Genomic DNA, 1,105,013 nt, shown 5'->3' on the forward strand with positions numbered 1-1,105,013 from the left:
CTATGTTAGGGCTTCTCTGTCAGAACATAACCCCAAAAACTGTTTTCCCACCCTGGCTGTCCAACAAATAAACACCTCCGTATTTAAGAGGTTTTATGCTAAAATGGTGTTTTCTGTGGTGCCGATCCTCTCCCCCTGCACGTGTCGATGCAGGAATTATCGCCTGGGAAAGGGCAAAAGGACGCGGAGCGGGGCAGGCAGCAGCGGTGCCGATCCGTCGCGGCTCCAGCCGGGCCGTCGCGACCCGAAGTGGCTCCGGCGACATTTGGACATGTCGCCAGCGCCCTCTGCTGCCCGACAGCAGCGCCTGCGAGCCCCCCGAGGAGGGTTTCGCTTCCCCGCGAGCCGTAATGCCATTATGCAGCGGGGCGAGAAGCGTCATGCAATTAGCCGCAGTTATGAGGGCCGAAGCCGGATGAGGTATTTAGATGGATCTCTCTTAAAATGAAAAGCCGCGCTCTATAAATTCAAGGAGAGCTGAATTTCTGTAATTGGCTTTTAATGGAACAATAGTGGTTAAACTAAAGCGCTGTAGTTCTATCCTATTAAATGCGAGCAGACTCAATTTAAATGACATTAACTTTGTCACACAAGCTATCAGAAGCTGCCCCTAAATCATACTATTTCCAGATTAACTACCCATAAATGTTTGTAAAGCACTTTGAAGATGAAAAGTACCATGCACAGTAAGTGATAAGTGGCATTGTTATTTGTATTACTTCCCAGAAAAGTCATGGTAGCGGTGGTTAAGAACAGAACGTAAGGCTGAGCTTTGCACCCCCTGGCTTTGGTTGTTAGCATGATCTTCAAATGTCATTTGAATGGGGAAGTGAAAACTTTCTGGCCTAATTTTAAGGCACAGTAACAAATAGTGGGTTCAACTCAGGAAATAAGAGTTGCAGGAAGTAATCCCGCTCTCTCTTTAGAAGTGGATTGGTGATCCAGTTGTGGAAAAACTAAAGTAACATCTTAAGGTCCTACTGAACCATCCCGGCTGTTATGAGATGGTGAAAAATGCCTGATTATCACATGTTTTCTAGTGGTTGTGCACAAAGTCAAGAGTGATTTTTATTCATTTATCAAGTCATTTACAAGCACAAACAAGTAATACCTGTAGTTAGCATCACCTGTTGTTCAACCCCAATTCAATTTCAAAGTCCTCCAGGTTAATTTAAAGCACCAGCTCCAGCCTTTGATCTTCTTGGCCCTCCTCACTCCATTTCTGATATTAGGAATTCTGGACTGGAGAGAGCAGCCCATGCCATTCGATCCATCTCTCTTGGCTGCAGGCAGTGGGTGTAGGTCCTTTTGGGAAATGCTTCAAGCTCCATCTTTAAAGTAGTCAGCCAGAAGTGGGGAGAATCCTGTACTGCATTAGGAAGCAGTTCCAAAAATTCATGCCTCTGGTATTCAAAAACCTTCTTTTAGCTTCTAGTTTCCAGATTCACTGTGCTTGATACCTAGTTTTATACACGCTTATCTTTTTGCAGCCATGGGGCTTGTTTTTAACATGTTTTAACATGTTCTTCTTCATCCCTCTAGTAATGTCTGCCCGCCAAAACTGGTAAAGAGTGGACAAATTTCCTCTAAAATGCTACTAATTATGTGAGCCAGGCAGTGTCTCTCAGACAATAGCACTCAATTTCCAGTATAATTCTAGTAAACCTTTCCTTCTGTTTCCATTGGAACAAGTTTTTCTTGAAGATGGGTGATCATCCAAATTTAGATGGTAGTAGTCATGTGGAACGCTTAACGCTTAATGTGTCGCTGTTGGAAATACATTCCGTGATACATGGTGTTAGCATATTTTCATTTTCAATAATATGTCACATAAGTGACTGAAGTCTGTCTCCTCTGTTTTGTTGTAAGTAATATCTTCAACCCTCCACCAGAATTTTAGTTATTTCATCCTAGACATTGAACAAACCCTGTTAAGCCATACCTTACCCTCTCCACAACTTTTTCCCTAATCACCTTCTCCAGCATATCTATTTTTTCCCATCCGACATCCAAAGACATTTTGATTGAGGTCCTGATAGATGACTCTATTTCATTTGTCTAGAAAATTAGCAACCTAATCAAAGACAGGTAATGAAACATTCATCATCCACTATGATCTACTTTTTGGGAAAAAATAAAATAAAATAAAAAACAAATAAAATAAAATAAAAACATCACAATGCAACAAATTGATCCCATTTTCTATTTACCTATGCTTTTTTTTTTTTTTTTTTTTTTTTTTTTTTTTTTTTTCCCCTCCTTCAGGCTGTGTGCATTTCTAAAGCTCATGTTTGCTGTTATTGTATTTCTCTTTTTTTTCTGTATTCTCATGCAGAATTACATTTGCTCTTCTACATATTCACCCTTCCTGATTGTACAGACCCATTACAGATCTTTCCTACTGACTTGCAGTTTCCCAAGTCTGTTGGTTCAGAATTTCGGGCTGAAGATTGTCTGACACCACTTCTGCATCTCTGCTTGTCAGACCATATTCACTGTGGGACTTTAGTCTTGCAGTGGCTGTTAGAACTTCCATTTCCACTTTTTCCTGTCCTTTATATTAATTATATTTGTCTAATAGCCAGAATCTTCATTTGTATTTAAAACTGAAGCAGAAGGCACATCTAGACATTTCAGGGCACATCTAGACTATCTTCAGTTCTTCACCCTAAAGAGATAGTGCCTTGTTTTTTTTCTTTCCATATACGCTTTTATGAGGCTGAAGAATCTTGTCTACTTTTTCATTTGAATATACGTTTCTCACTCTATTACACTTTCTGACCCCTAATGAACACATTAGCTTTGATTATCAATCCTTTTTACCACTTTTATATGCTCTGTGCTTATTTTTTTTTTTTTTGTCCAGTTGGACCCAGCACATTTGACGTTGAGACATTAAGAAATTTAATTGCCAGGCTATTTTCTTGTTTCTATTCATTTAATTTGGACAATGTGAAGATTCTTTTTTTAAACCTTTACATGTTGATTTTCTCTAAATGTCTTAACTATACACTAAGAAAATAAGCCTGTCAGCAAGCTGACCAGCTCTGCATCTCTGCTTCTGGGTGCAGTATTCATGCATTGTCGCCAGAATGTTTTAGTTCATTCTCTCACCCTATATAGTGTCTTTTGTATAATTTCTAAATCTTAATTTTGTCAGTTTTTTCTTTATGATTGCATTACCAGCAGCACTTCTTGTCCCCTTGCTTTCCATCCTCATGCCTTCTGTTTTTCTGCATTCATTGTTTCCTCATTTATCTGAGGTGCTCAGTTGTCATTAAGCTGAGCTGTAAGCTTTGCTTGAGACAGAGATTGCCTCTCCACTGGAATTTTGTATCACATCAGTTAACTCTTTTTCTCAGTGCATTCAGCGTACTGCCTTTCTCCGTTGTGAGTAGTCTAAATAGAGAATAACAGCCTGCTACCGCTCTTTACTAGTGCTGCTTTAACTCAGGTGATGGATCTGTGCTGTAGCACAGACAAATTCTAGCCCAGCTCCTCAAAGGGGGTTTTTACACATTTAGATTTAAAGCTTGGTTTCAGAAGGCTATGAGTGACCACTGTATTAAGCTGTTTTTCCGCTGTGTGCTTAAACATGATTTTTGACCTTGAAAACCATTTGGAAGAAAGCGAGGTGACTCACCAGTGCTCACTGACTTTCTGAATTCCTATAGCTTACATATATTCAAAGAATAAAAAGAATTAAGCAAGCGAAGTATCACACACACTTTATCACACATGTTACCAATGAGGGCATAAATAAAGGGGCGCATCCAGATCAAATGGACAAATGAAACCTTTCAGTAGACATGCTGGCACTCCTGGAAGAGCATTGGTGAGAGCAGATCACTAATTAAAACTGAGAGGCAGGTGGCAACGGTAATCAATACATTTTAAACCTTTTTACGAACATGAAAGAATGAATAAAAAGGGACATCCAGGAAATTAGTAATTGTTACTTAAAGTCAAATGCCCAGCAAAATACCTGAGCAGATATTAAAGGAATTAATACAAATGGACCTAGAAGATGAGTCAGTAAAACAGTTAAATTTCCAGAGTTTATAAACTATGGCTAGACGTGTATAAAGCAGGATCATGGGAAATATTTTATAAGATGTCATAATGGGAAAAAGTAATGGTAAAAAATCCATTTTAAAGGAAAGCAAGTTGCCTGTAACTGGATCAGAAGAGCTATTCAATATAATTTGTCTTAGAAGTTATACTATCTGGAGTTGTTGTATAGTACATATACACATACAGCAATGGTAGCGTTTGAGGGCAGAGCATCCCTGCATTAATACTCTCAGATTTTTTTCCACCTTCAGAATTAAAACATTTTCCTCATTAGAAATGGATGTATTCTTTCATCAGTTAATTTCTTGCAAAGGAATATTTTATAATTTAGATGGGACACTCACGTGAGATTCATTTATGTTGCAGCTGCTCAATTTCCTTTAGTTATAAGTTATGAAAAGCTTTATTTTTGAATATTTTTTTTTTTACCATGTTAGAGTTTTAATTTTTTAACTATTGTTTTTTTTTTCCATAGAATATGAATAAACAGTATCATTACAAATGTACCGTGTTGCTTGTATTCAAACCAAGAGACAAAACAAGCAAATCTGCATTATGACAAAAATATATGCTCTGTAATTCTGCTAAAAAAAAAAAAATCCTGCTTAACATTATGAAAAAAACATCACAGAGCTGTACTAAAATGAAGGCTGTGACTTGAGATTAGAATTTGCTATTGCATTCATCTAGTATTGAAAATATAATGTGATCTTTGGTTCAGTGAACGCTTCCAAATCCACTTCACTTTCACCTTTATTACACTTCTAAGTCATAATCTCTTACATAAAAAGAAGCAATTTTTTTTACTGTCAACTTTCATATGGGGAGTGATTAAAAAAACCTGCACTGAGCACGTGTGATTACTAAGTATCAAGGTGAATCTGGGTAGCTCTGGAAGACAACTGAAATATAATGTTTTCAGTGTTTTTTTTAGAGTTTTAGCTGGTCAGGAACATACAGGTATGATAACATGCCCAAGTGAACTTTTTGAAAGATAGAGAAAAATGTTTCTTTTTGGTTATAAAGAGGCCACACATGGACTTTTAGATCATCATTTTTCTGGCCAATTTGACCAACATGGGTCTATATCATTTCCAATATAAGCAATTATTTTAATCAGTTATTAAGATGTTGTGGTTTACATCTCCTTACAGATTATTTACCAGCTATTGTCATGTTTTATTGTCGTGTTCATCCCCTGCATGAGACTCATGGGTAAACTCTACCCAAGCTATATACGAAGTATACATCCAGTGCACGTTGCATTGGTACCTGATGAGATAAATGCCACTTAAAACATCCAGAAGATGTGTTACGTTATCAGAATAGTTACAGCAGGCTGATAGGTAATGAAGCTACTAAGCTAAGTTCATAATTGGTTGCTTCTGTACATTGGTGCAAATTCTTTTTTTTCTTCATCATATCTTCCACAATGCCAAAGCGATTATTCACAAGACATTTTCATTTCTGAGGTATACCTGGAATCTTTTGGGCTTTCCTTACATCGTTCCCGGCAGTACACTATGGGAGGGGTTGTGTTTCCCAGACCCTGGCTCTAAGCTTGCCATTAGGCAGCTGAAGCGACGAGTAAGCACAATACATGTTACTGATTTCCTATACTCAGTGCCACAACGATGAGATCAAAGAGTTAGAGCCTGTAATGCAAGCCCCGCTGCTGCTAAATTTGGGATAGGTGTCACAGGGCACTGCAGCCTGGAGTTAGTTACTTAGTCAGCTGTGAGCTGAGACTTATAAATATGTTTTTTTTTTTCTGCTTCATAACTCAGAAGTTTTCTTTGATGTTCAATATAAAATGTTGCACTTTGAATGATAATAATAATAATAAAAAAAACTCAACTATTTAACACCCTTAACTTCTAACAACTAAATATTTTTTAATCGTAAAGCTGATTGTGGTCTTTGGCATCTTACTTTGGGCAGTGGAAACAGTCTCCCTCTCCCTCCCTCATGGTCTCTTTCCCTATGTTGCTTTACATATCAACTCCTTTTTCTGTTCTTTCTCAGTTTTGTCATTGTCAGCCCTTTAGCACAAGGAACAGGTGCCCCAGGAACAGGTATCAGCCTGCTGCATCTACTTATAAATTGCAGCCCAGGTGGGCATGGAGCTGCTGGGGGAGGAGGGAAATGCTTTGTGAGGGTCAGGGCTGGGGAAATAGTACAAGCATCTTGGTTTTGTTTAGAATCCAGACCAAAATTACTGAAGAAATTTGGGTGGAGCAGTGCTTTGGCCCTCTGGAAATACAGTTTCCCTCTGTGGATGAAGAGAGGCAGACCTTGGCTTCTAGGAAAGTTATTTGGGAGGTCTGGTAAAGCCTGCTGCTGATGTGCCTGGTTCATGCTGTGCAGGAACAGCTTTGGAATAAATCAGAGGGACTAAGGAGTCTTCCCTGAAACAAGGTAAGGTTTGTTGTTGCTTCTTATTTTGCATTTGCTGGGATTTTATTTGAAAAAACCTGTGACTGCTGGAAATTGAGTGCTTGAAATTTAAGGAAATATGGGAAAGGAAAAAAAAAAAGCCTGGTTTGGAAAAATTGTTTGTTGAAAAAGATGCCCAGGAGTACAGGCATGGATTTGTAATTAAGTTTGTCACATATTCCAGTCAATGCTATTTAGCTTTGCCCCTTGTTACAGAAAACATGCCTCAGCAAGGGCAAGCTTTGCCAGCTGCCTAAAACTGGCATATTGAGGGCAGCTGGCTTAGCTGAGGAGAGCAGCAGTAACTGATGGATGGCCTGCTGCCACTTCCTATGTAGGGCTAGGCTGTGGTTTGCTCTGTGTTGACCTCAGATCTTACTTCTCCATAAAGCTAGTGTGTGAAAATTGAAGTACAGTGGTGATGGTGTGCTACCTTTGAAAGGTCTGGAGCAGGCCAGGTAGTGAGTAGCACTTTTCTGCTTGGAAAGTGAAGTAGCACTTAGTCTGTAGTGGCCTTGAGGTTACAGCACTTTAAGATTTCAGCCTGTTTGATGCTGTTGGCCTTAATGGGAGATGTGGTCTCTGGTGGTGGGGACAGCAACCCATAAAGCTGGGGTGACCAGGAGCTGAGGAAAGAAGCGTTGCAGCTGGTGAGTCTAGAGAGGTTTCCTGCCTCTTACAGTGGGAAGAGGCATATGTGTATCTTGTTGCTTTCATTTCCATGTGCTGGGTCTTTGAGAAATGTCGCTCATTTTTCTTGCTCGCTGAGTTCTGTCAGCTTTATTTGTAAGACGAAGCTAAAAAGGCCCATGGACGCCTCTGCCATCTTTAAAAGTCTCAGAAGTAGAGAAAGAAAAACTTGACGTTAACTTTCATTATTATTTTTTTTTGAGTGAGCAATTGAGAGGGAGGCAGAAAAGCAAGTGTTTACCCAGGTGGATTAGGAAAGTTAATTTTCTTGAATCAGAAAAAAATTCCTCAAAAGCATTACGTAACATTAAAAATCTTACCAGGCTTCTTTGATCTGATGATTAGTGGAAGCAAGTACTAACTTTTCAATCAGCAAATATCATCAATAAAGTAATGAATCGAGGGAAATATCCTTTGTAGGACTAAATAAATCATGAGAGACAGCCTGGGACTCGGTGCAGCCATGCGGTTCTGTCCTTATTAATCAGATCACATCCGGCACGTTGCAGCCCGAGTGTGAACGGGGAGTGTAGCAAGCAGAAACCTTCCACGGCGAGACTGAAATGTGTGATATTTAAAGGCCTATAGGTCAAAATTCATTTTAGAAGTCAAAACCATTGCTGTAAATAGATAATGCTCCTTGCCCTGCCATTAGCAATATGCTTCCAGTCATTTCAAAGCAGCAGTGGACATTAATTTGGGATGCACTTTGCAGGTCTTACGCTCCAGAGGAGTTTGATAGGTAAACTCTACACTTTACATTTTGTGCTACAATAACAATACATTCAGGATCAAATTTTGTGGCTAGTGATGTGTTTTTCTGTTATTAGAATAAAAAAAAATATAGACTATAAATTTACCAGAGGGACAAAAAGTATTTAAATGTTTCTTCTTGGAAGGCAAGTGTAATCTGACATATGGACTCCTTCAAAGTTACCCCTCAAGGCTCACCAGAAATGTTTGTTTAGCAACTGCAGTTTCCGCAGTCCTACAACATTTATAGCAGTTCTCTAGAAAATAGTTACCACTATTAATTTTCTAGGACAAGCAATGTACCAGATGAAATCTGTTGATACCAGTGCTCAATGCAATGTGTGTGGCAACACAGACCTTACTGAAAGGAGCGGAAAGAGGCAGGGACATTCAAAAAAATAAAAACCATTATAGCGAGGTGGCCTCTGTTTGCTTTGTCACTTGTCCTTCTTTTCACAGTGGTTGAAAGGGCTTTGAAAAACCTCATCTACTTTTACTGGAAGGTGATTTTAGTGGCCATGTGTGAATGCACCAACAGGGAACAGTCCAAGTGCGGAGCTCTGCCTATGCTGAATGGCCTCGAGCTGTGTGGCTGTTGACCCTTTGTCTTCAGGTCAACATATTTTTATTAAAGGATTAAGAAGAATAACTACAAAATAACATGCTACTTATAAGTAGGTTGACAATTATGGTATATAAATCCACTTTTCCACTGGAATATTTTTAAGGGCCAGTCAGCAAAGAGAAGGTGGAAATCATGGATTTATCTCTTCAGTTTAACAAAGCAGTGGTTTTATGCAGTTGGATGTGATTACGCAGTGAGATACAGAAATTATTTCTTCCTTTCAGAAACAAGACAGTGCCACTTGTATGACTTATATCCATGGTGCCTTTTGGTTCTTTCCTGTGTTTTTCCTGCAGTGCCACATCTGGCAGACGTTGCATAGAGGGGCTGCACACACCACCTTTCCTGTGCTGATGCCTTCCCAGAGTGTGCAGGTTCTTATCAGCCAGGGCTGGCTGGGTGTTGTCCTGCAGTAATTCCTCATGGCTTAGGCAGCTACTTAGTGCCTCTCCTCCTTCCATTCCTGACTGTCTAATGAGACTCAAAACATGATCAGTCGCTCTGTAGTGTGCATTTTGTATCAAAAGGAAATCGCTGGCTGCAGGCAGGAGGTCATTCAGTATTGCCAGCAACAGCTTCAGGTATTTCTGCATTAAAACCCAAACCGAACATTACAGGCACTGAACCATCTGTGGGCACAAGTAGGCTTATTGTTGCTTAACTTAGCACAAATGAAGAGGTTTGTTATGTACTTCTACCTGCTTTTGTGTTATCCGTGCTCCTAAACAGCGAGAGTCTGCTGCCTGCTGCTCTCACTGTTGTGTCAGAGTTGAAGGAGATGCAAAGAGGTCCTTTTACTTTATTAAGTGTGTGTTGTTGCTCTCTGCTCCCTCCCAGCAATGTGACTTGACAATAACAGAGACAGGTCTTCATAACGTGATGTCAATAGGTTTTTCTTCCCCAGAACAGCCTGACATACCTGTAACCCTACTCCTTGGGGTTCATCTCTTTGCGATCCCAGACCCAGCTTGCGCACAGCACGCCTGTGTAACCGTGGCTCAGACTTCTGAGAAATCTGCCAAACTGATAGAAAGAGCTGTAATAAAGCACAGGGAGCATAGCCATGCAAAACAGGAGAGGTGAAACTACAGAGATAAGGCAGGTGAGAAGTGCATAGAAGGCAGCTCAAGGACTCCAAGGGAGAATAAACATAAAGTGTTGCACAATCCTAAGGAGAGTACAAGGTCGGGGCTGTATATATAGGTGTATATCAGACAACAGCTAATTGGTTTATACTTCTACACGTGTGTCTCCAGCTTCCAGATCTCTTTATCCATGCTAGATGTTACCTCAAGTGACACAGGGAGAACCAAGAATTTGCCTGCAGAGGGAATCACAGGGAACTGTGCCTTCAGTTTGCCTGAGGGTGGCTTTTATCCTCAGCTGATTATGTGCCCACAAACTTTCTCCTTTCTAATAGTTCCTCCTTTAGGAGTAAGCCAGGTTCTTAAAATCATCTTCAGACCTTTTGTGCTTAAACTCTTGGAAGGACTGAAGTCCAGGTGTAGCCTTATCAGTCTTCAGAGCTTCACTCACAGGTCCCAGCTGGCTTCCACAGCTGCACTGCCTCTTTGGACTCCTGACCTCTTTTGACTCAGCTTCATGTCCAAAACATTTGATACATACAAGGAAAGAAAGTTGAGGAAAAAATTTCTCAGCTCTCCTTACTCTGTTCTATAAATGGTTAAATGAAATGGTTTTGTAGGTATGGGCACTTGCATAAGGATAGGGGTTGTCTAATGCAGGAAGTATTAGTAAATAGGCTGAGATGTCTTGTTTATCAGGAAAAAATACGAAGGATTGAAAAGATGATTGAAGTATTCTTAATGTGGAACAGATCTAACCTTTAGCCATGGTGATGTTCACTGTTCATTGCATAATGTGTGAAATACGTTTTAATCTCCAGCAGCCTGTCACATAGGCCAAGTTTTGAAGCACTTTCTGAAGCTAATGGTTGCTAGTGGCCTCTATTTGTAACAGACTTCACCAGAACATTGCTCGCTGTTGAATCTGGTTGGATTGAAGAACTTCATTGCCAGAATCTTCCACTGGTGGTGTTGGACACATGTGGAAGCTTGCTGGAGAAGTGGTACATGATAAATGTTAACCTAGCCAAAAACCAACAGTGGAGCTAAAGGCTGATTGTAAGTAAGCAACCACTAATCTCTCTTGGGGAGGGGATTGGGGGGAGGGGGAGGATGGGACACCAACACTAATAAAATGCCAACTTATTTAAGAATTTCAGAGAACTCTTCTACAATGTAAGACTGTTTTTGCTGAAGGTCTGAAGCAATGCAGGTGCAGCAGGCCGCCAGAGATTGTTTTGTCCGGATGGGTAGCCAAGATGAGGCATAAATCCTTTTCAGATACAGAGTCAATGAAGAAAAGTGGTATGTGTAACAGCCTGGAAAAGCCAAAAGCAAGGGCTTAGAGGGTGCATGTTTTGATGTAGACAGCCAAAATCAAGTATCTAAACCAGATTCTTTGAAACCATACACTTAGTACATTCTCATTTTCATTTGTAGGCCCCATTCTTGATCCCTAATAATGGGGCAGGAAGCAAGAAGTTGGCTCCTCATAAATTTTGATCTGTTTATCTTCTAACTGCACTCAGGTGCCAGTTAACCTAAGCAATCTGAAACTGTCAAGATCAGACTGTTAGCTGCAACTCAATGGCTGTTCTATTAGGTGGACACAGCACAGTTGTCTCTTGCCTCTGCTAAGCTGTGGCTTAATTTCTTCTATATTTCTACATCCTAAACTATTTCCCATGCATGACTCAAAGTTAAGCAAGTGTACTTTTTTTTTTTTTGTGGTATCATCCGTATATAAAATGTTATTCTCTCTATATACACGTATAAAATCAGCTCTGAAGAATCTTGTTATGCAAACCAATCTGCTCTTCTTTAACAAACGTTATCAAACTTCTGCTGTATTTATCTGTAACACCCCATGTAATCTTTATATTTCAAATGACAGAACAACACACGTTTCTGTAAGCAGATAAATTAGAGCTCCAGTTCTAATGAAGCAGATTCCATATTTTTTGTCCTAAAATACATTTCAACAGTGGTTAAACTGGGCTATAATGTGAGGAGACAGAAAGCTGGCTTGTACCTTTAGGAACAGCTGGTGGGTTCTGGCATGCCTGCTCATGCAGTATTATCAGTATTTTAAATATAATTACATTAGATACTGTTGCCCCTGTTTTAACCTCCTCTTTGTTAAATACTAATTCAGAGAAGTATTAAGATGCATCAAGCTTCCTAGGACGTGAAGAAATAGGGGAGGAAATACTGGAAAAGTGAAATCAGGGAGGAAATAGAAATTAATGGCAAAGTAAAAAGGAAACAAAGAAAAGAGGATAAGAAGAGTATCAAAGTGAGGAAGAATTGTCATTGGTGGCATTGTTGAATATAAGCTGTGTTCAGGATCTGAGAAGCAGTATTTAAAATTAGGATGTATTAGGGAGAGCTAGAAGCCAGAGAAGTGGAAGTTTGCCTGTGTTCATAGTATTAGGGTTGATGCAGACCTTTGGCTGCTGTTAATTGCTGTAATTGTTGCTATTTAAATTGTCATTACCTTGGGGGTCTTTAAATCATTTTACTCCATTAATACTGCTTAGCAGTACAACGTATTTGAGCATCTTTCTTTACAGTTCATCTGTTTCAACTCAAAGCATGCTGAATTTCAAAGGCATGTTGAAATTGGGATTCTTTGAGATAGTCTGTGGCGATAATTGCCTGGTAATGCTCTCTGCAAGCGAGCAGCTGGTTTCAACTTCTGCTCCTTGGCAGACGGACTCTCAGAGACTCAATAACTCAAGGAGCTGCAAGGAGGAGCCTTGGGGAGTGGGTGCCTGTCCTGGCAGGCACTGGGGAGCAGGAGGCAGGGAGAAGCCCCAGGTCGGGCACCCAGACCTGGCAAGACCTCATGGCACTGGCAAGGGAGTTTGCTCTGGTGTGGGAGCCATGCAAACTACCCTTACAAGCCCAAACCAGAGGGATTTGCAGTCTTTTATTTATTTATTTGTAAAGTCGATATGCTTTTACATGTTGGAGGGCCCTCCTGAGGCTTTGCTTTATTATGATCTTGTCTGTATGTGGTCTGTTGTAATATTAAAGGCACTGTATTTGACAGAAGTTCTCCCTCTCAGTACAGTGCTGAAGCAGCTGCTACTTGCTGTGTGGTAAATGTGGAATTCCAGCTGCTTCTGGGGGATAGGAGAAGGCTAAAATGGTCACTTCAAGTGAGAAAGCATGAAGCCTCTGAAAAAAATCCTTTGCTCCTTAATGTGTATCTTGAAGTGGCCAAGTCATTCTGGCTACAGCATTGACATGACATAGGGGATGCCTGAGCTGGTTACGCAATTTTGTTTTTTGTGCTTTTATCAAATGGCCAGCCACATATATCTATTCTCCTTTACGAGGGTACAAGAGGACATGTTAGAAGGCTGCCAGTGCACTGTGAAAACTGTTAAAGATAAGCCCTAAACTTCCTAACCTGAAAGATCCATGCCCTACAAATTGCAATAAACCTTGTGTATGATGGAGTGAAAAATGCACTGTTGTTCTACTGGCCACAGCATTTAACACAAATTCCTTACTTATAGGAGTAAACTGTAGACTGAAAGTGCAGCTAGCAATGCTCATTCTGACAGCACATCTTGGTTCTGAGAATGCAGAGAGTTAGGAATTTAGTGATTGAAGTCTGTACTTTGGTTTTGTTTTTATTAAAATTATCATATGGAAAATATATAACAATAGCAAAATTTTGGGGCCTGTTATTTAAAATTTTTAGGTATATGCTCACAGATATCCTGCTGCTGCCTGTTATACCAGTAGGAAAGGAGGAAAATTGTTATATATGTCTGCATATTGTTTGATAACAGGAAAATATATTGTGTCGTCAAGAATTTTGAAGAGGCAAGGATACAAGAGCTGTTTTTGTTGCTAGAAATGACGTCCAGAACTGCGGATACAGGGCTGAAATTCCCCATTTACAAACCTTTCTGAGTGTCTGTAACAACAGACTTTGTCCAGCTTATCTCTGCTTTCCAGAAATCTTAATTTCTGTGAAACATTATAAACTAATGTTTAAAGAAAAAAAATCAAGGAAAACTTTACTCTTTGCCTCAGCCCCAGAGGGGTTGCAGGCGACACAATGGAAATATTTTGCTGTGAGAGAACGTATAGGAATGTGGATTTGAAAAAATAAAACAAACAAAAACCTTACACAATAGTTTCTGTTAGAAAGTTTCTGCTTTAGGGATTTTACGCAGAGCCTTCACGACTAAGCAGCAGCATGCTGCCATCTACTGGCAAAATGCACAACAGGCACTCACCGGCAAGTACTATCGCATTTATTAAATAACTTTTTATTTAAATTGGTACGCGGTATAAAACCACACAGCTTAAAAAAAAAAAATCGAGGAAAAAGCATATTTGATCAGAATAAAAAATTACAATGAAACAGAGTGAAGCAAGTGTTATAAATCACAGCATTACGCAAGTCATCAATATGTAGTATGTAAAAATTGTATTTCGCATTAGGGAGGAAATGTAGGAGGAAATAAACCATTTATTTATGAATGTTTCATCCCTTTGCCAATGTTTTGAAAAGAGGAGAAATATGCAGCGTTTCCCTCCAGGAAGGTACTTGAGATGGAAATGGTCCTACACCTACAAACCAGAAAGGTAACGATTGTGTGAACACCTGTTCTGAGCTCTACTCAGTGTGTAGGAGATTCAGTGGCAAAAATGACACTTGTAATCCCCTCTGAAGCTGTCTGACTTCACACACCTGAATGAGTAATAGGTCTTGGTGCTTTTAACTCTCTCATGCAGTCTCTTAGGAGTAGGTCTGTAAGGAATGGGGGCCTGTGTACACACAGCCAGTGCATCAGCTGGGGGGAAAATGTATAACCAAAAATCATTCTTCAGTGCTCCTAATGAATCATTCTGGTCCTGGTTTTTCAATGCATGATCTGCTTTGGTTTCCCAGATTGCTATACAACAGGGGAAGAAGGGGAAAGAAAAGAAAAATAAATGTTTTCACTGAATTTCACTGAAAGTTCCCAGCTAAAGATCACTAAATATTTTGTATATGAATGAAGAAATTCATTAATTATTCCTTCATTCACACAAGATAGGAAGCTATATAAAAATCCCAACTACTTGATATGTCTGTAAATTGACCAGAAAATAAAGTCATTCTCTTTATGACCCAGCTTACCACCTGCCACTAGTAATCTGATGTATTTTCAAAGAGATATCCCTCCCAAAGCTGCAGAAATGTCCAAGAGCTTCTTAGCTTTTGGAGACAAGTACTGACCCTCAAGGAGTCAAAAGGAGTAAATCACATGTCTCATGTGAGCCCTCATTCCCCCTGCTGGCAGTGTGTCTGGCTGAGGGTGCAAACTGTGCCTCTGCTTGTCCCTTCTTTTCCCCCAAACACCTCATCCCCTTGCTCCCGAAGTCACCTTCTTCCATTTCTCAACTTTCCCCGTTCCATCCACTTTGTTGTTTCTGGCTGACAAGTGGCTCTTAGAGGAAGAAAATGCTTTGTTCACATTCATCCAAAGCAGTTTAAAATCTGCGTTCAGTTAAAACTTTGTCATTGTGAAGTCCACGTTTTTGATCTGTTCCTTGTTGACAGGACATTAGTCTTTAGGGTCTTCTCTTCGCACATCTGTGTGTGTGTTGCATGTTTTTCAGAGAATGCATGTAATGCTGGGATGGGTTCTCTTATTATTTAAAATATATATATGTGTGTGTATTTGCTAAAACTTGGAGTTCTGACCATAAATGAAGAAAATGTCCATGAGCACTTTCATGCATAACTTCCAGTGTTTATTCCCACTCCATTTCATACAAAATAATACTAGACACAATATTTATCTATTAGAAAACAAATAGTTAACATTTGCATTTGGAGAGGAGATTGTTAGTCTGTGATGGAGATAAAAGATTGGCAATGAGGACTTGCCGGCTGACTTTTCTGTGATGTAGTGTTGGCTCACTATGATTTTTTTGTCTTATTTTTACTATGCTGGTAACTGAATGTTCCTATGCTAGGAACAGCGTGACCAGCAGGGCTAGGGAGGTGATCGTCCCCCTGTACTCAGCTCTGGTGAGGCCGCACCTCGAGTACTGTGTTCAGTTTTGGGCCCCTCGCTACAAGAAGGACATCGAGGTGCTTGAGCGGGTGCAGAGAAGGGCGACGAAGCTGGTGAGGGGCCTGGAGAACAAGTCCTACGAGGAGCGGCTGAGGGAGCTGGGCTTGTTCAGCCTGGAGAAGAGGAGGCTCAGGGGTGACCTTATCGCTCTTTACAGATACCTTAAAGGAGGCTGTAGAGAGGTGGGGGTTGGCCTGTTCTCCCACGTGCCTGGTGACAGGATGAGGGGGAATGGGCTTAAGTTGAGCCAGGGGAGTTTTAGGTTAGATGTTAGGAAGAACTTCTTCACTGAAAGGGTTGTGAGGCACTGGAACAGGCTGCCCAGGGAAGTGGTGGAGTCACCATCCCTGGAAGTCTTCAAAAGACGTTTAGATGTAGAGCTTAGGGATATGGTTTAGTGGAGGGCTGTTAGCGTTAGGTTGGAGGTTGGACTCGATGACCTTGAGGTCTCTTCCAACCTAGGAAATTCTGTGATTCTGTGATTCTGTGAATGTTGTGCTGGGTGCTGCCCAGCCAGTCCAAAACCAGGTGAAAGCTCAATTGCCTCAAAGTTTATAAGATGCAAATGATGGCTGAGGAAAGGCTGAGCAGGACAAGGAGTAGCCTCTACCTCTTTCCCAGGACACATGCTAATGGTGTCCTCAGTTTGTTACCATGCTGTTACTCAAATGGTTGAAATTTCAAGTAGCAGCACTGATCTGGGAAAAGTACTGTTGGTTACAGGGTTGTTTGTCCTCTCCCAGCTCCCTTTGTGTTTTTTTTTTTCCTCTTCCGTACCTTGTTGGCTGAAGGACCACAACAATTCCGAAATGCTATTCAGCTACTTAGCACACACTTCTGTAGAAACTCGAGCCTACTATGATGGGTCAGTTTTTGGAGGTTGTGTCTTGGAGAAGTAAAAAGGCACAGGACACATGCAATGGTCAGCTAACTCACCTGGCTACTATCCCTATGGATTTCTTCCTACAGATTTCTGTTTGAAGGTTAAAAAAACTTGGCTCAGGTCTGTCCCAATAGTTGTGACCTGCTGTCTTCAGGCAGCACAGATGCTTGGACTTCTGCAGCATAAAAAGACCAAGTAACCAACAGGCACTTTTCCTTGCCTGGCTGCCACTTCAGCTCCTTGCTTTTCATCCTGCTAGAACTTGTTTACTGTTGGTGTGCAGTGTATAAAGCTTCTCTCTTTATTTGGTCCTTCGGGGAGGGGTGAATATCGTATGAGGGCGTATGAGTATCTATCCCCCCTGTCTTTATTTTGGGTGAAGTCCAAAACTGGAAAGCACCTGTCTTCTGGCTCTGGAGGGGCAGCAATCCAAGCTGGTGGAAATGTCACGAACAGCTGATCTTGAAGCAAGGGCTGTCAAAACACTTGTGTTTTACAGCCCTAATCCCATTTTAGCACCAAACAAATAATAATGTTCTGGCATAGTGACCTGTAGAAAACCTCCTGGTTTCTTTCTGTTGCTTGCTTTTGAAATCTTGTTGAAACCTTATCAAACATCGCTGCTTTCAGAGTCCAGATTTATGTTCTTGTACAGTCATGAAGTCAGGTCTTCGCTCTGAATGTGCCCTACGCCAACATCCAGGTCTGATAGCCTCGTAAGGATACCTGTAATGAGTAAAAATGGTAGGAGGTGGGATGTGAAAAAGATAAAAGCTTGTACCAAAATAATCTCTAACTGAAGAATATTATGAAAGAATTTAAATACAAAACTTATAAGGATACATGAACATTTTGAGTCTTCTAGAAGCCTTGATCATCCAGCTATAGAAACACGGATGGTTTCAATGTTGTCCCCAGCCCTAAATAATTTCAACACAACTTTGCCCCGTATTAGAACCTGTGCGCTCTCTCATGCTAAATGTTTCATGAGTTCTTGTATATGGCCTCATGGAAAAATAGAGGAGATTCAGTGATGGTGGAAACTTTTTTCTAAAAATGTCTCTATCCTGACTGATTTTTATAAGCAGTCTCTTTGGATGCTGGGGTGGTGGGATCTCTCTGGTAACAAAACAAGTTCCTTCTAGCTTTTAATCAGGTTTTAAGCTGAAGGTTTGGCTAAATTTATGTGGCAGAGTATTTTATTGATAGAAGAGCTTGCCAGACCTCTTTGGCAGTGCTCTCTTTTCACTTAAAGACCTTGGTGTAAATCTTTTTAATGGTTCAGCTACAAAAAATTTCAAAGAATCTTTCCCCGCTTCTTTCCATTGCACTATCATCTGTGTAAATCATCTTGCTTACTCATTCTCTCAGCTACTTTAGATTGTTAGTCTTAATGACAGTACTGCAGTAAAAGTGGGGAAAAAAGTATTTTAAACTGTCATTAGTCCATAAAACTTTGATCATTTATAGTAAGTGGGAATTCATCGTGGACTTTTAAGAGAAGGGAGAGGTCAGTTATACCATCCCTACTTAGTTGTGCACCTATATGATAAAGCACACCTCAGGGGAAAAATAGGAGGTGGAAATGTAAGGATTAAATGTGCTAAAACTTTGATGCAGCTACTCTTTGAGTTATAAAATATGATGTAATAAGTACCTGGACTCTTCTTTGAACTTTTATTGTGTTTTACTCTAAAATATGCAACGCTAAGAGTTATTTTAGTGGTGCAAAGTTTGGTTGCAGTAAATCATCTCACAGTTGTTATTGCCATCATTCAGCAGTTTCTGAAATGTGAATTCCATGTGAATTGTACTGAAAAGGGACTGTTTGTTGTATATTCTGCTTTTATTCATTTTCATTAAATGTAACAATGTGCAGGAAATTCTTCCAGGGTAAATGTAGGCCCAGTGCAGAGAAATCTTACAATATCACTAGCATTTTTCTGGTTAAATCTTTAACAAAGCTTTTAGTGAATCAGGAGGTCTTCTTTGGGACCTAATGCTGTATTAATATGAACTTCAACCACAGACCCTGTTTGCCAAGCTTCATTAATATTGATACACTGGAAAACATTGACAGATCTTAAATATTCTAAAAACGGACTTTGCTGTGGTCTGTTGGTTGGTTGTTGGTATTTTTTTTCTCTTTAAGACGTATTGTTTGGCAGATCGATTCAGTCATTTGAAATGTCAATATATTGAAATATAATTTCTTGAAATGTCTGAATATTCAGAACGTAGAACTTGGAACTTAAAGGTGAATCTTTCATTACCTGACAAAATGATTGCTCAAGTCTCCAGGCATCATCCAGAACAATTCCATTCAAAAACATTATGGAATTCAAAGCACTGGACAAATACTTAGGAACATACCTTGTAAAACAGGGACAGATACGCTGTCATCATTAATAAGTATAAGTTTTATGTGAGTAAGTATTGGAATAGCAGTATGTGTGGTTTACATATGTGTAATACATAGACGTCTGAAAATTCCTTCCTGCTATCCAGGCAAACAACATCTCAGTTCATTCAGTGATTTCCCCCATCCTCACTGTTCATAAACTTCCACGAATCTCATTTAGGCTTTATTTTTGTTGTGCTTAATTTCAGTATAAACAGGTAATTGCAGTAATAATTTGATGAAAATCTGACCATTCCTTTGAAATAAGTGGAATATGAAAAATACACTGTATTAAGCTTGCTATGTAGAATAGTCTGATTTTTGGCTGATTTTGGACTATTCTCACACCTCTTAATTGTTGGTGTGTTTGCATACTACTTTTTTATGTGAACTTATACTTTTGGTTTGCTGTACTGCTTGCATAAAAATCAACTGACTTTAGCAGGAGTAACCATCTAGGCAAACAGAGCAGAGTAACACATGGATTACCTTGTTGAAAAGTGTACATCTTTTGGTGTGAATGCAAAAATTGTTTTAAGCAGAAACCACGTGGTATGTACTATGCTGTAGAAGTTTGCCATTTTTCTCTTTCTGTAGTAATTTATATAAACACAGGTTGCATAAAAAGAGGTAAACACTGGGCAAATATCTTTATTGAATTTCAACCTGGATTATGAATAATGATTTTTGAAGTCTTCAAACCCAGAAAACAATATATGCATTTCAAAAGGCTTTGCTCCTAGCTGGCTTTATTTAGCATTCTTGTGAATAGTTTTTTATTATTGATTGTTGTTGTTTTTTCCTACAAGATTTACTAGATGTACTAGAGTTGTCCTTTGTACAATTTCATTTTCTTTTATTGGTTCCCTTAGGACATCGTTATCCTTTAAATAAGAATAGAAAACTGTGTTCTCATTCTCCTGTTTGGGTTTCTTCCATACTCTTTATTTCCATTTGAACAACAAGGTTGGTCAGGGAATTCAGAATTAAGACTCCATTTCACATCCTCTTCCTTACCTATCTGTGTTGCAGCTAATACTGTCCCCAGGGTATTTAGTACAGTGAGTCAAGAATGCATCCTGACAAAACAGTAGGGCCGTGTGAAGGGAGATGCAATGCGTAAGGTCGTACTCTTTGAAAATATTCTTAAAATTAAAGGAGCTGGTAAAAAAACATTTGTGGACAAAATGACTCTGTGAGTAGGAAGTTTGTCAAAATTAGAATATGATATCCATGACATAGTAGAGAAGTCTTCTGAAGTTTACTCTTCTTGTGTTTCTTGTTTTCTTTTTTCCCTGCCCCATCTCTTTCTATAGTCTGACTCTCACTTTTCACTTCTTAAGAAAACTGCTTTAAAATGAAATTATAATCCAGTGGTGCAAGCAATTTCTCTTCAGTTGTGGCACAGAGAACAAAAGAGTTTTATCTCAGCTTGTTTATCCCAGAAGGATGGATGGTTTCTGCTATGGTTTCAGGAGAAAGAGATACTTAAGTGGCACATTTTCTACTGACTGTAAGATTTCAAGGATTTTAAAGAAAGAAAGAAAGAAAATGGGAGCCAAATGAGAGCATAAATATCTTTAAACTAAAAAGCTAAAGAGTTTTTCATCCTCATTTTATTTGTTCTCTAAAGCTTTGCTGGAAAGGGGGAAGGGGTATCCAAATTTCAGCTGGAGTAGGAACGAAAGAGAGAAGTGTCAAGTCTTTCAAAAAAAATAAAAAAAAAAAAGACAACAAAAAAAAAAAACACAAAAGCAAGCTAAAAGGCATCCTTGTACTGCAGGATATAATGGATAAGTTCTGCCTTAATTGCAAGGATCCAAAAACTCAGAAAACTGCAGAGCTGCTTGAAGTTGATGCATTACATAAAAGCAGTCAGACTGTCTTTTACTTGGTTTTCTTTTTATTTTATTATTTCTGTCTTAAGTGTAAGCTGGATTTACTTAGACTCAATTTTATGCTGCTACTCCTGGTTCAAACCGTGAATTCTTCACTTTATTGGAAGTGCCCCCAAAAGGGTTTAAGTGAGAAACACTTTTAGTAAAACCATTCCCGTTTCTCTGCTTTGGTGTTGTGTCAACCCCTTAATGTGTATTTCTTTATTACGTATTTGTGTTTGAACAAGCAGCTTAGCGAGGCTCCATCTGCTTGGTTCTGGTGGAGTCCAGGAGGCTGTGTAGGATTCAATTATGGTGCTTGAAGTGCAGCAGCTAACTCCAGTCCCATGGCCAACACTCCGTTCTCTCACTTCATAGCTCTGCAGATTAACTGGCATTAATGCAAGCATTCACAGCTACAAATGGAGTATTATAGAGAACATGGTGCCACCACGTTTGCCTTGCAGATGCTCATTAGCCTACAAACAGGTGTAGCGTCTTGTTTGGGTTCTCTTCATCTCCTCTAGCATCTCCCTTTCTTGTAGAAGTGTACAAGCATGGCAAAATCTATTCTGGTTGCTGTATGGGACCATTACTTTTGTTTCCATTTATTTGTATTAAAATCCTTCGGTGTGTTCTAAAGACTTGCGTATTATTGAGGTCAGATGAATGAATCTATAGTTCCCCAGTTATTCTGTCCAACCGTCCAACAAACAGTATATTTTCTTCTTTCAAGCCTTAATTTGATGAAACAATTTGTCCAAAAAAACCCAAACTATCAGGCCTTCCTTATTCAAGAAAGGTGATTGCTGGATGTATTCACTTTGAGAACATCAAGCTTTACTTGGTTTTAGTAACATCCATTCCTCAACCTCATTGCCTTTAGCCATCTCATCCTCACTGTAAGTTTTGAGTACTCCTCTCACTGAGTATTCACAGGGACTTGCATGTCACCATCTAGAAGGTTTAAACTTGAATCATGGTGTATAATTTAGAGGCAGAAACTAAGATTCCCTCTTGAGCTATGTAGGTTGAACGCCTAAAACTGGACACTAAATATTATCTCTGCAAATTTTAGTCACAGCTAGATCAGCTTTAATTTATTCCTCACCACAGTTTATAGCATCCCTGCTGCTTATTTCCTTGTTCTCTTACACATCACTGAAGAATATTTCTGTTCTAAATTTTGCTGCAGATTCCCATTCTATGTGGTTTTTGATAGTTTTCACCTTTTTCTTTTGGATCTGGAGATGGCATTTGATCCTGAAGAGAAAAGAAAGGAGCTTTCTTTGCTGAACTCTTTTCTCCCCCCTCCCCGTTTTTACTCCCTGTAGCCTCTGCATATTTATAACACCATTCTGGTGTGGATTTAGCTCAGTGTGAAACTTTTTTACTAGCTTTTAATCTTTATTTGAAACATAAGCACCAGGTATGTTTTGAATTTAAAGACCTTCTAAACCTAAAAGATGCTTTTGGCCCAGTAATAGCTACTATTTTCAAAAGGTTAAGCTGCATGGAAAATGTGCCAAAATGTATTTATAAAATTAATCAGTAATGATTTGAGTCTGTATATTTTTTTTAATGTACATTTTTAAATATCCAAATCATAGGATTTTAAATTTAAATCAGTCTTTGGCATCTCTGACTGGCAAAGATGACGGACAGCTGCTGAGTCCAGATCTTGTTTGTGTCTCTGCAGCCTTTACAGAAATGTCATGGTTGGGTAGGGTGTTTGGTTGTAGTTACATCAATGTAAAATGTTCAGGGAAACTTTCTTCCACTGAAAGGAGACATAACTATCTTGAAATAGAGCTGATTTTACTACTTTGGACCAGATCCAGGTGCTGTGACATCTGCCTAACCTCAGAGTGGCTGGAACAACTATGCAGCATTGTGACCTGTGGTACTGTAATATCCTGGCTCCTACCAGCCCTACAGTTTGTGCTACTTTTCTCCTATCATTTCAACTCATTTCTTCCTGGGTGAGGCAGAATGCAGTCCTCTTTTCTCCCTGGGCACCCCTGAAGGACAGGGCCAGCAGGCCAGCTGTCAGCAGGGATGAGTGCCCGTGCCCAGTCCGTGGACCTGTCCATAAGGCACTGTGGGTATGTGAACATTGGCTTTAAGGGAGAATTAGGAACACAAGCTACACTTACCTGATTTCGCCCCCTGGATGTTGTGGCTTTCCCTGATAATACAGGGAGAGCCAGCAAAGTGTAGTTTTGCAGTGCACTGGGGCTCGATCTAATTTTGGATGGGTTCTGTGTGCTGCTGCAGGGAGCTGCTGAATTGTTGTGCTACCACAAGCCCTATTACTGTGCTTGGGGATGTGCTCACATTCTCTTTAATCATTAATTAAATTTCATTTATAAGGGATGACTTAATGTCTGGGAAGACAGATAAAATAATCAAGGAACCCAATTATTCACAAAATCAATGGAAATTCTAATGATCTTGTAAAGTAGCACTTAATTTCTTTCATAAAACTGCTGGCTTCTTCATATTTCATGGTTTCTTCATGCATAGGTCAGTTTAATTTTAGGTAATAAATACACTTGTATTGGCCTTAGAAGGCAACTGTACATCACCTATTTATATAAACTACACTTGCACAGTCTATTTTAAACTTTCCATGCTTCAACAAATTGTCTGGCTGTTGACCTCTGCTGGGTCACACCTGTGTGTGTGACTGAGCAATAGCCAATTTGTTGTTCTAATCTGCTCAGTGCTCTAAATTTTTGACCTACAACCCACATAATTTAAGTTTATTTTATTTAAAGATATAGAAGTATGCTTGCTGGAAGACTAGGGAGGTTTGTGTTGAGAAATTATGAATTTTTGCAATGCCTCAAGTGCCAGGCAAACTTCAGAGTAAATATTACTGCTCTAATCTTTTGGGCCTTTTTAACATTACACATTATTTCAGACTTGTAATGCCTCCATCTATATGAAAATCTAAACCAGAGAAGCTCTTAAAGTAGAGATGTTAAACCTCTGAACTTTCATTGTAGTGGAACAGATAAATATTTATCTTTATGCATGTGCTAATGACACCTAATGATCAGATACCTGCTGATATTGTCTTCAATCACTCAGAATGGATGTCTAAATGGTTTATATAATATATAGATACTTTCAGGTCATCTGTTCATCTATGAATGCATTTCTTTCCACAGATTCACTTGCTAGATGAAAACAGAGACAAAAAAAAAAAGTTATTTCTGCACTTTAATTATGCATTCTTTTATAAAATTCAGCTTTAAACAAGGATGAACATTTACAAATAGATGTACATTTTAAATGAATTATTAACCACCAGATTATTTAATGAAATGTTAGGGTATGAAGACAAGCAAAACACATACTCTGAATGAGAGAAAAAACTGTAGCACTGCTGTCACTGTCAGTCACAAGTTTAAAATACTCCTGATCACAAGTCTTTCTGTCAGCAACCTTGAATTAAATTCAGCAAAGCTCCTAATTAACACTGAAATGTACAGTAACCTCACGGAATTGGAGGTTTGTTACTATACAAAGGACTTCTGCTAAATCTTGCATTAATTTCACTTAGAGACGAACACTGGAATAATAGCTGAAAGTTAATGCCCACATTATTATTACTCACATTATATAATTAAAACTATTTCTGTTGCCAGTGTTTAAAAAATAAAAACTAAAAATATGAAGAAGCCCACAAGAAAACCCACAAAAATCAACAGAACTGGAGGCACTTTCTTTTGGGGCTAGATTAATAGCAAGTATCCAAGAGCCATCTGCAGAGGGCTCAGGCACCTCAGAATATTGAATGTTTCAATTTCTTCTCAGTTACTGCATCAGAGTGCTCAAGGCCACTTCAGTGCCTATTTGTCATGCTCATAAGCACCTGAAATCTGATTTTTTTTTCTTACCCACTGTGCAGCATACACAAACACCAATATGGAAAGATCCATAATAGGATTCTAAAGTTTTAGTGAATACAACACTTTATCAGTGCCATGAGATTTGTTTTAGCCATACTTTCACATACAATCAGAACAAGAGCTACTATTTTAATTTTCCAAGGTGATGCACAGTTATTAGAGACAGAAAGCAATCTTTAAATGTTGAGGCAGAGGGAGCTGTGGGCCTCCTTGCCGCCTGAACAGAGAGCATACTGGAGCACCAACCCGGAAATTAGGACTTGGATGTTTTCTGATGCAATGCTCCAAGTCCGCATGGCAGGATGACTTGTCTGGGATTCACAACAAAGCCCACACCATGTACCATATGCCATCAAGCAGCCATGCAGAAGGGGGGTTTGAGCTCTCGTTTTTTCTTCCAGGCCTGCATGTCACTCAGCTGCTGACATTTGGTTGTGGAACAGCAGTTGTGTATTCAGGGATCTTCTCAGTGGAGAGAACAGAACATGCTGCTTTTTTTTTTTTTTTTAAGCTAAATTATTCAAATGTGTGTTTCTATGATATGTTTTTGGACTCTAAAATGGAGCAAGGATCTTGTTTCACCACTCCTGTCTGTGACCCTGGTCAGCAGGGGTGGAGTATGCCTCCATCAGTATCTTTCTGGAACTAAGCTGGTAGCAACCATGCAGAGGTCACCGTTCTTCACTTCTTTGCTGGTGCTCACCCTTATAAGTTACTCTACGTTAACTTTGATTACTTTCTCAGTTTGAAATACAAAAAGATGGTCTCTTGTGCTCCTGTTCATTTCAACATTCATCAATTTTAGTGCAGTTCAGGTAACCCTGGTTCTACAAATACACACAGGAGTGTGTGTTCAGATGCATGTAGATGCTGTATGTCTCTATGTATTGTAATTTTTATTCAGAAATATACTGGCAGAAATATTCTGCATACTGGCAATTAAAATCACAGAATCACAGAATTTCCTAGGTTGGAAGAGACCTCAAGGTCATCGAGTCCAACCTCCAACCTAACGCTAACAGCCCTCCACTAAAAAAAAAAAGACACACAAAACCCCAAAACACCAACAACTTTAAAAATAAATCATCAAAGATATAAGTCTTGTTGAAATTCAAATGGATTTGGGTACTGATGGATGGGTTCTGTTTTTTTGAAGCTATTGTCTCAACAATATGTATGTCCTTTTCCTATGGCAGAGTTTAGTAAATTGGTAGATAGGAAAAGTAATTGAATCTTTACCACCACAACTAGCAGTCTCATGTGTCCTTTAAAACCACCATTGATCTGATATAAGATAACTTACCAGTCCAGAAGCAGTGGTACCTCCAAGATTTATCTATTTCTGCTGGTACATACAGGAACTCTCAGCAGAGGGAGGTGGTGGGCAACGTTTTTGAAATCACTGTTCTCTTTTTCTTTTTCTTCTTTTAAACTGTTTTTGAAGAAGACCAGATCTGGAGGGTAATGCAGTGAAACTATTAGCCTTTTAGAACCTAATGATAATTAAGCCAATGTGACGAGATCAGTAACTGTAAATAACACCACTGAAAATAATGTTGGTAATTCTTACTTACATTATGGCTACTTTTGGACCCCTTTATACTCTTTAAGACCATAAGACCTTTAAAGTCCATAACATAAATGAGAATGTGCTTTTAAAATAGTTTTAATTAAGCAATTTAACCAGCTTGATTAAAGCATTTCACAAATAGTGCAGCTTTCCTAACAGTACGGATTTGTTAAGTCATTTCTGGTATATGTTTTCTGTGTTGGGGAAAACCAGGCCACCAGTAGATGCAAACACACTGAGAAGGCAGTGAGAAACAGAGTCTTCTCACAGAAGAGGATCTACCCATTTGTAATACACAAGTGACAGCTGAAATGTGCCAATCAATGGATTGTCTCATGTAATGAAGCACATTGCAATGTTACAGCATTTGCTGGGATGTAAAGGCACGCCATAACATGCATTTTATTTCTGCTTTATCTTGTTACAGATGCTAAAATAAGCAGTAACATGTTTTATGTAGCAGAAAAGTAGTCTTTGATTTTCAGCCTGACTCAGCTGCACTCAGCTATATTTTGCACAGCACAGGAATGTTGTGCTTGCTTTTGTTGGTTGTTTTTCTCTCTTACTGGCCTCTACTGGTCCTTCAGTGATCCTAACCTATGCTTGGCCAGTCCAGGGCTGATGCGTTGCTGGTACAGATAGTGAGCGCTCCAGACACTGCTTCTCCCACCAGCCAGAAACTCTTGCTCACTGTTATCTTTCTCCACACCTTTTATTAAAGGCTGTCTTTTCTACTCAGATTTTCCTCGAGCAGTATGGCAAATAAAAATAATCAGTTGCAGTGGTAAGAGAACAGCACACAGTAGGACCTGACTTGCCTGCAGCCTGTATCCTGTTTCTCATGTCTACGTCTTGAATTGAGTTGTTATATCTCTTATCATGATGCTGAAACTTCTGTCATGCATTTCAGATATGGTAATTACTGTATCCATGCATTTAGCACATTCGGTCACTAGCAGCATGACACGTTCTCTAAGTATCAGACTTGAAAATTTCAGGGCCTCATAACTTCTTTTAATACTACTCCAGGTGCCTTCAGTAGTCCTTTGTTAGTTAATAACTTACAGATACCCTGTGATTCTGTGTCACTGTGATCTAGTTTGGCACTGACCATCACAAGTCCCCCTTCATTGTTTCATTTGCACAGTCACAGTAGCTAAGACTATATATTTCTCTACGTGTAGCATTCTTTTAAGTTACATTTTTTTTTTAAACAGATTTTCCACCCAGCCAGACGTTTCAGGTAGAGCTTGTCAAAATTCTAATAATCATAGAAAATAGCACCCAAAGGGGGCTTCATGAAATATACATCCACTTTCCTTGGAAAGGTTTGTCATGTTGTTTGCGATATGCAACACCTCAAAAATAATTTTCTGCTTGTCATCCTTCATCATTTATTTGTGCAGTTGATTATCCCTAGTCATGTGAAGCACGGTGTATATTTCCTTATTGAATTGCATCTTTTTAAAAACATTTCTCCTTTATTTTTCCTTTTCAGTTCATCTTGAATTCTATTCCTGCTTTCCCAAGTTATCACCTTGAAGTTAAATCTTAACCCATCATCCAAACAAATCATTATTATTTTTTTTTTTTTTTTGCTAATTCAAGCCTGGAATCATTCTGAGAGGCCCTACTAATAGAAACAGAGACCTACCTCTTATTGGAAGTCCCTTTTGGAGGCACGTTCAGTTCTTTCTTTCTCCAGGAATCTTATTTGCTTTCCTGTTGACATGCGTTCCTGGATGCCCCTCATTTTCACTGCCAATCCTGGCACTGCCCAGATGCACAGGAGATTTTTTTCCCATGAAGTTACTGCATTTATGAAGTTTCTCTTATGATTCTGGTCTACAGCTCTCCTTCCCAGTAAACCATAAGCTTATCATTCCATAGGATCATACAAAAACGATCTTAAGAGGACTTCTTGAGGTATTCAGTACTTATTCCATTTTCAGAGTGAGGCTGACTCAGGTCAAGTTCTGAAAATCCCCCAGGGGGAGGCTTCCTCGGCTTCCCATTCCAGTGCTTAACCATGCTCACGGTGAGGAACGTTCTTCCATCAGTCAAACCCAAGCTTCCCTCACTTCATTTTGTGATTATTGTTACTGGCCCTTTCACTGCCCACCTCTCGGAACAGCCTGGCTCCACCTTCCCCTTTATCTGTTTCACAACACCGACTGGATTTCTGCCTGGCTTGCTTCCTTGTCTCCGTTGTAGCCACCCCGTTGCCCATCCTAGGAATTGTGTGTCCCAGCGCTCTTCTTATCCTAGCAGCCTGTTGTTATTGTTGCTGAAGTTGCCTCTTGACTTTGTTTTTACTCTAAAGGATTAATCTGATTGAGAATATGAAGTGAGATGATCTTTCTGCTCCATATTATTCACTGTGGTTCAGATGTTATCCTCCTCTCATCCTATTTTTTTTTTTTTCTCCCAATATAGGGTTGGTATTTTAGATAAAAATGAGCTCTGAGACTTCCTGTTTTCTCAATTTATTTGCTTGGAGACTTCATTACATTTTGCTGCTTTTCATACCAAAGACATTATTTCCCTAGGAAAACTTAGCTTCACAATACCCTTTCAGGATAGAGCACAGCTGTCTGATCTTATCTGGGCCTGACAGATGCCTACCCTTTCCACCAAGCACAATTCTCTTCTTAAAAGAATTACCTTTTTCTGTAATCTCTGCGTTTAAAAATGATCTGCATACATATGTTTGGAAAGTAGGGTTTATTTTAATAATATGAAGGAAAGACAATCAGATGTTAGAGAGAGTTTCTGTAACAAATAGAATTACTTCTGTCACTTACTTATTTCATCACCCATTTTAGTGTAATTGTCTTATTTATACTGGCTTCTCTCTTGGAAGAATCCATAGCAATTTCCAAATGTTTAATTAAAACCTGACAATACTAGTGTAATGTGAACACACTACACAAATGAGAAGATAAGACCCTTTTATGGTAATTGGTATCTGTGTTTTGTTACAGGAAAGTTTCGTCTGGCACCAAAGCAGGGGACACTTCCTCTTGCATTATGTCTCACATTCATTGGGATGTCAAATTCTTCTGAGAGCTAGATTAGTTATTTCTTTAAGACATTAAATTATGATTTATCTCATTTGGTTTTTAGACAGGGTCTGCAAAAAGTTCCAGTTGATGCAACTTGAGGGGTCAGGAAAGTGAAGCTGGAAGAACAACTGCCTTAAATTGGCCTTTTTGCTGGGGAAAAAAAACACACACATCCATCTGAATTTTCAAATAGGCATAATTGAGGTACCTAAGAGGAGCACAAACACCTCTTCTACTTGCTTAAATGACCACAAACATCTAAATTTCCATTAGAACAACCACCACCACTACAAAAACCCTCTGCTCATACCCAGTTGTACAACAGCCCTTGCAGAGCCCAATATCTAGATACCTGCCTCTCACCGGGGGCTGCCTGGGAGCCTCAAAATAGACACCAAATTTGCCTCGTATGCACTCCTGGCAGGAGAATGAGGGGGTGGTGCAACCCTTCGATGATTAGAGCATTTGTTAGGGTAGCTGTTGACCTGGACTGGAGCTGGGATTTCTCTGGGCACCACGGAGAATATCCTACTCAGCAGGCAACTCTTCATCTATGCCCTCTTTTTCTCCTCCTCCTTCCTCTCCTGAGGAAGCCTGTATTCATTATTGTGCAACTTCAAAAATGGTAAGAATCTTCAAGGTGCTGAAACTCTGTATTATAACTGTTAAAGGATTTCTTTTGAAATAAGATACCTGGCTGTCTGGCTACTTACGTATACCCAAATTTTGAAAAAATCTTTTTGAAGAAATAGGTTCAGAGCAGCCAGTTTGGTTCTTGTCAGCATTAAGTCATGGTTTTTTTTTTTGTTAGCTTTCACAAAACTCAATGGTATTCTTTTCCCGACTAATAACTTTCTCTTCCTCCCCCACAATCCCCATGCTGATTCTTCAGAAATACATACCAGGAATCTTTTGAAGGTTAATGAAATAATATATCCTCCACATCTTTTGCCTTGGCAGCATGCTGTCTGTTTTAGCTAATTTTGTATAAATTCTTTCTCTTAACCTTCTATTAACCACTAGCTCAAACTCCCAATGAAGACCTTACTCCTCTCTTTCAAAAAGTGGTATTTAGATAGCTGGCTTAGGTTTTGTCTCTTTTTGCAACGTTCTCTCAACATATTACACAGTGTCTCATAGCACAGCAGACTAAACCCACAGAAACCAGCTTTTTTTTTTTTTTTTTTTTTTGGAGGCAGGAAGCTAAGGGCCTATCTTGAAAGCATCGCCTGTCTTCCTATGAATCTGGGAGACCTGGAAGCCTGTAGCATCGAAGTTTTTGTGTCCTGTATTTGCAGTGGACACTTCTTTGCAGTTTTCTTCTGTGAAATGGCTCATACAGGCTCATGTGGTGTATACAGAAAGAGGGAATATGTGATGACATAAGATTAAGTATGACAATTAAAGATTTACTATTTGGATATCAGAAATGGCCACAGAAGTTCACAGCTGTGTTTGTGAGAATAATTTTGACTAGTTTCAAAGGGTAAATTTGGCAGAGTTTTAATACTGTCCATTGACTGAGAAGCCTTACCACTCGCAATGATGTCCTCAATAACCACGAATCCTTTTGGTTATCAACATGTAACATTCAAAGAGAACTGCTTGTGGCAACACAGCCTTCAGTACATCCCAGGTGCTCACACTATGGGCTCTTTAGCTTAAATGCTGACTGTTGCTTAGCCTAAAGCTGGATACTTTACTGAATTCCATGGGCGAATCAACCTCTTCCCCTCTCAGCTCCTTCTGTCCTTCCTCCAGTACTTTTCCCTCCTTCCTCTCCCTCCCTCAAAATCCCCCAGTGTCTGGCACTTACAATGTTGTGCAGTCCCTGAGCTTTTTCGTTTTTCCAAACTTTCTACTTGCCTTCCTTCTCTACTGCCAGCAAGCCTGGAAGGAAAGATGCAGTGTTGCAGATCAATCCCTACAATTCAATGAAAGCGCTGAGGATGCATCTTTAATGCCAAGTTAGGAATCTGAGGCACAATGTGTTGAGCTTTGGTAGGGAGAGTAGATACAGAAGGTAAGTGGCTTGTGTGTTAGGGGGATAGCTCAGCCTTAAGTATCAGCATAGATGCTCTGTTTGGCCTCCTTTGTGCTAAACAAGCAGATAACAGCATCAGAATGCTGTCTCCAACTAATAGCTGGTACATGGTTAATGGTTTAAAAGCAGCCTTGCTAGAAGTTTTAGTAGCCTGTTTGTATGTACACATACACGCACACACATAGATACATAAGTTTCTGAAATATCCTACAGATAAATTTGAAAAAGGTAAAGAAAATAAATACTTGTACCTTTTACTGGATGATTATAAAAGAGAGCTACTGCTCAAGTATTACTGCAGCGTTCATAGTTTATTGTTTAAATCAGTAACAAAAATATTGTTTATTTTAGCAAACATAGGAAGCACATTTTGCAAATCAATATAGATTTTGTTTTGTAAAGAAGCTGATTTTCCAAGAAGATATTAAAAAGGAAACTTCGGTTTTGAACAAGACTGAAAACAGTAGCAAACATAACTTTGACTTACATCACGATTAATCCATAAGTAACCAAGTATTAGGTTCAAATACTTCTTTAAACTTAGCCAGTAAAATCAAACAAAATGATTTATTTGTTTTGCTTGATGCTGCTGTTACATTGTGATGCAGCTGGCTAAGTTCAAGGATTTATACAAAGCACTATACTTGGAATATTTTAACAGTCTTTTAATAGGTTCTAAAATCAAATGATGTATATCTCACCGCTTCTGCTTTACTCATGCATCACATAAATTGAACAGCCAAGTGTATACAGGAAAACAGAGATGGGATTGACATTAGGCATGCTTCTGTTCATACATACAGATCAGAATGCACTTACAAATACGTGGAAAAAACAGTCTCTTCGGTAAAACAAGAGGGTGCTCAGCACCTCTGGAATAGTTCTTATCATTCCAGTGCCTGACCATTTGGTAAAATACTCCTTTTTAGACACCCAAGTTTCAAAATTTTGGCTTATAAATACATATTTGTGCATGCTGTGCACAATGTCTCTCTAGCAAATGATTAAAAGAATAGAATTGAAAAGACACACAAACTCATATAGTAAAAACTCAATATGAAATTTAATGATGAGTGAGCTAGTGTTTGCACTCTTTAGAGGTGAAATCCGAGCACTCAATTCATTTAAGTATCTAGAAATTAAATTCTGTTTCCCTAGCTTTATAGAAAAACCATTACATATAACAGCTCACTCCTGTATCTCCTCTTGCTCCTGGGGGCAGAGAAGTTTTAAATTATAAATAAATTTCAGCAAAAGTAAGGATCTGTCCCCATTTATGTTCAAATACATAATGTTACATCTGTATATATGCAGGCTTGGGGTCTGCTCCTCAGAGAAATTACAATCATAATTGTTTTGGATAGATATTATCTGTCTATACCATGAATATTTGGGCCATAGTGCTCTGGGGCCCAATTTCTGCCACACTCAATCAGTGTTACTGAAATTCCAATATTATTTAGTAATTGAAACCCTGAGCATAATACTGAAATCTTCAAGCTCAGTTGAATTCAACAGTTTATCCTGAGTAAAGATAGAAGAATTTAATGCTACGCTGATCTGCATTAAGCAGGAGATATGGCCTAGTCATACCAGCCTGCTCCTGCTTTTGTTATTGAAAAACATTTTGTATAAATCTTATACAAAACTAGGGAGATGAAATCCCATTTACAGTGAGAAAGCCAAGTTCCTGTAGAATTGTGCAAATTATTCATGAGAGTTTCAAGTAATGAGCTTCCAGCAAATACTGTGGTAAAAAAAGTAGACCCCACTTTTTTATGCTCATTTCTTTTAATAGCTAATTATAGAGATAGCCTACTAAATCCAAATACATTGCATTTGCCAAGAACTACTCTTAAAACTGCAGTGATGTCACAACATTTCAAAATTCAGAGCATATTCAATAAAAAAAAAATTACCCCAAATTGATTGAAACTGCATTACTTCTTTCATTTCAGTGTATCATATTGAATGATACAGCTAAATGAATATATTAGTACTAATTGTCTGTAAACCAGCTCAGATGCTTTGGTTTAATGGGTGTAGAAATCACTGTAAGATCAGCTTCAATTATAAACTGAATAAGTTTTTAAAAGACAAACTTTTTTAAAGCTATAAAAAAAAGCCATCTTTGGAAGGCACGTTTGCAGAAATCTATACCCCCCACACACTGACACAATACAAAAATGAGAAAGCACTCTGTATAAATGGTGAAGAGTTCTAGTTTAAAGAATCAATGCCAAAACAAAACAAAGATCATAATCTGGCAGCAATTTAAAATTCCCTATTGAAAGAAAACTAATGACAGAAACCTGAAAACAAACAAAGCCCCTTTTCTCAATCCAGGAAAATACAGCATGTAGCCTTCAATAAGTGAGTAGGATGGGGGAGCACTGGAACTTTGCTTCAGTATTTTTCTTGAGTAGGATGTTAAAGGAGAAGGTTATTGCAGGTGCAATGCATTTTTTCTCAATGGGATAAAGGTAAGACGAGATGGAAAACCAAAAATGTAAAGTTCCATGTGCAATAAACCAAGCTGTCACTCTTGCTAAGTAAAGTTCTTCCTAATAAATGCATAATAATAACTTAGTGCTGATGTAGGGGAGGAGGAGGAAAACTCTGTACACCAGGTAGGGTGACAAGCACAGCAGTACTTCTTCAGCCCTCGTGTTTGGCCGAGGCAAGGCTGGACAGGGGAACTGCACAGATGGCAGCAGGGGTGGAGAGCCAGGCAAGCACTCTGCAGCACTACTCACAGCAGTGTACTTAGCAAGCTTTTAAAGAACACAGAGTGCCTCATAAAGCAAAAAGCTAAGGATTATTAAGGACTAATTAAATATATGTATCATGTATATAACCACAAAAGGCACAGTAAAATTCAAGTAGCTATATATATATATTTAAATCCACCATTACTGGGGTTTAAGAGTCTAGCCTGCTGCCTCATTAACGTCCAAAACAGGAACCATCACATGCATGTTTGCTCTTTAGACTTACTTCCAAAAAAAACAACCCCAAACAACTATGTAAGTTAACAAACTCCAGGGAGGTGACATCTGTGATGTACAGGCACAACGTGGGAAGGGCCTGGATGATGGCTAAATTTAGAGATCCCTGGGGAAATCCCCTCTACTCCCTGTTTGCCGACAGACCTAGGAATACCCCATGCTATTTAGAGGACTGGCACAACTTGTCCTTGTAAGAAGAAAAAAGCAGCTCTTGCACAGCACATCCCCACTTTCCTCTGCTGCCTACATCCCTTGGCAAGGTGCTGCAGTGCCAGTGCCTACTGGCTTCCTGCATGCATCGAAACACCCTTGCAGAACCATGCACACCAAAGCACCCTCACAGCACCGTGCTCACCAAAATGCCCTCACAGCACTGCATGCACATCCTGAACATGGCAGGCAACGGGTGGCATCACCACGTGGCCATGGCCCAGACCTGGGCCCAGCAGCTTTTCCACATCTTCATCTCCCCTGGGGAAGAGCCGATGATGCCTTGTGAAGCTCAAGTTCCATCATGTGGTGCAGGGTCGGGAGGCCACAGGGTCAGGCCTCGGCCGCTCAGGTTTAGCAGTCCTGGAGCTAAAACAGCTGCTGCACCAGGTGCAGCTGTCTGCGCAGGGTTTGGTTTCATCCACGAGACGCCCCGAGCAGACCTGGCACGACCACAGCACCCAGCCTTCGGATGCGATGCTCTCAGGGTGCCGTCACCTCGCAGCGGCGGAGCTCCCCAGGCACCAGCGGCTTCTCTGCTCCCCGGCGCTGCTGGAGGGAGAGGAGCAGGGCTCAGGGCTGGGTGAAGCCATGAGGTGACCCCTGTGCTGGACCAGCGGAGAACGGCTCCCTTCTGGCTCCTCACCACCCATTCCCTCCCCTCTCCCACCGCTTTTCACCCGCTTGCGCTGCTCGCTGAGGCAGAAGGTGCAGATGGGCCGCGGCGAGGCGGCGGCGGGGTGCTGCAGGCAGGGTGTCGTGGCGGGGGTCCCCTCATCCCGTGCCTGCTGCAGCAGCAGCACGTTGGCCAGGTGCGAGATGTAGCTGGAGGCCAGGCGCAGCGTCTCCACCTTGGACAGCTTGCGGTCAGCCGGCTGGGTGGGGATGAGCGTGCGCAGGGCGCTGAAGGCCGTGTTGACGCTCTGCGTGCGGTCCCGCTCCCGGGCGTTGGCTGCTGCCCGCTGCCGCCCTCCGCCACCCGCAGCCACCCTCCGACGCCTCCTCTGCCTGCTGCCCGCTGCAGGGGGCTGCCCGGAGCCCACCGCCGCTGCCCCCCTGCCGGCCTTCATGGAGCCTCCCCCTGCCCTGCTGCACCATGACTTTTATGCGCGCTCCCTGCTCGCTGCAGCCCTCAGCCGGGGGCCGCTGCACCTGTTGCTGCCGGAGGCCTCGGCTTGGCTCCCAAGGAGGGAACCCGTGCCTCTGTCCTGCCCTGGGGAAAGGGAGACCCTGGCCTAACTCGGACCGGCACCGGGACCCCACCACTGGGACCTGGCCACTGGGATGCAGCCGGCTCTGACCCTGACAGGACTGTGAGGACTTGGCTCTGGGTCTGCCCTCAGGGCTTGCTCCAGCACTTGCAGTCAGATAGTAGTAATAATAGTAGTAGTAGTAATAATAATAATAATAATAATAATAATATAAGCAGCAGGGTGGTTCTCATCACCTTCCCCAGCAAGCACCCAGGCATACATACAAATCCAATTTCTTGCTCTGTTCAAAATGCACGCCTACCTCAACCATTTACTTATTAAAAGGTCATCGTCAGCACTGGTTTATTACACCTCTCTTTTTCCACACAACTTGGACAGGCTGTCTGTGCTCAGAAACTCAGGAAAGGTCATGGTGCAGGTTTTTTTGAATGTATAATCTCTGCCTGATTAAGCATCCTCACCACACGGTTTAACACAGTCCACAAAGCTTATTTGTGGTGGTGGTGTCTAAATACGAATCCTTCCTCCCAAATCGGGGGTGGATTAGCAGAGTTGTACCTCTTCAGTCATGTGTCTTACACTTAGGCTGGACAGCTGCTGTGACATACTTGGCGGGGAGTTATGCCCTCTCAAAATACAGCCACGTCCCAGCATCGGGAGACCACGTGTATGTACTGGGATGCCACAGGGCCAGGTCACATTTGTTGTACCTTCCTTGTGGGCAGAGGTTGCAGGCAAAAACACACGAGCAATGCCATCGATCTGAAGGAATTCCTTTGGGGTGCAGAGCAGGATGAAGCCCTTCACCATCAGGTGCTGGACAAAGCTGTGCTCAAAATCAAAAAGCGGCAGTTTTCCCTTGAGTACGTGAATATTATATCACACTACCATAGGACTAAAATTTCTATCATAGCCTTTTGCAAAGTAAATGATCTAGAATATTCTGAAGTTGAATTTCAGTACTTATAAGCACCATTTTTACTTTCCTCAGAAAACATGTTCCTGTGTAAGCCTGCATTGCCTTCCATGTGAGTTTCTCCAGTTTAGTCACATACAATATTTTTAGAGTGAAATTCCAGCTCTGTTCAAGTCAATGACAAAACTCCCATTGATTTTAATGGAGGCAGGATTTCACCCTTGATATGTTCTAGTCGCTGAGCTGTGTAGATAATTGATTGTTTGTCAGACTCAGACATTTGCTTACCAGTGTTTTCCTGTCCTTACCATTTTTGTTTCTTCTTCTTTTTGATTTTTTATTACTGAAAGTAAAACAAAACAAAGCAGAAATCCCTCAACAAAAAATCCCCAGCAGTTTCAGAACCCTGAGACAAAGCTACTGCTGGTATTAACACAACCAGAATTTATGGCTTATTGATAAACTGGCAGAATGGGAATGTAATAAGCAGTGCTCAGAAAGAAAATGCTGCTACATCTGCAGACAGACACAAAATGATTTTCACTGATATCAAAGCAGGAGCTAACTCAGGGGTTAAGGACTAACGGGTGGCTGAGTGACTCCTGTTCCGTTTCCAAGGCAGTTTGGAAAAGTAAAGCAAGATTTTTTTTTTTATAATTTATTTGTTAATTTGCATTCCCCTCCTTATAAAGAGACTTGTAAAAGGACCAAAATGCTGGTGACTTTAATTGCTAGGTTATTGATTAGGATAACATTTATGCAAGTGCTAGGGGGAGCATGTTCCTCAAGGAAGGAGCAGAAATGCAGGGCTGCTGTTATTTTACAATTTGCTGAGTTGCTACTAACAAGTAAGAATGGGGCTATAGGAAGCAAAGTGGGCGGTATTTTATGTGCAGTGATAGAATTTTGTCTGCAATCTGCATGAATGCTACACAGAGAAAGATATCTGAGGGTCATTGTAAGGAAGTATTTAACAGTATTCAAAAGACTGGAAATATGAAATAGCTGGTTGATATAGCTGTTGTCTAGTGTCTGGTGTTTCATTGATTTGCCTTTACTTTTTTGAACAACAGTGTTAATAGAAAGTACATAAAAAAAAAGAATTTGGAAAAAAAGAATTTGGCTTACCTGTGAGAGAATTAAACTTTATCTATGAAGAAAGCAAGTTAATTAGAGGATAACTAAAGAAACAAATCTAAATTAGTGACTAAGAATGTTTGTGGTCACAGTCAAGAAGCCTTCAAAATGTATTTCCATTCAACAGAAACTATAGCCCACAGCTGTTACAGTTCTGGAAAAAAAAAAAAAAAGAAAAAAAAAAGAGATAAATTATCTTATTTGTCATGTTTATCTCATTTAGAGATAAAAATGCCTTTAAAAAATAGTACTTGAATATTTTTGGCACCATTCTGCACCTTCAAATCCAACTGAGTTCAGTTACAGTTCTCTGTTTACTCAAGAGCAGACATACACTATAATTGTATAGAAAAAATAATATTTTGTGTTACAGTGTTTATAATCTTTCACCTAGCACATGGTGGCCCATGGCTCTCCTGTGTTTTTGGAGTAGTATTTGCACTTAGAATCATTCAGGTTGACAAAGACTTCTAAGATCATCTAGTCTGACCTTCAACCTAGTACTGATAAGTCCACCACTAAACTATGTTACTAAGTTCTACATCTTGCAAAACTTGCAAACAGCATCACTTATTGGCTCGGCTTTGGCCAGCAGTGGGTCCCTTTGGAGCAGGCTGAAACAGGTCCTTATTTAACGTGGGGTAGCTGCTGGGCTCTGCTCACAGAGGCCACCCCTGCAGCTCTCTCCTACCAAAACCTTGCCAAATAAACCCAGTACAAAGACCTACCAGTCTATATGGCAGCTGTGGCAAGTATGGCCAGAGCAAGCTCTCAGGTCAGCCATCCGTGCATGGGAATGCTTTGAGCGGCTGCCGGCAGAGGGGCTGGCAGGGAAGTTTTGCTGCCGTGGGCTTTGGACAGGCTGCGTTGCTGTAGGTCCTGGCTCAGCTTTGCTGTGGGCCAGCAGGACTGGTGCTACCATCATGTGTGCTCTCCTGGAGCTCCATCAGCTGCTGGCTTTCTTGGGTAAGTGGCATGTGCCCTGTGGGCCTCGGTTGCGCGAGTTGGGCTGGGAGAGGCTCCCAAGGGAGGAACATTGACCAGCCCAGCAACTTGGTAATGCTGTGAGTGCCTGCATAAGCCTTTAGTGGCAGCTGCTTAATTAAACTGCTCTCCCACCTGAAAAAACACTGGCATGTGAGCTCATGTGGAGTAATCCGTGACATTCCTGTCTGCATGAGAATGTCCAGGATATTTCTTACATGATACTTGATAAAACAGGTACGTGAGGTATTTCAGTTACTTTTGACAGATTCAAGGAAGAGTCCAGAGAAATCTAGCAAAGAGAAACAAATAAAGGACACTGATTGCTGGCAGTGTCCACACAGTTGAGAATAACCCGTTTGACAAAACACTATTCATTACATGTCTGCCTCTGTGTGACTTTGGCTGGCTGTGACAACTACTTCGGTCCTTCACAACAAGCCTGGTTGATTGAGTTGTCATTTCCAGTGCAGTTCTTAATAAATGTGACTTCCAGAAAATTCATGTTGATTGAAGAGTCTTTTAAATGGCATTTCACCCTGCAAAGGTTCTGTAAGAGAATGATTTTAAGGAGAAAAGATAGCAGAGGAGTATAAATACGGAATGGTACATGACATTTTGGGGGGAAGGAGGCCTCCTGCAGAGCATGTTAAACGATGCAAGGTTAAACATGAGGTGGATTGGAGTCTTCTAGAGTTTCAGTCATGTCAGGTGGACTGGTGAACTTTGCAAAGCTGGATTTTAACAACTATCCTCTCTACATTTTGTACTATCAGAGGCAGCAGCTTGCTGCCGCAATGTAATTTCCCAGGCAGGGGAGGAGCAGCCCCAGCTTTGCCCTGGATTGCTGGTAGTTGATTAATGTGGGATCTAACCAGTCCCTTCTTGATATTCCATCCAGTCAGGTTTAGCATGACACTTATCTCTTCACTTGCAATCTCTTCACTTACAATCTCTGTTCTTCATCTGAATTGATCGGTGCTGTGATTCTCTGGTGTGTTAATGAGTTTTCTGTGTGGTACTGTGCTAGGGGCCTTGTTAAACTCCAGAGACATTCTGCCTACTGCATTTTATTTATACGCCCACTCTGTTACTCTTGACAAAGAGGAGCTGAGTTGTTTATCTTGAGTTTTTGTCAAAAAATTTGTCTTGCAGTAATTTTCTCTGCTCTGGCTGCCCACGGAGGCAAATCCGAATGTATTATTCACCTGTTATTTCAAAACCATTTAAACTTGCCAAATGTAAGTGGTGTTTTACACGATTCTGCTGATACTCTCAAAGTTGTTATTAACTGCCTCAGAAGTAATTTTTGATTGCGGCTGCATGCAGTGGAATGATGACAAGGCATATTCTTTCCTCTGTCAAACTGAAACAATGTAAGGACAGTATACTTGCCCTCGGAAACAAAATGTTTTGCAAGCAGTGTTTGTGCAGACACTTTTTGTTCATTAAAGCTGAATACAGCTGGAGCTGTCCCCACCTATTCCCTTCTTTCAGTGCAAATTAAATCCACTCTCACCCATCCTGACTGGTGGTCAGGAAGATGATGTCTATATCTGGGTGTCAAGATCCTTTGCCAATACAGATGAAAAAACAAATGTTGGTCAGAATCTGTATTCTTCGTGAAAGCTGTGGTTGCTCATGTCTTTCTGTGTAGCAGCTTGGCTGGCTAAGAGGGGCTCTTCCACTCTCTGGTACTTTGCCATGCTGAGCCATGCCTCTGTAGCCTCGAGCATATGCTGTTGAAATGTGCTGTCTTTGCTTTCGTAAAGAAAAGTCACTCAAAGCACCATTCAGCAATGTGCCTCAACAAACTTTTCTTATGACAGAATACCGCCAACTTGCTCTGTTTGTTTTCGCTTCCAGGTGCTGTCAAGAGAGATGGTCAGTTTGTGTATTGTCTTCCTATCCAATGCTCCCTGTTTTGCCTTGAGACTAATGGTTTGCTAAGCGTGAAAACTAAGTGTTACAAAACATTTTCCAATGTTTTATAAGATGGAGAATCCAGATTTTTTAGCTTCCTGGAGTTTTCTAAGTCACTGGGAGCTGTAGAAGTAGAATGCATATTATTGAATAGGCATGAAGTTGTAGGGTGTTTTGTGTTGTTGTTGTTCTGTCCTCTCCCCGTGATTGCTAGATCTTAGAAAGAAAGCTTTTTCTTCATACTTTTGGTTTTACAATCTCCTTTTATGAAGAACACTATATTGCACAAGATTTTGTAGATACTTTAATGAGTGTATTTTCAACAGTTTCTTTCAAGTACTTAGAGCTGACAAATACAGAGATAGCCAAAAAAAGACGTGAAAGAATATAATTCAGTGTATAATTACTGGAGCTTCTGTAATATAACCGCAACTGAAGTTGTTTGTACGGTTTCTTTCCCTCCTCTTAGCTTCTTGAGTGTCCTCCTAAGAAGATACTCAAAATCTGACATTCTTTAGATACTTCACTTTTTTCTCCTTAGTGCTTCAACTGAACACTTATGCTTCTGTTAACGAAGAAGCCTGTGATCATGATTCCATAGTTCAAATTAGATTAGAGGACAAATTCAATTTTAGTCACTCAGGTTCGAGTCAGAGCTGACTTCATTGTCGCCAGTTGAGTTAATCTGTCTCTGCACAGGTGTAACTGATAGCATAAACAGAATGATAATCAACTGCTGAACTGTAGGCACAATTTCAAAGTTATTCCATAATTGCTCAGTGTTACAAAGCAGGCTACAACCAGTGAGTTGGTCCTCACTGGTTAGTAATCACTTTGGTTCTGAATTGGTGTCCCTGGGAGCCTGCTGTTGGAAATATTACAGTGATATTAGAGAGGGCATGAAGGTAAATGCCTTGACATTCTCCATTCTTGTAACAGAAGTTGAAGCAGAGTATGTGTGTGTTTTTTTGTGTGAAGCTATTTCTATTTTGAATGTGTTTTGTGAAGAAAAGAGTCCAGCATTTCTGTGCCAAGCAGAGAAATGAGAGAGAAATGCCGGGCATGGCACCGCCGACCAAGCAGCAGCATCAGCATCCCACAATGCCAGTGCTGCCTCTGGCCTCTCTCCTCTGCTCTGGTGAAAGTGGTAGCCATGGATGTGCTGGAAATCTGTGGAGTGGCTTCTGATTACTGGGCACCCTTTGGTTAAGAGAAGAGCACCCTGATGTGTAAGTGCTGTGTCAGATTCAAACTGAACTTCTGAGACCTACTTAACTCCAGCTCAACATCTGTAAAAAGCCTGAAAGTTTTAAAAGAGATTTAAATAGGTGTTTGCAGGCTGTGTCAGTGATGATGAGGATGCAGGGGGTGTTTTGTAGCATCTGGCAAGACAGAGTGTTCACCTGTCTTTGGCTGGAGAGGACCATTATGGGGCTATTTCACTTTGAACAAATTAAGTCAGCCCCTAAGTATCTCTGAGGTGTTTTAGGATCTCCTTTGGTCCTGGCAGCAGAAGTGTGGGAAAGGCAATTTAGAATAAATTCATCTCATCCCTAAACTTCTACGCACGTTTGAGGAAGTGGGACTTTCAGATGTACACTACTTTTATCTTTCTTGAGATAAGAATATAGAGAGTTTTCTAAAAAGTTCTTTCATCAATTGCTAATTAAACCTAAACAGGAAGGCAGAAAAAAATCACAAATTGGAAAAAAAAACAAATGAAAATCAAACAAACAGTGATCTACTTAAAATACAGCTGTAAAAACCATGTCCTTCAATCGAAAAGAGTTTCAGGATCCTGAAGTCACAGCTGTTGATGAATGCATCTGTTTGGTGGCTCTCTGGAGCTAAAATAATACAGTTTATCGAATAACGTGTGAATGATGACAAACTAAGAGCTTACTGTCTGAAAGCTTTCAAGAGTATGCTACAATGCCAAACAAGCATGGAATGATGCCAGCATTATGCTTTTGGTATGAACTTTTCACTTTATCAGGGCAGATAACATCATGTAAAATAAATCTGACTAAGCTATCCAGACAGGGGTCTGCGCAGAGTGGAACGATCCCAGGGACACTTACAAGTGTAAGGATGAGTGACAGGTTTTGTGGGTTTATACCAATAGACATTTCTCCTTTATTCTGTTATGTGGTAAGTCTTTTACACGTGTTACAGACTGCACACCAAAGATCAGTCACAGAGAGCCCTCTGCAAAGATTATTTGACCTTCCATCGGGTGCCTGTGGGGATATCACTCCGAAAGAAGTCGTTCTCATTAAGGTTCCTGCTGACAGTTGGCAGACCAGGTGGTCCTGCATAACACGAGTGCAGGCTCTCACATCTGAGTCTTTAAAGATTGTGCAGGTAGGAAGAGTGGCTTGCTGGTGCTCTGAGTTAAGCCAAACTGGTTTGTGTTAGCTTAAAAACGCGCTGTTTGTCTTGTGTTTTCTCAATATACCCTGCAAGATCGGTGTCTTTGTTGTGTACTTGGTGTCATGCTTGAAGAAACCAGCACTGCTATGAAATGTTTCGGGATGGTATATTTTGGGAACTCATTGTCACAATATTTTACAGCACACCGGTTGCTACATGAGTTGGTCTGAACAGGGCAATAAATTCAGCAACTGGAGCAGTGGTTTGTATTTCCTTCTTTTCTGGCTTTTCTACAACTTGCTATCACTGTTTCCCTCCCCAAATGTGCCCAATATCTATATGTCTATCTTAGAGCACATTTTGGAGGCCTTTGGAGCTCCTCTTTCCTGCTTTTCTTTCTTTTAAAATGCCTACGGCTTCCAAGCTGCCTCATATCTCAGGGTGGATGCTGATGAATGTTTCCTAGAGAGACACAACCTTTCCAAAAAAAAAAAAAAAAAGACAACTGCTGATTAGCGTGACAGCTTTTTTGTTCTTGCTTCAGACTGTTGCTCACCAGTCTCTGTCCAAGATTTCTAGTTCATTTTGGGCCAGCATGAACTATCATGGCATTCCAGACGCCAGTCCAGAGCTACCAGCTCGTGCCCAACCTCAGCTTTCATGTAAGAAGTGAACGTGCAGGTAGTGCTGTAAGGAAAATCCTGAAATCCTGAACTGAGCATACCTGAGGGAGAGCTGTTGGAATCAAAAATACATTGAAACCATGCCTCTCTTATATACAAAGTAAGCTCTTCATCTTTATTAAAAAGCAGTCTAGTCGAGTGATTAAAGTTATGGTTTTGCTGAAGTCCTTGCTGACTGGAGATTTTAAAAATTTTAAATCCTTTTAATATGAATGATATTTAAAGTTCATTTCATTGCTTTTGCCAATTCTATCTAAGCCTCCCTTGCAGACATTGCTCCTAGTTACATTGGTGTGAGAGAAAACAGTGTGCCAACACCCATGTTTATATGGATAGAGTACATCGAGTTTCTTCATATGCCTCCTGTCAGCTTTCCTTTTTCCAGTTGTACCTGACTGTTCTTTTGCTCTCTGTAGTAACCTGCTGCCAAATTTTATAAAACAACATTTCCTTTTATATTAAGAATACTACCAGACCCTTGTAAAGAGGAATTCTGCTCTTGTATCTGGTATTAAGAATGTGTCGTTAAAGAAACAGCAGCCTGCCACATCCAGCAACCGTACTGGAAATGATTTCTTGCAGGAAATAATAGCTTTCTGCTGAAATCATTAAAATGAAATTCTTAACTTGTCTCGAGATCTTTGAAGGCACGGGGAGGCAGGCTTGCACAGTTCGGTGCCTGTTAGGCACATCTGCATGCTGACCTGCCTTCTAGGCAGACCTCAGTAAGCTGCCTGCCTGAAAGGTGCTGTACAAAGGCTTGTAACTCACTTTCCAGGCAGACAAGAACCGGTACCTGTCTAGGAGACATCCCCTTGCTGATGACCTGCCTCCAAGGCAGATCTCTCTAGTTATCTTTTCCGTCTTTGAAGCAGCTCCATGCAGAGTTGTGTCCTTAGCTGACTGAACTGCTGCTTGCCTGGGAGGTGCTTGGGTTGATAAGCTTCCTTCTAGAAAATCCCAAGCAATTATTTACCCAAAACATCATATTTCTGAAAGGAACATGTAGAATTTGAATCCGTAAAATATGTTTTTATTTCTGACTGATTACTGTGTCTGATATTCACTGTTAACTGCAGGTGTATAGGAAATATAACAAGCATCCCTCTCCCACGTTAAGAAAAATAAAGAAGCCTGTCAAAAAAATTTGCTAATATGGCACAGAGCACGCATATGCTCATGCTCACGTCTGTGGCAGTAATTTAGCTGCCAAACTTGCTGTATAGGAGGGAGGGAAGTAGGCTGACTTTTTATGAAATCCAAAATTACTATTCTGTGGAGAACTAGGAGGAAGGCAGACACTGGATGTTTCAGTATACAGTCTTAAAAATTGCATATGATCACCGCGAGTCAGGCAACCAGTTCACTCATACAACCTTGTAAGTACCAGTTGCTCATTTTTATACAAAAAAAAAAAAAAAAAGTTTTAATTTTACTTGAACAAAACCAAACAAGACCAAAACAAAATTCCATTTACTAGTTAATGGAAAAATACAATGTAGTTCCTCTTGCTTTCCTAGAGAAATTCAGATTGCAGATCAGACATTAGACTTGAAAAAAAAGTGGCATATACATCCTCAAGGCCATAAACCTGCAGCAGTGAAGTCACCAGATAAAGGATAGATGTGCTATCAAGTATTCTTATGCTCAGGGCAATATTGTCGTGCAAGTGTATTGGTGTGATTCTGCAGCAGCCTGCTGGCAGTCAGCGTAGAGTCACTCTGATGGACATGGAATGAGTGCAGAATTTGGTCTTATTAGCTCTGCTTGTGTTTCACAGAAGCAGCAAGAGTCTCCTTTAGGTGTGTTTGTACTTGATACAGTCTGACATGTCCCACATGTTTGGACAAACATTATACTAACACAATACTCAGCAGTTAACAGTAGGTATTGCAGAATCTGTTGGTCCTCCTCTGTTTCTTCCTGTCAGCCGACCCACTCCACTGGTGACTAGTATCTCCTGTCACGGATAATTTTCCCTTGTTTCAGTGACATTAAAGCTGGGGCACTGTGGATGGAGAGCTCTGAGGGTGGAAGGCTCCATTTGGGTGAAGGCGTGAGCATCTCCAGGCCAGGACATGGGTGTGCCTTGCTACAGCACAGCTGGATGTCTGCTGTGAGCTGTTCCCAGCTTGTGGCGTCCCCAGGACACCTTCACATCTGCATCACATGCTGGGATGCTGCAGGGGCAGGTGGGCACCCAGGATCTCGTGTGAGCATGGGGTAGGAGCACGTGTAGATGGTGTGGTTTTCTCTGGAGCATTCTGCATCTGGAACGGGTGCTGAGAGGAACTTTCCGCCTCTTCTTACAGGCACTCTGGTCCCTCTGTATGATATAAAAACGTAATTAAGGAAGACAAATTTGTGCTTGGAATGGAAAGTAGTCAGATATATACGAGTTTTTAGTTCTGATCTAAGCTAGTGTCAGAGTCTGGAAAAAACCTTTTCTCTCTCTTCTGTCCAAATTAATTTCATCCACTGGATGTGAGAAATAGCAATTAGGAACACAAAATCATGCTATGTGATCCAGAAATGCAGGTAGGAGCCCTGTTCTTTTTTGACTCTTCTTTCTCAATCTCAACCTCTTTCACCCTATCTTTACTCTAGCATATTTTGACTAATGATTATGGTTGAAGAAATTGAAATCTGCTCACGGGTATTTCTCAAGCAGACTAAGTTTGTCAGCTAAATTATTCATTGTGAATTAGCTTCTGGGAGGCAGTGCCTGTACTTAGTGTGATGGTGACCGGGCTGCACCTCTGGGTATCGCTGTGACACTCGGATGTAGTGTTGACAAAATTCACAGCTTCCAATGGCCACAAATGACAAAGTAGGTTTCTCCTGCATACGTTAGCTGCTTGAAGCTATAAGGCATGACCTGCTCAACAGAGGGGAGTTGGGTGCTGACAGAGAGCAAACATACACTTACAAATAAAAGGTTGCATATGCTAAAACGTAGTGAAGCTTCATATAATATTTTGGTGTAAGAGATTCATTAAAATAACAAGTTTGGGGGAAATAGTTGAGTCCACCCACTTCCCAAGCATGTGTAGATGGGTTAGGTTGCTGTTCATAAACTAGTCCGAGACTCCTGCAAGTCACCAGATGGCCCAGTACTATGAATCACTGGCCGGGCTAGCTTTTGATCTGCAGAGCTGAAGCCATGCTTATTTGAATCCAAGTTTTACTTTCTGCAAACCCTGGAAATGTTTTTAATAAGATGATGTGCCGTTACATATGTATCAGTTGATAATATGTGGAAAGTTATTACTTCAAATATGTTGAAATCATTTTTGAGAAGTGATTGGAATAGTGCATTTGAAAAATCAAAGTATATTGAAGGAAATGCACTAACCTCATGTTTTCATCAAAGGCTTTATAAGGATTTTGTTTTTCATTGGTGTAGTGTCCTTTTCTAATCTCAGCATTGTAGAGCTTACCAAACGTATTGCAGAAAAATCCTCTGATGCTCATCCATGTGTATTTTGAGAAACAGCGGGCACCAAAGAGAGGACTTTAATGGATATGAACAGAAGAAAAGAGTTACTGAAATCCAGCGATTGTGTTAGAGAACTGAATCTGTAGCAAGCATGGGCAAAACTGCTCTGCTTCTGAACCCTTCCAGCTTTAGTGAATTTGATAAAGAGCAACACAGATCTCAGCTCACCATAACTTTTGAGTTTTGTGACACTAAAGCCCCTGCCAAGCTTTTGCCAGTATTGCCTAAGTTCTTCATCTCTATCCTGTGTAACAAAATACATCCTCATGCAGGATGCCGTGGTCTCCTATGTATGCTAAGAGTAATGAATGCAATTAGCATCTGGGAGCAAGGTGGAAAATCCACAGCCTTTCCTCCTTTCAGAACCCTTCACTGGATGGCATCCCACACTTGTGCCTGCGTTGTGCCTGAGCTCTGATTCGTGCTGCAGCTTTCTTCTTGCTGGGGGTGCCAAGAGGATCATTGCATGGGGTTTTTCAGCTTGCTGCCCCTCTGCCAGACCTGGTTAAACCACCTGAAAGATGAAAAAGTTGGTGTGGAGTAACAGACACGTGCACTCAAACAGGATGCTCGTATGCAGTTGTTGCCCTGAAAATTCACACAAAAGCCTAATGAATCGTATCCCACCTGAACTGCTTGGTCCTGACACTACTTTAGAGAGGCGTTTGCTTCCCCTTCTCCCTGTCTGGGTCTGCTTCTGAGCCGTCACGATGCCTTTCCCCGACACAGAGCAGCCCACCGCCTTCTGGACGTGACCCCCAGCCCTCAGGCATCCTCAAATATCCCGGTCCCGGCGCACAGGACCCGCTGAAGAAGCGACAGCAGAGCGGAGCCCCCGAGCGGGCAGGGCCCGGTCCCCCCCCTCCGCCGCCCGCCCGGCGCTGCCGGCCCGGGGCCGCCAGGTGGCGGCGTCAGCCCGCGGTGCTGCGCTCACGGCTCGGGGCCGGCCGCGCCCGCGGGGGGAGCCGGCGCTTACCTGTGCCTCTCACCCTTTTCCCTTCCCCTTTTCCCCTTCATTTCCCCCCCGCCCCTCCATTTTTCCTGTCCCTTTTCCTTTTTACTTTTTCATTTTTCCTTTCTCTTCCCTTTCCCTTGTCCCTTTCCTTCCTCTTCCATTTCCTTTTCCCTCTTTCGCTTTCCCCCCTTTCCCCCTTTCCCCCTTTCCCCCTTTCCCCCTTTCCCCCTTTCCCCCTTTCCCCCTTTCCCTTTCCCTTTCCCTTTCCCTTTCCCTTTCCCTTTCCCTTTCCCTTTCCCTTTCCCTTTCCCTTTCCCTTTCCCTTTCCCTTTCCCTTTCCCTTTCCCTCTCCCTTTCCCTTTCCCTCTCCCTTTCCCTCTCCCTTTCCCTCTCCCTTTCCCTTTTCCCCCTTCCCCTTCCCCTTCCCCTTCCCCTTCCCCTTCCCCTTCCCCTTCCCCTTCCCCTTCCCCTTCCCCTTCCCCTTCCCCTTCCCCTTCCCCTTCCCCTTCCCCTTCCCCTTCCCCTTCCCCTTCCCCTTCCCCTTCCCCTTCCCCTTCCTTCTCCCTTTCCTTTCCCCCTCTCCCTTTCCCCTTCCCCCTCTCTTTCTTTCCTACTTTATTTTAAATATGTTTACCTCTTATTTTATTTATATTATTATTTATGTCTCTCCCTATATTATTTTATCTTTTTTATCTTTTATTATTTTCATTTTTATTTCCAGTTCGGAAATCCCCAGGCAACAAGCCACTGATTGAGACCGGGGAGGACTGGGGGGCATAACAGAGTCAATTTTTCTCTTGTGCTATCAGCTGAAGAACACCTTGGAAAGTCTGCAGTTAGATTGTTTTATAAATATTGTATTACAAGACCATAAACACTAAGAAATCACTTTGCAAATACTTGTTTGTAAGAATTGCGCTTTTAATTCCTTCAGTTGAGAGACTCTGAGGATGATGCAAGAGTGAATTTGGAGGAGGATAAACTACCTATGCCATCAGTTTCCTCCGGTAGTTAATATTGCATTTAAACCGATAATGACTGAAATGAGTTTTGAATAACTCGCCATCTGAGATATTTGTAATGTTAAAAAATCGCATTTTAATGTAATCTCTGCTGCCTTAAATGAGCTTACATTATGCATGTTGTTATGCGAAGAAAAATGAGAGAGGAGAAAAAAACTCCTTGCAAACACTTTGTGTGAGGCTGACAAGTAGGTAAAAACTTAATTTCCTTTGCAGGCATTGCTCGGGACTCAGAGGGGAATAGCCACATGACGGCAGCCACGCAGTGCGGGGCAGGGCTGCAGATAGCTGTGACTTTCAGTCCTTGCTGGCTTGATTCTGTACACAACTGTGTAGGAAATGCTTCTTTATTTCCAAACTGAATTCAAGTCAGAGATAGGCTAAAAGCACCATTCATTTAGATTAAAGATCCTGAAACTATCATGTTTGCAACCATTTGTCACAGTTTAAGTAGCAGTGCATAAATGTCGTGCTGTTGGTACACAATTTAATCTCTGCTGACAACAGCTCCATTTCCAAAGTTTCCGCAGCATTTTTTTTTAATGTTTACATATCTTACAAGCAGACTCTTCTGCTTGTGCAGAAATGGGATGGTTCTGTAGGTGAGCAGGCCTGAATGCCCTCAGCACTGGGAAAAAATGATAAAGCATGGAGATTAGTGTGTATGTGAGCACCGATCAAACGATGTTTGCACTTGACAGCATTTACATCTAGCTGAATGTGTGGATTTTGTTGTTGCTTCAGGTCAGAATAAAGTGGGTAGGCTTTGTTCTGGCTGAGGGTGAAAGACACACCGCTAACTTTTGACCTCCCCTTGTCCTTACTCCCTCTCCTGTTACCTCCACCACCAAAAGCAGGGGAAAAACTAATCATATGATGAGAGTTTTCTGTTATCTTTCCAATTGTTCTGTTGAAAAATACAAGCAATGATTACTATTTTATCAAACATGAATGCTTAGCTTCTAGTGGATGTCAGTCTTTTGGCACAATGTTCATAGCTTTAGGCCTTTCCTTGTAATAAAGCATTGGCTCAGAGTGTATAGATTATAAATCACCGTGTCTCTTTCCAGTGATAATGCCCTTTATAGACCTCATTGCTTTGTCTTCTGAATCTGTCTGTGTTTGAGCATATGCCCAACCTGGAGCAGGTGGAGGAAAAAATGGTGAATTTCCTGCCACAAGGAACTTTTCTAAACCGTTTCATTGCAGCTACCAGGAGAAACAATTCTTCTAAACCAGAGAAAATAAAGATGTTGCCACATGGAAGACTGCACTGATCCTGAGCTGCAGAAACCTCGTTGCTTCACTCTATGAAACAGAGGTAGAACGATGTTTACAGTCCTCTAAGTGTATTTTTTCCTAACCCCAAATGAGAAGAGTGTACATCTGGGTTGAGGATGTCCTGGAGGAACTGGAGGTCTGTTGCAGTGGGATGCTTTTGATGTAGCTGAACATGGTTTCTGAAGCTTGGGGTTAATGTGCTGCTTACAGAGTTACTCGTGAGAGTGGTTCAGAGCAGTGCTTCAGGAAACCTCTCCAGTCAGTGCTGCCAGGCCTTTGTAGTTCTCATCCTTAGCTTCTAAAATACCTGCAGTTGTTCACACAGGACAAAACAGATGTGCTTGGCTAACCCACAGAAAAAAAAAGCTGAAGCAAGTGGGAACAGGATCAGTCCCAGCTAACATGTTTTAGCCATAGCAGCACTAAAAAACATTGCAGCCTCCCGAGTCCACCCAAAAGTGCCATCTCTTGAGCAAAGATCAGTTTAACTGAAATAATCTATGAATAAGTAGTGGCATCAGATTCAGATAAAGGAAGAGGACTGACACATACAGATTGAGACGGGCGTTTGGTGGTAGGAATGAGGAACCAGGCAGCAAGAAAAAGCAGAGATCAGAAGTTATTCTGTGCAAATACCTTATCCACAATGCGATGAACTTTAATTTCCAGAAGCAAATATTATATGTAAGTCTTGATAATGGAAACATTATCATATCTGAATCCAGCTTGCCACTTTCTAAAATACACTTCATGCAAGATAGCTGTCTGTCCTGTCAGATTATAAGAAGTCTGTGTTTTGCTCTGGTGGTTTGCATTCTTTCTGGCTCATTTGGCTATTCAGCTTACTTTACAGTGCTCGTTTTCTTGGTATTACAATTCTTATCCTACTCTGTCTCTGCCACATGACTAGAAGTGCTGAAGCTTCTCAAGACCCATGGCATAAATAGAATTTCTGTTTTCTCTTCTCCATTCCAATCATAGATCTTCTTTGCCGGGCACCAAAGTCCTCTTTGCACTTGCCTTTGTGCAGCTGAGAGCCACACCGGCCCTCTTCCCCTCCTCAACCTTCTGGGCAAGCTCCCGCTGCCTCCTCAGCTCCACCAGTGCTGGGACAAGTCCTGTTCTACCCCTCACCATGCCCAAACAGGTCTTGCAGTCCTCCTCGCCTTTCTGATCCCCTTTGCCACAGCCTGGTGGGGTCACTCCCTGCTAGAGGGATGGCAGCCAGTGCCTGGATTTTTTTTTTTTTTCTTACTGCAAGTGAAGTAAGAATCCAGAATGAAGCCAGAAACCTCTTTCTGTAAAGGGTTTGGGAGCAATGAGACAAGACAGGTGTTGATGGGAGATGTTAAAATCACGCAAATTGGAAGTACTTTGAAAGAAAATGGCTAGAGAATAACATCCTGGGCCCAAATGTTCTGGATTTCAGATACAGATAGAGCAAAGTAAGTGGGAAGAGCTGAAATGTTGTGTAGAGCCCATAGTGAACACATTGTGAAACTCAGTATACTTTAATTTTCCCTTCAAAAACTTATCCTTTCTAAAATTTGAAACTTTGTTTCTTCCAAGGTCACTTTAGATTTAATTTACCAATATGATATATGCAAAGAGTTAATTTAATAATCTAATATGGAATTTTTTTAAATTGCCTGACAAATACATTGTAAGTATGATCACATCTCTCCGAAATGAAAATCAAGACCACTCAGTGTTCTTTTGTCAAACTGATTGCATCTAATTAAAACAGAAAGTAATCCCTGTGATGCAGCGTTTCTTCCCATTAACATGCGCTGCACAGGTTACTACCTAATTTAATACAGAATGTTGTCTTGCATTTCTCTATCCCTGATAAAACTGCTCTGGGTAGATGAAGTTAAGTGAACTTCTGAGTTATATAAGGAAATAGCAATCCCCACCCTCATGCATGGTGATATATAATTTATTTCCTTTCCTTAGGGCTTATTTCCAGCTATGGAAGCAGAAGCGCTAGCCCTTGGCCTCACACTGCTGCTAGCTTGATACTGTGATTTCTTGGTAAATAGATAAACACGTCTATAAGATTAGGGGACAAATTTGCTTCAGCACCCAAAGCTCCCTGATCGATACTACTAATCCATTAAAGATTACAACAAATAATCTTATGTTTCTGTCCCTTCATTCTGGTGTTAAATACGAACTGAAAAATAACGGACTAAAATATTTCTAAAATTAAATGAAACAGGGAAATTACCCTTCACACATTTTAAAGATAAAGAATCCTCATTAGTGCATCTGCTGGCCTGGACAGACTTCCTTTGAAAGCAATTTAAGTATAACAAAGTCATTTTCAAATTAAAAAGGAGCAGCAGCTGTATAGAATGAGAATGCAAGAGCAGCAGCCACACAGCCAGCTCCCAAACCCCAGCACCTGAATCTGACAAGAGTTAATTTGACCAAATGGCCACTGCACCTGAAAGAGAGGGGACTGATGGCTACATTAAGCCAAGGCAAAAGGCTGGTGGAAACATAGTGGAAGGTTCAAAGCCTATTGAATCTGGTGGGTATTTTGGCTTTGGAGGAGGCCAAATGCAGCCTTTGTTGTTCTGAATAAATGAGTTTATGATTCAGTTTAGCCTCGGTCCCGGTAGAAGGAGCCCCTGTGAGAAGTTCCATCAGAGTGACTGAATTACAAGCTGATGGGACTTTGCTGTAATTTATTTAAAGTTATTTACATGCACAAGAGTACATTTGTGGAGCCAGGTTCTGTGCTGATGAAATTGGAAAGGACACTTACTAACCTAATGCTGAGGTGACCCAAGTAAGTGTCCCCAGCTCTCTGTGACCTGTTAAATACTTTGGAAAACCTTTCTGATTGTTGAAAGAGATTTGCTTATTGCTTTTCATTCACTTTTCCGAGCTTTCCCCAGCTTTATTTTCCCAGTCTGGTCTGTTTTAGTCTTTTTCCTGTAATAATTGAAAGCTGGTAAGAGAAACACAACTTTCTAAGCATTCTCTGTGAAATGCTTTTGAAAATGTAGTACTTGACAAACCTTTGAGCCAACTACTGGGGTTATTAGATCAAGGTCATAACAAGCTGGTACATTTGCTTACTACAATATATAGGAGTCTAATGGCAGCTGCAATCATTTACTTCCCCTCCCCGACTCTTTGCGAGCTATTTGCTTGCTTACGCGAGGTGTCTACAATACTGTCAACAGGGATGAAGTCTGAAGAAATTAACATAAATAGTGTCAACGCGCTGTCTTCTGATTTAGTGCCAGTTTCTTCAGGATTTCATTTTATTGCTATCAATATTTTCTCTGATCATCACTACTGTAACATAATCTCGACACTGCAAATTAATTTCATGTACAGGCTCTGTTCTGTCCCATCAGCGGTGATGGGCTCACCCAGCCACTGCCTCCTCCCCACTTTCCCCCTGCTATTATGCTCTCTGCAGTTTACGGCTTGTTCTCTGTGCTTTCACACCCCCAGTGTTTGCGAAAGACGGAGCGAAGCCACGGTATTTCATTTACTCTATGTTAACTCCGCTCCCCTGGGTTGTGAGAGAGTGAAAATTTGTAAGGGAAGACTCGGCCAACGCAGGAGAAAATATTGCCAAATGCTGAATCTGAGAAGCAAAATGGAGACGAGGTGCTGCTCAAAACTGTTGAAGTCGTTTCTTTGGTGGTCTTTGGACATGTCATTTTATGACCATTAGTTTCTGGGCACCGTGGTGCACCTTGGGTTTTTGTTTCTTTCCTTTTTCACTCATGTTGAACGTTTACAATGCAATTACACATTTCTGTTGGGGAGAGATTGGCACTTTGATGGGGCTCCTCATGTAGCAGGGAAAGTTATAGTGAGGTGAACACCGCAGGGGAGAGATGAGATTGATGTCTTCTGCTAAAAGAAATGTTTTGATATGGCTTCGGAGAGGAATCCTGTGTCCTGAAGGGAGACGAGGAGAGCTGTGGATGGGTAAAAGCATGCAGAGCTTCCAGCCTTGGACACTGTGACCCTCAGCACAAGCCTGGGAGCAGGAAAAATGGAAACAGCCTGGGGCTGTGCAGCTAGCAGGGTTTGCTTGTGACCCTCAGCTAGCACCAAGTTCCTCTCTGTGCCTGACAAATCCTTTCCTTGGTGCCCAAATTATTCTGCCTGATTATAGCATCTCCTGGCTCCTTAGATCAAGTTCCGTCGTGAGGAGTCGATTATGTAGCAGGGAGAGAGGGGAATAGACAGCAGGGAAATACCAGCAAGAAGCATAACATAAGGAGCTAACAGACAGCACCCCACAAATCCTTGCCCAGGTGGGGATATTTAGCAGCAGCAAGGGAGCTGCAGGGAGCATCAGGCTGCGGGGCTGGCCAGGAGCCCTGACCTGGTGCCCAGAGCATCCAGCACCAGGGTTAAACTACACCTGTGAGCAGTAGCAGGGTATGCTTTGGTCTGTGCTACTTTAAGCCCATTTGTCTGAGTGCTGTGTACCTTTTGAGAAAATAAATCATACTTAGTATCGAAGAATTTGCTCTCTGCATCATGAGCTTTTAGTAGTGCTTCTGGTCTTCCACAAGAAAATCTCTGCTTTCATCAAGTCCTACAGACTTTTCATCCTGAAGGACACATTCCGTGTTTTTTTTTACTCTCTTTTTAGAGGGCCTGGTAGCAGTTCTGACTATTTCTGATTGGTAATGATTCTCAGACCGCTGTTTGGTCATAACCAGGTGAATGGAGACGGTAAATGTGCACACTGCTTGTGGTTGTCTTTGATGTGGTTTTTGCCTATGTGAGCAGGTGACTTTAACATTATGGGTGTGAGCACTTCTCTGCTTGGATCGACTCGCTACAAGGGCAGTCATTATGTTCCCTCCAGACAGATTTGCCTCTGTATCAATTTAGCATACCTTTAATTACAGCCAGGAAGCCTTTAAATTTCATCTATGTTGTAGGGGATTTTCTACGTCCTAGTCTGAGTTCCACCCAGTAATGTTAAATTAGTCTAATTTATATACAACTGACCTTGCCCGAGCATATACCTGTATTAAAAAAAAAAAAAAAAAAAAGTGCTCAAAATAAAAAGTGAAGCACTTACAAGACCCAAGATCAAAGTCACCTATGAAACTTTAAATCATCCTTTTCCTCATTCCAGATAACCTTTGCTTTGTTCATTGAGCAGCATTCTTACTGGGTAAGTAACAGGCCAGTGTTTCTCTTAGTCTGCTGCTGTGTTATTTATGGAGTGCCACTGAAACATTGCATCAACAAGGAAAAAAAAAAGCATCTGAGTTTTTCCCATGTTGCTTTCAGTGCTGATTTGCAATTATTCATTAATTAATTAGCATGATATCCCTGCAAGGTGAGGTAGTGTTGGTCCCCATGTGAGTAAGAACTGGGGCTTAGAATAAAAGTGAGTGCTAATGTTGGAAATCCAGCTGGAAATAGCTACTGTCCAGTTTTGCAGAGTCGTGTGTCCACTGTAGTGTGTTACATGAAAGTGCTAGATAAGACTGTTTGGCACATGTTAGCACACACAAAACATTTTCATCAGACTCCATGCCAAAAAAATAGCTCAACCGCTATAACCACTCAAGACTTTTAAAAAATAATAATAAAAAATCAACAAATATACAAAATTCAATATCCTATTTGGAAAATGTAAGTGGTTACACTGAGACAGATTTATCTGCAAGGAAAAATGGGACCTTAAATAGAAAATGCCAGCTATGTTTAACTACAAGCATCAATAATTATGAAGCCAATGTTAAAACCTTACTCTGGGTAAGATGAGGCCATAGTTGAATACTCCATCATCATACAAAACCTGCAGGTATACTAGATTTCCTTCTACCTTTTCTTTCTGCAAATAGAAGACTTTCAGCTATCTGAAAGATAGCCTCTGAGAGATCTATTTCCCCTGGAATTTGGCTCCGATTAAAGCTTCTTGGTGCAGTGCTGAATTGTGCTGGGAGTTTTTACTGGGGTGCTCGATCACCTGGTGATTGCGGTGGCTTTTTTATTTTCTGGTTTTATTTTATTTTACGGTTTCGTGGGTGCGCAGTCTGGTCCCTCTGGATCCACAGAGCTGTCCCTGGGTACCTCTGTGCTTGCAGACAACGAGGCGTCTTTGGGCTAAACTCCCTTTCTCTGGAGGGCTGGACTTCCCACGCTGTGCTCAGAGCTCTGCTGCTGGGTTTTTATAGCCTTGGGCTAGCCAAGGCACTGGTTAAGCCTGTGCTTCTCCAAATGTTTCTCAAGCATCAATATATTCACTTTTGACCTTTTCCTTGTCTTTTTGCTCTGATCCTGAAAGACTGTTTCCCAGCCATCCAAAATCTGCTTTCTTTGTATGTCACACTTAAGGTGATTTGCTTTCATTGCCCACCTACATCTCCAGAGAATGATATAAATTAATGTTAATTTTACTTATTGTATACTCTCCCCGCATGTCACTCTTCTCATGTTTCTTCCCTTTTGGTTGGAAATGTGGTAGATAGGGCTAATTCTGCACCATCTTTGATTTCACAGCTCATTCATTTTGGGGGATAGAGAACTCTTTGCAGGACCTTCGCTCAGGTTTGGATTCAGCCATTAGGTTGCTGAATATGCTTCAAAAGATAACTGTGAAAATCTCATTACTTCAAACCCTTTTGAATGAGGCAGTAGAAAGTGTGCTGCACGAAGTAATCATGCATTATTATTTAAATGGCCTAAGATAGATCCTCTTTTTCTTTAATAGCATCTTTGACCTCCTTTCTTCCTGTAGGCAAGCCACGGAAAAATTACATTTTGTAGTGTACATTTGTACATGGCACTGTCATTTGGTTATTTCTTTTCCAGCGGAAAGCCACTTTCTTCCTCTTCCCCCCAACACCTTCTAAAAGAAAATTGAGCTTCTAGGAACTTAATGTGCAAACTTCACTGTTACATCCTGCAAAATTGAGATTGCTTAATGGAACTGGAAAATAAAGATTATTATTTTTTTTTTCTCCTGTTATGAGCAAACTTAAGCAATTTTAGATAGTCATTTGTGGTCTGGTGAATGCAGGGAACTAAATCCTGAGTGACTGCCAGAAGTGACAATTTCAGTCGCATTTTTTTTCCTAATTGAATTCTTTGATGATAGTTTCAAATACAGAAGCCCAAGTACTCAGTCTCCAAAACTCAGATACTTGTGACATTAAAGTAATGAACTTGCATAAATATTAGAAGGATGTTTAGGATGTTCACACCAACTGAGTAGTGTGGCATGCTATATAGTTGATTTTTTTTCCCTTGTAAAAAAAATCCCTGCAATAGATTTTTTTACTATTTTTTTTTTAAATCCTCAAATTTGTGAATAGTAAACATTTTCCTTTTAGAGAAAAGAATGGCAAGTTTAGTTTTTTTTAGAGGGTTTTTAGAAAACTATGTGTGAATGGGAATTTTCCCATTGCGTTGAAAATATTTCTGCAATCTTACACATAGTGGCAGTTTTAATCCACCTTCACTAGGTCTGAAATAATTAGTTCATAGAAAAATGCGCAGGGGGAAAAAAATGAAAATAGATGATTGCTGTTTGGCTACAAACAGAAAATTAAACTTCAGTAACTCATGGAAAGCTTCTGCATGCATTGCTGAGATTAGGGGGAGCACTGCTATGTGTACAGCATAACTGAAGGGTGTTTTTTGGCTGATTTGTAGTGGAAGGCTGCAGTGTGTAGCTACTGAAGCCTGATATAAATGCACTCCATGCTGCCAGCACCAGGAACGCTTTGGCGTGATGATGCCAGCCTGCCTGCTCTGCGTGCTACAGGTGGGTGTCTGCAGCTATGCTAAGGAAGCAGCCTGGGCAGCCTGCCTTGCCTGCTGGTCCTGATTAGCCACACGCCTTGCTCCTTTCTCATGCAAGATTTTCATCCTTCAAATACACTTTTAAAAATTCATAATGTTTACTGCTTGTTCAGATTGCAGGCCATTTGGTGCTTTTATCATACATTTGTGTAGCCTTGCTGGAAAAAAATGATGGTCTGTCTTAAATCCCTTACTGCCTTGGTCTTTCTTAGTCCAAGTTGCTTGGTCATTTGTTATAAATGTCATGAGAGGTCACATATCCTTTGTAGAATTTTCCTTCTGAATTCCCTTTAGAACTTTCTTTAACGCCTCAAAGAGTTTGCTTCTTTATTTCTTCTTAAAGAATATCGGCTTTATTTCGCTACTAAATCACAAGGATACTCAATCCATTGAATAACTTGTTTTTCCTGTGTTATGCCGTCTCTATTTCTATAAATCCTTTGTATAAAAAAAGTGGCAGTTCAGGTTTGTTAATATGAAAAAATAAGAATTTTTCTGCTAAAATTCCTTTAAAATTGAAAAGCATAGGTGAGGCATATCTTGCCAATTCTCTTTCACATTTAAAAATCTGTCTCTGTAATCATAGCGAAATCATGCTAGGATTTGTGCTTTTAGCATATATTCCCTGGTGGCAAATAGTTTTAAATGCATATGTAGAATTTCCTCTTTTTTTTTTCTTTTGAGATTCTACATTAGCTGTTGCTGCTCATTGACTTATGCTTGACTTTTTTCACCTCTCTCAAGGTACATGGATAGCTATTTAATGACGGTTATAATTCCTTAGCCATTTTGTTCAAATTTCTGGGCAGACCGTGTTACATCTGTATGTATATTGTATGTGTGCCCGCACGTGCAAGGCATGTGTTTTCATAGGTATCTGGAAGATGATTTTGTGTTACTGAGCCCTTCTCCCATTGCAGTATTTTGAGGCATGACAAAACTTTTGTTCCTTCAGCTGTAGGAACTGCTACTGTGTGAAGAAATAACTATCAGACCAAGGCTGAGAGTGAGCCTGCACGGTGCTAGATGCTGCATAATCCAAGAGTTAGTTATTTTAGGTTGCAAATTCATTGAGATTAAAAAGTCAGATACAGAAGAGTCTCTATTTAATGGAATATTATCATCCTCATTTTGTGAATGAGAGGAGTTGAAGCATTCAGACAAGTGAATGACTTGCCCAAGGTCAGAAAGGAAACTAGAGCTGAAGCCTTATCTCCCTAGCTGCAGTTTCAGCCATCTAAATGCACACTCATTCTTCATGTGAGTTTTCAAGTGTGGTTCTTTTGTGCTTCAGGCATTCTTCCTAAGTCAAAATTTTGTGGAGTCCCTCTTTTTTCTTTTTATTTTTCTATTATTCCTCAGTTTGTTTAGAGAAAATACATAGTAAAATTAAACAAAAAAAAATAGAAGACACCATGAAAATGTTTTTTCATAAACTGAGTGTGGTAGAAGCAGATGGAAATATAAAACCAGCTGTGATTTAATGATGACCTGCACCCTCTTCCTTTAAGAGTTTTAGACAGTTATGAAATTCAACCACAGAAAAAAGATTATCAAATTCTATAGTTAGAAAGGACCGAAGTTTTAGCTAATTATAGAAGAAATATTTGAAGGGATGGAGTTGGTTAAGGAAAAAAACAATATCTGGATATGTGTTTTAAAAATAAACTGCCATTTCACAACCTTTTTTTCCATGATCATGTGATATTTGTGAAGTGGGTGAAGTGGATCTGGTGTAGCATTTCCTTTTTGATGTGCAATGCAAATAAGAATTTTACTGAGTTGGTGCCCCTCATCCTCCAGTCTGACTTCTTTTCTATTTCTACTTCCCCCTTTCTCTCTCTCTTTTTATTTTTTTATTTTTTTTTAATCCTAAGGTTTTTCACATTTATGAAAAATCTGCCTGACATAATTTTAGAGCTTCAGTTTGTAATCCTCTGTTACAGAACACTGGGCTGAGGGTTGTAATGAATGCTTTGTAAATGAATAACAACGCTATTTTAGTTCTAATATAAGGAATCAGCTCTATAATTGAACTATCAGTAAATTCATCACCAGATAGACTATTAACAAAGTAATTACATTCATTTTGCCAGTTTATTGTTATTAATTTCAGATACACAAGGTCGTAGTGGAAGTCATCAGTCCTTGCTTGTGGAAATCCAGGGTAAGATCCAGCTGGCGTGATTATACAGCAGATGATATATTCCTGTAGGTGTAGTATGTGAGACGTGGGACACTGAAGCTAGCTCAGCTTCTTAATTGTGCCCAAAGATCTATTAAGTCTGTGAATTATTTATTTTGTGTGTATTTGCATAGAGGTGCCTGAAAAGGAGGTGCTGGCGTTGCTATAACATAAAAATTGCAGAGGAGTGTATGGTGAGTGTGGAGTGATGGTGGTTCCTTGCATTTCACTGCTGGTTTGGACAAGAGCAATGACAGACCTGCTGATGGCCTGCCCAGCTGTTCCCGTTACAGGAGAGCAGGGAAGTCTGCACTGTTTTCTAGAGGACTTAGTGAATCTTGAACCAGTAAAGCACACCAATTCCCATGTTACGACTCCTAAGCATGAGCAATATTAAAGCAATCTGGAAATTACGCCATGTGATCAGGCCCTTTACTCAGAACTAATACAGGCAGGGTCTGTGGATTACCCTGTGGTATTTAAGCGCTTGTGATCAAATTCTGGGTGCTCTTTTTTAGCCTTTCCATGCTATAACTTCATTTAGGATTCCCTGTTAGTAAGAAATCAGTCTACAAACTCTTCCTTTTAATCTTTTTTTTTTTTTTTTTTTTTTTTCCTCTATCCCAATTAGTTTGTAAATTGAAGTCTCTTGTTACTGCTAATGTGTTCATTTAATCTTTTTAATTTCTTTTATCATTTCTGTGTATTTTGGGGGAATCAGGCAATTTACAGTAATTCATACTAGCAGCAGGATCTACTTATTCACCTGAAAAAATGAAACTTAAAATAATTTACCTTTCTGAAAGATATTTAAAAGTGTAACTGAGAAGTGTTTGATTGTGCTCCAGTTAAATTCAATAAACAGGTATTTATGCAAATTCAGTTAGCCTTACCAGTCAGATGTTCAGTTAATAATAAGATTGATATGTGAATAATTCACTTACATAATCGTTAGATTTCAGAACACCTTACAGAGAGGGGTAGTAACAAATCTTCCTGGAGAACAGGGAATATTAGAGTGAGGTGATTTACTGATTAAGTGAACCCATGAGCTGCTGGCAGGACTGGGAGTGGGCACGTATTGAGCCTCACCAAGCCCCATCTGCAGCTAAAACCTTACCTCAAATACCTACATATGTAATTTTGTGAGTGCTCTCAATAGTTATGTGTAATGAAGATCACACATGTATACATGCAATGGGTATTTAAGAGATGGAATTACACATACATTATGCATTTGTATATGTGACATGAGTAATAATTGAGGAGATCTTTTTGAAAATTTAAATCAGTCCATCAACTGACTGAATGCACTAAGATATGAGGATATTAATGCATCTACTTTAATAATTTATGCAACTTGATTTTAATCATTATAATTTATTTCTTTATTTTTTTCCTGGGGCACATCCTTCATAGGAAAAACACTCATAAGAACTCTTTATCTCAAATCTCTTGGCAGAGTCATGAAACTTTGTTAGCTTGTGGAACTGGTTTGGGTGTCAGAGGAGCAATATCAAACTACAACTTCCCATAAATTATAGGGAAACTGGAAGTGTGGTATAAATGAAATTAGAATTGGGTGAGAAAATATGGTTTCAACATAAATCAAGTAACGTTTCAGGTGAAACAAAAAAATGAATGTACAGGTAGAATCTTGCAATTGAGTCACATTTAAAAATATTAAAAAGCATCAAAGTGAATAATTGTTTCCTCTTGAGAGTTCCTTTCGAGCATTAGTAGAACATGTCTAATGTTAATGGATCTTGCCCGTCGTCTGGCATGCTTCTTCCTGATGGAATAAACAGAGTCACTTTCATATTTCTGAAGATTTCTGTACATTGTAAGAAGCATCATGGGAGCTTATTAAGTTCATTAGAATACCGAAGAAATGTTAACAGCAGTTCTAAGTGCTTCTTTCCTTCAAAGTTTTGTTATTTTGAGAGGAAAAATATAGGGAGTGAGCGGTGGAAAGAGACTCATGCTGGATGAAATGAGGAGTTGAAAAAGGCACTACTATTGCTGTTTACAGTTGTGGAATCTTTTGGGAAGCTTCAGAGCTTGGGGAATATATGTGTTTTCACTCTTAGAATTTCATTTTTTCACATCGTATGAAGAAATATCTAGCAAGAGATAAAACACTAGCAAATAAAGTTCTGGTAGCAAGATGCAGCTTTCAAATATCTCAGCAGAGAAAACGTCAGGGCATCTGGGGCATTGGTTGATCTGACAAGCTGTATTATATACAAACAAAATGTATACCTTAAAGAACTGCGTGTCTCTCTTCCACAAAGAGCACAGTCTGACGCTGATGCTTCTTGTCTTCTGACAATGGTAACGTGAAGAGTTATACTGGTCCAGACCATCATCTTATTTTATTCAGCAGTTGGTACCAAAGATGAAAGCCTGATCATGTGGATGCACAAGAAAGCTTTCACATAAGAGAAGAGACCTCCTGGAATCAGCCAGGATGTGAGAAGCCAGAGTAAGCTTTGAGTGAAAGTTGATGCACATGTGATGAGCATGTGAGGATGTACCTGTATTGATGGTCAGGACCCAGTGAGACTGATTTGAAAGTGTCTTGGTCTTTGGCTGACTGCTTGGCACATAGAGGATGCCAGAGAGGGAATGGGAATGCTTAGATTAATTTGTCTAAACAGAGAGGTTGAACATTATATATGAAACATTAGCCTGAAGGTTGTTACCTAGTTTATATTTTTGGATGGGATTGTCCAAATAGATAGTGAACTAGGAGCACGAATGGTGATGATAGATGCAACTTCGTGGAAACACATAGGAAGCTGGAAGAAGGATAAATAGGCTCATTTAAAAAGTGAAGGAGAAGGAAGGAAAATCAGAAGATGACAGGGTCACAGGGAAATCAAAGGAAGACAAAAATTCAAGTGAAAGGCTGATTGCTTCAGGGGGTAACTCATTCACAATTTGAGCAATAGAAGAATGGAAACAGATTGAAATTTTAGCAGCTACACTGACACTGAGTTAATGCTAGCTGCAAGCTGGATTGAAACAGAACTAGTTTGAGACTTGAAAAAACAAAACCCTGGTTCATTACAGACAGGTTCAAAGAGCTTAGGACAAAAACAAACAAGCAACTATGAAGTAAAAATGAAACTCACACATTTCTACTGAGACAGAGGAACAGATATATAGTAAGGGTTTGAGGAAAAGAATATGTAGGAGAATGCAGAAGCATGAGGGAGATTGGAAGGTGGGATGTGCAGACAGATGAGTTGGAAGAGAAGAGTAGCAGAGGAACTTACACCCCTTGACATGGAAAGAGGAGAGGTTTGAGCCTGGTTCTGCAATGTGAAACACTGTGCCAGCAAGCTTGTAAGAATCCTTCCTTGTCCCAGTTCCTTCTGTCTGTCAAGGGCCATTTTAAACTTGCTGTAGTTGATAGGGAGACCCAAAGGTGAGAAATACTGTTAAAACATGAAAAGATCAAACTGTTACACTGAATATAGTATAAGAAGAATAGTAGAGTTGAGGTAAATTTAGTGGCATGGTATTGTGGTCTTAGAAACTAATAATGTTGGAACTCTTCTGTTAGAAAACATCTATTACAAAGAAAGACTAAGGTCATGGGTGGTAGATGAGCTTCTAGAGTCAGTGAAGACATGGGAGTACCTCCAGGATGTAATTCATTGCATCTAGCTCAAACATCTATTTTAAGATGAGATAGATTGCTGCCTGGAGCTGCCTTTCTTTCTACCTGGAAGCCTGGACAACTCCTGAGATTGAATATCTAACCTGTAGATGGATGAGTCCTGCCCAAGTTGAGTATGCATCATTGGTATGCTCTATCCACAAAAAAGGCATCTGCAGTCGGAGGAGGTGTATTGTAAGACATTTCTCACTGAGGAAGAAATGTATTAATACAATGATGGAATGGGCTGGTGAGAATGTCTAAAACACTATAAAATCTGTGTCACTCCAATTGCTCCTGCTTTAAATAGATTTAGACTGGAATAGCAGCAGAGGGGAAATGGAGAGTCCATCAGGAGAGGGTAGAGATTGGTCTAGTGCCTAGAGGAGAAAGGGCAAAGAGGGGCTATGATTACACCTGGAGGGCTTAGTCCCCAAAGTCTGTGAGCCATATAAGTTAAGGAACAGTTTACCTTACAGAATAAAGGGTAAAAAGGTGCCATTAAAATGTGAACAGCAAATTTGTCAAGAAATGTGAACAAGAAAGGTTTCTGAAGGTGAGTTCACTGAGTTTCTGCAACAAGCCTTCCACCAGCAGTAGGAGCATGATCAGTTTGTTATGGAGGGTACATATAATTGCCTACAACAGCAGAGCATAAGATACGGACCCTCCAATATTTTCTTTAGCTCATCCCGAATTTCTGAGCTGCTATTCTGGCTCTTAGAGCAGTTGTGGAGCCCAGAAGTAACTTGTTAGGAATTTCCCAGTAGCTAATTACACAGACTTTCTTTCCTTTTTTTTTTTTTTGGTTGATTTTGGGCCTTTTTTTTTCTCTTGCATTCTGCCTCTTGCCAGGAGATACGAAGCAGACTAGGATGTCCTGTTGTGCCTAACTAGAAAGGAAATCATTCTCATCTAGTCATCTTTTACATAAGTGTTTTGAGTCCTTGTCGGAATGATGTATTCCCAAATGGCACCAGTACTAATGTAGATATTGAATTCTGAATAGATTTTTATGACACATATATCAGAGTTTTGAAGATCGCTAGGGAAAGTATTTCTACTGACTGCAATTTGATGAAAAGCATACAATGCCCAAAATAGCTGTTGATTTCAGATGTTGTTGCCATTGCAGGTAATAGGAAAAAAAAAAAAAAGTAGAACAAAATGTTTTCTTCATTTTATGCATATATGCCAGTTACACCGTGAAATTTAAATAGTAATGATTGTCCCTCAAAGTAAAGAGTTTTCAGAATGGAAAAAAAATCCTTTGGAAACCCCTAAGATAATCATTGGTTTTGGCTGACTGTATAAAATTTTTTGGAACAGTTATGACAGTAGATTTATGTCCATGTGATGTGGACTTGAAACAAAGCCCTACTGATAGTGCAGAATGTTTTATTTCTTTGCCTGCAATTGGCACAGGACAAATTGAAAGATGCCTTTGCAGTACAGCATTTTGTTCTTTGATTTCAGTTTTGATTATCTTTAAACATGCAGGTTTAGCACCTTCATTTAGATGTTCTCAGCATGAACAGAAAATAGATGAATTCAGAGGGGTCCTGTGAAAGAAGATAGTGTCAGGTGGGAGAAAGGTGTTTTGGTTATTTTGTCTTATTTTGTCTTTCTGAACAGTGAAATGCTAGTGGACATGAAGAACAAGTTCTTCTAGTGGAAATGAATATAAAAATGTCAATGCAGTAATTACTAATGGAACATAGTCTGATGAAGCATTAATGGAAGAAGTTTCTGTTTGCAAAAGGTAGTAATTATTCTGTGTGGACTTGTTCTTTTTTTGCGTCTGTTCCTGTCATGGCTTTCTTATCTGTAAAATGGGAATCCCAGACGTTAGCTGTTTTTTGAAGTTCTTGAGTAATGTGCTATAAAAATGCAACTTTTATTTATTTATTTTTTTTTTTCAGTTATGGGTTTAACATTCCTGAAAGCAGTCATAAAGATAACCATTTTAATTTCCCTTTGACTTTTAATTCAAAGCAAAATAGTCATTCAAAAGATGGTAATATATTAGGTCAAAGTTCCTTTATAGTCTGCATAATTTGTTTCTAGAATAGCTGAATCAACTGCTTATAATAGTCTTCAGAGTTCTCAGGAATAAGCCAGAAAGCCAGTCTTCTGAAAGGTTGGGAAGCCCAAAACACAATCTTCCTCTGAGTTGTAGCTGCTTTTAGTAAATCTCTGTTCATTCATAATTTGTTTGTGCTCTTCACGCCTCTACAATTCCAAGGCTTCTCACATGTTCAGAATAAGTTGTCCTAAGTTTAGCCTAGCACCCCAGGTGCCAGTGTTATGTTCTCTTTGTTTATTACAAGCAAACAGAATTCACCAATGCAAGTTTTGTGCTACAGGGAACCAGTTGTTATCTCATTGCTGCATCTATGGGCCGAGCTTTCTGTGAAGGCACATCTTAACTAGGGGTTCACTCAATAGGGAAGAGGTTTCCCTCCCTAAGAGACTGCTCCACAATATCTGAATCCCCTAAATTGCATTGCAGGCTGTTGCAGCTCAGCTAGGAAATGGAATCCTTTCTATCCTTCACAAGGTGATTGAGTCTCTGCCAATCCTTCCGGACACTCTCGGACACTGAGACTTTAAAGCATTTACTATAGTAAATAATTAAGCAATATTTGTTGATTACCTTTGAAATAAAAAGGAATTGCTTCATTTCATAAACTGGAGCCTATATAACCACTGTGAAATACATTTGAGTAATATAGGAAGTGGGATAGTTTGGTGTGATCACAGGAATCACATGAATATCTGCAGAACAAGTAATAAAAACTATCTGTAGTGATAACTAAGTGACAGACAGTATCACCTACCTATGATTACTATGTGTGGGATACTGGCTTTGACAGCCCAGCAGCCCAGCATGGCACGTGTAATGTTCCACTGTCAAAGCTGACATATGCTGCCAGTTGCATGCACAGATTTAAGAAAATATAGCAGAATCTACGTGGTGCCTCTCTGCTGTGTAGTAGAATTACACAGTGGAGCTCTTGTTTATGTCATATATTTTATTTGATTTTATGTTTACGTGGCACACTGATAGCACATAACAAATAATAGGAAAGTAATACCTGAGGAGATATTATTTTTATTAGTATAAATAAATACATTCAATCAGGCATAATAGTTTCATTTACTTGAGAGACTAAGATTTATTACTTTATTTTTTGGTCACTTAAGTAAATAAATAATATTCTGTATGGCTCATAATCTTCTATGAAACACTTCTTTATTTTCATTCATTCTAGCAATTCATGAATGCATTAAGTAAAGCTCCATATTTAAATAATATTAAAATGGTGACACAAATTGAAGTCATAGAAGCATGAAGAAAGTACAGCCTGCCAAGATAAATTTCAGTGTTCTAATTTTGATTATTTATGTTGCAATCTAAATGCTGAATGTATTTTTGTATTGAATATGTTTTAAAATTTCCAGTGGGATTTTTTTTTTTTTAATATGAAGTTACTGGGAAAAGAAAATATACTATGACTATAATTTTCTTGCTCTGCTGCTGACAAACAGCTGCAGAAACTTTAAAACTATGTTATTTTATCAGAATACATTTAAGCAATGAAACACAATGGGTGGTGTTACGGTAAGATAATCACCCCCTGAGGTGTACTGAGACACAGTGTGGCTGATTACCTCTAATCCCGTTGGGATGTAATTATTTCATGGTAACGATATTCTTGGAACTGCATTATTGCTGTTATCAAATTTCTTTTAGCTTTATATCTAAACACATTAAACAATGACTTTGTCAACTTTGAGGTCCGTTGAGATTAATCTATCTTTTCACAATGTTTAACTGGCAGTTAAAATATTTTTTTCAAGTCTGGTTTCAATTTCCTCCTAAGATCCCAGCACAACTGCAAGAAGATCAATAGAAGACTTTGATCCATCCAAATGCAGCTGAAAAGAGTTTTATAAAATGGTTTAAAATTAGAGAAGAAGTCTGGTTGGCTATCAGGGGTTCCAAGAACCTCTAAGAACAGGTTTGCACTGAAGTCACATTGGGTCTGTGAGCCTTCTGCTTTCAGAACTACTTTCAGAACACATGAATGAGTCTGACATGAATGAGTCTGAACTATGGGAGCTCACAAGGAAAGGCAGCCCTGAGCTCCTAGCAAGGCCATCTTGTGGTGTTCAAGAGAAAACAGAGCTCCATGCAGGTTTGTTTATCTTGCTGCTTTAGTGGATTTTCCAGTCTGGACTGAGCTTCTTGCTACTGGAGAAGCCAACAACGGTTTACAAGACAACTAGATGAAAGGCTTGTGTGCCTTGAATGCAAGATGGGCATGCCATTGGCTCCTGTTCATATAAACACTCATTAGCTGTTCAAACATATTTGCCTGACCAAAGTCTAAAATATCCAAGATTTTTCACTTGCCTTCAGATCTATATCCCAGCTCAGCATGGCAAAACACAAAGTGCAAGAGGATGGGAAAACATTACAGTCTGAATTCTGCTGTCCAGTTCTGCAGTTTTATTTTTTTCTGGCTCATGAAGGCAATTCTGATCTCTGGACAAACTTAAGGGAAGCTGCTCAGAGGGTATGTCAAGACCAGTTTCCTAGTTCCCTAACTTTTAACTGGGAGAAGTGACACACAATGTAAAGTCTTCATCTGTCATCAATTCAAGATATTAATTCAAGGAATAATTGATGTTTTATCTAATTTATGTGGTCTGAGGGCATGCTTTGACCACAGGGTAGACCACAGATGTATGCTGCAGCAATTTTCACAGGCTGGCTCTCTTGCTTATGCACCTTGAAGGCTGGAGTGCCATGGATCTCCTCCAGTGTGTGCACCTGGCTGTCCTGCCCACAGAAACCAAGACACAAGAAGAGGAGAGCTCTAATCCCAACGTTGAATTGAAGTGGTGGGTTGCAGAGCTGGAAGCACTCCCTATGTTGCATCTCACCCAAAGCCAATACAACTCTGAAGTCTTCTTTGGTAGTTTGTAAAACCAAAACATGGATCCAGGAGTTAAAATGGATTGAGCTGAATTTTACATTTGGGTGTAAGGGAGTGAGAAGAGTGAGAATACTGTCCGTGGATAAAGGCATATTTTTAGTTATTACACTTTGAAATCATTGAGTTCTTCCTGGAGACAAAGAATTATTCTGCTGAATCATCTGAGACCTATTAGTAAGGATAGAGAGCTGAAGTGTCCCTTTGGGGCAGAAGACACTACAGAATGGAACAGAAAGATCCTGAAGCAAAAAAGCCTGGAAACAGTTATGGGGGAAAAGCTTAAGGAAAGAAAGATTCACGCTTTTGTGTTGCATCAGTTTATGAGAGACTACAAGAAAACAGAAATTGGACCAGTGTATATGTGTTGTGTCCAAAGCAGAGTAGCATTTTTGCAGCACAGAAACAAAAACTCAGATGTTTGTTTTTATTTATAATTAGTATATGCATGAATGCTGGCTTTTAGGGATGATCTCATTATGAAAAAAGGAGGAGAAGCGAAATGTAATGCTTTCTGGACCTCTGCCCATTCCGCAAATCACATTCTCCTCCAGGCTTCCTCAGCAGAACATCTCTGTTTTCTACAGAATGATGTACTCAAAGATGAGTTGCATTCATTTATTTTCTAAAGTAGGGTTTGTTTGCACTCTATTTGGAATAGATTTCTGTCTAATTATACTAATGCACGTTCAGTCCTAATCTAATAATCTGATCTGGATTACTAAGTGCTAACAGAGCTGTTATCTACCATGGATGAGTCTATCTCAGTGAAGGCAATGATTTCCAAAGGGAATGAACAAGATTTCAGAGTACGTATGTGAATAATAAATTAAGATACAGATAGCACATTTTAGTAATGAGAAGGTAAAATGATAATTGAGTGGCTCTGAACTGCTATGATTTAAAGTAGATTTTAATTGGTAGAGATTTGCAAGGTACATTACCATTGTGCAAGTTAACAGTGTTGAACTAAGAGGACAGGGTACTTTTTAAAAATTATTTTTGCAAGAGAGTTGTCAACTCAGATGAATTCAATTCAAGTTCCATCTGGTGGGGTTACATTCTGCCAGTCTGAATTCTATTTGGAGTTTAACAGCAGTATTAGTTTATCAATTCTTACATACAACTTTTACATAGAGTTGTTGAAATACTGATCTTTTTCATTGTAAAGGGGTCTTAAGACATGTTCTGACCTTTACAGAAAAAAAGCAATTTTCATGATAAAATTGAATATGAATTATTCAAAGGAATATGCATCAAGTCCAAAGTCACAATGTTTGATGATAGTGATAGGACTTCTACAGACGAAAATGTTGATGTTTTGTTTTGAAGGTGGGTTTTGCTTTGTATTAGTAAGATAGCAGGTCTTCTGTGACCAAATCTTGGAATTCAGCTTTGATCTGGGAAGTTTTATTTGAGATACGTGACCTTAATCTAATATTTAAGTTTTACATTAGTGAGTCTGATTTACTGAAGGAATAGACTGATCAAGTTTAAATGCTGCAACAGCACACATTTGAGTAATAAATTTAGAATAGTTAACAGAAATTTTCTGTTGGGAATTTAAGTTCCAGTAAACAAATTTCTGTGTCAATGTTTGGAAAGGAAAAAAAGATTAGTTATTGTGGCCACTACACGGTATGGCATGTTGTGATATGCACGTCTACTGTCTGCCTGGAAGGGAGAGAAGATTTTGGTAGCCTAAAATGCAAACTGGTACTTCTAATGGAGGGGGTGACTTGTGCAGCAGAGGAATAGGTGACTGTCTTTCAAAGCATCAAAGGGATCAAGGATTTCTCGGATCCACAGAGGTAATCCATCTAAAGGCAGGTCCTATGGAAGTGGATGGGGGGTAATGAAATCAAGGAGATAAACAAATCACAATGGAACAAAATAAATGTGATTATGGAAAAAGTACCAGTGTCAGAAGCAGAAGAACCTCTAGGCTGTCTTCGTAGCTGAAAATACCAAATTGCTACAAGACAACATTCTGTTAGGCAGAGCACGTGCAGAAATCAGTCTGAAAGAATGAACCAAAAAAAAAAGAGAGGCTCTAATGCACTGAACAAAACAGAGCCATCCTCTAAAGAAATCAGATGGATGCCAGAGCAGACCAAGACTGGATAAAAATAATGGACAATCTCAGTGGACTCCTGGGTTTAGAAGAGAGGATGGGGATTCTGCTCATCCTTTAGATGAGAAAGAAAGCACAGAAAGTAAGCACAACAGTTACATGCAAGGAACAAGGTGAAGGAAAATAACTTCAGTTATCATATCACAGTTAAACAAGAGAACAGGACAGCAGAAGACACTTTCAGTAGGGATTTGACCAATTTCAAACTGTGCTTCACCAAACATGATTTCTAAAACTCTGGGATCTGGGTGGAAACACCTATCTATCCTGCTGATTTTCTCAAAAATCCTTTCCACCCCTTCAGCTGCAGAGGAGAGACAGCTGGAATCACTGCAGGTGAACACTGCTTATCAAGACCTGCTACTTGAGTTTTGGGTTGTATTTTATGATATTAGTAGTGTTCTAGCAGATACTATATTAGTTTGCCTAGTTACATTTGCATATGCATTTTGATGGGGTAGTAAATAATGAAAAAGACAGGAAAATAAGCTAAAGAGCAATACACTTATGAGGAAAAATTGTTATAATCCATCAGCTGTAGTTTGATACAGCCATATGGAAGGAGAGATGAGACAATGACCCTAAAAAGGGATCACTGGAGATATAGTTCCTCAACATGTTTTCTTTGTCATACTGCAGCAAAAAATAAAGGCAAATAGGGTGCTGTGATGTAAAGAATGAGTACATTAACGAGCCATCATTTGCAGCATCTGTTGTTAGTACATTTCTGTAGCATGTATGTTGCAAGCAGAAGTTAGTGAAACATGTCGTGATGTGATATGGGGACAAACTGACACTTTCCAGATACGCTGCAACTTTGGCATCAGTGTGGGAAGTGGTGGAAAGGTATTAGTGGCTGGGCACCTTCTTGTCCTCTGTTGTTGCAAGTAGGGAACATCTTCACCTGTGGAAGAACTCAGGAAATTCCAGCTCTCCAACTCTCTCTTTTGATCATGAACAGAAGGGAAATAGGGCTCAGGAAAGTATTTGTGATCTCTCTGAATTTTAAAAGGCTGAAAGAAGATTGTACCTATTGCAAGTAAAGAGGAAAATAATATAAATTACTAAAAAAAATATATCTGTTTTCTTCGGAAATCATGAGCACAAATGTTTAGATGCAAAAGATAAAAAGTTACTCTCTCCTCAGGTTCCCAACACCGGAGTCTGGAATTTTGCTGGCCACCCTAATGATTGCTGTTTAAGCCAGTACCTCATCACAGCCAAGCGTTTTCATTTCTAATTGTTATTGATGATAAGGATATCCAACTGAAATCTTGGTCTTAGTAGGTTAAAATCCTTTTTATACAAAAATGCAGTTTTACTTACAAAATGGACAAAATCTAATGACAGCATGATTTAATATAGATCATTAATAAATGCTTTTTTAGTAGTAGATAAACCCTGAGATGTATTGTTCCTAACACAAAAAGACAGAGTTCCTGCTTTGGACAGTTTATTATCTCTGAGCAAGAGTGTTCTGTGATTTAAACCCTATCAAGGGCTGGAGGTGTCCCTGTTCAAACCCTGCCTCTACAACCTTCCTATTAAATTTGTAATATAGTTTATATAATTATCAAAGCTTTGGATTTCTTCTAAAAATAGAAATAATTGCCTGTTTTACAAGTGGATGTGTACAGGGTACAAGGTGGTGCATATGCCTTCAAGACCAATGAGTGTTTTTTCTGGGAGCAGTACCTGAGATGCTTGGGAAGGATGCTGTGTGGTTCCTGCAGGGCAGGGTGGCTCCTGAGCAGCCTGCATCAGTGGAGGAAGGAGGTGAGCTGCCAGGAGATGCTGGACTTACCGTGACTTGCCCACCCTTGGAGGTAGCAACACAGCGATCTTCATTGTAGGCCAGCCCACAGAGGAGTAATAGATCTCTTGGAGAATTCTTGTCATCTCTTACCTGTAACCCATTGCCATGTCACTTTTCCCCTCACCTTTCACTTTGTGATCCATATGGCAGGCATGTTGTGATTCTCATCCTATGAAAATTTTAGTAATACCAGGGAAACCTCCAACGTGGAGGGCATTACGCAAGTTGTCTTCTGCAGAGCTAAGCAGGCAAGGCTAATTAAGAGTTGGATAACTGAAGCAGAATGCCTGGATGCCCTATTCATTTTACAGAAATCTTATAAAGGACCTCATTAACTGTAACTGGTTAGTTCTGTTAGCAACTTTTTTAGTTTATTAACGAACGAGATGAGGATTCATTATTTCCCTCTTCTTCTTCTTAATCTCTTTCTCTCTTCAAAGCAAAAATGCCCCAAAACAGAAGTGAGAGTGTGGCCTTTACAATGTGCTCATTTGCTAGTGTCTAAGGCCCTCTAATTATTTTCAAGATAATTTTCACTCTTCTATCTCAGCTGACTCATCACTCTTTGCCCTTTTATATCTTTGTCTGTTCTATTTTCCCACTTCATTTTCCATTCTTTCATTTCTCCTTTTCTCCTTGTGCTTCTGACATCTTTTCCTCAATGGTTTTTCATGAGACTGGCAGCCAGGACCCTCGACCAGCTGTACTGTGCCTGACACACAGAGATCAGAAGCAGTGCAAGCTTGGGGCCTGCCTTGAGCTCAACTGGAAAGCTAAATCTGCTTTGCTTTCTTTGGAGGCTGAACCGGATGCTGCTTCCTTTTTGCATTGTTCATATCCTGTGGTATTATATTTTTTCTTCTGCTACTAATGCTATTTGCAAGTTATTTCTTCCCATTGAAAATGTGACACAATTGCAGAGGCTCTCTTTGTAGTTAACTGTAGGCAGGATTCTGAATTATTGTGATTGCATCTCACCTCTTGCCTTATGTTAATTTGAATTACTTTCTCCTAGAAAGCTGATGGTGTATCAGTATGGGTGCTGGCAAGGGAGCAGCAGGCACCACTTGCACCCTTGTATTTCTGCATGCTGGTATTTCCTGGCAGAGAACCTGTGGGGGATTAGGGCAGATTATGGGTCTTCAGCCCCCGGAATCACCATTCACTTCTTCTAGAGCACCGTTGTGATCAAAGCAGTACAAAGAGCTGTCTGTCAGACAGCTGGCATCCGTGTATTGTTTTGAATTTTCTCAAGTAAAAGAAGTTGTGCCCCAAATATCTGGGACAGTTCTAAAAATGGCTTCTTTGAAAAAATGTCCTGCGAATGCAGGCAGGTATGGTAGCTGGCAATATGTATTTTGTTGTCTTTTGCAATAATGATAGCTGAAAATGTCACCACCATTATACTGCACATTTTATGCTGTTTGTGTAATGCCCTTAAGCATCCTGTCCTGCTAACAAAACTGCAAATTACTGGACCTGGGTAATCTTCCCTCAGCAGCTTGATATTTGTGTTTTTAATTGTCAAATCAATTATAGGGGCTTTCTGGTAGAGATGCTATTATTGTTGTGTGCTTAGCCAGGGAAAAAAAATGCTAACAATCTTCAAGCAAATCATATTGAAACACAGAAATCTAAAAATACTTATCCAGAAGTCAGGGAAAAATGTATAAATATTGTTTTTTATTTGGGAAGTCTTTATACTTTAATCATAACAATTAATGTTGTTCATTTCTGGAAATCTCAGCTAACATAAGGAATACAAATTGGGAACGGAATATTGTGAAGGAACTTGTAAAATCGTTGGTAAATATATCAGCCTGTGTTGAAAATCATTCTTGAGTCTCTTACAAACAGGGTCAATGTAGTTTTATGTGATGTCAATGTGAACTCTTTTGTACTGTGCTATGAAGCCTTTTAGCACACTTTCTCTTGCGCTTAAACTCTGATTCTCAAGGCCACGTGCTGTTTTAAAGAGACACTGGAAATGTGAAAATTTATACTGATAGCAAAGAAGTGCCTCTGATCACAAATCTCACCTCTCCAAGTGACTGTAAGGAAGGGGATTTGAAAGGGCAGAGCTAGGTGAATGTGAGCCAGTTCTTTAAATCAGAGCAATATTATTATTTTTTTTTTTCATGAGTTTTTAAGAACTTCAGAGGCCAGAAACCTTCTCTGGGAAGTCTTTCTGTATTGTCCTGTGTGTCGTGGTTCCGCTCGAGTGGGCAGCCGAGCTCCACCACAGCCGCTCTCTCACTCCCCCTCCTCAAAGAGGAATGGGGAGAAAATATGTGAAAAGGGCTCAAGGATTGAGATAAGGACGAGAAAATCACGCAATAGTTATTGTAACGGGCAAAACAGACTCGGCATAAGGAGATAGTAAGATTTATTGCCTACAACTAACAAGCGAGAGAAGTGAGAAAACAAAGGAAAAAAAACCAAAAGCACCTTCCCCCCCCATCCACCCTTTTCCACCTCCTCCCCCCGAGCGGCGCAGGGGAACGGGGAATGGGGGTTATGGTCAGTCTACAGCACTTCTTCTCTGCCGCTCCTTCTCGGTCACTCTCGTCCCCTGTGCTGTGGGGTCCCACCCACGGGATGCAGTCCTTGATGAACTGATCCGGCGTGGGCTTCCCACAGGCAGCAGCTCTTCCAGAACTGCTCCAGATATGGGTCCGTACCACGGGGTCCATCCCTCAGGAGAAAACTGCTCCAACCTGGCTCCCCTACGGGCAGCAGCTCCTGCCAGGTCACCTGCTCCTGCGTGGGCTCCTCTCCACGGGCTACAGGTCCGGCCCGGAATCTGCTCCGGCAGGGGTCTTCCACAGGCGGCAGCCTCCGTCGGTGCAGGGCCACCTGCTCCACCGTGGTCTCCTCCACGGGCTGCAGCGTGGAACCCTGCTCCACCGTGGTACTCCATGGGCTGCAGGGGGACATCCTGCTTCACCATGGTCCTCACCACAGGCCGCAGGGGACTTCTGCTCCAGCGCCTGGAGCACCTCTCCCCCTCCTTCCACACTGACCTTGGTGCAAGGCTGTTCTCCCACTCCCTTGACTCTCCCGGCTGCTGTGTGGCGCAGCGTTTTTTCCCTGTCTTAAATATGCTCTCACAGAGGCGCAAAACAACATCGCTTATTGGCTCGGATCTGGAAAACAATGGGGCCCTTCCCAAACATGGGGCAGCTTCTAGATCTTTCTCACAGAAACCACCCCTATGGCTCCCTGCTACCAAAACCTTGCCACGTAAACCCACTACACTGTGTCTGAAAGGAAACTCATATTCTTTCTGCATTAATGTGTTACTTTTCTGTTAAGGCATGCAGAAATATTTTCTTTATCCATAAGTGTTTTCAAATAGTATATACAGAGGAGAAGTGATGGATTGGATTCTCTTGAAATAAATTATTTAACATCAATAATTGTGCCTGTATAATAACGTGTATTCTGACCAGAGAATTAAAAATGATAATCACAAGGAGAAGAAGCATCATAATGGATTCCAGCCATGGTTTGGACAGTTGGAGGTTTTGGGGAGGCAAACTACAATAATCACTCGTACAGGCACGTACAATGAGAGTATGATTGGTATTTTCATGTCCGCTGGGAGTGTATGTGACAGTGACTATGCAAGTACCATCTGTGGTGTAATAGGCTTCTTATCCTGGAAATGTGTGTGTGTGTGTGTGTGTGTGTATATATATATATATTCACTGGGGAATATATTTACCCCTATTCATCTATACCAAACTGTTTTGCAAAATAATATTTTATCCTACCTGCTCAACACACACATTTTTCCTGGTCAGAAGAGTTTTTTTCAGACACGCAGAGAAGTTCCACATGGCTTTAAAGGAGAGTCTATTTAGTATGTGCTTGTGCACATATGCAAACACAATTGTATCTGTGGGTATAATTCTTCATAACTAATTGAGTCAGATGCTGACTATTCGGATGCTTTCCTCAAATACTTTAAATTGTTGATGTGATTGTATGTTTATTGATACATCACCACGTTTTCCTGCTGGTACCTCTCTCCTCAGCTGTTTTATTTGTGATTTTCTTTATCAGCTATTTGCCAGCTGAAGCCTTTTTCAGGGATGCTAAAGGAACATGGTATGTGTAACCTCCATGCCGTACACTTAAATAAGTATTTGTTTTTGTTTTTTAGTATATATATATTTTTAATTGGAAAAAAATCAAAGATGGGGTTTTGTTTCAGTTTTACTGGGGTCAGTTTCACATTAATTTGCCACATGGGAGAAGGAGAAGATCAAGCAATTGGTAGAAAGGTTCTGTGAGAGAGTGCAGAGGAAACGTGCATGTGCTGGCATGGAAGCCCATACAAGTACGATATATGTCAAAACAGAAGAAAATCTAACACTAACTGATCCCAAATACTGCGGCGACAGAGTTTTGCCCATGTTTGCAATGTTAATTGTAGGATGTCGTGCTTTTTTATGCCCTTGTGGTGAAATGTAATTAGAGAATGATACAATGTGGATAGAGCATGTATGGCTGAACATTATTTTTAGTCTCATTGGAGTGTAGAAGTTTTAAGAACAGCTTGCGAACTCATTAGTTTTAAATCCCTTAGTGTGAATAGTTTCTGTATTAAAACAGAAACCCACCAGGTGGAAAAGATATTGCTAGGGAAATCCACTAGGAATGGAGGCTGCTTCTTCACAGGAATACTTCAGTGATCATACCCATTACGAATATTGTCCTCTTGAAGTATTTTGAAGTGTTGGGAAATGCAACAAAGCTTTCTGTTTTTACTTGATTTTTGTTTTTATTGACATGTCCTACTAAGTGAATGTTCTAAAGTGGAGCATGTACATTAACTGAGCTGTGCAACAAACTTTGGCCTACCTGAGGTAGCAAGAAGGTTGCTCTCTCCTCTGTCCTTCCAGCCGCAGTATGTTTCTGACAGGGCAGTGGTCCACGTTCATCTCTGGTGAAGGTCTGCCGCCAGTGGTAGAGCTGCAGTGGGAACAAGTTTGGCTCTATGTGAAAAATTCCACGTGCTTTTGACGTAGGAAATGGCATCAGGTCTGCAGACCCCAGCAGGTGCTGTGCTGTGCTTGTTTTCCAGCTCCTCACCCAGCCAGTGGCACATGCTTGGCATGAGCAATGTAGTGCCCAGTCCTGCATCTTTCCCTCAGCTTTAAATACCAGGAGTACAGTATTAGCCTTCTGGGGCAAACCCTGTTGGGACTTTGCTTCAAGTGAGAGGTTTTTGATATAGCAAGTGCATGACTGAAAGAAATACCACTGTGGCTGTTTCTGTACTTGCCACTTCTGCTATGTAGGAGGTACTAATTTGCACTCCACGGTGCTATGGGTGGTATGGTCTTTCTCTCTCCTTCACCCACACATATATTTTGACCTTTTCTTATTTTCAAAAACCTTAAGAATTAAGCTAGAAGCCTTTTTCATTATTTCACACATGAAGGGATTTGTTCAACTGGTGTCTCTAAAACTGGTGCTCTGAAGTCAGAGGGGACCAGCAGCCAGGGTTCTTTATCTTTCCTCCTTGGTCCTTTTCTCTTTCTCTTTCCTTTTTTAAAACTTCTTTTTCTTTTCTTTATGAATGCAAACATATTTTCAAATGAATATTTTGCTTCTGGTTGTGGTGCAGAATGTCAGATCTTTCTAGTCTACCATATAATAATTTATTTAACTAATAATAATTTATTTATATACCAAATACCCCAGTGAAGATTACTTTAAGTGCCAAGCTCTGTTCTTGTATTTACTTTTGCAGCTCTCCTAGAATTTATGCATCATCTTTTAAAAAGAGGATTCTAGTAAAACTAAAAACCTTCCAGAAATCCCAATATTTCTTCAAATTATATCAAGTGATATTTTTTTTTTCTTAATTTCAGTGTCTGTGTTCCCTGAGGAAGGTAAGCCATCTTCATAAAGAAAACTTTTTGAGTTTCTCACTGCTCTACCTTGTTAGAAATAGGTAATAAATTTTATCTGTCCCCTATACTGAGCATGTTTTGTCCATGGCAGTAATTGTTGAGTGATCTCCCTGTCCTTATCTCAACCCATGAGCCCTTTTTATTGTATCTTCTCCCCATTTCCCTTTGAGGAGGGGGACTGAGAGCGGCTGTGGTGGAGCTCAGCTGCCCAGCTGGGTAAAACCATCACAGCTCTCCAGTTTTCACTTGACTGGTTCAACAGGACATGGTAAGAAATCCTCGCTCCTCCTTTCAAAGCTCCTTTTCACGTATCAGAAATGTTAAAACCTGCCCAATACTTTTCTTTATATCATTTTTTTTAAGAATCATGTCAAATTGTCATGAAGCATGAATGCACAACTGTACCTGTAAGCTCCAGTGAGGATTAAGATGCTATTGTGCGAGGTGGCATACACGTATATTCCCTGTAATCTGTCCCTCCAGAAATTCCTACACCTTTGGCTTTTTGGCATGTCTATTACTAGTCTTAATCCTAATGGTACATGTGATAATAATAGCATGATCTTTTCAACTTTTCTCCATTTTCATTGCTGTCAGGTGTCAGGAACATGAAATTTATGCAGCTACTTTTATAACTGTAGCCAAAAAAAGGATACCTTACCTACTTTTTATTCTGTTTTCCTCATTCCCCAGCTGGAGGAAAGCCAGGTCAAGTTATTGTGGGCCCACAGCTTTATGTATATCAAAGGAGCAAGGTTTCAATCTCATCACCTTTTTTATTTCCTTACCCAATACTAAAATGCCCAAAAGACCCTGGCAACAGTAGATGACTTTGAAACACCACATGACTTGAAAAGCTGTACAGAAGTCAGGGCAGATGCCCAAGTGCAGCCATCATCATACACCAGTAAGATCAAAGAAGCTCATTCCTTATATATATAATATATAAAATATAACCTTGCATGAAGACCACCATGAAAAAAACAAGTGTGTGTTCAATTCTCATCTCTGTGAGAAACGTCTTGATGATGAGTTTGCATGAAAATTATGAGTGCAACTCAAGAATACAGTGGACATGCACGATTTCCTCTGCACGGAGAGGCTGGGGCTGACAGCAGAGAGCCCTGGCCCTGCATAGTCTGAACTCCAGCTTAGAGCCAAACAGCTGGAATTTTGAATCAGCCCAAGGATGTGTGCAGCACATATTAATTAGACAAACAAAAAACATTTATTGATGCAATGAACTTTATCTTGCTTGGGTTACCTGCTTCTAGGTAATACTCTTTACTGAATGGTCATCCTTAAAGCAATTTAGCCACAACCCTGTTCCCATTACTCACTGGCTTGAGGATCTTGGCATGTGGAGAGGGAAAGGACAGTTCCTGTGTGTCGCTGCCTCCTGGCCTCCCAATGTGACAAAGAGAGAGAACGAACACGGAGCACACTTGTTAGAGAGATGCAGAAATAAAGTAAGAACAAAGTGAAAATTTGCATGTCTCCCAGTCGGCGAGTCAGTATGAATCATGTAAAATGGTCATGATTATCAAACAACACCTGCATTTACAAATTCATCAGAGACATAAAGTAAACATATCTGCAGGCATAAATAGCTGAAAAACTTGCTTTTCCCCCACATAATGTACTTCCAATTACATTTTTGATAAAATACTAGGAGGCAATAATTCATGTATAATGTTCTGCAGTATTTAACTATCAGATATGTCTTCCTAATTAGGAATTCAGGAAGCAGTAAAAATCATTACAGAAATAGCTGGGTGAATGCAACTGATCCTTTTTGCCATGAATGTCATTTTGAATTTGCAAATAAATTCACTTTGACAATACTTCTTCTTAGAGGCTTTTCCCTGCAAACATCTGAGCAACTGAATTTTAGTATTATGAACAACAACAGCAAATAAGCCTAAGTGCTTAAATCATCATGGATTGGCAGCCTGCATGAGTTCAGGGTTTACAAACTCCGTTGCCAGCCATGTGCCATAGTCATTAAAATGAGCAAGATAGGGATCTTGTCACATGCTCTGTAACTTGTGATTAAAAGCAGATGAGTATTGAGCAATAAATTGGATCTCATTCAGGATTTGAGCTTTTCAGGGCATCGTTGTGTATTTGCAAGCATAGTCCTTGCAGCTTGTCCCAGAAAGGCCTGATTCCCTCCTACGATGTTGTAGCAGTTTTGGGGAGTGCTTTTGGGGATGCTGCTTCTCTGAAATGTCTAGTTTTACTTAACAGGTGAAAACTCATGAAACTTTTTATCACAGCATGATGTAAGTTTGCAGTCACTTCTGTTATTCTAGTAGATGTCAGCCTGACTTTTGTCCCTGTTCACTGAAGTCTGAATGGCTCTAGGCCTGATTTGACTTATTCTTACCAAGGACACTCACCTAATTCTCTAGCTGTGGTTTAGATTAAGTTACCACCGATTTTTGTGGTCTAAACTTTTGTTTCTGTTTGTAGAAGACAGTTTTTGGAACAAACAAGTAAATTCCACTTCCAGTTTTATCGTAATGATATCTTGAGTTCAGGAGATAATTATTTTACTGCCATGTGCTAAAATGCCATGAATTCCAATAAACATACATTTATTTAATTTATTCTCTGCCTGGAGTTCAATTAACCTCATTGAAACCAAAGGGAATATGTGGAGCCAGAGAAAGCATGGAGTGAAAATGGAAAAAACAATCAAAACAAACCAAAACAACCTACGATTCTGCTCAAGTGGGCGATGCAGCAAAAATGAAACATCATTCACTTCTCCAAAATGTGACTCACCAGAACCTCTGTTCTTGCTTTGTAATTTCTCAGATCTCCTTTCCTCTTCATCAGTGCTCCCAGATACCTTCTTTCATCTTTTCTGTTAAGAGTTTAACCCTCTCTGCATTGGCAGGGTGTGAAATTACTCAGGAAGGGAATGCCATCCAAGAAAGCTTTTATTAATATGTAGTCGTGGAAACAGATCTCTGAGAAAAACAGCATGTGTCGCATCTTCTTCTATGTTATAGGATATTGTGATGTAGAAAAGGATAATGTCAATAGGAAAGAGTTTTTATCTGAAGAGAAAAAGGTCATTTTGCCTGCAAGGTAGTATTAGAAAGCTACATGCCTACAGCTGTCAATGCACTTGTTAGAATTCAGTGCAATTGTAGTAATAAAGATGGAATTTAAAGATGAACATTGGAAGGAAAAGTGAAATTGTTTGGAAAGAAAAAAAAAAAAAGACTGCAATTAGTATCCCCTAGAAAAACAACAGTACTTTAAATTTAGTGCAGTAAAAAGCCTTATAAAAGTAGATGGAAAATTAAACTAAGTGAGATTTCTTAAATTATTTTGACTCAAGGTAAAAATGAGTGAAGGAAATGATTCAATATTATTTTTGTAATATTCTGTAAACTTCTAAAAAATTTGGAATATCTATATAGCATTAAGAAATGAGCTCCTAACAGACACAAAAGCAATTTAGCAGAAATCAGTGTAAAATAATGTAAATAATTGGCATTTTGGCAGTTTAAATAAATGCATGGACTATGTTTTACATGTTGTCTATTTTCATTTTCCCTTTTAATCTATGAATTAATCTGTCAAGAGGTTGTGTGCAGTTTGGTTGTGAATTTATGTCACCAGTGAAATGTGATGTTTCTCAGAAAATGTGCCATTCTGTGTGGATGCCCAGTGTCACTGCCTGGCCACAAGAGCAAACAGAGATAACCTCTAAAACCTTTCTACCCCAATTAATTTTATGAAGAGAAGTGGAAAGGTCAAGCTGTCTAGTGTCCAATCTGTTTCACACCTGTGGATTATCTCCAAGGTCATATGGATATATGTAAAAAATATTGTATTTTTATGTGTATATATGTAAAGATACTAATGTGTATATACCTAAAGATACTAGTAGTTCAACATTTTTGTTCAGAACAGTTAAGATTCATTTTAATTTTTATTTGCTGTTGTATTGTAGTTCTTTTTGATGTACACTAGAAGTTATTTTTGATGGTGGAAAAAAAAAAAAAAAAGGCTTGCACAACCTGGTAGCATCCTGGAGGTGCCTGCCCCATAGTCTGATAGACGTTGCCTCTCTCTTCTTCCAAATGTCCTTTGCCTGTGGGAGCAAAAGCTCGGGAGGAGCTGGCACTGGTGTGATCTGTGGAAAGCCAGGGTGACCAGCAGGGTTGTAACTACAGCATGCAACATCCTGATCTGACCTGCTCTGTGCAAATGAATCAATGACTGTCTTGCGAGAATTCAGGACAGGAAAGGTTCATCAGGAAAGGTTCTTCTGTCTGGACATTGCTGCTCTTGAGTCCAGTAGGTTTCTGGCCTTCTCTGCAGAAGGTTGGAAGTTTGTTCTGAGGTGAAATATGGCTTGAATTTATTGCAGTGGATGATATACTGCAAGTGGATTTAATTGGTCAATACTTACATTGCACCTGAGTACAGGCTACCAATACCTCTCGCTGGTTGAAAGACAGAGAATGATACAAATTTCACAGGTTATGACACCCCTTTTTATCACCTTCTCCTCTTGTCTTAAGGGCCAGCAACCCGAAGTGAGCATGAGATAAGCTGCTGGTGAAGGATAGGTCGGGGAAGGATTAAAATTCATCTTCCCTGCCATAACTCAGACAGATGGTATCACACAGGGTCCATCTAATTGCCTGATTGTAATGATCCCTTCTGGAGAGGGTGTGCAATCTATATTTAAACCTCAAGACAGTGTTCCTGCAGAGCTGCTAAAGACATGTCCGTGCCTGATGCTCCCGTGTCTCCACAGCATTCGAGCTGCAAGCTCTCTTTCCACAGGGCTTCATCAGACACCGCCAGTGAGTCCAAACCTGGCTGGGAACCTCAAATGGCAGCAAAAAACTGTAGGGGTGGGAGAAGATGTGAACATAGCAAAGTTCAGGATGATTTGGCACAGGTAGCTCCTTGTGTTGTGAGTGCCATTGTCAGTAAGTCATATGAACAGGGCCAACTGTCCCTTAAATAATTCCAGGCCTGATGAAGGACAATGGTTTTTCTTTTGGTTTAAAGTTTCTAATGAGCTTCTTGTACATCACAGTTCTTGGAAAACACCCAAAAGCTGTCTTGTCAAAGTGAAAATGGTATTTTATCTTTGAAATTAGGGTTAGAGAATTTCATTGCCATGAATATTCAGCGTTTTTCACATCACAGTTCTGCTCATTGATCATGCATGTAAAACATTAGTGGCATCCTGGGTACTGAATTAAATTCAGTCCTTGCCATTTGCAATTCTGCTCACTTTGGAGGTCACTGAATGTGGCAAGGCTGCCTTTTAGTTTTAAAAGCCATGTAAACACATCCCTAACCTGCTGCTAGCTATCAGCCCAGGGAACAGCATTATACTTCTGCTGGGAATGAAGTGCTGTCCACAGCAAATTATCTGGCCTTGAAAAAGCCTCCGTGAATCCTTTGAATCTGATGTGCCAGTTTGATTAGCAATAGGAAAGAGCAATGTGAAATTCCATGTGGCTGCCCCAGTGACCAGGGGAAGAGGAAGAGCAGGGCTTTCAGTGTCTGGCTGCATATGTTCCTAACTCTCTTGCTTCCAGATTTACTCACTGATGGTTTTCTTCCCTTTATCAACACCAGTTCTTCTTGCCCTTATAGTGGTGAGATGCAAAAATAATTTCCTGGAGATTACAATCTTTTAGACTTTGAACTTTTAATGTTTTCAATTACATTCTCGACTAAAATCTCAATTATGAGGGTTATAAATAGCAATTGTTATTAATATACAGTTATATCTACACCTGAAGCACCGTTTGACCTATAGAATAGCAAGATAATTTAATAAAAGATTTCCTTTGCCCAGGAACATATACCTTCATTGCTATTTTTGATTATTTCTTTGCATCGGTGATAGAAAATGACCAAGAAAACCGAACCCTCCCAGTATTTCTTAAAGATTAAGCTTCCTTAAATGTAATAAATTGCTCATACTGTCATGTTTGTAAAAGACTGTGTTTCCTCTGAGCTGTCTCCATCTAGTTCAATGCCAACCACAAAAATCCTTTTTTTCTAAGTAAGCCTTCCATTGAAACTGAATGGGATGTCATAAAAACAACTGGAGATATGCCTGGGAAAAACCTATGGGCTCAGCATTCAAAAAATGATACAGACAAGTCAACCCTGTAAGTCCTGGAGCTTGAAATCAGGCCAATATTCATGTTATTCACAATAGGGTAGCACATAAGTACATGTAAAAAGACTGATAAGCAAACGTTCATAGGCATGTGGCAACAGGTGTGGGCAATGCATTTTGTGTAGTAGCAAATTACATGTAATTGGCAGCACATGGTAATATATGCATAGAGTGGCATGCTTCTTAGAGGACTTTAAGATCCTCAGAATATTTTAGAATACCTTTATTTTATTACCAGGATATTTTACAGGATATTTTTTTTCCCTTCTTCACAGAGAAAGTATAAAATGAAACTCCTTATTCCTCGAACCCCAAATCCCACAGCAGGTTAAAGATGCGCTTCATTTTAATCATGCTTAAATCTCACGGAGGTCAAAGAGGGATTCTCAAGTGCTTAAAACTAAGCATGAGTTAAGTGCTTTGCTGGAGGAGTCTGAATGAACAACACTTGGCTGGATCAAGGCCTTACAGCATCACGGTGGGATTAGTTGTGTGATTACAAGTAGCTTTTTGTGTTTTAAGTGTTTATTAAGTGTGAAGCCAGGGACAATGGTGCAGAACCTCTCCAAAACGAGCTTTGGATATTCTTCTATAAAGATTTATTAGTATTTTTTTCTTTTTTTAAATTAAGAAATCCTTATAATTATGCATTCTTTTATGCACTTTCTTATGATTGCTCTTTGCCCTTTATGCATGTTTATTGTTGTTTTTCTCCCTTTATGCATACTAGAATGTTAAATAGTAAAACAGGAGAAACAAGCAGGTATTATGTGATAATTGAACTCTTAATGTTGGTGTTATGATGCAAGTAATGCAACTCAAGGTCTCTTATACTTCAGTAGCTAGACAGTAATTGCCTGATGATAATCATGATAACTACACTCCCTGGAGTTACTCCACTGCTGCTAAGAAATATCTTCTGGATCTCTCGCATGAGCATGATGAAAACCCCCACATTCAATTATTCTACTGGAAGTTGAATGGTTATGATGCATGTTCCCTCACACGGTGATTTACACAAATAGAAGTTTTATTCTGCAAGGAGGGATAATATTTTAAAGTAGAAATAATTAAATCCAGTGTGGAAAGTTCATTCATTGCCGGATGCAGGGTCTTCTTGTTTGCAGAGCAAGCATTTTATTACCTGTATATTACCTCCATTACATCCCTCAGCAAGTGGGGATGTTACAATAACTAATTATATTAAAAGCTTATTTTTGAAAAAATGCGGTTGCAAGGAGTAATCAGTAATTTTGGCAGGAGGAGTGAATGGAGATTACACCCTGATAATTGTTTTGGCAAGTTTGTCACTCCTGTATGAGTGATGATGCCTTGTTACCCAGGGCAGCTGTGGCTGCTCTGCAGCTCCTGCACAGCCTGAGGTGGACTTCATTGGTTTGTGGCTGTTTTTCTTACAGTGCCACGGTTTAGACCACCTAAATAGGTAGTTGGCTGTGTGTTTTGAGTATTATTTAGTATGGAAAACAATGTTTTCACAAAGAATAGCATGGTCCATTTTGTATAATAACAAAATTTGGTTTGCTATGCAAATTATCTGAAAGATTTGAATCTTGGAACTGGGCAGAAATATGCCAGGATACATTTTTTTTTATTGCTTTCTTAGGAGGTGAGAAATGTTGAAATACAGATTTCGGAAGGTCAAAGTAAAGCTGTCTTTTGCAAAAGACAGAGACATTTGTGGCTCTTGCCTGGCTGTTACTGCAATATATGGGGCAAACATTTGGGATGATGTGCTGGATGCAGTTATGGGAAAGGCAGAATACCTGTCGACTTTGGGGACAGGGTATCACTTGTCCTCTCCTGATAACAATATAACAACTGCTGGACTGTAGTGGACCACTTCAGGTCTAGTACTTTGTCTCCAGCAATTTCCAGTAACAGATGCTAAATAAAGGAAACGGGAGGAGTGTGAAGTAAACATACTCTTGGCATGTTTATTCAGCTAAGGAAAGTAATATAGGATGTTACGGAGGACTGGTTACATTTGGACTGTGCCTGGCAGCCTCTCAAGATCCATTTATCCTTTTGGTTTCCAATAAATTCTTTGGCAATGAGTTCCACAATTAAAATGCATTATATAAAAAATACCATATGTTTCAGTGTACCGTCTGTAGGTTACCTCCATTTAAAGGAAAACATCTTATTCATCTATAATAAAAGTATGTATGTGCATCAAGACGACTATGGCCTCTTCTTCCCAACACTTCTCCCTGCTTCTGATCTTCATCACAGTTCCTCTGCTATTTTCCTAGGTGCAGGTATAGACAGAGACTTATTTTCCTGCTTATCTTTTAAAGGGCTGCGAGTGACTTACGTACCTAAAACTATACTGTTTCCTCTTACTTTTAAAACTACTTCCCTGTTTATTTTTTTTAAGTCTCTCCCAGTCACTGTATTGTGAAAAGTAATATATAATTATTCTTTTCTGTCCTCTTCGTATTTTTATAGTTGCTGTCTTTCCCAGTCCATGAGCTCTTGTCCGTTCAGTCCCTCCTGATGTGGGAGCTCCTCCACATCCCGGATCAGTGCAGCCATGTGTAAATTAGGGGTGATAAGTTGTTTGCATTAAAGGTGGTAATGAGACCGAAAGCTCTTTGAAATCATTGGATAGACTTATTTTCTATTTATTGGTCCTTTCCTTTCTGTCTTAGATTAATGCAGGAACTTATATAAATATGCAAAACAGTTATTTCCTCAGGATGTCAGAATTGTCTGATTTGAATTTTCAGTAGAGTTTGACTCTTACTTTCTTCTGAAGCACCTCATCCAACACTAACAATTACCTCGGCAAAAATGTTACCGAGCCATTTAATTTAATTAGATAATCCATTCTTTGAGAATGCAAAAAATCCAGCAGAACCAGGGGAATTTTTGTTACCAACTGGCAGCAGCTTCCTGCAGGTCTTGGAGCATGCACAAAGTGTTGCAAACCATGATTCCCCTTCATGTTATCAGCTGATTGTGAGTTCCTCAGCAACTGAACAGGGTGAGCTAAATTCCTCTCTCCTGTACAATGTCAATACAGCAGTACCTTTGGAAAAGTTTAGCTGATTTCAGTGGAGTTTCTTCAGAGTTGCATCAGTTATTTTTGCTTGTGTTTTTCTTAATCAGAAAGGTTAACACCTGTGTGTATTTGTACCCATCACAAGATAAAAAAATATTTACACTCTAAAGCTTATTAAAACAGTAACTAAAGAGAACACGTATTTGACAATTTTAAAATTTATTCAGCTTTTTGGGAAGCCCTCATCTTCTTCTCTGAAGAGATGAAAGATCCAAAGGACCACTGGTCAGATATAAATCTCCTCTGAAGTGCTCATATCTTATCAAGTCTGACGCATCCTCAAAGATTTGAGCCCACATCTTTCTTAATGAAAACAGAAAATGCTTTTTTAAAGCACAACAATGAAGATGTCCTGTCCTACAGTTGGATATGAAAAATGACTGCTGTGAGTCATCGCTGGTTTCTCCCTGTCTCTTTTTTTTTAAAGCCATTTGTACAGAACTATGCAAATTATTTTAAACAGACCTCAGGCTAACACCACTGTTTTAAATGTGTAACAGCAGTGTGAAAGATGTGAGCATGCTGTTTAATTTATTTTCAACTGGAGATCAGTGTTTCTGATATTTACTTTGTTATGATTATTATTTTATTAATGAAGAATTAATCCATGAGAGAGCAGCAGACCTGGAATTGTGCTCAAGGACCATGTGGAGCATGGGGAGGACAAGGAACACACTCCTGATATTTTTCTACCGTAACCACCTCCATTTTCTTCTTCTAACACTTTGCTTCCTGCACTAATATTATAGTTCTCTTGACATAATGAATGAGCTTAGGGACTTGCAGGAGTTTCAGTACCATTTGTTTTTTATCCTAAAGGAAAATACAAACCCCTCTGTCAGACAGGACTCTGCATAAAAATAAGTGCTTTCTGTAACACAGAAGTTGAAGGTGACCTATGGTAATAATGGATGTAAACTTTTTCAAGCTGAAAACATTCCTCCTTAGGTTTTTATTTGTCTGGCAAACATTTTTCTCTAATGATTAAGATACTGCATAGTTTTTAAAGCTTACAATATTTATATGGTAATAGATAACTGAGCATCGTAATAACCTTTCTTTCATCTAGCAAGTATTGTTTACTGATGTACTTGGTGAGAAAATGAAATTGAATAAAAATGATAGTTTGACTTTTTAAATTTGAGAATGAAACCAGATATTTTGCCAGATCAAAAACTGGAAAAATATTTGGTTGGGTAAAAAAAAAAGATTGTGTTTCCAGTCTATTAGTGAAAAGCGCAGGAAAATAAATATTAAAGAAATCATTTCAAATGAGAACAGAATCAAGAGGTTTTATTTAAAAGGTAAGAAACTCACTTGTTTCTGCTTTTTCTTGCCTTTTTTCTTCTGTTTCCAATTTCCATGCTAGGTATCACCGAATTTATATTTTTTTCTTTAAAAGGTGGGTGTAAAATTTCTTTGCCTAGCTGTACCTCTGTATAAGAAAGAACATTCATTGTAATATTACTCCGTGCTCTTGATCAATATTTATGCTATTAACCAAGCAGTTGTATAACAACCTGTCTGTTCTAATACCGAAATAGAATATTTCTTCATTCTTTCTGCAAATTGCTCCTTTGCATCTCCTGTTTATTGAGAGAATGAGTTACTTTATTTCTTCAGTAATAAAAGCCAGTAGCCACAACTGAAAATCTTTGGGGAGTCAATAGCAGCTGGGGCTCAGAGGAGTGATTGAAATGCTCTGAGCAGAGATGAGAAAGGAAAATCGTATTCTCCTTCCCATCCGGAGATGTTGCAGTGCGACTAGGGGCTGTCTGGTCCCTTGAATTGGAATTTACCTGAAGGTATCTGTAAAGGCAGGACTGAGGCCCATATATTCACAAAGCTCTTAACAAACTAATTAATATTCAGAAATGGAGCCAGGAATTGGAAGGGTAAACTAATGAGAAATGATTAAGAGTTAAATATGCATAGAACGGCTTAGCAACTATTAAAGCAAAGGACACAGTAGTTGCCTGCAAATACAGAATGTAAATAAAAAGGGCAGAGGAATTAGTGAGGTTGGTTCTGGAACTAATGAAATAATATACAGCAAAGTTGTTGTCTTTTTGCTTATTAAACTTTCTCTTAAGCTGTAATGCAATAGGCAATACTGGAAAGACAAATGAAAAGAAAATTTCAGGATAATAAGATAAAATAGGAAGTAAAAAGTACAAACTGTAGGCAAAATGTCAGATTTTAATGACACTTTGTGCATATGAAATTTTTCAAAAAGGCAAGAGGGAGGTCCAGGGGCCTGTCAGCCTCACCGCAGTGCATGAGGAAATGATGGAGCAAGTTTTCATGGACGTGATGCTACTTCCAGACACATGAAGGATGAGAGAAGGTTGCTGGAGCAGCCAACACTGGTTTGCAAAGGACAAATCCTACTTGATGGATTCCTTCCCTGACAAAAGGACTCCCTCTGTGAACCAGGTGGCAGCTGTGAGTGCCATTTAGCTCAGTATTAGCACAGCTCTCAGGACAGGCCCCACCAAGTCCTCACAGCCAAGCTGAAGCACCTGGAGAGGGTCCATCTACAATACTATGTGTGGTTTGGGGAGATAGACACAAAAAGCAGAGTTTTCTGTGGAGGGTTGCTAGGATGATTGGTGTCAAGAACACCTCAGCTCTGAGGAGAGGCTGGGGAGGATGACTTTGCCCAGCCTGGCAAGAGAAATGTGGGATGGGGCAGAATGAACCTAGTAGCAATTTTCCCCAACTTTTCCCAGAGAAGCAAAAAGGAAGAAGAAGAAGTGAAAATCATGAAACAATGGAATTTCGAATTGGATATAAAGAAAATATTGGCATGGTGAGGAACCCAGAAAGCCTGTGGTTTCCAAAATTCAACTGGACTTGGTCTTAGACACCCTGGGAAGCTGGCTGTGTTTCTAGCAGGTCGTTGCACTAGGTGTTTTTCTATAATTTTTATGCAACAATCCAAGTAGCTGGTGACATCTGGGCCTGTACTGGAAGGTGTTTGTTCAGAGAGGTAAGGTGGGTGGGCGAGGAGGAAACAATCAGATGAATTCAGCATACATAAGGAGGATTTCTGAGTGAAACTGACCTGAAGCTTGTGGTCAAAGACTAGACTATTGTGACCACACTCCAATTTAGCCAAACAGAGGTTTGGGGACTCTATAGAAGATGTGTGGTAACCAGGATGACCCTAGAGGGGATCCAGGGCCCTGCCTGAGCATGGGAGAGCTTTATTATCCCATCCAGCCTTGTGATCACAAGCCATTTATGAGAGTTTTTACGCTGGTAATTGTTTTCTATATTGTTTAAACCTGATTTAAAATGCAAGTCTATTGCAAGAGTTTTTTTGATATTTATTGTTCTAATTTAGTTGACAAATTGATGCTACTATAAAGGCAATGTTCTGTTAAATCTAGTTTGCTTGAGACAATACTTTACAGGTGAAACACTTGAATAATTGAAGTGTGCATGCTTGTTATGCTTTTTCAAGTGATTCACCTGCCTTTGATTGCATTCAGCAAGATTTACTTTAATACCAAGCATCATACAATAGAACATTTCAGAACAATCTGCATATTTAAAATGCTGTAATTCTGTTTGGCAAGTCAACTAAAGGAAGCACCAGCTAACAGAACTACAGTGCCTGAGCTTTCAAAGCCTAATATCTGTAAAACTGTTCTGCAGGACAGTTTGTGGGTGTGTGGGGGGGGTCACAGCCCAGCTGTGGCTCCATGGGTGGACATCTCTGTGGACACCCAGCAAGCTTCAGAGCTGCAAGATCCTGAAATTCATTACTGAAAACATTTAGAAAATACCCTTGAAAGTATGTTTAAAATCCTGATTTGGCTTATATGATGTAATAGGCTACTGTCTTTTGTCTATATTTTGTTTTCAAATTAATTGCACTACACACTCCAAATAGCTGTACTTGTGATGATGTGAAGGAAACACTGTATGAAAAATTGAAGATTTAAGTCTAGCTATAGATTGAATATTGGTGATTTATATTGGCTGTGGTGATTTCTGTGCTTGAAAGAGTAAGAGTTATTTTAAATCTGTATCTTACAGTAACAATATCAGGTCAGATAGCATCAACCTCAACTAACATTAAAAAACAAACCACCACCCTTTTTGCCTTTCTTACAAGAAATAGCATTATTACAAACTTGAAGTATGGAGAAAAACCATCATTGCCTCCAAGGTTGTATGCCATCTTAATAAGACTTATCTTCAAGACAAGAAAAAATGTACTTCTCAAATCCCACATGCATTACAAAACACCACTTACAAAACCTTTGTTTTAAAGTGCTGGCAATTTTACCTAGGGCAGACATTTTACAGCATTTAAAAGGTCTCCACAGGATACTAGTAAATCTAAGGTGAAATATAAGGACCTATGGATACAAGGAAATTTAAAGTTTTTATTTTTCCAAGTTTTTGTTATTTTTCTTTTATTTTCAGTACAGAAAGCTAACTTTCATCTTGCTAATCTAGCCTTCGCAAATACTTAAGATTAAATTTTAAGATAAAAATGGCTAGTAAAGAGAATACATTCATGGTTTTGTTTTATTTTATTTTGTTTTATTTTATTTTGTTTTATTTTATTTTTTCAAGAAACATCACTAGAAAACATAGTACTTTGACAATGAAAAAGAAAAAGAAAAGACGTTTAAAATAAACTAACATAACCAGAGATCTATTTGGGTCATGAGCCAGAAAAGGCCATCTGGCATTCCCAGTGATAGCATGAGCAAGAGCTGCCGCCTTTTATTGGGTATTGATAAGGTCTGGTAACTACTGCGTTGCTCCAGCTGAATACAAAATTTCAGACATAATGGGTAATGCTGCATCACGAGTGGTAATTAATGCAACAGAAGAATAACATTAGTGGACACACGGTCTTTCCAGCTAGAATCGATCTACTTGGAAATTGAAATTCTGAGACCAAAGTACTTACTTGAGATAAACAAAAATTTAAGGGGCTGTCTATCCAAAAATAGATTCAGTTCCTTGGATATATGTCTGGCCCTTGGGCCTAGCCTGCAAACTATCCCTATGCAGCAATGTGGCAATGGTCTTTCACTGTGAGCATCTCCAGGGGTTTCACTCAAAGTGAAATCTCACTCAAAACAGGCATAAGCATGGGAATGCGTTCAATGCACCATTAACAAAGTAGTTCACAAGCTGTACCCAACATCTTCAGCAAATTGGATGTTAAATTGTACAAAGTTTGGGATTTTTTTTTGAGCATGCTGGCAGTTGAAGGCAGTGCCTGCAAAGTGATGTTTTACAGATGGGTTCTTCTTCGACTTGTCTTACAAACTCATGCTAGGATGACATTTTTTTGACTTTACTTGAACTTTACATGGAATTAGCAAATATATGGTACTAGCAAATAATTAGATTTTTCTTTGTGAAGGCCTGACTCATTCATTATGATCCCACAATTAACATTACACCTGTCACTCTTATTTCTGTTAGAAACACCCATATAATTTTGGTAGGGTTGAGAGCTTTCAGTATAGTAACCGGAAGAGCTAAGTTTAATAACAGAGTTAAGAAAAAAGATGATGCCAATAAGGTTTCCTCTTCATCCTTGCTAGTCATTTTCCTGGCATGTATTTGAATGTCTCTCAGCCTTTTATACCTAGGAGCAGAGGTTATAATAATGGCTTTAAATGTGTAATCGTGTGCAATAAAACCCCTACCATTAATGCAAGGTTAAGTATCTGATTTTTAAACCCATCAAGGTCAGGGAAGTAAGAAGATAAAATTGCCAATGTAATTTAGCTGGGAAATTCAATGTATTAAACAGTTTACAATGCATACTGTAATGGAAGAGCATCTGTCCCAGTAGTATGAAAACGTTTATAATGACTTAACTGGTTCTCTGACTGATCAGTAGGTGGAGAAATCAATACAAATTGCAAGCAGGACCCAAAGAACTTGCAGCTCCCTGGGGCTAGACATTGACAACTCTGCTCCCTCAAAACTCCCCTTCCCAGAAGTATGAGTTTATAAGACTCCACTGCAAAGTGGAATATGTGGCTTGACAATGACTACATATCTAGACAGAGAAGAAAAAGACCTCTTCGATGTTTGTTTTAGTCTTTTGGTTGTTACTTTCTGGTGGGATTTCTTATACCATTATATATAAAAGTCTGAAATAGCATCTGGAGAATGCTTGCACAATAGGGACCGGTCATTTTTAGAAGGTGACAACCTATTTAATCCAATGTTTTTACAGAATCTGTAAAAAGTGTAGGAAGAAAATTGCCTACTTTTACTGTCCTCCCTGTTTCTCTGGACCTGTATAAAGTCCAATTAAATTCTTCAGTCACAAAATCATCCCTGGCAATTTGGCCATATTGAATTTGTTGTTTTTTTGAACTTGATCTGTGTAAGCAGCATGATTCCTGCCTGATATTCTCTTTCTTCTGTGATGTGTTTTGTCTATAATTGGCTGTGAAACTTTCATGCAGTCATACAAAATAAGTTTTGCAAAAGTTTGATAGTTTGTTTGCAGTGAGTCCTGCTGCATTAGTATTTAAAAACAGAGAACTAGGTGAAAATGTCTCTGAGGATTCAGTGTGGTGATTTTAGTTTGCTTTTAATTAAGCTTTCTTCTTCCTCCCTTGAAGCTTAGTCTCCTCCGAGGTTTGGCATGTACTGCAAAAATTTCTCGCCAGAATTCACATCAGCCCAGTGAAAACTGCAGCAAGACCCAAATTGTAGCCTTTCTTCCAGGAACTGAGGCACTGGGATCGCTCATCCATGATGGGCACAAATTGCTTGAAATGAGTCAAAACTGAGTGCAAATTTAGCCTCAGTCAGACCTAAATTTTAGTTACTAAGCTAATTTCCCTAAAAAATAGCATGAGTAATGGTGTGCTAATTTGATGTGTACCAATTTGAGGTGAGCTTTTGAAGAAGCTCACACCAGCCCATCAGAGGAGAGAAGCTGCAATTACGCAGAAATTATTTTGTGCCTGTTGGGTGACCTTTGCAATTATTGCTTTTCTGTGTTTTTTCCTTCCCTCCTTCCTTCCCTCCTTCCTTCCCATCCCGACATCTCAAAAATGAACTGGTCCTCACGCATCTCCTTGATTGGTCCCTTCCCCTTCCATTCCCTTCCCCTCTGATGTTGTGTGTCTACCTCCTTCATCCCTCTCATTTAAAATGATGGGGAGATGGGCTGCAGCAGTAAGGAAGGACTGGGTGCTTCCTGCGCACATCACATTCAGGCTAGAGCTTTCACCAGTTACCTCGTGGCAGCTCACATATTGGTAGACAGTAATTTGGACAATCTCAAAAAGTTTATTCCAGGCTACAGATGTTAGTTGTTTTGCTGGAAGATTGTCAAAAATTGTAAGGGAAGAGGACTGCTGCCAAGCTGAATTATGATGTGCCAAGGATGATTTTCTCTCACAGCAAAACTCAGGATCAGATCAAATCCAGGATGCTGCTGTGTTTGGGGTCTAAAAGCAAAGGGATTCATAGTAATTCAATTCATGAGGCACAATGCCTCACTGAAACATGGATGATTTAAATACTGTTGTGGTGATGAATGCATAAAAAAGTAGGGAAGTAGAGGGAGGCAGATGTGCTCATACTGACAGTTTGCTGCTAATCCTTTTGTGTGCCTGATGCTTCTGGAGGTACTCTTGCAGTGGGTAACTGTGAGACCTGCCTAGAGGAGTGGTGGACCAAAAGGGATTCCTTCTCCATTAATCCTTTTCACAAGGTTATCCTTTTAAAGGAAAGATTTTCAAAGCAAGGAAAGCTCTTTATACATCTTAATAATGGATGTTATTGAACTGTAGAACGTTTTAATGCCTGTGCTGAATTTGCAAATGCCTTTGCAAATTTGTGGCAGACTTAAGATTAAAATATTCATGTTTTCTTTCCTTCATTCCTAAACTCAGTCTGCACAGACCTAACGCAGCCTGTCTGAATGAGATCTGTAAGAATGGGGGGCTGCCAGCGTTTTCCAAGATACCACGCAATATTGAGTTGTTCCTATAATGTGTTCTGTTCCCTTCTATGGTACAAATGGTTGGACTAGAAGATTTTGAGGGACTTTCCCAACCTCAGTGATTCTACGGTTTATGAAATGAGACGTAGCTGTTTACATTGGGAAATAGAAATCAGAATGGGTGCTCATCTTCAAAACAACAAAAAAAAGAGAACAACCTATGCTAATTGACTGACCACTTTCTGTTCCTTGGTGAAAGCAAGGTGTCAGGAGATTACTATTGCAGAAAAATCTCTTTATAGATAAGGCCAAGAAGAATTCATTACGCTTAAAAGGGTATTTCCCAGGAGGTAGCTTCCTTCAGCTGAGCTTGATCTCTCAACAGTAAATAAATTCTTAGCTACACGTAATATTACTTAGCTTGTTGAATATGAATACTGAAATGATGTTATTGGTAAAGTTAGTGAAGGCTCTAAGGACAAAATTAATATAATAGCCAGAATGATATGATAGCTTGTGGAAAATCCATTTATAATCTTGAGGGGCTTGTTCATAATTGTTACTGCTTTCCCCAGAACAGTTGTATAATGTGCCATAACCTACATTTAAAAAAAAAAAAAGGCAAAACAGTAGTTATAGTATATTTTTATAGTCAGCTTATCTGTATAAAAGACTGATTTCATAATCTACTAAATGAACCTTAGTAAAGTTAAGTTTATTTGCATTTGTCTATTTCTATATTTAAGGTCACAACATATTAAAATCAGAAGGAGGCAGGGATAAATATGCCTTACAGCTGAGAAGTGTGTTAGTTATGGAGGTAGTAGCAGATTTCATAAGGCTTTTAACGCATTTTTGCCTGAATTCTTCAGCATAGGCCTGAACCTGTGTTTAGTGTGTATCTGTTCTGTATGATGAAGACGTAGCTGTGGAGTTTGGTGATATATGTTTAAGTCCTAGACGATAATGGACAGAGAGCTTCAGAAAGGGAGAAACTGAACATTATGTGTTTTATTGGAGCTTTGTGAAATTGCAGACTTCAATTTGCTACAAACCGGTGGAGCTAAACCAATGTTCGCAAAGATGGGATATTTTAGAGAAATAAACCTATAGCTTTTTTTCTTCTGCCTTTTGCTGTCTTAGAGGTGAAAACTCTATAATACTTTGTGATAACAGTAAGGTTTATTACGCAGGCTTTGCAGTATTTCAGACCATCCCTGCCTTATGCTGTTTTATTTTAGCATTAATACCTTCAACTTACAGGTGAAGAATTTCTGTAGGGGCAGTGAATTTTACACCTCAGTGATATCTTCTTTTTCTGCTAATAGGCAGTATTAAACATAAAACCACACTAAGCTAAAATAGAGTCAAGGTTTGTTAGTAAGTTCTTCCTTCAGCTCAGGTAGAAGACAAGTGTGCTAACCTCTGTAACCAGTTGGAAAAGATGTATTGTCTCCCTCTCTTTGTAAATGCCACCTTAAGGAGAACTTAAAATGCCATAAATGTCTTTCATTTCAAAATAAAATTCTGAGATTATGACATCCAAAAATAAACAAAAACATTTTTTGGTTGGCCACCACCCACAATATCAAATATTTACTCAACTCTTCTTAACATTAACTACTTGCTTTTAAAGATGAAAGAAAATGTTTGTTAGAGATGAGTTTTGCATTTATTAAGATAAATCTGTAAAATAAATTGTACAACTTAAAACAATTTAGAAATAAGAGGAAGTATTTCAATGTGAACATAATAAAAGAGAACAATTACTCTGTAGTGTGACATGCATGTCATACAAGATGAATACTGAGTTTTATTCTACCCTGTAAACAGTGATAATAGAGTTTACCTTCAATATAATATTCTACTTTTAAAATAATATGGTTGTTTGTACTGGAAAATAATCAGTTTTTAAGTAGCATAGCTCTATATATTAAATTCAATAAGTTTTCTATCTATCTATGACTGTTTTATTTCAGATAATGAAGTTAATGAAAATGATAAAAATGGTAAAATGCCACCTTGCTTTCAAAGCTTTTAAAGTGTTTCTTTGCCATCAGGAATTCATTATTTTGCTTGTAAAATTGTCTTCTTTTTTTTTTTTTTTTTTTTTTAAATTGTAAAATTGTCTAAAAAAAATCTATCAAGTATCCCAGCTAATTGGAAAACTCTATTTGTGATATAACATGATAGAAAGTAGTCAAGACGGCAGCAGGTCTCCAAGGGACATTAAAAGGTAACAAGCCCTGCTTGCGCGGAGCCGACAGCTACACTTAAAATTCAAAAGATTAGTAGGTAACAGTGTATTACTCTGTTCTGATTATCATAACTACATTTTATTTATATATTTTTAAAAGAAAGCTGCAGGCTATGATGTTTGTAGTAATCCCCACCTCTTCCTTACTGTTTTTATCTACATCCTTCTCTCCTTCTCATCCCTTGGTACTTCCAGCAGAGGTTATTTGCAAAATCTTATCTAACCGGCAGAGGTAGTACCATTGGTTTTACCTATCAGACCTCAGGGCTGTAGGAACATGCCACTGCATGGCTTGGGGGCCACATTTTGGCAACCTGGAAATCAACCCAAAGTCATTTTTGCTCCTTCAAGCCCTGATCCCCATGCTGCGAGGCTCTCCTCCATCTGCTCCCCACACCCCATTCCCCATCAGGAGTTTGTGATTAGACCTCCAATAGCATGTTAGCACAAACCAGAGTACCCATGGAAAATAATGTCCTACAACCAAATGACGTTGAGCTTTATTGACGCAATGAACCTGCATTGTTAAATACTCCCTGCTCATTTTTTTTTCCCTCTGTATGCACTGTGCTGTATAGAAACACCAACAAAACAGACTTCCCTGCTCAAAATGAGGCTTGACAGTTTTGAGAGGGCCAGTGTTGGGTAGGATAGCAAAAAATTGCCCATGCAGCTCATCAACAGCCAGGTTTTGTGTGAACATTCCTGTCTGTGGCACTCGGTATCCATGAAAATGAGACTATTCAGTCTCGTCATAAATATCCAATGAGCTATAATGTCATCAGTCTTCCTAGAAATAAAATATTAAACACTGTAAATGGTATTTGACCTCTATTACAGTGTATGGAGGATTAAAAATGTTCCAATTTCAAGCGGCGTGCTGTCACACGTGCCCCAAACCCACACTGCATGTTTGCTGGAGGCAGGGGACAAGTGGAAGGAGGGCAGCCCAAGTCTTTTGTCCAACACCTACCATTAACATTGTGAGCACTGTGCTCTGCTGTGATTTCACTTGTGTTTTAGACACTGTAGTGGAAATATGCAAAATGTGCCACTGCGACATTTTCAGGCATTGTCAACAATACGCTATCAAGCTATTCCAGCAGCTTCACTTTCAGTTTTTCAGAGATAATATTTTTAAAATCTGTACTTACAGTTCCCTTCTCAGCACTCCCAGCGTATGTTTTAAAACAAGGATGAATTCACCGTGGAAAGCTGCCATATTTTTCTTTAACAGCCAATAAATAATGTTTTGTGTTGCTGAATGAGTGAAGCTGAACCAGTGCCGTAAGTTAGATGAGAACCCAGCATTATTATGGGCTAATGTGTCTATTCTCATTGCTATCCTGGTATCCGTCATACTTCCATTTTGTAATCAAGGATAAAGAACAATCAGTATTGTCTGGCTCTATGGCTTTGTTTTGCAATTGGATATGCTTGAAGAAAGAAAGGAAAAAAGGAAGAGCTGATGGATTAGCGGATTTTGCTTATATACATCTCCATGTCTACCCGTGTACTTCTATATCTCTCTATGTATATACCTATAAGATATTAGGAAGAAAATGTGCTCAAAGGGTGGTGAGGCACTGGAACTTGCTACCCAGAGAAGCTGTGGATGCCCCATCCCTGGGGGGGCCAGGCTGGATGGGGCCTTGGCCATCCTGGTGTGGTGGGAGGTGTTCCTGCCCATGGTAGGGGGTTGGACCTGGATGGGCTTTAAGGTCCCTTCCAGTCCAAACCATTCTATGATTCTATGACATGTTTTCTTCACTAGAAGTTGTTACACGCTTGGAAGGTTAAATTTTTCTTTGTGGTAAATTTGTAAAATAAGCATATAGAGTAATATTAAAATAATTTTGGGAAAACATAAATGCCAGTGTCTATAATGTGTCTATTATAGTTATACATTATTTTACCTATACACTTGTAATTAAAAAGTAAGTGCACTGTGCCCAATAAATGTTCAGTTGGATTTGTGTTCTGCTATAGTTAGTTCTGTCAAAGAGAAGTAAACAATCATTTAATACTTTTTAATGGAAGTGTATTATTTAATAATGCTTTAGCTTTTGTCTTAGATAACTCTTGTAATTATGTTAAGGTAAAGTAATCTCTGCTTAGTTTGTATGGCATATTCAATAATGACACGATGCTTTTCAATAAAATCTGCTCAATGCCAGCCTCAAATCCCAATACCTACCAACCATCTTTCTAATTTGCAAATAATTTTTTTTTTTTGGATATTAGAGACTGATAAATCCTCAGACAGGAACTCACTTACAAGCTCATCTATTCTTCAAACTTCATCTCTGTTGCTTTGTATATAAAGATAACCTTTTGAAATTAAAGACATTCTCTCTTTCATGAAGGTTCACTTGTTTGTTAGATTGCACAAGTTCATGTTGTGGTATACTGAACAGTTCCCGTTCCCTACATGCTTTCTCTCTGTGGGGCTCAAGGAGGAAATGCATATGGTTTTTAGGTAGGTAAGCTGACGCATGCTGAATGTTTGCTTGACGTGATGCACCTTGACTATGTGATACAAGGGCAAGAACATCTGCAACTGAAGCTCCAGCATAGATAAGGCGGTGTTGAAAAGCAAGTGGAGTGGCTACAGGGAGCTGTGGGAAGCCATGAGCTGGAAGGACTTTTGGCCTGGCTTCAGTAGGGCAGGCAAAGCTTTGTACTGCTCACTACAGCTGCAGAGTCAGAGGGGATTCTCTTTTCCTTCAGGCACCTTCTTTTGTGTGGGTGAGGGCTGTGAGACTCTTTGATCTTGAGAAAGCCTGAGCTCAAAATTAGCCAGAAAACTTTCTGAACTCCTGATTAATTTGCTTTGCTGTTGTTTTTAAGATTTTTTTTTTCCCCCAACTTTCTGTTAATAATTTTGTACAAGCTTTCCTCAGATAACAGCTACTATAGCAGCGCATGAACAATCTGTGAGCACACCTAACTTGCATAAAATTGGCTGTATTGCAGGTGCACGCTCTTAACTAGGAAAATTTAAAGCTACTGACTCCAAATCCAAGCATGAAATGATCCAAAGTGGAACTCTGTATTTCATGTGGCCTTTTCTCCTCCATTTAAATTTAGCCCCCAAATGCACAGATGCATCTTGCTGTGCCCTTGTGTCCAAGGACAGAGCTCAACCTACAGCACTTAGGCAAAGCCCTCTCCTGCATGCTCAGGCAGTAAGAGATTACAGTACTGCAGTCGTCAGTACAGTGTTAAATTGCAGATTAAGATTTGTCATGGACACAAAGTGCCACACAAACATTAGGCTGGATTTGTAATGCCAGTTTGTCTGCCTTGTTCCCTTGAAGGATTGCAATTGGATCATGGTCTTTGGCAGGGAAGAGATGGTTGGCTTTGGCAGAAGTGTCTTATTGGACTTGTGGAAGGTCTCTTGTCTTGCTGTATGTGATTTCTTCATTTCATAGTTTCATGTGTCCAGTTCTTGTATATAGATTGAAAGAAATTGTGTTTTTATATAATATGCAGCTCAGGACTAGGCCTTCGGAAACTTGGGTTCAAGTCCCTGCCCAAATGCCAGATCTTTCTGTAGTAGGGATGTCTGTCGGAGCTCATCAGAAAATTCATTTTCCTCATTCCAGTACATTCTGCTTTGTGAATATTTTCAGGAATATTTGAGGTGGAAGAACAAATTTAACATTCCCTCAAGGCTCTTTTCAGTGCTAGTTGATTTTTCTATTGAAGCCTTAGTTAATACAAGTGCAGTTTTCTTCTTAACCCATAAAATTTCCTAAAGCAAATATAAGAACAGCAGATTCATGCACTTTCTGCAAAACCATGTGTTTAGCATCTACAGATCAATTATATCAAGTTAACTCATTGGATTTGAGTTTGATTCTCTCAATTATTTAAGAACACAAGAACCATGATTATACAGATTTTATAATCATTCCTGGTGATAGATTCCCTCAGTTTAAGACCAGCATTTATCCAGCCCCTCTGTGATCAATGTTTTAGCCTTTTAAAGGGATTCCCTTTCACACATTCCACCTTACAGGTCTATAATTATTTCCAATTACCTTATGTAAACCTTCTTTATCCTTCTGTTTTAATCCAAGCAGTCTCTAGTGTAATAGCTACTATATTAGATCCTAACTGTCCCCCATCCCCAGCTCTTTTCTGCTGCATCTGTAACCTTGCTCAGGTTCTTTCCTGGCTTTTATTTATTTATTTTTTTTCCAGACATTATGACTTAAACATTTTTTTCTTTGTTTTTCAGTTTTAGAAGGCCACCATAAGCTCTGCCTGGGGCCTTCTCTTCTCCAGAATAACCCTAGTTCTGTCAGTCTCTCTTAGTAGCAGAGGTGCTCCAGCCTCTTGATTGGCTCCACCCCCTCATGGCCTTGCTCTGGACTTGCTTGTACAGGTCCCTGTCTTTTTTGTGCTGGGGGCCCCAGAGCTGAACGCAGGGCTCCAGGTGGGGCCTCATGAGAGCAGAGCAAAGGGGCACAATCCCCTCTCTGGCCCTGCTGGCTGCACTGCTTTAGGTGCAGCCCAGGAGCAGTTGGCTTTCTGGGCTGCAAGTGCACGCTGCTTGCTCCTGTCAGGCTTTTTTTCCGCCATTTCCTCCAAGTCCTTCTGTTCAGGGCAGCTCACAATCCATTCATCACCCTGTCTGTACTGACATCTGAAGTTGTCTCTTCATTCTCAGATGTTTCCAAATAGAAGTTGCAAAAATAGTTTTTGTAAAGAAGTTTTTTTTTTTTTTCTTCTTTTTTCCCCTCTTTTCATTTTTTTATTTTCTTCTAATTTTCTTGTTATGTATGAAGAAATAGAGAATAAAGCCAGTTTTGAATTTCCTTTTGCGTGTAAATAGTATTTTGGTCATTTTTAGCTCTTGCAGGAAATCTCAGCAGTTTCTTCTTGCCACTTCCCTTCATGAACCTCCAGCCTTTTTCAGCAATTTGGTCTGGTAAAGAGATGGCAGGTCATAGCTGTTGAGGGGAAAATGATTGCTTGGTGTATAAGGGCATAAGCTTTTAAAAGTGTATTAATAGCAGGAGAAAGATTTTGAAATGGTCCCTGTATTAAAGGGTGAATGAAAGTGTAAGGTTGATAGTGGCTAGTGGTATTAAACAGACAGACTACTTCATTTTGTGCCAGAAAATAACCAGGCTTGGTGATCACAATGGCTTGCCTGTACTCTCTTGGATACATGTATGTTGATGTTTGTGATAACCTCTGGTGGCTTGGTACATCAAGAGTATCAGGACGGCATGCAGCTTTTGAATCAGGTAATGTAGTTTTGCAACCCCATTAGGACAAACCTTTTATACCTGACACAGACCCCCAGACAACACCAGTAGTCTTATAAATCAATCATGGGTAATGCATGCCCAAGTCTGCTTTGGGGGAAAAAAGAAAGGAAAAAAAGGAGACCGCAGTGCAGACCTGAAGTGTTTCCTTCTTCTCTCTCTAAAGCAAACTGATTAAAAACATCTGTATTCTCTCATTAAGCTTTTCACAACAGTAATTCCTACCTCCCAGTGACAGTAACAATGCCAGCAAGTTACATGTTGAAACTGAAACTGAAACCCTACACACAAAAAGTCTTCCAGGCACCAAAGAAATCAGTTGGAAAATTGGCTGATCCCATTGGGAACGCTATCATGACAGAAGTGTAAAATTGAGAGAGTAGTTAGTGCAAACATTTTTGACAAAATTATGATCATTAGGATAAAAGTTGTTGCTGGTTCAGACTGAGTATTTGTCTGGTGAGGGTTTTTCCTCGGAAGCACCTTCTGTCTTTTCTTTGAGTTGCTGGAGGGGCCTGGGAGGTGGCTATGGAGAAGCTTCAGCACCAGGGCGAAGGGAAGACATGGTCCTTCCAAGCCTGAAGAGCCTAGAGTCTAATTCAGAACTGAGTTGACTGGGAGTCAGACAACTGACTGAACAACAAAAGAAAAGGAGATTTAGGAGGGCAGAGGCAGAACGAACCTAGGCACAAGACTTAGGTCAGGGAGAGCCTGCCGGTCTCTCTGCAGGAGGAGCTCCTGTGTGTTTGCATACCTGCATCTGCTCCCAACCCAAGGCTTACAGCCTGCTTAAATAAATCACACACTGAATCCATGCCATGCTTTACTCTTCCTAAGGGAAACTGGCCTAACGTCAAGTCTCCCAGATGTCAGCTGTTAGAAATATGGGAGCAAGAGTGATGTTAGCTCATGGCCTGTAAGGCTGAAACCACCTTCATGTTCTTAGCCTACCTTACCAGTGCCTGAGGATCAGATCCAGAGCTCTAGTTTTCACGTGCTGTGACAATGAAAGCTTGTTCTTAATAACAAACATTAATTTTGGATGTGACAGCTCATCCTCAGAGCTTCTGAGTATGAATTACTTTGCAGAAGTATAAACTGTAATCTTAGAGGTACATATTGTTACGCGTACCATGTATAATCATGTTTGCCTACTCCTTCTCCGAATGATATTAATGTTAAAAATTTAATTGAGCATAAAGATGTTGTATTATGCCCACAGAGCATGTCATGCTCTACAGCTTTTGTAGTTAAATTATTTAAAGTGAAAATAATTTTCTGAATAATTCTGTTTGTTTATTTATGTATGTGGAGTATTGTAAAGTCTTTTTTTATCTGGGACATGATATATAGGTTGGCAGGCCCTCCCAGTATGTCACCAGCTTGAATCGAGCCCAAAAATGTACTCCTCTCAATCCATCATCTGCTGTTTTCTTAGTGATCCATGTGGAATGGGGTTTTCTGGCAGGGGGATGAAGCATTAAATAACATAGAGACCGGGCCACGCTTCCCTCCCTTCTGGGTGGGCTCTCTAGGACAGGATTAGTGGCTTCTGTTGTTTAGCCACTGCTGTACTTGTTTATGGATAGACCAAGGAATTACATCTGCAGGCCCCTGAAAGTGGCACATTTCTGGAGCAAAACTCACTCTAAAAGGAATTAAGAAGCAGTATCCACTACCATCCTGCAGGGAGTAGATTCACTTCTTTCAACTCCACTTCCTAATGTGAGCAAAAAAGCCCTTTTAAATGAGGAGAAGAATATAATATTTCTCTGTTGAAATGCCAGCTAGCATGGATATTTTCTCTTTAAAAGTGTTTTCTTTGCTTCATAGCAATTTCTAGGAGGTTTTCAGCTGATAAATTACAGAGATACGTATATATGTGCATGCATGCATATATGCAGTGATGCAGATAGCCCCTCTCCCCCATCTTTTTGGCAAAGGTTAATAATGATGACTAGGTACAAAAATTCCTACTTGTTGCAGTCTCCTGCTTTCTGGGCAGAAAAAGCATTAGTGACATGTTCTATTTTGAAATCAAAGTCAATGAAATTTCAAAAACAATATAGCCATGTCCTTAATGTTTAAACATCTACGTGAATATTATAAGGCATGAATGAGTTAAATCTACCAACGATTGTGCTCTTAAAAATGTTTACATTTAGCAAAAATGAAACACAGCAAACAAAACACTCCCCCTTCTGCCTAATGCTTCTGTTTGTTATTCCCATAACAAGAGATCATGATTTATTGTGCTCAATTTATTTCAATTTATTTGAGGGTTTAACAGGATTTTGAAATAAGTCTTTAGCAAACAGAGTGCATTAGAAGTCATGATGATAATTAGGCGCTAGAAGTAAATAACTTAGAACTTTAAGTAACAAGGCCTGGTAACTTTTGTTGGATGAGTACAATTAATAAGACTGACTCCTGCCTTAAACTTCTTGCAGTCCTTGTGGACACATAACAGTTGGAAGAATGGCTTATAAGGGAAAGTTTAGAAAAAAAATAAGACCATATATTTGCAAGAAATATCCTGATTGTTTATTTTCCAATACATTGTAAAACACCTGTAGAATTCTACAAAATTTTATTTATTTATTTTTTCATTTATAATCTTTATATTTACATCTCTTACATTATTCCATATCATGCTTAAAGCTCAAGTTAAGAAAGAATGCAGCCATTGCCATATCTGGTGGCATAATGAGCAGTCAGGGGAAGAAAAACAGTTAAGTGCTGAAGTGTCTAAGAGAAAAGGAGCAGTGTTGAAATTCATCCTTGGAAAGGAGAGTTATACTGATGTGATCTGTGAAACTATGGTATGTACGTTACCTGCAGTCTGATGTCAGATAGTGACCTGAGTGTTGCTGCCTATCAGCAATTGCTTCTGTTTTAAAAGCACACATAAGCTATCCTCAAGGATGCAAAAGAACTTGCTAATTTTCTAAAAATAGATGAGATGTACATTGTCCTAAATAGTCACTCCTAGAAATACAGTATGAAGCTGTACGGCACTGAAAGCTGTTCTAGGCTTTCAAATCCAATCTTGGCAAGAGATTTTGTTCATTAGCACTGTCTCTTGTAGACATTATGGAGGCAAGGTAATAGAAATCTTTTTTATTGATTGGATCTGTACTTCAAGAAAACCGTAATTGCCATGCTAAATTTAATCCTGTAGATACTTATCTGGTGCCAACGTTCTGTTCTAGTATTAATGTCTTCCTGGAACTGTTAATGTGAATGCTAAAAACTTAAATTCATATTAGCATTAGTAATTGTGGTCTAGATCTGTATGGAATTAAGACATTAAGACTTTTTTTTTTTTTTTTCTTAATGTAGCACATCTATTTGAAGACTGGTCCTTCAACTAAATGGTGATTTAGTAAGAAACTTGCAAAGACTGGGGCAAGTGTAATTTTATATATATACACACATATATATGTATGTATATATATATATATGCATTTGGGAAACTACTTATATTGGATTTACTCCTAACATAAAATGAAAAGCAAGACTTCAGAAACAAATAATAGAAAAAACATTTATTGGAAATTAGAATGGATACATTGAAAAGCATTTTGCTATATACGTCACTATTATGAGCTGGGCAAAAGAGAGGAGGGATGTTTCTGTGAGTTAGTACTGGCAATTTTCCTAGCTTTTTCATCACTTAATTTGCAGTATTCTAAGGTCTTAGAGTCAGTATTTTTTATTCTTATAAATTGACAGCAAGGGTCAGATCAAATCTTACATCTAGTTACTGTTGCAGCCCTGAAGGTTCAATCAAAAAATCCTTACTTGTGTGATTGTTCACTTTAAGTTACTTCGGGAAGAGTGAGGGAATGTCAGAACTCCTGTATCCCTGCATAAAGGCACGTAGGTTTTGATCTACAGTTGCTCTGAATCTTCCAGTAAGAGAAATGTAAAGATAGCATGAATGCCCAGAAGATCGTTTGGGTTTTACCTTACTGAACTTGAAAGTTGACTGTGGTGGCAGTTTAAAACCCTTTTTTTCCAAGTTAACTTACAATCGGTTTCCTTATTCCCCCCCTTGCACTCCTTCCATCTCTTCTCTGGGTTTTCTGCCACCTCTCCATCACATCCCATGGCAGTGCCACATCGTGTGATGAAGCACCCAGATCTAAAAAGCTGCTCATCTTTTAGCCACTGTAAGGTGAGACAAAAAAATTTAAAAATAATCATCTGAATTTTCAGATTAGAATATGTCTTTTTGAGAACATCTAGATTTCCCAGCATTTCAGTACGCATCTGTTGTATGATTCAAAGCCTAGTTTTGTAAAATGTTTCGAGGGATTAAGGTAAGACGACTACGTGAGTGCTCATGTACCTTTAGCATGTCAACAGTTGACTTGCTTAGGAGCAATGTGTAGCTGTGACTGAGGGCAAAGGAGGACTCAGGTGCAGATGCAAGTAATGCCAGCATTTCAACAGGCACTGTATTGATACCTCCTTAATTAAATGCTGGCACACTAGCAACCTAGAAAACTAAAGCATTTAGCTTTAGCAGTTACTCAGCAGAATGATGAATTAAAATAACTGGAGTTAGTGTTAGTTAAATGTTATTGAGGTCTTTCCCTTGGTAGTCTCTGAAATTTCTCAGTAGAAGCAGTATCTTTATTATTTATTTTTCTCTGGGCTGTGAATAAACAAACCTGTTTAAAAAATGGAAAGAAATGAGGAAATTTATAAATGTCTTCTGATTTTCATGAAAGCAGAACGACAGGGCACTAAAAGTCTTTGTAAATGTTCTGTATCATTTAAAAATGACATTGTGGTCAGGTGCAGTCATTATGATGGTGACATTACAGCTGCAGTTCATGAATTTGAGCCTAGCCATAGATGGTTTTGAAAATAAAGTTAGTCTATTGACGTGTGGCTAAGTGTTTTTTATTCTTCTGTGTGATTATATGAGGGCAGAAGGGAGAAAACTAGCAATTTCTTCACACTATATCTTCCCAAACATAAAATGCAGTCAGTGCCAGATTATCAATACCCAAATGATTGTCTTCATTGTCCTGCTGTTATGTTATCTTCATCCTATTGGTAGCTGCAAAAAAAGAAATGAGTATTCAGCTGCTTAAGGGAATATAGAAGAAACAGCCTTATGCGTGTGGTGTCATGTAAGAAATATTATGTGCAAGGTTCAAATGATTTATTGTAGTTACTGTATTTTTCTTGGAATTTTTAAGTAATTATGGCCAAATTACAATCCACAATTTTTTTTTTTTTTTTTTTTTTTTTCAATTTTGACTCAGGTAACCAAAGTTTTTATTAACCAGGGAATGAAGAGCATGTTTTTGAAAGGGATTAAGCAGTGAAATGATGAATGGAACTGTTTCCAAAGCATGCACATGAAGTGATATCATCTAGCTAAGGCTGATTTCTGCTCCATCGCTTCAACAGGAAAATAGCTATATTGCTGAAATGATTCGGCTTAGGCTCTATTATTTGCGGTGGCGCTTGACAGTTATGGAGTTGGAATTCAATTTCTTTCATCTAAAGCAGGTGTGCCTTAAAAAAATCACTCTGCCACTTCTGCATAACGCATGGAGATTGTTGGCTTCTTGCCTGAAAACGTTTCAGTGCACTTATCCCATTTTCATACAGCAGAAGTTGCCCATGAATATCATCTTGGTTTAAATACATGAGTGAATTTTCTTTATCCCAAAACAAGATAATAGATGATATGAAAAGCTTTATTTTATGCTAGCATATAGATTTAAGAACCCATTTTGAAGTGCAGTTTTATAGAAAGCTGTATTAGAAAGCACATAAAAATGTTGATATTAATTTATTATTCAGGGCAAGAAGAAAGGTGCTCCTTAATCTTGATATATCTGTATTTGATATGACAAGTTATCCTTGATATTAGCATCATGTATCCAAATGTTACTTCCCTCTCTGACTCTAAAATACTTTACCTTAGTTTTTGATAGTGATTTATCTGGGAAGCAGTTGTTTATTTGTGTATAGTACATGGCACATTTATTTTATATGAAAAGAGAGGGTACTTCTACAAGTGCCTGCTGGGGTTTAGACAGGTTTAGTTAGAGTAAAGATTTATTTTACATGGAAAAAACTGCGTGTAATATCTGGAAGAGTAATACATATTTTTGAGGTCAAATAAAAATGTTTGGGTTCATGCCTGTCTCATACTGCACATTTCCATATGTCTGTATACATAATTATACTAAAATACATATTTTTACTTTAGATATATATATTCGTGTGTGTAAATGTATATACATATACATATGTATGTATATATATAAGATAGGAAGTGTAATGAAACATGAAATGCTGCAAATTTCCCGTACTGCTTCCTTTTGATAAAAATGTGAAAAACATTGGAACATATATATAGTACAAAACAGGACAGAAATTTCTAAGTATTCTTGCTACACAGACATGTCTGCAATCACCCAGAAACCCCATTGTGAAGGAGTATGTCAGATGAAGTCAAAACATATCAGAGAGGACTTTTTGGTTTCTTGTGGTCAAGAAACTCTTAAAAGAGCTAGAGAAGAACACTGTAATTTCCAGATCAGTTATTCTCTTAAGTCCTGTTTACTTATAGGAAAGATATAGAGGTATACAGATATACAGAGAAGATATATCATATAGATATATGAGCAAAGTAATAGTGATGTTAAAGTCAGTAACTGCAGCAAAGTGTTGCATAATATGAGAAAATGTTTATTTTAAAAAATATTGTGTTTTCAGGCTTTTCTGAAATCAATAGTATGTTATATATTTGGAAGTCAGTCACAGGATTCATTCACAGGGAATTCATAACCTGTTGCAGTTCAATTCACTGGTAAATTCCAGTGTTAAAAATGTCTGCTGTAAGGTTTGTCTTTTTTAATTATCATTTTCTGATGGGAGCTAGAGTTCTCACTACCTTTATGCCTAAGAATAAACATTCAACAGACAGGCAAGCCCACTGCATTAATTTTGAAACTGTTTTGGGGAAAATACAGCACCATGTTAGCTCATAGTGTAATATTATGTACCGTTTATATCTAACCAGATAACATTGTTTAGCTTAAATTAATTTTGTTGGCTTAATTAATGCTGTTACTTTAATCCATTTAGAAAGAAAAGATAAACAACAAGGAAAACATGATGGTATCAGATAAGACAACAGATGCAATATACCTTTCATCTTTCTGGAAAGCTCCCTATTGTACAAATGATGCAGTGATTATATTAGTTGCTGTTGGGACCCAGGTCAACGTTTTTGGTAGCTGTGGTTCCACTGGAGGAGAGGCCTGTTTAGTTTGGGTTTTTACTGGGTCACCCCTTCCAGCCATGAACAAATGGGCTGTAATGACTCTTTTGAAAGTAAAAGTCAGCAGGAGCATTTGTCTTCATGTCTGCCATGAAACTTGCTAAATTATCTGAATCTCTCAAGGAGTCAATACAAATTAAAAATACGCAAAAGGTTTCTAAGAGAGTGATTGCTATTCTAGCAAGTTCATTAGCCTTCTGAGGAATGCTTTTGGCAGGCTTTGTTTAGCAGAACTCCAAAACAAAGTAAACCAAAAATGTCAGAAAATGAATTGCAAATCACTTGGCAATATAGATGTGAGAACTAGGAGGTAGATGATGAATAATTTGGGAAAATGTATATTGTTCCTCCAGGAATTGTAACTGCACAAAAGGGAACGATACCAAAGATTACAGCAGAGAAAGGGGAATAACTTTATTAAACAAATATGGGCAGCCCAGCTTTTCCAAATGTACTGGCAAAACCAGACTCCAGACACTGTTTAGTTTGTAGAAAAAAGGAGTTCTGCAGTGAAGCTTTTTATTTCCAGCTCCCTGTATCTATCTTCTTAGTGTGTTCAGCCTATACTCTGAAAAATATATTGCCAAAATGAATCTTTCACTCTAATTTTGTGAGACTAAGTTAAGACCAGAAATGAAGTTCAAAGGAGGAAATCGCTCTTCTGAACTGGAAAAAGGGCAATTACATTGCATCTCTTTCCCCAGGAAAGGGAGGCTGGCAAGACTGAGTTAGCCGCAGGTGAGGTCACCTAGAGCATCCCTTGTCAGCTGCTGCTGGGGGAAGGGAAGAGGCTGTCCAGCTCCAATTTAATCCACATTTCTTGACAAATTTTGCAGGCCGCTACTACTGTATTTTTCCCGCTATTTGAAGATTCATTACAGAAGCAGAGCAAAGCAAGAGTTTTAACTCCCATAGAAAAATATGGTGGTAAATCTAAGAAGAGAGGATTACAGATGACACAGGCAAGGCTAACGTGTTCAGTGCCTTTTCTGCAGTCTTCTCAGAAAGGTTAAATGTGACAAAAAGCTTAACGTGATAGGAATTAGCAAGGGAGCAGGAATTCAAGGGAAAGTAGGGAAGGAAGTGAGTATTTAGATTCAGGAAAGTAGGATTTAGGGCCTGTTTACAAGGTTAAATGACTGGGCAATAAACTGGGATTTAAACTGATGGTATTCCAGCTACTGTGCATTAACTCACCATATGGAAACTCTTAGCATGTAAGAGGAGCTTTACATGAAACAGCTTATCCAGGTCAGCGGGGCCTCATAAGGTTTACCCCAGTGTACTTAAAGATGTAGACAGAAATAGTCCCAATAAACATAATATATATCTTTAGATGAGAAAAACAGGAGAAGCAAGGGAATAACAGCTAAAGATTCAGACTAAGTTGGCATCTGGAAAGACACTAAGAAAAATTAATAAATAATCAGTTTATGAGCCTCTTAAGCAAAATATGGTTAGCAGCCACTCTAGCCACCATAAGCAGATACATTTTTATTTTGTTGGGGGCTTCAGACTTGGTGCAGATAATCATGCCAATAAGTCTGGGTTAGATGAACAAAGTAAGGGGGTAGGCCTGTCTGAGAAGCATTATCAACAAATAATTTTATCAACAGTTTGTTGTCAGTGTGGGTACTCATAGGCCCTGATTTTTCTACTATTCACTACTTTCATTAATGTCTTAGGCAGAGATGTCACATCACATTTTTGAACGATATCACATTTGGAGACAGTGCAAGCAGGTTTAGAATTACTTTTTGACTTTTTTTTTTTTTTTTTTTTTTTGATAAATGGGTGAAACAGTTGGAAATCCATAAGAAAAAATTAAGTAAAGACAATAAAGACTGTGCTTACAAAAGAAAAATCAACCACACAGATGCCAAATGGGAAATGAGTGATAAGGTATCAACAGTGTGGAACAGCTGAGCTGGTTGCAGTGCTGTAGCAGAAAAAGGTAAATCTCCTGCTATAAAAGTATTAATGAGAGGCTTGGAGCCCCACAGGGAGGCAGTTACTGAGTGCTCAGCAGTGCTGGGACCCAGCTGCAGTGCTTCAGCAAGGATGGAGAGAAACATGCGAGAGCTTGGACAGGAGCAATAGAGAAATGAGTTCCATGCTTGGTTGGTTGTGTTTAGGAAAATGAGAGAAAATTTAGTAGTAGGAAAATTACAGTTTCTTTGAACCTGCAAATGTTGTTCATAAAAGAACTGTGATGACTTTTCCCTATATCCACCAAGGTTACTCCAAGGAGTATCAGTTTTGCTTGTAACAGAGTGGGTTGATGACCAGTATTAGGAAAAACAAAATTGTGGTATAATAATGTAGTTAAATACTTCAACAAATTACTTAGATAAACTATGAAATTTCCACAGTTGACAGGTTTGGAGAAGAAATTGATTAAAGCCTGATCAAATTGTTCGCTTATACCTGATCAAGTCCAATAAATTAACTCTTGGAAGGCCTATTATCCTAACATCTCTACAGTAATATGCATTAAAAACCCTTATGTTCACAATTTACTATAATCCATGCTAGTAAATAAGCTTTTGTATTTTAATATCTCTTATAATTTTGATTTTTTTGGAGGTGTAGCTTATTTGGTTGTATATAGTCATGTAATTTAAACTAGATGCCATTAAATCCATCAGTTTTATTACTAACTTTGATTCTAGCTCTAAGCAAGGCTTGCAGATTGAAGGAAACCTGTTAATTCTTTTTTATTCAGAATGGTTTCTTCCTCACATCAAAGCAATGCATGTTCACATCAGTGCAACCAATCAGTATTTCTGCAGAATAAGCCATGAAACTGAAGGACTGCTTCAAACAGTCCTAAAACATGTGAGATGAATCATTGCTAGTGAGACCCATGTGTTTACATGTTTCATTGATGGCTTGGCATTTTGGGCCTACATAATATGCAGTCTTTTGCCACCTTCTTTTTCTTTCAGGACTGATTTACTGTGTAATAGGTTATTCATGTGTAAAAGGAAGCCTGGTATTTGATTTAATATTTTCTGTGAAGTACAACAGAGTTCCACTTCATTTGTGAACTGACAAATATCATACTTCACACATTCACACCTAGAATAATGCTCTACAACAATCCTGCTAATCCTCGTCTGGTTTATCAAAAAGGGCAACTCTTGACCTCCTGAGAAAAAGTTCCTTGGATATAAACACCTGCAGACAACAACTCCAGTTTATCTAGGAGTTATTCTTGCATCCTTATTGCTTATTCCTGCATCCATTCTACTTTTGTTAATTATTTGATAAAAAGCCCACCATGCTTTCCTATTCTACAGCCAACCCCTTTGATAGATTTTATACATATATATAGAAAATTGAAACACTTACTCATCTTATCTACATCAGCTGCATTTCACTATTGATATAGGGGCTGTAATTTAGTGTAGAGATGTACTTGTTAAGAAAATCCATACAGAACTTTAATTATGATATTAAAATCTAATTATCATTAGCAGAATAAAATGACTATCTGAAGAGATTTTCATGCTATATCTAATGCATAATGTAATTGAAATGAAAATATGTTGATTTTTTTTTTTCCTCTAGCCTTTGTGTACAGGTAAATGAGAGGGCAAGCTGCCCTTCTGAAAGCTGGAGACTGGGAAAGTCGGGCCACTGGAGTGGGATAGGGCTGCATTTGCAGGAAGTGACTGTGTGGCCCCTGACAGTGGCAATCATATGAAATATTTTGGATGTTTGTGACTGTGGAAGGGAGAAAGTTCACTGGGAAAAAGGGTGTGCAGATTAGGAAAAAAAGTGGCGCTCACTCAAGTGTCTGTTATTCCCATTGAAAGGGTACAGGGATTTGGTCCCTGTGGCTCTGTCTGAGCATGTCTGGAAGCACCCGTTTGGTGGTGGAGCAGCAGGCACCAAAAAGGGCTCATGTGGAAAAGAGCCTCTAAGGAAGTTACTTGGAGGAGAGAGGCAGATCCCGTCTTGGCCTGGAGAACTGTTTACTGTGCAGATGCTTAGTGGCTTTGGACAGGAGAACTGTATTAAGGATGACCCTCACTATCAAAATAGACACGGCTTTTGTATGTTTATATTTGAGGTATTAAACTATTACATGCAGAACTTGTGTACAGGGTTAGTTTGGCAGCTTAGCGGTCATTAAACTTCCTTTAAACTCCTTTATAACCTTTTTTACATCTTTCACAAGGTTATCAAGAACTTTTCCTATAAACTATTTCAGTTACATTCAGCTATTTTTTTCCTCCTTACTATAAGAATCCAATGGTTTTGGCTGATACCTTACCTTCTTTTCACATGCTGAGCCAGTGTAGCCACTTCTGCAAGCACAGACATTTGGTCTTATGCATCTGCTTCCAAATAGACATTTTTGCTCACAAATTGCTACAAGTGAAAGATAAAATTGTTTAGAAATACACTTTAAATGTTGTAATCAGAAAGGAAATACTCAGATGCTTTAAAAACTGATATGACAATGATATGACAAAATATATCATGGTTCTGTAGTTTCATATGATGGAGAAAAGGACAAAAAATACGTAGGCATTAAAAATGTGTGCCACAGGATTTTTCATGCTTATGTGTCTGTTACATTTACAGTTTTCTTTCTTTATCTCTTCTACACAATGATGGGGAAAGAGAAGAGTGCCAAAATAATCACCTTAGCTCAGCAGGAAATGGATCAGAGCAAGCCCTGATCTGGAAAGCCAGGATACGTTCTGGGCATCAGTGGTTGGGGCAGATTCGTGTCAAAATCGATTTGCTTTTGTTCCAATTGAAATAAAATAACAGCTGTTAAGAGATCCTTTCTTGTCTTGAGATGCAAAGATAGGTTAAATATTTACTCCCCAAAGTGATATTATTACAATAAATAAAAGGGAGAATTTTGTGAGTTGCATACTTCACATCTCTGGAAACAAGGGCATGTAATTTCACGGTCTCAAAGAATCAATAAAGGAATCAGAATAAAAGTTTTTAATCTTATCTAGAGTACTTATAGAGTACATTTATTTGATGTAAATAATTTATCCATTTAAAGATATTCTGTTAATGAAAGAATCAGGGCTTTTATTTTATTTTATTTTATTTTATTTTATTTTAGGAGATAAAATATTATCAACTGAATTACTCAAATTTCAACCATTTTTTCATGCTCAGTTCATACAGTTTATATTCTTATGACATTGTTTTGGCATAGAGGAAAGACAACAGCCAATTCATAGGGCACCAATTCAAGCAGAACATACACCCCTTAGTATTTTAATTAGATCTCATGAGTTAAGACTTCTATAAATATTGCCAAATAAATATCAACAAGTGGATTATTATATTTTCTTGTCAGAGAGAGCCATATAGGAAAGCAGGTAGCCATGCACCATTAAGATCTGAATATAATGTATATGCCATTATATGTCAATAAAGCATAAGACATAAAGTATGTCTATGCTCCAATACCTATATGTATGCTCCTTCACTACTGAGCCAAGTATTTGGTCAGATCTGAAAAAGTTTAATGTATCCCTACAAGGGGCTTTTTACAGAAAATCAACTTCAACAAATTCTGGGGATAAAGGAATGAATTCCAGGATTTGTTGGTCTTAGAATCTGATTTTGACACAAATTTAAGCTCATGGAAATTCTTTGTGGTTTAAGTGAGGGTTCGTGCTTTGGTCAAAACTGCTGACCCATACCATGTCTAGAAGAGGAACATGCTGTGGACCTGCAGGTGATCCTTTTCAAAAGCCAGCTGTGCCAGGTGGTTTTCTGTTGTAGGACTCCAGTGGCCTGCAGCTAGCAGCTTGACTTCCTACTGTAAGAGCTAGTTGAAATACTTCTGCTATTTTAGAATTATAGAACCATAAAGTGGTTTGAGTTGGAAGGGAGCTTAAAGATCAACTAGTTTTGAAAAGCTATCTATTTTGAAAAGCTAAAAAGTGTCGTTTTTGTTGAAACAAGAAGCAAACTTGGTTTTGTTATTTGCAGCTGGTTTATCTGTTGTAAAACAACCCCCAAGACCCACAATGGGCAGCTGCAAACTCTGAATTACTTTTGAGAGGGGGAAGCCCAAGTGTGATCCCAGCTGTGGACGGGGCAGAGGAGAAATGAAATCACACTGGATGTATAACAGCATACTGTTCATCTTCCAACTGCTTCCTCAGCTTTTCCATAGGCTGAAAGAACTCATATATAACTGGAAAAAATTTCACTCATTGGAAAAAAAAAAAAAAAAAAAAAAGGAAAGAAAGAAAAAAGAGAAAATAAAACAACAAAACACTTTCCACCTTCTGCTAGTCTGTGCATTGACAGAAGAAGGGGCTCCTTGTGCCCACACCAGTTTTGTTCCACTGTATAGTAAGCTTTTGTTCTAGAAGAGAGAGAACTGTGTCTGATATTAGTACATATAATTTGATATGAACTTGGGCACAGGTAAAATGGAAATTAATTCTCCTTTCTTCTTTGTAGTGGATAAAATGAAGCCAGGTAAGGAAAAGAGAGGTAGACTTTTCTGGAGATCTCTAACTCTGCTAGGGGTTTTCTGGTCTGCACTGGCAGAAAAACAGATGTTAGATAAGCTACCAGACATTTTTTTTTTTTTTTTTTTTTTTTTTTTTGTTCATCTGTAGTTACTTTGATTCTCAGATAATGCAAACAAAGAAAAAAAAAAAGGAAAAGATTCTCTACTTCTTTATCCTTTGCTACCTGCTTGTCTTTCCCTCTCCACCCACTGCTTCCTGCTGCAGTGCTCAGAAAAAACAAGAGCTCAGTTAGGAGAAAAGTTAAAAACATTTTGGAAGAAAATTGGAATTGAAATCACAGAGGATAATAACATAGCTGAAGTTCAAATGAATATTTCATAAATGTATTTACAAGGGATGCTAAGCCTCTAAACACTGAAAATGACACAGGCTATGTGTGCATTATCCTGTACAGATTCAGCACAGAAAGTCATTTAATAAGCTAAGCTTATGACAAAATTATAATCAATAAATGCCCATTACAGAAAGAGATTTATCCCTGGACGTTAAAAGAACAGAACTATAATTTGCATGCAAATGGCAATCATTTTTACGATTTTTCTTTTTTTAAGGATTGAAAGGGTTACACAGGAAAGCTAGAAGCAAGCCTGTCTGACATGTTGTTCAAGACAGAGAGAGAGAGAAGGAGCAAGAATGTTGAGGAAATTATAAGGCTATAAGCTTGACACTTATAACATGCAAATAAAGAGAAGATATTCTGAAGGGCAAATGAGAAGGCAGTATGGGTTCAATAATATTAGAACAGAAGATAGCAGTATGAATTTTAATGACGAAGATCCTTCACAACGATAACCTTCTTATACTTTATAATTAATTATTAGAGTTATACCTTGATCCTGCACTCTGATCCTTAAACAACTGCTTCATATCTCTGGCCAGAAGCCTTATGACTTTGCTGGGTTGTGTTTTGGCTAAATCTACCAGGGTAGTCAGATTGTACCATTAGGTCTTCACTGCTTTGGTCTAATATTTCTTTTTGAGCTCAAGAAAAAGGGAGATGTGAGCTAACAGTGAAGGATGCAGGGGGAACCCACGGGCATGGAGCTTTAGAATGGGTGTCTGAGCTCAGATGGGAAGGAGATAATTTTTCGTGAAAACATGGTGATCCTGCGATACTGTTCCTGTGTTTTCCAAGAGGGAATTTTTAGAACATTTGTGCTGCTGTTATGAAAGTTAACGAGGGAGTCGAAGAGAAAAAATCTTGTAATGGAGGGAGCCTAATCTATGGAGCTGCTACTTTCTCTGGGTAAGGCACGTTGAATATTTCAAATGACATTTTTTTTTAACCTGTCTTCCTGAAAGGTAATTTTCTTACATTTGCAATACTGTCTGAGACTTGACCATTATTCCTTGTTCTATGACCGTCTATGGCCATAAAGTCATAGGTATTTATCAAAGATAATGTGTGTATTCCACCGTACACCGTATTTGTTGGGACAAATGACCTATTTTATTGATTCTCTTTCAGAAGCTATTCTGTGCAGTTACAGATGAGTGGGGAAGAAAACTATTCTCTCGACTGACCTCTTTATTTACAGTCTGATAAAAGAGAACTATTGCATTTTATCCATTACTGCTGAAACAATGTCTCCTGAAAGTCTCTTAACCTACTCTTACTCTTGCCAAATTCTGCAGTGCAGCGGTTGCCAGAGACTGGTAAAACTGTAAGAAAAACAACCTGCACAGGCATCTCTGCAATGTCACTGCGAGTTTGACTGATCATAACATTGAGAAATTTGTAGTTCACCAGATTAAATGGAAATGCAATTTCATTGCACATCATTGCAAAAGAGGCAAAGTTTTTGCTTGCATGATTGCTCCTCCAACATGCAGCAGACTCATTCCAAATCAGATACAAGCTCCACAACTTGTGTTGCTACACCTGACCACAGAGTTCAATCTTGATCTCTGAAGCATTTTCAAAATACTTAAGAGATATTTTTTTTTTCTGACTTGGACAGTGGCAATCTTCATTGCAAAAGAACTGAAAAAAAAAAAACAAACACAAGATAAATTCTCAGTATTTGTCCATTGTCTCTTTTGCTGGCTTAATGGCCTGCTTTGGCTAGCTGTCTTGGTACAGAGGACTGAAACACTTTTTTTTTTTTTTTTTTTTTTTCTTTCTGAGAAATGTCTAGAAAAGAGTAACAGGAGTTCCTATAGATCCGTTGGTTTGGTCACCCTACCGGATATGTGATAGGAAGTTAGTGAGGAAAAATGGTGTTCAGTGTGGGGATGCAACCTGCATCTACATTCCCATCTCTGCCATCTCGATAAGGGCAGTTGCACGAGAGCATGGGCTGAAAACAAAGAATGAAGCTGGGGTTATCTACCTTCCTCCTACACCTGAACAAGTCCCAAAGTCACAAACCAGCCCAAATTGCTTCTGAACAAGGGTGGCACTGCGAGGACTCATTGAGTTCAGATACATACATTTTTTTGTCAAAGTACAAAACCAGACATGCTTTTAGGGGTTATACTTTCATGCAAAACTTTATATGTAACATCTGTGAGGATGAAGACTTTCTGTTTCTCCTGGTATCTCCCTGCCTCATTGTGAATACCCTGGAGCAACATTATAAGACCTAGCCATCTGCTCTCTGACAATAGTCTTCTCTCTTTCTGTTTAAAAAATAGTGAAATTCCAACCACTTGGTGATTATTTGGGTTTGCTGTGAGACCTAGGAGTTTCGGACAGCTCCTTTTGGACAGAGAGCTGATTTAATTGCCCACTCCAGCGGCGTGGGAAGAAATAGTAAAAACAGAGTGGTTATCAACTGAACAGATCTGAAGGAAAGTTTCAAAGGAGCTGATTAAATAGATTAAAATAATGCCCAGGCTTGTGTGTCTGCATAGTACAGCAGAAATTGGTAATGATAGTAAGTCTTACTTGCCTTGCGCAGGAGCAAGCACGATTTGCTTATTTATTTAATAAACTGAACCAGGGATATGTTATCAACTAATAAATAACTTTAAACATTACAATGTTTGAACTAGAAGACAGCTGGTGCAAAGAAACAATTACACAACCATTGGGATTTAACTGACAAAAGATTTCCATAAGTAATTATGCTTTCTGAGTGTGAGAGGAAAGGAAGATTACCCTTTAAAGGGGATAATGCCTTGATATTTTCTTCATGCCCTTTTACTGTAAAGCTAATAACATGCACACACTGAAGTGACCCTGTATAATGGCCAATAATGGGGCTCTTCCTATTCCAGCTTTTTCAGTCCCTGCATGTACAAAGCCACCTCAATGGTCACATCGAATGCGTAGGGCTTGCGGGATTGGGCTCCTAGGTTAACAGGTACCTGGTGTCTTCCTGTGCTAATGCCATCTGGATATGCTGAAGAGGACACTCCATTTTCTTTTGTCCCTGACCCCTCTTTTTTATTTAGTCTTTCAAATCACTGAGTTTAAAACCTATTAATATTGTCTGGCAAATCGAGCTCAGCATTTGCGTAAGTAAAGGTTGTCAGTTCTCTTCCTCACACGGATGTTGAGTCCAGAAATGTCTTTGAAAATAATAGTTTTACTGACAGCATACGACAGTTCTGACAAATAAGAGGCAGATTTTAGGTGCCAATCATCTTATGGTTGACTTTTACATGTAGTGTAAACACAGTAGAAGAGTTAATGTGTAAGGATCTCTGGTGCAACACGTGTGGCTACAAGACTGTCATAATTAGAGCAGCACTTACGGGTCTGGCACAGCATTCCTACCCATCCTTCAGAGCACTCACAGATGTTTGGACCTATACATTCACCACCGTTCAGGCATTTCTGCAGGCAAACAGCTGAACAGATTGACATGAAACAAGTGAGAAGATGTAAACAACATATCCAGACGTTCAAAATATGCCTGAAAGAGTGACCTGCTCAGTTTCTTTTCAAATGGCTAATTTCCAAAGGAATGCATGTGCTCTATTCATCAGATAATTTGTGTGTAGGATTCTTTGATATTTACTTCTTTCTTAAGATATCTTTGATGACTGCCTACTGGTAGCTTGGCTATTTCTAACATTCAGCTCACTATCAGTTAAGAATACTCCCCGTATGATATGTTCATATGGTATATTCCTATGTGTTATATGCATATAATGTGTTCCACATTATAAGTAAATTGAATTGCATAGTAGGTTTTCATACGTTCAGTGTATATATTATTTATTCAGAGTTTCCAAAAAAGTGAGAGACACAGACTTCCTGCAGAATTTCTGAAGAAATTATTAATATTATAATTTCAAAACACTGGTTCCGAAATCATATTTACTACCAGGACCCAAAGGGTAAAACTCCAATATTTTAATCTGGTTTGCATACAGTATATCATCTGGATTATAAATTTATTCAGTTTATCTGTCAACATCATGGTAATGAATAACCACATAAGGAAAAATACTCCTTGAAAATATTTTAGGGTGAGAGGTTTTCTTTTTTTAATGATAGTTTTATGTAAGAGTAGTCAGATATGGTAGAGTTACAGAGTGAGAACACATCTTTCTTGAAATTGTGCACCAAAATGTATCTGGTGACCTTGAGAGTATATCAGTTTGGAAGGCTTTATAGCAAGCTTTAAATAGTTCTGTATTTTGAAATATATGGCATTTCTCTGTAAAATATAACAAAATATGTGAAGCTGTTAAAACATAAAATAAATGCTTCAAGTTTAATACTATAAAAATGAATTTCCATAGCAAGATGTGTAACAGACAGCTGAATGAAGCAGAACCAGGGTTCCCCTACACAGCTTTTTTCTCTGCATGCATCAAATGTTTATAGCATTTTGTATTGCTTGTGCTTAAAATTGTTTTTCTTCAAACTGCTGAAGGAGCAAAATGAATTCTATGCACTATATTGTTTTTTAATATTAAAAGAAGATTACAATTGATGTTGACTGGCCTAAGTAATAAGCAATGATCTGTTTGATGGGCAGTAGAAATGCTTACGTTTATTACAGTGTTTCCCTCTCCAACCAGATGGGCAGTCACAGACATTTGGGCTTACACACTTCCCTCCGTTCATGCACATGGGATCACAGACACCTGCAGATACATATCAAATGAAGAACATGGCAGCTGGGAAAACAAGGAAGATTTTACTAGAGACTTATAAACATCTTTTCATAAGGTTTGATTGGTCATAATAATAAAAAAAAAAAAAAAAAGCAGGAAAGTAATTTGGATTTGAGAATCTAAGACTCAGAGGCTTGGTATCTCCCATACATCCTTCTGGAATATGTTGAGCTTTGTGTAGAAGGTCTTGGTTAATCTCCAGTAAAAGCTGCCTCATCAGACACATGAGAGACGAGTTACTTACAAGGATTCTCAGATAAACAAGTAAGATTTTTTTTTTCTTTGATTTTTTTTTTTTTTTTTTTTTTTTTTTTTTTTGTGGCAGCTATGGACAGACCAAATGCTAGTTAAAGCATTAAAGGGTTTCCAACCCTTCCTGGTTGGAAAACAGATTCTCAGATGTATATTTGGATAACAATGGGCTTAATGGGATAGATTGGCTTCAGAAAATTTGTGTAACATCTTTGTGCTCAATTAAACTTAAAGACTAAGTAGACATTTTTGCACTAGTAGTTGTTAAGGTACTTACCTTTTTATAATACTGATTCATATGAGTAAGATGCAAAAGCTGAGTTGTTCCTTCAACCAGAAGAAACCAGACAAGTTTCTGTTAGATTTAATTGAAAATCCTGTTGCTAATTTTTGCATCTGACATCAGGCCCTGTATTTTTCAACACCCAACAGTAAGATCTCACTGTTTTGGCAAATCAAACATCTGCAGTCTGAACACAACGAATGCTGTGACTGCGATGCTTTGAGATAGGAAAATGTGGTAGATGCCACATGCATGTACCCAAAGTCCTCGCCAGCTCTTTCTCCTTGCCTGTCACAGTAACTCAGGGGAGGACCTATAAGAGGTGCTGCAATTTAGAGACATGACAAATGCTGTTGTGATGGAATGATTTGCCTCTTACATGGAAGGTGTTTGTATTTGATAATTGAGTGGAAGAAAAGGAAGCTGTGTTAACTAGCAATGGTTGGATTAGAGAATGAGAGTCGGGAGTCTGGCTGAGGCTTGGAGTGGAATAGCTTCTGCCATTTTCAAGCTTTGTGGGCACAATGGGATTTTCCAGTGTCCCATTGCTGTTAGCAGCAATCATCATCTCCCTGTGTGCGGAGCAACAAGAGAACTTGCTCTTCTATTGGGAGCAGGCTACATGTTCTGCAGGTACTGAGGGGGCTGGCAGCTAAAATGTAGCACTACAGTACCTTTAGGCTTTTTTTAGCCTTAAGGTTGTGATGACTTTTGGCACATCAGCAGTAAGATGACAACTTGAATAGTGATGCTGTAGTAATTCTGGCTTTCAAGACATTTCTACTTACAGGGCTCTGAAAGTATCAGAACCCACCCCACAGCCACAAAATAGGAGTTATGTTCGAAAAATGGCATGCAAAAAAACATCAACTGTTATCTGAAGGGAGAATAACCTTCTGTTCCTCACTTAGGTATATGATCAGGTATCTTTAGATAAGCAGATTTAGATACCTTAATTATTTCCCTGAATAATTATGAACATTAATAATATGATGCACAGAATTATTGCTTTTGTAGGTCTTTGTGTCCTGGTCACTTGCTCTATTCCTTTGGCGCAGATACTGCTGCACTGGCAGCTTTTAGAGCCACATGGCTGCTCTTGTTTGGCTGCTACATTTGCGGTTTGCTCTGTGCCAACGCTCACAGATCTCAGCACAGTGACCTGCCCTCAGGCAGGTCAGATTTACCCATAGTTACTGAAGGCTGCTAGGATTCAAGCCCTTAAACTGTCACCCTCTTTGCCCTTTTTTCTTCACCTCTTCTGATCCATGCTATAATCTTTGCTTCTGCTTACTAAGGCTAACAGGGATCTAGAGCTCTTGCTGACCCATCAAAAAGTCTTGCAACGCTCATCAAAACCTAGATGAGTTCAAAGAGTTATGGCAACCATAACTCTGAATTCATCTTCCCCCCCTTCCCCCCCCACTTTCTTTTTCTCCCCCTTTTCATCTCACATCATCAATAAGGTTTCTGTCCCCCAGCTGTATATTGGGTATATGTGTATATTGTATATCACCCCAAATCATAAAATTTGGATCTAGATTTCAGATGACCCTAAGCTTTGTGACATTCAAAGACCATAATGCACTCATGGCTAATCTGCTTTCCCAAGACCATCATGTTGAAACCCAAGAATTTCATCTGGAGATCAGAAGAGACTGTCTTCCTCTCTTCACCAATACAAAATGAAGCCAAGAAAAAATAACTAGAAGCAACTTAATACTTGTTTAAACAGGGATTTCTATTTTTTTTTTTTGTCCCTTAACTTTTTAATGTGCTTTTCACCTTATACAAAAAAATTGCACTTTAAGATAATGCTAGTGGTTTTGTTCTGATATCAGACTTTAAAAAATTCTGTGACAACGGATGCTTCCTTCAATTACAGGGAATGAAACTGTTGTGCTTTTTGATTCAGTTTTGGTTTTCAGTTTATGCATAACTGAGCTTGTTCCAGCTCAATTTGCATTGTAATTCAGTAAAGCTTTACGTAACGTGGGAGGTCCAGTCTTGGCCTGAGTAAAACATGAGAGTTCAAACTGATTTTCAACTTGGGATCTGTTTTTGTCTTTGTTCAACTGCCTTACAAATGAGCAAGTAACCATGAAAGTATAGCACTAACTTCTTTTACATTGCTTATCGCTTACGGCATCTCTCACTTAGGCAATAAATCCAAGGGAGTTCAATTCCAAGTTAACTGAGGGAAGTACTTAAGTGGGAAATTGAGGATCGGGGCCAAGCTTGCTCTGCTTTGGAGGGGGCAGTTTTGGCTCTTTGCCCTGCTGGGCAGACACTTTCTTGTCTTTTCAAGGAATTCAGAAGGCACCTTTATGTAAACATATGCCATGTTGTCTCTTCCCCTTTTTCTGTCTGACATCTCTACCTTGTTCTACCTTTCTTTAACTTTCTGAAATACACTCCCATCTCAATACCCATCAGGCACACTTCAACATTTGTTGATTATAACTAGTTCTGATCCTTTCTAGTCCCATTCCTTGGCCTCCGTGGAGGAGCTCCAATTTCAAAATAGCAAACAAAAATGTTACAGCCTCTCATAGGAAAACTAAATAAATTATCAGACACTAGGAGAGCAAATCAAATTATCGTAAACCTCCCAGGCACTGGCATGACTTTGTAAAGACTTACCTTTCTTTATTCTCCCCTCCCCTTGAAAAATGCCTAGCATCTTGACCCAAAGACAACAGTGGTTTGATAGGTTTTCCACCTGCCTTGGGAATGAGCCTTAATGGAACTCATGTAAACACGTTTGTGTCTTCCCTTTGTTACAGTTTGATAGGGCATATCACTGGGGTTGGAGGGGGCCTTCCTCTACCTAAATATCCTGGGTGCAAGCTTACTGGCAGTCAGCAGGCATTGCTAAAGCCCTAATCCCATTCCCCACGGTGTTAACGTCAGCATTTCTGTGCTCTTCAGTAAGAACTGAAGCACCGAATTTCATACGCAGCAGTGTTACTCAATGCTGTAAAGGGTGTGAAGGCCACAGTTTAAAACTAGAAAGGATTTCCATGACATTATGCTTTCTGAAACTGGGAAGTTAGATAAAGTAAGCCTATGTTGAAGTTGATAATGCAGGTTAAAGAAAAAGCATGATTACACGCTATATTTCAGGTGAGGGTTGATTTTGATAAGGTAACTAGGAGCTGCAGGTTTCAAGATAAAACGCGGGTGTTGCACGGAACATCATACAAAATGTACACAATTCTTCTATGTACTGAAAGGGACTCACGAGTTGCTAAATTCTCTGTTTTATTTAACAGCTATTTCCCTTTGATGGCTTTAATGCATTTTGACCTTACAATAACTTAAAATTTCCTGTGACCCTTTTAATAGCTTATCCCTTCGAGGCTGACTTTACCCCATTAAGTGCTTCTTGCAACTCTTTTTATCAGCCTCCACAGAACTCCATAGCTAGCAGTTCAGCCCTAATGTCCTTACAGTAACCAGACCTCCCACTTTGTCAGCCAAAGGCAATAATTTTTCTGCAAAATATATAATTCCAGAGATTACTAAAATTCTAAGGAAAAATAAAAGCAAAAGTTAAATATTGCCTCTAAAGTCTAGTAGGTCCTCCTGGTGTAAGTAGCATCAGCAATGGACACCTACAATTCCAGTGTCTTCCTTTGTCTGCACTTCTTGCAATAAATTTACAATAAGCTTTCCCTTAAAACATGCATGATATTAAGCAAAATATCCCCGCTATGCAAAGAGGGGCCAGTGGTGAAGCTAAGCAGTGGGCATGCTTTGCTTCACGGCATATACTACAAGCAATTGGGAGTAATCTCTTGGTCTAACAATCACAGTATTAGCCAGCAGTAGCTGCTGATCAGTTTACAGTGATTAGAAGGCAGATGTTTCCTTCAGACTCCCATTGCCTCTGTGGATTAGCAGACAAAAAACTTTTGTGGTTGAACCTTAGCCACCTTTTGATGCATGTACCCCATTGCACCTTTCCTAGCTAGAAGTGGATGATAATAAGGAGTGAAAGCCTTGTAATTTTGTTGAAACTGGAGAATCTTCATCACCACCCTTATAACATCAAAGCAGAGGGAATATTAAATCAGGCTTCTAAAATCTTGGCAGAAAGGGATTTTATGCAATGTTTCAGTAATATGTTGTGTTGCAGCTGAACATCCATGTCCTTCTCTGACAATGAGAGTGCACTGATGATTTCTTTCTGAATCAAGAATTACCTGTCATCATGCATCCCAAGTCATGCTGCTCATGAGGAGACAGTGTGTCACACTGCAGTGATGATTAGAAGATGTAGTTTTCAAGACAACTTTTCTCTTTCTCTTTTTTTTTTTTTTTTTTATTTTTATATATATCTTTTATTATTTATTTTTCCTTTCCCCTTGCTTGTAGAAGCTGATAAAATTGACCTGCTTCTGGGTGCATTCTGCCTTTGGATGGAAGAGAGAAAATAGCCTCAAGCGGTAACATCTGTGTGGGCCAGCTAAGGTAATGCATCAGGCTACAGCTTCACTGACAAAGAACACAGAAATGTAGCCAAAAGAACACCTACTGGTAGATATATACTTCAATGTACCCTTTGTCACCATCCCTATGCTGTCATTTGTACGTGATTCATAGGCACTGCTTTTATTTCTGGCTGGGGTTGGTTTTGGACTGACTACTCTGTGGCTCTAGCACATATTTGTACTTGCTCTCTCAATGGCTCTTTTGAGGAGTAGGAAGCTTGATCAGTCACAGTTTTGGCTTTTGTGTGTGTACATGTTGTTTTAATGTTCGTTTTCTGCTTTCTGCTCAGTGGTTATCTTGATGTGGTGTGACATTCTCAAAAACATAGAGCTGTAGCTGGGGAGATACAACACAGGAAGGATACAGAGCAAGGGACAGATTTAAAACTAACACCGACTGGTCTTGTCAGGAAAACACAGATGACAGAAGTCAAGCTGAGAACAAAAATGAAACCAGTAGATGTGAAAGCAGTTGGTTTCTGTGTTAAAACTGGCACTTCTAGTCCTTTTCTAAAGTTTATAGGTAATATACATCACCTATTGATAAAACACCAGAGGGGGGACAAGCTCAGTGCCAGGAATGCGACAAGCTTGCAAATGTAGCCTTGTAGTAGAGGGATGTTGATGAACTTCTTCATAGGAGGAGAACTGGAGGGCCAGGTCAGCAGTTTCACAAAATAACACAGTTCAACTGATCGGCTGGAAGAAAGGTTCCACTTCTCTCTGGATGCATCATGCAGCTCAGCAGCACCGCTCAAATGAAACATTATCCTGAGTGCAGTAAGGAAGGGATTGGCTGGATGCTTCCAGGCTCTGAATAAAGATTTGATCTTGCTGAATGATCTTTAGTCCTTTGAAGAAATGAATCACAAAACCAGTGTGTTCTGGCCAAAGAGGGGATTTCTAACCCAGGGCACCATTACATGGATTCTACTGCCCTGACAGCAGCCAGAAACTAGTCAAGGTAAAAAATGTCATTCTGCACTTTAGAGGGTATAACTGATGCTCAACAGATCATTAGCGAGATGGATGTAACAATATATCTGCTGCTGTGAAGGTCCCGAATGCACATGGCTCTGAAAAACATGTTATAGATTTGGGACACTAGCAATTTCTAGTCCCTTTTTGTCTGTTCCAAGGGCAGTCAGGATCTAGTTTTGCATGTGTTAAGTTTTAGGGATGTATGTTTTTCCAGAGCTTGCTTTTCTCTGAAATTCGCCATTTGTGTTGATTTGGATTTGTAAATCATGAGCTTTCTGTCCAAGCTCTGCCAAACTGACTTCAGATATGTGATCACATGAGTATCAGTAATTGTAGCCTTAGATTAAATTTTAAGAAGTAACTTTTGTCATGTAATAAAAGTTTGCAATTTTTGTGCAAGATGCTTCTAAAATTTGGATCCTTAGCCTTATAAAGCCACCAATCATTCTGAGGTTTGTTCATCCCCATTTCTTGCTTCACGTATCTCTGACAGAGATGCAAAGCACTTCTTCAATAAATTACCTTTCTGAATAGTAAAAATAATCTGGTAGAAACCTCGGAGGGATGCAGTGCAGGAGAACAAATTACTACAAGACACAGAGGGAGCTGTAAATGTAATTGTGATGGGTGTCGTGACAGTTTGCATTTATAATATATTCACATTACCACACAGCTATAGCAATATGAGTTAGTTTGCATGACCTAGCACACATTTCAAAAGAAAAAATTGGTCTGAAAAATTATAGGCCGTATAGACAGCAGTATGACGCCAGTGCTTTGCTTAATTGCGTCTGGTACGCTGATATACCTATGGGGTTCTTTAGAGTTATTAAAGCAGGAAATAAATCTAATTCAGGTATTAAATCAGAAAAGAAAATGGGAAAAATAATGGACACTGGATGGCCAAACTGCTGAGATGCTATACTAAACTGTGAGTGTCGGTACACAATGTACTGGGGTCCTGTCTGCACTGCTATGTTGCTCCCATCAGATGACACAATTTTCTACCAGTAACAGAGGATCCTGGTCTCTCTGCCTTTATTTTCAAATGATTCCCTGCCAGCGTGTGGTGGACAAGACTCTTAAAGCTCAGGACATTGTGGAAACTAATAAAGAATTGCCACTCTGATTCAGAGAGGGGACTCTCCACTCTATTTGGGCTGAAATATTTCTCCCTCTGGGTACCCCAATCTTCACTTTTCCTATTGTCTCTTACCAGGAGAAACTCCTAGAAGTACTATGGTAAGATGGTTGAATATGTGCAAAATATTTCAGCATCTTTCAGAATGAAAGCCACCATAAACAAAATAAGCATCTGCAGCTGTGCATGAAGTATATTTGGGGAATATACTGCTAGGAAATGTCAGGTTTTGAGAATATTAGCAAAACCTTCTTTTTCATTTACCAATTGGTTTTAGTCTGATTGCAATACTATTAATCTGAAAAAGAGTCTAGCTATACTTTATCCTCATCTTTGTGACTGTTAGTATATAATTAACGTGGGGAATTGTGAAGTATACTCTCAGCACAACTTATATTCCCATCTTGTTAGGGTCTTGGGTTTGGCAACATTTTCTCTTCATTGAAGAATGCTCTGTGTTTTATTAGGTCAGTGAACCATTACAGTGTGTGTATAAATTGTTCTGTAGAGCCGCTTCGTTGTCATGCCTGAATAAGAAGTGAAAGAGGATTCTCATATACATTGTTTTCCTCTGTTGATTGTTTTTGCTGCTTCTGTGCTTGCATTATGACCTGCCATTTAGGCGTGTTTTCATTGTTCTGAGTGGGCTAAGCCACTGCCTATGCTTGATGCAATTTGGTGTATTTCCATCTGTACAAAGAAAAAAGGGAGATTTGGGCAGGGGAATCCAAGAGCACTGCAGTAAAATGGGAGACACAGTTTCAAGCTAAGAAGTGGAACAGCAGCACATCACTGTGGCATGGCTGAGGAGCAAGGATCTCTTCCACAGAAGGCACCTGCCTTGGGTGAGAGCCCTGGCAGGAACTGCAGAAAAGGATTGCTCTCTGCTTTGGCACTGCACTAATCTGTTATTCATCATGTTATTATCTGTCTTAGGAAGTAGGCTGAGGCTTACTTGGGAATCAATGTTGGAGAGGATTGTGTCGCCAAGGTCTTTTTGTGGATAAGCAGACAATGTAATCTCCAGCATTTCCTGCTCCCTGTGCTTTTCCAGCAGTAGATCTTACACCCCCTATTTTAAGAGAAGACTTAAAAATATATATTTTACTTAAAAATAGACCCCTTCCTCCCCACCTAGTATTGTTACCTAAATCAGTTAGTGGAAAAAAAATAATTTCTTTTGCCACTGCAAAGAGAAATGCAGCAATTCAAGAATCCCTGCTATTTTAGTTTAAGTATGCGTTTACATACAGCAGCAGATCAGACACATTTCTTTAGTGCATTTAAGACACAAGTGAAGAAATATTTGCCCAAACCCCAGATTCTCTACTTCGGCAAAAATCATTCTGTAGTCTGTGAATGTTTTTCTTATGGAAGGAATAAAAATTTAATAAGTTTTCGTTGCTTCTTATTTAGGATATATATTCACTTCTTACCCAGATACATTCTTGTTCTCTTACTGATAAATAAATTTAGAGACAACTGCATGTGCTCAAAACCCCTATTAAAATAAATGCGCCATCTGTATACATACAAACAAAACGTAGCTTTGACGAAAGACCAGCTGATGGCTTTGTCGCGCATCCTTACTCAGAGTGAGCTGAGAGGAGCAGTGCTCTGAGTGCAGACCCCAGACTGCCCCCTGAGCTGCTGTCTCCCTTCTGGCTCTGTCCCTGTCTCTGGGAAGTCAGAGCTGTCCCCGTTCCCCCAGGCAGGATGCACAGATCAGTTGGTGTTCAGCTGAATGAGAAAGACAGTGGTAGCCCTGAATATTTTTTTTTTCTTCATCTTCTGTTGTATATCCTGCCCAAGGAAGGAGGATGACACCTGAGTCACCATCCCTGGAAGTCTTCAAAAGACGTTTAGATGTAGAGCTTAGGGATATGGTTTAGTGGAGGGCTGTTAGCGTTAGGTTGGAGGTTGGACTCGATGACCTTGAGGTCTCTTCCAACCTAGAAAATTCTGTGATTCTGTGATTCTGATACCCTTGTATTCTCTTATGTGGGCTTCAGCATCAAGTAGGAATTGAGAGCAGTGTTTCCTTTTCCCATGTCCCCAGACTACACGTCAACCAGTCAACAAGCAATGATGCCAATCTTCCTACTCTGTCAGCAGAACTAATGCTTTTAGCAGCAAGTTATGAACCTCTCTGCTTGAGCAGCTGTTTACTTATTTCCAAACACCCACTTTCTGAGGATACTGGCCATCCAGCAATCTTGGTCAATTAGCTGTTGCTTCCGAGCACATCCCTGACATATGAAAAGCAGGTCTCACGCTAAAGATGACTCCATCCATTTGGATTAGGTACATGGATTGTGCCCTCCTCAGTTGTGTGGGAGGGGATCCTGGTGCTCGTTTGCAAACTAGCTGGTTTCAGATGGCTTGAGTCAATCTGCATACTCTGTGAAGATATTCCAGAGAATATATTACCAGTTGTCAAGATGATAACTCAGTGGAAGTGTAATTCGTTGAGCAGTAAAACTTCCTGTGTGTGCAGCTCGCAAGGCAGTAATCTACAGAAACACAGCATGGAGGGCTGGAATGCAGGAAATCAGTGACTTTCACAATATGACATTGCTTAGCAAGAAGTTGTCATTGAAACCCAGTGTTCACATTTCCAATTTAGTTTGCCTCTAGCTCTGATGCCAGCAAAGTCCTCACGGTACTGGGAAGGAAAGAGAGAAGGGGAGGGAAAGGAAGGAAGCAGAGCATGAAGAATGAGTGTGAGTTATATTGCATGCTGTGTATTGCCTATAAATCCTGCTTGCAGCATTTACAGAAATGGAGAAATAATTATCTACTAACTTCGAGGCGCAATCTGCAAAGTCCTGGTGTCAGTGTGGTGCTTTTTGTGACGCTCGGCCTGCAGGATTGGATCTGATACTGTAAAACAGCTGTGTGCAGAAATGCAGCCTCTGCTTTAAACCACATGTAAAATCCACCCGGCTGGCTGCAGGGTGAGGGGCAGGGGGGCTGAGGGTCCGCAGGGCAGGCTGCAGTTCGCTTGGTATGCTGCAGGAGGGAGGAGAAGGATGTTCAGCCTTGTTCTCCTGTGACCTTTGCTTGCTCGTGAGCTCCAGAGGGAGCTGTGGCTTGCCTTTTTACTCAGAGATGATCTTGCTAGAAGTAGAGAGCAGCAGAGGAGGGATAAACGTGCGGTCCTGTGAATCCCTCTTTTCCTCCCTTTCTCTTCACTGCAATCCTTTGTAAAAAAAGTGAGCTCAGCTTTTGTTAGCTTTCTTCAGCTTTTATTAGCTTTCCTTTTTTAAAAGTTGTTTATAAAGCAGTCTGATGAAAATGTGTGTAAATACATAAAATTTAATCTATTTTCTTTGCTTTTAATGTTTGTGAGGATGTAATAGAAATCGGTGTGAATACCGAAGTCTCATGAAAAGGAGTGAAATTCCAGGACTGCTACAGCTGTGCTTTTTCTTCAAAAGGGAATTCAAAACCACACACAAATAGCTTTTCTTTATTATTAAAGCAGAGAGTGCTTCTTTGATGCAAAGTTGATCTGGAAAAATATTTCATTTTGAGATACTGTCAGCATTTGCCTCTTTACGCTCAACAAGACTGATTACACTGAAAACAATGCGTAGCAAACGAGGATGCAAGGTTGTAGAATCGGTGATGCATAGCTGCACATTTCATTGTCAGCTCTGACACCCTCTTGTTCTGGGTGTGGGTGGCTGGTTTGCATAATCACCAGGCGGTTATTTATCAGTAAACACACCAGGCAAAGCCTTATATTTCCGCTGGCAGCCAATCAGACCTGGTTGATTTACACCTTTTCTGAGGCAACAGTGTGTTTACATGCAGAACGAGCATGAATTTTCAGGCTGAAAGGCTTTCTCCTCATGCCAAGGAAGCATAAGCAATTAAGGCTGAATGGCGAAGGCATGGTGCTCCCACTGTGCCCTGCTAGTTCACAGGCCAAGAGCATTAGAAATGCCAAACCATACAGGGATGGACATGAAAATCCCAAGGCATGTTGCTCTACATATAAAGCAAACCGGAGGCAAATTTGGGCTCGGTTTAGGGATAACCCATCTCTGGTTGGCTGCCATGGTGTTTAATTTTACTTACCTCCTTCGGTTGAGAATGTGAAGCTGCCAAAACCAAACCGAAACTTTTGTATCTCTGTCCAGAGATTTTATGAAGGAAAGAGAAATGTTTAAAAGCAGTGGAAACAGTGCCAATATATCTGAGGGGTAAGTGCTCAAAAACCTGATTGGACTTATTCTTATGTTGCCACTATGCTTCATTGCTGCTTGATAACTGTGAAAATGTATAAATACGTGTACAGCTAGTGATACCACTAATGATCTACATAAAATGAGTATTGTGGTACTTTTTCCCATTGTGTTAAAGAAAACAGGGCTGTGTTGTGGAGTGTATTCATTCTAGGAATTTATTTTCTGCTTTTTAATTTGTCTGGGTGAATAACTTCGTCATGCATGGCTATGTCTATAATTCCTTAAATGTGCCCCAAGTACACCAGCTGACCAATTATGTCAATGCCTAAATGGTATCTAAAACCTCACAGGAAAAAAAAGGCACAAAATGCTTCTGTCATCTGAATTTTGAAATGTGACCGAGGGCCGCCTCTGACCAGTGTGACCATTTGTTTTCTCACAGCGTTTGTGGGGAGTGTTTCCAGAGGTGAGCTGAGACTCAGTCCTGGATGTGGCCTCCAGTCCTTCATGGGAATGGGAGAAGAACCTCTGGTAGAGGAGAGAGAAACCAGTTCCTCTGCCAGCAGTGCTAAGACATACAGCTCTAACAAAAACTGCTTGCTATGAAGAGCTTGCAAACAACCTATTTGTTTCTATGGAGCATGAAACCAGTCCCAGGTGTCATTGATTGTAAACAGGAAAAACTAAAACATTACACAGCAGTTTTTACCTACTAAGCCAGTGGGCAGTAAGAGGAAGCAAATATTAACCTTTTCCTCCCACTTAGTCATGTTTCTCCTCATTCATCACAGATGCAGGTCCTTTTTTAAAGTTTTTATAACATTAAGCTAAATAAAGCAGACTATATCCCAGACTATATAGTAGTGGGAGTGGAACAGATGTTCAGATTAATCAGAACAAACATATTTTCATCCTCTTTGGAAGACCTGTTGCAAAAGGTTATCCAAGATGGGCTACAAAACTTCATAAACTCTGGAAGGGGTGGAGAAGTTTGCCGTGGGTTTGGTAGCAGCTGGAACATTTAGGGGAGAGCTTTGCTAGACTCCAGTCATGGTCAACTCTTTTTCTTTGATCTTTCTTGAGATGGGGTAGTATGTTTAAAGCTGGAAACAGCACTTTTCTAATGTTCTCTAACCTCAAAAACAAGATGCCAAACATGAGGTGTTTTTTTTTTTTTCTTTCTTTTTTTCTTTTTTTTTTGTCCTTTCTTCCCTCCAGCTTGTTCCTGCCAGAACAGACTATTCAGTCATGTGTTTTGCAGCCAGGCAGAACTGTGCATCGTGATTCCCTCCACTGAAGGAGAGGAGAGCTGCAGTATGGGGATTGAGAGGGCTTTTGTTGCTGGAAGGAATTTTTTTACTAGCTTTTTTCTCTGTGTGCGAGAAACATAAAGTGCTCTGGAAATGTACAGATTCTTCCTGCCAAGAACGGTTGTTTTCACAGCTCCCCTTTTGCCAATTTCAAACCAGTTAAGAAATAATAATAATAAAAAAAAGTTTTCACATACATATCCTAAACTCCCTGGGTGACAGATATTGTTGAGCAATAGAATTGGTAAAAGTGCCAAAAAAAACTATTCCCCCATAAGAATAGAAGAATCAAATATGAATACTGATGCTAAGGTGAAGAGGGAATTTTCAGTAACAAAAACAAAGGCAAGGCTTTGACATTATTAGCCAACTGTCTTAATTAAGCTAGAAGTACGATATTCTGATATTTCTAAGGATCTTGATCAGCTCCTTTGCCTTTGGCTTTATTTTTTTCTCCACAAAATATTTCATGCAAAATAATTAATTTATGTCCAAATACAATGAACATCACTCATTCTGAATGCATGTAATATTTAAGGAGGACTCCAGCAAAACATTCCATTCCCCACGTTGATCTGACATAATGCTATTCTAACTGACAGGCTGGTTCTAGACCCAACATAGTCCTCTATGTGCTGTGATAGAGATGTAGATGAACAGGGCATAAATCAATACTAAATATTCCATTGAACTTGCACAAAAGGGATAAAAACTGTTTATGAGTCAGATTGGAAAGCAAAGGGAAGTTTGTAACTTACTTTTCTGACACCTTCTTCCAGTGTAGCCCTCGGTACAGGAGCACACGTTGGTTCGAACACAGTGCCCACCATTCTTACAAGGAGGAATGCAAACAGCTAGAGGAAGGAAAGGAAAAGTTTAGTGCACTGAAACCATGCCAGGTATCAGTGTTACCTATATATAGCCTCTATTTAGTTGTCTGTGCTGGGAGAAACACCTGCAGAGGCTTTTTGTTCAGTCAGAGTAAATAAGGTGTTTCTCCAAAGGGTGATTCGGTCAGACACCAAGCTGAAAAACTTGATTCTCCCTTGTTTCTGGAAGGACTGTGGGATGTGACTCCTCGCACCTGAGGGTCTTTTTTAGATACCTGCAGTTAAGTGGTAGGAATATCGCAGAGAATCTCTGGTTTTTAACTCTAGCTAAAGGGCTTTTCCAAGGTCTGCTGCCCTTGAAATATAGAACAGTGTTTGATATTTGATAACTTTGTTTTGATACTGTTTCTTCCCCCTTTCTCAATGAAAGTGGAGGAAAGATTTTGCTGTTCTCTAGCACCCATCCACTCTCTCCCCGTACCACTTCCATATTCCACAAATGTAGAGATTTATTTTCAAATTTTAGTTTTGTTTAAACCAGAACTCTTCAGGATAAAAATTCCAAATCACCTAGTTGTTGAAAACCACCTTTTATGTGGAATGCCAAGAGAAAGATCATCAAGCTACAGAGTCTGTATAATTTTCACTCTTTCCTTCCCCCCTCAGCATCACAAAGAGCTTCCAGCAAGCTCTACTTGCAATTAGATTTTTGTTCATGAATCATTCACTTGCAAAAATATTTCCAGGGAAACGAGAGAGAAAGAAAGAGAAATAAACTTCTAATATTGAAATAGGTCTGTTTTGGTAATGACAGTGTATTTATATTCCCAGATTAGGAGAGGTTTTTAAAGCCATTCTTAACACAAGCGTCTGTCAGCTTTTTGAGCTCTAAACTTAAGTTCCTATCTCACATCTGTTCTGCTTGGGCTAATAGGTAGTTAAAGGATTCATTAGTTTGATTTTTGCAGCACAAATGAGTTGAGCCAGAAGCCCAAGGCACTATTAGCCTCAGTTTAGAGCTCTCTCCTTTAGGAGATGGATTCAAAATAAGGTCCTATCACTGGAAGGAGAGATATTTGATCAAATATATGAGCAGGGACCTAAGGAAGTCCTATATAAGTCTCCCACCCACTATACACTAGGATGGTCAAGCAGGTGTTATGGTGAGGCCCATGTGAAGATAAAAAATCATCAGGCTCTGAAATGCAGTGTAGTGCACACTATGGGCTCTGCAAAATGAACAAAGTTGACCCATGCTTTAAAGAGTAATTGAATAGATGTGAATTGGTGATATCACTGACTCCAAAGAGTTTTAAATTAATTGTTTAGTTGTCATTAATGCCATCATAAACAAGTGCTTACTCCGTCACAGTACCATTAAGAACAATTTAATGTGGATTTACGACAGATCATAATATCCAAAAAGCGCACAGGGAGTTATGACAAGGAAAATCTCTGGATATACTGCATGTAGGGGTAGGTAATGATATATTTATATTTTCAGCCTGGATCTTTTATCAACATGATAAATAGGACTCTCTTACCTCTCTGGCACTGTGGCCCATAGAATCCATAAGGACATGCACACGTGTTTGGCCGTACACAGATTCCTCCATTTAAGCACAGGGGATTGCACACAGCTGTATGTGAAGGTAAGATAAATGTATTAATCTGTTATCAGTCTGATTATTTTTTTTTACATTACATACTCTTTTGCTACTGCACATGTCATTAGAATAAATATTTCCAGTAATATTGTGATAAATTTCACACAATCCTTGCTGGTCAGTTGCGCAGGGGCATTTATTCATTGTCATCACGGTGTAAGCATTTCAGTGGTGTTTTAGCATAGCTCAAAGGATGAAATAAAATATAATGTAATAGTTTATTTCTGATATCTTTCTTTGATTTGCACAGCTCATTTGCTTTCACTTTGGTAACCTGACCAAACCTGATCCCAGGGCAGCAAAATGCAGTCATGTTGCATACAGCGTGGGTAACCTGGGGATGGGATGTTAACCATTTGCTACTTTGTCTGAGTGCAGCAGAGCATAGTGGCATTTCGGTGAAGCTGAATAGGTATGCACCACAAAACCTTTGTTTGTTCTGCCTCATTTAAATGCCAGCTACCATGACATATTGGCTTATGCGTCATCAACAAAATCACTGACTTTGCCTGTTTATTTATCCGTTATTACTGTAGATGATATAACAGGCATTAGGAATTAAAAGCTGTCTTGCATATTTCTATGTGGCAAGTACCTGACTGTTGAAAAAAAAAAGTATTAAAAGTATTTGAATTGTGATCTACTTTAATTGGGAAATCACTGTGTGAAGAATAAGGATGCTCATGGAGTTTTCATTATAGAGTGACACTTTAAAGCAGTCTTTTTCCTTCCATCTCTTTCGTCTTTCATTGTCTTACAGAATAGCCCATTAAATAAATTAAATAAATGTAAGCTTAAATAAATTAAGGGTCACTAGAATATTTCAGAAGAACTAAAGGAGAAATAAAATGTCAATTTGGAAAGAGAAAAAAGCAAAATTGCAGTCTCGATGAGAGGCTTTTCTGACTAAGCAGCAATCACTTATGAACTCAAAATGGACTTCATTCATTGCTAATGGTAGATTTGGATTAGTTCCCTCATTGTCCCAGCTAGTTCACAGATGTCCATGCTCTGTCAGTGATTATATTTCCATCGATAAAGTACCCTAAGTTTCTTTTTTTTTTTTTTCCTTTTTTTTTTTTTTTTTTTCCCTTTGATATCTGCATATATCCAGATATTCCTCTAACATCACTTTAGGAAGGAAACCCGAACAGTCTCCACAAAAACCTCTGTCTAGCACACGCAAAACAGTGCTGGAGAACTGAGGCTGATATTCTTTCACCCAAGGTATTGTCAGACAAACAAATCCTGCATCTGCTGTTCTGGGTTGGAAATTACTGTCTCTGTTAGAATAATCCCATTTAAATCTCCCACCAAAATAAAATTGCAAAACTCAAGGAGAGTAATCTCTGGCTGGAAAAGGAGATAGGGGGAACCAGAATAGCGAGCAGTAGTCTCAGTCATTTATGCTGGATCTTAGCTAGGTTAATTTATGTGTCCTCAATAGGTCTGTCATTTACAGCAGTCTCAGGGAGGAGGTTAAAATGACATCGCTCACCTTCCAGGAGAGGTAATGTAGGCTGAAGGTGTCTGAGTCATTTAATATTTGCCATGGCAGAGGCAGACTGCCTCTGTAGCCTTGAGGTCTGGAACTGATTAAGGTACTCCTCATGCTTGCTCCTTTTCATATTTCACTGTTTTGCATGTCTTGTCCCAGGTGAGTGCTATAGTTGTGCCTTGGGAGGAAAGAGTATGCACTCCATCTTTTGCACTTCAGCCCTGAGAGGAAAGTCTGAGCTATAGCTATTCAAATAGGGTTCAAAACCATGAGTCCTGACTAGAAATAGGTACCTAATTCCAGTCCCCACCTCACTCTCACTGACTGATGGAGGTGTTCTTTCCCTGAGCACAGCTTTCGTAGGTACTCTGCCATTATTAAGTGCAGCCAGGAATAGCTAAATATCCTATAGTTAACAGCAGGGGGAGAAAAGTTCTTCTGAACCTACTTTTGTTCTGTCTTATACAGTTAAAAGCCATCTTCTGGAATGGCAAGACAGTCCAAAGATGGACCAAAACAACTCAGTAGTTAATAGGTAAGCTTTTGATAACTTACATTTTTTGGTTTATTTTTCTGCCTTCGACTACATATTAGAACTCCATGTGTAGTTGCTAACTTAGCAGCAGAAGCCACATATAATTTCTTGCATTCCTTTCCTAGTTTAACCAGCCCTTCTTCTGTTCTTGTCCCATAATGTTTAAGTTCTGATTTGACTGTATACTGGTAAAAATCACCAAAAGCTAAACCATTTTTCTTTCTCTCCCACCTTGAGACAAATGTATAGGGTTAAAAGGAACAAAGCATGGAAATTGCATAGATCATGAGCAATGCATTGCCCTCATCTCCACCACAGAGACAGTAGGGCTGCAGGGCAGGGCTCCTTTGAGCTCTCCGTGGACAAGGCCAAAAAAGAGTGATTTTATATCTGTGGCCATGGCAATTTTTGAGCATTTCCACTGAGACTGTAAATCAACATAACTCCAAAATCTCCAGTGAGGACCATTCTCGTTGGCAGAAGCTAACAAGCACCTCCCGAGGTTGTAACTGCTGATGTGGTGAATAACTTTATTTTCATTTCTGTGCACACTAAGAATAAACTCCAGAATCGCGTGAGCTTATAAAAGCTGTAAAAAGATTCTGCTTGTGGGTTTCCTGTAAGTGACCCTGAGATTCACATAAACAGCTAAACTTATGAATACTTATACAATCTCAAAGCCTTCTGAGGTTTTGCCCTTTTCTAGGTCTCCTGCTCTTCTTACATTTTAATTTTTCAAGCAATTCCCGCTCTGACTGCTGAATTGCACAAACCATGTGGATTTCAGGCAGCAAAAGAAATGAGGGACCAGTTATTTCTAACCACTTACCGATTTCGCAAGACGGGCTGCTCCATCCACTTTTGCATTTGCACTCATCTGGTGACACACAGACCCCACCATTATGGCAGTGTCTGTTACACACCACTAGGAAAAGCACAAAGGATCTAAATCTGTTATCAGTAATACCAGTGTGGATCTTAGAGATGCTCTATTACAGCAAATAAATTATGGTTTTAGTCCAAGAGGTAAACTGAGGAATGAATCTGTCTCTTCCCATGCTTTTCTTTCTCTATTCGACCCACTATTTCCATCAGAAATCTTGTATCTAAAATTCTTTGGTCTTTAAGTATTCAAGCTACCCTGTTTCACAGATAAAATTATATTCCTGTCAAGGGCAGCCTGATACTTAAATCAGCAGCAAGGACTGTAATAATGCAAGTGCATATATTTCGCCATTCAGCTAATATAGAAGGGTTTGAAGGCTGATTTTTTTCCCAGATGTTCTATATATTGAGCCTCTTTTGCAACTTATTTTGCACAGTAACACAACTCCTAATAGGCATAGCCTTTTTGTGTTCTCAAAATTAGTGTTACTGCATTCACTCACACTACCTTGAATTTCATAAATGTTACTATAAATAACATGGAGGTTTTTTTTTTTTTTTTTTTTTTTTTCCAGAAGCACTTTTGTGTAGAATATGTTGATATAGATGTGCATATTTTTACATAATACAACTATGTTGCTAGTGAATATATGCACTGAAATAGTTCAGCTACTGTGTTACTTCTATAGTAACTTCTATATAGTATACTTTCCTTGTTATATTCAATCATAATTTTAAGGAGAAATAGAGAAAATTAAAAAGGTTTTTTTTTTTTTTTTTTTTTTTTTTTTTTTTTTTTTTTCTTATCATTTCTGCAAATTCAAACGTGTAATGGGGAAAAAATGTACATACTTGTTTCACATCGAGGACCAACAAATCCATAGGCACAAGAACAGGTATTTCGAGCTACACAAGTGCCTCCATTCTCACATGGTGGATCACACTGCACTGCAAGAAACACAGGCAGAATAAAGCATGAAAAGAAGAAAACACCTCAAGTACTACATTCTGTGAGGCTATGAGCACAGTACTTGTTACTACTTTTCACCATTTTATTAATCCAAGAAGAAATTTGGTTACTGGGAAAACTGCAGGATAAAAACAGGTATCACATTTGTAATGTGGTGGTGCTAACATAGTCGTGCTTAACTTCTGTGCATGCTCATCTGTAAGTACATATTTTTGAAGTCTAAAATGGACTGAATACAAATGTAGCTCACAATACGAAACACCTTGCCCTTCCCTCTGTACAAATTAGCCTCATGGATGTTCAGTAAGCCTTAACAGGTGTCAAAAGTTACCCCAGAGCAGAGGTGAAGTGTTTCCTCTGGTCAGAAGTGTTATAAGGAGATTTGTCAGCAAAATGACAAACATTTAAGCAACAATTTAAATGTTTAATGGGTTGTTTGAGGTCTGCAGACAAAGCAGAAAGTTAGATAATGATTTCTTGATATATTGCAGTATGCAGTGTCATTCTGTGGAAGGGAGCATGTGCAGGTGTATGGCATAAAGCTGGAGATTATTGCAGCTCTGGAAACAGGTTATTTGCTGAAGACACTTATTTGTTTTTAGAATGCTGGTCATTATGAGTCAAGCAATGAACTCATTGATTCCAGAAAAGATCTGAATGTCAGGGACTGTTGAGGGGATTTCACATTGCTTATCTTATCTGCCTAATGAGCTGCTTATTCTGAGCTTTTCATATACGCAGTGGAGAGACAAAAGCTAATTCCCAGCTAGAGTCTTATTTAGGCACATTCCTAATGCCTTTAATTGTTCATGGGCAAGAAAAGTTTACCTTCCTAATCCTAATGACAAAGGTAATCACCTAACATTTGGTATCATGAATACTTGTGTTTGTAACCCTCTAACAAGAGGTACTCTGGTACACCAGATTCCAGAGAGGGAGGGAGAAGGCACTGCTGTAGGAAATGCACTGAAAATTATCCTAAGGAGCCCAGGGTGCAGGAGCAGAGCAAGGTGTGTTTGTCTGCTGTCTCTCACTTATGCCTTCAGAAAAAATACCACAGTGCATAACAGAATGAAAAATATCTATCCACGGGCTTGGGAAATGAACACAGAGAAAAATGTTGTACTTTGGCACACTTTACTGGCAGGGTTGTATCTTCTATAATGGGTATGAAGCTAAGCAAGGTTATTCCAAGGAAAAATGCATGGTAGTGAAAGAAGCTACAGAGATCTGAAAGAAAGCATCTTTCATTTTAAGTATTGATACAAAAAAAAAAAAAAAAAAAAGTTCTTACAAATGTAAAATGGACTGTGTAATTGGAACACTAAAGGACAAATACTTGTGGCACAACAGAATTTAAATGAAGCTCATGCTGTGAAGTCCTCACCTCTTGGCTATCACCAAGCCTTCACAGAAAGCCATTGCATCTGAACTTTGCCATCCAAAACATTATAAAAGCCACTACACATATTTTAATTGCACTTATAAAGACAAACTCCAAGAAAGTACCTTTAAATAAATCCTTTCACACAAATAACATTAAAGAAATATATTTGTTATTAGATCTGCTCTTCAGGTACTTCAGTATTTACATTTCCTGTTACCATTCGGTTATAAGGGTGAAATTTTCAGCGCTGTATTAATATAACTTCAGGATTTGACATGCTTGAGCAGAGGCAACTTGATATAGTTTAGATCCATACTACTCATGCTGGGAATGTCATTAAGCTAAATTTAGTTTTGATTTGATGGGCTATAAGGTTTAGACATTTCCAATTCAGCATGTGTTTAGCTGAAATTTGAAGTGTACATCGGGGGAAAAAAATAATTTAAAAAATCGACATTTTCTGGACAGCTAAATAGATTTGGTTTAGACCCACTAAAGCAGTTAGCATCACACTTCTCCAAAGTTCTTCTGATCCAGCCACTGGCAGCAGCTCAGAGCAGGTCAGAGGCTCAGGCAGCTCAGGGTCTCATGCCCTTAGGGCAAACAGCAGGCAGTGGTCCGTGATGAAATGGCAAGGGGAAGAAAGGTGAAAGAAATGGAAGCTGTTTTCAAAGAAATTTGTTAAACTTTTTAAATTGCAGCTCTATATTTGTAAGCCACCTCTCGTGTTCAGGGGCTTGCCATAGATCTCGCTGAAGTCAATGACACCTTCTTGCTTTGAAACAGGGGTGCCAGCCTGACCTGTGTGCACTTGAAACATCTTAATTCCTGCGTGCTTGGGTAAGCACAGGACTTGCTTACAAGGGATTGCTGTGCAGGTAGAAATTACAGCAAGTTGAACTGAATGACTTTCTATGCATAGAGACTGGGAAACACAAAACCTGGGAAAAATGTACTTTTTGAAGTACATGAAATATGTTTCCTTTCCTGTAGTATGATGGTTGCATAAAGCCTCTAGGTCTCTAAGTGCTATACCAAGCGCAGTGACATTCAAATGTATTATGCTTTATTTCAGCGTGTTTTGTGTATAGCACTTAAAGTAAATGTGTCCATTTGAATAGACTGCTTTCCATCTGGCCTTTACACATTTTGAGATGCATCTGAACTGTCAGAAAAGAACATAGTATTTTATATATTCAAATAATTAGATCTTATTGTGACGCTTAATAGTAAAACACTTAAAACTATTCTATTATTGGTGAATAGCAGAAGATAAAAACTGAACACTGGCTGCAATGGCAGTGGGAGAGCAACGTTCACCTAAAAAAACATTTTCCTCAGTAATAGAAATATACTGTTTATGTCAAATTCTTTTCCAAGACTTTTATCTTTCATCTTCTAGAATGAACATTTTTTTTTTTTTTTCCCATAACATTTGCTAAATTGTACAAAGGTATTGCAGTGTTTTTATACTAAACATTTTTGGATGGTATAAGATAACAGTAAAGAGAAAAACATTGTTGCAAATGGTCAATCTTGCTGTCAAATGTATATGTTTTTGTTCATAATTTAAAGTCTGGAGGTGAAAATGGAGAAGTCCATTATTGTTTTATTTGAAAGGGCTTTTTGGAAAATGTCCTCAAACTACTTTTTTTTTTTTTTTTTTTTTTTTTCCATTAAAATGAGATCATGCACTTTTTATGGGTTTCTCTATGATAACTTTGGGGAAACTCAGAAATACTAGAAGATGTGTTGGTTCCTCCATTTCTGATACCCTAATCAGCAAATAGCTTCCAGGGCAGAGTTATTGCTTGACATCTCAGCAGCAAATTACCGCCTGTGCAGCTCAGCCTGGCAGGTCCTGGACTTGCACTACTAAGGCAAGGCTCAGAGGTGTGAGGTTACCTGCAGTTTCAGTTTAAAATGTGAAAAACAATCAGGTCAGGAGTGTAGACTACCCAGTTTCCTGTAATTACTGAGCTACAATTATTTTCTTTCAAAGATGTGCTAACCTACTTTCCTAGATGTGCAGATGAAGTTTTAATATGTGCAGCACAAGGGAGGGAAATAAATAAATAAATAAATAAATAAATAAATTGTAAGCTATCCAGATTATTGATTTTGCTCTTTAACAGACATGGAGTAAAGCCTCTCTTTTGCATGACTTTAACAGAGAAAGGCAATAAAGCGTAGGGTTAAATCATGTATTAGTCCAATTAAAATAACTCATATGCATACTTAAATAGTCCAGCAGCCCAGAGTCCATTTATGAAATAAATACCCATCATAGCAAATAGAAAATTAACAAGATTAACTTGACTGACTAAATTGGGAGTACATATGCAGACAACAGTTCTGGTTAGGCTGTACTAATGGATTTTGTTTTGTGAAATGTCAGCTGAGTGCTCATCTGCAGTCAAAAAAGCAAATAAAATGTTAGGAATTGTTAGGAAATGAGCAGAGCACAAAATGCCAGACTTTATTATGGCCTGTATCCATGGTGAGCTGCATCTTAAATACCATGTGCTGTTCTGATCCCCCTGGCTTGGAAAAGCTATAGTAAAAGTGGAAAAGATACAGAAAAAAGGTGACGAGGATAACCAGAGTTACAGAAGAGCTTTTGTACAAAAAACAGTAGATTAAGTCTTCGGGAAAAACAAAGCTTAGGGGGAATAGAGTGTAAAACTACAAAATTATGTGGGGGCTGGAAAGGTTGAACAGGATATGGTTGCTTACTGTTTCTTGCTGTGCAAGACAGACAGATGTAAAGCTAGCAGGCAGCTAGTTTGAAGGAAGCTCACAGTTCCTCTTTGAAGCTCATCGGTAGGACTGTGGACAGCAACTTTGCAGGGGTTCTAAAAGCATTTGGGTAAACTCACAGAAGTATATACTGGAAGGAGATACCAATTACAAAGACATCACCTTTTTTTTTTTTTTTTTTAAACACATCCATAACTTGCTGGGAGACTATTCTGGACAGTATTCCTACATATATATATATATATATATATATATATATATTTTTTTTTTTTCCCAAATAATTCTGGACATCTGCTGTTAGCAGCTGTTGGAGACAGAGGAAGGACTTTTGGTTTGATATGGTAGAGCTTTTTGGGTGTAAAAATGTCAGACCAAACAAATGTCAGCTAACTGATGTTTTAGCCTAAGGTTGTATCCTGAGGTTGGAATACATTCCCAACTACTTTATCTTTCCCATTATTGTGAAAATTATTTGGTTTTGTAATGTCAAGGCAATGGTGTATTTTTAACTCCTGAGCAGAAAGTGTGACTGCTGCTGTTCAAAAATTTCCCTTCCCTCTGAAAATACTGAGCAATGCTTGTAAAATAACCCAAGAGTTTTACTGATTTAACATTTTTCAGAAAACATTTTGTATCTAAAGTAGCACGACTTTATTCTCCACAGGAAGTCTGAGGAACTTTTATGACTACTAAAAACTAGAAATATAATAGTCCTTAACCATCACCTAATCTTAAATGGTTTTAAGTTATTGACTTTATTTTACAGAACTGTCTGATTTTTTAGCTGTAGTTTTAGTAACCAGCCACTCCCTATTGAACAAAGTTGGGGTTAGAGAAATAAAAATAAGGATGACCAGGAAAGTGGCATAAATTTGTGTTTTTCTTCAGCGTTCAGGTTTAGGTCGCTCAGAAAGAAGCACAACAAAAACGCCCTGAGCAGAATTTTTTGTTTGCTTCAACCCTGTTATCGAGTGGAAAGGACATGTTCCACCTTAGGGCACCCTAAGGAGCTCAAGAAACATAACAGCTGCTCTCAGACAGTGCCATATGCACAGACCCTGGTGAATAAAATGAGCCCAGGGAAAAACCAGCATTTGTTTCCTTGTCTAGTGGATATCGTGTCTTTGGAAGTGCAGGCCTCCCCACTGCTGTGGGGAGAACAGAGGCAGGCCGGCCAGTAATGGCTCTCGTGTGGCTAACACTAACAAATATTTTAGAGTATTAGCCTCTAATGTCACAGTGAGGTGTTCAAAACAATGTTTGAACTAGTTACGCATTAGTAAAGGACTATTTTGTTTAGTTACTGCTATAGTGAGCTGAAATGTCCAAAGCTCTGTAGGTGTTAGGACACTTCTGCAGTGCACTTTGGCTGGTGATAGGGACTGTCCTGTAACACTGCTAAGAGTGTACCATAATAGTGTGTTGGGGTTTTGGTACGTATCTTTGAAAAGGACATGTAGAGTGGAAATTACCTATTTCAAAACCTCCCTCATCACCAGAGGAACTCTTGGCTAAGTTTACTCCACAAAGAAAAGCAAGCATGTTCTGCAAGTGAATATGCAGAGGAATGCAGTGGACAACTGTAGGCCTTATTTCTCCTGCTTATTTTTTATTATAGCATAGGTGATGTCAGCTTTCTCCAAAATGCTCCTCTGAAATGATGTGTGTCAAGGCCTTGCCTATTTAGCAGGCTTGCCTTGACATTAGGCCGCAGATAAATCATAATGCTGCCTTTGTTCAGGAAGATGAAAAAGCTCTGCAAGCTGAGAACCTGGCCAGCTGTAGGAAGGGGTACGGGAGTAGGGATTAGATCCTCGAGGAACTATTTCACTTTGGCTCATCCTCGGAGTAATTAGCTGCTGACAGAAGTAAGAGAATTCAGTCCCTACTGCTTTTTATGTCAAAGCAAGCTGGGTAAAAGCAAGGTCCTACTTCTTACAGATGACAAAGTTGTTGGTACTGAAGGGAGTGATCAAAACAGACAGTGCTAAGAGCATGTGAAAATATCTCATTTTAGTTTTAGATACTTGAGGGTAAGCCAAACACATTGAGATCTAGTTCTGCTCCTGCAAAATAAGGCAGAAGATCGGACCTAGTGATCCATGGGGTCTCCTCCAGCCTGGACTCCCGTGGCCCAAAGCAGAAAAACAAAATGGGGGGAGAGGACGTGTGACTAAAACGGGGCAACATGAGGGGCTTGTCCAAAGGGATAAGAATATTAAAGAATCAAAATCTTGCATGATTTATTTTAGAAGACAAATTCATTTTCAGGATGCTGCTTATTTTTTCTCTACCAGTCCCTCCAAGCTTAATTTTGAATCCACACAACAGAAATTAAATAGATAAATAAATATACATTCTGTCACAAGATAAATACCACTCAGTAAAGCATTTATCATCTCAGAGTATTTTCAGGAACTCTTATTAAACAAAGGTCACATCCCCTCAAGCTCCACATGTATTAAACCTTGCTAGCGATGGGCTGTTCCTTTTATCTCGGTGAATTTCGGCATCAAATGAGGTGGTGACAGTTCTCAACAGTATCTAAGGCTGGGCATTTTTGCTCGCTTGCCATGCATGCTGCATCAAAGTCTGAAGATTTCACAAAGTTTTGTCTCATCTAAGCTTTGATCACTTGCTCATTTTTGCCTCTGCCTGCTCTAAGAGGGTACTGCTGTTTTGTGGGAAATCAGTACGATCGTGGCTGCATCGTCAGGTGCTGATAGCAGACATTCTGGCAAGGCCTTAATGCAAGGAACTGTTGTCATCTTTCTCCTTCATCTGTCATGATCAGCCAGCTGCATCTGACATGCAAAGAGACACCAGCAGCTGGAGGTACAATGGATGCTCTTCACACAGAGCCGGCGGCAGAGGCATTCCTGGCCCTACTCCAGGACAGCAGTCGCAGGTGCGCATAGCAGCTCAGGGTGAAGCAGACAGGCTTATTATTGAGTCAGGTGATGTGGTCAGTGACAGGAGACAAATAAAGGATGTTTGTGTACCATGTCATCAAGCCCCGAGACGGAGAATGATGTTGGCAATAAGCTATTTCAACTTAAGGACTCTCTAGAGAGGTTTTCTGTAATTCCAGTAATTGAAGAAAACATCTCGCCTTGTGAGACAGTAAAAGGCACAGGTAGATTTATGTTTTAAGGACTGTACTGATGGGCATACTAAATTTATTTATACACTGGCAGCTGAATATCTGTATTTGTAAATATTCATCTGTACCTAGGCCTTGTCTTTGAGGGGAGGCCATCCTGCACTCCAGCTTGCTTTGAGCTTCCCTTGGTGTGTTTCCAGCTCCAGGCATAAAAGATGGGGTCTTTCTTGATGGGCTAAAAAAACCTTCAGCTCTTTATAAGGGTCATTTCAGAAATGTGCAAATAGGTGAAAATTACAGCACGCAGGATTATAGTAATTTTTCCTTATACATTTTGCAGCAAGTCTCCAGGACTGCTCTAAGCTCAGAGGGCTGCAATGCTGCTAGGGGCTTTACACTCCCAAAAAGACTCGGGAGCAGCAGGGAACCCCAGGGGTGCTAAGCCCTGCTGAGACCCTGCCACGCCTGTCTGCTGCAGGCACAGGATGTGAGAAACCACTGGCAAAAGAAAATTAAATAGATTACTACAAATTGAATAGACTCACTACATTTTTGCTTTGTGTAATGAAAGGCCAATTAAGACATCAACTTATCAGAAGGATTTCAACAAAAGGTATAATTAACGAGAGCCAAGTCAGAGAACTCATTGTTTTAGAAATGTGTGTAATGCTATTGCTTTACTGAGGTATTCTAAAATGCCTAATAAATAAGTCAATATATTGTGAAAACTCTTCTGGTGCTATACATTTCAGATGACAGGTTCAGTTTTGTATTTGGGGTATCAGATAGATATTTAAAAATAATTTTTAAGATAGCAGAACAATTAGTTTTTCATAGAATATGTGTTCTATAGACAAATAGAGTAAATTTTACTCTTTCCCACAAAGTTTTATATGTTTTCAAATGTAATGATTTCAGTAAAATGAATCTGGCCTTAAGCAAGGGCAAGCAAGATCACAATCTAGTCCTGGTTTCAGTAGATTAGATATTATCAAGTAAATATGTCATTTTTGTAAACAGAAAGAACTTCTGAGTAATAGAATAAGTTTTTCTATTATTTTAAAATGTAATTGGCTTTGAAAACCAGTGTGATCTCAGTTGGCAACGTCTGTAAATTTATAATCAAAACTATTTATAATTTTTTAGAATGAATTTATTTATACTTATAAATATATTTAAAGGCACAAAGGAATTTGGAAGAGGATTTTCCTCCTTACCTTCACACGTAATTCCATTACCGCTGTATCCCATGGGACAAGACCCACATTTAAACCCTCCATCTTCGTCTGGCTCACACTGCACACCACTGAAGCACGGCATGTTAGCACAGATGACATCCTGACGTGTCCTACTGATGGTTTTTGGCAGTTCCACATAGTCCATTGCTGCCTTGTATGCCTGCCTGAGCGCTGCAGTCTGTGCTGGGAGCCTTGCTGGGGGAACAGGTGGGATGCTAGCACCCTGGGGGGCTGTGTCAAGGGAATGACCTAATGAATGAAAAGAGGGTGTGAGGTGTGTTTCCAAAGAAGATGCTCTTTGCTGCTCTGTCAGGAAATTTGGGGAGGGTTTGGTCTTTGAGACTGTGACTCGACTGGGCCATTTCCTGGGAAAATAGCTGTATCTGGAACAAGCTTGCTGAGCAGCATGTTGCCTTGCAAAGAATGAGCTTTCATTTGTGTTGCGATGAGAAGGAGCCGACCGTGTTGGACCTGGTTTGTACTGCTTAAAATGCACAGCAGTAGGAGTTGTCACAGTGACAGCTGCTGTTCTGGGGTCTGGTTCCTCGTGCAGAAGGAAAGTGTGTGCATCACTTCTTTTGTCAAGAAAAGTCTGTTTCTCAGGTGCTGTGGACTCCATAACATATTTTTTTTCTGACAATGTCTGAGCCTCGGAAATCTTCCTTTTCATTGTAAGAAATGGAGTGTTAATGACTGTGTGGTTTCTTTCCATAAAGTACGTAGTTTGTTGTCTTGGAATTTGGGTTTGGGAAAGAAGGGAATATATGTTTCTTAATGTCTTGCCTTCATGGTGAGAGCCTCTAGCATCTTCATTATTTCTCTCAGCAACATCCACACGGCTTTGGGAAGATCTTGAATCTAGGGCAGAAGGAAGATATATACCAGTCAAATTTGCCAGTTTAGTGTTTAAAGAAACCACTATGACCATTTAGATTATGAGCAAACAACAGAATATCAATTCTAGAAGTAAATGCAATAATCTGCCATCTGTGCTAAGGACTTATCTATGCTGGCTGGTGTAGAAATGTCACAGTATTGTCTCCTATAGATGACAATAGCACTGGATGCATGGGGAACTACAATACAGAAAATTACAGAATAAGTTTATGAGCTAGATGAAATATAATTGTGCTGGTTTAATATTAAGACTAAGGTAGTGACTCTCAGTGGTAGCCAGGCATTATTTTTTAAGGATCAGCACTGAGCTTACAAGGGATAATTGCAGCCAGGCAAAAACACTTGCCATGCTGTTTTACTAGTTTCAACCTATGCTAGTCCATGAGGTTTTGGCACTGTGTGCCATTCTCTCATGCTCCCTACAGTTGTTGACCACCTGATCTAGCATTTATTTCCGACTAACTGTATATTTTTCAGTAGCGTACTGGGAAATGTTCTGCTATACAGTACCGTGTGCAGAGATTTTCAAGTTCTTTCAGTCTAGGAGTAAGACAAGACATTGCAGTTTGGGACAGATAGATATCAGAGATGGAGAAATAAAGAAATGATAAGACCATACTTGGCAAGATAACTTGCTAGCCAGATTCTAGTCCAATCACATCAGTGTATAACGATGCAATGCTTTTGTAGTCCTTATGGCAAAGGAAAGTTTGAGGAAAGCATGTAAAGGAGACAAATGGAAAACCTTTGTTAGTACTGTGTACAGCTCCCTCCAGACGTGAGGGGCAGCATGTAAGAAAGGCTGCTGGTTTGTAACTGTCACCCACTTGTTACAAAGCCAGCTACCTTTTCAGTAGTGTAAGGAGAGATGATAGATGGGGAGAGGCTAGTCTGTGAAGGGCCTTGAAAGTGGAGACAAGTAGTTTGAATCAATACTTTCAGGAAGATTAATGGCTATCTGCTGACTCTAATGAATGGAAGAAGCTATTTTTAACCACTTCTGGCATACTCACTCCATAGGAAATGGAATGTATTGGATCCTGAACAAAAAAAAACTCACTTGGTTCTAGGGTTAACCCCACGTGGGATGTAGCTCTACTTTTTAAATATAAATATTAATCACTTTCATAAAACTCCTACTGATGTAGAAATTAGTCATAGTTAGCAAGAAAAAGAGATAAAGACACTTGGCAAAGGTCAAAAATAAATTTAGAGCATTGACTAGATCAAAGGAAAACCTGGCATCCAAAGCTGTGCTTATTTGGCCGATAAACAGTGTCATTCTTCTGGCTGATGAGTTTTTGTTGCCCTGAAGCATCACGTTTTGGAGTGGTGTATGGTAGTAGATCAAGTTATGGGCATCAATAGTAGGTAAATACGTGGATTTTACTGTCCAAGGCAAGGCTGATGAATGATGAGATGCACAGAATGGAAGAAAGGAGATGGTGAGGAGGAGAGGACATCAGTGATGAGCATAAGAAGATAGGAGAAGTCAAACAATTTTTTAAAATGAACCTAAGAAAGAAAGATGAAAGAAACGTCTCCACAGAAAGTTATCAGCAACAGGTGATTATTGCTGCCCTTAGAAAGCTTGATTCAGGGACCAGAAATCAACAGGAATGACAATGAGGGGCCAAATGACCTTTCTAACAAATTTCTTAAATGAGCACTGATTATAGCTTTGAGCTCCTTCCACTGTATTGTAATCAAATGTAATCCTCCTAGCTGAATTTTAGTGACTGCTGAGGGGGTCAGGCTGTATATCTGAGAAATGAAAGTCTTTTATTTCCTTATTAGATGATAACTGATATGCCCATCCTGCAAATAAGCTTCTGTCTTCCCATTTTTAGGGGAAGCATGATGTTTTTGGAGTGCACCTATAGCAATGCTTTTTTTTTTTTCCTTTTTTTTTTTTTCCTTTTTTTTTTTTTTCCACCTCAAATAAAACTTCCAATGAAGAGTAAATATTTTGGTTGTTTGTTCATCACATGTACGGATTAAGGTCCCTCATCCACTTTGTACAGGCCACCAAACTTCATAAGATACTGTCACAGGAACTTTGGTATTAGTCAAATGTGGCTACATCAGTGTCCTTTCAGCTTGCATTTTATCATAGTTTTACTTAAAAAGATACTGTGCAATTTAGTTAGGATTAGAATCTGACAATATTTTTCTGAAATTCCTGAAAATTTATTTCTGTAGTTTTCTAGATATCCAAATACACCAAAACAAAGAAATATAGCAAAAGATTGCAGACCTAGTTGTCTGTAGTCAGCAACTTTCTCAAATTCTGTATTACTTCAATTTATTTTCCTCACAGTCGATCAATATTTTCAAATGTATAACCCATTATCAATGCAGAAGTGTGATTGTGTGAATCTGGTTTTCTCTGTGATGCCACAGTATGATTACATATTGGACTGGATGAAAATAACATAAAAAATGACAAGGCAAAGTGCTCAAGGTTATGTGACAGTACAAAAATACATTTTCACTACCGTTGGTATTTCTGCCTATACTAACAGGGAAATGTGCAGCAGTGGGAACAACTGAGTTTATTTTCCATGGACTTGGAAAAGAGACTGAGAATTTGATGCTTTGTTCCAGCTGTGCATAGAAGGGGCTCCATTCCTATCAAGAATTACACCACTGTAAGCACAATGTAACACCAGGAAGGATCAGGCCCTGCAAAGATAGATGCCTTTGTTTTCTCCCATCTGTGGAAGATTAGAACAAGGGTGACAGAGACCAGATTTCAGAGACAGAAGTTTAAATACCTAATCCAGCTCAACACCAGGACACTTTCCATCTGTTTAGGAATTCCCCTACATGAGAACCCCTCAGCCATTGTTTTGCCTGGTGTTTGAAGTACCTCGTACTGCTTGTGCTAAGATTAGAAATCAGAATCATCATAACCAGTATCTGGCTCGTGCTTGCCAATGCCATAATGGCATTGTTAAGGCACAGCAAATTCTGATTTCTTCTCTCGCCTGAATTGCATTTTGTAGTGACCTACTAGATTACTGTATATGAAGAGGATTATGTTCATTCTGGAGATAATAAAACAGCTATATAACCTAGTGAAAATAGGAGTTCATAAACAGAGCAGACACTCGACAGTATCTTAAACCCAGAGTAAGTTATCACCACTGAAACACAGTAAAGAAATCTAATATATTTTCTCTCTTTTGAGTTTCTGTCTCTTCTTTTTTGCATTTTCAAGCTTTCAGAAACAGGCTACATCTAGACTTGGATTAAGAGAAATCACATCCCCTCCTGACACCAATCATTTCTGTTTCCAGAGAGCCAGCATTTCATACTTTGCCTGGGACATGGTGGACTAAGTCAGTGACCCAAGTGTCATTCAGCCAAGCCTTCACTTAGCCTCAAGCACCTCCGTACCTTCCTTCCCAAGCAATTTGCCTTGGAAACAGCCCCACTCTGAGCCACAACTAGCAGCTGACACCTCAAGCTCTTGCTGTAAATTTCTTGTAGACATGACTAGTTGCTTCCTCTTCATTGCTGTGCTTCTCTTCTACAGCTATTAGAGTAAGAAATTTAAATTTATTTATTTTTTTAAATGTAAGTGTAACTTTTTCATGCATTAACAAGTAGCAGACACTATCAGCATATGCAATCTCTGTGTTGTAATCCAGGTGTTGCTCTGTCCTTATTTTCTACTAAAAAGTCCCCAGACAGCCTACTCTTCATCTGGAGACTGGTTCCCTCTCCTTAACAAGATCATCTGTTGATGGTTTATTCCCCCTCTCAGTTCAGAGTGTTATGGGTACCTTTAATTCTGATCAGGTTGCAACCCTTTCAGAATTCTGTGAGTAGTTTAAGAATTCATCTCATTATTAACACAATTCAATAAATTTACAATTTGTGTAGTTTTAGAGCTATTAACATTTAGTAGTACATGCTGTGTAGCACATTTCTCATTCAGAAGAATGTCGACGCAGAAATGCTCTTCTGACATATTGCGCTATGTGGGTCATCATTTAAAATTTGAAACATCTACCAGCACATATATCTTATTTAAAATGTCAAGATAGAACAGAAAAATTACACTGGTCTAAGAAGCCTTGTTACCAGAGTATTAGGGATCATCCCATTTATCTCTCTATTTTTTTTGCTTTAATATTTTTTTTTCTCTGTATTTACTTGGTGAGAAAGGGAAAACGGAGCAGTTGTCAATAGGAAGCTCTAGGGAGATTCTGTTTTTCCATCAACTCTTAATCTGCTGTTTTATTTGATTAAGTTCTGGCATAACTTCTTTCTCTATTCTGAATCCATTTAATTCCTACATCTTCTCTTTAGCCATCCAAGCATACCCTAAAATCTTCCCACTCACAACTGTTTAGAAATGAAACTTTGATTCTCCCGTCCTTGCTTTGAAGTATCCTTAATTTCCCTATGCTTAGATGCTGGTTGAATTTCCCCAATCACTGAAGTCCCTTCACTTACAATCACGAACAGTAACTCCCAGAATACCCAACTGGAAATATCCCTCAACTCCCTTAACAGAGGTACAGCTTTGATGTCCCAAATTTTACAGAAGTTGTAATCCCAGGATTATTTTTGTAGGAACAAAAGAGCTTTAAAGGCTAAGATTGGAATATTATTATAAATTTTGACAGTAGCTTCAGTTTAGAAATCATGATGCTTTACCTATTTTTTATGCAAAAATTGAAAAGTCAGAGGTGTTGTAAAAGATTTTAGGAACACATATCACACACAAAATAAGCACAGAGAAAAGTTAATCCCCTCTTTGAAAAATGTGGAAGTAGAGGATACCAGTAATAACTTTTCTGTAAGAAGTGTCCAGATCTCGAATTCACAAATCAGAAAGATGTGAAGCTCTGTGTGTGAGCCACTAGCTGTGCATAGGCAGACAGAATAAACCAGCCAGGCTATTTGGTTCATGCTGGGCTAATGCAGCTCGACAGCTTGTGGACCTAACGTGCCCTACATCCAGACAGGTCAACACATGAGCAAAGCAATTGCACTGCTCTGCATCCATCTGTACAGGCATATTCAGCCTCAGTAAAATCCATGTTTTCAAAGCATCATTTCTGTGCCAGGTTAATTCATTCACTCATTGCTTTAATAATAAAATTAAAAGGTGAACATCTAGTTCACTGTCCCTGAGCTATGTTTCAGCCTGGTCGAAAATGAGGCTGTGTTGCTGGTGTTTCTACCTGAGCAATTCTCTTCCCCTTCACCTACCCGTGCCATGAGCAGTAGGGAGTATTCTATGGAGCTGGCATAAAAGCAATTCCTTCCTCTGTTGCAGACTCTTTTGTTTGTCAAATGTGGCTGCAGCTGTACGTACACAATTCTGTAAAACCATTCATAATTTAGAAATCTGCAATGCAAATTTGTTTTGTGTGTATAAAACACAAAATCGTACTACTCTATCATAATGCTTTTTGTGGAGAAAACCTGGGATCTGAAGCCAGTTCAGCCACCAAACTTTCTTTAAGAATCTCCCTTTTTTTGGAGTAAATAATGCCCACAAATGTTAGCAAATGAATCTATGGCTGCGTCTGCTGCTTTGTAAGTATTTAATTGATTATAATTTACATATACTTGTAAGCATGCATATTCAAATTTCCTAAATAGTGAACTTTAAACTACTGTTTGTTTGTTTTAGTATTGCTGCATTTTAAGTAAATTCAAAGGATTCTGCTTACCTCAATATAGAGGCTACGTTATGATGCTACATTATTAATAATTATTATCAGTACAGAGAGGACCAGAAGGGCTTAGAGAACTTCACACAGCAGGGAAGTTTGGCAGATAGTCTCAGATTTCTTGAAGTAGTGCAGCCTGACAAAGTTAATTCTTAAAATGTCTTCAGCATGGACAGGAAGTGAAACTCTTATTCAACTGTTTTGAGATATTTTTTATAATTTTGATGTCACCCAGAACTTCTAAAACTGCAATCAAGATACCTGATGCAACTACCTGATGTGTAGTTAGTACAATTCTGGACACAAGGGATCACATGTAGGCAAAGTGCCAGAACGTTGCAAGACATCAATGACTACAAAGCTGTATGGAAAAAGTGAAGAAAATAAAGTAGTCTGTTCCTTTGTAAACTCTGTTTGTTTGGGGCTGATTTTGTTTGTTTGCTTGTTGCTGGTGGGTTTTGTTTGGTTGGTTTGGTTTGGTTTGATTTCCTTTTGTTATGTTTTCTATACATTTTCAATAGAATTTTTAAAGTCAGTGTCACCAGAAATTGTGTTTTTAAAAAATGGTGTGAGCATTATTGAATGCAGAAATATGAGCATGCTCCCCAAAAAGGATTTATTTTTTTTGTCTTTATCAAAATATTTATTTTTTATTGATATCATTTTCAGATTGTACATGTATATGATAAACTAATTTTTGTTTGTTTGTATGTTTGTTTGTTTTTTACAAACAAACTGTGTTTTCTCAAACACCTCTCCAACCTGGCAGTTTATTTCAGGGCTTAATTGAAAAGTTCTCTCCTAGGGGTGGGTAATCTCAACATGCTCCATGTGCTCTTACCCCTTGCATGGGAGACCTGCTGCTCTCTGTTCCTTTGTTACTCTATCTCCTTCACTGCTCCTTCTGTTCATTGGCTCTAAACCATTCCCTTCTGCAGCTTTTAGAAGTGTTCTTCCTGTATTTTTCTCTGAATATCCAGCTAACAAAACAGGAAGCAAAGAAGAATAGTTGTGTTTGAAAACACCTTGGTTCACCCTCTTAACTCCCTCATAACCATTTTATTGCTCATTCTTTTGTTATCCCTTGTCCACTTCTCAGACCTAAGACTGAAAAACCAGAGGCTTTTACCTCTCATCTTTGTGTTCTACCTTCTCCAATTATTTCAGTCTACAACTGCACTATTTCAGCAGCTATAAAGAGAAAATTAAGATAGATTCCATAAAACTAAATTATACTTTCTATTCAGGAATTGGCAGTATATTTTACTTTAGCTCAGCACTGAGAAAGATGGAAAAATTAATAAAAACTCTTATCTTATCTGATGATGCCTTGTGGGCCTTCAGACTCTCTCATGACTTGAACAGGTTGGTAGATATACACAAAATAGACAGATCAAGACAGATCTTCAATGAAGCATCCCTGCCTAGTTCTCTGAAACATCTATGCAGAATCCCTTAGAACTGTAATAATAGCTTATAAAGAAAGTTCTTAACATTTCTTCAAAAGAAAATCCATAATATTTCTTCAAAGAAAAAGTAGCTTAAATTTGAATATTTTACAGAAATTCTCTTTTTATTTGATTCAAGAAATAAATGCTGTAAAATTATAATTATATTGTTTGGGGCTGTAAACACATAAAAATGAGCTACTTTACATATGAAAGCCAAGAAACAATCTGAACTATACTTTGCTGGAGACCAATAATGAATCTATTTTAATACCATAAAAGCACATATAAATACTCATGCTTTTATAAGTTCTCCACAGCTACAACTGATTTGGTTGAAAATTATATATAGTGTTATTTTTTTCCTAATATATATTTTAAAAAGGCAAAAAGAAGAAATTTTGATAATAAATTTTCACATTGTGTGCTGCAGAATTCCCGTGGCAGTTCTGCTAATCAGCATCTAGTCTAACCAAACTCCCTAGGCCATGTAGGTATTTAACACTGTGACATCAAGAAGATGAAAGGTCTCCTCTTTGTATTCAGACACCTGCAAAGAGGAAGTTATGAGCTGACCAGAGGCATCTGGGGGACAACAAAAGAAAGAGGTTTAAGGACTATCTATCCCATGAGGCATTAACTGAAGAAGACTTTAAAATATCGTGATCCAACAATATAATAACAATTATAACAATTCAAATCTAAGATTTTTAAGACAACATTCTATAAATACTATAAGCAGCATGTGCTAGCATGGAGAAACTCTTGTTGAGAGCTGTTATTTTTTAGTAAGGTATAAGATTTATCAGCTGTTCCACCATTTATAAAACTAGGGAGCTTTGCTGATACTCTTTGCTTTGCAGTTGTACCTCTCTGTGTCCTATAGAACTTAAAACAAGACAAACAAATAATCAAACAAATGTATTTTGTATTTTTGTCATAATATGAGATAAACTCTCACTGTGACAAATTATTGGTATGAAAGATTATTCTGTCCTGAATTCTAGAGTATCAACAATGCTGTTTTAGCTACAGACTGTTGTTGTGTCCCTTCAGAAATGATCTAGCTCTACACATGTGATGTGTAATTATTTGGGCAAAATTCATATGGATTGGCAGTGAATATCACCTGCTGCTGCAAATAAATTCAGTGAAGTGAGTGTCCTACCTCTGTAGGTCCCTGCTTACCAACAACAGCAAGATGATGAGAATCCCAAATTTGTCATGGGCAATAATGAATCTATGAATTTCACACCATCTTTTCAGACATGGTACTGTACTCTGCCTTGTATTGTTTATGAACCCTTTTGCTCCATCTTTTGCTCTGCTTTTGTGTTTAGTGTCAAAACTGTTGTGCCACTTGTTTTTTAACAAAACAACGTTATCAGATTTATGGAAATAGGGTTGGCTCACTTTAGAAGCTATGTGCTATTAGAGCTAGATGATAAAATGGGCTTGGAAAGTTTAAGAGGAGATGATCTTACTCTGTTCTGTCAACTTAAAACAAACAAACAAAAAAACAAAGAAGCCTACTGGGTCTATATCTTCCATAGATTATTTGTTGCAGACTGAGCTGTTGTTATCACTTAAAAGTCATGATGGCATGGTGATTGCTTAAGCAAAAAGTGGCACATTCTTGGTAGGAGAGAAATGTAATCTGTACTTGATGCTCTGATTGAATGTAAATATTATTCATGGCATACAGCTTAGTCCTCTTTCCTACTGGTTTTATGGCTTGGGCTTCATTGGACTTCTATTGCTGAGCGACATCATTTCCTAAATACATCATCTGGATTGGAAGCACTTAACAAATTCGGGATTGACAGAGTATAAGGATCAGTGAAGCTGGAAACCATTTATCTTTTAAATTATCAAAACATATTATTCTTACCATGCCTTCTTTATTTATTATGTTTGGGTCATAGCACATACTGTGCAGGCCACTGTTGAGGTTTCTCTGAAAATACTTAATATTTTATTAGGTATCCCTACGGAGGAAAGAACCATCAGAAAGGCTCTCTGATTCCCTTTCTAGCCTGACAAGTAAAGGAGTGGGGTTTTGGAGGCAATTACGTACTCAGGGGGCAGGGAAGGGTCATAGATTATGTCCAAAATGCCTGGGTGATCCTGGCCTTGTGAAGATTACTGGCATACCATTTGCAAAAAATATGTTTTTCATGAATCCAGATTTGTATGAAATGTCTTTGTGTGTCATTTCTAACCACACTTCAGCTGCCTTTTCATCAAATGCCCTTGAAGGAGATGTCATCACAACATAACTGGTCAGTTTGCAAAAATGTACATTTTGGCCTGAAATACTAAAAAATAGAAATGCTGAAACATAGTTTAGGAAAGGGATCAGCAACTTCCAACACAAATTCCAAAGATGAATTGTGGCCAGTTTCAATGGCCTGAGTCAGCACTAGGAGCTGGAAGCCCTGGCCTTGGGAAGCAATGCTTCCCAGTTTCTGAGCCCACAAGAATCAGCCACTGAGAGCTGTTACCACACAGAGACGGACCAAAGTAATATGTACCACTTATTTTGTATTTCTTTTATGTCTTCTCTGCAAGGACCTCAGTTAACTTTGCAGCTAATGACTGCAGCATCAAAAGATTCCTGCCTTCAATTGAGCCTTGTAACTCATTGCATAAACAGTGTCATGGCCGGTTGGTTCCTCATCACAAAGCATCCTCTGAGTGCTGGGAAGTGTGTGTGTTCTGTCTATACCTGCCAATACATACAGATTTTGTAGCTGAAGTTTCAGCCTGTGATGTGCCTACTTTTCAATATTTTTCAGCCTGCCTTCCAGGAACAATGCTCAGCTCACACTGTTAGGGCAGTGCTCTTCATTTAATGGGATCGCTTCTGATTTACACTGGTGTAAACGAGACTGGAATCTGGGCCTTGATCTTTTTAATGCAAATTCATCAATTCTGTTTGATGAAAGGGTTCAACTATGTTCACCAGTCACTTTTTGAAGAAAAATCATTTAATTGGTTCCAGGCAGCAAGAGGTCCCCACTTCTGGAGTTAGCTCCAAAGCTGAAACCTTGGGTTGGTGACCGAAGCACTTACTGTCTTGTTTTTCAGGAGTTATTTATTCTTCATGGACAGTGATCGATGATGAGTGCTAATAATAACAGCAGTAATCTCAAGGTCAAAAGTTAATATAAAAGTTGATAATAATATATTCTTCTGGCGTTAGTGCTCTTCAGGAACACTATGTATTCAAACACACCTATCCTTGTTATTCAAAATATTTTATGTAGTTTTTAAATCCACACCTTGATGTAGATCTGACAGTAGTGCAAATGAGAAGGTCACAGAGGTCTCTCTGATGTGAAATCAAAGTGAGTTCAGAAGCATGCTGCAGGTACTGGAATAGTGTAAAATGCAGTACATAAACATAACAAATGGCAAATCCACACGTATATCAAATGCCAAATGTCTACTGTACTTCAAATTAACTGCTAGGGCAGGAGTGCTAGCAGTTCAGAATGAAAAGAGCAGAACTCGATTACAGAGATCATAAAATAATCCTCTCCCCTGATCTTCAGTTCCCTAAACCAGAAGAGGCAGAACAAGCTGGCTCTGAACAATCTTTTATTGGTGACGGATGTGGCACTGCTTTGTCCAGTAAAATTGCTGGTTTACTAATAGGAAAAAAAAATAAATCTTTTGTGATGACACCTACCTCTCTAACCTGCAAAAGAAAGTGCAAACAGATGGGTATCTCTGAGACCATGAGTGATGAAACCAGTCTAGAGAAATACCAGTAGCATATTGCTAATATTGCAACGTGCAGTCACATCACCAGCATCCCCCATTAAGATATATTCATTATCTTTATGCCAAGAATATAACCTATGATACTGCATGGTTTGATTTAGTAGATGTGGCTCTACCAACAAAAAGGTAACAGATATTTTATACAACTGTGAAGCATGCCCAGTGAAGCTTGAGCAGATTTAAGTTGCTTAGACTTTCTTCCTTATTGTCTACTAGAAAACTTAAGGGACTGTTGATGCTACTTTTTTTTTTTAATTATTATTTTTTTAAAGTGTAGGCTACCTGCTTTATGGACTTTGAAGGGAGAAAAATGCTTACTTTCTTTGGCTTGCCTGAAAACATTATATATGAGAATGCATTTTTAAAATTAGACATTTCCCTTTATGTATGAAAGTCCATACAGGCTTTGGTACTGGTGATGTTTCCAGTAACATCACCTTAAGACTAATCAGATGTACCTCACAAATAATTTCAATGAAGTCTGGTTGATTTAAACTGATACAGACTCCTGATATAAAGTGGGTAAAACATGTAAGTGAGAAGAAAATGAGGCCCTGCACTATTGGCAGAGCAGGCAAATGGAGCTTAGAAACTTATTTCTGGAATTTATATAATTTGCAGTATGCCAAGTATATCAAAAGATTAAAACCTATCACATATCAAGGACTTTTGGTGCATATTCTCATCAAACAAGGACTTAGGAAAGAAATTTCTTATGGCATTTTTTTTCTCCTCTGTAGTCTACAAAGGGAAGTTGGGTAATTTTTATGATTTCTGTATGAAAACACACATACCTTAGTCATTAAATAGTAACAACTGAGTACAACTTTATGTCAAAAACAGCCAATAAAGTACAAAAAATGAATTAACAAGAGAATTTTTACATTGAAGTTAGTATGTAATCTCAATGCCTTAACAAGCACTGTAACAAGCTGAAGAGGATTTGTTCTGTTTTGTTTGAAGACTGATAGCATAAGTTACAAGGGAGAGAAGCTATTATTCTAACAGGGAGGATTTCACAATATTCATAATCCAGAACTGTACATAAAATTAATTGAAAGTTCATTCCTTTTTGTCTGATATCTTTTAATCATCAATGTTATACAATATTTCTGCTTGAACTAGCAAAGCACACGTGAAAGAGAGTTAAACCGATCATTTTGGTTATAAATTAGGACTCTCATACAGCTGCAGCAATTACTTTCATTTCTAAATATGAAAATGAATGACTATTCTCATTTAACCTTGAGGCGCATGATTATTTTAAAGGCTGATCTTGCCCATACAGACATCTTGCATAAGGCAAGAAAGATAGAAAATAAGGCAATTACAGTTCCTGAAGTCCTGACAAATGAAAACTATTTTTAAGACTGAGAAGAGAGGTAAAGATTCTCATCGTTTATATTATGATATAATTCACGTGAGTGAATATAAGGCTCTTATGGAACAAAAAAAATCCTTTTCACCCCTCCACAGGTTGCATGGCTGTATTAGTAGCATGAAGTCCTTGATTTAGTTTACATATTCAAGAGGAAAAAGAGGAACTTCACAGCCTCTGATATCCAGCTCCCTTTTGAAAGAAGTGTGTATTTGTTTCAGATCGTTGTACTTGGGGTATTTCTTAAGTCTTGCCTGGAGCTGTATATGACAGGAATAAATCACAGTAAATGGCAACTACTGACTGTGTTTCCTTTTTAGAACATGCACAAATTTAATGGTTAATGTTTATATCAGTACCATGTGTGTCTGATTTACTATACCAATATCTATATCTGTAGAATATCTGTTCTACTCAACAACATTTAAATGACCTTTGGGTATACAATGTATATCTTGTTATCCCATTAATGACAAGGTGCAGCTTTGGGCAATAACAGAAATGTTCATTTATTTATATGCACAGTGATTTATATTTTTTTGCTCAACTGCTTTTACAGCTTACCAAGTTATAGAACAGTCAATAGCTGACTTTGTGACTCTGACAAACTAATACATTGTACATACTCATTGCTAGTCAGAGGAAGAAAAATGTTAGTTTTATTTTTTGTGACCTTTAGATTTTGAGAACTAGCTCAAATCAATTTGTAGTTCAAAAAGTCTGGACAATACCTACTCTAAACAGTGAAATCAGTTCTGCTTTAATAGTGTGCATTAAAATATAACACCAAGGCAACAGCCATTGATTTGGATACAGAATGGGTAATGAAGGTAGGTTCGTCAGTGTAGGAAGCTGGGGAACAATTTGATGGGTTTTCAGTGAGTCTGTCTTGAATGCTTAAGAAAAAGATTTAGAGGGAAACCAGGGAACCTGACGTAATAACTACTCTTATTAAGGAGTAAACATAAGTTCTCTTGGCAAATCGCTCTGTGCAGTGAAAATGGGACAACCATCCAGACTGTCCCTAGAGAACTATGCATTGAATTATGAGAATTTCACTGAGAGAATGCAAGATTGGATGACTGATGAGTGGTTGCTATGCTATTGCCATTTTCTGCCTGAGGTCAGGACCCAGCTTTTCTTTTATCGCAGCAGAAGACCTCTTCTAATGATCAGTCCTCAGAGATTAATGGGACCATCTGAGTTTCAGAACTCCCGAAGGAAGAATGCTGCTCAGGCTACGAAGGATACTATTGAAAGGTTTTAATTATCTGTTGTGTTCTGTTGTTGGTAGAGTTGTTCGTACATGGCACTTTGTTTATCGTCATCTTCACAGGTCACCTTGGAGAACAGATGCCTTGCAGCAAACGAATTAGGAGACAAGGAAAACAGAGTGGTACTGTCATGTGTCATGTTCCCATCTTACTGAAGAGGAAACCTGTTTTGAAATCATATGCCAGTGCTGTGGCAGAAACACAGATGTGGTGATTCATACCATCTAGTAAGTCCCGTTGCGAAGAATTCTCCCTAGTGGCAAATGAGAAGGTGAATCTCATTCTTGAGAGACAGAGATTCCTGAAATAAGACCTGCTAGCTGCTTGTCAGGTAAGAGTGTTCACAGTCAGAAAAAAGACTTCAGGGTTTGACTATAAAGCACATTGTAGTGTAATGCCATACTAGTTCATATTTGCTTACAGCCTTTGTGTGCAAAACTTTTTTTAAAAATTCCAAAAATGAGTAAGTACCTGGTCTGGGGACCTTGCTACAGATTCGACCATTTCCAAAAAATCCTGGTGGACATCGGCCACAGACATATCCAATGTAAGGGGGTTTCCGATCAAAACACAATACTCCAGGAAAACACGGCCTATTGGCACAGGTAGTAACATGGGACAGAGGCGCTGCATGACCTAGGGAAAAAGGAATTTCAAGCACATTTATTTATAATTTCTCAAATGAAATGAATATATAAAATTAAGTGTGACCGTCAAAGCCTGGCTAAAGTTTTATAACTGCTTTTATTCTTTTGAAGAATAATTGATGCAGAATGTTCCCAAACCTTGTGCCAAACATGAGAATGTCCTGTAGGCACAGCATAACAGAACAGCTGTTTCTCATTAAAGTAAGATTTATTAGTCCTCTAATTGCATGTTTTCAAGTTTATTACTCAAGGTTCTTTGGCATTTTTCAAAGATAATATAGAAACTGTAATTTTCAGCATAAGTGAGAGATTATCTGAGTAAGAAATAGTATTATTCTGACATCCTTCTGGTCTTCTATAATTGGAAAGTAATCATCAAACCTTTCAGCACATATACCTTACTTTTAAAAATTCACAGTCAAGTGCATATGTTTCTGATCTAGAAATCCTCAACTTGTTGAACCTTGTATGACAAGAGACTATTTTAATTACCTTAGAAATATATGAAAAATTAAACACTCTGGTACTGTATAGTATTTTATCACTTATGATGTCACTGAATAATGAACTCCCTGTGAAGTGTTTAATAGTGTCGACAGAGAACAGATGATGAATAAAATCTAAATGATGGTTGTAGATCTTTTTTAATTGCCTCCAGTGAGGTCTCTATCGTGATTCTCAAGTATTTCAGCATTATCTTTGCACCTTGCCTATGACATTATGACAGATCACCTGTTTGAGGTATGTTCTGGTTAGCTGTTGGATGGCCAAGTACAGATATACAAAAGTATAAAAACCTTTGTATATCTGTATAGTGTCTGTATGGTATCTGTACAAAAACTTCAGTACAAAACTGAAAAAAATCCAACAACTTCAGTACAAAACTGAAATACTGATTAGAAGTGGGTCAACATAAGCAATGTGCAGACACACACACCTCTGAGAGGTTGCTGCAGTGCTCAGGGTCCTGTTGCACTGAATGCAGGCACAAATATTCTGGGGAAAGCACCTGCTGAAGTCATGTCAATACTTCATTTATGTTCAAAGCTTGGTCTTAATGCACTGACTGCCAGTCAAATGCAGGAATAAAATTCAGCATCACTTGGCTATGGCAAGTTTGTGTAAGCTGTCATTCTTATTGTCTTGCTTTTCATTGATCACTAAGATTTTGAATGATTTTGTTCTATCTCAAAAGTGACGTGAATTCTACTTAAGCTTGACCACTCTGATTACTAAGGGCTCTTTCCCCTTGCAAAATCGATTAGCAGCAACCTGCAGTCTGATTTATTGAGGGGATTTTGATTTTTAACTCCATCTTTCTGTGATGCATTATAAACAGTTTATGTTTGCTATTAAAATGGTAAAATGCATGATTTCTGAATACGCAACACCCCAAAAACATTTCATATCCTTGTATACCTACCATGTGTATCACTTCTGTTAAAATTCTTAATTACAGGAGAGTTCTTTGCCTCTAAGGGTTGCAGTGGCCACTCGACCGTAGTCTTGTTCAAGTCACCTTTGCCATTGCTGTTGTCAATGACAAAAACCTGTGTAATGTCAGCAGCAAGCACAGCTGTAAAAAGAAAGCATGGAGATGAGGAAACAAGGTTTTAAGAGCTTAACTGTGATTGATGATAAAAAGCAGCAGTAACAACAAATCAGATAACTTGACAGAAGTTTGTTCTGGGAGCCAACCATCAAGCAAATAAAGGCAAATCAGGTGAGTCAGCTGCTGACATACAGTAAAGCTTCTGTATGAGCATAGAAAAAATTACAGTACACAAATTCACTAAACCTTGCTTATCTGAGAGATATACTTTTTATGCACAGTGATCTTTTATTGAGCTCAGGGCAGTAAGGAGGCCTCAGGTCCCTATGCATTATGCAGCGTTGTTACTTGGATGAAGATGCTATGCTAATCCCTGGGACCTGAGGTCAGCCTGATTCCTGACTCTCCTCAAAAGCTTCTGCTTGAATCTATAGTGTGTGTGTTTGTTAGCTTTGGTTAGTTTAGCTGCAAACTTTTTACTCTTCAAGATATTTGCACTAATTATATATGGATGTAAATAAGAAAGCTGAATACTGAAAAATTTTGAAAATACTAATTTCTACATAATTTATAGCACTGTAGCAGTTATAAAATTACTTCAGTTTTCTTTTCCTTCCTCTGGCAAGCCCTTACACTTGCTTCAGCAAGGGAAGCATGCGTGGACATATTGCAGTCTGTATGTTACACACATGAAGGATGATTTCTATCTTGTTTTGGGTAGGCAAGGAAGACCTCATGTTTACTTGTTCTAATAAATGTGCATTTTAGAAATATCTTTGTAATTAAAAATGCATAGGAAGAAATTATGATTCTGATATATTTTGAAAAAGTGCATAATTTTGTATATGCTCATTAGTCATCAATTCATTAGTCAAATTACCTACACTTTGGTGAGACAGACATAAAATCACTTTGAAATGATCATTATGGCCAAACAATACATTAAAGAAAACATTTCTATGCAGACATTAGGCAATATCATTAAAGGTATATTTGGTAAACCCACCAAGAGCAATCCTGCTGATGCCAGGATCCTGCAATTACAGCTCTTTTTTTTTTTTTTTTTTTTAATCTTTTTTTTTTTTGTTGTTCTATTTTACTTTTGTGTTTATTTGGAAACCCTAACAAATAAATGCAAAATACATCAAATGTTGAGTTTTCTCCTCCCTTCCCACCAAATGTTATTTCTGGAGAAGACCTGTGTGTGTGTGACTGAAAAAATGCAGACTAGGTCACATCCCATTGTGATGGAAAGGTCTCAGCATGGTACAAAGTCAGTGCAACTCCCTACTAAAGAATTTGCTGAGGACTGCCCCAACAACAAATACTGAGCAGGTATAAAATTGTTCCTGGACTTTTGCTAGTTGGGAACTGTGGCATGACTTTATGCCAAATGTGAGCTCAGCAGGTATGGACTCCTTTGTGTCATGAAACTATCTGAGACCTTCTTTCTCCTACTCTATATCCTTCCTGCATTCACTCAGAACAGGAGTAATCCTGGAGGTGCTCCCTGAGTACTTGTTAGTATATGATATATTTAGGAGTGAAACAGTGGAGAACTTGGGGAATGTCCTTGGCAAACTATCTAGCTGGCATCTGGAAAATCCTTTTTTTTTTTTTTCTTTTTTTTTTTTCTTTTGTATGCTATGGTGTTCGTTCTAATCAAAATGAAACTAAACTGCAGTGAAAAATTGCAAACCAAGACCAATTTGCAATTATCCATATTAATACAACATGACAATAGTCTGGTTTATATATTTAGAGGTCTGTCCTTGAAACAAGTGGCAAAGTACTTGATTAAGGATAATCATAGTAGAAGTGGATTCATATTTACCCTTCTATTAAAACAAATCAAGCACTTACGTTTGCAAGTTTTACCATTTCCCTCCATCCCACTGGGGCAAATTCCACATATATATGAACCAAAGGTATTCATACAGGACACTCCAGGAAAACAAAGACTCTCTTCACATTCATTCCTGTCCTCCTGACAAGTAAGCCCTGTGGCAAAACAAAGTGGAGGTTAATAATTGGGAAAGATTCCCTGTTTATTCCTCAGCTCAAATGTTCAAGCAGACTAAGGCTTACTTCTCAGCTGTAAACTCATTACAAGGTGCATCACTCACATAGTGCCAAATTCCCCACTGTCTCACTTAAACCTGCTTTTATCACACTGTTTATTACTGTTGTTATTGGCACCAGAAGTGCTGAACCTGAGACTACTGCTCCTAGAAAACTATGCATATTAAATAAATGATTGCCCCTACATTTCACACCTTTGCTGCTGCTTTTGTTGTCATGTTTATGTGCGATCTTTGTCATACACTGAAGAAGCCAGTCTCACCGCTTTGACTTTAGGATATGCCATGTACTGACATATTACACTCTTCATTTCTATGTGAACCTCACACTATTAACAGCTTATTGTACAACAGCACAGTCTGGCTAAAGGTAAATCAGACAAAATGATGAAATTCTTAATAAATAAATAAATAAATACAACAAACAAACAAAAAACCTAGAGGTTTTTCTATTTAAAATTTGAAGAAACTCTCTGAAATTGTCTCTAAGCCACAGTGCTGGTGTTCAGAAGATAAGCTGCTGTAGGATCTGAATCCAAAACAATGGATCTTGGCTATTGCTGATTTTGGAAATAGTCATTTAAAAAAATCCCTTGATGTAACTGATATTCAAATTCACAACACTGAATGATTTAATAGGTATCTGCAGGGGAAGCTGACCCAAAAGCTAAAATAACTATCTGAACATTAAATGATACAGAATAAGCATATACAGCGTTGTTTAAAAACTCCCTCTGGCTTCAGATATGCATGATGCTCTCTCTTGAGAAATAATATGGCTACCAGAATATTAAGTCTTGTAATATTCTTATTAAGAATATTCTTGGCTACCAGAATATTAAGTCCTGACAGTCCAGTCTTAAACTATCCCATATAATTTCTGTTAAGGCATGCCCTTTGTTAATTGTAGGAATACCCAAGCAGACTGGGATGCTGTCTGAATAGTCCAAGTACCTGTTTCATGACATACCATAAGGTACAGAATGGCATATTCCATATTAGCTGTTCAGCTCTATCATGGCAGAAGATTTAAGGATAAAAGAATATTTTTTCTTCAAAATAGAATTTTGTCACAGAGGAATGAAATACAGAATGATAAGAACAGAACATCATTATTCATCTTCTACAACATAATCTCTCATTGCTTCAGCATTTCAGATAGCTTGCACAGCTCCTTTCAAGTTAAAATAGTATCTCCATGTAAGAAAATCTAATTGAAGTCTCTCTTGATTGAGCTGTCTCAAGAAGCTACTGATTCATGGCTGCTTTGTCTTGGGGGGGGGGGGGGGGGAGGGGGAAAGAAAAGAAGAACAAAAGGCATGTCCCTTTTCTGGTGCCATTTGAATCTAGATTGTTCTGGTTTTGCATGTTTCTTGCACTAGGAAAGCTCTCCTTGTTTCATTTAAATACCTGGTGTTGCAGGTATTAATTTACTTTTTTCCCTCCATTGTTATATTTTGGATTACCGGTTAGACTAGTGATTATTTTCTTTCACTGGGTGGAGTTTAAAGACTAAACATGATACCACAGACAATCAAAATAGGAATGAATTTCACGGTTTTGAGAAACAAAAACTTCTTCCCGCTCAGTCCCTTCTCCTCCCTTCTATATAGTCTGTTTTGCAAAAGTCTGACTTAAAAATCTCAAAGATGAGAGAATTACAAAAAGCCAAGGAAGAACATAAATAGCAAGCTTAATTTTAAAACCCACTTGACTGAATTTCGTAACTTAAAGGTGGAACTATGCAAGCACTTTGACTCAAACAGATATGATTTTAAACAATATCTGATCAATCTTGGCATAATGTTAATCCCACAGAGTCTGATGACAAATATTTAGAAAGTCTGAATTTTGACTGAAGGTTGCTAAAGAATCAGTAGCAATGGACAGAAAACTGTCTGCAACAAGAAATGTCAGTTATTATGCTTGCATGACCTCCAGTACACTGCAACACAAGAGAGTCTCAATTCTGTTGGCACTGTTACCATACAAATAAAAATATTAGGAATAAAAGATCCTCAGGTTGCAAGGTTGAAACATCTGTTTCCATGCCACCTCTATTTCTCCATCCCTGCATGAGAAATTGGTTGAGAAGATGAAGTCTTTTTATACCCCGAGAAGAGCGGACCACCTACAGATGCAGAGAGAGTCTTTTTGACTGTGTTCATGTTATGTTGATTATAAATGATGAAGCAATCTCATTGATGAATTCTATGGTTATTATACAACATGAACAATTTTTTTTTCAGATGCCTGAAAAATAAAATGAAATTATAGCTTGTTCCGTCCCCCCTCTCTCCCCTTTATATATTAACTGGATACATAAGGAAAAAATGGTTTTCTGATTTAGAGATTTAGATACTTTTTTTTTTTAATTTTTCCAAGAAGGGTTTCTGTTCTCAAGCAGATGATATTCTTGCTTTCAGTAGCCCAGGGAAGAAACAATAGGAATTATTTTTACCACCGGTGAAGGGTGAAGGTAAATGAATGTGCTTTGAACACACAATGAGATAAGCATGTATAAGTCTCTGCAGAAATTCAAAGTATTAATAATTCTGGAGTTATCCTCCTCTCATATTTTCCTTTGGCTTCTCTCCTGCCTTGTTACCATTCTTAAATTATGCAGTTACTTTGCCTGAGATACACAGATGCACTTTAATTGCTACCATTTAGCAAGGCACTTCGTTCCTTATCCTTCGTCTCTTGCAGTGATGTTTGGGAAGCTCTCAAAAGAGTTAAACATTTTCTTTCTACTACCTGTTCCCTATCATTTGTAAAGATTTGATGGTGAAATGGTGCTGTCACTTGAGCAGTATAGCATTGCCTTCTCATTAGATTATTGATGGTTTTCTGGGGAATTGAGACATAAACACAGCATCAAGGATGAGCTTTTATTGTTGTCACAGAACCTGCCCTGAAGTAAAATCATCTATTTCCCAGCTGGCTTTCAGCTCCACTTGCATATAATTTCTTACCTGCTATTAAAATTTTGAGTTGTATTCCTGTTTTACTCAATTATATTTGTATTTTGCTATTGCTTTTGTTTTAGCTTTTTGGGCCAAGGAAGTACAACAAAAGCAACACATTTATTTCAACTGACAGGACTTAAGGGTTCCAGAAAACTGAGTGTTTCTCTGGCCATCAAGGTGTCCTGTGTCTTTGTTTTCAGAGCAGCCTGTATGTTATTTTCAAACATGCTATTTTGAAGTGTTGGATATTTCACTATAGAAATAAAAGAATGAAAACCACTTTTCATAATACAATTACCATGAATTTATAAACAATGCATTGCAATCATGGCAGACTATTTTAAGTGGAATAATAGAGCTCGATTTCACTCAGTTTATGTGCAATAACACATAAAGTGAGTAAAGGCAGTGGTGTGAAACTGGTAGAGAAGATCAAACAATGGGAGCAGATACACTGACATCATTAACTCATGGAATTATATTGATTTTTATTCAGTTAATCCACCTCATTGAAGGCAATGAAGAATTGGTCCTCATGGTATTTTTAAGGTGTTTAGCCAAATCTAGCCAAAAATGATCCTAAATTTCCCTGTGCTCATAATAACATTTACAGCAGAATTGAGCACCATGCCATTCTACATGTGCTAATTTGTTTGGGGACTTTTATATTTTGATCAAAATTTCATTTTCTAATGTTGTTCTTAGGTTTGTGTCCCCCTCTACGAGTAGTCTTTTCCAGCATAAACCCTTCGGAGAGCAGCAGGCTTTGGCTGTGCTATAGCATTACCTGGAGTCACTACCAGATTGACTAGATCAACAAGATCAACCATCTAGGTATTATGTGGATCTTTCAGGCCATTTTCTGAACTCTCAACTCTGATTTTTTTTTTTTTTATTTCCAGTGGAATTTTATAGGTAACGAAATCTGGACTTGCAATCCCACATGACTAAAACAGTGAAAGTGCCATGACCTGCTGAAAGAGAAGGGGTACCTTTCTGCCTGTATAAGCCCACTGAGGCAAATCTATCTGTTTTTGTTTAAAATAGAGGTTTTTGATTATAGACCCTGGGCCTTTGATGTTACCTTTACTTGGTATTTTCAAAGCTATGGCACTGTACAGTAGCCAACATTAGAGGTATCATGAATCTGTTCATGCTTTCATATGTGAGCAGAATAGGGTTTTTTTTTTTTTTTTTGACAAGTTCGAGTACTGAAAGCTGAGTTCAGCTTAAGGTTGATTTTTTTTTTTTCATTTCTTTTGAAACAGTGCTGATCCAAGAGACATTTTAACACAGTTTCAGTTAGTACCCCTCACTTTTGAGAGGCTAATTTAACACTGACATGACTGGATAGTAACAAAAATATTCACATTCCAATGACTGCTTAGTGACCCAGGTGAGTGACTGGCTGTTTTAAACAGCACCGGTGTTAGCAGCCCTTTGTCTGCAAAGTTAAGCAAGGGCCAAATTTAGAAATGCTGGACAAAACCTGTATGTTCAATATTGCCTTGTACCTCCAGAAAGGCTACACTGCGAATGAAAAGGCCACAATTTCAGTGAAATTACAGGAGAAGGCATGCTTGGGCCAAATTAAAATCTGTTGTGTTGGCAGTGAGTCATGCTCTGAGCAGCTGGAGTGTGGGTCCTGGCTTGGAGGAGGTGCTGGATGCTCTATGAGACCCAGCAGTGACTCAGCACAGCCAAATGCCAGAAGCTTCAAGCAGCAGAACCTCGAGTGGCTGGCTCCAGCCTGCAGAGCACAGGGGAGTCATCCCCACGTGCTGTCACAAGTGTTTTCTACTGCGTGGGAATCATTCACAGATGTCCCAAATGCACCAAAGCTGACAATATAAATGGCATGACGGGTACCATCATGTTCTCTCCTCACCTCCATCATCTATTAGATGCTTCTCTTCCTCCTGACATGTCAGGTTTTCACTCTCTCTATTCCTGTTTGTACCATATGTCTTGCATCCACCTCTTTTGTCTTCACTGCATTTAATTCTTCCACTTCTCCTCTTCATGCTTTACATTCTGCCTTTCTAAGATCTTTCTTTTGGGGGGTACTGATCATTGCTCTTCCCTGCATCTCTTAAAAACCTATTTTGTTCAGCCCTGAACAGCTTAAAAGATTAGCTTTTGTTCCACCTGTCTGACAACCCAATGGGCTTGCAGTTTTCTAAGGCTTAAACTTGAGGAAATTTCAGCTAGGACTAAATGAATTTATTTCTGCATGTTTTGCATATCTACTTCTTCATAGACCTAATAAATAAATAAATTCATTCAGAGTTCTTTCATTGGCTTCATTTACTATAATCCTTAGGAGTGTGAGAGGGTCCTGGATCCTCACCTTTTTCACTCAGTCTTCCTCTGGCTCTTCTCACAGATGGACAGCTGGGAAATAAGCCAGTGGAAGCTGAGATCAGAGTGATTCGCAGCCTCCTTGAATGGTCATTTCATAACTACAGACCTTTAGGTCTTTTCTCTTTCCTTGAGCATGGATAATTAGATAGCTGCCTTTACACACTTTCTATCTGTCTACAGCTGAGTCATGGGAGCAGAAGAGGAAGCAAATGCAGTTCATTTGACAGATTGTTGTGGTTGTGCATGCTCAAAATACCCTGAAATGCAATATGTCTCTAGTTAAATCAGAGATGGGAACAGTGATGCCTTACCTCCCAAACCAGGGGGACATTTACAGATGTAGCGGTCCACGCTGTCCACACACGTTCCGCTGCCGCATGGGTTTGACTTGCACTCATTAATATCTTCCTGGCAAAACTCCCCATCAAAACCATTTGGACATAAGCACAGATATTCGCCAAGGCCTGGAGGGAATTTAATATTGGTAACACACGTTCCACCATTGAGGCAGCTGCAGGGCTTCACTCGAACCTGAGGAAGGCAAAAGGGAATTGTGATAATGATCTTCCAAATAATCACCACTGAGAGGTGTATTGGTACCCTTCAGGAAGGGATGGATTTGCAGTGCAAACACATTTTCTAGTATTATGAAGACTTATTTCTAACCAATTTCCTTTGTCTGGATAGATGGTCTCATACTCAGCATACTTATTTATTTGGCTGAAAGTGTGACATTAAAGGGATTTTTCTTCATCACTTAAGGGCACATTCTAATTTCTTACAAGAAAAAAAAGTCCTATTTGCTATAACAGCAGTTTTTACATGATATCTGAGGGCAGGATTCGTTCCTCATTCTTCAAAGAACTGAAAAAAAATCTTTTCTCTTTGCCTGCCCACGTACCTTCCTTACTGTTTTACATTACAAATGTCTCCCAGGCAGGAACAGGATTGTGGCATTCTTTAGCCAGTCTCTATTGCAAGGAAGAGAGGTACAGGTCATGTTATATATTGATGAGAACAGCATTTCAATAGATTTGAACCTTTGCACTATCTCATCTAGTTAAGCACAGATCTAGTTTGAAATGCTTCCTCTTTGCTATGTGTGTTCAGCAGACTGGTATTTTTGATGACAGTGGTTTGAATGAGTAAAAATTGGAATCTTTAGGAAAAAAATCTTTTATTTTCTTCACAAAACTGCTCTTGTGGCAAGAGTCTGCATCCCACTTTATTAGCTCATCCTATCATGGGATTAATGCTAGGCTACACAATAAAGACAAAGCAATGCACAAGCTCTGCCAAGAAACTTAAAGTGTGGAGTAATGACATAAGAGCAAGACACCCTCTAAAAATATCATTGAGAGTGAGTTATAATCTCCCTTTTATAGCTAAAACTTGGTCTTTTATGTTATATGCTTTTTTTTTTTGTTGTTGTTCTTCTGCAATCCAAATGCAGAATGTGAATTTTAAAGCAGATTAATGAACCATTAACAGGCTCTGCAAGAGAGTTCTTTCAAACAGCAATCAATAGCACTCTCTCTTGTTCATTGTATATGTAGTTTCTATGTTCTCAGATATATTTATTCCATTAATTGATCATTATTGCTATGCTGGATAATATACCCTTATGAGGAAATAGCTGAAGTCTGAGTTTTTAAGACAGTAACAAATTATTAGCTATAACAACAATTGCACCAAAGTGATGACATGATAAACAGGTTTGTTTTGTTTTCCTTTTAAAGCATTCATTTCCTTACCTCAATAGAGTATCTGCTCTGTGCATTGCATTCATCCGACACCGTGAATTCAAAGGTCTGCCTGTCTTCTGAATCCACTTTCCAGATAAGAAGGCCAGCAGGAGAGAGCCTGGCATCCTGCGGCCCAGCCTCTAGGATGAATAGCACAGCTGACCCTTCCGGATCCACTGCTATTAACTGGTAAACAAAATTCTCACCAATAAATGTCAGCAGCTGGCTGGAGGGGGCCTGGAACACAGGAGGCAGGTTGTCTAAACAGCAAAAAATGAAACCACGATTACATAAATTCCTGTTTCTCCCATGTGAAGATTCAGACTGTGGGTCTTCTTAGGGGTGCTCTCAGTCACGAGGGTGGAGAAAGCATCCTGAGACTGATGGAGGAAACAATGTGGATGTTAGAGGCAGCAAATGGCTTTGCCAAATAGTATACTTTTTAACTTCTATTTTTCTCACATCCCATACTGAACTTTGATTACTTTTGATGTCTATCTGATACATGGGAGGAGATTGGACAAGACTTTTATAACCTCCCACTGATCCAACTCCCTCAGTTCTTACTAAAACAATTTTATCTCTAATACATGTATATATTAATTATTCTATCTATCTATGTATCTATCAATCTACCTAAATATAAGCAAACTAATTCTCAAAATGATGAATGACAAATTGGGTGTACAACTTCGGGAAGATGGGGCAGGGGTGAGGAAGTTGTGTAACTCTTCTGTTGAGTAGATTCTATCTACTGCCTTTACACATGAGTGGTAATTAAGCCTGAGCAATGTGATTGAATTCAGTTGGACATTTCTGGAATAAAGATCTTCTCAGTGCTGGGAGAGGCACATCAGTGATACTGAAATTCTCTATCCCTAGAGACAGTAGTGCATATCATGTCAACATTGGCATTGTTATTTTTAGTGATGTTTACTTTCAGTCTTTCCTTAATGAAGATAAAAGCCTAATTATACTGGGCTATTTTACAGTAAAAGACAAATGCTGCCTGAAGATATGTCCAATATAAATATGTAAGAAGGACAAGGTAGAGAAAAGTATTACATTTTAATATTGGAAACCAAGGAAAAGGAAGATCAGATGAATACCCTTAGGTGACAGCAGCACTGTGCAGGGCTGGGAATTTTGTCTCAGTGTCCTAAACCTCCTCAGTCTCAAGCCATCTTTTCTTTCTAACCAGCAGTACAAATTGATGTATACTGATATTTAAAGGAATCTTCTCACAATGCAACTTGTGCATAGTTGTTTTTAACTTAGAGAACATCTCTAATACTGAGGATTAATTTCAAGTCACACTCTAAAACTATGAGCTATACATGTGTTCTCATAAAGACAGCATGTGTCTTTGCATAATGCTTGTGGGAAGTCATCATCAGGGATTCTTTGTGTGTGCATATCCTTTTATCAAGTTCTGCTTTCTGTAGCATGTCTCACATTATACAATTATTTAAATGCCTCTGCACTCACTGCTGCTGTGCTATCAGAGCTTTCTAAACTGCTTGGCCAGCAGATTGTCCTGGCAAAACTGTTGAAAGCTTCCATCCATTAATTACCTTTTACTTCAGAAACACTCAAACCATGGAGCCCATAAAAGTTGTGCCCAAAGTAATGAATGAAATATTGATGCTGGTATGCATTTAGAGATAAACACAAAGGTGTTAACTGGATGGAGGGTTACAAGATGTTGTATACCATGAAATAAGATAATATCAGATATTCTGAAGGCAGTCTGTGAACAAGAGTGTTTTTAATTCCACAGAAGCCTCCTTGCTATCCAGTGAACATATATACACTCCTAGTTATTGCAATACTTTTTAAAAGGTACTCATATATTTGAAAACAAGCTTGAGAAGTACCTTCTCAGTATTTTTAGATTTTTAAATTATTGAAAAGTGAACCATGATCTGTTTCAGATTTCATATATCACTCCTAGTTTTATAAATTCTGAAATAAATGTTTTTTTTTGTTTGTTTGTTTGTTTTTTTTTTTTTTTTTTTTTTTTCTTTTTAAGCCATTTCCTAATTTTTAAAATTAAAATGTCTTAGTACCAGTAATGATAATTTTATATGACAGTCATAATCTGCTTACCCCTGAAGACAGAATAGGTGTGGCCAATACAGTGGAAGGACAGAACGGAGGCACAAGATTTGTGTGTCATAGTTAACGCCTCTCATTAAACTAAATCGTATCTTTGGAGAAAAAAGGCTTTCTTTCAGGCACACAAGTTTTTCTTCAGGCCTGGCTTACCATTAGGCATTCTAACTACTCTTTCAAGTAACATGTAATGGGATTCTTCATTGGACAACACTTGAGATGGATCTCCCTATGCCTTTTATTAACAGGAAATTAATTTTTTAGGACATAAACAAGAGCTCTGTGTTTCTAAATAGAGAGAATTCAAAGTGGCTAGTCTGGAACAGAAATTCCAAGGGCTCATGAATAGCTCCTTCCCTTCCAATTGTGTTCCTGCTTCTAAGCTTGGTTTTGGACAACTTATTGTTGTCTTGTATTGCTGGAACTTGTTGAGTCCTTCTCAAGTGCCTTTCTATCACCTCTGAGAAGGGAGTACCAACTCACTTCTCTCCCTGGTTATTGAGCTGTGGACTCTGGCCACTGCGTTGCACTTCGTTGTTTCTGCTTCCATGACTTGCACTCTGTAGAAGCCTCTGTCCATGAACATCCCCGGTTTCTCCCCAAGGAAAAGATCAATCTTTTAGAGGAACGAATTCCTTCAGTCACTTCAGGAATATAAAACTGTGAACAAGCAAATCAAACATGTCCTCTCATTTACATACCTCTCTGTAATTGCTTCTCCTTACTGAACCTAAAATTACAGAGAAACTCTAGAAGCAACACATGAATCTACACAAAAGTGTTATTATAATCTTTATATCGAGCAGACGTAGATATGTTCATGTAAATGTGAAGATGCATCAAGGGATCAATGTTTCTAGAATTATGGATTATCTGTAAAGCAAACGTTAAGCAGTGGTGTTTTTTTACACTGGAGATGCAGTCATGAAAAAGCTGTTATTAAATCCTTAGCATTCAGGAGGTGCTTCAAAAGGCAGCCTTCTCCATGACCCCTGCCATGAATGGCTGAAGAATGAGCCATTAGGTTTCGTGGCAGTGAAGGCAATGAGTGGCTGTTCCCTACCACTTAGACTCCCTGCCAGGCCAAGGTCTTTCGTGTGGCATTTCATAGCATTTGGCTCAGGGAAAGATACCAAAAATATACATTAGTGTTTTAAAAACAGTGTTTTCCTCAAATTGTTCCCTTAAAGATTTGTACCTGTGAGATGATCACAGGCATTTTTAGGGTCCATCACTTTTAGCTGACAGACTTGGGCCCTTCGTTGGGCATGTCAAAATTTCTTTTTTTTCCAGGTGTTACATTGGTTTTATTAATTACTAATTTATCAGGTTTCACCCAGAACAAGATAAGCGTCCAGATGCCTAGTGCACACAGAGGATTTCTTCCTGCTGCTGATCAGCCTGGACTTCCTGTGCACCCAGTTATTCCCACCACATAAAGTCCTATTCAGGATAGGCCCATGTTAGCTAAATGAACTGTGCATTTCATAGACTTAGTACTAAATTCCCAGCTAAGCACTTCTAAATCTTAGAAAAAATGGTCTTACTTTCATTAATAGACCAGGTGAACTTAGAAATATCAGGTTCACAGAGAAGACAAGGACTGGTAGGGCTTGACTCTCCTTCACCATAGCAAAGTCCATCTATATTACAAGTATTTTCCTGCCAAAAAAGGAAATAAAAATGGGTGGGAGGTGGAGGCAAGGAAAAAAGAAGTAAGAAAGAGTAAGAAAGATAAAAAATTAGCAGTTAATATTTTCTGGAGATAAGCAGGAGCTTGCTTATCTTTTGAAGGAATAAATTATCAATTTAAATGCTAGTACTTTCTACTGACACGAAGAAAACAAGACATGGAGGTTTTCCAGTTTCCATGTGAGATCCTTGTAGCTGTAAATCCTTTATCTTAGGCAGCATGTGATGCTGCTTGCCATAGATGAACGAGAGCATGATTTCTATTTTTATTTTTTTATTTTTTATTTTTTTCATTTTATCAGTATGTACTGTATGTGATCATTATTCCTAGCTGTGACTACTAACATGATGACTATTTGGTAACACTCAGAAGAGAGTTGCATGAGATCAACAAAAAATACTTGAAAAAAATTTGAAATTTTGGAACCCTTTTCTGGTATATGAATTATTTCTGGAGGTTCTTCATAAAAATATGAAAAAGCAATGATGTAAAAACAAAATAAAGATCTTTATTAGAGTTTCGGGTTCTGCAAGATGATTGTAAAGAAATGGCTGAACACAGCGACGGGGCCGAAGTTGGCAGAATGCCCTGGCTATAGCAGGAGGGAGAAGCTATAAGGGCCCAAAGATATTTTTCTTTTTCCCTTCCTTGAATACACATTGCTCTGAAAAGAAATCCCATGACCATTGGAGGGTTTGCACAGCCCCTTAGAAAGATCAGATTGCTTGGCTTTCTCTAGCACTGGTAGGTAAAAGAGGTAAACTCAAAGCAGTGCAAATCTACCTGTTTGTGCTGTAATCAAACATCTGACTTCAGAGTGTACATATTCACGGGCTCCTGGCCTTCCACCTCCCTGGCACAGCACATAGTCCCACCAGCCCCAAAAGATGGGGCTGAGACTGGTGTGTGCCCTGTTACTGGCCTTGTGTTTGCTATTTACTGCTTTTCTTCTTTCTCAACTTGTATTTTAAAATAATAGTTACTAATAATGAGTAAGCTAAAAAAAAAAAAAAAAAAAAAAAAAACCAACTCATAATTGCCCCAACATGACAAACCTCCAACATTAAAATTTGGGTGTTAATTAGATTTTATTACATTGTTGTTTTCAAAGGCTTGAAGTTCTGATGAAAAAGCTGCTTTTTCTGATGTGATAATGTGTTAGAGAATGGGCTCCATAAAAGTGGAACACAAAATGCGAAATGGCCTGACATAAACTGTCCCCTAATTGAAACACCTTTTCTGAAAGCAATTTAGGTATTACAAAGTAATGTTGTAATAGGGGTAATTAGAATGTGGTTTGATGTAATTGGAAGCCTAGTTCAAATAGTCCCTTGAAGCGTCGTAGGATAGAAATTATTATAATAGAACGAGAACACCAGCATATTGAAAAAACGTATATACTTCTGAATTCCTAAAGTGTAAGAATGAGGAAAGCCCTTGAAAAAAACAACAAAACAAAACAACAACAACAACAAAAAACAACAAATCAACAAACCACCTAGCTTTAATTGAAATGGTTCTGACATAATTATTTTAATCTGAAATTTAAGTGACTTTGCCCTCATTGGGGCATATAAACTAGTTTCTATTCACTGATTTACTTGAAAAATGTGAACTTTCATTTTATTTTGGTAACTGGTTCTTTATTGCAATCAGTGCAACTTTGAAAACTATATTTTCCCATTAGCGTTAATGAGAACAGTGAGGCAAATGGGTTAAGATATACCTGATTAATCTTCATTTTATAGGAATGAAGACTGGTGGTCTCCTATTCATTTGTGCTTGCCTCAGGGTAGTAGGAAAGCAGGATTAGCACATTTAAGTATTCCTTACCCTACACCCTCCCAAAGTATCTTTTAAAGTCCCTCTGAAAAACAGAAAAGGTGTCTCATGCAGTCCTCTAAAAATAAGAGCAAGAAGGCTCTTTTTTAAGGGACGGGGGATGCTACACTAATAATAATCAGAGGGATATAGCATTCTCCAGGCAGTTCCTAGCATTCTGGCAGTTTAAAACGTAGCACTAGGTTTTTGATTACGATTTTAAAACTGTCAAAGCACTATATGTTTGTACTTAGCGGTATTTAATGTAAGCAAGAATGTTTTATGTTCTCTCACGGGTGTTTTCACACAACAAAAACCGTGTAACATGCATCATAGTATACCTCTTGCAACAGCAGAAAATGGGTATAGAAATGATATACGTTACAGTTACAGTACCCCTGCCAAGCAGCATGGGAGAGGTAAAAGATCTTCCTAGGAGAGGCACTTCAACAGTGAAGGCAAGCTGCCTGGCAGGGGAGACTGCACAGTCTTATTTACTTCCATTAAAAATTATAGCAAAAAAGTATGTGTGTTGTCAGCCATGCTCTTTGGGAAGAGCCATCCTAAGAAAGGCCCACCATAAAGCATGCTCTATCAGGTATTCATACCATACATTTATAATATATATATATATATATATATATATATATATATACGTGTGGTTTAAAGAAAACACACATGGACAAGAGGTTGTGAAAGACAGAAAAGTATCAGACTGTGCAACTGACCTGTGAAATAGATTTTCCTCTTCTAAAACAGTTATTACACACAGTACATCAAAAGGAGGGAGAGGGCTAGGGAGGAGATGAATGATCCATATTAAACCTTTATGCTCTTTAAATTACCTTTAATTTACAAAGTCCGGTTGGATGGGATTCACAGGCCTGGCAGACTGTGTCATACAGGGTCAGCACTCTGGAATTACTGTACTGGAAGCCATCATTAGTGATCTAAATGATACAAAAATCATCCTTATAAGTAATAATGTTCCATATGGAGACTGTCTGCTCATTTTGGAGCATATACTGTTGCACCCTTGAACTGGATGCCTGCCAGCAAGATAAATTAAAGCACTTGTGAGTTGCTCTACTGCAAGCGAACAAATTGCTTAATGTTCCAAAATGGAAACTATTCATTAATAACCAAAAGATATTTTGGTACAGCTGGCATTCAACCTTTCTGATTGCTGTGTTTTTTTTTGTTTTTTTTTTTTTTTTCTTTCTTTTTTTTTTCTGAGCACTTTTTTTTCAATACCTTTACAGAGACTGCATATGTACTAAAGTACTACAAGGATGCCTTTCAAGGAGTTGTGAAATAAAATTAAGATATTTGGCTGAAATTTTGGACCACTTTCTTACTATATGGTAAATTAGTAAGTAATCTTGAGGAAAACAAAACAAACCAAAGGAATACATATTCTTTAGGTGGCTCTATATTAATCTCTAAAAAGTGCTAGGGTGGTTAATACCAGACAGCAACAGTCCTATTTCCATAGGAAAGTACGTTAGAAGGACATTCCTGTACATGTGGGTAGCTTAGAAAGCCTTAATGTAGAATGGCAGTTTTCATATGACTGCATAAAAAAGAGTGATGTGAGTTTACATTTTAATTTAATTTTTTCCACGATAAAAATGAAAAGATGCCAGACTAATGTGGAGAGCTAACTTTTGACAAACCATTGTAACACCCTTTGAGACAGGTGAATATTAAAGAGTACTTGAATGTGAAAATACTTGTGTAAGCCTTGCAGAAAACACTGATAAACACCAGCAGGAAAGCAAAGCCCTCTCTGTCAGGTATTTTATAGTTTTTACTTCTTGCACCTCAGCCAAGCACTGACCATCCTGCTCGTGTGCATTCCCCAGGCAGAGAAGGGCTGCTGTTTCCCACTGTGCAGACACTACAAGCCTCTTTGCACTTCTGCTGTTTTGATTTTCATGACATTTGTGAGAAATGAATATCTCTGTGACCTCTGTCTCCCTCAGTGACTCAAAGCAGGCAGAGCAGAGGAACTGCAGCCACAGGGGAGAAAGCGGATACAGAGCACTTCAGAAGCTCACTCAGACCAAAGGGCTGGTTGGCACAGCCTGAGCTCCACATCCCCTCATCAGTAACAGGGCCAAGAATACAAAGTTGATCAGTTAACAAATTATTTCGGTTTGCAATGTATGTTAAATCGAAAAAAGATAACTGGAGGTGCAGAGAATAAAGAATTACTTTAATAAATTCCATAAAAAGCATCAATGATTATAAATTCACTAAGGATAATCTGAATGCTCGTGGAACATAACACAGTTGATACTCCCACAATGTCACACATGATTGTTCTCAGCTCAAAATGCACTGCTAGCTAAGAGCATTTGTTTCTGCAGAATGCAGTACAAGTAGGTAAACAGACAGTATTCATGGGTATTCAGAGTATGAAATTCTGGAAGAGAGACAACTATGGGCTAACTTAAATTGAAATAAAATTCATTGGTATAGCTTAAGGAAGAAAATAAAATTCTTTCTTTAGTGTCATACTCAGTCAAGATGCTAGAGTATGGTGTATTTTACTAAACGTAAACCCCTTTCTGAAGAAGTAAAGAACTTATTCTGCAGAGGGAAATGAGGAACTAACAAAACAGGCAACCCCAAAGACCTGCTCTTCACAAAACTGCAGTGCTCATTGGCAGCAGGACTTCCATTAAGAATATATTATTCTTAATGCAGTTTACATTTCATTTCATCCTTTAACCAAAGCATCTAGTCTTGTCTCAGTACTAATGTAGTAATAATGGGTGAAATGAGTAGACAGGGAAAATATAAAGAGCTCTAAAATTGCACTAATTCCTCTGTCTGAAGTGACCATTGTGAATGAAATGTAACTCTTTCCTATTGGTTTTATTTTATCTACAGATTATTATGAACTTCCATCTTGGTGTCTTTTTGGAATTGGGTTCTTTTATAGTTATTTCAATTGCTTTTCCATTAGTCACCTTAGTGACGTGAAACAAATGCTCCAAAAGCACTGATGAGACCTAAGCTGGGCAAACCTCCATTCAGATTCAGTTGGCCCTTAAAAGCCAGAGACTTGCTGAGAGCTGTGCCTTGGCTGTTTTTATGTCTGTGTCATCTGGAAAGGAAGAACCTCTGCTTCTGGACAAGTGCATTTCATTCATTGTAGTTATTTGTGCCCCTCATCATTGAAATAAAATTTGACCCTCATGAATGTTTTATAAGTGAAAAATGAAAGCTGTGAAGACTTGCTGAATTCAAATTCAGTTCCTGCCTCACTGACTTCCAAGCAAATATTTTTGCTACTCTTGACATATACAGGCAACGATAACAAATTGAAGATAAACCAGAGACCTGCTTCCCAAATTAGATAAGTGCCTGCCAAGCTCTGCCACCTCTTCACCCAGACATCTGCGTGGACAACCTAAGTCATCTGCTGTCCAAGTAGATGGAGCATGTACTTTGATATCTAAATGAACTATCCCAAACACCCTGATATAGACTGTGTACTTTATTAACATGCAGCAGCATGTCATGGAAGGAAAGAGCAAAATCTGAAACAAGAATACAGGAACGGATAACAGGAAAAGGCCCTGAGAAGAGCTCGGGAGGCACCCACTTCCCTAACCTTGGTAATGAAAAAAGCTTATGTGAAACCTTGCTGATTCCCCTAAAATTTGATTTCAGGGCAGGTGAGATTCTGAAAGTTTGGCACTGGTGTTTCCAGAAAGAATTGTTTTGGGGTTTTGGAAAAACTTTCATTTCCATTTTAAAAGGTATATATTAATATAACCATGAAGATAAATGTTGAAGTCTTACCAGGAATTTTCTGGAGTGCAAAATTTTGAGTACTCATGGAAATCATTTCAAATCATTTTTTATCTTGAAAAGTTCCATCATTTTGTTCTCTGTGCTGCCACATAGGGCTCACTGCCTTTGAAACCGAGCTTTGAGCTCTGCCTTCGCAATTTATTCAGCAAAAAGATCCACAGGAGAGCCGGGATTAGCATGCCAGTGGCTGGATCGGGCTGAGGCAATTTAATTGTGCACTCACTGCCTAGCCATGAAGCTGTTTTTTTTTTTTTTTTTTTTTTTTTTTTCCTGCAAGATTCAGAGGCAAGGGAAAGGGCAGCAGGCTCACAGGTGTGGAGATTTCCTTGAACTGAAATGCAAAAACATGTATTTTGGAAGGAAAAAAATCGAAAAATGACACAGACCTTCTCATGGCTGGAAGGCAGCAATTGAAAGCAAACTGAATCATGATATGTCTGAGGTGCATGGTAGCTAACCCGATTGTGCTGCAGGAATGGCCCCATACCCATGCAAACATGTAAGCATTCCTTCTGGGCTACATCCCAGTCCGTTCATGTCCTTCCATCACATTTCATTTCACAACTGGGAGAGTTCAGCATCCACTATGAGAAATTTAGGAATCCTAAGCACAAGAACTGCCCTCAGAGTCTGAATGGCACCTTCTCCTGAAGGTGCAGGATCTGCCCTGGCTGATGGTCAGACTCTGTTCATCCAGAAATTTTACACACATCTCTTAATCACAGATCCCCACATTTTAAAAATAACTTACTGGATAGAAAATATGTTCTAGCAAACATCTTTCCCTTGCCCTTAACTCCATGGCCACATGTGTCCCCAGTCTGATCCACATTAGAGACAGCTATAAGGCACAGGACAGGCAGTGACAACACAGTGAAGAGACCGTTTCACGTGTTTCATTTTTACATGTGGAAATTTTCAATACACATCTGCAGTCTTTCTTCAATTGCAACATATTTTTTCTCAGCTATGGTGCATTTAAATGAGCTCAGTCTTAGCAAAGCAACCAGTCTGCAGAAAATAACCAGCCAGACTGAGCACAAGACCAAGGTTAGCATGCACAAGGTCAACAAGACACTGGTCTCCTGTAAATGTTTAGAATTTAAGTATCACCTTGGGAACAAAAGGGGCTAAAACTACAGCAGAGCTGATCCAGGATGTGTGGGTACTGCAGAGGCTGCAATTTAAGTCCATGGTTGTCCCATCCCTGCTCACTCCTGCGCTGTGCAAGCATCTGCCTTGAAACCTGGGGGTCAGAACTGCCTTGCATTTGCTTCCTAATCATGAGTTTGAGCTGGGGTTTCCAGAAATGAAATACTAATGATTAACAATTGATTAGTACAACTGCATCAATCTCAGGTGATTACGTGGAGAAGTGATTGCAATTTGCACTTTTGGATTGCTTACGAAGACACCTGTTTTTAACTCCCATTGTTTTGGTTGTGTCATGACGTTCCCCCTGCCCCCCTCAATACTAATGTGAGAATTTCTACAGGCGTCTTCGGTTCTGAGGGGATGCAAATTGCACTTTGCATTTTGATTTACCAAGACAACTGATTTCCTTCTTCTAAATCATTTCTTAGAAACATACGAAATTCCTACTTTCACTTGCCATCTTGCGAACGGCTCGTCACCGGCCACAAAGTGCACAGCCTCTGTCTCTGTGATGTTCAGGAGAGGAATTTGGCAGTCAACAGCCTCAGAGCTGAGAAAATCTGCTCGTGTTGTTTCTTGCTCTCTTGATATCCATTCGCCATTGAGATGCTACAGTAAAACAGAAGGAGAGTGCAGAAACTGAAGGCTCATATAAAGCAATTCCAGTTGTCAACATATGTTTATATTTCTAATTATTAATATAAGGAATTTATAGATGGTTTATTAAAAGAAGTGATGTTCCTGTAACCACAGTAAAAAGCAAGCCATGCTCCTCTATGCATGCAAGTGGCCTGTTGATTTAGGAAGGGCTGCAGCTTGTGTTTTGGATGAGCAGCTGGGACGAGACAGGTGAATGTCCTGGAGCAGCACTGTCTTTGCTCCTAGGGCTCTGCAGCCAGCTTGTGCACCTTCTGGCTCCTTCAGGTAATGTCTGCTACTTAGCAAGGTTGGCCACATAAAACATCACTGCTTTTTTAGAGCCTACACAGTCATAAGTGGGCAAGGTAGGCAAATCTCAGCTGTGTCTTGTTAGTAATGAATGGCAATCAGGCTGAATATCTTTTATGAGGTGGATTTATGAGATGAATCCAACATCTTATGTCTGTGTGTGTGGATACTCCAAATAATTCGGTCCAAGAATTGCCTGTGTGTAGTTGTTTATAACAAAATTATAGTATGAACAGAAGAGATGGGTTTAGTAGTTATTAGAACTTCTGACTTGGTATTGAACCATGAATAAGAAAATTCACATAGGAACCTCTAACTGTATTGAGGAAGCCTTGTATTTAACCGCAACACTTAGCATTCAGATGAGTTTAGGGAAACAACCAAGCATACCCATTGCAGATGCACAAAATGAGAAATAATATTGTGATTTCAAGCTTCACTGGACTACAGTGCAGCTGAACCAAACAAGAGTTAAACAAAACCCCACGGAACAAATTGGCAGGAAGACACAGCTTTGAATTTCTAAGGAATCAGTCCTGGAAAGGGCAGAACTGCTTCATCTCCCCCCAGCTCATGGCAAACACATTGGCAATGGGATCTCTAGGTATTCACATCCTGCTGCAGCAGTGACTGGCACTCAGCACCGTTCAGGGTTTAATATAAACATGTCAAAGTCTGACCATAGCACCAATAATTGATGAGTCCATGGGAAGATGCTTACAATTAGCCTGGTAACCTCACAGTGCAGGTTGGGGGAATCTGTGAAGCCGAAGCCGAATACCCGGGTCCTGGTGCAGTCCGAGGTACGGATGTCGCAGAGGCCCCCATTCTCCAAGCCCGTGATTTCCAAAGCTTGCTCTGAAAAGGGGAGATAGATATAATGCTTTAGAAACTAACACATGCAATTCCCTTCTGCTTTATCAGAGATGGCATGGTTGTCACTGTTCCTGGGTTTGTTTCATTTCTTTTTGTTGGGTTGTTCTCCTGCAAATTTCTCTTGGGAAGAGGAACAGCAGTTGTCAAACTGGAAAGCAGCAAACCTCCATTAAGCAATTGCACCGTGCACCAAATACTGCAAGCTGGGCATTATACAGCTTGTGGGATCAATTACAAAGCTGTGGCTTCATGATAAAATGCCTACAGTGGTAATGCATTTGCTAACAGGTGAGCAGGAGGAGCGCAGCTGGGAGGACAGGGTGTCATGACATAGGTTGCAAGAACATGAAGGTGGGCAGTGGAAGTGTCTGAAGACAGCTGTGCCACCAGACTCCTCATAAGGTGGAAGAGCTGTGTAAAAGACATTCCTTTTTTCAAAAGCTGTGGATGTAATAAAATTAATGGTCCTCAAAAGAATGCTTGCTTTGAGGGTTAAGTCTTTAATGTGTGACACTCAGCTCTGTGCAGTGTCAGCATGAGGATTGTGCACCACCTAAGTTTCACTTAGATCCTATTTTTGAGGCTTTAAGTAGGCCTTAAGTGATGTACAGCCTGTGCTGTCCCCCTTACAAGGCTGAATCTCACCCATTACTGTTTTTAAAATGTTTTAAGATTATCAGGTAAATTTTCATTTCTGTTCTGTTGTGCTTCGGGTATTCATCATTTAAAATTGCTCATTGCTTTCATGTTGGGGTAATTTTTGCAGAGTCAAAATGCAAGTTAATTGAATGGCAGAATTCACATCTTCAGCAAAAATGTGATTGAGCAGATGTTTGCATCAGCACAGATACTTGGATAGCACAACACTCAGAAGGTCTCTAACATCCTCCAACAGCCAGTCAGGATCATGGTTTCATATTGTCCATGGTAATATTTGTAGCTGTAACGGTCAGGAGAAGCCACTATGGTGACAAATAATGCAAAACAGAACATTTCCTCTTTCTTTCCTGAAAATACTTAATAGCAAGGACATAACCAGGAGCCCTGGGAGGCATTTTATGCACCAGCACTGTGTACTGCAATCTATTTTTCCTACTCCATGATGAGGAGAAGCTGCAAAGTTTTTCCAGTTCCCTGTCCCATCACCATTGCTCTGGAAAAGCAATAGTACCCATCAATTTTCTCTGATCTGTAGCTTATCTAAACCAGAAGCTCTGTGTCACCTATTATTTTAATGGTACATTGGCTCAGCTCTGATTCAAGGGGCAAAGTGCCCTTAGCTGAGTTGAAAACCTTCCCCAGTACCTCGCTGTTCCTTTAGGGCTCTGCCATTTAAGCTGTAATTAGGATGAATGCTGTTTAAACATTGCCAGATTGCAACCCATAACAACATCGCTGCATGACTCCCATTTTTCCAGAGAAAGGAAGGAAAGCAACATAAATGTGAAAAATAGTGAAAAGATTTTTTTCTGTATGTCTGAAATGTTGAATTGCTTTTATTTATTTATTTATTTATTTTGGTTAAAGATTTTATTGCAGCAGTATTAGCAGCACTGCTGAACACTTTGCAATATTTACAAGAAGAGAAATGGTTTACAGCTTACCAGCATTCATCAGTTAGTTGTGGATTCCTGTAATGTACAAAAATATTAGTCAGATGTAGTGAATAGTTTTGATAAATCGCCTTCTTCTGTGGTTAGTGCATAAAAATAATAATAAAAAAAGCTTCATTATGTTTTTCATGAGATTTTAATAGCTCCCCCCACTAGTATTGAGGTAGCTCAGATTGCATTAACATTTTCATTATCATTGCAGATTTTCAAGCTTCCGTGGGTGAAGTAAAATCCCGTAACTTGGGAGCAAGCGAGGCACAGGAGCAGCTTCCTGCAGCCATTCCTCTTCCAGGGCCATGCTTTCAGGCTGGTTTCTCCTTGATGAGCCCTGCATGCTGCCCACAGGGTTTCTTACATCTTTATGTGCATCCTGGCACTACTGTGACACTGCTGTGTTGAGGCCAAGGCAAAATTACCCAACTTCAATGCTCTTTGCAATGACTTACAGTATCAGCACATTTCATATTTTCTTCACTCAAACTGTGCCGTACACACTTGTGTGCAGCATCTTTAAATTGATCTAAATCTGGACAAAATACATTCCCTTATATGCTGTGGGTATCTTCTCTCAAGATTGGCTGTATTGTGGGTCAATCAGGATGAAAACTAGATTATTTTTTTCTGGTGGAAGGGGTGAGAAGTTCATGGAAGAAAAAAATCACTGTGTATTTCTGTGGTTTGATAAAGGTGATCTTTTCTTTGAGTGGGCTTTTTTCTGTTCCCTCAGCCATCTGTTTCCAGACATCTTCATCTGGGAGTGCTCTAAAAGGGGTAATAAGCAGTGCGGTGGTGTAGGAGACCACATTTATGCTAATTCTTTATTCCTTTATTTCTGATGTGGTGGTGAGAAGCTGGTGGAGTCCCCATGGGGATTTTTACAAAGGGTTTGTGTGGAGAGTGCTGGAAAGAGAGGAAGGAGAGGGAGAAAATCTGATGGAAAGGGAAATTTTATGGCTCATTTTAAAACAAATGGTTACTAAAGTTCAGACTTCAGACCTTGGTATAGGCAGTACTCCACTTTTAAAAAAATGTTCATTAGATTCATAATCTAACTCTTTTTTGAAAATGAGATAACATTTAAGGGATGTAGGGATTTTAAGCGTTTATTTTAACATGGTTTTCTGTCTGTCTTTCACTCTGTTATCCGTTTTTGGCATGTATGAAACCATTTCATCCACATGTGAAAGAGGAAACATCAATGGCATTAACTTTGGAAAACTCTGGCAGTCGGTTGCTGGGTACTCACCCATATATTCCTGCTGTTGCTGGGGGAAGCACAGCCAGAGCTCTGCTGTTGCTCCTTGCTTCCAGTGTTAGGGAGGGGAAACTATTAAGCTTATGCATGACATATGCTTGAGGGAAACAGAGGTAGGCGTGTGAAAGGAAATATTAGAGAACCTAAAAAAAAAAAAAAAAAAAAAAAAAAAAAGTAGAAAAAGAGCTGCAAGTAGTTCAGAAAAAAATGATGAGGAGGAAGACGGAAGCAGAGGAGAGAGCTGGGAGAGCTCACAAAGGTGAGAGTAAGGGCAAAAGTGCAGGTGCTCAGAGAAACAGGAGGTCATGGAGACATGGGAACTGATGTGTGATTTCTGTGGTGGGGCAAGCTAAAGAGGTAGGAGACAGATCTGCAGGAAATCAGGTGGTGTATAGAGCAAGTTAGTGCAAAGTATGACCTGTTTGAACATAAATAATTTATCTTTAGAGGTATGAATGCTGAAATATAATCTGGAAGAGATACTCCTCCTTGTTTTCTCTGTATGGCCTATAGGCCAAAAATGTGCTTTGAATATTACTGCTAAATAAAGAAACAAAGCTAAGGGTAGCACTGGGACTGGGATGGATTTAAAAAAGCACAGTCATGTTACAAAGGAGATTTTAAGAAGCTGTGTGTTCACATTCACTAGCTCAGACATGGGTACCTTGAAGTATTTCTAATGCCTGGTGTGCACACACAGAGTAACCACCCCTGAAATGCAGCTCTTGCCTGGTAGAGACATTAGGACACTGTGAAAAACAGCTGGAGATGTTGGAGAAATGTAAAAGAAAATACCAGTTTTTAATTAAACTGCCATGGAACAAGAAGGAGAGAGGACTTTGTGCTTAAATGTTTCATCTAATAGGTCTCCGATATCTTGGGTAATTAAAGAGAGGTACAGGTTCAATCCCAGTTGGTTTGTAATGTTTGCTGCATGCCTCCCTCATGAAGCAGGGAGCCCACCCAGTCCCACTGCTTCACCCACAGAAGGAGTTTGCAGGAAGGATCAGTAAGTTCAGAGCTGCTGGCAGTGCTGACAAAGCACATTCTTTCTGGAAGCATTTACATGAGTCAAACTTGAGAAGGAGCACAGGCTACATAATAGACTTAAAAAAAAAAACAAAACAAAACAAAACAAAAAAAAAACAATGCATAAATACACAATTTGTTTTATAGGTATTTGTTATAGCGTCTTATATCAATAATATGTATGCACAAGCATGGAAGCAAAATGCAGACATCTGACACAAAATCGAGAATTTTGTAAAACTACACTTACTGAAGTCTTAGTGATGGATAGGTATAGTTTATGTCTGGTTTCCACTTTTGAATAGAAATATATCCTAGCACAAATAAACATTCTTCTGCAGTGTTTGTGTAACTTTGGGCTGGACCAGCAAAACTGAAATGAAAACTGGCAAGAAATTTGTTCAGATAAAGAGAAGGGAATGGACTGCCTTGCTTTTCTTGGTTGGGGTGGTAAATAAGCAACCAAGGTCATGAAAAGCAAATCAAGCACCAGATCATAATAAGCACTTGGTATGGCTGTGTGAAAAAAAAAAAAAAAAAAAAAAATTGTCTGTGTTAATAGTCCAATACAATATTTATAAAGCAGGATATGGTTTTTAGAAACATGTGAGTGCAGACAGACCAAGCTCACTTTGCTTGGTCCTGATGTGGCTGGTTGCAAGCCAGCCCAGTGCTAGAAATCATCTTGCTGTCTGAGCAGGCTCTGTGCCAGAGATTGCTGGAGTGGCTGTGGACACCTGGCTATTGCAGCCCTGAGGGTTCTGGGTCAGGGCTGACTGATGTTCAGTTATCTCGCAGCTTGGACAGAGTCTGAATCTGCTTCCTTTCAAATACATGAATAAATATTGCATTTATTTACTGTGTAGGGTTATGACAGCAATCATATCCACAACTACTGAATGCATTACTCTGGAATTCATGGTGTCCCTAAACCAAAGCTCATTTGAAATGCCTCCCTAAGAAAAAAGGGCTAGCAATTTTATGCTTTTTTGAAGGCTTTTAGCACATCAGTGACCTCTCTGGCTTCCAGATGAGGTGTTTGTCCCTGCTTCCAAAACCAGTTCTCAGCATGATGATATTTTGGGTCGTGCTGGATGGCAATGAAAGGTAGCCAAGACCTGTGATCTGAAAAGAAAAGTGAGTCCATTCTGAAAGTCATTCTCTTGTAAATGTAACATTTGACTAAATCTCCATTTACCTGCCAATCTTTCAACTAACCAAGCTAACCTTAAAATCTTCTGGTTTTCCCATGTCAAATCAGCAATCAGTGTCAGACACCTCAGTGAGAGCAAGAGTAAACCCTGGCAGAGTATGGCAAAGGTGTTTTGCAAGTACTTTAACTCACTGCTTGCAAGAAATGGACAGGCTCAATTTCACACTGAAAGCATCACTGTGCTGCAACAATATGGTAGATTATTTTTGCTTTAGAAAGCTCACTATGACATTTTATGTCTATTTGATATCTTCTATTTTTAAAAGGCTTACTAGCAATTTACTTCAGCAATAGAAGGGGAAGAGAAGTTAACTATAGAATATTGCCTCTTTTCTAGATAGCCCTGACGGGTGGTAAAATATAAGATTGGATTGCACATTCACAGTGCTTACTGTCCTACCTAAAACAGATCTCATTGTCAGTCACTTGAAGACACTTCAGAGCAGGACCCCGGGCAGCAGTGCTCCACGTAATAGCTGCAGTGATGGAACTCCAAGGGATTTGGGCAGGTGTCATCATGGTCCTTATGCCCATGCTAGCACCCAACTGGTTGTTTTTAGTAATTTGTCCATCTTTACATTTACTGAATCAGAGGGAGAGCTGGTTGTTACGAACAGTTTTTTATCCACGGTTGCTTGAATATTCTGCGCTGGTAGATTGTGGGTTGTTTATACAAAATAAAGCACAGTATAAAGAAGTTTCTACTGAATTTTTGCTTTAGGTCAATTTAAATCATACCTTTTAACATTTAGTAGGTTTTACCTCTATAGCTCATAAACAGACTTAAATTTGTTATTTATTGTGTGTACGTGTGTGTGAGTATTTGAAGAAAGAGGTTGTTTGTTCAGAGCTTTTTGTTTTGTTTTGGATTTAACAAGATTTAAGGCTGAAATTTCCTGCAGTGCCTGAAAACAGCATGGTGTAAAGAAGTTATACACATGCATCTGGATTGCCTGGCTTTGGTCAGTTTAAATTAAACCTATAATTTTGTAAACTTTTCTAGCATTTAATTCTATATATTTCAGAAAACGGTTTTGTTTTGCTACATGTTTCACTGAACTGCTCTCACTGCTTTGCATTAAAGCAAATAAACTAATCACCAGAAAAGACTAATCTTCTTGATCTGATTTGCAGGAAATGGTATGGATCACTGAGCATGCAACCTTCCATGTCCCTTATCATGAGGATTTGGTATCCTTTTAAAATGCTGTTTCTATTGACTTTGTAGCTATCAAGCTAATAGCACTCTTCCAGCTCAGCCAGGTCTGTGCTTTGAATGGAAAGAACTGGGAGCTAAACCAGTATATTAAGGCTGATATTGATGTTTGTTTTTTTTTTTCAGATGTGTTCATCACATCTGCACTATCAAAAAGTGAACTAAAATGGCTATGAAAAGAAGAAAAGCTTCAAAACTATCATGAAGCTTGTCAATTCCTGAGAATTACCCACAAAACTCTAGGCAGAAATATGTTTTATGTGAGAGGAAAAGCCTGTCTCCATCCATATAAAATAGAGTACAGGGGTGTCAATCAGGGGATATCAATGATAGGTTGGGCTAGGTTCAAATCTTTTTTTCTTTTAGTTTTTAATTATGCTTCTTTTATAAAGCTTGTATTTTTTAAACAGCAACCCTTTATATTATTACGTCGTAACAAAACATTTTGTTCAGAGATTCATAAAATATGTTCTTAAAATACAACAATGTTCTTAAAATATGTCAATGGTATTTTCAAACACAGGTAAGTCCTACATTCAAAATATTATGTTTGAAAATTTCATAGTGAGTCACTTCACAACTTTGTTGTTTATTCATTTTGCCTTTATAATTATGCCCACAAATACTACCTTTGTTTCTAGCCTGAAAAGAATATATTGGAGTTAATTTTTAGAGTCCAAATATACAGGAACTAGTTGTTTAAATAACTTAATTTATATAGCATGCTATTATTAGCATTAGTTCATAGCTTGTTCATAATTAACTTAGTAATTTACGTAGTAGTAGTGGTTAAAAGATGAAGATCATGCCTCTGTAGATGTCTGGGAGAAAGAAATGGTGTGTTTTCTAAATAAACATTTTAAATGTATATTTTTTTTGTTTCCCTCGTCCCTAGGTTCACCTAGGAAAAAGCTGGATAACTGAAGCCAATTATATTTTGAATTATTTAATATGTGTTTTCATATTTATTCTTTATCTATTTTCCAAGATGATCAGGCAAGCTGAGGAAAAAATGATACTATGTGGAGATAATAACTCTCAAAATCATGGTTTCAATTTTCAAGTTATATAGAAACTTTTTTTTTGCAAAGCATTGACATCTCAGTGAAAATTCCTTCACTTTTTTAATGTCATCTTGAAGGAAGTAAGAATTTTATCATAATGTCCCTAATATCTAGGTAAAGAATTCAATCCCAGTGACATGGAAGCAGTGTACTAACCGTTTCATGTGATAGATCTGCATGAAGTGCTTTACAGAAATTATTACTGAAGAAAAGTGTATTTGACAGAAACAGTTGTATCAACTTCTAAACTAGAATCTAAAACCACTGCCTCACTTACTGTCCAGCTGTTACCAAATTAACAAGCATATATTCAGGGGAACATGGTAGGCATGGACATAGGAAATTTTCAGACCTCCTCCTTCAGTTGGCTAGATAAGAAAACTCAGAATTGTGGGACAGATAAGGCAATAATCAATATGAGCAAAAAGAGAAAAGGCACATTTATGAAAAGAGACCCTTTTCCTTGATATCTTTTTCTTGATAATATAAGTAATCAAAACTAATAGTAATGGTGACTTTGCCAACACTTCATCCATAGAAGTCAATGGAATTATTATAATTAATTAAGATATTTAGACAATTAAGGACTACAACTTAAGCCCTGTGATTTAAGAACCCCCCTCCCCCCCCTTATTATTTGAAAAGAAAAAAGCTTTTAAAAGAATAATAAAATAATAACGTTTTAAAATTTCCATCTTTTTGTAGTAAAAGTACTTTCTTTTGGCCAGAAAAGTTTAATAGTAGTAACTATAGTGTTCACTTCTCTTACAAGCATGTTTGATGCATCTTTTGAAATATAATTTTGAAAAATTGACACAATTAGTTGTTAAAACATACATGTATTGCATTCTCACTGCCATATAACGTGATTTGCCAAATCAGCCAAGAGCTTGTTTGTGGATATTTGCTTATTTACTAATCTAAAGACAAATTTAGGAAAACAACAATACAAACAAACGAAACTAATCATTCAATGCCTGTAAAGAGGATCAGATAGAAATTCCATAGTTTCAGGTATGTTTCTATTTCTGAGGTGCATATGGTGATATCAATTGCTGTAGTTCTTCCCTGAAGATCTCATGCCAGCACTGCAGGCCGGTGAGTAGAGACAGAGGCTACCACCTCTACATACACCAAGTAGTATGTTACTCTGTAGCTATCTTAGTGATTTAAAAAATTAACTGCTTTGAAAAGTCTAGTATGCGTTTTATTCTATGTATAGTCTAATTTATGCATGGAAAACTTATATTGACCCAAAACATCCTAATGGCTCCTTCTGCACTGTTGTGATGTATCATGCTGACAAAGCACATATTACATGTGTTGAGAAGTAACCATTTACCTGACAGACTAACAGCCCTTAAATAATCATTATGGCACCATGATCTGGAGTTTAAAGACTGCTGAACTGATAGAAGTGGAAGAAACATATTTATTACAAAGTCAATATGTTCCCATGCAAAACCTCAAAAGCAGATGTTTGACTTAGAGGACTCAAATACTCTGTCCCCTTTCATCTGAGGATCTCAAAACAATTTAAATCCTATCTTTAAATGGCTCCCGTATGTTTCATCCTCAAAAAATAGGAATTATTCTTAGAAATCAAACACAATTGTATAAACATCAAGATTTCTACATGTATAGTACTTATCTCATGAAGTCCCTGTCTTAGGACAGTAATAGCAGACCTTGTGCTGCTACTCAATATAATTTTATTTTAAAGTATTTTGTGCTTTAATTACAACATACGAAGAAATCCAGACAGGGCTATACAATCATCCTAAAAATAACAGGATAAAAAATTCATGTATCGGCTGTTTTGGATAGGTATAAGGCACCTGCTTGGTTGTGGTTCACAGCTCTGAAAATGCTCTTGGATTCACAGAACTTCCTAGTAAAAATACCCTAATAGGCAGATACCTATTTTGATATGATAGTGGTATACCTGTAAGCATGATAGGTAAGCATTAACTTCCCATCTTCTCGCTATACTTTTTGCTCACTTTTTTCTTTGCTGAACTTTTCACATAGAAATTTAAACTTCAAGTGTCATTACTTCACTGAAACTAATTTGTCCTTATTATTCCTCATTACCTTTTATCTTGTAATTGCTCTTTAGAGCTTCATACAATCTGCATATTACATTCCTCTATGTGTGCTTTACTAGTCCTGATTTATTTTTTTTTTTATAATCAACATGGTCAATATATACAAATGGTAAGCACCAACCTGATTTGCTATCCACAGTAATTGGATTCTGCATTTAATTACAGGTGGTAATGACATTTTAAGCACCTTATACAGGTGTTGGGGGGTTTTATGAAATGTTAAGCAACATTAAGAAAGTCTAAGCTTCTGGAGCATTGCCAAATTTCAGAGGTGCCTTTCAACTCCAAATTGCAGTTTTCATGGGAGGATAATTATAGCTCTGGCCACCTGGACCGCTCCTGCTGGAGGCAGGCAGAGAGGGGGAGTACAGCTCTCTTCTTTCTTTCTCCATTTTTTCCTTGTAAAATATTCCAAATGTGCTATGGGTTGTATTCTGATCCCTAAAAATACTGCATTGCCATGTTTTCTGTGTATGTGTGTGTGAGGTTGTCAAAACCAGTGGTAGAACACATTGTTATGTATTGGCAGTGTAGCTGAGATTGGGTGACCTTGGAAAAGATACTTGAATTATATTGATGGCCTCCTTGATCTTGGGGGAGGTTTAATTCATGTATAAAAATCCAGCCTAAGAACATTAGATGAAGATTTGTTTTGGAGCTAATGGGAAAATATATGGCCAGAAAAGGGAGTTGCCTTCTCATTCATTATTCATGTAGCTTTTCCTGGATAGTAACTATTTCCTAATAGTGGAATTCAAATATTAACATTCCAAAATCAATATTCATTTTTTTTTTTTTTTCTGTTTCTTAGGTCCTGTCTTTTTAAAAGAAATCAAGAGAAGCAGCAGTTTTATATGTCCTGCAGAAACCTAATTTGGGTCTTAATTTCTACTCCTTTTCTTCCCTTCCTACAGAATGTGTGCTTATTAGCAAAAAAGCCTAAAGGCTTATCCTGCTTGTGCTTGCACAGTGATGACTGCCTGCACACTGCCGGACAGGTCAGGATGCCCGAGCTGTCAGTTAGGAAGCTCAAGCTGTTCCTGTTAGAAGATGCGGCTTTATTTCTGAGATTAATCTTAATTCTTTATCTCTAATAGCATTTTCTGGTGTGAAATCCTGGCTTTAGTGACGCCAGCAGGACTTCAGCTCTGAGGACATCCAGTCTTTTGAACTGTTGTTTAAGAAACACATCATTATTCTATGATACCATAGTACTTTTGCTTACAAATTGGTGTTACATCACACGCTGTCTGTGGAGGACATTTCTGCCAGTGAAATGTAAAAACAAGCAGATATCTTAAAAGATTGTTGCTGATAAAACTCTAAAATCAAGAACAGCTAAAGGTGAAGCTCACACTTATGTGTTTCTTGTCTATACTGAATTAGCTAGCTGACCTTTCTTAAGTATTATAAAGTCCAAGTGATCGGAGTGCCTGAGCTAAGATTTTGTTTCTCCTTGTAGGGTATCTGAACTCTGGATGCATTGCTTTGCATTGTATTTCTAAGATCAGGTACTTTTATAGATACACAGTTTCTGTATTGTTACATAGAGAAATTGAAAATATATATTCTACATCACTCAGAAATGAAATCATAAATAGACTGTAATACATGAAGCTCAGTACAGTTCATCACACTGACTCACTCTAGAACATGGCAGTACTTTTCCCTCTCCTTTGTTAATGCTGAAACCAACTTCTCTTGCAGAGTCCCCTCTCTAGAGATTTGCATTTCCCTAAGCCAAAGACAAAGGAGAAAGTTCTGCAAATCCAGTTTGCCAGCTGTTACCTAGTTTTCTTTTAATTTTCTGGGAATATTTTTCTCCCCAGTTTTGCTCAAAGAGTACCAAAAGACACATCCTGTTCTCATTTTCTTCTTTATCAAATATGCTTTTGGAATCTAGTATAAAGAATTAAAACTAAATTATCTAAATTAAATTATTGACCCTTCTGTAAGGACATAACAGCATTTCAAATGCTTGTCCCAGAGACTCCTAATGCTGGAGAAGGTTACTTAAGGGGGCTGAATTCTGACTATGTTTTGGACCTCCTTGCAGATCATTGATTTCCAAAAACATTGCAGCCAGCTCAGTTTCCAGGGTCCAAAGCTCTGACTTAGGGCTGTCATAAGGTAAGCATAAAACTTCTGAGGTAAATGAGAAGCTGTGGAGTAATTTGGACTCAGACATTTTTAATGGGCCTCTGTCATTACTTGTGTGAAGAGATGTTCTCTAACATTGAGGTCACAAATACATGCAATATATGCAGAAATAACATTCAAAGATTGTTGCACAGACACAAGATCAAATACTCAGAAGTCAGTAAAAGAGAAAAGATAGTTTTAATCACTGGTATTCACTAAAATCTTGGTGAGCATCCACTGAACATCCTAAGTTAATTTTCAGAGCTCTGTTCCCCAGATGAAGGCAACCTCATTAAACAGGATGACAATCTCCAAACTGTTACTACTGACATTAGGGGAAATTTGCACTGCCTCCTACTCATCCATCATTTGGAAGAGCTGAGAACTGCTTGGGCAACATGCTTTGGGAAGAGTGGAGCAAGAGCAATTTACAGATTCAAAGGTAAATATTTTTCAAAGTGTTTTCTATTTGTGGAAGCCATGTTGCAGAAGATATTTGCAACTCTCTTGATCACTGCTGCTCCCATTTGTAAATATTGTGATATCTTAGGTAAATTTGGTCAGTAAATGATCTTCTTCATTTCTAGTGTCTTCATTTTGGGGGAAAATAACAACAAACCCAGTGAAATCCAGCCAAACAAAACCCAGATTTTTTTACTAAAGAGGATCCCTTCTTTACCAAACAAACTGTCAAAAATGTTGCCAACTGTTTTCCAGATGTTGATGTATTTTTTTCAGTGGTCTGTGGGCAAAAAAAGAAAAACTTAAAAGCTGTATTTACTTAAACAGCTGATTTTTAATCCCAACTTTCCCATTTTAATGAGAAACAGATTGCAAAGTATTTTGAATAAATATTTTCTTTACGAAGTGGAACACACAGTGAATTGCTAAGTAAATTTATTGTCTGCATGAACATTTGGGAAACAGCAGCTCCTCTTGAACACCCTTATTTTCATACCTAAAACAGCTCAGAGTTTTCCACAGGTTATAGGGTATATCCCATGGACTGTGCTGCATGTTCAGGGCTTTACCCAGTACAAGTTGGTAGAGAGACTACAAACAGAAAAAATATATATCTGTATTTAGCAGAGAAGATTTTAGCAATTGAAGTGAATTTTACCAGCCTTTATAAAAGTCTGTTATGACATTTTGATTTTTGGTTTTGCTTTTCTTCCATACAAGTGTGTAAGTTCCCATGTATACCCAGGATGTGGAATACAGCATGAGTGATTGTTGTCATCTCTCTGGAGGTGGACTGCTGTTGATGAGAGGGCAGCATATAATCTCATTAGTATGGTAGGAGAAAAGAAAAATGAATGGTAAATATGCACCAGGTCAGGTGCACCCTTGGGAAGACATGTCTGCACATCAGAGTTATCCCACTACCTGTTCCTTCGGAGCAAAATGAATACTGGTGGCTCAACATGGTGATTTCTACTACATTTTGAATTCATGGTTTCTCTTCTGAGCTCTCTTTACTTATCTAGAAAGCATTCTTTTCCTCTTGGGTACTAATTATTAATTTGTTTCATTGGTTTTATTGAATACAAAATAATATTTGTACTTTAAGTCGGTAGAAAATGTTTCACAAGTTTTAGTTAAAAACAAACAAACAAACAAACAAATACAAATTCTTAGTTGCAGCTAGAAAATGTGCACTGCAGCTCAGAGAGGGCTTTGGGAAGGTGACTTTAAGCCACAATATAGAAAATTATAATAAGCTATAATACACAACAGACATGGATCATTTTACCTATTTGAGTCTACTTTTTGACTTGGTAAATGGTTTGGGTGAAGTGCCCTCTGCAAAGGCAGCGTTATACCTCAGAACTTCCTTGCCATGCAATAGCTGAGTGTTTCTGCAATCCCATGCCTATTGGACATGGACCCAAAGTGAGGCAGTTGTCAGGTTATGGATGCAGACACTATTAAAGTCGATGTAATATGAGGTCTATAGAGTGTGCGAGAGAGCACAGTGGTCTGTTGATTTTTACATTAAATATTGCCTTGAAATGTCGGGAAAAGTGTGTGGTAATTTTGGAAAAGGGTCTCCTGTATTTTGTTAAGAAAACTGCAGCAGCAGGGAATGCTAATTTTATTGAAACACTAACAAAGGCATGCCCAGCAAATACTTTATGAATTGATGTGACGTGGCTCTTCTTGGTCCAAAGCCAAGATCACTTCCCTGGGGACCAGGCTAAGCCTGAGGCTGCTATGGCAGGGAGCATGCAACGAAAAATCTCAACATCCTCATGGCAGCTCTCACTCTGTGGAAACCAAATTGGAGGCCAGGAGAAGTGGAGAATAAATCTTTCCAGGGAAGTAGTGCTGGAGAGGGGAGGAGGGTGCTGGGAGTCTGTATCTTGACCAAGGCAGAACTAGGAACTCTTTGGAAAACTGGAGTCAATAGTTAGATTTATTTTGAACTCCAATAAACCATACTCCCAAGAGAGAAGAGTTTTGAAGCAAAGACCAACCACGTCATTGTCTTCAATGGGAGAAAAGTGAAGTAAAAGCAGTGAGAGACATGAAGCAGTCAGACCAGTGAGCAATAACAGGTCATTTGCCAAAGCTGATGTATCATTTCCCATTCCTCACTCACCATGCAGTCTCAGGCCATGTTCTGGGTTCTGGCCCTGTTTATAGTTTATGTAACAACAAAAAGACAAGGTGCCATTACTTTTTAGTTGAAAGGTCATACTGAAGTTATTTTCCACTAATCTTAGGGACTTCAGCCGTAGAAAAGCAAAATAAAATTTAAACATCCAGTCTAAGCAACTCCTCTACCCTGACTTGACATTTTTCACAGAGAAATGAAGTTAAACATTGAGTTATATATTGAACAAATACTGCAGAATTGCTCAAACTGCTTCTCAGTCCCTGATGTCAGTTGTTCTCTGTGTGAATGAGAATGAATTTTTCAAAAATTTAGGAAATGTAGAAAATGATCCTATAAATTTTAGCCTGCTATTAAAAAGAAGCAAATGTCAGGATATATTTTACCACTTCAAATCAGTGCACTGACAACATGTTTATTGTGAAGAATGTGGATAATCCTGTCCCAGCTAGTAAATGCCTTGGGTGTATCAGATGTACTGCTGAGTTCCATGGCTGTCTGAGATTTGGGTGCCTCAGCTAAGCCATAAGAGACTGACCCTGGATAGGAGCTTTGCCTGTCCTAAATACAGGATATTGTCCAGTAGCCTAAGCATTGTAGCAAGAGGCTTTCCCCCACATTTGGGATGGATGAAGGAGCACGCCTTGTTATTTCAGCTTAGCTGAAATGTTGCTTCTTAAGCTGCAGGAACCCAACTGTGTGGCTGAGCCTTAAGTACCTTTTTGTAACTTTGAGTTTAAGCTTATGTGGTTTGCTGAGGCAGGGCTTACGTTTTGAAATTAATGCGAACATTTATGTGTGTGCTTAGTTTCAAGCACTTTGAGTACTCACACTGGACTTGGATTTATCCACTGAGGGGCTGAACTGTAAAGAAGAAACAAATCTAGTAGGATAGTCACCTGTGTAAACGTAAGGCAATTCAGAAATATTTGCAGAATCAGGTCTGCAGGTTAAAGTATATTCTGTAACTATTTTATGGCTTTGACAATGTTATCTGTTCATTTTGTCATATATATATATATATATACATATATAATATGGAGTTTGAAATACATTTCAAATTTTATTCTCTGTTGATGAGGGAGAAAAATAAAAGAAGTATCTGTACAGTGTTAACATGAATATTGACCACAAGGTGAGCAGGACCCTCTTTTTTGTCAGAAGCTTGCTTGTCAGCATGCTGGTGATAGATCAGATGTAAAGAAAATCACTTCTGCAAAACCAATTTGCTAAGGGGCTTGTAAAATCCATTTTTAAAAAGTTACTGAGGCAAAAAAAAAGTGAAGGACCAGCCAACCAGACATTTTGATCAGCTCTTCAAGGTCAAAAACTGATTACTAATTCATCAAATATCTTACTGGTAGCACTGTTTGAAGAGCAAACAACTCTGTGCAGATGTTCTACCTAATAACTTTAATACCATGGAAAGATGGGTAGGGTAGGAACAAACAGAATTTTTTACTTACTCTTGGCAATGCTACAATCATAGGAGCTGTGGTCTTCAAAGCATTGGCAGCCCAAGTTCGTGCATTGTCCATTGCCGTTACAGAAAGCAGGACACCGGAGAATGGTGAGGATTTCCTCCTGGGTAGCAGATGTCTGGTTTCTGACATGAAACACTTTACCTCTGCTTCTTAGCACTAGTCTTTCACATTCATTTTCCAAAAGTGCTATCAGTGCCCTCACCCAGGCCATGTCATCCTTGAGCTGCAGATCTAAAACGCATATATCAATGGCCTCATCTATTTGCTCTCCAAGGAGAGTCTTACACACCAAGCCAATGGTGGAATTTGCAAGAATTCGGTGGCAAATCTCACGAGCTTTGGCTGAGGTTAGACCGTTGGGAGTAGGCCATCCCAGTGGAAGTTTTGTCCGAATCCCTTCAAAATAATCCTCTGGGAAAAAATAGGCAAAGCTGTCTGAGTCTGTCTGGCTTGGGCTATGCAGTGGGTAAAAGGATGAGTACTCATAGTAGTCTTCTTGCCTTTTTGCTCTCTGTAGTTGTTCTGTTGGCTTGGTAAAGTTAAGGAAACCGTTGTTTTTCATGGAAACATTATGTGCAAGGGCTTTTAATCGCTCCTCGGGGCTACCTCGCTTTTTGACTGATTTAGGCAGATATCTTTGATCAAAAGACTTGGCTGACAGTTTCCCATCATTTCTTAAAGCAGACTCTTTGCCTGAGTGAGTGACAAACTCTGATGTAACATCTAGATACGGGATTGCAGAAGTGTAATCTACATTATCATAATGGCAACCAGGAGATTGAGTCTGAAAGGCATTCGGTGTGTTTACCAAGGACACAGACTTAGTGCTCTCCTTCTGACATCCGCAGTAATTTTTCCTTTGCTTCCCCTCAGAAGGTGCTGGAGTCTTGTCAAATAAACTCTTTCCCGGAGGTATTCTGGTTTAAAAATAGAGGGAGATTAGAGAGAGGAAACTTTCAACAAATTGGTCTACACTGCTAAGTAAACTTCCTTTCCCTCAGGCTGGGGGATGTATAAATTCCCAGTCTAACAATGTACTTAAGAAAATGCTTAAGTTTAATCTCTGTTTTCTTTAGTCATTTCTGTGCTGCCCTTCTTGAGATGTCCTGTAGGTTTTTTAGCACTATATTGGGACTTTTTGGTAACAGATGCTTAAGTGCTTTGCTGGAGCGGTGCCTAAGTGTGGGATGTCACTTTGCAGAACTTTTTCTTAGGTGCAGGTTGCCCTTTGCATATTACACATGAAATAAGGCCTTGGATTTGTCCCTGGTGTGACTCAGATACAGCTTGGAGAATTACAAAAAAGATATATCTGTTTCAAATACTTCATTATGAAAATCATCTTTAACCATTTGCCTGGATTTTCTACCAGCTGTTTCCTCTAAGACTTGGATCACACTCTTTTTTTTTTTTTTTTTTTTTTTTTTTTTTTTTTTTTAGTTTTTCCTTTTTAAAATACATACTTAATTTAATTTCTGGCCTTTAATGGAGCTTTCTTGGAGCTTTTCTTTGGACACAAAGCAGTTTTCTAATGATCATGGGGTTAGGCTATCATGTAAGGTATGATGATTTTTTGTCTCCCTTTTCAATTTACTCCAACTTTAATGATAAATGAACTTCAGTTTGAATAAACAGCAATGACTGAAGTTTCCCTGGAAATTTCATGAGCACAAGATCTCTTATTGATCTTATATGTGCAGTGCAAGAGGCCTGGAGTTTCACAGAAAATGATGTTTCTTGTGTCAATAGCTGGCAACTCTTTATTTCCAGACAAATACGAAATACCACCAAAAATTTAAATTATTTTGGCACCAGTTTTGTCTTTCAGCCAGAGGGTTCAGGAAGGTGAAAGCATTTGTCAACATTTCAGAGCCAAACACTACTGTGGAAAGAAGAATTGACTTTATCCGATTTTTCCAATGTGCGGACACAGCAGAATACAGTGTGGTAAAACAGGATGCCTTTTGTGCTCACAGAAATGCACAAGCTGTTCCGTGCTCAGCACTGGCTTTCCTTCAGTCTTGGTCAATAAAACATGTTTTGCTGATTGAGGAAGTATTGAAGTGACTTCTTGTCCTTTGGACAACACAGCTTTAATTTCCAGTGGGCATCCTGCACACAGTGTTTATCCAGCCCTGACTGGTGGTGCTACCTGAAACAGAGGTGGCTCAGGCTTGCATCACAAATTAACAATAAACCTAAGGCAGCAAAAGTATTTTTTTTTCTTTAAGGGGACACCAGATAAACTGAAGACTAGGTAAATATTAGATAATAAATAAATAAAAATCACATAAAGTAATCCCAAATTGGGACAGAAACTTAAAACACAAATGAAAATTTCAACAAAATGAAACACTTTTACCTTGGTATTTTATTGAAATGAATTGTTTCACTATTTCTATGTGAATCATTTGGAAACCACTGGAAAACCCTGTTCTTCCTCATGGGCACATACCTCGGTGAGCAAGGAAAGGCCTCCTGTCCTTTGCACAAGATAACTAGATTACCACTCCTCTTGGTTGCCCATTACAACCAAGGAAAAGCTAAAAACAAGTATTTCAGACTGAGTTGAATACTATTACAGAGAGACCAAAAGGAATAGCCGTGCTCCTGATTTCTCAATAATTGCAAAAGGTACAGAAAACTTCTTTTAGCTACTTAAAATACATGTTTTGGAATTCACGTCTGCCTTGTCCAGATGCTATTTAAGGACTGGGAGGATCTGATGTTGCTTTATTGTTTAAAAGATACATTGGAAACCTGCTGTTTTAAACAGATTTTCAGCTGCTTGAGAGTAGACGGAGCCAGGGACAGAGCTGAACTGCCAGATGGTGAGCACTCAGACTAGCTTCAGGTGCTGCAGAAAGCATAGCATGCTTTAAGTGTTATTTAAAATGAAATTAATAGCTGTGGACGTAAAATCAATCTCCAGGTTGTGTTTTTTATTGCACCATTTCTCCGTTAGTGGATCAGAGACTGATCCAGTCTCTTCTGGAGGTAACATTAGTCTTTCCATTGGCATTGCTGGTTTTTGAATCAGGCTTCTGAAGGGTGCTTGAGACTCCATCCTTGAGAGTACTGTGAAGTTGAACTTGTCACCCATCTTGCTCTTCTCACACAGCACGAACTTTCCATTCCTTTCCTGAAGTAGCTCCATCATATGTGACAAGTACTAGAAAACTCTTTACTGTTTTATAAGTGAATTCCTGTATGTTCTGCCTTGGCTTCTGATCTTTCAACAAACATGTCTGACCATCTGCTCCCAATGTTCTTGTTAGCCTCTCTTTGGGTAGGCAGAAGTTGGTTGTTGTACCAAACTATTTCTCTAGTTGCCTTCCCAGAAGCAAGTTCTGACTCAACCTCACAATTTTAAGATGTTAGAGAAGGCTGTTGACTTCTAAATAGCACAATTTGTAGCTACAGGTCAAAATTGCCATTAGATAGCAATTATGTAGGCTGGTTGAATGTAACTAGAATATGGGAGAAGTGTTTATTTATTTTCTAAAATGCACTAGGTCTAAAAAGTATTGCATTTATTGTGTACTAAGTTTCCATGTACAGATTAGGTGATAAATTAAGCTGCGTGTTGACCCATCTAACTGTGGTTTGGGTTTGATCCAGCTGTGCTAAATTTTCATGCACTTGCTCTTCACACATTAAAGAAGAAAATATCATGGCATGAGCTGATCTTGAGAAATCTGCACAGCAGTGTTCACCTTATTTTCTCCCTATCTGTAAGACATAATTCACAAGCAAACCTACACAGTCAAAACAGCCCAGTTCACTTTTGGGAATGCCTTTTAGGTATGTTTAGAGAACACAGAATTAAAATGTGAGCTGCTGCTGGGGACAGGGACAGGGACAGGGACAGGGACAGGGACAGGGACAGGGACAGGGACAGGGACAGGGACAGGGACAGGGACAGGGACATGTCAGAGTGCCAGGCTCCTGGCTTTAGTTCCAGACCATGGAATTTTTTTTGAGCTCACCATCATCATTAACAGAGTAGATATTAACTTTTAGCATGGTACATATATTACCACACTTTGTCAAAATGTAACATTTAATCTATACTCACATATTGCAATTAGTGTTCAGGAATAAAAGAACAAGGGAAATACCAAACCCTTAATTAATCCCTATTGTCAGTTATCTACATTTTCCAGTGCGGGTGAGAACTGCATCTTTTTTTAACAGCTGAGTGGGATCTTAACACAGCTGTTAAGTTGACATCACTTGTGAATATAAACTTCTCCTCAGTAACTGCTTATGTGCATTGTGCTGACTGAAAAATAAGCCACCATGCTGTTCGAATGGTAATGGGCCTCCAGGCTTCCTTTGCTTGATGAAGCAGGTCTCTCTGCCAGGTCATTAGGGGAGTACATAATGAAATTAACGTATCAACATCCCTGGATTTAGTGCTAGAGAAACATCTCCCGGTCTGGGATCCTCTCTCACTTTGTACCTCCACTCTTCTACGAAGTCTTCCTCAGGCACATTGCTCAAGTCGTTGTGACTGATCCCATCAAAGAGGCCACACAAACCTCTGGTGCTGTTGAAGTCACTGCTCGGCGTCCTTACTGTCAAGCCCATTCCCCACTCGCTCACATCAGCTCGAACAAATGCTCCTGAAGGGAACAGGATCTGAAGAGGCAGAAAAAAAAACACAGTGAATTGAAGCCATTACCAGGCTTTTTATGCAATAAAAAATGTCCCTTTTTATAAACAAAGATATCAAGGTAAGACATTGGCAATGCCGGTGGTAATTTAAGATCACTTAGATGCACTATAAATATTTATATGTGCTATTATTTAGCTTGCTTTCAAATTTTACGGTGCTACTGTCTGACAATGTTACATAAATATAAAACTGCACGAGTACTTTCTTTTTAAATTAATAATTACATTCATTGAAGTTTTCCCACTGGTAAGTTACCAGCTAATTTTTGAAGCAACTTCCATGACAATAAGACTACCCTTGTGTCTTTGCCTGGGAAATCATTTCTTTTAGATAAACTGCCAAGTCTGAAAAACAGCTTTCTTCCCTCTGAAAAATCGTTTCATTTTCCAAGGCTGGATTACCCAGAAAATGATTGTGTTTTAAAGTGGATAAAGCAATTTTCTCATTAAAGAACTTCTGGTAGGCTTACACTGACCTTTAAAAGAAAAAAAATCTTGAGGGTAAGACAAAGAACTAGCTGTGTGGATAATGGATTTTTCAGATTGGTGGTCCAACCAAAAAAAAAAAAAAAAAAAAAAAAGAATAAATCTGTTCAACTGAAATGTATTTTTGTTTGTTTGTTTTATTTTTCTAGGTAAAAAGAAAATGATTGTGAAACTGATCCATGCCAAGAGTGGGAGCGAGAGCACTCTATCCTGATAAGTAATCTTACTAGTTTGTTTGATCCAAAACTTGTTGGAAACTTCTCATTACAGTAATTTCAAAATAATTATCTTACTTTTTTTAAGTCACCCCTGGCTGAGAATAATTGATTCAACCTACTAATGCCCATTGCTTTCTTTCCAATTGTTTTTTAGGTCCCTTATAATCTCTTCCAAACCAAATCTATTCATGCTTGTGAGAAGTGTTTAACTTAAATTTGTATTTCTGTTTTGGAATCCAACTTTTGCATTTTGCAATAAATAACACTCTTGTCCATTTTAGTTTCACAGTCCTCATTTCAACAAGGAGAATACTTTTTGTGGAAGCCTGTGCATGCCCTCCTGGTTCAGTTGAGACAAGCAGTAGAGTTCTGCTGACAAAAAGAGCTGTGGACACTGTACAGTCAACACAATCCCTCTGTGTTTTGACTGGGGCAATCAAAGCATTAGCTTTGGTGAATAATGAAAATCATCAGGTAAAACCAGCTCTCAGAGTACATCAGAAGGTCTTGGTTGTACCTCCACCTTGGCTATAAGTCTCATTTATAAGTAACATTTTTTCTTATTTTTTTAAGGGGATGAGGAGAAAACTCCAATGACTTGATGATTTGATTACTTTTATTTATTTATTTATTGTGGTTGTTTAATAAATAGATCAGGAGGACTGCAGTTGACATAGTGCTGGGTAGCATTTGGTTTCCTCCTTCAGATAAACATGTGCCTTCTAATTAAATGCTTTACTACCAGGAGGAGCATCTCCCACAAGGCTGTCTATAAAATCCTTGCTGTCAGGACTGAATGAGCTGTTTCAGCCTTCTGTACTGCATGGATGGATATTTCCAGGTGTGGATTTCTTTTCAGAGGGCTGCAACCCTTCCTTTCCTGCTGCTCCTGGAAGGCAAGCCATCTGCCACAAAGGACCTACCAACAGCCCATGTTTTCCTAAATCACATGGATGTAACATTGCTGATTGGGACGGTGAAGAAGATTTTTTTGAGACCTAAGCTTAGAGCGATAGGTAGTAACAGGCTGCTGAAAGCTGCTACAGAAAGGTGTAACAGCCTCATTCCAAGCAGCAGCCTTGCATGATGCAGGAGAACCTGCTCCTATCCTGTGCAAGGCTGATGAAGGACAAATGCTGAGCAAATTGAGGTGCACTGCTCACAGTGGTGCCATCAGGGACCATATTCATTGCCTACAATTCCTACAGATTCCCATTCAGATCAGGTAAGGATTCTTATTCATGGCCTGGAGGTGTCCTATTTTATTTTAAACACAAAGGAAATCAGTGAAATTTACACAAGGTGTAAATGAGGATAGGGATTCCTTGCTACAATTATGCTAGTAATAAAACAGTAATTATATTGCATTCAGTTGCAAAATGAAATGACAGCTTGCTTCCTGCTTTTTCTCTATTCTATAATTAACAAATTTTCAATTACTACCTCATCAAGATCTTTTCCAAGTGAGATCACAAGGACAGCCAAACACAGGCACTCCCTGGCATTGTTCTGGCTCTGCTGTGGACCTATCTTCACCCAAAATGTCTCCTGGCAATAAATCTCGATGACAAAAGTTTAGGATAAAATTATCTTCTTGGATGTATTTTGTGCCTCTTCTTCTCACCAACCCCACTGGTGCAGCCTGCTCTTATTCTTCCAGTGATTTCACTGGATTAGTGTGGATAAATGATATCCATGCAAAATTTGTAATGGCCATATAATTTTTTAGGCAAATACTTTAAATTACAGCAAATGTTGCACATTTGCAGCCCATTTCCATGGCTTCTGGGGGCTATCTGTATCTGGCTAACATTGTATTTTTCTTACACTGTAAAACTACATTATTCTGCTACCTGTGATCTTTCCTTGAATATTTATATCAGAAAGATCTGCAAAGAAATTTGCTTTATGTGATGTGGTTAGGTAGTACCCAGCACAAGTGAACTGAGAGTGGCTCACCAATAAGTAAGCAACAATATTGGCACTTGGATATGCCTCTAAGAAATTTCCAGAGATATTTGTTTTGTTTTCTCTTGCAGTTGGTTAAACCAAAACTTCAACCCGCTTCTTCCCTGCATCTCATTTTTTTGGTATATTTTGCTGCAGGCACTTCTCATGCCTTCAGATAGATATTTTTGCAGCAACTTTATTAATAATTCAGAAATATTAAACTGGCATTTTTAAGAACAGCAACAAGAGTACTCAAACATCCACATACTGTGATTTTTCTCCCTCCGTAGGCCTTTAGGATTTTGACCTGTGGCGATGCCCCAGTGCTGCGGATGGCGAGCTGTGGCCTAGTTTCCTGAGAATGGCCATTGCAGGAGTCCAGCATGACGACGTCGTCCCCCTCTCGTGCAGCCACCCCACAGTTGCAGGCCGTGGCGGATCGGAGGCCTCCACAGTCCCACTGCCGAACGTGCACTTCGAACGCCCGCGATGTGCTCTGGCACAAAAGGAAGGTGCCGATTTTGTAATTATCGTAACGCCTAAATGATGACAAACAAAACCAGGATTTAGAGACCCAATGCATCCACCCAGAGTGACTGTCTGTGCCCCTCCGGCATCGTGGCTGGCTTGGAAGAAGGGGAAGATCCAGGTGCAGGGAAGCATTTCTCCAGCACCATAAGCAGGCTGTAGCTGTCACCATTATTAGCTGGGAGTGCAAAAGAATTCATGTGAAAACCTGGTCGCTGTCTGCGAGCTGCTGCTATGGCAACGGGCATGGATAAAAAGGATAAACATTTGATAAAAGCAAACGGGAAGAAGTCCCTGCCTCCAGGCCTTAATAAATATGTTTTGGTTCTAACTGGATGCTTTACAGCATGATATTCTTCAAAGCAAAATCAGTGCTCAGATAACCTCTTCTGTGACTAATCACCAACTTTTACAAGTCTGACTGTGGCTGGGCAAATATTTCATGTGAAAAACTGGGCTTCTACTGAAAACCCATTAAAACAAAGTTGGTTCCTCCCCAACAACTTCATAGTAAGCATACCTTCTGCTCTAAATGGATCGTCAATCGGAGCACTGCTGTGTGTGGAACAATTCAGTACTTCCATTCTTCTCCATACAAAAAATCCTTGCTCCATGTGAGGCCACGGGCAAAATAATTTTGGATGTGTTTCCCTTGGCCAAGGCCAGATCCAAATCCTCATGACCACAGAAAGTGCTAGTAGGTTTTCCAAACTAGGGACCTGCAAAATCCTTTTCCTCTACTTGTTCAGGTCTTTCTCCTTACACCAGAGCAGATTTTATTTTATTTATTTATTTATTTATACTCTAGTTTATTTCCTGATGTATAAAGTTAAAGAAAGCAGTAGCTGCATATTTTATATATGTTGCTGGAGATTTCTGCATACAAGCCAGCAGCTAACATCTTTAAAAGCAGTGGATTCTTCTTCCTTTACAGGCACTGCATTTATTTTTAAACATGATTTTTAGGAAATTAAGCATAATGGAAACTAAGCCATAAGCTTATAATAATAAGCATTATTGTTTTCTACAGTAAAAAGGAAAATGCAAAAAGGAACATACAAAAAAATAAAATCAACCACTAAACTAAGTAACAGGATTATTTTTAAGCAGTGTCATAAAAACATCGATGTTTTTGCATTCTGTTAATGTGTTCTATACAGGCGAGAAAATAATTTGTTTCATTTTGGCTCAAGAACAAAGAAATTTTAATATGTATATATCTGCATTTTATTTCTCTCCAGAATAAAATCCATAGAAAAATATGTAGCTTAAAACACAGCAAGAATTTAAACTCCAACTGCTTTTCTCTGCAAGAAACCACATCTGACATTATACTTCATCTTAAAAAAACTTAGTGAAGTTGGCAATAAAACGATATGATTTTGAATGCTTTTGTCTCATCTTATTTTCTAATCAGGTATATAAATCCTAAGTGTGCAGTGCAGATGCTGCTGCTCAGACTGATTAGAACTAAGGACAACAGAAAAAAAAAAGTTAGTCTCTTAACATCAAGAACTAATTCTGTTTGGACCTCTACACAGAGAAGACTGAGGAGCCAGGAAATTTAATGAGAGTGACCTTCCACAGTTCCCTTCAACAGACCTTTCAACAGGAAGAGCCTAGAAGGAAAGGTATTTAGAGAGGCTGATGGAACATAATGCCTCAAAATGGCTGTATCCAGACTAATCAGGTGTGTCTGGTAAATAATACTGTATTAGCATACACATATAAATATCATTCCAGCAATGGGAGTTTAATAAGCACTGCTTAATAAGCGTTGACAGTGGACTGAATCCAGCTCTCTTGGAAGTCACTTAGCGTCCTTCAATTAAGTCATGACATAGATTGCATGGCACATAACAAACAGTAACGTGTCTAAATTGAAGCTTTCAGCTGCCTTTGAATTACACGAATGGGTAATTGAATGTAATCAGGTAAATTTTTGTGATGTTTATACAACTGTAATTGTGATAATGATTCTTTGGACAACATTTGAGAAAACAGGTTGCAGCCTTGTGAAACTAAAAGCACAAAGGAATGTTACTGGGGCTCTTGCAAGAGGGAGCTCTGCATATTATTTGTGAACAGACACTACAAACTGTGTCAGAATTGCTCTCCATTGTAAATTACCCCATTCTGCTTCCCTGTCTATGGCTATGAGTGTAGTGGATGTAAAGTATGTACTCTCCCCATGTATGTATTTGGGTTGTTTTTCAAGGACTGCATCAAATTCTTGTCCCAGCGTGAAGTCATAGCTCAAGTTGTGCTCTAAATGTGAGAATTATAAAATGCTCATAAGTCTTTTGATATGACAATAAGATGCTATAGGAATCATTTCTCTTGGTTCACGATAAATGAGGGACAGAAGGAAACAGAAAAATCCTCGCTTCCAGTAACATTAAAATAACTAATGCATTGTGCTTAATATTCACCAAGCTACCTTTTTATTAATTTTTATTATTCACTAATTATTGTGACTGTTCCTACAGTTTTTCTATCACAGTTCTGTCACCAAATCATTTATTTTTCTTGTGTTCCTCTGAGCTCCCTCTTTCCTTACGAGTAAAAACTCTTTTATACTAGCTGTGACCCTAGGAAGAAGTGGGTGATGCTGAAGGATGTCCTCTGGTTTCAGAGTACTCATTACTAAGGAGCAGCTCTGTTATTCTCAAAGAGTAAAGCTGCTGGGTTATGTTCAGCAGCCAGTGTATGCTTGGGGATGTGTAAATTTCTACAGACTATCAAGAAAGAACAGCCCTCTGGGAGGGCTGCTCATGCCCAGGACTTAGTTGTGGGCTGCCGTGATGAATGCCATTAAAACCAACCACAAGCATGAAGTTTTGCAAGCTGGGGATTTTGTCACTCTGCAGAAAATAGTGCCATTCCACCTGCAATAATATTGATGGATGGATTGATGTAAATTTTTGAGAAAGCTCAAAAAAAAAAAAAAAGTAAAATGGAAAATAACGTGAATGATATATATAGTTCACCAATCAAGAAGTATTTCCCTTTTTATATTTTACCTTAAAAGGATATTCTCCACATTTAGTTTTAAGCTAATACTTCATGTTTAAGAACCTACAATTTATGTCATGAAAAGCTTTTATATTTATAATGTGCCATAACTAATAATGAGGGGTATACTTTTGCTTTACCAGGCTTTCACATTTGTTTAATTTAGAAGCTACTTTGCTATAAAAGGAAGAGCTCTCTCTGGATTTTAGCTAGTATAATTAATGCCGTTTTACATCGATGCACCAATATACATAAATTGATTGTGCTTACGCTGTAAAATACAACACATTCTTCTTTGATTTTCAGTCACTTCTTTTGGTCAAAAGACTAGAATGATTACAAGATAAATATTTCTACAGAAACATTAGCCAGAGGCATAGCAAAGGGGAGTGCTATCATTAGAAGTGTGTTAGGTATTTCAGTTATATAAAGAACAATGAGCTACCTCAGATGGGAGTTCACTATGTCAAATTAAACAAACAAATTAATTAATTAATTAATAAAAACACATTGAAATTGAAAATATATCTATAATATATATATATATATAATATATATCTATAGAAGTTACAAAAGGAAGTATTATTGTGAAATCTCACAAAATAACTTACAATTTAGAAGTGACCATAGGAAAATTTTGCTGCCAAAAAGCACATCAATATCTTCTGGTCTTTTGTTTTTCATACCATTTTTCATTTTCTTCCACTTTAAAGCTGCTAAATAAACTATTTATATTTTTTTTTAAGTTAAGCTAAACTTAACTTAAAAAGTTAAACTAAATTTTAATGAGCATTGTTTTTCATTTAAGTTTTCTATTTTTGTGTCTGCTTTCATGCTTGTTTGTCTCCATTGTGTATTTTTTCTTCTTTTCACCATTTTTAGTAGGAAAGTGAAAAAAGGTAAGCAAATCTAAGAAAGGTAGGAGTGTGTTTACGTGCATGCCTATTTGCATAGAAAACACTCCTACTGTTTTGCTCTTGGCAATGCTCCCCATCTTCAGACTTTCTTTTGCTTTCCTTATGACAGTTCTTTATACAGCCATCCCCAGGACTCCATGGAGAGAGGATGGAAAATGCACCACAGGGACAATTGACTACTACCTGTCCACGGCAGCTCTGCCTACAACATTTTGACCTTAGAGTCTGCTGTATCCTGGTAAGCTGACCTACAGGATTCTAGATAAAGTGGTGGAACAAATTGATTTCCTTGAGATATATTGCTTAATGGATGCTCTTCTGTTGATCTCAGAGGTAGTTTTGGTAGTTTCTTTATTAAGCTTTGTTTGCTGCCATCTTTGTAGCCATGCAGAGATGAGAAAAGGGTGTTTTCAATGTTTCCTCTCTCCCCTGTGTACTGTTCTTACCTGACCTATGTCTACCAATCACTTAGAGGTGATATAGCTCCTGATGCTGAAAAGCATCCATTCATCCTATTTACCTATTGCTTCCTAGTCCCTAGGAGAAGTTTCTCTCTCTCTCTCTCTCTCTCTTTTTATTTTTTATTATTATTTTATTTTATCTTCCTTTTTTCAACGGTTGACAATCTGCAGATTGGTCTGAAACATTTTTTTTTTTTTTTTTAATTGCAGAACTCTCGTATGGTTTCTTGTGTCCACAGTTTGTGCAATTATTCCATATTCACAGTACCAAATGCACCCCACATTTCAAATACAGTTTCCCACCACATACCCTTTCATGAAACAGGGAAATGCTTCTATTGCATAACTCCGTGTCTACATCTGTGTCTACCTTTATCTATAGGCTGTAGGTTTGTATCAATAGAAACACAGGAACTGCATTCCCCACTCCTTATATACAGAGCTTTAAAATCATTTGATAATATGTTAAAGTTTTTTTGGATAGGCAGACAGAGAAGTTGCTTAACTGACATCTAATAGTGTAGCATAATCATTACAATAATTGAAAGAGAAATTATTTACAATAATAAATGGGAATATAAGTAGGAGTAATGGGACTGTGAAATGATGGGTAAGAAACTTGGCTGAATATCAAATGATATATCTTAGTGAAATAACCTGGTTATTGAGATGGCAAAAGCCCCATCACTTGGCTCATTTAAAGCTATACTGGACAGAGCAGTAATGAATGCCCACAGCGAAAAAACGTGAGGTTATCAAGGGGCCAGGTATTCCTGGGACTTTTCTGTTTCAGAGTTGTGTGACTCAGAGGCATGGTGCCACAGAAGGACAGGCATTTCCAAACTGCTTGTGTTTAAATGGAATTGTAAATTGCTTAGAATTAGAAGTATTTCCATGTGCTGTAAATAACAGAGCTCCAAAATGAGTTACTGAAATAAAATTTCTCTGTTTTATTTTAGACCTTTTGCCCATGGAAGCTATGTAAAATTGTTCTACATGGCTGATAGTATTCCCCCATTCCAAAAAGCCATTTTCAGTAATTTATGACTTCCTAAATACAACAAGCTGTCAGGTCCCTGTCCAGCCTTGGCCCTAAATCAGAACAGAATATTTTAAAACATAAATATACAAAGAGTTTTTAAATAATATTCTGATCTCATGTAATACACAGAGTCGAAATAATGGTGAATACCACGAGGCACATAAATGTCTGTGTACCACTTTTTCTTCCCCATTTTCTTTATACTGAGAAGCCAAACTTGCACGAAATAAGTGCTTGAACACATTGGAGATGGCATACAGCAAAAGGAGGAGGGAAACTAGAAAGTCCCAGGTGTGCAGAGCTAATCTCCTAGCTCAGACTACCCAGTTTATGCAACATCTTTATATGAGGCAGATGTGTAGCCTTTAACAGAGCCACTGCCTTTCTCACTCATTTCATCGAGAGATTTCTGCAGTTTTGACGTCATTTCAGAGTTCATGTTCTGACAAATATATGCTTCTGCCTCCAGAGCATGCTGGATTGAAATTGGGACATTAGGATATCGAAATTAGAATATCACGCCTGCCGAGCCCCTGTGGACGATATGCTCATAAAGTCATTATCTGTGCCATTAGGAGGTTAACGGTGGAATGACAAAACTGGAATGTGATCTGAAATATTAGTCACTTTACTTCAAACATACCAGATGTAAACTTTAAAAACTGTCTGTTGTATTTCATAGTTAGGGTAGAGTGCAGGTTTCCAAACATAAAGATACCACGTTTGGATCACTAAGTTTTTAAGCAATTATGTAGGAGCACATCTGTACATTATAGGAGGATGAACAACTTCAGTTTTGCAATATTTTTGCATACTTTCCCTGAAATTTGCCAGTCATAATTTCTGGACTTCTTTTGCCTGAGACAGCAGAACCATTTTTATCATGTTTTGGTTGTGATTATGACTGTCAGCTCCATGCAGAGATATAGCCATGAGTAAACTAGACCTGGAAGTAGATAGGAGAATGCAAGAGCATATTTGGGCTGAATGAATTTGTGTCAGGTATTACTAAACTGTCAGGAACAACATGGGCTATTTGCACAAGATGTGCTTCTACAGGGACAAGATGGCTCACCTGGGTGGAACTGGGGTGTCTCTAACACCACGCCACATGACATAGAAACCCTCTCAAAGTCATTAATGTTGGTTTTGTTTGAAGAGAATTTTGGAGTCTGACCTTGAGCTTGTAAAAATAAAAACCTCTCAAAACCTCTCAAAACCGTTGCAGGTTCAAAATGAATCCTTTTCCCATCCTTTTGTTAAAATGAATATAAACAGCTGGAAGGAAAACATGTATGTTACTCAGGCACTACATTAATCATTATAAGCAAACTAGTACAATGCTTTTTTGGTATTCTAATGTAAAGCCAAATGCATGCTATATCCAGAAACTGAAAACTGCAGTAATCGAGCCAAATTATTTCAAAGTAGAATACTCACCATCCATCAAATGTGATAATGTGTGGATCAGTGAAAGAGTAGCAGTTCCCTGTTGGGAGGTCTCGAACTGTGACCTAGTTAAAATGAAATGCGTAATGAATACAGTCTACACAGCAGTTTTTCTTCATTACCGCTCCTCACAAAACATTAGGGGCAGGATTCATGTGTCAAGTACAAACTAAAATCTGACTTCTAAAACATAATTGTGGATGGGTACAAAATAGGCTTTGCTTTCAAACAACTGAGTTTAATCCCATGCAATATGGGAGTTCAAAGTGCTTCTATTCTACCAGATGTAATGCACTGTGTAGCTGGTAAAAAGCAAACCTTTTGTATTAAACTTCTTTGCTAAGAAGTAGATCATTCACTGAAATTATCAAGAGAGTAGAGTGCTCATTAAATTGTACTAATTTTAATGCCTAAAGGATTGTATAAGGTATGCTGTAATTAAGTAGCATTAGCATATTTTAGCAGTAGTCACTGTCTGTCCCCTAGCTTGACCTTAAATTTCCTGATACAGCATGTGAATGTCTGATTTGTAAATTTTATGTGAACATTATCAATTGGGTACTGGTGACAAGGACACAAATTAAGCTGGTGGAGCTGTCTGCTTTTGGCACATGAATGAAAGAGGAAAGGATTTACTAGAGCAACAAGGATCATCAGCTTTGGCTCTTGTTACTTGGAAATAAACCAGGTCAGAGACAAGGTCTAAGACTCTGGTGACCTGCAAGGAGCAGATATACCTGTGAAAGCCAGAAGTCATGAAATCCCCTTGGGAGTTGCAAGACCTGAATCTCAGGCCCTACTGGGCCTGTACTTCCTCTGCCTCTCAAGATGGCTCCTTGTCATGGCTGTGTACTCTGCTATCCAACCCTCAGAAATGCAAGACTGGGGTGTGCAGTGATTTGCAATACAAAGGGCTCCCAGTCACACTGGTGGGCATGACGAAGTATTATGATTTTTCCATATCCAGCCTGCAGGGCTGATTTCTTGGCCAGGGCTGTTAATTCCTTGCGTGCTTTTTGCCCATGAGAAATCCAAAGGTGCAATTCAGTTAGTTCTGCCACCATCTGCACAGCAGGGAAGAAGAATGACCACTATATTCTTGTATATTATTTCAGCGACAAAGCAGAATTTAGCTTTTAGGAACAGTGGAGAAATTAAATAAATGAATAAGAGGGTGAAGATAAAACCACAGTACTTGATAAAATTCCTCACCCGAGGCAATACATCATCTGTATTTCAAAATGTCCCTCAACCATCACACAGAGACATTGCTTAGACACCCACAGGTGTCTGGCATCCCAGACTATTAAAGTGATTGTCTGGAGGAATGAAGAACTTAACACCTCTTTGAACAGCTTTTTGATCTGAGGTCAATCGTATCATTTGTGTTTACCAGAGTGATGTAAAGAAGTATCTCTGAATTTTCCCATTTTCTCCATGGCCACAACCTTTTCTGCTCTGCTGTTTTCTTGCATGGTGCTGGCAAAGGATGCAAGTCTCAGTTATAGGCAGCCCTAGTGTACTGAAGAAATCAATTTTTTCAGGTGTCTGACTTTGTCAGAATGTTCTGCCCACCATTTCTGTTCAATTTTCAGATAAATCAAAAATATTTGAGCAAGTCTGAAGGACTATAGACTATGCGGATTTTAATGTATGGATTTCTCCTTGATATGTTGCAGGAGCAGTTTTACATTAATGCCTCTAATTAACTGCAAAGCAGCAATGGGGAAATGGGGGGAATAGAAGGTAATGTCTATTATGTTTTCATAGATCAAGTTTTAACTGAGATAGATTGAATTTATTATTAAAATTGATTAATTCCATTTCACATTTGATACATTTTCATATTTTAATGGAAGCATTCATAGTTTCCAAGAAAAAAATATGAATATGTGTGTGTACTACATTGAATTATCTGCAATTTCTGATTTAAGAATCTTAAAAAGTATAAGGGAAGCCTGTGTTGGAGAAGGAAGGAAATAAACACATGCTAGACATTTTACATTTGAAGGCAAAAATTCTTTTGGTCCAATTTAATCTTATCCTACCATGAGTAAATCCACCAGAATCAGGACAGTGAACTTACAGATTTAGCTGGGAGCTTGTTTTCAGTTACTTTAAATGCTCCAGCTTAGATGTTCCAACTGCTCTGAGAGTTTTAGCTGAGTCAAATCTGTCTTCTTGCTTATTCCCCCAGGTGGTGGGATTTTGGCTTTCAGACCTCCCAGCTGAAGCTCTGAACCAGCTCCACAGCCAGCAGGCCAGCTCCTGCTCACCATGCTGCCTGGGCCAGGCTTCCTGCAGGGACAGTGTGGCTAGCCTCCCTGATTGATTCCCATTATCTTTACTTTGGATGCTCTGTACTACGATAAATGAAGAGACAAAGCATCTGTGTTGTCAGAGGCATCCTAGAGATTCCTGGAACAGTCACATATTGAACACGGTGATGCTGAACCCTCCTTTTTCATTAGCAAGGTACAGCCTTTCCTCTGCTTTTCTCCAAACCGCTGGCTGGTTACACGTATAATCCATCTGTTGGCCTTACCAATGGACTAATTGAGAATGAAACCTAAATCTGTTAAAGCAAAAAGCTTCACTCTTAGTTTTCAGAGAGGCTGTTTTAGGTTACTGTGCGAACAGTGGTCCACAGGTTTTTATAAGATTAAGGTTTATCATTGCCTCATTTTCTCTGATGCTATACCTCCCATTTAAAATTGTCACATTTTCCATTTTAGGACCTAACCTTCACATCCTTTGGTGTGTGAGCCCTCCAAAGTGAATCTCTCCATCCGACTGGCTCAGCTCTGATGCGGCTGATGCGGTTCCCATCCTGAGCAAAGTCTGTCACGGCTGTCACCGTCAGCGTGGCTGCTGCACAGCTGCCCTCTGAGCAGGGCATTGGCACCAGGTCCACCTGGCATGCTGAAAGGGCGATGTCTGGCAGCCCTGGTAATTGCCTGTCTAAAATGAACAGGAACACTGAGTCTAACAAGAAATATCCAAACAGTTATCAATCCCATCCAACACAAATACTTTACATTCCAGGACACACACCTGTTGAATTCAGAGAGGTTTTGCGTGAAGATGGTTGCAACTGACTCAGTCTGCCATCCTTTAGCACATATTTTTTTTCCCCTACAGTAGACAACTTACTGAAACTCATCAGTGCTTTTCTGTCCATGGGTGCTAATATTTCTGGAATGACAGTCTTATCTTTATGGGTCCGTGCCCAGGAAATGAAGATGAGTTGTTTTTGTGACAAAGAAAGAGATGAAACTGTGTTTCTGGAAAACATTTATCTTTCACTAGCTTTATTATAACAAGGTATCTGCTGGGAGTTATTTAATTTAAAGCATAGAGAATTTTTGATCTGGAAAGGGAATGTTCTCCAGTCAGTTTTTAGTGAACTTTGGATCCATCATAGGAAGATAAATGCAGCAGATTTGGAGAGCTTTCTCTGTTACTTACTTTTGGTTATACTGTGATGCTGTGCTTTACTTTCTAATCTGTAAAATAATGGGGTTGTGAGATAAATTCACTAAAAGATTGTGGAAAAGTAACAAGTTAATGATGATACTGGCTATGTAGGTATCTGTGATGGGTCGGGAAGTTAAGGATGGTGAATAAAATCAGTATGGCAATGGCAACCCAAGTTATTCATGAAGCTTTGCACATCATATATTTCCAAAAGGAACCTTTTCTAGTAGGGCTAGTAGTGTCCATTTCCCTTGAGGATTAACCCTCCATGCTTAAATCCCAGGTAAAAGACAAACCAATCTGCTTGATTTCTCTTACATTGACATTTACTATCATTTTTTATTTATGAACAGTGAATAATAATAGCATTTGGTTCTGATACAGCTGGTCTGCATATCAGATAGTGTCTATCTGCTCCTCAGGAGCAGACTAACCCTTCGTGAGTCCTTTGTTAGGTAAAGAATGAAATCATGGCCCTACCAGGCCATCAGAATCCTGCTGCTGATTTCAGGACTCCTGGCATTTGTGCTAAGTGTTTAGCTTTCTCTCCCAGACCAATATTATCAGCAGATAAGAACAGTGTTATAGAAATGACGGCAATAGAATTAATCAGATATGAAAATAAGTGATTTCCATATAATTTTTCCCATTTGTAGAATTGCTTAATAATTTATAGTAGATGACATTCAGGTATTTTACAATGGTATTTCTAATGCAATCACATAATCAACATTTTATTCCTTATGGAAAAGACTCATAAAATGTAATTGAAATTAACCCTGTAGAGTTCTATAAGAATGGAACTGAAAAACCTACAACTGTTATTAGTACATCATCAGTCATTCCAAATCCTTAAAGGATGCCTTACATCTTATAGAAAAGTCCTGGTTTATTTTCAAGGTTTTTGATTCAATTAAATTGGAGGCTTCCATGAAGAATAGTTATTGCTATTACAGTCCCATGAGCTCTGCTCACAACCCAGAACAAAAGTTTAAAATCAAAGAAAATCATCTTGTCAAAATAGCAATGATAAACTTAACAGAAGCTGAACTCCAGTGGCTTTGCTGTGTCTTGGCATTCATTATGATATTGTCTGAACTTAGAGAGATATTTCTGTGCTTGTAATTAGCTTTCTTATCACTTATTCCCTACATAATTAACACAACAGCGTTGTCAGATGGACTCAGTCAGACAAGGAGCTTGTCGGTTAATTTGCTTGGTATAAACGAATCTCAGCTAAAATAGCTTTCATTTTCAATTTATAGCACTGTGACTGGCACTATGTTTTTCAGAAGCCCTCAGCATTCCTTCAGATAAAAAAATGGACCCTACTGACAATAAAGGCTGAAAACAAACCTATGGTTGTACAAACACCCAGCAGTAGGTACTCAACCTTAAGTACATATAGATATCTCAGTTGATCAATACTAGTTCAACTGCCATCTAAGGAAACAGCCTCAGGGTGGAGTAATCAAAGGTTAGAGTTGGTTATTAGTTTAAGCTACAGAAATGTGTTGATTAAAACTGTTGATTAAAACTGCCTCCGTAACAGCAAACTACTTCAAAGATTAGTTAATTGGTCAAATTTTGACTCCATCCTGGCAAATCTTGCCACCAACACATCATGCCCATTGACAAATTGAAAATAAATCTACTTCTGCAGATCTTGCCTCATCTTTTTCTTCCAGTAAAATGCATGTTGTGGGACTGGAGAAGACCATGGCAACAGGTCAACCTCATTCCAATCTATCTAACTCAAAAATTACCTTGGTAGTTTATGTGACTAATTCTCATTTGATCCCTGTCGGCTGTAGGTTTGGAGGTTGCTTGGAGGTTTCAGGGATATTCCACCACACACGAGCCTGCATTCTTAGCTACCTCAATATCTAAGAAAATCTGTTCCCATGAGCTCAGCAAATGTTTGCCTGATGGACTAGCAGAGACTGTAAGCCAAGAGCAATATGTAGAAGGGAACAGCACTGAGCCATGAAGAAATGCAAAGTACTCCATGTACGAGAGCCAACACAGCTGCTGGAACCATAAGGTGCCGTTCAGTTTAAGATCATTGTGTTATGATATCATTTGAATGACATTTTTTTTTTTTCTTCTGTCTGTGCTGGCTGAGGATGGAGAGAGAAAGGAGATGAATTCAGAAAAGGAAAAATATCAGGAACTATCTGGGCTTTGGCAGCTGTTTTTTTTTTTTTTTTTTAATATTATTTTTATTTGATCTCTCTTTTTGTGCATTAATCCTATCTGTAAACATTTTTCTCACTGAATCACCCATGGAAGAAAAATAAACCCCTTGTTAGAAAAATGGTTGGATATTTTATTTGGTGCAAATGGTAAGTAAAACTCCATATAGGGCCCTTGGTTAAGCATGATATTCCACCAGATTAACCTAGGAAAGTATACACTGTTTAAAAGAGCAAGAGGATTTTCTAAGTGACATTGTCAGTGTTTCCAAGTTAAAAAAATAACTTTAGAAAGAGAATAATACATAATCATAAGAATTTTTTTTTTCTTCTTTATTAAGACAGACAATAACTGTAAGGCAGAAAAGAGAAACATTTACTGAATAATTAATATGCAGGTGAGTTTCTTATTGATAATTGATAAAATTATTCTAGCTAAGGCCATTTCTGCTACAAAAAAAAAAAAAGAAAAACAAACAAACAAACAAACAAGCAAGCAAACAAACAAACAAACAAACTTTAAATAGAATATTATGCTCCTGGAATTTTAAAAAAACATCTGCTCACAGGTATTTCACCCATAAATCTTCATGGACTATTGTTCAGGTTAAGACTAGCCAGATGTTTTTTGGTGTCAAATACCTGAGTGATATCATCATATCTTTTATTTTGCAAAGAAATATATGGCTTAGTTTGTTGAGCTTATAGGCTCTGCCCTCTTTAGTAATTTGAGGCTTATAATTTCACCTAGAATTCATTGTAATGAAAGTGCAGGAAAAAGTAATCACATTGATTTGATGCCAATATGTAAAACTCACCCAAATCCTCAGTACTTAGCTGTAACGTGATTTTACAGGAATCATCGTGCCCAGAACAGGTAATGGGCACAGTGCTCAGAATGGTCAAAACGTGTTCCTTGCCATCTTCTGCAATTTGTAACGATTCTGGTAAAAACTGGAAATAAAATAATACATTTTACATCATTTTGATAGATTAATAAGGCAATACTGATATTTCTGACATTTTGAGTGTTTTTAATTGATTATGAATCGATATAACTGCTTTTAAAATAATAATAATCTTTATAATAATAATTTCATAGAAATAATCTGCAAATTTCCAAAGGTAATTTTTTGTTAAAATATTTTAATGCTCTTCATAATTAAAAAAAAATGTTTGCAGTTGTCATAGATAGTGTCTAATTAATTCTCATCTCCTCATCTAAAATTAGGTTATTATTAAGCCGGAAAATAGTATACCACCATAGAATTTGTTCATTTTTAATATCCCTGGTTCCCATTCCAATGCACTGAGAGAAATACCAGTAGTATTTATAACCTAAAGTATGGCATTACCTCATGATCATGGACTCTATATTTGTACTCTGCCCCAGGTGCAAAGCTAGTGCAATTTTCACCCGATTCCTCTTCCCTGCTATGGCAGGAAGAAAGATTTCTCTATACATAATATATTGCAGCTTCAGTGCATGGGGGAGAGGATCTGGGGCTGGGCGGTCTCTGCATGGCTGTTCTGCTGGGGCAAGAGCAGAAACAGCACCCAGGGGCAGTCAGAAATAGGAATTTCCATTCTCTGGGAAATTTGGACATTGCCAAAAAAAAAAAAAAAGTAACAGTTTTTCCAATGTCACACAGAACAGGCATCCAGGTTTTTCAAAGCCCATTCTTGTAGGCGTGAAACTTAGATGCTTAGAAGATCTCAAATTATCCCAGATGACAGTCACATCCTTGGGTAGGATTAGACCCAGGCTTTGCACTCAGTGTGATTTACCCTCAGCAACTTGATTTTTGTAGGGCCTGACCAGAAGGAGGAGATGGATAAAAATTCATACCAGTTTTCATTTTGTTCTGGTTTAGTTAGAAAAAAATTCTGCATCTTTGTAGGTGTGGCTGCCATTTATACATAACCACCAGAGTACTTTGGGGCGTATTTACTGGCAGATGTAGTTTCGCACATTCTTTATGCTGCATTAGTGTCAACACCTGCACACTCTGCTGATGGGTGCTTTAGGGCATTTTGCAAACAGACTGAAAGCCATATAATTTATTAAGACATTTTCACAAAGTGAGCATAAAAGCAGTGCTGGTTATGATGATCAAGGCCTATGTGTCTGTGCCTTGTTTGTCAGACCGTGTCAGGTAATATATAAATATTCCCCAAGGAGACGCTGGAGAAGTCAGGAAATCGGGGCCACTGGCGTTACCTTAATCCCAGCGTAGAAACCTTTGCTCTCCTCAGGCAATGATTGCTGCTCAGGAGTGTCCCTTGCAAATGCAGTGACAGTACAAAAAACCTGCAGTAAATAAACAGTGTAAACAGTGTGTGCTGTAGCTTTTCTTGAACAAAAAAACAAATTAATAATACATCTTCCTGTTCCTCTGCATTGCTGTGCTTTTTCCCCCCCCCCCCTTTTTTTTTTTTAATTTTTTTTTTATTTTTTAAACCATTGAAACGTATTTGGGGGGGGGGGTTAGGTATTAAGAAAGTTTATGCATAAACCTCAAGATCTGAAAGAATTTTTGATGCATATAACAAGCAAAGAAACATGGCTTCTGTCTAAACAATTACTAACACTGAATGCTTACAGTGCATTTTCTTTTTTATTCTTCCAAACAACTTGTAAGGGTTAGTAATATTAACTCATTTTAATTAGGGAGAATTACACCGTTTATAGACATTGCTGTCAAGTTCAGGACATTGGCCCTTGGGATCCCAGACTTCAGAGTGCCTGATGGATTGAATAACATGTTTTTAAGTTGTTTTTTAATTTAAATTAGTTTGACAGTCATCCAGCCTCAGAAAAAGTGTCAGCAATATAAGAAGCTCCATTTTTCTTATTGCATTATAAAAGATGATGCAGATGTGCCTGAAAGGTTTATAGTATAAAAAAAATATAATAAAAAAATACCCCCAAACAAAAAAAAAACACCAGACATAATGTACCATGCCATTTATGTTTTATTCCTAGCACAGTCACGCAACCTTTATCTCTGCTGAGCCCGCACACCATCTGCCATCTTAATGTTTCATTGCTTTCACAAAACCCAAACTGCTAACATCATTTCTAGGATCATAAGATTAAACTACAGAATTTTTCCTTAAAGCAAACTACAGCCAGCTCTGAAACTGCAGCTCTCATTTTTTGGGGGCCTTTTTCTCGGAAATGGAGTAACAGCTTGTGCCATAGTAAATCAATTCCAATCGGTCAGATGGCATATTTATAGCTGCTGCCTTTTTGAAGCCTCAAGTGACCCATGAAGAGGAAGCAGACCGATCTGATTTACTTTTCGTGGTGAGGAGCTTCTCCAGACAGATTCTATGGCTCCCAGTGTCTCTCACTGGCCGGCTCAAGTACTACTTTCATGACCAGTGCCAGCAAAACCAGCTCAAAGAAACAGGGTTTTTTCAGATTCATGTGGTCCTGTGGACATGAGCTGCCTACTGCTCTGGAGTATTTCCTTCACCACCCAAAAGCCCTGTTCGTTACCACCTTATGGTTTTCCAAGCTGGAGGAAAAGCAACATGGGCCTCAGAGATCTCTCAAGGTTAAAATCCCTCAGAAACATTGTTAACTAATTTGCCTCCAAAGGAGAGAAATTTGTGTTCTCCAGGTAATGATAAAAAATATAAAATAGTAAGAAAAATAATAAAAACAAATCCCATACAGAGCTCAGTAAGCAAATCCACTGCACCTGCACTGCAGATATTATATTTATGCTTGGTGGGCTGTTTGCATTTTTCTGCTTCAATGATTTTTACCCAAATCATTCAGATGGAGCAGCAGGGCTGCTCACAAGGATGTGTCCCATCTCCCAGGGATCTGCCCCAAAATAACACCCTGAAGCACATGGGAACCCAGCTCCATTCCCTGCACACACTGTGTTTTCTCCTGTTGTAGAAAAGAGGTATATTTTATTGATAACACCAAAATGGAAAATTACTCTGTAAAGACATGCTGAGAAGATTTTCAGTCCATTACAGTTCTACCTCCAGCATGTATGGAGATTAGCACAAGCTTTCCCAAGTCTCAGTGTTCAGGCACCCGTCACAAGTTACATTTCACTCCTGTCTTTCCTATCGCTCCTCTCCTTGTAGTGCCTTTACCTTGTTAGGTGCACACTTCGCTTCACAACCAGCCGACGTGTTCATCGGCTACCGAGCTACAGGTTGACAGTTTGTCACATCATTATTATCATAGTCACTGCAAGGAGATTTTTATTTATTTATTTATTTATTTATTTATTTATTTATTTATTTATTTATTTGCCTTCAACTAAATACTTGCTCTTTTTCTCTAGTTCAGTAGTCAACATTTCTTTCTCTTCTTTCCCTCCCCCTTCTACAGATGCTGCCTTTTTAAAGCAAAGAGATAAAAGCAATACTGACAGGAGTGTGCTGTCAGTTATTTGCAGAAATGTCTCCTTTCCTGTGTTTTGGAGCAGGTTTATGCCTTTAAGTGGACTCTATCAGATTTCTTCCCACTTCACTGTGAACCCAGGGAGCAGCACATTGAGTGAAAAGCAGAATTCAGTCATTGATTTGGTGGAGGTCGGGCAACTTGGGAAGTGATTTGGGAGAGTATTTTAATTCTGGAACATGTCACCGTCTTTGGCAAATTCTCCCCAAATGACTTGCACATCAAAATACTTTTTTGAGAGTTCCCAGAGACTAAATCTGTCGTCCCTCCCCTTCCCCCCCACCCCCAAATGCATTATTTGTACTCATTTTCAAACAGAAAAGAAAAAAGAAAACCCTCCAGTTTCACCATTTTCCACACCCCTAATTACTTCTGAATGCAGCATGGAGATCATTTGCGATAGCTTGAGCATGTGGTGAGGGACACGGGAATGAGGGCAGGGACAGAAAAGCTCAAATAAAGCTGCATTCATGCGTGTTTCCACCTTCAAAGGCAGCAAGCGGGGGAGCGGGGGGGGGGGCATTTCCCAGCACATCCAGAAGCATACCCTTCATCTGCATCATCTGAAGGCACTGCACATATCCTATGGCCAAGCAGCTTCAGAAGGCTCTGGGTTACAATCCTTCCTTGAATCCAAAGGATAATTTTTTGGAAGTCACTGTGCCCTGAGTAGCTTACCCACCTCGGGCAGTTCTGATGCTAAGGGTGGTTGGACTGGGCTTGAGCAATGGGTTGGGTTCCTGGAGGCACCTGGAGGTGCCTGTTTTTGTGATCAGCACCCATCCCTGCTCATCAGTCACTGATCTGTGAGGGCTCCCAGGTTTGCAAGACAATTTGTTCTTTTTGGGAATCTTCAGAAAGGCTGATCTCAGTTATACACTTCTCAAAGCACCAGCAAATAAGTTGCCACCATCCTTCCCAGCCACGTCCCGGGGCAGTGCCACGTGCCCCCAAAATGAGGAAACTGCCAGGTTGGAGCATTGGGCTGGGACCATCCATCAGAACTGCTTACCTACCTCACCTAAACACACAGCAGGGAAAATAAACAATGTTCATGGCAGCTCCTGGCTGCAGTCCTGCCTCCTACCCTTCTGCAGCTTGTGCCCCAGGAGTTGGGATACCCCTTGGGAAGAGCAGGACATGCATCTGGTGCATAAGGTAACACTTTGGGGTGCCTGCTCTTGCCTGTTCGCTGGGCAGGGAAGTCTGCATGCTTCCACTAAGATGCAGGAGCCTAACTGTGGCTGATTCACTCTATTAACTCCAAGACTTGGAGCTGCCAGAAGGCAGGCAGGGGCTGCAAGGGTAAGAGTCACTTGGGCACACTGATGGCTTGCAGGTGAAGGGTTTGGCAGGGAATCAATCATGCCAGGTGAAAGGGTATCTTGTGATGGCAGGGAAGGCCTCCCCTGCTGTATCCTCCTCAATTAAACACTAATGGGCTGGGGTTAGAGAAGCCTGAAGGAGGGGTCCTGCTGGGAAACATGCGCAGGAGGAGTTGTGGTGCACAGCCTGTGTGAGAAGAGCAAGGGAAGAGCAGAGCTGAAGGCAGGTGCTCCTAGGAAAGCTGGAGAGGTGGGGAGTTTAGCTCCCAGAAATGATCTGGCTGTACTTATTTGCAGAAAGGGGAAGGAATAAAGTCTGTGGACATGGTCTCCAAAAGGGTTAGTGGGAAGGGACAAGTAGGGAGAACCTAACATTGAGTTAATTAATAAAGTAGCCCTTAAGGCTTTTGGACACAAATTGTACCCTGAAGAGGGCTGTTGCTGTAGAAGGGAAGGAGAACAGTGAGACCTGACCCATGGGAGGTCCCGCTTGAGTTGCACAGCTGTGGGCTATCCATAATCAGGCAGCTCTTTCCAGTGGGAAATGACCAAACAGTATGTGGAGGCTAACTGCAGATACTTCATCTACTAAGGAAATAAATCTTCCCAGGGTAGAAGTGAGGCGTCTTATCAGCTGCAGAGCTTTGCTCATCACTGTCTGCCCCTTTCTGCATTAAAAACTCATTTTGAGTCCACCTGGAGCTCTGTGTTCTGCAGGGATGCTCCTCATTCTCTGTCTGAAGTTTCAGAAAGAAATTTTAAACTTAGGTATAACATACAAATAGGCATTTCTTCCTATTTCTGTTGTTTCCCATGTCAAGTCCAATGGCTGGGATAGAATTGATGTTTAAGCAGTAGGAAATTTCACTCCTCTTCCCTTGAGAGTGAAAATTAGCTCTTTTATATATTGAAGCACTCATTTACAGTCTTTTTGGCTGGAGTTATTCTTGTGGTGTTTCAGAGTGCCTCACAAAATGGCCACTTTTAGCAGGCAGCTTAGAAAGGCCAGTTTTACTTACACATTTTTATTTTACAATGTGCATCATAGTTTATGTATGGTAACAATTGCTCCTCACCATATGAACTTTGGGATTGCTGTGCAGAGCAAAATCTCCACGGTTTTCTTCTGAACACCTTTCTTAGCATAACTCATTACTCACAGTGTGCTGCTATAATTTATAGATGGCTGTGCCTCGAGGAATGAAATGACCTCTGTCACCATCGCATAAATAAGGCTTAGGAATGCCAGGATTTTCATATCAGATGGAGTAGGCTTCTTTCAGTGTTCATATAGAAATAGCGACATATTATAGATTTATTTAAGGCTGCAATAGTTTCACGAACATTATGCTGCCAACATTACTGTCTGAAATAACAAAATTGGAACCCAATGATGTAGGAGAAAAGCACACATGATAACTATTAAAAAATAACTGGCTGTTTAGTCAATATGAGTTCAGAAATGTTGGCCAGTAAATCTCTACTCTTCTCTAAGGTTTGACTGCATATTAGAATATATTGATAGGTATAATATTATGTGACTAACCTATTACTTGGGGACTTTCTGGTGGATAAAAAAAATAGAGTAGATATCAATCACCTAAATAGTGATTAAAAGAAAATAAGTTTGCTTGGCTGTAGTGTTTTATCAAGAAATGAACAGAGAAGATGCCGATTTCAGGTGAGGTTTAAAAATAATACAGCTCCCAGTATTCACCTACAAAAATGTTGAAGTCAAATTCAGACTATGCACAGGTAGGTGAAAGGCAGGTTAAATTAAAGTAGTTTGGTAAATGCTGCAACTTCTGCATCTTGGGGGAGCAATTCTTCCCTGAATCACACCCACGCACCCGGTGGTGTGCAGCCACAGGAATGGAGATGGGGAAAGAGAGCTGGGACTCTCTCTTTCTTGTTCATTGTCTACTCTCTAATATGTCTCTGTCACTAGAGATCCGGTCTCCATTTAAAGCTGCTTGTGAAAAACTCCTTGCAGTTGTATCTTGCTTGGGCCCAGGAGGTTGAGAAGTATGTCTGCACAGCTGAGTTTGGTCCTCAGGGTCTGCTTCTACTTTTAATAGCAACCCCTTCCCTTTGTGTTAGTCCTGTTTATTGTCATGTTTATTGAGTTGCTTCAGGTTTACACCTCTGGGAGTGAAAGGAGTGTTCCCTGCTTTGTGACTGTTATCAGAAACCCAGATTGGGATGGCAAGCACAGTACTATGCTTTTTTAATCCTTATTCTGTAGAAATGAATTCCCAGCTACATCTGAGGCTTTGTAGCTTGGGTTTCACCAGTGATGATTTACGGATAATTATAATTAGTCAAATAGGCTGTGAAGACCTTTAAAAAATTTTAGCATGGAAAAGAATGTTTTAGTCTCACTAAACCTGCTAAATTAAACATGTGGATTTCAGTAGAGGACAAAGAAGGGCTTACTGAAAACTTAATATAATAAAAATGGTCTTATAAAGATTTGGTGGTGTGACTAGTTAACAGAGCTGTGTTTTCTCTGAATCCCTCAGGATTGTTAAATCTAGATTTGAAGTGATTACAAGTGAAATTATTTTGATGAAAATATCTCTTTGTAACACAAGCTTGTCTTGAAAGCTGGCAGAATTGTCTGCTTCATGTTATGTTATAAATGAGGGCAGCATCAGTCAGGTTCTGAACTCTTGAGGCGTAATTATGAGGAGAAATGAGAAAAAAAAAATACTATCTAGATTGTGCTACTGTTATAGATGACTCATCTTTTCAAGAACTTGAAAAAGCTTATTCGTGTTTCTTAAATATCTCAAAGAGAAGCTGCAAAATGCCAAGACTATTTCCAACCTACTTTTAACACAAGGCCATTATCCCTGTTTATTCTTTCAGTTCGTTGTAGCATCACTAATGGCTCTCTGCCTATAAAAGTTATGAACCTAATTTAACTTTAAAAGTCTTGTTTCTGTACCATGAAAGGCCATGAATTCATACACAAGTCAATTTTTTTCACATCTTGTATTGGCTTCTGTTTTGTTGTTGTTGTTGAAGCTAGATCTGTGTTGCTGTGTAAGCCATCAAATACACTTCTTAAAGATTGTTTTGTAATGAACTCTATCTTTCAGTATGCTATTGAACCAAGAATTTGGAATCAGAGAGGCAGAACACCATGAAAAGGACCATAAAATAAACCTCCCTCTATTTTAAAATGTACCATCTTTCTCTACTGTGAAAAGATGTTATTGTGTCTCTGGTCCATGAGTATAAAAATTACTGAGTGCATATAGCTGAATCTGCCTCTACTGCAAATTCTCACTGCTGCAAGGTACGAAACATACTACTCAAAAGCTGGCTCAGGCACATGTACCTACTACTCATACTAACTTTATGGCACTGAAGCTGTAATGGAAATGTAAATATTCAAGTTGCCTTTAGAAAATAGTAAAATGGACAGCTTCCAGGAATGCTGTGCAATCCAAAGAAATGTTACAGGTCCTGAATCTGGTAAATGTTATTTAATCCTGTTTCAAAACAGGCCCCAGTTTCAGTATTTTTTTCTACATTAGACGTTAAGTGTAACAAGCGTGGAGCAGCACTAGGGAAAAAAAATAAAAGCCAACCAAACAAAAATAAAACCAGTGATTTCAGAAGGGATTTGACCCCCCTGGGGTCCTGACCACATGTTGCTCTGGGCATTACCGTGTCTCCCAGTCGGACATTTTCACCGCTCATCTCCAAGAAAGAAAAAGCCTGCGGGGTGGTGTCATGCCGGATCTGCTCTCGTGTACTGGGGGTGACCAGGCGTGACCAGACCACCGTGTACTGCATCAACGGCCTGGAGCTGGGGGGAGCCCAGGTGCATTTCAAGTGAGCATGACCTTGCACGAGCTCGGGAGTTATCGCTGGCTGCAAAGTCAAGCTTGGGAGGTTTTCTGAAAGACAAAAAAACAGAAGAAGGATGTAGCACAAAATGCTATTTTTAATGCTACAATCATTCTCTCAACGGGAAGATTTCAATATAACTAAACCTGGGAGAAATACCACATTTTCTGTTCTTGTGATTTGATTATTAACTATGTAAGCAAGGAATTATATTTCATATGAAGTGTGAAAATAGCTAATTTGGTACTGACTACCCATTGCTATAATATTAGACATGGGATTTTTTATTTTTCAGTCAGAGAAATGTTATTGAAATGAAGTGCATGGATTAATACAAATTAATTACACTGGCAAAGGCTGCCAGCTTTGCATTCCCCAGAAGCAAAGCCTTCTGATCTGAGTTCTGCAGTTAAGTATGGAAGAGATATGAGAACAAATGATGCTGCAGAGGTAAACGCAAATAGCACCCAACCCATATCACCATGCTGTGAAAATCCTTCCCAGGCTGTGCTGGGACGTTCCTAGGATGACCCTGCTACATATAGTCCTGCTCTGCCCAGAATAATACCACTGCTCTAAAAATACAACCTGCTTTCTGTAGGCTTCAACTAATAATGAAGTCCGAAACTTTTCTTCCTCTTAAATTCACTTGGAAAGGAGAAACAAAAAGATGTATAATACTGTAGGGCGATGTTCTTTCATCTCTAGAGACCCGGGCTCAAACAGAACAAGAAGCTGGTTCAGATGCTTTGAAAGGATATATTAAGAAACTTTTTTCAGGAGTGTAGAAAATATTATGGAAGCTCAAGAGAGTAAGGTCTGAGGCTATTCTGGCAGAATGAAGAACCAATATGTTAACATCTGTCCGGGGCAAATAACAAGAGGTAAGAAAAAGAAACAAGTTACTTAAAATATGAATAAGTGCTGGTTGTTTATATCCTTTACTCTTTTGTTTCTAGGGGAAGCTGCCTCAAACTATGACTCACATCAGGACTTTTTGCAGGAAATTCTTCCAGAAGGACAAAGTTTAGTGATCAGCTTGCAGGAGGACATGAGCAGAATTGCAAGCACGTACGCTGCTCGTCCCAGTGACATCCTTTCTGCCAAACTGTGAGGCATGCAATCTGTTTTGTTCTGAAGCTAGGAAATGCCGACAGGTGTCATGCTCCCCAGCCTCCCTGTGGATGGGATGGGGCCGCAGGTCATCAAGTCCCACCAAGGGAGACCCTACGGTTCCTGCTGGACCCATCCCTGAGGCTGCATAGAGGCTGCTGTGGTCCAGTGTTCACAGCTGGATTTCAGACAGTGAGTTAACATGCCCTGAGAAAAAAAAAACAAACAAACAAAAAAACAAACAAACAAAAAAAAAAAAAAACACCTCATCTTTAGGTGTTTTCCATCCAAAGAATAATACCGCTAAAACCTCCCAAAATCAAGAAGGTGAGGACTCAACAGAGGTGAACCTCGCTTAAATGCCTGGGAAAAAAAAAAAAAAAGGAGAAAGCTTCAACAGCACTAGTAAGTAAAAGGAAGAAGGTCATTGGTTTGGGATAGATGGGAATGGATAAACTTTCTTTTATGAAAAATACAGGTGGATTTACATTATTGAATAGGTATGGATCAACAGAAAGGACAAAATTAATCACCCAAAAGGTATTGGAAAAAAAAAATCCTTCAAACAAAGGTGGAAGAAAGCTGTAAATTAAGAAAGCCAATCTTACTGAAAATGATGGTATTCAGATAAAAAAATCATTTCTGAGAAAGAATCGTCGAAATTAAAGAGCAGTTTCATTTACTTTCATGCCTATTTCTTATTTCAAAATAATAAATTAATCCCACTTTCTTTGAGCCTTTTTTCCTCTATCTTCTCTTCTTCATGTGGGAATGCTAAAATATTGATAAAGATAAGAAAATAGATCACTCTCTCTTTAGAATTTATTTAAACTTGAATTTTGTCTGATTGAAAGGTGATAACCCCAGTTTCTCAGTGTGTCACGTCTCTGTCCAAAAATGCTGAAAGGAAGGTATGAAGACAATTTCTTCCCTTTGAGAAAGAACTGTCTTTTCTGACTAAATCCATACGCACCTGAACATGCTCTGAAGTTCAGAAGGTTTAACAGAATGAGCAATTGCTTTCTGCTATTTCCTTTGTTTCCTAGCTACCAAACAGAGGTTAGATCTCTTGTAGTAGGCTGAAAATTATTTCTGATGAGAGTAATTATATAAATGTCATGGTAAAGACGTTATCAGATTTTTTTTTCCTTCCAGAGTTTCTGGAAGGAAATCTTTTTTTTTTTTTTTTTTTGGGGGGGGGGATACTGGATTATTTAAGATAAGAACAAACCTTAGATACAGTATCCTAGATACAGCACCTCACTATAACTGAGATGCCTCCACTCACTGGCTGTGCAACTTTAAGCCAAAGCAGAGCCAAAGAGAGTATGAAAGGCTACATGTGAACTGTAACCAAACAAATTCTTCAGTAGTATACATCAGCTTTTATTGTGCACTGGTAATAATAGCTATTCCTCAGGAACACCTTGGAGAGCTGCTGATTTATTTTCTACATGGTCTGCATCTTACCAGGAGCAACGCTTGACTTGCAAGGTCACCAAGATGTGTATTGCAGCACCAGGACCTTTGAACATGAGGCGAGAGAGGCATATACAATCTTATTGATAAATACTTTACCCATCCTCACCTTCTGCACAGTAGCCCATGCATCCTTGAGTAGGCTGCAGGAGATAAACAAAGAACTCGCCACAGTTCCTGACGGCAACGGGTATCCGAAACAAGCAGCAGTCCTTGGTGCCCCCAAAAACCTGCCAGGTAGCACAGGCTGTCAGGTGCTTGATCTCACCAGGAGCTGGTAGGGATTCATACCTCAGCGACAGCCACACCGGAGCTTGTGTCCCACATTTGTTCATCTGAGGATGCACACAAAAGAAACAGTTTGTGGCAAGTGCAGTAGGACTCCATGGAGAGCCACTGGAAGACAAGACTTTGATTGTAGGGAGCTTAGAGGGTCAGTGAAAGAGATGTATGGGTGGAGATGAAAAATGTCTTGCTTGGTTTAGAGATGCTTCTTTACAAAGATAAAGAAATACATTAATTATACATATTAATATATAATATATTAACAGATTATCCAAATCCATGGACTAGAGCCCCAATGCCACTGAGCACAGCAAATCCCCACAACAAGCAGCTCATGTATGAGAAAGGGTTGGTCCTAAAACGGTTGGGACTATAGCATTTTGAGTCACAGCTGGGAGAGGTTCCACCAGATTTACCTTTCCCAACTTACAAAGGGATGTTCAGGCATCTCAGATCTAATTTGCCCTCTGTAGGTGCTAGGCTCTTTCCATGGACTAATGAGGCATGATTACCCAAAGCTGTCTTTAATTTAAGTACCTCAACAGGGAGATTAGGAAAAAAATCTGAACCTAATAAAATATTCACAGTCAGTCACAATGGTTACTTGTTACTCTGTGCTGTTACCTATCATTTGCCGATATGCAAAACGTAGTGATATTTAAGTTAAGGTTTGCAAATTAATACCAAACACTGACTATAATCAACTCTCATATATCAGTGATATTCCACAGAGAGTGTCTGCTGCTGCTGCTTTGCATTTCCTCAGCTAGCCACAGGGAACACTATTTCTAATAGTCCAGCTCCGGCAGCACACTCCCTCCAGGCGTGAACATTTGGCTATACATCACATAGGAAACAACAACAACAACAAATTCCCATTGGCCCAGGTTTGTAGCTTCACTTTTTACGATCAGAAGTTTCTTGTGACAGCAGCAGAAGCAGCTAAACCAAAGGATAAATCTGTTACGTCACACACCAGTGTTGTCCTGGTGCTTGAGTTTTATCCCCTTGAGTTTTACACCAGCTGGAAGCGAGTGTAGAGGATGAGGCATAGGGTCTGTGCACCCAATGGAAGTAAAGTATTTGAAGAAAATAAAGCATATGGTATGACAAGGTCTGATTTCCACTTGGAGCTAGTTACTGTCAGGCTTCTAAAAAAAAAAAAAAAAAAAGGATTATAGAGAGTCAATATAAAAATCTTATTTTCCCCCAGAAATGCAGAAAGGCAGAGCCTCTGTCACCAGGGACTCAGCACGGGATGCCCCAAAGGAATGACATGCAGACCTTTATCTGGTGAAGAAGAGAAGAAGATGAGCAAAAAAATATATATTTTTACTTGGAATTTTATAAGAATCCTTTAGTTTCCTCTATTTAAAAGATATGTTGCATGTAGGTCTTTAGGAGATTTGTTCTGTTGATTTATTTACAGCTTTCAGGGACACCAGTGCTTTCTGTGCAGGGAGAAAGGCAGCTAATGGGTATTTCTAGTATCCTGCTGAACTCCCGACCTAGAGAGTGGGATTTGATATGAAATAACGTGTATCCAAAACACGTTTAAGAGCATATACTTGTAAAGACACAGAAGAGTGGAGCAAGCATCACCCAGAGACATGCCATATGCAGAGAAAGAAAGAAGGGCACAGGGAGGAGGATGGTAACTGGAGATCAGCAGCCTGTATTTCATGCTTGTTTGTTGAAACACTTATACCTTGAATTTGGAAAACAATTTGGTAAGGCATCACAGCACAGTCTTCCCATCCCTCTGGTCATGGTCCCATGGAGCTAGTGGCTGTCCCCATGCTCTGCACTCACCTGATGTGAGGACGGGGAGTGCTGATGCTGCTCCTCCTGTAGGAAGCATTCCCTGTGCTACTAGCACTGCAAAGGGCCATTGCCCCTATTTCCTGACATATGGTTGCCAAAAAATTACCTTTTTGAGGAAATTTGATAATTTAACCCATGTAAATATAAACACTTGTCTCATGGAATGTTTGCATCCATGAGAAAATGAACTGAAAAAATCTTCTAACAGTTTCTGTAGAGGACTTTTCACTATTTGAAACAATGTGTCATATGTTTTCATATCTCTTTTGCCTTGTGTAAGTGGCTCCAACACGTGCTGGCTGCCCCAGCCAAGCAGGAGCAGTGCCTCAGTTTCCCTCTCTGCTGCCTGACCTTGAGCAAACCCATCACTGCTGGTGCGCCTTTGTGCCTTATCTCTAAAACAGAGTTAAAAGAGGTGGCTGAGGTGGTAATAATACTTCCTGGCCTTTCAGCATTACAGAAAGGACAAATTCATTAATGAGACTCTCATATATCTGCTGTGCTGTGGGCCACGTAGATAAATAGACAGATGCAAGTGCATTCTGGCTGCAAAACAGTCTGTACCTAAAAGAGGGTCTGTATCCTCTTTTAACACACAAGGAGGAAAATAAACCACTGAAATAAGAAGGCAGTGATTTTCTCCCTCTTTGTATTTATCCTTGCCAGAAGTCTGTGAGCTGTTTCAGCGCTTGAGGAAGTATGGATTAGTCCCGCTGGCGGCAGCTCCCAGCATTGTATGCAAGCTCTCCGATAAACCCCTGCTGTGATCTGCAGCACCCTGGATTTGTTCTGGCAAATCTTGCACTGAAACCATTTGAGCAAAATCATTTATTATGTAATGTGTACAAATTACAAGCAGTGATGAACCCTTTTGACTGACTTTGTGACCAGGAAATGCAGACTGTGAAAAAATGGTTATTGTAACAAACTGTGATGCAGTATTATACAGTGGCCAAGGAAAAAATTTAGGTATAAATCAAGAAGCTGGGTTTTCCTAGCAGCTTTATGGGGCACACATGTTTATTTTCTGCTTTGAGCTACATCTTTTCCATCTTATTCAGGCAAGTTGCACCACACTAGCCAAAAGGAATTGCTGTGTGAGGCCTCTTTGTGTTACAGAGAGGGGGAGGCAAGGACAATTGTATATTCAGGTATTTGACCAGCAGTACAGACAAGAACAGAAAAAGACAGAAAAAAAAAAAATCAAAATATTCTAAGAGGAGATATTTCAAAGAGCCAAAATGTTCAGGTCCCAGCTGTGGCATAATTAGCATTAAATGTTGAAGCAGTCATTTGGGAGAGTAACTAGAAAAATGAATACAGAGGTAGCAAAAGATTGGCATTTAAGATATAGCATTTACCTGCAATAACTGTAGTCATTGCTGCTCTAAGAATAGCAAAAAGCTGTGGGAATCTTGTACTGTAATTCAGCAGCACTTCCAAAATGAAGAACAAGAGTTATACAGCTGCCTCCACACAAGAGCAAACTCTGAATGTCTCTTGCAGGCAGGATTTCGTTTATCGAGGATCCAGTGGTGGGAATCGAACCACAGATTTGCTGGGGTTGTCCAGGCAATCTACATAATGTACAGCACATGGCAGCACTAGTGCTGTGGCATGGAAAATATCAGCATTTCTCACTTGAAATGGAGCTATGCAGCAGGAAGAAAAATAAAGTACAATAGCTACAACACTGGAAACGATCTGTGTGCCCAAAGTTTGTCCTTTTATTTCTGGGGGTATTGGTAGGTCTACCAAAAAATAGCCCTACAAATTCTATCCCACTTATATAGTTTTGAGGATGGTGAGCCTCAATGAATGCTCAATTAAAACTCCATATAATGGATAACATACATTTGATTGCTTCCTTTAACATGTTTGCACTTTGTCAACTTAATGGCAAGTTAGTGAAGTAAACTGTGTTGGTGTAAATCCTAAATCTACCAAATTCAGTGCATCTGTGCAAGGTACTTGATGACACAGCTTGCACAAAAGAGCTTTGCTATCACACACACACACACACACACACACACACACACACACTTTTTAGGTTGTTTCCAGGCTTTTTGAGTACTTTCGTACTTTATTCAATACTAGTTAGGTGGTGTTTGTGATCTTCAAAGCATTTTATAAGCCTTCCCTAATTAATCTTCACAACACCTTTATATGGCAGGTAAGCCTTCATTAAGTATTTGTGATTCATAATTAGGCACCAGCTAATCTTTTAAATAATTTGGTTCATAAAACCTAAACAAAAAAAATTAAACTTGTTCCCCCATTGCCAATAACTATGGGATAGACCATTATTGTTTAATCCAATGATGTCTCCTTCCATTTAGCTGGGGTTTGGACAATCAACTAGTTTGATTGATTGAACACTCTAAGGTTCTTTATAATTGTACAAAGAAATCAAGCTGGATTGTTCTTGTCACTTGGGTATTGCACTGAAATTATGTTGTTAAAAATAAGTAGCACCATATGTGAGAAATGCATTGTTTCAGTTAAATGGAGATAGAAGGCTTTTTGGTATATTGTTGGTTGGCATTTAAAGCATTGTGATTTTGCATCTGTTATCCACTCAAAACTTTACTTTGTCTTAGTTGTTTTTTTTTTTTTTGCATTTCTTCAGAGTAAGTTAAAATAAATAAGATTTTTTTTTTTAACTTAAATCTGGGGCTGAACTCCACAGAAATCAGTTTACGTCAGGAATATCTCTAGTAGCAATTAAACCAGTGCCTGCCTTGTGTTTCTTTTAAGTACGTGCTTCTGAACAATAGAGACTGTAATTGTAATTTCTACAGAAGGCTTTTTGTATGTCTGAAAAACAAACAAGAAAAATAAAACCTCTTCATACCTACTATTATAATGTTGAAGTATTCTTGTATACATACGAGAAAGGGAATTGCAGATGAAAACATGAAATAATACCCTGGAAGTGTCACTTGCTTTTAAGTTCTAAAAAAAAAAAAAAAAAAAAAAAAAGGTTTGGAATAATAGCATGCAGTTGAGCTATTGTATTTTGATTGTGATTATAAAATGTTCTACAGTTCTACAGCAGGTTAAGTGGAAGAGGAAGTTAATCCAAACATGGGAAAAGTAAATCTTCTCCAGGGACTACAAAATCAAGCATCATAGGCAGGTTAAATTTAAATTTGACAAGCTTGAACACGACCTTGTTTGATACACCAAAGATTAGTGTCTGAGTCTATGTTAAAGCCTAGTCGATATGTATATAAAGGTAAATTTATATTGTTAAAAATGCAGTTGTTGAGAAAACACAAGCCTTGATTACACAACACGTCCTTCCTTTACCACATATACTGCTGTACATGAGTTTATAGCACAGGCATATTTAGAGATGATTTTGCTCATTTACAGAATGAAGTTTCTGAAAGAGGATACTTGAAGTAATCTTGGTATACAGGTATACAGGTATTGTTGGGCATTTTAAAAACATTGTCATCTGTAGTTCAGCTGTAGAAATTCTTGCTGCAGGACCACAGCTGGTAAAAAAAAATACAGTGGCTGCACAGACTCATAGGAGAGAAATGTCTTTAAAGTCTTATCTGAGCCATGTCAGACTCCAAAATTTCCTGTACCAGGGGCAGCTGGAGGCTAGCAACCTGCAGAGCTGGAGCTATCATCCTTCCCTCCCACCCTTCCCTCCAGACAAGTGCATCCAGCAGCCAGGATGAGAATCGGGTGCACCTCTGGTCCAGAGCAAGAGGATACTCAGAGGCTCCAGTGCAGGCCAGCTCCTGCCATGCATACCAGCATGTCTGCAGGAAATAAATTGAGCCAAGGTGAAGAGCTGCCTTCAAAGTGAGAGGAAACCAGGAGTTAAGCAGTGGCTGATCTGAGGGTTTGAATCTGAGCTGACAGGATGTGGTACAGTGCACATACATACCTATATGAGTGTGTGCATGTGTATACTTGTAAGGGTACGCACCTGGTATGTGCCCATCAGGCCAGGTAACATGCATATGTCTACATGCAAGTGCTGAACCATACACATGGTCTACCTGCAGCCTAACCTTGGCAGTGAGTGCACAGTGATTGCTGTGGTCAGCAGGGTAAAAATCTGTTCTTCTCTCCCTGCTTACAGAATACAGCCCCACCAGTCCTCCATTCCAGAGGACAAGTGCATGGTAGTAACAATTGTTCTAGTAGATAGGCTGGGTTTAATCCCTTTCTTTTTAGCTTATCATTTGTTATTTGCAATTGACTACCCAAAGCTGAAAATATTAGCATTGCTTTGAGAAATAATGAATCTGACTCGTGCATATGGTATCAAGAGCGTTATTGCTGGCTCCAGAACCAATTGCTATTTGCATAATCAAATTCTTAATTGATGTTTTTTCCTTAAGGTTGCAGTGTAATCTATGCTTTTTTCCCCTTGTGTAAACAAGAAGAAGGAATGAAGCAGCATGTTTCCAGAGATATTTCTGGCTTCACCATGAGTTGTGAGGCAGCCTTGGAAGGCCTTCCTGTCATTAGCATGGCATTTGGATTTGCATTACGGTTAGCAGCAAGCACTGCTATTCTGTTATGCACAGATTGATCTGTTATCTGACTGTAGTGCAGATCTTCAATAACACTAGCAGGTTGTGTTCTCTCTCCTTTCTTTTCAGTATTCATTCCTTTCCTGGGGCTTGCCCATATGTAGATGTAAGTCTACAGATGTATGTGTACACCCTCTATTATTTTAATTCAGAAGCCTGTTTTTGTAACTGATGTCTGTTTCTCCCCTATTGACGGGTAAATACATCTCTATTTTTTAATAGATTTTCTGCAGAGCTTTAATTTTTATGTCACTTTTTCTCTTCCTCTGAAGGTCATTTTGCTACTAGGTCTGGCCATGTTAGTGCATTGCATCTTGGTCTGAGTTTTAGCCCTTAATCTCACTAAAGGTTTGCCTACCCTTTCTTCCTTTAGTGTATTTTTTTTCCCTTTCACAGTGAATTTGGCAGTTCTGGAAGAACAGGCTATTGTCTGTGATCTGTAGGCAGCAGTTTTGATACCTGGGGATACAAAATTTGCAAGTTTGTGTTGTTTTCCGCTACAATTTTTCGTTGGATTGGGAAGAGGCTGTAGCCAAAAGCACATGCCCAGGACCCAGTAATTGCTCTGCCTCCTCTGGGAGCACAGGGAGAAAGGCAAGGAAGAAATCAAGGGAGGAAGGTCAGGATCATTTGCTAACCACCAGGGAAATTCAGCAGGCAATACCTAAATTGGAAAGCTGTTTCAATCAAAAGTATTTTGCCACTTGAGGAAAAAGTTTATGGACAGCAGTTGGATTCAAGGGATGGAGAATTCAGGAATACAATTCATTTTTTCACTCTCTTTGACAAAAAACAAACAAACAAACAAAAAAACTTTTTTTGTGTGTGTGTGTGTGTTCTGCCTTTTCCCTTTGTCTTTTATTAATTTGTTTAATTAGTGGGTGAGAACCAGCTTCTTTTGAGTTGTTGTTATTTGTTTTTTCTTGCAAATGTTGCTGTGCCTCTTTATGATGTAGCTGTAGACAAGCTCTCAGCTTCTGTTTGTGACTTGGTTCTGTTTTCTGTTGAACACATTGCTATTTTTATGCAACAATACTCAGACAGGGCTTTTTTATTGTTATTATTTATTGTGGAGCTTCTTTGTGGTAAGATTCAGATTATGTGGCAGTGCCTTCCCACATGTCCATCTATCATGAGCTGTTTCTCCTGCCACAACTTTCTCTGGGCAAGACCTCTAAATCTCTGTTATGGTTTAAATCCCTTTGAGCTCAGTTGGGTGACAAGAATCCTTAGCTACCATTATTTTGAATTAAGAAGTTAATCTTATCCACTGATAAGCAGCTAATTGCATCCAGCCAGTATCAACAGGATATCACCAGGCGTATATTTTACAAGATTTTGGAGTAATGTACTTTTTAACTCCCCAGCTGTATTGTCAGGCTTTATTTGGTCTCTTTTCTCTTCTATCTGCTCAGGATTTTGTCTTTGACTTGTTTAATTAAAATCAGCTCACTTCAGCCAGAGACTGGAATGTCCAATAATAACTGCTTATTAGGGAGTGGAAGCTGTGCAGTTATTAATTTAAATTATTTTGTTCCAGAGGTTTTGCTCAAATTAAATGGAAAACCAAATTAAACAATGATTTAATTAAGTGGAAGAGATGGAACGTAGAGGCAGATTTAGAAGGTGAAGATCTGAAAGAAGTGTATTCTTCCAGTCCTGACATCTAACAGATGTAATCCTTCAGCAGCATGGCGAAACAGAGATTTACTGTCATTCAGAGGATAATGAAGAAACCAATGGCAAGAATTATGTTACAAGATAAGGAACTAAACTAATGAATATAACTCTACAAACCTGCATAAAAAACTCCATAGAACAGATTTGAAGAAACAAAGCATGTATTGTTTGATGGAAATCTCAGACAGTCGAGTAGTACTACATACTTGAAAATGCTGAAATGCAATGACAAATTAATTTTTATAGAATATATACACACTAATATAGCAATCTGTAAAAATAAACCACATAATGCATTGGGATATTCATTCAAGGATGACCTGCCATGAAATGAATATTTCAATAATAATCATGCTAATTTGTTCACATTAATTAGATTTATGGATTGTGTATGCAGAGAGTTAGAAATCCCACACAAGTGACAATTATCTCTTAACATTTCATTTAACTTTAGATTATGAAGATATACTTCTGTTGTGACAAGTTCCCAGTTCCTTTTTGTATGGATACATGTTGTTTGCTAATTTCATGAAGGTTCTCCAGAAGGTTAGCATCACCTATTATTAAGGATCCCGACACTCTAGTTTGAATACTTCATCTTTAAAGTAATTTACAGCAATTGATTTATTATTTTCTGAATAATTTTGTTGAATACTTTGCTTGAAATTACTCTTATCTCATGTGCTGGGTTATTCAAAGCGGCAACAACTTTACTTAGAGTCTCAGGTTGCAGTAGAAGCAACGATTGTGAGTTAAAAATTACTGCCATACATGTTAAACACACATGAAGGAACTTTTTTGCTCTATAAAGTAGCTAACAATCTTATGAAACTAAATAATACAAAAAAAAATCAGTATCAGTAAAGGACTCAGATTTAGCTTTTCCTTCTGTAACACTAAAGAGCTTCTTATCGTGTTGACTTTTCTGATTTTTTCCCATCTGATTTCATAATGAGAAGATATTTCTAATTTATAATAATTTATATGGCAAAAGAGTCAGGTTCCAGAATCTGTTCCTGAAACACCAGAATTGGTTGAAAAAGTATAATTTACAGTGACATAAATAGGTTAACAAATATATCTCTTTACAGCTTGAAAACACCTTGCTTTGTATTTGATTACTACCCATCCACAGGGATCCTGGCCTCTGACTATGACCCTTGGATATAAAAGTATTGTTATTATTATGGGAAAAATGTCCCATTACTTCTCACCCAGTCCCATTGCACTCTACTGGTTATGAGGGTATAGAGGTGACTGGAAAGGAAAATCACATTACAGGATTTATTCACATTCACCAGGGTTATTACATAGTTTTTACTGACTTCGACACATCTTGTTGGCATTTCTGCAGGCCTCTTGTTGATCATGAACCGGTACCATGCCGGTGGCAGCGAGTGGTCACACACCATGTCCTGAGCAGCTGTTCTCTGCAGCTCCAGTGAGTCGTACCTGGTGCTGCGGTAGGGATTGCGCAGGATGCGGTGTCCTGCCGGGGAGCACTCAGGAGCTGAAAAGTGAGAAAAGACAAGGATTAAAGAAGCTGGTTCAGTGGAATTCTGGTAATAAGCACTCAAAGATGGGTGCGCCTGCTTATATGTTCAGTTTCAGTTTAGCAATGGGTTAAATTTCAAGGCAGACACTGGGAAAAGATGAAATTTAGAATTTAAACATAGAAAATTTAAAGCAAGGTAGTATTTAGTTATCTAGATTTTCATCAAATCTGAACCAGAACCAGAAACCATAACCCTGTAAATGTGATCTGGATCTATTTCTAGAGATTAGTATCTGAATTTCTTCTGCTCAAAAATCAAGTAATATTTTGAGGTTCTAAAGTCTTGTGATCTTTAAAAATAAGTTTGTTTCTATGTTTTTATTTACTATCTGCATGAGTATTTTAGTCACGATATTATTTGATGCTCAAGAATAAAGTGCACCTCACATACTTTTAAATACATACTTACAAAAATAATGAAAACGAATTCTAAAAAGAGAGAAGCCAAAATTACCACATGTTTTTTAGAGATAAATTCAAGTTAGGCTTGCAGCTCTTGGAACCATAGGTCAGCTATACCTTGCCTGAAGCAGGTACCGATAAAGCTAGACACATGAGAGCTCCTGTGTGTGGATCACACACAAAGTTTGAATCTGAACTGCTGTCTATCTGTGTTTGTTTGTTTACATGCCTGCCTTTTTTTTATTTCCATGTGTGTGTTGTTTCTTTGCAGAATATTCAGTATTTTCTTATCACCTAATAAGAGGAAGCCTTCAGTGATTCTTTTAGAAGTTGTTTATTAACAGAAAGCTTATCATGAAGGGAGAAAAAGGACCTTTTCTTGGTTAACTTTTGCTTCCATTTGCTTCCATTTAACTTTTGCTTAACCATTTGCTCCCCTTCTGCAAAATGGGACACAGGAGGAGGATGAGGTGGAGTTGGGCTGCTCTGCACATCAGCAACAGAAGTCTCAGCTCATTTCTTGCTGCAGTAATCTGTAATTGTTAATGGTGATGGAGCAGGCAGAGAACACATCACAGGAAACACACGACCTGGTTTGGGGAGCAGGCCTGGCAGTTAGCAAAATTACCCCTTTGCACTGTAAATAGAGCATATTTATGTGACACCATTGACAGAGAATGAGACCCCCTCCCCATAATCTCATTTTTCAAATGTCACTTTTTGGATAATAACTCTTCTTTAATGTTACACCAGTGGCACTCTGAAACAGATTTATCATTTTTATTTTATTGACAAGATACTCAGAAGGTCAAAGTCAATCCATTTATAGCACTATTTTTAAAGATTATTTTTATTGTGCCAAAGGCAAGGCAATGGTATACAAGACAAATGGGGACAAAATGTAGCGTAACAGAGCCTTCATTGCAAATTTCACAGAATTTAACTGTCAAAACTACAATGAAATTCCAGTGCAAAATTCCATTGAATTAATACAATCACCTTTTCAAATAAAAAAGTAGTGCCAAAAGCTTTTCTTTTCTGCAGTTAAGAGACATTTTACAGAGGAAACTCTAGGAAATATTAGACCAATTAAATCTGGGATCTGATCCCCTCTGTTAGATGTCCTTTTTGGGCATCTGTGCCAAGCACTAGAGACCACTTGGAGCCCTCTGCCAAGTTTCAACCCAAGGGACTAAATGACATTTCAGCAGACTGACTATTTCACTCAAATGAAAAGTTTTCCCTATATTTAAAAACTGTTAAAAAATGCAGGTCCTCACAGACCTATTCAAAGTCACTCAGAGCTTCAGGTGTGTTTGAGGGAACAGGGCTTCAGCTCATGGTGATATCTGCTTGCTCTAAGTTCCTCAAAAAAAAACAAGAGACAAAAGCATCTAAAAGTAAATGGGATTTAAATATGGCTCTGTATACAGCATTGGCACAGGAATCCTGTGAGACCCTTGTGATATAATTAATAACATTCAGTTTCTCCATAACAATAGTATCAAATAATTCATTTAAATGTAATTAATAACCTTCTGCTCGATGTGTATTAGTAATAATCCAAATTCACACAGTATTCTGTGGTCTTACCAATGATTAAGTACTCTGTCTAAACAATGCAAATATATTAGACATTGAGACATGGCTAATTATTTTTCATCCTTCCCATAGTTTTGTTTGCAGTAGTTTAGAAAATGCTGCCTTGCATGTTAACATTGGAGCTGTTTAATGCAGTGGATGGGACATGCAAAGGACATGAAGGGACTCAGAGTAACAAGGGAAGGCAGGATATGTCAGTGAGGAGATGGGTCACTAACCAGCAGTATTTGGGACAACAGCCATGCAAACAAGTCCTGCAAGGCATGTTTGTGAAGCCCTGTGAGCAGGAGCAAGCTTGAACCAAAGCTCACCCAGGTTTTGCAGCAAGCCATCAGCAGCCCAACCCCTCAATTACCGAGCTCCTATTGTATAATGCTGATTATAGCCATATATCAGAATCAGGGTAAACTTTAACATGTAAATTGCAGGCCATGATACAAGTTAATTAGTACTGTCTTTCCCACAAGAAATAATAAAGGCAGTGCTGTAATCAAACTATATCATGAAAATGTTATTTGAAGAAGATACAGTAGGGCCCTGCTGGTGGTTCATGGGCAGCAGGATGCCTGCCCGTACCTCCTGGTGACTACAGTTACACAACAACCAGAAGGCCCCTGGTAATTTTTATTTAATGCAAAAATCAGGTAGATATGTCAGCTTTGTGTACAGTGATAAGAGCTCAATATCCCAAATGTCCCTCCTGCTGTGGGGGTCACAGCCCCCCACAAGTCCATGTCTTGTATGGAGTTGCTGTGTTGCAGGATAGATTGCATTTAAAATGATATAATTACTTCTTTACATATGAGAAACCCGTACAGTTAGTTTGCTTTAGTTTCCTGCAAAGAGCTGCTTCTTGTGCCACCACCACCCTCCGTGTGGGCCAGCAGCTGTTGCTCAGACATCCAGATTTGCTTGCTTTGCTAGACTCCAAGCACTTGGTTTAAACCCAGCAAATCTGCGGCAGCAACGTGCTGCAAAGAGGCACCAAATGGCTCCTTTCTGACACATTCAGAGCAAACAACACCAGTACCTGCTGCAGCTGCTAAGTGAAAACAGCAGTAGTGTATCTGTGGTGGAACAGTACAGCAAGTCTTGCGAGGGAAATCTGTCTGCCTTGAAGCCCTAAGGAAAGCTGCCATCAGTGCCACAGAGGTCAAGATCCACATGATGTGAATGTGGGGGAAGTTGTTATGTGTAAATGAAATATCAGAGGGCTGTGGGCTGGCCAGGGAGAGGAGAGCTGCCTGTGGAAGGCACAAACGTCTGGAAATGTCACATGGAAAACGAGCAGAATGTGACTATCTGATGTGGCGTTTTGTGCATGACATGCTTCTGGGGAACTAGGGTTTGGCTGGCAGCTGAAGGAAGCTCTGATGTGTCCACAGCTGGGGGAAGACAGGCACGTGGGGAGACGCTTGGGGTGACAGCCCAGAAGCCTGTCTGCGGGGGGTCATCCAACAGTACCCTCTTGGGCAGTGACACTGGTGGAACAAATGCTACTGTGGGGACACTCTCTCAGGCAGCCACAACAGACACGTGTCCCTTCCATCTGATGCCCACAGTGGGGAGGGACACCAGGAATTGGAACAGCAGGCTGAGGACTTGAAAGGAAATCATTCACTAAACATTTGCTTTTATTCCTGAGGGAAGGCAAGAGCGGGTGTGACACAGCTCTGCCTGTCACTCTCACTCCCAGCAAATATCAGTGGCTTACGCAGAGAAAGGTTTACGAAGCTCTGAGATTTTGTTTGTTTGCTTTGAATAGCAGCAGCAAATCAAATAATATCAATAGGTGATTGCAGCTCGAAAACCCTGAAAGAAATATAGTCCACAAGCCTGAGGTGCATGTTTGTCTTGGGTAAAGCGGTGCCAGGCACACAATATATTTAAAGGGCATCCTAAAGCTCCAGGAAATAGCTGGCAGAATGCAAAATAATTTTTGTGTGGAGGGTGAATGAAAGCCCGGTGATTGATCCAGATAATAGGAACCAACAGCAGCATTTGGTGATATGTTGTGATTGCCGTGTGGCTGGGAAAGAGAAATTCCCAGCCCGGCCTGGCCCCACGGCTCCCAGGTGGTTTCACACCCCACCAGGGAGAAGAGGGGCTGGGGAGCTTCTGAAGCGTGGCATCTGAAATGCACACACATATGTGTATGTAGGTATGCATGTATGTATATGAATGTGGAGATTTTTATATATATTTAAACTTATGGATGAAAATCCTCTTGTTTTCGACATTTGTATGATGTATGGTTATTTTGTGAAATCCCTCCCTGGCAGATGTTCAGATTTTCTGCTCTTTTTTTTTTTTTAAATTTATTATTATTATTATTCTAAAATCCATAGTGTAACAATATGTTATCTTGAGTGTTTGAATTTCTCCTCACAGGAAAATTATAACATATTTTCATTTTGAAAAGTTATTTCAAAATGCCTAGGGTATTAAGCTGTACCTCCAAATCTGTGGCAGATCAAGACTGTGTTGGCTTTCTTCTCTTCTTGTCTCAGAGACAGAAGGAAAACTTTTTGTCGGCGGCCACTTCCATGCCTGGTAGCTGTATTTCACTGATGTAGCAGAGCTCAGGTGAAAGTTTCTGAAGTGCCGTCTGCTTCCCAATAGGATGATTTACCATATGTTGAAAGAGAGTTTGGGCAGAAAAGGAAGGCAGATACTGGGAAAGGGAAATTCTTTCCAAGCTGCTAATGGATGTATTCAAAATAACAGTAGAAGGCTCTGATCTGATAACATCTAAAAGTTTCTTTTGATGGTTGCGAGCTACAGATGTACAGTTAATAGATAAGGCAGTTGTAGCTAAGAAACGTCTGTTTATTACAGACAGAAATCACTGCCTTATTTCACTAATATTTGCTACCATTTTAATACCATTATTCTACATGGTGATGAGAGAAAATTTATTTCTAAAATTATTCAGACAGGAATTTGTTGTGAACATGAATGTGACCACTATAAAAAATGCTTGAAACATTCATGCTCCTCTGGTAGGAAAAACATAATAATTTTATAAAAACTATGGTAAGCAATAAATAAAGCTATTTTCAGATAATTCAGAAGCAGAAGAACCTCCTACTGAACTGAAATAATAATGAACCTCATTGGATAAACACCACATACTCATAATGGCTAGTTCTTGAACAAGTCATATTTTGTTCATAGAATGAAATTGATAGAGATAAATGAACCTTTGTGTAAAATGAATGTAATTATAGAAAATTTGACCTAGGAAGAGACTGAGCACCCGCTGAAAAGAAGACAACATTTTTCATACATATTATTTGGACTCAATAACAGACAGAATTAAGAAAAAAAAAAATCAGGCCAAGCAGGAATGTGATTTTCTAGGCATCTGCTGCTTAACATTTCCCCTTAAATATTACGCTGTTTGAAAATAAGGTGTCTTCTGGTAACCGGGGCAACTCAGCACACAGTTAAAGACAGTTTCACGTGTATGTGTTATACAGTAAGCACTCTTTTAAGGCAGGCATTAGATTGTTCAGCTGTAGGGACCTGATATGTTTTGAAACAAGAGTCTGTAGTATTTCCTCCTGCAGAGTTGTCCAAGCACAAATGACAGAGGTAGTGAAGTGGGAACACATCCCATTCTTTCTCCTCTCGGTCCTATGGATGCTTTATACTTTACCCTTGAAATTTTCTACTTAGAGCATGTGCAACTGAAACTCTTACTACATATTACTTCCACCAGGCAGAATTAATGAGTATATTGCTTAATTCTTAGGGAATTATTATTATTATTATTATTATTATTTTCAGCACAAAAGAGTTAGCCCTGAGAGAAAGTGCAATTAAAAAAAAAAAAAAAAAAAAAAAAAAAAAAAAAAGTCCTCCTACAATCTAAAGATGCTGTCTGTATGAAGTACCCAAGTTTCATTTGCCTGGGAACAAAGTCACTTATCATTCTGGTCTCCTACAAAGTAAAGCAATATACTATTGACAAACCGGGGGCCAACATTCAATTGCAGGGAAAACAATTATTTATTCATACTAGTATCTCTTATCTGGGCTTGCATTTCTATTTTTAATTTGTGGTTTAGAAAAGAGGAATTGATTACATGCAACCTCTCCTCTGTCCTGTGTTTCCCCTGAATGCTTCGCAGAGTAATGAGCTATGAGCTCCACAGGAGTACGCAGACAGAGATGGACAAGCAACTTACACAGGAACAGAAGTGTCAAGAAAGGCCAACAAAGTAAGTGACAACAAGAGGTCCCTGAAAGAAAGGTGAGCGAAGTCTGAGGAACTTCTGGGCAGCTTAACATGGAGTTTGGAGCACTTTGACAGAAGATGTTCAGCAAAGAGATTTGTTCTGCACTCCATAAAAAGGAAGGATGAAGAAACCACATATTTCCTTTTGGGGACAACAACACACTAATGACCAAATGACCTGGGTGAGCAAAGAAGTTTCCAGAGGATGTGCTGTCTTTTGAAATATTTCTCTTTCCTGGACTCTCTATCTGGCATTTCTCACCAAGAGGCAATTTCATGACAGGGAGAACACATGATAAAAAATTATCAGGAGGCTGGACAAGACAGGAAATCTGTAGTGTCATTGCTTGGTGAAATGTAGCCTCATCTATTGAAGCTGCCAATTAGAAAAAACAACAAAGTCAAATTGTGTCAATTACTCTATTAAATTTTACCAAATTTCATCCCCACTAATTCTGGCTTGGCTTCAGAGACAGAAAACATCAGCATCTGAATATAGAAATCACTATTGCTATGTCAGAAGAGAATTAAAAACCTCATAAATGTCCTCAAGTTATCTTTAAGTTAATGGTGATGCCTTTAAGGACTTCTGAGCAGTCAACAAAAAGAAAATTATAATTATTGTTATTGATTGGTCTATTTTGCTCTCATTCCTCATAATGAAAAAATGAAACAATATGAAAAGGTTCGTTCTCACCTCCTAATCTCAGCCGAACATACACTTGCAAATGTAGCTTTCCTAAATAGCAGTAGCAAAAACAAACTCATGTTTTGATTTTAGAACCCACTGGGCTCTATTCAGATGGAAATTTGATTTCCATGGTTTACCCCTTTGAGAGTCGGAGTTGTTTCCATGCCTAAACCGTGATGTGGGCTAATTACAATTTGAGAGCCACACATTTTTCCAGACTGCTCCCTTGGTAAATGCTGAATTTTGGACACATTTCCCCCACTTCTTCAGCTTAATTCTGCATGTGGATGATACAGTGTTGGAGAACATGTCACTTCTAACTTATTGTCAGTGAATTCAGGATGCCGCAAAGACTGGCAGAAAGATAAGGGAACTCCAGCTGAAGGCAGCTGAGTGCTGCCAAATGCCAGATTCCTACATACGTCCTGGGTGTGATTTAGTTCCTAATGTATGCAGGGTGACGAGGCAATTTTTCCTGTTATTGTTTTGCTATTATTCATTGCTATTATTCATTCCATTCACCAGCACAATAGTGTTTTTGGCAGCCACACGCTCCTCACACGTTTATAATGGGCTTTTCTGTCAGGGCTTTGACATTTAGGAAGAATGGTTGGGTTTGCTCTTGCCTTCTCAGTAAGGTTTTATTCATTACTGTTCTGTGGCAATGTTCTCCTTGTTTGTACATGGACACGCTCCATTTCCCAACTAAAGCACAGCCCTAGAAGGATCTCACCACCTCCTGACCGAGATCCAGTTCCTATTGACCCCATCCATTCATCCACTCGTAGGCTGCCCACTCCTTGAAACTTGGAGAGTCAGCACAGAATGGGCTGGAGCACACAGCACAGAGAATGCAGAAACCCTCCACAGGCATTATTGCACTTTGGACGGATTTAAAAATATTAAAATAAAAGGTCATGAGCTAGAAATAGTCAGAGGTCTGCCTGGCCAGCGTGATAAGATAAAGCTGTGTACTCCCAACAGTGCAAGTGTGACATTAAGTGTAATAGATTTACAGAAACCATGTTTATCAGTGATCCTCAGTGTTTGTTTCTTCAGTGTTCAGAAGATACAGCTTCTGTACATACAGCTGTAATTAACTTTAATATTAAAATTCAATAGCTCCTTCCTGCTATAGAAACAGGATGGTCAGAGCTTTAGCCTACGGTTTCCTATAACCATGGTGATATTTCAAGGAAATCTTGCACATCTCGATGATGTCCATTGTGTACCTAGTACTTAAACAAGACCTATTGGCACTAGTTTGTACCATGAAAGAGCAAGGCTTTCAGCATCTATACATGAAAACCTCTCCAGAAATACATTTACTCATTTTATTTAGTGGAATTCAGTCCTCACGCACTGTTCTAGTGGGTACAAATTTTATTTTTTCACAGAATCACAGGTTTCTCTTGTTTTGGTTGCTCCATAGATCTGTGCTAATTCACCAGGCGTAACAGAAGCATTCATAAACATAGCAGGCTTCCAGGAATCTATAAGGACTTCAGTCATAAGTCACTTTGTGATATAAAAGAGAATCTAGTTCAGCTGGTATCAACTGAGCCTTCATTACATTTACAGCTGCTACCTGTGCAGTCTTTTAGGATATAATTACCATAATAAGAAAAACATCTCCATAATTATATGTGCGTAAAGCAAGATGCCTTTCTCTGGGCATCTAGCTAGAGCTGCAGATACAGATATGCACGCTTGCAGAGGACACAGGGGATTAGGGAGGCAGAGGAATAAATACAAGACAATTGTTGCCCCATATGGAGCATATTATAGGCAGATGTGTTTTGATCAGGATCAGCCGTGCAGAAGGTAAACCGACTGATTTTTTCTCGTTTACACTGAACTAACTCTAATCACAGTGTAGTTTTGTGTGGTTTAAAATGTATGCTCTCTTAAAAACAATTCAAAATTTACAGGGGAGAGTTATGTCCTCCAAAAAAGGCCTTTAGATCTGGGAAACCAGCTTTATCTCCTGTTGGTCAGCCAGGCTTTGTGGGGGTTTTGCACATGGGGATGGGATGGGACGGGACGGGACAGGACAGGACGGGACGGGACGGGACGGGACGGGACGGGACAGGATGGGATGGGACAGGACGGGATGGGCTTCCCCCCACCACAGCTTATATGTTGTCAGTGCTTTTTGCAGGAGGTGCAGCACTGGCACTTTGTAGTTTTTAGAAAGTAAATAAAAGAAAATCAGATTGCTGGATGAAGTATTCTTGATGGGAACCACTCTTTTTTTCTTAGACACTGATAACCCAGTACCAGACAAGATGAATCTTAGTAATTTTTTGTTTCTATGGAGCCATTTCCATGCTGAGCTTTCAATTCTAACTCCTCCACCTCCTTCTTGCCTGATAACAGTGAGCATAGACTTTTAGCTTATAAAATAGAGCTATACCTTTTATTAAAAAAGATGGTTCTAAACACAGTATTATTGAAGGAAGAAGTAGACAGAGCTTAATGTTTCTGCTAATTGATAATTCAACAAAAATATTATCTGTGTATCACCATCCATAAGTAAAACAAGGTATTTATAGACACACATGTACTATATCAGATTTTCTTCCATCTATCTATCAAAAGATTATCAAAAAACAGACTTCATTTTGCATTCTTACTCAGTAATTGACTAATAACTGTAATTTTCATCTTAAGAAGATAGGCTAGAAACCACTCTTTAGAAAAGCCCTACAACATAACAATTGATCAATTCTTCATTACAATTGATGCATTCAGTTTACCACAGTAATTTCATTTGCAATTTGAGATTAAAAAAAAAGAAGAAAAAAGTCAACAAACAACAAAAATCTACTCAAGCAATTTCAGATTGGAAAGCCATAACACAAATTAGTACACAAAGAAACAGCAGGCAATCAATTTATCATTTGCTACTTTATTCTTTAACAATTTGCAGTCATTGTTGAGTTGCTTTTGAAACCTGTTAAATTTGATTATGTGTAACCTGGTGAATTTCAGGCTTTGGTCATTTATCTGTTTTATGAGTTGTCCAGAGAAGAGAGGTTTTGTGCAGGTAGGTCTGTCTGGCACCTGCCAAAATCTGACACAAACACACAGAGCTAAAACTTAGCATGAAAGACCTGGCACTTCATTTTAATTTATTTATTTTTTTTTAGTATTAATTCAGTTCAGAGAAGGTTTAGCTCCCAGTGAATCAGTTACAGAGCACTCCTAAAGTCACACTGTGGACCTACACCATGTAAGTCAGCTGTAGTCCCATGTGTGCTATTGATTATCATGTCTCCTACAGCATTAAATTTGTGGGTGGGACATTACGGAAATGTGATGATGTTCTTAACACCACAGTTTGAATAACACACCTGTGCGCCCATTAATAAAGAGGGTTTTGCCTGTGATAGACTGTGAGAAGTGGTGCTGTCGCATGCTGCTATGCAGACCTTACACCTGTTCACATTTATTCATAGGTGACCTCAAGAGGGCTTTCTATTTTTCATTCTCCATAATGTTTGTTTTTCTACATTTGGAAATGAGGATCCCATTAACCTTTTTAGCCTTGATGTCAAACTGAGTTGTATGAATATTGTTTGCAGGCACATGATATGCTCAGAGAGGCACTGGATGTGCTCAGAGCACAGAGTGCTCAACAGACCTGGTGGAAGAGCTGCAAAAGGCAAACAAACAGATGAGAGGAAGGGGGATCACTTGTGGGCATTGTCTACTGGATTTAGGCTCTGCATTTAGAGCTGGCTGCTTTTCCCTGACCTGAAACCAGTTCTGCCATGTATTGAGCAGTGCTCAAACAACTGGTTATACCTTGGCAGATCCCTCTCCCACTGAAGCTGCTCACTTTTATATAGTCTATAAACAAGAGCAAGCTGACTTATCTAGCTTTCAAAACTATTTCCCTTCCTTTTCTTTTATTTTTCTTTCTCTGCACCAATACATATTCAATTGTTTTTTATAAGATGCATAATTTCAGCAAAAGCTACAGTTCTGACACCAAATATTCTGCTGCCTCATGATTGCCCTGCAGAGCAGAAATCAGGGCTCATTTCCCCACTCCAAAGCATATTAAAACCAGTTTGTGCTTTGCCCCAACTACTGCACATTGGCTATAATAAAACAGAAGATTTTATTTATTTATTTATTTTAATATAAGGAAGAGAATGTCAGGCAGAGGCACTTAACTGTAGGAGAAGTTTTCACAGAGCAGACTTCTGAAGGGATGGAGGTAGGTGCAAACTCCCTCCAAGGGAGGGCAAGGTTTGCCTGCTGCCACTAGCTCCAGTCACAATGGGGGAATTTAGGCAATTCTCTGCCCTCCTGCCTTCCTTGCCCGCAAGCTCTGCATCATGGAAAATGGCTGCTCATAGACCATTCAAGCTGAACTGCTCTGGATAAGTGTATTCTCTCATCTTAGAGGTGAGCCAGGTATTTTATTCTGCACTGTAGTATGAGCAAATAGTCATACTTTACCCTCACTCTTGCCCGATGCCATTCAAGCAACTGTCACTCTTCAAATTTCATTTGCTGTGAATAAAGTTCAAAGTTACCTACTGATTGAGACAAAGGATAGTTAAAAATGGCATCATGATGTGCCTCAAAGATTTTCCCTACATATTAAAAAATCAATGTTGAATTTACTTTTTTTTTTTTTTTTTTTTTTGGGGGGGGGGGGATTTTTATTGTTTGGTTGTTTTTTATTGTTGTGTTCTATTTTTTTTTTGTTTGTTTGTTTGCTTGTTTTTGACTCTTGCATTGGCTACACTGATTGTGCAGCTGATCGTGTTTGGCATGTTTCAGTCTCAGCAGTCCAAAATGAATCTTTTCATCAATAGAAGTATGCAGTACAAGGCTTGTTGTCTCTCACTCAAAGCATGTTGAGGACAGATCTGTGTTTTTGTTTGACGAACACCAGAACACCAAGCCCTCATGCCTAAGGTCTCAGGACTGAGATAACTTCACTTTTCCTTTTATGATTTCAGCCCCCACAATTTGCTCACCTACCCTCAACCTTCTGGCAGGAACTACAATTCTCACTTTTACTCACATATTACTTTCAAATGTGGTGTGAAAGAAAAGCCAGGGTCTGAACTTACTGCGAAGGTCTTTGGTAGCTATTTTTAACCTCTCGTGCCTTCTCTGACACACCACAGTAAAATTCTAGGCTAAGGATGAATTTCATTGCATCCTTTCTATTATTTGCTGAAATAAGTGTAAAAGAAAGCACTAAAATCTAGGTTATTTCCTTACAGAACATGTAGATTCAGCAATATTAATAACAACTGAATGGCTAAATCCCTGCAAACTGGGATAAAAGTTTGCTCCTAGGGATCCAGCGAACACACTTAAACCATCGAATTATCTTAATTCTAAAATAGCCTCCCAGCAGCACTGCGGGGCCCAGCTACATTTAGGGTTATTTAACCATATCTGGAATTTTGAGGCTATTCCAGACGCAGACAGGCACAATGCAAAGCAGAGTTGGCCAAACATGTGAAGACTTGAGGTATAAAAGGATTAACAGATGCTAATGTTCTACATTTTTCTGTTGCAATAACATGAGCACAGACAACACCCAGAGCAACACAGAAAGGAGAAGATTGCATGTAGGAGGGACAGAAAGACACTGCTATAATACTATGCTGTAGTAAATTTTGGAAAAGGCAACTGTTGAACAGATGTTACAGGCACTAGGAAAATTTACTAATTAGATGATTTGCAATTCACTGGTCTAGTGAGGAAAAGTGGTTTACTTCAATATAAACTAAAACCTTTTATTTTTTACAGAGAAATAGAATTTCTAAAATCAGAAAGAAAGACTGATAATAACTGTATGTCACACTAAACTCCTGTTCAGCCTGAAATGAAATATCTTGGAAACAGGAAGGATTGACTCATTTAATTTTCAAAGATTTTGAAAGGACATATTTAATTTTTTATTTTATTTTTTTAAATGTGCTTCTTCTTCTCTAGTCCAAATAGTTTGTCACATTCAAGATGAAGCTACGGTAGATCCTGATGATATAAGGAAAGTGTCAGCAATGCCATTTTTGCCAGCTTTGTTCACTGGAAACTCTCTGCTGAGGGAGCTTGTATCAGCTGGGTTTGCTTCAAGGTGCACAGTCTTTGTCTTTTCATTTTCTCTATCTTGATTGCCTTCCTTCAAATTAACTGCTCCCTATGACGAGCCGTTACTCTTTATTCTTTCATATTCCTTGCCCTGACTGCAGGACAGCCAGACCCAAGTACAGGTCTGTTGCAAGACCCCCGTCACTCTACAAGCTGGGTGTTACACAGCTCCTACTGCTCTGGTGTTGGGAAAGCAATGCATACACACAGCACCACATAAACATATTGGAGAATGAAGTGCATCTTGGCATGGCACTTATCCCAACCCTGATTACCCAGTGTAAAAAGCACGGAGACATTTTTGGCATGACAAGTGCTGAAAAGAGGGACAGCCTGCTGCTCTTCATGATAATCCTTCTTATCTATAATTTTTTGCTACAGTGCTTGCATGGGAACATGAGGCAAGGAGACCACTCTGCTCCCTTGATGGTCCTTCTATAATAGATGGATTCCCCTGTCCTCTTCCTCAAGCAAGGATGTCTAATTCTGATTTATCTCCCACACTGTAGTGATCAGCCCCATAAATATGACTCCTCTAGCTATGAATCCAAAATGCTCTGGATCTGTATGTGACCTGAAAACATCTTTACATACTCCTTCAGCAGCAAAACACAGACTTCATCAGTCTGGAAAGACAACTGCTTTTCCTGCATTCTTGCATCAGTAAAAGGGGTCCTTAAAAGGTATGCAAGAGTACCTAAGGATGCAAGGGTCATAGATCTTCTTAGCCATAACAAAGATTCAGTCATGTTGCCAGTAAGTCTGGCCTGCCATTAGAATCTCCATCACTGGAAAACATTAATATACATAATAAAGTAGCTCTGATTTGTAATGGCCACCTGAACCATCTGTATTTCTCTGTATTTCTCTCAAACTCATTTCTTAATATTTGTTATTAATTCATTATGACTCCTTGACTACAAAGAGTACATCAAAGCTGAATATTTCTCTTTAATCAGGGACCCAAAACATTATCACTCTGATCATGGGATTGCAGCTTTCAAATATTCTTCTCAATCCTATTCTTGGAATACATTGCATCATTTAAAATCCTCTTCTAAATTAGGAAAAATGACCTTTTCTCTTTCAAGGCAAACTTTTTCTGAGGATCATCCATGGACTTTGTGGGTGTATGCCAAGAATGAAATAGAGTTTTATACAGATTTAATCTTATTTGCAATAATAATTTGCAGTAATTTTGAATAATCTATATCTTTTCAAAGTTTTCTTCCAGCAGAAGGTTATTTTGGCTATGATTGCATGAGAAATGACACTCCATCTCTGCAAAAGGCTCTGCAGTAGTCATTAAATGACACGAGAATAGGACGTAAATAATTCATTTGTGATCATATTCATGTGTGCGTATGGTGTATGTTGATACAGTAGAAGAGTCTGCCTTTCAGTTTGTTTTTGTTTGTTTGTTTGTTTGTTTTTCCCCCATAAGGTAGATATATCTATGTATAAAAGCTAAAATAAAGGTTGCTTTTTTTTCTTCCAGACCAAGTAGGAGTTGGAACTGCTAACAGACAGCATTATGATTAAAGAGAATAAACAAAATAATTAATCATTTCTTCTGGCCTAAGTAAAATAAACACTACAGCTGAGTTATCCCTGCCAACACTTTCAGTGAGAATTTAGGGAAAAAAATCCTTGTCTAGGAGACAAAACCTTGGTAGAAGGAGAAGGTGAGAAATACATGGAGGAAACAGACTGCCTGTCCCTGTTGTCCTGTCTAGTCTGAGCCAGCAGCATGAAACTACAAGACATTTGGGCAACACAATAGAAGGTCCAAGAAAATAGGGCAGGAAAGGACTGGGGAAGGTTGCATAATCCATCCGTGTTTAACACCATGCACCACGGATTATACAGAATCCCATTTTCCACACGTGGGATAATATATGTGGACTTTAGAGATGTTACCATTGTTAGTCTGTGCTCTGTGTAGAGTGTATTGGTTTGATGCAGAACTTATCTTTCTGAGCAGCTCTCAGAAATTCCCTATGAACCTTGCAAATTTCTTTACTCAGGCCCTCAGGTGCTGCCCCAAAGGTCTATCTGCACGGTCCCTCTGAGGAGAGCGCTCTGAACAGTCCCCGCTGCTCACCAACAAGGGGGAGCTTGTTCATACCCTTATCTGCTTAGGGCTTGGCATGGATGTTGCATGCCTGTTTTACTTTCTGTCTGCTAACAACTTGCCCCTGAGTATTTGGAATTGGTATAAAGTGAATAGAGTGAGATACCATATGTTAATTCCAATATGCTTTTTGGCTGATAAAAGTGAAAAGTATAAGCTCTTTGTGAGATTATTGCATATAAATGCATCAAGGCAATTGCATGGATAGGCTGGAAAAGCATTAGCTTTACCCATTAAGATTTTATCTAAATAATCCAAATGTTATGAAGGAGAAAAAAAATAAGTAGAAAGTTGGGTAGCAAGATCAAACTACCTAAAAAATCCAATCTCTGATCATGTGAATATTTTGAAAGTTAAACTTTTTAAAGCAGCTAAGAGATGTTTTGTATTGGACTGGGGCATCAGAACTTTTGCTGACTGTCTTGCTGGGGTTTAGGTGAATATTCTGCCACCGCACATATTTCTCCGACAAGCAAATATAAGTAGCAAGGGAAAGGATGCCATTCCTTCATACAGTTGTTCTCTTGATGCTTGATAATATCAAATAACCTCCAGTTTTGCCAATAGAAAGAGACTTAATTTATGAAGAGTAAGATTGACTGAAACAGATGACAGCATTTAAAAACGTTAGCTAATATTGATGTTTCAAAGCAAAAAAAGACTCTAAGAAAGCTGCCCTGAGGAGCTGATTGATATGGCTGCCATGGGGCCTATGTCACACCGGATAAGTCACTCCAGCCATGTCAGAGGTGATCATTACTTCTGCGCTCCTTGTTTTCTGGGTTCCTGATTGACGACCCTGATATGCAGAGATATGAGGCACTTAAAGCTTAGCTGCTGCTGTGATCTTGATATTGGAGCTGGCTGCAAGCTTTCTGATGAACAATTTTTCTATTGGAAAATCTTGACTTGGTGCAGCTGAGATTTTCACAGAAGTGTATTTTTTCATTGAAGTTGTGGTTGTGTGATTTTTAGGATGGAATTACTGGAGGAAAATAAAAGGGGGAGGAAAGAAAGGGGAGGAAGCTCTTAACTTTGGAATGATCAAAGCACATGAGAGACTGTAAAATGAGAGGTTCAGTCTCCACTCTGAGTCAACCCCAGCAAAACTTCCCAAATTAATGCCGTTATCTCCCAGGCTGACGGCTATTAGGGGATCGGCAAGGGGATCGGGACACTAGAGGAGCTTTCTCCCTTTACTTCTCTAAGTGCTGGTACTAAACATTTCAAAGGGTTTGGGTTTCATTCCAGTGTAAAAGAATGAAAAGTCTATATTTTTCATGAAAGGGGAGAGCAGTTTCCTGCTCAACTCCCCGTTGGGATATTCAGTATTCAGATGTCAGACATCTCCGTGGATGGAACAATTTTAGCCCCGTTTCCCTGTCCCTGAAATGATTAGCATGTTGGCCTGAAGATGGTAGAAAAACCAGGGTACATCCCACCTCACACCTGCCCTTTATTCAGTAGACCAGCAGCACTCTCAGAGAAGCCAGTCAGTTCATACAGTACAATCTGTTCTTAATCATCCACGCTGGCTTTCCCCATCTCCTGACTTTCCCCTGTGCTGAGGCAGGATTTAGCATTGCTCATCCACCCACCGGAGGGGTTTGCCTATCCCCTTCTCAGCTGCAGGAGAATACAATTTTGTGGATGAGGTGTCCCAATGCTTACCTCTCTTCATGGTTAGAAAAGATCTACCCTATATCTGTGTCAAGATCAGGTTGGTCTCTCTCTTCCTCTGCTGTCTGCAGACATAGCAAATAACCCACTGCTACCTTCTCTCCTCCACATATTGTAAAACTAAATGCTGCCTTTTTTCTGTGCTGTCTTCCCTAAGATAAACAAGCCTATTTCTTTTAACTGTCTTTGTAGGTCATATTTTTAGGCCTCTTGTTAGCTTTGTTGCTCCTTTTCTGAACTGAACCCAATTTTTCCAGCTTTATTTGATGATCAGAATTAGACATAGATCTCCAGCTGTGGCCTCTCAAGTCCAAGTGCACAGGTCTAATGAGTTGGTGTGCTTTATGTGCACTACCCTCAGTAACAAATTTTATTCTTGTTAATTTTTCCTAATAACTCTGCAAGTTGTGAGTCATTAGGAACCTGCATTGAAGGTAGTCTGCCTGGTTTTTAAGTTCCTCACCATCCTTTCTTCACTTTTTGTTATTAAGTACTGAATTTGTGCTTCTGTCTTTGTCCTTCTTTCGATCTCAGAGGTACTCCATAAATTTTTGAAGGCAATTTTTAATGATTCAGATAGATTTGACTATTACTCAGGGTAGATTCATCAGTTACTGCCAACCTGGTTATACCCATTTTTAGCTGTTTTTCCTTTTTCTGTCTTATATTCCTATTAACTTCTTAAATTAACTGTACTAGATATCTGATCAAAATTATTATATATATATACATATATATTTTATAAGTAAACTGACACAATTTTTAACGTGTTGACTTTGAATGCATTGGTATTCCCTACGTTATTTTATTTGCTCTCCTTTCCTGTTAATAGACCTCCACTACTTCCTTTTGCTTTGATAACATTAATAGTATTTGCCCTTCACCCCACACCAGCTGTGAAGGTAAATTAATGACAGTGCATTAAGCACCCAGTTACTATAATAAAGAAGGAAAAAGCCTATCAGGAAATAAATGGCACTTCCAAGATGGGTTTTGCTATTTTGTGGCATACACGCATTAGAGCCACATGCTCACAAATAAGAAAGACACGAACTACTGACTCAGTAATTGAGCACCATCTATCCTGGGCACTGAAGGAAGAACAAGTCCTTGAGCAACTCAGTGCATGATCATTCTGCAGAGACTGAATGGTAATTTCCAAGCACAAGGAACAAATTAAGGTGGCACAAACAACCTTGGCTCTGGGGTTTCCTGTTTTGTGAGTGTTTCCCGTCACAGCTTTGTGTGCCAATGGAAAGAAGGTAAAATACTTGCTTCAGTTCAAGTGCTGGACAGTGTCCCATCAGCTTCTCCAAGGCACAGAGTGCTTCCTTGCCTTGGAAGAAATTAGATCCCTCCTCCCTGAGATGGTAACCAGCAGCCTGTTACTCTTCTCTGTTTTTGTGGTTCCTTACCCACAGACAGAGAATCATGTGCTCTTAGTAACTACATAAATTTATAGGAATTTCTATCACCTCCTTCTGTACTGTCTGGTGACTACATGAGTGCCTGGTGACTACCAGGTGGTCTTGTTGTCTTCAGGAAATATTAGGGTTAGTAATCATGTATTGCACAGCTATTAGTGAGTGTACACAAAGATGTAAACTATCGGTGAAATTATTTTGAATTGAACCAAGGCCTTAAGCTGAAACAGCACCAAGAAAAGATGAAACAGTGCCATGAAGTTGGCTGCCAAAAGTCATGTCTGCAAGCTCTCTGTTTTCCCAGCTCATTTGCTTGAGATTACTAGGGACCCAATGCCAGCCTGACATGATGTGACCCACTGCAACCTTTGCTCCAAACTGCAGAAGTTTCTAATGACTTTTTATGGATCATTTCTTCCTTAGACAGCACTGCAGTGCTGACACCCTGGTTGCCCTATGGCTCGTATGACCGGTTGTTCCACAACTTGTATCTAGCATCATCCTGCCCAGAGGGAACAATTTAGGCTATGCTGGCTTTGTAACATCCAAGATTTCCTACAGTAATGAAACTCTTACCTGGTGGCTTCTAGCAAAATTAAGACTTCATTTTCTGCTGAAGAAGTGTGAATAATCTCCAGAGCGGGTCCAGAGCTGACCCTACTTTTCTCCCAAATCTTCTTTTTTTTTCCTCCTGTTGTCCAATCTGACTGCTGAGGATTTTACTCATGGGTTGTTTTCTGACCTGTCTGCCCAAGACTGCAAAATTAATTAAACATGTCTGTCTCTGTGCGTGTTCACTAAGGAGATTGTCCATTCCAGCACAAGTTAATACCGCATCTGTATCAATATTAACAAGAAATATCTAAAAAAACAAGGCATGAAAATTTTGCACTCTGCCTGCTATACAAATCAGCTCATTGCACACCCTATCCTTGTCCTATATGTGTAGCCTTTTGTCTCCTGTGTCCTTTCGACTTAATTTTAGTTTGCCCTCTACTTTCACCTCCATTACTGTGTTATACATGGGCAGTTGGCTATGTGACTTAATCATATCGGCCTCCTCCTGCTGTTTTACTTCAATCATCTCCAACCTTTCTCCACTGAGCTGACAAAGATACTTTCTCCTGAGCCATGGAAAACATGATCTAAAACAATAAGATAGTGTTAACATTCTGCATGCATGATTTCAATAACATCCCATGTAACCAGTCATGTAACTTTTTTTTTTTTTTTTTTTTTTTTTAATGAAATTGCCCTTGTTATCAGTCTGTTTTCATTCAGTTCTCACAAAAGGATTGCTCACAGCGTGAGTCATGCCAGACATTTCAGTATCTCTGTCAGGAAGTCTGTAAAGATAATAAAAAGGGGTACATCCAGACAAATCTTTGGACATATAACATTTAAGATCAGTGATGCTTCTGATGGTTTTCAGTCATTTTGCAGAACATAAAGAACAAACAAACAAAAAACCCCAACAACAACAGCAGCAACAAAAACCAAACTCTCTTGTTTATTTATATTTTTGTATTGTTCCCCATGGTGTTTGCCTGCATTCATCATATAAATCTTAGTTTTCCCAACTTTATTTTTCATTTTAAGGTCTTCTACTCTCAGAACTTTCTGCCTGGTAAGAGCAGCAGATTTAACAGCAAGCAAAGTTAGTCTGGAGTCAAGCTGGCCTGCAGAGGAGCACTCCCCTGCTCTCACCTCTGTCCCTGGGTACCAGGGTGAGTTCTGCTGCCTCTGAAAGTGGAGGTGCTTCCTAGTCTCAGACCCCACCCCTCTCAATAAGAAAGGAATCACTGCCCCATGCACGCAAGTATGCTTTGAGATTGGCTTTTTGTTTGTTTGTTTGTTGTTTTTCTTCCTTCCGTGTTTCTCTCCTGAAAGGAATATTTTTTGTAATGTCAGTTGGCAATATCTGCATAGTTATGAAGCTTTCCTGGCACTGCATCTGCTGATTGATGGCCGTGAAAATGCAGCATATTTCATTTTCTTTTTCTAGACATGAAGCCAGCTGCTAATGGTTTTCACAGGGTGAAGCTGGCAGCTGCAGGATCAGGTCTCAAGGCTCTAAAATGTGCATTTTCAGGAGTGCCACCTGGGTTTTTGGCTGCTTCATTACTGGTCATTACTGCTCATAAGAAATAATCTAAGCAAAATGGGTGCCGTGTCTGGCTGTAAATTCTGTGGTCTGATATGGGAAACTGAAGTCATCAGTATCAGATGGACGTGATCTCAGTGATCTTGAAATCTTTCTGTATGCAATTAAAACTTCCCTTGCCTGTTTCCATAAACATATTAAGTTCCACAGTTTAACAGTTGACATGTATTTAGTTTTATTCATCTGCTTCCTGAAGTCTAACACAGAAACTAATGCATAAATATTACTCTCTTTATGTTAATTTTGAGAGCTTGCTGAAGACTGAAATAAAGCATGAACATCAGTGCATCATTAGTGAGTGAGAGCAACACTGACTCTCTGCAGACACCAAACAGCAATAAATAATTTTAATCTCTTCTTACAGGGCTTGGATAAAATAAGTATCTATGTACTTGTTCCTTCCACTCATGAAAATGGCCACTTGATTCAAACATGTGTCTACCTTGCACAACTTTTCTGTATCATGCACAACAAGGAACTGAATCCATCAGGGCTATGGAATTGCCACATTTCTTCTTCAAGGCCCATGCATCTCCTTTTAGAAAATCCTTCTGTAACTATGAAGAATGGAATAGGATTTGGTCCCACCAAGATATGTAGACTGCACATTCTTCTGGGAGGAGGAGGCAGGAAAAACAGATGGGCTTTGGCAGTGTTGCATGTTTAAGCTGCTGTGAGGCAGGAATCAGCCTGGTCTGCATTTGCATTTACAGTGTTAAGGTACTTCACAAGGACTTAAATGGGAAGGAGCAAGGCAAAAATATTTGTCTGTGTGGGAATTCCTGAAAGTAGCTAGAGAATTTCATAATCACACTGAAATCACGCAAGAGCAAATTTTGCAACATTGGCCATTTTATCCTTGGAGCAAATTGACCTCAACACACAATTGAACAAATTTAAACAGGAGTAATAGGTTCTATAAGCAGAAATACCATAAAACAGAACCTTTCTTCAGGGTAGGAAAGTCCTGTTAGCTTAATTTCTAATCTAGATGATCAGCAAAAAGCATTCATAACTGGAGACTGAAAAGCAGACCTACAGCATACCTGGCTTTCTCCTATGAGGTTCTGCAGGTCAAATTCTCTCTCATAAATGTGTGCCACAGAGGTTTTAAATAAGGAACTGGTGAAGAATAGCTGAACAGTGAAAGCCATTATCTCAAAAGACTGATATTTACTGGATTCTTCCTTTTTACCTTTCTAGCTGAGTTACAGAATTTTCCTTTTTGCTGCACATTCATTTGCCTCCTTTCTTTAACAAATACCATTGAGCTGAGTAGGCACAGATCTTATATTCTGTTATCTGGAATTATCACCAAAGACCCTTTCAACTCCTGTTCACATACAAATGAGACTTGCATACTTTCAGGGCAGAGCAGTACATTAGCAATCTGGAGAAATAACAATAGAAAGGGGTCAGTAAGAGAAGGAGAAAGACCAGGATTTACTGTCTGATTGCAAGAAAACTGTTTTCACTCTAGTGTGAAAAGGTACTCTGAGTGCTGAGAATACAGTAGAGCAACAGTTACATTAATGCCACAGTATAGACCTTTTTTGGATCCCTGCATACTTGTTCAGATTTGCACAAGCAGAAGGACTGGCTATTAGGGTAATCAGGGGAATGAAGAGCTTGCTTTGTAAGTAGAGATTAAAATTAATTTGCTGAGAGTAGCAAAAGGGACACTGAGGAGGCATTTTATGTCGCTGTTATCAGGGGGGAAGGGAACTCTGCAGGCTAAATAACAATGTTGTGAGAGCATCCACTATTGCAGCAATATCTCTGAACACATTTAGGGTGGCAAATAGGGAATTTCTACCTACAGAAACATACAGATCTACATGGCTTGAACAAAAATCCTAGTTCTCAAAGAGTTTTCATGGTGGCCTCTAATAGTTGAAAACAGTTTTCATGGAGGTCTTAGACTGAGCAAGAGCAATGGTTCACACAGAAGGGGCCTTTATAATGTAACTAAAGGACACCCACAGGGTGGCTTTTGCCACATCCTTTTTCCAGTATACCTTCTGGGTGGGACCAAAACACATCCTCTTCCCATGAACCTGAAGGAAACCAAGATACACCCAATCACATAGAACTGACACCACTAGCAGACTATACCCTTTCTCTTTCTTTCTATTTTGGATATAACGCCTAAAAACCTCCTAGAGAAAAATAAATAAATAAATAAATAAATAAAATTAATAAAATTAATAAAAATAAAATAAAAATGAAAATGAGTGTGTAATCCCCACAGGTTAATGTTTGACAAAAGGAAAATATCTGCATATTAGTGCCGCTATAGAAGCAGAGATATTGAAAGGTTCTGGTTCAGATGATTAGAGAGATCTGGAAGTTTTGAAATGCTAGCCTTGCCCTCACCCACCACAGATTTGATTTAATGCCTACAAGCCAAATTAATGTTTACAGTATTTCATTTTTTGATGAAAAAATAAAAAAAAATAAAATAAAAAAAAAAGAAAAACTATTATCTATTTTGCTATTTTATCATCAATCATTGAATTATTGTTGGGATTTTTTTTAGTACATTCAACATCTTAACATAAATATCCCAGAATATAAAAATGTTTGATTTGTAGACTCTCACTATGAATAAATTAAGCTGGATTTATGAGACTTACGGTCTGTTCTTCTTCTGTTCTTTGGAGGGCTTCGTGAATGTGCAATGAGAGCTCTTATTTCTTATTATGGAGTTTTATTGCCACTGTGTAACTGAGTTAATATAAAAAGTATAAATAGGGATATGCGTTTGCCGGTGAGATGTTTTAATATGGGAAAGAGCATCTGAAGTTCAAAAAATATGAACTGAAGTACTGGCTGTATATCTTACTGTGTAAATGGAAGGAGAAAGAATTTCAAGAACTAAAGAAAGAATGGAGTGTGTGGGAATTGTCCCCTAGGAAGGAGACAAAAAAAAATTCTGAAGGCAGGAATTAGTATCTGGTTTGATTCTTTCCCTCAGTCATCATGTCTTTTTTAAGAAATCTTCTTGTACTCTGCAACTGCATTTTAACAAACATCCTAAACTGCTACAATTTCTTCATGTTACCTGCTGGTCTCCTGCACAAACTTTCATAAAGTGAAAGAAAACGTACAGAAAGCAAGAGAAGCAGGAAAGGCTTAACAGACAGGATATTTTGCCTTCTAACAGCTCCTCTTTTTTGGTCTGTAAAACTTGGGTGATGTTAGTCCACATAGACTTTGACCCAGGCAGTAATGCTAACTCCCTTCTAAATGAAGAGAGAAAGACGAAATGTTGAGTGAAGACTCCTTCAACAGTATTTTAACAGCATTAAGACCATAAAGACACAGACAACATCCAAACACACAAATGAAGCAAAGGTTGTTACCAGCAGATGAGAACAGAGCCAGCACAGCTGTGCCTAAAGAAATAGCAGCTGGAAAGGACTAATGAGGCCACCAAAAGGGAGAACAACTGGTGGAAAACCCAAAAAAAAAAAAAAAAAGTTTTAAAGCAGGACTACATGAACCAGCTTCACTGAGTGAAGCAGATGTAGGGCTTGGAGAGGAGAGAGTGTCTTCAAGGCTGCAGGGAGCCCTTTCTGGGCTGACCCTGGGTGAGGAGCAGTGATGGGAGAAGGAGGGAAAGGTGGGTACCACCTTCTCAGCAGCTCTGCAGCCTTTGGACTCTAGCAGTGAAAAGCCATTTGGGGGAGGTTGGGCACAATAAACTTTCTGGGTTTTCCTCTAAAACAGAAAGGACTGCTGCAGAATGGCAGGAGACTGCAGTGACCAAAGGACAACTTGTTCTCAGTCCTCCTCACTGATTCCCCTCCACTCCTGACAACAGGATATACTGTAGGAATGGAATAGGGGCAAGCTCATGGCAGCTGACTTGAAAGACCAATGTTTTGGAGTCAGGATTCTTTGCTCTCTGCAAGGAGCTATAGCTGATTACATTTGTTATTGTCTTTTTCAGAGTTGACAGAAGATGTCAGATCCAATTTCTTTTGGCCCTAAATCTAAGACCATAAGAGGTATTCAATGGACAATTTATTTAAGAGGTTAAACATCTTTTGTTTTACAACAGAACTTTAATTTCCCATTGTTTATCACTATTGTAAACATTTTTGTTGCTTTGTGATGTCCAATGGAGAGCCAGTGGGTTATTATGTTTCACTATGAAATCTAGTCAAATTAATGGCTTTGGGGCCACTTGAGATTTACATAATTTGTATCAATGACTTGCTACTTAAAGTGTTTTACCAAATCAGGAAATAAATTGTAGGTTTTGTGAAAATACCATAATTAAAAATTGACTTGTATTAACTGTTGGCTTCTGGAATGTGCATGAAGTTCAAGTATGATGGATTGTTTTGCTCAATGAAAACTATAAAAATAAATCAGGAGAGACTTATGATGATAAAAAAAGCCTTTTTTTTTCTTTTTTTTTTTTTTTGGTGGTTACATTATCAATCTTTATATTGAGCCAAATTCTGCTTGCATTTCTTCTGTACATATTTTAACTTCTCTCTGACCAGTTGTGGAAAGAGAACTATATTTTTATTATACTGAAGAAATATTATCACATTTAAAATCAAAACACATGTTCTTCAACCAAGTATAAAACTTCAGAAGCCAGAAATCAAACCCTTGTTTTAGTTATTTCTTTAGCATGACTTAATCACTTCAGAATTTAGCAAACTGTGATAAATCTTTCTGTTATAAAAACAGAAGGGAAGTTTTCTTGCCTCTCACTTTAGCAGTCAAAATGTTCAGATGGTGAATGTTATTTTTCTATGGTTTGATTTGGAAAAAGCAATGAAGAAATATGCAAAGGGAAGCTGTGATGTAAGACTGGCCTAGATTTCAGGTGTGGTTTTTGTGTATGTGTTTTTGTTGTTTTTTTTTTGTTTTTTTTTTTTGTTCATTTTTTGTTTTTTTTTTTTTTTGTTTTTTTTTTTGTTTTTAATGAAAATAGGATTCAGGGCATCTCTTAAGGTATAAAAATAAGCCAAACTGTCATCTCTGTATGACTGCCATATTCCCGGTGAAAATCAGCAGAGATGGATAGGACTATTGAACTTGAATTTAACATGGTACTGCACAGTTCATAATATGAGATCCATATGTAAGAAATTAGGCAAATTCTTTCATTTTGTTTGTTGCATTCAGTTATTTAAGAAGAAAACTGAGACGTGTAAAAGGACTGCAAGAAGTGTGAAGTTTTTCCTTGTTGCTACATTTAGAGATGAAACAAGAAATGCTTTCCTGCACCTTCCCCCTGGAAAAAGGGGTGCTGAGTGGGACAAAATGTCCAAGCTCCCACGCTGCTCAGGAAAATATGGAGCATGTGCTGGAAATAGAATATGTTGGGATGGGGCAGGCTCTGGGCAGGAGGCAGAAAAAGAATGTCCTGGGATGGTGATGGATGGCATGACAACACTGAAACATTTTACAAAAGCTCATCTTATGTATTAAAGCAAGAGGAATGAATCTGGTGGACAAATGTCTCTTATTTTTATGAGAGAGACTGTACAATTGCAGGAGCAGGGCAATGCTAGCTGGAGGCTTGTTCTTTTTAATCCAAGCCTTTCCTATAATGCAGCAGCTCACGCACAGCAAGGGGCACTCTCTCATGATGAAATTACATGTTCAACAAGCTACGCCTCGCAGTCATGTAATATAATGGTTGTACAACAGGGAAAGAGACATCTTTCTGATGCACCTTCGTGAAATGGGTTTGAAATAAGTTTTGATCTGTATGCCAGATATCTGTGATAATAAAAATGAAATTCCCCTTAATGTCTGTTTTTTCCTGGTGTTGCAGTCCAACCATCATTTGCTTCACTGTCTTACCTCACTGAAAGCCCTAGAAGAAGCCAAAACAGGGTGGAAGTTTCTGTGAATAACAAAACTGTGAGCTTAATGCAAATAGAAACACACAGGAAGATGTGTGTAAAGCTCCTAGATGATGGCCACACAGTGTAAGTGGTGTGTTAAACCCAACAGACAGACCTTACACATCAATTGTCCTACAAATGCTATTCTAATGACAGGTGCTGTTACTGCCAACTCACACATTGCTTTGAAGCTTCACTTGGGTTTCAAATGGACAATAGCATGCTGATAACTTTTCTGGGTTTTTATTTCACATTTCCCTGATTTATGGCAAAATCACATTGATAAAATCTTTCAGATGCCTTATCTGAGTTTCAGAAATAAATAAATTGTTGGGTTCACTTTTGAACTCACTACATAGATTGCTAGGTCACCAGAAAGAAAAAAAAACTTTGTATTTAATCTGGAATGCTCAGAAGTTTAGCCAGTGCTTTTCAGCTAATCTTTTATAAGGGATAATTTAGTTTTCCAAAACCAAGACAAATTATTTTTCTACAGACAGCAGGTATTTCCTACTAATGAAAAAGGTATTATAGCATGCCCATGTTAAAAAGAGAGAAAAAGGCTTGTGTGCAATTTCCCTCTCACATAATTGCATGGTGATGCTGAAAAGACACCGTGAGGTAAAATTTTACTCCAAGCTAAAATAAGATGCTAGCTCTTCTGGTGTAGTAACCTGTGTTAGAAGGCTTGCTAATGTGGCACTATGAGTTTTAATTTTTCATCTGGGCTTATACAAATCAGTGATGATTTGGGGGGTTAAAAATCGACTGCAATATCTTAAAGTTTCTAATTACTGAATAATATATTACATTTTTTTTCAGGATTTGTTCTGCTCTGTGCTTGCATATCTTAAAAAATATATTGTGTGACGTGGCCAGAGATTTTTCCAAGGGTATTTAAAAGGACAGCCTGCTCAGGTAGAAAAAAAAAAATATTTTGCAATGCTTTGGGGGAAGTGAATAAAGATAGCACAGGTGGAATTCAGCAGCATTCCAGGAAGCGTTTCACTCAGCATTATATTCTTGCTCTCTGTCCTCTTCTATTTCTTCTTAGAGATGTGCAAAGGCAAAGCTTCCCTGTGAATATTCAGCCCGTGGTCAGTTTGACTTAAGTGAAAACTGAGGACAACCCAAGCAACACCTCATTTAACAAAACGCACGTACTTGTGCATTTTTCCAGTAGTTTTATGCCCATCACAGGAGAGGTTGTCGCCTTGTAGGAGCATTTGGAAGTAGTGAGAGCAGAGACCTGCTTATACCCTGCAAAAATACCAGGTTAGCTCTCCTGCCAGTGAAGAGCAATACATATTCTTCCATGCTTCTTCTTGTCCTTTTTGGTGTAAGTAAAACCAACATTGTTCTCTCTCCCTGCCACCCCCCTCTGAATGTATATATTTTAGAGCTAATGAAAAAGCTCAGGAAATATAACTGTCCCTCATATTGATTTTGCTTTTATATAGTGCCTTTTCCCCAAATGGATGCCAGAATGCACTCTTAAAATCAAACTATATAAAACTATAATTTCTGCAAGAATGGAAAAGCATGGCAGCAGCTAACGGAGCACTTTAGCTCTAGACAACACTTTAAGAAATTAAGGTGGTTTTAAGGAGCAGGCCCAAGGCCTTGAAGAGGTTAAATGCAGCAGTTCATGCAACAAAAAGCACAACAGCCTCCAGCCCTTTATACACAGAATTTATTCAAATACCTCCCCATTTAGCTGCCTGCTGTACTCTGGTGGGTACCTGCTGCCCCCAGCTCCAGGTTTTAATTGAACTTTCCTAAATTAAGGACTCTTTTGCCTTCAGTGAAATTAGGGTTTTTGTAAAGAATAAATTAATTTGTGTTTATCTGAATGTAAAATACCCAATTTCCCTATGCCCTCTCTTAAGCACAAAACAATAGATGTTACAGGGTACTCCATGGCTTTTGTTTTCGAGAAGACGACCTTTGATTAAAAAAAAAAAAAAAAAGGTTGAAAACCAATGTGTTAGAACATTGCTTCATAAGCACAAAAGGTTATAAAAATTTTCTTTGTGCATTTCAGGGGTCTCGTAAACATATATCACTGAAATATGATAATATTGAAATTTAATGTCCCTTCTACTTAGTTTGTTCATTCTTCTAAAAAATGTAAGCATGGGTTTGAGCTGGTCAACAACTTAAAGTGCTGGTTATTTAAAATGCTGTCAGTGAAACTGTTCATAGAAATGTGCACAATTTGAGAAGATCCATACACTTTTTTTTTTTTTTTCTTTAATAACAATTATACATAAGAATATAGTTGTTAGAGAATGAATGAACTTTTGGTCCATTAGAGCTACTTGCACCTTTACAGTAGACAAAGACATAGGTGGCTGGCATCCAAGCCCTCATTCCAAGATGTATTTAATTACTAATAGAAAGTGAAACAGCTTAAGTAAGAGACCTAAAGATATTCTCCCCTGGCATAATCGATAGACCAGTTCTGAGGGCACTTGTCTGTGACAAAAGAGATTGATTCAGCTCTTGTATACTAAAACACAACATCTTTTCTGTTGGAAGTGATTAACAAAACATAAGGCTATCAGTTAACACTTTGGGTTTCTCCCAATTTTGTCTCAGTGGGAAAGTAAATTTTTAAATTGTTTTCAATTGTTAAAGCAATCAGACAGAAAAAGAAAAAAAAAAAAAGAAAAAAAGAAAAAAAGAAAAAAAATCCAACACATTTCTGAGTGAATGAACAGAAGTTACTCAGCCTGAAGAAGTTTATCTTTGGAAGTCCTAGTCTGTACACTGCTATGCAGAAGATCACAGTGTAGAATTGGGCTGTACCAACAGTGAGCCTGGGGTAAAATTCAGAAGCAAAAATCCAGTTTGTGAGGGCTATTTATTGTGACCTTTATCATTCCTTTCAGCATTTCTACAGCACGCTGATTTTAGCAATAATCACATGAAGTACTGGTAACAGTGGTGCCCACAATGTTTTCAGTGATTATGTACACACGTAGCTATCTATGCTACCTTTTTGCAGGATTGCCACGTTTTAACTTTATGTTCAGTTTAGCCACACTGAAAGCAATGTAAGTATTAGCATATGTTAAGGTTGTCAAACGCAAGGCTTATCCTTACATGATGGCCAGTTTTAAACCCGAGAACCTCACTAAGGATTCTGCAGAAAACTTGTGCATCATTACCAAGCAAAGATTTCTCAGGAAACATGTTTAAAAGAAACCAGAATAAAGTTGCCCGCTTCAAGGGTCTTAAAAAATATAAAATAAAAATACACCAACAGCATAAAAGCCAGACTTAGGAAGACAGCTTGTTTTCCTGCTAATCTTTGTATATACAAGTACTGTTTAGTGTCCCTGCCATCAACCTTCTGAGTGCTAAAGGAGCTCCTAACAGAACATTTTCTGGACCTCATGAGTGTTTATGTGCTTCTGTGCCAGATCCTTGGAGCTGAGAGGGTTGAACAGGGACAAGGCACCAGGTCCCCTCACATCCCAATAGCTCTTAATGAGGGTACTCTGTATTCTCAGGAGGCAACCTTCAGGTTCAGCCCTAAGACAGAAGATGAAGTTGTTTTGAAACAGCAGATGAATAATATTGTCAGCAGTGTATTAATGAGAGAAAGCATCTACACACCCATGCAAGGAGTGCAAGTAATAGGAAACAGAACAAGAAATGTTTGTGGGGAAGAGGCATTATGAAACAGCAAGAATAACTGTGGGTGATTTTCCTGACTAGAATATCAGTTATTGGGAAAAAAAAAAAAAAAAAAGAAAAAAAAAGTGAAAAATTAAGAAGAAAGAAAGGAAAGGAGGTGAGTAGTAGATTGATGATTTATGTTAAAGCTATTTGTATTGCAAGGCAGTGATCTTGGCAAGAGGAGAAAATAGTTGTAAAATTCCTCTGGGAGATGTATAGCTCATACTGGGATTACAGTCTGCAGCTCAGACACAGCTACACTGAAGAACACCTGTATCTCCAGGCTTTACACCCTTACACAAGCACACGTGAAGGTCAGGGATTAAACTGAAATTCAGCCCTCTACATCCTAGCCTGACTGGTTCCCCAGGGCCATAGTCTTTGATGCCTTCTCTGGAGCCATATCGTAAGGCTGTAACAGACCTTTACCTCTGCAAGATGTGCTGTGTCAGGTCCCACCACTGGAGGATGAACAAAATGCACCTTGGCTCCAGACTGGGAGAGCTCCAGCTCTCCCAGAGTGACTATTCACAGTGCTTTGTTAGGGATTTTCGCTACAGGATGAATTGAAATAACTAGTCCAGGAAAAGAACTGAAAATTATGTGAAATTGGAAGGTTTCTAAACTAAACTATTGTGAGTGAGACTTTTAAAGGAAAACAAAAAGGAAAAAAAGAGCCTAAGTACTTCAGGAATGTAATGATTTATAGATGGCTGAGACCCACAGGCACTTTGAAGACTTTCCACTGGACAAAAACACAATTTTTGTGGTGGCTGTGCACAACCTAAGGTAGAAGGATAGCTTTCTTTTACTTTTATACTGCTTTGTATACAATGAGAAAATGTATTTAGCACTCAAAATTGAGTTGCTACTACATCAGGGTAGGAAATAGACTCAATTTCCTTTGTATTTCTTGCAAAAGAGAAACAAGGAATTAATTAGATTTCACCCTGTTTATGTCTTTGTTGCCAGCTCTAATCTTAATATCTATTAAAAGAACAGACCAAATGGCTTTGGGAATATTTATTGATTTATTTGTTTGTTTGTTTATTTTTCTCTCACCCATTAAGAAAAGAATAGAGCTGACAATAAGGTAGCCTGAGTGAATCAAAGTTTCTACGTTGTGTTATTGAGGGAGGTTGGGTCACAGTCAACTAATTTTATAATATAGTCATAGTTGATTATAAAGCAAATAATTGGCAGAGGAAGACAAAGAAGACTATTAAAAATAATCTCTGAAAGATGTTTTCATGTCTACCTGTTCCAATAGTTGGACCAGATCAAAAATAACTGTAGCTGACTAATGCAGTGAGATCTAATAATGTTACTGCTAAAGAAAATTTCAATTAATAAATTACTAATAACAACATGTTAGTTTAGCTAATATATGACCTAATGACCAAGTTTTATCTCAACGTTCTCTTCATATAGGTGTCTAGAAAACCAATGAGATAAAATCCCATGAAAAATTTGCATGAGAGTCAAACATCAGTAAAATACTATTTTAAATGAGATGAGAAACAACCAGGAGCTGACACAATACAGGCTCTTTTCTGTAAAGGAATGGTTTAGTTCAGATCCCAAGCTTTTCTCCTCGTTTGCCATTAAGTTCATTATTATAATTATTTGGGATTTCCCCTCTCTCATCATTTTGTTGTCTTCTAGGTTTTAGTCATAGACTTCTTGCCTTCTGAGAGTAGTGAACACAAGTGCATTTTGATCAGCTATTTAAAAAACAACGTGAGACTGTGAGTCCAGGACATGAAAAGTTATGCTATATCTTATTAGCATAAGGAAGAAGAAAAGTTGGGGTGTCCAACAGTTCATGGAAAGTGCAAGAGCTACTGAGCTGATGAGGCATTAGAAAGACACTACATGAGGGACCATTTACTGTAACTGTCAACACACAAAGCTGTCAAGGGACAGTTGAGTTGTAAAATGCTTCAGCTACCACACGAGATGCATTACATTGTTGCAGTATGCAGATAAATTGCTATCCAGCTCATGGAAGCTGCTTTGTGAACAAAATAGGGGAATAAGATAAACTTGCTCTCAATCGATGAATAATATAAAACCAGCAAAAGGAGCAGAGCAGACTACTACAATCCCTCAACTGTATTAGGCAATCAATTTTTTTGCCTTTCAATACGTAGAATATTCCCTTGTGGCGCTTGCAGTGTGAATACAGCAATCAAAGTAATAGACTTTGGAATAATCAAAATAATATGTGTCAGAAAGAAGCAAATGAGTACATACATTCATTAAGTAAATCTCCTAAGAGCTTAACACACAAAACTCTTTCCAGAAAAGCTGTACAAACAATTGCATGTACTAACACATGGTTATACTTGTGTTTCAAAGTCAGATGAAAAATATTCCTTGAACTAATCCATTTTTTTTTTGTTTAGGTTTCAACATAAATAACTTCTATTCAGTGCAAAACACATAGTGTAGCTGCCACAATGAAATTAATAAAGGTCATAACTGAAAGCAAACTGCGCTGCTTTGTGAAAACTTAAAAAGCATTGAACAAGCTATGTTGTCAACTAAGCATTAAAGACCATTTATTTTTGTGGCTATCCACTTTTGGGGCATCAACAACATCCAACATTAAACCTCCACCTGTGAAGTGACTCAGGAACAAAGTAGCCAAAAAGTCAGAATAAACACAAGAATGTCTAAGAAAACAAGCTTACAGAAAAAAAATCAGCCATTTGATTGCCTTCAGAACACTTCCCAGCAAATTATTTGAAGGGGTTTGGTACAAACCCAGTAAATAGCCCCAAACAGTGTCTCACACAATATTCTCAGACTTTTGAAGCTGCAATTCTGTTACAAAAAAAAATGTAGGAAACCTATTGGAAAGCTTTCATTCAACAGTGCTTTCCAAAGCTTGCTAATGCAGCCAGAAATGTTTTATTAGGCTACAGATGTGATCTAAAAAGAACTAGAAAAATAAATAAATAAATAAATATGTCTCTAATGAAGTTAGTTAGTGCTGGAATTATTTTTGTCTTCAATTATTCTGTATGCTGATTTGCATATAGCACTTTGGAAGTTATTGGGTCCTTTCCTGATTGAAATCAAAGGAGATTTGGGAGAAATTTCATGTTATGGTCAGCTGAGAAATGCCAAGAACTTTGAATACAACCAGGAATACTTTGTGTCCCCTAGAGTTTGTGTGTGCAGCTGCTTGAGTTTACAAAGAAGATGAAGGAGGGTTCAGCATTTCTATTGTGCTCCTATTTCCTACATTGGCCTTTATTTCAGTTATGAGCTGTGCTGCAGTTAACAGGGCTGGGCTGTGACTCTTGAGGCCTTGGTACACATCCCAGCTCTGCCAAAGGATTTTCTGCATGACCTTGAGCCACTTCACATCTCTATCCTATCTGTAAAACAAAATGATGATGCTTCCTCTCTGCAGCAATTTGTCTTGTCAATTTAGGAACAAACACTGATTTGTCTTGACTTCTTGCAGCTTGTATCGATTGCAAAGGAAGCTAGATGTATGCAATACCTCCTAGTATTTGGCATTTGGAGACAAAATAACTTTGAAGAACTGGACCATTAAAGTAAACATTTTGCCCATGAATGTCTTACACTGTTATGAAAAGTGTCTAATAAAATGGTCCTTGATTTTAGTATAGGGTAGAGTAATAAATAGCTGTTAAGTAGTTTAAAGAGCATACAGATTTGGCAGGTCAATGGGAATTGGCAAATCCTTGAAAGGCAACCCTCTCATACCAAACCTGTTTTGTAAGCCTGTATAACTTTGAAAATAGCCATTAATTTTCATCAGCAGATTGGAAGGCAAATGTGTGAGCTAAAAATAGTTTCTCTATCAAATCTCAAAGTCCTAAAATCCAGTGGGGATGTATTGATGTTGCTCAGGAGAGTCACAAACATTTTCATGATAAAGTGAAGAAGGTTCCCTCACCCTCAGAGGGTAACAGCCACACATTTTTGCCTTCCTTATAAAAGAACTATCCCTGCAGTAAGGATAGCACCGTTATTTTTCAAGTAAAAAGGAGAGGAATGTAAATTTATCAGCAAACAGAAATCGCTGTACAACCCCCACTACTAACTCTGCTTTGACTGCATGTAATCAGATTTCACTCTCGAGTTGAACACAAACTGGATTAATTCCAGGCAATAAGGCCAATGAAGTAACCTGATGTTGACAAAAACCTAAATAAGAGAGAAATAAAATATTACCCTGTAAACAGTTTTTGATTATTAAGAATAGTAACAGAAGAGAAACATGCTATAAAGGTTGTTCCTTTCCCTTTGGCTGTTGTTACTGCTTATTTGTCATGGCCAGGGTGTCTTGCGTTTACTGCTGTAGGAAAGCATTCGGCAGAATATTTTTTGTTCGCACAGTGCTGTAAATGTCCTTTGCACAGAGTGAAGACATGGAGCCAGAATAATCCCAGTGTAATTTCTAAAGTTGCTGGAATGTCCCTGACCAAGCCTACTCATGGTTGGAGAGCTTGATCCCAGCAAGCTCTTTCCAAGCCAAATGCCCTGGGGCTTCCCTGGGGGTATTTGCACCTCTCCTGTGCTTGGAGTGCCAGGGGATGACAGGAGAGCACTGGGGGAGTTCTGGGGGTTTGGATGGTAGTGGCAGTGGGTATTTAGGGTCTGAGCAGGGGGCTGGCTTCTACAGCAGGTGTATGAGGCAGGGAAAGCTCCTAAATAATTTGAAATACTCTATCTGAAATCCTCATGATGAAGTATTTTCTCAGCTCAACTAGGTTTTTGCTTAATTCCGATCTCAAGTAGTTTTTTTGTTTAAAGCACTGAAATTCATGGCACTCAGATTTTACACCAGAAGCTCAAAAGTGAGATCATGGGTAGCTCATGGGTAGTACAGAAAGCAGATTACACACTCTGATTTTCAATTCACTTTTCTAGGAAAAGCAGGACTATGGTTTACAACATTACAAGAAAAACTGAATATATTTTTTTTTCAAGTTAGACTATTCTCATTTATTTCCTAATCTGATCATTCAGCTCATTTGAGAATGTAATATCTTTTCCCACCGGCTGTAGGCACCCAGCCATGCTGTCCTTGCCATCCTCTCTCTTCCCCTTTTCCTTCACTTCAGGATACACTCAAATCTTTTCTTATCTGTTTCAGATTTGAGGAAAATCCGCAGGAGTGAAGTTGGAACAAATTAATTGCATCTGATTTTACTATATATGTGTAACACCCAGCAGTGTAAGTCCAGTAGGTTTTGTGAGCTTTGATGGAAGGTTTGTGCCTTGACATGAAACTCATATCCAAATTCAAAACTTTTCCAATTGCACACTACGCAAAGGCTCCAAAGTGGATGGGGAGCAGTTCCATCTCGATGGTGGTTGCAAGCAGCTATCTATTTTAAGATAAATACTTTTGTCTAAAATACCTCCATAAAAAAAGCTATTGTCTTTTTCTTTTGATTGACTTATTTACAGAATATTATCTCAGAAAAGTCTGACAAGCTGTGTTGTGTTAGCCCTCCCACATCTATGAGTCACTGAGTTGCTTTTTCGCCTGATTCTTTACTTAATCTTCTACCACAGAGCAGCTATGGACGTTATTGCTAACCCTTTTATGTTCTTCAGTCACAAGAAAATACATAAAACCCAAAATAATGTGAATACCTGTAGTCACTGAAGGCTTCATTCACTAACATAAGACTGCAGAAGATGATAAAATTCTTCCTTGGTCTTTAAAAGACTTTATCATCTTTGTCTCCCTCTTAATGAGGCATCTGCAAAAAGCTGTTTGGTCAGACGTTCCTTATTCATAGTTAAATTCTTATGGGATTAGTAGATTTGTTATACTCAGAGTACAAAAGTAAACAGCATATGGCTCTGTTAATATCCTTATAATGTCACAGCACAATCTGTCAGAATGTAAACTTTTTTGAGCAGTTTTTCTTTACTTTGAGTTCACGGTATGGAAAGAAAGAAAGAAAAAAAAATGAGAGAAAAAAAAAGGAGCAAGTCTTAAGAATTCTTCTGCATCACCTAAGAGACAAGAGACAGGAAGCTATTTTCTAATTCTCGTTCTGTATTCCCCCCTTAATAAGTATGTTTAAGAATAATGCCTTCAGTAACAAAAATAGAGTGGAAAAGCAGTTACTTTTTGTTACTAGGAGTTAAAAGGTCATTTCCCCTTGATGAAAAGCTTGTTCTATCAGATAAGTAGCTGCTACACTCCATAACACTGGCAACCCTTCAAAAGGTTTTAGAAATTAAAGGCATTGTTTGAAGATAAAGGCTATAAGGTCATTTGCCTTGTGTTTAGTCCTGCAAACCTTTCTGTGTAACCCTTTGATATTCAAATGAAGAGTGCTTTAAATTGTGTTATCTTCATATAGCTAATGAGTGCTGGCTGACAGTCACTTCTAAAACTAGCTGAAACTCTACTGGAATTAAATGTTGTAAAATATTGCAACATATTTCCTTTAAGGGGGAGTGCCTCCACAGAGTTCACTGAGGCTATATCCATAATCATTGACAGGACTACACTTTGGTCCTATGGCTTTTCTTGGGTTCTGTTTTGTTTTGTTTTGTTTTGTTTTGTTTTTAACTCTGTTTTTACTAGTTGAATAACTTCTAACATGATTTTCAATATATCGTTGCAGTGGATTAATAAAGCTGCATAAAGAAACTACTATATATGTAAAATCTATATCCTCTACGAACCCTATGCTGGAGTGAAAGAAGCCTTACAATTAATGTATACAGTAGGAGAAAAATTACTCATGAACTTTTTACTGCCAGAGATAATACATATAGCTGTGTATTATTATATGTGTAATTAACTAATCTATAATAGTGCTCTGATATACAGTGTATATACTTCTTTCCTTAGAGGAATAGATCCTGATTTTAAAGCTTTTTCTTCTTTTATGATTCATTTAGTATATTCCATTTATGGGAAAACATTATGATTCTTCTTTAAATCTCCTGAAAGTTTCTAGTAAGAAGAAGGAATCTTCAGAGGTTTGCAATTTCTCTATTTAAAATAATAATAGTAATAACAACAACAACAACAATAACCATAAACCTCCTCTAAAAGACAATAAACATTTTTTTGCTACAAGCATGCCTGGTTATCACTGTGACCTTCTTCATTACCTTAGAAGTTGTTTATTTTAACCTTACTTCCATTCTATTTTGGTGACACTTTCTAATAATAGCCCTCTCTCTAAGCCACATTCAATAGTGAATGTAAACAAGATCATCTCAGTTTAAAATGCACATGAACTCTGTCCCCCCAGATGACTATCAAATAATTAAAAAGTAAAAAATCCTTACCTAATGGAGCTGACTCACTGTTAATGGCCAACAAGGGAATCCAGCAGAGGTAGGCAACAAGTTGGAGATGCTGGTGGAAAGGTAAGGGCTGCTGCATATTGTCCAAGACAGCTTTTATCCACGCATCTGCAGTTGCTTAGAAGTTAACTTTTGAAGTACTAAACTTTTCAGGAAAAGTCATCGGACTGCTTTCCTGTTTCAGATTTCTTTTTTTTTTCTTTTTTTTTTTTTTCTTTCAATCCACTCTCTTGGAGAGGTCTTAATGTGTCATTAATCCCAGAATTTCCAAGAGGGAAGCCCTCCAGCTATACACAAAGCACACACACACACACACACAGAGCAGCTGAGAGCATGTGTCCCTGCAGCTGCTTTCAGTGCAGCTGCTCTGATTTACACACCCTGTAACACACCCGCACACACAGAGGGTGAGAACAGCGTGTACAGCCAGTATGGGTGGTAGCAGGTGATCTTGGAGAAGTCGGGGCTGTAAACCAAACATGCTCGCTCGCCAACAAAGCAGACAACACTGACTTCAGATTATTGCAGTCATATCTGACATCATGTTTATGTGAGAGGAGTGTAAAAATGTTAAAATAAAAGTATGCGAGTACTTTGCTTCCCACTTCAGGTTCCTGGAGGTTGCATTTATGCAAACCTGTTGCAAAAGTGCTCTGTGCAGCACCAGCAGCAATTCTGAAGGTTTGTGTCCTGGGTTGATGTATCATTGCCTGGTATTTTAGAAAACAGTCTTTTGCTACTAAAATAAAGTGTGGCAGCATTTGGTCTGTCAACCCGTCGTGAGAAATGAGATGTGTGCTTCAGAAGGTTGGCACACCAGCAGTAATAACAGAAATGGAAAATAGAAGCAAATGGCAGTGAAAGAATTCAATCATTCATGTTTCTCAATCACGTTTTTTCTCAAGTTTTGTCTCATTTGAAAAGTGCCACGTTACTATAGCACGGCACTTTGAAGAATGTTTATTGTAAGGCAATGCATATTGTCAGCTTAATGCATGATATGAAGAATTTGCACTTGCATCACATGCTCCGATATTCATGGTGTTTTATTTAGAATATATTGTATCTCCACCCAATGCTCAGTGTTTTCTATACCTGCTAGCACTCCTTTTCTTTGACTTGTCAACTTTGATTATTTTGTGTCTGCTTGTTTAAGTGAGGATATTGTGAATTACCTGATGATACAGTAATAAAGAACTCTGTAAACATTCCACTCACATCACTGTGAGCAACATTTCCTTTAAAAGCATAAATAGAACCATTAAACATATTTTTACAGTACATCCAAGGAGTTTCAAATGCTGTTCATTTGGCTTAACTACGTCCCTTGAGAAATTTTACCACTGGATTCTTTGAGACAAATACAGGTTATCTAAGAAGAAGCTTCTAAAACTTTTTTGTCTTAATTTTGATTATGGATTTTGATGTTGTAAAATTGCTGCTTAGAACATTCTCATTGAATTAGCCATTTCACAGGCCTAAGTTATAGCCCTATAAGTCCTTGTGAGTCTTTCCATTGATTTTACTGACCTTTAGATTGTATTTCTTCAAGCTCATTAAGACTCCATATACAGTCATTCTTTTTTTTTTTTTTTTTTTTTTTTTTTTTTCCCTAGGGATCCTTATCCATTTCCTTAGCACAAATATATGAAAAATAGAAAAAAAAAATAATCCAGTTTATTTTAAACAGGACACGAGTTACACCTTTACACATCTTTCTCAGTTAATGCTTGAATTTAGCTGTGGCAGTCTCTATGGGTCTGACAGGACTAAATCTTCTTTCAGTCTAAGCTTTGGCCTAAAAATCATAGCTCCAAAGTTTAACTTCAAGGGCTCATGAAAATGACTGAAATTTGTTGTGGAATTGGTTTTATTCTTCTGAGGAAAATATTGGCAACCAAAAGCAATTTTTAGCAAACTGAGAGAACTTTCCACAAACTATCTAGCCTTTATTGGTCTTTTGGATACAGGAAGAAAAAGTATCCAGGCAAAAAAAGAATCAGTGGAAGATATTCAGGACATCTTACAAGAGGAGAAAAGTGATATTTAGATATGCTTGCTTATCCGTTTGCCTGTTGTCTTCTTAAACTGGTTTGAATCAGAAGGAATCTTTGAAGGTGGCTACTGCTTGTAAAGATGAAATGAAATTTCCCATTGTCCCAGCCATCAAGTTTCCCTGTGCTGGATATGGCACCCTTCAGTTTAGGAAGACAAAAAACTCCAGGTCAGACAATGAAGTGTAAATATTCACCATCTCCCAGTATCCCAGGTCAAGACAGACCTTATCAAAGTTAGAAAAATAATGAACACCTCTCCCTTGCCAAACATTAATCCACAAAACCATGGGAAATGAAAGCTATGGAGAACCTGCATAGAAATATTACAGAATGCTCTCACAGTCTTGACACCATTAACCTCACTAAGAGGAGAAACTAAAACTCCCCAGAAAGTTGTGAACACTTGGAACAATTAGCTTCACTGTCTATACAACAAGACAACAAAACACTGAAGACCTTACACCAGTCCCTCTTGTATTACATTCATTTTGAATGGTAGGGATAAATACAGGGAGTTAAAACCAGCCAAAAGTCACAGCTGGGAGCTGGCAGCAGTATTTCAGGCTTGGCCAAAAATTGTTTGATGGATACGCATGTTAGGTGTTCAGATCTATTCACTTTACAAGAAAGAAACAGTGTTTGCCTGAAACATCCCACTCGGTGAGCTGGCATTGTGACACTGGGAATTGGCTAGAGAAGCTGTGTTGATGGGGCTGGAGGGGACGAGGCAGCCCATGGGGATGTGGCAGAGATGAGGGGAAGGCTGTGGGAATAGTATTAAGAGCAGAAAGCTTTGTGAAACTTTCTACTTTGCTTCAGATGCAGAACCAAACTTCAGCATGGGAGTGAATAACATAATAATAAAAATGCAAATACTTTGGACACCTCCAGAGACGTGACTTTCTGACACTGTTCCAAATGTAAAATGCTCAGGCTCCTGAGTCAGAGTAGGAGGATGGTTACGAGTTGCATGCAGAAGTTCTGGGCAATAGTGAGGTTTTGAGGGATAAATTCTATCACTCAAGTATCTGTTCAACATTATGTGGAAGCGTCTGTGTACCTGGATGACCCAAGAAAGAGATGAGAGAGTAATACCTCATTTCTCTTTCTCAAAATTGAGTGGGGCTAGTACTTTCCTTTTGTTCTCAAGCCAGCAGACAGATGTACATTCCTTTTAAGCCCTGGCACTCATTAGAAACTGATGTAAAAATGACAGCACAGTATTATTTCTTTCTGTTTTCTGTGAGGAGTATCTTCACTATCAGGCTGTCCCGTGGGGTTACTTTCTAGGCATAGAACAGATTTATTATTCATGGCTGGCAAAGAGAGCATGACCCTGCAAGTACACACACTTTCTTAGCAAGACAGATTCCTTCAGAGAAAAAAGACATATTCATTTAATAGTATAACATTTTCTGCAAGTCTGAATTTACTCATACCAAAACCCTCCTCTGTGCATTTCTGTTTGTTTTATCTGAGAGAAAATACCTGCCTAGTCCAGTGACAAGAAATAAACTCCCTGCACTCCCAGGGCAATCCTTTACCGATTGATATGGGATGGCCATGTTCAATGACTCTTGCAGCCCTTTCTACACTTTCAGGGAGGATAGAAAGGTCAGCATAGGACTTTAACCAAGTCCTAGCAGCCCAAAGCGAGTGATCCTCCCCCCGGATTTTGCAAAAAGGGATGAAAAGGTCTTCAGCTCTGGAATTCTTCCTCTCTGCTCCCATTTCTGTTAATCATCTCTTTCCATATACTTTAGAGAAATACCAAGCACTCTTCTTATAACCAAAGTACAGTATCCGCTCACCTTTTTAACCCAAGCTACTCCTTATCTCACCACTGTTATTTCATGACTGAACAAGCCAATGAAACTAAATGAGAAGCACTTCATCTCATCTTGTGCCACATTTGGGGTAATAAACAATTGGAGACACAGTGATTAGAGCTTGCACTTTCCTCTGTTTTGTCATCTGGTGTACAACAGACCTTTCACTTAACAAAAGTGCATTCATTTTCATGAATCTGATTCTTCAGAATAAAATACAAGAAGCAGTACATGTAATTTACAGGACCAAGCTCTTCACTTAAGTGAGCAATAACTGCCATTTCTAGAGTAATAATTCATTACAGAAAAAATGTATCCTCTTTTGCACAGCTCCTGGACTGTGGAGAGTGATTTGTACATTCAGATATTTACTGTGTGTATCTGTCAGTTTATAATTCCCTTCTGGGAGGACCCTAATGCCTTTCAGTGCATCGTTCCTCATTAGCTGGTGGGCCAAAATATGGACATTCAGGCTGTAAAGAAGAGATAAGCTGAAGAAACCTTATTATTTCCATATTTTTAAGGGTATAGAGAGAATAAGTGCTTAAGCTCTGAGACAGCATGAGTGAACCTCTTAGAGAAATTAAATCAGTTCCTCCTAACTACACTGCTCCTTGAAATGGACCTAGGCTGGATGGGATCCCTGACTTGACCTGGTACACCCACACTTTGAGGTGCTCAGCACACATCTCTTTAACTCTGGTTGCTGTTTTGCCATGCATGTTTTGCCATGCTATCTGAACTTCATCTGGGTGCAGAATGCCCTTAAATTTGGAGCATGCACCATCTCAGAGGGACTGTGTCACCAGGGCAGGTGAGCTCTCCAGGATGAGCCTGCAAACCTGTGAGCACTAGGGCACAGTTATCAATGAGGCAAGCATTCTTCATGAGAGTTCCTTACTTTACTGGAAAATACCAGGCTATTGCAGAGAGAAATCATATCTGTAATACATTGCAGAGAGAAATCATATCTGTAATACATCTCTGGTTCAGAGTACCTAAAATATATCTAACAGAATGATTGTCATTGCTCAGCAGCTCCATACCAAAAGGGACTTTTCTATGTGAAGATACTGGCAATTACCCAATACTAATAAAAAGACACCCATGTTCAAACTGTGTATGTTGGAACCGGCTGGGGATTTCTGATCAGAATCTATTTTCAGAAAAACATAAAATTTCCACAAAATCAGTAGAAAGATATCAATTTGTTTAGAAATCTTTCTAATCCTTAGATCTTAGAAGTATTTGTTTCATTTTCTGTGAGCTGATCAGGTGTCTGAATGGTTTTGTCTTCCACTGGGAACTGATTCAGCTTCTGTGAACATCTGTTGTTCAACTTAGGTGAAATGGAATACTTGATTGAAAGAAAACAACCGAACAAAATCACATACATGTGCATAAAAATTAATTAATTAATTAATTAATTAATTAAAAAATATATAAATCACTTTCACTTTGATTGGTTTTCTGTAAAATTAAGGTGAATGAGCATGAAAGCATTACCATATTCTGAGATAGCAGAAATTCTCAAAACACTTTCACCTTGGCAGACTAGTCAAATAACACAAGATATAGTTGGGAAAACCAATTAGACTTCTGATGAACATCTTTGCTTGGTCTCTCAAAGTCTTTCTTTGACTAGAAAGCAAAAAGAAAGTAAGTAAAAAATTGTTATTCATAATACTGATTATGGACAGATCACACAAATACAAAAATCATCAGTACTCAGAATGGCATTTACCAGGAGTTTCTTATCAGCATTAGCAGTGTAATGGCATGCAGTGGAAAGGTGCTGCTCCAATTTTGAACCATTTCATTCCACCTTTTTCTAGATTTTTTCTTTGTTTGAAGAAATCAAAATCTTAAAGGGTGAACAGTGTAGTGTGAAAATCTCCAGATCTTCCAGCTAGAAGTAATAATGAGAATTAGTAATAATAAAAATCACCAGGTTTAATAACAAAAGGTGGGAATTTCGCTTGGGCTAAATCCAGCATAAACGTGGCATTAAAACTCTGACTGTCCATATATCTGTCATCTCTGCTTTCATCTTCCATTTCCATCTTGACCTTTAAAATTTGATCTTATAAGGGTATCTATGTAAGCAGATGTTGTGTTCAAAGAAGGCCCAGTTACTGTGAGGAACCTTGGCAGGGCTGCTCTGCAACAGACCTGATGGTTGCTTTTACTTCTTCAACACAGATGTTGCCTCTTCAAGCCTATTGGATTGCTGAACAAGTATTGCTGGAGGTCAATAAAAACCATCGTAGCTGTAATGAAAATACAATATAAATAGTATCAAAATGTAAAATATGACTAACTAGTGGGTGAATGAAAATAAGTGGCAGAGAAATGGGTGGTATTATAGTATAGATCAATCCCCTAATTTGATTTAATTTCATTTCTGCATTCATTCAAAAAGGAAAAATGTTACTTTTTTTTTTTTTTTTCTTTTTTTCAGAGATGATAGGCTAATCTAAGTATTAATGGGAATAATCATCATTATCAGATTAACATGAAAGATTAAGAGGCAAGGATCACAGAATACTTACTAAGGACAGTTAGATTCCTCCATAGGTTACTCTCAATAGTTTTAGGGTCTCTGAGAGGTACCGTAGAAAAAAACTCACTGCACCGCTATAGATGAAACCAAGGAATATAAGCCTAATTTTCCAGTTCCCCCTCTTTCTTTCCACTGGTCACATATACAAACAAGAAATGGGTTTTAATAATTTTGTTGAAACATTTTCAATGGAACAAGTAAAGGTTTTATTTCAAGCTCCAAGTAACATGTGTTTTACTCTATAACCTTATCACAGAGTAGGTTGCTTTGGAAAGGACAGAGATTTATTCTGAAACATTTTTCTTTCATCTCTTCATCGTTCTGTTGATGATTTTAAATGTTTGTGCTATTGGTACTTACATACAGTAAATGATAAATGATATATTACAACAACAATTGTATGAAGCTGAACTGCTTTTTTAGTGAATTTAGTGAATTTATTGCCTTGAAAGGTAACAGATTGATAGTACTAGTGAATTAAATCCTCTCTTTATCCCCAGAGCAAGTATAATATGGGCATTACAAATATTTTCCAAATATAAATCATCCATGGCACCTGAACTATCATCCACAGGGACCTGCTACTCCCTGCTTTTCACTTTTACTTTTTTCCTAAAACTTCTTCCTCTAGGAATTTTATAGGATACTTCAACAGCGAGAAAAAAAAAAAAAAAAAAAAAGTGCAGTGGTACAGCTTGAGATTCTCTTTTCTGTATCAAACAGTAATTATCAACTTTGTATGGTAGAAAAGGTATGTGGAGAATGTCACTTAGTGATGCCTTGGAAGGTGGAACAGTAGTTGCTGAAATACAGGTCATAAGCAACATACTTCCAGTCATGTGTAGGAAACTCTCCTTCACCTCTTATGTGTTTTTTTGTTTTGTTTTGTTTTGTTTTGTTTTGTTTTAATTAATCTGAGCCTTTCACTGGTAATATAGTCATAAAGCTCTAAGTGGTCACCAAGTTTAGCCCACCTTGAAACTAACTGGAACTGGAGAAATGGTGGAAATACAGAGCTGGATTCCCTCAGGTACATTTGCTCCACTGGTCTCAGTAGAGTTAATCTAATTTATATACATCACCCCATGAAAAAAGGTAAGTTACCAACAGTGAGCTCAGAAAGACCTCACAGGAGCTAGGAGCCAATTTATAGCCAGCCCAATCATTTATTTTCTGCAAGACTTCCTCTTTTCAGTACTCTCAACTAGACATTTTCCAGATTCCAGTTTTCATCTTTTGAGATGTGTAAAAATCAATTCATTACTGAATTTGTCTGAAGAAATCTATGTAGAAAGAAAAGCAGGTGTTGAATAAAAACAGTAGCACTCCAAACACATTTTTTCAACTCTTATAAATAACAGTTTTCTTATAAATTCGCCTCTCATGAGGAGATCTCACCTTACAAACCTGGTGAAATTAATAAATTAATAGAATATTATTAAACATTAAGTGAATGAACATTTTAGTATAGTTTATTATTATTATTATATTTTTTTCCACTAAGGTGAGTGTTCATTCCAAATATCACAGAGCTTGGAACTATAGCTTTATTTTACAAATCTGCTTCGCTGTTTCACACAAATATATATTTTTTGAATGTTTCCTTTCTTTTGGCCTTTTGACTTTTCTGTTGTTCTGTTGTCATCCATTTCAACAAATGTGGACTTTTTTTATGATCCCAATTTGAATTAGTGCTTCAAATATTCATAAGATTCAGATCTTGCCTAGACTCAGTTATTCCTATTGTTTACTACTGCAGTTGCTTTTCCATCCATTCATTTTTTCCTGGCAATATGAGAGTTGCTTTTAACCACCCAACACTTCCTCAGTCACTGTATCTGGAGATTCATGAAAACAGTACCAATGCAGCAAAGAAAAAATTTCATTTTGCATCTTTTATCTCGGCTCAAACTTATGTGATATAGGTACTGAAATTACTAATCTATGACAGCAAATCTCGTCTAGCATTATGGTATCTATTTATATGAAGCCAGGAAAAACATTTCTGCTTATTAGAGACTTTAATCACACTTACCCATTTGGATTTTAGAGCATTAATGTCATGTGATAGGTTTTACACAGCTGACTACCTATTAATTGAATACTCTAATTCAGCCTCTAATTCTGCCTTTAATGGTTGAAAGTCCATTAAAGCACCTATTTCCCTAATAGCTGTGTAGAAAAGTTAATGTTTGTTGCTGTTTCATCCCAGCTGAATCTTCTTCTTATCTTCTGGCTGAGCACTCTGTTGCTGCACCTTTTGTTTTGAGTTTGGTGCCAGAACACCAAAAAGTGCTTTTTAAGAATTCAGGTAATGGAAATCAGGCATGTTTGCTCTGTGTACAGTATCCATAATAAAGCACTCCTGTAACAGGTTCATCCTAGCACAGAATATTAATCTAATATGATTTAATAGTCTAAAATAATAGCCTGTGGCTCTCTTTTCAGAATAAAAATACTTTACCAGAATTAAGGCTAAGCCCTTTGCCTACCCAGCTGCACAGACTGGATGAAGCTAAACAGGTTCTCAGAAAATTGCACTTTTCCTGAGCCTGCAGAGACTTTTATAAAACTCCAGTCGAAGATGAAGCAGACCAAGTTACAGAGTTACAGGACAGTTCTCTTCACCTATAGGAAAAAAAAAAAAAAAAAAAAAAAAAAAAAAAAAAAAAAAAGAAGAAGAAAAAAGGAAAAAAGTAGGCTTTTGCACCTGCCAAATTTGCTTTTGACTTCCATGCTGTGAACCTGGAAACAGTGCAGGCAATAGCATCTCATTGAAGAGGTAGCTCTTCAAAGGTAACACAGGTCTTATGATTCTTTGTGTTACAGCATTTTTTTATACGTTCACTAGAACTGACTAAATATCAATGTCTAAATTATGAATAAATACCACTGGCTATGTTATCAGGGTAGATGATTTTATAACTCCATCTAAATTTGCTTTGCTCTTTTGGAGGTTCTCTAATGTATTATGTCTTGACATTTTTTTTTTAAATTATTCTAGAGTATGTCAGCTCACATCGCTGCTTGGCCTAAAGTCAAATGTAACAAACGCTTTGTTAAATAATTGGTCTTAGACTATAGAACAAAGTCATCCATCATCAAGTCATAGGTTTTGTTTTGTTTCCAATAAATTGTTTCAGTGTAATTTCCTTTGGTAATAAATCTTGAATAGTATTGAATATCACAGCACTGAATTTACTGTATGTGTTTAAATATAGGCTAAATACCTATATCAAAACTAAGAGCTTGCACAGACCTCTCGCTTCCTGTTGAGTGTATAATGGATATAAAATATTTAACACTTAAGCCAACTACTGCTTAGATGAAGAAGAAACTTCTCCATTGAAACTGTTATTCCCTGGGTGCTCATTATCAAGTTTGTTGAACTTTCCTCAGAAGCAGCTGGTGCTGGCCTGTGCTCAACAAGATGAACAACAGTCTGGCTTGTCACTTTGTAAGTAAGTCTCTCACGTTCACAGTAGGTCACAGAACAGAAATTGGTTGTTTCATGGTGCAGGAACCATTGTGTTAGTCATTATTTCAGCCACTGGATAAAATGGCTTCCCTGGATAAGTAGCCATGCATCTGGTGCTAGGGCTGAACAAATGGGGGTATGACACATCAGTTACGCAAAGAAACCTCAACAGAAGTTTTGGGAAAGCATGGCCCATTTTACTGCATGTCTTGATAAATCTAGGAATCTAATTCCTATTAGACTAAACTTCTCTATTATTTATTTATTTATTTTGGAAGGTGAACTGATTAGTAAATGCTTCAGTTTCACAGACTCATAAAGACATGAGTCTATGTAAGTCTTAACAATAAATGGGAATATGTTTGTTCACATTATATTTTCTTCAAACTTTGAGTTGTAAGAAAGCCAAAATGATTAGAAAAGGCAGTCAAACTTTGCTATTTTAACTGAAATTATTGTGAATTTTCCTGATTTTATAAGATGAAATATTAAGAGGATTTTATCAGAAATTTCTCTGGGACTGTCTTGCCAAGGACTGAGGTTTATCAGGGAGAACATTGTTTGTTTGTTTGTTTGTTTGTTTTTCCTGGAATATAAATGTAAGTACATGTTCTGTTGCCCTAAATTACATTACTACTGCTACCAGAATGTCCCAAAGAGAAAATAAAACTCCAGAGAAGTGCATAGCCATCAGCTCCATTGGTAGACAGCTGTAAGTGTTTTGAGAGCTTTGGTATTCTGGAAGGTGAAGACAAGATATACATGCTATCTGATTCAACAGCATGTCAAGAGCAGTGAATAAAAGCATTGGCTGTTCAAAAAGACTTGTCAGGAATTTCTGGAATACCTGCAGGGTTTCAGTAATGCTTACAAATTGCAAATGTCATTTTGTGATAGACTGCAAATAATTAAAAATGGCTAAATATACTGTCTGTAAATGGGCTTGTTGAAAACTTTGATCACAGACAGAAAGGAATTCTTTTAAAAACCTACTGTTAACAGTAGGTAAAAAGTTAATGAGAAACATGTAAATAATTAATTCTTCCTCTAGAGCCAGAAAAGATTTGTTGTTGCTGCTAATGGACTCACAATATAGGTTGCATTATATTTTCAGAAGTAAACACTGGATTACTTGATCTCCATACAAAAGAAAATAATTTATTGCACTAATAACTTTATTAGTGCTTGTATTCCCAATAAAGAATATTTTCCTGTGTTAACTAAAGCAACTTGCTTTGATGATATATACAGGGTGGCAGAGCTAAATTGACACCTCAAAATTAGCAGTGTACATAAGTCAAAAATATTTTTTAAAAATAATAGCAATAATGAAGAAAAATATACAAAAATGCCTGGCACTTGGTATTTACAAGAAAGCATTTGCAAAGCACACAAAATTAATAAAGACAATCCAAAGGTAATACTGTCTCATTCCTTCATATGATGTCCCTTGAAGCTGTATCATCAGGAGAAGTATTATACTTCCTTTACTTACATGTACAGAGCATGCAGTCATCACAGCTTGAAAGTAATTTAGGTCAAAAATGCATACAGGATACCAGGTGTTCAGAAACACCAGTCTGGTTTCAGATGTGGTCATTTCACTACTGAACTGAAAATATCTGTCTCTTTACATTATTTGATAAATATTTTTGCAATATTAGAATAATCTTGCTTTTGACATTATGATATTAAATATGAGATTGTACTGTGTCTGGTAAAACCACCACAGAGATTGATCTGTGTTGTCCCAATAAAATAATTCTTACATTGTTCTGCTAAATTTATAAATTTCATGCAAACTTGCTGGTACATTGTCCACAGAGTATTAATAACTGAGCTGAGGCAGATGTATCTCAAGGACAATGGAGATACCTCAGCATAAACCAGCAGATAGCTTGAGGATAGGTAATAGGTTTAAAAAACAAAAATAAAAACAAACATAAAAATTGCCATCTAAGTTCTTTCTATATAAGTTAGACTATCAGCTCCTGTTATAGTTTCATTCATGTGTGACAGACACTGATAATATTTAATCATAATAAATGCACGGGAACTACTGTTGCTTTTGCTACTAACAGAGAAAATGCACCTTGGCTATCTGATGTTATTAATTTTCATTTATATGTAAATGAATAAATACATTAGGAGGTTGGATATTTTCTTTCCAAGAGGGAACCAAGGTTTCTCAGGCTGCAGATTTACCATAATTCAACTGTAAAAGTACAGATTAAAATTAAACAGAATCTAATCTAAAAGTCTCCCAGGAAAAAATAATAATAATAATAATAAAAGAAGTATCTCAGATAACTCTTTTCAGCTGTGGTTGCACTGAACTCTGCTGGATAAAGCCCTGGCCCGGTCCCTCATCAGGAATGATGCAGCCATGCCATGTACCCATAATGTTGTAGAGCCTGGCCTAAGCCTGTTCGCATCCTCAGTCTTGTGTTAATTAGTATTTGCATTAGCTGGGGGGATTTCCAGCAATTCTCCCCCCTGCAGAAGGAGGAAATTTCACTGTTTTTTTTTTTTTTTTTTTTTTTGGAGGAGGAGGAGGAGGACCATTACTCAGATTGACTTAAGGGACAGTAGCAGATTGGCATTTTCCCCACATTAAGGCTCATGTGTTTCAGCCTTGTTTCCGACTCCTGTTTCTGACTCACTGATCATTAGCAAGTTTCTGGTCATTTGGGCAGGCTTGGTAAAAGTGCTCCATGCAATACCAGTCACACCATCACACTATCCTTGTTTTTGCCTTAGGCTACAGAGAATGGTGTGCCTTAACTATATTAGCTGAGTTGATGGGCTCATGACTTTTCAGATCACTTTTGCAGAACACCACCTATGTATCAGATATACCTCACATTGCTAGTGGAAATTATTTATATCAGAAATAAGCATGGAAACAAGCTACTGTATATGTAATACACACAGCAGCAAGAAATTCTGCAGCATTTATACTTCTTTTATGGGGCACAGCTGCTGAACTGGTGCTGCTCCCCACACAGAAATGCTATGAAAACTGTTCCCCATTTCCCTATTCGTGTACATCCATGCAAGGTAGTCATTTTTTTAATGTATCTGTTTAGCTATGTCTTACATAGACAGCAGCCTGGAAATGCCTCAGTCAACATGAATAACAAAAATAATGAAGAATTACATAATGAGGGCTTATCAGGTGTGTTCTGGTATGTACCAAAGAAGCTGTGGCTGGGAGTTGTGCACAATTTTTGTCTGCAAGACCTCTCATTTCAACATATTAACGGGCTGCCCAGTAGATGGTGGTGTTATTTCAACTACTCTGCTCTGCACTCCCTGTGAAGCAGACAGGCTGCACTGAACGACGATGGGAAAAGTCACTGTAGGATTTTGCAGCTCCTAGAATTACATTTACAGGTCATTTCCAGCAGCTTCATGGTATTCCTTCTTGTAGTAATAAAGGTTACTGATGTGTATGTTAAATTAAACATTACTACAATTGTCTTGATGAAAATGCTGGTGACATGAGGGAATGCCCCTTCTCACAGGCAGGAGTATTTCTTCGAGGGATCTCTTTTCCTGAAATTTCAGTCTTCTACAAGCTGCTCTCTGGCCTTGGTCTGGCAGTGTAATTGCCTCCTTATGGGATTGCCAGGCTCCTCTGCAGCTTCTATGGAATAACTTAATTACTTGTGGTCTTTACCAGCAATAACTCATTCCTTTTTCTTTCCATTCTTCAAATATTTTTTATTCCTCCTTTTTCCTGTCCCCACTCCACACCCCGAGCAAATACTCCATCAGATTTGCTGACTTTCTTGCATCCTTTTTTTCAGTCTGGATTGTGTCCTTTCTTTTCCCAAGCTACTTCTAATGAGGCAGCAGCTCAGACCCTGGTTATTTGGCAGTCACAGAGTAAGATCCCATTGGGGAGTGCTGAACACCCCCAGCCAGGCAGACAGGCACTGCTGCTGCCTCATGCTGCATCTCCTGGGTGTGTTGCGCACCAGACAGCCTGCACAGCTGACTGGCACCCTCTGTGTGTCACCAATTCCAAACAACAGCCGTTCTCTCTGAGACAGCCTGGCAGTTGTAATGTGGCTGCAAACCTGTCCACGACAGTGCTAATTCCTGTGAGATGTGCCAAAGACAGGAGTCAGCCTTTTCTCACCACCCTCTAGGAGCTGACATCTTCCAGGAAGGAGCATTTCTCCAGTTGCACTGCTCCATCTAAGCCTTCATACCCATTCCCTGCCCCTTCACAGGGGATGCAGAAGTGGCTCCAAGCCAGCAGCTCACTTGCAATAGGGTTGACAGCACATCTGCAGCCTCTGACATGTCTGGCATTTTGGGGGCACCCATTATCCAGATACAGCTAAACCCCATGGGCAGGACCCAACCTTCTCTTTCCAGACTGTTTCCTCAACCACCACGGCCGATGTCACATAATAAGCGTGTGGTCAAAGATTTAATGCAGCACTGTAGCCAGGGTTGCAGTTATCCCGAGCAGACAGCTATTCACCTCCATTTAGCCATGCAGAGTCAGGTATAAAAATGTAAGACACATCAGAATGAGACTGCTTGAGAAGTACAGAATATATTTTTTGTAATATAAGGCAATTTATATGTAAAACATCTGTAATCACAAAAGTGCCTTAAATACAATATTCAAATTTCAGCAATAAAAATGCTGTATCTGACAATGATAAATCAGCACATTAAAAACATGTCACTCAGAGAGCAGATGCTCTTTGCTGGGGAAACAAGGTTTGTAATGTGGAGTTAAAATAGTGGTGACATAAACATGAACAGTCATGCACAGCTGGTCTGTGTCCCCAGCAGTGCCAGGATGGGAGCTGAGGAGGTGCAGAAATGCTTCACGCTGCAGCATGTTGCTATGGACACAATGACTTCTTCACTGGGACTGCCAGGATTGTGTGTTTACAGGGTTGGACCCCTGCTGATCCTAAAATGATGAGAGCTACTTGCTAGTCGAGTGCTAAATTCAATTAAATTGAATAGGAATATTCTAGCTCTTTCTTTCTTCTTTGTGTTCCAGGACCCAAATCACTTCATATTTTCAAACTATCTAAAATAATTCATAAACTAAACAAGTCTTACATAATTGTCTCAGTGTGCCTTAGTCTGAAAATAGCCTTTGGATCACATACATCTTTTGGATGACCTTCTACAGGACAAGATTTCTGCACAGATGATAAGAAAGCTGTTTTTCATGCAATCCAGGGAGAAAGAAAATAAGGAAATCTCTCAAGGCTGAAAACAAACAATTTGCCTGTTTAGAGAAAAAGCACTAATAAAATTTACTTAAGAGTGGAATTAGTTGACACTGTATGATGCACAATGAGTGAAAATCTCTGTGAGAATGAACTTTAGAGGGCTACGTAGGAACTGGGAAATTTTACTCATACAATGCAAAGAACAGGGTCACAAGCTAACTTTCATGGGAATTAGACCTTTAATAATCTGGTCTGTACTTGATTAGAGCAGTGTGCCACAGTGTAAGAGGCTTTCATGTCTTTTCTTCCCTTTCTTTAGTTAAGTCTATTTCTAAAGCAGTAAGATAGAAGGTTTAGATGCCATCAAGCAGTCACAGCCACAGAAATCTTAAACATGTAATACAGTGAGCAATCTAACAGGATTATCAAAAAGTAATAGTTAAGGTTTTGTTCTACTAAGTGTTCACCCAGCCTTTGTCAAGCATTTCTAATTACCAAGATTTTAATGGTAACGTTTAACAGCCCCAGAACTCCAGGGTCTTTTAATATCTGCCACAACAGAGCTTTCAATTATCATAATTCTGTCCTTAATTTCCGTCATCATAATTATCCTTCATTACAGCAACATTCTTAAATCTGACTCATCAAAGCAAAATTTTTCCTTGTTTCACTTGACTTACAGCTCAGACTGAGATTTAACCTCTGAAACAGTCATTTTACCCTGTAGTTTCTATGAAAGGAACACAAAACAAAACAATATAAAAAAAAAAAAAACAACAATAACTTCTCCACTTTCCTACATATGACAGTTATTGTATCAGAGTAGGGGACATACATAATATTTTTTCAAAACTAAGAGTCAAGGGTTGAATATTTATACTATTTTTGTAATAATAATGGAAACAGTACAGGACAGAAATCTGTTATATTTACAACAGTCATTCACATCATTGCACGCTGACCTTCACCAAACCTAGCATGTTAAAAAAAAATAGTGTTTATAGTAGATAACAGCCATCTCTCTGATAATCCACCTGTCTTAGAAGAAGCAATCCATTTGATATGCTGTTAATTACATTAAGAAAATACTGAGATATCAATAAGCTACAGATCTTAATTTATTCAAATTACTGATGTGCAATTTGCTTTTAAAGTGCTTCAACATTTTCACTTGAAAAATGTGACAGCCTCCTGTCAGATCTTCTATTCTCCACCAGCTCTGACCAAGCTCAGTTTGATGGCAAAAACAGCGTAGAATCATAGAATCTGTCTTTCACAAAAAAAAAAAAAAAAAAAAAAAGCCTTCAAGCTCACTGAAGAAAGGTCAGTGTAACCAATAGTGCTCTGTTGCACCAGGTCTTTCTAGACCTCACCCTGTACCTACTGAAGTCAATGAGGGCTTTATTGCTGGTTTTGTGGGAACAGGTTCCAGCCATCTGTCTCTTTGCCAGCCAGCTTTCAAAGTCCCCTTCTGCAGTACTTCACTGAAGTCAATAACTTAATTTAATAAACTCAGACTACAAAATAAATACTTCTGGCGCAAGTGCTGCATGCTAAGGGTTTAGGTATTTTATAGTACCTCAAGTACTTCTATAGTATTTCTACCCTGTAACAGCCTAAGCCTAGAAAGTTTCTAAATTAAAACTATGAGAATGTAACTAATACTATACCATAAGGATTTAAAAGAGAAAAGACTTTGGCAATCTTACTGTCATTGCCCTATGGGAGGTTGTGATGTGTAAGGGGATTGTGTGATGTAATGGATGAAGCAAGCCCTGGGAGCCAGCTGAGCCTTGGAGTTGCTGTGTAATTTTGGACCAGTATCTTGACCTTCTTTTGCATCACTCAAACCATCTGGAAAATTAGAGGCAACAGAATGAAATCTGGACAGTAGTACCTTGAGAAAGGTAAGATGCAGAAACATGTAATAAAAGTTTTGTTCAGCACTGTAATATGTGCTACACATGCAAACAAAAATTCTGTATATACAGAGTCCAGTATAAATTTATCAGATTTATAAATACATTCCTTTGTTTCCCCCCCATTTTTTTCAGTAGAGATCTTCTTGCAAGCACTCAAAATCTACAGATAATAAAGTACAGTCCATACTCAATTGTTAATTAATTTAAGACCTTCTTTTTACATTTTTATTAATTTTAATGTAGCTGGTTAGTGGGCAAAAGACATGATTTATATATAGGCTGCATTTAGCTCATCACAAGGGTCTTAAATTGTCTGCTTTAACACTAAGGTCCTGCAGTGAAGGAGACCTAGAAAACTAGTTTTTCCTCTCCCGTCTTTATGTCTGCTCCTATTAATCTTGTGTTGACCACAGTCTGGACAGGAGAGGGGAGAGTCATTCTCTTTATACCACAGGTACTGCTCAGGTAATTAAGGCTCTCCAGAGTGATTCAACCTGGGAGGTATAAATGTTTTCAACCTAAAATGGGCACTGAATCCAGTTCTTCATGTTTCCTTGACAAACCTGTATCTCTTTGGGCACTTTGTCCCTATTCTGATTTTAATGTGGCTAATGTCATTTGCACACCAGTAATCGGCTTTGTCTATCTTCTCTAAGGTGGCTCAGGAGTGCTCCAAAACTTGTGTCAGCTCACCTTCATTTCCCTGCCAGGCTGAGCACAGAGCTGAGGCTGCCCAACAATCTCATCTGCCTCTACAGCAGAAATCAGCTGCAGCAGCTCTTCCAGAGACATTCAGCACTTGGCCACAGCTGACCTGATCTGGTCTTGGTGATGATCCTGCTTCAAGCAGGATGGAGTAGGTGACCTTCTGGTGTCCCTTCAACTAGCATTTCTAAGCTCCCCTTGTCCTGCCTGATCAGTGGTGCAAAATCAGCCTTGGCATGATGGTATCATCTTTGAGAACAGGCAAGAGTCAGGCCTTAGGTGCCCTGTTAACTCATTTAAGAGATTGGCTTGGTCACTCAGAGATCTTCAGACATTCACTTTGATTTTCATTTGCTCAATTCTTCTGCGTGAGCAGCTCTGGATCTGGGTCTTACTCCTAGCTCCTTTCTAAGTGCCTTTGATCCAAATTATGAAACAGAGGTAAACGGAAGATGATGGAACATATTTATAAAATGAATTGTGGATATTATAAAATATATTTTTAAACAAAAATGATGGTTTAATTTAATAAGCTTTTCTTTCTGTGAACTATTCCTGAGCTGCTGCCAATGCAAGAGGAGCAGCTTGACAGCATTTTTGTTCTTTTCATTAAAACTCTTTCATTTATCACATATCCAGCAGTAGAATATTAGAGCTGAAATCTACCTTTACCAGGTCAACAGAATTTGATTTAAAGTCTTTATGTAGCTACTCACAACTATATACTTTTAAAATAAATAAATAAAAATACAAATAAAAATAAATTACAGCATACAAATATGTCAGAGTGACTGGAAATAACTGAAATAATATATGAGGTTATCAGTAATGTCACTTGTACATGTGTGATATCAAAAAAGAAAAAAGTAATTACAAGGCAGAACTTAAATAAATAATACTACTGTACTGGGAAATCACTGCCCTTATATTCTACTGAAATCTAAAGAGAAGATTAACATCTTTATTCCCCGATGACATTTTAAGAACCAGCCCACAAACAAGCTGGAGATCCCTGACAGATTAAAGTTGCTAAGAATTATCAAGACTAAAATAAATTTATAGACATGAAATGGTAAGCACATGCATGTGGTTGACTTTAGATGCTTGTTTTCATGCACTTCTAGCATAACTGCTCTTATGTCCATGAAGATACTGTGGATATTCACAAGATCATGACTTCATTGTTGCCATTTAAAACCTTCATAAACAATTAGCAAATCTACCTTTAGATAATGAGGTGATGAAATGTGTTTTGCATCTAGCTGTTCTCTGGACCAACTTTGTACTGGAACTTTCACAATGCAAATAAATATTTAATTAAAAAATAATCTTATTAAAACTTTGAATATACTTCCGGACAAAAATTTTTTTTACACTATGCTATGAGTTACTCTCCAACTTGGATTGCTAATGGTAGAATGCTGGAATTCAAGAGAAGTAGTAGAAAGTAGTGTCCCAAGCTAAAATTAATTTTTAAACAGGTTGTATCTGTCTTGGATGCAGACCTTATCAGACCTGTCCAAACACTGCAGTGCACTACTTCAGTTATGGAATGAGCCAAGAAGACAAATTCTACCAAAGAATAAAAATTTGGCTATTCATGGAGAGTTGACTTTGGGATTGAGTTACCTTTACAAATAAAAGTGTGTATTTCAAACTCTGCTAGCACATACAGAATTGGTCGGTAATTATGCATCCCCTGACAAGGTTATACATCTTCAGACATATAACAGTATGGTTAACCTATTTCAGGGCAAACAACAAATACATTAAGCATGCTTATTTAAAACTATTTGCTTATCGTTAGTGACAGGCTAATCATACCATCATTTAATCTAACAGAATAATAGAAAAACCCGTGGCAGGTTGGTAAAATGTAACAGCAAAAGTTCAGCAAGAGATTTTCTCTGTAGTTTGATTACAATAGTTTATTGACCCAGCATAAAAAACACTGGAGAGAATGGATAACATTCATTCTACTCACTTTTCATTTAGCACAAGACCATTTTGCCTATTGTTTCCTCAATATCTTATGTACTCTAGTCTGCAGTGTTCCTGACCATGAGACTTCTCAAATAATTTAGGAACAAACTAGATCCTACTAGTAAAATGTTCTCTTTCCTATGTATTTGTATTTGTCAGAAACATCATTCTTCTCTTGTTAACAAGAAGTGAAAAAATATAAAAATTAACTATGCTCTTCTTCACAGGGCTTTTTATTAAATACAGTGGAAACAAGATTTTTTTAAGTTCTTACTGAAATTCAACTTTTGTTATGGACACGTTTGTTAAAATTTAGATAGTTTCATTTGCAATTTTTGAGCCTATGTCTCATCTAAAAAATCATAATATTTTTGAGCCCTTTATCTCATATTTCTATCATTGATTAGAAGTAGTTACTCTAATGTTAGCAATGAAATCTGTTATTCATAGGCATTTCTCCAAATGAAGGTGTAACAAGCATATTGTTTTCAATAGAGCTATTAAAAAAATAATAAAAAATATGTGTTTTTGCAAGTTAAATCATGGATAAAGAAAATCATTATAAATACAAATACGTCAACAGTCACAGGCTAACCAGACCTGCCCTTGACTGACTGACTGAAAGCTGTTCTGCTTTGGTAAATATTAAGAGTAGAATTTGAAAAACACTAATTAATGTGCACAGCCCTTATTGATGCTCAGAAGGACATGACTTTCAAGGTCACTTAGCCATTTTTAATTATTTCATCCTTAGTCTTTAACAGGAGACTCACGTCACCACAGTATTCAAGAATAAATGATGTGCCTTATATAAGAAATTACCCTAATGACTGAAGATCAAAAAAATCAAAATCCATTGTGTTTAACTATTTAATACCTCTCATCAGATGTGTCTTCAGCAGTGACTTGCCTGGCATTGGGATAGAGGATCCAAACATTGCTTGGATGCTGTTCCTTGCATAGCTGGGGAGAAAGAAGAGCACAGTGAATACAAAACAGCTAATCTTCTGCTGACTTCAGAGTGTTTGGGCCTGGGCAAAAAGTGAACCATCGCTATGAAGAATATCATAAATAAGATATGATTTAACTATACAGAAAATAACATATATAATGCTTTAGTAATAACAACAGACTGAATGACTGTGCATAGGAGAAGTACTTTTGTTATGATCAGCAGCGGAGTGAAAATGAGTGTCCCAGAATGGATTCCTTTTCAGCTTGTTACTGGATGTAAAAAGCACTACTTGTCCTTCTCTGGGGAACAGTAGACTGTTTGTTTGTTTTTAAGGGAAAAAGCCATAAGACAATAAAGGGGAATCATACAATCTGCCAGCAGTGCAAACAGCGAAAGCTGGACACGTACATCACATAATGCTTTGTAAGCTGACAACTGATACAGATAAATGCCATCAGACCATACCTCTGTCCTCCCACTGCTCGTCTTACTCTTGCCTAAAAAAAACCTGCACACTGGTTATGAGAATCATAGAGATTCCTGTCCTGATGCAGTGGAGAGTCAGTCACAGTGGAGAGTCAGTCACTGTGCTATGGCAAGGATTTCATGAAGGATAAAGATCTTCATCATAATTAGCATAAGAATAAAAATAAGTTCTGTGAGTAGCAGGAGTTTTTTTGAGGCTAGAGACATTGAAATATTGCTTCATCAATACGATATAAGCATGGAAACATAGTAACAGCTCTTGTTGAAATGAACTGCCCTGTGCCTTGTCTTAAAAACAGGATTCAAGACCTATTTCCAGCTTTGCCACTAGCAGCCACCGTGACCCAGGGTGTCACCCACATCCCCTGCATCTTGGTTCTCAGCTATGAAAAATGGGTTAATAACAACTATCTCACAAGGAAGTTGTGAGCTTGCATTTTTCAGTTAGATTGGGGACGGTGAGGAAGTGCAGTGAGGTAATTGATTGATACTGGCTAAGTGGTTGGAATGCAAATATCAAATAGTCTTATTTTATTCAGACTTTTTTATCTTTAATTTCCCATTTACAAAGCAATGAGCATGTGGTGATTTTCTTAGTTATGAAAGGCATTTTTTAAGGAAGTTTACAAGAAGTAACACATATCAAATGGTCTGAAAAGGGTGGATGTATTTTGCTTTTTTTAGATCAACTGTTTGCAGCTTTTACCACTGAATTTTCAGAGGTGGAAAAAAAAAAAAAAAAAAAAAAAAAAGACATACAAATGTTTCTTTGGCTTTTTCAAAACATTTGAAAGAGTGTAGCTTAATCGTCTTCTCCTCATATTAAACAGCCTGATCAGTTCTGTTGGCTTTCATTCATTTCTTAATCTTGTGCTTTCATCAGTTTTATTTTTTCACCTTCTCTTTTATCTCTTTGCCTCTAAGTGCACACAGACGTCTCTCACTTCCCTTCTCCCTCTGGAGATATTAAACACATTGCCTCAGTCCTCTGTGCTCAAGGGCTTAAGAGCTCAAGGTCAAAGTCTTGCAATGCCCATGACTTGCTATATGTTTCGCAATTCCTCGTGTCCCTGGAAATGGTAGCACTGTATGTTGATGTGGAATGCCACAAGCTGCAATCACGAAAGCTTTTTCAAAATGAACCAATGACATGCCAAAACACACTAAGGATGGGACAGGAGTCCCATTAGCAGCAGCATGCCACCAATGCTGGAGTTTGTGACCCCCATATTCACAACAACTTTTATTTTAATTTGTTTTCTATTCTGTTGAACAGTCTTAAAAGTGACCTGGCTGGTGCTTCAGCTCACAGGTATGGTTCTTATTAAAACAAATACAGGAATTATTGTTTTCATTAGTGACTTATTGATTCATACACTCCTCCTGGATAGACATTGTGCAGTCAGGATTGCATTCAAACAACAGGAATAAGTTGTGGATCAGGTTCAATTTCTTTTGATGTACTGTCTTGCTTTCTGAAGGATATAGCATTTCTTTTTGATGAGGTAGGACAAAATTGTAAGGGTTTAACCCAGACACCTTTATAGCACTAGTAACATAAAAGATCATTTTAAATGCCACGCTCTTTGTGACCCTGATTCAAAGACATAGTAAAAAACCTATCCGCTGTAATTACATGCATCACCACACTGAAATGTATTGAGTCTTCATCAACGTTTGTGATTTCCATTGTATTTTCAAGCTCCAAAAATCTGAAGGTCTAACAATAGTTGCACAAGTATTTTGCTTTTGGTTTTAGATTGTGATGTTGATTTTGTTAAATGGAAGTCCTTCTGAGACAGTTGTGTTCCTGCTCTAATAAGCTCTGCAGTTGCTTGTTTCCATCAAACAGCTTTCTCTGTGCTGGTGGAATTGAGCTTTCTTCCAGTTCAGGAGCACTGCCACAGACAGAGACTGGTTAAAAGTAGTTCTGACATGCATGAAATTCTGACTCTTCCACATGTCACTAATCATCTTATTTGGTCTTTAAGATGAAGGGTCATTGTACAATGTTGTTCCAGAAGGCTTCAAAGCCCCTGATCAAGAAATATGAATCCATCACAGTGTGTAATTGGGTGTGAAGTGTCATCCTCCCACAACAGACACTGTATCAATATCAGAAAGGATGTACTTTCATTTAAATAGTCATCATATCAAGATCTTTTTGGTAACACAGCTTTTACAAACTGAGAATGTGGAAGATAATTTGACAAAGCTGCTCAGAGAGGGTAAGATCAACCTTTGAATGCATTGCACAAACTTTCATAGTATGGCAAGTCTTCTCCATTACTAAAATAGATACTCTTATGCTCACAGTGTTGAGTAGCCAAGTACTCACCAAATCAAAGCCACCACATATCAGTCACTACAAGTTACTAACCTGCCAGTTTTCAGAAAAATTTTGGTGAAAGTCTATCTACTGTTCATCCCATTATGGTGGGCAAAGGAATATTTGAATTGCCCAGCTGCCAGGGAACAGAGCACTGTCACAACAGGGAGCGGGAGTTGGGTTCATTCAGCTGGGAGGGGATGATGCTCAGCTGCAGGATATGATCACTTGGGAGGGGAGCCCTGCTTGTTTTCAGAGAAGCTCTCAAATTCTTTCTGCTATATAGATTCTAATTAATGTTTTGATCTTAGGCATGTTCTAAAGGTTCAGATGATTTCGTCATACTGAGCTCCCTCTTTTATGTGCTGTTCTGCTGCTGTGTCCACAGCTAATGAAGACAAAGAGTATGTAAGTACCCCATATTATTCCCACTCTTTATTCCTTTTCTTTGTCCATCTCTGCCTGTGAGATTTGCAGAGGATGGAGTGCATTTCTGAAGTGCTCAGAAAACATCACTTTTGGAGGTAGTGCCACCACAAATAAAATAGACTAGGAATGGAACAGAGATTATTTCCAAAACCAGCCCAATATACTTTATTGTCTCCTATTAGTCAATATGAAGAAATCATATGTACAGATGACTTCAGAAACTGGAACATAAACCTTCTAAACCAAGTGTGTTTATAAATATTTGAAGTTGCATTCAGTTGGTCTGCATCTTTTTAAATATATCTTGAACTCTTTTTTTAAAACAAACCAGGTCGAATATGGTTAGAGATCATTCTATATTTTTCTCTTTATTTTTTTTGACAAAATATTATCACACAAGCTATGGCAGTGTATGGCAAGTTTTATTTAATAGAGTTTTACAACAGATTTGCTGACAGGCTCTTAGTGCAGCACTAGCCAACAGAACTACAATAAAGAGCTTTATCTGGGATTAAAGCTTCTGGATTTACTCATTAATTGGATTAATGAACTGTAATTCATCATGCATGTCAATCCTGCTTTAGTCTAACTCCTTCTTCCACCCTTTCTGTAACATTCATCCAAGGAAGACCTCTGTTCCAGGAAAGTTCAAGAACAATGTTAAGACTTCCATGAATTCACATTCATTTTAAATCTCTAATGTGAACAAAATTCCCTTTATTATTTCCCTGCAAGACTCTATAACTTATCTTTACATAATATTTAGTGTATTTCAGGTATTTCTAAAATCTCTCATTTCAGAACTCAGGTGTAATGCTGATCTCAGTGTTTTGTTGTTGTTTGTTTGTTTTTGTTGTTTTGTTTTTGAGATTTTAAGGCTGTAGAACTGTCTTCACCTGGTTTTTGCATTTAAAAATTCAAAATACTGAAAGTGTTTAGCTGAGGTTTTATTTTATTTTAATTTAATTTTGTGACATTTAGTGATTTCTATTAAAATACTTATTCAATTATAGTGAAAAGGAGACTCAGTCTAAAACTTCTGGTAGTTTATGATTAAAAATCTTCTTTGGAAAACATATTTTTTTTCCTTACATGCTGATAAATGATCTAAAATATTAAAATGTCTTTTTTAGCTTTTTTATTTCAGATAAACTATTTCATTTGCACCTTCAAAGGATATGTTTTTATTGAATATACCGAATATGCACTGCTCCAGTGATGGCACTCTGAAACAGTAACATTAGCCCTGCTCAGCTGTCAAAAGCTGAAAAACAGATTCTGCAGATATCACTCCTCTGGAGTTGTTAATAAATTGCCTCAGAGTCTGGTTACAGAAGAATATGTGCATGGCAGGAAGTCAGAATTTGAAATGAAAATGTTTCTGAAGTTTGGAAGTTACCTAATCACACATCTTCCCGTTTGCTCTGTGTGTGTCGAAGCCCCTTGGCCTGAAGCTCGGAAGGGTAAGGAGCTCTCTGCTTTCATATCTTGGTGGAGAGAAAGAACCGTTTCATCTGCATATCCCAGTGATTCTCAATTTTCAGCAGACAGAAGTTCCTGAGGGAAAGGAGCTATCTACTCCCATTTATTTGTAAGAGTAGAAGTCAAACATGGTCACAGAGACGGTTTAATGTATATATACTTTCTATACAGAGCATTTGCAGTGAAACGGTAGGACTTGCCCTGCCTGAAAGAAGTGCAGAATAGACTGAAGAGTGGAGCAAAAAAGAGCTTCTGCTATTTCATATCAAGGAGCTTTTCCTCTGCTCCTGGCCCCTCTCTGTTGGCAGGAGGATGCTTTGATGGGAGGCGGTGAAAGCCTATGCCTCGCTGAGATGCATTGTACAGCCTTTCTGCGGGAGGATGGAGGAGCTGGGCCCACTTGGAGAGACCGTGCAGCTCAGCTGCAGGATGTGATCACATTTTTATAGCTGGATCTCACCTGGAGAGAGGGCCTAGCTCAAAAAATGGACTGGAAGACAGACCAGGCTGATTTCACCCAAATTCTGGTAGTATAATATTCCCCAGCACTGAGGCAGGGATGTAGGTTAACAGAGGAAGAAGGAGGGGGAAATGATACGCAAAGTGGCGTTTTTCCACATGCTGTTTGCTTGGGCTGGGAGAATTGAGTTAATTAGATACTGATAGTGTTTCTGTGAGTGAATACATTGCTTAACATTAAGAGAAGTAACTTTTATAAGGGAAGGTAATATCTCTTATTAAAACAACTAATATAATTAGAAAGCCGGTAGGTTTTCAGGTCAGAGTCCTTTAGTCCGTCTGACAAGAAGAGCCAAAATTATGTCTAATGAAGATCAGAGGCAACAGCTCATAATTCAGTTTATTACTTTAATCACTTTGTGGCAGAGAAGTGGGCTGGCACCTCAGAGAATCAGGCGACAGGGTCCGGTGCCTTAGTTTAGGAATAGGAAAATTCTCAGTGCTGTAGGAAGGACAAGAGGAAGATCATGGTGTACTGTAAAACAAGAACTTTTAAAGATTTTTTTAAACCAATTGACTTCTAAGCTTTTACTTATTGGCTTATCTTTTGAAGGTATTTATATGGGTGTCCAATGAGCACCCTCTCTGAGAGATTAAAGATGGATCATATCTTTAGAGGAGATGTTCTTCCACTGAAAAAGTAGGAATATGCATATGGCATTGCTGTATTCCTAATGGACACGATTGTTTTTGCAATCAGAAATATCCCTTGTTTTGAACACAAACTAAGGATGGAATTTATATCACTGCAATTAACTGTCTTATACAAAATAGCCACCACCAATGTTCCTTCAATGATCAGTTACAGCAAATGCACTCCTTCAGAGAAGTATTCATGTCTCCACTGGGGGGTCTGATTTTGGATTATCTGGATGCATTTGATAGTAAACTCTTCTAATACATTAACTGTTCAGGTCAGCTACAGCACGTTACACAGGGACAACGCCTCAGGGAAGCCCCAGATGGGGACAGGAACAACAGAAGTTACCCAACCTACTGTATCTTGGTACTTCTGATAGCTTTTAAGATCAGTTGAATCAGCTTTTGCAGGTGGGGAAACAGAGGGCAGCAAGTTTTAACCAGGTACCTTACCTTTTCAGCAATACTAAGTTTAGTGCAATTATTTCACTGTTTGTAAGCAGAACTTAGCAAAATACCATTAATCCCAGGGATTCATAAAGGATGCCCAAGCCAAAATGTTTTTTTTTTTTTTAAAGAGGTCCACTTGCTGTTTGAATCTGGACATTGCTGTTAACAGTATCTAGCAGAAGGATTTCAAAAGATTAAAACTAAAGGCAAAGAGACATGGAAATAGTTTGAAATAAAAATGATGTGTTTTTTTTGTTTGTTTGTTTTGTTTGGTGGTGGTGGTTTGTTTTTTTATACTAGGATAAAATAAATTGGACTGCAGATGTGGAGCATCCACTTGATCCTTCTGCTTTCAAGAATCATGGTGGAAAGGTACCACTGCTCAGAAGTTTCTTTACATGGGTAGAAGGCAGAAATGATCGCAGGGAACCCATATGATCTCTTATATACAAGAAACTGATCTTTTAATATGGACTGGAGACTTTTTGTCTATTTTTCTTCATCCCAGAGAGAAATTCCTGAGATGGTAACCCACAAATGTTCCCATGCCATGGACAATGAAGGCAAAGGAGAATGCCCAGGGATCCTGTGAAAACCAGATTCTTTCTGTGCAGGTTACAAAGCCCCTCTTTTTCAGCAAAACACAAGAATCACTGCTAACTTCTGATAGTTAGCTGCAAATGAACTCAGATGCATGTCCAGCTTAGGTTGCACATATAGCCTAACATGCAAATTGTAATCAGTATGTTTTTATAGCTGTAACTATAATCTTGATTTCCTTGTTTGAAGAGCAGAATACTACATCAAATATATATGTAGTTTGCTCTAATTTATCCAGTGTGTAGGGTATTAGACATACAGATTTATGCCATCAGTTATGCCAGCTTCCTCATGACAAGAGCCAACATTGATTTCATGCTAAGGTGAAGCATTGCGTGGGCTGCAGTCAGGATGTATATGTCTGAGCTACTGAAGGCCCACAGACATTAAAAGCTGTCTACGGCTACTGATAACAGTATCAGACAACCTCATTTACGAGCTGCCTGTTGGAGTCTGCAGCCTCCAGGTTCTGTCTCTGATACCATCCACACCAGCAGCAACTTGGTGTGTGTCCATGAAGCAGCTGATGCAAAACTTCAGTTACCCAAGGCAAAACTGTCTATGTTGACTCCAAAATCTGAGCAATTTGCATGGAGTTTAACACACAGAATCTCCAGGCTGTGGAATGTGACAATGAGCAAACACTCTGTAGAAACACTACTTCATGCATTAATGTGCCAGCAGGGGTGAGTGTGTTAAATGGAATGTATATTCCAGGGAGAACTATTGTTAGGAGAAAACCAAGGTGGCACACCTCAAGGCTTTAACCCTAGTGCTGGCACATCTCCACCCCATTTTTAAGTGTTCTCTCTTCTGAAATCTTCATACAACCCAAGCACAGATTTTCTTACATCGAGATAAAACTTATTCTCAGAAATTTGTCTTGTCCTTTAATCAAAATAGACTTTTGGGGCTTTTTTTTAATACTACAACATATAAGCAATACATTCTGCATCTATTGCAACTGTGTTGTTGCTCATCAAACCAGGTCTGCATTGATATCATTCTGCTCCTGTACCACCTTTACTCTGAATTTTGTTCTGTACTTTACACAGCCCTTGTTCTCCATTTTATGTGTTACTTCCACATAAAATAGGAAATGACAACACTTTACTCATATTTTAGGATGTATATTGAGATTGAAAATTGCTTTACTGAAAAATCTCACATCTTCCAATGTTGTAGAGATTTTCTTCAACATAGCTGGCACTGATTCAAATTGAACATTTTTAGATGGCAGCCACAAAAACCATCACAGTCTTCTGTTCAGTGTAAAACTCAATGCTTGAACCCCAGGAAATTATCATTTAAAATATCAGTACTGGCTATAATGAAAACTGAATTTTCAAGTAGTCTACGCTGCAACTTAAAAAGGGATTTTTCTAGAGTTTTGAGAACACCATGTATGGGGAGGGGGGAACATAATTATATATATATAAATGAATGTTCAGGAGTATAAATTATATTGCATTATTATGTTATTAACACTTGATGAGTAGATTACCCTACCAGGAAGCTGACAGCTTCTGCACAAATGCAAATATATATATATATATAAAAATATAAACCTAGCAAATAAAATCTGATTTTCTAATACTGCACAAGATAAATTATGATATGTAGTTTTACAAAAAGGTGAATGCCAAAATATTAAAGAAAAAGTTTATTACAGATAATTGCTTGCTCTGTTTATGCTGTTTCTGTAGAACTTGGATAAGCAATTTAGGTTAGGGAGATTTATAACTGTTTTCATGAAGATGTATGAAACTAAAAAATTGCAAGCCTTTTTAATCCACCTATAAATCATTTTATACATTTAATTTCTTCTGTATAAATTTTATGGGTTCATATATAAAATACAAGTTAAAATTGCTACATGCTTTCAGATGAACCAGCTATTGCATTTCTTTTCACCTTTTCATTATTACTGTAGGTATTCTCTTCAAGTAGAATACATAAAATTTCCCATAGGTTACTTAATATTAAATATTTAATGACTGTTATAATTCTGCATTTAAAAATATTTTCATAGGGATGTCAGTGGTGGTTGCTGCATATGTTCCTTCTCAATAGGACTACTAGCAGTATGTTCATTATTTTGGAAGTCGCAGTAACAGTGAGCTAGCACAGGACAAAAACTCTCCAAGGATGACCACAGGGCAATTGCCAAAGCCACCTGAGGCAGTAAAACCCAAGCAGTGCTAAGACTCAATGCTTTTGGGCAGAGATAAAGCCTTCTAGTAGAAACCCCAAACTATTTTCTGGGTATAGTCCCATACCAAGGCTGGATGATCCCTGCCATCGAGGAACACTCTGGAGACCAGGGGATGTTGGAGCCACTGCTCGAAGACTCCTCTTTAGATCCATTAACTCCTTTGGCACGACATGGTAAAATCACTCTTTTGTTAGTGAAACTCCCTGGATTTATTGGCAAGCAAGTGGCCAGCACTGAGGCTCTTTCTTCTCCCTGCCCTTGGTAGCTCATGCTGTCATGGTCTCCTCTCTCCTTGTCATACCCAGCTGCAGCTGGAGTAGGGCCAGACGTACTTCTGTGAAGCTTATGGAGGTTTTGCTGTAATTTCACAGGAAAAAGGACCTTAAATTGTGAAATGCCCTAAGGAGTTTTCTGAAACCAGCTAGGTTTCAGCGTGACTGTGTCAATTCTATGGCAACGACATGACGTTGTTCACTTCTAATTGTTTTGACTGCTTATTCATCCAAGTGGATTATTATGCATATTTGTGCTCCACAAGAACTGATTTCTGAAAAAAAAATAAAATAATAATACTGGCAAGGGAAATAGATTTAAAATGTCCTTTTAACATTACTTTCTCTAGGTAGACCAAATGCATATGGAAAAAAGTTAGATGATCTTTTGTGTTTTCATTTTATGTAACAATAGAAAAAAATCTGACTTCAGAAATGGGGAGATCTGATTATTGAGGTGTCTTTTGAAGCATAACTAGAATTTTTTTTAAAAGACACAAAGGGAAGCTAAGGTGTCAATTCTCCCCCAACTGCTCTATAGAAGTTATCCAAAGAGACACTTTCCGAAGAGAAACTTGCAGTTAAGGCAAATTTAGCATAATTTCTAAGCATGAAAACAAGCAGAGAATTTTTTTTCATTCTTTGGACAGAACTCTTGTTTTCACTCAACAAGGGTACAGTTTTATCTGACTGAAAAACACTGATACCGTGACTACAAGCACAGACCTAAGGAAAGCAGCATGAGTTGCCCCTTGCCCCTTGACTTCAAGCTGAAGTTACATAAAGTGTCTATGCATATTCTTCACATTTTACTTTCTCATAAATTTGGTTTTCTTAGTTACGTTACCTGGTCTTTCCCCATGCTCCTTTTGGATTTTCCTTCTCTTTTTACTGTGTGCATCCACATGATTGTGGTGGTCATGGGGTCTGTAGAGTATACAAACCTGATAATGCAAGATATTCCCCATTTCTGTGAAGGAGCTCTCCAGGTCCCCCCTTGCTTGCTCCAGGACATAATATTGGCTCTAACTGGTCCACCTGGATTCCTATTTCCTTTCATCCTCCACTGAACTCAGAGTCCTTGTGGGTTATGTAAAGATTTTTCAAAAGACTTTACAAGGTTATTGCCACTAAAGTGCTTATATCTCAGAGGACCAAGGAAAAGAAATATGCAGTTTAAGCCACAGAAATTTATGTAATCTTCTTGGAGAGGGGATCCTTCAGACTTTGCATTTAGGTATCTGGGACAGCTACCGTGATGATATGCAGCCATTATCAATCCACTGCAACCTGCTTTAAATACGGCAAGGCTTCAATTATAAATTACTTACTTGTTTCTATATTGTATTAAAGGGTAGTTAAGAAGTTCAAAGCCATTTCATTACTACTGCAAAATTTATCTGTGGGGACATTAGAATAAAAAGTACTTATTTGCTTTGTGGCTTAAATTGCACCATTGTGGGGTATCAGCTTGCATTTTAAAGCAGTAAATTCACAAAATTACATTATGTTTATAGTTGTCATCAAAATATAAAAAGGAACATTAATCTTCTCAAATTTAATTTTGCTTGGGTTTTAATTCTATTGCTTATTACCAGAGGGATTTATAGAATTTTCTCTTAATATCTCTGACTTCACAAAGTTTATGTTTGAAAAAATAATATGTTATAGCACTGAAGTAATTTTCTAGCTGATAGTTTTAATATTGCCCTCTTATTCTCTAATAATTTACATACAAGTATTATGGTACTCCATATTCGTACCAGTTCAATAGAAATTTTATGCCTGCAATATTTCAGCCCTCAGCTGAAACACAATGCTGGGACTGTCTCTGAGTGGGGAAGAGGTTTCAGTTTCTCAGGTACAGCACCATCTTCTCACAGTTTTGCTCTGATCAGAGGTGGAACCAGACACCCTACTGAGAACTGATGCTCTGCTATTTCTTTTAGCTGATGAGTTCTTTATTATTCCTTTTTCCAGCAAACTTTACCTTTCCATCTCTTTCTGGTACTAAATCTCTTAGTACATGGGCCGGGTGTTGCTGAGGTTTCACACATCCCTACCTGCCTCTCAGATGCATGAATGAAGGGATAGAACAACCATCCCCCTTTGGGCGAACAGTACTACTCTGTATAAATTTAGTTCAGAATAAATATTAACTTGTTAATAACAAATACAAGTATCAACTTGCCCTCTATGAGGAAAAATGGTAAGATTATTTTTCTCCCATTTCTTTTCATAGGAAAACATTTTATTGAGCAGATGGGAGTCTGACTCCAGTATCGGAAGAGGTACGTAAAATACAGTATCCCTGGACATAGCTACCTTGTTCACACTGATATGAAAGAAGCTGATTTTGCCTCACAAGAAGACTTGCATGAGGTGCAAGGTGAGAAAGGTGCCTTGTGTGTAACGTGGCAGATGCACATTTATTTGTTTCTTCACTGGCTGTAGGAAGAGGAGATAAAGTAAGAAGAGTTGCTACAAGAAAACTGTATTCTTGCCTGGAGCTCAAAAGGCTTTTGTATAACAGTGTGGGTTTGTTTTGTTTTTGAGTTTCTTAATAAAATGGAAAGAATAAACTGAGGATCAGTGAGAAATGTCTTACACCTGTGACTGCTCTTTCTCTGCAAGGTGCCCAGGGTAGCCCCCATGAACCCCACTCCTTCATGGGAACCACCTCAATTTTCTATGATTTCTGGAATTGGTTGTACTTTGCTGGTAGTCATCAGGGTGAGTAAGTCAACTACTGCTGAACTGACCATTTGGCACAAATTTCTGAGATTGGAAATTACTACAAACATCCAAGATCACAGATAAATTTATCTTTTATCTCTAAATCAAACACTTTTCCTCATTGCCTTCCCCAATCTTCCCTTGCCTGAATTTTTATGGTCTGTATTTTAGTTGTTCTGAGACAACAGCAGCTCCTACATTACGAAGTACTTGCACACAAGGGCAGGTTAGGCCTTCATATATTTCCTTGTGGATGTTGCTTTCTCCATTTTGTTCCATCAAAGCAAATAACAGCCCCAGTTTCCAAAAGGGATGTTTCACAGTGCTTTCTAACCTGACTGGAGAGAGGGAAATGGTTAATAGGGACACACTCATTTAGATCTTTTTACTGGTCCTTATGGGAAGACAATGAATTACTTCAGATATTAAAATCTCAAAAATGCAACTGAGATGCTACTTTAATAGAAGTCAGACCTTATAAATATTCCATGTGCCTGCAATTTATGTTGCATTTCTGTATTTTTTCAGGCTGCTGTTATCTATTTTTATTATGAGCTTTATTCTATCAGCAGCTCTGATAACTCCAGTAAAAAGTTTATTTAACAAACAAATCCAAAAAGGTTTTCATTGTAGACCAAGTGAGTGTATTTTTGGGCTGTCATTTACTCTTATTTCTAGTCGTGATTTATTGCCTGTTTGTCACTTGTCGCCTACAGATTATACTTATCAGTAAACAAAGACCTGCCTTTTATTACAGTTTAAGCATGTCAAGGATGTTTTTTTGCTTTCCATTAGCATCATACAAGACATTTCTGAATATCCTGAACCTCTAGGTTGTCGTTTCATAGGATGCTTTGTGGCACTCCATTGACATTGTTGAAGGTATAGCTATGATACGTATTATGTTAGTTTCTAATTCATGCTTCTCTGACTGAAGGTACCAATATAAAGAATCTGCTATGAGTGGGTTGATTGGAATTAAGATGGTTTGAGGTCAAGTTTAAATTCAAAATTAAGAAAAATGTGCTTAATTTCAGAGTCTCAGGAGTTTTATTATTATTATTATTATTATTATTATTATTATTATTATCCGCTAGACTCTGTGTTAGGGAGGGAAACTAAATGGGGAAAGCACTTGCCTTAAAAAACCTAATCCGGGATCTTTCTACTTACCTGCCCACATTGGTTAGAGTGCTCACACAGTGAGGAGGAGACATTTGGATGTGGCAGCATCCTCCATATGCATTTCAGAGGTACTAAATAAATAATACATCCATTACTAACATCTCAGCAGGATGATCTTTCACCCTTCTGTTCTAGTCTCCGGGAAGCCATTGTAGTTCCAGTTCCAGTCATGCTCTTCTAATTTTTGAAAAGGTTAACACAGTTTTATCCTTAATAGCTGCTTGATCATTGCAGAAGCTAACAAGTCATGTTGGAAACATTAGTCAGGAAGACAGGGGAGTATATCTGGATGTCTCGCACAATTATAGAGAGAGTTATTCTCCTGCTGTTATCACTGCATTATCATGGCTGGTATTGAAATGACATATTTATTAAGGAAGAGTACATGAGGTTCAGGAAGCTTTGGGTGCCTGCCAGCAGCAAAGTGTCTGCATATCTCTTCTCCTTCTGGTCATCTTATTGTCCTAACCATCTTGTGAAAATTGTTGGGCTACTGTTTCATCTTTTATGTTCAAGGATCCCATGTTGGCACTTTCATTAAGGGAGCTGCTAAGTTCACTGCCACAGTGATTTGATTAAATGGCATAGTGCTGTTAAACAGATAGCCAAATAAAAGGATTTTTTTGTTTGTTTGTTTTTAATGTACCTAACTAACTATATGCTATTTGTAAATTATCTTTGTAAAACAGTTGTAATTCAATGTTTTCTTTCATTTAAAAACATCAGATGGACATTTTTTTCCTCCACATCTCTTTGATAGTATTCTTCAGAGCTCTGTCTTCATAGGGAAAAAGTAAAACTCCTCCAATCCTCCTGCTTTGGTTTACATCTTCTCTTGATGTTCTGGTCAATTGGGACAGATGCAATGGCTCGGAAAATCTGAACCTGTCACTTATTCCCTGCTTCCTGAGCTCAGCACTCAAGGACAAGCTCCAGCACTATGCAGCAGCAGTGCAAGGCCAATTCTGCTCTGCTCTCAACTCCAACCTAGTGTAGACAAGGACAGAAAAGGAGGTGGAAGTAACACCTGGGTGCACCTGCATGTGCAGGCTCCCAGTAGAGACTGACTGCTGACCCTGACCATCTTCTGTGCTCAACATTTTCCTATGTTTAAAGAAAATCCTGATTTAATCTGTATAAATAGAGATGAAAAACAAACTAACAAACAAAAACAGAAAAAGAAATAAAAAGAATAAAAAACAAAATTGCTGTGATCAGATCTGTTACTTCCAGCCTTGTAACTTACATACAGTGCATCTCTTGGTGTTATGCTTCCTGAATCCACCTGCATTTGAGCCTGCCACATACAGAGACGTCACCTTTGTTGGGAAAACTTGCCAAAATATAACTCAGCAGGAAATGTTGGTTAAGTCTTCATGGCTTAGATGTTGCATAATTTAATGGTCACATGCTACCAGAAAAGCTTTTTTCTGCTTTGCAAAGTAGTTAGTAAACCAGTGAAATATGACTATGAAAGCGGATTGCATTTTTAATATATTTGCATGTTGAACTCCTTGAGAGAGCAGAGAGGCTTAAAATGGTCTGAACATGAAACAAAATAAATACAGGAGGAAGAAAAGCCTGGAGGGGCTGGAGGATGTGTAAGAAGCACTGCTGCACTCAGCCAGATCAGAAACAATCTATTTTCCACATCATGACTCCCATACCATGAAGTGACATGAAAACTGGAGTTGTGGGATAGATAAAGGAACATAAGCAAAACCATGGCCTCTCATGTGTTTTCAGCCAAAAATCTGTATTAGGAAATATTATTCTGCACATGGTGTGGGTGAAAAGGATGGATGCGGGTATGTTTAAGTTGCTATTTTACTTGGAGGGAAAAACTTGGAGATTGGCATACTGATCTAAAGTTATTTATTTATAACTGTGGCTTGTTTCAAATATAGTGATGCACTTTCTGCTTCCTTTAATTCATAAAGTATTTTGTAAAGAAAGGCTAGAAACAAAACAGGGTTTGGTACAAGTTTCTTTTTATTACAAAATATAATTTTGTCATGCTTTTATATACTATATACATATACATACTTCTGTATATAAAAGCTATGTATGTATATATCTACAACAATATCTATATACCCATATGTAGGTCTAAATATTTAGAAAAAAACACTCCTTCAAGTAATAGTTACTCTAAGTAAAATACATATAGAAACCTCTTTGAAAAAAAATCTGCAGATGTTAACAAGGTTGCTTAGGTAACTGTTCATACAGAATTAAACAGGAGTTTCTTACATGCAAAATACATTGGTTTAGTGAAGAAAAGCACACGTGAGTAGCACATGGGAAATTATTCTTAGTGCAATAAGATCAACTCACACCCAACAATATTTTAGCTTTTCACTAAAAAGTAGTATTTTTGAAGCTATATTTATAGCTAATTTCACATCAGATTGCATTTAAAATATCTTACTGTTACTTAGTGCTACTGCTAGACAATACTAGTTAGTCACTGTAATTGCCTAAAGATTCCATATTACTTTTAAATGGGAAAAAGAAAGACTAATGAAGTTATACAATTAAAGTAATCATAGCTAATGGTTAAATAAACATGTGAGTTGTGTCTATGGAGCTATTGTGGGTTCTTTGATTTCTTGGGTTTAATGATAATTAGCTGAATTTTAAAAGCACAAGCTTAAGAGAAATTAAATGCTCCCCATCTAGAGCTGATGACCTGGGATTGTCAAAAAGCTTAAAAAGATTATAATTCTAACTGAAAGCCCAGCCTACATTTCTTATAATACTGCTATCGATATATTTATTTATTTCATTTTATTTTATTTTATTATTTTATTTATTTTATGTTGTTTTGTTTTATTATGTTGTTTTATTTTATGTTGCTTTGTTTTATTATGTTGTTTTATTTTATTTTGTTTTGTTTTGTTTTATTTTATTTTTTACTATAGCATGAGAAAATACTTTGGAATTAGAAAAATCTGTACAATTGGCAAAATAGGAAGAAAAGTAATTCTTTAGCTTGCACAGTTTCAGGAAAGGTTCACAACCTGATCTCATATAATACACTTGCAACTAACCCTGAGGTCCATTCTTGTGGCCACCTCCTCCTATGCTGGGTGAGACCTTTGAGTCCCCAGTTAACCTACAGCATGGTGTATGCTTGGGACATTGAAAGCATCTTGAAGATGGTACAACAAGTGTCTTCAAAACCTGAAAGATCAGTGTCACTAGCTTGGAGGGAAATGCTTTAGACTCAGATGTTTGTAAACAGGTCTGTAATGACTTATTCATATTAGGCAGTACTTACAGCAAGACTAGTGGCCACATTGGAGTCCAGAGAACAGAAAGTGGAAATGGAAGACAATATTTCTAGCTAAAGCACACTCTTCATTCAGTTTATTTAGACTGTTTGCACTTGAGTATTTGGAATGTTGAATCACTCTGCTGCTTAATGTAAATACTGGGCTTATGTCTCAGTTGTTTTATTCAGGACTATCATACTGAAAATGATTGTGTCAACGTGAATAGACCTAGAAAAAATCAAAATAATTGAAGAAATAGCTTCTATTTCAGCCCCCAGTTGACTAAACTAACCATAAATGAGGAGGCTATGTTAGAAATATTGAGATGTTTTATGGACAAAACATGTAAAAAGCTAAATTATGACTTGTTTTTAATTATGGGAACTGAAGAATTGCAACAAGCATTGCCTCTCACCCAGGCTGGTGGGTCCTTGTTAGCCAACTCGTAACATCATTTTCACCTCCTTGGTGCTGCTGGATACACTATTCCTTATACAAGCCAGGATGCCATTGGCCCTCTTGGCTATAACTGGAGACATGGTTGAACCATTTACCTTTGACACTGCCTTGTCAGAGAAAGCCCAGCCAGCACCCAGTACCTTCAGTCTGTTTTTGCAGATAAAATGTACTTTCAAACTGTTCTGTTTCTATTTTCTCTGGGAAGTTTTACCCAGCACTGTAATAGTTAGGGGCTTTAAACCACACAGATTTCATGTACCTTTTTATGCTTTCTAACCTTGGTAACAATGCCATGTCCTTGCAGAAAATAGTATGTAGGGAATTAATCATATCAATGACCTTTAACTACAATGTCTGTAACATTTGTGGTACCATGGCCCACAGTCCTGTGACCATCAGTGAAGAATCAATAAAAATCTGACAACAAATTACATCAGTAAAACAAAATCTGGCTCCAGAAGAAGGGAAATGGAACAATGCTGACTGAAGCAGCTGCTATAAACTGTGACAGCTTTTGGCCATATTCCACCACCTAAATCCACATACCTACCCACTGAGTTTAACTCCATTGTGACAAGATACGAAACCAAGCCCAGAGAACTGAAAAGACCAACTAAGTCTTTAGACCAATGAGGCTAACCCCAGAACCTCTAAGAACCCCTACTGGAGATCTAAGAACCTCTACTGGAGAGCAAGACTAGCTTTGAGAAGCTCACAGTCTGTGAAGCGCATCTCAAAAAATTATCTGCAGGTATCAAGATTGTCATTAAAAGAGTTCCTTCGATGAGCCAAGTTAAAATAAATAAATAAATAAATAAATACTCAAACAGGAGATAGGAACAAACTTCAACAGATGTAGCTGTCATTTAAGATTAAAGCAAAAAGCTGACAGTACAAAACCTCATGGTGTGTGCAATCACACGTTTGTTTCTACCAAAGCAAAAGTAGAAGTACCTCTTAAAATATTCCAGTTAAAAATAAAAGAACAAAGTGTACCAACAATAAATAAATCAAGACACTGAGAAGAAGAACTCTGTAATATGTCCACACATGAATCCTGCATGCACCTCAAAGCTCCGTTCTCAAGGACCGATTATCCCTCTAATAAATCATTTACTTTCCTTCTTAGAAAACAGGTTGAAAGCATTGAATCTTAAGTCCTCTTTCCTGCAAGAGGAAAATATACCTGATCTAAAACTGAGAGGACCATGGAGGAGGAATGGTTTAAAAAGCCCACAGCATTGAACAGTGTTGATTCTGGATGGAGGATAACTACCACAGTGCTTGGACCAGGACTAAACTCGTAAAAAATAAAAGATCAGTGTTTTAGGAACATAACCTCCTTTCAAACCAAACAGCCATCCTACCTAATACCTACCAGTTCATAGTTGTTTCAAAAACAGGCCTCCTGATAACCTGAAAAAAAAGTAATCTTCCCATATCAGTCTGTATCATGTCCAAACACCACTCGTGTCCCCTTAGCCAAAGCAGTAAATGGTACAGAGAGCATATCACAATACCAGATCCTTTTTCAGCTTCTCAGGACTAGAGAAGTTTGTGTGAAAAGGCTGTTGCATACACAGAATGGGGATAATTGCTTTCCGGTGAAAGAGGCTTACAGTCATATCCAAAAAAATCCACTTCCATTCAAATAGAAGAAAGCAGTTTAGAGAGACAGAAAGATGAAAAAAAGGCCTCATGGAAATGTATCTCACCTCCTGCAAATGTCTTTTAAGTAATAAAGAAAAAAAAAATAGCTTTTGGTTACATTTACGATTTATGTTTTGGCACTCTCTTTCTTGTTCTACATATATGGTATAAAATACCCTTGTGTGATGTTTTACCTCATACCTTAACACTTGCATACAAAGGAATGTAATTTTCAAATTACTGCTTCTTTCACACACATTAGAATTCCTTCCCAAGTGAGAAAAATCCTAATTTTTAAGAGCTTATCCAATTATTTTTATTTTAAAGATCATCTTGGCTAATCACTGACAAGCTGCACGGTACAAGAAATCAGCTGAGTGCGTATTTTCAAAAGTACTATATAATCAAACCATTTAACCAAGCATTTTATATGTCTCAGGACAAAACAAACCATTGTCAATAAAATTACAAGGCATATCACAATCTACAACAGATGCTTTATTGAATTCTTTAAATATACTACTCTATTAGCATCAGTTCATGTCACTGTTACACTTCAGGTGAAACCTTCTTAAATGAACACTAGATAAAGAATGGACCTGTTGCAGCAATAGATTTACTGTTATGGATTTAAGAGGTCTCCACTGTATTCACATTACTTTATTACCATTTAGCACATTCTAATTAAAAATAAAAAGACTTCTTCCCTTTGCCTTCTTCCCCTGTGCATTCTGAAGTGATTTAATTCTAAAGAGAAAGAGCAAACGACAGATCAAAAGAAAATGTTAGACTATAAATTACCTGCTTCTCTGGACATATGGACTATTCATTAAGTACGAGGCTGAATGCTAGTTACATTCCATGTCTGTCAGATATGCTAATTCACCTAAGCCATTTAACACATCCTGCAAGACATTCCCATGCTGTCATTTAGGGAACTGCTTCTTAAATGGAACCTCCAGTTCCCAGAGATTCCCTGTACCATGCTGGTTCAGTGAATAGTGGCTATAGTGGTTATCACTGGGAGGTGATCCCCACCATTTTTAACTTCTAGGCAGGAAAAGATTGGCCTTCCTCAGGCATCCTTATGCCCAGACACAGTGTAGATGTGGCTGTGTCTCCCTGATTTTTCAGCACAGCCCTGCAGATCTGCCAGTGCTGTCACCAGCTCAGGTGATGCACAAGTGGCACAAGCACAAATCAGAAGCCCTTGGACAGCATACCCTCTAGTATATTCATGGGGAAAGTTTTGTTGGAAGAAAGGTACAACTGAGACATCAAAAGCACATTTACTTGGGCTGCAGCCAGGAGCCAGGGGAGATGATTAAGCCCAGACCCCTTCAGCATCTCTACAGGACTGGGGAGCCAAACCTCGGCAGGTGTTCTCTCTACTGTTGCCCTTAAAAACCTGAAATTGCTAATGTTATTAGTATTGGGCCACATCCCAAGAAAGTAACCAATCTCAGCAGGGAAGATAACCAAAAAATTGGTAGGAATTGCAACGAGACTTGGACTGCCTGGTCTTTTAGGTAGACTCAGGTCTACCTACATAGAAGTGGAACCACTCATAGGCTGGGCTCCATCATCTCTGACAGTGTCAGATTGTTTAAAGACACAGCCTGTGCCCAGCAGCACTTGTATTGTATGTATTTTGGTGAGGCAGAGAGATTACATTCAGATGGAAAAGAAGTTGCAGAAAGAAACTGCTCTGCTGCCAGCCTCTAAGTACATTAATGGGAGTGGGCGGCCGGTGCCTCTTCTGCATGTAGGGAACAGCTTGCTATTAAAAACAGGTGGACTTTGTTTGACATACAAAACTACAAAGTGCCTACTTTACCTAAAATATGGCCTCATTTTATTATTTAATTTTAAAAATGTCCCATTGAATTTGTAGTATTTATGCAAAATTACTGCTGTGGTAGAATTGTCATTGTTCATTAGTGAAAGCCCTGAGTGCTCTTTTATTTATTTATTTATTTATTTATTTTAATGTTGACAATTCTTAGTGTTTATTAAATTAAGAAGCTAATTTGTACTGGATAGATTCTAGCAAAATCCTGCCGGAATCAGCCTAACCTTCTCAGCAGAGCTGAGTGAACATAATTTAGCATTCTCCAGCAATTCTTAGCACTTCCCAGGCTTCTTTTCATCAGAGACTTGCCAAAGTATTTTGAACTGCTTGCTTTTTTTCTGACTTAGACAAACATCCTGTAGGAAATTAGATTAATACTAGTTCACAATGGAAAACCTTTATGACCTTCTTTCATTATTACTACTCAGATCATCATTCACGTCATGAATAAAGATGTGGGGTATCGCTCCTAGAAATGTATTATGCTGCTAAAAGTCGCTGTTGTTTAAAGCTACCTTAGCCTTGCTGGGAGGACAGAGGTGGAAGCAGACTGCCTTAAAAAGTTTCACCTATTGCTAAAGTGAGAAGAGAAAGTGATTTTCCAAAAGACAAACACAGTCTTTCAAAGATACAGGAGCCAGTGCCCTATCCAAGGTTATAAACCATGTTCAGCAGTGTCCCATTGCTTTGCCAATGTGGAACTGGCTTCTGCAAGGCATGCGTCACTCTATACGGGGTAGAGGCTAAACAATCATAATGAAGATCAGGCAGTCTCATAACTCACCTGCTCTCCAGCTGTGCCAGCACTGAATAGCACAGGGTACAAAAGAAGGAAATGGGGGAAATTGTCTTGACCCAGGAATTTTTTCTTTATGGTCTTTCATATTATACCAACATCTCACGTTTCATATTTTCCTGGACACTAGATGGGGACAGATCAAAGATGAAGTTCAGTCACAGGTCAACACTGCAGTTCAGAATGTGTTCTCTTGGGTGGGTTTCCAAGCTGAGGAGCACACAGTTAAAATTTATTGGGGAAGTGAAGTTGTTCTCTACACAATTAGCCTACCAAAAGGACAGATGAAATTTCCCGTACTTCAAACCACTTCAGTCATCCGGGGTATAATGATGAATAGGTTATCCTGTTTTAGCATACAGATGCATGTCAGAGAGTATGTTTTAACTACTAAGAAAGAATTTGATTATAGAAATTGATGTTACCACTGTCATTTTATGAAAAGCACTACTGATTCATCATGTTGTGGTAGGAGTCACCAGACAATTTTGTTAACAACAGTCTAAAAGTTCTTTTTTTCTTCTTCTTTTTTTTTTTTTTTTTTTTTTTTTTTTTTCTTGGGAGAAGGCAAAGCAGTATTTTTGTCTGGAAAACAGTCTTGTTCTTTGTTCCCCGAAAGAACAATCATTCGAGAGGATTTGTTAAGTAGTTGAGAACTTGTTCCTTCACTTTATTCTCCATCCTTCAAGGCAGTTCCCTGGACCGAAAAGCTTTCTGGGAACTGGACTGTGGTACATGGGTTAAAGTTTTCAGAAGAAGTGATTATGGATTGCCTGCATATGACTATTCTCTATTACTAGATTGATGTGAATATGTACGAAGTTAGTTAAATTGAGACTACAGCCAGACTCTGCTTCACTGATTTCTCCTCCCTGAGAGCTACTCCTAGAGCCTCTAAGGGCAATTCTAGCCCTCATATATACATAACATATTAGAGTGACATTGGAAGTCTAACCAATTAGTGAGAGCATAGTTCTGAATTAAAATGTCCACTTCTGAAAATTTTGGCTACAGACACCTATTGCTATCACCCTCACTTTATCATACATCAAGAAGGAAATTTTTCACTGGTTTTGCATAGATTTATTTGTACAAAATTGTTATTGGGCCTCATTGGCAGTGAGCATAGAAGATTTACAGTAGTTGGAAAGATGAGGGGAGGAGCTGGAAGTTCACACTTCAGTAGACAGAGGTGCTAATCTTAAAATTCTAGCTACATTCCCATAAACATGAAATATGAGGATGAAGAAGTGATTTGAATTTATGAATAGGAAATAATGTTCTCCCTCTCTAAATCTTACCATTTGCTGTAGTTAATGATGGAATGTGTTGCGATTTTTTTTTAATATATTTTTTTAACTAAAATACAGATTTAGCCAATTCTGAGCTTTTGGAACATCAGAGATGGATGGTATGCAATAAGATGTAATTGTCAATTATTGAAATATATCCATAAAGACAATCTCATTAAGCATCAGTGAAACTACAGATGGTTTGAAAGATATCTAAATGTTTCTAAATTTAGCCCAATTAAAATAAGAGACCTGTGTTAAAAATAAACAAACAAACAAACAAACAAACAGTGCTCTGAGGATTCAGGGGAAGGAGGGGGGATATGAAATGAGTGATGTAGCAGTCTGTGCTCTGTATAAATAAAGCTCTAAAGATTCTGAGACAAGAGACCTTAATTGAAGTCCATTAAAATCAATGGAGGCATAAAAACCAGACAGAAATAGAACAGGAAAGATAGCATACCAAGGGAATTTCAAAGTACTGAGTATATCAAGGGAGTGTCAAAATATCGAGTACTCACCTGTGTTTTTTACTGAATTAACAGGAGCTATTGATGATCAAGATCTCAGGAAATCTCATAAATCTGTCTGCTCCTGAATTTTGGCATGAAGTGCTCCTCTAAGGATGTTATTCCATTGACCTCACTCAGCCTATGATTTCACCTCCGATCCTCTGTTTTCATTTTTTAACAAGGTATGGAATATAAATAAGTCATAACACTGAATCACACTCTTTCTGCAGTGCAAAATTCTCCTATCTGCTGCATTTGCTTCATCTGAAAGGGTAGAAAAAAGTATTTATGTCTATCCTTAGGCTTGTAACTAAGTACCCTGAGAGCACGCAATATCTCTAAAAATACAGCTGTTGTTCAGGGAATACTTGCTTCCACCCCTGTCCTCTCACTGCCCCTGGCTATGAGGTTCCTGAGCAACCTTGCTGAGGCATATGGACTACTCCTGCAGCGCTAGCCATTGTGTTCTCAATTCATGAACCAGGTTTCTGTATCAAAGCATTTTAGTTTTATTTGTGTTTACTGGCTGCTTTTTAAATTTCAAGAGTTATTTTCAAGATTTTCTTCCCATGTATGAAGAATGCCATTTTTTCTATTCAGGGAAATCCATTTTGAAAGAAAATGATTCTAAGTGTTGAAGCTTTAAGAAGAAAAAAAAAAAAAAAAAAAAAGCAGCATGAGATTTATAACATATAATTAAGTGAGATTTCATTGACATATGTTAGAAGAAATCTTTATTTAGTTTCCACGCTTTTCTCTATTAAAATAATACAAAATCAGAAGTCTGCAGCATCCCCATGTAGTCATCATCTGGATTTACTGTGCTCGGGTACCCAGTTGACCTATTAGTGATTATCACTATACCAAAGAGTGCTTATTTCAGGAAGAGCATTGTATTCAATTATAAACTGTAGAATGCATATAATTTTAATATGTTGTATTGGCCAGATTATTCAGTCCTTCTTTTCACAATATAAGTAGTCCATTTATTTCAGTATAACAAAAATTAAGTTAAGGAAAAATAAAAGGGAGAATGGGTCATTTTAATAGTCAGGAGGCTGCACAGTCTGTACCACTCTTTCTGCTTCATTGAAGGCAGACTGCTGTGATAATTTTAACTCTGCCTGGTCAATGCAAAATGCAGGCCAAATGCTGCACACCTTCCTCATGCCAGCAGTCCCACTGAGCCCTGGGGTTTATAGCAGTTTCTGCACTCCATCAGCCGGATGCCATGAAATGAAGTAGGATAGCCCATTAATTTATTTTATTGCAGAAATGGCTAACTGATGAGTTCACCAACTGGTGTACCTTAAAGGGGGATATGGGAGGTTAGAAATGCACCTGACACTGAATCTTTACATAACAGCTCCAGTTAAAAAAAAATAAAATAAAAAATAAATATAAAAAATAATTAATCAATAAACATCAAAATACATTTTTCAGAGGGATATTTTCCAAAAGGAAATCAACTACTAAAATGGCTGTCATAGGTAATATAGAAAAGACTGGAAGTTTTCAAGTGAGATTTTTGGCTAATAAACAAAAGAAACATGATGATTTGGCAGCCAACCTTAAAAGAAATTTTAGGTACATCCAGGAAAGATGTGATATGTTATTGTGACAATTGATGCATTCCTGGGACAGAATTTCTTTTACTTTCATTTGATAGACTAATTAATTCCCATATAGGTATAAGTAGATGATTCTTTGCAGCACTCACTGGCTAAGTTCTTATTGGATAAACATAAATAAAATTTATGGATAACTCTAAACCCAAGACCTTGGACTGCTGAGAGGACTGTCTTGAGATTTCAGCCTTCAATTCCCAACTTCTTAAAAAGTCCACTGTAAGTAATGGTGCTCAGTATATCAGCCTGATACTGCCTCTGCACGTTAGCACTAGTTAGACGGTGTCCATAACTCTTGCAGTGCTGAAAACCACAGCAAAATCAAAAACCGTCAAGAGGCTTTTCTCCCTCAATAAAAACATTTCCTTAAGTGAAGACGTATAAGCTTATATCAAAAGAACTGGTGTAACTAAAAAGCCATTTGCTCAAGACACTTTGGGAGCAGAACAGAGCAGACAGGCACAGGTTTGGGTGGCCTGAGTTAATCTTCTGACTTTCCTCCTCTGCTGGTTTACAGGATATAAACCCAAAGTTGAGCAATGCTTGATATGTTGGCATTAAAACTTGTATCTGTGTATTTTCCCAATAAAACAATTTGAAATTTCAGAAACATCAATAGGAAAAGGTTTACTTTCGTAACTTACTTGTAAATGCTGAGATGTTGATCTTTAGGCAAGCGCATAATATTAATACTGAGAGAAAAATCATGATTTCTCAATTTAACATCTATTTTATTGATTAGTCAGGTACTGTCCTTGTTTTTGGTCAGATTTAGACAAAATGAATGTGGTCCTGACTGATGGGCTCAGTGCTGGTGGAAGGGATTTGTTGAAGAAACAAAAGCAGGCAAGCAGGCAGGTATTAAAAAAAAAAAAAAAAAAAAAAAAAAACAAAAAAAAACAACAAAAAAAAAAAAACAGGCAAACAAAATCGCATTTTCACTCAGAAAATGAATTAAAAAAGAAAAAAAAAAAAGGAAACAGAAAACAGGCTCTGAAAGAACAAATGTTCTTAACAGATATGCAGGCATTTTTAGAGAAAATCCAGACTACAGGGACATTAAAATAAAAATGGAGCAATTTAACAAAGAGAACAAAACATTTCAAGAGTACTAAAGTACATGTTTTACATAATGAAGAATTCAAAGAAAAAGGAGGAAAAGAATGAATTTTAAATACTGTTTTCAGTAGTGACTATCTTAAAGTCTCTAATCAGAAAAAGGAAGCCTTTGTAAAGAGCATAGCAATTACAGCTATCAAATACTGTATGTAAGTTCCTTTTTCTCTATATATTTCTATTTCTTTCTCTTTCTATCTGTCTTTCTCTTGTTTTGTTGATCTTTCTTTTCTTTTTCTTATTTCTTTCATGTTCATTCTCCCTCTCTTTCTTCTCACACACACATTCTATTCCTCTTTCATAATTGTTTCAGTGCTTGTTCTTTTTGTTTTTGAATAAGTTATTTTAGAAAATGTCAAAAATATTTCAAATGAATGATGACATACTGAAAACATAAAAAAAAAAACAGTCCTTCTGACGGTCTGCAATACATTCACTTTCTCAAATTGTATTTGAGTTTTGACCATGAATAATAGTATTTATCATCTGATTAGGTAGCATGACCCCAGTGAAGCAACGCAGCTCATTACCTGCTAAACTATATTTTGTAGACACAAAGATGCCTTGCAGAGGGCTTAAATGTCAAAGTGCATTGGCCTCAGGCTGCTGGCAACAAGATAAAATAGGAAATTAGTGTAGGTGAAAATCTGTTATTTGTAGCTGGTCTCCGTTTGATGAGATTGCAGACTCTGAAATGGAGCCTACATTGGGATCACCCTTTACAGCCATGATACATGATACAGGAGATGTCTAATATTACAAATAAGCCCATGTTCAACTACTTGCCAGCTATGATCACAACCAATCATTTCAACATAAAACACAGATCATATTTCCCTACAGCAAAAAATTCCAGGTAGTTTTAAAGTTTTATTTTATTTTATTTTATTTTATTTTATTTTGAGTTTTAGTCTGTCTCTCTTGCACTCTCTGTCATTGTCTCTTTCTTGTTTATCACCTATGTAAGGAAGGAAGAAAAAAAAAAAAGGGTAAAAATATAAGTTTATTTTATCTCCTTATCCCCAGAAAATACCAAAATACAAAATCACAAAAACATAAGAAACTTTAAAATACCTATCACTTTCCTGTTTTGCTAAGTAAAATGCAAAGATAAGAAGATAAAAGAATTGTAAGAAATGTTGATAGAAGCAGAAAAACTGCTGTTGTGTAGTTTACAATGTAAAGAAAGACGCACATCTCACCTTTCTTTCTTTTCCAAGTGATATGATGCTTTGTGACATAACACATCTCTCTCTATATATATATGTCACAATACCCATAAGATTTTCTATATAAGACTCAGAATGAAACAGTGTGTCATTCACATGACAACAATTTTCTTCTTTCAAGCTCTTATTATTGAGGCAGATGAGTTTCTTGATAGACCAGTTTGTAACAACATGGCTGATTTCAATAACACTATAAATATCTGTGAAGAAATATGAAACCTCCAAAACAATTAATGCCCATTAACATAATTTCTTTTTCAAGTGAAATCCTAAAAGTTTTCAAAGGTTGATACATTGAGCTTTTAAAAAGGTGATGCTGAAGACTAATTGTCCTCTGTGGTGTCTGTAGCACCTAAGTCTTCAGAAATATTCATTTTCATGGAGTAATATACTAGAGAGGAAATTAAAAGTTTTAGACTGAGTATAAAGATTGACAAATTATAAATAATTAGCCAACTGTCTAAATAAACTAAATAATAGAATTTTCAGGTTTACCTACAAGAGTGTTTCTTTCATTAGTAGTTCTACTACTTTTAGTATTTCAAGATTAAGCAGAGGGAAAATAAATCTATTCCCTGAAAAAGCTTATTGCAAAATTAATATAAAATAATCTTAAATGTTTTTAAGTAAAAGTCTTGGTATAATAAATTTGTCTGTAAATTTTCCCTCTACTAGGAAAAAACAACAAAAACAAATGATATTGCTTTAGTGTTTTCTCAGAAGGTTTCTTTTTCCAGTTCCAGTAACTACAGTTACAGTTACAGTTACAGTTTCCAGTTCAAGGTAACTACAATATAGAAGTACTTATTAAAAAGATAAAAATAATATATAAAAAAATATATTTTCTTTCAGCTTCTTTGGACTATGCTTTAAGTAAAAGTCGCTTCTATTTTTCACACAGGAATCATTTTCACTCAGTTATCAATACCGACAATTTTACTCGTTTAGAAAACACATGATTGGTTTTGACAGGTCATTGCAAAGTATGTGCCAAATTGTGTGTGGCTCCCAGGCTCTCTGCTCTGATTCCCATCCCAAAACATTAAATCTCCACTTTTCTAGTGGGTCAGATGCCGTAGTCTTCTCCTGAGGAGATCAATTTCCTTGATGCCAGTAAATGAACGAATGAAGACACTGCTGTGTCAAAAATCATTGCTGGGTACTGGTAGCTCACATTAACGAGAAGAGAGAAGCCAGCCAGTGATTCCTACAGTTAACCTTCACACATACACAGATGGGCCTGAGCAAAAGAAAATGTCACTAAGAACAAAGCCATAAAGGCAATATCAGAAAGACAAATGTTCCTGATGGAAAATGACCTTTCACTATCAGGTCACTGGTTCAAACTCATTCAAAAACTACAGGAATGAGGGAGGTTAAAGGATTATACTTACTTGGAGCCCAAGGCTTTAAAAGAGATTCTCTGCCCTCTCTGTGTACTTAAAAGGAAAGATAAATAAGCAGCAATACCTAAGATTGCCTGGTAAAAATTTCAATTAAACATGAAGAATGTCCTTTTAAACAACAAGGAAATGGACTTCATACATTTATAGTATGGTCAAGATAGTAACCTCTTTCTAATGATAAATATGACCACATTTTTCAAAATAGAGAAGGGAGATAAAATATAAGTGGTCAAAAGAAAACTGTTCATAATAACAATAATATGTAGAAAGTGGTGATAATAATAAATGAAAACAAGTGAAAAAGATGCATATTCCAGAAAATAATCTGAGAAGAGAAGCTACAAGGGAGTATTAGGTGTAAATCAAGTAAACATTCATGACACAGAAATACTATACAAGCAAGGTCACCCAGCTAACCACATCAATCGCACCTCAAACTTGCCAAAATGTTCAAATCCCATTGCCACTTAAACTGGGATAGAGATGACAATGAGAGATCTTCCTAAGAAATACTAACATTTTACAGATTTGCCACTTAGCACACATATTAAAACAAAAACAACAACAACTGGATATGTACTCACTTATAATGTTTTCTTTACAGAAAATCCCATGACGTTAAAATATAGTGAGTTTTTTTTCATACTCTTTCTCTTTTATATATTCAATGTTTACAGGAACTGCAACATTCAAAATGTCCTTAGCTGCAGATTTAGTTATAATACTGGCTTTTCAGTAACTGGGATTTCTACATTTTCCACACTGATTATGACTGTCTGTTAGTAAAATTATTACTGAAGCATCTTCATAATTTCAGAGAAATGTTTGGTCCATTTTAGACTTGCATAACCTGGGTAAAGTGGATAACCTGCATCTGTTTGGGTGGCACAGGTCATGGCATGTGGACTGGAAGAAATTCCTTAAGAAAGATTTAAGGTGTCTTAATAGAGTTAAATAAATGGTTCTACACAACTGGGAAGCAGGAGTCCTGACTTTTGCTTTACTGTTTTACGAAATTCTTTCTTTTATGGCTTATATAAATGTTACCACTTATATGTTTTGGAGAGGACTGAGAAAGAGAAATGCGATTGTATTTCTGGAAGTCATGCAGTTGGTAGAAAATTGAGGTTATACTGGAGGACTGGTGTGTACCAATATTTCTGAAGCTCTTTTCTCTTTGTAATGTTAAATAATACAGGTTCCCTGTGTTCAATAATCTATCCACCATTTGCTGTGTTGAAAAATTATTCATTTATACCTTCTTTTTCCATTAGCATGAGCTTTTAATGTTGAATCTTGAGTTTTGATGCATGGCTTACTGGATAGATGACAAAACTCAGCATGACAATTAGCACAGAAGTAATAAGAAGCAGAATCAAGCTTTCTGGACAGCACAGTGAGTGGTATGCTCTGATGGATGTATTTTCTAGTTTGCTTGCAAAAACAACTGCACCATTTCCTCATGCTGAGTCTCGGTTAGAATTCAGGAGCAAAAGTGGAGAAGTCATTGACAAGTTTCTTCTAGCACAGAAAGTTAATTTAATTTGCTAGTAGACTGGTTTTCACGCAAAGAACTACCATGATACCTGACACAGCATGTTTTCTTCTGTGACTTAAATTGTTTTCACCAGTTCTTACACCACCGTTTGTTCTACTCTCCTTAATGGTTCAGTTACCAAATAAGAGAGAGGAAAATATATTCGTATTCCTTTAAAATATCCAAGACTAATTAACCTCTAAAATAAACTTCTAATTTTGGAGGAATCATTAAGCAATAATGGAAACAACAGACTTTTTAATTAAATTTCACTGGGGAGGCAATTCTCGTATTTGCTGAGTTAGAAAATGCCTTGACAGACTTTCCCAGTTTTGCTGGCATTTTGCTACATTTTTTCCTGACCCTCACTGAACTCCAGTTTTATTTTGGGACTTTTGATGTTGACAGAGATGTTCCTAGCAAACTGAATTTTGGTCTCTCTTGTAGATGTTTTCTGTCTGTCAGTGTCACCTTGTGCACTCCAAGTGCATGTTGCTCACTACTGTTCTTACCTCAAAGCAGTGGATCAGGGAGCACAGAAGGACACATACACCCTTTAAATTTTGCTTTGGTCACTGGTTCTTCACTAATATTTTCTACTGACCCATCTGAGGGACTGAATTCTCCAAGAGCAACACAGAATTTTGAAATAATTCCTGCTCTCTTTTTTTCTCTCTCTCTCTTTTTTTTTTTTTTTTTTTTTTTTTTTTTCTGACCACCTTACCCCAAATACTGCTTTGAGGGAATTAGCCTATGGAGGGGCTGCTGGGGCAAGGATCAAAGACCGAAGGACCAACCAGTAGAAGAAGTACCAACAGGATAAAAATATCTAGATTTGCTTTTATTTTCTAGAATTTCAGTAGTCTATACAAGATCACAGAGAAAGCATAGAATAGAAAATGGACTAAAGAGTTAGAGGAATAAATAAGGGTGCTAGACACAGTGGAGCATGACGAGTTTATGCTTGCACATAGGGAACAAAATCTGAAGTGGAATGGAGGTAAGGGGAACTAGGAGGCTGAAGGATTTGGAGAAGTTCACATGAAAAAAAGTGAAGCAAGGATGAAATAAGCGAAGAAATAGCACTGTGTGAGAAGTTATAAGGAATCTATCTGTAACAGATAAGTGTAATGATTGAAGTGTGGAAAAGAAAGTTTCTGGAGAATGACCAAAAAAAAAAAAAAAGAGAGAGAGAGAGAGAGAGAGAGAACAAGAGAGAGAGAGAGAAAGAGAGAGTTGTAAGAGCTAGGCTTGTATTAGGAAGTTTGTGTGGAAGTGGTAAGACCTTAATGGGTTTTCAGTGTCTCAGGGAGAGAAGAATGGATATAGGAAGCTGAAATAGGAGCAGCTGACACATACTCCCCAAAGAAAAAATAAAGATAACTTCCATAGTGCATTTGGGTGCAGAAGAGAGAGAAATCAGCTGCCATACCACATCATGTTCAAACCATCTGCAAAAGCACAAAGATGAAGATGCTAATATGCACGTGTCAGTCATACAGCTCTCTTGAAAATGCTACTGTTGATATTTTGAAGTGGTGGGTAGGCATGTCCAGAGACAGTTCCCCTTGAAGATCTCAGCCGTCTTCAAGAAAACAGCATGAGAAAAAGCATTATAAAGTCCATTTGGGGAAGATGCAGCCTTGGTTAAAATGGTATATCAAGTTACTATCACAAAAGGATATTAGGAAATGACTAAAACTAGTATTTAGAGATTATAATATGTGACATAAAAGAATAATTTTTATATGGCTGTGCAGAAATCCTTAACCATGAAAATTCTAAAAGAAACAAGTATTTAATGGATTCTGGAAACTAGTTCCTTAAAAGCAATGTTATTTTAGTTGTCATATCTTGTTCATGTGGTTATCCAAAAATTTCCGTTCCCACTTGTCCTTTGCATTTGCAGTGAAAAATAAAAATAAACTTGTGTTATCTGCTTCTACCATTTGTTTAAAGAACAACATTCAATTCTGATAGAAAACACACACACACACACACACACACAAAATATATAAATAAATATGCATTATTTTAGTTCATTTAAGATACAAAATGTGTGACTTGAAATTTTTGTTTTCAAGCATGAAGGCCTTAAATTTCTGACCAGGTGATTAGAATGGGAATTACACCAGACTACTCCCAGGCATTACATGAAAAATACGCTCCTACATTTCTTCATTTAAATTATGGAAACATTGCAGTTCAGCTAAATCTAAAAAACTTATCCCTAAGTAATCCTGTCATTCCTTTTCATTATGGTGAATTAGTTTAAAGCACACATTGAACCTAGGCCAAATCAATACTTGATTTAAAAAGGAAGAATGGTGAGTTTTATAAAACTCTAGAGGTGTCAGCATCTATACATATACCTGTAAAATAACCGTGCATTGCAATAACAAAATTTCTACGCTCAACTGTCACTGAGAAAATATTTGATTAACATTTTCCACAAGCACAAATACAAGCTTGATAAAGAATGATTCAGCACAAAGTCTGTAATGCCAGCTGAGGCCCATTTTAATACCAGATCATTTTAACACCAGAATAAATAAGTGACCATCTTCTAAATCTGACCTGTTTGTCTCACAGCTCATGGGATTTGCAAAGTGCCAAGTTTTCCAAGATTTTGCATACTTTCATCTTTCACGTATGATATAAGCTTTTAGAATGTATTCCTGAGGACAGAGCAAACTATATAATTTTACTCTTACACCTTTTCCCATAATATTAATAAGTATTAACATTAAATTAAGGCACTATTAAAATATATAAAATAAATGATAACTAGCAAGATGATTTCCAGACTGAACAACACTTGCACTCTTTGGCCCTCTTGTTACGTAGCAGTCACCAATACCTGTGAATTCTTGAAATTAAGTTCCATTTTTCTTCCTGTTTTCTCCCTTACATATTTTCTGCTCTCAGACTTAGTTGGTGGCCTTTCGGGAGAACATTCTCCTTTCTGGACATACCCGTTACAGTGCTGTGTCCATGGAAACTGAAGTCCCAAACAGGCAAGGAAGACAGAGCAGCATTTTTTGCCTGCTCCAAGACCTAGCACCTAGCCCCAAATCATCTTCTGCACTTGCCTTATCTTGCAGATAATTGTTTGTTTCAAAATATTTTTATTATATTGGTTAGTTTTTCTCCTAGTTTTCAACTATTTTTAAAAGTGTAAAGATTGATTACATTTTACCCTTTTCTTTTTAGATGCCATTTGTCACTGTTGTGAAAAACATCAAAATGCAGGCTACTTCTATTAAATGGGAAACACTATAATTCCCATGCAATCTGTCCTTGTATAAGAAAAAAGAAGAAACAGCCTTTCCTCCATGACTAGATTTGATTTCCCCACATAAACCCACACCTTCACACATCACACCCACACATCATTTCATACAGGCTGCAAAGTTAGTGAAGTGCCAGAGACTGCAAGTAAATATTTTAGAAACAATTGCATTTGTCTCGTGAATTGCACCCTCTGATTAGCTTTCTTATAATCAATCACACTGGTATCTGATTCACAAAAGCTCGATTATGCCTCTGTAAAAGCAATTAGATGGAGACCTTAAAAGAACAAATTAAAAGCTTTGAATACTTGGAGAGAGTAATTTAAAAATATTAAAAGGAAATTACTTTTTAATTTTATGTATTCATCTATTTGTAAGTTAATGAAATTAATGGGGCAAGAAATGAAATGGAAATTCCACGACTTTGCATTTCTATAGTTAGTTTGTTTGCCAGGAGCAATCCCAGAAAAGCCATATTTACTACCAGTTTACAGCTAGAAGTAATAAATACTCTAATTGCAAGAGTATTTCTATTGCACATTTTGCCTCTTTTATCTCATAATCTACAAATATCCTGAATATTTCCCTGAAGGAGTATCTGCTGGACAGGAAGAGGTTGAAACCCTACTGTAAAAGTGTATAAAGTGGCCCTGGAAAAATTGAGCATTTCTATTAAGATTGTTTTTTTTTTTCCCTTCTGCAAACAATATTTGCTCAGCTTTCCATGTCAACATATCTTTGAAATGAATCATTTGAGAAATTGAAAGCTGTGACATAAGGACTGTGAAAAAAGCAGTTTTCAGAAGATAGTGTGTACTTGTGTTTTCTTCCTACTGCTACAGATGGAGAAAGATTTTTTTTGTTTTTCAATCTTTGCTTGGAAAAATAAGCACAATCAAAATAAACAAAATAAATGGGATGAAACTTAACAGATAATTTTTTTTTTTTTGCAACCATTGAATGTCTGCAAATTTTGACCAAGCACCTGAGCTAAAGATGAACTGAATTCCAATGATTAGACCAGGTATTCTCATGAGACAGCTGGGCTGCGTCTCCTGCTCCTAACGTCTTTCTAAGTACTTTCAGTCTGTGGTGGGTTCTTGGTAGGCTGCTATCCTCTGACATTAAAAATATCAATTATAATTCCCCACCCTAATTCTGGGACAAACTAATCCATATGAGGAATTAAAATTTAGAGTTTTAAAGATGTAGGTTGGGCTACTTTGCTTATAGTTAGTTGTTCTGTAGGCAGGAATATGTCTCTGGATTAGGGTGGATATGCTGGGAGATAGCAGGCTCCAAAGAGGAAGTAGCAGACAATTTTTGTTTGGCCTCTAAGAAGCAACAGCAGTGGGTATAGACTCAGAGTGAGGGGATACAAGCCAACAGTGCTGAAATGAACCAGTGCTCTTGAAAATTCCCTGCATAAATGTTAGAAAGGTGATTAAATTAAACCTTATTCAATTAGATATTTATATTTGATAATCATCTGAACCTCAAGATCTGATTTGATTGCTGAACAGAATGGAAATAAACTTGGTGGGGTTTGGAAACAATCTGACTTTTCCTGTAAGAATTTGCAGGTGTCTGTTCTATGAAGGCTGGGATGAAGTGGTTCTGTATTTAACTTCTAAAAGAAAGCAATAATCCAGTGAGAGTATCGCTGTCTATTAATTACTTTAATATTAACGTATGTTAGCATTTATAGAATGCAATTTGGAAGTGGAGAATTTCAAATTTTTTCAAACTTTCATGCTTGTTTCCTGAAGAATTTGGAAGTTAAACAAGTCTGATATTATTGCTCTTGAAATTAGCGTGAGTCACATGATTGAGTCCTAAATTCTTTTAGTATAGCCTTAGAAACAGCAAGAAGAGGAACAAGCAGTGTCAAAATCTGAATAATCGTATCTATGGCAAAAGGGAATCAGCATAATTATTTAAAGAAAAAGGCATCAGTAGCCTTTAGTAACATAAAGTTTGGAAAAAAGTAGAAAAAAAAACATCATCAAGGCTGCTGCCCTAAACTGATATAACACCAGCTGAGAATATATTTTGTTTTTACTAGAAGCTATGAAATACTTAATTAAAAAGATCATGTTGGCAAGAAGTCTTTTTATTAGTTATATCTATTCACAAGCAATTACTGCAGTATTAAACAGGTAATACACCAAAAGTGTCATTTATTGTTATGAGATTCTATGTAGTTTAATGTTCTGTTTAATAATAGCAACAATGATAATATTAAAAATAATTGCCAAAGCATTAACAGAAAATGTGTCAGACCATTCCCCATCTTGTCCTGCCTAGAAGAACTCCTGGACATTCTGAGTGGCAAATAACACCGTTAGCATTCAGCCAGTGAGCCATTCAATAGCATTTGGGTCTCACCGCATCAAACAGGAATGCTTCAAGCCTCTCTGTCTCAAAAGGAGGAGGGCGAGCAGTTCCCCTTTGCTCTGAACCAGGTTTCCCCTCTGCTCTGTCACTCTCAGCCCCTCATCCTCCAAAACAAGACTGAAGCATGTCTTGTGAAGGGCTTCCCATAACAGCATTTTTCCTAGTATCCAAGACTGGGGGGCTCCCTTTGCTCTGTTATTTTTCTCTAAGATGAACATTTAAACCAGATTTCTGCTAAGTAAAATAACTCCTCTAAAATGAATGGCTGCAGACAGACATACAGCACTTCAAAAGAAGCAGATATATGGCTTTAGATGCTCAGTAATCACTCCTTAGTTTGGATAATATAACAAAGGCATTAATCTTTAATAGTTTAATAATAAAAGACTGTAAGTATGTATTTTCTTCATTTCCTCTGTTACATTTACACGTAGACCTCGACCCTAACAGTCTTTCCTATAGCCCACTTCTCTTCTACTAAGTAAGGACCTGCTGTCTCAGCTGACTTGTCCTTCTTCTTCTCCTACTGGTATTGCACACACTTAAATAGGAACCATCTATTTTTAAAATAACCATTTTCTCTTTTTATCTGCTTTTTTACATACCTAGCACAGGGTACATAAATCCATTTATAATTTCAAATCACATTTAAAAATTACTCCAGACTACCTGCAGCAGGTAAGGTTAATTGTTGCACTGTGGTTTTGTCCCAAAATAGTGACTATGTTTCAGGTCTGATGGCGATCCAGGTGCCCCAATGGTCATCAAGCTTTAACTGCTTTCAATTACCGATAGAGAAAAAGATGTCAATGGCAGATTGCACAGGACTTGGTGTATATCAAAGCACACAGTTAAGAAACAATTTCATAGTTTTTCCCATAACTGATAAATTCTACATAAACAGATTACCTGAACCATCATTGCTAAATCAGCTTCGAATATTTGTGGGTAAGTGTAAGTGCTTACGTAAGTAAAATAAACAAATAAAAAAGCAGATGACATTATAGCTTTAGTAACACTAAAATAAATCTTCAGACTAAGAAACTGGATTTAGAGTACATATGTGCAAAGACATAATTTGGCTTGAAGTGTTCAAAAACCTTTAAGCACACTGACAATGCACAGTAGCAAAAATTTAATTTCCTTATTTGCAGCAGCCCACTAGTCACACACAATTGCAGGCCCTACTCTGTGATGAACTTGACCTAGGTTGTCACCTAATTTGAGTCAGTTTCAAGATTAAATATATATATATATATACACCGAACAAAAGCCATTACTGTATGTATTATTTTAGGTTTGAAAGACATCTTAAACTTAGGCAAATTTTATATTAACTTTGGTGATATTTATGTTATTTTCACAAAGAGAGATTTTAATGTCACTGTCTGCAAGTCAAATTAATATCTTGATTTTCTTACCTCCACCGACTGTCAGTATAAGCCACACTATCTTATTTGATGCTTTCTCATTCAAATTGGCATAATTGCTATTAAATATATTGGCATCTACATGATTTCAAGTGTATTGGTGCATCCTTAGGTATTTATTATTTTTGTATTTCTCATTCCTGTTCTATTTTTTTTCTTGGCAACAGCTTTCTTACGTCTGCTCAAATCATTGTCTCATACAATTTATCAATACTAACTACTGGTCTGTACATTCTCTGACTCACAAATACCTTAAAAGCTCTGACTTTAGGCACAAAAACAATATCAAAATAATGATACCAAAATGTATTTATCTTAATCATGCAGTTACTTCTATGGAACCACAAGTAGAACTATTTTTCACAGGGTGAGGGGAAATGTATTAACTTTTAGGTAGAGTTTGAATTCCAGAAAAAGAATAAATTGTATCTCTCCAATTCTGCTTGTTCATCATTTGCTTAATGGATGATTATATTCAGAATATGGAAATTGTAATGACTGAATCTTTACTTAAATGACAGTTTAAGATGAAAAGGGCATGATTAGGAAACCAACCCAAATCTACTTAACAGAAAATAAATCCACAGAAAATAACAAGTTAGCTTTGTCTTACGAGATAAAAATAAATAATGGATCCAGACTTTATGTTGTAGTTGTAGAAGTATGAGACCTTTTCAAAATGTTAATTTTGGAAATTGGATGCTCATATTTATTTCATGTGTTGCAGGCTGATCTTCTGCAAGTGGAATCACTTATAAAGAAGAACTGAGAAACAATAAATTCACAGAAATAAACCAACTCCCCTCCCCCCCCCCCAAAAAAAAAAAAAAAGAAAAAAAAGTTACAGTGGAAATAATACATGGTAAATTCTGCTTTTCTCTTTTCCCTTCTGTTTTTCTTCTTTTACTGTCAACTCTTTTCAGGGTAATCTTTGCTCCACTGAAGTCCATAGCAAAAATAAATATACAAAAAAATAAGAATCCTTCCCTGGAACAAAAAGCTTTGTTAAATATGTGACACTCTGGAAATTAAGACCTTGAAAACTGAAAAACACCTTTTCTTTTGTCATGTTTTCTTATTACTACCTCAGTGAGTCCTCAGAAACTTTCAGCCTGTTTTTCTTGGAAATTATGAACACATTACTTCCTATATGCTCTAAAACTAAGAGCAGAAGAAGACACTTATCTGTGTTATGTTATAGGATGAAATCCTATAACAGGATTTCATCTAGAATAAGAAATAAAAGACCTACATTCTTGGGTCACTTATAAGTAAATCTCAAATTTCACTTAAAACAAATCCAAGAAATTATTTGAAAAATATCCACTTTATTCAATTGCCAGGTCTAAATATTACCAAGTGAATATACTGTTTCCTTTGATCCTATTTTGGCACAGACAATATATGTCATTGTAATCTGAATTCTCTCTTTTGTTTCATGTTTAATATCAGAGATTTCAAAATAAATAAATAAATAAATAAAAAAGGCCCAGTTCTATCCAGGTCTCAAAAATATCTTTTTATCTTTTATCTGCGTCTTTTTGTTCTGCCTCTAATACTAGCAGATCTCACAAGCATAAGGTGGTGAACATTTCATCTCCTTTTTTCTGTTTTCTGAAAGTTTCCCTGACCCACAGCTCTTGTTTTCAGAAATCGGCGGTTTCAACCCATTAAATACCCCCCATCTTTGCCACCTAGAAAACAGAAAATACACACGTCTTAAATCTGTGTTAGTTCTCAACTGCTCACACAGTCTTAAAGCACAACTTCGTTTTACTAGCTCTGAGTGTAGACAGAAACTCAGCTCTACTACAAGAATCGCCAGCTAATACATCAAGATGGTCCATCTGAGGTTGCTGCCATGATCTCAGGCCCTCAGATTATTCACCCTGACAACCAAGAAGTCAAGCTTTAAATCTAGGCTCAGTGTCATTGACTGCAGCTAGGATTTATGACTGAGCTTCTCCTAAATACTTATATCAATGAATCATAATTGCTCTTCTGAGACAAGCTGGATTTTCTATTCAAATCTTCCCACTGCAAAATCAGCTGGCTGCCCTTGACAGTCACATTTTCAAAAAGTTTCTCTGATTTGCTACTTACACTTGCAAAACATTACCTATGCTTTTGAACTGTCTGCAGTACAGGAGAATCCAGTCCTACATACAGAGCAATGTCATGGTATCCAGCAAAGGGTGATTTTGGAAAATAAATCTCACAGTAAACCAGCCCATCTTTGACTTAAGAAAGAAAGGACAAGAAGAGTGATTATCACAAAACTGATTATGAATCCTTAGTGCCATATATTCCTTTCTGAAAGGTCCTATGAAGGAATACATGGACTTCTAAATATCTTCATATTTCCTCTTATTCTTCTCCACTCTTTATCAATGACTTCAAATACTGCATGGAGTTGTTTGTCTGTACTATGTCAGTTTCATATCATTGTACAGAGCTACATAGAGGCCAGAATGAAATAGTTTATATTGCCCTTGTGGGATTTAGTTAATTATTCTAGCCTGGACTTTATTCATGTCAGGAGCTTGGTATAGTGCTTTCTCCCAAGAAAGTTGTTTCCTACATAGATGAGCTAAACAGTTATGGTGGAAAAGTAAGTTCTATCTTGACAGATATCTATCAGTCATAGATTCCTCACCAACTTTTATTTACTCTTTCAGTTAATATGGACTCTGGTTTTCCTGACTACCTTGAAAGAAAGCTCTGAAAATTGTTTTGTTTGCACTTCATTGCAACAATTTTAGTGAAGGTTAAAATTTAAAACCGCTTTTGCACCAAATACAAAAGTTTCTTTATGGCAAATAAAGGCTTATGCAAGTATTCTGGACATGTCTGGATTAGAGAGGAATCCTTGCTTAGACTGGGAATTTAGCAATTTGTGCAAAAAAACAGTGAAATGTTTTCTGAGTGCAAAAGCACTGTAGTTTTTCACCTCACTTGTTCAGATGAATAGATGAATACAAATGAGTGAGTCAGATGGGAATCTTTATTCTTTCTTTTAAAATATATAGTAATAGAGGAATTGTCAGAAGGCTGAGTCATCATGTAAGTGCGTTTCCAACTGAAGGTCTGGCTCTTCCAGCACACTGAAGTGTACATATAGTCTGCACCCACTCCAGTTATTCAGCAGACTCCTGTAAAATTCTCAAGAGCATGGTTGGAAAGAAACAGAGAAACAAGAAGACATAGGGAAACTGTTGGAGTAAATTTTGAACTCACTGAACTGAAGCTGTTACTTCTGTTATAGGAAGAAAGATTCTTTACAGAGGTCAAAAAACAATACTGTAAAATATATTGTAGTTCATCTTTGACATCAGAAAGGTGTCTGATGAATGTTTATTTTCAGCTTAAACAGTGTCTGCTAAGGGCATACTTAAGTCTATCTGTTTTCATATGCAAGAGAGGGGAAAGAGGCACCAAAGCAAAGGAAAAAATTGAGGAGAGAGTAATGGCATCTATATAGAGGAAGACAAGGACATTTGGACAGGAATCTGGAAATAGTTTAATAATAATAAAAAAAAAAAAAAGTAAACTAGCACAAACAACAGCAAGTTGTATCTGGATGTATTAATACAATGTGAAATCATGCAAGATATACAAAGAGAAGATTTAACATTACTCAATTATATAGAAAATGTGTCAAGAACCATACTGTCCTTTTCTGTAGAGAGTGCATAGCAGTTATAATTGTTACTTAAATTTAAAGGATTCCATTTATTTTTCTAACTACATATTTCCTAGATGGGTGGACAAAAGAAGGTCAGAAGTACAAGGGGAAAGAATACTTAGCAAAGAAAAGGAACAGACAGTGAGAAAGAAGACATTAAACTAGTAAAAAGAGATAAATTGGCATAATTAGTACCTTTTCTTACAAACATGGAAATCATTTGAAAAGAAGTTGAAGAACTTTTATAAAAGGCTAATTCAAAGAAAAGATGTATATTCAAGTTGGTCAAAGCCTGAAATCAAGTTATGCTTTCCTGTAGATCCTCACATCTTTCTTACAAAATTTTGAAACATATTAAAAAAAAAAAATCCTCAGTATATACTTCCTTTTTTTTTTTTTTTTTTTTTTTTTTTTTTTTTTTTTTCAGAGACCCTGATCTGCTTTGATAGCTATGGTACGTTTATATGCAACCTCTCAGTGCAAAGGAGCTAAAGCAGAAGGAAGGATTTTTTTTTAGAGTAGACTGCCAAGCCACAAATTTTTGGCTGTGCAAACAGGCTCTGATTCTCAAGTAGGTTTGTGCACATGCAAGCAAATTGTTTCAAATATTTTTAGCTTCTGGACTGCCATCAACTTGTAAACTTTCTGTATGTCTGTGCACATTAATTATTTTTCTCACTGTAAACCTCCTCACCTTTAGGGAAAAAATGGCTTGAGATTATGTTAGGAGAGTAAACACACTTAGCCCTAGGTCTAGGTCAAACATCGACTCAAAGAAACAATAATTGTGCCAGTAAATTATTTCTGGCACAATATCTGTCACTTGTTTCAAAAGAGTTGAAGGTGAACATGCCCATTCCTCAGCTTAAACAAACCTGGCTTTCTTGCTGTTGCACTGGCAAAAAGGTTCTAACAACAGCCATTTTAAACTCTATTTTTTCCTTCCAACTTCTGCTTTCTTCTTTGTCTTTTCAGGGGGAATTGGACAGCTTCATACTGCAGAAGATAGGACAGTCACTTTGCTTGTGTTCATGTCGCCCCTTCTGCTTAAGGATCATTGTCTGAGAAAAACTTGAAGCTTGGAGAATCATTAGTGAATAGCTATCAAAATATTAAATGCAAGTATTTGTGGAAGCATGAAGAACCGTATACTATTCTCATTATTGTATAGGATAATAATACTGAAAAGATGTATCACCAAACCTGTAGTGCAGAGCTCATCTTATATATGCAGTTCAGGATTCACTGAACACAGTGACATGTTCTGTTGGTGTTTGTACTAATTTAAAGCTTAACTCCAGTGTTAACTTTAATTGCTTCTCAGTTTCCTTCTCATTTTATCCATTTCTGAAAATTTTTTAGATTTATCTTGTTATTTCCCATCCTAAATTAAGAAGACCAGATGAACAAGATGTGTCACGGACAGCCTTGAAATTATTCCGTGTTCTACAAGCAAGGGATGGAATCATTTGGTTTTATCATTTGTGAGTGGCTGTTTACTTATACTGCCTCATAAGTAGACTTAGGGATTCATTAATGACTAAAAATCAGAGACCTTGTAGCAAGTATTTATGTAAACATTAGAGTAAAAATAGTTTTTCACATTATTTTTCACATTATTATGTAAGAGAATAATCGTATCAAATAACCCAGATTAAGTTGCAATGTAAATGCATCAGCTGAGACTATGCATAAAAATATGAAGACATAAAACTTTATAGCCAAGGTATTTTTAATATTTTAAATTACCACATAAGTATAAAAAATTACTTTGTCTATGTCCTGTTAGCCAAGAAGGCTAGAGGTCTAATGTTTTATCTTATAAATTTATTAAAGAAAAAAAAATCATTGAAAAGTATTCTGATGCAAAAATAATGCAAAACCCTTCACAAAATGAAATTAGACAAGAAGTAAGGGAAATGATACAATATTAGTTTAATGATTAAATCAATCTAGGCAGGGGTTGTGCCGCATTAAGGGAAGACATTATATATGCAGGGCTTATTTTCCCTTTCTTTAGAGAGAACTAAAGTATACTTGACTCCTACACCTTAGCATAACATGTAATACAGAAAATACTATCTTTCACTGTCATTTCAGTAGGAAATGAAAGCTGTTCGTCTTGAATGCAAACCATGATACTGTGACCCATGCATTCTTGAGTTTGGATTATTTGAAAAGGCTATACTAGTAGTCACCTCACCAAATGAATTATTAAGTGCAATCATATCTTCCCCATTCAGTGCTTTAAGAGAAACAAATCTGATATTATAAACAATCACTCCTCATCTGCTCATTTTTTACCTCTTCTCTGTACCTATTCCAGTTGAGATTCATCTTATCTGAAGATAGACTGCAGGTAATATAGGTAGCAATCCACTTCAGAGACTTATTCAGTAGCCTAAATATTTCATTATCTTCAGTGGAAAAAGGCTGCAGTTACTGTTTTCTAATGCCCTACGGAGTGGCTCATAGGCAGCATGCAACTGAATACTATATGTTGTATTCTCACATGTCAAACTGATAACTTCATCAACATCTTCTCTACCTGAACTAATAATTCTCTACAGTATACTACATCAGATGCTTTGCTGAAAGCCAAAAGCCAAGACATCCAGTTACCTTTTCTTTTCCTTTAAAAAATAAAAATAAAAAATGCAATGTCTAAAAAATCATCATTGTTTAGTTTTAGTAAATTTATAGAGCATTTTACTTTATTTTATCTCATGCAGGTTTTTTTCTTCCATTCCAAATGTAGACTAAGGTGAGTCTAGCAGATGCACAGCAGTGACTTAACATCTTGCCTCAAACCATTTTTTCTCAAGCTCTCCTTCTAGGAATATGAAAAGGATATATCAAAATGTCTAGACAATGCTTGTCAGAAGTTGCATGTCAATAGATAAAGTTATTTAAGATTCTTATGACTTTATTTTAAGTTATTCCTGTGTTATGTAATTGTCATCATTTTTATAAGGAAAAATATAAAATAAAAAATCAGGTTAATGAAAGGATTAATTTTTAGACTATGCATATGCAATTTGTTGAACTCATGTCAAATGTTATACTGAGAAGGAGCTTACAAGGATTCAAAGTAATGATTAACCATTGATATGGATGAATGCTGACTGTAACATCAAATAAAGACAGAATGAAAGGGCTACAAGTCCATGTGCTTCAGGCCATAGAAGTTTCCTGCAGTGCTTAGGAGGAAGTTACTGTTCTGATCTGGTCTTTCCAGATCCAACAAGATTTTTGTACTTCTGAAGCAGGAGCAGGTAATGCCTAAATGAGCACAGGATAATGCAGTAGATAGGCCATAAGAGAATTGTGATATTCCAAGAAACAAATCCAGAAAATCAAAACTCATCATTTCAAACCTCTTAATCTATTCTATCATTTATTCTACTTATTCTGTTTGTAAACTCCATTAAAGTCCATTAAAGAACTATAACACTGAAGGCAGACAAGAAATCTAATTACCTTTTGTTGCAAAGCACCATATGCTTAACTTCAAATAATAGAGCGAAGGACATTAGTATTTTAAATGAATCTTTGATAAAGTTGAACGAGAGAGGGGAAAAAAATCAAATGACCAATATATTCCAGATACATTGTTTTTACTATATATCTTTACATGGTCACAGAATTATTCTGCTGCATTCAGAATGGTAAATGAAAATAGGTGACGTGGTTAGTCATGTTTATGTCAGACATCATTTTGCTTCCAGCTGTGGCTCAGAGAAAGTTTTGTTATGTTTTTATTTGTGTGTGTGTGTTTTTGTTGTTGTTGTTTGGTTGGTTGTTTTTGTTTGTTTGTTTGTTTGTTTGTTTTTGTTTTTGTTTTTGCTTTTTTTTTTCTTTTCTATTGTTATTGTGTTTTTGGTGTAAATGTTTTGGTAATCTAGTTGCAGAAGGACCAGATGTCCTAACTGACTTTTTGGTAAACTAGAAAATAATGATAATTTTAAAAGCCTCTGTATACTGCACACATAAGGGATGGCCCTGTTCTTTGGAAGATGTTCCAAATTTTATTCCAAATGCTATAATACAAAATAATTAAATAAATAAATAAATAAATAAAAATAAAAACCTCCCCCACTAAAACAAACAAATTCCCCTAAAGCAATACTGTCTTGTGACTGACAATCCGCTGAGCAGAAGATTACTTATTCAATAGGAGTGAAACTAAGACATTCACTCTCCATCCTGTTGGGTATCTATGCATGCTGAGGTTATGTGATTGCAGAAGTGGGGCCATCAGCCCATCCCAAGCTGGTCTTCAGCTTGGACTTCACACACTGAATATTGTCACCATTCAAGGGATTTCCCCAACCCATATGTCATAAAGAAAAGCATTGCTCCTAGGATCCTGAATGGACATACTGAGCTCATCCTCTATCACCCCTTTCTGCAGCATGGTGATGAGCCATGTGTCAAATGTGGTACCCATTTTTCAAGGGCTATCTGTTAGGAGGTGAGCACTATTTTCAAATGGCAAGCCTTCTGTTCAAATGGCAACAAAAGCAGTATGGGAAAACAGGTTTTTTTTTTTGGAAAAGTTTCTATTGTCCATTTCTGATTTTTTCCTTTTCCTCTTTCATGGGTCACAGGATTTACATGACATTTTATGAGGTATGGGTGAAACCAATTTAATTGGTTTCCCCATCATGTACAGCTACTAGATTTTTTTTTAAATACATGATTAATATTTTATTAACTAATCCATAAATAAATTTAAAAGATAAACAAATGTCTGTTTAAAATATTGAAGTTAGAACAACAACAAAAAAAATTAAATTATTTTTGCTTAGTTGCTTGCTAAGAAGACAGAAAATATTTGGCATGTCTGCATGATGAATGAAGACACAGACACAGAGTATCACCATCACTGCTTTATGAAATCATTGCATGCTCTTCTGGGCAATTAATACAAGCCTGCAACTTAGGTGGTGTATTTGAAAGAAAAGAAAATAGTTGTTTAGATATTCTGGTGCCAGATTTCTCTCCCAGTTTTTCTTCTCCCACTTTCCAGCCCATTTTTTGGATTAAACTTGTCTAATTTCAACACTTAACCTGTGTTGAAATGACACACTTATTTAGCAAAGTAGATATTTGGTAGAAATTTCACTGGGCTTATCAAATATTTTAACTACTTTACCTGTTCCCCAACACTTAGAGGGTATGTGGCTTACAGGATCAGAGTTTTTTACAATTTTTTAGATTTTAAGTGTATTTAGTATTTTTATGTTACTCATTTTAATTTCAAATGATGTGTCTGCATTTATATACAACATAAACAATGTACTTTTGAAAAAAGAAAAAAAAAAAAAAAAAAAGGTTTCTATATGCATGTCTATATTTGCTCTGGTTTTCTTTTAAAGAATTACTTACATTCTTTCCAAAAGAAGTCAGCAATACCTTTTCCAAAAGAAGTCAGCAATACTTTTTCTCAGACAGGAAATTAATTATAACAGCAACTTCTGGTTTCCTTAAATATATTAGGACTTTAATATTTGATATTGGGTTAAGATCTGAAAAGAGAAATAAAAGCTGTTAAATCTTTAACACATCACTTCAATTTCCTCAGAAGGTCTGGGAAAGCAATTCCATCTATCCTATTCATTATATAAAGAAAAAAAAAAAATGGATTATTGTAAATTTGTTCAGCAAGCTTAACTATGAAGCATCTTGGTGGAATTCATATGTAGTGACAATTTTAGACAAGTTGTGCTTTCAGATAAAGCTATAATAATATCTTTGAATTCAGGATGGGTTTAACTGAAAGCAGATTTTGACCATAGTATTCTGGGCAATCTCTCCATCTTAGAGAACAGTTTATGTAGGTCAGTACTGCTCCAGTGAAGGACTAGGTATCATCAGTCACCTTCAATACAGAGTGAAGGAATTTGGAAACTAGATAAAGAAATGGAATATTGGTTATCTCAAGAATTTTACTCAAAGTAATAATCCACAAATTACAATTTTTTAACAGGTCCTAAGAATTTCAGTTTTGCCCACAGAAGGAGAGGGGTAGCTGGCTAACATAATTTCCAGACTGAAAAGAAACATCTTCCTAGCTAGGCATTTCATTTGGGTCCTGATAGTTCATTCAAGATCATTTGGATTTTCATCTCTCCACTTCAAATATAGTATTCCCAATAATAACTATGGTATTTGCCATTTTTATCTTTTCCTCTCAGTGGTTCTATAAAAGTGCTTTTTGCATATATTGGCCTGAAGTGTTTCTTGCAGGGTTTTTGAGTGTGCTGAGGGGCGCTCCAGTCAATGCTGGCTGGAAGTAGGTGCTTAAGCCACTTTTGACCTTTTTTTTTTTCACTTTTTTATTTTATTTTTTATTTTTATTTTCTCATTGTTATCAACTACACTTTTGTATAGTTAATGTAAAACTAGCCCATAAGTGCAAGTCTTAATTACATGTATTTATAAAGTCTGAATTCTTCAACTTCATCCAAGGATCAAACTTCAAATACAAAACAAATACAGCCCAGACTGCAAAAACACTGCAGTAAAACCTCATTTCATAAGATTTATCAAGTAAAATGGAAACAGTTGTTTTAAGACAGGTACGATGTTCGTGCATAACTGATACATCAGTTTAGTTTCAATTGTTCCCACTTTGTCAATTCACCGTTGCAATATCTGTCCACTCTTACTACTATTTTAATATTAAATTTTGTCTTTTTTTTTTTTTTTTCAGGTGGGGTAATCAAACTCAGAAATTATTTATTGTATCTGAGATTCAAACCATTGTTATCTCTATTTGAAGAATGCATTATGGAAAACAAACAAACAAACAAACAAAACATACCAAGGCTAGTAGTCAAAACTCAGCATACTAATATAAAGTGCTAAGCTTCTCTCCTAAAAGTTTTGTTCCACTTTTAGCACATGATTCTGTTTTTAAGTAAGACTTCACCAGTCCTTCAAAACAAAGCACATGGATACAGCTCTTCATTAAATGATTTCAAGTGAGACTCAAGTGGATGATGGCAAGTTTCCAAAGTCCCAAGTGAGAGACCTGTGCTGCAATGGGGATAGCACATAAGGGACTTTCTTCTTTTTATATCTTCCACTTACTTCTTTTTGGCAAATGTCTGCATATTGTGTAGTTTTGGACTGTGGCTACTTTGGAGAAAAACTAAGATGCTAATGAATGAAACCTAATATTTATTTTATTTTATTATTTTATTTTATTTTATTTTATTTTATTTTATTTTATTTTATTTTATTTTATTTTATTTTATTTTATTTTAATTTTATTTTATTTTATTTTATTTTATTTTTACTGGGTTCAATCTTAAGCGGCATTTGTACTAGTTGCTTCCCATCCTGACTTTGAGCAACAACTTTTTTTAAGTTTTCTGTCTTCACTGCAGAGCACTTCTCTGTGTAGCCAGGAAAGAAAAAAGAAATGGGCAGTTTCCCCAGTGTCCCATATTTCCTGCCAGGACTCCTGTGATGAGATGGAGCTGGTAATTTCTTTTTGTAGCTGCATCACAAAACGGCAAAAAGGACTCCTATAGTATTACTGTTTCAGAACTCATAAAGCCCTATTGAGATCTCTGTCCCCACATGCCCACACTACAGAATGGATATGATAAAGCTTGGATATTATCCAAACTCTGCTTTCAGTCTCCAGTTTTCTATTTTCAGCAGGCGAGCTTTTCAAATATATACTACAACAACATGAGCTCGAGAGATCTTTATTTAAACAAACAGAATTAGGTTGTACAGCTATGTTGTTAATGACAGTTCCTGAAACACATTTAACTGCGATTTGGTGTTATTATCACAGCTAAGTAGTTTTCATAAGGCCTCAGTTAAATATTTCTCCACTAACTCATCAAGACAAAGAGTTGACCTCAGCTTTCTTTCAGAGTCCATCAATAAAGCTCCTTGGGAAGCAGAGGGGCCGTTTAAAACAAAAACAAATTCAAGAACTTCCACCTCCTCCTGTTCTATATTAGCTAAACACACCGAGCCTGCAGGGCTACCCATCCCCTGATGGCTCGTAATAGCCATTTTCATTCTATTTTTAAGGGTAAAGTTGTTCATAAAGGTGGGCAGCCTGCTGGGCTCCTGATGGATTTAAGATCTTGATATTCAGATTACAGTGGAAGTAGCTAAAGAGGAAGGAAAATGCATACTAGTCTTGCTGTTATATTCAACAGAAACCTAATCACACCAGGCTTTTAGACTTTTTTTTTTCTTTATCCAAATTAGCATTATTTCTATTTAGCCTTCATTAGGGAGGTTTAGATTAAGCAGTTGGTTACAGTAAACCCTATGCAAAAGTGTGCTTTGTTTTTAATGCCACACTGTAAAAATCTAAGTTTCTCTACAGAGGGCCATAAAGGCTATATACATTTATAGAGATCCATGAACTGTATTAGGAAGGAAAAAACACGATACTTTTCTGTGTCAGTTTAGTTCATGTGAATAAGACAGTTATTAGTAGGAAGAAAAAAGATTCAGCAAATAAGGGGGCAACACTGTGTTTGTGGTATGACGGAAATTTAGAAAGGTTTTGCATCCAGGTTGTTTTTGCAAAGCTCACCACCCCGACATCTCCCTAGAGTCTGGGCTCAGTGTCTATGGTATTCAAAGCAGAGCTTAGGACCCTTGTCCACAGTGCCTGGTCACCCCAGCAGAGCTGGTCTTATTTTCTTGCCCTTCCTGTATGTTGCAAAGAAGCTGAGAGAAGACACCAGAAACACAAACATGTAATTAACACAAAGCACAGCCATGGAAGACATGTATGATTTTTTGAGAATAGTGCACACCGTTTATTTGGTGCCTGATCTTGCTGGCCTTGGAGAACTTTCCTGGCCACAGGGAGAGGGCAATTCCTCTCCCAACAGATCTGGTGTCCCAGAGATGGCTGGTGGGCTTTCAGAAAGGTTTCTAAATTACCTGAGGTTCCTCTATTACCCTAAATAATCTTTCTATCCTGCATCCTTCCAGGAATAGCATTGCTGTTCAAATCAGTCTGTGAAGATGTCCTGTTATCCATGATGTCCTTGTCCATGCTTTCTACTTGTCCTCTGTGCATTTTAGCCTGAACTAATGTAAATCTACAGTCTTCAAAACTTCAAAACCCATTTCCTTCAATCTTCCTTTTATGTGCATTTACTCCACAAAAAAGTGTGGTATAGATACATTCCTTACTGACACAACTCTCTTCCAATTCTGGGTACAATTCATAGCATACAGTGCTCTTTGCTTTTAACTGAGGGTCAGATTTTTACATCATGCCCTTGTACATCAGGAACAACAACAACAAAAAAGTCATCAGACACCTGTATGTGCAATGACTGGTTGCTGGGGGTCTGGGGACCTTGTCAAAATCTGACACAGCCATTTCACTGCTTTGTCAGCATAAGGCAATGCATCATAAAGCAGAGCTGATACACCAGCAAGATGAGTAAACCCAGCACCAAAGCAGGACAATGATATGGGAATCTCTGATTTCCTTCTATTATCTAAAGAAATAAATACAGAGAAAAAAAAAAAAAAAAAAAAAAAAAGTCTTTAAAAAGGAGGAAGGTATGATTAAAACCTCTCTATAAAGAATTTTAAAGAAAGCAAGGGTTTACACACTATGAATTCGTAAGCAGCTCATGGTGTACTGCCTGAGACTGACTCCTTTCAGCATCCATTGCAACTACATGCATGTGTTGAAAAGTGAAAAAACAACATTATGTTTTTCCTTTCAGGAGAAAAGTCTGAAAGTACTTTTCCCTCTTTTATATACTAATAGGTGTAAAGGATTTCTTGCTACCTTCAGATGTCAGTGTCAGATTAGGATGTGATGACGCTTCGTTGGGTTAGAAACTGGCTGGATAGCCGGGCCCAAAGAGTCGTGGTGAATGGAGCCAAGTCCAGTTGGAGGCCAGTCACTAGTGGCGTCCCCCAGGGCTCGGTGCTGGGGCCGGTTCTCTTTAATATCTTCATCGATGATCTGGACGAGGGCATCGAGTGCACCCTCAGTAAGTTCGCAGATGACACCAAGCTAGGTGCGTGTGTCGATCTGCTTGAGGGTAGGAAAGCTCTGCAGGAGGATCTGGATAGGCTGGACCGATGGGCTGAGGTCAACTGCATGAAGTTTAACAAGGCCAAGTGCCGGGTCCTGCACCTGGGGCGCAATAACCCCAAGCAGAGCTACAGGCTGGGAGAGGAATGGTTGGAAAGCTGCCAGGCAGAGAAGGACCTGGGAGTGATGGTGGACAGTCGGCTGAATATGAGCCAGCAGTGTGCTCAGGTGGCCAAGAAGGCCAACGGCATCCTGGCTTGTATTAGGAACAGCGTGACCAGCAGGGCTAGGGAGGTGATCGTCCCCCTGTACTCAGCTCTGGTGAGGCCGCACCTCGAGTACTGTGTTCAGTTTTGGGCCCCTCGCTACAAGAAGGACATCGAGGTGCTTGAGCGGGTGCAGAGAAGGGCGACGAAGCTGGTGAGGGGCCTGGAGAACAAGTCCTACGAGGAGCGGCTGAGGGAGCTGGGCTTGTTCAGCCTGGAGAAGAGGAGGCTCAGGGGTGACCTTATTGCTCTTTACAGATACCTTAAAGGAGGCTGTAGAGAGGTGGGGGTTGGCCTGTTCTCCCACGTGCCTGGTGACAGGACGAGGGGGAATGGGCTTAAGTTGAGCCAGGGGAGTTTTAGGTTAGATGTTAGGAAGAACTTCTTTACAGAAAGGGTTGTGAGGCATTGGAACAGGCTGCCCAGGGAAGTGGTGGAGTCACCATCCCTGGAAGTCTTCAAAAGACGCTTAGATGTACAGCTTAGGGATATGGTTTAGTGGAGGGCTGTTAGCGTTAGGTTGGAGGTTGGACTCGATGACCTTGAGGTCTCTTCCAACCTAGAAAATTCTGTGATTCTGTGATTCTGTGACAGAGGACATAAGGTATTGCTGGACAGTAAAATGCCTCTGGCCGCAAGCAAGCCTGTCCTCGTTAATTTTATCTCAGCCCCATCTCTCTGATTTGTCACTGGCTCTGAATGCTTCAATCCCTTCTCTCCATAAAAATGTCTAGCTGTCTCTTAAATTCATTTATGCCATTGCCTTTTATGACCTTACTTGATAACTTACTCTTTGTGTTTTCCATCCTAAGGAAAAAGCCTTGCCTGAGTGAATTTCCTCATTGATCTTAATTTCCTAATTTTGAGGTTGTGTGGCTGTCCTAGTTAAACATTTGCTCACCAATTGAAGTACTATATTTATGTTTGTTTACTTTGACTCTCTAGATAAAAAGATGTGTCTGGTTTTTTTGTTTGTTTGTTTGTTTGTTTTAATCTTAAATGGCTGTTCATTTACTAATGTATCTGTAAGGAGCCTCTTTCATAATTTTATGTTATATCTAAGTTTGGAATAATGTTTTAAGAAATCTTACTTTTACATTATACATGCATATACTACCTCTACAGCAGGTGTCCATCACCAGGGATGGACATGGGCCCGATAAGCACAGCCCTCAGATAAGCAACTCACTTTGGCAATAGTTTCTCCCTAATATTTTCCTATTTTATATGGATGCTATACTTTAAACCATCCTCCTCTACTACTAAAGTCATCAACAGACTAGAACACAGCTTCTACAAAACAATTCCTCCAGGTTGTCTTGATAGTTTTCAATTAACTTTCTAAAACAATAATAAGAATACTGTGTTCACATGTACACCTCTAGTCTTCATACATCAATTTTGGTTATTTGTAAAAATATTTTATATGCAATTTCTATTTCGAGACTTTGCACTCCAGTCTACACAAAAGGCATTATTAAGACTTTCCCTGTTTCGTTTCTGTGAAGATTTCGTTGTCCGTCATGGTCAATATATCTTCTCTTAATTTTCACAGAGTCCAGCCAGGTAGGTCATGACCAGATTCTTCTATAATTTTTTTATAAATTTAGAGACTGTAATGAGATCATGATCCAATATGCCTTTTCTTTTAGGATAAATATATATACATGTATAATATAATAAATATTATTATAATATATGATAAATATTTAACAGACTCTTTTTGAGTCTGTTTTTCATGTAACCACTCTATGGAATACATTTAGCACCTTATCTTTCCTGAGCTGTTCTGAAAACTCACTGAAGTGTCCAAGCTGAAGGTAATACTTCAACCTTTGTACTTTTGAGTTAATAGATGATTTAAAAAATATAGTAGGCCCAGCTAAGGTAAGTTCTTACACCTTTTTGAACAGAGAAGTCTTCTTCCAGGGCACCACTGAGTGTTATGGAAGTTAATTCATATGCACTAGCTATTCTTGCTGCTTATACTGGGGCCTGAATGATTATACTTACTAGTACCTTGGGATCCTACCAGCATCCAGCACACCGGATAGAAAGAAGGATAAAGGTTCAAGGCATTCTTGCTCCCTTATCATAAACCATGCAGCCCACTGAGCCTTGGTGGGACATGGAGTAAATCCTCAGCAAAACATCCCAAGGTCTGGCCTGGCACCTGCTCTCTAATAGAGCATGCTCTCTTAGAAAGGGATTTTTGTGTTTTAGACTTATTAGTGAGAGAAGACTGTGAAACACTAAACCATGGACTGGGCTACAGCATTAAGTAATAATTTGTTCTTCTGGTCTAATCTGTGGGCTAGTAAAGAAATAACTACATCCTTATTCTTGGTGATTAGCGATATTAATTCCTATGTCCCTGTGTTATGTGGAAAGCATAAGTAGAGAACCCGGAGGAAATGCTGCCTTATTTTTCAGTACAGTCTACAGTCTCACGGGGCTGGCATGGTTTATACTAGGGAATGATAATCATTTGTTCTACTTGCAAGGAAGGGAAAAAATAATCTTGGGGTCATTTACCATAGTTGTATAAATAAGAAGATTTGTATGTTGATTTTGGGGATAGATGTAATGGGAATTGTCAGACACATAAGAGCGTTCTGCAGCTCATGCTAAGTAGCTAGGCCAGGCAGCAGCACCATGGACAAGGTCACACAAGAGCAAGAAAGATGGTGAGTAATGCCTGTATTGCTATCATTTGCTGCAGGGCTAGCACAACAGACATGCACTGGGTAGCACTTTTAAATATTTGTTTCTAGCTGTAATTTCATGTATGAGCTGCACCTGCTTTGCTTGGTTGCTGTATGTTCTTTCACATTTGTAGAAAAATGAAAAAAAGATCTCAGCAGAAAAGAATAGCTTAATAGATAAATCACAACAATTTTTTGAATACTGGCCGAATGTAACTAGCCGAAGGTGATAGTTATAAGGAAAGAAATGCTGCCATTGGCCTGATTTGCTCAAGTCTGGCTGATCATACTAGCATAGAGCTTCGCTTACTGTCATCCACCAAAGCATACCCAGGATCTATTCTTGGAATTGCATCCAAATGCTATTCATTAACAGTTTTACCATGTATATTTATTTTGCACTGCAAACAGTAATGTACGAACAACAGAAAAGGTAACATCATTATGGAGGCACAAGTACCAGCTCTGTAGTTCCTAGTAGATCTTGGTTTGCATTTAAAGCCATACAGCCTTTTCTGCTGTATGAAAATGTATGTACAGAAGTAACTGATGTGCTTGCTTGAAATGTCAGTGAAAAAAAAAGTTTCAGAAAAAAAAATAAATCTGGATTAATTATATTTCTACAGTAATTAATAGAACATCATGTATTCATTATCTTGTGTTGTTTGTTTAATACAGGTCTCACACACCCTAGAAAATAGATAGGGCAGAGATGATCTTAAAGCCTTATCCATCTCTGTTCCAGAAGTCAAAACCATGATAGGTATAATTTAAGCAGCCCACTGTGGAGATGGTATCACTTGCCAGATTTCCTGAGATTATGTGTGTTTTGACACTACCACTTCATACACTTGATCACAACTTTGGCACAACTCCTGATGCCAGCATTTATATGAGTAAGTATGGAAACCCCTCAGGATTCCTTGCAGCTGCCTTTTGCAGCACTTGCAATGGCATATGTTTATCAATGAGTTCCATGGTTTTAGTTGCTCATAACTACGTGAAGGGTGGTGTGATTATTAAAGGAAAGAAAAGGAAAAGAAATTTAAAATGGCTCTGAGAATAATGTAAGAATATTAAGAGACAGAACGTCTCCTAATATGGGTATGAAACCCATACTGAAGAAAACAAAGGCAACCAAAAAAATTACAAAGCAGTTTTACACATCTGTGTGGAAGAGCAGGCTCCGTTTGTATTTGTTATACATTAGAAAAGCATGGGTCTCCTGCACAGTCACAGTACTGAGCCTTTCTCAGTAATACAGCAGGAGCTGTGCTGTCCTGCCTTGAGACAAAGCTGGTTGCTGTCACCAGGCCTTGAGCACTGTCTGCCCAAACAAACAATGAAGCTGTGTCAGTACCAGACACATTTGGGATTTTATTTTATTTTTTCAACAAAATGAGTTGCCATCAGTGGAAAATAATTTATCATAGCTGAGCCCTTTTTGTTAGGAAATACTGTCTGAGCAAACCCTTTTGTCAGGAAATACTTTTCAGCTGCAGGTTCTGTTCAAGGTAGAAAATGTCCACCCTGAAGTAACCATCCAAGTGATATCCGGGATGGTCAATGGGGATGGGCAAGGATAGGTCGCCTTTCTGATGAGTACACCTTTCTTTCTTCAAATTAGCATGGCTCAAACAAAAGAGACTAAAGTCCTCTCTCTGCAGCAGTCTATGACTCTGCAGGGATTAGGGCTTGGTCTTGGAAGATGGAGGAATGACAGAGTTTTCACCAGACCTCAGCTTTCCCAAGAAAAAAATATTTAAATCTCAGTATTTCTCAGGATGGGCAAATTATTCTAATGAGAAAAAATACTATTTTCAGGAAGAAAATAATTATTACTTTGTGCTCTCTTTAAACAAGGCCATCCAGCATTGCATTGCCACCTGTCAGTAGAACTGACATAGCCCTAGTTTGGAAGCACAGGAAGACTCAGTGAAAATCAGATACGTGGAAAAGGTCAAATGTGTCTGAGGTTTCAGAAGTTTTTTTGTAGTTCTCAGAAGCCACTGAAGCAAAGTTCTCAGGAGCCACTGAATCTGCCAACTTACTTCTTGCACCATTTGCATTTGAAGACTTTCCCCATTCTAAATTTAAATTTGTTCCATGGTAGCGTAAAAAATAAAATAAAATAAAATAAAATAAAATAAAATAAAATAAAATAAAATAAAATAAAATAAAATAAAATAAAATAAAATAAAATAAAATAAAATAAAATAAAATAAAAATTGGGCATAAAGAAAAAAAATACTTCAGGAGATATTTTTGGAGATTTATGAAGTATTTCCCTATGTCTTTTTTTTTTTTTTTTCCTGCTCATAAAATAAACACAGTACCTACACATTACCTGTTGAAAGAGCGCATCAGCTTTTTTCTTACTAGATTTTTTATTGTTTTGTGTGTGTATTGCTGCCAGATGAGGAGCCAAGGTCTTGCCCCCTGTTACAAGAAGGTTGTGAGGCTGAGGGAGTTATCATGGGTACAGTCAAAGATTTTATTTTTCTCAGGTTTCATTTCAGTTTTGATCTTATAATGTTTACACTTCACTAAGGAATAACAAAGTAACAACACAAAACTCATTTTCAACCTTCAAAAAACACCTAAATGGGTTTAGACAAGGTTGCAAGGGGACACAGTCCAAGCCTTCCTCTCTGAAGAGTTTTACATCAATATCTTTGTTAAAATGAACATTTTCATGATTTCAAGAAGTAGTTATTTCTCATAACTATCAAAGTTCTTCCCTGGCTCAGAGTATTGCACAGACCCCAACTTCCAGAAACCTCCTCACTTTGTTTAGGCTTTTTGAACCCTTCTAAAAAAAATATTTTATTTTCTATTCCATTTTCTGGAATAGTATCTGCAGGGAGTGAGGTGAGACCCACAGAAAATTGTAATAGTTTAACATTCACTTGCTTCAAAGCCCCAAACACAACAGTTTCTTCTCAGGTTCTCCAAATAAATAGACTTAATTACTGGGGATCTGGAAGAGAGACAGAGACACTTCGTCATCTCACACCAATGATGGGCACAGGCTAAAATCTCATATGCATTTTGGAATCATATTCATAAATCCATGAACCTTTCTGGGAAGCTGAATACATCATCTGAGTTCCACCAACAGAAGTAGCCATCTGGACATGGTCCTGGGCAAGCTGCTCCAGGTGGCCCTGTTTGAGCAGAGGGTTTGGACGAGGGCACTGCCAGAAGTCTCCTCCAACCTCAGCCATTCTGCGATACTATGAGAACTTGTGTGTGAGCCAGTTGTTTCCTCGTTTTTTTTCCAGTGCACTCCTAAGGAGCCCAGTACGTAATTGAAATCTTGCTTTATTACCACCCCTCTATGTATGGATTAATGCATTCACTGCAGCCTGTTAGTAAGATGCCAAGCACTCCCCCACTCAAGTAATAGACTATAATATCCCTGACATTCAGGAGTAAACAACAGAATACAATTAAGGACAGAATACGTAATATTCGCTGAAATGAAACAGATTTCCAATCAATTAAACAGACTCTTCTTTCAATAGCACCAAACAAATAATAAATTTACAAAACTAATCGGTTCAACACAAGCTGAGCTAATGAGTGTCATTTGGGTCACATCCTCAAATTGCAAATAAATGTTATCATTTATCAACCTAACACATTACTCAATAAATCTTCTGCACCACTGTTCATACTTATCAGCAGTGTCATTTAATATTCCTTTCTGATTTAGAAAACTATTTCCTCTGGTGCCTGACCCTTTGTAATGGAAAACTACCGAAAACAGACAGTAGCTAATTCAAGAATTGTATAACTTGGAGCTAAACAAAGAGGGGGACAATGCTGAAATGGTCTAGTATTCATTTTTCAGTGGGTCTCCCCCCAAGTTGGAAATAATAGAAGCTTTTGAGATAAAAGTTTCATTTAAGGAAATTCAGACTACATAAAATGCAGTAAGAGCTTTTACAGTATGTAAAATCATGGAAATGATTACGCTTTGTCCAGACAAGGAGAGCTACTTTTTTATTTATGCAACAAGGAATTGTGGACACCCCCAGCTGCAGACACAAAAATCTCTCCTCCTCAGCCACCTAATATGCTGCATGCATGTTTTTAGACCAGTAATTCTGGTGATTTCAGCATTTTGAAGTCTCTACCAGGAAGGGAATAAAAAAGGAGAGAGCTTCCAAATGCCACTCTTTCACAATCCCCCCTCCACCCCAGAAAACCAAGTCTGGCTGCCCCACAGGTGATACCTGGTTTCTCTTCTCTTTTGTCCCAGTCTACTTCCCCAGAAACTGTGTCCTTCAGAACTCCCTGCAGACTTTTCTGCCTAGCACAGACAGAGACCTTTCTCTGACACTTATCCATCCCAGAATTGAATTACCCAGATTCATCTTTTTCATCACAGACAGATAAGAGCTTAGCCATAGAGCCACTGGGACACATTTAAGTGGGACATCTTGTGACCGACCTTCGTAAGTGTGCTTGTTTCTGTCTCACAAGAGCATGTTTATGGTGACTGTCAAACACTAAAGAAGTTATGAACTGCACTGTCCTCTTTGTGCACTTGTTTTAGTACACAGTGCACAGCTGTATACAATAAATTGGTACAGGACCACATTTTTCCAGAAGGGCCTTTACTTGCAGCACTCTGAGTATTAAAAGGTCAAAAACTGACACCAAGCACAGCTGAGTGGGGTGCACCAATGGTTGGCTATGTTCATATGTGAATCTAACTTGTTTCCTTTTTTTTAATTCCCTTTTCCTAGCTCTTTCCACTTGATGCTATTTTTCCTATCTCCTGCCCCAATTCTGCCCTGAGTAGTGTCCTTTCATTGATCCAGGTCTCCCCTTTACCAGCTTCATCACTCCCGTCTCTTCTTTACAGCTCCTAATATTCTTGTCAGCTTTCTTATTATTACTTTCACCTCAGATCCCATCCATTTTCTGTGACCTCACTTGGTCCCCCTCCTTCTTTTCCTCCCTTTTAACTCATCTCAGTCCTTACCCTTCATCATTTCAGGCAGACAAGTTTTCTCATCCCTTACCCACTGCCAGCACCAGCGGTGCTGATAAGGTGAGACAAGCTTCTTTTTGTCAGCTTAAGGATGCTGTGATAGGAAAACCAAACTACAAAGAGATGTGCACGTGGAGACCCACCACATGCAGGCTGAGTCAGTCACTCCTCAGCAGGAGCAGTGGGAGTATGGACCATAAACACTGAATGCAAAGCTCTGGAACAAATCTCTGCCGAGCAGTGTGGAGACAAGGTGTAGAGAGTTTTCCATTTTGGGGAAAGTTTTGTTACAATGTCAACTAAAAGCACCTCTTTGATACAAGACAGCTCTGTTGCCAAATAACGTGTTCTCATTGCTATAGCTGGAGATGAAATACAAAATAATGTGGCTTAAATTATGTAGCCAAAAGCTAACATAAGTGTAGAGAAAGTTATAAGCAACTGAAAATTAGAGATTAATTATGGGAACAGTTGGGTAACCTTAACTTAAACATATCATATTTCTCATTATAGATATGGCTCCCATACCACATATAACGAAATCTAGTTCTAAGGAAGTTCTCTAGCATGTTCTGTTTTATAGTCCTCATGAACTGACATTAACATACTAAGCTTTATTTTATCTGATTTCATGAAGAATGTCTGTAAACAGGTAGATCTGCCATTTCTGAATTTCCATATTAAGAAAACTCAGATAAACATTTCAACTGCTCGTTTGAACTGTAATTTTGATCTTACTGCTTTCAGTGAAATTTCTGAACACCTAGTGATGGTGGAATATCAAAATGGTATCTGCTGTGCAGATCTGAGAGGGAACTTTACACTTGACTGTTACACTAACGGTACATTTTTGTGTTTGTTTATATAATTTAATAAACAGAGAAGTACTATAGATGGAATCTAGCAATGCGTAAATATCTCAGAAATAATATGCATAACATTTATAGCACAGGATAGTCATAACACATCAACCACTATTAAAAACACATTTGCTTGAATTTTAGGGATGCACTTCACACTGCTAAATGTCTTAGATACGTTTAGCCAGCCATTTCTAATGTAACATGCAACATTAAAGTTAAAGTAAATGCATTTGCAGTGCCTGTTGACCACTTTAACCAGTTTAATAAACCATTCATAATAAGATACATGCACAGAAGTGTTCCATAAGCATTGGATAAATCAGCATTATTAAAATAATCAGCCTTCCAACTAAAATAAACACCTTTTCTTTTAATGCTAGTATGCTGAAATTCATCTGAGTTATAAGGTCTCTACACTTTTGGTAAATATTTTGCTTTGTTAGCTTAGTCTGTGTATATCGTGCATGCATGTGAATACATCAGATGAATGTTTTCTAGTGGTATTTACATTTCTATATGCACCTCACCTACAGTGGTAATGAACATTTGTTAAGTGTATTGCAGTGATCTGTCTTTGCTCTAAACAATTTCTTTCCTGTTGCACATAGAAACTATTGCTTCCTTAACTAGCTGTATCTCACCATGTAGAACAAGCTTCTGACTTATAACCTGGAAGTATATTTAGGTAGTCATCTCACCTACTTCAGGCAACATTTAGATAGTCTCACATGTAGTGAATATGCATGCTATTCCATGACAGTATCTATTTTCAAAAACTTAGAAGCGACAGCTCTAAGCATTAACAATCTACCCTCCTAGTATTTGTTATTTTACTCTAGTGTGTATTTCTACATAGCAGTAGCAAGTAAATTTCCGCAGGGATGTGAACTTTAGACAAATACCCTGCCTGTTTATTCTCTGAAGATATATACTACACCTTTATTCCTTTGCTAAGCCATTCTTCATTTAATTACCTCTTTGTACCACGTATCCATTACACCCATGAACAACCAATTTCCTCTCTTTGTGCTTTCTGCTCATTCTTCTTCCGTTCAATAGTGAACAGAGCCCTAGTCACTCCCTGCATATATCACACCACAGTTTCTGCACATCCTGGCTTGCAAGCCAAGGAAGAGCCAGTTTCAGACAAAAAAAATTGCCCACCATTTAACAAGACTTTGAGCACTAGTCATCCGGATTTACTCTGCAGGTCTTTAAACTGGTATTGATCATGAGGAGCAACTCTGAAATAGTAGGGTTCTGTGCAAATAAATAGGAACAGTAGAGAGGTTTTCTATCTATGTGTCCAAGAACTGAATGCTCCATTTTGAGAGCCACTCTGGTTATAATGCTTCTTACCCTAACTTCTTTTTGTTGCTTGATATTTTCAGTAAAACCTAATAAACAGTTTCTCTGGAGCTTTGCTTTCAAAGATACAGAGTAATGGCTGCAAATTCCCTCAGGTGTCTGCTCGCCGTGGTTACCATGTCACGTTTCTGAGAGCTGCTCATTGACTAAGGCTCAGATCACAAAGTCATGGGCTGGTGGAAGGAACTCCTGTCGGACCAGGGAAGAAGCCTGGGGACTCCCAAAGTACCAGAATAAATCAGAGGGTGGCATAAGCTGTGGCAACCTTCCTTTATGTTTCAAAAAGTTAAGACATCAGATTTTCATTTATTTTTTAATCTTTGAGAGCCAGGCAAATAAACTTGAGGAAGCTATGCAACATTTCTCATGCTATGGCAGGTAGGAAGGTATTCTTGCAAAGTCTTTGACCTTCTTATCCCCAAATTTCCAAATCTTCATGTTGAGCTCTGCCATTTCTTAGTTTTGCCTTTCTTCAGAACTATCTATGAGGCTTAAAAAATATTTGTCCATAGCACTGAGCAGATATCACAGAATGGTTAATTTTAAACTTTGATTGCTTGAAAATTAGACTGACAAAAATGCATCAATATGTCACTGTTCTGAGACATGACTGAAGTCTGTTTTCTCACTGTTTTTATATCTGTGGAAGTCTGACTTGTATGAAGGTACTTTAGATTTATTCAATTATATCAGAGAGCAAGATGTGCTGTGTAGTGTAGCGTCTGTTGACTGGGTTTTCAAGATTACTAACTACTCTGTAAAGATAAGATTCTCAAAAACAGTCTAATCAGTGTTCTCTCTTGCCATGGATTTTATTGCACACATTGCTTGGCATTAGCAGTCTGTTTTACTCTAGGCTCTGCAGAATTTTGGACATCTTTTGAAACTATTTCAATAAAGTTTTGGTAGAGCACTCAGGATGTTAAGCACATGTTCAGCATTAACAATAATGGGAGTTATGCACGTACTGCTATGGGGGCTACATTTACTAATTACCTCCAAGTTGTTATATTCTAAACCAAAGTGCAGCATTTTCCAAAATGCACTTCAGTTTATTTCATTCATGCTTCTCTTTTGGTCTCCAGACAGACTGAATGTTTTGATTGTGTCAGTATTTGCTGTTAAATTGGATATAAACTTGCTCAGATAATTAATCACACTCAGTGCTTATTGTGCATCTTTCTTGCTACTATGCGAGCAAATTTCACACAGCTTGTGGTTCATTATCAGATTGCACGAAAAAAAGCTGATTACCTTTCTTCTCATATAATTACGTTAACAGCAAAGCCAGCTTCCTGTCTCCATGTATCTTTGACCACATGAAATATTTCAGGAGAAGCTCATCAGGAAAAATTGCAGTATCTCCGATTATCCAAGTTTCAGTTACCAGTGTCAAGCCCTAGATGTTCAAAAATACCCAGTATTCCTATCCTCATAGAAAGCAAAAGTGAAAGAAAGAAAGAAATCCCTTCAGGTGTCACCCAAGGCCAATGGAGCTTGATTCTGCTCCTGCCTCTGCCTGGTTGTGTTTGTGCTCAAGGAAGGAATATGCCATGGATGTTATATTCATAAAGTACTTTCTTCTTTTAAAGCTGCTATTGTTTGACTTTTCTCACTTAAAAAATAATTCATTATCTCTGTTCTTTAGATTAACTTAAGAAGCCCATTCTATTATTTCTAAATAAATCTTCTAAAAGCTGGCTTATCATGTTTTGGAGTCAACATGAGAACCCAAGGAGAAAGTATAGCACTGCCATGAACCCAGAAACACAGTTAGACTGCTCTGTTTAGTCTTCTCACTGACATAAAGGAATTTGCACAAAGTTAAACTTGGCTGAGTGTCCCTGTCACTTTGCCCAGGAAGAGTCAAATTCTGGAAAATGTCGCTCATCCAACCTCCTTCCTTGACAGCAGCAGTCCTGAAGAAAAACATTCACAGCATGCCTTAACAGCTTAATATTCATAATGTATCTGGAGTGGCTTCATTGGTTCCTCTAACCCCTTTTCTCCACCTCACCACCCCCCCACAAAAAAGTGCAAAAGAAATCTACATTAATTTGGTTACAGAAATGCGACCACATGCTCTCCATGGACTTTTCTTTTCACTGTTAGTTATTAAAACATCCAAAATTACCATGACACAAGTTGCAAAAATCACTGACTTTTCCCCCTTATCACCGGGGCTTAGATCTTTTTCACTTGTCTGTATACTGCTTTAATCTCTCTGTAGCCCTGAGGAAGCTGGTTTGGAGCCCTCCTTTAGGGATGGGTGGCCAACCTACAGCTCCACCTCTCCTTCTGGTGGTGCTTCCATCAGGTCCTGTCCAGAGACCTGATGCAGAGACCCTCTGCATTCCTCTTGGCCAGCTCCTGTGTGTTCTGAACAAAATGTGGACGTTTCTTTCTTCTGAAAGAGAGGTGAACCCTACTTGGATTTGTGTGTCTGTTAATTTAAAAGTGAGATAAAGCCACAGGTTAGACTTTTAGAGACAAATCGAGCCCAAATAGCTTCACCAACATAAATTTATCTTCTAAATGTATATTTTAAAAATAAACTAGAAGTGGTACTTGGTGATTATTTTTTTAATCTTATCTTGACAGAATGTATATTTCTTAGTTTTACTGGATTGCATAAAAGTGCATGTATAAGATTCTACTTTCATTTTTCAGCTCCCACATTAGATATTGTGCTTTGTATTGAATCTGCATTGAATTATTAATAATTTCCCCTTTACTTGATAAATTCCAGGAAAGGGAAGAAGAGTGGTTTAAATTCTATAAAGAAATTAAGAGCTTTGCTGGCAAAAGATTAACACTGTATTGACCCACTTTAGTATTCTTTTCAAGACTAACATTAAAGGAGAATTCATCATGTAAGCCTCTCCTAAATATTGAGCATTAACCAACCTCTGATATATAAAAATACTGCTACTCTTATTAAAAAGTAATGGTAAACATGAAACAGAGAAAATTTTGTTCAAGATGCTCTAATGGGCTTGAAAATAAACATAGAAGTGCTGCCTCACAGAACACTGGATAAAATCACCCCTGTTCTCCCTGTGCAGCTTTTGCTGACTTGTACATACAGTTGAGCAGATAGATTTTATTCACTCAATATTTCAATACGAAGGACTGCCAATCAAGGATTCATTTCCAGGAGATGGATGAATTTGTGCTAGTAAGAGTTGCTTAAGAGTTGTGGTTTCTTGTAAATGTTTATAAGAAGATTCCTCAGATCATTTCTGCCCCACAGTGTAATTAGAAATTCTTGTTTCTTACTATACTGTCCATCATTTATCAACAGTCCTGGCTATCGGGGGAGGTCCCAATCGACTGGCGGCTAGCAAATGTGACGCCCATCTACAAGAAGGGCCGGAGGGCAGACCCAGGAAACTACAGGCCTGTCAGTTTGACCTCAGTGCCAGGAAAGCTCATGGAGCAGATCCTCCTGAGAGTCATCATGCAGCACTTGAAGGGGAAGCAGGCGATCAGGCCCAGTCAGCATGGCTTTATGAAAGGCAGGTCATGCCTGACGAACCTGATCTCCTTCTATGACAGAGTGACGCGCTGGGTGGATGAGGGAAAGGCTGTGGATGTGGTCTACCTTGACTTCAGCAAGGCTTTTGACACCGTCTCCCACAGCATTCTCCTCAAGAAACTGGCTGCTCTTGGCTTGGACTGGCGCACGCTTCGTTGGGTTAGAAACTGGCTGGATAGCCGGGCCCAAAGAGTCGTGGTGAATGGAGCCAAGTCCAGTTGGAGGCCAGTCACTAGTGGCGTCCCCCAGGGCTCGGTGCTGGGGCCGGTCCTCTTTAATATCTTCATCGATGATCTGGACGAGGGCATCGAGTGCACCCTCAGTAAGTTCGCAGATGACACCAAGTTAGGTGCGTGTGTCGATCTGCTTGAGGGTAGGAAAGCTCTGCAGGAGGATCTGGATAGGCTGCACCGATGGGCTGAGGTCAACTGCATGAAGTTTAACAAGGCCAAGTGCCGGGTCCTGCACCTGGGGCGCAATAACCCCAAGCAGAGCTACAGGCTGGGAGAGGAATGGTTGGAAAGCTGCCAGGCAGAGAAGGACCTGGGAGTGATAGTGGATAGTCGGCTGAATATGAGCCAGCAGTGTGCTCAGGTGGCCAAGAAGGCCAACGGCATCCTGGCTTGTATTAGGAACAGCGTGACCAGCAGGGCTAGGGAGGTGATCGTCCCCCTGTACTCAGCTCTGGTGAGGCCGCACCTCGAGTACTGTGTTCAGTTTTGGGCCCCTCGCTACAAGAAGGACATGGAGGTGCTTGAGCGGGTGCAGAGAAGGGCGACGAAGCTGGTGAGGGGCCTGGAGAACAAGTCCTACGAGGAGCGGCTGAGGGAGCTGGGCTTGTTCAGCCTGGAGAAGAGGAGGCTCAGGGGTGACCTTATCGCTCTTTTTAGGTACCTCAAGGGAGGCTGTAGCGAGGTGGGGGTTGGCCTGTTCTCCCACGTGCCTGGTGACAGGACGAGGGGGAATGGGCTTAAGTTGAGCCAGGGGAGTTTTAGGCTAGATGTTAGGAAGAACTTCTTTACAGAAAGGGTTGTGAGGCATTGGAACAGGCTGCCCAGGGAAGTGGTGGAGTCACCATCCCTGGAAGTCTTCAAAAGACGCTTAGATGTAGAGCTTAGGGATATGGTTTAGTGGAGGGCTGTTAGCGTTAGGTTGGAGGTTGGACTTGATGACCTTGAGGTCTCTTCCAACCTAGAAAATTCTGTGATTCTGTGATTCTGTTTGAAAAACAGAATGCCTGAGCAGTTAATATGCTTATTTGCATATGGTTATTCTACAGCACACATCAACAGCTCTGCTCCCTTATGTAATTATGTCAGTTCAGATTTTTCCTAGGGCTTCTTCTCGTTATGCCTTTACCAGCGCTGAACTTCTCCATGTGTGCTTCTACACTATCTTCATGGCCCAATCAATGTTTAGAACTTTAATTAAACTGTATTTAGACTCTGCATCTTTTGTCATGAGTTTGGATACACTTAAAAAGCTGTAGAGACAGATAACATTCACTTTCATTATAATTTGGAATCATTTCTAAGATCAAATTAACTTTCATACATGGACGAAGCTGTTGACTTCACTGGGTTTACATGTGCAGATATGAAAATAGAAAACAAGATCACTGGATAGGTAATAAAAAAACACTTTCATAACATTAGCTTTCTTGTCTGCTGGGATGAAACAGTGGCACAAAAACAACTCTAATCACATACTTGCAACTCAGACCCCTCAATTACTCTCCCAAAGGCTACCTTTAGTTGTCTGTAAATTTGCTGGGAATGTAATTCCTTAACTAGCTCTTATGATATTTCACAGACTTTTCATTTTCTTAATAATGATTTTCCTGTAAAATTTTCAAAAAGGGGAAGGTACCTCATTGACTTTGTGCTCTTTTGGTATGTCATATGTCTATTTAAGTACTCTTTGCTTACACTTAGATAATCCCTTACAGCAAATAGGGATGGGAGACTTCCAATTAGCCTCCACAACAGCAACAATTCTGTCATTATTGCTTTTTGACTCCTACATTAGAGAGAAAAAATAGGCCTTCGCTGTTAATTTCACATAATAAGTAAAGCACCCTTTGAAATATCCTTATGATTTTTGGACATATTTGCTATGAATGTGAATGTGTACCATATTTTCACTGATAAAATATTGGATTTTTTTTCAATGGCCAACTGTATACAAGTTTTGTCCATGCAAACAAGAGCATTATTATTTTCTTTTTCTTTTCACCACAGAATAAGTATATGAAAGGAGAAAAATCTCTGCCTGAAATAAGTACCTGAGTAAACTAGTTTCATGTTACATCAAAAGCTAGACAAAAACTATGTTGCAACAAAAGACATCTCATGGCATAAATAAGAGGGTTTTTTTAATTACTCCTATGATTCTATGAAATAAGGGTAAAACTACATTATCAGGTATTTGATGGGCAGGAATTATATCTTGTAGTAACTATTACAATGTTTGTGGAAATCCAGGATGTTTCCCTTTATGTTATTTTGAGGTAGTGTTTGAGATTTCAGTCTTTTCTTGCCTTTTCTCTGCCTCCTCCCACATTCCTGAGACCCAGGATTCTCTGACAAATACCTTCTCAAGCCCAGACTGCGATATTTGGATTTGCAGACCTTGCTACATCCCAGGAGAGACACTCAATCTGGAGGCAGCACCAACATTTCCACTTCTTCTTGCTGTGTCAGAACCAAAGCCTGGATAAAACATCCTCGAAACCAAACACCCTGCTGACAGAAGAACAGATGGACATCCACAATTTAAAATCTCTGGAATTCCACTGGGATACTTAGCAGTATTTCATTTTTGTTGTTGATATTGCTGTTTTATTAAACAGAGTTAGACTAAAAAGTATCATCTCACTGAGTTAGACTAAAAAGTATCATCTCACTGAAGAAACTGAAAATTCTAATGAGTTTTGTGGTCAGGCAGTAATTACATTAGCTTTTCCTAAAACTGGATATGTTTAAATTCTCATCTAATTATGTTTTCAAAATGAAGCAGGGGAGTGAAAGGTCATAGTATTATAGCCAGCATATTTTGTTTTCCTCTGGAAAGAGTACAAGAATAGTTTCAATGGAAACAGTTTGAGATTATGCTTGATAATTTGTAATTAACTCTCCAGAGTGCTGTGAGGCCTAATTAATTACTTATTGGAAAGCATTTGGAGATCTTTGGAAGAAAGTTGCTATAGTAATGCCAAGAATTGCTGTTATTGTTATCGTTAGGTGTTTTCCACCCCCAAATGTGGTTAGGTGGAAAATGTACCTTTATTACCTTACACTATCTTATGAACAACGCTAATCTGATGAAAAACAGTATTTAAAAGCTGTGAATAATTTTTTGCAGTGGGAAGCTGGAGATGTTTATTCTGAAACTGTGAGTATAATTTATGAATAAGCCAAATGCATAAATTGCATTCAGAAGTTCCATAATAATAACACACTTTATATTCTCCATCTGTAGATAAGCAGGTGCATCTATTTGTAGAATTTGTCTTCTGTTATGAAACTGTTTTCAGTGCGATGGAAGTACTGTATCATGACTGACTCAGTGTTTTTAACACCCAGCATTTGCCCTAAGGTCTGTCAACAGGAAAGTGTCACACAAATGTAATTAACCCAAATTAATGTAATAATGAAGGGTCATGAAGATATTAGGATTTCTATTCAAATTAGGAAGATCCCTCAGTATAAAATATTGAAAAAAGAGTCCACCCCAATTTGTTTTCCAAATTGTATTTTCCGAGTGGAGCCAACTCACCTGTAAGAAAGAAGACAGATGTTAGCCCTTCTCCCAAAAGCCACACAGACAGAGAAGAAAAGGGCAGCTTCAAAAAAGAGAACACTTGGGTTTCCAGCCAGAACATAAAAATGTTCAGTCTTGGTATAGAAACAAAGAAAATTGTAAAGAATTTCTCAGAATTATACATAGACTATCCTCTCTCCCCCCCCCCCACCCCCCCCCCCCGTTTTTTTTAAAAAAATCTTGCTGTTTTATGCTAGCTAAAGCTAAAACGGTTGACTAAATTATGTTCAGTAACCCCTAACCATACTTATATGTTTATCTCAAGTATTGAATACCCTTGACAATACCTGAAGTTGTGAAAAATGAACTACCTGCAGTACACTGAGAAACCCAAGAGATAGGAAATATTCCTGAGGTTTCTTCCCTGTGAAGAGCTAACAACCTAAGAGGCTAAAGCAGGAAGCTTTGTTACACTGTGCTCAGACAAAGGAAATGTAAAGTTTGAAGCAAGCATGTGTCTTCTGAATCAGTATCTATTCTGGAGAAGGGTGGGTAAAAACAGACATCAGTGTGCATGCTATCTATGGCACCCATAATAACTATATATAGAAATATGGTTTACTAATAAGTCCTCATGTATTCTTCAAAAGAAGTCAGATCTTAAATATTATTGCTTTTATTATTTTCCCATGTAATAATACATTTATGAATAAATCTCATCATGTGCACAAGATACAAAGCCATTTTTTACAATGGTGGTGAACGCACATTTCCCTCAAGCATTAGCTGTCTCTAACAAGCAGGTTGCCATGTCTCTCTGTTTACCTTGTCAGCAGTGTTCATTTCTGTTATCACTCTTCTGGAAGAACAAAGTTTCTAGATATGCCTCAAAGGTGAACATAATTATGCTGTTTACATTGCTATTCCTACAGGGATCATAAAATAGTACTTAGAACAATGTTTACAGTCATCAGCGAAGCAGAAATCACTCTGTACATACCGGAAAGGCAGAAAACAATACCCCCTCACTAACTAATTACAGATGGGACCACGCTGTATAAAGATCCCCTGTCTCGCCTGTGATCTAGGTGCCGGGTACTTCGGTAGCCTGAAGCATGCAGCAATTACTCTGTCCATCAAATCAAAATTTCTCTAAGGTATTTTCTTTTCATTGGGGCCCTGCGGACAAAGTGACATACCAGTTTCTAACTTTATATTCAGAGCAAGGAAACAAGCAAACTGAATGTAATGAAGCATGATTTAATGCGCCAACTAAGTAAAACACACCCCTCTTTGATGATAAACTTTTTCATCAGTATGCCTTGTTTCATCTGATCTTTAATCTGTTAGGGCCTGGGACAAAGCTAATCAAAGCCTATGGAGGAGTTTCACAGAATGGCTGAGGTTGGAAGGGACCTCCAGAGATCATCTAGTTCAATCCCCTCAATCAAGCAGGGTCACCTAGAGCATGTTACACAGGATCACATCCAGGCATGTTTTAAATATCTCCAGAGAAGGAGAATCCACAACCTCTCTGGGCAACCTGTTCCCGTGCTCTGTCACCCTTTACCTTCAGTAGGTTTGGGGTCAGGCGTTCATTGTACAGCAGTGGGGCTCGCTGAAAGCAGATATTGAGCAGGCATTCTTCTGCAGCACTACTGGTCCTTGTCTCCACACAGTGAGTTACCTTCCTCTGCATGCACATGTGCATTGAGATCATAGCTACAGCAACACTTTTGAAAGTTAATTATGTAAAATATGGAAAAAAATACTGATTTAAGACAATGTAGCAAAGATAATTTATGCATTGCTCATAGATGTAACTCGCAGGTGGTTGGATATTATTACAGATGAGGGTGTTTTCCTTATTTCCTGATTACTACCAGTCAGTCTGTTCTGCTCAAGCTAATGTAGCTGTGATGTGATTTCATATTCACATTCTTCCTATTGTAATATTATATTTTTCCTGGCTGACACTTTACATTCATCATGTGGTGACTTTGTAGTTAGCTACCCTTGCTGTTTGCCTGAGGGAGCAGGGGATACATCAGCTCCGTCACACATCCACGGGAACGTCAGCAACAGAAGTTCAAACTAACCAGCCAGCACCACCAAATACGCATCATAACAACCTAAAAGCTATCGTTTTGGAGTGAGCAAAAATAATAAAGAACTACAGCGTATGAAATGCATCAAGAATACAGAAAAACTATTTTTGAGGGACTCGTTGGACCTTGTTGACACAGCACTGTTGGTTTTGGATGTGATAGTGCTGGTATAAACACATTGCTGATATAAAAGTGTAGCTTCAGGGTGGATATAAGCTAATAAGAAGGAGGACCTTCACCATGGTTCACCTGGACAGAACAGGGTCCTGAGGGGCCCTTTGGGACAGTCATGCCATGTTGCTGGCCCACAACAGGCAATTGTGTGTCTCACCAAAACCTCAACAATGTGCCCAGGTCAGGGGAGTGAGGGCCGAGCCTCTCAGTACTAGAGTGACAGCACAAGAAGGACTTTGGGGCACCATAATTATGTCTTCTGCCATAAGCCATGCTTTGGAAATCACTGTCTAGAGACCAAAATTGTTTTACGGGTTTTCAATCATTTGAGTTCTTTTCTTTCATCTGTCTGAAGGTGAGAGCTGGTGAAGTCACTGAGAACATAACCATGGATAGCAGAGAGGCCAGAGATGCCACCAAACTGTGAAGAGTGTTCCTAACACAGCACTTTCTGTTGCAAAACTCAGGCCAAATTCAGGGTTATTGCTGTCACATACATTTAGGAGGTGACAATAGTGAAAGAAAGGACATAAGAGTACAGCACGCACATTTTCATTTTCACAGCCCGTTATATTCCTGATCTCTTTAGACTTAATTCCAGTCTTATAAAACAAAGCTTTAAGAGGAAAGAAGAGTTATTTTCTAATCACTCACAAGACTGAAATGACATTTTCACAACATGATTTGCTGCATCTTTTTCTCCATTTATACAGATTTTATTTTATTTTTTTGTCTCCATTGTTCATTGAGTTCTGTACTTACACTACTTAAACAGAGACTGGAGTCTTAGCTGCCACTCTGTTTACAGAGTTTCACATTAAAGAACTTCCCAGGTCTCAAATACATCTATTTAAAAAAAAAAAAAAAAAAAAAAAAAAAAAAAGAGAAAAAAGAGTGAGATAGAGAAACTTCTCACTGATTTTCAGAGAAGACAAGAAGAAAACTCATGTGCTAAAACCTGATGTGGCATTAATTCCTGTGCACTGATTGAGCTGGTCCCTGCAGAACACCATCACCATGGCTCACTCCTGGATGTTGTCAGCTGGCTTCAGCACACTGCTTGCAGGAGTCAGATATGACTTGTTCCCCATTGCAGTGAAATCACTGTCTGAGAAAAAACTGATCACACAGCTTGTGCCCCAGAGGAAGCAAAATGCTGGGAAAATGCAGAAGAACACACCAGTGGCCTCTCAGCCTGAGGTACTTTTCTGGGCTGTGTTTATAAATATCTGCTTTTTCAGTCCCTGGGATAAAAGTTTTGCATTTTTAATCCCTTCTCTCAATTACTTCACACTTCACCTTGTTCTTCTTCGAATCATTGCCACAATACTTGCACCCTTCATACCCATCACGTTGCAGCCTCTTCTTGCATGCACCACTGCTAATGACTGCTTCATTTTTTACTCTTTCCTCTTTTCTCTCTCTCTTATTTATTTATTTATTTATTTTTAGACCAAAAGGAAATCTATGTACCCCACCTTCTGTAACAGGTACCTGACACTCGTCTTCCAGAAAGGCACCCAGCCATGATGTAACAAAGTTAAAATTAAATTTGTCATTTCCATTGCTGTTTAAAATTCTTTTTGTCGTTGTTTGAGCAGCACTTTCAATTTCTTTATTGCAATGATATTCTAATTTTTATGTGGATAAATTCATGCACACATTCTCATGTGGACCAGGAGGACTAGAACATATTTAAGAAATCTTTTTCTAGGAAGCTCTAAATTGCATTAACAATATATTTTAGTAATAACAATCAAGCCTGGCTCATTTCCTTGGGATTAATGACTAGCTGGGAGAGCTGATGGCCCCAAGAAGTAGTCATTATTTTATTAGAGATTTTTTTTGGTCTTTAATTAGGAAAAAATTAGAAAGAAATCCTGTCTTTTCTGTGTGCGAGAGTAATGACAGCATCTCAGGAGAAAAAGTACAATCACTCTAAGTAGGGAAAAGGTTTCTTTTAAATGTTTGATAACCTTTGGTAAGATCATCAGGTTAACACTGTGACACGTCACAATTTTCTGCAGGTTTCATCTGTTCTCTTAGTGTTTGCATTTCTCTGATCTCAGAGGGATTTTTGTTGATGTTTTGAAAAATGAAGCATGTAGATTTTGAGGAACATTTGTAAATATATTGTACACCTTTGGATAATGTTTTACAATGGGATTACTTATGACAGCCAGCTCTGCCTGACTTCAAGTTTGCCAGCTATAATGTATTGAAAATGGCTGAGGAAAAGGAAGACTTGAAAATATATAAAAAACAAACAAACATATAACCTCTCTTACCCACCACTACCACCACCAAAAAAAAAAAAAAAAAAGAATTTTTTTAATTACAGACATACAAGCAGCAGGAAGATAATAGGGTAAATGGCAACAACAAAAATGAATTACTCAAAAACTCTGTTGGAGAAAACTTGCTAGGGTGGTTAGTGAAAAACTACTAGAAAGCCCACACTGAACAGGAAGGCAGGAAGGGCCTGGGTGTCAGAAGGGGAGGCACTGGCTAACAGCTCCTGAGTGCTGCTACATCCTAAGCATCCTACAAAGACATGTCTCATCAGTGACACAAAAAAAAAATAAATAAAAAAAAAGGTATGTAGACATGCTACCACCCTTGATTTGGAGAAAGAAGAGTCATGGTACTAAATGACAAGGCAGTGCAGAGAGTGATTTCATAGGTAAAGGTCAAAAGTGTCAAAGAGTAGACTGAGCCTAAGGACAAGTTTTTCCACCAGGTTGCTCTTGGGTTTCTTTGCAGATTTTACAAGTAAAAATAATAAAATAAATAAAATAAAATAAAATAAAATAAAATAAAATAAAATAAAATAAAATAAAATAAAATAAAATAAAATAAAATAAAATAATAAAATAAAATAAAATAAAATAAAATAAAATAAAATAAAATAAAATAAAATAATAAAATAAAAGGAGGGAAGAAGCCTTTTCAGAATGCATTAGCAGGAGCCACATATTTTGAATATGAAAAACTTTCCCCCAACATAGCAAAATTGGTGTGCAAAGTTCAGACTGGTTCGATCCCCATTTTCAAAGCAACTTAAAGTTACCACCATCTTGCAGGTTTTTGCTCTCTTTAAAATGTGTTATCTAACTTTGAAAGTTATAGCTAGATGGAATTAGTGATCGTGACTGTGTTGTTTTCAGTTCAAGTAGACTCTTGATGTCTCTGTGTTAATTTATTTGTCTTTGCTTTGTGAAATTATGTGCCATTAACTCACTATGTTCTGTTAATCCTCTGCAGTAATAACTACATGCAACAGCCCTTCTGTCTAGTCAGCTGAGATTTGACAGCCTCTGTTTGCTAAACGTATCACTTCACTGAGACTTTGGAACACACTTTTCATATTTCTCCATTCTCATTATCTAGCTAAGGTCCTTATAACATATGGTCCTATTTTCCTAATTGCATTCACTGTTACACGTCAAACCAAGTTAATCTTTCAAACCGTCAGGCTAATCAGTACAAAATGCATGGCCACTGTTTGCACACATGCTGGTAACAAGAGGGGAACAGGACCTACACAAATCTGAAAATGCCACTGAGTCCCAGCTGGGTTGTTTGTTTCCCCTTCATTTTCTAAGATGATCTGAAATGCGTCTTCTCTCTCATTTACATTTTCAGAGTAATTTTCTTGACACAGAGCTAATATCAGTGGTGGCTGATGTTTACCCAGCCAGACCTTCAACATAAGGTGGGACTTCTACTAGTGATTCCGTGAGATAGATCTTAAAGTGAATGGCCAAAATTATTCAGTATGTTATTATTATTCACAAGAAAATACAATATATTATTTAACCTCCTCTAAGGCAGCAAAAATGTGGAGATAGTCAGCATAGTAATTACCACCCAGCTGTAGGTTTCTTATTTGGTAAAAATAAAAGGTAAAATGCAGCCTGCAATTTACTTGTCATACCTCTGACATAATCACAACAAGCTTGATTGTTCCCCTAGAGCAGGTTAGCTGGGAACATGTAGGTAGAGGTTAGGGGAGATATTGGTTTGTATACTTAAAAGTAAACTATAAGAAACAGAGGCAAAGAAAAATGTGATGCTTCCACTGTAAAGAAAGTTTGGTTCTAGTGCCAATGGATACATCACAGACAATTCCATCAAAGCTGTATGAATTCAGTAGACTTGAACTGGTTTCTAACTTCTCTTCAGTAAATCACTGTTTTTTTTTTTTTTTAATCTTGAATAAATGGATCAGAAACCTGAAGCCTGAGCCATCAGTATTCTCATACATTAGCTGGATACTTTGATTTAATCAAGCACATTTCAGCAGTTAAATGCAGAATACCCACACAGAAGGAAGGAACACTCATTGGGCCAACTAGCAATTTTCTGTTGGCAAACTATTTTTCCCCATTCACCTTTGAAAATGTCATGAGTTCTAGGCTACTGCCTAGCCCATAGTAATGAGCAGTGAAGGAGGAAAAGTCTTTATTTGCCCATATAAAGGGAATGAAAACAGATTTATAGTGTCTTGCTCTCATTTCTTTCACACTTTCCCTGTCTCAGATTTAACACATTTCAAATGAGAATTGTGAAACTGTCTTCTACAAGAGAAACCTAAGTACTGTTCCATGGAAATGTATGTATTCACACTGGGACTCTATTTAGTGCTTTAGTTTGATCTCTAGTCTAAAGTTGTATCTGAAGTAACATCAAAGTGTGATTTTGGAACAGGTTTTCTTACATGTATTACATGGAGTTGACTTTATACAATTCAACTGATACAACTCAGACTAGAAATCGAGTAGGTAGTTACTCAATGTGAGATATATGGTAGTGCTAGGAAAGGTGTATAGAAGAAAGATAAGGACTATTAGATATAGGGAGCAGCCTCCATGTGGGGATTAATTAAATAGGTTTAAATATAATCCGTTTGGGAAAGAGAGAGCTTTCCCCCGTGACATCCCACCTCGGCTACGAACATAGAAAAAGTTAATAGGGATCAATTATTCACTATTTCTTACTACAGAAGAGTTTGGGAGGGTGCAGTAAATTAATTTATGTAATTTAAAAACAGGCAAAGGGCAGTGTTTTTTCATGCAATCACGATTAAACTGTGGAACTGATTATTACAGGGTGTTACAGATGCTAAAGTCATAGAAAGGTTCAAAAGCAATTAAACTAATACAGGGAAGAAATGCACTTCTGGGGCTAATCTACACAAGATGTAGATACAACCTCTGAGCTGTGAGGGCGAGAGCAGAAGGGCTAAACCGCAGGTGTGCTCTCATTCCTTAGCCATTTGACAGCAGCCACTGCCAGCAGTGAAATACTGAACTGATGGCTTTATAGCCATCTTTATAGCCATCTTTATAGACATGTTAAATATTCTGAGATTTCCTTTGTACACAGAGGTCTCTCTGTGGGTATCACCGACCCTGGCTGCTCCACAGCTGCAGGCAGTAACATCCCACCAGCAAAAACCCCAGGGCACAGCGCTCAGCAGACAGCAACCACCTCATGATAATTAATACTGGTCATGTAAGCTAGAAAATGACATTACGAAAGTTCAGCTAATGGCAGAAAGAAAACAAACTGTAATTAAGGAAATTATATACTTCTCTGTATTTTAGAGGCTCTCTGAAGAAAAGAAGAAAAAAAAAAAAAAGAAAGAAAAACAAAAAAAAAGAAAAGGATGCTTAGGAGCTTGGATTTTCAGATTCAGATAATTAAGTTCTGCATTAGAGGCTTATTAAAATATATTGCCCAAGAGACCAGACAGAATGTAAGATGTCTGGGTACAAAACTCTCAGAGATAGAGAGAACAAAGCTGCAAGGCCTAAATGACCTTTTACTATTCCTGAATATCTTATGATATGATGTTTGAAAATGAAGATTGCCAAACAGATGGAGCTATTAACGAATTTAGGAAACAACACGACGTATGCTCAAAGGAGCTTTAGGAAAAAAACTTGCATTTCATGCGAAATGCTGAGGGTCAGTTAAGATCAATCAAAAGTAGAAATGAAAATAAAGGAAAAGGCATAACTTTTCTGTTATTAAAGGCCAGAAGATACAAAATGATAGCTCCAAATCAGCTGCAGTTTTTGTGCATCTAGATGATACTCCCAGCTGGCTCTGGCAGAGAGCATTTACCACACGTCTTGGAGAAATGAAATTGAAGTTCTTAGGTATATGGCAGAGCTAACTGTCATAGTTTATGTCTAAATAAACTAAATCAAATAAAACTAAATGAATTAAACTAAATAAAAATCAAAGTAAATCCAGAAAAAAAAAAAATAGAAAAAAAAAAAGAGGATATTGAACCAGCAGTCAATTGTTGATTAAGAAAACATCACTAAAATCTGAAATTTATTTGAAAATTATAAAATTAAGACCGAATTTAGCTTTTATCTTCTCTCAGTGCAACTTTTGAAGCAGTCTTCATTTTCCATTGAGAACTAACAATCTTCATCTGCTGCCATTGGAATACTATACAATGTTAACCTCAATTATTTACTGTTAGTGGAAAACAGTTTCAGTATGAGACCTGGTCTTAGGCCCTTTTAATTTCATGCTAGGCAGCTAGATGAACAGTTCCTTGGCTCTTGGAGCATAGTAGCTTGCTACATAAGAGCATACCCAAATAGTTGATGTTACCCAGTGCTCCCATGACGTGCTCTCTTTGACAGTGAATGACAAGTGATACAGTTACCTGGCCTCTAAATCATGAGATATTTTTTGTTACAAAATTCATGGTTTTCCATTGCACTCACACATATGGAGAATTGTTAAATATATATATATATAAAATCTCTGCTTAGTTTTCAAGCTGAGTAAATGGTTTAGACCTGCAAAAAGCATTTCTGAGTAACAACCTACAGTATGGCAACATGCTTTCAGATTATGAAATGACTTATCTTATTGTTCCCCAACATCCTGACATAATTTTCTGTTTTTTAATGGTGTTAGCATTCCATTTTCTTGACTCTCTATAAGCAGTTATCAACATTTTCATTAACTAGTTCAAGACCAAAGGAATGGGGTGGCCGATGTCTACTTTATAGCCCCTGATGGGGAGGAATCTAGCAGTCAGGACTGATATTTGCTATCAACTTCTTATTCTTTTTTTTTTTTTTTTTTCCCCTCAAACTTTTTGTTTCTCCCCAGCAAAGTTTGCTTTAGTTTAAACCTCTCAGCTTGTTTTCTGTGGTTGGAAAATAAAGAAAAAAAAACACGCTTCTAACAGCAGCTCAGAAGAGGCAATTTAGGGTCCCAGGAAAGCCTCGCTGAATGCTGCATGTGTCTGAGCTATTGAATTAGGTCTGTGTCTTGCCAAAGTGTACCTGATGGAAAGGTTAGATAAGCTTTCTGTTACATTTCATACCCACCACACACAAAATATAAATGTTAATAATTTATTAACACTTGTCATTAATATTGCAAAGTCAAGCGTTCATAAGTCAGGTTGTCTGGGCAACCTTCTCTTTTGCTCTCTCATGCACTATATTGATGTGATCTGTAATTACACCATGACATGCTAGTATTTCCATAGGACCCCTGACTCATTTGGTGCACAGATCAACCAGGGCTCCTTTAATGAGTACAGATAGTCAATATTTTATTTCAGCTCCACTGTTAATTGTGTGGTTGTATCATATTTAGCAGCACTGTTTAAACATTGTGCTGAGGACAGACCAGCTAATCTCCTCACTGACTTTCTGGCCATATTCATTATTTCCCCATTTTTTTGTGGAATGACCATTTGATGTTCATGTCAATACCACAAAGACAGAGCGATAGCCTACTGATTTTATTACAGGAAGCTGAAGTACAAACAGATGAAGGTCAAAACAGTCTGTTAATTTTGGATGTCCAATTTGGTAACTATGGGATCTGAATTTTACTGAGTGCTCAGCGTTATATGACTTGAGGTAAGTGCAGTGCACCTTTCCTACCGCCTTCAGCTGCATCTGCAAGTGCTCAGCAGGTCAGGTCACATATGAAGGTGTTGATTTACATCTTCAGAAAATGTTGCATGCAGTCAGTGACCACTGGTGACAAGCAGGTACCACCCCACTGCCACCCCACTGCCCACCTGCCCTTGGAGGTGTGATTTCCCATGCTATGTCGTGCCACCTGGCAAAGGGATAAATTTGGGAATATTTCATTTCAACTCTTTAGAAGGAGAAGTTGTGTTTTTGACAAGACTCCATGTTTTTTTCCTTTTTAAAAAATGACCTAGGGACAAAAAAAAAAAAAAAAATCATAACAAAAAAATGAAACAGAACTTACCACATTAGGTGGAATTAAACACTTTTGGTTGTCCAAATTATGTTGTGTTTCCATTTTATTTCTGTGCTGTGCTGTTCAGACTTTCCTTCTCTTCCCCCCTTTTCTGGATCATCCTGACAAGCCAGAAAACTCATCCATTTCTGAAATTATCCACATTTATGTTCAGGTTGAGCTGGCTTGTTAGAGCAGTAGGAAATGCTGAACTCAAACAAGAAAAAAAGAAGGGAAAAAAAAATCATTTGAAAACTTTTAATAGAGCATTACTAATTTTTCTGCTTCTTTTCTGATTTCAGTCAGTGGTTTAATCTCACTTGGTGCTCCAGAGCGTCTGGAGAAGCAGGAGTGTGGCTGCAGCCCTCTGCAGTGTTATTTCTAGCACTCTGAAGCTTGCAGCTCAGCACAGACAGCTAGGAGAGTTTCTGCATCTCTTACACCTGCAGAGTGCCAGGCAATTTTGTCCTGATCCGGCTTTCATAGAATTAAATTTCAAACTTTTCAATGATTTTAACAGAGTCAGGCTTGGTCCAAGAAGAACAATATCCAGAGCTCTGTTCAACCTAGTAAATAATATTTTCTCATGGTACTGCAAACAGGGATGAACTGATCCATGCAGTGACCTCTGTCTTTCCCTCAGTTCCCCCCCTTCTGCCACACAGCAAAACAAGTTAATACAGTTTCAAGGCAACTACGTTCAGAAAAGACAATAAATGGTGTACTCTCTTCCCAAAGCCAAAATAATCTGCATTTGTTTTGGAACACTATCATGAATCACTTTAATCTTTCTTTTCTTGAGATACTTTTTTATTTCTTTCTATAAATTCCATCCTTTGTGAGCTGCACAGTTGCATTTGAAAACTCCTCAGATGAAGGTTTTAGTCATTTGCTTTTTGGTGAGTAATTGTACTCATTTTCGGCCAGAAGACAGTTAACCTTTTGAGACAGTCAATTGCCCTCTCTATGTACCTATCACTGTTCTTACTGGTAGTGTAAGACTAAAACTTAATAACCTTGAAAAGATGAAGCATTAGCTTTGCTCTGACAAAAACTCACTCTAAGTTTTAAGGCCAGAAATTTTCAAGGGAACCTGAAGGATTTGGTTTTTAAAGAACTATAGTTTGGTCGAGTTTGAAACCTGAATAATTCCGTGCTTATTAAATTGTAGTCCATATGAATCAGACAAAATCTGTGGTACCGCTTATATATTTTATTGTAATGACTACTTGAGTTCAAAGACTACTGCTGAAAGATATTGCCAAATATACACAACGTATATCCCTTTTATCAATTATGAAATCTTGTTTTGCTTTAGAAAATGAATCCTAAGTACTTAAATCAAATGATGGCTATCTTTAACAAACACACAGAGAGATTGTGATTATCTTTAAGCATATTTAACTCTACATATCTTTGAAAAAAAAAAAAAAAACAATTAGAGGAAGCATTATATGCAATATATATACAAAACAAATACTGCAGGATGATACTCTTGGAATACTACATTTAATAGTAACTTAATAAATACCAAATTATAAAAGATTGCAAACACAACAAAGCCATATATTTTTAACAGTTTACATGCAAAATTCCAGCTCACTTTTTGGAAATGCTCACACTTATCCAGAAAAAGCTCAAGATGACCTTTAAAGATGAGAACTGTCAAAGTGATGTGAGGGGGTGGGCTCTTTACCTGTCTGCCTGTTGTGTGAGATGGGCTTTCAGCACCTTTGTTTCCTTCTGCTTTCCCTCCTCCTCACCCCAGAGAGCCACCAGAAGAGCCCTGTCCTGGGACAGCTGAGACAGAAAGAGATGAGAGGAGATCTGACATGATTAGACCCACCCAGCATCAGAAGACAGAAAGGAGAGGAGGGAAAAGGTGGGAGAAGACCAGACTGGCCTGCACAGTTATCTGTAGCCAGTGTCAGACTTCTACTATTGCATGGACGTAGTCAGAAAAAATACTAGGAGGTGGTTTTGAGGGAAAGGTGATGGGAGAAGATGAAGACACACAAAGGGCATATTTTCATCTAAAATACAAAACGAGAAAAAGAACTATTTAGGGGTTGTTTTGTTTTGCTTCTATTTCTAATAATAAGATGAGGAAGGCACATGGTCTTTCTGTTTGTTTTGGACATAGAATGGATCTATAAAACCTTCTTCACTTCAGCTACCTTCTCTTGGTGTCTTAACACTCCTCACAGCATGGCCACCAGCAGAGATCTCAAGATGTCCTTTCTGCTCCAGCAGCAAGCCCCCAGACCTCCCTGTCTCTCTTCTCATTCCCATTTGCAGCAAAAGATCTCATTTTGAGAAGCTTTTTTTGTGGGCTTGAAAAATTCTTAGTAAAATTAATCCTTTTCATAAGCATTCCAAAGTTGTAATTCCTCAAATGTTAAGAACATTTACCGCTGAGAAATAGTTTGTAGAAAAAGTTACTTACTGTTAAATCCATCTGCCTGCTTAAAGGTGAAAACTTAAATATATTCCTTAACAGCTTCCAAATGATACATTCCTCTGATGTGTCTATTTTCAGATGTTTTGTATTTTTCTGCAATCAAAATTGCAAAACTTTTTAAAATGATAGCTCTGGAAATTATGTTTTTGTGTCATTTTGACATACTCCTTCAACAGATTATGGAGTCAAGGAGCTAAAAAAAACATTAATATTCTTTAGTCAGTCTTTATCTGGCAACTCTTAAGCAATTTCCTTGCCAAAACTAGAAAGAAATATCCCTACAAAGATGCTTAAAAAGAGACAATGCCTGCTTTGGTGATCACTCCATGCAAAGCCTTTGTGAGAACTGAATTTAAGAATACATGCTTAAAGCTGGAAGTCATTCTTTGTTCAAATAAGAATGAACTGACCTGAAACAGCATTTCAGCTCCTTTCAAACCCTCAAAAACCTAAAGAGGTAGCTAAAGAAATGGCCTGCATGAGAAAATAAAATGGAAAGTTTTGTAATATGAAGTAATTTCTGCCCAGACAAAGAGCACACAACCATCAAACTCAGCATAAATTATAACCCAAATGCATATGTTGTAGCACATTAACCAGTCATGACCTGATCCTGCCGGCACAGTAATTCCATGGAAACACTGGGGAAAAGATAAAAATGAAGGGAATGGAGATTTTTCCCCATTCCCTCCCAGCCCCTGCTCCACTGCAACAGGAACACCAGGGCTCAGCTGTACACAAACCACCCCACCGTGTTAGCTGGTTCTTTTCACTGGTTTGAAAGAGATGGAGTTTACCGGAGCTCTGCCAAAGAGTTACACACAAGTGTGCCTTATATTACCATTAAGGAATAATTGGATGATAATATAAAACAAAATATCACTGGCTTCTGTACCATACACTTCTGTTCTGCTGGGTTAGGATTATGCAGACAGAAAGGAGGTGGCAGTTAATCCTGATAAATGTTAAGAAACAATGCTATGCCATTTGCAATTTAAAATTTTTAATTTTAACCTATTGGGCTGTTCCAAAACACTTCCTTCAATAACTTTTGAATAATTGATTTAATTATTTTCTTTGATCCCATAGGACTTAGTTGAATATTCAGCTTCAACCATTTCTAAGAATGGTTTACTATGTCAAGCATCACTCATTTATCTATACATGACATTATTCTATCCCTTCATAAACAACTTCAGTTTTCCCTGTAATATCATGACAATACACTCTGGGGCACAAGACATTTTGGTCTTGTCTCTCTAAGGACACATACCTCGTCAAGCACAGATCCACTAGGAAATCTGAAATCTTTGTCAAGAGCCTTGAGCTAAGATTTTTATAAAAGAGGTGGCAATTAATGTAACATCTGCTTTGTTTCTTCTTTCTTTCCTGTTGAAAGAAAATATTGATGTGAATAGATGGCTTATGCTAGAAGAAAACAAAGAAACGAAGCTGACTAAGGTGCATTCCCAAACTTATGATGTAGCAAATATTATGATAAGAGCTACCACACCTACTTGTACATTGCTCCACTGCAATGGCATGTCTACTGTCATAAGTTGACCAAAGTAATGAAAAAGCCGAAGATACCTTTTAATAATTTATATGGAAATCACTGTAAATGTCTCCAGCTTTGCTTTGCTGGCCTGCACTGGCTGCTGCTATATCTCAGCTAGGAACATGCCCTGCAGACACAGAAGGGGCTGTGTGGAGCAAATCTGCACTGCATATCCAAAGGATGAGTCCACAGATGTGGTTTCATGTTGAGCCTGATGCAAATCAGGGGCTTTTCCCCAGCCAGGACACCAAATGTTACTTGGAAAGTGACAGCGGAGAAACTCATGGTAATAGCAAGCAATTTGCACGTGAAGGTTTGTTAATAAAACATGCAGAGATCAAGGCAACCATTGTACACAATGTGATTTGGGGAAGATGAGCAGAGGATGTTCCTCAGTTCTGAGGACATGTGGAAGGACAGCTGTAAGGGCTGTGTCCCTCTGTGCTTTCACAACCCAGTCAAGTATTTCCTCTGTCAATCTGCTGCCTTTGTGTTTCATTTGGCAAACCTATCGGCTATGCAGCATACCACAGCCCTTTGAAAAACAGTAATAAAATGTAGGATTTCTTTATAATCACTTGGTTTTGCTTTCTTAGCTCCTAAACCAGACAATGTAGTGTCCTTTGATTAAGAGTCTTCAGTGTACACACACATTTTTTCATAATTATCTTTTGGGGTTTTTCAGCCATTCCTCCTGATGACACGCTTGGAAATTCAAGAAATTTGAAATATGTATGACTCTCCTTAGAAGCTTGGAATAATTCTCCAAATTCACAGCAAATCGGGCAATGATTATTACACAACTTTCATGAAATATCTCAGAAAAGCTCCCTTTCATAGTCACGATTTAAGAGGAATAATTATCACTGCCCAGCCTTATTTTAAGGCTGCAGCTTTAACAGGCTGAGATCACTGTGATTTCATTAAAAATCAATAAAAGAGGCAATAGAATTTTCCCCTTCAAGCATCCTATTCACAATGAAGGAATGTTCTAGTTTAAGGCAAAAATGTAATGCAGATGGATGATGACAACATCACTGGAAAGATCTTCAGGCATTTACATATTTTCCTGATTCCAAAACCCATTAGAGAAGTCAGGCACATTTTGCACTCACTTTTGAGTGCTGTGAACACTGTGAATTTAATAATAAAAAGGGTTCCAAGTCACTGCTAGCATAGTGCTAAATGCAACCTGTATTTCTCATAGTTTTTTCCCCAAGTGACAATCTCAACTAGTCTAGACAGACATTTTCTGCTACATGTTCACTGAATCCCTCCCGTTTTGCTACTGAAAAACTTCAGCAGCAACCTCAGTGAAACAATGCAGCCAAAACCTAGCATAAAATTATGCTATAAACCTTCAGTGGATAGTTATATGGAAACCTCTTTTTCTACAAAAAATAAAATAAAATAAAATAATAATAACAAAAACACACACACACAAAACACCTCTATTTATATCTTGAACATCTTGCTTTTATATATCCAAATAAAAAATTCATATTCTCTGATGGTATCAGGGAATTGCTTGCAGCCGAATAGATACTTCTAACATTTTCCTGCTAATATTATGATAGTAGCATTGTTATAGCTGTGATGGTCTTACAATATAAGGGAAACAAGGTCTGCAGGGGGAGAGGTAATACCTTTTATTAAACCAGATGATGTAGCTGCAGGAAGAGTGACTCTTTGCCATGGTAAAAGTTTTGTGCCTGGAAATATCTGTTGTTTTCTTTCTTCCTCTACTATGAAAGCAATTGGTCTTCTTCCCATAACTATTCTGCAATCACACTGGCTATGCTGGTGAATCCTCTAGCTTTCATTGTCTCTGCCACTGCCTAATAGACTCTGTCTATTGTCTGCCACTGACAGACAATAAAAATTTCACTGTAAATGACATCCAGAGCTTCTCCATAGCTTGTTGGGAGAAGTGTCCAAAAAGATGGGGACGAAAACAGGATTACAGTTCTTTCTCCTGGCTTACTTACATGTGGAGGTAAGTGGCACATACAGAAGATTAAACCCGATCCTATAAGATGCTGGGAAAAAAAAAAAAAAAAAAAGAGAGAGAAAAAAGACCAAGAGTGCACACCTGGGCTGAACCAGCTGCAGTCAGGGCTTTGCACAGAGGAACTGCTGATGTCTCCCATCCTATTACTCCATGCCCATTCTCAGCAAATGATGAGGAGCAGGGCCAGCACGGCGCTGAGCTACTGTGCCTCAGCTCCCGTGAAAATGAAGCTGGGACAATGAGAGGTAACAACACTTGAACCAACAAAGCCTTTCCCTAAAGGAAAGGTCAATACGGAAGAAGACTAAGGGATTGCCTTAGTTGTCAGAAGTGCCATCTTCTAATGAAAATGGCAAGCACAAAGTCATTTATTTTTCATGTATTACATGGCAACACTTGTCTTGCAGTCAGGTATCGCAGGCATGCTTTCAATGCTGTGGTTTTAATGAGGTGCTTGATCCTTGTGTAAAATCAGCACCACAGCCCTTATCCAGCAAGAACTAACAAGGAACTATAAATGGCCCAATTACCAGGCTGAAATGTCATTCACACATTTGTTATCTCCCACACCAACAGGGAAAAATAACACAGAGACACAGTAGCTGAAGGCAAATTGCAATTACTGTCGATTGAACTAGGACTTGTGAAGCTCTTCATGTAATTCAAAGCTTTAAAATTTAACGTGAACTATATTTAGTTTTGAACATCAGTTGGGTTCATTAATATTTTGGTTTAGATTTGCCAAAAGTCACAATATCCTTATTAATAATATTAGCAGCTCTAACTGTTGCCTACTTGATACTCTAATCAGTTTTGAACTCTTTTGCTAAATTACTTCAGCAGCAGCAGCACTTGAGACAGAAGATTTCTGGAACATGGTCAGGGAGAAGCTGGACACTCTTCCTCCAAGTCACTACCATGTCAGTGCAGGGCATGATGCTTGAAGAAGGGATTTTGCATGTTTGTCTTCCAGCTGTTTTTCTTGCACTCAAGCCTTAGTCTTCCTCTTGCTAAAGCATATGCTGTTAATCTTTAAAAAATGCTAATGCAATAACCCCATCTAATTTAGGTATTTGTATTAGCAGTACTGGAATGCACTGGAATGCCTAAATAAAGCCACCTTCCCTAAAATAAATAAAAGAATAAATAAATAATATTTAACTATTTAATTGCCTTATAAAAATACAAGCAATGGCAGATAATGGAAGTGCTGTGGTCATGGTAAGCAGCACTCAGTTCCTCCACACTCTCTTTGTTTCTCAGGCACTCCAGCTAACCCAAGCATTGCTCTGAAATAAAGCTTTTCCACTTACAGCTAGCACAGTCAGTTCCCAGGGAGTAATCTAAATCCCTCACCACTTTCAGAAAAATTTGTCTGTTATATACCTAACAATTGAAGATGACATGATCTTCTATAAAGCATTTTGGATGTAAAGATGAAACAAAACTATGCACTGAATGTCTCATTTCCAAAGCACACAAGGATGCTATAGGAACATGTTTAGATACCAGCACTGCCAGGCTTAAACAGCCTGCTAAAAGAAATAGAAGAGTACTTGTATTCTCCCTCTTACCGCGAGCTGTCAGCAAACTCACTAATTGGGGCTGTGAAATTGCTTATTGCTGGAGTTATCTGAAAAGCAAAGAGGTAGGGATAAGGACAGCAGCAGATCAGGCACTGAGATGGACGATGTTATTTTGTGATTCACTCAGTTTATAGACTGATTATGCACTGGTGCAGATCAAATGTTTTCAACATTTGTTTCTTCTGCTTTCCAACCGAGAAATATCAAGCAGATTTTAACACATATGCTTAAATTTGCTTACAAGAACAGGGGTGTTGCATTTTATATAAAACTAATTATGGTAATACATGGTGCTGAATACAGGGAGCTACAAGCACTGGAAACAATAACCATGTCTTATCTTTGCACCTTTCTGACTGCTAATACTCACAGGCTCTTAAGAGTGATTTTTTTTTTTTTAAACTTTGACATAGTTCATTCGTCTACTGGATTTCACTGAACTTTGGTATAATGCAGGAAGACAACCTAATTATTGGTAGTTTTTGGTAAATCTCATTTTACCACCCATCTTCCAGAAAATATTTAAGTCTTTTATAAATAGACCATGCTGTGGACTGTTTGATTCCAAAGTGCTTTATTTCCCATTTGAGACTTGAGGAAGAATAATAATAATAATGGTAATAATAATAATAAATTGTTCATGAGAGTACAGCTACAAGGTGTCAACAATTTTTTAACATGATAAAAAAAATCCTCCAGAATTTTTGCTATTTTTGCTATCCTTAGTATATAAGGATCTACTTACGGCAGCTTAGTAGGTCTTTCCTTTTACTCTTACTTCTTTTGTTCTGTTTTGTTTTGGTGCTTGCTTTTTGGAGGTCTGGCATGTGGTTTGTTGGTTTCTTTTTTTGTTTGTTTCTGGTTTTTTTTTGGTTTTTTGTTTTGTTTTTTTTTTTTTTCATTGTGACTATTAGGATAGAAGGTCAAGATAAATTACATTTCCTACCCATCATTTTTCTCCTGGAGTATCCTTCGCATCAGCATTTCCCTCAAGCTAAACTCATGCTTCACCAGTTTTTTTAAGCACAACAAGCAATCTAGAGCTTGCCATCTCATAGCAGAGTCAATCCAGCTTGCAGGAGAGGATATTACATTATGCTTTCTACCCGGCACACATCACTCCCTTGAAAGTATATGCTCCTTTCTGCTATTTAATAAGACAAGCTTTGGCCTTTGGATCAAATGTCATTTTCAGTACCTGCTGGAGCAGCAATGTGTATTATGGATTTGCTGCAAAATCCACTACAATTATTATGAGAATTTTCCTTAGGAATATAAGGGTCAGTGGTTCCAGGGGAAAAACAAACAAATAAACAAACAAACAAACAAAGTAGTAAACCACAAAAAGACAGAAAGACATTCCAGTTACTGGAATGGACAAGCTACTTCACTTCACTCCCTAAAAGGTTCCTGGGACACCTGGACACTGTGGTCAACCCAGACTCAGCACTTCTTTCCTCTGGCATGTAATGTATTGGAGTATGGAAAACTGTTCACTTGTAACTTAGTTACAAGCAAATGATCAGAAGTGTTTAAATGAGTGCAAACACATCTTTACTTGAGGTTAAACAATAACTTAATCCCATTGCAGGCATGGTCCCTACACTACAACCTCACTTGTAGATTAAAATTTCCACAGGACAAGAGTTTTCAAAGGGACTAGATTATCCTACGGCTATCTGAGGTATCCAGAGACATAATTAGCAACTTTAAAAAAAAAATAAAAAAAATAAGAATTTAAATATTCATATTTCAGATACTATGAAATACATGTTTGGATTGCATTTTGTATCCCAAGCTTAGGAAAAGAGCTTCATTAGTTTTTTTTTTGAAACATCTCACCACTGACGGAGACAGATTACTGAAATATATGGTCCTTAGGTCTCATTCTGTTCCTAATCACTGGATCCTGTGATGTAGTCAGGTAACATTTTTCTCTCCAAGCACATTACAATTTGCAGGCAAACTGGGTAACATTTTCTAAGCTTATTTAATATTTCTAGTATGGTTGTCAGCTGGCTTATGAAATGTTTACCTTTACAGTGGTTTCCACGTTCCTCTTGATGAGTTTCCTTGTTGGAAATTAAACTTATCCATGATATTGTGCAAAGATATTGCCGGTACTGCTGACCAGAAGGAGCACTGAGTTTCCTGAGGCCGCTTCATAATTGCATTTTGGAATACAAATGAGTTTACACTCTGAAGAAGATATTTCATTTGAATTCTTCCCAACACAATTTCTTTTTTAAACTCCATCACCCAATGTTCACGAGGTTTATTCACAGATTAAATCCTGTTCTGTGACTGTGCAAAATAATTCCTGTCTGGGATTCAGCCATATAGTTTTGTCCCTGCTTTATAACCTGCACTCTATGCAGATGAAGTAAGATGGACACAACAAGTCCTGTGTGATGTGCAAGTATAAGTTGTGCTCTGCGATGACACTGAAATTGCAAATTCAGAATCCCTGGTTTGCCCAGCTGTGAGTCAAATCAAAGTAAAACAAGCAACAAATTGCAAGTGGATGCTCTCCCAGACCACCCAGAGTCTCTCTGATCGAGTAATGCTGTCAGGTGGTAGTATGCATTATTAAGCTGTCCTACTGTGGAATATTGGGTCAAAAATCTCTGGTAAAGCAGAGTTCTCTACTTTTTATTACTGTTTTGCGACTTGAATGCCCTGGGTGTTAAGCCCCACAACAGTTTAGAAAGGAGATTTCCACAGCTTATATGGACCACCAGAAAAAAATGTGGACACAAGTAAATGATGATTTTGTCCGTCTTACATTCAGGCTTTTTCTCTTACTTGTTGGTGGCATTTTTTCATAACTACTAAAACATGCATGTGTGCTACACGAGAGTTCCTTTGATCCTCTGGTCTGGACCCCTGCACTGCGGTGTCATGCATTCCCTCAGCTATGGCTAACAAGATCTTTCAAAGAGAGTTTTTCTACTTTGTCACCACATAACTACTGCCAGCTCTTCATTATCATCTTAACACTGAATTTTTCCATTACCTGTGTTTATATCTTTTAAAAATTTCTAATCATGATTTCCAGCCAGTCAAGACATGGATAGTTCATTTTATCTTCCTGCACAGTGCATGCTTTCCTGACCCACTAACCATTTTTATAGCTTTTCTCTAAACTCCCTCCAAATTAGTCAACATCTTTCTGTTAATGATGCATTCAGAGTTAACCTAAAAGGTGAAAAAGCATCACTAAATGAGCTCCTTTCCACACTAGCAGTGGCTTAAATGAAAGCAAGTTCAAGTGAAAAAGTTGATTTTAATGGTGTTAGCAGTTGAGTAGAAGTCTGCTTAGATGTGGAGCAACTAGGCAGATGGATGGCTACATGAATTTTAACAGGCCAATATGCTAATGTGGAGACACCAATAAACAGAACTATTCAGATGAATATTTGATGGATTCAGGGCAATGTCATGAGGATTTCAATTTCTTTAAAAGGTCTTGGAAATTACAGAAAGACAGAAATGTGTTCTTTTCACACTCCTTAATGGGATTTTGTTTGTTTGTTTGTTTGTTTCAATTCTTTTTGAAGACAAGGAATAATAACCATGTAGTCTTTTTACATATGGAAATGTCAGACCAGGAAAGGACTGAACTCGTTACTGGTTCTGACTGAAGCAGAAGGGATATTTGGGGCAGGGGGGTTGAGGGAGAGAAGGATATTTTCCCAAATGTGTTACTCCTCTGTATCCATGGACTACCACAAAATTTCCTCTGGTGTGACAATTGATCAGTAACATGGAATTGCTCAGCTTATAAAACATTATTGGTTGTGTGGAGAGATTTGTATTAAAATTAAAATTGCATCTAGTTCTATACATGTCTTGAATATAGCACAGTGTGGAAATATAAGAAATAAAGGATCCAGCTCTTAAAATATCTACTCAAGAAAAACAATAAATAAAATGCTAAAAATGGGAAAATATTAAATGCCAGAGTCTAGATCTGCAAATGCTAAATCAAACGTTTAATCACTTCTATCTTAGTTACATGAGTACTAATTCCATGACAAAGAGCCCCTGGCAGGGATAAAAGGGAAAAATAAGAGCAAAGAAACTTCAATGTCAGATTCAATATCAGATCATGAGAAAACTTCCAATGTTTCCCATGGCTGAGGATTAAACTCAAAACATTTACCGAAATTCATAAGAAATTATAACTTCTAATGAAAGGGAAAAGGGTTCTTGTAAATTTTTAATCTAAACTATATAGACAATTACATTAATAAGACTTAATTATATCATTAAATATTTAATGTTTTTCTCTATGCTAAATATTTTTTGAACATAGTTCTCCTGGTTTGCAAGTTTAAGAAATACTTAGAATCCAAACAGAAACAACTGTTAAAAACAATTTTGAAATGTACTAATAGCATAGACCATTGCTTTCATCACTACTTTAAAAAAAAAAATAAAAAATAACACTTTGGTAAGCTGTACATTTTATTCTTTTTGTAAATACAGAGAAAAAATAATAAATACTTTGTTCAATATGTTCATTTAATAGAAAAACAGCTCATAATGTACAATTAATATCAAAATTTGGCAGTAATGTGTAACTATTTATTAATGTCTACATTTACTTTGTATTTTGCCGAAACTATCCAGCCATATATTTACTATCATCCACAATGTGACTAGCTAATTAATCCACTTGTGAAATTTCCTAAATTGTATGCTACTGCTATTTTTGTTATGTGGCTCTTCAGCATGACAGTACTTCATAATTAACGCATGCCAAGCACGCCATATTTCTTGCAGGAACTGCACTAGCTTCCCAGCAGTGACTCTCCTTCAGCATGGGATATGTCCCTACTGCCCCACAGGCTGGGCTCCAGTTCCTGCTGAACACTGGCCCTGACTGCCCACTGGTGCTGGGACATCAAACTTTAAGATAAGCGTATTACCAAAAGCAGTGTAATACCCCTAGAACAGCTGTAATTTGCTACATGATTATTTATTCATTTATTTAAGTGAGTATTACTAAGTTGCGGCAGTTTCCTCTGTAGTATCTGAAGGGCTGTACAACATTTTGGTGGCTCAGTCCTACTGATTTCATTGAGGTTCATACGAATTAGGTGACAGAATGCCTTCAAGCGAATTTTTCACCCAAAGCATGAACAAAACACATGTAATGTATCTAACATGCATTAAAATGCATCTAACATGGCCAATGATCAATACCCAGAAAGGGGCCCCATGAACACATGGACAAGTCTTTCCCTGGGCTGTCAATTCCTCCCAAGTAAGAATCACTGCTATGGAGGCTACCCTGAAAAAAAGCAGCATGCATTTTTGTAAATGGGAGACCTGTTATTACATTTAATACAGTTAGTTCATGTATATTCATACCTGTACATATTTTACATATATACACATCTAATGCATAAAATCTATACATTTGCATATGTACACACACCTATATCTATATGTGTATTCAGACACAGGCATACAATCTATACAGAAGCAGAGGCTCCAACCTCTGTTTCTCCACCTCCCCCAACAACAGAAATATAGAATATTCTTATTTCTTCTGCAGGGCAAGATCAGGACCTGTGAAAGAAAAAGGAGTGGAGTTTTCACCGACATGTAGGCACAGGGGGTGCTCACACAGGGATGACAGGGTTTGGCACATGGGGGTTGCAAAGTGGTGCTCTGCATATTCAATTTCATCAGTTCCTAATGTTTTATTTAATAATTTGTCAGAGGATGAGTCACTGTTATTATTTTTTAATACAAAACACGCATGCCATTTCTCTACAGCAATCTCTTTAAAAGTTCTTCTCACAGCAGGCACAATCACAGCTATTTCCCACTCTTTGCAACCTGTTTGTCTGTCCGGTCTCACAACAGCTGGGGCACTGCAACTTTCCCTAGATTTGCCGTTCTATTGTGATTTTCTCTGCCCTTCCTTTCTGCCACTTTCTCCTGCCTTTTTTATTTATTTATATATTCTGCCACTTTTATCTCTTTTCCCTTTTGTCTATAACGTCATGCTGGCTTTAACTCACTCTTTTCTCTTACATACTCTACCAGGCTGCAGTTTTGATTTGTGGCTTTCCTGTTTTATTTGGAGGCTGACAAAGGAGGGAGCAAGTGGCCCCCTGTGCGTGGAGCCAGGAAGCAGCACAAGGGCTGGTGCCCAGAGCCAGCTGTCCTGCACACCTCTAGCTCAAGGAAAGCTAGCAGTAAAGCTGAGTAAAGCATGGGGAGCCTAGAGCCTGGCCTCAGAGGAGACAAGCAAATAAACCTGCCCAGGAATAAGAGAGAGGGCTGCACAGTTTGCTGCAGCTCAGAAACTCCAAATTAACCAAAGCAAATCCTGCAAGCCAGCAGGGACCTGCAAGTGCATGGCAGGGAAGAGAGGAGGAGATGCTCTGAAACCTTTTTGTTGTTCTGCCTCACCTCATTTCTTTAGGGTTTTTTGTTGTTGTTTAGAAGGTAACTAGGCATGTAGGAATGCAAAACAAACAAACACAAAGGGTTGTGTTTTTTTGTTGTTTGTTTGTTTCAATTTAAAGCACTCTGCTCTTTCTTGAAAGCTTACTACAAAGAAAAGACAGAAGCAGATCCGCCTCCACTTGAGCTGGTTTGCAGCCGCATTACATCTGTCCTGGGAGGCAGAATAAGGCACAGGTAGATCTGGTCCCATGGTTAGTACACAGGGCAGTAGTGCAGTAGAAGGGGCCAAATTGAACTGATCAAAATCTGATTTTCCCCAAGTCATTCAAAATTTTAAAATTTATCCTTTTTCTTCTCTCTTTTTTTTTTTTTTTTTTTTTTTTTTTTTGATTATTTTTTAATGCCTGGAAAATTTAGGAATACAAACTCTTTCAGGTGCCTGCTTAGGAATTGTGTCACAACTTGTGTTTAGTGAAAGCTATGTCTTAGCTTTAAAATACGTTCCCCATTTCTATTTACACTCTTCCTAGTAGTAAATGAGGCACAGCAGACCTCAACTTTTCTTTGAAATGTGCAGGACAATCACTCACAAGTCTCTCACTGCCACCCTGCCTCCGATGAGTCCCCTTTGGACCAGCAGCCTGTCGATAGGAAAGTCAGTAGTAAGCAACTGCCATGGTTTCCCTGAGGCTCTGCACTAATCTTTGTCACAAGGAAATCTTGAATTTCCTCACCTCAGACACATTGCCATGTGCACGGGCATAAGGAAAGAGGGAGAAGAAATTGCTGGGGTTGGTGCACCACGGTCTTCAAGGATGGTGCCAGGTTCAGTTAGGCTTTGGAGGCACAGTAAGGTGAAAAAAAAAATCAGTTTACCTTGCTACCTTAACAGCTTTTTCTAGACCATTAAGCCATGATATAAATAAATCAGTTAACCTCTGCCTGTGATAACTTTGCTGTTCCTTCAAGGAAATTTCACAGCATTAATGCAAATATGCCAACATTTTGGGAGAATATTCTCATTGCTGATATACCTTGTGTTTAAAATAGGAACTATTCTCTCACAGCGCCTGGACAGACATTTTAGAGGTGCCTCCAGCACCCAAGTCTAAATTCCAGTACACAGCTATGCTTTTTATTTCATCTTCTGTATTTATGAGCCATTCTGGTAGCATCGCAAGCTGATGTTCCTCCATCTCAGTCAGAGAAGGTAATTCCTTACATAGGCCTCAGTGACTTTTCTGGCTGCAGTTAACTGAACTTTTTTTACACCTAGAAATTAATGAAAACAAAGGCACAGCAAAAGAAAGCAAAGGGGCAGTGAAAACATATCACACAGGCTGCTGACAGTGTGGAGCATCTGCCCACTCAGGAGCCCATAGAAATATGTTTTTCTGTTGGATTTTATGAGCAGCTAGATTATTTTTCTCATGAGTAAAAGCATTTGTAGCCACACAATGGAAGCAAATATAAAAAAGGCAATGTGATCCCATGTTCTGGGCAGAGCAGACAGGTACAGCATACGTCCCACCACCTTGCACATCTCTGTTGGGCAGGAGAGAGCCTCTGTGGGTAGGGTGCAGGATCAGCTTTGGTGAGTGATGGTCTAACTGCATGCAGCACATTTTATGTTCTGAAAACAGAGGAAAATGAAAGCCAAGTGAATGCAAAGAGGAGAATAAAAACATGACAATTTTGCAACTGGCAGAGGAGAAATGAAAATAAGATTTGGCAAGAGATCAGCTTTAACTCAGAATCAAACCCAACGGGCACTAGTGATAGCATATAGCTATTATCCTTACAGTGACAGAGAAAAACATCAAATAGATCATTTCTTTTGTGTCTGAAATAGGCCTTTGTCCTAGCTCCACATAAGAGCAACCTGGACTAGATAACACAACCAGCATTCTTGCAATGCTGATGCTCTGACAAGGTGCTTTGTGAGTAAAGCAAGGAAAGGTTTATCATCATGTATCTATTTATCTGTCCTAAGAATGCTTTCCATTTTAGTTTTGTCATTAAGATGGATTCACTTTACAAGTCCTTCTTTAGCACCAAGGTAAAAATAAGCTTTCCCTTCAAACACAGCGCTTTCTTCCTATGCATTCACCTTTTAGTAGCATATAGAATTGTATACATATACATGCAGGTATACAAAGTGGAATTTTCACACACAAAAATTAAAGAAAACTCAGTCCTTACAGTAACACGAGAAGCCCTAGAAGAAATATGCTGGTTGAATTTAAAATGTTTTCTGCCATAACAATAAAAAACTTTTCCAGAGGCAGATGCTCAGATAAACCAGCACAGCTTCTCTGAAGTGAACTGAGCCATGACTGCTCCAGCTACAGATTTTGTCCATAGCAGATACCTCTGTGGACTGATCCTGATCCTAGCGAAGTCAGCCATGAAATTCCATGTATTTTCCATAGGGCAGAATTGGTCCCAGCATATACATATAGCTGTATTGCTGAAAAGATGAAGGAAGAAAAAGACATCATAAAGTTCCCAGTTTGCTAAGCAGATGGTGGAAAGAAGGCCAATTATAGTGTAAAGCATCATTTCACTAAAAGAAGTGTGAGTGCTGGAAGAGCTCTGAACAGAGGGGATTTTGCTCTGCCATGTGCAGTCTCCAGGAAACAAAAGGAAGGGTGTGACTGAAATGAAGACAGGCAGAATGTAATATTTTCCTTTGATGTGTAAACAGATTTAATGCAACAAAAATCAATGAGGAAACTCTCCAAAGGAGAGTATTTTAATGTGTTATCATATTTCACATAGATTTCATAAAAATTCAATTTCAATTATAGCACAGTTTACAAACAGTGCTGTGCCTCCCTGGAAAACATATGGCCATCAAAACTTCAAACAAAATACTGCCAAAGTCGCTCATAAAAAATAAATAGCCATAAGCCAGTGTGTTATTGTCCTTTTAATGTTTGTTGAATGCCTATAATTCTTCTCGTGTCCGCCTCGGCTGTCAGCTTTCTGACACTCAGGTCTCCCTTTCACTCACCTCCCCTGGAAGATGTCTCAGAGAGAGAATACTAGCAGGAGCTAGTGTGAGGAGTTCTTAATTATTTTGGATATTATCTTACATTTCCAGCTGGGCTGCTGCAGAAAAAAAAAAAGGAAAAAAGTATCATAACCACCCTCCTGCAAAACAGCAGTGTAGCAGCAGCAGAGAGAGGATGGCTGAAGCACGGGATGGTGCTGCAGCGTCTGCTGGAAGTGGGGAAACGGGCTCTTCCCGAGCAGCAGTAAATGACTTCCCGAGAGCTGTGAGCTCCTGCACCAGCTCCTGCTTTGATAAATTAATAACCCGCTCCACGGTTCGGCGTGCCCCAGCCCAGCAAGCTGCAGCCTCTTCGAAGCTTGGCACAGCCTCTAGTGGGGTTGGTGTCGGGCACATTACCTCTGGTCCCTCTGCAAGAGGCAGGCCAGAGCCATGCAGGATCAGAGAAGATTATGCATGCAGGTAGGGGTTTATTTTAGTACTTTTGTCAAGGGATTAGATCAAAATGGATTCCGTGCTTCTGCAACACAGGGGCTCAATGATGCTTAATACACTGCATTGTGCAACAAAAGGGCATTTACATCTTACACAGAAGAAGCTGAAAATAGATCAAGACATCCAGTAGTGGCCTCACAGCTGGCTCTTTCCACCTGGGATAGAAGTTGCAGGGCAGAATGAAGGTGAAGCCTTGGGGAAAAGGCAAGGGTGGCTTTGAAACAGCTCTGACTTACCACACCAACCTACAGTTTTGACAGCAATGCACCCCATATCCCAGTGACCACTGCCAGAATATGTGTGACAAACCCCTTTTCATTCAGCTAGGAAATAGGCACAGTTCTATGGAAAAAGAAGTGATGCTTTCTCCCTACCTGTAATTTCCAGAAGAGTTACTGTGAAGTTCCCAACTGATACAGAGATAAGCTTCACCCAGTAAAACCAAACTCTACCCTTTTTTCAACAGAGACACATCTCTTTTGTCCTTTAAGAACATCCCGATGTCAGGAGACCAGCTTTGCAAATGAAGGGCTGCCATGGCTGGGGGAGGACAAGGTGCTCCGTGCCTTGCTGAGCAGAAGCTTTTGCCCCTGTGGTGGGTGCAAAAGGAAGGATCTGACTACAGGACAATGCCACAAGCACGCCTGTGTCCCAAGGGCATTTGGAAATATTGGGGGGAGCTACTGGTTATAATGGTTTTGCACTGTGCTCAGGCTGGAGAAGGAAGCTGGGGATGGAGAGAAGTTAATATGGAGCAAGTGCTGATAAAAGGCCAGGAATGCAGCAGGAGAAATGAAAAAAAAAAAAAAAGAAATATATGGAAGAAGAAGGACATTATTGATAGCATTAGTGAAGTGTAAGTGTGTGGGAAGAAAATGTGATGTATACTGGCAAGGGCAGAAGAACTCACAAAACCCATGTATTTTAGTCATGAGAGTGAGGACACTGTGCAGAGCTATTAGTTTTCCTCAGCATACACCTGTCTAGCAAAGACTGCAGTGGTGCAGGGATGGCAGGCAGTGGTGCTGGCTGTGCCTCTGCAAGGATGTTACAGCTGGTACTCATGAATTTTGCTCTGCTTTCACTGGAACAAAGAACAGACATCCTGCATAAATATAAATAAAAAGAAAAATCCGTTCTCTGATCTACCTACCCAGACTGAGTGTAGGACAGAGAAACACAATTCATGCCAACTAGTCTGTGAATCCTGTGGAGACAGGTCAATGTGCAGCCACCTTGGCACTAACCTGCTCCACCTGCAAGGACCCCGGAGAGATGATCACCACCCTGAGCTGTCTTGCTCTGCAGGGCTGTCTCTGCTGCTGTATGCCCAGCAGGACTTTATGCAATAGGAGAACTGGGCAAAAATATGCATTGTCTGTGGCTCTGCTCAAATGGGATATTTAAGCATCTGACCAAAATTGCTAGATGTCACTGAGACCAGCCACTGACTGAAAGGACCATGCTAGCTTAAGAAAAGAAAATATTGTGGAGATAGAGCTATGAGAATATAGTAGTTATATATACATAAATATATATATATATTATTTTATTTTTTCAGAAAGGATGTAAAATGTATCTTTGCTGTTCTCCCATTGTCATTAATATGGTGTCTCCACAGGATGCGTCCCTCTCAGAGAAAGACCAAACATCCCCAAATCTGCCATTAGGATTTTACAGGAAAACATTTAGCAGCACATTTTTCCCATAAGTAGTTCATCTCTTCAATAAATGAGCCATTTTGACAACTTCTCTACCATCTTTTTTAAGGAAGGTTCTGGGGGGGGAATATGGTCTTATGGCTCCTTGGCCTAAACCGCCATCAGCCATGAGGTTTTGGTCAATTCTAGAACAATAAAGACAAAAAAAAATAAATAAATAGACTTTTTTCCTATTACAAGCAGTAGTAGATAAGCTCACAGTAGATATCACAGGAATACTAAAATAGATCATTCCCTAAATGCCTGGGAAAGTAGCAATAATTTAATGTTAAATATAAATACTCAACACTTTCAAGCTAGTTCAAACTAGTTTCATCAATAAATATCCTTGTATAGAAAGATGAGTCTCATAGCATATCCCAAAAGAATTTACAAATGATGGGAAGACTTCATGTACAATTACAACAGCGATAGTAATACAGTGCAGTACAGGAATGTACAATTCTGCACATTAAATATTCTCCTTACAACCTACCACCTGGGTCTCTCCTGCAAGGGCAAATTTATTCTGATAATTTCCAGTCCCCTATTTAGAGATCTGTAACGTTGAGGCAGTTTGAACCCATAAACCACAAATTCACACTCAGAAGACAGCCCTGTATGACTTTCGTAGGTATGCACATTGACTCAGCCTCTCACCATTAAACAAAAATCCCCAGAATCTGCAGCAGTTCGGGGTCAGATATAATGTACCTTCTTTTCTTTGGTTTCCTCCTACCTACCCCATTAGCTGAGCCCCTTCATACCCAAGAGCAGGCAGTGGTGGGGCAGGTGGCTCATGTTTTGCCTCCCCAGCCTTGGGTTTGAGAGCCACAGGAGACAAGCATTTGGGAATGATCTAGTGCATGTACAGGAAAGCACCAGGCTAGTATCTAAGTGCTCTTAAATATTTAACGAAGAGTCGTGAAGAGGAAATTGGCCACCTAGCTTAACTTGTAAACAGCAGGGCTGCATTAGCTGACAAACACAGCAAGTGTCTAAAGCGCTAACAGGCAGGGAAAAAGAAAAAGAACAAATGCTGAGGATGAACAAATGGAGGCATAAAAACACCGTTGTTAGCGGGTGGATCGTGTTGTTGCAGGAGGTGGAATAGGACCCCCTGGTTGTGGGCCATGAAGAGCAAAGGCTCTTTAGGGCTCCTTGGAAAGTGTCCAATGTCCTCAGGACACAGCAGGGGGAAATGGTTCACGTGTGCCACCACTGGTCCCTTAAGCTCACTATCTGTCTCTGAAAACCCTGGCTCAGGCAGCAGAGGAACATACATGTATCCTCTGCCTTTCTATAAACTCTCCAAGGATCAAAGACAGTAAAAGGAGAAAGCCCTAACCTGACATTTGTGAAAAGGAATATAAAATATCATGGTGGTGGATAAGCAGTTGGTCAAAGCAGGCTGGGAAGCCTGAATATGATCCCAGCGTGGTGAAACCAGTGCGACAGGGACAGGGACAGCAGCAGGCCTGAGGCAGAGCCTGGAGGAAGAAGTGCAAGACCAAGGCTCGCCAGAACTGGCAATGTCACACAGCTGGCGTGGCCAGCACTGCCACAAGGGCTCCCCGACATCAGGCAACATTCAGGGAGCTGTGGTAAACTCCAAAGGAGGTTATTTTGTGTGGGAGTCCTCCCCTGAGTGGCCCTGTGTCTTGGGCCTGAGCCCGAGCTTCCTGCAGCAGTGAGGGAGGTAGGAGGAGAGGAAAGCTGTGGTGGACTTTGATGAGGCTACCCATGAGTGAATGCGAAACAAAAGACAGCTGATGGAAACTAATTGTTACATAAAAGAGCTCCATACAGATGTGTTGAAGACACAGTTATGAAAGCTGCGATTTAACATCTATTCCAATAAAACCTGTGTCGAATGACAGCTAAGCCTGACACAGTTAATTAAAGCGGGATGCGCAGACACTTATATAGAGACAGCAATAAACAGCTTTTTCAGTTGATTAAAAAGAAAAGACTGAGGCTTTTGACTTGGCACAGAATATATTTGCTGTAAGCACACCTCATTTGCCACAAGTTAGGAGTACTGCTGCTCCCAACAGGAGGGTGAAGCCCTCAGTGCATTTAGCTGACTACCCCTAGACCAACAGCAGCGTGTGAATAGGCACGGGCAAATAAATTATAATAAATGACTGTTACAGCCCCATGGCTGCAAGGCCCTAATGAGTTTGGGAGGTGGCCGGTGCATGGTGCAGAGACAAGCTGGGCTTCCAAAAGGCAGGAAAAGTGTATGGGAGTGTTTACACATTTTGTTGCAGTGGTTTGTCTTTTCCCTTTCACAAATGCTCCTGTCGGTTGCTAGACAGAGAAAAACCATGCCAGAGCACTGAAAAATTAGTTTGGGAGCAGCGAGGCTTATTCTTGGTGCAACAGGCTTTCGTCATTCATAGTTTTCAGCCACTGCCCTCTGCAACATCATCCTGGGCATGCAGTATGACAGCCAGCACATACATACATAGCAGCAAAATGCCTTGCCACAACTTGTGTTTATAGCCAAGGAAAGAATAATAGTGAAGCAAGAGGTGCATTCTATGCATTCCACAGTGCCTTGTCATTAACAACAGCCTCCTGCAGCCTTTCTTCCTCAGAAAATTGTTTTACTGAACAATTTACCAGGACCATGGAAAACTAAAGGTGGCTGTGGCTGAATTTCTACTTTCCACCTCACTGGGTTCATTAAGCATGATTAACCCTCTCTGTGAGAATGCCACCAGCAGTACTTTTCCACTGTGCTGCTGGTATCCCAGGATTTGTGAGCATGGTTTACATTACTGATCTGGATTCCCACACTTATAAAATATTTGTATGGATGGGATGTGTACAGTACAGATAAGAAAAGGTGAGGTGTTATAGTAAAAATTCTGTTACTCGTTTTTCTCTCTCTAGTAAGCAACAATACCATATTTTCCTGACTGACAGCAAAGGTAAGGCAAATTGTTGGATACAAGGGCTCATCAACAAAGCTAATTATCCCTCATAAATGGATAATAGATATAAAACATTGTTATTTATATAGGATCCGGAGAGATAAAGAGGCTAGAAACCATATGGAAGAGTGAAGGAGCAGAACGGACACATTTTAATTGACCTGGTGCTGGTTTCAGCTAACAGCCAAAGCTCTCTTGGCTCAGGAGTAAAGCAGAGTCCCTGTCAAATCTGTACTGAACTTAAAAGTAGCAGAGAAAAGCAGAAACTCAAAATGAGCTTTAGCAATGAACCTGCACTTTACTTTTCATAACAATGGATTTTTTAAAAGATATGTCAAAGAGAATTGAATTTGGATCCATGAATACTGCAGTAAGTGATGTAACTCAAGTTAATTAAATTCTGTCTCCCAAGAACTACATTTTTCCTTCTTCTAGCAGGTATATGCTACATATCATAGTCTTGGTTAAATCTAAGCATCCATTTTGGATCAAAGTATTTTCCCAAAGAAACTATTCTGAACAGAATGTATATTTTGGAAAAATATACATATTCAAAATGTACAACATACATATTCAAAATGTACATTTTGAATCTATAAAATAGTCTCATGAGCAAAAGCTATTGAGAATAAAGGAAGATGGTAAAGTAAAGGCAGTGCGAACCAGCTCAAACTTCTTTTATGTTAAATTTTGGTGCAGGTGTAGGACTGCTCCTCACCAAGTCCAGCCTTTGCTTTGGGAGGAGGTGCGATGTTGCCAGTCTTTTTCCTTTGGGTGATAATAATTACAGTGCACACCACCAAGAAGCTCTATCAATGCACAAAAGAGCCTGAGGGACTTACCATCAAGTGGCCAAACTGTTTCTTGCAGCATTAAATCACCAGGAGTCGCAAGATGTACAGCAATGGGAAAAATAAGTATATCTCTTGGCTTTGTGGAGGAAATAGGGTCATAAAAGGCCCTCTCTCATTTTTGATCTGTAGCCTATGAGTGTCATTTCACATCCAGATGCCCATCAACAGTATCCAAACAAAGTTCATTACCAATATTGCTTCTGAAAAAAAAAAAAAATAAAAGTACAGCAGATCAGTATTTGTATCAGCAAACCACAGGGCAACAGTGTTTTATAAACACTTTAAAATATATATATATATATTTTTCATTTCTTTCCACTTGAATACTCTCAGTAGCAATATCGTGTGTTCTTACAAGGGTTTTGCACCACAGATTTATGCTTTACTGGGAACTACGCCACTACCTTCAGCAGTAAACTTGGTTCAGAAAAAAACAAAACAAAACAAAACAAAAAACCCTCATGTGCCCTGACTGCACAGTGAACAACAACAACAACAAGAAAAAATAATAATAATATAAAAATCTATCATTAAAAAGTGGGTTTGCTACACAGAATTCTGAGCAGTCTTTAGTTTCCGCTGTACATTTTCACCCCCACTGAATGGTGAACTCCAGAGCTCATACGCAAACATCCAATGACAGGATTTTAAATCCTGGAGCATAAAAAAAAAAAAAAAAAAAAAAAAAAAAAAAAAAAAAAAACCTGATTTAATCAACCCAAAGCATGTTGATAAAATAGTTAAGTAGATTAGATTAAAATTCCATACTTGCAATGTTTTATGAACAAAGCTGTTTAGTCCTGTGGGTAACATTTTTCTTCGCCATAGTCTAAGAAAAATGCCACAAACAGCTGTGTTATGTACACTGAATACATGTTACTTATATCATAATAACTGCTCAGTTCTTGGCAAACTCAGAATTCAGAGTACTCATAAAGAGCAAGTTATGTGCATATCCATTTCCTATTAGAAATTTAATTACGTGGAACCAGGCTATGAAAACTAGAAATTTTGTTTCCTGCCCACGTGCCTGGACTTTAGAAGTCATCCCCGTGTTTATGTGGTACGTTAGACCCAAATATTGCTAAATCGAGTGCCACCAGATCTCACGCTGACAGAAGAAATACTCACAGAAGTGCATTTTCCTACTCAAATATGAAGCTGAGCAGTATCAAGTAAAGCAGGTACACCTCAGTGGTGATCACTGCCGAGTTCCCCCCAGCTTGGCATGAAGAATGACTGGGGAGAATGCTTAAAACCATTCAAAATTGAAATTACAGAGGAAAAGGTAGGATAATGGAGCACTTTGCTTTGCAAGGCTGCTGTAGGTTAGGTCAGGCAGCAATTCAGTGGAAACATACAATTTCTATGAATTCATAGCAATGAAAACTAAAATGTGAGATGCCTTTATTATCATAAGCTTCAATTTCCCTATGTATGCTTTTCATGAATTCCTGTACTTTATGAGGTTCTTATGATCCCCGATTTCTTCGAAGCAAATACACATCTCTGTACAAATGCATCCTTGCAAAGAAAGTGAGCCAGACAAGGCAGCTGTCCTTTGTAGCTCATGTGTCTGATCCCAAGAGGAGGTCAGCACAAAGTGGCAGCAAGAGCGAATGCAAGAGCCATCAGGCAGGAGAAATGGCAGAATTTCAACTCCTTGGGGCCAGGAAACAGTGAAAGTGCTGGCGAGGGTGAAGAGAGAGAGGAGGGGACTGGAGAGCCAGAGAAGTACCCTGAAACTGTCTGGAGAGAAAAAGGGTGCAATCATTGCAATTGTACATAACAGACCTAGTGCATTGTACAACTGTAGCATTTGCACAGAAGCATTTTCTTGAAGGAAATGTGTTAACAGGGCCTTCCTGGGGTAGCTCTGCATACCCACATTCACTTCATAGAATCACAGAATGGTTTGGGTTGAAAAGGACCTTAAAGCCCATCCAGTTCCAACCCCCCACCATGGGCAGGGACAACTCCCACCAGCCCAGGCTGGCCAAAGTCCTACCCAGCCTGGCCTTTAACACTGCCAGGGATGGGGCACCAACAGCTTCTCTGGGCAGCCTGTGCCATGGCCTCATCACCCTCACTGTTATTTCTTCCTAATATCTAATCTAAATCTCCCCTTTTTTAGTTTAAAACCATTAACCCTGTCCTATCACTACACCCCTCTCCAGCTTTCCTGTAGGGCCTCTTTAGGCCTAGGAAGGCTGCTATAAGGTCTCCCTGGAGCCTTCTTTTCTCCAAGGCAAACAATCCCAGCTCCCTCAGCCTGTCTCCATAGGAGAGGTGCTCCAGCCCTCTGATCATCCTTGTGGCTTCCTCTGGACGTGTTCTAATACCTCCATGTCCTTCCTGTGCTGGGGGCCCCAGAGCTGAATGCAGGGCTCCAGGTGAGGTCTCAGAAGAGCAGACCAGAGTGGGCAAATCACGTCCCACAAACTGCTGGTTACACTTCTTTTGATACAGATACTTCCCTTGCCTTCTTTCCTGCTCTTTGAAATACATATTTTAGCAGGGAAAAATCTATGTTTTGGCTGAGCAAACATAAGCAAACAAACAAACAAACAAACAAAAAACATAAAACCCCTAAATGATCAAAACCAACCAACCAAACAAAAAAAAAATATTTCTTAGAAGGCCTGGGACTATGACAATACGTGAACTATTAGAACCATCCCAAATAAGGCCTCTGCCTGTTAAAAAACATGTCTTTCTTTCAGCTGCCTTACGACCTAAGTCTCTCAACCCAAATGAAAATTCAGTCATTATCAGTTCTATAGGAAGAATAGAATCATAGAATCATAAGTATATCACAAATGCTATTTTTTTTTTTTTCTGATGATTAACAGTATTCAGTCGATTCTTGAATATCTCCCTCACACACACACAAACACACCCTCCTCAATGATGCAGCAGGCTCTTGGGGTATTTATTGATTTTCTACCCTGATGCAATCATGAAATACCATGGCAACCCAAATGAAAATTCAGTCATTATCAGTTCTATAGGAAGAATAGAATCATAGAATCATAAGTATATCACAAATGCTATTTTTTTTTTTTTCTGATGATTAACAGTATTCAGTCGATTCTTGAATATCTCCCTCACACACACACAAACACACCCTCCTCAATGATGCAGCAGGCTCTTGGGGTATTTATTGATTTTCTACCCTGATGCAATCATGAAATACCATGGATTGCTCTTCCTGCGTATCTATATCAATGTACATCTACATCTGTCCTTTAACTATTCTATCCGTTTATCTCATCTTTTGTCTTAATTGTAGCAGTGGGCAGGTGGCACCTGAAGGTGAAAACTGTGGATTTTCAGACAAAGTGCAAGTAGTAGGAGCAAGGTGGTCTCAGGTACCTGCCTCCTTTAGTGGCTGTCCAAATTTTTTTTTTTTGCATTCAGTGCAGTTTTACATTTTACACCTTGTAGTCAGTCATTAGTGCTAAACTGTTAATGGACTCACTCATCTCAGAAACTACAAATGCAGCACATCATTGCCTTCTTGCTGATGCTGTATCATCAGACAACTTAATCACACATGTACCTGTGGCTCTGCATTTAAAATACACTTGAATATTGTTGTGCCCATTAAGTGTAGACTGCTAAATGTGTAAAATATGTGACTTGTGGCTTGCCACCATAATTTCTATTTTAGACATTGAAATAGTACCGTTTTGAAATAAAACACACAAATTATCACTGTTTGGAGGCTGGGTTATGTGGTGAATGTTGTACCTCTCAGGAAGTTTTCAATGACAGAAATTGCTTTTATAGTAAACCCACAGAATTGTAGTCCCTTTGGCCTGAAAATTGTGAACTTCTAGACTGATCCCCTGTGTAATGTAAGAACTACTTGAATTAAGTCTTTGCTGAATTAAAGCATTATCTGTTTAGAAAGACATTAAGTTTTGATTTAAAGATTGCCAGTGATGTAGACTGTAACAATTACCCTTGGTAATTTGACTGAGCAGGAAATATCCTCACTGATTGAAAACAAAACCTCAAAACTAAACACAAAATACTTCTATCTGAAACATTACCAAATTTCACGCATCTGATTCTGTATTAATCCCAGGGATTCAACACTCATTTATACTCCCCTATCCTGTCTCATGGAGGGATCTCTGATCAAATGACCCCTTAAGCTGTATTTTGTAGTAAGAAGTTTGCAAAACCATAGGTATTTTGTTTAGTTAATGACCCATTCCAGTTTCACAGTTTAGCTCTGCGCTTCCTTCTGCAGCAAGTTCAAGATACTATTACATTTCAGAGTAAGAATTTCATTTTTTTTTACAATCAGGAGTTTTGTTGTGGTATTGGTGTTACTGATTCATTATCTGCATTACTGACTTGATGCTTCAATAGATTCAGCCTGCTGCTGTGAAATAAGGCAGGGCAGGGAGTCAGCAGAGACCTTCCTTCAAGCTAATGAAGCTCAAAGGTCTCTCAGGCCGAAATGATTAGGAATGCTTTGTAGGACTATGCCTTGTTTTTGTTGGTATAGCTATAATGGAATTAGATATATTGGTATAGAACTGTCTACGTGATTCTCTGATGCTCAGAGGTTTGCAGAGAAATTACCTCTTGCCTTTTTTGATATAGATATAGCTTTGATTTTCTTTTTCTTTTTTCTTTTTTTCTTTTCCTTTTTTTTTTTTTTTTCTTTTCTTTTCTTGGTCTGCTGAAACACGAAGATACTAGCTTTGAGTTCCACTTTTGAAGGGCAGTCTTAATTTACAGAGTATGATTTATAAGCAAAGACGTGACAATTTTGAGATCTGCGGTCATTTGAACTGAAGTGGGAAGGAGGTGGCAAGGAGAGCAGCCCCATGTCACTCATCAGCATCATCAGATACCGAGGATGGTCCAGAGCTTTAGTGAAAGAGAACAATACAACATGTTTGGTCTTCATACTGTCACCCACAGCCTGGCTGAAGACAGTATTTCAGCTGATTCCTCTATGCTCGTGCGTGGTGGTCATTTTCTCAGCTTCATTTTAGCTCCTCACTTTCTTAAAGGCTGTAGAAAGAAGTATGGTTTGTCCATGATGGATAGGACAAACAGCTTTAAATGTCAGCAGTAGAAATTGATACATACTCATAACAAAGAGAGGACAAGTGCTGGAATTGGTTGTGTAAGGACATTGTTGGTACTTTTCAAAAATGTGAAAGAAATGCCTATTGAGGCTGGCTTAGCTACAGCTGATTCTGTTTTGGAGACACAAAGAGGGCAGATGCCCCCCTGAGGTCCTGTCAAGCCCTGTGATTCTGTATTTGTTATCCTTAATTACATAGTTCCCTTCCTTCAGTGCTGTCTACAGTTTTCTGTCATCTGTAATGAGGATGACTCTGCTTTTCTGTCATTCAAATCTTGCAGAAACATCACAAGTTTTTAAATTTTAATTCGAACTCTACAAATATAGTAAGTACAAATAAAGAGAACGGTTCAGTACAAAGAACTCTATTTCATATTATCTGTATCCATGGAAATCCAGTTAATTTCCCTGATTTTTTTCAACCTGCCAGTGAACTGCTTCACAGAGAATAGGAGGTAAAAAACCCTATGAAAACATTAAAGAAATAGAAATACACTGGGGCACTTGGGAATATGAATAAGGAAGGGTTGAAAAGAATTAGAAAATAAGATGCTGCTGGTCGCTGAGTCCTACAGACTTTGGATAAATGTACATACTCCCTAAAACAGCTGAAAACAAGAATGAAAAGAATCCCATCTAATTCTTCTATTATATATAATACATGATGTGATTTACTGGCTAGACTGTTTTTCTTGATTTAATATTCCAAGAAACTTGAAACAGCACAAACCCAAGCCTGAAAAATAAAGAGGCAAGCACTGGGGTAAAACTTTGTTTCCGTGTACTATACTGGAGTGCTGGTAGCGTTTTTTATCTGCAAGCGGCAGAATTTGGGACACCTAATTGTGGACTCCATAGCATGCCACTAGTGCTTCTGCTTCTACCTTGCACAGAAAGTGACACACTACAAAATCGCTGTAATGATGGATATCTTTAGGGTTCAAATGTGCCCTTCAGTGCTTTTCAGCCAGCTGGAGGAGAGGAGACCTCTCCTGGTGTGTGCTTTCGGTCTTGTCACAGGGCAGTGGAGGCTTATTGGGGTGCTCTGTGGAGCCTCTCAAGGATACACTGGGAAGCCAAGGCAACTGGCAAGGGGTATTACTCATTTGATTTACAGTTTTGCAGTACCTTCCTAGGTGGAGTGCCTGGTTGTTATCTTGTACCTTGATGTCCTTCAAAGCTCCTGACAGTTAAAAGAAAATTAGACAGAAATATTTTTGTAATATCAGCATTCAAAATAGACCATGTAGTTGCAAGTGAACAAACCCCTGCATTTCAGTCCCATTCTTCTTCCTTTCTTATTGAATTTAGCTGGTTTGCATGCTGCCTACCACACACCTCCTGGAGTCTCCATCTCACCTTTGATGCTGCATCCTTGGAGACAATCCTGTCTTGGTCGGAAGCCTTGCCCATGTAGCCAAGGATCCTTTGCCAGATTTAATCTTGCTCCCTGAAACTTGCTGTTATAAGATTGGGTAGGTGTTCTTAATTAAAAGGCACATTGTTTAACTTCCTCTGGGACACAACTATTGCTTTATTAGAGACATCTTCTTTCCTTATGGACTTAATTAACTGCTCTTGTCCCAGTGAAGGGTAACGCTTCCTACACCTTCCCTTTTGGAGAGTCACCAAGCACATCTCTGTGTGAAGTGTCCTCTTTGGTGAACTCTCATATTTTACATCATGCTATACAAATAAACATACTTGATGCAGCAACTAAATGGAGTTTGGATGTTTGCAGGTTATTGCTTGCTCCTGGCTGATGAGATAGCAATTAACCACGCTGGAGTGACAACAAGTGTGGGGTGACTGACCTCAATATATTTATCTCTGGTAGACGGTAACAATTGTTCTGATAATAATGATGCCAACAAAAATAGGATGTGATATGGAAGTATGTGACAAGATTCAGGTTGTCATTCTGTATTTATTGGATATGGCTATTTAAACAGACAATATAATCACTGTTTTTTTAATTACATTGTCATTATAGTCAATGTTTTGCTATTTCATTTAGTGTTAATGTGCTTGTTAACCTAAATTATCTTATTCCTTTATTAAAACATTTATTTTTCAAAGCATATGTTTATTTATTTATTTATTTATTTATTTTTTAAAAAGGTCAGTTTTATAGCATATGAGAAGAAAAATAATGTTTTAAATTTGCCAATTTGGAACCATTCTATTTACAAAAGCTGAAATACATTATTAATATTTTAAGATACTTTTAGTAGTAGGTGTAAATGTTAATGGATGGGAGGAACTTCATATTAGGACAGAAAATTAGGACAGAAAATAATTAGGACAGATTCTTGCTCTACTGATCATAGCACTTCAAAAATAATGTAGTATTTTTTTGCAATTTTGATATTCCTTAAGAAAGGGCACTGTTGTTAAGTAAGTCAGATTGATTAATTCAGTGACAGGAGATGTTCAATCCTTTAACACTTATTAAATTTATATTAAGACTGATCAATGCATGATGAGAGCGGGCATATAGTTTGACAGATAGTCTTAAAACTGGGTAGACAAGATATTGATTAGCCCTATGCACAGCTTAACTCTGGTGTGCTTCAGTCCTGGAAATCCCGCATTAAGCACTTTGTGCAAAGAAGTGGGGCGAAAACCACTGGTGGTGGTGTCCCATCAGCCCTTCTCACAGCCCTTCTCAATGCAGACATGGGTCTGTAACCCATATTTCCTCCACAGTCCTTCAGAGCATGACATTACTTTCTACTGTCCCACAGTACTAGGGGATTACTTTCAGCTCTTCGTCTTGCTGTGTCCCAGTGACCTTGCATATTTAATCATAATTGGAAGTCAAGTGACTTTTACAAGACATGAATGTTAATTAGGTTTCAAATTGCTAGAGAGGGTACTTTGTCTGGAGATCCTCTGATTGCAATAATTAATTAGTTGTGTGAGGTCAGCCTCCTGTCTTGCACAGTTCATTGAACAGCATCTTTTCAAATATTTATAAAGATGTTTTAGTACCTATCACTGAAAGCTACATTAATGCTTTAATTTTAAGCAGGAAAAAGGACAACCTAATATTGTCGGACATGACTTAGATAGTATATATAATGGCAATCTCAAATTAGCCATTTTATTATTATTATTATTTTTTTTTTCTTTCTCATGTCAATTAAGAGTAGGGGGAAAAGATACTTGATTCTGCAGTATAGGAAACAAACCAAAAAAAAGATGAATTAAAGCTGTGATTGTAGCCTAATTAACATTAAAATATTGTTCAGGGCAATGAAGAATTAGGACTTTAGGAATTTCAAGATAATTAGAATAGCTAAAAGTATACAGAAATTCATCACACGTCTATAACAAAGGCTTCACATCTTCTGAGAAGTGTCAGATGGGACACACCAGGGCAGTACAATGTATGAACCCAATCACGCTCACAGACAAAAACGGAAGAAGGTCACAGTCTTTTTATGATAGACCTATTTTCAGACTGCCTATTGAACTACAAAGTCCCACGGGGTGGATGTGTTTTTCCTGAAGCGCAGTAACACACCAGTACCAGCTGAAAGGCCACCGAAAGAGCCTGGGCATGGGATCCAGGCTGGGGAAGCATGGGCTGCACACCAGCCTCAGGGTTCACACGCAGCGTGGCTCTTGCTGCAGGGCAACTCTGTGCTGCACAAAGCATCCCCATTATAGTTTTGCTACTAAAATGAAGTCCAATGACTAGCAGGGATCTGTAATTTGAAAGTGCATATACTCTCATTATGTTCAGATCTCCGCAGCAAGGACAGCAGTGCAGCATGGCATACTTTCATGCTTTATGGCATTTAAACAAAGAGGCTCTGCCCAGTATGCGCTGGGCAACTTAAAACTAATTGCAAGCTACATTCTTCCTCCTAGCAAAACCAGCAACTACCATCACATTTTTAAAGTAGTGTGTCTAGGAGCCTGCACCCTTAGGGCAGGATATGCAGACATTGCTTTTTTGGGTGGGGTGGAAGGAGAGATGTTAGAATCCACAGACATGCCTGGAAAAGGGCAATAATCTAATGTACACAAGAGTCCTCCCACCTCACCTCAGCTCACCTCGCCTCACCTCACGTCATCTCACCTCACCTCACCTCTCCTGCCTGTTCTTCCTTAAGGACACCTCTTCTGAGACTTTGTTATAAAAGATGGCAGACCCCCTTCTACTATGTGGGAACATTAACATTATTTTCATTGCTTTCTTTTGCTTATGAAAATTGGTTGTGGATCGATTAAAAAAAGCTGTAGAGCTGCTGTACTTACGCTTCTATAAGTTCAAAGCTCCAGATTTACAAAATACTTATTTTTATATCATATTTCACCAAACATGAAGAATTTCTGTCGGGCAACAACCAATTTCATATTGAGCACCCTTCTGCAGCCTTTCTAAAGGCTTCCAGAATATTTAGCAAATTCGCACAGGCTCTGTGAGCTTGCTCCCACAGGCGATGAGGTTTTGCTAACTGTCCTGCAGTTCGTTGTGGACAAGGACATTAGCTATGCAACTAACACCAAAGCTTTTAATAGCTTGGATTCAGAATCAATAAAACTAAGATAAAAATCTTAAGTTTCTTGCTATGTTATGCTCACAGTGGCAGTATTAATTCCACAGCAATACAGGTCTATTTGCACTGGTTTATGCTTCCCACTGTTTGAAACTCAAGACTCATGAGAGCCACCAGGAAGCAGGTATGCCAGGCTCACAGGCTAAAAAAGTGCCACCTATGTAATGCCATTTGCCAAACTTAGATGATAACTAAGATGAACTGAGCTTTCAGGATGTTGTGAGACACCTCACGACACTGATCACTTCGGTATCTCATGGAAAATCATCGTTGCCAGTTTATCAAGAAGTCCTCAGAAACACAGGCAGCAAACCATTGTAGAGACTTGCTCCAGCAAAACAAAGGGAGGGACACACTGCATTTGAACAACTTAAGTTCTCACTTAATTCCTCTTTCACAGTATTCCCCTCTCCACGCACCCCCCCCCCCCCCAAAAAAAAAAAAAAAAATTCATAGCTCCAGGCAGCTGCTGTAAACATCTCAGAAGGAGAAACATGGAGAAACATTTTGCTGGAGTCTGACACACAAGCCAGATACAGCCACTTATCCAAGCAAACAGTCCGTGCTGTCAGAGCACCCCTTAACCTCCCCTTCAGAGGTATGCATACATGTTTATTCTCCAAAAGAAAGGCTGTAAATGATGTCCACTGGTGGCACATGAGGTCTGGGACAGAAGACAGACAGCTACATGTGACGTACTCTCTGCTATACCTTTCCTATCACTGGCACCCAGCAACACTGCTCTTCACCTATGCCTACCCAAAGAACCAGAACTTCACCATCCCTAGCTTGAGATACTATATTAGCCACGTGAGCGATGCCCAAATCTTCCAGTTGTCAAGTTAAAACTTTGTATCTTAACATTGTCTCTTGCTATTTGGATGGAGCAAGACCATGCAGCCTGATGAAGGTGCTGGGCTACTGCACAGCTCAGCTTCTGGCACCAGGTTGCCCACCAGCACAGCTGAGCCTGTCGACACAGGCAGAAACCCATTCCAGAGGCCCTTCCCAGTCTTGTGTTATTCCAGTGGCTGAACAATGATCTGCTGAGCAGATTGTCTCTTTGGCTAATACTGCCTTAAATCTAACACGCATATATTATCTTACACTAATCCCCAAACACTTACTTACGTGACACAAGATTGCTGCTTGTGCATCACAACACGAAACACGTGAGAAACCATTCCACTGCACAGCTATTTTCTAAAAGCTTCCGAGTTGAAAACTCTCATTATGTTCAGATTTGTTTATTTAAGATTCAGAAAAATTCACTGACCAGATTGTATATTTTTTCCCCTCCAGGTTGCACATTAACTTGACATGTAGTAACTTAAAGAGCTTAACAGTAACCCCAAATTAATATATCCCATGAGTTCCTGTGGCAGTTACAAACTTTCCTTTGTACTTACCTGTTAAAATGAGTTTACTCTGATTAAATACACATTAGTTCGGATACTATACATATTGTGTATATGTAAATATCTTGATAATTTTTTTCCTTAAAAAAAAAAAAAAAAAACAATTATTGGTTTAGTAGAGATAGTAGAAGCTTTTTTCTTTCTTTCTTTCTTCAGGTAAAACTTGTTCAGCATCCTCCAGAGACCAGCAGTTTCCTCTATTCATGTATGACTTTGAAGGCCACAGTCAGAGGTCATGAGAGTCACAACATGTACTAAGTGATGTGCAGCTGGCATAAGGAACCAAAAGATGCTTTATGCTTCTTTTCTCCTTTTTGTCATCTTACAATATGGGCACTAAACTAGAAACCCTTATTTTCATCAGATCTGTATTTCACACATGTGGAGATGGTAAGTGTGATAAATTAGAGAACCAAGATGATAAATTATCACCCCCTCTGTCAGCCATACCTCTGCTCACCAATCCATCTCTCTAAGACTTGAAAAATTCCAAGTGCCTCAATTTCTTTGTAGTGGTGCCCAGGGCTAGACAGACAAGTTTCACTGTTGGTTTGCTTGTTCCACATGAAAAATGTCTTAGTTTTTAAAGCTGATTACCCAGACAACCTTTTATTATCAATGTCATTTCCTTCTTTTATCACCTTCTCATCCTCCAAAAAGGAGAAGGAACTCTTTTATGTGAAACAGATTTTTGGATATGTATTGAAATAAAATTTTACTACATATGTGACTACACTAGTTATAGTCACTACCAACTTGATAAGACTAAATTAATTATCGTTATATCAGGACCTTCTCTATGATCTTACTGATAGCTGATCAACTTGGGAAGAAATTTTAAAGGCATTCCACTACAGAGATTTCCTTTCTTTCTGTAAATAACAGACCCATGATTAGCGAACAAAAAACATTCAAAAATGACAATCAAAATAAATATTCTCAAATGCATTCCTAGTTCCCAACCTGTTTTCATGTTATCTTAATTGTGCAGAATGACTGACTAATCAAAGTAGCACTAACAGCATCCATCCCGATTTGTAGCTTTGAACTTGTCTTGTCATACTTTAGTGTTTATGCAAACTCTTGCATAGAAGAATGACAGCCTCTGTCACAAGACAGAGACTCCATGACACTGTTATTGTGTGTGAACATACAGAATGTCTTTAAATAATAATAATAATAAATCATTAGACAATTCCATAAAGTTTGGCACAAATGCTTTTTTCATGTGTTCTGTTTAAAGCATCTTCTTTCAGTTTGGAACATAGCTTGTATTGAAGCACATCATGTCACCCTTCAAGCTTATGCGTATTTTTTTCTGTTGAAGGAAAATGGGTGTAGTGAAATTAAAAAGTAACAGAGCTGTATCATGGTCACCCAGGAACTTGAAACCATGCTTTATACATAGCCTAAACCTAAGAGATAAATGAACAGTGTATTTCAGGGCGAGATTTATCGGAAGTTCCATTTCCCTGAATAATTTTAATAGCTGATATTTATGGAACCCACAAACTGCTTCACACTGCTAACAAAAATTATTAGTATTGTGGAAAAATAATTTTACCCTGATGAATTCAGTGAAATACTACAGTACTAGCATTTCACGTGAAATGCCATTAGTACTTTCAGGAAAGCAACCACAAACAGCCTTGCAGCTATACCCTGAAGAGATGGATGTTTTAATCAGTGATACAAGCACATTTATCCAATTTTTGTTTTCTTCTAAGCTTATGTCAACTTAAAACACACAAGAATCTATGGCATTAAGAACAGCAATAAGTTTGTGGAAATGTAGGAAGTTCATATTTTTGTTGTTCCTTGCAACTATTTATATAATTTCCTGCACAAAAATATTTTACTGATTTTATGAAGACGCACATACAGGTTATTGATCAGGTTCTCAGTCTTCCACCCTTCAGCTCCTTGCATGCTGTCTGTAGATACAGAACTGGGGACTGAGGCCCCAGAACTGGGCTTTTAAAGGATTGTGAGAAACAGCTCCTGCAGAGAACCTTGGCAAAGTTAAGAAACAAACCAAAAAAATCCATTACAAGGATTATTATGAGGTTTAATTTAAAGATCTTTAAGGCATGGCAGTGGTAGAGCAAAAGAACTCCATCAAAATTCTGCCTAAAAGCTAAAGATCAGATTCTGATCTAATATCCAACATCTAATAACTCCACTGACATCGACTATGTATTTCTATGAAAATAAATAAATTTAATTTTTAATAGTAATTTACACGTAAGCTAGTTGAAAGTAAACGAAAATGTCTCACCGAAAGGAAATATGAGACATTACAATAAATAAATTTCATCAGGTCTGTATAAGAATTTATGATTTCAAACTCATGTTACTTGCATATCCACTAGTTAAAATTAGTTCTGCTAGAGTATTGAAGATATGAGGTTTTCTCCACCAGAAAACAGACATTTCTGAGAAGAATAACTGCTCACACCTCATAAAAACTACAGTTATGTAAAAGTTGAGGGCCAAATCCGTATCTGATGATTTCAAAAGAATAAAGGCAGAACCTGTGGAATCATAGCTGTGTGGTATGAAATTATTTAATTTGGGATTTTTGTAGAAAATAAAGTAATTCTAAAATTCTATTGACATAATATACAGCTATACACTTAATTTATTCAAACGTGCAGAGCTGCAAAGAACATCCAAATAGAAGTTGTATAAAAAGCAAAAATTGTCATTAAAAAAAGGAATTTAGCCATTTGTACAAAGTAATGTTCTTTCCCTTCAATTTGCTTTTCTTTAGTTTTCATTTTAATCTCAAATTTAAAAATTAGTCAACACACTGAATCAAGTATGTAGATTTTCATTTAAATAAGTCAGTCAACAATTTTTTTTGTATAAAGTATTTAACACTTCATTGTAGAAACATAGGCAAAATGACTATTATAACCAAAATGAAAAATACTGTTCAATCTAAAAAAATGTACTTAAACAAGAACCTGAAAAAGTTTATGATATGCATAACATTGTTCAAGCAAAATTGCACTAGTATTACATAAATCAGGAGTTTTATAAAGGCCCCAATATGGCAAAGTTTAGAAATAGGTAGTATGCATGCACAATAGTACAACAAAAATCTTTTATAAAACAGCAGTTATTTTTGTAATGCTTGTACAAAGGGAGTAAAGAGCAACCACAAACATATTTAATCTGTTAGGTTAATATATTATGATAGCTAAAAGTCAGTCATGTCTAGCAGAGGAAGGAAGAGTCCTCCTCAGTATATATGTGTGAATCAGTCTTTTGTGCCTTTAAAGTTATGTATAAAATACTTTGATTCAGTTCAAACCTGAAAGACATTGTATCCTTTATTTCCATCAAAATTAAAAAAGTTGAGTCAGATTTTCCTTCTTAGCATCAACAGAAAACAAACCAGGTCAGAGCAAGTGCTGGAAACTGATACTGAGGCTTTTCACTTCTGATATCTGGATTTTGGCATTTTACCCAGACTACTGAAACTCGGGTTTAGGTGAGGTTTTACTAATATGCATTTTGCTAATGTTTTATCTCAGCAATATCCCAATTGATTTTTATTTAAAGCATCTGCTGTGTTTTGGATTCCTTAATATCTCTAAACGAGTATGATTTTTTTTTTGATTTTTTTTTGTGATTGCCAAAACTGAATGCTGTGATTCTGTGCATGTGCTTAAGGTGTTTTGTGTGTGTGTGTGTTTCCCTACTGCTTGGTACATGTTGAGGAATTATTAATTCATAAGTAATGCATATGATTAAGTGAATAAACATATAATGCATGTGTAGGCAATGCCCTCTTGTGCTCTAGGGTGGCTACTGTCCTAAAGGACTCTTGGAGTTCATATGCTTTGTCCCACAGCAAGTAAGGTTTCAGCTTCCAAGATATATTGTTACTATGTTCTATAAGGTTTTAATAAATACAAAGCTTGTTTACATGGTATATATGTTTAGTATAGCATGTACAGTCACTGAATTTCTGAAACATAATCATTGTGTTCATGCAGATCATTAGATGTTTCATTTCTATAATCTTGTTTACTTCTTGGCAACCTAAAGCTAATTTAAAAGCAAGTTATGTTTGTTTGTGAAAAGTTATCTAGCTTTATCAGGATCTGAAGAGAAATTCTAATGGGCACAAAGAAGAGAGTAGACCATTCAATCATTCTTTCACCATTTAAAATAAACAAAATTACACACTGTACTACAGCTTCCAGACTACATAATGAAAAAGTGCAGATACCATCTTCATTGATTAAGTAGAACCAAAAAAGTTCATAGAAAATAGATTGCTCATTTTCACGCTACAAACGATAATGTTGTTTGCCATTTTAACAAATTTAAAGGTGTGTTATTTCAGCAGCATTGTTGTAAGTTGTACCGTAGTGCAGTTTCTTTTTCATAAAAATACCTTACAAATGGTCAGTCAAAAGTCATCAGCAAAAGAAAAACCCAGAAAACATCAACGAAACAAAAAACAGAGGTAATGCTGATGCCAAAACAATTATAATACTGTTGGTACATAGAAAAGTAATCCTTATATTTTATACATTTATACAGAGTATAAAAGGTAACAGCAGATTATGCCACAGTCTCCCTTATCCCAATATCTATTTTCTTTGGAAGGAGTTCTCTTCTTTCATCAACGCTTGCTAAGGAGTTTCGACAGTTTTGTCCATCCATGTATAACTTTGCATATACTGGATTGGAGTAATTTGTTGGCTGCAGAGAAATTAAGCATACCTTAGATCAGTCAGATTAAACCAAAATAAACATTTATGGATATGGAAATGGGGTTGTTAAAGCTAGAACAAGTACACATAAAATATAATTGGACATATTTAATAGATACCTGGACTTCTGCAAACCTGATAATGGGTTAATTATTTAGTTCAAATTAAATTCATGATATGAGACATGCTATTAAAATAATCAGTGACGTGACATGCAGCATAGTATGATATTAAAACCATAAAAGCAATGACAAAAACAAAAACCTTGAAAAATGTCTCTGAAGTTCACTTGTCCACCTTATTACACCAGAAGATTTCAGAATAGGTATGAAGTAGTTTATAGAGAAGGTGCACTGTGAGACCATGTGACGAGTTTAACAGTAGAAAACTGCAATCAACAGTTTCCATATATTACCTGTTCTAAGACATCAGCATCCCATCAATAGCTGACCATGTTTTCGAATTCTGTGGCCCAAATATACAACATGATTTGACCAAAAATTCAATACTTTCGTAATGAAAATTAAACTTTTTAAAAAAATAAACCAGCATAACTATTAACATATCATAGTATTTACAGATTGAGAAATATTTTCTCAACAAGTTAGGTAGCTTGGACTGTAACGAAAAAATCTATTGAACTGAGTAATACTTCATTACAGGACAAGTCCATTTTTAAGTCTGCAAAGCACTTGAGTATATGAGAAATCTACATACGACAGTGTAAAAGGATGAACATGGATGAAAACTTACTCTCCTATCACTAATGCTAAGGGAAAAGCACTTTCCAAAGTTTATAATATAAATGTCTCAAATAATTTCTTCATACTTTGTGCATTTATTGTCTCCTAGAAGACCTTTGCTATCCAACTTGATATTCAGACTTTCACTTATAAAAACTGGAAAGGGTACTTTGTGGTCAAAACATTCCTTTTTCATAACCAATGAAACAGTACAAGTTTGCTTACACAAATATAAATGTTTACAAAAAGTAGAAGAACAGTAAGACAGAAAACAGGTAAATGAAGTTGTTTAGTGAAAAGTGGTTAATTTTTTTATTACACTCCTTACCCCCTCAAAGGTGGGTAGATTTTCTTTATTTGAACACATGCTGAAAAAACACTTGGGTAACAAGGAATAAAAGGAGTCCAGAATCGTAACTTTCCTTTTTCCTGTTGGTCAAATACTCTTTCTGAATACAGGGTTCTGATATTCTTTAGGCTGGCTAGCTAAAGCAGCTACTCCTTTGGGTTAGTTAAAATCTGCCTATGCTATCTATTACAGATGACAAAGTGACTGTCATGCTTTCTTAGAATGGAGGAAGAAAAAGGTGAGTCACATTTATTAAAAAAAAAATAATAAAAAATATAAAAAAATAAAGAAGCTACTCTTGTATGTTTCTGGAACTTAAATATGTAATAACTGCTGCTGTAATTTATGAGAGCAAAATCTCATTTAAGCCTGTCTAGCCCCATTGAATTGGAGATCTTTACATTTGTCATAATGATTATCATCAGCAAGTTAGTTTTATTTCAACTGACAGGACTTTTTATTTCTTTGACCATCACTGTTAAGGGTGATAACTGCAACAGTTCAAAGAATCTTGCCATTTATATAGTGCCTCATGGACAGTAGGCTCTGTCTCATGATACCTCTTTGAGTAGGTCCTAATGCAGTACAGTGAACCACAAAAAGTAAATAGAGTGATGTGAGTAACAGTTACTGCTGCATATGGGCATATATTCTATGTCTCCTCATCAATGGTTCTGTAGTCCATCAGAAATGTCATACCCTATACAAATTGTTACATTTTGAACAATAAAGAATATGTTACAGTCATGCAAGAATGCAAATGGAACAAAAGATGAATATATACTGAGGCATATGAAAATGAATGTCATATTGATGTCCCTTTTTAATAATTTAAACTTCAATGTTTGCAAACATCATGCTGAATTGTAGTCAGTCTGATACTTTAGAAGTTACTACCTTAAGATGTTCAAAAATTGATTGAAAGCTGCATTGCAAGAATTGATTGAAAAATGCATTGCAAATATTAAAGGAAATTCCTCATTTTAGTGTTTATCAAATTCCTTTAAAATGACATAACTTTTCTTTTTTTTTTTTTTCTCATTTACTTGGGAACTTCTTTCAGCTTGATAAACTTCACTAAATGTCTGTAATTACAAATGAATTGAAAAATACATCAAGATATACAGCTCCAAATGCTATGCTAACCTTACATAATGCTATGAAAAAGCATCATTTTGCTCACTGGCTTTGCATCCCTTTGCATCCCCATACATTTGCAGTTTTAGATCTTTGTATGCAGAGAGGAACCCCTTATCTCAAAATTAAAATGTATTAATTCCTGTCATTCTTCCTCACATTAAAAAAATAAAAATAAAAATAAAAAAATGAAACCACACACAAGATACCTCTATTCTAAAACGACAGACAAACTTTCTTTAGCGAGGGGCTGTGGTGGAATGAAATGGATTTGAATCATCATTTCTCACCCCTGTTGATAGTGGTCCTTTCAAGTCAGAGTTTAGGTAGATTGATGGAGTTGTGTGGGGAAGCTTGAATGCAGTGGGCCCTCCCCCTATGTATCTGGCCTGTATAAACAGAAAAATTTAGTTTCTGTGCTAACAGAGTATTTTCTATGTGTACTTATAATCACTGTTACACAAACAGTGCACTGATTGAAAACATTATTTTAGAGTGATCAATAGCAACAGTAATTTTAAAAAAGCTCATTGCATGTATTCTTCACCTTGAAAAATTCTTTCATTCAGTCTGAGAAAAACATTCAGCATTTTAAAATCATTTTTTCATTAAGTATTAGAGCCCGACTTCAAAATGAGCATTGGTTCAGTTACTCATCCCCCGGGAGTAACTCCATTTTCAGCTTACCTCTTGTACTCTGCACACTGGCTATGTGATTCAGCGATGACATTCCTAGAGCTAACAGTAATCCGGTTATTGCTTTGTCAGAAATGCCACAGAATGATGGCTGCCCTTTGGTGTATGTCTGATTACGGAGCTCTAGGAAAGATATCGCAGCATTACCCTGTTCATCCCATGTCACATCACTCAGGATGTTCAGTCACTGAAGAGTGCTGCTGCAGAATGACAGCATCTTTACACGAAAATGATAATACTTACTAGTTTTGTGTAAACATTTAATCTATCTATCCAGCCAGGACTCTGAATTCTGTATGCCTTTGGGAGTTTTCATATATGAAGTAAGTTAAATCTTCTATGTATGAATACATTCTTTCACACTTCAAAAGGTAGACTCTATGATAATGTATTTCCATTCAGTATTTGTGACTAGACTAAGAAGATGATTAGGCAACTCAAGGCAGAATGTCTGTGACAAAACTCACTTCACAGTTTAGTTCCAGCTCTATTTTTGTAAAATACAGGCACTAGGAAAGAATGTCCATCATCAAGCATCAGACTGCAAAAACTTTTGTTAATATACACAGGAAGTTTCTTCTAACGAAACCTAACTTGTCTATATGTTCACTATGTCGTTAAATCTAAACACCATCATTTTGTTTCTATTAATGGCAGTTAAAGTCAAAATCTTTTAAAGACATAAATTAAGTAATGTTTTGGCCACTTAAAAAAGAAAAAAAAAAATACCTTTTCTGCATTTACAGTAAAATCTGAGGCTAAAAGACCACCTTCACTGTGATCATGGCCCACCTCATACATGTTATATGATGGATTGCCAATTTCAACATTGATTCCTCCATTTATAATGGGTTGTCTTCTGATAGTTTTTGTCCTGTAATGCATAAACACAAGAAATAAGCTAGTGACTTAAGCTAGTAGCATACAAGCGTTGAACAGCTAGACCTATTTTAACACTTCACAATCATCCTGGAAGAGATTTAAAAACACTAAATTCTACATAAAAAACATTACATTTCAAAATATAATTTTAAGAAAAAACAAAACAAAACAAAACACGTTCTTTACTGAAGTCAACTCTATTTCTCTTCTGAAGAGTGATTATTTAACTGTTGAGAATGACTTCTTCCACTTAAACAATTTACAGACTAGCAACTAGTTTTAACAAATTGGCTATGAATGAATCTGTTGTTTAGGAACAGCAGCATCTGACATTCATGGAGCCTGGCAGTGTCAGCATTACTAATGCTACAGCCAGAAATGTCTTTTGTTGGCTTTTCAAAAAGAAGAAATATTTTTATTTTTTTTTTCTCCTTCCTTTCACACTTCTTCACAAAATTTTAAAGGAGTTAAAAGGAGACATTATCTCAGTTAACAAGACTCAAGAGAAAGGAAGATGCTCAGGAACAACCAGAAGACCAACTACTGGACTGAAGTAGGTGTTTTGCCATCTAAGTCTTCTGAATCTTCTTTAGTAGGCCACATCGATATTATTTGGAATATTTCCTTGTTAAATCTCCCTCTCCATTACCACCATTTTGCTAAACACAAGAAAGTCAACAGCTCTTCCAAACATCTTTATACAGTAGAAATTCCCCAACAACTCTTTACAGCCTTTGAAGAAGTCAAAATATCTACTACACTCCTTAATGAAATTATGAGTTCTAGGGCAGCTAAAATTCAAGAGAACAAAAGATTCACTGTTCAGTGCTGGAACTTGTTTTCCTGTACAAGATAAATATAGTACTGATGATGAGGCTCAAGACTCTACAGTAGGTACTCTGAACATTGTTTACATCTTCACTATAACTTACACAAAATCGAAAAGAACTAATCAATGTAAATAAATCAGAGTGAACTATAATTAGAAACTGGAAATTCTGCACAGGCTCTATCTGCAGGTATTCATAGACATGAGCAATATTTCTTAATTACGTGGTTCCAAAAAAATACATTAATTCTGCTTACTAAGTTCACTAAGTCTCTGGCTAAAATTATTAACACTTTTTCAGCCTTGGCAGGATTGAGCAAACTTGACAAGAAAGAACTATATCATCTACTGCAGGTGGAATACAAACACATTAAATATCAATTGTTCCAGCAAGAATCAAAATGTAACTAACTAATTGTATCCATAAACAGTTTGCTTGTTTTTAACATTCTCAACATTGAAGATTTTTGATATCAATAAGGTGCACATATTTCAAAGATTTACTTTTTATTTTATACATAACTATAAAAAATACTTACCTTCTTTTTCTTTTGCAAAGAAATAGTCCAATTACCAGAGTAGTGATCAAAGTCACCAATAAGACAAGAGGAACAATGATTGCAATGCTTCCTAAAACAGGAAAAGGAAATCTCACTGAACATTCACAGCTAAGTCTAATCACAGATGTAAAAAAGTTAAATTAATTTAAAAAATAATAATTTACCTTACCAACAAGTGAAATTTCATGTGATAAGCTTCATTAATTTTAGATTTGAATGTTGAAAAAATATCACAGGTACTGGTGTAAACACTACCAGAATTTTTTGTCAATCATACCTGAGTTAATTCTCACCACACACACACCTCTCCTAAACCCTGCCCTCATTTGCAGTGATAACATATGAAGGTGCATGGAATTGCCACACACTTTGGACTTAAGTAGCATGGTCACTGATTTCAACTGCCTCCATCATCTCCAGCAGTATATTTAAGTCACACAACTAATAATTTGTAAGATTCAGTGCGTCGTTCTGATTGAAGAATTCTATTGTTAGCATTAATATATATTTATTACTTTTATTTGTGGGAGACATAAAGTGTAGTAAGCTATATTAATTTCTGTGTGGTTGGCATATCCCTTCCTTTTACTGCATTCTACTCAAGAGCCAGTAATTTTGTTATGTTGATATAAGCAATCAAGGCAACTACAATAATGCTTAATCTAGCAGAAAAACAGTGTACAGATCAGACAGGAATGTTAAAGCAGAGGAGGGAGCAGGGAAGAAGAAAGTCAGCTGAACGTTATTTTAGCAGATAAATAAAATGAAATCTGCAAAAGTAAGGTCAGCAGTGGTACCCTTCTAAGAATTTCTCAGCTCGTAGTTCAGCAATAAAAAAAAACAAACAACATACAAGTACTTTTATGTTGTAATATCTCTCAAAGTGATCCTTACAGACCACAGGACTCTAGTATGAAGCAAATGTGGAATGAAATGCATTTCCTCTAATATCACAATACTTAATTGGTGGAAAATGCTTACTGTTTCATTGACTAGATGGGTTGATTCATAACAAAATAAGCTGTTGATAGTCTGCTCTCCATGAAACAGTATTAATAAAGAAATGCAAAAAAAACGTCCTTGAATTCTACCTGAAAGTCAAGTCAGGTTCTCAGAGGCCCAAAATAAAGTACTATTGAACAAAAACCTTAAGGATTCTGAATTCACTTCAGCTTAAAAAGATTCAACACGTAAAGGACATTAAACAATGACTATTTTAAGATAGCATTTGTGTAAATACCTGGATGAAGTTCTCCTTTGGAGATAAAAAAAAATAAAAAAATGTTCATTTTGTCTTGGCACGTAAACTTACACAAAAAAACCTGAAAAACAGGCTACTAAATGTGAGCTAATGTCTGGAAACCATGGTGCATCCTGGGGTCTAGCAGAAGGCAAAAGATAAACAGATGTTTCCTAAATCATAGCAGGTATTCCCTCAACAAGTAATATCTAGCTAGGTTTTGCCTGTGTTTTTTTTTTTTGTTTGTTTGTTTGTTTTGTTTGTTTGTTTTGTTTTGTTTTGCCTGTTTCTGACTTGTAAGTTTTATCACTTGTCTGTAAGTTTTTTCACTTGTCTGGATTGGTAGGAAGATTTCATCTAAGCATCAAGCTGACCTGAATAGTGGGCAATTCGTTCTCCTGCTCTTCTTGGGTTAAATGTGACTGAGACGTACAGCAGGGTACCATCAGCATACTCAATGCACTGCAGGGGACTTTGTCCAGTTTAAACTGCCAATACCATAGCAATGCTATCCTTTTATGCTTACAGATATGTTTAAAAAAAAAACACGACAGGAGCTATTCTTATTTTCAGGGTGATTTTCACAGTAGGTAAAATTCAAACCTCTGCAGACAGCCAATGCAAAAGTTATGAACTACTTACAACTCTATTTTTGATGCTTTCAGTGGGACTTAAATGGTCAGAGGTCTTGTACTAGTTCTCTGCACAGCAGTGATATCACCAAGCACTTGTCACTTGATAACATTTTAAGAAAAGTGCAGGCTAGCCTTGAAACAGGGAGTGTATGGCATATGGCACATAGCCAAACCTTCTCATGAAACAGTGTCAATCAAAATGTTAAAAAAAATAAATAATAAAAAAAAAGCTTTTTTATCCCTCTCAATTTAAAACAGGTAACCAGCACATATCATTTCACAAACTCATATTCTAAAAAGTATCATCAAGTTAAAATTTGATGAGCAATAGCAGTTATTTGAAGTACTTACTTGTACTAATATTGTCAGACTTGCTGCTTTTGGGAGCTGGCCTCTCACACTGTGTGCCTGACCAGTTGGCTGAACATCTAAAAGGATCCAATTAAAATGATAAAATTAATAGATGTCAGCTGTTAACACAGTAACCTATTAAAGAGACCACCAGCATCTTCTCAAGAGCTACACAAATGACAACTGTGATTTTACAAAGTAAACAATAAGCTTCATGAAAGGAGTCAACAGCAATCTGCCATAGTGCTTACAATATTCTGAGCAAGTTTTTAGTTCAAAACTACAGTTTTGTATCTTCAGTTGCTGCTATTATCACTGCAATCTTGATTCCAGAGTCCTTTTCTAAAATTACTGGATAATAAAATAACTAATAGTATATTAATGTATCTTATACCAATTATCATCTACTATGCGATCATGAAGGAGCATGTGAGCTGAATCCATGCATAGATAACTTAGTCTAGCAAGGTTTATTTGTACTATGTTGTTTTAGGGTCAGTTTTGATCTAGAAGCTCTATCAGCCACTTCCACATTGCAAAAAGAGTATTTGACTGGACATAAAGCACTACACACATCCAGTAACTCGCACTATGTATACTAATTGCCTCCTCCCAGGGTGCTGCTGTTCCCCATTGCGCTGAATAATAAAAAGTTTACCATGAAATACTTCTTACAGACCTGGCTGTAATAATTTACTTGCACAGTTAAGATCAATCTTTTAGTAATATTCACAAACTTACTGACGTTTTCTTTCTATTCACATTTAAATGTTTTCCTGAAAATTCCATAATGCTTTATATTTTTTAAAAAATTAACTATATAAGTACATACATATTTATAGCAATGTATACATATGCTTGTAAGAGAGTTAAAGCATAAAAAGCTATGAAACTGAAGGGATAGGAGTATCTCCACTGGCTTCAGAGGTCCTTGAATACTGATAATGTGAAGAATAAATATTTCGTGCGCTAGGTGCCTGGATGAGCACAAAGTTATTCAGCTGTAATTTCCTTGTGTGAACATAAATATGCAAATATTTCCTCAACTGAGAAGTTGCTCTCCATGCATACAAGTAAACACAAGGAGTTCATGCATGCAGCCTCAGCACATCCATCAGAAAGGGAAACAAATACCTGAATGAAATCCCGTTGCTTATTCATCCTGCTGTAAGTATGATTAAGTTTACTATGGAACCTGAAACTCTCCTTGTGGAAATGGCAGAAGTAGTCACTTTTCATCTGCCTCTTGCATATTGTGCAGTGACTCATATTTTTCACTGTATTTTTGAATTATTTATGAGTTTCAATAGGGGTTATCTTTAGGAAAATGCAATAGAGCATTACTTTGCATGCAGTTCTAAGAACAGCTATTATCTAGTGCCTTTCTAAGGATTAAACGAATTGCAGAGTTTAGGGCTGGACATGCTTAATGAGCAACATTGTTCTATGATACAAAAAGGTTTGGAAAGATACAAAATATTCCAGATAAATATTGTGGAATTATTCCAGGAGAGTCCCAGCTAGATTTGCTGATGATGCCTCTGACTCTCTTTTGTCTTTGCAGATCACATGGGAAAAAAGACTAATTTATCCCTTTCCTCTTAAGCCTTCTCCAGCACAATCCAATATTCAGACAAAACCTTTTACTGTGTTTCATGATAAGTTTGAACCTTCTTTGGAAGGTTTCTAATTTCTTTTTTTTTTTTTTTTTTTTTTTTGGTAGGACATGTTATGCACGTGCTTAGCTCAAACTCTACAGATATAAGCAATGCACAGATGGTATTTAAAAACGTGTTTATTAATTGATAGTTGGTTCAAAAAAATTCCTACATAGAGTACTTCTGTTATAATTTAGTAAATTCTTATATTTAAATTTAAATGCATATTTCCATTTCCTCACAGCAAAGGAACCTCCCCAATTGGCAACTAATTACAGACAATATGATTCACAATAATATAGTTTAAAACTGAAGCCAACTGACATGTTTACTCCTGATTACCACCATTTTAGCTCTTTCCAAGCCAAAAAAACCCCACGATTTTAGTATTTTAAAAGATGCATTTGTTCCTTTTTTTTTTTTATAGATCCATTTTTATCAATTATATCAAATTGAAGTGATTACACTGATGGCCTACCTTATTAGGATGCTATTAAGGAAGTATTTTTTCAAAAGTTTACCATTTAATGCACAGCCGCAAAGAAAGTATCTCCATTCTTATAGACAAACACCTTAAATTTTTATATTTAGTATATTCTACAGGGAACCAAACTGTTGGTATGCAACAACCAAGAAAGAAATATGTTTTACTGGAAGTTTTGCATCATTGCTCTTGAGGTTTAAGTTCCACTTAATGCTATACTATGGAAAATAAAATAAGAGTTAGACATACCTTTACTTTGTACCTAAATCCTTATATTGAAAGTTTCAAACAGTTCTGCTGTATAAGAGAATCACTACTGTAAACCTACTTTAAAACTCTTAAAAGAATATAACTTAGTGAGACTAGTAAAAGATTCACCATTGAAGTATGCCAAGTATAAGCTTATCAGAAAATTGTGCATACTGCACACATTCTTCAAAATCTTATAGCAGATATGACACCATGACAGCTGGTGAAGAAAGAAAACACAGTTCTATATGTAGAAAACATTTCTACAGTTCTATATGTAGAAAACAAAGGAACAAATTAACGTAGTAGGGTTAGTAGTTCTTGGCATTTTAATTGCAAAAAGTCAGCAATACTGAAACAGTTCTGAGCAATTTGATAAAAATCTCATAAAACATGATAGTTGCCACTTCACTTTCCTTTTCCAAAGGCTTGCTGTCACCAATACCTTTCAGTGGGATGAAAGCTGACAGGATGGCAATAATTTTCTTCTGAAATTAGACATAAAATGCTTGCCCTTTTATGGTCCGGGAAGCCATTAAAGAATCTTGGGCATACAGAACAGAAAACAAAATAAGGTCCAAGGGAAAGGTGTTTGCAAGGGAATTTGACACCAAAAATTAGCCTTGACCAGGCACATGAATAATGCTGGGGTTAGGACATGGAAAACAGTTGCTGTAGGAATGTGGGAAAGATTAGTAGATCTGAATTACTTTTACTAGTGTTCAGATACAGTAGACATAAGTTGTTCTTAATAACAACAGACATTTTTCTGATATTAGAACATTTAGACTCAGACTGCCCAGTATCTAGCATGGGAACTGACTTCTGGTTTAATTGGATGCACATCATTTTGTACTTTTCCAAATCATTTGATATCAGGAGTTTTTGTTCTGTACTACTGCCAAGAGTTTTATGGCCAAAGATATGACATTTGCAGTATAGGCCAAAAAAAAAAAAAAAAAAAAAAAAAGGGAATTGACGAAGCAGAAAGCCGCTGATTTCATTGCATAAAGCCACTAGTTTCAGTGAAGACATACATGCTATAAAGAACTGCACAGAAAGACAGTGATAAAGCCTAATCTGAGCTACGCAAACAAATAAAGATGGAAACAGATGGGGATCTTGACAGTGAAGGACAGGCTGGAGTCAGTTGAGTGGTGCAAGGTGCTACAGGTGCAAATCTCCAGCCCCCAATAGAGTCAGTGAACAGATCAAAGAGCAACAGCATCCTAGAGAATGCCAATATAAATCCCGAAAGTGAATGTAATAAACAAAAGGTTGTACATGGCCTGCTGCCAAGGTCATTAATGAAACTACCTACAGCTCTCTCTCTTACAATTTAGTTCTACATTTAGAAAGAGGTGACTGCTCAGGAAACACACATTCTGAGATACAGACTGCCTGTGCAAAAACAATTATTTATGCAGAGGAAATAGTATTGCAGAAGAGAAATGTTTTAAAAACTCTAAACCGGAATTGTAAAGACATCTGACTTGTAATGAGAAACATTCAGAATTAAGACATTTACATTTTAGAGAATGATCATGCTGTTGTTACAGAATCTATTCATGAGAGAAAATGTCTCTTTTCTCTATTTTTCTATAAACCTTACAGGTCAGTGCACTGAAACACTCTAAACTCAATTATACGGGCACTTGACCAAAAGGAGCCATTTGACTATGAAATGTCTGAACAAATAGAAAAAGCTAGTAAAAAGGCTAAATTGGAGGCAGTGTGGATTTTCCTTTTTTTTTTTTTTTTTTTTGGTGTGTGTGTGTGTGTGTGTGCCAAAGGCATTGTCATAAAATATAATATAGAAGGCATAATACGCAGTTAAAAGTGCTCTTGTAAAGATGTAAAGAGCTGTTTTCCAACTCAATACACCAGTGTGTAACAAAAAAAGTCAGAAAGCAGCACTAAAAGATTAGACCAGAAATACAACAGAATCTGTGAAACAGTCATTACAATACAGAGGTTGAAGGGGAATTGAAAATGTTTCTTACCTAAAAATGTTATTTCTTCATTACAGTATATATAGCGAAGTAAATTTCTAACTTTTATTTTTAGTCAAGACATAGATAGCAATGTATTAAAAATAGTAAAAGCATTTAAAGGAAAGTATCCAGCCCCTCTGTTTTGAGAACACATTAAAATTCTACTAGAAAATGTCTTCTCATTAGTATTATAATTCTTTGTAAGATGAGAACACAGAACATCTGAATTATAGTTATTTACTATTTGTATTAAATTGCACCAAAAGGCAGAAATTAAAATAATTCACTTTTTCCCTAAAACTCTGTAGAAAGACATAGTATGAAATAATCCTTGCCCTATACTAAGTCACTGAACTATTCCTTATTAATTAATTAAATAAATAATAGCGATACTTAGTAGAAGCAGTCTTCATAAAGGGAGCTGATAGTACAGAGTTATACCCACAGACAAACCCCCAAAGTGAAGGAATTTGTTGTAGAAGCTACGGGATTGAAACCTTACAACACGACTTGAAAAGGAAGTACAGGTTACCTTGCAGTTCAAAAAATTAAGAATAGAAAAATAGAAAAACTGCATAACCCAAAAGCAGACAACGTTTCCAACAGAAAATTACTTTTGAGGAATGCAAAGAATTTTGCTAACAACATACAAGAAAAACTGTGACTTTTAACATTAATTTAATTTTTGCATGACATTAATACACAGAAATCTTCATTCACAGCTAGTGCATGGTGTTCACTGCTAAGGAAAAAGCCTTGAGATGCATCTTAGCCTCTGTGATTCCAAAGTAAAAAAAAATAAGTGTAATCATGAACTCCATGCCATTAGGAATTTGTATACAATACATATACTATTATAATATTTTAATAATATTAACATAGAGTATATAATATTTTAATATTATTAACATAGAGTAAATATATAAAAATTAAGCATGTCTAGATGACTACCGCTTCAGCTGAAATTACACTGAGCAACCAAGTAAAAGAAAAAGAATAGACTGAAGTGGTAAAAATATTAAAAGAATGAGAACTGAGTGGATCAATAGATATATGACAAACCATGTTTCTCTCTCCTTCGCACAGAGGTAAATTAATGATGTATGGCAGCAGTTGCTATGCAAGTTTTATCTGAACAATTTTAAACTCATAAAGGGTACTTGCATTACAGCCTAGCTGCTAAATGGTCAATGAAGAATGTACATATTCCTGTTTTCCGAGGTCTTGTCACTTTTTTCCTTTGCCAACTACTCCTCAAACAGCTGTTTGCATTTAGTTCTTTAACTAATGCTAGTTTACAATACAAACTGAATGAAAGATCTTCTACAATATAAAGTTACAACCTGCTGATTATGTTCAAATTCAAGACATTTATAACAAACATTTTTTAGTTGAAAAAGAAAGGTCTCAACTAGCATAATACAGTGAAATTCCTGTTGTAATTATAACTGTGTTATAGCTATATAGTTATATTTAGCTTCATTAAATATATCCTAGGAAAGCATATGGAAAACATTTATTGCAAAATACTTGATGTATTTTTCTGTTCTATGATTTATACTGCCTGTCATGATTACAATTGCTTTCTAGTCTTAGGCTGTCTTCTCAATGCTATGATTATTCTATGCTGCAATAGCTTTTTTTCTACTCAATCTTCAGAAAATGCCAGTCAGGGGACTTCACAAGATTTCCTTCCTGTCCAGAACCAGACTATGGATCTACCTTAACCTTTTTTTTTGATCAGAGTCCTGCCATAGTTTTACATTTACTTATGAGTTTGCATATACTTACAGTGTTTCTACATACATATATTTACATACAAACTGTTCATATTTGAAGATTTTTAATGAGAAAGAAACGTCAGGAGAGAGGTACAGCATCACAGGAATATGAGCTTGAGGGAAAGTACTCCATCTGGATGAACTCAGTCTTTTTTTTTCAGATTTGCAATAACATGTACATGTATACACGTGTGTGTGTACACACCCATGCATGCACACACACAGATTTTCTCTCTCCAACATACTGAAAATAAAGCTCACAAAGCATCTCTCCTGTTTAGTACATTCCTGGAGGAATTATTTATTCTGATATCTTCATATCATCACTTCATGTTCAAGCTTCTTGTTCTCACTTATAAGAAATTGATTTCTTTTCACTCCCTATGTGTTCTGTATTGTTTCTAACATATTACTCAGCCAAAATCCTCATTTTAGAAAGGAAGTAATTTAAACATTGTCCACTTGTTCACTTTTCAGTTTCTTCTGCTACCAAAGTCATGCTTTCCTTCAAGCTCTTGTGTCATATGTGCCTTTTAATTAATTTGAAAGGCCACTGGTTTCTCTACTCAATTTGCTCTCAAAGCCATGCATCTGCTTACTGCAAGCAATTAAAGTATCTAGGGTGACTTCTTCTACATTACAGAAAAAACAAGTTCTAGTTTAGAAATACAACACACAAAACCTGAAAGCCTCTGAACAGCCAATGCTTCTTACCACAGGCAACTAATTCAAGGTTGTGAATTGTCTTCTGAATTTCTCTCTTTCTTACACATGACAGCTAGGAAACAGAGTCTCTGAAGTTTAGATACATAAACAGTAGCCTAGGAAGGAAGAAATGACTACCCTTTTAATTAGCCAGCAAAATAATATAATCTTACTTGTGTCACATTGAACTTCTCAGCCAAACTGATTAAGGGTTGCTCAAAAGCCCATTAAAGCATTTATAAACTCTCTTTAAAATCAGTGGGATTTTGGTAAGGACCAACACAATTTATGTCTTTTATCAGTTTTGACTGTAAACTTCTTAGAGCAAGAACTGTCCTGTGTTATGTTTCCATAACGCCTAGTGCAAGGGGGTTACAATTTTATCCCACTTTTGTGCAGATGCTAATAATAATAATAATAATACAAACATAGAGTTATAGCAAGCTATAGGTATAGTAAATGTATGAAATAAACAAATGTAAGAGAGAGTAATATTCCTCGAAATCAGTATCTATTATAACCATTTCTACTAAAGAAATTGATAGACTACTGCTTATGTTACAATTAGGGTTGAGCTTGTATACTCAAAAGCTTTTAAATTTTTTCCAACTCTCTTTATTGGTGTAATACAGGACATAATCTTTCACTAAACCTTGCTTCTCTTTCATGGTGTATAGTTAGGAGATAGATAATTAGTGGGAAGGAAATAGAGATGCAAATAAAAGTAATTATTAAAACAAAAGACTGACTGATAGAACAGCTAAAACAGACAGTTTGTAAAATAAATTGAAAGAACATTTCTTGACTATTTCCCATCTGAATCTGATCTCATGTTCATTCTGCTTTCAATGGGCTGATGAAGTTACTGAAGCAATTCAGACATATCTCATATGCTTCTAGTGTTACACGTCCCACTCCCCCCAGATCATTACAGAATAGTACTGAAGATACTTGTAACAAACTTAATAAACAAATTCTAAAAAGACAGTAACTACACATAAGATCATACTGTCTGAGGACTCCCTCAGTGGTATAATTTTCAGAAAAGGTTAAATTTTATCATTTTGATATCAAATTCTTTCAACCTTTGTTGAGCAGAAAGGAAAACAGAAAATAATACAGAAAAAAATAATAAAGTTGTTTATATTCCTAAAAACAATGCAAATAATTAATAATCTAGATTTGTAGGTGTCTTACCTACAAAGACAAATCACAGTGTATCCTGCATCTTCATCAAAGTGAAGACCAGCTTCACTTTCTTTTTTTTTTTTTTCCACAAAAAAAAAAAAAAAAAAAAAAAAAACAATAGCAAAGGTTGTTAAAAGGAGAGTAAATTCTTACAGGCTTATAGTTCCTATGTATGATTATGGCTAGGATTGCCATTTAGAATGGATAAATCATATTTTCTCTTGTCTTTACTGAATGATAATAAGGGCTTTATTACGTACAAAGTATGCATTCTCAACTGATCTGGCTGCAAGAGGCAGAGGAGTTCTAAATGAATTAAAATAAAATCATCTTCCTCCAATTTCTTCCCTCCAAAAATCATCCACCTATGACTAGTTAAGAAAAATGTTAGCTCTTAATTGTCTCTCAGAGACCAAGCAGATGTCATCCACAGTGAGACCAGAAATGCAAATTGGAGGGGTAAATTATTTTCTCTACCAGTGGAGCAGAACTTACAGAAAAAGTCTTTGAGAATCCTGTTCCATGGCACAACATCTCTGGGATATTTTCATTCCTTCCTGAAGTCTTTTACTTAGTATGAGGTCAGTAAAATTATAAACAAGCTCCAGTTAAAAAGTAATTTGTGCCACAAAGACACAAGATATTGGAAACAACAGTGAGAATAGAGGTTGGCAAGAAGGACTGGGACATATGGAACTACTCTTCCTTGATCACTGTAACTGCCTTTAACTCCATAAAACAACCATTTGCCTCTCTTCTCTTTCCTTTAAGCCAGAAACAATTTAGAAGGCTCTCTTAACTCCTAGACACAGAGAGTGGCCATACTAATCCAACAATCAGTTTGAAGACAACAGGAAGACTAGCTTTATCTGTGATTATACTGTGAATGTGATGAAGTAAATTATCTACTAAAGCTTCATCTAAATTTCATCCTCGTTACCAATTCATCTGAATCTCTTCCTCACACTGAAGAGAAACTTGAATTTGATCTTTCTCTAGTACCTTCTTTTCTTCCATGTTTCCCCCTTTCCACCATGCAATACATTTAACAAAAAAGCTTCTAAAATTGTATTCAGATAAACCTCCTGAGGTGAAAGAGAAAGGACAGTTTAATCTTACTAAAAATCATTATGTAGTTAATGTCTGTTGCTAACTTATTTATTTATTTATTTTGAGCTTGGTATATGCACTTTACTGGATAGCACAAGTGCCCAATAAAATTAATCTTGGGAATATTGTCACAGTAAAAGGAAATAGTAAGTAAACAAAATAAGTTAATCACTCTGTTCAAAATGTTGCAATCCCTCCCTCAGCTTTCTTTGGAAGACAACCTGCTCAAAAGGGAAGAACCACGGCCTTTATCAACTAAATAGTACTTCGGATGGTTTCACCTTCAGGAAGGAAGAAAATTGCATCTAATTTCACTTTTACACAGAGAAGTGATTTTTTTCTCTCTGCTCTGCCTTCTATAAGACGCTGTTTTGTACTTTTCCCTAATTATATATTTCAAAAGAAAAGGAAGAGTCTCATCCAGTCTTGGAAAGTAATACTTATCCAGGGATTTCTGAAGTCTGTTTTGTTACTTTCTACAGCTGAGTCCAAACTTTGACCATTGCGTGCTCTGGGCAGTGGCTTCACAGTGGCTTCTGAAGGAAAAGAAGTATTTTCATCTGTCTGTGTGCTTGGCAGCATGAATCTTTCCAGTATTGTTCCTATTCAAACAACCCACCTCCGTACTTCTTTGCCTTACATAGTTAGAAAGTAGGCAGAAAGGATTATGGGGCCTGTAGAACCTGTGCTACCTTTCTGTTAGCATAAATTCTTGAAATTGTTGGCATCTGGCCTCATATAGAAGCTCTAAGGAGGTTAAAATTCATGTTATCAACTCAAAGACTAACCAAGAAATATATATATATATTTATATATATATAAATATTTTTAAACAACTTCTCATTTTGGTCAGCAAATATAGTTAAGCCAAAAGATCATGAGAACAGGCAATGTCAAAAAATAAACATTGATGCTACTCAGAAAGTTCCTAATTAAATTAACCTCATTGAAATATTACTGTAATATCCAAAGCAGTTTTGACTCCAGTAGAAAGAGAATGTCCTTGTTGGCAGGAATGCATATTGAAAAAAATATCTTCATATTTTTCTGTGAAAATCTTACATTAGATAAAAAGTAAATATTTACTGTTTAAGTAATAATTCTTAAGAATTATGAGAGAGTATGTAAAATTCAGAACTGATTCTGAATGGTGTATTTTTATGCTATTTTATCTATTACAACATTTCACAATAAATTTTGTACTGTTACTTTCTTGAGAGCTCTGATAACATCCCCAACATATTAAATAAAAAAAAAAAAAAAAAAGGAATGGTACTTGCAGTACATGACCTTATAAGCAGCAACATGTTTTGCTTCAGGCTATCTTATTCTTAAATCTGTAGGATGCACAGAAATAGAAACTGTCCTGGCAATCATTTCACAGGAATGCTGACCAACAGACCTACTCTCCATACTCTTCAAAATTTTAAGATGTGGTAGTCAGAAGACTAATGTACTTTCTAATGGATTTATGGTAGCTCTAGCCAGTTTCATTGCCTGAAAAACACTGACAAAGTATTTTGATTGTACTGATTAAAAAATCTGTATTATTCACCATACCTAGTCAGTCTCATTGTCTCATCTCTACCAGACAATGTAATCAATCCCCACAGAAGTTTACATTTTCAGAAACCATGCATTCAGATGAGATAAAAATTAAAGCTGTTAGAGATTTTTTATTTTATCCCAAATCTAGGTCTTTGGCTCATGATTTAAATTCCAACTTTTGCATCATAACTGTTGAGTAAAGTAATGTACATCGAACTGTTATTGTGCATCTCTGTGTACATGTATGCCTAACTTAGAGCATAGACTAAGACTTTCAAAGACTAAGTCTGTTTATTTCCTGATAAGGATTAGATTTTACCCTTTAATACATAGACCTTAAATCCATTAGCAAAATACAGCACACAATGGTGTCTATTCTGTATCTTTTTTATCAGCAAAGTTGTGAGGTAACTCAAATGCTTCTGTTTAATAGTTACCTTTTTAGAGCATACTTCTATAGTTTACAAAAAGACCTATGAATACAGGCTAAACTCTTGAGAAGGTAGCTAAATAGCTCCCCAGCTTCTTTCCCTACAGAGATAAGAAATAGTAAGTCAGTTTTAGACTACAGAACATGTGCAATATCACTGTTTGCTAAACTTTATGCTGCGTAGGATTAAATTGATAAAATATCTCAATGTGAACAATAAAAGCCAAGAAGCATCTTTTTTAGTATTTTCAATACACTTTTTAAAAATAAAGCTTTTTATTTCTTCCTCCAATGACATAGATACTCCAACAATATGATTAAATATAATCATCAGTGCAACTATCAAAGAGTAAGTGTGCATTACAGAAACAAGAACCCGGATTAGGTATATACTGTGAAATGTATGTGAATGTGCATGACTTGAACCAATGAACTGTGGCCTGAAATGATGTCACAGAATGTGCAGCATTAAGTGGAAGGTTAAACCTACTTGCATCTCGGTTCATTAAACGCAGTTAAAGTGCAAATTCCCTCATTCTGACAGTAGTAATCACAAGGGTTCACTTTCTGGTCACAGCGCTGACTTTTAAACCCCACAGAGCATCTGCAGAATTTCAGTAAAATAGACCTCTATAAATATTCTGCCTTTTGCTGAACAGATTTTAAATGCATTACATATAATTATGGCAAGACACGCACACATACACAGGCACACACCCATAGATATAAAAAATTAATAGCTTTTTTCATGGAAAGATCTAATCTGACTACATTGAAAAATTTGCTCATCAAAGCTTTTTAAGCACTTTTAAAACAATGGGCCTATACAAACTTAGTTTTTCAGGAATCTACGATTTGTAACAAAGTACTATTGTCAAATGTTCTGCGCATTTATATTGATTGATCCAGTGTGCAATGGTCTTAGAAATGTTCATGATTGTCTTCTTAGCATGGTTAAGTATTGGCATATGCTACCAGTTTTTTATTTGGAAATACATAAACAAATTAACGCATGAAACTTGTTTTCCTTGAGATGCTATGGTGTTCCAGATGGATTTGAAAAAGAACAGATCAGCTATATTAAGAAAAAGAAAGGAAGAATCAAAGTTCCAAAATAACTGTTCTAGGTGTTTCAGCACCTGGACTACTAGACTTGCTCATCACATTTTAGTCTTACATATTACAGCTGTTATATCTTTGCTGAGGTTTATGAGTCTCTCTAGTCTTCTACTAATGATATTTAAGGAGATCCAAATAACAGGTAAAAAGGGCCAGGTGAAAATAACAATAACAATAAAAGAGCCATAGGTACTTAAAGCAAAATAAGGACTATGGTGCAGTTGCATTCCACTGTCTCTAACCCCAAAGCTACAAACATTTGTTATCAACTTCTTTCCAATAGCTCAACCCTTATGGTTTTGCAGCTTTGCAAAGGTGCTTGAGCTTTCATAGGGATGAACATTTGATCCGTCTCTTACACTGCTAAAATCACAAAAGCTAAGCATTTCTCTAACCTCCTTGAAAGTCTGAATACAGCTAACACTCTCTCTAAAAGTCTAAAAACACCTACATCACACACGTCAACAAATGTTGACTGCATCTGTATTCACAGATCTGTAATACCAGATTGCAGACAAGAATTTACTTATGTCACCCTGGAAATTACATATTTAAGTCTAATTATATCTTCTAATACCTCATATATTCTCGGAGAACACTGTGACATCTAGGTTGGTTTAAAAGGTGGAAGACTAATCCACAGGGAAGCTCTTGTGCAGTGCAGAAAAGATTGGATTATTTATTAGTCAAAAGTAAAAAAAGAAATAATCCAGAAGTGTGACTCAGTAGCTCAGTGCAACTCTCAGCAGGAAAAAAAAATAATTTCTTGCTATGATGCCTACTTCTGTATTTAATATTTAGTAGGTGAAAAAGATACACCATAGCTCTCAAGAAAGGACTAGAGGAAAGGACTAAGGTAGGCTTTACTACCTCTTAAGAGAGAACTTCACAGTCTAGTCTACAGAATCACATTTTCTTTGGTATTGGATGTCTGGGCTTAAGAAAAGCATCTTGAATTATTTTCTTAATGCTGGTGTATTTCTGCAGAAGGGGAAACTGATCTCACCACATAACAGCCAAGCTTCTATGGGTAGTGTAAAGGTTAAGACAGAAATGAGATACATGAGCATATCCTCTGACACGTACAGGAAATAAACACTGATATCATTCTCCCTGTTCTCTAGTCATCGGGTTCCTTACAGAAATGTATCACCACCACCTCTGATGGCCTTCATAAAAGAAAACACTTCATCCACCTTTGAATAGCAGGGACAGACAACCATCTTGTACATTTGGATTCCATTCCAGAACAAATGCCTAAATGAGCTTTAGATCTGGCCCCAAATTATTAAGTCTCAAAACACTTATCTTTATGTCTATATACATACAACATATAGCTTATTGTTTGATACACATATTGTAAAAATATAGACAAGGGTTACAGAAATAGTCAGGAAAAAGTACCAAAAGTTGCGACTGCAACTGGCATATTTTATTTTCTAAAGAGATCAGAAATACAAAAACTCTAGCATTTGTTGGTGTTTAAATATGGTCTCCATAGATATTGTAATGGTCTCTACAATGCAGGATACTCACAGACAGACAGGTATATTTGTGTCTGGGTCCAGCTGACATGTACCACCATTGTAACAGTAGCCATCACATAACTGACACGTAGAGGCAATCTTTCCATTAGTGCAACTGTCATAGTTAAAAAAAAATAAATTGCTATCAGTATATTAGTAAATCTAGTGAATCACATTATAATGATCCATATATTAAAATATTAATTTTGTGATATGTATTAAAACTGCAAGAATTCTAGGTTTCTAACTTGAAAAGCTAGCGCAGGCAGTGAACTTTTTACACAAAATATTTTAAATCTTTCCTTTTATGAAAATAAACTATTATTACATAAAATAATCATTCAGCAATACAGCAGCACATCTTAATTTATATGCTTTCATTAGTATCGATATGTCTTTTCCAATGTTACAGATACTGCAAAAAGAACACATTTTGATAGTGTGGTAAAACTAGACTGTTTACTAAATATTTCTATGACAAATTTTTTTCCAGTCAAAGACACATTCAGTTTCCTCCTACATTATGCTTCTCCCGGTGAGAAGTACTCCAAAAGTTGGTTTTAAAAAGCAAGAGCCAATGAGTTCAACCAAAACTTGGTAGCTGAACACTCACAGGCACTGTTCTGATGTGAACATTTCAGGGGCTAGTTGCTCTGTAACTGATTTTACAGATCTAAAGGATACTGCAGTGTAATGGCTATAAAATATACAATTCTGAACATACCCTATTTTCCCAACACGCACACACGCACACAGAAACTTACTTGCATACTATGTCATTACTGTCCTTGTTTATTATGCAGTGTCCCCCATGACATCTTATACACTTGTCCACTTCACATTTTGGACCTTCGAATCGTACTGGACAGACACATTCTACGCTTCCATCATCAGAAATAGTACATGATTCAGAATTTACACAATAATGGTGGCAAACATCTGCAAGAAACATGAAATCTAATTACAAAAAGACATTAAGGAGCGTCAAATTTTTGTAATGATTAAAAAATAAAGAAAGCTTTTTTCCTTTCTTTTGAAAAGTACAATAAAAACAACCTCCCCAACAGATATGCAATATATTAGCAACATATTCTTGTGAAGTGAAACAGAAATATAAGTTCATAAGAGATTTTTTTTCCTTCTGGATGTCTAACCATTTATGGCATCATCACACATGATACAAAGACTACTGATGAGAAGCAGAGCAGTGTTAATATATTTAATGGGAAATTGGCTGAATAAAAATATTCTGATAAATGCACATTACCATTAAAAATGTTATGTTAAGCTGAAATGGGAACAGTATTTTGAAATAATTAATTTTATTTTCATTGGTCCACATATAAAAATTTAATGAAGTCCTAATACTACCATATAATGACATGACCAATAAGTTCTACAAAAAATACATACCACCTTATCTTTATAGGATGTGCAGGACTCTATTATCTTATGTAACTGCTTCAACATCAGCAGGACTGAGGTTTAAAGCAATAAATTCTTTAACTCTTTGGAAACACTAGTAGCAATCTCATTTATTTAATCTCCCTTTTATACAAACAAGTTAGACTGAAGAAACTTATAGAGCTACCAAGATATGTTGGTATCTAAACAATTGTGTAAAAGTGACAACTTTCTTTTGACTAAACAGTTATATTTTTACATCTTGTCATTTAAGCTTCTCAGTGCAGACAAATCACTTCTCTCTGTTTCTAGTACTTCAGTTCTGTGTAGTTAATGTTGTGTGGAGCTTTTGGTGGTGTTCCTGATGGACAAACAAAGTAATTAACAGAAAAAATGCATCATTTTTGAACTATGCATCTGTATTAATTCAAATTGTTCCATATTAATAAAATATTAACTTTCTGTCAAAATTAAAAAATTCAAGTCCTTTGAAGATCAGGATATAACTGAGGACAAGTCAGCAGCAGCTAGAAGTAGAGTATTACCAAGCTCTTCAATGGAAAATGAAACCTTGGCCATATGGCAACTTCAGCCTTGAATGTGAAATTTTAAGATGTTGTTTTAATAATAATATTTTCAACTTCAGAGCACAAGTAAAATACCTATGCACATTCATGTATCACACTTTGCATATAAACTGGTTTCAATCACATCACCGAAAGACCAAATTCTTAGAAGCAATTAATCTTTGTAATATTATAAGTTATATCAATAAATTTCAATAGGCATACAAACTGACCGCTTTTAATACAGCAAAAAAAATCATACATACTTTTGAATAAAGCAAAACAAACAATAGGTGTGAATCTATGCACATATCAACAGTTGTCAATCTGTACGATGTCACAGAACTGTTACTGGCTACAAAATAATACTCTAAAAGATTGTAAGACTCTTCTTTTCCTAAAAGTATTAAGGTCTAAATAAACAAAACCTGTAGCTTATTTTGTATTTTATGATGTGTTTGAGTCTCTGTATTGTGGCATTTTTGCAAAGTGTCAGCAGAAAACCCAAATCTGACAATAAGCACTGTTTAAAAAGTAACCCTAAATTTACATTTAAATTAATTCTTTTAAACAACAACAACAAACAACAACAACAAAAAGCAAAAAACATGTTTGCAGAAGCATTCAACTAGAAACAATTTGTTTGGTTTTGGGTAAGCCTCAAGTAAATATTTTTTCTTAATCTGTATGTCTGTCTGGGCATGATTTATACTGTTTTCAAATACCCAATTGTGTTTGCAGATAGTTATTTGTGGATCCATGCAGTTTGTTTAATACCAAGTGGGAGAGAATCACAATTACTTCTGGTTTTCCTTTCAAAGGCTTCAATTTATTTTATAGTCTCCCAACTGGAAATACATTCAGTTTACTTCAGTACAAATCCTATTTAAAGATACGCAGTAACCCATTCCCTGTTTGACAATCTTTCACTAAAACAAAGTACTTTTTGTATCTAGTAGGTAATTCTAAACCAGACCTTTATAACAACTAATTTTCCTTCAATTTTGTTTAAATATAGCCTTTTCAGTGAAGTCACTGAATTATGTAAAGAGATGATGGTTTTCACATTGAACATCCTACAAGCACTATGACGATCCTCTATCTCAGTGTTATAGTCAATGCAAAACACCTGTAGAGAAAAAGAAATTTTTGAAAAACAGGAAAAAAATTCTGACCTCGGATAATTAATTGATATTAAGTTAGGCTTGCTTGTTAGTAGCTGTTTGTTAGAGTGCTACAGACTTTCTAAAGGCATGAAAACGTTTGGATAATTAAGGTGATCTTGGAGTGAGTAGATGAAGGAACATGGAAGAATGAACCTCAAAGCAGCACCGATGATATGCTGCTTACTAGGATTAGAAATGAAATGGTAAATTAGCAGTTGAAGAAAGAGTGTTGGCTATTTGTGAAGATAAAGGATACCAGAAAAATTCTTTAACCAAGTATGTCAGATTATTATGATGATTTCAGGAATTCCACCAGCAAAAAATAGCAAATATAAGAAGTTTAAGTAGAAAACTTTAATTCAATGATGTTATTTCTATTTATGAAGTCAGATGTCTGGGACAATTCCATTTTAGGTGATTTTTCATATTAATACTAAAATTAATCACTTCTGAAAAAGTTTTTTCCTCCTACATGAGTAGATGGATATTGTGGAAGCATGTTCAAAGATCACTTGGATAGACCAGATTCCATTTTCTTAGGAGTAAGAATAATTTTGGACCTAATTTTATCAATGTGTACCACAGATAACTAAATCAATTCATGTTAAACTTCCATTCTGTGAAACTTCTACTATAAATCCAGGTTTACTAGCGTGTGAAGATTACTTACAGTACTGACATCTGTCTCCTGTGTACTCAGGCAAGCAGCTGCAAAAGGGTTGATTTCCAGCAGTGACGCTGCAGGTTCCTCCGTTTTGGCAAAAATGATGGCAGACTGTCTGGTTGCAGTTTGGTCCTGTAAAACCTAGTGCACAGTTGCAGGTAGGCCTCCCTGTTCAAAACAAATAAGACTAATTTATGATAGAAATACAAATTAAAATAATAATCACTACATTAAAGATATATATTTTTTGTAACGGTAGCAAGCTTTAATGTATGAGCCCGACTTTTTCATCTTACACTTGTGCATGTACGTGTATGGTTGGTCACTGGCTATTTATTTGGGAATTATTTTGAAAGACTGTCTTACGTAGGAATATTTGATATGACTAAGCTCCTCAAATCATCCTGACAGGTTGGGTTCCACTCAGTTGCAGAAGATATTTGTATAATCATCATTGCAGTTTCTTCAGAGTTCACTACATTATTCTCAAAAGTACAAAGTTTTGTATATATCACATGAATACAAAAATATTTACTAGTACACTAGTAAGTCAATTTTACATAACATTTTTACTAAAATAAATATCTCTGGCTGTTCTGTTATCCTGCCCCTCTAATATAATAAATACTGTAACTTAAGGAGAGTTGTCTTGTATCAGACCAAAGATGTATATAAGGTCCAATATGCAATTTCTGAAAAGTAATGAAGGAAAGAATATTTATGTATTTCCTAGTCTACAGTAGTTTATTTTAAGGGGTTTTAAAATACTGTTTAAACCCTAATGCATTTTCCTCCTATGATTTTTACCTGTTTCAATTCTCCCATTTTTTCTCCTTATCTAAATCTAATGTCTATGAGATTTATAGCTTTGTTACAACTTTACTGTTTTATTAAACTGTTCCACTTATCACTGATTTTTTAAGGCTTATCTTCTCTAAAACTACATTCTGCATCACGTACACGTCTTTCCATCTCCTGAATTTGCTTCTATATCTCATTTATAATCTTCTCTTCAAGTCAAATGACTTATTGCGTCCAAATAGTTGGTCCTCTTCTCACTTCCTAATAATCTAGTCTCATTCTTGTTTATTTCTTATGATTTTTTTTTTCCCACTCTCCTTCCCTTTGCTTTCATCATTCAGCCTTTTGAGTTTCCTTAAAGTTCGGGTAAATAGACCAAGTTTAACACTTTTCTCCTTCCTGGCTTCCAAAATTGGTATGGAGAGATGCAGATTCATCAGAACCTCAGGACAGTTCTGGAATAAACGCACCGACAGGACAGACATCATTTGAACCATAAGGAACCCAACCTGCTGGCAAGTACAATCAAGATCTTAATTGGGTCCATTCTTGGGTTAGCTCTGACAGCTAACAGGCAAAGACACAGAAACACTACATCTGCACAAAGGAGTATGGATAGGCTAGCTATAGTCTAACAGTAAATAGGTATCAGGTAGAACAAAAAGAATGCACCAATAAGTAGACTACAGAGAACAAACACAGGAACACGCATGATTTATATATACAGAGTAATTCTAAGAAACAAGGTGGGAGAACTGAAATGTCCAGTCTTGAATGGGTACATCAATATAATTGGTTATGGCAAATTTGGAAAAGGAAACCAGCTAATGGGCTGTTGTAAAACTTGTATGCATTTATTTCTTATCTCATCTTCGCTGGTCATGGAATAGGGCTACATATAAAGAAATATTAAGGTTACAGTTAACTGCAGTTAACTACATAATGCACTGTGTATACATTCTACAATGCAGAAGCCCTTCAGACTGGAATTGCAAGCACAAACGGGGAAAAATTGATTATTGGATTTTATTAGTGATTGTCCAATCCAGACAATGGTACAGCTGTGGAATCTGGAAGAAATCGTTACTGCATTATCTGTCTTTCTCTGATGAAAAACTCCAGTTATCCCTGTATTTACATTTGTAAAACTCCACACCAGGGAATGAAGCAGAAACTAACTTCTTAGATACAAACAATCCTGCTTCATGGAGGGGTGGGTTGGAGAGCACACAAGAGAAGCTATGCTTGACTTGGGCCTGACCAAGGACTTGGTTTAAAGTGTACAGAAGAGTGACCATCTTCAGTAGACAAAAGAAGTAACATTTAAGGGTGACTTTTCCATAATTATTTCTCACCTTTGTATTAATCTACCAGAAAATATTTACTGTTGCCTGATTTGCTGAAGCATTTTGACTTGGTCCCTTCCTTGTCATATTTTGTCTCACTCCTTGTTTCCTCAGTAATTTTTATACAATCTCTGGTATAGGTATCAACAACAACTATCAAATTCACATTGTCTCCTGATGCTGTAGCTAAAACTCTGCAATGTGAGACTCTTTTTCTTGCCTCTGTTCTATTTAGTTGGCTGTCTCATTAAAGTTACACAGATTAAACTAAATATGCCATAAACTCCACAATTCTCATTTTCTTCCAGTCTGCCTTTGTTTTAATGTCATATAATCATTTAGTATCATGTTCATGGAAGATTTTTTCGATGCAAGGGAAGTACCCTTATTTTTTCTACTTTTTCTAAGGCATGTAGAATAATTTATTTATTATTTTTCCTTCCCTAACTTCTTACTCTTATTTTACATCAAACCCTTCATGCAATTCTTTTCAATACTTTCTATTTTAAGCTACTATAATTTTAAGTGTTTTACAAATCATCCTAAAGGCCATGAGATCAGTAAGTCTCTTCCTCTAATGAGTACAGAAGGAACAAACCCATTGACTTAAAATAGCTCCAACTAGTTTAATATGCATCAGCCTGGTTATTCATATCTGTCCCCTGTGATCTAAACATTAAATCAAAGATGTAGAACTCAGATGTTAGCACAGAGTCTTTGTTTTTCCCCATGTATACACTTGTACTTAAATTTCTGCCCTCGAATCAGAGGTTTTCACATTCGAATCAATCTTTCAAATAAAATAGTGATATTTTATTTTCAAATATAAGTTTGAAATTGCTTTTTATTACCAATATTCCCCTATTTTTTAAACTGATGGACCATGATATTTTCCTAGTTTGTAGAAAATATTATTCTATTCTTTGCTAATGTAGCCTTATAAATATGCCAAATGGCTGACAGTTATATGAAAATTTAATTCAGTATAGCCTAAACACCATTTTTACCACTGAATTTAACATGACTTTTAGTAATGTTAATAGTTCATTGCCTATTTTACACAGACTGTTGGCATCTGAAATAATAGTAATAATAATAATGACATTTTCATCTGCCTTATTCTCATAAATTATTTTGGATATAAAGTGCTTCCAAGAACAGTTTAATAAAACTGCAGTATTAAAAAAAGACAAACAAGTTTTCACAGCACAGAATCCAAATATTGATTTATGCTTGCAAAGAAAATACTTACATTAACCAAGATATCATATATCCTAACTAACAACCACTGCATCTCATGCACAGAGAATATAAGCATTTACACTCGTTATGAAGTTTCAGCACTAGAACTATGTAGGGACAAAAGTCATCTCTTAATCCCTGAACTGTGCCACAACAGACATATTAATGACAGAGTATAGAAAAATATTCACAACATAGTATAGAAAAATATTAATAAGTGGCTTATGAAGTATTAACTTCTTCAGATTCAGCTAACCATCTTTTGGTGAATTTTATTTAAAAAAAAAATAATAATAACCCAAAGAAAAAAATAATCCCGGTTTTGAGTTCTTTTTTTCTTCAGTGCGGCCCTCAAATGGACTGTATGAGAATACCATCTTTTCCTGTACCTATTACAAATCAGTACCCTAGCCTTCACCTATCCTCTTTAGACCCCTAGCATATTAATCCTAAGAAAAAAAAAAATCTGTTTTTGACTACCTATGTTGAAAAATCTTGTTTGTAGTCAAGGAGGACAAAATAGCAACATATTTTCAACACCTCACATGAAAATGTTCCCATTCGAAAGCTGTAATAATAATACCTAGAAAACAAGAAGCACATCTTTTTGTTCAGGATTTCTCCACACTCAATGCATTACAGTGAATAGGCACACTTTGTGATTTACTATTCCTAATCCAATTTTTGGATAAACTGAATTTCTCACTACATGTGAGAAAGTAGCACGTGGATGTTTGCTACTTGCATCCCCATACCAAGGGATGAACTCCTCATATCAGTGGGTATTTTCTATTTGAAGTAATTATAAATAATAATTCCACACAAATGAATTGCAGCCAAATAATAATTAAGGGAGGACTGACAGGACACATAAAACAAATAGCAAAAAACTATAATGACATTTATTTGAGTAAGCAATGTACTTGTCACTATTCTCTGAAGATTCTCTCTATAGTCTTCTCTCTCAAAAAAAATACAAAGTTTTAATCTTAACTGTGAAACTGATGAAACGCAAAAAAAAATATGATATTTTTTTCCAAACATTTTGCACATAATTTAGCAAGTTAAATAACAATGCCTTATGCTGACCCTGAGATATATGATATTGGTTTTGGCAGTAGGACATGACCAAAACATGAAACTTTTGCCATAAAGATGAAATGTAGTTTCCCCCTTTCTTGCAAAAAGAAAACAAAACAAAAACAACAACAGAAACACATCTGTAAGAAGCTGTCAAAGACCCAAATCTTAAAATGTTCAATTAGCACAGAGGCTGTAGTTACCCCTAGTCTCCTGATTCAATTTGATATATAATAGCAAACTGCTTTTCAAATTATCTTAAAAAATAGCTAATTAATATTTTAGTGCATTGTTCCTGTAATATCTAGGTGATTTATTTCATGTATCTAGTCATATATCCAAAAATCCTATTTGAATTTATTTTGTAATGAACAAAGCTGTAGGGCAAGCACTTTTGATTCATGCTATTACCTAGACCTCAGAGAAATATTCCGCATTTGATATGACCACATAAGATATTCTGCTTGCTTTTTTTTTTTTTTTTTTTTTTTTTTTTTAAGAAATAAAGTACAGCCTTTTGTTTTAGGAAAATAAACACCATTTTTTGTAAGCTTTTTATTTTTTTTCAAAAAATTAGATCATCTAGATTAATGTCTGCACCAAGACATAGGTAATTTATTTCTTTCAGTCCATGGTAAATTCCCTACCAGCAATATGTGTATTCTATTCGTTATGTACAATCTATTTAATTTGCATATTTCACTTGCTGTCACTATTAAAACAATGTGGCACACCAGCCTACTATAAGTAATATTATGTCCTCTAGAGTAGTTATCAGCAGTTTGTGGGAATCACAATAATTCATTTCTCTGATGCTGATGAACCATAATTAGCTTTACTGAACCAACAGTACTGGAGAGAAGCTGTATTACACTACATAATTAGTAGCTGAGCTGATTGGGATCAATCCCAATAGATATGTATTCTCTCCATGTTGTGAAAGAAAAGGAGAAAAGAACCATCCCAAAATGCATTATTGTAGTCGTAAAGGCTGCTCTTTCCAAGGTTGTTTGTGGGGCTTATTCTGGGATCAGCTGCACACCAGATCAGACATCTTCGACCCCCAGTAAACCATGCACCCTTCCTGTACCTTCCCCTGTCCTGGCTACAAGAAGATGTACATGTGTTGTGCTTTAAGCTCTTGGGAAGCTCAGCACCACACAGCTGTATGCTCACTGCCCACCCCTTACCCACAGTGGGTTGAGATGAAGGCAATTGGAAAGAAAAGGAAGTAATAATAATAATAATGATGATAAAACAAGGTACAAAGCAATTGTTCACCGCCTCCTGACTGATGCCCAGCCAGATCCTGAGCAGAGGCAGCCCCACCCCAGCCAACTCTTCCAGTGTTATTGCTGAGGGATGTCCCTTTGGGCCGCCTGGCCCAGATGTCCTGGCTGTGTCCCCTCCCAGCCCCTGGGGGACCCCCAGCCCCTGGCTGGCAGGGCAGCACAAGAAGCTGAGCAGTCCTTGGCTCTGGGTGAGCCCTGCTCTGTAGCAGCTGAAACATCACTGTATTATCGCTGCTATTTTCATCAAAAATTCGAAACACAGCATTGCATGAGCCTCTATGAAGAAAATTAACTCTGTCCCAGCCAAAACCAGGACAGTACACGCCTTGGAAGCTTCCCAGTTTGAACTACTGGGACTGACCAGACATTATCAAAGAACTTGTTTACTTTGCTAGTGTTTCCAGTATGCACCATCACATCCCCAAACCATCTTGTTTTGTTTACATTACAGAACATAAAATAAAAACTGCTTTATATATATACATATAAACATATGTTTAATCAATTTTTGTTTAGTGGAAATAACAAATTTTTACTTGTTTTCATACAAACACCATGGTTCTATGTGGTTAAATATAAACTTTGAACCATAAATATACTAAAAAAGATTTATCTAATTTTGTGAACTAGTTAAATCTTGGTATTGTGTTCAAGACACGTAAAATTTTGATCCAACATTTTTACCTTTAACTGTAAGTAAAAAGGAAGTGTATTTTTTATGGTAACAATTTTTTTTCCAAATTCCCATTAATTTGGTATTGGAAAGTGTTCATTATTATATCCAAACTTTTAATTACACGTCTCAGATGTGTACTTTTAATTAACTGATGACATTTTCTTTGTTCAATTTTTGTAGTTCAATACAACTGTCATAAACTTATAAATTTTAATTAAAGCTGCCCCAATCTCTAGCTATATAATGTTCACATAGGAATTTGCCAAAAGGCTTAGCAGTAAGTAAACCAACAGTGAATAATCCCTGAATTGCCAGTGGGATTTGTTTAACAAATTAACATTTGTGTGCAGATAATGAGGTTCTACAATTTACCACATCTAGCAAAGATTTAGCACAATCATGTTTTAAAAAATGAGTAATACTCTGCAATTTACTTAATTGGTTATCACATTCCTATTATATATTTAGGTAGTGAAAGAGAGCAGAATTTACACATTCGCTAGAACACACACATTTGCCAGAAGTGTATTTTATATGCTGTGTCATTCCATTTTTATCGGAAAATGATGAAAGATCTGTTTTCAGGATGTATCTACCTTGGTTTTCTAGCAAGAATCCAACAACAAAGAAACTTCCCAAGTCCTATAGAAACCTCACAACAGCTGGGCTCCTGCAGAAGCTCATTTTCCTGTGAGGCTTCTGGGCAAACACCAGCAGCATGCACCCGAACCAGCTTCTCTCAAGTCAGGAGGCATGCACCACGGCAACTTGGATGAGCAAACACACATCAAGTGGACCAGATTTTGTCTCCGGCAACCCAAAATTCACAGGGGCACTTCCATAAGCCCATTGTGGCAGAAATAACAGCCAGCAACTGACTCCTTTAAACTGGGAAATGGTGGAAATAAAGCTGCTAAGTGGTTCCTGTGTACCCTACCCTGACTCCTGCTCAGCATGCTGATGGCCTGCCATCACCATCTGCAGCTGCCTCTGCTCACACCAGTGCTAGCCCTGAGGCACACGCTCTGCAGCTCTGTCCTGGAAATTTCCTCACAGTCCCTAAGCTTTCCAAAGGGTATGTGTGTAGAACAACACTTGTAGATTGACTCCATCGAGGCTATTTGAGTTAGATAATATAAGAAAATCGATAAGGGCAATCAGAGCTTCTACAAAAGACAGATTAAAGCAAGCTGAAGTTATCATGGGTCATTTATATTTTGTGGGTAGGATCTAGATTGGCACTAGCACGCGTGCCTGTTGCAGCTTCCAAAGGAAAATGCTGCATCATTTTGAACAACAAAAAAAAAAAAATAAAAAAGGAAAAAAAAAAAAAGGAAAAAAAAAAGTGAAATGTGTTAGCAGGACAGTTTGATGAGCCAATTGTGTCATGGATCAAAAGCTGCATTAGGAGGAACTGTTTGGGAACATGGTATACACAGATAGGATCAGAGTAGTGAAACAAAATGATACTGAGCTGACTTAAAATAGAAATTTTACACTTTCCAGATGTAAGAGAATTCTCTACACATGCAAACAAAAATAAACAGCGTGTACCATACTTTTTGCTAGCGGACAGGTCAGCCTGGGAGGATGTAACACTGGAAATCTGGGCATAATATAATGCCTACTTTAAAGTTCTACAGCCACGAATGAAAAGCAGAGGAAATCCTGTAATAAAGAGCCTATGTGTTGCAATGTGCAAGGATAAACTAACATGCCCACTAACAACTCTCATATGAACCTGATGAGGCAGATCAGCTCTGCCTGGAAGGCTGAGATGATGAGAAGGAAGTAAATGAATGCTGCTCTGCTTCAGATTTCACACCCGCAGTTCAAAATGTGAATGGTATATGCAGCCCTTGCAGCTAAAAGTGCATTGACTGAATTCAGTGACTCAGTAACATGTTTAGCATAGTAGTATATCCAGCTGGAAAGAAACAGTTGATGCAAAAACACCTAAGGAATTAAGCTTTGTTGAGTTAATAAATTGCAGTTTTCAATGCCTTAGGGGCATCCAGTTTAGCTTCCCTCTGTAAAATATATAATGGCTTTAGTATACCATGGATTAGATTAAACGAGGACATGGGGACATCTCACTGACGTGTTAGTTTGTTTCAGGAAAACACAATTTATTGTCTGATATAGATAAGAAATATAGTCTGATAAGAAATAGAGATTTCTTCCTAATAGAATATTTACAGGGTCCAGGGGCAAGGCATGCAAGGAAAATGAGGTGTGGATCAATTTCAAAGTTTTATCTGGAATGCTGGATGGAGTCACTTTGATTTAGAAAGATATATGGTCTTTTCTTCCACGTCTCCAGCACATGAAAGTTATGGCACAGGCTTCAAGGCATGGCTATCCTCATGAATTGGACATGGCAGATGGGAAATCTGGTTAACTTGAAATATGATTATTAAAAATTAAATGAAACTTGGAAAGTGGACTTTCCAAGCAGAATACTACTCCTATAAGCAGGTATGCCCAGTAATAGTCATCAGAAATTTTGACATCATAAGGACATGGGAGTCAGATGCTCTCTTTTTGCTTACAAAAAGAGAAGCTGCAATTTTAATAGCCAGGTCTCCATTAGTAATGAGCAGGAATGGTTCTGTGCTGGTCTTAGCTAATAAAGGCTTGGCATGCTTTGGCTAATTTTGGTACAGTAAACTTCTGATGCAGTTAAAGGCTCAGATTCCCAAAATCAGGCAACTGAACATTGAAATGTGGACTGTGGTGACATCCAAGCTGGCTCTCCTGATATGTTTTTGATACAGGCATGTAATCCTGTTTGAGACCAAAAGAAATAAGAACAACGTCTGCATCTCCAGGCCCTCTATAGCAGATGGGACCATGATTAACAATTCAGCATAAGTATACTGTATAATACACTCATATCTCTCATTTACTCACTGGTGACCAAATGTACTACACTAATTATTTCAGCAAGACTGAGAGATTTCAGATGCTGGATTTAATAGGAAAAAAATATTCAAAATCCAGGTTGCAGAATAGCTGTGTGAGCACAACAACTGCTAGCTGCCTAGTAAAGAAAGCACAAGTTGCTGCAGGTGAGTGAGCCTTATGGCTACCGCCAACTGCCAAAAGAAAAGGAAAGGAAAACCCCAAGGTCCAGGATTCAGAACTGAGCTGTGCTATAGGAGCTAAGTTACTAGTTATATACAGCCTTTTAACCCCACAGAAGTATCAATTAAATGCGTGACATTTAAAGATGTGGGAGTAAACATCCTCTCTTCAGACAACAGCGAAGTTCTGCACATCATTTAAATCACCCATGACTGTCTTTCATTCACTTGCATGTCCTCACTAAACATGTATTGATCTCACTAAATTGATACAAATCTCTGTTTATCATTTGTGTCAGTAGTTCCATTAGCTGTTAGAAGCAGTCTCAAGTACAATTAATCAACTTCAAGTTGACTGTACAAGTAATTCTTATTTTCTAATATTTAGCCATTTTTAGTAATATTAACGATGAAAAACATTATTAATCCTCAAACACTTAGAACTGAAAAATCATTTGTTTAGCATACAACAAATTACTAGGTTTGGATTCACTTGGATTTTTGCTAACATATGTCTGTAAATCAGAAGAGGATCCACAGAAGCCAGTATAGTAAGTGAAACTGAATTACTGAACTATATAAGCTAAATTAGTAAGGAATGGTGAGGAAAGCATTAAGATGTAAGCCCCCCTCTATCACAGAGACTAAGATTAATTCTGCATTACAGGGGGGTCCATTTGGTTGTGTTAAAGTCACAAACTCCTTTTATATGGTCCAGTGCCTCGATTTTCCTTTCAGTAACGAGGATGTTGGTCATTTCAACACAAAGGAGAAAATGATTCTACTTCAGCTTCTAAGAAGAGACTAGACATCAAACTCTTCCTCCTCCAGCCGTCCTGTTTTTAATAAGATATTTAAATGTTCCTTGGAACAGGAAATAGAATTCATCTGCTTTCTCACATAATTACTAAATTTTAGAGTACTTCTTAACACACTTTCCCTTTCTAGCCCAAACAGTGTTTAATTGAAGCATACAACCTCGAATGGCCTACATGTTAGGGACACAGATCAATTCCCAAATATGCACATTTTGACAGTTAGGATAATCTCCCTTGAGATAAGAAATGTGATTTCAAATTTCTTCAGGCAAACAAAGGATTTTAATTCTGATCAACCAATTCTTCCTGAGAATTAGATGAGGAAAATGCCTATTTTGTGAATTCCAGTAAGATACAGGGGAAATCTAAGTCGCACCACTTTGTAGCTTAAAGAAACAACTCGACATGTATGCCCAGTAGCACCTAAGACTTTAGAAAGAGAATTGAGATACAGAGAGAGCAAGATTTGTGGGACTTTTCCAGATGTGATTTGACTTGACCTTACAATTTACAATTCCCTTTTCACACCTCAGTATGTGTTTTTACACTGAATATTTACATGCTTGCTTTTGTGGGATGTAGTTTAGTTTTGTCAAAATACTGAGATACATGAAAGAAAAGCACTATTCATTATAAAGTATATGTGTAGTATATGCTGTTATATTTCATAGAATATAAGCACAAACAAAGGAAAGAAGTTACAAAGATTAAGAAATCACAAGATAGACACATATTCAAACATTTAAATTCCAGTAGGTATAATAATATAAAGCTGCACATAAATATTTACCAAGGAGAGAGGCTCCACAGGTTCCTCCGTTCTGGCAGTAATTGTAGCAATGGTTGGTTTCACACCTTTCACCTGAGTAACTAGGCCAGCAGTGACATCGGGGATCCCCCTTCTCGTTTATAATGCACTTTCCTCCATTTTCACAGGTTAGTTTGCAGGTATCATCTGCAGCAAGAGCACACAACTGTTTTCAACAATTCCCTTTCGTGTAACTGGCAAAACAGAGTCTCTTCATATTTTAAATGGAACTACCGATCTCTGTCAGTGTGGAAAATGAATATATATATATATATCACTTATCATAGAAAAAAGACACACTTAGAAGACCGTGAGCCCCCACTGGAAAGGCTGTTAAGATTTCCAGAGGCAGTGGGAGCTGTACAGCAGGGCTGGAGGCTGGTATTGTACCAAGGTACTGGCATGGGCACATCTACTTGGCAGCTGTGCTTCATCAAAATGATGGGACAGGAAAACTGACCTCCTGAGGACAGCAGTTACTATGAATTCTTGTTTGAAGATATCGTTCTTAGTTTAAGAAATGAAAAAATGAATTTTGGTTTCATCTGGGGGATCTCTACTCTGCGCTGGTGCGGCCTCACCTCGAGTACTGTGTGCAGTTCTGGGCACCACAGTATAAAAACGACATGAAACTGTTGGAGAGTGTCCAGAGGAGGGCTACGAAGATGGTGAAAGGCCTGGAGGGGAAGACGTACGAGGAACGGCTGAGGTCACTGGGCCTGTTCAGCCTGGAGAAGAGGAGGCTGAGGGGAGACCTCATCACAGTCTACAACTTCCTCGTAAGGGGGTGTCGAGAGGCAGGAGACCTTTTCTCCATTAACACCAGTGACAGGACCCGCGGGAACGGGGTTAAGCTGAGGCAGGGGAAATTTAGGCTTGACATCAGGAGGGGGTTCTTCACAGAGAGGGTGGTTGCACACTGGAACAGGCTCCCCAGAGAAGTGGTCACTGCACCGAGCCTGTCTGAATTTAAGAAGAGATTGGACTGTGCACTTAGTCACATGGTCTGAACTTTTGTGTATACCTGTGCGGTGTCAAGAGTTGGACTTGATGATCCTTAAGGGTCCCTTCCAACTCAGGATATTCTATGATTCTATGATTCTATGATCTCAGAAAACTTCCCTGTCTTCTGGTAACCTCAGCATAAAGTGGTTTGCCTTTTCCTATTTGATTTTTTTTTTTTTTAATCTCTTTTCCACTCTATTAACCAACACCCTTCTTAACTAAATTTTATCCAAAATATTTAAAAGGAAATTATTCGACCTTTAAATCCTCCTCATAAATTGATGTTTGCATACTAACTTGTTGCTCTTAAACTGATCTCAGATATATTATTTTCTTGGCTGATTATTACACTTCTCTCAAATTAAGCTGAAACTAGACAACAAATCTCAAAGTTCCTGTGGAGGACTGAGTGACGCTACATTACTTCAGTTGTTTACAGTAACAATAATAAATACCATATGATCTTCATTTTTTGGTATCTACCCTAGATATATTCATCTACTGTAACAAAGCTACTTTGTACTTGGAAGTTTGAAGATGCTTCAGTATTTTATTTATTTAGGTGGTTCATTAAATCCTTTGATGTTGCATGAACCATTCTTCAGTGACTCATTATAGAAGTTGTTTAAATGGATAATGTGGCATAACTTATTGGAGAAAAGGTCTATTTTTGTTTCGCTTATCTTATCTGTTTTACTTATCATTAGTCATGAGTTTATAGAGCAGAGCTTAGTAAAAACTGAGCAATACCAAAGTACAGACAAGTGCTGATTTTTATGAACCTTTCTGATTGCACATTAAAAACATCAGTTATAGTTCTCTTCTAGACCAATTCTGCAGAGTTAAGATGCAAAATTTGAAAAAAAAATCAATTATGACAGACATTATTAATTCAACAGAAAAATAAAATATCATGATGCATGTTTATAAGAATGAAACATGGACCACAAACTTCAAAGTTACTGTAATCACATCAAGAAATACATGCCTTCATATTTTCAGGAAAATATACTGAACCAAAAATTGCCCACAGTAAAGCTATTCTAATCCAATTGCCTTTCAAAAATTTAGGTATTAATGTCTTAGACAGTTTAAATGCAGCATATGTTAAAACTTTATGCAGTGGTCAGTGGTTGACCTGGAAAAACATAAAAGTTGTTAAATTTTCCATCATAACAAGACTACTAAAATTTGCTGCTGGCTTTGTTCTCTATCCAACACTTCAAATTCAAGAGTTCAGATAAAATTCTAATATGAAATGAAGAAAAGTTACTACAATACTTTTGGACACTAAATAAACAACAAACTAGGACTGGAAGATGTAATGGATAAGCAAATTTAATGATACTATGTTAGACTTTAACAGTATAGGGCTTTTAATGCTGCTGTTTTGTTGTCTGAAAGTAAATATAAGAGTCAAATTACTCTTGCTGATTCACATCAGCCAAGTACAAAAGAGGATCAGATGCCTTTGTGTGCGAGACAAGAGCAGAATGATCCCATAGGAGAAAACAGGAAGAAAAAAAACAATACAGGAGAGAAACACAGAAGAATTTTTATAAAAAGCTGCACACTCTTAATTTGAATTAGTGAATAAAGGCCTCAGGAGAAAAGAGCTGAGAACATCTGTAATATGCATTCACTTCTGGAACAAAGCAATGTAAAATAAATCAGAAATCTGGAGTCAATTCAATACTAGTCAGTGCTAGCAGGAACTTGGACTCAAAGACCTCTCAGCTGTTCTTTTCAGTTCTGAAATGTCAGAAGTAAATAATTTCACTTGTTATAGTACTTCCAGTCTAGCTACTGAATCTATCTAACATGAAAAAATGTAAAGGGTTACAGGTCATATAATTTTATATATTTTCTTCTAGCCTGGTTATTTATTCTTCAGCTGCCTTGATTTGTCTAATCAATCTTAATACATCTTCAATAAAGAACAGAATAACTTTGATTTGTGGTTTTTCTTATGTTTTTCTTCCTGATAAGACTATTTGACAGAAAAATTAATGAACTTATGGCCTATTTGCGCTCTTTGCCTCTTTCCTCTAACTGAAAGTAAAATCTTACACAGAAGAAACACTGAAAAAGTAGCAATACAAAGCATTCTGAATCTCACTGATATTTTTTCCTTCACTTGTCCAATTTTTTTTACATGGTCCATCTCTCTCCCCCAGTCACACACATACACATCTTTCATGGGCATTTCTATAACAACCTTTTCTTTCTTGAGAAAAATGTATCTTACTTTTTGCTATTTTTATTCCTCTGAAATATCCACTGATTTCCAGACTAGCCAGCTAAATGGAGAGATGAGGCACATGGTTAATGAATGACAGTCATTGGCACAAGAAGTTTCCCTTCCAACAGTGGAAAATAATCATCTCATGGGGCACAAAAGTATTTGTTCTTGACTATCCCAAAGAGGAGTGCATAACTCATACTTTCCTGAGCTGAATGCACCTATTAAGGAGAAAGTACAGAGTTCAAATGTTATGCTAAGGTTGTGCAAATTTTTCTGTTCCTGCAGATGAGAGTCTTAATGTCTGTTAGATTATTAGAACAAGTTGTAACCTCTGAAATTTGTCTGAATGCTGTATGAAAGACCTTGATTTCCCTTCAGATTATTATTTTTTTTTTTTTGCTTTAAAAAATCCATTTGGTTTAAAACCCTAGGTGGAAGAGAAAGGGCTAAGAAAAGGATGCACAGTGAGAAGAAACTAACACCTGCTGTAATTTAACCCATTTTCTTCTGTTCTGGGATATATCGTTCTCAATGGTATACCTTTCTATAAATACAGAACATAGTTATGTAATCAAGTATTTTTTCAAACCAGAAGCAGACTTCTGTGTTTTACACTGTTCTATTTGGTATCTAAACAATCTGAAAGCAGGACAGAAATCAGAAGCTAGCATATGGATTGCCATAACTTTTGCTAGTACAGCTTCCTGAGGCAGAATTCGTGGATGAAGAAGAAGGCATACAGGGATTAACCTCTACATCCCCAGCCACAGCACTCGATCTACCTGCAGTTTGTGTGCGCAGTGGGTAAGCCTTCACAGAAATGTGCTGAAGGCAACAATGTGATAAAGTAATGTTTCATCTCTCTTCAGAAGCAACGTCGGATCCGAGTCTTTACAACTTTTTTTCTCAGGCATTTCATCCAGTCAAGACAGCATAAATATTCCCTTCTTAAAATGAGAAGTGATAAATATTCACCCCCAGAATACTGAACTCATGGAAGCATTCCATTACTTTTGCTCATTCAGCTGTGATACACACTGTCTTCCTCCAGTGCAAGTCTCTACATTTCCATCCTCTCGGTACATATTTAGCATCACTGTTGTACAGACAATTAGATACAATGAACCTGATGGTTTCAAATCAAGTAGTCTCTCAGAAATATAAAGAGGTACTCTACCAATATGAAAACGAAAGAGTAGCTTCTAAATTGAAAAAGTTAGGCCTGCTACAGTCAAGAAATATATCACAGAAAAAAAATGTGCTCTGTCAGTCATAATCTGCTTGGGAAAAGAGAGATGGAAGCTTATCTAACAACACACATGAAATCACTTTCATTTTATTATCAAACCATTCTGAATGATACAACACATGTGTTGCAATAACTCTAGCTTGAGAATGCCAAATTAAGCCCCCAAACTGTTTTTCATCCATTGCAAGAGATGTTGGTAAAACAGCTGTCTGGAGCAATCTGGATTTAGTCTTACAGAAAGCCACTTTAGAATTCTTCACATAGTACTTATGAAGAAAAATCAATTCACTGAATCAAGACTTTTGTAGAAAGGCAATTCTATTATGCAGAATTTCAAGACTTACCTCAATTTTCTTTGGTTAAAAAATCAACAACAATCCAATGAAACAGAATTTGAGTCAATTTGGGGCTATAGTCACAAGAAATAGAGCAAGAGCCCTAAAGTGGTTAGACAGCTAAGTAGTAACTATGGGTCATTGAAAATAATTTTTAGATTGTACTGCATCATCAGAAAAATAAATTTTATTGAAGCATTTCTGGCTTCCGATAACAAATCAAAAGTAGCCAGGTAGAAATGTTTCCATCTCAGATGAACAAAGAGCTGATACGTGGAGGGACAGCAATTGTGGATTCTCCCTGAAGACAAAGGTTTTTTAAATAGATCTGTCTTAAAAGTTACAGATCTTGTATAGTATACTAATACTTTCTATCACTGACTTCTCAAACACAAAAGAAACCCTATCCTGTGATATCTAGAACCTTTTAAAATCCAAGCTGGTTAGGAATTCATTTCAGCTGTATAACTACATTAGGTTTAGCATTATATATTATATACATATATATAAAATATATATGGAGAAATATAGAGAGAGCAAGAATTCAGTAGCTATTTTACCATGAAGTCTATTTTCTTCTGTTTTGATTTTAAGGATTATTAGATATTACCAAAAAAGGTCATTTTAGATAAAAATATTTCAGTTGTTTTTTTCTTATTTTCCTTTTACTTCAAACTCATTATAATTCGCTATGTTGTTCTTACTGCCTTTTAACCATTGTTGCAGTCTAAGCAGAGTTGTTTCCTGAAGGTCTTTTATTTTTTTTCTCATGAATGTCTCTTGTTTAATTTGAAATCCAAAACACTACTGAGCTTTTCAAACCTCTTTTGGTCAAAATGTATACACATTCATTTTCCAATATAATTTTGTATCAAATCAGCTGGAAAGCTAATTTTTTATTTTGATGAATATAAACAGTTTTCTGAATCAGGCATTATGCTTCTTCATATTTAGTTTCCATTTCAAATATGTAATACTTATGATGAATAACATAACAAAACTCTGACTCACAGACAGGCTAAACTCTTGCTATAAAAAATTTGACCATTTCTTTATTTCCTGCTTCTCACACAGTTTTCAATACCTACCTAAAAGGCTCTGATCAATGCACGTTCCGTTAACCAATGATTTTCCTTCTGGACAAGCACATGATGCACCAGATGGGTTGAGTAAACAGATGAATTCACATGTCAGATCCAAACATGGATTAGGCACTGTTTCAGAAGAGAAAATATTTTTTAAATATATTTTTTGTATTTGGTGGTGTTTTTTTTTTTTCTTTCTTTGTTTTTGTTTTAGAATGATACTGTGTTAGAGAACTGGGAAGAAATAATCACAAAATTCTGATACACTTCCAGTTTCCAGAATATCAACAGCCTGAAGACAGTGAACATTCACTCAAATTGCAGTGCTAGATTCAGGCCATGATAGAATTTACTCCAGTAACAAGAAACATATTGGTAATATGCAGTAAAAACCCTCGTTTGTATTCAGCTCTTTTCTAATTTTTTTATATTCCATTCACAGTGTGGGTATACAAGGCAGGCATTTGTCCAGTATCTCTTCAAATGAAAGAAAAGGGATCAAAACCTAAATTTAACTTATATAAAGATATATAACTAAATCTATTTTCACTTTGTACAACCAAGATATGTTTTACTTTTCTACAGGTGATGGTTACTTTTAGGTTTTTGTTTATTTTTCTGAGGTGAACTTCCCAAATATTTAGTCTTAAGTAATTATGCTTACTCACAGTCCATTTGTTTGTAGCGATGAAAAATCAAGGCACTTTTTGCTTTATCAACATCCACACTTAGGTATTCTACAAGGCTCTTGCCAAATTTGTGTACTCTAAATGCACCATTTTTAGGACCTGCTCCATATATGTAATCCTCAAAAACGTCAATTCTATGTGGATGCAGTAAACCTTAAATAAAAATAATAGACATAGATATATATTCATATACAAATAGTAAACAGCTTTATTTTAATAATAACTTTAATTGCATTGCATTTACAAGTTAAAAGGCATTATTATTCAGCATGTGCAGTTTTTACCCACAAAGATTGCCTTTTAAAAAGCAATCTTCTTAAAACGAATTCTTTCCATACTACGAGCAGCTAAATGTGTAGCATTTCGCACAGTTCAACCTCAGAAAATGGTTGAACACTGAGAAGGGAAATCCTACAAGAAAGACCAGCTGATTAAAGACTACCTTTTATACTACACATATTTTAATTCATAACAATGGTAAATTAATGCAAAATAAAATGCAAAGCCTCTACCAATTCCTCATTTTTAGCAGCTAGTGTTTTCCAGAAGCCTCTGGTGAATTCCAGACCACTCTCTCTCTCACCAGATATAATATCATCCCAGTGAAAATCCAATACCAACTGCCAACTAAGCATTCCTCAGCGTGCTTTCACATCTTTTAAGTCTTTAATGTTCTGAATTTCTACTAAAATTTCATAAAATAATATTACATATATCATCAAATTATTGAAAAGCCAACATGCAATTGATTAAAAGCAAAGTTTGCTTGATCAAAATCTCTTTTCTTCTGAAAGAAGTCTTCTCAACTGACATTCTTTTAGTAGAATTCTGTGGTTGTTAACTGACTGGAAAGCCAAATTATTTTTTTTTTCTTCCAAACTGTCTCTGGTCAGATCTCATCACAGTCTACAACTTCCTCATGAAGGGGAGTGGAGAGGCAGATGCTGATCTTTTCTGTCTGGTGACCAGCCAGCAATAGGACCTAAGGGAAGGGTTTGAAGCTGTGACAGTGAAGGTTCAAAATGGATATCAGGAAAAGGTTCTTCACTGAGAGGGTGGTTGGGCAATGGAACAGGCTCCCCAGGGAAATGGTCACAGCACCAACCCTGCCAGAGTTCAAGAAGCATTTGTACAACGCTCTCAGACACATGGTCTGATTTTCTGGGTGGTCCTTGAAAATCAGTAGTTGGACTCAATGATCCTTGTCGGTCCCCTCCAGTTCAGATATTCTATGGATCTATGAACTTTACAATTCCTATGCAATGCCAAAAGCTCCAATTTCTAACCAGTCAAGGTCCTCCTGTTGTAATGTAAATTCAAATGAGGCCACACAAATATTTCTCACAATTGTATTTAACAGTAACTAAGCTAACTAATAGGTAACAATCTTGGAAATATGCACATATAAATCTGTATTTGTTTCCCTAAAGTAACTTTATTAGATTACTTAAAACTTAAACACATACTTCTTCTGATAATATCTAAAGTATTAGCTACAAAAAGCAATGAATATTAGTACTTAACAGTGAATGCTTTTTTTCTTACATAGTTTCTCAGTATAGTAAAATTTTTGCCCAATAAAACAGAAATCATGTTACCTAAATCCTCTTCATACCTTGTTTAGTGCTCACGGACACAACTGAATCAGAACCATCAAAAAGAACACTTCCAATAACAGATAGTTCAAAATCAGCCCAGAACAAACGCTGACTGAACTGATCAACTACAAGACCTGAAAAGAAAAAAAAGTTCAACCAAGTATATAGAGGTTGAATTTTTTTTTATTAAATATACAGTTTTCTATCATTCATATTCCAGTGATAAAGATGACAAGGAAAACACAGGCTTGGAAACCAAGAAACAAAATATAATATCTGCAGCTTAAACCTTCCTTGAGTCAACTGGTTTCTTTTACTTTCTTAAACTTGCACATCCAAGTCAGTACCTCAGCAAGGTACCGGATATCTACCAGGTGGGAATATAAACATAGGATCTAATCCTGTCATTTTCTCTATCAACAAAAAATCTATTTTGTTAATAGATTTCTAACCAATAGCTTTCTAACCTAGTGTGACTGCATGTTAGGAACTATAACGCATTCACATTTGATGTTGTATGCTGAATCTATACTGTTTCTACAAATGTATATATAGCTATGTAATTGTTACCAACGAAACTTCATACATACATGTAGTAATTATTACAGAACTAAAAATAAGATTGTTTTAATTAAATTAGGTTGAAAGTGTTGCAAGAATTAAAGAGCAATATTCACAAATGTGTTTACATCCATATATATGGAAAGAGAGCAAAAGTGAGAGAGTGAGAGTACAAACAAGAATCAAAGACAGAAAACGATGTGATTACTCAGCCTCTAGGCAATAATGAAATAGTTAAATCGAGCAGTCCATGTTACTCCAGGGGATGCTTAAATGATTAATGTCATTTTAAGTCATGTCAAAAGTTTCAACCTGTAACAATATTTGAACCATAAAAGAATTTAATTCAGAGCTCCTAAAGATGTAGTGTATTTTTAATAAGAATGGGAAAAGTATTTTTCTTCCTAGTTATGTAAGTAGGTAAGTCAGGAAAAAAAAATAAATTAAAAAAATCAAAAGAAATTATACATAACAGCAAAAATTCTCTTCTTACGGTCATAAATTAATCAGCTACAGATAGATGAGAGGAAGTAGAAGATGTGCAATGCACAGACCAGTGAAATATGTTTCTATTTGCAATTCTGTTAAAGAAAAAGTCTTTAAAAGAAACACTAGAATTCAGACATACAGTTAAAGAGAATAATTTCTGGTTAAATATCACAATGTGTCAACTCTGTGTGTTATAAGGTACTTGTAACAGAGAATATTTTAGAAATAATCCCCAGTCCAGTCCCCAGCTTAAAATTATTTTTTGCATTTTAGTAAGAATACTGAAATATCAAAAAAAGTCCTCTGTGATTCTTTCACTATATCAGAGATAACACAAAGTGAAAAAAAATATATTTTTTAGAACCGAATTTAAAGATCTGTGTATCTGGCATGTTCACAATGTTTTATCAAAGAAGCTCAGCAAAAAATAAGCAAGAGTTCTGATAAACTAAATTATGATCTCTTTCAATCCTAATAATCAAAAACTACTTACTGAATTTATTACTGACTATATATTATCATGTTTCAAATTTGCCTAGAAAGGAGCATTAGCTTCTTCTCCTCAGAGCTTTTCTTATCACGAATATAATACCTTAAGTTGTTATATTTCAATCTAATCATGTCAATAAAGGAAGGGTATGACCTTTGCAGGGTGAGTGTAATTTGCATATTCAACTGCATAAACCCACCTCAGCTAGGGACTTAAAAGTCTATTAAAATATTACTACTTGTGGTAGAGATAGTGTCAGCTTATAACTGATGTTTAGATAGTAACCTCTAGAAAGAAGCCTGTATTTCAATAGATATGCATAGCAAAGTTGGACAACTTTGGACAACAATTTGCAATACAATAATAACAAATTATTATTGTATGCCTGAAGAAACATCAAATATTGCATGAGAAAATGGGTTGCAAACACATTGTTTGTGGTTTCAAGACAGGATGCTGATATTTAAGAGAGAACCACTTCATTATCGATTTATCACTTCCTTTGTCAAAAAAAATTACTTTTATTCTGACAATGGAGTCTTAATGGTAATTCACAAGATCTCAACATGCACTGTCAAGCTTCAAAATGCTTCTGTAAAATACTGAGATAATGAAGTTGTTGCTTCTTTGAACACCTAAAACCTCATTTTATATTATTTTGCATTGTATTCAGGAAACTAACTGTAATAGGCTGTAAGACTTCACATACAGTCTTAGAAAACGTGTTTCTCTGCTAACGGGTGTTCCCTTAATTGATTTTGCTTGTCAAGTGTTATTGAACAAATCATTTTTTTAAACTGATTTTATATAGTCCTTTGGTACTGCTTGGTAAAATTAACCAGTTAAGCTTTGTTAGAAAAGTTTGTCATATCAAGACGCATTGTTTGAAAAAAATAACTAAAAATTTTTATTAGTAGCTGCACATCAATATCCTGAATGAAAGAGTATACAATAAATATATACTTGCAAACTGAGAAATGAGAATTCAGACAAAAAGTCCACAATGAATTAGCAAATGCCATGTAATTAAGAAGAATGGATAAGGTGCATACCTGTAGGTCTTTGTAAATTCTTTTGAACCAATATCCTCCTCAGTGTACCATCCATAGATGATTCCTCTATGTGAGAGCGATCCCCAATAACCGTCCAGTACATCATCCTAAAAGCATTACATTAAAAAAAAAAAAAAAAAAAAAAAAAAAAAAAAAAAAAAAGAGAGAGAGAGAGAGAGAGAAAGAGAGAAGAAAAAAGATAGAAGCCTATACTAAACCTCAGAACACTTTATAGATACATTTTTTTCTTTTTTTTTTTTTTGGTGAGCAACCTACCTAAAAGATGGGAGGTAGCTCACCCTGATTTACATAAAAGTAATCTGAGTTGGCAAGGTTAAGTAAATGACTTGGAAAAGTTTAGACATTAGTGGATATCATTTTGTTTCTCTTAATTTGCATTGCTGTTTGAATTACAAAAACAGAGTAATGTTGAAACATACATACCCCTTTTTAGGATTTACAGCAATTGCATATGGTTCTCCTGCAATACTTGTTAGGAGTCTTGTACAGTTAGGTCCATTCAATTGACCTACATTGATGGAATATCTCAGACTAGTCCAATGAGTTGTATAGTAGCTGAACCAATGCATTCTGGAATGATCGGTCCAGTAAATATTGCCAGCAATCCAGTCAACAGCAATACCCCTAGGTCTTTTGAATTCTGGACACTAAAAAGAACAGATGTTAAAGTCAGATTTAATGAAATGATTGTTCACAGCAGCTGTATAGTCACAGATTTGTATCGGCAAGGAACATTTAGCTTTAACATGAAAAAATTAAAAACACTTCAATGCAAACACAGGCTCCACCTGTAGGAGTAAAAGCAGTGGAAGCAGGCTGCTCACAGTTCTGCTCAACAAAGAACAAGGCAATGGTTCAAAACAACTGTTTCATCAAGTCTTGGGCTACCTAAATTATGACAACAGCACTCAGGCATGAGATACATGAACTACTAATGCTGAAGTAAATAAATGTTACATATTGAAATTCCAAAGGAAAGGAAAAGAAAAAAACAATATTATGCATTTATTATACTCTATGAAAAACTATGCTATGCAATCCCAACCTAACCCTCCTCATTGGAAATGTTTTTTGAGACCATTCTGAGTTATGGCACCTCAGGAGTCTACCAAGGAAAAATAAAATCACTGCATTCAAAACACTGCAAAAAAATACCTCTGTATTCTGCCCAATATTGGTATGCAGTAGTAAAGAAGCTATTGAAGCACTTTTCCTCCCTTGCTGTTAACTGTAACTGTGCTCCACCATCAATTAAAACTAGAGCTATTCAGCTTCATTTACAAGAGTCTTGACTGATTAGATCTTTGAGATTATGAACCATCATATCTGCTTTCTATGAAATCATATCTGTATTATGATTCCACAGATTAAAAACTAGATCCTAAAATACGGTCTTAAGGGAATAAGATCATACTGCGAACTGGAGATACATATGAAGAATATTTACTGAAATTTACTAAAATTCCTGAAGAGAGAAGTAAAATCTATAAAATAGGACTACCCAATTATTTCTTACATGAATGATGCATATCACCAAAAATTAGGACTTGCATGAACTAAATACATGTAACAATTGTATACTGGTTTACATATAATTATATCAAGTTAAGCTATGAACAAAAAATTTCTATTCTTTGACAAATGCAGCAACAGAATGCTAGTAAACTAAGTAACTGAAATCAGTAAAGAAAATCCTAAAATAACTTTTTTCCTTGGGTATCCTTAATACCACAAAGACATTTGTAGACTTTTTTTTTCATCATAAAATAAAGGTCATTTCAATCTCTAGGTGAAGTAATAGGACGTGCAATGGTGAATTTAGATAGCCCGCTGCTTGTAAAACTTTAATCCTGCAAAAATGTCATAGAATACATGTTATAAATGTAAAGAGAACCCTGACTTCCTATTTAGATGAATATTAAACCAACAAAATCAACCACCTAATTTACAAATCGGTACTTCTTTAAAACACAGGTCATAGGTCTTTTTTTTTTTTTATTTTTTTTTTTTTTTTACTTCTTAAGTAAAAACTTCTGGAACAACGTTGGGTTGCTTACTAACACTAATCTTTCCTCATTCTCAACTATACAGGAGAAGTGAAATTCCAGTAATGCTGGATTCATATTAAAGATCAAATTAACAAGGAGATAACCATAAGAAATGGAAAGCAGGCATCTGGTATAACAGCTTAAAATGAGAGAATAAAAAAAACTAGCTGATGCTACTGCCGTTTAATTCTCAGTTGTTTTCATTAAGTCTCAGCCTAGCTATATCATGTTTCTGATGTCTTATGCAACTTCTTGTGCTGTCTAAGAAAATTACTTATTTTAAATGAGCTTTTACCTAAATAGGTTATTTGGATTATGTTAATTTTAAAGAATGATTTTTGCATACAGAATAAGGATGAAAATATAGGAACAAAATCTTACTTTCTACAGTTCTTTTAGCCCACTCTGATGCTGAATATAATTTACTACAACTTATTAGAAAATCTGGGATTTGAAGCCTGATAACCTTTTATAACATGTTAGTTTCTGCACATCTACTGAACATGTCAGCCTGACCATTTTTTATCTCAGAATCACAGAATCACAGAATTTCTAGGTTGGAAGAGACCTCAAGATCATCGAGTCCAACCTCTACCTAACGCTAACAATCCCCACTAAACCATATCCCTAAGCTCTACATCTAAACGTCTTTTAAAGACTTCCAGGGATGGTGACTCCACCACCTCCCTGGGCAGCCTGTTCCAGTGTCCAACAACCCTTTCGGTAAAGAAGTTCTTCCTAACATCTAACCTAAAACTCCCCTGGCGCAACTTTAGCCCATTCCCCCTCGTCTTGTCACGTGGGAGAACAGGCCAACCCCCACCTCACTACAGACTCCTTTAAGGTATCTGTAGAGAGCAATAAGGTCGCCCCTGAGCCTCCTTTTCTCCAGGCTGAACAAGCCCAGCTCCCTCAGCCGCTCCTCGTAGGACTTGTTCTCCAGGCCCCTCACCAGCTTCGTTGCCCTTCTCTGCACCCGCTCAAGCACCTCGATGTCCTTCTTGTAGCGAGGGGCCCAAAACTGAACACAGTACTTGAGGTGCGGCCTCACCAGAGCCGAGTACAGGGGGACAATCACCTCCCTGAAATCTGAATTGTTGCCTATTGTAAAACAACTTTTAAAGGTACATAAATAAATAAAGCTGCAGTAACAACTTGGATTTGGAAACAGTTTTGATATAATGGTAGATTACGTTTAAAAATCAATCTCTGAAGCTGAATTTGATTGGGAGAAGTTTATGTTACACATACAGCAGGAATTCATCACCTTGCAGTGCTCACTATTTTAACAAGAAAAGACAAATTAAAAATATAAGTTCTATCATAAGTACATGTGAAGAAGTATTTTTGCTGTTTTCTTTAGAGATGTTTTTGGTATTATATTTCTGTAGAAAAAGAGTAAGAGAATGATTTATTGCTTTTTAAAAAAAAAAAAAAATGTGTCTTGATTAAAAATAATATATTATCCAATAATAGATAGCAATAAAAATAAATTAGAAAAGATGATACTTGAAAATTCTTAGGCTTTCACTTCTGAAAACAGAAAATTTCCTTAACGGATGAGCATCCCAGTAGATGCAAGTATTCACCAAACCACTGTTTGTGTTACATAAGTAGGATCATTTAAATAACATATCTGTCTGATACCAGAGAGGTTCTCCTAAGGTCATAATTAAATATCATCATCAGAGCTGCCACTTTAATGTAAAGCCATAACTTAATGCTGTTACCTTTAAGAATAGTAAAAACATTCTGATGATCAGCACAACTAAAAAAGAAGCAGAAAACCTGTTACTGTTCAAATCAGTTAACAGCTGAAAAGACCAGTGTAGATATTCCTTAAATATTCCTTGAGCCTGAATATCTGCTATTGTCATCAAGCATTTGCACAGGAGCTCTCCTGTACTAATGGTATCATGGTGTGTACTGGAACATCTCAGTGTATGGATCTGAGCAGGAATTTTTTTTTTTTAATTGTATTTCTTAGCCCTTCTGCATAATTAGTATACTGTGAGGTAAAAATACCCAGGTCAGTTCCAGTAACCTCATGAAACACATAAGTCACAGAAAATATTTGTGAGGGTAATCTGGGAAGTTTTTGTAAACCAAACTTTATCATTTTATAGATTTCAAACTACTGTCTGCAGACTTAGATACCACTTTACTTCATATAATGTGCATTAACAGAACATATTTAAGCTATGGTACATTTTAGCTGGGGTTAGTAGAACATTTAAACCATTTTTCCATTTAAAGCAATGGACTGAATTCCCCATGACCTGGGGAAAAGTTGGGAGTACATGGGTAGATAGCTATATCGCAGGAGTGGTTAAGGGCCCTTGTTAAGCTCTTAGAACAGTGAGCCTGGAGCAAGCTGCTAATATACTGATTAAATACATTACAAAACCTATGTTTTTCTTCCTATTATACAGTACAATTATTTTAATGTTCAGCTTTGTGTTCTCTTCCATGAAAAAACAGCACTTGAGTTTAAGTGGCAAATCACTGTGTTGAATATTCACCTCAGATAACATATATCCTCTCTCAAAGGATTATACCAGTAAACAGCTGCACCAGTTATCACCAATTCATTTAAATGAACTTGAAGAATGTAATCCTCTTCTGTATCTGCCAATAAACTCTTCAGAGTTGATATTTACTATTTCCTTTAATGCTTCAATTTATGCCAAGTTTAAACCCCTTTTCACGGAAAAATAAGAGATACTCAAAGCTGTTCTCTGAGGAAGGCTCTTGATATGCTAATTCCATAGAGCAATTTCAGTTGAGATGTATTTTCTGCATTAATGCAATTACCTGAAAATGCAGGTGAGTTTGTTCAAGTTTGCCATCCTGATTTACATATCAAAGTCTAGATATAGAAGTTAACAATGTAACCTTTGAAAACTTATCCATTAAAAACTTGAGTTAAGTATAAGAAATTTTCAAGCTTTTCAAAATCAAAATTTAAGTGACAGTGCTAAAGCAACACTATAAATTAATTAAATCACTGATCTGCTACATATATGGCAATAGTATTCGAGTATTAATGAGATAATTTTCGGAAAATATTCTGTAGAGGTTAAAGCAGTGAGAAATAAATGGTTCACAAATATAAATGCAAGGCGGTTGGAATTAGATGATCTTTAATGTCCCTTCCAACCCAAGCCATTCTGATTCTATGATAAATGAAAGGTCTCCAACTTATATTCAGACATACTCAATTCTGTTCATTTTCCACATACAGATTTGTAAAAAGCCTTGTATGGATTGGAGGAAGCACCTTCACATGCATCTACTGGCCTGAGCTGTTAGAGGAAAATAGTATATAAATAAAAGCATATCTTTTTTCATGCAACACTGGGAAAGCAAAGCTGTATTTCAATAACCTCAACTTAAGAGGAAGTGGACTAGAAAGTATTGTGGCATAATGGCAAAACAGAAATAAAAATAAAATAAAATAAAATAAAATAAAATAAAATAAAATAAAATAAAATAAAATAGTAATTGTAATAATATTTTTACTTTATTCATTTAAACATGGAGACAATATTGAATCAATCAGGAAATTTTCAACCCTTGGACTATTAAGAACTCTCAAGGAAGTTTATGTTGAATTTTATGGACCTATAATAAAGCACAGATCCATTAAAGATGTTGTGGGCCAACAGACTATATTTATTCCTGTAGAATTTGACTGGATGTTAACCACAAAGAAATAAAAGAAATCAATAGAAACAACAACAACAAAAAAGCCCAATACAATTATTTCACAAGACTTTACAAGTTTGTTATTTTCTCTACATAAGAAATTTGATACAGAGATTTGTCTAGCAGGATTTCTTGGGTACAGGTATCTGCCACTTTCATATGAAAAAAACATCACAGTACAATTAATCCACGTTTTCAGTGAATACTTAGATTCTCAAAGTATCCTGCCCCAAAACTTGAATGACATATATTACCAACAGAAATGCTAGGAATAATCTTCTGTTTTAGATCTACTTCCCACACATATTCATGCCATCAGTTGTTCATGACATCATGAACAACTGTCCACTGGTGCCTGCATCCTCAGGGTTTCTGCTCAAAGGTCAGAAATGTCATTCACTTTCAAAGGTAATTTTCTTGGAGGAAAGGTACTTAGAGCTGGTTTCAGATGTGCAAGTTTTGAATGACAGATGAATGATTAGTCTACTGTTGCTATTGGTGTTTATTCTACTGGATACAAAAGCATCCATGTAATGTAAGCTCATCCCTGTTAACTCTTAATTTTAAGGAAACAGCTAGAAAGACGTTCTTTCTAACCTCACTTCTAGTGGCCAAGAAAAAAAAAAAAAAGAGTAACTGAGTAACTCTCCTTTTGCCATCACATTTAATACAGTTAAAAATCTAAATTTAGAGAATTGTAGAAACATGGACATACAGGTCATTTTGTTATCTTCAGTTCAGCAATAACGTATTCCTGAGAATCTTCTACATATAGATTAGCTAAAATGAATATCAATCTGCACTTCATTTGTTTATAAATAAAGACTGCTTGAAGTTACCCTAGGTTAGAAAAACCCACATTTCTGCAGCAAATGCCTAAGTTACATTTATACTCATTCAAAAATAATTACACATTTAAATAAATAAAGAAATAAATACTGGTTTCATTTTTAAGTGCTTCTCATAGATTTTCTAATATTATTGTTTACCTGGTCACAGGAAATTAGGCCTCCCTTTGGCCTATCTAAATTTTCTGTTTTCCAAGTATTTAAAATTCATGCCCTTCTTTAAACCATATCACTTATACATACAATATCCTCTCTTTTTTTTTCCTCTCCCTCTTAAAAAAAGAAGTATATATATACCTTCCTAGTACATAATATTTCCCAGTTTCTAACATATCGGTTATTTCTGTGTAGAACAATTTTAAGTATAGTTGTGTTCTGCTAGAGCCATGACGAAGTCTGTCAGAGCCTTGAAAGGAAAGGCATAGTAATTTAATTTGACATGTACTATTTGAATAAAATAATTATCAAATAAGAATTTTGGCTTATTAAATCATCATGTTATTATAAACAATTAGAAAAGAAAAATAAATGGAAAGATGTTTGTTATTTGTAATCTTCGGGTTTGTTTACTTACTATCAAGCCACTGTTACTTTGCCTTCTCTCTCGGTCATGAAGTTTTTTGTAGAAAATTCCTCCAGGATTAAACTGAGTACTCCAAACAATCATGTTCCCTTGAAAATATGCATCCATTCCAGTTATCCTTGAATTATGTTCAATATGTGATATTTGTTGATGAACATCACTGTAGTTGAATGGATATGCAAAACCCAGGATGTCAGTGTCATTAGCAACATAGAGAACTTGATCTTCAGAGCCTAGGAATTATTATAATGAAACAAAAATAAGGTAAATGTCAACTAATGCAAAAATCAGTGGTTTTCACTCAAGTAGCTTTTTGGTGTTTATCTGACTATTTCTTATGTTAAAAAAACACTTATGCTCTGGACAATAACCGCAACTCTTCATTGATACTATTATATGACTTCAATGCTCTCCAGACTCACACTGTGACATCTGACATTGTATATTTCAAGGAGTGTGTAATGTAAGAATTTGAACACTTTAAGCAATATACAAAAATAGGGGATATTATGCATATATCCATAACCCATATCAATTGCTACAAATTCTTAAACACATGTTGTGTCTAAAGGGTCCTAAACAAACACAAACATGCCAATACGCATTATTTCAAAATGCTGTAGTATCTTTGGTGAAGACAATGAAGCTTTGAAAATGACTACAACAGAAGCACACTGGACCAGAGTTGCTATAGAACACACACAATGATGCCTTAGGTCTCAGCATTTCAGACAGTGTTTATGGACACGTGCAATATTTACGGTTATCTAGTTACCATCTAGACTTGGATATCATATATGTTATTCATAAGAAAGGTTATTCTGAGTTGTTTTGAAAATTACTTTGTGTATTATTCAAGAAATATTTATCTAAATATTGATTATATATGCAACACATCAGTGCTACCAATGATGTACATAATAAATGACTTACTATACCCCATTTATTCATTTATTATAATTTCAGTAGCCTTACCTTTTGCTACACAACTGTTATTCCTCTCCTTATAATTTTTCTCACATGCACATTTGTATGACCCTTTAATGTTATTGCAATGTTGGGAGCAGGCACCAAATACCATACACTCATTGATATCTGTGAGAGAAACAAATGCAGTTTATGAATCTATATTCTAATACTATCTATTATTTAACTGAACATCCTGGAAAAATGCAAATGAAGAAAACAAACTCATAAGTATCAGTATATCTTGCAACAGTGAAAGGAAGCTTTCTGAAATTATTACTAACATTATTCCCACTGTAATCAACACAACTCAGAAAGACATATATATATATTTCCTATTTCTCCATCCTTCTTATATAAACCTATAATCATTAGAACTTGAAATCAACTTTGAGAATCAAAATGCCTGCTACAATTATTTCCAACATATCTACCTCTATTAGACTAAAAAATAAATGACCACCTGTTATTGGACAACCTCCCTTGTGTAGCATTTTCTCAACAGTAAAACAATGAAGCATTTTTATTCAAGAGTCTATTCACTTGTGCAGATCACTTCAACAGGACTGTCATTTTTTCTGCAAGTTACTGTTCATCAGTAAAAAAAAAAAATTCTTAAACTATCCTTTGGAAGGTAGAAGTACTTATCCTTAATTATAACATCTTTTTTTTTTTTTTTTCTGCTCAGTGTGGCATCCTAGATATTAAGACATCTTTTCTAAGGTATTTTACCTTCAAACTATTTATCTTCATTTCAATTTTCAGTGTCATCTTCATTATTTTTAAGCATCTAAGGTATTCTCACATATATATTTAAAAGCCAGTCCTAAATGGTCAGTTAAATATTCTATTAGACCACAAATCATCCATTAAAACCTTGAATTAGAAATTCATTTAATATTTGTACTGAACCTTTTGACATTCACAATCAGTGTTAATCTTTGATAACTTCTCCAGGTATGTGCACAACTCTACATCCCGTGAGTCCTTTCAGTTTCTTATCTCGGTTTCTAAACCTCACAGCTATGAAACAGTTTGGGGAAAAAAAAAAAAAAAAAAAAAAAGAGGCATGCACCCCCTTTTTTAGCATAGAAAATGGACTACCCAACTGTCTTTTAACACTTTACAGTGAAAAGTGATGGAAAAGGTCTGTACCTTCACATTGTCTATTTCTCTTGTTTCTTTGAAATCCAGGTTTACATTGACACAGTAGGGATGTTTTTGTTTGATTACAGTATGCATCATCTCCACAAGGATTCACATTAGCTTCACATGTATATTCAGTGACACCTAAACATAAACAAAATGTCTAAAAAAAAACCTGATAGATTTGTTTATCTGTTAAAAATGACATCAAAATAACAACAAAAAATGTTACAAATTTATCTTTCAGTTGAAAGATCAAGGTAAATTTTAATATATGACATTACAGTATTTACATACATATGCATATAAATTGACGCTATTTTCAACTACTTAGTTGAAACACTGCGCTTCACATGAAGAATTTAATACCAAAATTTATCTTGCTGCAGATGTGAAATAAAGTGCAATTCATTTATAGCTGATCTACTCCAAAAAGAACTACCCAAAACACCCTAAAGGCGATCGCAACTTTTCCTTCCTTTTTGGTACATCAAATAGAATTAAAATCAGGTAACAATTAGCTGCCTTTTCTAATTATTATTTTTTTAAGACTATGTGTGTTTATATACACTGTACAGGTTATGTTATTTTCATGTTATACTTCAATGCTGTTGAAGAGGTTTTCAGTGGATGAAAGTCTCAGTTTATTCTTTATTTTCTGCTACAATCATGAAAACAAACTGTCAAAAAACTCACTTATTTTGCAGTCTTGCTCATCTGAACCATCTCCACAGTCATCAAACCAATCACACTGTAGTTCCATTGGAATACATTTCTTATCATTACAAGCAAATTCATCTTTTTTACAAGGTCTTGTTTTATATGCGATTTTATCTATGTAATTACAAATGAGTAAGAAAAAAAAATCAGTATTTAGTCAGTATTTAAACTTTTTAGATTATTTTAGACACATGTAAATTGAAATGACCACGAAACATTAAGCAACTGGAAATTATTTCAAGCTTAATTTCTTTCAATTTCAAACTCTGATCTACTAACCTCCAGTTAAACTTTACTGAAGGACAAGCAGATCTCTGTAACAAAGTTTGCCTTCAGGTTGTTTTCTTTGATCTGAATGCCTTGAAAGGTAATGTCACCTACCACAGTGATCTTCATCCGAGTTATCACCACAGTCATCAACCTCATTGCAAATCTGTTCGGGTCGCAGACAAACCCTGTTGTTTCTACATCTGTATGGCCTTGTTGGAGGGCATGGAAACTTTACTGTATATTAAAAAAAAAAAAAAAAAAAAAAAAAATCAGCTAATATCCAGCTAGTATTCTTGAATCTTCTTTAATGTCTCCTTATCAAAGCAATGAGCAGGCATGGGAACACAGCTGTCCTTGACATATGAATCGTACTTTTTATGTTCTGGTACCTAATAAAAGAACACTGAAGTAATGTTTACAGTGTAAGTTTTTCATTTCAAGAATGAAATTATTTTGTTTGATATGGGTAATTACACTTTTTTTTTTTTTTTTTTGAGAATCATTAAATATGACAAATAAAATAAAAGAAGTAGCAAACCTTATCTATATTTCAATGTAGAAACTACTTTTTCCCATCTATGCACTTCCTCTAAGAAGCTTATTTTTTCACAAATATCTTTTCTGAAATTACATGAATAGAAGTAACAATGGAAAACTGTATCAAACTGGATGTGCATAACAAGTATTTGCATTGATGATTCCATAGATTGTTGTTCAATGGAATGTTAATTATAGCTGTAAAAGTTAAGTATAGCTGTAAAAAATATTTTCAACATTAATTTTACTAAACTTGACTGAACTCATGAAAATAACTTGTAGCTGTTAATCTAGGATTTATTTTTTTTTTCCCAAGAACTCTGAGAATTTCAGTTTTACAGTGTTTCAGATTTATAAAATTTCAGTTTTATAGCTTCTGTGAAGTTATTTTATTCGTGATTGCAATGGCAGGCGTCCTGAAAGAAGGAACACACAGTAAAAGTTTATCATAACCTATTATCTGACACCTTCTTTCTCTCCTGTTTCCTCATTGGCTAAGTACTCCAGGTTCACAACCTATTTGACGCACTTCTATACCATATGGGTACAATTTAATTTGACCAACCATTAATTTCTTCTTTTCCTTTTTTTCTCCTTCTGCTCTCATGACTAAAGGGCCCGTGATTTTTGTTTTTACTGATTTTGTATGGCTCACCCTGTTTTTCTTAGCTATCCTCCTTATTTTGGGACAGTGGGATCTTCCCCTTATCTGCTTAACATACTCCACACTGCTATGCTGCACAATCACTTTTGAATATGCAAAGTTAGTGGAATTTTCCACTGCAAAAACACCTTCTATTGCAAAAACACGACTTTCTTTCTCACACTAGCTAATAGATAATGTCTTTCGTTTTGCGCATTTTTGGAAAAAATGACTTTGCTATTTCTAAAGTTTTGTGATGCTAGACTTCTTTAAAAAATTACTCAAGGTAATTTCTATGTAATGTAATAATACATTTAGCATTAGTTACAGAACTGTTGGTTTTAGAATAAAGAAGTATACATCTACCAGATAGACATAACTTTAAAAAGGCATGTAAGTAATTTCTTATTTGACATCTACATTGTAATTTTAATAGAGGTAAAGACTGTAAACTGAAAAAAGAGAGAGCAGGGGAAATTATATCCAGTTCCTCTGTCTAGAGTTTTCACTAACACAGGTAACAGTATAACACAATATGAACTCAGTATTTAGAAAGTATTACTTTGCTTGTATGCTCACATTTCAAGATAATCTTCTAAAGATCAAATGAAGAAAACTTATGTTCTTGTCCTTATATAGTTCGGTATTTACATGTTATTTCTAAATCACTTACTGGTGTTACTACATTGAAAACACTGAAAAATTTAATGCCATACCACACATTTCAGCAACTTCATCAGAGTTATCTCCACAGTCATCTTCTCCATCACAAACCCAAAAATGCAGTTTGCAAAGAGAATTGTTGCACAAGAACTCGTCAGCTCTACATATACTTCCCCCTGGAAGGAAAGAAATAAGACAAAAAAAAAAAAAAAAAAAAAAAAAAGACAGGAAAACAGACAAAGAATGAATGACAATTCTTGATGAAATCAATAACATCATTACACATACTATCTGCAAAGGATGACACATAGTGTAACTACATGAACAAATCCCACATGGGCAAGTTGAAGAAGCAGAGGAAAATACTCATCTCTTCCTTTACCATATGCTGCTTCCGCTTTCTCCTCATGACTGTTATATCTACCAATTTCCTATTTGGCCTGACTAGAAAGGGAAATTACCAAAGAAAGACAATGACAACTCACCAGCTATAAACTTTGATATTAGGGTAGATCTAGACATACAGGTACAGAGTAGATACAACTAGGTGACCTCTAAAAGTCTACTTTTCATAACTTCTGAAATATCTCATTGGGATATTTAGCAGACACAAAACACATCAAGAATATTTTTTTTCCATACAACTTCTGTATTGATTGATTTCTGAAACATCTAACAAAACAGAATAGAGTGTGAGAGCTAGAGGGTTCAAGCTTTAAAAATGCTTCAAGCTGGATTCAATTTTAATATGTGCAGCAGTAAGAAAGTATTTTGTTTCAAAGATGTTACAACTAAATTTTACCATTACAATCAATGAAGTTATAGAAACTTCTTGAAGTTCAATTTCTACAGAACATAATTTTCTGGTAAATGGATTCTCAGTTTTCTGAGAAAAGTAGAGTACAGAAGTAAAAAAAGAAGAAGAAAAGGGCCATGTACCTGCAGAGGAGGAAACAATGAAATTTTATAAGATAGCATCAAAACTCTCCCTGTGGCTTTGTTCAATGCATTACATCTATTCTAATAGTTAGATTAAGCTCCAGTGTTTTTTTAGTTATTCACTCAGTGCCCTGTTCACACCCCATTAAAACCAACAGAAGGGTATCTTTCACCATAAAAGGTTCAGAACAGGTTTAAGTTTATTTATTTATTTATTTTTTCAGAACAGTAATTTGCATGAAATACCCACTGTGTAAGCGGATGTTGGGAACTCTCATACTATGTTACTGAATATGAGTCACCTCCATTGCAAATATAAGTTACAAGCAGTAACATAAATTTTATTTATTATTATTATTCATGGAAAAATAGAATGCAGCTTTTTTTTTTTTTAATTTCAGAAGACGTGAATATAAATAATTGTGTGTATAATCACAATAAAACCACAACACTGGTTGAATCATAAGACTGAAAGAAACTAAAAAGTTGTATTTTTTAAACATGCATTTGTGGGCTATAAATAAATAGTATGGAAATTGTTTCAGAATGCTATAGAATAAAATTCCATTTGTGTTTGCTGTATTTTGAAAGAGGAAAAAAATAGTTAGCAGTGAGATAAACTGGCATTTGTTTTATGTGATTGCTCCGCCTGCCATCATTCTTTTATAGAATACATTTCTATAAGAGAAATCATAATTGTGACATAAACACAAAGTATTATAGCAATAACCAACTAGGCAAAAGGTTTCTTATTGCATTATAAACAATTTGCAGTTCACAGAAGCTTCATTATGCCATCCAAAGAATAATGTAGGCTTCAGATAAAATAAGTATGTTCCTACTTATTCACAGTTCATTGCTTTTTGAAGAGATATAGGCTAGATATTTGTAAAGGTAGTTTTAAAATGGACTTCTAAAAGTTTGTTGATTTTTCCATCTTCTTAAAACGGTTCATATTTCAACACTTCCAAATATGTTATTTGCTCTTTGCAACTGAACATCTCTGGAACAGATTTCGGATTTCCAGATTTCTTCATTTTCCTTCATTTCTTCCAGATTTCATAATCTGGAAGAAAGTTTTATGACAAAATAATGGAAGGATATTTTACTCTGCAATTGCTTGCTTCACCTCAGATTATTATTGCTTACTTTTGTACCGCATTATGCTATGCCTTTGAAGGTACACACAGATCATATGATTCTAGATGCCTAATCCACAGAACTATACTCTAAAGAGGAGGAAAAAAAATAAAAGTCTGGAAAAATAAAACAAATGCTGAGTAAAATGCTCTGTCTTTGTCATAATTATTGCGTTACTACACTTAAAAATCTTGTGCAGATTTTTACACTGCTACCGCCTTTTTCATGGTCTTAAGCTCAGGAGAAATACTAGGGGGAACTTCAACAACATTTAGTTGCTTACATGTACACATCTGTATGTCATACATGTATACAAATATATATGAATGCAGAATTGAAAAGGTATAGTAGAACAAGATTTCTGAATTTTTATCAACTATGTAACAGATATATTTCTCAAAAACATTTGGAAGTTTAGTCATAACCATGAAGGTATAAGCATAATGTTTAGCTTCAAGTGAATAAAATTATGTGCATAGTTCTGTTCTCTCAGGAAAGAGAATTCAAAGCGTGGTCTGGTTAGATGGAGGATTTCATCTACGTGAAACAACAGAAAATTGGGGTCTTTATTTAGATTTTTTTTTCATTATAATGCATTGTTTTCATCTTATTATTACTTCTAAGATTGTTTTAAATAACAACAGTCTGGTAATATGGTATGTATTACTGATTTCTTTGATGATACAGAATACACTACCAGTAAAAAGCCCAACCTTGGTCACAGTCTTCTTCATCACTGCCATCCACACAGTCATGGATTCCATCACAAAGCCATCTGACAGGAATACAGTAAGCCTTATTTTTGCATCGAAATTGATCTTCTTTACATTCTGTTACACAATCCATCTGTGTGAATACAGATGTGAACTAATTATTAACGACTAAAAGTAACAACATACTTAAAGACAAACCTAACAAAATTTACTGACAGTTTTTCACTGCCCTATGCATTTAATAAAATATAGTTGTCTCTTACAATGGCATGTGTAATTTAAATAGTTACTGAAGTCCAAGTGAAATCATAACCACACTATACATGTTCTGATAGCGCCTCTGTTGCTCAGTATTAGCAATGGAAACGGTGGCTATATTCATCAGGACAGTCAACTGTCCTGAAAGAAACAATCCTGAATATGAAGCCAGCTAGTACAATCTGTCTCATATCCACATCAATCTGGACTAGATACCTTCAGAGTGGATTCAGAGTCTTCACCTGCACTAGGTAACATTTAGCTCATACATACTTCTGGCTCTAAATGGCAGCTTTATGGCTTTGAGAAAAACAAACTATTTTGTGTCTTTTTTTCTTGAAGTTATTCAAGAAGGTATTAGTGTTTTAAAAAAGATATCAACGGTTTAATATCTAGGAAGAATATGGCTTGAAGGCCCATGGAGAGTGAGGTGAGTCCTTGGATTATTTGATATCTCGAGGACAGAGGGAGGCAAATGTGACACAAACTCATCCATGCTGTGAGTACAGAACAGTCCCTGAAGTGAACTGCCCCAGAATGACATCCAGGTGTTGATTTAGGGGAAACAAATTGACCCATTTGAAAAGAAGGACACACAGCAAACAAACATAATCCACTGTAAATACAAAGCAACCAAAATCATGGGGCTAAGTTATCTGACAGTGTTCGATGAATGCAGGAAGAAAAGCAAAAAAAAAAAAAAAAGAAAGAAAAAAGTGTTTCTATACAGTTTAAAAATTGTTACAAAATTCATGCCAGACACTAGAAAAATAAAATTGTCAGTTACCTCATCAGATCCATCAGCACAGTCATACTCTCCATTACATTTCAAAGATGCTGAAATACAGCCTCCACTTGCACAGATATACTCACTTGAAGAGCAGGTTGGAGACGCTGGTTACAAACACATATTTTAGCATTAAGAAAAAGATAACTTATACATAAGCTGTCTTATGATTCCATGTCTTTATCTGGTTTAACAGAGTGTGCAAGCATGTATTTATAAATGATGAACTTTTCTGAACTTACAAGGAAATATTTGACAAAACTGAATTGTCTCATCCTAATTAAATTGTATAATGACAATGAAAGGATGTGTTTTATCACTGAGAAATTTCTTTTTGTGTTTTCCTTATGTTTGGTAAGGATGGCAACTATGCATATACACATATTCACAGAATTAGTATATTATAAAATGCATGCTTAAAGTGGGGCTAGGCTTTACCTAAATTATGTAAATGTTAATAATTAAACAAACTTAAGTTATATGAAACCACAATTTTGGCATGCACACATTATTAAAATTTTAAATAAATACTTATTAATCAGCTTTTATTTAAAATACAAGTAGACATTTTTGATGCCTTAGAAATCAGGAAAGTTGTGTCATAAAATTCCATAAGCTTCATTAATGCAGATGAAGCTTACAAAAAAAAAAAAAAAAAAAAAAGCAAATATAAACAACTACATTTTCCAAGACAATAATAATGAAATAAAACAAATTTGCTAGAGTAAACCTTTGCGTAAGGACTAGTAAATACTGAATTAACACCATAAAACAAAAAATCTCCAGATACCTTAGTAACATGCCAAGAGATGCTGGTGTTATCAGAGCAAAATTTTGTAAGCTGAATTATATTTCACTAAAATTAAATACCATTCCTCTCAACAAGTTTCATATTGTGTGGCTGTATATATATATTTTTTAAACATGAGTAGGAAGACACAATGATACAAACTCAAAAGTAATAATAAGTCATTATTTCAAATAAGTCTATATCAGACTTATTTGCACTCCTCCCTACTCGTAACTCACAAGTTCTCAAGTTGTTGACTTATTTTCTCCTTGTTTCATTCTGATTTATTCCTTGTTTCATTCATTTTTATTTGTCAGCATTATATAAAACAATACCTGGTTCACAATTTTTCTCATCATCCCCAAGTTTGCAGTCTTCATGACCATCACATTTCCATTTTGCTGATATGCACTGACCGTTGGAACACTGGAACTGGTCCCTTGAACAGCCTGTTTCACAATACCTCTGTTACAATAAAAACAATGTGCATACAAAATCAAGAGTTTAATATAAACATAGGCAAATATACAGCTAATCAGAGAAATTAATGGCCATAACCCTTCACATTATTAAATACACCAATGCCTTATGAAATAAAATATCTTTGTAAGTATGATCCATGAAAGGTGGGAAGCACCTGAGGTCCAATACTAGCAGGAAAGGAAAGGGGACAAAAGGAAAGAACAGAGAAACTGTAAAGCAAATATCCATGAAACTTCTACTACATAAGCAACAGTCTACATATTTTCAGCAAAAAAACATAAACCAAACGAACTGACTGCTGGTATTGAAAGCAATAGCTACCCAGCTGGGACAGAAAATGTATGGAGGATGGGAAGAGGTTCAGATCATTGATGGGGCCAAAAAGATGTAGATAAACTACAGATAAATATGACTTGATTTTAAGTCAGCTTCTCCTTTTAGAACCAATTAAATAGGTTCAATTTAGTAAATACATATGTATTTATCGGCTCATGTCTACAATTTCTATTACTGCTTATTAAAACAGTCATATGTGGGAAAACCATGGTCAAACAATGTAAGGTCAAAAAACTACCAATTTTCTCAAATGTTTCTCCTGGAAGAAACCTACCTCATCTGAGCCATCTGCACAGTCATAATCTCCATCACACCAGAATCTTGCTGAAACACAGTCTCCATTTGCACAAAGGAAGTCTTTCAAAGTGCATGTTTGAGGCTCTGAATAAAGAAAAGTAACAACCAAAAGTAGTAAATTTCTATTTATTAGTATTTACATTAAAATATTTCATACAAAAACAAACAAACAAACAAAAACCAACCAACCAATCAATGAATTACTATAACAAAGTCAAAAAAACACCAACTCTGATACTCAGGATTTTTTTGTCTGTAGGATTTTTGTGTTGTTAAAATTTAAAACTAATTTTCATTTACATATAAGATATTAATGAAAATTCTGTCATTTCAGTTGACATATTTCTTTAGAAAATTATGTGATGATGAATATGTAAACATTATTTACTTTAATGCATGCATATTATCACAGGTTCAGTGAGAGATACCACAGACTAGAAATTTGTTTTGCAGTCATTACTATCCGATCTAATTAGAACTAAACAGATCTTTCACTTTCAATCGCTCAATAGTGTTCCTTTTATCACATACCTTTTAGCAAATATGTATGTCAAGAATTAGCTTCCCCTGTGCTTAGCATTCAGGGGAACAATCTTGAGATGCTAAATGCAATACCTAAGAAGGAAGGTTCGGAGTTTCAAGTAAAGTAATTCAGTTTTCAAGCAATTAAATATGGGATGAAACATGACAATTATCTACTGACCGAAATGCTGACAAAACTGTTAAAGTAGTTTAACAGAAAGAGAATACAATGAGGTGCAAAAGTTAATGGACAGCAAACTTTCATAAAAAATACACTATTGTCAGAATGTTTGAAAACAGAAAAGAAGTAAAGGTAAGAACAAGGATGGAGTTTTTAAGTAATGTCAGAGAAAACAGAAAGATGTTAGATAAAAAGAATCTTAGGAGCTTACAGATGGACAGGAGACAGTAAAAGTTGGAAGATAAATGGGATATTTTTTGATAAATTGATATGTTCTTCTATTCCCTAGGAAGAAACAAAACACAGGTAGGTCTGAAGTCATTATAAAAGGCGGACACAATAAAAGGGAAGAGCAGACAAAATTAATTCAAGGTACAGGCAAAGCAAACAGAAGTAGGCCTCAGGGAATGATGGAGTAATCGTGAGAAAGTGAGATTTGCTGCTTCAGCCTATTTACTTCACTGTCTGCATAGCTCTGCGTTTTTGCTTTTACTACCATGAAAACACTGGACAGGGGATCAAAGTGGAAGATTCTCCCAAAAGAATACCATGCACTTTCTTCCTGAAAATGAGGACAAACAGCTGGTAAAAGGTCTGAAGGGCATGTCCTATGAAGAGAGGCTGAAAACACTTGGGTCATCTAGTGTGGAAGAAAGAAGGCTGAGAGGTGACCTCACTGCTCTCAACAACTTCCTGAGGAGGGGAAGTGGAGAGGTGCAGATCTCTTCTCCTTGAAAACCAACGACAAGACATGTAGGACTGGTAAAAACTGTGCCAGGGGAGGTTCAGACTGCATATTAGAAAAAAATTCTTTACTGTGAGGGAGGTCAGACACTAGCACAGACTTCCTAGTGAGGTGGTTGATGCCCCAGGCCTGTCAGTGTTCGAGAGACATTTGGACAATGCCCTCAATAATATGTTTCAACTTTCAGTGGTCAGGCAATTGGACAAGATGATCTCTGAAGATCCCTTCCAACTGAACTAATCTATTCTAAAAGACACTGGGGAAAAAAAAAATGAAGTCCCTCTGGACTTTGAACCATTAGATTAAACAAAGGTACAGAAGAGATAATTGAGCAAAATGTAATTGAGCCTCTATATGCAATTCAGTCTTGACTGCCACACAGTTTTTGGAGAGTAGGACTGAAAAAGCAAGTAAGGTTTATTTGTGAGAATATTTCTGTTGGAGGAAACACTGTATTATATAAATAATGTAAAATCAAGAAAAAGGATTGATTGTTAGGATCTTTTCAACAGAGAGCTGGGAAGAGTTCAGGCAAATGGCAAACAACAGCAACTAAATCAATGGAGGGAAGGTGAAAAAGAGAAAGGAGAAACTGAGAGCAAGAATAGACTGAGTAATGCTAAAAGGTCTTTAAACAGGAATGGAAATTAGCAACTTGCCTGTTTTTTGGGAAACGTAACAGAGTAATCAGGGAAAAACTAAAACAAACAAACAAAAAAACAAACAAATGTCATTCCTTCTCCACCCCCAAAATTAGAAACTCCCAATTGAGAAGTATTTGGCAGATAACACCAGCGTGAGAACACATTAGACATGAGTTGCACAGATCTCTGGTGAAGTCAAATGAAGGTTTTTTTTGTGTGTGTGTTTTTGTTTTGTTTTGTTTTTGTGTTTTTTTTTTTTTTTTTTTTTAAGAAGTCTCAATTTGTAGAAATCAAAGACTGTCTCAAGAAAGGAGTATTTCTGATGGATTTTTCAGCTTCTTCTTCATTTGTTTTCCCCTCACTTAATAAATAAAAGTCAAAATTACTCTGTTTGAAAGTTTTTAGAGAGGAATTGCATTTTTCAGGTAGGCGCAACTTTTCATTTTAAAGCTGTAGGGAAGTAGTAATAAAAGCAGATCTACACCAGTTTCATCAGTTCTCCAGCAATGTTATTTTTAAGCAAATCAAAGGTTAGCATTTATATGGATTCTTAGATTATATACGTAATACTAATTTTCTCAAAGCAAAAGCTCAATGTATAAATGTCAGCAAATCACTGACATTTGATTCTCTTTACTGTCAACAGGCCAGGAAGAGGAAGTTCAAGATATGATAAATTATGTAAAGGAAATACTTTGTGGAAAAACAATTCACATGCAAATAAGCATTTGTCATGTTTCTGTACTTATTTGCAAAATATAAGCAAATACTTTTTCTATACTGCTAATGAATTATTTATAAACAGAGATTTGATTCTGCAAAAATGTACACAATGAGCTAACTTCTCATTTCTCTGTTTGCAAGAAATATTTCTTCTGCTGTTGGAATACATCTATGTGATTTACATATGAACACAGAAGAGCACTTTCCCATCAGTGCTGTGGCTGTTAGTGAAAGGAATAAGTATTAATAGACCTCTGTATAACCAATAAAGGACAGCATCTTTCAGCTTCTGCCTTATAAAAGCACTGAAACTCCTTCCTGAGAAAAGCATTTTTGAATTATTAGAAAGAATCTTATTTGAAACACAGAATATAAGATGATCTTCTTTCACCTTTTAAAGTTGGAAAATTATCTGTAGAGCCAACAGACACTTTTGTTATCAGTTTAAATGATAGCAAGAATGGGATCTCATAAGAAAGACTTAAAATCATTTCATATTTGGGGTTCAATTTCTTATTTAATAAGCATGGATATTATACTGTCATGAACTGACAGGATTTTATTAGGAGACCAAGGTACATGCATATAACTCAGAGGGAAGAACAATTTTTTTTTTTCCTTAAAATAGGATATGAGGTTCAAACTTATACTGTAATTTTTACCTGTATTTGTGCAGGCCAAACATGTTTGCTCCTTATGAGGATTCTGTGTTTTGCAACAGCTGTTGCAAAACCAACTTTTAGAAAAACTAATTTATATACAAGGAAGGGTGCAACCTGTATGTAGGAAAACAAGTAACAGCAACATAAACGGGATGGAAGCTCTTCAAACAGAATGGATTAGGGTTGTATAGTGACCTCTTGATTCATTCAGGCATTTGGCAGCCCATCATATACTTAGAGGAATCAGGGGGACGTACTTAGGCCATACTTTCTTTCAAGGTATTAAAGATTCTGAAGACAGAGAATGAAGCCATTATGTAAAATGCGAAGCAGAAACGCATGTAAAGCAAAATTATATTACATAGAGAGACCTTCAAAGAAGTCATCCACGTCCCAGTTCTTTTGAAAATGTTTGCTTAGTAATCGACAAAGATTTTGTGTTCTTGGTTAGACTATCATCAATAATAAAGTTTTAGCCTATTACACAGGATATCTCAAGTATATCATGCAAAATATGCTGTTCTATGGACTCTCTCTATGGAGCACATAATTAAGATAAACACTAAGGAAGAGTCATACAGAGTCATTAAGCAAACAGGAACCAAGTTCAAAATTAAGGGTGACGATTACTTATTCAATGGATTGTTTCATTGTAAAAGTTAATTACTTCACAAAAGAATGGTAAAGATGGGGGGGGGGGGGGGAAACATATCCAGGGGCTCAAGAGATTTGAAAGAGATCTACTGAGTTTTACTAGATATACAAAGCACACACGGATAAGGAAAATCAATGAGCTGAAAATATGAATTGAAAGAATACTCAGAAGACATTTCTGGCTTGTCATGGTTTACTCTGTCCTAACTACTGGCCACTACTGGGAACAAACCAACAAAAAGGACCCCTGGTCTGAAGCAGCATGTTTATATGCCAGAGCACTGAATAGTGATGATGTAGTAAGTGATATTTGTAGTAGCTAGATATTATTCTCTGTACTGAAAGAACTACCTTTACAAATGACTACATGATACAAATATATGCCTCAAAGTCTCATTTTGTGAATGGAGGTCTCTGCCTCACTGGACGAAAAGGATGTAGCTGGGGATGCTGTATTCATCAGATATACTACCAGATAATTATGTGGGAGCGAAACCTTTCAGTAAGCCAAGCCAGAGTATCAAGTGTGATGCATCCACATAACATAAGCAAAAAAGTATTAACGTGACAAAATGAAAGAGGAGGTAAAATCAAAACCATTCTTCCTTATAAGTCTCCATTGCTATACAGCTAAAAGCAGTAGCATAGACCATCCTGTAGAATGAATGCCTGTAAGCATGAAATAGTTAATCATTTTTTTCTTTGTGTATTTAATGTGATTTTCAAAACAGATTTTAATTTTTTATTTTGCTATTTTTTCAGCATCATGTTTAATCAAAAAGACACCACTTGTTCTTTGTTAATCTAGGCATAGAACTGGTAGATGTACATAAAAGAATAAATCTTTAGTACACATCATTTTATTAAAGTAAAGCCTTTACTTGCCTTTAGCTACCACTGAAACCTAGCTGCTTTTAGAAAACTGACACTACGCATGGTCCTATTTGCACCAAATCAGTTGAGCCTTAAGCAGTGTAAAGAATGCAAAGAATTTATAGCACTGTCCACTCAAGATCTACTCATGATGACATTAAGAGACATTCCAGCTTAGTTTCTTTCAATATGCTAATTTAAATGTTTTCACTCAGACATTAAATAATTGCTGGTTCTCATTGCATTTAGGATACAAACTTATCCAAGGACAAAATTAACTAATTTGTTTTCTTGACAACTTGTAAGCGCAACAAAACACCACTGAGAAGATTATCCAGCAACTGTAATATTTCCACACTGATTGAATGCATGTCCTTCTACAGCATTATTACATTTGCTTTGCTTCAATGTTTACAGTACTTTATATTTTCTTTAATTACATTCAATAAAACATTGCTGGTGCCTTCTTTTGAGCAGGAATAAGACTCATTACTACAGATTTTCCCATTTTTAAAGTTCCCTGAAAGAGAAAATACTTTGGCCTAATTTCTTTAAAAATAACCCCAAAAACTCTAACAACATATTCCCCTTCTAAAAAGATAATAATTAACTGAGAAGAGTTAAAAATACCTTGCCTTGTTTAGTGCTAGCAGTATGAATCTTTTCTGTCCTTAATAATTCTTACTTATTTGAGAGGGTCAAAATGACAGGAGGCTGCCTTCATTAGGATTAATGTTTTAAAAGGATTTTCCAGTTTTGAGCATATTCACTGGAAAATTCAATCGTTAATTAAAAATATTTATGGCAAGTTTGGTAGTACTGTCAGTTACTGTCTCTTTTCATTGTAACTGCTGCTTCTCATGTGTCCTTGTCTAGGTTCCCATTAACATGGCTGTCCTCTCTCTTCCTTGAGCTACTCCTGTCAAACTGCTTCCGATAAGAAGTTGTGGGAATGGGTGTGACATCCTTCACTAGTTTTCTGTCATTTTTTTGAAGGAGCACAACACTTTTGCGTTCATCTATATAAAATGATGTGGTAAGAAGTTCATTAGATAAGAACTACAAAGAAGTAAACAAATAAGCTGGGAAGAATGGTTCACACTGTACATTGTAAGACAAATGCAGGTAAATAACAAAAAGGTCTGGAGATGCTATGCCAGAAACACAGTCTTAACAGACATATCTCTTGGCATTATAGCACTAATAATTTTTCACCCCCATGTGTGATATTTTCTAACTCACTCCTTTTTGCTGCTGATAACTTCAGGTTACTATTGTATGTGAAAGTAAATAATATAGATAAATGTACATACTTGAGTTGAATTTCTAAAATTCAATGAATTCATTCTGTATTCTTGAGAAACAGCTCATTTTCTGATATAGCTGCCTGAAAAGTCCTTTGTAAATTCATGTATGCTATGAACAACTTATCATAATGTGCCACGCAATACATTTTGTCAAATTCTTTTGAAGCTCTAATTTAATATATATTTGTTTCACTGCACTTGATTCTATAAGTGGCCAGACAGCCCATAAAGAATTTTCTACATCTATTTTGAACAACTGAACAATATTATGTATTTTCCCAATGCTTCTGAGATTTTGAATTTTACAACTGTGCCAGCATACTGCATTTAATTTAGACAGCAGAATAAGAGATTTAGGAAGAAAACAGAAAGAAAAGTATGCATTTGACAAGCAAAAGAAAAAAAGAATACTGAAAAGCAAACACAAACTACAATTCATCACTACACAAAGATCTGTTTAACACTTACATATTGTAAGGTTTGTTCAGAGAATTTAAACAATTTTAGTTTGATGCACAGGCTGTATCCAGATACTCTCAACTCACTAATTCTGTCCACTACAATTAACTACAGATTTCCTTATCTGAAAGTCTAGAGAACAGCCAGGAATGGAGTATATAACTTAGGTATTGATGTGAACACAAAGATGGGAAGCTTAATAAATACATTTATATATATATATATATATATATGTATAATCTTTATTTAATATATTATATAATTATTTTTTATTTATTTTTATATATTTTATATATTTATTTTTATAATATATATATTATTATTATATATATAATATTTATTTATAAATAAATAAAAAGAAATTGCTGAATAAAATTGCTGAATAATTTCTCCTATATTATTTGAACACTTGTTTTTACAACCTTATTCTATGACAATCTAAACGTTACAGAAGAGAATTATCAGTTCTGGACAATAAATAAATACCACTTCACACATGACAAAATTTCAAGTAAGATGTTTGATACTTATTTTGCAAACAGTAGTAATGTTTAGTGGAGGTGGGCTTTTGTTGTTGTTGTTGTTTTGTTTTCTGTTTTTAATTTCCAACTTTTAAAAAGGTTATCCAGTCACATAGATTAACACTGCTATACCAAATCCGTGTCTTTCTTTGATTTTTACATGAGCATAATAGAAAATAATTTCTTGCTATTTATAATAGAAATGGAAAAATCTCCCCATCACTAATACTCAAATCCAAAATAAAATATCCAGTGAAGCTAAGAAAGCTTTTGTGTGTTGTCAGCAACACCTGCTTCCCTGCCCCATGTCCTGTCCAGGTTTAACAATAAATGGCTCTGAGTGATTACTGAGTCAGATGGCATTTTCCTCTTTAAACGAAGCATTTGCATTTGAAAACTATGGCACCATTGCTTTCAGTAACTCCCCCCTTTTTTTTTTTTTTCCCAAATAGATAGTGATCAAAAGGCATGTAAATCCACTTAAACTTTCAAGCTAAATGAACTCGTCTTCAGACATCCTCTACCTCTGGACAGCATATCTCAAAAGGGAGAAAGGAGCAAACAGCACTTACACACCATGTGAATGCCTATTTTATTAAACATTCTGGCTTTGACAGCATTCTAGACCTCAAAGATGCTAAAAACACATTCAGGATATACAACCAGAGACATGCATTCAAGATTATCTGTACAAAAAGATATTAATTTATTGTATTTCTAAGAACAAAAGAAAAAAGGAACAGAAATAGTTTGCCAAATGAAGAGAAGATGCTTCAGAACTACTGCTGGAATTTCTATATAGACAATATTTATGCTATATAGACAATGATTGCAGGATGAAAGAAACAATTATGAATTTGTCATTGCTTCCTGAGAATCAGATCTAAATAACACACTGAAAGTGATATTACAGAGATTTATTAGGCATTGGAGTTCCTAATGGGTGGACGAGAATAGATTAACCAAGCTACTTTCAGTAACAAGGTCTACTTTTTGATCTAGTTAAGTATTATAGAAATGGGTTACCAAAGGCACAAAACGCGGCAAATCATCTAAACAATATACAGAAAGTGATGGGCAGATAGTGTATGATCAAAAAATTGTTTAACAAGTTGTTAACAGTATTATTATTATTGTTATTATTAAACAGTAATTGTTTATTGTTAAACAGTATTTCTCACTGAGTATGTTTTATGTTTCTTATATAGAGATAATAAACATGAAACGTAAGAGTAACTGACAAAGGTAAGCTAATTCTGACACTAATTATTGTGAGTTCATCGGGTTATTGACAACTCACAATTCAGACTTTTTTTTTCTTTTGTAGCTCTCAGAGAATTGCAGATCTTTAAGAATGAATAAAATTGGAAAATTTCAGCAAGAGACATTTTCGATTCTGGTTTACTAATTTTCAGTGGATCAGATGGCATTGTAAGAAAGCACATATGTGCAATTTATCCAAATTAAAAAAAATACTCTTACATGTTAAACTGACTGTACTCATTGTAACATGCACGTCGGTAAAAGTTACTTACTACAGTTCTCTTCGTCAGAATTATCACCACAATCATTTTGACTGTCACATCTCCAATGATCTGGAATACAGTTGTTGTTTTTGCACTGGAATTCATGAGGCCCACACGTTTTTTTATCTGTAATTAGGATGAATATCATTTATATCACTGCAGAGTCAAAAGTGGAAAAATTGCTGACACAACATTACTAAACACCTTTCAGAAGGAGCAACCTAAAAACTTAAAAAGTTATTTTCAGAACTAATTTATTTGTCATATCACATTCTTTAAAAAATTCTTTATTCACTCTTACCAAAAGAGATATACTTACAAATTTGATGATAAAATTAAAATACACACTGTAAAAAACTCTCATTTGAAATAGGAAATGTGAAATTTAGAAGTGATGAACAGATTAGCTTGGAGGGGTTAACAATTGAATCTCAAAAAACACATTGACTTTTCCTTGAATTTTACTATAAGATTGCTCTACAAAAGATCAGATCACAGTAAACTACTTTTTTTAAAAAATGTACATAATACATATTTCTCAACAGCTATGTTTGCATGCAATTATTTAAGACTAATCAAACGTAACAAAAAACTTTGCATTTTGCTTTGTGTTTTCACCTTTTGTTGTCTTGGACTGAAAGTCTGCTTACACAGAGGAAAACAAGCACATAATGCTAAACTGAAATTAAATTTCTTCGTGCAGTAAATTCTCAATGAGATTTCCTGTTTACAGAATAGGCAAAACCTACTGGGGATGCGTGAACACTCTGAACTACTCCAGCAAGAAGGATTTGCATCTGCGTTTTATTTTTTTATCTCACTGTGATGATATTTCAACAGAAATTTCTTAAATTTCCATTCAGCTATTTCATAACTTCCCAGATCAAACTTCATGTTGCTATTATGACAACTTGATAAATTCTAATAACTGACAGAACAAAAGAGAATTAGCTTAAGTCAACCTGATTTTTCTGCCTCTGAAATAGAAAGGATGATGTCCCAAATTAGAGATATTACAATTGATGCCATGGCCCAAACTGCTGCTTTTTGTAGTTTGATTTAGGTGTGGTTCTGGAACTAGAGATATAGAGCAAAAAAAAATACCTGAATATCAAAAAGGTGGCGGCAAACAGCGGCATAGCTCCTCACACTCACAAATTTGTTAATTAAAGTACTACCTCTTGCATTTGTTCCCCATTCTCTGCCAACTTCAAGACTTTAAACAGTTTTCTCAAAAAGTACTTCTTATGATGTTTGTCAAGATGACAGAAGTAATTCATAGATAGTTACTGATAGTTCAGTCATGATATTTCAAATACTTACATGGGCAAACACTTTTAACTTTTTAGCTTTTAACAATGGCAAAAAACTTTTAACATTATAAAACATAAAAAATGAGAAAAATAAAAACCAGAACTCTTGTATTTGCATCTGTAGCTTTGTAAAAGGTGGTTTCAAATCAGAAACCCATCCTACACATTAAAGTACTTCTAGTAAACTTTATAATCCCACACTACATATCTTCCCCCAAAATGAGTCCTAAAGATTACTCACAGATCATATACTATTTGTTCTTCCACATTGGGCAGACACACAAAGATCTAATCAGTAATACACGGAACACAGAGATAACATCCTTTCTTTTCAGCCACCTGCTAGGTTGAAGACAATGTGCAAGATATCTTTTCTTATTCTTTATAAAGAATCACCTAGTTCTCAAGAATGCTGAATACATTTTCTATGACTGCCTCTTTACACTTTTGTAGAAAGACTGGATTTTATTTTAATTTTAATATCCTTATGTGTATTCTAAATGTATGAGTACTGATAGAATATTAATCTTTCTTCTTCCTAATTTATCTAAAACAAACAATAATTTAACTCTTTCCTTTACAAAATACTTTTTATATCTGCAAAGCTTTCTTCACTTGAGAAATCTGAAAGCTTTATTATTCCTTTGGGTTGATTCTGGTCTCTTATAGCAGCTTACAGTTGACATGTCTTATGGACCAGATTTCTTGTTTTTTCTTTCCTTCTTCACATTAATGAGAGCTCAGGAAAACACTAGGACAATGGAACTAAGATATAACAAAGAGAAATATTTGGGAAAGTTGTGTAGCAAATATATGATCTTGCAGAAAGAGCGATTTATTCAGCTCAAAAGAGCTGTATACATACAGCCTTGTATACATACAAGCACATTGATACCAATACCAATGAAATAAAACCAAAATTTTGCCATTAACTGCATTACACTGCAGTTTTGGGGATTCACCATCAGGAAAAACAAACAAACAAAACAAAACAAAACAAACCACTTATGCTCTCTAGGCTAAAAAGCAAAGTAATATTTAAAAAAGGAGGAAGCAGAAAACAAATCATACTAACATTGACACATTATGCGAATAGAAACCTTAAATACACGTAACCTTTAAAGCAGATTACAATCACTTTCCAACACTGAACACAGCTTTCTTCATATTCTAACCCCAAAAGGGCCTTTTACGATGTAAAGGAGTAAAGTTGTGAGTAAGGATTACCATAATTTAATGGCTTCTTTTAATGCAGGCATGAATTAACTTTACCTATTGTTCTTTGAAAAACACCACATGCTCATTAATAAGCATGCATTTCCTAACTACTTTAATTGTCTGAGTTGAAAATGAACCATAGAAGACTAAATACATTCAGAACAATTCTAACAAATTCACTCAATATAGTATCTCCAATAACATATGGTAGTAAACGTTTACTAAGCAATATATACATGACTATGGGGCACTTAAGCAAAGAAGAAATTACCCTTTATGCAAGTTTTGCATTGCAAGCATTTTAAAAATGAACTATAAATGATAACAAATTAGTATTAGCACCAACATATGCATATCTTTATTACACTCAACTTCTAGCTTCATAATTTAATTTCCCCACAGTTTGTTCATGAAAATAGCCATCTTTAAATACATTAAAAAACAAATAAACAAAAGCACAGATGACCAAATCTTGTTCTAGCTAGTGATATAACAAGATCATTTAAACATATTTCAAATCCTAAAAATAAAGAAAACTTTAAAATGTGATTAAAGCCATCTTGTTCTTGCATATGTTTACTTACTAGATGAGTGTGCATAACAATCACGACTGGCATAGAGATTGTGAGTAGGGATATTTTTTTTCCTTCTGATCCAACGCAAAAAGTAATGTTCAGCTATCAAATTTAAAATAAAAAGGGCAGTTTTTTTGCACAGAGGTTCTTTCTGTTATCTTTCTATTGGCTTTTGGCAATGATGAATCACAATGACTTAATTTTTTTTCCTGTTCAATATTAGTGGTTTTTTTTCCCCTTAATTTTCCTTTTTTTTTTTTTTTTTTTTCTTCCCTGCTCTGCTTTCAAATTTTGTGTTTTGCATATATTATTATATGAACCTTTTTAAGATACTTTGTTCCATATCAGTTGGGCTTGAATGGGTTACTCAGAAATATGAATCCACAGTTTGGCAGCTGGGAATGCCCTTTGTGAGTGCAGTTCTTGCACTGACATCTATCACACACACAGAATCACACAGAATTTTCTAGGTTGGAAGAGACCTCAAGGTCATCGAGTCCAACCTCCAACCTAACGCTAACAGCCCTCCACTAAACCATATCCCTAAGCTCTACATCTAAACGTCTTTTGAAGACTTCCAGGGATGGTGACTCCACCACTTCCCTGGGCAGCCTGTTCCAGTGCCTCACAACCCTTTCAGTGAAGAAGTTCTTCCTAACATCTAGCCTAAAACTCCCCTGGCTCAACTTAAACCCATTCCCCCTCGTCCTGTCACCAGGCACGTGGGAGAACAGGCCTACCCCCACCTCGCTACAGCCTCCCTTGAGGTACCTAAAAAGAGCGATAAGGTCGCCCCTGAGCCTCCTCTTCTCCAGGCTGAACAAGCCCAGCTCCCTCAGCCGCTCCTCGTAGGACTTGTTCTCCAGGCCCCTCACCAGCTTCCTTCATCTTGCCTGTAGATGATCTGCTTTCTCAAACTACCAGATTTAAGTACAAAAACTTTATAAGTATCAGAGGTTCTTGGAGAAGTTCTATGGGGTTGCTGAGTTTGTGGGATTGTGTGATAGGATGTGTGTCTCACTGAAGCACGCAGACAGAAGCAAAAGTTGGTCATGTCAAACTGCAGTCTGCTCTGGATCCTTCTGTCCAGCCAGTCTTAACATCTAATTCTCCACTGAAGAGACTTCTGTCGACAAACATTTAAGTCAACTTCATACTGGTCTTTATTCTGAGTTACATTTCCCAGTATATCTCACAACACTGTGACTCTTGTTGCATGGAATAAAGTAATTCTTTTATTACAAGATGTTTTTGCTACATTGAGTGTCTTTCTTACTCCAAAATAAAAAGGTGATGCAGAAATTATACCGAATAATCTACTCAAACTATACAGTAGATTATAGCAAATTATGACATTTTTTACTGTTTATTAATCATAAAAACAATAAAGTATGCAGAATAAATTGATAAAAAGTGGATAATTCTTTAAGAAAAATCAAGAACATCATTATATTCCAGATGAGATACTACTACTTTATTGGCTGGAGCTATAAATTAGTATAATAGAAAGTACACAGTTTAATTATCCAACAAGAATTGTACGAGACAGACAAAGCTATCATACCAGATAGGTACTACCATACATTGAAAGAGAACATGTTAAATTAAATCCTTATATACTTTTGCTAGTTTTTTCAACAATGTCAAGCTACAGTCATACTCAAAACAGTCATATATTCTAAACCAGTGTCATGCTTACCACAGTTAGCTTCATCTGATCCATCAGCACAATCTGGGTCTTCATCACATACCCACAGTTTAGAAATGCAATGTTTAGTTGTTTTACATTGGAAATGGTCTGGAGAACAACTGTTTTCAGCTTAAAAAAAAAAAAAAAAAAAAAAAAAAAAAAGGATTTAAAAATTAAATCAAGAAGTTTCTTATATTCCAAACACTTTTTGTACGTAAAGTTAAAAAAAAAAAAAAAGTAACTTCCGTAAGAAAACAGTATTCAGGTTTACATTTTTTATAATTTCATCTTCTTTTTTTATTATTTTACACACAATAGCAAGATCTAAGCAAGAATTTAGAATACAAAAACATCCTCAAAATAAAAACATCCTGAGTGCACTTGTGGATTCCTTCTTCTATCCAAGCAGTTGCACACTGCAACCATCAAGAGCCTTTCACAGAGATTCCTCCTCATGAAAAGTTACTTGCTTTGCTGATTTGTTTCTTACAGCATTCAGCTCCACAGACTAAGAGGAAAGTGAAGTTCCTGCCTTAAACCAAGAATCTGCTTTCAAGCCAGCGTGGGTGGAATGCTACTTTAAATTCATGTAGTGAAACATGACTCTACATCAATTTATGCCAGATCTTACTATTTCTTAAACTCATAACTGAAAGTATAAAGGCAAGATGAAGGACATATACCTGGACTGGACTGTGAACCAGTTATTTGAGACCAGATTCATAAGGATTTCTTTAGAGATAAGTATATGTAGCAGAACCTCTAAACTTTCTTAAATTGAACAGAACATAGGTGGAAAACAGCATGTCCTATTCTTTGATAACATTATCCAACATGAATACTTGTCCCACTTTTACCTAGTGAACTCCACAAAATTTTTAACCAACTTTTTTCAACAAACATGTTGAAAAACAACTTGCTCCTTGGCACCAATGTAATACCACTGATATTGATATAACAAGGAGACATGCTTGTTTCCTTCAAGGGTTTAGCAAAATGAAAAAACAAAACAAAACGAAAACAACAATAAACATGTGTTTGCTAAAATATAATATCAATATTATAAAAGATAATAACAACTATTACCTGTCTTGTGACAGGAACCCAAATCACCCTGAACTTTGAGGCAGACTTAACCCTCCCACAACCCTCCCACTTTGGGTAGTCTCTCCCAAAAGAGAAACTTGAAGAGTTTTCAGAAGCCATAAACTAGATTTTATTAGAATATAAACTAGCACACTTAGCTTTCTTAAAAGAGAAGCTCATAATGTCTAGGTAAGACAACAGTGTTTTTATTGTATTTTATTTTATTTTTTAAGTGAACCCTTAAATGAACCCTTCCAGCCCCCTAACTCACGCCTTTGCAGGTGGGTTGATAGCTGATTTTCAGACAATTCAAAAGCTTGCTTAGTATCACAGCAGACTGTCCTATCCCATCCTAGTGGAAAACATTCCAAGGAACTCACTGCTGATCCTGACCCTATTCCTACCAAATCCTTGAGCACGGCTGTGCTGTGGACTCTACTGCTCTGATTTCATTTTGTCAGGTTCACCTCATGGTTTTGAGAACCTTTCATGTAACATGTGCAGATCTTTGTAACAAAGAGAGCAATCTCCCTTATCTTTTGCAGGTACTTACCTGACTCCACTTAATCTGTTTTTAAAGAAATGTGACATGCAAACCAACATAATAATATTGTTAGAGGCTACAGCTCTGCTGCATTGTTTGGAAGATGCCATTAAACATGATAATTAACAAAGCCTTTGTATCCTTAGCAACCCTTCCCTTGGAGAAGGACATGTTCTTTCAGAAATGCAAACTTTGAGAAAACTAATTCTGAAAATAGGAATAAGCACTTTAGATCATCTGTAGATCTGAATAATGAACTGAGTGAAGGACAGAGATGTATTTGAAGTCAACAACATCGTTTTAATTGTAGAATGATCAAAGATACTACCTATTCAATACATTTCCATTCTAAAACTGAAAATACTTTCTCTATTTGTCTCTGAGAAATATGGAGTGAAACTGAATTTACTGAAAGATGTATAAAAAGATGAGTAAATGGAGAGTTGCATAGATAAATTAATGAAGTCCCCGTAGAAAAGGGAATTGAAAAGGTAGAGAACTATACCAATGAAAACGGATATAGAAGGAGCTATGGATCTACATAATTTCCAATAAAAGAAGAAAAGTATTTTTCCCTTTAAATGTGTTGCCACAAGCCACGGCAGATGAAAGCCTCAAGAATATGAGTCATTTGTGAGGTGGTTAAGAGTAAAATGGATATTTCAGCCTAAGTCAGAAACCCAATTAAATGCTTGAAATTAATTTATTTACACACCCCTTTTCTTTGAAATGACTTTTAAAAATGAAGTTAATAAATGACATTTTACTTTGTTCTCTTGTATATAAAGCATTGTACGTTAAACAATCCAGTGCATTAGCTGTTGTCCATGTTCCTCACATTATTTTGCAGAGGACATTAACATTATTTTACATATTTTATTTCAGCTTCTGGTTTAAAATCAGCTACAGTTGTCAGAACAAAATTTTCTAAACATAACTTACGGCAGTCTCTTTCATCTTCTTCATCACCACAGTCATCCTGTCCATTGCATCGCAGATTTATTGGAATACACTTCTGATTCTTTGTGCACTTAAACTGACCTGACAGACACACATGTGTGTCTGGAATTTGAAAGAGTAAAAAATATTAAGTTAAAGAGATTAAAAGTTAAAGATCAGAAAATTTAAAGATTCAAAGTTAAAATAAAAATACAAATAACTTTCTTGATAGCTTGGCATTTATACCAGTTTAGCATGTTTCTGAAGTCTTTAATACATACAGTCACCTACCACAGTTCAGTTCATCAGAATTGTCCCCACAATCATTCTCTCCATCACAGATAAAAGCTGGAAGAGCACAAAGTCCAGTTCCACACTGAAAACGTCCTGGCTGACATCTGAATTCAGCTGGAGGAAAAAAAATGCTTATTAATACTGTTGGAGGAATGATAAAGTGTCAATAGTGTTGTTCTTTCTCAACAGAGCTATCAAAAGTATTTGTGAACATTGTATTTTACATTCAATGTTCACAATTTTACAGTCAAATATAAATCTAAGTAGATAATAGCAAATAAAATGTATGTGTACTACTGTAAAATAGATTTCAAAGTGCGAGATTTTACATTCACGTAACTGTATTTATAATTTCCAAATGATATGTTTATCATTACAATGCTCTACAGGTTGTTTATTAATAGTTCAACAGAAACTCGCAATTTAGGATATAAACATTTCAGTTCGAGTGTGCATTTCAGAAATTTACTATCTAACTCTAATTCCACAACCCATGAGTCTACCACTGCTTTTTCTTATAGCCACTGCCATTTGTGTGAATGAGCAATTATGCACTTCTATTGCACTATTTTCTATAAACAGATTGTAGCTAAAAATGTTAATCTTACGTACAATGACTATATATGTTAAGGTTTGCTTCAAAGGCCTTTGCAGCAGAAAAAGAGAACTAATAGCATTGTAAAAGAAATGGATTAGAGATTTCAGTACACAAAATTCAATGAGCTGTTACTTATCTGGGAGACTCTGTAACACATAGCAGAGTTTTTTATGTTTATAAGCTTGAGGGAAGAATACAATAATATTTTATGTAGATTAATATAATAGAGTTTTATGTAGATTAATTTAATAGTATTAAAGAAGTTAGTGACTGGGACTGAGAACACAGCATCATTAATAGACATTACTCTTCAGGAATCTAGTACACTAGACAGGTACTTTTCTAACAAGTAAACCAGCAGCCAGCTGCGATCACAGCAACCATCCTTTGGGATGCTGAAACAATCATCCTTATTGACTTCCAGCTATTCAATGGGAGAGTACTACAGTAATCTGCTATTTGGACTATGGGAGGCTATTGAGAAATATCACAGAATCACAGAATTTCTAGGTTATTTCTAGATATTAAAGAGGACCGGCATCTTTTATAGTGTGTCAGATATCCTTTATAGTGTGTTAGATATCCTGCATCTTTTGTAGTGTGTCAGTTACACAGGGTGCATGAAAAATGTTCACTGCATAAAACCATTCAGACTGCTGGTGAAATTCAGCTCACTAACCTTTTCTTTGACAAAGTTTATAAAATTATAAAATGAAAATGTTTATATAAAACATATCATGCAAAATAAACAGAATCTTAGTTGGAGTCACATCGAAAACATTGCTGTTTCAGGAAATTGCACTAAATGATACCTTGAAGCTAAACCTGTATAATTGCAATAAAACATAATCTAATGAAAATTACTATATCACATTTCTATTGCAAAAATAGAACAATTAAATTCAGCAAAAATTTAGATGGAATCGAGTAAAAAGGAAAAATGTGTTCTTATAATTTTCCAAAGAGATACTTAGTAGTCATGAGTTAATGAAAATCTTATACAGCCTGACAGATAAGACTCTATGCCCTTTCTAAATCTGACAGAGACCAAGGAAAACAAAACAGTTCTGCAAACAAAAGCTTTCAAAGGAAATCCTCTTCCTAACATTTATAAAGCATTATATTTGATTTGGACTCTACTGACAAAACTGAGTTCCAAATGTAGAATGCACTTACGGCATTCCTTGGGCTCATCAGAGCCATCTCCACAGTCGTCAACAGTGTCACATTTCCACCAGAATGGAATACATTTGTCAGTTTTGCAACGGAACTGTAAAAGGAGAGAAAGAATATGTTGTTGTTTTTTTTTTTTTTTTTTTTTACAGGAACAACATAAACTATAAGAAATCAGATTCATTTGATTAAATCATTGTTCCACTGATAACTTCTGGTTGTTGATTTTATAAAACCTAATTTAAAAAAAAAAAAAAAAGTTTTTGGAGATGTATTGCACTGAGACTTCATCTGACAGAAGTCACTGAGGTTTCAATGACATTGCTACACTCGTAGCTCCGCTGATAAAAAGCAATCACTGCATTTTGCTGCATTCCATGACTTGATCCTTTAAGATCTTATTCAGAACAACCACAAAAACAACATTGTAACTTTGTTTTCACTAGAAGAAAAACACAAACAAAATAAAGGGTAAAAATGATTTGATGCAATCTTCGAGGGCTTATCCTAAAATAAGAGTTATGTTAGGGAGAAAAATCTGAATAGACTATCCGCACCTTTCAACAAATGTTGTGTTTCCTACCTGGTGTCTCTATGAGCACAGAAGAAAATGAAACCAGCAAACATAGAAGTGCAAAACATTTCATTTTCTGTGACAGCATATATATATTTTTTAATTCCTTCATGTTTTAAAAAATATTAATTACTCAATAAAACTGTTTAAGAGGTATATACAACTTGGTACATTAGTTCGGGTTTAATTTGTCTGCCAAGACAGTTCATGGTTTCATTGCCATTTATACATTGAGCAACATAATTCCCATACCACACTGACAGACATGATATACAATTGGTTGGATCTAAATTCAGGCGTATAGAAAAACCAAATTGCTGTATTTTATCCTTCGGTGCATATTGTTGTATACCACTATCAACCTCTACTAGACAAATACATCAGCTCTAGATTTTGTTTCTGTCTAATCCAGTATTTTAAGAGAGTACTTATCTAGATAGGCATACTCTAGGAGGTTATTTAGGAATGGGTGTAAGGCTGTTAATCCGTTCTACAAAGGTATGCATAGCAGGGTAGTTCAGCAGAAGGCCTCCTGGTGTAGGAAACCAACAGAAACTCAGACAACTCTCATTCTTATTACTTTCTATTTGCTAGCTTGGCCTTTTTACTGCCTCATTGTTTTAAAGTATCAGCCACACTGCTCACCACAAGGCACCTCAAGCCATTAAACTGACAACATAAATTTAATTCCAAGAAATGGGTACTAACTTAGATATTTTTACACTCTGCATGGAAATACTTATGATCCCTTCTAAATCTGGGATCTAATCACTTAGTTAAACTGGGGGTCAGATTCATGTAGGTGTGTGTGGAATTACCTTAAATGGCCTTCTAAAGTCTGATGTATCTTGTAGTGAATAAGTTCTTACATCAGATTAGCCATCAAAAGACATCTGAATGTCTGCCCGTGTGTAAAATGAGTTAGTGTATCAGCCATCCAACTGCTTCAGAAATGGTTAACAGTAGATGTGTTTTCATGAGTGATTACATCATCAGAATAGCTATAATTTTACAACAAAATCTGAAAATCTTTACTGAGCAAAGTATGTTTTTGCCACAGACCTCTGCATCTGATGCCATCAGGCTGACAAATTATCAGAGTAAACAGATTTCAGAGTTAGAAGAAAATGACTAATAACCAACATCAACTTGTAGTTGTATTTCTGCAAGCAACTCCTTGAATATAACCCCTCTCTCCCTCCTAAGGAATGCAGAAGTGGTAAAATATTACTTTTGGAGGATCCAAAATACAACACTATCCTTCAAATCAGATTATTAATTAATAATTTAGAAAGGAGCCACTCGATCAACTGTTAGCATGTAAGTAAAATTAAAACAAACAAACAAAATACAAAATAGAAAGTGCCTTTTTATTTTAATAAAATTAATTTGAGAAGGTGAATATATGTGGAAAAAAGATTAGGTAAAAAATTCTTCATTTTCTTTTTTTTCTTTCTTTTTGCTCACCACTTAATGGGAAGTGACAGACAGACAATCTAAACATAAAAGATGCAGTGAACAAAATAAAACCACAGAAAGCACTGCGTTATGGTAACAGAGGAAGACAGTGGGAAGGAATCTTAACAATATTACTTGAATGAACTTGTACATCATTATAAAATGATGAAGATAAATTGAAGATGACCACTGGTCCTTCAAAATGAAGAGTAAAACCCTTTCCTTATTGAATATGGACAAAATGCATCATGATGTGTAATGTTGTAAAGTCATTAGCACACATATAACGAAACTCAGCTACTAGAAAAATTAAAGCTTTTAAAGGCCATATGTACTATTACAATCAACCAAACTAATTGAGTAGAACAGTCCAAAGCCTTTTATCAAACTGGTTCTCTTGTGAGAAATAAATCAGTATGTTCCAGTTAATCTAACTTAAATCTTAAGAAAATTAATTTATTTCAAGTCATAGGGAATCCATCTCCCATAAATAATTCAATGTTTTAATTGATACAATTTTTAAGTAATTGTGCATTTTACCATTTTTATGTATCTTGTATCTTGTATTTGTGTAAAGTTTGTTCATGAATGAATACCCTCAAACCACTTTGTAATTTTATCATTCATGTTTTATATACACATATATATATAAAACATATGTATATATGTGTGTATATATATATATATATATATATTTCAAAGCAATGTTTATGGGTTTAGTACCTGTATTTGCTCTAATGACTGGAAGAAACATCCACATTTGACAAGGAGCAAGCTCTGTGCTCTCCAGAAAACAAAAAAAAAAACAAAAACAAAACAAACAAACAAAAGCATTTGAAAGTAAATCTATTTTCAACTAATAATCTTGAAGATTAAGCACTTTAAATGCACCCATGAGTTTCCTAGTCTTCAGGTCCTTTGACTGCTGCTTCCACATTTCATGGACACCAACCCTTGTTATTTAAAATGAGGTGAAAACACAGTAAAATGCAACTCTTCTCTACATACATATACACTTACCTGACTGGCAGTGCAGTTCGATAAACATGTCTTGTTATCTGCAGCAAGGTAAAAGTTAGTGGGACAGGCACAAGTATGCATCTTGTCAGGGGCTAGAAGGCATAAATGACTGCAACCACCATTGTTTAGTGTGCACAGATGTTTAGACACTGTGAACAGAATAGGAAAGGTATACAGAGACTATTATTTCAGTTTACTTCAGAGTACCTGCTTTATAGAAGAAAAATGTATTACACACTTCAATTTTAAAAAGGAATGGTTCATATAAAAATCCTTTTCCTTTTGTCTTTAAGCTATTCTTTTTTGTATGCAACAATTAGTTATTACTAAGGATATACATTCAATAAACAAAAACATTATAAAAGAACAAAAATAGATAATGAGATAAAAAATTAGCTAATCTAGATCAAGTACCAAATTGTATTTAGGCGGAATTCAAAGACATAGACAACAGGAGACAAAACACAATCATAATACCTATATTTTCTGTCATTTTCTCAGTACAACAGGTTTCTAAACAACAGTATTATTCTGCATTATTAACACTCTCCCACTCTTGCAATAATAACACTAAATGTATTCATAACATAATGCTCTGATCTTGGTAACTGTTAGCTTGGACTCTAATGTAATTTAACCATCCTGTACTTCCAATGATTAACTATAAAGCTATTTCATCACTGAACAAGACCTATCGCATTCATTTAATACCAGATATACTTAGAACTCAGAATCACAGAATCACAGAATTTCTAGGTTGGAAGAGACCTCAAGATCATGGAGTCCAACCTCTGACCTAACGCTAACAGTCCCCACTAAACCACATCCCTAAGCTCTACATCTAAACGTCTTTTGAAGACTTCCAGGGATGGTGACTCCACCACCTCCCTGGGCAGCCTGTTCCAATGCCTAACAACCCTTTCAGTAAAGAAGTTCCTCCTAACATCCAACCTAAAACTCCCCTGGCGCAACTTAAGCCCATTCCCCCTCGTCCTGTCACCAGGCACGTGGGAGAACAGGCCAACCCCCACCTCGCTACAGCCTCCCTTGAGGTACCTATAGAGAGCGATAAGGTCGCCCCTGAGCCTCCTCTTCTCCAGGCTGAACAAGCCCAGCTCCCTCAGCCGCTCATTGATCACAGATCTATATTTTAAAAACTATTGAAACTTTTGAAAATTTCTAAAATTCAGAATAAAACAGAAATAAAAAATAAATCATTGCAGCTAAATAATTTTCAATTAATTCAGCAACTGGCTGCTTACTAAGTGAAACACATGTACATGCTGCATGGAAAACATAGAATAATTACCATCAGGTTGTCTATAAGAATGATACACCTGGATGTCTGTTATGGTGTGCCAGGAATTAATCAGTGACAGTCTGTTTAATCCAGAGGTTTTGTGGGCACGGCTGAGTGATTTGGTTTTCCCGTCTGTCCAGTAGATGTAGTCTTCAAACAATGTTAGTGCAATCACCCCTGGAATATCTTGATTAGGGACTGTAAGAAGAGATGCTAAGATTAATGTTCACTCTTGGAAGACTGCCAGCTAAAATATTCCATACTGAATGGGTTGACAGATACAACTGCTATATAATGTCTTGAGAATAATTATCATGACAATATGTCAAGCCTAAAGGGTTCTTTATTACCAGTTACGAGAAAGATGGATGAGGTATGTGAGCTCTGCTTGCTTGGAATTAGTTGGCCCAATCAGTGTTAAAGAAATGAAAGAATTCCAGTCAACAAAAATCACCTCCAGTTTCTAAACCAATTACATGTTAAGTTGTAAAGTCGTATGTAACATAATTTTAACTTAACCTATTTTTTACAGAAGACCAGTATTCATTTGCTGTCTTAGGAGAATAAAAGTTATTAGAAAATACCCAAAATACAAAGCATACATCCTCAGATGCATTTAATTTAACACAATTTAAGGCAATTATTATTATTTCATTTTGGCAAAATATGCTGACAAGTGAGACAGGGGGAAAAAAAAAACAATTTATTAAACATAACAGTAAGAGGGCATATTGTTTATTCCTAGCATAACCAACCATACAGTAAAAAAAAAAAAAAAAAAAAAAAAAAAAAAAAAAAAGATACAACAAAGTAATAATACCCCATTGTTATAATATCACAAAATTATAAGTCAACATCACTTAAAAAGATGAAAGAACAAAAGGAAGAAAAAAAGCTTTGGAGTGTTCTTTATCCTACTGTATACTTGGACTATTTGTTCTTGGTAAACATAAAAAAAAAAGGTAGAATTCAGCTTATTTATAAACTGTATGTAACTCTAATCATAAATGTCACAGGAAACATCTAACCATAATGTTCAATTTGTGTATTATAGTCTTTTATCACCAAGTCATTCTATTACTGATAGAGCTAAAAAGGCAAATTAGAGAAGCCAAGTCTGTTATTTTAAGCAACATATTCTTAACACATTTACCTCGTTTTCTTAGATGAATATAGCTTCATCTTTCTACATGGAATGTGCTTAAGTTTGGTGGATCCTAAATTCCCACTGGAACATTTTATAGTTTACTGACAACTGATGACCAATACTTGAATAAGAACTTAGCAAATGTACTTTTGTGTACAACAGTCTTTCCTATATAGTGAACACCAGCATAAAGTATGTTGACTTTTGGTCCTGAAAACCTTGCTTTTTAGACTTGAAATTATTTTCCTTTCTTGTATGTTTACACATTCCATAACCATCATACTGAAACAATGATACTCTTACAAGGAGCTTCATAACATTTCTGCGAAATCAGTCAAATTGCATTCATATAAAAATATCTCAGTTTTGGCATGTATTACATACACAGCATTGGCATGGTTCTCTATATAGTACAGTGTCCCCAAGAAAAGCTCTTATTATTTCCCTTATTAGTAAAATCACATTATGAAAAGGGTGTCTACAAAATGGAAGTGAGTCACTCTCCATGTCGATTGTTGCTATCCCATTTCTCTTAGCAAGGAAGGAAAGAATTCTTGAAGAATCATTATTTTCAGCTTTACCACCAAAATAACAAGACAAGTAAAAGAAAGCAAAAACACAGAAATTATAAGCACAGGTATTTCCATCATACTGTTTATCTTCCTCAGGCTGACATTTGCTAACCAATGGACTGATCAAAATATATTGCAAGAAAAACATCCAAGACTCAGGAAAACTCCAGTAGGGTTTGTCTGTCTACTGGAGAACCTATAAGCATTATTATCAAATTGTACCAGCTACTTGCACGTTAATTTTGCCCTGACTCTGCTCTGGTGTGAACTAAGTAATTCACTATGTGGGGAAAATAGGGGAAGGCTAGACAACAATACAAAGCTTCACCCTAGATGTAGTACAGTGTGTGGGAGAATCTCCAGTACTGAAAACATTGGAGTTTTCACATAACCCTAACACATAACCCTACATCTAGGCACAACAGAGACTAAGCAGTCAAATGCTATTTTTTTTAAATGTTCTTTCACTTAACAGAAGTTTTTTTTCCACTTAAGATTTTCCTTGAATCTTGAGAGATTCTTCAAGCTTTGCACACACCTTTAATAATACTGAGTTCAGCTTAGTACTGTTCCAGAAAAGGCATGCATCACTAATTTTAAATAAAAAAGTGAATGATCTATAAAATGCCTTAGCATAATTATTAATTGGGAATACTAATTGCCATATCCTACTCTTACAGACAGATTACTGTAATTAATTAAGGAAGCATAGAATTTAAACATTCATGTCAGTTGGAATAAGGAAATTACAATTCTGAAATATGAGTTAATCAAAATCTGTGTACACACATGCTACATGGAAGAAACATCTTTCGGTTTTTCAAATTTTACGTATGTTTTTATTCAATATTTATTTATTCAATATTCATTTATTCATTAGTATTTGCTATTGAAAGTTTCTTATAGCCTCTGCGTCATATGGTTCTGTCACTGAAGAAAAAAAATAAAAGACAAGCAGAAAACAGGTTCATCTGCAAAACTGCAGAAAATTCCCCACTGATCTTAAAGGATAGTTTCTAATGAGAAATGCAGACCAGACTGGCAGAAGAAGCTGGAAGGAACTGCAGAAAGAGAAGCTGCTACTTGTAAAACCTTGGACTGTAAAACCCTGAAGCTATTCACAAAGCCATTTATCTTGCTTTTACTTGAGTTCTGAAAACATATCTTTTCATATAAATTATGACCCTTTCTGTTACTTTTGACATCAAATTAAAGATGTCAAAGATATCACTGCAGCCTTTCTAAATTAATAAATAAATAAATAAATGTTGTTGCCTTTGTCTGTATTCTCTTATTCTGATCACAGTTAGGATTAAAATCAGAACAAATGGGCATGTAAAAGCCTTAATGCACATAAAGAGAATTTACTTAAGACAATTATCTTGATGTGGTCTTCTGTAACACTCGCCAGTAATGAAAGATACCTGTAGCATTCATCTTGTCTTTGACCATCCAGTAATTATAAATAAACATCATATACTGAGTACAGATATATAAGCAAATGCTTACTTTCCTTTCTATGTATATCTGTGGGTTGTCATAATGACACACAATCCATTCAGAAATCCGTGTACACAATTCATCTTAGCTTCAATGGATTATGCATACATCAGAATCCAGATGAAACTTCATATGCATGATCTAAAAAACATTCAGGAGAATAACATACTGTTTCAATTCTCTTATCGTGCCTTATTAATAGGGAACCTAAGTAAAATGTGTAGCGTAAGATGCTAACTACTACAGTTAGAGCACTGCACTTCAGAAAACAACTGACTGATGCAAGTAAATTTTTCCTTGACCTTTTTCTAAAGATAATTCTGTAAGCACCATGTTTAGAAACTTGTCTTCCATAAAATATCTTAAGATCATAAACCAGAATAGACAATAGAATGTAGCAGGTATTATATAATCTATTTATATTCTTTAAAAGAAGCATGATGCAGTGTATCTTTCTAAAAAATGGATTTTGCACAGAGGTCAAAAAATGAAACTGTCAGGGACTTAATCACTCTCATGTTAGGGTTGTATTTTGCTGCTGTTATTTCTGACAGAATTACTGAATACTCCAGAATAACTGATCATGAAATAAGAATGGATGCTGCATCCAATCAGCAATGAAGGAATGTGAGTCTCTTGAGAGTAGTTCAGTTTGAATATTTGACATGTTGGGTGAGAAACTGAAGCCCCCACAAAACAAAGCACCCTTTTTTCACCAATGCTGCTGATGAGTACACATTCATATCAGCCACTTATTGTGGAAGCTTTCTCTTTGAGAAGAACTGCTTTTCCAACTGAGTATAGAATTGAGCTCATATATTTTAATGAAAGAACTTAGAAATAATTCTGTACGAAGATGGACTTACAAGTTCACTCCTGAGCTCAGCCACACCTGCATGTAGGAGGTGTACAGGACAGCAGGACCATTCCATGGGAACCATGTGGCCAAGCCACACTGAACCCTAAAGCTGTGAAAGGACTGATGGCATGATGATTCCAACTGCTGAGCAGGAAGTCAACCTACCAAATACTGATCCAAAGAAAATAATGAAATAGTACTATAAACAACTCACTTGGTCTGAGAATTTTTTAACCCTTGAGTAACTTCATAATTTTAATGGGATTCTCTGTTAAAGTCAAGATTTCATAAAGTGATGTTCATAAGACATTTGATCGAAGTCAGGACCTTGCATCATTTATGTCTCTAAAAGACCTAAGTTTTGTGACTATGAAGTTTGGAGAAGTCACAAAAATAAAAGATAATAATAATATAAAAACACAGAGAAGCAATGAAAGGACTATTTTATTTAACATAATATGTCAACGTGTTAAATAAAATAGTACAAACAAAAAAATGTAAATAAATATATATATATAAAGTAAAATATATAGGAAGTAAATACAGTATCAATGGATGGAATTATATCATATAAATTTTATTCCAAGCTGATTGTAAAAAGTAATGTATTTTCTTTCAGTTGGTACATCTGTAAAGACTGAGGAAAGGTTTTATTTAAAAAAAAGCACAAAAAACAAACAAACAAACACAAAAAACAGATATTTAATAGCAGTTAATTCTGATTTCTTTCACTGCTTGAGGCATAGTACTATCATAGTTCTCTCATATCCCAAGACAGGGGTGTTGGAACTAGTTGATCCTTAAAGTCCCTTCCAAACCAAACCATCCTATGATTCCACAGCCAAATATTACTTTGCTTCATTCCTTCATCGTTTGATATATTATAAATAATGGAACATCAGAACTGTTGACACCTAGTAAATAGGCTATAAAATCTAGTTTGTATTAACTGTGAATGACAATAAAATGTGATATAATTTTAATGTCGTTTTTTTTGATGCAACAGTAAAATAGTCCTTCATGTTTGTTCTTTGCCTCTGGGGACATCAGCATTCCAAGTTTTCCAAAATCTGAGGCAGTGACAACTGTTGATTTATCATAAATGTATGTAGTTGAAGAAACACGCATTGTCTTTTTTTGTTCTTTTACTTCCAGAGAACTTCAGTTACATTACTGTTCTACCTCTTCATAAATGGCATATATTATTTACATGTTGCAATACTAATTACAAGTCTCAGAGCATACATTACAGAGTGAACCATATTTTTAAACAAGAGAGCAAGACTAATTGCCCTCCTTTCTTTAGCAAGCACTGTGAAGATGGACTACTTTCTGCATAATCAGAGTAAAACCAGGTCAGAGTCATAACAGGTAAGTACTTCTACCTTCCCTGCATCTCCTATTTTAGACCATTTAATCAAGATGTCTACTTGTCAGCCCATCAGTATGGAAGTAATACACTCTGTTATGCACAACTTCTTTAACAACTATGAGGGACAAAAAATGCAGAATGCAAAATCACCATTCTAAGCCATTTGGGAGGAAAACTGCAAATGAAATTTGTTTTTGATTCTTTTTCCTACCACAGCCTTGCTCCATATTACGAATGGCTGATTCCCTTGCAATACCTTCCTTTTCTAACAGGACTTCTGCTGCTCTTCTCTATTAGGATTTGATCTTATACAGAAATAATGAATTCTCTTGTAGTGGGAGAAACTGCTAATTTCAGGTAGTGCTTAACCAAACAGGGAAAAAAAGAAAAACAAACAAACAAACAAACAAACAAAGATGAGAAATTTGATGAGAAGTGAAGCCAGTAAATAGAAGGAACGCACAAGCCTATCAGAAAGCTGCAGGAAACTGGAAGAAGAAATATAGGTAGATAGTAAAAGAGAAAAAAAAAAGAGGGGGGGAGGTTTGCAACACATCAGAAGTGGTGGAGAAAAGGAAACGATTAAAAACTTGAACACAAAAAATGACAATAGATAACATAATAAAGAGAGATAAAGAGCTGCATGAACTTAAGGGAAGAAGAGACACATAACTCCACAAGAGGATACGTGATTCTGCAGACCTTAGAATCACGTAACTGACTTCCTCTTACATTTTGCACTAGTTTTGACTCAAGAATATAAATGAATATGCTCTATGTCATATCTGTGATAAAATGTCTACTTTTTTTCTTGTTTGAACAATGTTTCCTTCTATTTTCTGAGTACCCATAAGAACAGAAAGCATACATTTGATTTCAGGGGTGAAAATAGCATCATCCAGGATGTTTTAACTACAGACTTCAATCACTATACTGAAGGAGCCATACAGAAGTGAACATTAAATTATTTCCAAAAGTAAAAGCAAATACTTTACTAACTAAAGTGAACAAAAGATGTCTCATTGCCAGCTGGTAAAATCATTTCATAATCACTATTACTAAATGGACATTTTCTGTTAAAAAAGAAACATGTCAAAGTCACTGAACAGGAAAAAACAAAACAAAACAAACAAATACAGGATATATAGATTAATTCTAGCAATTGAAATCATTTCACAGATACATATATCCAAAGGCATTTTCAGAATGATATTACTGAGATTTTTACTAACATCACGCATATGCACACATACTCCTTTTTGTAAATATAACATATACATCACACCAGCATGCTGGATAAGTGTGGAAGATTCAAGTACTTGCACTAAATGGTAGTATGCCTTGCCAGTCAAAAAATGTAACTAAAACAGTGAAAATGGAGATTATTTCAATATCATAAACCCACACAAAAATTGCCAGGTGTCCCAAAACTACTATCACAAAAGAAGCAGGAAATCTGGACAGATAAATAAATCTAAACATCTTAAAATACCAATGTATCTGTGGCATTAAGGCTGACTATTAGGTATGACTTACAATGATACCATGAGCAGAGATTAATAAATTTTTAAAAATATGCTTATAAAATCAGTTGATCAAATGTAGGACTGAAATATTGTACTGTCCAACTTTAAAATGTTTTACGGCTTTTTTTGATTTCGATGTGAGCAGTTATTTACATGCCACTGCCACCCTTTAGCTGTAAAGTACAGAGTAGTATGCTATCACAACAATGCTTAAATCATTCTCAAATACATACTAGTCACAATTAGAGCAGAAAGATACATAATGTGCTAATGAATTTCAGTTTTCAGATTTATAGAGACCACTTATGTGCCTACCACTCTTAACACCTGGAGACCCACGTATTGCTGCAGTTTCAATATTCATCCCCACTCTGCCTCTCAAGCACTCCTTCCACCACCTTTGCTTCCCCCATGCTCCTGCCCAGATTCTCCCCTGCTGTCATCTAACTTCGAGTACATAAACTGCTAAGCCCCTTTTGTTTATCTCATTTATCTTCCACCACATGTAAATGAGCTATTCAACATTCTTCACCTTTCTTCATTGAGAACAGATGGCTACCTCCCCTTTTTGATTGCTTTGATATCAACAAGGAGAGACACCATGACTTAAGAAAAACATAAGAAAAACTGAGTTTTATGTTCTCTGTTCTATGTTCTTGCTTTCTGACAGCGATAACTGCATGGAAATTAATGCCAATCCTTTAAAATTGGTGATGAAGTATATCCAGCACATATGGAAACTTCGCTGACTTCACCAGTAAATGTCCATTAAGATTTTAATGAGTATGTAGAAAAAATATTTTCAGAGGCTTATAATATAATGAAATTTTGGCGTATTATCACAGGAACAACAGAAGATATAGAAACCAACCCATTGGCAATCTTCATAACCTGGGTTCCATAAACTGGAGACTGGAACCTGAGAGTAATCTAACTATGTGAAGTAACTTTAATGTAAGAGAACCTGTATATTTTTCCTGAATATTATCCTTTGAAAGTGATAGAACACAATACAATAAAATACTCAGATTTAGGAAGACATATGAATTGGAGATTTTTACCTGAACAATTACGAAAACTATGACTTATTATGAGTTTGTGCTAACAACAGATGCAGCTAACACCAGATGTGGTTATAACAAGCAATTCCATAGATGCCACAAAAGCTGGAAGAAAATTTTTCCAATATCAGAACTACAGTTTATCTGCTGTTAAAGTTTCTTTCCACACTTTTCTAATTTTTCATCTATTTAAACTGCAGTTTAAATCTGAAATGAATTGATTTCTGTAGTGTTAGGACAATTCCATAAACAAATGGATTTACTCTGCTGTAATATTCAGGTGGAAGAGTTTAGACTTAGACACAAATGTTCTATTTCTACCTACAAAGCCCCCAAAATTAGTAATTCTTGAAATTACAGAGGCTAAAATTAAAAGAAAAAAAAAAAAAAAGTTAGCATCCCCCAAAGCTTTTTACTTAATACCATAAAACTTGCACATATTTAGACACAATAAAGTTTGTAAACACTCAGGTAGAAACCAGTTCTGAAGACAAGGATTTTTCAATTTAAGATAATATAGAAAAGTTTCTGTCTGATAACTATATTACAGCTAACAAAGTAATTTCTAAATACACAGTTCATTTAAAGGCTTAGCACATTTTCATTGCCTCATGTCCCCTGTAAAATGAAGCAATGAAGTGCTTTAAAAACTTTTGTTTTTAGAGTGTAAAACATTAAAAAATTTGGCATGGTTAATTTGCATGTCCTCTGGGCAATGGGAACCAAAAGCAGCTGTTAAGTCTGACAAATTCTTATTTTTATTTTTTTTTAAAGCTCACAGAAGTAAACCAGCTTAGTGCTTAGCCAGATTAGTGCCTCAATGCTTGCTTAATCATTTACTGTGCATAACATTTGTGAATGCTGCAGTGCTAAATTGGCTAAGCTCTAAAGACAGTTTACATAATCACACATTGAACTTCAAATAGATAAGCAAGGTCATTGCTACCCCTAGCGCCAAGAAGAGTTCCCAAGTAGGGTAAGATTTCTGGCCTAGTTAGCATGTTTTCAAAGTTCTTACTAGGACTCTTGACAGTTATAAAAGTGCCCTGTTCTGTTGAAATGCTGAGGAATTTTACAAGAGGAAAGCAGCAGATGTTCTCTTTTCCTGAAAAATCTTTAAGACTCATAAGAAAGAAATAAAAATACTTGTTGCAAAAAATGTTACCATTATGATCTACATTTCCAAAATACACATAAACTGCAGCTGAATGCAAAAACAATCGTTAGTTTAACAGATACGGTGTCAAAAATTAGCCACAAATTGTTCAATTTCTGTAAGTTTCTTGCACAGACTTTGCAGTTTTCTGTGTTCTATCTCATACAAAAAGTATCTCTTTATGATATATATTCAGATCTATGCATTCTAATGTAAGACTTATTTGGTGGATATTGTGAGGTCTTTCTGTCATTCTCTGATAATTTCCATACCAGGTCATTTAAGATTCAAAAAACATATTTTCAGAAAAAACTCAGAGCAAACTAGCTCTATCCTCAAAGGTCAGAGAAGCAGGTAAAAAAATACATAGCTTATGCTACTTAGCTCACAACAACTAGCACTTCAGATTGCATTGCTCACATGATTCCCATTCAGACTTTATCTGCTGCATGAGTATGTATTTTATGCTCATCGTATCTGTGCCTTTATCCTTCTTCTGAAGGATATGAAAATACGAAGGATAGAGTAAGCTCAAGCATCCATTAGTTAACTTTGACAATAAAAAGTGTCTCAGAACGACAGAAGAAAAATAGACCATGAAATCCATGTGAACAATGCATCTTCAAGAAATACAGTTATCACAAGCTATGAAACAGATCTTTCTTATTTAAGTGCTCATTGACAGAGATTGCAGTTTCTTGTATCAAAAAGCTAGAAGCGATCATTAAGTTTTGTTTCCTCTAAATCTCAACCGCAGAACTTCCTCAGGTTTCCCTTATTAAGGCAATTCATTTGTAATGGTTAAAAGTTTTCCAGAAATGTTTCTTGTCTTGTGTTGAAACATGAAGACATGAAAAATTGATTTGGAAGTTTGTTCTAAAAGAAGCAGGAAAAATATTCTGATTAAATACAAATTGATCATTATGAATTAGCTCTACAAAAATCTCAAAGCACCTTTTAAAACATCTACAGGCATGTTTGATCTACTTCAGATGCCAAGGATTCTATCACTTCTTTGTTAAATACATAGAAAATTTTGTACAACTTGGTTTGATAATTGTATTTTGCGAGAAACACCTGATAACAGAAAGTGACAAACAGTATTAGCTAATGAGAAAATCTTCCACCCACATAATTTAAATACTTCAGGATCTTCCTCTCAAAGCTAAAGTTTCTTCTTGCTTGAATCTCTTACATGTCATCTGTAAGAACCATGTCCTTAAAAGTATTGTAACAGGTTTACATAAAGTCACAGCCACTTATGGAGTTTGCCTCAGACATTTAACTGCTACCAAATTTTTATGAATTTTCATTCCAAAATCATCATAGTAAAAACTTACAGGCCTAACAGCCTACAGAATGTCCAGTAATGCTTGATTCCTAGCACATTTACTTAGGGGGTCAGACATGCTCCTTAAGAAGTCATAAATAGATTCAGCTGTCTAAAACTGGTGGCAGTGTTGTTAGCAGGGAAGCTGCTCTGTACTGCTACCAGCTATAGCTTTGTGACAAATTGCTTCTCCAGTTTCATGCTATCTTCTGGGGAAGAGATCAACTCTGTGAATATAAAAGCAGTTGAACGTGATTTCACCCACTCAAGCAACAGAAACCTAGAGGCTAGAGACCAAGGCAAAGGACACCAAAGACAGTGAAACTGGAATTTTGCAGGTATCTTCTCAACTGTACTGGTATGAGGACATTTTCTGAGACAGAAAAATTCCAAAATTTTCAGATTGAAAGAGAAAACTGAAAAAAGATTTAACCACTGCATTTAGGTGTGGACTAAGAAAGAAACATTTCCACCATTTCCTTTTTTTGCTTAAAAGATCCAGAAAGAAGAGTAAGAGGATAATTATATGAAAACTAAATAGCAGGATAGCAGAATGAGGAATAACATGAAGAGGAGCATGGAGCCTTGCTTAACCTGTCAGAAAAACAGACTGTCAGCAGGAATTCAGACTGCAGACAGGATATATCTGAGCTACTACTGCTTAGGTGAGCAGGTTAGGACCATTAAACTGTCCTATGCTCACTACAAAAAAAATGGAAGTTAATTCTGAGATTAATGGGAGTGGTTACAGCTCTCATAGCTATTGCTGTAGTCTCCCCAGTTCAGCATTTCAAAAACTGTTCATTATCTATTTATAACTTATTCTTTTTGAACACAAGAGCTAGAAAACTTTTTTTTTTTTTTTCTATTTTTCCTTTCAGAACAAAACTCCAATCTGGAAATAAAATACTCATTTCATGAGCTCTGGTTTAGAGAAATCCTAGAGGCACTCAGTATCAGATAAAAGCCCCAAAAAGCCCAAATACACAAGTTTTACCAGGATAACAGCAATTCTGAAGTTTGGGTAAAGCTTGTGGAAGGAAGCTCAAGTTAACAGTGTTTTGTCTTAGCAGAAAAAAAAAAAAAAAAAAAAAAACAATTTCATATATTTGAATTAAAGTGTAAGATTATACCATAATTATACCATTCGGAATATGAGAAGTACTCATCGCAGTGTAAAGCTTTTTCTTTTCTTAAACACTTTATAGATAAAAGACTAATTATCTGCTAGGTGAGAAGCAGAACACAGAGATAAAAATTAGTTAATTACATAAGTATTTCAAAAGTTATTATTTTATCCATCTACCAAGAAAGCCCCAAATTACATTTGTAATACTATTCTGCTTACTGACTCATGCTGAGCGGACTAATGGGCTTTCCAGACTTTCTCAGGCTGCTTTTAGCCGCATTGTAACACACGGCACACAGGACATACTCCTTCCACTTTTAACAGCCAAGTTTCTCTGGCTTTATAACATGGTCAAGTATATACTACAGCACAGAATTGACAGGGCAGCCTTTGATTGCTGAGTCTGTTCCCTAGTGTTTCTGTTTTCATTTGACATTTTTTCCATGGGCAAGTTTAAAATGTGGAATGCATGTTTAAAAAAGATTCATATTCACAATAGAAAAGGAATATGAAAAGCAGCTTATAAAATGTTGATGAAAAGGAAAAAGTGTATCAAAATTAAGTTGCAAAAAATGTTTGAAAGTACAGTTTTCACATGATTCTAAGTAACATAAAACATTTCAATTTTAAAATTACCAAAAAAAAATAATAAAGTAATTAGCTGTTTGACCAACCTTTATGTCTATGAGATCCGTCCATGTCAGAAAACTCGATATGATTTTCATCAGCCCAATATAGTCTGTGGTTGACATAATCTATGGTAAGAGCCATAGGTCTAGATATTTGTGTTTCTATGACAACTGTTTGACTGGAGCCATCCATACCAACACGGCCAATGTGAGGATACTCACAGCAATCAATCCAGTACAGGTATCTAAAAATAAAATACAACAGCTGCTTGGTGATGAAAACATAGCAAAAAAAAAAAAAAGAAGCAATTAGTTTAGCTGACGTCAAAAATATATTGGTAGTCATTAGTTATTCCATGATGTTTCCATTTTCCTGGTAGCTTTTTTTAAAATTATTTTTTAATTCATAGAACTAGGTTAATTTTCTGAACAACAGTTTTATGTAAAATATTATAATATTTTACAATTATATTATATTATAGGATTATTTAGGTTGGAAAAGACTTCTAACATCATCAAGTCTTAGTTGACCATCACCATCAACAGTTAACATAGCACTACCAAGTCTACCACTTGACCGTGTTCCTAAGTACCACATCTACACATCTTTTGGATACCTCCAGGGATGGTGACTCAACTACTTCCCTGGGCAGCCTTTTCCAATGCTTCACAACCCTTTTAGTGAAGAAATTTTTCCTAATATCCAACCTAGACCTCCCCTGGCAGAACTTGATGCCATTTCCTCTTGTCCTGTTGCTTATTGCTTGGGAGAAGAGACCCAAAACTGTCTCTATAACTGTTAAGAAAAATGTCTGCTGTCCCTATAGCTCATACCAGTCAAGAAAGCAAAAATAGTGGTGATACTCAAAACTTCAATCAGAATGCCAGCACAGATTAATAAATTACAAATTACTGATTATTTGATTATATGATAATAAATTACTAATTACTGAAATTAGCAACTACATTCACCTTTTAACAAATTATTTAAATTAAGTAGGCAGTTCTCACTTCTCATCATTGTTGTTGCAATAAATTTTTCAAGCCTACTGATCATTTCAAATTTTTAAGACCACCTTAGCAGTAACTGAAGTTTATTATATATTTAAAGACTTTTTTTCTAAAGTTATATGTGGACTACAAGTCTTCTCTCTGATCTTTCTCCCTCTCCCAAAAAGCCTTAAAAGTCTCCTAGTACTGAATCAATCCAGCTATTCTATCTCCTAGTACTGAATCAATCCAGTTATTAGGCTTTTGTTAAAATCAAAAACCTAATTTTATAACGTAAAAAAAGGCAAAAGCTATCTTCCAGTTAAGAGGGATCAAACATTTTCATTCTTCAATTCACATGCAAGGCCTATCAAAGAATGTCTTCCAATAAATTACAGCTGAATAACCCCACTTATTTGGAATCTAGTGAACACAGAAAAGAGTGACAACAAAACAGTTCACTTCAGTGAATAAATGAAAAAGGCTGTAAGATTTCTTTGTCTCTCATACAATATGAACCTTTTGTTATTCAGTATCCCATTCATTCATAAACAAATAAATATGATGATGTGATAATTGTTGTTAATGCATTTTAGACTACTGATATTCAGTACAGCTGAAAGTCACATAATAAAAAATAATTAGTGCTTCTCTTCTGATTTTATAAAAAATATAAAATTAAGATCAAATATTAATTACTGCAGAACTGTTTCTTCATACCCAGCTTGAGGATCCAATGACAGATCTCTAGGAAACTTCACCCTTTTGCTTACAAGGACAGTAGGGTATAAGCCATTGAGTTTAGACACTTCAATAATTCTCTTTTCAGTATCAGACCAATATAGATTCTTCCCAATCCAATCAACAGCCAGTGCATTGGGAACAGCAGTATTGTGGACTACCTAGAAAAGCAAAAATTGCAAAAATTAACCATCTAAATACTGTGAGGAGGAATAAAAATTAAAGAATTAAATTTATCTGAATACTGAGATGTGGGATATATGATACAGAGAAATACAATGTGAGAAAAACAGGTATTACTCCTTGTTAAACAATGACACTTCTGAAGTAATGACACTTTTGAAAGTAAAAACAATGTGACACCATTTCTTATAGTCAGTGAGAATGGAGAATAGCATGATGACACCTAATTTTCAACTTCTTTACATAATGCACTAAATTCTAATAATTTTGTATCTTTAATTTTTTATCTTAAGTTTGTAATTTTCCTTTTAATAAAAAAATACATACTTTTTTTTTTTTTTTTTTTTTCCTTTGCTACTCTGTTTTTCATAGAACTCAGATGAAGCTTCTTCCTTGGTAACACACCCTAAAATATGTCTACTTGTTAGCTCACCACTTCTTCTTACACTACATTGGCATATATTTCATTTTAATATCACTCTAGTGATATTAAATCACATCATCATGACAGATACCATGAGGGCACATACCTCAGGCAAAAAGAAAAAGCATACCTGGTGGGAAAGTAAATGCTGCGCTGTTATTGTCAATGTTCATTTGGTAGAAGGAAGAGAAACTTTCTAAGAATTAGCTCTGTTTCAAAAAGACTACTTTACTGAGGAATAAACTAAAGGATAGAAGCAATTTAGTGCCATAATGGATAGACTATACTTCACTGACTTGAGATGTGTTATTCTCAAAATTTCTGATGACCTGAATAATTCTGAGACCTGAACAAATATCTCTAGACATACATGACTACAAATCTCATCATGACAGTATGACTCAATCTAGTCTGGCTGGGAATACTTCACATTAAGTATTGTCTCAGGCTATATTTGAATATTCCCAATCATCTTAAAATGAGAGTCCAACTTCATCTAAGCTTCAAAATTGTACTCCTAATTAGGAGTAACTGGAACTTAGGTAAAAAGAAAGATAAAAAATCACAGGGAGCAACACTGGAAAATATTTAGGATCTCTTAAGTACCAATAATGGATTTATTACCATAGTGTACATTCTAATTTATTGCCATATTCACCACTAAAAGCATATGCATTCAAGTATAAACTTTACATGTAAACATTATAATGTATTACTGAATGTGTGATTTTTAATTTAATTTACCATATGAAGACGTTGAAAATAATTCAAGATAAGAGATACTGTGAGGTACTTTACCCTAATTTTATAGTTATGAATATGTAAAAACATCGTTTCAGGTTATTACATTATTTACCACCTTATAAAATCTTTCTAAAATTAGATCAAGTTGTGCAACATTTTCTTCACATTAATAGAATATTTTATTTCCTAATACCTTAGCATTACCAGCTTCACTGTTTTATAACTGTGTGACTGCATCAAAGCTATGCAATGCAACATGGGACATTTCATGTACAAACGGACAGCTCTGCAAACTCATATTGTGGCTTAGTTATACTATCTAGAAGCATCAATCAATTATCCTCTTTTCTAACGACTTTTCTTTTGAAGGGTCACTTTAAACTTCTTCCAGTCACAGAAATGACCAGTGTGACATTTAAAGTCTACAGACCAGCTGACTACAGCATTTTCCATAACTTCAGTACTTCAGTATATTTACACAGCCTACCTACTTATACTTGTTTTTTCTTTGGCTTTCTGTAAACCCCACTGCACTAACAATTCAGTCAACTGTCAGTTAATTCATACAGAATTTAGCTCATAAATACAATCCTCTTAGCCCTTAACTCTATTTCAGACAAGATCCAAATGCAATTAAATTTTATTATGACTTGCTAGATCATGCCATGTATATGTATGCATATACCCAAACTTCAAAATTTGGCTTACAGCCATAAAGGAGAATTTTCCAAAATACTGAAAAAAAAAAAAATACATTCTAATAGTAACTTTATTAATCAACAAGTACCTTGATGTCACTTCCATTCAAACACATTCTGTTTATCCTACTGCCATTTGGTCTGCTGGAATCAATCCAATAGATGAACTCTTCTCTATAGTCAAAGTCTATTGCAATCACATTATTTAGCCCCTAAAAAAGGAAAAAAAAAAAATAAAAATAAAAATAATTAAAAAATCAAGCCAACTTATTCAAATAAGTTTTAATATAAAATATTTGATAGCATTCAGAATGCAAAATATATTGCATATAACAGTCATCAAAATGCTTCACTTTACTAACCATTATTTTTTAGTACCTTTTCGAGGTACTTTAGTTGTATGGTGACAAATAACTATTGCACTTCAAAAAGTCAGATGACTTGAAACTAAATGAAGGTGTGATATTCTTCATTTCTGAAATTTACTTTATCAGTAAATATATTTATCTTTTGCTCAATCTTTTTGTTAATTACTACCTTTGGCATTACTCTAACAAACAAAAACACAAACAAAAACATTTGTGCATTCAAATGATGGCCCTCATTTCCTTATCTGAGAATGGAAAGCCTTGTCCCATAACTTGCTTTACATTCTACTTGTAGTGAATTCATGGTTATTTTTAATATTATACAGAGATGTTGTTATCAATAAATGATGGAGCAGCGGTAGCAAAAAGAACAGATGCAGTTTGCACTTTTAAAACCATAAGATCATTTAATCAATTCTATTATCAGCCCAATGACCTTTTACTCTCAGGTATTTTGGCAACCTCTCTCATTATTGAAATTCATACCTGTAGAGAGAATGCTCTGGAATTGACAACTCTAAAATAAACAACTAAGAAGAACAATATTTAATTGCCCTGAAAGTAATATGTGGCTTATCTGTAAACTACTGTGTAATAAGGTAGATTTATCTTTTGAGCAAAACGTAAGAGGAAAGGAGTGATCAGGCAGCACAAACCACCAGTAAAGCCTGAAACGACACAGTGTTTCAAAAATCACATATTCATGTACACACGTTTTTGGTAAAGCCAGTTGTAATTCTGACACTTTTAGTTGTGCTACAAAACAATTTTTCTGTCTTTTTCTATTACTAGCAAACATTCACCTAAAGATAAAGCCACACACCAAATTCTTAACAAAGAAGACTAAAGATGAATGAATACAGAAGACTATCAAAATGTATAACATTCTGAAAATCAACGTCACCAATTTTTGAAAAGCTTTATCCCTACATATTTTAAAACACCGCATAAATTTCTTAAGTATCCAGGCTGATAAAAGAATTTGAATGCCTTCAAATCTTTGGTTTCAAGTGTTTTATTTTTGAGTGAGTTTGGTTCAAATATTTATCAGAACATCAGCTGCATGTAAAATTGTTCCTGAATATTTGCAACAGAGTTCGCTGTCCAGACAGTATCTCTTCCTGCTCTGCATATCACTTTGAAGTTCTCCTAGCGTTATTCTTTGTCTTTTATCTTTTACCCTGCTTTTAGAAGGAAGGGTAAAACTTTTAGATGGCATCAGCTGCTTTAACCTTGCATCTCAAACCTGTGGTTTTATTTGTCTTGGTTACATGCAGCATACTCTATCCTAGTCCATAAGTTGTGGTCCCCTTGGTGCATCAATAAAACAAACAAACAAACAAACAACAACAAAAACAAACAACAACTAAAATCACTAATAAGGAGCAGGAAGATTCTACCTGCTTTGCCTACAGAAATCCTACAGATTTTAATGACTACAAGTGAAGGAAATGGAAGGCAAAGAATACAGATGAAATGTATTTTAAACAGTTGAACTTTTTATGTACATTTGAAAAGAAAAAAAAAAAGAGGAAAAAGCTGGCATGTAACAAAACTCAGAGAAGATTGAATGAACTCCTGCTTTCATCTCCTCTACTCTGAGTTTATATGAATGATTGTTAGAATGACAAAGCACAGATCAAACGCACAGAGAAGGCAGGTTTTGCTCCTTTGCCAGAGCAGTTCTGGTATTTGCCTTCATCTGGCAGATGTCTAAGAAAGGGTTAGAGCTGATCCATCGTACCATTACAAGGACAAAAAGATGTCCTCATGAGGAAGACAGCTCACCTGTTCTGCTGGTATAGCTTCCTCTTTTGCTTTCAAATCTGGATGTTTTCAAAAATGCAGTATTGATAGGATCAAAGGCCAGTAGCTTCAAAAGTTGAGATATATATTAGACTAATGAATTGATGTGATTCAGAAACCACAGATTGTCTTCAATGGCTAGAGCTACATTGTCCCTAACGTAGTGAAAAGGAGTCCATTAAATTCAAGACTAATAAAGCTCTGTGCCAATCTGTCAGCACCAAGCATAAAGAAATTTTACTGTTGCTCCACTCTTTTCACAGACTTCTAGTAATAGATATACCAGCAAAAGAGGAAAGGCAGTGAGATGTAGATGGGAGGCAGTCAAAAGGATTTCAGAAGAACAAACAGATTTTAACAAAATGTTACCTATGCTTAAATAAATTCAAATGTTTAATACAAGATGGTTAATTTTGTAATTACTGTTGTGAAGACCTAAACACCTTTCTTGTGACATAAGCACAGCTTACTGACACAAGAAGTCACAAAAAACCTGATGCTATTGACTGGCATAACTGATTTGGAACTCTAACCTGTGGTAACTAACTACACTTAGGTGAAGCATAGAAGCAGAGTAGAAACTGCTAAAATGGTAGCTCTGTACCTACTGGGCAACTTTATACTTTTTTTATTTTTTTTTCGAAGATTTGTTTTGCTTTGTTTTGTTGTTCCCTGTCATAATAATTTAGAATAATTACACAAAAAATCAGATTTAGACAAAGATGCTTGTTCATGCATTGTAATGCTGCAAATATTGGAATTGAGTTTGTCTAAATTAAAAAAAAAAAATAGATTTGGATTCTGACAGTAATTAGCCCAAATAATACATGGCCAAATATATATGTATTTTTAAAAAAAATAAAATATAAAAATTGGTCAAAACATATTGCAGTGGAAGAGGTTCACAAATAACATAAATTTTTGTACATCAGAATGACTTACAAAACAACTGCCTGAGCCTTAATCATCTCAATACTCAGGTAGTAAATTTAAAATATTATCAAAACTGTGAAGGTACTGCAGTTGTTCTGTGGTGCATACAATGCCAATTGTAGAATGATATTTCTGTCAGTTGCACACTTTAAATAAAAATAAAAGTATCAAGTTAAACTTAGAGCATGGTACTATGATTATACCTGTTTCAACAAAGTGTAGTTGGATCCATCAGTGCTAATTTTTCTTATTTCATGATGATCAGCCAGAATTAAGAAAGGTTCCTCATCTAAACCCCGGGAGAAAGAATATATTAGACTAGCTTTTACGTTAATTTATGGAAAATCAGGAATACAATGCTGAAATACAGATGGTTGGAAAAATAAATGTTACATGCTCTGATCAATGTTATGGATGAAAGAAATATTTAAAACATTCAAATGTTCCAAGAAAGATCAATGATGCAGTATAAAAATGAACAAAGCAATCAATTAGTATATCTTTCAATGTAATTTAATTTTTTTGCCTTTGGAATATGGGAACCATACTGTATTTTATGCTAATTTAATGTCAGCAATTAAATTGGAAATATATTTCATACCACTTGTTTTAATTTAACATTCACTTTCAAATTATCACTAAGATGACTAATATTTTTTTTTTCTGTTGCAAACCAAATACATTTTGTCCATTGCTTTTTGAAATCTCAACACTCTGTATATTTTAGATATAAAGAAACAGCTATTTGGATAAATCTCACTTTCTAATTCTGAATTTATGCCATTTTTTTTTTTACCCCATTTTTCTGGTTTATAAAATAATATTCCTTCAGATCATGCCATCACTTTGAAACATCACTGACAAACACAGTGGTCTTTTTTTTTTTTTTTTGTCTTTGTTTTCACTCTACTAACAGAGATTGATACATAAAAAAAATAGTAATAAGAGAAAATGTATTTATGATTTTTATCTACTGCTCATGCATTCTGGGATCTAATGTGCTGTCAAGCCTACTCTGCTCTTGTATTAAATACTTTGCCCCACCTATATGTTTAACTTGTAAGATATTCTTCAGTTCTTCATGATCTGAGGCACCATCCTCAGCAAAGACTGTTAGTGGGTTGTGGAGAAAGGCTGCAATCTCTGCTCTGTTGTAAAGATCTCAAGGCAAATTATGCAAGAGATCAGCATTATGCTAAACATTTGCATGTTGGTAACTCCTCACAGCACAACCATCCTTGCCACACCTCATACAGCTTCGTCATCATCACTTTTGAAGTCTGATTTATCACAACTCCAGCATACAACTGTCCAACAATGTGCTTCAGCTCCCACTCTCATTTGAGCAATCTATGAGTTCTGAATATATGAGTGGCTTGCAAGGCATGAGACAGGAGTAAAGTAAAATTTAGATCCTGTATCTCTACCCTCCCCTGTGCTTTTCCTCATTACTCTTAGAAGCACCTGGACAGGAATTTTAAGGCAAACAGAGGTTCCAGTCTTCCTATCTATCCTAAATAATTCTTCCTATCTTCTAAATAATCATTTAGAAAGAAAATAGATGGTTTTGATAAAACAACAACAACCAACCAATGAAACAAAAACTCTGCAAGGCAGGAATCTCCTCAAGCCAAAGACTGTCTGCACTATGAACAAAATCCAGCATAAAGCAGTAATGGAGTTTTGTTTCTTTTCTGTTAATATTTTGTTCTTTCTTTCACTGACCTAATGAATCCTACTGACTAAAATACATAAAAATAACATCAAGGGCATGGACAGAGGTGTGAGGAAATAATCAGTGTTCTTATATATCTTGAACTGTACTGTGTATTGAAGATGAGAGTTGAGGATTTTATATGCTACAGAAATAATGGATTTTGCAGTTTCTGTTCTATTTTCCTGATCCTCCTTTTCCCATGCTCACATTAAACATACTAGGAAGTCTGAGGAACAGTCTAATATCCTAAAGAAGATGAAATAAAACAGCATACGTCTTTTACATAAACATATTGCTATTATTGTGTGATTCAGAAGTTGATTTTTTTCTTTAACTTTTCCAATACTACTTGTAATAAAATAATTCAAACTATCATAATCCACTATAACTATTCACCAAAAATGATTTGAGTACAATACATACTAAAACCAGAACTTATTATTACATTCAGACACTGAATCACATTGCTACTGTTTGTTGAAGAAATACTGTGCTTTGAATTAACTTTTTATCTTGCTTAAAAGATAAACAAAGACCTTGGAGTTAAGGAATGTCACAAATTATTTTGGATACAGCTGTGAATAAAAAAAATAATAATGAATTGTGATACCTGAAAGGGATTTACAGCCATTTGGGTTATCAGGCTGTATTTCATACCCCTCTGCACACAAGCATTTGTAGGTTCCATATGTGTTGATGCATTGCTGGCTACAGGGAAATCCAGATGAACATTCATCAATATCTATACATGTTTTGCCATCATCCTTCAGCTGGAATCCAGGCCAGCATTTGCACTGGGGAAAAAAAAAAAAAGAACACAAATACATTAATTTTGAATTACTTGCTGACTCTGTTATCTTTTGAACATGTTAGCATCATAAATTTCTTTATGTAGCCTCAGGTTTTTAAGTAAAATTCCAACTATACTGCTATTCATACTGTTAACAGGCAGACATAGCTATATTTCTTTTCAACTGATGGTTAGATCATAAATATAATTTCCAAATAGATATCTCCTTAGAATAAGTAATTATATGGAAAAAAAATCCATAAAATATAGAATTTTTCCATAAAAATATGGAGGAAAAAAAAAAAGAACATAATGACACATCACCCCCTTTTGAATTCCTTATTTTCAAATGCACATGGACTTTTTGGTAAGGTTGATCAATGGTTTTTAATGCTTTTTTCTTGAATATTGATAACATCTAGCATTCTGTGTAACAGATACAGTAATGCGAATGACAACACTGAAGCCAATTTTTACTTGGGTCTGATAATCACTGCAGTAAACTGATTGCATGCAACATCAGTGGTGCAAAACACAACTGGGTAGAAACAGGTGAGAATGGATGAGGAAGTTAATATATAAAGATCTGAATCAGAAGAAAGTTCTAAAGGCAGCAAATACATATCAGAAGAAATTGGTGGCCAAGTGAAGTGAGGACAAAAAAAAAAGAGCTTTTGAAACAGTAGGGAAAACAAATCATAGTATTAGACAACTATTATTTCAGAATATTACAAATGTCAGTAAAAATGCAGAAATGCCATACATTCTAAACTGAGATTCTCTTCTGTATTTTACAAAAGACCAAACGATGTTATTTCACATCAGTTTCAAATGAATTAACTTGTATGTAGGGATTAAAAATAAACAATAAATGAACGATCTTCAGAATTTTAAAACTGCAGTTTTCATTATGTTTTCAGAACTGGGCTAATTCCTCTGACCAGTAAGGAATTAATCCCTGGTAATTTAAAAGGGATATCAAATCATTTGATATAAACACTATAGTCAAGAAATGAAGAGGCTTTGAAATTGGGGCATATTTTCAGACAGTTGCATGTCTGGTTACTTGTATTCTCTATTTTGTTCTCTGCAGAGACCCATCATATGGTTTCTACACAATCAGGCTACTACAACTTTGCTACTACTTTGATTCATCTAGTCTAGTCTCCATGGCCTTCAGATTCATGGTTTCAAGGGTTTGACTACCTAAGGGCCTAAGCCATATTGTCCAAATTCTATTTAGATCTCAATGAGCCAATATTCTATTAAAAAGATTAAAAGTTTGGGTGTGCGGTTAGGGATACTGTAGAGTTAAAATCATGAAAAAATGCCTCTCAAAACCCACAGCCTCTACTTACAGGTTAGTGCAGTGATTAGGGTTTACACAATACACAGGAAGTATTCTTTTCTACATGTTTGAAGCTGCAAGAGCAGATTCAGGTAATTCAACACAAATCACATACAGGCAACTACAGGTTTTATTCTGAAATTAAGGCAATGGTACTTTGTTCAATTATGTTAGTATCTTTGCCTTAGGAAAAAAAAAATTGGGACAATTTCTACTCCTGCTATTCACTTGTACATTTGATTTTTTCACAATTGAAAAGGAGACTGTTTTTCAATGCTCTGTACACATCAGCATAATTTGCTACATACAAAGAATTGTATGCTTTTGTCAATAGGTTTAAAGTACGTTTTATACCTTTTTTAAAATATTTATATATACACTTGGAAATTATTTGCTTACTGGAAATAAAATTTTGAATCTTCTTACTATAGTAGGTAAGCCACTTCAATGTAAGCCACACATCACAATGTGTGTGCACGTGTGCAACACACTGGAGTTTTATAATAATCATGCAATAGTTAAGAAACAGGTAAGAATTAAGAATTTGCATTTTCTAACACCATGTTTAATAGATATTCACCTTGTATCCTACAGGAAGATCCTGACAATCTTGAGAGCAGCCACTAACTTTCTTACTGAGACATTCATTAATGTGGCAGCTTTTCTCATCAGAACCATCACTACAATCTTCTTTATTATCACAAACATCACTTTGAGGAATACACTTGCCATTTTTGCACATGAAAAAAGAGCTGTTACATGACTGCTCTGGAAAAGAAAAAAGGAAACACAACTTTGTGTAGTTGATTAGTATTTGGAATTAAGTTTCTGATGGATCAGCTGAAATATGCATGTAACATCAAACAGTTGTGTAAAAATTGAATGTTCATTTCTTATTGATAGTATTATAATACCTTTTTACTTTTCAGTATCTGCTTTTTCACTGTTTGGAAAACTTAAAGTAACCTCCCATCTTGAAAGACTTAGTTGAAAATAGTCAACGTATTTAAGAGGCTGAATGCCTCCCTTAGAAAAGAACAAGCCAAACTGAAGTAATGCAAATTAGAAGCCTAATAAATATCTTAGATATCATGCATTTGATGTAATACAAACCAGCAGCACAAAAAATTACACTGATAACACTGAAGATAAACTTTTACTATCATATAGAACTAAATTTAATTAAAATAGTCTGTACTTCTTTAGGAGGAGTTCTGTAATTAGACTCTAAAGTTAGATTTGGAAAAATTAAAAGGGAGAAGTAAAGTTGAAATACAAGATAACTACAGGGTATTTTCCTCCTGTAATGAGTGACTTAGATTAGAAACAGGTCAGATCATTAAACAGGGTGCAATGCTAGACATAGCTACAGATTCACGTATTAACATCTATATCATACAAATCCCAAGGCTTTAAAAGATTTTAGAATTCATTTGCAGTTTTTGAGATTATCTGAAAACTCTTGTGTATGTTCATAACATTAAGATCTTCAGTACAGTTGTCAAGAGACTGGTGCAGAAGCTCCCTATGCATTCCCTATGGTATGAAATTTCAGCAATAACATGAGATCTATCAAATAAATACTACTGTTTTGAATACCACCATTTAATTTTCACACATATTAGGATGTGACTATAATATAATGCTAGTTTTATCAAGAATTGGGATTTTACGTCTGACTTCTGTAAATATAGGTAAAGTATACCTTCCTGATTTACAATGTGAGCACACCTACAGCCTCACATCTTGGCAACAGGTCAATTCAGCTACATTCCAGATCTTCAAATCAGAATCACAACACTTAAATATCAAGCACATATGTAACCTTACCACAAAGCAAATGAGTGATTTCCATCAAAATCATTATAAAGTCCTACTATGCAATAAAGCCATAAGATCTAGACAGAAGAACTAGTCTTTCAAAAAGCCATAGAAAATATCATATGCAGACCAGGATTCATTTACCACTCAAAAAACAGTCAGATTTCAGCAAATTTACAAATGCCAGTAAAAAATATCAGTAAACCCAATCATATCTGCTCAGTAAATACAAACCTGAACTTTTGCATTTTACATTTATAGGTGCCTCATCAGAATGGTCTGGGCAGTCAAAATCGCCATCACATTGCCACTGGGAATTTAACAGGCATCTTCCATCAGCACACGTGAACTCTCCGGGATGACAACGACGATACCCTAGAAATATAGTAATCAATGACTTCATACTTTACTTAATACTTTTGACATACAATTTTGCATACACAAAGCATTTTAATTAAAATTGTCTTTTGTTCTATAAAGAGATACAAAGCATTATATGCTTACACAGGAATGTCTACCAACAAAGAGAGAAATCAAATAGCTGTTATGCAGCACAGTATAGTCATGAAACAATTCCCACCTACACAAAACATATTTATGCACCTCTCACATAAACATAAATACATTTTCCTTTAGAAGTAATTTAACTTTATGCTATTATTAGGAAATAGCTTTCCAAGAGACATTTGAGAAATTACTATACTCACCAAGTAGTTTTTACAACATGCTTACTACTCACAAGCTTTCCCTTTGAAACATGCAGAATAGTAATCATTTTAAGCATTCCAAGCATGCATTTTCTAAGACTTTCACAAAATTAAGAAAGATATATAAAGTTTATATACTTTAAAAGCTAAAATGGATTATTCACAGAAAATTGTAATATATAAGCAGATATTTTCTTCTTAAAACATGTCTGTATAACCTAAAGTTTAAAAACAATAAGCCAATAGAAAAATCCGGAAGAGTCAACACAAATTTATTTTTTCCTATTTGATTTTGAAACATGAAAGTTTCAGATGGAAAATCACCCTCTATTTGAAAGATATTTACTTATAAGATTCATTACATCAAACCAACTATTAATAAACTTGTGCTCTTGTTTTGGAAAGAAAACTGTAATTTTTCCTGTATTCTATGCATATAAATTCTGCCTCAAATTACCTGTAGTCCTTGAAAAGAATCTTGAAAGCAAATTGTGATTTATTTTAAAACTCAAGAAAAAAATACAGAGTAAACATGGCTATAGAAGAAGAATTATATAGCTATACTCAGCCTGGTTATAAAGAATGATTTTGCTTCTTTTTTTTAAATCCAAATTATGCAAAATCATGTTTAAAATTATTTCCTCCTGGGGAAAAAAAAAATAAATCCAAAAATTTGATTCTTCAAAGAAGCAAATTCAAATTCTAGTTACTACTGAAGCTTTGATTTAAATACCCAGGCTGAAACAAGGAATGATAAGAGACAAATTATAGAAGTAGAGTTAATATTTGTCTTTCTTTTCTAATTACTACATTTCCTGCTACATAGCATATCTTTTTTTTTTTTTTTTTGATAGCAGATGGGACATGACATTTGACTGCCTGGGATGAGATACCACTCCACATCAAGAGCTTTGAACCTTTTGTATCTTTAGCTGTCATTTAGAAATGTGTTAATGTACTATTTTCAAAATGCAATATGTTACAACATCAATTACAATCATCACTTGGAATACAAAATAATTCTGAGGCCTCTGAGGTGGTTTTTTTCCTTTTTTTTTTTTTTTTTTTTTTTTTTTTCCCGTTTCTCTCTTTTAACATGCATCATGCTTGAAAGAAGATAGGCTGGTTTGATATTTGATATTTTTTGGTTGTCTGATACACCTTTGACTGGACGTTTTTATAAGCCAACAGTTTTGCCTCAGATCTGTAATGTTTCACAAAGATGTCACCATGAAAAATGTCTTTACAAATGTGAAGAACAAGAGCCTCTGTTCTCTTCTTAATTTAATATTGTGTCTTTTCTGGATGAATAGGATATAAAGAAATTGGGAATTGGGATAAGAAAATTCTTCCTATTCCTATATTTGTCTTTTAATTAGCTACATAAAGTATTTTATACAGATTATTCTTGAATATTTTTATTTTTTTTTAAGAGCATACTAAATACCTTACGACATCAGACAGTGGCTCATCTAGCCCAGTATTCCGTCTCCAGCAGTGGCAATAGGAGAATTTTAGGGAGGATATATTTTGTTCTCATGGTCTCCCCAGCTTGAATTATTTTTATGTTTTTTTTTTTGTTTGTTTGTTTTTTGTTTTCAATTAATTAATTCTTTAGATTTCATACACAAAACAGGATTATATAATGGAATTAAAAAATGTTTCAAAGAAATTTTCAAGGGCTACAAGAATTTTTACAATCTGTTTAGATGCAAAATCTCATACAAGTTACAACTCGTTATTCCAATTACCCATCCTATTTTTATATTATATCTGAATTATTCCCGATGAAAACAAACAAACAAAGTATACCCTTGCATAATACAGATGAAAAAAAAAAAAAAAGTGTTTTAAATGGAATCCCCTAACTTATCATTTAGAAAAATATCCCAAATGAATTTTTATCCCACTCAGTAGACAGTGGATGCTGAATAATCATATAATTTGGGGGGATATCAAGATGCAGATCTAGCAGAGCTCCGAAGTCTAATAGAGTTATTATTAGGCTACTTAGTTTGCAGTCAAAAAATTAGATATCTCAGTGGATTAGATGGTTAATTTTCACATCATGACAGCACCTTAAAAAGTCTGTTTTGGAATTTGCTTCCTGCTCTCTACGAGTAGTTACCTTTCTCATAAAAGAATGTATCCCTTCCCTAAAACTACATTATGAGTTTACCATGCTGTTTCATCCTAGTCACACATTACTGTGTGTAGTTGATTACCACCTAACAGAAAATCGCACTGAAGCATTGCAATGTGTAACAGATGTTGCTGTAGATTTCAGTTTACTCAGTAAAAATTAAGTGGAGCCTGTTCCTGAAGGCATGTCTATATTACAATTAGTTCAGGAGTCTGTACATCCCCTTCTTCTGTTGCTATTTCCTCCTTCTGCCCCTCTTCAAAAGTCTGTCAAAACACTTCTATTTACTTGTATATGTATTAGTTTTTTAAGGGACCATGCATGCAGATGATGCTATAGAAAACAAATGAAATACATGAGCAAAAAATTGTAATCATTTGGAAAAACAATGCACCTATTTCTGAAGTTTTTGAGAACCTGTTCACTTCTAAATATTTACTAATGTAAATATTTACTAATGTTACTAATGTTGCTAATGTTTCCAAGTAAAAACTGATGAGAAAGGCACTCCTACTTCCTTGACTCTTCAGCTTGTTCATGTAGTGCTAAATAAAAGAACAACCCCCCCTCCAGTGAGTCACTTCCTATAAAGGGTACTGACATGCAGAAACTACACTTTATGCTTTCACTGTTGTATGGGTACACTCTCAAAGACTTCTTTTGGCAAAATAATCTAGATAGCAACAGCTGTTAAGATACCAATGTCAGTATAAAGTGTACACTTCAATCACCAAAAACAGTCAGTACGGGTGCAATGGGGTGTGCATCTGACCTCATAGAAAGCTACAGTCCTACATGGATTAGTGGGCTGTAGAGAGCAACAGGCGTGCACTCAGATAGAGCACCCATATCCTCAATAGATGTCCATGTGTGTGTGTATTCAGAAGTTTGGGGGATTAGTTACAGGAGGGCATTTAAAAATGAGTAAGGTATATTAACATTTTGAAGGTGTACTCTGATTTATCCATTGTGTTGCTGTTATTTATACCAAATATATAGTTCACTGATTTCCATTTAATTGTAAGTTATTAATGCTTTGATCCTGATTTGGTTTAAACTACATGAAGTAAGCAGCTTTTCATTACAACTTATTGTCATCAACTGCTCCTTTCAAAACAGCACATAGTTTACTTAGGTGAAAAGGAAAAATAAAGTCTGATAGGAAGTCTACATGTTTGATCTGCTTTTTTCTAGGGTAGCTAACTACACGGGCAACCACACCAGTCGCACGGTGCAGTAAGGATGCAGCAGTAGAATGAAGTAACTAGTAATGAGAACCTAATATTCACAGTAGAGGCATTTCAGGATTTTACTTCACACTAGCTTTCCTCTATTCCTGTGGACTTTGGGTCCATTGCTGTCTGAAGTATACCTGCTATCTGGCTCAGTTTCAAAGGCTTTTTTGTTTGTTTGTTTGTTTCCCCCTATCATTTTATTTGCTTCAGCACTGCTGGATGTGTGCCAAAACACCATATGTGGGAGTGCCTGGGAGATTCACTTCAAAAGTGCACTCCTGATCTGACCTACATAATGTCAATGCAGCAGGAATGGCTGCTTCATCTTAATGAACCTGAAGTTATAGATTGCATGTTTTTAAATTATTTTAAATCTCATTAGCAAGTAACTGTAAGTCACAACCATAGGAAATAATTCGTCATTGCAGCTCCATCTCCAAGTTAATACCACTAGCTAATGTTAAAACAATTATAAAAAATGAAGAGATCTTTTTTTCAATGGTGACTTTAAAGAAGCAGACCTTGCATAATGCCCTGTAGTTAAGTCTGAATTTTTTCTGTTTATTCAACTTTTATTGTACTTGCCACATTCCAGTGATTCATCTGATCCATCTCCACAGTCATCATCATGGTCACATACAAACTGTTTGGGAATGCAGATGTTGTTATGGCACATGAAAGCATTCTCATCACAAGTGTTATTAGGAGCTAAAGAAAATACAGTACATAAAAAAAAAAAAAAAAAAAAAAAAAAAAGAAATTGAGAACACTAAGGTATATAGCCAATTTTAATACAGAAAAATGACATGAGAAGTAGTTATTTTCAGTGTATTCACTGTAAATAACTTTAGTTTTTTGGATCATCACACAATTAAATGGCAGAAAAAGCTGCTCATAACCACCAAGATACCTAAAGGACAGCTAAAATCTCACATAATCCAGGACAAAAAGGTTTCAGAAGTTGATGCTGTCTACAGCTAACTTATGGTTTGCCTCTGAGAGAAATAAAGTTAGTAAAGTACAGGTTTCTTTCTTATGTTACTCTGCTCCTAAACAAAAGCTCTTTAAAAAACATAAACACCCAAAATACTGCTCATCTTAGAAATAATATACCATAAAATATATATTCAGTGCAAAGACATTTTCTCAGTATTTTTAATCTACATCATGGTTACATACTTTGATAAGACAAAACCCCTAGTGAAAATAGTACTTTAATTCTGACACATTCAGTCCAAATGTATTTCAGAAGACTGGAAGCGATACTTTATAGAGGAGGACATGCCAACATCTGATCAATTAGCCAGAAGAAATTGGAGACATAACTATATTTTCTTTTTTGACGCACAACCTCCCTCACATGCAGCAGCATTTTCTTCAGGAAGAGGAAGAAGACTGCATTGTCAATGATCACCTAATTTTCATTAGTAAACATGCTGTATATTGTGACACACACTGATTTTCATCTACTGGGCATCAATAACAAAACCTGAAAATATTAGTTTGATTAAAACATTTAAGGATCCTGGTATGTATGCTCACATGAGGTTAGTCAAAATGTACTAATAATCTTGGCAGTATAAACTTATGATACTATGGACACAAACAGCATCAGGATATTATAAAGGCAAAAGTATCAAGAAGAGAAATACTAAGCATTTTAACATGCAAACGTACCACAGCCTGCTGTAGAAAGTTCATCACTTCCATTAGGACAGTCTCTTTCACCATCACAGAGCCAGTGTTGAGGAACACAGGCATGGGAGCCTAGGCAACTGAATGTCTCCACAGCACAGGTAACTGAACCTGAAAAGATGCTATGTGTTAGTGTTCAACATGTTCTAACTGCTGTTTGCTTTGTTTTGTTGGTGGTGGTGGTGGTGGTGTTTGTTGTTGTTTAAAACATAAATGGTAATGACTGGGGAAGCTAAAGAAAATTTTGCTTTGCACAGTATGATAATCATACCAGACAAAATTGTATTTTACAGTCAAATTTTTACAATCTATTCCCTCTTCCGTTCTTTCCATTTACTCTCTCTTAATTTACTGCAAAGAAATTTAATTTACTGTACTTCATGAAACCTATCCAACAGAATAACTTTACCAACCCATTTTGGGCTTTATGTTTGACAGCATGTTTTGGACTGTCTGAACAGAGGAACTCATTTTATAAACCTCACAATCCTAACATCACTATACTCTACGCCAGGAGGCTGCAGGTATCCAGATCTTGCATGAGACAGCCCCATATGGCTAGAAAAGAGCAATATGTACCACATACAATAGTAGTGAAAGTAAGAAAATCTTCCACAGTTCCAATGCAAGGAATTCAACATCCTGTTTGATTTAATCTGGTATTTTTTTAATTTATTTATTTTTAACAGGCTTTTCTTGATACAAGATATTATATCCTAGGATTTATTTTACTATTTTGAGGTAAACTTTTGATCATTCCATTGCTTAATTTTCTTAGATAACCTAAGTATACTTCATTAACAGAGTATTTTCTAGTCATTTCAATTAGAAATTAACAAAATAGTAAAACAAATTCAAAGATTTCTTTTTATTTATTTATTTATTTTGGTACTACTTATGCAAATAAAAGAAAGCTTTTGTTATTTACACTCATTTGACATTTTTGGGTGCTTCTGAAATTAAGCTTCAGGCTAAATAATTAATGATTTTGTAAGATTCAAAAACACAAAGTCATCTTGATCTCTCTTTACTTTTTTTACAATTTAGAATGGTCTCCTGCTCCTATGAAGAAATACAGCCTTAACTCCCACTTGATTACTGTTGTGGATTTTTCCCTCTTCAGGACAGGGCTTAGAATTTTGTGGGTGGGCTTTCCTCTAATAGATCTACAATGTATTGTCAAGATACCAAAAGAAGTAATCCTGAATATCCTTGAAAGAAAAAAAGTAACAAAAATCACTATGTTGTAGTGACACTTGGTAATTTGCTGGCCTTTGTCTTCTTCCCTCCTCCCACTTTCTATTTCCTGCTCTATGTTTCCTATTAAGGTTCAGGCTTTGATGTTTCTTAAGGTTTCACATTGTTCAATAGTAGTCCCAGATGCCTGTCTTCTTTTTTCACACCTGCTCCCCTGATTCTGTTCCTAGGGAGATGAGAGACAGATAGAAATCTTACTCTTACAAAGACACTGCCTCCAACTCTCCAGTCTTCACACTGACCTGAACACCATGAAAAAAATGTATTGTAGATGGAGGTCAACTTGAAATTAATGCAAAAACTCATTCATATTTCACCATATTATAATAGCATATTTTCTATCTTCATCCTTTTGATTGGTTAGCATTTCTACATACATGTTGATTAAGAAATTATTTTAACAAATCACAACTCTGAAAACGAGCTGAAGAAATTTCTTTATCTACTTAATGGAATGCTTTCAGTAAAATCATCATAAATAATGATAATTCTATTGTGTTATCACACATGAAATACGGAACAAAATACTCTTTGCTGAACATACTTTAAATAAGAATATTTTAAAAAAATATTTATAAGTTAATTTTTTTAAGGAAAAATCATAAAATACAACGTAGACAAAGATGGAAGCAATTTATAAAATATCACGAAATTGTAACATCAGTATCATGACAGCTTAACTTGACACAAGTGATTTTCTTTCTAAAAGATTTCACTAAATTTTCCACTCAACTGAGTTTTAGATAAAAGTAGAAATTTCCTGTAATATTAAAGTATTTAGGGATTTGAGAGGAATATTATGTAATCATGTTTACAACTGTATATACAGAAATTTAAAGGGAATAGCAGAAAGAGTTGTGAAAACAAACAAACAAGCAGACTTTTAGAGTCTTAAGGCACCTACCTACCACTGAAATATAAAACTGAAATAATGATACACGTATTTTACCTCGGGGATGGGAATTAGAGAGGTTTGGTTTTGCCTATGGTGGTGTGCCCTTCACATCCTCACTGGCAGACTACATACAGATCATATAGTCCCCATAAAAAGGAATTTAACAAGGCTGTTGGCAGGGGAGAAGATATCCTCTGTCCTTTAAGGACACGTTCCCTTTCTACTGCCTTCATGGATCACTTAGTATATGTGATCTGACGTGATACAGAGCAGAAATTATTCTACTTACCACAAATAGCATCACTCTCATCTAAACCATCTCCACAATCATCCTCACCATCACAAGTCCATTGTTTAGAGATGCACTTGTTTGCAGAACAAGCAAACTGATTCCATGAACAGGACGAATCTAGGAATGACACCAACCACTACATTTGTTAGGTTCTAAACAGCACTGTGTTTCCTGGAGTTTAGCCAATGAATGAATCCTGGGCACTGCTTCGTTCTGTCATCCCAATTGTAGTGTATTAATACACTCAAATACAGTATAATCCTAATCTCTGTATTCCAGATGTTACCAGTTTATCTAAGAGTTTGCATTCACCAATACATTTTTAAAAATGAGCTATTAATTAAATCAATGATAAAACATTCAGAATGCTTACATTCTAATATTTGAAAACATGTTGCTAGTGGGAAAAGGACAAAATTTAAAAGCATAAAGCTGGTTTGTGTATTTTCATTGATGTTTTAACTATACTGAACTGCTTTATTTTGATAATAGGACAGAGATGACAGTCCACATTTTCCAACATTACTCTCCTCTTGATACTGCAGTACTTAAATGAATTTTAAATATTTCATATTCTTTTCTCTCTTTCAAGAAAAATAAGGATTTTAATCTGAAAATGAAGTATTAGGGACTTTTTTATATAGCTTTATATTCAATCTCAGAGACATACTTGCATACTTCTTTTTGTTTTTAAAGTGTGTCAGTGGTTACAGAAATAAGATAAAATGCTCACCACAGTGCAATTCATCTACTCCATCCTCACAGTCTTTCTGCCCATCACAAAGCCAGGTGTTCAGAATACATCTTCCACTAGGACAACCAAAATAATTTTCTTCACATGTGGGTTTGTTTTGAACTGTGATAAAATAAAGAATGTAATGTAAAATGGTCTCTACTAGTATGAATAGGAGCCTAATACATTTCTGCTAAATTTCTGAATACTGATGGACAACAAAGTGATTATGTTTAAAAATGTAAAAATGTTAAAAAAAATAAAATAAAATAAAAATTATATTATTTAACCAATAACTAAGTACTTTAGGGAGCTGAAATACTTTAGAGAAAAAAGAGAGCACAGCTTCAATTTAAATTAAAGGGACCTACAGTGGAAAGTATTAAGTATTTCTGTTAACAGATTTTTAGGTCAGGTATATCAACACTGCTTGTTGTTTTACACCAGCTGAAGAAATTGTACTTCTCTTCCATCTGCCAGTACCTAAAGGATAACCTAACTGGGGCAGTATTTTTGTCACATTCACTGGGATAAGCTATAAGCTTGACACATGCTCTAACTGTACCATTGAATTACAGTACTGACATTGGAGCCAGAGATTTAGATTTTATCACACATGAAAAAGTTATTCTTCCATGCTTTATTTCTTTTGTATATGGTGGAAGTCATTTGAGATTTACTTGAATGAATACTCAGAAAACAGACATGAGGAATGAAAACGTACCATATATTTAGTTTCAAGACACAAGTACAAGTATTATTCTAATGAGTAGCACACATTTTCAAAATCTCAAGAAATTTGCTGCCTGTGAAAACCAGGCAATATGTACTCATTCTGAAGCTCTCTGCAAAGGGTTCTATTACTCCTTTATTGTATGTACCAGGGCTATCTATAGTTATTTGTTTTGATTTTTTTCCCCTCTTTTTCTCTCTCTTTAAGAAAAAAAAAAAAAAAGTTATGATATTTATGGCTTCTGCAGTTGTATGAATATAAAAAAGGATAAAGAAATAAATAGGATGTTTATGATGGCTGGGTAGAAATTAAAGACTGTCCAAGTATAACCACCCCTAAATGAATATTTTGCCTTAATTTTCTGTAAGAACAATGACACTGAACAAAGTTAAGATTGTTAATGAGAATTATCACATTCATAACAGAAACAACACTCAGAAACTTAATGTGCCAGAGTCAGCCAGTTCTGAATGAAATGGCAAAGGAAATCACAAGCAGGTTGAATTGGAATGGTACTGTGTTCAAATAAAGGGAGGAACGATCCAGGCAATTAGTCACACATTAAAATGATGGAACTTTTGGCACACATTTGGAAAGACAGAATAAAAGTAACACAAATAAATGGACAATGCAATAAAATGCAATATCAGTTTACTTATGCAACATTAATTTACTAAAGCTATAGCATATTACCATCAAATCTTTTTTGGTATGGAAAAAAACACACAAACAAAGGAAAAACAGTAATTCTAAACTATTTTGAACTCAAATAGATGAGTTGAAAGAATGACTGGATAATCTGCAGAATTATAGAAATTAGAATGAAAACTATAATTTAATATGCATATGGTATAAGGAAGATGAATGTTCTTAATAGCAGGTTTAACTGATGTTAGTGCTGAAGTTCTAGGTATCCTCTGGATCCTTGTAATGTTTTCATCAATAAAGTTGGCACAAAGTAAATGAGAATTCTAATAGGTTTTAATGATGCAATGGGATTATCACTAGGAAAAACAGAATACTAAATGGGAATAATCAGATGATGTTAATTACTCGGCTAAAAAAAAATAGATAGTATTTAACAATGTTAAATTCCAAGTTTTATTTGTACTAATTAATAACATTAATTCTTAGAAAAAAAGAGAGAGATACTGGTCGTAAGGAGATGATTACAAGTTAACTAGAACAAGTCAATTATGAAAACAAAGAAACAAAATTTCTTGTGGGATCTTTCTCTCCAGTGCTACTGCATAGGTTCCAAGAGTAAATCTGTTTCAGCACTAATAATTTACTTTATCTTCTAATTTCATTAACACTATGGTCATTCTGACAGAAATTGCTAAATAAAACATCATGAAAGTGCAGGCTTTCCCTCAAATTTATATTATATATGCATATATCTTGAAAAAATATATTTCTAATATGTTAGTATTCTGATCTCATGAAAATTTCAGTCAAAAAGTTGGAATAATAAGACTCTTTAAACTGTCAAATACTTTTGCCTCTTGTTTCTTTCATGTATGATACTCTTCTCAGTCATTATTTTTGTTATTGGCTGTTTGCTCACACCTATTGTAATAATATTTCATGAGTCATCTTACAAGACTCTAGCATTATGAATTTATTTATTTTTATCTACATGTCATAAAGGTGGACTGTTTTTCCCAAGGAAAGCAGAAAGAGAGAAAACCAAGAGTTTGTATGAAAAGTTACACAATTTCCAGCAGTAAATACCTCTTCCTTTTCTGGAAGCCTACTACCTCAGTCTGGGGATTGGGACTAAGGTGTACCACAATCTCTTCATACTGGCTCAAGAGCAAAAAAATCACTGAAGCAATAGCCCTGGATTCTACCCTGTCAGCCTGCACCAAGTACCTCAACAAAATAAAAGAGAAAGTAAAAAACAAACCAAACCAAAACAAAAAAAACAATTCAACAAGAAAAGAAATACAATCCACTAAAACAGTAGCTAATAAAAGTTCCTGAGAAATTATGTGGAAGCTTGATGAGCTTGATATTTTAATGGTTTATTTAGATAAAAATGAATAATGACAGACCCAACCTAGATGAAACACAAAGCTAGATATTACACTTGTCTAAAGAGAAATGCATTAATTTGTAATAACTTGCATCATCTAATGAAATGCAAAATAAAAACTGGCAAGAAAAACTTCATTAACATATTTATCTCTACATTAAATATTAAGTATTGACTGAGTAAACATTTTGTAACATATTTAAAAATAATATTGCAATATATTTTTTTCCAGAAATGTGTGTATGCACACACACACACACATTCTTTTTAACAGTTACCTGGGCATTTTAGTTCATCTGTGTAATCTCCACAGTCATTAGATCCATCACATATCCATTCTGGCAGTATACAAAGTGAAGTAGAATTACAACTAATAAATCCTGTAGATTTTATTCCAAGTTTATAGAAATAGGCACAGTTTGTATTTTCTGGAAAGAGACAATAAATTACTGTATCATACCTAATACAGATTGAAAGCCTTATTGTTTGGTTTTTACGTTTAGCTTGAATTTGCACAGACCATGCAGCTGTTGGCATCCAACAAGTAATGACTATGAATTATCCACTATATAACAAGGAATAATCATGGAACAGATGCTAAGATGAGGCACAGACAAACACGAACTTACCACAGTTCTTTTCATCTGAAGCATCTGCACAATCAATGATCTGGTTGCACTGTGCTGATTTTCCAATGCAAATCCCATCTGCACAACGGAATTCTGTTGAAGCACATGTTGAATCTATAAAGTATGGTTAAAAAAGATATAAATTCATGTACTAAACAGACAGTCCAGATGCATATTATACTTATTATACTTAAAGCTTCTACCCTTTAGGATGGGACCTTCAGAACTCACTGTACCTTCCAAAGCTAAAACTTCAGTAGAAATCAGTAGGCCTAATAAACTCGAAAACATAAGTTTCTAATTTTATTTATTGAGCCTAAACATCTCTCTTTAGATAATCCAACTCAATTTGAGATAATCATGTGAGAAGGAAACAAGCACTTCCGGAACGATCTATGAATCTTTTAAATTTGTTATTTAACAACACATAGGGGTTCTTGCCTGTATGCTCTTCTCTCTACCCATATTCAGTTTAAGATTAAAAACATATAGTACTTTCTGAAGAATCCTAGCCACTGAAGTTACATGATTTTTAGCTATATATGGCATAATTTCTCCTCCAAACTTTCTGAATTGTAATGAAAGATTTGTGTTGTCTGCTAGATAATTTTTATTCATTCACTGAAGCACAATATGAATATTCATGTTTTAAAATGTAAAAAGAAAAACAATTTTGATATAAAAAGAAAATAAATTCCGATAAGTTTTACAAAGGACATAGACATTGTCATGCATCTGAGAAGCAAAGAAACAACATTGGCTACTTCAAAGAAGAAATAGTGCAGCAGATGCAGAGAAGAAATCATATAGCACATATTTCATCCGTTCCATCTGTGGCAAAGATACAACTTCATGTATCACTTAATGGAAGAAGTTGCAGTAGTATTTTTGGAGTTTTCCTTAGCCCAAAAAATCTCTCCATCTAGAGGACAGTAGGTGCAAAACAAAACTCAGCCTTGATAATCAGTCCCAATATATGATCTCTTAAACATACCAGTATGTACCTGCTCTTGTTTTTGAATTATAAAGAAAAAATCCAAACCCTTGTAATTCCAGTAAAATTATCTGCATTTTCTAATTACTTCTGTTTACATATGAAATATTTCTAGAGCAAAATTCTGAAACCACCTTGGAAGTAACTGTCATTTACCTTTACAGTCAAATTCATCAGAATTGTCACCACAGTCATTTGCACCATCACACACTTTGTTACTTGAAATACAGCGGCGATTAGAACATGGTTTAAAACCCTTTCGACAGCCTCTATTTTCTGGAAAAGCAGCACATAATTTCATTTAGACATCTGATACATTAACAGAAATAGCCTTACATTAAAAAAAATAAAATAAAATAAAATAAAACAAAACAAAATAAAATAAAATAAAATAAAATAAAATAAAATAAAATAAAATAAAATAAAATAAAAAACATACTCCAGAAAGACATTTTAAATGAAAATGTGTTTGAAGGTACAGAAAAAAAAAATTCTGAACTTGTTTTTGTCCAACACAACAACTTGGAGTGATGAGCAGATAAATAATGATTGAGAGTAATACATGAAAGCATGATGAGAAAGAACAGAAGAATGGCAAAGAAAATAATGAAAAAAAGGAAGTCTAACTACAAATTTTCATTATCTTGTGATGGTAGGAAAAAAAAATTGCTATAACTTCTGATCAAACAGCATGAAAAATCTAGATTGCTAAACCAAAACAGATTTGCCCTAAGCCAAATTCATCAATAATATGGAGATTAAAATAATAAAAAATATTAGCATAAAAGTTTCATACCTGAAAACTTTTATCTATTCATCTACAGCATTAAGTATGCCTGGATTTTTGAATACTAATACTATAAGTATTGGTATTGCTCAGGTAAGTGCACTATTGAAGAATGTATTCGTTTTGATTATTCAATCATATCAAAACTACGTAAGGTATTTCCTGAAGCCCTAAGCATTGTAGAATTAAAGCCACAATAATAAACAAAATTCATAATGTTCATTGAACTAGTTAATCAGTAATAAATCCAGCACCCTGTACTTCATCAGATTCAGGAAGCAACATACTCCGCACGACCTAGTACGTGACAGAATTACATCTCTTTTTCTAATATGTAGCAAAAAGTTCTGTATGGTTGATTTAAATCAGGCAAACCGTACACAAGCATATTGCAAACTAATATAATGTCCATCACAAAAATATGTGGCAAATCCATATAAATACAAATTGTTGGATATTGCATTTATATTTTTTCAGTATCAAAGAAAAAGTATAAAACAACTTTAGCAGCCCTATAAACCTGAAACTGACTGCTGATACATAAGACAACTACTCTGGAATAACAGAAACAGTATTTTGAGATTCTTCACCAGCTGCAGCTTTCTTTCTAATTTGTTCCCATATGACTTTATATGCCTTCAACCTACCTTCTTCTCTCATAACAAAGTACAGGAAACTATGAAAACTTAATCTTTCTGCTATGGACTGTGAATGAAATCAATGACTGAAGCTAACAGTAGAGCCAGATATATTTAATCAAAATAAAAACATGGCTGTGTTCTTTTTTGTTGTTGTTGTTTGTTTGTTTGGACTGTACTTTGTGTTGTAGAAAATATTTTCTCTTTATGTCTAAGGACTATACATAAATACAAATATGTTTGTATTACTACTACTTAGTAAGACAACCTAAGAAGGAATTCATGGATATAAGTCATTTACCCTTTAGATGATTTGAAGCAGTCACTTCAATTCTAGGGCTTCTGCCCACCAGGTAACTAGCGGTGTTTTGTATATTCTGGATTCTCGTTTCCTTGTCTGATGTGTTTTATTTTTTTTCAAATACAAACAAACAAACAAAAGCTGTAGCAGGCAAATTCAGAATCCAGTTGGCCACAGAAAAAAAAAAATGAAGTGATTCAGTTGATTATTATTAGGACAAGAAAATATGTGCAGGATAGAACCATTTGGGACAAATATGAAAGTAAAAAGTAGATGGCCCTGTATCTAATTTGTTGCAAGATGCAGACTGATTGGTGTGAAGAGTAATGTTAAGATATAATATTAAGATATTATATCTTAAGAAAGATATTAACTTAAACAGAAATTTGTGTGGAAAGATTTATATTACACAGCCATTCTAGTATTTTATACTTTTATTTTAGTGTTTTCAATTCACAGAGAAAATTTTACTAAATATGGGAACAGAAATATTGATTGTTAAACTAAAGCTGAAAATACCGTTGTTTTTGTCGTTGTTTCTAAGCTGTTTCCAACCTGTGTTTTTTGTAATTTTTTGTTTTAGAGATAGAAATATAAGAGAACTTGAGATGCTTTGTATTAAATATAAGCCAGCTAATACATGAAGTTTGCAAGGAAATACCCTAAAGTACAGTTAATTTTGTCCATATAATGTCAGGGTTTTGTTTGTTTGTTTGTTTTTAATCATTAATTTGGCATTTTCTTCTTGTGCATTTTAGTGAGCAGTTGATATATGCAAGTAGTAAAGTCAGAAAAACCAAAATAAAATTGTATAACTGAAATAACATAAAGGCAAAAAATCTGGAAATACTCACCACAGTAAAAATGTTTCTCATCAGACTTGTCTTTACAATGAGCAATGCCATCACATGTCAGTTGATAATCAATGCATTCACCATTTCCACATTCAAACTCAGAATAAATGTTGCAAGTAGAATTCTTAGCTAAAAATAAAATATATCAACACGTTATTTTTATACCTGTTACCCTTAGTGAAAATGAGAACAATATTTGGCTGCACTTGTATTAATCTCCTCTACAGTTTTAGAACACCAAAGTACAAAAAACCCCACAGCATCAAAATTTAAAAGCTCCCACACAGTAGTGGCCTCTAAGAGTGATAACTGATTTGTACATTTCTTGATATTTCACAGGAGTGAGGGCCAATATCTAAATAAGAAACACTCTTCAGACATTTCATGTTAGGGCAGAATTCCAATGCAAGGTAGGAGAGAGCCTGTAAAAGATATATATATATCCATGAACCAAGAGAGATTTGAACATGTAGTGAAGCAAGTTAAAGGCAGTAACTCTGATGAGATGATGACTTTGTTATTACTGTTCTCAACATTTCTTTACCTACATGCCTCTCCACAGCTTGTATATAATCATTTCTTAGGAGACGTTTTAAAAAGCTCTTCAATATAGCACATCCAAGAGCAAGAAGTAAATACTCACCATTACCTAGCGGTTAATTTGGACTCAACTCTCTTGGTGTACTGCACAGCTGCTCAGTGTGTACACAAGTGCCAGGATCAATGTACTTAACACACAATGTTAAGGCGATTGATTAACACACAAGGAAGAAAACCTGTTGTTTATACTTCACTTCTTTTTATTCAGAAAAAAATAATCATTGGTAGACATGAAAATTTTGTCTTCTCTCCTTTTCAGAGCAAATATTATATTTATTATTTTAATGGAGAGATGTACATATAATATTTTGACTTCTTTCTCTTGCATATTGATTTTCCGTTAGTTCGGTTAAAAAAAATAATAAAGTATTGCAGTATTTACACAGAATGATTTGGTTGTGAACTTTGTTACAGTACATTTGCTTTATATGCATGGGTCTGAATGAAATATCAAAGTTGAGAGAAAGGAGAAGTACACAGGACAGATCAAGAGGAAAAATGGGGAAAATATACTGTTTAGTATGTTTGTTGTTGTTGTTGTTTGTTTTTTGTTTCCATTATAATTACTTCTGCACAATTTCAGGAGGAACAGATGTCCACTACATGCAAAAGTCAAGCCAACATAATTTGAAAATAATTCTTGATTTGAGTTGAATATGAAGAAAAACACAAAAGTTCTGAAAATGTGGATTCTGGACAAGGTGAGGTCTGATCCTCAATATATAGAGTCCTTTAAATTTCAATCATGTTATCACATAACTGCTCTACTTTTTTTTTTTTCTTTTTCTTTTTCTATTTTTTTTCCCCTTTCTCAGCATTGTAAGGGGTAAGATGTTAGGGAAAGTCATCTGCAGTTAGCTTTGTAGTTCATCTAGTTCAGTATTTTAGACTGTAATCTTTAGAAAAAGTGCCCCCCCCCCCCCCCCCCCCCCCAAAAAAAAAGGAAAAAAAATCAAAATGTACGGGTAGCTTGCCTTCAGTTGAAGTCTGACAGTAAACCATAGATTTTTAGTATAGATTTTTATAGATAGTATAGATTTTTTCAAATCCCAATTTTCAGAAACAAAAGATTCAGAACTTTCAGAACTGTTTAGTTGATTACAAACAAGTAGTCAGTGTAGTCTTATTATACATATAATCATCCAATTCCTCTTTTAATTTTACTAAAGCTCTGTCTAAAGAATCTTCACTGGGAGTAAGCTATGTATGCACATCACATCCTTCCGGCACATAGTTCCATGTTCATAAACATCAATTCTGCATAGGGAAATTGTGATCTTAGGAAGCTACAATGGATGACCACATATTCTGAACCACTGGTGAACTTGAAAAAACAGTTATTTCTTATTTTCCTTATCATGTGTTGAGACATACTGGTTCAGAGCATGGAAAGATGTGGCAAGAAGAAAAATTGAGCAGAACATTGTCAAAACAAAACAAAACAAAAACAATCAACCAAACAAAAAGAAAACCAATTTCCAAGTAGTCTTCCAACTTAAATTGATACATTGGCCAACGGCTCAAGCACAGACTCTGCAAGATTAAGTAGGACAGCCCTATTTATTCAGTTACAATTATTTTATATATTGTAGGACATGTGTATTGGGTTTATGTGGCAAGGTTGTGGTAGTGGTGGGCTGTAGGGGTGTCCTCTGTGAGCAGAGCCCAGAAGCTGTCCCACGTTAGATAAGGGCCAGTTTCAGCAAAGGGACCTTTTGACACCGTCTCCCACAGCATTCTCCTCAAGAAACTGGCTGCTCTTGGCTTGGACTGGCGCACGCTTCGTTGGGTTAGAAACTGGCTGGATAGCCGGGCCCAAAGAGTCGTGGTGAATGGAGCCAAGTCCAGTTGGAGGCCAGTCACTAGTGGCGTCCCCCAGGGCTCGGTGCTGGGGCCGGTCCTCTTTAATATCTTCATCGATGATCTGGACGAGGGCATCGAGTGCACCCTCAGTAAGTTCGCAGATGACACCAAGTTAGGTGCGTGTGTCGATCTGCTTGAGGGTAGGAAAGCTCTGCAGGAGGATCTGGATAGGCTGGACCGATGGGCTGAGGTCAACTGCATGAAGTTTAACAAGGCCAAGTGCCGGGTCCTGCACCTGGGGCGCAATAACCCCAAGCAGAGCTACAGGCTGGGAGAGGAATGGTTGGAAAGCTGCCAGGCAGAGAAGGACCTGGGAGTGATGGTGGACAGTCGGCTGAATATGAGCCAGCAGTGTGCTCAGGTGGCCAAGAAGGCCAACGGCATCCTGGCTTGTATTAGGAACAGCGTGACCAGCAGGGCTAGGGAGGTGATCGTCCCCCTGTACTCAGCTCTGGTGAGGCCGCACCTCGAGTACTGTGTTCAGTTTTGGGCCCCTCGCTACAAGAAGGACATCGAGGTGCTTGAGCGGGTGCAGAGAAGGGCGACGAAGCTGGTGAGGGGCCTGGAGAACAAGTCCTACGAGGAGCGGCTGAGGGAGCTGGGATTGTTCAGCCTGGAGAAGAGGAGGCTCAGGGGTGACCTTATTGCTCTTTACAGATACCTTAAAGGAGGCTGTAGAGAGGTGGGGGTTGGCCTGTTCTCCCACGTGCCTGGTGACAGGACGAGGGGGAATGGGCTTAAGTTGAGCCAGGGGAGTTTTAGGTTAGATGTTAGGAAGAACTTCTTTACAGAAAGGGTTGTGAGGCATTGGAACAGGCTGCCCAGGGAAGTGGTGGAGTCACCATCCCTGGAAGTCTTCAAAAGACGCTTAGATGTACAGCTTAGGGATATGGTTTAGTGGAGGGCTGTTAGCGTTAGGTTGGAGGTTGGACTCGATGACCTTGAGGTCTCTTCCAACCTAGAAAATTCTGTGATTCTGTGATTCTGTGACCTGCTGCTGGCCAGAGCCGAGCTGCTAAATTATGTTGTTTGTGCCTCTGTAACAGCAGATTTAAGGAAGGGAAAAACCAACTGCTGCACAACAGCAGCTGGGAGAGCGAGGAGTGAAAGCCAGCCCTGCAGTTCTTAAGGTCAGTGCAGCAGGAGGGCAGGAGGTGCTCCAAGCATGCAGCACAAGTTCCACTGCAGCCTGTGGAGAGGCCCCTGGTGGAGTAGGCTGTCCCCCTGCAGCCCATGGGTCCCACATGGAGCAGATCTCCACGCTGCAGCCTGTGGAGGAGCCCCCGGTGGAGCAGGTGGATGTGGCCTGGAGGAGGCTGCGGCCCATGGAGAGCCCCCGCAGGAGCAGGCCCTGGGCCAGAGCTGCGGCCCGTGGAGAGGAGTCCACGCAGGAGCAGGGGTCTGGGGGGAGCTGCCACCCACCCGTGGGGGATCCATGCTGGAGCAGTTTGCTCTTGGGAGATGAAGCCCGTGGTACGGAGCCGTGTGGGTGCAGTTCTTGAAGAGCTGCTCAAGAACTGCATCCCGTGGGAGGGGCCCCACGTGGAGCGGGGGCAGAGAGTGACTGATGGAGCAGCAAAGACAAAGTACTACATTCTGACTACAGCCCCCATTCCCCATTCCCCTGCGCCGCTTGGTGGGAGGAGGTGAAAGAGGGTAGATGGGGGAAGGTGTTTTTAGTTTGTTTTGAATTTCTCACTGCTCTACCTTGTTAGTAATAGGTAATGAATTTTATTAATCTCCCCATGCTGAGTCTGTTTTGCCTCTAACAATAATTGTTGAGTGATATCCCTGCCCTTATTTCAACCCCTGAGACCTTTTCATTGTATTTTCTCCCCCTTTCCCTTTAAGGAGGGGGACTGAGCGAGCAGTTCTGGTGGAGCTCAGCTGCCCAGCTGAGTAAAACCACCACAACATGAAAGAGAAGTACTCAACAGAAAGAAACGGCAAATAAATGTTAAGTAGAATACAACTTCCCAAACTGAAATTTAAGGAGGGAATAAATATTAATGCTTTTTAACCTTCCAGAAGTCTTGTGAGACATAAATTAGTTAAAAGCCTGTTATGTGCCAAGCTTTCAAAAAAAAAAAAAAAAAGAATTGTAAACACTGCTAGAGCAGTATTTATAGTATATATGAGCAATCAAATTAATGACTTGGGTCAACTATCTTTGCTTGTGATAGTCAACTGCATCACACCACAGCAAAAACACTGCATCAGCTAGTATTACTTACTCACACATCTGTTATCATCTACCAGTATTCTGTCCCCTCTACATGAACAGTTCACTCGTCCGTCAGGAGTCAGAAGGCATAAATCATGACAGCCACCATTCATTTGTGCACAAGGAGATAATTCACCTGAAAAACAAACAGGACAAGATAGACTCTGTTTTATTAAATTTGCTTCAATGGCCAACATCTTAGAGAGAGCAAAGATCACCGTATTTCAGATTTATGGGCAATTGGTTCATGTTTTATCAGTCAGATGAAAATGTCAGCATGCCTCAGAGGCTAGCATGTTAAAGATAAACAAATGGAGTTATTTTGAATATAATCACTAAACAAAACCCACAACATTCAGAACTGTAGGTATTTGACAAGAAATGATTTAGCTACTATCAGAAGAATACCTGTAGCAGCCAATGTTCATTCAATACTATTTAGTTACCTGGAGAAGAGGTTGTATCACACCTTTTGTTACCAGTTCATACAACAACAATTTATGAAATGTTGTAAAATGTTTTAACTTTATTAAAACTAAGTAAAATTATTTAAATTGGTAATATGGAATCAAGAAAATAGTGTATTTTCTTTTGTAACTTACAACTGTTAGTATCATTAGCAACAGCAATAATGCCCATTGGCTGATGTGGGATATCAGAACGAAGAACTTTTGTATCTCCTCCTGTATATTTACTGGAACGCAGAATAGCTCTTCTCACCCCATCTGACCAAAAGATATAATCATCATATACTGCCAGGCTGAGAAAGGTGCCTGGTCCAGATTTAACAATGACCTAGAATACATAAGCACAGAAGAACATGAACAGGACTGTTGTCTCTGAAAAAAAAAATAATTTAGTTTCTTTATAATTTCTTTTTTTTTAATTATTATTATTATTATTCTGTGCTTACAGCACCTGGAAAAAAGAGATAACAACACACAAAATGTCTTAAAATGACAAGGGTTAACTTACTTATCAATACTTCAAAGTTTTGCAACTCCAGGTTTTCATTACTCCATAAGTCAAAAATCACAATTTAACTAAATGCACTTGTAAAAATACCTGCTCAGTATACTACCTGCTTAATAGCCTGAACAGAACAGAGAAAAAGAGATACTGTAGAAAGGCTGAACATCTACAAATTGCGTCTTTATGAATCAAACTGAGAAGTAAGTTTCAGAATTGGAGTCTTTGTCACTATGTTGACATTAGAAATGTGAACCCAACACACAAAAAATGCTTTATGTTTTAAGATCACAAAATTAAAGCTCCTCAGTCACCATAATAATTATCAGTTTAAAGCCTAGAAAGAAATTATGAGTTTCAGTTTGAATTAAAACTGCAGAAATACAATGAATTTAATTTGTCTGTCTCAATTCTTCTTAAATATTTTCATATATGTTCTTTCTTTCTGCTTATTGGAATGAAAAATTTAACATGTACAGTTTCTGTTCTGAAGAACGTCACACATTTGTAATCTGTCCTCTAGTTTAAAATTTAATTTTATCTGAACAGCAGATTTATTGGAAGGGACTCATTATTTTTCCATTAGAATTTTTGAAAGATAATGAAAACAAATAATATTCTAAACATGCTTATTGCATTTTATTCTTTTATGTTTCTATGTGAAAATTAGTGACTTAGCTACACGTATTAAGTGGGAACAATTCTGATCCAGGATGGATTTTATATCTAGCTTCTGCTTGTCATAGGTAAGCTGGGATAAAAGCTGAAAAAGAGTATTTTAAACAACCCAACAGAAATCTTTTTTTTTTTTTTTTTTTTTTTTTTTTAATAACCGTCAGTGTTCAGCCTATATCTCTACCTAGGTTACCATGTTTGTTTGTTTTTTTTCTTTTCATCTCCTATGTGTCCTTTTTCCTCTTTCCCAAAGGCCTTTTTAATAATGGCATGAGTTCATGGAAATCAACTTGAAACGTAGAGCATAATTATTGGCATACACACAGCACATTTTATGAATTTGAGCTACTCATGCTGACTGCACATATGCACATGGGCTGCACTGTGCATGCAGAGCCAGCTGGTACACAATTCAGCCTACCTGCCCGTGGGTGATGTGTGCCATGTTTTTTAAATGATAGCAGGAGAAAAAAGTAATATGGTCAATCCCATATTAAAATAAATCTTTGTCATCATGCAAAGAAATCACCTAGTAGAGAGGACATCTAGATTCAATTTCCTGGAATAATAAAACATTTTTCCCACTACAACTCTGCCTTCGACTTTTCAGCACCATTCAAATGGGAAGTATTTATCTCTATAAATTATGACTCTTAACAAGGGTCCTTTACATGTGTATTAATTACACAATACTAATTTTCAATATTATGAACGATAATGAGAATCCTCATCTAGTGTTAAATGTATGCCAATTTCTATTAGAATTTACTGAGAACATGTGGTTTTAAAATAATCTTATTCTCCATATCCTTATAAATTATTGTTGTCTTTTAATTAATTCCTTCTTTCAGTTAATTTCTGTCAGGTTACCAACGTTGCACCTCAAGATAATTTTGGAAACAGACCCAAGGTAACACTCACATCGCTGTCAGCCATCTAGCTTCCATACATTAGAGGACTTTATTGATGAGTGGCCTCTTTCATCAATTTCAATCTTAGCATTAATTTACAGAACTATTTAAATAAAGCAACTCACCGATGATAATTAAGTGAAATCCCTGGCAAAACAGCTTAGCAAGTTTAGAAGCTAGGGGGCATTTTACTCTTTGCATTGATTCTGTACTTCTACATAGGCTGATCGAAAATACAGGCATGTGGAAATTCAAGAAACATATGTTCTTTTTGATTAGATTTGCAACAGAAAAGAATCAAGAACAGAACATTCCCATTACAACTAATATATTTATAATACTGAATAGAGAAAATTGAAAAAGCCACCAAAATTTCACTTCTGGTACCGTTAATTTCCAAGATTATCCATAATTCCATCTGCTTTTCAAACACAGAAAGAATGAATTGCTTAAAAAGTCCCAAACCTAACAATAAACTATCATAATTAGAAGAACAGAAGAGACAAAACATGATGAACTTAATTGTCTAGGTGGCAGATGCAGCATGTTTTGAAAAAAAAAAATATATATATATATTAACCTTTTTTTCTGCCCTGTTATTTCTTCTAGTTCTGTTTAACAAAATCACACAAAAGCAGTAGAAATTTATTAGATAGTTTCTCTACAGAGAATGGGTTAAATCTTATTTTATTACTTGACAACAAGTCAATCTTATTAAAACATCTGCCTTCTGGTGGGCCTTTTTTTTTAGTTCAGGTTAATTTCCATATCTCATCATTTATTAACATAGAGAGAATAAAGCAATGTGATTCTTTAACTCAGAACCATGTTCAGGATCTGGATCTTTTTGTAACTGCTCCTGACCAGATCTTAGTGAGAATCTTTTATAAGACTTTTTAGCGCATTCTGATTTTAATGGAGTTAGACAGTCTTCATTTATAATTGCTAATATTTTGTATGCTTTATCTCTCTTTTAGCTGCCTTGGCCAATCTCAATTCTGATCTGCTTCACTGAGTTATCCACCTACTTCTTAAAGTAACGTTGGTGTCATGGTGAATATCTTCCAAGAACTGACCAAAATTACAATACTGTCCTCAGTCACACCTGTCTTTCAAATAAATATAATGACATGTCTGGAAAGTAATTTGAGATGTCAATCATAAAGTCAAGCTTTCTGTAAATGCACAGCGAAACCTTTAACATCTGTTTCTGTATTAAGTAATCTGGTGGAACAGATATGATAAAAAGTTACTGAAAATGGAAGTTGAACACCAACTTCGGAAGTATTTTTGCTTAACTGCTTAAATACAGTATTCTAAAAATACTGTAAATACAATACATACAATACAATAAAAAAAGTCTTACAGAAATTGAAGGCTATAATTACTGAAAGATAAAGTAAAGATGGAGAAACCTCTAAAATGCATTTTAACAATCACATCTGTAGGCCCACAAAAACATAACTGAGAACAAAATATTTGTATTATAGATGTTAGAAGATAATCAGACTTCTGTTTACAGAACACTAACTATAGATGTAGGTTCCAGATCTGTAAAACATTACAGGGCATACAATATTGAATGAGAAAAAATAAAATAAAATAAAATAAAATAAAATAAAATAAAATAAAATAAAATAAAATAAAATAAAATAAAATAAAATAAAATAAAATAAAATAAAATAAAGTAAAATAAATCAAAAATACAAAGATACAAAAGATACAAAAAAAAAAATACAAAGATACAAAAAAAAAAAAAGTTCTAAAACATGCTATCAGTTTTATCAGCTCTGTTCATGCCTAAAATGTTATATCTAAAGCAACACTGAGCAACCAAATACGGCTGTGCCACAATGCAAAATCTAATGGAAGGCAGGGTCAAAAATTGAAGAAAAAAAGGAAAGGGATTGTCAAAAAATGACAATAGCCAGATTTATTTTTAAACAAAGTTCTGATAAGGTAGCACAATAAATGTTAAAAAAATAAAATAAAAAACAACTGCATATCGTTTAAGTAAGAAAAAGTAACAAATATAACAAAAATAACCTTCCAAACTTGGAAGAGTACTTCAGCAACCACATATTAAATGAACTCTAACACTCCATTTAAAAGATACAACTCAATACTGCTAAATTATGTTCTATCCATTCATTGTACTAGATTACTGTGGTGAGCAGAATAAAAAAAGCAGCTACCTGAAAGAAATTCATTATATTACATTAGCATTTCATGTTCTACCCTACAATTGCTATCTTTGTTAACCTAACTGGAAACTGGAAAGCATCAAAGCAGACACGTGAGGAAACAGGTAATTGGTTTAAAGTATTTTTAGGGGTGGCTGAGAGCAAGACCTTGCTGAAAAACCCTAGAAAATCTCAGACCACCACAATGTGGGAATGATTTTTACTTGTGTCATCCTAATGTTACAGAAACCGGATATCTTGCCAGGCTGGATAACATACCAAGAATAAAATACTTCTGCCCTAGAAATACTTCACCAGATCAATAATACAATTTCATGGTTTGATTCTGGCATTCTTAGTAAGAACACATCTATGAGATGATGAGCAACTCTGATGAAGCACTGCCAGTGAGGTCAATACAGCTTAAGAAGATCTGAATGAAGATGCATGATATACATGACAATACCAAACTAATGCAAGAAAAGAACTCAGGAAACACGCACGATTCCATTTCTCCACATTTATCCTTCCTTCTTTTTGTTAGCTATGTCAAAAAAGACAATATATTATTTTCTGCCTGAACTTCTCATTGTAATAAAATTTAAGCTCCTGATTGCCCTCTGTTCTTCCAAGGGATATATCAGTTAAACATCTGTGAAAGAAAATTTTGTTGGAAAGTTTGAGGAAATTCAAGTTTCATGTGTACCTTGTAACTTTCTCATACGTGTTTTCCTGAATTTTATTCCGAGGTAACAGGTATGGTGGGACATGTGTATGGTGGATCTGATTAAGTATTTTGCTGTCTATATGTTTCTTGATACAGATTGCAATCAGTTTTTAAATTCTTTGCAGTTTGACACTGATTTTGGAACCATGGTCTTGAGGTTTCGAAAATAAACCATATTCTGAAGGTATGACTATATTTCTTGTATTATCTAGCTCCCATACTTTACATTATTTATAACATTAAGAAAAGGCAAATAGCTGTACATACTAAGCATGAAAAGATAAATACCCTAGTTGACTGTGTTAGTTGTTATATCCTGAAAAATTGTTTGCCTGTCATAACACGTTGTGTGCCATCACACGTGAAAACTCAGATCAGCATTTCTGACAATGGCGTTGATTCTCCCAAAACAGGTATTGGTGTTGGATGACAGCGATAGCTATAGTATAGCTTTGTATAAGTCACCCACTACAGCTCCCAAAAAAGCTTTCAGCATGCTGTTGTAACTTGTAACCGCAAATCTTACTACTTTTAGGAGCTTTTTTGTTTGATGTAACAGAGAAGGAGAGTTAAAAGTGCAGAAAGCCAAACGAAGAGATGATAGACTAGAAGAGGTAGAAGTGTCAACAATCAATGCCTGAAAGAATTAAATGACTAGTTTGTCTTGCTGATGCAAACTGAAAGCCAGAGGTTTTGATGAAAAGGTGGAATTTTAGTAATGGTTTCTGCAATTAAACGACATTATCTCCCATTTCATGTTTGCAATGCATATTTTGTTCTATCCTGTGCAGGATCAGAAAAGCAAAACTAAATACCAAAGGAAAACAGAAAAAAGGAGCAGTACAAGACAGAGGTATGGACCAAAAAGTAAAAATGTAGCCAAAATATATAGGAAAAAAAGTCAAATCTAACAGGAAAAAATAAATAAAGCATAAGAAAATGATGTAAGAATTCCTGTTGATCTAGAAGAAATGCAAAAGAATATCCGCTCTAGAAATGGGTATTTTCTAGCAAAACATTTAAAGCCCAGAAAATATTATTATTTTCAATTTTACTACTAAGAAGCTAAACAAGGTGTTTAGTGACATGTTCTTCATTTACTTTATTGTGGACTTTGGGAGGTACAAGTTCCCTGAATGGAAGGCCTCATGAAATATCAGAAATGTAGAACTAAACATGCAAGTATGTTGTGAACACAGACCAACTACCTTTAATATATTCCAACCAAAACATAAGCTAACTGAGCACTCCAGCACCAAAATGTATGATGATAGAAGAGTAAAGGAGTACAAACATACTTTAAAATTGAGATTTAGAAAAGTAGGAAATGAGATTTGTAGAATAACACACTCATAAGCATTACACAAGAGAAATTCTGGTGATTTCAGCAAAGCTTTACACACAAAGAAAAATTATAATTCTCCTATGAAAAGTAGAATATCTCTCTATGTCTTCTACTGATTTCTACATTTTTCCCCACCATTTTCCAAGTTTATACAGATTTTTTAGTGCAGTGGTGCTTCAGAACCAATATCAATGTAGAGATATTGGTAATGGTCTGCATATTCAGAATTTCACAAATTGGAATGTGCCGAGGTAATAAAGCACTACTTCTAGGTCAGATTTTTTTTTCAGTTTAAGATATAATATACAACTAATAGTAGAAGAAACATTATTTTTGTAACATTTTGTTCACTTTAAAGATGGTAACAAATGCAAACTAACAGATTTGCAGTGAATATATTTGTGATTTATGTTTTACTTACATATCTTTGTGATCCATCATATTCACACCTCTCTATTTTTCCCAAGCTGCCATCTGAAAAGTAAAGTTTCTCCGCCCTATGATCAATGGTGAGTCCATTAGGTGTCAGAATATCTGTACTAATGATAACCTGTGCATTCTTGCCTGAGAGAGTAGATCTCATGATGCTTGGGAGCTGCTCATTCCAGTTAGTCCAAAACATTAAGCTGTATTAAAATCAAAATAATAAAGAAAACCGTAAGATACATTTTATAATTTAATTCTCTTTATGGAATGAACAATAGAAAAAATACATGCCAAAGGACTTGTATGTAAAAGAGGGATAATAGGGAATCAAGTGACCTTGGTATGTTCTACAGTGGGCACATCAGGCTCCTGGCTGATGTTGAACAATGGTAGACAAAATGTTGTGGAATGAGATATGGATGTAATTTATACACTCATCGAAAGTGGTGGTAGGGGAAGTGAGACTGCCCATTTGCATTAGCTGAAATTTCTTGAAATCAGCTTGGATTTTTAATGTACCATGAAAATGCAATCAATATTTGATCTGAAACATAAAAACATACAAAATCTTGTAGCTTCATTCTGTGATTGCTTTAAAAAAATTATACTAAAGTTTGTCTTGTAAAACAAGAAATCCACTAAACCTTCATAGGGTTCAGCTGTATGAGATGACTGTGAAATAAAGAAATGAAAAGGTCATGCTGTTTTCTTGACATTAGTTAAAAATCAAAATCTGGTAAAAGCATCATCATCATCATACATACTTTTGACATTCATCTAGAGCTAACACATGTGGATGATCATCTTCAGACATTGTTATTACTGCTTCCCGGTTGAATGCACCTCGACGTCTCTGGTCAACGGTGTGTCTTGTGATTGAGGATGTGGTTGAACTGGTCCAATACAGAGTGTCCCAAGCTCTATGATAAGCAAGTCCCTCCACTGACCCAACATCTGGAAAACATGGTTACAGAAAGAGCAAATAAAACTCCTTTTAAAGAGACCTTTTCTTATTTAAGTTGATCCTGCAAAATCAGAGTTGGGAGAATCACAGAATTCAGCCTATTATTCCTTTCAATTATCATCGGTATCATCAATTCCTTTATACTTCCACCTTCCACCTGTGTTGTTTTTGTTTGTTTGTTTGTTGTTGTTGTTGTTTTTTCATGGAACCAAAGTTAAAAAATATTGAAAAATATGGGGAGCAAGATCACTCTTAATATCCTTGTACTGTATTTGTCAATGCTAGCACTTGTTGAAATAATATTTTCACTACAGTGTCTCCAGCAAATACATTAGAAATAATAAGCTTTTATTCAAGATGGCAGTAAATTAGTTACAAGTTTGGTCTTCATTTAAGAGAAGTCTTGGCATGTTTTTACTAATTACTTGTACTATTTCACCTTATCTTTGGATGTATTTTGTAACAGATATACACATTACATTAATAGGGATCAAAATGTCCTGTTACTGTTATATGAGTAGGCTTTTATAAAACATCTGAAAAACATTGAAAAAAGACCAGCTTTGAATGTTGTAGCATCAATACACTGTTTTAGTAAGCCACAATACCACACTCTTTCTTTCTACATAAAAAATGCGTTAGAAACAAAAGCAAATATTAATAAGCAGCTAAAACATATATTTAACATCCAGAAAAGATAAATTGCATCTGATTTCAATGTATAAAAGTGACAGACTGTGAGAATTAGTAATTATTTCCTACCATTATTTTTGAATTACCACAGAAATGCATGTTGATTACTTCACTTATTATTTTGTTAGAAACAATTTTAGACCAGAAGGTTCATACAGCTATTAATGAACTATAGAAGACAAAACCTAAAAATATAATAAGGATTACATTATGCTGATTTACACTCAGCTTTCAGGAAGATGTAATTTTTACCATGCAATTCATACAAACAGAACAGAAAGTCCCCAAATCACACCAAAAGTTTAATCACACCAAAATTGCTAACACTAAATTAAAACTATGAAGTAAATAATTAATCAGTATTTTAGATTTCTCGTTCTTTGCATTTGGAGATCTCCTGATTACATTTTCATGATTTAACTGTAGAGAAGTCACAGCAAATTACTTACAGAAGAAAGGACAGAAGAAATAAATTGGATGACACTCCTTAAATGGAGGTGAATATATGTAGAAAAGCTATCCCTACCTATGAAGGGGAATTAATGAATAAAATATATTTAGTTCACTTAAAGTAACTCAAGAAAGTGAATGAGTTTTAAACTGGCATTGAAGGCAACTTGAAAATTACAAAAAATTATTCTGACCATTGTAAAGGTTACCTTTTAGATAAGAATTCTGGATGTGACAAAGATTAACAGGTTACAAGTATTTCTTTAAGAGCGATGGCCATATTCATTTATTTTTAATTTTAAGCATGAAAACATATTGAGATATAGCAAATGAATGCTTCTTTCCTTATTTTTTACTTTTTTTTATTTTTTAATATACATCACAATTTGAAATCAAAGAGAGGTAGTTCTTTCAAACAGCAGGACAGAGATGTGCAAGTACTTTAGTACTTTAAAACCAGTTAGAACATGCCTGAATGCTGGCTTATAATCAGCTATGGTTTACATAGTTTCTGGTATCATCTTTCTGTATGATAAATTAAGAAAGCTAGTTGCTTCATTCTTGGATATTGCAACAATGAGCTCCCACACCACATGCATATTACTTTATGCCAGGAATGAATGAAACAACTAATTCCTCCTGAAATGTACTCTGGCATGGTTCTGGCAAAAAAAATATGCTGCTGAAACAACACTGCAGGAAGTATAAACAGTACAATGCCAGACTTCGTTCCTTTTGTCCACAGACCTCCCAACCACTGAAATCTGTACTTCTCAAACACACCATAACTTTCTCACACCATACTTCAGGACATGCAAAAAATATTCCTGACAACGTAACATTAAAATATTACTCTTAGGGCTGACATGGCCAGCACAGTATTTTAGGCAACATGAAACAGATGAAATCCTAACAATAATAATTTCTCAGAGCAAGAGAAACACAAGATAGGATTAAATGGAAACTTGGGATTGTCTAAAACATCGTTAAGGCACTAGGCCAAGCACTGTGTACGTGAACCATTTTGCACCCTGGTCTGGATCCAGGATTATTTCCAGGGCAGAAATCTGAGATATAGGTACTGATACACTTCTTGGTCAATTTTTGCAAACCTTCGATTAAACTGTGAAATTAAAAGAAATTTTAGGAAAAATGATAAATGTTAAAAATATAGAACCATGAAAACAATTCTAATTTAATCTATTAATTTCCATTTCACTTATGTTGAATTCTTCCAATTTGCCATTGCCAGTTCTGTATACTATACTGACATTTTCTGACCAATTCTGCATATTACTTATCATGAACAAACCATCAGAGCATTTATCCTTTTTTTTTTTTTTTTTTTTTTTTTTACCCTTTCATATCTATGCAAGTTGAATGTTTCCTTAATTTCCTTAATTATGGAATTTTTTCGAAAAATTAAACCAAGCCTTTTGCTTGGTGGATAAAGACATAACCTTTAGGTGAAGATTTAACGAAGATTTGCAGCAAATCATGCAGCAATCGAAAGGCACCTATCAGAAAATAACAACAAACCAAACCAACCAAACAACAACACATTTCCCTCATGTAACCTTTTGAATTTCTGTCAACTTCAGCTTTGTTACTTGTCTGTACCTGTCAAGAGATTCAAAAGCAACCTGTTTGTACAACATAGACTAAGACTGTTCTGTACTAGAAAAAGGATAGTGATGTTCCTGCCACAACTAAAATGATTAAAATGGTCTTGAAATAGAAGATATATGTGGGTTTACTTGTAATTTCTATGCTTAAGAGGTCTTTATTTTTCTACAGAAATCATGTTCTTGTATAATCATTAACATTATTAAATTGGACAAATACATCAAACTGCAACTCCAGATCAGGGTGTGTAATATATTCCTACAGTATGAATATTATGAATAATGAAACGGTCACTTCTAAATTTTAAGAGTCATGGACAATTTTGCCATATATGGAGAAACATTTAGCATACAGATGAAAAATAAATATTCCTCTTGTTTGAATTAAAAAACTAAATGTTCTGTTTTGAAAAACCTTGCAATATACGCATGTTCTGAATGGACAAGAACTTCAACAAAGTAATCAATAAAAACACTATTTAAGAGAGAACAACAGCAACAATTCTAAAAGAAAAATTTAAAAGCTAATAAAAATACAATAAATCTCTAAGATTAAGAGAATTTCAAAGTCTTAGACTTAAGAGAAAAAAAGTAATCTGAAAGGTTATTGCTTAGAGTCAGGCTGTAAAGGATGCCCAAAATCAAATATCTGAAAGAACTTCTTCACGGTGAGGGTGATGGAGCACTGGAACAGGCTGCCCAGGAAGGTTGTGGAGTCTCCTTCTCTGGAGATATTTAAAGCCCGTCTGGATGCCTACCTGGGCAGCCTGCTCTAAGGAACCTGCTTTGGCAGGGGGGTTGGACCTGATGATCTTTCGAGGTCCCTTCCTGTGATTCTGTGATATTCAGTTATGGAAATGTGTTTTCATAAAAAGAATTTCAGGAACTACCTGAAGTATTTGTGATCTTTTAAAGATCTCCTTAAAGATCTCCTTTAAGGTCTCCTTATAGACTGATCTCACCTTTGAGCAACCTAAATGTGAAACTATTAAACAGCTCAGGTGACCTGTGAGTGGATGATGAGGTTTTCTTAAACACCACAAAATCACTTTGACTAAAATATATGCTTAGTCAGAAAGAAAAGTCAGTTAGAAAGAAAAAAGAAAAGAAAAAACACTATATGAACACTATCTGTAAGACAAGAATTAAATGCTAACTAAATATTGTCTGCTGAAAACATATACCAAGTGCATATGTTTAGTTCCACTGGAAATAAAAATCCTGAAGAAGTAATACCAAGAATTCTCCTTTATTTTTCAACAAACTTTTTTGATCATGTTGCTCACTTATGAAATTGAGAACTCCACCGAAACAAAAGAGAATCATTTAATACTTTTTAAAAACCACAAATCTGTAAGGAAAGTGGTTTTAAAGTCAGTGACATAAGGACCAGACAGTAAGTGCTAAAGTCATCCAAGATTTAGATAAATTCTTACAATGGAAAACAAAACTACTTTTGTTCTTATTAACATTGAGTATGAACAGGATGAATTATTCAGTACATCATGTAGAAAAATCTTCAATATAACTAGGATTTTTGGTTGTTTGTTTGTTTTTACATTGTTTGTTGGTTAAAAATATGTTTTGTTTTACACATGGTAGTCAAGAAACATAACATGCATATAAATTATTTTAAAGTGTCACAAAAATTAAGTGTAATTAAAAGCAGGTACCAACTAAGGACAGAAGTGGCCCTCAAAATGGTCCTCTTGCAATCTTCAGATCCCCCTCCTCAAAACTAAATCTTTTATCAACTTCATATTGCCAAAGCAAGGTCACTAGAGGAGACTCCAAAGCAACTGAATTCTAGTGTCACATCATTACCATTTTGCACTGAAATTATTTTGCATTTACTTAATTCTTACTCCTTAAGGGATACCCTAGACTACATAGGGATTTTGTTGTTGTTGCAGTTACTATATCATCAGATATTCAGTTACTTTAAAAAATAAGGGAAATATGTTCTCATCCTATTTTGTGCTACAATTGGGGGATTCAATCCCAAATCTACTGACAGGATGAAAATTAGTGATTTGTTTACTCTCAGACTCATATTTTCATAGCATCATACAATATTCTAAATTAGTATAGCATAAAGAAACTGGAAATGAAAAGAAACACATTTGTTTCACTGACATATTGAATTAAAACACTGATGGCATTAGATGCCTACAGCACTGATTAAATTTATTCTAGGCATGAAGCAACAGTTTATGATTTTCACATGAATAGCATACTTAAATGAAAGGAACATTAATACAATATGATATTAATATACAAATACTCACATTATTCACCTGCCACTGACATTCTGAATTAAATCAGCAATGGGGTGTATAACTGATTAAATATCTACACAAGAGAATGCAACAGCTTATGATTTACAAAGGCAATGGTAGAGCGATCACATCATTATGTTGCCAAATGCTATCTATCACTTTTACTGAACTTAACGAAGATGGATTGCATACCACAGATGAGATGCGGCCTATAAATATTGTCATGCTGATCTTCATCTGACTTTCCCAGGGAAAAGACAAGCAACAAATCAATAACTGAAGAACTCAGATTAGAGCTCCCTCATTACTGCAAATACAAAATAAATACTTAAGGGTGTAAAGTTTAAATTATCCAATAGTTCTAGCCACTGACTTTCGGTAATGTATATACTATTTCACTGTCTCCTAGATTTTGATCTATCTTCTGCAAGTTTTAAAATTTTCTAGGAAGTTTACAGTCAAAACTTTCTTAGTTTTGACTGCACCAGTTCAACTACATTTTTCATTTAATTTCATATTCTTACACACTCCTTTTCTTTAGCAAAGCTGATAAGCAAGAACTGTCAACAAGCTGTTAAAACAAAACAAAGAAAAAATAAATCAAGATAAGTTATATTTGACTCAAAAATTAGAGACTGATTTAATTTATTAATTGTTTCTGACATCAATCATATATATAACAAGCACACAGTATGTTATATTGTAACAGAAACCTTAAATATCAAATATGACAACTCTGTATTGCAACAGTTCAATTAACTCATTATCCTGTTTAGCCTATAAATATAATTTTAGTGCACACGTAAAGTTTGCCAAAATTATACCACAAATCACCATTTTTCTATATCTGTTAAGTATAAAATCATGCGGTACAGTACTAGACATTAAAGATGCAATAAGATAATATAAACAGAGGCTTTGGGTTCTTGCAGGCAAGAACTACCTTAAGTAGAGGACAGAAAAAACAGCTCCGTGGATATAAGCTCTCTATTCCTTCAAACTGACTAACTGACTGCAGTAAGCATGAAAGATGAACATTTGCTGTGAATGAACTTAAGAGAAATAAAATCATTTTGGAATCTTGGTGTGTGGGGGGGGGGAGGGCAAAAAAACATCCTCATTTTTTCAGAAAGTAGAATACTGGAATCTCAGATTCTAAAAAGTTCAGTGACTTTCTAACAAGTGAAAATTCAGTCTCTGTGTGATAACTATTCACAGAACACTTCTTAAATATGTGGCAAAAAGAAACTAATAGGTAAGTATCTTTCTGGATTTATAACATTGACTTAGTCTGCATCCATGAAGATGTATAAAATATTATGTGCAATCACTGTACATGTGAAATAAGTATGGCATGAATGGCAGGCAGATACCCAAGTAGTAGGATGTTTATAGCCTAGTCAATCAGCAAACTCATGAAGGTCTACACAAAACACCTGATGAAACTGCTCAGGCAAGGAGTCATTCTAATTAAGCATGGAAAAGACCATGAACGTAACATGCAGTTGATGACTTTAATCATACTTAGATGAACTAGTCAGCCAACTGAAAACACGATAGATTTTTATTGTGTGAACTAACCAACCAATGGAAAAGTAATGATAGAGGGAGGATATTTCTGTGCAATGAAGTGCATTAGATATTGATTAAATGCATCTCTGGGATGGCAGTGGTAAACTCCAGTTTGGAGCTGGACAAGGTACGTGAAGCTGGACATTTAAGAGCTGATCACCCATCAACACTTAACAAACACTTGAATGCTCACCAATAGGGTTTTATAAGCTATGGAGTGCTGATAATGTAAACAGGACAGAGATACTGGAAGGAAAGACTCAGAGGATCAGTCAGCAAATCATACAGTGTTCATGGGACATTTTGCCACAGCTGCTGATGTAAAAACATCAGCAAATTTAAACCAGTAAAAATTTAAAAGCAACATGGAAAGTTGAAGCAGTTACAAACTGTTAATTCTTTATGAATCATCTCCAGTTTAGGAGGCAAAAGCACCTTTCCCAAATACTGAGGATGTGAATGCTAGCGAACTGAAAGATCAGTGTATGTTAGTTCCCATCTTAAACACATTTCAGTTTCATGGTAGGAATAACTAAACAACCCATGGAATGTGCAAAAGTATATATGCCTAGAATAGTAACTGATAAGTATAAAGTTAGTAAATGTTATCTAACTATATACTTATTTACTGTACAGATTGTAAATTCTACCCATTAATCATAATATACCACCACATACAAAACCAAAATGTATTGATAAACCAGACATTTTATTTTTTCTAACAAGGTAGCAGTTGTAATAATAATTTTAGCTTTTACTACTTAATGTCTTAGGTTTAACAATGGTCTCTCATTTTTACCTTGTTAAAAAGTGAACATCACTGAAACTATACCATATACAATTAAAATAAATGCAATTTGTTTACAGAACTAAAAGCAACTATATTAAAGTATTTATCTTTAACAGATTAAAAATTTCTTGTGGAGAAGAAAGCTCAACAACGAAAGGGACCTCATACAATGTACCAAATTTAATGCTCTGTAAGAGAAATGGGAATATAAATGCCTTTTTGACAGTTAAATTGGAGCCATTTAGTTAGCAAGAATAGTAGCACACATTGGAACACCTTTAAAAGATTCAGACTGTAAAAAGCCTTACAATACATCACAGTATCTGACACTTTATGTTAGCAGTGAATAAATTTTTGCCTTCTATAGACACTAGTGCCTGAAGTTCAAAACAGAAGCAGTCTTTTTTTCACGTAACACTTCCTTTCTCACCATGAAGGATATTACACTGGCAAAAATGTCTTAGTGTAATTGTTTACATAGTTAGGAAAGAAATGGCTCACCAACAGTATCTCATCTTAATACTTCTTCCCATTTCTGATTGCTTTGTTTTGCCTGTACTCCCCTTTCCTCTCTCCTTCAATTTCCAATTCTTTTATTTTCTTTTTAGTGTTGTACCACTATATTAAGCCTACTTGAATGCTGCACTCTTCTATAGATACCCTGAGGCAGATGTTGGTTAATGAATAAATTGACTCAAACCTATACCTATGATAAAAAAAGGAAACTGCATTATTAGCTTAGCAGCTCAGGCTCTTATTTCAGAAAGTATTCCTTGTGTAAACATAAGCTTTGAAACTTTAAGCTTTGAATTTTGCACTGTACACATTAAGAGACCACTTTCCAAATATACAGGTATGTCACTGGACTGTGTACTTTCTTAAGAAAATTTTTCTAACACCATTGACAGATTGAACCTTATTCTACATGACAGAAATAAACCTGGCAATCTTGAAAGAAGGATATTTAACATTACGACAATTGTACGTGTGTAGTCTTACCACAGCAACACAGTAGGTCTGCAGCCTCAGAGGTGCATGTGGCTCACTCTGTCAAAAGACATAGGAGTCAGCATGGCCTCTTCATCTAAGCTCATAGGGCATGTCCACAGAGTTGTTCCTATGACCACACCACACTTCTATGTTATCCTCAGTTTTGCCTCCAGAAATTCTGAGGCAACTTCTTGCTCCTGAATGCAAGTTAGTCATCAAATAGCATGCAACTTACTCTCTAAAGTTAATCTTAATTTGCATTTGTAGTGGGATGGAAGACAGTTCACAGAGATGGTTCATCAGAGAACTGGTTTGAGTTTGTCTTCTCTCAGTTCTCACTTGATAGAAAGTTTAGACTTCTTCAGACTTACAGACCCACAGTTTCATGTTCATCAGAGAAGGAAGAAGGGACATGGATGCTGTTAATAGCATTTTACTTCTAGGCAGACAGAGAAGGAGGGATACCAAAGTAAAGAAGAAAAGGTTGGCAGATGGTTTGGGAATTAGGGCTTAATCATGAATATCATAGAAGGATAAAACAAGGTTCATCCTGTTCAATATTATGTATTTTTGGCCTAATGGCTCAATCCACGGTGATAATAATGTTTCCTAACAGGAAACAAAAAGTTTAGGATACAACCCATCTTCATAATTTTAAATGAATTAAGGCTCCAATTAGCTGTTTGTTCCACCCAAACCATGAAGAATCTACCTTGGGAATAATATAATATCTTCCACTGGCTTTCTCTAGGTCAAGCTGAGACCTCCCATCCAATGTAGAAAAAAATTCTATTCAGATAATCACGTCACTAATAAGAAAGTCAGCAGGCTATTTATCAGTTGACAAAATAAACAACAGCCAGTGGGAGATGTGGTATAAGAAGGGGATACGCATGAAATATTAAAAATCTCTTATATTAAACAGATGTTTGTTTCCGTTGAAACATTTTCAGTCATTTCAATCTACTCTAAAATTACATTTAGATGGAAGATAAGTCTATTTAGACCTATAAAGATTGAAAGTACTTCATATACTTTTATCAGAGTGCATATGAAATGGCTTCTAGTTTGAATATTACAGAAACATTCAGAAGTTTGAAATAATGGTGTTGTTCCACCTAGAAGTGTTCAACAACAAAGAAAAATAAGAGCAGAATGCTCTCCAGGCTCCCTTTGAGATGAGAGTAAACCATACTGTCCCAAATGAGACTGATAACTTGCAGCAATTTAAACAACTCACATTTCCAAATATGTCCTAATGTAACCTTATGCATTTAACTGCTAGTGAATGCTATTCTTTTCTGTTTAATGTTCCATTACCTCATTTTAACCTAGGTTTTCAGTAACAAATTCTTCAACAGAATGGCAAAAGCTGGGATGTCTGGTTCAGGTAGGGATTTAAACACCTGTTCAGTGATGGCCAAGCGAACATACTGATTCTTGTATTTAACGTCTTCTTCAATATCCTACAATGCCTGTAGTATATTGGGGCTTAAAATTAGATAAAATTAGAAGACAAACAACTTTCAAAGTGTACGTAATCTCTCTAGACCCCTCCTAGAATATTAAATGAGTTAGGATATGATTTCCAAGTCACTGCTTCTCATAATCAAAAACTCCAGAATGCTTACACAAAGTGAAAAAATAGTCCTTTTTGCAGAGTAAATCCTGCATGATTCTTCAAACTGGAAGAACAGAAAAAGTATGTATCAAAATGTATTTTCCAAATATAATCCCTTTGTGTTTTGTTTCATACAGAACTACCATCGACAACAAACAACAGGAAAGTCACAAAGGTTCTCATGATTTATGAAGAAAAAAGGCACTTGGGATTCTGTTTCTTGGAACTGTAAAAATACAGTTTGCCTTAACAGGTTCCTGAAGCTTTTACAGCACAACAGGATACAAAACACACAAATGTATATCCAGTTTAAAGCAGTCTAACGTGTCTAAAGTGAGCTGCAAGGGTGATCTTCACAACTAAAATGTGGAAGATTAAGAAAAGAAAAGAAAAGGAAATGTACCATCTGGCATCCTTTCCTTTTTGGAAGGAAAGACTGAGATCAAAACACATGATAAAGAAAGTAGTCTTGTCACAACATACTTAAAACAGATATTGCTATAATGATGTTAATTTTAAAAATCTCCACAGACTGGATGAAACTCTACATGATGCTATAGTAACAAAATCATGAGCAATACCGAGTGGTTAAATAATTCCTCAATCAAAATAATATTTATTTGTGAGACATCACTGCCAAGAAAACAGGGAATTTTTACAGGTCAGCAGTCAGGCCCAACTCCATCCAGTTACTTATCAAAAAAAAAAGAAAGAAAAAGTCCCTACTAACTGAACGACCAAAGGAAATAAAGTTAGAAGTTACGAAAGAATTCACTCCCCAAACCTATGCTGCATGAAAATAAAGGTGTTAAGGAATGGCATACTGTGCACATGCTACACTGTTGTTTTTGTTTGTTTGTTTTGATGTCTTTCCTGCTGAAGACAGAACCCTATCAGGTACCAGGTTCTTGGTGAGTTTTGAATCTGTTTTTAGTGAACTGGAACAAGTTAGATAAAGTTGTTTATATGCTGTAAATCTACTTTCCCTGAGCAGAAAATGTGTTAGCTAATGGGTTGTTTATGAGTTGCAAATCTGTTCAGTGAGGTGAAAATTTGTCAGATAATGGGTTGTTTATGAATTCTAAATCAATATTCAGTGAGTCGGAACTATGTTAGATAATAGCTTGCGTATGGGTTGTAAATCTGTTTTCAGTGAACTGGAAACATGTTAGATAATGGGTTGTTTCTGGGTAGTAAATCTGTTCTCAGTGAGCTAAAAACATATTAGATAATGGGTTGCTCGTGAGTTGTAAATCTGTTTTTAGTGAACTGGAAACCTGTTTAATAAAGGGCTCTTTATATATCTTAACTGTTTTTAGTGTGCAGAAAAATTCAATAATGTGTTGGATTTGAGTGGCATATCTGATTTCACTGAGGTAGAAATCCATCAGCTAATGGATTCTTTATGAGCAGAAGATCTACATTTGGTGAACTAAAATTCTGGGACAATAATGTACTCTATTTTCACTATTTCACTCAAATACAGTTTTATTTATTTATTTATTTATTTATTTTAAATAAAGTTTTGCCTGATTTGTAGACCTCAGTCTAATGAGGTCAAACGAGGTTGTAAGAACCACAATAGGTAATTCTAATGTGGTTTTGTATCCCTTTCCAGTAAAGTAAAATTTGGTACAAATGCCTACTGATAATTTAGGAAACAAAAGACAGCAAAATAAATGTCAAATACGTTATCTTTTAATCCTGCAATGAAACATTATTAGTGAAATTTGTCAGCTGGATTCCATTCACTAATTTTCATTATTTTCATAGTCAACATGGAAATCAGAAAATTTTCTGTCTTACAGTGAATGGAAGCACTGATTTCAGGTAGTCATTTTGTTTGTTTTTCATATTTGGGTATCACTTTTAGTCAAATACTTCTACTGTATCAAGCAGCCCCATGAACTGTTTCCTGTTTGCAGGGAGAGAAAGTCATGTGCCAACTGTGGAAAGGAAGGATATGTGGTACAAGAATGCCAATTTTAAATGAATCACTCAGCATAAAGAAAGGTTTTTAAAACGTGAAGGAAAACAATATAGTAAAATATGTTACTTTATACTGTGATGTGATATCCCTTCTCATTTATAATGAATAACAACCGAAGCATTTCTATAAAAACACCCTTGTTCAGAACTATATCCTTAGAATATACAGTACATTTCTGAAGGATACAAAATTTCATCTGACATTCAATTATTCAGAGTGCTGACTCTGCTAATGAAAAATGAAATCAGGCATATTAAGATTACAAGTAGAAACACTTCCTAACAATTTCTTAAAAGTATAATTCTCATTTGTGCTCTATGGAATGTTCTTGTACAACAACCCATTATAAAGTAATGAGGAATAGTTTATTGTTCTTTTAAAAATCCAATTTGTATCTGCATTGCCGCTTCATCAGTATTTCTTTCTCCTGTTTTAAATGTAAAATTCTCCAGTGGCTTTTCATGTAATGCTTTTCATCCTATCCTACAACACCAGAGTTAAAATAACGTTGTATCATCCCTGCACACGTGAGCTGGCTGTCTCTCTTGTAGAGCTAATCTCAGCTCTGAATCTCTAGGTTTAATGCTTTCCAGAGAGTAATGAGAATATCCTGACAACATTGCTTAGTTTCCTTTTACTGTATCTCAATATGGATATCATTAATTCCTCTATAATATGCACACATAAAAACTCAAAATTAAATTAAAAAAAAGGCTTTTGTACCATATTCAAAGATGCTTTTCCACTCTTTAATGTGAACAGTTTTCATGACTGGGAATAGCTTCTTAGAACCACAGTGCAGAGGTGCACAGTGATACAATTATCCAGTGTAAACTGTAGAATATAAGTTCATCACTTTGCAGCTGTTTACCTTCTTTCTTTTCAAAAATATTTTTTGTTAACATGCAGTAGCAAAGGGCAATATGTTCTACATCAAATGTACTTCAATTTTTCCAGTAACTTTCTTTTGTCTTCTTATTGTTTGACCCAGACAAATAGCTAAATGTAGCAATGCCACAGGCAATATAACATGACAGTAGAAATTCAGATGAGAATTATCTACAATATAGGGAGAAAAAAAAGAAAGAAAGAAAGAAAGAAAAAAAAAACAATAAAACACTTCAGACATTATGGAAAATGGCTACCAAAATGAACTACTCTGGAAAAAAATAAAAGCAATTCAATCAGAATTTGAAAAAATGGCATGAAGAACCATAGTAAATACATGCTTCTGATAAATAATTACAGATGAATGATTTATGGCATATTTTAAAATAATTATTAGAAAATAAATATTAGAAAAAATAACAAACTAAAATAAATATTAGAAAATAAATTTAAGGCAGCATAAGATTCTGGAATTTAGGTTTTTGTTGGTAAGATTTTCAGATGGTTAATATTAGGCTATATTTCTCATACATCTGTATTCAGATTTTCCTTGAATTTGAATTTTACCATGACAAACCACAAAAATTTACATTAACTTTGAATAAAAGTTATGCTAGACTTTGTGATGATATTGATGTTGATTCCTTGAGGAGTGACAGGCCTCAAGTATTCAGAAGCTAAAAAAAAACATCAAGTTTAGCAACTCTCCTTGCTAATGTGGTGAATGAAGTGAATATGCAAAGTTACTGAGTAAGCCTCTCCTTGAAAAGGACAATTTCATAGGTTAGAGTATGCCTCAGATAATCACAAGTTGCTTTTCTTGAGCTGACTGCAAGAATGGTGAGTCAACTGGACACACTGACCATGGTCCCAGTATTTTTATACTGAGGAACGGTTATGTCAGCAGAGGTATCTTAGAGTATTCCGCTCCCACTAACTAAAAAAATACACAACTGATAATTTCACGATGTAACAGGACTTCTTTCATGTCTAGGCAATGTGTAATGAGGTTTGTTAGAAAAGCTCCAAAAAATTACCATAATACAAATGTAATATCATGACTCCCCTCCCCCCTTTTTTTTTCTAGTAATATGCTTCACATGTCATAAGATTGCTATAAATTATTTTGAAGTTGTAATACAAAAAGATAGTGTTTAAATTCATCTTACAGAGAAAAATTGTAATAGTTGTATTATATGCTTATGTATAGTAAAACATTATTGGCATTTTTAACCCTATGATGCCAAGTGGTTATCAACTTTTGACTTAATATGTGTTATTCAAAGAAAATACATATAGTGTGAAATTATTTTTTTACTCACTTTCTATTAGCACTTTTCTGCCAGACCAGTTGTCTGTAATAACTTGTATATTTCCAAAGTGTGCATCACTGAAGAATATCCGATTAGAACCTCTTCCTCTCAGACTGTAGTCAAAAGCAAGAGCTATCACATTTTTGAAGTACTCTGGATTTTCATATGGCCTTACTGGTGAATTTAAGTTGGTTTCATCAGAAAGATGTATACTTTTTAATATTGTCCTTCCTGAGTATAACAGGTAACCTTTATGTCTTAGGCAAGTAATTCCATCTTCTGCAAGATAGCCATGTGCACAAGCACAAGATCTTTGTCCATTTCCCCGATAAAGGCAGAGTTGATGACACCCACCATTATTCTTGGCACAAACATTAGTACCTGTAAGAAAAAAAGAAAAAATAAATCTATCTCTTGTACAATTACAAGTGACAAACTTAAATCAGAATGCAACTTTACACATTCCAAGGATTCTTCTCTTAAACTTTATCTACAGTACAGGTAAATCAAAGGCCAAAATAGCAAAGAATATAATTTCAATGACAAATAGACAAAGTAAATTTTAAAGTAAACAATCTATTAGCAAACATAACTAATTAACATTCTTTCCAATTCACACGTGTATATACTTTATAAATAGAAAATGATTGAATGGATTTTTCTTCCACATTCATATGAAGACTTAGATAGACACTTATGAGCTGTTTCAAATGCTTTGAAATATTTTATTATTTTTTTTTTTAAACACCTGTTACTGGCAAAGAGTAAATTTAGATACCATCAGAATCCTGCACTGTTCTTAGTCAATTTCTATCAAAATGAAAACATATATATTAATATGTACAAAACTGTGTCAATTCAGGTCCTTGTTTTTAATAACAACGTTTCATAACATTTTGTTCTATTTTCTTTTAAAACCTGACTTTAAAAACTTACTCTCTGACAAATGCATTCCATTAAATAATCATTGTCAAATTAGTAAATTCAATGACATAAACTTCACTTGTTTCAAGCCATATTTAAAATTACAGTAATTGTCAATAATTAGAACCTATTTTCCTTTGTCTTTTTTTTTGGACTATGTATGAAATACAATTATAGTTAGTTTAGATAATGTAGTTTCTGTTTCTGACAGCATTTTCCATACAACAACTCAGCTCTTTCAGTTTTCCCGTTTCTGATTTTTTTCCAGATATTAAAAAAAAAAAAAAGAAAAAAAAGAAAAAGAAAAAAAAAACAGTCTCAATAAATTGTTTTCTGGTGGAAAACCATTATAATTGTCGGGGAATAAGTAGTATCTTTAAGTACCATTGACTGCATTTTCTAACTGTTACATTTCAAGCTGAAGATATATTAAAGCAAAAGTAACGGGGGATGAGAGTTAACTTTCCCTTTAAGTTAGAAATGTTGCATTTTGAGTTCCTAGGCAAAATTCCATGAGAAATATTCCTGTGTAGTCATGCAAAAATATTGGGAGACTTATCTGTATACATTTGCACTTGTGGTCTCTTTGAAGAAATTTTTGAATTTTTATTAGGCTAGAAATGTTAATATCTGGTTGGAAGGATGAGTTTGAGAGAAAGGCAAATACATGAAAGAGATTCTCAAGTTTCTAAAATCTCTCTTTGAAAATTTCAGTGCTTCCACAGTTCACCAGCTGTAAGTATCTTAAAAAACAGCCAGGTCTAAAAACAGTTTAATTAAGGTGTATCATTGCAAACAGCACTGAAGGAAAGTAGGAAATCACTCGCTTAGCACTGCAGGGCTGGCTCATCAGAAAGGGTAAAACAGGTGTTTGAAAAAAAAAAAAAAAGCATTAATCATTTGTCAATCATCACAGGTTCTTTGTGTAGTTGTTTTTTTTTTTTTTTTTTCCTTTTTTTTCCTTTTTTTAATTTTTTTTAATTAGAAAGTCAGGAGACTAGCTAATTATGTTTTTTTTTAAGGAGCATTGACTACTTCTAGTTCAGTAAACTTAAATATATATATATGTATATATAAAATAGATTTATATAGAAAAAAAATCAAAAAAAATATTTTTCACCTGTTTTTTCCCTTTTGTCCTTCTGGCTCACTGACAGCCCCTCCAAAAGACATTAACCATTTGTACCCTAGTAAAATTTGAAAAATGTATTAAAGATTCATCATTCAGTTATGTTTTTCAAACTAACATTAAAAGATTTTTAGCCTCAGTAACCATTTCTCCTATTACTAATGCAATCGAGTATTTCAAGCTACCAATAAAATCATTACATATAATTAAGCATTTTATCCAATTATATTTTCCTAATCCTAAAATACAAAGCCCTTCCAAGCAAGCAGACATTAACTATTTCTAGCCTAGTTAAAATAAATGGATTTTCTGTGGATATTTTTTATCCATAAAATATTATGTCTACAATACGGTGAAACTGCATGCAAAAATCTTTAATAAAATTAATACACGTGCTCATTGTTATTAAAACTATTTTTTTTTTTTAAGAAAAAAATGAAAAGACTTTATCATATTGATTGTTAAATGGTTTTTTTTTCAAAACAGATTTATTTTATATTTCATATTTAATACAGTTTTTTAGGAAAGATATATATAAAAAAACAAGGTCTTCAGATACATGATGTTGTGATTAAAGCAACTTTTGAGTGCTACCAACACTAGAAATATTTGTATTAAATAGTTTATCTTTTCATGGTAATACTTTCTTTCTCTGTGATTTTGAATATATATATATATATATAAATATATAAATATAAATATATATAAATATATATATATAGACATAATTTGGGCTGAATTTCCTGGTAGCAGTTTGTTCTGAGGAAATCATTACCATTTGTTGGTAGACTTCTTAACGCTTTTGCTAACTGAAACAAATACATGAAACAAAGATATTGTTTACAAAGGTGATACAATCACGTCTCTATTTCTCACAAAATAGTTCTTGTTTTTTAAGATCTCTACTGATTTAGAATTTTAGGAAAGAAAATAAAACTAAAAGAAAGATTACTGTTAGTGGAGAATAAAATTCAGCCATTTTTATCTTTATATCATAAATCACAGAGAGTATATGATAACTTTTGTCTCTTCAATTTCCAAAACAAATCAAATTCCAATGATATCCAATTATTTACAAGGTCTCTTCCCACACAAAAATGCTGGACTGAAAACCAAGGAATTTCAGGAAATAAATATTTGAGAGACAGAGGCTGGGATTTTCTAGTCGTGAAAGAAAATTCTGCTTTCCAACAGAATTTTGAGACAGCCTGAGATTGCTGCTTTTTAAATCATAGTTTAAGGTCTATCTCATTCCTACAGAAAACAAAAAGGAACAATACAATTTGTTCTGGTTTTAGACTTTCTCCTGAAAACACTCAGGAGGATTTTAGTAGAAATTGTACTATATATAGTTTTTTAGTATATTAACTTAAGCTAAAAACAAAACAAAACAAAACACAAACAACTTTAAGAGTAAATGTGAGATATTGCAAAATCTATTGCCATAAATCATTGATTATTTAACTTTTTGTATGTTTTAATATACATAAAATGTACCAGGCAATATTGAAACACGTAATAGTATCCTTAAGAACAGCCAACCTTTCTCTCGTGCTCTATTAAAGATTTTCACTTCCTTCAGGTTTATTCCAAGGCCAGTCCTCATGGTCACAGCATCCGTGGCCTCATTCTTGTGGCCTCTTCTAATAGAGCCATTTGCATGTGCTCTGCCAAAAAAGTTGAAGATGTATGATCAACAATCCTCAACTAATTCACACCAAACAAATGACTGAAGGGCAGTGGAGAGTTTGCCTAACAGAAGGTGAAGTAACCTTGTCTCATCTATGATGCTGATATGCTTAGCTTTCAGTATCAGAAATACCCTTTCTTTGGAAACTGTAACTTTCTGCAATCCATTCTCTGACCTTGCTAAGGAATGGCTAATCCTACAAAGGTGAAACACCTGGCACTGAAATAACATTTTGAGACTCAAATACTTATGAAAAATAAATTACCTGTCAGACCAGTAGATGTAAGCTCCAAACACCGCGACAGAAAACATATCCACATTGCTCCCTGACAACACAATCTCCCGATTCCCTCCACTTTCAAGGTCAATCCTTTCTATCTTGTCGGTACGAGCATCACACCAATATAATTTATTTTCCTAAAGATAAATTTTAAAGGAAACATCAACAGTCTTGTCCAAGTATTTCATTAAGAGTTATTAAGATTACAGCAAAGTGATAAACCAATTGACTTTAATGAAACATAACAAATATTGTACATTTTAATGTATACTGGAAGACAAAGAAACTAACCTCATAGTCAATGGAAATCCCGTTAGGCCACACAATCCCCAGGCTCACAAGCACAACCTTCTCAGACCCATCTAAGTGTGCCTTCCCTATGCAAGGAGTCTGTCCCCACTCTGTCCAAAATAAATACCTAAAATATTGCAGAAATTACCAATTAAAATTTAGCATCAAAATAAAGAGATGAAAATGTGTAATACTGTACTTCAATAGCAAACAAAATGAATGTACCATTAGTAGGTATTTTAAAAGCATAATAAGGCTTATGTATCTTCGTATAACCTTTAGAGGATGAGTGTATTTTAACACTTGTTTGATAACATATTTTTTAGACAGATTCTTTGCAGATGTTTTTTATGAAGTCATTCTTAAAACTGTAAATAATCAGTCAACATGCAGCTCTTTGATATAGCTTTACTGCTTGGGAAAATCAAAGAAAATTATAAAGAAATTACTGCAAAGCAAGCGCACACATCTAATACCTACTAAAAACATCGTGATTATACAGGTGATGTATGTATAACTAACCAGGAGGTTAAAGGAATCTAGAAGATTCCCAAGCACCTGGCAAAAAGATAGCACAAGATATTTAATATTGGAGTATTAATGGTAATAAATATAAACTAATAAATAAATATAAACTTAAATAAACTATTAACTAGCCCAGAAATAAAAACTTGATCTTCCCAGAAGTCTGGGAAGGGACATCTAAAATACTTGTTTCCTGGACCTTTGCAGATAGCAGTATGCCACATATGTATTTGGTGTGTATACTGCAATGCTTGAATAATAACAAACAAACTTTTTTAGGAACTACCCCATGTATGTTACATAGCTAACATGGAGATGCAAGTGGCAGAAATTTGATGCAGTCCTGGATTAACTTTCAAAAATTATCTGTGAAGAAAATTAAGTCAGAGTTTATATATCCATCCCTCCAAACACAAATCAAGTTCCTCAAATGTCTTCAAAGGAAGTAGTTTCAAAGTCGGAGAAATATTTCATACTCCCCCTCTCCCCCCCCCTTAACCCCATATTTCAATCACAATGTTGAGCTTCATCAGAAAACTGCCATTTAACTGTATGGAAGAAAAAAAAAATCAGCCCAATATGTTTTAAATGAATAAGTATAACTGGTGAGGGGCAAAGACCCTCCTTTGTAGGACTACACATTCTTAACTTTTTCCCTAGTAATATAAATAACGTTACCAACCAGCTGAATGCTGGCTGCTTCATATCTTGGTATAATGGGCAGATTCAATGAGATGAAATAACTGCTATTTTCCTCTCCATTTTTATAGCTGTCAACTCAAGCTCCAAGAGAAATGAAAAAATGAGAAGTCAGAGCAACGAGAGAGTGGGGAGAAAAGAGCACCTTTGAAAGTTTTGCCTGGCAAAGGAAAAGAGATATGACAATAATGCAGAGGCTAAGAAGGCATTTATCTCCCCACATAAAGAAACATCTTTCCTACATCTTGAAAACATTGCTGTCCTACTTGTATAAAGTAAGTTTGATTGGAGACATCTGAAGAGATGTTGTGGCACAGTATTAAAAAGAGAGTCCAAGTTTACCTGCATTCACAAAAAGTGTATCTTTCTAGCAGACATGTAAAGTATTTACTAATCTGTAAGTGAGGTGTGAATACCTATTTGTGTTTTGAAGACGTGAGGTTTACCCTTCTGGTCAGAATAATTTTATCAGGTTTATGTGTACTTTTCTGCAAAGGCTTTTTTAAAATTTTTGTTTTTATTTTTTCTCCTCCTCTGTAACAGAAGACCACAAATGTTCTGGTACATTAAGCACAAAAATATTTTAGCTAGATCCCGAAGAACAGCATAAATCCAAAACTGTTAGCAGATACAGAGAAGCATCCAGTGGTGCTATATGAACATAGCTGTAATCATTTGTGGCAAAAGCTTTTATATTATGCAGAAAATAAAACTCACTATTGCTTTCACCTTCACTCTTAAATACATTTAGTTTCAATTCCCTAGTCTGCAGAATACACAGATCACTACATCTAAATTCTTATAAAGGAAATTGTGGCAAAGATCCAGGCAGCATTTCGCATCAATAGTATCAATCTGGACTCATTGAGAAGTCAGAATTCTTCATTACTAGGCCTGCAGACTCCTCTAACTGAGTATAGAGACTGCTTTCCTGAACATACTGTGATACTCGTTTGATTGAAGCTGAGGAAAATGAGTGACACATCTTCATCTCTAGGTTTGAGAGGATACATATAATGTGGCCTGCGTTTTGCAGGATAACTGTAGCATTTATATCCACTGAGTCATAAATCGACTCACAAAGCACATTTCATGTTCCAATGAAGAAAAGATGGGACTTCTTTGCAGAATTTACTGCTTCTGCATTACTTGTAACTCTATTAACAATAGCTTTGGAGCTTCAAGGGGACAGAAAGTTCTGTATTTGTCTTAGTGCTTCACCGTAGTCTGTACTCTTATCAAACAGTTGGATGAAAACAGACGTAATTTTTGACACTCTCTTACCCATGTGCTTCATTTAACATAGCTCTCAGCCACCTTGGGCAATTTCCTTCATTGTTGCATGATGATGTTACATGACACTGGAATTTATAACTGTAAAGGATTACACCATTCTATTATTTCAGCATCACTCTGAGGTCTTCATTACCTAGTGTGACTTTTTTGGATTTGCTGGAAACTTGAGAAGTACTCAACAGATTTATCAAGTTTCCAATCAATGTCTACACTTCTGTTAAAATGATTATCTTAGAAGATAAAAACTTGTGCAAAGAAGATACAGTACTTCATTTAGACAGAGACTCATGAAAAATCTCAGCATATGTTAAGAACATTTTCTTCCACCTGTGTTTAGTTACAGAACAATACATTCCAGTACAATCCTTTCAGGTTCTGATTTCTAAAAGCTTCAGTGCTAACATGCAGACTTTAAAAGAAATACAAATAGCCACAGTAATGTTACCCTTTTTCTGGATGTACTGCAATAGATCTTGGCTGGTCCAAACCCTGGGATATAATTACATATCGGAATGAGCCATTGAGTCTGGAAACTTCAATTAAGTTGAAGCCATGATCCGTCCAATATATGTTACCTAGGAAAAATACCATGAAGTTACTGGAAAAAGCAAACACTACTTGAAATGTGAATTCTTGAGAAATTAATCTTAAATGTGTAAGTTAAGACCAGAAACTAGCTGCTATATTTTAAATTACATGCATCTAATATTTTTAATTTCCAGTCCTAGTCAGCCTTCTGCTTTAAAGTATAAGGCTGTAATAAAACTAACTCCTCCTCCTCCCCCCCCCCAATTAAATCAAATTAAATAAATAAATAAATAAATAAATAAATAACCTCCACACACAAAAAAACAGTTGTACTATGTTTAAAAACAAAACAACAACAACAAAAAAAAACTAAATTACTGAAAGCAAATCAAGTTATTTAGTCTTGAGCTGAAATGAAAGTGCATACTGTCAGACATCATGACAGTACCTCAAGCAGGTAAACTCCTACCTGCTATCCAGTCCACTGCAATGCCTTCAACTCTTCCCAAGCCATTTGTAACAATGTCTTCTTTCCATGTCTGGTCTCGTTTAGATCTGCTGATTTTGTTGAAACCCATGTCTGTCCAATAGATTGTATCATTACCTAGAAAAAAATATGATAAGGATTCTTGGATTAATTTAGTTACTTCAGTCCAGGTACCTATGTCAGTAACTGTAAAACTTCAGTAATATGTCAGAGTAAACAAAGGAATGGTTATCAACACTATCATTTTAGTTCCAGAATATTCAGTGCTCTGAAGAACTGCAGTGCCAAACTGACTATATAGTCATTTCCTTCAGTAATCATTCAGATTAAATTTTGGCAGTAGCAAAAAATGTAACTAGAAAAAAAATAGAAATTTGATAGTGATATAATAAAAACATAGAAAATGGACTCATAGAAAATACTCACTAAATTAATTTGCACTAAACTAATAAGGATCCCTGTGGGTTTCAGATACAAATAATATTACAACATTTGCTGAGTTCCAGTTTACATTTGGAGATAGATCCAAATGATCCAAGTGATAAGCCCCTCTAATTTTATTAAGACACCAATTTTCAGGGGTTCTCTTATGCTAATAATCAAAGTCCTGTGTATCTCAGTAAAACATAACGTTCTCAGTAGGACTCAACCACTGAAAACCCATGTCATGGGAAACAAGGCAATAGGAATACAAATTGAGCAACTGGCCTTTATTCTGCTATAGACTTATAAAAGTGGATGACATTGCACAGAACTATGCATCAATGCTGTCTGTCGGGTGTCACTTGATATCATAATTGTACAAACCTGTTTTATTTTCCAAATTACTCGGAAATTAATAGAAATGGGGATGAAAATTCCCTTCAGCATCTGCTTCCTGAAGTCAGTTCTGGCTTCAGACAGATGGAAGGAAAGCCTATACTCAATTTGAAGCCTTCAGCAGATATTTATCTATTCTATTTTATTCTATTTTATTCTATTCTATTGCTGGAATCTGAAAAGAGAAGTAGTACCTGGGAATGACCATGGCCACAAAACAGGAAACAACTATCTGCAATTTTCTGCAGCTTCTACGAGTATTTTGCTGAGTGTTGAGCATTAGTATCCACTGCCTTGTACTCCAGTACAGTCCTCAGGCAGCTTATTAGCAAACAGTTAAAATGAACTCCATGCATTTTGCCAATAAAAATTTGGTAGCTCAAGAGTCAACATAAGAAGTACTCATTGAGAATTACCCTTTTTCCTAGGCCTTGTGAGCTTAGTCTGTAAATGTTCAAACCAATTATTTCAACTAACAGAGTACAATCTATTCTCCTTTGCACCTTTACATACCTGCCACAGATACAAATGCCTAGAGGCACAATGATAGCATGAGTAAGAGCAGGGACAAACTATAGACAGAAATCTGGGGAAAAATGTGTGACAGTGGCTCTGGGTTCCCAGCTCACACTAAGTACAACAAAACTGAATGAAGAATTGAGAAGACTCTGCTTCTGAGAAAAGCAAAATCTTCAAAGTCTCAAGTCCCTTCTGAGGTTAACTACTGCAGAACTGAAAGGGGCTCAGCAATAAGAATGTGTTCTTTCAAAACTATTAATGATTTTATTACTCTATTGTAATATACAGTCAACTTCTACTTCCTCCATACATAGTTGCAATTATTTATTTATTTGTTTTTATTTCTTTCCCATTTATAGGAATGGGATAAGATATCTTCCACTTATATGATAAACTATACAAAATATTTACCTGCATGAAAGTCTATGCCCACAGCAAATGAAGTTCCGGATACAGGCATTAAAGCATCCATTTTATCATTTGGATCAAGAGGTATTCCTCTAATCCCTTCATGAACAGAATACATAAGAAATGATTCAACACCTAAGGGGAAAATCAAATAGGTAATGAGAACAAAATGGAGACTCCTAATCAACAAGACCTGAGGAATTAACACGTGCTAGACATAATTTTCCAATACAGCTCCATAATTTTCTAGAATGATAAATCCAGCTCTTTGAAAACACATTCATGAATTATTATGGCATATTTATAATTAAATTACAAATACACATTCCTTCTATTTTACAATAGAAGGAAATTATTGTACATTTAAAGCAAGCACCATCTTATGATTAAGTAATTAGCTTTAATGAAAAATAAAGCTAAGAAGAAAATACTTTGAATTATGAGAAATTTAAGAATATTTTCAGTGCATAAATTTTTTATCATATGCATTATTATTTTCAGTGCACTTTATATATTCAAGGGACAGTTTTACAGAACTTGTAGAAAGCAGGACTCAAGACTGTATAAATTATCTTCTGAGGCATGAGATTCCTCTCACCTCATTTAATCATGCACACTTCCTTTACAGACAACACAGAAATGCATAGTTTAAGGGAGAAATGCATGTGATGTATTTTAAATGTTTACATTTGTGTTAGTTGCACTCCAGAAGCATCTATTTCTATTAAGTGGGAAGAAACAGTTGAGATGAATCACACCTTTCCACAAATAGAATTATAACAAGTACTTTGTTGCATTAATCTCAAAGTTCATATAATAGAACACTTCTAAGTTTAAGGGAAATTACACAGCATAATGATATGCAACTTGGAATTTTTAAGAAGTCCAACTATGATACAGGAAAAGTTCCTTTTTCTTCACACATTTTTTAATAAATTTATTTCTTTGTAAAAAGCTAGCTCATAGAACACAATACGAACCACAAAGTTTCAGATAGAGAATTACCAAATTTCGTTTAAACAATAAGAAACCTAGCTCGCAAATGAAATGAGCAATACTAAACAAATATGGTATGTGCAGAACAGTACTTCTCAGTTTTTGTCTGAGTTTTTAAGAAAGAATAAAAATAGTTAAAATTAAAATTAGAAGAAAATTTAGTCCTAATATCTGTTATTATCTAGAATGCAGTATAAAGGAAGAAAACTTCAGATACACAATATCCACCAGTTTTACTTTAACCCACAACTGCAAGTTATGAGTATCTGAAGTAAAATTAAAAGAACTATATTAGAAAAAATAAATAAAAATTGTTAAGACCATGTTATTAAGTTACATATGACAAGCACTGAAGTAGTAGAAAAGCCACATTCATGTTGCTTAACTGTTTCTACGTATTCTCTATCATGAGTTAGATGAGGCAGCAATTCCCTATTTATGTCCCTATTTATTCCTAAGGAATAAATAATTTCTATATTTATTCCTATAGGAATAAATAATACAAAATGTATACAACTATAGCACACCTCAACAATAAAGTGCCTTTTACTGTTTTGTATTATTCAGGCAAAAAGTAAAACTTTAGATGTAAGCTGTTTTCATTTTCTCCTCCTCAAATAGAAAAAAATAATAAATAAAATAATAATAACACATAATATATATTATATAATATATATAATGATATAATATATTATATACAATAAATAACTATATTTTAATTAAATAATGTATTATTATTATTATTGTTGTTGTTGTTGTTGTTATTATTATTATTATTATTTTACTTTATACTAAGGGCAATACAATAACAGTAGATATCAAACATTTCAAATACTGCAGTCTGTAATTTAGATTTAAGATATGGCCTAGATCAAATATATATTATTGACCAAATGATGGGAAAGGTGATCTGCTTTTCTGTCTGCATTAGGAAAAAATGTGAAAAATATTCCTTAGAGCTTCCACAAAAAGTTATGCAGAACTAAAAGAATAAATTAAAAGTCATATTGAAATTCTGTCTTAACCACAGTAAACACTCCTTTTTCTCTGTTGCAGCTTGAATCATACATATTAAGTATGGTTAAATGAATTAAAATGAATAAATAAAGTTTCTTTGTATATTGCTTACAGTGTTTCCATAAAACTGAAGTTAGATAAAGTAAATACTGAAAGCAGTTTTACCTTTGCATGACATGCGGTTTTTTTGAAGGTTGTAGCCTACTGTACAAACACAGGTCCTGGTGGTTTCTGATGTAGGTAAACAGAGCTGGGAACATCCACCATTGTTTAACTGACAAGAATTGCTGCCTAGAACATAACAGGGGAGAAGACACAAGAGGCAGCAAAATTTTAACAGTATAATCCTGACTAAAAATGAGTGTTGTCATCAATTTATTAATATTAACAGAACCAAATTTTGTTCAGGTAAAGTCTTTGCAGTGGAAATATGCACAAAATACTTCAGGCTATACTATTATTCATGCATTTTGTCATGCTACAGTCATAGTATTTTACCTGTGCACTGAGTTGTGTTTCTTTTTTTCCCCTCACCGTTACAAATAACATTTTTTTGAATAATGCCTTTTTTATAGAAAAAACATATGATAAAACTGAAAATGTCATATTAAGTTTATGAGTAGCAATACTGAAATCTCACTAACTTTAGTCCAGAAGGCATAACTTATTCAAGACCATCAGCAAAACATGGATCATATTTTATTAATTCAAATGTTATACAAATCTTGCATCTTCATGAACTACCACTTGTCTAGTATAATTTACACACACTCCAATGTGATCTCATAGCTCTCTGATCCTACTTCTTAATTAGAACATTTCATTTTAATACATACTTTTTAATAAGATGTACAATGAACTTTGTACAAAGTACAATAAATACAACTCAGTAATTTGAAGCATCACGAAGAAACACTTAAGTCAACTATGACATACAAGGAATTAGTTGACTGCAAGTTACCAAACCCGTATGAATCTAAGAAGTACTTATTGCATTTATTTCTGTATTCGTAACTTTGAGATATTTCTTCATCTGAAGTCATAAATATGCACTAATGATTGAACTATACGAATACGAAAGACACCTGAGACATCAACCATTCTGTGATTCTCCAACATTTAAAACTAAGGGCAAGACTTCCAAAGCACATTTGGTATTTCCTAGATTTGGTAAAATGGCAAGTGTTCAAGGGAAAAGCTCAATATGGAACTGAATTAATAACATTGGGCCCTGAAAATGAGGGCTGAGAATAATGAAACTAATCTCACATTTTCATAGACTTCTTGATGGACATCTTGAGCATGACAAACTGGTGATGAATATGTGATCTTTGAGAGAAAAGGTTGAAATTCCTATGGAGCAAATCTGTTGATTAACTTTTCCATGGCTAACTGTAATTTTAATGACTAACCACCCTGACTGAATCTTAATCATTCAAATAAAAGATTTTAGAACACCCAAATGATGCGTATCTAAGATTTGGGTCTGACTGCTGATGCACACATAAGTCATACATGCAAAAGCAAGTTATTGCCACCTTTAAGAACACTTTATTCATACCTGTGCCCTTTGTAGCATTCATCTCCCATTCAAAAGTGGAAGAAAAAAGGTTAAAAAAAAAAAGGTAAAACTTAAATGGCTTTGTCAACACACAAAGCTCTAATATACGATCTAATATAGTGGAAGAAGTGGAGCAGCCCCAAAAGCCTTTCTTTCACACTTGTGTTCTGTGAGATGATGTTAGAAGTTCTAAAATTAGTTATAGAAGATTAATAATGATAAAGATAGCAAATTATGTAGATCAATATACAATTCTAGTATATCAGTTAGTGTATTTACCAAGTATAAAGGTGGCGTCCAACCAGGGAGAAATTTCTGAGTGAAAAATCTAGCAACTGTACAATGAGAAAACATGGTGTGACTTTCAACTGCAATAGAAAAAAAGCAGAACCCTCTTGTTTCTAAGTAACTTATTTTACAGACTTAAAATATTTGTATTAATTCTCTGCTTTAGGTCAAAATCAGTGTTATTGTTAAGGATCTTGAGTCCCACTGTGTTAAGTGGTCTTAGGATCACACAAATGTATTTGGTCAACGTAGGACTTTTATCTTGTTGTAGTACCCAACAACGGATAAGCCTCAGTGCCAGATTTTTCTCAAATGAAATGTGACCCTTGTTCACTACTTTCTGAGTACACTCAGTAACACACACAGGCCAAGAAATAGAATGCTGGGTTAGTAACAAGAACACTTTATGAGATATAACCTTCATACTGGAAATATAAGGAGACACCAAATGTTCAACACAACACAATGTATCTAACAAAGACACCAACTCTACTTAAGCACAAGTCTTGTGTACGTTAATAAAACCAGATATTAAATATTTCTCCCTACCTAAAAGCTAGCTAATGAGATCTTTGGACTACATATTGTCCATCAGACAGCATAGCTCCATGCTTAGACTACTTATTTTCCACCAAATATCAGACGCTTTAGCTCCATCCTGTGTTCTTTTGGAAGCTTCTCCACAAAACGAAATCATTTGTAGATCTCATCGTCATCACTTTCAGTGCAACCATCAGCACTTTGAAAGCAGCTGGAATCAGAAATAATCTCTTTCTAAAGAATCTCCCAAATGTTTTCATCTCTAATCACCTCCAAATTCATAAAACTGTGTGCATGATCCCAAATTACACTTTTTCTTATTATTTTAATTCCCACTTTGCCATCTAAGTTTTGGCAGGATTAGTAATATTCCCCCATTTTGTTGTTGTCTAAATTTTGATTTATACTGCCATAATTTCTGTCAATTTAAATGAATTAAGCTGTCTTAAAACCAATAGATAATTTAGAATATTAACAAATTCTCTGTTAATACTTTATTTGTTTAAACTTTCAAAAATTTGAGACTGTTTACACACCTGCTCTTATTTTCTGACTAAAAATTTTAAACTTAGACTTTAAGGAACTTCAACACTCATTACAGCATGAACTGTGGAAAACATCTAATAAATTAAAACACATCAGGCAGATGTACTAAATCAATGATCTTATATTCAATAATTTATTCAATAATTAAATATTTAAAAGTATTTTATAACGGAATTATAATGAAATGAATGTTACTGTGTTCAAAGAATGGATGGAAAATAACACAAGAAAAGGTACTACGTAACCTAAGAGCTGGTTAAACGTGCTTAAAATTTTACATACCTTGCTGTGCTGCCTTATCATACACTTTCATATGCACAACACCTGAAGTTTTGTTTCGTAGGACAGCTGGGTTTCTTCCATCTCTTTTGTTACATGTACCAATCTGAGCTAAATTCTGGTCTGCCCACCAAAGCTTTTTATCTGTAAAATTTTCAAAATTTTAAAATTAAGAGGAACATTATTGAATTACTTATGTTTGAAATCTAAGGGGAGATGGAGGATTTTCAATGTAATTTTCAATGTAATTTTCAGATCAATTGTAGGCAAAAATTACTCAAAGAACAAATTAAATGTTTCTTTAAAAAATAAATAAATAATAATAATAATAACAATAACAACAATAATAATAATTTTGGTCTTTTTTTTTTTTTTTTTTTTTTTTTCTCTATAGGTGAAATATTTTCACATATTATGAAGTGGAAAACCTGTGAATTATATCCAATTTATAACTGAAAGTTACAAAACATTATTCACATATCAAATACTATTGCTAAACAGGGTTTGTTCTCAGAGTTTGATATAACCATTCATTATGTACATAGAGATGACAGGAACTCATGTTTTAGGCATTCACTGTCTTGATTGCTCAAATTAATAAGTATTAGAATTATTATAAAAATTAGTAAGAATCTTGTAAGTGACTAAGAAATTATTGAAAACACCAACTTACATTAATAATAAACATTTTTAATCATAAGTTACATGAGATATTAAAATAACAGAAAAAAATGTCATACTATGGACATACTAGCATAAAAATTCAAATCATCCTCATCAATCCACATATACAGAATACGTAAGTGGCATGAAGGACTTGTCAAAAATTAATAACAGAAAATTCTCACAGGATGCACAATTGCAGCATATTTTTCAAGGGTGGGATTTAAAGTGACTTGAGTCACAAATATTTTGTTTAAATGTAGACAGTATTTTTAGACAGTATTTTAAGTGAAATGATGATAGAAACACGACATTTGAACATTTTCCTGTAGCCATATCAGTTATTGTGGAATGTGAAATTTCATTAAAAATAAATTAAGATACAAATGTCATATTGATGCAAAAATAATGCGCTTCATAACAATTAAAACAACAGTGTAGGAAGACAAGCTATTTGAAAGAAATTTCAAGGAACTGAAATATATACATGAGATGTATATTGTCTCCATGTCACTTACTTCACTTCAGGAAATTTTTTTTGGTGAAATATCATTTAAATAACAACATTAGATAATGTTTAGTTTTGTTCAGAAAACTACAACATTCATCAATGCCATTTTTCATCATACAACTTTGAGACTGACTCTTCATCTGCTGGATTGCAAGTAGCTCTGCAGTTAAAGAGCTTCTGCAGTTAAAGAGCTTGTTAGCATTATATTCATCTAACAAAAGCTAACAAGATGCCCTAGTGTTGATGGTTTAGGTCAATATAAACTATGTTACCTCAAACCTTTACTGGGGCAATATTCCTACCAAGTTTTTAATACTTCGTGTTTCTTGCAGCTATATAAGTGGGCTACAATAGAGGTCACAACAAGCACAGAGCCAAAAGAAACAAAACAAAACAAAGATGACTTATCAAGAAACACATCAAGAGCAAATAATGCAAACAGAAGAAAAGTATATGAAATATACACTTGAAAACCTTCCCAGCAGCTCTTGTAGAACACTTTTATTCCCTATTGCTAAGGCTTAGAAGACAGAAAAGACTGAAACGAGAGGAAATCAGAACTCCAGAAATGCACTTAAGTAAGTCTTCTCGCTATTTCTTTATATTTCTATCCATACAAAAAGCCTCAGTTATTAGCTTTTTTATAGCTCTGAAGGATGACATCAAGACCTTATAAAAACTTTCCACACCACCTACTTCCTGCCCAAAGAAAACACTAGGATGACAATGGCTCTGTAGTATGGCATAGCTTCTGGGACAGCTACTGGCAGGGACTAGTAAAGTATCAAAAACTAGGGATACCCAAGGACTGCTCACCCTTGCTCCACATCTGAGACTATCAAAACTTCAGAATCACAGTATTGAAATCAACCATGACATGCTTTTGTGACTTGCCATGTGCCAAGAGAGGAAAAAAAAAGTGTTTAAATTTCGCACACACAGGCATTAGCATTACACATTGAATGTGAGATGATTTGTTTAGTGTAAACTAACATCTTCTACATAAATATTCTTCCACGAGGTACGTGGCAATAGCTTAGAATAGTTCAATCTACAGCAAAGTGAAGAATGCACTGAAATTACAGAAGTGTGTTACTGAAAGGCAAGTAAGCTTCTGTCAGATCAAAAATAATAATAATAATGCTTACTGTCTAATTTTAAGACTAAACACTAGCTAATGTAAACTTACTTCCAAAATGAGAACTCTGCTAATTCTTTCCAACACAATGTTCACAGTGAAGAGCTCCTTACCTAACTAATGCCAAGTCCTTCAGTTGTTTCCCTTATAACATAATCTTTTCATTTTTTATCACAATTAATTTCAGCCAGCTTGTTCCCATCTATTCATCAATCTCAATGGTTGCTGGAAGCAAAGCAAAATAGTCCTTTCCTGTCTGGTAGAGACTGAAACACAGAGCATACCAAACATACAGAAAACACTTAGCCAATGCTAACTCTTAATGTCATCCTTCAGACATTGCATAAAAGCATTACTTCAGCGAAGAATTTCCTGATATTTCTAGTCAGCCAAACAAATCCAATGCAAAGCACTGCTAACCGTTTCTATGAGGTGCAACAGGAACATCAATATCCCGTATATCATTTTTCACAATAAATGTGTATGTTATTTCTGCTAGTTGCTAATTACTATTTAAAAAAATAAGAAAAAAAAAATAACCAATGCAAAGATAACACAATCTTTATCAAAACACAGATTTCCTTATGAAGGACAACTGAAGAACATGTATATGTCATACTTTCTCAACAAGCTCACAAGCCACCCAGTACAAACTCTTGTCTGCCTGAGCCCCAGTATACTGCAAAATAGCTGAGTAATTGAATGGTCAAATCCCTTCCATTTGCTGGCACACATATACTGGTCAGCTTATCACTTTATGAACAGTTCCAGAGAGGCAACAGCATGTGCTTTGTTTTGACACAGAGAAGACAGAGAATGGAGTGGAGAGAAAAAAAAAGTGTAGACACTTAAAAATATGAGAGGAAAACGGGGTATTGTGATAGCAAAAATTGGAATTGAGAACAGAGGAAGGTCCTTGCAGCAGAATGGGGCAGAAGATGAGGAGAAAAACTGATCTGAGCTCTTAGGATAAAGGAAGATGTGGAGTTTTCCATTGAAAGCATTACTGGGAGAAAAATAGAGATAAAAACCAAAATTACTTTGTTTTTAAGATGCAGGAGACAGGAAACCAGTCTTCACTCTTCACCAGTTTCACTTCTGCTTCAAAAGCTGCTCATTTGAGGGTACTTGTACAGAAAATCCTAAATTAAAATGCCTACCTAATGGAAATTCTGCTGATTTTACCCTGTAGAATAATTTTTTTTTTACAAGTGAACAAATTTGATTTTAATGCTTTCAATTTTTAATTAAAAACAAATAATAATCAATAAGTAACAAATCATGGAAAAAACGAAAAGCAGACTCTACCTTCCAATGCATCACGATATAATTTTATGTAGCTTTTTCAAACTCTAACTCCAATGAACTAATGCCCAAACACTGACATGAAAACCATAGCCAAACTTGTTTCATGTCCTGAACACATTACTCCTCAATGCCTCTAGAATATACACAGATCTTTGATGTGATGGCCTCCAAGTATGAGGCTGACATGTAAGTTCCACAGTCTGTAATGTATTTCACAGTACCAGTTTCTCGCTTTCCCTCAAAGCGGTAAGATGATCTCCTTCCAACTCATTGCAGGTTGTTTCTATTGACTTAGTGAAGTCAGCCACCTTTGTGACTGGCTCTGTAGTTTATCACTTCAGAAAGATACAGATTTTTATGTTATAAATTTGAAGCTATACTTCTGCCCCAACCCTCAGCCACAGATGATTTCCTATATTTGCATTAATAAATAAGTTTAATCAATTTTGTTGGCAAATTTAATTAAGCAAATAAAATGTAGTCCTGGTACTACCTTTCTAGTAAGCTTTAGTAAAGAAGCAAGGTTTCATTCACCTATCTGTTTATCTCTCAGTTTAAAAAAGTGTCATAAAAGCAAGTTCTAGTAACTCCCTTCTTCTCTCAGCCTTTTGGAAAAGTTGCCACTTTAATAGCATCTTACCTCAGATTTAGACTTGACCAACAGTCTTGAGGGCAATAAAATATGGGTCTCATGTGAATATTACATTTAACCAGGAAAGGTAAAGGTAAAACAACAGAGAAAGTAAAAGAAATTATAGCAGATCTCTGAATTTCTTCAGAATTATCTTCACTTTCCTATGTGTATTTTTAAACTGGAAGAATGTACATGGTAGTATATGGACATGTTTAGGTTAATAAAATATACAGCTTTGCAGTGAGTTAACATTTCACTCATAACACTTAAAATATTAATGACTGTGAAATACTATCTTGCAGCAATGTTCTACATGAAGAAAAATATATGAACATTTCCTTTTTTTTCTCCAAATAGCTATGTATCTTTTAAAGATCTTAAATGAAATAATTAAACGGAGCAAGTCCATATAATTGCAAGTTTAACATCATCAGTATTTTCATTTCAGAAAGACAAAGTTATTACTGCAGATGAACTAGAAGTAAAACACTATATCAAAAAACTTTTAATCTTTGGGAACACTGCATTTCCAACAAATATTGTGTGTTAACTTCATTTCCAGTTCATGTTCCTATCAGTTAAATGAATTGTTGCCTATGATGCAGTTTTAATATTTAAGACAATTAATATAGAGAGCCAGATAGCTGAGTGTTTCATGATGAAAGTTGCAGACCTGAAAAATAATTTCCATTGCAGTAACTGTACTTCCACAAAATAATATAAACTTTGAAAATATAAAGGAAGAAAAGCATTTACTGAGTGGTTTGCACACGTATGTTTTGACAGAACAGTCTACAGAATTGAAATATCCTGAATATGAAGATTTGGAGATATAAATGGAAATCTCCAGTGAAACTGAGAGGGTGGTCGGGCACTGGAACAGGCTTCTCAAGGCAGTGGTTGTGGCACCGAGCTGCTGGAGTTCAAGAAGCATTTGGACAATGCTCTCAGACATAGGGTCTGATTTTGGGGTGGTCCTGTGTGGAGCCAGGAACTGGACTAAGTGATCCTTGTGGGTCCTTTCCAACTTGGCATACTCTATGTTAATTTTATTTCTATATTAATTTTAAATGAAATTTATCATCCTACACATCCAAAGGTGCTAGAATTTACTGACTGAAAAGATCGGCCTGTGATACCTTTCTGTTAAATTAATAGTAGCTTATAAAAATCTTTTGAACAAGAAATTACTGTGCTCAATTTTGATGGAATGAATTATAACAACAAAAAGACTTAGATGTGAGTTAAGAATATAGTGGTAACTGAATGATATAGTCCACATGAAAATTGGAGGGCTTTTGTTTGTTTGTGTGTTTTGTTACATGAGATTATGACCCACAATAATGGATTGTCTATCCTATAAGCTTAGTTCAGCTTTTTCCATGAAATAATTTTACATGTGTTGAATGGGGCTTTGATCTCGGCTGGATGGGGCTTTGAGCAACCTGGTCTAGTGGAAGGTGTCCCTCCCCATGGCAGGGGCTTGGAATTAGATGATCTTTAAGGTCCCTTTCAACTCATACCATTCTATGATTCTAAGATATTTCAGTATTCAAAACCTGTATTTCAGCATTAATCACATTAGCCAATTAAATAATTTTGGCATTGACTGTCGTGTGCATGGTATATATCAGAACCTACAGTTTTATGTATCAAAACCCACCCATAAAATTAGCTATAAGGCTGGAGTACAGAAAGAGAGCAAAATGTATACAATTTTGATGTTTTGTAGCATTTACTACAAAGAGGTGACCAAATTCTTAGGCGTTTCTTTAGTATTTTTGTGTGAAACTCATGTTTGGCTATGGTTTAACAGCCTACCAAAACTGCAATCTGATGACTATCTCTGGAGAGCAAACAGGCATAATCCCCAAATAACCAACTTTGCATATTCTTTTACCATGAGATGAAAGCATGAAATTTGCTTAATCAGGAGGTTCAATCAGCACTAATTATCCTTAACACATAGTTTCCTTTCTCCCTTTAGGTATTAGCATAGAGCCAAACCATTTCTGTATCACCAACAGGATGTTCAGTGATGTGCCTCTTTAGCTTACTATGTTACTAGATGAAGCAATTGCTGCTCAAGGGAATAGCATCTAGACAATTTCCATCAGTGATGTCAGACGTGTAAGATCATAGAGTTCTTTTTTTCCTCCCTTCACAACAGACTCAAGAAATAGAGAATGAATCAGCACAACACAAATTCATTACTAGCCCTTAGAGTACTGGACTGCAAATGCAGAGGTTATGTAGTTTCCTACGACATCTATAATAAGTTAAAAATCTATATTAAAAAGTACAAATCAAAACAGATCACAAGAGAATAGCCAAAATACACTTCATAATAATTCTTTTATCTTCTTCTTCCATCCTTGTTAACATGAAACCTGGATAAATACTATTTAGAAATATAACTTGCAAGATCTTTCTGAGCTAGTATTCATTTTTATATAGCACAGAGGTTTTATGGTGCACTACAAGATTTTGAAAGAGATATGGATACAATATGGGGAATTAAAGGAGAAAGGCAATCTGAAAATTTAAGGAGATGAAACTCATGCAAATCTGGTCATTTCAGATGTATTTTAAAACAATAATAATCAATTTTTGAACTACAGGCCTCTTGAAGAAGAATCTCTTAAAACTACCAACCAAGAAGCATTAACTGGTATTAGCTGTTCAGTTGTAAAATCATAGATTTATAAAGGTTGGAAAAGACCTTCAAGATTATCTGGTCAAACCATCCTCCAACCCCCAATATTACAGACTTAGATCTAAAAAATACAGGTTTTAGTTGTTTGAAAACCACTGGATATGTGATACCTACCACAACACCGACTCACACACACACACACACAAAAAAAGGTTATTCATTAGGCTGAATTAATCTGTTTCTATTTTTTAAATAAATTGATTATTATGTAAACCCACTTGGCTAGCATAAAAACAATTTTCTTCTAGAAAATAGCAAAGAAGAAATAGCAACTCTATTTGAAATCTTTAAATATCAAACTCAAGTTAAATGATTTGTTTGATTATGTTAACAACAATGTTGCTCGATCACTAATTACAATCTTGTTGCTGAAACTGTGTTATCATATATATTAAAATTGTTGTATTTATCCATTTTGTTGGGTAATTAGCATTAAGCACAGCAACATATTGGGAAACAGCAATTTCAAATGCCAAAAACTGCTACACTAGCATTGTGGACAGTCCTTTGGAGATTTCAAGCAGTACTCCGAATGCAAATTTTGATGGACCATTAGTTTTCATTAATGATAGTTTGAGTATTTATGGAAGACAACTATGTACTGTACTTAGAACTGGGCAAATTGCCTAGATATATTTCATATATTAATGCTAATGTAATGAATGGTGTTACAGCAATTAGAAGACTGATGACTTGGAAAATTAAGGTGTATGTATTTGAAGTTTCCCGATCTAAGCAGCCCCTTTGATTTCACAGTTACATTCAGCAAAGTCACAGCTTCCACCATTTGAGTTACTTGAAATGGATTGTAGTGGTTTTTTTTTAAACTCTGTGTAGTGAAAATGAAAAAAAAAAAAAAAAAAAAGGAAGAAAAATCAAACAACCAATATATCAACTAACCATATGACTTAGAGTAAATGTCAGCACAAATATATTTTAGTAATATGAACCAAGATTTTCTGTCCAAAATTAAATACTGTAATTGTTATTGTCTGCTTGTTTGTTTGGTCGCACACCTTGATGGCTGTATTATATACAGTTTGTGTTGAAAAGAGATTGTTCTAATATCTGCATTCCTTTTGGAGAAGCTAATATATATCTCCAATTTGGTTGCATTGCTGAATGACTTTCAATAGAATATTATGCACTCATAGAATCATTCACTATGTTCAGTTACTGTATTTTATGCTACTGAAGAATGACAAGGGAAATGTTACTATTTATCACCATAGAACATTTCCTTTGAGGTTTCTACTATATCATATTCCAATTTTCTAATTAAGTGAGCTGGATTTTGTGTAAACTACTTCTGTGAGGACCTGATACAAAATCCATCCAAATATCTCTCATGGAAGATTTCAACATCGTTTTCTTCTCAGCTACAACCTTACAGTAACTAATCAATACTTCTCTATCAGTGTTCAATTTTTGATTTAGGGACATTCAAGGAAGACTACATCAATTTGGAAATATTTTAGATATTACTGCAAGCCCCTTTGTAATCAAAATCTTGCTGTATAATGACTTTGCTCATCAATCCAGAAATACATAAAATTCTCACACAGGAGTAAGTTTCCAGCGAGTTTCAGTTAGAGTCAAGGAACCATAATCACAAAGCATCTTGGAAGACAGGAAATGAGACTTTATACAGAATGCCAAATACAGCTATGTAATTTGATTACACAGAGACAGGAGCTACCAGGAAAAGTGCCAGAATCAGATATGGAATATTATACCTTAAACTCAGTCAAATCTTAAGACAAGTATAGAAAATGTTTTCTCATTTTCTAAATCTTGAAAAGAGTACCAGATTGTAGATTCTCTCACATGGAACATCCCAAACTTCTGTAAAAGTAGATATATTCTGTATCAACCTGTAAATGGTGTCTGTAGTAGGTGTTAAAAATTATGCATGGAAATGAGTATGATGAATTAGAAAAGCTTGTAAAAGACCACAAGAAACTTCACAGGAGTTGAACACAATAAAATGAATTGTCAGTACAGTGGCAGAAGAAAACTGCCATTGACCACATGCAAGACAATGAACAGTGGGATGTACTGTACAAAGTATTAACATATATTTCTGAATAGTAATTTAAGTAAAAAACAACTGATGTTGCACTCACTGACTTGCACAGAAGGAATGTGCTTTTGCAAAAAAAAGTTGGGAAGAGCAGACCAGAAAATGTGACTTCATCATGGATTGATAGCAACATCTTTGTAAGATGTTGCTGGGCAAAATTAATTTTTTATATGTCTAAGGGCAAGGGAAAACTAGTAATTTTGTATATATTCAAACATTTTGCTTTCATATGGAATATAATTTTCATCTCTTACATATCATACATCAAAAAAGAAGTGGCAAAGGCAGGAACCAGAAGACTAGGAATTCTGGAGCTTAGTGTATGGAAAATGACTGACACTGTTGAGTAGAAAAACAATAGATCCAAAGATCCAAAATACAGAAAGACATGAATTACGTAGCTTGTTTCCATTTCTCTCAAAGATAAACCTTGTCATCAACTTTTTTGTTAGCATGATTTTAAAGGATCTAATAGTCAGAAAATGTTAATCAGAGTCTGGAAAGGACAGTAAATACCTGAAACAGTAGCAGTTAGCTTCCAAACAGTTTACAGTGGTTAGTTACAAAAAATTTTCAGGATTGTAAACTATAAGAAAATCTCCTTAAATCTCCTGGACATTGTCAAAAGACGTGTTAGTTTTCTGAGCAAAAAGCTGGCCAGACAGCTGCCCTCTGTAAGAATCAGGGCTATCTCATCACATTATGGCCACTGCAATAAAACCAACTAGTTCTGTCTTCGCAATGAAGTGAGATTCCCTCCAATCTTTCCTGGTTTTAGCTGTTTAGAACAATAATGTTTCTAACAATCAAAAATAACTGACCAAAGTATTATGACCTGTCGAGACTACTTTACCACAAGTGTCTGAAAATACTGAACTCCATCTCTTCTATCTGCCCCAGTGGAAACATAGATCAATGATATGACATGATATGATCATAACATAATATTAACAAAAAATTGAAGTTCTCCAAAATACTGCTTTTATCTGGTTAGGTACCAAATGCTGAAGACAGAAAAATGCAAAAGATAGCAAAAGCCTACAGGACTCTAACACTGAGTGGAACCCAAATGCCAGAAAACGGTTAAGATTTTTGGCACATACGTCATGTCTATTTTCATTTTAGTTGCTAAACATTAACTACCCCCGCCCCAAAAAAAAAAAAAAAGAAAAAGTTTTTTTCTGCTCTGACTTGTTTTACACACAAAAATGTGTAAATATAAGAAGCTGATATAAAGCTATCATCACTTCAAGAAAATAGATGGATGTTCCACAGAATAAAAATACACAGGAGAAACAAATACAGAAATCTTTCATGTTTTTCAGTCAGAGCATGCAATACTGTATCAATAAAAACAATACTGTATCAATACACTCATACTGAAATGTCATATTGCAGTTTATCAAAACTATGGCTCCTAAATAAGACAAAACAAAAAAGCAGAACAAACAGAAAAAAATAAACACATATTGTGTTTATCAATTTTGAATAGGAAGGTTTGTCATCACCCACAAAAACAATGTACCACAAACTAGTGATATTGTATGAATATATGTTTAAAAACTAAGCTGTAGAAGTTCTTGCCTCTCCACACCGGCAAAAAATCTACTTTCATACAAACACAAATGAAACACTCTTCTTTAAATGATAGCTGTAAACTCTTTATTCTATATCCCAAATGGATCATCACTGCTGTAGCTTCTGTGAAGCACAGATGAAGACGATACCATATATGTTTCAGTGACAGTATTGGACAAATGTTCTTTACAACATCTCATATTAAAGACCTTCAACAGTTCCCTGAAGTAAAGGTCATCTGTTCATTCAATTCAGAGTCACAATCAAATAAATGAAAGATGATTTTTCCATATTAACATTCATGACTCCTTCTGACACAAAACTTGCTTTTGTTTATGAATGCATATATAAAAAACATCCCCTTTCTAACTGATTTTGACAGCATTTACAGCTCAATACTGGCCAAATAGTTTCACAATAAAAACTTCTTTAAGCAGCTTTTACTTTAAAATATAACAACTTACACTGTGTGTATAAAGTCTTTGGGGTTCCTTTGAAGAATTTTTCAAAATTACACCAGCTATATGTGCACTATACAGTTAATCAAATAAAATACATTTTTAAAGAGACTGGTAGTTGATGAGTCAACTATACCAACAAAAATCTAGTCATAAACAGAATTTATTTGTGGAAAATCCAAGATAAATATAAATCATGTTGAATTAAACCAGAATAAAGGTGAGAAAGGCATTTAGAAGTAAATAAAACACTAGTTCTGATTTAAACTGTAATTTCTTAACACACTGTACCCTAGAAAGGGCAAGAGATGAAGGTACATATAAGAAGCATTTGGATTGACAAAGATATATTCTCATAATATTCAGCATTCTCCAACTTAAATACTCCATTTAAGAATTTTTACTTATGTTACCTCTCTTCTGTTTTGTTTTCTTTTGTTGTTTTTTTTTTTTTTTTAAGTTTAAAAATATTTAAATTATCCCAATATTTCTAAAGTGAAATGCATAAAAAAGAAAAAAGTTGATTGAATACAAATAATATTAGCAGATATTTGAAAATCCAACTCATCTATTTATGAAAATGTTTCTTACAAAACCAAGTCTCACTTTTGCTGTATGCATTATCTACATTAAAACAACAATAACTTTTACAAATTTTTGACAGTTCATAATTAATTAGCTTCCAATTGTTTGAAAATTATTGCTATTATAACTGTACTTACCCATAATGGTTAAAGCTGTGGCTTTTGGTAAGTCTTCTTTCATGGACTCTATTATTTCAAGATTACCACCATCCAAGTTGCATCTATTTATGGTTCCATTTCCTGAACTTATCCAGTAAAGTTTGTTCTCCACATAATCTATTGATAAGCCTGTAATTAACATATGCAATTTTAACTGTTGTTTGAAAGCCTAATCTACATTTAACATTAAGCTGTTTTAACAACAAAAATGTGTTCAACAAAAAAAAAAAATACATAAAATTGTTATTTATCTACTCAAATGTTAAAAAACAAATCAAGAAAACCAAATAAGCTCAGACATTTTTAGTGAAAACAACATGCTTCTTGAAATATTTCTGCCTTTATTTCTCCAAACATCTACAGAAGTCAATCAGCGACTGACTCATGAAAGTATCATATGGCAGAGAGCTACTTGAAGGAACTGAGGTCCTAAGAGATGTCATTAACTACTATCAAATGCCAACCAGAAGCCAACATTTTTATTCTGCAATTATGAATGTATATTCTTAAAACAATCTTTCTGTGTGTGTGATTTTAAGAACTAAGAAGAGTCTGTTCTCTCCCTAAATGCATAGTCTTCTGTTTAGAATGCTGACAAAAATTTAAAAAAAAAAAAAAACAACAAAACTTAATGACAGTACTCAATAAATTTATAGTTACTAATTTTAATTTAATTTCATAGTAAACTGTCTTCATGATCAGCTCTTTGGAATTAGAAGCAAGAGAATTTAGAAATAAAAATATTTGCAGAATAGCCTACTAAGTAAACAAAGCATATAATATTCTGGAGTAAAGTGCAAAGAACTAAAAGACAATATATTTCAGACTTCTCAAATCCTTTAAAACTGTTGAAGAAATTGCAGCAGGAGATTTTCCACAGTGAAATACACTTGGCATGGTGACAATACATGCCATAATAATTTGCTTTGGTATTAGACTTTTCCCAGAACTCGTATTAGGTAGCAGATGATTGCCAAAAAATACTGTATTTCACTACAAAGGTCAGCTTCTAGAAGGCACGAAATACTCTCCTTCCATCCTGTAATCTGCTTCTCTGTAGAAAGTCAGATAAATTTTAAGAATTCTGACAGAAGAAAGCAGCGCCATGTGCTGCAGTACTAAGAACTTGCATCAGGACACTACTTTACGCACAGCTGACATAGTAAGCCAAAAGGTGTCCACTTTGTAAGCTTTTCAAATGTAGTCTTCCAGTTCCTTTACAGTTACTGATATTTGTTCTGCTCTCTGCAAGTGTATCACCCAGAGGAAAAACAACAAAAGCTAAAGAGAGGATACCGAGTATTGCCTCAGCAGACTGATCTTGCAACATCTCTTTGCACAGAAGTGATCCCCAGCTTGTAAAATAAGCACTGATCAAAGTGAAGGGGTAGTACCACAGACCTTGGAGATACTTGCAGTACATAGGAAACTTTCCTGAGAACCTGAATGAACCTTGCCATGGATTTAAAAGGGTAACACACAAATAAATATTAAGGTTTCCTTACTACCATATGGATAGAATTTTCTATTCCCCGTAAGTCCTGCCTGCTACCAGATAGCTGCTCACTGATTTCATGCAGACAGGTCTATTAATGGGGTTGCTATGAATGTTACCTATACAGCAATTACAATGTTACGTTGCCAGGTTTTCTACTATTTTAGTTATTAAAGTAATGTTTCTATGCATGGGTATACCAAAACATGGTATATCTGATAGAAGTAACAGCCCCATCTATTGGGGCTGCTTGGGTAGGCTACCCAAGTCTACCACAGCTTGTTTTCTTGGAATGCTTTCCTGTAGTGTTATACCACCGCTACAAACTCAGAGTGCTTCAAAGAGCCTAGAATCATCACCTAGATGAGAACTGCTACTATTCTTAAGAGTGAGCTCACACATCTATTTTGAGTAAATTATGTAAAAGAAAACATACTGCAATATCCTGAAAGAACTGTCATAGCGGTGACCTGCTCTTACATGTAATTTTACTGCACATAGACCTAACCTGGTACAATTAATAACCTGAAGCCTTCTCCAATTCCTCCTTCCACCACAACATTAAGCAGCAAATGAATGGACTGAAGATCAGGTCTTGGTCAGGTCTAAAATTAAACTAGACAGTCAAAATGAAGTCAGAAAAATAATTATACAAATGGTATAAATAAGATCAAAAATAAGATCCTCACAAATAAGATCAAAATAATTTAATATCATAAAAACTGACATTTTTAAATTAATTTAAGTTTTTAATATTGAAAACTGACACTTATGTGTCAGTTAAAATACAGGTATGTTAATAAGAATCATTGAAATAAAAGATTAAAAATATTCTCCAGAGAGTGTCATCTCTTGCACATTCTTAATAGGAATACAATATTCCATAATTTAATAATACTGTTTCCTTAAAAAAATCCAATGGAAGCATGCTTTTTATCTCTAGAGCTTTACAACAAACTCCTTAACTGAAGATAAGTTCCATGATCAAATGATCTGCCTCACAAAGCAGGAAGATAAATATAGCAAGAAATCTGAATCCCTAAGAAAGTAATTTAATGGAACTCCATTGACTAGGTTTTTTTTTTTTGTTTTGTTTTTTGTTTTTTTTTTTTTTTCAACTGATCTATATATGTCAGTATTTGAGGCTTTTAGAACTGCAAAATGACTATTAAATTTTAACTAGCATCTTAAGAGAAAAATACGAGACAACATTTTCTTTGTAAGATTATCAGTTTCCAAAATATTTAATCTACACATGTTGGTGTTAATACAAAATATTTTAACTGAAATTATCTCTTTCTTTCAAAACCAAACTCAAACTGAGAAAAAAAAAATTGTTTTCAAGACAACTGAAGAAAACAAATGTTCAGGACATCTTAATAAGCCATATATTTTTCAATAATCCACCCGTGAATTCACTTATTAGATCATTCACCTCATTCTCCAAATACTCCAAACTAGCACTACATGAGCTGGAGTATTCCTTATAGGAAAACACAGTTTCTTGGCTTGAAATGAAATGCTACTTTGGCTCTTCAGCAGTTTTCTTCTTGTTCTTAGTATGGAACTTCTTGTGCTAACAATAATGATGATTTAAGCCATTAAAACTGGTATTTTGCACATGCATGGGTATTTAGAGTATGATGTTGGAAATTTAACACTTGTTTTATTTACAAAACAATGTATCTGATTTTTCCTCAGATATACAACGGAACCTCTTTTCATTGTTCATCCTGACTGACAATAAAACTGAGCCAAGATGTCTACCAATTATGAAGTATTTCAGCAATAGACAGGTGCAAACTTTACTTTCCCTTTACATACATATATACACACACAATTTACTTACTACATGTTTTATGACTTATCACACTTTCAGACAGGCAAGAAGAAGGGAGAAACAACTAAATCACTATGGTCTCCTTTGTCCCATTATTATGTAAAAGAACTTTCAATCTGGAATGAAACCTATTCAAGTAACTCAGATCTCAGAGGTGTTAAATTAATCTAATACTACAGGGAAAAAAAAAAATCTCACAGCTCTGTGGTGAAAAAGCATATGTCACACTACTCAGTCCTACGGGCTTACAGGAATGTTTAACTGTATGAATAGTCCATCTCATACCACTGAGACTCTATGTGCATGAAGAAAAATGTCACAAAACCCACACAGATTTGCACATGCAGCCTTTGACTGTACTGATATATTCACAGAAAAAGAGGAGTACTTACCACTCTACCATGCATTTGGTTCAGTGGCTTTACTGCTACTCAGAACAAACTCAATGACAGAAACCATAAGGACTGCAATTTAGGACCTTGTGACCTATGATCACAGGATATTCAGTGCAATAGGTTGCACACAGCCTTACTTCTTAATATTGTCCAAATATATGACTTTATGCTTCACCTCAAAATTAGTGACTTTACCACTCTTTTCCTCCAAATAAACAGACAACTGTTTTTTCAGGTGGACAGAAATCAAATCAAACCAAAAATAAAACAGTTGCCAAATGTTTTCTATAAAATTCTTTGGATGTATTGTCTAAAATGCATGTTGTGTTTGCTCTATTTTATATCATTCATTTTTTTGCTTCTGAAAGTTTAATACATTCAGTTATCAAAAGCCATAAATTATTTAAAATATAAACACTTTATAGATGGGCTTTTAATCTGGCAATGGTAATTGAGATAACTACTTTAACTCCCTAAACAAAAATGAAATCACAAAAAGAAAGGAATATGAACAACACCAAAAAACTATCACACATAGAGAAGATATAATTTTCAAGAAAGTGCTCCAATTTACCACCAATTATATTAATTCTCAAATATTAAAAATTAGGTTAAGTCATATCAAATGCATTCTCCAATTTCTGCTCTCTATACATAAAAAAATTAAGAGCCAAATTATCTTTTCATTGTGTAGCTGGGGCTGGGATTCTGTTGAGGATAGTTCCAAATTTCCACCAGTAAAAGAATCCTCTCACATTGATTAAATTAATTAAAATCCCACTCTCTACACTTTTTTTTTTTTTTTTTTTTTTAATCCATGTCCTAAAGTGTAGAGTAGAGTATACTTAATGCATTACAATAGATTTCAACTCAATTAGAATGGGCCAAAAATGGTGAAACACAAAAATACATTAGTGTTTTCCATGCCTTTATGCATGTTCTTATCACTTTTAGAAAGTACATGAAAAACATCACGGTATATTTACACAGCATTTCAACATATTATTTGTATTAAAGTACTATTGAATAAAAAAAAGAAACAGCAAAAATGGTATTTACCAACAGGATCTTTTTGATTCTGAAAGAGAATTTTGCTGTTGCTGCCATCCATGTTTGCCATGTTAATTGTGTTTCCATCGGTCCAATAAAGCTTACTTAAGAAGAAAATAAACATATTGAAAATGTCGCTTTGTGTACACAATGTTTTTAATGCACCAGAAGTGAAAACATGTTTATAAATTTAGAAGTAAGCAAAATATACAAATAGCAATTACACAATTTAATTAATACTAAGCTTTAGTAGGGAAACATTATTCAGTTAAGAAATTCTCAGAAAAATCTTTCAAATGGATACATTTAGTTCAAGTTTAAAAGACAACAAAATGGGCAAAAAAAAATCTGAATGAAGAAGAAATCGTCTGATGAGCTTTAGAACAGTTTAATTATTAAAACCACAGATATCTTACCCTTTTACTGGGTGAACTGCAAGACACTGAGGTTTATCAATTCCATGGATGATTGAGGTTTTCAAGGAACCGTCTAAATGTGCCACATTAATTTGTGTTTCATCAAATTCTGAGCTAATCCAGTATAAATTCCGTGATATCCAATCAACTGCAAGACCTCTGATGCTCTGAATATCTGCAAAAATTAGAAGCAGTTGTTCTTTTGATTTTCTTTCTAGGCTAGTCTCTGTCTTTGAGGGGAAAAAAACAAAAACAAAAACAAAACAAAACAAAACCACCAAACAAACAAACAAACAAAAAAACAAGCACACAATATATTCTACATTTTTTAAATAAATGTGTGCAATACTTTGAGAATATGTATTTGCAAACTGGTTTTTGAGAATGAATAATCATGTTCTTCTTGAACCTGACACATCTGAATAAGTAACATGGAATTTGCATTAAGGATTTGTGAAATCCTCCCTTAATAGTCCTAAGAAAATAACATAAAACCTATTGTTCAAAAATAATAATAAGACAGACTCAGTATTTCCATAGTGCATTCCTCTATTTAAGAAAGTATTTATTACTCAGTGAGCTATTAAAAAGTGTTTTTTTTTGAAAAGATGATAATGTAGAATGAGTTAGCTTCGATTAGGTAGTTTAAAGATCACATTTAATAACCATAAAATTACTTGTGAAATAAGAAAAAGGTTCATATTTGTGTAGTCGCAAGTCATACTTAACATATAGAATACTAAGAAGCTTTCTAAAACAAAGCAATGCTGAAGTTTAAAAGCCTACTTTCTTTATCACTGTAAATGGTTCAACACCACATAAGTAGGTAGGTAGCTACAGCTCTGAAGAGGCTTTTTTTTTTTTTTTTTTGGTTCTGGAGCTGGTATCTAATACTTTGATGAAAGACTTAACTTCCTCCTTAGGCTTTGAAAAGGAAGGATGTCATGCAGCTGTTAAGAACACCCTAGCCCTAAAACAAAGTAGCAAGAAATCTACTTGTATTCACTGATTAAAGCTTAAAGTGTAGTTTATCAAGAGCCACTGGAGGAAACTACTATTCTTATTGTAGATATGAACTGAATATGAACTTCAAAATAAGGAAAAATGAGAAAGAAAGATAATTTCTGAAACAATGTATTTTAAAGTCTGTGCAGATAAAGTCTGCACAGATAGCTCTCTCCAGAGTCTATCACAAATAATTTTGATTAAATATGCAAGACTTTTCATGGGAGATCAATGACTAACAAGAATAGGCACCGCAGCATTTAGAAGAAGCAAGCCTATTAGAAGGAATCAACCTCTGATGGTAGCCAGTACAAGTTGAGCTAGCAAAATATGAATAAGATATGATTAATTAGATAGCTTCACAAGTCTCTTTGCATGTGAAAGCCTTCATTAACATATTCATTAAGAATGGTAACATCTGCTAATATCTGCCTTAAATGCTGGGTATAAAATCACTACTTAATACCAAGGTAGCAAAGTGATGTTCTCCCTAGGCTTAGCAGTGGTTCATACTGCATCTTTGTAGGTGAGGAAGCAGGCCAAGGGTGATTTCATTATAGTTCATAGTTTGTACTTTTTTTACATATTTAAATTACATAGTTTGTAATTTAACTTGGTTACTTTCACTGACAGAATTATTGCCACTGACAAATTAATATGGCTGTTAGTTTGGCTTGGCCTGCATACATGTAAGGTCAAATGGTTATTGTGCATTAGAAAATTTTCCAGCTTTCAAGAATGCATCAAAAGACACTGAAAACACAGCCTTGACCTATTTTAAACTGTTTCCTTCTTTTTTTTTTCTTTTCTTTTTTTTTTTTTTTTTGGTTGGAAGAACTAGAAAAACAAGGATTTCATCCTCTTAAAATGATTAAAGTATGACTTCAGCATCCTTGTGACACTGGTATGAGACTTCATCCAATGGGAATCCTACTACTGTATGCCTATAAAGCTTCTTAATTTTTTATGACAAGTATAAAAATGTAACTGTTAGCAAATGAGATCATTCACACAAAATAAGTAGTCCTTATAAAGTCTGGATACATCAGAACGTGATAATTTTGCAAATTTTATCAAGTCTGCAACAGAAGCTAACATCAACTAAAAGTATATATAAAGCTATGAAATAATGCTAAATATTAATAATAAATATTATGATAATGATAAACAGAAACACATGGTGAGTCAATTTCATTAAGCTTTTTGATAAGTTTCTTAATTTTTCACTGTATGTTTTATACAGTAAAACAATGGTGTAATTCTACTACCATTTAAAACCAAACCAACCAACCAACCAAATTCTCTTTTGGACACCTCAGTTCATGATGTAGAGAAGAACTTCAAGAGACACTGTAAAACTTGTTCTACTGATTGGTACTGAAAATTGTCTCCTCGGGGATAGCAGAGGAAAAATAAAGATACCCACAAAAATAAATTAATTTATCAATCTATATAGTCAAGTGGGGATATTGCCATGCTTGTCCAATGACTTTCTAAAGTTTGCTAATACAGAAGAAATTTCTTCTAAAGTGACAACTGGGAAAGAATTTTTTTCCCCCCTTGGGTTACCTATTCTGAAAAAGTTTTTTCATTTTTTTCATTTGCTCTCAAAATGAAAAATGTCTGATCTTACAAGAGTTATTTCTTTTCTTCTCTTTCCCTTCAAATATACACTCAACAATTTGCCTCCAGATAGTCCCTGTCAGACAGTTCTGCTTTTTAAATTGTTCTCTTATTGTTTATATGAATTATCCAATACCAGTGAAAAGTATACCAAACAAGAATATTAACACTTAGAACACATGAACATTTACCTAAAATTATTTATTTGTAATTCAATATTATGCTATTTACCTCTTGAAATAATGGTTTCTAAGCCAGTCCCATTAATGAAGGCACGCTTGATGGTCTGTGTTTTCACATCAGTCCAGTACAACCGTTCCTCAACAGCATCAAAATCTATGACTGTCACATCGTCAATGTCAGGAACAGTGAAGGCTGTGATGAAGTTGAAGTACGGGTTCTCTATGTCCACTCCTCTTATTTCAGAATGCCTTGCATAAAGAAGAAATTTCTTCCTTTCTGTTAGAAGACAGGAAAACATCACCTCATCCTCTTTATATCATTGTTAGCAGAAGTCAAAGTTATTCGTTTAAAATCAGGTTACAAATGTGTAAATAGAGTTTGTATGAATTACTTAATATCTCCAGAAAACCTGCGCCTAGTAACATTTGAGAAATGCTATAGAGCACAAAAAATCACGGGAAAAATATATTAATTTCGTATACTAGATGTGATGTTACTGTTCCACTAAATCAATACAGTCTAGTGAAAGACTAGGGAAAAATCTTGAATAACATTTAAATTTTTCTATTGCACTTATCCCAATCAAAAAGAGTTTAATTTGCATATTGTAACAACTATTAACGTTTGGTATATTTCAGGGGAGCAGACTATCGCTGTAACAGGAAAGTTCCGCAATCAACAAAACTCAGTAGAAATTCTAGAATGTATATGCAGAATATTACAAGGTGTATATTACAAGGTTGTACAGATAATGGACACAATTGTTTGACATTCAGTGGTCTTTTATAGCTTTAAAGTGTTTATTATATTTTTTTTTTAAATAAAATTCTCCTACAAGTCTATATGTCTAACATTTGCTCTTCGTTTTGTTTTCTTAATCCTTGTAAATGAAACTAAAACAATTTTAGAAAAACAGACAGACATTAAAGACATTAAAGATATTAAGTGTCTTTTTAATATTCATCTTAATTGACTCATCATTTTTTGATGATTAACCTTACACCATAAATCCTTCTGTTTTGCAGAGGTAAGTTCTACTGACATGTCATACACACAAGCAATAGAAAATATGATCATGGTAATAAGTATCAACGTTACACATAACCCATATATGAGAATAAGTTGTCAGTTCTGAAAAAGGAGATGTCTCTTTTAATCTATCCTTAAAATGCTCTGTAGAGACTTTTTCTAAGGCTATTTTAATTTGTCCAGTTCAAAGTCTTAATACAATTGTCACGCCTTGAGAGGAAAACTTACCATAACATGTTTTCTTGTCTAAAGAAAGTTTCATCAGATGTGGACATGCACATGCAGCACTTCTGTTGTGATTGATCAGACACATATGAGAACATGGACCTCTGCCCTCATTAGCAGCACATGGATTGGAAGCTAAAATTGTACAGGGAAACAAAATATAAAAATAACATTTGGAACTAGTCACCATTCTTGTAGTACCAAATATTTTCTCATTAGATCATGATTACCATTTTAATCCTAAGTTGATTTACTAGCTTTTCACTAAAAACAAACAAGATTCTAGGAGAAAATTTAACTCATTAGTAGTTCAAGATTTTTTAATAAGATTTTTAATATTAGTATTCTGAGAAGTGAGAAATACTTTATTCATCTAAATCTGGAGTAACACAGCAAAGAGAAATAAATATTTACATAGAAATGTAATCAGATATCAAAATGTACACCTCATTTTAAAGTGCAATACTAAAATCTGTTAGTAACTATACACTGTAAGGCCTAATCTTTGTTAACTCCTTCAAATTTCTCACTGAAATTTATAGCTAAATGACATTTAAAAGCTAACTGCTCAAAATGTGATCAATATGAACTTATGAAGTTTAATGGCCTTCTCACCTTCTTACTGATTTTACTCTTGGACCTCTTCCTTTGTTTATAGCTTGAGGAGAGGAACACCCTTATTTAGTTTCTTGTTGTATATTTAGTATCATCACGCAATATTCCTCAAACAAAATTTTAAATTGCAATAACTCATTCCTCATTAAAGACAGTCAAGGGCCAAATGAAATTGTAACTGTACTGAGTTAGTAGCTGCTTCTAATATTACAGAAAGCTGTATTAAAATATTTTGCTAAGTTAGCAATAATTGCCAGTGATGTGTCTTTTTGTGACATTAAAATTTGATCGTACAAGGTCCTATTTTAGCTGCCATGCTATTAACCTTGTCTCATTTGCTGGTGTTAAGGTACCTCTTTTGTCAAAGCAGCATAAGCTATACTGGTGAGAGAGTGGTGAAAATTCTCTTTGAAGAATGACCAGGACTACTGAGCTTGTACTTGTAATCATTTTTCCTAGGCTGATAATGAAATCATGGCCAGATTTTTTTAAAGTTTGGGCAGTCACAAAATTTACTATTCCAACTTCATGAAGTCAATGGATAAAGTTTTCCCAGTGAGATATTAATTTTGCAGTTTATTTATAATATTTAAATATGAACAATTGCATACTCCTAACCAGGAGGCATGGAATAAAAACTGTCAGTGAGGACATAAACAATACATTTCATTTTGTCTAGAGCCAAAGCTTAGACCGCGAGATGAACTTCAATAAATTCAATGCTTCCCCTCAATTTGACCTACTAATTAGAATATTAGTGGAAAATCTAACATGAAAAGTTGATTTGAAAACATGCAAAACCTCTACTTTTTTCAAGAAAAACCTCTACTAAATGTAATTTTTTTTTTTCTTCAAGCAACTTCCTACATTTCTCTGATCAAGATGTGCTGAAATTGCTTTAAAGACCAACAAGCAAACTAATTGAAGAAGACTTCTTAGTGTTACAAAACCTGGAAACTATTGTTATCTTCATTCATTTCTACACAAACACGGAATGAAAATTTCAAAACCTCTGATTAATGGGTTAATAAAATTCTATCCAGCATCTCCATCATTGTATCAAAAAAATCACTTTTATTTTTTTATTTTTTTATTTTTCCATTAAGTCCCTTTCAATCACTAGTAGCACTGGAGGCTAAATAGCTTTTTCCCAGTCTTTGCTATTTTTCCTGTTATTCCAAGGCTTATTGAAAAGAAACATCACGCATCCTCTTTGTCATCATTTCTAAATCTGATAAGAATTCAGCTGGGTCAGTAGACTTAAACATATTCAGTCTTGGTTAATAATTTAATATCTTCTTTAACTGTAACAGACTGTAAATGCCCTTTTATCTTTATGTGATGGCTATATTTGATTTTAGAGTAAACTGCCATAATCTAAAAATCGTGTATACAAGCACATGTATATATTCCTTTTTCATTCATACTGCTTTCATTGAGTAACAGTTAAGTCCATTCTTTACTTTTTAATAAAAAAAAAACAATTCTCTTGAAGAAAAATAGGTATGCTATTGGCCTGACTGACTCACAAAACTTTGGCTCTTTCATTTCCTTGTGCTAGTTCTAACACTTCTAATTCTATCGTGAATCACCATAAAACCAATCCTTACTTATCTTCTCCATGCCATTTAGAATTTCACACACTTCTTTTGCAGAGAAGCCTGCCTATAAGCTTTATTTCAAGAAGCAGCACCTTACCTTTACAAAAACCTTTCACATACTTTTGATCAGCCTGTCAAGCTTTCTCTGTATCTTTTATATGATCTGCTTACAGCATTCAAGATGCAGGAGTGCTATGGATTTACACAGCATCACAGTACACTGTGTGGTTCTTTATTCCTTTCCTAATCATTTCAACCAATCTATTTTCCTTTTGATCACGGCAACCCACAGAACTGGTGTTTTCATCCAACTAGTCAGCCTTTTGCATTATTTAATTGATTTCCACTCCTGATTGCTTGTCAATCTCGTGCTCTTACAGTAGTGTGCACAGTTAGACACGTCACTCTTCATCATCTTCTTTGCAGTCTTCTTGACTGCTGTCTAAAACATTATTTAAACAAAATGTTTATTTTTCTTGACCAGTAACCCTTAAAAAGCTCCAGATGTTCTATCACCAGTTGACAAATGAAAGATTACCCTGACAACCTCTGAATATGCATGCACTATGGACCAACTTATATTAGCTTCATATTGAACCCTTCCCTTTTTGGCATCAGATTGCAGCCAGGAAAAAAAAATAAATAATATTCTACTTTAATGGTGGATGACATGATTAAATTCTGCCTACACTTTCAGATATATGCACTTTACTTACATCAAAAGGATACTTTTAAATCGCTGACAATCTATTCTCCGTATTATTTAAAACCAGTTATAGATCTAACACTCTGCTCACCATCAATATTTCCTGTAGTATTGCTTTTCATAGGTCCAGAGACCATTCTACAGTACTCGGTCAAGATAAAATCTTTATACTACCTGATTGTATCTGATTATTTCAGCATTAATTTTTGGAATTTACAAGTTAGCCCTGATCAGAAAATGCACTAGTTCTCATATATCTATTTATAATCTATATTCTCTATTTCAATTTCAGTTTTGAGTCACTCAAAGATTTAGTCAGTATCATTCATACATTCATCATGAACCATAATAGACAAAGGGAATAGCAGTAGCTCAAAGATAGCATGGTTCTTCATGGTACTCTACTGTATACAGCATAACAGCTTTATGGCAGTTCTGAAGCTCTTGTTAATGAATCTCTCTGTTTCCTCTTCCTCCCCGCCATGTCCAGTTTAGCCACCCAAAGGAATGGGCTTCACTTAAAGCTAAACAAAATCAGGCTGTTCACATTTGCACGTAAAATTTTCTCATTTTTCTTTCAAACAGAAATCTGCAAGAAGGCTGACAGGTACAGGAGAGTACACAGTTTAAGATGAAAGGGTACAACAAGAATCATGAACAGAGAAAATTGAAATTAATGAGATAAGTTCAATACAAAGAATACAGAATATATGGAATTCCTGACTTTAAAAAAGCATACTGATATACCAGTCGGATGAGAAGCACAGATGTAAAAGAATAAGAAAGATCGTACAGGGCACAAATGATATGGGAAAGCCAAAGGCAATGGTACTTTTAGATAGTGGGTGCTATATTTTATAGAAAACTATCCTCAGAATTAGAAATTTACTGTTAAATTAAGTAAAATAAGAGAGAAGTGACAAAGAATTAATTGAAATCCAATGGTGAAAAGCTACAGCAGTGAAAAGTTATGTGAATGAGTAACTGAGAAATGAAATGGCTGACAAAATTCAATATATATACTGCAATATACATGGAAAAACAAAACAAAACAAACAAAAAAAAAAACAATCCCCAGTTATAGATACAAGGATGAGCACAGAACTAGCATCTATATGTCCTTGATCCTTTTCTGAAGTAACAGAATTTATATTTTGCTTATGAAATGACTGTCCAATACCCCTCATATTACAAGAGCTAGGACACACTGAACAGAAATATCAGCTGTTAGGGCCATGATGACCATTATGAGGTTGTCTTTCACACAGTGCACAGTTACACAACTGAGACACTTGTCCAAAAAGTTGCAAATATCCAGAGTTTATTTAAATTCAAGTCAAAAAAAGAAAGGTTCATGCATGAAAAATCTGTCAAAGCGTTTAAAGCCTTTAAAGCACAAAGATACCATGTGAGGTTGAAAAAATCACTGAGTTACAGCTTACTGGAAGCTGACAGGCTATATGGGAAGAGCATGGCTGTTATCTTCCCTCAGGACCCCACTTTAGGCACTGATCAGCTTCAACTGACAGAGAGCTGATGTTGAGCTGGGGAAGACAAATGTAGGAAAGAATGTTTTTATAATTCCTAAAACAAAAATGAAACTTGCAGAAGGCACAGAGGAATCCAATTTAAACTTTGGAAATGTTGTATATATTTTGCAGGATTTATAATACATTATCAATCTTGATCATTTCGAAGTAAAAACAATGTATACAAGAAACTTATGATAAATTCTCAAACGCATACAATCTTAAAAATCCCACCCCAAATGAAAAAGCCAAATCTCTGCTCATATGCTACATTTCAGCAAAAGACAACACAAGCCTAAACAGAATATTGTAGTAAAACAGTGCTAGGAAGTTAAATGATTTCCATGTTTTAATTACAAAATAAGCCCCGTGGTACCAGTATGCTTTTTATTCAGCAACTTTTCTACTGCTTGTCTTAATTTCCAGTCTATAAAAATTTTATCTGCAAAATACAAAAATAATGTCACAGTCCTTTTTTTTTTTAACTGAATACAAATTATTAATGAAAAAATATAATGTCACAAATATTTATTTTTTAAAGAACTAATACAAATTGTTAATGAAAAAAGAATGGGAATGTGTGAGGAAACCACAGCTTTCTAAATTTTTACAAGCTGTGATCCTCCCAATACGCTGTTTACCCCTCCCACCACTATCCTTGTGGTACAAATACAGCTTCTCATGCCTAAAATAGAAGACCTTATTCTTTGAAGGAAGTGGATTTTTTGAATATAATGGTAGTTGAGAAAATACTTTTCTTAGAAAATCTGCATTTTTCTATGTTTATAGCATTCTTGACACACTGTTTTCATTCTGTAAGATAAGTAGGTCCCAAACACATATTTCTGACATGTGACATCATGCTGCATGATATCAAGGAGTCGTCCAACATTTGTGTTTTTACTAACAGGTGAACCTATTGCCCATAAAAATATCTCACTAAAACTTTATTACCTTAAACTAGCACCTGTCCTAGATTAACTGAAACACTTTTAGCTTTACGCTACAGTAATTTGTAGCTCTGCTGTACTTTATTTCAATCAAAATAAGAAACATGATCTTAAAAAAACAAACTAATAACCTTTCACCCATATAGGTGACCCAGATACATACCTATGTATCTGAGACTAGAAACTGCTTGTCTTTCTATGCTGTATTTATTTTGACATTTTCCCATGAAAACGTAATGTTAATTTCATTTTGGAATTTGAAACTGTGCATTATTTTGTTTTACTGCACAGTTGCTACAAATTCGAAGGAAGGAAGGAAGGAAAATTATTTAAAATAAACCCAGATGGCCAACCATAAATTGAATTTGGTATTTTATGCATCATAAAAATCAAAGTTAAAATTACACAACTTGATGTTGAAACTTCTTGATGCTGGCAAATTATGGCTGAAAACTTGTCTTATACCTTCCCTTAGGCCAAGATATCTGTGACAATGGACTATCATCTCCCTAGGCTACAGTCTCTCTCTAAAGAAAGATCATCTCCCACAAAGTTGCCTGGCACTAGTCCAAACTGAAACAGAATTTAGTTGTTTTTTCTAACAGTAAGAAAAGTCTAATGGGGACTCTTCTGCTACTGTGAAAACACTGAATATAGAACACAGGTCCTCAAACACCAAACTGGAAGAAGTGACTAATTATAGAAAATGGCAAAAAGCCTTACTTGAAAGTGATCTACAGAGATGCTTATTTATTCCACACATTTGAAGGTATTGGACAGAATATGTGACATAACATGATACAAATTTTACACTGTTTTCTATTACCATCAACTTTTTGGAACAGGAGTTGAAATTAAACCAGAGATTATAGAACATTTTTTGACTCGTGCTTACACTCCAGTGGCATTTTTTACTTTCCTATATTCACATACAAATTAAGTCACTTTGTAATGCCTCACAATAAAAACATGTGCATGCCCAATTGATTTTTGCAGCATCAGTGTTTTCCAGGCCACATTGCAAGAGCTTTCACAGGTAGAAGCTACAGCTATGTAGTTATATGTAAATATGGCCTAGATATGGCCATAAATAACAAAACATGATGTATTAATAGATAATGCACCTGGTGTTATCTCAAGCATGTCAGAACGGAACATTGAACTCAAAGCTACAAAAATAGGAGAAAAAATGTACATATACATGCAAATGTACACATGGGAAGTACACATTTGTACAAATATATATACATTTAAGTATATATTTGCATATTAATTATGCATTATTATAGATGTGATAGCTGTAAAACATATATTATTCATGCTTTATATAATCTTTATCCTTTATCTAAACTTTAATCTTTATCCGCCCATTTTGACTAAATAACATATCAAAAGTCAAAGACAGGTTAAACATGGAGAATTAGAGACAATGAAGTTACCAGGGAAGAATTAACAGCTAATAGGATACATAAGACTAAGACCACAGCAGAGGAATAGTTGCTGCAGTAAACTTTAACACGTGTATAATTAATAACATGGCAACTCACTTCATTCATTAAACATGACTTGCTTTCTTTTGGATGATCTGTTTTGTTGTTTAAAAATAACCCATGAGAAATTGATATAAAAATATATTAAAAAGATTACATAGACTAATTCTTCCCTCCACTGGCTTATACAACTAATAAAACAGTAGTGCTACAGTTGTATAGAAAAGCTATATAGAAGAGTTGGACTATCTTGAAAAAGCTGGCACTCCAGCTGTGATTAAGAAGTTCTCAGTTCAGATCTCTTTTTGATCGATACTCTAACGTATCTCTTTCCAGGTATGGGTTTCAAAGCTATCAGCAACATCATAATATTGTCTGCCTGTTGTATACATGATTTTATAACTTTAGATATATTTTAAACATTGGCTTATTCACGCAGCTATATCTGTATTGAAACATCACTTAGTTCTTCATTTTACATGGGGATTCTACTGGGATACTGATCTCCAAGCATACTTTCAACAAAATACAGAAGATATTTACTAAAGAACACTTCCTTCTGCTCAGCATCTTATTATATCCCTTCATTACTACTTCAACTACTACCTCATCTTTCAAAAAATATCCTTCTATAATTAATTTGGTTCTAATTATTGGTTTTGTTACTAGCAGAGTCTTCCATTTTTCGCCAGGAATTAAAAGGAATATTTCCCTAAATCAGACAATCTAATAGTAGCTGCGTATTTAGTATTCTTCAGCTACTATAACTCAAGACTGAATTTTACTCATCTCAAAACTTAAAACTGTCCAGATTACATTTATCTCTAATGACAAAGCCTTAGCATGATTGTACAGCAGTGTTCTGGTATAATTAGGTGTTATGCTATAAAAGCTAGTATAAAGTTGAAATGGTATGTATGCATATTGAGAGGTAAGTTATTTACAGATGAAATTGGGAAGTTACAAAATAATGTAACAAGAAATAATTAAAGAATTTTATATTATTTAATTAAGGTGAACTTCCATTCAGTTTTGATTGTTACCCAAACCAAAAATAAGTTTTCATGTTACCTGACATTGTCAGCTCTGAACTGATGCCTCCAGAAGGTTGACCTAAAACTTCCACTAAAAACATAACTATTGTAATTTGAAATTGGAAGTTGTTAATGTTATTTAAAGATAAAAGTTGTTAAGTGAATAGGACATGCTTTGGAAAAGCATCTGTTTAGGGGCAAGATCCAACTGCACCTGTAAATGGTATTCTCTGCTGGTGGAATGTAAATTATGTAGTCCTAAGTATGAACAGTGGGACTGAGAAGCTAGTAGAGATAGAGAAGTGAGTGCCAAATTAAGAAAATTGTAACACTAAAACAATATTTACTACTGGAAGTTGCACACAGTTTATTTTACAGAAAAAAATAGTTTTCCTTTAGAAAGAAGCATGACAGCTAATATTGTTATGTTTGCTTTTGACAGACTAGTTATAGTTACTTCAGTTACAAAACAAAACCAAACACATTACATTTAAAGCTTTTTAAATATACACGTATGTTGTTCTGCACTATATTTTTAACAGATCAAGAGCAAGAGTTCACATGGGCAGCATTCACAGACACTGATCTCACGTTAGTTCTCGCCTGAATAAAGATTCTGTTACTACCCAAGGAACATTAGTGATGAACATGACATTTAAGTAAAAAGTCAGTTCAATGCAAATCCATATACATATAGTAGTATATAAAAGAGTACTTTGTTCCCCTCATATAAATAATAATTAAGTGTTCTATAAATACTCACCTTGTGGTTGACGACTTGGGTGATATATCTGAAGATCAAATGGTTGAGCACTTGTTTTTTGTATTACACTGACATTCTGGCCAGTCCATTTATTGGCTTTTGCAAGTGTATTGGTCCGCCAATCTGTCCAATACACTTCACTCCCATACAAGGAAACAGCGAAAGGGTGAGAAAGATATTCATGACCCCGTATAATTTCTATCATGCTGGTTCCATCATATAACGCAGAGTAAATAGCATCTGATCTAGAAGATAAACCCAAACTTAAGATTACATAAGAATAATACTAATTAAAAAATCACACTGTCATTGTGAAATTGGTGCAAAATGTATTAAGACCTTATCCTTACACTGTTCATTCACTGAATGCATCAAATGTACTCCCATACAGTCATACATTGACACACTCCCACAGTCAATGTCTATGCACCAAAGACTGCTAAAGACAAATTGCTGACCAACAAAGTAATTATGTATAATAATAATTCAACGAGAGGAATGTCCATAAACTACATTCACACATAAGACTCTTTATGTTCAGAATGTACATATCTACATTCCACTTACAATGTATCTCACATTTTTGTATGTAAGAATAAGGATTTTTAAAGATAACCAAGAATTCTGGTATCACTTTACCTGGCATCTGTCCATACTATTCTCTTTTCAAAGTGATCTACTGTAAGGCCATTAGGCCAGGCTCCAGTATCCATATCTTTATATATGATCTTTCTTTCTGCTCCACTCATAGAAGCAGATTCAATGCGAGGAAAATTTGCATCCCAGTCTGTCCAAAACAGAATTCTGGTGAGACACAAGGAAAACAAACATAAGAACATCTTTGAAGCATTTGAAAGAATTTAAATGGCTCAATGACAAATAAGTTGAAAAAAAGGTTCAATCACCCACATTTTTTAAATGAAATAAATGTGACTTTCCACTTAGTGCCTGTGAACACTAATACATACTATATTGAAATATTTTGTGAGGGTATAAATGGGCCAGTCACATGCAAATGGGCTACTGCTCAGTCCTCTTGACTGACCATATTCTGCACCTCTTGTTCTTGTCTTCCTGCTAAGTGATATTTCTATCTCCTTTCCTAGTTGGGTCCTCTACTCTGCATGCATGTTGTGTATATATATACCTACTAGGACAAGACCACTGGTGCTGTTCATGTCTGTGCTTAATGTTTTCGCCTTTGTCCACCTATCTGGTCAGTCATGTGTATATGTATGTATGTTTACGTATGTTGTATATGTGTGTGTATGCATGGACTGAGAGTACATGCTCAGTCAAAATACTGGTTGGAATTGAAGACATGAAGCTGTGGCAGCCTCATCTCCACAGAGCTACAGCATTTGTGCAATCCTAAAACAAACAGCTACTTTAAATTATCAGTGTTTCTGTATTCATATTTACTTGTGAAAAGACTGAAGAGCTATTCCTATCTGTGTTCAAAGATTTTATTCTTTCACTACTTCTAACAAAATGTAGTATACAAATGCCTCTAGTTTTCCAAAAGACATATTAAGCCTTCATTTTCAAGAAGATTGGTGATTTGATTTGGTAGTGGGTTTGTTTGCTTGTTTGTTTGTTTGTTTTCCCCCAGTGATTTAATTTGAACAATTTATCTGCCAGTTCTTCTGCCAATAGGATGTCCCGTTTTAAAGCTCTCTTTAAGATAAGCTATGCACTCTGTAAATAAGCTTACTAGCAAGTTCGCAAACATTATTTCCATTTTAAAGATCAAGAACAAAACAAAAAAGGTGGGATTTACCTTCCTTGACTTCAGTCATCTAAACTATGTTTTTATAGTCACACAAATATCAAAGTCAGAAAAATTGTCTTGGCAATATCTAAATCTGTCCATTAACAGGCCACAAGCTCCAGTTATTATCATCTTCACTACAAAATTAAATGAAACAATCACTCAGCAAGAGAAGTATTTTGTCAACAAATTGTATCTCCTGAATTACCTTTTCTTAACCCTTTTCATTGGGGCAGAACACACTGTAACAGATGGTATTTCATTCAAAATACTGTTTCAGACATTATTACAAACAAGTTAGGTTTTATAACTTACAGCAAAAAGGAAATCAAATTATTTCATATTTAAACCTAATTATTATTATTATTATTTTTAATATTTTGCAACATGAAAAAATGTTTTATTTTGTTTTTTATAATTACCCGTATCTGGGATCCAAAGCAATAGCCCTTGGATGTTCCATAGCTCCTGCTATTAATGTTGTTCGCAAAGTACCATCTAGTTTTGCAACTTCTATTTGGTCCAAATTACTGTCTATCCAGTATATATTTCCTGCAATCCAGTCTACAGTAAGACCTTCAGGTGTGGCCAGGCCATGTTGTACTACCACCTCAATGGCACTAACACCTTAAAAGAGAGAAAGAGAGAGAGAGGGATTCATGCTCTTGGAGTGAGCTCTTGATTAATCCAATGGATGACAGTGCTCTTTCATTCCATGTGACATTTTTTCTTTGGCAATGGGATAGACAGGTGTAAATAAGTACATTTCTGGCAGTATACAAATAAATTTCATTCTACATTAATTGAAAATTTTAATTCTTTGACAGTTGAACAAGTAAAACCCTGAAAATTTCAGTGAAGGCCAGAGCTCACATGGAGTCACACAGCAGACATTCTTGTGCCCTAATAGCAGGGATCTCTTTTACAGTATCTGTGAAGGACACGTTTGTGCTCTGTCTCCAACTGACTAGATATACCAGACAAATTTCATGCAGCTCTTTAACTTTCTTGTCAATCAGAAAAAGAGAAAACTGAAAGATTATGATGAAGACAGAAAAAGCAGGGAGAACCCTGTTTGGACTACACAGTTTGAAAAGCTCTACAAGAAAAAATAACTTTTTTCCTTTGAATTCACAAGTACAATCATTCTGTTTACAAAGATCTCTTTCCCACCATAAACTGTCTTTGGATCTCCAAGTGATTCTGCACAAACAGTAACTACAGAAGCATTTTGTTAGCCCTCAGGAATTCCAGGAGTGCAGTGTAATTTATATATATACATATATATATATTTAATACAGCAGAGAAGTCACCTGGCCTTTGATACAGTGTGATTGCAACACAATGTGATGACAACAGTCTGCCTTACTAGTTTCACACAACCACCACAAACATTAATGGAAAGTGGCAAGTCTTTGGCTCTCTTTACATACTTAGCCCTGTAGGCTACTTCTGTCCTAGTCTGCACCCATGGATATAAATGTACCCACAAACACCATCTACTAAGAGGAAAAAGAAACTATGTCAGAGAACGTAAGTATGAGTGCATATGTGAACTGTTATAACAGCAAATTTTAGATACTTCCATCAGTTAGCTCACACAGGAGTGAAAGCACCTGAATAAATAGTTTAATTAAGAATATTATGTATAAATACTTTCAAATATATTATTAAATTCTATTGAGTTATCGGCCATAATTACTTTGCCAGAGAAAAGAACAACTCTTTCTGAATTCTATGAAACTACAAAGCAAAATCTTTCACCTAGTGAAACCTGATCATTTATCAGACATCTGATAAATTCTTGCATTTTTATCAGACATCTCATTGCTCTCTCCAACTTCCTAAGGTGGGGAAGTGCAGAAGTCTCTTCTGGTCTGTTCTTCCTGATAACCAATGACAGAACACATGGGAATGGCACAAAGCTGCTCCAGGGGAGATTCAGACTGGACATTAAGAAAAAGTTGTTTACTGTGAGGGTAATCAAACACTGGAACAAAATTTTTAGACAGGTGCTTGGTGCCCCACAGTACATTTCTTGTACTTTTTTAATATGGGGAAGCTAAATTGCAAAAAATGAAAAAAGAAAAAAAAAAAGATATCGAACGCATTGGATCAGGAAGAAATATCAGCCCTTTGAGGTTGCCAGTTTCCTCCCTCCCTACAGTGTATTGCAAAAGGAAACTTTTATAACAAATTTTTTTTCTAGTAATGCACCAATCTAGATACACACCCTTTTAAAGGCAGAATGCCATCAAAGATTCTCTTTGTGTGAATGGTGGTAGCTCAGTTACAATTTAACTGCAGTTGTTTTTACTGTTAAGAAATTAAAGATTAAGTTCATACCTCCAGTATCAGAAAGCTTGCCTCTGTAAATTTTGTCTTCTACCACATCTGTCCAGTACAGTAAACTCTGACTGAAATGAAAATCAAGTGCTATTGTATTTCTTAAACCAGGAACCAAGAGGCTGTAGTCACGTTTGTGAAGATCAATTTTTCTGATCTCATGTCGAATAGAAAAAATTATGAAAGCCTCAAATGGATCTGGAAGCAGAAGATTATACATTTCAAAAGAATGATAGAGAAGAGATTGTTATATATTGCTATAAATTACAATTTGAATAAGAACAGCAGAGTATTTTATCAAGAGAAACAGTTGATTAAAACAATTAACTTTCTTATAGAGAGTCTTTGAATGTATTTTATATTTTTAGTCCTTTCAGACTTCCCACTTCTCCATTCTAATATTATCTTTGATCACAACTACAGACACTAAAGCATTAAAATCAGAAATATCAAATTCAACTATTGAACCATATAGCTCCACCAAAAACAGTTACATAAGATCTTTTAAAAGACTTGAGTTATCAAAATTAAAATCTGTTTTCTCAAAAGCTTCAGAAAATATTAATCCATTAAATTATACATTGTTCCAAAGCCAGGTAGCTGAAAACATTTGACATATATAATAATATATATAACTTTTTTTTTTTCTTTTTTTTTTTTTTAAATTGAAGTGCCTAAAAAAAAATTCACCGTAAACTACCAAGCAAGGAAATTTTTTTTATGTACTTACTGGTATACCCCATCACCAAACCCACCTACCGCTAAAGTTAATAAACATTAATAAACAAAGTTTTTCACACTGAGCCACCAGAAAGTGGTTTTCTTTTTCTTTTGCAGTTATTTCTCCGAGAATGCAATACAAGTGTACATTTATTTTTTTTTTTTAAGTTGAAAGAGTAGGTATCTCTCTAGAGCTATGTTTCTGCTGATGTACTTGGTCATAATCTGCCTTGGCCTTTCCAAATGATCCTTGTGTTTGTTAAAGCAATGGCTAGCTTTCTGCAAAGCCAATTTTTCAAAGCTGTGCTGTGGTTGAATAATTTAATGAAGAACAGGATCACTAATGTTAGTAGCCGTTTCACAAGTTTCAGTGATCTGAACCTGAGAAACAGCTTAAGGGCACTCCTCAATTTCTGATAAATTGGCAGCTGTTATGCAAGAAACCACAGGCTAATAACAACCTGTGTTTTAGGCAACTCCAATGCATAAGAAGACACATGATATAAAACAGCAGTAGTTTCTTCTATGTTTCTCAGTAACGAGCACCACAACTGAAAAAAAAAAAAAAAAAAAGAAAAAGAAAACTAACAAATATGTGCTCCCTTGGTGGCTTTTTTTCCATTCAACAAGGGGAAGTCTACCTCAAACTAAATAATGTAAGGTGCAAATCATCAGATACAATGATGAAAAGGATTAGAGTTCAATGTGATCTTATCAAATTTAACATATAGTACTTAGTATGTAAATCAACATATATATATATATGTTGTGCGATGTTGATTTACATTCTATGTTTATATATAAGTAATATATATATATATATATACATATATAAACTTAGAATGTAAATCAACAAAAAGAAATGGCTAAGAAAATACATGTAGGCAAAGTAACACCGTTTGGGTGTTTGGGACTTTTGGAGTTAAATGAGCAGATCAAATTTTTTTTTTCCCTCTTCCTTTCCCTTCCTGAAACATTACAAAGATATACATTCAGGTCTTTGGTTATTGTGACTGATATACAATCAAGACACCAGCGTGATACTAAATTAAATATATATATATATACACATATATAGATAGATAGATATAGATATATAAATATTAATTTATAAATAATTCATTTATATAATATAAATTAATATATTAATGTAATATATATATTTATATTTATATCAATATTTGTATTTATAAATATAAATACACTATTGTGTATATATATATATGTATATATATATACTATATATATATAGTATATATATATATATATATACATATATATATATATATATACTGTGATAAACATGAGACAAGGATTGCAGATTAAAAATTTCTCCAGAAAGAAGTCCGAAAGTAGGCAGAAACCAGTTTTACTCAGGTTCCTCTATGACAAGGATATTTAAATACAGACAAATGGCTAGCACTAATGATTATAACTTGAAAGTAAAAGACCATAAAATGAGAGCCTGAGCACAAACAAGGTGAGACCTGAAAACCGAAGAACCCTTTAGCAAGTTACAAGAATACCTTTGCTTTTGACTAGAAGGCTGGCTAGTGAGTTGTGAGCTCAAATCCAGCCATCATTCTGCTTTACATGACATAACAATGAATCACAGTTGTCTGTACGATTGGAGTGGTCCCAAATTTTACCAACCCCCTGTAACTATGTGTCTATTAAGTACCATTCAAGGTGCATAAAGCTTGAATAATAAGCTGCATAAAATTATGTAATTGATGGGATTCCAGACCAGTAGGGAAGAATATAGGAAATTATCAAGCTGAACCTATATCAGCAATGGCATGGCACTATAAATATGGTCATCACAAGGGTTGCATATGAAATAAATCTGGTATAAATCTTTATATCATATTTAAAAGATATGCTAAGATATGCCCCTAAGCTTTAGAGAAGACAATCTACAATACTGTACCCTGTTCTGAGCATGACTCTTAAAGAATGTGAATCAACTACAGGAATTTAAGAGGAAATTAGCAAGCATTTTAATAGGTTTAGAAAGCATGACCTGCAGAAAAAGAAAGAACGAACTGGGACTGCTTAGTCTAAAAAGGATCAGAGTAAGATGATGAGTGGAAGTACATAAAATTCTTCAAAGACTTAAGAGGCTGATAATATGGAAATGGGAAAAATCTTGTTTTCCATATAAATAACAAGTGGGCCAAGGATTAAAGGCTTAAACTGGAGCAAGATGACTCAGAAAAGCCAGAAAGAAATCTTAAGGGAGAGTGAGGCACTGAAACGTACCACCTCTGTGAAACTGGGAGTTCACCATTGAAGGTGTCTTGAAGGTCTTTGAAAGCAGATAAACAATAGCAGCATCCTACTGTGTTTGATGTTCTTTCCAATGTCATAATTTTATAACTATGAATGAGCTGAATTTCAGTGAATTATAAAATTGAGAGCAAATAATCTGTATTTTACCAATTAATTACATGTATTTTCACGCACTCTTTCCTTGGATGAATTCAATGAAATGGATCTTGATTCTCTTCTTTCCTGATCTCATTTTTCTTTTTCCTTTTAAGAATGGTCATCGATAGCAATATAGTAGACAAAAACCATATATTTCTGTAACTACTGATTTCATGAATGCACCAAGCTTTTTTATCATATAGAGTGAGTATATGAAATACGTGATATAAAGATGAAGCACAATCTGCATCAACAGATGGAAGAAAAAATTCTGGTAGAAGAGAATTGCATGAATAACACACTTAAAAAACACAGTATAGAAAGACTAATGCCTCACCTTTTCCAGTGGTTTTAACTTGAAAGTTTTGAAAAAAATGTTAACTGAAACATTTGTTTCCCAAATTAATGCCTATTATTTCCTTGAATCTTACTGTAAGAACAGTAGGATAAGCAAGCAACTTCACTATGGTTTTCTGAAATTTACCTCAAAAGAAAATGGTAACTTTGTAAAGAATTTAGAAAAAAAAAATAAAATATATATATATATACATATATATATATACATGTATATATATATATATGTATATATATATACATATACATATATATATATACATATATATATATACATATATATATATAAGAAGTTTATATAAAGTTATAAGAAGTATATATATATATAAGAAGTTTTACATTGCTTAAAAATACACATAGTAGAGTTTCTACAGCTTAGGAAAGGCTAAGAGTCACTTCTTAATGAAATCTATACTATATGTTTCTGAGTTCATCAAACTTTTATTATATGAAGTTCTGAAAGGTGGAACATAAAAATGAAATTTAAATATCTTTCAAGAACAGTTTTTTCCTTCCTATTAACATCTAAAAGAGTTCAAGTGCAATATATCAGCACAACTTATTTTGAAGGATGTTCCAACAGAAAGTAGGAAGAAGTGTATGGAAATATATAATTTATATTGACTTTCTATTTGAATAATGAAGCCCTATAGCATACTTTCAGTTCAATCGATACAATTTTAAAAGTGAATGAAACATTTATTCTTTGGGAAGTCAGTAATGTAACGGTACATGTCAGAACAGTAAAAGCAAACTAGTTGAAAACATGAAATATGGAAAGCGAAGAAACTCTGAAGGAGAAAAACAGTACAGCATTTAAAGCCCTCAAGAACTGAAGAGAACATATGCAGAAATAAGAGAAAACAGGGGAATGGAAGAGAATGGCATTGCAAGAGACATTAACAGAGAACCTTAAAAAAATGCTCAAATTAATATTTCTATTTACTTATTTTTCTATAACTCATTCTATTACCCCAGTTACTCATTAGATTCCTCTGGCAAACAGACTTTTTGATTCTGATATGCCACGTAAAAAAAAAGGGGGGGGTGGATCATAATAATTGCTGTATTTTCAGTCTATTATTATCCCCATTATATTTTTGATGGACACTCAGCTAAATATTTTGTAAAGTGTCTTAAAAAAATGAAGTGCTGCATACTAATGTTACATGTTACTGCTGTGTACTACAGAACTGCTTGTCTATATATAGGAAAGTGCTGTTTTAGATACCAAAAAAAAATGTAGCTAAGGGCAAGGTAATAATTTTCTTCTGAACATTTTTTCTCCTGGATGAATGATTATTGGTTACTGCTCTAACATAATACACTTATACTCCAAGTTTAAGGCATTTACAAACAAATATGGCTATTCTAAGACTTACTTTATATCAACTGGCAATATTGAAGACTTTGGACATTACTGGGGACTGTTGACCTTCACAAAATCACTTGCAACTCTAGTTGTAGTAGACAACTATAAGCCTTTGTTTTATGTTTTTGTAAGAACTCATGCACAGAGATATAAATTGCATGGACATTTTGAGACTTAAAAATGCACAGATGAGACCAAAATTGGGCTCACTTGACTAGTTTACTAAAGTGCTCTTCACACAGTCAGCAACTAATGTATGAGAGGTTGTATCCTTTGGAGTATTTACCATACCCTTAAATGAAAGAAACTAAAAGGGGTCAAGACTTTATTATTAATTGTAAAAGTATATGACACTTTTAATACAGAATAATTTTGTTGCTGTTTTGATGGCATTAGAATATAATCTTTATACCTTTAAAGAAACGTATCATCTTTCTTTACACCAGCTGACATCCTCAGTCTCAGATCATATATTTAATATTAAATTCATTGATAAGATGTGAAAAGTCAATTTGTAACTTTATATTCCTGCTAACACGACTAAATATTAAACAGAAATACCGCATGGCCCTAAGAAAAGCTAAGAAGCCTTACTCTGTCTCAATTTTCTTACTTTTCAGCACAAGTGAGTCTATTTCATTTTTTCTTTTTCTAATTTTTATTTTTCCCTTAGTTTTCAAATACTGCTAATTTGGTTTAATTTAAAGTTACTTTCAAGCATTCCTCTACAATGATTATGTCATTTTATAACATTTTTTATCCTTTTTTTTTTTTTTTTTTTTTTTTTTTTTTTTGTAGAATCCAGTAAGAATGTGTGGTTTTTTGAATGCTCAGAAATGGCAGTACTAAAATAAAGATTTAAAGATTTCTTTAAAATAAAGACTGATCAAGAAGTAAAAGTGTCATAAATATCCTGAAAATAGGGAAAGCTTCTGGAGAACAGAGGGATGCATGGAGAGAGATTCTAAGGGATGCCCAAGGACTCTGACCAGTAATGCTCAAGACCAGCAACTCAACGATGAATAAACTCATTTTTAAATCTCATTCTCCTAAACCAGCAGTGATCCCCCTTCTGGAAAAGCAGGTTGAGACCTAGCAAATGTAATGCTGGAAGGAGGGTGAATGATTGCAATGATCAAGTACAGCAAAAATTCTAATCTCACAGTTCTTAAACAAAGCCCAGTATGCAAATTCACTACAGGCTGTCATTTACTGTGTCTTGCTACTGGCAGAAAACCACTGCAAAATAATAGAAACAGCATAACTTGAAAGTGGGGAGCGGAGTCATGGCAGGAAGACTGCCTCTTTCTGCAAAAGCAAGCTAGTAAGAGAACTCAAAGTATGTTTTCTGCAATCTTAGTCAACGTTCTTTGATTCTCTAAATATTTTACTCATTTTTCTTTGTATGGTCTCCAAGTGATAAACAAACTGGAACATGGTGAATTCTTTTGTTCACATATGTGTTATTTAAAACAGAAGAAGTAATAATTGCTAAAGATGTTGGCTTTTTGAAACTGTTGGCTTTTTGAGTCTGTATGTAATAAGACAAGGCACTCTGTTGAAGTTAATTGTTTTTATTTACATATTAGAAGACTGATCTTTTACTTCACCAATCAATACCAAGATGTCACAGACTGATAATGTTATTGAAAATAAATAGAAAATACCCTATATTCCTTATATATATTTATATTCTTACACATACATAAACATAAATACAACTCCCCTGCATCAAAACTATACCTAAAAACTGTTTAAAACTCTGAACGACTCAAAAATTATTTGGCATTAGCATTCTATGGGATCTTTTATAAAGAACTAATACTGCATTATTCCTTCATCCTGCATCACGAACAGTGTCACCTTTGATGAGTTTTTCAGATTCCTATCAGCCCTAAATTTTCACTGTCCAAACCTATACTTAATATTAAAAAATGGGGAAAAAATGAACAAACAAAAACCTACCACTAAATGGACATAACAGCTATTAATGTCTGGAACAGTGAACTGAATTCAACTTACCAGTACTAATGCAATTTTCTCCATCCTTACTGAGCTTCCAGCCTTCATAACAGGAGCACTTGACAGTATTTTTATGCTGTTCACATACTTGACTACACTTAAGGTGTTTGGTACAATAATCCATGATTTCACAAGTTTTATTGTCTATACTAAGACTGAATCCTGCTGGGCAGGAACACACAATTCTTCCTCCAGGAACCACAGAACACTGATGGCTACATCCACCATTATTAAGTGAACATTCATCTGAAATAACATGGAAAAATTAAAGTATTAAAGACTGCAAGGGACATCAGTTATATTGTATACTTCTTAAAGACACCGGGTCTAATAAAACATATGAAAAGCCTCTAAGAAAAGCAAACTGAATTTTAAATCTGCTAAACAGCTTTGTATATTTATTTTTAAAATTATTTACATGTAATTTTTAAGTATTCAGCACTGTAGCTTTCCTGCAACCTTTCGAGATTTTAGCATGACAGATGTACAATACATATATATACACATACACACTCATCTTCACAGACTTTCACGCATATTATTTCTTTCACTAAAGAAACAGAGTGTCCATACAGAGTTAGCCGCAGGGTGATCTATAGAGAAATAAACACACATACATTAAAGTACTCCCAAGTACTTCCCTTGCCTCCAAATACTTGGAACTTCTGGGTTTGGGAGGGGCTCAGCTCTTAGTCATTGGGTATCTATATCATAAATGACTCGTTGTCAAAGAAACATGTACAAGTAAGAATTAAAAATAAATAAATAAACAAAAACAAATAAGGATTTATTTATCCTTCTCTTCCATTAACAACTACCAGAGAGTACTATTTCTGCATCATCTGTGTCAATGCTCTCACATTATATTATGCACATAACTGATGATCTGCAAAGCTCTCCTAAATGAATTGGTGGTGATTTGTGAAACCTTTGAAGAATCTGAATTTAAAGCATGGCAGTTGTGTACCGTGGTCTGTAAGAAAATCTGTGATCTCTGAAGCAAAAAAAACAAAACACTAGAATTACTCCTTACCTCACAGTACTACTGATAATCACAGAATCAATGGCAGTGCCAAACTGGTCCATTGTTGCACTGGAATCGAGGCTTCACTTTTATTTTTTAATCTATTTGTGTCTTTAGTTATTTTGTTTGATTCTACCAAGTTTTTGAAAGCCCTGTTCACTTGTGGTAAGATTTATAAAACAGTTTGCTAAACAAGAATTATTCCCTTCCCAATTAAAAAAAAAAAAAAAAAAGCAATAAAAATGACTTTCTTCTAATAGTCCTATGTTCAGATTTCTTTTTTTTTTTTTTTTTTTTAAAGACAAAAAAAAGGATCAAGCTCTTTAAAATATCTAACATGCAAAGGTGCAGCCTGACAAACCATACATCCTGAATATATTCTTCACCTTATGCTTGGGTTTGTTTTAACACTAAATAATTAACAACAGCTAAAATGCCTGTTGTTGACTAGCACACCATCTAGAAGTTGTAACAATTGTTAAAAGACAAGCTGGGCCCTATATTGTGTCCAACAGGATATAGATGCCATGATTGTCTACTACTAGTAGAGAGATGATTGTCCAAATAAAGCAACAGCACAGAAATAATATAAATTATCTTACTCTATATATTCTTTCACCTGGATTTTAAATGATGCACTAACAGGTGACAGTATGGAAAATTTGGGGCTACCACATAATTTTAACGTATTCCAGAGGTACAGTGAATTTAACAATCCCTCTAACAGCACAGTCTGCAAACCAACAGAGCAAGACAATGTCTTGCCTTCTCCAGCAGGTTTTGCCCAGCCAGTGAACTCACTCAGCTACGCTAAACAATTAAGGTGACTCAGCACAGCCCATTGAAGGGTCTCCTGGTGAAGACTGATTCTACAGAGTGAAAATGCTTGAGAGCATCTTGAAATGATGTTACCATCAAAGAGAAATGTTAATGCCTTCTAGCCATCCTAATACATTTCTTCATGATCTCCTATACAGCTACTGACAGGATTCCATCAACTCAAGCTTTTGTAATTTGAGAGAACTGCACGTTAGGTTCAGTGCTTTCATTTATACCCCCTTAAGTTGTTTACCTCCAGAAAACGAAAGACTTACCTACACAGCTATGTTTCCCCATATTTGAAAAAAAAAAAAAAAAAAGATAGATAAGGAGAAGAACAGCATGATTTAAATTAAAATAAATAAATAAATAAAAATCCTCACACAGGCTACTGTGATAAAATTTCAGTAAGATTAACATGAGAACTTTTGTTTGAAAGAAAATATTATGACAGACAGTATCAAGGAATCAGGAAAATGTGTCTAAAGCAAATACCACAAAGATCGCCTTCATCAGATCCATCAGGACAATCTCTTCTCCCATTGCAGAGCTTCTCAGGCTGTAGGCAGATGGAGGTATCATTAGCACAAGGGTATTTTGGTGGTCCACACATATAGCCCTCGCAATTATCCTCATCAGACTGATCCTCACAATCAATATCGCCATCACATAGCCACGCTTTGCTAATGCATCTCCCTTGGAGAAAAAAGACACAAAATAAACACAGGAAATCAGACTGGAAGCAAGCTTTGGAAAAAAAAAAAAAGTCAGTAACATTACACAGGATCAACCCTGACTTTTTCTGTGCTGAATATAAATGCTTACAGGCAGGACATATCTGCATAATGTCAGTTAAATATTCGAAATAGTACTGGTTTTTATTATTATATATTTATTTATTTATTTATTTATTTATTTATTTACTTCAGCTTTTCTTCTTCTCTCCTCATTTATCTTCTAGTCCAACAGCCTTCCATAGGAGCAATGTTTCAAGATATAACATTCTATTTATGTGGGTTTGGGGAACAAAATCTTTCTAGGAAGTATAAACAATACATTCCCAGAACACAACAGAGAAATGATTATCTTTTACACAGAATAACTGTAACAGATGAAACATCTGACAGGATTTTAGTATTACCAAAGCAGTGTTCAGATCTTTCAGTCTTTAAAAGGAAAAAAACACAACAACAAAACAGAAAAAAAAACAACACCTCTGTGCTGACAACTAATATTTAGAGATGCAAGACAGCCTTTTGACTGAGAATGTGGTAATGATCTTAAAAAAAACATACAGGTATTAACCTAGAATCACTGAAGCCAGGGTTTGTAACAGGTAAAGAATAACAGACAGTGAATGTATGTATGCACATACCTGTGTATATATGTGTGCACGTGCGCATAGTCACGTCCCAAACTGTATTTTTGAACTCAAGCATAAGCTTGTTACTTGCTAGCTACAACCAGAAAAAAAGCTGGTTTTAAATTTTGGTAACACCTGGACTGAAAAAATTTGATATGGACTTATTTCTCCAATTAATATGGAGACGTCAAATAGAACTGATTAAGAAGCTGATCTTGCACTGTGCTTCTGCCTATAAACTACTTAGAGAGGCTGTCTGGAATGGGAAAGAAGATCCTGGAAGCATGAAAACAACTGAGAACAATGCCTGTGGATGCCCAGCTAATGGCTGGTCATGATCAAGACATAATGCAAGACTGGTAACTGCAAACTGCTGCATAGCATGAACTAACGTGAATTTTTGTTCAGCCTTCCCAGTTTGGCAACCATATCTCCAACAGAAAATTGAGACTGAATATGACATTGTGGGGGAAGCAAGCGAGTGAAATAATCAGCTAGAATAAAATTCTCATCCCATTAAATGCACCCCAGTACCTGGTCCACTACAGGCCATCAGTTACTCTGTGTTACAAATGACATGGTCCCATATAAAAACACCTTGAAAGAAATTCTGTAACGCTGTCTACAAAATATAGCACCCATCCCTAACTGTCATTCTACTATCTGCCATAACACAGTAGCTGATTTTTTTTAAAAAGAATTGTTTGCTGGTTAGCTTAAGATGAAAATAATGGTTCCTGTTTGTTGTCACCTTCTTTCAGTGGCAGAGGTACCATCTTCACAGAATGATACAATACGTTGGTAAAAGAAAAAAGAAAAAATATGTTTCTGCAGCATCCCACAAAGCTGCTTTCACTTTCGGTGAACAACAAAAAGAATTGAAATTTCAGGATCACAGTACAAAGAATGTGGTTTAAACAACAGAACATAATTTTACCAGTACAAAATCACATGAAAATTTAAACAGGGAGAGATGTTTCTACTTTTTCAGTAATGGTCAAAGTTCCAAACACCCTACCAAGGTGTCAAAGTCCCAGATATCCAAAAAAGAAAGGAATGAACAGACACAAGGAAATAAAGCTGTACTCATAACATGTACACTGTCTATTCTCACATGCAATCAAAATTGCTTCAAAACATGCCTATATTCATTATTATCTTGAAATGAACATTGATTTTATACATTATTCTAACACAGCAGTAGAATGAAAGCTAATGGAAGACATGAATACCGAGCAAATGCCAGGTCCCAAAGTAAATTGATGTTGCTTCTAGTAGAGAAGCAATCTGTTTTTCTTTCTTATTTTTTTTTCTTTAATCTTTTATACATACAAATGTTTACAGAGCAAATCAGTTTGCCTACCTTTCTCTTACCTTAATGAAGATATATTTTAAACTAAATGATTTAGCTACCACTATGACAGCTATGACATGTTCTTAAGTAGAATATACTTACAAGGAATTAATCTTTGACAGAATTCTAAAGAGACAGACCTAATGAAATATTATGACTCTCTTGAAATCATTACTTCAAATTCACTCAATTATTTTTGCTTTACTGCCCCTTACTGAATCTTACATTTTTGGTTTCTAGAAACCATTTCTATAAAATTCTATGATAAGTTAATTGCCTGAATGGATATATCTTTTCTTTGCCACACCTTGTTAGCGTAATACAGAAAAAATAAATGTAAAGTAGTACATCAGAAGTTCTGAACCAAGAACTACGGGTAAAAGACTCATTCAAGTGCTTCTCCAGCTTTCCAGCTTTTTTTTTTTTTTTTTTTTTTTCCCCATTTAATACAACTGTTAGCAAGTACAACAGAGAATTAACTTTTTACACACCATTCAGTCTTTGTCAGTCTACCGAACCCAGGGAGTTTTTGGATTGATGATCTATTAAACTGTAGGAAAGATGCTTTGATGGACAGTTAATTGCATTCATTTTCCTCTTAGTGTTGCTCCTAACTGCTGAAAGCTGTAATGCCTTCCTAACTTATGGAATGGACCCAAACTCATTCACTCAAAAACGCATATGTTCTAAACTTACATGGTCAACAAAATGCAGCAACTATGCCAGTCAGTCAACGATCTTACTTGCTTTGTAGTACACACTTGAGACTTTCTTAAACTAATTTCTTAAACTAATTTCTGCTATTTAAAAGCTTTTTGTTCAAAGCAGATGCTTATAAATATCTCCTGGATGAGACAAAAGAAATTTTTTTCTCATCTGCTCATCCCATATCACAATCTTCCATTTTGACTCTTATATTCTGTATTCAGACAGTATTATTTACTGTTGTCCTTCTCTTCCAACATCACTGTAATGATCACCAACTGGTTACTTCCTCTCTGTGTACATTCCTTATTTTTCCACTCAAATAAATCCTACTTCTTCCTTCAATTTTTTTCCTCTGGCGTATTATTAACACATGGGGAAAAAAATGTACAAAATGATAGCCCACGGGATAGCATTAAAAATGGTAAGCTACAGAATTAACTGCTTCTTCAACAAAATACAAAAAGCCCTAAGCATGAAAAATGTACAATATAGTTCAGATATATTGCTTACTAAACTGAAGTATTCATGACTTTCTTACATTTGTCTTCAAAGAAGTACTTGAATACTACTATCATTAGAGCAATTTTTAAGTGAGATTGCACAGATTTTAGTTTTGGTCCAATCTGCAAGTAGGAAACAGAATAAAAAGTTTAGATTTTTGCAGTACATAAATCTGAGTTGAGGTACATACCTGTAAAAAATTGTAGGACAGAATCTGAATTTAGAATAGTTAGTTTAATTTTAGCTTAATCTAATTTAGCCTAAACTAACTTAGAAGTAGTCTAATTTAATTTAAAAGCAGAAAGTGGACTAGAAGCAGCCCAACAGCAGTTAATCTAAGGTAGTTAATGTACCTCCTACACTACTGCTGCTCAGAACTCTAACTTTGTTTATCACATCTCCACAAACAACTGCATGATGTTCCAGCAAAAATGAGAAATGTCAATCTGAAATCCGTTAATGTAAATTAACAGATTAATTTACCCTTCTTTTGAAGCAGACCTATTATATTTTGAATTAGTAAATTGGACACTACCACCTAGGGAAAAATTAGCCCACTTCTCTTAGTATGAAAGATTCTCACAAGTGTGAAGAGCTAGACATTATAATTTCTTTAAAATAATCCGCAGAGAAAATGATGTTCTGAAACCTGAGAGAATCATGAGAGGATTATGACATAAACTATTTCTCATAACACCATTAATATTCATTTGTCCCACCATCCAGAATTAAATTGAAAAGTAACTAAATAAAAATTTGATTTTGCAGCTTCTTGTTACAAAGTATTACTAACATTTCTCCTCTGGAGCAGCAATTTTGCTCCTTCCAGGACTGGTGGAAGGAAAACGATGAAAAAAAAGTTATTGATAGAACTGTCAGAACTGATTCCAATAGTGATGGTTCCACACCACCACCAAGCATGATCAAGTTTTCCTGTAAGTGAAAGCCATATATCCTTAAATTCAGCAAATGTTTGATGAAAATACATTTTTTGCTGCCAGAGAATCCACATTTCATCCTCCATACCACAAACTGACTGAGACATTACACTCATTGCACATGATTATAAACATGGTTAAATGTATAATGAGGAAGAATAGTTTGAAACTATTTTAGCTTCAGAAAATAAGATATTATACTTCATAAGGAAGTGCCTTTCTTCTTTCAGGGTTCTCATCAGGCTATTTTAGGGAAAAGACTATTCTGTTAAAAGAAAATAATCCTGTTTCATATTTTTTATTTTCATATTTATTCAGATGTTATGATTTCTGTAACTTTAAAAGCCAAGTAGCAGCAAGCAACCAAGCATTTCTAAGACATCCTGAAGTATTAAAAAATTATTAAAAAATAACTCTGTTCATACTGTAGATTTGAATAAGTATTTTACTATATCCATACACATTTGCAAATACTCTTAGTCAGAGTTCACATAACTAATTTGCAACATTTATCATGCTCAGCTATAACACAGACACTAGGACATGCTCTTCTTTCCATTACTAATGGAAGCTACAATTACTACTAATTATATATATTGCAATTTAAATTTTATTTTTAAAAGTTATTTTACCGCCTATATTTCATTAAGCTTTGAAATAAATTGAAAAAATGATTAATACAATTATGATCTATATACATTTCATATTCCTTTTAAGTGTGATTTTGCAAAATATCCTAATGTAAACATTAGCTAGTCATATTCTTTTCAGATTTTTAAAGCAAGTAGCAAGACTAGATATTAAGCATTCTCGGTGAATACATTTTTCTTTCAACGTTGTCATTATAATTTCCAATGCTGTAGTTCTAATTCTTTGAAGTCTTCTAACTAATTACTTTATATAATTTCAATGAAATCACTTGTAGTGCCGAAGACAGAAAATGGAAGGAAATACTTGGAATTTAAATCATTATTAAATGCTACATTTATATATTTGTTTTAATGTACTATCAAGAGAACAGTCACAGCTTTACATAATCTCAAAAACCATCCATTTTATATCATAAATCAGAAAACAGATTAGGGAAGCATATTCATGCTATTCTGGTACGCGTAACCTCAGTAGCATTAAACACTAAAACCACTATTCACATAGTACCTTTATGACCAAGTCACATGCAGAAACACAAACACAGTATAAGTGAGAGCAAAACATATTTGTGAATATATACCTGTACTCTTGCAGGAGAACTTTGTTTTTTCATCACACAGTCGTATGGTTCCATTACAGCCTTTTTCATCACTACCATCTTCACAGTCCTTTTCTCCATCACAGCGCCACAACTCAGGAACACAATTCCCATCAGGACTGCATTGAAATTCCTTCCCATTGCATCTTCCAGGAGAGGGAGTTTCTTAGAAAAATGAAAACACCTATTTCAGAGAGCGACTTAAGTCCCAATGTAATGTGGTATTGTATAAAAAGAGATGGGAGTGAACAAGGGAGGCAAATGAATAGTACCAGATCAGTTATTTTAATACACATAAATAATAATACATTTTCAAATATATAAAAATTAAGAATTTATGTACAACAATCCTGCTAATCCATCTGTTTGTATGAGGTCTGGAGATAGAATGCAGGATCATCAAAAGGACCAATAAAATCAAGTACAATTATTTTGTTGTGGGAAAATCTCTATGATTGATCACTATGATAGAAAACTATGAGAGAAAAATACATTAGCTTCCTTTTATCAGTTTATTCTTTATCCTTTGCCACAAGCATGGTCCCCTTCCTTCCCCACCCAAATATACACAAAGTATGACATTTGATGGTGACTGTAGTTTGTTAAAACATTTCTATGCTTCAGCAATACTATCAGAAATTAATATTGGCGTTATAAACTTAACACCATAATTTGTAGTGTGTTTATTGCTAGTTAGGGACTTCTTCACTGCTTCATTGCTATTGGAAATACAAGAGAAATACAGTATGTAGCTTAACTAGGGTCCTTTGTTTGAATGTAAATTTAAAAAAAAATAATTCAAAAATGTAAATTCAATCATTTGAATGTATAATAATACATTCTCTGTATTTACCAGTAATAAAATATGGGAAGAAGAAAATAGCTACCTTCCTTGGTGCAGTTTGTTTTTGTTTCATCACTAAAGTCTCCACAGTCATTGTCACCATCGCATGCCCAATGGCTTGGGATACATCTGCCGTTATAGCACCTGAACTGATCAGCAGAACATGAATGAATACAGCCCAGTTCATCACTTCCATCGCCACAGTCATCATCTGCAAATATTAATTTTTATTTTTTTTAATTTTAAAAGATACAAAATCTGAGTAAAAGATGTCAGGAGAAACAAACTATTTCTGAAAGGTGAGAAAAAATAAAGTGTGGTAAATAAAATAGTCTGTTTGTTAACTCCCCATAAGAGTACAGTAAACTTATTTCTAATACACAGAATTAGAGAATATCTTGAGTTGGAGGACACCAATAAAGATCATCAAGTCCAACTCCTGATTCCACACAGGACTACCCAAAAATCAGACCCTATACCTGAGAGTGTTGTACAAATGCTTCTTGAACTTCAGCAGGCTCAGTGCCATGACCACTTTCCAGGGGAGCCTGTTCAGGGCCCAACAACCCTGTCTGGGTGCAGAACCTTCCCCTAACCCCCAGCCTGCCCCTCCCCTGTCCCAGCTCCATGCCATTCCCTCAGGTCCTGTCACTGTCCCCAGTGAGCAGAGCTCAGCGCCTGCCCCTCCGCTCCCCTCGTGAGGGAGACTGCCATGAAGCCTCCCCTCAGCCTGCTCTGCTCTGGCTGAACAAACCAAAGGACCTCAGCTGCTCCTCATACAGACATACAGAGCTTCACCTCTAAACCCTTCACTGTTTTCACAGCCCTCGTTTGGATGTACTCTACTAGTTTTATGTCCTTTTTATGCTGTGGTGCCCAAAACTGCACACAGTACATGAGGGGAGGCCGCACCAACGCACCCCAAGATAAGGTTGACCATTTTGGCTGTCAGGGCATGCTGTTGACTCTTCTTCAACTTGCCATCCACCAGAACCCCTAGATCCTCTTCCATAGGGCTGCTCTCCAGCCGCCAGTCCCCCAGCTTGTACATGCAGCCAGGGTTGCCCCTTCCGAGGTGCAGAATCTGGAACTTTCTCTTGCGGAACTTCATGCAGTTGATGACTGCCCAGCATTCTAGCCTGTCAAGATCTCTGCAAGGCCTACGTGTGCAGGAACATGTAGTTCCTTAACTCTGTCTCTTACCCCTCTGTCATTTTGGATAGTCTAAGCCCCTTACACTTATTCACACTTAGCTATCCAGTCAGAGATACCAGTAAAGTGTTAGGGGGCTGTAGATTTTCTTCATTTCTTTAGGCACATAACTACAGATGCTCCCAAATGAAACAATTTTGTTTTATTCTCAGTGATTCCTTAAGTTAGACAGTTAAACACATGTCTAAGCAAGCAAGCATAGAACCGTATATAAGTCAAAATGAAAGTCTGATGTCAACAATTATTTGTAACAGTATTACTTTTTTTTTCTTCTATGCACTTGCAACAGTGAGAGGTAGAGCAAGATAGCAGCATGTAAGTAAGGGTGAAATGTAGTTTCTCATTACTTTAACGTTGTAGTCTTTACAACAATTGTAAGACAGTTCCTGTAATTTGATTGTGATCACCAAGAGAGGGAAAAAATAAGTATGTTAGATAAACACTAAAGGGTTTCCTTATACAGAACTTCAGCAAGCACACTGTGATAATTTGGGGGATTTTGTCCATTTACAGCTATGAATTCCAGTCAGCTTCATAAAATTATAGTAATATCAAATTATGTGGTGGATGAAGAACCAACCCAATGTTGTTAGAACTGGCATGGTATCCCTCCCACATCACAAGCTCTGGAAAAATATTCATGTGAATAGCTGTCATTCAGATATATTCTCTTTAGGACAAAAGAAGTAACTATATCATAAAGTCTTCCTGACCTTCCCTCTTTGTTGCTGTTTGTTTGTTGTTGTTTGTGGGCAAGTGGAACTTGCCCACAAACAACAAATTACGTATTTTGTTACTGGAACAGCTTTGTTTTCTGAAAGTAGAAAATACTTTTATAAACAATATTTTGTTTTTGCTTTTGTTTTTAAATAATTGAAGATTGCATCATAATTCAATTTACATAGTACACTATTTGCAACTATCACCATATCCTACTGCACTGTTTCCTGAATATTCCTTCAGTTTTGCTGCTTTCTATATTAGGTCAATGATTTAGAACAACTATACTTATTCTCTGAACCAGTTGCAAGACAAACTGGTAATATTAGTCTCATAAGAAAAGAATGAATACCAAAGTAAGATCTACCCTACTCATTTCAGGTTAAGAACACTCAATACTTGCCTGAATCACAGAGCCATTTGCTGCTAATGCATCTTCCGTTTTTGCAAATAAATTGAGTTAATGGTTCACATGTTGGGAATTCTGTGAAAGTGTTCAAAAACAAAAATTATTTAATGTACATCATCTTCAGTGAGATTCTTTCACCCTTCTGCATGCATAAATTACACAAGTCGAATACATTATAAAAACATCTGCACTTGCCTGAGGCAATTTGAAAAGGAGGAAAAAGTGAGAAAAAAAATAAAGGGGGGGGGGGGGAGAAAAGGCTTTTAACAATAAACACCATCCAATACCTATCCTTCATCAATGTGGACCACTGAAGTGTATTATTCTGTGTCATATGTCATGGTCCTATACTCCCATGAGACCAGGCCTGTCTTTGCCATTAGTTTTATGACTGATACAAACTGAGTTTTCAGCATTTTTATTTATATATAAAAGGTTCCTCAATTGCAATAATTGCCAGTAAAGGACAGGAAATAGAAGACTATAAAATTAGAAGGTTAAGTACAAAGTAAAAGAACACTCAAGAAATAAAAGTAACTGCACAATGACATAATAGAATGCAAAATTAAAATGTCAGTATTTACAATCATTTCCTACGTGTATTCCTGTAAAAAAAAAAAAAAAGTAGAAAACAGACATCATTCATAGAGAGTCATCTCTATGCTCATTACAATGAACGTTGTTTTTAAGATTGTCTACTATGCTTTTGCATAAAATGAGTTTTTTCAGATTTCTTTTTCTTCTAAAACCAATGACATAGCTAGGTATGCACATTCATACTATTTACATGTTAAACTGTGCTTGTATCCATTCCATTTGGAAAATACGAGAGCCACCTTACAAAACCTACATATTCATGAGAAATAATTTGGAATTTTAACTTGATTCAAAACGAGTGTGGATGAGCCTAAACTCTCTGTAGAGACATTAAAGAGAGTAAGATGCTTCTCAGAAAGTGTTAGATACCTAACACAAACCATAGACAATGGTTTAGTTGAGCTGATTGTAGCTGAATATATGGGAAAGATACCTCTTTTCTATGAACTGCCTGTAGGGATGGTTTTTACATATGCAGAACTCTAGTATGATTTTTTGGTGCCTATGAATTCCTTCTGAGCAGCTTTTGGTACCAGCAATAAACACTGGAGGTGTATAAGCAAAGCACTTGACAATCATCATTTCTGTAGACATGGAGCTTATGCCCAAGCCTGGCTCAATGTGCATCATGGTGTTCTGGGTATTACCAATCCACTTGAACATCTAAAGTTAAGTTCTTCCTTCACTGAGGAATTTCTCGTTGGAAGTTCCTACAAAGAACATCCTAAATGCAACAGAAAGTAACATCTGAAATGAGGCATAGCCCTGTCAGCTACAACAAAGCTGCCAAACTACAGCAAATCACCAAGTGGAATCCTCATTAGGTGTCTCCAGCTACATTAGATTGTTCTAGTGTTTTTACAACTGAGCTGAAATAAAGCTAAACTTCACAAAGATTTTGAGAATCATATAATCACTAAGTAGTGAATCATTTTTGTGATTTTTTTTAAACATGCTACATAAACATAGCATTTTTTTACAACAAGAAGTGAAATATTTATTCAATGAGTCTCTGACTTAGATTTGCTGTCTTTTGCTGTCTTTGTTGCAGAAAATGTGCTATAGCTAACACAAAAGCTATTATTTTTATAGCAGCTCAGAGATGGTTTTAGCTTAAAAAATATCACACATAAAGCAACAAACCAGCTACATCAACTAGTAATATTTAGAGATCACCAAGAACATTGTAAGACTAAAGTGATTATTCTTCTGCTTCAACACAAGAAAGAGGTAGGAAGAAAATTTAACACCAGTGACAAAAGTTTGTCAATCACTCTTAGAGTCTTTTGTTGTTGTTAAACAAAACATTTGTTTCTTGGGGGAACACATTACAGTGACAACCAAAAATCTGTTCTGATACAAATAATCTAGATGTTCAAGGCTGATGATGCCTAGCTTAGATGCTTTAAGCAAAGCTGAAAGCATTTTTTTTTTGTATTTTTAGCTGTCCCATTTTTTTTTTTTCTAAAAATTTAATCCTTATAATAAATGTCATTTTCACCCTTTCCTTATATGAATGCTTGTATAAAGAGACCGAAACTAATCAAAATTACTTGTGATTGCCCTTACACGTGCACGCATATCATGTCTCTCAGATCACCACAGTCTTTGCAAGGATGTTTTCCAGTATCTCCAATATTTAATTCTCAAACCTCCGGACTCTACAGCTCCCTCTTACATCCTGGAGGACAGACACAACACCAACCCTTGCTGTCACCTCCTGAAGCTGACTCACAGTCATCCCTGTGCTGACTGCCCAGCAGACACACAAAACGACACAGGTGCCTCTTGAGCTTACAGGGAACTTTCTGCACAGTGTAGACACCAATCTTATTTCTTTTTGCTATCCAGCTGTTCTGTAAAAGCTCTGTTTCTTTGATGCTTTTTTTGCCTTTTGGTTATTGACTGCAAATAGCATGACAGATAGAAAAATGGACACTAAACACAATCTTAAGTCAGGAGAAAAATAACGAGGGTCTTCAGGAACACCATGATTCTTAGCAATAGTTGTATTTTAAGAAAAAATGAATTTTGATACTGGCATCACCTTTCCCATCCTGCTCACCAAAGCTATAGACTGGCATAATTATATATAAGTTACACATAACCAATATAAGCCAAAAGTTATTCATAGCTGAAGACTGATGCAGGTAAAAAACTATCTGTAATTGTAACTATTAAATACAAGATGAATTTTAAACTGTTTCATAAAAGAATATTGGAAAGCTAAATATTTTTGATAGTGGCAATGCCTTTACCCATTAGCCATCAAATTGTAAGGCAGAATAAAAAAATAAAATATTTGACATATTTTATAATCAGAGTACTCAGGCATAAATGAACAAAATCCTAAAATATGGCACATAGGTAAAATTTGGCTAAACTGAAAGACAGCAGGTAAAATAATTGTTGATTAAATGATCTGAAGAAATATTCCAGATAAGATGACAGGATATACCATACCAAACATGGGAAGAACTTACAAAGATAATATTAAGATTTATAAATTGACCAAGAACACAAAGTATGGCCAGTCACAGAAACTATTATTGTACCAAGTGCCTTGCTGTACCATTACAGAAAACACCATAATTTCAGAGGCTAAAATTCAGCAAGTCCACTACAATCACCTTCTCTATCTCTGTACACGGCAAGCAACAGATCTTACTTGATTTGAAGCATGGCAATTAGAAGCCTACCTTAAAGCATTTTCACTCACATAATGCTTTTGTTTGTTGGTTTTTTTTTTTTTTTTTTTTTTCTGTTTTATCAAATTTCTCATCTATTGATCAGATATCAAGTACTTTCAATATCAAATAACCTTTTTTTCTTAACAAATTGTTAAAAAGTAATGAGAAACAAGACAAGAGAAAACAAGTTAATACTCCATGAAACTATGACTATGTACATATAAAATTTTCGAAAGATCTTGAATGCAGTTATAAAAGAAAATAGTGCTGAAAATTACACATGGCCTTAAAAAGTAACAATGTAAACTCAACTAATGGGTATTAGCTGATTGCCAGTCATGCATAATTGAAAATTAAACAAACTTAAAGGATTATGAATCAACAGAATTTACTGATTGGATCGTACTCTATTGATTTTCTGGCAGCTGAGGACCTTGAGATTTATGTTTATGGAGCACAGGGGTATCAGCCACTCTCATTCATACATCTACTCTCCATGTGCTTTTTTCTTGCTTTCCACTGGAAGGGCTTCATTGATATTAAGAGTTTTGCAGAAAAACTGTTATCAGTAACAGAACTCTAACAATGCTGAAAGTTTACATCAGTAAGAATTTTCAAAAGAGAAAAAAAAAAAAAAAGGAAAAAAATCAACAATAGTGTTTTCATAGTTTGATTTTGATTACGAAACAATGTATTTTCGTAACAGTGAGCCAAGTTAGAATATCAAACACATCTGAGAAAAAAATACAGATCAAATTACTAAGTATTCTAACAAATATAATTTATATTTATTTATTTACTTTGTGTACAACCTATTACTTCATGTTTGCATGGTTGATGCTACTAAAATATTCTGTCTCAGCATTCTTTCTCAAAAACTCTTCATAAGTCAGTCCAGAAACATGTCCTATGATATTGCAACACACTTACTAATCCATATTAGTAAGTGGATTGATTTACTAATCCATACTACTAAGTCAAATAATATCATAAATATTACCTTGTAAACAGGTAACACCCTGATACAATATTTTGCAGACAGCTCATTGACCTTTTTGCACTCAGACTCATGGCAGTTACCTGTGACCTGTCAAACAGATGAAGGCAGTCATGCTGACTTATAAAAACTTTAATTGCTTGGAAGCAGCTGATTAGAAAGAGTGCATCTCTCTTTGCAGTATCTCAGTAAAGCAGGAATCATCAGAGCTGCTAATTAGTATCTCATTATATAACCAAGAAAGATTCCATTTTCTGCAAAATACCACATTGATTTATTGACATCAAACTATGCTGAGTGGGCCCAGGTATGTGGCTGAGATAAAGATCAGTTTATGAAGGTGACAGTATTTAATAATGGATTGTAAATTAGAAATGTATTAACTGATCTGCATATTTGGTATTGTAGTTAAAAACTCATTAATAGAATATGCAGTCTTTGTTTGGTTTATTTATTAATCAAATAAATTGTATTTGTTATTTCAGAAAGAGTATCTTCAGTTCATATAAAAAGAAAAAGAAGACCCTCAGACTCTTTCTATGTGTCAGCTTGCATTAAAAGAGAACCTTATATATAGAACTTTCTGTAGAATAACTTTACCTGTTATCAAGAGAAAATTCACTTACCACAGGATGTCATTTCATCAGTTTCATCTCCGCAGTCATCCTCCCTGTCACACAGCCATGATGTTGGAATACAGCGTCCATTCCCACAAGCAAACTGGTCAATTTGACATGTTCTTGCTGTCAAGACAAAACACTCCAAAAATACAAGGGAAATGGACTAAATCTGTTAGGTCTTTTGGTGCATGACTGTATGTAGAAGTTGCAAATCTCTCCTGGCCTTTCATTTTACTTTGTCTGACTAAACATCATTCACCTCCTTTGATTTCAGAGAAAATTGAGGTAATCTGCAGGACCGTGTTCTACCTCTGTATTGTATAGTTCTTAGTGGTTTCCCTGTGTTGAAGAAAACACTCTTTTACACGTAAATATACAAAACTAGGTGGTAGAAGAGTAGTAATACTTGATAAAATAAGAGTGCTAGAGTTGAAATAAACAAAAAGCAGGGTATGAAATATTCTAGTTTGTAATTTGAATCTTAAGTCTTTTATTTACAAACAGTTTTTCATAAGATAAACAATGATTACTGGGATTCTTATTTACACAGAAAAAATATAGTGTGTATAACATGCCTGGCTTTACTGTTCCTGGAATCTTTGCATTTGCAAATACGAAACTGTAATGATTCATTAAAGTATATGATGTATGTCTTTTCTCTGAAGAAACAAAGATCATTAAATGAAATTATACTATGTAACTACTGAAATGGTTTTGAAAGTTGATGAATATCATCAATCATCAATCTAACATATAAAGCTGACACTATTTATGTGTTTATTCAAAATGTGAACCTGTAACTACAATGCCAGTGATAATGACGCAGACTTTGCTTCCAGATTTAAGCTTTGGAAGTTCATTTATATTTGACTGTACTCTTAAAAAAGACTCATATATTAGAAACCCTAAAAATCAAGAGAGTATTTTTTCATTTGTTATACTCAGTTTACCTTTTTCTTCACAAAAATAGCCCCAAACAAAATAGAATACAAGCTTAAAATAGTTCAAAGAACTATTCTAAATGTGAATAGCATTTGCCAGTGCAAAAATAAAAGGAAAAAGAACACAAAATTCAAGGAATTTTGCACCCAGGGATGCAAAGCATGGTCTTCAAATCAGACTCTTATTCTGCAATCATACAATTGAATATGAAATGATATCAAGATACATGAAGATCTGCAGTAACACTGTAATGGTGACAAGGACTTTAGAGGTCTGTATTTGTGCTAGATGTTTTTTAGCCAGATCACACAAATAACAACCAGTACACAGAAAAGGAAAATTTAAATCAAGCAAACTGAGTTCAGGTACATGCTATCACTGGATTTTAATTTAAAATGGCCATCAGCTTATTGATGTCTGATATTTTGTACATAATGATTGTTTAGTGTACACTACTGACCAGCAGCAACCATCACTTCAAGATTTGGAACTCCATGATTTATTTTAGTGGAATTAGTAAACAATTTTCTTCTTGGTATTTCCTTATAAATCTATTATATAGTTAATAAATTGCAAATGCAAATGAAAACAATTTTCAAGATACCAAAAGGAGTTTGAGTAAGAAATTATGGTTTTGTCAGCATAAAATAAAATTTACTCATCACAGCTTGTTAACAAACAATTCTAACTGCCAAAAAAGATTTAGTAGGGACAAGTATGCAACTAAGTAGTGCTTTGACAGTCAACTTATATGGATAGATTAAGTGCTGAATTACTTTGGAAAGCACAGTCAAGCACAAGGATTAAGTGAAACATAATTTGTATTCCAGCCTTAGGTGCATCAACATCTGAATTAATTTAAAATGGCAATAATCAGATTACTAAAAGTAGACTGGTTCAGTTCAGCTCAGAGCAGTCCTGAATAGTTTGTAGAGCTGGAATTAAGTAAAGTTTTTACCTGCACAGGTTTTATTTGATTCATCTTCATTATTACCACAATCATTAGCTCCATCACAAAGCCATCTCTTGGGAATGCAGCGATTATTTTGGCATTTAAACTGATCGTCAGGACAACTGTGATTGACTGGAAAAAGAAAAACAGAAAAGCATTTCTCCTAAGAAAATGATCAGAAAAGCAGCTGAAAACAGTATATTAAATTGTACTTAATGATGATGTGGTTAGCATGGTTATCATTGCTACAATATAAAAATAGTTCAGCAATGCAGTCAATAAAAATTTTTGAGTACTTAAACATAAATTAAAAAATAAATAGGAAAGAAATTCCTAACACACTGGTGTCAATATGGAAATCCTCTTATAGTAATGACTAAATGACAAAAGGTAGTAGCATCTTACACGTACAAATGAAAAGGCGTTAAAAGTGAACAGAAAAAAATGTTTCCAAAAAAGTGCAAATGCAAGGTGTAGCCTGCATGCCTCTAATATATAATAGATTAGAGCTTCACGTTATTTGAGCTACAGTAGTTAACACCAGCTGAAAATATAATGATAGCTATCCAACAACAGTTCTGTTTCAGGCTACATTTGGTACATGGAAACATGAAGTTGAAGGTTTATCAGAGAATTTAATCACCTGAGAATTTCAATAGGCTTAAAACACAAAGGATACATAAAAGAACTTTTATTGCCCAGCTGGTAACCTAGTAAACCTATACCATATACATGACAGGGTACATGCATGGGAGTATAGCACTCAAATGACCTGGACTGGATGCACATATCCATCACATTTGCTAACAGATGTCATCTCTTGTAATTTGCGTTATATAATACTGAAAGATATTTGCCTAAAATCACCTTGAACTGAACAGGAAATTTTACATATTTTCTTCAGTGTATGCAGGACCTAATTTGGGGTGGAACAGGGCTATATATTTTTTTCGGAATAAAAATAAAAACATTGAAATATAATGGAAAAAGAAGATTAAAACAATTTTTAAAAAGTAATACAGTAAAAATTGATCTAAGGATTTATGTTGCAAAAAGTAACAAAAACTGGTAAATTGTTGGATCCATTGTTTGCCATCAAGCTCACATTTATATTCTGTGTAAATAATATTACAAATATAAAATCCTCAAAGAAATATATATACATTATATATATAAAATTTGACAGTGATTTAGGTATAGATATATGGCAACATGAATAAAAACACCACACGTATCAAGAAAAAGGCAATTTCACAATAGGTTTAAAATGACAAAAGTAAATCTTTCTAGAATTGTACACAATTTTTTTTTGTTTGCAACTGAATACTTCTCTCACATGAGCCAAGTTTATCAGCAGCCAGATATCACCAAATTTTTATTATGTTACACTAAGGAAATGAACAAATATGGCTCCAACTATCTTAAAATTTAATTGCATACATACATACTTTAGCTATCTTAAATTCTAGTAAAGTTGAATTAACCAAAATAGTATAAACCATAAAATAAATACATTTGCTTAAACTTGTTAATTTCTAGGTAACCTATACACAGATGTTGAATAGACCTTTCCCTCTGCATAAGTCACTGACTTTGCTGTAAGCCTGGGAAATTTGCTACTCATCATTGAAAACTATCTAATTTTTAACAGAGGGCTAATTCTTTTTCTCTAGTACAAATACATGGATGCTAGAGGATTATGTCTAACAAAACAAATTTCAGACACCTTTTCTTTTAAGAGTAAAGGAACAAACACTTACTAATAAGTATTTAAAAAAACTCAAGACTACCTTAAAAACATGAGCCACCTGAGAGCATGCCCAAATTCCAAAATGAGATCCAAAACAGTCATTGCATGTTTGGAACACTAAGTATGGATCTAAACATTCAGTATGCCGTGCCTAGACAGAATACATTTTTTTTTTTTTCAATTCACCCAAAACCAAGTCAGTACAGGTTTATTTATTTACATGGAACGTATGTATGGGAAAAGAAAGACAGGCAGGTTTCTTAAAAGCCAAAAGAAAGAGAAACACTACAAAAATGTTAATATTGGTACAAATCAAATACGAGTAGGAAAGCACAAAAAGATCTGAGTGCCTTGTCTTGATGGCAGTTTACAGATTCTCAAAACACCCACATAAGGACAAGGGGCAGTTTATAACCAGACAGAAAAAAAAGGCAGACTGAAGTCACTGAGTGAAGATACGGGGAATACACAGAACAGGAGTGGTGCTGGAAGACGTTCCAATACAGAGAAAAAAAAGACAATCAATGTCAGATTCTGAAGGGCAAAGATGAAACATTCAAGAATCCTCACAGGGTTGCAGGAAATATGTTGAGTATTCAAATGCCATTACGGCTTGTCCTCCACATCATTCACAAATAATATTGGTAGACTACAGGGACACATGCTACCTGAGGAACTGGGAACTGGAGAATGAATACAAGTTAACTCAGTTCTCAGTTTTGATTTAAAATAATGATCCTCTGTGAAGTTTGGCATTAGGCTTTGTTGCATTAGCAGGGCTTTGCTGCCACAATATTGCCATTTCCTTAAAAAAGGATGTCATTGAGTTGCTTTTAATCCATCTAAAATGAGGTTTGAAAACTGAAGCACATATAAGCAAAACAAAACAGAACACCAAAGTGAACAAGGATGTAAATTGCTAAGCACATATCCAAAATATTATACAACAGTGAGCAGAGATTTGAGCAGGTTATAAAATGTGTTTGAAATGATGCACGCTACTATCAATGGCCATATATATATCTCCTTTTTACTTACCAGAGAAATTCAGGTGTCAAAAAGTAAAATATGATGCAGTGTAAAAGTGACAAAAAATCTGATATTCAAGAGTGAAAAAGGTACCTCACAAACCTGTTTTTGCTAGCTACCAAATATCGCTGGAAGAAGGAAGACTCTGAAAGCACAAAAATTATGTAAATACTGCTGACCTCCTTTTCCAGATGTGACAAGTATGTATGTTCTTCTTCTTTTATGCTAATAATAGGGTCTATTATTAGCAGATCTTGCTCATCTACACAAGAGCAATAAACTATACACAGTTTCAAATGCTGGGTTAAAAAAATAAATAAAAAATAAAATAAAAAAATAGAATCTCATGTTCTCTTCCACCTACTCAGCCATCCAGAGTCTCTTTTTTTAAAGTTTAACATATATCTGGAAACAAATGGTATTTAAAATGAAAAGACATCTTGCAGGCTTATCCTTGACATTTCAGTAGCTTTTATCTTTGACCTTTCTACCTATTCTTTGCATTGAAAACAACACAGAGTGAGTGTGATACCAACAGCACATGAACCCTTCATGAGTGTTTTGTGTGGAGGGTGCAAGCATATTTGAGATAGAGATTAATTAATAATCTGAGCAAAAAGGTATTCCAAGTTGTATTACACTTATGAAGCAACCTAGTTTGCAATCTGACTGGCAAATAAAAGTGCTATCACATGTGATAAAAGTAAAAACGAAAGACTTTTTTAAAAATCTGACTTTATTATTAGATACATAGATATTATTTTAAATGGTATTTAAGGCTTTTGCTTATATATATTTAATGAGTGTGTATTCTATTCATAACTGCAAATAGTTCAGGCTAATTAAAAAAAAAAATCTATTGAAGTTACTATAGCAACTGTTGAAAAGGGATTACTGCTATCATAGTGGACTCTTTAACTATATGTCATGTACAGGTTTGGGACCAGATTACGATTTCATTTATATCTGTATAAATCCCTTTAGTATTACGAGCTTTGATCAATGAATTGGTCTAAATTACACTAATTTAAATGAGAATCAATTCAACTCTGCCAAAAGATTTTCCTTCTCACTCTTTTTATTAGTTGAACTCCTTATTTAAGCACAAGAATCCCCTGTATTGTAATGTTAGTAAGCACTACAGTTCAGATCAACTGGACAAATGTCTTGACAAGAATTAGGATTTAAATCAGTACAACTACTACATGGAACTATCAAATGTAGGATAAAAGAATAATTGTCTATTTAACAGCCATGAAGAAGAAGACCAAGGGATTACAAAGGATGACAAACTCAGTATGTATCAACATCAAGCCTGTGTGAAACAACCAAGATTTACCCAAGGATATGTAAACACCACTCTCAATCCTCACAAACAAATTCTCTTAGCCTCATCATGTTCATAAAGACCTCAGCAGAAGTTCATACATCCAATTTTGGACACCCAACCCCAAGGATCATTTGACAACATTCAATAAATAGCAAATCTAAACAAACTAGTAAACAAAATTTTTTTAAAAAAAAAAAAGGAAAAAATAAAAAATGAAAATAAAAAGAACAAATTAGAATTGTTTTGTCTCAGAGAGAAAAGAATGAGAGACCATGACAGAAGTTTTCAGACAAAGAGAACAATGCTTCACAGCAGAAGAGTTCATCATGTCTACAACTGATAGGAAAATAAGTGATGAATTTTCATATCTGTAAAGAACACTTGGTTTAGGGAAATGATCTAATGATAGAAATAGGCAAGCATTGCAACAAACTGAGGAAGGAAAGAGGAATTTTCACAGCTGCAACTCTCCTTTCCAGGAATGACACAGATACATAATTGGTATGCTTTCTACTATTCTCATTTCAACACTGGGACTCTAAAGTAAAGATAACAACAATACTATAGCTCTACTGAAACTGAATTTTTAAAGACAGATTACATCTTGCTATAACTGGAAGTACTGTGTTCTTTCTTCTTATATAAATAAAACATTATAGAATTACAGAATCCTTTAAGGTAGGGAGGGACTTCTTGAGATCACCTAGCGCAATCCCCCCACTCAGGCTGGGTCAACCAGAGGAGGTTTCCCAGAACCACGTCCTTTTGAGTTTCAAATATATCCGTAGATGGGCAACCCGTTGCAATGTTTGACCACTCTCACAGTATAAAAATGTTTTATTGTGTTCAGATGAAATTTCCCACTTTTCAATTTGCGTCGATTACCTTTTGTTCAGCATGTGGGCACTGTGGAGATGTGTTTATCTCTCATCTTCATTCCCTGCCATCAGGTACTGTACTTCACCTTGAACTGCCTACTAAGGCAGCTGTCAAGGTGAGGCTGACCCAGCTTAAGAAGGTTGAACTAGAGACAACCTGAGGCCCCTTCCAACCTCAACTATTCTATGACTGTATTTAAAAAGTGCAATAATTGGAAACAAAGCAAAAAATCCCTACACAGAAAGAATTAGAAATGACAATGCCAAAATCAAAATCATTATGACTGACATACTGCTCTTGTACTAAGCTATGAAACTAGTATGAGTGTCATTTAAAAATACTACTATTATTATAAACAAGAAAATGAAAGATTTACATAAATGACTTAAGGATATTGCTTGTGCTTAATACAGATGTATTATTTTGTTTCCAGATTTTTAAATAAAGTATGAAATGTGGGTTAAAATTTCAAAGAATACATACAGCAAATTTCAGAATGCTCATCACTGCCGTCCAAGCAGTCATCATCCCCATCACAGCGCCAGCGATCCTGGATACAGCGCTTATTGTTGCACTGAAACTGTTCAGCTTTGCACAGCTGTGGTAGCACTTCTCCCTGTTTAACTAGGAAAAATATCCAAGAAGCACATGTAATATATCAGCTTGATACATACAGATTTTTTTTGTTTGCACTCTTCAGAGAAGTTTTTAATAAACTTTTTATTTTTTAGCTAATACATCCTGAAGCCTGTAGCAGCATGCAGACCTGAGTGTATAGCTGAGGTAGTATATTTTTAACAAATGGAAGAACTCATAACAGAATGGCATTTTTTTTTAATTAATGCATAAGATGATAGTGTAAAAATACCCATATAAAATATTGTAATGCCTCACTGACAATGAAAAGAAAACATTCTCACAGACAATCAAAATTCTGTTGCACATTTAAAGGCTAGGAAATGATTACTGAAAAGCTGATTCTTGTATCCAAGCAACAACTCAAACACCTGCATTATGCACTGGTACAAACTCAGCAAGAAAAGGATAACATTCTATGGCAGTAGAATTAAGTAGCAAGCTACAAGCTTACTGGTAAATCCAGACAGATATATTTCTCAACATAAGGTTCAGAATCTTTAGTGTGTAAAATACAACACATCCCTCTATGACCCTATCAGGAACACCAAAGTCTTTGGAAAGAGCTGGGCACTGAAGTCAGATGGGAAAAAAAAGGAGGAAAGATGCTTCATTGAGATCTGAAAGTGTCTAGCCTCTCTTCCTAATGCTTACATTCCATCTTACCAGTGGTAAATCCACCTTCCAGTATTTTCTGCTAAAAGAAAAGTTTTCTTTAACAACAGAGATGGCTCTGCCTGCCATGCATTTGGGTCAAATTCAAGGTAATTGTAAACTCAATAATGTTCATCGTGCTATGAAATAATTCTTTTGCTTTACTCAGCTGTACCAGGTCTATAGCTGGAGAGCTATGTAAAATTTCACACACTACACTTAAAGAACTAAACAAATGAGATCAAAAAGATCAATCAGAATTTTAAGTTACAAAATAGCGTGTAATCTTTTTTTTAATTATTTTTTTTTTAAATGCATATACTATCTGATATTAACTTTAATTTTAAATTCCATGTTTTATTATTTATATATATATGTTTTGGTGTTTCAATGAAAATGTCCAAGGCAGAGATGAAAGGAAAAGACGGCAAAATTTGCATAGCCTACATGCTATGTATATAAATATCTGCTTGATGGATTTTATGAACAGCTTGAGAACTAACATTTTCTATGCCTGATTTCAACTAAAGATATGAAGACCATATAATAATCTGAAACCAGTTCATATAGATTATTAACTTGAAATTTCCTTGTATTTCTGATATTTTGTAAAAGAGGTAAGTGAAATATTTAAATCCGTTAACATATCAGACATTTTAAAATATTTTCCAGTGAACTCTTTAAAAAGCTTACTTGTGCAAGTTGTACTGTTTTCCTCCAAAAACTGATTATCAGCACAGGCACAAACTCTTCCTCCAGGAATGGCTAAACAAAGAGTACTGCAACCTCCATTGTTAACACGACATGCATTATCACCTGTAAAAGCAAGAAAAGGAACTTTAAAACTAACAGCCATGCTAGAACAAGTTTTGTTTGTATGTTTGTTTTTATTTTTCTTTTTTGAGTATGTAAGCATTTTAAGATCCTTTGACTATTATCCTCTCCATTTAGGGAAACATTATTCTCATAGTTTGATTACTACAGCTTATAATACAAAAATAATTTCAGTTACAGGTTGCAATAGCTTGTAAGAATAAAAAGCAATTACATCATTAGCTCATAGCACTTTATCTCACATTTTAGGAGATGAATAAATGTTGGAAACTATTTAATATGTTACATCTACATGTGCTGACAGATTGCCATGAATGTAGTAGTTTTAAGAAATCCAACAGTATATATAGAAAGGTCTGAATTATAATTGCAGTTGCACATGTTCAAACAATGTGACTACAAATGTAGACTAAGAAAAAAAGAGAAACAGAAATTAGAAGTACATGTATAATGAGATCATGGCAGATAGAATTCAAGGCAGACATTCCACTACTCTTTGATGAACACATCTGCTTTTCTTTGCTTTCTTTTCCCCTGTTGTTTCTTCCCAAAAGCCATATGCAGTTCACACAAAGTTACTGACAGCTGTCAGGTGTTCTAACATGCACTGCTGCATACTGGTGATGATACTGTGAAAATACAGCTGAGTTTTAAGCATGGTGACAAGGTATCTATGAGATGTCCTGTAAACCTAAAAGAAAACTCCACCATTTTAATGTGCTGGCTATTACGGCTGAGCAAAGTACACATTAAAGTTGTATCTGTACTAAATAGCATTGAGAATTGAGATAAATGGTGAAATTTCTATTTTCTGTGTTTTTTTTTTTTTTGTTTGTTTGGTTGGTTGGTTGGTTGGTTGGTTTTTTTGGTTCATGTACAGGATCAAATGTTGCAGGACTGCAAACATCTTAGTTTCCGATTTTCTGTAGGAACCGTGGAACTGGAAACACTGTTCTACTTGTACATGTCAAAAATGATAGCCCAATAGGCTTGACATTTTTCTTTTTGAGATCTATAGTTATTATTATTTAACACAGACCACTTTTAAAACAGTATTTTACTTATACTCATTCCTGATATTTAGTTTAATTCTTTCAATCTCTGGTAGCAGACATCAGATAGAAATATGTTCTCACTAAAGAAAGCAAATATTCAACACTTATCTAAATTCCGTATGCAGTAAACAGATTCCAAAGTTTTCTTCAGTAAAATACAAATGTAAATTAAATTGTGTGTATTTTCTAAACTCTATCTGTACTACTTTATGGCTTTCTATCTCATTTCTCTACTCACACAAGTAGTATAAACAACCTACTCTTCCACTATTCTCAAAGGCCACTGACTTGGATTCTGTATAACAGCACCTGAAGATCTTACCCAACAAGAAGTAACTTAGTATTGTATGTGCATGAGCCAATGCATACATATTATCCATTCTGTTTTATATTTTCAGTGTCTCTTTCACACACAAGAAAAACAGTAATAAACACAGAAGAAATACAGTTAGTTATACTAATTTGGCTCACTGTTAATAAGTACAAAATGATCAATTTTAACATCAATGGACTGAAATATTAAGAAGTGTCTTTGTCATGCCATAACCAACATGGAAAATATTACTTTGTATTAAAGCTTTGAGAAATTATATCTTATTAATACCTTGCTGTTTGCGCGGGTCATAAATCTGAAGCCCAAACAAAGGTGGTCTCTCACTTCTTAGCAGTGTCACATTTCCTGTAACCAGATCCAACTGGAAAATAGATCCATTCATATAATCTGTCCAGTAAACACGATTTCCATGATGCGATAGTCCAAAAGGATGATTCAGATCTTTTCCACTATAGACTACCTGCAATTAATTAGTGATCATTGGCAAGGCTAAAATAATTATTTTTTCTTAGCATACTTTACAGTGAACATAAAATAGAAAACAGGAAATCTGAGACTAGGAGATTAGCAATATGTGGATATAGCAATTTAATGCAATGACATTAGTGTAAAGCTGTTCTGTGCACCAGCAACAGTTAACTTCATAACTTCATATACACTCATTTTAAATGGATCCTAACTAATAATGCATAGGATTGCAGGTAAACATACAATTATTATGTTCAGTAAAAAGATATCAAATATTTGCTTCTTCTAAAATGTTGTTGAAGTCCTCTTCTCCTATAAACAATCAATCTCATATTTCAGAGTGACTTTTACCTCAACTAGGTTTTTAATTCAGCACTCCTGCTTCTACCAAAAGCAAAGAACAATGTGTATGAGTTGCTTGTTTTTGTTCAAGTGTGAAGCAAAGAGCGGAGACTACTTATTTATTTTTGCTTATTAAATTCTCCATTATCTTGGGTTGGGGTAACTTAAAAACAAAACAAAACAAAACATGCCACTGTTGGTTCCCATAACAGCAAAAACTATTTTTCTCCACAGATCTTTTGCCTCTGGTTAATTAACATAAACAGAAGTACAAATTATTACCAAATCTTGTCTCTGTTTTACAGACTGCAGGAATGTAAACCCATGTCTTTGCTATAGATCTAGTCTCAGGGCTCGCTAACAAGAAATACAACTACACAAGAGCTGTCTGATAAAGAGGAATAGTTTAAAAATATTTGTAATTCCTACAGAATTAAAACAAAGCTTAAAAAAAAAAAAAGTTTTAATTTACCATCATGAAAATTGCATTAATTTGAATGATTTAAATTATAAAGACATAGAAGACAGCAAAATTGTACATCATCTACTTCTGGGAATGCCACCTTTATACTTCATCATAGCAGCTGTTGTTTGGGATGATTAAATTTCAGTATTCTTCTGTTGGCTGGGCTACTTCCTTGAACTAATGCCCAATAGTGTATTTCTATCTTGCCTCTAGAAACAGTGAAGCAGTTCATCAGATTCTGTACCTTGTCTCTATTTAGAGACACATACCCAAGAGAATAAATAAACTGTTAAAATACAACTGCTTTGAGGTGACGAAACAGCATCTTGCTTTCCCCTTCAATTTTTCTATTTGGGTTTGGAATGTATTTATTTATTATTAATTTATTTAATGGTCAAAACACTTCAGTTAACTGCTTTTGATAAAAATTAATTCATCAGTCAATCACCCACCAACTACTGGTGGAATCAATTTCGAAATTCCCCAGCCCCCAAGTCTTCACTATATCAACACTTACAGAATTAAAGATGCTACTGACCCAGTTATATTTTAACCAGAATATCCTGGAATAAATAACAAAGGACCCAGCATCAAAAGCAAGTATCTTCTAGTCATTTTTGGATGCATACAATTTACTCAGACGTCTCCAAAGTTTATTTAAATCACAGGATTATGTAAGAAAACCTTTAAAAATCAACAACAACAACCACCACTAACAGAACAATTCTGTGACACTTCAATATAAAGCCTGTAAAGACAGGTGCTTCTTATTATTCAGCAATTACAGCAGGAGGCAAAAACAGCATCTCTCACTAGTAATCCATGTGTAATTCATGGCAGCTGTATTTACTTGTTTAGACCTGTTCTGTCCAGGAACTTTCCAACAAGTCTAACATGGCAAGTAGACAAAGATCTTTGATTAAATTGCCTTGCTGCCAGTACACTTACCCTCCTGCTCCCTCCATTACAGGACCATAATGGATTTGGAGCAAAAGTAAAAACACTAAATGTAAATCCCAACCTAGTTATTGTGACAAACTGCAACACTACTGCATTGATACAGGTTTAAGAGCAGATAATCCAATATACTGATTTTAAAAGCAGTATGTGCTTGCACAGGGTCGAGTACCAAGGAGAACGGTGTCTACAGTCACTATTTTCAGTACTAGAGATCTGTGTATTGGTCCTATCATATGGACATCATATGGAGGGAATCATGAATAAAGGACGAGTGAATTTGTGAAAAAAATGCTTACACGGAAGTAAAAGGACTTAATGCCAGCCACTCTCTACTAATGCCAAAGAAAACATTTCAATTGTCAAGGTACTAATTTTATGAAACAGATGCTAAACCTCCCCCATTTGATTAGTTTCCAGTCTAAAGCTTCATCTGTTTTCCATATGTCTATTCTGTGCTTGTTCCTTCTAGAAAACAACATAGGACTTCTATAAAGATTTGTATCTAGGTAATATAGCCATTAGTAATAACTAAAACAATCTCTCTCTATCGTTGACTGTACTTGTTGAGTGTTTCCTCTCTACATAGTACTGCAAATGTTCAAATAATGTCCCAAGATTCATCAAAAGCAGTAAAGCCAAACGAAAGCCTTGCTCTGGCAGAGTCAAAAGACTTTTTTTTTATTATTTATTTATTTATTTTTTTTACTGAAAAGCTCTCTGTAGTTTGGTGGATCAATCCAGATGAAATTCATTGTCACATTAGAAAAATATATTAATAAAAAAATAACAACTTTTGTGTCACTTTCTAAAGTAAAGATGAAAACTTTAAGCTATATTTTATTCTTCTGCAGGAGACTGCCAACATCGCTTGTTTCAACAGAAATTACACTGGACATGCCACAGGGTTACAGAGACTTTAAAAAGCTTGAAAAGTATTTTTAACATAACACAATAAAATCCAGAGAAAGAGCACGCCTGTGGCAAAGCAGCAGTATTTTTCTTTTACCTTTCTGTCAGTTCCATTCAAAAATATCCTTTCAATGTGATCATAATAGGCATCACACCAGTATAACACATTGGCATGATAGTCCAGAGTTAAACCATTTGGCCATAGCATCTTTGATGTTACAAAAATCTGCCGACTGTAGCCATCCATCCATGCCTTCTCAATTCTTCCCACACTGTCATCTATTTCATCTTCTTCCCAGTCCGTCCAATACATCCAGCTATGAAATCATAAAAAATGAACATTTAGATACCATTTTAATAATGTGAATAATACTGTAGACTTTTAACGGAAGTTTGAAACAGTATACCCACAAGCCAGAGCAATTTTGTCTTTTGCAAGTCTTTGCATGCCTTTCCACTGCTATATGATATTTAATTTCCATGTATTCTGGATGCAGCTAAAATGACACTTAAGGATTTTTTCTCATATTGTAATGAATTACACAAACACCAAATGGACTGACATGAGAAGTGAAAAAATTAAGACCTTTCTTAATCACACCAGAATTATGATTTTTTAATCAGTATTTTACTGACTTTGTCATGAAATTTGAACTTTAGCTGTTGTGTAGTTTGTGGGTTTTTGTTTGTTTATTTGTTTTTAAGTCTAATTTGCCTTTTGATGCAAAGCTGATTATTTTTTTTTTTATTATACTTAATACTATATCAAAAAGCTTCAATACATGAATTAGTTGCACTCTAGTTGAATAGCTACAGGATAACCTTGATGTTCTGTGAACTTCACATCCCACGTGAAAGCAGCCAAATTACTCTGAAACTATTAGGAGCAGTCTATCCATTACAAAAGTATTTAGAAATAGATGTCTAGAAGTATTTGAAAATTATCTAGTTGGGCTAGTAGGCAATTTTCGCGGTTTTAAGTGCAGCAGTGTAGATAACGAAAACAACTACAACAAATAAGTACCTACTCTCAAAAATCAAGCAAACATTGCAGTAAGTCATCTAACAGTATTCACTTAGATTGAGACACTCTCTACTGGCCATTATAAACACACCCTGTGTTTACTTTTAATTTTTGTTTCTTTTTTTTTTATTGTATTAGGGTATTTATGATACATTATTACAGAATTTGCTGGTGACAATTCTGATTTCAACAACTTAAAATACATAACCTGAACTTATACAAAAGCTGAGGGTAGAAAATATGCTAAGAAGTACCACATTTTTCTTACAAAAAGAAAAACACATTCATGTTTTGTTCAGGTTCATGGAAAGAAACACATAGAAGCCAGTATGTAATGTATGAAGCCCCTAAACACCTTTCCAGATCCTGTGATAGAAGGTAATGTTAATATGAGGAAAATACTTTATAACAGATGTATACTTTAAAGCCAAATATAGATTTGCCATTATTAAATATTAAATAGAGTAAAAACAGCATATGTTTCTTAAACAAATATGGTGCTACTACCAAGTATTAAAGGTGTCGTAACTTCTTAGGTATTTAGGTGTCTCACCTAATTTTAGAATCATAAATCTGTTGAAATCAACCTTTCTGAAATAATTTCTGTAATCCCAATCCACCTAATTTGTTGGTACTTTAAAGAACAAAATCCTGGAATTTTAATCCTGATTGTCTCCATGTGTCCAAAGGAAGGAAAGAAATGAAGAAAAAAAAACGTTTTTCCTGACAAATCCAATCAGATTAAAAAACAATTTCAAATCTACTGGGCAAGCATTTTATTCACATCACTTTTATGTTTAAGAATAATTTGTTTTGATCAGTTTGTTTTTTATCTAAGAAATTGGAAAAAAAATAATGTTACACCTTCATTACACAGATTTAGAGATATGAAGGCGTACATCTTTTGTTTCTTCTCTATTTAACATGATTCTAACACGAAGAAAGTTGTATTGGGTTCTTTTAGTATCTTTCCAAGTATATGCTAAGAACATAAACAAATTTTTGATCCATGATGCTTACAAATCTCACTGTATGTCTAACTCAAAAAACACCACATTTAACCACAGAATTTTAAAACCTATATATGCTGTAAAGCTCAAGGAAAGACACAGGCCAGTATGGAATTTATACTGAAGGCCAAAATATGTTTTATACCTATTTACACGACTGCTAAAGAGCAATTAATGAGCTTTCCCCCGTTAACTTTTTGTCTGTACTTATTCTAGTTATCATGTCATAAACTAAAACATGCTTACAGTAATGGACGTTTACATTAACGTGCTTTAATTGTATCTCAAAATGCAGTTAATACTTCTGTGTTGGTTAAATCAAGACTAATATTTTCTAAACATAATTAGAATGCCATAATAAACGCTATCCCTCAGGAAAAGCTTCCATGGGAAGCATGATCATGAAGGGCAAGTTATTTTATTAGAGAAGTGTTTTATATAATAGTCCTTTCTAGATAATACATCTTCATACACTATTTCCTGTGCGATGCATTTACTGAGCTGGAAAATTTAACAAAGTAATTGTAGGTATGGTTATGGTTTGTGGTCTGATTTTACATTCTTACTATCTGACCTTAATTAATTATAGCCTGTCCACAGTCACTTCCATTCCTCAAGGACAAGCTCAAAAGTGAAAACCTGATAGTGTAAATACATTCTAGTACTAGAAAAACAGCAATCAATCCAGCCACACTAGATTTACCTGCCTAAATCATTCCCCAGTGACAATTTTCTGAATAAATGTATCTGAATTTTTAGGTATACCACAACCATAACACACTAATATAATGTTCTTTTTATTATGCAGCCTATCACAACCTATTATATTAGTAATGAAAAATACCTGTCTCATTTATTTTTGTAAACTAATGTGTACAAGGATATGATTTTAATTAACTTGAGAAATAGAGACTTAAAAAGAGAGAAATAAAGAAGAGTATTATAAAGTTCACCTAATATTAAAAATACATACAGGTCTGATACACTCAATTTGTTCAAGCAAAAAGTGAATCACATTCAAATTAACTTGACATAGGTTCAGCTGTGTCTGAGCATACACATTCTTCTCAAGGCTTCAGGCAAGAATTCTTGACAGGAATTAGAGATATACACTAGACTACTGCAGAATTTTAGACTACCATTTGGCTATACAGACCCATCCTAAGCAAAATTCAATCCTGTATTTATCCTATAAAGATATGAATTAAACATGATAGACTACTCCATACCCATTGACAGGATCAACAACAATTCCTCTAGGGTGGGACATGTCTCCCTCCAACAAAGTTTTCCGACTCTGAGCAGCCTTTTCCAGTCTGGCTACAGCAATTGTTTTCCTGTGGCCATCATTTGTCCAATAAAGATTATTTCCAATCCAGTCCACTGCTATGCCTTCTACATTATCGAGATCTGAGAGAGAAGAGAGGGGCAGTAATAAAATATTAATATTATACATTCATGTTCTAACACTATCCATTAATGTCAATAATGGACAATATCTTATACATATAGCTAAATTAGATTATTTTATTGAATTAATTATATTTGCTGAATTACAATACTGAAGTTTGCTGTGTCTGTCAGAATTAATTTTTGCTGAAGACAACCTACTGGCCATAAAATTTGTGTATTAGGCCATAAGCCCTGCATATGCTAACTGTAATCAGACTCAGACAAAACACTATTTAACAAAATCCTACTTAAGTCTTAACTTTAACCCCAAATTGTTATATCACCCGAGTCAGGAGAAGCTTTGAGGATTAACTGTAGTATTCCATCTAAATTATCTTGTTTTTACACAAATAAAAAAATATCATTATTTAAAAAAAACAAACAAACAAACAAACAAAAAAAACAAGCAAAATATACATTGTATATACATTGACCATGCAAAGGACAGAAGCAAGAACATGACGACAGTTTGAGTAATTCTCCACATCTACGTACAGGAGCATCATTAACACAGCAAACAATACACATGCAAACAGTGTGCCCCAGCAGCATCCCCACCTCTCAGCGCCCACAAAACACCTTTACATGTAACCAGCCCTTGACAATCCCATTAGTTTTGGGGCATGCTTTTCTTGCTCCATCTCAACTCAACCAATGCTTCAACACTGCCTGCCACCCCCACCCCACCACCGTGTGGCAGCTGGGGGTGTCCTTCTATTGCTGGGTTCCCAAGGTTTCTGGGTCTGGTTGTGAGCACCTCAGGGTTGTTCTGAGCCAAACACCAGCCACCAGCAAGAGGAGGCACATGAAAGAGGTCTGAGACAGGCCCAAGTGGTGGTACCCAGTGGTTACCTGACTGCCACCCACCCCAGGGTCTTCCCAAAGCTTTGCTCACTGTAGTAGTCTTCTGAGGTAAAACTGTAGGTGGAATCCCTCGTCCTCCTATATCACTCCTACATGATTTGGCACAGCTCAGCTTGATAGTCTGAGTTATCTTTACCACAACAAAATTGTGCAAGGCTAATGCCATACCCTAAAACTTTCAAATTTCATCACAAAAGATGCCTCCCCATAATACAATTAGTAAGCACTAATGGAAAGGCCATACTTACTAAGTTTAATAATTTCAGCATAACTATGAGGGTTTTTTTGCAACATATCAGACCTGTTTTCCTTGGGACAAACTCTTCACCAATACTATTTTTTTTAGATGACAAACACCTTTACTGACGCTCTAATAAATTATTCCATTCCCCACAAGAAACCAGTGAAATTCTTCATAACAGATGGGAATGTAAGGCACTTGTACCTAGTCACAATATACATAACTTATTTAACAGACTGCAAAAAACTTACTGCTTACTATAACCCATAGATAATGTACAGGGTACCATCAAAAACACACCAAGATAAAATATGAGTTTTATCCCAAAAATGAAGTATTGGGCTTTTTATAGACTTGGATGCAATAAAAGCATCTATAAAAGGTGTCATCTTACAATGCTATTGAGATTATAATGACAAGTGACTTCACAGTCCTTTCATTGAACAATGTTTTTTAGAGTTATAATGTCACTATATCCCTATCAAGTTGCTTGTCTCAAACAAGTTAACAATGTGGGATTAGAAGTCTCTCTAGTGTGTGTAATCATTCTATCCCGAGCATATTGCCTATGTTAACTTTAACACTTGTGGAGATGTATGTAAATGGCGGTGTATGCATGTAAAGCTGCGATGTATTTCACACTTTTTTTTCACAGTTTTTTTTTTTTTTTTGTCTGATTTCTAAATTTAAACCTTGAACTGCAAAATACACTGTACCACTGCAGTGACCTGAACAGTAACAGGAATTAAAGATATGTAACATCTAAAGCTTCCTTATTTAGATGAGATTTTTATTTTATTTTTTAACATGGGAACTGAAGCTCAAATACAAATATAAGATTTTTAAAAACTCATATTTCTAAAGGCAACAATTTGCCATATTGGTTTTAAATGTATAAGAGATTATAAGCACAGTATGCAATTTCATACAGAATGGCCGAGCTCCATTAATATCAGTTAAATCATGTGCACTAATGTTGCCTAAAATACTACACATAACACAAGCATATACATTTTTTAAAATAGTTCTTCTGTATACCAACCAGCTAGATAGATAGATTCCAAAGATCTGTGTAGACTTACCGTTACCTTGTTTAAACAAAAAGTTAGCCTTTGCCCATCCTTGCTAATATTTCCAAGTTTTCCATGATATAAATCATTAAGGCTTACAGTGACCTCAAATAACATCAGGGAGTCAAAGAAATGTTTTTTTTAAAAAAGGAAGAATAAAAGAGGGAGAGTGTGTGTTTGTGGCGGTCCAACTGAACAATACTTAAGTCCCTTTAAAAAATTTCTGGTTTGTTCCATTTTTTAAATTTAAAAAATGTATTTAAAAAGCAAGTCTGAAACTTTTATTACAGCATTTTCTGTTGCTGATGAAAGTACACTTACTGCAGTTGTGCTGCCAACTGTGGGATAGGCCTTGCTGTGGGCTGTCAAACAGTTATCAATACTACACAGCAGTTTATTTTCCAAAGTGAAGAATAAGAAATCACAGCTGAAGCTGTATCGGAAATCAAACTCCAGCAGTGTTAGGTGCTCAGCGTTCTCAATTGCCAGTCAACAGCTTGTAGGATCAGGCTCTCATGTAGGCAAACTGTAATTATCTGAGTTACAGTGTTGTTTGAGCTAGCATATCTGTTCTTGCAAAACCTGATAGTCACAAAAAATGACAACTTCTCATCTGAGAAATGACACAGATAGAGCTCCTTAGCAGCATGCTGTACAGAGCGAATATTAAACCACCTCCTGACACACCTGATTTTCTCCAGTAGCCTTCCACCAAGGAATGATTTAATCTATCCCTGCTGAGCTCTTGAGAGCTGACAGAAATAAAAGCTGAGGTGGTATGGCTGGAGGCCATATTAATTTTTAAAATCATGATAAATACATTAACAAGTGTTCTTTAAACATTCCTTAAAGTTATGAAAATACATCAAGTTCTAACTAACAATGTAAGCTTCTGGAAAATGAGTGAGGAAAGAATGACACTGATTTTATTTATTTTTAAATATTAGGAACACTAACAATACATCATTAAGTAATGCACATCTCTTTTGGCAGTACTTTGGCATTTTGCTATGTTGTATTTACGAAGAGTAGAAATTACAGTTAAAAATTATTTAAAAGAATCTCATCAAGTTGTTGATCTGGTATACAATGTTTATTCATGTTTGCATGTTTGATTAGGCTAACCTCAACCTGTCTGACACCTTTCAGCAAGGATACTCTTTGGTATGACCGTGAATGTTTAAGTCTATATACTGTCCACTCTACCTGCACTCCACATTTGGATTAGCTTGTTGTAAAATGAAATGTCTGTTGTTTAGTTAAAGTTCAGCAGTAGAGATTCAGTGATGTATGTTACCCATTTCCATACACACAGTGAAGAATTACCAGATTGGCACCTGAGTGTTCATTATTTACTCAGACAGCCACCATTTATTATGCTATCACCAAGCTCCTCGTAGCTACTCCTGAAGGGATCTGCATGCAGACTTTGAGGTCTGTAGAGAGGAGAGACCTTATACCAAAAAAAGCACCAGAGCGCTGCAAATGGGGGAGTTGTCTCTGAGACAGCAGGATTAAAACATGGGTTATGAATCATGGGGAATGAAAATCCCTCCATTAATGCAAAAGTATTTTAGTTACTTTCACAGTCTCAAGCTTCAATTTACAAATAGAGACGTTAAGCTCTATGAAGAGCAAGATGGATATTCATGCTGCTTTTTTTTTTCTTGAGTACTAGAAAATAATTACTGCAGAATGTATTTCAACTGAGGCAGTAGCTACATCTTGCTGAAGCAGTCTTTCATGAAAAATGTCTGTTAAAGAAAAAGAAGGATTGACAAACTAAAGGCTTAGTTAGTGAAATAGCATTTAATATGAAGAGATGTGCCTCTAGACCAGGGAGACTCTGCACAGTATGGTGAGAGAGGTGGAAACTAGAGAACTGCTGATAGTTTTTCTACTTGCTATAATATACAGTACAAGTATCTTAGTTCAGATTCTCAATAGTGTTTAGATTTTCCTGTTGCTTCCACAGATACAAGGAAAAATACATCAGGAAAGACAAAGAGAAATCACTTTTTTTTTTTTTTTCTTTTCCCCCTAATTAGTTTTCAAGTGATAGTACTACAGAAAGTCTTCCTCTGCCAATCTACTTGAATAAACTCCAGAAACCACATTGTGATACAGGTTGTAAGTAAGAAGTCTCACAATATTCATAAGGACATTGGATAGTTTAGTAAACAATTACAGGAATTACATTATGGATCCACTGTACCTACTGAAAGAATGCAGTGGAAATGTAGGAGTATAGGCTAAACAGAAAGAATTTGCAGCAGAGCAATTTAACCAAACTTAGCATTCCTGCAGTATAGAAAAATAAATAGGAAGTTCTAAAAAAAATAAATGTCTCCAACTCTGTTCAAGGTCTAGTTTGGGTCTGTTTTCAATAGGTGATTTAAACAAAGTTTTAAATTATCTGTAAAGGTCAGTTCAACTTCTCCTGAGTGAGATTCTCTGAATGTCACTATCAGTTAGCATTGCCTACCATCTTTGAGGATTGTTTCTCGCTCTGTGCCATCAATTTTCTGTCGTCCAATTAGGAAACTGGTAGTATCAGCAAAGTAAATGTAATTGGTTTCGGCATGGAAGTCCAGGGCACGAGGATTGACTAAGTTTTCTATAGGGATCATGTATTCATCAGATACTTTGGTATTCAGGTCCATTCCCCGTATTATTCCTGGGCGTCCCTTCCCATAAAAAAGAAACAATTCATTCTTTGGTCCTGCAAAAGAAAGATTACAAACATAAACAACTGATGCTGCCTAATCTTCTTTACAGTGCATAATGTCACTGTTTAATTAACCAGCACAATTAGTGGGGGAGCAGGAGCGTTATTCAATACCAAAAATTAAACTTTCATATATTCCAAAGGTATCTAAACTCAAGAAATCTAGCTAATTACATTACCTTAATTAAAATACAAATTACTTCAGTGAGCTGCTTACATCTAATTATTTTTTCTATAAAAGTTCACACTGAAAAGAAATGCTAGATCACAGAATAACTTTGCATCTAATGTAAAATGCACATATATAGCACTGCAGACATTTAATTTTACAATTCATTAGGATCTATCAGGGTAATGTAGACCACGACTGAAGCAATCATTAGATCTAACAAGACTGTAAACTTCAGCAAATTCAAAACACCATTTTTTTTTCACCTGAAGTTTCTCAGAAGCAAACAAAAAGTTACAGTAAAATTCTTTCAGATGGGAAGGAATATAACAAATTGACATGCTGACTTCCTTCATACTGAGATACAAAACATGGATACTGATATTTCCTACTTCTTTTTTTTACAATTTCATTAGGTAGGTTAATTTCGAATAACTGAAGTTTGTTAAGGAGATTTTCTTAAAGATACTTACAAAAATCCTTAATACTTCATACTATAAGTATAGCTCTTAAAATTGTCTAAAACATATTCTTTTCCCAATGCCTCTCAGTGTTGTTTTTTTTTTTTTGCTGGAATTGTTCATGCAAACAGGGAGAAGATTGACTGAGGTCAAATGCAGTTATCTACCACCATCCATCAAAGCATTTAGTTGCATGCCTTTCTTTTGAACTAAATCAATGTCATTTGAACAAGAAATCAGACAAAAATAGACTCATAGAATCACAGAATGGTTTGGGTTGGAAGGGAACTTAAAGACCACCTAGTTTCCTCCCTCCCCCCCCCCCCCCCCCCCCATGGGCAGGGACACCTCCCACCAGACCAGGCTGCCCAAAGCCCTATTCAGGCTGGCCTTGAACACCTCCAGGGATGGGGCAGCCACAGCTTCTCTGGGCAGCCTGGTCCAGGGCCTCACCACCCTCTGAATGAAGAATTTCTTCCTATAAAATATAAATGCATAGTTTATACTTTAAAAAAGAGTAAAACTGGGAACTTGTGATGATTTTTTGAAGTCTTTTAAAGAGCATCCCTGATTTGTCACTTCTGTGAACTGTGAAACCATTTTAAGGAGTGAAAAGAGTAAATGAATCAAATGTCAAGTACACGTTGCAAAGCAGTTTTACCTGAAAACTGCCCATGTGACAGCCCATATTGTTATTGATTTCAAGTTAAACAACACATTAACTAAGACCTGAAATATTAGCATCTGGCAAACTGTTTGCTTTCAGTAACATACTTTTGCATGACCTGCCATCGCTTCCCAAGATGAAGCCAGTCCTGCAGCGACAAGTCCGTGTTTTGTAGTTGCTGCTGAGCAGACAGATGTGTGAACATCCCCCTGGCATTCCATATGGGTCCGCCTCACATGCATGGCTTCTGACTACAATGAGCAAAAAACAGCACAATGGAAATCCAGTTATGGTAAGATAACATTTCTATATGCATCAGCATGTAGAAAAATTTAGACAGGGAAAAAAGGGATTTTTTTTTTTTTTTTTTTTATCATGATAAGTCTTTCCTCACAATATAATTACAAAATAAGGTGTTTTTTAAGGTGATACCCAAAGGGGACAAATGCATATATCCAAAGGACCATCTTGTGCCTATCAAGCCTACCATGCTGTATGGGATAACTCCTTTCTGAATGAGTTTCTATAGAGTTGTTTGCTGGGCAACACTATGCTGAGTTATATGACTTTCTTTACCTTTATTTGTTTGTTTGATTCTTTTTGTTTGTTTGTTTGTTTTGTTTTGTTTGAGAGCAGAGTGAATCTCATGCCAAATACCCCATTCCAGTTCACTATTCATTCAACAACATTAGACAGCAAATTTCTGGGGGAGATACCTGTGCAGAAACTAAAGAACAAATTAAGTCTTGTAGCATTTTCCCCATATTTAGGACAGAAATCCAACTAAAGCACAGCTCTAAATTAGCAGATAAATATATAAAATACACTTTTAAAAATTATTTAAGGTAAATAAGATCAGAAAACAAAACAAAACAAAAACTATAATTCTATTTTGCATTTACTACACTGAAGAGGACAACAGTATTTTAGCTCAAAAACTGCTTTTCCTATCTTTCTCCTTCCCCTCAAGCTTCTTAGTTGTTTTATTTATGTATTTTAAAAAAGTAGTCCAGTGGTTTAAGATCAGTATTGTTAAAGGTATACAGAAACTCTACCAAGTTCAGACAGCCTTTACAGCAAATCTTGACAAGCAACAAACATGTCCATTCAAAACAAAAGGAGCTGCAGAGTGAACAAAGGGCAAGAAAAACAGATTAATCACAGGATGTAATAAAAGATTACACTGTGCTCATGTCTCTCCTATACTATACTCAACCTCTCTGACTCCCTCAGGGGTACAAGAGGGAGGCCAATAGCAAGAAGAGAGTCTCTGCGGCCTCCTTCAGAGGCTGACATCTGCAAAATCAATGCATTCAGATATAGAGTAAAAATTAGTTCACCCAATCAGTTATAGTTTGCTATCACTTCAGAAACATCTCTAAAAGCAGTCAGGCTCTTTAATAACATTGATGTTAATCACTAGAATTGGTGTGTTAGCTTTTACATCCCAACAGTCACAACAAGTATTCTAGTATTTACTGCTATCAGTCATATATTTAAAAAAAAAAAAAAAAAAAAAGCTCATGAACTATTACTGTTAACATTGTTAACATTTTGGATCTTATTAACTTTGTGCAAAGTGCCCACAAATCATACTGATGTTCTGATATGCAATCAGACCTATGATTCAAGTCATACGGACCTCAGAATTTGCTATTTGACCAAAAATTCTGAGATTTTAAAAGTTTTTCAGTATAGACTAAAATGGGGTTTTCTTTGACAAAAGTCAAAGACTGCATTTATCAAAGTGAAGGAAAACTTAACAACCATTTCCTGTCTCACCAATGACTCTGCTGACAGGCTGGAGGGCTACCTGACTACATCTCCATTCTTTTTGGCAACTCCAAAGACTGAGGGAAGGAATTTTGACTCTCTCAGGGGGTATAGCCTGTGCAGAAAGCAGGTCCAGAGAAACGAGGAATCTCCAAGGTCAGATACCTAACCAGGTGGGAAGTATTGGACACAACAATTTTGAGTGTTAAATTCTGAAAGGCTGAGTGTGTGGATCCAGAGCACTTGCAAACCAGGGCTCTTAGGCCGTTCTCCAAGCTGAATGTTCAGGAACCAGTAGTGATAGGAGGTCAGGGAAGGGTGAAAACTGGCAGTGAAGAAGACAGAAGACTAGGAAGATGAAGAAGTCACAGAGAGTTCTGCTGTAGTGTCAGATTTTCACTGCACCTTGTGTGACATCTTTATGGAAGAATAGTCTTCAACACACATTCACCTATTAACTCAGTTTAAATTTCCTAGAAAGAGGAATTTTTATCTCACCTGCTGTTTGAGTTCTTTTCTGGTACACACGAATCCCTTTAGCATTGTCAAGTCTTGTAAGAGACTGAACATCAGTGCCATTATATCTGTTTATCTGTAAAATGCTGAAGTTATCTGAATTAACTGCATATAAATAGTTTTCAAATACTGCCAAACCACAAAGATGCCTAACCTGGAAAAGAGAGAGAGGAAAAAAAATCATTATTTTGGCTGAATATTGTAGGTATAGCTATGTTTTATGAACATTAAATAATAATGTGAAATGCACATGGCAAACTACACAAAATAGTTTCTCAGTATGTTGATAAAATTAGTAAAAAATACACGGAAACTACACTACAAATGTAGTTCACACTCTTTTAATCGACAGTTTATAGTGACTAAAGTTTAATATAAGAAAGGAAGAAAAATAAGAGTATTTAGCAACCTGTATTCATTTAGCCTTTGAATTTCCTTGGTTCTCTGTCTTTTAAATTAAAAACACCTGCATACTGTGTTAAGCACAACAGTTTATATTAGTATTAACTAATATTAATTATTAATACCTAATATTAACTAATATTATTAACAACAATTCTCTAGCATTAACTAATAAATCTAGTAAATACAGATATTTAAAAGAGTTTATGAGTTGAATTAATGTATTTTTTCATTGTGATATAATAAAATACAGGTAAATAGTGCAGAATAGTCTATCTGAACTTTCCTTCTTTTTTTAAGTAAATAAATAAAGACACAGTTTACCAAGCTATACCTGTGATTCTTTTGTTTGATAGACTTGAATATGTTTTTCGTCACACTCTACTGCTTGTTTCTCAAAAAACAAATTCTAAAATTTTATTCATCTCTGATGCGCATGGGCACACTGATTAAAAATTACCTAAATTTAGTCAATTAGCCAGTAACAGCTCAGATATGATGTGTTCAATAATCTAGAGGTTATGCTTGATCTCTAGATTTGGAATATTTAAAATATCTCACTGAGCAATATTGAAAGCAAGAGTTGGCTGGCAGATGTTCACAAGCTGAATATCTTACTAGTGTAATCAATAAATTATTCACCACAAAGTATTTACTCAGCTGATTTACTCCCAAATTCAGACATACCTCACAAAAGAAAAACAAAAACAATCCAAAACCTGTTGTGCATCAAATATCATCAGTGCATCAGCCCTTCCTGGAAATTACCCCCAGCTGACCAAATCTTGCCATTGTATTCTGCTTTTAGCCATTTAAAAGAAAACAACTGAAATCAATTGAAGTATTTCATTAAGACCCAATAGAAATACAATCCAATTAGAGTAAGACCAGAGATAAAAAAGAAAACAGACTTGAAAATAATGATGAATCTGTACCAAATTGTTGAATTCTCCTCTGCATTATAATCCTCTTTCTTTCCTATTACCATTTGCACACAATTTAAAGCTTTATTATTTGACTCCCATGAGAGCTTTATATTTACAATATTAACAATGTGACTCTTTACAATGCACGTTATAATGCCTTAATTAATTTTTATTTAATTTATTCGTTTCGGCGGTTTTTACTTCTCATAAAGATTTTCAGCTATCTTATGCATGACTGGAAATGCTTGCTATAAAGAACAATCCTTTGAAAGCCATCCAGGCTATCAATCAGAAAGGCTGTATCATTTGGAAAGCATGCCTTTTGATATGCTTGTACTTATGAAATAAAGTTTAATCCCTAAAATTTCTTTAGAATACTTTGCTGATTATGCCAATTATTTGAGTTTTGGTAAACAGTATGTACCTAGAAGCAAATAAAGAATTACAGCAGAATAGGTAAATAGGTATCTGCATGTATTTTTGCACATCCTGTTTAACCTTAGGCAGAAGCAGATGTGCCCACACCAGCTCGAAGGATCTAAGTAACAATCAGCCAATTGCTTGGTCTTTGCTAATTTTCCCTCAGTTTCCATGAGCCTTGCAACTGTGTGGAATTGCTACCTACTACTCCATTCTCCACCCTGAAACAACACTACTGGATTGATATATTCCTGTTCAAAAACTCATACGGTCTTAGCATTTGTATTTATGACTCTGAACATCTGGATCAACTGGGAAAAACACCATTGCCATCAACAAAATATGATATAAGGGCATCCAGATTGGTCTGAAAAGATGAATATCTTTTGCTATTCTCCTGTTTCTTGAATATTCTTCTGCCTCTTAGTCTCCCCTTCCTGAACTGGCCATGATAACTTCCTGACGTTAATAATTCCCTAGTATATTTCCATTGCCTCATATTTTTTCTCCTGAAGACTTTTACAATGAGGACTGACTTGCATGGTGCATTGTTAATGAAGCACTGAATGGAAGTTTGTTTATAGGTTGCAAAATATGCTAAAAACAAAAACCTGTAGAAAACAAAACATGTAGGTGGTTCTTTTAATGTCTAATGCATATGAAGCAAAAAGATTAAAAAATCTCAAATTACTGTTAGCATTATGCATGTTCATTTATTGGTATAATTTTCTTACATTTTCAAATAAATACCTACTTGTCTGCCTTTAATTACTGTATGTCTCTTTCTCCCTTCATAGTCTACAACTTCCACATTATCCAGATAGATGTCAACCCAGTACACATATTTATTGATGAGGTCTAGTGCAAGAGCAGTTGGCTGTTCAATTTTAGAGTCTACTATCCATGTCCTGTTCATTCCATCCATGTCACATCTCTCAACCTTGGCAACGTTTCCATAGTCTGTAAAGAAAAGCTTTCTGCAGAAAGAAAATAAAATGTTGTAAGTTTCAAAGGGTGTGAGCATTGTGCAAAGCTCCTGGTGGCACTATACAAAATAAATTTTCATTCTTTGTTGTTTCAGGGTCTGTACCTAATCTACACTGACAATCAGTGATTAACAAAAAATTCAACACATCCTCTAGCAAATTCACAATTACATGACATTTTCTTAAAGCAGAAGGTACAGAAGTTCTAAATGCATTTCCTTACACCACAGGTACACCCCTCATGTAGTACTCAATTTGTTTTTAAATGGTCAGTATACATATGTACAGAGACTATATTAGTACGTTAAATATATCTATATATCCACTATTTATTAAAAATATGGTAAGATAGTTATAAGTACCAGAGAGTGGCAAAACCATGAAGCACTTGGATGGTTTGTAGAACAATTTGTTACATACAAGGTATTACAAATACAGTGATCCACACCATCAGGCTTTTGAAAATATGTTTCTAAAGATGCATTAGGCTGTAGTGCATTTATATCACCTTGGAATATTCAGGACAGGACTACCAACTATAAAAAAATTTTTAAAATATTTCCACAAATCCAATCAGCCATTCCATTAAGAGTAATAGGAAACTATCTAAGATGTAAAAATTCCTAGTGAAGATTCTCAACCCAATACTTCATTAGAATTCAGTAGATTTAGTACACACAAATCAATCCTGATTAACCTGACAATATTTTAACTAGATTAACTATTTTTGAGATTAAATTGCACTTATTATCAAAGACCGCCTTGTCATGATTTTAACATGTTATAAAGAATAATATGATTCCAGAGGGAATGTTACTTAAACTACCTGGAGAATCAGGATTTCATTTGCAAATGAAGTGAATTATCTCCTAGTTATTACCATTTCTGGTAATAACACTGCATCAACACTATATAAGGCGTGTTTATGTTGAAAAGCAGTAATTTATAGCCTTGTAACATCTCATAGAAATTCAGCATTGTAGTATGTTTTAAGCTAGAAAGAATACATGGTTGCTGAATAGCTAAATGAGACCCATGTCATTTATTATTAATATCTTCAAATAAATAAGAATACAATTTAAATGTAGTTAAAGAGTGTTTCATTGGAAAAATACACAAATTAGAACATCAGTAAAAATATTGAAGGCATAAGAATTATCTGTAAGTACAGCAGCTGTCAAATGTTAAAATGAATTGATCACAGAATCATAAAGTAGGACTTGAGGAGAATTTGAAAGGTCAAGTAGTCCATCACAAGGCCATAAGGCAGAGTAAACTTTACCTATAACATTCTTGAGGGATAACTCCATTCCTGACTGGGAATCTGATTAATCAAAATAGTTTTGAATTCCTGTCTCGTCCTTTGTTGTAATTTTGTATCCCAGCTGTACTTTAAGAGCATTTTAAAAAGCACACATTTAACATTCTGGCCCATATAATCAAAATGTGCACGCTACAGATGATATGCAAAGTAAAAAAATATGTCTGCAAAGCAAATATTTCATTTGGAATGAAAACAGCCAAAAAACAAACAAACAAACAAAAAAAACTATGTGACTATCTGTGTGTATATGTATTTAATCAGCAATAACAAAATCAATACCTATTACATTTAAAATAAGTTGTTAAAGCATTACATGTACTCTAGTTGACAATCTTTACTTTTGGGGATCAGATGTGGATTATTTAATGGAACTTTGTATCTCAAGATTCAATTATTCAAATCAAAGCTCATTTTGCAATCACAGAACCAAACTGTGTTGTTGCTGAGATCAAACACACATACATCTGTATGCATTTCTGCATATATATATACACATATGTGTATACTTATGCATATATATATACACACCTACATGTATATCTCTGTTGGTGTATATATAGATCCTTTTATATATACGTACATACGCAGAGCAGCTACAAAGACCTGAAGCTTGACTTCAAGCTGACTCTTCACTTGATTGCTTAGTGCACAGTATTCTTGCACAAGATTAATGTTTCTATGTGATGTCAGAAAACAAACTAATTCACAAGTTAGAAATGATAATTCTTTGCCTTTTGCAGCTATTTCTCTCTGGGCCATTTACAACTGATCTCTTTTTAGTTCAGAAAAAAAATGTATGTCAAAACAAATAGATACAGTAAAGAGAATCTAATTTAAGTTGCTTGTCCACCTTTCAGGGATGGTGAGGTCATTTCTTAATTTTCTAAATACCTGGTTTACATTAACACCATTTGTGCTAAGGGAGCTATCATGACTTAATGTGTAAATAAGATACTTTTTATTTTAAAAATAAGGACTCTTCTCCTGAAGACTGACAGTAATAAAACTTTATCTTTTAATATAGAGGCAAAAGATAGAACAAGAAAATAATTGCCTAACTGCTGTTGTATGATCAAAGCATACTGAAAATTAAATTAAGGAAATTAGATACTTTACCATGTAATCTTGAAATACAATTCTGTATTTTAATACTAGTAAAGATTTTTAGAATGAGGTTTAAATCAGAATTGCATTTCTAACACATGAAGCTGACCCACAATTACACTGTCTTTCCTTTCCTTGGGAGTTCTCAAAAATATGTTGTAGTGGTATTTATTGCAACTTAGACTAATTCTCCTGCTCACAAATGATGCTGGAGTTGCTTATCCATTTTCAGCAGAGGATGGTGAAATCTTTCATCAAGTCACAGAGCAATTTCAGAATGAATACCATTTGCATTTGCCTGTACAACCCAAGCACTACACATTAGTACTGACCTTGAGGGACCAGCTCTAACAGGGACACGGAGACCTGTGTTCACTACAGCCCTTATAACCTGAGACTACCAATGAGGATGCTGTCTGGGGCAGCTACAAAATAGTAAAAATGATGGCAGTAAACTGATTTTTTTTAAGGCATTTCATTCTTTGAGAGTTCCAGACATCTTCACGCACAGAATTTCTGAATAATCTCCCAGCTCCTTGAAACTGTCCAAGATGCATATTCTGCTCATTGGTAATTAAGACTAAGAGGGGTCATATTCTTCATCAAGTCCAGGTGCTTTGCAGGCATCAAATATTACTCTTTTTTCAAACTTCTCAAACTCATTAAAGTATTTTGCTGTTTTGTCCCAATGATTCTTTCAGAATTCTCTTCCAGAATGGTTTGTTCTAACAGGTATGAATCTACATCTAATATTTTAATGACAATTTCTTCAAGACTAAATTATAATCTAATGATTTTTGCAGCACACATATTTGGCTTAAACAGTTCTTTTCACCTGTCTTTCCCTCTGGATGTATTTCTCTATGGCAATCAAATTCTTCCACTGTCTACTGAGCAGCTAGAGCTAAGCAAACAAAGTCAATCTGTCTCATCTCATAAGGCAGGCTTTTTATGTTGCCCTTCTCTGCAGTTATTACAATTTTAGGTCATGTTATTGACCAGTGCATGGTCAGCACTGGATACGGTGTTCCAGAGAGGAGCTTGCTGGTGTCTATACAAAGGCACCGTAACTTCCCTGCATCTGCTGGAGATTCATCCATCACTGCATGGCATTTGCTATTTTCACAGCTCTATTACACTGCTGATTTACAGTCATCCTATCACCAGCTATTACATGCATCCTCCTCCCTCTGCTGATTTCCCAGTTTTCAGATGACTTTCTTCAGGCTATGAAGTGTAACCCGTTCCATAACTGAACAGCTAAGTCTTAAAAACTTATGGTTGGAGTTTTTCCAATAAGAGTGATTTCAGCTAGGAAAAAACAGGGATTACTCCCCCACCATCTGAACAACAAAATCTCTGTAACATTTCAAAATATCTTCAAATGACAAACCCATCGACTGCAAACAACAGTAAAGTCATGTTACCAAATAAAAACAAATTCTAAAGAATGCCATCAGCAGACAACAGTAACAGTGGGTTTCCCAGTCCCTGTTCTTATACCTGTGGTAACAGATTCATCTTCCCTTCCCTTCCCTTCCCTTCCCTTCCCTTCCCTTCCCTTCCCTTCCCTTCCCTTCCCTTCCCTTCCCTTCCCTTCCCTTCCCTTCCCTTCCCTTCCCTTCCCTTCCCTTCCCTTCCCTTCCCTTCCCTTCCCTTCCCTTCCCTTCCCTTCCCTTCCCTTCCCTTCCCTTCCCTTCCCTTCCCTTCCCTTCCCTTCCCATCACCCTCTCCCCCAACTAGTAAGATGGGTCTTAAGAGGCCTGCTGCTCTTTTCTGACAGAAGACATCTGTCCTGAATAGGAATTTCCTTTCAGACCCAGATAGTTACTTTCTTCAGCTGTAAAACATGATATGCCTCCCTTATCGCTGTTGTTTATTTCCCCCAACTTCTTTTTTGTCACTTACTTCTCTTTTCCAAGCTTTCAATCACAGCATTCATGATCTGCCTATCTCATTAGCCTTGAAAGAAATATGTGCCCATCATAAAGCTACATTTGGCCATTTGAATGACAGAAATCTTAACTTCTTATGCACCTAAGAAGCCATATAATGGATAGCACAATCAGACAATTTTCAGGGGACACAATCTCACAATTCTGCAACTCTCTGGCAAAGAAAAATAAAAAATGCATGGAACAATACATGGTATGATGAAACAATTTGCAAGTTTTTTTTCCTGACACATACAACTGTGCTTCACGGTTGAGTTTATTTGTGTCATTATTATTTTTCATTCTTTATTACCCTCCTCAATCTCTCATTCCTCTTTGTAATAGGAAAGAGGTACACTCGTAACCATGTCCAGAAGCTTATGTATTCAGCTGCCAGGTCCCAGACTTTAAATTGTTCCCTGGACAACATGCAAGCCAGCCTATTTGTAGTTCTTATAGATCCTCTAACTCCCAAGTTGGCTCTTAAACCTCAGGTGTTCCTTCAATGCATCTCTGGAACTGGAATGTGTTATCATACAGTAACCTAAATCCCCCATGACAACAAGCAAAGGACAGTTTCAGGAATGCTCAAGCAAGACAAACAAATGTAGAAAATAAACTATCACATATCTGATTGCACATTGTGATTTAGGACCAAATGAATGAGTGGGCTGGGTAGCAAAACAGTCACAGCCTATCCTCAGGCCAGGGCTGGAGGAGACCTGGGTGCCTCAGACTCTCTCGTGGGGTACCTCGGTCTCTCCCTGTCCTCTCACCTGTGTCACTCCAGATGCCCTAAGTTTTAGGAGTCATTAGAGAAAGCCCAGATCTCAAATGACCCCTTCAAACTCTTACAGTGCCTGACTGACTGGACCAGCACCGGCACTTTGCTTGTCTCAAAGAAATCCACACCTCCACAACTTTCCCAGTAACTGATATGCTATTTTCACTCAAGGTTTTTCCTCTGCTTCCACATCCTATAGGGTTACCTAAAGCTCACGTTTACACTGTTGTCAGTGAGGCCCAACCCATGGAAAATGCCACACAGCAGTCAAATGACAGTGAAAATACCACTTTCTGCCTCCACATCTTCTCTCTTCCTCTGGTTTTCTGTTACCTGAGATAAGGGTTTGTTAGCATAAGCACTACGTGGTAGGAAAAAAAATAAGGCTTACAAATGTACTGACATTTAAAAGATAGCACATTTTACTTAAGCTGAAGAACCAGAAAAGTTGTTCTTCTGAAGTACTTACAGGTTCACTAGCTTAGTTTCAAAAAGATGGAAACTGCTGGGGTAGATTTTGAAGGAAGAATGAGAAAGAGCTTGGTGGTTCATGGGGCAGAGTCAAATGAAATGAAGTTTCAGCAGGTGTAAATTAATATAATGTATACAGAGAGAAGGCCACTTTCTTAGACAAAGTTACTGCCGTGGACCAGATCTATTCAGATTAAAGGAAAAGATTTGCAGTATATCTCAATAGGAGTTGAAAGGGGGGTATTTAATTTCCAGAAATTACACCAAAAGGATCATTATCAAGACAGAAAGCTTCTAAGATATTCTGTTAATCTTGGGAGAAGTCTTGTTGAATGAAAAAAAAAACTAACTGTATGCTTTGGAATGTACGAGTGGCGCCAAGTTATCGGCTTTTTTTCTCACTTTGAGGAGGGATTACAGCATGGGAAAAACTCTGAATTAGAGTATCAGATATGGGATGAAATTTAATAACATGAAATAAATAATAATAATAATAAAACCTGTTTTAAAACTAATAAGCAGACCTTTGGAATTGATTGGCACCAGCCAGATACACTCTAGGACACACTGTAAATACAGCAAGATACACTGCAGGATAACTAAAATTATGCAGACTGTGATGAACAGGGAACCTTCTTTGGAAGAGGTGATCAGCTAATTAAATAAAATGACTGCATGAAAATATCTGTGAAATGCTCCACTGGTAAACTAAAGCTTGTGGTATCGGGTGATCTTTTAGCTGTATGCTCAGAAGGGGACTGTCATGTAGTCTTGTATATGATTTCTTCTGCATGTAACCTAAATGAATGTAATTTGATTTAAATAAAATTGCACTTAATTAATAGTATGTTTTATAGCATGGTGCAGGAACATTTTTTCCTTTTTGACATTTAAGCTCATTCCTGGACTCAGTAGTTCTCTTTTTCATCTGCATCTAAAGGAAAATATATCAGCCACACTGACTTGACACATGGTGGTAAATGAACCATGGTCATTAGCGTACCAGATGAGTCTTAGGTACTTGCTTACACATCAAATTTAAAACATTTGCTACATTTTGGGCAAAAGCCCTTTGGATTTGGGCTTATTATCATTATTATTTTATTTTATTTTTCCTAGTACAATGCAGCATCCAACACTGTAAGAATAACTTCACCTTGAAAATTCATGCTATTTTAGTATTTTAGCAGGAGTAACAACCAGGAGTTTCTCCAGTGTCATGTTTTATCTTTTGTAGCTGTTTTTGGAATTAAATGTTGAGTGGGTATTTTGTGGGCTCATAGGAGTGAAATTCTATTACAGCTCCTCCCTGATTTCTGTAAAATAACGGGAAGACACACGTTTCAAATGTTCATAATATTTTGGATTTATAGTAATGAGCGCAAATAGTAAAATAATAATAGCATCTTCTCATAGGGAGCTGTAGATTCAGTGTCACACAGGAAGCAGCAAAGTGCTGAACAGATAGAAATAAAACTCGGTTAGACAACTCCTTTGCACTGCACAAAGCCTAGCTCAAACACACCATTTGTTCCACAACAGAACATAGGCAAAAACAGCAAAACCTCAACCAAAAGCCTTAGGGGGAACATTTGTAATAAAATATCTTTTTAAACAGAAAGCACCAGTTCAAACAAAAGTTTTCTTATTTGCTTTAACACAGACAGCAGCTTGAGCAAGGAACAGGGTAAGCAGGTGTGAATTTGGGAAGGGATTAAAATCCTATCTGGTTCACTGAAAAGGTAGCTACAAATTGTGACAATCCATCTGGTTCTTAATGAACAGAGCAACACAATGCAGGAGAAGAGAAAAATACTGCAACTATTTTTTCTTCTTTTTTTTTTGCTACTCTAATTGCCCATCATTAGAAACAGACCTAACACAAAACAAAATTTGCCTTCCATCAGCAGGAAGAAAAAAAAAAAAAAGAGAACACCTCGATATCGTTTCCTTAGACACACAGAAATGTGCATGTTCAGAAGTGTTATAAAGTGAATGTAACACGATAACTCAGGACTGTGATTTATTACATTGCTTCAATTGAATGCATGCCTGTTGTTTTACTTTATCGGGACAAAATCCTGCATAGAATTTATCATGTTTGATTCTTTCCTTTTCACTTTTGAGGGGATAAAAGCCTTCATTTTCTTTTTCCTTAGGAATGACAATCAAATGTACATTTTTTTAAAGGTCATAACGACCCTTAAAAAGTTTTGCATCCTTCATTTTCCACCAAAATAACTCTCCAATCTACCATTTCTGAGTGCAGCAGCAATAATATATGACAGTAAGATGTACAGTTAACTTTCTTTCTTATGATATCTTTACACAGTTCCATTTTTCTCTCACAAGCTATACTTCACACACAAAGTAAATATGGAGCAAGCCCATATGCAGCCCACTATGTTCTCCTTCTTGCTGCACATATGAATTGAGGCATGAATTTCTGTATGTGCTAAAAAACCTACATCTGAAATACAACAACAATAAATCAAAAGACAAACACCCACAGAAATGAAAATCCAATTCATAGGTTTTGCTATAGAATACAAATGAAAAGAAACTTTGTGTTACATTCATTCTTGCCAAAATAGTTAAATTCATTTTTCCCCGGCTAATATCAAGATTAAAGTGATAAGACATAATCTTGAAAAACCGCATCCTTTAGCATATACCATAGTTATTCTTGCTTTATCTGCCATTCTGCCTAAATACAATTCAATACCCTTTAATTGAAGCAATGTAATTACCTTGAATAATTTTGTGCAGCATTGGTGCATTTTCATCACATATTATCTTTATTCTGAAGAAAAAGATGTTGTCTGTATTTTGAAAATTTATTCCAAATATAAAATTCTAGGAAGTCAATCAAATGTCTTTTATGTCTATGTCAATGTTTTTTTCTTAAAAATATGCAAAGGTTTAATAAATGTTATTTTTAATTGCAAGACACATTGCAGATGTATTTAGGGCCTCATTAAGGCTCTTGAACATTACTATTTAATTCATCCAGTTGTGTGCTTCTACAAACTCATCAGTTAAAGTAAGAATAAAGAACCATTGATTATTCCCATTTTATCAGAAACCAGCTGTGCCAAATTACTGTGTTGATCCACTGGGAAAATTCAGTTTTTAAAAACACTCAGACTGTCCTGTAACATGGTTTTCTATAACCACTTAAGTAGACTTTTAAGACACAACAGCCAAATAATAATAAAAAGTCTAATTTTTTAATATAGTCTATATAAACCCCAAAATATTTCACACACAGACTTACATATTCATAAAATATGTGTTTACACCCAAATCATGCACACACTTCTCTTAAAATCTGTAACTGAGCATGGAGAGAACATGATGCTGAATACAGTTCTCGGATTATCTTAACTAATTATTTCTGAGGATTAGATGGTCATTTTAAACTGCTCTGTATTTTATGAGATGTGCAAGACACGGTGAAATAATTTTGCCAAAGAAAATTAAAATTCTATTTTCATTGGAAACTCAGGGTCTGACATATCCTTAAAGAAACAACTAAAGAGTTCTTTTCAGTGTAATATTTCATATTATTCTGCTTAGAATGATTTCTGGAACAACAAAATGGTGCAATTTGACCATTTATAATACTTACATGAAAACAAGTACATAGCAGAACATGCACACTCAAAGACTTATTTTCGAAGGTTTAATTAGTATTGTACCGAAGTGTTCTCAGATAAATAGCCAGAAAACAGTACTTTTCCTGATGCTATTTTTCACTATATATTATTATACGCACTCAGACTGTTTTTTTCTTCAACTCAGTAAACAGCCTTTTCCTTTAGCTGAAAAGAGAAAATGTTGAAAATTGCTTTTAAAAAATAGGATTTGGGGAAAAAAAAATGAAGAAGAAAAAAAGAAAGTTTTGTTAATTGTTCAGTACTTACAGGGAAAAAATAAAATAAAATAAAATAAAATAAAATAAAATAAAATAAAATAAAATAAAATAAAATAAAATAAAATAAAATAAAATAAAATAAAATAAAATAAAATAAAATAAAATAAAATAAAATAAAATAAAATAAAATAAAATAATAAAATAAGAACCATGAAAGTGTGCCTGACCTCCAGCCTGGTGAGATTCAGGCTAACAGGAACGCAGGCTGGAGCGTGCTACAGCTCACTAAGTTCAGCTAAGGAGCAAATGCAGACAACACTGGCAGTAGCCAGCTTTTTAAAAATGGTTGTGTAGACAGAGTGGGCTATTATTTCACAAACATAATCCTGCTTCTCAAGGGTTTTTCTTTCTCAGAATTTGAGACATGACCCTTTCAATCCAGTATGAGGAATTTTAGGTTTGTGAACTGTTTGGCACTATGAAATGCAAAACTAAATATTCAGTTTGGGATTTAAAGTTACGCTTTGTACATCACCTACATCAATCACTACAGATTTCTGTTCTAAATTAAGAATGCTAGGTTTTCAAACTTGTGATTTCTGTCAACCTAATTCAATTTGCATTAGAGTTATAGAGAATGGAAAAGGAAGCATTGTTTGCAATATTAATTTATTTAAATATTTATTATTAATGTGAAAAATACATTTTAACAGTTCTTCCTCATTGGTATTTTATGACCTATGCCAGACTAAATGTCAGTAATAACTGGCATTTGAGAAGCTGTCTCATCCATCTCATACAGAAAATGCTACAATAATCATCATTACAGGGGATTATATTAAAGTAATCAAAAATCCAGTTTGCAAGCTTTAGGAACCTCGGGGCTCCTCCTTTGCATGCAGAACTGGAGAAAGGCTAGGATTATACTCACAGGTGTAGTCTTTAGGTCCCAGAAGCTTCAGACCCCAGCTTTTAAAACTGATGATTTCAGGTCATGATAAATTAGCTCTACACAGCAAGGGTTGAATTTACTCTCCAACAAATTCGTGAATGGAAAATGTATCAGTGGCTTTCAAACCCAATGACGTGCTTCTAACTCTGGAAATCACAAAGTTGTAGACCGGTGGAAGCTGACTGCTTTTCTGTGGGAACTACTACTGCGGTTCTAAGCATCCTTTCACTACAGCAATGAGAAGACACACCTTAAAGAACAGTGACAGCAGTTCTTCAATACCACTGGCCTCACAGCTCCTGATTTTTAGATTAAAGCATTAAATAAAATTAATGACACCAAAGTGGAAGATGATCTTGGAGAAAGACAGGCCATCCTGTGCAATAACTGATTTGACAAAAATTACACTTAAAAATGTATTTTAAACACACATATAATAATTAACATATACACTATACTTCAACGCAATCTTTATACATGCTAATAATCTCACCTTATGCCAAAGGTGAGCAAATACATCTCATATTTGATCCACAGAAGCAAACACTGCTAACACAATGAATTGTTGCGTTGCTGTTGTGCGCATGGCTATTTAGCATAGCCCAGAATACAAGATACAGTTGATATTTGACAGCAATGGACAGATCATTATCGCCATATGCAGCTTTCCTTTGTAACAACGCACTAGACGTTACAGGTTAGGGAATTACTCCAATCTAACTGATTATTCTACTCCTTGAGCAGCAATGAGGAGGTACGCAGGCTCACCAAGAGAAACATGTACAAGCTGTGCAAAATAAAATAAAAATAAGATTCTCATACAACACTTCCACATTTCTATTTAGAAATCATCCTTCATTAATATAACTATTTTTTAAGGTAACAAGTTCCAAAGTGAACATTAGAACTTGTACTAGCTCCTGAGGTTCTGACCAAGTATCTTCTGCTGGAGAAATTGCTTCAGACACTGCAAGTTAACAAGGTTGTGCAAGTCTTGTTAACGGCACATCTTTATGCACGTCTGCAGAGCCCGTAAGCTCTGCACCATGGATTCTTAGCTAGAGCATTATTTTATGTCAGCAACAACTGAATTACTTGATGCCATGCCTCCCATTGGCATTTAGCAGCTTGTAAAGAAAAACAGGCAGTTCATCTTACCCATTAACTGCCAACTAAGCAAGTCATTTTGTCCCCAAAATTGTATTACAAGTTAAATTAAAAACAAAAACAAAGGCTGGTCTGAAACAAAGATCACAGACAAGGAATTATCAAGTAAGTAGAAAGAAAAAAAAAAAAAAAAAAAAGAAAGAAAAGCATGATTTATACAGAATCATAATATTTGAAAGTCAATTGGAAATATTCTATTTGTTATTTTATCTCTTCTGAGATCAAAGACTCTTTAAATCTTTCTGATGTATTGTTCTTAAGCTGTTACAAAAAAGAACTTGGTGTTGGTTAAATGACTAGTAAATTGGTCGTACTCCACCATGGAAAAGACTCCAGTGTTTTGCTGTTGTTACTCCATCCTTAATGTCTTAACCTTTAATTTGCAGCAGCTAGTCATAGCAGGAAGGTATTATTTATATTACTACTAATAATTAGTGCCTAATTACTAGAACTAATAAAAAAATGGATAGAAAAGTGACTGATATAAATACAGGAGATAGAGCTCATGAATGCTGATTTGAAACACAAATACATAAACGACAGCAAGATTTCCATTTTGACTTCCAAAGATTGCCACAACTGAGAGCTCACTGGTGACTTATGCCATTACTAGTTATATCTCCACTGTGACAGAGAAGTTACACAAATACTAACGGGCCAAAAAGGGCCATGTATGCTGCTTTAGTTAGCAAATGTTTTCCTAACATTTTCCTCAAACTTTTACTGAATGCTGAATGCAAAAAAAAAAAAAAAAAAAAAAAAAAAGTCTTTCATTACTCTGCAAGCAACCCACTAGCTTTAGGAAAAATAAATAAATAAATAAAATAAATAAATAATGAAATAAAAATATAAAAACCCTGAAGTACCAGGTGCTGCTTACTTCTTAGTCACAGTAATATTGTAACATCCGCTGATTTCCTGCTTAAAAACAAACAAGCAAACAAAACAAGCCACCTGTCCACCAATAACTACATTAAGAACTACAACCTAATGACCTGCAATACTAGTTCTGCATGTAGCTAATAAGTCAAGAAAAAGTAATTAGGCTCTGCAGAGCCACGTGCATCTGCATCACTGTTCCGGCTGTCCAGCCCTTTTCACTGGGACCGTGTACTTCCTGGCACAATTTTCACAACAGAAGAATTACAACGCATAGAAGCTCAGCCACAAAGGCAGAAACAGGCCAGAGCATCCAAGTGGGATGACAACCAGAATATTAAGATGCGGTGATAAAATGATTTTTGCAGCCAAACATAATGGTGCAACCAAATATCCCCTCATTTATTGAGGACTTACAAAACCCTTTCATGCCCCTTATTGAACTGAGAATAGCTTCCTACAGCTGAGCATTAACACAAAGTTGGATTCCCCTATTCAGGATATCAGACGTACAATAGTTACAGTACTTCTAAGAGGAGCTTAGATACCTCTACATCTTTCTTTCTTTACTACAACTTTTCATCATGTACTCATAAATTTAATGTGTAACTCACCCATTCATGCAGCTGCTTAAATATGGGAATCGTCAACATTGTCACTTTTCCTCAACCAAGCTATAATAAGAAAAATAGGTTGTTTGGGGGATCCTAAGGTTTTTCAGTAATCTTGGATTCACTGGAATTGCTAAATACACAAACCTTCTGAAAGCTGACCATACAAAATACCTTTTCCTGGGAATCTAGTCAGAGATAGTTTGCATTCAACAGCTTACACTGTTGTCTTCCCTGACAATTTTCAGTGGAGACTAAATTAATCTTGATTAATCTTTTTTTGAGTTTCATATTCAGCAACATAGAATATTCTGACATGAGTTATAGAATGACTCTAGGGTAGGGTTTACTCACTAATGACCCCTTTTATGAATGGGATATTTGGGAGGAATTGCTTTTTGTTCTTTATGTGTGAGCAGTGATTTGATAGGCAAAGATCAGAATATTCAGATTTCACTCATGTCTTTGTAAATGTTAATGCTAATCTATGAACGCTGGAAACGAATAACTTACAGTACTCCATAATTCTTATTATTTTACAGGAGAATGACAAACATTTATTATCTTCCGTTTATGTTGAATTTTTAAAGTAAAATTTGGTATTATGTCCTTATCCAAATTCATACTTTATTACAGCACTGTTATTAATGTCAACCAGTCAGAGTTGAATTTCATTCACGAGTTGATAATCAACTGAAAATATGAGAAGCTTAATATGGTAACTTCCCCTCAGGAAGAAAACAAAATATGATATTTTCTTGGTACAATACTGATTAAGATCCACTATCTACAAACCACAGGCACAGAACCTGCCAGTCAAGTTAAATTTGTGTGTGTGTGTGTTTGTATGTTCATAGCTGTTCGATGAATGGCATGTAGACAATCAAAATTTACTCTTACAATAGTTTGAAAACTGATAAAGAATTATTACTGCTCATGGCAAACGGGGATTAACCTAATTTACATTCTTTAGTGGCCTTTCCTATCTCCCATTCATGCAAAGACTTTGCAACCATTCCTAAAATGAATGTTTTACAAATGTCTATAACAGTACTCCCCACTTTGTCTTGAAATGTACAGTGTTTTTTGTATTTATTCCTCCTTCCCTACCACACCCCCCCAAAAAAAAAATCTCATCCAAAACCATACTACCTAAGATGTTGCTAATACATAAACAATGTGATTTTAAAATACCAGCAAACCAAATTGGTAGGCTTTTTTTTTTTTTTTCTTCACATAATATTCATAGGCAAATTCTAATCCTGTGTTCTCTCAGCTTTCTGAAGGACTACAAATGTTACCTTTGTTCTTCTGAAATTTGCTTGGGGAATTGCTAATATTCAGAATTAACACATTTGGTTTCAGTTTTTTGGAAGATGATAATTGCCACAAGCGATGCTGCATGTCTGAAATTTTAAAGATCTGAAAGATCGCTCAAATTTTGCTCATTATTATTATTTTTTAACATGAGTTGTTGGCCTGAAATTTCTCATTTCATTTCAGTGCATCATCCCAATCCTTACTCAGTCACCTGCTACTATTTGCCACATGAAGCTTGTCTCATTTCAAGAACAGTGAAAACCTGTGCTGTCATGACTTGATAGAAATGTCATATCTGTAAAACACTTAGCATGCTTGTTACAGAATTTTGAATTTAAGGAATTAATTAAGCAAGTGACTGAAGCTGTCACCTGATCCAGAGCAACAGCAGCTAGTTCAGCTTACATTTTTCTTTTTTAAAGTGTCAGTAAAATGTATTATCTTTGTTTGCAGAAATGATTGATGAGATTTAGTCATATCTCCCACCCCCCAGAAAGAAAACTAAACCAAATTATGTAAAAAAAAGAAAAAAAAAAAAAAAAAGACTATTTCAGGGAAATAGTGGACAAGTTACATATATAGATATGTACATAGTGAGGGGAAAATCAGTGTTCCCAGGTGATTCCTGCATACCTTGGTTCTCTATAAATTCTTTCAAACATCAACCTATGCTGCATAGATTTAAAGAGGAAGATGATGATTCCTGAACATAACTAAATCAGAAAAAAAAAGGCATGAACAATTGCAGAAGCATAGAATAAATATGCATTTATTTCCAACTATATGATTATATTAATGTTCAAAGTAATTAAGTTACGTAGGCATGAACCAATGTATCTATAGCTGAGCTCTCCAAACCACCTCACAAACTTAAATACCAATGCCTAGAACATTATCACACTCAAAAATCTGACAATTATAGCTCATGCCACTGAAAATATATGAAATATGATAACAAAGTATTTATGATGCATCCCACCCAGTCTCATGGTCTGTATAAGTGCTCACTAACTCACTCAAGCAGTTCCCTGCCCCTTGGCCTCCAGGCCACCAGGCACACCAGTTGCATTTTAAATCTAAGAAGCTTTATTAATTAGCAAATTAACTTTTGTTTTAGGAAAAGAAGAGACAATATAAACCCCACTAATAATGCAGGGCACATTATGTCACACATTCCATGGTGGCAGCAGAAGAGAAGTTGAAAACCTCTTTTTCCAACCCCAAAAAAGGGAATGGAGCTGCACAAAACAGAGCAAGATTGATCAGTGGAGATTGCTTTTATTAAAGCAAGTGATGCAGTTTGAAGAAAAGATTCACTTTCAGGCAGACAACCCCTCAAGTCTGAAACCGTATCATGGTGTGCAGGAAGGTTTGATTTCCTTATTTTAAACCAAACTCGATACAGACTGACAACAGAGGGAAGTGGATCAGAGTACAGCCTTGGGGGTCTTGGGGAGGGGGGCTGGGGAGCTGCTTGTTTGCCTGAAAGCAACAGTCCACAGGCATAATTAATAAAATATATTTCAAGACTATTTTTGTTATATTTATACATTATTTTATTTGCCATCAGAAAAATAATTAATATCTACTTTGCACATTAATTGCAAAGGCAGTCAATTTACTCTAATCAGCCTGAGGTGAACAGAGCACAAATTAAGTTGATTTTTTTTTTTCCCCACTTTGTTTCAACTTAATTGTCCTCCTCTGAAAAAACCCCAGTGAATAACCTTACAATTTCCAGAACTATTTTAATCAAATTGCTTCCTGGTGCCTGTGACAAGGTGGTAGATAGCCTGGGCTGGAACCTACAAACGCCCCCTGAAATAAAGCAGTTATTTCCTTTCTTACCTCCTTAAAAGATGTGTTCCTGGGCTTTTCACTTTTTATACCAAAAGAGGGAAAAGAGCAGGACAGTAAAGATACTACTTTATGTTCCTTACAGGTGTTGCTTTGTTCAGCAACCAGTAATTGCTTCATATAGCCTGTTTCTTGATGGTGTGTATACTTGTCAAAGCATGACGGGCACAGTAAGCAGCAGTGGCAATCAACACAGAAGATGGTATGGTGCCCAAATCCCAAAGAAAACCTTGGCAATATAAAGGATAACCCCCAGGGAATTAAGGATGCAGTTGCTTTCAAGAATCCTGATTGCCTTCTTCCTGTGTCTAAACATCTTTGAAATGTCATCTTCATTGCTGGGAAGTGAGTGTCAAACAGGAATTCACAACCTGAGTTCTGACCTCCAAATCCCTACACAGCAACTAAAGGGAATGAAGCACTTTGAACTAGGATGCACAGTAGTTGTATTTAACTACGAAGCAAAACAATAACCTTTCTTTTGTTGTTGTTGCTGTTTTTGCTGTTGTTGTTTTGTTTTTAATTAAACTAGTAATGCAGGCTGTCCTATTGCTGAACTTAATTAAGTATGACGCGGTATGTTCAAAACATGCTCTTCAAGCTCTGCCACTCCAAGTCTAGACTGGAACATCTGATCTGCAAGTATCAGACTGCTGTAAACAGGCAATAAATTACGATCTGAGCCACACGCTATTAAATATGCTTCAGAAAAGCTAAGACTCATTTCAATACCTCAATGCTTCAGAAAAGCTAAGACTCATTTCAATACCTACGTAGCAGTTGAAAAACTAAGGACAATTTAAAAGGTAAGGAAAATTTCAATCAAAAAGTGTACATTGGGGAGAGCAGGACATTTATTTTGTTTATTGGTTACGTTATTCCTCATTTGGAATTTTGGTTGAATGTTTTATCAAGCAATTATTTTGGTATCACATAAAAATTTCTGCTAAAAAGGCAGAGTTTACAATGCCATACTGTGACAGACAGCCCACTAGCTGGTTTAAATCTTTTATGAACTAGAGGTGATTTTCAAATCTGTATGCATCCATTGCAATATCAGGGAATCTGTCCCCACATTTCCTTTCAAAGCTTTTGTGCTTACTATTACTAATTAAAAATAAAAAACAAAAGCAATAAGATGACAGGCAAATAAGATTTATGACAGGCAAAAATTCTCATCTCTGCTCTAACAGCTCTTTAATTGTCTATAAAAATTATTTCTTTCTTTATGCATAGGTAAAAAGCTTCAGCGTGAGAGAATGAAGGTGACTGGTAGGACAGCAGTGTGGTGTGTTGGAGGAGTGGAGATACCTAACCCTGGTACTCCCAGGTGTTGTACAAGCATCTCCTGTGGCTGTGGCATTCCCAGGAAGTTCCTTCTTTCACGATAACTTTGAGAGTTCCCAGGTTCACCACAACTGGGACACACAACCTGTTGCAGACAGAACTTTTCCCCTGCAGTTTTGCTTTAGAAACACTCAAAGTCATTAAACTGTCTTAACATATGCATACATTGCTGAAGTGTGTATGCTGCCATGTGGAAAAACAAAACATGCTAAAGTTCAGAGGCTTCCACCTTTATGACCCTGTGTCTGGAGAAGTCATAAAATCATGCTTTATATTTTCCTATCCATTTTAACAGAAAGTTCCCTGGAAGCACTTCATAAAGCTAAAAAGTAATTCTCACCTGAAAACCATTCTTGATGCTAGAAAGCCTAGAGATAAAGTTATTCTTTATTTTTAACTGCACACCACAAAGGTATTTTGGTATGAAAACACTAGCTATTTATAGAAAAAAATAATTGAATGTAAATGCTCATAACAGATCACTGGACATTAGTGATCTTTGTTTTAATTTTAATGGGAATGCATTCTGTTTGTAGTACAGAAATGGAATCAGTAAGAGCAGAAGACACGTGTTGTATTAGCATCTGGGTTTAGAATACATTTTCTAATGTCACATAATGAAGTCAGTGATCCAAGAAAGCCAGGAAAATCACAGGGTAAAACGAATGAAAATGATGATATTTATTAAGCCTCTTTTCAAGTTTTTCTAATAAGAATACTGTCACTAATCAGTCATTCATAACAAATATTCATTAATTTTCATCCTTCTCAAAGCACTGAGCGAAAGTAAGCTATTTTTAGAGCTGATGAAGTTGAGGTGTTGAGCAGTGAGCTCACACAATTGACAAGTACTAAAACAGGAAAGAAACTCAGTTTTTTTCATCCCTTACACCTGTGCTTTATCCATCTGTATGAAGTTCTCTATACAAAACACTGATCAGGCAGCATGCCTACAGCTGAAATACATCATCAACTGACAGGGATGTATTCACATTACCTTGTTTGCTCACTATAGCAAATATTTGCTTAAATTTCCAAGCTCTGCATTGCTGTAAAATAATTTATAATAATATTAAGTATAAAACCTCAAAATTGTATAATTTGGCTCATGCAAAATTAATTTGACATGCTACAGAAAAAGGGAAGGACTTAATGTGGCTGTGACACACACCAGAAATTTATAAACACAAACTGGTTCTGCCTTCTCCTGCACACACAGCTACAGAGCTTGATAATGAATCTGTTTTGGAAAGGTTTCATTAAGACTTTCTCTCTCTTTTCTTTTTTTTTTTTTTTTTCTCTATTTTTTTTTTCTCTCTCTTTTCTCTTTTTTTACCTATAGAGGTCAGGGCATGAGCTCTGAAGAGTGCACTTCAAAGCATTCCTGGGGGTAACAGAAACGTGAGCTTACCTGGGGTATATATTCTGTACTGGGAGGATGGTGTGTGTTAGGAAAGAGGAGTCAAAAATCATATAAACCAAAACTGGCACTACATGCTAAGCCCTGTCTAGACCCAGCAGCACCACAGAAAGGATCATCCATAGTGAATTTTCCAGGTTTCTTGAAGTCTACTTTTTGCTATAAATGAATGTAGTAAGAGGGCTATGTGGAGATGTCTGAAGTTTCATCAGACTCCTACTTAGGATATTACATTTCATAGCTACAGACAAGATAATACATGTATCCGCAGAAAATCTGAATGGTTAGTAAGAGCCACCTCCCAGATAAAACTTCACTATCTCACCTCTTCCTCTGGCTTTATAGCATAATTCCAGCCAAGACAGCTTCCAGAAACACCTAATTCTATGAATCTGAAATCTGAAGTACATTTTCCCTAATAATTAGATTAGGAAAATGGAGAAGGCAGAAGATAGCGGGCCATCACTATCCCTTGAAACTTGAGGGTTAGCTCTTGCAGCCACAGCGTTAGTTTGTTTAGCACTTCAAGAGATTGGGCTTGATTGTACTGGGTTTAAAATTATACTATTTGTTTTTAGAGAAAGATAAACAAAGTATGGAAACTATCAGACTGAGTTCATTGATGTACATGTAGTACATGAGCAGTTCTCATGTTATTCATTTTGAATGCAAAATCTGAGAAATGTTATGTATACCTTCTTTTCTCCCCCATTTTTCTAAGCCCAAACAGAAGCATCTTTCCCCAACACTTGACACCGACAGTAACAGTCATTACTTTTAAATCTAAACTAAATATCATCTCCCAAACTCGCAAGATGCCTACTTAGTAAAGGAAGTCTCTGCAATCTTCATCTTGAGGCTTTCTTACCATGTGTAGAAATCTATGCTATATTGCAGTAGCAAAAGCTTCCTATCGACACCTGTAGGTTTCAAATTGCAAACTAGGAGCTCTATCTCTCTGCAGTATCACAACAGCAAAATAAAATATCAGCAGGACACCAGATGTGAAAAAGACGGGATTTGGCTCGTCAAGAAGGATTTGGGTCCCATCCAAGGGTGAGGGAAAATAGAAGCTTCTATGATTTTTTAAATTCTGTTTTACATGAAGTGTGCCATTCACTGCTCTTATTTTCTTCTCACCTAAACAAAAGGAGGTTGCTTAAATTGATATGCAATTCAGCCAAAGAAGATTAACAATAGGAGGTTTATACCACAGCGCTGAGGAAGATTTTTCCTCACAAGAGACGTGTATTCCCTTCATTTTCCTTAGCACTGGGATAGACTCACATTTAAGACATATAACTGTCTGTGCAACTGTATGTAAGAACACACTGAACAAATGTGTCATTTACAGAGGATCACAGTTGCTTTCTAGCTGCTTGGATGAGTGAAAATTTTACCAAGAATTATTCAACATGTGCACATTTTAGACCTGCACCTAATTGCTTACATGACAGTAGGACAGAACTTACAACTTCATAAACACATGAAAGTTACTGTCATAGCTTTTCCATCTACCATATTCTCTTTCAGCAGATAGAAAATGGCTAAATTACCTTTCTCATCCATGGCAAACTGTGAATATGAGCTCTAGAAGCCACCACATGCTGAGGAGAAAATACAGCCCAGGTGCCCCTGGTTATTACTGGCTGTCATGTTTTTTTTTTTTTATTATTATTCTAAGAGGCCTGTAAGACTTCATTATCCGATTTTGCAGCAGTACTTTACTGATAACAAGTAAAATTCAAGTAAAGGAAGCACAGAGAAATGAAATGGTAGGCTCTGGGAGGCAGCAGGCTGACCAGCCTAAGAGAGGAGTTCTCTACAGCACACAGGCCAGGTTGGAGCTGTGGCCAACTCATCTTAAAAACTATAAATCATAACAAACCCTGTGCTCTGGGAGCAATCCACAAATTGCATGAATTTTTATGAATGTGTGGGAACACACGTCTTTTCTTTATTCTGATACCTACCCACGTTAACTCCATCTGTGACATCCTAGTATTATTTTTCATCCTGAAACTTTCTTCACTTTATTCTTCTTCTTTTTTTTTTTTTCCTAATATTCTCCTTATTTTTGTCCCCAAGTAAGGCTTTCTACATCCTCTTCTTGCTTTTGTCCCATCTCATCCAATTTGCACCATCTCCATTTCCATCTGCTTCTCTGATCTCAGATTATTTGTACTGCACTGACTACAACCCAGCATTTCTTATTGTGTTTTCCGTATCTGTCCATATCATTTTTAAGCACTTTTCTAAAATATGTGATAACAGAAAGGAATGGGAGCTTTCCAAAGTGATGTTTCAAAATTGAAGACACAGTGGCCTAGAGACACTAAAAAACATATATTTAAACTTGATAATAGAGAAGGCTCTGTAGTTGTGATGTTCATGTCTTTATTACAGTTTCTTTTCCCCTGAAACGTTTCTGCAAGGAAATAGCATGATAGGATAAAGTACCCATCATTAAGCCCCAGTATGTGTGAATATGGAGGTAAGCCAAAACAGAAATAGACAGCTTATTTGGAATTTGGCAAGGCAATATTTGGCATTCAATGCATTAAGTGGTAATTTGCATTGTATTTATTTATCTGAGCATTTATGGTACATTTAAATGTGAGAATAATAAGTAAAAAGGAGTTACAAAAACTGCAATCAAACTGTATGCTGCTCTAGGCCTAGAAATTATTAAAATAAGATCTAATATGCATATTATTTGATTTTTTTTCTTATTACTAAGGATTCTAATAGTAATATCCCTAGGGTTTTCAACGTGTTATTTGTAGATGCAATTTTTTCCTCCCAATAGAAAACTGGACCTCTAAGGCAGCTTTCTTAAGAAATCTCATATATTTATATCTATGTATATATATATATATATATATATATTTAGTACAACAATCTACATATAAGCTTGCTTTTCTCATTCACCTTTTGCAAACCCTCATAGGCAGTCTGAAAATTTCTGCAGATCACCTGTTGAAACACAATGCAACATACACAGAAACCATAGATCAGTTTCTGACACAGAATAAACTCTTGTGATTTTAGCACATTCATATTTTCGGCATTATTTGGGGGATTTTAGGGTTTTTATCTGTGGTCCAGAGCCAGTAATTCACCTTCAGATTTGTTCCATCCCCCTCCTCCCCACCATCTTTCTAGGTATATTAATTGCCAAATACTTACATGTTGTTTGTCTTATCCTTGTATCATTATCTTCAAGGGACAGCTGTTGAACAGCTGCAGAGGTGCACTATCTTTTGTACATGTGGGGAAGTAAGTTTGTATTTCTGCCTGGGATTCCAATCCCTCTCTGTAGGATACCCAAACATATTTATCTTTCTGCAAGATAACGTTTGCCATTTAATATATTAGCGGATAATCCATGCTGTATTTGTTTAGTTGTGCTCCTTGGAACATTAAAACCCAGGAACATTTATTCTGCAATGTTCTAAATTGGTTGCAGAAGCTGACAGCAGAATTTCCTGGAGATTTTGACTGCAGCTGCTTCTCTGTTTTGCCTTATGGAGCTTATTGTACATTACAGTCAGTACAGCCGTTTTTAGGCATACGTTTACTTGAATGCAAATGCCCAAAGCTGCCCGTGTGCAGTTTTTTAACTAGCTGGTGTTAGAGACAGCAGAGACAACAGGAAAAGCTGTACCAATATGCATGTCAGCACTGCATTTCTCTGAAGAGGAAGAAAGAAGACTGCAGCTTGCTGCAATCCCCTCTCAGCCTTGCTGCTGCTAAGGGTACCTCCACTGCTGGAGCCTAAGGACGGAGCTGATGCTGTCACAATGCAGCAGCATGCGTGCTTCTTGCAGGGGTGTGATGTATGTACGAATTCAGGCAGACAAAACCTTTTGTTATTTTGTCCACAAGACATATGCGCGGCCTCCATGGCAATGTTTGCCCCAGCAAACAGCTGTTGTACATCAGCCCCCAACTTCAGGTCTTACACCCTCTTGCAATCCTATTAACTATCGAGTTTGTTAGGGACAAAAAGTATTTCCTAAATTGAATACTATAACAGGAATTCACTTGATACTTGAAATAAAGTTAATGATTGCATTTAGTTTTACAGGGAAAAGAAGAAAAGAGCATAATTAAGAGCCATACATTGCAAAGGATGAGTGGAGCACGCCTGTGAGTGCCTGCAGTGAGTACACAGTCGGTTCGTTGTTATTGTTGTTTTTAATTATTTTCGTGCTATCTTAAAATGCAAGCAGATCTTTAAATTAAAATATTTACTTCTTATATGCAGCATCACCTGCCACCTTCATCTGTTAAAGCTGATGCCTTCAAGGTGATATATCTAGCTCATCTTTGGGCAAAAAAAGCACACAAAAAGAACAAACCATTTCAAAATAATGCTCTCACAGAAAGCACAAGCACCATCTGACACAGCCCGGAAAGCACCGTGGGGCACAAGAGGCACCAAGGGCCCCATCTGGTGTAACTTGTTTTGTCAGCAAGCAGAGAGCGCTCACCCATGCATATGTTACTGCTTATGTTGTTTAACTGGTCAATGATGTTAATTACAATTAAATGTTCATTGCAGAACTTTATAGCTTGTACGGGCACAGGAACATAGACTTGATTAACTAACTACAGACTAAATGGAAATATTTCTGAAGCTAATGTTTCTGAAAACTATTAACGGAATTTAGTCAAGTTATATTTCCTGTAACTAACTGGCAACAGGGAAACAGATAATGCAACCACATCTCCAAGGAGTACATTAGATGGAAGCTACGAATATCCTTATCCAGCCTCATGGTGTATGTGTGGCTATTCACTGTAATTATCCTGTATGTTTTTTATTATTATTTGTTTGTTTTGTTTCTTTTCAATTTTTAGAAGGGTCAAAAGCCAGCTCACACTCTCTGGAGCTGATAAGCAACTACTGCCAATGTAAGCAAGCAGTCAACCCTAACACTAAGGGGGTGACAAGCCAGAGCTGACACTGCCCACACTCTGGCAGCTGTGGCTCTCTGTGTCTTCCAACTTTCCTTACAGAAATAGAAGTGTAGAAATCACTTCCCAAAGTTCTGCTGGGCAAAAGAAAACTATTATTCGGAATAGTGAACAGTGGATAACAATGTAGAACACATCTTGTTTTGAAAAACTCTGTTTTGCTAAGTCAGTTACTGCTGTTTCAGCCCCTGTTTTGAAGCTGCTTTTTGTATATCTTGGGTTCCTTCACAGGTCTGGTTTACAGTTTGGCAACTAATGTAGGTTCCTGGAAACTCTTATCTAAATATTATTGAAATTTTATTGAAAATAAAAAATAAAAAACTCCTTGACGAATGTTACAAGGCTGTTTGCCTTCAAACAAGGTGATAAAATAGATGTCATCTCAACCTCTAGTTCTCATCTCTTTCTCCTTAGAAACAGGACAAGGATGGATTTATGTAATTTAGCCCCACACCATGAGCTAAGAACACAAAAACTTACATCAGAAGTGTTACAAGTGCAAAATCAAGCACTCAAATGTTAGCAAGTGTTACACAGAATCAAACAGGATCACAGAATTATCTAGGTTGGATGAGACCTCAAGATCATTGAGTCCAACCTCTGACCTAAAACTAACAAGTCCTCCACTAAACCATATCGCTAAGTTCAACAACACTGCCAATATATTCTGAAATTACCACACTACATGACCAAAATTCTTTGATTTCAGCCATTCCTATTGTTACCACAAAACACACCACCTCATTCATTATCAACTATTGCTATATGTTATATGCAGCCTCCTGCCCTACAAAAGAAATGCATTTTGTTCAACTCCTGCCCTGAGCACAAAGCTCTTCATTCCTGAACAGGCATTTCACTGGTGTTCGCCCCCATCTCCTACCACTCCCGTTATATTCATGAATACTCCCTCACAAAACCCTCCCAAGCTGAAATGAATTAATCTCCCTATTTTACCACAGAATTTAAGTGCAGAATCTCAAACATACCTGCTAATGAGCACTCAACTTAAAATATGCTAAGGCTGATATTGCACAGCACTTTGCCTTTGACACCATGTGCTCAGCATCTCATTTCCCAATCACTTCAGACAGCTGAACACAGTCAAAACTTCCACATACCAAGGACACAGGTGGCTCTTGCTGGATATTCATATAATGTAAAATACAAAAGCAGTAGTGTCTTGTGTAACTTTTGGCTAAGATAATTCACCAGCCACAGACAGGAAGCCTCTCTTAAAATCTTGGACAAAATCCTAAGTAGAATTCAATTTCCTTTCCTGAGAAAATATGTTTACACTTCACACCTCTCCTACCTCACTCACAACATCCTTTTCACAAAATGAAAGTAACAAATGAGAAAAGCTTCATTAAGTGTGGCGGTTACTGTGGTCTACAACCTGTAAGACATCTGGGAAGGAGAAATAACAACTGTGCATGTGAGCTGTAGGTATACATCACGCACAGACGCACACTACACAAGTAAAAAAGCAGCTTAACTTAACCAACCCCAAACAGTCTTGGCTGTTAGCAGGATTGAGTATGGCCTGTAGGCATTCAGATCTTTCAAAATTAAGCTACCAATATGTTTAAACATGCAGTTAGGTGCCAATATTAAGGTCTCACTTTCGAAAATTTTAGAACAGACATAAATTTTTTATTTGTTTAAGTATGAGGTATGTATATTAAAATACTGGAATACAAAATATTACCATGCTCAGAAAAGTGCCTATGTGACAAACCACAAAACAGTAATTCAATAGGGAAGCTAATACATTAATAAATAAATAAATAAATAAATAAATAAATAAAAAGAAGCAAAACACCCTTAAAGTTTCCGAAGATGCAACATATTCATATCAGTAAACCATGTCAAATGCTCAGGAACACAAACAAGAGCTTGGCTTGGTGTAGTCAACAAATTTCTGTTCCAATTAAAATATTTTGGTTAGAGGTCTGATTTTCTGCTGAAGTCAGTGTAATCCCTGTTGGAAAAGCAGTTTGCTTATTCTCTGCTCCTTATGCTCAGACAAATGAGCCGTGCCAGCAGAAAGCACCATATATTCTCATTCTGCGGGGTAAAATCAGCCAAGAGGTGGTGCTGTGCAATTTCTGTGTCTGAAGAAGTCTATAAGCATAACTAAGTTTATAAAACTTTAAGAGACTGAAAGAATGTAAGTGGTTATTTTTCAGCAGGTAAAAAAAGGCAGTGAGTTTCAAATATCCTCCAATTAATATAATTTTTCATTTAAAATCTGTTAATGTGAATCCCTGAGTAGTAAGGCTTGGGTTTTTAAATTTGCTGTCAAATAATAATATGAATAATAATGATCTGTGTAAAGCTGAAGTAGAGTTAATGAGAGGTCTTTTTTTTTCCTTGGCTTTCTTCTAGGCTTGTCTACACTAACAGTTTGCATCTCCAAAGAGTTGATTACCAACTGATTCAAAGTAGACATGTTTTCAAGTGGCAGTCTGGACACCTTCCAAACACATCAGTTCTGTAGTTTAGAAACACTCAGCCTGAGGCCAACTGTAAACTTGGACCATATTTTGTGTGTGTCTGTGTGTTGTCTTACCTATGAAAGCGAATTAGCTTGCTCAGATTGACTGGCAATGAGCAAGCTTAAAGCCAAAAAAAAAAAAAAAAAAAAAAGTTTCTAGCAGTAGAACATCTTAATTTAAAAAAAAAAAATGAAGTAAGCAAGTTGTCCCCTGTTATTTTGCTGTATTTTTCAAAATGCTACAGTTGAGAAAGAGAAATATTGCCTGTAACTCAAAAGGTCTCATCCTTAAAGAAAAGCTGCTCAGCACCTACTATGGTCACAAACCAACGCTGCAATTAGCTTCTTAGCCGTGTTTAGCCATGCAGCAGTCACAGGCACCACCATGCCATGGCTGAGACAATGTCACCTGTACCAGACAATAAGTAAAATCTATTTGATGCTTTTTATATGCTTCTTACCAACCACAATGGGAGAAGGCTGCTCATACCGCTTTACAGACACAAATGTAAATACAACTTCTAAACATACAATTTCACTGCAGTCTGTTAAAATAAAGGCAGTTCTTAAAAGGCAAGGATGCCACTCATGGACACAAACTTCTGCAGATTTCCTGTTTCAGTTTCATTTTTCAGTTTCATTTGCAGTAAATTGCACCACCTCTAAAAGAAAAGGACAAAGAGGTGTGTTTTTCTTTGGTCCTTATTTTACTTCAAATGTCTCCAAACCCCTCAAGTGGAGAAACAAAACACATTTACTTTGGTAATGTCTCAGTATATTTTAAAATGTGCTTTTTAAACAACACTGAAATGCTAGTAAACACATTTATTCACACCCACTCTTCTAGTATCCCATTATTTGACACTGTAAGCTTATAGATATGCACACAGATACCACCTCCTTTACTGAGAAAGGGTAACACAAGGCTGGAATATCACTGCCAGACAGACATAGTCCTAAACATCCCTGATGAAGGAGATTACAACTTCCATGTGGGTCATGTGCCAACACCTATTCAGCCTAGTAAATTCTGCCTTTATCTACTGAAGTCTTTGCAACATATTAAAATGATTTTTCCTGTCCTTTCTTTAATCACCTTTCAATAAACCACCTTTATATTTAAGCAGCCATTTATAAAAAAATAGTTATGGCTCTTCTCAACCTCCTCTTCTCTAGATTAGACTGTCATAGTTCCTGCAGGTCATGTTTTGTATATCTTTTATTTCCTATTATTATCTCCAGATTTCCTCCAGTTTTTCTGTATCTCCACCAAAAGTGTCGTGTTTCAGCAGAGCTTCAGCACGGCATGTACACGCTGGTGAGCAAAGCAATGAGGACACTGACATGTGAGAAACCTCAGGAAAACAAAACACAGGAAAACTCTGAAAAACCATATACAGAGGTAACACAGCTCAAGAGAACAGCAGTTTCTATCGGGATGATATCATCACACAGATGGTAAATTAACTGAACGGATTTCATCATTTTTTCTGAGTTTGAGTGATTCTGATTAATCCAGTATCAGAGTAATTCCAATGTTTTTATACTAGAAACCCTGCATATATGGAGGCAGTGATTTATTGTCAGTGAAGAAAGAAATGAATGGTATGGCAATAGCTTATTAGAAAGTCTGTCTTTTTGACAATTTTTCATGCTAGAATAGAAAGACTGGTGTAAAAACAACACAAGAAATGCGTGACCATTACTAGAAAAGATTTTTGGAACATTGTAACATCATGCTATATTAAATGGGTGAACTATTTTTTTTTTTGATTACTTCCATTTTGTTCATATTTTGGAAAAAAAAATAAAAAATGAGAGAGTGTCTCTCTTTCTTGCCCTCTGCATATATAAGCGCTCCCTGAGTCCAGCCTAATGCAACTAACTCCTTTAAAAGAAGACAGGTTTTAGCAGTTCTTTTGTAAGATATTTTTCTTTGCTTCCACTCATGCAGTGCTCTAATTCATATCAGAACTTGTCTTCTACACAAATGACCTTACAGAAGATGGCTAGATAATAAGACTATCAGGTAATAAGAAAAATAAAATAAAAGGCGAATTCAGATGGACATGAACATAATGTACATGCATTATAAAGCCTTAAACTCCCATTTATATTCTCATTGAGAAACAAAGTGGCCTCAATTCTCTCTGGCTTAATTGCTTTCATCCTGGAGGAAAATCATTGATAGGATGATTTAAATCTTGCAGCTTTTGTCTGGACATTGCAGGTAAAAAAGAAAGGACTTCAAGCTTCCATACCTGGCAGAGTAGCACACCTATTTTCTATTCCTTCACAAATACTGAATTCAAATTCAAAGAATCAGAGTAATCTCGGTGAAAGATGAGAGTTTTGTTCAGAAGCTTAACTAGCTAAGGACTGAAGGACAGGGATCTAAGGGCAGAATTAAGAGTAACTACACTAATTATTACACGGAGACAGTTAAAAAAGAAAGTGAGAGGATGTGTTGCATCAGCCGTGAATTGCCCCAGGTGATCAAATTCACGGAGCTTTATGAGTGCTGTTGCTGTTCATGTGTTCAGATGGTTTGCTGACACAATTCAAATGTTTAGTGGAAAAAAAGCACCAAGGATACCCCTTAAAAAAAAAGTCGGTTTGGGTAAAGAGGATGATGTAGTCAACTGGCAGCTGAGATCTTCAGGCAGGTCCCAGAGAAATGAGGGAGGTGGGATGCTGCATTCAAGGTCCTAGCTGAAAGGCAACCTTTGAGAACTTAAAAAAAAAAACACTTCAATTTACTTCATATTTTTTTTTTAGATTTATTACAAGTTATGGATGTTTTGTGATTCCATAAGTGTTTCTGAAAAGTGTAATCTATTGAGGTTTGTTTTTTTTATTTCCACTGATTATTTTTCCATAATTATTGACACCATTCAAATATTCTTCCTACCAGACATGACATACCTATTAAAATCATTGCACATGCTGAAAAATAAAGAAAAAAGGTTTACTTTAGTTCATTTTACAATAGGCTTTTCTTCAGTTTCCCACCAGTTAGCTTTTTATTGGGCAGTAATCCTGGCTATTAGATGATGCCACCACTCAGAACATCAGCCAGATATTCTAATAATACTTGCAGTCACTTTGCCAATCTTTCACTCTTTCTTTTTTAGGATCACTAGAAAAAAATATTACTTTTCATTCAGAGTTTATCACTGTTATTAGTACCTCTTTTTTTTTTTTTTTTTTTTTTTTTTTTTTTGAATGCAATTTTTGGTGGCATTTGAGGTTTTGGGTATCCAGTAGAGTACATCTTCCTATGCATCTTCCTATGTATACGGAAGATTGGATGCTAATTATAGTCATCAATTATTAATGTCAGTAGTATTTGATTAAGTATGCACAATAATAAATGCACTCATATAAATACTTGAAACATGCATGTACTAAATCTATTCAAGCTTCTTCTATTTTTGTTATCTTGAACGTAGTAGTCACTTAGATCCATCTATATAACCTATCTTTGTAAATGATTTCACTTTTAATGCAGTTATGTAATATGTTTGGTATTTTGATTCTTCCCACTTTATCGGTGACTGGGGATGTTTGTCAGCTTGATTTGTTGACTTTTACATACAAGTTTGTCTCTTTCAATGCTCAGAAATCCAAATATTTTTGAGTTTATTGAAGAAAAAACATTATTTCTTCTATTTTCTATTTGCACATGCATGCTAAATCATATCGCATTATTTCAGGAAAGAGCAGATGAGGATATGACTTTTTACTTTTTGTCATTAAGAGCCGCAGCAGCAGCAAAGTTTCCTAGTGAGCAGATCTGTACCACTACAGAAGAAACAGAATTTCAAAGGAAATTAGGTCCAGTGGGAAACTTAAAGGTGACAGAATTAAAAAAGAGTTTTATGCCACAGTTTAGTTAGCAACAATTAAAATTAACAGATGGAATGGCATAGAACTGAAACCTGAGTTCTCTGAAAATCAGAAAAAAAAATCTTCTCTCAAATGTTTAGCAAGCATTTGAACTAAATAGATAGCAATAGAGGCAAACATAATTTCAAAAGATCACTACTTCTTATACCTCACAGCCTGAAAGAGGTGGTGGAGTGGGAGGATGAGCAACAAAATCTGAATTCTTAATGAAAACTTCCAGATTGTCATTAATTATTATAAAGATTTCTTTTTTAATTATTATTATTTTTTTTTTTTTCTGAAGAGGATTCTTTCCCAGGTCACCTTTAAAACTTTCTAAAAGTTACTGTGCCTTATATGTATCTTACAGCTCTTTGAAATTGCTTTGTGACAAGAAGAGGAACTGAACTCTTTTAATAATGGCATGTTATTAAAATACTAATGATTTTGCTGTTTAAAAGTGAGCTTTAATGATTATAACACTCCTCTTTGATCAGCAGGAAATGGTGACTAATCTGAGAGGAAAAAAAAGTTTTAAGACGCAGATATCTCTCAAGCCTTGTGGGTGCTATAAAAGCGCAGAGACAAGAGAGAAAAAAGAGAATAAAAAAGGCAGCAGACAATAAGTGTAGATGTTTTATTCTTATCCTAAAAGACTCCCCTGTCTAAATAACAATGAAGCAAATGAAGAAAAATAACTACTGTTTTGACCTCCCCTGCTTTTTGAATTTTTGCTCCTCTCCTCCCCTGTAAGAGACTTGATTCCTGTTGATAACAAACTCCCTGACTTTCCTTGTCTGTGAAATCACTCCAGTCCAGTCACCAATTATCACACCACCAGGTCAGCTCTAAGACATTTTTCTCTCTTTGAGCAATCTCTCTGGCATGACACCATCTTCGGCCACTTTCTAAAAGCAGGTGTGAAGGGAAAGGCCACGCTTTTCACAGCCAGCCCTGTTTACCAATCATGCTAAACACAAGGAAGTATTCAAATTGAACCATTTCTTATTAAAACAAGTCCATAGGGGTTTAAATTGCAGATATCTGTAATACCCTCACTGAAATCCAAAACCCTCACACAGCCCTCACTGCTACGTGTCCCAGTGCCCCGGATGCCAGTTCTGTTCCTTGCTGGGGCCCCAAGTGGTGCCCTGTTACCCATGGGGAAGCTGCAGCATGGCCCAATCCAACCCTACACTTTTTGGTGCCCTTTATATGATCTTATATCATGCTTAATTCAAAGCAAATAAAATGTAAGTGCAAATATTATTCATTGTGTCTAGAAGATAATGCACTCATGTGATTATAATTATTTTCTTTTATGGATAAATGGGAAAATCAGCTGACTTCCAGGAAAGTTGATTCAGAAAGTGTCTCTCTGTTGCCTCATCAGCTGACTTGTTCTTCTTTGGCTATTGCAGGACTCCTAACACGGGATTTCAAGGCTCTGTCTAGTCAGATGCTTCATCAAAGACTTGACCCATGCAAAGGTTTCTCTTATTTTCTTCTCAGATCCCACCTCACAGGAGATTTCATACCAGCTTACAAGTCTTCCCATGCTGCCAAAAGGTTGAATTGTCAGTCCAAAACTCATTCCATTCACAGGTGAAAAAAAGAAAAAAGAAAAAATCTCTTTGCCCTCTGGATGGTTGTTTTTCATCCTCTGGATGTCCTTTGCACACCCTAGGCACTCCTGTGCATTTCCTGAGCAAAACTCTCTATCAAGGAAAACTTTGATTTGGTGACATATAAAAACTTCCCTATTCCTTTGACTTTGTTAACGTGAACTGCTCAGTGAAGTTCACATTACATTTTGGGCTGTCCAATAACCACAAATGTCTCAGGAGGACAACCATACGCAGCTTAAGAAAATAGTCTACTGCAGCTGATCACTTTGGACAACAACAGGGTTCGTATGATACCTCCAATGTCTTCCTAATAACCATACAAGAATTATATCAGAAGTGCAATAGATATACAAGAAAAGCAAGCAAACAAAAACCTTAAAGAACAGAAGCAACTGCTCCTTAGGAGTTTTTTAGAGCTTCTTTTAAACATAGTATTTTAAGGATGTTGCTCAGCTCAGTCCTTATACAGAAGACCACATCTCAAAATGCCACCTCACACTGTGCTTTCTCCCATTTTCTCAAATTTTAGACTGAGGAAATTTGCCCAACTATTTCAAGAACTTTGTTATGTTTTTGTTTTTCTTTTTATAACATGGCTTGATTTTAGCCACGGTAAAACTGTGCTTTCAGTCTTTCAGTCCTTAGAATCTAAGAGGAAGTTAATGGAATAATCCTTTTTTGAGTTTCTGAGATGAGGAAAAAAAAACAACTTCAGCTATTAATTCTTCCCTTGTTCACCTTTGTGGATCAGAAAGATTAGCAACTGATTGCTATTGCATACTTAAAGTAAAAAAGATTTTCTTTTTCTTTTTCTTTTTTTTTTTTTTTTCCTTTTCTTTTTGCTGTTATACAGCTGTTTTCTTTTTTCTTGACTTATTAGCATTTCCAAGAATTGGTACATAACACCATAACACATTAACAGACATGGCTTTTAACAGCCATCGTATCACAATCTCTCCCTGTATGCATTTGCAGTTGTTCCATGAAAGAAATAAGCAGGGTTCTTTTTTTATTATTACTTCTACAACATAGCAGAAGGAAAAGCCGATTAAAAGATTTATTCAAATATTTACATGACACACAATGTTGCAGTATTAAAGTGCGAGCTTGCTCTTTTTACAAATCTCTTTAGCAGTAAGACTTCTCTCCCCATTGTAACTAATACAACTTTTAAATGGTAGCTACAAGCTCCCATTTCAATGCCTTCAGCCTCTAATTGAGCATCCTCTCCCATTCTTCTCTCCCCCTTCCTATTCTCCCCCTTCTGCTACACCCTTCCTTTGTAGTGATTCATGTATGTCTCACCCATTTCTTCACTCACAGTTCCTCTATACTCTGCTCCATGCATCCTCCCACTCGCCAGCTTCGCTCGGCACATCCTCTCTGTAATCTCACCTTATGTGTTTTTTCTGTACACATACCTTTATGATTGGATCAGTTTTGGAAGTGCAAAACTCTTTAAAATTCAACACACTTTGTATGCTCCCTATTAAATACAAGGGGAGACTGAAATATAAAAAAATAAAAATAAATAAATAAAATGCCTTGCCTATAGACATCTAGCTTGTTGGTGGCAGAGCTTAGAGAGAACATAAATACAAATCTATTGTCATGTCAGTTTAATATATATATATATCACCTTCCCCATCACACATGTATGGGGATCCAAGTCCCATGACTATACAGGCTGATTGCCAAACTAGCTACAATCCTTTAGAAAGGATTCTCTGTGAGTACAGTAGACCTACAGAACACAGCTACAGTGAAAATCTTTCTAACACAGCTCCTATTTGTTTCATGTGAGTCATCAGTACCATAATCAACTGTACACCAATTTCAAGGACCAGTCAGAGTAATAGCTTCTGTTTCTTGATCATCAAGGTCCCATATTAAAATTTATCAAAAATATGAACATTAGGAGCCAAGCATCTTACTTCAAAGGTATTCGATATTATTGCAAAACAATTTATTCTTCCTCTCTGTTTCTGATTGCCACTTTGTTTTTCTGCTAGCATTGCTGAAGCTTTTTAGTTCAGCATACACTTCACTGACAAGTCTGAACTCTGAACAACTCCTAGTGGCAGTGGAAACTTGGCCGTTCCCTCGGGTAACAGCCCCCTGTGACGGTTCCAGTAATTATGTTGTGCTATTTTGAACTGAAAATCAGATGACGAAGCAGATGAGTATTCGTACAGCAAAACCTCTAGCTGGGTAAATAATTAATTAGCTGCTTCTTGTTTGTTTGGTTTCCTAAATGTTTCAGGTGGGCTTACATTAGACATCATCTGGAGTACTAAAAAAGGAACACAGTTCATATTGGTAAAACTGCTGAAATTGTAGACCAAAATAATATGCTTACATTAGACATGTAAAAAACTTGCTCGTAAAAGAGCTTTTTCAGTAGTGGAGTCTTTCTTCTCTCAACTTAAAATTCAGTTTTAGAAAAATAACAAGAGTTCTCATTCATTTGCTGTATGATGTGAAATAAGCTTAGTAGTTCAAGTTCAACTGTAAGCACATGAGTATATAAAACCATCACCCCTAAACATCTAACAAAACTCACAGAGATAAAATTCATCACGCTCACAAAAAAAAAAAAAAAAAAAAAAAAAAAAAGATTAAGTAATTTTCCACCTACTCTCATTTTATTCTAATGATAAATGAAGAATTTCTGGTTCGTAAAGTAACAACTGAATGCAACTAAAACCAGCTCAGATGTGAGCACATAAAAATAGCAGGGCTTGACCTTGTACTACTACAGGGAAGTCTGTCATAGACATAAAGGCTTAGGATCAACCTCTGGATTCCTTAATGCAGGAAATGGTCTTCTCTGTGCGGATGTACTTTCAGCTTTTAGAAGAATGCTGGAGACAGTGAATGCACTATAACAGCAATACATGTTACTGGAGCAAATACCATAAAATCTAATTATATCTAATGCCTTAAAATGTATTTTTTTACAGAAGCCCACAAAAAAAAAAAAAAAAAAAAAATCTCATCCTGGGCTTCACATTTAAATTAATTAATTAATTAATTAAAAAAAATAATCAGCAAATTACCTAGATAGCAATACCATGTTCATACTTTGACACAGAAATATATCTCAATCAGAATCAGCATGAAGTAAAATGAAAAGCAAAAATAGAGAAGAAAGAATGGAAGAAAACACATTTTTAAGTAGCCAGAATGTTTTGATTATCTCTTTGCATTTTGTACCAAAGCCCAGTCACTAACAAGCACAAGTAATACATAAAGTGAGGAATATCAATTAAGATGTACGTTAGATATCCTATTAACATAACAACATATGTCATATAATTAATATAATTGCCAACTAAAGCTGTAAAGAAATAACTCATGAAATGCAAAATATGAATTCTGGAAAAAAAAAAAAATCCACTCAGTGTTTCCATCATGAAATAAATCAGTATAGCTCTATGAAGAATCACAGTATTACATAACATAATCACTTATGGTCTCCCTCCAGGCCAGCACTTCCATCTACACTAAAGCAGACATGATTGCTCTCAGATGTGGCACTGCAAAAGGCAACTATCTGAATAAGAATGGTTTGCAGCTAGCAAAGAACAAACAGAAGGAAAACCAGTCTTTTTTTTTCTGTTCTATTCCTTCTTGCAGAATCAAAGTGCAGGATATAATTCTTAGATCCCTGACAGATAAGATTATCTAATGACAAACTGTGGATTCATCTAGTAAATCCCGTAAAGAATATACAAGTAAATGTATAGAAAAAAAAAAAGGCTGCTGCTGGCAAATCTGAAAGCTTCAAGTTCTTTCAGATCAGAACTTGAAGAAAAATCAATTTAAACACGCATTTTTTATTTTTCTTTTAAAACAACACTGCAGTCAGATCAAGTCAAGCTCACCATCTGCTGCAGATAGAAATACAGCTATACTCAAGAATTACATTATAAAACTTCTTTGTAAACTTTACATGCAAGCTGTTCTTGTCAGAATTAAAGTCATTGTGATCATGCATCTTAATATTCAATCAGGCTTTAAATAAAGAGTGACAAAAGTCCACATATGGATGACAAGCTGTTCTACAGTAAATATTTTTGTATTTATTGAGAAGGGGCTTATGGCTGTTTAGGATGTATTCCACCAGGCATTTTGGTTTAACTACTTACAGCCTAATAAAACCAAAATAAAATCTCTGTTCCAAAATCCTCACTGAAATTTACAGTTTTTAAATTAACTTAATTATTCTTATTTAGCTATGCTTTTACTTCATCGTTTGCTTGAAAACTTTTCCCAGCTGGTGGCTGTTATAGAATAGAAGATTTTTAGAGCCCTGTATTTTAGGCAAAGCTTTATTCCCAGGTGGTGTTGAACATAAATATGGAAGAAGAAAAGCAAATACAATGTGTTTTTATCATTATAGCTGACCGTCTAAAGCAGAGGAAAAAATCTTCCACTCTTTTGTGTAACTAAACTTCTTAGAGCCAGTTCCCATATTCCTGCAGCTGAGGGAAGAAGGTATAAGAAGTTCCTTTTCCCCGTACACTAGTTATAAACATAATTTACAGAATAACAGAAAATAATCTTATAACAAGTAGAGATAAAATTTGTTTTCCATTTCCAATTCCACTTCGAAAAGTTACAAGGCACAAGCGGTGATTAATATAGATATGTTAAGTACTTGCTGCAAGTGCATTACATGTTACTGCTTTGTTCAACTGTGCAAGTAATTCAGGACAGCATTGAAAAAGTTTTTAAAATGATAGAATGAAGCAAATACACAGACCAGCGCACATCATATAAGATCAACATTTCCTAATGAAAATAAATAATCTTACCCTGATGTTGGATCAACAGCTATGGCCTTAGGGTTATTGAGATCCAGCTCAATGAGTGTGACACACACCATTCCATTCTGGTTGCAGACAAAGATCCTGTCACTGACATGATCCACAAAGTAAAAATTCCCAGTGATCCAGTCGATTGCTATTTGCTGTACATCTGCCAAAAAAATCAAAGGATAAAGAGAAAGCTCAGAAGTGCAATTGTAATACAAATAACTGTTTGTAATACAAAGAACTTCACCAAACAAACACTCTACCCAAAGAACTCAAGCTGTTTTTACAATGAGATTTTATACATGGTATATTGTATATAATAAAGAATTTAATTTTCTATGGACAAAAAATAGTTGGAGAGAGTTGTTCCTTTCTAAGCACAAAAGTCTCATTTCAACTTCAAGGACATCTAAGGTACACATTTGTTCATAGCTCTGTTAAATATTTCAAATTCTGTCTGTGAAATTTTGTAATGATATGCTCAGAAGCAACACCACCGACCGTGGTGGTTTTTTTTTGTTGTTTTTTTTTTTTTTCCTTTTCTTGTTGTTTTGTAAATCTGCATGCAGCAAGATTTCTGATTCACCTGTCACAATGATTAGCATCAAAGTAGCTGTCTGCCTGGTAGCTGGAGAAGTTTCATAACAATGACCTAAGAGTCTTCCTCTTGGGATGCTAAGGTGGCTTCACAACCACCTAGCACTACTGTTCTCATTTCCAAACAGTAAGAGCTTTTTCTGGTGGGATCCTGGAACTATTTCTTGTAAATGTCTTCTAATCTCTGCATTTTTCTTTTAAGTTAATCTACTGGTCTAAAACATAGTCTTACTCTTACACTAAGTAAAAGTATAAAGAAGTGCAAAGAACATAACTATCAATTTCATTTAACTAAGATTTCTTTACTTCCTATTCTCATTGACAGTACCGAATTGACATCAGCCTGTAAGACAGAAGACTTGGTTATTCTTAAATTAAAAACAGCAAACTACTATAACATCATTTCCTTTGAAATATTTTCAGTGTTCAATATGAATGAACTTTCATTTTCAAAATATATATTTATTATATAACGATGGTTTCAAGATACTGCTAATATAATATAAAATTATTTCATGACAGAAACAAAATGTGATAAAATAGTATTTCACACAGGTTTTTCAATACTTTTAATTTTTATACTTTCAGTTTATGTATTTCTATCATCCTTCGCAAGTTTTTTAGTCCCCACACACATACTTGAATAAGAATCTGTCGCTTCTATCACACCCATCTTGTATTAGAGAATATAAAGTAAGCCTTTAAAGTTAGTATAAAGTAACTGAGATTTTATGAGTTATGCATTTGCTAAATACTTAGACATGAAGATTCATGCACTGTCCTTCAAAGTGCAGATAAAATAAACAAGATTTACTCAACAAAATGTCAAGACACCATCTCTATTCCATCTCAGCCATCCTATTACACAGTTCATTACAGTCTCTTCTATCTCAGATTTCTTCCCTTCTGCTACTCATTTTCCTTTTAATTCACAGTGAATATTATGCCTTATCCCTTCTGATAGCTCCTATTATAAAGACACGCTGAGCCAGAATAAAGGAATGCTCCATTTAGTCTCAGATCCAACCTCCAGAGGAGGTCAATGTCAGGTGCACTAGACATATTATGCACATTAGACATATGTAAGCACTAACAAATATTTCATACAAAAGGGAGAAAAACATGTTTGTTTGTTTTTTTCTTACTTATTGAGAATGACATTTACAAAAGAGATTTGATTTTAAATATTTGTAGACATAAAATTAGTAAATAAATTATTGCAGTGTGAGCTCTGGAACACTGTTATACTTTGGGAAGCAGAGGGAGAGCCTGCTGGAGGAGGCTGCTGTCTTCTCTCCAACCTGTGGGAATGTTCCTAGTTTTACCTAAGTGTGACACATACTTGAAAGGCATGATACATACAGTTTATTAGATCTCTTAACATAATGATACTCACATCTATAAAATATTAACTGATTTTTTTTTTCTATTGTTTTTCAACATGTCATTAACAAGAAATGGCACTGAACAGGTATTTATGGAATAAAAGGAAATTAATTCAAGGTCACACTAGGGATAACCATTTGCATCCAATAGTTGCAACTGAGGTTTCTCAGCAATCCAGGCAAAGTGAGACACCTAGAAGCAATTTAACTGGATAACCTTTGTGTCACAGACTTCAAAAAGCATTCAGAGCTCTTAACATCTCTTTGCCCCATTTCCCTTCCCCAGCAGGTTATCTTTGGGAAGAGTGTGGAGCTAACAGCAGCACGGGCTATTTGCAAGACATAGGCTCATTACAACTGCGTTCCTTGTAAAGCTGTTCATTACAAAGCATGCTATGCCAGAAGACTCGATTACAGTTTCCAGAAAAAGAGCCACATTAATTCACATTTTTCTTCAGAAGTCTACTGCATGAAATGGAGGAGAGATCTCCCACTATGGAGAGAACATCTCTCTAAAATAAACCTTCTGGAGCAGTACATCACTGAAATCTATTAATTAACTTAGACATTTAATGCACAGTAGCATTTTCATTTAACAGTTCATCTAACACAAATATGTTGTGTATTTTAGGTACCAGTGTTGTGGTTTAGCTTTTGTCTTTTGCATACCAGGAGCTCTGCTGTGCATAGGACACATCCAATTGCTCACAAGAGAAGCTTATAAAGAATTGTTGAAGTCTACGCCTCTGTAAAATCATATCCCATGTGAAAAATCCACTTAGCTGGCAGTTTTCATGAATCAAACTTTTAATCCCTATGGTTTCACTATAGTAGCTATGCATTTAGATGCTTTGAATGGCTCTCCAGTTATCACACAAGTCAAATGTACTGTATGCTACAGAGATAAGGTTTTGGTTGCACTGGGAACTTTTAAAATACATATTTTTGTGCTCAAGATGTTACTGAATTATTTTCTTGCTTATTTTTATATTCACATATTAAAACTGAATATGTACAGATGGCTAGTTCACTGACATCGTTAAAGTAATGAATCTTTTTTTTTTTCTTTCATTCACACAGCCTCAGAAATCTCTAAAAAGAAATGCCCCTCCTGAAAGCACACATATTTATTCTGAACAATCTCGTACGTATTTCTGCGGGTCTTTCTTATTTTAATTACAGTTTCCATGGAGTATTTCTACCGAATGTGATCAACCTTCCTTTAGTACTTTCTAAAAAACAGAGTTTCCTCTTAAGGACTTCAGAAAGAAATGGTAAGATATCATATAGTCTAAACTCTACTTTGGTTGATGACGTTACGTAGACCATGGGCACTAGCAAAAGCGGGGCTGAAAGCATATATATATATGCTTAAAAATATAAAAATATATATATTTTTAACTCACATGTATTATTATACCTTTAGAGAGAATGACAGTTTTATATGAGGGTGACTAAGTCTTCAATGGTACTAGAAATATATGTCTTACGGCCAAAATGTAGTTTATGAAAATCAGAATCATACTGAATGACTGTCTTCTTTCATTTCAAATCTCAAACATGTATTTTGTACTGTGCACATTTTAATTTCAAATAAAGGCTTGCACAATTCAGTTAACATAAAAGAGCAAAAACAGTGCTATATTCTTGTATTTGTGCTACTGCTGTAATAATCAAGGATTCAACACAGGCACTGCCTATTAACGTAAATATTATGCTAATTGATTTTATTTTTTACAAATGTGGAATAAAGAGTAGAAATAGAAAAATTAGCATCTTTTCTCCATTTATACACTTCAGTAAAAATTTCCAATTTTTAACATGCAAAATGATCTAAGCACATGACACGGGGGAACTTAAAGTAGCTGGAGTCTTTTATAGAAACTTCTGAGTGAACAGAGGAATGATTCTGGATGAAATATAATTAAAATTAAAAATGCTTAGTGTGATCCCCATATGCTTCTGGTTAATAATTAAAAAGATAGACAACCTCTCTCTATTTCAAGAGAAAGAACTAAGCTTCTACTGCCTTATATACTTACAGTTTTCCTTGTTCTGAATGACTGCAATAAAGAACTGGGAAATCCACTCTAGACTCAATGAGAAACAATTTCATTGACAATTGCTATGGGAAATAAGTTCTTTTTATAAAACCTTTTTTATTTATTGCATAGAGACAACACTGATAGTTTCAAAGAAATTGTATATGATCTACAGTAAAATATCTTTATCAGCATCAAAATCATGAATCATTATTTATGTTTAGGCAGGGTTTTGGATCTTATTTAAATAATAGTATTAGTGTGTATTTTTGCTTGCATTTTCCTAAAAATAATGGATATAATTGAAAATGCTATGAAATAATATTCATTTTTGTCACAAAGTTTATTTTTTCTTTCCTAAAAGTTGCTCTTAAAGGAAGTATTATTTTGATTTACACAAAAAGCTAAAAAAGAATTAGGTATTAATTCTTATTTCATAGCCCATATACGTTTCTTCTGAAGCAATATAACATCCAGACTTCCACACAGGACTGTAATGCTGTATTCTGTGCTGGCATGCGGGAGATGAGGGACATGGAAGTGCTTTAAAGTAGTGGTGGTTCAATAAAATAACAGCCAGTGTGGGTGGGCAGTTTCCTGACACCCCCACAAACACTACCTGGAAACTACAGGTGAAGATGGAAGTACTCACTGCTTCTGCACACCAAAATGTCAAGTGCTTATTTTACAGGACTCTCCATGCTGCAAAGAGCAGCCTGGCATTGTCACAGGTAGCCAGGTCTGCTAAGAGCCACTTGTTTAATTTATTCTATGATAATTGGCTCAACAAGCAGGGTATTTTTGAGGACAGTGCAACAGTTGTTTGGACGGCTGGCCATATGCTAGGGGAATAAATGATTCTGAGAAATGAGAGAGGATTGCTCTAATAAAACTTTCATGAGCTTAACGTTTCTGTAACAAGCATCCTAACACATAGAAGGTGTTGGTACAGTCCCTAATGGTCACGCATCATACGAATACCAGGGTGGTGCTACCCCATGCCAGGAAGAGTCACCCTCTGTCCCCTGTCCACCAAAGACAACAGGGGACAACAGATCTGCAGACCTCACAGGCAGTTTCACACCCGCTTTCTCCACAGCCTGTAGTGTTAGGAACTGTGTGCCTCTGGGGCTGTCTTTCATAAAGCAGCCTGCCATGAAAGTTAGCTTCACTGTGTTTCAACTAAGGAAGCATCTCCTGCTTTCTGCTGAAGTCCAAACAGGTAAAAAAGAAACAAAGCTTTAGATAAACAAATAAATAAAAATCTGGAAACTAAAACCTCAAGAAATGAGGTCATAAAAAATAATATAAAAATGGGACAACATATTTGAAATATTTTGCCTTGTGCTATGTTCCCTGAACCTTGAGGGTGTATTTTTCCAACTTTTATGTGTTTTAGTTCTCCACCACCAGAAAACTGCTTTGATTTTTTTTTTTTTCTTTGACTGGAAGCCGAGATTTTATCAGGTGAGACTTTGTGAATTGCGTAAGGTAAGCAAACGATGAAAGTGCCAGGCATGGACAAACCTGTTCAATTTAACTATCTATTTAGAGGGGAAAAAAATATAGAATTAACATGGAACCAACACATTTTACTCTGAAGAACAAGGGAAAGCAACTTGAAGATAGTATTTTTGACAAGTTTTGAGTAATGAGACTAATGGTAGCAATCCTTTATTTTTCCAAAACAGACACCAAAAAGGCTACCAGGTAAACAGTATTTAAAACACGCTTAAATGACAGGCTGTAAAATCTGCCTTGGCTTTGCCTCTCATCTGGGAATAATGCTCCTAATTAGCAGCTCAGACAACCCAATACTGACACTGTGCTTTGGGAAAGTTAGATTGTCATAGATTTTTCTGTGCCTCTGCTATTGACAGCAACTGGCCTTAACTGTGCTGCAATACCATTTACAAAATATATTTTTATTAAATATGCCACCATTCAATAAGTTAGACAACATTGTTGTCTAAACTTTAAACAGCCATGTCCTGAGTGATTATTGCATATGTTTAAAAGCGAATTATCAAATGACGAATACCCATCTATCTTTTGCAAATGACTCATCCTCAAACACAAAATTCCTTTGAAATAAATCAGCCTTCTCAGATAGTGTTTGTAAGGAGTACAATGCAAAACCTACAACATTACATTTAAATAAGCACTTTAAAACATCCAGACTTCAAGTTCCTCAGAAGAAAAGAAAGCTTTTCCTCTTGTTTGCTAAGTAACATAATTTAAAATTCAATAAATTGGGTTCCTGTCAAAAATACAGTTGGTATTCTTCCACCTGTACAGGATATTAGAATATAATGTTTTAAAAACCTATAAATGTGAACATGGAGACAATGGCAGCTTCTCCAAACTGAAGATTTTTTTTTAAATATGATTCTATTCTAAATATTATGAATACTTAATAAAAGCATCCTGATGGCTCATGAAGACATCCAGTCTCTCAGAGACGTCATCTCTCCAGTCACTCAGAGACTCAAGCATTCAGCTTCAGCTAGATACAGGAGAGAACATGTTTATGTTTAAAATTAAAATCGAAATGTTTAAGACTGTATTTTTATCCTTTTACTGGATGCAGCCCACATCTGAAGAAGAGGTCTAACTCCAGAAACTTCACCTGATTCTGGAGCTTCTGAAATTAGCAGATTCATACCAGTCAAAGGACTCTGCAGAGGCCATGATACAGGCTGCCCCAAAAGACCCCTGTCAGTCCTCATATCTGTAAGGTAACCCCTGAGCACTGATGACAAGACATGTGCATGCAATCCAATTTTGTGGCCTCTTAAACAGTACAGTAGATAGTTATGTACGTTTGCTGCACCTTTCCGTAGAAGGAGGCCAAGCCAAGCAGTACTGTTACGACAGGCTGAGTTCATGGGCTGAGGTGACCCACGGAGAGGGTCTGAGCGGACAGAGAAATGCAGGTCTAATGATAAACCCCTTCCTTCCACTGGGAGCCCTAAGACCTACAAAACAATAGCAACAACAAAAATCCCATCTTTATTCTCTAACAAATCCCTATTTACAGAGCATTCAGAGGAAATGTGCTGATGGTAGATCACAGATATGCTTGGCCTATGGGTCTTTGCCAGGGGTTTTACAGTAGGGGAGTAAAGTCTACCCCTGAAGCTTTTAGCATAGCTCTTCTTTTAGTCATGTTATAAAATGATCCTACCTTACAATGGATCACGTTTCTGGAAGGAGTAAAAAAAAAAAGTGGAATTTCTGTTGCTGGGTCTCGAGCCACAGATTTGGCCATGATGCCAAGATGTGCAAGGCAGAAGCGTGAAACAATGACATAATGGCCTTGTGAATGGTCCTGTCTTTTAATCCCAGGGCTTAGATTTTTATAAGTGAATTTTCTGCCACCAGTCTTGTCAGAAACAAGTAAGAATAGTCAAAAACCGTATCATTTCTAATTTCTGCATTACTGAGTTTCAAGCACATAGCCAAATGATTGTAAACTTGTAACGGGGTCCCAGTAGCCTACATCCATACTGAACGATAAAGACAGATTTATAGAGGTACATAGCTGTAACAGTCTCTTTTTTTTTTAACTGCACATTCAAAAGCTTCTTATAAATCTGCTGAGACTGTAAATCAAACCCAGTTATTTACTTCAAAGCAGTTAAGTCATCCACTGTTAAAATTAAAGCATAATTCAGCCGCAGTAGGCATCCCATCAAGCGTGTGGACTAAGAGACCTGCTGGGGGAAAACACTGCGGCTGCATTAGGCTGTGATACCTGTCTCATTGAACCTCCTCCATCAAAGGCAAAAGTCGACAACCTTCCCGCCTTCCAGGACTGCCTGCTGCATGTATTAAGAACTTCATAAAGCATCTTTACACAAAAATAAGGTCACTTAACCATTTTCCCATGAAGACACTAGGCAGTAGATTACTACAGTTTTAAAAACGTGTCAATAAAGAGGGGAGTTACTTTGGCAATACAGAGTATTTAAGGAAAATGACTTCCACAAAAAGTTTGGACAGCTTAATCCCAGAGGTGGACAACAACACTTTAGGGAACACTTCCTGGGGGTATAATGTAGATGCAAATTAACATTGTCAGCCTTAAACAAAGCTTTAGGGAAGGAAGGAAATTCATATTGCATGTTTTTTGTAGAAGGTGACATATGTCAGACAAAGCTGGCTCACAGGATCTAGAGCACACTGTAGTCTCTTGCAGGTAAAATGCAGGTCAGTTTTGTAGTAGAATTTCATATTGAGACCAATATAGTTGCAATTCGTAATGGATGGTCTAGACAATATGAATATGCAGTTCATGACATGACCCAGTGCTATCAATCTATTTGTATCTTTTCACCAAAGGGCATTATTACATTCATTTTAATTTTAATCAGTAGGTAGTACTGACCATACAATATTTCATTCTAATATATATCAGAAATATTTGTATTGGGCACACAAGTCTTTATCTTCATCTCAAACATATTAGAGGTAAAGGAGAAGATGTCACCCTTTCCAAAAAAAGAAATTATTTTGCAAATATTTATATATATATATAAAAGAACTTGCTTATATGACAATTAAAATCTGCACACTGAGTCCGATTTAAATCCAGCTTGAGCATTATTACTTAAAGAATATTACAATTTTTTAAAAATCTTTAATCATAAAAATATATCCAAACACAAGATACTTGTGCCACAGAATATCTATAAAACAAACTCTTACCATGAACTTTACTAGATAGGATGACCCCTTTTTTTTCAGTGTTGCACAGGAAATAAAAGGAAAATGCTCCTTAAATTAAAGGGTATTAATGTTTCCTTCACCTTTTTCCCTGCATATAAAAAATAAAAATTCTTCAAAAAGGTTAGTCATATCCATGGCTAACTATTCCTACAACCCAGAGGAATCACTGTCACAACGTGAGGCCTTTGGCACACCTGTAATTCTGAAAAACACTGAAAGCCACCATACAGCACTCACTAATGTCAGATGCCTCATATTACAGTTCGATCAAAACAAACAAATAAAACCCTTAATGCCTATCAATGTTGGCTGCCAACTGTCTATAATAAATGCATACTCATGCAACCATGATCTCATCCTCCCTGTCTTCCTCTGTCCATTCTTTTTCTTTCCATCAATTTATTCCATGTTGTCCAATATCAAAATAGCAACCTTTGAGGAGAAGACTGTTATTTGTTATATTTGACTTGACCAAAAAAAGCCCAATTGTCCAGACTTAAGACACAGGGTTATTTGATGCACTTAAATTAAAAACAAACAGACAAACAAAACCTCTTGCTAAGTCTTTTCCCAAAGGGTTCAGTTTTGAAGCTAATGCAGTGGTTATTACTACAAAAAAGAAATCTGAATTTTGCAACCAGTTGTACAGACTTAGTGAGCAACCTTTATATCCTTGAAAAGAGTCTTCAAATGAAAATGCATACTATCTTCACGATATTCCTATCTAGAAGAGAAACAGCATTGATTTTTCCAACACATTATATTTCTTTCCCTATATGTAAGCACAAAAACACCTCCCCATATATATGTATTTATATAAAAATCACTTGGGCAAAATATCTTTGTATGACATACAAGCAAGTCCAAAAAATGGCAAAAGGAGTGAGTCTCTGGAACTGCAAATTGTGGCAGGTATCCCCATGTACTCTGCAATCAGCTCATTATTTTTGCTTACATGGTGTGACAGAGATTCTATGCAATTATACAAGCAAAGATGGTTCAAACTTTTATCAGCAGCTCAAGAACCGTCATGGTGAATGCCTGACCCAACACATCAAACCACAGCTGTTTGGTGACATGGTGATAAAATGCAGAGCTTCAGCTCTGTGCAGACAGACCATCCCTTTTGCATAGCATCCTCCTCATTAAATAACTTACAAAGATTAAAACACTTTTTTTTTTTTTTTTTTAGAACTAAGAAATATACATAGCTTAATTTTGACTTTAGCAAAAGATATTTATTCCATTTAAAAGACTTGTTACATGTAGTTTTTCAATGTCAGATTAAGTGCTTTACTAAAAACACAATTAAAATTTGTAAAATAAAACCAAGATTTTATTTTATTCAACCTTACTGACAAATAGTGAGAAGCATAAGATTTGTTCTTCCATTTTGTTTATTTAGTAATATTGACACGATCCATAAAGTTTTCAGAGTTCCAGGTTCTACTCCAAAGCTGAAGTCAAAAGAAAGTTTTTAATCAAATTCGTTTAATTCTAGGTAGAAATCTACAGTTTCAGTTCTGTGTATTGAGAATACAAAAATATTTCCACAAACTACAGATAATACTTTTTTGAGCTAGACATTTATTCTGCCATTCAAACAAGTATAAAAAAAAAAAAAAAAAAAAGAAAAGAAAAGAAAAAAAAAAAAGAAATAATGTATTAAAATACCAATTCAGAGGACATTTTTAATTTACCATTCCCACCACAGTGCAAATAATAATCACAGTTTTATCAGCTTTTGCAAACATGAAATTCCTTTCTGTAAGAGCTGTTGATAAAGTACTATGTAAAGAGCAAGGACTTTATTACATTCTGACCCAGGCACACTCCTTTGTGCATCTCCACTGCAGGCTACAATAAGGCACTGAAGCACCCATGCTAGAGTAAATACTGAAAGCAGACCTACACAGAGGCCAAACTGATGTGCTTTAAATATTTTCCTAAAAAAAGAAGTGGCAAAGATGCTGCAACAGGTTTTTATTCTATCAGAGATGCAGCTTCTCATTTCAGATTACTTCGATTAATGCAATTTGTTATTCATTTATGAAAAGCATGACCTTTATTTATCCTTTACCCCACAGCAGTACAAAGTGTTAGATCAAAGTAGGAGTTGCAAAACACAACAATTATGCCCCCTGCTTTACTATGAAGACAAAAAGGTTTAAAGGAAGATATTTTTTTAATTTTATTGTGATGTTATTGCAATGAACCTTCTATGATTTCTGTCTCAGATAAAAGTCTTAAGGTGGCTGAAGAACTAATTTTAATTACATAATACAAAGTGCATTATGTAAAAAGAAAGATTTCTGATTTTTTTTTTTGTCTTTCTGAGTTGATGTTAGTGTTTTTTGTTGTTATTGTTAGCTTTTTTTTTTGATGAAGTCTGAATGAAATGTTTGCATGAATAAACTAATATCTTGAACTAAGTAGCAAATTTACTGTCAATTATTCTAACGGAAGTAAACTTGATTGGCATCCTGTGTGACAAGAAATTACAAAGCAATATCTCCACTTCGGAAAATCTCCACTTCGGAAAAAAAGCACTAGCTATATCATCAAAAAAAGTGAAATTTATAAACAAAAAGTAAAGAAGATGAAATAAGTTCATGCATATATAATTAGCTGATGATATTTAATACTAAGTTAAAAATCTAAATATTTTATTGCCACTGATGTTAGCCTAAAGCCTCAAGTTCTTAGCCAGCTCCACTGAAATGGGACGATTACAACTATATGCTTCCTGTTTATCTCCTGTATACACTTCTGTCTTTACAAGAAAGGCAGAAAACAGTGTTCTGTGAATACTGAGGACATCTCAAGAGCCTGAAAGCCGCAGCAGAAAGAAGATTTTTAACAATTGCTGTGACTAGACAGTTCCTTAGATCCTGCATAGGATCAGAAGTGGGTTTGGGTTGTAAAAGGAAATGCCGTTCTGTTCCTGTTTCACTTGCAGCACGTTGCAGGAAAAAAGATTTTTCTGGTTTCAGCAGACAGCAAAAACAAAAAAAAACAAACAAACACTCAGCCAGAGCTGGAATCAGAGGAACGAGGGAGCATCTTTCCTAATCAGAGAGAAGGCTGCGCTATGCGAATGTCTGCATCTCCCTGGACATTTACCCATTACTGAAGTCCACAGTGAATTTACGGAAGCAGAACAAGTTCAGTTGTGAAAATGATATTACAAAGAATAGTACCAGTTGCTACCATGTAAAAAACAAAATGAAGTCAACAGGGTGTATATGGATGTTGAAGGCTTGGAAATGTGTCTGATCAGATACAACATGCATTATTTAATTCCACATTTCAGAAAGGTGATCCCTGTGCTTGTTTTTTACTGTTATTTCATTATTCTTATATCTAAGGATATAAATTCATTTGTAAAATATTCACTATAAAAATGTGTATTTTATATTTGCAGCAATCTAGTTATCTACACAGTAGAGCCTTCCAGCCCCCAGAATTATTCCATTGTATCTTCATAACCTTGTTACCAAAGTACAAAATGTTATTGTTTTACAGACAACACAATCACACAATTTATCAGTGAGAAAGAATCCCTCAGCATTATGTTTGATAAAGATAAATTTACTTGATTATCAATCCTTTGACTAAGTGTCTGTTCTTATGAAATCCTTCTGCTGCTGTGGGAGATGGTCTGCTTGCTCCTGAAATTCCTCCCTGACACAAGAGCTTTGCTATGCAGGCTGGGCTGTGGTGTAGGGATGACAAACAGTACAATTCTGTCGGAATGTTAGGACAATAATGAAACTAAGATTCAAACTGGTCAGCTAGCAAGCTGATGATTGGGAAAAAGGGAATTCTACAATGCAGAGCTGAGAATAAGGAGATGAAGAGATGGAGGCTTTGCAGAGACACTATTCAGGAGACTGTCTGAGGCAGAGCCCAGGAGTTTAAGGAAAAGAAAATAATGCAATCAAAAATTTGCACTGAGAAATACCATTGAGATAAGACATTTGATTTTCTGCACACAGTCTGAGAATTAACTGTCCAGGGCATGGCTTCTGAAAAGCACATGAAACGAAAAAGACAGCATGCCAGCTCAGATAAGAACAGAAGCAGGGGTTTGACTGATGTCAATGGAAGATCAATTGTAGAAACTGGATAAGTAACAAAGGTTGAAGAAATAGTAGTGTTATATCTGAACAACTGAAAAAAATCCATTCTTGGCAATTAACAAGCAGTTAATAAATAGCTCTTATTTCAAAAGTGCAGGTAACCTAATGTTTGCAGGAAATCCAGCCAATTCACAGAATCTATTGTGGAAGCTTGTGACTCAGAAATGCACAGCATAATGTTACAGGGACATGACTCAAGCCAGCATAAGCCCCCAAGTCAGACTGAATGGACTGCATCCAAAAAGCACCAAAAGCAGACAGATGCTTCACGGCTAGCATTTAGAAGCTCCTAATACATGCATAGTCCTCTAAGAGCCTCTGGTTTCAAAGGTTATAGCTTAATTTTTGTGCAAACACCATCAAGTTTCGAAATATAAATCTGAAGATATGGATGCTATTCTTAGAAAAAGGCCGTGGATTTGCAATACCTACCATGGCCAACAGAAGATACCTAGCTCAGTGTTCATGTTGGAACAGAAACCCCAGAGTCTTCAGGCAATCTCTGAGCCTGTCTTTGAGAATGGCTGAACGGATGGATTTAGCCAAAGATGTCCTAGTTTTGGCTGGGATACATTTAATGTTCTGCCTAGTATCTAGTTTGGTGCTGTGCCTTGGATTTGGGATGAGCATAATGTTGATAACACAGCGATGTTTCAGTTGCTGCAGAGCAGGGCTCACGCAGAGGACTGCTCAGCTCCTCGTGCTGCCCTGCCAGCCAGGGGCTGGAGGTGCTCTGGGAGGTGACACAGCCAGGACAGCTGGGCCAAGCTGCCCAAAGGGACATCCCACACCATGGGGCATTGTGCTCAGCAATAACACCACAGAGTTGGCTGCGGTGGGGAGCTGCTTCTCCTAGGAGTCAGGCCGGGCATCTGTTAGGGGGTGGTAAGCAATTGCATTACTTATCACTTACTTTGTATATTCTTTTATAATTCTTTTATTATTATTTTTCCCATCCTTTTCTTTCCCATTAAACTGTCTTTATCTGAACTCACGAGTTTTACCTTTTTTATCATTCTCTCCCCCATCTCACTGCGGGGTAGTGAGTGAACGGCTGTGTGGTGCTTAGCTGCCTGCCGGGTTAAACTGCAACAGATGTGAACTACCCTTATTCTTCTGGTAAACATGATTATCATCAAAAAGGCTGTGTATAACCAATAATCAGAAAAGATTAGCCAGGAGTTAAAGACGGGAGCAGAGTGATAAAAGGAAGTTTCCACAAAGCTTGAGTCTCTAAAGGAGTCTTATCATTACAAAGTGCAAAGTAACCACACGCAGAAGGACAGTTATCAGATAGCGCTGCTGCTGCATTAAATAAAAGTCCATACAGCACCAGGAAAACTGTATCACACACCTGATCAAAAGTTCTCTAAGTCCAGGTCCACCAGAATGAGAAATGAATGTATTAGGCTAAAAAAAAATCTCAGCAGCAAAGCCTCCTAGCCTATGCCATGTCCATCAAGATGACCCCAATTATGTTGTCTCATTTCCTGTGAGCCCCTGCTGCAAAGAATGAGTTTCCCATCTCAGGCCATGGAGTAAAAGATGTTCCACCTAAAGATTTGCACTTGTGTCTGCTGAAGGGGAATACCTAAAAGAACATGGGAATTAAACACAAAAACATATGGAAATCCCTATTTCCAAGAGCCATACAGGAAGTTATGAGGGAAGACTCAGGAAAGAGGTAATCTTACACATATGTCACTGACAGCCCCGTTTAACTACCTAAGCCAGGGGACAAAACTGGTTCCCCACTGAGGATCGCTGAGTTCCACAGCACAACTAGAACGTATACCAATAACATGTGCAAGTCATCTGGAAAAGGACATGAATAGATGGATAGCAAGTTGAGAAAGTATAATAATAATAATAATAATAATAATAATAATAGTTTCCATAGTAAAGGGGAAGGTCAGCTTTGATAACGGTAGGATTTCATGATACAGAATGACCGGGCAGTAAAAGGAGATGGAAAATTCAAGCTGAATAAACATGATTCTCAAGAGAAAAGTGTGCCATTTCTGCTTATATAATGATGACTTTATCTAAAATGAGATATTGATACTACAACAACAGAGAAACACCTTTGGAGAAATTAAGGAAAGTCACTATCCCAGAAGCAGCATTTGTCCAGTCCTCCCAGAACTAAACCATGATGTAATACTGGCCAGGGCTCTGGGAGTGCCAAGCAGATTCCAACTACACTGCGGTATTTCTTTAGGATACTTTTTTCACACCCCCATTCTGGTTCCAATTACTCTATCAGATGCTCTCAACACTACTGAAGTGTGATTTGAAGTACAAATGACCTTTGTCATGAAGCTGTCTCATTTCTATTTATCTTTTAGGAGGTCTGTAAGCATAGACAGTCTATCACGAAAAAAAAAAATAAAATAAAAAATCACAGTCTACAACTATAATGTCAGCCTCTCACACCTGTCTGGAGACAAGTTCAGGGGCAGGCTTCATAAAGGAATAAACACCTCCCCTCAGATCTTCACAGTTGCTCTCCTCCTGCGTAAGCCAAACTTTAGTTTGATTTCTCATGAATATTCATACAAACTTCACAGGAAGGTTGCTGACAGAAGCACGATCCTTAGTGCTTAGTGTTTCTTTCGATGATTGAGACTCATAAATGCCAAGGTAAATGACTAGCTGCTCTGAACAGCACAACACTCATAGCTGTTGTTAATCATTGGAAGGAAGCGTTTCAGGTCTGGGGAGGGAGGAGCTTTGCGATTATGTTTGTTTGTTTGTGTCTGCATGATTTCAAAGTAAAGAGAGACGATGAGAAAAATAAAAAATAATAATTATTTTTTTCCTAGCCCTCGTACCTTTAAACCTTACTCAGTTGTTTTTGCTTAGAAGAAGCTATTTGGTGTTTGGTTTTTTTTTGCTAAACTCAGAAGAAAGAGCACACATATGTGTGTGTGTGAGTGCACAACTGGGGGGACCAGAAATGTGGAAGAAAACAGGAATGTAAGCACAGAGATGCTGCTGGATCCTGGTCAAATCCTCTGGGCTCCCTGTCTAATGGTCCTCACAGCAGCTGTGTCCAAAAACGTCAGAGAGCCAAAACGTCAGCCTTGGCTTGGGCTCATGCAGGCAAGGAGAAGGTGATGGGTTGCACAAGCACTTCTTGCTCCCCACCAGACACTACCCACCCTCCTTGCTCCTGCAGTAGGGCAGGCTAAGGAAGTCAGAAAGATTACAGCTGAAATAGTAGAGGCAAAGCCTAATGTTTCCTTTCATCCAGATCAGTCCCGTACAAGCACATCTGCAAACAGAAAAGCCTGTGTGCCTTCCCAGGTGAGGTGGCACTGAGGAGGTATAAAACACAAAGCAGCAAAGCTAAACACAACTATTCCAGGATTTGAACTGGAGTATACTGTGATTACCAAATGCCAAGAAAACCTGAATCAGATACCATCCAAGCATAAAATCTCGTGCTCTGAAGCAGCATCCCAGAAGAGTTTTCTGCAGAACAGTGGCTGAAACGCAGGCTGTGCTGCCTGGTGCTTGTTTAGAGAGCACAAAGTGCTTCGTAACCTGTAATGATCAAGGTGAAAACTGCCTATTAAAGTGAGGAAGGAGATTCTGTCATCCAGAAGATGCTGCTCCTGCTGCCTCCTGTCCCAACACCAAAAAAAAGCATGAGCATGGGATTGCACATCACAGGTGTGGAAGGACAGAAAATTGTGAGAGACTTTCCACTTACATTCCATTAAAAAGAAATTCTGCTAGTTTGGTCCTCACGGTAGCACTTCACATAAATGATTGTTCCTGGAAGTCTTGCTGTACTAACTGGAATTGGACTGTGAGATAGTGTGAAGTGTCAAGGAGCATACCCGTTATTATAGGCGGTGGTTGCACAAGCTGCCTTATCTGAGACTTTCCTGAAAGCCTGTTCAGCTCCAACACTGTCTGCATACATTTTCCAAAAGGGAAAAATTTCAGTCTAACTTCCAACAACTTCTATGTCTAGAAAAGACAAAGGTGAAATAACTTGCCAATGCCTGGCCTTGGCTAACACATGATTGCCTGTGTTAACATTACAATGCAAGAAACCTACTTATTTAAAAGAATAAACCTACCAAGCAAGCAAACAAAAACCTTGTTGATGATATAATAATTCTCACAAGACTGAAATTAGCTTAATAAGAAAGCACAAGGAATGCCAACACTGCTGTGCTTCAGCCAGTGACACCTGATTTGCAGACCAAGTTAGCACTGCTCTTTTCAAAGGAATCTGATTGTATCCACCTAGGACACATATGCCAAAATGAAGTCATGTTGGACTGTCTTTCAAGGGAAAATGCTGGATACTAAAGCATTGTAATTTTATTTATTTTTTATTGTGTGAATCTAAAGCTTCTGCTGACTAGAGCTTACACTATATGCTCTACCATGAAAACTAACTAATTTTCATAGTCTGCTTTCCTAGAGGTAGTTTCTCATCTTAAAACAGGACCTACATTCTTGTTCCCAGCTACAAGACTTACTTGCCTGCACTAAAATAGCACTTTGAATAAGGCCACTTCAAGCAGTCCCAATCACTTTGTATAACTTTTTGTGTCATATGCAGACGACACATTTTCTTCCAGATAGCTAAAGAAAACAGATTAGAAGACTGGGATAAATAAATTCAAAATTCCACAAATACTACTCAGACCTCTCTCCTCTCCTTTCGGAATGTCCTCTTTGTGGCAAGACAATAAAGAAGAAATTATTTTCTATGAAGAACAGACCTTCCGTTTTCCTGTGACTAACTTCATGGGCACAACCATTTATTTGGCTTGAGCTGCCAGAGGATGTACTTGCGCTTGAAAATGCACAGGTTGAAATCCTTCACCAGGAGGCAGAATGAATTTGTTTGCCTCACCCGATGCAGGTGCTATACACTGAAGAGGAATAGCAGAAGGTGCATGATGGGTAGAAGATGGAGGAAATAAATAAAAAAAGAATTTAAGATTAAAACTCAGTTTTGCAGTAGCCACAAAATGACCTATCCACGTGTGCAGATATATATAACGATATAGTAAAACCAGACTCCTTGCAGAAATAACTCCAGGTGTATGTCTAGAAGGGAGGATATTAATCAGGTGGACAATTTCTGCACTGAGTACTGGAAAAGAAAAAAAAAAAATAACACCACAACACCAAATCATCAAGAGATGAGCTCTGACTGAACCTTTTAGATGTTACTGTGCCCATGAGGAGCAGCATGTTGTCCATGGTGCCTCAGGTGCCTGAGTGAACCAGCCCACTCAGACTGCACACTGCAGAGCTAGGAGCAGGACAAAAGCAGCTCTCACACTACTTGTTGCCCTGTGAAGAGCACCGAGCACCTTGGAGCTGATATGTTCAGACTGCTGATATGTTCAGACTACTGTGGCTCCACTGCCAAGAAGAGCGTCTGTCAATATGTGTGTCTGGGAGAAACACCACCACAGCTAAATCTGCTGGATTTTGTCAATCATTGCTCCAAGCAATGTTTCTCTAAGCCTCCAAGCACCGTTTCCATATCTAAACTAAAGAAAAAGTTGGAAGAATTCTCTGCAGTCAGTGCATGTCTGTGGGAATGACAATTCTTCATTTAAACAAGACTGAACAATTACACTGGAGTTTCAGGGAAATATTAGAGTCCACAGGCTGATGTGTACGAACACTATGAAAAATGATTAGCTCATTAATTCCAGGCACTGTATTCATTTCAAACACATAATACAGCCTTAATTTTGCAAACAGATGTGCTAATGCAGATCCGAACACCACAGAGATTAGCAATTCTCTTCACATGCAGAGAAGAGAGGGAGAGGAACATAGGAGAGAACTGGTGAAAGAACCACAAACCGCAGTGCTAGGAACCACTTTGAGGATGAAGATAAGTGACAGAACAGACACACATACAGTTCAATACAAAACAGATTTTGCTAAGGACTGCAGTTAATCTGATTGCTCTTACTAACAGGAAAAGAAAATATCAATAATAGAGTGAATTAAAAAGGCACAATCAAATATTACCAACGAGATTCTTAGGGGTCTTAGATATCTAGAGTATGAAAAAATAAAATAGGAAGAAGGCAAAATGAAGTACAACTATACATCTAGGATAAGAGAGTCCTCTAGAAGTAATATTGTCACAATGAGTGGCAAAGCAAAGCAAACCAAAACAAAATGAACCCCTTCCTATTTTTTTTTCTATTTTTTTTTTTCCATTTAATGTCCTATAGAGTAAATATATAATTAGGAAATAGGTTGAAAACACAAATAAACAAAAACCCTTTACTCTGCAGAAATGACCACGTTTTACAGAAGCTATCTTGATAGCCTAAAACACAATTTCTACAACAAATTGATTACTTTGATATGCACGATATTATATCACCATCAAATTTGTGATTTGAATATTTCCGAACCTGATGGTCACAGAGTTTGAGATCAGTTCAGAGTTCATCTTTCCTGTCCATCTCTACTTTAAAGTATATTTCTAAATCTTAGGTCCAAAGCAAAACAGTGGAGGTTCTAGCCCTGAGTTTTCAAAAGCCAGGTTAATACCACCATGGCACTCCTTGGTGCTGTGTTTTATAAACTGATCTATGGACAATTCTGCTGTGAAAGAAAATTGCATTTTTTGGACTGTATGCTATTTTGCATTCTGTTCACATGAAAATATGTAAGTGGATGAACACCTCCTTCAGAAGATAACAGCAGTCCACAAATTGAAAAGATGATTGAGAAGTAACGCTGTAATGCAAAAGACTAATTCTGTATTATGAGTCTTTTTTTTTTTCCTTAATTGCAAAAAAGGCAGCAATTTGTTTCCAGTGTCAAGAAATATTTTGTTATTTTCAAGAACTGACATACCTACGATAGATGACAGCAAATGTGATAATCATGTGTCTCTTCTTCATTCACTGTCAATATTATCCCAGTAGTAAAAAACATTTTCAAGCTTTATGTAGCACTACTTTGCCAGAGAAGAGGATGCATTTTACATTTGTTCTTCTGTTGTACTGCCCTGGTTTTGTAAGTTCTACACATTATATTTAGACTATAAAAATGCACATTTTAAAAAACATCGCATACATATATTTTTTATTGGAATGAGAAGCATAAAAGTGCTTCAGTATGAGTTTCAATATTTCATGCCTTAAGACTATCTTCAACAGCAAGCCCCCAAATATTACTGACATCTCCTGCACCAGGTCACAGCAAACACTACAGTTTTGCTAAATGACTGTCAGATACTTACTGTGAAGATACTGAGCAATGTTTATTATCCACTCATCTGTTAACTTCCCAGCTTTTGTTATCCTGGTGCATTTCAGCTGACTTGAAAGATCTCTCGATTCAATCCAACAAATTGTGTCCTCTTTGTAGCTATAATCTAGTGTCAAAATTGCAGATCCTTTTACAGGGGTTCGGGCAGCCACTTTGCTTCCATTAAGATACAATACCTCAATTGTTTCAGAGTTTGCAACCAGAAGAAGAGGAGGTCTATCAGCAGGCTCTGAAAACAAATCAGAATTCAAAGTGTTAACAGATTGTGTATAGCATATTTATCGTATCAGTTTTAACATATTTTTTAAATGTTCTTACCTGCATGTTTTAAGAGATATAATAAATAGGTTTTGTTTTTATTTTCATAACTATCATATATTCCAAATTACTTCTCTATTTTATCCTGCTGTTCTAATAGTTCACATCATTAAAGAAAATTAATTACCCTAGCCCCACAGCTTCTGTTTAATTCCAAGTATCATTATTGCAACATTTTTCATGCCCAAGTCATAAAAAGAAATACATTTATGCGAATTATTTCTATCCAGATTACTGACATTTCTAAAAAAATGGAGGGCAGGAAAACCTGAAGAATTTATGAGTAGGCATGAAATGGTAAGGTACTTTTCATATCAGAGTCTATAAAATAAGACAAAAACTGAGTGAATGCTTCTACAAGGCAAAACAACATATTAAAATAAATAAATAAATAAAATTTAAAAAGCACCAAAGCAAACAAACCCAATGCAATGGAACCTGACTACCTGCAGATGTTGGGTCTAATACTGTGCAATGCAAGGGAAAAAGCTTTATGCAGTGGAGAATCCTAACAGCGAAAGGGAACAGAGATTGCATAGTTTCCATTGGGTTAACATACAGGTCACAACAAACAAACAAAATATGAAGAAGCAATTCACATTCACCTGAATTACTTTGACTGGAAATCCTGCTAGTAATTTATAAAAACACTTGAACAATGTGTGAACAATGAAGGGAACAATAATACCCAAACAGTGAAGAATATATAGTTTAAAGGACGAAGTATTCAGTTGAAGTGATGCTACAGAATAATGATTTAGCACCCAGGTCAAGTTCAAGTTACAATTAAAGTAAGGTATGTTGTACACTCAGAGGAACAAACAATACTTATCGAGCTAAAATATGTTTTGCATATGATGAGTGCTATTGGGCACAAAAGCAGCTGGTCTTGCTTTTGGTGTATTTTAATTGCATTATTGCCTAGAAAATCTGACTTGAAATTATGCATCTGACTTAGTCAAGTATTAATTAATATTAATCTCAGTATGTTAGGAGTTTGAGAGGGGGAGAATCCCCTCCCTCGCCCTGCTGGCCATGCTGCTTTTGGTGCAGCCCAGGACACAGTTGGCTTTCTGGGCTGCAAGCACACAATGCCAGGTTTCTACATCTTTTATTTATTTGTTTGTTTACTATTTCTTTACTTCTAGGGTAGGATTAGTATATAACTGACACCTCTGTGTAGCTTTTCCTTCCATTTATTTATTTATTTATTTTAACAGAGGAAGACAACTCATTTATATAAGCAGATGTTTATCCTCTGCAAAGAAGGGATCTCTGCTTTGACTGAACTTTCCAAAGAGACTCAGGTTCTGAGCTGGTGACTTCCCCATACAGCTGTTGTTGCACTAGACCAACTATACACACTTCTTACAACAAACTACTGATTAATTTCAGTAGAAACAATCGTTCCTGACAGTTGCCACCACAAGAAGCAGAATTTAAGGTAAGGAGTAAGCAAGAGCTACACAAATCAAGATATAAATTTTCTGCAATTTAGATTTTCTAAATACATATTATAATATTCTGCAGATATAGATTTTCTGCAGAGAATCTAAGGAAGGTTGTTCAAGAACTACTCACACCTATTTATACACCAAAGGTGACAACAGATGGACTATGCAGAAAAAATATTGAACAAGTCAGCACTGTCAATATTTCCAGACGAAAAGTAAAATTTTCAAATAAAAAGAATAAATGCTTATATGGAACCCAAATTGACTAAGTCCCATTGAACATCTAAAGCTGTTATTGATGATTTTTTAACAGAAATAATGACTCACAAGGTCCCCAAAAAGAGTTCAGGGAACTTCTTTACATCTTTAAGAAAGATGATATTGAACTGTCACGCAAATTTTATGGTTTAAGCTTGTTTCATGTTTAATTGGAGTAACAAGGATGCCTAATTTTGCAATGAGGTATGTTCATGTGAACAATAACGCCGAGTGGACGCACCTCTGAAGTTGTACTTAAGAAAATAAATAAATTTACCCTAAAACAGAAACTAACACTGCAGTTGCCAAGCCTGTGGAAAAAATATGCATTGCCAAGTCTCACCCCAAGAGCTCTCAGCCTAAAGCAATCTGCTTACATTCAGAAGAATAAAACAATGTTTAAACACTGTATTAAAATGCAAGATTTTCAATCAACATTCTATTTCATACAGTTTTCAAAATTTTGCTAAGTAGTATCAGGTGAGGAAATGGAGAAAAAATGCATAAATAAAAGGATTTACAAATCATTCCATCAGCAAGTATGATTAAAGAGAAAAGATGCTTTATTAAATACACTGCTCAGTGGTCTTAATGAAATCCACTGAAGTAGGCTTTATGTTCTGTTCTTTGGTACCATGTGCTTTCATTTAAACATCTATTTTGCTGATATTTTGTTTACTTTGTTGCCAAAAAAAAAAAAAAAAAAATCTATAATGGATCAGCATGCATTCTTTCTAAAGTGGATTTCATTCTTTCCTATAGTTTTTCAGTACCTTGGAGCATACTTCTCTCTCCAGCAAATCATACTCCAAAACCACACTTTGGTAATTTACTACTTTCCTAACTTATCGACTGTCCTCATCTTACCTTTGCTACCCCCATTTAAATCCATGCAATTTTTCTGAAAATTTTCAGATTTTTAAAGACTGAATAAACTTGATTGTGAAACAACCTCTTATAAAGTGGTGAGGTACAAGAGAAGCCACAAGTGAAGCTCCCTAGCCATGCTTTTTCCCCAGAAAATGAAGGCAATGAAGTTTTTAATAAGCAATTTTATTTGAAAGGTGTCCTGTGTATGGAAATCTCTGTCCCTCCCTTTCTTATAAACTTACGCTACCCATCAGAAGAAGAGAACTTAAGAGAACTCTTAAGAGAACTTAACAGTTTCTGTTTCCACCACCCACTGACCCAAGTGGAGATTTTCCAGACTGGTACAAAAGGTGTTTGTGTCTGCCTCCTGCCAAGTATTTAACACCTAACAGTTAACCAGCTGCTCCCTTCCAATGAAATAACACCACTCCTTTCCCAACCAGCAGCAGTGTGAAAAATTCCTTATTAACATTTTTGCTCCTATACTTTATATTAAGGAAGATATTACCACTGCCTGCAATCTGTAAAGCCTTCAAGACGCAGCAGATACTCAGGAGCTGTTTGCAGATAAGGAGCCAGCCTCGTTGCTCAATTGTCCAAGGCTGTCATGGAGAACCATATCCTTTCTTGCAGTGTTCTGAATCTACCTATTGGAAACTGCAACAAGGATTTAATGCTTCACTGAACTCCAGATAAAGCTTGTATTTCAGTATTAATGTCTAAGAAATAAAGGAATTATGAAAAAGAATTAGCATTGACACTCCTGAGCAACAGCTGTAATCAAACCTGGCTCCAAACAATGGAATCACAAGTACACGTGGCACTGCTAAGAGGTTCTGCTTAGCAGGCACTAGTAAACATTAAAAAACAACTGTATTCTTGCAGAACTTACCCAGAAACTAGATCACTGAGCTTGAAATTCTATTTTTCAAGCAGTCCATACATGAAATAATTGAAGGGCTTGAATCAGTTAATCTTGCTTTTTCACAGTAGGGTAGGTAGCTTGCCTATTTTAGTGTTTTTCAGATAAAGACTGATTCATTATTATTACTTACTAAAAAAAAGTCAAATTATTTCATGATAATGCCATACACTAGGGAAAAAAAAAAAAGTTCCTTTAAAGCATTTTAAAGTATCATATATGTAAACAAAATACAAGAAAGAGAAGCTGAAAAAAATGTCTTGTCTTCCCCATCACAAAAAATCTACTTGTCTGTTTCCCAAGAACAGAATCTACAAAGCTTAAAAGTTTAGTGGACAGATCTAAGATGAGTTGCAGTGAGCTGACTGCAGCTTTTCAAATAACTGGACTTCATGTGTGTTATTTTTTCTGGAGTATTTTCCTTTTTTTTTTTTTTTTTCTCCATTTTATAGGAAAGATAAGACGTGAGTAGCTCTCTAATCCAGGGAAGTTTTATGTTTCATCCCTCTTGACTAAAATGAAAGCATCTTCCTTTGAATTATGTTTAAGATAAAGTGGTAGAAAAGATGAAAGTCTTGCGTTTTTCCCCCTCCCTGATCTTGTCTAAAATACAGATCAATAGTGATGCCACAACAAATCAGAAACAAGGGCGTTTTGCTCTGCCACCAACAGTCCTACTTCTCTGAAAGAAAATCTTCAGAAATGCCAGCATTTGTGTTGTGCTTTTTTTTTTTTTTTTCATTATTATGATCCAAAAAGGATAAAAATCATAATTCGGTGTTTACAAGCAACTAAAAAAACTTCTCCTCAGGTCTGCACTGTAGATTTTAAGTCCTTTGCTCTTAGTAATGCACGCATTGCATAACTGTCCAAAAATTATTTAGCAGTGTTGAATAAAATGCAGTCAAATTTTATTCTGAAATTTATTTTCAGTGCTTAAACAGTCCTACAATGGGCTACTTGAAACTAAAAACCCTTTCTAAACCCTTGAAACTTAGACTTGTGAAATTTTACAAGCAAATTGTTTTGTGACATAAATTTAAGAGTGATGAATGTCAGGAACAGGTTTGTACTTGAATCATTATCACTTCCACCCTCTTTAACCACACAACAAATGCTTCTTATCACATGGTATTTCTTTATAGATGGCCTACGAGGGTATAAAAAATATGAGGAATTTTGGAAGAAAGTGATTTTTTGTTTCAACAGCTTAAGATTTCTGAATCTGTCACTTTGTTTTCTTAAATATCCTTCCTATCCAATGTGGGCCTTACAGTACAGGCATACAGACTTGGCAAACAAAGCTGTTCCAAAACTTTGCTCAGCAAAGCCACATTTTGTTTCATTTTCACCTTAAAAGAAGTCATTAACTGCTTCTTTATTCATAAAAGAAAGCGTGGTTAAGAAGTCAGGAGAAAGAAACATGGTGTGCCCCCAGCTGTTTTGATACCTTTTTTAACATCCTTCCCAAAGGTGCTGTGCAGCTAAAAGTTTCAGGCTCCAAAGTTATGTAAATGAGCTGAGGAAGAAAAATGCAGGCTCTAATGAGAGACGAACCTCCCCACCTTCACAGCCAAGCATTTGACTGCCTGAAGGGTAGAAAAACTTGTGTGAGGTGCTCTGCAAATTGTACCTGGTGGACCACATGCGGCCAGGCCGCTGTGAGTGGATGGGTTTGGGGCTTGTGGAAGAGGCTGAGGAGGCCTCCAGTGGCCGCCTGTACCGGGGCAGGGCTCCTGCAGGCCACAGCTCACAAACACATCTCCCCTGCTCAGCACCTTGGGAACTGGGCTTCCACAAGTTCCCCCATGTCTCTTCTTGTAAGGATTCAGAAACCTCTCACTCAGGTTACAGAGGCAACAAAATCATGGCATAGGGCTCCGTAGTTACTTCTTGTGCTGTATCTAGGACCATGGATGACAATTTATATTCGCAGCAGAATTGCTGTTATTAACATCAGAAAGCTCAACATAATGCCTAAGCTAACTTAAACCTTTATTGCTTCTTATCTTTCATACCTTTTGCACACAGAATATTCTTTAGTTCATTTTCTTTATGAATTTGACAACTGCTTTTGTCAAATGCAGACTAAATGGGTAGCTCGCTCTTTCCATCCTTATTCTCCTTAGGCTTTTTAAGGAAATTAAAAAGTTGATTATTTTTTCTAAGAGCTTTTTCCTTTTTTTTTTTTTAATTTTTTTTTTTTTTTTTCGCCCTTAGATACAACCTTTTCCCTGGATTCTCTTCTACTGGTCCACATCGGCTTTGCATGATGTCCCTCTCTGGATGTCACATTCCAGCTGACGACTTCCCAGTGTTGAGTAAGCATTAGGATTACTTTGAAGTCATAATACTGCTTATATATACCAGGATTGTACCTCTCCCTTTGCTCACAGAATGGCATTGCCTAACCTGTGTTCCATTACACAATTTTAGACACTTTTTGGCAGGACTGGTTCCTCATTGCTTGCTCCCCAATCTGTTTTTTTTTTTTTTTTTTTTTTTTTTTGAACAGGGCAACACCTTGCTTTTGACCCTGCTTGAAAAAAGCACCTTGCTTTTGACCCTACAAGGCAGCAACCTGTGAAAGCAGTTTGTATCACCAGTGAAGCTATGAACATGAATGCTTAAGGAAAGCTACATCCTGGTACATGGAAACGTCACTATTTTCCACACTGTAAACTGTGCCCTGTAAAACAACATAAACTGTTACAGGTCGCTGTAGCTCTTGCAGCATTCTCTGCTAAAAGCACCATCATCACTATGCCAGAAAGTTCTTTGACCTCTGTGCTCTAGGAAGAGTTTAGCTCCACTGTTCAACATATTGATAATTGAATCCAGCCTTACTTCAAAGAAAAATTATGATTACACACAAAACCAACATAACGAGTGACACTCATGTCTGTGCAGTGCCATGATCTTGATTTGCACTATCCTGCTGTGATTTCTATGGTTAATGATTAGTGACCACATGCTGAAAATAACAGAAAAGATGAAAACTACCATAAAGCAAACATGACAAAACACTAAGAAAGAGGAATAGTTATTCTCTGTTAATAGATGATCTGATTTATATCACCAAGACCAACAAGATATTGACACCTCATTACAACACTGAGTTACACACTCTGCTAGATGTAAGAAAGGAAACTCAAAGGCTCATCTCAAACCCAACACTGGCACCATAAGAATTTCCTGACCTGGAACAGTGATATTCACTTCCATGCAGTGGAGGAAGAAAAGTATTAAAATATTTTTACTTTTAATGGTCTTTCTTATCTCATAACACTTATCTGTGTATTAAAAAAAAAATAATAATAAAAACAAATCACACAGCCATGTTATGTGGATCAATATAAAACTTGATACAAGCAGTACAAAAACATGTAACTTACTAGTGCTCAAGTCAGAACATACTTAGCAATGCTCTTAGCTTGAGGTAGCCTCAAAAAAACAGTAGACTTTCACATTTTATCATGATAAAATAGCTACAAATACTCAAAAATATATAACAAACATAGCCTTATACTGGGCTGTTGAATCATCATAGATGTAAAAAAAAATATCAAGAAAGTGTTTGTTTGTTTTTTTTTTTAACATAAAAACATTGTTAAGTCAGCATGCAGAGTATGAAAATTCTTTGTACAGTATTGCTTCATTAAACAAAATTCACTAATTTCCTCAAATACCCAATTTACTGTTGCTAATGAAACTATGAACTAAGGAAAAAGAAAAAAAAAAGTGTAGTGTGAATATCTGTATTTTGAAATTCACCTCTTGGGATATTACAAGGACAAAGCAATCTCATGTCTTTTTTCATCCTAAGGGTACAATTACCTTGTGATCATTTCCTCTGCCTCCTCACTACCTCCGCTGTCTTCCCAGAGTAAACAGCCTATTTTGTTTGTGTGAGGAAAAACCTTTGATTTATTTATGAAGAGGGAAATTGGGGACTATTCTAATCTTGGCTGAACTGAGTATTTCAATTTAATTAATAACAACCATATAATAACTACTAAGATTTCCCTTGGAGTATTGTCATAATATGTGAAAAGTTGTTCTAGGGTTGTTGTGTTGTTCTTTGTAATACAGTGAAGGACTTCAAGTCCATATCTTCTATGTGCTCTTCTATCTATATTTTCACATATATTGTTTATACAGGACTAAAACAGAAATTATTTTCATTAAGGTAAAAAGATGTTAAAACTTACCATTTTTGGCCTTGCAAGATCTGTTATCAGGCTGAAGTACGTAGCCCTCCACACAGCTACAAGTGTACGATCCCTCTGTATTTATACACGTCTGGCTGCAGCTTCCATATGTATTACATTCATTCAAATCTAAAGGGACATTAATGAGATCTTGTTTAAGGATAACATAAATAATAATAATAATAAAAGAAAAAATGAGGAAAGTTTGATCCATTAAATCATTATGGTATTTAAGTATTCGCCTTCTCAAGCTATGACCTTATTCCCAATATTGGCTGTTGAAATTACCCCAGCAACCAAACAGAAGGCCAGGCGTTCTTGAGTTAAATTGCTGTTTATTTTTAAAGTTAAAACTTTCATTTGTTCAATTAGCATCCAATGTCTACATCATGTTAGGGAGACATCCGGACTCTTGTTAGTACTAGAAAACACTTGTATTTAAAATTATAAGGGCTGTGGCTGAGACAACATTTCAGGGGAGAAAATTGATTATCCTTCTCAACCTATTTGTGCTGGAAATGTCTTACAGTTCCTTAAATGAACTGTCACAACTTCTACATTAAACCATCATCCACTACATCAAAAACTATATATTTCTCTAATCTAAAGAACAGTTTTCTCAAGTAGGGTATATAGGCATAATACCATAAACTCAAGACATGCTATTTAACAGTGGTTGAGGGTTTAAGTAATAAACTGACATTTAAAAAAACCTGCTGTTGAAATTATTTCCTCAGATATATTTTCAATCACAAAACATGACAACCATAGAGCAAAAGAACTTAGAATAAATTACATTTATGAAGAATCTGGCTTAGCACTATTACGTGTAGAGGAGTGATTGGTAGTGAGCACATACATAAGGCAACAGAACTCCAATCTGCTTATAAAAAGAGAAAAAAAAATAAAACAAGAAACAAATACCTGGATAGAGAATTAAAAAGTCATATATTTTAAAAATGGAAAAGAACACCAATTTCAGCCCACATTTAATTATGCCAAAATAACATTCCTTGATAAGTTGTATGATCTGGGAGGGTTCATTTATCAAATTCTAATCTAGATGTGACTTTATGGGCATGAGGCAAAACACTGCAACTCTCTGCAATTCTCCTGGCAGTAAGGTCTGGAGAGCAGCTTGCACAAACAAGCTGCAGGCTCACTTGAGCAAAGGGAAAGAAAAGGGAAAGACTCACATCCTCTGGTCTGGCAAAGGATGCTTTCATCCCAGTAAGTTAGGAACAGCTGCTGCTGGGGCACGGGCACAAGAACACCAAGGAGTCAGCAGGGAAGTCCAGACCCTCATTATGGAGTGGGGCTCTTTCCCTCTGTCTGATCCCACAGGTTCATGCTCATTCCTTGATGAACACCACTGAAGCTGGGAAGGAAGCTTATGAGCACAACAGCTCATCCATGCTCACCAGCACTGTTAGCCTGCCTGCATGGCTCCCAGACCTAAGCTGGCAGCCCACCTGACAGCCCACCAGTTCTCTGCACCTGATAGCCATCAAGGAGCCATTAAGAAACCTGTGTGTCAATCCTACAGCATCTTTCTTGTTTACCTGTGCAGCTTCTTTCATCACTGCTCGTTTCATATCCATCTCCACAGTAGCACCTGGTACCATTCCTGGTAATGGCGCATTTGTATTGGCAATTCATCTGTTGGCACTTGGGTAGCAATTCTGTAAATAGTATTATTTAGAGCAAAATGTTAATAAATGCTAATTTATTATTCCTATATCATAAACCTCAACAACATATATATATATATGTGTGTGTGTGTGTGTGTGTGCAAATGCACCTCTCAGGAAGGAAACACCACAACCAGCTGTTGTTTGAAATAGGACAAATACATTGGAAAATGCTTGCTTTGAAAACTGTATTTTGGCAAGATAATAAATCAGCATTCCATTTCTACCAAAAGGTGCTCACAAATATATTATCAAGGTGCACTGTTGTTCTGCTTAGATGTCTCTTTTTCACATATCAGTCATATTTTAAGCAATGATTTGGAAAAAAATAAAAATAAATAAATAAAGCACCAAACCTAAAAAAATAAGATTATAGTCATAAAAACCAGCAAAGATTATGAAAAAGATCTCAACATCTTTGTCTTCCCTACTTGTCATATCAATTGATCTTTTGAAAGCTTGTCTTGATTTACTGGTACGCATATAACCTTTACAGTAATCAATGGGCATGTATTCTGGCTCAATAATTTAATGTTGGACATGTACTGTTGGATAAACACTGGACATAATATATGTCATTACTACTGAAGTCCTTCACAGCATCTATTGCTTAAACACATACTATCAGTACAAGCAATGATGCTAACAGCTAGAAGAAATATACAAATAGAGAGACATTTCTCAGCCCCAAGCTGGATGAAGTGTATCAATTATTCTGCTAATCAAAAAAAAAGAGTATTTTAATAAATATTTTTCCCTACAGGAAAATACGAAAAGGATTGTGGAAAACAGCTGTAAAAGCTTATCTGAAGATATTTTTCGAAACTACATGCAGATGGATCAGAAAGTAACCCGAAAATGGACGGAGAAAGGTTCTGTTATAGGGCTGGCTTCAAGTGACTGGGAATGTCCTAAGGAAAAAGAGTTCTGTAGTTTAACATGTGGGCAGTTTTAATCTGTGTGGTCATTATTCATCAAGCTCTACTGGGGGCTAGAGTGAAAATTAATATGAAGAAGAATCAGCATCAGCATCTGAAACCTGGGGCTGCTGGTGTCAAAATAAAGAGGAAACTTTGGAAGAAAAGTGGATGTGCAACCCAAAGTTACTGCTTACTGTATTGAAAGAAAAAAAAAAAAAAAAAAAAAAAGGAAAGAGGTGTCACAATTATCAGAGGATACTCCCTAGAATTCTATAGGCCACACAATCCGCAGACTGACTAAGAGGCTGGTAAATCATCTATTGTCCAAATCTGCCCATTTGCTAAGTGGTTTGTGGGTTATTTCTCTGCCTCGTGTGCCCTTGTGAATAGGAAGGTAACACATTTTGGCCGCAGCTTGCTTTGTTGGCTTCTTGTCCCTAGTCCAGTCCTTAAATCTATTACATCCTTCCAAGAACAAGTCCCATTCAGAATGCAAACAAGGAAATTTCCCCAGAGGTAACCTGAAATGGGACTGCATGCTGAGGTGTGGAGCTGGAGCCGAGGCTGATTATATGCTATCTGTTTATTTAATATTTCTATCTGCACAAAATCGACATATACATTTCATTTTCTAAGCAAACACGGATCGACCATCCTTTACAACCTATAATTTTCTTCCTCAAATATTTGTCTTATGCTGTACAGCCGGTAGCTTTTACCGGATGATAACTATTTGACTCACAAATGGGACTTGGCTTGTTTGCACTCTTTCCATAATGGATACAGATAGCCAGAAGCTTCAACTGGAATAGCGGGACCTGCACACAGCCAGAAAAGGCTGCTAGAGAACGGCAACAGTAAATTGGAAAGTGAGATCCATTAGAGGAAAGTGAATAAAAGCAGCCTACCTGCTCCTTATTTTTACAAAAACTGTTGCATTTCATTGATTCTAAATTATTGCAGTATCATGGGGATGGCTTTTACCAACAAAGCAGTTGCATTTTCTTTACAGTAAGTATAACTGAAGTACTGCACATAGCCCATTTCTGCCAAAAATATTTCTTGTCGCACATCTCATCCCTCATTCTTTGCACACAGTTCTATTTTTCACACTGTCTATCACAACTTTGCTGGTGTCCTCATCCCATCTGCTGTGTTTTTAGAAAGGGCTTCTCCGAGAAGGTGTTCTGCTAAAACTGCCTCCTCTTGCACAACTCCTTACGCTCACTTGGGTACAAATGCTGTCTGATCAAGTTGATCCGCTGATCAAGTAAGAGATTATTTTTCAAATGAGTTTTCTCAAAAGACACATTTCCTGGTCCCCTGTCGATAACAGTCTGAGAAAGTTAAAACTGGAACAGGGAGAAAACCAAAATGTCTTCTTGCATTTTAACCAGCTCTGACAAGAAGCAACCTATTATTTTCCCAGGTTTTACACTAAAACTTCTTTCACCAGTTTCCCAGCGAGGCCACTGGGAGTCCTTCAAGCACACCAGACTTTCCTACAAATCCGTTTAAGAAGCGATGTCGACTGCCATATGTTTCTGACTTAAAAACTTAAAACCATTTCCCTCCACTAAATTATCAGTCAGATTATTACAGCAGCAAGTGGCCTCCACGCACTGCTCGAGTGCAGAGCTTCCTTGCTGCCTGTCTGACAGACACCTCTGTGCCCCCAAATATTTTTGCTCTACTGCTGATCTGCGAAACCTGCCAGGGGAATTCATGAGCAGAAAAACACAAAATACAACAACAACATTGAGGGTAAATAAATCTATTTTCTATTTTACTGGCTCTTTTGTTTTCTTCACTTTAAGTAACTGATCCTGAAAACCTTTGGGGAGAAAATGGAGTTAGCTTGCCCCTGGAAATGTTTGAAGTATTGAAGGACATGCCATGGAAGACAGTGTGTACATTTATGGTTTGGTTAGATTTGTAGCAGACTGCTTGGGAAGAGGTGAGGAGGCAAAGAAAAATCATAAAGCAGTGAACATCAATATTTCTAATGTTCCAGATAGGAAATTTAAAGAACTAAAGAACAGGGATCCTCATTTCTTGTCCTTCCTACCTTGCTTTAGGATTAAGTAAAATTCTGTTCCCAATCTGGTCTCCTTTTCTGAACGTGAATTGGTTTACAAAGTACGCAGGCAGTGAAGAACGACCATTACGAAGCTTTGCATTTTTAACACAGCTATGGAAACCTGTATTTGTCAAAGCACACTATTTCTGCTGCAAGATTTAAAGGAAGAAGCTAAACTGAGGGAAAGCAGCAGAATTAAGCTTCAAAGCTCACAAGGAGACCCACAACTCAAGACCAGGAGTGGCAGAGCAAGCTGTGAGATTTGCAGAGATGCAGGGTAGCAGAAGCATGTGAGTGCCTTTAGGGTGCTCTGTTTTCCCCAGGCCTGGGTCGTAATGCCAATTCATCCTGCGCTGCTTTAGGTCCTTTTGTCCAGTGTTTTCTTTCTGCCCCCAGATACATTCAGGGCAGCATTTTTTTCTTCCCTAAGTTCCATGGAAGAAGCTCTCTAAAGCAGAGCTCCAACTCTACCACAAAAGCTCCCCTGCTTTCTCAAATACCCCCATGTCAATCTTGTGCTGACTTTCTTATTCCTCTGACTCCCAGGTACCAGACCCAAAGGAGAGCAGTCCATCAGGCCAAGACACTGCTGATAGCCTCTCCCCTGACATGATATACCTCTGACAAAGACCCAGAGGAGCTGTAAGTTTTTTGGACATACTGCTCCCACAGGATTTGATAGTAATAAAATCCTGCCTTCATTTATCCCTTCCGTGTTCAAGGAAATACACTGCTTATCATAGTTCATCCAAAAGGAATGATATAAGGAACTATCCTCTCTTGCATAGCTTTTTAATGAAAGAATTAACCAATTGATCTGACTAACCTTTTTATCAGTTCCTCCTCAATTGACACAGGGTACACACCAGGTTCACACGTGGTTGTTAAACTTATATGTTTTGACTGTTTTCAGCTTGCACTTTCTTAATTCTGTGTATTTTTTGCCTATGAAGGATTGTCGAACACTAGAATGGATTTAAGAAGATGCCTCAGTGAGACTTCCCTTTCCTGAGAGGATGAAAGAAGACTAGATTCACATTAACATGTATTTAGATGCCATAATTTTTTGAGCCATTTTGATGATAATAAGACCTTTTGGCTGCAGTGGGTTCCCAGTTACATTTCATTAGTGCATGCGTAATATACAAATCCTGTACAGCTCTTTTTGTAATGATGCTAGAGTACAGACAACATCGTAGCACCCTACATTAAAATTAGCTGATCACACAATGCTGATAAGCACCAGTGATACACAGCCAGATTAAGTAAAAGCAATTGCCTGAAGTTTGTGGTTCTGAGATCAAGATAATTATGCTTAGGGAATAATAGCAGAGATTCTGCACTCAGTTTGGGACTTAATAATTTGAAACGAGGGATTCTTGTCAAATAGTTCATCAGGGGATGGCTGTGAACTACCAGCACCATGCTGCCTGGGGAAAAAGCAAATGCAGCTCTGGAAGCATCAGGATGTGTCCTTCCCACAGAGAAAGCCATGATACCAAGGGCCAGGACACCAGCAAGTCCTTTTCTTGCTGAATGCAGCTGCTGGAGGCTGTGCCCACCCAATGGGTACCTGGAGGATAAACCCAGACTTGAGCAGGCTCAGAAAAAGGCTTCAGGGACTGGCAGTGGAGCTGTGACTCGAGGGCAGACTGCAGGTTTCTGTGTTGGTTAGTGTTGGGAGAGGAAAACCACAGGCAGTCATGAATATATCAGAGGCTCAACAGTGGGGAAAGAGAGACTATTTAAGCAAAAGGGTTACTGGTGGAAGTACAAATGGGTATAAATTGTTCATTAATACATTTGGGCTGAAAAGGAGAGGTTCTCAACTATCACCGTAATCAGGTTCTGGAACTGCTCTTTGACTGGAAGCAGCAGGGACAGAAAATAAATATTTTCAACATGGATCATGATAAATTCATGAAAAACAGCATATGGAAAGGCCCCCGAAATACCAGACACTGCATTCATGACCCAGGAGGTTCTTTCTGCTACTGTATTCCTCAAGCAACACACCATCTTATGCTAAAATATCATTTTTCATTATGGAACTAAGATTAATTCTTTTTTTTCCTTGTCTCTGAAACATACCCAAAGGAAAACTTATGGGAACTTGTTACTGAATTAGTCTTCTAATTGTACTCCACACGCGTTCTTGTTTCTCTTAAATATTCGGATTCTTTTTGGCAGCTTTGTGTTTCATGAATATACTTGATCTTATCATTGTGTTATTCACTCAGCTTTTATGATTCAATATTCATACACTGATGTCTAGACTGTCCTTATCACGCATATGCTGTAAACCTTATTTTTCTTTTCTAGTTCATTTTCTATTTTTTTGAAGTACAATTCTTTTATGTATTAGACTCTCTAATGCAATTTACCTCAAGGTTGTTTTTTTGTTTGTTTGTTTGTTTGTTTTAGTTTTTTTGTTGTTTTTGGTTTTTTTTTTTTTTTTTGGTTACACAAGATAAAGCTCTACAGTTTGCTTCTCTGACAGAAAAGGGTAGTTTGATTGATAGAATTCAATTGCTGGATTGAAATAATGCAGCCTGTTTTAATCTTACATTCGTTGGTCATTTTATTGGCTTTGACTATCATACCATAAAAATATGACAAAAGTATAATGATCTTTGTTACGCTCCTCGGCCCATAACTCTGTTATGGTAGATATACCACTGAGAAAGAGATTTGGAAATCTAAGATCAGATTCATAACCTTGTACTCCTGCTACAGGCGACCCCAGCCAAAGTTCAGCATTGAAGCAGGAGTCAAATTCCAAACAACATGCAAGACTGGGAGGGGACACAAAAAACCTTTAGGCAAAATACATAAATAAATACATAAACAAATTCCTGCACCTCTTCTCTGTTTCAGGTAAAGCTGCAGCCTCTGCATTTGGGGGCCAGGTGATTGACTGCTGCTTTGTAACTTGTGGTCAGGAGGCTTGGGACAAGACTAATGATGTTTTTTTTATTAATCCCCCAAATAAACCACCTGTTTAGAAACAATTGCTAGAAGCCTTAAAAATTGAGACATTTACAGGTAAGGTCTGCAAGCCAGACTCCAGGTTCCCATCCCCAGAGATCAGTTGGCAATAAAGGTTTTCTATACAGTGTGCAGACAAGGAAACAGCCACCCCACACGGTAACCTGAAAGCCTTGCACACTGAACAGCCTGAAGGAAGTTGTAAGCCCTGGGTATAACTGAAATCCTTCATTTTCCTTCACAGAGCTTAGACATCTGAGCCTGGACTGCTCGGAAATAACTCCACTTGCTTCAGCTCCAGAGTGCAGAATCTTCTCCTAAGGCTGGTTTGAGAACGGCGCTTTGTGCTGGGTACCAGGCTGCTCCTGAATTTTCCATAAAATAGTTACTGGATAAAAGATACTAAAAGACTGCAGTATTTCCACCCTTTGCCATTGCTATAATCATCAGGCAACAGAGTCATACTCTAAGGTGCACCCTCTGAGCCCACAAAACCCAGACTCCCTGTGGCACTGATTCTACATAAGGACGCCTTCCATTTCATACCACATGGTGAATGGTGCATCCTGCGGGGGAGCACTGATGCACTGATGTGCTGTGAGGTGTGGATAGCCCCTGGGCTGAAGGCACACCTGTGTATTCCTGGGTTTCATCTCCTGAGCAAGTGCTAAAAGCACAACACTGTCCTGTAAAAGCTGGGCAGGAGCTTCTGTCATGTAAGTTGTCATTGGTAAGAACTTCATAAATTCTACCTGATGTATCTCGGCCCTCCGTTGGATATATTTTCCCATCACAGTCTATGCTGACACATAGACTGTTGTTGAACAACTTAATGTATTATTTTAAATAGACATTAAAGTGCATTTGCCTATTTTATGATTAGAAGAAAATTACACGTCTTGTTTAATGAACTTGTCTGCTCAAAACCAGAAGTGTCTTACTGTGATTATTGTTCAATGAAAATGGGCACGTCTTGCTGAGTTGCCGAGTAACAAGTGATTAACAAGATATTATTAAAAAAAAAGATAGATTTCCTTTTCTGTCATTTCCAACCTAATGAAATCAGAAAAAAAAAAAAAAAAAAAAAAAAAAGGAATGTTACAAGAAGAATAAAACTTAAATAAGCAACTCAAATCTTCCAAATTCATATTCCTTTTTAGAAGTGAGAATATCCATCTTCAAAATATTACCTAACAACATCTCGGGACAATATTCATGGATAAATTTATTTTTCAAGGATGTGCTATTGAAACTTCTTCCTGCCTAAATCTTGACCTACAATATTTGGCTGAGCTTCAAAACAATTTGTTTTATGTGGTGCTCTTCAACCATAGCATCACAAAACATTTGAAAAGATGAGATCAGCAGTAGTAGGCATGTAGTAAAATATTAGCTTCACCAGTGGAAATGGCTCATTATTTTGACCTTTTGCTGTTTTAGTTATACCTTGGCTGCCACACACAAGCATAAGCATAAACTAGGGAGAAGTTCACCTGGGAAAATTCAAAATAGGCAAGCGATTTCATGACTAAAGGGATGAGACAATTTATATGGCTATTAATCTGGATGAAAGCTATAGATTTAAAGAATATAGATTTTAATGAATACATACTTTTTTTTTTTTTTTTTTTTTTTTTTTTTTTTAAATAAACTAGTGTAAAGTTTTAGGTATTTTCACAGTGTTGAATACATACTGAAGCAGGTTCACTGTCTTACAGAGAATCATCATTAAACTATGTGTCTCATGAAGTATCACAGATACTTACATGAAGCCTGACAATATTGAACATATTCATTAATAAACCAGAAGTGAAAGTACCAACTAACAAAGTTTGTGCATGGCGACAAAGATCAGAATGGAAAAACTACAGTGAGGACCAGTGGTTATCCAAGAGCAGGCTACCTGGGCTGCTCTGCTTAGTAATCTGGACCTAGTCAGCTAAAATGCATTTACAGAATTAGCTCATGATTTCTCAGCCTTGTTAGTAAATTGTATTTCAGTACTTGAGGAATGCTTGGAGACACAAAATGTAAATTGGTGGCTGGGGCAGAGCAGTCTCTGGAGTGAATAAGATTAAGCCCAGAGAGAATCAGAATATCCCGAGTTGGAAGGGACCCGTAAGGATCATCAAGTCCAACTCCTGGCACCACACAAGTCTACCCAAATATTCAGACCATGTGACTAAGAGCACAGTCCAAATGCTTCTTAAACTCCAACGGGCTTGGTGCAGTGACTACTTCCCTGGGGAGCCTGTTCCCGTGTGTGACAATCCCCTCAGTGAAGAACCTCTTCCTGATGTCTAGCTTAAACCTCCCCTTCCTCAGCTTGAAACCATTCCCATGGGTCCTATCACTGGTGACTAAAGGGAACAGATTGGCAAGAGGCTCTGAGAGATAGAGAGGCTCTAAAGTCTCCATCCTTGGAGACATTTGAACTCCAACTGGACATGGTGCTGGGCAACTTGATCTAGGTGCCCCTGCTTTCAGCAGCTAGAGGCTCCCAAAGGTCCCTGCCAACCTCAGGGAGTCCGTGGGTCTCACAGGCTGTTCCTTCCATGCACAGATCTGCCACCATGTCTTCATCCTGCAGCAGTCTGAAACAGGGGAAGAGGGAAGAGGCACAACTGACTGCCACCTGCAGAGGGCAGGTGACAACAGGAGGAGAAGGAGGTTAAGATGGGGAGCTGGGGAAGAGCTTTCTCTTCCCTCCCTCTGCCTGCAGGTGAGTCGGTGATGGGAAAGAAGATCGGGCAGTGGCTGCTCCCCGTGGAAGCTGCTATTTCCTCTCTCTCCCACATCTCTTCTAACCCTAACTTCCCTCCAGCACTGACAGCTGCATGGAGTTGGCAGGCCGCAGGAGGCTGCTCATCCTTGCACAGTAAATCTCCATTTCTTCAGGCAAAGCATACAGCATGTCACCTTCGAGACTTGCACTAGTCAGCTATCTACTTAGGAGATAAACAGAGCCAGCTCTGGCATCTAAATTCAACACAAAGCAAAGTCACACACTGGGAAAAAGGAAATGCATGCTCTTTTCACCCAATGAAGGGAAAAAAAAAAAAATAAATTTCATAATTGACAGGCACTCAAATGTAAACTCCCACGTGATGCTTTAATGTACAACTTGTGTTTTTAGACTCTGTACAATTAATCGTTGGATGTGAAAGTAGCAAAGAGTTGTGGAGGAGAGATAACACACTGACAGGACTGATACGGCATGCTCATACAGTCCTTGCACTGGTGTTATTTAAAACTGAAAGAATTTGGAAGATCTGGACATTGCCATGGACCAAGCAAGTGCTCCCCAAGTATTTCAGTGTGAGATCAACCACATTAAGTTGCAGAGTCTCCTGTCTGCAAAAGCGAAGTTTTATATTTTATAAGAGGTAATGCATAAGCTTAGTCTCTGATGAAACATTGTCCTACACTTCTGCTTCTGAAGTATCACTCACTTTAACCATCACGTATTTCAATGATCTTGTTCACTCTATATTTATACACTTGACCTTATTCTACATTTTGCTGATGTTAATTTTTTATGTGCTCCAACACACTGTTGTTGTATCTCCGGAGCATTCATTTTTTAAAATTAGGCTTTATACTTAAATAAATAAATAAATAAATATATATATATATATATGCACACAAATATCTACATGTCAATAACAGCAACTATTTACTCCAAGTATTTAAGTAGTAATAAATTTAAGCATTTTTTTTTAATAAAACAACTCAAAATAAAAACTACTCAGTGAGTCTCAGAGTGCTCTGGAAGCATTAACTAATTAATAATTGAAGCTCCACAGTGTTCTGTTGTAATAGCGACCCACTACAACATTAATATAGGTTCATCAGTGATGCCCATTCCTGTGATTCCATTCCTGTGACTCCAGCTATCTCACCCAGCCACTGGGTAACAAGGACTTAGAAACAAGTGGAAGAGGTGTGCCTGTTACTGTAGTTTTTATAAATGGTTATGATTTCCAGCTCTACTTGATGGGAAGCCAGATCACCCTATATCTTAATCACTGTTCAATGTCTGTCTTAAAACATTCTCTTTTAGATGACCAATTCATCTGACCTCCTCATACAGCACTTCTCATTCAACCACAATTGTGTTAAAGTCCATTTACATTAAGCAATAAAAAGTTCATATAAATTTGTTTTATGGCATCATATAACACCTGATTTAATAGAAATCTTTTGTTAAAATGCACTCCAGTGCCAAATTCATACTAAATATCTAAAACTTTTTTTAGTTCAGAGAGCAATTCTGATGAGAGTTCTCTCTAAACGTAAGAATATTTATATTTTGAAATAATATTTATTGAGAAGCCATGGAGTAGAATGAAAACCTTTTTATCGAGGCCCGAAACTAAACATTTCTTTTCAAATATCTTCAATGAAGACTCGTGACTGAGACTATTGTTGTCAATGTGGTGTCTGTTGCCATTTTATGCTAATCAATTTTTATCATAAAGTAGACCAGGACAATACTATGAAGTTTTTGTAAGTGATGTGTTAATTACAAAGGAATTATGGAAAGCCATTCATACAAGGAACCTTTCTGCTCCATGAACCCAAAGGATAAGCTTCAAAACAAGGCTCCCACACTGCTCAGAAGGAAGTGACCAACACAGTAGCTCTGCGTACTTTGGTGTACAGATTAAGACTCATACTGCTCCAGAGCTGACTGATTAGTCACTCCAGCTAGTGACTAAGTGAAGATACTAGAGAGCAGTAATCTGTAAGAGCAAGTGATGCTGTGTGCTACAACCACAGACCCAGATCATCACATGAGGTCTTAATTCATCCAACCTCAGTCAATTACCTTGTACAAAATGCTTCAGCTGAAATTCTTAATACTGCAATTCTCAGTACTGCTATCTGTGCCTAATGAAATCGATAGAAACTGTTTCATTTATTCCTAGGCTTGGACCTTATGCCATCTCTGCAGGCAGTAATGTTTAAACCATTGAGCAAGGTGAAAGAAAGCAGTATTCTGATGTTTTCTACAACTTGGAAGACACACTTGAAGGCACTATAAGTCTCACCAATCTTCTTGGTTTAGATTGGCTCATCTTTGCCTGCATATCACTAATGGTCATGAGTGCCTATCGATCCCCCTCAAATCAAGCAAGGTTAATTGCCTGCTGCTCCTTGGCATCCTTTTAGCCTTTCAGCCATCACTGATCACTTTCTGATTACCTGTGGTGAGATGCAGGCAGATGGTGGTCAACTACATATTATTTTAAACAGACATAATTCACAGAAGTGCTATGCGTATGGATAACAATAATGTGTCTTGAAGACTGCATTATACATTTATGCTGTAGGGCACTTAGCTTGCTTGCTCCACTGGATATGCGGCTTAATAAAGACTAAAATTCCATTAAGCAATACATTTCAATAAGAATGACTTTTACTGTTATCTAACTACAATGTACTGGCTTCTAAGTGACCAGGTTTCATTAGTGAATAAACTTGGTGGAAATGAAATGTCCTGAATATCAGTAGCAGAGGTTAGGGAAAAAAAAAAAAAAAAAAAAAAAGACTTACTGTATTTGTTCAAAGATAATACAGAAATGCAACAAAACCAAACCAAAACCAACACTTCTCAGGATTATTAATATTCCAGGTAATTCTACATGCAGGTACCGTTGAACAGTGGAGCCTAAAATCATGTATAACAAATGTGTTCAACTCACGATTTATTATGCACTAAACCCATCTGGACAGGAGCTGCTTTTCTGCTTTCAGCTCTGTTTTGTCTTCACAGTAAATTGTTAGTATTATGAATCAGAATAAAAATATTTTAAAATATCCAGCCTTTATTCAAAATAAAATCTCCAAGACTGTTACAGGCTGCTGAGAAATAGTGGTATTTGCAAGAGCTCTCTCTCAGTAACAGTCACAGATTTGGAAGAAGATGCATGCAAGTAGAGGGGTTTTAGCTGGCAACCTAAATCACTGCTGCAAGAAAATGGGATGGCAGTGTTACCAGACTGACTCTTAAATGAGCAAAGCAGGATGCAAAGCTTTCACACAGGCCTTAAAAATTGTCCATTGCCCAGCATGTTGGCATTCTCTGTTGTGTCTCAAACACATACAGCCTGGCAGATGCAATGCCACTTTCCCCTTAGATAGCACACCAAGACATCTTGGTCCTCTTCTGGAATGACAGTTTGTAGAGGAAAAGGACCAGGTTAGCCTGTGCCTTTCTTCTGTTGCCTCAGCTAACGCTGCAGATATAATGGTGCAGTAGGCCTGGAAATAGTGTGGGAGTCTTAAAACATTCCAGAAAGCCCAGAAGATTATTATTTTTCTTTTCTTGATACTGGAAAAAAAGCCAGCATCTTTATTTACTTTGCTCCCTTCTCAGTTATGTGGAAAAACATAATTAAATCATTTTGAAATCATAAAAGACACCTATAATAGCTTTTTCCAACGTCCAATTTCATGCCTCTTCATGGAAGTAGTACCTCTGAAATTACTTCTCTTCATGAATACAACTTCACTTGATAGATAAAATCCTCAAAAAAATTGCCAAGCAGAAACCTCAGGCTCACGAGGCAGTGCCTGCCTGGAAACTCAGCCAAGGACTTGGAACAATTACATAAAGGGATTGAATAGCAACAGATCCCAGAGAACCAAATGTGTGACTCAGTAACTGAATTTCTTTATGTGTACAACTAAAGCCAGTGAAGGATAAGAGAGAGGACTTTAAGCTAGAAGGGAATTAAAAACTAGCAGCAAGGAAAAACTATACCGGAGAAATAAAATTCTTACTCAATAGTTTTTTTTTGTTTGTGTGTGTTTTTTTTTTTTTTTTCCTGGGAGACAGATACATGGAGTTCTGAGCTGTGGCAGGGGCTGGAATAAGCAACACATTTTTTACAAGCCCCATTTACAGCGTCTGCCAGCTAAAGAGGCTGAACCTTTATATTCTCTGCAGCAAGCAGAGTCAGGTTTGTCCCATTGGAGGTGCCCATCCCATGGCAAATCCCACACTGAGCTGTACATTGCTGCCAGTGTCTGCAAAGATTCACAATTGCCAATTCTCAAAAACATGTTGCCAGTGGTTTTCTTATCAGTTTACTTCTCAGGGTGTTATGAACCCGTGAGTCTTATCTCATGAATGTATGTGAGTGTGCAGAAATGCAGATGTTCAAAATAGCTAGAAAATACAAGCCCTCAAATCCCAAAGTCTAGAAAAGAACTGAATTACACCTACTCTCCTGATGTCTGTTTGGCATATTGTTTTTATCTTACCTTGTATCCAACTAGGATTATTTAGCTATAACTTTTCTGCAAGAACTACTTATACCTAAAGCGCCCACTGAAAACATGAAATTAGCAATAACCTTGTAAAGTACGGTTCTGTTTCCAACCATTTTACCATGACTCATCTTTCCTCATTGTTTTTCTTATATCTTACCCAACTAACGAGACTTGAGCCTTTGGCAATGTGTAATTGATTCAGCGCTGACGAGATTGAAAGCAACAGAAGCACAAAAATTGCTTTTCATTCATTATTTCATTTAGCTGTAAGTCAGTCATCTATCCAGAGCAGCAACTTGCACTGCTCAGAATTGCCTATCAGTATTGCTCATACATGCCACTGACCCAGCCACAGATAACACATAGGAAAGTTTAATCTAATTTTTACTAAATATTTTCCATAGGACAAAGCCATCCACTGTTTTCCGTTATGAGTTCCCCAGCTGTTGTTTCAGTACCTTTTTTTCCAAAGCCTTTCAGGTCTCTACAGCCCCAAGTAAAGCCCTTTCTTGAGGCCATCCTCTGAAGCAAGGAACTGGTAAGTAGCATACTCCAGTGATGAATCTACTCTGCTCCACATATTTTTTAATTGTTAGGTAAATGTTATATTTTTTATGTAACTTTATGCACCTTTACACATATATGAATTTCCACGTATATGAAGAGGAAAACGTGCAATCTTTCACAGATGTCATATTTTATTGGTAGAGACAATGTAAATGAACACCATCCTCGCAGCCCACCTCTTTAGCTTCATTCTCCAAGGCATAAGGAGAAAAAGCTGATAAGTTGATATAACATGATATAAAAATTCTCAATACCAATTTCAGCATGCCATAGCCTGAGATTATTAGAGGCACAGCTGCAGCGGATAATGGAAAATGAGTGACTGAGGTGATGTGCTTTAGAGGCTAAACTGTAGTACAAAGATCAGCCCCTATTTCTAGCTCCGGAGAATAAATAAGGAATTGCCTTGGTATTTACAAAAGAGCTTCGTGTATTACTTCACCATTTGGTTACTATATTCTGGCACATTCAAAGTTAACCCAGCTTTCTCCTGGCTTCTGGAGGGAGAAAAAAAAAAAGAAAAAGTGAGGGGAGAAAGAGCATCTCTTCCTTTTTTCTCCAGTTTTCTTTTCCAAAGCTTCTTTTAGAGGCCAGTCCAACCATGCCAAGTGGGGGGCTCAATGCAACGAGTACTGCAACAGGTTTGGTGGGGATCTCTGCTTCTCTTACTATTTTAAGTAACTTTTTACTAAGTTTTAAACATTATCACTTAAAAATGAAGAATAGTTACATTTACTTCTTTGAAAATGATTCTTATAAAGAGACCGTTTCCAGCATGCTGTAAATTGTACACGTCAACTGAAGATTTTCATAATGAGTTGTGTTTTGCCCTAATAAAATATGGTTTTGAAATTGGACAAAATCTCTCATTATTAATTTATTTTCTGTGGTCTTCATCAGACTGAAGAACAAGAGGCAAACCATTTTCCTGAATCATGTTTATCTGTTTTATGTGAAGAGGCATGCACACATATTTACAAAACACAAGTGAAATAAACTTGGTCCATTACACAAGGCTGTTAATTGTCATCTTACTTCTTTCTGTTACCAAGTCCAGTGGAAAAGCTTAGGTATGCCCAAAGTTAAAGGTAACATTGGAGTAGCTAAGCAAAAAAAAAAAAAAAAAGTCTTTATTTATTTAGTGACTTTTAATAAAAAAACTATTAAGCACATGAATTTCAGCAAAATCTCTACTCCAGAAACTCTTAATATATTACTACTGTGAAAAATAAAAATGCAATTAAAGAGGTGAATTAAAATCAGTGAAGAATAATACAATTTTTCATGAAGAAAAAAGAAATTGAAAATTAAATTGGGGAAGCATTTTCAGTGGTAGCTAAATTTAAAGTGTGTACAGCTCACCTCCAGTTTTTCGTACATTAATGTGATATAAAATTCTATTAAAAAAAATATGTTTGTTTCATAAAAACTATCAATGCAACTTTATTTATTTATTTTTTTTATTTTTTTATTTTTTTCCTGTTCCACAGATGTGGGCTAACTCAATACTCAAAAGAAAGTAGGGCGGCTGGTTGGTAGCACCTGTGCATCATTACTTCCAGGTAGCTGAAGGGCCTCGCTTGTGCCAACAGCAAAGCAGCATTTCTGTGCTTTTCCCACGTTTACAAAGCAGCCCCAAACACACCTGGATTTCTTTGGATGAAGTGATGTTTATAACAGCCAGGAACCTTAGCTCTGCAACACTCCTTCTGAGTAGGTAATTGACTCCAAGGCAGTCCAAGGTATAACCCTGCTCGTGAACTCAACTCGTGCTTCTGCTGCACCTTGGGATCTCCTGGATTCCTTTGCTGTCAGTTTTTTTTGGCTAAGGGGCAGGTTTTCCTTTAGCTACCATGGCAGCTGCTGTAACTGATTTGTTATGGCTTGATTATATTTATTCATTTGTATCAGATAACATTACATTTTTAGTGTAAATTTCATACGTATTTCTATATTGATCTTCTACACCTGGATCTTTCTTTCTGAAGGCCTTGCTTTCTGCCAATGATCGGAGATGGAACCTAAAAACTGATAAATACTTCTAATATGGAGCCAGCTATTAACTGTATTCAGCAACATTTTGTCCTCTTTTTCTAACTAAATTCCTCTTTTCTAACTAAAGCTTTTATTTCATTTACGTCCTAAATTAATTGGTTGAATTTCACAAGCACTGAGCACTTTTTAACTCTAGCTGTTAGAAGAAATTATTTGATGGGAACTGCAGCTATTCACCATATCTCAGGAAAATATTTGATTTATGCATTTAAATCTAAATTTAAGTGATTAATTTCGCTATCATCTCTGCAAACAAAGAAAAATAAGGTCTGCTCAAACAGACAAAGTACATGTTTATGTTGTGTTTTTCCCAGGCCCATCAACTTTCAATGGCTTTGGGGTTGAACAAATTGTGAAATTCCTGTCTAGGGAAGGTTCCTTCTTTTGCTTCCAGGTTTCTGGGTCTAGTTTTTAATTCCTTTTGATGTCTCTCAGTTTTAAATGGTGCTGCATGCTCCCTATCTTCTCTCTCCCCAGTGCTCTACCCAAGTTCTCCATCCGGAACACACTCAATTATTCAAGCACCAAAAGCACACTTTCTCCTTCCAACATGTTTAACTGTCCTCAGCCCAGCACACAGAACAAAGGTAACCAGAAACAAGAGTCTCTTCATTCCAACTGCCTCTAGCACTGTCTCTCCCACTAAGAGAATAATATGCAATACTCACACAACTGTGAAAAACAATTCCACTACCACATTTGAAAAACAGAGGGTTCAGAAGGCAAACAGTTAATATTTTGCAGAACTTTTCCTTTCTCATTCCTATTAATGAGGCTGTAGGGAAAGTCAGAGAAAATACATTATCTAACACTCCTCAGTGTTGCCTGACTACAAGTGTACTATGTATTAGAATCAGAATCATTAAGGTTGGAAAAGACCTCCAATATCATCTGTTCCAACCATCAAAGCTACTGAATAGCCAACTGAAGCTATTTAATATGTTTTAAATATAATATATATATATATATTATTTTTTTTCATGCTTTGGTGACTGTTGTGTGAACTTCCTTACCTCCATCCAGTCTCCCTCCAGCAGCTAAAGAGATCACCAACCCTCAAGACAGGTAACCATCAAATGGACCTGTCCTGCCATCATTCAAAGCATTGGAAATGCAGTTTTTCATAAACTTAAGTCACATTTTTTTTCTGTATATAAGTCACAGCAACATTTCAGAGGGCTACTGAAGCAGTAACTAGTACCACATTCAGCAGTTCTTTCATTTTCTTCTATGCATCTATCCATAATTCTCACCAAATTCAAAAGGAAAAGGCAACTACAGCAGCCTGCAGTGATTAAGCTCCAGTTCATAAGCAGCTTTGATGATTTCATTGCTATAGAATTACAATTTTTGCATGTGCCTTTCTTTTACTGTGAGACAATCTATTCTCTGTATGGCAACAAAAAAATGCTGGTTTCCTTTTCCAGCTTTAGTTTTAACTTACCCTTTTTATAACCTGATCTTGTGTCGTGGTTCCGCTCGGACTGTGGTGGTTTTACTCAGGTGGGCAGCCGAGCTCCACCACAGCCGCTCTCTCACTCCCCCTCCTCAAAGAGGAATGGGGAGAAAATATGTGAAAAGGGCTCAAGGATTGAGATAAGGACGAGAAAATCACGCAATAATTATTGTAACGGGCAAAACAGACTCGGCATAAGGAGATAGTAAGATTTATTGCCTACAACTAACAAGCGAGAGAAGTGAGAAAACAAAGGAAAAAAAAAAAACAAAAGCACCTTCCCCCCCCCATCCACCCTCTTCCACCTCCTCCCCCCGAGCGGCGCAGGGGAACGGGGAATGGGGGTTATGGTCAGTCTACAGCACTTCTTCTCTGCCGCTCCTTCTCGGTCACTCTCGTCCCCTGTGCTGTGGGGTCCCACCCACGGGATGCAGTCCTTGATGAACTGATCCGGCGTGGGCTTCCCACAGGCAGCAGCTCTTCCAGAACTGCTCCAGATATGGGTCCGTACCACGGGGTCCATCCCTCAGGAGAAAACTGCTCCAACCTGGCTCCCCTACGGGCAGCAGCTCCTGCCAGATCACCTGCTCCTGCGTGGGCTCCTCTCCACGGGCTACAGGTCCGGCCCGGAATCTGCTCCGGCAGGGGTCTTCCACAGGCGGCAGCCTCCATCAGTGCAGGGCCACCTGCTCCACCGTGGTCTCCTCCACGGGCTGCAGCGTGGAACCCTGCTCCACCGTGGTACTCCATGGGCTGCAGGGGGACATCCTGCTTCACCATGGTCCTCACCACAGGCCGCAGGGGACTTCTGCTCCGGCGCCTGGAGCACCTCTCCCCCTCCTTCTACACTGACCTTGGTGCAAGGCTGTTCTCTCATTCCCTTGACTCTCCCGGCTGCTGTGTGTCGCAGCGTTTTTTCCCTGTCTTAAATATGCTCTCACAGAGGCGCAAAACAACATCGCTTATTGGCTCGGATCTGGAAAACAATGGGGCCCTTCCCAAACATGGGGCAGCTTCTAGATCTTTCTCACAGAAACCACCCCTATGGCTCCCTGCTACCAAAACCTTGCCACGTAAACCCACTACATTCCACCCCTCGCCTCTGTTAAAAGCATATTCAAGACTACTCACAACATACCATCACTTTACAATTATCACAACAACCTTCACAAACTTCACTTACATCAAAAAGAAAAAGAATTCACCACACCAAAATAAACATAACATCATCACAGCACCGACAAGGTGGACATTTTACACACACACCACCCCTCGTCCCTTCACCACACTAACATCTCACAATTACTGCTTTCTTAAATTCTTCACAACTTGTACATTCCTAACAATCGTCCTGCACATATTTTTGCCCGTTACTTCTACTAACTATCATCCTTATCTCAAATTCCTTGAGCCCTTTTCACATATTTTCTCCCCATTCCTCTTTGAGGAGGGGGAGTGAGAGAGCGGCTGTGGTGGAGCTCGGCTGCCCACTCGAGCGGAACCACGACAGTCTTTTTTGGCGCCCAACGTGGGGCTCGAGGGTTGAGATAATAATAGCATTGATTGAAGTATTTACAACTAACATATTGGTAGTCATAATGCTCGGTTTTCTGGTAATACTTTTCTGTGTGGATATGTTGTATATAGCCCACTCTCTGTTTTCTTTTTTCCTTTACATCCGATCGGAGAAAGTGTTGAAGTCTGTGCTTGTTTTTTTTATCATGTTGTGCTGTAACATACTGGCCTTCAGTTTTGTTTGGTATTCAGACCCGGCATTGTTATCCTCCTGGTCTCCTGGAGATTATCTTATTGAAAATATTAGGAATTACAGTGCCTTCTACTTTTCTCCCTGTGGGCTAATTACAGCAGCCTTTCAGTATCTTGGATACCCCTGGTCAGATATTATCCTCCTATCACTAGGTCTAGTGTTTGTCATCTTCCCCAAAGTAAAGCAATTTATTAAGAATATTATTCAAGGACCTGTCCCCAGACAAAGTTGTGGGTGGCAAGGTGTGTGGGGGGATTTGGGCAGGTACCTATCACGGTTTTCTCCTCCAATGGTTCTAAATTTCACCCCTGAACAAGTACAAAATCCAAGAAAACTGGTGGAATGTTTGAAAGACGTATGCCCTGACCCTGGCAATACTAGAGAACTCCACCAGCTGGCTGCACTCTGCTGGGGTCTGGCTTACGCCTATCAGATGTCAATTAACATTGCCCAGCACCCTCAAGGGGATAGGGAGCTTCCTGAATTTGATAATGAGACAGCACACACTGTGACTACCCTAGAGGACCGACCATCTATGGTATCAGTCGCCCCTGTAGTGAAGACGAAACAGTGGAAACGGAGATCAGGTCGTTTAGTAAGGGAAGAAGCTCCTTCTACGGATGAGGGAGAAGAGGAAAAGGCAAGTGGCTCTAAAGCAGCGTTATCACGGCAACATCGCGAAGAAGAGACTGAAATCATAGATGAATCAGAAACTACTCGGTCTCTATCTCTGAGTGAGCTGCGAGAAATACGGAAAGACTTCAGTCGCCATCCAGGTGAGCACATCCTCACTTGGCTGCTTCGATGCTGGGATAGTGGGGCCAATACCCAACAGCTAGAAGGCAACGAAGCCAAGCAGCTGGGATCCCTTTCTAGAGAAAGACTCATTGATAGAGTAATTGGAAGAGAGGCACAAGTTATCAGCCTCTGGAGGCGAATCCTAACAGCAGTGAAAGAAAGGTATCCCCACAAAGAGGATATTGTCTACCAAGTAAACAAATGGACCACTATGGATAAGGGCCTCCAGCAGCTGCGGGAATTAGCTGTGCTGGAGATGCTTTATAGTGATTTAAACAACGCCCAGGCACCTAAAGACCCCGATGAAGTGCAATGCACAGCGTCCATGTGGCGGAAGTTTGTACGAGCTGCACCCCCAACACATGCCAGCACACTGGCAGTCATGGGTTGGGACGAGGGGATGGGGCCAACTGTGGATACCGTGTCCAACCAGCTTCATAAATATGAAGAAAATCTCTCTCCCCCAGTACGGGGCTGCATTTCAGCTGTGGAGAAACTGTCCCAACGGTTAGATGAACACATAGCTTCGTCCTCACCTAAACGGAAAAATCTTTCGGCCATCAAGCGCCAGCAGTCCCCGGCTCAAACAAGGGAGAATCCGGGACGCACACCGCGAGGTACCTTGTGGTTTTATTTACGTGACCACGGGGAAGATATGAGGAAGTGGGATGGTGAACCGACCTCGGCCCTAGCTGCTCGGGTACGTGAGCTACGGAAAGATACAACAGCAACAAAGAGGGCCCCTAGGAAGATTGCTGCCCCAGTTTCTGTTGAACAGTCCCCCAGAGGCAGTAGAAGGAATAGTATTACTCCTGACCCTGATGAAGAGGTTTCTGCTTCACGTTTGGAAGAAATAATTGATAGATACTCCGACCAGGATTAGTGGGGCCCTGCCTCTGGCCAGGTAGAGGAGAGGGACAACCGGATTTACTGGACTGTGTGGATTCGATGGCCTGGCACACCGGAACCGCAAAAATATAAAGCTTTAGTGGACACAGGCGCACAGTGTACCCTAATGCCGTCAGGCCACCAAGGGGCAGAACCCATCTCTATCTCTGGAGTGACGGGGGGATCCCAAGAGCTAACCATATTGGAAGCTGAAGTGAGTCTAACTGGGAATGAGTGGCAAAAGCACCCCATCGTGACTGGCCCAGAGGCTCCGTGCATCCTTGGCATAGACTACCTCAGGAAAGGGTACTTCAAGGATCCAAAAGGGTACCGGTGGGCTTTTGGCATAGCTGCCTTGAGCACAGAGAAGATTAAGCAGCTGTCTACCCTGCCTGGTCTCTCACAAGACCCTTCTGCTGTAGGATTGCTGAGGATTGAAGAACAGCAAGTGCCAATTGCAACTACAACTGTGCACCGGCGGCAATATCGCACCAACCGAGACTCCCTGATTCCTATCCATGAGTTAGTTCACCATCTGGAGAGCCAAGGAGTGATCAGCAAGACTCATTCACCTTTTAACAGTCCTATATGGCCAGTGCGGAAGTCCAATGGCGAGTGGAGGCTAACAGTGGACTATCGGGGCCTGAATGAAGTCACACCACCACTAAGTGCAGCAGTGCCAGACATGCTGGAACTCCAGTACGAACTAGAGTCAAAGGCAGCCAAGTGGTATGCTACAATTGATATTGCTAATGCATTTTTCTCTATCCCTCTAGCAGCAGCATGCAGGCCACAATTCGCTTTCACTTGGAGGGGCATTCAGTATACTTGGAATCGACTGCCCCAGGGGTGGAAACATAGCCCTACCATCTGCCATGGACTGATCCAGACGACACTGGAACAGGGGAACGCTCCTGAACACCTGCAGTATATCGATGATATCATCGTATGGGGTAACACAGCAGAAGAAGTTTTTGGGAAAGGGAAGAAAATAATTCAAATTCTTCTGAAAGCTGGATTTGCCATTAAACAGAATAAAGTCAAGGGACCTGCACAGGAAATCCAGTTCTTGGGGGTAAAATGGCAGGATGGACGTCGCCACATTCCGACGGATGTGATCAACAAAATAACAGTTATGTCTCCGCCAACTAGCAAAAAAGAAACACAAGCTTTCCTAGGTCTTGTGGGATTTTGGAGAATGCATGTGCCAGGCTATAGTCAGCTTGTGAGTCCTCTATATCGAGTGACTCGAAAGAGGAACTCTTTCGAGTGGGGCCCCGAGCAACAACAGGCCTTTGAACAACTCAAACAAGAAATAGCTCGTGCAGTAGCCCTTGGGCCTGTCCGTACTGGACCAGCTGTGCAAAACATACTGTACACTGCAGCTGGGGAGCATGGGCTCACCTGGAGCCTCTGGCAGAAGACCCCAGGAGAAACTCGAGGCCGACCTTTGGGGTTCTGGAGCCGGGCCTATCGAGGATCAGAAGCCAATTACACCCCAACTGAAAAGGAAATATTAACAGCATATGAGGGGATTAGAGCAGCTTCAGAAGTTGTTGGTACAGAAGCACAACTTCTCTTGGCCCCACGGCTACCTGTGTTACATTGGATGTTCAAAGAGAAAATCCCCACTACACATCATGCAACCGATGCTACGTGGAGTAAATGGGTAGCGTTAATTACACAGCGGGCTCGAATGGGGAAACCCAATCGCCCGGGAATCCTGGAAGAGATTATGGACTGGCCAGAGGGCAGGGATTTCGGAGCACCGACAGAAGAAGTAACGCGTGCTGAAGAGGCACCACCATACAATGAGTTGCCAGAAGACAGAAAGCAATATGTGTTGTTCACTGATGGATCCTGCCGTGTGGTAGGGAGCCATCGGAAGTGGAAAGCTGCTGTGTGGAGTCCCACACGACAAGTTGTGGAGGCCATGGAAGGGGAAGGTGAGTCAAGTCAGTATGCAGAAGTGAAAGCTATACAACTGGCCCTAGAAATTGCTGAAAGAGAAAAGTGGCCGGTACTGTATCTCTACACTGACTCATGGATGGTGGCAAATGCGCTATGGGGGTGGCTGCGACAATGGAAACAGAACAACTGGCAGCGCAGAGGTAAACCTATCTGGGCTGCTACCCTGTGGCAAGATATTGCTGCCCGGGTAGAAAACCTGGCTGTAAAGGTACGTCATGTAGATGCCCATATGCCTAAGAATCGTGCTACCGAAGAACATCAGAACAACGAAGAAGTAGATCGAGCTTCAAAAATTGAAATAGCTCAGGTGGACCTGGACTGGGGACGTAAGGGTGAACTGTTTGTAGCTCGATGGGCTCATGAAACATCAGGACATCTGGGGAGGGACGCCACATATAGATGGGCTCGTGATCGAGGGGTGGACCTGACCATTGAGGCCATCACACAGGTTACCCATCAGTGTGAGACCTGTGCTGCAATTAAACGAGCCATGAGGGTAAAGTCTCCCTGGAACAGGGGGAGATGGCTTGGATTTCGATATGGTGAGGCCTGGCAGATTGACTACATCGGACCACTTCCACAAACCCGCCAAGGCAAACGGTACATACTCACCATGGTAGAAGCAACTACTGGGTGGCTGGAAACATACCCTGTAAACCATGCCACGGCCCGAAACACTATCTTGGGCCTGGAAAGGCAAGTGCTGTGGCGACATGGTACACCGGAGAGAATAGAGTCCGACAATGGGAGTCACTTCCGAAACAATTTGATCACTTCCTGGGCCAAGAGACATGGCATTGAATGGGTGTATCACATCCCTTATCACCCACAAGCCTCTGGGAAGGTTGAGAGGTACAATGGACTGTTAAAAACTATGCTGCGAGCATTGGGTGCTGGGACATGGAAACATTGGGATATAAATCTACCAGAGGCCACTTGGCTAGTTAACAACAGGGGGTCTGAAAGCCGTCCTGGTCCTGCTGAAACAAAACCCCTACACACTGTGGGAGAAGCTAAAGTCCCTGTAGTGCGTGTGGGGAAGTGGATGGGGAAGGCGGTGTGGGTTGCCCCTGCCTCGGGAAAAGGCAAACCCACTTGTGGGATTGTCTTTGCCCAAGGACCAGGGTATACCTGGTGGGTAATGCAGAAAGATGGGGATATCAAGTGTGTGCCTCAAGGAGATTTAACACTGGGAGAAAATTAATCTGTCATCCAAGTTATGTGTTGTAGGAGGACACTGCAGAACCAATGACAGGTCAACTTTGCAAGGAACCGGGCAAGTGCAACACTGATGTGAGCTAAGCTGGTGCTGGTGTCAAGAAAACCAACTTCGCCTGCCCTGAGTGACCACTTTGACAGATGAAGGCGAAACCATCAACAGTTCTTATGAGCATTTTGGGAAAAGACCTATAGAATAAAGAGAAGTACAGACATAAAAATGCTTCAATGAACAGAAAACAATGGTGATGAGAACATCTATATACTAAACTGTACCTGATTGTGACACAAATGTTATGGAATAAGGGGTGGAAGTTGTGTTGGGTCTGTCTGAACTGGAGTCACCTTTTCCCTACAGCAGCCTACACAGTGCTGTACTCTGCACTCGTAGCTGGAACAGCACTGATATCACTCCAGTGTTGTGTCTATTGCTGCATAGTGCTGGCACAGCATCAGGACTCCTTCCAAGCCCCCAAGAGCCAGCAGGCTGGGGGTGGGCAAGTGATGGGGAGGGGACATTGCTGGGGCAGCTGACCTAAACCAACCAAAGGGATATTCCATAACACCTGATGTCACACTCAGCAATAAAAGGGGGGACTCTCGTGGGGGAGGGGGCTGTTCCTCCTGAACAACCACTACGCGTTTGGGGCCCTGCTTCCCAGGACGTGGCCGAACACCGCTCGCTGATGGGAAGTAGAGAATAATTTTTCCTCTCTCTGTGCTTCCGCGCGGACTGATTGCTTCTTTTGTCTCTGTTTTTTTTCCTCCCATTCCCTTTCCCTTTAATTAAACCTTTCTTATCTCAAACCTCGAGTTCTCTGTGTTGTATTTTCTCCCCCTTCCTCTTTGAGGAGAGGGGGAGTGAGAGAGCGGTTGTGGTGGAGCTCGGCTGCCCACCTGAGTAAAACCACCACATCTTGTCATCTTGTCTCTTACCTAAAACTACCATTCCTCCTCAATTTTCCTCACAGATAGCTATATACAAACACATCTACGTTGTATGCCTATAATCCATGTTTGCACCATTTTCAGGAACATTTAGTAGAGACCAACTTATAACAGATGCAGACATTAGGAGAATACAGTAAAACAAGAGATAAATCTCCATTAAGAAGACAGCAACAGAGGTGGGGGCTTTGTTTATTTTCAGAATTGACTTCATTATTTCATAGCATGGCTTTTGTGTTTGCCACAATATGGAAAATATATAAAATATCAGAGAAAGTTCTCCATTTTTATATACCATAAATCTACACTTTAGTGACCACAGTTATAAAGCAATGTAATTTACTTAGTCCTTCACTAAATATTGTACCTGAAGAACTATAATACAACACATTGTACAGTTACACTGTGTGAAAACAGGAGTTTAAACACAACTTCATCTTATGAACATTTCAATGTGCACAGATTCATCCATACTTATTTAATATATAGTTTCAGTACTCCTCTCCAAGCATTACTATCTACTGCAACATCAGCCTTACATTTGCCTGATGCAGCCTTCAACACATATTGAAAGCCTAAACCAGTACACAACGCAAACAAGTAGACAGTGTGCATCCTAGCAGTCACAACCAGTTTCAAGTTATGTCCTTTAAGTAGCTGATGAATAGACGTTATTATAAAAATGTCTATAAGACAGGTCTATCAGAGGAGCCGTGAATAAAATAAAGACTTCAGATACTATTAGAATTAATGAATTAGGTCAGGTCAGGTAATTCATTACCTGACTGAATCAGAATCCAACCTGAGGCATCCTTTTAAAAAAAAAAAAAAAAAAAAAAAAAAAAACATTCAAATGAGGTAGTGTTCACAGGGTAGTTGTGAAGATACGTGAAGATAATCATAATTTAAATGAGAAAGTGCCTGCACAGTTTTAGCAAAGTCTGACAGGGATTCTATGCAAAAACAGCATGGTAAGCAAAGGCAAATTTCCACAAATTAATTTGACCTTGATGAAAGGCACATATTTTCATCAATCAGACTTAACTAATATTGACTTTGGGCATTAACCAATGACATACATAAACATCCAGGTTGTTAAAACAGTTGTCAAGTTCATTTTCCTCCTGAAATCACAGTTTGCTGATAAAGACCTAGCTGAACTTAACCTCTGAAAAAAAAAAAAAAAAAGTATTGTCACACGAAGCAAGAGTTACATTCTTTTCTGCCTACCAACTGCTGAAAAAAGACTGAAATCTAGAGCCAGGACAGACACAAATGAAACTTGGTCTAACTATAACCCCAAGGGACCCCATGGCCATGGCCATGGCCATGACCATCCTTTTCCAGCAGCACCAGTAAAGTGACTGGGAAGAGAAAAAAAAAGGTACCACCTTCGCTTGTGGCTGAGTTGCTCGCAGTGGGATCATTTCCATTGGAAGGCCATGAGAACAGCACACTTCAGACCTATATAACATGGTGATCCACCAGCTAAATGAAGAAACAACCATCACCTGGAGGAAAACAAGATCCCTGCTACATTTCCTGAGTGAAGAGCGCCTGCTAGCCCTCACTGAGAAGACAAAAGCTCAGTGCTGCAACGTGAGGCAGGAGCTGCAAACAAATGGTAGGCCTCCCAGCAGGAAAGGCTCCTGGGTGGTGGGCATGGAGAGCTGCTCAACTTCTGCCTCCTCCAAAATCAAAGTCTTCTCTGCGCTGTCAGATGCCCTGACAGAAGGGAAGGGCAGGGACCACAGTGGCAGCCAGACTTCAGCCAAGCATTTTCAAACATTCAGTAAGGTGTGCGTGAGATCAGATTTGAGGAGTACACGAAGGCTTTATTCTGTACCACAGCATTCACACGTCTAGTTTGTGTCATATCCAGCCTTCACCGAAGAAACACCTTGAGGCAATTCATGACTGTGTTGACATTTCAATTATGCTGCATTTAAATAGATTTGGCTGTGCTGAGTCTTATTTCTTGCTAAAATATTTCCCATTCTAAATATAGATTTACAACATTATTTATTAAGCCAAATTCTGACAGGAAACATGCTATGGAAGCAGCAAAGCCGAGAGTCACAGTATTTGCCTCCTCCTTTTTAAAATTCTTTCTCTCTCCTTGTTTCATCTGCCTCATGACTTGAGGCTCTGCACACAGCGTACTGCAGTGACGAAAGCAGAGCTCTGTAAGGGATCATCAAACTGGGGACAGCGTGCAGAAGGGCAAAAGAAGATTTTTTTTCTATTTTTTTTTTTCCTGATGCCTCCTCAAACGAGCTCTGAAGTGAGCAGGAGACTAGTCTGCCCACTGGGATGGCCCAAAAAAAGGTGCAGGCTAACTTTAGAAATCCATAAACAGTTTAGAAATTAAAGCCTGTAACTCCTGGAGCCGTTCAGCCAACCAATAGTTCTTCCTCAAATTTCCTCAAAGTTTATAGGGAGCACTAGCATTAAAGAACTGGGAGACAAAAATCGCATCCATAATTTAGCAGCCTCACTGTAATGACCGGCTTCTCTACAAGCCATGAAAATGTCAAAGCCTTTGCTAGCAGAGTTTGCAGAGCTCTGTTAAACAGCTTTTTACACAGCAACCCCTTAGGAACCCGCAGGTTCCTGAAACATGTACCAGATGTACAGTATTTGAAGAAAGAAGAAAAGCTAAGAGTTGGTTAAGTTTCATACATTTCTCCTCTTCTTCATTCATGGCTAAAGAAAGTAAACAGTGGCTAATTCCAACCTCTCTGGATATGACGTCTTACATTAACATTTTTCTGGGCAATTCTGTTGCTTTAGGTGATCTGTGAGTAACAAATATTAAGGAGCCGGAATATTTTCCTACATGTCTTTTAGAGATTTGTACTTACTGCTGTTTATCCAAAGAAAGTAATGGCTCTGAATCCTGTTGAAAAATGGACCACAGCACTGGCAAAGTTTTTACTGAATCCAGTTTTATGAGGATGAATAAAACAAGTGTGCATAACTATCCAGCAATATATACTACTCACTTTTTTAATGCTCCTAGAAATATTTGAGGGAATGTGAAGGTGATCTCTTGAGAATATATCCAATACCCACTGTTACCCTTAAAATCCCATGCTGAAACTTCATTGCCAAAAATAGCCTCCTAAAGGTGACACTCATATGAAAGATGTCACAAGTTGCAGCGAGAGCTGGATGAATATATAAGCCATATTTACAGTGCTGCTGCAACTTGCACATTTTTTTCAGTATTCCCTTTCCTCTGTGGCATTTCTTTTGCTATTTAACATGAAGATTTTTGTTTTGGGGAATATTTTTAAGTACATGCAATTATGCATGTGGCTTGCTTGTTTAAGAACCTCATTATTACGGGAATGTTAAATGTATCCACAAAAATGTTTTTGAATTAAAAAATAAATAAATAAACCCGGAAATCAAAATGAGCAAGAGACAGGCGTTTTAAACATCTTATTCTCTAAAAACAAATTTTACAAGGCAAAGAAAGCAAATATTTCAACCCAAAATATCATTTAAAGAAAGAATTCCCCACATAGCCCCATATGAAGCAGGTAACAAACAGATGTCAGCACATCTGCTCATGCGTAGGCTTTCACCTGTATGTACTTTTTACAGGTCAACAGTCAGTAAAAATAATTACACATAGCCTTATGCCCATATGTCTTTGGATGATCAGTGGAGAAATATTTTCTCACCAGTTGCCTGCCTTCCCCCAAACCATTCGAGCACTGACGGCAACACAGGAGACAGTGAAAGCAGATGAGAATGAACCTTTCTGGAAATTCCCTGGAGTCTGACTGTACTCACCAAGGCTCGACTGTTTCTGCAGGCTCTTCCCAGCCCTGACCCAGCTGGTCCAGCTGGGCAGAGCACAGCAGCTCAGGGCAGCACCAACCCTATCAACAAGATCTTATTGCAGCATCTCCCCAAAACAGGCTTCTCACTGCAAGGGCCATATGCTGCTGCATTGACTTGTGCATTTCATAGCACAGCTGAGAAGAAATAAAATCCAATACAATTTTGGAACAGAAAATAAAAGTTATTATTCAGATGACATAAAGGTTGGTGCAGCACCTGAATGTGATACTAACTTCAGGTCATATTGCCAACCATAGTGAATAGCTTCTTTTATTTTATATTTTATTTCACCCCCATTTCCTCTACAGTAGGCAATTCAGCTACAAGATGCAGATGAGATGCAGGATACTAGCTACTGGCATAAGAAATATTTCCACAACTTTACTGCAATGCTTTGGACTCAATTCACATACATAGCCATTATAGTAAAAAAACAAACAAACAAACAACAACAACAACAACAACAACAACAACAAAAAAACAACCCTGAACTGCTAGATCAATAATAAAGGAGTTCAGTACATTAAGTACCACCTGGGGAATGTGATGTCAGTACTCTCTGTCCCAAAATAGTTGGAGGAGCACTCCTCCATGCATAGTTTTACTGAAGGATGGGTAAAAGATATGTAAAGCCTGGACTCCCACCAGTTTTAGTAAAGATGCACGTGCTCCTGCAGTTACATCTTTGGAGAGCTCGTGTCCAACAAGCATAGCAAGTTGCAACTTGATGATTGCTACATCAGCATGAAAGCTGGAACTGTAAAGAATTACACCCTACTACCATTATTTACTATGTTACCCTGACCCACTTGGTTCACAAGAGAAGAAACTTTGGTTGACCTCTAGAATTCACTCTAATAAGTAATAATAATGTGCAATTGGGATTATATTGGTGCCTTGGAGTAAGAATAAAATGGAAAGAGAAGATGATTTCCTTGTGATAACCAAGCACAAGATCAAGCTGAGCTGTGCCCAAATTCAGAATGGCAAAACCAGATCTTTACTTCAATATAAATGAGAACAAAACTGGTGGGATCATCCTCTGACGTAAGGACTGCTAACAGGGCTCCCAATTAGACCATCAAAATTATACCATCAAAATCCAGCAATGTGTCAACCAGTGAAAATCCAATTGTTCTGCAGACCCAGGCTGCCTACCAAGTTTAACTATCAGAAAAAATAATAATAATAAAAAAATACAACTACGTCCAAAACTTAATCCAAAAATTTGTATGTGGAGTATAGAGAACTTTTAAGGGACCAATATTATTTTACTCACTTTTTACAAAGTATAATGTTCTCTGAAGTGCCTTTATTAGTTCATTCAGGGTTTTAATAAATTGAGAGACCATCCAGGATCAGAGACTTACTTTCTTTCAAGCGGTACCTCCAAAACCCTTTCCAATGTTCAGAAGTTCAAACCAAATGCTGACTACCACAGTGTGCTCTTCCTGACCTGAATATTTCAATTTCAGAGTTTCCTAATGAAAATCTCCCATCAAACACTTTTTTATTGACAATGGTCTGCTCTTCAGAACAAAGAGAACTACACCTCGAGAATAAGAAATGTGTACCTGCAACCCTCCATATTTTATTGACTACAAAAGTTCTCTGACTTCATGCTTTCTCCACACACACAAAAAATGACAGAAAAAGCTGTGCCATTAAAATCAGACAGGAATCAAGACTGCCCTAAGAGCCCATTATTGCTGCTAATGAGGCTGATACCGCTGCGTCGAGTTGCTCTTTTGCTACTGCTGCTCCACAATGCAGTCAGCCTGATGAACTCGGATCTGCATTGTCAAACATCAAGAACACAGCGCAGGAAGGTCGCAAAGTCCAGGTAGCATTATGCACATTGGTAAAAGAAGAAGGAAGGTTGTTTGCAAAACAGGAAATACGCAAATCTGTCTGTTTCGTTAGCAAAATGTATCTCAAACGTAGGAGACCCACTACAAAATATATGTAATGATAATAATAATAGTAATAGTAATAATAATAATAATGCTTCTATGTTCCAGCTGGGTATCTGCAGTATGCGATTACTTCCCTCAGCCAGTGCAATGTAACAGGAGGATGACTTAAAGGAGCCTTCGGAGCGAAGTGTCACTGCTTTCTGTGAGAAACCTGAGATATGGCACACATGCGGATCCACATCCACACAATTTGTGCAGCCTCCACCTCGGCATAAAACCGTGCACTTTAAAATATGACAATCATAACTTCCCATTTTCAGATGGTACCATTTGTTACAGGATGGTTGTCTGCTGTGTATTTTATCTCCTACATATGAAAAATTTATAGATGCTCCTGAAGATGTTCCTGAAAAAAAAATCGAGGAACTCACTATCAACCTTCTGTGTAAAGCAGCTCTCATAAAAATTTCTTCTCCTTGGCACTAACGCATCAGTGCTCGGTGTTGGATAGCAGGACTCCCAGTAACAGCAAATGGCCAGCTTCACTCATAAACAGGCTACACATAGGAAACTAACTGAAGGGGGCATAATCATATGGGAAAGGCTATAGTGGAGTTATTTTCCTGCTTTTGTTGATACAGGAAGACAGAAGGCACAACAGCCTGAGTGTCACTGCATCAGGCAGGTCAGTGGACTCACATAATGGACTACTGGACCATATGGACTATTAGAATATGGCTATTTATACCCAAAGCATGATTCAAAACTGAAAAATATCCCGAAATATATGAAGTCCATATTTAAGATATCGATGTCTCTTAGACTTTCAGCAATCACTTTAGCTTTGGTAATCCACAATCACATGGACACATGCTGTCTGCATTGATAAGGAAGCATTTGTTAGCTATGTTTACCATTTTATTTCATATATACATGAGTTAATTTAAGTCCATGTGAAATTATTCATATGAAATTATTTAATTGCATTCTTCAAAGATGAAGACAGCAAATATAAAAGGTAGAAATTGATAAAAAGCTGTGGAGAAGCAACTAAAAACAGAGAAAAAATGAATAGTAGAACACCAAAAGTCCCAAGTTGAGAGACCTGATAAGATGACAATTACAGCTGAAAAATAAAAAGCTAATGTATTTTCATGATCTCCCATCTCTTACAAGAATGACTATATCCCTAGATAAAATCTTTTTTTTTTTTTTTTTCCCTTTAATGAAATGACATTCAAAAAGCCCTTCGAGAAGAACAACTAGCAGCCGCTACAATATTCTTCTTTAGATTTTTAAAAAGAGGGAAGATGACCTGATAGAAAAATGCTGGTCAGCAACAATAGCTTTGTCCCATCTCTTTTTTTTTTTTTTTTCTTTCCAGAGGAGAGAAGTGCTCCCTGACTGAGAAAAGAGTGGGCAGAAAGCATGTTCTCCTAATCACTCTCAGGTAACAGGCCCCAGCTGAGCTCTACCAGGCAACAAGCTTTCTATTTTCTTTCAAAGAAAGGGAAGGAGACCTCATTTAGAAAATTTAAAAGTTGGATGATTTTTTTTTTCTCCCTCGTGAATAGAAAAGGCTGCAAAATTGGCTGACTAATGCTGCAGAAGCTCTTCAGAGCCATATTGGTTTCATTGTGTAACAGCATGAGAACCCAGTCCCTCTCACCCAGGAAACAAACACATGGGGATAGCTATGGGCTCCTGGCCTCAAATGGCCAGTTTTGCTAATTCCATGGTGAATATTAAGAAACCTGTATTCTGATCTGTTTAAAGCTATTTGCAATGAACCACTGATGTATTTCAGAAGAACTGAGAGATGCGGTTCAATCCTTACAATCCTTATGTTAAATAAAGGAATCTGCCAAAAAAAAAAAAAAAAAAAAAAAAAGGAAGAAATAATTTGGGTTGGGTTAGTTTGATTTGACCATGACAAGCAATGACAGAACACAGAGCCTGGGGTTAATTTGAGTTTCATAATGTAATGAATGGAGCCTGTCAGTCAGAGAGAAAATGTGTTAATAAAATCAAATCAGGTACAAGTGGGGATTAGAATTCCTCTCTCTGCATGGGACTACAGTGGCAAAAGGCTATTGCGCAGAATATTAAAACTAAAAGATGCTGATAAAACAGCTTAGCATGTTTAGTAGCTGGTGCACAAACACGATAATCATTTCCACGCTGAGCACAGAATCAATACAGCGAATTACTTGCAAATGCCTCACAGAGTGTTTTCAATGTCACCAAGAAAAGTTCTGTCTCAAAGCTCGGAGCCTTTCTCTCTTGGCAATACATCTCCCACTCACTTCCCACTGCAATACTTTCTAGCTCTGAACGTCTTCTGTCTTGTTTTTTGACACCCTGCTCTGCACAACTTCTTTAAGTTTCATCAGCCCTGTTCCTTCTCCATCCTCACACAACTGTCTCTGAACACTAGGGGGACCAACAGAGTCATTTTCTTTTCTTAATCTGCTCCACCAAAAAAAAGAAAAGCCTTGTTCTGAAGACTTTCTAATCATATGTAGTATCAACCAGCATTTTTTCCCCACCTCCAATTTAACCAGAATAAAACCTGTGGCCAGTTTCTACCTCCTCTCATTCCAGCTTTGTAATTTAGTAAGTCTTTCATAAATTTGTTTCCAGTAAATAATTTGTTTTCTTTTTGTTTGACCTTCAGTGTTGCAGTTACTGGCATAACTTCTAGGTCTTATAGTTATTTTGACGTTCTCTGAATCTTTTCTTGTTGAGACTTTTTTGGTACCTTGTCTTCTGAGTTTTTAAAGAACTTTTCTTATACCTTTCCATGCATTTCTTTTCTTGAAACTGAATATGCTGCAGTTGACAACATATAACTCAGTGTTTTGTGCATCCCAAACTAAACAGTATAAAAAAATGCCATTACAAACAAATAAGAACTCTAATAATTACAGGCAAGAAGAATCTGTATTTAGTTTTGATGTGAACTAGACCAAAGAAGAAGCAATGTGGTAAAGATTTCTACAAAAGTTTTAAAAGTATAAAACCCACTCAATGAGGAAAAAATAACAAAATTAGGTATTAGAACAGAACAAGAAACGGAGTGGAAAACACCACTAAATCGTTCTCGTTTTAAAAAGCCAGTAGAGATAACAAACCAGAGTGAATGATATCAGACTCAGTAATATCTCACACTGAAGGCATACAAAGAGCTGAAAAGGCCTAGAGGATTTCTAGGACTCAGAAACTGATGGACTCAGAACAGAAGAAAGTGAAAGAAAAAGGCTTTACTTTCCACTGTTCTTTTCAGTATCATGAATTATGTTCTGCTGTCTGCTGTGCATGCCCTTTCCTTTAACATGTTCTGCTTTTTCATGATAAACTGCTGTGGGCAATAATCTATGTATGCTTTTCCCTACAACCCAATTTTCATTTAGTTCAAAATCTTAGTTTCTGTGTAAACAGTGAGACTTCAAAAATATACTTTTAGGCACGAAGTCACAAGGGCATCCAAACACACAGCAGCATCCAACCACTGCATCACCAAGCTTCATCTATTTGATGTCAGGTATTAAGTGTGGATATTCCTACGTAATTGCACATACTCTAAATATAAAACATTTCTTCCTGATAAAAGCAATGTTTTGTATTAAAATTGTATGATTAGGTTGAATCCCTGAGTCTTCGGTGATAAAATGTTTAAGAAAGGGGTTGTGGTACCTGGCCATGGACAGGTGCAGTCACCTGTTGCTTACATCAAACGCTTTGCTAGCACCACTGCCATGATCCATATTTCATCTCTAAAGAAAGAAACAAAACCCCACACCTCTTCCATACTATGTTTTGATAATTAATTGCCACCTCTATACTTTTCTTTGCTACAACTTATTCCTTCACTACAGAAAAGCAAACAAACACATAAAACCAAACCAATGCAAGCAAAAAAACAACTAAAAACAACAAAAAGCAACATATATTATCAGCATGGAAGATTAAAATAAAAATAAATAATAATAATAATAATTAAATATCTGGCAAAAATCTAAGTGTCCTGGAAAGTCCTTTAAGAGTCCTGTGAAACTCCTTTCACATAACCATGTCTCTTAACTTTTTAAGGGTTTCTGGTCTCTTACATCTTTACTTAACTGAATCACGCTGCAAACAATATTATATATATGTAGATACATATTTTGGGGGGAGTACCAAAGAAAATCAGGAGAAAACAACACAGAAACCCAATCTAAGAACCACAGTGATTGCAGAAATAGTTTTAGACTCTACAGAAGTCCAAACTCTTTGGGGTGTGGAGATACCTTCACTCAGCAAATAGCTGGCACAGGAGATAATCGATGCCTACCATTACTTCACTTAGTTGCTATTGCACTCTGTACAGTCAAACAGATGCGTGAGCACTGCTCATCTCCTCCAGAGCAAAGCCAGCTGGCGTGGCACGGTGGCATCTCATGCCACAAGAGCTTTCACCTCTGCCTGTGGCCACGTATTAAAAAACTGCAGTTAAAACTATTCCATGCATACAAAACAGCATGAGCATGTATGCTGGGTCATATGCTCATAATCTCTCACACTTTTTGATCTTCTAAACTTTTATTTAGTTTGACCTGTGCTTTTTTAAATGTGATTCATTGAAATCTGGCTAGCAACACGTTACAATAGCTATCCCACACCACAGAATAATAATTATTTCTGAAGATAAAATAGTGGTCCTGGCCCAGGAATAGAAATGAACAAAGAGACTGTTCTCTGGGGAGATCTGGCACACAATTTGATGTGTAGTGTGAAAACTACCATTTCAGTGACTCAAATCTTCAGACACCTACCATGCAAATTTATTCTTCAATCAGTGTTTATGATTAGTATAAATTTACTTCTCTCCAGCTCTGTAAATTCGATTTTTGAAACAAGAATTAGAAAAAGTATGATTTCACAGCCACCACTTTCCCTCTCTTAAGAAGTTTGTGGGATCCTGAGCTTTCACTGTAATATCAGAGACTTTGAAGGCTCTGGGTTATAAACTGTCTCATGAGGCAAGGCAGGTAGCTCACATGTTTTCCAAAACGGCTGTAATTTCAGTATTACATTATGAGATTAAGATTGACTGCAATATGGTTTTTTTTTTCTACCAGAAGAATGGCCTCCTCTTCACTGCTGGAACAGAAAAATGGTGTTCACTATCTAGCTGAGGGTGTCAGCTGGAATAGTTATAACCCTAAAATCCAGAGGAGCTGGACAAGCAAATAGCAAATGTCTGGATGAAAGAGGTTGAGGCAGAGATGGATTAGGACAGGGAGGAGGAAAAATTTATAGGATAGAAAGGATATTCTGACTGAATAGTCAGAAGAAAGTGCATCTGGTAAAGGGTGTATTTTGTCTGTACAGTTAATGGATGTGTTTGTACCCTACGGTGTAGCAGATACTTGCCAGAGTGCCTCACCATGACATGAGAATGTCATAAAGAACATCAAGAATCCTCATAGGAATTTCCAGTCCTACAATTTTCAGATTTGGGACAGTAGAAATGCTCTATATGACAGCTTCGGTCCTCTGGGAGCTGTACAAAAAGAAAACCTTGAGAGAGCAGCAAATTGGCACGGACAGGAGCTGGTGCTGAGCCCACCTGCACAGCCACAGAAGTTGCACAATGCAAATTACACGAAGACCCACAACTCCTGCAGAGTGGCTCTTTGCTTCATCTTGGTGATGATTGTCACTCATCCTGATGAGAACTGTTATGCTCCTCATTGCAAGCTGTTATTGTTTTTTCCCTGTGTATTTCAGGCATGCTGAATGCCAAGTCTTTTCCTGCCTAGCTGCTATCCTAAGGATCGCATCCTAACTTCGTTTCCTTCCTGCCCATTTCATAGTTCCTTCATTATGCACTTGGCTCTAGCCTAGTTTCATGCCCTGTTTTTCTAACCACTTGGTCAGCTTTGATTAGGTGCCTTTTATGCAGGGTAAGATTTCTTGAAATATGAGCATTCGTATCTCACATTCAATACAGAAAATACTGGAACAAATAAAAATACCTACCCAAGAAGCAGCAGGTAGCCCTGTATGTTGGCCACATCTATTATTAACAAGTTGCTCAAAATGCGTGTTTTGATCCAGAGAAGAGGGAAAGCAGCTCCTTTCAAGATTAATTTTGAAACACTACATTAGCAGAGAATAAAACCAGGAGTTATATTTCCAGACTATTTACTTATTTTCCCAGAATTTCAACAATTTGGAAATGAGTTTGTAGGATTTAAGTGCAGCAAATCAAAAAGTTGTCTACCGCACAGTTCTGATGCTATATCCACACATTAGTTCTACCAGCAGCCCTCAAGACAGCGGATCAGGATGTGCTGTCGACATGTCCACAGGAATCAGACACAAGGGATTGTAGGGTCACGCTCTGAGTCTTGTTCTGGGCAACAGGGAACACATCATACATATAGAGTGAAGAATTTATTGTTAGTCCAATTCTTCGTTACTGAATAATACTCCAGTAGTCCAAAATATATAATTAACAAAAAGCCTCAGCAATAATAGCATACTTCAAAGCTAAGCTAGGTCAGGTGATACTTGCTTGCCTACTGGGCAATAGCTAAAATGAGCTGCAGCAGCTCAAGTGCAAGCAAGCTGAGAGGGAGCTGAGTCCTAGCTTTTACTGGGAAAAGCTGCTGCCTAGAAAGGTTGCTCTTTGTCAGAGGATCCCAAAGCAAGAAGGATAAATCACTAAATGCTGTAAATGATCATTAAATTTTTGATTGGATATTTAATTTTGATAGCTTAATAAATAAATAAATAAATAAAAAACATAAGCATCTTTAAAACTCTGCTACTCTGCTATTGTAGAACTTTATTTAACATTCTGCTTGCATTTTCCCTTGTGGTAATATATATATATATATATATATATATATATATTTTTTTTTTTTTTTTTTTTTTCTGCTAGTACTACTAGAATAAGTATCTTCTAATAAGGCAATATTCTTGTTTGACATTTAATAATTAATAAAATGTGTAATATGCTGGTCATGTAGCTTAAGCTCCTCAAGTTCAGGTCTCAGGTACTATGATGGTGAGTGTAGGAACCTCAACAGCACAAAATATATTTTCCTACAAAAGAATATCGTAACTTGTTATCTGCATTTAAGTTTGTACTTAGATACCAAACAGCACTTTCAAAAATTAATTCTGTAAATGTTTTAAAATGTGGAATGTGTTCTACCTTATGATTACTCAACATAACTATAACCTTATTATACAAATTATTATTTGTTGCCGGTAACTGAGGGCAGAATTCTCTATAACTGTAATTTACACATTTTTTGGTGATTCACGAACCAAAGTAAAATATAGTTCAAATTCTCGTACTGACTCACATTGAAAATATATCAGAAATGTGCCCCTATTAAAAAAATCAACAGGTAATTTTCATTGACTGGAAGGGGGCAGATTTACCATGTATCAGATTCCACTCTTACAGACTTGGATTTCAGAACAAACTCTCTTTTTAAGTTGGTACTATCTGTTGATGCATATTGGATCTACCAATAATTAAAATACTAAAGTGGTAATTAACAAAGGTGACATTAATGAAATGTAAATATTCTAGTGGCTTAGAAATAATGAGAATGACTTTAGGATTACTTTTGGATCATGCTTAACAGCACTACAGAGAACAGATCTGCACTTCAAAATTGCCCTTCCACTTGTCAGACATCTAATACTAGCCAATTTACTAGCTAACATCTAGTGAGAAAACATAATTTCTCTTCCTCTTCTTGCTTTTGTTTTTTAAAGTGTTACCTTCATTCAAAGTTCCTTTCTAATGTGGTGCCTTGACCCTGGAAACTGAGAACTTGGGCCCAAACCCCAAAGGGCTACCAATAAAGATGAATGTAAGTACCAGAGGAAGAAACACAATCAGAAGAACTAGTAGGAAAGGAGACAAGGCACATATTTTACCTCTTCTTTCTTCCCATTCACACAAAACAAACCATTGTGATGTAAAAAGAAATAGTAACAACAAAGAAAGGGGTGCTCATTGCTTCCAAGTAACAAGACTATCTAAATTTGGGACAAATGTACTGAATTTTAATTTCATTTCAAGTTACTGAAAGAGGACTGTCTAATAACACTCTTTAGCAAGGCTTTGTCTTGTATTAAAAAAAAAAAAGAAAAACAAACAAAAAACAAACACTAATAAACACACAAGACTCACAAAAAAAATTGCAAAGGACTTGCAACACCTGTTGTTCTTTGGCACATAATGAGGAGTGGGCTAAAGAAATGAGGCTGTCAGGTGAAAACACTCTTGGTTGTTTGTTTTTCCAACCACAAAACTTACTGCCCATACTTTACAATCTGAAGTTTGGTGTTTTTTTTTAACACTAATGGTTATTTCATTTTCAAAGGGAAATAGCTCATCAAAACTGTACTATAGGGAGCAATCCTGAACTCAAAGAGGGATAGCTGAGAGATATAAATATTTAATCTCTAATTTCTTAGATTCATTGACAAATAACTCTGTGAGTCTATCACAGCAATTGTTAAAAGAGTTCTTTATAAATGAGAAATAGACTGTTCTGTAGCACTGTGCCCATAATATAACAGTCAAAGTTTCTCCACACTTTATCAACTTACATCAAAACCTTGAAATTGTCTTATGCTTAGGAAAGAGAACCACAGGACCACACACTACTTGCTCAAAACTGGTCATTAGTACCTTGAGTGAATAAATATTTACCTCTGTACCGGTTTTGATAGATTAATGGATGAAGAAATTGGATATTTGATCAATTTCATTTTTTATTGAATATTCATTCTGCATTTTGAACAACTCTTCAAAAGATATACACAATCAAAATTCACACTGGAGTTCTACTGAGTGTGCCTAGTTGATAATATCGGCTAATTAAATGCAGCTTGTAAGCATATTAATTTGCCATTTTTATTTTGCCACTGAAATTCCATCAAGCTTCAAATAACAAAGAATGCAAACAACAATATATAGCCATCTCTGGTGCTCAGTATACGTCTGGAGTTTCAAAGCACAGGAGCTACTACTTCTAATAAAAAAGACACCTTTTGACTCACTTGGAATATGAAAGGCAACCTCAAAGAAGCCAGACTGTTCTGAACCTATAAAGGTAAAAGATGTGGTTTACTTCAAAAAGATTGCAATTTGAAATTTCTTAGATAATATACATATCACCATAAATTAAAGTCCTTACAGATCTGTTTTAATGTACAATATCAACTTAAAATTTCCTTCTCATACATAATCCACAAAAAATATAATGCACAGGCTTTTACTAACATTTAGTGATCAATGCTTTTAAGATTGATCTAACTGAAATCAAAATCTGTGAATTTGCCCTCAGAAGTCTGTTCCTATTTGATTTTTACTCTAACTTTGTATGTTATGAAATTTAGACAAGCTTCCCATGTTTTTTAAAGATAATCCAAAGAAGCGATGTTTCTGTGCATTTGTCCTCAAATTGCATGAGCAGATGTTATTGATATGAGGCCTCCTATGCACACAAGAACTGAATAGGGCCCTATCTATATTGCTGTAATCATCAGAATCACTTTAATTTTGCAGACACTTTCATCGCTCTGATTGCCTAAGTTTCTATTGGGTAAAAATAAAACATTGACTCTTTCAAAAACTCATGCTTATTCAGTATCAGGATCATCTCACACTGTCTTAAATGAAACCAGGATAAAAAAGACTAGAAAGAGACAACTCTTGGGTTCAGAACAGTAGCAGGACTCCCACTAGTGCTGTACATATGTCCAACCACCAGTATATTCCAAAACTGGGATTACATTACTCACATGAGTGGCTGGCACTTTTGACAGTACATGAGGGAAAAAAGAGTTGTAGGGTGAGCAAGGGGAGACTGGCTTTTCATTACCTCTTTTTTGTTGTTGTTGTTATTTGAATTACCTTTATATTTTACAAAACATATTTTCTGTGCAATTTGAAATCCAAATGGAAAGAGTAAAGCATTGCTTTCAAAACTCACTTAAACGACTTCATTCAATAAACTACTTTATCTGAAGTCATAGAGAAAAGGTTTTGACAGCTAATAATAAAACCTGGATGTTTCAGAATGCTGTGTTAATAAGACTTGAATTTGATGGAATAATTTCTCTGACCTCACCGTAAATCTTGTACATTACAGAGATGTCATTAGCAGCAGTCAGTAAAAGTAAATGTGCTTGTTGAAGAAAGGAACTAATGCAGATACATTGGCATTTATTAGTACCTCATTGTATTGTTACATTACACTTTTGTTTTTGAAATTGTAAGAGAATTCAGGTCACTGATAAAAACCATTATTCACTCCCAAAGGATTTTTGTAATGTAACTTCAGTGAACATATGTTGCTATCTATTGCATACTCCAGATGTGTGCCACCAAATAAGGTGAAATTTATAGCCTTCAGGAGTAATTAGGAAGTGGAAAATCAAAATGAAGAAACTGTGCACCGGCAATTCTAGATAATTGTAGGAAGATTTTCGGTATTGTTAAGAATCTCAGGGAACATAGCAAAATATATGACTTAGTCAAAACAACTGTCAGCTATGGCTTACTTTATTGGAAAGAGTCAGACCTACCCTGTGCCAGTCCCTGAATTAGACAGTGGCATTGAATTACAATAGCAATAACTCTAAGGGTTGCTAAAATCCACTCCTTCACAAGCAACAAGTTGGAAAGACAAGGCAAATGGAGAAGTCTTTCCACTCTGTCTCAGAGCCAGCTGCCACAAGATCCTCTGGAGGCTTCACAAACCCTTCCGACCTCAGGGAGCACACCAGTGCAGAGCATGAGGCTTGGTCTCACTCCTCCAACGGCATCTACCAGGCTTAGCAGTCCCATGTCTCAATGCACAAAGTCTGATGAAAGCTGGAAGTTCTTCAGCTATGAAGAAGTTTAAAATAGTTGATATGGATCTCCTCTATTTCTGTTCAACTCTGTTACAACCACTGATTATATTAGTAGGAGTTAAGAGCTAAAGACAAGATCGGTCATGCTGTTATGGAGGACAATGTATAAGAAGTTTCAAAATGGATTCAAGAAATTCATAAAGCTAAGCAGAAAAGGGTGATCCAGATGCAAGGTGACTCAGGAAGATGGTAAGCTTACTAAAGCTGAGAGCACACACACCTAGTTTCTCTTCCTGCCCTATTTCTTATATTTTTCGCAAAGCACTGACTCCTGGCCCCTGGCAGAGGACCAGGGTGAGAAATGGAAGAAAATGTTTCTCCTTTGCCTTATAATCCCCTTTACATTTACTTTTCTCAGTTACTGTACATAAAGCTATGGAATTAGCCAATAAAGGCCAGGTATTAAAGCTATTATTTCTGCACTTCCAAAGTTACACTTGAGAATAGAAGACTTGGAAGAAGTTCTGCTTGATTCTTAGGGGAAAAAAAGGCTTATTTATAAAATGTAACAAATGCAACTGGATGAAAAGAAGCCAACCACACTAGCTTAAAACGAGTAATACTTCATTCCGCAAAAAGATGAATACTTGCAGTACGTGAACACGGCTTTAAAATGCTTCTGAAATTTTCAAATTAAGAAATGCATTTATTCAGCTCTGGAGCTGGACTCAGTGACCCTTGTGGGTCCCTTCCAGCTCAGGATATTCTACGATTCTATGATAATAGTATTTAATTATTTGGGGAAAAGCAAACAAACGAACAAAACTTCCTAAAATCACTGATGTATTTTTGCATGATTTTTCACAAACATGGAAGTCTTCTCTAGTTTCATTAATAAACATGGCTTTCTCTTATTCATCTGTTATACTTCATAAATTGATTAAATGAGCTTTAGATGCCATAATATAGATCTGAAAATGGTTATTCTGCACCAAGCAATTTGCACTACTAGGCCAAGTTAGCACAGGCAATTCCCTAGTGTGCACTTCCAATGTATAGAGAAGAAAAATTTAGGCCAAATTCAAATGGTGGGGAAGACAACAGAATGACACACGAGTAACAAATGGTTACAAATCCTGCTCTCTGTGCAAATTTACAGCCTGATTTGGAAAGCACAGTTCTTTCTGCACAGGACTGCATATACAGCTACCGCGTCACGGTAGCACGTTTTCTGACAAGAGCACTCCAGTTTATAAACCTTAACAAATGAGGTAGATTTTAATTCTTCCATCTAAAAGCAATTTTCCTGGGTGGCTTGTAAAGCACAAGATAACTTATATTTGTGTGACAGCGAAGTAGAGAGAAACTGCAATATTTTATTGATGATTTGAAAAAGTCATCAGCAAGTTGGCATTTGTATTCTAACAAACATGCCATCCCAAAGTGTGTTCCCACCATTCCTTAAAATATCTTATCACCCAGTCAGAGTTATCCTAACTTTGGTTTCTTAAATCCTACTTCAGGCACCTACAGTGTAGATCTCAATGAACCTAATCTAATGCTATTTTTGCTAATAGAAAAGTGAGTAACACAGACCTAATTCACAGCAATGTCACTACAGACTCTGCTGGTGGAAGTTCACAATGCTAAAGAATGAGAACAGAACGATGATGACTAGCATAGGTGTATGCTTTGTATCTCCAAACTGCTTATTATGTTTATGTACTTATGGGAACAATTAAGTTTGTTCTTGGAAGGACTGAACAAAAGCCCAAAAGGACGTAAACAGAAACACATAAATAGCTGTGGGTTGAAATCACTAGCAACATAACATCTGCGTCACTTCATTCTTAAAAACAAACAAACAAACAAAAAAAGATGTGTTGCATAGCAATAGAATAAAGAAATATGAACTGCAGGGCTACACAGTTGTGAAAACTGTCTTTTCCATTGCTTATTCCAGGTTGTTCAGGTGCAGCAAATGCTAGGTGTGCTGTCTTCAGTGAAAGTAAACACCCATTTCCATACACTTAAAACCAATATGCCTTTCAGTAATACAAGGGTATTTTTGCTTGGTTGGTCTTTTTTTTTTTTCCTGTTTTTTTTTTTTTTTTTTTTAATCATGACAGAGGAGCATCTAGGAGACTTGAAATGCATCCTAAAACTTTGCAGTGTATCAGTGTCACCATAAGTCTCCAGCTTTCTGCACAGTTTTAGTCTTTGTACTAACAACACTCTTCAAAACTAAAGGAGCAGTCAAAACCTCAGCTTAAGCCATTACCACTCCGAGCCTCTCTGATCAGAGGGATCCCAAGTACCTCATTAGCAGAGGGTTTACTTTTTTGTGTATGATTGCTAAGAATTTACTATTTTTCTTCAATATATATTACAATTTAGAATTGATCTGGGTGCTAGAGATATTTTCTTCTAGTACAAACAAAATAAAATGTACAGTGAAATGAAAATCTACTCCCAGGGGAATAAGACCTTCAGTAAGGAATCTCAGGCCCATCCATTTTCTACAACAGCTGAATGGGAATGACTACTTAAAGTAATAGGTTTTAAAATGTTTTCTGAGATGAAGCAGCAGTACCATGGCACTTTTTTTTACCATTGTGATTCTGCTAGGAATCGGGTAGGCAGGAATAATTATATAATATATATAATTCCATTTACAGATAGATCTAAATGTAGATGTACGACTCCTTTGTGAAATTCAGGGCTCTGGAGCTGTCACAGAATGTCTCACTCAAGCCCTGTGTTATAGTTTGCAAATGCAGAAGAGTTGTTAAGTTTCCCATCCCCGGGGAAACTGCATGCATTGCAGATTTAGAGCGTTCCGTCTGCAGGAGAAAGCCAACCCGAGGTTCCATGCATCAGCTTTTCTGTTGGCCAAGGAAGAAGTGACCTTGTTCCCTGTCCTTGCTAGCTGGTTCAAAAGACGTGGGAGAAGGTCCATGCAGTACATGCAAGTACTGACTGAGGAGAGGTAGTGGCCATGTTGTATTGTGGGGCTGTCATGCAAATATGCTCCTCAAGCCTGTAAATATATGCACAACTATCTTTTTTCTTAATGCTTTTTTTTTTTTTTTTCCCCCATTCTTTTTTTTGCATTCCCCTTCTCCCTCCTGCCTTTTCTCTCAGGCAGGCTGTTACCGTCTATCACCTTGCTGTGGGCCCAGGTGGCACTGACACCTAGGAGAAAGCCGCAGCAATGCTGCCAGACAAAAGAAGCAGGAGCCACACAGATCATTATGTGTGCTGCCGGAGAGGAGGAGCAGCAAAACAACTGGCATCCAGCTCGTCTGGGACTGTTAGCAGGTGCAGCAAGTATCCGTGAAACTAAACGGCACTGTGGGAATACAGGGGCTGGTTTAAAAATATTCTGTCAATAGCCCGAAAATCTATGCAGACTTCAATTTGCCTATCTGCTTCAGCGACATTGTTCAGCTGGGCAGGCTTTGAGGTGAAATAAATTCATACACACATATGCATGCACATCAGTAGATAAAAATATACATCTTGCACCGATCTCTTCTGGATGTTAAGTCAGCTCTGTCGGCATCTCTTTGCTCAGGTCAACCTCCTGTCTTTGAGCCCTGCAGAGATGCTCTTGTCCTCTCTAACAGGACAGGTATCAGAGCAAATGTTGTGTGCCTTGTGATCTCCAAAAACAGAAGGCATATATAAAAGTACGTGAGAGAAATGTTGGGACTTGATGTGACATCTTTTTACAGCAAAGCCATCAGATATTCGGTTTTGTTCATGTATAATTCAGAGTGGGGCTTCAACCTGAAATGAATACACTGCATGTGCAGTTGTGCACTTGTGATAATGAAGAATTTAGGAGTAATGTTAAAGAACATTCCTAGAACAGATCTACGTTTTTTCGCAGTGTTTCTCCATTTGAACTGTCAGCTTACCATTTTTGAAGCAGTTGGCCCATTTTAACCAAACCAAAAGATGGGAGTTTTAAGGCAGAGAAATGCGGGTTGTGGTGGGTGGGATGCCAGCAGAGGTAGGTCTGGATGGCCTAGGTAGGCCCGGGTGAGCACAGGGAAGGGAAACGAAAACTTGTGGGTTTTGGAAAGGGAAGATTACAGTAACCTGGGATTTGGGGAAGAATTAATGAAGATCTAAGATACTAATCTGATTTTAAATGTAATTTATGCTTATGAAACAACTCTTTTTCACTTGGCCCTTGAATAATGGACCCCTTATTTTCTGACTCACTTTGTGTCTTTGCATTGTTTCCAGTTAATCCCACTTTCCCCCTTTCTGGGAGCATGCTGCATTCTTGTCTTACTTGAAGACTTCAGCCACAGCAGCTCTTCTTCCCAATTCCTGCCTTTAATCCCATAATTCTTCCTACAGTGCTTCGATCCACGTTATACTCCTCACTCTAATTTTCAGCCCTTGTTCTCCTCGCCATATATCCCAGGAGTTTTTCAATCCACTCCAGCATCCATCCATCCTGTTTTCCTGCCTCTTCCCCTCTGCCTTGTTCTTATTTCTGCTATTCCACTTTGTAGCATGAAAGGAATCACAGGAGCAATGTATTGCCACTGGTCTCTTTGTCAAACATCATCTTATAGCTGCTTCTAGGACTTTGTGGGTCATCAGAATGCCTGAATGGTTTCTATAACGGTTTTGGCCTTGTTTTTTCAACTGCTTTTGCAAACATCTTGAGGTGTTAAAGCGAATATAATTTCTTTCAGCCTGAATGGCTTGGAATCGGTTATTTCTCTTCTATACCAAAAAGCAAAAGTGTATTTGATGCCTCTGACGGCTGTCTTTGTTTGGGGATCTATATGTCTCTGCTTGTAGACTGTTGTGGCATGATAAAAACCTAAGAAGCATTAAAAATATTAGCCGCATTTCAACTGACAGCACATATATCTTGGTATTGAGTATATAAAGAAAATCAGCTGGGTTTATGAACAGGCTCGGGTGCAACTGTAGTAATAGACACGGTGCTATTAAAGAGTGACAGTCTGTTGTGTTTCCATTACAACTGTCACATCTCGGGATTGTGCAGGCCTTACATGACTGCCACTAGGAGCATGCCATGTCGGTGATGAGCATGAGAAGCAGAGCAGAAAGATGAACCACAAATCACGCTGAACTAACTACACAGGTGAGGAAAAGTTTGTTGAAGGATAATGGCTTTGTGCTTCTGAAGAAGATATAAACTGTGAAGGGGAAAGTCTGTTTTCTGAGTCTGAGATGAGACCAGGAATGTCTAAGATTCAATTGCAGTCCCGCGGTGTCTGCTTGCACAACCTATTGACTTGTAGATAGTCCTGCAGGACATTGTGAGACTCGATTAATATTTGTAAAATGCTTCAAAATGGATTGCTAACAATGAACAGAGCTATCATGAAAATCGGTGGGAATTAGGCCAAAATCCTCTTTTTCCTACTATTCATAATTTCTCCTATTGATGCTCTTTTGTAAGTGAGTTACAATTTCTTCTTGTTTGTGATAGCCTATTATCTATTCACCAGCTTCCTTTAAACAAAATCCTCTTAGTAAATGAGTCTGCTTTTCCCTATGAAAAACTTTTAACTCCTCTTATCTCTCTCTTATGTTGCATTGAGTTAACTCTTATCTCTCTCACATTGTACTGCATAAATCCAAACCCAGTTAAAAGAAGAAAAAAAAAAGATAATTGTGTTAACAGATTATTACTTAGTACTTTTCAAGAAAATAATATGACTTAGAAATTACTACAAAGTACAAATATTGTTTACAATTAAAATGCAAATTCTAGGCTTTTAAGCTGAAACTTAGTACCCAATTTCTGTGATATAAACTGGTAAAACAATATTACATTTAGTTTTTCACTTCCAACAAACTGACATGATGAAATCTGGTAGTCAAGTCTTTCTCCCTCAGATGCATGAAGTATTCTGCTGAGATCTGACACGCATCAGGACGCCCTATGAAAACTTACTGTACTGCTCAGAATGATTTATAGTCTGCTACAAACACTGTTGTTTCGTATTGTGAGGTCTTGTTAGAATGCTGATGTATTAAGACAAATTACCATCACCTTCTAAACTTAGCTGTGATAATATATAAAACCCGTCTTTGTGGTCATCTAGCTATAGAACTGTCATCCATGAGAAACAGAATCTTTCATCTCTGAGGACCTTTTTGTAATGTAGCACCTTCGCTCCGAGCTGCCAATTTCTGATCAATCCCAAGCATCCAAAACTACAGTGAGGGAAGGCATGTCATATGTTCATCACTGAAGATGAACAGCCTGTTTAAACAGTTCTGGGTTTACACTTGGTAGCATTTTGAGGGAATTAACCAATGAAGAATATATAGTAATAGTTCCCACTTGATAATTAATTTCTAACTAACTCACAGAGCTTTTAAGTGTAGAAAATTCCTCTTATGGCTGCTACCATTTCATAAGACTGCTTTATCTTTGATTTCTAGGTTTGAATTGCATTTTCAGGCTTATTTTTAATTACCTAATAGTAAGATGTAACAGCAGAGTAACAAACTCTGTAACAAAATATTCCCTATATACTAATTGCACCATCCACCCAAACTGCCATTCTGTGATCAGATACATAGTTAGTATTTCATAAGCTACTGAAAAATAACAGAAAGCTCCCTCTGATTCATTCAGGACAATTACAGATTTCAGCCTCATTCAGCAGATACCAAAATGCAGATAAACCAAAATCTGCTGAAGTCAATGCAGGAAGAGGGACCCCCATTCCCACCAGAGATGTTATGCAGACATTGACCGCAGGCCCAGATCTCTGTCCTTCTGATGTGCAGGCTTACATCTTAGCCATGAAAATGCTGGCTGAAAAGCTTATAGAAAAATGAGAAATAGCAAAGCAGTCAAGGTGCTGCTTATGTCCATTAGCATGTTAATCAAGGAACGCGATAATAAGCTTTTTGTTTTGTTTGAATTTAGCAATCAGACTGCTACTGCTTATGTATGAGCATATATTTAGCAAAATTAGCAAACAAAGTTAGCAATCAAGTAGCTGGAAGAGATCATTCCATGCATCCAACCAGGCACAAGGCTTACATGTGAAGAAGATCAAGGCTCTTTGGATTTGTCTGCATTGCAGTAGAAAGGCTGCTGCAGGGCAAAAACCACTGATCACCCAAGTCTGCAGTGGCCAGCTGATCAAAGGAACGGCTAATTGATAGGGAAGTCATTTGGGTAATTATGATTTGGTTGCTCAGATCTTACACATTTTTAGTTCGATAAATCTCTGCCCTGACAGATGTACAGCCTGGTATCTCTTGAAGCTGAAAGGGTTGTATCTGAACATCTAATTGCAGGTTATAGGAGAGAGGAAATAATGTTCCTATCTGTAGCTTGCAGTTACATAATACAAGCACTAAGTACCTAGTATCTCTGATATGGAGCAGGGTCAAGATTCGTTTTTTTGTATGGACGAACTATTACTGGATGAACTATTGAGTGATATTTCCAAAATCTCATAATTTGATGAAAATGAGTTTGACTCTACCATCAGTACAGTAGCTGATGAAAATGCCTTACTGCCAAAGTGAAGTAGGAAATAAAGATACCAATATATGATTGGTTATAACAAAGAAGAAAAAGGTTGTAGTCAGTGAATCTTGCAATCCCAGGGTATAATCAGACAAAGCTGAGTGCTTTCACCACTAATTTAAATACTGGTATCTCAAATACTGACTACTAAAACTGCTGAGTCATCTTGGAAAACAAAGAAAGAAAGAAAGAAACAAACAAACACCAAAAAAATCACATTAGCACAGTTAGGCAGAAGTTTTACGAACACAAAAGGCAATTCTGAGTAGATAAGGGGGATATTCCATATTACTTCTGTTAGACTACTTGTTGGAGACAGCAAGAGTGGAGGGATATTTTTCTGTTCACGGGTTGGTAGAATGCAGGGATTTATCCTGAGCACAGGGAAGAAAAGCTGGACCTCTGCTGATTTTACCAGAAGATAAAGAGTTATGCTCTACATATTTCCCCCTCCTTTTTAACAATACTTGATCTGGACAGCTATATTCTACCTCCTTTGAAAGGCCTTGGCAGCACACAGCTGAAATTCACTGAAATTCCCCTTTACCTTCCCAGGTGCTTTCAGTGGAAGTCCCAACTACTGCTGTACAGGATTTGTCCCACTCTGAATTGCAGTATTTGGGCAAAATACCATACATTTGTCCCATCATGCATTTGAAGCTCAATTCCTAACAGTTTGATGCATAAGTAATGCAAAAGCATAAACAAGTTTATGAAAAGATATTATGAAACTTGAGGTTAAAAAAACACCACCACCAACAACAACAAAAAAACAACCCTTACTTCCTTCAGAATTTGGAATCATTGAATAAGTATCCAGATTTGAATTGAAAGTGCTAACAAACTCCTTGCTATGACTACTTCTAGCCAAAATCAGAGTTAACCTAATTGCATAAACCAGTAGGAATTGATAGCAATTTTTATGTTCAACCAACATAAAAGAAGCCGAGCTTGTTTTAGCAGAAGCCACAGCCAGGAACACAAGATTACTTCCTGACTATATTCTTCAGTAGACAGCTACCTGTGTTAAAGAATAAAATTTAGTGACAAGTGTTCCATACATATATATCCAATTATTTTATTCTCTGGGGATTGCTTTTTATGTCTTTGGGAAAGGAAACGTGTGAGTTAGACTGTGATCTTTTTCAGATGCAGCAGATCTGATTGCTGTTTCTACAAGGCCATGTGGCTAATACAGCCTCAACTTAAGGCCACAGCAAACTAAATCTCATTATTGGCTGTTAACTATAATCTTTTATTTACTTGAATTTGACTTAATTATAGTAAAGCTTTCATAGTGATAAATATCTTCTAATACATTTGACAAGGACAAAACACCAAGACACAACAAGACAGTGACTTTGGGTCAAAGTCTATTAATTTACAGTGATATAAATCGGGATTAATTCTTTGGATTTGTACCACAATAACAAAAAGAAAAAAAAATGTTTAATGCTTTGTATTTTGATGCTGTACCTCTTGAATAAAGTTAATTTAGATTCCGTTGTACATGTCAAATTCTTTTGTAGGTCATCTATTTTTTTAATCCAAACCAAGGCATTTCCACATACATCTCCAAAACAAAACATTTACATGAAACAATAAGAAAATCAAGGTCCTCATTGTTTGTTGTTCAATGCCTCAAAATGTCTTTTGAAAATGGAATTGTTAAGTACAGCTTATATATCCGTAACAAAAATAGTTCATGCAATTGTATGCCACACTCTGATTTTCAGCTGAATGTGCTAAGAACAATCTGGCATTGTTCAATCAGCTGCCAGAGCACTCCTCATCTGATGTTGCCCAGGTGTGTTGATATATGGCAGGCAGCATTTGGGGCAGAAGCCTCTCCTAAGGAACAGCTGGATTCTGAGCTGTGCCATAAAATGCCTTTTCCTTTCTTGCATCTGGCAGCTCCTATTGGGGATGAAATCTAAATTTCTGCAGTGAGAGTCATGGGCAGCCCTGAAATGCCATGTCTGTGTGTTTTGATCAAAGAACCTGCACTAGGAGATGCTGTTTACACTGATATTTAAATCAGTCCATTACAAATGCAGAGTAGATTTTAATTATTGCTATCACTATTTTGAAAATTTACTGAATAAGGTATAATTAAGTATAGCTGGAGGAAAGGAGAGGAGATGCACTGGGCCTCTTGCCTCTCCACCTTTAGTGGGGTTCAGGAAGCCTCTACTCACTGTTCCAAAAGCACGATGTCAAGTGGCTGAATGTGATCCACCTTGGAGGTGAATCTCCGGCAGGTGCAGAGGACAGCTGGTAGTAGGCAGGCAGCAGCAGATGGGCAGGACAGTGGGAAGGTAACCCCAGGCTATTAGGAGATGGCCAGGGCATGGAGGGCAGCTCTGCCTAACCAGCAAGTGAATCAAACAGCAGAAAGGCTTCCCCTCCTGGTTCACCACAAGTCATTAATCACACCTGTTGGGTTTTGTGAATGTCTTTTTTAGAATTTTTTAAAAGATGTTTTAAGGACACAGCCAGACCTTCCTCCTCACTTTGTTCTGTTATATAAAACTGACAGCAAAACCTGAATCCTGTAAATTTCAGCAATGTCTCTGTTGAAATTTAGATCTTACTTTTGCTGGGTTACATGAATATCTTAATTTAATTCCCATTTGAAATAAAAACTTGCTTATTGTACAAGCCTGAATTCAGAAAGTATTACTAAAGAGTATGTAGTCACTGTGGCAGTACCAATCATTGACATATAACAGCTAAAGACAAGGACAGCAATGAAGGAAGATTAAGAAACTATATAGGTAACATTCCCCAGTCAACTGTCATTTGTGAGATGCACACTGCAAAATATTAATGACATAAGATGCTTAATGTTTGTGGGTTTAAAATTTATTAAAAAAATACTATTTTCTTACAATCAAAAGTATACACTGAATAAAAAGTGGGTTTATCTGAGGTAGTTTAAATCCTAGCTTTGTTTTGTTTTGTTTTGATTTCCTGTAGCACAGCTTGAAGATAATTTGCACTGGGGTAAAGCACAGTAACTTAAAGAAAAGCACACCTCAATATAACACCGAGTTCTTATGTGTGAATCCGAACTACAGCTCCTCCCTTATGTTGCACTGTAATTTTCTGTAGAAATGCATTTTTTTATTCCCACTTCCACTAACAGTTAAATCTACTTTTACATTTTTTTTCTTAGTGATACTTTGGAAACATGGAAGGCACACATCAATGACACTTCCTCTGTTTGGAGACCAGCCATTAATTCAGCTAGTAAGTATCCAATTTGCACTTCTATCAAAATAGAAGAAGAAGACGGGCACCAATTTAGCACCTCCTCCTGCTCCCAACCTTCGCTGCCCCTCCTGCTGCCCTAGCAGACCTCCCCTGCGCAGAGCCGAAATTAGCCTAGCTGCACACCCGACACTGACAGACATATGCAGAGGTTCTCTAATTTGATTTTTATCAACTCAACAGGGAAAACGTGAATCTCCACAGCATCTCATTAGGGACCAACCAATTACTCTTACTTGAACTCCCAGGCAGAGATGGATAAATAATTAACAATTTACTAGATGATTTAAGATCTATTTTTTTTCTTCTCAGAAGATTGCCATTTTTTTTTGCCCTTTTTTTTTTTTTTTCATTGTTGCCTTTAAAAATAACCTGTAAACTATTTCCATAAACAATCCTTGGTCTGTATTTTCCAGCTTTGTAAGGAATTCTCGGAGGCATTTGATATTCAGCTCTCACAGGCTGAGCTAATTGTCTGAAACCACAGATCACACATTACGTTTCTCTTGTACGTTTGGATGGTTGCAGTAACTATAATTATTTTCTGAAGTGAATATTCGATTTCTGCATCTAAAGCAAAATTTTCTGTAATCTTATTTTTAAATCTATGTTTCCCTAAGCATTCTTGTCACTAAAGGCACTAGAAGGTTTGAATGTACCAAAAAGCATTTTCACTTCAACTGCTAAGATTCTGTGTATTGCAGTGGTCTGCAATCTTTCTGCAATGTCATTGGAGAGTAAGATATGAAATAGATACATCATTGTATTCACAGAGGTTCGTCCTGCTCTGGTACTCTTCCAGCCTCAGGGGCAAAAGAGTCAAACACCAGCCTCTCAGATCTGGAGTCTGAGTGAAAGTAAAAAGGGAAAAATCTCAATACACAAGTAACCATTGTGGTTGTGGCTGGGATCGACAGGGAGGAGCAAGGAGCAATGTTAAGAACAGAAAAAGATATGGATCTGAGAGGGAATAAAAGAAGGCATCCTCTGCTACCAATGTATATAGTATTTATTGGCTTTGTTACAGGACCTAAACAGCTCTCTATATGAATAAAACATGCACCTCTCTGTTCCAAACATTACTGTTTTAATATTTTTCACAAGTCTTTAGTCTGTCCAGAAACCAAGGAAAACAGGAGGGAAATAAAGATATGGATATACAGGTATGCATTCTTACCTATAGGTAAGAAAATATGCACACATAAATTCAGAAAGCTTTTAACTTGGAAGGCAGGAACTTTCAAAGAATGGATTCAACCCATATTTAATTAACTCCAGATTTAATTATTACAACACCAGAACCATAGTTTTATAAAGAATAGCTGCCTGGAGACTATCCTTCTTTACAGACTGTGTAATTACAAATTCCACAATATTAAGCTAATCCTAATATTGAGAATATATATTTGTATATATACAAACAGAATATGTTAAGAACATTACTAGGTAACTGAAATTGTGCAAAAATACTCAATTACAAAATGAATTAGGAAAATCTTCATGTACACAACTCCGGTTAAAGAAATGGGGATGCATACATTGTTTTCAGAGAAGAAAAATACCCAGAAAGAAAAAGATATGCTAAAACTTCAAAGAAAAAAACAGGGGAATACTACTGGAGATGAAATATTCAGTGAATTATTATTATTTTTTTAATAAGCTCTTCCCCCATTTCTCTATCTAAAATTATATGAAAAAAAAAAAATCTCTGGCAAATTTATAGCAAAAATGAAGCTCAGTAATTCTTTTGGCTTCTCAACACTCCATACTCACTGTTTTGTTTTAGATCATTCTCTAATTTCTTTGAACAATTCTTCATCTGCAGCCTATTTATAGCGGCGTTAAACAGTCAATAATCCAAAAGTGGACTGCTTTGATTATAAGCTTGCGATGTTCTGCTTCTTGAGTGGATGATGGGTCTTAGAATTATCTGTCTGTGTGAATTCATTAAAGATACTTGTAAGAAGCCAGTAAGCTCCTTTATGGAACCAGGTAGCTGAAACAATTTGAGACTTCCATAAAACTTTGGCAACCACCACTATTCAGCTTGATTGGATATGCACAGGACATGTGGGAAGAGGAATCTCACTGAATATTATTTTGTGACCGTTTTTCCATTAATGAGAGAGAAATAGAAAGACCAGTGAAGCAGTCAAAGAAAGCTGCAAATTAGCCTGGGGTGCAGCCAAGGAGGTTCTGGAAGCTCTGTCCTCAGAAAAAAAAATACGAAGCAAAGCTCCTGGCTGAGTGCCGGTGAGCCAGAGACATCGTCTGTTGTAATTCCTGGGTAAGGGAAAATAGCGCAGCATATTCTCTGTGACTACATAGGATAGTGTAAAGAAACATGACTACAGAATCATATTTTTTTTTCTTCCTGCCTAAAACAATCTCCAAGAACCTGAATTTGGTTAACTGCTTCCAAAAAAAAAAAAAAAAAAAAAAAAAGTATTGTGTAAAGGTTATAGACAGAATTTAGTTACCAGGGCAAGTAGGTAGGAACTGGTCCTCCTGTTAATCCATGCTGGAACAAACAGTGTGGATACTTTCATAGCTCATTGATGTCTCAGAAAATGAAAAATGTGATTTAAAACAAGGGCTGGACACATAAAAATGAATTAAAGCAGTGTCTGAAAGGCTTCAAGAAAACAGCTGAGGGATGTCTTGCTTCTGGAGATCAAACATCTGTTAAAGTAACAACCAGACTGTCTAGACAGATTATGAAGTCCATTTGTCTCGCAATGGCAAGACGAATCAGGATGAAGTGACTAGTAATGCAATTACTACTGACAAAAATATATTTCATATTACATGGGTTAGAAAAGTTAAAGGAAACTTGAAATTTCTTAATAGAAAAGAACCACAAAAAGGACTTGAGCACTGAGAGAGGAATGGGAAGACTGCAGCTTGCTTGTTTGGTAGTACTTGGTATACTGACAGAAAAGCAGCCCAACCCTACTTCCAGCAACCAACTGATGATGCTGAAGAACTTGTATCACTGATGACATTCAGTTATCCCAGTTAAAGCCTGGGCTTTTTACGAAGCTTTATTCTAGCAATGAGTCAGAGGTGGGCAAGGTATGCTTGAAAGCTAAAAGGAGACACAAAGAAGAAACTACCCAAGCTGAGGGAAAGCCTTTGGAGACTTGTCCTCTTGGCGTAACAGATTAGCTGCTTCTAGGATAAACAAGAAATGGCCTATAGCTGCGATGAAATCTGTCATGGAACTCGCAGTGATAACTAAGGAAGGAAGCACCAGCTAGGACAGGGAAGGAAAGCTGTTTGCAATAGTCCACAGTCCATCCTGATGCCTAAGATGTCCGTGGGACAGTAGGTTCTCATCTGCTCCATGACATTCCTGACCAAATTATACCAGTTTGTAAAACAAGAAAAACAAAAAGTAGTGAAACAACTATGGAAGAAAAGCTCAGAGGGCTATAAGTAACAGCATGTAGGCTTAGTGTCCTGTTTCTGAAAACGGCCAGAAGATGATGCTTAGGGAAATATACTATCAACAAGACATTTACAGAGCCACCTTTCCTCTGGTTTATCTTCCCAGTTTCTGACGACCAGTGCCTGGTGAACATCACAAACTGATGGTTGTTCCAGGTATACTGGCACCAGGAATTTCATTTCACCAATCCCTTTTCTGCACCTGTTTTTCTGCCATTATTATTATTATTATTATTATTATTATTATTATTAGTTATTATTATTTATTTATTTATTTATTTATTATTTGTTATTATTTTTAATTGTGTGGCTAATTTAACTACGTGCTGACAGAAAAAAGAGACTGGCTGTACAACTCAAATGCACCACAACTGCTAAGAAGACCAGTTTGTTGCAAAGCCAGGAACAACAAACACAAGCAGCAGCTGAAAGTCACTTTCGCATTATGAGATGCAAGGAGGAACACAGCTCAGAGGCACCAGTCTGTAAGTGTTGTTTACCTCTGGACCTCTGTTTTTCTTTGCTTACTGTCAAGTAATAATAATGTTAGTAAAGCAATTATATTCAGGAATAGTAGATATTTGCTGAGACTTAATAGTTATCAGATCAGACACGCTAAGACAGCCCGGGGGAATATTAGCAGTTACAATTCTTGTGGATCTGGAGGAGAAATGCCATACCTATCATTGCTTGCTGAATTATTTAACAGGCAGAAAATGGTAAAGTAGGAAACACTGGTGCAAACCTGAAGTAGAAGCTTTAATAAGTACTGAGAGAGAAGAAATCACAAGAAGAGGGCACTTCCCTTCAAATGGGCAAGTCAAGTGTTCAATAAAGACAAACTTAATTGGTCCAGCCAAACACTGAAACACTGAAACTGGAAGAAGAAGAAAAAAAAAAAAGAAAAAAAAAAGTACACCTCTGAGGATCTGCTTGAGAGTTTAGTAAAGAAGGATGAGATTTCCAGGCCTTTTGCTCATTTATCAAAGGTATAATTGAGCCTTGGACCGTTTTGTAAGCTTTCATATAGTTAAAAAAAAAAAAAACAAAACAAAACAAAACACCCAAACTTCATTCAGTATGTGCTCCAAGGGAGCAAGCATTAGTAGGTTGAATTTAGTAGCTGAATGAATTGGTTTTCCACAGACTTCTTGCCTGTACTTACTGATGTATTATGGTGTCTTAGTTTTATTGGTTATATGGGTGATTTATATACATTTATATACAGACCAATTAGTACCAATGCTTCCTGTATCATTAACATATCCACACAATTTCTTACATTTATTCTGTTTCCTAACCAACAACTCAAATAACTTTTTAGTGTTATACAGCAACTTATTTACATCATCATTCCCACAATTCAATCCACTTAGGTTTGCCAGGAAAGTTTCTAATTAACCATGTGTCTCAAGCACCTAAATTGCCCTGCTTGAATTTCTTTAAAGTTAAACATCTCAATAGGGTCAACATCATTTTAAAGGATTTGTATTCATTAACATCCTAGATACAACAGGTTAAACCTGGTTTTCTAAACCACATAAAAAGAAGAGATTGGCAACTGCAAGTAGATCCAAACGAGAGGCAGAGATTACTTTCAGAGCAAGCCAAGGCCTGTTGTAATTTAAAGTGATGGCTTTTGAACCCAGACATGTTGAAAAGGCTAATGGCAGTGACAGTGTATGACCTGTCCCATCACCTTGTTATATCATGCAATAAGTAATTTTCTGTTGCATCCTAAAACCTTTCAAATGTATGAAAGATGTGTGAATAATATGGCAAAAAGCTAATCTGCACTGTGAACATAAGCTGTGAGGAAGAACATCTTCCCAATAAATGAAAATACAGATTCTGTAGAATGGTGTATGGCCAGACACGCCAGTGCCGAGGATTAAGGCCTCTGCCTTTTATAAAAAAGGCAAATACTGTTAAATTATTGATTTTCTGGTTAACAGAAAGTAGATATTTTATGTGCTGAAAATAAATATATTTTTAAATTTCCAAAGTTTTGGCATTATGACAAAATCAGCCATAAAAATATACAAAACTTCTGTTAGAATTGTAATTCCTAATGGATAAAAGCATTTAATCAAGTTTTAAATTTTTTAAAACTGCACAGTTCAGCCAAGCTTCTTTTAAATCTTCTTAAATGAAAGATGAAGTCAACTGAAATATCTCTTTTAGCTAAGATCTGATTATCAGCTCATAAATCTCACTGATGTGAACATTTATGACAAACTTCCGTTGGGTACCGTTCTCTGACCTGGTGACAAGATGCTTTCATCCCGTGTATCATATAGGCAGGGTGGTACTGCACTGCATAGACTAGGAAACTGGTGAGATGCTAGACCAGCATCTCAAAATACGATACATGGGGCAAGCTCAGAATGTACAAAGATCTGTAAGAGTTGTATAAACTACAGTCAGGTAAGTTTGCCTTGCCGTGTTTATATGTTCTTAGTAATACACAGTGTTTATTACAACTATTTTCATGACTTATTCAGCAATGTTATAAATTCCTTGACTTTATCTTCCAAAAAGGCCATAGTTGATAATTTTAAGAAATGTACAGCAACAGATGAATGCACTGAATTTCACAGGAACCGACATTCAACAGCAGTACGAGGACAGGGAGCAGCATCTTACCTGCCCAGTCCAAGCATGATAAAGAGGTCACTTAAGAAAGACCAGAATCTTGAAATAAAATAGGCAAAGGTGTGGTATATTTGAAAGGCAATAAAAGGAGAAAAAAAATGATAAAAAAATAAAGCAGATGGAAATTTCTCACTAGTAAATGCAATATTTCTTCCCCTGGACCCCAAAAGAATTGGAAGCCAGTGAGCATTCACAATGCATATATAAGTTAGTGGCTGAAGTCCTAACTGTTGAAGCTTTTAAGTTCCAATGTTTTATGTTCGACTCGTGTAAAGGAAATGAACCCCTAATAGCCTACTCCCTAAGTTTAGCTGTATCTAGCCTAAAATATGTATTTACTACAGCAAGGTTCTCCAGAGAGTTCCCATGACTAAATACTACTTTGTAAAGGAGATCACATTTCAGTTGTGTTATGCACTTCTGAAAAATTATATGCTTCTCTTACACAACATAAAGGTCAAATCAGCAGCCTGGAAAATTTCTGTGTTAAAGAGAAGAGCTGTCTGGAGCTTTTCTATTCAATGTCTGTTCAAAAGTTTGTCTGGGTATTTCATAGAACATTTCAGGTATCTTCAGACTGGTACTGTCCAGCTTAGTCATACACCACTCTCTAGAATGCAATATACTTGATTGTTTCTTTGTTGTGAGAGGTTTTAGGTTAAGCATAGTTTCTCTGTTCCAGTATGATGAGTATGTTTTCCCGTACTGCTTCTATTGATTATCTACACACAATGATTTTGATGTCAAGGTCAATTATGTGAAGGGTCACTTATTACTTGCACCTTTTTCTTACGAACCACAAAATTTTGACCTACCAACAACCTCTCCACAGAATCATCTCAGCAGGAGAAAAGGAAAACAATTCTGGCTGAACTGGTTCTGTCAAATCTTTAAAATATTGTGTCACTATCTGAAGTGATATATGTGGCACATCAGATGAATAGGAGCATATATCAATTGTGTGATCTGTGATGCATGTGCGTCATGCAGTATGACAAGAAATTGATTGAACAATAAAATGTAACAAGTGCACTCACAACAGACCAATATATTTGTTAAATGTTTTTTAGGAGTACCACAGAGCATATTATTTCACATATTTTAATATTTTACAAAAAAAAAAAAAAAAAAAGTGTGAAAAATATGCAGGAAAAAGTCTTCTTCCCACCTTACTTTCTTGATGTGACATATTTAGGTGTTTCTTCCTTCATTTTACATGTTTTGCACTTCTTGGTAAGGATCAAGAAGCACAACTAATGGAGTCAATACTTGAAATCATTCTTTATATGCCAAAATTGGAAGCCAGTCCAGGCTTGTATGTTCAGGAGATTCAAACAACACCTGGTATGCATTTTTTTAGGTAAGAAATAGCATGTATTAAATGGAGATGTTTAATTGTACATAAATGCTGTAATATCACAAATATAAAAGTATTTGGTCAAGCAAATGAGCTACACACATCGATCTGTGAAAGAAGAGACATCAGTGCCTCATTGAGACTAGCTACAGATCAAGAGAGTTCAAGCAAATGGTTTCTGTTATAACAACATATCTCCAAAACAAATTACAGCCCTTGTGTAGGGCTGGCTCACCTGACACAGGATCTGTGGGAGACGCATGCCTATGTGGAGTAACAGCTCCAGAGTGCTATTATGCACAGCACATAAAATGTTTTCAGACACTTATGTTTAGTCCTTGAACCTCTCTCTTAATGGAGCCTTGATTCTCTGGCAGTCTGCAGGATCTATAGAGTGGATACTAATATACTGGCATATAGCTTTGCATTTAATGAATGCACAAGTGGTCAAATGAAGTGGTCAGAAACTCCGCTCATTGCATAACTTTGTTGATGAGGCAACCACATATATGCAGATATACATTGTAAACACAGTACTTATTTTTTCTTTACAGTTGACACAATGCAGCAGGTAGAGATCTTTCGTGGAATTTGTTTTAATCTGGTATCTGAATTTCCATCAAATAAAAAATAAACATACGTCACTGTTAGTCTAATACTTGCCTAAGATCTGTTAAAGATCTTTCATGATTGAAAGCAAATAAAGAGAAACAAAACTAACTTAGTAGATGTCTAGCCAACTCTCTGCATACTATGAACTTTGCATTCCCTACTATTTTTCCTAATGTTTTGATAATCCTATTCTAGAATTTCCCCGGCTATCCATAGGGATAATCAATAACCGAAAGGAAGACATTCAAGACTGTAATGTCACCCCCTTCCTACCTCATGCTTTAACATGGAGCTTTTATTTTTATTTAGTTTCCTTAGCACTAGTTACTTAGTTCCTACCCTGTCACTTCCATCAGTGCTGTTGATACTTAAACCAGGCTTGATACCTAAACTGAGGTTGATAAACTTCAGAAGTACCTCAAAGGAACACCGCAGCCAACACTCTTGGCTCAAAGGAGCATTTTTAGAGCAAAACTCTCAGATCTTCAGAAGTAGTTGGAAGGTCTAAGACTTTTCATGTCTCATTATTTTAAAAATCTTAATATGGTAAAGTTTCTGAGGGAGTGTGGGGGAGAAGAAGGAAGCCAACAAATCACTCAAGCTCATAAATTTGATGCTACAGATTGCAGAAATTTACTGACTGATTTTACACCCTTACTGTAGTTTGACTATTACTTTAGCTTCAGAATTAGCATTCTTCTGTACCTTGATTACATCTCTGCGTATTCCCTTAATCTCACTGTGTATTTTGAAACATTATCATTTCCTTTGAACTGACTTCTCCCAACTGTTTAATGCCAGTAGCAAAATTTAGCCTCTTACTGCATCATTCTCTTTAGAAAGAAAATGCAGAAAGGAAAACTGTGTTGTCTGAAGATACCCCTTCAGTCACTATTTCACCTCAGAAGACCTATCTGGTGTCAGTTGGTTTATCCAATGAAGTCCCTCCCTGTTTCACTCTTGATTCATTCAACAATTCATGGTTTGCATCACACTTTAGCAAAGACTTCCAAAACTGATATCAGGCAAGTTCATTTAAAAAAAACATTACTGCTTTGAGAACTTAAGTACATTTCAACAAAATGACAAAAGAAAAAATATATTCTAGAACTCAGTGCTCCTCCTCCAGAAATTTACTCCTGGGCTCCATGTTTTTCACTTAGGGATATCATGGTATTTTAATGACAAATCAATGTTAACAAAAGTTGAGAGCTGCCCACTCAAGATATCTTGTAGCATGATGATTGAATAAATTGTGTTAAGTGATGCAGGGAGATGTTCACATTGGCCCAAGGAGACAGAATTTGAACCAATGTTTCATATTTCTTGATGAAATGATTTAAACACAGACATTTTAGTTAAAGCTAAGGACCTCACTCCAAGCTTTTTGTACCTCAGGATGTGATGAAAATTTATTATCATGTTTGCATTATTCAGTATAAAATGAAATTTCAGTGGAAAAATCTCCAAAACATTCACCAAGTCCTGGCTATTACCAACCTCTGTTTTCCAGAAAAAAAGCACTACTTTTCAAAATTCAAACCAGACCAGTAGATTTATTCCCTACAAGGCTTTAGACCTTTAGAAAGCTCAGTTACATGCAGCATTCATGTGCAGGAAAATAATGCTTTCAAACAATATATTGTGCAATTCAGCAGTCAAACGTACTATGCAAACAAATACACTCCCACAATCTCCAGACCTGAGCATCACATTAAATTTGAAATTCAGAAAGGGTATAAAATGTCAAAGTTGAGTTTTGAAAAAAATGTATGACAAAGAACTGATGGATGGGTGGAGCGGGCTGTGCAATAATTACTTAGTGAGGAGTCAACTGAAATAAGAAAATGAAGAAATATTATCACTAAAAGAGATGAGTGCAAATGGTTTAGCATTGAGGTAAATGTGCAGTGAAATGTCTCCCATCGCATGGGTCTGGTTTTCACTTATTCATTTTTCCTATAATTAAACTGACAAGTGCATATTTATGAGACAAAATACAAGTATATCACACCTAAACTGTTTGCAGGTTTTCTATTTCTGCTCATTTACCTGGGTCTATTCTATATGTCAAGGCATGCTGCGTGCAGATGACTACTGAGAGTCTCAGAGCTTAGCAGGAGTCCCGCGTCTGTCTGAGAAAGGTATTCCCACGGTCAATGAACAGCTTCTTTATGTCATATTTGTAGGTACTTGAGGACACCTCTCTAAACCACTTCAATCACTTAATTTCTGCGAGGAGGAGTATTCTTGCACTGATTTCGTAACCGTGAAGGAAAAACAACATTGAATGTCATTGTTAATTACCCCTCTTATTAAACCATTTTCAAAATTTAAATTCAAATGCATTTTTTTTTTAACTAAAACTAATATATTTCTGATAGTTTGCTTTACTACTAGCAGTCTCCAGAGACCAACAATGAGATTCCCCCAGCTTACATTCAGAGAGAGAGCCCTGGCCCTCCAACATTTAAAATTCAATGCAAAAAATAGGCAAGGATGAATAATATAATTATATCTGTCTTTTCACTGGGGAAAATGGCATTGAAACATTAACAATTTTACAATAAATCGTATTAAAAATATCAATTTTGATAAGAAAAGATGGGAAATTCTCACAGCAAAGGTTCATCACTGGATATGGGATCATCATAAGTGTTATGTCTTTAGAAACCACCTGAAATCATACCACAGTTCATAGAAAACTTTCATTTAGAGAGTACTAATTGTGTTGATGTCTGGCTACCAAGCATTAATCATTTATGTCCTTCTACATGTAGGTTTATAACTATAAAAATATTACAAAGGTGTTATTTCAATTGTGTTACCATTAGAAGGAAAATATGAGTTCATGAATCAGCTTATCTCAGTTTTGGAAGCTGAAGAGTAAACAAAGACAAAGAGAAATAATAAATGTCTCAGGTTTTCCCCAAATGTCTCATGTTTTCCCTAAGCACTTTTTTTTTTTTTAATCAGGAATATTCATTTGTTTGTGCAGTCCTTTCAGATGCTTAACAGAAAGATGCTCTGAAATATACTGTTGTTGTTATGGCAGAGGTCACCAGATGGCACTGTTAAACATTTTAAGATTTAACTGATAATGATTTTTTCTTTTTTTTTCTTTTTTTTCTTTTTTTCTAAGATGAGCAAGGTTTTAGTTGTAAAAGAAAATGCTATTTTGTTGCTTTTGTGATAGAGAATCTTTGAGAAAGCTCTGACAATTAATTTGAAAGTTTTCTGTCCATCTTTATTTCTCTAACTGGAATCAATAATGGAGCATGAGTATCTCCTGGGATCTCTCGTTTACGTTCTCCAAGAGGCATTTTCCCATGTGGGCTGCTTCTGGCTTCTTTGTTTCAGAGACTAATATATGTAGTGTAAAATATACTCATTACATGGAGAGCATAAACTTCTGGCTGTGTAGCAATCAGTTTTTCTCATCTGGAATCAAGCCACAAAATGTTGGTATCTGGTACCACTTGTCAAGAACGGAAAAAATATTACTTACCTTGGAATGGGAAGGTAGATCACCCCCATTTCTTTTTATATATTTATTTGTACTTTTTCCATACTTACAGGTCTTTTTATTTTTCTGCAGTGTTCAGTAATATAATGCGCTTAAAATAGGAAAACACACTTGGATGGAAACTTCTTGACAATGCTTTATACTAATTGATACTTAACAGTCTAGTAAAAGACATTCTGATAATCTGAGAATCCCTCCGTTCTACTGCTTTTCCAGGGGAAAGTCACTGTCTATGCAACAATTAAGTTTTCTTCTTCCCAAAGATCAGTGGAGTTCCATCAGTTTGTTAACCTGAAATCTCTATTTTCAAGCACTGGAAGACATATTGATCAGTACTCTTTCACAAGATATATATCTATATATCATATTTGTCTACTTAGATCTAGCAGTAGTAGAAGGAGTGGGAATGTGCACAAAGTTGTACATAAAATGATAAACAACATAGTCATGTTTGACATGAGTTTTATCACCTGGCTAGATGCTGAAGAGATTTATTAAGACAAGTTCTCTAACTGGACCTGAAATGATACATAAAAACTCACTATCTGGTCACTCAGGCAAGAAAAGCTCTGAGGAATTTTAGACTATGCTTTTATATTTAGTGAATTTGCTTGTCACTTAATATGTTGGTATAAATAATAACACATTTTTAAAACTTCATCCTCAGGAGTATAAAACCATCCACTTTGTCAGCATGTATAAATTGTTATGGTAATATATGACTGTATAGTTTGGGCAAGTCAGCAAAACTGTATTTAGAATTAACCCAGTGATCACTTCCATTGACACCAATACAAAATTAAGTCAGCAAGAATGCTACTTTTGCAGAACTATAATAATACACATTTTACAATTTTGTTTTATTTCTTGGTGAGGCAACAGCTAAGTCACTTAAACTCTTTTGGTTTTGTTCTTTATCTAGAAATTGGAAATAACAGTATTGTTTGACATCCTTTTGGCTGTTTTTTTTGGAACCGTGGTCTGACTATAACCTGAATCTGGCCAATGAGAGTGTTTAATTCAGGTATATTGATATCTCAGGGTATCCCTATTTTCCTGTGTTTTGTGGGGGAAGAAAAATTAAGTCCTGGATCCATTCTAAAATAGGACAGAAACCTCTCTGAAATCTCAAAAAGTAGCATCAGAATATTAACATGACCCTTTGCACTGTAGCTGTCTCTAGACTGGGCAGTCAGTAAATAAATACCATTATCCTAATACATTCCATATTCTGGAATTTGCTGTCTCCTTTGTGTGCTGATGTGCTTTGGCAAAAAAGTGTATTCTCTTCATCATAAATTTAAACTTTGCTGAAACAATTAGTCTATCTCTGTGTGGAATTCTATTAAGAATTTTAAGGAAAATGTCAAATAAAATCAGCTGAATATTGCAGTCTATTTTACCATTATATGCATTTCCAGAAGTCAGTATAGAAAGAACAACGTGTACATCCAGTTCTTTCAACCAAAATCCCAGGTGCTCAGAGGCTCTGCTGTCAGTCTAAAATATTTATACATTGATCTTCTAAGTACATAAAGCTCCTATCTTGAATACTGTAAAACATGTAGTAAAGCCTGTCCATCTAGATCTCAATTGCATAAACAGGGACATGAATTTGTTAATCTGACTGTATTTTACTGGTGAACTCATCTAAGAAAGGCTTGTTTCATTAGGTTCAGAAGACAGTTCTCCTAAGCATAATTAAAATAATCTAGTAAAATCAATTACATTGATTCAAAGTTGCCGAAAATTTGGATTTGAATTCTGATAAAATGTATGAATCATCGAGAGCATTGCAGATTTGTTTTCTATCTGTTGGAGTCTTCATGTGTATAATTTATTTTAATCAATGCATGGATAAACTATAAAACCTAAGGAAAGGAAAGAAGGAGGAGCTTGGGAAGACACTATTATTTTAATCTATTGATTCATAAGATATGTCTATAATTACCATTTGCATCTTTAATCAATAAAATTACATTAAAATAACTAATACACATTGAATTTTGGCTGGGTGACACTTGTCAAAAGTGTTACATCTGTTAGAGCTGTGGTGAAATGAACTAAATTTAGTTCATATACCTGTTAAACAGAATTTAGGACAAAAAAAAAAAAAAAAGAAACAGAGGTGATAAAATATTTCTATGCAGGATTATTATTTTTTTTAATTCTGTCAGTCTCTTCACTGTTGTAGTATTTATTTATTACACACTAATGGGGATGAAAACAGAATTTAAATGGAAATTTTTGCAAGTGTCTAAGCCTTAGTTCAACAACCAAAGTATATAAACTTAATCTGTTTTTTAACATTATCGTCTGCATTAAATGAGTATTTGCTGTCTCTCTGAATGATTCTACCACCATTGCTGGCTCCCAAGTGCACCCAGTATCACTAATTGATTGTCATGGACATGAAAAAATTCCAGAACATGAAGCAAAGCTGATCAAAATGAAATGTGAAGTATATCAGGAGGAAAGCAGTGAAGAAGAAAATGGTATAGGAATGTATGGGATAAAATGAATCCACAATAAAGAAAAAATTAAATGATTTCTCATATAAAGGATTTAATTTGGAACAACAGTAGAAAAAGGTTCCCAAGTGGTGGTTATTAACCCAAGGCATCATTACCCATGCTTTTATGCACTCATATAGAAAAGACCACTGGCAAAAATATCTTCTGCTTTTAAAATTCATTGCAGAGGTTGAAAACAGAACTGATTTCAAGCAGGCAAGCACCCCATTTCTGTCCCCCCAGCTCAAGAGAGAACAGTTGGCAGCCTGTCAGACTGAAGGTGTCGGTGTGACAGCAGCCATACAGCTGACACCTACAGCCCTTCTTCAGGTCCATCTGATCTCCTCGGTCATTGGCAATTTTAGAAACTGGAGGAGAGAAGACAAAGGCAAAAGGCTTACAAGTTTCCTTGAAGTGAATAGGGCAGTTTTTTAGGAAGAATTCTGCTGTTTTCACAACTTTTTTAAATTTACAGTATGAGAAGAGAAACTGGTGGTAGTTAATGAAAGACTACTGAGAATAACCTAAGAAGGAAAGGCTCCAAAGATGATTAAATGGAGATAGATTTCTATTAATTATCCTTCAGTGGATTACAGTCTGGAAGTACTTAGCTATGAAACATTAGAGTTCATCAAGAAAAAGGAGGGAGAACTTGAAGAGGATGATCTTAAAAAGCAGGAAAAAAAGTAAACTTCACAGACAAAATGGGCTTGGGGATATTTAAGTTGGGAATATTCACTAGAAAATATGAGAATGCATGTAATTTCAGTGTGAGTTTGAACACCCAGCAACAGAAATATATATATATATTTTAAAGATAAATTGCAAACAAGGAGTGGTGAAGTACTAGGGGTAGGAAATGGAGCAGTAACTGCCTAGGTCACAGGCTGGACAAGGGAACCTGGCCAACCCATGTACGCATTTTTGGGAGGTCAAGAGATATGATCAGGGTGTTAGGATACAACTGGAAGGGGTTAGAAAATAAAAAGAAAACAGTGAAACTAGAACACTCCCAGGAGGTAAAGAGGATACTGAAGGAGTAATAGTAGGACTAATAGTGACTAATAGTAGAAGTGACTATGGTCATGTACAGTCACAGGGACTGTAGCATTGAGGTATACTTGAGGTGTCTTGAAGTGGTACAAAGATAATGGTAGAGATAAAGAGGCCTGGGCAGAGCGTTTATCTACAGTGCAGTCAGGACTAAGTGACAGTATATATCAATGGGCTCTGTTTAGTCAAATCCACTTTGGAGTTCAATGGTTGAAGAGATTAAGGGGAATATCAGGAGTCTGTTATGTGGACTTCGATTTAACTGATAATCAAAATTATGCATTAAGGCTAGCAGGAATGTAGCCATCTGCTTCAGTAGCAATGTACATGGCTAAGTGTCCTGGGTAGTGCTGTGGAAATGACAACTACAACCTCCAGACAAAACTAGCTTCATGTATAGGTCCTTGCATCTCTTTCCACACATGCCCGCTCTCCACCTGGTTAAAGCATGTCACTTCTGAACATAAGAAGAGTGCAGAAATCAAATGCATGGCTAGGAGAGACACTGGAATTTCCTTGTGATTCAAGTATACAGACCTGCTTTGTAACCAGCATGAAAATTTAAAGCCTATTGTAATACAATATATTGCCCAACCTTGAGAAGCATTCATCAAGCTCTGGGTGATGGTTGATATACAGGTAGCACCCAGTGGGCATTGCCTGCAAACATGAGAGTAATGCCAAGCATCTCATCCAGTTTGAGAACAGTGATCATGAACTGGAAAACCCTCTTCTTTTTGGAAGAGCCCAGCCAATATGCCCCATTACTAGATCAGTCCTCTCTTCAGGACGCCAGACATACTCCAATGGGTGCAGCTGGTAGTCTCCTTTATCCTGTGCCCTCAGTCCCATGGTTTGCCTTTAGCCTGAGAAGAAGACTGCACTTGTTCCCATGTAAGAAGACAATCAGTAGTGAGCCACTTTTCATTTTCTTTCTGGAGTTTCAGCTTCATATAAAAACCATTCGAATTTGCAGCAGAAAAGAGCCTGCAGCTTGGCCTTAAAGAAACTACATCTGATATGAGAAAGCGTTGGGGTGGACATAAGAAAAATGGAATATCATTAAAATAGATTCTAATTTTATGCAGTATGGAATATTAGAGCAGCACATCCCCCCTCTTCTTGCCTTCGTGCCTCAGGGGTCACTCACAAGGTTAACGCAGCCACTCTGGACAGGTGGGGACAGGCTGTTGGCTTCATGGCACCAGAGCAAAGTGCGCGATTACCTTGGTCACTCACAGAAACAGAATCATCTAGGTTGGAAAGGCCCTCTAAGATCATAAAGATCATCATTCAGGGCAAAGAAGGTCTAGTCAGTGTGAAGCACTGAACTGCTACTTGCTTTTTGATAGCAGATAGTGAGGAATATTGACAAAATCAGCATCAACATTCTCTTTTTTTTTTTTTTTTTTTTTTTAACTGTTTTTCTTGCAGCACTTAAGTATCTCTGGGAGACAGAAATGCCTTTACAGATTGTCATGTCACCTTAAATTTTGGTGACTCAAGCATCGTAAATGACTTCACTCAAGTACATAAAAAATAAGAACAGCGGGAACAGTAGAAATAGCTAGTGAATACCTCTGGATATTCAGCACAATTTAGACTCCATGAAATATAGATTTTTTCAGTACAACTTATCCACGGCAATAACATGCTGATATTTACAACAATACACTTGATTATTTCTGAGTATTGCATTAAAAAAAAAAAAAAAAGAATAAAAAACAAGCAAATCTGAGAGCAGACTGGATGGTGGCTGCTTTTGATGCTTTGGCTGCTCTCCACTACCTTCATTACTCAGCTCAATGGGGTGCAAGATCAAGAAAGTCTGCTTCCACTTCTAGGACAGGACGGCATAGCTCTTGCAGGTTGTAGTGTTCCTAGGGAAGCACGTGAATTGGAATCACAAAGCACAAACCCTTCTTCTGTAGAATATTATTATTCATCCAGAAGTCAATATCAAGCCTTTACATTTGGGAAGGAGGAGGTGGAGAAAACAGAAGAAGGGATGGAAGCACTGATGGTGCGGCAATGAATAACAGTTTTGTTTAAAAATTGTGTGAAAACAGCCTGTTTTCATTTATTGTCTTCTTAACATGCACAGTTGGACTTCTCTCATATTTATGCAGTTTTGCCAATATCAACTTATTCCCATTGAAACAGTGCATACCTTTGTTGTACTGCTTCTAATGTGTAATTTACTTGGGCGAGAATAATCCTGTGCATTAGACTGAGTCAGAAAACAAATAAAACCAACATAATGAAAATAATTTCTTTTATATTTGGTTTCCATGCAGAAGATTCAAACTTGTTTTGGGAAAAAGCAAGAAGACAATGCAGACACTGATGATGAGAAGCCCTTGAGAAAAAGGTGCTGCAACCTGAGAACTGACTTGCTGAGCTCTCCCCACACACACCATGGGATGCCTGGAGGAGAGCAGCAGCTTCCATGCCACCTGAATCCTCCACGGATGAGTACAGGAGAAAAATATTGGCTTCCCCAAAACCAAAAACATGGACAGGAAGCTAGTATTCATAGATGTTTCTTCAGAACCCTACTTCAAAGGACCAGTTCTTTGGAGTGGGAGGTTATGCCTTTATTCCCCTCTCTTGCTTCAAAGTGTTAAGCACTTCTATTAACACATAAGAAAAATATTTAGGTCACTACTGAACAGAAATAATCTTCCATGCAAAAACATCATAACCTAATCATAAAACACCTATCAGACATCCCCAAACTAAACCACATCCACGCCTGGGATGGAAGGCAGGGAATTTGTTACAGCAGCCCCAGCCCTCCTACCAGCAATAACTCAGGGTAAAATTAAATACAGCACCTAATGAAACTAAGTCTGCACAGACCTCACAGAGCAAATATTGTTAAGATGTTGAAAGTAGAACACCTGGACTCAGAGCTTGAATACCACAGGAATCGAGTGCTTTCATAACCCAAGACTTGGGGGTCTCATGCTCTTTTTCAGCACATCCAGAGCACAGGATGCAGAGTGAGGCAGGAGGAGCATTCCCAAGCTCATCGCTTGGTTATTCTTGAGACCTTTGGCACAGCCTTTTCTGTTTCTCCCATTTTTATTTACCTACCCAATGTACTGCATTTTCATCTTCAGCTCATTATGCTTTAGAAACACATGCATTTCAGTGCCTTTTCTACAAGCAAGAAGACTTATGCATGTTACACATAGGCTAAAGCTGGAATACACAAGATCTCGTTCATGCCAAACTGCCCTCCTTGCCACACAAAGCACTCTGTAGGCAGCTTTTAGGAAATAAATTGTGTAAAATGGACTGCATCTGACTTGAGCTTGCATTATATAAATAGGTAAATGATTCCCAGACTGAGTACTTAAGGATCTGCATTGACTCATCAGCATTCATAACTTCTGCCATAACATGAAGGAGATAAAGCACAAACAAGAACGGAAGAGAAGATAAAAGAAGAGCTGTTAAAAGCAAATATTCTTCTTTCATTGTGTTGTTAATTTTCTCTTTAACAGATCACATTCCCAATCCACCCTGAGCAAGGCAATAGTCTCAGTGGTGGTGTATTTTGCAGATCTCTCAGCAGTAGCACACATAAAACCCTACCTATATAGGACACAGCTGCTTGAAATTTCCAGGCAGCCGCCAGATTTGTTTTTGTTTGGGAGGATATCCCCTCAATTGATGCACAGATGGAGAAGGCAGTTAAGTAGCAACAATAATAATCATCCTCCATGACAGGCTTAGAGCTGAATCTAAACCTAAGGTGAGGAGCTGTGGGAGTTTTTAAGGCACAGAGTCAGTGCTCTGATCATTAGTGCTAGCACATGATGTAACAAAGACACAAACTTGCTGTTTTGGCTAGGGATGGACTCTTCTGTGTAAGCCTTTACGCCCAGATAGAGCTATTAGACAGAACTGTTTATTAGCGTACCTGGTGCAGAACAGGATACAAATTAAAGAGATAAACTATTCAAACAGCTTTTAACCTTGGTGAACAGGTGAATTCTGTAATCACAAAAATGTATTATCTTGGAGGTTACTGGAATGGGAAAGGACAGTCTCTTGCCTCCTCATCTCTCATGTGCTTCCAATTTAAACCATACAAAGCCCCTTGACAAGCAGAAAGATGTTTTCTTGTTGTTTGTTTTGTATACGGTCCCACTATCCCAAAGCAAAGCTTATCACACAACTGTTAGATCCATTATCTTTTTAATTATCATAATAATAATAATAGTTATGAGTAGAAGACTGATTAGTTTGGTCTAGGTTTAGATATAGTGCTGATACAGGAATGCTTAGGAAATTTAATTGGCAACCTATGGTGAAGTCTTTTGAGACAGACATTCAACTACTTCTGCTTCCATGCTAGGGTGAAATGTGAATAGTGGGTGAAAATTACACCAATGTGCAGAATTAACCTGGAACTCCAGGGCAGATCTGAATTCAATTTCGGTATGCACCAAATCATTGCTTTCAAAACATTACATCAGCTTTCCTCTAGGTACAGAAAACAAGAGCACAAAACTGTTGCCATTCCCCCACGGATATCTTTTTAATGCTTGAAGTACTCTAAAATAAAACACATCTTATACTTTTTAAGTATAGCAGCAAATGGGAATGGTAAAGGTGTTCCAGTTGCTTTGCAGTTTAACCAAAGCCAATCAAGTATGGTATAAATAACTACTGAAGCAGTAATACATACGTGTGTGTGTCTATACCTACAATGTATTTTGGTGACGCATAATTCCAACAGTTCCCGAAACAAAGGTTTTGTGAGGATTAATGATGTCCCACCAGACATTTAGGAGCTGTCCTGCTCACCATGCCTCGACTGTTCCATTGTGCATGGTCCTTTGCCAGAGGTCATGGCTGCAACCGCAGCAGAAAATCAGCTGAAGTTTTGTCAGCCTGAGGTTTATGCTCCATGCGGTTTGAATGAAAAATTAAAGTTTGGATTGTTTGCTTTTATTTTATCCAAATGGTTTCAACAACCCATACGTTACAATTGTGTGAGCAAAGGACGAGCAAGGTCAGAGGAAAATGAAGTTATAATTCAGTGACAAAATAACAGGCAACACATGAACGTATCGGCAAATTGTGCCCAACAACACAACATTAGTCAAACAACAACAAAATGATTGATAGATTTAAGTATTCCTGTCAATGATTAAAATATGTAACTCTTGTACTTATGAACTTTATCATCTTCCCCTTGCAAGGAACAAGAGCTGTGTGGTAATTGCTGCCTTCTTTAAGTTACCAGTGCAGATTTAATGTGCTCAAAATAAAGCTATCATTGCTTTCAAGCCATGCAAAATGATTGCAACCCTTTTTGGCACCTATCAATAAAAAATGGGTTTGTGGTGATATTAAAAGATGAAAATCACTTTCTTTTACTCACTGACATCTCCTTTTTGAAGTTAACTTTATGACTAAAAAGAGAACAGCCACCTTTTGTCACTGCTGGAAGATGGATGGATTAAAAGGAGCACATCTCACTGCTGCAAATAGGCTACAGATCTTCATCAATATAAATCCACAAAGCATTTGACTGTACAGGGGAAACATATTCTGAAACTTTCATTCCACTGAAAGATTATGGGAACTTAAAAGGCAAACAGCTATTGATTCTTTCTTATTACATGAACTGCTAAAGGAAGGAGAAAAAGCAAATATTTAAACCATTCCTTTAAAATCTCTTCCTCAACTTGTGTCTCTTCTTAAATGCTAAGCACTGTTAGCACTTCTGTGCAGTCTGTGACTTTTTTTTTTCCCTCAAACTTACTGTCTTTTAGTTTGCAAATCAATGGAATCTCATAGAAGCTGATTATTTGTTCTGAATATAGCAGTCAATTTGTCAATGTCTTATTATTTTACTTTATATTTTATTGTATAGTACCCTATAGAGTCACTGATCTTGACTCCATGTAATAACCAACTGGTTTTGCCTTACGAATTGGCAAGTGACTAGGAACAAGTAATAATTATTACACCAGTACCCAGACCTGCTTTCCTCTGTAAAGCCAGAGTTTTCTTCATGCCAGAAAAATTCCAGTTTCTGACATAGCAGGTATGGAAATGGGAAGGGAAGCACGAATGACAGCAAACATGCCGGTAAATATGATGGGCAGCTGCCTAATGTGCCAAGGACTCCATTTCATATGGCCTAATTAGGCTATTTTGTGTCTATCCAGAACATCAATATAGTTCTTCATTTGATTTAAGATACTGAGTGATCAGTTTTTATAACAAATTTTATTTTTAAAACATTTTTGGACAAGAAATATGAAGGAATATCATGAATTCCGATTAATTTCAAAACAATTGAAAAAGTCAAACCCTGATGTGTTTTAGAGTATGCATTGCTTTCACCCTAAAAACACCAATCTTTAGACAACTCTAAGGAACACAAAAGGCTATTTTCTGAAAAGAAATCACACAGCAGCTGATGACATACCTCTCTTTAAAAATAACCTGTATGGGCTGAGGTAAAAAGAATTAGCAAGTTTCTTTACAATGGCATCACTACTAATCCCAGGCACCATTGGATGTGTTTCCAAAGGTTCCTACCAGTCACACTCATATAGCAGCTGCCCTGGTTGTTTCCTGCCCCCAGAACTGCTCAAAGCAAATGAGGAGAGGACACCCGAAGAAGAGTGATGATGCACCTGATTCCCTGGCTGGACACCATGTCGTCCTAGCTCACAAACTAACTGCTTTGCAGGGTCCACAAAAGAGAAGAGGAGCCGTGATAATATCACAGGTACAAGGCAACACTGATCCATATGCAGGGAGCCTTCATATTCTTAGAATACTTCATGCTTTGTAAGATCTTAATTTTGAGTCATTATTTTAAATCTCTATCACAATGAATAAAATAAGATTTTTTTTTTTTCACAATTCTGGAGTCTAATTATAAAACTTACTGTTTGTCCCTGCTTTAAAGTTAATTCCTCTGTGTGCAGCATGGATTTATTTGAGGTTTCTGCAACTCTCTTATTAAATGTATCAGCATGGGAAACAAACAAGACCACTGAAATCTATATCCTTCATATTCAAAAGGGCAGATCTACTGTAATGTTTTATAAAAAAAAAAAAAAAAAGAAAAAAAAGAAAAAAAAATATAAAAATGATTTTAAAACTCACCTTTGACCTTTTAATAAACATTTTAGTCTTCTGTACATAGCAAAATTTAAAACCGTTTAGATTCTAGTTTTGATCAAAATCTAACAAATTTGTTAGATAATGACCATTAGAAGAGAACAAAATCACTAATGATTTTACGGTGAAATATTTTTCCCCCAAAATTTCATTTTTAACATTCAGATACAAGTCTCTTTCTTCAAAATGGCACAAATGAAAAAAGTCTTACTTGTAATGCTCAGGAAAACCAGGGATTGTGCTAAAATTCTCTAACTTGGTCTTGCTCACTAGTAGCTCACCTGGGAAAAGTCTGAGCAAAACAGGGGAAGTGCTCAGGCTGTGCCTCTGACTGACAGCTAAATCCCAGCCAGCAGCCCCACCAGGATCTACCTGCACTAAGTCCTTAAAGGATCAGATCTTCAGAAGCACATACAGTACAGCCACAGAAGAATCAATACAATCTTAATTATCAAGCTATTACTAATTCTGACGTTTTTCTGCTTACAGTTCTCAAAATACTGGAGTTATGGAACTGCAAACCTTAGTTATGGTCAGGCTTCCAGGTATGACTGGACTTCTCAGATGCTGAGGCAACGATTAGGAGCCTGCTAAAATAAAAACTTCATTTTCTACAGCATATGTCAGTTTAGAATAGAATACTGTCTATGTTATACCAAAAGCATGAAATATATTTCCCAGTACGTGTTTAGCTCTACGATCAACATTTCCAAGCTACTTGCCAGCAGAATTCACAGCACTGAACATCAGCATTGTTAGCTCCTTGGAAACCCCTTTGGAAATCCTTGACACATTTTCCAGAGCCCTAAGTGACTTCTCATCTTCATTAATAATGCTTTCACATGGGGAGGCAAGATCTTGAACAGAAATTCAGACCAAACGTGTTACAGCAAACAGAGATCACAGCACAGTAACTTCTCTGCATGTAATCAGCCTGAGATAGCTGAGATAAGTACAGAGATGAGTGAAGTCCATCTCTCCATTAGGCAGACATCACTACCAAGCATGAGAGCTGGTAAGATCTGTAAGGTCCGTGCCTGCTAACTACCTTTTTTCCCTGTTCAGGGGAATAGGGTAGGACTAGGAGGAAGCTCCATGCAGTATGCGTACAAGCTGGGGGAGAATACACATGGTTAAAAGCTGCTCTTGTTCTCCTGTTCAGAGCTCTCACAGTGATAATCCAGCCAGACCCAAAAATGAGTCCCATAGGATGCAGCAATTGCCATCAAAAAGCAGTAGAAACTGCGGCAATGAACTAGAAAAATCATAAAATTCTGGAAGACACAAAGGTTTACTAAACCATTGCAGATTTTCCATGTTTCTACCCCCAGAAAATGCCCTCAACATGCACCAACACTAAATCTCACTACAAGTAAGTTTCCTACTAACAACTCTTTTGAAAGGCAGCTACGTTTCTGTGGAAGTCTAGAACTCCACAATCGCTCTCCTTCTTGGGACCCTACATGCACAGCTGTGCCTTCATTAGGGGAAAAAGAAATACGTGGGAAGCACTTTCACAGCTGAAGCTAGAAGCAATGGCCTGCAGATGTATCCGCTAACAAGAACAGTATTTCATTCATATTACTTTTTACTTCGGGAGATGATTGTAACTCGAACGAACATGAGCCAACAGCAATTTCTACTTTCATTTACAGTCCATATACAGAAAAAAAGTTTCCTGTGTCCTTTGCTGAACACTGCTAGCAGCTTTATTAAGACCAACAGACTGAATTTCTTTATGCAGCTCCTGTAGGGTAAATGCTTTGAAAATGCTACAGTTCCTTTTCTAAGTATGCTGGGATGGGCATGGAAGTCAGTACAACTGGTGTCCAAATCTGGTGAATTTACATTAGACCCAGCTTCTCTCACCTGCTGCACGCTGGAAAGTTGTAATATATATCATACACATCCTTAGTAATGCATATTATTTATTAGTTATGTAGCCAGGATTCCTTCAGACTGCAGCAATCCTGAGAAAGGATTTTCCCATGTCTCCTCACAGCTGTAGACTCCTTGGTTGTCAGGAGGGAAAAATCTCCTGCACTGGCAGAATTATTTTTTATGAAATGTAAAGCATGGGCATTTTTAAGGTATGCACATTATAAGACTACAAATTTCTGCATTTAACAGAAAATGTTTGCTTTTTGTTACATCCTGCAGATTAACAGTTTCAGCACTGGAATGATCCATCCCCTTACACCTGTTTCAACACAGTATCAAGAAACCTGACATATGCTGGTGGACTTCAAAACCAGAGGGCTGTTTTCAAATAGTAGAAAGCCCGATTTTATTTTCAGATCACGTAAGGGCATTTTTTGTCTTTCATCTCATTCTCCTTTGTAAACCTACATAGGACACATTTAATAGAAACCAGTAACCTTTTCAGTAAGAGAGGAAGCATCTACGATCCCCATTTTACTTCATCTTAACTGTAATCCACAACATGTCACTAAAAAGTATGATGCTATACAAAGCATTTTTCCATTAAGCTCAAGAGGGAGAAATCACTGTTTGAAGATGACTGTGTTTTATCCTCTCTTCTAACCAGATATGACCAATGCAAGATTTGGTTTGGATTTGTGTTTTCTTCTCTTGTCTGAAAACCAAACCATCCAACTCCCACGTTAAGCAAGACCCTGTTTTCAGGAAGAGCTAGTAGAGCACTTTCCGTTCTTATGTATCGTAGGTCATTCAGAATTACAAGGAAGCACAAGGACAGGCCCCACACTGTGACCACTTAAATTTGTGAGTAATTATCTGATTATTATTTAACGTAAAATATTTGTGTCAATTCATGGCAGAAAGCTGAATAGTTACACTTCACATAAGTATTTCTAATTAAATGTCCTTAAATGCAAGTACTCAGGATGTCAGAACGGTTTTGTTTTCATGCAACTGTCCACATTTTGTGCAACAATTTGCAGCACAGAACTTCCTCCTATCCTGTTTTATCCTCCTGATGCTGCTGCATGGCATTACTTTGTGATTTTCAAATTACATTCATGGCTTTCTTGTAGAAATCAACTCTTATACCTAAGAATTACCTGCGCATAAATGTTTCATGCCGTTCTTGTCTTTCAACAAGGTAAAAAAGCTCAAATTTGCTAAAAGACAACTAAATGTTTTGATAGTTCAGAATTGTGAGCTATTCTCTTTTTAATCTGTGAGTCTATGTCACTTTTGATGATAATGCCTTGATCCCAGATGGAACTGTTCTGCCATAAATATTTTAAAATAGAACATAAAACCTGACTGCACATTTTACTTTGCTTATCAAATAAATCAAGATCTGAATGCTCATTAAGTGATGTTTGTTTTTAATAAATTGCAAGAGTCAATAACAAAAAAAATGCAACTAAAAAATAATGACGAAATTGATGACACAACCAGTCAGGAATATACACCATTATCCTACAACTACATCGTTTCTCCAGCAGTTTTTTTGAATGGTTGCTGAAATTGCCTCAGAATAATACTGAGGCAGCATGCCATGGAGGTACCTTATCACCATGTTTAAAATTAATAGACCAGTTGAGATTATTCTTTCCAGTACAGAAGCTTCACCTTAAAAGCAGGGAGAAAAAATCTCTGCAAGGAATAGTTTCTAAATAGGCAGAGTGTGTTCCAGAGTCCCAGAAGAGAGGGCAGAGCAGCCAATAGCTCCTGTCCTTCAGCAGAGGACACTTCTCTTATACTTCTTCTCTGACACAAGTACATCGGTCACAGCTCCAGGTTCTCTACCCAGAAAGATCCTCTTGGGGTCAGCAGGGACTCCTATCACCATTATGTTTACCCCATAGGTGTACATAACTGATACAAGGAGTCACCTTTCCCACGTGTAGCTGGATTCACTTCTGCTAAATTCTAGAAGATGCACATCATTAAAAAAGAGAAAAAGTCAATTAAACTAGTGGCAGGTCCTACATCTGCTGCATAATTTTGAAAGAGGCAAGACCATTAGGCAATAAAAAGTACTGTAGACAGCAACAAATTGTGCTGAATTGCCTGCTGGTAATTAAAAAGTGCATTTGTTTAAAAGGCCATATATAGTTCTTAATGAGCTAGGACTCTGACCTTCAACAGCATGGCGAAGAGATGTGTTTGGGGCTTAAATCACTCTAAATGAGTCTTTTATTTTAAAATACAGACATTGCCTCTCTGCCTGATCTGGCTTTGGGAACATGACATCAGCTCTTATAGAACCTCATCTAAGCATGGAAACCAAGCTCCATCCCAAAGGGTCAGAAAAGTGTCACTGTGCATCTGATAAACCTATTTTTGGAATCATAATCTGCTAACTCCTCCTCTTTTATACTCTTAGCAGCCTTCACTTCCTTTGAGAAAATGTGAAGCTGACAACGGTCCACTGTTCCTTCAGTCCATCCCAAGTACAAGACAATTAATCTTCCAAGTGGTGTTTTTAACACTTTACAACATTTTAATGAATAATTAAGAATGACTGGATGAACCAAAAATTCTTTTAGAAAGATGTTACATGTAGTTTCAGGAAGTTTCATTTCAGAGAGTACTTTGCTACAACACGATTTCCCAGAGCTAAAAAGTTCACAGAGCAGCCAACACAAATATAACATCCTTACCCAACAGCTCAGATGCACACCAGAAAACATTACTGATCTACACAGAGTGGGAAAAGGTCACATCCTGAACTTCAAACACTACTCATCCTTCTCCAGATCTAGCATTTTCTTAGGGTTTCTTTAAAACTAATCATCTTTTTGCATAACTAAACGGAATACAAGTGTTTCAAGAAATTAATCATACACCATTTTTGGTTTTGATAGGACCAATCCAGGGGCCCCAAATCAAAGGGTTATTTCCATTAACTCTAGTACGCTTCAGGTCTGATCCTAACTAAACATTTTTGCTTGTTGCACACTGCTTAATTTTTATAACAAGTGTCTTCACAATTGAAAAAGAAGTTGAAGAACTTCAGAGCCTTGGAAGCACATTACCTTCAGAGAACAGGAAATAAGATCTGCATTCTCTTTGCATAATATGTGAGGTTAAAAATAATATTAAGAGGAATACGTCTCTTCTGCAGTACACCAACAGTATAGATTACATGTGATTCAAATGCAATCATTTTCTATTACATTTATCTAGTGAATACTACTGAAGCATGTATAAGTACCATTTTACATAATCTGTGATTTTTATGAGATTTAGTTTCAGGTGAATTTTGTCTCTTTCTCCAAATTTCAGGGAATGAAAGTTTGCAGTATGTAGTATGGAAGAATGCAGTTCCTTCAACTCAAAATCTGTAAGAACATGATGACAAATCATAAGTTTCAACCATTTAAAACATATGTTGTTTACCATCTTCCATACTGGTAAGACAAGTGTTGTGTGGAGCAACTGTGGTAAAATCTGTGTTGTTTTAAAGGACCAGTATCAACAGAGACACAAAAGAGAAAGTCTTCTTATTTATGGAGTCTCCTGGCACACTCTTGTTTTCTTATTTTAGGCAGTGCAGTGGAAACACCTCCCTTCTCTTTGACATGCATATGTCCAAACAGAGGGCACTGACTTGAGATAGGTCTCCTTTACTAGCCTCATGTAAAGGGACTGTACTGAACCTTGTATTGCTTATCTATGTATTTTCCCAGATTTCATTCTTACTTGATTGCTTCCAATGATTCTTCTTCTTACTTGCCATTTACTGCCTGTACTTTCCTATGGTATTACTTCTCTTTTTTGTTTCTCCCACAATTTTTACCTCTTTCTGTTGCATCTCACAATATTTTAACCTGTTCTTTCCACAGATAACTCAAATTATAGCTCTTACTCCTGCCAGTTAAAGACTAAGTTATCCTTTCTTGACTCAGATTTCTGTGGAGAAAAGACCACTGAAATCTTCTAGAGAAGATATAATGAATTCTGCAAATCAGCTTTTTATGCTATGCGCATGTTCTTGTTTCTGAGTGGAAGACCAAGAGTTATTTCTCAAAGTGTCAAAGAAAACTTTTCACACCACTGAATGTTATCAATCTCACTTAAGATTGCTGGTGACATCTTGACTTGTTTATCATAATCTAAGAAATGATGGCAACTTTTAACTTTTAAACTAGATTTGTAAATGACTTAGACTCTCTGAATATACAGTTTCCTGAGCTTAAAACTGCAAAATGCAAGAAGTAGGATACGGTATGAAATTAAAATGCTTGTCTAAAAGAAAAATGAACATTTTTCTTTTTCTCTCTCTTTTTTTTTTTTTTTTTTTTTTTTTTCTCCCCTCACCTATAAATTGTATCATGAGAAAAGACGGAATAGCCTAAAGACGTCTTCCGGATGTATTCCCTACTGAACACTTTAAAGGAATGATTAAAAACTAGGCAAAGGAAAAGCCTACCTTCATCAAGTTTTCTGATTTCGTTAGTAAATAACTGACTTGAAAAGGTTCAAACATAGCAATCCCATTTTCCTTGATATAATAGGCTACAGATCTTACAGAACAGGAAGGCGTCTGTAAATACCACACAATGTTTTTTAGCCACTAATAACAGGAAATATGTAAAATAGAAATATGTAGAGGCATATGTGTGCCAGGTGGGACTATACCTACACCAACATCCAGAATTGACCCAATTTGGTTAATAACACACAAATAATAGTTGGGACAGGAGCAACTTAAAGACCAGAACCAACTCTTTGGCATGGAAATTAAAATGAACACTCCTGGAGGTTCAAGTGTTTGATGTAATGAATCTTTAACTGTTTATTCCAGAGAAGAGAGCCATAAGGAGGAAAAGTATCCCCCACGCAGAACATCTTGTAGTTTGCTCGTTTGTTTATTCACCTTGGGAAGATAAGGAGCTGGGAAGTCAAATCCCTGCAGGCAGGAAATGAAAGAACTCGAAACCGAGTCTCATAATTTAGCTTGGCTGAGGACTCCTGGGGCAGAAAACTGACAACTACACTTCTGACAAATTATGTGATGCCAGCCCTTGAATTTGCTCTTTTCTTTCTTCTTTTCCATCTTCCATTTGATACTATTCTGTAAATTTAGGTTGAATTTATGAATAGCTTCAGGGGGACCAACACCATGTTTTTCAGCAAATGTACCTTTCACTTAATTTTCTTTCTCACTTCAAACATCAGGTTGCTCAATTACTTCAAAATTCTATTCATATGAGCAATGAATACACAAATAATGTAACTGGAATAAGAGTCCATGGAAATTTAATAGTGATGCCTTTTATTGATGGATGGGTGCCTCAGATCAATTTTTCCTCATCAGATATAATTTTATTGTTAGTTAATGTAAGAAATATTAATTGAATTCTTACCCTGCAGGTCTAAATTTAAAAGCTTCCGTATACTATGAAAAAGGAAAATGCTCTAAGAGAAACTGGAAAAAAGTAGTGCTCCTATTAAGATCTCAGTAAGTTTGACCTATATGTTCCCTTCCCTCCCAGTACTGGTGACAACAGAAAATAACTTTGTGCCACCACTCTTCCTGTGCTTCAAAGTTACTAGGGTTTTGTTTGCATTTGGTGTCAGGCCCTGGTATCTCATCATTGAAAACTGTCTCCAATGCCTATCTATGTATGGAACATGCATTTAAGACATACTCTATGATGTGAAATAACAAAGTAAGTTTGTTTGTTTGTTTTTCAATGTGTATATGTCTGACCTCTTGATATCAAGATTGTGCCTACTATCACTACTATCACTATAAAAGTACTTTGAAATTAATTTGTAGAAAAAGCATCTTCCATGTTTTATGTAAGATAATTCCTTAAAGAATGTTATTTAGCTGGAATATAAGGGGAAAAATAATCAGGTAACTAGACACACTAATCAACAGAAAGATAATAAACAATCTTGAATAAAACTGAAAACGGGATGCTTATAGTGAGAGTTTGAATGTTTGTTTTCTTTTCTCAGTAGAGGGCATCCTCAAAACAGTAACAGCAGGCAACAACAACAGCAGGCAACAATAAATACCATTTAACCTAAATCCCTGGAAAGTAGAACAAAGCTTTCTCTGATCACTCCATTGCATCCCCCTACAACACTGACTGTAGCTGCTTTCATCAACTTTTTGCCAGCTAACTGGCCCACTTAACTATAATGATCTAATTTAAAATACGAGAAATTAACACATCTACTGCACTTTGCTCATTTTATCAAGCAATCCAATCACAGAAAAAATGAAATATTGGAGTTGCAATCTTTAATGCCCTGTCTCATATGGAAGAAAGAACTCCATGGTTCGAACATTCAGGACTGCATTTCCTACTGTAAAAATGGTTTCCAGGACCCTGGAGAAAACGTATGCATTTTAAACACTTCTGCTTACTAGGAAAACTAATCAGTAGTTGTATTCATGAAGATGAACATTTGATTTTGCTTAATAAGTAACTTTATCCAACTTTTTCTCTCATGAAAACAAACACAACTTGAAATGGAAATACAGACAAAACATGTTACTCTTTCATTAGGCAGGATCACTACAACACTCTACACAGACTATATTCTACATTATTTAATGATCTATTAGCATATATTATTATCATATATATGGCGAAACATTTAAATTCTACGCTTAATTTACTATACAGGCAATGCTGATATCTTAACAACAGTGTTCACATTATCTGGCCTGAAAAATCTCTTTAGCAACAGCCCATAAAAGGTGGGATGAAAACACATCACTCAAACATCTTCCACTGCTCTATCCCCCTGCCAGCCACCTTTAATTTGCTTCGCTGCAATAGGATTTTGTGATAGAAAGTTATTAAATCACCAAGCCCATGACTTCTTTCTCTTGACAGCAGAACAGACTAAATGACCTTGGCTAATTTCAATGAGCCACATCATATTGTATTAAGGCAAAAAGATGAGAAAGACAGTAATATACAAAGAACTGGTATTTGGATGGTAAAATGAGGAGATTAAAAAAAAAAAAAAAAGTGTGTGGGGGGGCTGCAAGATACGCTTTTCCCCAGACAAATGCTCTTATTTACTAGCAGCAAAAATACTTATGATCATCTTATGTCTACGTTTTTTTCTCTTTTCTGTCTTATAACCAGTGAAAAAGTAAAAAGTTTAATACAAAATGCAGAGTGGTTGCAGAAGAAATAATTTTGAATGTTACCTGATGGTTTCAGCAGCCCCCCTGGCACATCAGAAGCAATGTGAGATTTCCTGAGGGTACAAGGATTCAGTAACCTGATGTGACACTTTGTACAGCACAGTCTTAGAGGGTGATGAGTGATTTCAAACTTGTCAGAATAAACCAAGTGAGTTTACAGAGATTTCTTTTGCTGGTGTGCATAGGAAAAGACTCATGGGAAAATGGTGGGAACATTTACAATTCTAGACTAATTTAGATTTTCTTTGTTCCTTTGAAACACGACTGCATGAGAAAGGAAAAGCAGGGGAAAAAAAGAGGAAGATTAGGATATAAATGTAGCTCCATAACTTTATACTTTTACTTTTATAATTTCTCATTCTTGAAAGGCCTGAAGATGCCATAAAGTTCTAAAATTTCTATTTTTGCCTCTGGTAAACACTACTTAAAACTTCTTAGTGTTCCAGCTGTAGAAGTGCCAGAGTGAATACATGATTCAGTAATAGCTGCATTAATCTTCATCTTGTAACAATTCATTCAAAAAGCTTAAACAGAAAAATAATGCTCTGATTATAGGTTGCTGCAAACATAACAATTATTTGGCTAAATCTTCTGTATGTGTGTTTTGCAGGTTTTTTTTTTTTTTAATACTAAATGATCCAGAGCTTGTTTTTGTGTATTTTATTGACTAGAGATTAAAGCTCAGATCACAATTAACAGAGATCCAAGTAATCCAAAGAGTTGGCAGAATTCTATCAGATCTCAGTTAAGTTCAGTTAAACTGAGTTTTAATTAAAAAAGAAAGTATCTCAAGTAACCTCTGTGATCTCTCCCAGATTTTCTTAATCTTAATTAGCCCATTAAAATGTGTCAGGTTACATCTAGGTAATATATCAAAAACATTTTCAAGTTATTTTCATAAGACAGTCTTCCGAATGTGATGCAGATGCTCCTGTGTGCCTAGGCTCGTCTTGTCAGTGGTGTTAGGTAGGCAGACAGGTAGACATGCAGGCAATTACCTTATGAGTGACTCTCAAAATAGCAAGGGCTTTAATGGATGTTGCAGTCTTGCTATTATGATTAATTTCAATATGAGATGGTATAAGCAATCTGAATAATCAGTATTTCAGATGGGAAAGATACAGTCACATTTTTCCATCAACTCTGACTTTGGAGGGGAGCTGCTGTGACTCAGAGCCTGGACAAGCAATGCAAGTGCAGGTTATGAGCTCCCCTGAGCCCAGGCCAGCAGCTGTGGCACTTCACAGAGATGGGAACCTGGCCAGATACTACTGATAGCTAATCAGCAGAAGTATTTGTAATGAAAGTGCCCTCCAAAATCTTCTCACTTCAGGGGTTTAGTGCAAGTGGAGACCTCCAGTGAGTCCCAACAGCATTCCTGCTTTCCCCTCCCCAAAGCTGGCTTGTCTATCCTCCAACCAAAGAATTACAGAGCATAATGCATGGCAAGGATGCTCTTAAGTTAAGTGGAAGACCACTTAATGAGACCCCTATGTACTTTACTACTAACATGTCCACTGGAAAAACTCTACACATAGACTGTTAAATCTGTTATTTTGTCCTGTCAGCCATACCAGATAAACTTGCAGTATTCCCATGACATAGTACAACACTGCCCGCAGAAAAGCAGTGGATACTGCAGTATAACGCATAACAAACTTCATCTTTAAGTCAGAGCAGCAGACTGGACTCTTACCTGAGTGTCTGTTATTTCTGTCAGTTTTGCTTCTCAATAATTGTTCCCAAAATGTTCTATTTTATGATAAATTGGCATAGAGCCAAAGATTTGCAGAACATTTGTGCTAGCATTTATTATTATTTTTTGCAATATTCTTCTGGTATTTTCTGGCTGAAATATCCATAATTTTAGCATAATAATTCCTGCAGCTATTAATAATAATGTATTTCTTAAGCCAGTTAAGTGAAAAAGGTCATTTCTACATTCTGTAGAAGTTCTTGTTTTCTACAGCTCTAAATCAGAGACAGACTGGAAACTACTTTTGGCATATCTAATTCAATTTTTTGCCAAATATATAAGAAGTATGGATTTATAGAACTGTACAGACCACCTCTGCAGCCCTATTAAAAACCCTTTCAAAGATTCATAGGAATGTGACTGTAATTCTCTAGAAATTATCTTAAAGATATATCTTAATCCTTTACCTACTCAAAGCTAAGTTATGCCATCTAATCCTTGATGGATATTTGTCTAAGTTGTTCCTAAAACTTTTGGGGAAATAAATGAGGCATTTTCACCTTCAAAATACCACAAAATCAGTGGCTGGAGCAGGCTGAAGTGACATGGTACCTGCCCTAATGGACCACAGGCAGGCTGCAGCCTAGGCCTGTGTCAGCAATGCCCTCAGTGAGCTCACCGAGCGTGGTGCTCTGGCACGAACCATGGGAAGAAAAGACTCAGAGCTATAACTGTCCAGCTTGCAGCAGTAATTCGGTGACTCCCCTGTGGCACATGGACTCTCAGCATGTTGCTCGGCTGAGCTTTAAGAGTGGCTGAAAACGCAACAGAAATAAAGATGTGACTCTCAAAAGAAACACAAAGAACGGTGCTACCAAAAGAAAAAAAGCTAAACCGACCAGAAAAAGCTCTGAACCAGTCCTCTGCCAGAACAGCTCCAGCCTGGGTCTAGTTTTGGCATCAGTACATTTTATCTAAGCCTCATCCTGCCTCCAAACAGCTGATGGGCACTGATCCTGACTTGGCAAGTCACACCAAGGTGAAATTATCTAGGGAGCCTCAGGACACCAAACAGCCCCAGCCTACAGTTTTAAATGAGGGACAAGTATATACTTTGAACTCTTGCTTACACTTTCAGCATCTGTAAAACATTCTTCAATTAGTCAAAAAATAGCTAAGAAATCAAAATGACCAAATACGGATGCTTTATCTCTAATACACACAGTGAGTTTCAGTTCCAGTGAACTAAGCACCCCTTCTCCTCTGAAGGACATTGGAACACATAATGTGAAACAACCATACATAATAAAACATTTTTTATTTCATATTGCCACAACCCCTCCTGAATTTATGCATTACATTCACCAGCAAAAAATGCATACGTGCTTGAACTAAAAGATGATGAGAAAGGAAAGTCATTGTATTTACTACTATTCCCTTGAAATTCCACATACATTACCATTTCACACTGCAGATATGATCATATTTTCACTTGCCCAGGGAAAGGTGCAGGCCTGAATATCTCTCTCAAAGATCATAATGTAATGAATTAACATAAGAATGTTAAATTTAGAGAAAGAAATGGGAATAGTTCCAGTTACTGAATGCTTGTGCTCCATTAGTTCTTGAACGTTACTGGAAGCCTTCACCCTTGCGGAGCTGTGACCTGATCACTGAGACGTCCCTGCCACGGTCACTTGCCCCATAACACAGAGAGATCAGCAGATCATTGCAGCATAGGTCCATGACCAACTGTGTGCAGTTGTGTGCAGCTGTGTGCAGCTCAATATTTAGAACTGATACTACCACCTTGATCAATCAAATATGTCATATGAATAATCTTAGTTAAGTACTAACACAATTTGAATGCCATTTTTGCCATTAATAGGAGGAAAAAGCTCAGACGGGTTTCTGGAGCAACTTTGCAGCTTTTGGCCACACAGGTGACCTAAACATATCACTTGTATGCTCAGTCCTTAAAAAATACAGCAACAGAATGGCTCACCAGTCCCCCTAGTCATTGTTCTGATATATATGTATAAAATAGTTAATACTATATTGCATTCATACCAAACATATCATAACAACACATTAGTGGCAGCTGTTACCAAACTACATGACCATAATGTAATAATATTGTTTTCTTATTCTTTGGGCTTTGTTGATAGAAATGTGCCCGCTAATATTTTCAAGAACCATCTCTAAAAGCAGGTCAAAATACATAATGGCTACAAAATATTAATGAGTTGTTAACCACTTCTGACATGAGTTACTGGGAGACAACTTTAAATCCTTCATAATCATATATTTAAAAGGACTTCATCCTATATGTGTTCTGTGACCAAATGTTTACTTTTAGTATGTTTAAGTAAATGTTATGGTAATTTATTAGAGTAGGCATTAATTGTACCACTGGGAAGATTTCATATTCATGTATGATAATAAAGAAAGGAGTGGGAATCAATAACCTTGCAAGGCTGATTTAAGCATAAATTGAAAGGGCATGCACGAAGACAAGTGATTTTATGTCATATTACATATGAAAACCAAATGTACTTAATTTACAGGAATACAAGATTTTAATTTTGGCCAATTTCTTTTTCCAATTCCACTGTTCTCGAATTTAAAGAGTTAAAACATAATAATTATTTAGCTTTGGCAGTTTTTATTTTTTTTGGCATTCAATCCAGATTTACAGAAATACATGAATCACTGAGAAATACACATTTAAATTGTGTTTAATGGATGAATACTGTTCTATTAAAAAAAAAAAAAAAAAAAAAAAAAAAAAGACTTCAGAAAGCCTCAGGAGAGACCAAGTATTGCTTTGGTCAATTTACCTTTTTTTGGATCCTGGAACCAGTGCTAAAGTCAATATGCTGACACAAATTTTGATTTTCTGTAATGCTTGTTGAACAAGCACTACAAAAGTAGAGCCTTCTAGAAAGGAAATGATTCCCATCACTGTGAATAAGAATTGTCATGTATTGTATGACAGCCTGTACCCTCACCTGGTGACATAAAAATAACTATTTGTAGTTTTGTGAAGTCAGCAGTATTGCACTGATTAATTCCAGGTGGCATTTTTTGTTCCTTATTTAATTTTTTTATGTGGCTTATTTTTGGTGTGGGCTTGGATTTTACTATGACAGTTCTGGAAATCTGTCCAAATGAACCTTTAAATTCTAATTTAACTTTCGGAACTGTACCACTAATTGTATCTTTTACTGTGTATTGTCACATTGGATTCTAGCTCAAGACCCTGAATCTGTTCCTGAGTTTCTGTTTTTCAACATAAGTCCTGTTAAGAATCATCAGCAATTATTTGCCTTGCAGCGAAGTCTACTGATTGAAAATAGTTGACATGTTAATGATTGATGGTATCCTAGATTTGAGCTTAAAATGACAGCCCCGTAACTGTCCCCAAGGCAGAGCTTAATAAAACTTCTGAGTATTACAGTTGAGGTGTTAAAAAAATTGACCTACACCAATTTCTATTTAGGATTTCTCATTGCCAGAATTAGGTAAGTATACTCCTAAACATTTGGTAATTTAAATAAAATCCTCCCCATAAGCAAGAACTCAATGCAAAATAATGCTTATGGCAAATCTAATGTCTTTTTCAGTGTTGTTTTCATATTCTATTTTGTTTAAATGAATCATAAGAAAAAATAAATTCTGGCAAACATTATGCTGCCCAACTTTTGTTTCCTAATAAAGGGTTTCCTCATCTTTCTCTTGGAATAACCAGTTCCATCATACGATCTTAATAAAAGTCTGAAACCCCGCATGTGCTTTTTATTCTTATTTGCTTCATACAAAAAAAAAAAAAAAAAAGTTATTGAAACATACATTAAAATTAATTTTTGCTTCATATGTATATATATATTCCTAAGAAGAAATTTCTAGTTCTCTCTGAACGCAAGAAAATACACAGCAAAAGACTTCAGGTTAAAACATTTTTTCTTCAGGAAATCTACTCACCCCGACAATGTACTCCTTCATCGTACCCATCTGAACAGTCATAAACACCATTGCAGAGCTGGGACAAGTGAATGCATTTGTTTGTGCCGATGCAGGAAATATAATTCAGGGTGCACTTGAAATCCACTTCCTCGGGACCTAAAAAAAGACACAGAACATTTCTTACATATACTTTTATACTTCTGTATCTACAACAGGGCAAAAAAAAAAAAAAAAAAAAAAAAAAAAGTTCTGTATTGCATACTATTCCCATTTTGATTCTCAGGGCAACACTCCGCATATCAGTCCATTCTGATGACTTCTGGCACATTATCATTGCTGTAATTAGGAAAATTAAAATCATCAGGTAATGATTAGTGCAATTAAAAGGAAATCAAGGGGTCAGAGAAGATTACTTCCCAAAATACAGGTGATGAAATACTGTTGTTTTTTTTTTTTCTTCAAGTTAAACTTTTGGGAAGATAAATTTAAACTTTACAACATTAAAAAAGTATCACAGATGTGCAACTGCCTTGTGAATCCCAGCGTAGGGAATTCTACAGTCATAACAATAATAGGTACTTATTTTAATATCCACTGTTTTGCTATATGGATAATCTTAGCTATTTATGGAATTACTTATAAATGCTACATGTTTATGGCTGTATTACATCACAGAAACTGTCCCTCCATCCCAGGAGTCTGGAGCCATGCCGTACAAGATGGCAGGGGAGGATAAGGATGCTGTGATTGCTCCCTCGGGGATGCAATCCCCATGCAATCACTCTGCATCCCCTTATCTGTGAAGTGTTAAGGAGAGGGATTTTCAAGGCTCTTGTTTGTTTATTGCTTTGTGAGGGTTTTGAGTGATTAAAAAACAATGAACATTATAATTTCACGTGAGAAGGATTTTGAGATTTTTAACAAATGATTACAGAGCACAAGTAGGTCTGAAGGCTTTAGCTTGTTTAGAGGATGAATCATACATAACTTATGCGCAGTAACTGAGCTACACAGAGACACACAGAGGTGTGGAAGTTTTCAGGAAACAACTTGCAGCACCTTGACTGCTTGTGTCGGAGCCTTGGGTCTGTGCTAAACTGACAGCTTTAAACAGTCCTCAAGGGAAATATCACCTAGGATGCACCATGCTCAGGTGCAATAAGCTTTCACCTTCTCCAAGGCACTAACTGCAAGACGAAGGACAGAGAACACACAGAAGCTGAGAGCTCTGGGTAAATCTCAGCTTTGGCAGATTTCGCCTCCTGGAGTCAGCAGGCCAAAGTGAAGCTGAGCTCCAGAGGGCATTTAGGATTTTTAAACAACCACAGAAAGCTCTTAGCACAGCCAATGAAATAAAAATCCTTACTTTAAACAGCGGTCCCGATTAGAAGACCGAAGCATTTCACTGCCACCCTGCACGCCAGCAGGCTGCCCAAAATTTGGAGTAGGTGCATCCAGCACCCTTCTCAGGGGTTCCTGGTGTCCCTCCTGCCTGGCTCTGATGGGGTGACACCAATTGCATCCCCGATACCCCCGTCACTGGCAGACAGAGCACAGTGCACTCATGCTAGGGAAAAATATAAATGAGTGATGTGCACAGGGATGAAAGTATGCTGTCTGGCATGTGTTATTTTTATTATATCTGTATTTTATCATATCCATATCAGGATATGATGACAGTAGGAACAACATCTGTTGAGAATGAGAGGGCTGTGACCTCCCAGCACTGGCACAGACCAGCAGCAGGCAAGGAGGCAAGAGGCAGGGGTGAAGCAGCTCTCTTCGCTACTTCCCATCTTCCCTTCCTGCTGGGCAGCACGGCCACTGGGTGGGGTCCTGGTTCTTGTCACTTCTGGTTTTGCTTGGACTTTTGGCATTTTACTGTTTTCTTCCTCCCGATATAGGACCTATGAAGCATCCCATGTGCAGGAAGCTCACCACTGTGCCTACAATCTCTGGCAGTGCCGGGTGTCCTCCGGGACTGGCCGCACTCTGTAGAGCTTTCAAAGAGCATAGAGCAGTTCAGCACAGTCAAATGCTCAGTGTCAGCTAGGTCAGATAAAACTACAATGCTTAACGTGATTCCTATTTCAGTTCCATAAAGACTGAAGGCACTTAAAATTTAACAAAACCAAACTAATTATCTGATCTGTTAGTTACAGCTTGTTTATTCCTTGCATTGGAGCAACTGTGAATAGAGTGTGAGGAGAAAAAAAAAAAAATACTTTTTCTACTTTTTCTCTAAAAATAAAGAACATTCATTAAAAAACAAACAAACAAATAGGATGCAAACAAACAAAAAAAAACTTACATCTGTGAAGTATGGAAGCCATGGTACTTGCATTACTTACGAATAAGCCTAAGATTGCCAGAGTGCTTTCAGCATTCACAGATCATGATCAAACAGAAAATCAAAATCTGTGACCAAAAATAGATAAGCCTGTGTATTTTTCTTCTAAAAATAATGAGTGAAAAGAATGAAAGTCTTAATTAACATTTAAAATCTCAACGGGAAAAAGCTGATAAGCATACGTCTAAAGATTTCAGTATTTAATTTTGACTTGATGCTTTTTATTTTATACTACAAATTTTCCTGCAGGATACAAATATATTGTGATTCGAAATACAGTATCTAACTTAAAATAAGTAGGTAGGGGGCTTCATAAATTGTAGTTCTTTCAGGGGGAGCAGTCTGCCAGGAGACTGAATCATTGCTAACCGTGTTTTGTTTTCAAGAGAGATTTAGTTCATCACTTTGGGAAAACAAGAAGGTTCTGAATAGAAGGGATTAACTTATTAATGTGACTGATTAAGGTAAATTCACATATACTTATTTGTCAAATTGACCTTACACCAGGAGATGACCTCCAGTCCCCCAAAAAGGGGGAAATGTCTGCAAAATGACAGGTCCCAATTATATCATAATGTCAATGAAATAAGATAGCATGTCCCAAGGCCTCGGAGCAGCCCAAAACTCCCCGTCTTCACAGAATAAAATCCCGAAGCTGAGCACCAGGCTGCGTGGTGCTGTGCCCTCAGTGCAGCACACACTCCTTAGAGTGGATCCGACCCTGCACATCCTGAAACATCCAACGCAAACAGAGACGAGCAGCTCCTTATCTTGTTTACTCCTCTCCCCTTTTCCTTGAGCAGACAGCCACTTCTGGCAGTTTTATCTAGTGAACTTTGGGAAAAGGAATTTAAAAGTGTTCTTCAAAATAATCTCAGTGTATTTTACATCAGCACAAGAATGCTAAGAACATAAAAGATGGATGGTGTCTTTTCTTCCCTTCAAAAGACATGATAATTCATAGCCTTGCAGGTTGGGGGAAAAATAGTCAAATTGCTGGCTGCAATTATGGCAGTACAGCATCCCAGCACTTCAAACGCTCGCACCACGACACCGCTTGGAGGGCAAAGGACTGAAGCCACCTGCTCCTGTAGCTCTGTGCAGCTTTCTGGACTGGCTCGGAAGAGACGGTGCAACACCTCTGTGGTGTAACTGCGCAAGAGCCTGGGCAGTGGGCACCTAACTGGTGTCAGCCCATGGCCCAGGGTGGGTACAGGACAGGATCAGGCCCTGTGAGGGTCCCAGAATTTGACACGGCCCTGGGACAGCCAGGCAGGGCCAGGCGGGCAGCTCTGCTTCTTTCCCCAGATCCTGCAGAAGGCCAGATGTACCTCAGGAGCAGACGGGATGAAAGCAAGCAGTCAGGGAATTGTTACAGATCCACGTTTCTTTGGTTACTTGGCCAGAATGACCATTTCTGATTTGGTCATCCACTGCTGAGGCTCGCTTCACCTTCGTAGCCTGTGAAGCATGGAAAAACCCAGCACTGTGGTTTTGCCATACCTGTGTCATACACAGTAAACGCAGCTCGTGTCCCTTCAGTGTAACTGCCCTTCCTGCAGCAGCGGTTGAGAAGAGCTAGTAGAGTCCTTGGGATGCCCGCCACATCCAACACAATCTGCTTTCCCCAGATTAGCAGAGACATTTCACCATGCACTTTTGACATGGTATCTGTCTTGAGTTCATGCTCATTTATAACCACATCTGCACCTGTGTTGCTTCAGGCTATACTAAATTTCCAACTAGAGGATGCAACTGAGAACACGCAAGCTGATTATTTCCACTAGGTTTTGTTATCACAAGCAAGGTGCAAGTGGTTTTCATCAGCCAAAATTATGGATGAACATTATTTCATTATGTACATTTCCTTCTAGAAACATTCCTCCAAATTTAATTTAACATTCTGCACTAACTTTACAGAGGAGTTACAAAGTATGAATAAAAGATATTTGCAAAGATTGTAGAGATGGCCAGACAAAAGGAAGCACATCATGGCGTTCAATGCAAATTCAAGGTCCACAAAAATTTATTAAATTATAGTCAAAAACACACCCTTACTTCTTGCAAGCTCATATAGAGATGCTCATATATGACAGCTGTTACCAAAAGGAAAACAAAATAAATAAATAAAATAAAAAATACATCAAGGCTGCTAGTTCTGAGTTTATTTTTTCACCTTTGTCTTTCTCAGTATGGTTTTCACACAGTGTTTTTTTGTTTTTTTTTTTTTTTCATTCAACATCTCAGATAAGTAGCTAGGCAGTAGCTTGCACTTTTAAATAACAGACTAGGTAGACAAATGTAGCACATCCCTTTAAAATACATTTAATTTACAGGAAATCCAGCAATTTTCTAGCAGCTGCCCTCAGTCACAAGAAATAAGTATTCCGACCTGTGGGTTGTCTTCAAAATTGACATTTGTGCTGTACATCAGGGATGAACAGATCCATCCTGCTCTCCTAAGGGTCTTCCTGGAGTCGGGTGCCCCAGCAGTGAGCAGTTACCCAGAACAAAGCCTATTCCATGGGTTTGGCAGCCCTTGAATTCAGCTCTGTCTGCATGTGCAGGTGGGAGCCCCACAGAAGGCATTTTGTATTTGTGTCCACCTCAAGCACCAATCTGGCAGAGGACAGAATCTGACTCAAAGACAAAATTGGTATTTATGATGCAAATACCTGACCAAAACATGTCTTTTTCTGTTCTGACTGCAGCACATGTTCCTCTAGGGAAGGTTCATTGTAACAGCTACCTACGCCTTCTCTGCAGTATTGATGAATGAAGTTGATTAATGACTGCAATTAAGCCAAAATGGCCCAAAGTTTAAGAAATGATAATCTGCACAACTTTTTGGATTCCTCTAGATATATATAGGCTTAAATGAAAATACTCCACAATGGCACAATACAGTTCGTGGTTTGTCCAACACGCTCTGCAGGCTGTCGGACCCATTTCTCCCCTGAAGCATCGCTGTGGCACTGCTGGTGTGCCATTTCTGCTGGGGATTCTGGGTGCAATATAGGATTTTTAAGACCAAAGAACTGATTTGGGGGATTGAACTCAATGATCTTTCAAGGTCCCTTCTGATCACTAATTTTCTGTGATTAAGAAAATTAAGAATGCTCTTGCCAACATGAAACAACCAGCCCCATGCAGCCAAAGTAATATGAAATGTGTGACAGTTTAAAAAGTGTTAGAAGTCATCTGTGCCGTGCTTTCAGTTCGGTTTGGTTTAGTTTAGATTGGTTTTGGTCATATCACTGACAATAACCAGGGTTTTTAGAAGTGCTTAACTTTTATAAATCTTGATATTACATCTTAAATAAACATGATGTTTCTGGGCCTTCCAGGACAAGATATATCTTAAAAACATTTAGGTTTTAGGGCTAAATTATGGACATTAAGAAGAGGTTGCATTGTAGGAAAACAAGAGATTAATGTGAACACAAGTCTATGTCTTCCTAATCTTCATTATTAATGTATCACAATTATTTTTTTTTATACTCAGTATTTGAAAACTTCCAAGAGGTTGAATACTACAGATTATTTTTTGCATTTGAAGATGTAATGCGTTAAATTCAAACTAAATACACATCATATCCCATGGTATCATAGTTGCCTTAAAAATTCATTCTTCACACAGGTATAAAATCTATAGTATAACTATACATACATATACACAATTTAAATACAAGGACTTTGAAACATTGGGATTAATTTATGAAAATTACTTAAAATCTTTTCTTTTTTCCCCTTTGGTATTTTACATATATGCAAATGATTTTGTATTTAATAAGGATTTATGCATCATAAGTTATCCTTATTCATTCATTTTTCTTTTATTTGTCCTTGTGCTTTATTCACCCACACAGATTGACAGTAAGTATAAGCTTGAAGTCACCTTCAATTAACTTAGGTATTCAGCTGTCCAGGAGAGAAAAAGAATAACAAACACTTACGCTTAAGTATGGGTGATTGAAAAGAAGAAGAAAGCAGACAAAATATTGTGCTGCTCTAGGCAGAACAATAGCTGTTCTCTCTGACCCCACAAACACAGCATATTCTCTCCAAAATAGTATTTCACTAGGAAGAATAGAACCAGCAGCAGTGAGAAAGATTGGGAATGTGCAAATGAATGAATATACTTATTACATGCCCTGTGACCAAACAGAAGGTGAGACTGCCAAAGCCTGTAGAAAGCAGTATTGAAATAGAAACAACAAAGAAACTGCAGAACTGCAGAAATCAAAAGATTGCTTTCAGTCATCGCAGTTCTGAAATCAGCGTTGATTCACAGCCCCTGCAGACCTTGTGCCGAGCACTTCATCCCTCCTCTCTCTGAAGGAAGGAGTATGGGCACAGACAGCCTTCCAGTGCCTACCTCCCCTTTCAACAGCTTTGGCTCTTTGGGCTTTGTATAGGGATAAGAAACAGCTATTCAAGCCAAAGTTTCCCAGATCCATACAAGGATTTGCATTGATCTTAATCTGTGTTTAAGTTCAGTATATAGCTTAGTCATTCAAGAGTTCATAGTAAAAAAAATAAACTGAAATCAGCTTCCACAGGATGGCTTATAATTCTGTGCATTATTGTAGATTAAATAGTTCAAATTTTTATACTCTTGTGACAGTCTTTTACTATTGGCACTATTATTGTATACAAATTATCATATACGCAGATGCAAAAAAAAACAGCATATGGATACTGGGCTTATACAACTCAGCCATTTCCCTTTAGCCCATATGGTTTTGTAAGTACTAGAGAAAAACAAAGAGAAAGTCTACACCTGATATTATACAATAAGGTTAATTGTTTAAATGTTTCCTTTTGTATAAAAACACGAGCACTGCTTGCATCCTGCTATTGCAATGACTGCTAGTAGCTCTCTTTGAGACGTCTCCCCAGTAAACACTTCCCTTTGGCTGTGTTTTCCCTGATCGCTGCTTTCTGCATGTCAGACACTTGCTCATCTTCAGTACACAGATGTAAATAATTAACTGAGCCACAGGACTCAGCTCTTCTACTGTAATGTAGCTGGTAACCACTGGAGAGATGGAGGAAAACGATATTAAAGACTGCACAAAAACTGATGAGGAGCAAAAAGAGATGTAGAGAAAATCTTGATAAACCAGCTCAGCCATGGACCTCTGGGCACACACGATTCGTAAATGCAAGCGGGCATTTTGCATCCAGAAATGACCTCACACAGAAAATTCACCTAGACAAAAACCTGCGCCTGTGAATAAAGAGGGAACACCACCCCCTCGGCCAAAGCACACCTAACATAATTCTACAAGTCTGTAGTGTTTTGTTTTGTTGTTGTTTGTTTGTTTCACTGAACAGCTTTAAAATATGTCAATTTTGTGGCTCCTTCACATGAGAATGTGACTTTTAAATTATTATTATTATTATTATTGTTATTATATATTTTTGAACATGGTTTCATGGTTTGGGATGGTCAGAGAGATACATGGGGACACAGGGAACACCGAAACCCAAAACATACCTGCCTAACAACTCTTCTGCAGCCGCAGAAAAAAAAAAAAAAGAAAAGAAAAAGAAAAAGAAAAAGAAAAAGAAAAAGAAAAGAAAAGAAAAGAAAAGAAAAGAAAAGAAAAGAAAAGAAAAGAAAAGAAAAGAAAAGAAAAGAAAAGAAAAGAAAAGAAAAGAAAAGAAAAGAAAAGAAAAGAAAAGAAAAGAAAAGAAAAGAAAAGAAAAGAAAAGAAAAGAAAAGAAAAGAAAAGAAAAAAGAAACTATGGCAGGGCAATGAGATGGGGAGGGAAAGTAGAAGGGAGCCACCTGGAGTGTTCTAGCATTCTTTCCGCAGAGTTCACATGCTGTGCCAGAAGATTAATAAATCAATCAATTAATAAAGTATAGTGCTTAAAGACTGCCATAGTTGATCAAAGTCAAAGTTTAGTGGAGAAGGCAATGCAGAGGTGTAACTCCTTTTTCTATATGAACTGACAAGGATCTAAAGTCCAAAAGAGAAATACGTTTCAATGAAATCTTTTTCTTTGCTCTTGCATTTTTTCACGTCAGTGAAAATAGCTGTATTGGAATCACCAGCAGGGCTGCCATAGGATACTGTAAGGCATATATATATATGCATATACATATATATGTATACTTGGCATAGCACATATATCTAAGACATTTTCAGCCCTATGAATCAGATTACAAAATCAAAACATACTCTCTCAATAGATATTAAAGAACTCATGCCTTTCTGTACATACCTCTGACTTCTGTTGCCCCACACTTAATAACTGTCCTTCTTCTACAGACTCCATAAATACATGCGTTTGTACATAAATATAATGCATTAAAAAGAGTGTATATGATGTATTAGTGTGTCAATGCAGTAAATCGTACTTTCCCATTCACCATTCTAGAGTACACTGCAGTTGTGAATATAAATATAGGAAATGGGTCTTGCACAGTTTTAAAACTCCAATTTATCTTAAATTCTCCTAAATTTTACCCTTAAGTTTTCATTTGAATTTGTCAGAAATTAAAAATCTTGAAAAATTACATGGTCAAGAAAAAAATGCATTCTCTCAAAGGAATTACTATAGAAAAAAATCATTGCAGGCAGAAAATACTAATAATTAAAAAAAAAAAAAAAAAAACTAGCTGTAGAGAAAATAGGTTTGTGTTTCGAAGCAAAAAGAATGAAGAACTCACAAGAGGACATATGTACCATGAACTTTTCTTGAAAATCAAGTCTATCTCTTATCTTGCAAGACTCAGCGTGCCAGCGGTGTTTGATTAAAAGCAACAATAACACAATCCTCACCATTAGGATCTTCCATCACAACTGCCCAGCATAATATAGTTACGCCTCAATAAGTTTTAGTATTTTTATATACTTGCTCAATGACCGCAGCTTCAACTTGTGCAGTAAAATTTCTTCATTCAGATGCCAAGAAAGAAAGAATTTATGTTCTTTGCTACAGTCCCTAAAAATTAAAAAGCTACAGCAGTCTTATTACGCTCTTGTATGTAGGATGTATCAGAATACAAAGGAAGATTCTTGTATGTGCCTATACATATGCAAACCCATTGTTAATGTATGTTCCCTGTCTATTCTTGGAGCACAGACTGTCAAATATCTGTCAATGCAGACTGTAGGAAGAGGTGAAAAAAATGCTCTCAGTTTTTGGGAAGCAAAAATAATTAATATTCTTTGTATCAGGAGAAAAAGAAAAGCTTTGTTAATGGATTTTTGGTGATTTACTACAACACACTAAAGCAAGACTTTATGATCAAGAAAGAAAGGAGGTTTTTTTTTGTTTGTTTGTTTGTTTGTTTTATGTAGATGGTCATTCCTCTTTAGTTATAAGGAACCTACTTTTAATCTGGAGATTTTTACTTAATTAGTGTCTCACATCTCAAGGCTGTCTTGTGTCAACTCTTGTAATGACTTGATGTCTATGTGCAATACAGAATGGGTTGCTAATAGAGTCTCAGTTTGAGAAGAATGATAATGAGGTGAACAAAGAAGTGTTAATTACTTACACAATTAAAGTACCTAATACCAGCAATATTGTAACACTTCTACACTTATAGATATTTACATATAACTACTGGGTATAAATGTCAGTGGAAAAAGGCAGGTGAATACTTGGTCTTTATAGGACAATGCAGTGATGCAATGGCTGGACACAATGTAGAATGATTCCCGATTCTCTGCAGAATACTAGCGCTGCCAGACATTATAAAAATGTGTTTGATTACATTTACGCACATCATCCATCTATATGTATTCCATTCTGTCATGTTCCAGCTCATCTTTTCATTACACTGTGAAAATTCTTTTAAAATAAGGGAATAGTATTATTTACTGGATCATATCCGAAAGAAGAGCTGGAAATCTTAAGAAAATCCTTCCGTAGCCCACATCTTACGAACATTTATGCATCCACACAGAACCTCAGAAATGTCTACGGACTGAGAAACAATTTACCAAGTTCATATTTGCATCAGTAGAACCGGAATTCAAACCCAGAAATAGTTCGGAAATCGTTAATAGCATGAAACTTTCCAGGTCTGACAAGATTTATAATATAAAACACAAGTGTTTTAAAAACAAGAAAGGACTGAAACATACACTGATACCTTAACTTCCTAGTTTAAACAGCAAAAACAAAGCCTGCATCTTACTTGCAATATGTTAAGACTCTTTAGTAGATGATAGGATTTACGTGCATGTTTTATTTATGATTTTGGGGTAGAAATTTACCATTAAAATGTATAACTGTGTTCAATAACCATGTGAAAATTTAGCTTAGAGGGCCAACATTTCCTAAGTATTCGATTAAAAAAAAGAAAAAGTTATTAAATCTGCATTATTTATTCATTTTCAAGATTATCTTATATGTTTAATTCAGCTTTACTGAAGTAACTTAGAAATACATCTCGTGCGTTTTTTTTTTTAAATGAGCTAGGTAGTTTGCAATCATAAAGTTATTCATTTTTATTTTGTACACAGGCACATAGATGTAAATTACCTCTAATTAAAATAAATTGTGTGACTTGTTTCTTCTTATGCAGTCATGCACTGAAATGATGGAAACCAATTTTAATTGTTCTGAGTACAAAATTTAACACTATAACATACTCAGGTTTGCTGGAGTATACACGGTGTCAGAAAGATAAGAATTATGGGGCTTCTCATTGCACAAATACTGAAGGTCCTATTTGATTCATCACTGGACTGTAACTATAAACTTACTTGGAACAGTTTGATTTTCAAATGGAAAGGAACATGTACTGCAGTGCATACCAAAGTACCATATTTTGTCAGCCCCCTCTGACTGCTGTTTTCCACTTCTCACCATGTTTCTATACCTTTACTTCCTCAGAAACATTTATAGGTGGACCAAAACTCATACAAGCAAAGATTAGGACAGATAGAATAAAAATAATAATCCTGTATTATTGCCTCCTGCAAGGCCTAGTGAACAAACCAGCCATCTCCAGCCCTTTCCAACCAGATTTCCCCCCTCAAATAAAATTCATGGGAACATTCCAGCTCACCCAGCTACCCTTGAAACAAGAAGGTTTTGGTGAAGTCAAGGCCAGGCCTCCTCTTCTGGGACTGAATTGGAGCTCCAAGAGCCACAGACCTCACCCCAGAGGCTGCTTCTGCTGTCAGCTTGCAGCCACTGCAGAGGGCTTTATCCAAGGCAATGATTTTAACTGTCACTTTCAGTTCAATTACTGGTGTCTGAATATATATATATAGTTCACCACTAAAATAAGATTCCAGCACACTGTAATTTCCAGGAGCTCATGCCTGGCTTTTACCATAATCCCAACCAAGAAAACGAAAGCAGAGAAAGAAGCATGTTTAGGTCCATTCAAAGAAACAAGAAATGATCAATTTCATGTGAAACATGGAGGAAAAAAGATGAAAAATTTTATTTTCCTGCTAAATTCTGGTACCTGAGGAGACCTGTGGAGACCTTTCCTCCGTCATCAGCCCATTCCACAGTTTTTCAGAATGGAACATGGAGAGTTTCATTGCTTATGGTGCATTTTAGGCTTTTCACCACTTTCTTTGAAGAGCTGAACAATTCAGAGGACTCAAGAGGGAAGGGACTACAGAAGTGCAGGGACTTTGAAGAAGGCAAAGGGAAGTGAATGGCAACACCTGAACACAAACACCTGAATGCAAAACAAATTGCACAGAAAGGCAATATCCACGGACACATTCAGTTTTTCACCTTTTACCGTTTTTCACAGCATTACTTCTAAAAACAACACCATAAACTTAAGGTAACGACACAATTTCAACACAGGAAGTGTAAGTGAAACCTGCTATGACTGAATGAGAATGATCACTACAAGGTGGGTAGCAAGCAACACATACAAGCCTCAGCTGCAACCCAGCTGAGGAGCTCCTGCCTGTCAATGCACGTGGCCACACAGTGAGATCCAGTAGCTCACCCCCATGAAGGAGCTTCACTGTGAAGTAGTTGGGTTTTGCCCTTCATCTTCTCAATCTTCTTTTTCACTTCTCTCTTCAAGAAAGGAATTTTGCTAAGCCATGAGATTAATCGCTGTGACTAGCAAAATCACTTCCTTCGAGACAGTGCTTATGAAATAATTCAGATTTAAGCAGTACTCATCAAGCAGACAGGTATGTGTCCCAGGAAAGGCTCTAACAATTATATTAAAAAAATAATAAAATAAAAAAATATAAACAAAAAAAAAAATTATGCTTTCTCTAACAGCCTACTACAATGGATCCAGTAAAATGGGTGCAGAACAGAAATTGTCTTGACAAGCTTCATGTATTGCTTTTAGAAACATTTTAGGTATCTCCACCAGAAGTTTGTGTGGACAAACCAATTAGGTAAAACTAAGAGTGTTGAAGAGAACAATGAGGAGATGTTGGGTTGTGTCTTATAACCAACATATGTACAGTTTGTTGAAAGTATTTTCTCTCTTCCACAAATGTAACACTAGTAGTGGAGAGCACTCCAGTTAATCATAACAGAGCATACTGAGCTGGACTTATGATAGGTATTAAGACCATTTGCCCCAACATTGGGCTTTAACTGTCAAGATTTAAGATTTAAAAATGTATAGTTGCAGTACTTTGAAGCATTAAACCCAAGAAACTGACAAAATGGTTTATAAAGAAGATGTATATTATACTGTTTTTATATATAATATAAAGTTTAGGACACGTTACTCTGTCGGAACAAAGGTGGAATTTTTTTTTTAGATCCTTTTTTACTGCCTTGTCCTAATATATTGTGATTCAACAGTTACAGGAGCATTCAATAAACTGAATAAATATATATTCAATATAATTAGCAAACAAACTAAAGTTCTTGTGTAGAATTATAAGCAAATAGTTTCAGATTTAGACAGGAAAAGCACACAATTATCACCATAATTTCATAATTATAAAAAAATAGAAAATGTTTCACCAAATTTTGAGCAGAAAAATATTATCCTTCCTACTACTATATCCTTAGCGATTTTGGTATACATGAATATTTTGGTATGTGCTTGGTATTTTCAGCTCCAATTTGATACAGAGCTTTACGTGTACAGACACAGAACCCTGCCCTTCAGGAACAGTGCTGACATCGATGACACCAAACTGATTATTTTTTTCCTATAGCTTAAAAATAAAATAAAAAATCTTTATGATGCAATTCTTAAATACTACTAACGAATCAGTGTTCAGCAACTCTCCCTACAACATGAGAACTCATTCCTGAGATCCCCTACATTTACAATAGGATAAATACGTATTTTTAGGAGATAAATGACACCTTGCTATCTGACAGAGTATGGCTAGCCCATCAAAGAGAAATGCCAAGTATGCAAACTGGGTGTTGCAGACAAAACCTGATTTTTTATGACTGCTTTATGACCTAGAATTTTTAAAAAGTTTTTCAGAACTTTTTTGCTCCTTTGGTTGGATATCACATTGAGCTTAACTTGCTTCACAATTTTCCTCAGGACACAAAATTTTCTCCTCCTTGAAGTCACAAGAATGAGTGGATAGTCATATTGCAGCTCAGTATAAGCGCTGCAATTTAAGTATCTTTTAGTAGGGACATTTGTTGTTCACTTTAAATAAGAAGTGGAAATTTTCCAGCAAGATGACAGAACATAACAGATACTGTCTTGGTACTGGTGTTTAAAGAAAAGGCTAAAATGGTTGACTAAATAATGACAGAAAGTATGTATCTGATAGCTACAGAAGATGCATGGGTGAGTTTGAATGCTGTCAGAATTATTTACATTCTTCACAGTCAGATTATAGAAGCAGTAGTTCATTTACTTCAATATAATTTCAAGAATTCCTTTTGTGGTTACTGAACCTAGCTGCTTTACTCCAGCATTTGGTGAAGCACAAAAGTCACTTTATTCTGATGAAAGCAGCTCAGAAAGGTTTGTAATATTCATATTTTACCTGAGTACTTTCCTAAGGACTTTTAGAACATGCATATTTAAAGGATTCCCTTTACAGATGGCTGCATCAACAATGGTTTCCCATTAATCGCAACAGTTTGCCTTTGTGCTATATTTTTCTAGATTAGGACCCAAAAAATAACATAAATGTGTCTATTAAGTTTCTTTGTTTCTTAACATTGCTTAGCTTTCATCCAGGCTCAACTCCTATTAACCTAAAGCACCATCCACACAAAGCAAGATTTGTTACTAGTTATTATGCCTTCATTTTTATTTTATTTTATTTTTTAATGTTCATTTTCTTACACCTCAATGTCTCTTATTTCCTTTAAAAATAAAGGAACCGATGTCCACGGATGTTTTTCCTTAAAATCATTCAGGGCTTTTATAAACATTTAATTTTGTGTCCGTTCACTGTTGTTCACATCTTCAACTGCTCCTGGGTCTAGATCAAGAGCATACGAGGCACATGGAGTGAAATTAGGAGATATTTAGACAACTAAATCCAACACTGTGACTGGAAAAGTCTGCCAGGCACTGAGGGTGATGTCCATTTTCACTTCCCAGTGGCACAATGCAGAGACACCTGACAGCCCAAAGCAGAGATGCTCACCTAGCATTGTGGCAGAGGGGCTGGCTCTGCTCCCAGAAACTTTAAATGCACTAACCTCTATCATCAACTCCAGCTGGGATAACCTGGGCTTATGATGATGTGACTACGTTTGTAGTCCTAAGGTAAAGAGGAAACTGAATAGCTTTTCCTAGCCAAATAAATGAATTGCATGTTAAGAAGCATGGGAGCTGCTAACAGACTGTTGCATTTTTTGTTGTCATCATTGTTTTATTATTATTATTATTATTTATTTATTTTTATTGTATTTTTATGTTTTACTGGGGAAAAAATGGAGGCAGGTATGTTAATGCCTTTTTGAGAATTGTCCTTTTGCTGTACACGTACTCCGCAGCAGCGCTGTTTTTATGTGCATAATATTTAAGAAGTAAGAGCCTGTTGGGATCCAGGACTGAGCCAAACTACCCATTTTCACCTTGTTATTCTTGTATGAAGAAGAAAAACCATCAGGTCCTCTCCCTAGCAAACTTTGTGTTTGTTCTCAGACATACACCAACTATTTGTTTTACAGACAATTTGTACCAGTTGGTTTGTCCACTCTCGGTGCTAAGTTTTGGATGCCCTCCTAAATAAAAGATCAGCTAACAGGAGCTGGGGTGACTTTTTAACTTCATTTTACTGTTTCAAATATGATATTTCATTCTTGCTCTATTGAAATTTGTTTCAGTTTTAAAAGGACGTAGGAAATTTCTTTTTCCTGACCTTTGACATGTACGTGTCACTCATAAAGACTGTAAGTAAACAGTGGAGCTTTAGGGAAGTAACTCTTCCTTTTGGTTATCCTCACGGAGCTCTTTGCTTTTCCCACGCTAGAGATCATTAAAAATAAGGGGAGCCCACACCATGAGGCACAGTAACAGCCTCTGGAACTCCTTGCTACAACAACCACTTGTGTTTCCCTCTGCCATTGTCCTTTGGATGCTTTCACAGGGTAAAAAGTCAGTATGGTGTTGGGGGACCTTGCTCCCCTCTTTTGTTCACTCTGCCTTCTGGTCATTTTCTGGTTTGGGGTTGGGAGCGGGTATTAAAAAAAAAATAAAAATCCACTTTCAAGTGCTTTTAATCCTGACTCATTTTCTGCCTTTCACATTCCTTTCTGTCGCAGTCACTGTTTTTACCTTGGTGCATTTACTGTACACATTAAAGAAAGGCACTGAAACTAAGATCACCGTGTAAAAAGATTGCACCCATTTTTCCATTCTAACTTTCCTTTTCCTAACTTTCCGATCTGTTCTTTGGAATCTTAATTCCTACAACACTGCTTGCATTGGGTCTGCCTCGAGGTCATTCCTTTTATCAGGAGAACAGTAACAAGTAAAGCTCCTGGCCTTTGTATCAGGATCCAAATACATTTCAAGGACTTTATTTTATGGTTAAACAGAAATGCCATTCCCATTTACTTTTAGAAAACTACACTTGTGAGGCTCCTTGCTCCAGGCAGTAGCTCGTGAGTGTCCTGGAACATGAAGAATTTAAAGAAACTTAAAGAAACTTTAAAAGTTTCTCTCCCTCACACTACCTACTGAGGAACTACAGAATCCACCCAGAAGTATTGATATATTGATATTAAAGACAAAAAACAACAACAACAACAACAACAAAACTATTACTGCCAAATCATATCTGCCAAAATAACACTGGATGTGTAAACCAGGATCCCAGACAATGGATTAGGTAACATAAGCAAGAAGCAAATGGAAAAAAATATATATATATATAAAGAAAATAAAAGAAAATCAAGATCTATATTTACTGTAACATATTCATGTTTGTTTTTTTTTTTTTTTCAAAAAGGGTTATAATGTGTGCTGAAGGATTTTGATTAATGATTAGAAAAATACTGTTTTCCTTAATTTTGCTTAAAAAAAATAAGATCTTAACTAATTCTCCATATATTCAATAACTATTTCTATGTCTACAAATTTGTAGAGCTCCATAAAGTCCCCAAACCCATTAAGCCCTCACATTGTTTCCCTGGCAGTGTAGACACAACCACCGTCACCTGATAGATTTTCAATCCAAGGACTAAGTAAACTTCCCTAGTGCCCAGTTAAGCTCTTAGAGAAACTGCGATGTTTTCTGAACAAAGATGTCCAGAGATTTAGGTACCAAAAAAAAAAAAAAACAACCCTATTTTTAGATGCTTAAAAACTGAGGCATCCCAAGTTTCCAAAAATCTTACAATCTCAATATATTATTCAAAATATACATTTTGAATAATGTAATAATATACATCCAGAAAATCAATGTGTTAGACTCCTGACATTCTGGATTTTAACTGCAGGATTTTAACTGGTGTACCAAGTGTTTTTCAAGACAGGCTCAGCATTTTGTTCATCATTCGGCTTCTTTTTAGGGGTGTTCCATCATTTGACGACTAACTGCTGTGCCGAACATCCTCTTTGCTGCTACACAGTTTGCCTTGTTCATTGTTTGGGGGCAGTGTACAGCCAGCTTTGCTTTGAGAGCGACTGTGCCATCTAGGTAATGGAATTCATGCTTGGTTTATTGTGCAGAACTGCCAATTTTGCTCCTGCATGGCTATTTCATAGCAAGGCTTTTTAGTTCACAGTAAATCTCTTCCCTTTCTGAACACGAACTGCAAATTATACAATTAGTGTCCTTTTATATCTGAAGAAAGAAATCTAAATGTTAACTAAATCCATTTTTTCCTCTTGATGTGTATTCACAATGGCATCTCAGGCTTCTTAGGTCACCTTATTATTAGGTCACATTATTATTAATCTTCTTTTTCTTCAGCCTTCCCATTTCACCTCATTTCTAAAACTATTTACTAGCAAGACTTCGTTTTTCTAAACAATTTTGAATCTTTGTTTCCACCAGCTTCAGGAAGTCCCTGTGTCACATCATTTCAGAATGCACACTTCACCATTTTTCTCTCAAAATGGAGATTTCCCAACAGACCTTGCTAAAACAGACCCTGTAGTGAAACACAGGCAGATGTCTGAATGACCCCTTTCTTCAGTTATAAGTCTTTTTACTCTTTAGTTTCCCATTTTTTACTGAGAGTTTCCCTTGGTTTGCTATTCCTAATCTTCATTAGATGTTTGCTACAGCTTTCTTCTTCCTCTCCATCAGGAACTGGAATATAGAAATTTGTTTTTCTACTTCGTGAAAATGACCCCCAAATGGCCCCAGAACATTGCAATCAATCACACAGAATCACAGAATCACAGAATTTCTAGGTTTGAAGAGACCTCAAGATCATCGAGTCCAACCTCTGACCTAACGCTAACAGTCCCCACTAAACCATATCCCTAAGCTCTACATCTAAACGTCTTTTGAAGACTTCCAGGGATGGTGACTCCACCACTTCCCTGGGCAGCCTGTTCCAATGTCTAACAACTCTTTCGGTAAAGAAGTTCTTCCTAACATCCAACCTAAAACTCCCCTGGCGCAACTTAAGCCCATTCCCCCTCGTCCTGTCACCAGGCACATGGGAGAATATACTAACCCCCACCTGAACATCAAGTTCATGTTTGTCAGCTGGGGCAGAAGAGACATGGACTTAAGCTCTCCATCCACATCCCTGAGGAATATTCTGCCCGTATTCAGGTTATTCTGGACTCCCTGACACCATAACTCTGTCAGTAACAATTAAAACTGATACTGATCATGCGCTGTCTCTCTCCCAACACACAGCACCTCCTGCTCCCCACCAAAGTCATCATAATCCAGCATAACCACAACCCTTTGCCTTTCACCAATTCATATTTTTGAGACTCCGTCCCATGTGGCTGCATTGCCCGTTACTGTAGCTCTTAGGCCACATCAGCAAGATCAGCAAGTAAAATAATTTTGCTTTGCTTTGTTTTTAATGGGCAAGCTGAGACTTCTTCAGCCTGTAGCTTAAATTGTTCAGCATTTCAGACACCATCTGCTTTGTGCTGGACACGTGCCATAGACGCATAAATATCTGCAGAAAGAAACTTGGTTGTTATTGCCACATTTATCCCTTGGCTCTGTTGTATTTTATGCTGCAAGTCTTTCCTGGTGTATAACCCTATTTACTCTCATTTACAGGAAATCATCCTCTTTTACCAGACTTCTACAATTTATTTTAAATATAGCATGCTTGTGAACTGAAGAAAACAAATAATCAATTTTCATAAGGGTTGGGAGCCTTCTGCTACCTCCCATCATTTCCCCTATGAAGGAAGGGCAGTGTAATCGGGTAGGTAACTTTTAGACCAAGAACAAGTGATGCAGCAAGAGTTATTTCAGCCTTGACAGGCAGCTCCACCCTCCCTGTCATGCACACGTTACAATTCAGTGAAATGAAAAGCAGTTTTCAATGGGGAGAAATTGATTTTATGCCTGCACTGAACTTGGCAAAACTGCTTCATAAAGAAAGGGGTATTTTTTTCCCCCAAGTTTTGAAAATGACTTAAAATGATTTTTTTTTTTTTTTCCTCAGCTATCTCCCTCTGGGTTTTATGGAAGGATAGTTCTCATTATCAGAGACGGGTTGAAAGTTAGAGGCAGAGGCATATGTATGCACTCACCGAGCTGGCAACCAAATGCTTTAATTCTCTCTGTCTTCTAAGAGCTTCCCAGTAGAAAGCTGTACGGAATTAAACCCATTCTCTCCTCCTGCACGCAATTTTGCAGGCATCGTAACTACTGTTGCTTTTCATTTTACAACAGTTTGATAGGACCACAATCCAGGAGTGGCGATGCTGGGAAGCTAGCACAGCCTCCGACATCCCCCAAGCACGGCAAAGTTTGATCGTGTTCATCCTGGAAGGCAGCAGTGCACGGCGTGGTAGACAAACGGATTATCACTTTTGATTCTTGTAAGTGTCTCCTATTCAGCCAAGCATGCTATCCTTCAAACACGTGTCTTTTCTTTTCTCCTTTTTTTTTTTTTTCCCCCCTTTCTGGTGGCAATGCTGCAACCACGAGAGGAAAATTTCTAAAGCCAGACCACTTGTTTGAAGGCCGTATTGTCACAAGCAGCTGTGTTAATTAAAGTAGGAAATCCAAATGCTTTTATACTTATTGATGCTTTGAAGGAATTGAAGCTTTGACAAGCTGCCTTTCCAGCTGTTATCTCACTTTTTCACCTAGCTCTCAATGTGCCTTCTCACGAGTGGTTCTTCCCTTGACCTAACGTGATATGCAACTTATCTGTGTTCAGCAACTGGAAGACTGCTTGAGTGGCTCGACATCTGCTTCCAGACAGCTAGAGATGTCTCCGTCACCCTGGGTCTGAGGACAGTTGTTGACATGCACAGATTCAAATGATTGTCACATCTGACTGTAATCAGCCTTTCGTAGAGCTGCAGTGAGTACACAGAGACACCATCTCAGGAGAAAACGCCCCTCGGTGCACAGAGCTCACTGACATTTATTCTTTAGGCCAGCATTGAGATCTGAGACTTTTACCTTGTTTTGGTACTTAATGAATAAAAACAACCTTAAAAGAGAATGCAAAGAGGAAAAATTACTTATCCCTTTCAGAACCTACAGCCTACACCAACAAACAAACAAACGAAAAAGACAAATAAAAGCAAACTAAAACCCAAAACGAAGCTGCATTTCACCAACCTTTTTAGTAAGTCAAATCTCCCCGTGCCTGGACCTACCAGATTTGATTCTGATCGAGACCCTTGGCCTCATTCCACCCAAAGCCCTCGCCCTCCTCTCTGAAATGAGTCAGTTAGACTTTGCAAAACAGGAGGTGTAAGGGAAGACAAGGATGTCATACTGGACATTGTACGATGGTAGTTAGGAGGATATATAAGTGGGCAGATCGGTAGGTGGGTAGGCAGACAGATGGCATATTCTTTTTTTTTTTTTTAAATATATATTACCTGAATTTATGTCAGAAGAACAGAATTATGAAAGGAATGGAGAGCACAGAATGAATAGAAAAGTATACCCATCATTGATTTTTCTCTTTCTGCATTAGATGGGAGAATACAGGCATACAAAGAGCATGGGAAAACAACATTTTAGAGTGACAGAGAGAGGCTTCAAAAAGAAAAAGGCAAATGTCAGTAAAAAGATACAAAATATTACATGTGAAGTCGCTTTGAGAGGATGAAGAACAACCACAGGAAAGATGAATAACAGTAATTACATTTATAACAGAAAAGGCTCTGAGAACACTGGCTTGGATACATCTTTCAGTGGTTGGGTCTTCAAGAGCAATAGCTACTTTTGTGTTGCTGACCCTTTAATGAGGCATCACCAACTTTTAGCCAGAGGAATCTTTTCTGAAAACTGTCACTAAGTCACTCTGCAGAAGCCACTCCTCATGTACTAACAATTTTTTTTTTTAATGGTTTAAAACGATGGATTCCCAGCTTGAAACATATGTCATCACCAGACAAATCGTTCATGCATACACGTGGAACACACAGCCAAGAAGCCAACACTAGCAGCAACCCAGCTCATTTGCCTTTAAATTAAATCACAGAATCACAGAATTTTCTAGGTTGGAAGAGACCTCAAGATCATCGAGTCCAACCTCTGACCTAACGCTAACAGTCCCCACTAAACCATTTCCCTAAGCCCTACATCTAAACGTCTTTTGAAGACTTCCAGGGATGGTGACTCCACCACTTCCCTGGGCAGCCTGTTCCAGTGCCTCACAACCCTTTCAGTGAAGAAGTTCTTCCTAACATCTAACCTAAAACTCCCCTGGCTCAACTTAAGCCCATTCCCCCTCGTCCTGTCACCAGGCACGTGGGAGAACAGGCCAACCCCCACCTCGCTACAGCCTCCCTTGAGGTACCCATAGAGAGCGATAAGGTCGCCCCTGAGCCTCCTCTTCTCCAGGCTGAACAAGCCCAGCTCCCTCAGCCGCTCCTCGTAGGACTTGTTCTCCAGGCCCCTCACCAGCTTCGTCGCCCTTCTCTGAACCCGCTCAAGCATCTCCATGTCCTTCTTGTAGCAAGGGGCCCAAAACTGAACACAGTACTCGAGGTGCGGCCTCACCAGAGCTGAGTACAGGGGGACGATCAACTCCCTAGCCCTGCTGGTCACACTGTTCCTGATACAAATGTTGCTACTAATTATATAGTACATAAGCACCACTAACAGCACTCTGTTATAGCCCCTCATGTGAAATAAGAACTGTTTATGGAGTTTAATAGAATTATGATCTTTACAGTCACCATTTGGTTCAAATAATAATAATAGTTTAAAAATATGGGAACCCACATTTCCCTGGAAACACATATAGTTATACGATCCATCAAGAAACAGTAAGAGAAAAGTAGGAAAGTTTTATTTAAAATAAAAATTCAAATGAGGGCAGTTCATTTTAAGATGATTTTCATCCCAGTCCCTGAAGTCTAGGAAGAGATTTCAAGACTGGTATGTCCCTCCCATTCTTCTGAGACATATTTTTAGCTACATTAAGCATTACTATTGAGGCTTTAATTTGATAAACAAAATAAAACAAACAAACAGACCAGGATCTCAAAGGTATATTGATGGAAAGACAATATATAAATTATTAAATTCAAGCAATTAATACAGGAAAATCTAAAATACCTGCACGATCATACATAATTGACTATATATGAAGAGCACACACAATACATTTTTGAGTAGTTTATCAGACCCATAACAGATTTTTTCTTTCTATTTGAGCCATTAATATTTCCTAACCTTTCTACAAGGCAGCTGATGGTCTTTATTCCAGACTTCCAAGTAGAATATTAAAAAGCTAATATAGCTATTATCTATATAATTATGTGGGGATTATGTTGCTACAGTAGGTACTATGTTATTTTTGTTTATTTGTAGCAACATAAGTTATGAATAAATTCCCTGAAATCAAGGCAATTACAGTGCTATGAAATATATGCAAGTAAAGACATCCTACCCCACTGGTAAAAAGGTCCATTACGGCTGTTTCTGAAGAAGAATTAATTGATGATACAATTCACTATTTCCCATCAATAATGGGTCCAAGCGAGAGAAAACCCTTGACATGATGGGATTTATCAAATCTATTTCTTATTCAAAAAGGGTGATATTGCATATGACTTTTGGCAGCGTAAGTTTCTTGTGAGCCTTTTGACTATGTGGTTACCCCATGGTGCTACACAAGTGGTTTCTGAGTTCCAGTGCCATTCCTTCCCTGCTTTGGTCTCTTCTCAGTCAAGACAGCCATCAATTCAAAGAGATAAACATATCACTTCTTTTGTACAACTATGTGAATAAAAAACTCTGTTTGTGAATGTTTTCAAGCAGAAAATTTAAGGCCATATGAATTAAAAGAAAGCAAGCAAGAAAAAAAAAAATAAAGAAAAGCACAAATAATCCCCAAACAAGCAAACAAAAAACCCTAACAACCATCAACTCATGGATTTTATTGCAGCTTAGATTGTTAAACACCCTTTTGTGATATTTGCTTTGGTCTAATTGCTGATATGTAAAGCTGTTTTTACTTAAATTAAAGATCAGAGCAAGGTTACCTGCAACTTTAATTCAAACTGCAGCCTCTGGGTACCAGCTGGGTGAAACAAAGATTGTACTGATGGATGGATTGGCTCCCCTACTTCCCCATGCTGTTACTGTTCTTTCTGCTGTTGCATGACAGGGTTAAACAGCCAGGCATTAACCTTGACTTTGATATTGAGAAAGATTCTGTACGCTACTGTTCAAGTTAACAAGAGGAGATGAAAGGGAAAAGGAAAAAAGAGACGCCTGTCCTCCCTGCTTCCATTCCTGCCTCCCAAAATTTGTGATTATTGAAAGTAATGGGTTTTACAAAATATCATTAACTTCAGGAACAAAGAAAATTCACACCATTTCAACATGCTCTCTCTCTATTTAAACAAATGCACATGAGAAGGAGACAAATTTGCCAGAACAGAAAGGACCAGTCTTGAAAAACTGTTAATCTTTAATCAATGAAATTTGTACAGATGACTGGAAGATCTCCTTCATTGACTTAAGAAACACACATCCCTGAGCTGAATTAAAGCTTTACTGGAGACACAGCCTGGTGTGAAACTGCTGCCTTCATTGAGCTAAGTGGGCAGGAAACTAATACAGAATAAAAAAAAAAAAAAAAACAAACTTGCAAAGATGAATTCTTGCCCTAACTATTTAGCAAGATGATTCTGCTCCCAGAAAACTTGAAAGAGCTAATGGCAGCATAAGGACATTTAGGGAATCCTAACGGAAGCCCATTCGATAAGCTACATGAGGTACTGAACTCATTCACATAACTTGTCTTTCTGTTCTCACAAATCCACTAGCAAGACAGTTTGCATTCAGAAGAAATGCTACGGAGTATTTTAGAAGTGTAAGTGTGCAAGAAGCATGCCTGGAGAGCCACCTCTTTGATTCATCTGGAAGGTCTCCGGGGACAATTTGTTGAATCTTCCAATCTGAGGCATCAGCAAGTTACACAGAAATCAAGTATAAAACATTTTATTTTTTTTCATTTCCTAATATGTTAAGCTCAATTGTTTAATTCGACACTAAGTAGAAGCAGCGAAGTTTCTTTTCCAGTATTATAAAGTGTGTGCAAATTTTAAATCTGCACTCTCCAATACATTTTTATCCACTTTTAGTTTAAATTAAGTTCATGCTACTGAAATCGTATCTTCTCTGCAGACTACCAGAAGGTAAGAGAGAACTGAAATCTACGTTCATGTACATACTGACACAAGATTCATCAAAATGTTATGTCTTATTTTTCTCAGCCCAAATTACATACACTATGATTGAAAGCTTTTCACTGACACTGGTAGCTGTCCAAAAACACTAACTAAAACAAGAACATGGGAGACAGTTTCAGCATGAGATGCCTTCTGTCCTACAGCCAAAGCCTTCCAGAACATGATGGTGCAAATGTGCCCCTCTTTTATTCTGATAAATGGTGTGCTTTCAGCTACTTTTTTCATTCTTGCCCTTAAAACACTTCAGCTTTAATCTTTGCCTCTCTCTGCTTTTTTATTATACTTTTTTTGTTTGCTACCTTATTTATTTTACATTTTCCTGGTTTGGTCTACTCTTGTAGTTTTGTTTCCATCTCCATTTACTAGTTGTCTGTTTTCTTCTTTAATATATCCCAGCAGGCAGACTTTTTCCCCATAGTTCTTGGTTGTTTCTTTTTTTTTTTTTTTTTCTTTTTTTTTTTTCTTTTCTTTTTTTTTTTTTTTTTTTTTCTGTTAGCTTACAATAGCATTTTTAATCCAAGTCTTTCCAGTAGCAATAAACACCATAAAGGAAATATTTCAGGTATGATTTCAGGTATGAGATTATTACTGCCCAATTACAAGGTCCTTGGAAAGATGTCCCTTCTGGAAGATCTCCCATTTCTGGTTTCTTCAGAGTTAAAAAGGTAGTGAGGTGGTGACATGCTCTAGAGTTGATATAAATTGCCTGATTGTTCCACAGCTGCAGTAGACATATGCCATTTGTGGTTTCTATTTGACATATTTTCTTGAATAATATTTTAAGGTAGCTTTAACATAGAGCTAAAGGGAAAATTCTTCATAGAACAGGGCAGGCCCTTGTATGTACGCTTTGGCTTCTACAGATAATCTTTAACCACAAAAACATTAGCTAAAAGAAACCCTCTAAATCTGGTATGTCAGTATTTATCAGTCATTTTAGTGAGTTTTTTCATTTAAATATCAATCTGAGTAACGTTTGGTTTCCATAAGTGTTTGCAGAAAGAAAAACTTGCATCTTTTCAGTGTTTTCAAAAGAAAATATTTGCTCATTGAGTTTAAGATGCTCATTACCTTCCCTCCATTTTTTAAAAAATTCAGGATTTCACAGGAATTAAAAATCTATTCACAGTTCACTACTTCTGCAGACTAAGAGCTTTAATTGGCCAAATAATTATTTGCTAAGATTATTTCAGCCAATTATCTTGAAGTACACTGTTGGTGCAGAGGGTGGATTATTTGTCAAGAGGATGCAGCTGCAGGATGTATTTCAAGACAACATGAGATAATCTGATGGTGTCTGGATAGGCTGAAGAAGTTCTTTTTTTTTCCATAGCATTTGTTGATAAAGGGTTATGGAAGAATCCCTATGCCTTCTATCCATGCACTAAATAACTTTTAATCTTTCAAAAAATGATATAAAACAGATTGCACTATGTAGGAATCTGTCCCTTTTCAGAATAAAGCCTCAGAAACTCCAATAGGGATGTTGTAGCTCTATGTGAAAGGCAGCTGCATCCCACTGTACAGAAGGTAAGTGAAAGCATCCTTTTGATCTGTGTGTCCTGCAGCGTTAACCAGCATTAATTATACTGAAGCTCTAGTAACCATGTACAAGATAACAAAGAAGTTCTCAGCAGTCAGCTACAACCAAAATTTAATTTCTTTGAAATAGGATCTGTCTATACCCAAGAACACGACCTTATCTCTGCAGCTTTGTTTACTTCTCCCATTGATTTATATGTAGAAGATACAACCTATTTCAGTGATAAACTTCTGAACAAAATAGACCCAATATTTATCCTCTTTTGTGGGATCTTTTTAAAAACTAATAAAGCTTTTTTATTACAATCACTCCTTCAAAATATTACTGACTTCCTTAGATGTGCCCAACTTGGTGAACCTGTCTCACTTCATGAGACGTGCAGAAAAGGAAAGTTCGTTGTTTAAAGAAAAATATAAGTTCTCAACTTTGAAAATATTAAGATCTTGTCAAAGAATAATAGTGGAAAACCAATCAGGACAGTATATAATAATTTAGAAAGCCAATTTGCCAATCATTTGCTCTACTATGAGCTTCTGTGGGGAACTTCTCCTAAATGACAACAATTTGACTGGCAAATTGTAGAGCTTCAAAAGCTCATCTTTGGCATCTCCATTAAAAGGCTTTCAGCTATTCCTTAGCTTGCTGAATGTAGTTTTATTTTGTTTACTTGTTTGGATGTAATTGCATGCAATTTGTAATTGTGCCTTCCCCTATAATTACATTGCCACTTTTTGTAGTGAAAAAAATGATGCAGCAACCACCAAAGCATGGTGGTGTAAAGATACATGTATATGAGGTGAAAAATGATAGATTTTCAGTACTACCACATATGTTTTTTGACACGTAGTTAATGTAGTACTACCACTTCTGTTGAGCACACATTTCAAAGCAGCACCATTTTTTTCAATGGCAACCTGAGAGTAAATTTAAATGTCCATCCTATTGATAACACAGTGGAATAAATACTCTGCTAAACTACAATCCATTCACTGTTTGAAAACTTTCAAATAACTATGTAGACTCACAAACCTGTAATTAAATAGGGATATTTTACAAAATTCTGTACGGTGTCCAGTGATCCGTGAGTGCATTTAACACGCTGAATTTCATTAATTTCTAGAAATTGGTCCGAAAGACAGAAGTCTTTCAGTCACCAAATCGATCCATTTGATAATCCCTTCAGATATTAACTGAAGAACACGTTGTTTATACAGGAGTAGGGTCAAGGTACAGGGCAGAGTTGTAGAGTAACATTAACTGATGTCAATGCAGTTGAAATGAAAATCTAACCCACAGCTTAAGAAGTCCAAATCTACACAATTCAGAGTCCAAACCTGAACTGAGTTGCAATATTGCAATAGTGGATACAAAATGAGGAGAAATTACAGAAGAAATTATTTGTCTTTCTCCCTGCTGATGGTGAGATAAAGAGGTAAATACCTTGAAAGTCAGCTCATGCTGGCTGTTTTCCTGTTATTAACGCACTTAGTTCTTATGCTTAACAACTGCCTATTTTTTGTGGTTTTTTTTTTTTTGTTTGTTTGTTTGTTTTTCCCTTAGTTTCCTTTTCCTTCTAACACATCTTAGTTCTAACAGCAGTGCATAATCGACAACCGAGAATTAAACACTCCATCATATAAAATAGGACACTCCCAAAGGATCTTCTGAACACCTGGAGTGTGGGGAGCTCTGGCTACATATTATACATCTTAATTGGAAACTTAATTGGAAACTAAGACTTCCCAAACAAAACCAAATGTCCTAGTCAGCCAGTGGGGCAGGCATGGGTATGAATACTTCAGAAACAAAAGGCAACAGGAAGAGTGCTCTGACTGCTATGGCATTACAGCAGAGGGATGGCAAGAACACCATGAGTTCTTGTACCTCAAGCACTGAGCTTAATGAAGCAACCCTGAAAGCTTTAGTAATCACCATCTCTTATTTATGGACTAGATCTGCCTGGCTTAGACAAGAGTTTGTCCCTACTTTCCCTAGCTAAGGTGTTTTTTGGATGGACAGAAAAGGTCTGGTGCACCCTTATTTACAGGACCCTTGTGGAAAGTTTCAAGAACCTCCACCTTCAGTTAGCCACTGAGTAACAGAGGATGGGATCACACACGGAGGTAAGCATGAAGTTCTCCTCCACACTGCAGGAATGAATTATGCACTTTGCTTTAGTACAGAAAAGACAACTTTTCTCCTAGTTCTTCATGTACATCATGCAAATTTTGACCCAGAGACATGAATTTACTCTCAAAAGTATGGAAATGTACATTGCACCGATTTACCAAAATATTTTTTGCAGTACTGACAGAAAGCTAGCAAAATATTTGGATTTCTTTAGCTTGGCTGTTAACAAAAGAAGAGTGGGTGCAAAACATCTTGAGCAACTGGCCACAGTGAAAACATTTTAGTCACTTATCTAAACGGATGTGATCCAGTAACAGCATTACTAACATCACATAAAAAACACGTGCATAAGCCCTGCTAACTAGCAGGGAGTTCTGTGTGCCCTGCCCTAAACATTCTCCTCTGGCTCAAGAACATCTGCATATGGTGAAGGTGTGTATAGTTAGAAAACATGAATTGGGAAGCTGTTGAGAAGTGTTGAGAAGTTGAGAAGGTTCTGCACGTGAATAGGTCATGGGCACATGATGACCAATAGTCTATCCTATGCCTTTGTGCAGCCCTACCTTCCTCATTGTACAGACAGAATAGTGAAGACATCAAAGTAAAACAGAAAGATGCTGATAGATAAATTTCTTCATTTCCAACATGTTCTTGCTGTTGCCATTGCTTTCAAGACATAGTCTTTATTCCTTCAGTAGTATTCCACACTTTGTCTTTCACAAGCTTTTTTTTTTTTACTGTCCTTTCACTACTGTCTTTCACTACTTTGCAGTATCTATATATATGCACATGTGGGAAATGAAATGGTTAAGCAACTTTATGAAATAAGGCATGCCAACCACTGGAGAATCTTCACCAATGTGTCTTTCTTTCCATTTCCCAATTATATTCATTCATTTCACCCCTCTCAACCACAATCCTTTTTCAGGGCAGATTTTTATTTTTTTTTAAACACTATGCTCAACCTTTTACTGATTCTATCAGGAGCTGGAAACATACAGAATGGGCAAATAAAAAATACGTGTTAAAAAAAAAAAAAAAAAAGAAAAAGAAAAAAGGAAAGCCACATTGAAATCTCTTGGAAAATTTCCTCCAAAACACAATCTATTTCTCCAGCAGTATTATGACTGACCTCCTTGGAACAAATCTATTTGTTATTCCTCCATCGTCAGATGGGAATGAAAGAGAATGAAAACAACATTCAGATGCAAAGGAGAATGACCATTTCTTAGGCAGGTGGGAGACGGATGGTTTTTGACAACCTGCTCTGTTCCATCTTTTTTTCCATGCTCTCCCTTTTCAATGGGAGATTCCAGGAGTGCCATCTGCTTCACCACACATTTAATACTGTTCTCTACTAGGAAAAACACAAATTGCAAAGTAAGGGGCAGAAAACAGTTGCAGAAGGAGGAAAGGAGAGAGGCAAATCTCACAGTAGCAGCATTTGCTTTCCACGAGAAGCCCCCCACAGCAGCATCCCTGGGGTTTGCAGGTGCAAGACCACAGGCCAGGAGCACAAACCCAGCACACAGCACTGCCCCTGGGCCCCAGCAGCTATGTGAGAGGTTGTGGAGCCAAAAGCAAAGGGAAAACTACAGATCTGGAAATGCAGGGCTGGTGGAAAAATTTTTAAAGCCACCTGTGGGACAGCACAAAATCTTTTCACTGTGCACGTTGGTGTCGATGCCTGCATTGCTGTCAGAAAACTCTTTGCTCCACAGAGGCCTTTTCATCGGGGTCCACACACAGCAGAAACACTCATTCCCCCTTCCCCCCCCCCCAGCATGCAGCACCTTAGCTGAAAGATTTTTAACTCACATTTGCCTTTATTCTTCTTTCTATACTTCCTTATCAAACCGAGTATCTATTCAGTGACATTCTAAAAATTGATATTTTAACAAGAAAGATGATAGTATATAGAACTACTGTTCTGATATACCCACAGCTTTTATTCCACTTACTAGCAGATAATCTAGCAAACCCATGAGCAAAAGAACAGCTTAAAGCTTTGAGGAACTAAACTTTTTTCCATATGGTGTCTATGACTTTGAAAGCAGCATATACTAACTAATATTCTTCTTGAGAAACTAGTTCTACTGCTGCAGATTTCGATACCCTATTGAAGATGTCAGTTAAGAAGTCTGCAGCAGCAATAGCTTATAGTTTAATCCTTGGGAGTTCCCTCCACAGATACATACAGCAATAGCTGCGAGCATTACAATGGAATACATGCCTGCAAGTACTGTATCTATTTTTCATCTAAACTCACTATTTTTTTTTTAGGAGGCTTATTATGTCAAAATAACAGCATTAGTATCATTTAAAACCTTCTGAGAAATATAGTACCTTATATATCAAGAAAACTAATTAGAGCCAAGAACATTGTTTTCTTGTTCTTTCTAAATTGTACACAACCTTTTTATTGGCACAGTGAATTGTCCCTGGTTGAAAGTGATGATTCCTTCAGAGCCAAACACTTACATCTTCATTTAACAGGGGAGGAAGACCTGAAGAAACAATATTCCCATGTGTCAAAGTAGTATGTTTTTTGAAAATACAGCCTCTTGTGCAGAACATTTCAATTACACTTCTTAATGCTTAAAGTACAGTGACCTCATTGACTGTTTTTTCCATCTAATTTACACCTATGGTATATATAAGCAATTCAACACTAATGCAGCTGGCCATAACCATCACCACAAAATAAATAAATAAATACAAAAAAAAAAAAAAAAGGAAGAAAAAAAAACTTGAGAAATCAAATGCTACTTTGTAAATCATTGCATAAATTGACTTTCTCACAAATGTCACTAGCTTCAACCATACCACAGCGATGACAAGTTACTATGGAAACTAATGTATAAATTATGTTTTAGAATAATTAAAGTGTGCATTTCCTTTTGCATCATGGTATTTATTAACCTAGGTAGCAAACAAACCATTGTTTATACAGGCATCCACCATCCCAGAACTGACTCCTGGGCCTCATGGAACTGAGAAAGAATGCATCTTTCTGTCAGTGAAATACTTGGCAGTTTATCTAACATCACTTATCCTCTTCAAGAGGACCCATTATCTGTGCTTTGTATCTCCGTCAGGCACCAAACAAAATGCAAAAAGCAGAAGGGCTGAACTCAGCCATATTTCTCGGGGACACAATGGCAAAGGAGACATAAAGAAAGAGGAGACAATCACATTGGATGTTCTGAATAGTGGCAATGGAAAATATTTCTAAAGTGGATGTAGATATGAATACATCTTCCTGACCTTCTACGTCGTCTTATTGCTGCTTCTATGCAGCAACGTCAGTAATCATTTTCCCTCACATGTTAACACAGTGATAAGGAAAAAAAAAAAAAAAAAAAAAAAACACAACAAAAAAAAAAAAAACAACATCTTAGTCCCAAAAGATCAAACCCTTTGTTCTGCAGAGCATGCCAATGTATCTGTAGAGGAATCTGTGAAAAAGATGGAGTTAATTGCTTTGTGAGTCCAATGCACTGTTAATAGAAATTTCTTTTGAATAAATAACGTGGAAATAGAAGAATTAAATAGTTCATGATTTTCTAATTTACCTTAATTTGCACTCATTTTGAATTGCCAGAGCAGAATGTGTTCTGCTTCCCAGCTACCTGAGGAGTGCAGCCCTGAAGAGACAGGGGAGTAAAGGGCCACAGGAGGTGAAGTCCCAGCCTCCAGCAATAAATACACCCTGACACAACTGTGCTCATGGCCAAGCTGTGTTCCCTGGTTTCCCACTGGGAGGGACATTCTTGAGATCCAGCATCCCCAACAACATGAGCAAGGAGACCTCATAGCTCAGAGCCTGATGATCCCCATCACAGGACTGAGTTCCCACAGTCTCATTTCACACCCACAGCTCATTCTGGGGGAAAATGGTAAAATGAAGCATTCTGTAGCCTTGTCTCTCATAAACACACTTGCCACCTTTAAGTGGGACCTCATTTTCCACTGTTCTGGGCATTGCCAAATCTCATCTTCCAAATGACAAAGTGACAAATGCCTTCCATGCCTGCCCCTTTTCCCACTTTTCCTAACAAGGAACTGACAGCCTCCCACAAAGTTTTACTCATTAAGCTAACTGAAGTTGACAGGATAGCAATTTGAGTGAAGAGTTAGGTAATACCCTGTAATCCTGTATGCGATCCTTGTAAGGATCGCTTGGTTCTGTGCCCCTACTTCTGTCTTCCTGGCTCACAGTAGGGATTTGGGACAAAATACTCTTTTTGCAAACTTCTGCTTTGCCTTAAAATGACTTAGATGCTTATAATTGTAATCTGCCAAAGCATGTGTATATAACATTTGAGCCCCCCTGCTGAAAGGTGCTATATAAGCGTTATTTAACCCCAAGTTCATTATCACTATTAAGTCTTATAATCAGAAGAACAGAATAATCTTTTTTCGCACTAATTCATCATCTAAACATTAATCATTCAGGAGGTTAGAAGCATTATTAATTCTAAATCTCATTTTTTGGCTTTATTGCAGAACTTACATGGGGGAAAAATGAAAAGAAAAAAAAGAGAAAAATTACATCTACTCAAGAACGGCGTTGGTTATGAAATCCCCCACCTCACATCTGCCCAGGAACAGCTGGAGAACACACACTTGCTGTCTTTGAGGCAGTAAGTAGTGCCGTGTGTGTCATGGAAGTTTCTGTCTAACAGATTTCAGTGTCAGAGAACCAACATTTGATATTAATCTGCAATTTTTGGCTGCTGGAAGCTGACCCGAGACAGACAAAATGTATCAAAGTGTCTTTTTAAGCTTAAACGGAGTAAGTTTTCCCTCATAAATAAAAGGAAACATCAAATTTTGCTATTCAAATCAGTACTGCTCCACTGGTGAAAATGAACTTCCAAAATCATCTACAGAACAACGGAAAATCTTTAGAGGAAAATCTAGCAGGACTTCCTTACTCCTGGTGTCTTGGGGTAGGCAAAGAGTGTCACATTTGAACTGCTAAATATTGAATTTTCTTTTTTTTTTTTTTTTTTTTTTTTCCTATCTACATAATTTGATTATGGAAACTTCATTAAGAGATGGATTGAGATTTTCTAAATGAGTTAAAATTCTGTTTCACTCTACTGCTAAATTTAATCAAGAAGGCTAAATTTATATAGAACAATTCTTCAGAGGCAAGTCATTTTCCTAATGTGAGCCCAGTAAAAGTCTGGATGAAAAAATTGCTTCAGCTTTTTATTTATTTATTTTTTCCTTTCTTCATGTAGATACTAGTGACAACCTTCAACAGTTCTGAGTTAGCTGATACACAGTCCTCAAGTATCAGCTCAGGCACAGGCATTTGTCTTTGCTTTCTGCCTAAAGGGAATTAACATCTTGATCACTCTGGGAAGGCAAGGCAAGGCAAATAAAACCATTCAGATAGATCGGATGTTCAGCATCTAAGTAAATCGTGGTAAATTTGAAAGTTTGAGCAAAAGTTTGACTGAAAAGACACCCAATACAGAATGTCGAGGTGATAAAATGGCAGCTCCAGCTCAATAGCAGTGAGCTGCACATGGGTAAGAATAACCCTGCCTAGCACAATAATAGGCCCAAGATAATACTTTGCCATGCACAAAAGATATCTTAAGAGTCATGTCAGACAGTTCTCTGAAAATGTCAGCTTAATGCTCAGTAGCACTCAAAAAGGCAAATAAAAAACTATTAAGAACATATCAAAAACATCGTTATGCTGTTATATAAATTCATGATGCACCACGTCTGGAATTTTCCATCTAAGTCTAGACACTTTACCTCAGGAAGGATTTAACAGAACTGTTGAAAAGTTTTGTGCTTTTTTTTTTAAAAGACACACTGTATGGAAGTTTCCACAACACACACAAAAAATACATAAAAATAGAATTTTTAAAAATGCACGATGAAGTAAATCATTGCTTAATTTTTAAACTATATCTCATACAAAACGAAGAAAATTAAAAAGACATTAACTTTAGAAAGGACAAAACAATGTAGAACCACCACTTAAAGAACCTTGTAAACCACCAGCTTTGCAACACATTATTGTAAGATTTCATAGAAGTTGATGGATTCAAAAACAGATCAGGGAAGGAGTCTGCATTGGTCTACGGGGTACGATGGCATGGATGTAAATTCCTGCTATGAAGTGCCTTCATTTTATCCCTGGGCCACCAAGGAAATGGTTTCCCGAGTGGATTCCCGAGGGTGCTAAGTCTGTATTTGTACCATATCTTTTGTTTCCCTAATACCCACTTTCCAAAAGATACTGAGTTGGTTGGATGCCTCGTATCACCAATTTAGCAGTTTTTATGTTTCTATACTATAATTCCTGAATTCTTACACTTTCTTCTTATTGGTGCATGTCTGATCCACCTAAACTTTGATTTAGTACTATTTTATATATATATATTATCAGATACTAGTTCATTATAACACTATTTCCCAAGATATTTTTTTTCTGTTCTTCCTTTTTCTTTTCTCTCTTTTTTTTTTTTCCTCATTTGATTTTGCATTCTTCTAGCTTTCCAGGAAAGTTATTTAAACTCCACCTCACACAACATGACTGAGGGATGGTGTTCCTCACCCCACTCTCACAAATTGGAGCCTGTGCAAAGTGAGAGCGCCCTGCGCAAGGTCACCAAGGACCTTGGTGATTTAAACCGCTGTGAACCTACTGATGCACAACTATCAGGTAACTGAGTGGGAACTGCAAATCTACTGAAAATATGCTGTACTGCAAAGAAGTGAAAGACAACCTAATGGCAAAGGTCAAGGACTGAAATCAACAGAAAGATTCGGCTCAAGCCATCGGACAGCATTATCCAGTATTTTTCTCTAAAACTTACCCAGCAAATTGCTAAATTCCTCCCATTCAAGACACCCATCAGTCAGACAATACATCAGGATTGCAGTCCCATGACAATTTTAAAATGCCTGTTCCTGATCTTCCTCTGTAAGCCAGGCTTAGCTGCCCTCCTTCTGCATTCCAACACCCACGTTTACACCACCCAGGAACCTAAACAGGCAAAAGCTAACCCCCTTATAGGAAAACTGAATGGTTTTCAGGCAGGTTAGCTCCCAGCGTGGCTCATGGTACAGATGGACAGATTTTAAGTGACAGCAACACAGGAAATAATGGAAACACTTCTGCTAAGGGAATTATATGCAAATTCATTCTATTTTTTCTTGATCATTGTTATTATTATTATTGTTCAGTGTAAAACAACAGCCTATATTTCCATAAGCCCTTATTCCCCTTTAAAAAGTCTTTGCTAAAGAGTAAAAGCATCGGTTGTGGTTTTTTGTTTGTTTTGTTGTGTTGGTTTTTTTTTGGTCACTTTTTAGGATGACTAGTTGCTTCTCTCTAGAAAGTTATTTTTCCTAAAGTGATGTAAATTGCTTTCAGTCCCAAAGATATAAGATCTCATGGTAGTATAAGGAGATTCTAATTAATCAGCATTAGCAACATGCCCAACTATATAAACATAACTGAATTGGTCAGCAAGCAACTGACCCTGCTACTTGTCCAGTAGCATTAAGAGGGCATAGGAGAACCTAAAGGAAGTGTGGTTGTGAAGGTATCACAGCAGGTTTTGTACTCAATATTATTGGACTACATCTCGTTAAGGAATATCATAACTGACAGGTATATGTAACATACAATACAGCAGCTAAGTATAACGTAGCACTGTCGAACCCTATGCACGATGTCTCCGTAACCTTTGTGTGTGATGAGGTCAGGACTCAGACCACAACCTGAGTTAGAGTTCTGCCCCGAAATGGAAGAGACGCCTCTCCCATCAGAACCCGTTACAAGCCACAGTTAACAAGAGCATCCCAAATCCATTCCAACAGTTGCTATTAGACGGAAAGCCACAAACACAGACAGGTGGCAACACTTTCACAGCAGCTTTCGCACTTCAAAACCTATCGCTGTTCTAAGTTGAGAAAAACAAAGCCTCCTGAACCAGCGCTGGCAGGCTGAAATGTCTTCTTTCAGATTTTAACTTGCACTCTGCGGATCAGAGAGCTGTCCGTGTGTGTGAGCTGGTATCTGGGAGGACTATGTAGCACATCACAGACCATGCTTGAGGTTCTGCTCTCATGCAACCACAGTGGTTTTCAATGTTTCCAGCACAGTTACTACCACAATATTTTGGCAAGTCTTTCTTCCTCTTCCCCTTTTCACCCATTAAAAATATTCAGCTGTCAGATTCCTGCAAAATGTATTTACTTCACACAGCCAACAAGCTCTACGTATAATATTTGCTGTTCTCCAGCACCCTGTCAGATCAGAGAAACAAATCTATATGCTGTGATAAAAATGCTTCCCTCCTGACAACTTGTATACCGTACCATAATGAGGCAGGAAACTGAGCTGATCCATGCTTATGCCCCAACTAGTCTGTCAGCCATGTGTACAACATAGTTAACCAAATCCAAACAAACCTTGCAAACACGAGCTAGGTTGAGGAAAACACAGGGATGTTTCAAAAGAGGATGTGGTTCTTTCAGAAATAACCATCTCTAAATGCATTGCGTTTCGATGGCTTTGGTTTGGGATTTCTTTGCCAGTTACTAAGCTCACAGATTTCCTTCCTCATCTGCTCAGAGCTGGATATCGTGCATCCAGTGAATTTTATTCAGCTTCTCCAAAGGGAATTTATGCAATAATTTAATTAAAGCTTCCTTTTGTTCAGCTAGCCAACCTGGAACAGGGGATTACAGGGATCCTAGGCTCAGGCAGGATGAAAATCTGTTCATGTTTAAGGCATACCAATGATGAATTATACCACAGGGATGGGAAAAATAGATTCATATGGGGACAATGATATCACCAGGAACATTCCTATTTTATTTTTTTCAATCTCTTTTAGTAAGAATGGCAGAAAATTGAAAAATACTTTTGCTTTCACCAAAATATTTGTTCAGTATCAGTAAGAAATGGAGTTAATTGAGCCTGAGGCTCAGTTATGAGGAGATCCTTGGTGTTTCAGATGTTTGACAGAATCTCCTATTAAGACAGAAGATTTGGAAACTCAGAAGATTGCCTCCAATGAAAGATTAAAGCATTCCTCATACTTCTAAGCATAGCACAAGGAAAAACTTGCCTTAGATTATTTTCAGCCATTTCTCCCTCACCCCAAAAGCAGGTCATGCAACAAAAGTACATAGGACTAAAAAAAATGAAATATATTATTACCTTGTTAAACATATGTGTATTCAGAAACATTTAACCATATTTGCTTTAGGCTTACCTGAAATTGTAGTTTGGTGTTCTTGTTTTGTGTTTGTTTTTTGTTGTTGTTGTTTTGTTTTGTTTTTTTAAAATCCTGTCTACCCTCCGGATGATCAGAATTTATGAAATTCAATAGATTAAAGCACATTGAAGAGTAAAATAATTATATATATATAAATATATCAAAAACATGACTATCTTGAGAATGCACACTACACACAGGAGCACATACCTGAGCATAGATTTGTAACATATATTATTTAGGCATATTAACAATGAGTGAACTCCACTCATTTTTATGCACTCACAAAGGTAGCAGCACAGAAGAAAAGCAATACAAGTGTGCTGAAAATCAGCACTTAGAATATTCTCAAGGATCCTTTCAGAGATGTATTTTTGTAAATAAAACCCTTAAAGAGAAAATAACTTTGGCATAGAAATTCTATGTCAACTGTATATTCAAATTATCTCTTATTTTACTAATGCCATTTTCTTGTCTTCTCTTTACAGGATTGGCTGCTACTTCCTCCTCCTGAAAAGCACCTCTAAATTCTACACCAACTCTACCATGATAATAAAAAAATATTGAGAATCTTTCTCCATTTCATCTCTTCTGGTTGCAGAGCTCTGAAAACTCTAAATCTAGTTCTATCTGAATATTTAGAATAAATTGAAGTAGAAAAGTCAGAATTTTTATTGAAGCATTTTATCTTTCTCTCTCTTTTTTTTTTTTTTTTAATTTAAGAGATGAATATATGTAGACTACTTACTCAAAGAAGATCAACTGTAGTGCTTTTTAATTTGCATTATGAAATGCTGACAAAATTTCAGCCTTCTCTGTCCTGTTTCATTACCCTTCCTCAGATTTAACAACATATGCTCTGTCAGCACTCTTCATTTATAGCACACCCCTCTATTCTCTCTGACTGATACATCTTGCTAAAAATACAATTGGGATTTTTTTTCTCACACAACTAGGGTTGGAGGGTTGTTCTGCGTATATTCTGTTTTTTCTCACCTACCAAAAATCAACTTCCTGTCATTTCTGTCTTGAAGCTTCTCAAATACACACAGTAAGGTATATATTGCTCTTTTTTTTTGACAACTACTACTTCTTTAGCGTTACAGAGGTTTCTCATGCTCTTATAGATAGCGCTCGCACAGACAGCATTTACCTGCTCCTCAGTTTGTGCCAGGAATTTTTAGTATGCCTTCAACTACCAACAATTTTTCCTCTGATGCTGTTAAGATGGATGTGGTCCACAGGAGTGCATACTGCAGTGCCTGGGAGCTACTGGAAGAAGTTCTGATAACCTCACCTAGCAAAGCTCCAGGTACATACAACTCGTGAAAAACTTGTGAACGTTTTGTTGGACAGTGGATTAGTTGGCCTCCCAAACACATCACGACCACCACAGGGATGATAATCCTTCCATGACAAATATTGAAGTTCAATGGAGTTAGAGTTCGGTTAGCTCCATACCTAAGGCTCAAATAAATGCTTTGAGTTTTCCATTATGTAGAAAATTAGCCAAAACCATGCATCAATAGTTTCAGCCTTTAGCTATTATTATTTGTTTGATATAGCAAACAAACAGTTATGGTAGCAAAATACCCCTCCCGTTTCAATTTTCTACAAATTCACTCTTTCCAATGCAAAACAAAGTCAGGCCTTTAACTTTCGTGTCTACAGTCTTCTAGCTTCTTCCAGTTTTCCATCACAGGGAAAGCATACAAACTTCTCATCTTTCTTGGAAGTCTTTTATGAGTATAGCTTAAATTGTCAACACGTGCTTTGAATTGCAGACAGAGTGTTTATAAATGAACAAAATTCAAATACACTATTTTTCTATTCCTACCTATACTTTGTTTACACATACAAAGGGATTGCACTAAGAACTCATATTTAATTCATTTCCATCAAACAACAGCCTGGAAGAGTAATGACTTCCCAGGTAGGATCTTCAGTTCTGAGAGTGTGACTTTATCCAAGGCATGGGCTTTTTAGCATGCTGCTTGCTTGTGCACAAGAGATTCTGGCCACTCTGAACCTGATCTGTCACTATCATCATTAACTGCATCCCCTACCCTTGCGAGATCTGAAAATTTTAATGATATAAAACATCATTTTATATTTTATTAGGTGTGATAAAAAAGTTAAATACTACAGAAAAAAAAGAATCTCTATGCAGTGATGCCATATATAAAATAGTTTTAAAATATACCAGTCACTTTTTGTCTACTGCACCATGTTGTTTTGCTGCTCTTCTTAACCAAACTAGCATGCGCTACAAAGCTTTTTTCCATGGCATATGACTAATGTCAACATTTTTATTTTATCAATCAAACTTGTAATCTCATCAAAAACAGTATCAAGGTAGCTTGGTGGGATCTATTCTAAGCCAACACCGTTAGGCATTAATTATATTACCTTCCTTAATTTTTTATTAAGCAAGCCTTGTATTAACCGCTGCATTATTTTGCTCCAGATCAATATCAGGCTAACAGGCCAGCAATTACCAGGACCGTTCCATTTATTCTTTTTAAATATTGGCACAACATTTATCCTTCTGTCTGGCATCTGTACCTTCCCCAGATGAGTTATTTCAGTTATTACAAAGAACTGTTTAATACAAACAACAAAATGCCACTGCCCAAACAACTTTAATTTGATGTTTTTTGTGTAAAACTCTAGAACATATTTTCAAGAAGCCTTAGGCACCTAAACCCATCAACATTAAAAGCTTATTTCCAACTTTCTAATACCACTGCCACTCAAAAAAGGCCTGAATTTTGGCTCAGCATCTGCACTGATAAGCTCTTAGGAGTACCCAAAGCTCCTCTTACACAGTGGGCACAAAACTGGGGCCTGAAAATGTTCAAGTTCACGCTTGAGACCCATCAAAGCAAGCTGGCATTCGGCTCTCTCACTTGTAGGTCTCATCACGTAGATGTGCTCTGATTATTTCAGGAAAAAGAACTACAAAAAAAAAAAAAAAAAAGTACCCCCTGCCTGCTACTGCCTACCCTGCTGACAAATACTCCCCAGGGAAAATCCCAGCCCATATCCTCCCCACCTAAGGAGACTTCAATCCCTACTTCACACCTCCTTGGAGGGTTCCCAACTGTTAGGCTGTCGGGTATTATGCAACTCCATCTGTTTCAGCTACCACATTTAGTATGGATTACGTACGTAGTCACTGAGCTAAAATAAGGGAAAGGAAGCAAACCTGGCTCTACGTTGTGGATGGGGCAAAGAGCAACACCTCTGGGCACCACTTCTACCACCACTTCAGTACAGTGCTGCATCCGTTGGTGGGACTTTTCAAGAGCATTGTATCTAACTGACATTGTAAAGAGCATTAATACCTAGCTGATATGAATATACCTAACTACAGAGCAGTGTCAGATATTATCAAAAATTATTGCAGATCAGGTAGTACCAGAAAGCTAATGATTAAAAACATCCAGAAGGAAAAATGTTCCTAAAATTTCTTAAACTCTGATTGGATACATGTGTTTAAATATATAATTTCATATATTCATATGCAAACACATATTTAAAAATAAAGACTACAGTGAAATAAAACTGACACCCCTATAGAACATGAATTGAATTGGAAGCTCTGAAACAAGCAAAATATTTCACTGTCACTTCATTTTCTTTCTACTTCTGGATGTTATACTGCACTGTGCTCTATAGATTACACACTCATTACCTTATTAAACAGAAAAGATATCATCACAATATAGATTAGTATAGTTTATACGTTTAGATAAATTAATGAAAAAAACAAAGTAAAAATGAAACGTTGCAAATGTCAAGATGAAAAGTTTTGACATTATCAAAACAAAAAGAAGAGCTCATATAAACCTGCTGTAACTAAAGACAGCAGTGACACAGACTAATGGGCTAATACAACTTTTAAACCTAGAGAAAATTTCTTACTTTCGTCAAAAATATTGCATTAAATATTGATGTAACTGCTATACTATTCATATAACTCTTTTATTAAAAAAATCAAAGATACTTTTAAACCGTCTTCCACAAATTGTAAGTTATTTAATTGCAGTACAAATTATTTAACTGTTTTTCCCTAAAATGTTAATATCAGTGACATAATTGCAATCTTTCTTTTATTAGGTAATTTTTCAAGATGTGGAATATCACTTGCTTATGACATTGAATGATGTGCTCCACACATTTTCTCTTTACAGAGCTTTCTAAGCAAAGATACAAGTAAACCAGGGCATATGATACACACAGGAGCAATTCCTACACATTGCGTAACTTCACTACTGAAAGTAACCATATTTTTAGTTACTGCTAATCTGTTGATTTTTATTTTTTTTAATTATTATTAATTGACAGTTCATTGAAAAAAAGCAGCAGCATAGTCTAACAGCCCTTAAGCAGCTAAAATAATTGTCTGAGTTGATACAAGAGGCATGGCCTCTTTGCAACTTGTACTTCTTCTCCAACTCCAGCACAGCAAATCTCAAAGGAACATCAAGTGAGTTGAAAGTCACCTTTTCAGGTGACACAGTTGAAACACTAATAAAACTGTTTATTTTCTAAGAAATTTTCTATAGTCTATCAAAATGAAAAAATCTACCTTGTCTCCAAGCCTTTGATTTACCCTCTACAACAGTAGCAATGAGCTGTTTGCATGTAAGTCAACATGCAGTACAGAAGCAATTTCAACACATGTGAACTCTTTTCCATTTTAGCATGCTTATGCAGTGTTTAAAAAGCCAAATCCTTATCCATTTCACTCACTACCTCAACAAATATACATAAATATTGCATAACAAAAGATACAATATCAAGATTCTCTACTGAAACCCCACACTAACTCTTTTTGCTATTAATTCTTAATGCACAATGAAATGGCCAGTTTCTCACAGAGCACTTTGCAGTTTAGCAACTGACCTAAATAGAGCAAAATTTATGTTTTGTGGCCAAAACGAGGATTTTCACAGGCCACAGGTGAGGGTTTTGTTTGTTTACATGTTTGTCTGTTGTGATACCAGACCAGAGGCAAATACTTACTGAATTTAGAAAAAAAAAAGAACCCTATCTCCAAAGCAAACTACCAGTTGAAGCCCCATCAAGACAACACCACCATATGATGTATTATTTATTTATTTATTAAAGCACAGCATTTTAGAGGAGTAGGTCTGGGAAAGAAATAGACAAAAGGAACACATAATCAAGCAAAAGAAGTGATCTAGTCAACTGAGTTTTAGCCACAATAAATAAATAAATAAATAAAAGGAAATCAAGGCATGGTAAGAGAGAGAAGAAAGAAGACTTACTCTATAAAGTCTTTTAAGCCCCTTATCAAATTCATAAAACAAAATAAAACTCTTATAAACATTGATGTAGCTTATGTTAACCAAACCTACCTGTCCTAGTCCTATACACAATTTATATACAAAGTCCTGTAACCTTTTCAAAAGAAAATGCTGTATATTATTACAACACTGGCCCTGAGGCTAACTGCTAATTACGATCACTTTAACAACGTTTACCTTATGGAGCCAATATGGCTTAGGAAAAAATCCTGAACACGTTAAATGCTGCTAAACTCCCAAACTGGTTATGTTTTGAGCACAGCCATGTGGTATAAAGTTTGTAGTGGATGAATAGTTTATATTGCCTATCCTTAGTTCTTAAACCTCCTGTGTTCATAATGTCTATGTTTGAACATTTCCATCAGGTTGAGTCTAGTCATGCAAGTGCCATATTGCATTATGGTCCAAAGCAAACAGTTACTTGCGGACTCATCATTGCCTGTTTTTAACTATCATAATGAGTTTTTAACAGATTTTCTGAGCACAAGGTATTAAAAGTAAATAGTGCGTACCAAACACAAAGTTTAAAGCTCCTGCTGTGAACACGTCTCTTTGTGCCCTCACCTTAATTTTAAGATGTTGCTTCAAGTACAGATAGCACAAAGGAAGTAAAAGCAAGCCATTAATTGCTGTCTTTGGCTACCACTTCCCTTACCCGTTTTTGAGAACTGGAGCCCATTTTGGTGAAATTTAGTTTGAGCAACAAAAGTAACTGCTTTAAGCACTCTGGTAATAGCATGCTGCATTGCGATAATCTTCACAGGCTGTCCATCCCAGCTAGGTTTTACATCTTAGAAATGACTGCACTTGGTTCGTTTCTGCTCTTTTGACAACTTCTGTTGTGAGCTGAGCAGGACAAAAACAAACCTAGGGACCTGTAACAGGTCAAAAGGAAGCAGAGATTCAAAGGTAACATCTGTGGTGGCTGAAGAATTACATGTATGTCAGAGAGTTTTGTTTTTGACAACTCTGGAAAAGGATATTAGGAGATGCAATTTCTTAAGTATGTTTCCCAAGTTGGAAACTTTTTTAATATCTAGTCGTTTGACCTCTGACACAGATTCTGGATTTTGGATGTGCAGAGCTGGAGATAGAGGGCAAAGAGGAGATGGACAAGACAAAAAAGTGAATAAATCATCTTAAAAACTAAATACGTTTTAATGGAAGAAAACCAGAAAATTAATATTCTTTTTGTCTGAATAAACCTTGTCTAGAGGAAAACCTTGTCAGTTTAATTCTTTACCTAGTAATTACTTAAAATTATAATCAGAAACAAGACTAACGTGAGTTTTTTCTGCTTTACTATCCTAGCCAATTTTCTTTTAAATGGATAAGGTCCAAAGAGTCGCACTGACAGTTGTGGTGGCAGCAATATGTGCTGCCATTTAACCTACAGTGGAGAACTAAACAATGCGAAAGGAAGTACACGCAAGTTTTAGCTAACAATTAGTTGGGTTTATGAGCTCACTCAGGATTTTATTCTGTAAATTAATGGAAAAAAACTGTTATTTCTTTCATGAGCAGTTGACATTTGTGAACAACAAGGCACCAGACCATCAGGTGGCTAATTTAAGCATTAACAGTCCTTGGCAGGAAAGACAGCCAGACTGCATGCAGGCATTTATGACAGCATTTCTAAATGTAGGTTTTAGTCTGTAATCCTATAAATGAACATTCTTTTGTGCAATATTTTGACAAATCAAGGGAAAAAATGCCAGGAAAAATCCAGCAGATAGTATGAGTCACACCTTTCCTAAGCCATTTCAGGCATCTGTTACTATGGGACCATATGGATAAAACAGAAGATACAGGTACCTTTTCCAGTCACTAATATTCTGAAGATATGCATATGGGTAGAAAGATGTTTAAAAAAAAGTGACCCTGATTTCATTGTCTGTGTGACAATATCACATACTATGCTTACAGCAGCTTTTCTCTTACCACTTTTACAATTAATCGTTATTCATTGTTGCTCTTTACATTCTGATTTCAAGGTGCCAAAACCCAAAGCAAAACACTTTATCTTTAAAGTTGCTTTGTGGTAGGGGATCCTTTTTTTTTGTTGTTGTTGTTGTTGTGCTGTTTTCTTTTTCTTTTTTTTTAACAACTAAGCTGCTTGTTCCACATATGTAAATTAAAATTTGATTATTTTACTGCATGTTTATACTGTTAGAAAATTAATTAGTTCAACAGAAAAGGGTAGAATTGCATTTGTTTTTCCCATATTAGAAGGTCACTGAATGATGAATGTGAAAAAAGTTTTGATAACATGGGTTAATGAAGCATTACCTACATTTGCATAGAATAGATCTAATCATCATTGTTCTTCCATTTTATCACCAGAGAAGAATCATGAGGTATTACCACAAAAAAAATAAGTAATAAAAAATCTCACACATTTGACTGAAATGCTATAAATAACATTTGCTTACCTCACGTTTCTATATATGGGTTCCAAAGTGTTGGCAGACCTATAAAGAACCAAAAACTTGGAGGGAGAATAGCTCCTGCTGGTACTACATATGTCCAACTGCACTTTGGAGAGAGATGCCACAACTAAAAACCCAAAGTTTTGAAGACAGAGATGTGAATCAAGGCACAAACCTGGGGGTTTATTCACCTACATAAAGATCACAAAACCTGGGGGTTTATTCACCTACATAAAGATCACAAAATTAAATAAGCCACTGTAGCAAATTACAGTGTATTAATTGTTTTGAATTATGATTTTTGCAGTTAAATCATTGTATGATGTAGCACACTAAGATTTCTGGCAGGTACTTGCCAGTTTTAAACCCTTTCCCCTTTTGGGTATCAGGAACATTTCAGGAACAGACTGGTAGGAATTTTTCAAGCTGTTCTCAAGGTGTGAATGAACTTGAGCTACTTCCAAAACCACGAGAATTGAAAAACTAGAAAAAAGTGCCATTTTCAGTCAGCCACCTGAAGAACTATCTAACAGGGAAACCAAAGCCTTAAGAATAAAATGCTTTTTCAAGTGCAAAACCACACAAAGATAGACATAATTCTGTATGTCAGTGTTTCAAGTCTGCTGGGCTGAACTGACTGCGGAAGTTAAATTACATAGTAACATTAAAGAAATCTCTCATGGTATTTTGGGGAATATCCAAGTCTTATAAGAATTTACCAATTTTATTTTTATTTTTGTGCATATACACACATGTTTTTAAGTCAGTGCTGCCATTTTCAAAACTTTTTCTTTGCTTTGATTTGTGTTGTGGTTCTTTGGTTTACATGCACCCTGATGCAGGACTCCATGGTGATTTGAATCCAGCAGAAACATTAGCACCAAAAGAGCTTTTTCTCTCCGTCTCTCCTTCTTTCCTTCCATTCTAACGGTTTTACAATACAGTATTTTCCCTCCAACTTCCTTATCAGTGAACCATATGCATTGCTCATCATGAAAGCTGTATTATTACCTCTGGTTTTCCCATGACACTTCTAAGAGAAATCAGCTTTAAATCAATTACAGCATCAATCAACCTCCATGCACTTCAAATTCCACAGGATCTTACGTTTGAAAATATCTACTGCATAGAGGGGCTGCAAATATATACACGATGACTATCTTCTGTCTCTTGGTTGCAATGTCTTTTTATGGTAACGATAAGCAATGACACCTGAAATAAAAGTGTTTGAAATCTGAATCTCACTGTACAATGTTAGTGTCTCAAGACATAAACAAAAAAATCAAAATCTAATGCCTGTTTTATCTTCTGTTTTTCTTCCTGTTGCATAAAATAAAACTGCAAATCTCTAGAATATACAAGCAGTAAAAAAATGCCCTTTTTTTTTTTTTTCTCTGTATACCCCTTGCTGTCCTGCACCGAAGGTAATTCCTGTTTAGTCAGAAATTGCTTTAAAATAAGAGAAGAAGCTGCAATAGATAAATACAATTGTGAGCATAATACAGAGGTGACAGCATTTAACCTCTGAATGTACTCTACAGCAAGCCAGCATGCTCTCATTTGTGCCTTTAAATCTACCTAGGAAAAAGGTTAATTTTCTGCTAGAAATCATCAATCCAGTTTATAAATGCAACTTGTCTATACTGACACATGTATTTATTACTTGTCTCTGTTTCAATTCATACCTCACTAAAATTCTGTGTCTATATTATTTCTACCTGATACAAGTAAAATGTATCAACAGCTAAATTTTGTCTTGCATATCCCTAAGTGTCCCCTCACACTATTGCTTCAACAATGCTGGTATCACTCACAATCCAAATGCTACAGAGAATATTACTAGAGCTAATCTTTCTTCACATGACCATAGGAATCTTTCAGTTATCCTTCACAAATTGTTTTTATGATATCCTCTGAGATTTTCTTGTATGTAGTCCCGTGTATGACTCAATAAATTTGAAGCAGATTTGAAAACAAATATAATACTGACAAATATCCCAGGATATCTATGTAGGACTATTTTAATCTTATTTGCTTCAGGCTGATCTAGACATAAATGATCATCAATGAAAATGCATGTTTTTTCTAATCAAAATAAATCAAGAAAGATTACGCTTCTTCCTCTCTCTATTTCTCCAGAGGAAGCAATCAAGTTCTATTTTGAAAACTAAAGGATATTATATCAAAGTTATTTTACTAGGTATAATTAGAAAATAATCTTATTTCCAATTGATGGTAAGAAATATAATGTGTTATTACTAAAACATTAATTACATGCAATTTAATTATTACTTTGAACAAAAAGAATTCCTCTAAGCAAACCAGCAAGTTTTGTTACTTTATGACAAAAGACTTCAGACCATCTGCCCATTTATGTAATCAAAAGAAGGCCTTTTTTACTTTTCAGCAAAATAAATATAGAGATATTTCATACTAAGGGAAAAAAAGGGGACAGAAATGGAGGCAAAACTCTTGGTTTCTGTCTCATAACAAAAACAGCTATCAATGTTTGCTTTGATGAGAACAGCCTGACCTTACACTTGTGCAAGTATTAGTCAGCAAAAATCCTGTCAATTGAATTAAACAAGCTGATCCTGATAATGCCCTAACGACCCTGTTTCTCATCAGCTATGAAATGTGAGATTCTGCCCTTGCACACCCGCGGCTGGAACTTCCCTTGTAGTCAAAATCCAAATGGCAGGTTTCATGCAGTTATTTTGATCTCTTTTTTTCTTTTGCATGCAAAGGCTATTGCATTTTATTTTTAATATATAGATTTATATGAATGTATGTGCATATTGTGACAGCAAAAGAATTTAGCAGGGATAGAGAAAATATTTGCTCCTTAAGAATAAGAAGATGACTTCATGCCAATCTTCCATTTTCCCTTTCTTTACAAAAGTAGGTTGAGCTAAATATGAAGTATATGGAGTACAGTTTAAAACTCATTTCAAAACAAAAATAATAATGACATTCCAAGGTAACCACAAAACAACACGAGGTTTTCCATTTTAACAGCTACAAAGGAACTCAAGTCCTTAAGGGACACCTGGCACTGCAGCAAGGCACTGCCTTGATACAGTTTCTCCCTGCAGAAGCACTAAGCTTTCCTCTACTCCTATGTGTAATTTTGTCTTCCAGGAACCTTCTGGTGCTAGAGACAATTCAGGCAAATCTGATACGGATAAATATCTCAAAGAAGTATGTTTATTAGCATGTAAGCTTAGATTTTGGTTGTGTTAAGTTTATTTCAACTCCTGTAGTGATGGTACATAAACTTCATATGTTTTAGTGATGCTTACAAATATAAGCCTCCACCGACCAGGTTATTAATTTTCCAGTTTGGGGCATATAGCAAACAAGTATCTAGCTTTCTCTGTAATGCTTGTAAAATAATGGATAGTTTGGGATTTTTCTATCTATATTTCATGTCAATTAAGAAACCACAGTTTGTTACACAGAATAACAGATTTTTTCCTGAGCCTTCTCTATACAGAAACAAATTATCAGCCATTTTTTGTTCATTTAACCATCTGCAGTCTTTCTTGACAATACTTTCTTCCTTGTTTTACTGCTATGTAAATACACGGCATCTTTAGGCACATTCCATTCAAGTCAGAAGCAAAGGCAAGTTTACAGTACAAAAGTCCCCAAAGCTATAAATCTTTACACAATAGCATTAAAAGATCTTATAAAGGGCATTATATCCTTGGGAAAGGCACCATTTACTGTTCATTATTCTAGCAATCTTCCTGTAGTAATGGGTCACACTTAGTGATGCAGTGTATTTAGGGTATGAAATCAGCAAAGCACATAACTGCGTGCTTACATTTAAGTATGTGCCCAAGTCCATCTCCACTCAGCGCGGGCCACTGACCCCCATTCAGCAGAGCACTTATGAATTTCTGCCTCAACCTGAAAGTGCGCACACATTTGGAAAGCTGGTATGTGTTATTGCCATCAGTTTTGCTTAAAAGCAAGGAAATTGCCTACAAAATACTTAAATCAGTGCCATGCTTGTAAAATATTCTTCTTCCTGTTCGGTGTTATAAATTCTTCTCCCAGGAGTTAATAATTTAGCCATATTCAAAGCTATTAAAATAAACTATATAGATAAGGAAACACAGAAGAAAGCAGAATATGGAATGTTCCACACTGAAATTGACAGTCAATGTTGCAATTTTCCCCTACTCCTGCAGTCCATTTCAACACCACAGTCCTCCTTGGAATACTGCTAAACATTTAATGGTTAAATGCATTTGCCACTCACCATCTTGGCTGTGCAAAACCTGAAGTGAAATACATAGGCAACTTGTAAGATGCACTCTATTCCATGTCTGTGTGTGTTTGTGTTAGATAATAGAAAAAAGATTTGCTCAAACAAAGACACCAGCATGGATGTGATGTTATCCTATTAGTCTTAATTCTCCCAGTAAGTACCAACCTTTAAGAGAAAATACACAGAGGAGAGGAAAACAGACACAAGATTCAGCTTATAGTTTTGAATGGCACCCTGTAAATATCAGAATGACAATTTTGACCTTTCCGAATCTGCTGAAGCTTTCTGAGAAGTCAGTATTTTCAGTTTGGGGTTTTTACATAATTTTCTAGGAAGAAAAGATTCAGAAACTCACTGTATACACATAAAAGGTTAGATTATGCTTTGTCCAATGTTCACCAGTTTGCAAGTGCTACCGTGATTCAAAAAACACATTCATCAGATTGTTCTCCCATCTCCTACTCAGTTTTTCATACTTTGTACCAATGCGTTGTTTTTTTTTTTCCAGGAAGTTGTTTCTTGATAAATCAATAGCTCTTAAGAAAATGTTTAAGGAATTTGCTTTGAAGAATTACATCAGTAGGTTACAAAACACAAATAAAACCAACTTCAAGCACACAACCTCCCAAAGCCACTTCTGGGAAGACAAAATTGTATTTAGTATCTGAGGTTATCGCACAGAAAGCCCTGGAGAACTGCGCATTTGCAAATCAGACAGCATTTGAATGCCATTTTAAGAAGGCTGGCTTCTGAGAGGCAGCTGCCACCTGATAGGAGCAGTTGTCTCTGATACGAACAGCAAATCGTTCCTGATAGTGCGTTTTGAATCAGAAGAAAGAACATGGTTATAGGGTTTTGATCTTATGTTAAATATTCATGTAATAGCCATAGGGATGAATAGCAACTATCCTCCCATGGAAGCGTTTTTTGTATATAGGTGTCAGTGTCACAGGAGCAAAGATTAATCTTTCCCTTTGGTTGCTACAAAGGCACATGGATAGCATATGCGAGTTCTTCAAAGTGCAAAGCCAGACTCACAGCTTTTGCCAGACTGTTCATACTGCCCTGCCACAAACCAGGAGCAAGACCCCACCTTCACTGGCTAAGTGGCCAAGCTGCTATTCCACTTTCATTTGTTTCAGCACCTGCAGTGACCTAATGCAATTTAGTTTTGAGCCTCTTTCTTTTTTAATAGTGAACTAACATGAAGTTAGGTAGAAGCCAGAGATTTAAGGAAGCTATGCAAATTGATGCCTCTGTAAAAGAAATTATTTTTCTCTGTTTATCTTGCTTCCTATTATGTTTAAACAGAACAGGTCCAGCCATTGCCAATCAACCAGTAGAACCACAAAGTTTTCACCCTGACTTTATACTATAGCTGTCCTGATGGGTTAAAGCCTGCAGCTGTGGTGAACGCTATGGTAAACACCTATCTTAGATACGAGATGATTACAAGACACAGTGGGGACTGAATTGTAATTAAACCAGTACTTAATGTTTCATGCAATAACTCATGACTAATGATGGCTACTACTGCTGGAAAGAAAACAGCCTGCAACCTTGAGTTCTTATTCTCTCTGTGATGGGAACACTGCCTTTCCCCACAAGCCCTAGCAGAAATATACCCACAGTGACACTGGGGTTTGTACTAATACCCCATCAAAAAATAGAGAGAAAGGAGCTTACCTAAAGAGCCCGTTCTGCTATTGTCTTTCTAATGTTTATTTTCCTTGCTAAAGCATTTTGACCACAATCAATGTTATTGGAAGTTAATACATCTAGAGCTGAGACAAGAGGAACAGTGAATGATGACGGTTTGGCTTACAGATTATGCTTACGTCCATTCAAACACTTTTGACTGGCCCCATCACCATGCTGCAGTGAGCAGAGATCAGGCACTAACTGGCAAAGCCATAATGCATGGCTGGAATTGCCCGGCACATGCAGAAGAAAAGGTGTAACACCAAAACAGTTGATCTCTGGACTAACAACTTCCAAAGAGAACAACCACCAGAGTCCCTAGAAACATCCAAGTTAAGCCTGAAAGTAATCTTTAAATATCTTCTAAGAAAGGTGATGTTAAAGAGGATGAAATAAAATGCTCCGCTCTTGGAAGAGCTCATACCCCAAAGCTAACTCACTTCTATTTCATGCCAAATAAAAGCTGAATGAATAACAGAATAAAATGTTATGGCTGCTGGCACAACTAATTAGAGATGGAGGAGAGCACAACTTTCACCTCAAACAGAAATGTCACATTAGAAGAAGAAAAGCTGTTAAAATATTGTGACCATTTCCAACTAATTCAGTACAGAAATTAGGAGATGCCGAGAAAATATTAATTTACAGGAATTAAGAAGACTATGTATTGCTGTTGCGTTCCCACTACATGGCAATGTTTGTAAAACACCTTCTGGAGATCATGTTGTGATTATAGTGAATCAGCACTTCAGATGGCAGCTCTTTTAATTTCTCTACTACTACTTTTGGCAACAAGGACTGCATCATCTTCATGGACCAGTTAAGTCTATGCACTTCTGGGGACACAAAACTTCCACAAACAAAGCAGAGAGCACTGAAGTCCATCATCATACTCTCAAGTCTGAACCTTCCTTATAAATTTCAATTACACTCCTTTGAGCATTCTGGGAACAAAAAAAAGGAATTCAAGAATTATTCAAACATAGATATTGTACTCCAGACCCCATTGTGTATTTTATTTGTTCCTGGTTTCATAAAGAACCCATTTTATGTAATTTGAGTTTATTATCTGCTTCTTATTAATCCATATAAATACTTAAGATATTAAAATATAAACTATTAAAAAGGTGTTATTTTTAATCAAGTGTAAAGTTTCTTTTTTTTATATTTCAATGACATTGCATTAAGAAAAACTAATTCTGCTTAAATGGTAAGTAATACAGAAAAAATTACCATTGTGAATCCTGAACAACACAGCATCTTGGATTCACATTTTGGACTGCTAGGTGTAGCAAGTGTTCCTTAAGTATTTCTCTTTTTACCTTTACATGTTGATAAATATTAGAATAACTCTCTGAAAATTCACCTTTCTTCATTTGAAATTCCACTAATCAGTTAAGGTTTACCTCCAGAAAAACTGCCAATTTTTGAAAAGTAGAGCATCTCCCAGAGTGAGGAAACAGTCCATACACTGCATGCTATGCTGAACTGAACTGCACAAAAATCCAGGGATTATCCTAATAATACAACACAGCAACAGTTTGGAATCAGGGAGAATATATGGAATATTTTCCAAAGGATATCTTTTCAAAAGAATATTTTGAGCACTTCTAATATCATACCTATTTATAAAGTATAAATGCAGTCCCATTTAAATTGACAGAGTTACTGGTACAACTGCTTAACCTGAAAGAACAATCTGCATTTATTGCCATAAGTTCTCATAACTTAAAATTGCACTACTCAAAGTCATATGGATGGTCAGTTTAGGAGAAATTTAGGAATAGTAGTACTAAAAACGTCACACACACAAAAAAAGATTTTTCTAAAGATAGAGTTGCTGTTTGATACAGCATACATTAAACTTCCTGCAAAACAAGCTTTTTGTAAATAAAAATATTCTAAGTCTTATATTTTGATATTATAGTTTGTATGGTTTGTTAGGCAAGAGTTATGCTCAACTGACTCAATGCAAATTGCAGAACTAGGCAGATATACACAGCGACACACTTCTGTCCCCACCAAACCTCATTAGCAATGATGATTGACAAGATGCTCTGTGTGTTAGAAATGAAACAACAAGGGTTTATTCTATGGTGTTTACCCATAAGGAAAGAGGAAAACCATGTACCATCTTGGTTTGATTTTTAGTCTTTGCAAGTAATAGGAACCATGTTTCCCCTAGGTATACATCCTTCTATGTTTATGAACAGATGTAGGAAGGAAGCATAGTTTATGGTATACTAGTTTTAAATTGACTCATTTGTGATTTCATTAAAATGCAGAATTAATTTGATATCCCTAGGCAATGTTTCCACAGAATTCTCTAGGTTAAGATTTTCTATTTCTCTAAAAAGAAACAGTGTTTTTCTAAAGAGTTACTGATTTTATATTTCATTAGAACTGCCACTGAAAGAGAAAAAGAGAACAGAACAAATTTTGTTCCTCGATATTCTACATTACTTTTTAAAACAAAATATATTTCATGAAACCTAATGAGAAAGTTAAAGAGCCTACACGTGCTGAGCATCTTTGCAAAACCTACACCTTTGCTGCACACATTATGCTTTTAACTTCTGTGTCTTTTCCTTCCTTCCTTTTATACTAAATGTATTTATTCTGGATTAGTTTCACCCGTTTTTTACACAATAAGAGAATAAAGAGAATTAAAGAGAATTTTGTTGATATATAAAGCATGTGTTTATATATCAGCACCGTCTTTTTGAAGGGGGCAGTTTCTGGTGAAACCACAATCATACCATGCTTTATTTCCCCTCTAGACTTTCAGGTACTTAGTGGTAGGCCATTCATGAATGAAATTTACTGAAGGTAATCTGGAAATGGAGAAAAATATTTTGTGTACAAGATCATACTCCCTTTTTCTAAAATTCAAAGTCCAGTGATGTAGGTCTAAAGGGACAGTAAACAATAAAAAAGCCAACTTAATCTTACTGAGATATCTGCAAATATTTCTTTAATTCCATGATCAACCCAAAACAGAATACATTTTAGCATACTATATATGCAAAGTTTAATCTTACAAACTATATAGATGATGAGCAATAAACTTTGATGACCAATAAAAATCAATGATGAACTTCTGGTTAAGTGTTCATTAGGCCCAGTTACTTTTTTTTTTTTAATGCTATTATTATTTATTACTTATTATTATTTAATGCTAATGGTATTCAGGTGACCCTATAAGCTATACTCAGACAAGTTTTGAACTAGCGCTTGAATATTTGGCATGCACTGTGTGCATCTGAAATGACAAGATGAAAAGTCATTTGAACATTGTCATGGGAGATTTAGTCACAACCAATTATGCTGAGGAGTTACACAGGCAGGAGATGATAACCCCAGACCTGGAATGCAGGTGATCAAGGGATATTATTATTTGCAGAATAGCTGTCTCTTCAGTTGCAACCATGGCAATTAGGTGACAAAGTGACAGGCACATGTTCTTGATGGAGTAACCAAGACTCACAGCAGATGAGGTGGCCTCCATCAGCAGTAGGCTTACATTGGCCTGCCCTTATTAGTTATTTCTTGTTTACTCTTCCTGCCAATAGTATTCCTACACACTACCATGTACTAAAGTGCTGAACATAGGTATTTTTGTAAAAACTGTGAACTCTGTCAAATTCTAGTATCTTATTAAGAGTTGCAAATTAGTTTGGTACCGGGTATTGTTTACTAAATGTAATAATTGTGGCTTCAGAAGGAAATGTTACATATAGGTCATCTGAAAACTTCTGCCCAAGCAGTCTTTTTAATATGGATACTGTGGAGAGCATTCAGTAAAGCCATAGGGCAAACAGTACAGGATTTATTCTATTATATTTATGCTGAAGATATAATATAAATGCAGGGAAGAAAAAAGAAGAGAGAAGTTTCTTTAGTCTTCCGTGTTGTTTCCACTTTGTAGATCCATCATTTCTGTGACCAAGGAATGAAGGATAGTTTAAGAAGAAATTAAAGCTTTTTGGCTTTTGCCAGAGACAGTTCAGATCTGTTTACTCCAAATAACCTCACTGCTCCTTCAGTATTCTGGTGTTTGAATAATAGCAGCTACATTATAAGTAATGAAAAAAATATTTCACAGACTCTTCCACTAAACCCCGTTCAGACGGAGATTAGAGATTAACATGAGCGACACCCTTCTTCATCTAAAACGCTACTACAATAAGTGAAATTATCTTTGTGCAGCACTTTTGGTATGGTGCTTTTTTATAAACTGGCTATTTGAAATTCCTGACATTTGGATTGCTGCAAAGTATTTATTCAGTGAGGACAAAAGAAACAAAGACTAAGGGAGAAGGAAGGTCAAGAAACTGACTCAAAGTTCACTCCCCAATTAATTTGATCCACTGGGAGTCTTGAACTTTCTAAAAATTGGAATTCAGAAAGAAACACATAGCATGAGTTAAGTAGCTGTGACTGGCCTGATTTACACTCCAAGAGCTATGGGGACAAACAGAAAATACTTTTCTTTCCTGCATAATACAGAAAAAAAAGGAAGTAATGTAGAAGAAGGCAGCATTTCCCAAGGGTCACCAGAGGTAAGTGTTGCAACACAGGTTTTTATTAATGCTGTCTTAACAGCTTATCTTCTGAAAAGCCATTTCTCTTAGAAAGAGATGAACAGTTCATTGCGAAGTTAGCTAGCGAGGTAAGTGTATGGACCCACTGGGAACCTGAGGTTGGAAATAGAAGGCAACGCCACTAAGTAATAAGTCCTATTTACTACATTAGGGTGTTTCATTCATTTTGCTTTTGTATTGAAAAACTGTAAGCAAGGGGAAAAGATGGTTTCCAAAAACCTTAATTTACAAATAGCCTTGTGCTATTTTTTGTAGCTAGAAATAAATAAATAAATCTACTTGATTAGAAGTGGTCTAAGAAAAATATAAATGGAGCAGAAAACAACTGTGGGGGTACAAAGAGGCACAGGGAAGGGGGGCATTGTTCCCTGATATCAGCTTCCAATTTCAGCTCATTTCAAGCCCCTTTTTGTTCTAAATTTTTTCTCCTTAGTATGTACTAACTTGTCTACTTACCTTGACAGATTCAGTTCTGCCATGAATGGATGTTATACCATATATTTGAAGAGTACATAAGACTAAATTTGGCCAAACATGTCCTCTGGAGCATATCTGCAGATCTCGGTTTCTCCCAGTGCTTGAAAATACCAACAGTTTTGTGCAATTAACTTTTCACTTACTGAGCACTGCTGTCAGATCAGATAGAGCTAATTAAACATTTGTTACTTTTGCTAAGATTCAGCTCCAACTAGTCACACTGAAAGGCGTGCATGAAGACCAAATATCTAGAGGCAGAATCTGCCTATCTAACAGGCAGGCAAAAGCATATCAATTTTGACGTAGAGTTCAGTTCTGCTGCTTGACCTTCCTGGGGATGAAATGCAAGACTATGCTTATATTTCTCACCATTCTACTGCCTGCATTGTATCTCTTATCACTGCCACTGAATCATTAAAACTCTGCTTTTTGGCCCATATCACCAGAAAGGAGCAAAACAGGCTCCACAGGAAGGGACATGTGGGAAAATGTCTGCCTGCAAGCAGCCTGGTCTGTTGTGCTGCACCTCCATGTAGGGGCAGAAGCAGGGAGCACAGGGCTGGTTCATCCTCCTCAGTCCTGACATGACATCTGTTTGGTGCGGGAGGAATGATGGGGAACAGAATGGAAAATAGCATCGTATGTGTAACTGTTTGCATGGGGGGGGGGGGGGGGGGGGGTGGAATGTGCTCTTGCCATAAAAACTGACACTTAAAAAAAAAAAAAAAAGTAGATACCAAAATACAAAAACATATCTAGTAAAAGGAATGAACTTTTACAGGTTTATACCTTGGCCAAATACTGATATGAAAATACACATTTCTGGTGTATTTCATGGGTAGGAAGCAAGAACTGGATATGTATAGCCTCAACATTTGCTAATTGCAGTTTGAACGAAGACAGTTGTGGGCTGCTTTGGAAAGGGATGGAGGGTAAAGGAATTTGGGAAGTGCTGCCTTGCTTCACTGAGTCTTCTAAACATCTCAGTGAAAGGCTGCACCATTTATAATTAATGCTCAGCTCAACAATGTATTTTTTTTAAACTTAAATACTGGACAGACTAAAATATTTCAGTTTACAAAATATTTAGCTTAACTCATAAAACTGACATTGAATTTTCTGCCAATATATTTAAAGCAGAAAATACACATAAATAAGAAACTGACAATAGGGTTTGATATGGGAAAGCGCTAAACAACCTGAACTGTAAACACTGCTGCAAGTTCTTCCAGTAATAGATATGAAGCAGAATCTTTCCCATAAAGCTCCAAAGACATTAGGTTAGATTCTTTTAAAGTCCAATCAATGGAAGTGGTAGTCTACTACCAAATTATGAGCCTGTCTGCAACTGAACTTATCTGACGAGTTGCTACATCTTAAGTGGTAGAGCAGACGTCTCTTCAGGAGAACTTGCAGGAGTTGGGACAGACAAACTACTGACATCTCTAATATTTGCTTAGAAGAAGAACAGGGAAATTGGACTGTCTGTAGAGTATTCAATCCAAAAAGCAATTTACATAACAAAACCAAATACATCATTGAATGTGCTTTTAAACCAGAAAGAGCACTTGCAAACAAAGTATTCAGCAGCATGTCTGTTTTAATTATAACTGTATACACAAAACATACACCGTAGGCATAGAAATGGATGGCAATTTTCTCTCGTTCTCCATCCTTGACCTAATTTCAAACCATTAGATAAGACATAGGGAAACCATTCTGAGGGATGGTGAACACTTCCACTTCAGGACTTATATCATATTATTTTTTCAACATTTCATCTGCCTGTCCTAAGCCTTCTTAGGAGGAATGTTCTTTATTAGCCTTCACATATCAAGACTGAGTGCCAAAAATGCAAGCACTCTAAATGCTCAGGACAGTTTTCTTTTTAAAATGGTAAGTATAATTGAATACTATTTGCCTGAGGAGATTAGAGTTGCAATATGTCTTATATATCCTAGCTGATTGAATAATATACTTAATGGAACATACCTGGGAAGATGAACTGCTTATCTGGTTGTAGCATATGTCTCCAGGAAAGATAAGACACTTGACTTCTTTCTCCTCCACAACTGATAGTCTGTGATAATTCACTTGTTTGTTCATTTGCATACACCAACTATTTTACGGAGTCTTGCACACCCACTCAGCCAAGAATAAAATGCAGAGAGGAGTGCCAAGCAAGCAGTAGCCCTCTGACATCCCTGATCTCCCCCAGCCCTCTTTCCCCAGCAGGTCTCCCCAGCTACCATTGCAAATCGGACAACCTCCTGTACATCCCGTGCTCTGCAGAAGGGAGAGAACAGCAGGCAAAGCCACAGCTAAGTGAGAACAGCCAGCCTTCCTCAGGTCCTGACACGACTGCAAACCCTTAGCCCAGTGATAAAGCAGCGTGGCATAAAGTTAAATGCACAGATCCCTCTCTTGCCCTGCAGCCGAGCCCTCTGCTGCTTGTTAGTCATCGTCAGACTCGTACTTTTACACTCCAACTAAGACATCTCATTAATCACCGGCAATATCTAGAGTTCACCTTTACAAAAATCTGCTTCACAGGTAGGAATAGAAAGGGAGACATTTTCCTAATCCCAGATTTGGTGTGACAATTATAACCTCTCTCCAAATTTCAGTTGGGTGTAATGAAATAAAAGTGAGAGGTTCATTTCTTCTCTGACAGAAAAATAAATAAATAAATATATGTGTATATATATATATTATGCCTTAAACAATAACCATGTAAATTAATGAAATTCTCAGCTACTGGGAATAAATGTCACTTCACAGGTTATCATATATGCCATACCAAAAATATCTTATGTATACAGAAAGCCTTCCTATTTAATTATAATTGCACTGCTTTAAGAAGTGTTATGCAGGTAATATGACTTTAACTAACATATCCCTAACCCCTCCCAAACACACCACGGATCAGGTGATGAAGGGGCAATGTCCCTTTAGTCCTTTAATAAAATTTGACTCTGAAGGAAGCAGGGAGAGCACAGAAAACAGTGACCTGTTCTGTACCTTCCATCTGGAGTGCTACCAGGCAGCCACAGCTGCCCCTTGAGCCCATACCCCCATTTCCCTGGGGCTGACAAGCAGCAGCACCCACGAAAGAGCAACCGGAGGCTGGTCTTTGCCACAGGACAGCTCTACCTAACACAGCTGCACAACAGCAGAATCAGTCCCACTGGCACAGGAAGCCCTCACAGGGAAGAAGGTCCATCACATGCGGCCACGAAGAACTCAACAAACCAGCACTTTTATGCCCACAGCCAGAAGAAAAAGTGCAGGGAAAAACAACTGAGATACCCTGTTGTTTTCTTCCTCCTGTAAGCTCTCCCTTGCTGATGCTTAGCTGTCTCAGGAAGAATACTGACGAAGAGTACAAGGCATAAGCATTTTATTTTATGATCCTTCTTTTCAGCAAAGCCGTCTCTTTAATGAGCAGAGATGAGAGCTATTGTTCCGTGAAAGGATGCAGTCAGCCTCCTCGGCAGCCACTTTGAGTCATTATGGCCCAGAGCTTTACTCAATCGGTGGCAACAAACTCAGCACTCGGAACAACACATAAGATGGAAATGGTCCTGGGTAGGCCAATCTTTGCTTTGAAAAGGGCATTTTGGTCCCAGGAAATCAGAGCAGGGTCCAGCTCTGAATGAAAACTTCTGTCTGGGGGATTTACGTGGGGCTCGTGGAGGCCGTGTCCTGTTTGGCTCCAAAATGGCATGCATTGATAGCGTGGCTCTGTCCCAGGCAATAAACACAGCATTTGTGCCAACTGAGGTCAAAAACTTGCTGACACAATAAGCACCATTGCTGAAGCCATTGGGCAGAACCATGGCCAAAAGCAGGAAAGCAGTCACATGAAAACAATATGTATATATGTGTGTGTGTGTGTGACTTAGAGGTTTTCTAAAGAACAGCTGGGTAAACCTCAAAGAATGCAAAATAAATAAATAAAAAAGGGTCTACAAAGCTTACAAAATCATGAAGATAGGTGTGATGTGGCAAGAAGTCCTAACCTACCTGAAACTGAGAAGGGACAGGGGGACAGACTCCCACCTCCAGGGGCTCAGGGTTCTGCAGTAAGATCTGCACTGGGAAGGCAAAAGGCTTCAGAGAAAGATGCTGACAAGGATGGAGAGAGAAATAATATCTTGGCAAATTCTTTTTTACTTATATTACTAAGGAAAATGAACAGACACTTTTTACTGCCAACAGCCTTGCTAGCCAGTAGTTCACAAAGAAATGACTTAATAGATTTAATAGGTGAATCATTTCCTATATTAAGTTACCAATAATTATAAATGTGGCAGCCAAACTTCCATAGCCTTGGTAGCAGGTCACCCCAGAGCCATGTTTTCTAATACCAACTGGTCCCTGATTAGGGTCAGATTTAAGGTCTCAAATTTAAGAACTCACTGAGTCACCATTAGCGTGGCAGAAACAGTTCCTGCCTCGTGGGCATCGTGCCATTTCTGACAACTTCTGACAATCCTTACAACCACAAAAACATGAACTTAAAACAGAATGAAAATGAGAAAATGCTGCTACTGAAGGCTGAAGAGCCACTGTGGTAAACAAGTAGTGTAAACCACCGTAATCCCACATGAAAATCCACCATATTCCCATTAGGTATGGTAAGCATGGTGTAGAAATCAGATTATACCGCATGAAAACTTTCCTATACTGAAGAGATTCTTACATGATCAGAGAATGCTCTCTTGATACTTTAAATACTCTGTCTTTTGAACACAGCAGAGCATTTCCTGCCCACTTGCTGCAAATTATCAAATGTTGTGAACAAAATAGTTGTGATAACCAGACTAGCAGATCTGGAATATAATGTCTTTGTTTTTTAACACAGGTCAGGTTTTTAGAGCAAGATAGAGCCTATGACAGAAGTTCCTTCCTCTGCTCCTTTTCTAAATATTTGTAGTTTATAATGGTATTTCATATAAAAATATAACAAACAGCAACAACAAAAAAGTTTTACAATCTACAACTAAAAATGCCTTTCAATAAAGTGAATATTCAGGTGCTGTGCTTTAAAGAGAGTAACTATCCCAAGCTGGGCAAAACAGTATGATTTTATCAGCATCAAGAATAATGAACAAAACTAAGAAGAATTGTGAAAAGAAAGGAAATAAAAATTATATATATATATAATTTTAGATATTATACTTTATAATTTATATATTAAAATTATAGATATATAATTTTTATTTCATTTCCTTTATATATATATATAATATTTCTTATATATATATATTTATTTATTTATTTATTTATTTATTTTTTAATCCATTGACTGTGGCATTCAAATGGGATAGTAAAAGAGAGAAGAACCAGTATTTGAGGGAAGGGGAAATCTATGCTATTCTGACGTACACCTTGTTTGAGTGGCATTTGGCAAATGATTTATTCCTCAGATTCTGAAAATGGTGAGTTTGACTGGATTTCCATCCTAGAAGGATGATCTCAGAAACATAGAAAACTTTTTTTTTTTTTCTCTATCTCTACTGTGTAGTTACAGTATGAAAACTGGAAGAACTGATTCACATAAGCATTTTACTCATTAGAGTCCAACTGCCAGCAATACATAGTTTAATATTAATCAACAGCCAGCAATAAATATTTTAATATTAATTCCATATATGAGTAGAAGATGAAAATGATTCAAAACAGTCAAACTGATAGATAGCAATGATGCTCCTAAGCATTAATGTTAACATTAAATGGACTTGCCCACAATAATCTGCTTTAAAGCCTGTAATAAAATTTCACTATGCAAGTGTGGCCCTTCCTTCATCTAAATATCAAGCCGAGTTGAAATATAAATTGTAAATAAAATATTTGTGTGACACAATAAATAAGAAAATAATTATGAAGTTGTTTGAAGTAATTTCAGTCTTGCCTTTGTTTAAAATGGCCAGCTGCATAAACAACACAAACACATGCTTGTCAATAAAGGGGTTAGAAAATAAAGTGCAATACCTGTGAATGCTTTCAGTCTTGATTATGTATTTCACCAAGACTAAACTACATTAACTGATTTATATTTTCATTCCTTCATTTTCCACAATAAATCCTCAAAAATGTCTTAGAGAAAAAAAGTTCAAGGTCCAGCTGTTCTTACCATCCCCTTTACCTTTCAAAGCAGTTGAAATAAATTAGAATAAAATGATTACCTTGAATTTTACTGTGGTTGGTGAAAGTGCTGTTGCCAAGCATTCCAATTAATTAAGTCCCTTTGAATTTTTGTAGGCAGTGCTGTGGTACAAGTAACCCATATGTTCTGAGTAAGTGTATTTTTATAAGAAGATATATGCTAAGCTGAGGGGAAAAAATACATCTGGAAGGTTAAAAGCACAAGGAAAATACCACAGATCATCAAAAAGCTTCTGACACTTTGGCTGTGAGGCATTTTACCTGGTTGCCTTCACATCTTTCAATGACCACAGACAAACATTTAGGTTTCAGTTCTGATCTTTAGGAGAAGGATTAGCAAGGCTTTAGAGCTGCAGATTTTATTTTCATCTAGATTCTTCCTTCCTGGTTAAAAACAATGAGCTCACAAGGTTTCATGCATCTCAAGCTTTGCAAGTGTGTTAAACTAGTTTGGATGAGCTTACTTGATTAATAAAATCCTCAAGCCTCAAAATATTTCATTTTGATGGACAGAAAAGATAGCACACAAAGCTGAGTGAGAGAAGAAATTTGAGCATGGCTCTCAAGCTGACAAGAAGCTTCCCATTTCTAGTCATATTTGATAAATGTGCTTGGGATTTAACCCCTATGTTTGCCTGTATGTGAATTAGTGTACTTATTACCCCTCTTTAATTCAGTAGCATGTAATAGTGATAAAACACTTTCCAAAGAGTTGTCATTAATTAATTTTTCAATTTTAGTTTAGCCTTTAGTTACACAGCAAAATCTAAAGATTTTTGATAAACTTGCAGCATTGACTTAACTATGTCCACTGAGCTGGACGAGAAAACTTATTTATGACTTCAAATGAAACAGCAATAGACCAGCCTCAGAAATCCCATATATATCAATGTATGGTACATGGCAGCTCCCATATGCTGATGGCAATTAGAATAATTACATGTTATCTTAATTGCGATATTTCTAAACCAGTTTTTAAGTACTATTTTAAATTATTACTTAACCTGAAAAACTCCAGAAAGGGGAAGCGAGTAATTTTAAAGGCTTGCATGTAGCATATTTCAAGTTCTTACATCCATTCAGTGTTTGCATTCATATCTGATGATATTCATATATAATTTATGAAACATTGCCGCACTTCACCAGACTAAAAAACATGTTTCTGCATTTGTTTTTTTTAAACACTACATAGAGAAATGCTGAAAGATTTGAGAAACTGTGAAGGCTAAATCACAGAACAGCATTTGCAACGGTAACTAAACTACATCTGCAAAATCCATTGGACTGCATGGAATATATATATTTTTTTTTTCTGCTAACTTGGCAAAAACCATGAAGTAATAGAACATGACTCCAGAAACCTTCTCATCACTTCTCGCCTTCATTCAAATTGTAAAGCTTCTTGACAACACGTGAAGTTGAAAAATACATATATATATGTTTAGGGGGCTATCTGGAGTTACAACAGCTTATATATCAATGCCTACAGGAGCACAGGAATGATTTAGGAGGTTACACCCTTGATCTTTAATGATGCAAGGAGTTAAGTCTTCAGTCCTGATGTTCACCTGGAACACCTTCCCCTTCCTGCCATGCATTCACATCCTGAGAGCAGTGCTATAGTAATCACGTTGTTTAAATCTGCTTACCAGACTTCAAAGAACTCACACCTCTTTGTCATTTACCACCCAACTCAAAAACCTATTTCAGCACAGGATAAACTTTAAGTACATCTGAGTTCACCAAGTTCCAAGGGAATATTTTTATGATAAACAACGACCAGTATTTATAGTAACAGCGATGCAAAGGTGAAGGTAAAGACAGGGTGCCTTCAAGATATCCATTGGTTGACAACAAAGCAAAATTGAAGTTTTGGCTTTTCAAGGAAACTTATGTTTGTTGTAATTATAATATATGTTAGCCATAGGAGTTACCGAGATTGACCCCTCTTATTTTTTGAATAAATCACAACAATGATATTTACAAAGTATGCTCACTAGAATAAAGCCATCACTTCCTTACAAAACTTTACCTTTCTGTGTGATAATTATAGCTCAAAAGACAAGGTCAGCCTGATTAGATACAGTACAACAAACATAATATTTTAAGCATTAACACCCCATAACTCCTAGAAAGCTGCTCTGTGCAGAGCACGGGCTGAGTCTAGGATATCCACTGTTAAAAGAAGGAGGAAATGTAAATAAAAGTGCGTGAATAAAGCTAGTGAAAGAAGTGCCTCTGAATTTGAGCTCTTATTGTTGTAAGAAACACCTGCATACAAACCTTGTCAATAACCATTCTCACACGCTATTATTTCTCTTTTGAATTTTACAATTATTTTTTTTTTATTTTTCAGCAAATTACTAATGTAAGATGTAAGCTGCTTTTGCAGTAATGTGATTTTAACTTGTCTTTTGAGAATTTTTTCTTTGATTAATGGTAAATTGCTGTGAGTATTCAGTGTCTTTTAGTAGCCTACTTCTACGTATTAACAACAAGATAATTATAGGTAATTCATTTTAACAAAATTAAAAGCTTTCACACGTGCAACTTCCAGCCCTAAGATGATTTGCATTTACTCCAACAAGTCTCCACATCATGGAAAGATGCCAGTACTTTTCTGATCGCCAGCTCACTCCTGGATTTTTACAGGGTATTATTGTTTAATTTTGAAGCCCTTTCACTCAACCTCCACACTAGAACAGCATCTCAAGCTTTTGAAACGAAGCCCAGCATCTATAAAACCAATGCAAGCAACTTCTTTTTTCACGAGGCAGTGGGTTTCTGGCATTCAGCAGACACCTTGGTAGAATCTGAAGTGTTTGGAGGGCAACAGGTCGGTCCCAGCTGCCTTGCTGTTTGCAAGCGGCCTGCTGCCAGCTGTGTCAGCGACTGCTTCAGCTTGGGAGCCTTCCTGTAAGACCTTCCATGATAAGATGCACACTGGGATAATGCCGTGCTCTGGTTTTCCGCCTTTTAAAAGCTTCCCTCGCATTTACCATTCCGTGTGAAGACCTAAGCTTGCCATTCGTTTCTCGCGCAGCACTTCCCCATCGATTCCAGGTGGATCGATAAACCCTGCTGCTCCCTGGCAAGCAAAGGGCTGCCTGCCGAGCAGCGCTGTGCCACCAGGGGAAAGGGAAGCCTCTGCCCCTGGGGAGGCTGCAAGTACTTCCATGGTATGCACCAGTTACCCTTATTTCCCACAACCTTTTAATTGGCTTTCTAAGAACCTCACCACAATATCTTCCTCTCTGTTAAAGAAAAACATCAAAGAAAAACGGCAGATAATGTGTGAAGAAAGTTGCTTTTGAGAGACTTCATATAAAATTACCCTTTAAGGCCCCTAGCTATTTTTATTTTTCCCACCTCATTAAGACTCAGATCTCTCTGCTCTGGATTGCCCCAACAGAAATAGGCAGGCACTTGTGTAGGTCACATTCAGTTTATTACTTGTTTGGGCTTACTGTAGAGCACAAGAGCAGATCTGCTGAACTGCTGAGTCGATTTCTCCACCCTAACCGAAGCACTAGGTATCACAACACAACAAGACGTCTGATCTGAAGTTTCACAGTTCTACCAGAAATACTTATCAGGAAGAGGGACACAAAGAAACAAGGACAATACAGTACCCCTATAACAAACTACAATGCAGGTGGAAAAAAAAAATGTCTTCATAGTTCTGTTGGGTAATGTCAAATTGTACGACGCAATTTTCATTAAGCAAATAAATAAAAACAAAAGCAAGAACCAGAGCTGAAAAGTATAAAAGCACAATAGCTGCAAAGCTGATCAATGGAAATAATGCATGTATGAAAAAAATTCTCTGCCACTATATATAATTGACACTGTCTGCTTGGTACAATGCAAGTTTACACGTGAACCCCTGAAAGATTTCACTTGTCATCAGTACGAGTGGTAAATCTGACAGAACATAAACATATAATCAGCAAATACTTTTTTTTTTTTTTGTGGTAAATATTGTTAGAAGCAAAATATCTGAGACTTTACTACAGCCATTGTAATGTTCTTCAGCTGTCAATTAGAAAAATACTTATTTTGCTAATAAACAGTTGTCAAAGAGACAACTTTCCTTCCTGAGTCTCCAGTTCCAACAGCAAACTGTAACTCAAATCTGGGTCGGGCACAGCTTTATCACGCATTTTCTCTATAACATACATTTTACTTCTCTCCAGATGCAGCAATTGCTTTTAATTCCCATGCTCTACTAAGCCAATGTAACGAGTCTGTTCTACTTGCTCATGTCATGGCTTCCCCTGGCTGCCTGTCTTTCCAGTGCAGTACCAAGTCTGACCTTACTGATCAATCCTAATCAATGCTATTGATTTGTTTGGAAGGAAAAGACACAAGCTTCCCAGGGAAGTCGAAGACTTGCTAAATATATCATCTGTGAAAGAATCTCCTAAGGAAAAAAGAACTGGAAACCCATTGTTTGAGAGCATTAAACCACGATGTGACAAAGCCATTGTAAATATATCACCTGGAACATTATGGTCCTAGAGGGAAAGTAGTCTCCAGTGAGCCTAAGCTTATTTGCAATGTATTGAGCTTTGAGTCATGTGCTACTCAAAGAAACTTTGAGGCAAATCACTTATCACTAATTGCTATCTGTTCACTAAGGTACAAATATGTACACCTCAGGTTTTAGGGCACTTCTTCCTTATTTCATTTGTCATTTAAATTGACTCTGAAGTCAATGGGAAATATTCCTCCTTAGTTCACTGACATGCTCTTGATTATTTCTGCAATTACAAGAGCTATAAAAATCAATGTTATTATTAAGACAAATACATTTTATATAAGGCACAGAAAATACTATTACAGACTAGTCCCTTTTTAATGTGTTTTATTTCATTACAGTTAAAAAAACACACCACCTTAAAAGCACAATTCAGTCCATTCATAAATTGCAAGCGATCAAGAAAGTTTTCTAAGTGAATTACCTCGACTTTGGGACAACCCAGATTCAGGCAATGAAGAAGTCAATTCGTCAGGTGCAGAACACGACTTTTTGCTGTAGCAAACCCAACTGCACAAGTTTGACTAACACATCAGCTGTTTGAGGTTTAATAAAGACCAACATTCACAAAGCACACCGCTGACAGTCAATTTGAGATCAAATCCCCACCGCAACCATCAAGTTAACCATTTAAACTGAAGTTTACTCAAGAAATACCCGTCTGCTAATATTTCTGAGCATTTATTTTCTGTTGCACTGACAGGCTGCAGAAAATTTACTGTCGCTCCATTCATTATTTGGAATTGACTTAATCTGTTGTGGTTCTACGGACCAGAGGGATAAGTGGAGTGACTATTGCATAGTCTGGGGAAAAAAAAAAAAAAAAAAAAAAAGTTGTTCACACACCATTTTTGCCCTAATAAACAACATTTTTTTTCTAGATGTTTACTTCTTTGGGTTTGCTGAATAAACCTTACTTCCTTTATACTGTGTCTTTGATAGTAAGAGATGGTAAGCGTGCAATTGGTAAAAACAAACGGAGAGGAAAAGAAAATACTATCTTGGGGGGGGGGGGGGGGGAGGGGGAGAGGGGGAAAGTCTTCAAATAAACTCTGGGAAACAGCAGACGGTAAAGAGTCTAACCCCTAGCCCCTCTCCCAGTCCATGCAGTGTTTGCGAGGGTTTATCCCCAAGGCTGAAGAGCTTCAGAGGGTAAGCACTAAAGCAACAATGCCACAGGTTTGTTTTGTGGCAACGTGCAATGCCAAATTCAGTCCCTAACTTCCTCACTAACTGGAGACTGAAGTAAGGAGCTCAGATTTGCTTTCCCACTTTGTCATCTGATAGTGGCATTATCTCTCTCATTTTGCTACAACTTAAAAGTAAATGTGTTTGGGGTGTTTTATGCTAGTAACTCTGCAATTTAGGATTGCAATACATTTTGCACACTAAGGACTCCCAAAAGGTGTCTGTCCTAATGCTGCATTTCTTTATGCTCGAACACCAGTGAGAGCAGGGAGAAGCAGCACATCCTCACGTTGTGATGCTTTACTGAGCTTGTTTTCCTCATCGTACAAGAAACTGCACAGCTGTGCAGTTTGGGGTAAGTTCTCACTTACATTGATATAAATGCTGGTTTAGAAAAAAAAAAAAAAAAAGTAATTTTACTTTTAGGGCCATTAATACTGTAATGTGAGGAATTTGATTTGAGCTACATCCTATTAAAGAAGCTCAAGTTGTTCAAATTGATTTCTTTAAGCACCCCTTTCATCTCACCAAATCTCCACAACAACATACCTAAGTTAATAATTTTCCCGCACTGCATTTTACAGAGAGTTGATATACGGAGGCAGTGCAACTTGTCTTGGAAGGGTCAGGTAATTCCCCATTAGCTAAGAACTCTTACTGAAAATCACATCAGCTTTTCATTAGTTATTTTTAAACATCATCAGCCATCAGGGGCTGCAGATAACACTCAGGGTATTCACTGCATTGACAGGATGTACAGGGTGATCTTGGCAATATCTCCTTGTGGTGGTTTTACCCAGCTGGGCAGCCAAGCTCCACCACAACCACCACGGTCTTACTTTCTCTCCTCCAAAGAAGAAGGGGGAGAAGAACAACGTATTCTGGAAATACCCCTGCTGGCTCTAGGGGTTTTGGGGAGAGTCCTGGAGCTGTGCCAACCCTGCTCAGGGCCAGACACAACACAGGTGATGATACCAGGGCTGCCCTGTTGCAGGCACAGAGCGCAGTGCTATGTAGGCTGGGGAGGCCAGAGGCTGCAGGGGAGGTCAGCCCCATTCCAGCCACGCCAAGTGCGCTCCTTTGACTAAGCCTTATGCTTCTGCAGCCAGCATGCTCCTTTGACTTATGCTTACAATAAGGAGCGATACAAAAGCTATTACAGTAACAACTGTTTTTTGTTTGTTTGTTTGCATGAGCTGTAAATAATTAAAGTGGAAAAATCAAACAGTTTAGAACAAGAAAATAACTCTGTGTGGGCCTACTCCTTCTTTATATGGTATGTTTGTCCTATACACAAGTTACAGTTCCCTAATTTTTTTTTTTTTTGTAAAAATTAAACACACCTGTGGTCACATGCTGGGCTAAACGGTGTGGAAAGACTAAACCTGTAGCTTTAATACTGCACGCCAGTTTTATTTGTACATTCTCTGCCATCTCCAGAATGGCAGATAAACTGGTATTTCTCACATACAAGGACTGTTGATATTAATATTCAAATAAATTAGGTATTCTGAACTCTTTCCCTTCAACCTAGAGTTTCAGGAAATACTGAGTAAGCCATAAACAGATGTCTACAGCTCCCCGTCCAAAATCTCATGTGCTGGGTTGAGTTTCCATCTCACTTGTGGATTCAGATGTTTCAGTGCCCATGCAGCTCTAAGCAGTATCTTTTCATTTGTATATGTCTGACCTAATTTGATTTATTTACTTTTTTTAAACCTCAGAGGTAAGATATAAATGTCAATACAAATTAAACTCTGGCCAACGGATATGACTTAAGTTTAATTTATTTTTAAAAGCAAACCAAAAAAGAAGAAAATAAAAACAGGAAGCAATCTCCAACAAATTCAGTTTGAAAATAACCAACTTAAGCAATATTAAACTCAGGACACTATTTGCTTTTTCTCTATTTGGTAAAGGTGAAAATTATCTTTAGTTTAATGAAGTCTAAGCCAACGTTTTCCTATTCTACAAAAATTCTACCTGTTGCTTGTAAATATTCGGTCCAGTATCTTGTTTAGCATCTAATGCAGTATCTTTAAATTCTACTAACCTACAGTTAAGATTCGCAAAATAGAAAGTTAATAAAATTAAAATATTTTAATGATTATAATTGTCATTTAAAAAACATTGATCATTATATAAAGCATTTCCAAAGTACATGTACTTGCATTCCAGCCTCCTTACTGTCTGAAGGAAATAGGAAGTCAGAACAATTAAGTATTAAAAAAAAGTAGACTGAGTTCTAATTTGGAACAGCAGAAAGGCTAACTGCATCTCTCTTACCATTGCAGCTCATGACTCCAATTTATAAACACATGGGATGTATTTAGTGCACATTGCAACTTTTTTTTTTTTTAAATGTATCACTTTAAAGTCTGTGTTCATATTGCAAACTTCCAAAAAACCTCCGCAAAACAGCCAGAGCGTGACAGCATGAAGTTTATACATATCCTCTAACCTTGCTTCCCTCTCTTTCCACTCCGTCGGTAACTGCTGCGTTACCTCCCACCACACTGCTGTGCCCACAATGGAAATCGGACACATTCATTCTGCAGCAGTTGTTCCTAATGCTTTCTAACAGCTCTTTGAAGTATTTTATTTTATTTTTTTAAATAGAATTTAATCACACTTCGGCAAACATTCTGCAAACATCAGCTGCTATATTAGAAATGAAGGATATATTACAGGGTTTTTATCTTCATAAAGTTCTATAAAAGCTTCGTGTGAGATTGCTGTCTGCCTTTTCAATCAGTGCTGATACAGCAGAGAACCACTCCTGCTTTAATGTCTAAGCTTCCTAATGAATGCAAATGAAACACCCAGGGTGGCAAGGAGCAGGACCTTCTTTGACTCTCTAGTTTAAACTGTGAGGTGAAAGCTCTCTCCTAACTCAGCCCTGGGGTGGACACCGACCTCACGGGTCCAGAAATCTGCACCGCTGCATTCCTGAAAGCTCCTAATCCTTCTGCTTTCCTACTCTTCCCAGATTCCTTCCTACATTGCATAAATACTTATATTTTGACACTAACCCGTGCTGCAGATCGGAATCACACACAGTTAAAGTGCCAGGGCTGCTGGCACTTTACTTCTAGATTTATCCACTACTTCAATATTTATTTCTTAGTATGGAGGGAAGAGGAAAGAATAGAAGAGGGATAAAAATATACCCTTAGCAACAGATTTATTTTTTTTTCCACTGAAAATACATAAAGAACACTCATTGCTCAGAAAGCATTAAGGAAATTACTTTGTACAGCAAACTGCTAGTAGTAACTTGAAACAAATTCTGCTAATTGTACTTCTCAGTAAAAAAGAAAGAAAAACTGCAGTTGAGATAACTAATCAGCTGGGAATAGTACAATCTGGCAAAGAAAGCTGTCAACCGAAGGAGGAATTTTTAGCATGGCTTATGAGCCAGAATTAGGACAGCTACACATTTTTCACAGTTTTTGGCAATATTTGAGCAAAGGGTAAGTTTTAAGTAGGTTAGGAAAAAAAAAAAAGAAACAAAACAAAAATAAATTCAAACCTATTACCAACAAAACAAGACTTTGGGGGAGAATATATACATTTGTAGTAAACATGTTTAGCACCACACTATACATAGTCATATACACACTATACATATATATAGTGCTCATAATCAGGACTCCAATGTTCCATTATTCTCCTTTTCACTGGAGAAGACACATAACCCCTTTGTGGCTCTGCATACTACCTGAAAAAAGCAAGGATAATAAATGTTTATAAAGCTTTGAAGGAAGACCTCTGAGTCTAGAAACACTCAGGAACTCAGAGGAAAAACAAATGGTTAGCAGTTAAAAAAAAAAAAAAAAAAAGAAAAAAACAGCTAAAGAAACTGCACCTTCCCTGCTATAAGCGCACGTCTGGAAGCTTCATGAAAATCCTCGCTGCCATTTTCTTGTCCCATGTCCCATTAGAAGGAGATTTTGGGGAGGGGCTAAAAATATCTTTGAATATCCATGCGTATTTGAGGAGTTCCACAGACTTTTAGCTATTCAGTAGGATATATGAAGTATTTGCACTCAAGGCTAATGAGATCATCAGGGGAATAACCACTAATGATTAGAAGTCAGAAAACAAAATTTACAGCACTGAATGGCACTCAGGCTGAAGTGATCTGGCACATTTAGGAAAGATCACATACCAATTAACTAGCATATTTAAAGAGTTTATGGAAATGTGCAATTCTGTTTCCTCAAAGATAATAAATAGATTTTGCGTGATTAACAACTGGTTTATTTGCCTGTGTATGTTTTATTTATTTGGAATTACTATAGGATGTACAGCAAACCTGGAAGACTAATGAAGCAAAGCTACAGCTTCCAAATTAAAAAAAAAAAAAGTAGATAATAGATGAAAGAGAAAAGTAATGGGTTGCATTAAGTAAAGGATTCACATTGGTACAGGCATAATGTAAAAGAAGGAATCTACTTCAATTTACTTTATTTCAATCTAAAAACAGCACAGTAGATGAACAAAACCAAAAATTACTCAGACTGGAGCTAGGTTAGTGCCAAGCCGCACTCGTGTAATAGGAAAATGCTGATTAGAGAAAGAGTACGAAGGTCATGTTCCAACTGAAGACTAATTGATCCCAGTCCACTTGAATCAATGAACTCTTTACCACTGACTTCAGTGACAGCAAACTGCATCCACAGAGGCTTCTGCTCTCAGGGCACACACCAAACCTCACAGGCCTGCAAAGGTTGCTTCATACAGCTGATAGCAGTCATCGAAAGCCACTCATAACTAACACCTCTGTCGTGTATCACTGTATGTGACCCTTTATGCTTGGTAGCTCAACTTAGTAAAAATTATGAAACTTGGGTTGCAAACTTCCTGCCCAGTCTCAGACACAGCATACAGAAGAAACTACAGAATATAAAAAAAATATGTATGTGCTACCAGAAATAAAAAAATGTAAATAAGAAATGATGCATTGTTCTGACACAGACAAAAATTCAGAAGTTATCTTTGATGCAAGATGAGCCATTACAAAAAGTGCCTTTTAAATCAGGTATTTTTGGTCTGGATCTCCCATATATTAGCATGCTCCTGAAAAATGTAGTTTAGGACTGGTCTTAGAGAAACCATCAGTCACTTGTAGCCCTGTTACGAGAAACGTTGCACTTTTTCCCCCAAGTATAATTATTATACTATCCATCTCTTGTTCTTCCTTTTACAAGTGCTGCTTCAACTGTGGTTCAAAGTCAGTTTTTTTCTGACCACACAGTTGCTGTTGAAATTAAGTCACGTTGTAAGGATGAGTTTGTTGCTTTTGTTGCTTCTCCCAGTGAGTCCACTTTATTCTCTTATTTCATTGCTGGTGACAATTTGTAGAGCAGCTGGAGGTGTATCGAGCCGTCGCCACAGGGCTGGCGGCCATTACACTTCTGAGGAGGATGCCTCCAGCCTGCGAACTCCAAAGGGAACAAACTGAGCACAGACTTCTAGGAAGTGCCCACTGAAAATTAAGTTAACACTGCATTCAAGACATTGAGTCTGGAAGCACTTCGGTCTTAATAAGGCTGTTCTATCTCTAATAGTGCTCCTGCTCTTTGTGTGGATTATTTTTACTGTCAATGTGTTTTATCCATTTCTCTTTTTCTGTCTCACACACACACGTGTAGTAAACATTATTTCAGGTCCAACAAGATTAGGAATTTCAAAATAATAAAATAGTAATTTAAACCTAAACAAAACAACAAAAACCCAACTCAGACACCCCAAGCCAAACCATTCCCCTGCCAGATGCTTCAGTCTCTCCCAAAATGAGCAATCCTCCACCTGAAGATCTAAGGTACCAGAGACTATGCTGCTTCAGGCCACACATGGAGCAGAATAGCTGGGTTTACAAGGCTCAGTCTGCTTTTTGAGGGGACACACAGCCCAGTGCTGCCAGCAGGAGCGATAGCCTTCTCCCTCTGCTTGTCCAGCCTCATGGTTTTACTTCCTCCCTTCCTCCAAGACTCTGGCACTTGCCTGGCATTTCAGTCAGCTTGCAAGCCCTGCAGGTGAATACCCATATTAAAAAAAAACTTCAATTTCAGTAAATTATACATGCTCATGAAGTCATTTGTTGGGCATTGGATGGGTTCCAAATGATTTGTGGGTGCATGGGCAGCATCTTGGAAAGAAGAGGAGACAGGAGGGGACAGCAGGGCAAGGTGTCACAGGCTCAGCTAGCAGAGCTGTTGTCAGATATCCCACACCACATTCCCACATACATTACAGCCCAGATCCTCCTGGAAACTCCACTAAAACACATGGAAAACAAAGACGTTACTGGTGGCTGCCAACAGGGCTTCACTAAGGGCAAATCATGCCTGATACATTTGGCCTTCTACAGTGGGGTTACAGCGTTGGTGTATCAGGGAAGAGCAACTGATGTCATCTACCTGGACAATGCATTTGACACTGTCTGGCATTACATCCTTATCTCCAAAGTAGAGGGACATGGATTTGACAGATGGACAACTTCCTTCATTTTTTCTGTCTCAATTCTTCAACAATTACATCTACTTCTGTTTCCATCTTTCACTCATTTTCTAAGGAAATGACACAATGAAAACACCTTCAAAACTTAATGAAAAAATTAACCCATGTGTTCAGATTTCACTAAGTCAGCATGAAGACTAAAATGTATGTTCCAAGTCTTGGAAAGAAACATCTCAATTCCATGAGAAACAGTAAATTTGGAGCTCAATATAAACAAGAAACATAACACATCTGTGTTTCAAGGCATCTCTTCAGCATTTTGCTGTTTGTGTCTTGGGTTTGCACAGAAAACATCGCAGTGCCCCATGTTCTGGTGGAACAGAACTTGTGGAAATAACAGGATATTTACAAAGGAGTTGGAAAACAAGAGCAAGATAAACAACTTGAGGCAAACTTATATAGAGAATTTTTCTGCAAACTCTTTCAAAATTAACATGTTTCTAAGCACTTTCAAACTATATTCTCAGCTGCCAAGAAACAATCAAAAGAGGTGGTATTACTAATCATGGATACAGCATTTATACAGAGACAGTCCACTGCTCATCCTCCAAGAGCAGAACAATTTCTGGAGGGACCTGCGCGTGCAAACGCGTTGAGTTCCAACTCCAAAACCACAGCCAGATGTGGCAGACTTATCATTAAAATCACATGGAGAGGTACTGTCTGCAAAACAGTTTCATCCCCCAATCTCTTGACTGATGCTTGAACACAAGCCCAGCTTGCCAGCTGGCCCAGGCAGGGAAGGCCTCAAGTAAATTGGCAGGTCACTGATCCTCACCAACACAGCACGCCCCATTCCCCTTTTCTGTCCCCCTTTTTCCCAGTGTGAAGGAACAAATGTAAGCTTCTTCTGGAAACCAGAAAAAAACACTTAAGATCTCACTCCTTTGTTTTCCCACTGCTGTATCTAGGGTCTTCCTCCCTAGTGAACCACAAATTCTGACCACCTTACTAAAAAGGATGGCTGTTCATGAAGTACAGGCATCAAAGTGCAGGGTTTAAAAGCAGCCTCAGCCTTCCCACACTATGCCACAGCCTTCCCCGTGTTACCTTGCCTTTTAGCTGGCAGCATTTTCAGGAATCCCTAGCTTTCCAAGGCCTCTGTGAACGCAGCTAAAAAGGGCACCTAGAGGAACCTGCTATACTTTACCTCCATTCTGCTGTTCACTCAAGGGTAAGCTTTTTAGATTTTATACACCAGATGGACTGATGAAACTTGTTTCTGCCAGAGTTTATCATTTCTTTTACATAACAGTATCTGTGTTCAGTTCCTGTTGACTAAAAGAAATTTTGTGCCCAGTCTATTTTGGTTGGTAACTTTAAAACTACATTTTATTCTTCACAATCTTTAAGCAACAGTAATACACAAATAGGACCAGTTTGTTTAGGAAAAGCTAGCACCTTAAATAAAGCTGCCAAGATTTGGAACTAATGGTAGGGTACACTTCCTGGCAGGATTTTATTAATTTTAAATGAACGCCTTTCTCTTTTGCTAAATGATAGCTGTAAGTGGTATGAGTACAACAAATTCCCTAACAGTATAGTTATCCCACAGATAAAGCTTTTAAAGAATGTCTTTAAAAATTAAAGACCCTAGTTCCATTGGAATGGTATGTTTTGTCTGAATCTAGTACAATTCCCATTGAAACAGGTTTCTGGAGATGAAGAAAAAACTAGTTGAGTACCATTCTACTTGAAAAAGATTTTTGAAAGTAATTCTGTAAAAGGAATTACTTCATAAACCACATTCCTGCTCCATTAACCCTCATACAGTTACAAAGAATTATAATGTAATTATTAACTTTAACAAAGAGATTTTACTACAGAGACCCTATGATATAAAGATGAGTAGCATGATATTTTTTTTCCCCTGTTTTTACATTTTTCATTTGATTCCTACTCAAAGATTTAATCTCTGTGACATAGATACTGCATTACATCAAACACACATACTAAGATACCAAATATATGGAAAAGATATACAAAGGGAAAAGTCAGGGACTGATAATACTACATTTAAGCTTGCCATGTATAACCTAATATTTTATGTTCCCAAATTATATCAAGTTGTTTTTTTTGTTGTTGTTGTTGTTTTTTTTTTTTTTTTTTTTTTTTTCTAATAAAAGTAAAAATAACTATAAAAAAGAAGCCCAACTAGTTTCCTTTAGCTGTCCCCCTGCCGAACTTGCCATCCATGGCCTTTGGCCAAGCAGCAGCAGCCACAGAGCTCTGCCTTGCCAGCCAAGCAGCAGCGTTCAGATCTTGCCTTGGCCCGTTCCCATCCCCCTCATTCTGGCAAGGCAGGATGAAGGAGAAAGCAGGAGACACGTTAATTTGAAGTAAAAGACAAGAAGTTTGTCCTAACTTAAAAGGAGACTAGGAGAAAGTGAGCTGAGGTGCTGAAGCAGGTGAGGCCATTTGTGATTAACAACATCCTGTATTTTTCATCTTTCCATGACTTTAAAACACACACACACAAAAAAAAAAACAGATAAGAAATACACTCTTACTTTGTGGGACTGAGATGAAAGCATACTATTGCTTCCGAGCACAGTTCAATGCCCTAACACCACACATCAGCTATATCTTGTACTTCAAAAACTGCCCTGGACCACACTGGATGGGTCTGGATGAGCATCTCTACTTCTCCTACTGCATGTGATGCACAGCGCCTCGGAGCAAGGTGCAGCAGGCTTTCTCACTCTGCCTGCAGGCACTGCTCTGTTCTACATTTAAAGCATTCATTGGGTCCTTGTCAAAAGAACTTTTTGAGTCAAAAATCCCATGCAAGAACCAGCAGGACAGGACGTTCGGCTAGCCTCACTTGTTGTCCCACTCCAGTGACAGCCAAATACTTAACCTACAGCTGCCACCAGGATTTCCTACACACCCCAATCTGTCACACACACTCTGCACAGCAGAATGATTCCTTGGGAAGCGTCAAGTGTCTGGTTGGACTTCTTCAGGACTGGCATCTGTCTGCACTCTCTGTACAGAGCCTTTAATTGTTTCAGTGCCTGGCAGACCAGACAGGAAAATAGCCATGTAAATGTCCTGCTCAAGCACACCGCCTTCCCCCCAAACACATCAGGGCTCTGTGCTGCTGCTGACATGCCAAGCATGAAATAGTCAGGGAATTGTTGCCAGCTTTAATTGTTAACCTGTACACAATTCTGAAAGTGAGTTCTGGATACCTGGGCAAATACCTTGTGTTAGGAAGCAGGACGGTCTCTGCCATAAGTAGCAGAACAGCTCCACTTATAATTCTGGTAGAAAAAAGCAAAAATCTATTCTCCGGAGGTAACATTCTCCCCCACTGCTTCCCTTTTACAATCAGAGGAAAGAGAGATGAGCTACAAGTGTGCAAGTAAAGCTACAAAATGCAAAACTGCACAAACATTTTGCTCTCACAACCCACTACAGCCTGGTGCTGCAAGCAAAACTTCTTTTTCCATTTCCATCTGCTACTGCTTCTGGAGCTAGGACACCAGCTCTTGAGAGGAAACAATTTCTACAATAACTTTATTTTCAATTACATTAGCCTTTGTATTTCTTCAATATGAAAAGAATGAGTACGTTGATGAAACAGGAGAATTTCTTCTGCGAGCCTGAGGATTTTTTTCGTTGTACTTTGAATACTGATACCTGGGAGCTCTGCATAGAAAGGGCAAGAAAAAAAACAGTTTCTCAAGGGAATTTAGACTACAAATTACTGATGTGCTAATAAGATTCTTTATGTACAAAGAGGCACAGGGAAAGGAAGAATAGAGGAAATTTCAGCAGGATACATACAAATAGACAAAATTAAATAACACTAGGAGTAATCCTTTGTAAAAGACATACTTTTAGGCATTTTCTTTCTCTCCACTTAGTTAAGCAAATGAATCAATAACAGAAAACAAGAGCTATGCTTCCTTTTTCTTCCCCAAAAAACTCATTTTTACAATAAAATTACAACCAATTGTTATGACAAATGTTACTAAATGGCCACTGCAATATGAAGGGGCAGCCACAGTAACTGTACAGAGTTCGTACTGTAAGAATCTAGCCCCATATATTTTGTTAAATTTTTCTAATAGGGCAACTGAAAACGCCATGGGATCAGCAGAACTGACCTCAAAATCCAAGTTTTCTGATGACAACCACTTCCCTGCAGTCTTCCCTTTTTACATAAAGGAGTAATTTGTGTGCTTTACACAAAGATAATCTGACAGACCCACTTTCTACAGACTCACCATTTTGTTTTTCTTCTCTGTGTACTTAGAGATGATGTGTGAACATCTTCCTCCAACAGATTTTTTTTACCCTAAGAAAAAGTTGTGTTCTCCCCCCCCGCATTTAAATCATAAAAGAATCTTAAAAAAAAATAGCCAATTATGGTTTTATGGTTAAATCTCTGGTATTATGTTCTTACTTATTTTCCATAATTCTTCAACAATTTGTAGCTCACGTCACAACCATTAAGTGGTCAGAATATAACTTTTACATACAAATTGAAGTTTATTTCCTTCAGATACAAGAGCTGCCAGTTAACTAAAGGTTATCTACCACTACTCACAAAAATACATTTTTGGTTCCTATGCATCCTCAACAAAATGCTGCAAATCCTGCTTGTGCTTTTTCTAATAAAGAGCAATTATCTTTGTAGAAGGCAGGCATCTTTGTTCAGAAAGAAATTTAAAAGACTTGGAAATACCAGTCTTTTGAATTCACAGCACTACCTAATACTGGACTGAAGATTTATTTATTTTCTTTCAACTCTCTCCCACAGCCATGTCTTCTTTTTTCTAGTCTCTGGAGTATCCTCCCATTTCAGCATCCTGTCCTTTCTATACCTCTCCTTTCTTTTTTGGGAAAAAAAAAAAAAAAAGCCATGCATGCAGCAGGGGAATTTCAACAGCTACTAAGCACATGAAAGAAAATAAATACCAAGCAACAAGCCAAAAGCAAAAGAGTTTTAGCATTTGGCTCCCCAGCTAGTTCAGGACCAACTGTTGTCACCCTTTTTGGAGGAGCAGGGATTTGCTGAGGCTGTCAGCGGTGATAGGGAGGCTGGTACTGCCCGTTCCCTTTGAGATGTTCAACAGCCGCAGGGAGCTTGCCGACATGAAATCTTGGCAGAAGCTACAGAGGCTGCTCCAGAGCCCCATATAAGCTGCACAATTGCTCATTTGCCTGCCCTGTCTGAACTCAATATCCCTTTCCCAGTGCAGCATTACCCCGCTCTACAGGAACGCTGAGAACCTTCCGTGTTCAAAGACAGCCAGCGCCAAGGTCAGCTTCTTGTCTAAATACACCCTGCTTCTGAAAATTAAACTTATTGTTAACTTTCTCTGACTTTTCATGGGACAGACAGGGACTTTATACATTATTTAATAGGAACTTCAGAGTGGAACAGTAGCTCCTCAAGGCTCTTCCAAAAAGTACAGGAGGTTACAGAGCACTGAAGCTGGAAGTGCTCCAACCTGTCATGAAAATCAGCAAGCCGATCTGTCCATACATTTGTTCAGAGAAACAATAGTTTTTATTTTATTTTTTTTTCATTTTACTGCATATCTTTTGTATGTTATTTCCTACATAATTAAGAGAACCCATAGGTATAATATGTATTTCACTGATTTCAATAAAATCTCGTTTAAACCCATTTGTGGGAAAAATACATATTATACCTACTGACAATTCTCTGCCTTCTATGCTTTGTAAACAATGAGTAGCTGTGATTAGCAACTGAATGTACAGAGATTAGTTCAAATTAATGTTTGGTTAACATGCCACTATAGCTGCAGATGATGTATCACTGCCCATGTATTATAGTAACTACTGTACAAAAATTCTGTACCGATCAATTTAAAATAACCTTGTAAAGTTTAATTACTATCTAACACGAGCAATGAATTGAGAAAATGTCAGATCTTAGTAAATGTGTCTTTTATCATAGATCAGTATTTCACATACAATAATTATCCCATTAATGCTAAATGAAATGCTTATTGAGTGTATTTAGCATGCAGTGTAAGTGGTTGAAATGACCAGGTATATGTAATAATATCCTGACAGACACAGTTGAAAGAAAAGACATTTTGAAAGACAAATTATTCTTGTTAAACAAAAAGAATACTATAACAGAAGATGACTTTTAATAGAAGCAAGTTTTCTGAAACAGTTTCAGTTTAATAAATGAAAAAACAATACAATAGTAAGCTACAATACCTTCCTAAAGCAAGAAGGCTCTGTGCCTCGTTTGGTTTTAATTCTGTCTCATACTGTGAAGAATGGAGAATGGCTAAGTTGCTAGTTTATCTAACTTAACACACCCCACACTTGTCAAATATGCTGCGATAAATAGTTTTAACTACCTTCTGCTCATCTTTTTATTATAGGATATTATGAAGGGATTTGTAGATTGAGTCTCAGAGTTTATTTGTCATACATTCTACAGAAAAAAGCTGAAGAAGGCACTTAAATGAGGTTTAATGTGAAAAACACAATTAGATAAACAAAGAGCAAAACTGTATTTTACATTGAAAACATCTAAGGCTTTAGAAAATCCCTTAAAGAAAGCTCAATGTTTTTACGACAACTGAACAATGTCATAAATAACTACAATCTTCCTGCCTGTTTCCTGAAGTATGTTTTTTTTTTTTTTTTTTTTTTTTTTTACAGATTCTGTATACCTGTATACCTGAGGAATACACATATGAGTACACTGGTGTCTGAATCAGGTATGCAGAGGAAAGAAGTCCTTTGCTGTCATATGTAAGAGGGAATTAAGACAAATGCACAACTGTATCAATAAGCACATTCAATATGCTCCGCACAACAGTCATTGCTCAAACACTCTTAATGCTTACACAAACATGAACACTCCTGTTGTCAGATAAATGCGCACTGCTAAAGCTTACAGCCTCCTCCTCCTCTAATCAAATCCTTCACATACTTTCTTAGGCAAGTTTCAAAATGAGAACCCATCCTCACATTTTTCCCTTTTGCTAAATCAGTACAGCACAAGTCTCACGGCCTCCTGACTCAGCTTGCCTGTAGGCCACTACAAATATGCAGCAGCTTCTTTCAACAATCACAGCAGCTTAAAATTATGGGAAGAAATGCATGCATTTCTATTTGCTACCTTGTGAAACAAGTGACTTGCTAAAAAGCTTAGGCAAGCTTAAGAGCGTTCCTCCCGGATCATTAGCAATTTATGTGCACCAGTAATAGCCATTGTCATTAAGTGTCCCTCATCCTCTATGCAATTATGCATCATAAAATCAAGAGTTTATTCCAACTCTTTCAATATATTTCCAGTATATATTTCTTTCTCACCTTCTGAGGCAAGTTTTGACAGAAGTAAAGAGTAAGGAGTTGTCCGACTGAGTGGGCAGACGAGTTAACTTCTCATCTGTTAGAAACTGTAACTATTTTCTAACCATCTCATTAACGTAGTGGTTCTTAGGTGACAGTTTTAACGATCCTGTATCCCCCAAAGTGTCACATGAATCTTGAAGCACATAACGATTACAAGAGAGCAAGAAGTACATTGACTGGAATATTAGTGAATGAAGTTCACTAAATTGTGACTGGATTCCTAATATGATCGATGGCTTAATTATCATATCACCCTGTCATCAACATGACAGAAGCCTGACAGCAGTTGAAAGCCATCACCTAACTGCTGATCCAGAATCTGCACAGATTTTAAATCCAGCAAAAAGAACCCCAGTAAGTTTACACAAACCTCTAATGAATACAGGTGGGACAGATAGCTGCCAAATGCTGCATCACTGTAGGCTCTACTGCACGCTGTTCCTGACATTCAGCATACTTTGTTCTTGCCCTGTATGTTTACAACATTTCAAATGTTGTAAATAATATACAAAAATAAGCATTAAATACATTAAAATAAGAGTAGGCCATTTTACGAAGTAAGTATCACCAGAACCTTTTAATTTGAAGTGTGAAATAAAAACAGAGTAAAACAGTTGGTCAATCTGTTTTTCCTGCTTCTGTTTATAAAACTTTCCGAGAAAACAACCACCATCAGCAGCAGCCTTGCAGAGCAGTACTGCCTACAGCTACAGCACGGCAGCAAGGCACGTTGGCAGAAGGTCCCCGTGCAAGAAAGGGAGAGTCCCCATGCCAAGTGCGCCTTCCCGCTGCTGCTTGGCCCTGTCTGGGTTCATAGACTCGAACACTCTTGATAGTTTCACTTCTGATTCAGATTATGGGTACAGGGAATCAAATATTAACTTTTATTACATCCCCAAATGCTGATTTATTCAAACAATTAAGTGATTAAGAGTGATCTGCAAGCAACTAACTAGTCACCAAGAAATGCAGCCATTCCCAAAGGCAGCACTCTGCTGACTCAAGAGCAGAAACTCTTTTAACCTCAGTGGTAGCTCAGCTGCTGTAACTCCCATACAGTAATACCACAAGTTTCACACCATGCTTTCTTTTTGGTTTTCTACTAGAATTATGCTAAAACACCCTTCAAAGCATCCTTTTTTTTTTTTTTCCTCTCCCCAGAGCATCCACTATGTAATTCATTCATGGTACCACTACATGAGAGGGCGTGGGTTTTTACTTTAATTACCATCTTTAGACTTACTACTTTTAGCAGTAAAAAAAAACGTCACACTTTGCATCATGTGATATTGGTGACATCTATCTACAGACAGAATTTAAACAGGGTTCTCATAAAATTTTCCATTTTAGATAGATCTGTATTGGTCACCCTTCATTTTAAAACCAAGCAAGAGTTATTTTATGGAACCTATTTAAGTTTCTTGTTTTCTCTCCATGTTGCAACACGCTTCACAGACTGAAGCTATTAAAGATGGGACTAAAGCATTTTTTATTTTATCACCATTCCTGGATCTTCTCAGAGTGGTCTTAGTGTTATAGAACCTGTATATTTAAAAGCCCCTGGTAGGAGTGTGGAAGTGGTTATTATTTTATGCCAAAGCTAATATGACACTGCTGTTCACATTTTTAATGCCACATCTAATCAACCTCTCTCAGACTCCTCACATCTGAGTGATTGCAGAATAACATTATAACCCTGTATATATTTTTCTTCGTTAATGGTGCAACTGAAATGGACCCCATTACAGGGTATGCTCTCTTAAAATACAGGATGAAAATTCTGTTAAAATAACAAAATATTTCCAGTCAATCCACATTGAAAAAACAAGCTCTGAAATTCAAGGACCCACGTTCTACTCAAATATGAAAAAAAATAAAAATAAAAAGGTGAGCTGTGCATCTCTTCTGTTACCTGGGACAAAGAGTGAAAACATGGAAGATACTCAAGAGAATGCAAGACAGGAATGAAGAGTCCCCACTCCTCATGTGTCCAGGCAGATCCAACACCGACTCCTCCCAAGCTGGAATTGGGCTTTGCTGTGCTCCTACCACTCCAAGCATCGCTCTACAGCAGGTGGATGTCCTGGCAGGCAGAGGCATTCTGGCAACCAGGTTGAATCCATGACAGCAGAAACGGCAGACAGTTAAGGCAGCGTCTGGCACTTGCCAGAGAGAGATGAAAGAATTGAAATTGTATTACTGTGCAAGAGTTCGCATGGCAGAGCAAAGACCACAGAATCACCTCCGCAGAAGACGAGTCCTTCACAGAAGGAACAGGCAGTATTTCAGCACAAAATGAATAGACTATTAGCCTTCAGCAAATGGGATATTTATTGTTTTTAAATTGTACATTAGTCCCCCAGCAACAATGATATTTTTAGTGCACATAAACTGCGAGACTAAGAGAACACGGAGCTAAAACTGAGGACTCAGATTAGTGATTTTTTATGCCCTGAGGGAATACAAGATCTAAACAGATGCACACATAAGTGAATAAGATCCAGCGATACTAGGGGAATAATGCCAACTGCGTCAACAATATGAAAAGGCTACTGTTCAGAAACGTCCAACAGATAGCAGACTCTGGTCCCAACAGACAGCCTGGGAAGTGAAGAGATTTAATTAAAAGGGGGAGCAACCCTGAAACAAAGGTAAGCACAGAGATAAGAACACCTCCCCAAAAAAAGCATTTTCCTTTTACAGTATCATGGTCAAAAAAGAAGCATACATAGCTGCTGTGTACCAAAAGAGCTGGCATCCACAATAATGTTACCCTGTCATTTTGTATTGGTATTTAGAAGTTTTCCTCAGAGAGAGGCGTAGGCTGAAACATCAACATATCAGTATTAAGAATTCCTGTTTTCTTCCTGTAGCTTTTAAGTTGTAGATATTAACAAAGATGAAATGCTTATCTATTCAAATAGAAACACAATTTTGACCTTAGCACATTACTGTGAAGACAAAACATGTTGTTTTGATATTTACCAGATGCCGAAATTAGCAGCACTTCACAATCAACCACATACCATCCTTGATAAAACAGCCTTGCAAAAGACCCTCTGGAGGAGGAGAGAGAAAAAAAAATGAAAATAAAACAAATCAGTTATCAGTAGCGGATTTTCAACCCAAACTTCAAAAACATCAAATCATTGCACTTGAGCGCTGTAGACAAGGGAGTCACAAAGCTTAAACTGGAAGCAGACCCTGCATACATTAAAAATGTTTTCCAACACCACCTAAAAAGCATCCAGTGACTGCCAGAGCTGCTTCTGCTGAGCATGAAATCTACTATCCAGGTGAGAATGGAAGGGGCAGTGTAAATTAATGATAAATTTCTCGTTGGCCCAATATATACTCCTCCTGGTACATATACATGTATATACCATGATCTTTTTTCTAGCTAAATGTGAGACTGAACTGTTACCTTGAGATGTTTTAGCCACGTGCAGCTGTTCTTACAGTTTCTCAGTGAGTAACACAACCACTTGGAGCTTAGGCACTGAACAGAGCAGCCATGCTAAAGGAACTCTGGTTTTAACTAATGTCTGAACAGCAAATAACCACATGTTAACACAGCTGATGCCTTCCACTAGGGCGAGACACCTCAGTGAGCTCAGCACAACCACACACAGAAGCCTACACCAAAGATCACTGCCTCACGAGCACTCCAGCGGGCGGGCACGGATCACTGTCCGAATATTACTGCTGGCTGCAGACTAATGCAGTTTTAACAAGCTCAAAGCATCTTGCTAAAATGAATCTGTCATTATAAATAACTGACAGTACAGTGGGCACACAGCGTAATGCATTCACCAAGGCTATCACATGGTGGTAGAAATTAGCTTTGGTACTTAGCATGTTCCTCTGCTGATAACAGTTCAGGTTTCTACATATACTTTTTATTCTGGCAATTTCACCTACTAAAAGAGATCTTACTGTCAACTTCACGCATATATGTGGTATAAGAGAAAATCCCCCGAAAGACTAACCCGATATCATTAAATTCTACCACTAGTAAGCCGGTGCCTGAGGAGTGCAGCCCTATCCCTGTGCACCAGAGCAGTGCTTACACCGGCAAGCCTGGAAGCTCAGGCTTCCGAAATATCTACCCAAATGTTTGTATCTTTAACCAAGCTAGGAAGATGTGCTTCCTGAGAGATGGGATTCAGCCTCAGCACAGCATAGCACCAGACCAGCACGTAATCTATCTTCAGGCTTGAACAGAATCCATGCACCTACCTGTGTATTCACAACTACGGGAGCTCCTTAGACGTTATGGGCAATTAGAAGTAGGATCGTTATAGCAAACGCACACACCATTTATGAGAAGGGTTTTTTGCACTGCTCTGAGAGTAGAAAGAAACAAATTCAAATAAAAGCATGTCTGATGTAGTGCTCCCCTGCACAGCCAGAGAAACATTAAGAAAGCTTAATCACAAAACAAAGCTCCCCAGCATAGATAGCCACAGAGTAGCATCCTAGAAATCAAACCCAAGGCTTCTTTTTGCACTATGTAACTTTTAAAATTTGTTTTCTTAAACAAGCAAGCACTAGCTTCCCAGCTTTATTTATTTATTTAGTTAGTTAAAGAGCAAGGTGACAGCCCCTTTCAATATGTGTCATATATGCAAACACGTCCAAATGTGGATTAAAAAATAAAGCTTTGAGGGAGCTGTATCACTGGTTCTTCTATACGATTGACTTCTCAGCAGCAATTTTATACATCTCTTATCATCTTTCTCCAAAATGGAAAAGGAACATTCCCTTGACTGTGTATGAAGTTTTTCAGTTATTTACTGTGATACAAAAATCAAACTGAGAAAAAAAAATCTGTTGCAGAATCTCTTGGTATTTTTATGCATTCAAAACTGTAAGCCTGCTGGCAATTCGCATGTGACAACAAATACAGCTGAGTCATGGAAAAATAGAATAAACATTCTATGATTTATGGTTTCCAGTTTTACCACAAAAAAAGCAACCAAGCTGTCTGGATAAGTGTAATTTTCACTTTTCTTCCCAGGCTTACATCACTCCCTATTGGAACTAAGTATTGCAATTACTTTGAAAACTAAATTGCTTTTTAAGAATAAAAATAAAAATAAAACTACATTGCTGACAGGACCACAGGATAAAGGTATTTGACTAACAAAAGGTTTGCACTGACCTGCATGGTAACCGGGGAACTGATTAGCTCCTCATTCTCCTCCTTGCACAAACTTTCCCTCATGAGGCCAGGAGGACATTTGGTCCTACACAGCCTTCCCAAGCTTTTTAACAGGGCAGCTGTGGCAGATCATTGCATCAACGTGAACTGTACTTCCTACAATGCCAAGCTGTGGCCACATTACGGATGTTGACCATATGAACTCATGTTGTGTGCTCTCATGTTTCTGCCTCCTTTTCCTGAGAGCAGGCCAAAAAAAAAAAAAAAAAAAAAAAAAAGGGACCAGGTTTTAGAGGTCAAGGGACACTACATGAAGCTCTTCAACCCATCATCATATATTCTTTTCTTTAAGTTTCACTTACTCAAACTTACCCTTATTCCAGCTTAGCAGGAAACATTTACCTGTTCACATTTTCCCGCTACTTCCTAAATTTGAGTTCCAACTTCTGTAAAAACACTTGCTACAAATGCAGAATTTATCTTGTGCACTCCAAGGACAGTTTTGGACAGGTAACTCACAGCAGCCTGTCCCAGTGGCCTGCACACAGAAAGCACGGCTAAATGCCCAGAAGCAACAACTTCACAGACCAAGCCTTAAAGCAGGTCAGTAGAAATGGAACCATTTATAAATAGTTTAAAAAACAATCCCATTTCTTAAGCTGGAGACAGTGGCTTGCCCGTATAGAGCAAATTTAAAAATCAGGCTTCCTAACATGACAGATTATGCAGTTTTTCCCCACATTTTGCTTGCTGTCTACTTCAATCATTAACAATCTTTGTGCCAGCTCCAGATTACCAAAAAAATAAAAATACCAAACAAACACGTCTCTTAAAGACAGTATTCTTTTTTTTTTTTAATCTAATTTAAGAGCTTTCCAACATCTTCTAGTTGTGTTTTAATTTAATCATAAAAAAAATTGTCTGCCAGAACTAGTAATATATTAATTATTTAACTGAAATAAATGCATCTGTTAATGTGTTTAATTAAGCATACAAAATGCTTTATTTCATTTTATTTGTATTTAATATTTCCTGTTTTCCCTGAAGTATTTATTATCCAAGGCATGATTCTTCTAATCTTAGATATACTCTGGGACTTAAGTACTATTTTATATCAGCATTTCTCAGCTGCTTTTATCGTGAATAGATATATTATAAACCATGTTAATGAGCTGTTTAGTATTCATGTATTAGACTTTTCCTCATTTTATATGGAAATAATACTATAAAAATTCTAAGAATACTAGTTTTATGTGCACGATAATGATGAGATGCAAAGCAAATAAGGAGGAGGAAATCTGGTGGCAGTGAATATGAAATGGATTAGTACCTCGTCAATGTGCTTTACATTGGTTTAAAATTATTAAGCATGTAATTAAGTAGGATCAATTGCACTGTTTGTTTTTGAGGTAATGTTTCAGCTATTTTAGATGTTTTTATCTTTAAGAATTTAATTTCACACTAATGATATTCTTGTAATCTCCCCCCTCCTGCTATGAAGCCACATAGTCAGGGTATGCATGTAACCCACGACATATCAGGAAATGACCAGGGCATAAAGCCAGGCCAAAGTCACTCTAAAGAAAGATAAGAACAAGGCAAATTAAACAATTTCATAAACATAAAAATAGTTCAGTTCAGCTGACCTTATTAATCAGATGTATTCCAGTCCCCAGGACTGTTAACAGGAAAGAAATGCTACAGCTATGTGCAGCAACTGCAGCCCTGACCTGGCTGACCTTAGAGCAATCTCCAGTGCAGCAAAAGTGAAATGAGATTAGGCTTTGTAGGAGCCTAATGAGTCAAACTGTCAGCCTTCAGCACACTTACAACTGAATGCAGATCACAGAAATAAATAAAATGTGGAATTCTCACTTTGTATAAGGTGGGGACAGAGAAGACTATTTTCTAGCTAGGATAGAGAACTTACAAGTGCTTTGCTGAATTAAAAAAAATAAAAAAGTACACCTTTTTTACATCTGCTGTTGAACTGAATTGTCTCATTTAAAACCAGGAATTCCAAATCTGTGAAACTATACATTTGTTGTTATGGAAAATCTGATGTCTGTGCCCCCCACCGTCACCCCCCTCCCAAAGATGTGGAGTATCTCGTGTTATTGCAAATACACCATCAAGTTACACTTCTAAGAAGCTGAGACTTTGATGAGGTTGTAAATTTCAGACAATAAATATGAGTTTGGCATTCTTATAAGGAAACTCGGGTCCAATCGTGTTCTCAAGAATAGAATCAACTGACAATTATTTCGTACGGGGCACATCCAAGTTTTGCGTAGAACCTCATGCTTGTTTCTGAGGGCATAGCTTGCTGTCCTGCAAAGCTGCACGCAGATATTGGTACTTCTTTGAAAAAATGAAGTGAGATGAAAGCATTAAGCAATTCCAAGATGTGAAAGTATTTCATTTGGCACAGTAAAGTTTCACCTAGAAATACTGGGACATGTATAAGAGCTGCTAAGACAAGGACTTCCTGGATTAGATCTGTAGATCCAAAGTTAACATAAGAAACTAAATCCTGAAGGGCACTTTTGAAATGAAATCTCTTCCATAATCATTTCCTTTTCTGCCTTATTAAAAGGGTAAAATGTAGTGCACTTGAATGCAGACCACTGAGTTACACTCCTGTTCCATAGTTATGCATTATTCTTTGCGAGCAGAGTTTTTGTCTTGCATTATTTCTTTGACCATAGCAAAGTGTCCTCTTTACTAAAACTACTGTGCATTATAGAGCTAAAAACACATCCAAGTTCTTATTTTAAATCACAGCCCTATTTTCAAAAAAAAGAGCAATTTTACTTCTCTTCCAGCAAGCCATCTGCCTGCTAATGAGGGTTGTTTTCATCAGTAATTTTGAGAAGAAAAATGGTTATTACACTTTAGCACTTTAAGTGACAAATAGAGAATACCACCCAGCCCACTATTTTAATGCCTAGCATTTCTCCCAGTACAGGATCTGCAGGCCAGACATATCACATAAACATTTCTAATGAATCTCAGTGTAATTGGGGCTCATAATGAATGAAGTAGCATCACCTCAGATTAAAATCTTTGAACAAGACATTTCATATATAATATTGCTGTGATTTATAAATCCTGCAGAAATAACCTCTTTACATCAGCAGTCAAAAAAAGGTTTTGATGATGCTACAGGCTTACATTTTTAATTTTCAACACCTAATCAATAGACAAAGCAGTGATTCAGTAATTTGTCTACCTCCATTTTACCAAAGCTATTCCTGGCAGGCACTGGAGTGACATCCTAACAATCAAGGCTATCACAATCATCTGGATATTTGGCTAAATTATCCTACTTAAAATGTATTCCACATTTCCCCAAATACTTTTTTCGTGATGCAGACTATTGAACAGCACTAGCAAAAACCAAAGGGACTGTTCAGGAAGATAAAAACTGCAGAAATGAAGGAATAAGAATTTAGACATCACTGAAGAGAAAAGGATGAGACCTGTGAGTCTCCCATAAAAGGGAAAGGGAATCTGCTCATAATGATGACAGAAGAAAAATAAGGGAAACAAATAGTTTAATAGTTTAATGGCAGAATCACAGGAAAATAATGAATAAAACAACAGTGAAGACTAGGACTAAATAAATTAAAAAAAAAAAAAAAAAGGAAAAATACAGAGTTGAAGAAAAAAACAAAAGTCAACTGCAGAAGAGTTGCAAGGAGAGAGAGAGAGGAAAAAAAGAAGAAACAAATTGTTAAGAAGCACAGGAATGCAAAATAAGTGGGATAGAAATAAATTCACATGTAAATAGGGACAAAAACATTATGGTAAAAAAGTTTTAAACATACTCACCTAAATAGAGAGATTATACCAAATTAAAAAAAAATAAATAAATAATCCTTTAACTACAGTGCTATTGCTTAGCTCTTCATTGGGTTCTCCTTCATTGACAGTCAGGGGACATATCCCTCCTGTAAAACCAGATAGGACCACGTGCATACCTGTAAACTTGCCCATGCCCAAACTGAGATTACCACTGAGACACAAATCTTTTATTGCCAACTGTTTTTTGCAGCATTGACCTTCCTGACAATAATGTCATTACGTTAGGCTTCACAGCCAGCACAACCTCATGAAAGAGAAACTGTGACAAGCCTTGCTATCTCTTCTCTCTACTTTTTATAAAATAAAATTGCTTTGGGTTAAAAACTTGCAAACGATCTTAGCCAAAGTATGACTTACTTTTATGTTTTTCAAGAGATTGATCTTTTCATTTTCTTGTCTTATGAGTATATATCCCATTAGAGTTGCTTCTGTGTAGGAAGTGCAATTTTAGCAAGCAATTAATCCATAAATGAGCTGTTTCAGAGTTTTAGGTATTGGACATCATCCTTCAAAGGCTGTATCCTGCCCTTGTATTATACCTACATGTTTCCACAGACCTTAAAAGAGGCCCATTTTGTCAGCAATGATCTAACTGAATTCCCCGTGAATCACTTTCAGGAAGCCATACAAAAGATAGTCAGCTACAGACAAAAAAAAAAAAAAAGTAGTATATTTACAATGACCATGTCACTGAGAAGCAATGACCTCTAAACCCTTCAATCCTGAACTTCTTGTTGCATACTTTATACCAGAAATTACAGAGGGGAAAAAACACAGCTTGTGAGCTACAGAAGTTATACCTATTTGAACCTGGGCCTCTTGCTAGGGATGTTGAGCTTCTGTGATATAACAATATCATGGTGCCCTGTGTGGTTCTCATCTTTCACACAGACTGGAGATACTGTGATTTTGCCACCCTGCCCCTGAAGTAATTCATAAATTTATTTTTATTTTTATTTTTTTTTAATTTGCCCCATGTGCATAGGCTGAGAGAAATCTAACTCTGCATTTTGTGTAATCAGATGGCCACATAAACTTCAGCACTTTACTGAGTCCAAGGGAAAATCTTATCTAAAGATCATTTCATATTAGAAGCTCAATGCATCTCACAAAGGAATTTTCCTTTGCTGAACTTCTTACACACCACACAGATCTCCCACTGCACATTCACAAGGCAGAAATCATTATCAGTAAACCCCAAACGGGCTAGCCTTAGGAAAGCATACTGGCCTATACTAAAAGTTAATGCAAAAATGTGCATTGGTAAGTTGGAGATAACAATTTGAATAACTATATATCATATTCACACTAGCTGCATAATCATAACTACAAATCTATTGCAAAGTTTTCAACTTGCTTTTAAGGTAGTTGCATCTCATAGAAATAGGTCTGGGTGTATAGACTATGTAAAGCCCCACATTAAAGAATATACAGACCACAGATCAAAGTAGAATTGAATATAAAAAATACAAAAACAAACTAATAAAAACATTGTTGAATGATCTTAGTCCTTAAAATTACTATTTTTAAAGCAAAAGCAATTCTATTTCCTGACGAATTATGGTATTAGCCTGACTGTAGCCTGTCAACTTCAAAACAATCATTTAAGAAAAAATATTTTTTTATTCAGACACGATTAGTTGCAGCACCCTGCCAAATGAATGATCCTTGTTGCTAACCCATTGCAGGGAATGCAGCACTGACAGCAGAGGCACCAGGAGTAACCTGCCAGGAGCCCACCCTGTTGCTCAAGAGAATGGGAGAAAATAAGATGGAAAACTCATGGGTCAAGGTAAAGACAAGGAAAGAGGACAAACCTTGAAGTGTTTTGCCATCTCTTTAATATGGTTTTGCCGTAGCACCACCAGACTGGCTGTGGTGGGGCAACTGGTGCTGGATGGCACCAGACAGACCGAGCTGTGTCCAGCATGGGGCAGCCCCGGCCTCTCCTCACAGATCCCCTGCAGCCCAAACTTGGGCACACATCCCCTGATAACATTAGGAAGAAGTTTCAAAGTAAGGGCCATAGCCGTATGCTTAATCACCCCAAGTACTCACACAGAAGCTAACAAGCTGGTTTTATTCACACAAGGATAACACACGTCTTCCAGTGATTTGAAAATACACTTCTGTATCAGAAGCGGTTTTACCAGCCATTGGACTGGTAAACTATAAAAAGAAATTGCCTCTAAATGTTCTCTAAGGCCTCCGTACCATCGCTTATATATTACTGACTGCGACAGAAAAAAAGTACAAAATTATGTTATTTACCAGCCTACGATGTGCACTCACCTGCACCCAAGGATGGGGTGGCCCAGAGGGAGGAAGAGCAGAACAAGTGCTTAAAAACAAAGGAACATCCCCAAAGCAGAAAACCTCTCATGGGGACAACTGGGCCCAACCAATGGCTGTCCCAAACCCCACAGTGGATCAACCTGAATTCCTCCAGCTCAACTGTAACAGAGGATTTGTCTCAATGGGGTGCTTCTCTGTAACCTTTCCAAAAGGCTTAGAGGGTACGAGCACCATCGACATTCATCCTTTCCAGACTGTTTGCTCTAATATTCGGTTAACTGCCAGAACATCAGCAATCCTATCACACCAGCAAAACGACCTTTCCTGGAGGGGGCAAGCACGCCAGTTTTCCCAAATGACAGAGCAAGGAGAAAGCAGAGGTCAGAAGCTGAAGCCAAGGTGAACATCTGCATGACTGCTGCCTGAGAAAAAGGGGCAGAATACATCCAAATATTCAAACAGGACAAAGCACAGCAAGTATCTACATGCCAAAAACTACTATGGCCGAGACAAAGGCCACAATAAATACATCTTTGCTAGTGCTTACCAACCACAGTTGCTTTGCCAGGGGAAGCCACAAAGAGATCCTCACTTGTGTTTCCTTTCAGCTCTGCAGAAACAGTACCAGGAAAGTTCATCCTGCTTCAAAACACTTATCTTGTTCTGTCAGAAGCACTTCTCTTCACAAGCTAACATATAACCGTGGCAATATTGTATGGTTCTACTACGCATTTAACTTAATTTTACATAAACCAGCAAAAGTTTCATAAGATCTATTGACATTTGTCATTTTGTTGTGGTTTGTTTCCCACAAGAGCTATAGAAGTTATGTTTCATGCTACTGATATGAAAGATCTTGATTTGGAGAGAAAAAGTGGGTATACATTCATCACCTCACACAAATCTGTTTAATACAACTATCAACATGGTTAAGCATCTTGAAGAATATAATAAGCAGCTATTTTAAATAGCAGATTTCTTTTCTTTCCAATAGTAAATATATACAGCAATATTATGAAGGGTAAAAACACCAGCATATTTTTCCCTTGCATCCAGTGATTTGTCATTTACTTTCAACAGCCTCATTGCAGCCCATCTTGAATGTATGCAAGTTATTTATTGATCTGGAATTTTCAAAAGCTACTTCTGAGTGGTTTGGGAACCTGACTTATATTGAATTTCAATGACTCTACTTGTAAAAGAATTAGGAGCTTTAGGAAATTTTATCTTTACTGTTTCATACTGCAGGAGCGATGCAGCACCCAATTATTCTTTGCTGGTAAGAGAACTACAATCAAGGTACCAAATTAACAACTTTTAAGCTTGTGAAACTAGTCTCACATAATTAGCATCCAGAGAATGAGAAAAGCTATTTTAGCATACAAAGTGAGACTCAAGCTTTTAAACAAGGTATTTCTGGTTTCTGCCTTTCTCTTACTCCTTCAAATTCAGCTTAGCCATGATTACAGAAGATGATAGTCCCTCAACATCCTACAGAAAGATTTGTCATCAGAGATGATTTCAACATGTTTTGATAAGGCTGTATCTATTCAAACTTCTAGAGATACGAACCATTCATATCTGATGACCTGTTAATATAAATTGGGGTTCTTTCAATTCTGGAACAGTCAGCTACAAATGAACTGTATAAGTGGCTTGTATTCAAATAGCCCTTTGGATAACATTTAAGAAAGCTCTAATACAAGACCAGTGGTGTCAGGATAACAAAAGTCTAGCTGGGGACAATATGAGAAACAGTTGTTGTCCAGTGGTGCAGGGTGAATCGTTTTCAGAATTTTGATGCTGCTAAAATAACCAAGTGTCAAGTTCTTTCATATCTTGGTAGTAGAACAGCCTGATATTTTAACTGTGTTTTTTCCTCTCATAAGATATTCTTGGTACTCAAGCAAATACTTAAGGTCACAGATGTCTCTAATAGGTACCTGTGCCATAGCAAAGCACTGCAGCCTGGAACAAGCCACAGAATAGTATGAAGAGTTCAGGGTGTACTTGTGCCAGACCTCAAATCTCCACAGGGCAAGTATTGGCCAGTTCTATAGCATCTTCCTCTATTTCATGGCTAAGAGAAAATAAAACATCCTTTGCACTGAACATCACAAAACTAAACACATTCAGTGTGCACAGCTTCAGAAAGAAGTTACAGAATATGAGTAATTTCTTTCCCTCCTCTTTCACCTTTCCTTAGTACGATGCACTCTGACAGAGAGGAGTTTATGAACTGAGGTTAGAGAACCATATGCAAGCCAGACAAATCCTTAAGCCTAAAGCTGTTAAAACACAAAAATCCTTGAGTAGTAAAACAGATGGAGTCATCTGCAAATACACCTTTTAAATCTTGACCCTGTTAGTAGGAGGTTGAGAGGGAAACCTGGAAGTAGTATATCAGACCAAATCTTCACATTTCAGAAGCCATGCACTGATGTTTTCTGTGCAACCACAAGGCTTATTTAGAGATGAATATGTTAGTCAGAGTGCCAACTGTAATGCAACATGCACTGGTACCCCAAAATAACAATGTTTTGAATTGGTGCTTTGAGATACAATTAATGCATTTCCCACTTCAGCCCCTATAAAAGCTTGAGACAGGGGAATGCTTACAGCTTAACAGCTATATTGGTAGCAGGAATGGTAAAATTAGTAAAATTCAATATTAGCCAGACCTTTACAACTACTTAGCAACTAAAGCAGGGAATATAAAGTAGATATTAGGTGTTACAAAAGGTTGTCACCATATTTGATTTCTGAACTCCATTCATTTCAAAAGTATTTTTAACCCTTTTGTATTTATCCCAGTAAAATAGTTTAGCAGATAAGCCTATAGACAAGAAATAAAATAAATCTTTAAGTAAGGAAGTCATATAAACATTTGCACCTACCTCCAGACTGACAGCTGTCTGTAAAAGTCAAACATGTCTGGCCAGATTCTGGGGCACCTGACAGTTGTATTGATTTCAGGTGAGCTGGCTGATTTAGCCTACAGAAGAACCAAGCCTCATCCGATTAGGTTGAGTAAATTGATTTTTGAATCCTGACTATTTGCAAAAACCTTATGAACAACCTAGAGAATTACCACCCAAGAAAGGGTAGAAATTACTTGGTCAAGAGTTTTTACTACTATAGTTTTCTAAAAATGAATTTTCTTATGAACAATTCACTAGCAGAGAAGCAACAAAATCTGTTCACTAAATTATTCATTCTGAATTACTGAACCAGGTTCATTCACATTATAAAAAGCAGTAGCTTCACTGAGAACAGAATGAATCGCAGCTGCTAAGAAACAGACAGAACACATGCAAATGCTGTAGGAATTCACTTCTGGTCTTACAAAGCTATTCGTGAGATGATTTAGTGGGAGATGGGAAGTAGAATGGGGACAGACCAGTGATGGATGTTCTCTTTTGACTCAGAAGAGCACAGGCCATGACAGGACAGCTCCATCATGCTTGTCCAAAGGAAGCCCAACACAGACAAAGAAAGCTGTGCCAGCACGAGGCCCTACCCCAACCTTTGCCAATGCAGAGACAAAATTCAACATTAATGAAAAAAAAATCACCTTTTTCTCCTTTCTGTCCAATCCTGGTTCTCTTTATTAAAGCTAGTATAGGGACTATATTGCATTATTTCAGACAGATTCCTGAGAAAATTAGTTTATACAATGATATATGTGTTTGTAGACCAATAGCTTCCAGGCTATTACAAAGTCTGGTAAAAACACCAGCAGGACAGAGGCCACAGAGATATTGAGTACCTAAAAGTTTTCTGCAGATAGATGGCTGAGTGATTAGTGAGACTAATAAGACTTTTCATATTCTCAACTGTGGGAAAAGCTGCAGCATGAGAATTTCTCTCTTTTTAGACACCTTGAAATCCCCATGGGAGAGAAGTTAAGAACTTCCACTTGCAGGAAAAGCTTTGATCCATGTTTTCACATTATTAGAACCCAGAAAACCCTATTACTAGGCACAAATCCACAGAAAATCAATCAAACTTCATTTGTTTACGGCTACAGGAACAACTAGCAATACCTGTCAAGCCACACCAAATAATTCATCTTACATAAGTCAGCAAAGGGCTGACAAATAGAAGCTGCATTCATCTATAAACAAACAGACACATGACGCAGTGCACTAAAACTGGAAAGTGCTGCGTCCCTGGCATTAACACCACAGAGTCCTCAAATATTTCATAAGGCTATTTTAAGGTAGTTTATAACTCCTTATGGATACGATGATACAAAGTGTCAGCAAGAAAATTAAGGAACATTATATTCATCTCCGATGGGAAGCAACTTACCTGATGAAGCTGTAGTACATATACGTATTTCAAGATATATTAGATTTGACAGTAAATTACGCTGACTAAACAAATACAAAACCATTAATACTAGAATATCATCGCAAGCAAATATATGGGAAAGTTTCTCCCAGCATCCCAGTGCTGTCACTGGGTCCTCATGCAGAGGCCTGGGCTGAGTTGAACTGAAAGGGAGAGGCAGGGCAGTCCCATTACAATTACCTTCTCAGCCTGTACACTCACATGTTGTCCAGGCACCTCATCAACACAGGGCTACCTAAAACGTACTCTTAAAGATGCAAATGTCCTCCTGCTCTACAGTCAGAAAAGCAATGATGCTAACTACTGCTGATGTAGAACAGCACAAGCAACACATCCTACAGAAACTGTTTGCATTTGCATTAAGGGAAGGTGCTTCCAAAAGGATCAGACCTGCTGGTGTCAGAAGAGGGTGGGCTTTGCCACCCTCTTCCCCTTTCTTTAAGTTATCCATAATCTTCAAAGGCTATGTTTTAATGTGCTGTGATTTTGAATGGCATTATTAACACAGATCATGTGGTCCAGTACAATAAATATGCAAAGTGCTTGGGAGGAAAGTAACCAGGTAACCAGCAAGCTGCTAGATCTGGAACTACGTGCTAAAAATCCAGAAGCAAATTAAAAACTGCATGTGACAATTTTTGTGTTCTTATTGCAATATTCATTACTTGAAAAGGTTGAAGCTGTAGATGTATTATGGCTCAAATGTATGCTTAGAAGTGTTATGCTACAGAAGACAATAATCAATAACCAGTGCAATAATAAAATCTTAAGCATACCACCAAAAACATATTTTGTTTTTAAAAATCCCAAATGGTTTCAAAAGCTGTTAATCAGAGCACCCTCACCACAGTCCCAGAAGCAATTTTCCTATCAGTTTCAAGGAAAAAACCATGGAGCAGTAAGGTTGCAATCATAGGTACTTGCCCAGAATAATATATATAAATAATATATATAATTATTATAATATAAATAATATTTGCCCAGTCAGAAATGGTTTCTAGACATCTCTACTTTTCAGTCCCTCATTTTAAAGATTAGACTCCTAAATAGTGTCTGATGTTTGATACTTTCTTTTCTTTTTACTTTTTACTATGGTTTATCAGTAAACCACATTTCTAACCTTATTGATTATCAGTATTGCTTTGATACGAAATACATGTTTCTTCTCTTACATTAAGTGGTTATCCTGGGGATAAAAACCAGTAAATTCCCTCATTTTCCTCAAAATGCAGGAAACAAGGACACATTAAGATTTAATATCACCGCATCTGTAGTCTACAACACCATAAGAAGAAAACAAAAAAAATCTGTAAGGTTGCTGCTCTGGTCTTCAGAAGCTCTTACCCACATTAAATTAAAAAAAAAAAAAAAAGAAAAGAAAAGAAAAAATCCATCAAGGTCTTTTATAATAATTAAATGTGTTGTATTAAAGCTCTCTCTCAATTTCTGATCTTTGCTTCTTTTCCCTTCGTAGTTTTTACATCTTCTTTCATTTCTTCCTTTGATGTTTGCATGCTCTTAATACCTTTATTGAAAATATTTTGCACTATTCATTTCCACCCAGCCTTCCCTTTTTTTGAGGAATATCTTTTCCCTGTGCCTGACTTTGCCTCTACCCTCTACAGCTCAGTGAGAGCATAGGGAACATAAGCTCTGGTGAGTGTTCATTACAAAGTGGCACATGAACAAAACACCTTCTGTTTCTTTTGTCTCTCACCTACACAGGGAATGTAACCTGTTAACCTGATACAAAGATTTAGTTAAGATTTAAAATAAATAAATAAATAAAAGCAGAAGCTTTCCCTTTGATTATACAGTTAGTGCAAATGTAAATGTTACCTTTAAAAGGAAGTTAAAATAAATTTGGCACCTTCTTTACTTACATGTGTCTAAAGACTCATCTGAATCATCGGGACAATCAGGTTCTCCATCACACAGCCAGTGCTGGGAGACACAAGTCATGCCATCACGACACAGAAACTCTCCTACGTCACATAACTGATGTTCCTCTGAAAACAAGAATGGTTTAGAATGCAATAATTAAAAAATAAAGAAAAATAAAGTGGCACAATGAAAATTAAAAGTGAAAATTAAATGATTACAATCAGGAATCAAAACAAAGAACAGAAACAATGGGAAGCAGTAATTAAATGAGGTATTTAGTGGTAATGCCTCTACTCAGGCTGGATAACCTAACCTCCGGCTGCAGTGTTTCAGTGGGAGCACCCCAACCAGACGTGAACAGGATTCGCACAAATCACCTCCATGAAAAAGAATTGTAGGAAATCCTATTCTTCTCTTCAGCTCTTTCACCATTAAGTTAATTTGTTAAGTAGACAGAACTCAACAAGCTTTAATATTCATGTTTCCAGCAGGGAGGTATCATATTCTCCTCCCCTGCCTGAGAAAAACATTGACAAATTGTTATTTCAAGTAATTGTGTTTTCTCCAGGACACATTTTTGTAAGCAAGCAAACGTCTTTTTAAATATATGTATGAGTTTTTGACTACTGCTTTAAATATGTACTTTAATGAGCAAGTCCCAAGAACTACTTTACTTTTCACGTAACAAAGCCGCAGTCAAAGTTAAAGGTCAAAATTGAGGCACCTTGGTAATTATTTCCTTAAAAATATAACAATTTTTGAAGCCTGGCACACCCAAACTATCAGTTGACTTTAACCAAAGTCTGATGTCCTTGAGATCTAGAAGAGTTAATTAACACAAGACTACTCTTTCATTAACTAACTCTTCCATCATTAATTAAAGCTCACAAAGCCTCTGTGCAATATATTGTATTCTCTTTCTCAACACATAAATTGCAGTAGTCCCTTCCACAAGGTTGGGATTGCAGATCACTGGAAAGGTTTCTCGATTATTCTCTCACACTTACATGACCAAGCAGTAATTTCTCTGGAGTTAATATTGTTACAAAGATATAAAAATAAGCATATAAGCGTTTTGGGGACGATAGTGTATTATTACTCTAGGAAATAACTGTAGGAATATTTTATTAAAATTAACCTATCCATTTCATCCTGCTTGCATTTAATTTTCAAGATCAGCCTCTAAAACTATTGATGGATACAGTTTCAAATTAGTCAAAGTTGCAACTATTATGCAGATAAATTTAATATTCTTTAATACAGCTGCATCATGGCTTCTGTAACTCTGTAGGAGTTGTTATATTTTAATTCTTTGCATTTACTACTACAGCAAGAAGCGCTGAGTTAAGTTGTTCATCTTTGTACAAAATGAACGACTGTGTAATTAAAAGTGCAGGTTTACATGCTCAAGGAAGCAGTTTTGCATTAAGCATCTCCCTGAAAAAATTTAAGATCCCTCTCTGGAAGTGCTTCTTGAAAATTCATACTGGAAGAAAGAAAGAAAGAGGGAGGGAGTTTGGTGAGTTTTAGCATTTCAAGGATGTACAGTAATATAAGCAAATCCATTAATTTTTAATAATTTCTTTTAATAAGAATATTAAACTTCATAATAAATTTCTTTGCCTATAGAAACCTTGTAGCACAGTGTGAACTGTTATTTTCCATACATTACATTCATGTTCCTAAAAGGCATGGGAATCAAAACTAGCACGAAGACAATTATCTACCATGTCCACATACCACTCAAGATCCATTTTTCTTCACATGGGTGACCTTGGTATATATCAAATCAGTAGTAGAACTACTTATATGCTCAGTGCCCATTCAATACTTTTTCTTCTTTTTGCATATAGTTATTTCTCAGAGCAAAAGGAGTGGTTGAAATGGCTAAGTGTCATGGATTAAGATTGTTAAAGTTAACTATTTAAATTTATAGATTTCTGAACTGACAGTTAAGTGGCAAAAAAAAAAAAAAAAAAAAAAAGCTGAATATAAGAAGTTTAAGCTTCTAGAAACATTTATGCAGTTAAGTTTGTCCATGTGACTGGTTCTACAAGAACATACTGAATTACCGAAATGCAAAATTCCTATAGAAAAATAAACCTAATTTCTTTTCTAATTCCTAACTGGCAATAATTGACTAGAAGGAGAAATCAATGCTGTCATTTATGCTGAAATGTAATACTCCAATTATATGTTGCAGCAAGAGGAGCCCAACATTAAAATTACATTTGAAGCCAATGGAGAATTTCAGTATAGTTATTTAAGTTTGTAAACAAATTTTGCAGTGATACTGATAAAATCAATGCAAAATTTGCAGAGATGTTCTTTTACATCTTTTAGGCGAGATGTCAGAATTAAACCCTGCCCAGAATTAACACCTGCAGCCATCTCTGAAGGAAACTTGGCAGCACGGGAGGAAATTCTGCATTCTTCTTCATATTTCCCCTTGGAGGCACCAAGTTGAAGGCAGACCAACAACCAGTAGGGCAACACTGATGTTAATTTAGAGACCGTTTTCCTCTGCAACATTCCGTTGTGTTTTATACTTATATCTGCAGTAAAATACCTTTTCACTACTCAACCTCAACTGCCAGTCAGACCAAAATGCAACCTCAGAGTAATGCTGTCAATAGGATAAGGGACATATCCTATCACTGTGATGAACGGTCACATACACCTACACAAATATATCTTTTCTCATTTGGGGTAAAGATTATAAAGTGATTTAAACAAACTTGATTTAAAAAAAAACACACTTTGTAGTTCAGTCTTGGGCATATATTTGGGAAAACAGCTTGTTTTCAACTTTTTAAATTTTCTTTTAATTGAAATAATTTAGCTATTTCCACACAATTAAACTCCTTCCTCGTATTTTATTCAACAGTACAGAAATTATGGAGATCTAAGCTTTTTTAATTCTCTATCTACAGAAAAACCCTGCAGAGTGAAAAAGCACTAACTTATAGAACACTTTGAAAAACAGATCTTGTTTGGAAGAAAGCAGCTTTATATTCACTCAGGGTTTTATGAGCTCTGAAACTGCTTTTTCAAACTGTTTTCTTTTGCATATCTATAGAATTATCACTTATTTTCAGCTGCTATCTTTGTAAAATGAATTGGACCAGTTAATCATGTAATTGGTGTGTTGTTTGTTTGTTTGTTTGTTTTTTAAAGAAAAAAGAAAAATGCATCCTAAAAAAAAGTAATCATCTAAGATGGCCTTATTTCTTAACAGAAAAAAATATATACACTTTCAATGACACCTCTGCACACTGTTTCTTTCTGTATTGTGTGCTGTGCTAGCAGTCTCCCAGTGGATGAGAAAATTCACATACTTTTAACATACCAATTGTGAGATACAGAGCAGATGGTCAGAAATAATCTCTTGATGGGTAAATAAAAGCTTTGCCTCCCTAAGGACAGTACTCCTATGCTACGTCGCAAACACCTGGCAATGACTCTTGGAAGGAAAGTTTCACAAAAAAATAGCCAGTGCCTTTGTTTTAAAGTCACTGTTTCTACAGCCAAATATTTATTCTGTTAAAAGACAGGCACAGTTTTAAGAGGACAAAGCTCAAAATCTCTATTAGGAAACCAATTACACTAAACCTAAAAAAATAAATAAAAATCCAGGTTCAATTTATCAGTATTGCGGTTTCACAAGAATCTCACATTCATACCTGCAGCACACTGCTAAGACAAGCGAAGGTGGAAGGGCTGCTCCCCATGGTGGCTGAGCTCAGGGTGGAGAGACTAAGGAGCATCAGGGCATGTGAGCAGGAGATTGACTGGTGGAGCAACTCCCTGGTGTGCCAGAGGGAAGGGCACTGGGGAATGCTCCCCAAAGCATGGTGGAGCCTCTGCTCTGTCACCATCCAGAATATGGAGGGGACCAAAGAAATAAGGAGGGTTGGAAGTGAGTTCCACTTCGACGTCGCCAGCAACCCCTCTCCCCACCTATCTCTCTTCCCTCCATAATAGGTCTGAGGCCCTGGATCTTGAAGGAGCAGTAGGCGAGAATATGGTGGAATGCCTGCCTACGAGATCACATCAGAAGAGGCAGCTGACACCAAGCCTCAAGACTGCCTCCAAAAAGAAAGAAAGAAGGGTAATTGTAGTAGGAGGATCTCAAAAGGATCCCCTTTTGAGACGAAATGAAGAAAGAATTCAAAGCCTTGGGAAAGTTGTTGAAAGAGTTCAGAACACTTCATTTTTTCTTCCCTCCTCCTGTGCTGGGGTGATGATGTGGGACAAAGTAGAAGGATCCAGTCCAATGATTAGCTACATGACTGATACTACAGGCAGGGCTTTGGGTTCTTAGATAATGGCTGGTTTTATAAGACACCAGGCCTGACAGTAATAAGCAGGAAAGTTTTATCTCACAGGAGCAAAAGGGTTCTTGGACAGGAATTAGCAGGGCTCATTTGGAAAGCTTTAAACTAGATCCTAAGGGGGAGGAGGTTGTAACTGGGTTTACATCGGTGGGGCAGTGCCCTAGCAGTAATGAAGACTGGGAGACCTCCCACCCCCCTAGGGTGGAATCAGCATGCTCAGCTTGCTCCCTGAAATGCCTGTACACCAATGCACACAGCATGGGGAATATGCAGGAAGAGTTAGAAATCTGTGTTTGGTCAGGAGACTGTGATTTAGTTGCAATTACGGACACAGTGGGACAATTTACATGACTGGAATATGGTCATGGTTGGGTATGTCCTGCTCAGGAAAGACAGGCCAGCAAGGCGAGGTGGCAGAGTTGCTCTTTACGGGAAACAGCAACTACATTGTGTTGAGTACCATCCAGGGGCTGATGAGGAGTGAGTTGAGAGTCTGTGGTTGAGAATTAAGGGGCAGACTGGCATGGGGGATACTTCTGTGGGTGTCTATTACAGGCCACCAGATAAGGCTGAGGAAGTTGATGAGGCCTTCTACAGGCAACTGATAGCAGCCTTGCAAACACAAATGGATGAAGTTTAGGAACAAAATATGATGTTTAAGTTCGTTTATACAAAATCTTTGAAGATAGACTTGAAGTTAGAACACTTCAAAGTTTCAGTACCCACAAAATTAGAGATTATCTTTCCTATGATAAAAATGAAATATAAAAACTTGGAAATTTACAATTTTCTCTCAATTTACAAGAAAGAAAAAGGGTAAAAGAAGATGGGCAAAGAACATCACAGGGGGACATGCTAGTAAACATGCTTTCCTTTTCAATTTGGGGATGCCACCACACTTTTCTTATCAGAAGAAACTTTACACTGACAGCTTGGCTCCACGTGGAAAAAAAAAAAATCAGATAAACACATACAGTGTTGGACTCCATGATCTTTGCAGGTCCCTTTCAATCAAGTTACTATATTTTAAAGTGCTCAGCTGTTTTGTCCGTATCTGCTTACTCAGGCAGAACTCCCAGGAAAGAGGGGGAATTGCCTGCCAAAATAGCAACTGCTTCAGAAGCAAAGAGCAGAAAGGCAAAAGGAAGCATGAAAGGCCAACGAGAGCTGTCCCCAAACTGGACTTGAGGTGTGCTTTTACATTCTGATCCGCTGGTGAGTGCATCACCTGTCTACACAATGGGGAACTTCTATCAGTGACAATAAAGCAGTTCTGCCATGTTTCAGTGATATTATGCAACCCTAAACTTGTACTTTTAAGTTCTTAATTAGTTTTGCTTTGATTTTAATTAAGTTATCTTCATTACAAGAGCTTAAAAACTTAGAACTTCCCCCCCCCTCTCTAAAGCATGTTTTCCATTTGGGATTTTCTTTGATCTCTCACTCTGAAACATGGAAGGGTTTGCAGATTAATTTCTGCAAAATTTACACAGAAGTTGAAAAGTATATTTCGGTAGTAATTTATGTTAGAATTCATCATATGCTAAAACCTAAATTACTGTAACTGAAAGAGAGATGGAAAGAAAGAGCGTGCACAGCAGTTCCTACTTATGACTTCTCAGACTTACATAATCGTTTTCCAACCTTTTATACCTTTTGAGTTAAATCTACATTTTTAGTGCCCAGAATACAGCAAAATGTTTAAGTTTTGGCCACACTAAAGTACAGACAAAATTCTTTGAATGTGTCTTGCAAAACACTAAATCAGAGTTTTACACTCAGTTTATAAACAAAGTGTTGTTAGCCCTTGTTTCCGTCCTGCCTGGTTCAGTACAATGCCACACTCAAAGTCAGAGAGCAAAAGTTTTATTCACACAATCCACAGAATCTCTCTCAAGGTTAGTCAGACTTGAATTTGTGGCTGTGATGGAAAAGGGCTTAACCAGTTATATCTCTATCCACACTTATTCCTTCTTGGGAAGGTCATGTACATTTTATGTGTACTTACTCAGTTCCCAGTGTACTAATTATCACATACTGAGCAGTTACTAATCAATTGTTTTTCTCCGTAGCAAAGCACATGCACAGGTACCAGTCACTAACAGTGCCAAACACCCTATTCATGCATCATATCCCCTGATGCCACGTACACGCGTTTGTCAGTCTGCACATCTTCCACCCAGCAAGGTCACAGACATCTTGTTTACAGTCTGGTCAGTCTTCTGATTGACAACAGAAATCCTACTTCTCAGTTCAACACAGAGTCTATAAATATTCACATTCAGATTCCTCATTTACATTACACAGCTAAAACAACTCATATTTTGCAGACTTGCCCACTGCGACTTCAACTTACAGACCACGCTGAGCAAGGGGCATTACAGATCAGTATTAACAAGAAGACTAGAAACATCCACTACTCTATACAAATCATGAAGTATTTGGTGGAGTGGGGAGGCGATAAATTTGGGAGCAGCCTTTTTCCTCTCATTTTTGCTCATCCTTTGACTACCTAGTATTTCCTTTAAGAGGGCTGACCCTGAGTCCCCTCCTGTGGATTTGGACCAGAGAAGGTTATTATTCAGCCTTAATTTGGCACACTTTATGGACAGAGAAATCTAAGAAGCATTCAGATAACGAGAGAGATCCAAATATTCCTGAGACGATTTTTACCTAATCAGCAAAGGGTCACACAATACTACATACCTCAGCAAACTACAAAATGACATGATAGCAATGTTCTCTAATGACATAAAAATGCTACAGAATGGCAAGATACTATCTTTACTAGATATATACTAATAGGAGAAAACAATTCTTGCAGTCTTGTCATTTGCCAATCCCTGCTCCAAGTATCCCCGTATAAAAAAAGAAGATCAAGTCCCAACAAGCTCACTACAAACCAGTTCTTTACCATTAGCTTTTATCCTCTTGAAAACTGGCAGAAGCAACCACGTTCCCCAGTGTGGAGTTGTTCTTCCCTGACTGCCAGACTTACAGTGAATATTAATGGCAGGGTAGAGGGTCAAAGTGACCATCACTTATCCCCTTACATATGAAGGATGACAAGCCCCATAGCAGTCAACAGCATGCCCTTTCAGCTGCTGACAGCCAGACAGCGCCAGGGTGCACAAGAACAAAAATGTGCGTTTGTGAAAACCCTCAAAGAGTTCCAGTGAAACAACAACTCTCTTCCCCATTTCACAAAATATCTGTGAAGAAATTATTTATATGGAATGAGAGGCTCTCCACCTTGGTCCGCATTATCATATCATGCTCATAATGTTTCATTTGATGTGGTGTAAGCCTCCTCATCAGGAAGGAATGGTTGCAAGAGAAAAAAAATCAGTCCTTGTAAGGAATGGTGAGGATGTTTGTAGGAACCTTTGTAGGTCACCCTATGAACTATGTGCTTCCTATCTCAAACACAGGAATTTTGATAAGCAAGACAAGCTTGCACATGCAAAAGAAATTCAAGAAGCATCCAGGAGAGATGGCTTGCATAATGCATTATTTCGTACACTTATTCATGCTTGCTGCCTCTTGAGGAAATCAGTGGAGAAAAGACTAAGTCTTTCAGCTACTCCCAGGATTAAATCTCCAAAAGATCTGAAATAAAGACTCCTGAGATGTAGAAAAAATATGAACAGAAGGATTGGGACTGAAGAAAAGTCACCCTGAGCCAAATTCAAACCCAGTTCAATGCAGTATGCCACGTGTTGTGCCTCTAAGCAGGACTTCAAATAAATCTTTTTTGTCTACAACCTGCATTAGTTGTTTTAACTTACATATTCCCACATTATAATTTTACCTTCTCTTGCTGTAAAGCTTACATATTTAATTGTAATGTTTCCAAGGCAAAATTGCTTCTTTTTCTTAACAGTAGAATGGAAATCTTGAATTGAGACAAATTATTTATTTAAATGTCATACACAATATTTTCCTCTTTTGGAAGCTGAAAGCATTCATTACATAGCTTATTACAGTATCTTTAATAAATTCTCTGTTCAACAGATATTCTATCATTGTGAATTTTCACATTCTAATATTTTTAGCAAATAGAAAAAGATAATTAATTTAGATAAATTTCTTATATCAAAGGGTAATCAATAGTGTCATTGTTTTAATTCAGTAGTTTTATTGCCACATAAAACGTAACAAAACCATTTCCTTCGATTTTTTCAAACTTTAATAGAACAACATCTGCCCAAGCAAGGAGGAAAAAGCACATTCTGAAACTGTTGCAACATTTGGAGATATCAGGAAATTGAGGGAGTAAAAGTCTGCTCTGTTTATTATCAAATTTAATAAAGTTTTAAATCTTCTTTTAAAAGTTTAGATAATTTCATAAAGGAAAGAAGCAAGCAAGGTGTCAGTAATTCAGATGGCTGCATAATGGAAAAACAAAATCGTGCTTAATGAAAAAGAAAAAGCTATAACCAGAAAGATATCATAAAGAATAAAAAAGTACTGTATGGCACCTGGATTGAACTGAACTGTCTTCTAATTTTTTTGCCTAGGAGGAGGATGCTGAAGGTGTTATCTTTGCCCATGGATTTGTTTTCTTCATTGTAGGATTCAAGGGAAAATATCATTCCTTTTGCCAGATATTGCAATGGTATCGATATCGGGCCAGATTGGATAATCCTGGAACTGTTCAGTCTTCCAGCAACTAAGTGGTTTGTTCAAGAAAAATCCCAAGGCCTCATATACTCCATAAGTTATTAATTACTTAAGTTGGCCTTCCTCTCTGCCCTCCTTCTTGCATGCTACATTAGACATTTGGAGCTTCAAACAGCCTCAGCCAGGACCAGCAGCAACCTCATGAGGTTATCAGGTCCAGCTCCTTCACTATAAAGCACAATCTGGTTTCCTAAAGCATATCTAGCCCCACTTATCAGTGTAGTTCTTAAAAAAAAAAAATAAATAAATAATAAACTTTCTGTGAAATTCCTGCCCCTGCTTCGGTCATCTATTCCAGTCCTCAGCTATTCTTACAGAGAGCGCATTTGCAATAACGTGCAGCCTAGCTGTCATTACAGCAATCAGATTGTATTTATCCAGCTCCAAACTGCTGCCTACAGCTCACATTTAAGCGCAGCAATGCTGAGCTATCCATCTTCTCTATCCACTCTCTTGTTGTTCCATTGCCAATCATTTAATAGTAACTGCTCTGCTAACCGTGATCAGTGTCATGGCGATAGTGGCTGAGTTTGACAGATAGCAAAGCTGATCATCCCCCCTACATACAGAGCAATAAATGTAATGGGCTGGGGGCAATAAGTGGCAGAACTTGCACACCAGTTAAATACACAAGCATAAGGATATGGAGGATGGCAACACAGAAGAAACAAGAACACAACTCCTGGAGAAAACCTTCTGAGAAGGCAATTAACATCAAGATGCCCTTGCAGCGAGGAAGGAAGCCCTGACTAGGAGTGGGGTAGGGCAGGAGCAGCAAGCCTGCTGTCAGTAAACGGATCTCAGAGCAATCCCACTTAAAATGACAGGGAATAATGTTGAACAGGTTTTGATAGCAGATGGAGGCCTACTACATAATTCAATTTTAATGACCAAAGAAGTCTTAAATATGAAGGTTTTGTTTTGTGTGACAGAAGATTTATATGAAATGAAACAGCCAAGTCTGCTACCGTAAGCAAGTACATATGTTCAATACATATTAATTTTATATGGGAATAATTAATCTACAGGGAAATGGTGTTAAAGCCTAAGATATCCTTATACTAACTCGATGATTAAAAGCACAGAAGAACTATGAGACAAAACAAGCTAAAATTTCTTCCTAAGTACAATCTACATAGTTTAAAAAGGTCTTATTACCAGGGTTAAGTATTCTGTTCAAGCTGAACAATAAATAACTTAAATACCAAAAAACCTTCAAAACAGACATTAAAAAAGTAGCAGTAATATTCAAAACTTACAACACAAGAACTATATATATATTTTCTATAATGGCTCCATGTTTATGCTAGGCCCTACTGAAGTCATACCCATTATTTTAAATAACTCTAATCAACAGTTCGAAGTTAAACTGTAAGAATTAGGTTAATGGCACACCAAAGGGTTGCTTATTATAGACTTTACTGCAATTTAACAGTTGGGAAATTAGTTAAAATTGCAATCTTCTGCAGTTCAGGCCTGTCTTTTTGATAGCATGATCCAAGACTGATAATTTCAGGTATAATGCACAAATGTACTTATAGAATAATAATTTTCACACTGGTGGAGAACAATGTGTTGAGGGTTTTAGCTGCTGCTGTCAGTATACCTTGGATGTGAATATCTGAGTAAATAAACATTAGAGGCAGAAAGATGGGACATTTAATAAGATCTGGAAAGCCTTAAATAGTATTTGCAGAGGCAGCTTGTATTCTCTAAAAAGGGTGATGTTACAAAGAAACATCACATTGATACAAGGGATGGAATTCATATATCAAAGTAGCTTTATGTTTTGTAAAAATATATGCCAACATATGCCTATTGCATCACCTAGAGCAGCGCAATGTGACCCAGCTGCCTACGAAGAAGTTTTGGAAGTACCCCAGCTTGGGTTCATTATCCAACGCAGGACAGCAGGCATAGCATCGGGTGGGTTATGTGAGCCTTGAGGACAGGCACATGGGATTAACGAGCACATATGCTCATTTGACTGTTTCCTTCTCATGTCCAAGGAGCAAAGCTTTCACACAGTAAGACTAGGGTTATGAGTTGGTAAAAGGATGAGGAAACCATCCCAGGCCTTTAATAAATAGTATATTTATTAAATATTTTTTTCTTTTTAACACTTGCATCTCTTTTCCCCCATTACCAATTGATAAAGAATAGTGAGAGCAAAGCAAGAACATATAAAGTACTGAATTTTTTAATGTCATACCAAAACCAAAGAATTATAAGTTGAAATAATTATTGCTTTTGCTCACTTAGGTGAAATTCAATTAGCCATCATAAATGTTAGAGGAAGGTCCCACCTCACAACAAAACAGGCCAGAGGGCACCCATCACACATGCAAACCCCTCTTGGTCCCCACACTCTCTTCTGTCCAAAATCTTTAAGCTGCTTTTGAGACCTTCCACGTATGGTGAACAGTAATTAAAATTCAAGCAATGGCTGAGGAGATGGGAAAGAAAACCAATAACTTCATATTCAGGAAAAAATTGGCTGGCTTTAAATAAAAGCCAAGATATCCATAGTTAGTGAGCTCGGGACAGAACCTGCAGATATCATCATTTTAACAGGTCAAAAGGCTGATCAATGTTTAGCCTGTGTTAGCAAAAATCACAGCTCACTTCAGCAGGAGGGGTGCTGAGGACTTCATTACCAGCTTTGCTAGGTTCGAGACTGTGAGAAGAAAATTATGCCTTGGCTTTTACCACATGCAAAGGGAAACAAAGACTCTGTGTGTAACACATGGAGTTACTTTGGCTCTAAATGCTTATTACTGCTTACCTTTAAGTGATTTCACGCATGTCGAAGGTGAGCCGTGCTCTATACAGTAAAATACATAAAATCTTGTAAACTGTCACTTTCTTGACAGTGTTGCCACAGTCCTTCCCAGCTACCTCCAGGTGATGTGAAAACATATGCTTGAACTGTCTCTGCTGGGACTTATTAAACAAACAGTATGTTCTGTAGATTAAACCATAATTAGGGATGATGTCAGGATTGTAAAAGCTCAGTAATTATGCCCCCATTTGTTCTACTAATTTCTGCAGCACTAAAAACATGATTTCCTCACAGGCTAGTATGAAACTGGTAGTTCACAGTTCAGAAGTCTCCTCTCATTTGACACAAGGTAAAAATACTTCTAAAAATGAACAAAGCCATCAGATTCCTCTGAATATTTTTTGCTTGAAGACTTCAGGGGACTTTGGATCAGGCCATAAATAAGGAGCTCTGATATCTATATGCAGTATGGAGCACTTAACTCTATTAAGTAGCATTCATCTTTATACTATGTCCTCCCTTGATAATAGAATAATGGCAGATGCTTACACAGAGAAAAAAACAATATTAGGAAGTACATATTTTTAGCAACTTTAATTATATTCTAGCAGCAGGACAGAAAGATGCAGAACCATACGAGCAGGCAATTCTCCCCAGAAGACAGACGCAGCTTTGGAGTGCCGTAGCAGAATGATTTTACTTTTGAGTGATTTCGAGTCAGGGAATTACTGAGAAGGCTGTTTCTTTGGTGCTGCACTAGTTATTTTTTGCAGCTGTTCTACAGTACCTCCGTGACTGGGCTAAATCACTGAAGCAGACTCAATCCTTCTGATTCCTCCTAAACACATGCATGTATGTACACAGACTCCAGGAAGAGCTCGTTTGGCCTGATCTATGACCACAGCATTCACACATTTTAGTCCTTTTATGTATCTTTTTCTCCTGTTACTTGTGGGACCAAATTTCTAAGGTGTGCCCTACCTGTGGATTCATTAAGAGCTGTCCACTGTACTTATGGGCACAGGCAAAAGCAGTATTAGCTTTCAGATCTACTACTGTTGAAAGGATGCGGAACTGAATGCAGTATGCAATTATGCAATATTTTTAATATGTAATATTTTCAATTGTGCAATATTTTCAATGTGCACCCTAAGCAATTGATAGTCCATTCTTATAATGGTCAATTTAAGGCAGGGAGATCCAGAGAAACAGGGGTTTAGAACATCACAGCTGATGTTGTTAGTATATTGAAAATTCATGACTGTTAGTATATTGAAAAGTTATTTGAATTCAAAGTAGTTTTCCTTGCCATGAGGCTGAAGGAAAGATAAAGGACAGAACACTCAAGTTACTACTACAATGGACTTCATACAATCATTTTTTTTCATTATACATATTACTTTTGCGGTATGCAAAGCATGATGTATAATTTAGATTTCATTTAAGATGCAAGTGAATAAAGAGCTTCATCCCATTCATAAATGACAGGTTTTCCTGCTGCAGAGTCCATATCTCTCAGCAAGCAGTGCAAATAAACACACGATTTGATGGAAGTTCAGTTTAGAAAATATTTACATCACCAAGGTAAATGTTTGTTTTGGTGGTTTAGTGCCATATTACGAATAGGGGAAATAAAGCCTCATCTGTTGCATGTGAAGTTTGTAAGCTGGCACAGGGCACCTGCTTTACCTTGGCAGAAGGCACCACAAGGCTCGAGCCCAGCAAGGACAGTAACATCTCGCACCCAGGAGCTGCTACCCATTTGGTTGTGTGCTTTACAATTCCACAGATTTAAAATTTGTAATAGTAAATTAATCCACGTCAGGCTGTAGGGCACCACACGTACGTTGTATTTTCAGGATGAATATTATTGATGTAGACAAAAGTTATATTTAGACTAGCAAACTTGTATCGCAGAAATAAAGAGCTGGTGAAAGAAACTTTGCTCAAAACAATGTGGAACAGAATTTACATGCAGGATTTTTACAACCCCTGTTAAGGTAAGTGTTAATAAACAGCATACGAATACCTACTCCTGTGGGTATATCTGTCACTGCTCAGGGAACCAGGAGCAGTGCACTTGCAACCAAGAAGGGGCTTCAGGTGCTGCAGTAAGCATGGTCCTGAGCACATCAACTGTTGTCACAGTTTGGGGTTCTGCTCAGAGAATGTCCCATATGCTCACCTCAGCTTACCACCGAGGATGTTTTAAGTTAAATGTAAAGAATTTAAAGCTTGACCATCAATAATCCAAACAGAGGTCTTGTAAAACTGGTCTTAACATTTTACAGTAAAATATTTTTAGTGCTTCAACACCTCACAACTGAACCTTGACTTTTCTCTTACAACCCAGGAGAATTATAATGGTGACTGAATTATTTGCAAACGAAGACGTGCTCACTCAAAGATAGCTGAGTGTCTAAAAACACATGGTCTCTCTTACTAAATCTGATACCCTTTGTACATTACTGGTAGGTTCAGTCCAAGCATCGGCACTTATAAACCAACTCTTACAAAGCTTTATCATCAAATTAGTACTTATTTTATGCTAATAATAGAATGTATGGAATTGACTGCCTAAGTCATCATTTGAAGGCTTGTGTAATAAGCCATTAGTTTTTTTAATATAATTGAAGTAGGTCATATTATGGTACGACACTCAAAAATATTAATTTTCATTTCACTTACTGTATTTGCCAAACAAATACAAGCCTGAATTAGGGCTCAGGGAATGGAATATTTAGATTGTACAATCTAAATATATCTCCCAGGGAAAAACAATTAATTATCTTTGTTACTGCCTCTACTGCTGAGAACAGCTGCAGTTTCTGGCTTGCCAAGTTCACGTCATTGAGGGTTATTCCTATTAATATCAATTAAGATCTCAACTGTTTGAGTCTCTTCAATAATGACACTCAAGTAGGTTTAAAGTGGCATTTCACAGAATGTACACCTGTTGACAGAATGGTGGCATTTTTTTAAATTTAAGATTTTTTTTTTTAAATACAGATATGGGTCACTGAACCATGTCCAAGCACCAGTAACTAAGGTGCACTAATTACTAAGATGCTCCAAAGAATTGCATATTTAATTCCACCTAGGAACGAAGATATAAAACCTTGTTCTCCAACTGAACAAGAGATACTATACCTCATTTGTGGGCTGCAGTTAAATCAGTTCATGAAGTCAAGTCTAACTGGTCTTGAGTACATCATGACCTCACTGCTGAAGGCATTACAGCTGGCCAGAACTCCTTACTTGCTTCTCAGCCGTGCCTTTCATCTACCTCAACTATGAGGTCAGCAGAGAAATCAAAGACTACTCTCACCTCAAGAGAAGTCCATGCTTTCCCTCACACAGCTTTCTACTTCCATTCCTATAACTATTTTGTTTGTCAAATATGTTTCTCATTAAGCCATTGTGGACAGAGTAACATGAAGAACTATCACCTTAAAGATACCAGAACATCGACAACAGTTGAACCAAGTCCAACTAAACTGAGGCCTAGGAGTTAATAAGTTAACAATTTTTCATCGTTTTCCTCCTACTTGACTGATAAGAACACAGGATTTGTTTTCCCCATCTAGTCCCACTCTACATTTCAAGGACAAGTCTTTAAACTACAATGTTTTAGATTCAGTGTTTTTTTTTTTGTTTGTTTGTTTTGTTTTTTAATTCTGCAGAAGCATTAAAGTGAAAAACTAGTAATGGTTTTGAAGACATCTCTGAAGACTGCACTGTGAAATTAAGTAATTTATGATGGGTTAAGAGGAAACACTAAGTAAGATAGAGCAATACACACAGGATGGTCTGAATGCTGCTTTGTGCATATGCATGAAAAAAAAACTTGTGTTATTTTTTAAACTAGTAATGATCGCTATCAAATATAAAGAAAGTCTGAAGAATAATGTTCAAATCCTGGAAGGTACACATATTACAAAAAAGAGGAGATTGAGGACAATTTGACAAGAAAAATAAACTTTACCTTTCATTTTGAAGTAAATCTTATTTATCACTGAAGACAAAAATATTAGTCCAGGTAAGAAGACACGAACACTGAAGAAGTCTTAAGGTGATAAATGCACTTGTATATATCAAGGACACTTTTTTTTTTTTTTTGAAAAAAAGCAACTCACATCACCTCTATAAAGTTTCAATGATCCCTTGAGATGCACATTAAAATGACTAGATATTTGAAAGTATTTTGGAAGTAGGCCTTTTGAGGAACTAGAAAGATATGTTCTAAGCAACTCAAAGCATTCAAAACTCTGAAGCCCAAGATACAACTCAAAAGAATAGGATAAGATGCCCTAGTTGCACAATATTTTGTTCATTTTTTTGTTAAATGGGATAATGTTTTAATCATTATTAGAAGCAAGCAGAGAAGATGAGTAAAATATAGGTGGCCATGACCTCCTCATTCCCCACCCTAACCTTCCCAATGATTCAAGGCCCCGTTCAGATCTCTGCACACCATTTCCATCATCTACATGGACTTAGGCATAAGCATGCAAAATAATTCTTAAAATGTCTTGGCCATTGCTTTGCATTTTCCTGTATGAGCACTGTTTCTCTTTTTATCTCCCACCGTGCTGATGGATATCTACATCAGCACAGTGCTGTTACCCTACCTTGGACTCTGGGCAGCACTCCCCCTTGCCTTTGTTCAATCAGAAATATCACACTGTGAATCCACTTTAGTAAAAAGGGGGTAAGGCATCTCAGTCTAAGGATTGAGGAGGTAGAAGCAGGTCTGTAGTTTTCCTCCTTTGGCAGCAGTGTGACTGGTTTAACCTCCCACAGAGACTTATCCGCCACTCTAAATTAATTCTACGTTCTGCAGCAGAAATACTTGCGCATGTATGAGCACTGGGGAAAAGGAGTAAAGAAAACACCCCATGCTTTACAAAGATGAATGAGTTGCAAATCCCCGTTTCCAGAGCCTTCCACCAAACTCCACTGATCTTCCCCAGGAGAGAAAACAGAACACAACAAATACTACCACCACAGGTTTAAGGCTTCTTTTGGATGCTTCTTATATGAACACTGCTTTTCATGGTTTCACTCCCACTGACCTCAGCAAAGACAATGAAAGTGCTGTTGCTAGGTCCTTGTGGTTCTCTTAGCTGTCCCAAACACGACACTGCCCACCCCACACCTCCACTAGGTGACATTACTTAATGATGCTCCAGAAATTGTGCTGAAAGGCAGAAAGCCAAGCATTGCCATGGGATCATTGTTAATGAAGCAAACCCAAGATGAATTACGTTAAGAAACGAGAAAGACAAAGAGATGAAAATAGACACATCTGAAAAAAAAAAAAAAAAGTAGTCAGGATAAAGGCAAAACAAATTCAGACCATGGAGGTCCTCAGTTGCGTGAAACATCTTTCATACATTTAGAAACAGGAACTGTGCACATCCAAAAGCCACAGAGGGGCCATGTGAGAAGGAAGAAATCTTTTATCAGTGCTACACTAAGTTTGCATCAAGTAGGCAGAGAAAATAACCTTTAAAACTGAAGTCCTATTCATCATTCAAAACCAATGCAGTATCACTCCCATTTAACTCAATGCTGCTTCTAATAAAGTGGTTTAGGCTTGCTTTATTGGCTTACAAGTTCATTTTTATTCCGATCAGATTCACTGATAGACACTGTTCTGGTTCCCTGTCTTGTCGAAAGAACACAGGACCAAGACAACCTCAAGGCTGACATTTGAGTACATAATAGCACATTTATCATTCTAAAGTAAGCACTTTGTTTAAAAAAAATATTCCAAGTAGCATCCTGTGGCAGAGGAAAAAAAAATCTTTGCTTTTTTCTAATAATGGTTTGGTTAAACACCACCAACTTGAGAGACTAGATCATGAAAAATTCCTATTTCCCCCCCATCCCTGAAGGTAACTGCTTTAAGCACTGCATAAATTAAATTCAGAAACACTGAACTTAACCTAGATAGTTCCTGTATGCAACTTAGAAATGATGAATAACAGAAATCCACAGAAACAGACTACAGGAGAGCAATTTTATGAACATGGTGAAATTAGCAACCTTTTATTTGAATAAATTCACATTGCATTTTTTTTTTTCATCTTACCAGACATAAGCCAACAGAAAGCGATGAAAGTGGGCAACATAATGCTTCAAATTGCTAATGAGGAATTCTGGTATCATTTATAAGCATTTTTGGTCAGGCTTTTCTTCCTCTAGGCATACAGATAGATCATTATGCCACACAGACATGTGGTCTTCCCTCAGCTGATGTCCATTCCACAGGAGGACATAGGAGCACTAAGTCTATTGCCACTTCCAGTAATGCTACACTGGAATCATAAATTTGTATAAACAAGATTAATTTATGCATAACATGAAACATATCTTGGTGTACTGACAGTCAAGGAGAAGTTAAATAATTAAAAATTTCAGCTTGCTAAAATATGACCTGGGGGATAAAAATCACCCAGAGAAGAGATCAAGTGAAATTAAATTTATTTAGCAGAACAAGACAAAGGCCGGAAGGGAAAATTATCATGAACTGTGAAGGTGTCAGAAGAGACAAAAAGGAATGTTTTCACAGGTGTTTATGTGCATTACTATGTGAACTGGTCAAGTTTAATGTAAAGAAAGAAGATACAGATTTGGCAGACTTCTCATGATGACCAATAAAGGCAAAACGTTAAATACAGTGGTGCTTAAGGAAAGTAATGAATGGGGTATACAGCTGTTATATAACATTCCTAAAGTTCTTGATTCATAAAGCACTAACAGAAAAAGTTTTGGTCATACTATAATCTGTACTACTGAGCATGTTTACAGTTAAATTTAGCATATTGACTGAGAGCTGTTTACAGCTTCTGTACTACGATATGAAGACAAGAAGCTAGCACCAGCCAACTTGCATTTAACATCACCAGCCAAAAGGAGAGCATAACATCACCCCATGCCATAACACTTTAAAAATGTGTCCTCCATTTAACTACAGTGACCCTAAGGTAATAAGTATTTCCTGGAACACATAATGTGTTCATTTTTGAGGAGGATGGAATATGTTTCCCAAATTAGGTGGAACCCTACAGATGTTGGCATTAAGTTTCCTGATGGGAATCATGATCATCTGTCAGAAAAATGTATAAATCCTTTGGGGTCCGTAAGAAGTTGACAGCATTCCTGTGAAATATTAACTAGGCACGATGCAGATATTGACATTTAACTCTCCATTTGCACTGGCTTTTTGTCTGACTCATCATCGCTCTCTCCTGTTTTCTCAGGCTCAGTATTTTATAGAGCTGACCATATGTTTAGATTTGTATTTGATGACATGACAGCAAAGCTGCAGAGGGTGAGCAGCTATATCTCCGCCTGATGGCTGTGTTGGGGCCACAGAGCTGAAGAAACCTTCTGCAATGCTATGCTGGCATCTTCCAAACCTTTGCTATGAAATCTGTGCTTAGAATCGACAGCTGTAGTAGAAGCATGCAAGCAGGCAGCCCAGAGTACAGCTAGGTCCCTCTCTTCCTTTTACAAAGGGAATAGGGGAAAAATAAGTTTGAATTAGATGTTCTTGTTTCTGTGAAGAAAGGAGCTGGCCTTTCTGCAGATCTATCATCGTTTGCAATACAGCAATATGGCAAGACAGAGACTTCATGAATGTTTTATGAAGTTGTAGGTGGTACCAAACTGCTTCTTGCTCAAAAGAGCAAAATTAAGAGTTCAACTCTTTCTCATCAAGGATTCCTTCATGAACCTAAGGAGCCCTTTCTTAATTAAAAGTTTCACTAAAAGTGGTTCCTTTTCCACAAGCACACAAGAGGTTTCACTTTGGACAAATAGGCTTTTTTTTTTTTTTGATTATATCCACTTAATTGAAAGAAATCCAACCAGCAACTTCTGAAACACTCAGAAGGCAACATGGTCATGACATAGCAGCATGCGAGAGGGGAATTTAACAATGACTTTGCATAGTTGTTCTGACATCTCACACACAACTCATTAGATTGCCCCTGCAGAAAAGCTATCTTCTAGAGCTCGTTATCAAATGCAGGAGAATATTGCACTCTTGAATCACAACACTGCTCTTTGAGGCTTTCAGCTCTTGACAGTCCTAGCTGAGGATGTGCATGTGTAAACACAGTATTTTCAAGGCGCTGAAGAAGCTCTGAGAATTGTTTCCCTCTTTCCCTCTTTTCAAAACTATGAAAGCAGAAGAAAGGAATGGAAATTAAGATATTAACTGGAATCCTCTACTGCAGCTGCACATCACATCCCACAGACTTCAAGGCTTCCTCCAGCTGCCTGTGGACCAGCATGGTTCAGATCTGCCCTTTGGCATGCTACTGGAATCCCAGCCTCAAAAGAGAAGAATCCCACTGAATTGACAGTACACAACTCCACACGAAAATTAAATAAAAATATATAAACATATAATATTTACCCAGGGAAAACTCCCACATGGGTGACACTTCTGTCAGCGTAAGATCCATAGCACTACCTTGGTGCAAAAGCTTCTTTTATAAAGACCAGTCTGTACACTAATTAACCACATAAGGAGCAAGCATTACACAGTCAATAAAAAAAAGAGAAGTGGCCAGAAACAGAAACCGTTCCCTCAGCAAATACAGCACTGTGCCCACAGAAATGCTGTCGGGAGACCACAGCATGCAGGTGTTGGCACACAGCACGCCCTCCCACCACGCTCAGCTGCCCCAGTATCTTCATGCCATGCTGGTGTGCAACAGGGCTTGCACACCAGGCTCCCCCAAGAGGGGATCACCCCATGTGCTACTCCAAGAGCTTTCAGGTTTCTGCTCAGATTGCTTCTTTTTCAATATTGTTAATTTTTCTAACTGCTAATATGCTTTAAAATTGCAACTGAAATAAAATTAAACATTTAACTTTAGTGTATAATGAAAATCAAAGAAAAAGAAAACACTAGTAAATTAGGAAATGCCTGATTTTCTTCAAATATTACAGGAAGCCGAACTTCAAAATCTTTCATGGAACAGAACTTCTGTCCTCTGCATTCTTCTAATCAGAATATTTAAGTAATTAAAAATCATCCATTGGAGCTAATTATAATTCCAACAGAAGCAGAGCCAAGATTCAAGAAGGGAAGTGCTATTAAAAAAACACCATACAATCAACAAAAATTTGTACTCTAGAAAAACATAATTGGTCTAACTTGATATAGATGTACATTAGTTCTTGGATGCAAAAAGCAATGCTTGATTACAGCAGTAGAGAAAGCTACCATGATTATCCTAATTAAAAATTTGCCAAGTTATTTATAGTATAATACAAGGAAATGACATTCATTATCCTATAAACTATTCAACAAACCATTAAGCACTGTAATAAAAATCAATTGGCAAAAAGAGGTGCAATTATATTTATACTCATGTAAACTCCTTAGTGAACTAAAACCACGGCAGTCACCAGTCCCAGTGTTCTTCATACAAGCAATGCAGAAGCATTTGAGAGATTTAAAGATATAAAAGTATTGTTTAATTAGCATGCTAGCAGTTGTTTAATCAGTTAGCTTCCAATTTAGTAGCCAATCGCCAATCACACCTCAGGTTTTCAGAGCACCGAGTTCAGAGGAAAAATAAAATTAAAAAAAGCAGTTACCACTCAACAAAACAGAAATAAGTCAAAAACTATTCTACCACCTTTAAAAACGTGTTGATTTATTCTTAATTAACTGATGAAGCAGCATTCTGAAGTCTTTCTATCACTACACACAATTAACTCATAAGCAATCAAGGAAATTAGAAGAAAATTAGAAACAGGATTGTCATAAAGTGTTGATCATCTACACCTGCAGTACACATCTGCTGGAATTTACCTTGCTTTATGAAACAACCAGATCAGCCTACCTTCAAACAAAAATCCTAAACAATCTAGAGAGCTGAAGTTAAAGAAAATCACCCTACAGGTCACCTTTTTGATCCAAGTTACCAGTCAAAACCAATTTAGATGAACCTGAATAAATTTCACAGAGGTAGAAGTGAACGTGCCATGACTTGCCAGCACCTTTTCAGTGCCAATCCTATTTAAGCCCATTTAGAAAGGCATTACATTCCTATCCCATTGGTTCTGCTGTCCTATCAATTTTTCATGCCGTAAAGAGAGTTCATCACCCTAGTCTCCATCTGTGTATTTCACACCAGCTCACACCCCCAGCCACAACTGACCTTTGGCCACAGCAGTGAGGAGCCACTGCCCACCAGGGTCTGTCTTCACGTCAGCGAAGCTGGAAAAAAACATCTCAGATAACTTGGCATAAAGTGCAATAACATAAATAATATTTTTTGCAAGCTCAAAGGGTTGTTAAGCACCTGCAAAAACAACATGAAGTTCAGTGGGTTCGCCAACACATATATGTATTTTGGAAACATCGTTCAGGAATGTGTAGGCAAGCAGTTACTCTATTTGAGGCCGTGTGTTAGTGCAAAGGGAACTCTGGGCTTTGATCTCATTAATGAGAATGAATCAAGATTGGATTTCACCAGGGTAAATGAAGCCAGGAAACTAAGCTCACATACATCTTTGCTACTACAGGAACACGGGAGAATGTAACTAGGACTTCGTCACAGTAATGGGTTTATTCTACAGATTCATCCCTTCATATCTTAAAACAACAAATAAAAAAAAGTAAATAGGCTACTTAAAAATAACAAGTGTAGCTATCTTTCTCTTTTGCTCCAACAGGTCAGAAACATATTTTACAGCTTCCATTTTGAAGAGGAGGCTTCAGGAAATGTTTGTACCATATCTTACGCCTACTTCGCCTTCTGAGTAAGAGATGCAAACTAGTTTGTACGTGTTATGTTACAATTCCCAGCCCTCTTACACATTTGCTTACAGGTTCAAGATGAGCATTACCCTAGGTTTAAGTTCAATTCGTAAAATCCATTAGTTACAAAAATAAAACTAAATACCCCATATTGAGGCAAGAAGGCATCCACAAATGCCAGCTCTCTCCACAGCTCTTCTGAAGGTGCTCACACATGCTGACCACCCACAATTGCTGGCAGCAACACTCTTAAAAGCACTGCTGAGCAGAAGGATTACTGGAAATATGTAGCTGAAGCCTGCAGAAACAGATGTTTTCTCTCTGGTAATGTAGAAACTAAGTTTTAGTTCACTTTCTCTCTCATGAGAGTTGTAAGCGATAAAAAAAAAAAAAAACCTGGTTTGCCCCTCCCATTTTGGTCTCTGGTTGCAAAAATGGACACCTGCTTGGGCTGCATACCCCACTGCCAGCTGACAACATTAGAAATATCCGAAGGAGCAAACACCAAAAAAAGCAAATTTTGATGCTTGCTTACTTTCTTACTAGTATTCCATCCCTTACAGAAGAGTCTTTTTAGTTTTATTCCACATACACTGCAGAGTACACATGAAGAATTTGAAACCATATTAGAAAGGGAAAATTAACAGCAAGATGTGTTCCCAATTAGTAGTGAAGTCCTTGATGTTTATCATATCTGTGATTCTGTGATATAAGCAACAATGTATATTTATTCTATCAGACCATAATTATAGAGGGAACCATTTGGTGTAAGAAATGGAGATACCAAATTTTGACCTTGAAAGTGGTGTTACAAGTGTCAATGGATATACCTTTAGGTACTACAATAAAACACAACTGTTGAACTGAAAACATGCTGCATATCTGGGGAACCTGATCCACCTGAGCTTGCCCTGAGAGAACATCTGTAAAAAAGATGAAAAACCAGATGAAAACTTCAACCCCATTGGATATACCCCCGAGAAGCTGGAAGGTAGTTGTGACTTGCTCCAAACACATTTGCCTCCCCTCCCCTGCACCCCAGCAGCTTACTCCAGCCCAGGTATTTGGTTATAAAATTGTTTTCTTTCCACGGAAGTTATGAACTTCCTACTAGGAATTACAGAAGAAGCTCTTATATTTATGTACATACATTCATATCATATCTGACATAACCACCATCAGCTACTCTTAAATCTTTGCAATCCATCATCGGTGCTGTACACAAATGAGGATTTGGCCGTTGAGAGTAAATCAGCAAGGCCTTTGTGTTTCTTGCCGTGCATCTCCCGGCGTGGATTTCAGCTCCGTGCCACTTCACGTACTGACAGCACTATTCATCTCAGCTGCAGGGAGACAAGGCAATTAAAATATTAGCATCTTCCTTCAGCCTTCTGGAAACTGAGCAGTGCCATTTCAAAAAGGAGAAGAGAAGGGTTCAGCCCCGCTCGCTCTTCCTCCCGACAGCTTCAAACTTCAGTGTTTAAGATCTGCAGTGGCACCTGCATCAATGAATTTAACAGCTTCATTGGACTATCTTTTACACAGCAGATACTACAGAGAGGAATGGGGGAAAAACAACAAACAGGAAAGACAAATAAACCTCAAATACACAAGGCTGGGAGCTGCTGAATGATGAGCATGAATTCAGGCCCTGCAGCTATAAGAGCTACACTACTTTTTAAAAGGCCTTCTTAATTTTTAACAGTTTTTTTCTTTTAACACAGGAAAGTATAAGAAACCATACAATGAAACAAATCCTTCATCTAAAGAAATCAAAGTATTGCTCTTAAGTAAAATGCCACAGTGGCAGCAAACATTTTTAATCCTAAGGAATGTACACGATGTTTTGTTCATTATCGCTGGGAGAAGAGATGATCAGGATGATGAAGAGGAGGAATAACGTATGTGAGAAATTCAGTGTGAAAACACATTGAGAGTGAAAAACCTCACTTTCTCCAATTCCAACTTTCACAATCCAGCAGACACTCGCTATTTTTGCCCTACACAAACTTCACATCTATGTTTTAAAACAACTGGAGACCTGGTTGTGAATAGGTGTTTGTCATGAGCCAAAGATCAGGCAATGTTCTTTTGTACTGCATTCATGCAAAGACTTCTACCAACTCTAAAACCAGGAATAAATCTCATCACTGCTGCTAGAGCACATCCCTCCTGTTAGCCAAACCCAAGCCAGCTGCCCCTGTTTAATTACTCAAGTGCACAAGCACATAGCCAGGCAAAATCATGTTTTCCTCTTCTACAATCCTGCCACAGAGGTTCTTTCCCTTATCATATTTATTCCAGGTTTGCTCAATATTATTTCCTTTTTGCTTTCCTTTTAAGCTATTTCAATTTTTATTTAAATTGAAACTAAAGATGAACTTTTTTTCCCCCAAAAGCAGCCAGTTCTTGTTTGACATCCTTATGATGTGACCACGTTTTTCTGAAGGCTAAGTATAGTAATGGGAACAGCTAGGGGCTGAAGTTCTTCAAAAATGTAGACCCCAAATTACCTGCTGCTGTCTCTAAGCCTCCTAGTAAAAAGATAAAGAAAATGAAGGCAGGGAAAATATTTGATCTTTCATGCTATCTCCTGGTGGAAATTCCTTCCTATCTTTTAAACACATTTAAGGCAAGTCCTGGATGTAAAAGCATATACGCAGGTGAAAGTAATTGTATGATACTAGAGAAGATCTGGCTTTGAAGAAAATTGGAATTCTTCAGCGTATAACTAGTACAAGTATTGTGTTTCCCCTGTTTTTAATGTTCTGCAAAACTTGTGGGTGTATAATGAGGTTTAGTCAAAGTCATGGAAAAAGGTTATTTACTCTTGCAGTCCTGTTGCTACATGAAAGATTTCAAGACTGAACCAGGCAATGGCATTTTGCCACTAACATCAAAAGGGTTGGGAACTTCCCCTTAGCAAAATTACATACAAAGTTGTTATTTTTATAAAACTTTAAGACTAGCATAAAATGAGCATAGAGCTTTACTGAAGATGACATTAGCACTTGCCAGATTTCAAATAAACTGGCTGGAAACGGGGTACTGTTGTTCTTACACAGAAGAGGTGCCCTAGATGTGCCAGAGAAAGCAGTGGTGAAGAGAGCAGACAAATCCATCCCTCACCATACATGGTTACTACATTCCTGAAATCATTGTCTTCATTAACAAAATGATATTATCACATCATAGCAATATAAAAAAGCAAACCAACTTTATTTCATTTTAGCAGGTTTGTTAGAAAAGAAAAAGGGTAATAAAGGAATACTAGATGAACAAATGAGTCACAGTCTTCACCTTGAGGGTAGTATCAATATCCATTGCACAAACAACAAATATCTAACCAACTGTTCTCTTTCCAAACCATGCTGGAAGACCATTTCCATCATAGTCAGATGATGGAAGTGCCATCTCACATGTCCTCCTTAACTGAGGAGTGTAAATCAAAACTTCCATCTTGCAGGGGAGTACCCACATTAGGGCTTTTGGCTAGGAATTCCATGTTTCCCCTGGAACCACATCACCAGGCAGCGGGTAGCACAAGCCTCCCTGCTTGAGAGAGGCTACATGGACCAAGGACTGCACTACAGATCATTTATCAGGACTGGGCTTGATTCTAGGAGTGCTCAAACAATTTTGCATTCAACAATTACTAAAAAAACAAAAAACACACTAAAAGCCACTCAGTTACCTTGAAACATCTAACTTGTTTTCAAATTACACCTTTATCATCTTTCCAGAAGGATGTTCAAGAAATTCTCAAGTTAGTTGGTGGAAAGGTTTAGTAAGCCCATGAAATTTATCCTGAGAAAGAACCAAGAAGTAATTGCCAAAGAAAAAAAAAGAAGTATCTTCTATTGAAGTGTGAACAGAACAAATCACTTGAGCACAGCCAGTATGAACTTCTACAAATATATATATTACACACAAACCTAATTAGTCCTTTCAGTCATTACACATAAAACATAAGCTAACTGTGATGCTGTGATGAAATAAGACTCAGCAGATGTAGAACACCACATTAGGGATGGTTAATCATGTTGTGTGTCATCGTCCCGTCTCCCTCCCCACCCCCAAATATTTAAAAATCACATTTTCTTTACTAAGAAACTGGCAAACTGGCAGAAGTTGAAAACACCGACAAGTTACCCGGACTTAAAAATAACTGGTGGTAAGTCATTGTTGAGTCTATGCTTCTATAAAGTTATTCCGTGTTGTTAAAAGTCACTATACTTCCATTAAAGTCAAGCTATCAGAAGTGACATTTTGTAAGCAAATGATTCCCCATGCATTACAAGAGCGCTCTGCTGACTTCTCTCCTAAAGCTCACGACCATGTGCAAAGCACAGCACTTCAGAGCAACATCCAGATTATGTAGTAACATCAGGACTATTGTAATCAGCAAACAGAAACATGGTACCTCACACTACATCATACTCCCCAAGGACCAGACGATGAAAGATGCTGGCAGCTGCTGAAAAGAGAAAAGCTCAGTGAATTATAAAAGCTGCATTAAGCCAGCTTTCGCATTTGCTTCACAATTATGGCACAAAGGTTTGTGAGGTGGGGAACAGAATCTTAAAACAGTGTTATCAAGAAGTCCAATATATAGGGAGGTTTGGACTATTCACCGCTGCCAGCCTCCTGTTATTTACATTAACTCTGCAGCTGAAGCCTGGGTTGCCTGTATTTGAAACCTTGGTACTCATCACTTGCTAATAGGCTCTTAGCAGCCTCAAATGCCAGCTACATAAAGGATGAAGCAACTTGAAGGGAAGAGAGACCAAGGAAAAATTATTAGGTCAGTACAATTATTCTGAGACTATTTTGTCCTTTGAGTTTGTTATTCTGGAATTCTTTCATTTACATATTTCGTGAAAAGTTTTCACAACTGTTGTTTGTTTGTTGTAGTAGTTTAACTATGTGACAATGGATGGTTGGAAATCTAGTTAAAATTCTCTAATACGTAACAGAATTACACATGCATCACGTTATCTTGTTTGGAAACATCACTGGATACAAGCCAGATAATCAGAATTTTAATTAACAGCTAATTAGAAACACAGGCCTTCTCTTGGAGACTCCCAGTAATCTCTAGGTATCTCTAATGTTGTTATCACATCTTTTACAACAACTGTTTTGCACTAATTGGAGTGATTCTTTTTTCTGCGTTTAGTGCTCTGTCCTGGCTTTTCTGGGTTCACCACAAGCACATGGTCATTAGCTGCAACTGATAAATTAGGTTAGAAGTGGGCTAAGAATCAAAAATTCAAAACTACAATACATGGAAAACACTGATTTCCCCCTAAATTTTAAGTTATATTTGTACTTCAAAATACAGGTTTCAGTAAATGGAAAGCTTGATACACTTCTGTGTTTGACGTAGAAAAAAAAAAAAGACTGAGACAAATGTCTTTGAACTTTCCAGATATTGTGGTGAATGAATTCCCTATTATTTCTGTTTAAAAAACAAAGCCAGTAGAACCTCTAAGAGGAAGGAAGTGCACAATACAAAATTCACCTTTGTCCCTTGGGCAAAGATATTTTTGATTAGCATCAGCCTACAGAGCTCAGGGCTGAATAGAACAGGTAGGAGAAGAGAAGAACCGAGATTGTTCTGGGACTCAAGGGAATGCTAAAACATCCAGAGATGCACCCCTGGGATTTGAAATTGCTCAGTATCACTGTGGCTGCCATCCAGCCTCAATCACGAGACAGCTCTTCTCAATTGATATTAAGAAGGAATCCACTGCACGACGCTGATTAGACCCATGCGTTTTGCTGACATTGCCAGAAACATTTATTTTAATATAGTGGAGTAGGTAGCTGAGGTTAATTTAAGTTTGACCTTGAAGAAAAAAAAAAATAAAGATATTATATAACAGATAGGATAGGCGTTCAGGGATATATATATATGGAAATAGAAAGATGGAAAAGCACTTCACCATTCAACCAAAATATTCAGCCAGTATTAAAATTGGTGCTATATCCGAGTCAACATAATTTACCCTTATCAAACCTAACAAAGGATTGGGCCCCAGGTACAGCCCAGACCGATGGAATGAGGCAGTTTCAGCAAGGAGCTGGTGCCCCCGAGCTGCCCTGGCCAGGGCACGGGGCCACCAGGGGAGCACATTGGTGCTGGCTAAGACAGATCGTTGCATGCAACGATGCAGGGGGAGCTCACTGAGTTGCCCCCACAATTCAAGCTGTCTTTCAAACATGTGACAGCAGCTCTCCGAACTTCAGCCTGATGTCTTTGCTAGGGAAAGGCACATAGCAGCTCCAGTGCCCTGAAGTGCTTTCTGGAAGCACCCGTAGAGAGCAGCAATCACCCTGATTGCCGCCCAGCTCCTGATTCTAGTGAACGAGGTAAGTGAGAGGGCCCAGCTCCTGCACACTGAGCCCCAGGGAGCAAGAGCACAGAAAGCACATTATTTTCTTTCCTGGTGATCAGGATGGCTCAAATAGCTAAGGGCCTGTATTTGTGCTCCTCCCTCAAAGTTTTATTGTGATTTACCTCTGAAACACCTATTAAAGAAACAAGCAAGGCACTTGGCTGGCTTTCTCCATTTGGATAGTTTAAAACACCTTCTTGCCTTTTACCTTTCCTTCCTCTCAAACATAAAAGGAAATGAGATCTTTGTTGGAAATTTGTATAGTTATTATCAAGGCATATGGAGGCACTGTACTATGCCTCAAGCTAAGAAATACGGTATCTTTGCTTTTCAAAGTGGCTGAATCAAGCCTCAGGAAACACAGAACTGATACAACCCAGACACACAAATCACTTTCAAGTAGACAGTCAATCTCATTTCTCTATCCGTTTATATCCCAGAACCTAAATGTTTCCCCTCTCCTTTGACCAGGGATTAGACTGGCATGGCAAAAGCGTTCTGACACAGCAAAACAGCGTACACGGGTATTTTTTCAATCCGAGTCACTTAGAATTATGTATGTCTGACACAGTTTGTTCCAAATTATAGACAGAAAGGAGGTATTTGGATAAGAAGCCTTATCGCTACACAAGTAAACTTCAGTGCTAGCTCTACGTCATACTGAAAGCACCGTGCTTTTTTTTTTTTTTTTTTTTTTTTTTAAAGCAGACTTCAAAGAAGCTATTAACAATTTCTGAGGTTATAGACACAATCTGCTCTGCAAGGCTTTATACACTTCAGTAAGCCAGGGTCAACACTAGTTCTAGTCCAACATTTCTTTCTGACTCCTGGGCAGCATTTTTCTCTTCCCTTTTTCTTTTCCCTCCCTATCCATGTCTCCAGTTGTTACAGTGCTGTAGTTTTGCTTCTACAGCACTCAGTTCAGCTACAGCTAACAACATGCAATTTGCCTGTTTTTTTTTCTGTTTTGTACCAAAACTTTCACAGGCCTCACACAGAAAGCCACACTCCCAGAGCCCAGGTTAGCAAATATCTAATGTCTCCTACCAACAGACCTGATCAACCAGTTGCTTCTCCCAAACACAGGAAGTCACCTTTGCTCTTCTCCCAGTTTAACTAGAGACCTGTTTCAGGAATAATTTCTAATACAGGCAGTAGTAGTCTATTAAGTTCTCATCCAAACAGTTCTCCCAAGAGAAATCATTGGAGACCCCTTGAGTTTTGGTCCTAGAGCAGGAATGCTAGAGCCCTGCACTAGAAACAACAGCACCTACCTTTCCTTTCTCATCTTCACAAAGTCTGCTACTCTTTCACTATAATAACTGCCTCAAGGCTTCTGTAGAGAACTTGCCTTTCCATTTAACTTCCCAGACCCTTAACAGCCTACTAAGCATAAAAAACAACACACTTTGCCCACACCTACACTTAGCTAAAGTAGCTCTCTCCTTTCACCACTACACCCCTCATTATTATTTTTAGTTTCATATCTTTAAGCTTCTACAACTTACCCCATTCATTCTGCATAGCTCTACGCTTCCAAATATTCATTCTTCAGGTAGTAAATCCTAGAAACTGTATTTCTTTTTAGAGTACCTTAAAAGCATTTCTTCCTTTTAGTTTTCTGCCCTTGCCCCCTGAACCCTTACGAGGTCCAAGTGTTTTCCACCAAGTCCAATCAGGAGACATCTCATTAATGAATCTCAGCTGACCTGAACTTTTATCCTCCTTAATCACACCTGACCTGAACCCACAGCATCTGAAAAAAGGTGAAACCCTATGAAATACTTTGTAACTTAATCTCTGGTCTTTTACAAACTGTATAAAACACCATAAATATGCATGAAGTAATATCTATATATATCTATATATATCTATATATATATAAAATAAAAATTAAAAAATGGAACAAGTAAAACAGTGACTGGTGTGATCCCAGTATCTTTATAGTCTATAATGCTGGGGGAGGCTCATATTTGCTTTGATCCAGGTATCTCTTTCAAGAAGAGCGAGGTGCTTCTGCAGATCTTTAGATGTCTGTGTAACCTTAGCCAAAACATTAGCAGATGAATGGCAGTTCTTGGATCTCAGTTTTAGACCAAGTACTTAAATACTTCATAAATTTCAAATTAGTGTCTAGGTCTTGGGGGGAGGATCCGGTGATAGAGTTTATAAAGTTATAATCACTGCCATCAGATAAAGCTTAAAAGAAAATGATGGATATGTCTAGGCTTACCTGCCAACGGGGCTATAAAAAATAAAGAACAAAACAAACAGAACTGGAAATGGCATTAATATCTGATTTTAAAATAAAATTGAGTCCAAGTTCAAGCAACTTCCCTGTGGTATTGCTTAGTTCACTGCGCTTCTTGCACTGTTTTTCTTATACCAAGGAAAACATTTTTAAGTAACATGTCAAAGTTACACATCATCAGGCTGGCATATCATGGTTCAGAAAATTTAAAAAGCAGCAGGTTGCTAGAACCCCTGGTTAAAAAGCAGCTTTCCAGGCATTGGGTTTGACATTGTTTTTTCTTATTGGTTATTGATATTTCCAACGAATTATTTTTACATCATAGCCCGTGGAGTCATAGAGAACAGGGATGGACATCTCTAATTAGCAGCTGCAAACACTTGCTTTCTTCTTACAGTTTTTTTTTTTGTGTGTTTGTTTTTGTTTGTTTGTTTGTTTGTTTTTAAACATGCTAATGTTCTGCACTTTTGCGTATTTTGTACAGTTTTCTTGAAATTGCTTTTATTGATCAAAGTTAGATACTAAATTAACATTCATCTGAGTACTTAAAAGTTTCACACTTAATGAGAAGTTAGTTTACAAAAAACAAGTCTCTTTAGCTATATATATTACTCGTGCAAACAGTAATCTTATTTTAAAATAATTTTATGTAAATATTCTGCAAAACAGTACAAGTGAACCAAAATTCCAAATCTGAGTGTTAGTATGATCTTCTGCCTCACACAATAGAAAACCAATATGGAAGAAACTAATGCTTTCCAGGGATACTAGTGATACATTTCTGTGATCTAGAAAGATAGCTTGCCACTGGCTGAGACAGATATTATTTTTTTCCTCACAATATTTATTTTCCCTTTTCTACCTTTTTGTTATTGGTTATGGTGAACACAGACTAGTGTCATCATTATTTTTTGTCCATATACTTTCCAGTACAATAGCAAACATCATATATGAAGTAGAATATAGAGAATGCGTCTATAATGTGACATCACAATTTTGTATTGTATTTGCATATTAATGGTGCTGGTGGGAAGTACAAATTGAAAGAAGTTATTAGAATATGTAAGCTGAATTTTCCTGCATAAGCCATTTTCATATCATGTCACCATAAAAAAAATTGTGATGAATGTTCCCCCTGAAGCTGACAAGTTACAAGGGCTTGTACTAGGGGAATAATAACTCTAAGATTCATAAAAACGGTAATTACTTTATCAACCTTCTAGTCACATTGCAGACAGATACACTGAATCACTCCAAAATAACACTGACATAAAATTAGACTTTACGTTGATATTATATTTTTTACCTGAGGTGCCCTTTAAAAAAAAAGTCCAATATATTAAAATTTAGCCCAGAACCAAACAAACTTGTTTATCTCACGCATCTAAACAGTGAGGTAAGGCTGGATGGGTTAGAGAGAAAAAGGAGTAGACAGCAGGAGGGAAGAAGTATTTGAGAATGACACTGGCCAAGGAATAAGTGACTGTGTCTTATGGCTATGAATAGCAAAGGTTAAGAAGATGAAGGCTCCTGATAAGGCACCATCTTCTTGGACAGCCTCCTAGGAAGGACAGTAGAGACAAAAAATACTCCATAAACCCAATCAGCTGAAAACAGAGTTGGATTAATTTATAAAAGAGATAATATGGTTGTGCCATGACCCAGGAAGGTCCTCTCATCCCACATTCCACTTGCTCCATCCATTACCACCTCAGCTGCCAATGACATTCACAAATGACGCCAAATTAACCTGAAAGTTCCTTTTTATTTCCTGTGTGAAACTGCCCTGTATACCTGCACGTGCACAGGTACAGAAACGATCAGACAGCTACCTGAATTAACAAAAATAATTTTGTTATTATTTTTTTTTTTTTTTAATTTGTTTATTTTTTTTTTTTTTTTTAATTTGTTTATTAAAAGAGCTGGCTGCTCTTGGCTTGGACTGGCGCACGCTTCGTTGGGTTAGAAACTGGCTGGATAGCTGGGCCCAAAGAGTCGTGGTGAATGGAGCCAAGTCCAGTTGGAGGCCAGAGAGCAGTGCAAAGACCTAACTATTAGGCGTTTGAAGTGTTCAGTGCTTCATTGGTATGCCTGAGAGATAAGGGATGCTACCATCAAGGAGGGGTGGTAGAAATGTTTCACTTGCTTGCCCAGAGCTGAGCATTTAAGCAGCATGTGTTTTGTGTTCCAGTGACAGAGGGCAACTGGGGGGAAGAAAAGAGGAGCTCATTACCTCTTAATCGTTATTTCTAATTACTTCTTTCTCATCAATTCTTCATTCACTACTTGCTGTTGTGCATCCTGGAGGCTACTAACGTCACTGGTGTGTTCTCGCCCATTTTGGGGGGCAAAATTTAAACATCCAATTTGTCTCATCCAGCAGATCAGAGTTTACCATTGTCTAGAATATTAGGTTTGTGTTCTGACAAAACACAGCTTTAGACACTGAAAGATTCACAGTGGGTTTTTGACATCCTTACTTATCAGTGTTCTCACAGTGTTCATCAATTCTCAATCAGGAAGGCACTGGGCCCTGAAGCACATAGTCAGTTTGGGGTGGAAACAATGGGATTCAACATATTTCTGTGCATAATTTCCATTGAAATGCATAGGATATACAAATATATAAGATTAGAAATGTCTTAAGATTAGAAAAGTGAGTATGATTACAATTTTGAAGGCTACACAACAGACTGCAGCAGAAAACCATCTTCTAAACAATACTGGTTGTTGTTGTTGTTGTCGGTATAAAATTATTTTGATTGCTCTCCCTATGTGAGCATGAACTACTAAAAAGTTTTCATCACATTATTTTAATTTCTAATGAGTCCTTATGCCAGAGCACCAATACAGCTGGACATTTTTCAGCAGAGTTGTTTGCAGCTGGAAGTCTCTCTGCAGAGTAACTCTATCTCCCGTGTGAGCTTCCAGGCTAAATCCAGCCTGAAAAGAGGCAATAGCTCAGCCTTTGTTCCAGCTCAGTCCTTGACCTTTTTGTTTACAGTGCTAATAGGGATAGCAGTTACTCAGAGTCAAAGGGGCATTTTTGAGATGTGAATAATCACATGAGAAAACCGACCGAAACAGTCAGTACATTCACAGCGCCTGCCTAACTGAGCCATTAGCTACTTAGGATTCGGCCACTAGCACTGATCTATATCAGAACAGAGACAGTGACCTATAGGAGAAATAATCCATATCCCATTACCAACTCTCTGAGACATTTGTTCCTTCTAAAGTCCAAGTTTTTCAATGACATCCCTCTAAAAAGGCTCTCTTTCATGTCGCTTTTATCATTCTGACCTTGCTCTAGTGGGAATTTCAGTTCTGTCCTTTGAGACATGCAGATGATGCAAAATTTCACTCTCTCCTCTTGCTGCACAAAGATCCAAAGAATAAAGCTCCAGCTTGTCCCTGGACTGTCCCCCTCTCCTGTGTGACCGGCCGGGCAATGTGCACTCCTCTCCTGGTCACGAGGCTGCAAGTGTGTCTCGCTGTCCCTGCAGCACCAGCCATGCTGCAATGGGAACACGCCATTGTATAGGAAAGCTATTAATTTGATGTATCACATAGATATTATACACAAAATACATTTACTGAACTGTTTTTCTGAAGCAGTATAAATTATCCCATTTGACAATAGAGTCTTCACAAGTGGGAAAATGTGACATTCGAGACACCAAATAACTGTCCCTGTGTTTTGTTTGGCAACCAAAGGTCACTGACTACAGTCCTGGAGATCTTAACATAGCTTTTCTACATTCCCCTCTAATACTACTTGAATGAGCATAAGACACTCTATGCTGAACCACTGCGGCTTGGACTTCCTTAATTATATGGGAATAAGATAAAGATTTCCCCAAAGCACTGCAGTGACTCAAAGGCACTCAGGTTTGCCCAGCTAATGGGGTCAAAACCTCTGTAAATGTCAGGTTCACAGGTATCATGACTCAAGGGCTATGGCCTTAAGTACAATGCAGGCAGGAGAGTTGTAATTATGACACTTAAAACTATTCAGAAGACCGAAACCATGCATTAAGTATAAATGGAGAGTATATAAAAAAAAACTGTACAGCAACTAGACTGTTTGCTACATCCAGCCACGGGTTTAAGGTTACCAATTCAGAAAATTTCAGCACTTATCACCACACTTTGCATCTGACTTTTATCAAAAGACTGTTATTTTTTGTATCTTGGGGCTGGGAACACACAGGCAAAGAGTGAAGAGTACCTGAGGAGATGATAGAGGCTGTGTTGTTCTGAATTTCTGATGCTGTATTACTACTCATTATTATGGCTTTGAAAAGCAAGATCCTTGATGAGTGGAGGACTTTCACCACCAGTGTTATGGTCCTACACAATGACTGGAGTATGAGAATACTAACTGTGGGACAATGAGTCTAAACTGTTGCAAAAAGAAGAGGGTTTTTGTTTGTTTGTTTGTTTTCCTTTCTTTTTGGAGCTTTGATCAATAAGTAGTAAAATATCTTTCAAGGCTCATAAAGCGCTTCTCTGTATCTTGGTGGACTCTAAGCCCCTTCTAACTTGATTCACAGCCTTAATAAGCTCAGTCATCTGTTCTTCCCTTTGAGTCTCACTTGAATGTGGAAAAAAAGCCTTTTTTTTTGATTTATCATCCCCAGAAATTCTGTGGTAGCAGTATGTACAGCACATACAGCAACCGTTTCCTTTCAACACTAAGGTTGTACAAGGAAGACCTCTCATTTACAGTTTCCTTAATTTCACAGATGAAGAGAGGAAAGCCATTGCCCACTACAGTGTTTAAGAGGCTTGTAGGATATATACAAATCTTAACTAATCTCCCCAGGAAAAGGAGAATTGCTGCTTCAGTTTCAATTTCCCTGTAATTTCAATGTATTTAAATTTCAGATGAAGTTGATACAAAGAAAAGTGACATCATAGAAATGCTATTACCCATCTGACTTTCTACACAAAGCTATCGCCATGAAAGATTACTGGAAATCATGTGGTTAAAGCACTGCAGTACATGTAGAAAATGTAGCAAGTAAGGTCAAACTTGCAAGCAAATTCACACGATAAGAAAGAATTGCTTTGATGATTTTTAAAACATCATAGTCGTACTATATTGGGTCACCCACACTAGCTTGAATCTTTTCTAAAGTTATAATAAATTTAAAAATCCAATTTCTTGGATGAAATATTTTTATTTTTAAGTCAAACTCAAGCTTGATTGAAATGTACTTGCAGGTTTTGCAAAGTAAGCCAAGTCTGCAAAGCAATCAAGAAATTTTGACATAGGTGTCTGGAATAATGTGTCATACATGTTCTCTGAGGCTCCAATACAAAGGGTTCCTGTGATGTACGGGGGAGGGGAAATCTGGTATTCAGCATACCTGACAGGTATACTCTGTTCTGGTGGAACTAATGTGTTTAGTTAATGTGTTGCTTAAGCTAATTTTAAAGATTAAAAAAAAAACAAAAAAAAAAAAACAACAACAAAAAAAAAAAAAAAACGAAAGCTGTGTTTCTCATTAGAGAAGGCTGAAATAAAATAAAAATTCCTAACTTTCAAATGACTTTTACTGTTCTTCTACTTGTCCTCTCTACCAAACGATACTGCATTAGCTGCTATGCTCTCATTTAGGCAGATAACCGAGATCGCAGCAGTAAATTGGGCCTGAGCTAAGAAAACTCTTGCATCAACTTTGCTGTGATAGATCGAGGACTGACACATGACCTGGACACCCCTTTTGGCCTGGAACACAAAGATGCTGTACATGTCCTAGTTGTTTCAGAACACATTTTGGGAAGCCTGCATTGTGCCTATGTGACTGCGTAAAATTTTATATAACTGTTTGTTTTTAATCCAGTCATCTGTAAACGAAATGGGTGATCTAACATCTTGCCCACTAGTGTCTGTTGGAGGCTGTTTGAGGATTTCTGGATGTCAAAGTATAATCAGACTTTTTGCTGAAGAATAAAATATTTTTCTTTTGTCCCCCTCTGGTTGCAATGTGATTATCAGGAGAGGGATTTGCTATTATTTTATTCTCTTGCAGCTTTGGAAGAGAATTGAGATATTATATGTGTTTCCTTGGAAGTCCTTACAAGATTTTGTCTTTGGAAGTGTTTGAAGCTGCAGCTAATTTCTTGCAATGAAGAGCTCTGACCTCTCTGCAGCAGCCTTGGTGTGCTGAGCATGGAAAGAAGGCAGAGGGTCCTACAGCTCAGCCTGCATGACAAAATCTCTTGCATGGTGAGGACCCTCCCCACAGACGTTGGTGTAGAGGGTGTTAAAACAGAGAGAGCAGAAAGCTGGGCTACGAAGGAATGCACACTATTTCTGGGTGAGGTGGACTGGAACGAGCTCTTGTTTCTGTAGCAGTTGGCAGAGCTGAAGCTGGCTGACAGAGGAGCCCCAGAGCACAAGAGGAGTTTTGGACAAAGGCAAGGCCAATGCAGAACTTGTTTTCCACAAAAATCTTCTTGTTGAGATAGCACTAAAGGCGATAGTCTGCAAAAAGAGCCTGGTGTACTCACTGTTCCAGGTATACCATATTCTGTAGCTCAAATAATATTGTCCCGTTTTCTCTGTTCTTTTTGAAATAAATAAAAATAGTAAAGAACTTGAAGTACTTGTGCCTGGACCAAATCCTTGTAGCTATCTCCTGTGCTTTATGTGGGGTTGACTTCCACTGCATACATCATGTTGCAGGGAATAATACATTCACTCTACAGACTTATACGCACTCTGCTCTGGCATGTTAGGAGGCAGCAAAGCCGACTTCAGTACACCTCTACAGTATTATTTTTTTTATGTGGGCTACCAAAGGCAAAGCGGTTTTAAACAAATCTTTCATGCCATCAAAGAAATCCTCACATCACCAGCCATTTGCTGGGACAAAAAAAAATATCTACATATTGCTTGAGGGGAGCTTTTCTGCTGTTTTACCGTATCGGTAATAACAATTACTTCCAGAAGTTCAGAGCAATGAAAACTTATGGGAGCGTATGGCAGGTGTGACATCTATGCCTTTTACAACAGAATCAGCACAGACTCTTCGCTGCTTTTTACCTTTAAAATTATTTTAAATTGGCTTGTTGGGACCAAGCTGATTTTCCCCAAACTGTGTCTCCAATTCTGCTCTAGCTTTGAAGAGGAGATAGCTGGCAAACGTTATAAAAGCCCTGCTGTGCACACAGGCTCTCTGAAAAGCTTGAAGCTGCCTTCACTGCTAGAAACTGCACTTCTCAAAGGCTTCCTTAGGCACTGAGCAGTGCACAAGCACTCCTGAGCTCTGCACACATCGGAGCTTACTGGTGGGGAGTTACATGGTGGAGGATGAGGGGACAGAAAGGGCTGCAAACCTCTGTGAGCCTCCCCTCCCTTAATTACTCCCACGAGGCTGTTTCAGGAAAGGGCTTGGGGTATTTCTTACATCTTCATCAGTCCCCAAGGTACCCTCAGAAGGAAAGCTCACACACAAAGAGCATCAATATGTGGGCTTACCCTTAAATTGCCTGTCATGCCACAGAAGTAATGTTACAACTGCCAGCATCTGTTGGCTTTAAGCATTCTCGTGCGCAGATGGGCCTTGCTGCAGAAGGGTTTCCTTAAGTTTTCACACAAAAAGGGAGAATGGTACAGAACACTTTCCCTTTAAATACCCTCATTCTAGATCAGTCTGATACAAATATTTCTTTAATTATTGTTTTTTAATCTACCTGCAGTTTCTTTTCAGAAAGACCACTTCGATCTTGTCATTTTTGGCACAGAGACACCCGCATTTGCAACCAATACAGGGCAAGCAATGAGCTCTGTGTCGATATGAATCTGCCACAAATCTGCAGAGGCAGACGCTCTTATTAAAGCACATCTTTATTTGATGACAGGCGAGTACAGCAGCATGCAACTAATTTCTCTATCAACCCCACCTTTCGGCACACAGGAAAAGGTGATGGTTTCCCTCCCAGAAAATTCACTAAGAGACAAGAAAATACGAGTAATTTTATCATAAGGCAACTAGCCTCCTGATATGCCACCAACAACTTTTAAAATGAGCAAACATAATAAACTAAGGCCCAAAGAAATATATGAGGATAATAATGCTATAGCTTAGTGAAGCTGAACACTAACATGAGACAGTGACAAGCATCGCAGAAATGCCAGCAACACATGCAGATGCACACAGCTAAGGAGGAACAGAATCTAAACGTGTGAGACCTCTTTGTGTGGGAAAAGAAGATAACATGACTTCTATTTTTGTTGTTGTAAAATAACAAAATAGAGTTCAGCATTGAAAAGCCTGCCAAATACACCAAAGTGATAAATTAAATAAGAGATTACAGTGAGCATTTAGGCAATCTTTAGATATTGCACATATAAAATAAAAGTGATAAGTGTTACTTTAAAAAGTCAGGCCTTGGATCAGTTTTCTAAGTTTTGACTTTAGGTGCAAGAACTTTACTGTCATATACATAAATAAACAGAAAGCTGTTTGTTTGTTGTTTGTTTTTATTATTATTATTAATTAATTAATTAATTAATTATTTTTAATTTTTAATATAAAACTTTAAAGATAGGATTTCAATATAATTATATTATTCTGCCAGTAACTGATTACAATGAGCACAGCTCTTTAAACATAACCTCCTCATCACCCTAACTCAGAAGGAGAATTCCTGATTCAGATGTTCTGGTTGTTTTTATTTCCAGGTAAGACTACAGAAAGGATTATGAAAGACCCTTGCTGGAAGCACAGTGCATCAGGCAGCTGCAATTTCCTATTTAGAAGTGGCTCCTGAAAAAAGTAACTAACTTACACCTTTTTGAATATTGAAATCTGTTTCCATAATCCTTTCCAGCATTGCAATAAGGGACTAGGAAGCATCTACAAAAAACATGAAATAACACAATTAGTTTTTTTGTAAATGGTTTGCAAAGGAAAAACTGCATTATCATCTGTAGTAAAAACCGCTATCCTCTGACAATACATTTCTCTGTCTAGACAGAGAAAAGTGAGCTATGATCCATCTGAGCAGTAAAAAGACACTTCAGCTGTTGATTTCCTCAAGCCAACTCCGTAAAAATGGTGGCAGGATGTTTTAAGCAGAGAGCCTTCATTTGCAAAATCTGCTCTTGTATTTTGCTGGAACCAAATTGCTCTGACTTTGGGATGCAAGGCAGGTACATTCATTCTGGCAGCCTTTTAATCGAAACTCGTCTCTGGCAGAAAGGCAGTTCTCATGTGTGACAGTAATGTAGATTTATGGAAAATAATAAGGCGATCAGCTGCCCTGCAGAGTTATTATTTTGTTTCATTCAAAAAAATAAGACACTGAGACTAAACTGATGGGTTGATGTATGCAATGACATGTGATGCCTGTTTCATAGTTCAATGATGTTAATCGAAGAACTCCCATTGCCTTCACTTACAAATCAGCCAGCAAGTTTAAAAACAAGGCAAAACAAAACCTCAGTAAGAAAAAAAAAACCCTAGTACTAGGTAAATACCAGAACAGCAACCATTTTATAAATATCCAAATAGTTAAAAGAATTTGTTCTGATTGTCCCTTTGTGTTCCTTTGGTTTTGATACTTGAGCAAATTTAAGGCAAGATTAATCACTGAAGAAGTGCATTTAAAATTAATACCCCAGAATATGTATTGAATGTTATTAGGAGATGAATTTTAAATATATTATCATGTTTATACAAAAGTAATTATAATATTTTTTGTTCATCTACCTCCTGATTATAATCTCATCCTAATAATAAACTCTGCCAGATCGATCCAAGTTCTTTCTTTGACTTTATTGTGCATGGGAGCAGACACCTAGCCAGAGAATAAAACGTACTGGAGCATCCAATTAAGGCTGCTTCTGTTTCAAACACCAAGCTACAGAAACACTCAACACTTCTCACAAACAATCCTTCGCAAAAGATTCCTGGGAAAAGACTGCTAAGAAATACTAATGAGCAGCAAAGAATACTAATGAAAAAACTCATAGGGCAGAAATTAAAGATGATGCAGTTGCACATACATATGCTCATCTTTTCGGCTATGAAACAAGGAAACATCGAAGTCAGTAACAAATGCGATGTCAGCTTTGAGACAAAGCCCTGTGTTGAAAGTACAACTGCACACAAGACTGTTGTGTCTGCCCTCGTTTTGCTTATCAGGCCAGAGACATTTTCAGGAAACCTGCTTTTTTCAAATTTTTAATTAATATTTTCAAAACTTCCTTTCAAGCACACAAAGTTGTTTATGCTGAAATAGCTCATAGCATTTAAATCTGTCTGGCTTCACACCTGTTTTTATAGTGGTAAAAACTGTGGGTTTCACCAAATAGAGTACCAGCTAAAAAAAAAAAAAAAAAAATCATTCATTTAACCACAAGCCAAATATCATGGTCTCAGGCAGGTCAAGTTGAAAAGATGATAGTTTTCCATCAGGATACAGACTAGCCAGAAAACAGGATGTATTACACACTGTAAATATTAACACAAAACAAGCCCAGGAATCTCTTGGCTGAGCATCCCCACTCAGATGCTTTTGCAATGTGAGTACCTCAGAGGAAGCATTTCTGTCACTTCTTTTAAACCCCATAGCTTGATCCTGAGCCTTTGCAGCATTACATGATCTAATAACAGGCATCAGCTGTTAAATGGAGACTCCTCTAAGTCACGTGCAATTAAGAACTATCCAAGATATTTCTCAAAAGGGAAAATACTGTGACATTTCTGATGTACATCTAAGGGGGCTCATGTTCATCCCACTGAACAGCACCCCAAGGCAGGCTGACTGTGTGAGTCTGCTCTGGGGACGTCGTGCTGCAGTAGCTGCTTCTCACCAAACTGATTTATTTGTACGGGACCACAAAATCATTTTAAACTACCAGATCCAAACTGTGTACCCTCCCGTCAGCCTTCATAGATAGTTTATAACTCAAGAGAGAGCAATCTTATCTCGTCACTATCTGATACTTCCACTTCCTTGCAAAGTTTTTCCTTTTTTCTGTGGAAAACATGTACTTACTTCTAAGTCCCAACAGCATTTTTATTATTTTATTTTTTTTTTTTACCAAGAGATCAGTTAATCTTTGCAGACTGTTCAAAGCGGTGATTGGGTAGATAAGACTCTAGCAAAGTAAATGAAATAGGAGGGTACTAGGATGCCTAGCAGTGCTACAGATCCCGGTGTCAGAGTTGTGCCCATTTTGTGCTCCAGATTTTGTCGAGGCCTCCACAGGCTCCGCTGGATGAGTGGGGGGGAGGCACCAGGCAACAGCACTGCGCCATGACTGAAGCACTACCCTTTAGTTATTCCCTGTCTCCCTCCAATTCTTCTTCCTCGAATATCTAAAATTGTTATTTTGAAGTGACCGTGCAGCCAAAATTCCTCGCTGGGACGTGAGCACTGCCTACAGGCAGAGGGTGTAGGCCTGTTACCAGATGGGGCGAGCACTTCCCTGACTGTGCCGCAACATGGAATACTCTTTGCAAACCTAAGCAGCAGCAAACATTTGGGATCACCGTATGCCACCTTAACTTATTCTCTGTAACTTCCATACAGCCTTCAGCTATAGCATCAGCCAAACTCCATTGTTGATATTTGGATTAGTTGCTTTGCACACCACCTCATGTGGCACAAACACAGAAGGTCTCATATTCCTCGTGGCAGTAAAACTTGGAGAAGCAGTGCATTTTTCCTCACTCCTCACCAGGGTTTTGAGTCCAGTCCTGACATTGATCAGCTCACAAAACTCTGAGTGATTTCAACGAGAGTTCATATATAGCTCAACGGAAAAGTGGGATTTATTAACACACTGCCGGAGCTCGCGGACTGCTGCTGCTGTGTTATTGATCGGATCCTGTGAAACGGCATGTCTACCCAGGGAGATTATGGATATAATCAAGTAAGGGACATCAGACTGACTGATATTTGTACAAATTTCATATTGCTTGTTATTTTCCTGGTGCTGCATGCAGGGAAACACAGGGAGCAACAATGTAGGTGGGAAACAATCTCTAAAAAGTGACTACAGAATGAGCTTACAAAAACTAAGTGGCATTTACCCAAAGCAAGAAAAGATCCTATCTGGGCCTTATCAACAGTACTTTTCAAGGTCTGAAGTTCTCACAATAGCTCTTTCTGGTTTGGGTTATTTTTTCCTCACCTAGCTTTAACCTTTCTGGACAATCCAGCCCTACAATTTCTTCTTCATGAAAAATCCCAGCTGCCACTGGCCTGAAGTCTGCCTACCCATTCTAGGATTTGGAAAACAAATTTCCTTCCCATGTGATGTGCCTGGTCTCAAGGCTTCAGGTGGACTTTAATCAAATTCACACTGCCCTTTGCTTGATCTGAACAATCAGCTCAGAAAATTTCTCATTATGGTATTTGTTAGAAGAAATAATAACCTGTCTTCCTGCAAGCAAACACAATTTCAATGAACAAAATTAACAGCTGTTTCTGTTAATTTTTTCCTCCTACTGATGTGATAGGTTATACATGAGGTGTAATTACAACAGTGTCAACGTCTCTGTTGAAAGAGTTAATCCACAAGGAAAAATTCCCACCAGTAAAAAGAAAAAAAAAAAAAAAAAAATCCACACTATTCAGATGAACTGTTTATTTGGTAGCTTTTCTGTGATCAAACTGAAGCTAAGCTGAACTGCTGAAACAATAAAAGTAAATTGTTGCTTGGGGTTTGCAAACCTCAATTAAATAAATATTATGCAGTAAACAACATTCTGGATTTTAATTAGGATAAAACAACTGAAAAAGAAGTTACCTTTATCTCATAGTAACCTTCAAATATTCCTTATCTTACATGAGAGTGTATAACAAAGAGGTATAGCTTTTTAAAAAAAAAAAAAACACACAAATGAAAACTCCGGTTTTACTTTCATCAGTACCAACAAGTCATCTTAATATACAATTCCCCTCCTGAAAAGTTTCCATAAAACTTTAAATTAGATAAATATAGGTATTCATGGTGGTTTTCTGCTTGCAGCTTTTCAATTACTTTTAAGAAAGCAAAACATTTTGAAAATAACGTGATCGATTAGTTGCACTCTCTCTAACAAGACAAAATAACCATCTAATTATCGAGGCATACAAAAGTGAATGCTAACTGGGGGGTAACTAATTTTAAATGGCAGCTACCAGGATGGAAAATCATGGCTGATTTTGCATTTTTTCTGGTAGGTGTAATGCAATGTGATACAGTATTTTCATTATCCGTTTGCTTTTTTGTAATGCTGTACACTTTGTAACAGAGTTGATTGCCTTGTTCAGTCACCGGCATATATTTTGCAGTGGAGTTAGAGCAGATTCCTACTGAGACGGAAGACACCATCCACGCTCCAACCAGTTTGCTCCAGCCTCACAACTGGCTTCCTACAACAAGCTGAAGCTGCCTTTCCGTGGCAGGGAGCAGCGCGTAACAAAGAGCAAACTGTAACATATGTTATTATGGCTTAAAGAAGAATAAAATGCTGTGTTACTTCTTCACACAGGGCAATAAACAGACCCCGAGACATGCCCTTTGGGTGACCCAGCAGCGGCACACGCATCGCACGCGAGGCCATAGGACATGGGATGGGATGTGGAGAGGCACTCACAGCACTAAGTGATGTGAGCTCACGGGTGCCTCCAACTCCATGCCCCTACATCCCAATCACTATTTTGTTTGAAGGAATAAAAAAATACCACCAGTGTTAACAAATGGTTGGGCCTCTGTCCCCCCAGGGAACGTGCTGGCTGTGAGCTCTGTGAATAAAGGCCACGGCTTGTTCCTGCTCCCGGGTGGCTTCCAGCTGCCCCTGGGTTTCTCCACAGGCTGTTGGTCCCCTCTCAATCCTGCTGAACCCTCAGTTCCTCAGGATTTTAGTTCATCTGGGAGGACGAAGCCAGGATACAAACCCCTCCCCTGCATTGGGCAGGCTGAAGAGCATCACCTTCACAAAAAAATGTATTTATGGAAACCAAGTGTTCAAGTGTCAGTTAATGTCACTTAAGCTGTCTTTAAAAAGGTGAGATTCTGGCCTCCTTATAAATATTGTTCCATTATTCAACAGCAAGACAGCACATTCTCTGTGGAGACAAAAATATCGGTCTAAAAATGAATCCATAAGCTAGTAAAGAAATAGCAATGACATTTCTACGGGCTGACATTTCTGCACAATGTAAGCTATTAATTTCCTAATTACTCAGGTAATACTATTCCACTGGATAGCTCAAGCAACAATTTAAATTGAACCTTAAGATTAAAAATTTTGGCCTAAAGGCTTGGATTTCTATCTTCCTTTTACACTACAATCCCTAAAAGAAATTAACAGGCTCAATTTTTTTTTCGTGGCTTACACCAGAGAGGAGAGGAGAACACCTCGCTGCTGAGCCCCTGCCCTGCTATGGAGCAATAGTCACAACTGCCACATGGTCTCTGGCAGTATGGTATATTTTGACTTACTTTTCTATTTCCCAGAATACAGTCTATCCCCAGAAACTGTTTTTTACCATTTTTCTCTCTCTCCTTTTTAGCATGCTGTTGAAACATTTGCATTCACACCTGGAACAATGCAATTGCTAGGATGCTCACAGACTTCCTCAGTATGAGAAGTTTAAGAGAACACTTTATATCACACGTGTAGGTGTCGATACCTTCTGCTGCTGCTGAAGGTGACGATTCCCTAAATCGGCTTTTAATACCACTTTATTAAGGAGCCAATCCTTATGAAATGTCATTACACCAGCCCCCTGCTCCTGGGTAACCTTCACCAACCTGATAGGGAACTTTTGGGTAGGAAAAGAACTTTTATTACTATTATTAGCAATCTGGAAATGAGGGATTTTTATTTTTTCCACAAGAAAATGACAGAACGAGCTGTAAACAGCAGGCCAAAATGTCAACTCAGATTTGCAGCGTGGATCTCCAGCCATTCCCCAGCCAAGACTCACACACTGTCTCTGGCAAGCCAAGCCAGCGCTGCAGCCCAGCCTCGGCTGACAGCAGTCGTCTTGGCTCTCTTCGTTCCCTGCTTCTCATCTGCTCCCCTGAACTCCCAGTCTCCTTGCTAGAATTTATTCTTTCCTATGGAAAGATACACCCCTAGAATAGGGTTCTCGTTCCTCCAGCAGAGACAATGCCCTGGCAGTCTGATCCTGCGTTACCCAGAGGATAACTGCTGAAGGTCAAAAGGAAAGATTTCTTCCACCCTTACAAACATATCGCCTTCACTTCCATGTGACCGACAGCTTCCAGGTTTACAGAAGAAAGATTGGCAGTTCTGTGATGTGGAACATCAAGCTAAATCCAACCTAATTCATTTAAAAGAAAATCCATCTTTTAACGCTTCAGTTGGTTGATTTTTTTATCAGCATAATACAGAGCCCATAGCACAGCTGACTTCAGAAGTGACATTGGGGCTATTTCTTTCTCTCCTTGTTCCCAGCCTCTCAGTATTTGTTTGGATAATGCATGCAAAGAAATGAAGAAGGCAGCAAGGAGAAATAAGGCAGCTCTGAGTGCATTGGAGCGCTGGCAAAGCGCTGTACTCTTCGCTCTCCAGAAATCAACTCCTCTCAAGTTCTCCAATGGCACTGAGCACTAGCAGAAGAAAATCAGTGTTTGGATGACTTAGAGCTCCCTAATTATTATTTTGATATTTCTGGATGTCTCTTGAGGAATGCTGTTTCCTGTGTACATCATTTCTCTCCACCTCTTATGCCTTGGGGAGCCCCACGTGAGCGCTCAGCCAGTCGCTGGCTCCTCTGAGCCTTCTGCAAACGGACATGCAGGTGTCCCTCTGCCATCAGTTTTCTGACTGGAAGGTTTTAACAGCCATATCTGACCAGTGTCACTAGCTGTATTCCTTAATGGAAAGCTTATGTGAGCCTATTTAGATGCATATATGTGTGTGTGCGCACATTACTTCCATAAGCTTCACAAAAAGAAGCTTAAGAAGCTTTCTTGTGCTCAGCTCCAGCCCCATTGCCTACATTTTCTTCCACCGTTAAAGGATTTTTAAGGATACATTAGATAATGGGATGCATGCAACTAAAAACTGTGTTTGAGCTATATTCAGCTGGTCCATGGTGCCTTCACGAATGGAAATTGTAGCCTAAACAGAGTTCTTTCCTGTGGTACCACAGAACTGAGATTTAGAGAGCTGCCATTAGCTGGCTAATGCCTTTTCCCCAGACTTTCTTCGTTGCAACCAAGCATAAGCTCACAAAAAGGTATCTCAGCCAAAAACTCCCTCTTCAGAGTCTTGGAAGTCATTTTCCAAGGCTGAGAGCCTCTGCAGAGCAGGATGTACAAGCCTTGTTTATGGAGATGAAAAAGAAAGTAGGCAAGCTTCACATCAAATGCGTATAAATAGATCGCTAGATAAAAGAATGTATTTGCAAACTGTAACCTATGAAAAATTAATGTTTAAGACAAACACTGTGATCTCACATGTGAAGCAGGAAGGCTGGGTGCCTATAGGTATGGAGAACCAGGAAAGAAAAGAGTTTGAATTTGGGAGAGTGCCAATCCAAATTTATAGGAAATCACTGGAAGCTCACACGGCTGCATTTAAAAATTGACTTTCCCCCTTAGTGTCTCAGTAGATCTTGCAGTGACATCTTATTGCTGCTAAGTGAACAAAGCAGCCCTGAATATATAGTTAAATCACACACAATAGCAAATATTAATTAATTGATATTTGAATAGTGTGTTGAGAGCGTAACAGTTGTACAAGTGGGATTTGGGAAGCATTCGCTCAAATTTGACATCTTCAGTATTGTCAGCCCTCCTTTCAGCTCCCCACTGCGGTGAGAGCTGTGGTTTCAGAGACGCACAATGCTTGGTGTGATAGCTCTGTGGCTGGAGGTGAAGGTGGGGATCACGGTGGCTTTGTTCTCCTGTGCCATTGCCAGAACTGCTTGTACTCCCTCTGCACAATGAGAGGATGCAGGTGATATTCTACTTTTGAAAGTTTCAAGGCATCCTTATTTTTATTCAGTTTTTCTGAAAGGTCAGTGCCATTCAGATTGCTTATCAATGATACCTCCTCGCCTGTGTATCATTTTAATACTGTTGCATCAGTTTTCCTGGTTCAAGTCAGCTCCTAATAAAAGAGGATGACACGTACTAGAAGTAAAGAAAAATAGCTGTAATAATAGTACTCCAGTACTACTTACATGTCTCTTAACCTCTTCCTTTCAAAGGCTCCCGCACTGCAGTGCTCACAAGAAGGTTACCATTGAATTACCCACCAGAAATCTATTGACATCTCTCGCTGCTTTGGTGCAGCATTGTGCTGGGCAACAAAAAGAGAACTTTTCTCCGATCCCTGCCCCTCTTCCTTCTCAAAGTATGGGTCTGGAAATAAAACCTGTTGCAGAGTGTGAAGATTTTTTAAATTAAGCCCACTGTTCCAGGCAGATATCAGCTCCGACTGACAGCTCGTCCCCCAAGGACGCCGCACTCGCCCATTGCCCCCCTGCTACTTACAGGCATTGTTCTGTGGAAGCAGTTTTAAAAAATTCTCACTGATCATGAAAGCCAAATAAACTAAATCCCAGAAGCAAAGGCGAAAGCATCAATACTGTGTTCTCTAGCAGCCCACTGCTATTTATACAGGTGACTGTGAACATTCGCACATCAAAAAAGTGGTATTTTGGCATATCTTCCAGGAGCATTCATCTCCCTGATGGATAGCACGGTAAATACGCTGTCCCTGATGAGGAAAAGATGCTTGAATCATTACAGCAACAGTCTGCAATGAAAGGGATGCAGATTCAGTTCCCTGTCAGATTTCCCTATATGAGATTTTTTAGAAATCTCACAGGTACCTTTGCATTGCAGTTCAAGGATCTAGGTGCTTTTTAATGCCACAATTAAAATCACTGTGCTTTTCCTAACTTCACAGAGGAATTACCAAGATTGATACATTAAAGGATGAGGAATTCGTTAGGGAGCTGGTAGCACACAGCTTTGGTATCTGAAGTGGATGGAAATTGGGACTGGGTGAATCAAAATTCCGACCTAAACCTGAACTGCTTCAACAAATGATGGGTTCAGGCAGGCAGAGGAAGGCTGGGGTCTGTTCCCTTTGGAAGGCACAGAAGCTCCATAATTACTGGGTTACACCTCTGTCCCCTATGTCGCTTTCAAGAGGGACACACAAAACTTCCCAGCAGAGAATGGGGCAGTCTCTCCTGCATAGCATAATGGTAAGGCTTTCCACATTTTCACTGTTTCACAGAAGAGGTGGGACAAATCCAGTGTTTTCCATGGACAGGCAAGTGAATTTGACATATATATTTAAAAAAAAAATAAATAAATAAAGTCTTGTGCTAGTCTTGCACCCCAGGCACCCAGGCATTCTCAATGCAATCTGTGCTATCTCATTTCTAAGATTAAGCAGTTAAATAGTCTTGGCCTGGTTCTTCTTAACACCTACACCACTTTTACAATGATCTGGGCTGAAAGGTTTAGTATTAAGGAAAATTGCCCTTCCTTTATTACCAGCCAATGCTGAGCCATTACGTTTAATAAGAAAAACACCGTAGGCTTCAGAAAGAGCAAGATCAGGGTTAGACTCATGCTAACATGGAAACAGTCAGTAATATCCATTCTGAATTGTCCCAAGCAATGAAGTTCTCTGAATTCCTCATTCATCTCCTAATGAAGACACACAAGTCAGAATTTGGAGCTTCTTTCAGTTGAACATCAGTGCGAACAACAAAGAAGAATGAAGATCGATTGGAGTCTTTTGGCATCAAAAAAGCCAGTGCACCGTGTGTCCTTGTCGGTGCTCCCCAGTGGATATGATCGGAATAGCTGCAAGGACTGGAGAAGCAGTAACTTTTGGAAAGTGCTATATCTGCTACAGAAGCATCACATTAAGTAGACCATTTCCAATGAATCCCAAATGCTCGTGTTCATTAGCTTTTTTTTTTGTGAAAGCAGAATGCCATGTAAAATGTGCACTGCACAGCATGACTTGTACTTGTGCCCTAGACAGTGAAAGAAGTCAAATCACATCACCAAATCAAACATCCCCAGGAAAAAAATCTATCAGAACAAAAGGAAATTATTCTGTAGAACTGCAGTCAAACAGAACTGGGAAGACTATGATTTCTTTACACTAGAGCACAAAGTACATGTATTTTAAAATAATATCTAAAGCTAATATCTGCTTTATAACCCTTTAAAACAGAAAATTATTTATTTTGTTATTACTTTAGATAAACAGTGCATGATGAGTCTGGGGACTTTTTCAGGGTGGAATAGGATATTAAATAGCAATTGTGTCAGTTATGTTATTAAATCCAAATCACAACAGCCATATATTAGTTTTTTGTGTTTGGTTTTGTCATTTTTTTTAACCTGAGAGACAGCATCTCATATAAACAATGCTCTCCATAGTCAAGGACTATGGGTGCTGATGCTGAAGCAAGCAGACGTAATCTCTAAGGCTTTGTTAGATGTAGTAACCTGGTAGCATTTCCCAGGTCCTCGAACAGGACGGTGGCAGGATGAGGCCGAAATGCAGCCCCCAAATCCCCTTCTTGAGCAGAGCCCTTGGGGCCCACAAGGACCTCCAGCCTGTGTCAGTGGCAAACCAAGAAAACTTAATTGAAGATAGCAGAAAGGCAGGTTGCTAAACTGGCTGCTGGGAAACTTTGTTCTTTGGTAAATGTTAGGTGTTTCTGCTTCTTGCGTGCACAAATCGATGTGTCAGGCAGCGAGGACTTTACAAACAACACTTTGAACCAGTAAAGAGATTGAGTTCACTAAGCAGGATATGACAAATGTCATAGTTGACTGGAACAATTACTGGTCTTCCTCACATCTTTATAAAATGTGCAACCTGTCTCATAGCTAAAGTATTTTTTCTGCCAGGTAGGCGAGCAGGACCAGAGTAACAGGAGTCTTACACGAGAATATTCACTCATTTTTTACTCCTGGGCTCACTACATAAATTTTGCATGTGGTGGTCATCAGGATGCTCTTGACTACCGTGTTCTTATTGCCAGTCATTCTTGTTCATTTATATGAATGTAAAAAATGAGCAAAATTTTATCTAACCCACCGGGAAGTTATGAACTGTCACTGTTATTGATAACAACAGGAAATGAAATCTATGCCAGTTCCCCTTGCTCAGCATTAACATGGTAAAGTCGTAAAAGCAATGGGAAAATGCACAGCTTGTGCTTCTTAAGTGCCAGGCAAGGGACCAGCTCCTGTGGTGTGCTCCCCCAGCCTCTTTGTGACTCCAAAGCTGCACCAAAGCAGACCCCTACCACATCTCCTTCATTTGCCAGTCCTCCTAGGAACTTTGTCCGTGGCAGTGCAGTGACAAGTTTCAGATGTCCGTGACTTTAATAAAACAGCTCAGCGTCTGGCCCAGATTTATCATTATATAGTAAAGACGACAAAAGTAATCTACTTAATCAAATCGGAGGCCACGGCCAGGATACTACACTGGATGGATGGTGGCCAAGGACAAATGCTTCTTAAGAAGGTGGACTTTGCAAAAGTACATTCAGATTGGATTTTAGATAAAAGGTAATGCTTTATTGTGGACATCTGTGGCAAATTTATCCACAAGCAAAGATATTTTAAACTGGTATTTTTGAAGGAGCTATGAACCTTTCCTAGCAAAAGTCCTGCAGCAGGAATCTGTGACGAGAGGAGATGGTGCTTACCACCAGCATGGATGGCCCTCTGGCTTTTCTCACCTAAACCCCTGTCTTCCCAAGAGCCAGGGTGACAGATCTGGAGCACATCCTGCCTGTTCCTGCCATGTTCCTCAAGGTATCTGATTGCGGCATCTCGGCATCTCCTTGGACCCTGGAGACCACTGCAGAGCTGGCCTGGACTCCACAGGGCACAGTCCAGGTACACAGCAGGAAAAACAACACAGGAAAAGACCAGTGGAGAAGACAATGGGATTTGGGGATTTTGAGGAGGAAGCCAGCATAGGAAACAGAGAACTGTCTTGAGTCATCACGTAACACAATTTATCACCACAAAAAGCAAAAATCAGTTGCTGTTGCCCAGGACTAAGCACTTCACTCTCTCAAGATATTGGCCAAAAGAAGTCCTCAAAACAGCCTCTAAAAGCAGCAATTTTAGGGCCTCGATGCCCTTTTGTCCTCCAGAAGTTATAAAAAGCACAGAACAAAAGTCTATTAACTTGTCCCAGAGTACTGGAAATGCCTGACAAACAGCCAGGACTAGGTCTCCAGGACCTGGAGAAAGATGCTTTACAGAAGACGCACTAGCTTATGACAGCATTTAACGTTCAGTCCCTGTAAGTCCTGCAGCTTAATCATGTTCTTTCAGCAAACACTCCTGTCCCTTGGAGAAAATCACCTTCCCTTGGTTTTTCTGGGCTGATCACCTCAACAAGATTAATGTCAAACCATAAAGTCAGAGTGACAGAATTGTCCTCTTCTGGAAGAAAATGCTACAGCACAATCTGTGGAAAACTGAGGCAGAAATATAAAGATTAAACAGAGTCCATACCCCTCCATAAGCCATCAGCCCTGTTCTTGTTCTTCTCCTCCAATCTGCAAGCCCACAACAGGAGGAGCAGGCTTTGCTCCTAGGCAGAGCTACGATAGATATTATCTAGCGCACATCCGAACAGAAGTTCGCCAAAAAAAAAAAAAAAATCACATTTATCCCCAAATCCTGCCAGAGGACTTCAGCTTTCATTCAAGAAGCTTCCTCGGCTGGATAAGGACAACACAGCCACGGCACGAGCTCAGGCATGTGCAGGTGCTGCCATCCTGCTACCAAGGCATCCGCTTTGCACAGCAGAAAACTCTGCTTCAAGACACACACACACAAAAGAAAGCTTAGAAAAGCTACTTCTGAAGGCTATTCAGCCTTTTGGAATAAGCATATACATATTTTGGTTTTTAAAATGCAAGTCCCCTCGATCCACGCGAGCCCTTGATTTTTCACTTCCCACCAAAACTGCCACATACATACCCAGTAACTCACAGACTGGTAGCAAAACCCTGCAATGGTGAATAGGTGTACTTGTTGAGTGACACTAGAGATTGCCAGCTCGTAAAGTTGTTGTTGGTTGTTGTGCTGTGTTTTTTTTTTTTTTTTTTATTATTATTATTATTTTTTTCCATAAGCAGTTTGCCAAGTGGTAACTGTAAAGTTCAAACATATTTATTCAGATAAGATCTGATACTGATCTTCAATGCATTCCCAATTTGGCAGAGATTTTTAGGGACCTGACCAGCAATAGCTCAGTCACAGTACCAGAGCTCCACCTATAACGAAGTGAATCCCTACTATCTTTGCAAAAGCACAACATGCGAACGTGACTTCTACATTAATCCTTGAAAAAAACAGATACAGTCTATGCAGTGTTAATAAGGCAATTATCGCACAAGCGGCACATTTTTTTTTCCTGTGATTTCCTAATTAACATGACTATCAACTGCTTATTAATAAAGCAGCTTCCTATGCTTTGACTTGCAGCATATTGTAAACAAATTTACGATGCCATTTCCTGCTTCACCATTTACATTGCACTCTTAATTCACACTTGTATTTGTTTTTCCTATTTGTTAGGGTATTTCAGAGAAAACTGTACATCATAATGGGGAAGAAACTCAAAGGTAGAACCAAAACCACAAAAAACAGATTGGTGGATTATTTCCTATTAAATTATGCACCCAGGGAGTTTTTCTACAGTATGTGAAACCACTTGCCAGTAATCTGGACAAACTACCTCCTCCTACATCAGTATTTTATTTGCCTTTCTCCAACAGATGCTACTGACAGTTTACTAAATGGTGCACCGGTTAATGTATTTAGGAGAGAAAAAAGAACATTTATTTTCATACAAATTAGATCATGCACGAACCCACGTTAATTGCAGCATTTGGGGAAAAAAGGCTTCGGTCCAGTAAATGAGTCTGGAAACATGATTCTTACTCTTTCTGATGTTAACACCAAGCAACTTCCAATGCACTCCTCTGCTTTGCGGTTCCCCATAAATGCCATCCTGTGGCTGAATTCTCCAAAGCCAGCAATTTATATATCCATCCCTTGAAATTACATCTTTTGGTGGTGCAGCTGCCTGCAGCCGAGCAGTCTGACTTTGCCGGTGCTGTAAGTGTGTGTTGTCTTAAACAAAACAGCACCGTTTGCACACTGCTTTCTAACTGACTGTCTAATGTGAGAAGGCATTTCGGAGTGAACTTGTGCTGAAGGTTGTGTAAGCATTTAAAGGCTGGGGAGATCGTCTCCTGTAGCATATAACCTGCACCACACCAGGCTAACTAATGAGTCAGAGAGTGCTCAAACCCTCCAGTCCCATAAACATCCACTAATGAGATGAAACAAGATCTAAAGTGCTCAAATGTTGATAAGTACGGAATGTAGCTCACAATGTACTCTTCACAAATTAGCCAAGGGTTGCTATGGCTCCTTAATGAAACGTTATTATGTTTTAAAACTGAAACCAGACATCTGGGAGGTGCCAGGAGGGGAGGGGGGGAAGGAAACGGGAGCGAGTGTTTGAACACCGTTGTCTAGGCTTCCTTTCATCAGCCAGCTGAATTTGCTTACTTGTCCTGAATGAGTGGATCCATTTCTTCAGCTGTCACGGTGCCTCGCGATGAAGCTGAGCAGTGTGTGCTGCCTTCCGCTCCCTGGGAAGTGAGAAGCTCGTGGCTCCGCGAGGGCAGGCGTCTGCAGGCACAGCTACGCGAGCTGCGAGCTCCCGGCTCCCCGCAGAGACAGAGAGCACCCGAAGGATTTGACTGACACCAGCCCACCAGTGGTTTTAGTGATGCTACCAATCATTTAAAAAAATAAATAAAGCCCCAAAGTACTGAGGATCATATCTTTCGAGCTAAACTAGGACGTGAAAATATTTATTTTAAATAGTTCCTTATATGAGACTGTATCAATTCCTTTCCTTAGCAACCTTGATATACATGTGTATAAATATATATACATATACATATGCACCAGCATGCACATATATATATATATACACACACACATATATAAAACTTCAGTGAGAAACAAGGATGGATCTGGCTCCATCCCCAGCAAGCCCCAGGACTCATCACCTCCTGGTGCACCCAGACTCTTTAAACAGCACACTCACAACTGTTTCTTCCTGATTTGCAGAGCAGGCACTGCATTACAACACAGGCTTCAGCAAAAACTCCACACTCCAGCAGTGGCCTTAGAGGTGATGCTGAGATCACCTGGTTAGTGAGTAACTGGTTAAAAAAAACACTGGCAATGCTGAGCAACCCCCATAGAGTGAATCTTGGAAACATTTTTTAAACATAATGTTTTAAATGTCTTTTTTAGAGGCTGAAGTGAGGGAGGACCATGCTGACAAAGATTAAATGAGCTGACTTTCGCTCTCCAGCACTCTGGGATGCAGAAGTCTAATGTAGGTTCTGCACATCAACCATACATGTGGTCAGCTTGCACAGCCCTGAAACAGAATCATAGAATGGCTTGGGTTGGAAGGGAACATCTAGTCCCAACCCCCTGCGATGAGCAGGGATGTCACCCACTAGATCAGGTTGTCCAAAGCCTTGTCTGACGTGGCCTTGAACACGGGAATGGGACATCCACAGCTTCTCTGGGCAGCCTGTGCCAGGGCCTCCCCAACCTCTGCATTTCCTCCCCACCTCTAATCTAAATCTCCCCTCTTTTAGTTTAAGACCATTCTCCCTTGTCCAGTCATTGTATGCCCAAACACAAAGTTTTTGCTGTCTGGGATTGCCCTGGACCAGGTGGTGCACCTTGCACTTGGACTTGTTGAACCTTTGTGTTCTCCACCTGGACACAGAGCCATTGACCACAGTTCTTTGGGTATGAACTTCCAGCCAATTCCTTATGCACAGGATGGTCTACCCTTCAAATCTGTGTCTCTCCAATTTGGACATCAGGATGTCATGTGGGACCATGTCAAAGGCCTTACACAAGTCCAGGTAGATGACATTGGTTGGTCTTCCCTTTTCAATTGATACAGTCAAGGGTGGCTTGGGGTCCTGATTCCATCTTTTCAAGCAAACAACCATGCAAAATATATCAATTTTAAATTTAATTCAATTTACATCAGTTTAACTGAATCATTTTCATTCTCCTTCAAATCTCTCCTACCTTACCTGTGGCAACATTCCCCAACAAAGCCCCCTTTCACTACTGTGGACAGTACTTGGTATTCCCTGTTGCTGACGCCTTTCCAGGGTCCCTACTTTCTAAACGAAGGAAAGCTTTAATATTTCACACTTATTCTGCTGGCAACTCTGGTAATAGCTCTCTAGGGAAAATATCTAAAAATTTAGAATACAGCTGTACAGTTCAAATGCTTGATAGCTATTCCCGGGCTTGGCACCACTACAAATGACAGGTGAGGGCCTCTACGTGCACTTAATGACTGCCAGCCCAAATTGCAGGACTGGGTTCAAATACCTTTGTATCAATCATTTTGGCTGCTGAATCAATTGAACTGATGTATCGAAGCAGAGGCCTGACCCACTTCTTATTACAGTCAATGAGATATTTTTCACATTAATTACTGAACCTCCCCTACAGAAGCAAAGCTAGCAGATGACTTTCCACGGCCCACATTTTCCTGGATGCCATTTTAGGATACTCCAATGATTTCCTCTACCTTAAAAACTTGAATATGACTTAACCATTTAAATATAACTATAAAGCAAAATGTATCATTTATTTTCTCAACAGGAGACTTGGCTCTCAATCATGAGCAGTAGCCCACCACCCCCCGGTACCTGTGATACTGCAACAGTGGTGTCAAGAAAAATGTATCAGCATTGCCAACGGCGGTGGATCTGATGAGACTTTAACATATAGCTTCCTGGGGGAAAAGAGCTGTGCGAAAACAAGCACTTCATGATGCAGAGTGAGGAATAAATCTTGCCACTCAAACTAATCATTGTAGTAAAAATAATAGGTTAGATTAAAATCAGCTCTATTCTTTACTAATTATGGTATTTTCTCTCTCTAATTAGAGTTTAAATCATATAGTGCTACAGATGCATTTGCAGCATTTTAAAAGAATGATAAAGAAATGTAAAGGAAAAAAAAAGTTTAATTACAGTTGTTTATATATGTATGGTCTAATTATCTTCAAGTCATTCAAATACTGATCTCAACAACCTGGTACTGGAAAACCTAGGCTGATATTACACTTCTGTAATCAATATTCCCAGAGTAATTACTTCACACTTCTATGGGAAAATCTGAAATAAATGCTACAGATAATACATCACATGATTTTTATTTATTAATACCAACTCTTTCCAATTCTTATAGGGGTCTTAGGACAAGATTTCCAACTAATCTGGTCATCTTCCTTTTGGCAAATGTGGTGACTAATGGAGGCTGAAATTAAACCAGCTTTTTTGATTATTTTCTGTTTTGCAAAAACTCATCAGTGATGATGGACTCCCCTGTTTTTGTGCTGCAGCAGAGGATGCCCAAAAGAATAAAGCATTCTACTGTCACAAATATAAAAGTGCTACTCTGCAAGGTTCAGGTCCATGAATGAGGTCAGTACGGGCTACTACTTTAAAAATGGTACCACTTAAAAATACATAGCACTGTACAGTATTTTGATGTTGGCTAGAAGGAGAAATAGATGAGATTTGGCTATTTTCTTTGGCTATGTTGAGACAAATGCAAGTGATAAGCAGCCATGCTAAATGCCAAAGTAGTAGATGTTGCTACCACCTCACTTGGAATCTGGCAGTATCAACCAGGAAATCCCTCTTTCACTAGATTAGGAGTGCTTATAACTTAATTAAGGAGAGTTCTTCAACTCTTATTGAGTGTCTCAGTCAGTCAAATAAACACACTCACAGACCTGTTTGTCTTTTTCTTATTAAGTGTACCTGATCTTTTCCTGCATCCCAGAATCTGTTTGGACAGAATCTGCTCTGAGAGGTGAACAGACATTTTTTGAAATGTTTAAGAAACACTTGACAGCCACAGTCTGGACTTTTCCCTGTCCATGTGGGCTTAATAATTAGTTTTACTCCAGATTTTTAGTTTTCAACCCCAAACTAATAGTAACATCTGCATACATGTACTGACTACAGCTACACAGGATATCTCACTTTGATTTATGATTTGGCAATAGGAAAACTACTTTGATGATTTGTTTCCTCCATGCATCTGTTAATTCTGCATGAATACTTTTCACTGTTTCCTCAATTGCAAATATCTCCCTCGCATGCAGCACCCCGTGGTTTAGTGTTGAGAAGGGGCTGGGCTTTGCCATAGCCATCCCTCATGGAAAACATTGTGAAAGTCACTGAATTGACCAGCTGTGCTCTTTCAAACAATAAAAATCTGCTGTAGGGCTATGACAGATTGACATTGTCCAAAATTTCTGCTCTATTTTCCTAACATTTACTGTAAGATCATGACCTTGAAGTGGATTTTCTTGAGGGAAAAAGATTATAATTATTAATGTTACATGATATGTAAATATCAATGCTTCTCTCAGCACACAACTATTCAATGACTTTTTTTTTTTTTTTTTTTTTTTTTTTTTGGTGAAAAAGATACGGTGAACTCTTTACTTTCCTGAAAATTTCCTCATAAATGTGTCTGATGGCACATCATTAAATGCTGAGCTGTAGCATTTCCCTGAAGATATAATTATAAAGCTCTGGTAGGAAAAGAGACAACTCTTTAGACCACCCTTCCTTCTTTTATGGCTGTGTAGTTCGGTGCCTAATGTGTATATTGAATTTAATTTAATCACTTCTGTTATTTCTTCTAGTTAGACAGCAGTCATTTCATACAGGAGCATTATAAAATTATTTAGATGGGACCTTCTAGTAGCTCAACTTCATTAAGCTGGAGCTAACTGTTTGTAAACTCAAAAATAGCACGATTTTCTGAGGTAATGGCAAGAAAGAGCCAGTCCAGGAAGTTTAAATGCCCATGCCAACATGCAGACAGCTAATACATATGAGCCAGACGCCTAAAAGCCGATTGCTGCTGGAGACCCAGAGCACGCAAGCGGAGGAATTTGCAGAGCATTGGGCAAGGAGCTGAGCTGATCGCTCCCCAGGGTTCATTGGCTTTATCGATTAGGTCCCCACCGGCACTGCAGATGAGATGTGCTGGCTGCATGTAGATACTGACAAGTTAGCCTCATGCTGACTCTCACCAAGAGTCTGGAGTTGAGTCACTGCTTAGGAAATTTTGAAAACTGTTTTTTTCTTTTGTTTGTTTGTTTGATTTTAAGTTTTTATTTTTTTTTTCTGGAAGAATCTACTTTGTACTGAATCTTTCTGAACTCCTTTTTCAGACATACTGGGATATCGTCCTCCATAACAACAGTGTTTGAATTCAGGAGGAGTGTCTGGGTAATACTGCTGCATTCATTTCTGCTAGGGGCATCACAGACTGGTTTTAGAAACTTGTAAAGACAAGGATATTCATCCAGGGATGCTAATCCATCCCACTCACCTCTACCATACAATTAATGTAACACAGGATTAGTGATCTTACTCATTCAGCCTTTTGTGACAAATCTCCCAGCTTGCCCTAAAAAAAACGTGCTATTGGCTACTTTCACTCCCCAGTTCTTAAAAGCTTTACAGTGGGATCTAAAACCCACAAAGCACCTCTCTGGTACCCACTGCCCTGGGAAGCCAGCCTGAGAGCATCCCAGGCTGGACTAGTGCACGCCCCACGTGCAGTGCTGAGACAGACCTCGTGCTTGGCACTTCTGCTCGAGCTAAATGAAAGACTATTTTCTCAGCAAAGAGCAATGTGATCAGCACTATTCTGCTCTGATATCACTATATGCAACTACCCAAGGGTAAGATCTGTTCCAGAATTACCTCCTTCTAAAGCTTAACTAAAAATTTTCTAGACTCAATTCACAGTGAGTTCGTATCCAACCATTTATTTTCACTGTATTAGAGATTCACTGATCATCTGTGTCACAGCCACCTTCTTCCCATTGCACATCCATTGATTTGATAAACTGTGTGCAAATATCCCCAGAAATGTGAACTTTGTGTATCAAGTTTCCTCCCACAGACCACAGAGTTGAGCAATGACCCTACTAAGCAGAAAACCTATTTTCATTCCTAAATGTGATATTACTGAAGTCAGTTACACTCAGCTGCCATAACAAGAACAGAGTTTTTGGTTTCAAAGACGGAGACGTCTCCTAGCCATTTAGCTGACTGGGCGTGTGGTTAGTTTCCATGATATTTAGGTACTATAATAAGCACTATTTTTATGACAGTGAGCTGCAAGTTCTTCTCTTAAAAACCTGGCCATCTCCTGCAGCTGCTGGGGAAAGAGCTCAAAAGTTCTTGTTGTTGACTTATAGCAAAATGTGTCACATAATATACATAGTCATAAGAGATTATAAGAACAAGGAACATATGAACGAGAAAGATAGAAGAATAAGGGCTTATCTACCCCAAGTTGTTATTTGACTTAGCATGATTTTAAATTAATCTAGCTAAACTAGCGAAAAGACTTTGTAAACCTTATAAACCAATTTTACTGTGGTTTAAATCAATTTAAAAGAAAGATTAAAGTCTTGGACACGGGAACTTGTTACCATGAGTAACAGATTTCTGCACCACAGGCAATCTGTGGTAAAGTAGAATATGTCATAAAAACTGAAATAGCGTTGTCAGCAAAGACTTTTGTTTTAATTTTTCTGGATTGCATAAGCCTGTATGAAATGGCGACCTCATGTAAAAAGAAACTAGAAGAGGCGAAGCCATGAATGTGCAAGAAAAAGTATGGGAAATGTTTCAAATAAAATCCATGCACATAGAGGTCACACGATAAACATTTATATAACACCAATTTATAACACTACTGAGGGCTCTTCATAACACTGCAACACCAGGAGAACAAAGCTGGAGTGTTTTCTTGCCAAAACAGGATTTTCTAGCACTTGTTTTTACAGAACAATTGGTTTATTTGACTAGTTTCAGTCTTTCTGCACTGCAGCTTCTGAACACAACTGGCACCAACAACTGCCTGTAAACCCAGTTGAATACTGCCAGCCACATCAAAGATCACTGCAGCCAGCTAAAGATCATGATTAACCTTGGTGATCTTTTGCACATGTGCTTACTGTAGTCCGCTGTCCACCACGGGAAGCTGCCACTTTGTAAAGCTCTTGGGGAGATTAGACAAGAGAGCACAAGAAACGAGCTGATCTCCAACCCAAAGACAGCGGCTTCAAATTAACGGTAATAATATTTACCATGCAGGGTGGAGAGAAGTAATCAAAGTGAATTATTTACTTGATGATCAAAAGTCATTTGTAGGTCTTTACAAAGTGTCACTAATGTTTTGTTAAAATTCTACTAATAATAGTCTTAAGAGCAATGGAGCAATACGGTTCGGAAGACACAATATTCTACACTGCATGCACAAATACCTTACATTTCTGGACCTTTGCTATTTATTTCCACTGCTATTTATACTCTCATTTTATAAATAATACCAATTTACCACAATTATCATCTCAGGAACCTGGCATACTTGCTGCTTTCTAATTGCATGACAAGCTTGAAGAATTAGAACCAATTTGCAATTGGGCAATGCCAACACATGCCACGGCAATTTTTTCTAAGCAACCTCTTCCCGTCTTTGCCATAAAACTGCACAAAACCTGCAAGTGCTACGAATGCCGTCAAAGCAAGTTATTTCATTAAAAAGTTTGCAAATACCTTTTCTCACATCCCCCTAACTACACTTCTAGCCCTGACCCCCGTTCTCCAGGGAGTTCAACGTGCCTCCTCTGAAATAAGCATTGCATGCAAGTTTTTAAAAAAGTAGTGAAATGCTATAGCCTGGCTCGCTGCCATGTAAGCAGGGACGTTGAAAATTAAAAATGACATTCCTGGCTTTCTTTCACACTACCTGTTTCTTTCTCGATTTCGCGCAGCAGCCTTGTTTTGTCACTGACCTTTGTGGCGCTGTAAGAAGATGGAAAGGTTTGACACAATAAATCATAATGCCACTTCTGCTGTAATTGTATAATTCCAGACCATTTTTTTTTTTTTTTCCTTTAATCAAGGTGAAATATAGTGCTTCACTTTCTTTAGCGGGTTCAAATAAACCCTAAGTCCCAGTAAAAATTAATTTTCTTGTCCTAATTGAATCCTTGGTTGATCTGGGATTGCTCATGGCCAAGTTGTTTGGCACAATAAAACACAGAAAATTGGGTGCAGGGTGTAGCAGAGAACAAGATAAAACTTTGTACTGTTTAAGCCCAGTCTATTACAGCTACCACAGTAATATGTATTTTTAAATAAAATTCTTATACGCTTAGGGCTAAATTATGAGCAGCTTCATCCTCAGTATGGTTAGTCCAACCCTTTTTGAAGCTAATTATGTTATTTCTGAGTCACAGCTCCGTTAAATCCTAGAGGAATTTCACCTTTATGGGATTAAATGAATTGGTATAAAGGTTGGGACCAGGACTAAATGCAATTTGTCCTTTAACATCTTCTTAAGTGTTTTATCCTATGAATATTTCACACTAACTGCTCTCCCAGATGAAGAAAAGCACTATTTGTGTAAGCCAGAAAATAAAGGTCTCAAGGATCTGCCACCTAGCCAAAAAGAAGGAAAAATTTAGAACTCCTTGAGAGTGAGAAAAGAGAAAAATTCAGCCCTCCAAGCAAGAGCCAGGACGATGCTTGAAACCACTTAATCCTCCCAAATTTATGTTGTCAGCCGGCAGAAAAACGCATTGCTGCTGCGCCACCAAAGCCTGAGAAGATCAATAGTAAGTGGGTAATTAAAGCCACGGCGGTGCTTCAGGAAGTGTGGGTCTTCTAAAGACGAGTGGTTGTGTGGCGTGTTTGTATGTCAGATTTCAGAACTCTAAATCTCTGTATTTAAACCTCGTGTTTTTGTTTGATTATGAAAGGCTGAGCAATAAGAGGAAGACTTTCCCTTCCTGCCCAGCTTCCTCACAGCTGCCCAGTGAATTCCTATGGATACTTGACAGTGGCAAGGAAACCATCCTCAAAAAAAGGAGACCAAGAGGAGCTAGAAAAGAGTGGGACCAACCACTGACTTCGCCACTGGCACCTTTTTTCACAAATTGACTCAAAGGGTCCATGTTACCAGCCATTTTGCAAATATTATTAATGACTTCACTTTCACAAATTTATTTTGATGAGTTGTTTTATTTTCCAGCCTGTGTACAGATAGAAGATTGCACTGAAATTCAAACTCTGGCTTGTATGGCTTTGATTGGACCCCATCATCTAGCTTCATAGTTTTGTCTGAAATAGCCTGATGCTGTGGATTACACTTTACTGCCTTTTGAAAGATTCAAAACTTTTTTTTTTTTTTTTTTAATTCCAATTAACACTCCATTTAAAGAATATTTAGGATCTTTCTAACAGCACCAAATACAACCAAACATTATTTCAAGGGTAATGGAGCTTTTTATTATTATTATTTATTAATTTATTTATTTATTTTTCATAAAAGTAAAAAGTTGTGGACATCTGACTGCCTTAGCCCTCAGTCAGAAATTGCATGTTAGTGTGAGCTCCTTGCACACCTCCTTCAGGACAGAAATGAGCAGCACGCACGTCAAAGGCTGCTCAGCGCTGTGCAGTGACTCCGGCTCTCCTGAATTCGATCCTGCTTCAATATTTAAATACTACTATGGTACTCTCTCATCCCCTTCCTAATAAATATAAAACAAATACATTTTTATACTACTTAGGTAGGGGACATGAACATTTATAACACATTTTTGGAAAGCTGCTTATATATTTGTTAAGCCAGCAAGCTCCATCATTTTTTTAATTAATAATGTGTGTCGTGGCCTCGATATTTATAGATACTTTTTTTTTTTTTTTCATAGAAATATTAGTTATATTCACCAGACATGAGCAGAATATGTAAGAAGCCATTTATAAATTAAACATAGTAGTTTGTGCTTTAAGGAAATCAGAGATAAACTGAAATTATGCTTAGGTTTATGGATCAGAAATACGGGTTTTGTTCACTACAACATATCGAAAATATAATTGACAGATGGCAGAACACCACTGGGGTTTAGTTTTTTGTTGTTTTGTTTTCTTAGCACACATTTATCTACATTAGACTTATAAGACAACAATGACAGAGCTCAACGGGGATTTGGGAATATATGTGTGTGTTTATAAATGCTTCGGTTAGACCAGAAGGAAGAGGAAAGAGGTTAACTTGTGCACTGAGGGTCTGAAAGAAGAAATTTCTAACTTAGAGAGATTTAGGGGTTACTCAGGACTAGAAGGTTGAGATTCGGGTTAAGTTGCAAGAGGAGCCCGTAGGGGTGAGTTGCTTTTAAACCGAAAACACTGCAAATGAGCAGAGAAAAAACCTGCAGCCGAGCCTAATTACTGTCCACATTTCCCTAATTCAGTGAAATGTAGTAGAAGTGCACAGGAAAACGAGCTTTGGAAGAAAACTCTCTATGCTGGGGCTAGAGCTAGCACTTCTTTAAAGTGCAGCATCACCTCCACTCCTGTTTGTGAAGCTACATTTCTCCTGTGCATGTAGCTGTGATACTGCTGGGTTAGCATCTAGCAGGTTTTCTACCTTCATCCATTCATTTCCAAAGCTGCCAGTCTCTGGGGCTGATCCCCCCCCCCCGGGTTTTGTGTCTTGGGGTTTGAGGAACATTTCCTAACGTTAGCAAGTTATCTGCCATACTTGAAGTTCAGCAAGTATCCATCTGTGGTTAAAAAAAATTGAAGCAAACCCGAAATGCTGAGCCTGAAAAGCTGTTGCACAGCATTATTTTTTAAGTTAAGAACTTAGAGAAAACAAACATTGCTGTTTGAGGAAAGCGCTCAGCAGAGCTAAATCCCTCATCTGATAATATTCATTGGAACAAAAGACAAGAGATTAACCCACCTGCTTTGAACAGACTTGCTACCAGACAGGCAATTGCAGGTAAATTGACCTGCTCAATAGAAATGAATAGGAAAGGATAATGAAGAAAAACACTTTTTTTGTCTCCATCTATTGGCCAAAAGTCCATTTAGCTGCTGTTTGGGTATGCATTTTGTAATGCTATTACAGAAAGGACATCTGTGTAGCGAATACCCCAACATCCCCATCTTTTCTGTCTTGTGATAAGGCTTTTTGATGCCCTGGAACACATTCTCCATCTGCCTGATAAAAGCCTTTTTGTACAGAATGCAGGTGTCCAACTTTATTATTTGCTCGTGAGGCTGAAATAATGCAGCCGTCTCCGACAAGGCCCTTTCTTCCCTGAGAAATAAAATATGTGCCTTTACAAAAGGAGAATATTGCAGGCAGTATTACATAGCAAAGAGGCAATTTGTGTTTTTAACTAAACACAAGAGTTAGAATAGCATATTGACAGCATCATCTTGCTTGCTGGTGACCTGGAAACTGGAATAATTTCTTTAGTATAATAAACAAACGTAAAGGTCTGAACTGAGAGGAACTAATGATTTAGGAATTCTGCAGTCAGGAAAGAGACAATAACACTCCAGGGAGAGAAGATGCAGCGGGAATAAGTAGCTATTTAAATGTGAGCAGCATCTCTCCCTCCCTTTTTTTGAAACATTAGCATCCACAACAAAATAACCTGTATGTAAGTTAATATTGGCATACTGTCCCCGCTCAGAAAGCATTCCCGCTGCATTACAGAAGGCAGCTGGGCGGCACAGTAAATGTGTCATTTGCTATTTAACATCTCTGTGACCTGGATTTAAATTCACGGGAGCACAAAATGAGGCTTCAGTTCCCGCGGAAGGCTATTAAGGCACACACAGGAAGGCTTGTGAGGGATCCAAGGCTGGCGGGAACGCGCTCCCCGCGCTCGCCCCTGCGGACGTCCACCCTGAGGCTGCAGGAGTCAGGGGAACTGGATGGTGTTTGTTAAAAGGACGCCTTCAGTTTGGAGGAAAGGCACCCAACTACTGTGAATAAATCTTCTGTTTATTTAAAAGTTTACCCACGATGCTTTCCCCTCCCCGTGAGAAAAGGCACTTGGTGTGTCACTGCCCATCCTAGCGCCTCATCGGAGAGCTTTGGAGGTCTAATTGTTTTCCTAGCCATGAAGAATTAAAAGGAGAGCTGTGAAAAACTCAAAAATGTCACAGTCTCTCACTTACAGCATCATTACCCACAAGCTACTAGCACACCACCGGCCTGGCTGCTGCATCTGCGGATGAGGATGAATTGCCTGCCTTACCCTTCCGAGGCAGGGCAAGCGTTTATGATGAGGCTTAGCTTTGAATTAAGCTCAAACCATTCCTTCTTTATTAGGATTATGGGGAATAATTGCTAGAGGTGACTTACTGAGACTCAAGGTATGTCCGCGTCTTAAGAGAAGGTTACAGCGCTGGGGGAGTTTGCAGGGTGAGAGGCGGGGATAGGGCAGGGATCTGGTCCAGGCGAGTCCCCTGGGCAACTGAACCTTCAGCCCAGTGCTGGCAGCAGCACGGGAACTCAGTGTGCTGGCTCCAAGGGAAACATCACAGAGGGTGGAGAGGGGCACGGCCACTGCGGTCAGGCTCTGTGGTGTCACCGCAGGGACGGGAACTTGGTGGTACTGTGGAACTTGGTGATACACTGCATAGCCCTTACCTGGAGCCAGCCCTCAGCTGGCACTTTTCCATTTTCTGTTGAAATCATGTCCTCTGGGTGAACTTTGCTCATTATAATGACAAAACACATCTCCATCCCAAAGGCTACCTGCCTGCAAGGTGAGACCACCCCTCACTGAGCATGTGCTCTGCATTTCTCTGAGCCTATGCCCTCAAAGGGGAGAAGATTTTATACCAATTGTAATGAAGGTATCAGAGACACTCAAGCTCCACTTGAAAGTGAGGAAATAGTGTAAAAATGGCCTACGGGAGGAAGAACTTTAGGGAAGGTACCATCACAGACAAGGTGGGAGGACATCACTGACTTGTGGGATCAGCCAAAGGACTGAACCTCTTCCCCCCAACAGGGACATCTGTCGGTGAAGTTTGAACCCTTGGTTATACCAAGTGCTTCCCTGGGAAGCTACCAGCTACTACTATGGGATTGTTTCGTAAATTAACTCATTTGCAGTTGGTTGTGTTAGTCATATTTTTGGTACTTGCAAGTGCTTTTCTGATGTCATATGCATCACCAGCAAGCCAAAAGAACCTGGACTCCTGATGCTTCACTAAACTGCACCAGTCATTAACCTGCTAGAGCGAAGGTGCATCATGTTATTTGTACATCCATGATCGTGGTGGTTCAATATATTGAATGCCCCTGGACTTATAGTGCTGCACTGGGCATCACTCAGAACCCAAGCCCAGCCACCCCAGCCCCTCTGATATCTGAGGACAAGCTGGGATGCGAGGGGATTCAGGTCCTGCCAAGCTTCTTACCCTTTAATGTAACAGAAAATTGGTGTCACGGATGGGATTACCATGGATAAACTGCTGCAAAGGTATAAATGTGTCCCTTCCCAGGCTGGGAAGGAACAGGTTCAAACATTTTGGAAGGTTGAAGGTTGGAAGAGAGAGTGGAAGAGCAGATAGAACAATACAGAAGTGAGCAACAAGTTAAAGAAGGTAAAGGCAAAGGAATTATTTGTGCCATGCTGGGGGCTTGCTTATCTTGTGCTCAAAAGGAATTTAAAGAATCTCCTCCCCCTGCCAGAATTGCACATGTAGAACACCCTGTGTTAAAATCAGAAAACAAAGTGCTGAAAACATCACTGGCCTTTGAAAAGGAAAACCAGGAGAAACTAGGAACAGATTATAGGGAACTTAAAATGCTATCGACCTCGGCTGAAAGGCAGGAAAAACAACTATAGGAAAAACTAGATCTCTTACTAAACCAGCTGCCATCCTCAGTCTCTGCTAAACAAATCCACAAATTGATACACCGTGCAAATCCTGAGACACAGGATGGAGACATCTGGCACAGTAATGATAACAGGGAACTGGTGGGAGATTGGGATTATGATCTTACCCCGGATCCTGTACCTATATGACCAAAATTGCAAGTGACGAAGATAACGATGTTCACACTGCAGTTTGAACTCTCTATGTCTGCATTAGTAAAATTGCAGCAAAATGATTCTTCATGCCCAGAGGAATCTGAGACAGAATACATGTGGCGAGTATCCCTCAAGGGAAGGGACCGAATCCTGTTAAGTGAGGAAGAGACTATTGGATCCTGGAGTGTTTTTAACCATTGCACCAGGTGATCATAATCACTCACTGCCTACACGAGCTGCCTACTGGGCTGGTGGCATAGACCCATGAGAAAGAGGAGATCTCCTTGTTATTAAGACTTTACTTATTAAGACCAACAAATTAAGACCATACTCAATTTGTTGTATGGCAGAACATGGAAACTCTGATGAGTCAGTCTAGAGTTTTGTGGGGCAAGATGATGGGGAAATAGCATGATCTAAAGAAGATGAGTCTAAATCTGTAAATGTATTAGAAACTTCTATACCTGTACCCCACCTTTAAAATCGCCAATGTTCAGCAATATCTGTTGCCAGCAGTTATGGGGATTGACATGGTGGTGACAGAATTGGAAAGAGAGAGATCATTAGAAGGACTTTAACCCTGCTGGCTGAATACAACTGAGGATATTTTCTGTCCTTTTGTGTTCACAGGAATCCTGGATGAGCTGCATGTGGATGGCTGGAGAAAGACAGGTCAGCAGGTTGAATTAATAACATTATGTTTTATTCTGCATTATTAATTCAACCTGCTGATTTGCCAGGCTCCTTTGTTTTGTAGACAGAAGGACCCAGAACAGCCGTGGTCCCAAGCTTATGTTAAATACACCAGAAGTAGAGGACTACTCTTCATCAAAGAAAATTTCAGGTTGACCACGGTGGCTATGCATGGAGCTGAAATGTGTTCCAAACATGAGTGGGATAGATAAAGATGGGATGGATGCAAGGAGGTTTATTTCCTGCCAAGCTTCTTTACATCTTTTTTCTGTTGAGCTAAAACTCAACACATTAAAACGTAAAACTCGGACATGATCCAATTTTTCACTTTTCTGGGCACAGTTATTTTGTTAACATTCATCAATATTCATGAGTTTCATGGCCCAGAAAGCCCTGAGCACCACACAGGGTGCCACACCACTCCTTTTCCTCCTACGCAACCAGAAATGTGAGGCCAGTACTCCTCACCCACCACCTGTGCCCTCTGCATCCAGCTAAAAAAAAAATAATAAAATAATAATAATAAAAAAAAACACCCCAAAATATACAGGTATATTTTTCTTTGTACGGATAGGGTTCAAACGCATCCATTTTTTGGTTTCCTGACCACCATGCAAGAGTCCATGGTGATGCTGGCACAGAGAAGGAGGTATAAAGGGATAATCTGCATACAGACCTAGATTAATCCTGAACAAACCTGAAGTGAACCCCAGAAACTCCACTGAAAACAGATCTACTTGCAAAGTTTCCAGGTAAATACATTTAACATAGAGTTTGATTTTTTTGTTTGTTTGTTTTTTTTTTTTTTTTTTTTTTTTTGCTATAATTTCCTTGAAAACTCAAAACTAATAATTTCATTTCAGATAGCTAAAGTTTAACCAAAGCATCTCGGTTTGTCAATCTAAATCAAATCATTCTATAATAAAGTATATCTGTCTGAACTGCCACAGGGTGTTTTCATTTTTGTTAAAAATAAAACAATTTGAAGCATTTCTTAATACAATGAAGGATAAACTAAGTTGTGATTAATGCAGAGAGGTTCTTGAGTAGAGAATGATCAAAAAATAACTGTATTTGTCAGCATGCTTTTATCAGTCCCTTTCCATCTGGAAAATAGATTAAAAAGAGAAATTTAAGAAGGATCTGGATACCTGTCTGACCTGTGCTGGACTAAAATTAGTTCTTTAAAATCCCCCAGATGTCAGTATTTTGCAAGGTACCAGAGGTGCCCAGATTAGCTCACTGCCTCAGTGCTGCCCTGCCCTGTTGCAGGGCCAGCATTTTGTCCATTTTCAGCACGAATTTCTTTCCCCAAAGCACCTTATTTCCTATCACATGAAGTGAGCCCCTGCACAATCAGAACTCTGGGAGGAGGGGACCAGGTGCTTTCCCTGGTGTCCCTGCTCCACCATACCCAGGTGGAGGTGCAACCTGTCTGATTCCTCTCACTCCTGCTCCATCACTCCTTTGCTAATTTGTTTTACAGCTTCAGTATATCGTGCAAAAGAATAGCACTCAGCAAAAAACTCAGTCTCCAACCTTTCACCTCAACAGGTTCTTTCAGCTGGCAGCATAAGCAGAGCCCACACCCCGTGGACCTAATGCAGATCCCCACTGTGGCTCCTGCAGCTCTCCACAGTTTGAGTTTATACACAGATGGAGTTTAACCCACATACTTGTCTATTTACAGCCTCAGTTTTATCTGTATTTTGTCACTGTCACCAAGTGCTAAAACATCTATCAGCCCCAGGTTTCATCCAAGAGCTCTTGCTGGCTGAGTTTCCTTCCTTTTTTTTTTTTTTTTTTTTTTTTTTTAATTTTTCTCCAGAAAACTCTCATTGGGATGGAACTCACTGCCTTATTAAATTCCAGAAGGACTCTTCAGGACTGGGGAGAACTACAAATCAAATGCTTCAGAATAAATCAAAGCATAAAATTACATTGTCTCTGGCAAGAAAAAGATTTGATTATCTGCATTTCCGTACAAAGAAATTACAGGAGAACCTACATTCAAGTTTAAAGGCCTGACTTGTTTTCAATTGAAATGTAGCAAGCAAACAGGAATGTACATCCAATCTTATCCTGACAGGAATCAGTTTGAACTGATTTGTCCCCTCCCTGGTGACAGGGAGTGAATGCAGAGCACTTGGTATTGCAGATGTAGGCTATTTCAGTCTGTGCAGCAAATCAGCTGGGATTTTATGTGTATCAGGAATTGAATTGTGCATCTCTCCCAAATGATGGGAAAATCACTCCCCATGAAGGTGAGGTCGTTGAAGGAATCAAAGAACAGTACAAAGCATGCTATAAATAAAGGTCAGTTTCTCTGTAATTTCTCCAGAGAAAGACTGAACTTGAAAACATGTGGAAACCAGATAATTGCATTGTCTGATGCATATTTGTAGTCTATAAAAACTTGTATATCAAAAATATCATCTGAGCTAAAAATGGGCTATATAAGGATTAGCTATAAAAGTCAGTAGTTAATGATTCACCATAATACATGATTTAGCTGTAAGCTAGAAAAACATAAAAATAGCTCAAGAAACTAATTTCTTATGCTGTTTCAGGCATATGGATGATTTAAACTCAGGCATCTCCACATTTTTCAGATCCCTGAGCAATGGCATCTGATGAGAAACCGATCTGTTTAGGCATTCTCTTTCTAGGGTAAGTAATGACACTTTATGGCATCCTAGAAAAGATTGTGTAGTTCTGTAACTGGTAATTTCATGCAGCTTGCATGAGGTCTGTGTCATCCCACAAATTTCACAAAGAAAGTCACTGCTCCGACTGGGTGTTATAATTAATTACACAAAATTGCTGGGATAAAGAGATGAGCATGCCACCAATTACATTGACAGAAAACTGGTGGAACCAAATAGCAATTTCCAGCAACCACAACTAAACTCCTAATAGCAGGGATGGGTACAATACTCACATCCTAGGCTCACTGTTGAATTACAGAGCAGAGGACTGGACTGTGCCGATGGTATAGTTTGGGGTAATCCCTTGCAGGTCTACATGGCTCCATGGTATGGATCGTTGATGGTTGGACTAGATGATCTTGAAGATCCTTTATAACCTAAATGGTTCTATGATTCTGTGAAGTGTAGGGAAAAGCCGGACTGCAGAGTTCAAATACGAAGCTGAGCTCCGAGTTGTGTTCTCCTGGCTGTCTGCAAGTCACGCCAGCTGCAGATCAGCCTTGTTATCGGCAGCTTTACTCTTCCGTTCTCCTTTTTCAGCACGAGCCTTCCTCACTCATCAAACTTCTGCAAACTTAAGATCTGCTGTTAAATTCCCTAATATTGCACTTGTGAGTGAATGAGATGTTTAGCCAGTGAGTTGAGCTCTTGTCAGATTTAGCTCTGAGCTGAGTGCTTTTGATTTCACAGGCTCAGCTGTTAGGGCTCAAATGAGCTCAAATGATTTTCCACATGCTGCAGTTGGAGAGGGCCTTATCCTGCCCTTCTTATTTCACCACAGAAGCTCAAGTCACATAAGGAGGCTTTCTGCTTCCTAGCTCTAGGGAAGAGAAGGCTAGAAGGATGACACAGCAACAAACTTTCAGTTCCCTCATTTATTTTGGATCAAGTCTGCATCTAGATCTAACATTTTTATGCTTTTTCCCTGGTCTTCTGAAATGTCTCTGTCTAGCACCTTGAGTACTGTGTGCAGATTTGGACACCACAGTATAAAAAGGACATAAAGCTATTAGAATACATCCAAAGGAGGGCTAGGAACATGGTGAAGGGTTTAGCAGGAAGACGTGTGATGAGTGGCTGAGGTCCCTTGGTTTGTTCGGCCCAGAGCAGAGCAGGCTGAGGGGAGGCCTCATGGCGGCCTGCAGCTCCCTCACGAGGGGAGCAGAGGGGCAGGCGCTGAGCTCTGCTCTCTGGGGACAGCGACAGGACCCGAGGGGATGGCATGGAGCCTCATCAGGAAAGCAGCCCTGCCTGTTAATCAAGGCTGTGCTATTGCACAAGCCATCAGATAATTAATGATCAGATCTCCACTGGTAAACTAATGGAGGAAAACCCTAATGAAGAAAATTCTGCTCTTCTTTATACTGGTGCATCTCAGGCTGATGTCAGCAGCAGCTGCACCAGTTCTTGAACTTAGACCCGAGTGTTTTTGTAAACACCACAAAATAACTCAAAGAGTTTTTTACACCAAATTCCTACAGACTAGTCCTTTATGTAGCTTCAGAGCTTCCCATAATGACACTGGGCACAGTTATAAAAACAACAGTCTTCTAGGAACTACACTATAATCACTTTTTTTTTCTTTTTTTTCTTTTTCTTTTTTTTTTTCTGACAACAATCATCAGAGAATCTCTTTAAGATATTCGATGTGGTAAAATATGTAAATGACATACAGTTGCTAGGAGATAAAAAAGCGACGTGAACTTGTGAAAACATTGCAATCTGCTGCCTTCGAATCTGCAAGGTCAGCTGTATTTGTCATGATGATAACTTATTTGTATTGTCTCCACGCTAAAAATGAGGTTCTGTACAGGTTACCTCTTTACTGAATACTAGCTGACCTACTGTACCCATCAATTGGTATTTATTACAAGCCTGGTTAACTTCCTCACAGAGTTTACAGCCCTTTAATTACATTTTGCCAGACTAATTAATAAATATACTATACACTACTCCTTTCTGCTGAAACAAGCAAAGGCTCTACATTCAACGCTTTTGCATTCATTTATTTATTTAAACATTTCATTAAATGCTAGATATGTCTCTTTTTAATGAAAAATGTTGTAACATGAGAATGAAAGTGTGGTTTACTGCCCAATTAACAAATCTAGTAGCTTACTCTGTCACTCAATGAATGATAATGCATTGCTCATAAATCAGGAAGAGAACTACTTAGGCATAGACCTTGTAATCAATGCTACAAGTATTGGCTGCTCTCCATGTAATCCAGCACTAAATGTGCAGCATGATTTTATTCCAGTAACACATTAACAGAATGTACAGCCATTCTGACTTTTGTAAATGGTCTAACAGCGTCACAGCAAAAAGCATTTGTCCATTTTTTAACATAAATGTATCCCGATGACAAATGTATTTAGCAAGTGTAGTGATGAACCAGCAACATGAACTAACCATGGCCTTCCAGTGCTTTTTCTTTTCTACATTTGTGAGGGAACCTCCACCAACTGAGGCACACTGGCTAGGATCCAATTTTTACATGGACCTTAATTTTTCTACAGATATTCTTGGGATTCCTTTACTTTTGCATCTGCATAGGAAGAGATTGCACTGTTTGACCATAAGAAGAGCCAAAGTGCTGCAGGTTGTTGGGGCAATTGCCAGAGGCTTTATAATAACATTGGGGAAAGCTCAGAATAAAAGCAGCATTTTTCCCACTTCCATCCTTACTAATAACTTCCAGGAACTGTCCTGCTCCAAGGATTTGCCACTCTACTGTGGAAAGATGGCACCATTATACTTACTGGGCTTAGTTATAAACCTTTTCTGATGTAGACTTGTTGTGGTATGAATGTGCAGAGGGTATTAAACAGGATAAGTGCTAAAAGCATCTCACAGGAAATAAAAAAGAAATGTGTTAAAAGATTTCACAAATACATCGATAGAAAGCACAGGACAAGATATACAGCTTATGTCACTTTTTGGTTGACAACCCATTTTTGCTGACGTAGATGCTACAAAGAAGCAAAGGAATTGGAGACCCCAGTAAAACGACATGTGGTACTGATATGTCAGACATAAAAGGCTGGTGAATCTAGCTGGTTTTTCTAAAGTGAGCTCACTTATTTGCTAAGCAGCTTTGCTTGAGCTTTCACAGCTAGAGCTGCAGAGGAACAGTAACTGAATTATGAAAGATCCCCCTGGGATATTTGAAAGGGTGAGAAGGTTCCAGAGCAGTGGAAGAATAAATCCTAATTCTTATCCAAAAGAGAGAGAATGGATAATCATGAAAATATTAGCAGGATAAACGCGTTGAATAACAGCCAGAGGATCTTTACCAAAGTCATCCTAAGTAGGATTGAGGAAACACTGAAATTAATAATATGTGGATTAGTACAGTTTCAGGATGAAATGGTGTTTATGTATCAAATCTTTCTGATCGCACAAACTGGAGAAACAGAGGGATTTTGTGTGACAATTTTTGCAAAAGTTTCGTACTCAAAGAAATAATCATGATGTGCAATAATGGAAAATTTCTGAAATAAGAGAAAACAGGTACAACGGTGACTTTTCTGCTGCACTGTCTACACAGGTACTGAAGCAAATAATTTAGATTATTATAGAAAAATGATGGAAACATTTATTTTTCTACTTCTCTTTTCTCCAGGAAGAATTAATGCATTTCCTCAGGGAAATAGCTGATGTACTGCCAAGGTGATCTTGGTACTACCAGTAAAGAACTATCAAAGTAAGTTATTATGAGAACTAACGGGAAATGGGAGGCCAGAAGAAAAAAGATATATCCAAAATATATCTGAAAGAAAGGAAATACTAACAAAGATGAAAGATATGTTTAAAAAAAAAAAATCAAATGATTTTCCAGATGATGTAAAATGGAATCAGAGAAATTTTTCAACAGACAAAATCTCCACTGCTAATGAATGGCAAACCTCTCATCCACAGCAGTGGAGCTACCACTCAGATATAAGGACTTAGCAGAATACAGACAAAACAGCTTTTACATTTGTATAAGTTGTATCCAAAGACGGCTTTAGTTTGTAAGGTCAGGAAGGCACAATTTGATCTAGGTCTTAGGAAATATTGCTGTCACTCCAGATCTTGCCTTGAGAAAGTTATTGGCTCTCCATAGTAGCAATCAGTATAAGAGGTAAATGTAATAAAAATGGGTGAACAATTACTCATCGTTAGTGACCAAATATGTACAAGATGTTTCTGAATTGTTTTAACAGCATCAACATCATTTGGGTGTTAGGGAATGATCATATTGATAGCAACATGCATGTGTTTGTCCTCACATAATCCTAGGATTTGTTAGAAGCTCCAGCTGAGAGGGCATTGGCATGAATCACAAAGAAACCAACCGGTACACTACTTTAGGAAACTAAATTTGTGTCTGAGCTAAGCCTCCATTTCTCTTCTTGAGACTGTCTCTTGCCACTCTCCCTTCTCTTATCCCTATGTTTTTCCATCTCACAGCCCTTGTAGAGGGTCTTTGCTCTTCCATTGTGACATTTGATGGACACTGATGATGAACAAGGTCTGGTATCACCTTTCTGCCTCAGACTGTTTTTTTATTAATCAGGGTATGTAAAAACCACAGCCTCACAGTGGTTGTTCAGGCATTGTTATTAATCACCTGCAGTTTTCAGTCTTGTGCCTGTATTGCTGTGAAGGACTATGCTGGAACTGAGTGCATTTGGAAACCAGAGTTTTTGTTTTAATAGGATAGCTAAGTTAAAACAAAGCTGGGCAGAATGGTAAATTCAGAACAACAACAACAACAAAAATCTGCCAAATCCATTTCAATGTTTTTTCCCTTAAGAATATTGACCATTGTTACTGTGTAGATAACATTTCTGTGAAGTTCAAGTTGGAAGGGTCTTCTCCAGTGCACCATCTTAGAAATCCAATTTATAAATGTTGTTGTGTGCAAAACTCATAACTGATAACACTAAGGCATTTGTGCCACAGACGTAAACGAAAATAAAAGGGAAAGACCCTTACACTTTCGGAACTAATCCATCCTAATGACCACTAAACTGAACAGAGGATTCATCACCTCACCTGACTTCATACGACCATCTTTGCCTTAAGACAGTTTGCAAGGCATAAAGACATCATTTTTGTTTCCCTTATGCTTTCCATTTAATAATTTCATTTATGAGATTGAAATAGTTTTTATGTTTAGAACTCTAAAACCTTAGAAAAAAGACTTGCAAAGTTTTATACAATTTACTGTGCTTTTCTAACTAGGTTACATACCCTAGTAAAGTTTTTTCCTTACAGCACCTACCTTCCAAAGCAGGTCTGAAATGTTGTTCTTTTTACTATTTTTAAACAAAAGGGAGATTTAATACTTTACCTAAACAGACTAATTAGTTGGTTAGATGCTTGTAGGCTGACTGCTGAAGGAATAAGCAGACTGCATTTCATTAATCAAAATCAGCTTTAACACCCATAACTCATAAAACATTTACATTTTACAAATCAGCTGATATATTCACAGACTCACCATCAGAGGATTGCTTGTGCTTATCGAGGATTCAGCTTCTAACTGAGGCTGCTGTGTATCTAATGAGCACAATGTGTTCTAGTGACCTCCCCAACGTGAAAGTACTGCCCTTGTTTAGACCCAAATTGCTTTTCTCCCTCTTACTTGATGAACATGAAAGTGGTTAAAGTACTACACTGCTATGCATAATTTAATGTTATATTTATTATTTTCTTGTTCTGCTTATATGAGCAGAGGGTGGACAATTTCAAAATTTATGTACTGAACTCAAAGATAACACTAGAACAAAAGCCATAATGCAGGGATGTTAAATAAGAGGAAGTTATGTCTGAACAGTGGCTACGGATATATCCATACATATGGAACTTTGCAACCATGAGAAATAAAATGTCAAAGAATTTAAACAGCCGTCTTTCATGAGTTGAACTCTAACACCAAAAATTTCCAAAAAGCACAGCTTAAAAAAGCGCAGTAGTTAAACTGAAGTGACTGAAATACCAACTTTGCTTACCAACAGCACTGCAACGCTCTCTGCCTTAGACTTCCCAGGAGCTGTTTCCCAAATTGCTTGATCTCTCTAAATCTCTAAAATAGAACTGCAACAATACTCATCTCCTTCTCTAAGATGCTGTGAAGGTCTCTTTTCATGTGCTTGTGCTGACTTCCCTGCTGGTTCTGAGCTCAACAGAAGTCTTTGGACATTGCTGAAATTTAAATAAAATTATTACTAGCAAAAATTACTAGTGATCGCCATCTCGCAAAACTTAACCATCAGCTGCCGTTTGAATGTTCAGTTTAAACATGGCAATTGTAATTCACCCCACTGCAATAGTGATTTCTATCTATAATTTATATCACTATAAAATTTAAATGGCTGTGCCTGTCCTCATCTGAGCTTGTGATTCACCTGAATGAAAAGGCACAATACGCCTGACATCGAAGGGATGTTGTTTCACCTACATAATGCACTTCTTTTCTCCCTTCCACTTTTACAAGGATTTGATCCTATCCCTGAGAATCTGTGCTGCTGCTTTCAAAGAGTGGAGGAGGAAGCAGCATGGGCTTTATCCTGGGCTTTATCCCTTGGTAGCGGAGGCTAGGCTAACCGGATGAATGTTATATCCTACTGCTCCCTGATATATGCACCATTTCCACCTCAAAGACAAGCAAACCCTGAATTCATTACAATATCACGAGCTTTAAATAAATTAACACCCAGCTTGTGGCAGGACTTGCTGCGTGCTGAGCAATTTGCATGCTCTACCTACCTCCACGGATGTTTCTTCTGCTTTGCCACTCTCCTGTCGACAGAAATCAACTTGGGACAGGAAGGATTTCACCTAATTCTAATTCTTTACCTCTTTTGCTTGAACTTTACTTAAAACTGATATGAAAATTGTAAATCGGAGTTTTATTAAAAGTTGATATTAATCGAGGCAGAAATTAAAGAAATCAGGCGTGACAGAAGACCATCAGACTGGACTGAACTTGGCTGTCCTGATGTCCTGTGTTCATTACTGGCCCCTGTATCCCCGAGCAGCCTGACTCATACATTGTGAATTGCAAAGAGCCGGTGACTCACCAGCAGCATGGAAATCACAAAGATCCAGCACAGGGCTGGACACCGGAGCAGCAGGGGAACAGTGGACTCATGGGCTACTTCTGCGGTTTGAATGTCTTAAGTGTATCATCCTCTTCAATAAGTGGTATTTTCTCACAAAACAGTCCCGTGATACTCAAGATATACTTGAGAACTGAACACGACTGAAACGACCTACAGCAGAGTTTTTGTATTTATTGCACTCCTGCCTTCCTCACTCTAAATGCTTTTGACTTGGCTCGCTGCTGGCTGCATTAACTTGGTGCCATATTGCAGAGAGGAGGAAAAAATGCACAAAGCCTTTTTTTTTCCTGCAGGACATGTGCACATACACATTGCACACACGCACAAGTATGCTGGTCCTGTCTGCTTCTGCGTGTCTGTGGCTTAGGCAGAGAACTTCACAATTCTCATGAGCTTATTAAGATAGGTTATTGAAGAAAATTTTCCAAGATATGAAGAAAGAAAAGTGACAACAAAATAATACAAATAAAATCATGGTTATTTTCCCATTAATTTAAGGTGGAGCACACATTTTAGAAACAAAATGCCAAAATAAATAATTCTCTTCTTTTTAGCATTAATGATAAATACCATTCTCCTAGGGTATGACCAAGTGACCAAAGTACAAAGTCATATAGGTAAGTCTAAATATTCCTCTGATGACTCATCTGGCACACTGCACCCAGCATTTTACTAATGAAAAAACTGCAACGTTCCAAAAAGAAAAAGACGTCTTCTATTATTACTTTTTTAAAGGATAGAAACTGCGCAAAACTTCCTTCGGTATTAAAATAACAAAGGCCTTTCTTCTTACAAAAATGTATCTTGCATCTTAGAGAAAACTATTTCAAGTTTATAAAAACTCAAAGCAATGTGGTTTGCTTTGAGCCTCCCTCCGGTCCCTGGTTTCCACCAACCAGAGGCAAATTAGGAAAGAAAGGGCTATTTCTGCTGCCCCCCTTGAGAATAAATAAAAAAATAAAATCATTGAACAGAACAGCTCAATTGTAGTAATGAGCTGCTACCACCATCAAGGTTTTCCTGTGACACTAAGATGCTCTCCATCACCATTAAGCCTTAGCTGGGGTTTTAGGAGAGTGTTTTCTGATATATCTTGCTTTGAATTTAATTGAATTCAGTTATTTATAAACTAGGTTAGCCTCCACCCTAGTCACACTATTGTACTAGGGGGCTGTTGATTAAGGATCCATCTACTCCATAGCAAGGTCACCTGGCCCATGAAAGCTATTTATGTATGGGATGCAAGCTTAGGACATATTGATCCATAGGATGAAGAGAGATCATAGGGCAAAATGCCCTGACTATTTTTAGTTGGGTTAATTTTTCCCCCCAATCAGATAAGAGGAAATGACTGCTTTAATGCATTGTGCTGGCTCCTTTACTTTTCAAAGGAAAAGCTGTCCATGTCTGCACGTGCTGCTGTTTCGCCATCAGTTTTTTTATTTCTACGGGCTTTACATTAGCGACGCCAGGACAGGATCTGAATGCTGGCCATTAGGTCAGATTGATGGCCCCACTCTGGGCTGCCTTGGAGAAGCCCTGAAACCACCGGGGTGCCAGCACAACCTCAACAAGGCACCTGTCCAAATGCAAAATACCGGTCACTGCTCTCCTGGGGAACTGCTGAAACAGTGAGGAGTGTCTCTGGCCTGTGCCACCTACAGTCCTGGGTTTTCAGGGACAGGCGTGGCTCATGATGCTTAAATGGCATCTGTAAAAAAACCATTTGCACAAACTATGCAACCGTAGCTTGAAGTCATCTAATAGAAAAAAAATATATTTGGAAAAAAAAAGCTTCACTTCTCCCATTTACCTTCTGTTTGCAAATAAAAAACACTTCAATTTATTTGCTGAAACATTTCCATAAAATATTAAAACAACCACTGGCATCAATTTTTCTCCTATTGCATAAAAAAATTTGCAACTCTATACAACTCCAGTTAGAAAGCTTTTATTGCATTTATTTCCATAAGATAAAATCAGAATCTGCTCTCTTTTACAAATCTGATTGCTTTTGCCTTCTGGTCTGGTTTCTCTCTTTAATGTTTATTCTTCCAGTCAGCACTTTGCAGCACTGATTGCTTCAGCTTTTTTTCCCATTAGACAAAACTTTCTTCCAATTCACATGCTCGGAGGTGGGCTCAGTGCGAGTAGTTCTTATCTGTGTAATGCAGCGCTGCGCTGTCTTCCACTCTTGAGTAATCAATTTCCTAAATATCTTGTCATATTTGGGTGGCACTGGTATTTATATCAGCATTCCTATATATATATATATTATTTTTTTCAGTGATGTACTGCTGCCACCTTTGTTTATTAGTCTGCAGCTTACCTGAGCCCACAACTAACCCCAAAAAGCAACCCTTGGGAGCGGCCCCAGCCAGCCATCAGCCAGAAGGAGCAGAAAAAGAGAAATCTGAGCCATCTACAGGCAAGGAACAGGGCAGCGATTGCATCGCCAGCCCCGGGTGGGCTAGTTTCCAGGCTTTCAGGCAGGTAATGCTGAAAAAAGTTTGATGCCAATATTGCTTTATGCTCAGCGGAAAATCCTCGCAAAGTTTGACATTGCCTACAAGCAGCTTGTTTTACAGAAGCAGTAAATAGTTTGAACCCACACAAAGAAGGATACCAAACAGAAATGACGAGCAGCATTGTCATCAGACATTGTCAATCAAACTTCAGTATTTCAGACCAAGGCAGAGAGATACATAAAATCCTCTGTGAAAAAAAAAAAAAAAAAAAAAAAATCCAAAATCCATGCCACTTTCCCCAAATTTATATCCATCTAGAGGCCGCAGGATAGGAAAAAACATAGGCATTGACTGCAATGGCATTCAGCAGAAATACACGTGCTTTTTGGCCCAAAAGAGGTGAAGCAGATTTCTTCTTCCTACTCATCCTGAACTTTATCCGTGCTGCAGCTATTCAGGGAAACGCTTTTCATGATGAAAGGTTAATTGTCTTTTTTGTCATTAGCCCGAATGAAATTAAAAATAAAAGTTCTCGAGTTGTTGAGAACTGAACCATCTGTGCTCTCTACGCTTATGGTAACCAATTGTTCCCTCTGATTTGAGGAAGGATAAGGCAGTTTCTGCATGATCCCTGTAAAGCTTGTAGAAAAAACAGTAGGGATGGATGGAGTGGTTGCAGGCCCAGCAGATGCCACAGGCACTGATCACACCCAATGCAAACCAGTGTTCCCCAAATTGCTATAACCATGGTTAGTCTAGGAATGGGCTAAGACAACAGTAAGAAATATAAAACTTTCAGTCATGTTGCCTGTCTCTTACATTTCATGGAAATGAGGCACTACAGAAGAGCTCGCTTTGTTTTGTGAGTACAAAAATGCCTGACATTAAGGAGCCGAGAATACACAGAGGGAAAGCCAAAGAGCATTTCAAATGCTCTGCTAAGTTATGTATAACAGAGCCGTCTGCATTCGTTGCAGGACACCTTTTCCCGTGCATCTGTTTTGCTTATTAGTATAATGAATCCTTAATGAAAAAAAGAAAAACACAGAGCAATACAAGTACATAACTTCCTTTGCACTTGCAGTGTTAAAATCAGCATAGCCCATGTAAGTTTGGCATCAAAGCTCTCGCTGTTCTCTGTGAATATCTCAGAAACCCTCTCTCGCATCACACAGCCAGCGAGATGTTGATGAAGAAGAAATACCATCTTTGAAGGATGTTTTCATTTGTTTTCATTTTCCCCTTTGTATATGAAAGAGCTGCTGCACACAGATGACTCGGCATGCACCACGGCGTGTTTGAAGATGATGCACAGGCAAACTCACAGCCCACAAATCTTTTCCAGAATCAAACTTACTTACGTCTTGTTGTCCACAAAAGCTCCTTTAGCATTATTGGCTTCATTTGTGCTTTCCAGACCCATTTTGAACCAGAACAGATGAAATCACTGTATGAAACTCTGTCTGGGTTTGGCTGCAGCATATGTTGGCAGCAAGAGAATTTGGTGGCTGAGGTTGAAAGGATCCCAGGGCTTGTGCAGGAGGAGCTCAAGGTGGGCTACGGACATGCTGTGAGCTGCAGTCTACTGGTCCTTTTTGTTGGGGACCATTTTCCTATCAGTCTGAATTTGGATGAGGCTGCTTACTGAGCAAAGGCTGACCAGGACTAGATGCGCATATGTGCATGTGATTTATAAAAACACTTGGGGATCAGCTTCTGAACAACATAGCCAATTTTCCCTGGCAAAATCTATAAAAATAGGAACCGTTGATCTTTCTGATAATTGCAAACTGAAAAATAGATATGTTTTCTGCTACAGATTGTGCCAGAACTTGCAATCTGCTCACAGGAAGCATGAAGTCATAGGATGGAAAGTTCTTCTGTTATTGTATCTGCATTGCCCTCTTTCTGTCACAACATTTCTGAGCCACCGCGATTTTACTAAACTCTAAATTCCTGCTCCTCTATTACCAGCCATAAAGAGCTTAGCTTCATTATGCAACTGTAATTTTGCTTAATTTTTTGAGACTTCAACATAATTTTCTTCATGCCGAGTAAGAGAAGTTATTGAAAATGACAACATTTTAGTTGGGTTGAATGAGCTTATCGCCATTGCTCTGCTAGAGTTATAACTTTTGCTGCCTAATATAGAAACCTACCTGGTTTTTATCTAAATTCAAAAGGAAGGACCGTTTACTCTTGTTTTCATGTATGCATTTGAGGTAAAATAGCATGAAATATTCTAGGCATGGCCAGATCTTTCCAAAGATAATTTGAGTGTGAGCTGATGTACCGTTGTAAGGCAAAATACCTATGTTTTCTGACAAATATTAAAAAAAAACTATACATGCTTTCTGGGGGGAGAAATCCCACCAATGTTTAGAAAAAATATTTATTGTAACAAGCTTTTGTTATTTATGGAGACATTTAAAATTCAGGTAAGCCTTGGGCTCACTGAGCTTGTTTTAGGGCCTAGGTACATAGCACCCAGTGAGAAGCAAGGGACTGTCCTGATCCACCTCTTGGCAAGCTCTGCAGCAGCCACCGTGCATTTTGCCAAGGTCTGCAGGACACTTCTAAGGTCTTTTATGAATGCTGTGTGACACCAGAGGAGACAGCCCCTCTATCACAGCAGAGGGTGCAGAGCCGGCCACAAAAATGACAGTGAGCCCTGCTTTGATTGAAGCCGTGCCTCAAGCCTTGAGCCTGCAACTATGTCAGGCTTGTTCTTACAGATGAGCACAAGCTGAGGAGCATGGACTCCACTCCTGATGTCACCTGGATGATTTTTATGGGTGAAAGCCTGTCACAAGCAATGAGGCACAGGCGCCCTTTGAGCCTGTACATCTTCCCCAAGTCTTGGTGCAGAGTTATTAAATGCTCGCATCGCACAGGAGCGGTTTGGCAGCAGAGGGCATTTGTCAGAGGGAAATCAGCTTTGGCCAGACAAGTCTCCTGTCAGACAGACACAACTCTGGGGACAACACAGCCTCTCCTGCACCAGCTCTGGGTAGCCCCCAGCTGCCCAAAAACCACTGCAAGTCCCCTAGGTGAGTAATCCACTGCTTCTCCTACCCCTTATTACCTACAGGATTTAAAGCTAGGAGGAGATGTAGGGTTTAAAATAACATAATGCAACTATGAATTTCTCCTTTACTTTATTTTTTTTGTTGTTGTTGTTGTTTCCTATTGCAAACAACACGTGCAAGAAAATGGAGTTTTGTTTCTTGGAGCCTCATTGTTCCTGATACTTCTCCCCATGTCTTTTAATTTAAAGTTATGATTGCTCATTCATTATCATTTCAACAGCACAGGGCTACGAGTAAATAGCAGCTTTTTGGAATAAATGCACTCACAGTGTCCTAGCTTAAAGTCCTAATGCTTCCCAGTGAATAAAGTGAGAATCTGGAAACATGTTTTGCAAACAGACTACTCCCTGAAGTCTTAATGGTTGCTGTTTTATTTTTAACTTGCCCATTAGCAGCTCTCAAAAACTCTTGAGGCTTCATATGCAAAAACCTGCAAACATTCCTCTACAGACAAAAAGCAAAACCACTTTGAGCTGGGAAAAAGAAAGGCAGAGGAAGCACGTAGCAAGGTGCCCATCCTTACATTTCAGGGCAGGATGAACCAGCCCTGAACAGAATGAAGAATAAAAGCAGGCAGTGATGTACACAACAAGATAAAACACCTTAGTTTAATGAAGACTGATGAAAATTTGGAAACTACCTTATGAAAAGCAGACAAATAAAGCCTAACCACTCTTCTCCATGGACTCGACATGGTAGGTGGGCCTCTCCCCACCACCTCGTGTTCGCAACATTTTTTTAATCTATCAGACTAGATAACTGATGCTTCCCTGTCTTTAACGCATCTTTTACTTCTTCCTCTGAAAAAGACAGACGATATTTTTGGAGTAGCTACAGGCTAGCATTTTAACTCCATTCATCTGCTCTGTTTTTGAACTGATATATTTTGTATGAACATCACCTATGACTGTGTTGGTAAATTGAGACAAATTACTGTTACAGCCAAACAGAAGGGCTGGGATATTGGACCTTTTTTTTTTGTTCTGTATCCTGCACCTCTGCAGAATTCACCTGAAAACGTGGTAAGAGCTAATTTAAATACATTTATCACACTAAGAATGTTGTATTAATACATTTAATATAATTATGTTGTTATTACTATTACGTCAAAAATAATACTTGTTGGTTGTTTTTTTTTTTTTTTTACAGATGTGATAATTTATCATTTGTGGGAACTTGTATAAATGTAAGACAGGCTTTATTTTAATAGCATATAATTGTCTTTACACCAACACTATTTCCTCCCCAAAATGCAAAATGTGGAGTATATTCTCTTTACCAACAGGAACTACTTTAAAGTAGTTTACAGGTGTGAGCAGCGCTTGCCCTGTTCTCCTCCTGCGCCATCAGATGAAGGCTGCTCATCCCGCACACCTCCCCAGCCTAACGCAGACGTCCTCCACAATTATTTTGACTGCATTATGAAAAATTGCTATATTGCAAGAATGCAAGTTTGGCCTCTCAAGTCCATTATGCTTTGACTGCGGAATAGCTGCCAGCAGTCAGCATTTGCAAGCAATTAATATAAAGCACTGTGAGATTTGAGATACCATTACTCTTCCTTCATTAGACTTAAAGACTTACCTTTGACAAATCTGTGGTTGGCAAAATCTGACTTTTAAGAGCTTCTACAGTATGCAATTTTACCTTGTAGTACGTTGAAATTTCCAAAGTGCACATTGAAAAAACAATGCATCAATAATGACACACATCCTATCTCTCCTGAAGGGATCACTTACTCAGCGTGGAGGGGCTCACAGACTGTATGTCAAAACCTGGTGCACACCATTAGGACAGTCCTGGAGTACTATGCTGGGAGGAGATACAGAAATAAATGCCATCTCTCATAGAGATTGATGATTCTCAAGAAAGTAGATGAAGCCTACGACATGCTCCTAGTAGCATTTCCCAGCCAATATACAAAAATGAGATTCACAAATGAACATGTATAAGAGTCCACCATTAGTGAAATGCAAAATTGTGTTTGGTAAGAAAGGCACAAGCAGTAGGAAAGGACAGAGAACAAACACTGGGACATTATCAATCCCCATTCCCGTCCCATGTAGTGGCCACAGCAGATTAAAACCAGCAAAAGATGAAAACATATCATGCTGTGGTAACCCAAAACTTGCAGTTCCGGGAGTATTATACTTCTTGTGCTCTTGTTAACCTTCCAGAACCAGGATGTTTTGATTAATTATTAATGAAAAAAGGCTGAAATATGTCCTCCAGGGAGCACGGAGAGTCTGAAAACTCTGCTCCAATCAGTACGCTCGCTCTTTGAAGCACACATGATTATTTAAGATAAGAATTTACGGCCACAGTTTTAGGTGACCTTGCGAATGGATATATTTCATTAATTTATTTTTATTAAGTAATGAAAGCATCGGTTCCAAGAGATAATGCAAGTGGCACTCCGGCAATGGGCAGTCATTATTTCTGTGTCAATATTCATTGTGTGAAGGCTCGCAGAAAGTTGCTGCAGATCCACAAGGAAAACATGAATGACAGTTTATGAATCTGCATTTATTCCCCAGTCTTTTACTTAAAGAAAACACTTTTGAGGAAGGAAAACAAAATATCCGATCAAAGATCTGCAAATCAGAAGAATTTTAAGTCTTGTTTTTCTAAAGCACTGTATCCTTTAAGGAAAGGGCACTGGGGCTGCAAAGGCTGTTGAATGGAGTATCAGGCAGGACTGAGAAGAGAATGAGATGCTTCTTATTTGATTGACTACAGGGGAGACAGTGATGTGTGACCTTGAAACAATGTCCAGAAAGCTCAAAATGCTGAAAGAGCAAAGCATAACCTTTGAATGTTAGAGGGTGCTCATGGACTGCTTCATAACACAGTTACTGGCGTGCATATTGACAGATAAGAGCAGTTTTACTTACAAAATTACTCCCTCCTATTCCTCCTCAAAGACTCAGTGAGAATCTGTGCTCCTGCTTAGAACATCTCCACACCTACCCTGCTGCCATCTGCCCCCATGGCTGCTCCTGTCCTCGTTTTTGTCTCTGCAGTGAGCCCTAGCCTGAAAGCACAACTTTATTTATTTTTAAAATCAGCCCAGAGACGGTCTAGCCGCGTCTATCATTGCTGAGTGACAGTTTATCGTAATTCCTCATTTCCTTGTTGAAAGGCGCTTAAGTGCTTTACAAATTCCGCAAGCAGGACTCGCATCGCCGGCATGCAGCCCCCACAGAGTGCTACTTGGCAGCCTTTTAACTGGCACAGCCGCACGGCACGAGGCTGACAACAACAACAACAACTGTCCGCGTACGATCCTGGTGGCTTTGTGCAGGCAGAACAACGGGAGGAGGTATTTTTGGCAAAACCCGACTTCCTCCTGCAACTCTGTTTGTATTATTACGCTCTCCTTTGAGGCACAGATAGATTATGATCAAAGGCGGTGTCGGGCAGCTTCTCCCTTTGTCCAGCTCTCCATTTCATCGCTTCTAATAGAGATGTCCATTTGTCCGCAGTTGAGCAGGGTTTTGTTGAATCGCACCAAGGCTGATCAAACTTAGTCTGAAGAGGAGCCTCACGGATAATAGCTCGCTGCCTCCTTCCCCATCCCTGAAGAACCTGATGTTTGAGATAAGAGATTCTCCTCATCTCATCTTAATAATGCGTAGCACTTTACAAGTCCTGCTTCAAAGTGTTACACAGACGTGAATTGTCACAAAGCCCCAGTGAGATAGCAAGGTATTATCTTCACGGAAAAAGATATAAAAAAGAATACCCCAAACCCGGAGAGCTTTAGTGACATCTCATGATGGACAGGAACGCCGGGTCAGAGATGGTATTAGATCTCAGAGGTTCATTGCTGTCGGTTTAATCTCTAAATATAATTTTACCCCATCCGTCTCCTCCGAATATTAACTATTCATAGCACTGTCCCCTCCTCCCTCTACCCAGATTCTTCATTTTCAATGTTACTAGCATGGTAATTACACAAAATTGAACTATTAGCACCAATTTCTATACAAATCTACAAACTGTGAAGCATAGCCTCAGTGTCACATTGTCTAGAAGAGAAGACAGCCGTGATTTAATTGAATATGACTTTTCTTCTTTATCTAATTCGTTTCGTAACAACCTCGTGGCACTGGTAATATTTCTCTCCCTTAAGGAGAGGGATGAAGTACCATCTCCTCGCCTCCCACCCCGGGTGGGCTCTCCTCTCGCAGCAGCTGCTCGGGCTGTGACAGATCACCCACCGGCAGCCCAGCAGTGGAGCAGGGGTGCTCCGGGTGCTCCCTCCTGGCAGCATCCTACATCTGGTGCCCTGCCTTGGCCACCAAATTTATTGGCAGTAGGGAAGAGAGCAACAGGATGATACAATTCCCCAGCCATCTGGCTACGGTACTGGTTTTCTTAACCTTGTGTATGCTAAATAGCATAATAAATTTAGAAATAAGACTTTGAGGTGGCTCAAGGGACCCTTTATTATGACAGTGTAGGTCTGTTATGAACAAATACTACCGGCTATAGGTCATCTCCAAACGTACCCGTGCCCTGCTATCTCAGCTTTAGGTTTCTTTGAGGTAAGTATCTCCTCTGGTAAACTTCTCTGTTGTGCAACCTTGCTCTCAGAACTACAGCTGCAAAATAAATCCATCAGTTTGGAAACGGTAACCACATTATATACAGAGAGCAGCCTTCTCAGGGAGTTGGGCAACTTGAAAGCAATCTTTGCTTTCCCTGCTGGTCTGACCCTATTACTTCAGCAGATGAGAAAGCAAGTGAAATAAATTCCCCGGCACGGCGAGGCTCTTGTCCGGGCCGAGGTAAGCAGGGAGGCAGCAATGTGCATCCACTGGGCTCATCAATGCTGATGCTGGGACACCACGGGCTCTGCAGAACCACGGTGCTCTACTTGCAAGCTCCAATGATGGTGCTACAGCCCCGCCACTGCCTCGAACCACGCAATCCTGGCAGGCTGGAAGAGGATGAGAGAGGTGAGGGAGAGGGAAGGGCAGACTGACCCTAAATTAGTGGATTCTGGCTTGGTTTTTATTCTGGCACCGATTTTGGCCTCGAAGTCATGACTCCAATCCTTCTCACTGACTGCCTGCATCCCGTGTCTGTCCTCCATGGCACTCACCCTTCTGCAGAGCCACCCAAACCAGCCACTGCATTTTCCAAGAAAATTCTTTTTCTAAAGGCAAAAAAAAACACTGGACGGCCATTGTTTTTACTCCTGATCCAATATCTATTTTAATCTAAATAGAAATGAACCAAAACCAGTGGACAAATTTCTTTAAAAATGTTGTGAGGCATAAGGGTAGAGTCTTGCTCACTGAGACCTTCACAGATTTGCCGGTCTCAACTTTCCTAATGAAAACATTTTGTTCTTTCCACCATGCCGCACAGCCGCTAAATTAATTCTCCACTGTAATTATATTTATAAATTGTCTGAGTTAGGTTTGCAAACCGACCCTACAGAGAGCGGAGGAAAAAATACATCTGCAGGCTCAGGATTGTTCCATGTGGGTTTTTCCTTGTTACTTTTTTTTTTTTTTTTCTTTCCCCGTTATCAAATTCAAAGCTACTGTTCAGTGCTACAGTACTTCACAATTAATTGCAATTAATTAACCTTAGAGGAAACCTGTAAGTTGCTGCTATAAGCTCCTTTTTTCCTGGTCTGCTTTTCTCAGAAGACTGTTTTGGGGAGATGTTAGGCTAAAGAAGGATTAAAAAATCCTTGACACTAAGACTGAATGCTAATTCATTTGAGGTTTCATCTGAATTTCCTAGCTTAAGCTGCTGTCCCTCCTCTCTCTGAAAGCATCTTGCCCCCAAAAAGCTCAACCACGAAGTAAAATAAAGGGAATAATTCCTTTTTGTTGATTTCTTTGCATAAGCTTTCCAGAACTAACAGAAGTTGTGGGTCTGCAATATTTCTGTAACTCAGGAAATGGATGGGAGCCTAGCTAGAAGCAGGGATTTGAGAGACCCCAGTGCCACTCCTATGATGTGGAGCCCATGGGGAGAAGTTGCCTGTGTGTGTGGCTCCCACATGCCAAAATGTGTGCTGGGTTTCCAATAGTACCGAGGGCTGTATAGCCTGTATATAGATTATTCCCAAGCATCCTCTGCACAGGACTGTTCAACAACAGGCTAAACTTGGGAAAATGATGCTATCAGCACTGTGGATGTACAAAAATGATCGGTTTTCTGCAGGAAGATAGTAAGAGCAGGGACGCTTTTTTTTTTTTTTTGCCATGCTGAAAAAAAATCCTGGCTTGCAGCAGAACAACTTGAGCTTAAGGGCTCCCAGAAATGTTTTTATGTAAATCAGACTTCATGCATTATTTGAAGACACATTTTGGAATGTAATTTATTAGTGGGTCATTTTTTCCCTAAAGTTGAGTTTCTATTTCATGGAAGACTGGCTTTTGTCAAAGCCTTTCTATGTATCTCAACTTTCACTACGGTTTTACACCCCTAATATGAACAGAAGGAGATGAAGGCTCATTAACGAGCATAAAGAAATTACATGAGACAATGCTATCAGATTTAAATTCACCAGCCATTTCACCTAACCTTTTAAATTATGGTAACCTGCAAAGGATTCTTCAAAGCCCTGGGGAAAAAGAGTTGCTAGGCACTCACAGATGCGCAAAGGGAAAGGAATCCTTTACCCATTATCGCTGGCACAAGGACCATCCATCATCACAGCTGTGCCTGTCCAAGACATCTCCATGGGGCTTCCCAAAAGTGGAGAGGAGTTAGGATGAGGACCCCAAAGTGAGTCTCCGGAGCCATGTGGGAGCTCGCCCACATCTCAGCCATGCCCCAGGCCTGCTGAGACTGTCACACAATGTATGGCCCCCAAAATAAAACAAACTACAGAAATAACCAAAATGGGAGAAAGGAAAGGGGAAAAAGCCCACAGTGCTGAAGCACGGGAGATACACGGAGGGCAGCTGAAGGGCACATAAATTGTCTTTCTCTATATATGTGAAGGGCACTGGCACAGAGGAAAACAGTCAAAAGGTAGCTGTAATTTTTATAACAGCTGGCCTGACCTTGTCAATGTATTTATACTGCGGTAACAATTAAAAGCTGTGGTTTGGGATCAGGACTTGAACGTGCTAAGTGCTGTACTAACAGCGTTCCCAGGCAGAGCATCCCCACAACAGCCATTCCCCAATCAAAGCATAAGGTGAGGCAGAGGCAACAGATGGGTACAACAAAAGGTTAAAGCAGCAGGCGATGACAGCGAAATGATGATGATCGGTGCCACAGCCAGCATCTCCAGCACGCAAATGCCTGGCTATTATGGAGAAGGCTGTAAATACCGCATGAGAGGCAAGTGTGAGGAAAGGAGCGAAGTGTGAAGGTCTAATTGTTGCAGGAGCTCTATGGAGCAGCATAGAGAGAAGTGGAGAATTGCTCTGAGGAAAATTGACTAAGCCTTGCTGGCAATGATATATGACTGAAGACATCGGTGGTTGCAAAAGAGAGATAATGACAGCGTAGGGGTGGTATGGGAACCTTTAAAGATGAATAGTTCATATTTGGCAACCCCATTTTCCTCCGCTATCAGGATATGCTCTTACAGACACACCAGCCCTTGCTATCCGGTGCCTTTTATCCGTGATGCTCTAAGTGGAAAATGCATGTTTCTTTCAATATTCAGGAGAAAGTTGCCAATAATAATAGAAAAGAAAACCTAACTGCTCTGGTATATTGGTTGTCGTTCTTTGAGATTCGCGTAACACCTGACTAAAAATCCATCTAATAGCGGTACGTTTTAGTCCAAAGGAGACCATAATTCTGTATAATCAGTGTAACTATGCTTAAAACTGAGTCTGTCAATATGCCCTTTCAAAAAAAAGTGTTTCCAAAGGCTGCTTTCAGACTGAAGGCTTTGGCACTTAAAGCATATATGCTTTCCTGTAGATTTTCTCCAATCATAGCTCCACAATGCAGCCTTCAGATGTATAAATCACGCGTTCATCTACAAGCATCTGTGGGGAGTGGATTCCAGCCTGCCTTTTGCGAGAGACTGCAATTATCATCTAGGGGAAAAAAAAAATGCATTTTACTGTTTTTAAATAACTAACATAACCTTTACATATAATAGCCACTCTCTTATCCTGCACACAAAAAGCGTTACATATGCTGCAAAAAACAGAACCACTGCCAAGTGAATCAAGCCTGGAAGTCTCTTGGGCTAGCTTGGAAGGAGGCGATTTCCATCTCCTACACACCTCACCTGCACGCCTGGGTTCTCATTTCCTAACTGTCTTTGCTCCACCAACACCTAATCTCCTGCATGTTTCTCTTACTACCCTTTTGCCCAGGTTGTTATAAAAAGGGGTGACCTCTAACGTCTTCAAACATCAGGTTTGCTGCGTGACATGGAAAAGCAGGTAACTGAGTGTGTAACTTCTCACAGTCCACAAGGAAGAAGCACAACATGCATGTTGATGAGAGCAGGGGAGACTGGATCGACGTCCACCCGCAGCGCTGCCAGCAGCACTTCATTAGGAGCAGGGGGAACAGCCTGGGAGCAATTCCTCAGCACCTGGGTGAATGCAGAGGAAGTACAATTCCCAGCCCTAAAAACCCAACGGCTCTTTCCAGGTGTGATTTCACGCATTCCCAAAACTAGTTTTATTATCCTGTATGAAATTCACATGTCTTAAATGTCTGGCTTGGGGATTTTTGAGGCCCTCATGGCATGATTAACTTAATCAAAACAGAAACCTACTGTTTTAGAAAGCAACCTCAGTGACATCTTTTTTCACCTGGAGAATTGCGAGTAAGGGCAGTTTCAAGGGGGGAGATTTCACAATCAAGAGTGGATTCAATTTCCTTATAATATGTACTACAAAAGAGTTGCAATTAAGTGGCTGCTTTGTAATCATCTAGAAAAAGATCTGAATCCTGCTGAAATTATGGGTGTTCTTCCACTGATGTCAGGCACGGACCAGAATGGACAAGAGAAGACCCAGAAGTGGCCACTGGCCATGACAGTGGAGTCCAAACCAGGGGAAGGGCTGGAAGTTGCTGTGCCCTTAGCATCAGACAGCTCAGGAGGACAACCTGTTGGGGCCTCTCACCGGTACAACGCTGTATGGGCATTAACTCAGATGTGCTGGCCCAATAGGAAATGATAACAGCTCAGATTTTATTTGTTGCAAAGCAGAATTTAGCCTTTGGAAAAATATGTACAATTTCACGAGTCTTTTCCATGTACCAGTGTGAACACAAAAACTCATACTTCACCTCCTGAAACCTCTGCCCAGCAATAATAGAGAAAAGAAGAATCTCACTCACCCAGTGATGCTGTTTCTTTCTCCTTGCTCACCATCCCCAGCCCACGGGTGCCCTTGTGTGCCACCCACGGCCGAGCTGGCTCCAGCCCCACACACGGGGCAGGCAGTCCATCCCGTCTCCCTGCCACCAAGCCCGACCTCTCACAACAGACACGTCAACTCCCTCTTTTTATTCCAGAGGTCACCCCTCGTATTAACCAGGACGGCAGCACCAAGAAGATGCACGGCCAGAGGTTAAAAGACAGGGCTGGAGCCTGAAGACACTTATATATGGACCTGCCACGTATCTTGGGAGAGTGTCATGAATTCTGCAGTTCTGCAATGCACTTCTGCAGAAACTGATAAAATACCACACATTTTCTCCCGGAGCCACAATACCCTCGACTTCAGTGCAAAGAGCACCAAGGTCCAGGCGAAGAGACCGTGAGTTATCATCTCGGCTCTTCTGCTGACCGCCTGTAATATTTCTCTGCTCTTTATAATTCTTAATAACCCCGGTGTTCAGTCCCTGCCAGGGGACAGATAACTGTAATTTACCAAATGTATAGCTGCGATGGCAGAGAGGTTGGGCAGGTCATCGCAGGCAGGCCTGGGAACAGAGTCCGTGCTGCCTCTTATCCGGCTGCTCTTTCAGGGATAGAAAATAGTCAGGGTGCTGAACGGCTGGCTGTCTGTCTGGCAGGTCACCTAATGATCACATAATGAGATCATAGAAGGGAATTTAGGAGTCTGTTTTTTTTTTTTTGTTGTTGTTGTTGTTTTGTTTTGTTTTCATTTGTGACATTATGCACTGTATTTGACATCCAAGATTTTAATCCTCGTTCACAAATATTTACGCAACCCAGAACAACATACACAATGAGTTTCCTTGTGCTGGGTAAAAATCCCAGAGGACAAAAGAAGGACTACAGAGAATGTTGGCTAATCACCCAATTAGCAAAAAATTGAATTTAAATTAATGTGATGAACCAGGCGAGGTGTCAAAATCAGGCTAAATTGCAAAATGAGCTAGACATACGTGAAACTGGAAGTTTATGGATCTTAGTGCATGCTGAGGAACTTTCCCCATGCTGTGGGTGATGAAATTAGGGAGGACAGTACATGAGTTTTTATTCTGTTTATAGCAAGTCAAAGCCTGCTTCGAGTGGCCTTACAGCAGTTAATATTCAACCTAAAAATTGCATCTTTAGAGCAAAGAAGCCTCCTTCTTGAACACATAACAATAAAACATATTAGGGAAATTAGACTTCCCAAAGGTTTTTGCATGTTTGAAGGCAAAGGCCTGAGCCGAATCCAAGCAATTATGCAGCAATCTCCACTGCTATCAAACAGATATTTCTGGCTCTGATAAGAAATACGTTTTGTGTACTTCACTGGTGGGTAAAATTTGTTTATAGCTACACACAAAGTAAAAGTACAAAACCTGCATGAGCAAGCTCCTCTTAGTTGTACCATTTGGTAATAGGTAACTCATAAAGGCAGACACTGCAGAGACCAGACCATCACACAAAGCACTTGCAGGATGTAAGGCAGAATACCATGCACCCTTCCACCTAACTTAGTTTGAAAAATACAGCTAAATCCTGATCGGATGATTAAGGAGAAGGAAATTAGAAAGAGCTTGGTCTGTTTAGCCTAGCAAAATGAAGTTTGAGAAGGGATACATTCATTCTTTATAGGTACATTTGGAAGTAAACAGCAGGGAGAGAGAAGAATTATTTAACTTTGAAGGCTGATGCTCACACAAGATTGAGGGGCTATAAATTGTTCATGAATAAATTTATACGGGAATTTAGGAGATTTCTGACAACTTACAGGCCTCCCAAAGAAGCTGGTATAGGCAAATTGATTTGAAAGGAAGCTTGATACATTCTTGGAGAAAATAAGAAAAGGCAGGTGTGATCTTGGAGACAGAAATTAAATTTTTCAATGCAGGATTCAGGAGTTCGATTTGCTGTGATTGTTCAGATTTGGCTATAGAAAGACTTGATAGCCTTGTTTGACCTGCATGGAAGTCCCTGAGAGTTTCATCTTGTTGGCCAGGCCACACAGCAGGCCTGAGTGCCAAGTGCACAAGATCAAAAAATGGTTTTCAAGGTGAAACGCTGTTTCCCGATTAAAGTGACACACTAGTTTTGGAATAATGTTTGCTGGGATTTAGCATCCATGCCCCCTATCTTTGTAAAGACATAATATTTTTCTAGAGTAAAATAAATTATTCTGCTTTTACTGATAAATAGAGACAAACCAGAGACTTTTGGAGTGGTCATTTATGGATCATATTTGCAGATTTTATTTTTTTTATGCTTATATGCACACTTTCCCCAAATATGTTAATTAACACAGGCAGTTGAAGAGTATCTGGGAATGTTACATTTGTCACTGCATGATCAAAAAGTTCACATACTTTAATTCTGTGCTTTGTATCTTTCTCATTTTCAGATACCAATCCCATGTGAAAACTAATTTTCCTTCTACAAAAATTTCTGTATGCATGATGTTCACTATAAGTACTTCAAAGTAACTCCATCTTTTAAATTTACTGACAAGTCCTTTAGCCACCTCTTGCAAAGGCTTTTGCAAGTTAGAGAACCACTGAGGTTTTTCCAAAGGCTGTCTACATCTTTTATTACAAGTAGCAAAATTTAAACTACAGAAGGGACACACTTGGAAAAATGCAACTTTTTTACAGCTCATAAACAAGTTTTCATCTGATAATTAACACATTTGTATAAATTTATGCTTCCTCCTAGTATTCTGGTATCCCTTTTAAATCCTGCATATTTCACCAAAACACCTTTAAATATTCTTGCATACCTTTGCACTAAAGCTGCTTTCTTTTCCAATGCATTTCAAAACGGGTCATTGCCACAGTGAGGATTTTAGTGCACTCCATCAATCTTACTACATTATGAACATCAGTAATGACAGAAAAACCTTCCCGGAATTTTTCTTGCTTATTTGGAGAAGGGAATTGATGAATATCATGATATGTTTGAGCACAGTGTTCAGGAATTGATTAAGGCAACCAGACAGAGAAGGCTGACTCAGGTGTGCAGCACCCCCTGCTAACCTCTGGAAGGGCTGGAGGACTGATCCTCAGCACTGTAAATTGCAGCAGTGCTCCTGAAGCTGATGGGTTATTCTAATTTACACCGTATCAGATCCCCTGGTGATTCAGACCCTCACCCTGAGAGGGTCCAAAAAAGACCCAAAAATTCAGGAGCAGGGTAACGAGGTTGACTTTGTGATGTTCTCCTCTCCTGCAGAGGAGATGTAGGTCACTCTGAGCTGAACAAGCCCTCCTACACGAGCGTATGCTCCGGATGTGACACCCATCTGTCTTTCCGGGTTTACACAGCTATAGCCTACAAATCTTGTTCTGGCATTTCTTCTCTTTTTTAGTCCTCCAGCTTATTTAAAAAGAAAAAAAAAAAAAAAAAAAGCAAAGAAAAAAAAAAAAAGCGAAGGCATATAATGATAGAGATAACTCTCCTGTAACCTCTGCAGCTATCAATGTCAGCCTGTGTGTGTTCAAGGTCTGCGCTGCAGTGATTGAGTAATGTGTCTGGTAACACGATCTAAATATGAAATTATCTGTCTACCTACTTAAAAAGTTCAGAGTTAACATGCCGATAACAGAATCTGACTTCTGCACCTAATAACGTACGATAACATTATATGCTGCTACTTGAAAACGTAGGCATGCCTGCATGCTTTATTTGCAGACACGTCTGGAAAATGCACAGACTCCTACTATTATTTTTAGCACTTTAAACCAGATACTATAGCCTATGAATTTAGAATAGAGTGGAAGAAAAGGGAGGGAAAAAAAAAAAGTTATGAAACTAACTTTCACTTCAAATAAGGTATAAATAGATGTCAGTCTTTCAGCTGGGATACAGAGGAAAATACATTCAACATCATTTACTCCCCACTGCAGAAGAAGCAAATTAAATGCAGCAGTAACAACATTAAAACTGCAACAGTTTCCAAGAACTTATCATTACAGAAAGTGCATCCTTTTCAACTGTCAGCCCTCCAGCACTCCAGGTCTTTACATCACATTGTTATTGCTAACCTCTGATCCTCCTGGATTCAACAGCACTGTAAAGAAAACCAATTAAGTAACAACGGATCCATAGATTATTTTTTTTTTCTACCATCACTTTAAAGATGTGACATCATCCCATCATTGTCTAAGTATTTAAGATTAAGAGCCTAATCTCCTTGGCTCTGGATACTTCACAGAGAGTAGAGAAGCTCCTCCTAAGGACAGTGGATCTGGCTTCTCTTGGGAGGACAGCAGAGGTGGAAAATGCCAGCACTGTCCTGCCAGCACAGGAAAATGCTGGCCTGAGGAGAAGCAGGCACACTGTTTTTTTTTTCTCTTCCCAAGTCCATTCCACCTTTTCAGGATCATTAATATTAACTACCCATCAAAGTAAATGGTTGGGGTTGAGGCATCTACTTTAAAGTAACTACTTAAACAGCTTTACTCATTCCATTTAATTATCAGTTGCCCTTACAGAGCTGTGATTGAAACCATTGTGATTATCAAATTTACATGAATCAATCAGTTGCCCAAAGGCCTGTTGTCACCCTGCTAATGGGAGGCAGAAAAAGCCCTGCAGGCCTGGTCAGGATGACCATTCCCAGGGAAGAGCCAAAGAACACCAAGAACATGGTCACCAAGATGAAATTCTCAGGGACTTCCATGCAGAAGGTCACACAAGGCTGGCTATCAAGACTTCCTGTAGCCAAATCTCAAAAATTACAGTAAAACAAACTCCTGAATCCTGCACTGAAAATGTTAATTCCTGTCTCCAAGATCACATTTGCCCTCTTATTTTCTCCAAGAATGAATCAACATCAAGAAATGGAAATTCGCATGGAGGGTGGAAGAAAGACACCCACTGATCCTGTTCAGCTGCAGGAAAAGGTATAATATGGGTATAATAAACATTGTTTTTCTCTTTCTAGATGGTCAGTATAAGTCTTTATTTTGCAGTAACACCCTGGAAGGAAACGTACACAAAGTTCCCAAAGCCAGGCAATGTACCTCCAACAACCAAACGCGAAGCTCTCGTTGTACTGGTTTGCTATTTAAAGCACATCCGTACGCATGTCATCTGTAGTAAACACTAGTTGTGAAAAACCTACTCAGAGCAAGCACATTTCACCACATTTTGACAGAAGAATAGGTAGAAAATAGCAGCTGAACACTGAAAGCAGGACTGGAGTTCATCAATAGGCTACAGCTCCTGTCAGCGAGAGCTGTACCGCCGCATTGCCCCATGCTGCTGCTGGTGTTTACCACATGGTGTTTAGTGAAATACAGAAACAAACTAATTGCACTGAACAAGACAACAATTGGTTAAATGTACCGTTATCATACAGAAGAAATTCCACCCCCATGTAATGGGAACCTTTCGTAGAGTGAAGATCAGGCCTGATACGACGCTTCCTCCCAAAGCTGAGAACTCATAGCCCCATTTGTGCCCTGAGGAAGAAAATACCTCTCAGCACTCACTTGTGGTGGCAAGTAGAAAAGTCCCACACATGGCCTGGAGGGAACAACTGGTGTTTGGTGAAGAGCGTGGGGACCCACGTGGCCCATGCATCACCCCACACACCCGCCAAGACAGTCTTTGGAAGAAGCGCCAGCTATCCCGGTCCACACCATCCATCAGCTCTTAAAATCATGGAATCAATAAGTTTGGAAAAGACCTCGAAGATCATCTGGTCCAAGCCCTCCCCTACCAACGTCACCCACTAAATCATGTCCCTAAGCACCACATCCAACCTTTCCTTTAATACTCCCAGTCACCATCGTGACTCCACCACTTCCCTGGGCAACCCGTTCCAATTCCTGGCTACTCTTTCTGAGAAGAAACATCTTCTCATTTCCAACCTGAACCTCCCCGGTGCAACTTGAGGCCATTCCCTCTAGTTCTATCACTAGTTACCTGCAAGAAGATGTCGACCCCCAGCTCCCCACACCTTCCTTTCAGGTAGTTGTATATAGCAATAAGGTCTCCCGTGAGCCTTCTCTTCTCCAGACCAAACAATGCCAGTTCCCTCAGCTGCTCCTCACAGGACTTGTGCTCCAGGCCCTTCACCAGCTTCATAGCCCTGCTCTGGACATGCTTCAGGGCCTCGATGTCCTCCTTGTAGTGAGGGGCCCAAAGCTGAACACAGTACTCAAGGTGTGACCACACCAGAGCAGAGTACAGGGGGACGATCACCTCCTGGTCCTGCTGGCTACACTATTTCTAACACAGGCCAGGATGCTGTTGGCCTTCTTGGCCACCTGGGCACACTGCCGGCTCATGTTCAGGCGAGCACAACCAACTGCACAGCTTTCCAGAGCTGCTTTGCAGGGCAGCTCTTGCAGCTCTGCAAGCTCCCTTCCATCACTGAAGTATTTCTGTGACACGCCGCTAGAAACTAGCTGCTTTGCAGCAGACTACTAATATCGTATCACAGACAAAATAGCATTAATCTAGAAATGGTTTAAAATGGGTAGGACTACAGGATCTGAGCTAATGATTCATAAAATCATTTGCAGCTATTAGTCTACAAGGATAAGTGCTGCTAGTGCTTTTATTTCAGTGCTTGGTGTGGTACCATCAATTTAAAATCTATCCTGTACACTGTGATAGATTTACGTATGCTGCGGAATCCACAGCAGCCTTGTCAGGATTTTAAAGTCTAGATTGCCATATACAATTACAGGTGTCACAATACAAAATAACAATCGAAGACACTTAGAGGAAAACTCTGAGAATTCTTGTGCACACTATGTGAGAAGGCAGTTGTTTAATATTCCTGTATAACACTGTGATTATTTCACTTGATGGAAGTGATATATTTTTACATACCTTGATCTAAGGTTACATTTCTCCTGAAACTGATTTGCAGTCTTGAAATCCCAAAGGAGAGGGAAAAGTATGGAGAACATTTTTAATGGGCAGATGTCATTTCTATGAACATCACACCAGTTGTCAATACAAAATCTTTTGCCTGGACTCTATCTTGAAAAAGCAGTTTTGAAGCTGCTTATCTGCCAGATATTTTTGTTCTTAACCTTTTTCTTGAGTAGCAAAAAGGCATAAATATGCAATTGTTGGGCATATCTAGAAGAGTTCATATTATACAGGCAAAAACAGACACAGAACTGAAAGGAATGTGTGGGTGTACAGAGGACCCCTCGGCGGACGCGGTCTCTCTGGATGGGGGTCAGGTCTTCCAGACTCCACAACTCGTAGGAGCTAATTTGCTGCCTCTCCCCAGTGCAACCTGACAGTAGTACTTCACTTCTATCACTCTAATAAATTAGATAAAATGGCTGAGGTGCTGGGAGACTCACCAGCCCAAGGGATTGCTAACATGATGAAGACTTTATTTTTAAGTCACTAATTGACATCCAATCATGGAAAGAGTAATGAAGAAATCATAGTTGTCTGGAGACCGCATGGGGCTGACAGCCACATTCTATCCCCTTCTGTAGGACAGGCATGAGAAATACGGTGCGATATTAAAACGTGCAGTGTTATGTTGGGCAATGGCAACCTTTCGAGGAGAGGAATTGAAGGAGCGGAGATTGATGGGTGTCATTTCAACCTTTTCCAATGTGATGGCTGTCCAGCTGCTAAGGGGATCAAGTTTTTTGTACCAAGAGTGCTCAACCTCTTTGTCACAAGGGAAAGGGGCTCTCACCAGGTGTGGGGCTTTCTTGGATGGTTCACATTCCCTGGCATTTTCTTGAGCTATGTGCACTGCAAAACATAATCTCCAGAGAAGACTGAGTGTATGTCTGGCAGTACAAAATCAGTAAATGTGGTTCCTGAGGACTTTGATTTAACAATGTTTAAATTTAATTAAGTTATTTGTATTGTACAATTAATTATGCTAAACTGCCTAAGCCTTGAATGAATGTACTTTGCCTTTTAATCTAAATAAAGCACATGCATAGAAAACCAGTAGCAATGAAGGCATTGCTGATGCCGAGGCTAGCAGAAATTGAGAATCATGTGACCATTCTGAACAAAAAAAAATAAACAAGCAAAAACCCCAAGCTGCTAAGAAACAATAAACCACACTAAGACATTTTCTCAGGCTATAAAGCAGAATGGTATTTGGAAGAACCACCAGGAGAACTACTTGGACTATACCTGAGACTTTGAGTTACCTGGGAAGTTCTTTCTACTCTCGGTTAAAGATGCATAAAGGAAATCAAAGTTTCCTTTTTGGTTCTCCATCCCTTATGACTCCCTTGCCTGTTTTAACTAGATAGTTTGCTGGGAAGGAGCCACCAGTCATGCAAGGCTTGCCTAGATCACAACAAAAGATTGGTGAATGAAAGATTTGGGACGTTTCATCCTTTTTTGAGTGGGAGGAAAGAATCAGTACGTGCAGGTCATTATCAAATTTTAAATTACAGAAGGCCTATATGTGCATACACACTCATTAGCCTTTTACAATACCAACTGTCATTTTTATTTTAATATTTTGACTGTAATGTTGTGGCTCATTAATGCTTCTGATATTTAATCACAAGGTACAAACCATAATTGTTCTATTTCTAATAAGTCTCTGACCTCTATCCTCCAGATGACAAACTGTAACTGTTTTTCAAAGTACATAAACCTCTGTAGAATTTTACATAAATTTCCTTCCAATAAAAGTATGAATATATTTTATAAACTTCCATTAAGCATTTCTATTCAGACAAACACCTTGCAAGATTTTGAGCAGCACATGAAGACATAATGACTAAAGTTTTAAGACTATTGATAAGGAAATAGGATTCCCATTTGCACATTGGACTGTCCATTTCTATCCAGGCAGTCAGAAGACGATATTAAAATGCCCTCTAGTTGCTTTAAAATAGACAACAGCAGGTTTAATCTAAAATGTTAAGATTGAGTAAAGTACTTTATTTTCTTAGGCACACTTGGATCTTGCAACCAGTATTGATTCAATGTTTGTGTAAAAAACCTCTCTAACATCTCATTCACTTGATGGGTCCTTTGGGGTGTAATATTGTTTCTTCTACTATTATGGACCATTGCCTTCAAACACTGTAACATCTGCGTTACATGATTACCAACTTCTCGGGCCAAATTAGTCCCTGGTGCAACTTCACTGAAACTAATCAAATTATGCCAGGGTGAGTCTGACTCTTTGCCTTTCCACATCACATTTCTTCTCAAAAGTTATAGTGTGAACGATGCAACCCTTCACCTAACTTTTTTTTTTTTTTTTTTTTTTCCTAGAGAAATAATCCAAGAAAATGTAAGTGGCATGGAAAGAATCACTCAAGTAAACTCCAGGATTATTATTATACTTTTCTACGCAATTCCCAGCTTTCTATATGGGAGCAGTCATTACCAATTTCTCATTATATCTCATTACATAAAGCAGGAAAAAAAATCCAGATTAATTGGAACTTGGAATTTATTTAACTCTTTTGGAAAGAAGCCTGATCCCCCGGCTGTGCTTTCAAGTATGGGTTCCTTGGGAAACAAAACGAAGCACAGAAATCCAGATGGGGATGAAGAGGAAATGCTTCATGCATCCTTAGGGAGTCTTACACATCTCTTTAAAGATTTCTTAGGGGAAAAAAAGGCTATATTTGGAACCACACAACAATTTAGGCTGTAAGGACCTCAGGAGGTCCAACCTCCTGCCCACGTGAGGGCTGACAGCAATGTTAGATATGGTTACAGATCTTCGTCCTTGCCATTCAGTCCCACCCAAGGGTTAGCTCAATAGGTAGCCAATGTATAATAGAAACCCTTCCTGGGGTTGTAATCGTCATTACTTGCTTTAAAGCAACGGCTGCCTCATCCAGAGGGGCATTTCCCACAGCTGGAATGGTGGCAGCAAATGTGAGTTATGGCAAAGCTGAAACACAATGCGAGAATGGCCTGGAGCAGAGAGCAGGATGAAGGCAACGCCACGCTCACCAGCAGTGCCGGAGGAGATACGGGAGGCTGACGGAGGCAGCATTTATCCACAGGAGGGAGGAAAAATGAGTGAAATAAAACATGGAGTGGAGAAATTTGTCAGAAATGGCAAAGATGGATCACAGAGGAAGAAGAAAAAACAGGGTATAATCATGAGAAACAGATTACCTGCTACCCAAGAAGTACAGACCCACTGTCTACAGGCTTCTCATCACTCCCGTTTTCTATTGATTTACAGCATCAAAGAAGAAAAGACGATGAGGGAAACCTGGGATAGCAAGTACACTTATATAATTAAGACGATTAATCTACATATATATATACATATATGCCCATGTCACAATATGCCAGACTACAGGTAATCATGTGTCTATCCCATACAAAGAGACACAACTGGATCTTTGTAGGAAGTCGTTTGTGCAGCCATGTATAACCAATAGGTATCAACATAAATATAGAAGTTGTTCCGCTCTGGAGTGTTCTCAATTACAAGGAAAGTCAATATTGAGCATTTCCAATGCACAATGGTAGGACTCAGTCCCGCAATCACTATGCAGTGTTTCCGCTGTGTAAGGTTAGAAAAAAACACAGTCAGTCCCATCTTTGAGAAGGTCCATGCTTTTCCAGGCCAAGACTGACAAACTGTACTATTTTGGTGCAACTGGGACTCGCATGTGACAGACCTGATCTTGAATGCAAGTGCAGCTTCAGTCCTGCAACTTTTAGGTATAGTACCTGCCACAACATGGGCAAAACATGACATTTAAGCAGCTTCGTTTCCATTTCCATACCATTTAAGGATATCACAGATTTCTGCTCACTTTTGGAGGAAAAAAAAAAAAAAAAAAAAAAGGAAGAAAGAAGGCTGCCATCATAGCACAACTTGTGTTCTTTTTTGGCAAAAGCCCTTTGTGCCTCTGGCTGAAGCAGCATGAGCACCCATGTGCACTCAGGCACCCTGCTTGCTCCCGGAGCACTGGCAGTCATGGGCGTGGAGATGTCCATGTGGAGATGGATCGTCCCCATCACCACAGGCATGGAGAAACCATCCCTTCCTTTCTACCAAGTGGCTTTGAACAGAGTTACAAATGAGCCCTACAGATGAAAAAAATCAGACTGATAGTTAAGTCTCTTAGTGGGCAGATGAGAAAGGCTTATAAAATTTGCTCATACCACTGTTTATTGTAACATAAATTATCATAATGATTTTTTTTTCCAAATAAATACATATTAAACTTCACAAAGCATGAAGAGATAATATGCATATTTGAAAAATAGACTTTGCCAGCAAATACTCCCCACCATATTTCCAGCAAATACAATTTGCAATCCCTATTATTGCTGTGAGATTCAGGGGTCTCTCTTTTGGCTACTGTGGTATTTTAAGTGTGATTAACATAAACGATCATTGCTCACATGCACTGACGAGACACCAGTTCCCTGTTGTTTCATAAGAGCTCTTCTATCTGTATTATTTAATACCTTTGGATACTTTCATAGATGACTAGAAATTATTGCATTCTTGTAATGATGGATAGAAGTAATCTATGATTGACTAGGAATTACAGAACTATTGATTAAATCAGGTTACTGAAATCCCATGATTCATTTTCTTCATGGTATGCAGAAAATAATTTATCAGTCTCACAATCTTGTCGTTTTAATATCTGTAGTGTAATTTAACTTTCATTGTTAGCAGGAATCTTCAAGAGCAGTTTATGACCTTGGCTAGCTATGGCTAGAAATAAAACCACTTAATGATAATAAAAGTAAATTTGTTAGAATTTACATACTTCTAAAAATGGATTATATGCTATAATATATGCATACAATATATGCTGAAAACAATTAAGTAACATAGGGAGAAGAAAGGGGTATAAAAGAGAAAAGACTTTCAATTAAAAAAAAAAAAAAAGAAGGTAAAATTTAGCTTCTTAAAGATATGGGAGGTAGAGTGGGAATCCATAACTTCCTCGTGACATTTTTTTTCCTGATGCTTCTATTAATAAGGAATAGGGACCCAGAGGGAATGAGACAGAGGTGTTTTACTGAAAATTCAAAAGTCTTCAGGATAAACCCAACAGCAACAACACCAGCATTTCCACTTGCTTTAGCAGATGCTCGTGAGTTTTTTGACCTGCTGAAATGAGCATACCTTTTACTACCGTTTTTAAATGTAATTTCATTGGCAGCAAGTAAGAGTTAACAGAGTAATTTTTATAAAAACGTGATGCATTTGCTTAAAATACAAAACTTTTTCATGACAAGCAGTTTGTCATACTTTTGGCAAGGTTATACAGGATTGCCTTTTTATTTTTGGCTGTTACAGAGGCTAATGGCATACTAAAAATCTTCTTTCATGTACAAATTAATTGTGTCCTTTTGCAATTCATATTAGCCTGCCTTACTCTCCATTCGGAGGCTTTTAAAAGGTTTATATGGAACCAATGGATGTTCTCATTTATTGTGCACACCACTTCAATTACCCACTTTCCACAAGTTGAAAGCAGAAAGACTGCATACAGCCCATTGTCAACATGCAGTAATTTGGCAGAAAAAATAAAATAAAATAAAGTTCTCTTCAAAATAATAGAAAAAATAAAATAATAATGAAAAAAAAAAAGAAACTTTCAGAAAGCTTGGGGGATTGTTGGCAAATTATTTTTATATTTAGTGACTACAAAGAAGCGCGTGCTTCCTAATGATGAACTGCATGCTAGCAATTTGCAAAGCGCTGGGTTTCACTCCTGTTTCTGAGAAAAATACCTGGTACACCCTACCCTCATTGTACACCCTACCCTCACCACCACCTGAAGACCATCAGCGTTCTTTCTGCACCCTGATTTTGCAGGTGTGCAAACACTTTCTTTTACATGGCAAAGAGACTGTTGCAAGTAGGAGCGCTGGGCTCGGAACTGGACACTGCACGGACAAAAATTGGAGCCTGGAGCACATATGGGAACACCAAGCTCACATTCTCCTCATGCACCAGCTGGGCCTGCAGAGAGGTTCGCTGCAAGCACGGGATTTACCCAGGAGTCTACAGTCAATGGAATGGGACAACGAATGGGTTTGTCACTGCAGGCCACTCTGAAAGTCAGCTAATACACCTCAACTTACAAGCGGCAAGCCCTACAGTGCTGCAGGAGCACACGGTGCTCGGCCTGACACTGTGCCTGGCTTCCCTCCAGCAATGCCAAGCACCAGATCCTGATCAAACTACCCGTGCATTGATGCTGGTCCATGAAATGCTGCACCTTCGTCAGCACAGTGAGAAAAGCTAACAAGAAAAAAATCTATACTCAAAAGGCATTTTTGCAAGGGTTCTGCTTGCATTCAAAACATGATTTTTTTTCAGTCACGTACGGACTACAGTTAAAAGAAAATTTGGCCATATTTTTTCTGTTCTTTCCCAGATATCCCATCAATGCTTCAAAACAACTATTAATTTTTCAGCCTTTGGTTAAAATCTTTTGATCTGCCCCACAATATCAGCTGGAGTCAGCTGCAGAGAAGTGAACTGCCCTCCTTCCAGCCTCCGCTGCTGCAAATTTACCAACAGGGAATTTGGGTAACCGGTTCCTATGGGAAGAAGGAGCTTGTGCTGACCAACAAGGGGAATTACGTGTCAGAGGTGAGATCCCAACGTGCAGATAAACGTGATTCAACTGCTGCCTTATTATTATCGGTTTGCACCAGGACCTCTCATTTTCTGCTCCATGGAAATTTCAAAAAAATCGTTCTGTAATCAGAGACTCCATACATCTACATACTACTTCCTTTCCTCGTTTTTCCCTTCCACCCATAAGTATTTTTTGTACAAGAATGTTGACATTTTTAACGACAGAAAAAAATAATTTTCTGTTTCTTTCCCTCTTAGCATGTCATGCTTTGTGTCATTTGATAATATACATGACTAGGTTTAATACTCAATCGTTTCCCAAATCCAATTTGACTACCTAACAGTGTTTAATTTACATGATGATACAATTTCTCACACCAGAAAGCATAGTAACCCTTCTTCTTTGGAGGTTAATGGTGATCTAGCTTAAAGCCCAAAAGATAATTACAAGGAATGTGCTTCAGGTGACAAAGTACTTTTGACAATCCCAGGCTGTTGATAGCTTTTTAATTATACTTCTTCCCACCATAGGAAACAGTATGCTTTCTCCTAAATAGTTTGAAGGCATTTCAGCCTTATTTATTTATTTTTCCATAAATTGCTAAGCACTGTAATCAATACTTTTAACTGACTATTACCCCAGGCTCTGCTCTCTTGCTTTCTTTTATTTGGAGGAGAGATTAAATTTTGGGTTAATTTTTTCCCCATATAAAATGAAATACAAAAGAGCATCAAGAGAAGAATACAAACATTTATTGACTTGCTTCTTGTCTTCTGCACCCATTTGATATTTTGTGACATTTAGAAATTGAAACTTTGCAGGATTCTTAGGTGCGAGCTTTGCTAACGGAGAAGGTCAGGCTCTTAAGCAACAAGGCAGTTTATGATTATTAAATACGACCAACTACGAAGAAAAAAAAAAAGGAAAATCTCATGGCTGATTTTGCATATTACTGTATTTTCTGAATACTTTTTCTGCTCCTGCTTTGCTCTGGGGATATAAAAAGGCTGTTCTGGTCAAAAGAAGAAAGTAATTGTTCTAAATGAATGTAGTGCACGGCATGAGTAATAACATGCAGGTCTACACTTTTTTCCATTTACTTTATATGCAAGGGTTGATTGTCTTTTATGCCACTGAAATTAGTTTTCAACTAGTATTTATGTGTCTTACAACAAATTGTTTGTCACTTTCTCTGATTAAATGCACTCTTAATAACACCCAGCCTTAAAAGTCTTTGCAATTTGGAGCCCACAGCTCAATCACTGTGCCTGCCCCTCCCAGCACCTTGCGCTTGTCCTTAAATAAATACCTCTATTTAACAGGAAGAGTAAAAAAAAAAAAAAAAAAAAAAAAATGAGCCCTGGATAGAAGTGTTTCTCAAAAAGAAATGTCTTAGGATAGAAGCAAAGATGCAGAAAACAGTTTTGATACTTGGAGGCATCAAAAACCATTTATGTAGAAATGAATTAAAAGAGTAACGTCACCTCTTCCCTCAGGCTTTCGCTGAATCTTATCAGTCTCCCTGCATGATATTACTAATATGCATAGAGAAAGCAAAGTCCTCTATAGGGGCGTATAGAAAGTGAACAAAATCAAAACCAAACCAAGTCATTGAATGGTCAGATCTAGGACAACTTCTAGTTCACGTATTTGTTATCCCCATTTCTCATTTAGCTTGGACTGAGATGCATTTCCAAACCTCTGAGGAAATGCATAATTTTCAGGCAATAGCAGGAGTTCTTAATTCTGGCCTAAACCAGCTGAATCTGGTCTTATCCTAGTAACTGTCAATCCATGTAATTGATCTCTGGGGTACCCCAAAGCACCTGAACACTGCTGGTAGGTGTCACCTATAGGCGATGCGTTCAGGGCTTTCCCCTGCTGCAGTGCAGCACCTATCTTGGGGCTTTGCATTTACACTGGGGAGCCCTGGCAGCAGCAATTACAGGGGGACTGCTCTGCCAGCAAGGCTGCTGAGGATCAGTGTTAACTTATCCTTCTTTTTTATTTTTCTTTGGTAAATATAGCTCATATTGGCTTAATGAGAGAAACAGAGGCCCCTGTTAAAAAAAAAAAAAAAAGGATATTTACACTCACTCACCTACCCTTAGCTGGATGAGCTGCCTTTATGGTAGGGATCAGCTTGAAGAAGTTACAGGCTGGGTGTGTGCTCTTGCAAGCAAAGCAAACAGGAAAGAAGGCTTATTCAGAGCATGAGATTTATGAATAATAATGATTGTTTATAAACAAGCAAGCAGCTTAAGGTACCCTCTACTTTTGAAAGTTAGATTGGAATAACCCCCACCTCCCCAACCAACTTCAAGGCATATCTTTGCTAAGGATTTACTGTATATTTACATTCTTGTCATAAATGACCTTTTATTTTATTGTATGATGTTTGCCCTTATTAAAGCCTAGTGACAGTAGACTGTAGTATTTTAAAAGCATGTCATAGTTGAAAAAACTCCACATTTCTATTTCCCAAAGAAAAAGTGGACCTTTGTGTACAATGCTATTGATATTTTAAAAGATGTGTTATTGCCTAAAGTATGGTTATATGGAAATGCATTATCTCTGACACTACATTTTAATCTGAAAATAATAAAAACCTCTGTAAATATGTTGCAACTATATTGAATTAGTACAGTGAGAGCCCTGCTACTTGCTGTGGAAAACTACTACGATTGCTGGTGGAAATTAAAGTGGTCTTATTCTGTCTGATTTATTTGAAGTTTCAAGGACAGACTGAAATAGCAAACTGCATCTTAGGTTTGCACTCATTTTTTTCCCAGTATAGGTGTATATAGGTTAATAGATAGAGCAATTGGGACTGAAATACATTATGTAAGTTAAAAAGTACTGAGCAGGGTGGTTTTATTCAGGGCTTCAATAAAAGTTGCTGTACAGACAGTAGATGCTGGAATTCAGGCTTCCCTCCTGAATCTGTAGAGTAGCAGTGCCTCTGCACCAAGGAAGGCTTCAATAATTAGTTTACAGTAATCTGCAATAACTGGAATAAATGAGATCAAGTTTATGCCAGGAAATTGAATCACTTTTTTTTCGTCTTCCTAGGCAGCTTCTGGATCCTCCAGCAAGCTTCCTTATTGTTAGTGAATATCAACAAACTGTGAATTTCAGGAGTTATAAGCTTTTTTTTTTTTTTTTTTTTTTTTTCTTAATCAATCTGATATATTAAGCATTGAGTCAGAACAGTAAGCTTTTTTTTTTTTTTTTTTTTTTAACATCCTTCCAGTTCTTCCTTTTCTCTGCCCTTCCTCTAGATATTGTTTCCCTTCATATGCCACACTGTCAATCACTTTGATATGGTCATCAAAGACATTATATCTGATTTACTTCCCTGCAACAGTTTATTTTCTACACAGGTCAACGCTTCCACATTTATTTTTGCCTGTCACATTATCATCATGTTTTCACATAACTTAATGACAATACATTCAGTGTATGATTTTGCTGCATCAAAAATCCATCCTGAAGCAGTCTTCAGATGTAATGGCTTTCAGCGTCACTTCTAGCACCAGATAGCTGTGAAAGCTGCACTCTGCACAGGCTGTTTTCATTCTCAGTAGCTGTATAGTTATTTTCATTGCCTACAAAGCTACATAAATAGGCTGGGTCAAAGTATGATGCAGTGAATTGTATGAATGATATAGATTTCCAGCTGCATTACTGATTTCATTTTAGGTATTTGTATAGCTGCTTTGAATTACTTATGCACACAGAAAAACTTGCATTTTCTGAGCTGTGCTTGCTAAAAAATCCCTAAGATCCAGCCATTTTCTGGAGGCCCTACTGCAGGCCATACACCTCCCCCAGGGACCAGCACTTCCTCCAGGTGCTTGGGGCTCCTCAAGCTTTGCTTCCTAGAGGTTCAGGCAAGGCACCACGTGGGCTGAGAGCTGTGCCAGTTATTATAGAGACCATAGGACATCACTACAGTCTTATTAAAAACAAACCAGCATGTTTTGAGGCTGGCCAAACAGAGAATGTCATGAGAAAGCAAGTGTTTTGTGCTGAAGGAGCATAACCCCTCTCATCTACCATGTGAGTAATAAGAGGCAGCTGTGCAAACTTTAATAAAGGCGGATTCGTGTTTTCATTCCCAGTTCTAAAGTAAAGATTGCATTTGTTGAGCCATGCTCTTTCTGCCCGCACGGATCCATGTTTCAATCCGATCACCCCCTTTTTTCCTCTGCCATATGCACAACGATGCCATGACAGCTGATGGGACAGCGGGCTGACACGTTTGCTGCTCTGAAGGATGGCCTCCTGTCGTCTCAGCTGTGAGGGGACAGTCACAGCCTGACATGGCCTAACGAACACAGAGGGATATGTTCTGTCCTTCCCTAGCGAAAAGTTGCAATAATGCCTTTTTCCTCTTAATGCCACAAGGCAGTATTACAGCAGCAAGTAACACCTCACCTGCCTGTCTCATTAAGGCATTCAGCATCTGTATTTTACAGAACTGAAGAGTTTAGTAAAGCCAAAGCAGCAGGAGAAATTCCAGGCTGTTCCTTAGCACCGGAGAAATGTATAGGAGAAATATGTCAAAAGGCAATTTTAAATAAAGCTACCCAAAGACACAAAACAAAACACGCAATGCCCAACCATTCAAATGGCAAATGTAAACGCAAGCTTGTTTTCAAGGGTACACTTTCTGGAGCTATTAAAGCTAGGAAAAGGTCATTTGTCAAGGCAGTATCCAGCGGTACATCTTGTCCTTCTAATAAGAAGGATTTCTTTTCTCCCATGACAGCGAAAGACAAACAGAAGTACTGAGCTAAAATTTCTCAATTTGACAGTAACTATGACTTTTATGGGTGCTCTAACAATATGATCTATACACTTGTAGTAGCTAGAAAAGATTTTGTAATTCATTTGGTACTGCAGAAGGTCATCCCTTCCCATTCGGAGCAGGTCCGATATGTCCTTACACGTACATTATTATAACTTAGTGCATTTGTATACATATACTGCTAAGTGTTACATATGTATATTGTACACATAATAGGATATGTTGCCACTGTTAATGATTTATCATGTGTAATTTCACATGAACACAAACCACAATTGTTTTGTGACAGGAGGGGTTGAAAGGATAATAGAAATTAAAACCCTATATTGCTTGATAAAGCACACAATTGATTCCCTCCTCAAGTAGAGGAAGGATGTGAAATGTCAAGTTAGATGTACAATTTCTTATACTTCTGGTTTTTAAATTAAGTAGCAATTCACCCCTAGCTCTAAATGCTATGACTGCAGATGTCTGACATGACTGATGATTTCTCTTCTTCTTGATCAAAAAATATTTAATTTACATAGCATAGTCAGTAAAATGTTAGAAATATATAATGCTGGCAGTGCTTTATTAACTTCCTTGTCTTTCTGCATAGTGTGGGGGAGAGAACACAATATCATTTGGATTCAGCACAGTCTAACTTTAGTCAAACCAGATACAAAGCACATAACTAATACCCTGCATAACACAGATACTCCAAGATGTCTTTTTGTTCCACTTCTGGATGACACCTACATATTCAAAACATACATAAATTAATGTTTTAAGCAAAACGTTACGTTGGTCCAATTACTCTTTTAAATTAGGCTCATCCTTGTTGCATTACATCATCTTGCTAAAAAACAAAGTAAACCATTCAACAAAAATAATTTCAAATTGAAATCCGGAAACATTCCCAAAAACGACTGAATGGGACACACAGAAAAACTTTCCAGGATCTCCCTCCGAAATAACCTGACTCGGTATAGCTCAGGCAGACCATGTGAAATTAGCAGAGATGGTGGCAACTGGATACCGTGAAGGTTATTTGGCTGCTTCACTGCAAAGTCCCTGGTGGACTGGGATGTGGATGTTGCCCTGGCACTTCTGCACCTCCCTGTGCAGTTGGAAGATCCATTTCTGGAGCTGCAGTGCTCTCAGCACTGGTGTTCACTCACTTACTGTTTCCTGGGCACGGCAAAACCACTTCAAGTATAGCTTGTCCTACCTGCTGCAGCACGACTTCCAGCTGTTATTTCTAAAAGAAGAGTACATTAGCTTTTTGTATGGAACACATGGAAACTCCTCCAGGCTGCAAATAGCCTCCTAAACCTCGTTCTGTAGTTACTGGCGTGTTAACAATGAGCAAGCAGCTCTCCTGAAGTCTTGCTGCTCAAGAGGCCTGAATCGAGCAGGGTAAGTCCCCGCAAGTCCTACTAATGGCATCTCACATGGCCTTCTGACAACCTCTCCTACCAGTAACAGGTTTTCCTATTGAAAACTGAGAAAAAAAGTGTGATCACAGAACTGAACTCCCCATCTTTATTGGTGAGATTGGGGAAGTTTGCGAGTGGCCAGGTTCAGAAGGAGAGCTCTCGAACCTGAGCTCTGCTGTGCAGGCCCAGTCCAACGGCTGAGCCCAATGGCTGAGCTCCCCAAAATGGTTGACCCTGAGCTCTACCAGTACACAGGGCAACGGCTGTTGGAGAAATAAATTCAGCTTTTCTACTCCTAGTATCTAGGAGAAACTGCTTTTGGAGTCCTCTTCAGCAGTGGAGTTAAATTAAATACAATTAATCATAACAATATTTGGGATATGGAGTTTAATTTTCTTTGATTCTTAGTCCTTTTTTGTTGTTGTTGCTTTATTTTCTTTCCAGCACTTTTTGTGGATTATAAATCCTTTTTCACTTAAATGCTACTATAAACATACACTGTACTTTACAGACAAAGTGTTACCAGATAATTTAAAATCTGAAAATCCAGGACCACAGTCATGCAGCTTGCTCCAGAGGCAAAGACCCCCTAACCTGCACCAACCACAAGAAATTTCTGTAGGAATGTGACTATGGTGGACTGCTATGAAACGAGCCTCAAGCGCTGCAGGGTACATCACTGCTATAAGAGTATGAAAAGGCAGTAACCAAATAAAGGGGTGAAGTAAAATATTCAAGGATATTGTAGCAAACCCTGGAAATCATGGGAAGATACTTGCAGATGTAACATTTTAGAAGGGAATAAGGAAGAGAAGAAGATGAGAGCAAAATATTCATCAATATGTAAATTGCATTGTACAAGGTACATTGAAGTACCTTGCTATTATTACATTAAATTGCAAACCTGTAGCGGGGCAGTTACCAAAAAGTTTTAAGAAAACTCACAGATGTCTTCCATCCTGACACTTTGGTCACCTCCACCTAGTAGCAACCAACCTCAGTGCACCTGGACAGCCTTCAAAAGCTGTAGCACCTGGAAGTCATTTTAGGGTTTATACTGCTGCTGTTTGTTGATTAGTTTAATGTGAAAAATGTCTGTGTCCTCAGGCCTGTGTCATTACAAATAGCTACTTGATGTAGTTCAGAAGGACTACTTTTTTGACCATTATTTGCAAAATATTGATGGGCAATCTGTCTGTGTAAAAACAGAAATGTACAAAGAGAAAGCCTTTTTTTAACATGAGTTAGGAAAAATCATGTTGCAAACATTGTGATTTGGTACAGAGTCCATGCATTAAGAAAATTTACTAAAACAGCCAATTAGAACATTATTCATACTACAGGTACTTCAGTGAAAAGCAAACTAACATCTTAAGGACATAGCTTAGTGGGTGACATTGGTGGTAAGGGATGGTTGGACCAGATGGTCTTGGAGGTCTTTTCCAACCGTAATGCTTCTGTGGTTCTGTGATTGATCTTGATTTTTTTAACACAGTCCTAACAATTAGCAAAGGCAATAGATGACCATAATTCTAGGTAAATTTCAAGTTTTGAAAAACTTTGTCTTCATTAAATTAAATCACATTTTTTTACACTATACATACCAGACTGGGATATTTAGATTATGAAAGTCACAGATATCACAACACGCAGAACCGGAATTTGCTCTGTGTTTTAACCATTTTCAGCCCATTATTAAAAGTACCGTAATCATAACCGTTTTGTACTGTGACTAATCCCTTCTTTCAAAACATACAAATTTCACAAGGTTCCTCACTGCTGTTTGCTTTTATTTTTCCATATTTTGTTTTGCTTAATCCTTTGAAAAAAAGCACTAACATGATTTCCAAAGTTAAGTGTAAATAGAGGGATGTACACAACTGCAGGTGCATGGTGTGGTGAGGCAGGTGAGATAACCTCTTTTTAAAATTTGCATAAAAATAAAAAGCGTGGAACTCAACCACAGATATAATGGAGAAAGCGACAAGAAAGAAGCAATAACCATTAACATTCAGGGCTTGGAAGGAACAATACGAAATTTTCTTCTCACCTCACACTCCTTCCCAAGACTCACAAAGAACCTTTGGCATAACACCGCAAATTAAGTCTGTTAACAAGTATATATCTTCGCTTTTCTTTCTAATTAAATGGAAAAAGATTTCCTTAGGAAGCAAAGAGCACAGAAATGCAAATGGAAAGCACTGACAAATAAAGCTAATGCCCTGTTTCCACAAACATCAAAGAGCCCCTTAAGTGACATTTTGTACACTATTGAGATTTTGTGCTGGTTATATCAGTTTATTACTGTTTCTTGCTCTGTTTTAGGTACAACTCTGCCTCTGTCTATAAAGAAAAGCAAAAGTCCACAGACCTAAATTGTAACCAACCTAGCTCAGCCATTCACCAGACTTCTGATGTGCTGCCAGTAGTTTACAATTAGTGAAATAATTGTATATTTTTGTGGGTTTATATATCTACTTATTTGTTTTCAGAATTAGTATTATATTCCCCATTTACAGTAGTATTCATTCCTACAGGCACTTAACTTGTATTTTTGCACTACTAGTAGAACTTTTCCATCAATTTCAGATTTCAACTCTGAATTTGGCAACTTCTATCTGCAAGAAAAAAAATCTCTTAAAAGCTGACTACATCATGTCACTGCGACCTACTCGTTAGAAAGTACCTTTTTTTTATAGTTACACGTTAAATAATGGAATTTTAAAACTCCAAATTCAACTTCAAAGTACAATTTCAATTATATCATCCACTTTGAGATTCTTTATCATTTTGTTAGCAGCCACTGTCATATTCGATCTACATCCCATACACAAGCAAGACTGACTATAGCTTTTCAGCCTTCAATGCATTCTGCTGTATATGCAGAGCACTGCAAGCCCAGCATACTAATAATCACCTTTGATTGACAGTTCTTTAAATTAATGGCATTTGGACAACAGCAGCGAAGATGATCAAGTTTAAAAACAACATAAAAGTTAACTGGCAGAAAGTTCAGCCTGCTGTAAAAACCCGTAAGTGCCCCGTAATGGCCAATATAAGGTTCTCTGCTTCTGCTGGTATTGGAGCTAACTAGCATGTTAATTTATAGACCATTTTGCTGCACAATATTTTGGCCAAGCTCTGTCTCTTTATGGTTTTCCTTCCATGACGTCTTTTATTTAGCATTTAATAAAATGTCTGTAATGTTTGACAATCAGAGGCCACTGGAAACTTCTCTGCTCCCACAAGAAACTTCCTCAGGAGCATCACCTTTGACACAATGGTAGAGAAGAAAAAGTGGAGCAAGACTTGAGCAGACTACCACTACATGAGATAAGCCAACAGTCTTATTACTACTAACAGTGCAGGGTCTGCAGCACACAGATGAGTAGGTATAATACCTTAGCTCCACTGGGAGAACTGAATTTATGAGACAGCATTCAACACCCTCCCTTTTAGCTAGGCTTCTGTTCTACACAGAAAACAGCTGAACACCCAAGAGACTCAACTCTAGCACCTCTGTGATGCTCCATGAGATGCACAGCTCATCACACCGCTGTTGGTGTCTGGATAATGAGCACACTACAAGAAACAGCTCACACAGGAAGCTTGGAGAGGAATCAGGTTTTCTTCATGCCCTTTGGATGGATGGAGAGGAACAGCCTGTACTTTTTAAAACTTTGTTTTTATCTAGATCATATCTACTCCTAACTAATTCAGCCTTCAGAATTTCATATGCAACTTAAGCTCTGCAAGGTCACTATTTCCTAAAGGGATTTTAATTTTTAAAATATTACAGATGGTTATTCAGCTCAGACCTGTGAGTTCAAAAACAATTTTTGAAATATCTGGTTTACAGTTGTATTCTAATTGTAGCAAGATGAAAGAGGAACAGACCTGACTTTTTTCTAGCTTCAGGCACATTTTTTTCCTTTCAGCTATACATTTCAGCCTATTAAAAAGCCTCTGAAAGGTAAGAAAGCTAACATAAATATGATTTTCTTCCTACAATTAAAGCAGCAAGTCTTTCTACTTGCTGCCAGTCATGTCATACTAAAGTTTACAGGTGTTGCGAAAATCTAACATCACTCTCTGTTTTCCTTGACACCATTAGGCACCTGGATTCATTTCTTAATTGGAAATGCTTTCAGCTGAAGAGTCAGCACGTAGGTGTGTGTTGTGGTAAAGAGCATTAGCATTGCACCACTCCGGGAGAAGCTCGCAGCTGCACTTACTTGGTTTACGCTCAACATCTCTTCCATTTTTATCGTATTTGAAAGTAATGCTGACCAGGAGATAAATGATCCAAGAATGAATCCATTAAAACATGCTAATTGTATCTACATTTATTCCATTTTTTTAATATTTTTATTATTTTTGCTGAACTGGTAATATCTTAATTAACTGGGAACATTTACAAAGCTCTCGGTAGGCTCCGCTTGCCCTAACAGGAATGCTATTTGTCACTTACTGCTCACCAGGGATGACATCCAGCCAGCTGAGGCACTACTCCCCGCTAAAGAGATCTGACCACTGTGATTTACAGCCTTTAATAATAAATAATCTTTTACTACTTTTACTTTTCTTGGCCAACGTCAACCAAATCCTTACATGTGACATCATTTAATTTCCATTAGATGGAAATGTGCTATCCTTTTGCCAACAGGCAAAATCTCCTGTTTGGCATGGAGACACAGAATTGGGTGTTTTCACAGTGAAACCTGAATTTTTCCTTGAGAAATGTTGTGCTCAGTAATTATGGCAATTTCTTTTAATGTTAATCCAAAACTCTGTATTTTTAACTGCATTTCATCTATGTAGTACTGTACATGTTAAAAATACATGCATAGGAAGGGTTTATTCTGTCAGCACTTTCTACAGTGAGTCACCAGCTTCACAGTTGCAGTTCTGAAATAATATTTTTAAGCTCCGTTTTTTCCAGCTGTGTCCAAGCAGACCACTGGTTCCTGTGCTGAAATCCCTTCACTTTAATGGGCACCATGGACTTACTCCCATCAGGGACAGACTGCAGAATAAAGTCTCAGTCTGGCTGCCTTTTGTATGTGTCAAGCTCTCAGGGAGTTGTAGAGCGAAAATTGAGAGAAGTAGAAAAATGACATTGTCGACACCCCAGACAGACATAACACATGAAAGCATGTTTGGAGTACTGCAAAAATGCAATTAATTAATTAGATTTGAGGTTGATGTCTCTTAAAATAGCCACAGCATCTCCTTCTCTACCAAAAGCAAGTCGCTGTCCTGATTCCCTTTCCAGCAAACTCTCTTCCTTGCTACGATGAACAAGTTGGAGGCAGAGACTGTGTTTGCCACACTGTCTTCTTCCTGCAGAGGATGAAATACTTTACACAATAAAAGTCAATGAGCCTGCGTAACATGAGGCCAATTCCAGTGCTGTCTCGGAGGGATTTATGATTGACTGAAGCAATCGGAGATGCTGATGGCATAAACTTATACAGTCCACTAGGAATATTTACTCTCCATTTCATATCTGCCACAAAAGCCTTAAACCTGTTTGCTGAATGTCACTGCTTCAGTTCATCAACACCCAACACAATGATCAAACTTTATTCAGCAGGGACCTGGTATTTCCTCTGCTTTTCCTCTGCTGAGCAGTATGGGTTAATAAACTGAAATGACTCATGACATCCTTTTAATGAATAATAATCTCTTTGCTTTTTAACATTTTAGTTTCAAAACTGAGCACAATTATTTAAATAAATCGATATTCTCTTGGAGGCTTAATATTTGCAACCAGGTTAAAATATTCCTTACTTTTCTGTTTTCTTCTAGACCAAATTTATTAGAAACCATCTAAAGCAGGCTGTTTTGACAGCTGCCTTCTTAAAAATAAGTGTTCTTTCTCTGTTTCTACAATTAAAAGGAAAAATAAAACATATATTTAGATTCCAAATAAACCAAATAAAATCACCAAGACATCTCCTGGTCATTGGGAGGTTCAAAAACCAGTATTTTAGAGGATCTGGTTTTACTGCTGAATTTCCAGAGCTTCTTTACTAATTATTTGCATAGATTGTTCTAATGTGAAATTAGTACGTGATTTTTGTTGAATGCCTGCTAAGATAGATGAAGGGCTGTCACGGCCAGAAGGGCTCCTTGTGCCAGATGAAGGCTGCCCTTGGGGGTGCTCTGGCTGTGCATTACTCACCCAAACCCTCTGTCACTCCTTTGCATGCCCTGTCAAAATAACATTCTTATTAACACATATCTTGTTTGCTTGGTCACTGCCATTTGTTTTTGTTTGGAGATTTGTTAGCTGCAAGCATGTCTTGCTGACAACAGCCTCATGGTGCCAGTCCGGTACCTGAATGCCAGAAGACAGGTGCGGGGTTCACTGCCCAACATCTGCTTCATGCTTCCCTGCTCTGGAAGGGTTCATATCAATATCTGCACTTGTGCACAGATAAATAAGAACAACACTGACTTTCCATTAAAAAAGACTGGTTTATCTCAGTGTAGCAAACATATATGACTCCCTTCATTAACGTGGGCCAATTTAGGCACAGTCACCAGTGCAAAAATATGCTGGAGGCTTCAAGAGAGGCTCCCTTGGGAATATACGCCTGCTTCAAAGCAGTGATAGAAATGCCCAGCAAACAGCTTGGACATGCTGCCACTTGGCTGCTCTGCTCAGAGGGGATAGATCCAGAGCCACGGCGGCCCAGCACCAGCTGAACTGGCAGCAAATGAGAAAGACATGCCAGTGCCTCAGCCCTGTCCCCACCGCTCCATGGCGTTGTTCCAGCACACCCCCCAGGGGCCTAAAGGACTTCCGTCTCTTAGCAAAAGCAAAATAAGAATAATAATAAGAGGCAATTGCAAGTGTTCTCACAGCACAGGCTGGAACTGAGCCTTCTTCAGCCATCAGTAAGTAGAATAATGCAATGACGTTTCCTTTTCTATTATCTTCCCATCAATACCCAAAGCTGGTATCTATTAAAGCTAATTCTAAGAGCAAGTTTAAGGGCTCTGCAGTCTCAGGTCTGCTCCTGCTGTGCCGTGTCCTCACCCTGCCCCACTGTGCTACCTTGGCACCTCCCTGCCCCAGGAAACCCCCACAGACCACGGGAGCAGCTGGGCACCGTGGGCACGCTGTGCAGAGCATCCCCCAGTGAGAATCCCCAAAGAGAAAAGGTAAGGGAACCGCAGGGGCCATGCTAATTGATTTTCAATATAAACAAATAAGGCATTAAATAAGCAACTCAGTGGTTTTACTTGCATGAAATAATGGCTAAATACTCAAACAGAATTACACTGAAGTCCTGGTTAACTCTTACATCTATATATGCTGTTGGTGCTCCAAACTGACGTATGCTAGTTAGGAGTAACTACAAGCAAATAAAAATGTTTGTTTGTTATATTTATCTGAAACAAAAGCAAATGGAGGTATTTGTCATAACAAAACTACATTATTTCAGATCAAACAAAGCCAAGTGCTTACCTCTGAGATTTATGGGGTAGGGAGATTTCAAGACATACTATATGGAATACATTTTTACATGTGCAAAAATTTACCAATAAAGTGAAATGTAGTCTACCAGAGAGGAGGTAAATACCATCCTGAGCAAGGAGTCTCCACTGCCCAAGTGATCTCTGGAGAGCAGAGGCTTGGTGAGCAAGCTCCAAACACTGGGGAGCCTTCAGCAATGCATTGGCTTGATCTAATCATTGGAGACAATATTCTCTTAAATAAACTATAAACTCACAGACTACTAAAACTATTGTTCATCACAGCGTTTTCCTGCTAAATGTTTTCCTACTTTAGGTCTTTGGCTACCATTTGGTGCCTTTTTTTAGTTTGCAATGCCTCATTGTTTCCTTTGCAATGCCCTTTCTATCCACAACCAAGTCCCCTCCTGCAGCTACAGCTCCTTATCTCATCACAACAAAACCCAGCTTCTCTGAAGAGCTTTCCCACATTATTTCATGAGCAGTGTTTTCTTTAACTCCACATTGTCCCAACATTTTGTCACTGCCAAGATCTCAGTAGGGACTCTTTGGAATAAGGCACAGTTTTATTTGTAGACTATGGTAGTCAACGTTCTACATGATTTTGGGACTAAATCAAGTCTTTTATTTCTTACCAACAAGGCTGGAAAAGAAACCACAGAATCGCAGAAGCCCATAAACATACCTATTTATTGAATACAGATGCATTTTAAGGAACAGCTGCAACCTCCTGATATTTCCTGTAGCTCGAAGCTTGGTCTGTGCCTGCTCTGGGAAGCAGGGTCCATGGGACCATGCCATGGGGCAAGTGCCACCACCAACCTAAAAACCTCCTGCAGATGCACTCCAAGGGAAAGCCAATCCCATTCTGCAACACTAAAAAAACCTCCATTTCCACATGTATTAAAGAACCAACACCAACAGGAAACAAAGAGAAATAAAATATGCAAATACTAATAATTCTCATATCTATCACTTTAATGACATCCCAAACTTCACCACTTCCCCCAATATTACTAAAATTCCACAGCTTTCTCCCATGCTGTCACTATTTATAAGATGAACACATTTCAGAACTGCAAAACAAATGCATGGAAAATGAATATGAAAAGCAAAAATTTCTTCATTTTGATGTTAATGAAGTTTCTAATAACTGTTTTCATTCTAAGTATCTCTAGATATTAACTTTCATACAAAACTCATTAATTTTGTGAATTATAAATTAATACAATAGCCTTCAAACATCTACCTAATTCCTGCTAATTTCTACTGTATTTGCAGTTTTACATTACTTGAATACTGGCATTTTTTCATTGACAGCAACAGCAACAGGCAATTATCATCAATTTGTGAAATACTGGGCTATTGGATTTTGAAGAATTAAAACCAAATGAAGTATCTTGGGAATACTGATGAAGCTGTTGCTTGGTCGCCTCCTCCAGATATTCTGTTTGCACAGTAGGCAGATGGAGGATGTTTTTAAATTCATTCAAGTCAGTCAAGAGTAGGGTAGAATAGGACTAAAATGTTTTCCATCAAAATTCAGTGCAAATTCTTCCATCTCTGAAGACAAAGTGGAACACAAAATACTCGAACTCCTCGTTGGCTTGGCACTATTCGCTTGGTCTTCAAACACAATTCAGAATCTAACAGATGACTTAAGATAATCATGGTACATCAAAAGCCATAAGGTAATAGATACAGATGGTATTAAAACAAAAACTGCAGCTAGCCTTAGGAGAATCCCCTCTGCCGTGCAAGCCTGCCAGGAGTAGCTTGGCAGCTCAGCACCAAGCATTCCCCCCACAGCAGCACTGGATCCCAACACCCATGTGTGTGCTGAGAAGAGAGGTGACCCTCAAGGGCATCTGTTTGAGACAATCTCAGCAGACAGACAGTTATTGCAAGGTTTCTTAGAGGTTCACTAGCCCAGAGCAATTTTCTTTGGACTCAATGAATTCATATAAGAAAACCCACTTAAGCAGAATGTGAATTTCTGGTACCTATGGAGGTTTACCCACCATTGGTCTCAACTCTTTTCAAGGATGATGCTCTGAAGCAATCAATCTTTAATTTGACAGGTACAGGCTTTCTTGTATATTCTGGTAAACACTGTAATTTACAGATTTTCACATTCCTGGAAAAAAAAAAAATCAAAAATCTTGAATAGGTCTTTCCCTTATTCATTCACTTTGTGCAAAATTGGGGGCAATACGTCAACTTTAGTATGTCAAGGATAAAATCCATATTCTGTTCTCCTTTGAAATCCTTCAGGACCTAATTGACTCGAATGACAGAATAAGACCCATGGAGAGAACAGAACCATAGAGTATAAAATTACAATTTAATTTATTATAAATTTTGTTTTATTTAACAGTCTATAAACTCTGGTAAAAATTCTACCACTTTGTTTTTTTTTACATTTTTAATTAGTTTTGAAAAGATCGTGTTACACAGAAATTCTAATGAATTATTTTTCGTTGATCTCTTCCTCTTTTACCTATCCCAGATTTTCTGGTCATTAGGTATTTCTCATGCATGTCGGACCTTTCATTTTTAACGCTTAGAATGATCAAGGAGCCTGATGTTTTGTCATTTATTTTAAAATTAAGATGACCGTGAAAACTAGCTCAGTTAGTCATTTCTGTATAGTAGTCCCTTATCATTAAAGCAGCAACATTTTCCCAACCTCCATAATTAACCTTTTTGTACAACCGAAAGCAATAGCAATCTATCCTTTGAAAGCCCTTCTGGGGCTACTTAGCACACTTCTTTCACAACTAAACAGAAATAAGCCAGCAAAGATGAAAAAAAAAAAAAAATCCACCCTGCTTAGAATAAAATTAGATACTTTGTTCTATATCAGGCACAAAAATATCTCAAATCAGAATTAAAACCTCATTTAACTTTTTTTTTTTTTTTTTTTTTTTTTTTTTTTTTTTTAATTTCAGGTCATAAATGCCTGGCTTTATTTTTATCTCTATGAACCCATCAGTTACGGGTAAAATGTGTATTATCCAATTGCTTTCAGCATAAGATTATTTCCCCTTTTATGCAATTGTTTGCTTCTACTCACTATTCTAAAATCAATTTCTATTGATCCAGCCAGTGGCTTGCACGTTGTTCCCGACAAAAAGGAAAACTATGTCATACAAATTCAAGGCACTAGAGACAAGCAAGTTCCATGATCGTATCCAGCCTTCATTTTCAGAAAAAAAATCTCTTATATTTTCTGCCTGTGATAGGGAGCAAAGCTGATAATAAACACAAGCTTACTTCATAAAACTGAATGCAATACTAAAGGAAAAACTGCTGCAAGAGAACTTCAGCTCATGTCAACGGGCGTAAAGCAAGAGCGCTCATCTACCCCAAGAGCCTGCCGCTCAAGTATGAGGGCACGACGATAACAGTGGCAGGGTTTTGTTTATTATTCTGGAGCTACTTGGTGCTTAGGACTGCAGAAGTGCTCATGAAAGACTGGGCCACGACTCACGCTGGGCAGCCCATGCGCATGCCAATAAGACACTCCCGCATGCTACTGAAGGCTCATGCATGCTACTCCATGTGTGCTACAGAAAGCCTCTTCTGGGAGGCCATACTCTTGGTAAAATTAGCAGCGTAACTTTAATTTGTCCTCTTGGAAAACAAGCCACTATAGATGACATGCGGGAAATTATACTTATTCTCTGCATAAAAAGACCGCTATTTCAAAGTTAGTGTTTGAAGACCTAGCTGCTGCTTCTCATTTGGCTTACAGCCTCTATTTCTGCATCACAAGGAATGGAAATACCCGATGTATGAACTTGCCACAGTGACAGAGATGAAGCCCATGTTTGTAGGAGGAAAAGGAATCAAGGTCTTGGCAGAAGGGGTTTTGTTTGTTTGTTACTTGCTGGTTTGCTTTTTCTGGCAGCCATCTGAAGCAGTTGAAGAGTTCTAACGATGGCATAAATCTCAGTAGAGATACAGTGAGCAAAAGCAGGTGAAGTGAACAAAGCTGAAATTTAATCACATTTCTATTATAATCAAATATGTATTCACAGTTGTGTACAACATATTATAAAAACACACAATGAGCTAAATTGTGATTTCAGCAGTGTAAATAGCAGAGAAAATGCATTGATCTCAGGAGAGCACTTCTGGCTTCTCACTGGTATAACCAAGAAGAATTTTGAACAACATATGCTAATTATATACAATATAATCTGGCAATCTGTACAGTCATCGTTGAAACTAAACTTCATTCATCCTGCCAGAATGTTCATTGGTCTGAAACTTTGCTGCAGAAAGAAATATAACCCTCTGATTTTCGTCAGGCAGCAAGTCAAACTTCAAGTCACATTAAAAGATAAAACTTCAATACATATCTAAATTCTAGTTTACCTTCCCAACTCAGTTTGTGGATGAGGTATGATTTCATAAGGCAGTGACTTACCAGAACTGCAAAGAAAAATATCCTGCACATTTATTTCTCCATTGTCTATTTTACATAATTTGTTGTTCGATTAGTAGGAGCACATAATTAAAAACAAAGCCCAGGTAATTAAATTAAGAACTGATTTATTTCTAAATCGTATTCCTCATGGTTAGAAAGTCAGCAGCAAAACTCTGTCTGCATTGAGAAAGAACACCTGCATGAAAAAACACATTAATAAAGCAGGTCAGTGAAGGGAGGCAACAGTGTTTTGTACTTCCTTTTCCAATTAGAATAGATCTTCCAAAAGCTAGAGTTTGTCTAGGCTACATTATGCATTTAGTCATAGTTTAACATCCTACCAGTCTTATGCATTTCCTTGGCCCCAAAGTGGCATTTGTCATCCTTAGTAAAATGGAGTACCTCGTCTCATCTTCATCTACTCTAGCTGGAATCACTGTGGTTTCCTCAACATGTGAAGCATCTTAAAATCTAACCCCTCTTCCCTCCAGCAGGGGTTTGGTTTAGCTCATCACAGGGCCTCCTACCCACAGCGGTGGAAAGCCTCTCGCAGCTGGCTGCAAGCCTGGGGATGAGCACGGGGAAGCGTCCCACCACTTTTCGAGCGTGCTGGACTGGGTTTCTCACTCTCCGTTGAAATCTGAATACTGACTCCCTGATTTGCATGTTCCCAGATGCTATCCAAGACAAGTGTGGAATATCACCTTACCAACGTTTCGCAATTCAACACGTGTTGACTTTGATCAATGCTGATACTTCTATAGGTAGCTGTGCAAAAAATACCTAAATGCATTTTAACATCTACCCAATGAACTCTTCCTCAAAATCACCAGGCTTGATCCCGAGGTTACAAGTAAACCATAGTGTATGTGATCATTCGTCGCTCCTGACACCTTCCCTTTTTTCCTCACTTGAAAAATTGATCATCGTAATACCAAAGAAAGTTTGTATTAACATAAATCTATTCCACTTAAGCACTGGCTTGGACAACGAATTATTAAATCTTGACAAAAAGAATATTTATGAGATACAGAAGAGCCTTCTGACATAGATGAATCAATATTTTTTTTCCTCAGAATTCTCGGAATCATCAAAAAGACAATATTTATATAGAAAAAAACCCTAAGGCAGTGACAAGGATGGTATCGTATTTTTCTTAAGTCAGTGCAATAAAGTAAACAAGAGGAAAAAAAAATCAAATCTAACGGAAGAGCCCACAATATGTCACAAGGACATGTTGTTGTATATGCTAGGAGAAAAAGCAAAGAGTTCAAGCAGTGCCGGAGGATTTGTGGCAACAGGCAGACAAAATTGCATCTGCACCCTCAACATTAAACGACACATGTAATAGGGCATGCACAGCTTCCATTTCGGGATTTAAATCGCTGGGTGTTCTCATTGGATACTAGCATAAATCCATGCTGTTAACATCTATAAAATAATCTAATAAAACCCTTCCATTATCAGCAAAATCTCCTTTAAAATGCACTTCCAAAAGTACAGCCTGCAAGTAAAGATTTGGTTTTGCAACAAACATGGGCAAAAAGTGGTAGCTCTGCACCATCTGCCATCTCTGTTGCTCCACTGCACATTTTTGGTGGTCATAGGTGGAGGAAAGTGGTACTTTTAGGGATGATTCACTTTTGTTTTTGTTTTTGTTTTTTTTTCAACTTATGTCTTACGCACAAAACTGCACCCCAGGATTTGAAGATTTTCCCCTTTTTTCATATTTTTTTGGGGAAAATAATAATAATAAAAAAAAAGAACCAGGCTTATCTTTGTATTCCCGTTACCACCAGGTCTGACATGGGACAGTATTACTTACCTCATATTTATTTTTAAAGGTTAATTAAGGTTTGTACACTACCTGGTGACGTGCTTTGACAATTAATTTCCATTACTATTGATCATCTCATACGTCAGCATATGAGCCAGCACCACTGGCATTTTCTGCTTCCAAGTGATGCACTACTGGCATTGAAGGCTATTGATGGTCATGGCTGAGATGCTGTGGAAGACCGTGCTGAGAACTGCAAACATTGCCTTCCTAAAGTACAGCTGGTCCTAGCCAGCACTAACCTTTCATTGAATTCCACTCTTACAGCCAGAGGAGGAAAGATATCTGGTTTCCTCACCACTAATTTATTTTGCTTTTATTTCCTTTTACCTCTTGCATGGTTTAATGAGTTAAAAAGCTACCAGGTATCCAGATCAGGGCCACTTTTAAAACTCATTGATTTATATATTCAGGTGAATTTAAGTACAGCTCTTCTCTGGGAGATTTAGGCTTCTGCAAAATGAAGACACCTCTCCGGCAGGAAAGGGCAGATCAGCAGTCCTGTACAACCGTCCACCTACCAGGAACAGAAACAGGCCTTTTGGAAATAATGAGATAAATCTAAAATCAGGCAGCCTAGGAGAGTGGTAGCTTTTGAACTTGAAGGGAAAGCGAATGAATTTCTCCTGTTTTGACATACTAGAGTGAAAATGTCCAATTGCTCTACTAACAACACTTTGATTTTATCCCTAGATTTACCATCACCATATTTCTAAGCTGCAATAAATCAAAACACAACTTCATTTCCAGCACTTATAAAGGGACACAACCACGTCTCCCTTAACAGGATATTAAAATTAGTCACATAATTATTAAAGAAAACACCTTGAGGCCTTCCACTGAAGGACTAACACCAGAAGGTATTACTATTTTTGCAGTGCTTGAGTGCATTCATCTGCCATCGCCATCCCTTGCAGACAAGAAAAGCTCAGAGGAGCACAGCTGCCCCACGTGTTACATATTTTCCTCTTGTGCTCTGCGGTTCTGCTTGGGTCCGTTCTGTAATTTAAATGCTAGTTGTCACTGTTCAAAGGCAACTACACTTCTGAGATGCTTCTGATAGGAGATTGTTTTCATTTCGTTTTGTGCAGGTTTGAAAGCTTTTGTATCTTTTCTCTTCGGTGCCAACTGCTTTGCATGGTAGCTGGTCTTGAGTTTTACACTGCAGTGATATGGCAAGGACTACAGGAAAAGATCATCAGCCCTTTGTACTGCATTTCATTTTGCACCAAAAACCCCACATATTTTAAAATTAAGGATCTGATGGTAGTGTAACACAACATTCAGGGTTGTTTTGTGTTTTGTTTTGTTTTTTGTTTAAGATGTGTTCTAACCATCCGTCTGATTACATGCAGTACTTTGCATAAGAGAACAGCAAATAATGGGTCTGATTTTTGGTATTGCAGTTTATTCTGTGCCACACTCTTAATTTAAAAAATATATATGTCACTACTGTATTCATTAGGAGATTAAATATATATATATATAATGACCGTATTCATTAGGAGACTGAAAAAAATATCATGACTGTATTCATGAGGAGATTGAAAAAAATAATGAGTATTAATGGTCTAAAAGCCATTCTAGAAAATAAAGAAAATATATTGAAACTGTAAAAAGGAATTCATTTTTACTGGAAGTGCAGATAGAAAAATAATAGCATCACAACAACACACCAGTAAAATGCACACAAATTTTGGCTCACAATTTCAAATATGCTCTGAGTAGAGACTGCCTAGCTTCAGAAGCATTACTGCAGCCAAGGCATAAAAAAAACATTAGCGGAGAGCCAGGCACCTACACAGGGTAGCAGGTTATCGGAGCAGACAGTTGTTCCCATTCACTTAATGAAGTTTCCTCAAGTTGCTAAAGGGTACAGCTGCTCTGTGCCCTTTTGGAGCTTTAAAAGTCTTCCCTTGGAGATCATTTGCAGTTGCTATGTATTCAACAGTTTTGAAAATCCAGCCATCTATCTTTGCATCAAAAAACCCATATGCCCAGAAGAGGTCCGTGGAGGGAAATGTCTGAAATCTTGACCTTCTGATTTGATCTTTAAACCTAGACTTGGATGATAGCAACAACTCCAAAATAAGCATTTGATTGATAATATCCTGAAAGCCAAATGTGTGTTCTTTAAACACTTCGATGAACCTGCAAAATGGTTGCATCTGCTTCCTTTTCCAGACTGTCATGCAACACCCTGTGAGGAATTGGTTTTCCCCATTTCTATGCAAAAAGAAAAAACACAAATGCACTTGGATCTGTGACTTTAATCAGAGCAGGGTTTAAGGCTATGATTAAATAAGATAAAGCTCAAGTTTGGAAAATGTTGCCTTTTATAGACTGTAATCCCTTCTCTGTGGATATCAGTATGTTGGAGCACTATTAGTACAAACTCAGCAGTGAGGCAGGCCAACACAGCATTACAGGTTCACAGGTCCAAGGAAGAAGCAAGACAGCCTGGGGAGACCTGGCAAACCCAGCAATGCCTCAGCTCATCCCAAGCAGCCAACTCTCCCTCAGATGAGAGGGGGTTCAGCTCCCTCGGGAAGAAGACTCTGGTCAGTAAACCTACCTCAAAACGCACGAGGCTATAAAAGATTTCCTTCAGAAACTGCATTTGCCTTTCTAATTTGCTTTACCTCAAGCCACTGCTGTTTTGGTAATGGCCACAGGAGAGAGTAGCACTACACTTGGAAGTTGTTTTTGCCAAGGAGCCCTTAGCTGGATTTTTCCTTTGGGCCACAGATGCCAGTGATGAAGCAAATACCCAAAGAACAAAATGCCACCCTTCATCAGCATATGCTGATCATAGCTGTCTTATTTAGGCAAAAAACATGATGTAAGGATGAAAGCAGGAAACTGCGTATCAATTTTTTTCCGAGTTTGTTTTACTTTGCATTAGAAATTGTGCTTCTACAGCACAGATTGTGGCTGACATGGTAGGGGATCTGCACATTTCAGACACAGAAGCCTCCCAGATGTTCTGAGAGGGAGCAGCAACTCTTGGTACCACTCAGCACCCCTTTCTGGTCCACCTGATGTTCAACAATATTCCAGATTACACTGCACAGGCACCCAAAAGGAAGAAGTCTTTCTTGAAAGGCTTTCTAAAAACGAGTAGAGGAATGTTTTCTGTTCTCTTCTGAAATGTAGCCTTCCTGTGGTGATTAACATAACTACTCTCAGCATGGCCACCAGAGCTGGTCTTACAGCAACAGACCCATCGTTTATTTTCTGAGCATGGGAAGAGCAGTGATTATTACCACATGAGAAATTTTACTAAAGGTGTGGACTGTGAAGATTTTAAGGAAAGAATTACTTTTTTGGCACCAGTGAAGACCTCCTACTTAGGGAGCTACCCCTAATTTACAGATGGGGAATTGATAGAAGAAGCAGGATTCATGAGGGACTCTACAAATTGTCCTGGCTCTTAAACCTGAAATATTAAAACATAGGAGACCCAAGCTACACACTGCACTAACAACCCGACACAAAATGGCATAGGTTGAACCACTAGCTGCTTGCTCCTGCTTTCCAGGCTGAAATTTAGGGCTGGCATCTTTATTCATTGCCTGCAAATTGCAGTTAAATGAGACCTTTCATTGGTATCAGCCCCATACAACAAAACCAGCTTCTGCTGGCTGGGAAGTGCTGACAAATTTTGGTAACCAAACGTGACCCTCACTATTAGAAACCAGCACCACATTTTTGTCTGCCATTCATAAGTCATTTTAATATGCAGATATATGCCTGCTGTGCCTGATTAGAAGGTAAAAAGACAAACGTTCCTACAATGTGAAATAAATGCCGTACATTCATAGTAAATGACTGCAGAAAAGCTTTAAGGATTCCTAATGGCGAGCCACTCTTCCTCAGGAATGCTTTCAAAAAGACTGACAGACCGATAATAAAATCAGAAATAAAACTACACATCACTCATCCCACAAGAAGCCTGTAGACATGGCAGCTACCAATCTTCCTTCTAGTTACAACACACCACACAACCCCTCTCTCAGCTGTTTCATGCCAATAACAAGCATGGGCTGCTGCGACACGGGATCCCATTTTCTCCCATGCCCTCCTGCATGCTGACGGCAAGAGCGTGTTTTATAAACACATCCCAGTTATTTCCCTTGGGCTGGATGAGACACACACTGGTGAGCACTTAGAAGTTCAGCATTTTCTCCACAAGCTGCAGCGAGTGCCTCTGTGAAAGCTCTCTCGGTGGGGCACCGTGCCTCCAAAGCGTGGATTTCCTTGGCTCCCTGCAGGATCCCACAAATATCTCACCCAGGAGGTCGGCTTCCTGCTATCAACAACATATTGCATTGCCTATGAGGTCCTGCAATGCCCCAGTGCTGCTGGTAGGTCACGCTAAGGTAAAAAACACAACTAATTACAGCACCGAAGTGTAAGTGTGCCCGTACTCCTTATATACTTCAATAATACAATCATCTGCTGCAATGAATAATAGCATGTTACATGGACAATCACCCTTGAGGGAAAGCGTTCCTCTAAGCCTAGATGACACCCTGCATTCAGTCCATTTGTATCGGAGGAGGAATCGATAAGCACACCCCACGAAGGCATTTCAGCAATGCCACTCCAACCTCAGCCTGGCGTGCCGAAGAAGATTTAGATCTGGGAAAGCATTGCCTACCGGAGGGAAAAAAAAATATGCTGACACCAGTCTCATTTTGCAGCTGTAATTTCCATTCTGTTTTTGCACTGCAAGGTGATTTGATGAGCCAAAATAAAGTATTTTAATAAGTCACTTCGTGAAAGCTAAAGCTGCTGAAATCCAATTTTTTCTTTCACAACTCAAGTACTCCAAGAGTAGTCACCGACTCACCTGAGAGTCCTTGATGTTCCATTCAGACATCTCTGATTAACTGAAGGAAGCACTAAAACCCACACATTGGCAAGCCTTAAAGGAAATGTTTGGGAATGTAAGGAAGTCATTACAAGCACCCAGTCACGTCACACATTCCCTCTGTTTTGAAAGGTAATCTGAAACAAAAAAAACACTTTTTCTTCAAGAACTGTTTCTATCGAATAAAAAAAAAAAAAGAATAACATAAAAAGCCTTGAAAAAATACCTCCGGATTATAATGCATACCCTTATCTTCACAAAAATCACGTGCCAGATGAAAGAGAGGGCCTAAGCAGAGATTTCTTTTAGAGCACCTGAATTTACTACAACGAAAAGATAAGCAGTATTATTACACCCTATTCTGGGATTCGGGTTTTTGTGCTTGCTAATTATCCTGGAGCATTCTGCAGCCAGAGTTCAGACCTCACATTTGATTCTAGCAGAGATGAGTAGAAATTGTACATTCAGAACAAGTACAGCGTATGCACAAATTTGTCTTCATTACCAGTCTGTTTTCAATGACCAGAACAGTTGAAACATGCCAGATTTTGGTCTTATTTATGATACTCATGAGAATCCAGCTATGCGACTACGTATTCACATCCGTATCGCTAAGACACCGCTAACTTCGTTTCCCCAGTTGTAAAATGGGAATAATAATGCTTAGCGGTCCACATTGCTCATTTAATGAAATAATTAACTAGAGACAATTTATGTTCCAATTTAGGCCCCCTTTACAACTGCAGCAGAAATGAGGGAATTGCACAGCGAGCAAGTCATGGCATGGTGCCTCCAAGGAGATTAAGTGCCATTGGCACCTGCTGAGGCTCAGCGTGGCCACGGCTCAGGTTGCGACTTTGAATCTGCCCAGGAGAAGAAAAGCAGAGCCACAGGAGCCAGTAGGGAAAGCTTTTTATCAACTTGAACGCTTCTGTATACTCAAATCAGTAGACGTTAAAATTATCGGATGGTCAACGGGTAGAAAATGTCATATGGGCTCTGCTCATGTTGCAAGTGCTACAAAACTCAGCTCAAACACCAGAGTTATTGGATGCTGAAATACTTCACACCAATCTACAAGTTAACTGAGTCACCTGCATTTCCAAAGACACCCATAGAGTTCCTATACATCTCTACAAATATGTATTTTGCTTTGAGAGCCATGTTACAAAGGAAGACAAACCACCACGTGGCTCTGCAGAGAGAGAGGCACCAGAGGCAGGAGGGGCTGCCGACGCAGGTACGGCTTTGTGAGACAGCAGGCAGCTCCCACAAAACCAGCCCCAGGGGAAATTTACCCTAATGGCAACCTACGAAAACACGGTATTTACTGGATAAAGGTTACCGCTCAATGTTGCTTCCACTTTGGCTTTCAAGATCACCATGATATACATTAAAGAACATTTTCATGCACATTTTCTTTGTACCAACAGCCAGCAGAGTACTCTGCTGAGGGTAAAGTGGAACTCAGTCATTCAATGATTTATACTTTGGGTTCTTTGTGAGCCATTTACAGCTATGAACTTTAACATAGGAGTTTAGGGATATTTCAGGAGCCATTAGCATAATGATCCCTTGTTAGGATCCTCAACTGCCAGAATTCTCAAATGGCCTTTTTCAATTGTAAGGTCAGAACAAACATGCAATCACGTTGCTAAATATGACATGCACAAACATCGCACATCTGTGTTCCTATGGAAACTGTTTCATTTATGTTTGGGGTTGACATTTATTTATTTTTTCTGTTATTTTACCATCTCTCAAAATTCACCTGTAAATCCAAAATTTTCAACATCCATGTTGAAAATACCAATCCCAGTGCTGATCTCAGTACCAGAAACGCTTTATTTGAAGCTGACTTAAAAATATTACTTTTCCTTCATGAATACTGAATGAACAGTGGTTTAGTTGGGATTAGTACACATGACAGCATTTGAAAAGAAACTGAACGCCTGAAGTTTGAGATTTATACATCTCAGCTGAGTCACTCCTGTCCTTCACACCTCTCCTCTTACACCTTCAAGAAGGTTGCTGGGCTACATCAACAATTCATTTACAGCTCCTCCTTTTCTTACTTTTTTTGCAAGTTGACTGGTTAGCAAGGATTTTTCCCCTTGATCTATCCATCTTGTCTGATTTTCCTTGCTACATTTACAGAAATGGTCATAGACACGTTATGCTTCATGAAGCTTTTTTTATACTTGTAGAAACTCAGATTAGAGTAGCTTGGGAAGACTGAACCAATTTAGCTAGAACAGGAATTTGACCCAAAGTGCTGTCAAAAACTTAAAACCTGAACTTCTTTAATATTTTAGACGAACATATCAGTTTAATAAAAGTTGGCATTCTTCTGAACCTCTGTATAGCATTCCCAGCCAAAAAGAAAAATAAGACCTGTTTGTGTGAGATCACAGGTCCCAACGGGCCAGAGGAACAGCAGTTTCCATACAGGTAAATTAAGGCCACACATTAAACAACACAATTTACTACAATTATTTTGGATTATTGGAGAATTACTGAGTTTTCTTTTATACTGGATATATGCTAACACTTTTCCATGTCTATCAGAGTAATAAACTATGATAGGGAAGTCTACACAAAGCAAAAACACTTTCAAACAGATCAATTCTGTAATTATAAATAATTATTAGATAAATAAATTAAGAAGCAATAATGCAAGAAGTCACATAAAACAAGGTCACTGCTAAAGCCAGGCTATTCCAAAAGTATATAAGGCTGGTATTTCTTAACTTCTATAGACTTTCAGAGAAACATTTATTAAAATTTGTCTGTCCCTAGCTCTTCTGCCCTGGGAGGAGCATGCTACAGCTGACATTATCATTTACAGAGATTTCTCCACATTATAATAAGTCCCCAAAGAAGCATTTTCTCCTCTCAAATCCTGTGGTCCCTAAAGCAGTTCCTGTAACTAAGCAGACCTGTAATCTTTCAGCTTTTCAGTATCTTGCAGCAATTTGCTGGCCCTGCTGAGCACTATTTCAGGATCGTTTGTTTTAATTCTCAGTCCCCTCTATTCCCCCAATTAAAACTCAAGTTAATTAATAGTACTGGTACAACTAAAAAGGTGTCAGAAAGCCCTTAACTTTCCCTTCTACTCCTGTTGCTTCAAAATAAGAGTAGCTTTTTCTGTGTTTTCCCATGTTACTCCTGTAATTTGTTATACCAGCGGCATAGATTGGGTGCGTTTGAAGAGCTCGAAGAATATTTTTTTCCCCAGTTTCTGATTATTACCACAGTAACCAAAACAGCTTTGTCCTTCATCCATAAAATGTTTCCTCCTAGCACAGAAAGATCTGTCAGGAACTTTCGTAACTTGGGACCAATGCACAAGCTCAGTGTCTGAGACTGAAATATAATTCTGATTTCAGTAGGACTGAGGAGGATACCCCCTCAGAGGCTACCTCTGTCTCCCCATGCTTTTGTTCAGATAATTACACCCACAAGCAGCTTGGCTCACCACAGTCTCCTCCAGCACGTCTGCACAGTGATTTCTACCTTGCACTGCAACAACCTGAGGAGATTTCATTCCTCAGAAAATTTAGTCATGATGTGTCTCTGCTTACAGCTAACTTCCAGATGCAATACTTTTCAATGTTTTGATGCATACAGTCTGCAGAATAAGCAGTGAAGTTCCTTTTTGTCCTATCTAGCTCCACAAACACATACTATCACTTCAAAAGGTTTCTCCCCAAAACATTCACACCTCACAGAGCAAGACAAACACATCAAAGGAACAGCCACTGGTGCTCCACTGGGACCACTGGAGGTTTCTGGAACTGGCTCTGCTCCACCAAACCCAATGCCGACAATCAAATCATTGCACAGTTTCTGAACACGTTCAGTGGCTGGTTGCTCTTTGCACTGATGCTCTTCCAATACAAGTGGGCATCAGTCAAAGAATCACTGATCTAGCTGCAATTCAGAAGACCAATTACTCCAAACAATTAATTCTTAAGGTTCTTTAACCAGGAGGCAGTGCAGCTGCCTTGTCCAAATGCCACTTCCATTGTATTGTCTCCACAGTTGCACAGTTGTTCAAGTGCAACAAGAAAAGCATGCTGTATGGTCTTTAGTGCAGCATTTCATCTCTTCTGCTTCATTTTTATAGTCTTGACAAAGTCAACATCAAGGCTACCTTCGCCCGAGGATCAACACCACTTGACTAGCCCAAGCTAAAGCGAAAATTCTGAAGCTGAACCTTTCCTGACCGTCTTTTTCAATCTTTTTCCAAGTATGATCAATGCCACTGTGCACAGCTAAAGCTGTCAGTCTCCTCTTTATAAAGCTGCTCATCATATTTATCGTAGCCAGTTTTGCAACCCAAAAGTTGATTTTCAGTGAAAACCCACCTCTGAGGTCAACATTACCTGACAATGCTCTCTCTGTATTATCAGCTACCCTATGTGTGTCTTGTAGCAGTTACAGAATTGGCTAGAAAAATGTTCACAGCCAAAACAGCTTTTCCAAAGAAAAGCTTTTTATATGCTGAAAATTTCCGTTACAGATTTACATAGTGACTCCTTCTTGAACTTTTGATATTTTGTGCTATCTAACAATAATGGTTTGCTCAAATACTCTAGCTTTTACAAATCTTTTTAGAAATAAACCATGATGTAAGCTAACTGGAAACACATACATCTCGCCTCAACTATGTGACCTTCTCCTCTAGAAGCATACTATTTTGGTGCAATTTTCAGGTAAGTCTTAAAGGCTTCTTTCACAGCCCCTATGTTTTTTTGATTGCTGACAGAATTACCTCTTACGTTTTAAGTATTTAACTGGGAAGGAGGAATCTTAAAACAGTGATACTGCTTGGACCCTCCTCTTTTGGGAATCATACTATTGTATATTGGAAGAGACCTCTGAAGGACTCTAGAGAAACTCCCTCATTTAAAGCAGAGTTAAATTCAGAGGTGGGTCAGGTGCTGCTTGGTCTCATGAAATACACTTGAGGATTTCTAAAGATGGAGATATCGCAGCCCTACTGTGCAGTTGTCCCACTGCTGTACATCTTCATGGTGATTTTTTAAATGATTTTTATCATTTCTAGAAGGAAATTCCCTTTCTGCAACTCATGACCACCTCTAAACATAGTTTTACCTCCAATATCAGAAGTCTTTTCCCGATTCACTGTGTAGAAATCTGCTTCTCTTTATCCAGTCCCTCACTGCTCAGAGGCAGTGTTCAAACCACTAAATTTTACTTTTCAGATAAACATGCATATATCATACTTACAGTTGCATACAGGAGGATTAATGCATGCTATCCCTTATGGCTTTATTTAACAAGTGCAGGCATGGGTTACTGACCGGACTGTGATGATACCAGCTGTGGGATGGACCATCTCTTCTTTGCTGTTATCTTTGAAGGAGATTAGAAAAGCACTTAGCCCAATTGATTTTATATATATATTTTTAATGGTCTTTCAACTCAAAATAAACCCCAAAAAGACAGCAGATTCTAAATTCTATTCAGAATTTAAGACAATCTGAAACAGTGTTGACACACAGCTGTATGCTCAAAATTCACGATAAAGAGTTGAACGTCATCCAATACTGCAACTAACTTCTGAGGTACTCTACTGGCTCGACAAAAACGAGGTAACAAAAAAACCCAGCCTGCTAAACTCAACATCCCTGAATACTAAGAAGCACTCATCTGACTTTGTGGGAAGTGCAGGGAGCTCTGCAATTTTAATGGTCAAATTACTTATGTTGGTACCCAACCACATATTTGTATTGCTTTTGTAGCTTGAGGGTACACCTCTGGAAAAATCCAGGCTCCAAATCAGGTGAATCAGGCAGTAAATGAAGTAATCTAGGTTAATGCAGGAATGATCTGCAGGCAAAGGCGCAGAGATGGAGCTCTATTCTGTCTATGGGAAGGAAAAAAAAAAAAAAAAAAACAAGAAAAACCCTGAAATTAAGAGTCCATGAGATGTACTAGGAAACAAAGGGTATAACTTTGTAGCCAACATAAAAGATAACAATGGTTCTGAAAGCCACTTGAAAAAAAAAAATGCAACATAACCACTTTCCAGAGTAACATACATAGGAATGTGTTTCCTCAGGATTTAAAATTAATGACTTGATAGATTGAGGGGAGAAACAATCTGTCATAAAGAGATCTTTTAAACAAGGCACATATGCACCGTAATACTTGAATTGTACATCTCTGTATTTTAGAAACATATCTATCTGACCTTCTGCATACTAAGAACTCATTGATTTTCACTAATTCTTAGCACTCAGCAGGATCCTTGATTCTCAGAGCAAACCATCAGCAAACATTTGCAAATCTCTTACTATGGAAGTGCCTTAATAGGTGGTGACAGCTTTTTTTTTTTTTTTTTTTTTTTTTTTTTTTTTAATATATTGTATTATCTTGAATATTTAACTAAGTCAGACATGCAGCAGTCATTGCTAGTTTTCAAGCCTTGCTGTTACAGTTTTATGAAAATAATGGCAAGAGAATCACCAAATTTCTTTGGTAAGAAATGAAAGTATTTTCTTGTTATGATTTCAGGACCAAAAAGTGTTCTAAAAACAGATTATTTGTAAGCAAGTAGATGGAATAAGTGAATTAAGTTCAGTCACATGCATGAGTTTCTTGAATTATACTGAAATGCTCTTTGGAAATTTGGGGCTGGGTATCACAATGCCATGCACATGCCAAAGGAAAGATAACATCTGAGTTGTCCTTTCTGTCCTTGTAGGACATGATCTGGCTACTGGAGATGTGTCTAAGCCACACATAACTACTCAGCTTTCACCTTTAAGTTCCTGTTATTCCTGTTATTTTGAGTTGAACAGACACCATGCGACAACTGCAGAGCTGCTCCTAGAGACACTAGAAAAGCTAGGAAGAGATTTTCTTAAAATCAAGATGTCAAAATATTCCCCTTATTTTTCTCATTTTGCATTTTGTTCCCTTGATTGCTTTCATCAATTTATAGCTTGTCTTCACTTGGTTTGATTTGCTTTCCATAATGTATCCCCTTCACTTTTCATCCTCTGAAGAAAACATTTTGCCTCAGAGGAAAAAATTTCCGTAGAAAGTTTTCTTGGATTTAAAGACCACTTATTCTGATTTTTGAAAGATGCTCAGCTCTTGCTTTATATATTCTCTTTGAACTGTTATATTGTTCGCTCTTTTTTAGATTTAATAATCTGCTATTTTTAAAAGGTACATCATATGTTCACAGTGCTGGAGCTAATTCTCTGCAGCAAACACTGCAGACAGAGTACTTTCCTATACAAAAGGAAATCAGATGAGAAATCAGATGAGAAAGGGTTGGAAGCTAGTGGACCGGTGCATGCTTCAACAGCTAATTTTCCAGTGGGCCACAGCACACACTACCGTCTATTGAGTAAACACATCCTGCCAGTCTTTTGTACTTAATTAGTAAAATACCACATTTTTCCACCAATTAAAAACAGTGGTACACATCACTATTTTAAAAGATCGCTTTTCTACTAGGACAAACAAGAAAGCATGAACACTCTGACACTGAAAAATATTATTGAAAAAACCTGCAATAACACTATTGCAATTCCATTTTTTTTTCTCCCCTGAACACCAGCATGAATTATTCTTCAGCAGCCAGCAAATAACATCAATTAGGAAGAGAAGCAAGATGTGCTACTATAAAAGGACATTATCTCCCCTTGGCTAAAATGACCTTTTTAAAGCCAAAGTAAAATTTTTAATTAAAAGTCTGAACTGCTTCTAGAACTGTCTTAAAACCAGGAACTTTTCATAAAATCGAGGTAATTATGAAGTACCAAACATATGAGAGTTTAAAATAGGTTATATATATCACATATTGATCCTTACAGGTTATATAAATTTGTGTAACAAGCATATGGATTTAATCCCTCACTTGTACAATAAAATATGCCTACATCAAAATCCATTTATTTGTTACATATTGGTTTATGAATAAAGAACGTTGTGGCATTACTATTTTATTTGCCTGCATACAAAGTAGGGGTTCATTTATGACAAATTGATTAATGCATATAATATGTTCGTTTGCAGTTGTGGAATATTAGATGTAGCAGAATTGCTTTTGGTTTGTAAGTCATTAATTTGCTGATAAGCCATACTGGTTGGATTTAAACCCATAAAGGTCTATTTGCCTTTAACTTTGAATAATGGCTGCTAAGAGGTACGAGGAGCTCTGTATGCAGAGAGACTCCTGCAGTTTGTAAGAAAATTACTCCCATGTTTAGGAGTTACCTATGTTATTAAAAGTAGCCATAACAGAATTTGAATATTAACCTACCGTTCATGTGAGATTTATGACTAGCTGGGAACCAAAATTTGGAAAAAAAAATAGTTAGGTTCACAGGAAGGATGTATATATGTAACACAACATTTCTGTAAGACGTATATGTCGCGTCTCTTACTCACGGGTATTCAGCAGTAATATTAAACACATACTTTCATTAAAAAATGTTGTAGCTAGCTTTATGTTACACATTTTAAGCAATTTTTTGAATCTAATGTCACCCTCACACTCCAGGCAGAGGTTTATAGGAGGGAAGGGTTCATGGCACAGGGAAGGGAGCAAAAGGGGGGCTCGTCCACCTGCAGTACCATGGCCAAACATCACCTACCACAGCATCCCAAAGCTGTATCACTGGTGTATTTCTTTTACAGAAGTAACAGCTTTATAAACCTGCTTACTCCATCCCTGTTATAGCCTGTCAAGCCCACTGCAAAGCAGAGGAACACAAAAAGCACAAATAACACTTTCTTTAGGAGCACGGGATCAGACTGGCAGGTGTGGAGCAGCAGCCACAGGGTCATTTCGGTGCCAGCAGTGGGGCTGAGGCCCATGGAGGTTCCATCTGCTGACGTGGACAGTCAGCTTGGCCAAAGCTTGTCCAGAATTACCACTTCCATATTTTCCATAGATCTGTCATCTCTAACATAAACCTGCCAAAAAGCTGAGCTACCGACTAGTCGTGGAGAAGGGAGCAAGAGCAACTTCTCCTGATGGGAGAAAACGGGCGGAGAATTAAAAGGAGGGAGGAACGGAGAGGGGACTCTACAAAACAACTGCAGATTCCTTCTCTCACAGCCTTTTCCAAGGATTCATCATGAAAGGGGAAAATATGGGTCTATGAATGTGCTGAAAAAATATATATATATGTTTGTTGAGGACCCCTCTAAAGAGCTTGCAAAATAACTGTATATGAAAACTAATTTATTGGGAAAAACAATATGGTCATTGATTTAAGCTTAAATATTTGGTATTGATTTTTGTTCAAAGATGGCAGCTCCTTCTTTTTTTTTTTTTTTTTTTTTATGTACAAGTATTGGTTTCCAGTACTAGCACCAAAGAAATTCACTCTGTGCACTAATAGCAAAGTTTGGGTCTCTGATGGTAACAAAACGCTTCAAACTTTCTAATGCTTTTAAAACATTGCTATTTATTCTACACCGTGACAGACAGGAAAGTATTCCCACTTTAACTGCAGAAAAGGAGACATGGAAGAGAAGGCAGTAACTTCAGACACTAGGAGGCTTTGGAGGGGTTACAACACACTTGGCAGAAGTGATGGAAATCCGTGTCAAATCAATAGGTGCAACTGATTACCTGCTATCACAGATGATGATGATAGCACTGCTTCAGACCAGGAGCTTGAAGGCTCTTGTTTGCTGGAAGGTTAAACATGTTGCATTCACATCTCACTTCAATTACATTGCAGAGGTAAGAGAAATTAAATAGGCATTAGTCAGCCAACCTCATTAACCCTGAGTTAAGACAGAGAGACAGAAATCACTAATTTGAACACGTATTTTAATAAAGCAAACACGACACAATAGGTTTACTATTGTGTACATTAAGAATAAGATTAATAGAATAAGATTAGAAAAAATGCTTTTGAGTGCTATAATGTTTTACACATTAGAAAAAAGACTGACATGTTTGAAAATATGATGCCTGACTGATTAACATCCATTTAATCCTTTTAAATGTTAAATTTGCTTTTCAATGGGGATTTATTTGTTGAAACACAACAACTGACTCCAATGCACTCTTAAAAGAACAGATGCATCTACCCTGAAATCCAAATATTTCAGCCAAAATCAATGCATTTTAACACAAGTCAATAAAATTACAGGAGATGAAATACTTATTTTAACCAATACATTTCCCCTAAAATATATATAGTGTTACTGAAACCAACCTAGAGTCATTGGAACTCAAAGTTATATCTAAACTTGAAGTTAAATAGAGGAAGAAGGGGGTAAAACTATTACCAGTGGTAGCGATCTCATTTGAGACAGGCAATAAATTTCCTTAACAATGCAGAAAAATGGGTAGTAGAGAGCTCGCTATATATAATCATTTTTCTTCTCTATTTACCTATGTATTCTAGAAATTTCATGAATAACATTCCAGTTCGTGTCTATATTGCCCAGACTTTTTTTTTTTTTTTTTTTCCCTCCTGAGATTTCTGCTCTGGGCCAGGGAAGACACTGAGCCCTAAGGGAAAAAATAGCTCAGCACAATAGCAGGCAAATGTTGCTGGTGCCTCCTTCCGTCTTCCATCCATAGGCACGGCACCACAGTACTCACAAAAACAGCACATTTCTGAAATCTGCCCATACTTGCTTCCCACTTTGTGCCCAATTGTGTGTCTGGAGAAAACACCGCATCACTTCTGTGCCCTTGAAAATGTGGGAATTTTTAATTAATTTTTACAGAAAAGTTTTCCCTCAAATGACCTTTACCCTTTCCACGTGTTCCCTGTGATGAATTACCTGAGATGCACAAAACTGGTTATTAATACCATATATATTGCTATGTATCACTATATTTTGTTGCGTGATTAGAACATTCTGGTTTGACAGGTCAAAAAAAATAATTGTACATTCCTAAAACGATATGTGCTCCCTCTAGTGTCCATGAAAATCCACTCCGAATGGTGATAGACTGCATGGGATCACGTCCAGTTCTGCAATAAAAGCCTGTAAGAACTAATATATGACTCAAGAATGAATCAGCATTGAATTAAATCATAGGATTTAAAACAGGAGATAGGTTTGCAGGAATTTAAGAAAGGTTAAGCCAGAATACAGAGCTGGTCAGGAAAAGACCCATATAACTGGAAAGAGAGTAGTGTTTTACTTTTTATATTCGTAAAATATTTTTTTGTGTTGAGTTTCCTAAAATGCATCAGCCAAGTTTCTGTTTGGTCACAAACTGACACACCACTCAAGGCATTTGCCTCTCTTAAAACAGCTAGAACTATAAATTCACAATAAGATTAAAATCAATTATTTAAATCAAAGTTTTCTGCTTGTTGGTTTAAATCACCGCTAAATCACTTTGATTTAAGTCAATTCACCTTACTGAACCCTTTAATCTTTAAGTCAATGACAAAGCTCCCATTGACTCCAAGAGGATGCTTTAGGAGGATTCCCTCAGGCTGAGCAAACCAAACTCTCCCCTGTTCTTGCCAGAATCACGTTTAAGCAACCATTAGCCAAGTCCGATACATTTGTTTTACAGACCAACAGAGGGGCATCAACAATTACACAACCTCATGCCGAAAGAGTACAGAAACGGAGCGAGAATCCCGTCTTTTTTTTCCCCTCCCCTGCTACATGTTTTTACTTTTAACTAGCTCTGCTTGAAAGCTAACTTTGTCTCTTCTACGGGAATGTTTAAGCCCTGATCCAGCAGCATTGCACAGAGCTGTTGGAGCCAATGCAAAACTCTGTTTACACCAAATCTGGTCCCATCTGTCCACTCGCACTAAATATATTGGCTGATCAGGGTCTAGGAGTTCTCTGCACTTGAATTGTTCTTTTTTTGGGGGGCATAAGGATGCATGCAGCATTTTTAATAAAAAGCTGGCTGATGTTTTAGTGCCAGTGCTGCTAGAGAAAGATCCTGCATTCATTATTCACAACTCTCTCTGAAGTCAGGGCTGGGTTTTGCCAACACATTAATTCTCACTATTTTTTTTCGGAGGAAAAAGAAAAGATCTTTGGAGGAGAACCAAACCAGCGAGCACACACAACAAGCACACACGCAAATCCATACCAGAAAGTGTTTTCGGCAAAAAAATGGCTGCATTAAAGACAGAAACGCAATTTAAACGTTCAAATTAAATAAGGCAATTAAGACAAACTAATTCACATATTCCTGTGGGCACCTTTAAGAGCTCTAGATGTAGGACCAAGTTAGCTGAAGTGGTGCTTTTAATTTAACGAAACCACGAAATGGTCCTTGTCCCTCCTAAAATGGCTGTTTCTCTGGATACCTCACACTTACATACTTGAACTATTCCTTTCTTAGTGGCCATTTCTGAGCATCCAGGGGGCTTTTCTGACTGCTTACAGCTTTCCAGGAACCGCGTGTAGTTCTGATAAACACTGATATAATAAAATCAGAAGCTACCACCCCTAATGAAGCAATTATCTCACAAGCTAAAAATAAATACAAGAAGTCCAATTAAACAATTTTGTTCTCCCTAATGCTGCCCAGTTGTTCTTTCCCTGCACCTTTGACACAGGTGATGTGTGCACATCACCATATAATTTGCGCCCAGAAGCACCATACTGCTGGCGTATATTTAGATATTTGGGACTCTTGTAATCACAGAGGCACCTTTAGGAAAAATGGAGCCCTAATTCGCTAAACGCTGTTTTTGCATTTTCCTCAACTCTTCCAGGAAAAGTCGGCAACAACAGCATTAGCGTATCCCCGAGGTAGTCAAGAAATTGGTACCTTATTACCCGTGATCACACCAAATTGCAGAGGAATTACGTGATTTGCCTCTACAGGTCACATTACGGCGACTACCCCTGCACAGGGAGAATATCAACACGGAACTTGTCCCCATGGTTACACCTTGATTAATGCACGGCTTCTTTGTAGAAGTTCAGGATCAGCAGCTGCTGGGCACAAACCCAATGTAAACCCGGTGCCCTGCTTAACTTGGATATCCCATGGACTTATCTTTCATTTTGCCAACAGAGAGCTATTAATAGCAACGTTTTAAATAAGCCAGATTTTTGAAAGTGAACTAGAAATCACCACAGTGGGAAGGCACTTATAAGGCACTGCTATACCACTGAAGAGATCTGAACACAATTATTAGAAGTATTTCTAGAGGGAGAAATTTCTTCTATATGTTTTTTTTTTTAGAACCATGCTCGTGGTTTTATGTCTTGAGGGTTTGCCTGAGCAAAGCAAGAGTTTTGCTCACATTAAAAGGAAATTCTTAACTAATAGCAACAAGTGTAACACTGAATATAAAGGTAGAAGGACTTTAAAGATAATAATGGGAAAAAAATGGCTAACCACAGGACTGAAGAGGAACACATGGGCTAGAAGAGGTGTACAACGCTGACTGATGGCAGACTGGTCCAAGACCAACTGCAGAAAAAACAAAGTTCCCAGCAGAAGCTGAATACATAATCTACATAATAATTATTATTATTATTATTATTTGTCATGAAGAGCTTTCAAATATTGAAGCTCCTGGCGTGGTATTAGAAACTAGCTTTAAAAGTGTTCCCTTCAAGATACGCATGGCAAGAATATGTGAATTATACATACAAAGACAGGGCTCATGCACCAGAGACACTGATCATCTCCCAAACTTCCACTTCACCAAAAAGGGGTATGTAGGGAAAGTATTAGGAGAAGAGGAGCAAAGATAAAATAAGCAAAGCGCTCAACACCAATGACACCAAGACCAGCGGGTGTCCTCCCAGCCTTTTGGCAGGTTTTGCCTCACATCTATGCAGAATCAGATACATGGATTGGGGCCAAGAAATACACAGTTATGATTTTATTGAACAATCTTTATTGGAGGAGAGGGGTTGTTAAACTTTCACTTACAGCTTTTTTTAAAAGGTAGTTTAGTAAAAAGGTTGAAGCTCTGGGGACCGTTACCACAAGATAAATGTGAGAGCTTTCCAGATCCAGAGTGAATCTGCTTATATAGAACAAGGAAAAAGAAAGCACTCTGGAGAAATTAAAGCCGTCTCCCACTTTCCATTTGTCCTTTTCTTCCCCAAAACCACCTCACCCTAATCCTTTTTTTGCTTCAAAACCTGAGGACTCCTCTGGCTACTTTACCCACTAAGAACACTTGAGTCAGACTGCACATCCTCCTGTTTCATCATGTAACAGAAGCTTTTATTCTTTTCAGACACCTATTCCAACTGCTGTCCAGCTGATTCACCTCTGTATCCCTTCCCAACCCATCGCCTTGCCCACTTCAAAGGTGGCAGTTGGAGCCCAGCAATTCCCTGTGCTCATGGGGCAGATGTCCTCATCTCTTCTGAGCAGAAGCCTCGACTTGTGTGCTGTCTCTGTTCCTAAATGCATCCCTCTTCCCACGTCAGGTAATCCCTGGCTCACAATACATCCCATATGCATTTTGTCTTTTTTTTTTTTTTGTAACTGATCTACTTATGGAGAGAACGTTAAAAATTTGCAAAAGGAAAGTAAAAAAAAGACATATTATTCTTGAGAAAGCAGTTATATAACACCTCATTTGTAAGATTATGCACTGAATAATGACTTTGGGAATATCTTGTGCAGATCAGTTTTACATGTACATTAGTTTCTACACTCTCAGCAATCTCGGACCTTGTCGCTCAGCCCGTCACACAGATGATCCCTATAATAGCAGATTTGTCTTTACATATTTTTATTCCTAGCCTACAGCACAAGACAAAGAAGAAATAATTCTTAATCTACTTTGTCTAGCTAAGACCGAAAGGATATAACATCATTCAGGCACAAGGGAACTTGCTCTAGAGCCCCAGCACTCCCCTGCATCCCATAGATGGGACATTAAGAGACCATAGGGAAGAAGACAGGTTTTCAAGCAGGCTGCAGAAATAAGGATACCACAGGTAGGGCAGCACATTCATTCTCACCAGGTAGAACAATTTCACTGCCCCTCTGTAAGGACTCAGCAGAGGGAAAGACGAGAGCTCCCCCAGGAGCCTGGCTGCAGCTCACTAGGACAGGTCAGCTGATGCAGGCTCTTTTGGCAAGGGCTCTGCCTGACCAAGCAACACAGCTCAAAGACACCACCTAACCTTGAGAAAGTAGCAGAGTTTGGGTTGCTTTTGTGTTGTTTTAGACTTGTTCTGGCTTCATAAGGAACTGAAATGAGCCCAATTTCCATGCAGGTGGGCAGAGTGAGTCTCCTAGTGGCAGTGGCCAGTTCTCTTGCCTGAAAACAAGTTATAAATAGCAGTATTATTCATGCATCAATAGCAGATATTCAAACACGTCTCGAAGACGGTGACTGCAAACCATGCCAAAGCGATACATACAAATCCATATCGCTCCTAAAATAACCTCTTTCATAGCTCTCAGTCAAGGAGCGGCTGCATCCTCCTGGTACAGCAGAAGTGTCAAAGGCATCTTCCTCTTGATCCCTTTGGATGAACTCGCTAAGAGAAGCCGTGCTGCTGGAGCACATCAGGTACAGGTTCAAACAGAGTTTAAGTGACTTTCACAAGTGGCAAAGAGTACAGGGTCTGAAAGGGAGGAAAGATTAGAAGAAAGGTGAAGAGGTGACCATCTTTGATGGAAAATGAACAGGTTAAAAAATATGAAAAAGCACATCCAAAAATCCAAAAGTTCAAACCTTTCCAATGGCATTGAGACAAACCCCAAATAGGAACAGATTGTGAAGATTTCTGGAATTAGGAGGTGTGCTTTTTGTTAATAGCATTTAGGGGTAGCCTGTGTTTTATATGATTGTGGCAGGTTTTTTGGTTGTTCTTCCTTTCAGGTTTTAGAAAAAGGCAAAGATGTATTCAAAAGCCTACCTATTAGTATACACTTCTTATAAGTGACAGAGATTTATGAAAAAGATTTCTTTACATAAAAATCAACAGATGGCACTCCGTAGGTAAGTCTATTTTTTCATTTAATATACATCTGACTGCAGTCTCAGATGATTTCATGAGTCCGATTTGAATACGACTACTCTGAAAAAGATATGAAAAACACATTTGAATTACACTGACCCTCACAATTCTACTAATGACAGATGAAAAACACACACCCAGCCAAGAGATCTGAATCAATCAGTTTCAGACGCATGAGGCACCATGCGTCATTCCATTCAGCAATTAAGCAGTTCCTAATATTTTATGATTAACAAGTTTTCAGCCACTACCACTGTAATCTTTTGTTAATGAGACAAGCCTCCCCCCGCCTCCAAAAGAGGCTTACTGGTACACAGCTAAACAAACAACAGCAATTCCAGGATTCCCAGCTCAGTTCATGAAACGCCGCCGCTGCCTGTGCCAGCTACTCCAGAAAGCAGCGAGCTGAGCCTCACGGCACTGCCCACACTTCTGCCACAAGAAGCAGGAGCAAACCTCTCCCCGCAGCCCTCTGAAACTAGCTGGCAACCTCAGTGCGCTTTTTACACAAGCACAACCTTCGTCTAGCTAACTTTACCTTCTGCAACCCTCTGCTGGAAGATGAGATGGAGTGGATCTGACTCCAGAAAGGCATCGCTCCGACACAGAGGGAGTTTTGTTCTGGACGCCGAAGCAGACAGGATTTCAGCAATATTTTCTAGCTGAGCAGCTGTCAGAAGCAACCACAGCTGCAGCACTGGAGTAACCCATCCTAGGTAAAAATCTCCCTAAAAATCAGTATTTCAGGCCCTCCTTTGACTGAAGAAGGAATTTTCCTATCACTAAATTACCTCACCTCTTTTTTTTTTTTGGCTGGGAAATAATTCATACACTAATTCACCAACATGTTTTAGTGGGTTCCCATATGTACATACACTGACTGCAGTTCTGACGAGCAGACCGCCATGTAATTGCACGTTTTTCGTCCTTGTGCAAATAAGTTGCAGCTTACTGCAGGCTGATTTTGCTACATGTAATATCTGGATTAGCAATTAACATTTTAATTAAAGATGGATTAACCAACATTATGAAAATTATGTCTGCAACTGTTCGATTTAAAATCCACGACATATATACAGATAAACATATCTTTGTTAAGTACAAGTAATTTTCTGGTCTGTGTAAGAATGATACGATTTAGGACTTTGAGAGACAGCATAGTAATTTGATATTATTATACATGGAGATAATCACAAAGCAAATATAATACGCAAAAAGTACTTTTTTCAAGAAGCTGCATGGTTACCAGCAAGTGTTAGATGTTCATTTAGTGAGGGTTTGGACTGCAGTTCAAAAAGCTTTGCCTATAGACCACTTTAATTTAGCTATGTTTAAACCAAGCGTAGTGGTGAAGGAGGACACACTGTTCTAAATGTAAATTGTATCAGCAACAACATATTGAGATTTCTGTACTTCTTGTTCCATTTGCAGTTTTTTGCCGTGAGAATAAATCACAGCATGTTTTCTCTTCTCGTAACAATCTTCATCGCAAGAAGCCGGAATCAAAACCACGCTCCTCGCACTTTGCATCTGGTCTCTTTTTGTTTGGGAGCTGGTGGCTTTGTTTGTTTTGTGGTTTTTTGTTTGTTTGCTTTTTGGGGGTGGGAGTCAGGTGAGATGGAGATTAGCAGGTGTCCCCCTTACTTCCAAAGGGAACAAAACTGTGATCATGGAATAAAAGCCAAAAAAGTAATATAGGGAATATGAATTTATATATGGGGTGGAATACTTGAACCTATTTACCTGTCATTAAAAGTACACAGAAATTGCACTTTCCTGTTCAGTCACTGAAAGAAACTGGGACAAGCACATATGTGGCAAACAGTATTATCAGAACCCACTGAAAACCTTAACAAATGTTCTCATCAGCATCTTTTGAACCCATCTGGATACAGCTGAATGATTTTGAATTTACAAAAAAATTAGTATACTTGGAAGCCGAGTAACTAGCACAATAAATACAATGAAGCAGTGATTTATATGGCCAGCCCTTTTACTCTTTAGTACCAAGGTACTTTACTTACAATATGTAAAAAAAAAAAAAAAAAAATCCAGATCATAGCACACAGTTTCTAAAGCAGCAGCAAATCAAAATCTTTTAAGCCAATTAACTTCAAAAAGGAAAAGCTTTCTGGGGTTGAATAAGTAGTTCCTCAGCATCTCCCTGGGTTGAATTTCACTGAGGTCAGGGGTGACAGAGCTGTTTCCAACAGTAAGTGAGGCGGCCCAGCACCCACTGGTGGGTACAGCCTCATGGCAGCAGATATGGACCCGCAGTAATTCACAGCCAAGCAGACACGGACACAGAACACAGATCAAGTGGGGAAAAAAAAAAAAAAAAAAAAAAAAACTTTTCATCCTTAGCAGAACCAGTGAACTCCAGGCCAGTGTTAAAAAGCAATGTTTATATAGGTCATGTCAGATTTGAGTATGACTCCTCTCTATATGCTGAAGTCATAGCTTTAAGAAAACTCACTTTCAAAGCTTGGAAGGAAGAAGAGACAGAACAATGAGGAGCGACCCGACTTACAAAGCAACCAGAGAACACTGAGGCAGCAGAAATACATTTCAGAGCTGCTCATTTGAGTTTAAACATGACATTTCCCCATTTCATAGATGAGCAGCAACAGAGAAATAGTCGCAATGGCAACTGCTTCCTCTGCCACTCTGCCACCATCCTTCCTGAAAACTGACAACCTGAAATATTTTCATGGGATAATATTGTGGAATAGCAATTCAGACCTTTTTTTTTTTTTTTTTTTTTTTTTTTAAATTAAAAAAAAAAAAAATGAAGTAACAGCAGTATTCTGGACCACATTGAGGTTCAAAACCTTAGGCTCAGAACTACCTTACTGAGGTTTGACCATGCAAAAAATTGTATTAGACAAGAAAAGAGCCAGCGGAGAACAGTAGGGATGGGATGAACTGCTTTCCAAGATGATTCCTATCCAGGGAGCCTATGTAAGGGCAGGTAGGAGCAGTCCAGCAAATACAACCTTGGTGCCAACCCAGACGTCCCCACAGCCAAACCCTGTCCCGCTGCAGGCTACAGACACAGCCAGAGGGACTGCCACCATCTGAACCTGTGCACACATTGCCTTTTCAGCAGCCATCATCAGACTTGCGCTAACAGCCTTCCTGAAAAATATAACTGCTTGATTTAACATCTCTGGGAAACTGCGAGACATTACACAACGTTGTAGACCACAGCCAGCTCCCGCGACGAGACGAATCACTGTACCAGCTTACAGTCTGCAGCGTAATGGGAATGCTTGTATTCCTACCAGTTACTGGAGTAAATAATAAATAATTTCCATCCATTGAGACGTTCTCTGATGTGAATTTAAGAAAGACAGGCCCAATATATTTTCACTGTAAACAGTGTAGTGCGTGTGGCAGTTCTTTCTGTAAATCTGTTGACTTAGCCCTTAGAGCATCCTTTAAAATTACTATACAGTTAACACCTTGTTGTTCCTTTACTTGTCAAATCATGCATTACTATTAACATCTCAGAAGTAAAGAAACAAACAGCGTGGACTGTCAAAACCTCAGCTGCATTATCGTGAAAATAGAATTGTAAAGTGCTGCGCTTGAATTTCACTAAGAGCAAAGTTTAAAAATCCACTCACAGAAGTTGCTGCAATATTTGAGGGGAGAGAGGGTATTTTGAGGCAGCACATGTACTGCCTGGAGCTGAGCTGTCATAGCAACAACCTCATTAAATCGCCCCTCTTGGGAGCACTAACCTGTATCCCAACTGTTGGAAAGATGTCATTTATAATGGGACTTAATTCAGTTAAGAGTCAAAGTACAGGAGACTTACAGAAAAGTGAAATTGCTAATTTAAGGAATTCGCAAAGGAGCACAAACACCATATCAAGCAGCTGTGAAAAAACTTGGCTTTTGCCCTCATCTTCCATTTCCCGTAACCACCACTAGTATTTCAACCTTTCAAACATAAGGTTTACAACTTTTCAGAAATTCCTTTTTTTGTCCTTAAGAGCCCTGGTCAGGGGAGTGATAATGTGCCTCTTTTTACTTGTCTTTTATTGCCCCTATGCCCCTATAAGCAAGGGATGGCCAACTCATCTGCCCACCCCAATTCTTCCCAACACTGAACTCCTGCGCCAGCAGCCCATAACAGCTTTCTCTCTTCTCCCTAGCTTTGCCACCCTTAAGGCTATTCCCCAAATGGATATTCAAATGAACACTTGGGTCCATCAACAGAAATATCCACCGACTTCTAGAGCTGCCTCAGTGCTGCACTCATGACTTCCATAATGGAGTGGCAATGCAACGACAGAAATATATTAATGCGTATTTGGATTTCACTTTTAAAAATCTGTGATTTAATAACTTTAGTTGACAGCAATAACACACGAGTACAATGCGTTTTGGAAGTGCCTTTCAGGTTTTTAAAGCAGTGGAGATAATTGTAGATGAAAAATGAAAGAAAACTGCACTGCTCAGAAAATGAGTCATTAACCTTTCAACTCGAGAGTTACCACCGGAATCCAGACCAGCAGGGCTGCAAGGGCTGCGAGAGATGTAATAGAGGTAATTCAGTACTTTTAGTCTGATTTCTTTTAGTTGTCTTTTAAACTCTTCCCAACTTGGCCTCCATCTCCCCCAAAATATAATCACTTGACATGTCATTAATGCATCACCAAATACATTTGCTGGATCTAATGAAAAAGCTGAGCTTTACATATTCTGTGCCCATAAGATGCTGTCCTCAGCATTAAGGTAAAAACCAAACTACTTATGTGATACCAATGCTTTTGGCCTGAGTGACAAACCCAGAATTTCCTTTACTCTAGGAGCTCTTGTAGAAATTAAGGGTTGCAGCTCCAGTATTTGCGATCAAAGATCACGGTGTCACTTAGAACAATATGATGTAGAGAAAAAGTAATAAAAATATCTGTGCAGTATTGGCTGTATGTAATAGGTTATTTACAGCTGCCTTCCAGGATGTCTTAGTTCAGAAGCAATGTACCTAGTTAACTTCCATGGAAGAGACCTGAACTGCAGAACATTGATTGGAAATCAAATTAATAGGTAACACCCTGTATAAAATGAGAGAATAGTGCATGCTTCCCATAATCTAAAGAAAATGAAGGTAATTTATTAAAGCTTTCCTCAAAAAGCACATTGGTCAGCCAGAAACAATACTGGGAAATAAATACATGGTTAAAGGAAAAAAATAATTTAAGAAGCTTTGAAAGAACATAACCGACTAAAGCATAAATTAAGAAAACCCTGCTCACATTTTCACTGACCTTAGTTGTCCCCCATGACACACTCCACAAGAGACTTTCCTTCTATGCTTATAAAAAATATTAACTGTCTTTTAATAAATTACTTTATAATTAAATATTCAATTATTACATTCTTGTTTGCTAGTTTGTTACCAAAAAAAAAATAAATCTCTGCAGCTGAAGGTGTGATTTTATCGGATATGCATGGAGCTGTGCAAGGCTGTCTGTACTTTAATGTGTTTATTTGCTGGCTGTTGGCAGAGTTGTCCCGGAGTATACTTGAAGCCAGTTGCAATGTACAGATTTTTCAATAAAAAGGCAGAAATATTGGCCAGACAGTTAATTAAATGGCACCAGGACATTTTTTTTCTCCTTTCACAAACTCCAGTTAGTATTCCAATCCTGTATTAGGTGCCCCAATGACACTGAAAATAATAAATCTTCATTTATTGTCAGTAGATTTCTAACCTGGTTGTTTTAAACAGCATGATGAACACATTTTAGCAGAATACATTAGCTGTGCCAATTTAATAAGAGCAAGATTGATGGAGCCTTCCCTTTTGTTTCTCCATACGGGGCAGAGCCCAACTGCAAGCACCCGGGGAAGGAAATCCCTTGGTTTGCCCTTCTTCAGCAACATTTTGCCCTTTTCTGGGATGCAAGTTCTCCTCCCCAGGCTGTTACCAGTCTGCCCTCTCCTAGTCTTTGCTACTGAAATTCATCAGCAATCTCAAGCACTAGCATCACCCAACAAGAGCAGCATCATGACAAGCAGCATCAGCCCTGATGGCTATGCTGCCGTGCTCAAGATCTGCTCATTTTTTCCTCATTATTTGGTTCAAACGAATTTAAGTCTGTCACCACCTCCAGCAGAGAAGACATTTTTGGTTCTCAGGTCAGATGACCTGTCAAATGAAGGGCTACAAAGGCCAAAGAGGGGAAGAAAGACTTCTCCCCACACTCTATGACCCCTTATTCCAGTATCACCGCCCTGAAAAGATACAATTTTCACCCCCTTGAACTACATATTTTCTGTATTTTCATATTTACATAGCTTTCATTGAGCAAAGAACTGATCTGGGCCTGAAGCCTGCTGCACTCATGGGGATGGACTCCAGCATGACCAACCCTGCCCAGCTGCCCCACTGCAGCTCCACACACAGCAGAAGCTGAAATTAAACCTCTCCTGCAACGCTTTGCCCAGCCCCAGCTCTTCAGGGATTTTGCTTTAAAAGTTACATCTAATTTAGCAGATGTTGGCAGTTTTGCAGCAGCTTACCCCAGCCATTTCTCCACAGAAACCCGTGATGGCAAAGCAGGAGGCCTAACCTTGCGAGTGATACGAGCCCCACTGGCCTAGCGGGAAGCTCAGGTTTTAAGCGGTGTTTCTCCCCAGGTATGGGTACGCATATTATTACCAGCTAATGAAATTCAGACACATATCTCCTACTTATTGCTTCTGAAGGATACCTTTTTGGATGTTTTGTGGAACAGACTGACATCTATGAAGATATTAGCCTTTTTTAAAAAATACATTTTGAACCAATATTCATGTCATTATGAGAATCAAAATAAATGTTAATAAACAATGAGATTTTGGACTATATTATTGGACCATTTCAGTCCCCAACTAGAACATTCTCTGACAATTTGCTAGACTATGGATTCTGTCTGCTCTAAACAGTAACAGATTTCTCAGAAAAAAATGGTACCTATCCAGGCACGCAGACTGGCAAATTTTGAGATCTCAGTTTATATCAATAACTATATTCTACTGCTCCTAAAAAACAAAAGAGCTCTAAAGATTAGACTATTCCCCAAAATACAGCTTTTAGAAATCTGGTTATTTAAAATAACTGGTTGCTTTAAAGGGCAACTATTTCCACAGCACAAAGTTCACGTAGATTTCCCTGCAAGTCCCAAATGCAAACACTATCTGCAAAGTCCATATGCTTTGTATTTCACAAAAGCTTTGCAGAATACATTTAACATGAGAGAAAAGAGTTGGATTTTATTCTTCACTTCATCTTTTTGACAGAAAGGTGTCAATAGAAAGATGTTGACAAGAAAGCAAACCGGAGCCTGTGTAACTTTATTACTGAAGTACGAGGAGATTACTTTTTGTTATTAAAACATCAATGTGCTACAGCTGACATTTGTGCCTTACAGTGCCAGCAATTTCTATTGGGATGAGCGGTTTTATACCTTCAGTTATTTACCAGTCATGAAAAAAAAAAGTTATTCTTTAAGTCTACAATAATGCAGGTGAATGTAAAATACATCCATATGGACCTGAAGTCCCAGAGTGCATTACCGTTCATTTCTATAAAAATTAGATCTGGATCATCCATGAATTTTTCACTAATACATTCATTTTCAAAAGCAACGGCTTCAAGGAGTTCTGTATTTTCATGAAGGAAAGAAGGAAGATTGATTTCCCATGGCTTATAAAAGACAATACTCACACATGCCAAACACTGCTGCTCATCACCTCTTCTATTCCAGAATGCAAACTCTGTGGTTCAGAAACAGAGCAGAAACTTAGTAAGAGCTGTGGTGTTTATATTTTTGGTTTTGTACTGGACATGGCCTTTCTTGCTCCCTACCAAATAAAATAATCCTGTAATTTAACAAGTAGCCCTCCTAGCCTCTCTGTTTCCATTATCCACTTCTAGTCTGTTTGCTTCCCTGAGGCTGCAATTCCAAATGAAAGCAACATTCAACAGGCACTTGTATCATCAAAAGCTGTTACTCTCTAATAAGCTCTGCAGCACCTGGACTCCTGAAGTTGTAAGAGGTTTTCCCAGGCATGAGATTTTGGAAATTTGATTAAAAATAGAGATAGTCTACCAAGGTGTCAATGTGAGATGAGCAAGTACAGTTACCATTCTGCTTGCCCGCAGTACAAACACAAAACCTATGGCCAGCAGATGTTTGTTGTGACACACAAAATGAAATTATTCAAAGATTTCCATTTAGACGTGGCAACTTTTCTGCTCAGTGCAAAACAGGATTTAAAATGGAATTCAGTGTAAATGCAATATTTAGAAGTAACTTCCCCTTATTCATTTTATGTATGCGTGATCAGCCAGCGGTGACCATTTTAAGATGACCACCCAAAACACACAGGTATTCTACCCCAAATCAGAAAAACAGTTCTAGAAACAGTTCTCCACAGTACTGCTTTACTCATGGAACCACCAAGGACATACTATATCATCTTTAGAAAAAATGGCCACTGTGGGGCTAAACAGACTGTTGATCTATTACTCTCTGACATTTTTTCCTTAAGATATATAAAGCTATAAAAGGCATTCTATTAAGTTTGCATACTTACATCATGCTTTTCATATATATTTGAGATATATATATATATATACAAAGTCTTTTATAAAGCACTTAAATCCAACAACTAATTTACAAATGTGACGCAGAATCCAAGTTGTGCCATACCTACTACTACTTTAGCACTTATTTTATGAAAGTGTTTTTTAGTGTGCTCCTAAAAATTCACTGCCACACATTAAGCACTCCTGTAGTTTAAATTCATTTGCTGGCCAGCTTCTGAGCACCAGTCAACACCACAAGAGCAGCAATCACGGCACGTTTAGCTGCATTACCTTTTTTTGCAAGGCACATTTGACACAGCGCGATACCATTGTGCAAAGACAGGCCACCAATTAACGTAAATCAGTGTGGTTTCATTGAAGAGCATTTAATGATTCTAACTGACAAAATCATAACACGGTTCATAGTGTTTTACTCATTGCTGAATAACGTTAATTGGTTAGTGGAGTTTGTTTTTTTTCAGTAAAAGAAAAAATATTTTATCACAGAAGTGTATGAATTGTATCAAGAGTATTCCACAGCAAAAGCAGTAATGTGTTAGAAATATAAGCAGTTTTATATGCTTGAATGTGCTTTAAATACCAAGCCTCACAGTTTGTATCTGAGCAGTATTTCAGAATTTCGTCATCATGTTGACAGCCATCTGCTTCAAACTCTCTTCCTACTGCCCAAAGAGCGGTCAAAATTGGGTACTGACAAATCGAATTTCTACACCAAAAGGAAGCTCCTCATAGGACAAAGTAAGTCACACAGGCTAGAGATCTGAACATACACTCCTGGAAGTTTGGAGGGAATAAATAAGGTTACGGACACCCAGATCTGACAGTCTCCCGCAGCGTTACGGGATATGCAGTTAGCAGGTATCTGAAAACGTCAAAGTGGCAGATTAGCTGACACCAATTCTCCGGAGGAGTATAATCTACAGAGTAAATGGGTAATATTTTATACTGTCAGCTCTGTTTAAGTCACAGCCTTCAAAACCCAAAGAAAGAAATGTAAGGTAACAAGCGCAAGGGAAGGAATTCATTCCGATGGGTCTGTGTGCACATGCTGACCTGAATAGCATGCTCCTATTTGAAAAAATATGCTAATGGGCCATTTGGGTCAGGGCATGAGATTATGTCTGCCCAGCCCCTCCCTGTGCTCCTGGCTTTGCTATACACAGTATCTTCAACGCTCTCCCTGTACATCCAAGGTTTAATATACACGTTTATACTTGCAATCTGTCCTCACAGAAGTAGCTTATAGCAGCCCTACACGGTTAACTGCTGCAGATCAGGCTAGCTTCAGAGCCAGCATCTGCAAGATACCTGCCTGCTCTGAGGTAGCCCTGCTTTGTCATCAACAGAAGCGCAAAAGCGATTCAGCCTGACAAGCCACAGCCATGGAGTAGTGCCTTAGTTTTCACATCTTTACACCTGTGTAGTCCCAATTTGCTTCATCTCCCCTGTATATGATGTAATGCTAGTCTAAAACATTTTGCCTAAGCCTACTATAACGAGACACTACTATGAAGAAACCTTTTGTTGTTCACTGTTCTTTCCGTAATCTTTAGAACCAGCCACTTGGCTTAGTGTCACCCAAGAGGAATAAATTCAGTATTGCAGCCTTCTTCCCTTGCTCCCTGTCCTTAACTCTGCCTGCCAATATCCCTCAAAATAGAAGTTTCATTGCAGTTACACAAAATAAGCCATTTTAAACCAAGTGTTTCAAATGAGGTGAGATTATAGGTCTTCCAATATTTCTCAACTGGCTAGATAGTAGTGGTTTATCTAGTAGTAGGAAAAAATGCTCAAAGTAAAATACTAAGTAAAAAGAAAGAAGTCTACATTTTTCTTTAACAGGTTCCATTTATATGGTCTGACAAAACAGAAAGTAAACGTTTTTTAATATATATCTTCACATATAACTTGTATGTAAAATGATAAAACCCATGAACAATGACACTTCAAAGTGTCAAGAAGCAGCAGACTAGATGTAACATTCCAGGGACACAATGTAATAAAATTGCAGCAGTTTCTAAATCATAATTGTTGTTGTTTTTGTTTGTTTGTTTGTTTTTTCCCAGCTACGTTTGTTCTTTCCCCACCTCCGCTCACATCAAGGAATTGGGAAGTGGGCTGCGGAGAACACCCAGGCTTATCCCAGCCCCTAGCTGGGCTTCGCAGAATCACCCTGCTGCTGTACCTCTTCTGGCAGCCCCAGAGAATCTCAGAGCTTAAGTAGAGATGATGGAAGGACTGAACGAGAACAGCAAAAGCATTTATAAATATGACTGAGAACTTTTAAAGCTTCATATGTATGTATGAGCAGGAAATAGCCCTGTCTATCCTCATAGAGCAATGCTGTATTTCTGCCATTCATCCAGTAATAGCTCACCTCCACCTGTAAGCTGAGCAAATCCTGAGCATGCAGGGTTTGCATGACTGGAATACTGCTGAAACATGGATTATTTGGAGAAAAAAAAAAAAAAAAAAAAAAAAAAAAAAAAGCATCAAAAGGAACTCAACTGTGCTCATCTCTGGATAGGCACACGACTCATAAGGAGCCAGGTTGCTGAATGACAAAGTGCCATCCTCACATCCCTCCCAGACCAGCATTTGGGAACTGGATCAAAACCCACTGGAAGCAAGACAAGTTTTCCACGCTCTTCCATGAGTTGTGGATCAGTCTGTCAGAGCACTTGGTACAAAAACACCTTCACAATTTAGGAATCGAGTGCTCACCCCTCAGCCAAGTGCCATCTCCCTGTTTTTACTAATCACATTCAGGCAGTAGGAAGCCAAACGAGCCACACTTGTTATATTGCTGTTGAACATCCTTGCCACTGTACTGCACTGCTCTAATCCAGCAGATTTTGTGTTCTGAATTCCTTTTAATGAGTCTTTGCTACTTTAAATGAGTGATAACTAGGAGTAACAAGACATCTTGAATGCAAAGTACAGTGCTTCATCTAGAAAACGAGCCAGCTTTGTCTGCCTTACACAGAACCAGGTTTAAGTACAACCAAATGGCTTCCAGGTAGTAGACAATACATATCAGCATATTGATCTGTCTGGAATTTTGTCTCTTTTTCTGACCTCAGGAGAGGGTGGTCCATTTAAAACAATAGATTTATATTTTTTTTAAATGAGAAATTGACCATTTATCATTAAAAATAAACAATTTATGAAATAACTCATTTTCTAGAGGAACATTACAAACTGAGAACAGCAATCATGAATTTGATCCATATATTTCAGAATTAGATGTGGGAAATATAAAAGTGAGTTCAATACAAGGAACCCAATCAAAACTGAACCAAACTTCAGAATAAAAATACTGCAAGAAATAGTTAATTTATTGTATAAAAGCTGTAGTAAAAAACAGACAAAACATAACTTTATTAAGTCTACCAATTAAGATTTCCCAATGATATTTTAATAAAATGATCCAAAGTTTCCTTGCACTTCTGAATCCTGACCCCATAACCACCAAGTCCAGAACAAAGAATACATTGATCTCAGAGGTATAAACTCAGGGCTATAATCTGTTTGTTAGCACAGTGAAGCATAAATAAAAAACAATATTCTCCTGAGAAGAAAGCTTCACTGCTCAATGACATGCTTTCATTTCATAAGCACACAGTTTTACACAAATACCAATATACTTTGGGTAAATCAGCATGTGTTTGCATATGCAAAAGAGCATCCAAGTAGCTATGAACTTGCGCTGCTCTTCTTTCATCTTCACAGGATTTGCAAGCAAGAAGAGGCAGGTGTTTTGGGGAAAGCTATCCATCATCTAGAAACTTACTGACATTTTTTCCATGATCATTTTGCATTAGTAACTTTTTTTTTTTTTTTCCACATGCACTTTTATGGCTGCACTATGCCACAGCATTTCTCCAAAGAGGCACATTTAAAGAAGGATATATTAGAAGTAGTAGTGTTTTGGTACCTCCAATGCCTTAAAATATCCTAAAAAATTACATTTGAGGAAAAATACTTGCCAGCACATCACAACATGTGAAAATACAACCATTCTAACAGAGTACAATAAGCAGCTTCCCAAACTATTTGACAATATCAAAATTGTATTTTAAAAGTTGTTGACAAAAAGAGTTTTGGTTAGTTTGCAGATAGGCGAATTAAAATCATAAAGCATTACATGAAAATTGCCTGGGTATCTTTTTGTGCTGCTGAAGCGTGTGCTTGTGTGAGCAGAAGAGGTCTCCCCTTGACAGAACAGCCCACAGGAGAAATACTGCATTTGGAAAGCATTGCATCAGCATTTGTCTTGCACATGGTCTGTTCCCCTTTCAATATATCATCATAAGACTATTCGAAAAACACAAAACTGTATGTTTTCATTCCCCACGTTTCCTTTGTTCATTCAAGGAAAAAAAAATACTGAAGCTTATGAACTGGTATTAAATAAAAACTCAGTGGTTGAGAAAACCTGGAGGAATTGTACATATTTTTCTTATTCTCAAAGTTTAAGATTCATCTCTACAGCATTTCTTATCACTCTCAGTGAATCAGTTATTCAACAGTGTCACACACAGAAGTCACCAAGGAACCTTCTACTGACAGTAAGGCAATGGGTAGTCCAAAATACATTGATCTTACAGAAAGAAACGAAAAAAAATGCATTCTTATTTCTGAAGCAAAGGTGTGTTTCAACAGCTTGGCTCTTCTGGAAGGCCACGTTATTCAGCAGACAGCAACACGTGAGATGTTTAGGAACATCAGCTGGCGTTAAGAGCACATTTCAGGACACAATGTACCGTATCTAGAACTCCTAATACTGTAATCTCTACTTTTCCACCTCAGAGAGTTCAACTGGATTTCTAACTGAATAGAAATAAAAATCTCCAAGTGTACCTCACTTCAAGACTGGCATTACATCATCTTTAAAAAGTCCTATTACTTAGCAATGCCCTTATGTATCCTAGTCTTTTGTTATTAATACACAACTGCAATTTATTACAAAATGATCGATAAATGGAGTTGCTAAAGAGACATACAATCTTCTTTTTAGTGCCCAATTTTATTTCCAGCTTGGTAGGGTTCATAAAAAAGAATATAGTGCCCAAGCCCAATTCTATGTCTACATGATAGGGAGGAAGCCTCGACATACCCGATAACAAGATACAACAGATATACCTACACTTCCCAGGTACGCAGGAAGATCTTCCTACTACAAGGATCTTACCAATTAAATTAGATTAACAGCATAGTGAACACACTACTGGGAAAAGCACGTCTTTGTCTCTAATGATCCTTCCTAGCTCCCACTAAATCTACCTTAGGACACGGTGTTTTAGGGGAATCCCGTTCCTGGGGTTCCAGAGCTTGTGTGCAGCCCAGCATTGCCCACTGGTCCTGGCACAGCAGGGGCAAGCCATGATCCTGCTCACATCACTTTGGGTCTACCCAACAGCATCGGGAAACTCAGTGCACCTCGGGAATTTTTAGTGCTGTGGTCATCAAGTAGCCAGCTGAAATACAGCTCTGCTTACAAATATTTGCATCCTTTCCATAGACCAAATTTGAGACCCCAAAACTTGTTTAGCTAAAACAAACCAGTGGGTTGGACAGAAGGTACATAGTCATTTGAGTAACATTTAAAAATCTAATTAATTTCTAATTGTACTTGCAAATTTAGGATCCATTCTGCAGTGCCTGCACTTAGCCCAAGCTTTCACTAAGCACAGACTCAACAGTCATCATGACTTACATAAAAATAATCACTTTCTGATATTTTTATCTTCAGGGTTCACGTTAAAAGTGTTTTGGGTAAGTGCAATTAAAATTATTTCCCTAAGCAAATTTTATTTAATTATATTTTAAGGAACATAACTATTAAAGACAGATTAATATATTAAAAACTAGGAAAAACAACATGCTGGGACTCAAAGTACGATGCTGTAACAAGGACTTTCTACTACTTAGATTACCAGCATCTCTACAGATAGACAGAACTCTAAGTTCTTAAATTAAAATTACATAAGTACTTTACAATCAATAAAGAGAAACCTATTTTCTTCAACTCCAAATAACAGACAAAAAGACATACAACAGGCTCTAGAGGAACAAGGGCTTCCAAACTGCACTTATTTCATTGCTACTGTGAGTTTTGCCACTTGAGGCAAGTGGGGTAAGACTGGGATCCATATGACTGTAAAGGTATGTGTATGTGCTCAAATTCACTTGGAACATTTCAGAGAAAAAAAAAAAAAAAAAAGCTACTGTGTGAAGTACGAAGAGATTTTCTATAAGTCTTTGGAGAATAGCTACTTCAACATGCAGGAATACTAGACAAAACCCAGACAAAACCCCTATGATAAATTAGCAGAAGATTGGCCACAGAACAAGTTTACATGCAGTCCTTTCATATAATACATACGGTTTTGAACTGTAAAACAAAGTTTTGCCTTTTAAGTAGTTTGTGCATTTATAACACTTTTCCTTTTAATAAACCAAAGATCTCCAAAACCATTGAACTGAGCATAAAATAACTTGAATAAGAGAGAATACATACGTCGGTTCAGAGAAAACCCAACACAGTTTGCTCAGTCTCCAGAAGCATCAGGATTTTGTGCATGCAATCACATACTCAATCGCGGAGGCACATACATCACTGATTGCCCCATAAAACCAGTCACTGAAATTGCACTTGTGGAAATCTCTCACGATTTCTTTCTTTAATTACTTCTTATTGCACATCCTTCTAACTACTGTCCTAAATTCCTTGATATATCTTCAAGCTTCTCTGTAATTGTGCCTCTCCCGTGACAGATAAGTTCTTAAAAGCACACCGTGCTTCCTGCAGTATTGTTCTTCGGAATAAATAAATAGGAATGTCGCTGCGACCTTGGACGTATTTCTTTTGGGTATAAGATATTAGTACTTATCTATGTCCAAGACACATAAAACATGAGTATGAAGCAAGCGCCTCTGTAGCACAGCACAGGAAGAGATTTTTTGGGAATACTTCCCAATGCACTGCCAAACTGGAGCTCAGGCTGGTAAAGCACAGCAGTGTTTGGTGCACTTGGTTTCAAACATTCAGCTAGTAACAGGATGGCTGGTACCCCCCTGGCAGCCCCACTGCCACCTGCTGGGGCACCTTGCTGGAAAGGGAAGGCCACCAGCAATCACCCCCACCAGAAGGAGGCAAATTTATTTCACCTGGTCTGTTTCTGCTGCCCGGCAAGTAATCCAAATTAACATCAGCTGAACCTTGAACCTGAAAACTCCATTTTAAGTCATTCATTTCCAACCCTTACTTAAGTATGGTCAAAGGACACCCTGAAAACAGTAAATTCCCTGCTAAGTGGAACAAAGATGGAAATTTCTGAAGGCTTTATGACTTCAGAGAGGAGTAGCTTTCAGGGAAGTTTGCCTTTTCTTTAAAGGCTTAAGATACGCAAAAGCATGAATTGAACATGCGATACACTGTCGTTTGGGGGAAAGGGCTGAGTACCAGAGAACACCTCTCTGCTTGGTTCAAAGACTACCTCTGGAGGAGGACCACCTTCAGGACCACGCGGACAAGGACCACCAGGGCAACCTGCCAGCTGTGGTCTGCCACCAAGCTGTCGGCAAACAATGAGTGGCAAGCCTATTAATAACGAGCCGCATACTCATTAGTGCTACTGGGGATACACATTTCACTGGGGGAAAGAACCAAATCACACTACACAGTTGTACAGGTTATCCAAACCCAGATCCTGAGGCTGGGCACCTTCTTCACAGCCCCAGGGCCACCAGCTCCAGTTCTGGGAAGGTGGGGATGGGACTTCGAGCTCCTCAGCCTCGCCAGCATTAGCAAGGCTCCTCAGGCTTCTCAACTTCTTTACCAGGATAACCACAAGGGAATTGGGTTGTGAGCCTCCTTGGGAAGAGGCTGACTGAAGCACTGTAAGGTGAGCTGTACCTCCTTGTCACCCAAGGGGCACAACCTCAGCTGCAGGACTTCTCCCTCCCGGAGGGACTCCCCTCTTCAGACTGCCTTTTTCCTTCTTTTTCACCTCATTTCCATATTTCTGAACATTTTTCCTTCCCAACTTATATATACATATATATATATATATAATGTAATATATATGTCATGTAATATACTCTAGAGTAGCTGTAACCTGTCTGAGGACAGAGCTGGTCCGATAAAACTCCTCCAGCATATTGCAAACATAGAGAAAAGCTTTACATGCTTCAAACTTTGGTGTTTTTTCTTCCCTCCCCCTTTTTCCTAACATTTTCCACTGGTCTAATAGGTGTCACCTCTCCCTGCAGCACCTCACTAATATTTAATATCACCATGGCTACCACAACACTGCTATTAACACAATCCATGACATTTCCCCAATTCTCGTATTACCAATGGCGAGCCACGGTGCATCCCAAATTTCACTGCCTTTCACATACATTAAGTCTGGCACGCTTCGGTGCCCCAGAATTTCCTCTCGTAAAGGAAAATCAGCTTGGTATGGTCAATAATTTTTGCAGCATATCAAAGTTTATCTGATGTGCAAATGTAATTTTCTTTCTGGAAGCCTCATCCCGAATCCCTTTAAGGTTGAGACCACTTGACATTTTTTAACAAAACGCCTTTTAAGTCCTAATGTGTACTCCGCTCGGTTTTGATAAGACATGACGTTACGATATGATGACTTAGTTGATTCTAAGTAAATTTGATTTATCCCACTTTTGGGGCTGGTATGATTTACAAGGATGCTGCCTTTTAAGATGGGATTGATTGTAACGTAAGCTGACAGCACTTTTTTTTTTTTTTTTTTTTTGTGAAATGCTGAATCCGAGCAAGGTAACTACAAACACAAAATACAGGGAAAACGATGCAAAACTGAGACACCAGAAACTGATACTGAGGAAGAAGTGGCACCTGCTTATCTCCACCGGGGAGGGGGGACGGAGCGACAGACCCGTTTCCAGTACAATTCCACCAAATGTTTGCAAGTTTCGTTTTTATTCCCCGGCTCAGAGGCAGGCTGCAGCCGCGGAAAGCCAACCTGCCCGTTTGGGGAGCACGGCGGAAAGTTCGTGAAATATTTTCCATCGCGCAAACCCCATCGCGACCGCCGAGCTTCGCCTCCAGACTTAAGTACGAGCGCGGGCACCGGGCGTAGAGCCGGCTCGTCCTTCCCCCCTCCGGTAGCTCTCGTGTCGCGACACCGGACGCTACCGCCGCTCGTTCGCATAGCCGCGTGTCGCGACAAAGCTGTCGCAGAGGGAGTCGTGGAGCGGCGCGGAGCCAACTTGGGCGGGCAGGAGCCGGGCGCACCTCGGGGCGGCGGCGCCGGGAGCCCGATTCGGAGTCAGCTCTGCTCCGGTGCCAGCGCGGAGCCGCCGCGCCCCAAGGGGTCCCGGAGCCCCTTCCTCGCCCGGACCGCGGCGGGTCGCCGGCTGTGCCCCCATCCCCTTCTCCATCCTCATCTTCATCCCAATCCTCATCTTCATCCTCATCCCCATCCCCTTCTCCATCCTCATCCTCATCTTCATCCTCGACCTCATCCCCATCCTCACTCCATCCCCTTCTCCATCCTCATCCTCACCCCTACCCTCACCCCATCCCCTTCTCCATCCCCATCCCCTAAGTTTCCACGCCGCCACCCCGGCTCAGGGGCAGCCTCCAAACTTCCCCGCCGCGCTGCCAGCAGAGGCACGGGCAGCATCACCAGCTCCGCAAAGTTCCCCGGGCTGCCGCCCCTTACCTCCGCGGGCTCCCGCTGCCCGGCCGCCGGCCGGTAATCCCCAGAGCGCTGCCGCCAGGGCCAGGAGGAGCGCGGGCATCGCGGCGGGTGCGGAGCGGCGGAGGCAGCTCCGCCGTTGCGCGGGGACCGGGGAGCAGCAGCAGCGGCAGCAGCAGCAGAAGCAGCGGCAGCAGCGGGGCTTTGCGGCTCCGGGCTCACCGCACGCAGCGAGCGGGCAGCGCGGGGCGCCCGCGGCCCCCAGCGCCGCGCTCCGCCCCCGCCCGCCCCGCGCCCCGCCCCGCGGCACGCCCCGCGCCCGCGGAGCCGCGCGGAGGAAGGCGGCTGCCACCCCCCGCACGCGGGGCACTTTTTGCCTTCTTCTTCTTCTTCTTTTTTTTTTTTTTTTTCTAAATCTTTTTTGTTTATTATTATTATTATTATTATTAATTTCATCTTTTTTTTTCTTCTTTTTTTTTTTTTACTTATTTTTTTTTCCTTTTTTATTTCATCTTTTTCCCATATTTCATCCTTTTCCATTTTTTATTTCATCTTTTCCTTTTTTATTCCATCTTTTTCCTTTTTTATTTCATCATTTCCTTTTTTTTTTTACCCCATCTTTTCTTTTTTTCTTCCATCTTTTTCTTTTTTGATTCCTTCTCTTTTTCAATCCTTAACCTTTCAATTCTTCCTCCATTTATTTCATTTCTTAACTCCCACCCATTTATTTCACTCCTTAGTTCCCACAATTCCTCTGGATTTATTAATTTATTCCTTATAAATTCCTTCCTCTGGAAGGCTTCGACGGCAGGCTTGGTGACTCGACAAAAAAAAAAAAAACCCTCCCACCCTCGCCTTATTAAGCTGCAGAGAGTAAAGATCCATGAGAAAGTGACTTGCATCATCCACATGAGAGCAAAAGTTGATGCCCAAAGGCTGCTTTGCAAACTTTGTGCCAGTGAATGGTGGGTCCTGGTGTACATTTAAGCAGGCAGTAAGCTCTCATCGTGTGCTTGTTCCCCGCTCTGTACCATCGAACCGTAACTTTTGCCTTGCATAAACATACTACCTTGAAATCATCGCAGAACACTGCTACGGTTTGCTCATCACATTTTTACAATTTTTTTTTTGAACCAGTCCCTTTACCAGATGAAAGGTGATAAAGCTTTCACATCACCCTCAGATATTAGTTTTCTCCAAAGACAGCAAGGTGCTAAAACTGACTGCCAAGACCTTTACATTTCAAGGGTAAAGCCTCAGTCCTTTTAACTTCATGTTTATATTCCCCTACACAGAACCTAATGCCTTTTATATGAAGCAACACAGCCAAGAAACTTCAAGGGGCAGAAAGACCAAGTGCTACTGAAGAAAGGAATAACACACAGCCCAGAAGCAACATGAAATATTTAATTATTTCTGCTGAAATGAGGGAAGGACCCCATGATATAGTTGCCCAAGAAGTGAAAAGCCCCATCCTCGTCCCCGTGACACCCCTGGGGCCAGGCTGGCAGGACTCACCAAGGGATGCTGGTAGCTTTATTGCTCCAAGTAATTTATAGCTGAGGGGAAAAATCCAGTTGGAACAAATTCTGCATTTATCTACTGTCCATAAAGCCCATATAATTCCCCTACAGTCAATTTGTATTTATATGACCATAACTGAGCAGAATTATAGATCCCAATGTAGAAAACCTTTGCTAATATGAAACGAACAGATTTGAACTGCAGAGAAAAAATCTGGCATTGTCCACGGTCTTGGAAATCCGTGGCTTCCATAACCCAAATGAAGTCACGCTGAATGTCACACTGAAACAATGCTCCAGCAAATTTACAGGTGGCATCCTTCTCTAAGCCACCAGAGCCACCTGGATGGCTCTTCTGCATTAATTAAGATTTTATTTGAGCAACCTTTTACATTTCAGATATGAAAACGTGCAGATGCCAGAGCTAAATGAGAAAATGTGTGAAGGAAAACCGGGGAATTCCAAGTGGTGAGGAATTCCTGCTTAACTCAGTGACATTTCCCACGTGCCAGCACTCTCACATGGTGCAGAGACACGAGTATTTCCAAAGAAGCATGCTGCAACCATATTCCTGGGATACAGAAAGGGCTGTACAACACTGTCTCCTTTCATCTCGCCTTCTTGCATCTTCTGCAAAAGTCTGAGGGTCTGCACAGTTAGCAGTGGTCATGCTTTTCCCCCAGACATTATCCGTTCATTGGCATGCTGGCCTTCCACGCCTTCCCACAACACTGTGATGCAAATCCTATTCTCAGCCATCTGATGCTTTATTTCTAATTTGCTCCTGTTCGGTCTTATTCCATACTTATGCAACTGCAGTCCTCAGTGCTCTTGAATAATTTCCTTTAATGATGCAGTGCAATTTACTGCCCATTTTAAACATTAACATTTATGAGAGTCTTTGAAGAATTAATTGATCTTACTTTCAATACTGCAGATCTGACATGCACCTAAACTTATTAAAATATTTAAATAATATTTATAATAAAAGTCAATGGCCTCCTTGTTTACAGGAAATAAGGTGTCAATACAGAGCATGCTGTCAGAATTATGACTAGAAAGGCAATTACTTGTAAGTAATCATTTGTCAAATCACTGCCCAAAAACGTAGCTTGCTTTAAGCTAGCACTGTGGGGATAATTATCATAGAAGCCTGGGTTTAAAATACAGGTTGTTGAACAAATAAAAGTTGACCTTTGATAAATCGTTCTCCATTTCATTTCCATTAGAACATCCCTGGCTATGAAGTCACATCCCTGGGATTGAACTGGATGACTCGAACCATACAGTACAAAGACGTACGAGCAGGGGGCTCCCATGTCTCCTTTTTACCTCAGATAAAGTCGTCACTAAGAGTCCCTCTGTAAAAAAAAAGTTTTCAGGTATATCTTGTCAGTAAACCTATAATTGTGTAATGAAATGACCAGATACCGAGCCAGTATTTGTATGTAGATATAATTCCAAATCTTTAAACAATAACCCGCAATACAGAATGCTTTTCCTGTACTTTTTATTTTATTTTATTTTATTTTATTTTATTTTATTTTATTTTATTTTATTTTATTTTATTTTATTTTATTTTATTTTATTTTATTTTATTTTATTTTATTTTATTTTTTCAAAAGGAGATCTGGGTTGGATGTGCTTGTTATGTTTTTGGTCTCCCTCCCCATGTTTGTCTGTACACAGCTTCATTCGGGTCCCTGCGCAGTGCCTGAGCACGGTGATAGTCCCCAGACTGGGACTGGAGTCAGTCTGTTGCCTTGACTGAGGTCCCCAACCAGTCTCCTCTGACAAACCCAACTAAGATGCACTGGAGAGTCAAGCCTATAGTGGGTACGGAGGAGAAAGACAAAGAGCGTTTATCAGTGTCTTATCCTCACTACATCCCAAAAAGGTAATTATACAGGAGACTAGAGTGAAGTGCCGCTGAAAAGAAAATGCAAAGTTAAAAATGCTGTTAGAGATCTGTTTGCTCCTACGGTGCTTTATAACTCCTTCCTCCTAATCAGAGAAATTAACACTGACAGGTTAAATAAATGAATTCATCAAGCTATAGAATATTATGAAATCTCTTATTGAGATAAATTAAACAAAGTAGAACCAATCATTCGCGCTCGCTCGTGTAACACAACGCAGGAATATTAATTATCGGCCAAAGGTAATCCTGACATTAGGCACCACAGAGCTACCCTGAGAACATCCCTAAAAACTGTCTTATGGTGTATTTTACCTATTCCACATCACATGTGGCCTTCCTGTGGGTGGGCAGGTTGTGGCTGTCACCCTGCAGGCTCCTGAGTGCCCAGAACAGTGGGTGCTGAGCGGAGGGGTGGTTGCAGAGGTGGTGAGTGATGTGCACAGCTCTTTAGAGAGCATCATGGGTGCCTGGCCAGGTTGCTAGGGGATGGTGCTGGCATCAGGCTGAAGGCGGTCGGGTGCCCTGCCCTGTCCCGCCAGGCAGAAAAAAAGTTGCCAGGCAGCAGCTGACACGGGGGCAGAAAAAAGGAAGAAAGTATTTGAGGGGAGCAAGAAGGGAAGAAAGACCTGAAATTTAAAAAAAAAAAAAAAAGCCACCCTTTCCAAATTCATGGCTTTGCATTACGAGCAGTCCCTACTGTGGAAAACATCCCTAAAGGAATTTTTCATTACTGCAGTGCAACAGTGGTTTCATTGCTAAAGACTTTCTGAATGTGCATCTTCAACAGCTGCTGGAAAAAGTTCTTCACGTGTGAGCTGTAATGTGCATATTTGCATACCGAGTGCCATGGATGGAAATCGCTGCCTGGCATTCCAGGCGTTTTAAATGGATCTGTGTGAAGACCTGCCACAGAAATGCAACAAAAAATGGGGCGAGAAAAACCCGGAGTTCTAAAC

At 37.3% G+C, this 1,105,013-nt stretch overlaps 2 protein-coding genes and 4 long non-coding RNA genes across 8 annotated transcripts; 4 read left to right on the forward strand and 2 right to left on the reverse strand.

The window, feature by feature from the left end:
* Positions 1–6,220: 6,220 nt before the first annotated feature.
* LOC311438811 lies at positions 6,221–135,395 on the forward strand. 3 transcript variants are annotated; one of them, XR_014694327.1, is made up of 3 exons: positions 6,221–6,497; positions 127,866–127,961; positions 134,742–135,395. It is a non-coding gene; the product is annotated as an uncharacterized lncRNA (long non-coding RNA). The 3 variants fall into 3 exon arrangements; XR_014694328.1 differs by having other exon boundaries at positions 6,221–6,492; XR_014694329.1 differs by lacking the exon at positions 6,221–6,497 and adding an exon at positions 53,186–53,256.
* LOC311438809 (von Willebrand factor D and EGF domain-containing protein-like) lies at positions 107,600–284,781 on the reverse strand. Its single transcript, XM_084523694.1, has 29 exons — positions 284,383–284,781; positions 246,807–246,991; positions 237,240–237,465; positions 234,356–234,588; positions 227,139–227,228; positions 225,736–225,871; positions 221,989–222,206; positions 219,237–219,310; positions 212,102–212,372; positions 208,965–209,143; positions 204,482–205,416; positions 188,604–188,740; positions 187,382–187,543; positions 182,797–182,901; positions 179,985–180,099; positions 176,332–176,582; positions 174,889–175,108; positions 169,027–169,164; positions 167,035–167,187; positions 165,436–165,600; positions 150,462–151,340; positions 141,877–141,972; positions 140,969–141,064; positions 137,984–138,079; positions 136,368–136,463; positions 122,825–122,920; positions 121,577–121,672; positions 115,624–115,721; positions 107,600–109,097 (listed from the first exon to the last, which is right to left on the reverse strand). Exons 1-29 carry the CDS (start codon positions 284,477–284,479, stop codon positions 109,083–109,085), a joined length of 5,658 nt encoding a protein of 1,885 aa, XP_084379820.1. The 5' UTR covers positions 284,480–284,781; the 3' UTR covers positions 107,600–109,082.
* Positions 140,072–195,601, forward strand: LOC311438813. The gene is made up of 5 exons (XR_014694330.1): positions 140,072–140,139; positions 165,027–165,295; positions 167,071–167,334; positions 195,003–195,059; positions 195,538–195,601. It is a non-coding gene; the product is annotated as an uncharacterized lncRNA (long non-coding RNA).
* Positions 212,550–222,098, forward strand: LOC311438810. The gene is made up of 4 exons (XR_014694326.1): positions 212,550–214,295; positions 216,403–216,531; positions 221,443–221,720; positions 221,981–222,098. It is a non-coding gene; the product is annotated as an uncharacterized lncRNA (long non-coding RNA).
* Positions 284,782–308,197: 23,416 nt separating the features above from the next.
* LOC311439222 lies at positions 308,198–317,126 on the forward strand. Its single transcript, XR_014694598.1, has 3 exons — positions 308,198–308,328; positions 309,483–309,812; positions 316,769–317,126. It is a non-coding gene; the product is annotated as an uncharacterized lncRNA (long non-coding RNA).
* Positions 317,127–422,785: 105,659 nt separating this feature from the next.
* Positions 422,786–964,901, reverse strand: LRP1B (LDL receptor related protein 1B). The gene is made up of 91 exons (XM_084523375.1): positions 964,747–964,901; positions 934,243–934,368; positions 834,552–834,689; positions 744,883–745,002; positions 743,321–743,449; positions 735,259–735,516; positions 715,107–715,269; positions 678,009–678,231; positions 675,489–675,660; positions 673,325–673,468; positions 671,678–671,914; positions 666,795–666,975; positions 663,629–663,848; positions 660,657–660,846; positions 658,857–658,979; positions 657,357–657,497; positions 651,892–652,017; positions 649,998–650,114; positions 645,082–645,162; positions 642,790–642,957; positions 641,885–642,067; positions 636,285–636,485; positions 633,947–634,192; positions 627,049–627,246; positions 625,125–625,329; positions 623,571–623,735; positions 622,932–623,176; positions 614,247–614,378; positions 613,038–613,265; positions 610,179–610,353; positions 609,772–609,866; positions 604,962–605,111; positions 593,154–593,294; positions 590,102–590,227; positions 587,927–588,058; positions 586,160–586,294; positions 585,608–585,737; positions 582,643–582,769; positions 582,337–582,488; positions 581,924–582,048; positions 578,338–578,709; positions 563,918–564,107; positions 563,149–563,353; positions 556,520–556,712; positions 555,928–556,053; positions 551,231–551,359; positions 548,807–548,926; positions 547,657–547,770; positions 547,306–547,455; positions 544,257–544,379; positions 543,521–543,640; positions 541,062–541,190; positions 539,970–540,092; positions 535,534–535,674; positions 534,059–534,246; positions 531,951–532,134; positions 529,827–529,912; positions 526,606–526,728; positions 524,447–524,628; positions 522,782–522,981; positions 510,465–510,653; positions 509,156–509,304; positions 506,107–506,200; positions 504,330–504,446; positions 504,042–504,161; positions 501,479–501,598; positions 496,683–496,799; positions 487,834–487,940; positions 487,076–487,205; positions 485,951–486,057; positions 484,906–485,038; positions 482,167–482,289; positions 480,382–480,504; positions 479,977–480,114; positions 479,290–479,424; positions 478,144–478,263; positions 477,160–477,401; positions 470,405–470,628; positions 469,961–470,067; positions 467,386–467,502; positions 465,750–465,923; positions 465,085–465,210; positions 459,145–459,309; positions 448,020–448,181; positions 444,978–445,152; positions 444,224–444,328; positions 430,422–430,498; positions 428,175–428,265; positions 426,654–426,798; positions 425,519–425,617; positions 422,786–422,988 (listed from the first exon to the last, which is right to left on the reverse strand). Exons 1-91 carry the CDS (start codon positions 964,784–964,786, stop codon positions 422,848–422,850), a joined length of 13,758 nt encoding a protein of 4,585 aa, XP_084379501.1. The 5' UTR covers positions 964,787–964,901; the 3' UTR covers positions 422,786–422,847.
* Positions 964,902–1,105,013: the final 140,112 nt, after the last annotated feature.

Source organism: Aythya ferina, assembly GCF_964211825.1.
Source record: "Aythya ferina genome assembly, chromosome: 6".
Lineage (NCBI taxonomy): Eukaryota > Metazoa > Chordata > Aves > Anseriformes > Anatidae > Aythya > Aythya ferina.

What these genes read in the sequence shown, in the direction of transcription:
- LRP1B (XM_084523375.1), bottom strand. Translation starts at nt 964,786, where the DNA reads ATGAATATTTGGAAGCGTAGAGCTATGCAGAATGAATGGG. An exon ending in TGATGAAAGAAGCTGCACAG is followed by an intron (nt 743,450 to 744,882) that starts GTAAACAAGAAA and finishes ATGTCCCTTTAG; the next exon opens with ATTTGAATGAATGTAATACA. An exon ending in CGATGGCAGGTCATGCAAAA is followed by an intron (nt 671,915 to 673,324) that starts GTATGTTACTGA and finishes TTTCTTTTGCAG; the next exon opens with GACCAAAGAATGAATTGTTT.
- LOC311438809 (XM_084523694.1), bottom strand. Translation starts at nt 284,479, where the DNA reads ATGCAGCAGCCCTTACCTTTCCACCAGCATCTCCAACTTGTTGCCTAC. An exon ending in CATGGGCTACTGTGCAGAAG is followed by an intron (nt 234,589 to 237,239) that starts GTGAGGATGGGT and finishes TTTGTCTTTCAG; the next exon opens with AAAACCTCCCAAGCTTGACT. An exon ending in AGGGAAACACTGTAATAAAC is followed by an intron (nt 121,673 to 122,824) that starts GTAAGCATTTCT and finishes CAATCTGTTCAG; the next exon opens with CTGTTTGCCTGCAGAAATGC.